Raw genomic sequence first — 1,153,433 nt, 5'->3', positions numbered from 1 at the left:
GAGAGCTACTATCCCAAATCTCACACTCCTCTTCTGGATGCATTGCAGCGGGTGGACAGTAGAAGGGGGCGGATGTAAAAAAAGCCTGTTGCAATACTACAGCCTAGACATGAGTACAGCTGTGCAGACAGTGATGTTTAGGAAAACTGCTTTTGCTCCGTGCGATACATTGAATGCGGCTATTGGTGGTATTTGTTTACGACTTATGTAGGAGGTGGGTTAGTCTGAACACATTTTGTAGCATTTGTTCGAGGTAAAGCAGAGAGTTGCTGTTTCGATATTACACTGTATGATGTGGGTAAATGAGAACATTGCAAGCACATATCACTGAAGTGCCACTTCATGGTAGGGAATGGGAAAGAAACTGTTATGATTTTAAAGAATGTAATGGCCCTCAGTGGCAGATACCGTGCACAGAGGCACTTGTATCAGAGTTGTAAAGATAATGTGGGAGAAGTTAGCATACCTCCATTTTGTGGTGATGGGTGCTCATGTGTTTGCACATGGATGCAAAAACCTTGCAATCTTTCACTAAACTTTCTATTCAACGTGTTTTGCAATGACTGGACACTTGCAGGCTGATTTAGTAATGGTACTTTTGAAGTGCTGTGTAGAACTAACAGTGTTAGATGCTAAGGTCTTGGATGGCATTGGTGGATGCCTGTGTGACTGTTTACCAATAGCCAATGAGGTAGTGGTGGAGAAAAAATTTGTGGAAGGGGAGGAAGGACTGCTACTGTACTGGGGTGCAGCCCTGCCAGTAATATGGGAACTGCACGTGCCACATTGTGTGTTTCCACCATGTGGCCCAATGGAAATGGGACTGTGGGGATTATGCAATCAGGTACTAAGGGTGTGGATCACTAAAAGGGGCGGTCATGCAATGTTGAATTATTGTGAGTAGTAAGGAGGGCTGAGATGGCAAAATGCATTGTGTTGATATTGGGTGACGCGTTTGTGATATATCTACACAAGTATTCCCTGGAAAGACACTTTGATGGCCATTTTGGTTTGGAAGGAGTGGACGCCTTGTGGAACGGTGTCTATGATCCCAGTTTCCCCAATATCCATGCACTTTGCAGAAACCTGACCACATTTGCGACTCTGGATGTCGTCGTCCTGCACTACGGGGTATGCCCATGGGTTACGTGGCTTGTTTAGGTCTGCTCCGTCGACTCAGGAAGTTGCTCAATGCAGTGTGACACTTTTTTCCAACCGCCCAGGTGCAAGTCTCATCTATACTGCCAATGTTGTTCCAAGCTAGATGCTGGGAGGTGTCTCATGAACAGAAGCCTGTCAGATTGTGTGCACGCTCGTGGGATGTTCTTCTGCAACAATGACCTCATTAGTTGTGGAAATGCAGAGTTATTTAATGCAAATGACATTTCCTTGTTGCCCATTGGAAATGCTATTTTGTTTGCCAATCTACAGTATGCAGTGAAGAGTATACTATAACATTGTGACCACAAGAACTTAGAAAATCAATGAAGAATGGAAAAAAGGTTGTCTCGCTACAAGCACCTAAAATGAAAAATACAACAAAACACGACTTTGGAGAGCCGCTCTTAAAAACAAACTCCTCTATCATGGTTGAAATGTACTCCCCCACGGCGGCACACAGCACGAAAACCTCACCTGGGGATTTTGAGGATGGCCATGGAAATGGGACAGTGCAGGCTGAGGTTTTGCGCAATGCAATTTCTGGGTGTGGTGTGTACGCAACGACTGAATTTCTAAACTCATACTGTTACATGGAGAGCTCTTTAATGTAATTGGTGGATGGGTGTGGCACATTCTAAGAGAACAAAATGATGGCCTGTAGGAAGGAAGGAAGTGGAAGAAGAATTGTTGATGCTTCAGTGGGCTGTTGATGTAGTAGTACATGGGTAAGTGCTCCTACGACATTCTGCATTTCTCACCATGGTGGCCAATGGAAATGGGACTGTGGGCATTGTCCAATCGGGTGCTCAGGTGTGCGTCACAGGCAAGGTCGGCCACAGGGAGAAGGACTCCTCCTGCTTCACTGGTGTGCGTCCATCGCAGTACTTTGGGAAGAGCATGTGCCACATTCTGCACTTCTCACCATGGTGGCCTATGGAAATGCAACTGTGAGCATTGTCCAATCAGGTGCTCAGGGAGTGCGTCACACCAAGGGCGGCCACAGGGAGAAGGACTCCTCCTCCTTCACTGGGAGCAGCCCTCGCCGTACTTTTGGATGTGCATGTGCTATATTCTGCACGTCTCACCATGCTGGCCAATGGAAATAGAACTGTGAGGATTATCAAATCAGGTACTGTGGGTGTGGTTCACAGAAAGACCCAGTCATACTGTAGTATAGTACTCTGCATAGTGAGGCTGTCTGACATGGCAAAACGCATTGAGTTCACTTTGGGTGATGACTTTGTGATACATATGCACAAGTATGCTCTAGAAAGAAACTCCAATGGCAATTGACATTTGGAAGGAGTGCACGCATTTTGGTGCACTGTGTATGATGGACGTTTCGCCGATATGCATGCCTTTTTCTGAGACCTGGCCACTTTTCATACACTCAATGTTATCATCATGAAAGACCAAAGAAATATCAAAGCTTAGTACCACAAAATGAAATACGCCAATCACGGGTCAAAAAGATATGAGTATCTTTTATTCTCTGTACAGTTACAAAGTAAACAGATAGCTATCTGGCTCCCAACACCTCGCAGTGTGTACCAGCAGACACAGTGAGGGGTGAGAGTGCATAACATTTTAACCCGGATACTTTTATACAGTATTGTACAACGGATAAAACAAGTTTGCATGTACATGAAGTTACAATGGTGCCATTGGTTCTCTGATCCACAGAAAGCCTTGTTTCAAGAATTGCTACAATGCAGTTCTGCAAAAGCACACGATCTGAGTTTATTCTACATTGTCTCATTGTTTATATGAGGATGAGGCTTGTGAGTGTTGACAACACTTGGATTGCAGTTCATTTGAGTCATAAGGTTTCTTTGCATTGAACAAACTGTCTGCTCTCAGTCAGCTTAAACATTAACAAAACAAAAAGGTTGTTCGGCTCAGCTGCAAGTTGAAAACACAGTACACCAATTTAGAACACAAAGCAGGAGTTGAAATTAAAATGGCGGACGATTCTTAAAATGGCGCTGAAGTTGATCAAAAATTGAAACATTTCAGACACTGTTTTCCGTGCAACGCGAATGGGCTTAGGCCAATATTCAAATCCAGGCGGTATTCTACGAATACGATTTAACTAACCCTCCTTTTTGCCTAAGCCAAGAGCATTTACTCAAACATTCGCTTTACTCAAAACCCCATGTCTCAATGTCAGTACATCCTGAATCACATTCTTCAGAAATATCGATCGCCATAAGTTCCTTCATAGTGATATCCTGCATTACAAAGGCATTAGCAGTTTTCTTAGGTGCATGTACTTTTGTTCCTAATGTACTTATCGTTTGTGCACAACATCCTCCTAGCATAGAACATATGGCAGGAAGACATTGTATACAACAGCAACAAAACAGTAGAACACCAAGAGCTATCATTAGGACTGTAAAGAGCTTCCAACCCCATGAACGTAACAAGTCCCAGAACCAAGCACTAAGATCCCAGTTTACCTCGGGGTCATGTACTTCTGTACTCAAAGTATGCAGATTTTGTATTGCCTTAAATATGGTAGGGGAGGAAAGGAACAAAAACACAGCATGCAGATCCCACCAATTTACATACCCCACCGCACTAAGCTAGGATGCCGTCTAGCACCATCCTATTTTGGAGGGCCAGTAATCTAATGGCCTTTTGCTCTAGCATCAGGTTGTACAGTGTATCTGTGATTCTGTTGATGGTTATCTCCAGTACCCTTGCTAGTCTTCTAATGTCCTTGGAATTCATTATTTGTCCCAAAATGGTACAAAGGATTTTGCTACATCACCCAAGACCTCTGATGGAGTATCATCATTATCATCCTGCCTTGGACAAGCTCTAGAGACTTCAGAGGTGCTGGCCACATATACCCCTGGTAACAATATACCAAAATAACTAGTACCCTGCCAATCTCTAGGTAAGCATGGATATGCTTTGTTACCACAAACAAAGTAAACAGGATCTCCTACATGCAAAGGTTTGTCCTCACTAGTCAGATTTGCAATGTTGGTACAACCCTCAAATGTACCCATTGGCTGAGAACCATTCCTTTGCATACAGAACGAAACAGAGTTGGGACTATGACTGATAGTATAGGAAGCAGGCATGGCATCCCAGTTGCCTAGAGCAGCAATCTTGAAAGAAATCAGTGATTGAAAAGGTCTAGAGGGTCTATCAGAAGGCCTAATAGAAGCAACATTGAGTGTGTTCCTATTTGCAAAGAGGGAACATCCCAAAGGTGTCAGGACTCGTTTTTCGAATTCACACAGATTAGTCCCATCAAAGTTCCCAGAAATACTGTCATTCCAATGGCTAAAGAATAGTGCCCTTGGTGAGGCGTAGCATGCAGTAGTTAAAGGAAGAGGATGAATAAGTGTCATGGCCACAGGCCCCAGAACACAAAAACCACACTGTCTAGTGATGGGGGCAATGTGTCACTTGACTCACTTATTTAACTTTGGGACCTATAAACACAGCGGACCTGGCTGGACTCAGAACTGCGATTTTGGCGCTTTGACGCAACAATATCACATCATCAGGCCAAACCACAGAAACACAATGGTAAGGTTCACCTCCGAACCTGAACTTACCCTAAAGAACTAAATAACTCTGCCCTACTGCTACACTAGCGTCTGCTCCCTAGTGACATACCACAAACACTATGCAACTCCTCACTATACCACCACTCATTTTACTAACGTCTAACTGATACGTATATCGACCTCAATTCACCCCTGACGAGCTCCAGAGCTGACCTGGCTGCCCGTGATGCTTGGTATGCCCCCTCCACCGAGGATGTGCTATTATCACACCTTCGCATGTCACCCTTCGCATCTGCATGCTTGCCTCCTGGGACTTCGGCAGGCACCATGCACTCTCCCACTGCGGGAGCTAACTCTACAGCCGCCCGAGAGGATGTAGCCACCCTCTCTCAGGACCACCCTCCTCCTTTTTCCATCATCTACATGTTCCTCAGGCAAGGCCGCCGCCTTGAAAACCACCAATATTCCTGTAACATAACCAGGACTCGTGTGATATATCTAAAAAGTGCTACCATAATGTAATTAAGTAAGCTGGCCTCTGATGTAACTAAGAAAGTATGCCTGCCATGCAAATATAAAAGTATTCTTGTAATGTAACAAACTAAGTATTATCATAACGTAAAAGAAAAGTATTCCTGTGATTTAACTAAGAAAGTACACTATGTAACGAACAGAATATTCTTGTCCTGTAACTAAGAAAGGATTCATTTATGCAATATAACTAAAAACAGTATTGTTGTCATGTTCCCTGCTACCTATCCTGTAACTAAGATCCCTACAAGTAACAGTGCCACAATGCCTGAGGGCTGTATGTGCGCTATACAAATGTAAAAAATAAAAATAAAATAAAATAAAATAAATACCTTTACCTCTAACCTTCAGTGATATGCGACTGACACACAGCTCTCTTTCAGGCTACACTCGGCCTCCTCCTTCTCCTTGCTCATTCCCGACTGTCTATCTGCAGGTCAGTCTTGGTTTGCTTCTAATGATCTTTGCCTGAATGCCAGTAAGACAGAGAGCGTTCTCATTGGGGCCCCTCCTCCCGCTTTCCCACTCTCACACTGGCTAACCCCCCTGGGCCCTTTGCTGCTTACCTACCAATGAGGCAAAATATCTAGAGGTCATCTCTCCTTCTCTCACATCTAAGACATCTCCAAAATGTCCCACTACCAACTGCACCTCCTAAGAGCTATTCTGCCTTTTCTCACTTTCCCCCAGAGACTCACCACCTCACACGCCCTGGTTCTATCTAGGCTGGACTATTGCAACAGTCTCTTTCTACCTCTACTCTCTGTCCTCTACAACTTATCCAGAACAGAACTGCAAGATTTATCCTTGGCCTCATGCCCAGGGACCACATCTCTCTGGTGCAGAAATCCCTCCACTGGCTCCCCGTGGCTGCAAGGATCAGGTTCAAGACCCTCTGCATAATCCACAAGGCTTTCTGGGGCCAGGGCCTGCACTATCTACAACGCTCTCTTCTTAAATACTCTTCCTCTAAAGACCTCTACTTGTCCTCCAACTATCTGTGGGTGAGCCACTTTCACAAACAGAGATTTGGGGGTAGATCTCTATCCTCTGCAGGTGCCTCCCGCTGGAACAGCCTCCATGCCTCTCTCAGTCTTGAGCCGGAGCACCTTAAGTTCTGTAAACTCTTCAATACCTTCCTCTTCTCTCCCTCATTCTCTCTCCATCTCCCCTGGTTGCCTGGTTCACCTCCAGAACCTTAGAAGTCCCAGGCTCCCCCACCTGTCTTTTGCACTTGCCTCCGGGCCACGGCAAAATGTTCAGCATTACTGCACTTTCAGACCATGCTCCATGAGCAGGGCAACCTCTCTGTACTTAACTCAGGGCCCTGCTGGACTGGACTCATTTGTTCACCCCCAGGCTCCCTTTCCTCTCACCTCCGTCTGTACGCATGCATGACCTAAATGTACCTGGACTAGTTAGATTGTCTGTCCTGTCGGTTACATGTAATTATAATGAATCCAAAATAACTAATACCATAATAATGAATACCATAATAACAAATTCCCAAATAATAAATTCCTTTATCGTTGTTTTTGGGGGCTCTGCCCCCAATACCCGCCCATGTTTTTATGTTTTTTCCCAAATTCAATATTTTGGAATTCATTATTTTAGGTTTCTTATAATGATATTTGCTATTTTGAGGGCTGACCCTGAGATGACCTCGGGGGATGTGGGCTATTGGCTTGAGTAAAGCGGGCTCAAAGACGTCCCAGGAGTGTATGTGTTTTGGCCCGGAAGTGGGTGGGAATGGCTGGCCATAGGGATTAGCATGGCCTTAGGTAGTCAATGAACTGCACGCTCAAATGGGCTCAAGTGTCCCATGAAGGCAGATGGGGCATCCCGGCCCACCCATGTTCCTCGCATTTGATGTAATCACTAAAAATATGTCCGAGAATCAGGAAGACTCTGCGATCTGCAGGAACACTGGGATTGCCTGCATTCCAGGGTCTCAGTAAACATCCTGTATTCATTCCACGTGGGGCATTCCATTAATTTGTTGCCTCCAGCTCCCCTGGATGAGTTGAAAAGCTATATTCCGAATCCCCAAATGGGTAGCATGGGGGACTGGCTACATTATTCGAGGTCCTGGCTCTGTTAAGAACAAGTGTTGCCCCAAGGAAGGAAATGGCAGCCATGTTATTGATTGACCTTGCAAGGTTGAAAGGGGGAGTCTGTCCTGCTTGCATTAGTGCCATTGACCGGAAGGGTTTGCACTGTACAAAGGTGGGGCGTCTATAGCAGGTGTCTTAACAAAGTGAGCTAAGTTAATGCATAATATATTGCACACATGCACCTCTGTCTGCACTATATGCTATTTTCCACTGTTATAGTCAGTACATTTAGATTAAGGGTACAAATGGACATGTAACCCAAACTATGTTTTAAAAGTATTTTCAGGTGATGAACTGACTTTCATGTAGTGGAGTATGAAGGAGACACAGGACACACACAAGCATGCAATATGCACAGTGTCAGTCTCCTAGTGTTGCACGTGCAGTACAGCAGAGCACACATGTTAACAAAGGTACCAGTTCCTGCTAGGGGGATTTGAAGAGGTGGAGAGAGTGTGCGAAGGAAGCAAGGTTGATCCTATCAAGGCACGGCAGTATACAATTAGTGTGGATTCCTCAGCTGCGTGACGTCGGACTGTTTCCAGCACAGGCTCCAGTTCAGGCCGGGCACAGCCCCAGGGCTGCTCTAACAGCACAGGTACTCACTGGCCCGGCACACGTCACAGGAAAAGGCTGCTGCCAGCCTCCAGCCAATGTGTGCAGACAACCACGTCTGATGGACAGTCCGGACGGTGGACCAATTTAAGTTAACAGGCTCAGGGGGCTCAGCCAGGCTGCACAGTGAACTGCAGCATTCCCTGATAGACTCACATCATGACCATCACGACGATATGTCGAGACTCGAGGGGGCACTTATGGTTCTTCGTTCATGGCCTGCCACGTGGAGTGCAAATGCACAGGTGCCGGACCGGGCCAGCGCTGTCATGCCCATGCCACTCTTGACCCTTACCCGACCCCAAACTTTGCAGTGTGGTGGTGCCGCCTGGTCTGCTGGTGCTGCAGCCAGCCTTAGCCTGCAGTCAGAGCTGGTGCTATCACAGGCAAGGCAGTTAGTATACAATTAGTGTGGAGGCGCTAAAGCAGCATTTTGCCACTCTAACATTTCCTCATATATGCAAGCGCCTAACCTTGCCTAGTGATAGCACCAGCCTTGCCAAAATGTAGCAGAAAGGCAAAACCAGGTCCCAAAAACTTGGGGTTTGGATTGAAATATGATGCACACAATATGTAACCTGTGTATCTGATTTTCTCAGAGGTTATAACTGCATAAATATGTATTTGTGGCAAAATAAGACTTTGTTCCATAGCTAGGGAAGATTTCTAGACATTGTAAAAAATCACCTCATAAACATGACATCCTTTTCTGTGATCCAATCAGCTGTGGGCAAGGCGGAAACTATGCTCTGACCCAATCCTAGCATTATGGGTGTGGGTAGTAAGCCTGCCTCTGCCATATACTGTAGTGATGTCAACTGGCAGGATAAATAGGGGCACCTGACAGCACACTGGGAACACACTGACTCCTGACTTTCTTCCTGAATTCCTGCGTGGCATCCTGTTCCTGATTTCATCATTCTGCTAGATCCTGATTCCAGATATTCATTGCAAAGCCAAGGCCTATGCATTGTTGAACCCCTATTTCATCTAGGCCTCAAATTAAAAAAAATCCCCAAAACCCAAGGGAAGCATCCTGATCCAGCCTGGCTTTCTGCCACTCACTGCATGCGGCTTCTATCCTACCCTGATGATCTGTAGTATCCAGTAACCAGAAGTGCTACCCGGTATCCAGCCATTGCCCACTGATTTTGTCCAGCTGTCCCGTGTTAGACCAGATCCGTGTGGTGATCCAGAACCCTTGATGGTCCAAAATCCTAAATTAAAGTGGACTGTAAGTAGTAATAAGAATCATAGAAAACAATAGCATACCTTGTGTTGCCTTGCCTTGTCCTATCCCAATCTCTAAAGCATCCTATCCTTACCTTAATCATTTGTAACATTGTCAGAATCCTTATTGCAAATCTGTCTTTGATTTATCTTGCTAAGCGCCATTTCTTTAGTCATTTTATCTTGTGTAAATCCTAAACTATCAATCCTATTTTCGAGTGATCCAACTGGTTCCGCCAGGGCGGGCGCTGGGTATCTGGGGTTAAAGTCATGAATTAACTCTAGATCTTAGTGTTTCCCTCTTTGGTATTCTAGCCAAAATGTTCTAGTATAGAGTAAAATTATAGTAAATACGTTCTTGACCAAAGTCAGTTTCTTTTCTGTTTTCACCACCCAATTTTTCTAAAAACGCCACTCATCTACATTGCATATCTCCCTCAGACTTCATTTCAATTCCAGAGTGTACCTAAGACCTATAGCTACATCCCAACCCAACAACCACACTCAAAATCAGTGTATTTCACGCATTTTTATTAAAAACTGTTTGATTATTTCTAGGTGGGAATGAAGTTTTACATGTGTGATTTTCATTCAAAATTATTTTCAACCTTCCATCCACATTCAAATTGTTTACTTTTGCTCAAACTATTACTTATGATTGCTAGTATCCTTCCAATATTGCTCCCATAGAAATGTGTATTGATTTAAGGATGTGTGCACCTTTTCAGTGTTTCACTCTGCTATTTCCAAAATGTCATTTTAAACTGTAGCGTTTCAAATCCATTTTTATCTCTTGTTTGGGGAGGGAAGGTTGGATTCGAATTCTGTTTTCTATTCCTTATTACTGATTACCTGCTGCTTCCTTATATCAAATTAGAATTGCTTATTTGTATGTTGAGGAATATAGCAGGGGGAAATCCTAACTTAAGTGCAATCTTTCCAAACAAGCCAAAAGTGTTCTTTTCTCTGGTGTTTTCCATCTGTGTTGCTAAAGTGTGAATTTAAGTGCATTACATACCTTTTCATCTGTTATTGTCACCACATTGGTGATTGCTGCTCCCTATTAAAAAGTATGTGTTTGATTTGAATTTTAAAGAAATAAAGAAATATTACCTTTAACAACCTGTCTGATGCCTGGTCCATCGCGACCTGGGGTATTTGAAAAGGGGTGTGATATGAGTGGTGTATCACTCAAAATATTGAAACTATATATATAATAAAATAAGCGTTTTGGTTGTGCGCTGCATACTAGGCCGAGAACAGGGTACATCGCCTGATTGAAATACTTAACAATCTATTCGTACCACGTTAACCCATGTGTCACTCAATCCTGCCAAATCATCTACAGTTCTATTCTGTTTCCAAAAATCAGCAGGTAGGATCACAGGGAACAACAAATCTATATAACCCAGCGTGAAAACTGACAAATAAAGGACAGATTAAATTTCTTTATAAAATCATGTTGGATTTTTACTAATATCTGGAATCATCTTTCTAATGGTATTCACTTCCTGTCTAGAAAACAGGACATGAACAAACTGTGAGACATAATGAGCTTCAATAGTAGCAGCTGCTGCGCCTGTTGCAATATTAGCTGGAATTTCTACTTTAGGAACCAATGTCGGAGGAAGTTCCCTCATCGGCATTTGAGAAGTAGGCAATTCTGAATGTTCATTAAGCAACAAAGCTAAATCGAGCGACAGAGTAGTCAAAGCAGTATCAGGTGAAAATGCTCTCCTATAAATGACCATCAAATCTGTGGTCACTTAAGTTGATGCATAGCTTCTTTTCTCCAATTCTTAATTACATCAAATGCTGCAGGCCTAGCCTTTTTCTTTAACAATATAGATTCTAAATACTCTATACGGGCAATTTCAAAACTACCATGAACTGGCCACTGAAATTCGGAAGCATGTCTAGTTTATCTGTGCCAAATATAATTGAATGCTATAATACCAAGGCCGTACTTACAGTATATAGTACACGCTGGATTTCCCTCCACTGGCACCGATTGGCCATATTCCAATGATTGTCTGTCTCTGCAGAATAAATCCCTGAAACAGGCAGACAATTTCCCAGGCATATCAGATAACTGGTGTTACCTGGCGTTGTTTGAACTCGCAAGTGCAAATCTAGAATCAGGATACTTGGGAATCGGTGCATGACTAACCTGATTACAAAATGCAAAGGAGGTCTGATCGGATTGCAAAGGATGCTCGTGGTTGGCGATTTTGGCAAAGAGCCTGCCTCGATATGTGGACCTTCATCAACATGTCCTCTCGAACCACATGCTCACCGTTTAGGGATCGGATCATGCAGTACTGTCGAGGTGTTGCGTCTCACACAAGGGGGCCCCCTTTTTCTCACTTTCCGATTCCGGTCGGATAGCTGCGTCGTCTTTTCAGCGAGGAGACTTCAATCTTGAGGGTCTTTATTCGGGCACCATCTGAAAGACCAAAGAAATATCGAGGCTTAGTACCACAAAATTAAATATGCCAAACACGGGTTGAAAAGATAAAAGTTTTTTTTATTCTCTGTACAGTTACAAAGCAAAGAGATAGCTATCTGGCTCCCAACACCTCACAGTCTGTACCAGCAGACACAGTGAGGGGTGAGAGTGCTGGACATCTTAACACAGATACTTTTATACAGTTTTTCAAACATTGTCCAAACCCCTCTCCGAAGTAATAAATTACATGGTAGGGTTTGTGCCCAGTTCACATGTCAAATATTACAATATTGTACAACGGATTAAACAAGTTTGCATGTCCATGAAGTTACAAAGGTGCCATTGGTTCTCTGATCCACAGTAACCCTTGTTTCAAGAATCGCTACAATGCAGTTCTGCAAAAGCACACGATCTGAGTGTATTCTACATTGTCTCGTTGTTTATATGAGGATGAGACTAGTGAGCGTGGAAAACACTTGGATTGCAGTTCATTCGAGTCACAAGGCTTTTTTGGATCAAACAAACAGTCTGCTCTCGGTCAGCCTAAACATTAACAAATCTCAAAGGTTGTTCAGCTCGGCTGCAAGTTGAAAACACAGTCCACCATTTTAGAACACAAAGCAGGATTCAAAATCAAAATCGCGGATGATTCTTAAAATGGCGGAGAAGTTGAACGAAGATCGAAACATTTCAGATGCGGTTTTCCGTGCAACATGAATGGGATTAAGCCAATATTCATAACAAGGCGGTATTATACAAATGAGGTTTAACAGTCATGCAGAATGACGGTATGTATATGGGTTACCCGGCTTGTTTATGTATACTCCGTCCACTTAAGAGGTTGCTGAATGTCATGAAGAAGCTTCTTCGACTGCCAAGGTGATTTTCTGGAGAATAACACTAATAAGAGTATGGCTAAATGGTCATGTAAGTTGTTCCGAGCCACAAGTTGGAAGGTGTCTCTTACAGAGAAGCATGTATACTTTTTTTGTCTGCTGGTGGGATGTTTTTCTGCAACAATGAACTCGTTAGTTGTGGAAATGCGGACTCAACCACAAGGCATTTTGTTGTCCACCAATGGTAATGTTGTTTTGTTTGCCAGTCTACGGGATGCATTGAAGATTTTACTGTTATAATGTCAGCCAAGAAAACACAAAAGAACATGAAAAATGAAAGAAAAGGTGTTTCACTACAAGCATCTAAAATACAGCATAAAATAACACTATTTTCAGAGCTGTTCTTACAATCAAAATCCCCTACCCTGTTGCATTTTATTCACCAACGCCCGTACGCAGCACAAAATCCACATCCAAGGATTTTGAGTCTGACCATGGAAATGGGACTGTGCAGGCTGAGGAATTGCGCAGTACAGTTTCTGGGTGGTGTGTACGCAGAGGACTGGTGTACAGAACTCATACAGTTACATGTAGACCTCTTCAATGTGATTGGAGGATGCATGTGTGGAACATTCTAACAGCAACCGATTCTGACGTCTGCAAAGAAGGAAGAAGAAAGGGAGGAAGGAATGTTTTAGCTTCATTGGGGTACGCCCCTTGCTGTACTTGGGGAAACGCAGGTGCCAAATACAACTGTTTGCAGCATGCTACCCATGGGTATGGGACAGTGGGGTTGCACAGTAAAGGACATTTGGCAGGTACCGACGGAAGCCCTGTGGAAGTGATCATGAGAGCATGAGTGGCAGCTCCTGCTGAACACATTCTGAGCCTGGCAAGCCATGGAGCAGTAGGCTGCCATACGGTCTCCCCGGCAAACTTCCGCCAGAGACTGACTTACCTCTATACAGGGACCATCAGCAGGACAATAGCATTTGTATAAGTAGATGCTGATATGTATGATGAAAGGTGACTAAAATATAAAGGTACTGGTATGTCTGAAGAGTTAATAAAAGAACACCAACTCAACCTTCATGTGTGGTGTGATCATTGACAGGCCACTACAGGGGGCTATAGCAACTGAGGGACTGGGTTACAGGAAGGGCTGTTAATACTGTTCTCAATTACTGTGCGTACTGAGCCAGGTAGCCATTACTTGCAAAGAAAATACTGCACAGCAGACTCGGTTCAACCTCAGTTACAGAGCAAAGTACTGTGGCCTGCAACTATGTTTTGGGAATCTGCAAACACACCTGGAAAACAGGCCTTCATTCTTCAAAAACATACATACATGTGCAACAGCACATTGTGGTGAGTTTGCAATTGTGTAGTTTCCGGAAAACACTCCGTACATTGCACAACACTGCACCTTTCTGGTGTCTGAGGGTCCAGATCGTGTCCAGCGAAATAAGAGTCCACGCACAGCCTCCTTTGGCACGGCTGTCCTTAGGATGCATTTTGCCTGAAAACGTTGTGCGCATGAGCATAAGTGTCCTATGCACACCGTTGCCACTTGTGTACTGAATAATAGTGAGAGGCACATGTGCCAACCATTTTGGGAGACTCTGGATGTTTATAGGGTATAGCAGGTGGGATGTTTGTCTGTATAGCTACCTGTAGGAAGTGGGTGCGCACCTCCAGCTAATTAAAGTACTTTCTCATACGCTATACAGTGGCGGTATTACCAGGACACATAGAAACAGATACATATACGTATACTTGCATAACATAATTATAGGTGGTGGAGAACAAGTGCCCATGCGGATCATGTTTCTGTGGTACAGATGCTTTCATTGTCATTGTGGATGTCATTGTGGCCGGGCAGGTTTGTTGTCCATAGGACACCTACCTTTTACTTATATGCGGTCATTCTTACGGGGACTGTGTGCCACTGAGTCATAACAGCATTTAACAAACCAAACAATACCACATATACCTTCAGCAACAATTGAAATAGCACTGTTGACTTGCACACATTGATGCACACCATTAGGAAAGGAAAGGGGTAGCAAAAGTGGATACTTATTTTGGTAATTTGGGGAGTTCTACAAGTTGGTTGTGCGGAGAGCAACAGATTGAGGTATCACCCTAAAGTTTCCCATCAGGTGGATTTACAGGGGATGGCGGGTTGTACGCAACATTTTAAGGTGGCATATTTGTCTGCCATTTTCCCCATTGTGGCTTCCACGCTGTCGATTTCCCTATGCACAGAGTTTTTTATTTTTTTCCTTTCCTAAGCCAGCATGTTGTTGTGCAAGGGTTGCCGCTTGTATTACCTTACTTTCCTTTCCAATATGTTCTCTTACCTAAAAGAGAATGTGTTTGGTGTACATGCAGCCACATAGGTTATATCATATACGCTTCACACTACCGTAACACTACCGTAAGTACTAATGGGGTTACTATAGAAAGTGTTTGTATCATGAGAGACGTTTTTGTCCTGCCACTGTTTGTTTGTTTGTTTATTTGTTTGTTTATTTGATAGAGCGCAACCAAAACCCTCAGGTAGCTGGGCGCAAGCATTTCAAGGATACTTAAAAGCTTAGTTACATGGTAGTTATATACATGCATGCAATGATTAACATAGTTACAAACAATGATAAACATGGTTACTGTGGCATAATTTGCAATAAAACCAAGAAAGGTCCGGATAGGATATACCAACAAATAGAGTCAGATGGTACAATGGAGCATATAAAGTTTAAGAAGGACAGGCCTCGTGGTCATGATAGTGTATACAGTCAAGGTGTAGGTGTGGGGGATCAGTTAGGAGTAGAAGAGGTCGGTGAGATTAGGCATCATTGGTCCGTAACCAGGAAAGGACTTTTGCCTAAATCTGGAGTAGGGTTGGTCTGTTCTAAGCTCTAAAGGGACTCTGTTCCAAGATTGAGCAGCTATAACCGAGAAGCTAGAACCGCCGGCTGTAGCCCGTTTATATCTAGGAAACTCTAGAGTGTGGGCGTAGGCCGATCTCATGGATCGGTCGGAGGTTCTCTTTTTTATTCTTTCTACAAGGTAGGGTGGTGCTATGTTATTTAGGCATTTGGAAGTGAGAGAATGGGGGGTCAATACAAGGTAGGAGGAAACCATTAGCGGCATGGCTACCCCCTTACCGGGTACTGGGTCGGGGTTCCTTGAATGAGGAATTACCAGGCCATACCGACATTGGAGGGCACAGTAATTCCTCATTCAAGGAACCCGAACCCGGTACACCCCATTCCTATTGAGCCCCCAGAGGGCTCAATGGGAATGGGGAGAATGCTAACAATGGACCTGTTAATAACGGGCCCTTTGTTAGCATGCTGGGCTGCTCGCAGGACCCGCTAAGGCCGCCTGGTACAATCAGGCATCCTTAGCGGGTCCCGTGAGCAGAACATGTAATGAGGCGGTAAGGGGTTGACGGCTCCGGCACCTTTACCGGCGCTGTTAACCCCTTACCGCCAAGGTCATAATGACCTCCAAAGTATTTTAAGGAGGATCCTGCCGTTGATCTTAAGCCAGTGGACATCTCTTCTGAAAGCACAGATGTGATCTCTGATCAGAATATTTAGAGCTGCTCTAAGGGCATTATTTTGGAGTCTTTGCATTTTGTCAATAATGTACTTATTGGGTCCCACGTATCGTGCATTACAATAATCCAGTCTGGATAATATGAGTGCGTTGGCTAAGGTGATGCGGCTAGTTTCTATAATAATAATAATAATTAGGCTTTTATATAGCGCTACAAACCCTCAGGTATCTGAGCGCTGCTTATTATTACCCACGGTGTGAGGTTCTTGTCATTGCTGTGTCAAAAAAAGACACGTTATGCTTCTGTACTTCTACATTGTAGTGACGTTCAGGCCTTTGCACTTTACAGTCGTTACTCTGGTCGTTCACTCTGTGTTCTATGTACAGTAGCAATGTGGTAAGATTGCTCAAGGCAGACATTGTCGGTCTGGGAAAAATGGACACCTCTCACGATGGACGGCAAACACATTTTGGTGGCCGAAGGCCAACCCTCTCATGTACGTAGCGATAGAAATACAGGTTTTCGAGTTTGACCAATGAACGGCCATTTTGATGTAACAAGGATCGCCATTTTGTTTTCTAACGATTGCTCATTGCTTTCTGTTCAAATTGCTTCGCAGCACATTTCTGCTTACACTGCTCTACTGTTAACATTGTGTCTGAACGTGAAAGGACAAGGCCGCAAAGCCGCGAGGCTAATAAGAGTTCATTGAAACACAACGTAGGCAGCTCCGGAGAGGAATGCCTGGCTCTCTCCCGAATGTAGCCTTGAAGCAGAGCATTTAATAATTTCACAGCTGCCAGCCAGTCTCGTTATATGGTAGAATGTGTTAGAATAAAGCAGCTAATGGCTTGAATTATGCTCTTCTTATGGCCCCCCTTTTCCGAGCCCTGCAGAGCGTGTCGGCTCCGAGGACACGAATAGCACCTCATAGATAGCAAGGTCTGGAATGTGACTCTTCCCCCCGTATGTAGCTCGCTTACAAGAACAGAAGCACTGTGTTCTGTTCAACAAAGAAAAGATGTCTCCACACTTGCAAGGTTGCATACTGTTGCTAGAATAGATATTTGAAGGTGTCATATTCGTCGAAATTGTCCATCATCAAACCGAGTTCAAAGAAACCCAATAAAGGGGGGTGTTAAACATGTCACAGCTGATTGTATGATATGCATTTTGTATATATGTAACTAATGTACGTAATTCACTCTCTTGCATCCCTCGAGGTCTAGAGATACACATCGCGGGGCGTGAGTCCGAGTTGGCCAACTGAGACTATTTGCTTTGCAATAAACCCTAGCTTTGGGAACACAACCTCGTGCCTGGCATATCTATTGTGTGTGGTGACTTGCCTTGTTTCCATAACGTGAGGGACCCCTAGGGGCCCCTTTCAAGATGGCGCCCGAACAGGGACCCTCCCGCACTTGTTCCATCGTGTATGTTGTAATTGAGTAAAGGCGGAGAACAACGAGGACGGGACGATCGAGCCGGGATCAAGAGGTGTTCACGGCGCCCTGTAGAAGTGATGGGAGATTCCTTTGCAGATCTGCACACATCTGATCCCTGATCGACGTATCTAGCCAGAGAACAAGGAGGCGAGGGTCCCAAAATTAGGAAGAAGCCAAGAAATGCAGACACAACGTCATTGGTTGCGTCAGTATACAGACGAATTGTGTCCTGGAGGACAAATTGCTTTATCAGGTGAGTCATGCCCCAATTCAAAATAATCCTGATATTGGTTGAGAGTTGACTTTCCAAAATCAAACGCCCTAGGTAAGGTTGATTAACCAAGGGGAGGTTGAAACATGCCTGGGGTATTGTCCACCCTAGCAGGGTTTTTCCGCTGCGGTAGACAATCTTTGGAAAATGGCCAAATTGCACCACCTGGGGGAACGCTGGCGTATGAGATGTATGTGAAGTATGGTGTGGTAGCGATAATATTCTGTGAGACTTGGCATAGGCAAATCAGAAAGCATCAAGACCATCAGTGGCCGATAAATGGTAGTTTTAAGATAGCGAGAATAGTTCATTTGGAAAGGGTGTTGATAAGAAAGAAAGTAGGGTCTGGGTTGGCTCGAGAATTGGAACCTGCCTATGCTGAGCTCCACTTTTGTTTGGATGGGTGTCCAGGTATCACAAGATCACAGGAGTGGGTTGGGGTTTAGCCTGGACCCCAATTTGATAAGTAGGTAGAGTGGGTTTCCTCCTGGTTATCTTGCTTAAGATTTTTAAATGATTTTTTCTGACACAATAGTTGATGCGATACACATTTGCTTTTATTGCTGGTATTCTGTGTGGTTTTTATCAATACAATGATACGTGTTTTTTAAACAGTTGATCGCATTTGTGCGCTTGGTTAGTCAGCCGACACGTGTTTCGATCCGGGGGGTCTTTATCAAGGCTGAAGAATATTCAAAAAGAAACCAAGTGATGTGTGATATGTGACATAGAGTGACAAGGTGGTTTAAGCACATGTAGTTGAAGTGGTGTTTAGGTGAGGTGGGTTGGTTGTGACAGGTAAAAATCAATTACATAATATACACATTCAATTGTAATGAGAATTGCATTCCAGTTGGAAAAAGAGGGGGGGGGGGGGAAGAGAGAGGTTAGCAAGGGGATGTCGGAGGGGGTGGTTCATGCTTCGAAATATGGATATGGAGGAGAAAGTCCTCTTACCATGTAACAATTTCTTTGAGCCCCATGTGGGGTAACGTTATGGTGGCTGTCCTTTAGGCAGTCGTGGCTCCTGTTGGGCCCTGAAAGGGAATGGGAAATATATTGAGTGGCCAGTACCCTATGGGGTGCTGGGTTCAGGGGCCCGGTTGGAGCCCAATACAATCTCCCGTACTGGAGTGGTGGAGAAGGAGTTGTTCAGCGAACCCGGAAATATACGGGGACATGCTGGTTCTTGTGGTGCTGGGCGTTACGTTCGTAATTGTTGAAAGGGGGGAGCGTGCCCCCGTGGTTGAGCTAAGGGAAGTGGGCGGCTTACCTGTGCGCGAGTCCGGATCTCATCCTGTGCGGCTTGTGTGCGGCTTCTGTCTGTTAGCGGTGTGCCGCAATTGATTAAGTACTTGTGCATGTGCCAAGTCACGTATTATGGCTTGCGGCGCATGCGCGAGTACACAGTGTCTCAGTATGTGTCTAAGTGCATGTGTGGTGCAGTGACGCTTGGGCGCATGTGCTCCAAATCAGTATATCGGCCGTTCTAGTGGGTGCCTGGCACCTGCGCGGTGATTGTAGTGTCTGAATAGACAAGTGGCCCTAGGTCGTGGGCAGTGTGGAGGGGGGGATCGGGGTCTGGGAATGGGCTAGTCCTGGCTTGCTAAGGTAGCATTAGTAGGCTATTGTTAATCAATGAAGGTCATAGGCTATACTTGATGGTGGGTGCTGGGGTGAAGGAGGGTGGTGGTCCACTGCATATTATAGTATATAGGTCAGGTCTTGCCAGTCAATTCTGTCGTTGCTTGCATTCAGGTTAATAAGGAAGGATGGTCATTAGAGTGCTTGGATGGGTCTTGGCCCATGGGGCCATGACTTTCCATGGTGAGTAACGGGCGGTGTTAGGGCCCAAGGGAGATTGGCCAGTAGAAATGGCAAGAGGAGGGAGTAGATGGTTACAGAAAAACATTTAAGTCATGATCCTCGTTTAGCCCATTTTTAACACATCTAAAGTGGCAGATCAATCGTGCTTCTTCTTGTCTAGGTTTTTTGATTCTGTCCCCTCCTCTGGGGCCCAGCCGGACAGTCTTCAGTCCAATGAATCTTATCTCGCTCTTGTCATCCATCTAGTGATTCTTCTGCCAGTGGTTGGCCAGCGGTAGTTTTGGATATTGTGAGTGTATACTGTTCATGTGTTCTCTTATCCTGATGCGTGTTTCTCGGATGGTGCTGCCTATGTATATTTTGTTGCACACACAGATTAATGCATAAATCACAAATGTACTCTTACAATTGATATGCTCCATGATTTTGAATATTGGGCAGCCTGTAAATTTAGCACATTTAGATGGAGTTGCATATTTGCACATTGAGCACGTTCCGCATTTTGTGAAGCCAATTGGCGTTTGTTTGCTGAGCCAGTCTTGTGCCGAGATGTGTTTTGCAGAGAGGAAAGATAGGCTCAATAGGTTTCTCAGAGTTGGTGCTCTACTGAATGACATGCTGGCGTATGCTTCCAATTGGGGTTTGATATGCTCATCCATGAGGAGTAGCTCCCAGTGTTTGGTTAGGATTTTTTGGAGGGCATGACTGTCCTTATTGTATCTTGTTACAAATCGAATCGTCGGGTTTCCATCCTGCCTTCTGGGTTTGGGTGAGAGTAAGGTTTCTCTTTCAATGAGAAGTGCTTGTTCTCTTGCTTGCGTCAAGTTTTCGGTGGAGTAGCCTCGACATTTGAATCTTCGGTCCAGTAGATCACATTCTTCCGTGTTACAGTTTCTTCTGGCACGGATGTATTCTCCTTTAGGGATATTCCGTATGACACTTTTTCTATAGGCAGCTTTGTGCATGCAGGGTGGAGTTCACCTCCGTCGGTTTACGAAAGGTTTTGGTTGTAATTGTATTGTCTTCTATTGCAATCCTTAGATCCAAGAAGTCAATTTGCTCAGAGCTTGTATGGCTGGTTAGCTCAATGCCATAATTATTTACATTCAAGTAATCCATATATTTGTTCAATTCATCTTCCGTCCCTTTCCATATGAGGATGGTGTCATCTATGAAGCGCGCCCAGTTGACAATGAGGCTGGTGAACTATTTTTTCCGTCATAGCATGTTCTTGTTCATACGAGTGCATGAAGCAGTTGGCTAGAGCTGGAGCATAGCTGGCTCCCATCGTGATCCCCTTGGTTAGCTTATAATATTCTCCATTGAAGATTAATATATTGTTGGTCAGTGAGAATTTGAGGAAGGATTTGGTCATTTCCACTTGGTCCAGGTGTGTTGCTGACTCATGTTTAAGGAGGTATCCTATGCTTGTTATGGCTAGTTCATGGTTGATTGATGTGTACAAGGACTTGACATCCAGGGTGGCCATTATAAAGTTGGGTTCCCATTTGATTTTGGAGAGTATTTCAAAGGTGTGCATGGTGTCCCTGAGGTAAGTCGGTATCTTGGTGACTAGCGGTTGTATCACATTGTTGATGTATCTCGCTAGTGTTTCAGTAATTCCTCCTATTCCACTCATAATTGGTCTGCCTTCTGGGATAGTGTCAAAGGTCTTGTGGATTTTCGGCAGAAAATAGAGGGTTGGCATGACTGGGTGATCTGTGCTGAGGTAGTCGTATTCCTCTTCTGTTATGAGTCCTGCTGTTTCGTAATTTTTCAGGAGTTCCTGGTGTTCTTTGAGGATCCTTGCTTTTGGATTCCTGTCCAATTTTTCGTAGTTGCCCGGTGTTTCAAGGTGGTTTTGGACCATTTTGAGGTAGTCTGGTTTTTCCATTATAACAATGTTGCCACCTTTATCAGCTTCCTTGATTACGATCTTCGTTTCTTCCCATAGGTTCCTGAGTACAATTTGTTCCTCATTCGTTAAATTATCTTTGTTTCCAATACTTCGGGTCTGTTGGTCTTCCAATCTGTGTAGATCATTGATGACTGTTTGTTGGAAAGTGTCAATGTAATTCTCTGCGAAGAGTTGTGGAGTAAATTTCGATTTATTTTTAAGTTTCGGGATTTCCATGGCTACATTCCGGATCCCCAGTTCTTGCATGTATTTGAAGTGGGAGAATGGAAGAACAAGCTCCCGCCAATCCCCTCTCGCGCTTGGCCTAGAGGATCACGACCTAGACACCCGCCACGAGAGGAGTTTGCCTATTTACCAGACGACCAAATACCCTGGTACAGGAACATACGGATGTGCCCACCCACCTGCCCAGCAGCCTGACCTGCCCATGCCGACACCTGCGGCATAGATCAACTCGACTAAACCAACACATCGTTAAAGATGCCATGACGACCTAGCCAACGATCAGCACCCCTGTGCAAAACGTATACACCGGACACTCCCACACCAATCCACACGAAGAACATACTCAGTGCTATGACGTAGGCGACGGACACACCCACGGACGTGCATCTTTATTATTTTCCATATAGGCTCTCAAAATGCAGAAACGCAAGACGCATAATGAACTTATCTAAAAAGGCTTGCTCACGCTTCTTCTAATACCATGTACCATAATGAAGAATATAACGAAGACACAATACTGGGGATAGAGCAATATGATGCCGTAACCTAAAGCGCAGTGCACCAACGGTTCTACCTATGCACTAGGCCCAAGTAGGCCGCAAGCAAAAGCTTCCATGAACATTAAATAAGCAAGAGCTCAGTTGCTGACCCTGCAGAATGAGACCGGCGAAAGTACACAGCTAAGGGTACAATGGTGCAATCTCGCACGCCGCGAGCCGACGTCAAGGTCGCACCTGCAAACTAAACCAGGCACACAGTGGGAAAAACAATATTAATTGTGCAGAATTCTGTCTCAAACACGGTCCCACCTCACGTGACCAAGCCAAACCTGACAGGATGCCAAAGCCAGGGGAAAGAGACGCCTGAATCCCACGTTTCGAGACACAGGCAGATACAATTAAAAGACTCAATGGACATCTGCGACAGTGGGAGTAATCGGCCTTCCAGCATATGAATAAATCCTTGCATTGTCTGCACCTACCCATAGTGAAACATTGTTGCAAATGACAGGTACACCGCGAGCTGGGAACAGCGATGGTCCCAGACTGGGAGGCTCGCGAGCGGACCAATCAGAACATGGGGCTTTTATCACTTACGCCATTAGCATTGACCAATCCCCAGGGGTCTTCATGTAACAATTTTCATGTATCAAACTGAAGGGACAACCCAAGTATATCACCTGACTAACCCTCAACCACTAATACCGTTCTCTATACGTATGCTATACTAACCCTACCACTCGAGTAACCAATCCAGAGTGGAGATAGGTTTTTTTGCTAACTTTCTAAGGTGACGCAAGTAGCGCGTCATACTAAGGTAAAAAGGGCCTGCGAGCCCCACGATTGTGTGTGTGTCAGGACGGACGCGTACGATCCTTGACCCATCCCTACCGTTTTGTCTAATAAAACAGCAGAATCACCTTGCTTCTTGCGTGTGTCTCATACTCTATCTCTTTTGGGATATATGGGAGGAGTTGGGGCCTCCCTGCTCGGAGGTCTGCGGACGGCCCGGCCGACCCCGGCAGAATTTCCCCCCCGACAAGTTGGAGGCACTGCTGAGATATGTTTAAGATCTGCTTTTTATTTTTTATTTTTCCATGTACTCCCGTTGCAAGGAGGTCCGGCGGCACGGCCCCCTCTGCCGCTGCCCCCTTCTGAGGACTACAGGACCATCGCGGAACTGCGAGGAGACCGGACAGCGCAATCCGGATATTGGCCGTCGGGAGCCGGTTGAGAAGTATCCCGTCCGCGGTTGGCGAGTGTCCAGACGTGGTCCAGACGAGGGGAGGTGGCGAGCCGCTTGGAGGGGTGCACGCAGTTGAGCGGCCCGCATCAAGAGAACTTGGTGAGCATGCCACGCACAACAAGCAATGTGAAATTGTGAGGGAGGGGGGAGGAATTAAATACGGGAGGTGGGAGGTGTTGCACAGGTGCACGGCAAAGGTTTGACAATTTAGTGTTGGCATGAAATGAATGGTAGCCGAACGAGCGCGAGAGCAGTCGGCTACGTTACGCGAGAGAGGGGGGCGGAGCACGAAAACATCACGTGCGGCCGCTCGCAGACACTGATTGGCCTGGGTCGCGACTACGTGTAAGGGTGTGTGTGTGTGTGGTTTCCTACGATTTGGCATTTATTGATCAATGAGTAGATGAGGATCCCTATTGTTCGAGCAAGAAACTCGATAGGTAGATGACGTTTCCCTGTAGGCGGTAGCTAGCTAGTTGCCCAATACGGAAGATAATTGGCTGGTTAAGCCCTCCTGTCGAGGGGCGTATCACACGCGAGGCGACGCAGTGTGCGCAGTCCGATTATATATTGTTGATTACCTTGTTCCAGGCGTGACAGGAAGACAGCTGTGGGGTTAACGGGGGTAGGATGCAAGTGTATTAAGAACTTACTAGTAATTTGAAGAGATCGGTGATGTCACCAGTAGGGCTTTCATAGGATATCCTGAGCACAAGGCATCTTTCTTTCTGAGAGTGGTGGGGAAGAGAATTGTGGTAAGGGAGTGGAAACGGAGATAAACGGTAATGAGTTGATCGGGGGAAGGCGAAACGGGGGACGTGGCTGCGCACGGAGAACGCCGGCCACGGCAAGTGTAGAAGAGGGAGGAGGAGCAAATGAAAATAGGACGACCATATAAGAACGTCATAAGGGGTACGCAGCCGCAGGGGGCTACGTGCGCCTCGGCCGCAGGGGGCTGTAAGGGTGTTCTATAAAGGAAGAAAAGAAAGAAAAGAATATACAAATGTAAATACTATATTTTAATAATTTTCCTCAGCGGACTATCGCAAGTCCCCAAACTTACGGGGCCAGGTAAAGGTATAAAGATGTGTATCTTAAGTATTAGTAAAGTAATAGCTACCAGATAGGGGAAAGATAACAAGTGGAGCGCTACTATGTCATACGGGGCAGGATCGGGAGGGTGGGGGAACCCCCTCACTACCCCACTACAACACATATGTAAAACACTGTCACCCCATAGGGAGAAACTGATCAAATATAGCATCGAATGGACACAGGGGACGGACAACAAAATGACAACACCATGGCCGCCTAATGGTAGCTTTGATCCATATACCCAACATTCACTATTAAACCATCTGCATAACACATACAAGGGGAAGAAGTTGACACACCACGTGGAGGTGTTTAACTTATGGAGGATGTTCCAGGGGTCCCGACCAGCACCAAATGGAATGTTCACTGTGGGGGAAACACCGGAAGAAAAAGAGATCAAGGAGGAAGGAGAGAATGGGGAAAAGGAGAGTGAAGGCCCAAAGAACACGGGGAACGGACAAGAGGGAGGAGAAAAGAATGACAACCCAAAAGAAAATGAAATAAAAAAGGAACAGAGCGACGATATAACCCTAGCAAAGGTAGTGAAAACAGAGGGAGGGCGGTTGTACCCTTTAAGAGAACTAGGAGAAATAGGAAGAGAACAACTAAGGGCGGCTGAGGGGTACTCGAACCCGACATACAGCCCGCCACCATATGCAGTGACAGGTGTCCACAAGGGAGGGGGGCGGACTAGTACGACAGGATCAGCCTATAGGAAGATGCCAGAGGGGGAGGGGAGGACTAGAGAAGAACAAACTGAGGAAATAGGACATGATGAGTGGGTAGCTGCGCAGATACTATTAAAATTACGAGGTACACTAACAGTAGAAGAGAGGGAGGTAGTGAGGAAAGTGGACGAGGATAATACCAGGGAGAGTGACATGAGGGGGGAAGAGCTGATACGACAAAAGGAAGAGATTTTGAAGGAACGACTAGCAGGGCTAAGGGATGAGCAGAATGAACTAATCAAACAGCTCGAGAGGGAGGAAAAAGAGAGAGCAAGGGAAAGGAAAGAAGGTAGGAACGAGTTGGAAAGAATAAGGGAACGAACGGAGGAGCAAAGGAGAGAAGCCGAAAGGGTAAAAGCAGCTGCAGAAAGGGTATCAAGAGCAGTACTACGAGAGAGAAAAAAGGAAGAAGAAGAGAAAGAAAATGAAATGACAATGTGGAAGAAGAGATTACTATCAGAATCGACTAGGAAATACGAAGAAGGAAGGGTGATAGAGAGTATATTAGAACTGGAGAGGGTGAGATGGGAAAGGAAGAAAGAGGATGACAGGGCATTGGGAAAGATGAGTAGTGAAGTAATGGAGGAATTAAAAAGAAAAAGGGAGGAAATTGGTAGAGAGATGGAGGGGAGAAATGAAGGGGAAAGAGAAGATAGGAGAGGGGAGAGCGAAGTAAGGAGGTATGTATATAGAGATACAGAAGTAGCCACAACATCAGCACAAAGGGGAGCGGTTGGTAAAGGAGAAAAGGGAGACACGGACCTAATAGACTTAAAAACAGTAACGATCAAGGGGAGAAAGACAGAGTGGGGGCCGCCACATACAGAAGACTTATGTCGTGAGGAAGAAGAAGGAATGGAGAAGGAAGGAAGATACAGTGACAGGGAAAGCCTAGATAAACTATACACCACTCGGACCAATACAGACTCACCATGGATCTGTATGAGAAGGGATGAACTGGAAAGAAGTGAGGAGGAAGAGCGAGGAATAGCGGAAAGACAGACACTTGAAGCCACACCATCACCATCCCACCCTACATGGTCAACCACCTCACGCTCACTACGTACAACCAAACTCGCGCCCTTCACAAACGAAATGACACCCTATGTAAGTAGGCTTAGAGACCTCCCTAGACGCAGGCAGGAAGAACGAATACCCACGCCCACATTAAATACAGGAAATGATGACAGAAGGGGAAAAGATGGAGAAGAAAGAGTTACGAGCAGGGGAACTACGGACGACATTGACGATGTAAGAGAGAGGGAAGAAGAGGAGGGGTGTGGGACTCAATTTTATGGAACCCAAGGGATATAACGAGACACAACTTAATGCCACTTCTGGAGAGGGGAGGGGTCAGACCACAATACGTCCCTTGGAAGCATACAGACAAAGAAAATATAAAGTGCAGGCTCCCGTCATTAAGTGGAGGTGCAGGTAAATGGATATATGAGATGGAAAAACACACCGCAGGACAGAAACTGGCAGTGGGAGATGTAAAGGGCCTCCTAATATCTATATTAGGGGATGCAGCGGATGACATTTGGAAGAGAGCGGGATTCACTGGGGTAACAATAACCAACACTTTGCACGATGGGGCACCATTCGCAAACTGCAGACATGCACTATGGCAGGCACTAAGGGTACAGTACCCAGACACATCAGACATAGGAGCAATTACCTCACGCAAGATGCGTGAGAACGAAGATCCTGTTGATTATATCCAGGAAATTCAAGAGAAGTGGAGCATGGAAACTAGAGAACAATGGGACAAAACACCAGCAATATTCTATCATATACTAGAACAAGGGCTCCCAGAAGGAGTTCAAAAACAACTGAAGAAAGTGGTGGGAATGGAAGCAAAAGCATGGCCAGAAATACAACTGACAATAGTACATCATTGTAGGACATGGCAAGGTAAAATGAAACAAAAGGAGGAGGACAGGAAAACGGAAGAGGCTAAACTAGTACAGAAAAAACTTACTAAATACACAATGGAAGGGGCACTAATAACTACACCTACAACAATGACCCAAAGCCCCACACAAGTAGTGGCTGCACAAGATACCTCCCAAGTACCATCCTCACAGACTATAACACCACAGGTGCTACCACTCCAACCATACACGACCAACATGGGAGGAGGATACTCAATGCCAGGAGCTGGATATTATAATTACAACAGGGGAAGAGGAGGAATAATGAGAGGGAGAGGATACGGATATAACACACAACAACAGGTGGGAGGACTTAGAAATTCCTACCCCACCGGGCAACCAGTATACCAGGACAACACAGGAGGCTTCCCATGGCACAGTAGGGAACCACCGATGTGTTGGAGTTGTGGATTAGTAGGACACATGTCACGCACGTGTAGAGTAAGACCAGGAACACCATCATGGAGCGAGCAGGGACAACTAAGGCCCACACAGGAACAGCAGGAGATACAGCAAAAACAGACGTTGCAACAGGGAAATGAACAGCAACAACTAGTAACACAACAACAGCCACAGGCATTTTCACTGCCACAACAACAGGTAGCGACAATACAACAACCCCAAGCACCACAAACACAACTGGGTAGGGTGACAGTACTAGGACACAACCCTTACACAGGAAACGGTCAATCGTTGTACCCTCAATAGGACAGCCCACAGACGGCCTTGGTGTGTCCCATCCTGTCAGTAACCCCTAATAGTGCGGAGGAACCACGCATAGAGGTAACGATAGGGGACAAAAAATTATCATTCCTTGTTGACACCGGGGCGACCCGGTCTTGCATAAGGGAAGGTAAATTTAAGATGTCAGGCGAAGCCATGAACACCCAAGGATTCTCTGGGGATAGGGGGTTGGTTCCCTTTACTGATAACATTCCCTTATCAATAGGGGATTACGACATGTCAGTCCCACTTTTATATTCTAGTGCCTCACCAGTAAATATACTGGGGAGAGACATCATGAACAGGTTGAACATGACGATCTCCTTTACGGAGGACGGCATAATTTGCTCTACTCCAGGGATTAACATGCTCACAGCACGACAAATCATGCAAGCATACTGCGGACAGACAGCGATTAGGGCTGAGCCAGTAGATGGTGAACTATTCCAGTATGGGACAGACATGGCATTTGCATGGATGCCAGGGATAGAAGGAAAGATCTGGAGGAGGCCAGCAGCCTATTTGTTCAGACCAGAAACACCAGCAAATGAACAAGAAGGAAAGGTGATTTTAGTGGACATAGAAAGCATTATAGCAACAGCTGATTACATTGCGGTGCATGCCCAGGACAGAGAAGGAAGAGCATGGAGGGCAGTGATAGCACTAGCAGAGGGATGTAGACTCATCCAGGTGTCAGATGAGGAACTGTTCTCAGAAGAAAAGGAGGAAGGTGAAATGATGTTTATGATGAGTGTGGAAATATGGCTAAGAGTAGCGTACAAGCAAGTGGCACAGAAAATGGCAATGGCACTCGAGGCACCCACATCCACCCCAGTTCCCTTCTTTAAGGAGGATATGTCAAAAGTACCCACATCATTATGGACTACCAGCCCCTACGACGTGGGGTGCATAAAAAGTATAGGGGGAGTAAGGATAACATTGAAAAAAGGTGCAATACTCCCCAGAGTGAAACAGTACCCACTATCAAAAAAGGCAGATGAAGGTATATATGAAACAATAACGGCCCTTATAAATAATGGCATATTGGTCCCCTCAGAATCGCCATGTAACACGGCTGTATACCCAGTGCGCAACGCTAAGGGAGTGTCTTGGCGCTTCATACAGGACCTCAGGCCCTTAAACAACATAGTGGAAGCAGAATACCCCATAGCCGCAAACCCGGCCACAATATTGTGTGGCATTCCAGCAGAAGCATCACGATTTACAGTGATCGACCTTAAAAATGCTTTTTTCTCAATACCATTGCACCCAGACTCACAAGATCTGACAAGCTTTACTTACAGAAACACAAAGTGGAAACACACCAGATTGCCACAAGGGTACTGCGAATCACCCTCAATATTCAACAGAGTAATACAGATGGATTTAGGTAACATTGAAGTGGAAAGCACAGTGTTGCAGTATGTCGACGACATAATAATTTGCAGCACAAACGAAAAAACATGCAGAGAGGACTCATTAAAGATGCTGACAATATTGGCTGAAAAAGGTTACAAGGTAGACATGGAAAAGTTACAGTACTGTCAGGAACAGGTACTTTACATTGGTCAGCTGATATCCCAACACGGAAGAAAGATTGCACCACAAAGGGCACAGGCCATTTCAAAAACACCAGTGCCACAAACAGTGAGGGAACTGCAACAATTCCTAGGTTTGTGTAACTACTGTAGAGCATGGGTATTTGATTACAGCTCATACATAGGACCCCTGCTTGAGGCGTTAAAGGAAGCTAACAAAGGGGAGAAAAAGTTGGGGTGGACAATGGAAATGGATGAGGCTTTTGATGAACTAAACGATGCAATATCAACTGCTCCGGTACTGGCAACCCCAGACTATGAGCGACAATTCTTTATATTTTCACATTGCGACTCAGCAGTAATGAAAGCAGTGTTGGCTCAAAAAACAAGCATGGGCTACAAACCAGTTGCATTTTACAGCGGCCACTTAGATCCTGTGATGTTAGGTCATTTCCCTTGCGAACAAGGTCTCGCCGCAGCTGCTTTTGCGGTAGAGAAAGCGTCAGCGATCACCATGGGGTGCCCAACCACGCTATTTGTGGAACATGCACTATTTGCTATATTGAATAAACCTAAGTCCACCCTAACCACGCAAAGGGCATCAGGCTATGAGATCATCTTATCTAGAGCTGAACTATCAATTGTTAGATGTAGCACGGTCAACCCTGCAAGGTTTTCAGCAGAAGTAATTGAGGAAGGAGATTACGCACACGACTGTACACAAATCACTGAAATGTACTCATGTACTAGAAAGGTTGAAGAGAACGCACTAGAGGGTGGTGAGCTACTGTTCATTGATGGGTCATCAACAATTTACCAAAGGGATGGCATAAGGAGGACTGGGGCAGCGGTGGTAAAAATGATGGAGGTTCCGGTGTGTGTGGCAATGAAACGTGTACAACTACCACAGCATTACTCTGCCCAAGCAGCGGAGTTGGTCGCACTGATCTTGGCGTTACAGGAAAGCTTTGACAAACAAGTGACCATATATTCTGACAGGGCATATGTTACGTCCACTGTCCACTCAGGGCTGTCGAAATGGAGAAGAAGAGGGTTTAGGAGAGCTGACGGCACTCCAGTACAACATGCTCTCTTATTGGCTGAACTAATTGAAGTAATAAATGACCCCCAAGTATTAGCTTTGGTCAAATGTACCGCACACACTAATGGTGAAGACCACATTTCGAGAGGGAATGCAGCAGCAGACGCACATGCAAAGTATGCTGCATATTTTGGTGAGATATGGAACCCCCCAGAGTCAGAGAGAGGGAGAGGGAGGGGAATGGCTAAAGAAATGTTGATAAGAGAAGGGTACACCCATCTCCCAGCCACACAGATAATGGAGCTACAAGCGGCTGCACCAATGGCAGAAAAAGAAACATGGGTAAAAAGGGGATTAACAATGTCACCCACTGACGCACTATGGCGCCAGGGTAACACTGCAAAGATTGTAATGCCACTAGCACTATTGAACACCGCCCTGAGCCAACTACACCACCCAGCCCACACAGGCAAGGAAGTAAATGCAGCACGCATTAGAGAAGATTGGTTCTGCCCCGAGTTAAATTCCCATGTGTCAAATTTAATCAGCAATTGTCTCACATGCCAACAGTTCACGGCCGGTCACACGCTGAAGGTGATAAAAGGTACTATACCCCGGCCAGAGGGACCCTTCCAACATCTTCATATTGACTATGTTGATATGATCAACATATGTCAAGGAAATAGGTATATGATTGTAGTAGTATGCCCATTCTCAAGGTGGATTGAAGCAGGGCCCTGTTCACACCCAGATGCATTCAGAGCAGCTAAATTCCTAGTAAGGGAGGTCGTCCCCAGGTGGGGAGTGTGCGAGGTACTGGGGTCAGATAATGGCCCGCATTTCGCAAACGAAATGTTCCAGCACATCACATCCTTACTGAACATCAAACATAAATTTGCATGTGCATATCACCCACAGGCCAACGGTGTATGCGAACGCCTGAATGGCCTACTGAAGGAGGCAATTGCAAAAATACAGCAAACAACAAAGAAGAGTTGGTTGTATTGCCTCCCGATAGCCCTATTTGAGCTAAGGAATAGACCAGGTTCCGACCACCACCTCACTCCTCACGAGGTGATTACCGGACGTCAAATGCGCCTTCCCCTAACGCCAACATCAAGAGCATTCACAGATCACGAGAACACTGCAACTGTTCTTGGTGATGAAATGTACCAATATGTGTCTTCTTTGATTACTAGTGTAGTGTTTGTGTCTCAACAGCTCGAGCGCACGCGGGGCGGGTCTAACAGCGACCAACGAGAAGACGCGGACACAGAACTGGAAAAGGAAAGACTGTGTAAAGTTGCTAAAGGTGACCACGTACTACTACGCAATTTCAACAGAAAGTGGAACACCCCACGCTTCACTGGCCTTCACCTGGTAGAGGAGGTATCAACAAGAGCAGTAAAGCTACAAGAAAAACGTGCCTGGAATCACCTACATGACGTAAAGATCTACAAACCCCAGACCCGCCCCAGCGCCATCGACAGGGCCACTAGAAGAACTACAACAGCGTCACCAACGGAGGAAGAGACTTCTACCACAACTAACGGCCAAAGTGTCCCCATACCCTGCCACCCCCCAGATTCCCCAGAGACAACTACCAGAAAAGAAAGGGGTGATCCCCATACCGCCCACCCCATGGTCACACGATCAAAGAGTAAAGAGACTTTCGCCAGTTGAGCCCAAACCCTCTGCCCATTTCCCCCCTCCCACAGCAGTAATAACTGAACTGAAGGACACTGTCTTGCACATATACACATGTAAACACTTGAATGTTCTCTTTCTTTTCTCTCGCACATGCAGGCACAGCGTATTATTGTACTGCTAAGAAAGTAGATAAATAACAAATTCACTGCCCAGGAGTAGATGGTACCCTCAGATGATAACTACCCAGAAGAATTGTCACACCAATTTGTATATGAAATAAAAAGGCCAACGTACCTGAAAAGAAGGAGGGTACGTGTCTACTACACAACATTCCTCTTGGCCATAGAACATTCAATGCCCCACCTCCAACCATACTTGCCTGCCCTAAGAGATAGATCGCTTAGATTGGCGTGGGAACAGCTCTTCGCCTGGGCACTGAATGACTATTTGATAGGGAGAGCTTAATAAACAATAACTAACATTAATAACAAGCATATTGAGAATTTTCAGGCGGGCAACTTTAACGTCGCAAGAATAAGCTGCCAGACTGCAGCAAGAGCAAAATGCCGGTGAAATTAGCATATGTAATAAAGCTGATAGGGATTTTAATGATCACCGGTTTCTTGGCTGTCTCTGTATGGCAGTACAGCTATGCTATCAATATTATTGCTGCACCCAAACCTAATGCACCCCCACCCCCAGCTGCAACAGGTGTTACGTCAGGTGATACTAGTAAAATCCCACACAAGGGAAGTAGAGTTAAACGCAGCACATACTCAGATAATAAAGGTATTGACAACTACATACAAGATTCAGCACACATCTCAAACAACATATGGTACCAACACATGACCCACATAGGTAAGCAGACAACAGAGGACAGCTGCTACGTTTGCTCATTGATCCCATACGCCATGAGCGCTTCTCGAACATTCGTTGCCACGGAAATAGATGAAAAGGTAGCACGATGTATAACATACCTGGCACTGTTCCAGACGAAAGGAAGATTTCAAGGAACAGTGGTGCAGCTGGTGTGGAAAACACGAGATAAATATCCATATGAAAACAACTTCCTCAAAACTTATTTGAGTTACCACAAGAGCAGTTTACATGCTGAAGCATTCAGATACATAACAAGTGGCCCTGAAAAAGGAGAAACAAAGAAAGTAACACTACAGTACCTACCATGTGATTGGTACGCCACTGAAGTTCCTGGTAAACAAGGATGTTGGGAAAGACCACTGGTGACAACAACAGGGAAGGTGTACATGGACAACAAATGGGACATAGGAGTGGTTGGCAGCAACATGGTAACAAGAGAAAATGTTTCAACTATTGAGAAACACAACCATAGGTGTTGGATGACTTGGGTAAAGTACGTACCCATGCTCAGGTGGATAGAGAAGGATGAAGACCCAATAACAATACTGCCGCTAACTGCGCCTAAGGTGTGCTACCAACATAAAGGAGAGGTGGACGTAGGATACAACACCAACTGTGCAAGCATGATGGAGTTACCTGAGGGGGGAGTAGGAACAGCAGTAATAATGGACCATTACTGGGCCTGTGGAGAAAAAGCATACCACACACTGCCCCCTCTGTGGAATGGTATATGCACAATGGTGCATATTAATGTACCATCACTAGTGGTACCCAAGAAACATGTCAATGTGGCGAACTTCCCCAAAATGGATGAAGGGAACAAGAGGAAGAAGAGATCTGTACAACCTCAGAAGGGGCCAGAGAACAAAAACAATGGCAATAATACTGTCCTGAATAGAAGGAAAAGACAAGGAGAACCTCTGACAGGAAATTACCTATGGGGAAGGTCGGAAACAGCACTCACTTCAATTCCGCCAGAACACGGACTATTCAGCAGAGCGGCAATGTTCTTCTCTTCAATAATACATCCAGGACTGCAGGCTTACGCAAACGCAAAGTGGCTCCAGATAACTCGATGGGAACTAATGATGACTATTAATTCCACAGTAAATGGATTCAACGCAATAAAAGAGGAACTGCGAGCTGTGAGGATGGTAGCACTTCAGAACAGATATGTACTGGACCTCCTCACAGCAATGGAAGGAGGAGTTTGCGCAAAGATTTGACAATCATGCTGCACATTCATCCCTGCCAACAATGCTGACAATGGTACACTGACAGAAGCAGTTTCACAATTGGCCCAGATGCACTCCAAAATGATGGATGAAAGTAAAGGTGTGAAAAAGGATGAGAGCTGGTTTTCAATATTATGGTCATGGATGCCATCTTGGCTGTCGGATGGACTGAAGGTTATAGTTGGATGTACTATTTTGGGTGGAGCTACACTGATCATAATAAGATTTTGGAAGGCCCGGAAAGCACGCACCACAGACAAGATGATCGAAATGGTTGGTATGCACCCCTTGATGCCAACAGATGACGGCCAACACACAGGCACGATCATAAAAGAAAGAGAGAAGTTGCGCAACCAGATCATCATCAACCACCTGGACCCACCATCTGTAAAGCTCGAAAACCCAAGAAACCCAAGGAGCTACATAGGGAAGTGGGTATACTGCACTCCTGGAGGAACCTGTGCATATATGTATTGGTCATTTGAAGACCATGTTAACCACTATGGACATTTGGGAGGAATAACTAAAATATGGAGAGTGAGAGGAGATAAAGAAAAGGATATTTTTGTGGTCGACAAGTCGACCAGAGGGGGGACTGAAGTGGGAGAATGGAAGAACAAGCTCCCGCCAATCCCCTCTCGCGCTTGGCCTAGAGGATCAAGACCTAGACACCCGCCACGAGAGGAGTTTGCCTATTTACCAGACGACCAAATACCCTGGTACAGGAACATACGGATGTGCCCACCCACCTGCCCAGCAGCCCGACCTGCCCATGCCGACACCTGCGGCATAGATCAACTCGACTAAACCAACACATCGTTAAAGATGCCATGACGACCTAGCCAACGATCAGCAGGCCTGTGCAAAACGTATACACCGGACACTCCCACACCAATCCACACGAAGAACATACTCAGTGCTATGACGTAGGCGACGGACACACCCACGGACGTGCATCTTTATTATTTTCCATATAGGCTCTCAAAATGCAGAAACGCAAGACGCATAATGAACTTATCTAAAAAGGCTTGCTCACGCTTCTTCTAATACCATGTACCATAATGAAGAATATAACGAAGACACGATACTGGGGATAGAGCAATATGATACCGTAACCTAAAGCGCAGTGCACCAACGGTTCTACCTATGCACTAGGCCCAAGTAGGCCGCAAGCAAAAGCTTCCATGAACATTAAATAAGCAAGAGCTCAGTTGCTGACCCTGCAGAATGAGCCCGGCGAAAGCACACAGCTAAGGGTACAATGTTGCAATCTCGCACGCCGCGAGCCGACGTCAAGGTCGCACCTGCAAACTAAACCAGGCACACAGTGGGAAAAACAATATTAATTGTACAGAATTCTGTCTCAAACACGGTCCCACCTCACGTGACCAAGCCAAACCTGACAGGATGCCAAAGCCAGGGGAAAGAGACGCCTGAATCCCACGTTTCAAGACACAGGCAGATACAATTAAAAGACTCAATGGACATCTGCGACAGTGGGAGTAATCAGCCTTCCAGCATATGAATAAATCCTCGCATTGTCTGCACCTACCCATAGTGAAACATTGTTGCAAATGACAGGTACACCGCGAGCTGGGAACAGCGATGGTCCCAGACTGGGAGGCTCGTGAGCGGAACAATCAGAACATGGGGCTTTTATCACTGACGCCATTAGCATTGACCAATCCCCAGGGGTCTTCATGTAACAATTTTCATGTATCAAACTGAAGGGACAACCCAAGTATATCACCTGACTAACCCTCAACCACTAATACCGTTCTCTATACGTATGCTATACTAACCCTACCACTCGAGTAACCAATCCAGAGTGGAGATAGGTTTTTTTGCTAACTTTCTAAGGTGACGCAAGTAGCGCGTCATACTAAGGTAAAAAGGGCCTGCGAGCCCCACGATTGTGTGTGTCTCAGGACGGACGCGTACGATCCTTGACCCATCCCTGCCGTTTTGTCTAATAAAACAGCAGAATCACCTTGCTTCTTGCGTGTGTCTCATACTCTATCTCTTTTGGGATATACGGGAGGAGTTGGGGCCTCCCTGCCCGGAGGTCTGCGGACGGCCCGGCCGACCCCGGCAGAATTTCCCCCCGACATATTCTTGTTTGCTCTTGTGGTCTTCTGCAAGTGTGCTGAGTAGATGTATGTCCTTTACGTCTCGGATGGTAAGTAAGCTGGGTTCCGGTGCCGTCTCTTGCAGTTTGTACACCGTTGTTTTGGTTGAAAAGAATTTGTTAGGTTTGAGGGGTCTTGTGAATTTGAATAGGTCGATTTGTATATCCACAAAATTGTTCTTGCTGGTTGGAGAGAAAGAGAGTCCCTTGTTGAGTACTGTCATTTCTATATTTGTAAGTTCTTTGTGTGACAGGTTTGTGATTAAATTTTGTTGTGATTCTGTCCCACCGTTTTCTGTGATTGTGACCTTGTTTTTCTTTGTTCGATTTCCTCTTCCAGCTCTCTTGCGTCTTCTGTCTGTTCTTCCTCCTCTCCCTCTTCTTGTGGGGTTCTTGTATTTGTCAATGGTGTTGCGAAAGATACAGTTTTTTTGTTGGGTTGTGGTTTCAGGCGGCTTGCTTTCTTGTGTAGCTTGATTTGTTCTAAAAAAGAGCGCTTCACTGATTGTTTATCTGCTGCTTTTTCCGGTAATTGTGATGTTTCTTCTGGTTCACTATCAAATTCAGAACTAGCCCCTGAGCTGTTGGGGGTGCTTTCTTTAGATTTTTGTTGCTGTTTGTCTTGGTCATATTTGGGTTGGTAGGTAAAGACTCTGTCTTCCCTGTAATCTTTGTCATCTCTGAAGAATTTATGCAAGTTTCTCATTTTGACTTCGTCTTGATGGGTTTTGAGAATTCTGTACATTGTTTTGTAATTTTTCTCTTTGGTTGCTTTTGGGGCATCATAATCCTCAATTTCCCCCCCTCCACTTTACCCACGACCTAGGGCCACTTGTCTATTCAGACACTACAATCACCGCGCAGGTGCCAGGCACCCACTAGAACGGCCGATATACTGATCTGGCGCGCATGCGCCCAAGTGTCACTGCACCACACATGCTCTTAGACGCATACTGAGACAATGTGCACTCGCGCATGCGCGGCAAGCCATACTACGTGACTCGGCACATGCACAAGTACTTGTGGCAAACCGCTAACAGACAGAAGCCGCACAGGACGAGATCCAGACTCGCGCACAGGTAAGCCGCCCACTCCCCTTAGCTCAACCACGGGGGCACGCTCCCCCCTTTCAACAATTACGAACGTAACACCCAGCACCACAAGAACCAGCATGTCCCCGTATATTTCCGAGTTAGCTGAACAACTCCTTCTCCACCACTCCAGTACGGGAGATTGTAATGGGCTCCAACCGGGCCCCTGACCCCAGCACCCCATAGGGTACTGTCCACTCAAGACATTTCCCATTCCCTTTCAGGGCCCAACAGGAGCCACGACTGCCTAAATGACAGCCACCATAACGTTACCAGGACCCCACATGGGGCTCAAAGAAATTGTTGCATGGTAAGAGGGCTTTCTCCTCCATATCCATATTTCTAAGCAGGGACCACCCCCTCCGACATCCCCTTGCTAACCTCTCTCTTCCCTCCTCCCCCCCTCTTTTTCCAACTGGAATGCAATTCTCATTACAATTGAATGTGTATATTATGTAATTGGTTTCTACCTGTCACAACCAACTCACCTAACCTAAACACCACTTCAACTACATGTACTTAAACCACCTTGTCACTCTATGTCACATATCACACATCACTTGGTTTCTTTTTGAATATTCTTCTGCCTTGATAAAGACCCCCCGGGTCGGAACACGTGTCGGCTGACTAACCAAGCGCACAAATTCGATCAAGTGTTTAAAAAAACACTTATCATTGTATTGATTAAAACCGTACAGAATACCAACAATAAAAGCGAATTTGTATCGCATCAACTATTGTGTCAGAAAAAAATAATTTCAAAATCTTAAGCAAGATAACCAGGAGGAAACCCATTCTACCTTGTTAAGAAGGAAAGCGCGTCCCGCAGCATTTCATATCGTTAAGGACTGGAGAAGGGAATCAATGCTCCGATTTAGAAGTAGAGCGAAGCATGCGCGCAGGCATAAATCGAAAGGTGAAGTAGCGGAAGAAAAGGAGGAGGAGGAGTGGACTGAAAGTTTAAGGAGGTCTGGTAGACGTGACCAGTTGAATATAGAAAAAATATACCCACAACGAGAATTGAACATAGCAGATGAAGTGATGGAAAACACATTGACCCATACAAAAGGAGGCCCAAGATCAGAAGCGAGGCCAAACACGTCAGTAACTATTGCTCAAGCCCCTCCCGTAGCTCAAACTCTCCCTCCCGTAGCTCAAGCCCTCCGACATCCACAGACCGCGCACGTAACACTTCCTATTAGCCAACCAGGCTCACAGCAGACACTCCCCGTTCCTATTGTCCCATCTGCACCTCCCGCCTTAGATACAGACTCGGTACCGCCGTCCCTCCAGGGGTTGAAGTTGAAATCACAGGGGCAAGAGGTGGGACCGAACAAAGTGGAAGCACAAGGGTAACTCGCAGTGCGATCAGCAAAGAAAGGAAAGTGGAATTGCAGCAACAGGCAGAAATGTATGTAGATGGGAATGCTGGGACGGCAGCATTGGCTTCGATGTATGACTTCCGAAGAAGCAACGAAAGACAGGTAGTGTTGGAATGCATGGGTGAATATTTGGTGGAGGGATGGAAACAGTTAATTGGGAAATTACCGCCACAGTGATTGTTAGACTTGAATGCATTAGCACGCTGTAGACGAAGAGATGAAAAAGTGAGGGAACATGTGTATGGACCTTTTGAGCTTAAAAATGAATTGGATAATGATTATGCTGAAATTTTTACTGCACCTGGGTACAGGGGTAAGGCTATTGGGAGAGATAGGAAGGAAGCGGTAGAGCCATATATACAGCCATGACATTCAATGTCGTCAGTACAGAGGGGTGACAAATTGAAAGTATGTATACGAGAGGCGTTCAGATAGATGTCAGATCCCAGTATCCCCACAATGGCGATACATGAGATATTTGATGAATATTCCATGCCCATGAAAAGAAAAGCACTGCAGTCGATGGCTGAACATTTAATAGACAAAGATATAAAAAACGGCAAGGCCAGCCCACCAGAAATAATGGCAGTATATAAGAGAGCACTAGAGCAGAGCGAGGTACAGTAGAAACAGCCCTATTACTTGATCTGTGAATATTATTACACATGAGAGAAGGGGGAGGGACAGTAAGTGGTGCATTCCCTATGAGGGAGGTCCCACCTACCTTTGTGCCAAAAACAGAGGTTCCCGCAACGGGCACCGTAGCGGCGCAGGTAACGCCAGCCCATTATACCGCCCAGTATGTACATGTCCCCTTTTCCAGACAGGAGGTGAACAACATAAAGCAGACGATTCCCGATATAAGAAAGAATCCTGCAGGATTTTACAAGGAAGTAGAGTCCTGCCTGCAATCATCCGTGCTTACCATTGGTGACATAGACCTAATATTCCCAGTGATCCTGCCAACAGACATATGGAATCAAATAAGAAAGGTGGATGATGTAATGGCCTATGGCGCCACATGGGCGGACTTGGTAATAGAAGACAGGAATAAAGCGGTTGGAGGGACACCAGGAGCGAACATGGTAGCATTATCAGCACGCATAATACAGAAATTAAAAGAAATTGTCCCAGAGAAAAGAATTCAACGGGACAAGTTGACTGCATGTGTGCAAGGCAAGGATGAGTTAGCAACAGAAGTATTCGCAGACTTCAGTGGGCAGGATGTGAGCTCGGAAGCGGGGAAGAGGCTATTTGTTGATAAATATGTGTGGGGGTTGAGACTTCCAATTCAGAACCTAATAATGACATCAGAAAGTACATGGCAAGCAAAACCGCTGGGTGAAGTATTGCACATGGCCCAATATTATGAGACGAGAGTGAATGCGGGAAAGGACCAGGAGGAGAAAGAAAAAGTAAATCTGAAAACAAGGCTGTTACTGCAGCAAGTAGCAGGACAAAATAGAGGAAGTGGGAACACACAAGGGAGGAGTAATTCGAGTACGCATGGGGGGCCATTGGGACCAAATCAGTGTGCATACTGTAAGGAGGAAGGACACTGACGAGCGCAATGTCCACATTTACAGAACAGAAATGGACCTGGTCAGAGAAGACAGTACAGAGGGCACCAAGGAGCGAATGGACCAAATAGGAATAGTATGCAGCAGCACCACAATAATGAAGGTAATCAAAACCAAGCCCAAAACCAAAGTGCTCCTAACCAGAGTCAGGGTCAGCAAAACCAACAGTATGGGAATCAGAGTGGGGGAAATAGAGGATAGAATGGGAACATTTTCAATATGCAGCCAAATACGTATTACAGTAATCGTAGTGACTGCACATCGGATGATGTGTTGTTTGTCCAATAGGACAGCCCAGGGCATGGGTCGGAACCAGTGTCTATTCCTGTGAATCAGAGAGGACCCTACGTAGAAATGGGGGTCGGGAATGAGGAGCACTGCTTCCTTGTAGATACAGGAGCGCAAAAGTGTTCAATAGACCATCACTTGGTTCCGGATATACCACTGCCAGGGCAAAATAATGTAGGGTTCGCAGGTACACCAGTCATAAACCCAGTGTCCCAACCAGTCCCAGTTACTATAGGATCATTCACTGAACATTGTCCCTTTCTCCTAACAGAAAATTGTGGGGAGAACTTGTTGGGATTGAACTTTTTGAAAAAGCTAGGTGCGATTATACATTGTACGTCAGACGGGGTGTTTCTGACCATTTGGCCACAAGATGCCCCTGTGTCAGAATTCATGCCTGAAACCTTGCAAGGAGAGTTAAGAAAAGTGCCAACCTGTATATGGGCGATGCATGACAACGATGTAGGATGCTTGAAGATAGAGCCAGTGAGGATCATTTTGAAAGAAGGAGTTACACTGCCAAGAATTCCCCAGTATAAAATTTCGGCAAACGGAGAGAAAGCATTGAAAAGTATTGTTTCAGATTTGGTGAAATTAGGGGTAATTGAAGAAATTACAGGCAGTACATGTAAGAGCCCAATTCTTCCAGTGTTTAAGAAAGGAGGCAATGAAGTACCATATCGTTTCATAATTGAAATGCGCGCGCTAAACAAAGTAGAAGATCCACAATTTCCTTTGGTCCCAGACGTCACTACAATATTGACAATGATACCTGCCTCAGCAGAATACTTTAGCGTAATTGATCTAAAAAACGCTTTCTTTAGCATTCCGGTGGACAAGGACAGTGGATATTTGTTCGCGTTCACATTAGGGGGACGATCATTTACATTCACACGCATTCCACAAGGATATACGGAAAGTCTGAGTATTTACAGTAGAGCGTTAAAAGAGCAGCTAGACATGCTAGAATTACCAGTGGGGTGTGTACTATTGCAATACATAGATGAACTGTTGATCGCTGCTGATACAGAAGAGATTTATAAAAAGAGCACTGTATTACTACTGTCACACCTAGCGGCACATGGCCATAATGCTAGTTTGAAGACGTTTCAATATAATCGAAAGGAGGTAGCTTATTTGGGCTACCTACTTTCGAAAGAAGGGAGAAGGCTAACGCCAGAACGCATAGAAAGTATTTCTTGTATGCCTATTCCAAAGACACAGAAAGGAGTCAGAGCCATAATAGGCATGGCTTCTTATTGCCGGCAGTGGATCGGTAATTTTGCGTTAATTGTGATGCCAATGGTGCTATTAACTAAGAAGGATGCAGTGATGTCTTTGTAGTGGAATGAAGAATGTGAGAGAGCGTTTGATCAATTGAAAACAGCATTACGTTCTGCTCCAGTTTTGGGCACGACGAATGATGAAAAAGTTTTTAGATTGTTTGTATGCGAGAATGAAGGATGTGCATTAGCTGTTTTGACACACGAACAAGGTGGAAGAAATAGGCCGTGCGGCTATTTTTCTTCCACGCTGGACCCTGTAGCGCGCGCACTACCACGATGTTTGCGATCTGTCGCGGCGGCTGCTGCGTCGGTGAAACAAATGGAAGGGATGGTATTGGGGCATACTTTAATTCTGATGGTGCCACATGCCATAGATGACCTATTAAATAGGAGACAGACGCAACACCTCACCTCTGCTAGACTGACAAGATATGAAATTATCTTATATGCGCCCCATATCCAAATTATGAGGTGTAGCGCTTTGAATCCTGCAGAATTAATGCCACTGCCCATAAAAGAAATTGGTGACAACGAATCACCACCCCATGATTGCTTAATGGTCACTGAGGAAGAAACGAAGGGGAGAGTTGATTTAAGTGACATCCCACAAAAGGAGCCAGATGGAGAGTTATTTTGTGACGGCTCTTGTTTTAAACTACCTGATGGCATGTCAACTGGCGCTTACGCTATCACTACCTTAGAGAGCATTGTAGAAAGCAAAAGAATTCCCTACAACTCGGCACAAGCCGCAGAAATAATAGCATTGACCAGAGCCTGTGAGATTTCTGAAAATTTGAACGTGAATATCTATACTGATAGTCAGTATGCTTTTGGGGTGGTTCATAACTTTGGTCGACTCTGGGCTGAGAGGGGTTTCTTGACATCGCATGGGGCCAGAATTCAACATGGCCCTTTGATTGTACGATTGCTGTCTGCATTCACGTTTCCAAAACGCCTAGCAATAGTGAAATGCGAGGCACATAAAAAGGTAACATGCAAAGTGGGAGAGGGAAGCACATTTGCTGACAGAATTGCGAAACAAACTGCCACTGATTTGAAAAATAAAATGATGACAGTCCAGACTAAGGAAGTACCCTATATGATAGAAGATGGAATTGCCACTGTCAAAGAGATGCAGGCCGAAGCCACGGCCGATGAGATACAAGGGTGGGCAGAGGGCTCTGCTGAGTTAGATTTAGAGGGTCATTGGGTGGACAACGGAACTAAAAACTGGATGTTGCCAAGTTCTTATGTAACTGCAATGGTCACAATGGCTCACAGCCCTACCCACATCTGTGAAAAAAAAATAACACAGCACCTATATACGGTATGGCAGAATGTTAACATAAAGAAGAATGCCGAGAGGTTGGTGCAGAACTGCATTACGTGTTTACAACACAATGTACGCAAGGGAACAGTGACTCCAATAGGCAGTTCAGGCCCGCCCTCTATGCCTTTTGAGGTAATCCATTTTGATTTCATAGAGATGGTGAGGTGCCAAAACTGAAATATGTCTTAGTGGTGATCTGTGCATTCAGCAAGTGGGTGGAGGAATATCCCTTAAAAGACTGCACAGCAATGAGTACGGCCAAAGTAATGCTTAAAGAATACTTTTCCCATTTTGGCTTGCCCCATGTTTAATGGTCAGATAACGGTCCACATTTTGTGGGCGCAGTGGTATTACAGATATGTGCAGGTCTTCAGATTGATAAGAGATTTCATAGTTCGAGACATCCGATTTCGGCCGGTCTTGATGAGAGGCACAATAGAATCCTCAAGTCAAAAATTAGCAATTTATGTGCAGGAAGCAAGTTGAGTTGGGTGGATGCATTACCGATAGCGGTATTGTGCATGCGTACATCTGCACAGGCTAGAACTGGGCTCTCCCTGTATGAGATTGTGATGGGGAGGCCGGCAAATGTTTGGTGCGCACCTCAGCCAAAACGACTGAGTGAAGTGGAACATCCTGTACTTAGCACTTATTATGGCCTTTTAATGCAGAAACTGCGTTTGATTCATCAGCAGGTGCAGGAGGCTCTATAATGGGCTGGCGCAGGTAACGCCAGCCCATTATACCGCCCAGTATGTACATGTCCCCTTTCCCAGACAGGAGGTGAACAACATAAAGCAGACGATTCCCGATATAAGAAAGAATCCTGCAGGATTTTACAAGGAAGTAGAGTCCTGCCTGCAATCATCTGTGCTTACCATTGGTGGCATAGACCTAGTATTCCCAGTGATCCTGCCAACAGACATATGGAAGCAAATAAGAAAGGTGGATGATGTAACGGCCTATGGCGCCACATGGACGTACTTGGTAATAGAAGACAGGAATAAAGCGGTTGGAGGGACACCAGGAGCGAACATGGTAGCATTATCAGCACGCATAATACAGAAATTAAAAGAAATTGTCCCAGAGAAAAGAATTCAACGGGACAAGTTGACTGCATGTGTGCAAGGCAAGGATGAGTTAGCAACAGATTATTTCAATAAATTCGAAGAAGTATTTGCATACTTCAGTGGGCAGGATGTGAGCTCGGAAGCGGGGAAGAGGCTATTTGTTGATAAATATGTGTGGGGGTTGAGACTTCCAATTCAGAACCTAATAATGACATCGGAAAGTTCATGGCAAGCAAAACCGCTGGGTGAAGTATTGCACATGGCCCAATATTATGAGACGAGAGTGAATGCGGGAAAGGACCAGGAGGAGAAAGATAGAGTAAATCTGAAAACAAGGCTGTTACTGCAGCAAGTAGCAGGACAAAATAGAGGAAGAGGGAACGCAGAAGGGAGGAGTAATTCGAATATGCATGGGGGGCCATTGGGACCAAATCAGTGTGCATACTGTAAGGAGGAAGGACACTGACGAGCGCAATGTCCACATTTACAGAACAGAAATGGACCTGGTCAGAGAAGACAGTACAGAGGGCACCAAGGAGCGAATGGACCAAATAGGAATAGTATGCAGCAGCACCACAATAATGAAGGTAATCAAAACCAAGCCCAAAACCAAAGTGCTCCTAACCAGAGTCAGGGTCAGCAAAACCAACACTATGGGAATCAGAGTGGGGGAAATAGAGGAAAGAATGGGAACATTTTCAATATGCAGCCAAATACGTATTACAGTAATAGTAGTGACTACACATCGGATGATGTGTTGTTTGTCCAATAGGACAGCCCAGGGCAGGGGTCGGGACCAGTGTCTATTCCCGTGAATCAGAGAGGACCCTATGTAGAAATGGGGGTCGGGAATGAGGAGCACTGCTTCCTTGTAGATACAGGAGCGCAAAAGTGTTCAATAGACCATCACTTGGCTCCGGATATACCACTGTCAGGGCAAAATAATGTAGGGTTTGCAGGTACACCAGTCATAAACCCAGTGTCCCAACCAGTCCCAGATACTATAGGATCATTCACTGAACATTGTCCCTTTCTCCTAACAGAAAATTGTGGGGAGAACTTGTTGGGATTGAACTTGTTGAAAAAGCTAGGTGCGATTATACATTGTACGTCAGACGGGGTGTTTCTGACGATTTGGCCACAAGATGCCCCTGTGTCAGAATTCATGTCTGAAACCTTGCAAGGAGAGTTAAGAAAAGTGCCAACCTGTATATGGGCGATGCATGACAACGATGTAGGATGCTTGAAGATAGAGCCAGTGAGGATTATTTTGAAAGAAGGAGTTACACTGCCAAGAATTCCCCAGCATAAAATTTCAGCAAACGGAGAGAAAGCATTGAAAAGTATTGTTTCAAATTTGGTGAAATTAGGGGTAATTGAAGAAATTACAGGCAGTACATGTAAGAGCCCAATTCTTCCAGTGTTTAAGAAAGGAGGCAATGAAGTACCATATTGTTTCATAATTGATATGCGTGCGCTAAACAAAGTAGTAGATCTACGATTTCCTTTGGTCCCAGACGTCACTACAATATTGACAATGATACCTGCCTCAGCAGAATACTTTAGCGTAATTGATCTAAAAAACGCTTTCTTTAGCATTCCGGTGGACAAGGACAGTAGATATTTGTTCGAGTTCACATTAGGGGGACGATCATTTACATTCACATGCATTCCACAAGGATATACGGAAAGTCTGAGTATTTACAGTAGAGCGTTAAAAGAGCAGCTAGACATGCTAGAATTACCAGTGGGGTGTGTACTATTGCAATACATAGATGATCTGTTGATCGCTGCTGATATAGAAGAGATTTGTAAAAAGAGCACCATATTACTACTGTCACACCTAGCGGCACATGGCCATAAAGCTAGTTTGAAGACGTTTCGATATAATCGAAAGGAGGTAGCTTATTTGGGCTACCTACTTTCGAAAGAAGGGAGAAGGCTAACGCCAGAACGCATAGAAAGTATTTCTTGTATGCCTATTCCAAAGACACAGAAAGGAGTCAGAGCCATAATAGTCATGGCTTCTTATTGCCGGCAGTGGATCGGTAATTTTGCGTTAATTGTGATGCCAATGGTGCTATTAACTAAGAAGAATGCAGTGATGTCTTTGTAGTGGAATGAAGAATGTGAGAGAGCGTTTGATCAATTGAAAACTGCATTATGTTCTGCTCAAGTTTTGGGCATGCTGAATTATGAAAAAGTTTTCAGATTGTTTGTATGCGAGAATGAAGGATGTGCATTAGCTGTTTTGACACACGAACAAGATGGAAGAAATAGGCTGTGCGGCTATTTTTCTTCCGCGCTGGACCCTGTAGCGCGCGCACTACCACGATGTTTGCGATCTGTCGCGGCGGCTGCTGCGTCGGTGAAACAAATGGAAGGGATGGTATTGGGGCATACTTTAATTCTGATGGTGCCACATGCCATAGATGTCCTATTAAATATGACACAGACGCAACACCTCACCTCTGCTAGACTGACAAGATATGAAATTATCTTATATGCGCCCCATATCCAAATTATGAGGTGTAGCGCTTTGAATCCTGCAGAATTAATGCCACTGCCCATAAAAGAAATTGGTGACAACGAATCACCACCCCATGATTGCTTAATGGTCACTGAGGAAGAAACGAAGGGGAGAGTTGATTTAAGTGACATCCCACAAAAGGAGCCAGATGGAGAGTTATTTTGTGACGGCTCTTGTTTTAAACTACCTGATGGCATGTCAACTGGCGCTTACGCTATCACTACCTTAGAGAGCATTGTAGAAAGCAAAAGAATTCCCTACAACTCGGCACAAGCCGCAGAAATAATAGCATTGACCAGAGCCTGTGAGATTTCTGAAAATTTGAACGTGAATATCTATACTGATAGTCAGTATGCTTTTGGGGTGGTTCATAACTTTGGTCGACTCTGGGCTGAGAGGGGTTTCTTGACATCGCATGGGGCCAGAATTCAACATGGCCCTTTGATTGTACGATTGCTGTCTGCATTCACGTTTCCAAAACGCCTAGCAATAGTGAAATGCGAGGCACATAAAAAGGTAACATGCAAAGTGGGAGAGGGAAGCACATTTGCTGACAGAATTGCGAAACAAACTGCCACTGATTTGAAAAATAAAATGATGACAGTCCAGACTAAGGAAGTACCCTATATGATAGAAGATGGAATTGCCACTGTCAAAGAGATGCAGGCCGAAGCCACGGCCGATGAGATACAAGGGTGGGCAGAGGGCTCTGCTGAGTTAGATTTAGAGGGTCATTGGGTGGACAACGGAACTAAAAACTGGATGTTGCCAAGTTCTTATGTAACTGCAATGGTCACAATGGCTCACAGCCCTACCCACATCTGTGAAAAAAAAATAACACAGCACCTATATACGGTATGGCAGAATGTTAACATAAAGAAGAATGCCGAGAGGTTGGTGCAGAACTGCATTACGTGTTTACAACACAATGTACGCAAGGGAACAGTGACTCCAATAGGCAGTTCAGGCCCGCCCTCTATGCCTTTTGAGGTAATCCATTTTGATTTCATAGAGGTGGTGAGGTGCCAAAAATGAAATATGTCTTAGTGGTGATCTGTGCATTCACCAAGTGGGTGGAGGAATATCCCTTAAAAGACTGCACAGCAATGAGTACGGCCAAAGTAATGCTTAAAGAATACTTTTCCCATTTTGGCTTGCCCCATGTTTAATGGTCAGATAACGGTCCACATTTTGTGGGTGCAGTGGTATTACAGATATGTGCAGGTCTTCAGATTGATAAGAGATTTCATAGTTCGAGACATCCGAGTTCGGCCGGTCTTGATGAGAGGCACAATAGAATCTTCAAGTCAAAAATTAGCAAGATATGTGCAGGAAGCAAGTTGAGTTGGGTGGATACATTACCGATAGCGCTATTGTGCATGCGTACATCTGCACAGGCTAGAACTGGGCTCTCCCCGTATGAGATTGTGATGGGGAGGCCGGCGAATGTTTGGTGCGCACCTCAGCCAAAACGACTGAGTGAAGTGGAACATCCTGTACTTAGCACTTATTATGGCCTTTTAATGCAGAAACTGCGTTTGATTCATCAGCAGGTACAGGAGGCTCTACCCATAAGATATACTGGTCTGGGGCACGCGCTGGAGCCAGGAGACTGAGTGCTGCTTAAGAACTTTGAGATAAAATCATCGTTAGCACCCAGGTGGCGCGGCCACTACAAGTGCTTCTGGCAACGCAGACGGCAATACGGGTGGATGGGAGGAAGTCGTGGATCCATGCCACCCATGCCAAAAGGTATACAGTTCTTTTGCCGCAGGATTTTTCGTCGCGGGACTTTTCATCGCCGTTTTTTTTTTGGGGGGGTTAAAAATTAAATAAATATTTGTGGATGAAAGGGAATAATTTTAAAAAACAAAAAAAGGTAGGGTTTGTGGCGGTAACCCCCCATAAAAAAACAAAAAAAACGAGTTTTTTTCGATAAAAAAACAGCGATGAAAAGTAAGTCCTGCACTGAAAAATCCTGCGGCAAAATAACGTAGAACCTGCCAAAAAGATCCCATCTTCACTGAAAGACTTGCCCAATCCGGACGACCGGAAAGAGGCAGCAGTCCCAGAAACGAAAGAAACTGCTGCCAGTCCACCGCCGCAAAATCTGTCCGAGCGAGAAATGAAACTCGAAACAAAGCCTGTAAAGATTGCCAAAAAGGGGGAAGGGCAAAGAGTGCCCCAACGTTGCCCCACAGAACCTACATCACTGTTGGCCAACATGAAATCTGCATTGCAAATAACGACAGATACTAAATGTGTACCCCTTTGGTGCCCACCAGCACTTGCCACTGCGCCAGAGCCAAAGACCGAATCTGCATCACTGTTGCGGCGCACACCAGCATCTGCCATTGCGCCACAGCCTGACTCTGAGCCTGGATCTGGAAGTGCACCGGCACTGTTCACGGATCACACAATACCAGGAGTGAGGCGATATGATTTGCGGCCTCGAAAGACAGAGTGATCCACAGTTCTTTGGTGTTTATGCTAACCTCTGGTTCCGATCATGGACGGAGAAGGAACTAGAGGTGTAGAGGAGAGAAGCGTGAGAATTGTGCAAGTCGGACAATTCAAGACTCGCGGCTCCTCGGTGTGATCATAAAAAGTACATCTGTCCTGAACCAGAGCGGACAAGATGGGCACATGGTACAAAGGCAATAGAGAACTGTTCAGAAGTCCTCTGAGAAGTATGAGAGAGAATAAGTGATCTTGCCTAGAACGAATAAGCAAACCAGACTGCAAAGGGCTGGCAGACTAAACTATTGACAATTCCTTTGAACTTATTGACATCCGGACAAGTGCGACGAAGAGAGATATCCACGACGAACTTTGTCAGGAAGAAGAAGGACAGTGAGAAAAATGTCGGGACAGGTTTCAGCCTCCTCCTGCACCACTGCTGAGAATGAGTTAGTTATAAAGACTGTAAACTTAGGGAAAACGCATGGTAAAAATAATTGTATGCTGGCTTTGACAATAATCATGTGCTTCATGAGTGTGGTAGCACCAATAACGACAGCCTTTGTGTTATGGTATGTGGAGTCCATACACCCATTGGGAATGTTTTTACCAATAGTTAATATATCCACTACTGAAAGCCCGGTTCAGGTGATTACTTATACCTTGTCCCCAATGGAAGAGAGACACAGAGAAGGGTATGGGAACCATACGCTATTACTCATCATGAACATGACGCATGCAATTCTAAAGAAAAATAATTGTTGGGTATGCGCCCATTTACCGCAGCATGCGTGGAAAGGAATAAGCTGGTATGTACAACCATTACCATTAAGTTCTGCATGCAGTGCATCTTTAAGTTCAATGTTGTATGGGAAGTGGAATAAGAGTAGTACGGGTCAATTAGATAGAACAAGCATGAATGAGTTTGAGGAAATAATTATGAGGCCTGTGGGTTGTTCCACATTCCATAAAGCGCAAGTGATGACCCCAGAACTTACGTTTAGAAGTGCGCGAAAATTAACACGACAAAATAGACAAGATAGATTGTGCCCGCCAGTTAAAACATCTGTGATGACGTTTCGTGTAAGAACAGACGGGCACAAAGATGCAATTCCCCCTTCTTACACGGTGAAATACAACCCGAGAACTGTCCCTTTTTGTCTAAAAAAGAAAGGCTCCTATTCAGTAGGAACATTTACTGGATGCATGAATACAGCCGTACTAAAATGGGAAATAGAACCAGTATATGTGGGAGATCCTGTCTATTTTATATGTGGAGAAAAAGCATATCCTTGGTTGCCCAGAAACTGGGGAGGTACATGTTACTTAGGTCTACTGTTCCCGGGAGTGTTGATCTTAGAAACAGCAGACATGGCCAGGCTATCCAGATCTAGAACCCAAAGAAGTAGCAAAGGTGTTTTGATAGCGAAGGAAGTAGCAAAATCATTCATACCATTCTTGTCCCAGATAGTGAACTCCTATAACATAAGGCAGCTGTCCAGAATACTAAAAAATACCATAAACACAACGACAGATATACTATTTAACATGACGTTGGAAGAAAAAGGAATTAGGTTAATGACGCTGCAAAATAGAATGGCTCTCGATGTAATCCTGGTTGATCATGGGGGAATTTGCAAGATTGTGGGATCAGCGTGCTGCGTATTTGTAGATGACTACTCCCCTACAATTTTTGAAGCAATAAAAAAAATACATGTCCTAAGCTCCGAACTCCCTACTGAAGGAGGGGGTTGGGGAATAGGGTCCTGGTTTTGGGGAATACTGCGTTCTTGGGGATGGAAGTTGATTATGATATTAGTAGTAGTGTTTGGAATATTCATAACGTGCTGTTGTTGCATACACTGCCTACAGATAGTTTGCACTGAGGGATGTACTAAGGGATGTATGCACATGATAACAAAAAGAAAACAAACTTATGGCCGGGATGACAGAGACACAAATGAAATGAAAACAGTGAAAGAATTAATGGCTATAGATATTAATGACGATGATGATGCTTATAATAGCATGCAAAATTCAGACATAAGTACTTCAGGCTTATCATCATCAGAGGAGGATATAATGAATAAATGAGACGTTTGGCATACAGCCGAAAGGAGGGTTTGTCGGTCTTGGAAAAATGGACACCTCTCACGATGGACGGCAAACGCATTTTGGTGGCCGAAGGCCAACCGTCTCATGTACGTAATGATAGAAATACAGGTTTTTGAGTTTGACCAATGAACGGCCATTTTGATGTAACAAGGATCACCATTTTGTTTTCTAACGATTGCTCATTGCTTTCTGTTCAAAGTGCTTCGCAGCACATTTCTGCTTAGACGGCTCGACTGTTAACATTGTTGTCTGAACGTGAAAGGACAAGGCCGCCAGGCCGCAAGGCTAATAAGAGTTCATTGAAACACAACGTAGGCAGCTCCGGAGAGGAATGCCCGGCTCCCTCCCGAATGTTGCCTTGAAGCAGAGCCGCAGGGAACTTAATCATTTCACAGCTGCCAGCCATTCTCGTTATATAGGAGAATATGTTAGAATAAAGCAGCTAAAGGCTTGAATGATGCTCTTCTTATGGCCCCCCTTTTCCGAGCCCTGTAGAGCGTGTCGGCTCCCAGGACACGAATAGCACCTCATAGATAGCAAGGTCTGGAATGTGACTCTTCCCCCAAATGTAGCTCACTTACAAGAACAGAAGCACTGTGTTCTGTTCAACGAAGAAAAGATGTCTCCACAATTGCAAGGTTGCATACTGTTGCTAGAATAGATATTTGAAGGTGTCATATTCGTCAAAATTGTCCATCATCAAACCGAGTTCAAAGAAACCCAATAAAGGGGGGTGTTAAACATGTCACAGCTGATTGTATGATATGCATTTTGTATATATGTAACTGATGTACGTAATTCACTCTCTTGCGTCCCTCGAGGTCTAGGAGCCTGAGACCGAGTTGGCCAACTGAGACTATTTGCTTTGCAATAAACCCTAGCTTTGGGAATACAACCTTGTGTCTGGCGTATCTACTGTGTGTGGTGACTTGCCTTGTTTCCATCACGTGAGGGACCCCTAGAGGCCCCTTACGCTATCACTTATCGCCAAGGTCATAATGACCTTCAAAGTGTTTTAAGGACGATCCTGTCCTTGATCTTAAGCCAGTGGACATCTCTTCTGAAAGCAGAGATGTGATCTCTGTTTGGAGGGCTCAATGGGAATGGGGAGCATGCTAACAACGGACCTGTTAATAACGGGCCCATTGTTAGCATGCTGGGCTGCTCACGGGACCCGCTAAGGCCGCCTGGTAGAACCAGGCATCCTTAGCGGGTCCCGTGAGCAGAACATGTAATGAGGCGGTAAGGGGTTGACGGCTCTGGCACCTTTACCGGCGCTGTTAACCCCTTACCGCCAAGGTCATAATGACCTACAAAGTGTTTTAAGGAGGATCCTGTTCTTGATCTTAAGCCAGTGGACATCACTTCTGAAAGCAGAGATGTGATCTCTGTTCCGAATATTTAGAGCTGCTCTAAGGGCATTATTTTGGAGTCTTTGCATTTTGTCAATAATGTACTTATTGGATCCCGCATACATGTATACATTGTATCATGCATTACAGTAATCCAGTCTGGATAATATAAGTGCGTTGGCTAAGGTGATGCGGCTAGTTTCTGATAAGGTGCTTGTCATTACTGTGTCACAAAAAGACACGTTATGCTTCTGTACTTCTACATTGTAGTGACGTTCAGGCCTTCGCACTTTACAGTCGTTACTCTGGTCGTTCACTCTGTGTTCTATGTACAGTAGCAGTGTGGTAAGATTGCTCAAGGCAGACATCACTTGTGTTCTTGATGCATTCTGTTATGGTGTACTCCTTATGCCTTTTTCCTGTTTGCTTCATAACTACACAATTTGCACACCTACTCTTTTTCCCTTTGATTATTCGACATCCTGTTGTTAGTATATGTTCTTTGCATTCAGTGATTGCTAACACGATGTAAGAGAGCACCTGCCTTCCTCAGCAGGTTGGATGCCACTCTATCTCAGCAAACATACGCAGAGTCCGCGACTGCTGTCCGCATTAATATTAAGCAGTTTCACAATGTTGCACAGTTCTTCTTTACAAACTAAGGATATCCTGGGGAAAACCATTGAAATTCACAGACCAGAAACATTGTGAAAGGGACGTTATGGTTCAATTGCGCTACTACAACCCTATCACCTTTACTGGAAAAATTATGATAAAGCAACATTATGGTTAAAGTACCCTACTAAAAACCAATAAAATGTACAGATGAACAACGTTGTTAAAGGGACGTTATGGTTAAGTTGCACTACTAAAAAACTTATGAAATTCAATGGAAAAACGTTGTTACAGGAACGTTATGGTTACAGGTAAAACTGAAAAACCCAAGAAATTAGCCAGTTATGGTAGCTAAGCAACCATAACTCGTGCCACCACTGTGCACTGCTATGACTAACACCCATGGCATTAAAGATGACATTGCGGTTAAAACATATTATTAAACACAACATTGCACTTTTCAAATGTATCAAATAATCTCTGGGGAGGTGAGGGATGATGTGAATGGGATGGTGATATTGCTGTAAAAGTCCACAAACAGTCTGAATGTTCGCAAACAGTTCTGTGAAGTTTGCGGACACCTCTGCATTACAGGGTTGGTGAAAAGCAGTTATTGGATGGCTTATAACTTTGGCGCCACTTAATGAAGCTGCATGAAATTTTGCAATTATATTCTCAATCTGATTCTGAATGAGTTTGCTGGGATTCTGTCAAGACGAGGCAAAATTAGAGGGGGGGTCCCAAAAGTAAACAAAAAGGCTTATAAATGAGGTGCCATTTGACCAATCTACACTTAAGTTGGCAAATGGATAATAGATCTAGATATAAATGGTTTTGCAAAATTTGGTGGGGTTTTGTCAAGAGGGTGAAAATTAGAGGGGGTGAAACAAAATATTGTAAAGACTCATAAATGTGATGTCATTTGACGAATCTACGCAAATGTCTGCAAAAAGATTCTAAATCTAGATATAAATGTTTTTGCAAAGTTTGGTGGGATTCTGTGAAGAGGCGGCAAAATTAGAGGGGGGGTCCCAAAATACTGTCAAGGCTATTAAATGTGGTGCAATTTGACGAATATACACAACAGTTTGTAAAAAGATTTTAGATCTAGATATATATGTTTTTGTAAAGTCTGAATGGATTTTGTCAAGTGGGGCTGAGTTATATGACGATTGTATGTGCATACATTTGACATTTTTGAAAAAATAAAACATGGGTGGATTGCTAGCAAACTTGTGCAAGGAGCATTGGCAAGGAACTGAAAGCATGGTTTTGCAAATGTGCCCGTGTTTTATTTTTTGACAAGTGTCATAATGTAGGTACACAAAATAGTGATATGCCTTTGGTGACTGAGGTGTAGCCTGTGGCCATGCGCAGTGGCCACATTGTCTGGGTCAAGGAATAAGGTCATATTCTGGACAATCTGGCTACTGGCCATGACCACGAGGTACAACACATGGAGTCAAAGTGGCAATGTCCACCTGGGACCGGCTTTGTGGTAAAGTTATTCGAAAGTGGGATAGTTTTGAAAGGGATGAAAAATGTTCTTGTGGTAATATAGTCAGGCTCACTTCCCCATAGCTACCCTGCCTGTCGGAGGCCCTGTTATCCAGCATAATGTACCGCGTTACCCAGCCAGCAAGAGCCATCCAGCCTGACACCCGTATCTAGCGAAAGCACCATCAATGTTCTCTGAATGATCCAGGACTATCAGGTCCCTATACACCTGGAAAACCCACGCCGGACCCATAGCCCATCCACCCCCTACAGCATACAAGCCGCAGGAGAAGGGCCAATTCCAACCCAATCACATAGGCGCAGCAAAGGCTCCTCTCCCCTTCACTGCCCTGCCACACGCGTGCTGACACTGGGGGGCACCGGACCTGAGGTTTTGACACGAACCGCACTAAATATCCATACTGCAGTCTGTAATGAACTAGACAACACCCAAAGACACAGTTGGCCCGGCGCTGCACCTGGATGTGAAGACTTGGAAACGTGGCAACCTGTCTCCCCTTCGCCACCACTCAAAACTCTCCCGCTCTAGCACAACAGCCTGAGGCTACTCCATAGACATGGCCGGGGGCGCCAAAAACAAAGATAAAAAGAGGGGCCCCATGGACGCTTTTGCTAACTCCTCCAGCCAAGAACAGGGCACAGAATCAACAGAATCCTCCAGTTCCCTTACATCAGACCCCCCGGCACAGGATATGGCCCCATATATGGCCGCTATGGAGAGAGGATTTGCGGCCATCAGCACTAAACTGGACGATATAGGGGACAACATCGCCTCCATCCGAGTGGACATAAGGAAGGTGAAGTCCAGGGTCACAGAGGCAGAAAACAGAGTTCCTACCTTGGAAGACGCATCTACCACGCAGGGCAAAACTATGGAAAAAATTCAAAAAGACGTCATGGCGCTGCAGGACAAATTTGAAGATTTAGAATCCCACTCGAGAAGTAATAACATCAGGGTTGTCGGGGTGGCGGAGCGCAAGACTAACACTCCTATGGAACACTTTATTGAAAACATGCTCCACTCCCTATTTCCGGATGCACAGTTCTCGAAACAATTCCTGATCGAGAGAGCACATAGAGAATTGCCCCCCCCAAACCTGGGGCACCACCGCAATCAATTATAGCAAGGCTACTCAACTTCCGGGATTGGGATCTGGTGCTCCGTCTGGTGCGAGAACAAGGCCCTCTCTCCTTTGAATCTAATAAAGTTCACATATATCCGGACTTCTCTACAGGGGTACAGACCACCGGACGATCCTTCGACTCAGTAAAAAGAACACTGAGAGACCGAAAAATAATGTACGCTATGATGTTCCCTGCCAGGCTCTGCATCCAGCACGCTGGCAAGGCACAATTCTTTGACTCACCAGATCAAGCTATGTCATATATAGAGAGACATATCCGAGAGGCGCCCACCGGGACTTGATCTTCGGAATCCCGGCAACTGAACCCGACATGTAACCAGAGCTCCCACATGGTGCTACGGCTGAAGCGGCAGCAGGGCGATCCACATGATCATTAATGCCATAGTCTCAGAGAGGAAGCTGGCCGCACTGCCCCTTTTCCCCCTGGTTTGCTATTGCAAGGTTGCAAATGGTTTTTTGGGATACACCGCCCGTTTGGGGGGATGGTGAGGGTGGGGGGATAAACAGGCCAGTTGCCTGGTCAGAATAATGAGGTGCGGAAGTTACACAATGTTGCACCGCCAAAAAGTTTGTATTGTTAATAACTGTTGGTTCATAAACAAGAAAAACCTGGCATCGTTGCAAAGGGAAGAGGACCTCCACAATATAGCGGGAATACTGGGCACACCACTGATGTTTTACGTATGGCGCCTCAACAAGTAACCAGAAGCACTAGACTTCTATCCTGGAACGTGAAGGACTCCTGAACCCAATCAAGACCAGGAAAGTAATAGCATACACTAATAGACACAGAATTGACATTCTTCAAGAGACTCACACCACGGAACAAATGTCTAGTTCACTTGGTCGAGCTTGGGACCCACAGGTATTCATGATAAATTACTTGTCACAATCACAGGGAGTCCTGACGCTTATCCATCGCAGACTTGGTCTCCAAGTACACAAATCTAAAATAGACATGTATGGCAGATATGTACTAATTTGGGGCACATTACAAAGTCAGGAACTAGTAATCATAAATACTTACGGACCAAACATTGACACACCGGAATTCTATCAGCAGATTGTAAATCTAATATCCCCTGCAGAAGACACAATAGTGATATGGGGTGGAGACTCAATACCATTTTAGATGCCGCACTCAACAGGACATCCATGGCTCAGCGGGCAAACTTTAAAGCAGCACTCACCATAAAACAGGCCATGTACAACTTGTTGCTGGCGGATGCCTGGAGAGAAATGCATCCTGCCACCAGAGACTATACATTTCATTCATTCGTCCATAGATCGAGTTCCAGGATTGACTACCGTCTCTGATCCACGAGTTGCACCGCTGATCTGAAAGAATGCACTATATTACCAAGAACACTCTCCGACCACTCTCCAGTGGTACTTGAAATCCAGATCGGGTCACCCAATCCTGAACACCACTTATGGAGGATGCCCCTTTTTACCTCCTATGGGACACTGCCATACAAAAACCACTCCGGATTGAGATGCAGGACTTCTTTGACCGCAAACAAGCCTCTGTGAAATCTTGTCACACAATATGGTAAGCCTTCAAAGTGTGGGTTAGGGGACACCAGATCTCCAATGTCCATTGCACACTGAAAGATATACGCACCCAGCTGGCCTTAAAGAGTCAGAGACCGCATATGCCAAAGCCCCTAAAACCGCAACATTATCCATGCTGAACGATGCTCTGGCTAAGTTAAAGACATTGGCAGAGCAAGAGGTCTGGTATACGTCTCAACCAATTAGAGCTAGGAAATACGGCGAAGGCAATAAATCCAGCAAGATGCTGTCAAACCTTATCAAGACTGAGCAGGGATACAGAAAAATTAACAGCAATATGGATGATCAAGGCTCGACACATGTGGACCACTTGGAGGTGAATGAAGTGTTCCGAGACTTCTATAGCAGGCTGTATGCAAATGCCGACCAAGTAACGACAGAACTACATGAATACCCAGACTCCTGCCCACTCCCCAAACTCACCCGAGAAGAAAGCGCCAATATAGACCTACCTCTTACCCTAGAAGACATAAATCAAGCAATCAAAGACCTCAAAGCGGGCAGAGCCACAGGGTTGGAGGTCCTACCCGCAGATCTCTAAAAAATCTTCATAGACAAACTTACCCCACGGCTTCTAGAGATATGGGAGGAAGCCTTTGACACAGAACACTCCCACCGACAATGAGAGAAGCCATCATAACGGTGCTGCTAAAACCCCATAAATCCGCACATTCTCCATCCTCATACAAACCGCTGTCCCTCATCAACGTTGACACCAACATTTTTGCTAAAGCCTTAACTAATAAACTGAATCCATACATGACCAAACTGGTGCATCCAGACCAAAAAGGCTTCATACCTGGCCGTTCCACTGCCCTGAATCTCAGACGCTCTTCGCCTTCATATCCCAACTGGACCACCAGGCACAGACGGTGGCAGTTACATTAGACGCAGAGAAAGCGTATGATTCCATCTCCTGGAAATTCATGTATGGAATTTTGGGGAAGATGGGGTTCGGCCCAAGATTTCTCAGATTTATAAAACTGCTGTACCACAACCCCACAGCCAGAGTATGGACTAACCAAACCCTGTCTACCGTCTTTGCACTAGAGAGAGGCACCAGGCAAGGCTGCCCCCTCTCTCTGTTAATGTTAGTGCTGACAATAGAGGGAATGACAGCATACCTACAACATAACCACGCCTGGAGAGGGATCCGTATAATGGGACCTCCACAATTCATCTCCCTCTACGCAGACAATACGATGTTATACATCAGGAACCCAGGCATTCATCTAACACTGGTGCTACGAGACATAACCAAATTCACCAAGTACTCCGGATACAAAATCAACTAAGCCAAATCTGAAATAATTCCTTTGACCGAGTCCACAACGACAGACCGCAGTAATGAAAGACCTACGTTGGTCCACCACCTCCGCAAGTTACTTAGGCATCATCATGGCACCTGACAAAAGAACACTGTTTGCAAATAATTATGCCCCATACCTGACACTGCTGGAATGCAAACTCACCGTCTGGATCAAGCTGCCACTGTCCCTGTACGGTCATATATCACTACTGAAAATGCTAGTAGCTCCGAAACTACTTTACCTATTTAATGGCATCCCAATCTGGCCAGGTAGGAGATTTTTTGACACACTCCAAAAGCTTGCCATGCATTTCATCTGGGGTGGACAAAAAGAAATAGGCTGTGGTTACAGTATTGGTTTTGGAAGATTAGGTGGAGGAAGATAGCCTCCTACTTGCTAAGAAAGGAACAACATTTCTGAGAGCATTGCGGTCATTGTATTTGGCGTGGCAACACATGGAGGTGGTCCTATAGGAGTACTGTCCGAGGAGTCTGCGACTGAGTATGCATTTCACTTTGGCAGCTTTAGCCTTTGGTACATTCCCAACAGTGATAAAAAAACTGCCAAACCCATTATTCTCTCTGGGTGCTAGAGGTAGTCACTTCCTCTATCTCATATTTTTAGTCTTCTTCATTGTCTTTGGAAGTACTGCACTTTTTTTGTTATTAAGGTCCTCCAGATGGTGGTGTGGTGACTATTGGGGAGAAGGGATGGCAGTAGGTAATGCCATTTTTAAGATAAATAGAGGTTTTGCTAAAATTCTTCCAATTATGTACTGTGTACTAGATTGTTAATGGATAATGAGTAAGAATAGGTGTAGGCGCTTTGCAAGGGAAATGTTTAAGTTGAAAGTTCCTAGATCAGTAGAAAATGCAGTTACGAACTGTCCACCAAGCACAGATATGATCGCGAAGTGCATACACATTCTTGGACAGGTCATCATGCCGCCCACCAGCGTATGGTCACATGGCACTGTCCGGAATGTTCGCGAGGAAGACAGATGTTCGTGGACGTCTACGGACGCAAAATTAGTTGAAAAAGTTACAAAAAGTGTATAGAAGTGTTAAAAATGATGCTAGAAGGTGGGAAATGGCAGTGTCTTAATGTGAAACTTTGTAAATTGCATGCAAATGATATATTGGGTAACTTTAAAATTAGTTAGTTTAGGAAAATAGCATGCATTGGTAATAAATCATGAAATTCACTGAAAAAACTTTGTGAAAGGGACGTTATGGTTACGTTGCACGAATAAAACCTATTCATTTCACTGAAAAAACTTTGTTAAGGGGACATTATGGTTAAGTTGCACCAATAAAAACCTATGAAATTGAATGAAAAAACTTTGTTAAAGGGGCATTATGGTTAAGTTGCACTAATTAAAACCTATGAAATTCAATGAATAAACTTTGTTAAAGGGACATTACGGCTACAAGTAAAACCGAAAAACCTCTGAAATTCGCCAGTCATGGTAATCTAAGCAACCATAACTCACGCAACCACAGTGCACTGCCAAAACTAACACCCAGGACATCAAAGATTACATCACAAAAATTACATCAAAAATTCAGAGCGGGGCATATACTTTTTTATTTGCAAAATTTGGTGAGGATTGGTCCAGGGAGAGTGAAGTTATAACTGTCCAAAAAAGTCCTCTTCCTATAGGTTTAGCAACTTAACCATAACTACACAGCCGCTACCGCAGGCCATGTAATATATATATATATATATGTTGAAAACCCTGCACCAAGGTCCAGGAAAGGAGGAAGGCACTCCAGGAAACAGTCTTGCTTGCAATAGTCACAGCAAAACACTGAGGCAGGAAACCAGGTAATGTCAGCCAAAAATCAATACTTTAATTCATAAAATGTCCAGGACGAGAGAAACAAACACGAAAAACGACGCTTTTCGCGGTTACAGACCGCTTGTTCACGTTTAGGGCAACAAACACAATGGAAGGACTATTTATACAGTCATCAACTCTATGGGCCTCATTCCGAGTATGGCGGTAAGGGATAGCGGCCACCGGTAATGAGACCGGTGGCGGTAATCCCTTACCGCCATACTCCGAGTTCCCTCTGCGCCCTCGCCCTTAACGCCTGCTTTGAGCAGGTGTTAAAGTCGAGGGCGCAAAGGGGCCTCCAAGCCAATAACGGTGACCGTAATGAACGGTCACCGTTATTTGCATCTTCCCCATTCCCATTGAGCCCTATGGGGGCTCATTTGGGAATGGGGAAGAGCCTTGGTGAATGGGGAATTACCACCCCGCCAACCTTGGAATGGGGCGGTGATTCCGCCATCCACCAAGGCGCTGCTGGTCCGGGTACGGCGTCAACCAAGGCGTTAATAGCGCCATTGGTTAGCGCCGTACTCGGAATGAGGCCCTATGACTTCTGTGTAGAGAGTCGTGCACACTTTCTTTTTTGTCTCTTGTAAAAGTACGCCATCTTGGAATGGGTTAAAGCATGTTAAAACTCATTGAGCTAAATAGCAAAGAAAAACAAAACATGCTTATTTGGACATGGTCGGCTGACCCAGGGCAAATGATTATTGTTAGCAAAAAACCGCTTTGTGTGAGGTAAGTTCTAGTAAAAATTAATAAATAATTACATGCAGTAGCTAAAATAAAGTGCATAGTGCACACATTCTTTCAAATTGTTCGATTCAAGTGTACTTGATTTAACCCGTGCAAACATCTGAACCAGTATTCACGAGCTGTGCAAAATTTGCAAAGTACAACAAATGTTGTTAAAGTGCTATGTGCATTTGATAACCTGAAAATTCAATTTACAGTTTATAAAGTGCCTAGTGCATTTAGCAGCCTCACGACAGAATTCTATGACGGAACATGATATATATATACTGCAGAAATATTAATTTCTCATTGCATTGAAAACAAATTCAGGATTCAGGTAGACACAGCAAACCCTGGGCCTACCAAATTTGCTGAATTGCCACTATTTCCTATCGAAAGCTTTTGTATTCTGTGCTTTCCCTTTGGTGTACCTTGTTTTCTGTCTCTTACTTTGTTTTATATTCGATTTTGTTTTTTTATTCCTGTATCTTTTTTCATTAAATGATTTTTTTTAAATTTATTTTCTGGAGATGTCAACGCAACATTCAATGGCACCCTCCAGAGTTTGACCTTGCTGCTGTCCCTCAAGGCCGGGAAGACATTGAGTGGGTAGAGCATCTTTCTACTATTTTACTTTAGGTTTGTTTTTATCTGGCTGTTGAAAAAGAAAAAAACATAACAACGTGTAAAAACTAAATTTTAATGTCCAGACCACCCACAACGTTTATTAAAGCTCTAAACTGGGGGGGTGGGCGTGAGTTTAATATTAAGCACAAGGACAATGGGCTATCCATACCTGTAACCACTCGCCACCCAAGTTAAAGGGCCAAATGAAAAGGGTACCTTAATGCAGGCAGCCTGAGTGCTGCTGGCCAGTGCCCTCTTCCCCTGCACATCCTTCCTCACCCCTCTGTCTCAATACTTAGCACTGTGTAGTTTACTATGCAAGTGCTAATGCTGGTTCATTGAAAAACAAAACACACTTACCTTGCGTCACACCTCAGCACCATGTCCTGGTTCCTGAAATCCATTTTCTCTGTTGATGACTGTGACATGTTCAATAGGGAAACAGACATCTGAAGGTTTTGCATGGCGGAGTATGAGTTCAGGAGAAGGATTCAAAAGGGAACCGGGCGCTGACCCGCAGCACCCAGGCTATTCGTAATGCAGGCTTACACCAGAGAATACAGACATTGTTTAGCTTTAGCTACACCACTGCCCAATCCTCTTAAACGCTGGTTCATATAAACATCAACATAACAAAGTTAACACAATACCATCAACTTCTAATAAACAAATTAACACTCTAAATCGAGACCACAGTTCTCGGACCAATACTCATACATATTTTACTTTCAGCAAATAATCTTCACTATTTTTACATTGTATACTCTTTGTTAGTGGAGTTAGATCTCTATGCCTATGGTTTCTTTCCCAAAAATGACAACACTAAACTGCCTTCTGTTGGCCCCTCACATCCACCCTTCAAACAAATCAAACAATAAATGATCCTAATATCAACTTTAAAACTACCAAACCTGGCTTTGAGAATCCCTCCAAAGAGAACACTGAATCAAGAAGCGTTCCTTCAGATCACATGAAACCTCATCAATCAAAACAAAACACAATGTAAGCAAGGCTTCGCCATGACCACGTCTCCATGGCATGCTTTATATTCACAGTTAAATAAAACATTTCTCGATCTCAATAACCAAACCCATGATGTTAAATCACCTTAATGCAATACCTTTACACATTTTAAGTTTATTTAGAATGCATTTTTCATACATATTGTTTTAAACACAATTTAACTTGCAATGCTCATAGTTTTTGAGTATTAACCCTAATTATTTTCTCGTTTGCACCACTTGTCGTTCTCACCCAAACAGTTGATAAAATTAAATATTTCCTATTCCCCAAGCCACAAACCTTCATCAATCATCCTTCTTCATCCTGCCCATATGTTCCCTGCCCTCAAATATCCCTAATGTACACCTTTTATACATTTTAAGGAAATTTCCAATGTCAAATCGGAACTTGATTCTCGATTCGCGGAATGGCCGACTTTCGCAACTGAAATAGCTTGGCAACAGCAATGTATCATTGGAGATAGCACTCACTATTCAAAGTACAAGTCAGTAATGGCCACCTGCCTTTGCAGGCACACTAATGCTACCATGGGCAATCACAACAAAACCCACAGTCAAACTCTTGACAAACATTGAAGCACTTGCTTGCTGAGGAATTTGTTTTGGTATGCGAGTTGGCGTAGTTCTGGTTGAGAAGCCAGTAAGCAGTTCTTTAAAACTGCTTACTTAGGCCGATGTTCTGTGACATATAATGCCTGTCCACTGGTTCTCATATAAAGTGTCACATGAACACGAAAGAACCCATCATTGCATTGATTGTCGCTAAAAGTGTTCTGTGAAGATCAGGGATTTCAACTTTGAACAAAATGTATGTGTGTTTGGGCAGGAGTGTAACTGTAAATAGTATGGGCAGCTTACCATTGTAAAACCAGTAATTTGTTTCTATGGTACTTTGTAGATTTGGTGAATAGAGGACCTCATTACAACTTTGGCGGTGCGTGAAAAACGTGGCAGTAATTCTATTGACACCACTTTTCCTGACCCGCCAAATTATAGTTTTGCGTTTGTACCCCATGTGGAAATACTACACTGTAAACCCACATCTTTTCAGAGGAAAAGTGGTGGATTCACCTGCAGCAGGAGGTAAATCCTCGTCTTTACCTCTAAAAAAATCGGCCGATCTATTGTGCTGTAATACTGCCAGCAGTACATCCTCCAATAATCCCCACGGACCCCTTTCGACTCCAGAAAAGGGGAGTTACCACCACTTGTAATCCCATGGTAACCCCTAGAGAGCAAGAGGTGGTAACAGCAATTGAATTTGGCGGTAATTCAGCTGAATTACTGCCAAATTAGCACCACAATCGTAATGAGATCCAGAGTAATGATGCTGGCTCGTTTAGTAGAGATGTGAAATGGTTTGAAGTGCTTAAACGAACACTCATTGGATCACTTTACATTTAATTGGCTCATTTTAAGCAACCTTGTTTTATGCTGTTATGGGGAATCCTAATGAGAAAAAACATTCCACTGCCTTTACAGTTACCTAATTCCATTATGTGTTCCTGTCTTTCGATGATGTATGACATTTTTCCAGACTGTGCAGAATAGGATTTTGTTATTATGCTTAGAATGATTTAACTTTGTTTTACTATATCTGCTCGAGTCCATAAAAAGTAACCATTCATTAAAAAAAAATATACAAGAAAAGAAAATATGCTTACAAAATATTCATCTTGATCAGAAATAATTAAGATTACTAAAAAAAAAGAATGTTGTAAAATATTGTATACAATATTGTAATCCTACATTCACATTTAATAATATAAAACAAAATACTTTTTTTATATTAATCAGAAACATTAATCAAGATTAATGAATGCAATTAGTAATAACTAATGAAAAATACACAGTAATAACATAACAAATATATGTTGATCATACATGTTTAGTTCGTGTGCGGCATAGATGCCTCGCCCTGTAAACCAAAGGCACAAAATGTTGCACACAAACCTTTGAAGTGCTGTGCGTTGGGCTTGCATGGTTGCGATAGCCAGACACCAGGAAGCTGGAAGCCCACAGCTGGAAAAATGTGGGGGTGGGAGCGGGTTGGTAGGAAGAGGCTGTCAAACACGTGTTCGGGGGCTGTTCCCTGCAAAAGCGCCGATGAGAGCGCCTTCTACAAAAGCCCGAACATGCAGAATGAGTCCATTAGATTTGAAATCCGCAGGTACCTTTTGTAAATGGCCTTTGGACATAAATCGGTAAAAAAAAAAAAAGAAAAAAAAAAAAACAACTTATTACATTAATAATGCACAATTAATACAAATTAAAAGTAACATTAATCAACATTAATTGTATGAAGTACATTACCAGTATGTAATGAAGTTACATACTAAGCATTATTAAAACGAGCATTATAAAGTGCAAAACCTCAATTTTAATATGTATACACATAGTTGTATACATTTTTGAAAATTACTACATTAAAGTTAAATCAAATTTGCTACATTTTTATTTCTCCAACATACATAGTTTTAAAAATTGGAAAACTGTTAAAAAAGTACTATTATATTTTTTTTATTTTTTTATGCCTGCTAAAGATTTTTAAACAATCTGTATTTTTGATCCCCCACATCCTCCCCATTATTCCCAAATGAAAAAATACGGCCTGGTAGTTGAAACCTGCAAAACACACTGAACAGAGAAAATTAAAGAAAAAACAAAATGGAATCCAGTTTCAGCAGCTCCAGTCAATGTAACTTATTCTCCAGCTTCTGCCACTCCACTGTTCTATGCCCATACAGGCTGTTGTGAAATGATCTGCCCTGCAGGAATACAAGGCTTAGAAGGGGCAAAAGTGCCTACTCAGCCCTCAAACTGCTAGAAAACAACAATGATAGTAATCATAAAGGCAAACCATGTACAGCTAAAAACTCCTTTGTCTTTTGTGGTATAGTGGGTCAAGGGAAGGCTATGCTCAAGAGAGTTGTGAATGTGATTAGGTAGCAATGGGAATAGGCAAACATCTGCAAGTGATTGGTCAAAAGCAAGCCTGATGTAAAGGTTGAATCCTTGTTTGTGAAACCAGTGGACTTTGTCTTCTGGCATTACACCCGAAGTGACTTGTGCTACAAGAGGTGGAGAAGACATGAAAGAAAGATAGAGCAGATAGCAACAAAATGGTGCAACCTTCCTCCAGCTGTAAAGAGATCCCTCTGCTTACCCTAACTGCACCCCCATTCTCAATAGAATCAGAAGCCCCTTTGCTATTCAGCACCCTGTTCACAGGGCAGCTTCCTGTGGAGTGTCTGTCTCTCTGGGGAGGGTGTCTCCCGCTCACATAAAGAAAATGGAGAAGTCAAACCAAAATTTCCCTCTAAGCTGTGTGCATGGGAGCTTGACCATCTTCCTTCTCTGTGCTGATCAGAAGACTTTTAGCAGTGCATGCGGACAACTCCCTCCTATTCCAAAAGATTTAATGATGCACAAGACACTGCATGTACCTGGTATTTGATTTCTCTAAAAATAAATGTAAATTATGCTAACACATCTTGAAATGCGGCTCTTGCCTATTACCTTGCATTACTATGCAAGTGTGACCTTAAAAACCTAAAAACCCTTAAAAAAAAGAATTAACCCACTAGAGGTTTCCTTCGCCACCCTTGACACTTAAACGTGACTCTACCACACTTGTACCTTATGCCTTTCTCTGCCCCAGGCCACGTTTAGATATTTTGGGAAAACTTTGACTCTGTCTACGATGGCTCTACGAAAGGTTACCAGACATGTACCTACATCCACTTGTTTTATGTTTGTTGTAATATAAATAATTGTTCAAGGCTACCATTACCAATTCATGGGGCATTACCGCCTTACCTGTGATAATCTGTCTCCACATTAAGGCAGTGGAAGATTGCTCACACCCCCTTTTTTCCATAGCGACATTTCAGCATGTGGTGTCTGCTGCTTTTGCTCAATTAGCAGGGTAACTGGTACCATAGTTTACAGGACATCTAATTGCATCTGCATACTAGCTATTTCCGGGCAATCTGCAATGTCTGGTACCAGAAGATAGGCAGCTACTTTTTCTGCCTGGTCTGCTGACCCGTTACCAAGAGAAATTGGGTATGTGTTGTTGGTATGCATGGCGCACTTGACGACAGTGACATGTATAGGCCACGAGAGAGCATAGATCATCCTGTGGAGCAGTGTGGTCAGTTGTACTGGAGATCAATCTGCCCATCGAAAACCCCCACCTCTTTCATTGCAGCAATCCTAAATGAACAGCGGTGGTAACATATGCTGAATCAGAGTAAATGGTAACCTGATACCCTCCGGATTCCTTTAGTGCGTCCATTAGGGCAATGGGCTCTGGAGCCTGGGCAGAGTAATGCATGGGTAATCTCTTTTGCACAAATTCTTCAAATTCTCTATCTATTAACTGGACCACTGTCACACCCGTGTGCCTTGTACCCCTCTTCTGGGCGTTTTGAACTTTCAAAAAAGAATATTTCTCCTTCCTCAAGTGCATAGTCTCTTGGTTTTGGAATGTCATTGGCAGGGCCTTTAATATTTAGCACAGTCATGCAAAACATCAGCGCCAGTGATAGATGCAGTTTTAAATGTAGCTAAGTGCATCAGAAGGACTTGGGAGGTCAGTGGGTCTTGATGCCGATGTTGCAAAGTCAATTTGAGGGTCCTTTCAACTAGTGGCAGCACCGCACAGCAGAGATACTTGTGCTGGTGCCAGACGGCACCCGTGGGGGTCTGCAACTGTGGGCTGGCCCGGGTCTCCATCTCCAGGGTCATCGGGTCTAGACCTGGGACCTCTTCCAGCATTCCCTATGCGTCGGGTTAAGTGTTCTTTGTTACACCTCATTCTCTCCCAGGATTTTAACATGACAGTGGATTGCCTTGCTGAAATGCTCTGCTTCCTCTGAGTTGTATCGGCATTGCAGTTCCAAATACGGCCCTGGGCTGCCATGGTGCTTGTGTTGCTCCATTGCTGCTGCCTTCAAGTAATGTTGCTGCACTAGTGTTTCAACTAGACTGTGGCTTTGGTGGTTTTGTTGCCTTGACCCCCCCCCCACCCACCTGGTAAACTCTGTCAAGGGTTTCTGTCCATCCACTCAATACCCTTGAACTAGGGTATTACTGGCCTGAGAGAAGGGAGTAGGACGTTTCTTTGGAGCAGTCTTAACTGTGTCTTGTTCATTTCACCTAATGGCTCTGATTATGCCCGCTACCAGGAAAAAAAAGCCACAATAACGGGTGAAATGCCTTTTCCATTACTGAACTCATGCATGACCACCTTGCCTAAGAATAACCTCACCCTGGAAGTTTTGACACTGAGCACTCATAGAAAACAAAGACTGCAGGATATGAGTTCTGGTTCACTCATGGATGATGATGAGGTTGATTCCAGATCTCTGCAAGCTCCTTCACTTTGTCCTGGAAATGTTCCCATCAAGCTTATTACTGGTAGTGAAGAGTATAGATGTTCTCCTAAGAAGGACTCTGTATAACGTGGTACTTATGGCTTCGATACTGATATGCCATCTTCAACTGGTGCTGACATATCCCTAGACAAATCAGCTTCCGTCTACTTCTAAAGAAACAGAGACAATCACTTCTGAACCCCCTATACAATCTCTTCCCGATCTGCCAGCTGGAAGTGTTGATATAATATGTTCATTTGGTATAAGAAGTCCTTTGCGATGGCTGCCTATTTAGGATAAGCTAATGGGAGAGCTTGACTTATGTAAAAACATTAATGATTTCTGCTATTGGATTAATACAATGGATAAACTTGCAATGACATTTCAGCCAGTGAAAATTGACAAATCCTGTCAATGGGACCAGTTTACATAGAGGAAAGGTCAGATATCCCAAATTGAACTAAAACATCCCAATGCTTTCTGAGTTTTTGTTACCGCTACCAGATATACTCAACTTTCAGCGGATGGGAAGGCTGTAACGACCCAGGATGGTTTCTGTCAGACAACTAATAATAATAAAAATTAATAATAATAATAATAATAATAATAATAATAATAATAATTGTTATTATTATTATTATTATTATTATTATTATTATTATTATTATTATTATTATTATTTAGCATTTATATAGCACTACAAACGCTCAGGTATCTGAGCGCTGCTTTTTACTACCCACAGTGTGCGGTGCTCATTTATCGACCTTAAACTACAGAGCTGAAACACTTGAAACAGCCCTGGGATAATAAATCTGTGAAACAGCGTCAGCTGTTACCTAATCAGGGGGTCTTGGCTCCCGTTATTGTAACAAACGGTGGTAAGCAAGTTCAACCACCTCTGTCGATGTTGCTGTTCAAAGGAAAAGAGAGTATTTAGGTTTCTGCTTCATCAGTTCAAATCAACACCATTGACCCTAAATGTTGCTCCCTAGAAATCTATGTATTGGGAAAACCTTAATGCCCCCCAACGCTGAAGACTTTATAAAGAAGACTATCATGGACCATAGAAATGTTATCATCACCAATGTACAGAGTCCAGTGGGGCACAAACCAAGGGATGCCCTAAGGAATACGGTGCTGGCGTGGTTACTCCAAAACACTGGGCCAGGAGTTCTAAGGATGTCTGACTTAAAAATCGTTGGAGGATTAAAATCGACCAGTTGTGTACCCAAATGGCAGAGACTGCATCTTGGTGGGATGTGGTATAACTAATCTGCCATCTGTTCTGTCCCTTTGTACTGATTTGTCGAGAAGGTTGTCTGACTTGAAGCTTGTTGTTCACTTTTCTGCTTTATAATATTGCCACCTCTGGATATGGATTTGAGTTCTAGTTTTTGTCTATGTATGTTTATATATATATTTTGTATTATGTTATTCTGTCTTGTTTATTGTTGTGCTTTGAGGCCTATGGCGAGTAGCACTTTATAAGAATTCAAATAAATAAATGAATAAATAGCTGGGTTGACTGTCTTAGACCAAACAATATGATCATAATGGCTAAATAGTATACATTTGTACCATGAAACCCTCTGTGTTGTCAATGTGGATGTTGACCTTACTAGTTTGGCAAAAACTGTGCCTCATTACAACCCAGGCGTTAAGGGGTTAACGGCGCCATAAAAGGTGTTGGCGCCATTAAACCCTTAACGCCTGATTACGAGGTCCCTTTGTGGGTTGCACTTTAACACCTGCTTTTAGCAGGCGTTAAAAAACCAACCCGCAAAGGGACCTAGGAGCTAATTACGGCACCGTACTGTACGGTGCCGTAGTTAGCGCCTTCCCCATTCCCATTGAGCCCTATGGGGCAAAAATGGGAATGGGGAAGTGCCATGGCGGCATGGGGAATTACCGCCCCGCCAACCTCGGAATGGGGTGGTAATTCCCCATTTCGCCATGGACCTGGATCGTAATGAGGCCCACTGTGTGTTCTACCTTCAATGGGCCTCATTACGAATTTGGAGGTAGCAATGCCATTTTTATCGGTAGGACTACCAGCGCCTTTGTTGCCTTACCGCCAGGTTCATAATGAGGCCCAATGTCACTGTGCCCCCATAGTGATATTTGCAGATTTCCTGATAGCAAAGGCTGCTGTTCACAGGGGAAATGTCCCTGCATTACTGAGTCCAACATGCAACTAAAGTATGCTAAGGGATTGTGGCGCATAGTGCTTTTTTGTGTCAAGTCTGCTGTCATCAGTTGCCCATCTGAGTGTGAATAAAGATAAAACTTGTGTGTATAGTCAGGTGTCGCTAGGACTGGGGCAGTAGCGACAAAGTCCTTGAACACTTGAAAACTAGTGAGTATTTCTTCAGTCCATGTGTTGCTGCTCTTTGTGTTATGGGCTTCCTTAAGTGTGTGCAATAATGAGCATGTGTATGTCACATAGTCAAAAATCGAGGCCCAGCAATAGTTGCATAACCCTAGTTATATCTGCATTTTTAACCAACAATGGTTGGGGTGTGCTACGCACTGCTGCTGCATGCTCTGGGTTACCTTTGTGGCATTAATGAAAATAGTTTTGCTGCAAATATAGTACTTCTTGTTGATAATAGTGCAAATTTGCTCTGTCTACTTTGTCAGCAGGTAATTTCAACAGCTTGATGGAGTCCTCCCTGCATTTCTGTTCATTGACACTACACACCAACAAGTCATCAACATAGTGAATAATGGTAATCGGGCCATATATTTTTCCAAACTCTGCATGCAACACCCAGTTAAAGATACTGGGGGACTGACAATAGCCTTGTGGAAGCCTTGTGTGTTGGAATCTCTTTCCGACATATGTGAACGCAGTGAGGTACATACTGCATGAAATGGGGCAGGAAGAAACGTATTTTTCAAATCAATGAGCATAAAATGTGTTGCGGTAGTAGGTTTGGTGCATAATACTGTTGCAAGGTTGTGCACAATGGGGAACTCAGCCTGTACATATCATTTAAAGGATGAGAATCCTGAATCATCCTCCAACTTGATCCCTTTGATTTTTTATTGGATATATAGCCGTGTTACAGGGAGAATTGGATTGGACAGCACAGTGATCCATTGATGTAAGAGAGCCGTGATGGTGTCATATATTCCATCCTCAGCTTTTTTGGACAATGGGTATTGTTTAACTCTGGGCAGTATTGGCAGCAGGCTTTCGCATGATGTGTATGGGGTTACTTCTCCAATAATTGTCAGGTATGTACAAAGGCAAGGGCACTTCTTTCTAGTACCATGGGGCATGAGATGTGTCAGTATTGCACCATCACTAGTCTTTGTGCCCTCCCCATCTTTGACGTGCAAAAGAATAAAACAAACACACCCCTGACGGGGAATAAGGCAAAGAGAGCAGGCTGCGAGAGTTCAAGGCAAGGTTTATCTAATGAATAGTATTCAAGAGATATCTGAGAGCGCTCTGCACAAGTTATTATTACATTCCATTTTATAAGGTAAATGACGCAACTAACATAGGATACTACGTTGGTCCCGGATTGGTCAGTTCACTCAATGTCGCAGGTGGGGTGGCATCTCTTCATCTGGGTTGGTCGTTTGGTTGGGGGGAGGATTGACGTCAGTCATCTGCGCTCCACATGGGTGAAGGTCAGGTCGCTGGGAGGCAGGGTGGTCAATATCTAAGCTAACATAATATATTCTCAAAAAATGCATGCACTAAATAATAATTGTTCAAAGACCTTCAGTAGTTTATCATGTCTCTAAAAAAGTCACACATATATCTATACTATCAATAACATTGGATTATACAAGTCTTAGGTTAAGGGTCTTGACCGCTATAATACACCGGTTGAAGTTAAGTTCTGTACTCATAAGAATCTCTGGTATGTGTCATTTGTTAGTAGCAGGCAACGATATACTGCAGCAGGGGTCTAATGTTAGTTGGGGATCTGCTGGGTGGGCATCATGGCATGGTCAGTGGTCTGGCACATGAAAGGAATATCTTGCAGGGACACAGTGTCACAATAGCAGTAAGTTTCCACTGGAGAGAGTGCGGGAGGGGCAACGACACGTTTGTGGAGATGGAAGAGCTATGTGCTAAGCTCATGTTGGTTTACATGTAGGACAGTGATCTCAGAGGAAGAGCGATGTGTTACATATATTATGTGTTGCAAACATCTCCTGCTTCAGTGTGAGAATGGGCCTGCAGAGTTTTCCAGTCAGAGTGAGAACGAGGGTGGGGCCCTGTGCCCTGAGTGCCTGGCCATGCTGCTGCAAGAAAAGGGAAGAGAAGTGTTTTTGTACTATCGCAAGTGATGCCTAGTCACCAAGATGAAGTCGAAAGGGGGTACACAAATGGATGCCACGTGTCCTGCTCAGTGTTCCCATCTACGCAAAAGTCAACCAAAGTTAACATCGCATAAGGGCAAGGGGCGAACCCACTACTTCAGGCACTTGGTCCGAGTTTTGTACTGAGCAGTAGAGGACGCGTGGGGCCTGATGGCCCCTTGCTCCCACACACTTCACATGGGACCAAAACTGCCAATATTAAATCCTCATCAATGTCCCTGTCTTGCAAAGAAATGTGTGCCACTCTCCTCCCTCTGAATCTGTCTGTATCAGAACAATCTTATTTTTTATACCACCACTGCTTCTATGTCAACCACAATAATGGTCCCTGTAACATGTTCCTGGGGCTGGTCTGGTCTGAATAAGGATTCAGATGGCACTCTCCAACACTGGTTAGCTAGATTTGCACTGCATTTAGCAACACCGGAATCCCGTACATAGGCAGATTGGGTTGCACTGTTATTCCTCTGGCTGTTGCTTCATACCCCAGTGAGTGTACAATCAACATTACCCTTACACAGCATATTCCTGGGAAGGAACACACCACCACTCTCTCCGTGAACAAGATGGTCATGTTCCATTTACCAGACATGTTCTCCCTAATAGGTTGACAGGGGATGCCATTAAAAACAACAATGGGGCTCTAACTACCCTTTTACCTACCTTAACTGGCAGTTCTTCAGTAAATGGAACCAATTGTATTGCCCCAGAGAAACCTTGCCTGTCCTTGACCTCACCTGATGAAGGAAAATAACCCTCATTAATACAAGACTGTGTTGCACATATGTCTACCATGAAAATGGTCTGTTTCCTATCTCCATGCCCACCTATGGTAACTCTTCTGGGTTGGCAGTGAGTGATAGGGCTGGACATGGTAAGGTTGTCTGTGGGCTATTCCTATCTGGGTTCTTGTTTTTCCCCAGGAAGATGAAAGGATTTCCTCCAACCACACTGGCCTCTTGATTTTGATTTTGGGTTACTGTGCCATGAGGCACTGCATTGCTGTTGGGTACTTGAAGGGGCTGCGGTTGTATGTTGTGTACCTTATTTGCTGGTGCGCTATTGCCCTGTGTTTCCCCCTCTTGGCCAATTCCTCCTAAACCCCCTCTTGCCCCTTGTGGTCCTGAAAACCCCACTCTCTCCCATGGATACCCTCCTGGGGGCCATCCCTGATACTGTAGCTGGTACCCACCATTCCATCTGCCCTTCTGCTGTGTTCGCGGGTGCCTTTCTGTCCGCCAGGTCACCGTTATAAATGTTCCCAGTGCACCCGACCTCCACATTCCCATTCAGACCTATGGGGCCGAAAGGGAATACGGAGCATCTTTTTTCCAGCGCCCACAAATGGGAAATTACCGGGTCCGGCAAGGCCGTAATGACCCAGTAATTGTCCATTCGCAGGCACCAGAAATTTTTCGGAAGTTTGGTTTACCGGCAAGGCAACCGCCAAACTTCTAATGAGGCCCAATGCAGGAAATGGTGGAGAGAACATTGTGCAGCCTGACACCATACTGCTACTGGCTGGCTGCCACCACACACACAGGGGCTGTGCTCAAAAGGGATTTAAGAAATAGCAACTGAACAAAGTAGGGTCACTAAGCCTGGATTTATGCCAAACAATCATTAAAGCATTGTGCTATACCCCCAAAACTATTAGAGGAGCGGAACATGCTGCATTGTTGTAATGAATTACCAGGGATTGTTTTGAAGTGCAATAATTGTAAATGTCGGTATGAATGATATGTCAGAGAATTATCTGTGGCTGTGCAATACCTCTGAAGTAGGAAAACCATTGTTTTAGCTGGATATAATATAAAACAATTTGTAGCATATGACACACATATTTTGTCATAATTGTGTTTCAAATTCCTTGAAAAAGAAAATTGTTACTGCCAGTCTTTGTGATTGATAGCCTTGTTTGCAGAGGCGTCTTTATGGGAGGGCAAAAGGGGTGCTTACCCTGGACCTACATTTTGGAGGGAGACCTCACAAGGGTGCCTGATCTTAATCCGTCAGTTCGCATTCTTCACCAGACTTAAGTAACACATGCCAGGCTGGTTAATGGCATGCTGCTGCGGCTCTAAACCGGTTGCCTGTCAGTTGTTGACAAGTACATTCTGCGCTGATCAATTCATCCTGTTATGGTTTCTGTGTTCACTGTAGTATACATAGTTTGTGTGTTCACTGCGGCATGACTCCTGTAGCGTTCTCACCTTTATGTTGGAATTATATAGATCTTATGCAATATCCAAAGTTAAAATGCATTTTGATAAATTTGAGTGCCACAATGGTTCAGAAGTTAGCTCAGTTTTTAAGCACGCATTACAGACATCTGTGTTCATATGCAAGTTTACAATAGCAATTTGCAGCAGGGCTGACTCAGTCTTTTCTATGTGTGAAGTTAGTAAACTTGCATGTATATGTGCTTCGTTTTGTAGCACAACATGTACCTGCACAAGATAATGGTTGATTTAAAAACTAACATCGCATCAATATGGTGATGATCGAAAAAGAAAAATTCAGATGGGGAGCTGCAAAGCCCAGGCAAATCACCTCTAATGGTGAGAATGCAGTATTAGAGAGGTGATTAGGTGGTTAGGTATCCAAATTCAACAGTGTGGAACCAAAGCGTTCCTACTTGTATCCTGACTGTGCAAGCAGACTTTAAAGTTATCCTGGTCAAATAATCTTATATTACTCTGCTGTCTTTGATGAAAAGGTTTGCTCTCTCACATGAGGTTGTCATTGCTATCCTGTTACCTGATCTGTCTTTTTATGTAGGCCATTTGAGTGGAAGAGGTTCTAGACAGAAGAGAGCCGTACAGATATTGCATGCCTCTGGCAAGCATATTTTAAGGTATGTTCATTTGACACCAAAAAGTGTAATATTCAATGGTGTGTCTGCATGTTTATAAATAACAATTTCACACGCCTGTGTTTTGACATTTTTAAAGCTTCAAACTACAAAAGAGAAACCCATATTATACTGTTTAAGTCACATCAATTAATTAATTGCTACCGATATACATCACTTGGTTATGGTAACAATGAAGTTAGAATCATCCCACTTTGCTTCATCTGCTTCTATAACATTTTGTTTTTAAAACTGGTCATGTTTGCTTATGTCATTTGGGTACTTTCCAAGTCAAGCCTATAAAATGGGGTAATTTTAGTTAATGGTAAGAACTGGAAAAGAATATGTTAAAGTACAGAAATTGCAGAGTGGGTGCAAATCTCAGATTCAACTCTTAACCAATGTGTGGTTCTGGGCAGATGCATCAAATTTAATATCATAATGTCTAACCTGTTAAAATTGCCAGTCCCTAAACCCTTCATAGCAATTTGGTCCACATAGTTTATTCTTCAAAAAAGCCTCACTCATGCGTTTACTGGCTAAAGTGTTGCTTCCTCTTTAACAATAGTGAGTATTGATATATTGTACACAACGACCACTTGTTTATTTGCTCTCTAATGCCAACACTATCTTAAAACCATTTCCCTCCTCTAACCTCAGTCAGCCTGGACGCAGATGTCATGCTTGTACTTTCTAATTTTCATCCACTATTTATGCTATGGTAGTTTAGCTTTCTGCTTGCTTCCAATTTGTCTTTTTTATCCAGGCTTCAGCACTTTTTCATTCTGCGAGGCAGGTAATTTGAGTCCTCTGACAATTCCGGGTTGTGAGTACCTTTTTCATATGGTCCTGCATTAATACTACAGGCAGTATACCTTCCTTGTTGATACTATGGATACAAAGTGTCATATAGCTATGCAAGGAAACAAGTGAACTGGTTGTGGACTGCTACTGTTGGTGTTGAATTGGTACTTGTTTATCATTTTGATAACAGCTAGAATGAAGAGGGCAAGGGAGCTGAAAGGGGAAGTTGTGATCGCTTCAATGGTGCATATTAGTCAGTGGGATGTGGTCTCAACAACAAGACATGACCAGAGATGGGATCCCTTCATTTCTTTAGTTTGTTGGAGTGTACCCCAAAGGTGTCTGTGCCCCAGGCCCTGAAAGTGCTTAAGACGACCCTGTTAGTGGCAGGCTTACTTAGCTTGAAAACAAGAAAACATATGTAATTGTATCTCAGAAACAAATCTCTAGGGAACATGTTTGGGGTGTAGGAGTGTGGTACAATCACTGCCGCAGATGGACAGGAACAATGACATACTGATAGACTCTTGTTATGACTCTACTGCATGTTTTTAAAGGCAGTTCAGAAAGGTTGAAACGAAGATGAATGAAGAACAAGGTTACAGGTCTATTGGTAATCTTGTGAGCGCCCTTTGTGTGTTAATGATTCAAATGTTAGTGTGTCTGGGGGTTTTGTGTGTGTGTATGTGTGTGTGTGTGTGTGTTTGTGTTGTGAGAGAAAGAGGGTCCATGTGCATGCCTATGTAAGAGAGCCCAGCAGGCAGCCTGTTTAGCCAAAGAGCAAGGGGCAGAACTCATTTTTCCTAATCAGAAGTGCAACACATGCAGGCAACCCTTTAACCATGCACAGCTCCTTGGCTAAATAGGCTGACTGCTGAGGGTCAGCTTATCTGGGGCAAGTCGGGTGGGGGGGCACTTAATGCCCTGGGGTGAGCTAAAACATAATGGTCATTTATGATAAAGCAGGCAAGTTGTGTGTTATAAGTGGCTAGAGTGGCATTTTGGTACAGCCAGTCTAGTCATTTCTTACTGTGACATCATGCATGACATTTTTATTGGGCATCAATAATAATGCAAGCATTATAAGTGGTATTACCTGTCTAGATGGTATTTGGGTGCAGCCAGTCTAGTTTTTTCTGAGTGTGTCTTGGCATAGTCTTCTAGATATGTATGATAAAGTAAGCATGGTAAGTGTTATTACATGTTTGGATTAGCATTTTAGAGCAAACAGTCTAGTTTGTCTTACTGTGGCATAGCAATTTCTACTTTACATATATAAGGATCAGCATACATAAGTGTATTACTTGTCTGCCCTACATTGTGCAGCCAGCTTTGACATTCTTTCTTATTGTGGCATTGCATTTTTAATAGAAAAGTGGTAAGAGCGCTCAGTGGGTTGAGCGCTCATTGCTGTGACCTGTTTGATCTGCAGGTCTCAGGACTGACTCCCGGCAAGGCCAAGTCAGCCATTCATTCTTATATGGTTGATAAATGAATACCAACTTCAGTTGGGATGATAATTGCATGTACCTGTGTTCTATGTATACCGCTATGGTGAAAGTGCTACATAAATAACAAATTGGTATCTTTAATTCAAGTGTGTATGCTCCTGTTCACTGTTGGTGAGTTGCAGGTATTAGATTTTTGAATGCTGTGTTGTATTTATTTATTGCATCAGTATTTTGAAAATTGTACAATTGTACTTTTTGGTGAGATCACCACGGTTAAAGAGGAACTGATGCAATCCGGGTCAAAGGTTGTGTGATGTCACTTCCTGTGGCGTCATCAGGTGTGTAATGCACTTCCTTTACCCCAGGCATTTTGATGAAATTACATCCCTGAAATTATGTTTGGTCCATACTGCCTATGGTATGAAAAAGGCTACGGTTATGGACTATGGTAATGGTCATGAGGCACATGCACCATTTGGATCATGGTGATGAAGCAAACTGCTGAACTGGTTGATCAGGCAGTAACAAGAAAAGTGAAGGGTCTTAAGGGTCCTAGAGATGGTGAGGAATGGAATTAATTGCTAAAGTTAGGGAATACAGCAATTGAGAGGTAAACACCAGGAGTGAACACATTTGCACTTAACTACACAGGGCTGAACACGATTACACTTAAATCAACAGTGGTGTGGCTGTCAGACGTCTACTTCCGGCAGAGTGAGTGTTATGATATGATATAAGTCATTTATAATATGCCTGTTCACAAGTGTTTCTAGGCATGACAAGACAAGGAGGGGAAGACAGAAGGAGATCAAACAAAGATCTTACTTGGGCTTGTGTCATTCATATCGCGCAAGTGCAGGGGTGGGTGAGGATGGAAAGTGCTGGGACAGAGGAGTGGTCGGGAGAGTTCAAAGGAATGTGTAAACGCTGCCAGGGACTGTAGAGTTGAAGATACAGTGCCTAAATAGTTGGGAGATTGGAGGCAGCGCAAGTGCAACTGGTTGTGCAGGAGCCTGGTCACGTATATTCAGTGGGTGGTGCGGCAGACAGGGGCATCATCAACGGAGAGGGAGAGAGAAAGGGGAAGCGTAATAGAAGGTTTTGAGTTGCTTCTGGAATCTTAGGTGGTCCTGCTCATGTCTGAGAGAGGCAGGGAAGGTCAACAAGGCTAAGGCCTGACCAGAGAGACCCAGGTTTTCACAGAGACGATTGAGCAGGATGGCATGGTTGACTGTGTCAAAAGCAGAGGATAGATCAAGGAGAATGAGGACAGACAGAAGGTTAGAGTCAAGATTAAAGAGCAAGTCTTCACAGTTCTTTAGGAGAGCAGTGTCCGTGCATCTGGCTGCTCTGAAGCCTGACCGGTGTTCATGGGGACAACCAACATATTCAATATTTAGATTAAGCTGGGAGATGGGAAGCTTTTCTTCAGGAGTCTGCCCAGCAAAGGAGTGATGGAGATCAGGCGGTAGTTTGCCAGAGAGGAAGGATCGGCAGAGGACTTCCTAGGAAGGGAATGCACAAGGGAGTGCTTAAGGGGGGAAGGGAAGGATACAGTGGCAAATGTGTGATTGCATAAATTGATTGAGACTGGAGCAAGGGTGTTGATGTGGTCCTTAATGGTTCTGGAGCAGCAGGGAAGCACCTGGTTTGACGAGAATTTCATACATCGGACATGTCTAGAAATATCGTCAGGAGTGAACAGGGAGAAGGAGAAGAAAGGAAGGGGAGGTACGGCGGAAAAGGTGTCTAGAGTGTTGGAGAGAGAGGAATAGGAGGTGGTGTTGGAGGAGAGAGTGGTCAAGGTGCCATGAGTATTAGTAGTGAAATGGGATGCCAGAGCCATGGACAGGGACTGGCAGGGAAACAGGAGGGATGGAGACTGCAGCAGGATTGACCATCTCCTTGTTGATTTTAAGTTCAGCCGAATTATTCGAGGCTGCAGAGACACAGGGTTGGCTGTAGGCCTTCTTCTTAGAAAGAACAGAAAGTCTGTATTTCCTTTGGAGCAGGCAGCAGGCCAGTTTGTCATAGGATGAGCCTGATGCCCTCCATTTCCTCTCAGCCACCCTAAACTTGGGATTAAGGGTGGCAAGGTCAGAATAGTACCAAGACTTGCACTTAGATATAGACTTCAAACGGATCCTCATGACAGGGGCAAGGATATTCAGAGTATTAAAGATTGAGAGAGGAAGGTTGGAAAGGGCTGTGTCAGAGTGTCAGAGTGTGAGTGTTAGAGGGTAGGAGTGTGAGTCCTCCACTAACACACGCTTCATGAACTGGATGACTGAGAAGGTGTGTGACAGTGCAGGAGTCGGCTTAACCTGAGGGGCCGAGAGAGACAGGTGAGAGGAGAGAAGAAAGTGGTCAGTCCAAGAGAGAGGAGTGGTAAGAGGGTTGGACAGGGGGATGTCTGAAGAGATCAAAACATTCAAGGGGTGCCCTGCATTTTGAGCTGGGCCAGAGGGAAGAAGAGAAAGAGAGAGAGGGCCACAGAGGCTGCGGTAGAGCCCACCAGGAGGGGCTACAAGCATCCAAGTGGATGTTGAGGTCTCTGAGGAGAAGTACAGAGGTAGCGGCAGGTATGGAAGAGCTGAGGCCAGCCCACTCCACGAGGAACATGGCGACCTGGCTAGACGGCCTGTAGATAGTGGCCCACAGTGAGAGAGAGTCCATGAGAGATAGAGAGTCTGCAAACCAGGCATTAAAAGGAGTAGTAGGCCTGAATAAGAATGATAGGCGCAGGGATATACTCTGGGAAGATCTGGGCTACACCCCCTCCTGGACGGGTGGATCTTGTAGCCATCAGGAAGGAGTCTGTCAAATCTTGTGACAGAGCTGGCCGAGAACCAAGCCTAGGTGAGACTGAGTACATCCAGATCAAGTTCTTCAAGGAAACAGCAGATGTCCAAGGAATGTTTAACAGTGGAGCAAGAGTTAAGAGTAGTGACGTGGAGTAGATTGTCACCTTTGCAAGACTTCCGTGGGGGGGTACAGGCATGAGATACGCCCTGCAGAAATGTAAGAGTTGCACGAGAATGGGCAGAGAAGGAAGGAAGAGATGGCAGAGTATTCAGAAAGGAAGAAGAGGGTGCCAGAGATGTGACAGAGGAAGGAGAAGGCTGAGCCTCCAGAGAAGCAGCAGAGGGTGCCAGAGAGGTGGTGGAGGAAAGAGGCAGCAGACCAGCCAGAGAATCAGAGCAGGGTGCCAGAGATGGGCCGGAGGAGGAACGTGTCAGAGGAGCCAGAACGGGGTAGGTAGGAGTAGTAGGAAAAGGAAGGAAGTTGATAAGACGTGGGAAGCATCTATCAAAAAGGAGGCAATTGGCATGATGGCCCTGGACCAAGAGGGTGCCATTCATTAAGACATTAATGATGGTCTTGGAGGAGTGGAAGGGGGCCAGGATAGCCTCCCACCTGGTGCCTTCATTAATGGGAGAGGAAGGAAAAGGAGAGAGAACAGGCACCCTTTGAGAGGTCTATAGGCCTAGAAAGGGAATGACAAAGAGGATGTTGGTGAGGATCTGTCTGGATGAAGCATTGGTGTAAGTTTCAGCGATAAGGAGGCCTGGGTTGGAGAACATTATGTCCCTGTTTAGCTTCTTCCAACCATACTTAGTGAGACGAAAGGATAGTAAATAGAGTAGCAGTTAGAGGAGATAGGGAAGACAGAGAGTACCATAGAGGGTGCAGGGCAGAGAGTAAGGGGTGGTGGGGCACCCAGGCAGGAAAGGAGGGGGGAGGTCAAATGCAAAGGGGCAAACAGGAGGGAGGCACAAGAGGGTTCACACTCAAATAGAAGGCTTCAAGTAAGTAAACCGCAGAACAAGAACACTGGAACCTAGTAAGGCCCTAGAGGAGTTAGTGGAGATAACAGTGCAGGCAACAAATGTGCACTACAATAGTTCTCAAGACCATGAAAATTCAAATATAGTACAGAAAATACAAAACAGATAGTCCTAGGGGACCTAGGGGGGGATAAGAGAAATGCACATGATGCAAAACGTATTTAATGCAATGATCACCCTACAAAACAAAGTGCACAAACACTAGTAATCCAAGGAGACCTGGAAGCAGGAGGAAAATGCAGACGATGCAATAGATTGACAATAGAATAGTCACAGTATGATGGGAGGTGGAATTGAATTCGGAAACACAGGTAGGGAAAATACACTTGTCGAAGCTCAGGGGCGCCTGAAGAGGAGGGAGAGGAGGGAAGTGGGCCTGTGTTGCATAGGGAGCAGCGCTGAGAAGGATACGCAAGGCTGGGTGAGCAGGACAATTTATGTGGGAAGCAAAGCGGAAAGGTATGCGCTATGCCAGTTACGTGGGCAAGTTGAGAAGGAAGCAACACTGGAAGGATGCGCTAGACCGGGGGGTCGGGATAGGTTGCACAGGGACGCATGTGGCACAAAGACAGGGGGAGCTGGAGCCTAAGTTATGATATATATGATATGATAGTTTATTTATATAGCACCTATACACAATGTGTTTCAAAGCGCTTCAAGGCAAGGGAGGGAACAAGGAAAAATACAATGACATTCTTACAGGCCATGAACAGTAAGGATCTGAAATTAACTATCGTACTCGGTCTGAAGACATTTCAGATAGTGCAAGAGCTAAGACATAGATAAGGAAGGGAGGGGGAGAGTGGGAAGGAAATGGAAACAGACAGGTGACTACTGTACTAGACCTGACGATATTTCTGGTAGAGCCGGAGAAAAAACAAGATGTGAGGGAGAGGGGTGCAGAAAGGTAGGGGAGAAACAAAACAAGCGACTATCATAATAGGCCTGACGACATTTCAGAAAGTGCTGGAGGGGGATGGGGAGGAAAAAACCAGTAAGGGGAAAGGGGTGTATACAGATGAGGCTGCTATCATACTAGGTCCAGGGACAATAATGATAGAGTAAGTGCATAGAGGGAAGTAAGGGGAGGAAATAGGAAAAGGGAGAAGGGAAAGGAGGAGAGAGAACAGAGAGTTAGCAGTCAAAAGAGTGGAGAAGCAAGAGGGGAGAGTGAATACAATTGCAGAAGTCAGTAGTATCACATAATATGTAACTTGCGAAGGGAACACTTATGGTAGAAGGCTCTAGCTTGCGAGGGAATGCAAGTGGGGAGAAGGAGCAGGGACAAGTTATGTGTTTGCCATGGAGTTTATATAGAGTAAGTATATCAATAAGAAATGAATCATTTTCTTTGAGTAATGCACAAGTAAGAATGTCAGATGTCCCCTGGTTCTGTACGGAGTCGTCATTCCCTTCCCCCTGGACAATGTGTACATTCTGAGGACACACTCAGCCACCAGAAAAAAAGCAAAAGGGATATATGTTGATCCCACATGAAAGTCTGGTACTAATATCTGCCTCCCCTGTTTCTGAGCATGTGACCTAATGAAATGAAAGGCATAATTGTGAAATATATTCAAGGGTCAAGCAACAGTACACATCGCTGTGGGCCAGTGGGTGCTACCCCAGAGTTTTGTGCTGCCTCCTACCAACAAGGCAGCAGTTTTTCTCAAGTTAATTTGAGTTAACTAGTAGCATTCGACTACTAAAATGCCAAGTGGCATAAAATGGGATTTATGTTAGATGCATAGGAGTAGAACCTCAGCCACTGATCATACATGTAGCTGATAAGAGGACATTCAGGTACATTAATTTAAAGAAGCAATAGGCCAGAGCTTTGTGGAACCCTACAAGTTGGTGGGTGTGGCTTTGGTACAAAAGAATGACGGGCGACAGGATGCAAGGGGTTACACAAGAAGGATTCAACCAGGCCTGCACCACTATCCTCAATGAATGGCAGGCCCAAAATAAGATATGCTTGACAACATTGAACACTGCTGACAGATCTAACAAAATCAGGGCAACAACACTGCCAGCATCAGAAGCCAGGGGCAGATCAGCAAGAGCAGGCACTAGGACAGATGCCATTCCTCTAGAAATCCGGACACAGACCCAAAAGTGGCAAAGGATCTCATTGCATTCTAGACAATTATGCAAAGCCGGTGTCACTAAAAAATCGAGAGGTTAAGCTGGTCTGGGCACGAGTAGGACCGCTTTACAGGGTAACTGGCTCCAGACTTTTATTTTTTGTTTTATTTTTATAGTCACTAACCTATTCTCTCTAAAGTCATTAGAAGCAAACTGTTAAGAATGCACTTAAGGAATCGAAAGTCAGTGCCATGAATTCGCTTCAGACAGGTGTAAACGGATCAAGAGGTGAACCCGATTTATTCCAGCGCAGCAAATGAGGTATATCTTTCTCTGTCGCGAGGGGTAGCCTAGCCAGATTGTATCTTATGCCCTTCGGCAGTTAATTAACACAATCAGGCGTCTGGATAGCTCACTTGCTCATCCTTTGCCCAGGGATATACCATTGAAGGCTGCGTTGTTAGACGCAAAGAAGTCAACAGTTCATTGTGTAGCTTCTATGAAGGGACAATGATGGAAAACAGGAAGAGGAGAGTTCAGTATTCACGTTAAAATATGTTTTAATCAGTCTTTGCAGATTCGATAGAGGAGATGTAAAAAGGCCCCGCCATCCTCGTTAAGAGACCCTCGCTGCACTCAGGCACTTAAATTGTGTGGCGAGCTGTTACCTACAAGGTCAGACCGCCACCTCGGGGCACATTGCTTCATTCTAGAGGTGTCAATCTTCCGCCTCAGGAAGTATTGTGAAAACGTTCCACATGTGGCAGGAACAACCAGTCAAAAGAGTATAGATGGGTGAAATACATATGCTCACCTGACTTATCCATCACCCGTGCAGAACGTGGCCCTGTTCTTCTTCAATCATATTGACAAAATCATAAGAATCAGGAATATTAAATAGGAGTACACTACATGTGGAACTCAGATTGGTTTAGAAATCGCCACCACTCCAAAGTCAGTGGCAAGTCAAGGACTGAATGCAACCGTGCCCAAAGCCCACCCCACCACTTGGAATCCACTTGGAAAATTGAGTTCCCACAGCTCTGGCGCTGTGCACATATAGACAACCTAAACATCTCACCCCAGTTCGCCTCCAGGCCGAATACATCCCTCTATGTTTTAAAAGGCTGACCATATTGAAAGGTGCTGCGAGGGGCAGGTGGGGCATTGGATGACCCACACAAGAACCGCATGGGGATCCGAAGAAGAAACGTATAATTAGAGTAAAGGACTCTCTTGTGTGACGGCGCAAAGGGATCCTTTATTCTATGAAAGTTAAAAACACTATTCTGGGCACGAGCAGAGTGTGGTTATAACGGAAAGCCCGTCTAAGGGTTTGAAGGCTCTCCTAGCTGTGACATCAATGCCACTGCCTAGGCCATCATGCTGGCGCTCCACTGACTAGCAGGGGAGCACCTTTGAACGCTGCCACCCCCCAGGTGGCCTAGAGCTATGGCCGCATCCCTCCCCCCGGCACATTAAATGGACAGCGCTCCCCACAGCAGGAGAGCACCCAATGTGATGAGCCCTCCTGAGCTGAATGTACATTAAAGGGGCCACCGTCCCTTTTCTGGTGGCTCACTAGAACTCCCCGGACCACAAAATGAACATTTCCAGGACAAAATGATACATGATGTCATATTGGGAAAGTGACAACATATAGGTTCACTAACAAATGAGAGTGGTTTCATCTAGAATTTGTTTTTTCTTGTTTGTTTTTTTTTTAAATTGCTAAGCAAGGAAACAGAATATAGTAATTGGGTTTCACCTGCTTAGCATTCAGCACACTAGTTAGGTATTTATATGTGAAGTTGTGCTTTCTAGTAAAAAAGGAGTGCATGGGATATATCAGTGATAGGGCAAGCCTCTGTTCTATCCCTTCACCCTAGATAAGCGGCCCAGCACGCTGTCAAGGGTCAGCCACCTCACGAGGGAATATGAAGAATTGCTGGAGGGCAAGCTTTGCTATAGTTACACAGCAGGTAAAACAAAAAGGGTAAATAATATTGAATCATTTGCCCGAAGATCTATTGTGTGAAAAAGTATTGAGGTGCATTGTCAGGTACGATACCTTAGTAGTCCCCTAAGTGTATTATTTGTTTTTTCCACTGGATGTACACCATATTTCTTGATGTTTGGCAGGGATGTCCGATTGCCTGCAGACCTTTGATTTGGAGAGTCCGCAAATGGAAATGGCAGTGAGAACTATGCCAACTTTGTAAAATAGCTCAAGGGCCAAATGGAACAATCAGATCAGCTCACCAAGGATGCCTCAGAGAAGACAGCAGAAGGAAACAAATGCTGATATCACACAAAGGTCCGGTTTCCTGCACTTCAACCTGGGCGATCTTGTGTTGATCCTCAGCCTGGGGAAAGGGGACGCAACAAGCTAGGTCACAAGTGGGAGTTTCAGTCTTTCCTCATAGAGCACCAGCAAGGGGAACTCTCTGTCTAACACTTTTGATAGGAAGGACTGCCAAGGAATATGAAGACCTTGCACCGGACTCACCTGCTCCCAGTCAGGGATGAGGTTGAGCTGACATTGGAGGTGATTAAGGAAGATCTGGGCAGAGGGCCGGTAACAAGAGAGCAGTGACTCCACTCTGAAACGTCAGAAGAAGGTCCTGCAAAGGCTCAATCCCCAGAAGCTTCTCCAGCTACCAAGGCTGTGGATTTGTCATAGGCCAGCCAGAAGCCAGTGAAGTTCCTGATACTGAGGGCGATCAGTTTGGTCTATACCCAGACCAAGGGTTAAATCAGACACTAGTGTGGGACCCTATACCCACAGAGCCAGGTCCCTCTCCTAGTGAAACTGAACCCTATCCTGAGAGTGTTCCTTCGGAGGTGGTTCCTGTTCCTGTCCCAATTCCCCCAGATGTGGCAGCAGAACCCTTACCTATTCCTCCACCGGAAGATAGGGACCCTGACTTTGCACAGTGCACAATGCCCGGTCTGAAGGAAAGCCTAGATGAGGTCTGCAGCTGCTCTCTGTCATACCACCAGGGAGAGCAGACCCATTATCAAATTAAACTATATTTCACCATGGGTCCAGTGTGAGGTTGCCATTGAGTGTTGCTCTCAGACTTCCATTCCTCTGTCCTTAGAGCAGGTTTGTTGGAGTTCAGGATACTGTGGGAGCTTCCTGAGAAACAGGGGTCCTGTGTGAGGTTCCCATTGCCTGTTCATCTCAGTCTACTGTTCCTTCCTCCTTACAGCAGGTTTGTGTGGGTTCAGGGGTACTGTGCGAGGGACATGAGATTTAGGGTACTGGGTAGCAACTGGTGGCATGTCCATAAAAATCATGACTTGATAAATTGATAGAGCTGCCAAAGTTATCCTCGCGGACGGGAATAGTACAAAGGGGGTGCAGGGAAAAGGGGGAAAAAACATTGACTACCCAGCACGAGAGCTGCAAGGGGAACCAAAGAGAAGAAATCTGAATTTGAGTAAAGGACCCCCACATGTTACGGCGCAAGAGATCATTTATTCTAGGAAACGTGAAAAGAAACATTACAGGCGTCCGTGAAGAACGCTCTTGCACTGCTCTTCACCTTCTCTGCCACAGTCCAGGCCTTCATGCTTGCACTCCCCTAACCCGTCCAGGTGGCCTACAGCTATGGTTGTGGGCTTCAGGCACAATAAGTTGATGGTGTTCCCCACAGCAGGGGAGCACCTAATGTGTTTAGTCCTCCTGGGCTCTGCATAAATTAAAGGAGTCCCTGGTTGAGTAGTGTTGAGGGTGCCCCCACTGCTGCACACTACACTAGGATGAATCTGAAATACGCAGCCCAACCATCTTAGAATAAGAGACTTTGGGCCCCCTATAGACTGCTGCTTCCAGAATTCCAGAGCTATCACCAGCTGGGAGAGCATGAGGACCCATAACACATTCAGAGAATAGCAGCCCTGGCCAGGCTGTCTCAGAAGTAAGGCTTTCATATATAGGTTTTTTTTTTTTTTTAATCAGTGCACTGGATGGACTTTGTGAATATTTATTAAGACTCTTATATTTAAAAGGACTTTATATAAGCAGCTCCTTAGGATTAGTTTATTTTGCATATATTGTCTTGTGTTTAGAGAAGAGGGTTTAGGCGCTCTGATGAGTCCCCTCTCCAGAATGCTGCATTGCTCTCCAAACTAATTTAAGCATTAACTTTGTCTGCAGAGGTATGGTTAGTTAAATGCGCTGTGCATACTAACTGTACTAATCCAATAGATCTTGTAAATTATGCCACAGGCAAGGTCGCAAAGGAAGCAGTGTATTTTCCATTGACAGATTCACAGAAAATGTAAACCATGTCTCAGCAGGTAGAGTTACCAGCCCCATGCATCACAGTTCCAGTACTGCAGATCATAGAAATGTAAGGGAAAGCCCCTAGAAAAGAACAGAAGCTATTGAAGAAGTGAGGATGTGTTCTCTCACCCACGGATTCGCTGTAGAGACAGGAGCTGACAGTGAAGGTAGTAATGTCCATAGAGCTGCATCTTTTGGCTCTAGAGCAGCTACTCTACCTGTCGCATACTGAAAGACCAGGAGGAATGGTTTATCCCTAACCTACAAGAACAGGAAAGTAGATGTGTAGGGATTTGTGTAGGGTGCAAGGAATTCCATTCCAGAAATTCCATAAGGCCGGTAAGTAAGTTACTTTTTAGACCCTCTTGGCCATTCTGGGAACTCCATATAGACTTGTGGATATTATTACGAGGTGTAGTAACTATTGTTATTTGATTGTTGTCGCTTCTCCATTCTCCAGGTGATTGAGGTTGGTCCCTACATATATCCTGGTGCTAAATCAGCAGCAAGATTCGTAGTGAGAGAGGTATTTCCAAGATGGGGAATTTGTGAGGTCCTAAAATCTGACAATGAAACCAATTTTTTTAATGACTTGTTTGCAGAAATAACTTCACTTTTAGGAATCAAGCACAGTTTTTTTTTTTTACATTTATATAGAATGCCAACCCCTCAGGCATCTGGGTGCTTTAAACTTAAGAAGGTGTTTACATCCGATACAAAGTGCTGTACTATCCAAATACATGCAATGGACAAGCCTTACCTCTTGTTGCAAGGCGGCTACATCAGAGCATCCAGTTACAATTGGTAAAGTCCAGGTTCATGATGTGGATAAGCCTGACCTCATGTTGCAGGGTGGCTACATCAGAGCATGTAGTTACAATTGATCAAGTCCAGGTACATGATGTGGACAAGCCAGAATGCATGTGCTTGGTTTACCACCCGCAGGCCAATACAATGGGCCTCATTACGAGTTTGGAGGCAGCCGTGGCTGCCTCCAAACCGGGCTTCATTACCGGGTTCCTGCAATGGGGACTTACCGGGTCATTCTGACATAGGAGGACCCGGTATTTCCTCCTTGCAAGAACCATTCCCCATTCCCATTTCAGCCCCCATAGGGCTCAATGGGAATGGGGAGGGAGGTAATAATGGGCACATCACAAGTGGCCCGTTATTACCTCCCTCTTCCCCTCGCGGGACCCGGAAAAGACGTCTGGGCCAGGTCCCGCAAAGAGAACCTTGTAATCGGAGCTCCCGTAATGAAGGGTGCCGGCCCCGTATCGGGACCGTTCTTTATGGGAGCGCAAATCTTGTAATGAGGCCCAATGTTTAAGAGGCTTAATGGGGTCCTTAAGGCCCATTTATCCAAATGATGTAATGAATTGAAAAAAAAAACCTGCCACCACTGTCTTCCACTTGCCTTGTTTTATTTATGATATGATATGATAAGTTATTTATAACACGCTTAATACCCAGAGGTTTCTGAGCGCTGACCCGGGGTTCGAACCCATGTTGCACCATGCTGTCTTGCTTCCAAGGCGAGCACATTGCCTCTGAGAAACCAGCCAGGAAAAGACCATCACTTAAGCTCTCGCGAAATTGTGATGGGTATAGTTTACATACACCTATCTCACCAGCACGCATGACATCAGATGCACACAAGACCACAGAGGCCCTAGGAGAGGAGTTTAGGGAATACCTTAGGGCTTTAACAGCAAGTGTTAACATGACATCTTCATAGGTTGTATATTCTCAACAACAGACTACAGGGGAAAACACTGAGGAAGCCAACTATCAACACAAGGTACAGTTGCTCTGGGGAGACTGCATCTTTTTCCACACCTTTGTGCACTGCTCGAACAAACAGTGTTTCCATGGGCCTCACCACGTGATCTACTAAACTCCAACTGTTGTGAAGGTGGAGGGCAACAAGAACTGGAAACATCTCAGTAATACTCAATGGGATACCAGCACCACTCCACTGGCACAGGAGCAGGCACACAGTTAAGTATGCCCTAAAGATCTGCCGTTCAGTCCAGTACATGGAGGTGCAAATAGAGATCTCGAACTTGAATATTTTTGTTTAGGAAACAAACATTTTAGATCTGTTAATCGTGTTAAAATAAATGTTTCTATGTGTTTTACGATCCTCGTGTCATTGTGTCTTGAGATGGCAACTGCTGTTAATACAAAAGGTTTAAATGTATTTAGTTTTGTGCAATTCAAACAGATAATGGTTAGACGAAGAAAAGAAATGTTGATATTGATTTTTTTTCGAACAATGGGGATGATGAACATGATCCCACAACAAATGCACACGGTTTTGCAGCAGATAACATATGTTATAGCCACATGAGTAAGGTTGGGAGAGAGAGATATGTAGGATATTGCTACATCTGCTCTCTCATCCCTCATGTTTCTGGTGTCCCTACGGCTTGAGGTAGCAGATGCACTATGCCTAGTCCACTTAGCCCTGTTCATGGAACGAGGGCAGTTTAAAACACAACATCAATGTTTCTTAACAATTAATACTGTTCAGTTGACGATCGTAAAAAGCAGAAAAATATACGGTTTATCCAGAGATCCCAACTGAGTCTAGAAGGGGCTATTTTTTCTAAAAATGTATGGTAGCAAGGGGTGAAGAGTTGCAGAGCTGAAAGAATGAGGGGATTCTCAGAAGAAGGGGTAGAATGAATAAATCAAGAATGTGGGACCATATGGAGAAATTACTTGCATCTGACATGGCTCAAGGAGCTAGAAAAATCTGTTAAAATACAAACACTTACCTATTTATCTCTATGTTTTAAGGGCAATGAAATTGTGCCCATTGGCAGAAATGGGAACTGCAGTTGCACGCTTCACATCGCTGATCTGTCTGGAGGTACGACTGACATTCTTGAAATTTATTGAAGCTTTGGAGCAAATTTGTGCAGGCAGTTGCCTCCAGCCTGTCGAGGTGTGTGCAACTTCTCTACCCTTCATATGCCAGTCCTTATCATACCTAAGGAGCACCTGAGTTTGGCCCATCCAATACCTAAGATTACTTATGTGCCCACTTGGTCCCCTGTGTCCCTTGCGTCCCCTTCATCAACATGTATGGACAAACCAATGACTTTGTTTGACAGAAATTAGGAAAAATTGCAAAGAAGAAGACGGTCCAATTATCTTTCAGCAGCATCATCAAAAGCTTCAATGGACATTCCTGTTTAGCCATAGAGCAACCTTCTTCACTTCTCTTCTGCCACCTGGCGTGCAAGCCACAATGAATGCCAAGTGGCTCCAGGAGACCAGATATGAACTTTTACTATTTGTCAACACGTCCAAGTATGTGTATAGTGTGATTTCGGAAGAGCTGCGGGTACTAAGGCTAATGACTTTGCAGAACCGTTGCATACTCAACCTCCTAACAGCAATGGAGAGCGGATTATGCCAAAAAATCGGGAGTACGTTCTTGTTAGGAAAAAGAGCTGGAGCAAGAAAGGCGTTTGTAAAAGCACATAAAAACAGGAAATCTGGAATAAACTACAACTCCCAGCAGCACTTGGGAAGGTTGTAGTCGAAAGCCGGGCGCCCGTTGGGCCAGCTGTGAACAATCAGCAACAGCATAAATGGTCAAACGGCATACGGCAGGTGTGGCTTATTTTGTGTCGGCAGCAGGAGACGTGCGTGTCAGGACTACGAGGTGCGGCGGCTGCAGTACGCTCTATGAGGGAGCACAGACTATCGGCAGCGGCGGCGAGCGGAAAGTGAACGCAGTAACTGTTGCATCCGGGACGGCTCACTGGCCTCCCGGACATGAGATAAGTACAGGGAAGCTGTCTGAGAAACAGTGGGCGGCGGAGGGTGGTTTGTTTCATTGCTGCCAGTTACGGAGAAATTACTTGCATCTGACATGGCTCAAAGAGCTAGAAAAATCTGTTAAAATACAAACACTTACCTATTTATCTCTATGTTTTAAGGGCAATGAAATTGTGCCCATTGGCAGAAATGGGAACTGCAGTTGCACGCTTCACATCGCTGATCTGTCTGGAGGTACGACTGACATTCTTGAAATTTATTGAAGCTTTGGAGCGAATTTGTGCAGGCAGTTGCCTCCAGCCTTTCGAAGTGTGTGCAACTTCTCTACCCTTCATATGCCAGTCCTTATCATACCTAAGGAGCACCTGAGTTTGGCCCATCCAATACCTAAGATTACTTATGTGCCCACTTGGTCCCCTGTGTCCCTTGCGTCCCCTTCATCAACATGTATGGACAAACCAATGACTTTGTTTGACAGAAATTAGGAAAAATTGCAAAGAAGAAGACGGTCCAATTATCTTTCAGCAGCATCATCAAAAGCTTTAATGGACATTCCTGTTTAGCCATAGAGCAACCTTCTTCACTTCTCTTCTGCCACCTGGCGTCCAAGCCACAATGAATGCCAAGTGACTCCAGGAGACCAGATATGAACTTTTACTATTTGTCAACACGTCCAAGTAAGTGTATAGTGTGATTTCGGAAGAGCTGCGGGCACTAAGGCTAATGACTTTGCAGAACCGTTACATACTCAACCTCCTAACAGCAATGGAGAGCGGATTATGCCAGAAAACCGGGAGTACGTTCTTGTTAGGAAAAAGAGCTGGAGCAAGAAAGGCGTTTGTAAAAGCACGTAAAAACAGGAAATCTGGAATAAACTACAACTCCCAGCAGCACTTGGGAAGGTTGTAGTCGAAAGCCGGGCGCCCGTTGGACCAGCTGTGAACAATCAGCAACAGCATAAAGGGTCAAACGGCATACGGCAGGTGTGGCTTATTTTGTGTCGGCAGCAGGAGACAGGCGTGTCAGGACTATGAGGTGCGGCGGCTGCAGTACGCTCTATGAGGGAGCACAGACTATCGGCAGCGGCGGCGAACGGAAAGTGAACGCAGAAACTGTTGCATCCGGGACGGCTCACTGGCCTCCCGGACATGAGATAAGTACAGGGAAGCTGTCTGAGAAACAGTGGGCGCCGGCGGGCGGTTTGTTTCATTGCTGCCAGTTACGGGCGGATTACTGCTGTGTCCGGGACGACCTTTGGGTATCCCAGACTTGAGATAAGTGGGCACAAGGGTTCCGTGGGCATTTGTTCCTTCCTTTCAAGTGTTGATTATGTTCAATACCATGCACAGCATTTCAAGTATACAGTAATATGTGCGTGTTGGGTTTAACCCGTTTTGAGTACGGAAGGACTCTGCTGGGGGTGTAGGAAAGACTCTGCATTCCAAAGGGGATATGGTGCTTTCATTTATGTTTTCAAGTCCACGTTGCATGTCATGTTTTATGTTCATTGCTTATACGTGCCTGATGGCCATGTGTTCTTGTCTATCATTGTGAACATTGTGAGTGCTCATCCAGTGTTGTAGAAGCAATCTACTTATCATTTGATATGAGTCTTGTGATGTCAGTCTTGCATCTCATAAACCAGATCTACATGTAGTAAGGTGTAGGTAGTATTATGTTGCAAGTACCCTGTGAGTCTAACATATATTACGAGTTGTCAAGACACAGGGAGGGATATGTATGATTTTGTGTGAATGCTACACGTACAGAGTGTTACAAGTAGAGAAATAGGTAGGTTGTTTTCCCTGTGGTTTCCCCTCGTCCTATCCAAACTAGGTGTTCCCTTAACCTCTTTCCAGTGTTCCTATACTCCCCTCCCCATCCACAACCTCTCCCTAACTCCTCTTCCCCCCATTGGCTGCCACGTGGTGTCCTGTTTTATACTATCAGGCACAAGTGCCAACCACGGGTGGAGGGTCGACTTTCATTCTACTTCTGTGGTTCGGGAGAGAGTGTCGAATTCTCTCCCCTCGCATTTACATAATAAGCCACCCCCATATTGGGATACCTATAACCACCCAAGCCAAATGGAAGTGACACCTCCGCCTTTAGCCGATGTGCTAAAGGCACTAAAGGATATTCAGGTAGAACTGGCACAGGCTCGAGAAGAGTCGGATAATCTAAAGATACAAGTTCAGAGTTTGGTAGCCCAGAGAACTCCGTTGGAGAGTAATCGGGCAACAGGAGCTTCAACCAGTCAAAATCCCACGGTAATTGTTCAACCTCCAAGTAGTGTTCCGCTGGCAGCACCGGAGCGTTTTGCGGGAAATCCCCGAAAATATATGATGTTTCTCACTCAATGTAGACTGCATTTTTTGTGTAAACCTACAGCATTTAAGACGATACAGGCAAAAACCGGTTTTGTAATCACCTATTTAACTGGGGACACAGCTGCTTGGGCTATGCCATTGGTACAAAAAGACGATCCGTTATATAACTGGGATGGTTTTTTAGCAGAATTTGGCAGACTATTTGACAGACGTGAGGTGTCTTTAGCTCAGGACAAGGAACTGTTGGGATTAAAACAAGGAACTAGGGACTTGCTCACCTATGTAACACAGTTTAATAGGCTGGTAATTTGAAACAGAGTGGCCGGTGGCCAAACAGTGTTGTTTTATCAGGGGTTAAGCGAGGAGCTTAAAGATGCCATTGCCCAAGTTGAGCCGCAACCCAGTACGTGTACGACAATTATTGACTTGGCATTACGCTTGGATCACAGGATGAATGAGAGAAAAGGGGACAATAAAATACCAGAGGTAGTTCCCTTTGCACGATTGGATCGAGGTCGGGGAGGCAGGATGAGTGAAGTAGAGCCCATGCAGATTGGCAGTATAAGAGAGCCATTGTCAGCAAGTGAAAAGGAACAACGTAAATTGAACAAGTTATGTCTTTATTGTGGGCAGGCGGGACATTTTATACGGACTTGTCCCAACACTCTGCAGAAGAAGGTGGGAGGTGAAAAGAGTACCAAGGAAGCGGGAAAAGAGGAGGGCCGACCTTAGGGGGAACACAGGTGTCAGGCCCGAAAGATGTCAGGTTCCCCAGATGGGTGGCAAATACAGTGAGGGTAAAACGTCTCATTTATACATCTTGGTAACATTATGTTTTGCATGCACTAAACAAGAGGTGATGGCCATGGTAGATTCCGGGGCTACAGGCAATTTTGTAGATATTACTTTTGCTAAACAGTTAGGATTGCCAGTAGTGGATAAACTAAAGATGGAAGAAGTACAATCTGTGGATGGTTCACCATTAGTAGCAGGGCCCATACGGAAACAGACTCAAGGTTTGGAGATGATTTGTGCAACAGGTCATAGGGAGGAAATCACATTTGACTTGATTGCAGCCCTGCGGTTCGGATTGATTTTGGGCATGCCATGGTTGGTATTGCATAATCCTAGAATTGATTGGGGAAGACAACTATTGTGGTTTGAGGAGGAACATTGTCAGGGACATACACTGTCAGAAGCAGGACCAGTAAAACTGTTGATGGAGAAGGGATTGGACAATCCGATGGTGGGGGCCATGAATGGAGAGATTCCTCCACAGTATCAAGAGTTTGTTAAGGTCTTTGACAAAAGGGTAGCAGAATAATTAACTCCCCATAGATCTTATGATTGCGTTATCGAATTGGAAGAAGGAGCAAAACTGCCTTGCAGTAGGATTTACGCTCTTACAGTAAAGGAAAACCAGTATTTACGTGACTATTTGGATGAGATGTTGGCTAACGGGTTTATACGGCATTCTACGTCCCCAGTCTCTTCACCATTGTTTTTTGTTCCCTAGAAAGAAGGAACTTTACGAACATGCATAGATTACCGTGCCTTAAATAAAGTAACAATTAAGAACAGATTTCCCTTGCCATTGATTGCAGTTCTCTTGGATCAAGTGAGGACAGCCAAGATGTACACTAAGTTGGATTTAAGAAGAGCATGTCACCTGATACGGGTTAAAGAGGGTGATGACTAGAAAACCGCCTTCAGGACAAAGTTTGGGTTGTTTGAGTACTTGGTTATGCCTTTTGGTTTATGTAATGCTCCAACAGCTTTTCAGTTCTTTATGCAAGAGGTATTGCATGATTTCATTGATGTTTTTGTTATTGATTATATTGATGATATTTTAATTTATTCAGACTTCTCAGAACAGCATGTACAACATGTCAAAAAGGTATTGCAACGGTTGGAAGAGTATCAATTATGTGTTAAATTGGAGAAATGTGCCTTCCATGTGACTCAAGCAGAGTTTTTGAGTTTTAGTTTGACTGCAACAGGAATTGTGATGGATCCAAAGAAAGTGCAGGCAGTGAGGGATTGGCCATCACCACAATGCATAAAAGACATCCAGTCATTTTTGGGGTTTGCCAACTTTTATAGAAGATTTATTGGCAATTTCTCAGAAATGTTGACACCCATTACACAATTGCTTAAGAAAGCAGTGAGTTTTACGTGGAGTGCTGAGGCAGAGAAAGCATTTCAAGAGTTGAAGGTAGCGTTTACTACGGCACCAGTATTAAGACATCCTAACACTGAAAGGGTTTTTCAGGTGGAGACAGATGCCAGTAACAGACAGGGGTATGGCATCCGGTGGCATTTGATTCTAGGAAACTGACGGCGTGTGAACAAAATGATTCCATCACTGATAAAGAACTATTGGCTATCCGATCAGCATTCCTTGAGTGGAGGCATTACTTACTGGGAGCAAGACATCAGGTGGTGGTGGTAACCGATCACAAGAATTTGCAGCACTTTAAGACAGCTCAAACGTTAAGTCCAAGGCAATTAAGGTGGTCTCAGTATTTCAATGAATTTGATTTTGTGGTGACATTCAGGCCAGGGAATAAGAATGGTAAGGCGGATGCCTTATCTCGGCAACAGAATTTAGACAATATTATCAGTGAAAAGAAAGCAATAATTGCGCCCGATAAGATCATTGGGTCTATTACCAAGCAGATCATTGAGCAGGTGAAGAAAGCGTTACCATCTAGACAATTGCAGAGTGGCAGAATAGTAATCCGACAAGAACAGTACGGGGCTGATTACCATACCATCAGGGTAGATTGTATTTACCAACCAAAATGTTACAAGACAAGGCGTTATTCTGGTGTCATAAGTCTCCCTTGGCGGGACATGCAGGGCAGAGAAAAATGAAGTTGATGTTGGAAAAATATCTTTGGTGGCCCACATTAAGACAATATATAATTACTTACTTGGTACAATGTGAAAATTGTTTACGAAATAAGGCAGATCATGTCAACCCCAAAAGGGGGTTGTTACAGCCATTACCCACTCCTGAGAAGTCATGGACTGACATTTCCATGGATTTCATCACGGATTTGCCCCCTGACAATCAATTTGACACCATTTTGGTAGTAGTGGATTTCTTGTCTAAACAGGCTCATTTTGTGCCTTATGCTGGTATACCGGGAGCAGGCCAGTTGGCTAAGTTATTTTTACAACATATAGTGAGATTACATGGCCTCCCAAAGAGTATTGTTTCAGACAGGGGTTCTCAGTTCACTTCCAGGTTCTGGCGTGCTTTTTGTTGACTTTCGGGAATCAGCTGTGCTCTATCCACCAGCTATCACCCTGAAACAGATGGTCAGACAGAAAGGGTGAATTAAACACTTGAGCAATATGTGCAAGGGTATTTGGGAGATGGGAGACAATCCTGGGTGCAGGCCTTATGGTTGGCAGAATTCACATACAACAACACCTTTCATAGTTCGCTGGGAATGGCTCCTAATGAATATCTGTATGGTCACGAGCAGAATAAGATACCTGAACATTTGCCAGAGGTAAACAACATGCCAGTGTTACAGGAGCGGAAACAGTTGCTTCTGGAGGTCAGACAAAGAGCACAAGCCAATTTGGAGCATGCCAAAAGACAATATAAAACACAAGCTGATAAACACAGGCAGGACAGCCCTAAATATCAAGTGGGGGACAGAGTGTGGTTGTCAACTCGAAATGTATCTATGATAGGATCACATAAATTCATGCCTAGATTCATTGGGCCTAATACCATTATTCAATGTGTTTCTGAAACTGCTATGAAATTACGTTTGCCTAAGAATTTGGCTATACACCCGGTGTTCCAGGTATCTTTACTTAAACATGTAGATCCCGGGATGACGACTAAACGGCCTCCGGCAATCATGAAAGAAGGACAAAAGGAATATGAAGTAGAACGAATCTTGGATGTCAAGAAACGGGGGCCAGAAGTTTTGGTATTTGATTCAATGGAAAGACTATGGACCGGAGGATTGTTCTTGAGAGCCGGCAGGAGCTGTGCATGGTCCTCGGTTGGTCACACAATTCCATATGCAACATTTGTCCAAGACCGGCCTGAGGAAGGGCCGTGGGAGAGGAGGTAATGTTAGGAAAAAGGGCTGGAGCAAGAAAGGCGTGTGTAAAAGCACATAAAAACAGGAAATCTGGAATAAACTACAACTCCCAGCAGCACTTGGGAAGGTTATAGTCGAAAGCCGGGCGCCCGTTGGACCAGCTGTGAACAATCAGCAACAGCATAAAGGGTCAAAAGGCGTACGGCAGGTGTGGCTTATTTTGTGTCGGTACCAGGACACAGGCGTGTCAGGACTACGAGGTGCGGCTGCTGCAGTACGCTCTATGAGGGAGCACAGACTATCGGCAGCAGCGGCGAGCGGAAAGTGAACGCAGTAACTGTTGCATCCGGGACGGCTCACTGGCCTCCCGGACATGGGATAAGTACAGGGAAGCTGTCTGAGAAACAGTGGGCGGTGGCGGGCGGTTTGTTTCATTGCTGCCAGTTACAGGCGGATTACTGCTGTGTCCGGGATGACCTGCGGGTATCCCAGACTTGAGATAAGTGGGCACAAAGGTTCCGTGGGCATTTGTTCCTTGCTTTCAAGTGTTGATTATGCTGGATACCAGGCACAGCATTTCAAGTGTCCAGTAATATGTGCGGGTTGGGTTTAACCCATTTTGAGTACGGAAGGACTCTGCTGGGGGTGTAGGAAAGACTCTGCAATCCAAAGGGGATATGGTGCCTTCATTTATGTTTTCAAGTCCAAAATGCATGTCATGTTTTATGTTCATTGCTTATACGTGCCTGATGGCCATATGTTCTTGTCTATCATTGTGAACATTGTGAGTGCTCAACCAGTGTTGTAGAAGCAATCTACTTATCATTTGATATGAGTCTTGTGATGTCAGTCTTGCATCTCATGAACCAGATCTACATGTAGTAAGGTGTAGGTAGTATTATGTTGCTAGTACCCTGTGAGTCTGACACGTATTAAGAGTTGTCAAGACATAGGGAGGGATATGTACGATTTGGTGTGAATTCTACATGTACAGAGTGTTACAAGTAGAGAAATAGGTAGGGTGTTTTCCCTGTGGTTTCCCCTTGTCCTATCCAAAATAGGTGTTCCCTCAACCTCTTTCCGGTGTTCCTATACTCCCCTCCCCATGCACAACCTCTCCCTGTTTTATACTATCAGGCACCTGTGCCAACCACGGGTGGAGGGTCGACTTTCATTCTGCTTCTGTGGTTCGGGAGAGAGTGTTGAATTCTCTCCCCTCGCATTGACAGTTCTGCACATTCATGCCTCTGAATGACAATGAGAATGGTACCAGGACACAGACTATTACTGCCTTACATAAACTCAGAGTAACCATGGAAAATTAGGCAGGAATTATCAATGATTTGTGGTTGGAGTCTTTGTTCTCTTTAGTACCATCAAAGCGATGGCTGCAAACTCTCAAAGTGGGGAAAACAAACTACAGAACAGGATATCATGCCATGTTCTTTCTGGAGAGTGGTGCCTGCTACCTTTATTTTAAAACATTTTTGCAAAGAACATGGGGTTGGTCACCTTGAGTTACCTGGGGGAACCCAGACCTGGACTACCTGCTCACTGAGCTCAGAGGGGCACAGCTCCACCTCACTGATGAGGCTCATCAAGGCTGAAACATGTGTATGGAATTGCTGTTGGTACTCTTGTTCAGAAGGCAATTGCCAAAGCATTTCAGTGCTGGACTGACCATGTGGGCGGGACAAAGACTGATATGCAAATTGGTATTTCCCATCTGTGAAAGGCACAGTGAGCTAAAGGTGATGGCTGCGAACTCTCAATGGCAATGGCCCTGATGACTGTGAACCTGTCTTTGGAAAGTGCCATTGCCACTTCATCTCATTTATGTACTCAACTGAAGTTGATTTGTGCCCTTCACCAAGTCATGATAATTGTGTGGAGCGGTGGGAAGATTGCGGACATGGTTGGGTGAGGAGTTGCGGTTGTTTGGTGGAGGAGTAAGCCCATATTGGGAGAGGTGTGAGGGATAGTTGTAGGGTTGTTCCACAAAAAGATTATTATTTTTTAGGTATAGTATTAACTAAAGGGTGGTTTCGCAAGGGTGGTTTACGTGTCATGTGCCATATTGATGACTAGGGAATGTGGCAAACTTAGCACGATGTTGCAACTTCATATGCATCCATTGTAGCTAATTAGGGATGAGCTTTGTTACTCTAGTGTTACTTTTTCTTTAGCGCTGATACATATTAGTTTACACGCGCACAGAAAGATAACATTTTAAACCACTGAATGAAACATAAACACAATTCACAAACGGGGTCCTCTGAAGTATGTGGAAACTGAGAGATGGGGAAGGTTTTTAATGTGCATGCAAGGAAGAGGTCTGGTGAAAGAGAACCCACTGTGATGAAAATATGATAAATATTAAACATGCATGCCCACTGATAATACACAAAGGGAAATTGTGAATCTAAATATATTGGACTTTTTTTACAAATGGATTAAAACACAAAAGTCAGTGCTGTTTTCAAAGTGAAATCTGACTTTTGAGAAACTGCTTCTGTGGATTTCAGAGGCCAGAAGATGGGTACATAATTAACTTCAACCTCTGCGGTCAGCTCAGCTGAAGTAGCTGGCCATGGTTTTTATGATCTGATAAGTAGCCCAGATGGCAGATGTACAGAGCTTAACAGAGGGATTTCACTATTTGTGTTTGGCCAGCAGTAAAACATGGGGTGAGTCAATGCCCAAGGCTAAGGTAATTGAAACCCAGGAGTTTCAATTGTATTTTCAGATTTCCTGTGTGCAATGAAATAACAGTTATTTAGATTAGAATGTTCAAATGGAACCAGTGACCTAGGGAATGAGATGTTGTCGCTAATTCAAAGAGAACTTGTTTACCCAACCTTCTTCATATTGCTTGAAATATTTATGCAAACTATGTGTAATTACAGGTTAAGGTTAAAAGGGTGTAAGCCAGTTATTACTAGTAATGAATTATGTTTGCATGCAAATGTTTAACTGAATGATGATGTCATGACCTACCATGGACACATCCTAAAAGGTGGTAAGTTCTACACATGAGCATAAGATGGTAGTTAAGATAACAACTCTAAATGAGAATGTAGGAATTGGAGAAAGATGGGATTACTTTAAAGAGGTATTTGTCCAATCTCCTTTGGGGGTGGATTGTAATTACATATATGGGAGTGTGCTAACAGTTGCAGCATTGTATATAAGATGCCAACTGATGTGGTTTGTTGAGACTTGGGTTAGTTTGGTTCTACAGCACCATCTAACTGCTCCCTGGATGATTGTACATTAAACTTGCTTTACGTAAAATATATGCACTCATTCCTCAGGTGATGGGGCAACTTGGGTTAAGGTGCCCATCCCTACAAGGCTCATGTACTTGACACTTTTTCCTGCAGTGCCATCTTAATGCTAGGTAGAACCATTATGATAGTGTCTGTCAAATGCCTAGTACGTGACTGCACAAAAGTCAGAACATTTTGCTTTGTCAATGTTTGTTCCCGATGTCCTTCACCTCTGGATTTTGATTATATATGTGTGTTTATATTCATGTTACATGTTTGTACACTGATAGGGTGCCTCTTTAATTGTATTGTTTCTTTTTTATAACACCGTACCTGTGTTGGGTTTCTAGACGATGTTCCGGAATTTGAACCTCTGTTGCTCAGCGTGGTCTTACTTCCAAGACCAGCACGTTGCCCCTGTGCTATCCTCCGTTTCAGTATGGATGACAATATTTATTTATATCATTTTTGTAATACACCTTAGTCTCTCTTATGTTAATAGAAATAAGAGCAATTTATAAAGACCGCTCTGTGACCCTACAGGGCGGTTTTTCTAACTCAGACTGTCACACCCCTGCCGCACATGAGTGTGCACAGGGACTGACAGGCATGCAAAGACCCGGAAGCACCATCAGAGGAGAACAGGTAAGTGTTTGTGCTGTGCGTGTTCATGTCTGTGTGTGTTTTCCATGGTCAGCTTTGTATGTGTTTTTGTTTATGGGGGAGTCTCGGGTGAGGTGGGAGACGGTGGGGCTGAATGAGAGCGGTTTGTGGGGGGTGATCCCCCTATTTCGATCATCCCACAAGAGAGGGTGGGGACGAAGCAATGTCATTTTTAGCATTTTTGTAGGCTGCTAAAAATTGGCTGTTAAAAATCAGTCTTTTTGTTAGGCAACCTACAAAAATCAAAAATATGACATAGAACCAATTGAGTAACAACAATACTAAAAGTTGAAACAACCTAGTCCTACCACTTCTCTGTCTGTGTTTTCTGTATGTTTTCTGTCACTAAAGTACAGCATGGACTTCTGGCAGTGCAGTTTATCTTTTGGTGAACAACACCCATGGGATATCCGTATGGCACCCATTGGTGGGCCTACACCTTTGTGCCCCTTGTTTGTGCTTTTGGCCACCTGTGTATTGTCCACAGATTATGGTGTGGGCTGGTGGCAGCTACATGCTGACTTGGAAGTGGCCCTGAGTATCCACCATTTTGGGATCCCCAGGCCCTGCCATAGGAATCAGTGGATTCCTGACAGAAGGCAAGATGGACCCTGTGGCCTCTTGGTCTATATTGCTTTTTACCTTGTTTCCCAAAGTCATGGGAAGCCCTGTTTAGTCCCTTTATCTTGAATGGGTGTTAGGTGGAAACACCATATATGCCTCTGTTGTTCCTTTCCCCCTGACTGGCTGTTGGGTGGAAATACCATATATGAGTCTGAGGCTGCCACCTGCGAGACTGACTGTAGCCTTCCCAGGCGTTGTGCGTTGAGGGTACACCCTATGGGGGGTGGGGTGGGGTGGATCTATGTAAATAGAGTTTGAAGTGAACTCACATTCTCTGTTGTGGATGTCTGGTTTCTGTTTTTGTGATACAATGAATGAGACCGCCCTGCATGAACTGACATGAATGCACTGTAGTGTGCTGAAAGGCGGGGTACTTGCCCTAACCCTTTGTTATGGGTGTCTGGGTGGAGTGAATGGCCTGAATGACTGTGAGTCTGATTGGCTGCCTGCCTGCATGAATGTCCTACTGTGTGATTGCTTGACTCAGCGTGACTCAGTCAGAGTGAATGAGGGACAGATGTACATATCTGGGGACCTTGCATTTAACAATTGTTCAGTAGTTGAAGTTGAAACTTAACAAGAAAAAGCTACTCCTTGAAGCTCAGCTGGAAGAGAAGTCTGATGCTGCATTTCTTCAACAATCCAAAAGCTGTCGTGTCTCCCAAAGACTGATCCAGAGAGGACCTACAAAGGAGACCTCTCCAAGAGCTATGAGGGACCATCGTACAAAATTGCTACTCTTCATCGAAGTATCCTGGAAGCCAGTCCTGTGAGCCTTCTGTCCGGAGAAGGGGTCTTCCAACTCCAGAGGAGGAGTGCCGGACATCTCAAACCAGAGAAGTCCATTGGTGTCACCCAGGGTCCGTAGGTGTGTTTTGTGACCTCTCGAAGCCATTGCTTTCTACCGCCCAGAAGAGGGGGTACACTAGTATAGTGCTGCTGGACACCCGTTGCTGTGAAAGTTCCAAACTGCCTATGAACATTTGAAAGGACATCCTTGCAGTTACCACTGACAAGGCTTTTCCACCGGAGAGAGCCCAGAGACATGGGGTGATGTGGACGGTCCATTGCTGGTTTTCCCACCACCAAAAGCTATGAAAGTCGTCCCAAGAGTCTAGACTTGGTGAGGGTCCAAGGTACACTCCAGTAGTTGAGTCCATGTCACCAGAAGCCGTCCAGAGATCAGTGCTGTAGCAGCAGCACTGAAGAATCAAAAGTTGGAAAACCACGAAATTCCGAAACCCAACACCAAAAGTGACCTATTAACCCGTCGCTGCCAGAAGTCATTGAAGGGTCCCAGGGAGCTCATCTTCTTCCACCAAGCCTTTAAGGAGACCACAGCAATTTTCTTCTTCCCAGGACTTTTACAGTCGGAGACATAATCAACCAAACGAGAGCACCGTGAAGAGCCAAACTGCTGCCATTCTGAAAGACTTTGGTTCCTATTTATTCTTGGACTCTGCATCCCAATGTCTCCTTCTACAAAAGGGGGTCCATCCTCAGAGGGAATCGTCGAGTGAAACCGAGAAACTGTGCCACTTCACTTGCCAAGGCACCAAAGGTACTGTAACGAAGAAGAGCATCTTCTAGGCTCTGGAGTTGGCTTGGGGTCCCACATTCTCAGGTACTTTGGGGTGGTAGAACCTTTTAAAAGAAAGCACAAAGTTGTTGAACAATATTAGACTGGGCTGTAAAAGACCACATACCTTACTCCCTAAATGTTGTATTACAGGTTGCCCAGGTGGGGGGATCCTCACTAAGAAACACTTGTCTAGTCTAAAGAAAGCATTCTACCACTGTTTGTGCCTAACCTGCCTTTCTATTCTATTCTATGCTGGTTACACATTATTTAAGAATTCACATGCAATTTAACACTGTCTGGAGTTAGTGCAGTTCTTACTGAATTTAAGTTGTGTGTGGTACCACCTAGAGTGTACATATTTACCATTCTCTGAATACGTATTCCATATACAAAGTGTTATTATTTATATGTATATGCGGTTGGTAGAAGTACTAAACCTTATTTTATATAAAGACGCTGTGTTATCACCTAACATAGTGTGTGGGCATTCCTTTGTGGGGGCTTTGGGGAAACACTTTACTTAGGAACCTACCTGCATCACCTCCGGAAAGCTTAAGCCTGCCTGCTTGCCACAAAACCGAGAGCCGTGCTAGGGGTTGCTCTGTGCCTTTACCCTACCACATAGGGGGCAGAAGTACAGATAACCCCCTCCAGTCTAAACAATGTATAATAACATGATACGAGTAATCAGTCTCAGAAAGGGTAGCCTGCTAACCAAACTCCCTGTCAGTAAACTCGATGCCAAAAGCATAGTGTCCACCTCTTCCCTGATGCCTTAGTAGCCTGAACTTCAGCTGTGCTCTCCCGTGGCACAAAGACATTTCAGAGGTCATAGGTACCTTGTTTGACGGTTGCTGATGACAGCCAAGTAATTGCATATGAAGAGATTGCACTTAAGTCTACAACTCTGTTCCAAATGCAAGATGATTTTGATAAACTACTAACCAGGTGGCAGGATAACCTAAAGAATAAGCCATACCTATGTCTGTAATGAGAGTAGGGTGTTCACATAATTCTCAAAAACACTTCTGATCTGTAGCATTCAAGTGCCGTCCCTGTGAGCTCAGACAGCTATGAGAGACTATATAGATTTCAGGCACTTGCCTGTGTGCATTCCAATCAATGAGCCAAGATGTAGTCCTCTATTGACTCAAAGCCAGATATCAGCCTCATTGCCAAACCTGAGAACTTCCACATGGGGATTCCCAGTGATCCTGGCGTGAAAGAACCAAGTACATAACAAAGGCCTGCCTCACACTAGTGGGTTACAGACCAGGGAATCTTTGAAGTGCAGGGTGATAGAACAGAAAGGAAAGTTGTATACAGACAGAACAGAACACAAGAAAGAAAGGGTTCCTCCATCTTGGTTTTCTATGCACTTCCATTTCCTTTGGGATGCGCGCACATTCTGCAAACCAAAGCACTCAGAGTATGACTTCAGAAGGCAAGGTACACTTGTCTCAAGAGCAGGGATTGGACACCTTAAGCCGGCTTGCTTGGCCCACCTTTTGCGGCCCTACAAACTGGTTTAATCCCAGCTGCAACTTCTTCCATTAAGTTCACACCTTCGGAACACATCGCTGTATTTCTTTCTTGTTTTCCTCCTGACAAAGTATCCAAAATGCTTTTGAGTTTCTGTTCTGTATCTTCTGTCATCTTTTTTACTGGATGGGTTCTCATAGTGGCTGTGGCAGTTCATTGTGCAATTGATGTGTGTAATTAATGTATATATTTGTATAGAACGTTGATTGGAAATTATTTAATTTTGGACCTTTTTGACTATTGCTGTTTGTGTTGCTACTGTCTCACATCAACCCCTCCCTACCCCCCTTTTAGAGTTCAGCCTTCCTTCTGCCCACGTTGTCACAAAAGTCAAAGGACATACATCTCTTGACTCTACCAATTTAAACGTTCTGATTGGGATCCCTGTTGGTTTATAGAAGTGCTGGTCTGGGTAGGCACTCCAGCAACTGCATGCTACTTACATGCTCCTACTTACACTCCTGCAGAGCAGACGCCACTTCATCACACTCAGCTAAAGGACAGCCCTGTCCCTCCCATGAACTCAAGTTGAAGGTACAATGGCTGCCACTGGTCCGAGCCATCATGGTGATGCAAGCAATCTTAAATCAGGAACTGGAGTGTAGGGGAAGCCAGTGAAGTGAAAAAAGACGCATTGTGATAGGGGTGAATTGCGCGTCCTCCATAACCAATTGCACAACAGAGTGAAAGATGGGCGTTGTGGGGGCGGGGTGGGGTAATGGAGGTCTGCAGAGATGTTACACGGGCAATATGCAAATTCTGAGATGCAGCACTCACCCTCTCAGTAAACCCCATCTTTGCTAGACACATTCTAGCGGCAATCTTCTCTTAAATGTAGAGTTTATATTTCTGACCTCTCATTTTTGATCATTTACTATGTTTAATTTAGGTTTAGGCTGCAGACCCAGATTGATTTTATTTGCATTCACAATAATCCTTTTAAGTGTATACTGTGTCTGGATCATAGATCTCCTTAAAAGGATTTGCTCATTGGGTTAGGATTGAGAGTGTCTATGGGCCTCATTACGAGTTTGGCTCAATAAGGGCATGGCTACCGCCAAACTCGCTACCGGCACCCGCACCCACGAATGGGCCATTACCGGCCCATTACGAATTGGCCTGGCTACCGATCCCCATTCTGCCCCATAGGGCATAGGGCATAGGGCATAGGCCATAGGGCAAAATGGGGGTGGGGAGCCTGTTTGTAACGGTGCCGGTGCAAACACGAATTCTGCTCGCGGGTGCCGCTCTGCACGCCTGATCTGACCTGGCGTGCAGAGCGGCACCCGCAAGCAGAACTCCTAATGTGGCGGTATGGTAACAACATCGTTGGTAGTGCTACCGCGCCGTCGTTGCCTTACCACCACATTCGTAATGAGGCCCTATTTCTTTTTGCAGCAATTATGGTCAATTAAAATGACTCGGAGCGTCAGGAAATGCTCACCAATGGACATGTCCTATTTACTGATGCTCCTATTACATTGTTTTGCCATCACTCCCTGCCTGACCAGACATTCACTGGTGCTCGCTCTCATTAGCAAGCGGTGGCCCTGACCGCAGTAGTCATTAATCAACATCAGGCTCAGGGCATGCTACTGTGGTAAACATGTTTTGGCATCATTCACAGTTCTGGGCAAAGCCTTGCGTTTGTGTTTGTCCTCTTCATAACAATGTCTGAAGTTTCCTTTCAGCAAACAGGAGTCCGGCCAGAATGTCACTACAGTGTGGGCCTGTCCCATATATACATGGTTACCTCTAGCCATAACCGAAGTTTTTCCATTTGTGTGATCCCATAAACCAGCCAGGTTTTCTGCATTGTAGAATAGACATGATTATTTCCTAACTGAATTGTGCACATTTCAGCCACTGTGCAAGGATACAAGCCAGGAAAACCCCTAGCAGGATAGATGTCTGTCTGGCCCTTCGTCTCCGTATCTCCTTGGCATTCCCAATTGTTCTCTCTCTCTCTCTCTCTCTCTCTCTCTCTCTCTCTCTCTCTCTCTCTCTCTCTCTCTCTCTCTCTCTCTCTCTCTCTCTCTCTCTCTCTCTCTCTCTCTCTCTCTCTCTCTCTCTCTCTCTCTCTCTCTCTCTCTCTCTCTCTCTCTCTCTCTCTCTCTCTCTCTCTCTCTCTCTCTCTCTCTCTCTCTCTCTCTCTCTCTCTCTCTCTCTCTCTCTCTCTCTCTCTCTCTCTCTCTCTCTCTCTCTCTCTCTCTCTCTCTCTCTCTCTCTCTCTCTCTCTCTCTCTCTCTCTCTCTCTCTCTCTCTCTCTCTCTCTCTCTCTCTCTCTCTCTCTCTCTCTCTCTCTCTCTCTCTCTCCACAGTGTTCCATTACTTAGAAGGCACTTTAGTGCTACACAGAATTCCATAGAAACATACAAGCATTTAGAGATACATGTTTCTCTTATGCTGCAAAACAATATTCTGGATGCAAAATCACTGCTGTGAATGAACATTGAAAGCATGTGTATAGCACGCAAACCACCATCCACTTTTCTAATTCAACTGCTTCCTTCAATCTCATGCTTTGTTAAATATTATATTCTGAAATGGCCCACATAAGTCATGTGCTGTGAGTTCTGACAATGTTGACACATGTAAAGATACATTGAACTACAAATACCAAAATGCAATATGATCTGAACCTGAAACCAAAGAATGTGGGTTATTTCCCATCTGATATGGTAACATTAGAAATGCAATCCAAAGATATATACTACTTGCAATACTCATCCCCGAGGAGCCTGTGTGATAGTCACATGCTTGAAATCATTTTTTTTTACATAGCCATGGTGCTTGCTTTTGTACACACTGGGGATAGCATCTGCACATTAATGGACATTAACAAGCACCTATGAACCTTCAGTAGCTGTCAGGAACATCTACGCACACAGCTGAGCTGTGACCAGAATGGCAACTTGAGGCCTAGCGCGGTGAGGGCAGATATACCCCCCTCATACCACACCCTTTTGACGCCACTGCCAGCCATACCACACCATGGTTTCCGGGTTCAACTGCCGGCCTCAAAAAAGTGAGAATGACGACTGTGAGACTGGTATTGTCTCGGGAGGATAGCTCAGGGGCAACATGCTCGCCTTGGAAGCAAGACGACATGGAGCACCACAGGTTTGATCCCTGATCTGCGCTTAGAAACCTCTGGGTGTTAAGCACGTTATAAATAACAAATCATATCATATAGGCTGACCCACTAAAAGGTCAAGCTACCTAATTGTTCAAGGTGCAAGCATCAAATGTGAGAAGAAACACCATTCCTGTAAAAGTTATGATCACAGTGAGAGTTTAAGGCTTACAAACAGTAGAATGTTAAGAAGGAGAATATAGGGAGGTAGGGAAAGTGGGCTAAAGGTGGAACTTCGGGCCATGCTGTGGCTTACTGCTCACAACTAGGAAGACCATGAACCCGTAAGTTAGACTTTGCAACCGGTTGACTCACATTGAAAGTCTACCTTTGGACGTTGAAACCCACGGTTTATTTTTGATCTGCCTGTGAATAGAATTAGGTGACGTTAGCTAATTAGCGGTACATTTAAGCTGAACCAGAGCGATGGAGACTTGGGGCCCGACTCGTGGAACCTTTAGCGTGGTGCAAAGTGACTTTGCACCACTTTTGCACCAGTGCAAAGTCATTTTGCGCTGCCAAGACAAACACCCTGATTCATAGAACAGTGCAAAGTGTATTTTGCAGTGCAACGTTACTTTGCAACATTTTGCACCAGTTACTTTTCATTGCAAAAATGCACTTGGCAACGCTCTGTGAAGCAGGGTTTTTGTTGTCAGTGCAAAGTCACTTTACACCGTGCTTGGCATTACATGAATCAGGCTCATAGTGTCTGAGGTGCACAATGTTTTCCCATGGGATTGCACCATTGTAAAGTGGTTTTGTAAATCAGGCCGGTGCTCACTACGAGTTTCACAACAACACATATAAAGAACTTTTTATAATGTGTGTGAATTCTAACGACTACAAGAGAAATGTATGCATCACAAAACCAAAACAAAACTGCAAGCAGATTATAAGTGCAATATTGTAAGGTGAGCATTTTAAATGTATGCCAACAAAGGTCAGTGCTACCATTTTCTGTAGAATTGTAATGTTGCTTCTTTTTAACTTATAACGTGCTCCCATTATTAACTCTCACGACACTCGAGAAACAAACCCCTCATATGCGTGTCAAGAAAACATTTGAGAAAGAAGAACCCAACGACGATGAGAGTCCACTTCTAATACTTATAGAAAAGTACACGAATATGAGCAAAACTAAGTTCAAACGCAGAACAAAACCGTTTCAATCATAAAGAAGTGAAAATCAACAGGTGGTCTCAGGGATAATTGGAAGGCTAACTCTCCCATCTCGCGAGACGAGGGTCTACACATTATTTGAGCCCGTTAAAGAAGTTCATGTTTTACTATCTGAAATTGAGAAGCTTTCATAATTATGTTTATAATTATAATTATAATTGACACGATCTTGATGGAGGGTTTTGGATATGCCTGCCCAAACTGATTGTGCAATCTTGGATGAAGGTTGCAATGTTATGGGTGCAGTAGAAGTGAGGGGATGAGAGTGAGCACTAAAGATCTGGGCAAACCACAACGGACTAGCGGTCCAAAGAGGCAGGCTAATGTTGACCCACTGGCGAAGTTTATGGTGGAAAATATAACGGGCCAAGAAGGAGACAAAAACGATGCTTTTCTTGTCCATTTCCCGAAATCAACAGGCTAGTGGGCTCGAGAGTGAGAAGTATAATTGAAGTTCAGCCCCATATTGCCCGCGTTACTGAGCCCGCCAACCCAGTGCTTAGCTCTGATTCTCCCCCTGAGCCAGCATTGAGACTTTCATTTCAGTAGAAGAGGAAAGGGCGACTAATGAGGGGTCAAATAAGGAATGATAGAAACTGGTAGCCATAGAATTGTTATCATTGCCCCAAATGTCCTGTTACAAAATAGATTTTCTCCCCTGAAGGTTGAGTTCACGTTGTATAGCGGGAAATTGAGTACAATGTCGGCAAGGGTGGAGGGGACAAAACGTTTGCGCCATGGACAGTGCAACTAACTCATAACCTGGAAGCCCAAACTCCCCAAAAGAGTATTACCATGACTATGGGTCTCATGACAAGTTTGCCGGTCCGGTAACAACGGTGCCTGTAAGCTACCGGCTCTGTTGTTACTAGACCGACAAACTACGAGTTCTGCTCGCGGGTCCTTTCTGGCTGCCAAGTCGGACCTGGCGGGCAGATCCCGACGGATTCACCAGCAGCATTCATGAATGGTGCTCGTGCATACGGCCTCCCCATTCCCACTGAGTCCAATGGGACTCAAATGGGAACAGGGAGTAATAATTACTGCCACCTGGCAATGGGGATTTACTGGGTCCGCTGGGGCTGTAATGCCCCGGTAAGTTCCCATTAAATTCATGACTCCGGCGGCAGCCGTGCGGTGTCTAGTCAAATGGTCGACAGACAAATGGTCGACAGACAAATGGTCGACACAATTTGGTCGACAGGACAAATGATCACATTTTTTTTTTAGTTCTATATATATTTTTTAGGTTTTTGTTTAGGGAAAAAAGGGGTTTTTAGCAAAAAAAAGGGGGTCGGGGGCACCCCCCCCAAAAAAAATGTGAAAAAACAACAAAAAAAATTCGATCATTTGACCTGTCGACCTTTTGGTGTCGACCATTTGTCCTGTTGACCATTTAGATTCGACCATTTGACCTACAACCCAGCCGTGCCGGTATTTACCGGCACGGCTACCGCCAGGGTCATAATGACCCCCTATGAATCCAAGCTTGTTGTCCAAACATTTATGTTCTGAGTGCAATAGTGATTGGAGAAGTCATTTTAATGAGTTAATGATGGAAGTTGGTAAACTTGAAGGAACAGTAGCAATTCCAACTACAATGGTGGTGAAGGACCCTCAGTTCGTCAAACTTATAACTGACATTATTGATAAACATGTGGTCACTCACCCCCCTTGAATTCCGAGCAATGGTAGATATGTTCCCGTCCAACTCTAAGTGAAAGGGGTGGCATTCCTATTAATGAAAAGCCACCCACTATCCAGCACTGCAAGTTCATCTTCATGTTCAATGTCCCTAAACTGAGCCCTGGTGCTTTTGAAAACGAGGACTCTTTAATTAACAAGAGTATTCACTGGAACTGGCATGCAAGACTCGGTATCTCTGTTATTAGAGAGAATATCTCAAGGGCTAGTAGAGTGTACATGGCCATTTGCCGCAGGGATTACATTGAGCTGGTATTGAGGGACCCAAAGTTGGCGAGGGACTACGAGCAATAGAGGTGAGAACATATCCCCCCTGGGGCTCAATGATCTTACTGAGAACTTTTCTACCCAAGGTTTGGCACAAACAATTGCTTGGGAAACCATCATCCAATTGTGGCAGGGATCTGTCCTCAAGGGAAGAAGGCTTGTATTGATTGACACATTCCCTCCCACCCATAAAGCTCCTTTGGGCCTGGAGGGACTAAGGTGTTATTTATTTATTTTTTAAATATAACTGGGATCACAAGCCATCTGATAGATCCCGATTGGATATCTTGTATATCCCCAAATGAGATCATATGCATCCAGGAAACCTGGGTCCTGGCACCCATTGAGATGTAGTGGTATAAGCATTTAATATCCTGGCAAATTAAAGTTCCAAAGAAGGCCTTCGTGGGGCGGGGAGGACTTCTAACTCTAGTGGCAGGGCAATTAGGATGGGAAACCAAGATGAGTAGTAAAAGCAATAGTAGCAAAATGTATATAATAGACCCTATGGAACTAACCCACTGGGAACACTGACACACCTTTATGTCTGGTCGTCCTCATATCATTGTGGGAGGAGACTTCAACGTACAGTTCGAGCTATTAACCCTTTAAGTGCCAAGGGCGAGGTCTCTCGTCCTTGGAATTCCCTCCAGAATGCCAACACTTAATTTTGTGTGATCCCTGTAAAGCAGGGGTCACACAAAACTGTAATCCAACCCCCCGGGCTATGTGAGGGGGAGGTCCCCCCTCACTGCCAGAGGGCTAGATTAACTTCAGTTTCACGTCTGCATGCATAAAGCACGTCAACGTGAAAGTAATTTTCACTGCAGCAGCCATTTCGGGCTGCTGCAGTGAAAATAAAAGGTGAGTCTCCACATTTCTCCCCCTCAATCTCCGGCTGTATTTCAAGCCGGAGATCGAGGGAGGTGTCGTTGGAAAGGAAAGATTCTCCGCTTTCCAACAACACCCTTTGTGACAGCATTGGTGGGTGCGGAGAGGGCGCAGAGTGCTCGATCCGTGCCCAGCAATGCCCACTAGACACCAGGGATGCGTTTGTGATGTGGGGGGAGGGGAGCTGCTTACAGTAAGCAGCCCTCTTCCCCCCTTCCCCCCAAAGCATGGATGCACATATATAAAGACCCCTGGGGGCAGACAGGTGACAATGGACAAACAAAATAATACATGACGGGAAGGGGAGGGGATTTGGGGGTCCTAGCCACCAGGGATTTTTTCAGAAATGGGGTCATTAAAAAGGGGAGTTTCTCCCCTTTCCAACGACACCCTTTGTGACAGCATTGGTGGGTGCGGAGAGGGCGCAGAGCGCTCGATCCGCACCCAGCAATGCCCACTAGACACCAGGGATGTCTTTGAATGCGGTGGGGAGGTGGGGGCTGCTTACAGCATGGGGGCACATATGTGGTGAACCCTGGGGCCTGATGGCTGATCATCTGCCCCCAGGGAAGGGGGCAAAAAAAAATACAAAATCAACTGGGATGGGGTGGAGGGTTCCTAGACCCCAGGGATTTGTTTGCCCCCCTGAAATTGTGGCCCTCCCCCTCCCCGACCAAGTGGAAAGGGGGGCCACCCCTTGTAGCCCTCCTTGGGGGCAGATTTATGCCCCCCGGCAGAAGCACATGAGGTGGCCCCCCATCCAATTGAGGGAGTGGGGAAGAGCCACCAGGAAAAAGTGTGCAGGCCCCCCAAAGGATGGGGCCTGTAGGTTAGGCCCCCCATGGGGGCAAATGGCTGATCATCTACTCCAGGGAATGGGGAAAAATGAAAAAAAATGGAAAAAAAATAACAAAAGGGAATTTTGGGTGGGAGTGGAGGGGCCACTAGCCACCAGGGATTTATTTTACAGAAAAGGGGGAAATGGGCGCACCCCTTGTAGCCCTCTCTGGGGGGCGATAACTGCTCGTAGGAAGGGGCATCTGACCCCAGAGAGGGTTGCATGAGAAGCCCCCCTCTTATCTGTCCCCAGGGAGGGCTGAATGAGATGCCCCCCCTGCATTTGGTGTGGGGGGTAGAGGGTCACCCCCCATTACATTAGAAAATTACCTGGCGGTTAAGGGTGCCCCTCAGCACGCCCTATAGTGTAGTGTACCATTTTCCATTTACCTTACTGCCCAAACCCACCGGGGGGCCTCTCCCACACATTTCTGGTGGCCCTCTCCCCCCGACCCCAAGTGGAGGGGGGGTGTACCTCACGCAGGCGTTTGTAGGAGGTCCAGGGAGGCCTGCATGAGGTGCCCCCGCCACCCATTTGGGGTGAAGGGGGAGAGGGCCATCAAAAATTGTGGGACAGCCCCCCCCCAGTGAGTGGGGCAGTAAGGGTTGGGCACCCTGAGGCCAGATTGGCACACCAATGTGCCCCTCTGCACTGAGGCAAGTTTTGTAAACAGAGAAAAAAATTGAAAATGGTGGAACGCATTTTAGGGGGGGGCTGTGGGCCACCCCAAAGGGACGGTGAATTTTCTAATGGGACGGGTGGTGTCCCCATCTCCCCCACCCACAATGGAGTGGGGGCCATGTCATGCAGTCCTCCCTGGGCCCAGATATCTGCTCCTAGGAAGGGACGCCTGAGCCCAGGGAGGAGTGCAGGACAGCCCCCCCCTTATCTGCCCCCAAGCAGGGCTACATGAGATGCACCGCCCCTCCAATTAGGGTGGGGGTGGAGGGGTGCACCCCCCTTCACATTATAAAATTCCCCCACGGTGTAGGGTGCACCTCAGCCCTGCTAAATTGCAGCCTGTCATTTTGAATAATTTTCTTTGTTTACTAAACTTGCCTTGGCGCAGAGGGGCACATTTGTATGCAAATCTTGCTCCAGGGTGCCCAAACCTTACTGCCCCACCCACTGGGGGGCCTGTCCACAATTTTTGGGGGCTCGCTCCCTCCCAACCCAAATGGAGGGTGGGTGTACCTCACGCAGCCGTTTGTAGGAGGCCAAGGGAGGCCTGCATGAGGTGCCCCAGCCACCCATTTGGGGTGTGGGGGAGAGGGCCCCAAAAATTGTGGTGCAGGACCCACAGTGGATGGGGCAGTAAGGTTTGGGCACCCCAGGGCCAGATTGGCACACCAATGTGCCCCTCTGCGCCAAGGAGAGTTGGGTTACCAAAGGAAAAAATTAAAAATGGTGGAACGCATTTTAGGGGGGCTGTGGGGCACCTCAAAGGGATGGGGAATTTTCTAATGGGATGTGGCATCGACCCCCCCACCCGCAATGGAGTGGGTGCCATGTCATGCAGCCCTCCCTGGGACCAGCTATCTGCTCCTAAGAAGGGACGCCTGAGCCCAGGGAGGAGTGCAGGACAGCCCCCCTTATTTTCCCCCAGGAAGGGCTACATGGGAGGCGCCGCCCCTCCAATTGGGGTGAGGGTGGAGAGGTGCACCGCCCTTCACATTAGAAAATTCCCCAGCGGTGTAGGGTGCCCCTTAGCCCCCGCTAAAGGGCAGCCTGCCCATTTTGAATTATTTTCTTTGTTTACTAAACTTGCCTTGGCGCAGAGGGGCACATTGGTGTGCCAATCTTGCTCCGTGGTGCCCACACATTACTGCCCCACCCACTGGGGGGCCTGCCTCACAATTTTTAGGGGCCCTGTCCCCCTCCACCCCAAATGGAGGGGGGTGTACCTCACGCAGCTGTTTGTTGGAGGCCCAGGGAGGCCTGCATGAGATGCCCCCGCCACCCATTTGGGGTGAGGTGGGTGAGGGCCCATATAAATTGTAGGACAGGCCCCCCAGTGGGTGGGGCGTTAAGGTTTGGACACCGCAGGGCCAGATTGGCACACCAATGTGCCCCTCTGCGCCAAGGAGAGTTGGGTTACCACAAGAAAAAAGGGAAAATGGTGGAATGCATTTTGGGGGGGGTTGGGGCACACCAAAGGGGCGGGGAATTTTCTAATGGGATGGGGCGTTGACCCCCCACCCCCACCCACAATGGAGTGGGTGCCTTGTCATGCACCCCTCCCTGGGACCAGATATCTGCTCCTAGGAAGGGATGCCTGAGCCCAGGGAGGAGTGCAGGACAGCCCCCCCCTTATCTGCCCCCAGGAAGGGCTACATGAGTGGCGCCACCCCTCCAATTGGGGTGAGGGTGGAGAGGTGCACCTTCCTTCACATTAGAAAATTCCCCAGCGGTGTAGGCTGCCCCTGGTAGGTGCACCCACACCTGTGAGGCTCCGTTTTCACTTGCGCAAAGCGGGCCAGAATTTATTACCCAGAATCCCTGACAAAGTGAAAAATATATTTTTTCCACACCAAACATCACACTTTGTCCGCGATTGTGGCTAATAAATTCTGGGCTGCTTCGCACAAGTCATACCTCAGTGCATTCCCACGGGTGTCCTCTTTTCAGAAATGCATGGTGTTCCGAGTTTTCGGTGGTGGCTTGGACACCCTAGGCCCAAATCTGTATGGTGTGTACATTACTCAAAATCCTGCAATCCTGCTGTGCAAAAAGAGTTGGGGTTACCAGTGTTTTAGGCTTTTCCCTTGGTGCCCAGGTAGGTGCACCCACACATGTGAGGTACCTTTTTCATCGGGACACCTGTGGGAACATGGGACGGTAGGCCATGTGTGGGTGGCATCGTGTTTCTGTGGGTTAGCCGAGTGAAATGTGCGGAAAATTGTTTTTTTTTCACCTAATTTCGGACTTTGCCGGGTTATCTGGGTAATAAATTCTGGGCCGATTTTGCGCAAGTCAGACCTCTGCGTATTCCCACAGGTGACCTCTTTTCAGAAATGCATGGGGTTCCCTGTTTTCCTCGGTGGCTTGGACACCCGAGGCCCATATCTGTATGGTGTGCCCGTCTGGAAAAAGTGTGAAATTCAGCTGACAGAACAGACTTGGGGTTACCTGTGTTTTAGGCTTTCCCCTTGGCAACCAGGTAGGTGCACCCAAACATGTGAGGTATCGTTTTCATCGGGACACCTGTGGGAATGTGGGACAGTAGGCCATGTGTTGGTGGTGGCGTGTTTCGGTGGGTGAGCCGAGTGAAATGTGCAGAATTTTTTTTTTTTCCCCCACATTTCAGACTTTGTGGGGGTTTCTCGGTAATAAATTCTGGGCTGATTTGCGCAAATCATACCTCTGCGGATTCCCACGGGTGTCTTCTTTTTGGAAATGCATGAGGTTCCCTGTTTGCCTTGGTGTCTTGGACACTCGAGGCCCATATCTGTATGGTGTGCCCATCTGGAAAAAGTGTGAAATTCAGCTGTCATAACAGACTTGGGGTTACCTGTGTTTTAGGCTTTCCCCTTGGAGCCCTGGTAGGTGCACCCACATACGTGAGGTACCGTTTTCATCGGGACACCTGTGGGAACACGGGACAGAAGGCCATGTGTTGTTGGCAGCGTGTTTCGATGGGTGAGCGGAGTGAAATGTGCAGAAAATGTGTTTTTCCCCCACATTTTGGACTTTACGGGGGTGTCTGGGTAATAAATTCTGGGGCGATTTGCGCAAATGAGACCTCTACTGATTCCCATGGGTGACCTCTTTTCAGAAATGCATGGGGTACCATGTTTTCCTTGGTTTCTTGGACACCCGAGGCCCATATCTGTATGGTGTGCCCATCTGAAAAAAGTGTGAAATTCAGCTGTCATTACAGACTTGGGTTTACCTCTGTTTTAGGCTTTCCCCTTGGTGCCCAGGTAGGTGCACCCACACATGTGAGGTACCGTTTTCATCGGGACACCAGTAGGAACGTGGGACTGAAGGCCATGTGTTGTTGGGGGCGTGTTTCGATGGGTGAGCCGAGTGAAATGTGCGGAAAATGCATTTTTTTCCCTCATTTCAGACTTTGCGGGGGTGTCTGGGTCATAAATTGTGGGCCAATTTGCGCAAGTCAGACCTCTACGGATTCCCACGGGTGTCCTCTTTTCGGAAATGCATAGGGTTTTGTGTTTTTCTTGGTGGCTTGGACACCCGAGGCCCATATCTGTATGGTGTGCCCATCTGGAGAAAGTGTGAAATTCATTTGTCAGAACAGACTTGGTGTTATCTGTGTTTTAGGCTTTCCTCTTGGTGCCCAGGTAGGTGCCGCCACACATGTGAGGTACCATTTTCATCGGGACATATGTGGGAACGTGGGAAGGTATGACATTTGTTGTGTTTGTGTGGTTTTCCTAAAGTTTTGACCCATTTCCTGGTTCCCTTTGTCACACAACCCTTTCATTTCCCAAATGTGCCCTTCATTTAGTTGCTGGTTTAGGCACCATACCCTTTTGTAACCTGCACAAGTCACCTACCCTTGAAAAGGTCTGCCAGTGCTCTTTTAAAAAATATATACTTGCCGTTCCTCACCACATTGGTTTTCCTGATTTACATATGCTAGGTACGTCTGTTCAGGCCGTAAGCATAAAACTCCTGTGTACCATGGCTCAGTGTTCGGCTTGTGGTATTGCTTGTTTTGTGAAACACTACAAAAAATGTGTGCTTTCCTGACTGCAAGAGTCGGGGGAATGTAGCGGAGCATTGTTTTTCTCAAAATTCATAGAAGCCATTGCCTTACCAAGGCAACCATATCCACCACATACCTTTTTTATTTGGTCATTTTCCCTCTTTTCCCCCAATCTATGGCATTTTCCCCTACCTAGTTGTTGCCCGACCTACGCAACTCACCCCTTCCTAAACTTGAAATTTCGTCTACTTTTTAGAAATATATGCCTTTCTGTCCTCCAATTCGGCTTTCTTACCCTTTTCTTCCATTCCGTACATGCATGTCCAATTGGGAAAAATGGCCAAAATCGTCTACCTCACCCAAAACGGTTGATAACCACATCAAAATAATGTTTTCTCGTTTCCACTCAACCTTTTCTTGAAAGCCAGTAATTTGGGGAATTCAGCACAGCAAACCATTTGTTCCTAGCTCTTTCGAGGAAAAAAATCACAGGCTTCTTTGTACATCATTTTATTCACATTTTTTGAAAAAACACAGCATTTTCGCCCTTTTTGGTTATTTTCTCTCACCCCCCTACAGCAACCTAGGATTCCTGGGTGGTGTTACGACGACTCCATGTGGGAAAAAAAGAAGCCAAATTCGGCCGAGATATCTTATGTAACAAAAAATGTACAAGGCATTGAATGGCCACATACCGAAATCACCAAAAAAGACCTTGGCACTGGGGGTAATACCCATGGCACTTAAAGGGTTAAAGAAACTGGAAGGGCTATGGGAGGATGTGGAAGTGGCCTGGCAGTTCCCTACACTGGATGCCAGCTTTCCTGTGCGTGCACACAAACATGCTCTGTACTCAGCCCAGATACTGTATGGACTGAATCGAACAGGGCAAGTGCGCAGAAGATAGGCTGGTGAAAGACACTTTTTTGGGATATGGATGTTCTCCCATGACAGACTATATACTGGTTGAGATAGATGACTTGGGGGAAGTGGAGGATTTCTCAATTTCTGACTGCATGGACAGTGACCATAAATCTCTTCTGCTAAAGCTAAAATGGGCGGGTAATAAGCAGGAGTGAGTTGTGCCTACTGTGCCGATTATGATAACTGGGAATGCTAGACGGGCTGTCAAATGGGATAGCATTATGACATCGGGGATACATCATTCTGTATATCTCTCAATGTTGCCCTTTACCAAAAATCTATATGATCATAACCTTAGAGATTAGTTGGATATTTGCCCAATATGATTACCTGACTGCTGAGCTCAGTCCTTGGTTCACTAGTTTAGTACTTTTGACAAACCAGAAAAAGACACGGAAGCCCGCTTGGTCTGACCATGCATGATGTAGGTTAGCCAAAGAGGACCTTATTTCTTACCTTGCAATTGTAGGGAAGTTGAATAAGGAAGTGTTACACGATAAGAGAAGTGACTATATGAATATAGTGAAAATGAGGAAGATGGAATATCATAAAGCTAAATGGGAAGAACTAAGAGAAGCAGCTCCCAGAAGGATAGCAAGGCTTGTTGGTCTCGAGTCTCTAATTGTATGAGTCATTGATTGATTACTGCAGAAGAATAGTTTTCCCACTTCTGTGGTTTATATGTAGAGGAGGCCTTTAGTGAAGACACTTATAAAGTGGGACCTGTTGGAACAGGTAGGGTGTCAACAAACCCCAGTAGTTCACACATCATTATTAGTTTGACAGATGTAAAAAGTGCACTATTGAATATTAAGGGCCAGAAGGCTGGAAGGATGAGCCTGATATTTGGGTGCCCATATTACAGAGATTGTTTCAAGCAGTGGTCAGCCTCAATAAGGTCTCAGAATCATGGCATTGCACTGAGATAGTACCTGTATTTAAGAAGGTGGGAGAGAAAGACCAGACAAGTATAGGCCTTCATTAATCAACAAGGAAATTATTGCTAAGGTGATTCTTTAACAAGTTCAGGGCTGGGTGAATACTAATGGGCTCATTTCTCATCTGCAGGTGGTTTTTTAGCAAGGACTGAGCACAGTTGACCAGTCCTTTTGCCAGAAATATACTGTATTAAAAAGAATGCAGGTCTATAAAGAGTTCATAGATTTACAGACTGCGTTTGATAGTGTCCCCAGGGCTTTGCTTTGGCAGGTTTTGTTGAACCGTGGGGTGCCTGCCCAACTGGTGTCAGTGATCATCCAGCTCTGCTCTAACAATAAGGCGGTTGAGAGGTAGGGCTTGGCAGGAGAGACTACCAAACATTTTCCAGTTGACAGAGGAGTGCAGGAAGGATGTGTCCTTGCCCCGCTTCAGTTTTGTCCCTATATTAATGAGATTATTTTGGACTTGGTAGCAGCATGTTCTGTGGAGAAATGTGATCCTCCAAAACTTTGGACTGATGTGTACCAGGCACCGTATATTTTTTTTCTGATCATTACGTTTTGCAGGCTATGTCTCCGGTAGAGATCAGAAAACACAAGGGTGTTCCTGAACAAACTAAGTTGAAGGTATCGTTTACATAGCTATCAGTAATTATTCAACTGGTAGCCTAAACAGCAAATTATGTCAAATTGTCAGTATTTGATTTTCTGGTATATCGCCAATCAAGCTAATCCTATAAGAAGGGAATAGGTACACTAATATAGAAAAATAAGCTTTCTTTTATTTTGTTGTTTGTAACAAAAAATATACTAAGTTAATAAGTACATAATACAACGAAAAACATACATAACCAATGCAGTTTACAAATGGGAAACACACTGTTTGACCAATTAAGTCAATGAAAACGAAGTCATACAAAAATTAACAGAAGCAGGAGTACAACACCACATCGGATTGTACTTATGCAACCAACATATGCATGCAGCAGAAAAAATGATTTAGTATTAGCAGAAAAAGTGCCGAGATAGCTGATAGAAATGACACTATCCCTGGCTGACCCTTACTTGTCTAAGGGATAAAGTTAATCGAAGTCAATGACACAGATCATGCACCAAACAATGAGTGCTGTGTATTGGGCCTAATTTTGGCTGAAGAGATCAGTCACGGTTTGGAGCGATTTGTTCTAAGGTGTTCCCAGCTAGGCCTGGCCCTCAATAGGAGTAGGACAAAGGTGTTGGTTTAGACCAAGGATGGTAGGGGTCATAACGTTTTGTTTGGAGGTGGGTTGGTCTGGTATTAACCAGGTTAGATATTACAACTACCTGGGAGTGAGGGTCACTGATACAGGATGCTTGGTGCCCCAGACTAGTAGGGCATAGACTATCCTAGAGAGAAATGGTGGTGGAATAAAGAAATGTATTGTCTCCCATGGAGAGCAAGCAGTTACACCTGCTACTAATATTTATTAAATTCAGCCCATTGCGGCAGTACTGTATCAAGCCGAGATATGGGCTATACAAACTGTTCAAACTTGGGAGTGGGTGAGAATACTTTTTTTTGAGACTACTGGGCAGCTCTCCAAATGCCCCATTATTAATGGAATCTGGCATAGAACCCATTATCTATCAATTGATCTGGAAACCAGTCTTCTACTGGGTTAGACTTTGGGGATCTCTCGAGCTTGGAAAGTACCAGGAAGCATACACAGACCTGCTGAATTATCCAGGAGGATGTTCTCTGCAATGGCTGACGCACGTAAGGCACCAACTTAAAGTGGCGGGTTCCGAGGGAATTTGGCAGAATCCACTATTCATGGCCGCAAGTTCAAAAAGAGATGTTAGGTTGGCTCCCTAATGTGATCCTCATGAATGGCTTATAGGTTTGTGCTTATATTTGAACCTGGGGTTGGAGTCCCTCTCCTCGAAACATGCCCAAAGTGGGGAGAAATATCTGGATCTAATAACCCCAGCTAACGCGCGCACTTTGTACCTGTAGTTCAGGTTTGGTGCTCTCCAGATTGTGACTTTTACACACAGATGGAGGGATGGTAATTCTGAAATATGCCCTGTCTGTGGTCTGGTCCCTGAGTCTATCACACATTTTTTTGCTTTTTTGTGAGCGCTACTGTGATTTGAGAAACATATATTTGGTCCCATAGTTAAGGAAAGTACGGGCCAGAGATACCATGGAGGCTGTTGCTTTGTGTCGATCCACTGTGGTGACAAATGATACATGCTTTGGTGCGAAATATATTTATCGGACTTGATTTTGAAGAAAGCATTTTTTCTGTTACCTGACTGGCTTTCTGAGTCTTTTATGTATGTTAATGTATTGTTTAGTGGTGCAATTGTATGAATTGAAAATGTTATTGCAAATTCCACATTTTTGTTTGAAATCTATGGGCCTCATTACACGGACGGCGGTAAGGGTTAACGGTCACTGTTAATGGTACCGGTGACCGTTAACCCTTACCGCCTGATTATGAGGTCCCTTTGCGGGTTGGAGACTTTAACGCCTGCTTTTTGTGTGATATTTTTGTATCCCACTGTTGTTGATTTGACGCTCCGGTGAAACGAGTAGCTTGGGATGTATCTTCTTCCTGTCTACAGACATATGATTTTGTGATGTTCTTCATTGGTCCCAAGACAACAGGTGGGACATTCTTTTTAAAACTCAGATCTAAAGGGGGGTTTATAAGATCTGAAAAAAAAGGGGTAGTCTATACCGATAATTGCTTCTTATGGGAGGACGGCTACTAGGGCATTTTTATAGAATGGCCTCTTACTCTTAGGTGAAGCAGGATCTTGGAATAGATTTCTATGTCCCCATGAACACAAGTGATTTTAACAGCCTGATCTCCCTTCAGGTCTTCAGGGTAAATTGAATCTGACTATATGGCTGTTGGCTTACTTCCAGGGTCAAAGAGCGCTTCAGCCCAAACGCCATTGATTTGGATGTCTTCATGACTCTGGTAGCGCTGAGGGGTACAGTGACAGATGTATGTCTCATTGGGATCGTCTTCGACTTCGTCCTTTAAGAAAAAATAACATTGGTGATGTGAAGGAAGTGAGAACAGTGTTGTTTGTTTCTTAGTAATGGGAGGTTCATAGCATGGGATGTTAAAACAACAATTTTCAGTAGAAACCTTCTAGTTTCTTGTATTTTTTCTATGCTTGCCTGGCTCCCATTTGATTGCTAGTAAGTTACTGTGGAACAAAAACTAGAGAAGCTTACAAATGGAAGCTCTGAGGCACACAGTGTTAATAGCATAGGGGCTTACTACTTCAAGGACAAATCATGTTTAAGGCAGCCATCATCAACTACAAAGCAGTCATTACTAAACCACCACTCTACATGGAACAAGAGCACCCCTTCTCCTTAGGCAGCATGCCACCTGACAAGACAACATCGTCAGACTGGAAACAAAGACCAGCATTAGAGAAACACAGAAACAGGCATTTTCCTGCAATTCATCTTCTCTCTGGAACGCATTATAAATGCATGAAACACTGGCCCCTACATCATGCACTTCAGATAGGACCTAAAGACCCATACCCTCAAAAGAACATCTTGCCAATTGCTGGTCACTTCACAAAAACCTTATCCTCCCTCTCTTGATCCTCCCCAAGGCACACCTATCCTCCCCAGTTCCTCTGGTCTCCCTCCCTCTTACTTGATACCACCAAGTGCATCCCCTATTGAAAGTGCCAAATTGCTTCTGTGCAGGAGGGACTCCAGCCAGCCCATAGGACTGGGGTTTTCCCAAACAGCACTTTAAGATGGAATAGCAGCACCCATGAGATGGATGGAGATTCAGATTCGTACTCAAGCATCAAATCAACAATAATGACAACTCAATGGTTTGGCAAAGGGAGTCTGTTTAAGTACAAAAAATGGGGAGTTATGAATATCAGGCGTGGCGCGATCAGCCTTCTCGCTTCAACTCCAACGAACTTCACAAAAATGACATCCTTTATACTAAAAACTCGTCATCACTGATGTGAAATGCTAAAAATGTTGCTTGCAATTCTATTGGTTATAGGAATGTAACTTTACTATAGGTACTATATCTGTTTTTGGTAACAGGGAGAAGGGATTGGGTAACTAGTGTCAGGTGGGGCATCTAAGCCCTTCCATCAGAATTACCACTGTAAACGTCACAAAGAGTATGACGTCTCATTGGTTCTACAGGCTATAGGATCCTAGATTACTTGGTGCATTGTGATTGGGTTGATACCACGTCACCTTGTACGTTTCCACTTTGCCTAGCAGCAGGCAGAATGGTCGGCCAGGTGCAGGATGCCCGTCAGTTCCCCTAACCTACCATCACCGACCCACTGGCCATGTGTCAATTAGTTTCTAATTCGTAGGACTCGATGCTGCCTCTCTGTCTGGGAGAACTCAGATATCTGTGCATGGCTCAAGGCTGCGTGTAGGTGTGAAGGCCGCAACTCTTCTTGCTTGGCAGGTCACATGTCTTAGGCATTGTGATACCATGTGGCGCTTGCCGCACCTAATTTCCTACTTGGCATAGCAAGCCACACAATTTCCTCAGCTTTCTTGTGTTTCCAAGTATACGTACACGTGTAAACTGGTTGCATATCTTCATCGTTTTTATGGCATAAACTTCTTATACTTGACATCGTCCTTTTAACTTCAGCTCTGGATGTCGCTTATCCATGGTGTTTCGTCTCTTTTTGTTATTCTCAGGTCGTTGTTTTCTTTATCTGCGATTCAGTCCGAGTACTTGTGATGTCACCATTCGTCCTCTTTCAGGACTTTTGATACCACGTCACCTTGTACGTTTCCACTTTGCCTAGCAGCAGGCAGAATGGTCGGCCAGGTGCAGGATGCCCGTCAGTTCCCCTAACCTACCACCAACCAGTACCACCATCCATCACCGACCCACTGGCCATGTGTCAATTAGTTTCTAATTCATAGGACTCGATGCTGCCTCTCTGTCTGGGAGAACTCAGATATCTGTGCATGGCTCAAGGCTGCGTGTAGGTGTGAAGGCCGCAACTCTTCTTGCTTGGCAGGTCACATGTCTTAGGCATTGTGATACCATCTCCGTCTACATGTAATTTATGTATTTGTTTTTAGCTTTCTGTCCACCAAATGCCTTGTGCTGCTTATCTCGACTCCTTTGAACAGGATACTCCGATCCTGGTGTCATAAATTGTATTAGCCTGTGTCAGCTTAAGATGACCTTGGTTTCTTTGCACGGGCCTCATGCCTCTGAGTTTCATTTCTGTCCTTGGCTTTCGATTCCCATGTTTGAGGGCCTTCGCTCCTGGGGCTTCTTGTAACTTGCGGTTGGTTCTGCCTTTTTGCTAAGTGGACATATATGTTATATAAAGTGCTCCTTTTGAGGTAGATATGTATATGTGGCGCTTGCCGCACCTAATTTCCTACTTGGCATAGCAAGCCACACAATTTCCTCAGCTTTCTTGTGTTTCCAAGTATACGTACACGTGTAAACTGGTTGCATATCTTCATCGTTTTTATGGCATAAACTTCTTATACTTGACATCGTCCTTTTAACTTCAGCTCTGGATGTCGCTTATCCATGGTGTTTCGTCTCTTTTTGTTATTCTCAGGTCGTTGTTTTCTTTATCTGCGATTCAGTCTGAGTACTTGTGATGTCACCATTCGTCCTCTTTCAGGACTTTCGTGGCTTTTTTAGGCATCTCGTTTTGACAATCGTCATTCTGTCTCTCTTGTCGATACAGTTTTCTCAATGGGTACCTCACTGTCCAGGGTTTCTTTGGTGTTGGTACTTCAATGGGTACTGTCGGTCTGATCGGTACTGGGCAGAGCCCTACTGCGGCTCTCTGCTGGTTTATTTTCTCATCGTAGTCACGTATGTCAGCGTGAGCATTCCTGGTACTTCAAAATGGGCGCTTTGAGTGCTGGTCTTGCTTGGGACCTCCTCTACACTCTACTCTCTGGGCGATTCATCAACCACTTTCACATTTTCCTTGGTATCCACCTTTTCTGCATCTACTGCATTCAATTTCACTTCATCGTCTGGGTCTATACATGAGGGTCTGATGAAATGTCTCTTTGGGGTCCATATTTTTAGCACACCCTTCAAGTTTCCTGCTGTTCTCACGTGTTCATCTTTGTTCCATCACATAAGTTGACATCGTCCATTTGCGCTGCAATAAATCCATTTCCCCACATAATTTCTACGTCTCCTTGGATATCGGATATTGGATATAGCATCCTTCTGGTGCGTGAATGCTAGTTTTTACAAAGTCTCTTATTTCTTCATCAGTCAGGTCTTTGGGTTTCCGTTCTGACTCGACATCAATCATGATTTTCATCCCTATGGCTCTTTCCGAAGTTTTCTGGCATTGAGAGATTATTATCTTGATAACACAAAATCCAAGCAATATCATCACTACCAGGGCTCCTAGGAATTTGAATGCGTCTGCCATCCATTGTGGAACCCATGAGAACAGAGATCCAAACCAAGTGTCATTGTCTACTTTGTCGGTTTCCTCAATAATTTGATTCTGTAGTTTTGTTAGCATACCTATGGCTTCTTCTAGAGTTCTGTTCTCTTCATCATGAGAAGGTGAAAATGTGCAACATGATTCTCCGATTTTTGTACAAACACCTCCATTCATGGCTGTGATCATGCTGAGGACGTATTGGTTCTGTAGAGTCATTAGTCGAATCGCCCTTAATTCTTCCTTGTTTGCTATGAATCCCTTTATGGTTGTATTGATTGTCTGCAGTAATTCCCATCTGGTTATTTGTAACCATTTAGTATTTGCTCCAACTTGGATTCTTTGCATGAAGATTGTCGTGAACACTGATGAGGTCTGACTGAACAGCCTGTGTTTTCGATCTATTTAAAAGCAACCTCGTCATTACGGCTATTCTTAGCGCTTTATGCACGGTAGCCCTGACGGTATTTGTACCTTAAATTGAGGCTGTACCAAGTTCGCATATTTGCTGTTAAAAAAGCTGTGCAGCACATTACAAGCATAACGTTGTATCCTATGCCATTATAACACATGAGGTGTGTTCCTTTTAAAGATGGCCACCCGTGCCTGTGCCCAGATCTTACAGAGTCAGATCTCACTGCTGCAAAGAGCCACCTGCTGATTGGCCCTTGCCTTGCCTACCCAGCCTATCGGAAACTGGCCCTTCCTGGAAAGGCCCTGAAGGTAAGGCCAGCAACTGTCCTGAGACTGTCCCGAGCTGACCAGAACCCAGGGCCATACCCCCTGCTCATACCACATGAGACAGTGAGTAATCCATGTCTGTCTAAACTTACTCCCTCTGCACTCTCTATATATCTATCCACACAAAAAAGCTCCCTCCATTACCTCACCTGCACTAGCCATGTACTCTAATCACTGTGTTGGACTTGAATGCCATGTAGCATTTGCAACAGTGCCTAACCCCAGATGTACCTCTGTCTGTGTACCCTACATCCTGGTGGACAACCACACCTTGCCTACTCCTCATTGGTAAACTCTCACCTAGGTGTCCTCTGTTTATGCGTTTGAATCAATGCCTTTCTGGCTCTCACTGCTAAAATTTAATCTAGATGTCCTTGTTTATGTCATGCGAGCTGCTCACTGTGATACATCTACCTGGCTGCACTCTGCACTGCCTAGCCTTTGTCCCAACATACTGACTTCTGCCTGGTGCATTCTGCACTGTTTCACTTGATGCGCTGTATTTTGCTCTGTATTCCCTGATGTGCTGGACATTTGAATCTAGCTGCGCTGTATTTTTGTACTGCATTCCCTGATGTGCCTGACATTTGAATCTAGCTGCGCTGTATTTTGAACTGCATTCCCTGATGTGCCTGACATTTGAATCTAGCTGCGCTGTATTTTGCACTGCATTCCCTGATGTGCCTGACATTTGAATCTTGGTGCGCTGTATTTTGCACTGCATTTCCTGATGTGCCTGACATTTGAATCTAGTAGCGCTGCATTTTGCACTGCCTTAACCTGTTGTGCCTGACAAACGCTGACTTTTCATTGTGGCGCCCTGGTCACTATATGATTGAGGCTATCTAGTCAATGCTAGGCATTGCACACACTGTACACCCAAGTCACCTATGTTTGCTGACATTAAGTCAAATCTATTCATTGTGCCGCTCTGGTCACTGATACCACAGTCCCATCTAATGAGACCCAATCTTGACCCGTGTGAACAATCCCGTAGGTATCCTACTCATGCACGTTAGTGCACTCCTTCTAATATACTACACTCTTGCCCTACGGGCTGCCCCAGTCACTCAGTTACTCACTGCAACAACCTTCCCCTTTTGGGCTAAACCCGATCAGCCACCTAATAGTCTGGCCTGCCCGAACCTACAGCACCAGGCACTGCCGACCTTGACTGTGACTCCTATAATGAGCAATGTAGCAACCTCTGCAGGTTTACACTACTCCAGTAACCATATTAACCAATACCTTAATGACCCAGCTCTGTGGCTGGAACACTTCGCCAGGAAACCTACACCTAACCAACCCTGCCCCCTCGTTCTTAGAAACAAAAGACCCGGCACCAGACTCCGCCTACGACATTCCCGCAACAACGCCACCAAGCAAACCTCACATTCACCACATGGCTCACCTCCATCTACCGCTACATGCAAATCCACTACCACAGGGATTAAACTGCCTGTGTTCAAGGGCGCCCTTATCAACGCTAGATCTCTCACAGCACACACATTAGACATTGCTGACCTCATCACCACCTCTGACCTTGACTTCATTGCTATATCCGAAACTTGGCTACATGCCGCATCTGGTCCCTCACTATGCTTGGCTTTACCACCTGACTACGGCATCATGATATGTGACTGTACCACTGCCCAATCCAGAGGCGGTGGCGTGGCCTTCATCCATAAACACTCTCTTGACCTAAGAGTGGTATTTGACTCCAAACTCGAATCAGCCGAGTCGCTGTCAGTCAAACTATCACTAACGCCTAACCAAACGGCCACCAGCCACCTTATCTATAGGCCCCCAGGTCCGGCACCGAACTTTGTCGGTAAAATATCCATTCTCCTCCTTAACAAAACTAAAAATAATTCACAAACAATTATCCTAGGCAACCTTAATTTAGGTCTTGGTGACCCAAATGATCCTGTGGCAATAGATCTGGAGAATGTTCTAACTGACCTCAGCCTCACCTTGTTCATTCAAGAACCTACCCATATCAAAGGCAGGACCCTTGACTGGTTAGCCGGCTCTTACTGCAATATCAAGGTTCTCGATAATACCCCTTGCTTATGGTCTGACCATCACATCATAACTTTTAATATTGAAGCAACCCCGCAAGCCCCGACACTGATAGACCCAGCACTGCCTACCAGAAGTAAAAAGGACATAACTAAGGAGAAACTCCTCCCACTGTTACTCCCTTCCCTCAATGCGGCTACCAACACCTGCTCTGACCCCACCACACTAGCAGACACCTATAACCTAACTATGCTCACGGCCATAGACTCTATTGCACCCATCAAACATAAAAAGGCCAAACCACGAGCACATCTTAATTCATGGTTCACCCCACAGTTATGAATGCTCCGCAAAGCTAAACTCTGTGCTGAAAATTGCTGGAAAAGCCACCCTTCTGATGAGCATAAAGATGGTTTCCTTCTTGCCTCACTCACCTACAAAGATGCTATAATCACTGCAAAAAGAGAGTCTCTTAACAATCGTATTCTGCAAGCTGATTCGAATACAAAGGAACTCTTCAGAATCCTAAAAGAGCTAGAAACTCCAGTCTCCCCCCAGACACCTGCACGAAAGATAGTAAATGGTGTGCTAAAATTCAAGCAGCCTTACTGAATAAAATCTCTATGCTACAATCTAAAATCAAAGACAAGCAGGACAGTCTGAAGCTCGACAACCGCTCACTCTCCCCTGCTAGGGCCTTCCCTCTAGACACTGTTAACACCAAACCATTTGCCTTCTCACCGCTCACCGTTACCGAGGCAGAAATTATTATTCTCAAAATTAAACCATCCAACTTCCAAGGTGACCCTTGCCAAGCTCCCATCATTAAGGACTCTGCACATGATTTGGCCCCATTCATTGCGGCCTTCATCAACTCCTCCTTTAAAACAGGTATTGTCCCGGACAACCTTAAGGAAGCTTGGGTGATCCCACTGCTCAAAAAACCATCCCTAGACCCAAGCATACCTACTAACTTCCGACCTCTCACCATGGTACCGTTTTTCCTTAAGATTTTAGACCTCACTGCATACCTTCAGATCCAAGATTACTTGGAATTTAACAATCTGCTAGGTCTACGCCAATCCGGAATTCGTCCCAGACACGGGACGTAAACTGCGTTAATAGACCTAAAAACCCAAATTGAGGTATTGAAGGATAAGGGCCAACTAGCAATGCTACTACTCCTCGACCTCTCTGCCGCATTTGATTTGGTCAACCACCAGATCCTATGCAGGCACCTCCACTCTGCTGCCAACTTCTCGTCCTCTGCTGAGGCCTGGATCAAATCCTTTTGAGCAATACATCCATGAGGGTCGTTGCCCCATCTGCAGCCATGGACTCTTCCCCAATTCACTGCGGCCTACCTCAGGGATCTTGCGTGTTACCTACACTTACACTATAACATTTTCACAAAACCACTCTGTGATGTGCTTGACTATCTGGGTGTCTCCTACACTAACTATGCGGATGACACCCAGATACTCATTCCCATCACAGGTGATTATCTAGCTGACACTAAGGCCATTAACAACGTCTACCTGGTCATCCAAGCTTGGATGGCCCAACACCAGTTATGCCTAAATGACGACAAGACGGAGCACCTTATCCTGGGCACCTCACAACGCCTGAGCAAACTATAGCCATCCTGTCAGTCATTCACCATAGACGGTAATGCCATACGAGTCTCGAAAGATACCAAAATATTAGGTTTTTACCTTGACACCACCCTATCCTTATCTCGACAAATAAATGCAGTCAGATCTACCTCTGCATATATGTGCAAACTTATTGCAGCTTGCAGACCGTTTCTTACCACCCCTAACAGTGTTACACTAGCTAGAACGTTCATTATGGCCAAAATTGATTATTGTAGTGCCCTTTACTTAGGAACTAGCCAAGAGAACCTGAATAAACTCCAAACAGCCCAGAACAATGCCATTCAAGCCTTCCTAAACATCCCCCGCAATTGCCACATTTCAGAATCCAGAACCAACCTAAAGTGGCTACCTGTCAAGTAGAGAATCTCATTAAAAACACTTGCCCTCACGCACAAATGCTTGGCTAACAAGGCCCCTATCTACCTCTGCAGTCGGATGTCTCACCACTGGACCTCCCGACCTCTAAGAACTGCCCAGACTCACTGTCTATCGATCCATAGGTTTAAACTTCAAAAAGCGGGGGGCACTAGCTTCCCTGTCCTAGCCTCTAAGCTATGGATCTCCCTCCCCGCTACAATCAGAGCTGAAGACTCATTCAACACATTCAAGGCCAAAACCAAATCTTGGCTTTTTGACCAGCACTAAGACATGCTCCCCGCCCTTGTCTTACATACGGTGTCCCGCTGACCTCTGTTACTATTTTCTGTACACCCTATGGGTATATCCACTGTTAAGCCTAGAGGCACTGTAATCACTGTAATGTATGTAGATAGAAACACTGTTAGTATTATGTTAATGTAATATTTATGTCTGTATAAATGCATTATTGTAACTATGTACAAATTGCGCCCAGATGCCTCCGGGCCTGATGGTCTGCGCATTATAAATAAAACAAATACAACTTCATATGGAATCGCGTCAAAAGCTTCTATTGATTTGGCAGAAAAATAATGTTCTCTTTTAATTCTGCTTCTTACTTCCACAGATCTCTTCTTCCTCAGGTGAGCATTTGCTTTCGGGAAACTGTCAATATTCGAATCACCTTTTGGAATCACCTGCACTGGAACATGGACATTTACTAATGTGCATATACCTCCTCAGTTTTTCGGCAGTCTGATATATGCTTTTGATTCACATGCCCAATAATGATCCATTGTCACTGCAGTACCGTGTGTCATTCCTGGAGCGTCAAAGATTTGTCCACAGCTCTGATTTTCTCCCATTTTTCTTGTACCATTGTTTCTGAAGCACAGTTTTGGATTCTCCAATGGCACTATCTGTAGGGATCCTCCTCCGTCTTCAACCCATGTCAATAGTTTTGCAAGTTTTGGCCATAGTGGCTTGCATATATTCTGCACATTTTCAATTGCTTCTTTGCAGGCTCCGGTGACCATCCATGCTCTGCAGATCACTTCTCCTTTCTCCCATCCGTCTGGTGATAGCCCTGATTTTATTCACGTCCCATCCAATGCCAGCTCCTTTCTCTCCTGACTTCTCATATCTGATCAAATGATTTCTCGTATGGGCTCTGTTTCTTGTCTTTGTATCTTGTATGTATTCATATTCATCTGGATCTGTCTTTTCAGTTGCCCACTTAAGGGAAGCATCACTTCCCATGAATTGACCTCTTGTCTTGCACATACCTATGTGTGATAGACAGTGTGCTATCTGCACGTCAATTTCTATGGCTACAAAGATCTTTGATTTCCCCATGCTTTAGTGTAAGAGTGTGCAAACAAAGCATTCCCCCTTTGAGCTCTATCTTCCAACTTCTTTCATATGTTGTTTCCCAAATGTGCTGTGCTGTCCAGGTAATCGTTTAGTACACTGTCAACTCCTTGTATGCTTCTCCTGATTCTCAAGGTTTTCATGTAGTGTGCTATCATCACATCTTTAATAACATCCATGTAGCTTCTTCTTACTGGGGGATTCGCAGGCACTTCCATCCATGGTTCAGGCCTCTTCATCTGTATCAGTGAGGTAGGAGAAAGTCTTGCAATTCTTTCCCCCATCTCCTGTCTTTTCTTGGCTCTGGTAATGAATGGCCAAATCGATTCTGCCACTATTTCTGCACGTGATAGTTTTGCAGGACTTGTGCTTGTTCTCTTCATTGGTTCAGGTGTGTTTGTCAATGATGTATCTGTTGGTTCGTTCTTCAGCTCTTTTTGTCTGTTCAAAGGCTCAGCTTCTCCCCTTTGTCTTTTCTCTTCACTTGTGGGGTAGCTTCTCAAAGTTGGTTGCAAAAATGTCTCCCCTTCTTTGGCCTGTGGTTCTGTAACTATTGGAATTAGATCTGGTGTATGTGCACTCGTCGTTTGCATGCGTGTGGTTGTAAGTAACTTGTTTTCACTCACATTTTGCCGACCCTGTCTTGGGCTTGTAACGTGCTTGTTACTGAAACTATGGGCCTCATTACACGGATGGCGGTGAACCATGGCGCTATTAGCACCATGGTTCATGCCGGTAAAATACCGGCACCGCCTTGGTGGAAAGGGGAATTACCACCCTATTCCATGGTTGGGGGGCGGTAATTCCCCCTTCCACCATTGCCCTTCCCCATTCCCATTTTTGCCCCATAGGGCTCTATGGGAAAGTGGAAGGCGCTAATTACAGTACTGCAAATTGCGGTACCGTAATTAGCTCCCTGGTCCCTTTGCGGGTTGGTTTTTAACGCCTGCAAAAAGCAGGCGTTAAATTCCCCAACCCGCAAAGGGACCTCGTAGTAAGGCGGTAAGATTTTACCGGTACCGGTAAAATACTGGTACCGGTAAACCCTTACTGCCATCCGTGTAATGAGGCCCATTGTGTGTGTTATTGCTACTTACATCCATCTCAAGTTCACTCCCTCCATTGTCAGATCTTCTAGGGACTGGATTGACTACATAAGGTCTGGGTGCCTTTGTGGGCTTCATGTATGCATCATTAGGTGGGTGCAGTGGACTCTGAATGCATTACCTACCAATAAAAAATGCAGTTCTAATCGTCAGCGACAATAAAACAATGATGATTAAAATGCCTAAGTACATGATACCCTTATAGGTTAGCCTGCCACGTTTACTTCTGTAAAATGTGGGCGTCTCTTCTCCTGGGGGAGAACATGGCTACTATTTTGATTTATCATCTTGAACATATTAAGGACAAGGTTAATGCTTTAATACAATCTTAGACAATATTATCCCTGGATACCGCTAGTTCCTCTTGCGGATTGCATGTACGGAAACAATTATCCCTCTTGCCTGGGTGCTGGATTGTCTGTTATCTCTGGATACAGTTCTTCCTTTCTACATATGAGAAAATTTCAAAATCAGGCAATGCGGTCAACACGTTTCTTTACTGTGCATGTTCAAAGTATACGAGTTCCCAGTGGGTGCATCTTATTTGCTTCGTCCCAGACGACATATTGCGTCTTTACCGGTGTAATAAGAGTGAGGTTTCTGGCAATGCTTTCTCGATCTGTCCCTCGGCAGGAATATTCAAGGTTTCTTCCGGAAACTCTGGTGGAGATTGGAGAACTTGATTTGTACTACAATATCATGCAGGAGCATGCTTAGCTGGGTGGATTTTGCTGGGTCTCTGATGATCGTGAGGACGTCAACACTGGCAGGTCTCCCTACAAGTTCTGGAAATTCCTCATTTAGGCGAAAGAAGACATTGTACGCAAATATGCTATCTTCTAGTGACAGGGACATTAACCTAGCCTTTGCTGGATTCAGGAACAGTTTGGTACTCACTGTGAGTAGCTTCTACAATCTAGGTTGATGTAGAGAGTGACCTGGATGATGATGCCATTCACGATTATGCTCAAGCGTTCTGTGTTTGCCAGATCTCGAAGAAATGTTAGTACACCAGTGTGTCTTCCGACAAAGTTTGGGTGCTCTTCAATTAGACAAACACATATCATGTTGATGAGTGTATTTGCTTCTTCTTCTTCTTCTTGTGACATTTGTTTTTTCCTCTCTTTATTCTGGTAGTTGGAAGAACTGCTCGGCGATCACGGTGAGTAGTCTTCTTATTATTTTGCTGTTTTCAGGATCTTGCAGAAATTTGAGGATGCTAGTGAGCCTTCCCACTAGTGATGGGTGTGACCTCAAGACTAGGGGAAAGTAGTTCAAAACATCTTTAGTGATGTTGTGACTGTGGGGCATCAGTTGTGAGTCCCAGCAATGCTCCTGTCTTGATTGTGTCTGGATAATGTATTTTCTTCCAACTCGGGTTTCTGCGATTGAAATTTGACATATTCTTTTCTTATCAGGGCTTCAGATTGGCACAGTCTGAAGTCCAAAGTCAATAACCTATGTTGTGCTTTGCATATGCACTTCTCTCCTTCACCCTGCAACTAGGATGCACACAGTGTCCATATTCTTTATTTCCTTATCCTCTTCTCTTTTTGCTCAGAGGAATGTCCATTTTCAAGCAACAAATGTGCACAAAAGTTCTTTGTCTCTGCTTTGATGCTGGTCATGCGTCATTCTTCCTTCTCTTGATCTTGTCTGCATGTGCTGTGGTTCTTCCCCATTGTCTGTAGTCTCTTTGTGGTTTGGTGCAGGCAGGGGGATTTCTCCGACGTATGGCTTGATATCGCCCAGGAAGATCCAAGCTCTTCTTCCTTGTAGCTTGACTGCAGATGGAGTAACGTCTTCAATTGTGAACAGTCCTTTGAACCTTGGCTCGTCCCACTTTTTCCTTGTGTGGTTCCTCACCAGGACGGTGTCTCCAGGGAAGATTGACGGAACACATAGGGCCTCATTACACGGATGGCGGTGGACCAAGGTGCTATTAGCACCTTGGACCATGCCGGTAAAATACCGGCACCGCCTTGGTGGAAAGGGGAATTACCGCCCTATTCCAAGGATGGTGGGGCGGTAATTCCCCCTTCCCCCATTGCCCTTCCCCATTCCCATTTTTGCCCAATAGGGCATAATGGGAATGGGAAGGTGCTAATTATGGCACAGCAAATTGCGGTACCGTAATTAGCTCTCTGGTCCCTTTGCGGGTTGGTTTTTAACGCCTGCAAAAAGCAGGCGTTAAATTCTCCAACCCGCAAAGGGACCTCATAGTAAGGTGGTAAGGGTTTACCAGTACCAGTAAAATACTGGTACCGTTAAACCCTTTCCGCCTACCGTGTAATGAGGCCCATAGATTCGGAGCTGTGTCTGCAGTAGCATCTCCTTCTGTGCTCTGTGCTGCCCTGCACCCTTTTCGTCGTCGCTGTAGCTGGCCTGCAATTACAATAAGATAAGATGTCATGCAGTTCAAGTAATTTTGCATTTCAGACCCTAAGCTTTCACTTGTCAGCTGAGCATCACACCTAGCTCTGCTTCGGGTTGTCAGGGGAGTGTGCATCCTTCTTCCTGTTACTATTTTGTGCGGTGTAAGGTGGTGGTCTGAACCAAGTTGGTTTCTGAGTGCATACAGTGCCAGTGGGAAGCGGTGCAGCCATCCTTTCCTGAAAGTAACCTTCAACTTGGCTATCCTTTCCTTTAAAAAGCCATTGAGCTTCTCACAGATCCCGTTATGTTGTGGATGATACACCGACGAGAACTTGTGCTTTATACCAAGTAGCAAGCTCAGTTGCAAAAAAATGTTGTTGACAAAGTGAGCCCCATTATCTGACCTCATGACTTCACATACTCCCCACCTAGGAAATACCTCTCTCACTAGAAATTTGGCCGCACAGGTAGAGTCTGGGTGTGTACATGGAACTGCTTCTATCCGTCTAGAGAATGGACACACCCCAACAATTAAATACCTGTACCAGTTACATACTTGAATCATATCGACGTAATCGACATGCAAGTGCTGAAAAGGTCCATTGGACCCTGGGATGACTCCTCTAATTACTTTTAGTGTGTGCCCAGCCGTGAACTGCTGGCAGATCGTACAGGTCATCATAAAAAATGCAACATGCTCTGCTACGTTCGGTACAAACCAGTCTTCAGCGAGCGTTGCCGCAAGATTCTCTTTTGTCATATGTGCTGGATAGTGTAACTGCCCCAGTGCTAATTTTAACAGGTCTAGAGGAATTACTGGTTTACCAGTGCTGTATTGTCACCACAAGCTTTTGGAGGGGTTTAAAGAACACCCTTGCTGCTTCCAGATATTCTTCTCTTCCTGTGGTGCCTCCACTTGGAGTTCCATTGACTGGAGATAACACCATCTATTGCGATATTGCTTAAGTCCATCTGTAGGACTCTATTGGGAATTTAGGGAGACTCACAGTACCCCTGGGGTAACCTCGTGCTTTTCAGATTCATCTGTCTGAAGGTAAATTATGTCAAATCTTGTGAGTCTCGATGCAGTGGGATTGAGAAAAATGCATTTTTCAAGTTAATCACTGTGAAATATTTTGCCTCAACAGGTATATTACATAGGATTGTGGCCGGGTTCGGGACTAACAGGAACTGGGCTTCAACAATATAATTTATTGTGCGTAAATCTTGAATGAGCCTCAAAGACCCTCCTTTTGATTTCTTGACAGGGTAAACTGTGGTATTGCATGACGACTCTGATGTCACTAAGATGCCCTGTTCCATCATAGCCGAAATTGTCTTGAAAATTCCCTCATCTGCTTCCCTAGACATGGGATACTGTTGTACCTTTGGTAAAATGGCTCCTGGTTTCAGTTTAATTTTGACTTCTCCTACTCCTTTCAATAAGCCTATGTCATAGGGGCCTGTGGTCCACACTGAGACAGGCACCTGGGCCATATCAACCTCAAAATATTCAGGACGGTTCTGTGCCAACATCATTCTCTGGGGCACTTCTCTTTTGATCATCTTCGCCCAAAAAGTGAGATTCACTTCAACTGTTATTTCCTCAGCATCTATTCATTCATCAAACAGATCGTCATCCGTGACGTCAGTCAGCCTGTACCCTTCTTCAATGGCGATCACTGTGCACCATTGTCAGCCTTCATCATCACAACCATCAATCAAAGCCATTTTCCCTCGCACTATAGCTGTATGCATCATCAAGAGAAATACTTGTCCCTTCTCCTTGTGCATCTGTGTTCTTGGTCTAAATAAAAACTCATCTGGGGTCCTCATGATTTTGTCTACAAGGCCTGGTAGCCATGACATCAATACCTATACTCTGTATGCAAATATTTCTGGCTTATGTGTCCTGCGTACGCCTTAATTATCTTGCATATGCATATGTTCAAATAGTGTATTCCTGGAGTCGAGCATATTATGCCCTTCTCTGTGAACAAGACTGTCATGTTTAACTTTGTCGTTAAGTCTCATCCCAATATATTTACTGGGGTTTGCCTTGAATATAACAGTGGCACATTCATGTCACATTCTCCTATAGAGACTGGAAGTGTCTCTGTAAAAGGAACACAACTTGTTGCTACTGTGAAGCCCTGAGTGTTTATAGCATAGGACAAGGAAAACTTGCCTTCACGTATACATGAGCGTGTCGCACCAAGGTCAGCTAAGAAAGAATATTCTTTACCCCCTATAGTGACATCCACCCTTAGTTCCTGGTGAGGGTCAGGTGTCACTGATAGGTTAGAACACATCAGGTCTCCCAGGGAGCTGTCCTAGTCCATATACAATCTTGTCCCATTTTGCGTGAATGGTCTTCCCCCATCACCAGTATTAACTCTCTCATCGCATCGTTCACAGGCTGACCTATATTTGTTGTTTGTGACATTTGCATTGGTGACTGTTGGGACTGTCCCTGTGGACTACTTATCAAATTCTGAAGTTGCAAGCTTTGCTGTGCTCCTGCTGTTTGAGGTTGCACTGTGTGATTCTGCGCAACTCCATTTCCTCCCTGTTGTAATACACAGGTGGGTTCACCCTACCTGCTCTGGTTCCTTGGTCATTTTTCACCATGCCTTGACTTCTGCATGTGAGTGCTAGGTGCCCTGTCATCCCATACATCCAACATATTGGCGGTGGTCTGATCATCTGCCCATTTGACATATCCTGACTTCCATTTTGCATGTTTTGGAAACCTCCCTGATTACTCTGCCATCCTCTTCCTCGAAAGCCTCTTCCTCTGGGGTAAAACCCATTATTGCCCTGATTACCCTGCTGTTGGTTATTGGTCTGCTGCATGTTTGATCCGTCAGTGTTAGTTATCATTGCCCCTTCAATGGCATATTTTGACAATTTCTTCTACACTAATTTCACCTCTTCACCTTTTTGTGTAGCTTCTTTTTGCGATTCTTCTCTTGCAGCATCTTGCAGTAGTGAGCTATGGTCAACTGTATTTCAGACCACGGTTTGGCCTTGATTCCTACTAATTTCTTGAGCTGCTTCTGTACCTGATCTGGCAGCCCTTGGCATAATATATGGCAGAACACAGGTATAGATTTCCCCCAAGATTCCCACGTTTCAAGTACCCACACATCTTGGAAATTCTGAATGTAAAGCAAAGTGTCTTCTGACTCTTTCATTTTCCGTGACATTATAGCTCCCATGTCGGAAGTATCCGGACAGAGTGATCGCTCTACAAACTGCAGCTCTACAATTGTTAAACGGTGCTCCGCCATGCACGGTATTGTCTGTAGTCACGCCAGGGTAACCTGCACATGTCCACACATCGTCAGCTCAATCACCAAGTGTGGCGATTAAAAAACCCTTAATATCCCCAATAGCCAACGTATTCCCTCCCGTCATTTTCTTTAAATTATGTATCCATTTTCGGCTCCCGAAGTCAGCATTGGAAGCTTGTTTTTCAGGTTTTTCTGATCCATGTGTGGCCATGGAATATATTGTGGTCTCGCTCCTCCTTTCTCAAGCAACAGAAATTGGGATGCATAGTCTTCTCTCTCTTCTCTCATTGTTTTTCTATCTACTGCAGGAGGGATATTCTCGCATCGCCCCCTATCTGGTAATGTCGTCAGTCGGCTCACATAGGGTGGTGTAGACCCCCCCTCTGACCATACAATATTTTGTCGCGTCGGCCTGACTGTGTGGTTGAATCCGATGCCCTTGGTGCAGACACACTAGAATCCGACCATCTTATTCCCTTTCCCCTTGAGAATCATCTTTTGCATCTTCTCTCGTCTTCCTTTCAACTCATATTCCTCTCGTTCTGCATCTGACATTATCTGTGCCCAACTTGTGCAACTTCTCGCATCCTCCTTGTTCTTACTGATTTCCAACCTATCTAGGGATATTTCTCTATTCTTACTATTTAGGGAGACGTCCTCAGCATCATAAAGCTGAGTGCTCTCCAGGTTCTCGTCCTTCCCTCCCCCTTTGGGTACTTGTTCTAGCCCCATCTCATCATATATTTTATCGATCGTCTCTCCGATGCTTCTGGTGTCGAAGTCATCCTCGATACCTGCCTTATATGTGCATGGTACTGAATCGTACTGAGGAAAAAATGTGTCAATGTCTTCCACGGGATCAGGTTTTGAACCTCATTTTCCAGATATGGAAGATCACATGCTCTCTGTCTTCGCTTGCGTTCTATGTCGTCACTGAATTCTCTGCGCTTCCTTGCTTCTTCTCTAACTCTATCCTCTTTCTTTGCATTTCTACGTTCATTTGCCCTTCGTATTTCCTCATCCCTTCATCTCTTTATTCTTAACTCCTCTATCTTTTGCTCATCTTCTATTCACCTTCGTTCATGCCTGTCTTGATCATTAGATGCTCTCGTTTATGATCTTGTTTTCCTTCTTGCTTTTCGCGATATAACTGCTCTCCTCTCTGCCTATCTTTTTTCCCAAGTTTTTCATCTGTCAATCCTTTTTCCTGCTCCTACTCCATTCTCTGTACATCGTCTAACTTCTCTTTTCGATTCATGTCATCTATGTTTTTACCATTGAATTTCAATAGAATCTGATCTCTCATCCATTCGTTCTGTGCAAATGCTAGCTCATCAGTTTTATCCTCATTTCCTTTCCATCTCTTGCCTTCTCTCTCTGTATCGGGAGATGTACCTGTTTGTAACAAGTCTTTCCTCTCATTTTCGTGTCTCTCCTTGTCCCTTGGGACCTCAGAGGTGATATCTATACCTCAGTCTTTGCCTGGGCTTTCGTCACTACTTTGCTTAGATGACTCATATGCTGGGTTGCTATACCCCGTGGCTGCTTTAAGCTCTCTTAGCGGGTATAATCCTTCCTCCTTACTAATTTCGATTTTTGATTCGGATGGGGCAGGTGGTGTGAAAGGCGTCTCACCCCCCTCTGTACATACTTTAAGTATCCAATCTAACGGTGGCTCCTCCTCTTTATCTTCTTGATACGTTTTCCAAAGCTCTAAACTAGCTAGGCGTTTATCTAACTTTTTACCTTTATATGTGACGTGCAAATATGTCGTCATGTGCTGTAGGAACTCTTTAGACAACGATTCACCCTGGGGCCACGGCATAAACATCTTGTTTGTGGTTCCTTTAACCCATTCCGCACTGTACTTTTTCAGCTTGGGTGCATGTTTTGGCAACTGTTTGCACAGGTGTACTAATGGAGTCATATCCTCCATGCTTAAATCTGTTCCCCTTTCCTTCATATAACACTTGTTATGCCCTTCTGTTTCCTTAAACAACTCCAACAATACGAGCGAGCACCAATCGTCAGAAGCTCCAATCCCGTTTTTTCCCACAAAAACAATGCTTCTTTTTTCAACCAACAAATATCAATTTGTTTTCCACAATATCTCAGTTACTTAATCGAATAACTTTTTATGCTCGTTCCTTAAAGGACAAATTTCATCCTATGACATCACAGCAAAAAATACATACGACAGACGTTAATGTACTAGACAAACCCCAGCTGGCTATACAGAATTCTGCCCTTAATCTTATCCCGACATGGTGTGTAAGCCCATCCCTTACACAGAGTCTTAAACCGCTGTGGTCTTCTATCTCCGTTTTATTCATGACTATGGATGCAGGCTTCTTCTAACCGCTATATTAAGCATAGGAATTTGGGCGTACACTTTCTCTTCTCGGGTGTCCTCCCTGGTGTCCCCTCTTTTCTCAGGTATCCTCCTGGTATCCCCCTCTTCTTGGGTGTCCTCCCTGGTATTCTTATCCACTTTTCTCAGGAATCCTGCTGGTATCCCCCTCTTCTCGGGTGTCCTCCCTGGTATTCTTATCCACTACTTGGTCACCCCTTGAGCCTCTATTTCCGTCCCATATATACATACATTCTATTCTACTTCTAACTATAATTTGGTTTTCCCCACACCCCTCCATTGCCTTCCCTTACTTGTTCTAAGGCATGCACTTTTGCCAAAGTATTTAGTCTTTTTCAATCACTGTTCGCATGTTTCCTCTCTGGATGCTCAGGATCACCACCTTCGTCACTGCCTCCTCTGCTGTTCCCTGGCTCAGCTACCTGTAGAAGTGGAAAGGGGTTTATAGGGGAATGTACAGGTCCCTTCAGCCCTACTACGGCAGGTTTTGCTCTTTACTCTAACCACTATCTACGGGGAGCTTCACAGTCTACTTAGCCGGATGGCATAGGACTTGTGATATTGCCGAGGACCCAGAGTTACTTTATGTAGACGGTAAATGGGTGTCTTATCTAATCGATAACCATCAATCTACAGTGTGCAGGAGGGACCCCAGCCAGCTCATAGGACTGGGGTTTTCCCAAACAGCACTTTAAGATGGAATAGCAGCACCCGTGAGATTGATGGGGATGCAGATTTGTACACAAGCATGAAATCAATAATGACAACTCAATGGTTTGGCAAAGGGAGTCAGTTTAATGACAAGTACAAAAAACAGAGAGTTATGAATATCAGCAGTGGCGCAATCTTCCTTCTTACTTCAACTCCAACGAACTACACAAAAATGACATCCTTTATAATAATAACTCGTCATCACTGACATAAAACGCAAAAAATGTTGCAGGCAATTCTATTGGTTATAGGAAGGTAACTTTACAATAGGTACTATGTCTGTAAATGGGAATGGGGAGAGCGGATTGGGTAACTAGCGTCAGGTGGGGCATCTAAACCCTTCAGAATGACTACTGTAAACGCTCATTGGTTCTATAGGCTATAGGATCGGCAATTACTTGGTGCATTGTGATTGTGTTGATGCCACGTCCCCTTGTACTTTTCCACTTTGCCTAGCAGCATGCAGAATGGACGGCCAGGTGCAGGGTGCCTGTCAGTTCCCCTAGCCTCCCACCAACCAGTACCTCCATCCATCACTGACCCACTGGCCATGTGTCAATTAGTTTCTAATTTGTAGGCCTTGATGCTGCCTCTCTGTCTGGGAGAACTCAGATATTTGTGCATGGCTGAAGGTTGCACATAGGTGTGAAGGCCACAACTCTTCTTGCTTGGCAGGTCACATGTCTGAGGCTCCGTGAAACCGTCTCTGTCTCCATGTAATTTGTGTATTTGTTTTTAGCTTTCTGTCCACCAAATGCCTTCTGCTGTTTATCTTGATTCCTTTGAACAGGATACTCTGCTCTTGGTGTCATAAATTTTATTAACCTGTGTCAGTTTAAGATGACCTTGGTTTCTTTGCACGGGTCTCATGCCTCTGAGTTTCATTTCTGTCCTTGGCCTTCGATTCCTGTGTTTGAGGGCCTTCGCTCCTGGTGCCTCTGGTAACTTGCGGTTGGTTCTGCCTTTTTGCAAAGTGGACATGTATGTTATATAAAGTGCTCCTTTTGAGGTAGATATGGATATGTGGCGCTTGCCGAATCTAATTTCCTAGTAAGCATAGCAAGCCGCACGATTTCCTCAGCTTTCTTGCGTTTCCAAGCATATGTACACATGTAAACTGGTTGCATATCTTCATCGCTTTTATGGCATAAGCTTCTTATACTTGACATCGTCCTTTTAACTTCAACTCAGGATGTCACTTTTCCATGGTGTTTTGTCTCTTTTTGTTATTCACAGGTCGACGTTTTCTTTATCTGCAAGTCACTCCAAGTTCTTGTGATGTCACCATTCGTCATCTTTTAGGACTTTCGTGGCTTCTTCAGGCATTTGGTCTGACAATCGTCATTCTGTCTCACTTGTCGATATGGTTTTCTCAATGGGTACCTTACTGTCCAAGGTTTCTTTGGTGTTGGTACTTCAATGGGTGCTGTCGGTCTGATCGGTACCGGGTAGAGCCCTACTGCGGCTCTCTGCTGGTTTATTTGCTCATTGTACATCACGCATCTCGGCGTGAGCATTCCTGGTACTTCAAAATGGGCGCTTTGAGTGACTCCTCTACACTTCCCAAATATCCAATACATGCAAACAGATGTAAAAGGATTGGAGTACCTGCCACATCAGTAGGAGTTGAAGGAAAATTGTGTGCCATTTAAAAAATGTGTCCTTTTGTGCAGACATCCTGGAAAAGAAATTGGAAAAGAAAATTTGAAGCACTGTTTGTTTGATCCAGAACATAGGGATCAGGGAGCTAACCTTATGCATCAGATCAGTTTCACCAACTCATGGGAATATCATGAAGTCATGTGTTATTACATAGCTCCTTGAGCACCATCCGTTTATCTCCCAGTGTGGTTTTGAACTAACCAGTAACACTGTAACTGCAACTCTACCCTTCAATGATGACTGACTCTCAGCATCTGTCCTCAGTTAGTGGAATTGGACAGATTGATGGGCATGACCTACTTCCAACCATCCTATTATAGACTAGGACACTATGGATATTGAGGTAGTATAGCAAATCCATAAGGACTTGAGATTCGTTCCCAATTCAGTCCTTCACTTATTCACTAGCTCACCTAGATTTAGAAACCTTGTTTTCAAGTTCTAGCATGAACTGGGTCTATTGACAGTCATTTTCTAAACTAGCTCTAGGAATGTTGTCTTCAAGTTTCAGCCTTCAGTGTTTCCCCTGGCACTGACATTCTCATTGACTCTAGGAAAGTTCCAGCTTTTAGAGAATTCCTTTTAAACTGTTTCTCAACAGCTCTAGGAACTTTGACTTTAAATTCATGCATGTAGTGTTCATTGTTGCAAACAGGTTCCTATTTACTCAAGGCACTTGACATTCAATTACTTGCTTTCTCTCAGTGGTGGATGGTGATTTATTTAAATTGAGGGCCAGAAATATTTCCCAATAATGAGCATGAGTGACCGGGCATAGTAGGAGAGCACACACCGACCAAGGGAGCTTCATTAGGGTTCTCCCCTGAGATTTATTAAAAGTAAAAATGCTTCGTCTCACAGACCACTGACTGTGAAAAAATAGATAAGGCATAGAATGTTCTATCAGTTCTGTAGGATAACACATTAAATGATATAATTGATGACAGGATATCAACACTACTCAGATGCCCTTTCTAACACAATATTCGAATTTCTAGAATTTAGAATTCCTGCAAAGAGTATATGCCAGAATTCCCACTTCAAAAATACACTTTGACAGTTGGTCTACTGTAATTGGATGTGGCAATATTGTCAGTGCAATGTATGTCAGTATTGCTGCTGTAAAAACACATTGATGTTTGCACAATTATGCCAGTATCCCCCTAAAAAAGAAGAGTAACCATGCTGACTTTGCCAACATATGCCATTATTGCCAAATTAAGAGCACACTCTCATGGACTCTCACTGATGGATGTGTGCCCAATAATGCCAGTAATGCCACTGTAACAACATGTTCTTAATGGTCTATGCCAACTATTCCCAGTGTGGCCTTTCTAAAAACACAATTGCAAATCGATGACCTGTTGTTACCAACAGGTACTCTGAATGCACTCCTATGGGGAATCGTCCCTCTAGATGGCTTGTGAGCATTGACAGTATCTTTGTATCGTGCCGCCTTTGCACTTCAGTTGTCAAGTTTGAGATACATCATGCTACTTTTAATGACCATGCTTTTTTGCAGGTTACTTTTTACTTATGTTTTATTTATTTGATTTGTATAGCGCACATCTGCCCGTGGATATCGTGGCGCTGTTACAGTATGCTCACTTGGTACAGGAATACATTACATCAGATAAGTACATTCAATACATTACATACAATAAATATGTACAGGAAAGGTGAGGAGACAGGTTAGTTGAACAGAAAGGTTTTCAGCTGTTTGCGGAATGTGGTGTACGATCTTTGTTCACAGGTTCTGTCCAAAGCGTGCCCTCATTAACAATGGCTACTTGTAATCTACAAGGCAACTGATTGGTGTGGTCAGAGGCAAATATAGATAAAATAAATTCACTAGCACTAGCTTGTCTCTATACGCCAGTGGAATTGCTTCAGAAAGCAGAAGGCGACATGTCTGCTTTGCTGCTAGTTATATTATGGCATCTTGATTCATGCAGGAGAGTTATATTAACACAACAGACAGGCTTATGCCTACATTTGATAAGGTTATTCATACACATAAAGTTGATTTACAACACACCATCGCAGATATCAAAAGAGATGCTTCCATAGCTCTAATAGATAAGATACAACAGATGGGGGTATTACAGACAAAATATAAATAGTTGCTGAGATTGCACAAGAAAAGTGAACTTAAAACCAAGTGGAAGATGGTGGGGAGGAGCAGCATCTTACCCCGCTCTTTGATACACAGACGGGTGACTATGCCATTTAGGGACTGTGTCCCTCCCCCTGGTCCAATTGTTTACATATGAGAAGAATTGTGCATTTAGACAATTGCATTATGCATACCCTGAGCAGAAACAGTGAGGATAAATATGGCATGGATCAAGGATGACAGAAGTGATGTCATTTCACCTATGACATCATATTGTTGTATAAGAAACAGGGTAATCCTGAATTTATTATAGAATAACACAGACATTAGGCATCACTATGTTTAGATATGGAGAATGTTACTCTCATTCAATAAGACATTAGGCATTAGAAAACTGATAGTGTTCAATTACATGCAGGAAAATAGTTCCCTGACGAAAGAAATGTGACCATAGCATATGTCCAATATTGCAAAATGGATTCCACAGTCGCCTTGCAGGGAAATAAAGGCTTTAAATCTGATGGGAGTTTAAAGGCATTGAACAGACATAGAGAAGTGCTGTGTGCAAAAAGCCAAGGTTGACTGAGAGCAGCCAAAAAACAGGTGCAGACAATTCAGTATCTAAACAGCAGAATATGTTCTTTTCTGTGGTGTGATTCATGAAACAAAACTGGCTTATAGTTAGGAAAAATTTAGATAGAGAAGCTGACCTTGGACAGAATGTACCAGAATACTAACACAAATATGTCACACTCCGAGTTGTTTTTCTGATTTAAAATTGTAACATATGGTGGGCGCTGTTGCGCACAAGGATAATGCAACTTCCTGTGTGAGCTCTGCTCTAAGCGGGGGCCTGAAGAGCTATGATCAGAGCAATATAGCCCAATTCTTCCTGAAAATAGCCATGGGGACGCCTAAAGGAGCTCTCTGCTTGTGAATGAAAAATCACAGAGTTTGGAGGTAGAAAACCGGAGATAGATAGTGTGGAATCGGAGCCCCCGGGAAGCGCCTTCAGACTCTTGATGGGTACGAGGAAACACACTGCCCCTATCGCCCGCACCAGGGTGCCTGCATCTGCTGTGCAGGACACAGCCAGATTATCCGACACAACGAGAGACTGGAGGTACCGCAGCTGCCATCCTCGTGGACGACTGCTGGCGCTCCCGGTCCCCCCGTCGAGCGGTATCAGACAGGGGCACCATCCAAACCCTGGCTGTGGATGAAGATGGTGAATGGTAAGGCGGCCACACACCCAGGAAGGCCCAGCGTATGTACCCGCAGAGGGAAGACATTAAGAAAAGAAACTTTATGGACAAAGAGCAGCCCACGTACAACTATCCAACGCTGGGCGTTTAGACCGGGCACACACTATATTGAAACTCCACCTTGCCCGTCAGTAATACATTTCTCAACGCATTGGAGATCAGACACAGGCCCTTTGACAAGAGCGCAGGTAAGGCAACTCTTCAAAAGTAGACAAGGTACTGAACCCGGCAGTGGACCCAAATACCCGAGCACTGTAGGTGGCAAGATAGGTGCTTGGCTGTTGGGCAAAATGGCTGCCCATGTGAGATGGAATTGTAAAAGGAGACCCTCCGATCCTACATACTTCTGTATGCACACAAGCAGCACCCTCGGCAGAAACCATCCAGGCCCTCATCACATGAGGGCCTGGATGGTCTGCGTCAGAATGGAGTTAAACACTCACGATCAGTGCACGTATCAGTGTAAACAATCGGTGATGTGCCATCCGGGGACAAACAATAACGAACCACATAGGCTTCGAGGCGAGGACCTAACTCTCTTAACTTAACTTAATCAAGATCCAGCACGAAGACCATAACCTGGGGAAACACGCACTGTTGCCACAAGAGTGGTTCAATCACGCTACATGAGCCCACATTAAATCCCTGCCAGGCCGGAGGCACAGGTCACTACCACAAGGCACAAACATTGTCATCCGGCATATATTTGTCTATTCTACCGTCCCTCATACTCTCTGGTCTCATGAGTACAAGTTGCGGCAACAAGGGCACAACAGGTATAAACATCGGCGGACATGTGGAATACGGAGACATGGAAGCGAGATCGGTATCACCCAGGTCAGGGTATGCATGTCTGAACATTACACAGAATAATTGAAACGCAACACACCAACAACAAATCCCACACAGATACCCCACACCCAGGGAGTGTTGATCCCACAAAAATTGGCATCTGTAGCAGAGAAAGATGTCCCCCGCTGGAGCCAGCTGACTGAGGGAAAGGTACTATACAGTGTTGGGAGCCAGGAACAGACCCCGGAACGACTTTGTGCCCTAGAGGTACATTAGTTACATTATTGGGGCTGGTCATAGATAAGTTGACCTCAGGAAAAGGCATCTCCATGACAAGGCCGGTGCACGCCTAGAGATCTCGTGTTGGAGTATCTAAGAACCCTCTTCCAGCTTTCTCTTGGCCTGACCCTACCCCCACCACCCCCTGAACCGGTAAACGGCAATGAAGGGTTATCACAACTCTAGCACTCCCACCTTTGTATCCTAGGAGAAACATAGGAAGAGGCAGAGGTGCTCCTGGAAATGATGCCCAAGCGGATAGGCCCCAAAAAAGGAAAGGGTGCCATTGACAAATACATGACAACGGCAGTCATAACAGACACTATGGCTGATCCCAGGACCGAGCAGACCCCCCAAGATACCGCTACCCCGCTGGCGACTACAATAGACCCCCAAGCAGGGTTCATAGCCATGCAGCAAGGGTTTGCAGCCCTGAATGATAAATTAGATGGGATCAACTTGAAAGTGACGACCACAAAGAATCAACTGGAAAAGGCCACTGGCCACATCACGGAGGCTGAGGCTTGAATCAGTACGAATGAGGATGCACTGGAAATGCTGCACAACACTGTGACGGAGATGGAGAAAGACCTAGGATCATTGAAACTCAAGTCTGAAGACTTAGAGGCCAGGTCACGCTGAAATAATATTCAGAGGATGCACTCAAGGCCCTGATGGAACTGGCAGTGGAGGAACTACTCAAAGATCTGCTCGGAAACCTAGGATGGTCCTCCATGTTTGTGGTAGAAAGAGCGCATATATCCCAGGCACCACGCCCTAAACCAGGAACATATCCAAGACCAATCATTGCAAGAATAATGAATTACAGAGACAGGGATCTGGTCCTACAGACAGCTAGAGACAAGCAAGAACTAACACTGGGCTCAAACATTGTTCAAATATTCCCAGACTATACACTTGTGGTGCAACAAGAGAGACGTTCTTTCACAGGTGTCAAGAAAATGCTCTGAGAACGCAAAGTCCCCTATGCGATGCTGTATCCGGCTAGGCTTTGTATACAACACAATAATACAACATACTTTTTTACCTTTCCAGACGAAGTCACCAGCTTTGTAGAAACAAACATCTCAGCACAGACAGAACAGACACCCAGTCAGAGGGTATTGGGAATAGATCTCCCTTGCGTGGGCAGGAGCGATGATACCAAATACACGATGAACGCCAACAAGTTCAATTGAGGAGAGGATGGACCTACAACCTAATAGATTACCCGCGAGATGTGTGAAATAACGAAATCCTCTGTTTTCATTATGTGTTCAAGCAAAGGACAATTTTAATGACAAAAACAAAAAAGGCAAGCAAACATTGATCTACAGCCTCAGTTGCCACGGCAACACTCCCTGATGCGAGTGCATCGAACAAATGGATTTTTAAGGGAAGGGGCGAGGGGGTTAAGACATAGTTGAAGTTCGAGGAACTATGAGGGTGGGGAGGAGGGAGAGGAAGTTTTGAGGGTGTTACAGTTAAAAATGCACAAGTACAGACCATAACATTCTAAAAGAAATTGCTGAGACATTTCTGAAATGCAATTCAATTACATGGCATGGCCACGAATGGCTAAGAATGACATGAATGGGATCACATTACTAAGCTGGAATGTACGGGGCCTGAGGATGCCATTAAAAAGGAGTAAAATAATGGCATATATTAAAAGACTGGGGGCTCAAATTGTGTATCTTCAGGAAACCCACTTGTTAGAATATCAAGCCGAGAAGACGGCACCCAGATGGGGTAAACACTAATACTATAAGTCGTTTTCCAGTAGGGCACGCGGTGTGCTCACACTGATACACAAAGCACTACCATTCACACACTACAACACGGTAAGCGACCCTGAGGGCCGCTATGTCTTGGTACCGTCGAAGTTGGCAGATGAGGAGGTACTACTTTTGAATCTATATGGCCCAAACATAGACGATCCAATGTTTTTTCTCAAAGCTGTTTAAAAAATGTGCCAATTACCCCACGACCCAGTTAATTTGCAGGGGTGATTTTGATACAATTCTAGACACTCGCCTGGATCGCACGTCCGATACCCCAAGATCACTTACTAACACAGCCTGCATGTTACACACTCACATAATGGATCTGGGACTTCGCTATGTGTGGTGCTCACTCAATGGCACACAACATAACTACATGTTTTATTCATCTCTGCACAACATGCACTCGAGGACTGACATGTGGCTGCTATCGCAGAGGGAACTAGGGTGGGTATCCAAAGCTGCTATACTCTCCAAAACGATGTCAGACCATTCCCCAATCTTGATACATATGCTAATCCCTAAAGTCGCCCTACAGAGACCCCCATGGATATTTAAAGCCACAGCAATGGCAGATCAGGTTTAGAAGAGTAATTTGACCCAACACATCGATGAGTATTTTGAACACAATGATGGCAAGGTGGAGACACAGGATGTGCTGTGGCAGGCCTTCAAAGTGTATATAAGAGGTATTGCCATGTCTACCGAATTTGCGGTACTTAAAGGTATGCGTAGGGAACTTAAAGGGAGGGAGGGTGAGTTTACCAGACTACAGGAAAAATATGTAACAAACCCCATCCCACGTACCAAACTAGACATCAAAACCCAACTTGAGGAATACAGGACTGCAACAGACCATGAAGTCCGTTATTTCGACAAACAAGCCACCGCAAGATGATATGGTGAACAGCAATGTCCGGGGGTGACTCCTGGCACACGCGGTGAGAGGGGAAAGGGGAAGTACTCTTATCCCATGCATTTTCAGCCCTAATGGGACAGTAGAAACAGACCAAAAACAGATAGAAAAGGTGTTTTATGACTTCTACTCCCGATTGTACTCCCCTAAGAGTGCGGCCAAGGAAGAAGAGATAGATGAATACTTATCGAATATACCTACCACACTGCTATCTGAAGAGTCAAAAGAAGCATTAGAGGCCTTCATTACAAAAGATGAGATTGCTGAAGCAATTAAATCCTTACCCAACTCGAAAGTACCAGGCTTGGAGGACCTCGGAGCCAAGTTTTTTAGAGAATTCACTGACACCCTGGTATCCAGACTCCATGCTGCCTGGACCGAAGCCCTTGATTCGGGCAGGCTACCTGGGGCCACCCAAGAGGTGGTTATCACACTATTGCTCAAGCCTGGGAAGCGTCCCGAAGACTGCCATTCCTACAGACTGCTCTCATTGATCAACACAGATGCAAAGATCTTTGCGAAAATCTTTGCCACGCGACTCACCCCCTTGATGTCCTACATGGTCCACAAGGACCAAGCCGGGTTCATATCAGGTAGATCCACAGCGACAAACATTTGCCACTGTTTCAACATATTGAACTCGATCCCCAAGAATATGCAAGGGGTGGCACTGGCATTAGACATGCAGAAAGCCTTCAATACTGTCCACTGGCCCTTCTTATTCAGAGTCCTACACAATTATGGGTTCGGTTCACACTTTATAAAATCGGTCAGAGTGTTATACACCCAACCATTTGCCAGGGTATGTATCAATGGGGAATTATCAGAAATAATAGAACTTGCAGGAGGCAGGCGGCAGCGCTGTCCAATGTCACCTCTTTTATTTGCACTAGTTATAGAATCATTGGCCGATCTACTGCAGTCCCGATTCAGTAAACTCGGGATCCAACTTACATACAGAACTGAGATCATCACGATGATATCATGCTATACTTGAGGAACCCTGAATGTAATATAGAGAAGGCATTAAATGCCGTCAATGAATTTGGGGAGTACTCTGGGCTGAAATTGAATGCTGCCAAATCTGAGATATTCCCACTGACAGAGGCTACCCACCGAAGCCCATGGCACTCGATGGTCTACAGTGAAATACCTGGGCGTACAAGTAGCAAGGACAGCGCAACTCACTTGCGCCTTAAACTACGAGAGACTTGCTGTAGCATTCTGCACCAAACTTGAGCAGTGGCAATCTCTCCTGATCTCTCTCATGGGTAGGCTTGAATTGGTCAAGATGATAATATTGCCCAAGCTATTTTATTTATTCAGTACTGTGCCTGTTTGGCCGGGCATATCACTCTTCTCGAGAATACAGGGAGCATGTACGGCATTCGTGTGGAAGGGCCAGACAAGAATAGACTGGCGGGAACACTCATGTCAATATTCAAATGGGGGACTTGTGGCCCCTGATTTTGAATTATATTACCTGGCAGCACAGGTCCACTATGCGACACAATGGACCTCTGACAACCTACAAAAACAACATATAACCGCTGACGAACTCAAGAGAAACCTAGTGCAGCTCTTGCATAAGGCAGTATCACTCCATCCCAGGCATATCCACAATACCATTTATTCATGACTATGGATGCAGGCTTCTTCTAACCGCTATATTAAGCATAGGAATTTGGGCGTACACTTTCTCTTCTCGGGTGTCCTCCCCGGTGTCCCCTCTTTTCTCAGGTATCCTCCTGGTATCCCCCTCTTCTTGGGTGTCCTCCCTGGTATTCTTATCCACTTTTCTCAGGAATCCTGCTGGTATCCCCCTCTTCTCGGGTGTCCTCCCTGGTATTCTTATCCACTACTTGGTCACCCCTTGAGCCTCTATTTCCGTCCCCATATATACATACATTCTATTCTACTTCTAACTATAATTTGGTTTTCCCCACATCCCTCCATTGCCTTCCCTTACTTGTTCTAAGACATGCACTTTTGCCAAAGTATTTAGTCTTTTTCAATCACTGTTCGCATGTTTCCTCTCTGGATGCTCAGGATCACCACCTTCGTCACTGCCTCCTCTGCTGTTCCCTGGCTCAGCTGCCCGTAGAAGTGGAAAGGGGTTTATAGGGGAATGTACAGGTCCCTTCAGCCCTACTGCGGCAGGTTTTGCTCTTTACTCTAACCACTATCTACAGGGAGCTTCACAGTCTACTTAGCCGGATGGCATAGGGCTTGTGATATTGCCGAGGACCCAGAGTTACTTTATATAGACGGTAAATGGGTGTCTTATCTAATCGATAACCATCAATCTACAGTGTGCAGGAGGGACCCCAGCCAGCCCATAGGACTGGGGTTTTCCCAAACAGCACTTTAAGATGGAATAGCAGCACCCGTGAGATTGATGGGGATGCAGATTTGTACACAAGCATGAAATCAATAATGACACCTCAATGGTTTGGCAAAGGGAGTCAGTTTAATGACAAGTACAAAAAACAGAGAGTTATGAATATCAGCAGTGGCGCAATCTTCCTTCTTACTTCAACTCCAACGAACTACACAAAAATGACATCCTTTATAATAATAACTCGTCATCACTGACATAAAACGCAAAAAATGTTGCAGGCAATTCTATTGGTTATAGGAAGGTAACTTTACTATAGGTACTATATCTGTAAATGGGAATGGGGAGAGGGGATTGGGTAACTAGCGTCAGGTGGGGCATCTAAGCCCTTCAGAATGACTACTGTGAACGCTCATTGGTTCTATAGGCTATAGGATCGTCAATTACTTGGTGCATTGTGATTGTGTTGATGCCACGTCACCTTCTACTTTTCCACTTTGCCTAGCAGCATGCAGAATGGTCGGCCAGGTGCAGGGTGCCTGTCAGTTCCCCTAGCCTCCCACCAACCAGTACCTCCATCCATCACTGACCCACTGGCCATGTGTCAATTAGTTTCTAATTTGTAGGCCTTGATGCTCCCTCTCTGTCTGGGAGAACTCAGATATTTGTGCATGGCCCAAGGCTGCACATAGGTGTGAAGGCCCCAACTCTTCTTGCTTGGCAGGTCACATGTCTGAGGCTCCGTGAAACCGTCTCTGTCTCCATGTAATTTGTGTATTTGTTTTTAGCTTTCTGTCCACCAAATACCTTCTGCTGTTTATCTTGATTCCTTTGAACAGGATACTCTGCTCTTGGTGTCATAAATGTTATTAGCCTGTGTCAGCTTAAGATGACCTTGGTTTCTTTGCACGGGTCTCATGCCTCTGAGTTTCATTTCTGTCCTTGGCCTTCGATTCCCATGTTTGAGGGCCTTCGCTCCTGGGGCCTCTGGTAACTTGCGGTTGGTTCTGCCTTTTTGCAAAGTGGACATGTATGTTATATAAAGTGCTCCTTTTGAGGTAGATATGGATATGTGGCGCTTGCCGAATCTAATTTCCTAGTAAGCATAGCAAGCCGCACGATTTCCTCAGCTTTCTTGCGTTTCCAAGCATATGTACACATGTAAACTGGTTGCATATCTTCATCACTTTTATGGCATAAGCTTCTTATACTTGACATCGTCCTTTTAACTTCAACTCAGGATGTCACTTTTCCATGGTGTTTTGTCTCTTTTTGTTATTCACAGGCCGTCGTTTTCTTTATCTGCAAGTCAGTCCAAGTTCTTGTGATGTCACCATTCGTCATCTTTTAGGACTTTCGTGGCTTCTTCAGGCATTTGGTCTGACAATCGTCATTCTGTCTCACTTGTCGATATGGTTTTCTCAATGGGTACCTTACTGTCCAAGGTTTCTTTGGTGTTGGTACTTCAATGGGTGCTGTCGGTCTGATCGGTACCGGGTAGAGCCCTACTGCGGCTCTCTGCTGGTTTATTTGCTCATTGTACATCACGCATCTCGGCGTGAGCATTCCTGGTACTTCAAAATGGGCGCTTTGAGTGCCTCCTCTACACTTCCCAAATATCCAATACATGCAAACAGATGTAAAAGGATTGGAGTACCTGCCACATCAGTAGGAGTTGAAAGAAGATTGTGTGCCATTTAAAAAATGTGTCCTTTTGTGCAAACATCCTGGAAAAAAAATTGGAAAAGAAAATTTGAAGCACTGTTTGTTTGATCCAGAACATAGGGATCAGGGAGCTAACCTTATGCATCAGATCAGTTTCACCAACTCATGGGAATATCATGAAGTCATGTGTTATTACATAGCTCCTTCAGCACCATCCGTTTGATCTTCCAGTGTGGTTTTGAACTAACCAGTAACACTGTAACTGCAACTCTACCCTTCAATGATGACTGACTCTCAGCATCTGTCCTCAGTTAGTGGAATTGGACAGATTGATGGGCATGACCTACTTCCAACCATCCTATAATAGACTAGGGCACTATGGATATTGAGGTAGTATAGCAATTCCATAAGGACTTGAGATTCGTTCCCAAATCAGTCCTTCACTTATTCACTAGCTCACCTAGATCTAGAAACCTTGTTTTCAAGTTCTAGCATGAACTGGGTCTATTGACAGTCATTTTCTAAACTAGCTCTAGGAATGTTGTCTTCAAGTTTCAGCCTTCAGTGTTTCCCCTGGCACTGACATTCTCATTGACTCTAGGAAAGTTCCAGCTTTTAGAGAATTCCTTTTAAACTGTTTCTCAACAGCTCTAGGAACTTTGACTTTAAATTCATGCATGTAGTGTTCATTGTTGCAAACAGGTTCCTATTTACTCAAGGCACTTGACATTCAATTACTTGCTTTCTCTCAGTGGTGGATGGTGATTTATTTAAATTGATGGCCAGAAATATTTCCCAATAATGAGCATGAGTGACCGGGCATAGTAGGAGAGCACACACCGACCAAGGGAGCTTCATTAGGGTTCTCCCCTGAGATTTATTAAAAGTAAAAATGCTTCGTCTCACAGACCACTGACTGTGAAAAAATAGATAAGGCATAGAATGTTCTATCAGTTCTGTAGGATAACACATTAAATGATATAATTGATGACAGGATATCAACACTACTCAGATGCGCTTTCTAACACATTTTTCGAATTTCTAGAATTTAGAATTCCTGCCCAGAGTATATGCCAGAATTCCCACTTCAAAAATACACTTTGACAGTTGGTCTACTGTAATTGGATGTGGCAATATTGTCAGTGCAATGTATGTCAGTATTGCTGCTGTAAAAACACATTGATGTTTGCACAATTATGCCAGTATCCCCCTAAAAATGAAGAGTAACCATGCTGACTTTGCCAACATATGCCATTATTGCCAAATTAAGAGCACACTCTCATGGACTCTCACTGATGGATGTGTGCCCAATAATGCCAGTAATGCCACTGTAACAACATGTTCATAATGGTCTATGCCAAATATTCCCAGTGTGGCCTTTCTAAAAACACAATTGCAAATCGATGACCTGTTGTTACCAACAGGTAATCTGAATGCACTCCTATGGGGAATCGTCCCTCTAGATGGCTTGTGAGCATTGACAGTATCTTTGTATCGTGCCGCCTTTGCACTTCAGTTGTCAAGTTTGAGATACATCATGCTACTTTTAATGACCATGCTTCTTTGCAGGTTACTTTTTACTTATGTTTTATTTATTTGAATTTGTATAGCGCACATCTGCCCGTGGATATTGTGGCACTGTTACAGTATGCTCACTTGGTACAGGAATACATTACATTAGATAAGTACATTCAATACATTACATACAATAAATATGTACAGGAAAGGTGAGGAGACAGGTTAGTTGAACAGAAAGGTTTTCAGCTGTTTGCGGAATGTGGTGTACGATCTTTGTTCACAGGTTCTGTCCAAAGCGTGCCCTCATTAACAATGGCTACTTGTAATCTACAAGGCAACTGATTGGTGTGGTCAGAGGCAAATATAGATAAAATAAATTCACTAGCACTAGCTTGTCTCTATACACCAGTGGAATTGCTTCAGAAAGCAGAAGGCGACATGTCTGCTTTGCTGCTAGTTATATTATGGCCTCTTGAGTCATGCAGGAGAGTTATATTAACACAACAGACAGGCTTATGCCTACATTTGATAAGGTTATTCATACACATAAAGTTGATTTACAACACACCATCGCAGATATCAAAAGAGATGCTTCCATAGCTCTAATAGATAAGATACAACAGATGGGGGTATTACAGACAAAATATAAATAGTTGCTGAGATTGCACAAGAAAAGTGAACATAAAACCAAGTGGAAGATGGTGTAGAGGAGCAGCCTCTTACCCCGCTCTTTGATACACAGACGGGTGACTATGGCATTTAGGGACTGTGTCCCTCCCCCTGGTCCAATTGTTTACATATGAGAAGAATTGTGCATTTAGACAATTGCATTATGCATACCCTGAGCAGAAACAGTGAGGATAAATATGGCATGGATCAAGGATGACAGAAGTGATGTCATTTCACCTATGACATCATATTGTTGTATAAGAAACAGGGTAATCCTGAATTTATTATAGAATAACACAGACATTAGGCATCACTATGTTTAGATATGGAGAATGTTACTCTCATTCAATAAGACATTAGGCATTAGAAAACTGATAGTGTTCAATTACATGCAGGAAAATAGTTCCCTGACGAAAGAAATGTGACCATAGCATATGTCCAATATTGCAAAATGGATTCCACAGTCGCCTTGCAGAGAAATAAAGGCTTTAAATCTGTTAAAGGCATTGAACAGACATAGAGAAGTGCTGTGTGCAAAATGCCAAGGTTGACTGAGAGCAGCCAAAAAACAGGTGCAGACAATTCAGTATCTAAACAGCAGAATATGTTCTTTTCTGTGGTGTGATTCATGAAACAAAACTGGCTTATAGTTAGGAAAAATAAGATAGAGAAGCTGACCTTGGACAGAATGGACCAGAATACTAACAAAAATATGTCACACTCCGAGTTGTTTTTCTGATTTAAAATTGTAACATATGGTGGGCGCTGTTGCGCACAAGGATAATGCAACTTCCTGTGTGAGCTCTGCTCTAAGCGGGGGCCTGAAGAGCTATGATCAGAGCAATATAGCCCAATTCTTCCTGAAAATAGCCATGGGGACGCCTAAAGGAGCTCTCTGCTTGTGAATGAAAAATCACCGAGTTTGGAGGTAGAAAACCGGAGATAGATAGTGTGGAATCGGAGCCCCCGGGAAGCGCCTTCAGACTCTTGATGGGTACGAGGAAACACACTGCCCCTATCGCCCGCACCAGGGTGCCTGCATCTGCTGTGCAGGACACAGCCAGATTATCCGACACAGCGAGAGACTGGAGGTACCGCAGCTGCCATCCTCGTGGACGACTGCTGGCGCTCCCGGTCCCCCCGTCGAGCGCTATCAGACAGGGGCACCATCCAAACCCTGGCTGTGGATGAAGATGGTGAATGGTAAGGCGGCCACACACCCAGGGAGGCCCAGCGTATGTACCCGCAGAGGGAAGACATTAAGAAAAGAAACTTTATGGACAAAGCGCAGCCCGCGTACAACTATCCAACGCTGGGCGTTTAGACCGGGCACACACTATATTGAAACTCTACCTTGCCCGTCAGTAATACGTTTCTCAATGCATTGGAGATCAGACACAGGCCCTTTGACAAGAGCGCAGGTAAGGCAACTCTTCAAAAGTAGACAAGGTACTGAACCCGGCAGTGGACACAAATACCCGAGCACTGTAGGTGGCAAAATAGGTGCTTGGCTGTGGGGCAAAATGGCTGCCCATGTGAGGTGGAATTGTAAAAGGAGACCCTCCGATCCTACATACTTCTGTATGCACACAAGCAGCACCCTCGGCAGAAACCATCCAGGCCCTCATCACATGAGGGCCTGGATGGTCTGCGTCAGAATGGAGTTAAACCCTCACGATCAGTGCACGTATCAGTGTAAACAATCGGTGATGTGCCATCCGGGGACGAACAATAACGAACCACATAGGCTTCGAGGCGAGGACCTAACTCTCTAGAGGTTAGTCATCACAGATCCGGCCTGACTGTGCCAGAAACGAAGGGGCAAGTAAAAACTTAATCAATCCAGCACGAAGACCATAACCTGGGGAAACACGCACTGTTGCCACAAGAGTGGTTCAATCACGCTACATGAGCCCACATTAAATCCCTGCCAGGCCGGAGGCACAGGTCACTACCACAAGGCACAAACATTGTCATCCGGCATATATTTGTCTATTCTACCGTCCCTCATACTCTCTGGTCTCATGAGTACAAGTTGCGGCAACAAGGGCACAACAGGTATAAACATCGGCGGACATGTGGAATACGGAGACATGGAAGCGAGATCGGTATCACCCAGGTCAGGGTATGCATGTCTGAACATTACACAGAATAATTGAAACGCAACACACCAACAACAAATCCCACATAGATACCCCACACCCTGGGAGTGTTGATCCCACAAAAATTGGCATCTGTATCAGAGAAAGATGTCCCCCGCTGGAGCCAGCTGACTGAGGGAAAGGTACTATACAGTGTTGGGAGCCAGGAACAGACCCCGGAACGACTTTGTGCCCTAGAGGTACATTAGTTACATTATTGGGGCTGGTCATAGATAAGTTGACCTCAGGAAAAGGCATCTCCATGACAAGGCCGGTGCACGCCTAGAGATCTCGTGTTGGGGTATCTAAGAACCCTCTTCCACCTTTCTCTTGGCCTGACCCTACCCCCACACCCCCTGAACCAGTAAACAGCAATGAAGGGTTATCACAACTCTAGCACTCCCACCTTTGTATCCTAGGAGAAACATAGGAAGAGGCAGAGGTGCTCCTGGAATTGATGCCCAAGCGGATAGGCCCCAAAAAAGGAAAGGGTGCCATTGACAAATACATGACAACGGCAGTCACAACAGACACTATGGCTGATCCCAGGACCGAGCAGACCCCCCAAGATACCGCTACCCCGCTGGCGACTACAATAGACCACCAAGCAGGATTCATAGCCATGCAGCAAGGGTTTGCAGCCCTGAATGATAAATTAGATGGGATCAACTTGAAAGTGACGACCACAAAGAATCAACTGGAAAAGGCCACTGGCCACATCACTGAGGTTGAGGCTTGAATCAGTACGAATGAGGATGCACTGGAAATGCTGCACAACACTGTGACGGAGATGGAGAAAGACCTAGGATCATTGAAACTCAAGTCTGAAGACTTAGAGGCCAGGTCACGCTGAAATAATATTCAGAGGATGCACTCAAGGCCCTGATGGAACTGGCAGTGGAGGAACTACTCAAAGATCTGCTCGGAAACCCAGGATGGTCCTCCATGTTTGTGGTAGAAAGAGCGCATATATCCCAGGCACCACGCCCTAAACCAGGAACATATCCAAGACCAATCATTGCAAGAATAATGAATTACAGAGACAGGGATCTGGTCCTACAGACAGCTAGAGACAAGCAAGAACTAAAACTGGGCTCAAACATTGTTCAAATATTCCCAGACTATACACTTGTGGTGCAACAAGAGAGACGTTCTTTCACAGGTGTCAAGAAAATGCTCTGAGAACGTAAAGTCCCCTATGCGATGCTGTATCCGGCTAGGCTTTGTATACAACACAATAATACAACATACTTTTTTACCTTTCCAGACAAAGTCACCAGCTTTGTAGAAACAAACATCTCAGCACAGACAGAACAGACACCGAGTCGGAGGGTATTGGGAATAGATCTCCCTTGCGTGGGCAGGAGCGATGATACCAAATACACGATGAACGCCAACAAGTTCAATTGAGGAGAGGATGGACCTACAACCTAGTAGACTACCTGCGAGATGTGTGAAATAACGGAATCCTCTGTTTTCATTATGTGTTCAAGCAAAGGACAATTTTAATGACAAAAACAAAGAAGCCAAGCAAACATTGATCTACAGCCTCAGTTGCCACGGCAACACTCCCTGATGCGAGTGCATCGAACAAATGGATTTTTAAGGGAAGGGGCGAGGGGGTTAAGACATAGTTGAAGTTCGAGGAACTATGAGGGTGGGGAGGAGGGAGAGGAAGTTTTGAGGGTGTTACAGTTAAAAATGCACAGGTACAGACCATAACATTCTAAAAGAAATTGCTGAGACATTTCTGAAATACAATTCAATTAGATGGCATGGCCACGAATGGCTAAGAATGACATGAATGGGATCACATTACTAAGATGGAATGTACGGGGCCTGAGGATGCCATTAAAAAGGAGTAAAATAATGGCATATATTAAAAGCCTGGGGGCTCAAATTGTGTATCTTCAGGAAACCCACTTGTTAGAATATCAAGCCGAGAAGACGGCACCCAGATGGGGTAAACACTGATACTATAAGTCGTTTTCCAGTAGGGCACGCGGTGTGCTCACACTGAAACACAAAGCACTACCATTCACACACTACAACACGGTAAGCGACCTTGAGGGCCGCTATGTCTTGGTACAGTCGAAGTTGGCAGATGAGGAGGTACTACTTTTGAATCTATATGGCCCAAACATAGACGATCCAATGTTTTTTCTCAAAGCTGTTTAAAAAATCTGCCAATTACCCCACGACCCAGTTAATTTGCAGGGGTGATTTTGATACAATTCTAGACACTCGCCTGGACCGCACGTCCGATACCCCAAGATCACTTTCTAACACAGCCTGCATGTTACACACTCACATAATGGATCTGGGACTTCGCTATGTGTGGTGCTCGCTCAATGGCACACAACATAACTACATGTTTTATTCATCTCTGCACAACATGCACTCGAGGACTGACATGTGGCTGCTATCGCAGAGGGAACTAGGGTGGGTATCCAAAGCTGCTATACTCTCCAAAACGATGTCAGACCATTCCCCAATCTTGATACATATGCTAATCCCTAAAGTCGCCCTACAGAGACCCCCATGGATATTTAAAGCCACAGCAATGGCAGATCAGGTTTAGAAGAGTAATTTGACCCAACACATCGATGAGTATTTTGAACACAATGATGGCAAGGTGGAGACACAGGATGTGCTGTGGCAGGCCTTCAAAGTGTATATAAGAGCTATTGCCATGTCTACTGAATTTGGGGTACTTAAAGATATGCGTAGGGAACTTAAAGGGAGGGAGGGTGAGTTTACCAGACTACAGGAAAAATATGTAACAAACCCCATCCCACGTACCAAACTAGACATCAAAACCCAACTTGAGGAATACAGTACTGCAACAGACCATGAAGTCCGTTATTTCGACAAACAAGCCGCCGCAAGATGATATGGTGAACAGCAATGTCTGGGGGTGACTCCTGGCACACGCGGTGAGAGGGGAAAGGGTAAGTACTCTTATCCCATGCATTTTCAGCCCTAATGGGACAGTAGAAACAGACCAAAAACAGATAGAAAAGGTGTTTTATGACTTCTACTCCCGGTTGTACTCCCCTAAGAGTGCGGCCAAGGAAGAAGAGATAGATGAATACTTATCGAATATACCTAACACACTGCTATCTGAAGAGTCAAAAGAAGCATTAGAGGCCTTGATTACAAAAGATGAGATTGCTGAAGCAATTAAATCCTTACCCAACTCGAAAGTACCAGGCTTGGAGGACCTCGGGGCCAAGTTTTTTAGAGAATTCACTGACACCCTGGTATCCAGACTCCATGCTGCCTGGACCGAAGCCCTTGATTCGGGCAGGCTACCTGGGGCCACCCAAGAGGTGGTTATCACACTATTGCTCAAGCCTGGGAAGCGTCCCGAAGACTGCCATTCCTACAGACTGCTCTCATTGATCAACACAGATGCAAAGATCTTTGCGAAAATCTTTGCCACGCGACTCACCCCCTTGATGTCCTACATGGTCCACAAGGACCAAGCCGGGTTCATATCAGGTAGATCCACAGCGACAAACATTTGCCACTGTTTCAACATATTGAACTCGATCCCCAAGAACATGCAAGGGGTGGCACTGGCATTAGACATGCAGAAAGCCTTCAATACTGTCCACTGGCCCTTCTTATTCAGAGTCCTACACAATTATGGGTTCGGTCCACACTTTATAAAATCGGTCAGAGTGTTATACACCCAACCATTTGCCAGGGTATGTATCAATGGGAAATTATCAGAAATAATAGAACTTGCAGGAGGCAGGCGGCAGCGCTGTCCAATGTCACCACTTTTATTTGCGCTAGTTATAGAATCATTGGCCGATCTACTGCAGTCCCGATTCAGTAAACTCAGGATCCAACTTACATACAGAACTGAGATCATCACGATGATATCATGCTACACTTGAGGAACCCTGAATGTAATATAGAGAAGGCATTAAATGCCGTCAATGAATTTGGGGAGTACTCTGGGCTGAAATTGAATGCTGCCAAATATGAGATATTCCCACTGACAGAGGCTACCCACCGAAGCCCATGGCACTCCATGGTCTACAGTGAAATACCTGGGCGTACAAGTAGCAAGGACAGCGCAACTCACTTGCGCCTTAAACTATGAGAGACTTGCTGTAGCATTCTGCACCAAACTTGAGCAGTGGCAATCTCTCCTGATCTCTCTCATGGGTAGGCTTGCATTGGTCAAGATGATAATATTGCCCAAGCTATTTTATTTATTCAGTACTGTGCCTGTTTGGCCGGGCAGATCACTCTTCTCGAGAATACAGGGAGAATGTACGGCATTCATGTGGAAGGGCCAGACAAGAATAGACTGGCGGGAACACTCATGTCAATATTCAAATGTGGGACTTGCGGCCCCTGATTTTGAATTATATTACCTGGCAGCACAGGTCCACTATGCGACACAATGGACCTCTGACAACCTACAAAAACAACATATAACCTCTGACGAACTCAAGAGAAAGCTAGTGCAGCTCTTGCATAAGGCAGTATCACTCCATCCCAGGCATATCCACACTACCGATTCTCCATTGGTGACATGCACAACCTGGGCTAGGATAGCAGGAATATCTGAACCGGAGGTATTATATCACCCGAATATCCCACTGTTGGACGATCCCTACATACCCCTCACACATGATATAAAAATTGCTACACTCTGGAAAAACAAGTGCATCCATCATTTTGGAAATCTCTTCCCGGATAAACAATTTATATTCTGGGAAGACATCAAGGATGTAATAGGTGACATTTTGTTACAGAAATTGTATTACCCGCATATGAGATCAGCAATGGCATAGGTATGGGGTATCTTCCCGGCAGAGCCCACAATAAACTTGGGTCTAGGGTATATATTCACAGCAGGGAACTCCAAAACAATGGCATCCACGTTATATAAAACTGTGACATCAAGCACGGGACCCGCAGCCCAGGGAACAAAAGAGAAATGGGACGGGACTTGGGCCACACCATTGCTGACATACAATGGACACAAATCTGTGGCCTTATGAAAAGCATCTCATGCAATTCACAATTTTGACTAAAACATTATGAAATTGTACACAGAATGCATTACACACCAGCTAAACTGAAACCGATATTCCCATCAACGGATGGTAAATGCCCTAGATGCGGAAGCGAAAACGCAGATACATTGCCCATGCTGTGTGCATGCACCCGTCTATCGGCATATTAGGCAGGGGTGTGTGAAGCATTAGACATCATGGCTGATCAACCTATAAAATGGGCTCAGCAATGTGTCTGCTGTGGGAGGTTGGAAGAATGAACCCACGGTGGCATAAACTACTTAATCATAGCTTGTTACTTGCACAATGTGCAATCTTGATAAAGTGGAAAAGTGTGGAACCGCCCAAAAAAGATGACTGGGAGAGAGACATGCTTTGGGCAAATGACTGTGAAGAAGTGTATACTGAACTGTTGCCCGTCAAGAGTCGCCTCAGAGACATATGGGGTAGGTACCAGCAATACCTCTCAGACAAAAACACATAAGAGACTGGTTCCGATACAAAACAATATCAAGGCCTCATTATGACCCAGGCGCTAAGTGTTTAACGGCACCGTAAAAGGCTGCGGGGCCGTTAAACAGTTAGCGCCTAATTACGAGGTCCCTCTGCGGGACCCAACATTAACGGCTGGGTTTACCAGCGGTTAAAGTAGGGACCCGCAAAGGGACCTTGGTGCTAATTACGGTACCACAATTTGCGGTACCGTAATTAGCGCCTTCCCCATTCCCATTGAGCCCTATGAGGCAAAAATGGGAATGGGGAAGGGCCATGGCGGCATGGGGAATTACCGCCCCACCAACCTCGGAATGGGGTGGTAATTCCTCATTCCGCCATGGCGGACTCCGGCATGGACCACGGTGCTAATAGCACCATGGTTTAGCGCTTGAGTCCTAATGAGGCCCCATGGATTATTGATATACTAGCAATGTACCGTGGAATAACAGTGCTGTGTATAATGTAGAAATGTAAGGCTTGTAGTTGTATCTGTGCAAGTTAAAATAAAAATTAAAAAAAAATAAAAATGCAACATATATTGCATGATCAGTGAAATCTGGGAAACTATCTCGCTAATTTGTATAACAATTATTGTCATCCAGGAAGTTTGAAAGATAGCAATTCAGACAGACCAGGAAGTGTTTTTTGTCCAATAGGGACACAAATGGTACTTTGACCTTTTAGTACATGACCAATCATAATTTGTTAAACTGTAATTTCCAGATTAGCATAAAACTGATGTGCAATATGTTGTGTCTACAAAAGTATGCTCCACATATAAATATTTGGAGTTTTTCTTGTTTCAGCTGTAAATTATGGTTCATTGAATAAATGCTTCCCGGTCGACCTTTTCGGGGAGGAAAATTAATAATGTCTTTTTTCCTTGCACAATGTGTCTTCAGGTTGAGATTGCTGTAATGGCTGGAGATTTACTGCATGTCTGCTATGGTGTACATGTTAATAAACTGTGCAAAAGAGATGGGTATCTCCTTCATCACAGACAATGGGGAAGCTACTAGAACATGAATGCAAGAGGTTATGTCATCAGGAACTCAACAAATGTTCATAGTTCAAAGTATATAATTGACTTCTAATGGTTGGTTGAAAGGTAGGCAAGGTCAGAACAAAAAGGGAGCAAACATATATTCAAATTTGTATTCACATAAATAATGGATTGGATTGGTACATTATACAACGGAACCACGCTATGGTGCTCCATGTTGATCTCTGAATCTGATAGATTCAGATTTCACCGGTTTATTTAGATAGATTAATTAATTTACGTCTGTTTCTTGATGGAGCTTGGCACTAGAAGAAATTACTGCCAAGTGCTTCTTCTTTTTTCAGGTCGAGACTATGAATGATTGCCTTTGCTTTAACACAACATTTTTGACAGATGAGCATTGCTACAAAAGAACAAGTGGTGACATCCTAGCAGCATTTAATATCAACTTCAATGTGATATATTTTGTTGTCTTTTTTAATGACCTCGAGTGCATCGTCCTGAGGAAGACGATCATCAGTCTTTTAAGACTAGATCCATCCAATCATTGAAACTACTAGCCTAAGGATATTTGGGTGACATGTTTGTTAATTCATTTCTGTCCCCATAACTTGTAGTTACACAATGCACTTTAGACTTAAAGAACTTTAATCATGATTTATCTTTCTTGTATCTGTGTGATACTTTATTATAGGCATGACTCAATGCACTTTATATTTGATGCACTTCAATCTTGAATTGATCTCTCTTGTATATGTGCGATACTTTATTATATGCCCCAGAGAGTCACAGCCTCAGTCCTCCTGAACTCCGGTTCACAAGGAGGGAGTTCTGTTCCTCTCTCTCTAAATATTGGCATAGACTGCACAGCATGCTTGGAATTGCTTTCCATGATGCCTTGTGCATTTTAACCTACACCTGATGTTTTTTATGAATTATAGCAAGAACATTCAGATTTATAGTTTTTATTGTTTGTTATGTGAATAGGAATTTGAGTATATGTTTGTTCCCTTGTTGTTCGGACCTTGCTTAGCTTTCAAACAACTATTAGAAGTCAATTATATGCTTTGAACTATAAACATTTGTTGAGTTCCGTGTGACATAACCTCTCTCGCATTCATGTACATGTTAAAAAAGACAAATGATGCTAGGAAATTCTGGCACTTATATCACCGCCATCTCTCAGCCAATTTCCATTGGGAACTTGGCAGCATTCCTGAGCATATTTTGGTGGTGCACTAAATGGTTTAATCACCCGAATAGCGAAATCACTCAGGTCAGTTGTACCTCAAAGATTGCTCATGTGCTCCAAATTCAGCAGGTTCAAATCCAGGGTAAGCTAATCAACCATAACTTGCGCCACCACTGTGCACTGCTAAGACTAACACCCAGGACATCAAAGGTTTTTCATTGAATTTCATAGGTTTGTATTAGTGCAACTTCACTATGGACATCAAAGATGACATCACACATTCGTGGGTGGGATTAAACATGTTATTACAAGGAACTCCTGCAGAAATATTTTTTCATAGGACACCTCTACCTTAGGTCGAAACACGTGTCTACTGACTATTTGAGAATACATCACTAACAGATTAAGATTTGTCAAAACTATTTAGTCACTTGACATTAACACTTTGAAATAACTACTAACGAGGCATTAGCTGAGTGAGAGGAGGTAAGAAATTGGATTTACCAGTGAGCCCATGGAGCACAGCAAGCCATTGGGGTATCAGGCTGGTCGGCACATGTTTGTTATCAACCTGCCTCTGCTTGTTTTTCAGACATCTGTGCAGCTGCATCTCAAATTCAAAACCTAACCTCTACAATTGGCAGCTCACTGCCATTAAAAAAAACAGAAACTGAAACATTGAATACACTTTTCAAAGCCGTCGTTGCATTTCCAATACGTTTGTTTGCTTGAACTGCAGATTTGATCTCATTGTGTGCAAAATTAAGTTGCTTAGATTTGTTAAAGAATGACTAAAAACAGTGGGAATCGTGGCACAAGTTCCACCGTAGTGTACCTTTGTCTTTAGAGTAGTATAAGAGGTTAGATATATCTGAAGTTGTCCCTCCTCTCTTTTAAGCGCACAACACGTTGCATTGTGGTACTAGCAGTCCTATATTTATGAAAACGAATATAGCACCACACAATAACATGAGCTTAAAGCCAGGACTTGTATACCATCACTTAGAAGCTCTACATCTTTGTTTAAAATAAATGTGAATGATTGGGTGGTGATGGCGAGAAAAGTGGTATGTAGCTTGTCAACATTACCAGGTTTATTGGCAGTCAGCATGTTCTCGTCAGCAGTAAGTTTCAATGTATATTTTTACTGTGCGGCAGAAGAGAAATACTGTTCTTCTTCCAATCAAGCCAATATAACACAAGGTGCCAGATAGACCCTCACTTATTAAAAGGGTCTGCAACTTCCCAGCTGTGACTTCACGTCCTCTTCAGACCTTCCCCTTTCTATCCCTCTCACCACTCATCTGTCCTGGAGTGATCAATTTCTCCTTTCCTCCCAGCTCACCCTCTCAAATCCTCAGGCCAAGCCACCTCCAGCACTGCCACCCACCTTCTCGGTTATTCAACCCATGAAGCGTGTGTCAGTTGAGGCTTTCGCGGCCACTCTCTCAACACCCTCCCCCTTTTGCTGACTCACACCCTGCCACAGTCCTTTCCATGCTCCACTCTGCAATATATGATACTCTTGATGTTCTTGCCCCTGTCATGAGGATCTGCCTGAAGCCTTAAACCAAGTGCAACTCTAGGTACGTCTCAGTCCTCGTCATCCTCAAACGCAAGTGCAGGGTGTCTGAGAGGAAATGGCATGCTTCCGATACATCCTCTGACAAACTGGTCTGCCACCTGCTCCAAAGGCAATACCGGCTCTCTGTCCGCACCAAGAAGAGAGCTCACATCCAAGCCTGCGTCTCTGTGGCATCTAACAACTCAGCCAAACTCTATAAAATCTGCAAGTAGCTGGTCAATCCTGCTGCAGTCTCAACATCTCTGGTCCCCTCCTAGGCCCCATGCACAGTTCTGACTTCTCAACTCTCTATCTTCCTCTCCCCCTCCTCCCTCTACTGCCTGCTTTTCCTCTGGCTCTTCTTTGGCCACCTTTCCTGCCTCCTTCTCTGCCTTTCCCCTGTTATCCCCAGACACATTTTCTAGACAAGTCCTATCTATGAAAGTCTTGTCAAAACAGGTTCACCCCTGTTCCTCCAAAACAATCAAGGACTGCATTGACACCCTGGCTCCTGCTCTGGACTACTTCTTCAACCACACCTTTGCCACTGGTGTCTTCCCTTCCCCCCTGAAGCACTCCTTTGTGCACCCTCTTCTTAAGAAATCCTCTGCCAATCCATCCTGCCTGGCTAACTATTTCCCAATCTCCATGACTCCTTTCATGGGCAGACTGCAGGAAAAGCTGTCCATCTCTCAGCTTAAGCTTCACACTGAATATGTCGGTTGTCTTCATGATGATCAGTCTGGCTTCAGAGCTGTCAGAGGCATGGAAACTGCTCTCCTAAACATCCGTGAAGACATGCTCTCCAACCTTGATTCCAACACCCCCTGTGTCCTCATCTTACTTGATCTCTCTTCTGCCTTTGACATGGTCAACCATGCCATCCTATTCAACTGTCTCCGTGAAAACTTGGGTATCACCGATCAGGCCCATGCTTGCCTGACTTCTTTCCTCTCCGATTGACCCTCCCAGGTCCAACTTGGGTCCTTCCTCTCCTCTATCTCTATCTCTACCTGTTGTGTTCCCCATGGGTCTAACCTCTCTCCCTAGCTGTTCAACCAATACCTGGCACTTCTTGCCCACCACATTGCCACTCTCTGCCCCAACTTTCAGTGCTATGTTGATGACACTCAGCTCATATTCAGACTCCCTTCAGCCACCTCTTCTTCTTCTCTCATCTCTGACTGTTTGCTATCCAGGAGTGGTGTGCCGCCAATGATCTCTGCCTTAATGCCAGTAAGACTGAGATTCTCCTCATGGGCACACCCGCTCCCTCTTTTTCTGTCACTTTCTGGCCGGCCTCTCTTGGCCCTCTTCCTGCTCACACCTGTGAGGCTAAAAATCTTGGGGTCATCTTCACATCCGCACGCTCCTTCTCTCCTCCCATCTCTGACGTCTCTAAGAAGTCACACTACCAACTGCACTTCCTCAGAGTTATTCTTCCTTTCCTCTCCTTCCCCCAGAAGCTCACTGTCTCCAGAGCTCTGGTTCTCTCTAGGATGGACTACTGCAACAGCCTTTTTCTAAATCTGCCTGCCTCTACTCACCGCCCCTTGTAACCCATCCAAAACAGGACTGCAAGATGTGTCCTTGGCCTCAAGAACAGGGATCGTATCTCTCGAGGACTGTAATCTCTGCACTGTCTCCCATTGGCTGTGTGTATTAAGTTCAAAACCCTCTGCATTTTCCACAAGGTCTTCTGGGGCCTCAATACCTTCAACTCTCTCTTCCTAAATGTCTTCCTCCTCGAGCTCTTCGCCTATCCGCCTCAAACTCCCTCAGGGTCAGTCGTTTCTCCAAGGAACGAGTTGGTGGTAGATCTTTTTCTTCGGCTGGGGCCTCTCTCCAGAACAGCTTCCCTGCCTCTCTGAAAATTGAGGAGAACCATCTATGGATCCAGAAGAACCTCAAGACATTCATCTTTGCTTCGGCTTTCTCTCCTCCTCTCCCCTACTGAACTCCTGGCTGAAAATGAATCTGCACTGGTCACCTAGCTACCCTCTGTTCTCGAGTCCAGGTCCCCTCCCCACCAGTTGCACACTTGCACTGCCCCCCTGGCAACCCTTGCACTTGGGGCTGTTTCTGTATCCCTACAGCCCCCTACCAGCTCTTGACACCTGATGTCATCACTTACCCTGCACCTGCAACTAGAAGGCCACACTTCTTATTATAATTGTTCTTATTTAGTGTTTATTTATTTACTGTTATCCTATGTAGTGCACTTCCCCTCCCCATACACCTTTTACTTTTCACCTTCCACCCTCCCCTGCACTTGGACAATCTCAATTTTACCTGGCATAGTAAGATCATTGTCTCTGTCTTCCCTCCTTTGCCTTGTCGCGCCTTGAAACACTTATGTATAGACGCGTTATAAATGCCATATATCATATCATATATCTGATGTGACTAACTGCGTTGTTGTGCATCTCATATACCAATTACTCATTCCACTACTTGTTTCATAGCATATTATCTCACACATATCACATACACCACAACATGACACTGGACAATGCTATTGTTCTTTGGCACGGAAATAGCAAAATGAACAGTGCAAATTGAGAGCATCTGAAAGGGAAGGAATGTCAGTTTGCAGCTGAATGATTAACAGAAGAAGCTAGGTATAGGGACCACCACATTCTTACTCTCTTGTTGAAGTATATATGAATGTTGCTTGCAATCACCCGTTTTATGTCAATTCCCTATCAGACACTGCACTTTACAAACATTGGTCAAAATCATGGTTGTATGGCAATACTCTGACAGACATTGCACTTTACAAATATTGATCACGGTCACCTGTATTATGCCAATTTCCCAGCAGTTTTATATTATTATTTAAGTTATTGGCTATAGGGCAAAACTTGCTCAAGAGTAGTGGAATGCATTGAGCTTGGCCTTTTACACAGTAACGCTGTACTGTTGGTGTAGGGAGAGAGGGAATTTTATTCGTACAACAGGTATTGTTGAAAGAGCCACGTTTTTAGAGTTTTGAGGAACTGGAGGATTGTGGGGATTTTTCGAGCCTCTACCAGGATTGCATTCCAGATGGTCAGGGTGTGGCAGGAGAAGAGCGGCTTGCGAGTTCAATTCATTCATAGTATGAGTCAACAGCGGGTTCGAGCGGTCGCCGTAGCCCCGTGTGGCCTGCTGCTGAGGCTGCCTCCCTAGCCCCGTTGGGCTCCAGTTAAGCCTCCTGTTTCTGTAATTTTTTGTCGTTAGCGCTCCGTGCGCGTCTGTGGTGCCCCCTGCCACCTCCCTCCTCCTCACTTCCTGGTCCTCCTTCCCCTCTCCCTTCCCGCCTCCCTTCCCGCCCACCCCCCCTCTGATTGGCTGTCCTTGCAGCCGCTCTGGGACTACGGTACGACCGCTCACCACGCTCGCTTCTTTGTTGAGCCAGAGCGGGTTCGAGCGGTCGCCGTAGCCCCGTGTGGCCTGCTGCTGAGGCTGCCTCCCTAGCCCCGTTGGGCTCCAGTTAAGCCTCCTGTTTCTGTAATTTTTTGTGGTTAGCGCTCCGTGCGCGTCTGTGGTGCCCCCTGCCCCCTCCCTCCTCCTCACTTCCTGGTCCTCCTTCCCCTCTCCCTTCCCCTCTCCCTTCCCGCCCACCCCCCCTCTGATTGGCTGTCCTTGCAGCCGCTCTGGGACTACGGTACGACCGCTCACCACGCTCGCTTCTTTGTTGAGCCAGAGCGGGTTCGAGCGGTCGCCGTAGCCCCGTGTGGCCTGCTGCTGAGGCTGCCTCCCTAGCCCCGTTGGGCTCCAGTTAAGCCTCCTGTTTCTGTAATTTTTTGTCGTTAGCACTCCGTGCGCGTCTGTGGTGCCCCCTGCCCCCTCCCTCCTCCTCACTTCCTGGTCCTCCTTCCCCTCTCCCTTCCCGCCCACCCCCCCCCTCCCCTTCCCCCTCTCCCCCTGCTTTATATCCCACTCCCTCTGGGCAGCCCCCCTGCCCGGCAGCCCCCTAGGCCACCTGCTTTATATCCCACTCCCTCTGGGCAGCCCCCCTGCCCGGCAGCCCCCTAGGCCAAGGGCCCCTTACGCAAAGGGCGGCTCCTACGACTGCGGCTCCCTGTGTGTCTGCAGGTGTCCGCAGGGGACGCCAGGCGCCAGCTCCTCCGCCCTCCGGCCCACCCCTCCTCACCTTGCTCACCTCATCCGCATGATGCCTCGCCCCCCTATTCCAATTTATTGGTAAACTAGGGTGTTCTTCTCCCCTCGCAGGATTCTCAAACTTAGGTGGCCCTGACCTACTACGCATTACTGTTTGCTCTGCATTGTGTTAAACTAGGGTGTTTTTCTCCCCTCGCAGGATTCTCAAACTTAGGTGGCCCTGACCTACTACGCATTACTGTTTGCTCTGCATTGTGTTAAACTAGGGTGTTTTTCTCCCCTCGCAGGATTCTCAAACTTAGGTGGCCCTGACCTACTACGCATTACTGTTTTGCTCTGCATTGTGGTAAACTAGGGTGCTTTTTCTCCCCTCGCAGGATTCTCAAACTCAGGTGGCCCTGACCTACTACGCATTACTGTTTGCTCTGCATTGTGTTAAACTAGGGTGTTTTTCTCCCCTCGCAGGATTCTCAAACTTAGGTGGCCCTGACCTACTACGCATTACTGTTTGCTCTGCATTGTGGTAAACTAGGGTGCTTTTTCTCCCCTCGCAGGATTCTCAAACTTAGGTGGCCCTGACCTACTACGCATTACTGTTTGCTCTGCATTTGGTAAACTAGTGCCCTCCACTCACTTCCTGTCTGCATACTCGTGTCGTCCGCCTCCCCTCCTACTCCATGGTGCTCTCTATCTCGCCTATCTACTCTAACTGCTTCTCTATTGACTATCCTGCTCTCCTCACTAAATCCGGTAGGAAAAAGTTTAAAAAGGACATCCTGGTCTCCAACCCAGGCCTCCCTATCGCTGACACCTACACGAGCGCCTGCTCCAAGGAAACTCTCACTGACATTCTCTTTTTCGTGCCTTCACCTGACCTATGGACCCTTCACATGGTCGCTGTGCTCTCTCCTTTCTCCTCCTCTCCCATTAATGGTGGCACCCGTTGGGATGTCCTCTTGGCCCCTTTCCACTCCTCTAAGGCCATCATTAATGTCTATGCTAACGGGACCGTCTTGGTCCAAGGCCCTGAGGCCAACCTTCACCTCTTTGATAGACGCTTCCCACGCCTCATCAACTTCCTCTCCGCTCCCGCTGTCCCCCCTCCTCTGTCCTCGGCTACCTTGCCTCTCCCCTCCCTCCCTGCCCCTTCTCTTGCTCCCTCTTCAACTCCTTCTCTAACACCTCCGCAGGGCGTACCTCTGATCTGTACCCCTCCCCGGAAGTTTTTCAAGGGTGGCTACCTTCTCCACATTGCCACTCTAAATTCTCGCTCTGCCATCAAGCACTCCACTGATATCTGTCGCCTTCTTGAGGAACTGGACCTCGACGTCCTCGGTCTCACTGAGACATGGTTCACTGCCAGCTCTGCCACCAGCTTCGACACACTCCTACCTGACGGCTACAAGATCCTCTCCGTGCCCAGGCCCAACCGTTCAGGGGGTGGTGTTGCCCTTATCTTCCCTGAGTGGATTCCTGCCACTGTCACTCCTACGCAGACCTACTCCTCTTTTGAATGTCTTGTCTGCCGACTCTCTCTCTCTCCTAGCCATTCCCTTAACGTGGCTACTATCTATCGGCCACCTGGTCTAATTTCCTCCTTCCTCTCTGAGTGGGCTGACCTCTCCTCCTCACTCCTGTCCTCAACCACCCAACTCCTCTTTCTCGGTGACTTCAACATCCACCTCGATGCCTCCTGTCCCCCCACTGGTCTCTTTCGCGAACTCTGCAACTCTCTCTCACTCTCTATTCTCCCGTCTGGGCCTACTCACTCTGCAGGGCACACTCTTGATGCTCTGATCTCTTCTGACCTTCCCCTCTCCCTCCCTCTCTCCACTCCTCTCTCCTGGAGCGATCACTTTCTCCTATCCTCCCACCTCTCCCTCCCTACCCCACAGGCAAAGCCACCCTCTCCACTGCCACCCACCTTCTCGGTCATCCGACCCATGAAGCGCGTGTCAGTTGAGGCTTTCGCTGCTACCTTCTCGCCCCCTCCTCCCCCCTCGGCTGACTCCCACCCTGACACAGCCCTCTCCATGCTCTATTCCTCTATATCTGATACTCTCGATATCCTTGCCCCCGTCATGAGAATCCGTCTGAAGCCCAAAGCCAAATGTAACTCCTGGTATGACTCTGATCTCGTCACCCTAAAACGCAAGTGCAGGGTGGCAGAGAGGAAATGGCGTGCTTCATGTTCATCCTCTGACAAACTGGCCTGCCGCCTGCTCCAAAGGCAATACCGGCTCTCCGTCCTCACCAAGAAGAGAGCCCTTATCCAAGCCCGCATCTCTGAGGCTTCTAACAACACGGCCGAACTCTTTAAAATCTGCAAGGAGCTGGCCAACCCTGCTGCAGTCTCTACCTCTCCTGTCCCCTCCCAGGCCCTCTGCACTGCACTGGCCTCGCACTTCATCTCAAAAACTCAGGACATCCTGTCCTCGCTCTCCTCCTCTCTCCTCCCTCCCTCTCTTCCCGGCTCTTCCTCTTGCTCTCTTGCAGCCGCCCCTCCGCCCTCCTTCTCTGCTTTTCCACCTTTTTCTGCTGATGAGGTTTCCAGACAAGTCCGATCTATGAAAGCCTCGTCTAAACAGGTTCACCCCTGTTCCTCCAAAACCATCAAGGACCACATCGACTCCCTGGCTCCTGCCCTGGCTGACTTTTGCAACCACTCATTCGCCTCTGGAGTCTTCCCATCCCCCCTCAAGCACTCCCTTGTGCACCCCCTCCTCAAGAAACCCTCTTCCGACCCCTCCTGCCCGGCCAACTATCGCCCAATCTCCATTACTCCCTTCCTGGGCAAGCTCCTGGAGAAACTGGCCATCTCCCAGCTTAACCTCCATGCTGAATCTGTTGGTAATCTTCATGACCATCAATCCGGCTTCAGAGCGGCCAGAAGCACGGAAACTGCTCTCCTGAACATCCGTGAGGACCTGCTCCTGAACCTCGATTCCAACACTCCCTGTGTTCTCATTCTGCTCGATCTCTCCTCTGCCTTTGACACTGTCAACCATGCCATCCTGCTCAACCGTCTCCGTGATAACCTGGGTATCACTGGTCAGGCTCTGGCATGGCTGACCTCTTTCCTTTCCGGTCGACCCTCCCAGGTCCAAATGGGCTCCTTCCTCTCTGACATCTTTTTCTCCACCTGTGGTGTCCCCCAGGGATCCAACCTCTCTCCCTGGCTTTTCAACCAGTATCTGGCACTCCTTGCCCACCGCATCGCCACTCTCTGCCCCTACTTCCAGTGCTATGCGGACGATACCCAGCTCATTTTCAGGCTACCCTCGGCCTCCTCCTCTCCTTCCCTCATCTCCGACTGTCTGTCTGCTATCCAGGAATGGTGTGCCGCCAACGACCTCTGCCTTAACGCCAGTAAGACTGAGATTCTACTCATCGGCACATCCACTCCCTCCTTCCCTGCAGCTCTCTGGCCGGCCTCCCTTGGCCCCCTTCCTGCCCCTACCTGCAAGGCTAAAAACCTCGGGGTCATCTTCGACTCCACACTCTCCTTCTCTCCTCATATATCTGACGTCTCTAAGAAGTCACACTACCAGCTGCACCTCCTCAGAGGTATTCTTCCCTTCCTCTCCTTCCCCCAGAAGCTCACTGTCTCCCGAGCCCTGGTTCTCTCAAGGCTGGACTACTGTAACAGCCTCTATCTTAATCTGCCTGCCTCCACTCTCCGCCCTCTGCAACTTATCCAGAACAGAACTGCGAGACTTGTCCTTGGCCTCAAGCCCAGGGACCGTATCTCTCCAGGACTGAAATCTCTTCACTGGCTCCCAGTGGCTGCGAGGATTAAGTTCAAAACCCTCTGCATTGTCCACAAGGCCTTCTGGGGCCTGGGGCCTAAATACCTTCAACTCTCTCTTCCTAAATATCTTCCTTCACGAGCCCTTTGCTCATCCGTCTCCAACTCCCTCATGGTCAGCCGCTTCTCGAAGCAACGAGCTGGGGGCAGATCTCTCTCCGCAGCAGGGGCCTCCCTCTTGAACAGCCTTCCTGCCTCCCTGAAACTTGAGGAGAACCATCTCCGGTTCCGGAAGCACCTCAAAACCTTCCTCTTCGCTTCTGCCTTCTCTCTCCCTCTCCCCTGCTAAACCTGCTTAACTCCCCACTGAATTCTGCACTATAACTGCATCTGGGCCACTCTCAGCGACCTCGGTCCAGGGCCCAGCCACTCTCCACTTGCACTGCCTCCCTGGCTCCCCCTGCACTGCGGGACTGTCACTGTATCCCTACAGCCCCCTTCCCAGCTCTGCACTTACCTCGCACTTGCCACCAGCTGGCCCTTTTTATTTATTATTTATTATTTTTATTATTTATTTACGCTACTTACCTTGTACTGCACTTTCCCCCCCACCTCCTCCCCCTGCACTTTCTCCTTTTCCCCTTCCTCTGCACTTGCGCGATCTGAATGACACCTGGCCTAGTAGGATCGTTTGTCTGTCTTCCCCTTGTTTCCCTCCCTCCCTGCCTCGTCGCGCCTTGAAACACTTGTGTATAGGCGCGTTACAAATACCTTATCATATCATATCATATCATAACAGACATAGTTTATAAACAGGAAACAACAGAAGATCACCGTACCTTCAGAAACTACTGAAAACATGGCTATTCAGCTCACTGAGACAAGCATAAAAAATGGGCACCTTCCCGAAGCCCACAATCATGGGACAGCACGGGTCCTGAGACCAACAATAAAACAAGCACACAAAAAAGAACCTGCTCCTCGCTCCTCTCCCTCACGTCCCCCACATGCCACACACTTCCTAATGGGCTCGCTTTACTACACACAAGTCATAAGAACCACATTCTGCAAACAACAAAAAATCTGAGACACTCGACGTTGCCCCTCCAGACGCAATAACCTGGGCGCACAACCCAAAGGCACGACGAAAGACAACATGCACAGACGCCAGTTTCTCTGGGTTCTGCAATCACCAACAGAACAGCACACACTCAATCCTATCCCTCTTCCCTCACTTACCTACAACACCCACTTTTTTACAGAGCTATGTGATCATCTGGAGGCCATGGAACTGGTAGTGTTGCGTGATATAAATCAACATAACATAACATGTATCAACAGAATTAAATGGGAGGCATCTATGGGCCTCATTACGACCCAGGCGGTAAGGGGTTTACGGCGGCGTAAACAGCGCCGACCCTTACCGCCTGATTCCGAGGTCCCTTAGCGCCATGGAGGATTTAACACCTGCTTTTAGCAGGTGTTAAAATCCATGGCGCTAAGGGACCTTGTTGTTAATTACGCCACCGTAATTTACGGTGGCGTAATTAACGCGTTACCCACTCCCATTATGCCCTATGGGGCAAAAATGGGAATGGGGAAGGGTAAATGGGTTAATGGGGACTTACCGCCCCGCCAACCTCGGAATGGGGCGATAAGTCCGCCAACCACCATGGCGTAAACGTAGTTTACGCCATGGTTGTAAAGGTACGACCCAGGCGGTAACTTACCGCCTGGGTCGTAATGAGGCCCTATGTGTCTTATGTTAATTAAACATCGTTCCTACATCCCACACCTTCTTCATGGTTACCGCTGTTGCACTGCAAGATTCTTTATACGGTGCCTTAAAATATTCCCTCAGCTATGCTCTGAATTTACTCAAGCACTGGATTCTTGAAGTGTAGTTTTACAACCATTTCAGATGTACTAATGCAAACTAAATATGGTCACATTTTAGTGTCCCGCCTCCATCCAACTTTATCCATGCTTATGTTCACATGATATGAATTCCCCTCTTCTTCTTTGGTCTATAATTCCCCAAAAAAATTGTTGTTATTCCTCAGTCAGTCTGGACTGCAACTTTAAAAATCTCCCGGGCAGTCGTCAGATTGCTCTTTTTTAATTATTTTTTTTTAAATTTTAATACTGTTAATTATGATTTTTTTTTCAGGAAAGGCGAGCAATTCCTTCTTACCATTTCTGTTGGCGTCTACCACATAGTGGATGACTACAGAGCAGCAATTAACATTTCTAATGCAGGGAATCGGTCTCTTCAGTACCCCTTAGTTCTCAGTGCCCGCTAAGTTTTAGCCCCCCGCCCCTTATTGATATCCAGCCCCACCTCGCATTTCCTTTTGTCACCTTTTTTCATTCGTCTTTCAGAATCCCTTGCCCTCTCCTCTCATAAATTCTCAGCATACTCTCCTTTCCTGCATTAAGATTAACATGGATTTTGTGGTATTCAAGTGGATAGCATGAGAAAGAGAGGACAAGGGCCAAACATAACTGAAGTTTAATTGGCAGTATCCGGTGATCAGTCTGCATTTAATCTTAAAGGGGTAACGATGAGTTGTCAGGCCTCTCTCCTTTTGGTTTCTGTGTTGTTGTGTATGGCATTTGAGGAACACACTCTGGGCCTCATTACAAATCAGGCGGTCCGGAAAGAACGGTGGCGGTAAACCCGCCGCCACCGTTCTTTCCGGACCGCCTGATCCCGACTCCTGCAGGCGGGAGGTGATGTTCCCGCCAGGTCTGACCTGGCGGGTTTAACACCACCCGCTTGCAGGCAGACGAGGACACACCGGCAGCATTACGAGATGCTGCCGGACTGTGCAAGCAAGGAACCAGGATTTCAGGTTTCTGCCTGGCGGGGCGAGCATGGGTGCCAGAGTGATGGAATCTCTCAGCTAGGATTATTTTGTTTGTGTGTGGGTGCTAGTGTGGGTGTTTGGATGTTTATGATGTTTGTTCGTATCTATGCATGTGCATGCAAGAGTGTGTTCTGTATTATGTAATGCATGAATGAATGAGTGAGTGTATGATGTATGATTATGGGTGACTGGATGTGTGTGTGAATGAGTGAGTGAAGGGTGTGAGTAAATGAGTGAATGAATGTTGTATGGAAGTGTGTGCATGTGTGTTTGCACTGGGCTGCCGTCTAGAAGCAGATTTTGGCAATTGAGGGGGGGGTGACATATTGAAGGAAAGTGTTTGGAGGAGGACACTACTAAGCCATTTCATGTTCCATAAATGACAAAGCAAGCATAGTACGTGTTATTACGTGGCCAGACTGGTATTTTGGGGCAGCCAGTGTTGCCCTTTCTTTTTGTGCCATGACATATTTTACTGGGTATCTCTGATAAAGCGAACATGATAAGTTGTATTACCTGACTAGACTAGTTTTTGGGTGTAGTCAGTCTATCCAATTCTTAACGATGCATGGCAATTTGACAGGCATCTTTGAAAGAGCAAGGATGGTTTATGTTATTGCATGGCTGCACTGCCATTTTAATGCAACTGTAGCTTTTTCTTACAGTGACGTGGCATTTTTGTTCTGGGCATCTATATTAAATTAAGCACGGTAAGTATGATTATGTTGCTAGACTGTCATTTTTGTGCAGATAGTTTTAACATGTTTTTTTTACTGTGGTATTCCACTTTTAGTGACAAAGTCAATAGAGGTGTGTCCCTACGTAGGTATACTAGCATACATTGGCAGAGCCAGCCTGGACATGTTTTCTTATAGCATTGTTACTGCTGTATGCGCAAAGCAAACACAAGCATTTTCTTATATGGGAATACTTGACTATATTGGTGCAGCCATCATGAACATGTATGGGCACAGCCCACTTGAAAACATTTTCATACTGGCATATATTTTGGACAACGTCATCATGAAAATGCTTTGGTAAATGCACCTGTGAACTGTTGTTGGTATAATTCAACATTTTAACCCATTAAACCATGCCTTTTGTCAGGTTGGAAGGGCCCCTGTATCCTCTTCAGTTGCTTAAGGGCCCCTCGCTATGCTCGGTCACTCTGGAATGTTTGTAGCAAATAGATACGATCCTCCAGTTAAAAAAATCACCAGCCGCCAATTGGCTGGCGGGTGAATAGATATGGCTGTGTGCATGGAGGTCTGGGTCCCAAGCAAGAGACATTGGAGCATTGGCATTTTCTGGTATTAATGTGACACGCCAACTTGATGAATCTTATTACATGGAGGGGGTGCTGTGGGGGGTTTATAGCACATGGGGCAGGCAGACTGGACATTTCCTTTCTGTAGCATGGCATGTTTTAATCACATAGGGGGCAAGACCAATATGATGGGTGTTTTTATATGGGACGGTGGAGGCACTTGTGCAGACATCAAGCAAATGTTTTCTTTCTGGCATTGGATGTTTTACATGTGTTAAGAGCAATGTCAACACAACGAGTATTCTTACGTGGTGGTGCAGGGGATGGGCAAACATTTGTGCAGCCAAAATAACATGTTTTCCGCCTGTGGTGGCAGATTTTAATGGCTGTCCCTACCTCCAACACCCACTATCCTTATCAAACGCTGATGGGCCGTCTATATACGATAGTGGATAGAATAAGCTCAAAAGTCAATTCTATTTCCTATGTCAATTGTGGGTCTGTGTACAAGGTGTTACACCTCCCATTATTTAGTTTATTTTGTATTTTGTACACTTTTTCAGAAAGATTTATAAATTAAAAGGCACACAACACGTAGTAATGGGAACACACACAAGTGTGTGACTAAATAGAGACACTTAACATAAAAACTGAAAAGGGTAGAAATGGTAGAAAGTATTAAAAACAGAGAACATTGTCTCAGGGACAGTGTTACGTTATTAACTCACTCAACTAATGAAGTGGCTGTAATTAGTATATATCAGTCACAACACTTGGTATATGCATGTGAGGAAGACAGTCCAGAAGAAGGCAACATTTAAATACACTACCGTCGTTGAAACCAGTTGACACTGTTCCAGGGAAGCTAAAAACCTTTATTTATTACCCTGATTTGGGTTGATCATTTGAGTGGCTCATATGATCTACAGTGTCTTCTGATTGAGTTTTTAGATCGCCATCATGTGCTGTAGCACCTTGAAGCATTTTTGCGCTAGATGGAATTACCAAGTGACTACTTCAGACCAAATAACCGGACAGACTCAAAGGAGATAGTAAAATACTGTTTTTATCTCAAGAAGTAAAGCAGAGCACATATACACTCATCAACTCAATTCATGCAGGATCACACTGTTTTTTTTCAATATTGCATAAGTTATATAATGCTAGATGAGTCATCTATGACGCCATCCTACATGGCAAACTTCAAAATCCTTTCGAGAGGTGGGATTGGATTAAGGGAACAAGTCTACATATAGAAAATGTGCGTGTAAGTCCTCCTTCATAGGTGGTCTCTTTTCTGTGAGACACACCCTGAGCTACTTCTAGTCACATGGTATAAAACAATCATCACAGCAGAAAAGATGGTAGCAGACAAATATTCTGCATTATTGTATGAAAAAGTCCTTTGCAGTCTGTTCTAATTGGTTGACAATCCAAATCCAACCTTGGACATTTGGCTTGTTAGCAGCACATGTAATAAAACGAAACGAAGGTGGTTGGAGATACATCAGCTCTTCCTTTGTTTCCCAATTAGGCCATCCTCTTTCAGCGGTAGGCCTCATGCCAGTGTCTTCTGTTTGAAGGTGGACTGTGCCAGTCTGCACAGTCTTGGGTCATCTGAGGGAGCATAGGTACACAGCTATCTTAGCTCCAGTCCTAATGAATAGGCCTTCATCGTGTTTAGAAAGACCATGAATTTGTCCATATCGATGGTGCTTTTCTCCTTATTTTATTCAACTTTTGCTGGATGCAGTTCTTCTTTTGCCCTTCATAGACTTGATAGGTCTATGCCAAAGTGACTTTATGTCTTTTAATCATCCAATATTTGGCATCAGTAAATGTTTGTGTTCCTCCCAATCTTTAGAAAATATGTCCTTGCGCATGGTCTGCTCGTACACTCCCTTTGAGCTTTTTCTTTATGTCTCAAATAGCATACTTGATTCAAATCCAATGTACTCCTCTATTTTGCAAGGCAAACAACTTCTGCATCATCTCTCCACGTTTAAGATGCTGGGTTCGTGGTTGTGAGGTAATTGGGTTGTTTGACATGAGCCGTCGTCCATGTTGTTCTGATGGCAGTCCAAAATGTTGAATATAAACTTCTTCCAAGCAAGCTTCTATGTATAATTTCTACCTTGTGCCTCAGTGTATTTACAGTAAGTGACCAGGGGGCCACTTCATTCTTCTTTTCATTTGCAAATACTGCATCATGAAGTACATGTTTATATTACTACTTCAGTTACATCTTTATTCTTAAGTATTTTCATATTGTTTCAACATAGTATCATATATCTATATGCTTTTCGACAACTCAGCAAGGGACATCCTTCTTGGTAGGTTTCCTCGACTGTTTCAAAGGGAGGGTGTCTTGTGAATGGCTGCCTGAGTGCATATTGTTCATACAGTTGACGTGTTATGGACATGTCGGCTAAACTTGTGCCTGGGTTCCCATTTGTAGCTGGTCATCTGTTACTCAAATAAGGTGAGGGCAGGGGGCATTGACTAGGGAGAATACGTCCACTTGCTCCTCTGCAATCACATTGAACCAGATTCCGTGGTTAATAAATAAACAGTCCCCTTGTGTATTCTGGTAGATTTTTTATGGAATTAAGGACAAAGCCAACAAGAGAATGTTCATACATAGGGATACTCGAATATACTGGCAGAATCAGCAAAAATATGTTTTCTTACGGCATCATTAATGTACGTAATATTAGTTTTATTTATATATATTTTCTGTACTGTGGGTGTACAGAACCCTCAATCACAGATAAGTTAACCCCGTTTGAAAGACACACGGGGATAGAGCTGCGCGCTCTTGAAATGTTTATATATGTGCTGTGCTCTATGCATTACCAGGAGAGTGTGATGTGTTTATTTTGGATTTGCAGGGTACCCCCTTTGTGTTTGTGTGTATCAGAGAGTTTTTGGTGGTATTGCGAAGTGATGTATTTTGTTGCAGCTGCTGTATTATGAAGTGCTTGGCTGCCTGCATTCGAAGTGCGTCTCCTAATTACAGCAGAGACAGAATAGTTCAAAAGACAACTGTTTTATAAATAAAGACTAGGTACAGACAGGGCTTTAGAAATCACATTAGGCCTCATTACACGGTAGGCGGTAGCCCTGGCGCTATTAGTGCCATGGCTACCACCTTACCACATTCCGGGTCCGTGTTCCCAGAATGGGGACTTACCAGGTCATTCCGACCTGGGCGGGACCGGTAAGACCCCATTCCGGGAACCATTCCCCATTCCCATTTGAGCCCCCATAGCGCTCAATGGGAATGTGGAAGGAGCTAATAAGGAGCCCGCTTTTAGCGGGCCCGTTATTAGCTCTGAAGTCCCTCAACGGGTCCCTTCCTTAGCGCCTGGTAAAACCAGGCGTTAAGGGAGGGACCTGCTAAGGGACCTCATATTATGGTGGTAAGGGATTACCGGCACCAGTGCCCTTACCGGAGCTGGTAATCCCTTACCGCGTACCGTGTAATGAGGCCCATTGTCTAAATGCCGTAGTCAGATTGGTAACATTCTCTTCAGCCTACCAGTCAATTCACTACGCTTTATCAATCAATAACACATTCTTTGTTATGCATTCACCAATCAATAACCAATTTGCTGGGTTTAGCAACTATTTCCATTTACAAATGTGTTGCTATGACATCACATCAGTCAGATATAGCATTCCCTCTCCCATTATTTCCCTTGTAGGGCTCTCTCGGGTGGCGGGAGAAAGAACCTGAAGCAACATTAGAAGCCAATGCATGTAATGCTTCTTCCACTAGCAATCACAGGACATCTGCCTGATTGTGAGTGACAGAATCACAGTATTGATCCCCATTCCATGAGTCCATAGGACCCCATGGGGGATTGGAGGATTTACCGGCACCGGAAATTCTGCCTTGCCAAATTCTCATTTTTTTCAAGGTAAAGTGGTTGTAACTAGTGAGTACTGGAGGTATTTCATCCCTTTTACCACTCACAATCGATATTTGGCTTTGAAGGAAAGTGGTAGCAAATTGTCAGTAATGGAATTACTTGTCAATTTACACCAATTTCTCGGGCACTGCCAAACTCATAATAAGTCCATTGGTATTTGTTATCTTATAAAGTCCCCCTTGCCTCTGTTGCATACTGTGGGATATTTTGACCCACTCAGATGAGCTATGTTACACCACCCTGATGCTCTGATGCCAGAAACAGCACACAATGGATGTGCTGACTCCTATGTGTGCCAAGATCCGGAAAATGGCTGCCCCGCCCTGCCAACACCCATTTCAGGTTGGGTGGAACAGAGGACTCACTGCAGGAGTATGCCAGTGTGCTCTGCAACATTTTACATGGAGCAAAGGAAAGAAGCAGCATTATTGTGCTGAAAACCTAAAATGCCTCTTTAAAATGCCATCCTTTCAACCTTAAAAAGTGCTGTTTTGGCACTAAATCCATAATTTCTACTGAACCACTGTGATTAAAGGGCCCTGTAATGCCCAGGATCAGCCTTGAGTCTCAGAGGAACCGGGCTTCATTTGAATGACAGCTCCTACAAAAAGTATCTTTGAAAAGCAACCAGGGACTTTGTTTTTCATTTCCCACAGGAAACGCGGCTATTTCTTTGCAACAGTATCTAAAGAATCAGCTGTCCAGAGAAAGATTCTAAACAATTGCTTGATCATGTATCCATGCTGCAAACAATTCCAGAACTCAAGGGAAGGACTAATGCTGACTACAATGTGTATTTGCTGCAGATGAAAACCGAATTTAAAGAAATATGTTTAATGTGCTTTTTCCGGAATGGAGAGCAAAATCGCCTATTTTTAAAGTATATTCTTGTGTAAAGGCTTGATTACTTAAGAATGTAACAGGATTTGCTACTGTTAAAAATCCAGCTATAAACTGTTTAATTCCATAGTTTTAAGTACAGATTTAAAAGGTGAAACTCAAAGCTAAACCCAGTCTGAGTTAATAAACTATAGGAACAAAAAATCTGCTCTGCTGGTGCAAGCCCTGAGAAAGGGTGACACCTCAGCTGCTGGAACAGGAAAAGGCTAATTGCTAGCTGGAGACTCTGGCTCCCCAGGACAATGTGACCTTTCAAGTCACATTAAACATTCGTCTTTGCACCAGGCTAAGACAATAGCAGGCTAAGACACTCACCCTTCCAGTGGGAGGGGCAAGAAGCTTCATTCTCAAGGGAGCGGCTCCTCATTCTACTTCAAAGGGATTGACATGTGCTTACACTTGGGAAAAAGAAAAACAAACTGACAAGTGACATTTGGTTTAGAATGCCTATTTTGCAACTGAACTTTCAAGACAATTAACTTGGCAGCAAGAATGAGAAAACATGTGAAAAGTGCATAATTCTAAATCTAATTTTATGCTATTCATTTGAAGACTTGGTAGGACTTACTACTGCATAAGGAACAGAAGTTATAAAGAATGACTGATCGCATGAAAAGTATTAATGTGGTGAATATAACATTTTATACACATATCTTGGGGTAAAAGTGCATCTATGTACAAAATTGGGAAATGTTTGGCCAAATTTTTCATGGTTAAAATTGCCAAAATTTAACAGAAAGTCAAAACCAGTTACCACAGACTTGGGATTTCGATTGAATTGTGACCCACAAAATATGTTAACCTGCGTACCTGAGTTTCTTAGAGGTCATAACTACATAAATATGTATTTGTGGGAAAGTTAGATTTTGGTCCCAATGTCTAGGGGCGGGTCTAGTCATTGTAAAAATCATCACATGAACATGACATCCTTTTCTGTCATCCAATCAGCGAAAAGCAAGGCAGAGATTATGCTTTTTGCCCAATCCTAGCATTAGGGGTGTAGACAGTAAGTCTGCCCCTGCCATATCATTTAGTGATGTCATTTGGCATGATAAATAAGGGAACCTCACAGAACACAGACACTGATTGCTGGACTTCTTCCTGTTTTTAGGCTGGCGTCCTGTTCCTGATTTCTACATCCTTGTTCCTGATTCCTAATTTTCCATACAAAGCTAAGGCCTTCGCATTGCTGAACTCCTTTTTCAGTTAGGCCCAAATTCTGAAACAAATCTCCAAAAACTAAGGGAAGCATTCTGATCCAGCTGGCTTGCTACTACTAAATGCATGCCTGCTGCAAACTCGCCATCCCACTGATCTCCAGTCTCCAGTAACCAGAAGGGCCAATCCAGGCAGTCCAGTCCAGTGATCAGAACAGTCCAGATGTGCCCTGCTGTCCTTGATTAGATCCGATCCATGTGATGACCAGAACCCTTGACTGTCCAAAATCCTAAATTAAAGTGGACTGTAAGTATTGATAGGAAGCACAGAAAATCATAGCATACCTTGCCATGTTTTGTTCCATCCCAGTCTCTTAACCATCCTAGCCTTAACTAAAGAACTTGTAACATTGTCAGAACCATTCTTGAAACCTTGCCTTTGATTCCTTGTGCAAGTGCTAACTTCATTGAATAATTTTGTTTTGTGCAATCCTAAACCCTTAATCCTCCCTCGGGTAATCGGACTGAGTCCGCCGGGGCGTACACAGAGGTGCTGGGGTTGGTTCCGTGGATCAACTCTAGGGCTAACTGTGTTTCAATCTGGTAACCTAGCCTGAATGCCCTGGTGTAGAATATAACTATCCTTATAAAGGTTTATTTCTGTTTTCTTTTTCGTGCCATTATTTTCCAAAAATGCCTCTCATTCAACATAGCATAACTCACTCAATTTAATAGTTAGAGACTTCATTTCAACTCTGGAGTGTACCTAAGGCTCATAGCTACATTCCAACCTAAAAACTCCAAATCAGTATATCTCACCCGTTTTTCTAGAAAACTGTTTGGTCAAATTTAGGCGGGAATTTGCTTTTCTGCAAAGCTTTACAAGTGTGATTTTCAATTTAAATTATTTTCAAACTTCCATTAAGATTCAATGGGCCTCATTACGAGTTTGGAGGTATCCCCCCAAACCCGGGTCCGGCTTCCCTTAATGAGGAAATACTGGGTCATTCTGACCTTGGAGGGACAGGTATTTCCCCATTCAGGGAACCCAGACCCGGTCCATCCCCATTTCCATTTGAGCCCCCATAGGGCTCAATGGGAATGAGGAGCATGCTAACAACAGGCCTCCTAATGACGGGCCCGTTGTTAGATTGCTGGGCTGCTCGCGGGACACGCTAAGGACGTCTGGTAAAACCAGGCATCCTGAGCGGGTCTCGCGAGCGGACCTCGTAATTGGGCAGTAAGGGGTTAATGGCTCCATCACCTTTACCGGTGCCGTTAACCCCTTACCACCCTCCTCATAATGAGGCCCAAGGTGTTTAATTTTGCTCAAACTATAGCTTATGATTGTTAGCATATTTTCAACGTTGCTCCCATATAAATGTATACTAATTAAGGATTTGTGCACACTTTTCATTGTTTTGTTAAGCCATTTTCAAATGTCATTTTAAAAAGTGTAACATTGCAAACCTGTTTTTTTCTCTTGTTTGGGGAGGGAAGGTGGTATTTAAATTCTGTTTATGGTTCTTCCTGAATACCTGCTGTTTCCTTACCTCTGTTTAGAATTGCTTATTTGTGGGTTGAGGAATATTGCAGGGGGAAATCCTAATTTAAGTACTATCTTCCAAACAAGCCGAAAGTGTTATTTCTCTGGTGTTTTCCTTCTGTGTGCTAAAGAGTGAATTTAAGTGCCTTACATACCTTTTTGTTGTTGTTGTTATTTTTCACCACATTGGTGATTGCTGCTCCCAATTCCAAAGTATATGTTTGATTTGAATTTTAAATAAATAAATAAATAAATATTACCTTTACCTACCAACCTGATTCCTGGTCCATTGTGACCTGGGATATTTTGAGAAGAGGTGTGATATGAGTGGTATATCACTCAGAATATTGAACCTATAGACATAATAAAATAAGCATTTCAGCTGCGTGCTGCATACTCGGTTGAGACCAGGGTGTATCGCCTGATTGAAATAGTTATCAAATTTGGGGGCTTGTGCCGTGATTTTGAGTTTGAGTTAACACCTGTGACAGACAGCAGTCTAACCTACAGGGTAGAGACACCTTGCTTGGTTGGCGTACTGTGCTACACTGTACATGAGCCTCCCAAAAGAAATACTCCAAAACCAGGCCTGTTTTGCAAAAGTACAAGTAAGTCAACCCTAAAATAATTAATAAAGAAATTGATATTTCCAAAATGGCGATTCCTGTAGAGATTAGTATCACTAGAGAGCACTACCTGCACAAGCTGTCTGCCAGGGGTGAGTGGCCAGAACAGAATAAACATGTCTGGCTGCAAGAAATCACAGAAGAGGTTACTGCCATGGACCTGGATACATGGCAGGACAAGGGCCCATTACACCAAGCTCTTAGTGAATTGTACATGGCCCCAAAAGTTAAAGAGGAGCAGAGTAAAATTGCCAGAATTGTGGCCTACCTATACCTCCACAAAGGAGTGATGCGGGAAATGCACACTGAAAACATAGTTCTAGCACAGAATCAGGTTGAATCACTAGAGAGAATCCAGAATGATCTAGACTGTGCAGAACAAAGGCTATTGAAGAGCCAAAAATTAGAGGCAGAATCTAGACAGTATGTCACAAAATTGAAAGATGACTTGGCTCTCCTACAGAAAGAGAATGCAGAGCAAGACACCCAATTACAGGCACTGAAAGAGGAGTGTCAGGAAACGGTTAACTCTCTGTAACAGAGTCAACAAAAACTGGCAAAACAATTAAATTATAATAGAGCCTGCACAGAACAGATAGTTACCCTACAAAACCAGATATAAACCTTGAAAGAGGAAAATAATAAATTAATTGTGAGAGAAATAAACTCTCAAACAGAGTTTGAGGAGGAGCGCCAGAAATCCAATGCATTAAAAAACAAAGGGATGACCAGGCTGAACTGAGGGGCACCCTAAGTCAGGAGAGGGACACCTTAGGCCAGGAAGTAAGCCAACTAAAATCCAAGTTAGAGGGAAGAAAGGAGGCCCTCCAGGAGCTCAACAAATTAAAAACAGAGTTTGGGAAGCTACTAGAGTACACCAGATGGATGGAGGATGCACTGGAAGAGAACACACAGACCAAAGATGCTAAAACTCAAGAGGTGAGTCTCCTGCATCAGAAATTGGCCCTGTATTCCCAGACCAGGCAGGAAGCGCAGAGAGACAATGAGGCTCTCTGTGAAAAGAATGATGTGCTCCACCAACAAGCAGCAATGCAAGAGTGAATCATTGAGACAAGTAAGGCCTTGATAGTAGAACAAAAGGCACAGATTTTTGCTTATCACCAGGGAATAGGGGCTGAAATAGAAAAGGTAGAGAGGGACAGAGCAACCCCTGATCCTAACATCAGGACCCTTGTAATCAGGGACTCAAACTCCTTCAATACCTTGAACTCTGCCAGCTTCATGTCCACTGGCTCATATGAACCAGGACCATGGGGATGGTAGAATTCAATAGAGTTGGGAAGATGGGACTGACAGATCAGCGCCCCCCAGAAATTGATGGGGGGCGTCCTTGTACAGATCCCCAAATGTTAGGGCTAATATCTCTGATCAGGAAGACTCCTATGAGGGGAGTGTCAGGGAACTAGATCCGCAAAACTACTGCCTACCAAAAGATCAGTTTGTCAAATTTGGTGGGGAATTCTAGGAAAAAAGACCAAAAAGAGTATCCTGAAGACCTCTACCCAGGAAGGGCAGTTGGGTTTGGGGGTACTCCGCCAATCTTGGGAGCAGGGGAGAGTCAGAAGGCTCTTCTGAGCACCACAGGAATAGGGAAACTAGGCCCCCACATTCTGCAAGCCCCTCTCAAGCTCGCAGAATCAAGGAGTGCCTAAAGGATCAAGAAGCCACCTCCAGTAGAAGTGCCTCTGAGTGAGAGGATGAGTGGACTCAGGTGACTAATACCAACAAGGCAAGAGAGCTGTGCAAATACATCCCCTTAGACAGACCAAGGCCATTAGGAGCGTTATAACTCCCTATCATAAAAATTCAAAGTATTCGGTCTGGGAACACCTTGAGTTATATGAAAAGATGATGGACACTTTTCATCTGAAAGACAGTCAGAATTGCATCCAGTAAGTGAAATGGACATTCTCTCCTGAATACGCCAGTTTGTTTGTGAGACTGGAGGATCAGAACCACTCAAGATGGTCCACCTACAGGGCGGACATCTTAAAACACTTCTCTGCACATTGGAAGCCCAAAGAGGCCCGCAAAGTGGTCTACAATCTGCCTACAAACTGCAGTGCGGGGAAGATCAGGCCCCACAAGAATTTGTACAGGAGCTCAAATGATTAAAAAACCCAAATCAGCCAACACCCCTGCTGCTGCTAAGGTGGCAGAGGTGAACGTTGCCCCCATTTTGATCTGGAGATGGGGAGGCCTAAAAATATACCTGTGCACAATCCAAGCAGCCAAAGAACCAGAAGGCCCTCGGGCCAATCCCAGACAGGTGGTAGTCAGGGAGGTAATCCCACAAATGGGACCCCAACTCCCTGATTACATTAGCCCCCAATACAAGGGTAACAAACCCATCCTGGGGTATGTGTGGACTCCCCAGCCCAATGGGGGGGATCCAACCAGGTAGGTACCACCCCAGGAAACTTCCCTTCTAACTTTCCCCAGTAGGGCAGTAATTCCCCAAATGCCAGGTTGAGTTTCTTTTTGTGGTACCCTCAAAACTTCAATCTACAGAACAACCCTCCTTTCTTTCCCCACTTTCCTGAGCCCAGACAGCCCAATCTGGGAGAGGGGAGGCCAAGGGTGGAGGGTTAACCCATTTTTCCAAACCCTGAGTACTATGGGAGAATGGACAGTTACCCTTCCCGTGATTCACCTAGGGTGGCCCAGAGACCCCCGTACCAGCCAGAACGGGTGTCACAACTGGAGCACCAGGTCCAGAACCTGTCCTAGGATCTGGGTCGCATGTTGAGGGCTCAGCAGAACCCTCAGATGAACATGGCGGTTCAGAATCCCACAAACCAAGGGTCTGGTACTCCAGAACAATGGTGGGGAGAGAACCCTAACACCTCACCGGTTCCAGAAGAGGAGGCACAGGGAAGGGAGGTGTAAAGCCTTAGAGGAAGCTTCCTTCCCCACCCGTGAAAAGCCCCTGGAAACCCAGTTACCTGAACCAAAATCTCCTGCCCCCGAAAGTCTGCAATCTAAGGAACAGAGGGCGGGTGGAGAAATAAAGAATCTAAAAAGGCCCATGTTGTGGAGGAGGTTAGTGTCCGAGGGACGTCATTTCACAAAAATGCCAGGGGTAGCGGAAGTGAAATCACACGACCCTTGACCCCGTGGTGACATCATAGGAAGTGATGTCATTTGACCCCACCCCGAAGTGATATAACGGGATGCGATGGAACGCGACCTTTCACCAATTGACAAAACAGGAAGTGCTATCACATAGCATTGTACACTACAAAAAATATGGTTTTGATATCACTATAATGTGATGTACATTTCATACAAGAATGGATCGCCATATGTATCGTTAAGATCAGTGTGTATAGGCCCATATTACCAAATCACTGTGAATGCAAGCAGACGTCCACGACCAAATGATAATGATGTGTTATTATATAGTACTTGTGCTTAAATGCTCTATATAGAAAAGATATACACCCAAAATCACCCAGCCTGTATTGGTACTCATTTATCGACCTCAGAAGGATGAAAGGCTGAGTTGAGGTGTTTAAGAACAGACTAAATCAGTGACTCAACCCTGAAGTGTGCCTGAAATAAACCTTTAATGAGTCTAGCAATTATTGTATAGAATTCCAGAAAGACACATTATTTGGTATTCCTAATCTTTCTTATTTAGGGTCAGTGCTGAAAGATTTAGACTTGTGTCACTCCTTTTCTTCTTTTTCTTCTATTTTTTTTAAGGGGCTTTAACAAGAAAGCCAGCTACTCCAGAACTGAAGAGCCACATGGTGCTGGCCACAGCCCATGATCTTGCAATACAAAATAAAAACAAAAATAAAATGTTTTTTTTCTTTTTTTTTCTAGAGGTCGCAAGGGTGACCACAGAGGTCGCAAGGGACTTCAGGGGTCACAGTTGCGACCTCTGGTGACCCCTAAATGACATCCCTGTAGTGTCCTACAATTTGAAAGAGAGGGGTCCTCAGAGGATTCTGGAAAAAAGATCTTCTCCTTCAAGGATGGGGGATCTCCACCTAAAGAAAAAGGGGTTCCAAGAGATCTAAATGAAGACTGGGTGAATGTGGGGACTGAGTTAGAATCGCCCATCATTGAAACCCAGAATGATAATCAAGAAAACCACACTGCCCAAACATATTCTGGTGACTGCCTCCAAAATAGGGTGGGAGGGGGGGTGGCCCAGAATCAGAAAAAGAGGATTCCCCAGTTCCCCAAAGCCATTCTGGTGACTGTCTCCAAAAAGGGGGGGCAGCCCAGAATCAGAAAAGGAGGAGCCCGAACTCCTCGAATCCCTGAGTGCAAAATTTTACTTAAAGGTTCCCAAACTACCCAACTTGGTTCTGGGGACTGTCTCCCAGAAAGGGGGGGGGCAGCCGAGAACCAGCACAAGAGGATTCCCATACTAACCAACTCCATTCTGGGGACCGTCTCTTAGAAGGGGGAGGGGCAGCCCAGAACCAGCACAAGAGGAACCCCAAATCTCAGCAACCACTTCTGTTTACTGCCTCCCAAAAGGGGGAGCAACCCAGAATCAGAAGAGGGGGTGACCGAAACTCCCCAAATAGCGGTGTGTCAAACATTTTTGTCAGATTCCCCAACTCCAACACCGAATCGTGACCAAACTGTCCCGGTGTCAGAGTCAGAAGTAAGGAAATTGACCACCCAGCTTACCCAGAATGCCCATTACCTTTGTCCCTTGGAGGAGAAAGAAGGTAGATTCTACGCCTCTGTCCAAGTGCAAGGGCAATATGCAATTCCAGCACTGGTGGAAACTGGATCCCAAGCCACTCTTCTGTCAAGAAGGCCCTTTGTGCAGCTAAATGTAGGAAGGAGGGAGAGATACCAGATCCCTCTCACCCCTCTTCCTGGACAACTCCAGAACTTTGACGGGAAGGAAGTTCCTGTTGAGGGGTCTGCAGAGCTGGAAATTAAAATAGGGCGACAAAAGATGAAACATCTGGTCACAGTTGTGGCGCCGGAGGAAACCCCCTATCTATTAGGGAATGACATCCTCCGTAGGTTTTCTCCCCTAATAGTTTGTGTGAATAAGGTACTTTGGCCCCAGACTCACAGGCCAATCAAATTAAAACAGAGTGTCAACCATGTTAGTCTAAATGGCAAAGGCCACATGGTTGAGAAAAAACCAGATCAAATTAAGTTTCATCTTCAAAATAATGAACTACCCGACGTTACCATCATTGCTGTGGGACAACAAACTGGTGATGGGAACTCCTCTCGATTTCTGCAAATCAAACTTCCTTCCAGTTTCAAGTGGCACTCCACACTGGAAGGAAATACCATGAAATTCAATACCAATTCACAATCTGAAAATCCCAATTCTATAGCCAAAATTGATAACTAACTAGAACCAATTGTAGCTGGCGTTCAGAAGAAGGGCGAACAGCTCTTCTTTCCGATTCAGTTAAATGACGAAGGAGTCTGTCCTCGACTGAGTGGATTTGAATAGAAAAGAAAGCTTCATCAGTGAAGTATTATTCAAGAAACTCCGAAAAGACCAGACCCTGTCCGCTGTTGAGTCAGTTTGTCCATGGGTGTGGGGCCTGGAAATCTCCCATTCTAAACATCTTCTGCTTAGCAGTTGTATGATAAAACATTCTAGAGGTGATAAAAGCATAGAACACAATTGTTGGGTTTTACAAGGTGTTCATTCTGCCTTTTACATTGGCAGTCACCTCATCAAATGACTCGACATTAATTTGGACCCTAGTTATTGCCAAGCCCGGTCCCAAGTGGAGAGTAAATCTTAGGGTCCTGGCAATCCTAAAGAAAGCCTTCCGCTCAGCCCCAGTGCTACGGTAGGAAATGGAAGTTCAGAAATGGAGGAGAGGTCACCATCCCAGGCCTCACCTACAGAATTCACATCCCCAAGGACGACTTGACAGAAGAAAGGAGGTGGGTCCACATCAATCAGCTAAAGAGTTGCCACCCCAGGCACACTTTGAGGCAAATAGAGGAGTCCGTAGAAAACCCTGTGGGATATACTTCTGAAGCACAGAAATATGTCAATGTTTTCTGAATGCATGTGCATATCCCACTGCTGAAATCCTGATTGGGGGACAGTAGGGGGGAAAATTGACATAACTGGTTTGTGTTCTATTTTATAGATTTGCACTAATTGCACCGTCATTGCCAAGGAGGACCTTCTCATGGACCTGGAAGGAAAAACCCAAAGAAACCCGGAGTGTCGCTCCACACCAGAAAAGAAAACCGGAGAGAAGGTGGGGGTATCGTTCCACTTTCCAAACAGAGGTAGCGAGGAGAGCGTGTCGCAACATTTGCTGATGGAAGAAGGATTCCTACCCAACCGAACCTGCTTTTCCAAGAAAGAAAAATCCCACTTGCCCGACTCCCCCACGACTAGAAGTCTAGACAGAGTTGGGGGGGATTCTGTGGGATATTTTGACACACTCAGTTGAGCTATGTTACACCACTTTGCTGCTTTGATCCCGAAACAACACACCATGCATGTGCTGACTCCTGTGCATGCCAAGATCCATGAACTGTGCTTTGCAATAACCAGAAATTGGCTGCACGGCCCTTCCAACACACATTTTAGGTGGGGTGGAACTGTTGGAGTATGCCAGGGTGCTCTGCAACATTTTACATGGAGCAAAGGAGAGAAGCAGCATTATTGTCCTGAAAACCTAAAATGTCTCTTTAAAATGCCATTCTTTCAACCTTAAAAAGTGCTGTTTTGGCACTAAATCCATAATTTCTACTGAACCACTGTGATTAAAGGGCCCTGTAATACCCAGGATCAGTCTTGAGTCTCAGAGGAACTGGGCGTCATTTGAATGACAGCACCTACAAAAAGTATCTTTAAAAAGCAACCAGGGACTTTGTTTTTCATTTACCATGGGAAACACAGCTATTTCTTTGCAACAGTATCTAAAGAATCAGCTATCCAGAGAAAGACTCTAAACAAATGTTTGATACATTTATAAATGCTGCAAACAATTGCAGCGCTCAAGGGAAGGACTAAAGCTGACTAAAATATGTATTTGCTGCAGATGAAAACCGAATTTAAAGAAATACGTTTAATGTGCTTTTTCTGGAAAAATGAGCAAAATCGCTATTTTTAAAGTATATTCTTGTGTAAAGGCTTGATTATTTAAGAATGTAACAGGATTTGCTACTGTTAAAAATCCACCTTTAAACTGTTTAATTCCACAGGTTTACAGTAAAGATTTAAAAGGTGAATCTCAAAGCTAAACCCAGTCAGAATTAATAAACTATATGAAAAAAAAAACTGCTCTGCCGGTGCAAGCCCTGAGAAAGGGTGACCCCTGCACTGCTCGAACAGGAAAAAGGCTAATTGCTAGCTGGTGGCTTCGGATCCCCAGGTCAATGAGACCTTTCAAGTCACATTAGACATTCGTCTTTGCCCCAGACTCAAACAATAGCAGGCTAAGGCACTCACCCTTCCAGTGTGAGGGGCAGGAAGCTTCACTCTCAAGGGAGAGGCCCCTCATTCTACTTCAAAGGGATTGACATGTGCTTACACTTGCGGATAAAAACTGACAAGTGACATTTGGTGTAAAATGCCTATTTTGCAACTGAACTTTCAAGACATTTAACTTGGCAGCAAGAATGAGAAAAATTTGAAAAGTGCATAATTCTAAATCTAATTTTATGCTATTCATTTGAAGACTTGGTAGGACTTACTACTGCATAAGGAACAGAAGTTATAAAGAATGACTGATTGTGCGAAAAGTATTAATGTGGCAAATATAACATTTTATACACATATCTTGGGGTAAAAGTGCAACTAGGTACACAATTGGGAAATGTTAGGCCAAATCTTTCATGGTAAAATAACCAGAAAGTCAAAACCAGGTACCACAGACTTGGGATTTGGATTGAATTGTGACCCACAAAATATGTAACTTATGCACCTCATTTTCTTAGAGGTCATAACTACATAAGTATGTATTTGTACGAAGGTTAGATTTTGGTCCCAATGGCTAGGGGAGGTTCTAGTCATTGTAAAAATCATCCCATGAAAATGACATATTTTTCTGTCATCCAATCAGCGAAAAGTAAGGCAGAGATTATGCTTTTGCCCAATCCTAGCATTAGGGGTGTGGATAGTAAGTCTGCCACTGCCATATAATTTAGTGATATCATTTGGCATGATAAATAAGGGAACCTCACAGCACACAGACATTGATTCCTGACTTCTTCCTGATTTTTGGCTTGGTGCCCTGTTCCTGATTTCTCCATCCTTGTTCCTGATTCCTGATTTTCCATACAAAGCTAAGGCCTAAGCATTGCTGAACCCCTTTTTCGGTTAGTCCCAAATTTTGAAACACATCCCAAAATGCTAAGGGAAGCATTCTAATCCAGCTGGCTTGCTACTACTAAATGCATGCCTGCTGAAAACTCGCCATCCCACTGATCGCCAGTCTCCAGTAACCAGAAGGGCCAGTCCAGGCAGTCCTGTCCAGTGACCAGAACAGTCCAGATGATCCTGTTGCCAGATGTGCACTGCTGTCCTTGATTAGATGTGATCCATGTGATGACCAGAAACCTTGACGGTTCAAAATCCTAAATTAAAGTGGACTGTAAGTATTAATAGGAAGCACAGAAAATCATAGCATACCTTGCCTTGTTTTGTTCCATCCCAATCTCTAAACCATCCTATCCTTACCTTAAGAACTTGTAACATTGTCAGAACCATTCTTGAAACCTTGCCTTTTATTCCTTGCGCAAGTGCAATAATTTTGTCTTGTGCAATCTGTACGGATCAACTCTCGAGCTAACTGTGTTTCAATCTGGTAACCTAGCCTGAATGACCTAGTGTAGAATAAAACTATCCTTATACATGTTGATTTCTGTTTTCTTTTTCGTGCCATTATTTTCCAAAAACTCCTCTCATTCAACATTGCATAACTCACTCAATTTAATAGCTAGAGACTTCTTTTCAACTCTGGAGTATACCTAAGACCCATAGCTACATCCCAACTCCAAATCAGGATAACTCACCTGTTTTTCTTAAAAACCGTTTGGTCAAATATAGGCGGGAATTCGCATTTCTGCAAAGTTGCACATGTGTGATTTTCAATTTAAATTATTTTTAAACTTCCATTATGATTCAAAGTGTTTAATTTTGCTCAAACTATAGCTTATGATTGTTAGCATATTTTCAATGTTGCTCCCATAAAAATGTATACTAAGTAAGGATTATTGCACACTTCTCATTGTTTTGCTAAGCCGTATTCGAATGTCATTTTAAAAAGTTTAAGATTGCAAACCCGTTTTTTTCTCTTGTTTGGGGGCGGGAAGGTGGTATTTAAATTCTGTTTACTGTTCTTTATTCCTGAATACCTGCTGTCTCCATAGAACTGTTTATAATTGCTTATTTGTGGGTTGAGGAATATTGCAGGGGGGAATCCTAACTTAAGTGCTATCTTTCAAACAAGCCAAAAGTGTTCTTTCTCTGGGGTTTTCCTTCTGTGTGCTAAAGAGTGAATTTAAGTGCCTTACATACATTTATATGTGTTATTGTCACCACATTGGTGATTGCTGCTCCCTATTCCAAAGTATATGTTTGATTTGAATTTTAAATAAATAAATACATATTACCTTTACCTACCAGCGTGATTCCTGGTCCATTGTGACCTGGGGTATTTTGAGAAGAGTGTGATATGAGTGGTATATCACTCAGAATATTTAACCTATAGACATAATAAAATAAGCATTTTGGCTGTGCGCTGCATACTAGGCTGAGGCCAGGGTGTATCGCCTGATTGAAATACTTAACAATACTCTGTGCAATACTGGTACATTGGGACAGATTTTGGAACAGGTGCACAGATGACTGTGAACACTTATAGATGGGTAACTGTCAACTGTTGGGTGCATTTCACCTCAGGGTTCCAAGCATAGATGACTTGAGCTTTGCCCTTATTGTCTGTCAGATGCCACTCGGAATACCTTGCTGGAATATATTCCCATTAGTGTTAGCTACCTGTCTAGAATGTTATGTATCTTCTCAAAATCCCTCTTTGAACACGTCACTTAACCTTTTAATTAATCCATTTACTCATTTGTTTACTTGCTTTTCAACCCATGCATTTAACTTTGTTTACCACGCATCCGTGGACAGTAATAATATAACAATATCTATTTCTTGTATAGCGCTACACACCCATGGGTTTCAGAGCGCTGAAATAACAGATGACATTATCTGTTCACAAACTCACTCACCCATCAGGCCACACACACATCCATTTATTGAAACATTAACACACAATGCACAAATGCAATCTTTAAAATGGAGTACTATCAAGACTCATTGCAGGCACTGGTCCGAGGTTAGAAGTGTAACTGAAGTAAGCAATACTAAGCACAGACCCCAACAGGGATATACTGTGTCTGCCGCAATATACTGCTTTAAAAAATCCAGTAGCTGTTTTACTTTTTCAAGGGTTCAGCAGGCAGAAGTAAACACTCTCTATGGGTATTCTCTTTTATGTTGTTTACGCCACCCTAGGCAGAAGCGAAAACTCTCCATGGTCATTCTCTTTTATATTGTTTATGGTCACCCCAGGCAGAAGCGAACACTCGCTATGGTTATTCTGTTGTATATTGTTTACGGTCACCCTTGGCATAAGCAAACACTAGGCATGGTCATTCTTTTTTATATTGTTTACGGTCATCCCAGGCAGAAGCAAACACTCTCTATGGTTATTCTGTTTTATATTGTTTACGGTCACCCTCGGCATAAGCAAACACTATGCATGATCATTCTCTTTTATATTGCTTATGGTCACCCTAGGCAGAAGCGAACACTCTGTATGGTTATTCTCTTTTATGTTGTTTACGGTCACCCTAGGCAGAAGTGAAAAATCTCTATGGACATTGGGGGTCATTCCGAGCATGGAGGTAAGGTCTAAACCATGCCGGTAATGATTTACCGGCATGGTTTTCCGCTCCATGCCATACCGACCCCTCAGACCGTAAATTACGGCACCGTAAACTACAATGCCGTAATTTACGGTCTTGGGTCGCGCGCGCGCCCACCATGGCGAAATTAAGGGCATGGCGTAAACCGGAGCTGATTCCAAGTAAGGAGCACACGTAAATTACGGGCTCCTCAAGGCCGTAAAGTACCGTACCAGCATAGAGTACATACAGGCATCTCAGAGAAGGAGTAAAGAACCCTGAGCAGTGGGACCCAGAGCCACAGGTGCACACATGCAACACAGACGGAGGCCAGGAGTCTGCCACAGCAGAAAAGGAACACACCCACACACCACCCCCCTCCCACACCAAGATGACACCAATCGAACAAGCAAGGCCACAACCACACAAGCCCCTGCAACAACAACACACCGCCCCCACTGAGGAGACACAGGGAATAGAAGGAGGGGGGAGCCAGGCCCTGCATGCAGCACCAGTGCAGCCTCCGTTACCACCCCAGCAGCCCCCATGCACACGCAGCATGTCCGGCCGCTCTAGGAGAAGTCCTACCAGATAGACATCCCTGACCACCTAGGCCCTGACACCGTCACCACCATATTGCGCCACAGACACAAGAAAAGCGAGCACCATACAAATGTACAGTGCCAACCCGGCACAAGTGATGGTGTTGCCTGTGCCCCACACCCATGCCAAAGGCACCCACACAGTGGCATGTCACAACCGTCCATTATGCGGCCACATATACAAGTGCTGTTACACCTCCCCAAGCACACAAGGGTCCACCAATCCCCAACATGGACCACCCATGAGATACACAACAGTAAAGCTGGACCTAATGCAAATGGAGGCATGCCAAATGACAATGGCGCCCCTGACAGCACCCACAGGTCGTATGTGGACCAGCTTGGCATGCACGTTGCGGACAGCAACTGCAAACAATACCACTCCCCCTACTTGCAGATGGAATGCAACGCTACCAAGAACCGCACACATGGGTGGGCCCGACACCAAACAACTACACATGACTCAAATGGCCAGCTGATCAACACGCCTCCGCGCCACATGGCCCAACATGAAGGATGACCTGTCTGGCTGGCTGTTGAGTAGTCTGACTGTGTCATGCAAGTGCACTGGTGCCACGGGGTGGGTGCCTGCATGAATCAACTGCGTTGAAACAATGAAGCCACTGTACGGAGTTCACCCCAAAAACAAACCTGCCACAGAACCAGTGCAACGGCACATGTGAACAGATTCCCACTTTGCCAGAATAAGGCACCCACATCACACTACATCTCCACCAACTGACGAAGGGCTAAGCACACTACACCAGCACCACTCAATGGCGGACACCACAACCGCAAGCGCATATCGGAGGACACACTGCACATGCACAATGTGGCATCCCCCAGCCTTGCACCACATTGGAGACCCATCCCTGGGAGTGGAATTCACGGAGGGCAGCAGGGGTAAGAAAACATGTCGCTGGCTTGGCATCCCCATAGGAGTGTTGGAATCACCATAGAATGGATTAGAGCAGGATGAATACCATGCTCCACAGACCACAGCCATCACACCCAAATAAGAATGAACACAGTACACAGCACCACAATGATCCGACATCAGGACACCAGCATGCAACAAAGGAACATGTACCTCAAGATGTCCACACCATCGTTCATGGACCATCATGTATACACAACACCCCACTGCATTACATTGCATCGGACACATATTTGTGTCCCTGATCGTGCCCAATACATCCATGGACATGTCCAGATGGCCATCATTGGAACCCTGCCATGACAGCCAAGTACTGTTCTCCACCATGACAGTCCACACACCCACCTCATTTGGCGACACATGAAGCTGTTGTTGGCTGTCTCTTGACAGCAAGCCACATGACCCCTGTCATGAACCCCCTGAACAGGCCCATGGGGCAACCAGACTATGGCCATACCCGTCCATGCGTATAGATGAAGTAGTCACCAGGCTTGCGTGATGCACATATGTGCCGGCGGACCAGGACTGGTGGCTGACCCCTCCAATTATATCTGTTGTTGAATGGGCACGTGCCATATGTGCAGATGGACAAAAAGTGCATCCCTACGTGAGCGGCTATCACCCCTGACATGGTACTGCTACAACCACAGGACAATGCGGTGAAGGCGGAGGGTGCAGTGCCAACAAAGGTCCATTGAGGCTGTGCACTTGAGGGCCATGTAATGCTCTGTACTTACAGTGGACAAGTTCTCCAGGACACAAGTCAGTAGAGGGTGTCATGACATGGGCACACAGGGCAACGGACTCGTGCATACTTGTACACCATGCACTGCCAGTAGTCAATAAAGAAATGTGCAATGATCAATGTCCACAATGGTTGAACTTTGCGACACCAATTGTGTATTGTGATAATGAAAAAAAAATAGTGCTTACATCAGAAACTGGCCATTCCCCCTCCCCCCTCCCCCCAACTCCAGAACACACCATCACCACCCTCCCCCCTCCCCCCAACTCCAGAACACACCATCACCCCTACCCTCCTCCCCCCCAACTCCAGAGCAGTCGTCCCATGTAGGGTGTGGGGACCACATGTGGCAGGAATGGCTAATGTCTCTTGCCCCCCTTGTCTGGGGAGGCAAATCCCGGTGACGCAAGGAACGCCGAGTGCGTCTCTCTGGGCAGCATTGCGTGGCCTCACTTGTCGCGGACGTGTCCTCCTGCTGTGGCTCCGTATTGTGTTGCCCTGCCTCAAGGGCATTCGCTATGCGATTCAGGACATGGGATAGCCGGGTCGTGCTGTCCGTCAGGGAGTCGCACAATCTGGTGGTGCAGTCGGTGAGGGACTGCCGCATTTGGATTAGTTCCTCATGTAGTTCTGCCCTGGCGATTGTCCTCAATATAGTTCTCAATGAGATCGCTCAACTGGCGCACCCGGTGCTTATCATGAGAAGGGAGACCATCTGAGGATCCACTTGCACCAGCATGCTCTGTAGGGGGTGGTATGGGTGGACTTGGGGGAACAACGTCATACCCCTGCAGGTCAAGTGCAAGACTGTGCACGGGTGATTGTGCATCCCCGGAGTCGCTGCATGACGCCAGGGTCACGAGGCATGGCTCCGGCATGTGCATGCTGTCTTGTTCGTCCTCCGACATGGGCCCCTCCGACATGGGCCCCTGGATGGGTGGCGGGCTGGGCTCCCACTCATCTGGCGCGGTAGCAGCAGCCTCACCTGAGACGCTCGACTGTGCCGAGCTAGGGGCTTGCACAATTGCTGCCGCCGAGGCTGTGTGGGTTGCTGGTCTGCTAGCTTCAAGTGGCCTTTCCGTAGGCTGGGGGATGTTTTTCTTTCCTGCTGGCTTTGGGCTGACCCTGCCAGTACCCGCAGAGGTGCTTGGGCGGCTTCCTTGGGGCTCTGTGCTGTCATGGTCTGTGCCTGTGGTATTTTCGTAGTATCGGTATTTTCCGGCATGGAATAAAGTACGACACCGTGCAGGTTGTAGGCCGAAAATTACGCCCCATTCCGAGCTCAAGGACACGCGCTTTCTGCCATGCCGAAAAAGGACCACGCGGCCTGCCGCAAAACCCCCCGAAAAAGCCCCACCGGCATGCAGCGACATGTAAAGTACAACACCGCCCTGTAAGCATTAGCACCAGTGCATAACAGTGACCGTAATTTACGTTGACCGTTAATTACAGTGACCGTAAATTACGGACACCGAAAAAAAAGGAACCGGAAATTACGACATCGCACAGGAACGGGAAGGAGAGCGGCGGCCATCTTTAAAAACACAATCCATTGCTATCCTCAGCAGCCAGCAGCCATGTGAGGAAACTAAAGTTGGGAATGGGACCAGGCACCACAGGACATTCCGAAAGCACCAAAAAGGGCGGGGGATCGTATCCGCAAGCAGAGATTCTGCCCCAATGAACTCCAGGCCATGGTGGACTACCTGGCAGAGCATGCTGATGTAGTCTTCAGTAGCGACATGCGCAAGGAATCGACCCTCCACAAGAAGGCCATCTGGGCGGAACTGGCACAGAGGGTGAGCCATGTTCGCAACACCCCCCGCACCCCCAGGGACTGCCGCAAGCGGTGGGACGACCTGCAGGTGCGGGGCCTCCTCTCCAGCAACCGCAGCCAGGCCCTGCAGACGGGAGGTGGGCCAAGTACCCCAGTACAACTCGAGCCGTGGGAGGAGACCTGTGTGGAGCTCATTGGCACTGAATCGATTGAGGGCATGGGGACCATGGAGTGCGGGGGAACGACTTCTGCAGAAGGAGGTGAGTGTTTACAGTGTACACTGGCAATGTCCATTGCATGATGTAAACTGACCCAGGGGCCATGGAAGGCACCCTCTCGTGGTGCCCTCCCCCCATCCAATGCATCCCCCCATCCAACAAATGCTGAGGCAAGTGCCGCCTAATGCTGGCCCAAGTGCGAGTACATAATGCACATCAACCATAGTACATTGACTTGCACAGCCCATCATGCACACTGTCCAGCGTGGTAGGCATGGTACCGGCCAAAATGTACATGACCAGGGCACAAAGAATCACTCCCAAACATGTGTATATGTCATCACCATGCGCATGTACCACTGCTATAGCTACCCCCCACACCGAACAAACCTAAATGACTGAAATGTCCATGCAACCATGTATACAAATAGGACATTGCACATACACTAATGTTGTCCCTCTCTCCTACCCCCACAGGCACAGACCATGACAGCACAGAGCCCCAAGGAAGCCGCCCAAGCACCTCTGCGGGTACTGGCAGGGTCAGGCCGAAGCCAGCAGGAAAAAAAAACAGCCCCCAGCCTACAGAAAGGCCACTTGAAGCTGGCAGACCAGCAACCCACACAGCCTCGGCGGCAGCAATTGTGCTATCCCCTAGCTCAGCACAGTCGAGCGTCTCAGGTGAGGCTGCTGCTACCGCACCGGATGAGTGGGAGCCCAGCCCGCCACCCATCCAGGGGCCCATGTCGGAGGACGAACAAGACAGCATGCACATGCCGGAGCCATGCCTCGTGACCCTGGCGTCACGCAGCGACTCCGGGGATGCACAATCACCCGTGCACAGTCTTGCACTTGACCCTCAGGGGTATGACGTCATTCCCCCAAGTCCACCCATACCACCCCCTGCAGAGCATGCTGGTGCAAGTGGATCCTCAGATGGTCTCCCTTCTCATGACCAGCACCGGGTGCGCCAGTTGAGCAATCTCATTGAGAACTATATTGAGGACAATCGCCAGGCCAGGGCAGAACTACATGAGGAACTAATCCAAATGCGGCAGTCCCTCACCGACTGCACCACTAGATTGTGCGACTCCCTGACGGACAGCACGACCCAGCTATGCCATGTCCTGAATCGCATAGCGAATGCCCTTGAGGCAGGGCAACACAATACGGAGCCACAGCAGGAGGACCCGTCCGTGACAAGTGAGGCCACGCAATGCAGCCCGGAGAGACGCACTCGGAGTTCCTTGCGTCACCGGGATTTGCCTCCCCCAGACAAGGGGGGCAAGAGACATTAGCCATTCCTGCCACATGTGGGCCCCACACCCTACATAGGACGACTGCTCTGGAGTTGGGGGGAGGGGGGAGGGGGGTGATGGTGTGTTCTGGAGTTGGGGGGAGGGGGATGATGGTGTGTTCTGGAGTTGGGGGGAGGGGGGAGGGGGCATGGGCAGTTGCTGATGTAAGCACTATTTTTTTTTCATTATTACAATACACAATTGGTGTCGCAAAGTTCAACCTTTGTGGACATTGATCATTGCACATTTCTTTATTGACTACTGCCAGTGCATGGTGTACAAGTATCCACAAGTCTGTTGCCCTGTGTGCCCATGTCATGACGCCCTCTACTGACTTGTGTCCTGGAGACCTTGTCAACTGTAAGTATAGAGCATTACATGGCCCTCAAGTGCACAGCCTCAATGGACCTTTGTTCGCACTGCACCCTCCGCCTTCACCGCATCGTCCTGTGGTTGTAGCAGTACCATGTCAGGGGTGATAGCCGCTCACGTAGGGATGCACTTTTTGTCCATCTGCACATATGACATGGGCCCATTCGACACCAGATATCATTGGAGGGGTCAGCCACCAGTCCTGGTCCGCCGGCACATATGTGCATCACGCAGGCCTGGTGACTGCTTCATCTATACGCATGGACGGGTATGGCCATAGTCTGGTTGCCCCATGGGCCTGTTTATGGGGTTCATGGCAGGGGTCATGTGGCTTGCTGTCAAGGGACAGCCAACAACAGCTGCATGTGTCACCAAATGAGGTGGGTGTGTGGACTGTCATGGTGGAGAACAGTACTTGGCTGTCATGGCAGGGTTCCAATGATGGCCATCTGGTCACGTCCATGGATGTATTGGGCACGATCAAGGACACAAATATGTATCTGATGCAATGTAATGCAGTGGGGTGTTGTGTATACATGATGGTCCGTGAACAATGGTGTGGACATCTTGAGGTACATGTTCCTTTGTTGCATGCTGGTGTCCTGATGTCGGATCATTGTGGTGCTGTGTACTGTGTTCATTCTTATTTGGGTGTGATGGCTGTAGTTTGTGGAGCATGGTATTCATCCTGCTCTGATCCATTCTATGGTGTTTCCCAACACTCCTATGGGGCTGCCATGCCGGTGACGTGTTTTCGTACCCCTGCTGCCCTCCGTGAATTCCACTCCCAAGGATGGGTCTCCAATGTGGTGCAAGGCTGGGGGATGCCACATTGTGCATGTGCAATGTGTCCTCCGATATGCGCTTGCGGTTGTGGTGTCCGCCAATGAGTGGTGCTGGTGTAGTGTGCTTAGCCCTTTGTCAGTTGGTGGAGATGTAGTGTGATGTGGGTGCCTTATTCTGGCAAAGTGGGAATCTGTTCACATGTGCCGTTGCACTGGTTCTGTGGCAGGTTTGTTTTTGGGGTGAACTCCGTACAGTGGCTTCATGGTTTCAACGCAGTTGGTTCATGCAGGCACCCACCCCGTGGCACCAGTGCACTTGCATGACACAGTCAGACGACTCAACAGCCAGCCAGACAGGTCATCCTGCATGTTGGGCCATGTGGCGCGGTGGCGTGGTGATCAGCTGGCCGTTTGAGTCATGTGTAGTTGTTTGGTGTCAGGCCCACCCATGTGTGCGGTTCTTGGTAGCGTTGAATTCCATCTGCACGTAGGGGGAGTGATATTGTTTGCAGTTGCTGTCCACAACGTGCATGCCAAGCTGGTCCACATACGACCTGTGGGTGCTGTCAGGGGCGCCATTGTCATTTGGCATGCCTCCATTTGCATTAGGTCCAGCTTTACTGTTGTGTATCTCATGAGTGGTCCATGTTGGGGATTGGTGGACCCTTGTGTGCTTGGGGAGGTGTAACGGCACGTGTATACGTGGCCGCATAATGGACGGTTGTGACATGCCACTGTGTGCTGGTGGGTGCCTTTGGCATGGGTGTGGGGCACAGGCAACACCATCACTTGGGCCGGGTTGGCACTGTACATTTGTATGGTGCTCGCTTTTCTTGTGTCTGTGGCGCAATATGGTGGTGACGGTGTCACGGTCTAGGTGGTCAGGGGTGTCTATCTGGTAGAACTTCTCCTAGAGCGGCTGGACATGCTGCGCGTGCATGGGAGCTGCTGGGGTGGTAACGGAGGCTGCACTGGTGCTGCATGCAGGGCCTGGCTCCCCCCTCCTTCTATTCCCTGTGTCTCCTCAGTGGGGGGGCGTGTTGTTGTTGCAGGGGTTTGTGTGGTTGTGGCCTTGCTTGTTCGATCTGGTGTCATCTTGGTGTGGGAGGGGGTGGTGTGTGGGTGTGTTCCTTTTCTGCTGTGGCAGACTCCTGGTCTCCATCTGTGTTGCATGTGTGCACCTGTGGCTCTGGGTCCCACTGCTCAGGGTTGTTTACTCCTTCTCTGAGATGCCTGTATGTACTCCATGCCGGTAAGGTACTTTACGGCCTTGAGGAGGCCGTAATTTACGTGTGCTCCTTAATTGGAATCAGCTCCGGTTTACGCCATGCCGTTAATTCACCATGGTGGGGCGCGCGCGCGACCCAAGACTGTAAATTACGGCATTGTAGTTTACGGTGCCGTAATTTACGGTCTGAGGGATCGGAATGGCATGGAGCGGAAAACCATGCCGGTAAATCATTACCGGCATGGTTTAGACCTTACCTCCATGCTCCAAATGACCCCCTCTGTATGGTAAACAATATAAAACAGCATAGCTACACAGGCTGTTCTCTTTTATATTGTTTACGGTCACCTAAGCCAGATGTGAACACTCAAGCGAACAGCCGGTGTAGCTATGCTGTTTTATATTGTTTATAATCACTGTAGGCAGAAGCAAACACTCTGTGTGGTGATGCTCTTTTATATTGTTTACAGTCACCTTAGGCAGACACAAACATGCTGTATTGTTTTGCTCTTTTATAATGTTTATGGTCACCTTAGGCAGACACAAACACTCTGTTTGGTGATGCTCATTTGTATACATTACACTCATCTTAGGCAGAAGCAAACAAGCTGCTTAGTTCTGCTCTTTTATATTGTTTACAGTGACTGTAGGCAGAAGCGAACACACTTTATGGTGATGCCCTTTTATATTTGAGTTGATGGCCTTTTGGAAAATGCATATGGTAATGGATGGGATTACACCAGAATAATTCTGAGTCCAAATAACCGGACAAACCCAAGTATATGGCAAGTCACTGTTTTATTAACAATTTTCTAAAACAGGGAGGTTACAACGAACATCAATGGATGTACACTCAGTCTCTCAATGATCTCCACACACAATGCAGTCCATATACTCGAATATGCGTCAGAGTGACATCATGTTACGTGGCAATAATGAAACACCTATCAAGCGTTGGGATTGGTTAAGGAAAACATCTAGATATACACTTCTCTAGGAGCTAGGTTTGTTATTGGCCGTCCGATATCAGGTGGACAACATATGCCTACCTCTTAAAACATGTCATTTCAGACACATCAAATACCTGGTTTCTCATTGGTTTTACAACTTATGATGTCTTTCGTTATACGGACTAATTCAATTGGTTGATATGCTTGTGCCATGTCTGGAAAATTTGGTTCATGTACGGCCAAACCCAAGTGCAGGGAGATAGGACATGAAGCTGCCTCACCACCTAATTAGCCTAGCATCTCTTATCACCCATGCCTTCTGCCATGAAATTGTCTTTGTACTTGGCCTTGCAGAGTATTCTCGTCTTTGGTACTGCACAGGAGTGAGGGCATTTGTTATTGTGTCTGCACCTCCAAGTTCAAACTCTATTTCCATCCTTAGCTCACGAGATAGGAGTCCAGGAACTGGTCCATTTGCAACTTCTAAATTCTCTAAATAAATTAAAACTTGCCATCTATAGTGTTATTTCTTGCACCTTAATGAGAGAAGATTCCCCCTCCACACACTCATTCTTCTTCAGAGTAGATAGCTGACTGTGATTTCTGGGATCCTGACTTCAGGCCAGTCAGCCTTGCCAAGAAGCTCCTTCAGCCTATTATTCTGTTGCAACACAGTTTTTCCATTCCTGCTTCATGGTTTCTGGCTTACTTTAAACATGATACCATTATCCAGTTTCTGTACAATTGTGGCTTCGCCTGCATTCTGTTCACTATTCATAACTAGCTTCTATGATGATTTGATCTACCTTGAGTTTCAGCATCTGTACATTCATTGAACTTTTGTTTTCTGCAGCACTTTGTTAACGTGTAATCTTCTTCTTTTACACATGCGAGTTCACTTTATTCTTTACTTCATCATTAATTTCTTTAGGATTCACACATTGTCTTTGCTCAATATCGCAGGACGTCGTGTACACTTTCTTATGACGTAATCAGTTCATTTACTTAACTCCTTCTCATATTCCTTCAGGGAGTTCTTCCTGAAGGTTGTTGTCACTTTGAGGGTACAGTCAATAGGGTTGTCTCAATGGGTATCTCCTTCCAAATACTCACTGTGATATTGGTACATTAGCTGGTGTCAGGCAAGGCACGGTCTCATGTCTCCAATACAGGGAGGTAGGGGGGGCGGGATCTCCTGCAGATGTTTAAAGCTGCTCCTCTACATATTGTTTGCACTCTGTATAGTTATGCTCTTTATTTTGTTTACAGTTGCCTTAAGCAGAAGCAAACACTATGTATGGTTATGCACGTGTATATTGTTTACAGTTACCTTAGGCAAAGGACATGTGGTGAAATATGGAATGAGTATACCATACAGGTGTGTATCACAGCCTGTAATAAGTGGTAAAATTGTCCATGCCCATTACTTTTTGGGATTCTATGTTCAGTCTTCTACTGTGTGACCATATAGTAGTGCATTAGAGTTACCTATATTATCACTGCCACAGAATTAAAAGGTTAATTGCCTTTGTATCAGAAAAATATTGCTACTTTCCAGCACTGAACCAAATTCACTGGACTTGGTCAAGCAGTTGTATCCATTCTTGTTTCCAGTTACACTTGTATGGCTTCACAGTACTTAATTAGCCTTATAGGCGGAAGTAGAGGTCCTTATTGCAGATAATATGGCCTGAGGTGACACCAAGGCACATAAGTTGGAGAAGGGTCATTATCCCAAGTGATAATTACCCCTACTGAGGTATATAAGGCTATTAGCACATGATGGCAGTAGCAATACATGTTGTGGAGTTTTCATGGTGAAGTTACAAATGGTGCTTTAAAGGTGAGTAAAGTAAATAGACAAACTGAGTTGGTAAATGAAACATGGTTTGGTAGTACTTAAATAACATGGTTGTTTTCATAAATTAAGAATTTTACTTGTAAGTTGGCTGAACTGAAACAGCTTTAACATGAGCATGTGTTTGGTGTCATGTAAAAGTAAATGGTTTCTCTAGAAGAAAGTAAAAGCATGTGCCAATGTTTTCTCTTTTTTGTTTGTATTTGTGTTTGTGTTATGTTAAATAGTGTATTGCAGCAAAAAAAAGGTCCTCCCGGAGATGTATTCTGTTGTTGAGACAGAATCTTACCTGGAAATTGCATTGTTGTTATCCTGTCTTCTGCTGATGACAGAATATTCAGAATGCAGTCAATACCACTAGTAATTGAATGCACTGTAAACATTCTGATTGGTTGAGGGGAGGTCAATAACATTTTCCATGCACTAATTGGCGCAAACATTGTGTTGACATTGGAAATTAATTTCACTGTTCTTGGAATTCAGCTTTTTCAAGCATTGTAATGACCATTGCCTATGACAAGTCCTAATTAGGGTAAATGATTGGGAGAGCATAAATGATGGATGCATATGCATTTGAAAGCGTTAGTGCAGCTTTCGCTATCTACACACCTATTTGCCTTCTCTCACGACAGGCTGAGATGCAAAATACAGTCCTTTTAAAACAGTCGTGCAGGTGTAAAATCCACAGCATTTGTGTGGCTTGCATTATTTGGAATTGTGCCATTTATAATATTCCACTTAGTGTGTAAAAAATTAACATTTAAAAAAAAAAGACTTTTATGAGGGATGGGCAAACCTTACAGTGTGTGAATCAAATGTTGATTCAAATCTCCTTAGAGATGGCTCTCGAGTCGAGTCGAGTCAAGTCACTAGATATTGGTGAAATAGGTATGACACAAATCAAGTCATATATCCATGTGGATTTTAAGAAAGGCTTGGGCAGATTCTTAAACCTTTTATCAATGCAAGTGTTGGAATGTGCTTGAACCATATTCTCACAGATGCACAAATTTGGTGGCCCTTATTCACCCCTTTGTGCATTTACCCGAATAATGGGAAGATTGAAATTTGCAGAAAATAGTCACATTGACTTTTTGGAGTACACCCAGGAGGATAAACCCCCTGAGTTCTTCCAGCCCTCTACTTTCACACTTTGCATGTGTACCTTCCTTCCCCTGCACTCTCTGCATTCCCCTGGCTCTGACCGCCTGACCTCCTCTGGCTCTTGCTTTTCCATGGGCTTTCTGCCCTTTCCAGCACTTCCCCTTTCCCCTGTCCCCCACACTTCTTGTTACTGCACTTGAACGATCCGAATGTCACAAGGCGTAGTAGGCCTGTTTCCTTGTTTTTTCTCCCCTGTTTCCCCATCTTCAGAGACGTCATTTCACCAAAATGGCAGGGGTAGCAGAAGTGACATTACATGACCTTTGACCTCTGATGACATCATAGGCAGTGATGTCATTTGACCACACTCCAAAGTGACATTGCAGGAAGCGATGGAACCAGTGGTCGAAGTGAACAAAAAGAAGTAGCGGAACTATGTTCCCTTCTGGCCTGCCCCCACTCCCCACAAACCACATCGCCAAACCCCCTACCACGCACAATCCAAACCCCAAACACCTGCACCTGCTTTTTAAGGGAACATTCAGTGTATTGCACTGAAAGTGCAAGTTTCAACTTCTTCCTATACTTTTATTTTAAAATGAAACCATTCTGGAACGGTTTATTTTTAAGATAAAAGTATAGGAACAATAAAATTTAAAAGAAGTAGAGGAGCACCGCTCCCGCCTACTTCGACCACTGGATGGAACATGACCTTTCAACCCTTGACAAAACAGGACGTGGCACCAGATAGCATTGTTTCTAAGTGCACTATGAAAAATACTGTTACGATAGCACTGTAAAGTGATACACATGTCATACAAAAATGGATCAACATATCTATCGTGTTAATATTGGCATGTATCGGCCCATGTTAACAAATTACCGTGAATGCAATCAGATGTCCAAGGCCAAACGATAATGTTGTGTTATTATATAGCACTTACGCTTAAGCACTTCATAAAGAACAAATATACATACACTTTCACACAACCGGTGTTGGCACTCATTTATCAACCTCAGCAGGATGAAAGGCTGAGTTGACCTTGCCGGGAGTCGAACCTGCAACCTGCAGATCACACACACATTGCAACAGTGAGCGCTAAACCCACTGAGTTAAAACCAGTCACTCCAGACACACAGATCCACCGGCTGCTAGCCACAGCCCAGGAGAGTCAATTTAAACAGTTTTGTTGGGGGGTTGCAAGGGAGACCACAGGAGTAGCAAGGGAGATGTCAGGGGTCACACTTGCGACCACTGGTGATGTCTAAATGACATCCCTGCCCCTGTTGTCTTGTTGTGCCTTGAAACACTTATGTAAGGGTGCATTATACATACCCCAAAAAAAGAAATCCTTGAGTGGGTCATTTCCCACCCGTTCATGCATTTAAATGGAACAGCAGCTGTATCACCATTGCTGTCCTACTTGCTTTATTTTTGTTATTTTTTTTCGCCCAGCCGTAATGTATGTATTTGTTAGGATGAGTTTTGTTTTTAGTTGTGTATACTTCACAAGTCATCTTTTAATTATTGCACACCTTTGTATCTAAACGTGAACACATACTTACCAATTAAAGCTGAGAGATGTGGCAAGGTGTTTCAACTGCACATTGGGCTGAAATCCTGGCTTCACCACTTCACTAAACCGTGATACTGTGCAACTTTTTAGGTTTGGCTGAAGACTTTGGGCCTGATTTACAAAAGCATTTTCCTATGGGAAAACCCTATTCAAAACGTTTTGTAAAGCAGGCCCTTTGTTGTACATCAAGGTACATATTTAAACAGTTACTGCCTACAAGCATTCATATAAGCAAATTGTCGAATCCATATTGTTGTAGTGTGGTTCCCTTGAATCCTGGCTTAACAAGTTAGGGCCGATTTGTGGAATAGTGTGCATGTGTCACGCAAAGGCCACGTGCCGAGAACGACGGTGCGTGAGTCTGCACACAGAATTTATTCTGCACGCTCCACGTATTAATGTAATTGTTTGCTCAAAGTAACAGCATACGCAAGTCGTGGCCGGAACGCCCCCAACATGTCCCCACGCAAAGCAAAAATGGTCAGAACAGCTACCTTTGCATTTTCCCCCGTGTGGAAATACACGCGCCCTTCAAATCTCAGGGACCCTGCGCGGGATCTCCCTAACTGTTACCGGCACCATGACAACATCCATATGATTTTTCGCTTCAATGTAATAATGTCCCCCGCAAAAATATCGCCATGCAAACACATCACCGAAAAATGGCCGTTTTTTGTGGGGAAATTATTACAAGGAACATGCGGGGAACACCCCCGCAACCCCCAAACCTTTGTTTTTTCTTCATGGGGAGCGGGGGACACCCCCGCAGCAACCCCTGCTGCCCCTGTCCCCATATATATGGTCACCCAAATAATATTGCCACGACTTTTTCCCGCCGATATTATTAACGGCGACCATATATATGGGGATAATCTTACCTGATACCGACTTATCGTAACTCAGGTAAGAATCGGAAAATATGCATGTGTACCCCCGTAAATTGTTCCTACACATTGCTACACTGTGTACTGCCAACCCTAAGTTAAATTGGAACCACGGCTGCGTAAATTCACCCCTACATCCGACACCCAATCATTGCGTGGTGAATCCTATGCACAAGTCTCTGTATGCCTGCCTTTGAGTGGCAGATAGTATGAGGGCTTTGCGTGGCCTTTTCCCCGCCAAGAGGTTGCGCGCTCGGAGCCATGAATGTCTTTCTCTGCCTCATTTTGCATGTTCCGTCCCCTACCCTGCCCTCTGCGCAAGCCACGCCCATGCTCTGCGTGTTGTCTCGTGCAAGCCACTCGGCCTCTCGCAGTGACATGCCGAGCCTGTGCGAAGGCCCTGCAAAGTACAAAAGAGTGCAGCACAGTCGATTCCATGAATACACAAACGGGATCTATCATGCAGTTTACCACGCAAAGTCCAGTTTTTCCATGCAGATAATTCCGAGTCAGGCCCTGCATTCTGATAATGAATACATGACACATTTTATTTTTACACATCTTCAACGACTAGAGTTGAGAACATATGCAGTGAAGTGTTCAAATTGCACACTGAGCTGAAATCCTGGCTTCCTTAACTGACTAAAGTGTTTATGTTGGGTGTCCTGACCCACGTTTAAGCTATCATGCTACAACATTTGGTGCTGTGGGCTTAGAAAATTCAAGATGGCGGAAAACCCACATGTGCGCCGAAATCCAGGAAAGCTGCGCAGTTTGTGCGCACACCAAAATGGTTGCCTCACTTGCCACCCACCAGTGCGAGAATGATAGGTCGGGTTGCCATGAGGGAAATGGGTTGCCAAAGGAAAAACAGTAGCGCCGGTTAGCTTCAAAGCGCTTTAAAACCACCCTGTGTTTCTCTGAAGGCAGGCTCAAAATGTCTATTTTAAACATTGCAACACATCTAAAAACTCACTGGACACCAGCAGACATTTGGTAGAATGGAGTGTTGTGTGCCTACAAAATCTGGGAAATGAAGAGCCCAAAACAATGCTTATAACAAAACTGCTATGGAGTCAGCAGTTTAAGTTGCACTGGATTTAAAGACACTAAAATCGAAAATGTTTAGATTAAATGAGTGACCTATGTTTGGTGTCACATGCCTTTGTAACTGTTGAAATGTCATAGTTTTGCAATTAGAATCAGCATTCTAGCTGCATGTGTAAAATTGCAAGTTAATTTAAAAAGCAACAAAAAAACATGACAGTTAGCTGAAAGTCTGGCTTAAGGAACTTGATTTTGCTTGACAGCTACCCCCATCAGGAGTGAAACTTGAGTCACAACTGTGTTCCCAGGCCTATCTGCCTTTTGCTGGCCACACTAAGGATATACCATCTCTCTGATAATTGAATTAAGGGGAGCCCCCTACAGAATACAGGAGCTCTGAACAATGTAACCCCCTTCACCCAGGCAGATGGTTTATGGCAGGAGTCGTAAATGGTCGTAAAAAGTGGCTTCCTCCTGAAGGAAAGGGGAGGAGCACTGCCTGTGAGAGCAAGCTGGCTCAGCAGAACTGGAAAAACCAGAAATTCAACCTTGTGCTGAGGGTAAACCACACCCCTTTGGAGCCAGAACATAACTTTAAAAAGATGGATCATTCATAGAGCGGACATGTGAAAATTTTATAAATGATACCATAATTCTTGTGATTCTTCTGCCCACAATTTAAGAGGTTTTTAGAACCGGTGGCATGTTCAGGGGGGTGTTAGCGGAAAAGTGGATATTACTCTAAATGTATGCATGTTAAAAATCTGAAACTTCATCAATTAATGTCCCTACTCCCTGCGCACATGTATGTAAAGTGGGGTCAATGTCAGAAATGGCAAAATCAGTTAAAAAGTGAAATATGTGCCATTTCTGAATGCAAGCTCCTAGAAACAGCAGATTTGGGACAGAATATACCTCATGTGATATGTGACATGGGTATGTAATTTCAAACAACTGTGTAACTGTGAAATAGGTATTTTTATCATATATAGATTTGGGTGCACAGATGACAGGGGAGTTGTTTCAAGAGATCATAAATGGCTGACATCACTCTGACACAACTTAGCTCCCCCAATCAGGGGAGAAATGAAAGCTGGACCAATGATAAGTGGAGAGGGGCTGGCTAGCGATGCTGTTCACACACACCCATTTTGAAAACACATAAAAGCAGACAGACAGGACAGATAGGGACCTTCATTTCCATCTGCAGCTGGAAGCTCTGCCAGAAAAATCCATACTTACCTCCATCAAACTTCAAAGAGCCAACACTTAGACTCCAAGATAAACAGAGACTTCAAATCCCTCAATCTTCAGAATTCAGAGAGAGAGCAGACCCAGATCACTGTGAAGTGCAGAGACCAGAGGCGAGTCTAAAACCTGACCAGATCCGTGGCGTGGCCCATTTCATTCAAGAATATAGTGTGAGTACCTAGCAAGACTGTGCAGAACCAATCTCTTAGTTAAGATCATATAATTTAAGCTATTTTAATCTAAGTAGAACTGCCTCCTAACTGTCACCTGTCATTTGTAAAGCTGTCACTTGTCATTTTTTTGTTGCAAGCTGCACTTGTCTTTTTGAACTTTAAAATTTCAAATCTGAAAAACGACCTTTATTTAATCGCTCATATCTCCGTGACCGTTTGTGCTAGAGACTTGCAGTAACTTTCATCTGGAAGCTGAGATCCTAGGCTTTCTTAGGACCCCAAAATGATTGTGATAGTCCTTGTAGTTCCTCTGTGATCGCGCTCGGCGCATTCGCAAATTTAGCCGCGATTTGACATTTTACCGCGATTTGCAAATTTCTCCACGTGTGAAAACAGCAGTTTGTTTTTGCCTTCCATTTGCCAGAAATTTGTTTAACCTGCTAATCATCCCTGAACCATTGCTAGTGTGAGCCTGGACTAATATTAACTTGATTTCACTCACCCTGAACTTCTAGAGGGAATTAAAAGCAAATTTAGCATATTTTTCACTCCATTGCCATCACATATAAAAGCATTTTGCCTGTGTTTTCAACGTCTGTAGTCTAAGTTGCTGGGTGAACTGAATCACATTTAATTGCATTTCTGAGAACTGTGTGCTTCCTTCCATTTCCTTGCATTGCATAAAAGGGGGGGGGGTGAATTGTCCAAGAAAGTGATTACATTGTCTTTGCTGAAATCCTATCAAGTTATTTTCGGTACTGCATTTCATTCCACATTGCATCCATTTGAAACCATAAAAGTATTGTTGCTACCTTATCCATTTCATGTCAACTCCTTAGTGATTATCAAGAAGTGTGCTAGTGCCAGATTCTCCGTTGTTAATCTTTATCATATCAGATTAAGTGTGCTATTCAATTATTAATTTATTATAAGGTGTGACATATATATATCTATTGTTTAAATTATCAAATAAACCTTTTAACTTGCAAAACAGAACTACTTCTTGGCTCAGTGGGGTCAGGGGGATTCTGAGAGAGGGGTGTTATATAGGGGTAGTTATCCAGAACGCATGAACTGGACATAAAGTATATCAATAAGGGTTTTCATTCAGTATTATAGACTAGGCGTTGACTTAGCTGTAGTGTTGAATTGAATCCTCTTACATTTAGTCCCAGGCAACAAATTAGATGTGACTTAAGACAGCTTTATTTATGTGGAACAGCACTTAATGCATATTTAAAAGGATTCAGCTTTTAATTAGTTGCGCTGTTTGCAGAAACCTTCACAAACGCTTTTACTTTGTATTGAATAGTATCAATTGAGTGCAAGTGTGATCTTGACTCACACTGGCTTCATATCTCATTGAAGCAGAAGTCTTCAAACTGTGAGGCGTGCTACCCAAGGGGAGCGCTGCTGCATTCTCGGATTCTCGGGGGGAGGGGCGTGAGTCCCCAGCCTGAAATTGATAACATTTTTTTTCAAAGTTTTTTTTTTTTTAAGTGGAGGAATGGGACAGGGTCGGCTCACAAGATCGGACTGGAGCATAAAACTGTCTTTGGCACCAATGAAAGAGTGGCCCACAGTTGCAAATGGCAATTCATTCCTTTAGTGACCGACTGTTTGAATAGTACAGATGGGGGTGTTTTTTGTATGCCTTCTTCTGTAACCTGTATCACTTGCTCTGGCATGATATGCTGTTCTTCTGTAACCATAGAACACGCATACCCCCTACTGCTGTTTATTTTATATGCATTGCTGCTCACCCTACGTAAACCTGTACTAAGCAAACAGCGCCACGATGCCCCAGGGCCGCTGTGCGTTATATCAATTCAAATAAATAAAAATAAAAATAAGTGAGCAAATTGTGATATTTAAGGAATGTTCAACAATGTTCAAAACTATTAGCTTTAATGACTAAAGCATGATAACAGGTACATTATTTTATTTTGCTGTACCTTCAATGCCAAAATTAGCAGATTTTAAGTGATTTGACTGAGTGTAGGGTAATCCAAAAATATCAGCTATGGTTTGATAGGGGCATTGCAACATGGAGCATAAAAGCAGTTTAAGTGTGATTTTCATTTTCGAATTGTGTTTTTGTTTTTTGTTTTAGATTCTTGCCTTAAAGGCTATCAAGATTGTTTTGGGTCCAATCTTTGCAAGAGTTGGACCAGCACATGATCCTACTGGTGGCCACACATGGCACCTGACATTGGTGGCATTTACACACCAGTTGAAGGTGCCACAGTACTATTGCTGTCCATGCACATGCATGTTTTACTCTCTCGGAAACTGCATATCGGCCATTCTATAGTTCTCACCTCCTCTTCTCTTTCTGCAACTGTTACTTTATATTTAGAATTTAAGCCCCCAGCACCCTGTATGATTCTCACAGAGTAAACCCGTGTCATGATGCAACTGTTACTACAATCGCATTAATAATGGTATCCCAATAGCTCTCTATTTCCCCAGATGTATCCCTAATATCAGCTGTCTTATCACTTTCCACACTGGATGGCACTGCACTGTCTGAAGGTGAACTCCTATCACTCAGTTCTCCCTGCTTCCAGTTCCTCCCCCAGGCTATCACATGCACCCTCTGATCTCCTCACTATATCACCCAAGGATTGCCATTTCCAATGCGTTTGAGCTGGTACCAAGGACTCCAAACATCTCTTTCTGTTGACAGGCTTGACTGTCACAAGATAACATACACCAACCTTTAATTAGCTGGACTATTGCTCCGGCCTGCACCCTGGCCTTTCACATTTTTTATTCGCAACGGAAGCAATGTTCTCAACGTGTCTACACACCGCTGGTACGAAGTATCCAGATGTACTCCTACCCTCATCTACCAGCAAACAGAAATAAACATATGTTGCAGGTAATTACGTATACACAGTGGTGCTTGCTTGGAAAGGTAAACATTCCTGTGGGGGAATTTGCCCTTTCGTTTTATATTGCAGTTTCATTTTTGAAGAACACATTATAATATCAGGATAACTGATATAAATTAGAGTGATTTATTCCTCACAGTAAGAGTATGTACATGCTTCTTGTAAAAATGCTTCAAATGATTAATAATAATTGCTTTGGTTTTGTTAAAAAAAGATGCGTTCTTGTATAGTAAGAGATATCATAAACAATTGAGCTGCCTTTAACAAAAAAAGTGCAAATTCAGGAATGTGTGTGTTGGCCACTATTTATTGCATTTCTCATTTGCAGTTAGTGTTCAATAAATGCTTAGGGCGTGAATACCAAGTGACTATAATCAGTACCAAAGTATTTGGAATGTTAATGTTTGTAGACCCTGTGTTCTTATCACACAAGTAATCACGTTGCAAATACATGTTATCCATGCCCCATTCTACAGTTTAATATTATCTTTGACACAAGTCACCCAGACTCATCACAGATATTGTATTCTACAAGTAGTAACACCTAGCCCATGATTCTCACAGCCTCCAGCATCTGCCAGCCTTGCTATTTTGATTGCATCCATATTCTGGTCCATGTTGAATAGTTTACCTTACAGTGTACAGATATAAACATAGGTGAACTCAATTAGTTACTAATAGCCCATAATCCACCGGCATTGGTCAAGCTACCCAAAGTTCAGAGTGAGCCATCACAACCATCTGAATGCAGGCAGTCATAAACTATGTTACTGCTTCCCAGCAGAGCTATATTAAAACATATAAATGCTGCATGTGTGCAATAGTTTATGTATGCACATGCAATACATTGCATAATTTACCTATGATTGTAACAGCTCTTAATCCAAAGCAATTCCCACTATAGAAGTTGCCCTTCAAGCACAAGTGAATAATGTACAGAATAATGTTCAAACCATTCATTTAAACCTTTAAGAATGCATGATCAGGTTAACCTGTTTTTACTGCATGATTTTATGTTGTACAGGGCCACAATAGCTACACACATCATTGATTGATGATAGGTAGTTTCAACAGTTTAGAAGTTAACAACTACTTTATTGCTAATATTAGAAACTCTATGAGCCTCATTACGAGGTGGGTGGTAAGGGATTACCAGCACCTGTAAGGGCACCGGTGCCGATAATCCCTTACCGCCCTACTACGAGTTCCCTTTTCGGGTCCTCCCTTTATGCCCTTTGGAACCCTCAAAGGGACTCTGGAGCTAATAACGGTACCTCAATTTGCGGTACCGTTATTAGCGCCTTCCCCATTCCCATTGAGCCCTATGGGGGCTCAAATGGGAATGGGGAAGGGCCCTGGTGAATGGGGAATTATCGGTCCCGCCAACCTTGGAATGGACCGGTAATTGCTCCATTCACCAGGGCGGAGTCGGTAGGGTTTTGGAGGCAGCCAATGGCTACCTCCAACCTCGTAATGAGGCCCATGTTTTTTTACTATACTATTTGTAATCCTCATATATCATCTCTACAAGAGAATATACATCAATCTTAAGCAAGAGAGTGAGAGCATTTGTAATGTGTTTCTTTTGGTGATATAAAAGACACTGGGCCTCTTTACAAAATAGGCACTCCCGTATTGAAGGGTGCCGGTACAGGACCGGCACCCTTCATCACGGGAGCGCCTATTACGAGGTTCCCTTGCGGGACCCGGAACAGACGTCTGGCAAAACCAGACGTCCTTTCCGGTTCCCACGAGGTAACCAAGAAGCTAATAACGGGCCCGTTGTTAACGGGCCCGTTATTAGCTCCATCCCCATTCCCATTGAGCCCTATGGGGGCTCAAATGGGAATGGGAAATGGTTCTGTGCATGAGGAATTGCCGGGTCCTCCAAGGTCGGAATGACCCGGTAATTCCTCATTCACAGACCCCGGTATTGGAGCCCGGTATGGAGGCAGCCATGCTGCGAATAGCACCATGGCTACCTCCATACTCGTAATGAGGCCCACAGTATGGCACATACACACACTTGTTTTGTTTGTTGAGTCAGAACACTTTGTAGTGGAGATATTGATAGCATAGAGCTACAACAATATAGCTGTCCAATTGTAAGCATGTCAGGTGCTCAGGGATACTTTTTTTTATCTTGCTCTATTGCACAATTAATAGAACAAGATCCACTAGACATTGTTATTATTAAGTAAGTCAACTGTTTAGTATTGTGTTGTTACACAGTTTCGAGCATAATGATAACACAGCAGACTACTTCTATCATTCAGAAGCACAACAAAGAGTACCTCCTCGAATGCATGCATTGCTATGGATACCGAATGTGGGCCTCATTACACGGTAGGCGGTAAACCATGGCGCTATTAGCGCCATGGTTCATGCCAGTAATTTACCGGTACCGCCTTGGAGGAAAGGGGACTTACCGCCCTATTCCAAGGTTGGGAAGGCGGTAATTCCTCCTTCCTCCATTGCCCTTCCCCATTCCCATTTTTGCCCCATAGGGCATAATGGGAATGGGGAAGGCGCTAATTATGGTACCGCAAATTGTGGTACCGTAATTAGCACCCCGGTCCCTTCGCGGGTTCGTTTTTTAACGCCTGCTAAAAGCAGGCGTTAATGTACCAACCCGCAAAGGGACCTTGTAGTAAGGCGGTAAGGGTTTACCGGTAACGGTAAAATACTGGTACCGGTAAACCCTTACCGCCTACCGTGTAATGAGGCCCAGAAACAAAAGATTTTAAAATATACTTTGATGTGTACATTTCATTCTCCCAATTATTTCCACAATATATCATAGCTCTAGTACAGCTTCAAAAACACACACAAGATCCAACAGGCAGATATCATTTTACAAATTATTCATTGTTAGATTTTAATATATATCAACTATTACCAGAAAAAACACATATGAATTGCAAAATGATGTATGTAATGGAAACTAATCTAATGTAATGCAATTTGGCATTTGTATATCACCTTTCCCCATCGGTATGGCCTCAAAGCACTGTAGGTGTACGCCCTCGGGTACCGAAGTCCGTGGTATGGGAGATTTGTCAAGTGAGTTTAGAATCTGTGTGCGCAATTTAGCTAGTATGAAGGTAAGTAGTGGTGGCCAAGGCCCTGCTAGCGACCAATGTTGAGGAGGCTTGCCGATGGGTGTTGTGAGGTTGTCGGAAGAGTATGCAAATACAGTAGACTCATTATGTGTCCAACTAGATGACATTTTTATCCTGAGGCATAGCTGCATTCTGATGGCAGAGGTGTTGTGCGATGTGTCTTATTGTGGAATATGAGTGCAGATGCATGTGGGAGTGCGATACCTACCCATGCGTCCTAGCTGGTTTCTTGTTTCGTTGAAGGGGCACGTATCCTGTCCTGCCGCCTGCTGGAGTAAATTCTCTGGATCGCACAGTACATTCTTTGAGGGACTAACTTGGCCTATCTGTCAAGGGCGTCACATAACCTGAGGGGTGGAATGTGTCAATCCCCTCCCAAGTGAACTTAGCCGTGCCCTCTTTGTTTAAATGTGGGCAATTGTGTATTTGATAACAAAATAAAAGGTCATCAACATAGAAAATAAGCCAACATTTCCTTTCGTAAAAAAAACAAGTGGCCTTTCTTGCAGTGTCTATTCGCAAAATTAAGTCTATTGACACAGTTTAATAAGTTATTGACTAAATCACTCAACACCATTTTCTGATTGAAAGCTGCCTGCAAAATCTATCAGTTTGAAAACATGCCGTTGTAAGATCACTGCCCAGAATTGCTCAGTTAATTCACTGATTCAATTACTGAGTTGCCTTCAATATTTTAGAAATGACTGGGCATGTATTCTGTAGAAATGGCTGGACATGCAGCATGCAGCATTTACACCTATGCAGCCTAGCGTTGCATTGTGTCATATTACAGGCACCAATACAACGTGCCCCACAGTCGCAAATGCCAATGCATTCACTCGTGACAGACTGTTTGGGTACTACCTTAGCGGGAGTTTCTTTTGCAAAATGAGCTGCACATTATGCATTGTAAAGAATATTTGTTAAGTAACACTGGTCAATCTGATAGCTGCACAAAGAAAGTAGCTCATCAAACTGGCTCATTTTGACCCAAAAAGCTGGCCCACAGTAGCATGCTGGGTCTTCACTTAGGGCATTGCCCTGTAGGCTAGTCCGAGACTGATGTATTCATCTAGTCACTAATGATCCACGATTCTGAGCTGAGTGGATCCCGGTCTTGGAGGGTCATGAAATCATCATAAGCAGACAATCGCGATGGTGATTAATTCTCTCAGGAGCTTAACTTGAGCCTTAGTGTAGGGCCCCAATGGCACACTGATATGATATGATATTTTATTTGTATCACGCTCATACACAAGTGTTTCAGAGTGTGACAAGTCAAGGGAGTGGAACAGGGGAGGACAAAACACTGCTATTACTAGGACCAGTGACATTGAGAACATGCAAGTGCAGGGGAGAGGGAAGGCGGAAAGTGCAAAGGAGAGGGGAAAAGTAGAAAGTACTGAGCAAGGGATAAAACAACAACGACTGGTAGTGCAGCAAGCAAAGTGGCAAGTGCAAGGTTTAAAGTGCAGACAAGGTGTGTCTGATAAGCGCAGGTAAGGACACTGTAGGGTTACAGATACAGATCCAAGTGCAAGGCAGTGCGGATGGGTGGCTGGGTAGGCAGGGACCTGGTCCGAAGTCAGAGGGTAACCAGGTGCATGGTGTTCCTTAAGCTTCCCTTTGATCACATATTGGGATCTGTGGCGGATGACTCAATGCCAAGCATTTGTCAAGAGATTACTCTACAGGAACGCCTTATGGAACCTTCCTTAGATTGTAAACACTAGGGTAGAGTCAGTTTTCACAGCAGCAGTGCTCTGGGGAGATGGTGGAACATTCTCAGGTCAACTGGGATACACGTGGCCTAGATCTAGTCTATTGATTAAGATGGTCACGTTGCTGAAAGGGTCACAATTGGGTGCTTAGGCAGCATATGGAAAGACATGTTTGTGCTTTTCCATGGTTTCTGACTCCAATAGCCAGTCTGGTCCACAGGCAACGAGTATGCAGGTGCTCTGATGCCCTGACATTCCCCGGAAAACCAATCTCTAACAATGTAAATACTCTTACAATGCTACTGGCTTAAAGTCTGTGAAGCGACACCCGCCTGGAAATTGCTAATTTAGCTCCCCTGCTCTGGCTGTATTCCTCAGAACACCTCTCTGTGGATCAGAAGCCCAGAGTAGGTACTTGGAGCAAAGAAGTCAAGATCTTCTTCTTTTCCCCAGCCAATGGCAAGTGACGTCAGGCAAGGTTTTCCATGAGACTGGGGCAGCTGGTACAAGGGTCCAAATAGTAGTCATGTTATGATATGATATGATTGGTTATTTATAACACACTATAATACCCAGAGATTTCTAAGCGCATACCCGAGGATCGAACCAGTGCTGCTCCAGGTTGTCTTGCTTCCAAGGCGAGCACGTTGCCCTGAGCTATCCTCACATGCCTTGCATGTAGTGGTAGGTTCGATTGTCTTGGATCCAATATGATGGCAGTATCAGGTTAGCAGCTTATGCTGGTCCATGGCATACATAGCTGCCACTGTATCTTTGTGCTGCAATTGTGATTGAGATCAGCATGGCTGGCGATTGACCCAAAAAATATTCCACAAGGAATGTGGGACAATGAGTGCCTTATATCCTGCTTGGACTATGAGGCTGGCTGGGCTTTAACCATGTGTAGCCTCACCCATATCACATGCACACAACATAGTATCAATGTCCAGCTTCCGGGCTCTGCACTGGATTGTACGTGTGGGTCATTGGTAGGCACCCCTCTGGACTATAGTAGAGCTTCAGTCCATGGTATTAGGCGAATTCTATAACTCACTGGTGAAAACCCCCAAACCAAATATCTAAGTATATATGCAAACAACCAATGCTATAGCCTGGCCTAAGGAATCCTGACATTAAGATCCATCACGGTAATAAGCAGTAAACCAGCCCAGGGAACAGTTGACACGTCACTAGATTAAAACTTTATTTCTTTCGGTCTGACAGATCCAAACAGTGACCAGTCAATACACCATTGAGAAAGGGCCCTGTTAAAAAGCAGGTTCCAGGCTCTTTTAAGATTTCTTCAGGTAAGTTTTTTTCCAAGTTCTTAGTTACAAATCCACATGAAGACATAAAGGAAATAAGCTGTGACAACACCTGCTCCCATCACCCAGGGCCAGCCAGCTGTAACCGCCTCTACACAGAACACTCACTCAGAATATTCCATCATCCACACATAAACATTCCACATGACATCTCAAGCTACCTCACCTCAGACAGGCACAATACAACACACCTCCCTCCTTTACTAAACATACATGCACAGAACAAGTCACATACCAGAACAACACAACTACCACCTTCCAAGATATACGCACATGTAACACTGAACTGGCAGACAGACACTTCCACGGCCAAACCTAACCATCAAAACATCACACCCTGACAAACTACATTCCATGTACCAATAACAAAAATACTGTCATCCATCTGCCTGTTCCTGCCACAAACAAGCAACTGGGCTCTCACCCCAGGACCTGGCCAACCCTGAAACTGGGCTACTACAACTACATTCCTGAACAACCACAAGACTGCTACACCTCCTACCACCTGCCCCCCGCCTACAACAACGCGGGTGTCCAGGCTGCCACCCTGGAACCCCAGCAGGCCTCTAGACTGCCACTCTAGAGAAATGAGACCTCAAAGCCTCCAAAAAGACAATCACAACCTCACTCCAACAGGGATTCACAAAGTGGAAACATACAACATCACTGAGATCACAAACACCCATGGTCTTAATACCATACTCATTACACCAGACCAGGATGTACAAGCCTTCCAAACACATTGGGAGCGGTGGCCACACACTCCCAATGGCAACATCAATGACTGGTAAAAACTAAACGGTTTTATAGCAAGGAAAACATCCTAACCCAAAACAAGCTGTTGAACCCATGGATACAACGAAATCCACAATAAATACCACAAGTAACATAGAAAACAATTTACTCATCATCTCAGGACTTACGACACTCAATACCGACGGGTCATTGCCCTGGGTCCCCAGCTACCCCTTTACCACCAGCTACCTACTGTCCAATGTGATGAGAAGGATAAAAAAAAACCTAGAGGAGGCGCTACCTCCCTCACAGAACAACCTCATTGCTGTTCAACCTTTACCGGAATCAGGTAAACCCTATAACCAGACCAATCCCCTCACATGAAATAAGAAAATCCTAACATCCTTAATTGAAAGAGTCGAGGCGCAACCTCACTATAGAACAATTGCATGGATGTTCAACTTTTACCACGACAGGTAACTACCCAAACCAAACCAAAACAATGTAAGGAAAACTATATACCCCACTGACATTACCCAAACAATTCAAACCATGCATTTCACACTGCAAAACTTCCATGCTGAATGTGAGTTCACCCAATACCCAACACTCACTGACTCTCTCCAACTTATCTGAGTCAGATTCATCATAACATGCATTCCAAAGTCATAGAATGCTGCAACCATATGCTGTAAACAATACATAAACCGCATTGAAAACATTTGCGTTGTGCACATTTGAATACAAAACCATGTTGCTCATAGTAAGTAAAATCCCCAAAACTAACACTTTTATGAACTAAAACGTCCATAGCCATTTGTAGGCTCTTAAGCGAACCTATGAGTCCATAGCCGTTTACACAGGCTCTACTGACATGTGCAATATAGCTGAAAATCCTCAAAATTATTAAAGCTATCACACTCATACACATACCACCCATCTTACACCAACAGCAACGATTTATGCACATTAGTGTCCATGTGCCATGGTGCGTGGCACTCGAAACCTGCAATTCCTCAAAAGAATTATGCTAAATACCCTTCAATACAACATATTACCACACTATATTGTCACTGTTTCACTTACCCATTTACAGAACAGCGCTGTTTAAGATGCATGTATATCTTCTATAAACACGAACTCATTTGCATCCTCGCAGTGCCCCCATTCTACAGATACGCATCGCACCAAGGCACTCACCATCCTGCACATGCAAAATGCTCCGTCAGTTTTAAATAGGTATATTAAAGTCCCAAACTACCCAACATTATGGATGTTACTCTCTGCACAAGCCTATACCCCACCATACTGTCATGACCTAAAAATGTCACCTTATTTGTTGGCCGCTACCTGTCACCTCACTAACTGAGACGGAGCGGCATGCCAGCATCACAATCCACCAGAAATGTCTCTTTTGCCAAGCAGAGACCACAGCATTTGGCACCTAAACAAACCATGTCTCTTGGACCCGATTCGTATCATAGGGTTCCCATGTTCTAAGCATTGTTCATTCCTGCCTTAATATAGCTGCACGCATATTTTGCTTCCTTCCTTCTAAGACACATGTCTTGCCAAACGTCAGATTCCTTAAAGTACTTTCCCTTTTACATCCTCAGGGCAAACAGCACTTATAATACGAAGCTCTAACAATAGCATATTCCAAAGAGCATTCTACGGTTCACCATCTCCCCCTGCTGCATGTGTGACATCATCAGTCACTACTGCTCAGCAGGGCTATGCAGAGCTTCATAGGCCAATGGTCGTTCACTTCCCAGGAGACCTCGCCACGAAAGGCTCATAAATCACCAGAGTTTCAGACAGCCAAAAACATGATGTGCACGATAAGCACAGTACGGTGCTGCCAGGCTCCCATAACTTCAAAGCCTGCAATTATCTCGTGAGAAGGACACCGTTTAAAACAACAGCTCCCCATTGCTATGAGTGCACAAGACATGGGAGTGACGTGTAGTCAGGCAAACAGTCCTCCTTGTTCATGTCAAATTCACATCCATTTCCCAAACTCAGAGCAGCATCTGAGCATGTTTTTTTTCTATTGCGATTCTAACTTTAAAAGAAACGTAGAGTAGCATCACATTCCTCCCAGTGGGCTAGCTCTTCATTACATCTCAGGGAGGACCAGGGTACAGCATTTGCTTTCAACATCAATTTCCCAGTATTGCCCATATTATCTTTCACCTGGTGGTCCAGTGCCATCTCCAGCCCCCAGGGCAGAGCTCTGCCTCCTACTTAGGAGCTGCCCATCCAAAAAGGGGCCCCTTTCTTGAACTTCCCCTGAACCCTGGGACGCAGTCCTCCTTCCTGCTCCTGGAGCTGATCCCTCTGCAATGGGTCCCAATTCCTGTTCCTGCCCCTGCGCTCTGGGGAGCCATGTCAGGGCTTCTCCCTGAAGACTCCCTGGGGCCCAGCTTGCCCACTACTTATGTGCGCCGGTCCCACCAAAGATGGGGCTTTAATCCTCCTCCTCCCCCTGCACCCTGGGTGATGGGACTTACAGTTTTTTTGGGGGGCGGTGTTGTCCTTCTCCAGAAGCTTGTCCTTCCTGAACCCCCCGCAGCAGGGTCCTCAGTCCATCAGCTTTTGGCACGTAGGTTACCAAAGACCGACTTGTTGCCATTGTTAAAAAGCAGGTTCCAGGCTCTTTTAAGATTTCTTCAGGTAAGTTTATTTCCAAGTTCTTAGTTACAAATCCACATGAAGACATAATGGACATAAGCTGTGACAACACCGGCTCCCATCACCCAGGGCCAGCCAGCTGTAACCGCCTCTACACAGAACACTCACTCAGAATATTCCATCATCTACACATAAACATTCCACATGACATCTCAAGCTACCTCACCTCAGACAGGCACGATACAACACGCCCCACTTCTGATCATGCAGTGACCCGATCACACAGCTACCCTGGATCCAATCATAAGCAAACAATCGCCCTGAGAGGGACACAGATGATTAAGCACAGCTGATGTGGTGTGACGCATGCAGACTGCGGAGACTATGATGGTTGGGTATACATCAAACGGGTTCAGGAGGTGTCTAAATGGTTGTTTGATTAGGGTAACACATATTTTTGCACTAACACCTGGATTTCTGGTCTTGCTGACCATTAGCACCCCACCCCAGTGGTTGCCAGCCAACCAGGAGGTGTACTGTATGGTGCAGGCCTGTCATCCAAGCTGCCCTTCTTCCCTTCCCCAGTCCCCCTCCCACCTCATCACTTAGCACCTGCTTAGTTCACTACACAGGTGCTAAGAGTGTGTTTTTTTATTATTTTTTTTTAAAGACACCTTTGTAACAAGGTCCGGCAGTGGGCAGTGCTGTCATCCAAGAAGTCTGTTTTCAATGCTGATAATGTGCAACGTCATCAACATTGAAAACGGACTTCCTGTCCAACAGCACTGCGCGGCGTTGGAGCATGCTTCAAAGAAATGTTTAAAAAATATATATTAACAGCATTAGCACCCATGTAGATAACTACACAGGTGCTAATGGCGATATGCCCATGTGTGTCATGCCGACCCTTTTGGTAACGGCACCGCCACCCGCCTTAAGGGCCGCTCTCTGCACTTTGGTCCATTAACTTGGGCAATGCCCGTTACCTACAGCAACGGCCCACCACCTCGGGGCATATCACCTCATTCTTGCCTTTTTGCTCAGCAAACCCCCCAGCTTATTTGCACATGTTTCTCAATTATTTGTTCCATGATATATATGAATGTTTTGTAGTGGTCTTTCTGGATGGCATGTTGGTGTGTTCGCAGTTTCTACAGGAGACGTTTGTCCCCATGAGCCAAGGCTATTGGCCCATAGGCTGCAGGAAAGAAGAAGAAAAGCCTTACAAGTCTCTTAGATTACGCCAACTATTATTGCCAATTCATTCCTCTTTTTATTTCCATGACACTCATACAGAACTGTTAAAACGAGGCTGCCTTTTTTGTTTGACTGAATTCACACTATAAAATATATCCGCGGTCAGGGTTAAGAGTATTGCTATTAAATACCTTGTGAGACCTGTTACAGGTTGTCTGTCTATGCAGGTCACAGAGGGTATTAGTGAGTTGCCAGTTTGTCAGCTTTATTTTGAACTACCTCAAGGAAATATGTGGCTGCTGCATTCAGGCGCAATGGCACAATTCGCTTTTTTTTTACATTAAAATACTTTCTTTTAGACACCATGTATTAACTTACAATGGTATCCATATACAGTTTAGGATTATTGTAGAGTAACTGTACTTATATACTTACCTGTGGTAATCGGCATGTTTCTGCCCCTTAACAGGAGCTCATCCCACATTCCTGTCCTGGGAGAATAGCTCAGCGGCAACGTGCTCGCCTTGGAAACAATACGACACTGAAGCAATACGGGTTTGATTCCCGGGTCCGTGCTGAGAAACTTCTGGGCATTAAGAGCGTTATAAAATTGAGCCAGAGGCTTCACGCAGGCCAGCAGGGAGTCGAACGTCATGCTATTGCCTCTCATCTGTGCACTATCAGAGTATACCATGTGTGATAGGCAGGGTACAGGAGTGGACTATCTGGGGGTGCAGGGATGTGGCTTGGAGGTCAAGGAGCATTGTATGTATTTGTTTTTTTGTTGTATGTATATTTGAGTACATGGAAAGGATGTGTATGCATGTGTTGGTGTGAGAGAGGTTTCTGTGTAAGTGTACATATGGATCAGAGTACAGTGTGACACATGTATATGGGGGTGAGTGTGCATGTGAATGAGAACGCAGTGTGAAGGCTCTAGTGGTTGTGGTTGTGAATTATTGAGAGAGAAGCTGTATGGATGCTTGACTGCTGGGTAAATGGGCATGAATGTGTGTGCGTGCAAGGCTGGGGGGCATTGGTGTAGAGAACATGGACATGTTCTTACAGTGGCATGTTATGCTTTACTGGCCCCTTCGCACAAAGCCAACATGATGAATGTTATTATGTAGTGGAGAAGTTGGGATTTGGGGCCGGGTACTTCATTTGGTCAGGGAACCTGAATGTTTGGCTACTTTGGCATGGAATTCTGTACTCTCATTAAGGGTAAAGCCAATATGAGTGTTATTAAAAGGGTTGTGCAGCCAGCAAGGGCATATTTTTTGTTTTTTGTTTTAATGTGGCATGGACATTTTTACTGTCATTAGAGGGAAAGCCAACATGATGGGTGTTCCTAAATGGGTCACGGAACACATGTGTGTAGAATGCGAGGATGTGTTTTCTTATTGTGGCACGGAACTCTCTTTACTGGCTTTAAGAGCAAAAGAACATGGTGATTTTCCTTACAATTGCAAAGCAAGAAGCACATTCCTGATTCTTTTATGCAGTTGTTTCAGCTACGTTTACTTGCCTTTAAGTTCTTAATTTTCCCTAAGAATTAAAGACACAGCAGTCTTAAAGATCGTGTTCTTGTGGCGTTTGACTCTTCCCAGCACTGCAGTTTGCAAGTTTTACCTCCTGGATGTCCAGGTAGACATTTATTTTCTCTGTCATGGTTTATCCTGTGTTTGTCTTTGGGTCACAGTCTCGAGCCCTTGTGAAGTAGTTGCTAACAGTTCGTGTTAAAACTTTGATAATGAGTTGTTTTCAAAAGAGGCTCCAGACATTGTGTGGCAGAAGTTGGGTGGACATTGGAAAACTAACTTTGCATCAATCCCATTTTGTACTGCCTGGCTATATAATGTGATGTTTGTGTGGGTGATAAAATGATTCAAATTATACACTGATATGGCGGTGTATCACTGCAACACTGGTTCCGATCCATGAGGTGAGCATTTAAGTCTCTTGAAATCAATGTTTTGGGGATTAATATGTGGATTTACAAAGAACTGGGATAGAAACACTGGTTCTGTGCAGCACGTGGCTGGGTTTGGGTACCAATTCTCCACCAGACATGATCAGCAGACACAATGGCCCTCATTACGAGTTTGCTGGTATCCCTGTAACGGTTCATTGAGAAGCCACCCTCAACACGGGGAATTCCTTCCCTCCTCACTCAAGTGGTCATTGAACAAACTGTTTAACTGATTCTTGTTTAGCCCTTTATCTCAGACACATATCATGCCCCTTGGATCTCTCTCGCCTGAGCTAACAATGAGCCAAGAACCAAGCCAGTGTACAGGAAAGATATTGGTATTTATTTAAATAAAAGTAATAGAATTTAGCACTAAAATGTTAAACTCCACTTCATCTGTGGCACAATACAATCAACTTCTCTCAGCATAAATAAATCACAAAAGTGAGTTAAAAATAACACAATTCCAATTCTTAATTCCTGCAAATTTCACTTCACAAAATAATTACACTGATCAATAAAAAAGGCACGTATGTAATGTTGTGCGATTTTGATTTTTCTGCAGACTTAACAGGGTAGCAGTACGATTTCAAGATTGGTAAAAATATATATGGCAATTATAACTTGGCCCACACTTTTGGTTTAAAATAAACACAGGGTTATTTATCGCTTTGTTTTCCAAACCCCGCCCCTTGCTTTGGTCTAGGTTGGGAAGTCAGACAGAAACATTAGAATGCTTTGGAGAATTTTGGATTTCAGACCTCCCTTACTGAAAGGCCTGTGTTGGGGAAGCTGGATAAAATGTTTGGAATGATTGAAGAACAAAGGCACCCGTCTTCCTTAAAGAAGTCCCGGTCACCTGGTCAACAAAGATTACCCAATTCAATTATAGGCTATAGTTTTCAGCGCATAGTGGAAGTGAGCTTTGTTAATTTTAAATGGAAAACACTGACTTTTGACGCCTTTAGCAGGACATTTTTATTTGGGTTTGGTCATTAGATGGGAGATGTGACATCCAGGCTGGGAATGGGAGTTTTTCTTGTGAGGTTTTGCCCACAACCAGTAAAAGGGTCTGCCTTGGGCTGACATTTTTTCATGAAGACAAAGGGCCTCATTCCGAGTTTGGAGGTGGATGCCTCAAACCCGGGTCCGTGTCTGGTCTGGGTGAATGAGGACTTACCGGGACATTCCGACCTGTGCGGACCTGGTAAGTCCCCATTCAACCAACCATTCCCCATTCCCATTTGAGCCCCCATAGGGCTCAATGTGAATGGGGAAGACGCTAATTATGGGCCCCTAAATTGCGGGCCCGTTATTAGCACCCTGATCCCTTAGCAGGACCCACAAAGGACGTGTGGTCAGACCACACGTCCTTTGCGGATCCCGCTAAGGGTACTCCAAATTGGGTGGTAAGGGTTTACCGGCACTGGGTTCCTTACCGGTGACCCTTAACCCTTACCGCCCAACTCGGAATGAGGCCCAAAGTGGCTGTTCAAATTTCACTGGAGTTTTGTGGGTGAAACATAATATTCATTGCACTTTGTCAACCCACACATCATGTTTTGATTTCCTGACATTTTTCTGTGAGCGGTGATATATTGTTTCCACTTTTACTTTTTCAACCAGTTTCTATTTGCACACACATGTTCAGGCTGTTTTTCTTTTCCATGTTTACAAATCCTGGTTTCCATGTGACAGGGATCTTTGATTCCTCCTTCTTTTGTAAATTAAAATACTGCCTGTCCATTCGTAATCAGAGGTGGGCCACTTTCCACATGGCTCTTTGATTTTACTTGAAAAACAAAAATAAAAGTCAGGCTGTTTTTGTTTCAGTATTTAAAATATTGCTGTTCATATGAAAGGGACTTCTGTTTGGGGCCTTTAAATGCACCGCCACATTGCGCCGGTAAATACGGCAGGATACTAACAAATGGACCTACCATTACCAGTGCCAGATATGCCAGAATATTGCAGGTGCCAGCAACATAGGACTCCATAGTGGGATTGCTGGTATCACCAGCACTCGTTTTTCTTTGCCAGTGGGGTGCCTGAGTTACCTCCTGCTCTTGGCTGCTGGTTAATCAGGCCACCCCACCAGCAAACTTGTAGTTAACGGAATTACTGGCACTTTAATTCTGGACCGGAAAACTGATAATGGTGCCCAATGACTCCTAATGAGGATGCACACATCTGGAGTTATCTGATGCCACCATATGCTGGTGCCAAAGCAGTACCCACCTTCACTCGCATTGCACATCTAATGCAGGACTTCCATGATCACTGTAGTATGTTTCCAAAAGGATCTGACAGCTTAGGCTGACAACATCTTCTTGCCTTCAAGGTTTGAGAAGGTGGGTAACACTTATAGACACTACTTCACAGCCAAGCAAACACTTGGAGTTCATCCAGACAGGCAGTTGCATGTTTCCAACACATTTTGTAGGGAATCACGCAGATCCTGGTGATAGTTTGGAGATTAGGGAGACCCATCCGAGAACTACACTTTGCGGCTATACAGAGAATTCTTTCAAAGAAAGGAGTGTTTACAGGAACATTGGCACTGAGCACAAATTAAGAAATCATTATTTTGGAATAGTGTAGGAAAGTCGCTGTCTTTACTGGGTTCCATCTAAACCTGGGATTACTTCAAGTCTATTTATCAAAGAGCTATTGATACCTCTAGTCAATGGGACTTACACAGATCTGGCCTGGATGGGAGTGACTCCCATCTCAACTGAAGGATCACAATTGCCAGCATACAAATTAATGGAAGGCTTAACACATCTAATATGCGTTTTTGAAGTGCACTATTGTGAGTGACAACATCACACTCAAAAAAATGCATGATGCAATCAACTGCTTGTAGTCATTATTTTATGTAGAAAGCAGCTTCATGCATCAATCCCTTCCTACTGACCCAACAGCTGCACATCATAAGTGACAACAGTCCCATCACCCACGTACTATTGTGCCTGATGCCATTGAACTCTCAACGCACTTCAATGCACTTAAATGCTCTGTTAAGCTCTGAGGTTTTTTTCGGGGCATGGGGAACAGCTATCGATTGAGATGCAGAGCGTGGTGGATTGGGTTTTTCATCTCCCCTGGTTCATAATCTGTAGAGATAATGTTAGCTAGTTTCCTAATCCAGGATCTCCAGACCTAGTCCAGCAATGTTTAATGCTGCTTTGGGGACAAAGGGAAGGTTCTTAGAGAATGTTTCCCAGCAGCGGTCAGCCATACTTAAATAACCTACTATATTGGCTTGCAACAGCACCATATTCTTGATTTGTATTTAGATTTTGAACCACACCAAAGAAAATGAGTTGTGCTAGTATGTCCATTAGTATACGCCTTTTTAAGACTGGATACTTTTCTCGGTGCCACAGCTCATGAAGGTACATGTTAAAGAGGAACCGCGGTGCCAGTCAGCCGCTTAGGTATCTAATGCATCCTGGAGAAAGCCTACTCACAGCAAAGGCAATACTGGCATACTTTTTAGCTAGAGGCATCATGAACATGCATTTCACAGTGCCACACTGCCATGCAATTGGGCAGAGCCTGTAAAGCAAGTGTTTTAAATGGCATGTTGGCATATATTGTGGATGGACTCATCATGAACACACACTTTACAATCCTATGTGTTTATATATTTCTGCAAAGCCAGCATGAGCACGTGTTTACATGGCTATGCTGCTATAAATATGGTGTGGCCAAGGGCATCATGAATATGCACTTTACAGTGGAATGCTGGTATATGTTTGGCCACAGCCAGCATGTTTTATTGGCCCTGCTGGCATATATTGTGGACATAGTCTCAAGAACATGCACGTCATAGTAATATGCTGTCATATATTCTTTTCACAGCCAGCCTTTGCAAGTGTGTTACTGGTCAATGCTGACATATATTTTGGACAAAGACTTCATGAACCAAGGCCTGGAGGCACATAGGCGCTAACAACCAAGCAAGAAAACTACGGGGCCACTCCCCTCCTCGAAGCAGGAAGATTTTGAGAGCTCTGTGGAAGCACAGATGATCCAAAATCTCTTTCAGGTAAGCTGGGAGAGAATTCCACAGTGTCGGGGCTAGGACCGAGAAGATCACGCTCCCACTCGAGATTTATAGAAACGCAGAACTTGCAGCAGATTAGCAGAGGCTGAATGCAGAGAGTGACTGGTGAGAAAAAAAGGCATGATGTGCAATACAAAGTGCCTTGAACTTTATACTACTTCTAACAGGAAGCTGATGGAGTTTAGCCAGTAATGACGAGGCGGGAGACCGTCCTGGGGTATTCAGCACCAGTCGTGCTGCAGAATTATGTAGGATCTGAAGCTGGTGGACATAACAGTCAGGTTGACCTAAGTAGATGCCCTTGCAGTAGTACAACAAGCCAATAATCGAAGCCATGACTACACTAGCACTGAACTGCAAAGGGAAACATTGAAGCCCTTTCCTTAGAAGTCTCCGTCTGAAGACACCCACACTACAAACTGAGGCAATCTACCCTTATCTTGATCCAGAGGGAAGTAGCTTGACCCCTAGGTTCTTAACGGAGGGGCAAGAGGCAGGGCAGGGTCCTAAAGATTCAGGCAAGAAATCAGAATGCCGAAAGAATGTGCATGTGCAGGACCGACTACCAGAATCCGTTTTCTCACCATTAAGCCTCACCCAGTTTTGAGACATCCACCGACCAATATCCGACAAACAAGATTTTAGTTTGGAAGGGGTTCAGATGTCTGCAAATTCAGTTTAAAAATGAATTGCGTGTCATTGGCGTATATATAAAAATATATGCCAAATGAAGCAATAAGGTTAGCCAGAGGACACAGATATAAATTACAAAGAACAGGAGATAGAGATAACCCCGGCAGAATACCACACAGAATTGGAGTGGTTGGTGCATGGAAAGAAGATAATGAAACTGTCCGTGTGCGGTCTGACAGAAAAGAAAAGAACCCTGCTAAGACTGGTCCTGGCAGCCCGACTTATTCCAATCGCTGTAGAAGAATTATGTGATCGCTACTGTTGAACGCCATGGAGAGGTCAAAGAAAATCACAACTCCGAACTCCCTGCAATCCTGAAGCAGGACAGGGTCATTGAGGATCAATAGCATTACCGATTCCGTCCCCATAAGTGGCCTACACACAGAGTGGAAAGGGTTCAAAAAGACCATGTTCTTCAGGAAACCTTCAATGTTGAGGAATAACAGTGGCTTCCATCAGTTTCATAACTGGCAGGAGGCAAATAGGGTGATAGCTAGCTGGGGACAGGGGATCCAATTGTCGCTTACGTAACCATTGCATGCTTCAAAGAGGCTGGAACGACACCACTCGTAAAAGACCGGTGAAGCGTGGTGGTGAACAGTGCAGCGGTCTCCAAAGGGAGAGATTGGAGCAGATGTCGTTGAATCAGATCAGATGGGCATGCTGATTTAAGCGTACAGATTGCAGCCATAGCCGTTGCATCAGAAACAGGCTTAAGCCACAGAGACACCACTGCTAAGGGGGGCCCGAGATACCGGTATGCTGGCAAATATCCAGCATGAGTGCGTTTTTACAGGGCAATACATGCCTATTTATTGGACAGTGTCATCATCAACATGTACTTTACATTGTATCTATGTGGCCAATGTCAGGGATAGGATGTTTTTTTTTAATGTCAGAGTTGGCAGTGGGTTTACAGAGACATTCTGTAATACTGTATATGCCAAGCTCTCACTGGGAGCACGACATGCATCATTGCTGAGGTCAAACACGAAATAGAGTCAATAGATCTGCACATGAGCAGCATTTTCCATGCTGCATAGTCCTGGGAGTAAGCAATGACTTGGAACAATCAATGTGTACAAACAGCTCTACCCCTTTTCAGGGTTCTTTGCTAGATAGGGATAATTGTGTGTTTTTTTCAAATCTGTTCTCCAGTTAGCTCTCCTTAAAAGATTCTAATTGAAGAACATGGAAATATAATTTTTATGCTGAATGTTATTGAGCTCTTATTTGGGTTGACATTAAATTAGAGCACATGGGGTTTAAATATGAAATATAATGTTTTATTTTAATGCATCAAATGAATGTGTATATATGTTTGTTTGTTTGTTTGTTTGTTTATTTATAGGGCGCCCGAAAACCCTTGGGTAGCTGGGCGCACAGAATAACAAGAATGCTTAGAACTTGGTTACAGGTTGCATATTACAGGTTGTTGGTAACATAAATTGTATACAGTAATTACATTATGTACATTCTTTACATCCAAGGGTGGAAAGGTAAAAAATTATATACAGTAAATACATTATGTACATTTTACATGTAAGAGTGGAGGGGTATGTGTGTCATCAGGTCACAATACTCAGGGTGTTTTTAAATAACCAAGTATTGCTTATTTGACAGGAAATACGCTGTTCCTTGGATGCTTGTGACAAATCATCTTTCGGGGGATTAGCAGTGACTAAATGTTGCCTGTAACAGTACTTTTATTGTTGGGTGACAAAGCTGTGCGCCTATGCTCCACCGATCCGACCGCTTGCCACAAATGTGACGAATCAACTTCGGGGGCACCAGTGTTCCAGGGATGAATATCGGTTTCTAAACCATCATTCAGCCCTACACCTCTAGTACACCAGAAGGGATCTGCACAGATTGGAACACAAGTAAATTATAAACCTCCTAGTCCAATTTTGGTTACGTGGACGGAACGGCAGGCTTATCTCTGCAAGGACGTGGATCATTGGTTAGTTGCAACACAGCGAAAATGCAATTATCCCTCACAATGCCTCATGCTCATATTCTCAGGTCTATCTTCTCAAGAATGCCTATGTGTTCCTGTATCTCCAAACACCTCGTGCATGGTTGAGCCTTGAGGTCGGCCTTCACTACATAAAGGTGAGCTGACGGTGCTTTCGACAGTAGTGGCTCACGTCTTTCTGTGACTATCTGAGTTTAGGTGTGATGGAAGCTTGGGCAGAGAGCATCAAGCCTGCATTTTACCTTCTATCCCTATGCTGGCAGTGCCTAACTGACATCAGGCTGGTTGTAATACCAGACTACCACCATAAAAAGTTACACAAGGAAACTTGTTTTTTGTTACTAGTTCTAGAGAAGTTGTTATCAGTGTGGCACTCAAATCTGTGAAAGAGGCGATGGCTAACAAGTACCTCTGGAATCCATTATGGAACTGGTGTATGTGTGAGGCCACTTTCTCATAAACCCATTAGCTCCCCGCTTCAAGCGTATCCGGGTGAATAAGCCGCATTTCACTCCATGACTCCTGAACATATTGCCGGCTTCATATACCGCCCCAACTCCGGGACCATGGACGCGTTTGACAGGCCTCATTGGTTTCTGAGCGCCGTGTTGTTACCGGTGCCACTGGCGCCCTCCGCGCGAGCAAGACACTTACCGCCAGGCATGCTTCCAGAGGTGCTGCCTCACGAGGCTGATGGTAAGTGATGCGCAGAGCACATCAGAGGTGCCCAGGCAGCCGTATTGATCTGTCAAATGGGAGAACAACAGAAGCGCAGGGTGCCCAGGGAGGTGTAGGAGGGGGGCGACATAGACAAGAATCCGGGGGCGGAGGCCGTGCCATCCTTGCATCCATTGCGCTGTATCATGGCAGCAGCGCTGCGTGCAAGCGCCGGGAAGAACAGATCCAAGGGGGGTAATTAGTATCCTGACAGTCTCTAACCTCAGGCGTTTATCTCTATTCCGCTTCTAGCGTTTACTCTCGTCGCTTTGCATTATTGATCTTTGTTTATGAAAAAAAAAAAAAAAAACACTGCTCCAAGCATTTTCCGATCAAGCTCACCGGGTCAGTTCTCTTCTCGAGAGAGACGAGGAGCCCTGCGGAGTGCAGGGCACAAGGTCGCCGCAGTTTCATAAATGATGGGAGATGGAGCATTTCCCTTCGTAGCACCCCGCTGGGGAGGACTGGGGTCAGATATTTTGACTTGGGGTATTTAATCAGTGTTCCGCTCTAGGCTAAAGCGATGAAGAGCCATCCCATGCTTCATCCAGACGTTTACCACCCGCCCCCCCCTCACAAACACTCTTCCCCCCTCCCCCCGAGGAGCAGACCTCTTGACAGGTTGCATAGACCTATTTTTATCGACCCCTCTGAGCTGCCTGTGACGTTTTAGTTTTGCTTCAATGGAGCATTGACTTCCTCTCTATCGAAAAATGTGTAACTTGAGTCATTATCACGAAGGAGAATGGGTCCTGTAACCCCCCTATGTTCACTGTGTGTGCTAGAAATCAGTATCATGCCGTATGAAATACAAAAGTCTTTTTTTTTTTTTAAGCAGTGGCCTACAACAACAATTGTAATGCACTGGGACTGATACAGCACATATTTCTTGTGTGGGGTAACGGGAGCAATGGACAGGGTAGCTTTTGATGAGGAGATGTTGGGTGGAGTGGAGCAACTTACAAGTGGTTTATTGGAAACGTGTCATTTACGTACATTGACATGGTGTGATGTTGTGTGTGCTGTGTCACAACCTCCATACGCAACAACAATGTGTACAGGCTTGCTTTGGAGTATTTTAAAACTTATATATTTGTTTGTTGACTCCATGAAGGGATTTTATGGGTTACATTGTTCAGTTTTACACATCAGAACTGGAGAGTTGAATCCAATGTATATCATTCTAGCAGTCATCCGAAGTACACTTCTTGGGATGACCGTGTCGTAGTCATATCCGTTAAGAAATGAAGTTGATTTAGTGAAGGCTGTGTGGCCCTTGTATCATTTTATTCAAGACATGTTGATTTAACCATTTGGGAACAGCATAGCATGAACTCAAATTCCTGTATCTCACAGTTGGACTAGAGCCATCTGTAACTTGTCAGCCATCTTAGATGTGTTGCAGTTTAAAAAACGATTGTTATATTGTGGCTATATCAACCTAGGCCGTGAGACGACCCTGTCGGCAATGGCCCCCTGCCAGAGCGAAGCGAGGTTCCCTTAACGAGGCAAAAAAGGGGGGTTCCCTTAATGTGGGTGGCAGTGCTGTTTACCAACAGGGTCGGCCCGCCGCTGATGTCAATATCGCCATTAGCAGCTGTATTTTTTCCCTACTCGGGTGCTTAAATGGAAGAAATCTTACCTTTGTGGTGCAGCTCGGCTCTGGCAGTGCTGTCAGGGAAGTCCATTTTCCATGTTGATGACTGTGATGTCATCAGCATGGACAACAGACTTCCCAAAGAGCAGCGCTGTCAGTGCAGAACCGCACCACAAAGGTAAGTTTCATTTTTGAAAAAAGGACACCATTAGCACCCGTGTAGGAAACTACACAGGTGCTAAGGGTGAAGGGGCCGCCACCAATGAGAATGCTCAGAACGCGGGCTTTCCTTAGTGTATACAGCCAGCGTCCCGAGCATTCTCATTGGTGGATGGCGCCTCCCAGGGTGCTATTGGGGATTATTAGTTGTTCATATTCAATGCCCATCTGCGTGCCTGCAGCCAGTGCAACCTGGGGTCATCAAGGATTGTAGTGTTCCATCATGTAATCTCTGTGCAGAATGTTTAAGGTCAAAATCAGGTGGGGTTTCCAAGCAAGGAGAAAGTTAGAAAGAGCAAGAGGCGGGGAGATGCTTATGGTGGCTGGGGTCACATTTACCCAAGTACTTCAAGTGTGTGGTACCTGCAATAAAAGAAGTCATGTGGTCACTGTCTGGACATACCTTGTATTACTGATCCTGCCCAGTAGACCCTATCCATAATTATTGGCATCCTTAAGGAGTGAGTGGGTTGCCATTGAGCTCTCTTTCCACAACTATAGAGCAAACAGGGTGGAGCAAATCAGCAGCATGTCTGCGTCTGGACATTTGTAAGTCTAGTCGCCAAGTTGAGAAGCAGCGACGTGTTTGAATTTGGTTGCATAGTCATTACCTGCGTGTAGAGCAGGGGTCTGCAACCTGTGGCTTCCCACAATGTTGTGGACTGCATTTCTCACATCTCCTCATCATCAATTATACTGGCTAGGGCTGATGTGAGGTGTATTCCAACACATTCGGAGAGCCAAAAGTTGCAGACCACTAGCATAGTGACTCTGTACAGAGAGGCCAACAAATATATGCTCATCTGTTCATAGAAGCTTGCTTTTTCATTTCTATGATCTCTAATTTATTCCCTATTATGTCAACTTCAACCAGGAAGTAAGGATTAAAGAAAGAATCCATAATTGATAGTACTATGACAGCTACTCTCCACCCACAACTTTGCAGTGTCACATCCCAATTATTGTGCACAACACAACTCTCTCTCTGCCCTCACCTATTGACCTCTCCAATGTACACACTTTACCATGCCTAGGCACATTAAACTTACATAGACTTTGTTCTAGAATGGTTGGCCTCTCCAAACCCTTGAAGCACATCACCCCGGGGGCCCCCAATCCTATTTGAATGCCCATCTCCTCCCACCAGAAAGCCAGCCCCCCCTGCCTGCACAGGCACTGCCAGATTGCAGCGTCTCTGCTTCCGCACTTACATGCCCAAACTACCTCCTTGTACTGAAGCTCAAAGAACCTATCAAACAACCAAGCCTACAACTGCGTCACCATAAAGTCACCCCATCCAAGACCACCCCTGTACAACCTGCCACCTGTCCTTCCACCTCCACAAGGCCCGACCACCTTTCATGCACCCTTATTAATGCACGTTATATCTGTGCCTATGCTCCTGACATACATGGCCTCATATTACACACCAACCTCTACCTGTTTCAGTTATGGAAACCTGTCTGCAGGAGGCAGCTGGTCCCTCTCCATCTCTCATCATATCAACTGGCTATTCCATTCTCAGAACCGACAGAGCTGCTAACTCAGGTGGAGGAGTTGCTATTATCTCCAAATACTCCCTCCCCATCAGAGCATCCCCCGCCCACCTTTGCCAGGCTATAAGCTCCTACTAGCCAAACTGAGTGTAACACTCAGACCACCATTGACATCTTACTCCTTTACCACCAACCAAACAACCCCAGCTCCCTGAATGCTGAAATCCCCCTTCTCATCGCTCCGATCCTTAAGCACAACACCAACATTTTGATCCTTCAACCTAGAGTTCAAAGACTCCGCTGACAATTAGTCTACTGCCCTCATCTTAGCTCTCTACGAGATGTACTTCACTCAAGCTATTTCCGACCCCATATCCTTGACTGGTTATTTAATATAAACACATCCATCAAGGTCACATCCATTGACCCTGTATAATGGACAGACCACTCCTCGATCCTCTTTACTATGTCCCTTGCATCCACTTCAACCCAAGCAACTGGATACCATCCACCTATCACTGCGAGACAAACCCGCAAATTGACCAAGGACCTATTGGAGCCCACCATTTGTGCCTCCCTTGAGTCGCGACCCAACAGCACCGACCCCAGACCCATTCTCAATGCCTACAGCTATGCTCTCATCGGTGCACTATACCAGCACACCCCCTCAAAACCATGACATGTGATAAAAGCAACCACCATAACTGGTTCACAGAGGAATTAACATCCCTCTGCAAACGTAAAGTGCCCAATAAATTCTCTGGAGAAAAAATGCTACCCCCACCAATAAAGAAGCCTTTAGCACCATTACCAATTCATACAAAAAAGTGATTATCACTACCAAAGCCAGCATCTACAATAATCCTATCACCAGCCTGCCAAAAGACGAAGCCTGTTGCTCCCTTCTACAGTCAGCCCTGGCTAACAAAACCCACAACCTCAGTGACAAAACTATTGTCAATAAATCTTTGCTCCCCACTACAGAATCGGATCTCCCTCTCATCATTGACTTCCATGCTTCCACGAGCCCCATTTTACACTTCTCCCCCATCTCCCCGATGGATGTGCTCATCACCATTAACCCCTGAAAATGTCCAAATGCACGGGCAACATCTGCTCGGCCTACGTCATCAAGATGTGTGCAGACTCTCTCGCATACCAACGTTGCTAAATTCATGAATGCATCCTTCAATTCCAGCATAGTGCCTAATTCCTTCAAAGAAGCCTGCATAATGCTTCGCCTGAAAAAACCCTCTCTTGACCCCAACTACCACCAAATCACAACAGTGCCCTAACTCCTGAAAATTCTTCATCTCACCACCTACTCCCAACTACAAACTCATCTAGAAGCCCACAGTCTACTTGGCACTTGCCAATTCGAGTTCAGGCCCAGACACAGCACAGAATCAGCCCTCTTCAACCTAAACATTCAGCTCACTCAAATCCGTGATGCTGGGGAATGCGCCATCTTCCTCTTGCTGGACTTTTGGCAGCCTTTGATCTCGTCAACCACAATCTCCTATGTCACCACCTCACTGTCTCTTTCAAACTTTCCATTGAAGTGGCAAAATGGATCAATTCCTTCCTGAGTGAATTATCTTCCAGGGTCTTTGCCCGGACTGAAGCAGCCGACCCCATCCTTGTCTCTTATGGTGTCCCACAAATGTCTTGTCACTCACCTATAGCCCAAACATCCTCTACACAAACGTTATCAATAATACGCAGGTCCTCCTGAAACTCACAAGTAACCAAGAACTTGACTCTGCCAATATCAACTGTATCTACAGCAACATCCATACCAGCATCTCTGCTGAATGATGACAAGGCGTAGCTTCTCATTGTCAGTTCTCCGCACTGTCTCAAACACCTTGACCCTGCATTCACCTCTTTTCACATCAACGGAAACATCACCCCTGTATCAACCCACATTCAAACGCTGGGAGTCTATCTCGATTCAGAGTTAAACATGCATTAACATGTCAATGCTGTTGCCTAGTCCGCTGCCTATTCTACCAAACTCACCAACCTATCCAGAAAATGTCATACCCCTAACAAATGCCTCACACTGGCCAGGGCCATTATTGGCAGCACATTAGATTACTGCAAAGCCATCCTTGCAGAAACCTCCACCAAAAACCTCAAAAAACTACAACTGATCTAAAACAACACCTCAAAGTGTTGGGGGGGGTCATGCCATTATCTGATCAAATCTCCCTAGTGAGACGTGAAGCTCATTAGCTACCAATTAAGTCAGGCATTGAGTTGAAAACCCTATCCATCAGTCATTGCTGCCTCCACAACACTGCCTCCCCATATCTCACACACCGCATCTCAAAAAAGTCCAACCTACGCAGCCTACAATCATCCTCCTCCACCTCATTAATTGCCTCTAGATTCAACAGAAGAAAATAGCTGGAGGAAGGAGCTTTACCTTTTATCGCTCCCACTCTTTGGAACACGCTCCAGTCCTGTATCCAAAAAGAACCTTCCTATCAGATCTTTCGAAAAAAAGTCAAAATTGCACTGTATAACAAATATGCCTAAATTATTTCCAACTTACACCTGAAATGTACTGCCTGTTATGAAAACTTTACAGTTTCTGCGACCTCAATGTAACCTCTCCATCACAATGCATTCATTGTAATGTAACCCTCACTAGCGCTGGGATTCCTCTGGGTCTGGGAACTATCAACAAATAAAAAATTTGGATAAATAAATAATTAAACTAAAGAGGTGTGGAGATGTGTTATTATTACATCAATTGCAATACATTTGTGATGATCTAACTCATCAGAACTGGGGCCACCATAATGTAGAAAAAACGACTGCAAAGTAGAATCTCTTAATATTGTTAAGTGCATGTGCAAAGGAAACAAGCTCAATACATTTCTTTATAAGAATTTGTTTGTATTGGTGCATCCATTCTCTCATAACTGAGTTGGCAGAAACCAAAGCTTCTCTGACTCCCTTCTTAAAAATCTGGATTATTATGGACGTTTTACATGAAAGTGGGAATTGTTTAAGGATGGCATATCTAAAAGGGATCTACCTATTCTCCGGGATTGTACTTTAGCATAATGTTAGTAATGCCATTGGCCTCGGGGCACAGGAATTACTGGACCTTTTTTTATCAATGTCATCAAGATAATGGGCCAGGGCGATTCCCCCTCCCCCACTTCCTGTGCTATTGAAATTGAAGTGGGACTGTTACTAGATGGAGAGTTGATTCACCCAAACTTCTTCGGGAACCGCATTTAATGTAAAGGCCTTTTGTGGGGGAACCCAAAGAGTTGAATAATTGCCAAATGTCTCACGTGTTTTCTTAGCAACATTTCAAAGCATGTTTTCTGCATCTGATTTGCAGCATCATCCCCTTCGGGATCGAACACAGATTTTATACTTTTGGCGCCTCATTCTCAACAAGACCCCGTCTCAGGGCCCACATTTTTCTTTATATTATACAAATATGCCCTATAGTTTCTCCTGGCATTGGTCCATGTCAAAGATTCAAATAACCAGGGCCCAGAGTCACAATAACGTTTGACAGGAAGGGGGCATAATCAATTATACTACAAGTATTATCCTCTTTGGAATTCGTAATTCCCCTCTTGAAATTCTGGCATAATAGGGCAACCCATGGGGCATCCATCCTCAAACAATTTCTCCCTTGAGTACACTCCACTTTAAGATCAAATACATGTCTTGGGTCTTGTTTCTTTCTGCACCAACTCACTTCTAGGATATTATGATCGCTCCTAGCTGAGTCTTGTGATTCAAACCTACTTATCAGTGGCAACAAATTACTACTCACAAGCACATAATCAATTGTGGCAGTATATCCCCCATGCTTCCAAGTCATGTGTGATGGAATATCTCTCTCTACTTGACCGTTTAACATAAGGAGATTTCGATTGCCCACTTCTTGCAGTCACAGGAACTTCCTCTTATAAACTGATTTTGTTGCACGTGATACAGGTATGTCAAAGACATGAAAAAAGATCCAGCACAATGTGCCCTTTAGGGTTATAAAAAGTGTTGTATTTTACTTGCTTCCAATCTTGGAACATCCAATATTAACTTTTGCCCTTATAGTGATAACACGTGTTTTGGCCCCATGTGGCCTTTGTCAAATGACGGTTAGTGTGGTTATACCACACCGGGGGTCAGCAGCTCCTCTTATGATAGAAATGTGTTGGGCCAAATCCCATTTATATGTAATCTTCCGGACGGAACTGAATGGGTCAAGCTAAACCTTGTACAAATTCAAAAGTCTTCGATTGGTGAATATACATCACAGTTAGTGCATGCCTGGCAGAGGGAGACTAACTGACTGAAAGAAAGGGATCTGAGCCCAGCTGATGAGGATCTGGAGTGAACCATGAGTCACCCGAGAATGAATTCTCTGAACATGGTTTTGAAAGAGATCTGAACCTGGAAGAGGGGAATACAGGGTGAACACCCAAATTGAACTGTAAAAATGTAACTGTATCCTCGTGCCATAGAAGCGAGAGTATGTGCTTTGCTTGAGTGAACCACCTAGCCCTGTGCTGAAAACCTGGGGAAGGGAGGCCAAAGGCCCGAACATCCAGATTTATAATTGTGTGAACACTTCTTTCTTTTTCAGGAACATCGCCACACACTATTTGTAAATTAGTAGTTAGGATTGGTAATAGATGTTTTAGTGTAGACCATTTTTTATTTGACACGACTCCACTGGGACTGCATTATTATTATTTGATGGTCGTATCTTGCTCCCACCTGTAGATTTAGGATTAGATGGGCATTTATCTCACCCTTGTGAAAGTTCAATAAACACCCTTGAACTGTGGTCTCTTGCGTCTGTTTTACCGCTGATACCATGCCTTCCTTACAATAAGGATGGTCCGATCTGAATTTGTATCCAGGTTATCCTGGACGGACATGACAAAACCCTCCATATAGATTAGCTTCAAGTGAAAAATTGCCAATAAAGTCGAGTGGTTCTTAAGAGTGTCATTAAATGCTTCATATAACTTTTAAAACAGGGTCAATGTAATGATTAAGTCCAATATTGTGCTGGTGTTAATGCCCCCACAGGAGTTATTCAACTCCTGCTCAGCATTCACATTAACTGGAATCCTCATTTTTCTTTTCCTTGTTGGACTTGAGAAACCAATAGCTGAGTGCTCCGAGCTTGATGATTTTCCGAAGAGCTCCTCCTCCCATATGTTCTTCTTGGCCCCGGGGAACCATTATGTCTCGTCAGCCGCCACTCCATAAAGCTTTCTTCTCTCACTCTTAAAGTGGGGTCCCTACCACCATCGCTCTGTATGTGTCTGAATTCCAAATCATGGTCGGTGGGCATGCTTGGGGAGGCATTTCTACTGGGATGAAAGGCAAGTGTCAGTTTGACACTACCGTTAAAATCGCCCCCCTCCTACCCAAGCTTCCTATTGACCAAAAGTGCTCTTTTATAGGGCACCTCCTCCATTTGCTCTGAAATCCTAGCAATGTCTTTAATCAGGGAGGCAACTAAAGTTCCCGGGCCGGAGATGATGCTATTGCGGTGTTGCCTACTTGATTTTGTGTGTCCATCTACCTCAGCTTGATTTACCACAGAACTGATTGTCTCATGAGTAGTTCATGCCTTTTGCATATTTGTGATAGTTTCCAGTTCCGGTTGTTCTGTGATTTTCATCATAATTGAGTCATCAATTTTCCTCCAGTTGCACCCTCTATTCCGGGGTCAATTGAAGCATCTGTTGTTTTTATCAGAGGCTAGCTTTTTCCACCTTGTGCCTTAGCCCCCTTAATAGCTTGATAGATCTCAGGTGTAAGTTAATTCAGGGGGTTGATGAAAAAGCTTGAAGCTTACCATTTTTTAAATTAGCAACAGCTTTTTTGTCGATCTCATGCTCTCTCTCTGTTGCCGGAAACCGTGGCACTGGACTTCATGACATGCTCAGGTTAGTAATGCTAGCGCATTGGGCCGTGGGATAGGACCGCCGCTCTGTAGGTGCAGCTGACCCCTCGTTTGTGGCAATTCAAGGGCGGGTTCCATCACTATCTTGCTAAGTGCTTTGTGTGTTCTGATGAATTTAAACAACGCATGATCAACGCGGGTGGCCTCTCTCTGTTTTTCACACCCCAAAAAATGAATATAGTTTTCACAGATACCTGAAGCCTGTCTACTGCGCACAGCACTTTGCTTTCACACTCTTTGTCACGTTGACTGTGACACAAGAGGCTTCTAGCATACATGGCGTACATTACAAAGGTGTCACAAGAACATGTTAAGTATGTAAATAGACTGAAATATGTTTTGGAGGAAAGAAGAAGGAGTTATATAACTCAATACTCCAACTGCAAAACATGTTGACCAACCCAACACTGAACTGCAGGTTTGTGCTCCTCCGTTATTCAAACCTGCAACACTGAGACCCCTTCTGTCACCTGACAATTCTAAAACAAAGAAGAGACAAAGCGTGTTGAAAAGTAACACGTTAGATGGGCAATAGGAGGCTGGCCCATATTTCTTGCCAGTGGTGCAGTTACAATGTCAGTCCCAGCCCCACTCACGATATTGTGCACCGTCAAGGCACCATCAGGTTGTTCAGACCTCGGCACTAATGCGAGGCACACCGAGGCGCGCTTTACAGCTCAGTTCACATCACCAGCACACAAGGGATCACAGGAGCTCTCTGACTCGACACCTCACCAAGTGCTGCTCACTCGCTCGCCCAACCATATAAAATACAAGGAAAGGACCTTAACATGCCCTTAGCAAATCTCAAACTCAAACACAAATCAAACTACACCTCCACTAGGCTAGCCCTGGCTTTGGGGCTAGCCTAATATAGATATCGCTAGGTGCGGAAAGTGTAAGTCCCGTAGGTATCAATCTTCTCTCATTGGGAGGAAACATTATTTCATCTGTACTTTGTAATTTGAAACCTAATGACTATTTTGTGTATACAGTAGGGGCTCTGGCTTTAGGGGTTAGTTTAGAAAATAGCACAGGTCCCCAACTTCTATCAGTTGGTTGACATCCCACTTCTGCACCATGTGTTGCAGGTCTGAAGAAGGAGTCTGGCACTCTGAGTACATGATTCAATACTTTTACTAAACTTATAAGTGAAAGGCCTAACTTTCCCTATCACTAAACAGAATACCCTACCTATTTTAGGAAACTGAAGGTGATTGCCAGTTGTCAGGAAGTCCTCAAGTAAAAATTTCCTCTGCCAAAACTAACTCTATCTGACCCTATGACTACATTTTAACTAACTTAAATAGGCCTAGGGAATGTCTTATCATTGCCTGGTCTTTTCTTTATCTTCCAATAGGCTTTTTATTTACAGTCTGCGTGGTAGAGAGATTTCTTGCCATAATCTCTCTGAATATTCTTAGAAATACATTCTTGTAGTGCTTCAAGGATAGCCTTGGGTTTCATATTTCATGTAGTTCTATATGTATAATAACTCCCCTTCAGGAACTTTCTCACACTGGTTCATTATATGTAGACTATTTCCTCTATTTACATTCAGGCTTTCCTAAAATGGGTTTATCTTGGCCCTTTTTGAGGCTTACCTCATCATTACCTCTATTTCTTACAGTGTCCCTGCTGTTAACTTGTTCAGTCAGAATGTTTACAATCTGTTTCTCATTACCTATTCTTATGTTCGATTTGATCAATTCTAAAATTCTGAGTTCATGGGGGTTCGGTCGTTTCTCCGAGGAACTTGTTTCCAGTCTCTACTTGTCCACCTAGATTGCATCAACCCCTCTGTTACAGGCTTCTTACTTCTCCTCTTAACTGGTTTCTCTCTTGGTCTCACATTGTCAGGACTGGGATGAGTTCTGGTCTTAATTTAGTAGCTCCCTCCCCTGTTTAGGTTATTCATTTCTGACTTACAACTCCAATTACAAAGTATTAGCATTAGTTTCTAATCTTTAGGAGTGGGACACGTTTCTCTGCTTGTAAAATAAGCCTCTTCCATTGCCGGGTTATTTTTTACTTCGTTACAACTCCAATTATACAGTCTTCCTTTTATTTTATTTTCCTTAAGACTGAAGCAACTGTCTTTTGAATCTATAACAAAGTCACAGTGAGCCCCTGCTTCCACTGGTGCCCCAAGAACCTCTCTATCAATTGGCAAAAGGGCGGGTTCGGCTCTTGCTCGCGTGTGCTTTCTCGTTGCTCTCGCTCATCGAATTCCCGTTCCTGGTTTCTCATTGGGTTACTGCTCTGCACTTGCTTGACGGTTGGAAGATTTCCATGCTTCCCGTACCAGTGATCTTGAGCTTAGTGCCTTTTAGGAACATGCATGTAATGGATGGGATCACACAGAATAACTCAGAGTCCAAATAACTGAACCAATTTAGGAAAATGGCAAAGTACTGTTTTATTAACAATTATCTAAAACAGGGAGTTACAACGAACCTCAATTGACGTACGTTTGATTTCTCACAGCGATCTTTTCACAAAACAGAGGTTATATATCAAAAATACATCAGAGGTGACGTCATACTACGAGGCAAATAATGAAAAACCTACTAGGGATCGGAATTGGCTTAAGGGGAACATCCAAGTATATTATCTATAGGAAAAAGGATTATGATTGGCTGCCCTCTGTCAGGTGGACTACGTATGCCTACCTCTAAAACATGTAATCTTCAGAAACATTAGATACACAGTTTCTCATTGGCTTTCAAACTATAAAGTGCTTTGTTATATGGACTACTACAATTGATTAACACGCTTGTGCCAGTCTGGAACATTCCGTTCACTTAGCAGCATGTAAGCCCAGACTTAGGTGCAAGAGGATGGGCCTGACTCTACCTCCCCAGCCAATTAGCACAACATCTCTCATCGCCAGGCCTTCTACCATGAAGATTGTCATTGAACTTGGTCTTGCAAAGTATCCTTGTCTCTGAGAATACACAGGAGTGCGGGTACTCGCTGTAGTGTTCTAGGACTCCAAGTTCAAACTTTATTTTCATCCTTGGCTCACGTGACAAGAGACCACAATTTGGTCAATTTTGCAGGTTTTAAATGTCGTAAATGAATTAAACGAGGCACTCTTGGTGTTCTTTCTTTGCACCTTAACAAGAGATGATTTGTCCTTCGTACATTTTCTACTTTCCAGAATAGGTAGCTGACCTTGACTGCTTCAGTCTTGACTCCCAGCCAGACAGCCTTGCCATGCTGCTTCACGATTCAGTTTATTCTTGCTGCAACATTGTTTTCTCTTCCCTCTTCATGGATCCTGGCTTACTAAAATTCATGATACCGATGTCTAGCTTCTATAAAGTGGCGGATTTGCCTGCATTCTATGATGAATTAGTCTACTTGTGTTTCAGCATCTGTACAATTATTGAACAGTTGATTCTCTGCAGCACTTTCTGAACATGTAATCTTCTTTTTCATATTTAAAAGTTAATTTGATTCTTTACTTCATCATTAGTCTCTTCAAGATATATACATCCTGTTCAGCCAGTATCCCGAGAAGTCGTTCATATTCTCTTATGATATCACAGGCTTCTTTTCTTTGCTCCTTCTCATATTCCTTCAGGGAGTTCCTCCCTCATATTGTCATCCCTTTGGGGATACATTTGATAGGGTTCGCTCAATGGGTATCTTCTTTCGAACATACATTGCAGTATTGGCACAACTGCTGGTGTCAAACATGGCATTATCTCAGGCTTCCAACATATAGGAGGTAGGAAGGTAGTGTTTCCTGCAGATGCATGCAGCTGCTCCTCTACATTTCCCCCTCTGGTCGAGTCCTCGACAACCTGCTTAATTGTTTCCACATGGAGGTATTTTCTCTTGAAGAAGTGTTTCTTTGGTGTCCATATATTCATCACCCCCCTCAGTGAGCCTGCAGATTTGACATGTTCATCTACACTAGTTACATTGTCCATTCGGGGTACAATAGACCCATCGTCCCACATCATTCCTATGATTATTTGAATACAGGAACATGGTTCCCTCAGGTACTAAAATGCTAGCCTCTATGTATTTGCTAACGGCATTTGCTGTTTTCTTGCATTGGGTAATCCCCATCCTGACAACGCAGAATCTAAACATCACCAACACCAATATTACTGCAAAAAATGTGATTATGTTCGCCAACCACGGAGGGATCCATGAAAACAAGGGTGCAAACCAACTCTCATCTTCAATATCATCTGTCTCATCTTCCATCTTGTTATGCAGGTCTGTCAACAACTTATGCCCTTGTCAAGGTTCCATTTTGTTCATCATGAGAATGCATACCTGTGCAACACGATGGCCCAATTTTGGTGCAAACTCCTCCTTCAATTGCTATGATCTTATCAAAGACACACCTATTCTGGAGGGTCTTCAGTCATATGGCTCTCAGCTCTTCTTTAATGGCATTGTATACCTTTAGCATTAGCATTGATTGTCTGCAGAACTCCCATCTGGTTATCTTGTTATTTGGAACCACTTGGCATTATCCACTGTTTGGATTCCAGGCATAAATATAGTCGTCATTATCATAGCAGTCCTGCTGAATAACCTGTGCTCCTCAGGAATGGTATCATATGTTGTTATTGATTTGGCGGAGAAATAATGTTCTCTTTTTGTCCATCAGAGAAGTTGAAGTGATCTTACTTTTCTCACATGGGAATCCACATTTGGAAACTGTCTAATGTTCAGATCGCTTTGAGGAATCACTAATGCTGGGGCATGGAAAAGCACCTAGGGACATACTACACCTCAATCCTTGGGCAACCTCATATAAACTCTACATCCACAAGCCCAAAATCAATCCATAAAGATGGCTGTCCCTTCTCCCATCTTGTGGATTTGCATTCTTTGTTATGTCCCATATTGTTCTTTCGTTGTCTTCGGAAGCATATTGTTGCATTAACCAATGGGATTACAACTAATGGGTCTGATTCGTCTTCTACCTATTTCAACAGTTTGGAGTGCTTGGCCCATGACTTTCAGCATCCATCATTTACCTTCTGTAACTCTTGTACATAATCCGTTTTTAGCAGATAAGCTACTCAGGACATCATTCCTTCTTCCCATCCCTTCTTGGAATTCACTTGTCCATAGATCAATAATTGAGTTTGTTCCCAACATCCAGGCGATCCGGTTACATAAGGGCAATTAATCCTCTGCATTTCTTCAATGATCACCTCATCCTGTCCTGCGGCAGGATACACAAGCATCTTGCTATTCCGTCCAGGCTCCTTCTCCATTTGTAGATTCTTGAAGTAGTCATACTGGTATGGAAACAACCATTTTGATCTCCATCACTAGGCCGCCCAACTTCTTTGGAACTGTCCTTGAGTAGTACATGTTGCAAGATGACTGAGGCACTTCGTATCATGCACTGAAACCTCTTTGTCAGTGAAAGTCCTTACTGTGTTCATGGCATAGGGGATGAGAGAGCAGACATTGCAACCCTCATTAGATGCTCCCCCTCACCTCTTCCATGTGTTGGTACCACATGTTATTTCCCAGGTGAGCTGTATTATCTAGATAGGTGTTTATCCATTCACTATCTTCCTCTGCATCTCTTTTATGTATCCCAATATACTTATAGAGATCAAAGAGTTTGTCATTATTTGTTTTCACAGTGGGGAGAACCATAGGAACTCATTCTTCAGCCGAAGTATTAAGATGATAGAGACTTTTTAAAACAAGGAACAGAAAGACAACAAGAACAATCATGCAAACATATATTATGCATAGAAATCTGGGCATCTATTTCTCGTGCCATCCTACTGCTTGCTGAACTTGTTCACTTTCTATAACCATACAATTTTCTTCATTAATCAATTTTAATACAATCATCAAGTTTCTTTATATTTGCAACTGTAAAATGTGTTCAATCATAGCAATAAGGAGTCTTCTTATCACCGGACTGTTTTTAGAATCCTGTAAGAAAGTGTGAATATTAAGGTTTCTTCTAATAAGAGCAGGGTAAGATTAAATCATGAACACAAAAAAACATCCACAATCCGATGAACATCGTTGTCAGCAGGTACCATATGTTTGATCACTTAAAACAAATATCCTCTATGAAATGTATCTGGCTACTGCTCTCATTTCCAATTCCTGATCAAGAGCTGATGTTTGGCCATGACTCTGAAAGTTTTTGCACTTCCTGATAAAATAAATATAAGGAGTGTCTATTGAATTCCAGTCCAAATAAAGTACAAGTTAACCACTTGCTGATTTATCATCCTTCTTCTTGGTCATCGATCGGGTCTGCACACGTGGACATTCTTCTTCTTGTCTTGCTTCTGGATCAGCAACGGTGGGAAAGAAGGTCTTGTCTTTATAAATCTTATTGTCGCTCAGGTGCAACCAAGCTCTTTTTCCTTGCACATTAACAGCAGAAGGGGACACTTCTTCGACAATGAAAGAGCCTTGAAAACGTGGCTAATGCCACTTCCAGGTAAGAATTTGCATCAACACTAAGTCCTCAGCATATATAAGCTAGGTGATGGTAATAGTTCACTTGGATTGGTTGCCAAATTATCTTCTTCCGTGTTCTTAGACCGACCACCCTGGCGCTTGACTTGATCTGAAATTAAAGAAATACTAGAAGTCATACATGTCAAATAATCATGCATCTCATCACCTAAAGTTTTTGCTATGCTCTGGGAATCTTGTTACTCTTACTCTTACTCTTAGACCGAGGTGTAAGGGGCATTCTCATTTGGTGCCCTGTCACTAGTTGATGCGGGGTGAGGTGATGGCCTGACCCTGGCTGATTACTCAGGGCCTATAAGGCCAGGGGAAGACAATACAGCCACCCCTTTTTCAAAGTTAATTTAATCTGGTTGATCCTTTCTTTGAGGAGGCCATTGAGTCCCTCACATATTCCGTTCACTTGTAGGTGATAAGCAGAAGAGAACTTGTATTTTATACTTTGTAAAATCCTATATGTTCAAATAGCTTATTAACAAAATGTGGCCATTATTAGATCTTAGTACCTCACACACACCACATCTCAAAAATACTTTGTGCACTGAAAAATTTGCTGCGCTAGTGGCATCAGGATATGTACATGGACCTGCCCCAATCCACCTAGAGAAGGCACATACCACTACAATTAGATAGCTATATCCGCACCAATATATCTTTATCATTGAGCATTCTCCTGTTTACTGGGAACAATCTTCCGGAGACTATAGATTCTGACATCTTGACGAGGTGGTCATCATTTCTGATTTCTGATGTTCTCAGAAGAGACAGTGCTGGCTGTCAATCATAAGATTAAGTCATGTTCCCCGCCCAATGCTGTTCCGCTCACTATTATGAAAAGAGATTGGAGATTACAGCAGCCATACAGCAGCCATCAGTGACTCCTGTCATTCTGGATTTGTGCCACCAGAGCTCAAAGATGCGAGGGTCATACCTCCCCTCAAAAAGCCTACACTGGATTCATCTTTTCTATCTAACTTTCGCCCCATCTCCCTTCTCCCCTTTCTCGCAAAGCTCCTTGAGTCACTGGTGTCACCTTTACTGTCCACTTTTCTTGAATCTTTTCATCTTCTTGACTCTACTCAGTTTGCTGTCAGATCTAAACATAGGAATGTACCCTTACTAATAGTTCTTCTTTTAAGAAAGTGAACACAGACATGTAGGGTGAACAGATATCTGATTCTATAAATCTGTCAACTAGCTTTAAAAAAGTAAAGTTTCCATAATACAGAAATCCTAAGACTAAATCAACCGCAGTTCAGGAGTTTCCACTCATAGAGTGTACTTGCTTTGTGTTGCAAAGGCAAGTATTTAAATGGTAATGGCAGTGATTAACAAGTAAATAAACAATATGGATAGGAAAAAGAAACAGTGAACTCTGAATTTTTTTAAAAAGGGGGTATAAATACTATATTTTTGGCAAACCGTATAGCAAAAAATGTCAATGTTATTACAATCTCAACCACGGGCATAAAAAAGAGATAAATAAATAAATACATCCACATGGTACATACAGTGAAGAATTCAAAAAAGTACGAAGGAATACTGTTTGGTGTCAGGCCTGGCAGGGGTACTGAGAGTGTTTTGGTCTCCATCCACAATGACATGGCCAGGCTGGTAGACGCAGGTGGGGTGAGTGCCCTGATTTTATTAGATGTGTCAGCAGCATTTGACAATGTCGACCACCCCATCCTACTATCTCGTCTTGCCCAGATGGGTATATCCGGTCAAGTGCTGACCTGGTTCACTTAATTCCTGGCGGACTGCACCCAGACCCTTGTCATGCCTCCATTTCTCTCTTTTACTTGTGAACTCAGTTGTGGGGACCCTCAGGGCTCCTCTAGTCTCTGATCCCCCAATCCCTCACTTTGGGTGTCCTCCTTCTGGCCTCCCCGGTTCCGGTAGAGAGGGTGAAAAATCTGGGTGTAGTGTTATCTGCATCCCTGTCTTTACACAATCAGGCTGCGGCTGTTTGTCAGATGAGCCATTTTCATTTGAAAGTGTTAAAAAAAGTGTTCCCTAGGATTCCTGCCCCCCTCAGCACTCCGGTGGTAGCAGCTATGGTGCTATCCAGTTTGGACTACTGTAACTCCCTTTCTCTGGACCAGCCTAAGGGGCTTTCTCTAGTTGCTTGCACAGGGTAATGTAGCTGTTCAAGTGCAACCTTTAATAAAGTTACAGGCATCACTGGCTTTCCAGTGCTCTCCTGTCACCATAAAAGCTTCCAGGGGGGTAAGGAACACCCCCTTTGTTTCCAGCATTCTTGCTCTTCCTTTGGTGCGCTTTCCTGAATTTGTCCCGAGAGGAAAGCTCGGCAGCAACGTGCTCCACTTAGAAAGCAAGGCGACGCGGAGCAACACAGATCCGATCCCGTGTCTGCACTTAGAAACCTGTGGGTATTAGGCACATTATAAATAACCTACCATATCATATATCATATTTCTATTAATTGGGTTATTGACAACTTGTTAAACCCCTCCTGTACCAACATGGTTGTAACAGAATTTTCTCTAATATCATCAGTATCAAAACTCGAAATGTCTGGAAACTATGCAACCATTTTGGCTTCTGCATTTGTGGCTCTGTTTGTTTAGTATGCCCCATGAATTTAACCGCTATTGATACTGGGAGTGTTAGTGCCTTAATGAGCATCTCCAATAAGGATGCATGTTGCACTGGAGTGCAATCTGCGTGGATGTAGCCACTCCTTTTCCAACGTGCCAACCCTTTATGTACGGTTGACATCACATAGGTGGAGTCACTGTAAACTGTCACTTCCTGTCCTTTATGTTTCTCGAGTGCGACAATAAGCGCTATTAATTCTGCTGCTTGCGCTGCAGTGAGATGGTAGTCTTGCACTTGCTACTACTTCAAATTCTCCATTTAATATTTGTCTCGCCACTGTGGCACCTGAATGCCTTTCCCCACTAGTCAAATCAATTTACAGAGAACCATCAATTAAAATAATTTCTCCTCCCGCTAAAGCATTTTCCTTCACACAGGATAAATCATCATAAAATTCAACATAATTGGCACAGTCATGCACATGATCACCTTCTTCTATGGGTTCAGCTATGAATGTGGCTGGATTCACTGTTTTACATCTTACATTTTTGATTACTGGGTTAGAAATCATTACCTCATAAACTGAAGCTCTTTGAGAGGTCAATGTGCCCTTGGGTTTCTCTAGAATAGCAAATAGAGCATACTCCACGTAAAGGGTCATCGAGCAGCCTATGACAATACTTGCGGACCGCTCAATTGCAAAAGTGATGGCTGCCAAAGATTGTTCACAAGGGAAGTGTCCTCTCATAACTGGGTCTAAAATCCCACAGTAATCTGCTAAAGGTTTGTACTCGAATGTGTTTTTTTGTGTAAGCACTGCTGTCATTACTGATCCATTTGTGTGTGAAAATATATAAAGTTCCTCAGCATAATTCAGTATCCCCAAAACTGGGTCTCTACAGATTGATTATTGTCTATTCTTATAACCCTTACTCCTTTTCTTCAGTCCATTCTAGTTTTGTTTAACTAACTTGTGCTTTCTCTAACGCTTGCAGAAGTGGTCTTGTGTATCTACTATAATCAAACATCTAGGCTCTTACGTAATTGCACAAACCCAAAAACTATTGCATTTATCTCAGTGTTTGGTTTTGATGTTTTCATGATTGCCTCAGCTCTCTCAGGTGTTGCCTTTTTTCCCTCATATGAAATCAACTGACCTATGTATAACACATCTTCTTGACAGTACTGTAACTTCTCCTTGTCCACCCGATTATACCTCGTCTGCTAGAATAGTCATTAATCGGATAGAATCCTGCCTGCAATCATCCTCTGTTTTATTGCAAATCAATAGGTCATCTATGTATTGTATCACCGCACTTTTGAGATTGATATTGCTAAATCTGTAGGACTCTGTTTAAGATCGATGGGGACTCACAGTACCCTTGAGGCTAGTATGTTTTAGTCTTTCATGTGGCTAAACATAAATGAAGTTAATTCTTAGATGTCCTTATGCAACAGGATCAATAAAAATGCATTTTTCAAAGCTATCACTGTGAAGTATCAAGCTTCAACTGGAATACCACATATTGTCAGCAGATTAGAAAGTAAAGGAAACATAGCATCTACAATGATATGATATGATATGATATGGCATTTATAATGCACCTATACACAAGTGTTTCAATCTGGTTAAGAGGTATCACATCCTGGATAAATCTCCACGACCCTCCTGTAGATTTTTTATTCAGATACACCACGTATTACTATGATGGCACCAGCATCCCCTGTGTCATCAGTGCTGAAATTGTCTGAAATATATCTTCATCAGCTTCTCGTGACATGGCAATACCTGGTTTGCTCAGGGTACAATTGCTCCTACCTTAAGCCTTATTTTAACCTGCCCTATTCCCTTCAATAAACCTACATCATAAGGGCCCGTCGTCCATAAGGCACTAAGTACCTTTTCAAGATCCTCCTGAAAAAAATCTGGTCGCTGCCGCATTGTCGCCATTTGCTGTGGGGCTTCCCTTTTCTCTATCCTTATCCAGTATGTAATGCTCATGAAGAACAGCACTTCGTCATCGCTTCGGGATTCCCTGTACATATCATTATCAGTTATGTCAGTCAATCTTTACCCTTCTTCAAGGGCTATCACTGTTCTCCAGTGTCTATCCTCATCATCTATTCCTTCGAGCATTGCTATTTCTTTTTGTGTTATAGCTGCTTCAAGCTCTATAGGAAAAGTGTGTCCACCCTCCTCATCCATAGGTATTTGTGGTCTAAATAAAAACTCAGGAGGTATTCTCACAATCTTTCCCACCAGGCCAGGTAGCCACGTCAGTGAAATGCTCACTCCATATCGAACAATCTCTGGATCTACTGGAACGCCTCGCAGAGCCACTTGCCCTGTGCACACCAATATATAAAATAGTTCATTCCTGGAGTGGAGCACACTATTCTTTGATCAGTAAATTAAATTTTCAAGTTAAGTTTAGGCATTAAATGTCTTCCTAAAATATTAACCAGTGTCTTGCGTGAGTATAACAGTGGAACAGACATGTCACATTCTCCTATGGAGACCAGTAATTTATCAAAAAAAGGAACTTGACTCGTAGCTCCAGGGAACACTTCATCATTAATGGCAATACCTGCACCCCCACACCCCAGCTTTCAGGGGCGCCTGCCAGCAGGCCCCCACTCATGTCCCCCAGCACCCCCACCCCCCAGCATTCAGGGGCACCTGCCAGCAGGCCCCCACTCATGTCCCACTCATGTCCTCCAGCACCCCCACTTCCCAGCAGTCAGGGTCACCTGCCAGCAGGCCCCAACTCATGTCCCACTAATGTCCCCCAGCACCCCCACCCCCCAGCAGTCAGGGTCACCTGCCAGCAGGCCCCCACTCATGTCCCCCAGCACCCCCCCCCAGCAGTAAGGGTCACCTGCCAGCAGACCCCCACTCATGTCCCCCAGCACCCCCACCCCCCAGCAGTCAGGGTCACCTGCCAGCTGGCCCCACTCATGTCCCACTCATGTCCCCCAGCACCCCCACCCCCCAGCAGTCAGGGGCACCTGCCAGCAGGCCCCCACTCATGTCCCACACATGTCCCCCAGCACCCCCACCCCCCAGCATTCAGGGGCACCTGCCAGCAGGCCCCCACTCATGTCCCACTCATGTCCCCCAGTGCCCCCACCCCCCAGCAGTCAGGGTCACCTGCCAGCAGGCCCCCACTTATGTCCCACACATGTCCTCCAGCACCCCCACCCCCCAGCATTCAGGGGCACCTGCCAGCAGGCCCCCACTCATGTCCCACTCATGTCCCCCAGTGCCCCCACCCCCCAGCAGTAAGGGTCACCTGCCAGCAGGCCCCCACTCATGTCCCACTCATGTCCCCCAGCACCCCCACCCCCCAGCAGTCAGGGTCACCTGCCAGCTGGCCCCCACTCATGTCCCACTCATGTCCCCCAGCACCCCCACCCCCCAGCAGTCAGGGGCACCTGCCAGCAGGCCCCCACTCATGTCCTACTCATGTCCCCCAGCAACCCCAGCCCCCAGCAGTCAGGGGCACCTGCCAGCAGGCCCCCACTCATGTCCCCCAGCACCCCCACACCCAGCAGTCAGGGTCACCTGCCAGCAGGCCCCCACTCATGTCCCACTCATGTCCCCCAGCACCCCAAACCCCCAGCAGTCAGGGGCAACTGCCAGCAGGCCCCCACTCATGTCCCCCAGCACCCCCACCCCCCAGCAGTCAGGGTCACCTGCCAGCAGGCCCCCACTCATGTCCTCCTGCCCCCACATCATGACGATCCTCAATCATGGGCCTAATGGCCGGCCACATCTCACCCCATGCCACCCCAGCCCAAAGACCCAACCAAGTATTGCATCCACCCACATAGAAATGCCCATTTCATGATACAACCCGAATGGCAAGTATGTAAATGAACACATGTCCGTCACACATACACAATGGGTGCGAGTGAATGTGAAAACCCACATCATGACATGCATGAAATCAATGAGAGAATACCACACACCGAAGTATGAAACAAAAATGTATTGAATCCAAAATGAATGTAATTAAATTAAAACACACAATAATGTGAAGAAGAAATAAAACGCAGCATGTCCAGAAAATAATCAAAAATATGAAATCAGAATCCAAAGAAATCCAAATGAAAATGTGTCCAAAGTCTTAGTCCAACAAAGCAAATCCAAGGGAAAAAAATAAGTGAAATCCATAGCTCCATGGTGAAATGAAAAGAAAAAAAAGAAAATCCACTGTTCAACTATATACAAATCACCAATCCAGGGTCCATGAGCTCAACAAATGAAATGATACCTACAAAAAAGACTACCTAATAAAGAAGTATATACAAAAACGTGGTGCATTGTCCAATCGCCCCAAAATAAACAAAAACAGAAAGGAAACCTAACACTATCTATTTATAATGGCAGCGGGCTAGTCCGACGGCTCACTTATTGATGTCCCAGCCAGGGCATCATCGAACTCCCGCTCAATGTCCTGGAGGCGGTCCTCTTCCATGGCCCCGAGGGTTCGCAGGGACGATGACATGTTCACCTCCAACTCCTTGCGAATTGCCTCGAGGCACTCGGCCCGCCTCTGGGCCCTCCGCATGGATTTCTCCGCCCTGACCATTGAGAGCCGTGCCTCTTCCGCCCGCTGCCGCTCTGCATCTATAGCGTGGCCCAGAAACTGCCACACGGAAGACACTTGAAATCCGGGGTCCTCCTGCCCTATGGCTGATGCCTGCCCCTCTGATGTTGAAGGCCCCGAGCCATCATTGCTCCCACCATGTTGCTGCTGCTGTGCCTGTGCCTGCGTCCCCTGGCTCTTGCTGCCTGCATGTCCTCCTCTGGTTGGGGTGTAGTTGTCGTGGTGGCCACCCCTGCAGGACGTCCGACTCCCGACTGTGGCAAGGATGTGTCCTCCACCATCCTGGCCACTGGGTCAGGGGCAGCTCCACAGGGTACCCAGGTGACACATGGGTGGGAAGATGGCATGGAGGATGACTGGCGAGTAGGGGGTTCAGGTGAAGAGGGGGTCGCAAGAAGGTCCAGCACTGGTGACCCATCCCAGTAGGCATGCGAGACGATGTGCAGTCTCTCCACGAAAATACTGCAGGTCACCTCGCATGCCCCGTTGACGCAACGGTATCCCACTCAGGATAGGCTCAACACGGTCCCGGATAGCCACGTCTGCAGGGAGAGGAAGGCCAGTTGTTGTGCGCTCATCCCCTCCCTGAAAATGGGTCTGGACGTAGGCATCCGCCCGGTGCCAGATGATGCAGTGACAGGATCAGGGACAGGATTACACACAGGCACCTCCGCGGCGGCCTGTGCTGCCTCCTGTTCCTGCCCCTGCACTGCACCATTAGCAACAGTGGAATCCTCACCTCCAGATCCCGTGTGTGTCCCTTCCGCATCCTCCTCCACCAAACCCCCCACCAACCTGGATGACTCTGTGCCATCTTCCTCCGTTGGACCCTGTGGGGTCTCAGCTGCCCCTTCTGCTGAAGAGGAGTTCACCTCCAACCTCTGCATCTTGGACCTACCCTCGGCAGCTGCACCAGGGATGCGGCACCAGACTCCCCACTCCCCGACGAGATGACAATCTGGGAGGGGAGCCGGGCCTTGCGTCTCCGGATGGTGGTGCGATCCCTGCCGCTGTGCTCCACAGCAACCTCTCCGCCCTCTTCATCAGTTGACGCTGCAGACAGGGAGAGATAAAACACAGACATCAGGGCACTGTACAATGGACTGATACACACATGACAGTTGCACATGAGTGGCAGTGGCAAACTTAAGGCATGGCATCACACTTCACGACACACATGTTTTTTCAACTCACACACATGAGCATTTCCACAGCAATATTGCACCAGGCAGCAACATCCATACACATACAACACCATGAACAGCCAAAGGTGAGCCTGACATCACATGAAACACAGGGAGTGCACTAGACACGCACACATGCCACAACACTTACATGCATGTCTACATCTCCTCCAACTGTTGCAGTGATGCGATCGCCATACATGTCACATCTGGCATTCAGCCTTACACATATCAGTGTCACATGCATCCATGTTGCATCACAGTTGCACACTTGTCAAATACACACACATGCACATGTACACAGTGCCGATACATGCAGCAGGAACCACCATCCATGTGTGACACCACAACCATGCCAACGTACATAATAAGAAATTCAAACATGTGTGCTACCACACCTGCATTTGCTCAGCATACTTACCAACACATACACCATCGATGTGTCTCACACCTAAGGGGACTCACATGTGGCAGCCTCACACCCCTGTTCATACACATCCCTACATGGCCCTACGAAAACACATGTGCAACCTGCACACTACTGGCACACCACCACAAGCACAGCGTCCAATCAGTATGCATGTACACTTACCGCTCGACTCCAGACGGGTCTTCCTCTCAAGGACCTGGACGTAGAACGCTGGGCATATGTGTTCCAGGACCCTCATCTGGTGGTCGGACATGTGGCCCCAGCACCTCTTGGCATCCGCTGCCTTCAAGAAGTGCCGGGCCTTGTTGAGGGTCCTGGACCTGAAGTCCTCCCAGCGCTTCTTGACATGGTGTAAGTCGCGGACTGCCACCCCCTCCATGTTGATGGCAGTCAAGATGTCCATCCAGATCCTGGTCCGTCCTTCATTGTCGGCGCGCCATCTTCCAAAGAGGGCATCATACTGCCCCAGGACTTGCTCCACCAGGACACCAACTTCCCTGGCACTGAAGCTGGTGGCCCTCTGCTTCTCTGGCTGGGGGTTGCAGTGGTGCCAGATGGTGTTGTGCCCGACATGGCAACCCCAGAGGCAGGAGTGGGTGGGCAACTGGGTCCTGGGTCTGGGCTGTGGAGCGATGGTATCCCAGTCGGGAGTCTTCGGTTCCAGCAGGGGTAGTCACAGCAACTGCACCCCTCGCTGACATGCAGGCAGCAAATAGCAGGGCACGTGGGCAGCAGGCAGTCAGGCAGCAGCAGATGGCAGGTGGGAGTGTGCTCGGGGCTCTGGGGGGGCAGTAATTCGGCCTTCTGGGTAGGAGCGTGGTCTTCCGTGTGTTGTTGCGTGGCCAGCTTGATACGGAGTGATTTGGCACATGAAAATCTTGCACGTCAGCGTGTAATTTGAGGAAAGGCCCTTCGCGCATAAGCGCGTCAGCACACGTATGCAGTTCCATTGGACCAAAGGCCCTTAGCACGTAAGCGCTTCAGTGACGTGACTCACGCGGGCGTTTCCCTCGTGACGTGGCAGCGTGTGTGGAAAAACTGAACATCCGTGTGTGGATGCGTGTAATCTGAGGAAAGCGCCTACGCGCTTAAGTGACGTGGCGCACACGGGCGTTTCCATCAACACGGGTGCATGTTCATCGTACACGTCCAAAAACTGCACGTCCGAGTGTCAGCTCGTGTAATTGGAGGAAAGGGCCTTAGATGAGTAAGTGACACTGTATGTGTGGGCTGCTTTAAAAGGTAAGTGTAGAACCCCATTTCCTTGTACGTGCTTTTCATGGAGAGCGAGTGGGTGAATTTTGTACTTCTTGTCGGTTCACACGCGATTACTTCACAGCGTTTCAAGTTCGTTCTCCATGTTACCTCTGACAGCGTTCTTTATTCTTTTTGGGCCTGTTTCCTCAAACAGTGTTCACTTCTTCTTTTGTCCTGTCACCTCAGACAGCGTACAATTCTACTTTTGGCGGGGGTGTTGCCAACGCGCGTCTTTTTCACGTTCTTTTTCCAGGCAGACGGTGAGTCACGCACGTATTTACCAACTGTGCTTGCCCGTGTGTCGCTTACCCCTTCAGAGATCATTGTAGGCTGTGTGTATTATGTGTACGTTTATTTTTGTGTTTCTAGGTGCCACAGCATAGTGCGGGTTCATTTTTTCACGCACGTGGTCTACGAGGGGTTGCGTGCACGTTATTTTTTGATTTTGGGCTGCCTGTGCGTTGCGTGACCCATCATCTTCCCCCAGGGGTCACAGACAGCCTTGTTAGAGCACTAGGGTACGAATTCCATCTAGTACCCTACCCCTTTCACCCCCAGGTGCCCAGGACAATAGTTTACTGCTACTCCCATATGCACAACAACATCAGTGCCATGGTTGGGAGGTGACCAAGCGGTAAGAGAGGCAAAGGTGGCTGACCTTCAAAAGATGGGCACGGTGGGCGCGGTAGGGGACGTGGCCGGGATTTGCAGGGTGCCCCTAGACCCCCATGTGTGGAGGACCAATCAGGGACACCCATGCACCCCCCATGGTTGAGGGAAACGTGGCTGACACCATCCCAGCTCAGCCCTTGTTGGACCAGCCCATTGTGGCACCTGACCTGGCACAGGATGACTCCCAGGTTGACTTCCAGGTCAGCAAGTCTAGGCCATGTGTGGCAATGCAAGTTGGTGTCACCAAGCCACGTGGATCTGGGGCAGCTATGTCATCTGCTGCCCCAAGTAGGCAGGGTGGGGAGGCTGCAGGGGCAGCTGCAGCTCCATCCACCACAGCTCTGAGTCTCCCAGCCAGGACAGTGTCGGTCCAGGAACATCAAACTGACGTTCCCCCTGCCAACATCACACTACTGCCAATGCCTTTACCAAGGCCTATGGTCATTGTGCATTCGCACACTCCTACTACCCAGTCCACCGGTGCTTCTGCCCCTACTGACCAGAGCAGTGTACGCCACTCAGGCTCCGCTCCACCTTTGAAAAAGAGGAAGAAGGGTGCTCTGGCACAACAGGCTGAGACTCCAGACACGGCTACACACTCCGGCACGTCAAGGAAGCTTAGCTTTAATGACCCAGAACTTGATGCACTTGTTACCTATGTGTCGTCACATAGCCACGAAATGTTGGTGACTGCAGGTGCAAGACCACACCTGGTCAACGTAGGGCACACTGGCAGACCATCGCGGACCGCATAAGTGCCCTTGGATTTGTGAGGCGCACAGCTGATGATTGCTACAAGCGGTGGAATGACCTAAAACGCAGAGCAAAGAACAAGCTGGCCTCAAATCATGCAGCTACTCTGGTGAGTGGCGGTGGGTCTCCACAAGAGGACAACAAACTCACTGAACATGAGTCTGTTGCTGGGACCTTCATCACAGAGGAACAGATCCAAGGTGTGGGAGAACTACCTGATTACGAGGCATTGTCCGGTGAGTGCCCATGCGTGTGTGTGTGTAATCCATGTGTATGTTGTTTGGGTGACAGTTTCTGATTGAGTGCCAGGTTAGGGTGTGTACTCCTGAGTGTTATGGGTCACCCATTTGCTTCCTCCCATACATTCACGTGCCTTGGATTTGGGTATGACTGTATCCCTTCTGCCCACAGTTGCCAATTATGCCCAGATTAGTGAACTTTACTTTGAACTGTCATCTTGCAACTACATTGGTCAGATTTTGTAAGTGTTCATTCAGGCTGATTGTTTCCACTCTCCCATTTTTAGTACACATTATTCTGCCCTATTGCAACATATGTGATATGCTTCGGTCATTGTTTACAGCCCACACTGGGCCACTACTTTTACCTGGTTATGTTAATGATTACACCATTCAGGCCGATGGAGTATTGGGCTGCAGAAATGTTTTATTACGGCCTGTTTGCATGTGGAAGATGACAGGTGTTTCCTGTAATGTTAAAGTGACCAACCATTGATCAGCCCACAATGACTGTGTTATTGGACACTGGATGTGTTTCAGTGTGTGGCACATGCATATTTTGCAACACTATTCAGCATCAATCTTCGCATCATGTCGATGTGACATGGATGTGTGACAGTACTCATTCACTGACATATTGCTGTAGTTTTGTAATTTACCATGGCTATGCTACATGCCATCTGTGTGGTGGCATGTGTCATGTATGTGTATTGGACATGCCACTCACAGCCTGATGTGTGATGCCAATGCTACCCAACATGCTGCAAAGGTGGTGCATATCCATCTTGCTCTCCCCAGTGTCTGCCTTTTTGACTCCACTTCCAACTCTTTGACAGTGCATGCATGGCAGGGTTATAGTCATGCGGGACATGTGTAATTCATGTACTGGATCTATGACTTGTCACGGCCTATGTGTGTGCTATGGTGCTCATGCCTGTTTCCATTTGTTGTCTTTCATGTTTTTGCAGGTGATGACGCACTTGGTGCTGTTGAGGTTGAGGAGATGGTGCAGACCCAGGAGGAATCTCAAGCACGACCGGGCACCAGTGGGGGACGTGGTGTGGAGGTGGGTGAAAACCCAATGTTACTGAAGACCATACTGTCCAGGGGTGCCTCTGGGTGCACCTCCCCAGACTTCTATTCAGGTGCTGAGTCGGATGATGAGACTTATGTGCAGTCGCAGGTAAGTGTTTCTGGCAGGGATTCTGTTCTGTCCAACCCACCTGGACCAGGGGTAGAACCCTCTATGGGGATGTCAGTGTTGGTAGGTCCGCCTTTGGTGGTTACAGATGCAGGGTCACACTCCACAGCATCTGATCCTGTTCCTGGGCCAGCAGATCAGAGAGGAAATGCAGTCCTGCAGACTCAGGTAGTGCCAGCACAGCAAGGTGCAGATCGCCTTGCCCCAAACAGGTGTGGTGCCCGTCGACGCGGTGGCCGTGCGCCACCAGGCAATACTGTATGGGAAAACTCAATGTACAGTATGGCAACCCAACAGGCAGCATCAGTAGAAATGATGGCTCAGTCAATGGAGAGGGTGGCCACTTCCATTATCCCCTCTGAAAGGCAGATGGAGCAACAACAGCAGGCAACAGACTTCATTTGGCAATCAGACAGGGAAGACATGTTGGCGTCCAACAGGGACCGACGGGCGGCACTGGAGACTCTGCGCGAATCCATATCAATAGAGTCCCAGGGCCACAGGGAAGCCCTGAGGGTAGAACTCCATAACCTCAGGCAGAGTCTGCTTGAACTTGTGGCTTCCCGAAATGTTAGGGCAGAACAGCAGCTGGAGGAGCTCACACGTTCACTCTCAGCTGAGCTGCATACAACACGTGAGGAGATCCGGGCATCAGACGAGGCCATGCGTGCAGAAATGCAGGCAACCCGTGATGTACTGCATGGGGATCTCCGCACTTTAATCCTCCAGAATTAGACCTTCCAGACCTGCATGCTTGCTACCATGGAGGACCATACCAGGGCTTTGCGTGGGCTGCTTCCCATAGTGCCACCGCCTCCTGATGCAGCAGCAGAGGATGAGCAGAGTGACAGCAGTTCTCCCACAATGGCATAGCCGTGCAGGCCATGAGCCCAAGGAGGTATTTTGTTTTTTCGCAACATCCACGCATGTGGGTGTTGGTGTGCACCCTGTCCTCGAACCTCCTGGGTTGCCTCTCCCACCCCCCCTGCCCCCACATGGCCATTTTTGATTTTTGATTATTTCTTTTACAGTGTGTTGCCGTGTGTGGCTCCCGTGGGCATCCACTGTATTCCGGCTGGGCACATGCAGGCTTGTCCTGAGTTTGGGTTAGATGCTTGAGTTCGTGAGACGCACACCCCTCCTGTGTCCTGTTTCCATGGGCTTGCAAAGGGTGTGACCAAGTGACAGTGAATTCACAGTGACGTTGGGCTCCCATGAGCTGTGTGGGCAGTCTGTAGTCAATACTGTGTAGACATCCCTAGTGGATATTGTTGTTGTAGTGTACACTGCATGGTGTATTGATATGTGCTTGTGCATCCATGTCTTCCTCCTAATCTGCAGGTTCCTTCCTCATGTCTTCACAAGGCCGTCTAGTTTGCAGATGCAGTTCATGTTGTATGCAGTACACTGAGACCGTTGCATGGCAGCAACCCTCTACAGTTGTAACGGGTTGATGTGCTGGCATATTCAGGTTGTAAGACTACCACTACTTGAACTTAGTACTGTCATGTGTTTGCATTTTTCTATGGTGTGTTGCAGCATTGTGTTGGTGGTAAGTATTTGGTAATGAGTGCTGTTAGTTATACATTACTGGGAGCATATTCTGTGTGGGAAGTATCCATTAGGGACAGTGTACTTTGTGACACTCATGTCAGGTCTTGTGCATTGCTTTGTTTGCTTTCACATTGCATGACATGCCATGGTGTGTTTGGTGGTGGAGCTCGGGAGGGGTTTGGTGACATGGCACTGTTCTCATGTTGTATTTAGCAAGGGGGTAATGAATTTCGTAGCATAGATGTATCTCTTTTGATGACACAGCATTGGTGGTGTTTGGGTAGGTAGGGATGCACACAATGTAACACTTCCAGGTGACCAATCTCAGGATGGTATAGTTGTGACAGTTGAGTGTCCCTCATGTCATCATCATTGATTGTCTACTGGTATGTGCCAGGGCTGTGTGCACTCCACAGGGGTGTGATTTTAGGTGAAGTAATTAGCCACCAGCTGTGTACGGGCTGCCTCACCATGTGCCTTTTCCCCTCCCATGCGCAGCAGGCGTGGATGTGGTTGGGATGTGGGGGCACCACCATGTCCACCGGCAGGCCCCGGCGTGTTGCAACGTTCTGCATGACACATCCTGCCACTATGATCCTGCACACTACTTGGGGAGCATATAACAGCTGCCCACCAGAGCGGTCAAGGGAGCGAAAGCGTGACTTGAGCACTCCGAATGTGCGCTCCACTATGCCCCGGGTTGCAATATGGGCTGTGTTGTATCTTACCTCGGGTGGCATGGTGGGGTTCCGAATTGGCATCATCATGTGGGTGCTCAGAGGGTAGGCACTGTCCCCTGGGGAGGTGGTGATGGGTATCATTAGTGGGGTTGTGACATTACTCAGTATCTGACATGCATGCATGTGCAGTGGCATTTATACTCACCAAGGAGCCATGTTTCACCATGCCGCCCAGTTTCTAGGTCCCGGTTTAGGGATGACATTCTGTAAATGAAACTGTCGTGGGTGGACCCTGGATAGATGGCATATACTGAGGTGATGATTCCCTTGGCATCACATACTACCTGCACGTTGATGGAATGCCAGTGCTTGCGGTTTCTTTAGATGTGCTCAGATGCCCTGATGGGACGTAGAGCCACATGGGTGCAGTCAATGGCACCTAGCACTTTGGGGAATTGTGCCACCCCATAGAAATCCTGGATGGCAGCCTGCCTTTCTGCAGGTGTTCTGGGCAGGTATATGTTCCTGCGGACTGATGGGCGTCAGTCATGATGGCCAACACCTGGTGTAGGCAGCGTGACTGCGTGGCCTGTGACACCCCCCCCACTATAGCACTTGTCCGCTGAAATGATCCAGTGGCCAAGAAGTACGGTACATTGAGGACCTTCTCCAGGGGGCTGAGTGCTTGGGAGCACAGGATGGGTGATGTGAGGTCATCCTCCCACTCACTCACCAGGTCGAGTATTATGTGAGGTGGAAACCTGTACCTCCCATACACCTGGCCATCAGGCATCCCAAAAAGGCTGGTTCTGGGTATAAAAATTCTGGGCCTGACTATCCTCCTCCTCCTCCTGCGGTATCCCACGACCACTGCTGCTAGGAATGGTATATTCATCTTGCCGTCTGAGCTTGTTTGTTGTTTGTGCGCACTTTTATGCTGTCTTTTTTGGCGCACGCATTAGCCCTGTTCGATTCCATGAATACGTGTTGTAGACGCGCGTGTGGGCGTTCCGCGCATTTGCCTCCTGTCCTTCCCCCATGACGCCCACATTTTCACGCGTTGTTCCCCATTCCGCGTGTTCCGCACCCTGTTCCGCCTACTTTTGTTGTGTGCGCTGCGTTATGTGTGATTTTGCTGTGCACTTAGCGCACGCTGTTTGGAGACGTGTGCGCCAGCGTGCGCCACACAGAATTTTAGCGCTCATCCAGGGATTTACACGGACTTCCATGAATCGCTGTGCGCGGGTTTCGCTGTGATTTTCGCACTTGCACTGCGATTCACACGCTTTCGCATGCTTGCGCCGAAAATTTCAGTGCACATTAATTCCATCAATCGCCCTGTAAATATGATAAAATAAAGCCACTGGGCCTCATTACAAGTTTGCCAGTCCATAGTAACGGCGCTGGTAAGCTACGGGCGCCGTTACTACTGGACCGGCAAACTACAAGTTCTCCTCACGGTTGACTTATCGCCCGCCAGGTCTGACCTGCCGGGTGTACCAGCCCCCGCGAGCAGAGCATGTTGGATGCACCGGCACCATTCACGAATGGTGCCGGTGCATCCGACTTCCCCATCCCCTTTGAGCCCTATGGGGCCCAATGCGGCTCAAAGGGGAATAGGGAGCAAATATTTCCAGCATCCAGCGATGGGGATGTACCGGGTCCGCCAGGACTAGAATGCCCCGGTACATCCCCATTGCCGGGTGCCAGTAAAAAATGACTCCGGTGGCAGCCTTGCTGGTAATTATCGGCAATACAACCGCTGTAGTTGTAATGAAGCCCACTGTTTTTTTTCCCACAGCTCGAGAGTTTCATGCTGCCATTTCTCCTGAATATCCCAAATGTAAGTAATAGGGTCTTCATCTTCTTTCATTTTTCATGTCATAATTGCACCCATATCTGATGTATCAGGATACTGCACCCTGAGAGCCCTCCAAAAGTCTGCTCTAGAATTATTGAATGGTGCTCCGTCATGTGCTGTTTTTTTGCAGTCACACCTGCATATGCCGCTCTTCTCCAAATGTCAGCTCTCTCCCCAAGAATAGCTGCCAGTAGATCTTTTATGTCCCTATTACCAGCGTATTTCCTCCTGTCATTTTTTCTAATTCATATATCCATTTCTCAGTCCCCAAAGTCAAACTAGGGAGCTTAGATTTTAAATTATCCTTGTCCATCTGTGGCCATGGATTGTATTGCGGTCTTGCTCACCCCTTTTCTAGCAAGGGGAATTGCGTAAACCCGTACCATAATCGAATCCCACTATTAGTCTATCCATGGCAGGAATAATTGTCCGTGTCTGTCTCCTTGTTGGTAATGACCTTAACCTGCTTACATATGGCGGAGACTCTCCCTTGTCACTATGTGATCTTCCTCGAGGACACTCAGGATATGATATGGGATCTGGCATTCTTTAGACTGTTTCAGATCTGACTATCTCACTTCCCTATCCATTTGCAGACTTCCTTCAGGGCCACATGCTCTCCCTCCTTCTGCCTCTAGACTGGACTTGCTTTCCTTGTCTGACATATCTAGGCCCCAACTAGTGTGACTAGCATCCTCCCTCAGACTTGTCTAAGTTCAGTGTGCTTTAAAGACACTGCCCATCATTCATCAATGAACAGGTTTCCCTCTTCACTTCACAATTGAGATACTCGGGATTGATCATCATTCCTTCGGGTTCCATACTCACTATCTCGTTTTAACTGTTGATAGACCTTATCGATCCTTTCTCCAATGCTTTCAGCATCAAATCTTTCTTCTTCTAGCGCTGCTTTAGATACTGTTGGTGTTACTTCCTTTATCAGAATAATCTCTTCCACTCTATCCATTGAAATTCTGGACGCAGCCTCATTTTTTCTTTACGACTACGACTGGAATCAAAACCTATCTGTATCCTCATTTGTTCTATTTCTTCATCTACTGCCCTGCCCTTTCATGCATCCCTTCTAATTCTTTCTTCCTCTTGCCTTCATTCTTCTTCTCTCCTTACTCCTTCCCTTCTTTCCTCTTCTTCCCTTCATCTTTCTGTAATGGTTTATCCCTTAATCCTTTTGATTCTTCATTCTCCCTCTTTCTTTCCTTTCTGTCCCTTTTTTCCATCACTCTTTGTCTTGTTTTTCATTCATGACCATGGAGATCTGGGAGCTTTGATTCTTCCTGAGTTCCCTGGGGCCTTTGATACTGTTGACCATCAGAACTTGCTCCAATGCCTTCAGAAGGCAGGAATTTCAGGCAACCGCTGAGATGGTTTACTTTTTTTTTGTCAGAATTGGTTGAAACGGTCTCCCTTCCACCTTTCAGATCTATTCCCATAGATTTAAAGTGTGCGGTCCCTCAGGGGTCTGCCCTCACTCCCATTTTGTTTAAGTTATATATGCAGGCTCTTGCCAATTTGATTACTGGCCACAGGGTACATTTTTACTTATATGCTGATGATACAGATCTTTTTCCGCCTCAATAGGGCATCATCTGACCCACCCTCTAAATTGAAAGACTGCCTGTCTGCGGTCAGAGAATGGATAGCCAATAACTGATTTAAACTTAACAGAGGTAAAAAAAGATGTCCTCCTGGTTGGCTCAAACAGCATAGGAAGGTCTTGGACATGCGGCTATTGGCCAATCTCCCTCGATCCCTGTCCTGAACTCACTCCGATAGTGAAGAGTTTAGGGATTAAATGTTTGGCCATTGCCTATAGAGAGACCCACATCTCTGCTGTTTTCCAATCGAGCTAAACCAAACTGGAAGTTTAGAAAAAAGTCTTGCCTTTCTTACCATTTGATTTTAGGACCAACATTGTTACTGCGTCCATTATGGGTTCCATAGACTACTATAAGGGCATATATCTTGGCCAACCTAAGGCTCAACTACAATGTTTCAGACCCTTTAGAACACAGCTGCTCGTCTCACTTTTGGAGCTCCCAGACTATCACATTCTCTGAACTTAATTTGCCAACAACACTGGCTCCACATTAGGAGCTGAGTTAAGTTTAAAATCCCTTGTCTCATTCATCGAGACGTTCACAATACTGGGGCAGAATTCTTACAGTCTAGGCATATGTCCTATAATCATACTAGGCTGCTTCATTCCGCTAATCATTCCCTTCTGTGTTCTCTCAGATTCTGCTGTGCCAGGGCTGGAGGAAAATGCTTCATGGGGCAACATTTCCAAATGCCTTCATTTCCAGAAAGTCTTAACATCTCATCTGTTATAGACCTGTTTTGGGATTGGTCCTCATCTTTCACCCACTAGTGTCTTGATGCCTTTTTGGTCTTTTCCTGTGCTCTATAAATATCTATACAATAAAATACATTGAAATATGATGTCATCCTACATGGCATATCACAAAAACCTATCGAGCGGTGGGATTGGATTCGGGGAACATGTCTGCATTTAGAATGCATGAATATTAATCTCCCATTGGCGGTCCCTTGTCTGTATGATACACCCTGAGCTACTTCTAAATAGGTATAACGCTGATTACAGGAGAGAATATGGCTGTGGAATAATACTTTGCAACATTGTATGTAAAAGTGAATAGCAGGCTTTTCTGATTGGTTGGCTTGCTAGCAGCATGTATATAGACACGAAACCCAGGTGCTTGGAGATACATCAGCTCTCCCCTTGTATTCAAATTAGTCTACCCCCTCTCATCGGTAGGCCTCATGCCAAAGCCCTCTGTTGAAGGTTGACCTTGCCAGTCTGCACCATCCCGGAATATTCAAGGAATTGTAGGTACACCATTATCTTATCTTCAAGCCTAATGAATAGCCCTTGTTTGCAAGCTCTTCGTCACATGTTACAAGACCATGAATTTGTCAATTTTCAACAGTGTATTCAGCACTAGTTGATTGAGTTATACCCGGGTGCAGTTGTTCATCTTGACCTTTAGAGACTTGCTCAATCTATCCCATATAAATGTTATGCACGTTTAATGATCTAATACTTGGAATCCGTAAATGTTCTTGTTCCTCCTAATCTTGAGAACTATGACCTTCGAAAATGGTCTGCTTGTTGGACTCCCTTCATACTTTGCTGTCATCTCTCGAAATAGCATCCTTGGTCCTAGGCCAATGTACTCCTCTTTTATGCAGGAGAAAAAACAACTTCTTCATCATCTTTTTACTTTGGCTCCTGGGTTCCTATTTTGAGGTAGCTGGACTGATTGACATAAGCTGTCATCCATCGTGATTTAATGGTTGTCCTAACTGTTGAGTATATACCCCTCATAAGCAAGCTTCTATATGTTCTTTCTGCCTTGCATTTCGGTGTATTTACAGTTATTGACCAGTCACTTCATTCTTGGTTATGCTTGTGATTACTGTATCATGGGGTACATGTTTCTCTTAGTGCTTCAGTTGCATCGTCATCCTTAAGTATTTTCATATTGTTTCAACATAGGTACTTATACCGTCTTTATGACATTGTTTTGGTGTTGTCAGACTTTGTTTTAACATACCTTCATTCTGTTCACAGCTGCATTTGGCCAGCTCGGCGAAGAGCATCCTTCTTGGTAACCTTCCTCCACTATGTCAGCTTGTGGGTACACTATGGTTGCCTGAGTGCATACCATCTCTCATATACTCAACATGGTACAGGAATATTGCAAGGATTCATCTATGGGTTCCCAATTGTGGCTCTTCCTCTGTCTTTCCAATAGGACCCTGCTAAGGGGGCGGACGACCAGGGAGAAGGTGTCCACCTACTCCTCTTCAACTTGTTTACAGATGACAAATCAGATGACGAGGTAGCATTTAACATAAGCCTTACTTATCAGCTAAAAACTGAGAACAGAAAATTGCTGCAGATAATGTCATTGGCAAATAATATACCATGTTTTTTTCAGGAAGATTTTGAACAGGTACGAAGCATATTATATACCAGTGGTCCATATGATGTTGGCCTATTAAATGCAGTAGGAGCAGTTCAAATTAAACTGAAACTAGGAGCTATTTTGCCGCAGGTGAGATAGTACCCAATGTCAACAGAAGCAGATGAACGTATTTCTAATACCATTTCTGCTCTAGTGCAACAAGGAATACTGGTGCCAACAGAATCCCCATGTAACACGGTGGTGCACTGTATGGAAGGCATGTTATGAACACTAAGACAGACACAAGGGACCACAGTTCAAGGGTGTTTATTGAACTTCAACAAGGGTATGATAAACGCCAATCTAATCCTAAATCTACAGAGGAGAGCAATCTACGACCATCAAATAATAATAACACAGTCCTAGTGTTGTCTTGAAAAAATAAAAGAGCCTATACTAAAAACAACTATAGCCAATCCGTACCTCTAAATATATAAAAGCATGTGGAATAATGTTACAAAAAGAAAGAAGTGTTCAAAATGATATGTCAGGATGTTCAGGAAGTTGGCCATCCTGCCCCTCGTTTTTAGCACTGGACAAGGTGGTTCACTCGAGAGTAGCACCATCTCTGGCTTCTTAAGCAAAAGGATACAGTTCAATCATCACATCTAGGCCTTCTGTATTAAAGTATCTTTACTTCTCGCACTCTTCATTCAGAGGGCCTGATGTAACCAAACAAAAACAATAAGTTATTTTCCTCTTTGTATTTCTACAAGTATTCACTTTAGGTGATTCACTTTTCACCAGGATCCCCCTCAGTCGGACTCAGATCTTTTTATTACAGGGTTTGTTCTCTTTTGATCCCCCCCAGTCAGGCTCATACCACTTTAGTACAATATGTGTAGGATATTCTTTCGGGTGACTCACAGTTCACCCAGATCCCGCTTAGCCAGGCTCAGAGCCCCTTTTAAACGCAAGTAGTCTCCATCAGCCAGACTCAGACCATTTTCAACCAAGTATAGAAGAAGTTCGATTTTACAATTCCTTCTTTTTACATTTGTCTTTTTTGGGTTTGGATACTCAACAGAGACTTTCGGATGAGCATGCACATGGTGCTGGACCACTCTGTTTACGGTATCTATCTTCGCTTCAAAGTTTCAGACATCACTTGCCACTTATGCTTCATACACTGTCCTCTTCAAATTCCTTCATACAATGTTGCTGCTTGCAACCTTGGGTGCAGACAGTGCAGGTTGGTATCAGTCTCCTCAACTCATCGGCTGTGTTGCCTTCCCTGCCTTGCCTTTTTTATAGGAGCCAATGACAGTACCACTGCGGCAGCCACTTATCCCCATCTCGACTATCGATGCGGAAGAGCCCAAGGTACGTACCTCTGACACACAATGCTGGAGTCTCCAGCTTTGATTCCAATTCTCAAGTTTTCTATTCTTGAAGGCTCATAAAAGTTACAGTCTTTTGTTGAAAAGTTCAAGGGCTCTTCTTTTGTGTTCCTTTTCAGTCTCGCCATCTTTCTCCTTGTATTAAACTGCCATCTAGGAACTGCTTCTTCCTTGTGTGCTTTGCCTCACTCAGAATGTTCTCTCGTGCTCAGCCTTATATCTGTGTGGAAACAAAGGGGGGTCTGGGAATCTCTCTACCAGCACGAACACAGCCCAATGACTTGTTCTTGGGTGAATAACCCCTGGGAGAGACTCTACCAAGTCTTTAGCTCACTGTCCCTTTCGCAGAGAAGAAATTTCCCTGCATATCAGCCTTTGTCCTGCCCAGGGGCAGTCCAGCGCCGAAATGCTAGGCAATTCTCCTCTGAACAAGAGTACCATCAGTAACCCCATTCACGTGTTTCAGCCTTGTTGGGCATCATCAGTGAGGTGAAACTGTTGCCTCTCTCAGAACAGTGACTGCTCCTGGGCAGGACAAAGGCTGCTATGTGGGGAAATTTCTTCTCTGTGAAAGGGACAGTGAGCTAAAGACTTGGTAGAGTCTCTCCCAGGGGTTATTCACTCAAGAACAGGTCATTGGGCTGTGTTCGTGCTGGTAGAGAGATTCCCAGACCCCCCCTTTGTTTGCATAAATTAACTTTGGGTTTCACCCTAAGTTAACAGGGCGATCCAGACGTGGACCCCTTGCTCACTGTTCTTAGAGAGGCACCAGTTTCACCTCACTGATGATGCCCAACAAGGCTGAAACACGTGTATGGGGTTACTGATGGTACTCTTGTTCAGAGGAGAATTGCCTAGCATTTCGGCGCTGGACTGCTCCTGGGCAGGACAAAGGCTGATATGTGGGGAAATTTCTTCTCTGTGAAAGGGACAGTGAGCTAAAGACTTGGTAGAGTCTCTCCCAGGGGTTATTCACCCAAGAACAGGTCATTGGGCTGTGTTCGTGCTGGTAGAGAGATTCCCAGACCCCCCTTTGTTTGCATAAATTAACTTTGGGTTTCACCCTAAGTTAACAGGGCGATCCAGACGTGGACCCCTTGCTCACTGTTCTTAGAGAGGCACCAGTTTCACCTCACTGATGATGCCCAACAAGGCTGAAACACGTGTATGGGGTTACTGATGGTACTCTTGTTCAGAGGAGAATTGCCTAGCATTTCGGCGCTGGACTGCTCCTGGGCAGGACAAAAGCTGATATGTGGGGAAATTTCTTCTCTGTGAAAGGGACAGTGAGCTAAAGACTTGGTAGAGTCTCTCCCAGGGGTTATTCACCCAAGAACAGGTCATTGGGCTGTGTTCGTGCTGGTAGAGAGATTCCCAGACCCCCCTTTGTTTGCATAAATTAACTTTGGGTTTCACCCTAAGTTAACAGGGCGATCCAGACGTGGACCCCTTGCTCACTGTTCTTAGAGAGGCACCAGTTTCACCTCACTGATGATGCCCAACAAGGCTGAAACACGTGTATGGGGTTACTGATGGTACTCTTGTTCAGAGGAGAATTGCCTAGCATTTCGGCGCTGGACTGCTCCTGGGCAGGACAAAGGCTGATATGTGGGGAAATTTCTTCTCTGTGAAAGGGACAGTGAGCTAAAGACTTGGTAGAGTCTCTCCCAGGGGTTATTCACCCAAGAACAGGTCATTGGGCTGTGTTCGTGCTGGTAGAGAGATTCCCAGACCCCCCTTTGTTTGCATAAATTAACTTTGGGTTTCACCCTAAGTTAACAGGGCGATCCAGACGTGGACCCCTTGCTCACTGTTCTTAGAGAGGCACCAGTTTCACCTCACTGATGATGCCCAACAAGGCTGAAACACGTGTATGGGGTTACTGATGGTACTCTTGTTCAGAGGAGAATTGCCTAGCATTTCGGCGCTGGACTGCTCCTGGGCAGGACAAAGGCTGATATGTGGGGAAATTTCTTCTCTGTGAAAGGGACAGTGAGCTAAAGACTTGGTAGAGTCTCTCCCAGGGGTTATTCACCCAAGAACAGGTCATTGGGCTATGTTCATGCTGGTAGAGAGATTCCCAGACCCCCCTTTGTTTATATCTGTGTGGGTAAGTTTGATGGAAGTCAGGTGAGTATAATGATCAGTAATTGCCTAAGACTGCCTTACCTCACAGTGAGTTGTTCATGAGAAAGTGTTCATGTCCCGAAAAGAGGGGGCTTGAATCCCTAAATATCCTACCTGATAGGATGGGGTAAAGGTGTTATAGGGAAGAGCATACCGTGCCACACCGCCCTGTGTCCCACTTCCACTCCCCGAAGACTTCCCCATCCAGGTGATCCTCATGAACTGGTCCACCCCCAGAAACTGGAACCAAAAGTGATGGCCGTGACCTGGGCACCTGGATGACAGCTCCTTCAGGAATAATGGGTGAGACACATTCAGGTTTATCACTTTACCCAGTTAAAAAATCAATGAGGGGTGTTAAGGAGATTTGAGGAGATTTATTCAGGATTTGCACCCCTAATCAATATTGTTGAAGCAGTGTTCCCATTGTTCCCGAACCCAGCCACAATATTGTGTAATATTTTGTATTTTATATTTTATTTGGGTTTTAAGAAAACGTGCTGTGCATATAATAAATGAGGATCAGTAAACATAATGTCAATTTAAACCAGAGTGAAATAAATGGGATCTCAGAGAGTCACAGAAAACAGAATAGACAGAAATATAGTGAAGAGAGAGAGGGAGAGCATTCAAGTGCAAAGGAGCAAGGAGCGAGAAAGAGCAAAATTGTGACTGAGAACAAGTAGGACGAGGGACAGCGAGAAGACATTGGAAACTTGATCGAAGCGAACGAGACTGGGCATAGAATGAGACTAGAGAAGAAATGTAATCAGGAACCAAACCATTGAGCCCTTTAAAGATCTAGCAAAGAAGTTAATGGGGTAATTCATAGAATCCAGCGCAAATGTGGCGCATGCGGCTGTCGCACAATGTGCGCGTGCGACAGTCTGCACCAGTCGCGTGCACTAAAATCCATTTCCGCGCACAGCGTATTCATGGATTTTAACATCCAAAACCAGCCGTGGTGCAGAGTGGCGCAGCGACCCTGCAGCAGCGCCAGTTACGCCCCCAAACCCTCCCCGTGCGCCATGCACAGCGCACAACTCCTGTACATGGCGCACAGGCCCCCAACCACGAAAACACCTGTAAAACTCCCCGCGCACCCCTCCGAATACATGTAAACCCCGGCGTGGGGAGTTTCACACGCGATTGGCCATGTGCGAGCAGGGTACGTGTATTAGTGGGGTTTGCGGGAAGTTTCACAAGCGATTGGCCCTGTGCGAGCAGGGTACATGTATAACTGGGGTTTGCGGGAAGTTTCACATGCGATTGCCCCTGTGCGAGCGGGGTACGTGTATCACTGGGGTTCGCAGGAAGTTTCACATGCAATTGGCCCTGTGCGAGTGGGTTATGTGTATTACTGGGGTTCGTGGGAAGTGTCACACGCGATTGGCCCTGAGCGAGCGGGGTACGTGTATTAATGGTGTTCGCGGGGAGTTAAACACATGATTGGCCCTGTGTGAGCAGGGTAAGTGTATTTCTGGGGTACGCGTGAAGTTTCACACGTGATTTTGCAGTCAGAACGGGTTACGTGTATTTCGAGGGTGCATGTGAAGTTTCACATGCGATTTCGCTGTCAGAGCGGGGTATGTATATTTCGAGGGTGCGCGTGAAGTTTCAGACGCGATTTCGCTTTCAGAGCGGGGTACGTATATCCAGTGGGGTGAGCGGGAAGTCCCACACGTGAATTGGCAGTGTGGGTCCTCCCAGGTGTCCCCTCTATCCCCTCCACGGCCCCTGCAGGCAGCCCACACCACAGGGGACTACCCTGCACCCCTGGTCATGACCCACAGGCAGCCCATCCACCATGGGCATGCACCCCAGCCAAGCCACATGTCACGTTGCAATATGATCACCAACTCGTGTCCCCCAGCACCCCCACCCCCCGGCAGTGAGGGGCACCTGCCAGCAGGCTCCCACTCGTGTCCCGCTCATGTCCCCATGCACCACCACCCCCCAGCAGTGAGGGGCACCTACCAGCAGGCCCCCACTCATGTCCCACTCATGTCCCCCTGCACCCCCACCCCCCAGCAGTGAGGGGCACCTGCCAGCAGGCCCCCACTCATGTCCCCCAGGACCCCCCATCCCCCAGCAGTGAGGGTCACCTACTAGCAGGCCACCACTCATGTCCCACTCATGTCCCCTTGCACCCCCACCCCTCAGCAGTGAGAGGAACCTGCCAGCAGGCCCCCACTCATGTCCCTCTGTACCACCACCCCCCAGCAGTGAGGGGCACCTGCCAGCAGGCCCCCACTCATGTCCCACTCATGTCCCCCTGCACCCTCACCCCCAGCAGTGAGGGGCACCTGCCAGCAGGCCCCTACTCATGTCCCCCAGCACCCCCACCCCCCAGCAGTGAGGGGCACCTGCCAGCAGGCCCCCACTCATGTCCCACTCATGTCCCCCTGCACCCCCACAACCCAGCAGTGAGGGGCACCTGCCAGCAGGCCCCCACTCATGTCCCACTCATGTCCCCCTGAACCTCGCACCCCCCAGCAGTGAGGGGCACCTGCCAGAAGGCCCCCACTCATGTCCCACTCATGTCCCCCTGCACCCCCACCCCCCAGCTGTGAGGGGCACCTGCCAGCAGGCCCCCACGCATGTCCCACTGCACCCCCACCCCCAAGCAGTGAGGGGCACCTGCCAGCAGGCCCCCACTCAGGTCCCCCTGCACCCCCACCTCCCAGCAGTGAGGGGCACCTGCCAGCAGGCCCCCCTCATGTCCCCCGGCACCCCTGCCCCCCAGCAGTGAGGGGCACCTGCCAGCAGGCCCCAACTCATGTCCCACTCATGTCCCCCTGCACCCCCAACCCCCAACAGTGAAGGGCACCTGCCAGGAGTCCCCCACTCATGTCCCCCAGCACCCCACCCCCCAGCAGTGAGGGGCACCTGCCAGCAGGCCCCCACTCATGTCCTCCAGCACCCCCACCCCCCAGGAGTGAGGGGCACCTGCCAGCAGGCCCCCACCCATGTCCCACTCATGTCCCCCTGCACCACCACCCCCCAGCAGTGAGGGGCACCTGCCAGCAGGCTCCCACTCATGTCCCCCTGCACCCCCACCCCCCAGCAGTGAGGGGCACCTGCCAGCAGGCCCCCACTCATGTCCCCCTACACCCCCACCCCCCAGCAGTGAGGGTCACCTGCCAGCAGGCCCCCACTCATGTCCCACTCATGTCCCCCTGCACCCCCACCCCCCAGCAGTGAGGGGCACCTGCCAGCAGGCCCCCACTCATGTCCCCCAGCACCCCCACCCCCCAGCAGTGAGGGGCCTTGCCAGCAGGTCCCCACTCATGTCCCCCTGCACCCACACCCCCCAGCAGTGAGGGGCACCTGCCAGCTGGCCCCCACTCATGTCCCCCAGCACCCCCACCCTCCAGCAGTGAGGGGCACCTGCCAGCAGGCCCCCACTCATGTCCCACTCATGTCCCCCAGCACCCGCACCCCCCAGCAGTGAGGGGCACCTGTCAGCAGGCCCCCACTCATGTCTGCAACACCCCCACACCACAGCAGTGAGGGGCACCTGCCAGCAGGCCCCCACACATGTCCCCCAGCACCCCCACCCCCCAGCAGTGAGGGGCACCTTCCAGCAGGCCCCCACTCATGTCCCACTCATGTCCCCATGCACCCCCACCCCCCAGCAGTGAGGGGCACCTGCCAGCAGGCCCCAACTCATGTCCGCAGCACCCCCACACCACAGCAGTGAGGGGCACCTGCCAGCACGCCCCCACTCATGCCCCACTCATGTCCCCCAGCACAACCACACCCCCCAGCAGTGAGGGGCACCTGCCAGCAGGCACCAACCATGTCCCCCTTCACCCCCAACCCCAGCAGTGAGAGCCACCTGCCAGCAGGCCCCCACTCATGTCCCCCAGCACCCCCACCCCCCAGCAGTGAGGGGCACCTGCCAGCAGGCCCCCACTCATGTCCCCCTGCACCCACACACCCAGCAGTAAGGGGCACCTACCAGCAGGCCCCCACTCATGTCCCCCAGCACCCCCACCCCCCAGCAGTGAGGGGCACCTGCCAGCAGGCCCCCACTCATGTCCCACTCATGTCCCCCAGCACCACCACCCCCCAGCATTGAGGGGTACCTGCCAGCAGGCCCCCACTCATGTCCCCCAGCACCCCCAACCCCCAGCAGTGAGGGGCACCTGCCAGCAGGCCCCCACTCATGTCCCACTCATGTCCCCCAGCACCCCCACCCCCCAGCAGTGAGGGGCACCTGCCAGCAGGCCCCCACTCATGTCTGCAGCACACCCACACCACAGCAGTGAGGGGCACCTGCCAGCAGGCCCCCACTCATGTCCCCCAGCACCCCCACCCCCCAGCAGTGAGGGGCACCTTCCAGCAGGCCCCCACTCATGTCCCACTCATGTCCCCATGCACCCCCACCCCCCAGCAGTGAGGGGCACCTGCCAGCAGGCCCCCACTCATGTCCCCCTGCACCCACACCCCCCAGCAGTGAGGGGCACCTACCAGCAGGCCCCCACTCATGTCCCCCAGCACCCCCACCCCCCAGCAGTGAGGGGCACCTGCCAGCAGGCCCCCACTCATGTCCCACTCATGTCCCCCAGCACCCCCACCCCCCAGCATTGAGGGGCACCTGCCAGCAGGCCCTCACTCATGTCCCACTCTTGTCCCCCTGCACCCCCACTCCCAGCAGTGAGGGGCACCTGCCAGCATGCCCCCACTCATGTCCACCAGCACCCCCACTCCCAGCAGTGAGGGGCACCTGCCAGCAGGCCCCCACTCATGTCCCACTCATGTCCCCCTGCACCCCCACCCCCCCCAGCAGTGAGGGGCACCTGCCAGCAGGCCCCCACTCATGTCCCCCTTCACCCCCACCCCGCAGCAGTGAGGGGCACTTGCCAGCAGGCCCCCACTCATGTCCCTCTGCACCCCCACCCCCTAGCAGTGAGGGGCACCTGCCAGCAGGCCCCCACTCATGTCCCCCAGCATCCCCACCCCCCAGCAGTGAGGGGCACCTTCCAGCAGGCCCCCACTCATGTCCTACTCATGTCCCCCAGCTACCCCCACCCGCCAGCAGTGAGGGGCACCTGCCAGCAGGCCCCCACACATGTCCCCCAGCACCCCCACCCCCCAGCAGTGAGGGGCACCTGCCAGCAGGCCCCCACTCATGTCCCACTCATGTCCCCCTGCACCCCCACACCCCAGCAGTGAGGGGCACCTGCTAGCAGGCCCCCACTCATGTCCTACTCATGTCCCCCAGCTACCCCCACCCCCCAGCAGTGAGGGGCACCTGCCAGCAGGCCCCCACTCATGTCCCCCCCAACATGTCAACACGACCCACAATCATGGCCCTCATGGCCACCAAAATCCCACGGCACGCCACCCCTGCCCAAATAACCAACCGAGCATAACATACAACCTACATTGAAATGCCCATTACATGCAAAAACCCAAATGGCATGTATGTACATCAACACATGTTCGTCACACCCACACAATGGGTGCCAGTGAATGTGCAAACCCACATCGTGACATGCATGAAACCAATGAGAGAATACCACACATTGAAGTACGGGAACAAATGTATTGAACAAAAAAAGTGGTGAAAGAAATTCAAATACCAAACAATGGGCATAAGGAAAACAATGCAGAATGTCACATAATGATAAAAAAAGGAAATCAGAATCCAATATATATGACATCAAAAATGTCTCCAAAGTCTCCTTCCAACAAAGCAAATCCAAACAGAAATGAAAAAGTAAAATCCATTGCTCCATGGAAAAATCAAAAAAGAAAATGCCGACAAATCCACCAACTATTTACAAGGATGAAATCCTGGGTCCATGAGCCCAACTGTCCAAATGAAACCCACAAAAATACACTAACTAATGAAGAACTATACACAAAAATGTGGGGTATTGTCCAAGCGCCCCAAAAAAAATGAAAACCAAAATGAAACCTAACACTAACTAACTATTTAGAATGGCAGCGGGCTAGTCTGACGGCTCACTTTTGGATGTCCCGGGCGAGGGCATCATCGAACTCCCGCTCAATGTCCTGGAGGCGGTCCTCTTCCATGGCCCGAGGGTTTGCAGGGATGATGACATGTTGGCCTCCAACTCCCTGCGAATTGCCTCGAGGCACTCGGCCCGCCTCAGTGCCCTCCGCATGGAGTTCTCCGCCCTCACCATTGTGAGCCGTGCCTCTTCCACCCGCTGCCGCTCCTCATCTATAGCATGGCCCAACCACTGCCACACGGAAGGCACTTGCAATCCTGGGTCCTCCTGCCTCTGGGCGATGCCTGCCCCTCCGAAGTTGAAGGCCCGAGCCATCATTGCTCCCACCATGTTGCTGCTGCTGCTGTGCCTGAGCCTGCGCCCTGGCTCTTGCTGCCTGCACGTCCTCCTCCAGCTGGGGTGCAGTTGTCGTGTTGGTCACTCCTGCTGGACGCCTGACTCCCGACTGTGGCAAGGATCTGCCCTCCACCAGGCTGGCCGCTGGGTCAGAGGCAGCTCCACAGGGTTCCAGGTGTTAGGGTGAATTCTCTGTTTAGGTTGAATTTCCTAACCTGGTGAGTCCCCCAGCAGCTTTGCTGGATTTCTGGAGTTTGTTTTTTCCATCCTACCAAGAGTGAGACTCTTTTCTCCCACTCTTGGACATGAATGTGGTTAATTCCTTTGAATGTCAATGTGTTCTATGGGCTATGGGGTCTTTTACTCCATGGGGTCTCATATGTTTTGCTATGTGTGTTACACCGCACCCTCCATGCCGTAACACTGGGGCGTCCTAGAGGATCCCCACCATAGACTCCATACCCTGGGACTGACTACTGTCTCCCAGGGCATGTAAAGTCACCATTGGCTTTACTAGACCTAAATTTACTAACAAAACTAGTACAAACCATCCTCTTATGGACGTACTGGTAGGGGTAATTTGATTACCCCTGGGTCTGTTATTCGAGGGGGCACTGTCCCGTCCCCCCTCGTCGAGTTTTGGCTGGTGGCAGTGGAAACTACTTGTTATATTCGACTCCGAATATGATTCTATGGGATTCTTCCCATTTTTGGAGGCTAATACTTTTTCCCGTTAGTCTCTAACATACCGCCGGTTTATTTGTCTTAAATAAATCTACCGGTCGGTATTTTCTGCCAGAACTCGGTTTTTAAAATGGTGTCTGTGTTCACCTCTGTAACTCCGAACCAAAGGTTGAGCCCTTTGTTCCACTTTTGGCGGGCATCTGCACAGAAGCCCTCCAAAGTGGTGCCATTCTGTCTGGGTACCACAGGGAGTGTGGGAGGGGGTTTAGGCACCCTGGACTGAGTTGCCTTGCCTACTCAAGTCACACTCTGGTGTGATTGGCCCAAGTGGTGAGCCACCCCGCTCACCACTTAGCGTGTTTTGATTAACAGCTAGGCTGAATGAATAAATGGGGGTTTGCTGCATAAAAGCAGGGCTTTTGGGACTGGATCTTCAGAAGTCGCCACAGGACCTAAGAATCCTACGAGGGTAAAGCTGAGCCGACCTGCAACGACGACACCTCCGGTGGAGCCCTGCTGAACCGACTCACCACTTCCCAACGACAGAGGAGATCTCCCGGCAGGAGAGTCTTCTTCCCCTGACTGGTGGGAACAACCAGTCCCTTTGCTTTATCTTTGCTTCCAGGACATAGTGGTCGAATTGCCCGTGCTGAGCACCCCGGCAACCGGATAGCCCCTAGCCCGTACTGCGACCAAAAGGTGGTGCCTTGTGACGGAGCACTCTGCGGCTGTTCTCTTCTCTGGTGGTGCAATGATCTTCAACTTTCCTTCGATGACGAGATCATCCCATCTCTTGGCAAAGCCTCGACTTGCATCCACCACCAGGAACAAATGCCCCCGCGGAAGCTGTCTCTCCACAAACAAGGTACCGTGTCCGCCTGGCTTCCCTTGTGATGGTTAGCGTGAGGTATCTTAATCCTTGCCTTTCCTTTGGGTCGCCACCAGACCTTCTTAACTTTTTGTTCTAAACTGGTCCAACCTGTCGGTGACAATTTGCTACAAAGACACGAAGTGCATTTCCACTGTGATACTTTTTGGGACATATCCCCTTGCCTCTCTCCGAGTGGGCCTGGCCTCTGAACTTTGTGATCCACAGTAGACTCTGCCTTACTTGCCTTGCATTTGCTGCGTAAACGTGTTGGTACCAAGTTGGTTTCATACCCTGCCTTTTCTCTCCCGTTCTAACAAATATTAGAGTGCCATCTAGGTTAAAGCATTCACCTCTGTCTGCAAATAAGTGGTGCCGTTGAACCTAGACTTGTCGAACTATTGTTAGAGGTGTGAAATACTTATAGTAATTGTAATTGAAGTTGTTTGCCGTATTAGTGCCAGTGTGTTTTTCATAGATGTGTTTTTATAAATAAATAACTATATATCTTTACACCCAAGCTCTGTTCCGTGTCTGCTTATTCTACTGTGTATATTGCCCTATTTTGTATACTCCACATACTGCCTAACTCTTCTTGAGGGAAGTCTGACTGCTCAGCCATAGCTACCAAGTGAATCTGTGTGGTACAGACTGCTACCAAGTGGGTTTACTGCCAAGCACCTTTAGGCCTAAATCTTTTGCAGTGGTCCCAGAGGGAACTGCACAGGTTTCCGCTTAACACTGGTGGCAGCGGTGGGATTTGTATCGAGTATACAGTTTAGAGTGCTTTTCAACACTTTAGGATAACTAACCACAAAGCTTAGCACTAAAAAGCAACTTTCAAAAACATGTCTATTATGGAAGTTTACAGTCAAGAGTCCTTGTGAGGTGAAAATACTGAGAGTTTGAGAGCTCTCTGTAGACAAGAGAATCTTTCTGTAAGAGGCAAGAAAGTAGAACTGATAGCAAGATTGCTGGAAAACCAAAGTCTGGGTATTGGTTCAGAGGAACCAACTTCTCCAGCAAATGTAGAAAACAGTGATGGTATTGATCTGAATCAAAGTCTTGCTAATGAGTCAGAAGAGGAAAGTGAACCTAATGAAGTTAGCCACTCTGAGCCTCTGTCTGCCTTACCAACTGTACCAACGGGGCCCATACCAGGTCCCACATGTAACCCTGCTTATTTTGAACTTGAAAAAATGAAGCACGAATTAGAATACAAGCATTTTTTAGCCCAATCTGAAAGAAACCAAGAGCTAGAGTTCAGACGGATGAATGCCCAGGCTGAGCAGAAGCAGGCTGAGTTAAGGCTCAGAGAAATAGAACTTAATCATGAGTTAGAGATGAAAAAGTTGTCTGTGGAAAATGCTTCTCTCTCCTCTGGTTACTCTAGAAGTTCCAGTCCCAAAAGACCCTGGATGCCTAAGGAATTAGTGGGTATGTATGAACCTAGATTGGATGTGTTGGATTGGTTAAAACTGTTTGAATATAATCATGGGCTCCAGGACATCACCGGGAATGAGTTACTTCCCTGGTTGTTCTCTAGGCTTCCCCCTGTTGCGACTGATGTGGTAATGGAGTTGGGGGAGGTGGATAAGAAGGATTACAAAAGTGTGAAACTCGCTTTGATAGCTAGGTTCGGGAAGACCCCTTCCCAGTATCTTAAGAGGTTTAGAACCCTCAAAAAGCATGATGGTACCCCTTGGGCTACCTTAGTGAGTGAAGGGTTGAAAAACTTAGAGGGATGGATTAAGGGTTACAAGGTGAACACTTATGAGGGTATGAAGAATCTTTTTATGTTGGAGACTATTTATGATCCCTGTTCTCCTGAGCTCAGACAGCACTTGGCTGATTCGAAGGAATTGGATTCCAGGGAGCTAGCTAAGCCTGCTGACTTGTGGTTTGCCAACAGGGCTACTCATAAGGATTCTGGGGCAACTCAGAAAAAGGATGAGGGGAAACAGCCTAAAAAAGACTCAAAAGAGAATTCTAATAACTCAAAGTCCAAAGAAGGCCCCAAACCAAACCAGAAGGGTAAACCACAAGGAAAACCACAACAGAATAGTGTAACTTCTGGTGCCAAACCAGAAGGAGCCCAGAACAAGCCACCATTCCAGAAAGCGTGCAGTAAATGCTTTGTTTGTGGCTCGACTGACCATGTGAAAGGAGATCCCAGATGCAAGGGTAATCCTTCAGGGGTCCAGCTTGTCTCCTTAGCCTTCGCTCCAGAGGAGGAAGTCCAAATTGCAAGTGGAAACTTTCTACTACTGGCTGATGAACCCACGGGAGTCTCAGCCAGTGTTTCTTTAGTGTCTCTGGTTTTGTGGGAACAACAGAATTTAGATGTCTATAATTCTATCCCAGATAATACTAAAGAGTATTATAAGGACAGTGTCCAGGTGAATGGTCAGGAGACGCCTGCCATTAAGGACACTGGGGCCAGCATAAATGTGGTGGATAAATCTTTTTTTCAGGCTGAGGATGTTGCTAAGGCACCCAAACGCCTCACCAAGTTAGCTGGAGGGCCTGTGCAGATGCTTCCCCAATTACCAGTTCTCATCCAGAGTAACAACATGACTGTGAAGATACCTGTCAGCATACAGAGTGAGGTACCAGGACGCGTTCTGTTGGGTAACAATTTAAAAACTCTCAGAGTTGTGTCGCATACCCCCAGACCTCCTAGTAAACAGTTGCAGAAGCTAACCAGGCCTGCAAGGGAGAGAACCATGAGAGGTACTCTCCAGGAGATGATGAAGAAAGATATCACTCCTGCTCCACTGGAATTGTCAGCTGCTGTCTCAAAGAAAGCAGAAGTGAAAGGGAAACCTAAGACTTCTATACCGAAACCAGCAGCCAGCACTTCAGTGCAGCCAAAACGGACTTCCCCGCGGTTGTCCAAAGTTACACCCGTAACTCCCCCTCCAGCTGAGGCTGAGAGGGAGGTACAACCCAGTGTGGTAGAATTAGACTCTGAAGAAGAGCTAATGGAAGGCCAGGAACTCATTGGAGATCTGGATCCTGTTGACCATCCTGAGCTGCATTCTTTACTGGCAGAAGGTGGACCCAGCAGGGCAGACTTCAGTAAGGGACAGAGGGAATGTCCAACTCTGGAAGGTCTTCACCACCAGGCAGAAGCTCAGGCTGAAGGGCAAGAGCCTGGGAAATACCGGTTGCACTGGGAAGATGGCCTCTTCTACAGTGAACCGACCGAGTCTGCACCTGGAGACTACAAACAACTTGTAGTAACCCAAGAGAACAGACCACAGTTCTTGCAGTAAGCCCACGAGATTCCTTTGGCTGGTCACTTGAGTTTCAAGAAGACTAAGGAAAGGCTCTCGCTCTACTTTTATTGGCCAAAGATGGGGGCCGAAGTAGAAAAACACTGCAGGAGCTGCCACACCTGCCAGACTTCTGGTAAGGTTGGCTCCAAGAATGTCGCACCTTTAGTGCCTCTCCCAGTTGTGGGAGTCCCATTTGAGAGAGTAGGGATTGACATTGTTGGTCCCCTTGATCCTCCAACTTCCTCAGGCAACAGATTTATACTTGTTGTAGTAGACCATGCTACTAGGTATCCTGAGGCAATTCCTATGAGGACTGTTACAGCTCCGGTTGTGGCTAAGGTCCTCCTAGGTATTTATACCAGGGTCGGGTTCCCTAAGGAAGTAATCTCTGACAGGGGGTCAACGTTTATGTCCCACGACATGAAAGCCATGTGGAAAACCTGTGGAGTTACTTACAAGTTCGCAACAGCTTACCACCCACAAACCAATGGATTGGTAGAACGGTTCAACCAAACCATGAAGAGCATGATAGGTGCTTTAGAAGAACCCCTCTAAATGAAAGTGGGACCTTCTACTGCCATGCCTTCTTTTTGCTTATAGAGAAGTCCCTCAGGAGGGAGTAGGTTATTCTCCCTTTGAACTTCTCTATTTCTCTATGGTCATCCCATCAGAGGTCCTTTGGCCCTGATTAAGGAGGGGTAGGAGAGTACTCCTTCCCCCAAGCCAGTCAGAGTGACTGACTACGTGATAGGTCTCCGGAGGAGAATGTCGCACATGATGACAGAAGCAAGTGATAACTTGAAAGCTGGACAAGCATTGGTCAAGCACTGGCATGATCAAAAGGCTAACATGGTTGAGTTCACTGAAGACCAGCTAGTTCTCGTAATGATCCCAACAAGGCAGAGGGCCTTGCAAGACAAATGGATGGGACCCTTCAGAGTTGTGGGTAAACTCGGAGAGATCAACTATCTGGTGGACTTGGGCAATCCCAAGGAGGCTCCGACAGTCTTCCACACCAACCGACTCAAAGCGTATGTCTCGAGACCTGATGTAGGAGCGTTGCTTCTAGCATCATCAGAGGAAGAAGAAGAGAGTGAAGCTCTTCCGGATCTCCTCAGAGGCTTACCTTTAGACGAAAAAATTGAACGAGTAAACCTCTCTTCAAATCTGACACCTGAGCAACAAGAAGAGTGCAAATCCCTGTTAAATCAGTTTGCCTCTCTGTTCTCACTTTCACCAGGCTTGACCCCTTGGGGCCAGCATGACTTACTCACTGGTACTGTCTGCCAGTCAAAAGCAGAGGATACCAAATGTCAGAAAATGTAAAAACCCACATCAAAGGTGAGGTCAGCAAGATGCTTGATCTCGGGGTAATAGAGCCCTCTACTAGTCCATGGTCTAGCCCAGTTGTGTTAGTACCAAAGGCCGATCTAAAGAACTTAGATTCTGCGTGGATTATAGAGCTCTTAACACAGTCACCAAGACTGATGCCCACCCTTTGCCAAGGACAGATGAGTTGGTGGATAAACTTGGTTCAGCCAAGTTCCTCAGCACATTTGACTTGACGTCAGGCTATTGGCAAATAGCCCTGACAGACCATGCCAAGGAGAAAACTGCATTTTCTACCCCCGTTGACTTATACCAGTTTAAGGTAATGCCTTTCGGATTGAAAAATGCACCTGCTACATTTCAACGGATGGTAAACCAGGTTCTGACTGGGATTGAGGACTTCTGCATGGTATACTTGGATGACATAGCAGTGTTCAGCACTTCCTGGGACGAACATGTAACCCACCTAAGAGATGTTTTGCAGGCTCTTGGACGAGCCAATCTGACAATAAAGGCAAGTAAATGCCAAATTGGACAGAGTAAGGTAGTCTATCTTGGACATGAGGTAGGAGGTGGAGAAATAAGGCCTTTTCTCAGTAAGATTGAAGCTGTGCAAAATTGGACAACACCTACTACTCAGACCCAGGTGAGAGCCTTCTTAGGTCTCACTGGGTATTACAGGAATTTCATTGAGAACTATGGGACTATAGCTTCTCCTCTGAATGTCATCTCCTCTCCCAAATTTCCTAAAATGATTAGATGGAACGAGGAGTGCAATCAGGCTTTTGAAAGTCTGAAAAAGGCTCTTTGCCAAGCCCCAGTACTCAGAGCTCCTGATTACCACCAAACTTTCATTGTACAGACAGATGCTTCGAATGTAGGAATAGGTGCAGTACTCAGTCAACTGGATGGGAAAGGTAGGGAGCACTCCGTTTGCTTCATCAGCCGCAAGCTGAAGGATCCTGAAACAAGGTGGGCAACAATCGAAAGAGAGTGCTTTGCTATCGTCTGGGCTCTGAAGAAGTTTAGGCCATACTTGTATGGTTCTACTTTTGTCATTCAGACTGACCACCAACCCTTGAGATGGTTAATGCAAATGAAAGGGGAAAACCCAAAACTACTGCCTGCAAGGGTTTGATTTCACCATTGAGCACAGGTCAGGGTGTCACCACCAAAATGCTGATGGTCTCTCTAGGATGTATGTCATTGACTAGAGGTATGAGATTCATCCAGGAGTGGATTAAATCCTCCTGTCCCTTAGTCTGACGGGGGGCGAGTGTTAGGGAGAATTCTCTGTTTAGGCTGAATTTCCTAACCTAGTGAGTCCCCCAGCAGCTTTGCTGGATTTCTGGAGTTTGTTTTTTCCATCCTACCAAGAGTGAGACTCTTTTCTCCCACTCTTGGACATGAATGTGGTTAATTCCTTTGAATGTCAATGTGTTCTATGGGCTATGGGGTCTTTTACTCCATAGGGTCTCATATGTTTTGCTATGTGTGTTACACCGCACCCTCCGTGCCGTAACACTGGGGCGTCCTAGAGGATCCCCACCATAGACTCCATACCCTGGGACTGACTCCTGTCTCCCAGGGCATGTAAAGTCACCATTGGCTTTACTTGACCTAAATTTACTAACAGAACTAGTGAAAACCATCCTATTATGGACGTACTGGTAGGGGTAATTCGATTACCCCTAGGTCTGTTATTCGAGGGGGCACTGTCCCATCCCCCCTCGTCGAGTTTTGGCTGGTGGCAGTGGAAACTACTTGTTATATTCGACTCTGAATATGATTCTATGGGATTCTTCCCATTGTTGGAGGCTAATACTTTTTCCTGTTAGTCTCTAACATACCGCTGGTTTATTTGTCTTAAATAAATCTACCGGTCGGTATTTTCTGCCAGAACTCGGTTTTTAAAATGGCGTCTGTGTTCACCTCTGTAACTCCGAACAAAAGGTTGAGCCCTTTGTTCCACTTTTGGCGGGCTTCTGCACAGAAGCTCTCCAAAGTGGTGCCATTCTGTCTGGGTACCACAGAGGGTGTGGGAGGGGGTTTAGGCACCCTGGACTGAGTTGCCTTGCCAACTCAAGTCGCACTCTGGTTTGATTGGCCCAAGTGGTGAGCCACCCCGCTCACCACTTAGCGTGTTTTGATTAACAGCTAGGCTGAATGAATGGGGTTTGCTGCATAAAAGCAGGGCTTTTGAGACTGGATCTTCAGAAGTCGCCACAGGACCTAAGAATCCGACGAGGGTAAAGCTGAGCCGACCTGCAACGACGACACCTCCGGTGGAGCCCTGCTGAACCGACTCACCACTTCTCAACGACAGAGGAGATCTCCCTGCTGGAGAGTCTTCTTCCCCTGACTGGTGGGAACAACCAGTCCCTTTGCTTTTTCTTCGCTTCCAGGACGTAGTGGTCGAATTGCTCATGCTGAGCACCCGGCAACCGGATAGCCACTAGCCCGTACTGCGACCAAAAGGTGGTGCCTTGTGACGGAGCACTCCGCGGCTGGTCTCTTCCCTGGTGGTGCAACGATCTTCAACTTTCCTTCGACGATGAGATCATCTCATCTCTTGGCAAAGCCCCGACTTGCATCCACCACCAGGAACAACTGCCCCCGCCGGAGCTGTCTCTCCACATACAAGGTACAGTGTCCGCCTGGCTTCCCTTGTGACGGTTAGCGTGAGGTGTCTTAATCCTTGCCTTTCCTTTGGGACGCCTCCAGACCTTCTTAACTTTTTGTTCTAAACTGGTCCAACCTGTCGGTGACAATTTACTACAAAGACTCGAAGTGCATTTCCACTGTGATACTCTTTGGGACATATCGCCTTGCCTCTCTCCGAGTGGGCCTGGCCTCTGAACTTTGTGATCCACAGTAGACTCTGCCTTACTTGCCTTGCATTTGCTGCGTAAACGTGTTGGTACCGAGTTGGTTTCATACCCTGCCTTTTCTCTCCCGTTCTAACGAATATTAGAGTGCCATCTAGGTTAAAGCATTCACCTCTGTCTGCAAATAAGTGGTGCCGTTGAACCTAGACTTGTCGAACTATTGTTAGAGGAGTGAAATACTTATAGTAATTGTAATTGATGTTGTTTGCTGTATTAGTGCCAGTGTGTTTTTCATAGATGTGTTTTTATAAATAAATAAATATATATCTTTACACCCAAGCTCTGTTCCGTGTCTGCTTATTCTACTGTGTAAATTGCCCTATTCTGTATACTCCACATACTGCCTAACTCTTCTTGAGGGAAGTCTGACAGCTCAGCCACAGCTACCAAGTGAATCTGTGTGGTACAGACTGCTACCAAGTGGGTTTACTGCCAAACACCTGTAGGCCTAAATCTTTTGCAGTGGTCCCAGAGGGAACTGCACAGGTTTCCGCTTAACACCAGGTGATACATGGGTGGGAAGATGGCATGGAGGACGACTGGCGCGTAGGTGGTTCAGGTGTGGAGGGGGTCGCTAGAAGGTCCAGCACACAGAGGAATCCAGCACTTGTGACCCGTCCCAGTAGGTCAACGCGGTCAAAGAGGCATCCGAGATGACGTGCAGTGTCTTCATGAAAAAACTGCAGGTCACCTCGCATGCCCCGTTGACGCAACGCTATCCCAGCCAGGACAGGCTCAATACGGTCCCGGATAACCACGTCCGCAGGGAGAGGAAGGCCAGTTGTTGTGCACCCATCCCCTCCCTTAAAACTGGTCTGGATGTAGGCATCCCTGCTGGTGCCCGATGATGCAGTCACAGGATCAGGGACAGGATTACACACAGTGTGTCCCTTCCACGGCATCCTCCTCCTCCAAACTCCCCACCAACCTGGATGACTCCATGCCATCTTCCTCCGTCGGACCCCATGGGGTCTCAGCTGCCCCTTCTGCTGCCGAGGAATCCATCTACAACCTCCGCCTCTTGGACCTACCCTCGGCAGCTGCGGCCTGGGACGCGGCACCAGACTCTTCACTCCCTGAAGAGATGAAAATCTGGGAGGGGAGCCGGGCCTTGTGTCTCCGGCTGGTGGTGCGATCCCTGCTGCTTTGCTCCACAGCACCCTCTCCGCCCTCTTCATTAGTTGACGCTGCGGACAAGGAGAGATAGAACACAGGCATCAGGGCACTGTACAATGCACTGATACACACATGACAGTTTTACATGAGTGGCAGTGTCAAACCTCAGACATGGCATCCCACTCCCTAACACCCATGTCATTTCTACTCACACACATGAGCAATTCCACAGCAATATTGCACCAGGCAGCACCATCCATACACATACAACAGCATGAGCATCCGAAGGTGAGCCTGACGTCACATGAAACACGGGGAGTACACAACACATGCACACACACCAACACACTTACATGCATGTGTGCATGTCCACCAACTGTCAGAGTGAAGAGATCGCCATCCATGTCACATCTAGCATTCAGCCTTCTACATGTCAGTGCCACATGCATCCATGTTGCCTCACAGTTGCACACTTGTCAAATACACACACATGCACATATACACAGTGCAGAAACATGCAGCTGGAACCAACATAAATGTGTGTCACCACAACCATGCCAACGTACATACACAGTAATTCAAACATGTGTGCTCCCACATCTGCATTTGGCCTGCATGCTTATCCACAGATACACCATCCATGAGTCTCACACATGAGAGGACTCGCAGGTGTCAGCCTCATGCCCCTCTACATACACATCCATACATGGCCCTACAGAAACACATGTGCAACCTGCACACTACTGGCACACCACGACATGCACAACGTCCAACCAGTATGAATGTTCACTTAGCGCTCGACTACAGACGGGTCTGCCTCTCAAGGACCTGGACGTGGAGCGCTGGGCTTATGCGTTCCAGGACCCTGCTTTCAAGTCTTTCACCATTGATGGGAACACCATCCCTATTGCTAAGGACACGAAAACCCTAGGGATTTACATTGACTCAACCCTATCCTTGACTAGACAGTCCAACGCAGTCTCATCTGCAGCAGCGTATACTTGCAAGCTCATCACCGCCTGTCGCCCGTTCCTAACCACAGCCAACTGCGTAACCTTGGCCAGGACCCTCGTACTATCCAAGGTCGACTACTGTAATGCCCTCTATCTAGGTACTAATCTCCGCAATCTAAACAAGCTACAAATTGTCCAAAACAATGCGATCAGAGCGGCCCTTAACATTCCTAGGCGCCAGCATATATCTGACACCAGGCGCAACCTGCACTGGCTCTCTATCCCACATCGCATCTCCTTGAAGTCCCTGGCTCTCACACACAAATGCCTCCACAACCAAGCCCCTCGCTACCTGGCAAACAGATTCTCTTTCCACAATTCCACCAGACCTCGCAGAGCGGACCAAGCCAACTGCCTTGTCATCCCGCGTTTTAATCTCCAAAGATCAGGTGGAACCAGCTTCCCCATCCTGGCAGCCAAACTTTGGAACTCACTCCCCAATGATCTTAGAGCAGAACCTTCCTTCCTGAAATTCAAACACCTTACCAAAGCCTGGCTATCCGCCCAAGACAGCTAACACTAGTTTACTGCCCTACTTGCACTTTGACCTACTCTGCATCCCTTATTAACTACCCTGTAAATCACTGCTTTATCGATATTCGCTTGAATGTATATTCTGTAAATTCTCCTGTAATACTCTGTCACATTGCCTTGTCATGCTTTCATCTTGTTGTAACTAAGTTAAGCGCCCGGTTGCCCCTGGGCCTGGTGCGCTATAGAAATAAATAAAATACAAAATACAAATACAAATACAAAATACCCTCATTTGGTGGTCGGACAGGTGGCCCCGGCACCCCTTAGCATCCGCTGCCTTCAAGAAGTGCCGGGCCTTGTCGAGGGTCCTGGACCTGAAGTCCTCCCAGCGCTTCTTGACATGTTTGATGTCGCGGACTGCCACCCCCTCCTCATTGATGGCAGTCACGATGTCCATCCAGATCCTGGTTCGTCCTTCATAGTTGGCGCACAAACTTCCAAAGAGTGCATCATACTGCCCCAGGACTTGCTCCACCAGGACACCAACTTCCCTGGCACTGAAGCTGGTGGCCCTCTGCCTCTCTGGCTGGGGGATGCCAGTGGTGCCAGATGGTGTTGTGCCCGACATGGCAACCCCAGAGGCAGGTGTGGGTGGGCAACTGGGTCCTGGGGCTGGGCTGTGGAGCGATGGTATCCCAGTTGGGAGTCTTCAGTTCCAGCAGGGGTGGTCACAGCAACTTCACCCCTGGCTGACGTGCAGGCAACAAATAGCAGGGCACGTGGGCAGCAGGCAGGCAGGCACCAGCAGATGGCAGGTGGGAGCGTGCTCGGGGTTCTTGGGGGCAGTAATTTGGCCTTCTGGGCAGGAGCATGGTCTTCCGTGTGTTGTCGCGTGACCAACTTGATACGGAGTGATTTGGCACGTGAAAAAATTGCATGTCAGCATGTAATTCGAGGAAAGGGCCAAAGCGCGTAAGCGCATCTGTAACGTTACACGCACGGGTGTTTCCCTTGTGATTGGTGCATAGTGAATCAGCACATGAATACGCTGCACGTATGCAAATTCATTGGACTAAAGGCCCTTTAGCGGGTAAGCGCATCTGTGACGTGACGAGCAAGGGCGTTTCCCTCAACACGGGTGCATGTTCATCGTACACGTGCAAAGACTGCACATCCGAGTGTCAGCTCGTGTAATTGGAGGAAAGGGCCTTAGCACGTTCACGCATAAGTGACGTTGTACGTGTGGGCCGGTTAAAAAGGTACGTGTAGGACGCCATTTACTTGTACATGCTTTCCGTGGAGAGCGAGTGGGTGAATTTTGTACTTCTTGTCGGTTCACATGCTATTATTTCACAGCGTTTCAAGTTCGTACTCCCTGTTACCTCTGACAGCGTTCAATTTTTTGCTTGGCCCTGTTTCTTCAAACAGCGTTCACTTCTTCTTTTGTCCTGTTCCCTCAGACAGTGTACAATTCTTCTTTTGGCGGGGGTGTTGCCAACACGCACACGTGTGTCTTTTTCACGTTCTTTTTCCAGGCATACGGTGACTTGTGCACTTATTTACCAATTGTGCTTGTCCCGTGTGTCGTGTACCCCTTCAGAGGTCATTGTAGGCTGCGTGTATTAAGTGTACGCTTATTTTTGTGTTTCTGGGTGCCACAGCGTAGTGCGGGTTCATTTTTCCACGCACGTGGTCTACGAGGGTTTGCGTGCACATTCATTTTTGTTTTCGGGGTGCCTGTGCGTTGCTTGACCCGTCATCTTCCCCCAGGGGTCACAGACAGCCTTACTAGAGCACTAGGGTACGAATTCCATCTAGTACCCTACCCCTTTCACCCCCAATTGCCCAGGACAATAGTTTACTGCTACTCCCATACGCACAACAACATCAGTGCCATGGTTGGGAGGCGACCAAGCGGAAAGGGAGGCAAAGGTGGCCGACCTTCAAAAGGTGGACGTGGTGGATGCGGTAGGGGACATGGCCAGGATTTGCAGGGTGCCCCTAGACCCCCATGTGTGGAGGACCAATCAGGGACACCCATGACCCACACCCCATGGTTGTGGGAAACGTAGCTGACACCATCCCAGCTCAGCCCTTGTTGGACCGGCCCATTGTGGCACCTGAACCAGCACAGGAAGACTCCCAGGCTCACTTCCAGGTCAGCAAGTCTAAGCCACATGTGGAGGTGCAAGTTGTTGTTACCAGGCCATGTGGATCTGGGTTGCAATGTCATCTGCTTCCCCAAGTAGGGTGGGGAGGCTGCAGGGGCAGCTGCAGTTCTATCCACCCCAGCTCTGAGTCTCCCAGCCGGGACAGTGTCGGTCCAGGTCCATCAGACCAACATTGCCCCTGCCAACATCACCCTGCAGCCAATGCCTGCACCAAGACCTATGGTCATTGTGCCTTCGCACACTCCGAGTACGCAGTCCACCGGCACTTCTGCCCCTACTGACCAGAGCGGCGTAAGCCACTCAGGATCCGCACCACCTTTGAAAAAAAAGAAGAAGGGTGCTCTGGCACTACAGGCTGAGACCCCAGACACGGCTACACACTCCGGCACGTCAAGGAAGCCTAGCTTTAATGACGCCGAACTTGATGCACTTGTGGCCTATGTGTCGGAACATATCCGCGAAATGGTGGTGACTGAAGGGTGCAAGACCACACCTGGTCAACGTAGGGCACACTGGCAGACCATCGCCGACCACATTAGTGCCCTTGGATTCGTGAGGCGCACAGCTGATGATTGCTACAAGCGGTGGAATGACCTGAAACGCAGAGCAAAGAACAAGCTGGCCTCAAATCATGCCTCTACGCTGGTGACTGGCGGTGCGTCTCCACCAGAGGAAAACCAACTCACTGAACATGAGTCTGTTGCTGGAACCTTCGTCATAGAGGAACAGACCCAAGGCGTGGGATACCTACGCGATTACGACGCATTGTCCGGTGAGTGCCCATGCATGTGTGTGTAATCCATGTGTATGTTGTTTGGGTGACGGGTTGTGATTGAGTGCCAGGTGAGGGTGTGTACTCCAGAGTGGTATGGGTCACCCATGTGCTTCCTCCAATACATTCACGTGCCTTGGATTTGGGTATGACAGTATCCCTTCTGCCCACAGTTGCCAATTAGCGCCACATTACTGCAGTTGCCATTGACCTGTCATCTTGCAACAACATTGTTCAGATTTTTTCAGTGTTCATTCTGGCTGATTGTTTCAATTCTCCCATTTTTGCTATCCATTTTACAGCCCTAATGCCACATCTGTGACATGTTTCTGTCATTGATTACACCCCACATTGGCCCACATGTGTTGCCTTGTTATGTGAATGATTAGACCATTCAGGCTGATTGAGTATTGGCCTGCTCACATTAATTTTTGGGGCCTTTTTGAATGTGGAACATGATAGTTGTTTGCTGTCATGTTAAAGTGACCAACCATTGATGTGTACATCTGACTACAATCACTGTATTATTGTACACTGGATGTGTTGCAGTGTGTGGCACATGCATCTTTTGCCACACTATTTAGCATTTTTCATCTCATCATGGCCATCTCACATGGATGGGTGACAGTACTCATTCACTGACATATCGCTGTAGTTGTCTAATGTACCATGGCTATGCTACATGCCATCTGTGTCCTGACATGTGTCATGTATGTGTATTGGACATGCCACATCACAGGCTAATGTGTGATGCCAGTTCTACACGCCATGCAGCAAGTGTGATGCCTTTCCATCTTGGTGTCCTCAGTGTCTGCTTTTTGCCTCCCCTTCCAACTCATTGACAGTGCATGCATGACAGGATTATAGTCATGTGGGACATGTGTAAATCATGTACAGGATCTCTCTCTTGTCAGGCCTATGTGTATGCTATGGTGCTCATGCCTGTTTGCATTTGTTGTATTTCATGTTTTTGCAGGTGATGACGCACTTGATGCTGGTGAGGTTGAGGAGATGGTGCATACCCAGGAGGGATCTCAGCCACTACCGGGCACCAGTGGAGGACGTGGTGTGGTGGTGGGTAAAAACCCTTTGTTACTGCAGACCATACTGTCCAGGGGTGCCTCTGGGTGCACCTCCCCAGACGTCTATTCAGGTGCTGAATCGGATGATGAGACTTATGTGCTGTCGAAGGTGAGTGCTTCTGGCAGGGATTCTGTTCTGTCCAACCCACCTGCACAGGGATAGAACCCTCTATGGGGATGTCAGTGTTGGTAGGTCCGCCTTTGGCGGTTACGGATGCAGGGTCACACTACACAACATCTAATCCTGTTCCTGGGACAGCAGATCAGAGGGGGAATGCAGTCATGCAGCCTCAGGCAGTGGCAGCACAGCAAGGTGCAGATCGCCTTGCCTCAAACAGGTGTGGTGCCCGCTGACGCGGTGGCCATGCGCCACCAGGCAATACTATATGGGAAAACTCCATGTACGGTATGGCAACCCAACAAGCAGCATCAGTTAAAATGATGGCTCAGGCAATGGAGAGGGTGGCCACTTCCATTATCCCCCCTGAAAGGGAGATGGAGTAACAACAGCAGGTAACAGACTCCATTTGCCAATCACACAGGGAAGACATGTTGGTGTCCAACAGGGACCGATGGGCGGCACTGGAGACTCTGCGTGAAGCCATTTCAATAGAGTCACAGGGCCACAGGGAAGCCCTGAGGGTAAAACTCCATAATATCAGGGAGACTCTGCTTTAACTTGAGGCTTCCCGAAATTTTAGGGCAGAACAGCAGCTGGAGCAGCTCACATGTTCACTCTCAGCTGTGCTGCAGGCAACCCGTAAGGAGATCCGGGCATCACGCGAGGCCATGCGTGCAGAAATGCAGGCAACCCGTGAGGTGCTGCATGTGGATCTCCACACTATCATCCTCCAGAATCAGACCTTCCAGAACCGCATGCTTGCTGCCATGGAGGACCATACCAGGGCTTTGCGTGGGCTGCCTCCCATTGCACCACCACCTCCTGATGCAGCAGCAGAGGTTGAAGAAACCAACAGCAGTTCCCCCACAATGGCATAGCCGTGCAGGCCATGAGCCTCTAGAAGTATTTTTTTTTCCCCAACATCCACACAGGTGGGTGTTGGTGTGCACCCTGTCCTCGAACCTCCTGAGTGGCCTCCCCCGCTGGCCCCCACATGGCCATTTTTGATTTTTTAAAATTTTTGTTTACAGTGTGTTGCCTTGTGTGGCTCCCGTGGGCATCCACTGTGTATTCCGGCTGGGCACATGCAGGCTTGTCCTGAGTTTGGGTTAGATGCTTGGGTTTGTGACACACACACCCCTCCTGCTTCCCGTTTCCATGGGCTTGCAAAGGGTGTGACCAAGTGACAGTGACTTACACAGTGACATTGGGCTCCCATAAAGCTGTGTGGGCAGTCTGTAGTCAGTACTGTGTGGACATCCCTAGTGGGTATTGTTGTTGTATTGAACACTGCATGGTGTATTGATAAGTGCTTGTGCATCCATGTCTTCCTCAAAATTTGCAGATACCTTCTTCATGTCTTCACAGTGCCGTCTCCTTTGCAGATGGAATTCATTTTGTATGCAGTACAGTGACACATTTGCGTGGCAGCAACACTCTGCAGTTGGAAGGGGTCGAGGTGCTGGCTTATTCAGGTTGTAAGACTACCACTACTTTGACTTTGTACTGTCATGTTTTTGCAATGCTTCATGCTGTGTTGCTGTATTGTGTTGGTGGTAAGTATTTGGTCATGTGTGCTGTTTGTTATTATTTACTGGGAGCATATTGTCTGTGTGCTGTTTCCATTTGGGACAGTGCAATTTTTGACACTTGTGTCAGGTCTTGTGCATTGCTTTGTTTGCTTTCACATTGCATGACATGCCATGGTGTGATGGGTGACGGAGATGGTGAGGGGTTGGGTGACATGGTGCTTTTTTCATGTTGTATTTTGCTAGGTGGTAGCCATTCATGCAGCATGAATGTATGTCTTTTAATGACACAGCATTGTGTAAGAGGATTCAATTCAACACTACAGCTAAGTCAATGCCTAGTCTGGGATACTGAATGGAAACCCTTATTGATATATCTTTACGTCCAGTTCATGAGTTCTGGATGACTACCCCTATATAACACCCCTCTCTTGGAATCCCCCTGACCCCACTGAGCCAAGACGTAGTTCTGTTTTGCAAGTTTAAATGGTTTATTTGATAATTTAAACAATATATATATATATATCACACTTTATAATAAATTAATAATTGAATATCACACTTAATCTGAGCAGTAATCAATAATGGATAGTCTGGCACTAGCACACTTCTTTATAATCAATGATGAGTGGTTATAGGATGGATACGATAGCAACAATACTTTTATGGTTTCAAATGGATGCAATGTGGAATGAAATGCAGTACCGAAAATAACTTGATAGGATTTCAGCCAAAGACAATGTAATCACTTTCTTGGACAATTCACCCCCTCCTTTTATGCACTGTAAGGAGATGAAGATGAGAGCACACAGTTTTTAGGAATACAATCAAATAGAATTCAGTTCAATTCCCCCCCAGCAGCTTATACAACCGATAGGAGTTTTGAAGCACAGACCCAAGTGCTTTGAATATGGTGACAATGCAGTGAGAAATATGCTGAAAATGGTTTTGATTCCCTTTAGGAGGTTCAGGGTGAGTGAAATATACTTGGGATGAGTTCAGGCTCACTTTAGCAAGGATCTAGGAGTAACTAGCAGGTTAAACGAATTTTTGGCAAAGGAAAGCAAGGAAGCTGCTGTTTTCACACGTGGCTGGATTTTTAACCAAATCGCAAATCGCGGTAAAATTCGTGAGTGCGAGAATCGTGATCACGGAGAAAGTATAAGGAGTAGGAAGTTGGTTCTATGCTTGTCGGAAAGGTAAGATTCTAAGCTTTCAGAGGAAAGTTTAACCAAGTTCCTAGCACAAACGGTTCCAGAGTTATGAACGATTTTGTGAAGGTTGTTTTTCGGATTTGAAATTTTAAAAGTTCAAAGCGACAGGTTACAGCTTGCAGCTAGAAAATGACAGGTGACAGCTTTTAAAAATGACAGGTGACAACTTCTAGGAGGCAGTTCTGGTTAGATTAAAATAGCTTGCATTAGATTATTTTAACTAAGAGATTGGGTTCTGCACAGTTTTGGCGGAAACTCACTCCTAATTTTTAGAAGGACTGGGCCTCGTCACGATCTGGTCAGCGGGTTTTCTTCACTCGCCACGGACGGTCTCTGCACACAGCGTCTGGGTCAGCTCTACTCTGCTGGTCTGGGTCTCTGGTTCTGATCAGGTCTGTGGGTCCGGATACAGCGGTCTCCGGTTCAGCTGGTCTCTCTCTGGATACAACACTGCTTTCTGGCAAATGGCAAGAGTTCTTGCAAAGAATTCAAACAGCTCGCCTGGCTGTGAATAGTTGCAATGATTTCAGGCCTGCTAAAGAGGGATTTAGCTTGTAGTTGACCTCTCTGCTACAAATTCTGAAGTAAAGTCTTGGTCTCTGAAGGTGGATAGATTGAAGTCTATGTGTTGGCTCTCTGGAGGTTGATGAAGGTAAAGTATGGATTTTCCCGGCAGAGCGACCCGCAGCAGATGGAATAGAACGTCCCTATCTGTCCTGACTGTCTGCTTTTATGTGTTTTGAAAGTGGGTGGAGAGGCTAGCTTTCTAGGCCCTACCCCTCTCCACTTGTCATTGGCCACTTCCTACTCTTCCCCTTGATTGGGGGAATGAAATGAAGTGTCATCATGATGAGGTCTGTTTATGATACAGAGAACCCACCCCTGTCAACTTTACACACAATCTATATCTGATCCTAATAGACATATTTCATAGATAGACAGTTGTTTGGCATTGCATACACGCATCATGCATTTACTGATGGTAGCCCCTGTTCCAATTCTGTCGTTTCTAGGAGCTTGGGTTCAAAAACGGCAACATATTTCACTTTTTGGTCGGGTTACCAATATTGGATTTGTCCCCGCATTTACACAAATGTTCGCAAAGCATGTGGGCATTAGGTGGTGGAGTGTCAGATTTTTAACATACATACATACATTTAGAGTAATATCCTCTTTTCCGCTAAAAACCCCCCTGAACATACCACCTGGTCCTAACACGTCTTCAAATGTGCACAGAGAAATCACAAGAATAATGATATCACTTATAAAATGTTCACAAGTCTGCTCTATGAATGATCCATCTTTTTAGATTTATGTTCTGGCCCCAAAAGGGTGTGGTTTCCCCCAGCACAAGGTTGAATTTCTGGTTTTTCCAGTTCTGCCAAGCCAGCTTGCTCTCACAGGCAGTGCTCCTCCCCTTTCCTTCCAGGAGGAAGCCACTTTTACGATCCACCCCAATAAAACATTTGCCTGAGTCAGCCCAGGTAATTCAATCAGAGAAGTGTCATATCCCTTTTGGTGGGAACAGCAAAAGGCAGCTAGGCCTGGGAACACAGCTGTTGTGCAAGTCTCAACTCCTGTCGGGGGTAGCTGGTGGGCAGAATTCAGTTTCATTAAGCCAGGTTTCAGATAAAATGTCACTTTTTGTTCCCCAGTTTAAGTCAAGACAATTTTTACATATGCAGCTAGAATGCTGATTCTAAGTTTAAAACGATGACATTTAAACAATTGCAACCTATGTGACACTCAAATGTAGGTCACTCATTTCTTTTAAACATTTTCGATTTTTGGTAGTTTTAAATCCAGTTTCAGTTAGGCTGCTGCAGACCTGCAGAGCTCAGCCAGTCTTGTTATGAACATTCAAGTCACTTCAGAATATAACTTTACATTGTATCCACCTCTCAGTAAGTCTTTCTTTGGCCTGCTTTGGGTTCATTTATTCAGTTTTACACAAAAGTCTGGTGGTTTTAAAACGCCGGCTTTCTGATAGTGGTGAGTACTGGTAATGCAACCATTTGGGGATTTAAGAAAATGAATTCCCCACAGTTCTAGGTTGCTTTTGGCAATCAGCATTGCCATTCCCAATGGTTTCAGGCTACTGTGTGGGTAGTCCAATGGTGGTTTTAGGCAGTGCCCTTCTGTGCCCATAACATCGCAAAAATGGGTGGCAGCCTATTCTTCATGCATTTCCCTGGGCATTTTCTGGGAAGCTCTGGTCATCATGATGTTTTCAATGCCAATACTGCACAGTTTTTGTGGTAGGGCTCAGACGCATGGGTAAAAACATCCCACAAGCCTCCCTCTTGCGATGGCCATTCTGTTTCACTGATGGAACTCGCCAGATCTAGGATGTTTCCTCATCTTCTTCTAATAGATGGCACAGTTCAGCATCTTTTTCTCCATCCGGTCGGATCGATCGGTTCTCCTCGCCGGTCCTGATGGGAAGATTGGGCGGTACCCCAGGCCCCTTGCGTCTCTGCTCCCGGTCTCCGGATCGTCCTCCCTGGCCAGTCTCAAGGTTTTCTTTCTCCTAGGACGACAAAGGAAGAGCGGCAATACCTATTCATAGACATTTTTCCCCCACCATTGATATAGTGGGGTGGCATATAAATTTATAGTCAAAACATATGAACATGCACATTTCTTTTTGCATTCAAAAACGAAAACAGCAACATTGAGAAACTCAGAATTTGATAGGCGATATGTAGGATATTTTAAGTTAGAACTGAATTAATCAGAGACAGTACCCTCTAGGATTACCGAGGACTCCTCCAGTTGCTGCAAAGTGTGCCTGGGTTGGCAACACTTCAACTGGTTTATATGGACCCACTTGTCTTCCCCCTCTGCCAAACCGCCTTTGGGGATGCGGATCTTGTAGGCCACAGGGGAGATCTTGTCTATAATCTCATAGGGTCCCTTCCATGTAGGCAAAAATGTTCGCTGCTTGGCCTGGTTCCTTTGGAAATTGTATAGATAGACCCGGTCCCCCACCTGATATTCCTTCCTGGAAGTTTTCAGGTCATAGTGGGTCTTCATACTCTCAGCTGATCTTTCTAGATTCCGCTGAGCATAGGCAAAAGCATGCTGAAGGTGTTTCCTTAAATTCTCCACATACTCATGAGTTGTGGAGGCATTTATCAACGTTTGCTCTTGGGTTCTGTAGAGCAAATGCTGAGGAAGTACCATCTTGCGTCCAGTCATCAACTCAAATGGTGACATTTTGGTTGCAGATGAAGGGGTAGATCTGATGGCCATTAGGACGAGAGGTAATCGGATATCCCAACTTGGCCCAGAATCTGCCACAAACTTTTTTAAGATGCTCACAATGGTTCGGTTATATCTCTCTACTGCCCCAGAAGAAGCTGGCCGGTAAGCAATATGCAACTTTCTTTTGACCCCCAATATCTCCCACATCTTTGTCATCACTTCACTGGTGAAGTGGCTACCTCTGTCTGACTCAATCCTTTGAGGTAGACCAAAACGGGAAAATATGTGGTTAATCATCAAGGCAGCTGCCGTTTCTGCCTTGCAGTTTGGGGCTGGGAGACATTCCACCACTTGGTAAACAAGCATGTCACAGTCAACATGTACTTATTCCCCCTAGCAGAGCGAATCATGGGGCCTACAAAGTCGATTTGCAAATCTGACCATGGCAGTGTCATCCCCCTCTTTTGGAGGGGTGCACGGTGCGTGAGGGATGATGGCTGAAATTGTGCACACACAAGACACCCCTTCAAGTATTGGTCAAGGTCCTGCCCCATGTGTGGCCAGTATGCAACCTCTCTTAAGATTTCCAGTGTTGTGTGAAACCCCCTATGACCGGCGGTGGCCGCATCATGGGCGTGACTTAACATCAGGCTTCGGAATGAGGTAGGAACCACCCACTGATCGTGGCCAGCTTTGGATTTCCTTACCAGCAAACCGTCTTGTATTCGGAACATTTTTGGACATTTCATCAACACTCTTTCCCAATGTAATCGGTATCCGTCAGGGGAAAGTTCTCAGGGTCCTCAAGGTGTTGGTAAAACTTACCAATAATTGGATCCCCCTTCTGAGATGTAATCAAATCAGCATCAGTGGTCTCCTTACTCCATTGTGCAATTGAAAGATCATTGTGAGCATTTGTCTGGGACCTAGTGATAGCAGTGACCTGGATTTCCCCCAACAGGGACTCAATCTCAATTAGATCCCCTTGGATGGCCCCGGTTTTGGCCAGCTGATCAGTCATTTCCAGTTTTGTCTGGTCCCTCTACTTTGGAATGACCCTTGATCTTTTTCCAATAGATGGTCATCTCATTCGAGGTGACCAGATCGTCAATGTTTTGGATCAACTTCCCATGTTTCAAGGGTTTGTTGTTAGCACATAACATGCCTCTGGTTTTCCAATTAACCAGGTGCTCCACGAACCCGTTCCGTACATAATCAGAATCTGTGATTATGACCAGTTCGTGGAGTTGATGTTGGACAGCAGTGAGGATGGCTTGATGCACAGCCATCAATTCTGCCACCTGACTACTTTGGGGACCAATTTTGTATCCAGCGGAGGGTTCTGGAAACTCCTTCACCCATGCATGCCAGCCACCAGTTCTTTCTCCCCGTCGTTGTCAACATGGTAAGAGCATCCATCCACATAGACAGTGGGCATTCCCTCACACTTGTCTTCTTCAAAGACTTTGTGTGGGGAATTAAGGTATGCCTCCGTGTTGTCCTTGATCTTTAGACTTTCGTCCTCGAGACAGTTTTCTCTGGCACAATCATGCAAGTCAGCCAGACCTTGCGCGAGGGGACTCTTCTTGTTTTGGCCATATCTGACCTCCACAGGAAAGCCTTGCATTGACAGAATCCAGGAAGTAATTCGGAATTACTCACATTTCCGGCCCGGATTCTGTCACTTTGGAGATATTGCAGAGGCTGGTGTGGAGTCTCCACTATGATGTGTTCCCCCTGGATAAACGGGCGGTAATTCTTCAATGCCCACACCGTTGCCAGGAGTGCCTTCTCACAATCGTTGAATTTTTCCTCCACAGAGGATAAAGTTTTGCTCGCATAGGAGATTACTTTATTGACCTTGTCATGCTTTTTGGTATAATACCGCCGTCAAGCACGTATTAGAGAACCCCGTCTCCAGGAAGAACTCCTTGTTTCTGACAAGGTAAGCTAGGCAAGGCGCTTGTGAGAGGCTTCTCTTGAGTTGTTTTACCGCCTCGGCTTGTTCTGGACCCCATTCCCACTTGACCCACCCTTCAGGAGATGAATCAGGGGTCTTGTGATCTCTGCGTAGCCCTCAATGAACTTTCTGCTGTAATTAGTCAGTCCAAGGAGGCTCCTTAGTTCCCGCAGAGTTGTGGGGTCTTTCAGTTTCTGAAGTGCTTCCACTTTCTTTTCCTGGGGACATAGACCGTGAGGAGTAATCTCATGCCCCAAGAAATTAACACGAGTTCTACACCACTGTGCTTTCTGAAAGGAAAGTTTTGCTCCGGCGGCCCTCAACTGGGTCAGAACATAACGGATCTCCGCTATGTTTTCCTCCACAGATGAACTTTTGATGAGGACATCATCTACATAAGCCAGGTTACCCCTTGCACCCAGGTCAGGCATGGCCTTGTGTAGGAAAATGTTGAATTAATTGCCGGAGTTGAGGTATCCGAAGGGAGTCCGGGTCCATGTGTACTGCTGGCCCCCAAAGGTAAAAGCCAGCTTGTATTGGTCCTCCCTACTGACAGGCACAGTCCAGTATCCATTGGTCTGGTCTATTGCAGTGAATACCTGTGACCCCTGGATCTGGGCCAGCCCTTGGTCAATGTAGGGCAGAGGCCATCGGGAAGTATGGACCCGTTTGTTGAGCTCCCTGAGGTCGGTGCAGAGTCTCCACTGGTGCTGTGAACTGGACGGATTATTCCCCGGGACTCAAGGTTCTTAATTATTTCAGTAAGGGACTCCATGGATGCGAGATTCAAACGATATTGCTTCACAAACACTGGAGTCATGCCAGGGTCCGTGGGGATTGTTGTTGTGTGGATGTCGGCGCGGCCACAGTCATATGAGTCTACCGCAAAGAGATCTTGGAAATCCAAGAAAACTTGTTTCAACTTTTGCTTTTGTTCCAGAGTCACACAGGCATCAGCTAGGTTGACTCTCTCTTCCACCATCTGCCTGAAGCCTGGAAAGACTTCTGGTTTGGCTATCTCAGCGGCCTCCTCCAGCTGGGTGGAGAGTCCCTGGTCAGAGTGCTGATTTGGACTGGAGGCTTCAGGTGGAAAAGGCAGCCCTCATGGACCTGGTAAATCACCTCATCCCGCCTGAAGTCACAAGTCACATCTTCCTTACCATAAGGGCAAGAAGTGTGCACCAGGAAGTTCCCCGCATGCCGGGTAAAAATCCTGTCTGGTGTTGTATTGTCATCACTGTCACTGTCAAAGCAGTCCTTGGGGATTGGCCCTAACAGTTCATTACCTAAATCGATGGAAAAATGTCGGTCATCAACCGCCATTCCAATAATGGTGCCTGGGGCTAGAGTAATACTCTTTAAGTCGCTGTTATCCACCTCTATTAGAATGGTGTCATGTTCTATGTTGACTAATGGAGTTGGGTTTACCCCCAACCCTTGCTGTTGGAGAGAAGCGTTTAGATGTATGTAAGCATCAGGGTTTTCAAATGTTGTCCTCTTTTAGCTTTCACTTCCAGGGAGAATTGTCGGGTCCTTTCTGGGATGGTGACTTCCTCTTTGATCTGAATTTCAACTGCATAAGGTAGCAATTGAGCTGACCTAAATGCTTTTTCTGGATCATCAAAGCCCATGGGATTATCCGCTAATCGGGACCAAGCTTTGAAGTTTATTAGGTCCAAACTAATGGCAAAGCGATTGAGAATGTCACTGCCTAAGTAAAAAGCGGCAGTGGCGTCTTGCACGGCCCAACAATTGTGGACTATGCTCTTGTTGCCAATGGAGATTTTGAGCATACACCTGCTTGGCAGCAGATGTTTGGAATTGGGTGCTTCCAGGACCATTTCCCATTTGTCTATCAGTTTGAATGTGGGAATGGCTGGATCTTTTGGGAGTTGGCGGAACATGGCTTCGCTGATGAAGCTCTTACCGTTGTTCACACACACTCGAGCGAGAACAGAGTCCTTCCCATCATTTAACTGAACAGGGATGAACAACTGCTCTCCAATTTGCTGAATATCAGCCAGGCTCTGAGCTGATTTCACATCTTTCTGGACTATAGGAGGGGGAGTTTCTGATTGTGTATTAGTATAGAATTTCAGAGTGTTTCCTTCCAGCGTGGAATACCACTTTAGACTGGAAGGAAGGTTGATTTTCAGAAATAGAGAGGACCCCCCATCACCAGTCTGTTGTCCTACTGCTATTACTGTCACGTCTGGAATTTGTTTATTCTGGAAGTGGAATTCTACTTGGTCAGATTTTTGTTCAACCATGTGGCATGTGCCGTTTAAACTAACATGGTTGTCACTCTGTTTTAATTTTATGGGTCGGCTAGTCTGGGTCCAGAGGACCTTGTTTACGCAATCTATTAGAGGTGACAACCTTCTCAGGAGGTCATTCCCTAGTAAACAAGGGGTGCCCTCTGGAGTCACAACTATGACCGGGAGTTTCAACTTGTGTCGCCCAATTTTAATGTCCAAATCCGCCGTCCCCTCGACGGGAATTTCCTTCCCGTCAAAGTTCTGGAGTTGTCCAGGAAGTGAGGTGAGAGGAATTTGGTAATTCCCTTCCCTTCCTGCATTCAGTTCATCAAAGGCCCTTCTGGACAGAAGGGTAGCTTGAGATCCCGTATCCACCTGCGCTGAAATCGTACCCTGCCCCTGTACTTGTACCGGGGCATAATATCTTCCCTCCTTCTCCTCAAGGGGGCACAGATAATGCACATTTCTGGACAACTGGTGGGCTAACTTTCTGGTTTTGGACATTGCAAGAGAAGAAATCTGGGCAGAATTCTGTGGAGAGCCTTGGGAATCTGAAAGAAAAAATTGGCAACTGGAGATCAGAGCGATTGTGGGTTCCCTTGGTTCCGGTTCTGGGCCGCCCCCCCCTTTTTGGAGGCAGTCATCAGGATGGGTTTGAACCAGGGGATTTTGGTATTGTGGGTTCTGGGATGAGATGATGGGCGGCGGTAGCTCAGTCTCCATATCTCCCCAGTCTGAATTGGCATCCCTTGGGACCCATTTTTCCTTGGGAGGAGTTTCCCCATCTCTGAAGGAGAAGGTCCTTTCCCCAGGATCCTCTGAGGATCCCTCTCCCTCAAATTGGAAGACCTGTACCTCCTCCACAAAGTGGGTCTGTTTGGGTCCTTTGTTTCTCCTACCCCCCCTCTGCTCCTTGGGAGACAGGCTTTCAGTGGCAGGAGATTTTGTTTCCGGTTCCTGGTTTTCCAGGGGCTGTTTACAAGTTGGGAAGGAAGCTTCCTCCAAGGCTTTACACCCCCCTTCCCCTTGTGCATCCTCCCTAGGAACCGGTGTGTTATTGGGGTGCTGCCCCTGTCATTGTTCTGGAGCACCAGGTCCAGAGTTTGGGGCATTCTGCGGTGGCATGCTCATCTGAGGGTTCTGTTGAGCCCTCAGTATGTGACCCAGATCCCGTGCCATATTTTGGACCTGGCGCTCTAACTGGGAAACCCGCTCAGGCTGATACGGGGCTCTATTTTCTCCCCTGGGCTGATCCCGGGAAGGGTAGCTATCCCTTCTCTGGTAGTAGCCCTGGTTGGGAAGATTTTGGTACCCCTCCACTCTTGGCCTCCCCTCTCCCGGATTAGGTTGTCTGGGCTCAGGGAATTGGGGAAAGAAGGGTGGAGGATTTTGGGGCTGGAAATTGGGCGGATACCTGTGGAAAAAGTTCTGCCCAGGATTTGGAGAATTTCTGCCCTGCTGGGGGAAGTTAGGAGGGAAGTTCCCCGGGTCAGGTGCTTGGCTGGACCCCCCCCCTTGGGCTGGAGGAGTCCACACATAACCCAGGATTGGTCAGTTTCCTTTGTAGCGGGGACTTACATAGTCAGGGGAGCGGGGGACCCCATTTGTGGGACTACCTCCTCGACTCCCTGTCTGTGACTGGCCCGAGGGCCTTCTGGGCTGTGAATTATTAGGTGCAGGTAGGTTTTTAGACCCCCCCATCTCCAAGTCCAAAACGGGGGTGACCTTTACCTCTGCCACCTTGGCAGCAGCAGGGATGCTGTTGGTTTTGGGATTTTTCTGGGTATTGCTTTTATTTTCTATGGGCTTCTGCACCTCATAGATCCGGGTAGCCTGTTCAATGACCCAGTCTAAAGATCTTTTCTCATGAAAATCTCTCACAAGCTGGGTCATTATATATTTGGGCAAGGCGTGGAAGAATGTATTGACAAATTCTCTGCTGTCTGTGCGCACCCGTCTGGTGGTCTGCGCAAAGGCACGTTTCAGTTCTTGCACGAATTCTTGTGGGGCCTGATCCTCCCCACATTGCAAATTGTAGGCTGCCTTGCGAGCCTCTTGAGGATTTCTGTGAACAGAAAAATGTTTTAAGATGGCCGCCTTATAGGTGGACCATCTTAAATGATTTTGGTCCTCCAGCCCCGCAAAGAAACTGGAGTATTCTGGTGAGAATGTCCATTTGACGTACTGGATGCAGCTACTGCTGTCCTTCAAATGGAAAGTCTCCATCATTTGCTCATAGAGCTCCAAGTGTTCCCAAACAGAGTACTTGGCGTTCTTATGATAAGGCGTGATGACACTCCTGATTGCCTTAATCTGTTTCAATGGGTCCTTAAGCAAGGCCCTTTTTGCCTTATTGGCCTTTTTGGTTCGGGTAACCCTTGTCCATTCATCCTCTGACTCAGAGGCACTGCTCCCAGAGATTCCTGTCTGATCTTCCAGGTTTTCCCGGATTCTGCGAGCCTGGGAATGGCTGGCAGAATGTGGGGACCTGGTCTCCTGTGTCCTGCGCCGTTCAGAGGAGTCTTCAGATCCCTCCTTGCTGCCAGGATTTGATGGGTACCCCCCCACTGACCTAACTGGGCAGAAGTTTTCAGGATGCCCTTAATGGGCCTATTCTCCTGGGGTTCCCCACTAAATTGCACTGTGCTTCGGTGTCCATACCCGGATGCCCGCCCATCCATTCCTGGGAGGTACTGGCCTATGAGCCCCATGCTTCTGGCTGGATAGTAATCTGCCATCCCTGTGGCCCGGTGCTCATGTGCGCCCAGGGACATGGGGGTGGCAGAGTCCATGGACTGAGAGAGATAAAGGCCTCTGTTTCTAGGGCTCCTGAGGTTATGCTCAGGAGTTTCCCTTTCCCAGCGAACCTGGTCTCTATCCGCCCCTGCTCCCTGTTGCAACGCAAGAGCCTGCGCCTTCAGTTCCTCAGTTAAGTCCTTACTAGACTCTATCAGTCTCTCCTGCATCGCTACCTGTTGTTGGAGCCTATCATTGTGCTGGCAGAGAGCCTCATTCTCTCTCTGCGTTTCCTGATTGGTCCTGGAGCACTGGGCCAGTCTTTGCTGCAGGAGGGTTACCTCCTGAGCTGTGTCCTTATTGGCCTGCTCTTTTCTTGTCAGAGCCTTCTCCACCCTCCTAGTGTGCTCTAGCAAGTCCTGGTGTTCTTTTTGGAGGTCACCCGGTCCCTGGTGGGCCCGGTGATTTTCTTCCATTTTTATTTTTAAGTGGCAGACTTCCTGGCCTAAGGTGTCCCTTTCCTGACCAAGAGCTTGAATTTGTGACGCCAGGTCGTCCCTTTGCCTTTGGAAGGCACCAGCTTTCTGGCGCTCCTGATCAAACTCTGCCTGGGTATCCAGGTCTTTCAGGATCAGTTTATTGCTCTCCTCTTTCTCTCTGTCTAGTTGGATTTGCAGGGTGGCTACCTGCTCTGTGCATGCCCTGTTGAAATTGATCTGTTGCTCCAGCTTTTTCTTGCTCTGCAGTAGGGAGTCCAAACTGTCTTGGCGTTCCTTCTGCAAGGCCAGAATTCTGGTATCCTGTTCAGCCTTTTCCTGTTGCAGTATATCCATGTCCTCTTTTATTTTAATGATATACTGCCTACTATCATTTTCTGACTCCTGGCTCCTCTGCAGCCTCTGCTCAGAAGAGTCCAGATCAGATTGGGCCTTCTGTAATGCCAGCAGTTGCCTTCAGTACATTTATCCTGCATGTCTCCCATATATAGGTACAGGTATGCCGCTATCCTAACCATCTTGTCTTGTTCATCCTTAGCTTTAGGAGCCATGTATAGTTCAATCAGGGCCACATGTAAGGGACCCTGATCTCTCCATGTATCTGACCCTGTTTCAGTGACCTGTTGCGTGATGACCTGCAACCAGACCATGCGGTCCTGGTGAGTCCACTCACCTCTCACAAATAACTTATGTAAGAAATGCTCTCTGGCTATTTTCATGTCTACTAAGGTTGTCATTCTAGAGATTGGTCTCTGTCCTGACTTACAGAAGATTGTATTTTTTTTTTTTTTTTTTGCAAAACAGACCTTTTCCTTAGAGCGTTCCTTTGAGGAGTGCTTTACAGCGTAACACAGCGTGGTGATCCGACCGGATATGTGTATCTGGTCAGCTGGCACGCTGTATTAATCTGCACAAGTGATAGATCTAACCAAAACGTCCGGCTCGAGCCCCCAATTTGTAAGAGGATTCAATTCAACACTACAGCTAAGTCAATGCCTAGTCTGGGATATTGAATGGAAACCCTTATTGATATATCTTTACGTCCAGTTCATGAGTTCTGGGTGACTACCCCTATATAACACCCCTCTCTTGGAATCCCCCTGACCCCACTGAGCCAAGAAGTAGTTCTGTTTTGCAAGTTTAAACGGTTTATTTGATAATTTAAACAATATATATATATATATCACACTTTATAATAAATTAATAATTGAATATCACACTTAATCTGAGCAGTAATCAATAATGGATAGTCTGGCACTAGCACACTTCTTTATAATCAATGATGAATGGTTATAGGATGGATACGATAGCAACAATACTTTTATGGTTTCAAATGGATGCAATTTTTAGAAGGAATGGGCCTCGTCACGATCTGGTCAGCGGGTTTTCTTCACTCGCCACGGACGGTTTCTGCACACAGCGTCTGGGTCAGCTCTACTCTGCTGGTCTGGGTCTCTGGCTCTGATCAGGTCTGTGGGTCCGGATACAGCGGTCTCCGGTTCAGCTGGTCTCTCTCTGGATACAACACTGCTTTCTGGCAAATGGCAACAGTTCTTGCAAAGAATTCAAACAGCTCGCCTGGCTGTGAATAGTTGCAATGATTTGAGGCCTGCTAAAGAGGGTTTTAGCTTGTAGTTGACCTCTCTGCTACAAATTCTGAAGTAAAGTCTTGGTCTCTGAAGGTGGATAGATTGAAGTCTATGTGTTGGCTCTCTGGAGGTTGATGGAGGTAAAGTATGGATTTTCCCGGCAGAGTGTCCCACAGCAGATGGAATAGAACGTCCCTATCTGTCCTGACTGTGTGCTTTTATGTGTTTTGAAAGTGGGTGGAGAAGCTAGCTTTCTAGGCCCTACCCCTCTCCACTTGTCATTGGCTACTTCCTCCTCTTCCCCTTGATTGGGGGAATGAAATGAAGTGTCATCATGATGAGGTCTGTTTATGATACAGAGAACCCACCCCTGTCAACTTTACACACAATCTATATCTGATCCTAATAGACATATTTCATAGATAGACAGTTGTTTGGCATTGCATACACGCATCATGCATTTACTGATGGTAGCCCCTGTTCCAATTCTGTCATTTCTAGGAGCTTGGGTTCAAAAATGGCAACATATTTCACTTTTTGGTCGGGTTACCAATATTGGATTTGTCCCCGCATTTACACAAATGTTCGCAAAGCATGTGGGCATTAGGTGGTGGAGTGTCAGATTTTTAACAAACATACATTTAGAGTAATATCCTCTTTTCCGCTAAAACCCCCCCTGAAATTACCACCGGGTCCTAACACGTCTTCAGAAAAATCACAAGAATAATGATATCACTTATAAAATTTTCACAAGTCCGCTCTATGAATGATCCATCTTTTTAGATTTATGTTCTGGCCCCAAAGGTGTGTGGTTTCCCCCAGCACACGGTTGAATTTCTGGTTTTTCCAGTTCTGCCAAGCCAGCTTGCTCTCACAGGCCGTGCTCCTCCCCTTTCCTTCCAGGAGGAAGCCACTTTTACGATCCCCCCCAATAAAACATTTGCCTGAGTCAGGACAGGGCTTTGTTCAATTTCCTGCAGAGCCCAGGTAATTCAATCAGAGAAGTGTCATATCCCTTTTGGTGGGAACAGCAAAAGGCAGCTAGGCCTGGGAACACAGCTGTTGTGCAAGTCTCAACTCCTGTCGGGGGTAGCTGGTGGGCAGAATGCAGTTTCATTAAGCCAGGTTTCAGATAAAATGTCACTTTTTGTTCCCCAGTTTAAGTCAAGACAATTTTTACATATGCAGCTAGAATGCTGATTCTAAGTTTAAAACTATGATATTTAAACAATTGCAACCTATGTGACACTCAAAAGTAGGTCACTCATTTCTTTTAAACATGTTCGATTTTTGGTAGTTTTAAATCCAGTTTCAGTTAGGCTGCTGCAGACCTGCAGAGCTCAGCCAGTCTTGTTATGAACATTCAAGTCACTTCAGAATATAACTTTACATTGTATCCACCTCTCAGTAAGTCTTTCTTTGCCTGCTTTGGGTTCATTTATTCAGTTTTACACAAAAGTCTGGTGGTTTTAAAACGCCGGCTTTCTGATAGTGGTGAGTACTGGTAATGCAACTATTTTGGGGATTTAAGAAAATGAATTCCCCACAGTTCTAGGTTGCTTTTGGCAATCAGCATTGCCATTCCCAATGGTTTCAGGATACTGTGTGGGTAGTCCAATGGTGGTTTTAGGCAGTGCCCTTCTGTGCCCATAACATCGGCAAAAATGGGTGGCAGCCTATTCTTCATGCATTTCCCTGGGCATTTTCTGGGAAGCTCTGGTCATCATGATGTTTTCAATGCCAATACTGCACATTTTTTGTGGTAGGGCTCGGATGCATGGGTAAAAACATCCCACAATTGGTTGTCTTTTGGTAGGTAGGGATGCACACAATGTAACACTTCCAGGTGACCAATCTCAGGCTGGTATGGTTGTGACAGTTGACTGTCCCTTATGTCATCATCATTGATTGTCAGCTAGTATTTGCCAGAGCTGTGTGCACTCCACAGGGGTGTGATTTTAGGTGAAGTAATTAGCCACCAGCTGTGTACGGGATGCCTCACCACGTGCCCTTTCCCCTCCCATGCGCAACAGCGGTGCATGTGGTTGGGGATGTGGGGGCACCACCATGTCCACAGGCAGGCCCCGGCGTGTTGCAACATTGTGCAGGACGCATGCTGCCACTATGATCCTGCACACTACTGGGGGAGCGTATAGCAGCTGCCCACCAGAACGGTCAAGGGAGCGAAAGCGTGACTTGAGCACTCCGAATGTGCGCTCCACTATGCCACGAGTTGCAATATGGGCTGTGTTGTATCTTACCTCGGGCCGTGTGGTGGGGTTCCGAATTGGCGTCATCATGTGGGTGCTCAGAGGGTAGGCGCTGTCCCCTGGGGAGGTGATGATGGGTATCATTAGTGGGGTTGTGACATTACTCAGTATCTGACATGCATGCATGTGCAGTGTTATTTATACTCACCAAGCAGCCATGTATCGCCATACCGCCGAGCTTCTAGGTCACGGTTTAGGGTTGACATTCTGTATATGAAACTGTCATGGGTGGACCCTGGATGGTTGGCATATACTGAGGTGATGATTCCTTTCGCATCACATACTACCTGCACGTTGATGGAATGCCAGTGCTTGCGGTTTCTATAGATGTACTCTGATGCCCAGGAAGGACGTAGAACCACATGGGTGTAATCAATGGAACCTAGCACTTTGGTGAAGTGTGCCACCCCGTAAAAATCATGGACAACAGCCTGCCTTTCTGCAGGTGTTCTGGGCAGGTATATGTGCCTGCGGACTGAGGGGCGTGCAGTCATGATGGCCAAGACCTGGTGTAGGCAGCGTGACTGCGTGGCCTGTGACACCCCCCCCCCACTATGGCACTTGTCCGCTGAAATTACCCAGTAGCCAAGAAGTGTAGTACATTGAGCACCTTTTCCAAGGGGCTCAGTGCTTGGCAGCACAGGGTGGGTGATGTGAGGTCATCCTCCCACTCACTCACCAGGTCGACTATTATGTGAGGTGGAAACCTGTACCTCCCATACACCTGGTCATCAGGCATCCCAAAAAAGGCTGGTTCTGGGTGTAAAAATTCTGGCCCTGACTATCCTCCTCCCCCTCCTGCGGTATCCCACGACCACTGCTGCGAGGAACGGTATATTCATCGTAGCGTCTGAGCTTGTTTGGTGTTTGCGTGCACTTTTATGCTGTGCGGGTCCACGTACGCCTGCTTCCTGCTGGCGTACGTGTTTTCGGATTAGCGTGTCTTTTTTGGCGCACACGTTAGCCCCGTTCGATTCCATAAATACGTGTTGTACGCGCGTGTGGGCATTCCGCGCATTTGCCTCCTGTACTTCCCCCGTAATGCCCAGATTTTCACGCGTTGTTCCCCATTCCGTGTGTTAGCCCCGTGTTCCGCCTACTTTTGTTGTGTTCGCTGCGCTATGTGCACTTTCGCTGTGCACTTAGAACACGCTGTTTGATGACGTGTGCGCCCACGTGCGCCACACAGGATTTTAGCACACATCCGTGGATTTACACGCACACAGACTTCCATGAATCGCTGTGCGTGGGTTTCGCTGCGATTTTCGCACTTGCACTGCGATTCGCACGCTTTCACATGCTTGCGCAGAAATTTTCAGCCCACATTAATTCCATGAATCTGCCTGTACATTTGAGGCGAGACTGGAACTAGAGCCAGCCAAAAAATGAAAGAGAAGAAGAGAAAGAGCCATGGGGGTAGAAGACAGAGAAGATGAATAGAAAAATTAAAGAAGGATTTGAGAGGAGCTAGATGAGTGAGACCAAATAGGGCTGAGGAACAGTAAAAAAGGAAAGGAAAGAATATTGATGAAATCAACAGTTTGTGGCTTCAAAAGTAAAAAATGAGTGAGCCTTCTGGATATTGTACAAATGAAAGTGGCAGGCATGTGAGGACAGAGAAATGTGATGCTTAAACAAGGGGTCTGAATCAAAGTAAATTCCAAGATTACGAGCAGTAGGGAGAGCAGTAGAGGAGATAGCTAGTTGAGTAGGGGAAAATGAGACAAATGTGGGAGCAAGAGGAGGGGGTATAGCATTAGCAGGAAAGAAAAGTACTTCAGTTTTAGTAGTGTTGAGACCGAGAAAATGAGCTGACATCCATGATTGAATAGCCAAAAGACAGGTAGGATGTTTGCTATGAATCTTGGGGGGAGAAAGATGAAAAAGATTGAAACAACTTAGTATTGTCCGTGTAGAAGTGATGGGAAAGACTCGAAGAAGAAATAATACCAGCTTAGGAAGATATGTAAAGGGAAAAGGTCCGAGGACTGAGCCTTGGAGGACACCATAGGTAAGGGGGAGTATGGCAGACAAGGAGCCTGCCCAGGAGACAAGAAATATCCAATCCAGAGCTCAATATTTCCCAGGATCGATTTAAAAATTGCATTCTTTTCAATAACCCCCTATTAACAGTCTCAAGACTCAAATATTTTTCTATCGCAGGACCAAATGGACACATACAAGGCTACCTCAAGGGTAATGTTAGTCCTCCTCGATCTTCACCAAGTGCTTCAGATGGACCTAGCAAAAGTACACCTTGACAGTATAGTGATACAATATGTAGATGACATTTTGGTGTGCAGCATGTGAGAAACCTGAAGGTGTCTCCCTAGCTAGTCCCCGGGGATCTGTCATAAAGGTGGTCAGGACACACCCATTACTATTGGATCCAGTTTCTGGGGGTGCACCAGTAGGGAGGATCACCTGGATGGGGGGTTCTTGGGGAGTGAGAGTGGGATACTGATGGGTGAGACACGATATCCCCCTTCTTCTTTCAACACCGTTTCCCCATCCCATCACGTAGGATATTCTAAAACACCCTCCCCCCTTTTTCCACATGAACACTTTCACACAATACAAAAGACAACAGACTAACACCAGGCACGTTTACCTGACGTGTCCCAATACCATGGTCAGGCAAAGTCAGGCAATAGACCAGAATCATACACACCTGATGGCCCTTTCCCTTGCCCACAGGGATAAAAGGTGGATTGCAAGAGCACAATATGAGAAAGGCAAACCGCACGACGTGAGAGCTAACTGAACATGGCAGCATAAGAGGAGGAGAAAGATGACGCAGACTGATCGGGTGACAAGGAGAGAGTCGACCTTGCTCTTTCTGACCAACGCCCGTGAAACCTTCACAGACGGAAACATAAGATCGCAAACAGAGTCCAACGTGTGTTACAGCAGATGTCAATGGTACACAAGACCTTCTTCTCTGATTACCAAGATGGGGAGAGATGCTAGCCTCAGTGGTACCTACCTTTACTCCAAAGCCTAGCAGTTCATCACTGCCAGTGAGTCGAGGGTAGTGTTGATAAGAAACCAAACTGTGCTGAATTAAATGTAGCAAGAGCTAATTTGAACTTTGAAAAGATATGATTGTGGAAAGAGGGGGAAAACCAGCAACAGAGGAGGCCGGCACCACATGGATGCTCAAGCAGGAAACTCGGGGTGATTACCCAATGGTAAAGACTACTGTAACCAGAAGGCCTTGGGAAGAGGAGAAGAATGGTCAAAGTAGTCATACAGGGGTCTTGTAAAATCCTCTGTACCGTTGAAAATCTTTGACTGGAAGATGATTGCAAAATCTAAGGGAAGTGAATCCCACATGGTGAAAGTTAGTATATGAACTGTATATTGGAAAAGTCGGCGAGAGTGAATCCGGCAGAGGGAAACTGACAAGAAGGGGCAAAGCCTGAAAACCTGTTTAAAAAGACATTAAGATTTGTGAAAGTAAGAAGTATTGCAAGACAAGGGGAATGGAAGTGCCCCCTTGTCATTTGGGATCCAGGCCGGCCAAGGGAGATCCAGGGGTAGAAAGCTATCACCCAAAGTTCACTGAGAAGGGAACTGTCTTGTGAATTTGTTGAATATCATTACTGAGGGGTCTGAGCCCAGAAGAGGGAGACCCAGAGGTGATGTCATCACCCAAAGTGTTCGTAGAACAGAACATTTGTGTTAGTTGAGAGCATCAGGCTTTGAAGGTGAGGGACTTTTATTGTAAAGAGACTTAACTGTCAAAAGAACTTGATATCTGATATGGAACGGTTAGCTTGTGCTGGGAAAGCTCAAGTGTGTGCTGTGCTCCGAAGTCCCACCTTGTCCCGTGCTAAAATCATGGGGAAGTGAGACCTCAAGGCAACCACATCCTGACTTATTATTTTGAACACTGTTTCCTTTATTGTGATACCCTACCCCACACTCTTTCTGTAATTAGTTGAAAGGAATTGGCAATAGTATTTTCTTAGTATAGGCTCTTTTTATTTTGACACAATGCCACTACGACTGCCTTTTTTTTTTCCTTTCATGGTCAATGCTTGCTCCCATCTTAAATTTAAGTTTAGGTTAGGCATTTTTTCCAACCTGCATTCATAGTTCAATAAACACCCTTGAACTGTGATCACTTGTGTCTGTCTTTACTATTACCCACCTCTATACTTGCATGCGGAGTATTGGGTGTGCTTTTACGCCAAACATTAACATACCATCTTTTTTATGAGAGTATATCAAGACAACTAAACAGACTACATATATTCATAACCAGACACATACTCAAAATAGTATCAACAAGTTATATGTTTTATGCAAAAGGTTAAAAAAAACACCATATTGTTTTTCACAAATTTCACATAATCCTTCAAACCTCAATTGTTTGTTAATAAAAAAGAGAAAGAATGAAGGAACAATAGGAAAAAATAGGGTACAGTCGTGAGTAGCTAAACACTGGTAATATTGAGAAAGTTCTCTATAATTCGTACAGGGGTCAATTAGAATTTTTTTGTATAGACTTATAAACAATGACAGTTTTTTTAGATTGTCGACATGTTTCGGCTTTGGTGGAGACATTAGACACTATCTCTAGTGGCATTTCACATTTTGCTGTTTCTGGCCTTCTTCAGGACATATGAACTTCTTCTATTCAGTAAGAATACTGTCTTGTAACCCCAGCCTATTTCATGGAATCTAAAAACATGATATAAAATAACAATTACAAACAAACACTGGTTCATATATATTCTTCTAAACAATACAAATAGTCATCTGGTATGTCTACCACTCCCTCTATGTCAACTCAATGATCTTTTAGTCACTAAAAAAGATGCCCTAAGCACAAACAATCCTTCACTACTTCCATTGCCGGTATGAGACAACTCATAAAGAATGTTGAGTGATTCAGAGGGACTATGTTCTAATCGCCAATGAAGATATATTTATTTCCTACAAATCAATGAAGAGGATGCTTATTCAGGTGAGTTAACGTACAGCATATCAACTCTAATTCATTCTTAAATTTCTAACTTTTGGGATTGATAATGTTTTATTACACCTAAATAGAAAACACACCTCCTAGGCAGTGCTAATGCAAATCTCTCTCATGCAATAACTGTATACACTTACTTCTGTGACACTCAGTTTACACTTTGCACTAATTTGGTGGTAGTAAACATCCCAACCTGGGGGAGTGTTGATGTTGATGCCACGCAGGGGAGGTCCTTGCCTAAATGATCTGCCTGCAGGGTGGAGGAAAAAGAAAACAGGGGATTGTGGATTACAAAATAGTTCCCAACTGTGCCCGTGTGCTTATTCATCTCATTCATCTTAGTCTCTTACATTGACTGATGGTTGCTTCTTCTAAACTTATCTTCAAAACGCAAAAAGTCCACTGTCCTGGAACACTAGGTAGTGAGACGTCACGGATAAGTCCAGTCATCAAGCTCTTCAAAAGAATGGTCAACCGTTTGCCGCAAAATGCCCTGCGATGTTGCTGTTAATAAAAACAACAAAAAGCTTGGTTTACCATCTAGCATACACACGGCTTGAAATAGACAGAGAATGGTTTGAGCGTTAGTCAACCCCTCAGAATGTGGGTAGATTATGATGTCTCAATGTGTGGAGACATAGAGCCTTCGTATCAATTCGGAGATACCCGCGTACCTGCAGTTTTAACAGCAGGTAGAAGCCTGCTCATGGTGTCTGAAAAGGCACATTAATTGCAGAGGCTTACCTTCAAATAACAGGAGGCCCCAGTCTCGCATACCTGTTCCACGGCTGGCAGTGGTGTACTGCAGAGGGACCTTGCTATTTATCTAAACAAAGGCGTCAGCCAGGTTCAATGAGTGACGTCTGTATCCAGTCATATGACTCGTCTCATTGAGTGCAATTAAAGAGAGACGGTACACACTTTCGTTGTTTATATAGGCAGATTTATCACCGTTTCTTAAGATTCTATTTCTCTCTATGTGCTGGCGTCAATCGGCTAAACCGATGTCCAGAGACCCGGGTTCAAAAGTATTAATGCACACAATGAGGTTGCACACACAATCCATATTCTTTCTTTCCTGTGACATTACAGAGCAAACCCACTCATGCTTATTTGTAAGTGTATTGGCGAAAGTCAAATGGCCAAATGCTTTTCACACATCTAAGTGACAGATAAGGTGATGGTCAGATAAGAGGCGTTAAAGGCCATATATTTAGACAAGAAGGCTATTCCATTCAACTGATGAATTAAGGCCTTCCTTGGCAGAGTTCACATAATATATCCATTTTCGTTCACATTTGGTCAGTATAGTCTCCCTATTTCCGGCTCTTGCTGTTGCGGGCAGCGTTTGAATGACAAACCAGAAAATCTCATTGTACTTGTGGTTCTCTTCAACATAATGTGAGAATAGTGGCTTGTTATCTACTTTGATTTTAAGGCAAGACCTGTGCTCACAAATCCGTTGCTTGCCACATCTTTTTGTCTTGCTGTCATATAAGAGGTTGCATGGGCATTTGATGCCATAGATGACCCATGCCGAGGAGCAGTTGGAAAATGTCTGTAACTCCCAGGTTTTATCTTTTAGAATGACAGACTTGAGGTTTTTTGTAAGGTCACAGACTAAACAGTGGCCACATTTAAAGTGGCCAGTGACAGGTGGCAGATGCCAAAGTGTAGTCTGTCCAATGGCTTGTTGTTTACTAGTGTACGTGTGTAATAATATATCCCAATAGTTTTTTTGACACTTGAATGTGAACCATGGTTGAACAGGATTGAAATCGTCAGTCACAAGTATGTGCCAGTTTTTCCTGACACTTTTTCTTAATCTATTACTAATGGGACTAAAAGTAGTCACACACGTGATTCTCTCTTCTTGATTCTTAGGGTCCGGATGCAGACATCTATCTCTGTTTGTATGTTGGGCCCTTTTGAAAGCTGAATGTACAGTTTTTCTTGGGTAGCCTCGCGCTTTGAGACGTTCTTTAAGGTATTTACCTTGCCTGATATAATCTGACATGTTGGTGCAATTCCTTCTGATTGTTAGGAATTGTCCAATCGGTAGCTTGTCTCTCAGGGCCAAAGGGTAAAAACTATTGTATTTAAGCAACGTGTTCTTGTCGGTTGGTTTGCGATAGAGCTTAGTACAGATCTTACCTGATGCTGTCCTGCATACTAACAATTCCAAAAAGGGGATCTGTTGAGTGTCATATGTCATGGTGAACTTGATATATATTAATTTTGGTTGTTTAGCCAGGTGAGGAAACTTACCAAGGTGTTGCTATCGCCTTTCCAGATCATCAGGACATCATTGATGTACCTGAACCAATACCCTATGTTTTCTTTGAAAGGATTGGTTGTGTGGTAGATGGATGCCTGTTCGTATTGATCCATAAGATAAGGTAGGCGAGCATCATCTGGCCCTCAATTGTGGCAAGTGACTTACCCACTATAGGTGCCCCTGCAACCACAGATGATGTAGTGTTGCTTACACAAAAAAGAAAAAACTAGTGAGAACAGAGTCACATGGCCAGATTATGCTCGCCTCTCTTAAAGCAGGCATCATACCGGAAGGTCTTGGAATTAACAACGTCCTGCAGGTCTTTATTGATAACTCACAATTTAAGGGTAAGTTCAGCGCGGTGGGGAACAAGTGTTCACGAGATTCTCTAATATTGATTACCGACACTGCTGCTGAAGAATCTGCAAAACAAAAGGAAGAAATTGAAGTGCTAGAAAGTAAAATCAAAGGCAATGCCTTGATAAGAGACATTAAGGAATAACTGACACAAATAGAAGAAGAAATAACAAAATCCAAGAAATTCACACTGGACAAGAAAGTCTGGAAGTATAAGAAAGATCTAGAAACTTATAAAGAAAACATGACATACCCATACTTAGTTGAAACATTACGAAGATCAAAACAAACTATCACAACTAATATATAGGAACACAAGGCGCCAAAGGAACCAACATGTGAGCTTCTCAAACAAATCTAATACCACCTCAAGTAGTGATTCGGATAACATCAGTATAGCAACGAATGCCAACCCTCTGAACCAGCACCAGTTTTTTCGGAGGCGCGGGAGAAGATTGTAGAGGCCGAGTTCCCTCTAGTTCCTAATCCAGCTACAATCTTACATAATATACCTGTTGAAGCATGATATTTTACTGTGATTGATTTGAAAAATGTGTTTTTCTCAATCCCATTGCAAAAAGACTCATAGGATCTAACATCATTTACGGTCAAACAGACTATCACGAGATTGCCTCAAGGGTATTGTGAGTCCCATCAATTTTCTATAGAGTCCTACAGATGTTCTTAAGCAATATCGATTTAGGAAGTGTTGTATTGCAATACATAGATGTTGTAGATGACATTATAGTATGCAGGAAGAATGCAGATGTGATTCTGTTAAGCTAATGATTACGCTTGCTGACAAAGGATATAAAGTTGACAAAGCGAAGTTACAGTATTGTCAACAAGAAGTTTTATATATAGGACAATTGATTTCACATGAAGGATAGAAGGTTACCCCTGAGAGAGCTGAGGCTATTTTGAATACCACAAAACCACACATGATAAAACACATGCAGATATTTCTGGGACTGTGTAATTCTGCCAGAGCATGGGTCTTTGACAAAGGCTCATATATAAGGCCTTTATTGCAGACTTTAAATAAAGCAGAGGTAACACAGGAACAAATCGGGTGGACTGAGGAAATGGAAGAGGGGGTTCACGAGTTGAAAAAAGCAATTTGCACAACTTCCGTTTTAGGGATTCCTAATTAGGCTTATGAATTCTTTTTATTTTCACATACAGAGGGCACTGTTATGACAGCAGTCCTTAGACAGAGAACCACATTAGTGTACAAGCCCCTTGCAAATTATAGTGGTATTTTAGACCTAGTAATGAGCAGTCACTTTCTGTGTGAACAATCGCTGGCAGCAACCGTGTTCGCTACAGAGAAAGCTGTGAGCATAGTGATCTGATGTTCTAGGACTTTATTTGTTGAGCACGCATTATTTGCCATTCTAGAGACACCAAAAGGCATGTTGACTTCTCAAAAGACTTCTGCCTAGGAGGTAGTCATATCAAATCCGGCGATCAAATTAGTTCGATGCAGAATAGTGAATCCTGCCATGTGTGTAGCTGAACCACTGGCAGAAGATGAGCATGTGCATGACTGTACAAATTATGAAGAGTTCTATGATGAAATCCCGAGGATAAAAGAAAAGGCCTTGACAGGTAGAGAAATTGTTTTTATTGATGGTTCTTCAAGAATCAATCAAAGTGATGGACAGTGATACATAGTTGCTGCTGTGGTAAAACACACAGCCAATGGGGAGTTCCAAACATTGGTAAGTGCACAACACCCGTCTCATTATTCAGCACAGTCTGCAGAGCTAGTGGTGCTAATTGTCGCACTTGAGAATCATGCAGACCAGGAAGTAACAGTGTACAGCGACTCCGCCTATGTGACATCAACGGTGCATGCAGGGTTAGCACGTGGAAAATGAGGGTTTACCTCTGAGCGGATAGCACGCAAGTGCAGCACACCACCTTATTGGACAGACTTATTAAGGCACTGCAACTCCCAGTAGCCATTGCAGTTGTTAAATGTGCAGCACATACTAAAAGGGCAGACTTTATCTCACGTGGAAAGCAAGCAGCAGAGGATGAAGCGAAACTTGCTGCATGTTCAGATAATGTAATGATCTTTGAAACACCTGATGTAAATGAGAAAATGGTTGTAATGATGAACGTGTTTGACAGATAATGTGATTTGTCAAGAACGCAGTTGATGGAAATTTAGGGGGAAGCACCTCAAGATGAAAAGGATTTATGGATGCAAAGAGGGTGTTCTTTAAACCCCTCTGAAGCATTGTGGTGACAAGACAACACTGGTAAACTGGTGATGCCTGTAGCCTTATTGAGGGTGGTGCTGGAACAGCTACACTACCCCGCACACACAACTAGAGAGTACCTCGCTGCAACTATTGCAGAGTATTGGTTCATACCAAATGTGTTAAAGCATGTTGTGTTCTATGTAGAGAACTGCATTGTGTGTCAAAAATATATAGCTGGGCATACACTGCACACAGTTAGGGGAGTTATTCCGAGACCTACTGGCCCCTTTCAGCATTTGCATATCGACTATGTTGTCATGCTGCAACGATGTAATGGATACAGGTACATGATTTTTGTAGTTTGTCCTTTTTCAAGATGTATTGAGGCTAGTCCGTGTACACACCCAGACAGTTCCTGTGCAGCCAAATTATTAGTGCAGGATGTATTTCCCAGATGGGGAGTATGTGAAGTAATGAGGACAGACAATGGCCTTCACTTTGTGAATCAAACATTTGAGCAGATCAGCTTGTTGCTTGGTATAAAGCACAAGTTCTCGTTGGCCTATCATCCACAAGGAAATGGGATCTGTGAATGGATCAACGGCTTGCTTAGAGAAATAATATCCAAGTTGAAGCTTACCTTGAAGAAAGGTTGCTTTGCCTACCACTGGCATTATATGCATTGAGGAAGCAACCAGGTTCAGACCACCATCTCACCCCTCATGATATAGTGACAGGGAGACAGATGAGGCCATCCCTCATGCCTCCATCCAGAGTTAGCAGTGATCCTCAGCCGACAGCAGAACTGTTAGGAATGGAGCTACGTGAGTATCTTATATGTATGACTTCAAGTATCTCTGTCATTTCAGGTCAGCTACGTCGACAAAGGTGTGGGGCAGTACAGAACACAGAAGCAGATGCTTCAACAAGTAGTGTTCAAGAACTTTGTAATCCCAAATTATTCCCTGGAGATGCAGTCCTATTCCATAACTTCAACAGAAAGTGGCACGAGCCAAGATTTAACGGCCCTTTCATTATGGAAGACGTCACGCGTCTGCAGTCAGATTGCAAGGCAGACATGCTTAGACTTTCTTAGGCGACGTCAAAGTTTATACTGGAGAATTCAATCTGCCCCCACCCCCTACAGAAGCGAGCATCGGGTAAGATCCTCAGCAAATGCAGTCAAGCTCTATGATGAGAAGAAGGACACAGAGGCTGTCGGGTTGCTTTGTTCAGGGCATTCTTTTAGCCATCTCTGAAAGGGTTAAGGAAAGCTCATGTGAACACACTGTGCTGTCAATTCAGGGTGAAAGAAAACTATTTTGTTCTTAAAGCCACAGCAGCATTATTAACTTTGGACTGAGGCATGTTTTAAGCCTTGATAAGAAGAGAAATATGACAAATTCTGAGTTCATTTTCGATAATTGGAAGAGGGTGCAGTACCCCATTGCATTCCTTACTGAGTTCCTGTTCGGATTTGCCCATGGTGATTCCCAATGGCAACGTCTCAAGGATCATATTTGAAGTCTTTCTCTTCATTCTGATCACAAATCCACCTATTGTGGAGATAACTACTAGTGTTTATACTTTTCTGCAAGATCCTAAGAATGGTTAAATAGAAAATAGAAAGAAGGCTGCTCACAGCACTTATTGAACAGATTCTGCAGTTGCCAGAGGATAGTGGGGAAAGGACAAATTCCCATATCCGCTGATGATGCTCACAGACTAGTAGGTGCAGTTTTACATCTTCTGATTGAGGTATACCATCATCTGATGTGTAGACGTTCCTAAGGGATCAGAGAAACAGTGCAGCACTAAATGAAAACCTGAGAGGCATCATGCTGCAAGTGAACGCCTATTCTGCAAGAAATCTGAGATCAGAGTGAACATTTCCTTTGAGGGACAGATCGAGAGGTTGCTGGTCAGACAAAACTTTCATTTCATGCTGAAAGATATTTTTCATGTTGTCTGGTCTAAAGCGGATTTGAGGAATAGACTGGGAACTAGTGTATGTTGTTGAACTTTTCTAGACATACTGAGAGCAGTTTTCTTCTTGCTGGAGAGGCTTCCACATCTCATCTGGTTAAAGTCTGGTTTCAGGGAGACATCAAGAGTTTATTCTTGTTATCCAGGAAAGCAGACAGCTGATAGAGGACGAAATTGCTGAGTCAAGACAGCAGCTTCCAGAAGCAGTACATAATGCTGATGTATTAAAGTAACTTTTTCCTTCCTTAGGCAATTAAAATGGGCAGTATCAACAGTAATATAATAATGCCAGATGGAGAGAGACGTCCATGTTGTCCATGAAATTGATGCTGCAAATTGACATAGCTCTATGTTATTTATGCTTGCATTTTGTTCATAATCATACTGTTTTCACTCACAGTGCACACATTGTTCTATATTGATGTACATGGAGCTAAGACTCCTGTGAATCTTCCTGAGCAGAAGGAAGGTGAAATTGTGGCAACTACTAGGCACCTGAGACTCTATGTAGTTATTCCTGTTCCAAAGAAAGATGAAAAATTAGTCTTAGATAAGAGGCAGGACATAAGGCTGTTAGACGATGAGCCTATACAGGTAATGCATGCACACATACTTGGTCCTGTGATAAATGAGCCAAAGAGGATCCCTACAAGACAGTCACACATGGAGATTTTGCGAGACATTTTCATGCCCACATGGTATGTTGAGAGGATGAAGCTTTCTGAACTTTCTCCTACTCAGAAAACACATGTAGGTGTACCCCATCCACTGGTAGATGTGCCTATGATTTATCCAGTCAGAAGGAGTTATACTGGCACACTTCATGAAATGGTCATGGAAGGGAACATGAGGAGAATGAGAACTAAAAGAAACACCCAAGAAGATGATTTCAAACTAAATGATTACCTGGACAGCACAGCTCACTTGGGACATAACATCTGGTATCAGCATATGAAAGAAGTGGGAAGAAGAACCTCAAATGAAGAATGCTTTATGTGTGCACTCCTGCCTTATAGTATAGGAAAATCCAAGATCTTCATAGCTATCGAAATAGATGTCCTGGCAGCTCATTGAATTTCGCACGTAGTACTTTGCAAAACAAGAGGCCAGTTCATGGGTCGAGATGCCTACCTCAAATGGATGGACAGTTCCAGATGACGATGACTACATCCAAGACACAAAACGAGAGACAGAGCTCACACGAAGAATCCTCTGATCAGATATGAGAAGTTTGGAGTGAAAGGAGATGGAATCAAATGGTAGGTAAACAAATAATTGGAGAGTCCAGGAAAATCTGCAGAAGAAATTCAAAAATGGAAGAACAGAGGCCAAATGCAGATCTGGGTATCAGTGTTATTGACAGATGGCTGTGAAGAAGGAGTGGTTATCTGCAGAGCATGGATGGTGTACGATCATCCTGAATTGAATTTTTGGAGTGCGCGGGTACTATGCATGCCCCTGTGTAAGAGCATTGCCAAGTTACTGACCTGGGTCGAAGACAGAGGTGGGCCCTTGCAGATATACCATTGGAGAAAACAAAGCTGTGCTTCAGAAACAATGGTACAAGAAAAGTTGGAGAAAATCATAACTGTGATAGAATGTTTGATGCACCAAGAATGAGCATTGGTACTTCAATGATCATGGATCATTATTGGGCATGTGAAGCCAGAGCTTATATAAGATTGCCTGCAGACTGGGGAGGATGTTGCTCCTTAGTGAATGTTCATGTTCCAGCATTGGTGATTCCAAAAAGTGACCTACACCTTGACAGTTCACAAAAAGCAGATGCTCAACTGAGGAAGAAGACATCTTGGAGCTGATAAAGAGGATGAAGAGGGAGAACTATTTCTCAGCTAAGTCAATAGAACAGCCAGACCTCATCAGTGTTCATCTTAATTTTCCTGCCGAGAATCCAGGTTGGAGCAAATACAAAGTGGCTTCAAATCACCAGTGGTCCTTTTTAGAGGAGGGCTTAGTTGCCCCACATGATGTTCAGTAACCAATCGAATATTCACACTTTTTCAGGCTAGTATGGACCATATACTTTGATGTTCAATCACTCAGAGCCAATCACCCATACTCGTAGGTTTTTGTAGTTTGCCACGTAGGATGACGTTGGTACATATGTAGGTTAACGTCATTGATGACGGGTTTTTCTTATAGGATCTCAGTTTTTACTAAGAATATTTGAGTAAGAGGATCGAGCGAGTTCGTTTGATGTTCGTTATGCTCCCTGTTTTCGATCATTGATATTAAAACAGTCTTCCTTTTGCCAGCTACCTGATTCGTTTCGATTATTGATGTATGAATAACAATCTGCATCCCCATCCATCTCCAGAGTAATTGCTTCTCATCAAAGGGGCTGGAATATCCAGTTCACCTTGACTAAATAGTAATTTAGTATTATGCTAGTTGTCCATTTGATTTTTAGGTGAATGTCAAGAGACCATGTACATGTTTTTAGCACCTGGCCATGAAAGACGCATTTTGGGTTAAAATTTAAATGAGACAGATATGAAACTAGGTGGAAATATGCACAGTAATATGTGTAGTCATTGGCAGAATTTTAAATATTTTGCATTTCATAAAAATAGTGAAAATATGCCAAAGGGCGATGCAACCTCGCACAGAGCCGGCAAACTTATTGTCCAATTCCATGTGACCTATTGTATCCACATGCATACTTCTTATGGTAGTGGCTAGTATAAGTTTGAAATTTTGATCTGTAACTCATTTTTGTTAAAAAGTAGACTTGAGAGACATTGAAAGGTCTTAAATGCAAACACACAAATTATGCCATTTCCCCTGAAGCAATTGGCCCAGGGGGAGGAGAGAGGACTGGTAGGCTGTCCTATCTTAGGATAGGAGTAATTCCAGAGTACTTTCCACCAGATTGTACATGAGATGATGTAATTGTGGATATATAAGGGGGAGACAGAGAAACACAAGTATTCAGATTCAAATAACGAGATCCAGACATCCATCCAGGCAGAAACGTTCATGCATCCAGACCCAGGCATACCCAAGAATCTAGGGAGAAAGGAGAGGAGGCGGCTGACACCATCCAAGAAAGTGCAGTGACCAGACCTTGCCTAGCTGTCCAGAATCCCATCCAGGAGAGCCCAGAGACCATATCCCTTGGCCTCGCTGTCCAGAGTGACCAGTTCCCTTGGCCTAGCGTTCCAGAGTGACCAGATCCCTTGGTGTAGCTGACCAGAGTGACCAGAGACATCGCTGGCTTTCCAGGATCCCAAACTTAATCTTACATTGTAAGTAGCACATTACCTCAGTCCCAAACTGCATATCCCACTCTGTTGACTCTTGCATCCCATTTGAAAAATCCCATTCAAAGTCCCAAATTGCCAGTATAATCTGTTCCCCTTGCCATAGAATAATCTGTATCAACCTGTGCATGTGAGTGCATTCTTTGATAAGTCCTTCAATAGTATGTATAAATCCTTAGCATTGTTGTCAGGTACATCAATTAATTCCCCTATAAAGAAATTCACAGTGAAATTCGAAATTAACCACCTCATGTCAAGTGACTTTCTTTAATAATTATAGCCATTAAAATATAGCCTCAACAGAATTAGTCTTCGTAGCCCAAAAAATGAATTTGCCCATGCATTGGGCATTCCTACGAATTGCAATCTGCATCTGTCCCATCGAAAAACCCAAACCGTATTCCCATTGAGAACCCCTTTCTGTCAGAATCTTATCTGTTATGTGCCTCTATTCCTTGTGCTGAAAACCGATTTACGATTTTGATGGCTAAGTCCTTACCGTGGCTGTCTGTCATCCCAAGTCCTGTGTAGAAATGAATTTCCATTCTGCCGCGTGTATTTTCTTTTGCATTTTTCTTTCCCAAGTACGAATTTCTTACCTTGTGTTCATGTTGAATTGGTGCCCAGCTTAGTAGTCTGTAAGCTTCCTGACCTCTAAAGTGTAACAACACAAATGTCCTTCCTAGCTATCCCACGGCGGTTGTAAGCTGCTGTGCGAGAAATAATTGAAATCTGATTATGCCATTTTGCTCATAAATCAGGTTTTCATTGTCTTTTCTGGCCTCTCATCTTGGGGTGGTGGGCTGAATTCTAAATCTGATGTTTCCCTCTTCATTCTGGCTTGTGCCTTCCAAAAAGAATTTAGTCTGCAAATGTTTGGGGGTGAGTGTTGCAGGGGGAGTGCTTAACTTGAATGCTATCTGTTGCTTTCAAAAAACGATTTTTCTTCTGTTTGCTATTAAAGGTTTCTGTAAATTATGTTAGGAGATTGCACTAACTTGGTTGTGAGAAACTTTGTATTGTATTACCACAACATTGGTGGCTGCTGCGCAATTTTTTGATTTTGCTTTATTTTTCACTGAACCATAAAAATTAATAAATGTTATGTTATGTTATGTTATGTTATCTAATTTGTAAAGCTTGCTAGGTACCCTAGGGCTTAAGGGCATTGAAACAAAAAATACAAACACATTACAACAACACACCAAAGAGCAAGTGGTACAGAACAGGAAGATATCAGAGACGACCAGATAGATACACACATAGTAATGTTTAGGAAAACAGGGCAGTTTTTAGCCCTATCTTGAAAACATCTGTCGATGTTGTGACTCTTAGCAAAGGAGTAAGAGAGTTCCAGGACTGAGGTGCTGCAGATACAAACGCAGCATCGCTTGATTTCTTGGTCTTAAGGCGTGGAACCAAAAGAGTGTATGACTCATCGGATCTAAGATTTCTGATGTTTTTCTTGTGGGTAATGAGTTCTTTCAGATAGGCCGGCATAGAACCAAATGTCATATTGATACACACCGGCCTGGTTCCCCGCCTACTGTGACACAGGGTGTTAGTGAAGGTGGGTGCGAGACGGGTTGGGGGCCTAGTCAAATTAAAGAACCTGTGCTTTTTTAAAGATAGAATGCATTTTTATTGTGCTCCACATTCATTGTCAGTGGAAGGAGTCCCTGAGTGGAGTGTGCCGTGTTATACAACTGTTACAAAGGAGAACAGCCTACTTTAAGTACTAATTGATGGATTCTCTAAAGTATGTCTATTTTCAGTGTGGTAGTTTCCACAAATGTCTGGCAATGTGTTCTCTCATTGCACTGTGCACTTATTTTGAAAATAAAATTGTTGTTTTTTAAAGAAATGTCAATTTATTTTTATAGAGTTTTTTACACAAAATGATTAGCTTCTCATTTATGTAGGAGGCCAAAGAAAAGGACACACAAAGATTTTAAAATAATCATTTTAAAATCAAGTTAGAGAAAATCACAATATTTGAACTGAACTATAATTTAATAGAAGAAAATGAGTCCACCCTGCACACATGTTTTAATGCAAATAGAAGTATTAAATAACAATACACATTTTAAAATCAAAGATGGTGTGTAGATTATGAAATCTAATCAATAATTTATCGTGTGTGTAGGTGGCCAAAACAAGGACACACACAGATTTTACAAGAAGTATTTAAATGACATTTCAAAGATTCTTAGTGTAGCTTTTAGTAAGTGTTGATGTATTTACACACTGGGACGTTTTTATTGTCTACCTATTATTTAAAAATAATGGTATCACTACTCTTTAGAAAGATTTACACTCAAAATAATGGTGCAATGTTGGCATGGCTTCATACATTTATTTGTAAAACTGAAGATGTAGTTAGGTTATATGTCTCGGTTTCCTGGTTAAGGTTGCATAAACTACTCAAATGTTATATCATTTAACATGAAAAGCCACTTTTAGATTTTTTTTTATTTTGGCTCACATGGAGTAGCGTGGCAGTGCACATTGGTTTGGCATGGGTGCACTACTTGGGCTGAGTGGCTGTACACACTGGGATGTTGAAAAAGGTACAGGTTGTTTCATTTGAGCAATGGATGCACGCACATGCCCACATATGCAGAGCAAGGCTTGCATGCTGATGTATTTTTGTTCAAAGATTCCTTAGTTTTGATTTAATATATTTCCTTTTGTTAACATAATATTTCCCTTTCCTAAACTGTGTTCGTTGGCTCTGATGAAGGCAGAGGTTTTGTGAAAATAGACTTACTTCAAGGCGAAACTCGAGTTGGCTTCTACTAATTCATCCATTCATTCACACACATGTTAATATCCATGAACGGGTGTTGTTCCCGGCAGGTAAAGGTTCTCACCATAGGCTTGGAAGTTTCTGTTTTGTTTATGTGGCTTACAGCCGTAATCAGACAGGGGTATTTACTGTTGTTTTTTGATTTTTTTCCTGTGATTTTCAATTCTGTGTTTGTGTTTTGCATTTGTATGTACTTACTTTTGTTGTTTAGGTATGACTGAGGCATGGGTTATGCATGTATGGGTAGGGTTGTTGTACATTTTGCATGAATTTGCATTGTTTCTCTGATTGTTTTTTCAGGTGCTACAACATTTTAATGAATATTGACAACTTTTGCAATGCATATTTTATGCCTTGTAGTGCCTTTGGCTGTTTGATGAATTGAGTTGGTGCAAATGGGACCCTCTTTGTTTCACTGTCAGGTGATAATACAACAAACTTCAAGCAAATGGCAGAGCATGCAGATCGCCGTAAACATTGCAGTGCCTCGGTATTTGGCACATACAAGAGAAGTGTCATTTAATCTTAGAACTTAAACTTCAGAATTGGGTGTGGGGTACATTTAAGGCCCATGACAGAAATCCCCTTGAAACCAAAAACCGCTTTGGAATAATGCCACTAAAAATGGTTGTGCTTTCTTCCCCTGGAGCATGTCTGGCGAGCATTGGACACTGCCACCCAAAGAATGGCTCTGCATTGTTTTACCTTCATTTAAATCCTCAGAAAATGACCTACAAACAGAACAGCATCACATTTGCTGTTCTCTACTCTGAAGACTAAAGCTGCAACCTGACATCCAAAACGGCTTTGCAAGTTGTTCTTTATTTCAAGAAAACATCACACAGTTGTGCTATTTATACAAACACACCCTTGCATGCTTTATTTCTGCTGATTACCAAGAAGTGAGGCAATACATTTCAGGAACAGCTGCTGTACTGATAAAGTACTTGAGGAGCAAAGAATTATGTTTTCCACTTAACACAGCTTTTGTTTACTTTTACTGTGAACCAATACGCTCAGAATTGCAGTAAACGAAAGAAATAACGTGCCGTTTCTTTTTCTCATGTCAATATCAAAGAAAGCCTGGGCAGCATCCTTTTGTGTCCATAAATCAACCGTGTATGCAAAGCTCCCCAGAAGATTAAGTGAAATGACACTATGGTTTACAGAACTGCATTTATAAACTCAAAATGAAAGGAAATGAACACACGTGTGAATCTGCTCTTCTGAAAACCATGGAAATGCTTTTTAAAAGTGAAATGACAAATGACAGCTTGTGCTCGCACAGAAATGTGATTGAATATGTGGGTGGGCGGGTTTTCTATATATTGTACAGTATATTTATCCCCATCAGTCTTGGCATCGTTGAAAAAAAAAACTCCAGCAGAAGTGTTTTTTGGCCCAGGCACTGACTTCAAGGATGCCCTGCCTCCCACAGAAAAAGTTTCATCCATAAGTAAACCGACCCACAAGGACACCTGAAAGGCCCAAGAGTTTGAAACTTCACTGCCCCGCTAGACTGTTCCGAATCCCTGCAGAAAGGAACAAAGAACACAGTAGGGCTGGAGCATGACTAAGAGGTGCACTTTCCTCCAGCATCCACCCTGAAGAGGGAGCTGTTAGAACTTCAAAGGGCATCATAAGAATCCTTTATTCCAAGTCAGGCCTGGCAGAGACAGCTGGCTGTGGGGGTTTGCAAGACCGCCCACACTGTAACAATTCCCTATGACTTATGGAATCCGTGTACCTGCTTCTTATGGCGGTGGTTAGTAGAAATTTTAGATTTTGCTCCATAACTCATTTTAGGTAAAAAGTAGCTTTGTGAGACAAAGAAAGGTCATAAATGCACACACATAAATGCTGTAATTTCCCCTGAACCATTCAGCCCTGTGGGAGTTGGGAGGACTGACAGGCTGGCCTATCCTAGGATAGGAGTAATTCCAGAGTACCCCCCCCCCAGATTGTAAAATTCTATGATGTCACTCTGGCTATATAAGGGGGTGTTAGGCAGAATCATATGCAGTACCCTTTGGGAACACTATATACAATTAAGACTACAAGTGTCAGTACAATTTCACCATTGGTACAAGCCTTCACTAAACATAAATGTGGTAGCAGTGGCTGAGTAGCCAGACTTATCTCAAGAGTAAAGTGAGCAGTAGAACAGGTTACACAAAGGACCAACAAATACAGTGATTCAAACAAACACTTCATCAAAGTTTCTTGGTAAAATAATATACATTTATTTACACAGTCATTTGGAAAACATTCCACTAGTAAGAGCAGCTCAATAGCACAATCTAATATACTACAATACACAACCAATTAGTTTCTGAACAAGTTCAGCTCTGCTGAAGTGGGAGCAAAATGGCACTTCAGATACTTTAAAAAGGGGTAAAAAGACAATGTTATAAGAATCAACAGCACAAATGCATTCATAGGCAGGGCAAAGGGTTTCAGTTCACTTCTATCAGCAATTCAATTCAATAGGCTTGGGCCAATGTCAATGGTTCAGAGTCTTGTATAGTAAAGCACAGTTCTGGTAGGAAATGGTGAAGTCTTTGCCACGGATCTTGGAAGAATTTGGTCAGACGAAAAGTTAGATGTTGGTTTAGGGAAGGACAAACCTTCAAAGTTGGGAAAGTTTCACAAACTTTTGCCATGGCCGAACAGAGTTCTGCACCACACTTGCACAGTACCTTGTAAGTGAAGAAAAGCTGTAGCTGAGGCAGTTGTTCCTGGCAGTTCATGCAGATCTCGCTGCTCCTAAGCTTCAGTCATGGGGACAAGAAGGAGGACATTGGTAGGTTCCTGCGCTGCCCAGGGAAGAGGCCACAAACTTGGCAAAACGTCGGTTTAAGGCGTGAGTGCCTTAAAGTCCACAGCCTGGCTTCCTTCCCCCTGGATATTCGGTTTTCAACAGCACTCTGAAGACAATTCAACCAGTTTGGGGATGGTGTCCAGGTGGCTTACAAGTTGGTTGTTCCACCAAACTCAAGGGAAGAAGTTAACCTTGAAGGGCTTCTCTGTCAATGGAGTTTCAGGCAATTCAGACCTGCAGCAGGGCTTCACCGGTGGACCAGGAGTCACAGCAGTCGTCTTCCTTCAGCTCGTCTTCGGTTCTTTCATTCTAGTGGTCGACTCTGCTTTCCAAGTCCCAGAAACCTGCTTTTAAACAGTTTTCCCCCATTCATTCCAGCCTGGCTGTCACTCACGCAGCAGGGTGGCTGTCCTTGCTGGACAGCCAGCCAGCCAATCACGCCTGAGTGCATTCAAGTCTCCTAGGAGAATTAGCACTGGGAGTTTCTGGCACCTCCCTCACATCCTGTCCACCCCAGACACTCAGGTGCCAGAGGAGGGCTTCAGACCTGAAGCCCACCAAAGGCCAATGAACAAAGGGACCAAACCTGGTTTCCTGAGTCAAACACAAGGAGCTTTCCAAAAAGAAATGATGAAAAAAGATGACTGGGGTCTATTTTTACAGATAGGTCTGGGGCGCCATATTGGAAAACATGGCTGACCCGATTTTTAGCTACTGGTGTTCGCGGTCGGGAAAAATCATGGCAATTTGTTTAAAACCACTGCCACCAGCCATTTCAAGTGGGAAAGGGTAACATTTTTTTATATCACATTTTATTGCATTTAGTAACAATATATAACATATAAAATACAAACCCCCTCCACCCCACCTGCCCCCCGCCATTTCCTGATGCCATGTTCGGACCTTAAAGTTTTGTTGTGCGGTTGCAGTCCTGCCTCCCCTGCCATATGACCAAATGTTACATTATTAAATACACTCCCTTCCCCCCTCCGGATTCAACACACTACTTTACAGTCCACTCCCTCTTCCCACTTCCCCCAGATCTTGGCAGCTTTGGCTGGGCACCCCCATGCAGTATATATTCTGTGTTCTTTCGCTGTGCAGATGTCCATTTCAGCAGACCATTGGGCTAGGGTGGGACAGTCCGGGGCTCCCCATTTTTGTGCAATGTCCCATTTTATTAACCTCATTGCATTAGCCATGAAAATTCCCCCCCACTTATTTGAGACATTTTCATCTGGGACCCCTAACAGCAGCTTTGCAGGTTCCAATGCTACTGTGCGGCCCAGGACCCCAACAGTCTTTGGAAGAAGGTGCCCCCCTCTCCCCGCCACCTCAGACAATTGGGGTCCGAGGCCCACCCCCATCCGAACAGGGCAACACTGGCAAGCCCATTTGCCAGGTGGGATCAGGGCTCGGGTCTCTATTAAGGCCTTGAAGGTCTGGCATCCACTTTCAAGGCTCTCTTGGGGCCAGTCCCGACACCTATGGCACCAGTCTAATGCACCTTGAAGAACATGTGTACAGGGGACTACTTTTTTCATTTGCGGCCTTCAGCCAACATGGAGGCACCCACATTGCTTGGCTCCTAGAAACCAAGCTATGCGGTGTAGTGTTTTGGGTGTGGTGGCCTAGGGACTACTTTACCTGGACTACTTTGTTGAGGCTATGTAAAGCACATCCGAACAAGAAAGCATGCTTCGCGTTACTTTTCATTATGCAACGTGATGCTCACCGTGTCCAGCGATACCCACAAGCCTCGGAGAAGCAACCTGCAAGGAGACAAAAGGAACATTGTTAGCAGCATCTTACCTGCATTCTCCATATTTTACCCGCTCGCAGCTCCAGTGAACAGCTTCCTCTGGATCCGCTAGCCTCCCGGACCGAAAGACCTGACAGAGGAAGGGAAAAGACGACATTAAACAAGGCATTTTAGACATTGCAAAACCACAAACTGCTCAAAAGACTTACCTGGCTGGTCGCCTCCCCGCCAGCATCGCTCTGGAATTCCACACACGTTGGGAAAACACCGCGACCTGCAAGGAAAGAAGAAAACAGGTTAGCAAAAGAAAGACGATGCAGCGCTGCACATAGCGCTTACTTACAGCATCGTAGCGCACATCACGCGCCATCATTTACCGGCGAGGCCCAACTCAGCAAGTTCTCCACGCTGAATCTCTGCACACCTAAGGGAGAAAAAAGACATTATTAAACAAAGAAAGGCATGCAAGAATAACAACACAATACAAAAGACCTTCCTGAGAGACACCAAACGGGCCCGCGCCAGTGAAGTAACTTGGCCGCACATGCCACAAAAGACAACGCACACTTGCCAAGAAGGCAGGATGGAGAGCATGCCTAATTCCACAACAAGGCAGAATCTTCCCCGCAGACCACATCTGGAAAACACTGGGAAGAAGATACCAGCAACGACCCCGGCTGAGTGGCGTCCCCATGGATACCAGGTGAGCGTAACACTATGGCAATCTCCCGTGCTTGTATAAGTATTTGATCCAGTCATCGGGTTCTATAGGGCCTACATCCCTTTACCACTTGGTCTTAAGGCTGGTCAGTTCCGGTGTAGCGAATGAGTTAATAGCTTTGTATAAGATTGACGTGACTTTAGTGGGAATGTGTTGTGGAAGTAGGTTGTGTTCCGGGGGAAGCACTCTGGTGCGTCCGTAAGCACCTGTCTGTGACCATTGATGGCGTGCCTGAATTGCAAATAGTGGTAACGCTCATTTTCGGGAATTCCAAATTTGTGTTGCAGTATCTCGAATGGGAGAATGGAACCATTTGTCATTACGTCCCCGATTGTGGTTATCCCTGCCTCCACCCACCGGGTCATCATTGCAAGTTTCCGCACATCAGTGAGCATGTAGTTGGCCAAAGCGGTTACGCTAAAGTTTTTATTCCCCCAGCCTATGTGTGTATGTGCCTGCCTCCAGATGACTGCAATATGTGGAGAAATAGTTTGCAGACAGGTTCTGGGAAGGTTTTGGTATAGTGTGTCGAGTGGCAGGGTGTCCTGTATGATGGACATTGCCGCCCTAATATGTGGGAGTTCCTGGTCTCCGTAAAGCAAGTTGTTGACCACTTGCAGCTGGGCAGCCCAGTTATAGGGCCGGAGGTGTGGTATTCCGAGTCCCCTCTCCCAAATAGACCTCAGCAGTGTTGTTAACGTGATACGGGGATGCCCACCCTTCCATATCAGTTTACTAAGGAGGTGCTCCACTCGGGCGAATTCTGTGTCCGGTATTACATGTGGCACGTTCTGTAGCATGTATACGAATCGTAGAAGCGCAAACATCTTAAAAAGCGCTGCTCTACCATTATCATGAGGGGGAGGAGCAACCAGTGCTCACATCCTTGGTGAGGCGATCCGTTAATGGATGCAGGTTCCGGGGCGCGTAGGCCGAAAGGTTCCCAGAGATCCATATTCCCAAAGATCGGAAGCCCTCCCTCTCCACTCGATAGGAGACCTCCCGTGGAATTGCCCGGTCTCCTCCTTTAACCAGAAAGAGGACCGATTTGCCCCAGTTTACTTTTAGACCGATAAAGTCCCTGAAGGCTATCAACATCCGGGTCACTATCGGGCCTGTGTTTTCTGGGTCGCTAAAGTAAAGTAGCAGGGCGTCTGCATAGATGGAGACCTTATCCTCCTGTCCTTCCGGGCATCAGAACCCATGACAAATGGTGACCTGTCGGAGCAGTGGTTCTATTGCCAGTGCAAAGAGGAGGGGGGACAACGGGCAGCCCTACTTTGTGCCCCTGCCTAGTGGGAAGGATCTGGAGGACCAGCCATTTACCCTGACTTCCGCTCGTAGTTCCTCATATAAAAGCTGAACACATTTAATAAAGGTTTGTCTGAAACCCATGCGTCGCATCATCACCCACAGACTTCCCCAAGTCACTGAATCAAACACCTTCTCAAAAACAATTGCCAGAAGGGCGAGTGGCGGCTCGAGAGTAGGGGCACATTCTAGCAGTAAGTGGATTTGGCGTAGATCCATTCTAGTCAACCTATGCGGCATGAAGCCGCATTGGTCCGGATGAACCAAGGAGGATTTAACTGATTGCAGCCTGCTGGCTAGTGCTTTAGCGAGAATTTTAGCTTCACCGTTGATAAGTTATATCGGTCTGTTTGATGCACATTAATCGGGGGGTTTCCCTTGTTTGAGAATTATCACGATGCTGGCCCTTCTGAGGTCCATGGGGAGAGTACCTTGCTCTTTGGCTGTGAGGAACATATTATGGAGGGGTATTGCCATCTTGTCGCTGCCCAATCTCTTCCACGTCTCAACCGGAAATCTTTGGGGATTTGCAACTGGGCTGTGGCCTCCGCTATCTCAGTTTCCTCTAGGTCTCTGTCGAGGTTTGTTCTTTGCTGCTCTGATAATTGTGGGATCGCAATTTCGTTCAGGAGGGACGGGTCTATTGGGGCCACTCGGGCCCTATACAGATCGGCATAGAACTCGGCAAATGCCTCCACTATATCCGAATCTGTTTGGGCCAGACTATTCCTGTTGTCAACAATCTGTCTGACGTGTCTATGCACTTCTTCACGTTTCTCCAGCCAGCCCAGGAACTTGCCCGCCTTATCACCGCATTCATAGATTCTAGTCCTTGATTCCCTATGCGCCTGTTTTGCATTGTCTAGAGCCGTGTTATGAAGGGATACCCTGGCTTTTAACAGTGAGCGGTTTGTCTCTGGGGAGGCATCAAGTACATACTTACTTTCCCATTTCTCCACCTCCCCTTCGGCCTTAGCAACCTTCCTGTGGAGCTATTTCCTTCTGTTACTAGTCCAGGCGATGATCTCCCCTCTGATTACTGCCTTGTGTGCCTCCCATAGTGTAATTGGGTCCTCTACAGAGCCTGCGTTTATTTTGAAATATTCATCAGATTTCTCTGTGATGAACTCTACAAATTCGGGATGCCCCAGATAATAATTGTTCAGTCTCCACATCCTAGGGGGCAGTGGTCGACTTGTGCGAATCACCATTTCCAGGGGAGATTGATCTGAGATAACCCGGGGGAGCAGTTCTGGCTTAATGACTCTGAATGCCTCGGAGGCTGGGAGGATGAAGTAGTCTATCCTGGAAAGGGACATGTGGGCTCCTGAGTGGAAGGAGAATCCACAATCTGCAGGGTAATGTTCCCTCCATACGTCACATAGGCCTAGCGTGGATGAAAAGGTAGCCAGTCTGATGGGTATGTTGGGGTTACGGTTCCGAATGTGAGTTTGGTTGTTAGTGTTACATAGCACGTCATTGAAATCCCCCCCCCCCAAAGACCCACAAATCCGGCTGGTGATGAGCTAGCATTTGTCCTTGCCCATCCTCACGTCCAGGATTCATGCGGAGGGGTGGATGGGCAATGTGAGAGGGGTACAGGATGCATCACCCATGCCACCGGGCCACCCACAGGCTCGAGCGTCGCAGCGGTCTCTCTGCTGTAATCAAACGCCCTTTTGTCACTTGCCTTATGGAGGAATAGCCCCAGGGCAGTTGTAGGTCTCTCCAGCCTCTAGTAATGTTCGGTAGAGAGGGGCCACGACCTGTGTCACTTCAGGCTTCCCCTTGATGTAGTGTTGTCCATTGCGCTATCCTCTGGAAGGACAAGGATTGCACCGAACTGGGGCTATAGATCAGGATGTCCAAAAATACAGCCTGGTGAGCGTGTCCCGGTGGCAGTGAATTGTTCTTGTACAGGGTGCTGCTGCGAGCCGTGCCATTATGTCCCTGGGTGGTATATGCCTGGCGTGTGCCCCCGCGTCTCTGCACCCCCCGGGCGTGTTGGTGTGTCCCATGGCGCTCCATTCTGTGCGAATCCTATTTGAAGCTGTCTCATTCACCTGGTAGCCTTGGGGTGATCTTCTGGGGTCCCAAGTGCGCACCGCACTTACGGCGTCACTGGACCACACCGGGGGGGTTCCTCAAGGGCAGTTGGCCTCAATGTTGCTTTCCTTTGTTCAGCGCCTTTTTGATGAGTTGGGGGAAGAGCTGGTGTGCATTCCAGCATGACAGTGGCTGCAGTGTGGGGATACTGTTCTGTGTCGTAGGTTGTGGCAGTGGTTGATCGTTACGCTGATTAGACGGTCTCAATTATTGGTTGGCGTGATCCTGCACCTCCCTTGTGTTCTGTTGTTTGTAGAGGCTCTTGCAGACTCCCCAGGTGCAGAGGCAGAGCAGGGGCAGTATCCTCCCGTAGAATGTGGGCCTTCCGGCGCGCCTGGACTGAAGTGCTCCTGCAGAGTAGCTGTCGGTGTTGCTATAACGGGGGAGAATTGTGAGTGTGGGCATGCAGGCTAGTAGGCCGGTGCCTGCCACTTCCCACGGTTACGGGCTATAGACTTTGTGGGCCCTGTGTGCACCAGCAGCGGCTCAGCAATGCCTTGCACCCAGTGGGAGTCGTGTGCAGCTCTGCTGCCACGTAACAGAATTGAAGGGGTGATCCCAGAATAGGTGGTGTGGGCCCTGGGGGTGCAGCAGACGTGCTGGTAATCCAATTGAGGAGCCGGCTCCTGTGGCTAGTGCCACCCTGCCGTCTCGAGGAGCACACTGCCCACCACCCACAAGTCCATATGTCCACAAGAGGCCACCCCTTGCAGAGGCGCTGGTATCGAACCAGGTCCTCTCCCAGAGCCCAACAGGTCTCAGGCTCACCTCAATCACTCTTGTTGCTGGGGTCCCAGGGCGATCGCTGACCTCTCTGCGGTGTCACTGGCGCAGTTCGGTGTGTCCCGGAGTTGGTTCAAAGCAACCAGGTCTAAGCGGAGCACCAGGGGAGGGGCTCCACAGAGGGGACAAAGTCCCACGGTGAAGTAATCGTGGCTGTGGACGAACGTCTCACCGTCCGGGCGGCAGGTGCACTGTTCAACAGAGCAGGAGGTCGGGAAAAATCGTGGTAGTTTGTTTAAAACCACTGACACCAGCCATTTCAAGTTGGAAAGGGTAACATTTGACTGTTACATGAGTGTTTAGACTCAGGGGAAGCTAGGCAACCGCTCCAGCACTCTATAGTAAGATAGTGTGTGTTGTGTCTGTAAATTTAAAAAGACTAGTAAAGTCAATTTAACTTTACATGCTCTGGGAGACAGTAGTCAGTCCCAGAGAAGGTATTTAAACCTTGAGGAGTCTGAAAGACACCCCTGTGCCACTGCACTGAGGGTGCTGTGTGATACACAGAAACAGATGAATCCTATGGAGTTGTTTTAAAACTCCATAACCAAAGAACACAAAAGTAAAACGCTCATCAAAATACATGGAAAAACACTCTTCCCAGGTAAAAAATCAAATCCTAGAAATCCAGCAAAAGTTGCTAGGGGTCTCAAAAGGTAAGTGAAATTAGCACATTCTTGAGAATTCTCCCTAACACTAGTCCCCCCCAGACTAAGGGAGAGGAGGATTTAATCCACTCCTGGATGAATCTTCTTACTCCAGTCGGTCAAAAATCCTGGAGTGACCATCAGCATTTTGGTGATAACATTGTGTTCAATGGTGAAATCAAATCCTTGCAGGCTGATTGACCATCTTAGTATTTTAGGTTTTCCCCTTTAATTTGCAGCAACCAACTCAAGGGTTGGTGGTCAGTCTGAATCACAAAAGTAGATCCATACAAGTATGGTCTAAACTTCTTCAGTGACCGCACAATAGCAAAGAAATCACGCTCAATGTTTGCCCACCTTGTTTATGGTTCCTTCAGCTTCCTGCTGATGAAGCAAATGGGGTGCTCCCTACCTTTCTCATTCAGCTGAATCAGAATTGCACTTATACCTGTAGTTGAAGCATTTGTCTGCACAAGGAAGGTTTGGTTGCAGTCAGTAGCTCTTAGGATTGGAGCTTGACAAAGGGCTTTCTTTAGGCCTTTAAATGCTTGAGCGCACTCCTCATTCCACCTGACCTTCTTAGGAAATTTGGGTGAGGAGACTACATTCAAGGGAGAAGTTATGGTCCCATAGTTCTCTATAAAGTTCCTGTAGAAACCAGTGAGGCCTAGGAAGGCTCTCACCTGGGTTTGAGTAGTAGGGTGGCCCATGTTTGTACAGCTTGTACTTTGCTAGGCAATGGCCTGATATTACCTCCTCCTATCTCATGTCCAAGGTAGACCACTTTACTCTGACCAATTTGACACTTACTTGCCTTTATGGTCAGGTGGGCCTGTTCAAGAACCTGCAAAACGTATCCTAAGTGGTCAACATGTTCTTTCCAAGTAGGGTTGAACACTGCAATGTCATCCAAGTATGCCATGCAGACGTCCTCCATCCCATTCAGAACGTGATTAACCATCCTTTGGAGCAGGTGCCTTCTTTAGTCCAAAGGGCATTACCTTAAACTGGTAGAGGCCTGCTGGGGTTGAGAATGGAGTTTTCTCCTTGGAATCGTCGGTCAGTGCTATTTGCCAATTGCCTGAAGTGGGATCAAATGTACTGAGGTACTTGGCTGAACCAGGTTTGTCCACAAGTTCATCTGTCCTTGTTAAAGGATGGGCATCAGTCTTTGTGACTGCATTAAGAGCTCTATAGTCCACACAGAATCTCAACTCCTTGGATCCTGCCTTTTGCACTGGTAAAACTGGACTAGACCATGGACTTGTGCATGGCTTTATTACCCCCAGATCAAGCATCTTCTTGACCTCCTCCTTTATGTGGGTTCTTACATGGTCTGACATCCTGTAACCTCTGATTTTAACAGGTAAACAGTCACCAGTGAGAATATCATTCTGGCCTCAAGGGGTCAAGCCTGGTGATAGTGAAAACAGGGAGGCAAAATGATTGAACAGAAACCTGCACTCCTCCTGTTGTTCAGGTGTCAGATTAGAAGAGAGATTGACTCCTTCGATTTTCTCATCTAAAGGCTGGCTGCTGAGTAAGTCAGGTAGAGGTTCACTCTCCTCCTCCTCTTGAGCCGAAGCTAGACCCAAAGCTCCCACTTCTGGTCTTGAGACATAAGCTTATAGAAGGTTGGTGTGAAAGTCTCTGGGAGCTTCCTTAGGATTGCCTAAATCCACCAGATAGTTGACCTCTCCAAGTGTTCCCATAACCTTGAAGGGTCCTATACACTTGTCCTGTAAGGCCCTCTGCCTTGTAGGGACCATAATTAAAACTTGCTGGTCTTGAGTAAACTCAACCATGTTGGCTTTCTGGTCATGCCAATGTCTGACCAGAGCCTTACCTGCTTTTAAGTTATCTGATGCTTCTGCCATTGTGTGTGACATTCTCCTCCGGAGACCTATCACATAGAAAATGACTCTCTCTGGCTTGGGGGAAGGAGCACTCTCCAACCCCTCCTTAATCAGGGGCAAGGGGCCTCTAACTTGATGGCCATAGAGAAGTTCAAAGGGACTAAATCCAACTCCCTCCTGAGGGACTTCTCTATAAGGAAATAGAAGGCATGGCAGTAGAAGGTCCCACTTTCTCCTAAGGGGTTCCTCTAAAGCACCTATCATGCTCTTCATTGTATGGTTGAATCTCTCTACCAATCCATTTGTCTGGGGATGGTAGGCAGCTGAGAACTTGTAAGTTACTCCACAGTTTTTCCACGTGGCCTGCATGTAGTGGGACATAAAAGTGGATCCCCTGTCCGAGATAACTTCCTTAGGAAAACCCACCCTGGTAGAAATACCAAGTAGCGCCTTAGTATCAGCCTGAGCTGCAACAGTCCTCATAGGTATGGCTTCAGGATACCCAGTAGCATGGTCTACTACAACCAGGATAAACCTGTTTCCTGAAGATGTTGGAGGGTCTAAGGGACCAACAATGTCGATTCCTACCCTCTCAACAGGGACTCCCACCACTGGGAGAGGCACCAAGGGTGCCACATTCTTGGCTCCACTCTTGCCAGACGATTGGCAAGTGTGACAGCTCCTACAGAACTTATCTACATCAGACCCCAATTTAGGCCAGTAGAAATATAAAGATAGCCTTTCCTTGGTTTCGGATTGAACCTCAAGTGACCAGCCAAAGGTATCTCATGTGCTAACTGTAGGAACTAGAGTCTGCTTCCTAGAGGCACTACAAGTCTTCTGTAGTCCCCTCGGATAGACTCGGTTGGTACAATTTAGAAGAGGCCATCTACCCAGTACAACATATGCTTCCCTGGCCCTTGCCCATCCAGCTGGGAAACTGCCTGTTGGCGAAGACCTTCAAGAGTAGGACACTCTCTTTGACCTCTGCTGAAGTCTGCCCTACAAGGTCCACCTTCTGCCAGTAAAGACTGCAGCTCAGGATGGTCTTCAGGATCCAGATCTCCAACAGGAGCAAGGTCCTCTTCCAGCTCTCATTCCTCAGCAGCTATTTGAACCACACTAGGTTGTTCCTCACACTCAGCCTGAGCTGGTGGAGGAGTCACAGGTGTGACTTTGGACAGTCCTCTCGGGATGTTCTTGTTGGTAGCACAGGAGTGCTGGATGGTTTCGTCCTGCAGGTTTTAGGTTTCCCTTCTTCCTCCTTCTTCTTTGAAATATCAGTCAGTAAGTTCTGTGGACTGGGAGTTATATTTTCTTCTATAATCTCCTATTGATAGCCTTTTAAGGTAATCTCTTTGGCCTTCCTAGAATGCTCCTGTTTCCTTTTGCTGGAAGACCTGGGGGTGCTTGATACAACTCCAAGAGTCTTTAAGTCATTCCCCAACAGGACTCTGCCAGGTACTTCACTCTGCACACTTACAGGTATCTTGACAGTCATGTTGTTGCACTGGATGAGAGCTGTTAACTGTGGAAGCATTTGGACAGGACCTCCAGCAAGCTTAGTTAGGTATGTGTGTGCCTTAGCAACATCCTCTACCTTGAAAAATGGTTCATCAACTACAGTAATGCTGGCCCCAGTGTCTCTGATGACAGGGGTCTCCTGACCATTCACAAGAACACTGTCTTTGTACTACTCTTTAGTATTGTCTGGAATGGAATTATAGACATCTAAGTTATTTTGTTCACAAAGACCCAGGGATATTAAAGAAACACTGGCTCAGACTCTCATGGGTTCCTCAGCCAGTAGGTGAAGGTTTCCACTTGCCATTGGTACTTCATCCTCAGGGGAGAAGGCTAAGGAGACAGTTTGGATCCCTGAAGGTTTACCCTTACATCTGGGATCCCCTTTCACATGGCCAGTTGACCCACAAGCATACCATTTTCCAAATGTCTTTATGAATGGGGGTTTGTTCTGACCTCCTTCTGGTTTGGCACCAGGAGGTACACTAGCCTGATTGAGTTTCCCAGGGGACTTACCCTTGTTATGTTTGTGGCCCTCTTTTGGAGTGGAGGTATTAGAATTCTCTTTGTTGTCTTTCTTGTGCTGCTTTCCCTCATCCTTCTTCTGAGTTACCCCAGAATCCTTGTGAGTAGCGCTGTTGGCAACCCACAAGTCAGCAGACCTTGCTATCTTCTTTGGATCAATTTCCTTAGAGTCAGCCATGTGATGTCTCAGCTCAGGAGAGCAGGCATCATAAATAGACTGCAACATGAACAGATTTTTCATTTCTTCATATGTGTTAACTCTGTAACCCTTAACCCATCCATCTACGTTTTTCAAAAATTCAGTCACCCAGGTAGCCCAAGGGCCATCATGCTTTTTGAGGGTTCTAAATCTCTTAGGATAATGGGAAGGGATCGTCCCAAACCTAGCTATCAAAGCTAGCTTCACACTTTCATACTCCTTTCTGTCTATATCCCCCAAGTCCATTACCACATCAGTTGTAACAGGGGATAGCCTAGACAAAAGCCAAGGAATCAGCAGATTCCCTGTAATGTCCCAGGGTTATATTCAAAAGCAGCCAACCAATCCAAAATATCAAGCTTAACCTCATACATACTTACTGCATCTTTGGGCATTCAAGGCCTCTTAGGACCGAAAGACCTAGAAGACTCTGAGAGAGAACCCGTTTCAAGAGACAACTTTTTCATTTCAAGTGCATGATTCAACTCCATTTCTCTCAGCTTAAGTTCTTGATGTTTGTTTTCAGTTTGGGCTTGGATTCTTTTAAATTCTAACTCAAGTCTAATTCTTTCCAGAGAGACAACTTCAGGACTTAGTGTTGGAGCTGATGGGGTCCCTATGGTCAAAGGTTGAGGCTGATGAGCAGATAGAGGTAAAACAGGGCCTACATTGTAAGACTCTTCTGCCTCATCTAACTCATCCTTAACATTAGAGTTTGGCTTAGACACATTTTAATCCTCCTCATCATTTTCCAAATGTGCTGTAGGAGTTTCAGACACACTCCTCAGACGTTGGTATTCCAATAACTTTTCTATCAATTCAACCTTTTTGCCTTTTACAGTGAGATTCCTAGCTTTACACATTTCACTCAAGTGATCAACTGTTAAAGGGACTAGGGTCTCCTGTCTGCAGCTATCCATATCAGACATGATAAAACAATTGCTTCTCTAGTGTTGCTTAGCCTTTTGAAGGTTATTTGAACAAAGGTAAGAGTAGCACTCTAAGTGTACCAAGTATACTTTTATCTTCACCACTGTAAACCATTGTTAGGCAGGACCATATGCAGTACCCTTTGGGAACACTACATACAATTAAGACTACAAGTGTCAGTACAATTTCACCTTTGATACAAGCCTGTACTACACAGTAATGTGGTAGCTTTGCCTGAGCAGCCAGACTTATCTCAAGAGTAAAGTGAGCAGTAGACAGGTTACACAAAGGACCAACAAATACAGTGATTCAAACAAACACTTACTAAAGGCTTCTTGGTAAAATAATATACATTTATTTACACAGTCATTTGGAAAACATTCCACTAGTAAGAGCAGCTCAATATCACAATATAATATACTACAATACACAACCAATCAGTTTCTGAACAAGTTCAGCTGCCCCGAAGTGGGAGCAAAAAGGCACTTCAGATACTTTAATTAGGGATAAAAGGACACGGTTATAAGAATCAACAGCACACATACTTTCATAGCCAGGGCAAAGGGTTTCAGTTCACTACAACCAGCAATTCAAGTCAATAGGCCTGGGCCAAAGTCAATGGTTCAGAGTCTTGTATAGTAACGAGCAGTTTTGGTAGTAAACAGTTAAGTCTTAGCCACAGATCTTGGAAGAATTTGGTCAGACGAAAAGTTAGATGTTGATTTAGGGAAGGACAAGCCTTCAAGGTGGGGAAAGTTTCACAAATCGGGAAAGAAGATTTAGCAATGGCGGGATTGATCTACCAGCATCGTTTAAGAAGCACAGCAAATCGTCTGCGTATAAAGCTCATTTATGGCATTGTCCCTCATATTCAAAGCCCAAGATCACAGGGTGGAGCCGAATACGTTGGGCCAGGGGCTCCATCACCAAGGCAAACACGAAAGGCGACAGGGGACAGCCCTATCTCGTACCTTTGCCCAGAGTGAACAGAGGAGTCCACCATATGCGGATGACATAGTAGTCCTGGATTATTCACAAGTGGGGCTACAACGTCCGTTGTCTGCGTTAGAATCTTATGCTAGGTGCAATAAATAAAGTATAAACCCCTTAAAATCCAAGATTCTCCTATTTAAGAGACCAAATAAAATAGTGAAGAATTTTGTGTGGAAGTTGGATCAGTCTTCGGTAGAGGTTGTTTCTGAATTAACTTATTTGGGTGCTGAATTGAGATCTTTTCCATCTAAGAATAGTCTGCTGTCATCTAGTGATCAAAAATTGGTGAAATCAGGTGCTCAGATGAAAAAAAATCAACTCCAAGTTCCGCAAATTTTCTATCCTTCCCCTTATAAGATTCTATATTGGGATGGTAGTCCCCATAATTTTATATGGTTTGGATTATAACGCTATAGCTTTAGAGATAGAATGGGATGTAATAGAATCTAGGATTTGGAAACGTATGTCTGGTCTGCCAGACTGTGTTCCCATTGTTAGCTTGCGCTATGAACTTGGTCTCTAGACTGGAAGTGGTTGACTCTCTACAGATTAACCTTAGATCCCCCCGAGAACTCCCTCTTTGAGGAAGCAGCTATAGAGCTGCAACTAGGGACAAATGCTTTTCTGCACGGATTAAGACAAAAATGTATGGAGCTATTGTCTGGTTGTGACTGTGATGTTGTGCTGCTTCTCCAGAACCCCTTAAAAGTGAAACAAAAAATGAAATTGGCTGATTGGATTTACACGATTGAGGATATGCGAAGAACCAAAAGATCAGCCTTTATGACACTGCTGAATGAAGGCTTATCATTCGTGCGTGCTTATTTAAAGAAGTTCCCTAACCCTTGGTTTAGATCTACTTTTCTGAGATTCTGTTTAAATTTACTCCCTACTCTAGAATTATTAGCTATCAGATATAAAGAAGGCGGGACCTTATCAATTTGTGACAGGTGTCCAAGTAATGAAGTTCAGACTATTAAGCATTTATTTTCTAATTATCTTGGGACCTGGAGTATCAGGGCCAGGCTTTTTGGTAGATTTGTCCATGATGAGTCTCATCTTAATACCGATGATTTTTGGGCAAGATTATCTTCTGGTAATGAGACGGCTTTATCAATTGAGGTGGGAAGATGTTTAAGGGAATAGAAGTTAGTAAAAGATTGAACTATTTATGTTGATTTGTGTTGATTTGAATTTCTTTTTAATCTTTTCCTCTTCTTTTATGATGTGTGCTTTTATTTAAAATTTGTAAACTGATGGATGATATTCTCTTTTGTATTAATTGTTTTATTTTGTATACTGTATGTTGAAATGTGTTAAAAGTCAAATTTTGGCTATTGCACTGTAAATAAATAAATTTAAAAAAAAGGAGTCCACCGGGCATTCATCTTTACCCTGGTTGATGGACATTAAAAATTTGCAAGAATCAGTTTCGAGAATCAACAACCGAATCCAAAACCATTCAGAACTTACACCAAATAATCCCAGGGAACACTATCACAAGCCCTATGGCCACCCGAAGACAAGAGAGATGACTTCCCCGGGGCTTCAGGAGCAAGGGCAATGAGATCTATCGCTCAGCGGGCATTGTTATACGTGGAGTGGTTGCAGAAAAATCCTGTCTGACCCGCTCTATTAGTGATGGCAAAATTTCCCCCAGACACCCCGCTATTATTTTGCTTAATAATTCACATCTGTGTTTAGTAAAGTAATCAGCCGATAGGATGTGCAATCTAAGGGGTCCTTTCCCGGCTTCAGGATCAAGGTAGTTGCTGATTCTGCCATAGATCTAGATACCAAACCAGTGTCCCAAATGATGTTAAACAATTTTGTCAGATAGGGGGACAGAACAGCACTAAAAGTTTTATATAATGTATTTGTGAGGCCATCTGGGCCCAGAGACTTTCGGAGAGGGAGAAAGCAAATTGCTGATTTTGTTTCTTCTAACGTTATCAGCTCTTCCAACCTGATCTGATATTCCCGGGAAACTTGGGGAAGATGCGCCTTGCATATAAAGTCCTGGGCCATGTTCTGATCAGTCTGAAAAGGGGCTGTATGTTGCCTAAAGAAATTCTCTATTACCCAAAGCTTATCTTCTTCTTTATGAATATGCCTCCCACTCGAATCCCGCAGAGAGTCAATGCGATTGCGTAAAGCCTGTTTTTTTAATTTGGCTGGTAAAAGGCGATTAGCTTTGTTCCCCTTCTAATAGAAATACTGCTTAGTTCTCATGATCCCATATGCAGCTTGGCTCATGTGGTGAGCCTCCAGGGCCTTGCGAGCTACTCACACTTCCAGCAATGTCCATCGAGAGAGACTCGCTTTAAGCCTTTTCTCCCTTCTGCTTAACTCAGTCTCTAACTGAGATTGTATCGGTCCCCTCTCTTTCTGTCTGGCTACCGCTAAGGCTGTGATATGTCCTCTGATCACAGCATTCCCTGCACCCCATACCATGAGGTAATTCACCTCCCCTGTGTCGTTCTCCGTAAAATAATGGGTTATGGCTGCAGAGATGCTATTTCGAAGCTAGAGATCTTCTAATAAGAGCTAATTCGGGCGCCAGGTACCCATAGGCCACGGGCTGCCATTAAGGGGTGCCAATGTAAGCATCAGAGGGGCGTGATCAGATAATGCTTGTGGGAGGATTTAAATATCAATTAGCTGAAGGACCATTGTGTCTGAAATGAGAAACATATCTGATCTAGAGAAACCCTGGTGCACTGCAGAATGAAAGGTGTAATCTCTCTCTTCCTGATGAGAGAATCGCCAGGCCTCTATAAGCGAATGCTCACGAAGCAGGGAAGTGAGAGCTAAAAAGTTCTTTTTGTCAGCTGTAGTAGGAGGCAGAAATGTATCTATTAATGGGTTGACCACAGCATTAAAATCACCCCCCACAAGGAGTTCCCTTTCCCCTTGTTCAAATAGCACCTTAGATAAGGAGGTGATAAACACATCTTGATGAGAATTAGGTGCATATATCGAGACCAAAGTCACTATTCACCGCCCGAGTGCAGCAACTAACAGAATATAGCTGCCATCTTTGTCTTGCAGCACTCTCTGTACTTTCAAGGGAAAATCCTTGCGCAACAAAATGGCCACACCTTGCTTTTTCAATCCAGAGGAGGCACAGTATCTAACAGGGAATGTTTTATTGTCCAAATGAAACTCACCCATTCGTAATAAATGAGTTTCCTGGAGAAATAGGACCTCGGGGTTAAGGTACACAATCTGTGGAATAATGCCTTACATTTTAGGGGAGAATTTAGGCCCTGCACGTTCAACGTGAGGCAGTTAATAGGCGAGGCGGTCACTCTGGTATCGCAGCAACCTTTGCATTATCCCATATATATTTTTCCTCACTATAATAACCCTCCAGTTTCCAGCACACATGAGTACTAACATACCCATCAATTACACCATCATGATAGCACTCGACAATCAAGCTAGTTCGACAATCGAATGAAAACCCGACACAAGTTAGCAAAGCAGCTCTGGAACCGACATTGTAAAAAATGCACCAAAAGTAAAAGAAAAAAAAACTGCAAAAACTAACAGGTGGAATATGTCCAAAGATCAAGAAAGAAACGGACATAACAGTATAGATGAAAGTAAGTAAAAAGAAGTGCAAAGTCACAAACGCCCCTTCATGGCAATACAACATCACCTAAGGACAAGAGAAATAGGCACAAACTGTTTCCGGACGCCCAACCAAACCATCAACGACCTTAACTTGAATTTGACTAAGAATGCTCCGATAACCCGCCAATATCCACATAAACCTCTAACAACAATAAGGGTCTTCCCCGTAGACAAATTTATGCCCTGTCGAATTGATCCAAACCGCAGGGGTCAGAGCGGCATCTCTTCGGGCAAGAGGCCCCAGGAGGGCTGGTTCACAAACCAGCCAGAGCAGCCAGGCACGCCAGCTCGAACAATTCCCAGGAAATACTAAATCGGAGCGAGATAGACCCAGCCCCATCAGGTAGAGCCAACATTCCCAGACCCCAGATTCGGAGTGCCTTTTCCAGCAGCCCAGCCTCTGGGTTGCCTTCTCTCATCGTTTGGTGTTGTGCTTGCAGCTGATTCTCTCGATTCATCAGCCTTCCTGTTAGCGTCATCATCGATAGAATCCGACATCAACTCCTTCGCTACATCATCCGACCCGATAGAGTAGGACTGATTGTGAAGATCAAAGAGCAGCTTGCACTGATACCCCCAGTTATACCGGATCTTTTTCATTTGAAGCCTGGTAGTGACCCTCTGGAGATGCTTATGGTTCTCGAGTGTGTAAGGAGATAGATCCTGAAACAGCATCAATGTGGAGCCATAAAAGGTCACTGGCTCTGGTTTTCTAGCCGCTGCCATTATTACCTCCTTTTGAAAGAAGAAATGTACACTGGAGAGCACATCCAGGATCAGCTTCTCTGAGTCTCAGAGAGACAGTAAGGATTTAAATAAAGCCTGCATGTATTCAGGGAGCTCTTGGTCCGAGATTTGCCTTGGGACCCCCCAAAGCTTGACATTATTTCTTCTGGAGCGGTTTTCCAGGTCCTCTTGTTTAGCCCATTCCTCATCGAGCCGGTCTTCTACATTCTCAACTCTTTTTGTGAGTTCCCCCGTTGCATGCTCATGATCACATACCGTGTTCTCTAGGTCATTAACTCTGGCTCCTAGACCTGTCAAATGGGAACTCAGATCAGCAATGGAGTGAGCCAGCGAGTCCTTCGAGGATTTTATTTCCAGATTTATCTCTTGGGTAATATTCTTTTTGAGGGCCTTCAGAATATCCTTCGTAGCATTGCTTGCACAAAGTAGGGTCAGCGGATAATTCCGCTTCTGGTGCTGTATTGTGAACATCAGCTTTCGTAGATTGCATCTTCTGGGCCATAGAGGTGGAGAGAGTCAGAAACGCTGTAATCTCACTCTTCTTATGTCTGTGTGTAGCTCTGGGCATTGTTAGAGGGAGCAGGAGCCAAACCTTGCATTCAGGCAGAGATGACTGCAATATGCAAATGAGGTTTCCTGTATTCTATACTTTGTCACTGTGCCAAAAACTCCCCAGGCATCAGCAGAGTCTCACCTCCAAGATATACCAGGGCAGGACTACTCGTTGCACTGTCCAAGTTCCGGGGTGGCCATCCGCAAATCCAGAGGCTGCGCACAGTGTCGGGCACCTGCATTAAACTGCTCTCCTCCCGTCTCACTACAGACAGGGCGGCTGCCCAGATGGTGCTGCTCCACCAATCTTCAGACAGTACCGGGCGGCACAGACAAGCAAGCTTCATTGCTAGGAGCTACGCGCCCCACTCACACCTTCCCGCCGTCCAGCCAGCAAAAGCGCCAGGGCCGCGCACAATCCAGCGACCCCCAGCAAAGTCAGGTGTAGCTGCCGACTTCTCCTCTCGCCATCTACCACAAGACAGGCGGCCACACAAGGAACGCTGCTACTCCGCTCCTCTTCACACCGGGCAGAGAAGTCAGGTGAGCCCCTCCGCCAGGAGTCACAGCCTCATTCACCTCCTATTGCTGCTTCGCTTGTACATGCACCAGGACAGTGCTGCCCTCAACAATGGGGGCACAATAGCAGTCCAGCACGCCTCAGGGACCAAGATTGGGGGAGGTCACTCACCCTCTCCTCGCAGTCTCCTCCCTCCTTCTTCCGGCAAAGGTGATCCCCTCCTCCGCGCCGTCTCGCACGCTGCTCCACACAGGGGAAGACTTCCCGAACTGCTCGCTTGCCCAGCACGTGTCCCCGTTCCCACAGCAGCACGGCCGGCTTGCCGTATCTCTGTGCCCGAAGCTCCTCACTTTCAGCTTCTCCTTTGGCGCGGGGCCACCAATAACCTTGCAGGACAACCTCAGGATTCCAGCGATCCGCCCGTCATTTTGTATGGCGGCACCTGATCCCTGCAGCAGCTCGGGGTTCCGAGCTCAGATTTTCTTCGGCATGCCCTAGAAACAGCACAAACTCTGCACCACCGGATCAAGGGACCCCCAACTAGGGTTTGAAATTGAGTCGCAGCACTTACAACATTGAAAACGGCTCAGCTAGCCATCCATCCACGAGGCTTACAGCAGGCACGTCCACATGGCACGCTGCCTAGCCACGTCCAACGGCTGACCCGATTTTTAGCTACCAGTGTTCGCAGTCGGGAAAAATCATGGTAGTTTGTTTAAAACCACTGCCACCAGCCATTTCAAGTGGGAAAAGGTAACATTTCATTGTTACATGAGGGTGCTGTGTGACACACAGAAAACGATGATGCCTATGGAGTTGTTTAAAAACTCCATAACCAAAGAACACAAAAGTAAAACACACATCAAAATACATGGAAGAGTGGGAAAAAAAGCTCACAATCTTCCCGGGATCTAATCCTAGAAATCCAGCAAAGTTGCTGGGGTCACAAAAGGAAAGGGAAATTAGCACATTCTTGAGAATTCTCCCTAACAGGATGAGAGAGGGAAACACAAGACAATCCACTGAAACTCACCTTCAAGATCCAGGAAAGTAGACCAATCCATCCAGATCCAGGCACACACAAGAATCCAGGGAGAAAAGAAGGAGGAAGCTGATCCCATTCAAGAGAGCCCAGTGACCAGATCCCTGGTCTAGCTGTCCAGCAACCCATCAAGCTGTCCACAATGACCAGACCTTGCCTAGCTGTCCAGCATCCCATCCAGCTGTCCACAGTGACCAGACCTTGCCTAGCTGTCAGCATTCCATCCAGGAGAGTCCAGCGACCTGATCCCTTGGCCTAGCTGTCCAGAGACCTTGCTGGCTTTGCAGAATCCCAAGCTCAAGCTTACCTTGTAAGTATCACATAACCGCAGTCCCCCAAATTGCATATCCTGCTCTTTTCACGCTTGCACCCCAATGAAATCCGATTCAAAATCCCAAATTGCCAATATCATCTGTTCACCTGTCCATAGAATAATCTGTGTTAGCCTGTGTCTGTTAGCGTATTCCTTGTATGATTCTGTCAGTTATCTGTTTAAGTCCTTAGTGCCATTTTGAAGTATATTAATTAATTCCCCTATAAGGAGATTCACAGTGCGAGCTGGTTAAAATTCGAAATCAACCCCCTTGCATGCAGTGTATTTCTTTACTAATTATAGCCATTAAAATATAGTCTCATTAGAACTAGTCTGTGTGCAACAAAAAATGAATTTGTCCGTATATTGTGCTTTCCTAGAACTTTCTATTTGTATTTGTCCCATAGAAAAACTCAAATATTTATCCCATTAAGAGTAATCCCTTCCAATCAGAATCCCATCTGTAATGTGCCTTTGTTTCTTATCCTAAAAATGTATTTTTAATTTTGACAGCCAGGCTCTTTCCGTGGCTGCTGTCATCCCAAGTTCTGTGTAGAAACTAATTGCCATTCTGCTGCGTGTGTTTTCTTTTGCATTTCTGTCATTTTCCCCAAATCGATTGTCTTACAAGTGTTCATGTTGCTTTGGTGCCCTTCTCCTAATCTCTTAAGTGCAAGCTTCATTATCTCTTAAGTGCAACCACATGAATTTCTGTCCTAGCTATCCCCCTGCAATTGTAAACTGATATGCAAGTAACAAGTAAAAGCGGATTATGCTATTTTGCTCTTAAATAAGGTTTTCATTTTCATTTCTGGCCTCCCATTTCATGGTGGTGGGCTGAATTATGAATCTGTTTTGTTTCCTCTTCTCTCTGACTCTTTGCCAGTGCTTTCCATCCACAAAGAAACACTTTCTGTTCTGTTTTGATATTAAAGGTTTATGTATATTGTGTTGTAAGTTTGAATTAACTGTGTTGTGGGAATCTTTGCATTACATTGCCATTGTGTTAATGACTCCAATCAAGCATTCCCACTAAGTCTGTGCCTTGTCTGGGATTTCTCAAGGGAAGCCCTTATTAATATATTTTTATGACAAGTTATAATCTGGATGATGAACCCTTGTATAACGTCCCTCTCTTAGAATCCCCCTGAACCCACTGAGCCAAGAAGTAGGTTTGTTTTGCAAATTAAAAAAGTTTATTTGAAAATCACACAATATATATATATCACACCTTTACAAATAAATTAATATTTGATATCACACTTAGACATATGACAGTGATCACAATGGATGATGTTATACTAGCACACTGGTTTAATTACATAGGAGTAGTATAGAGGATAAGGTAGCTGAGAATGCTTTGTGGTTTCAAGGAAATGCAAAGATGAATAAAAGGCAGTACAAAAATAAACTTGATATGATTTCAGCAAAAGATAATATGATCACTTTTTCTCTGACAATTCACTCCCCCCCTATGCAATGTAAGGAGATGGAAGTAACACACACAGTCTTCAGGGATACAATCACAGTACAATATGAATTCAGTTCCCCCCTAGCAAGCTTATAGCACCAGGGATGATTTTGAAACACAGGCGAAAGACTTTCAGGTGATTTGCATGTGAGTGAAATATGCTAAAATTGATTTTAATTCTCTCTAGAGGTTCAGGGTGAGTGAGAGATACTTTAAATCAGTTCAGGTCCACGCTAACAATGATTAATGAGGGATAATCAGGTTGAAAACGGATTTCAGTAATGGAAGCAAAGGACAGATCTTTCTACACATGGTTGAAATGAAGCAAAATGTAAAATCACAGCACTTTTTGTGAGTGCATCAAGCGCAATTATTGAGGCGCTAGCGAGACGTCTTAGAGCTTGTTGGAAAGCTGGGAATCTTAGCTATACAATAAACATTACATTTTGGTCCTAGGATGCACGGTTCCAAAGATACAGACAATTTTGTAAAGGTAGTTTTTCAGAAATGAAATTACAGTTTCGGAATGACAGATGCGCTTTGAAAGGTTTGAATCAACAGGAGGAACACACAATGTCTTATGATGCAGTTCTAAACAGGTTCAAATGTTTTGAATCAGATTATTTTAAGCTAAGAGATGGGTTCTGCACAGTTCTAACTGGGTACTCACACTATAAATTTGAAAGGAATGGCCTCGTCACAGATCTGGTCAACAGGTTTAGCTGTGGTTCTCGCTGCTCGGCGGGTCAATCAGGCACCGGTTCTGTTCACAGCGGTCTGGTCTGGGTCTCTGGTTCTGTTGGTCTCGATCAAGTGGATTCTGGATACCGCACTGCTTTCTGGGTACTGGTTCTGTTCTGGATACACAGGACTCTTAGCAAGCAGCAGACCGCACAGCCCAGCGGTTGAATAGTTTGCAAAAGATTTTGAGGCCTGCTGAAGAGTTCAGCTCTTTGGAGTTTTTGTTCTGGAGTTAGCCTGGATCTCTGGAGTTCTGGATTCTGGAGTTCTCCGTCAGCATGCTGCGCAGGAATTCAGTTGAAGGTTGGAAAATTAATGTCCCTGTCCGGCTTCCAGTGTCTCTTTTTATGTCTTTTGAAAATGGGTGTGGATGCTAACTTTCTATGCCCAACCCACTCATGATTTGATAGGTCAAGGATTTCTCTTTGACCTGATTTAAGAAGGGAGCAGTGAGTCATCCTATGTCATCAGGTGTCATGTTTATGGCTCCAAAGAAAGAACACTCCCCTTTCTTTTACCTTAGAAAATCATTTTCATAACTAAACATATTTCCCAAATACACAAGTGGTTGACATTACATGTACATATCATATATTACTACGGGTAGGTCTCTGTTCCAACTCTGATATTTCTAAGAACCAGGGTTAAAAAATGGCAACTTATTTTCGTTTTTAGTTGGTTTATCAATATTAGATTTTTACCAAAAATTACACAGATGTACACCGCCTTTCTACACATATTCCAGTAAATTTTCATTTTTCTAGCGTGAAACCCGTGTCTGAAATCTCCATAATTCATGGGGTTTTGCCTCAGAATATGGTACAGAGTCCTAACACCTCTTAAAATGTGCTCAGAAAAATCACAAGAATAATGATATTAATTTTGACAAGTCCGTACTATGAATTATCCATCTTTTTAAAATTATGCTCTGGCCCAGAGGGGTGTGGTTTCCCAAAGCACATGGTGGAATTTCTGGTTTGTCCACTTCCTCCAACTCAAGTTGCTCACAGAGGCACTGCCCCTCCCCGAATCTCTCAAGAGGAAGCCATTTACGACCCCCCCTAATTTAACATTTGCCTGAGCCAAGGAAGGCTCATTGTCCTGTTTCCATCCAGTCCTAGGTGCTCCTTCCCTGATTCAATCAGGGAGGTGTCATCTCCTTTTGGTGGGGGCAGCAGAATGCAGCCCAGGCCTGGGAAGAGTGGCTGAGCAAGTTTCAACTCCTGTCGGGGTAGTTGCCGGGCAGAATTCACTCTCTTCAAGCCAGGCTTCAGCCAAATGTCACTTTTGTTCCTAGTTTTTCTTCATTCAAATCAAACTTAATATTTTTACACATGCAGCTAGAATGCTGATTCTAAGTTCAAAACTATGACATTTAAACAGTTGCAACCTATGTGACACTCAAAGTAGGTCACTCATTTATTTTAAACATTTCAATTTTATTGGCTGTCAGTCCAATTTAACTTAAGCTGCTGACATCCACAGCTCAGCCACTTTCATTATGAACATTATTTTAGGCTCTTTCTTTTCCCATATTTTGGATGCACACAAGACTACATTCTGCCAAATGTCTGCTGGTGTTCAGTGAGATTTTTGAATATCTTGCCATGTTTAAAATAGGCATGTTTAGCTTGCATTTTAGTGAAACAAAGGTGATTTCAAAGCGCTTTTTGAGCTAACAGGCACTGCTGTTTTTCCTTTGGCACGCATTCCACTCATGGCACTCCTGGCCCATCGCGCTCGCACTGGTGGGTGGTAGGTCAGGTGACCATTTTGGTGTGCGCCAAAACTGCACAGTTTTCCTGGATTCTGGCACAATGTGGGCTTTTCTGCCATCTTGGATTTCCTAAGCCCACAGCACCATATGTTGCAGCATAATAGTCCAAACGTGGGTCAGGACACCCAACAAGCCCCACCGCCCAACTGCGCTTTGATTTCGAGTCGAGGGGGAGTCGGGTGCAAAGGATGTTTTGATCCATGCACTGGGATGTCCGCATCATCTTCTTCCGATTCTGCAGATGACAAAGTTCAGCATCTTTTCCTCCATCAGGGTGGATCGATCGGTTCTCCTCGCCGGTCCTGATGGGAGTTTTGGGCAGTACCCCAGGCCCCTCAGATATTTGCTCCCTGTCTCCAGGTCGTCTTCCGTGGTCAGTCTCCGGGTTTTCTTTCTCCTAGGATGACAAAGCAAAGCGGCAATACACATTCCTAGACATTTTTCCACCACTATTAATAGTGTGGCGAACAGATACATTTTATACATCAGGATACATTTAGCAGTCTTATTTTAAAAACAGGATATAATTAGGAGCCATTTACATTATGTTACTATATTTTTGAAATGTGGAATATTTTAGGGTTGGAACTGAATTACTCTGCAGCGCCCCCCCCCCTGGTATTGCAGATGACTCCTCCAGTTGTTGCAGAGCGTGCCTGGGATGGCAACACTTTAGCTGATTAATATGGACCCACTTGTCTTCCCCCTCTGGCAAACTACCTTTGGGGATGCAGATCTTGTAAGCGACTGGGGAGATCTTGTCCACGATTTCACAAGGTCCCTTCCATGTATGCAAACATTTTCGCTGTTTGGCCTGGTTCCTTTGGAAATTGTATAGATAGACCCAGTCCCCCACATTATATACTTTCCTGGAAGTTTTCAAATCGTAATGGGTCTTCATGCTATCAGCTGATCTTTCTAGATTTCGCTGAGCATAGGCAAAAGCATGTTGGAGGTGTTTCCTTAAATTCTCCACATACTCATGAGTTGTGGAGGCATTTATCAACGTTTGCTCTTGGGTTCTGTAGAGCAAATTCTGGGGAAGCACCATCTTGCGTCCAGTCATCATCTCAAATGGTAACATTTTAGTTGCAGATGAAGGGGTAGATCTGATGGCCATTAGGACCAGAGGTAATCGGATATCCCAACTTGGCCCAGAATCTGCTACAAACATTTTTAATATACTCACAATGGTCCTGTTTTAGCATTCTACTGCCCAAGAAGAAGCTGGCCGGTGAGCAATATGTAGCTTCCTTTTGACCCCCAGTATCTCCCACATCTTTGTCATCACTTCGCTGGTAAAAAGGCTACCTCTGTCTGACTCAATCCTTTGGAGTAGACCAAAATATGAAAAGATGTGGTTGATCATCAGGGCAGCTGCGTTTCTGCCTTGCAGTTTGGGGCGGGAGACATTCCACCCATTTGGTAAATAAGCATGTGACCGTCAACATGTACTTATTCCCCATAGACGAGCGAATCACAGGGCCTATGAAGTCGATTTGCAAATCTGACCATGGCAGTGTCATCCCCCTCTTTTGGAGAAGCGCCCAGTGTGTGAGGGATGTTGGCTGAAATTGTGCACACACAAGACACCCCTTCAAGTATTGGTCGAGGTCTTGCCCCATGTGTGGCCAGTATGCAACCTCTCTTAAGATCTCAAGTGTTGTATGAAACCCCCTATGACCGGCGGTGGCCGCATCATGGGTGTGACTTATCATCAGGCTTTGGAATGAGATAGGGACCACCCGCTGATCATGGCCAGCTTGGGAGTTCCTTTCCAACAAACCGTCTTGGATTTGGAAAATCTTTGGACATTTCATCAACACTCTAAGGTCCTCTTTCCCAATGTAATCGGTATCCGTCAGGGGAAAGTTCTCAGGGTCCTCAATGTGTTGGTAAAACTTACCAATTATTGGATCCCCCTTTTGAGCCGTAATCAAATCAGCATCTGGGGTCTCCTTACTCCATTATGCAGTTGAACGATCATTGTGAGCATTTGTCTGGGACCTAGTGATAGCAGTGACCTGGATTTCCCCCAACAGGAACTCAATCTCAATTAGATTCCCTTGGATGGCCCCGGTTTTGGCCAGCTGATCAGCTAAGTCATTTCCAGTTTTGTCTGGTCCCTCTACTTTGGAATCACCCTTGATCTTTTTCCAGTAGATGGTCATCCCATTCGATGTGACCAGATCATCAATGCTTTGGATTAACTTCCCATGTTTCAAGGGTTTGTTATTAGCACATAACATGCCTCTGGTTTTCCAATTAACCAGGTGCTCCACAAACCCGTTCCGTACATACTCTGAATCTGTGATTATGACCAGTTCGTGGAGTTGATGTTGGTCAGCAGTGAGGATGGCTTGATGCACAGCCATCAACTCTGCCACCTGGCTACTTCGGGGACCAATTTTGTACCCAGCGGAGGGTTCTGGGGACTCATTCACCCATGCATTCCCTTCGCCGGCCACCAGTTCTTTTTCCCCGTTGTTGTCAACATGGTAAGAGCATCCATCCACATAGACAGTGGGCATTCCCTCACACTTGTCTTCTTCATAGACTTTGTGTGGGGAATTAAGGTATGCCTCCATGTTGTCCTTGATTTGTAGACTTTCGTCCTCGAGACAGTTTTCTCTGGCAGAATCATGCAAGTCCGCCAGACCTTGCGCGAGGTGACTCTTCTTGTTTTGGCCATATCTGACCTCCACAGGAAAGCCCTGCATTCACAGAATCCAGGAAGTAATTCAGGAATTACTCACATTTCCGGCCCGGATCCTGTCACTTTGGAGGTATTGCAGAGGCTGGTGTGGAGTCTCCACTATGATGTGTTCCCCCTGGATGAACGGGCGGTAATTCTTCAATGCCCACACCGTTGCCAGGAGTGCCTTCTCACAATCGTTGAATTTTTCCTCCACAGAGGATAAAGTTTTGCTCGCATAGGAGATTACTTTATTGACCTTGTCATGCTTTTGGTATAATACTGCTGTGAAGCACGTATTAGAAAACCCTGTCTCCAGGAAAAACTCCTTGTTTCTGACAGGGTAAGCTAGGCAGGGCGCTTGTGAGAGGCTTCTTTTGAGTCGTCTTACTGCCTCGGATTGTTCTGGACCCCATTCCCACTTGACCCCCCCCCTTCAAAAGATGAATCAGGGGTCTAGTGATCTTTGCGTAGCCCTCAATGAACTTTCTGCTGTAATTAGTCAGTCCAAGGTGGCTCCTTAGTTCCCGCAGAGTTGTGGGGTCTTTCAGTTTCGAAGTGCTTCCACTTTCTTTTCTTGGGGACAGAGACCCTGAGGAGTAATCTCATTCCCCAAGAAATTAACACGGGTTCTACACCACTGTGCTTTCTGAAAGGAAAATTTTGCTCCGGCGGCCGTCAACTGTGTAAGAACATAAAGGATCTCCGCTATATGTTCCTCCACAGATGAACTTTTGATGAGGACATCATCTACATAAGCCAGGTTACCCCTCGCACCCAGGTCGGGCATGGCCTTATGTAGGAAAATGTTGAATATATGGTCGGAGTTGAGTTATCCAAAGGGAGTTCGAATCCATGTGTACTGCTGGCCTCCGAAGGTAAAAGCCAGCTTGCATTGGTCCTCCCTACTGACAGGCAAGGTCCAGTATCCATTGGTCAGGTCTATTGCAGTGAATACCTGTGACCCCTGAATCTGGGCCAGCCCTTGGTCAATGTAGGGCAGAGGCCATTGGGAAGTATGGGCCCGTTTTTTGAGCTCCCTAAGGTCGGCGCAGAGTCTCCACTGGCCGTTTGGCTTCAATATTCCCAGCACCGGATTATTAAAGGTGCTGTGGACTGGACGGATTATTCCCCGGGACTCAAGTTTCTTAATTTTTTCAGTAAGGGACTCCATGGATGCGAGGGGCAAACGATATTGCTTCACAAACACTGGAGTCATGCCAGGGTCACATGGGAATTGTTGTTGTGTGGATGTTGGTGCGACCACAGTCATATGAGTCTACCGCAAAGAGATCTTGGAAATCCAAGAAAACTTGTTTCAACTTTTGCTTCTGTTCCAGAGTCGAACAGCCATTAGCTAGGTTGACTCTCTCTTCCACCATCTGCCTGAAGCCTGGAAAGACTTCTGGTTTGGCTATCTACATGGCCTCCTCCAGCTGGGTGGAGATGTCCCTGGTCAGAGTGCTGATTTGGACTGGTGGCTTGAGGTGGGATAGGCAGCCCTCAAGGACCTGGAAAATCACCTCATCCCCCCTGAAGTCACAAGTCACATCTTCCTTATCATAAGGGCAGGAAGTGTACACCAGGAAGTTCCCCCCATGCCGGGTGAAGATCCTGTCTGGTGTGGTATTGTCATCACTGTCACTGTCAAAACAGTCCTTGGGGATCGGTCCTAACAGTTCATTCCCTAAATCAATGGAGAAATATCGGTCATCAACCGCCATTCCAATAATGGTGCCCGTGGCTAGAGTAATACTCTTTAAGTCGCTGTTATCCACCTCTATTGGAATGGTGTCATGTTCTAGATTGACTAGTTGAGTTGGGTTTACCTCCAACCCTTGCTGTTGGAGCTGTTGGAGAGAAGCATTAAGATGCATATAAGCATCAGGGTTTTTCAATTGTTGTCCTCTTTTAACATTCACTTCCAGGGAGAATCGTCGGGTCCTTTCTGGGATGGTGACTTCCTCTTTAATCTTAATTTCCACTGCATAAGGTAGCAATTGAGCTGATCTAAATGCTTTTTCTGGATCATCAAAGCCCATGGGATTATCCGCTAATCGGGACCAAGCTTTGAAGTTTATTAGGTCCAAACTAATGGCAAAGCGATTGAGAATGTCACTGCCTAAGTAAAAGGCGGCAGTGACGTCTCGCACGACCCAACAATTATGGACTACGCTCTTGTTGCCAATGGAGATTTTGAGCATACACCTGCTTGGCAGGAGATGTTTCGAATTGGGAGTTTCCAGATCCATTTCCCATTTGTCTATCAGTTTGAATGTAAGAATGGCTGGATCTTTTGTGAGTCGGCGGAACATGGCTTCGCTGATGAAGCTCTTACCGTTGTTCACACACACTCTGGCGAGAACAGAGTCCTTCCCATCATTTAACTGAACGGGGATGAACAACTGCTCTCCAATTTGCTGAACATCAGCCAGGCTCTGGGCTGATTTCACATCTTTCTGGACTATTGGAGTGGGAGTTTCTGATTGTGGATTAGTAAAGAATTTCAGAGTGTTTCCTTCCAGTGTGGAATACCACCTTAAACTGGAAGGAAGGTTGATTTTCAGAAATAGAGAGGACCCCCTATCACCAGTCTGTTGTCCTACTGCTATTACAGTCACGTCTGGAATTTGGTTGTTCTGGAAGTGAAATTCTACTTGGTTAGATTTTTAGTTCAAACATGTGGCAGGTGCTGTTTAAACTAAAATGGTTGACGCTCTGTTTTAATTTTATTGGTCGGCTAGTCTGGGTCCAGAGGACCTTGTTTACGCAATCTATTAGGGGTGACAACCTTCTCAGGAGGTCGATCCCTAGTAAACAAGGGGTTCCCTCTGGAGTCACTACTATGACCGGGTGTTTCACCTTGTGTCGCCCAATTTTGATGTCCAAATCCGCAGTCCCCTCGACGGGAATTTCCTTCCCGTCAAAGTTCTGGAGTTGTTCAGGAAGAGAGGTGAGAGGAATACGGTAATTCTCCCCCCTTCCTGCATTTAGTTCGTCAAAGGCCCTTCTGGACTGAAGGGTAGCCTGGGATCCAGTGTCTGCCAGTGCCAACATTGTATCCTGCCCCTCTACTTGTACCGGGGCATAGTATCTTCCCTCCTTCTCTGTAAGGGGGCACAGATAATGCACATTTTTGGACAACTGGTGGGCTAATTTTCTGGTTGTGGACATTGAGAGAGAAGAGATTTGGGCAAAATTCTGTGGAGAGTCTCGGGAATCTGAAAGAAAAAGTTGGCAAATTGAAAGAGGATATTCGAGTTCCCCTGATTCCGGTCCTGGGCCGCTCCCCTTTTTGGAGGCAGGCACCAGAATGGGTTTGAACCCGGGGTTTTTGGTATTGTTGATTCTGGGATAGGATGATGGGCGGCGACAGCTCGATCCCTACATCTACCCAGTCTATTGATTCGGTTTTAGGTTCCCCTGGTTCCGGTTCTGGGCCACCCCCCCATTTTGGAGTCAGTCACCAGGATGGGTTTGAAGCAGGTGTTTTCAGTCTTGTTGGTTCTGGGATAGAATGATGGGCGGCGACAGCTCAATCCCCACATCTACCCAGTCTGGGTTGGAATTCCTTGGGACCCATTTTTCCTTGGGAGGAGTTCCTCCATCTCTGAAGGAGAAGATCCTTTTCCCAGGATCCTCTGAGGATCCCTCTCCCTCAAATTTGAAGACCTGTACCTCCTCCACAAAATGGGTCTGTTTGGGTCCTTTGTTTCTCCTACCTCCTCTCTGCTCCTTGGGTGGCAGACTTTCAGGGGTAGGAGGTTTTCTTTCCGGTTCCTGGGTTTCCAGGGGCTGTTTAGAAGTGGGGAAGGACGCTTCCTCCAAGGATTTACACGCCCCTTCCCCTTGTGCCTCCTCCCTGGGAACCAGTGGGTTATCGGGGTGCTGCCCTCGTCATTGTTCTAGAGCACCAGGCCCAGAGTTTGGGGCATTCTCCGGTGGCATGCTCATCTGAGGGTTCTGTTCAGCCCTCAGTATGTGACCCAGATCCCGTGCCATATTTTGGACCTGGCGCTCAAGTTGGGAAACCCGCTCAGGCTGATACGGGGTTCTGTTTTCTCCACTGGGCTGATCCCGGGAAGGGTAGCTATCCCTTCTCTGGTAGTACCCTGGGTTGGGAAGATTTGGGTACCCCTCCACCCTTGGCCTCCCCTCTCCCGGATTCGGTTGTCTGGGCTCAGGGAATTGGGGAAAGAAGTATGGATGATTTTGGGGTTGGAAGTTGGGTGGATACCTGAGGAACAAGTTCTGCTCAGGATTTGGTGAATTTCTGCCCTCCTGTGGGAAGTTAGGAGGGAAGTTCCCTGGGTCAGGTGCTTGGCTGGATCCCCCCCCTTGGGCCATAGGAGTCCACACATAACCCAGGATTGGACTGTTTGCCTTATAGCGGGGACTTAGATAGTCAGGGGAGCGAGGGACCCCATTTGTGGGACTACCTCCTTGACTTCCTGTCTGTGACTGGCCCGAGGGCCTTCTGGGCTTAGAATTATTCGGTGTCGGCAGCTTTTTGGGCTCCCCCATCTCCAAATCTAAAACGGGGGCAACCTTTACCTCTGACACCTTGGCAGCAGCAGGGGTGCTGTTGGTTTTGGGGTGTAAGCGATATTCAATCAACACTACAGCCAAGTCAATGCCTAGTCTGGGATGCTGAGGAAAACCCTTATTGATGTATTTTTATGTCCAGTTCAGTACTTTGGATGACAACCCTTGTATAACACCCCCCTCTTAGAATCCCCCTGACCCCTCTAAGCCAAGAAGTAGGTTTGTTCTGCAAATTAAAAGGTTTATTTGGACAATTCAACAATATATATCTATCACACTTTTATAGTATATTAATATCTGATAGTACACTGAGACATATGATGTGGATCCACAATGGGTAATGTTACAGTGGTACACTTGATTACTTAGGAGTAGTATAGAGGATGAGGTAGCTGAAAATGCTTTATGGTTTCAAGGAAATGCAAAAAAGGAATACAATGCAGTACAGAAATATTTGATATGATTTTAGCAAAAGATAAGATAATGGGCCTCATTACGACCCTGGCGCTAAGTGAAAAACAATGGCGGTAAATGGTTACCGCCATCGTTTTCCGCTAGGTCCGATCATGACCCGTGACCGTTAACTACGATGCCATTAGCGGCATCGTAGTTAACGCTGCCGCTAACTGCGCCAATGGCGCGCACGCGACCTCCCACACCATACTTAGCGCCATGGCGTAAAGGTACGCGAATGCCGACCCAAGCGGACATGCACCTAACGCCATCACCCAGCCCGTTAAGTACCTTACTGCCATGGTGCTAATTACGCCATCGCGAACCAACCGTAAAGGGCCTTGTGCAGTGAATCCAGCTGCCACAGGCGCACAGAAACAGCACAGGTGGAGGCAATACAGAGTCAGGAAGTACAAAAAGAGCACACCTAACCCCTTCCCAGACTCAGTCACACTCCACAATGATTCCAATAGGACTAGCAATGTTGGGGCTGGAGGACCTGATAGCAATGCAAGTGCTACAACTTCAACTACAACAACAACAACAATAGGCTGCACAGAGGAGACTCAGGAGGAGAAGGAGGGCAAGGCAGGGCCAGCAAGCCCCACCAGTACAGCCAGTGGCACCACGCAGGCAGCCCACAATCCCACGCATCAGAGCCAGTCCATTCAACCTCACCGCTGAGCAGATCCACACCCTGTACCGTTTGGACCAGGACACCATCAACACCATCGTATACATGATACACAAACAGCATGATAGAAACACCAACCGCCATTCCACCCCTACTGAATACCCCACCTGGCTGTGAGTAGCAGAGACAACGGAGCCAGATCATACCCAAAAGCAGCACAAACCTCAGCTGACACCACTAAACTTAATGCCCGATGTATGCAGCCCCACCACGTGAATGAAGGTGCGCCCCAACATTGACACAACCATCTGCAAGTGCATTGTACCAATTCACACTACATTGACCTCAACGAAATGCACCTACATGCACGTCACCAGACACCATCCACCGAAAGGCCTGTCCCCAGAACTGCGCACGAATGAGGCACATGACGGACAGAAACATCAACACACCATCACACAGACAGCAAGGCCCACAAAATGTCCCTATCAACATCAGTATTGCTCACTGGGGTCATGATGACGCTGACAGCAATGTTGCAATGATGTGAGCGTCCTGTGAGCGTTGACCTCACAGGACACGTGCCAGCCCACCAAAACAAACGGCATGAACGAACACAGTGGATGGACACTCACAAGGCACCTGACCCCCCTGCATACATTGGTTGATGGCATGCACCACATTCCATAGGAGCCATGAGCATATACTGGTCGCATAGTGTGAATCAATTAGTGCATTCAAAAGAGGTCCGAAGTAACAGTTGGATGCAAGCCATGGTGGCACGTCATGTTTTGAAATAGACGTCATGACTGACACATACATTCTCGCCCACATACAGGTGATGCAGGCTATCCCCTGAAGGGGTGGCTCCTTACACCAGTCCGGAACCCTCAGAACCAGCACGAGGAGGACTCCAACCGTGCACATACACGTACCCGTGTGGTGATTGAGCAGGCTTTTGGCCTATTGAAGGCACGTTTTCGCTGCCTCAGCAGGTCTGGTGGGGCACTCCTTTACCGCCATGAGAAGATGGCAAAGATCCGCATGGCATGTGTCATGCTACACAATATGTGCGTCAGACGCAATGTGCCCCTGCCCCCTGATGCTAAACTGCAACCACCTGTCGATGAGGATGAGGAAGGAGGGGATTCGGCAGCACCTCATGGAGGCGGCGATGCACAGGAGGGGCATGAAATGCGTAGTACTCTGATCAACCAATTATTCTAGCACACGCGAATGGGGGGTGTCACCTGGAGATGACGATTGTGGCACTGTGTGCGTCTGTTATATGGACACTGGGGACTGTTTACCAATAAATCACACATACGCAATGAGCAATGTCCACACATCTGATTTGTGCAAGAATGAAAAGTGTATTGTGATAGTGATTTTGTTAAACACACCCACTCCCCCCTCCCCCCTCCCCCTGAACTCCCCAACACACCCACTCCCCCCTCCACCCTCCACCCTGGAATCCCTACAAAGGTGAGAGTATGTCTGTGCAGCAGTGTCTGATGCAGGATTTCTCCACTGTCCGGCAACTATTGGCAGCCCCCTCCCCTGGCCCCCGGGGCACCCCTGCCTGTGCTGCGCAGGTTCCTCCCCGATCGGCGGATGGGGCTGCTTGGTGTCGAGCTGGCAGCCGAGGAGGTTCCTGCCTGCTCATTTGGACGCATTTCCCGAATTGTCTGCACAAGTTCAGTGATGACGTGCCGCACAGCGGCGAGTTCTGCGCAGTTGTCCTTCGTGGAGGACTCTATAGCAGCCTTCACTGTCTCCGCACATTTCTCCATTGCTGCCGTTGACCCCCCACATTCTGCAACATGCTCATTGAGGAGCGAGGATAGTTGCTGCTGCCGGGTGATGATCTCCTCCAGGCTTAGTTGTTCTTTCTGGCCCAGAGCTAATGGCAGTGGTATTCCCATTGGGCTGCTCACCTCCTGCAGCGGGGATGGAGTGCCTGGCCAATCGTCATCCTCTGACTGCCCCTGTGTAGCACCCGCCTGCGGGCTGCTTAGGGACAGGTAGGGGGAATGAGGGTGGGCAGTGGGGCTTCCGACATCAAACTCCTCAATGATCCCTGCTTCGCTATCGGAGGAGGCTGCGATGGCAGCAGTTTCCCCAATAGTGCTGCTTGCAGCAGAGCCCATCCCTTCTGTGGGCACGATTTGGGTAATGTGTGCTGCTGCTGCTGCTTCTGTGCTGCCTGCTGGGGTGGCTGTCAGTGCCCTGTCCTGTTTTCCTGGCATGGATTTTGGCTGCTGTGGGGCTTTCCTCGGGACGGCAGAGGTGGAGGGTTGTGGTGTTGGCACAGTTGTCCTGGCCCTCTTGGTGGGTGTGGAGGCAGTGGTGTCCTCATCCTCAAGGTCGGAATTGGAGCCTGTGGTGGAGCAAAGGAGGGAAAGTGTTATTGATGGGTCTGTGGACATTGGGCGGGCATTGTGACGACTGACATCTTATCAGTTAGTACATGCGGCACATTTGAGGCAGGGGAAAACAGGTTGTCTCCCTTTTGTGTGGAAGTAGCATGGAGGTATGTGGGTGCCTGCAGTTAGGGTGTGCATACTGCATGTGTACAGGGTGGAGATCGGATGTATCTGTGGGCAGTCTCCTGCTGATGTGTTGCATTTGCACTATGGGGCAACATTGTACTTCACATGAATGGACTTTGGTGAATTTTGCATGGCTTGATTTGAGCCACCTACCTGCATCGCCTGATGTCGGGGCTCCTCTCTCCATTCCTCCTACTCCTTCTATGCTCTCCATTCCGATGGTGGAGGCACAGATTTCCTCCCATGGCTGCAATTTGATAGGGGACTCCGATCCTCCCCCGGTTGCCGTGGCCAGGTTTCTGTTTGCCGATAGAATGCTCCTGACTCTGAGCCGGAGATCGTCCCACCGCTTGCGGCACTGTCTCACATTGCGGGGTGTTGTTCCCACGGCACTAACCCGCTGAGCTACCAGTGCCCATATGGCCTTCTTCTTGGCTATGGCCGGTCTGGTCATTTGGTTGGAGAATACCACTGCGGCGTTCTCCTGGAGGGTCTCCGCAAGCATGGTGAGCTCCTCTCTGGTGAAGCGGTCTTGCCGCTGGCGGTCACAGGCTTTCTTAACCACTTTAGGCATTTTCTTGCAGGAAGAAGGTTGATGATGGTATTTGCCGGGTCCCAGGCTCGGATGTCCAGTGGTTGCGGTGGATGGCAATGGATTGTGTTTTTAAAGATGGCCGCCGTGCTCTTTCCCGTTCCGCCGCGGTGACGCTACTTCCGGTTCCGCTTATCTACGGTCACCGCTAATTGCGGTGACCGCTAACTACGGTCACCGCTATGAACGGTGGTCGGGGTGGCGGTGGTGCACCTTGCGCGGCATACGATGCCGGTAGGTGCCGTTTTGGGGGCATTAACGCCATGGCGCAGTTTACATTACCGCCATGGTGTAATGCTCGTGCGCGATGGGTCGTAATATGGCGCTCTTATCGCCATCGGGCCATGGCGTTAACGCTCATTACGCCATGGCGGTAATTTTGATTTCTTAGCGCCAGGGTTGTAATGAGGCCCAATCACTTTTTCTCTGGCAATTCACCCCCCTTCCCTATGCAATGTAAGAAATGGAAGGAGATGGAAAGAGGAGCACACAGTTCTCAGGAATGCAATCAAATACAATATGAAATTCAGTCCCCCCCCCCCCCGCAAGCTTAGAGGAAACAGGTAGGAGTTTGAAACACAGGCCCAAAATGCTTTTTAAATGTGATGGCAATGGATGGGAAAATGTGCCAACTGATTTTAATTCCCTGTAGAGATTCAGGGTGAGTGGAAGATGCGTGTTGGTATTAGTTCAGGCTCACTTTAGCAATGATCTATGAGTTATTACCAAGTTGCAAACGGATTTTAACAAAAGAAAGAATGGAGCTGCTATTTTGACAAGTGGAGAAATTGAGCCAAAATCGCAAATCGCGGTAAATTTCGCGAGTGCGTAAATCGTGATTGCGGAAAAAGTATAAGGAGTAGGAAGTCGGTTCTAGGTTCGTTGGAAAGCCTAGAATCACAGCTTTAAAACCACGTTCCTAGCCCAAACGGTTCCAGAGATATGGACAATTTAATAAAGGTAGATTTTCGGATTTAAAGTAAAACTCAAAATGACAGGTGACAGCTTGCAGCTGCAGAATTGACAGGGACAGGTGACAGTTGTGCAGCTTTAAAAATGACAGATGACACGATTTCTAGGAGGCTGTTCTACTTAGGTTAAAATAGTTTGGATTAGATTATTTTAACTAAGAGATTGGTTCTGCACAGTTCTGCTAGGTACTCACAATATCAATTTGAAATAGTCCTCGTCACGGTCTGGTCAGGTTGGACGGGACTTCCAGCGGGTGGTTCTGAAGTGCCGACTATCTGGGTCAGCTCTGCTCTCTGGGTCTGTCAAGCACCGGATCTGCTCACAACGGTCTGGTTTGTGGTTCTCTCGGGTTCCGGATACAGCACTGCTTTCTGGATACTGCTACAGGTTCTTGCAAAAATTCTTGGCAAAAATTCAAACAGCTCGCCCAGCTGTTGAATAGTTTGGTTGGTTTTGAGGCCTGCTGAAGAGGATTCAGCTGGTGGATTCAGGCCTCTCTGCTACAAATTCTGGAGTTAATTTCTGCTACAGGTTCTGGAGATTGATGGATTTGAAGTCTGGATCTCTGGATGTGAAGTCGTCGGTCAGCATGCTCCGCAGCAAATGGAATTGAATGTCTCTACCTGTCCCAGCAGTCTCTTTTTATGTGTTTTGAAAATGGGTGTGTGCCTGGGCCTAGCTAAGCCTGCCCCTCTCTTCTTGTCATTGGGCCAATTCTCCCTTCTCCCATGAATGGGGGAAGGAAATGGATTGTCATCATGATGAGGTCTGTTTATGGGTCAGAGGATCCTCCCCTGGTCAATGTGCACACAAATCTATTTCTGACCCAAATACATATTTATCTATGCACCATTTTTCTAATATTATAGGTCCAGTTAACATATTTTCTGTAGCACCAAACCATCCGATCCCTGTCTTTGTACGATGTCGTGTCCACTGATGACAGAATTCTCCCCTTCTCATCCAGATAACGACCTCTAAACCTGTCCAGATTTTACACAAATGTGCACCAGAGATATGGGTTTCAGATGATAAAGTGTCAGATTTTTAACATGCATACATTTGGAGTGAGATCCTATTTTCCGCTAGCAACCCCCCAGAATAAAACACAGGGTCCTAACACCTCTTAAAACGTGCACAGAAAAATCACAAGAATAATGATATTACTTATATAATTCTGACAATTCTGCACTGTGAGTTATCTATCTTTTTAAAATTATGCTCTGGTCAAAACGGGGTGTGGCTTCCCACATCACATGGTGGAATAACTGGTTTATCCACTTCCCCCAAGCCAGCTTGTTCACAGAGGCACAGCTGCCCCCCAGTTTCTCCCAAGCGGAAGCTATTTTACGACGCCCCCAATATAACATTTGCCTGAGTCAAGGAAGTTGCATTGTTTTGTCCCTTCCAGTTCCCAGGTGCTCCACCCCTAATCTAATCAGAGAGGTGTCAACTCCTTTTGGCAAGGGGCAGCAGGATGCAGCTAGGCCTGGGAAGAGTGGCTGAGCAGGTTTCTCTTGTCGGGCGTAGTTGTCAGGCAGAATCCAGTTTCATTAAGCCAGGTTTCAGCTGAATGTCACTTTTTGTTCCCAGTTTTCTACATTCATATCAAACTGACAATTTTTACCTATACATTAAATAATTACTTCCTTCAAGTCATTTCAGAATATAGTTTTACATTCTTCCACCTCTTAGCAAGTCTTTTCTTGGCCTGGTTTTGTTTCATTTGTTCAGTTTTACACAAAAGTCTGGTGGTTTTAAAACGCCGGCTTTCTGATAGTGGTGAGTACCGGTATTGCAACAATTTTTGGGATTAAGAAAATGAATTCCCCACAGTTCTGAGTTGCTTTTTGGCAATCAGCATTGCCATTCCCAATGGTTTCAGGCTACTGTGTGTGTAGCCCAATGGTGGTTTTAGGCAGTGCCCTCCTGTGCTCACAACATAGGCAAAAATGGGTGGCAGCCTATTCTTCATGTTTTCCCTGTGCACTCTCTGGGGAGTTCTGGCCATCATGATGTTTTCCATGCCAGTACTGCACAGTTTTATGGTAGGGCTTGCATGCATGGGTAAAAACATCCCACAAGCCCCCCCTCTTGCAATAGCCATTCTGTCCTTTCACTGATGGAACTCGCAAGATCTGGGATGTTCGCCTCCTCTTCTTCCAATTCCATAGATGGCACAGTTCAGCATCTTTTCCTCGCTCCAGTCGATCAATCAGTTCTCCTTGCTGGTCCTGATGGGAGGATTGGGCGGTACCCCGGGCCCCTCGTGTCTCTGGTCCCGGTCCCCGGTCATCCTCCTTGGTCAGTCTCCATGGTTTCATCTCTCCTAGGATGATAAAGCAAAGCGGCAATACACATTCCTAGACATTTCTTCCCCACCATTGATATGGTGGGGTGGCATATACAGTTTATAGTCAAAACATTTGCGTTCTTATTTTAACCAAAACAAGATACAATTATAAGACTTTTTTTTCCAAATCATAATATTTTAGAGACTATATGTGGGATATTTTAGGGTTGGAATTGAATTACTCTGGAGCGGTCCCCTCTGGTATTGCAGAGGACTCCTCCAGTTGTTGCAGAGTGTGTCTGGGATGGCAACACTTTAGCTGATTTATATGGACCCACTTGTCTTCCCCCTCTGCCAAACCGTTTTGGGGATGCGGATCGTGTAGGCCACAGGGGAGATTTTGTCTATAATTTCAAACGCTCCCTTCCATGTAGGCAAACATTTTCGCTGTTTGGCCTGGTTACTTTGGAAATTGTATAGATAGACCCGGCCCCCCACAGTATATTCCTTCCTGGTGGTCTTCCGGTCGTAGTGGGTTTTCATGCTATCAGCTGATCTTTCTAGATTCAGCTGAGCATAGGCAAAAGCATGCTGAAGGTGTTTCCTTAAATTCTCCACATACTCATGAGTTGTGGAGGCATTTATCAGTGTCTGCTCTTGGGTCCTGTAGAGCAAATGCTGGGGAAGCACCATCTTGCGTCCAGTCATTAACTCAAATGGTGACATTTTAGTTGTAGATGAAGGGGTAGATCTGATGGCCATTAGGACCAGAGGTAATCGGATATCCCAACTTGGCCCAGAATCTGCCACAAATTTTTTAATATGCTCACAATGGTTCGGTTGTATCTCTCTACTGCTCCAGAAGAAGCTGGCCTGTAAGCAATGTGTAGCTTCCTTTTAACCCCCAGTATCTCCCACAACTTTGTCATTACTTCACTGGTGAAGTGGCTACCTCTGTCTGACTCAATCCTTTGAGGTAGACCAAAATGGGAAAAGAGGTGGTTAATCATCAGGGCAGCTGCTGTTTCTGCCTTGCAGTTTGGGGCTGGGAGACATTCCACCCACTTGGTAAACAAGCATGTAATGGTCAACATGTACTTGTTTCCTCTAGACGAGCGAATTACAGGGCCTACAAAGTCGATTTGCAAATCTGACCCTGGCAGTGTCATCCACCTCTTTTGGAGAGGCGCACGGTGCATGAGGGATGATGGCTGAAATTGTGCACACACAAGACACCCCTTCAAGTAGTGGTCGAGGTCCTGCCCCATGTGTGGCCATATGCAACCTCTCTTAAGATTTTCAGTGTTGTGTGAAACCCCCTATGACCGGCGGTGGCCGCATCATGGGCGTGCCTTAACATCAGGCTTCGGAATGAGGTAGGAACCACCCACTGATCGTGGCCAGCTTTGGATTTCCTTACCAGCAAACCGTCTTGGATTCGGAACATTTTTGGACATTTCATCAACACTCTTAGGTCCTCTTTTCCAATGTAATCGGTATCCATCAGGGGAAAGTTCTCAGGGTCCTAAAGGTGTTGGTAAAACTTACCAATAATTGGATCCCCCTTCTGAGCTGTAATTAAATGAGCATCAGGGGTCTCCTTACTCCATTGGGCAGTTGAAAGATCATTGTGAGCATTTTTCTGGGACCTAGTGATAGCAGTGACCTGTGATTCCCCCTACAGGGACTCTATTTAGATTAGATCCCCTTGGATGGCCACGGTTTTGGCCAGCTGATCAGCTAAGTCATTTCCAGTTTTGTCTGGTCCCTCTACTTTGGAATGATGCTTGATCTTTTTCCAGTAGATGGTCATCCCATTCGATGTGACCAGATCATCTGTGTTTTGGATTAACTTCCCATGTTTCAGGGGTTTGTTATTAGCACATAACATGCCTCTGGTTTTCCAATTAACCAGGTGCTCCACGAACCCGTTCCGTACATAATCCGAATCTGTGATTATGACCAGTTTGTGGAGTTGATGTTGGACAGCAGTGAGGATGGCCTGATGCACAGCCATCAATTCTGCCACCTGACTACTTCGGGGACCAATTTTGTATCCAGCGGAGGGTTCTGGAAACTCCCTCACCCATGCATTCCTTACGCCGGCCACCAGTTCTTTCTCCCCGTTGTTGTCAACATGGTAAGAGCATCCATCCACATAGACAGTGGGCATTCCCTCACACTTGTCTTCTTCAAAGACTTTGTGTGGGGAATTAAGGTATGCCTCCATGTTGTCCTTGGTTTTTAGACTTTCGTCCTCGAGACAGTTTTCTCTGGCACAATCATGCAAGTCAGCCAGACCTTGCGCGAGGGGACTCTTCTTGTTTTGGCCATATCTGACCTCTACAGGAAAGCCTTGCATTGACAGAATCCAGGAAGTAATTCGGGAATTACTCACATTTCCGGCCCGGATTCTGTCACTTTGGAGGTATTGCAGAGGCTAGTGTGGAGTCTCCACTTTGATGTGTTCCCCCTGGATGAACGGGCGGTAATTCTTCAATGCCCACACCATTGCGAGGAGTGCCTTCTCACAATCGTTGAATTTTTCCTCCACAGAGGATAAAGTTTTGCTCGCATAGGAGATTACTTTATTGACCTTGTCATGCTTTTGGCATAATACTGCCGTCAAGCACGTATTAGAGAACCCTGTCTCCAGGAAGAACTCCTTGTTTCTGACAGGGTAAGCTAGGCAAGGCGCTTGTGAGAGGCTTCTTTTGAGTTGTCTTACCGCCTCGGATTGTTCTGGACCCCATTCCCACTTGCCCCCCCTTCAAGAGATGAATCAGGGGTCTAGTGATCTCTGCGTAGCCTTCAATGAACTTTCTGCTGTAATTAGTCAGTCCAAGGGGGCTCCTTAGTTCCTGCAGAGTTGTGGGGTCTTTCAGCTTCTGAAGTGCTTCCACTTTCTTTTCTTGGGGACAGAGGCCCTGAGGAGTAATCTCATGCCCCAAGAAATTAACACGGGTTCTACACCACTGTGCTTTCTGGAAGGAAAGTTTTGCTCCGGCGACCCTCAACTGTGTCAGAACATAACGAATCTCCGCTATGTGTTCCTCCACAGATGAACTTTTGATGAGGACATCATCTACATAAGCCAGGTTACCCCGCGCACCCAGGTCGGGCATGGCCTTATGTAGGAAAATGTTGAATTAATTGCCGGAGTTGAGGTATCCGAAGGGAGTCCGGGTCCATGTGTACTGCTGGCCCCCAAAGGTAAAAGCCAGTTTGTATTGGTCCTCCCTACTGACAGGCACGGTCCAGTATCCATTGTTCAGGTCTATTGCTGTGAATACCTGTGACCCCTGGATCTGGGCCAGCCCTTGGTCAATGTAGGGCAGAGGCCATCGGGAAGTATGGACCCGTTTGTTGAGCTCCCTAAGGTCGGCGCAGAGTCTCCACTGGCCGTTTGGCTTCAATATTCCCAGCACCGGATTATTGAAAGTGCTGTGGACTGGACGGATTATTCCCCGGGACTCAAGGTTCTTAATTATTTCAGTAAGGGACTCCATGGATGCGAGAGGCAAGCGATATTGCTTCACAAACACTGGAGTCATTCCAGGGTCCGTGGGAATTGTTTTGGTGTGGATGTCGGTGCGACCACAGTCGTATGAGTCTACCGCAAAGAGATCTTGGAAATCCAAGAAAACTTGTTTCAATTTTTGCTTCTGTTCCAGAGTCACGCAGTCGTCAGCTACGTTGACCCTCTCTTCCACCATCTGCCTGAAGCTGGGAAAGACTTCTGGTTTGGCTATCTCAACGGCCTCCTCCAGCTGGGTGGAGAAGTCCCTGGTCAGAGTGCTGATTTGGACTGGAGGCTTCAGATGGGAAAGGCAGCCCTCATGGACCTGGAAAATCACCTCATCCCCTCCTGAAGTCACAAGTCACATCTTCCTTACCATAAGGGCAAGAATTGTACACCAGGAAGTTCTCCCCATGCCGGGTGAAAATCCTATCTGGTGTTGTATTGTCATCACTGTCACTGTCAAAACAGTCCTTGGGGATTGATCCTAACAGTTCATTTCCTAGATCAATGGAAAAATGTCGGTCATCAACCGCCATTCCAATAATGGTGCCTGCGACTAGAGTAATACTCTTTAAGTCGCTGTTATCCACCTCTATTGGAATGGTGTCATGTTCTATGTTGACTAATGGTGTTGGGTTTACCCCTAACCCTTGCTGTTGGAGAGAAGCATTTAGATGAATAAAAGCATCAGGGTTTTTCAATGTTTGTCCTCTTTTAACTTTCACTTCCAGGGAGAATTGTCGGGTCCTTTCTGTGATGGTGACTTCCATTTTTAATCTGAATTTCAACTGCATAAGGTAGCAATTGAGCTGCCCTAAATGCTTTTTCTGAATCATCAAAGCCCATGGGATTATCCGCTAATCAGGACCAAGCTTTGAAGTTTATTAGGTCCAAACTAATGGCAAAGCGATTGAGAATGTCACTGCCTAAGTAAAAGGCGGCAGTGACGTCTTGCACGACCCAACAATTATGGACTATGCTCTTGTTGCCAATGGAGATTTTGAGCATACACCTGCTTGGCAGGAGATGTTTGGAATTAGGTGCTTCCAGGTCCATTTCCCATTTTTCTATCAGTTTAAATGTGGGAATGGCTGGATCTTTTGGGAGTTGGCGGAACATGGCTTCGCTGATGAAGCTCTTACCGTTGTTCACACACACTCGGGCGAGAACAGAGTCCTTCCCATCATTTAACTGAACAGGGATGAACAACTGCTCTCCAATTTGCTGAACATCAGCCAGGATCTGAGCTGATTTCACATCTTTCTGGACTATAGGAGCGGGAGTTTCTGATTGTGGATTAGTAAAGACTTTCAGGGTATTTCCTTCCAGTGTGGAATACCACCTTAAAATGGAAGGAAGGTTGATTTCCAGAAATGGAGAGGACCCTCCCATCACCAGTCTGTTGTCCTATTGCTATTACTGTCACGTCTGGAATTTGGTTGTTCTGGAAGTGAAATTCTCCTTGGTCAGATTTTTGTTCAACCATGTGGCAGGTGCCATTTAAACTAACATGGTTGACACTCTGTTTTAATTTTATTGGTCGACTAGTCTGGGTCCAGAGGATCTTGTTTACGCAATCTATTAGGGGTGACAACCTTCTCAGGAGGTCATTCCCTAGTAAACAAGGGGTGCCCTCTGGAGTCACTACTATGACCGGGTGTTTCACCTTGTGTCGCCCAATTTTAATGTCCAAGTCTGCAGTCCCCTCGACGGGAATTTCCTTCCCGTCAAAGTTCTGCAGTTGTCCAGGAAGAGAGGTGAGAGGAATACGGTAATTATCCTCCCTTCCTGCATTTAGTTCATCAAAGGCCCTTTTGGACAGAAGGGTAGCTTGGGATCCAGTGTCCACCAGTGCCCAAATTGTACCCTGCCCCTGTACTTGTACCGGGGCATAATATCTTCCCTCCTTCTCCTCAAGGGGGCACAGATAATGCACATTTTTGGACAACTGGTGGGCTAACTTTCTGGTTTTGGACATGGCGAGAGAAGAGATTTGGGCAGAATTCTGTGGAGAGTCTTGGGAATCTGAAAGAAAAAGTTGGCAACTGGAGATCAGAGCCATTGTGGGTTCCCCTGGTTCCGGTTCTGGGCCACCCCCCCCTTTTTGGAGGCAGTCACCAGGATGGGTTTGAACCAGGGGATTTCGGTATTGTGGGTTCTGGGATGAGATGAAGTGCGGCGGTAGCTCAGTCTCCACATCTTCCCAGTCTGAATTGGCGTCCCTTGGGACCCATTTTTCCTTGGAAGGAGTTCCCTCATCTCTAAAGGAGAAGATCCTTTCCCCAGGATCCTCTGAGGATCCCTCTCCCTCAAATTGGAAGATCTGTACCTCATCCATAAACTGGGCCTGTTTGGGTACTTTGTTTCTCCTACCTCCTCTCAGCTCCTTGGGTGGCAGAATTTCAGGGGTAAGAGATTTTGTTTCTGGTTCCTGGTTTTCCAGGGGCTGTTTACAAGTTGGGAAGGAAGCTTCCTCCAAGGCTTTACACACCCCTTCCCCTTGTGCCTCCTCCATGGGAACCGGTGGGTTATCGGGGTGCTGCCCCCGTCATTGTTCTGGAGCACCAGGTCCAGAGTTTGGGGCATTCTCCGGAGGCATGCTCATCTGAGGTTTCTGTTGAGCCCTCAGTATGTGACCCAGATCCCGTGCCATATTTTGGACCTGCCGCTCAAGTTGTGAAACCCGCTCAGGCTGATACGGGGCTCTATTTTCTCCCCTGGGCTGATCCCGGGAAGGGTAGCTATCCCTTCTCTGGTAATACCCCGGATTGGGAAGATTTGGGTACCCCTCCAACCTTGGCCTCCCCTCTCCCAGATTAGGTTGTCTGGGCTCAGGGAATTGGAGAAAGAAGGATGGATCGTTTTGGGGTTGGAAATTGGGTGGATACCTGGGAAAAAAGTTCTGCCCAGGATTTGGTGAATTTCTGCCCTCCTGGGGGAAGTTAGGAGGGAATTTACCCGGGTTAGGCGCTTGGCTGGTTCCCCCCCCTTGGGCTGGAGGAGTCCACACTTAACCCAGGATGGATCGGTTTCCCTTGTAGCAGGGTGTAACGCTCACCTAATTCCCGCAGAGGCGCCGGTCTTGACTGGGTGAATGCCGTATCTTCAAAGGTGATGTGTAACACACGGTTGGCTCTTTGGGCTGGACCTCTGTGCACTGTATGTCTGACTCGAAGAGTAAGATGTCTGCAGATAGAAAATATGGGATTAATGAACTGGGGTTATTGGGTGCCTCTCTCCTCTTCCCTTTCTCTTCTCCTGTAGAACCCCAAAGGTTAACGCCCTCACCTTAGGTAAGTGAACGCCGAGCTCTCCATCTGCCTCGGGGCAGGGTGCCGTAACCAGTTTCTTCACTGGATAAGGGTGCAGGCCTCTTGACCTCAGAGGACTGCTGTCCGTCGTTAACTGCACGAACGGTAAGTTCTGGGCACTTCAAATGTCTTAAAAGTCTTTTGTAATGATATCTCTTGTTTTGCAGGGTTCCGGCGATGGCGGATGGCGGGCTGATGAGAGTTGAGGATCGAACCCGCGTGAGGAATAGAAGCGCCTGGAAGCACGTAAGTAAGCGCTTGTAGCCTGCTTCACGATGCGCACTAACTGTCCCTTTTATCTTGCAGGTACAAGTTCGGAGCTTTAGAGAAGCTGAAGGGTGCTGGAATACCCACTGGATTCGGCGTGGGAAGGAGTAATGGCACGTGAGTAATAAAGTTGCCCAATGTCTTTAAACGCACCTTCTTTTGTCTTTCAGATGCGGGATGCAGCGCCGAAGGCCTCCGGAGCGTGCGAAGAGCTGGTAAGCTTTTGTCTTTCAGATGCCGGAATGCAGTGCGAAGACCTCCGGAGCATGCGAAGAGTAGGTAAGCCTTTGTCTTTCAGATGCCAGAATGCAGCGCGAGGCGTTGGTGACAGCCGATGGACCAGGTAAGAGATGCGCTGCCACTGAAGACCGTAGTGCTAACCTGTTCTTTCTTTGTCTTTACAGGTGCTGCTGAAGACTGGATTCCAGGATGGTAAGCCTTTGTTCCCTTAGGCCCAGGATCAGAAGCAGAAGACACGATGAGCGTTCTGCTGCAGAGAATGCAAAATAACACAAAGCAAGATTCATCCATCGGGTGTGGTTTAAATAGCCTCCTGTAGTGCTTAGGTGTCTCCTTCCACAGCCACGCCTAGGTAAGAAAAGAGTTCCTGCTTTCCAGAAGAGTTCCAGTGTTCTGAACCTAGGGAGTGGCTCCTGCCCCACCCAACAGGAAAAGTAGTCCCAAACAGAAGAGGATCAGGGGTTCAACTGGCAGGTAAGTAAGCAGCATGGTCTGCTGCAGGTAAGTCCACCCAAGCATTATGAGCCCGGCGCTTCCAGCGCTGGGACTGGGCATCTTTAGGAGCCTGGTGCCACTGGCGCCAGGACAGGGTCCAAAAGGTCCCAATTGGGACTGGCTGGCACTCGGAACCGGGGTTATGGGTCTGCTTCCAAGGGAGTCGGGCAAGTCCTGATCTTTTGGAAGCAGAGATCATGACAGCACCCCTCCTCAAGGCCCCTCCCAAACCGGGCTTCTCCGGGGGTTTGGTCTTGTTAGGAAATGTTCGATGAAATCTTTTGATTAGACGAGGCGCGTGGACATATTCTGCAGGTTCCCAGGATCTTTCTTGGGGACTGTAGCCTTTCCAGTCAATCAGGTAAAATAGTTTAGATTTGGAGATCTTGGAATCCAGGATGCTTTTGACTTCAAACTCGAGTTCTCCATAAACTAGAATAGGTTTTGGAGATGTAGTTAGTCGGGTTTGAGGATGCACGGGTTTTAATAGAGAGACGTGGAAGACCGGATGTATCTTCATGTGAGGGGGCAAGTCCAACTTGACCGCTACTGGATTTACTATGGTAGTGATGGAATAGGGACCAAGGTATCTTGGGTTGAATGTGCGTGGTCCTTTTAGAGGTAGATATTTGGTGGATAACCAGACTTGATCTCCTACTTGATATTGGGGTGCTTCCTTCCGATGTTGGTCTGCTCCTTTCTTGTATTGTTCTTTAGCCCTTTGAAGGTGAGAAACGGCTTCCTTAAAGGCTTGGGTGATTGTAGAATGCAGGTGGTCTACTGCTGGTGTTCCAAGATCTTGGAGTGGATCCAACTCCGAGGTTTGAGGGTGACTACCGTATAAAAGAAAAAACGGGGTTTTCCCAGTTCTCGAGTGGACAGAGTTATTGTAGGCATATTCGGCTATCCAAAGGATATCTTTCCAAGTTTTTTCAGTTTGTTGTAGCATGCAGCGCAAATACTGTTCCAGAGTTTGATTGGTCCTCTCAGTTTGTCCGTCGGTTTGAGGGTGGTGGCTGGTCGAAAGTCTCACATCAATTTGAGCCGACCGACAGCAACTTCGCCAAAAATGAGAAATAAATTGACTACCTCGATCCGAAATTAGAACTGAAGGAAAACCGTGCAGTCGGACGATGTTTTCGAGAAATTCTCGGGCCAGAGTTGCTGCTGTTTGTAAGCCTTTGAGTGGAATGAAATGCGCCATCTTGGAGAATAGGTCCACGATTACTAGGATCGTATTGTATCCGGAGCATGGAGGTAGATCGGTGATGAAGTCCATAGAAAGCGTATGCCAAGGGCGAGGCGGGATGTCAATAGGGCGTAAGAGGCCGGCTGGTTTTTCCTTTTGACTCTTGTTTTGGGCGCATACTCCACAGGACATTATAAAGTCTCTGATATCTTTTTTCCAAGACGGCCACCAGAAGTAGCGCTTGATCTTTTCCAAGGTCTTGGTCATACCGGGATGTCCTTCCATTAAAGAATTGTGATAACAAGAGATTACCTTTTTCTGTAAATCTGTGCTGGGCAGGTATAAACGTTCTTGGAAATATAATAGGTTGTCCTTCACCGTAAAGTCCTTTCCCTGCAGATGCCAATTCTGTATGTCTGCTGGAGTTACCAGTAGCCTGGCTTTATCCTTAACTTCCTCTATGGATTGTGTGGCGATTACACCTAGAATTCTTTGTTCGGGAATGATAGGTACAAATTTAGGATTGATCAAATGTTCTTCCACTCCCATCTGAGAAAGGGCACCAGCTTTACCGTTTTTTGTACCAGGTCGATAGGTAATTATGAAGTCAAACTCGGCAAAGAATAGTGCCCAATGGAGTTGCCTAGAGGATTGAGCTTTTGCGGTTTTCAAATATTGCAGGTTTCGGTGATCTGTAATCACAGTAACGGTGTGTCAGGCCCCCAGAAGATAATGCCGCCAAGCCTTAAAGGTGGACTTGATAGCTAGAAGTTCCTTATCAGTAATAGTGTAATTGATTTCAGGAGGCGAGAATTTGCGGGACCAAAATGCCACGGGATGCAACTGATTGGTTACTGGGTCCTTTTGTGATAGAACTGCCCCCATGGCAAGGCTCGAAGCATCAGTTTCAACGATGTAGGGGAGTTCTGGGCGAGGATGTTTTAAGATCGGTGCAGAGATAAATCTAGTCTTCAAATTCTGGAAAGCTTGTTCCGCCTCGGTAGACCATTCAAAAAGTTTGTTTTTCTTTAACAAGGCGGTGATGGGCTGGACTATTCGAGAGAATTCGGGGATAAACCTGCGGTAAAAGTTAGTGAAGCCTAACATGCTTTGAACACCTTTTACGGAGGATGGCGATGGCCATTTGAGAATTGCATCGGCCTTCTTTGAATCCATACGCACTCTGCTGGGTGATAATATGAATCCCAAGAATTCAACTTCAGTCACGTTGAAAACACATTTTTCCAACTTAGCGAAAAGTTTGTGTTGACGCAATCTCTCGAGGACCATTTTCACGTGTTTCCGATGTTCAGTTTCCGATGAAGAATAAACGAGGATATCGTCAATGTAAACAACAACACACACATCTATGAGCTCTCTGAGGACATCGTTCATAAAATATTGAAAGGCGGCCGGGGCATTGCAAAGTCCGAAGGGCATGACCTGATATTCAAATAGCCCATACTTGGTGCGGAAGGCCGTCTTCCATTCATCGCCCTCTTTTACTCGTACCAAGTGGTAGGCTCCTCTAAGATCCAGCTTTGTATATATGCATGCTTTTCTGACTTGGTCCAGGAGTTCAGGGATCAAAGGTAATGGATATCTATTCTTAACAGTGATCTGGTTCAGGGTGCGATAATCTATACAAGTTCTAAGGTCCCCTTCTTTTTTTGGAACGAAGAACAAAGCTGAGGAAGCAGGGGACTTGGAAGGACGAATAAACCCATTCGCTAGGTATTGATCCAGGTATTGTCGGAGGTGAAGATTCTCAGGCTCGGTGAGGGGATAAATTCTACTACAAGGAGGAGTAGATCCAGGTATCAGGTCTATCTGGCAGTCATAAGACCTATGAGGAGGTAGAGAGTTAGCCTGATCCTTCCGGAAAACATCTTGGAATTCTAGGTATTCAGGAGGTAACTGGGGAGCCTCCGAGGAAATTGCTGCCAGTGCAACACCAGGTCGAGGGTGACAAGTAGAGACACATTCTGGAAACTGAACCGTTCTTGCTCGCCAATCGTTCTGAGGATTGTGCTTCTCTAACCAAGGAATTCCTAGAATAATCTGGAACTGAGGGGCCTTGATCACATCGAACACGATCTTCTCATGGTGTCCATCTTGACTTACTAGCGTCACTTCTTGGGTGCTATGCTTTACTGGTCCGGAGGCTATCTCCGTACCATCCACCGTAGTAATGACGTCCTTTACAGCCTTTGGACAAAGAGTCAGATTCATCCTCAAAACCATTTCATGATCCACATAATTGCCGATGGCACCGCTGTCGACGTAAGCTTCAATCGCATGTAATTGATCCGGATGTTCAGGGCTAATGAGGACCATAGGTATTACGAAATGCGAGGTCACGGAACTGGTTTTAACGCTCGGCAAGAGGACCTCTATTCTTGTCGGGCGAGGTTGTTTCCCTGCTCAGAGTTTGTGACCCTGGTAACTGCAGCTCCTACTGCCTTCTTGGCTGGTTTCACCGGACAGTCTCGAAGAAAGTGCCCCGAGTTTCCGCAATAGAGGCATAATTGCAGCTGTTTTCTCCTTTCCCGCTCCTTTTGTGTTAGTGGTCCTTTCAGGCCCCCTATTTGCATGGATTCCCCGGAGTCTACTCCTTTGGTAGGAGTTGGTGGTTTGGAAAATACTCGAGCATCAAACTTGGAACGATCGGCCTTCCTGTTCTGCAGTCTGTGGTCAATTTGAACGACTAAGTCAATATAGTCCGAACAGTCTTGCGGGGGATTCACTACTTGGGCTAACACATCTTTGAGCTCTCCACGTAGACCTCTATAAAACAGCGTAATCCTTTTGTTCTCAGGCCATCGAGTTTCCACTATCAGTCTGTTGAAAGACGCAATATAAGCCAAAAGGTCTTGATTACCTTGTCGCCATGAAAGGAGCTCATTGTCCAAGGCCTGCCCCTGTGAATGTCTTGCAAACAATTTTTCCATACTGAGCTGAAAAGCTTGAAAATCATGGAGAACCGGATCATCTTGATTAACTAGAGGGATTGACCAGTCTGCCGCATTGCCACTAAGGTACGAAAGCACGAAAGCTACCTTAGCTTGATCAGTTGGAAAGGCTGCTGGCCGGCATAAGAAGTGCAACTGGCACTGATTAATAAATACTGCAAACCTCTTTGGGTCACCAGAAAATCGTTCGGGCGGAGCCAGAGGTACATTCCCAGGTAGGTTGATCTGCACTGGGTTCGTAGAGGATGTTGAAGGAAGATTTGCCCCTGATGCGGGTAACGGAGTTTGTCCGGCTTGTGACTGTAGCAATTGTCTAGCGAGATCGTCTGTTCGCTCCTTGGAAATAATCAGTTCCCTTCTTAGAGCATTCGTTTCCTGACGGGCTGCATGCACTTCTGCTCTTAGTTCCCCAAGTAACTGGGCTAGCTGGTCGGTATCCGAGGTTTCCATAGCGCCTGGGTGGGAGTTTTGCGGTAGGCTTTGTGTTCTGTAACGCTCACCTGATTCCCGCAGAGGCGCCGGTCTTGACTGGGTGAATGCCGTATCTTCAAAGGTGATGTGTAACACACGGTTGGCTCTTTGGGCTGGACCTCTGTGCACTGTATGTCTGACTCGAAGAGTAAGATGTCTGCAGATAGAAAATATGGGATTAATGAACTGGGGTTATTGGGTGCCTCTCTCCTCTTCCCTTTCTCTTCTCCTGTAGAACCCCAAAGGTTAACGCCCTCACCTTAGGTAAGTGAACGCCGAGCTCTCCATCTGCCTCGGGGCAGGGTGCCGTAACCAGTTTCTTCACTGGATAAGGGTGCAGGCCTCTTGACCTCAGAGGACTGCTGTCCGTCGTTAACTGCACGAACGGTAAGTTCTGGGCACTTCAAATGTCTTAAAAGTCTTTTGTAATGATATCTCTTGTTTTGCAGGGTTCCGGCGATGGCGGATGGCGGGCTGATGAGAGTTGAGGATGGAACCCGCGTGAGGAATAGAAGCGCCTGGAAGCACGTAAGTAAGCGCTTGTAGCCTGCTTCACGATGCGCTCTAACTGTCCCTTTTATCTTGCAGGTACAAGTTCGGAGCTTTAGAGAAGCTGAAGGATGCTGGAATACCCACTGGATTCGGCGTGGGAAGGAGTAATGGCACGTGAGTAATAAAGTTGCCCAATGTCTTTAAACGCACCTTCTTTTGTCTTTCAGATGCGGGATGCAGCGCCGAAGGCCTCCGGAGCGTGCGAAGAGCTGGTGAGCTTTTGTCTTTCAGATGCCGGAATGCAGTGCGAAGACCTCCGGAGCATGCGAAGAGTAGGTAAGCCTTTGTCTTTCAGATGCCAGAATGCAGCGCGAGGCGTTGGTGACAGCCGATGGACCAGGTAAGAGATGCGCTGCCACTGAAGACCGTAGTGCTAACCTGTTCTTTCTTTGTCTTTACAGGTGCTGCTGAAGACTGGATTCCAGGATGGTAAGCCTTTGTTCCCTTAGGCCCAGGATCAGAAGCAGAAGACACAATGAGCGTTCTGCTGCAGCGAATGCAGAATAACACAAAGCAAGATTCATCCATCGGGTGTGGTTTAAATAGCCTCCTGTAGTGCTTAGGTGTCTCCTTCCACAGCCACGCCTAGGTAAGAAAAGCGTTCCTGCTTTCCAGAAGAGTTCCAGTGTTCTGAACCTAGGTAGTGGCTCCTGCCCCACCCAACAGGAAAAGTAGTCCCAAACAGAAGAGGATCAGGGGTTCAACTGGCAGGTAAGTAAGCAGCATGGTCTGCTGCAGGTAAGTCCACCCAAGCATTATGAGCCCGGCGCTTCCAGCGCTGGGACTGGGCATCTTTATGAGCCTGGTGCCACTGGCGCCAGGACAGGGTCCAAAAGGTCCCAATTGGGACTGGCTGGCACTCGGAACCGGGGTTATGGGTCTGCTTCCAAGGGAGTCGGGCAAGTCCTGATCTTTTGGAAGCAGAGATCATGACACAGGGACTTACATAGTCAGGGGAGCGGGGGACCCCATTTGTGGGACTACCTCCTCGACTCCCTGTCTGTAACTGGCCCGAGGGCCTTCTGGGCTGTGAAATATTTGGTGCAGGCAGGTTTTTAGGCCCCCCATCTCCAAATCTAAAACGGGGGCAACCTTTACCTCTGCCACCTTGACAGCAGCAGGGGTGCTGTTGGTTTTGGGGTTTTTCTGCGCATTATTTTTATTTTCGATGGGCTTCTGCACCTCATAGATCCGGGTAGCCTGTTCAATGACCCAGTCTAAAGATCTTTTCTCATGAAAATCTCTCACAAGCTGGGTCATTATGTATTTGGGTAAGGCATGGAAAAACGTATTGATAAATTCTCTGCTATCCGTGCGCACCCTTCTGGTGGTCTGCACAAAAGCACGCTTTAATTCTTGCACAAACTCTTGTGGGGCCTGATCCTCCCCACATTGCAAATTGTAGGCTGCCTTGCGAGCCTCTTGAGGATTTCTGTGAACAGAAAAATGTTTCAAGATGGCTGCGTTATAGGTGGACCATCTTGAATAGTTTTGGTCCTCCAGCCCTGCAAAGAAACTGGAGTATTCTGGGGAGAATGTCCATTTTACATACTGAATGCAGCTGCTGCTGTCTTTCAAATGGAAAGTCTCCATGATTTGCTCATAAAGCTCCAAGTGTTCCCAAACAGAATACTTGGCGTTCTTGTGATAAGGGGTGATGACACTCCTTATTGCCTTGATCTGCTTTAAGGTATCCTTAAGCAAGGCCCTTTTTGCCTTATTGGCCTTTTTGGTTCGGGTAACCCTGGTCCACTCCTCCTCTGACTCAGAGGCACTGCTCCCAGAGGTGCCCATCTGATCTTCCAGGTTTTCCTGGATTCTGTGAGACTGGGAATGGCTGGCAGAATGTAGGGACCTGGCCTCCTGTGTCCTGGGCCACTCAGAGGAGTCTTCAGATCCCTCCCTGCTGCCAGGATTTGATGGGTACCCCCCCCACTGACCTAACTAGACAGAGGTTTTTAGGATGCCCTTAGTGGGTCTACTTTCCTGGGGTTCCCCTCTAAATTGTATTGTGCTGAGGTGCCCATACCTGGATGCCCACCCCTCCATTCCTGGGTGGTACTGGCCTGTGAGCCCCATACTTTTGGCTGGATAGTAATCTGCCATCCCTGTGGCCCTGTGCTCATGTGCGCCAGGGGACATGGGAGTGGCAGAGTCCAGGTACTGGGAGAGGTGGAGGCCTCTGGTACTAGGGCTCCTGAGGTTATGCTCAGGGGTTTCCCTTTCCCAGCGAACTTCATCTCTATTAGCCCCTGCTCCCTTTTGCAATGCAAGAGCCTGGGCTTTCAGTTCCTCAACCAAGGCCTTACTAGACTCTATCAGTCTCTCCTGCATGGCTACCTGTTGCTGGAGCCTATCATTGTGTTGAGAGAGAGCCTCATTTTCCCTCTGTGCTTCCTGATTGGTCCTGGAGCACTGGGTCAGTCTTTGCTGCAGGGTGGTTACCTCCTGGGCACCGTCCCTACTGGCCTGCTCCTTTCTTGTCAGAGCATCTTCCACCCTCCTGGTGTGCTCTAACAAGTTCTGATGCTCTTTTTGGAGGTCACCCAGTCCCTGGAGGTCCAAGTGATTTTCTTGAATTTTTCTTTTTAAGTGGCAGACTTCCTGGCCTAAGGTGTCCCTTTCCTGAGCAAGAGTCTACATCTGTGCCGCCAGGTCATCCCTCTGCCGTTGAAGGGCACCAGCTTTCTGGGGCTCTTCATCAAACTCTGCCTCGGTATCCAGGTCTTTCAAAATCAATGTATTGCTTTCTTCTTTCTCTCTGTCTAGTTGGATTTGCAAGGTGGCTACCTGCTCTGTGCATGCCCTGTTGATATTGATCTGTTGCTCCAGCTTTTTCTGGCACTGCAGTAAGGAGTCCAAACTGTCTTGGTGCTCCTTCTGCAAAGCCAGAATTCTGATATCCTGGTCAGCCTTTTCCTGGTGCAGGATATCCATATCCTCCTTTATTTTAATGAAGTACTGTCTACTATCATGTTCTGACTCCTGGCTCTGCTCAGAAGAGTCCATATCAGATTGGGCCTTCTCTAATGCCAACAGTTGTCTACTTGCCAGATCTTGGCCTTCAGCACATTTGTCCTGCATGGCTCGCATATATAGATATAAATATGCCGTTATCCTGACAATCTTGTCGTGTTCATCTTTAGCTTTTGGAGCCATATATAGTTCACTCAGGGCCACATGTAAGGGACCCTGATCTCTCCAGATATCTGACCCAGTTGTAGTGACCTGTTGTGTGATCGCCTGCAACCATACATTTTGGTCCTGTTCAAACCATTCACCTCTCACAAACAGTTTATGTAAGAGGTGCTCTATCGCTATTTTGATGTCTACCAGTGTCGTCATTCTGGAAATTGATTTCCTTCCTGACTTACCGAAGTTAGTATTTTATTTTGCAAAACAGACCGTTTCTTGAGAGCGTTCCTTTTTGAAGGGTGTTGTCACAGCGTAGCACAGCGTGGTGATCCAACAGGATTTATGTATCCTATCAGTTAGTACACTGTATTAAGCTGCACACGTGGTAGTTCTAATCCAGAATCCCCGGCTACGAGCCCCCATTCTGTTAATGACTCCAATCAAGCATTCCCACTAAGTCAGTGCCTTGTCTGGGATTGCTCAAGGGAAGCCCTTATTTATATATTTTTATGACAAGTTATAATCTGGATGATGAACCCTTGTATAACGCCCCTTTCTTAGAGTCCCCCTGACCCCAATAAGCCAAGAAGTAGGTTTGTTTTGCAAATTAAAAAGGTTTATTTGAAAATCACACAATATATATATATCACACTTTTATAAATAAGTTAATATTTGATATCACACTTAGAAATATGACAGTGATCAACAATGGATGATGTTATACTAGCACACTTGTTTAATTACTTAGGAATAGTATATGTCATGATCTCTGCTTCCAAAAGGTCAGGGTTTTCCCAACTCCCTTGGAAGCAGATCCATAACCCAGGTTCCGAGTGCCAACCAGTCCCAATTGGGACCTTTTGGACCCTGTCCTGGCGCCAGTGGCACCAGGCTCATAAATATGCCCAGTCCCAGCGCTGGAAGCGCCGGGCTCATAATGCTTGGGTGGACTTACCTGCAGCAGACCATGCTGCTTACTTGCCTACCAGTTGAGCCTCTGATCCTCTTCTGTTTGGAACTACTTTTCCTGTTGGGTGGGGCTGGAGCCACTCCCTAGATTTAGAACACTGGAACTCTTCTGGAAGGCAGGAACTCGTTTTCTTACCAGGAACTCTTTTCTTACTCAGGCGTGGCTGTGGAAGGAGACACCTAAGCACTACAGGTGGCTATTTAAACCACACCCGGTGGATGAATCTTGCTTTGCGTTATTCTGCATCCTCTGCAGCAGGACGCTCATCGTGTCTTCTGCATCCAGTCCTGGGCCTAAGGAAAAAGGCTTACCATCCTGAATCCAGTCTTCAGCAACACCTATAAAGACAAGAAAGAACAGGTTAGCATTCCGGCATCTGAAAGGCAAAGGCTTACCATCCTGAATCCAGTCTTCAGCAACACCTATAAAGACAAGAAAGAACAGGTTAGCATTCCGGCATCGGAAAGGCAAAGGCTTACCTACTCTTCGTGCGCTCCGGAGGTCTTCATACTGCATCTGAAAGACAAAAGCTTACCAACTCTTTGCACGCTCCGGAGGCCTTCAGCGCTGCATCCGCATCTGAAAGACAAAGCAAGGTGCGTTTAAAGACATTGGGGAACTTTAATACTCACGTGCCATTACTCCTTTCCACATCTAATCCAGTGGGTATTCCGGCACCCTGCAGCCGCTCCGAACTCGTACCTGCAAAATAAAAAGACAGTTAGAGCGCATCGTGAAGCAGGCAACAAGCGCTTACTCACGTGCTTCCAGGCGCTTCTATTCATCACACGGGCTCCATCTTCAACTCACTTCAGCCCGTCATCCGCCATCGCCGGAACCCTGCAAAACAAGAGACATCATTACTAAAGACTTTAAAAAGACATTTGAATGACTCGAAACTTACCGTTCGTGCAGTAAACGACGGACAGCAGTCCTCTGAAGTCAAGAGGCCTGCGCTACCTATCCAGTGAAGAAACTGGCTACAGCACCCTGCCCCGAGGCAGATGGAGAGCTCGGCATTCACTTACCTAAGGTGAGAGCGTTAACCTTTGGGGTCTACAGGAGAGGAGAAGAGGAAAGAGATAGGGACACCCCAATAACCCCAGTTCATTAACCCCATATTTTCTATCTGCAGACATCTTACTCTACACGTCAGGCATACAGTGCACAGAGGTCCAGCCCAAAGAGCCAGCCGGGTGCTACACATCACCTTTGAAGATACGGTAGTCACCCAGTCAAGACCGGCGCCTCTGCGAGAATCAGGTGAGCGTTACAGTATAGAGGATAAGGTAGCTGAGAATGCTTTGTGGTTTCAAGGAGATGCAAAGATGAATAAAAGGCAGTACAGAAATAAACTTGATATGATTTCAGCAAAAGATAATATGATCACTTTTTCTCAGACAATTCACTCCCCCCCTATGCAATGTAAGGAGATGGAAGTAACACACACAGTCTTCAGGAATACAATCACAGTACAATACGAATTCAGTTCCCCCCTAGCAAGCTTATAGCACCAGGGATGATTTTGAAACACAGGGGAAAGACTTTCAGCTGATTTGCAAGGGAGTGAAATATGCTAAAATTTATATTAATTCCCTCTAGAGGTTCAGGGTGAGTGAGAGATACTTTAAATCAGTTCAGGTCCACGCTAACAATGATTAATGAGGGAATATCAGGTTGAAAACGGATTTCAGTAATGGAAGCAAAGGACAGATCTTTCTACACGTGGTTGAAATGAAGCAAAATGTCAAATCGTGGCACTTTTTTCTGAGTGTGTCGAGCGCAATTACGGAGGCGCTATAAGGAGTAGCAATGAGTCTTAGAGCTTGTTGGAAAGCTGGGAATCTTAGCTTTACAATAAAAGTTGAATTCCGATCCTAGGATGCACGGTTCCAAAGATACAGACGATTTTGTTAAGGGTGTTTTTCAGAAATGAAATTACAGTTTCGGAATGACAGATGCGCTTTGAAAGGTTTGAATCAACAGGAGGAACACACGATTTCTTATGATGCAGTTCTAAACATGTTCAAATGTTTTGAATCAGATTATTTTAAGCTAAGAGATGGGTTCTGCACAGTTCTAGCTGGGTACTCACACTATAAATTTGAAAGGAATAGCCTCGTCACAGATCTGGTCAACAAGTTTAGCTGCGGTTCTCTCTGCTCGGTGGGTCAATCAGGCACCGGTTCTGTTCACAGCGGTCTGGTCTGGGTTTCTGGTTCTGCTGGTCTGGATCAAGTGGATTCTGGATACCGCACTGCTTTCTGGGTACTGGTTCTGTTCTGGATACACAGGACTCTTAGCAAGCAGCAAACCGCACAGCCCGGCGGTTGAATAGTTTGCAAAAGATTTTGAGGCCTGCTGAAGTTCAGCTCTTTGGAGATTTTGTTCTGGAGTTAGTCTGGATCTCTGGAGTTCTGGTTTCTGGAGTTCTCCGTCAGCGTGCTGCGCAGGAATTCAGTTGAAGGTTGGAAAATGAATGTCCCTGTCTGGCTTCCAGTGGCTCTTTTTATGTCTTTTGAAAATGGGTGTGGATGCTAACTTTCTATGCCCATCCCACTCATGATTTGATAGGTCAAGGATTTCTCTTTGGCCTGATTTGAGAATGGAGCAGTGAGTTATCCTATGTCATCAGGTATCATATTTATGGCTCCAAAGAAAGAACACTCCCCTTTGCTTTTACCTTAGAAAATCATTTTCATAACTAAACATATTTCCCAAATACACAAGTGGTTGACATTACATGTACATATCATATATTACTTCGGGTAGGTCTCTGTTCCAACTCTGATGTTTCTAAGAGCCAGGGTTCAAAAATGGGCAACTTATTTTCATTTTTAGTTGGTTTACCAATATTGGATTTTTACCAAAAATTACACAGATGTACACTGCCTTTCTACACATATTCCAGTACATTTTCATTTTTCTAGTGTGAACCCCGTGTCTGCAATCTCCATAATTCATGGGGTTGTGCCTCAGAACATGGTACAGCGTCCTAACACCTCTTAAAATTTGCACAGAAAAATCACAAGAATCATGCTATTAATTATATAATTTTGACAAGTCCTTACTATGAATTATCAATCTTTTTAAAATTATGCTCTGGTCCAGAGGGGTGTGGGTTCCCAAAGCACATGGTGGAATTTCTGGTTTGTCCACTTCCTCCAACTCAAGTTGCTCACAGAGGCACTTCCCCTCCCCCTTTCTCTCAAGAGGAAGCCATTTACGACCCCCCCCCCTAATTTAACATTTGCCTGAGCCAAGGAAGGCTCATTGTCCTGTTTCCCTCCAGTCCTAGGTGCTCCTCCCCTGATTCAATCAGGGAGGTGTCATCTCCTTTTGGTGGGGGCAGCAGAATTCAGCCAGGCCTGGGAAGAGTGGCTGAGCAAGTTTCAACTCCTGTCAGGGGTAGTTGCCGGGCAGAATTCACTCTCTTCAAGCCAGGCTTCAGCCAAATGTCACTTTTGTTCCCAGTTTTTCTTCATTCAAATCAAACTTACAATTTTTACACATGCAGCTAGAATGTTGATTCTAAGTTCAAAACTATGACATTTAAACAGTTGCAACCTATGTGACACTCAAAGTAGGTCACTCATTTATTTTAAACATTTCGATTTTAGTGGCTTTCAGTCCAATTTAACTTAAGCTGCTGACATCCACAGCTCAGCCAGTTTCATTATGAACATTATTTTAGGCTCTTTCTTTTCCCAGATTTTTGTATGCACACAAGACTACATTCTGCCAAATGTCTGCTGGTGTTCAGTGAGATTTTTGAATATCTTGCCATGTTTAAAATATGCATTTTTAGCTTGCATTTCAGAGAAACAAAGGTGATTTCAAAGCGCTTTTTGAGCTAACAGGCACTGCTATTTTTCCTTTGGCACGCATTCGACTCATGGCACTCCTGGCTCATCACGCTCGCACTGGTGGGTGGCAGGTCAGGCGACCATTTTGGTGTGCGCCAAAACTGCACGGTTTTCCTGGATTCTGGCGCAATGTGGGCTTTTCCGCCATCTTGGATTTCCTAAACCCACAGCACCAAATGGTGCAGCATAATAGTCCAAACGTGGGTCAGGACACCCAACAATTGGTGATTGTTGCCCAAATTGTTTGATTTGCTGGATTTTTATTGAATCCCAAAATTAATAAATATCACATTGTTACACACCGTCCTGGTTCATAGTCCATTGTGACACGGTGTGTTTGTTAAGGTGAGTGTGAGAGGAGTTTGGGCCTTCTCAAAGACAGAACCCAAAATTGATTAAAGATAAAAAGCATGTTTATTGTGCGTCACATTCATTTTCAGTGGAAGAAGTCCCTGACTGGAGTGTGCCATGTTATAAAACATTTACATGGACCTTGGGTGTTGTCATACCACTCGGCTCACCTGCATTTGGTGCTTGTCAACCGAGGTGCAGTCAGGTGGCACGCAGGTCCAATATCCATTCATAGAGTCCAGTGGGCCCTAACCCACCGAAAACAAAGATAAATAATTTCACCCGTCCTGGCTACATGAAAGGTTGAGAGGCATGCGTTTGTCCATTTTGTGTTTGTACAATGTGAAGTTTCAGAGCTTGTTCCTAATTTCTTATGGTCTTGCATTTAAGGTACATCCGTGGTCGAAGTGTAAACAAAAAAGTAGTCGAACAGTGTTCCCTTTTCCCCGCCCTCTTTTCTGCCCCTGCACCGCCTGCCCAATACTCACCATAACCCCCCCACCCCCCCGATTGACACCCCATACCTGGGCCTTTCCTTTCCTCCACTCCACCCTGCAACATTTTGTTTTACAATAGTTTGGGTAAGAATGAAGAAACCCCAAAATAAAAGGCATTTAAATGACCCCCTATTATTGTGTCATTGTCACCCTCAGCATGCACCTTTTTGCAGCCTCATCTTCTCCCAGTTACACACCACAACCCCTCTCATTGCCTGCAAAAATGGCCGGGCCTACATTCATACGCAGATTGCTGTAACACAGTGCTTTTTGGCTGCTGGGAACGGGTTCTATATCGCATGCAGTGTATTGAATTAAGGGCTGCAGCGCCCTGGGTGAATTGGTGCCCCCCCCATGCCCACCCCTGCTTAACAGGGTGCGGGGCATAAGGGGGTGGGGCCAGGATGGGCCTCTTTTTTTTAACCTCCTCGCTCGGGTGAGGAGGTTAAATAGGGCGCATTAGCACCCCATTGTCATTGAATGTGCCCGCCGCTGCGGGTTTCCCAATGACAGTGAGGCACCTACCACGCCTTCTGCCACTATGGCAGCTCAGGGGAGCCCTTGAAAGACTCCCCTGAGCTTGCGTGGTGTGGGGCTAATGGCGCCTTTTCTTATGAAATGTGGCTGCGGCTGAGGGGCGCATTTAAATGCACCCACCGCCGCGGGCACATTTTGCAGTAAAAGGCCACCTGCTGCGCCTTCTCCCACAATGCCATCTCGGAGGAGCCCTTGAAAGATTCCCCGAGCTGGCATGGCGGGGGCAAATGGCACCCTGGGGGGCGTGACGCCCCGGCCGGTCGCCCGGCTAGCCCCCCCCCCCAAGGCCAGCTCTGCTCAGCACATGTGAAATAGTTCAGTGAGATGCTGCACTGGTTTCAAATTTGCAGATGTTTGGTTTGAGGCGCCTGCAGGGGTGAGGTTTAAAACAAAACGTTTGAAGTTGCCAACCTGGATCGGTATTCTCGGTCGCATAAAGTAAGGGAATGATGAATGATTGCCCGAAAAGTAAGGGAACTTCGTACCCTTTAGTCCCCGCCCATTTGGACATCTGCGGTACATACACATGTTTGAATAACATTGTTCGGTGAATGATGAGCTTTGATTTTTTTGTTAAAATAAACTTGACCGCCGGTTAAGTGACCAGATTTAAAAAATAAAAAACCGGGACAGGGCAACTGACATAAAAGTAGGACTAAATCTTGAAAGTGGCCATCAAGGCACTATATTTCAGTAGAGGTTGGAGAAGGGGGTTTAAGTGTTACTGTTCAAATAGACACATATTATAACTAATTTATCACAAAATAACAGTATCTTAGGTTGTACAATTTAGCATTTCTTCTGTGTGAGATTATGCATTCATGGCCGTCAGCTATAAAGACCGACTACCAAAAACCGGGACCACTGCAGTTTCCTATGGAAACATAATCTTGAGAAAGGGGGACAGAGCACCAAATGCTGGGACAGTCCCGGCAAAACCGGGACCTCTGGTCACCCCACTGTTGGTGGATATTGACCTCTATTGCTTCCCGAGTTATGGTTAGACCTTGATCCCAGTAACACGTCTACTATCCGGTTTATGAGCCAAGTAAGCTGCAGAACCGTAAGGCACTATATGGTGGCTGCAATGTTGCAGTAGGGCTACCTGGAACTGCCAGCTGCTCTCATCAACTCTAGGACGCGAAAGCATCGAGAGTCACTTAAAATGCTAAAAACTAAAACTACAAATCCCATCATGCAAAGTGCCGTTAGAAGTCACTCTGAATACGTGGAGCCATCTGCCTCATGTGTGTCCGTCCTCCTCTTTACAATGTTTGTAACACCATTAGTCAAAGAATCATAGCCAATACGCATGGCGTGGTACTCATGTTGCCACCTCGAGTCAGCGAGCAGGTTGCAAGACTTGTGAGTGGCATCTTGTACGAAGAATTTGGCAGTTGACTTGGCACAGCTTTCGACTGAGCTACCTTGTAGCCAGGGTGGGATCCGGACCTGAACAAGGCGAAGCTTGGCTCCGGCAAAGAGCCATAAACGTGTGTGCTGGGACTCCGCTTCTCGCAACGCCTACATGCACTCACCCCTCCCTCCCCCCCAATCGCCGCACGAAGAGGGGTGGGCCGGGGCCGTAGCACATTGTTTCCATTTCCAGACACTGCTTGTAGAGTCTATAGGGGGAAAGATCAGCTGTATGGAGGTGAATTGCAGAAGTAGTGTTAGAAGAGACATTATTGTATAAATGTTAAATGGGCGCGAACATGACAGCGCGGAACGGTAAAATAACAGTTCGTGTAGGGGCACTTGCTTGGCGTGGGTGTGCCAGAGCACCGGCCTCCCCCCAGCTGGGTCCCGCTGTCACGAGCTGGCTGCACACCGGGCACCAGGTGTTTGAGGCAGCGTGTGACCTTGTTCAGCGGTGACAAGGAACATTGCTGCAGCTCTGCTACCCCTCACAATCCCCAAAGCTGTGCAGCCTCAGGCGAACATAGGCGGGAGGAAAGAGGAGGGGGCCCAGGTGAGGGAGCGTGGAGTAAGTGAAAGGCTAGGAAGCAAAGTGCTTCACAGACAGGGGAGGGCGCGAGTGGGGAAAGCATGAAGGAGGGGGGCATGAATAGGGGTGGGGGTCAGGAATAAAGAGGAGAGAAGAGGGCGAACGGGGGTGCGCGGAGAAAGAGGAGAAGATGAAGCGTTGGGGCAGGAGAGAACAGAAGGGAGAGATAAGGCAGCGGAGAGTGAAAGGACACGGCAGGAACGTGGTGTGAGTCTAGTCAAAAGAACGAAGAGGGGAGCGGTGACAGGGGCGAGGAGAGGAGAACAAGGAGAGCCAGGGAGGCAGAGAAAGGTGTGGCGTTTGCCGAAAAGGAAGGGCGAGTCGAACATTCTGAATGAGGAAGAGGAAGGGCGGAACGGGAACAGTGAGTAGAGGCGGAGGAATAGAAGATGTGAGTTGCAGCAGTGGGGTAGAAGACGAGAAGAACGAGGAAGGAGGTGAAGAAACGAGGAGGGAAAGTAGTATACAAAGCAGGTGACCTGCCAATTGAAAAGTAAGGAAGCGGAAGTCTGGTTCAGAAGGAGGAGAAAAAGAGGGGGTGCATTTGGAACGAGAGGGTCAGGGAAACGCAGTGAAGGAGGACAGTAGAAAAGTAGATGGGGAAGAGGAGATAGTGGGGAGAAATGAAGGAACGTGAATGGGAAACACGAGTGGAACTCGGAGGTAGAGGACAGGGGAGGTTAAAAGGACAAAAGAGGATGGAGTGGCCTGAGAGAGGATGAGGGGAGAGAATACGTGAGAAAGGATGGGGGAGGAAAGCGAGAATGGAGAAAAAATGCTAAAGACGGCTAGACGGGTGAGGGGGGAGAAAGAAGAAACGAGGAGGGAGAGAAGACAAGAGGGGTTGGGAGGAGGGGCTACAGGGAGAGAGAGACAGGTGAGGAGGGGAAAGAGAATGAGGTGGGGAAGAGAGTGATAGAAGAAGCCAAGCAGAGAGGAGGTGTGATGAGAGGAGACGCGGCGATAACGTGTTACATATTGGTATGTTCCGGCTCACGTCAGGAGCTTATAAACTGGGAGCGGAGCTCTCCCGCAGTAATTGCTAGCGGTGATGCACGCAGAGCCGCTGCTGCTGCCGCCGGGAGCCGCACACTGACACAGCACGCACAGGGCGGGCGAGGGGCGGCAGCATCTCCCCGGCTGCGCGCTCCAGCACTGCAGCACTGCCTGCCCGGCCCGTGCGCCCTGGGGGCCAGGCCGGGGTGTGGCTCGCAGGGAGCGGTGCACGGAGGACGCCACCGGGGCCGAGAGGATTGCTCGAGACGGAACTGGGATGCTTTGGGGATGGATGCGGTGAGGCTGCCGAGGCTGTGATCAAGGAGCCGGTTCCCACAGGCGGGCGAGCTCGCGGCAGCGCAGACGGGTGAGTGTGCGCCGTGCAGCTCTTCTCTCTTACTACTGACCGACAAGCGGGTGCAGGGTCGACCCTTGCGTGGGGGAGGGCTTCTAATCAGAACTGCGGGCGCCTGACTCTGAGATGCCTGGGGATAGCTCCGGCTTCGAGGCGTGGGCGCTCCGCTCCTACCACACGCAGTCCTGCGCTGGGCCATCTGTCTCCGAGGTGTGTTATCCTCTCCCGTCGCACACAGCCCTGCTCTGAGACATCCGGCTTCGAGATGCGTGCTCCCACCATTCCACCACGCACAATTCTGCTCTGGGGTACCTGCCTGTGAACTGTGGGACACTTGTACTTGCTATTCTTGTTTCTAAGCACTCCTTACTCTGGGGTCCTTCACTATGAGGTGTGTGCTGCTCTCAATAACATATTCTTTCCTACGCTACTGGGCCACGAGGTTTCTCTCTCTCATCTCTCCCCCCTGCATCTCACACTCTCCCCCTCTCAACTTTTTCCTCTGCACCTCAAACTCTCATCTCGCTCAGCATCTCTCTCCATCCTCCACTCACTCATTATCTCTCTCTCTCTATCTCTCTTCCTCTGCATCTCACACTCTCCACACGCTCAGCCTCTCTATCCTTCTCCCTACTCCACCCCTCTCTCTCTCTCTTTTACCCCCTGCATCTCACACTCCCACACTCCCTCCTCTCTCTCATTTCTTTTTCCTTTGCATCTCAAACTATCATCTCGCTCATCATCTCTCTCCCTCCTCCACTCACTCTTCCTCTCTCTCCCACGCTCAGCCTCTCTATCCCTCCCACTACTCTTCTCTCTGTCTCTCTCTCTATCTCTTCCCCTGTATCTCTTTTTCCTCTGCATCTCACACTCTCCCCCTCGCTTAGCATCTCTCTCCCTCCTCCGCTCACTCTCTCTCTCTTTTCTCTCTTCCCTGCATCTCCCACACAGCCTCCTCTCTCTCTTTCTCTAATTTCTTCTTCCACCGCATCTCACACTCTCCCCTCGCTCATCCTCTCTATCCCTCTCCCTCTCTCTCTCTTCCTCTGCATCTCACACTCGCATACTCCGCCCCTCCTCGCTCTCTCATCTCTTCCCCCTCTGCATCTCACTCTCTCCTCGCTCAGCATTTCCGCCCCTCTCTCCCCTTCCCTCCGCCTTTCTCTCCTCCGCTCTTGCGATGTCTCCCTCTCTCTCTTTCCTGTCTCTATCTCCCTCGCGCTATGTCACTCTGTGTGCAAACAGGGTCCTGTTCTGGAGTGTAGCCGACGCGTCGTCTCTCTCACGCATTGCCGTGCTGTGGAATATCAGAGCGAGTTGCGGGCTTCTGCCTCTCTCAGGACCCACATCGCTTCACTGCAATCCCAGGTTCCCAGGCGTGTGGTCCTCTGGCTCTGCCCTACGCGTCTGCGAGGCGTGTGTTCCTTTCTCTACGCACACATTTCCGCTGAGGGGTAGCACGCTCTGAATTGTGGACCTCCTTCTCTGCATGCACTACATACTTCCCAAGCTATCGGGACTGCAAGTTGAAAGCATTGGGTGATTTGAGCGTCCTTTGAATTCTACGGAGTGTGAGCTGCGTCCAGGGTGGGTGATATCTTGGAATGAGGTGCGTGCTTGCCTGTCTTGCATGCGCAGTCCTGCTCTAGCATATGTGTCTGAGGCGTGGGCGCCTCTCCCCCAATAGAACAAGCTGGTGTGGCTCTGTTTCTGCACACATCGCTCTGCCATGAGATATCCGGCTCTGAGGGGTGTGGTGTGTGGTGCTTTCTCTGCAGGCAGAACCTTGCTTTTACTGTAGTGAGCGTGCCTTTCTCTGCATAGGCCACCATGCTGTAACATGCTAGGCAGGGAAACCTGTTCCACACGTGCCTATATCTCCCTGTACACGTATTCTTGTTGTTGGATACTTGCCACTTGGGGGTAGGGGGGTGGTGAGTAGAGGGCGGCTCTGGGGTAGCTGGTTATCTATCTACGTTCTTGTATTGCGCCACTAACCCGAAGGCCTCAGGGCACACACAGAAGAAGAAAGGAGACAGACAACAGACAACAATAACAAACAGAGAAACAAAAAACAGAGATCCATGAGAATCCAGTACTCATAGAGGCCAAAAAAGATGGTAAGATATGGCGGGATACAAGAATCCGTACCAAAGTACTGTGCCAAAAGAAATAGATTTATCATAAACTTTGTCAAACAGGCAGGTCTTTAACTGCTTCTTAAAGATAAACAAGGAATCACTATTAGCAAGATATTTGGGAAGTGAATTCCATAGAGCCGGTGCCCATGAGTCAAAGCTTGCACCTCCAGATCTTTTCAGGGTAAATGGAGGTTGAACCAAGACAATATTACTGCTTGAGCGCAGAGGAGGGGTAACTAGTTTCTTTTTTAGCCTAGCAGTAAAATAAGATGGAGCTTTACCATATAGGCATTTAAACACAATGGTTAAACCTTTATGTTGTAGTCGCTGTTGCACTGGCAGCCAATGTAGGCTGCGCCTGGCATCGGAAACATGCATATTGCGCTTGAGGCCCCTTACAGCATGTACTGCACTGTTCTGTATGACCTGCAAGGTTTTAAGATTGGCCTGCAAAGTACCAATCATCAGACTATTACAATAATCCAGCTTGCAGTTTGCAATTGCAGCTGCGATCAGAGCAAGATTTTCTTTGGACAGATATGGACGTATCTGCCATAAAAGCTGGATATAATAGTGGCAGGAGGATTTAAGGTAATTAGTCTGACGGGTAAAATGTAGCTGAGGGTCAAAAAAGACCCCCAGAGTTTTGACAGATTTAGATACAGAAATAACATGTTGACCAATCAAAAAGTTGTCATAAATTGTATCAAGTTTCTTTAATCTCTGCTGGGTACCTAAGATCAGCAGCTCAGTTTTGGCATTATTGACGGCTAAAGAGTTTATCCACTTCTGAATTTCAGCAAAGATGGAATTGATATGCTCTGCATCTTTTAGATACTCACCAGTAAGTTTGATGAAAATCTGCGTGTCGTCAGCATAATTGGCAAAATAAATGCCCATAGCTGACAAAATAGCGCAGAGAAGACGTGAGTAAATATTAAAGAGTAAAGGCAGAAGACATGAGCCCTGTGGAACACCAAATAATAGTAGGGATGTAATGGAGTAAGTGTTGTCCTTTGTTACCCTCATGTTCCGTGGGCTCAAGAATGATTTGAACCAGGCTGATGCTTTAGAAGAACATTTACCAATTGTGATTAGTCTATCCGCCAGAAGTTGGTGATCGACTAAATCGAACGCGGCGGATAGATCTAATAACAACAACAGGGCTGTGTGATCTTTGTCAACAAGACCAGCAATGTAGGAATTTAAATTCCGCAGCGCAGTCTCAGTCCCATGATTGGGGCGAAACCCAGATTGTCGGGAGGCTAGTATGTCGTGTTCCTCGATAAAATTTTGATATTGGCAATACGCGATTTTGTCAAGGATTTTCAACATAAAGGGAACATTGGTAATTGGATGATAATTTCCCGTAATGTCTTGTTCTGGTATGCGACTGAGGTGCAGGCCCTGCTGAAGAAGTGCAGGGACCCATTTCAACAAGATTGTTGCCCACCTTTGCTTGGAGTGGAAAACAATTTGGGCACGCCCCCATCCCCACTGGGTGGTGCATACATTATAATGGAGACAAATACAGCTGGAGCTTAGTAGCCACCAATTACCACTAGACGGCCAACCAGCTGAGGGCTGAATCACTAAATGCCTATCACCTTGTTGTCTTTTAATACCAGTTTCTCTGCATCAGCCACTTGCTGACAAAGAGGAATACATAGCTTTTCAGTGGCCATTTATTGATCCAGCTCCCTGCTGGCTGGCGTCTCATGATAATTGGTCGTTATTAACACCCAGGTGTATTTCTCAGCTTTAAATTAGCACTTTGCATGCTCGCATTATAAGTTTCAATGGCTGGAGACTTTTTGCCATCACTTGGCAGCGACAGGATGAGGGCTCCAGCAAATGGAGCTTGTTGCGCAAGTACTTCAAAGTGCACATTTAAAGCCCAAGAACAAAAGTAACATAGAAGGGAATAAATTCCCATGATTTAAGACTGCATACTGGTAACATGGGGGCGGCAAATGCTGCCCCACCCCTGAGTCTCGAGGCCCTTTTCATTTGAAATGGTGGACAGGCCCTGATGCAATCCCTTCTGAGGTGAATGCTCCTATCTCTCTCCACAGAGGGCGCGATTCATGGAATTATTTGCGAGGAAATGGGGTATTTGCACGCCAAACTGCATGCAAATTCGCATTTGTCGATACATGGAATCGAATGCGCAGTACTTTTCCTGGACTTGTGTGGAGTTCGCGCAAACACGGCACGTCTCTGCAAGCCATCAAGGGCCTTGCGCGAGACTCCACGCAGAGCGTTGGCATGGCTTGCGCAGAGGGCAGAGAATGGGGCAGAATACCTAAAATAGGGAAGAGCTTGCAAATAATTGGGCACACTGATGGAGGCCCTGCATGCAGTCCCTCGCATGTCCACAATTGCTCGGCACAAGAAGTATTTGTGGTTTTGATCGTGCAACCTCATGGCCAGGAAATGGCCACGGAATTCCTTCATACTTTCTGCCACCAGAAGGCATGCTTAAGTACACTTGCACATGGGAATCGCAGTGCAGAGGTGGGGTTGCATGTCGTATATAGGTGTGTGCACACAACCGGGATTCCGCTCTAATTTAGGGGTGTGTGTACGCAGTTTAGCAGGGTGCAGGAACGGTTTATGGGGGTTTGCATGCAGATTTCCTGAGTAATTAACGAGTTACGATTTAATTGTATATGCATGTTGTCGGGGTGCTGGATATAGTTATGGGGACGCCACGCAGGGTCCCCGAGATGCAGGACTGTTTGTGAGGGACACTACACACTATTTGAAGGGTACATGTATTTTGTGCCTGGGGGAGGGCACAAAGGTAGCTGTTCTGACTGTTGATGCTTTGTGTGCTGGTGTGTCGGAGCGCTTCGGCCTCGACTTGCGATAACAGTGACTTGGCGCTGTAAATGTAATGAATATGCAGGGCACACATTTTTCTTTCTGCACACAAGCTCACGCAGTGCCCTTCTCGCCACACGGCCCTTGCAGGATTTCTGTGCACATTGCCATGAATCAGGCCCATAGTGTGCAGCTCTGGGATTCACCAGTCATGGGTGGATGCCTCTCTCTCTGCACACACAATGCTGTTCTGCGTTGCCTGGGTCTAAAATGGATGCTCGTCTCACTTTGCAGATGGTGCTGCTCTGGAACAACCATGTCCGATGGAATTCTTCTCTCTCTCCTCACAGAAAGGGCAACTCTGGGATACCTGGGTGGATGATCCTCTTTCTGCACACACAGTGCTTGTCGCTGATACTGAGGTCTGAGATGGATTCTTGTTTCTCTGAATGCACTGTGCTGCTCTGCGAGACCCGCGCATTTACTGGATGCTCCTCTCATTTCACACAGTGCTGCTCTTGGAGAACCGGTTGGGCTGTCTGTACTTCCGCTCTCTATATAGTAGAGGAGAGGCACAGAGGACCCCAGCCAAGATTCTCTATTGTGGTAGCAATGGACGAGTAATCAAGGCCTAGCTTCTCAGGAGGTGATGAGGGCTGGTTCTTAAGTACAGTGTAGTCCCCAAGCACCCACAAAGGAATGTCCGCACACTGTATCGGTTTAAAACAGTCTTTATTATTATTATTATTATATTAGAGTATTATATAGAATATTATTAATATTCAAAGTTGTACAGGATCACAATAACTCACTTTGCACTCGGAAAATCAGCAATGGCAAATATATACAGTTCTAAAGTGGTAACACAAATGTTATTTGATCTCATTAAAGTGCATACAGTCAGAATGACACACAGATCAAAATAAAGAGGAAACCAGCAGTAGAGAGAGGAGGGAAAGTAAGATGGTTGAACAATTGGCAAGATGCGGTCGCTACCGTTAAACACAGCTCTGTGTGCAGATCCCCCCCCACCTGGGCAACCTGTAGGATAACGATACAAGCCCAGTCCATATATTGTTCACACTAGACTTCCCAATAGTTGTGCAACCCCAAAGTACTTGGCCTTGTAGCGTTCCTCGTCGGGGAATCGACGGCCCTTCTTGAGTGCTCTCCCTTTAAGTCAGGAGTCACAGGTCATCAAACGTCTGCCTGTTCCCTGCTCGTTGACAGGGAAACGGAAACGTCCTGCAAGGAAGAGGCGTGCGGGGCACCTCAGTGTGGATAGTTCCGGACAGCAAAGAGTTTGAAGAAATGTGGCCCAGCAAGGGCGTCGGGTCGTTGGCGTCTCTGTGGTCTTTGGGTGGCGGGAAACCCACCGGTGGATGCTCCTCGGCGCGTCAACGGTCAGGCCTTCTCCAGCAGGACAAAAACAAACAGGTGATGGCTGGAAGGTTAAGAATGAATCTTAACCACTGGCATTGCTCTGGGCAACCCTCCAGACCACCGTTCCTTGCCTGCCAAGCCATTACAGAAGGGAAAGACCATATGCAAATCAGGCTTGGCCCCACCCCAAAAGGGGCAGTCCAGCCCAAACTGCTAGGCCACATCCCTTCTGCACGAGACCACAAGCATCCCCAAACATGTTTCGCCCTTGTTGGGGCTCATCAGTGAGGAGTAGCTTGGGTCTCTAGGCCTAGCAGGCACAGGACCCACGTCTGGGCATACCCTTCCCACTCAGGGTGACAAAGCAAAAACAAAGAGGTGATGGCTGGAAGGTTTAGAATGAATCTTAACCACTGGCATTGCTCTGGGAAACCCTCCAGACCACCGTTCTTTGCCTGCCAAGCCATTACAGAAGGGAAAGACCATATGCAAATCAGGCTTGGCCCCACCCCAAAAGGGGCAGTCCAGCCCAAACTGCTATGCCACATCCTTTCTGCACGAGACCACAAGCATCCCCAAACATGTTTCGTCCTTGCTTCTCCAGCAGGATATAGCGGCGGCGATGCGGACGAGAGCGTCCTTTGATTCGAAAGTTCTTAGGCAAACGGGAGCACAGCGGCTCCAGTCGGCGACGGCAGTCGTCGACAGTTGCGGACAACTGTCCGGGCGCTTCTCTTTGGAGTTCTGCAGCAGTCCCCGCATTGGGTCGGCAGCCTGTCGAAGGTCTGTCTACCAGGGAGCTTTGGCAAAGATCAGCTGGTGCACGATGGTCCCTTGTAGCTCGGGAGGAGGGCACCTTACCAGCTCCTCACTGGGTCAGTCATTGGAGGCGCAGCAGCTTTCAGATTGCGAAGGAGAGTAGCAGCACTTCTTCTCTTCCAGCAGGGCTTCAAGGTCAAGCATCCGTTTTACTACAGTTACTCTTCGTAGGTTGGGCTTCAGCTGTGAACACTTCTGAGCACGACTCCTAGCAGTGTGATGTCTCCAGATATACTGTTCTCCCGTTCATTCCGCTTGGTCACACTTAAGCATCCAATCACTACAAAGGGCATTCATGCAGGCAGGCAACCAATCAGGTGCACAGTGCCTTCAGGCTAGTCACTTCTCTCCAGACACTCACAACAAGTTGTGTATTGGGACAAGTACCCAGCCACTCAACACTCCACACTGCATTCATACCAGTTTTGGGCAGGGCTGTTTCAGTCATTATGTCAAAAACCAAATACTAGACATCCACAGCACAGAATGCGTATTTGTCAAACACTCTATTCATGCAGGTCCCACCCACAGGCGTACCAACAACATATGGACGTTGAGAAGGCTCCAGCCAGTCTGGTCGGCACTTCCCCACACTACCATATATGGAACTTCCATCCAACAGCCAGTCAGGGGGAAGGGACTTTGGGAAGATCATGGTAACAGGTGATGGAAGGCAAGAGGCCACGGGGGCCATTTTGTCTCCATCAGGAATCTACCGATTCCAATGACCGGGCCTGGGCATCCCAAAATGGAGGATGCTCAGGGCACCAGTCAATTCAGCACGGGGCTACCACCAGCCCGTACCCTGCTCTGCGGGTCACACACAGGTACCCAAAAACATACACTAGGAGCACAGGGTTGCACTCCCACCCATGGGTGCCATAAGGGTATACAATGGGTCTGTACACCAAACCAAAAGAGAGCTGCACCACCAGGAGTCCCACATGAACTCCTACGTGGAAAACACGGCAGAACACACAATAAAAAGCAGTAAAGGACAAGGATACGGAGGTCATGTCCCTCCGATGCATTTCCAGCATCACACCGGGCATGTACTGGATGCTCTTCTCAGTTCACACAGTGCTGCTCTGGGGAACCTGGTTCTGTGCTGGATGCTCCCCTCAGTTCACACAGTGCTGCTCTGGGAAACCTGGGTGTGTGCTGAATGCTCCTCTCAGTTCACACAGTGCTGTTCAGGGAGAGGCGGGCATGTGCTGATGCTCCTCTCAGTTCACGCAGTGTTGCTCTGGGAGACCCGGGTCTATGCTGTATGCTCCTCTCAGTTCACACACTGTGCTGTTGTGGGATCCCTCGGTCTGTGGAGAATGCTCCTTTCTCTTTCTCTGAGCACAGGGTGCTTCTCTAGGATTATTAATTCTGGGCAAGATGCTGCTCTTACTGCACACAAAGTGCTATTCTGCGATAACCAGATCTGAGACCGACATTTCTTTTTCTTTTAAAAAAAAAAAAGTGCTGCTCTGGAATCCTCTGGTCTGAGGTCGATGTTCCTCTCTGCAAACATAATGCTGCTGTGGCATACCCAGGTGTGAGGCGGATGTGCCTCTCTCTGCACACACAGTGCTGCTCTGGGATACCAGAGTCTTGGGTGGTTATTCAACTCTCTGCACAAACACTGCTGCTTTAGGACACCAGGGCCAGAGAGGAGTTCTTCCTCTCTCTGCACACGCACTGCTGCTCTGGGATACTCGGGTCGGAGGTGGATGTTGCTCTCCTTGCCAACATAATGCTGCTGTGGGATACCCAGGTGTCAGGGGGCCTCTCTCTGCACACACAGTGCTGCTCTGGGATATCAGAATCTTAGGTGGATATTCCTCTCTCTCTACACACATTGCTCTAGGACACCTAGGACAAAGAGGGGGATTGTCCACTCTCTGCACACACACACTGCTGCTCTAGGACACCTAGGTCAGTGAGGGGATCATCCGCTCTCTGCACATACAGTGCTGCTCAGGGATACTCGTGTCTGAGGTCGATGTTCCTTTCTCTGCAAACATAATGTTGCTCTGGGATAGCCAGATGTGAGGGGATATGCCTCTCTCTGCAGACACACTGCTGCTCTAGGACACTTGGTTCAGAGAGGGGGATCTTCTTCTCTCTGCAAAAACAGTGCTTCTCTGGGATACTCGAATGGAGGTTCCTCTCTACGCAAACGTAATGCTGCTCTGGGATAGCCAGGTGTGACGGGGATATGCCTCTCTCTGCGCACACAGTGCTGTTATGAGATACCAAAGTCTTGGGTGAATATGCCTTTCTCTGCACACACACTGCTGCTCTACGACAACTGGGTCAGAGAGGGGGTCTTCTGCTCTCTGCACACACACACACTGCTGCTCTGGGATACCAGAGTCTTAGGTGGATATTCCTCGCTCTGCAAGCACACTACCGCTCCAGGACACCTGAGTCAGAGAGTGATTTCTTCCTCTCTTTGCACACACAGCGCTTCTCTGGGATACTCGGGTCGGAGGTGGATGCTCCTCTCTCTGCAAACGTAATGCTGCTCTGTGATACCGACGTGTGGGGGGGTGCCTCTCTTTGCACACACACTGCTGCTCCCGTACACCTGGGTCAGAGAGGGGGGTCTTCCTCTCTCTGCACACACAGTGCTGCTCTGGGATACTTGGCTCGGAGGTGGATGAACCTCTGTTTGCAAACATAATGCTTCTCTGCGATACGCTGGTGTAAGGTGGGTGTGTCTTTCTCTGCACACACAGTGCTGTCCTGGGATACCAGAGTGTTATGTGGATATTCCTCTCTCTGAACACACACTGCAACTCTAGGACACCTATGCCAGAGAGGGGATCTCCCTCTCTCTGCACACGCAGTGCTGCTCTGGGATACTCGGGTCTGAGGTGGATGTTCTCTCTTTGCAAATATAATACTGCTCTGGGATAGCCAGGTGTGAGTGGGGTGTGCCTCTCTCCGCACACACAGTGCTGCTCTGGGATACCAGAGTCTTAGGTGGATATTCCTCGCTGTGCACACACACTACTGCATCCAGGACACCTGAGTCAGAGAGGGGGTCTTCCTCTCTCTGCACACACACTGCTGCTCCAGGACACCTGTGTCATAGAGGGGGATCTTCCCCTCTCTGCACACACCGTGCTGCTCTGTGATACTTGGGTCGGAGGTGGATGTTCCTCTCTTTGGAAGCATTATGCTGCTCTGCGATACCCAGGTGTAAGGTGAGTGTGCCTCTCTCTGCAAGCATAGTGCTGCGCTGGTAGACCAGAGTCTTAAGTTGATACTACTCTCTCTGCACACACACTGCTGCTCCAGGACACCTGGGTCAGAGACGGGGATCTTCCTCTCTCAGCACACAGTGCTGCTACAGGATACCCAGGTGTGAGGGGGTGTGTCTCTCCCTGCAAACACACAGAGCTGCTCTGGGAAACCAGAGTCCAAGGTTGATAATCCTCTCTCTACACACACACACTGCTGCTCTAGGACACCTAGGTCAGAGAGAAGATCTTTCTCTCTGCACACACAGTGCTGTTCTGGTATACTCGAGTCTGAAGTCGATGTTCCTCTCTCTGCAAACCTAATGTTGCTCTGGGATAGCCAGGTGTGAGGGGGATGTGCCTCTCTCTGCGCGCACACACAGTACTGTTCTAGGATACGAAAGTTTTAGGTGCGTATGCCTTTCTCTGCACACACACTGCTGCTCTAGGACACCTGGGTCAGAGAGGAGGACCTTCCTCTCTCTGCACAAAATAGGCTGAGTAGTGTGAGCTCGCTTTGCTCTTCTTACCAGATCCCTACCTAAATAATAAATGACAGACCAATTATGTTTATGGAAAAGTTGTAGGCCGTAGGCATTTTATTTTCTTACAGAAAATACAAAACAAAAATCAATACACTGCCATATGCTTTTGGGCACCTGTGTGTGTAGCCCAATGGTGGTTTTAGGCAGTGCCCTCCTGTGCTCACAAACATAGGCAAAAATGGATGGCAGCCTATTCTTCATGTTTCCCTGTACACTTTCTGGGGAGCTCTGGCCATCATGATGTTTTCAATGCCAGTAATGCACAATTTTGTGGTAGGGCTTGGATGCATGGATAAAAACATCCCACACCCCCACCCCGCGCCTAAACTCCCAGGCCCTCCATCGTCCCGCATTTCATGTGGCCCGGGGCCTGGGGCATAGGCTGAGTAGTGTGAGCTCGCTTTGCTCTTCTTACCAGATCCCTACCTAAATAATAAATCACAGACCGATTATGTGTATGGAAAAGTTGTAAGCCGTAGGCATTTTATTTTCTTACAGAAAATACAACGCAACAAAAATCAATACACTGCCATATGCTTTTGGGCACCTTGTGTCCCGTCCCGAAGTTGCCCAAGGCTCCTCCTGAGTCCTTGTTATCCCTGGGCACATGCCGCCACACCTGAGCGGGTGTTATTCGCGCCAGTTCAGGCCCCCCCCCAAAAGCACCCTACCTAAACCCCATTCCTGGAGTGCCCTAAAAATGTTGTCGAAAAAAAAAACCCATCCCCTTCCTTGATAGGTGTACCCCATCCTGGTGAAACATGTCCGGATTGTTCTGGTGTAGTCCATGTTTTATGAAGTGTAGCCCTGTGCTCTTGCAGTACTTTTCTACTGATTTATTTAGGTTCTTTCTGGCTATTTCCATTGCGTGCCTCCTCTGTGCCCCATACCAGACCCTTCTTGCTATTATTTCTGACATGAAAATCTCGGTTTTACACCAACTGCGGGCTATGCTATGCAGCGACTCGCAAATGTTCCTCTTGTGCTCACCAGGTCGTTCCCTCAGAGGTGTATAACCAGGTACTGGAGGGGGAGGGGGGAGGAGCGTGAATGTCCTCCCAGTGCATCCCCGGGAGGCCCCACCAGGATGTAATTGTGTTTTTGAAATGTAGTCCTTGCTTCACTTCTTCCAGCCACCTGCCTGCCTGGGTCACGAAAGAGTGCCCCACTATCCATGCCGATTTGTAGGGTCCAGCCTCTATGGAAACGGGGGAGATAAGTGTTTATATCAGTTCCTCCCTTATGTATTTTTTAAAACATTGCGACTTCCATCCCCCAATTCTTTTCACTCCCTTTGCTCCCAGGCCCCCCGCCCATGCAGAGGTTTCCACCCCTATCCTGAATAAGTGTTCCAAATTCGGCTGGATCCGATCCTGCTTTTGCCACTGCCTTTTTCAATACCGCCTGAAACTGGTACCTGCTGAGTGCGCTGCCGTCCCTGTGTATTAATAGCTGCCCGTCGACTTCTGGTCGGAGATCTAGGAATTCTTGAGTGATGCATCTGGGACAGTGGTCCTTCTCTCTGATGCAATTGAGGTCTATTGCTCTCCCCTTCCCCGTTTGGTCTGTTTTAGATTTCTTTAGTATTATAGACATCCCCTTGTTTCTCATACTAATATCCCTCCTTGCCAGGCCATCTCATGCCACCGTATCACTGGCCACCAGTTCCCCTACCCTGAAAGCCCCGTAATATGCCAGGGCAAATGCTGCCCTGAACAGCGCAGTTTCGTACGTGCTGCTGCATGTATCTCGTTAACACTTTTAACAGAATTATCAACTTCCCAAAGTTCACCGGCCTTCTGTTATCTGGTTTCTTCCCCTCTAATTTAGCCCATCCTCTCATAGCATATTTTATTCTAGCGCTGTCGGTTGGGTCCGGTATGCCCACCACTTTTGTGGTATATGCCACCGCCGCTAGGTGCGCTGCCCCCAGCTTTTCTTTTTCCCTTTGGCAAATGCCCCTTCGAGAAATTCACACATTTTTTCGGTTGAAATTTTTCCACCTCTTTTACACCTGTTTCCACCGACACATCTTTTACATGCTTTTTGTACTGCTTACCCGTTTTGTACGTTAGGGCGTTCCTGGTCAGTTTGTCAATGACCCATTCCGTTCTCCGTTCATCTCCCACTTCTTTAGAGTCGACCTTGTAGCCAACCGTGCTTTCCTTTCCAGTGCCTCCAACGGGACCTATGCCTTCCGCGGTGTGGGCGTTCTTTCCTTGTCGGCGTCCGGTCTCAGCTCCCTGAATTTCTCCAAATGAAAGCGAGAGATTGCATCAGCCACCACGTTTGCTTCCCCATCGATGTGCCTCGCCCTTATGCATATATTCATTTTTAGGCTTTCCAGCGTGATTGCCCGCATTAATTACTACACTATTATGCATGACACAATTCCTTTATTTAACACATGCACCACCGCCATGTTATCCGACCAACTCATTGTTTCCTAGCTCTTCCCCCCCCCCCCATGCGCATAACACGAACCATATTGGAAAGAGCTCCAGCAGCGTTATGTTTTTTGTCCATTCCGCCGCCTGCCATGTTTTTGGCCACTTGCCTGCACACCACTGTTTCCCCAGTATCGCGCCAAACCCAAGGCCACCTGCTGCATCGGTGAACAACACCCTTTTCCCTTCCTCATTTACCGGTGAGCGCCATATCACCGACCCATTGAAGTGCTTCAAAAATTTTGCCCACACTTCCAGATCTCTCTTGATTCCTCCCCCTAGCCTGACTCTGTGGTGCCCCATTGTAGCCCCTATTTTCAGCTCAATGCTTCTCTGGAACACCCTCCCCTGTGGTATGACTCTTCCTGCGAATTTCAGCTTTCCTGCCAGCGCTTGCAATTCTCTCACTGCCACTTTGTTTCTTCTTTGTAGTTCCTTTATTGTCTTCAGCAGATCTGTCACCTTGTCATCCGGGATCCGGCACACTCCCCTGCTTGTGTCAATGTCTATTCCTAGGAATCGGATAATCTGCGTTGGGCCCATCGTTTTCTCCCCCGCCAGTGGAAAACCCCACTCGCTTGTTATTTCCACAAATATATCCAAGGTTGCCTTCCATACCTTTGAACCTTTGAGCCCTACAAATAAAAAGTCATCCAGGTAATGTACCATCATGGCCTCCCTCATCTCTTCTGTGACTGCCCACTGCAAAAATGAATTTACCCTCTCAAAATATGCACATAAGATGGCGCACCCCATCGGGAGACATTTGTCGATGAAGTATTCTCCCTCCCAATGATACACAACCATCTTTGAGATCTGCTGTTGACTGGCAACAGCCGGAATGCAGATTTAATGCCTGCTTTCGCCATCCATGCCCCTTTTCTTGCTTTCCTGACCAGTTCTACTGCCTCCTGGAAGTCTGAATATGATACTGTTGCATCGCTCTGGGCGATGCCGTCGTTCACCGAGGCCCCCGGGGGGTAGGATAGGTGGTGTATCAGCCTGTATTCCCCTTCATCCTTTTTCAGCACCAGTCCCAGTGGAGAGCATATAAATTCTTCGAATGGTAAGGCTGTAAAGGGGCCCTCTACCCTACCCTACCCAGTTCTACCTCTTTTCGGATTTTACTTGTCACTATATCTCTGTTCTCGGTTGCAGACTTCAGCTTTCTAGGAATGTCCTGCACTCCCTGCCTGGTAAACGGGATGTTAAAACCTTCTCTAAAGCCTTGCCTGATCTCATCTGCTGTTTTTTGGTCTGGGTATTTCTGGAGCCACCCTTCCATTCTCTCAATTTTTACTGGCATGGCCCCCTTCCCGCCCCAGCTCTTATTTCCGCATCTCATCGCTTCTGCCGCTTGGAGCTGCGGCCCTTGTGCACTTGGAGCTGCTGTGGTCACCCTTACATCTCTCGCACTTGTGGCTGAACTTGCACTTCTATCCCCAGCTACAGGGTACTCCCTTCTCAAAATTCTGACATTGTACCGGTTCTGCCCGTGTTGTCCCCGTGCTCCCGTTGCCCCCCACCTGTGTTGTTGGGGCAGGCTGCTCTGCCACCCTCTCTGTGACTCATAATTCCTGCTCTGAAAATTTTGGTCTCTATTTCTGTCATAGCTGTATTCATATCTTCTGTTATTGTATCTATAATCAGCTTTGTAATCATTCTGCCAATATTGCCTTCTCTGCTGCCCTCCTGTGCTTCACTCCTTGGAATCCCATTTCTCCTTCAGCACATTAAATATGTAAAGATTAAAATTTTTCCCATCCCATATCCGGAAAGCAGTCCATCTCCTTTCTGAACTCGTGATCGTACTCCAGCCATGCGTCTCCCCCAAATGCTGCGTGTACCTTCAGCACCCTCTGCTGATACGCCACTAATGCTACCCCGTCTTCTGGGAATTTCTGTAATATAATTGTAGACATTATGGTGAAGGCCGCCATCCAGTTGTCAAAATTCCTTACTACTGGCCCCTTTTTCAGTAAGCTTTTCTCGTCCTCCTAATGTCCTCTAGTGCCACATTCATCCCCCTCTTTTGACAATCTAACAATGTGAAAACATCGATCAATTCCTTAACCATATTTTCTCCTTTACTTTGTCATTTATATACCAAGCCATTGCCTTCATTGACCTGCCCTGTGCATCTTTACCCATGGATGGTCTGCCATATTTCGTCATGAGTGGTCCCCCAACCTCCGCCGCTGCCACTGGCGGTACTGCCCCAGGCGGTGGGTCCCCTGCCACTGGTGCCGCTGGTGTCCCCGTTGGCACCACCGGTTGTGGGTTGGGTCCTTGCGGTGCTCCCCCTGTGTTTGGCACTACTGGTGCACCTTGTGGCGCCGGGACTATTGATGCCCCTGGTGGCGTCGGGACTACTGGTGCCCCTTGTGGCGCCGGGACTGGGGTTTCCCTGGGTTCTGCCCCTGCCCTCCCTGCCCCTCTCTGTTTCTCCCTGCTCACCACTCCTCTCCATTTTACCCAAGCCCTTAAATGATCCCTTTCTTCGTCATCACTGCTTTCTTCAGTTGAAGAATTCCCTGCCGCTCCTCCCTGGATCCCTTATGACGTCTGCTCTTCTTGCCATTGGTTCTGGGCGACTTACCCAAAACCGTGACACAATTTTGTAATCATTTTTACGATTATATTCCCCACATTATTATTCACAGTACCTTTTTGTTTTTATCTTTTCTTTTCTTCCTCTTGGTAGGTGCCTCTGTCTGTTCCTCCAATCTCTTTGACTCCTCTCTCCCCCTCTTCTGTCCTTGTGGTACCTCGTCTTCTCCTTCGCTGCTGCTGGGCTCTATGAACAGCAAGGGTGACATTGCCTTCACCCTTTCTTCCTTCTGCATTATCTCCAGCACCCATTGTGCCCTATATTCTTTCTCTGCCTTCCTTGCCCATTCTGAGAATTCTTGAGCCCTTTTTGCTCTTCCTTCCGCCATCCTTCTCGTCTGAATTCTGTCAGCCACGCCTTCCTGCTCCTTCACACCGTGCGTCCTCTGCTTCTCCTGCTCTTCCACTACCGATCTTTCTCGCCTGCCCACGGCGAAAGTGCTCTGTTCACTTGCTGCTGGTACTTCTGCATCACTCCTGCTCCGGCACGGCTGGGGGAGTTCGTAGCCACTGCGTTTAGACCGAATTAAGAGGATGTGGAAAATGCGTGAGCCCGCAAGAGCAAATGTTTTTCCTTCCTCTTATCCAGGCACTAAGAGCCTACCCGAGAGAGGTGAGCTCTTTACCTGGTTTGTGCCGCATCTCCTTTTCCTGGCTTACTTATAAACCCCAGGCCTTTTGTTCCTTCTTGGGGGCCGGGTTTCCCCCCTGGCCCCTTGCTGTTATATTTCGCACCTTCCCCAGGTGCTGCTTCCTGCCATTTCCTGGGCTTTTGTTTCTTGTGGCGCCGTTCGGAAGCCCCTCCCTACACTTTCGCGCCGTTTCCCCCCACCCCACGCCTAAACTCCCAGGCCCTCCATCGTCCCGCATTTCATGCGGCCCGGGGCCTGGGGCACACTGCTGCTCCAGGACACCGGAGTCAGAGAGGGGGCTCTTCCCCTCTCTGCACACACAGTGCTGCTCTGGGATACTTGGGTTGGAGTGTGATGTTCCTCTTTGCAAGCATATTAATGCTCTGTGATACGCAGGTGTAAGATGGGTGTGCCTCTCTGCACATACAGTACTGCCCTGGGATGTTAGGTGGATATTCCTCTCTCTGCACATACACTGCTGCTCTTGGACACCTGGGTCAGAGGAAGGGATCTTCCTCTCTCTTCACACAGTCTCTCCAATTTGCTACTATGAAAGAGAGCAGACCACACAACCTTCACAATCCATTCTAGTTATCTCAAACTGTCTCATGCAAGGTGTGAGGAGGTCACCCATTCGTGTGCTTAGACTGCTATTGATCCGGTGACCATGGGGTGACACATGATTGTCCCTGCGCTCAACACCACCGTTCTGTGTTATTCGATGGCTAATAGGCGTTCCATCTGATTCTACCCCTGTTAGAATGGGACTTGATGTTTGCATCTGCCTGGGAGACTTATTTCAAGCTGGCATTCAGTGATGTGCCCACGTGTGCCGAGGGGACCCACTTCGGTGCCTGTTAGGCGTACAGTGAAGAGCAATGAAATAAACGTTGCATAATTCTGTGTGAGCAAATTGTGCTACAGTCCCCAGGATGTGTGGGAACTGTAAATGCTAAGGCGAGCCGTGAAGATGGGGCTGTTCAGGTGGGAGTTGATTGACATTCTAGAAAACCCCCATTGACGGGGGCTACTGACACCTGACATGGGATACGGTAAGATCTCTGGGCTTGTGAGTGCTGTTGCGAGCAGTACGAGTGCTGTCGGGTGCATGGTGAGTGCAGTAAAGTGCGCTCAAGGGCAACATGTTTCCGGTTTCTTCGGCGGCCGTGTGTTCAGAGCTACTCTTCCCTAGACTGCCTGCTGGGCACAGGACAGGTAGCTGTTAAGAAGCATACATTAGCACAATAAGGTAAATAAATAAATAAGAACTATATATAAATATAGCGACCAAGTGTTAAACGCGAACAAATACACAAAAGCTACTCTTCCCTAGAATGCCTGATGGGCACAGGACAGGTAGCTGTTAAGGCGCACGCATCAATATAATAAATACATACATGCATTCGTAGTATATATAAACATTGCAATCCCGTCTTAAACGCGAAGACACTTGTCTTGTTAACCATCTGCAGTTTGCATTCTGGGAGGTGTTCTTTACATATCTGATATTGGCCCACAGGTTTTGTTCAGACGCGTGCAATTGACAGTAAATCCAAAACTGTTTCCCGGTGTCATGATGGAAGCCGTCGCCATGCATACCTTTCTAGGCACGTGCTAAGAGCAGGCAATGTGTAGCCAATCTATGTCTGTTGAATGGTTTTCATGGGCTGCATATTTGCTGCGCCAAGTACAACATTAAGTGTGACAATATGTTCAGTCAAAATGTCCTGCTCTAATTCTCTCACCTGTAACAGTATAATATCCATATCCTGTTTGTGAGAGGTTTCTGATGTTGTGGTGGTGACTTTCTGGCACTATGGGCTAGCTGAATTGCACATCTGGAACCACCTAACCCTCACCAACTGCACTGGTGTGGCATCAGTGGCACAACTACCATTGAGCAAATGGGGCATTAGCCCCGCCCACCCAAAATGTTGGGTTAGGTTCACTTGAACTGGCACACCGAACGGGCCGTTTCATACCCCATTCATACGCTCTCTCTGCACAGACATGCGTTGGCTGCTGCGCAAATAGAGGTATACCCACTCACATGAGGACTTGCGACTCTGCCTATTTGCCCTGTTATCTTTCAAGTATGCTTTTGATAGAGCTAAAAGGGAATTCTACCTAAACCTCATTGACTTTCACTGCAAACATCCTCGCTGGCTATGAGGCACCCTAAACTAACTCCTCACTCCTCCTAAGTCTATGACTATGAACTCCACTCTCACAGTGACTGACGTAGCTGAATACTTTTCTGCAAAAATTACCTAAATTCAAGACTCTCCTGACCTTCCTCACACTTCCTCCTCCTACATTTTACACTCCTCCTACTGTACCATCAGCCTGTGCCTTCATCTCCCACTTTAGCCACACTAATACTGATGAATTGCTATCTCTATTGCTGAAGGCTAACCCCTTGCGTTGCCCACCAGTTCCTCTTGCTCCTCAGCTACTGAAGCCTATTGCCCCTATAGTAGGGTGACCAGATGTCCCGGTTTTCCTGGGACAGTCCGGGGAAATCACCCTCTGTCCCGGGGTCCCGGGAGTTTTTTCGTTTCAGAAACCCCTTCCGGGGTTTGCATGGTTGGGCGGCTATGGTAATTAAAATGTTTAATTATTTTTAACACATTTGGCTCGAACCCCCAACCTTTCAGGTACAAGTCACAACACTTACTGACTGTGCTACAGAGACTGGCTTGGAAATGAATGTACAGCAAGCCATGTAATATCAATTGGAGCAAACGCTTGTTTTTAATTAACATGCCAAGATTCACAGACAAAACTGCACAAATGAGATCATATACAGTTTATAAAAAGAAGTGCTGGAAATATGATTGGGTGGTGGTTGTGGGGGCGTGTTGGGGAAGGGGCGATAACTGGTGGGCTGCGATGGGGTTGTCCCTCTTTTGTTGTTGGTTGTCCCGGTTTTTCATTTTGGAAATCTGGTCACCCTAACCTATAGAGGCCTCTCACCTCGCTGAACTCTTCAACCTGTCCTCCGACTCTGATTGCTATCCCTCTATTTTCAAAACAGCCACGGTCAACCCTCTCCTAAAAAAGCAAGGGGCTGACCCGAACCTAGCAGATAACTTTCACCCTGTGTCTCTCCTTCTGCACTGCTCTTAAGTAATCAAAAGGATTTGTTCAACCGCCTTACCAATTTCGTAGACATCCATAACCTTCGAGACTCCCTACAAGCAGGTTTTTGCTCCTGTCACTTCACAGAAACTGCTCTCATGAATGTGTCCAACTTCATCGCCTCTGCTAAGCACTCAAACCTATCCTCTATACTAATTCTCATTGACCTGTCTGCTGGCTTTGACACTGTTGATCACTCTGATTTCCTTAATACGCTATTTCTTCTTGGGATTCGCGATCAAGCCCTTGCCTGGATTGAATCCTACCTTGCACCTCGACAATTATGTCTCCTGGAGCAACACCTCTCAACTCACTCCTCTAATTGTTGGTGTTCCACAAAACTCTGTTTTGGGTCTGCATCTCTTTGCACTACACTTCAGCTCTTGGGGCACTAATCTCGTTGTTGGGTTCTCGTACCAACTCTTTGTGGATGACACCCAAATCATATTCTCTTTTCCTGAACTCTCCTCTCTGATCTCTCTATCAAAATTACCAGGTGCCTCTCTGCCATTAAAAATTGCATGGCTTTGCACTCTCTGATGTTAAACTCTACCAAAACAGAGGTACTTGTCTTCCCTGCGAAAAGCGCTTTCTCATCTATGCCTATGCCTATCCCGTTCCCGCCTGATACTCTCCCCTATGACCTTTCTAACACTCTGAAACTGGAATAGCAACTCTCTCAACCTCCTAAATGCCAAGCATTTCTTAACCACTCTTCTCTTCTCTAAACTGGACTACTGTGCCAGTATCCTCTTTGGTCACCCCAACTATGCTTTCTGCCTTCTCGACAAGATCATTAACTTCGCTACCAGGTCTCTCTTTGGTCTCCCTCACTTCACACCTACTTCCTAGTACCAACACCAGGCTGGATGGCTGATGATGCAAATCTGGGCCAGATTTACATTTCTTCTCCTGTTTCACAAATCTATCCACTGTAATGTACCAATGTATCTATTCTCCTCTAACCAACTCTATAAGCCTTCTCGTAATCTCTGCTCTGCCTCCTCGACTATCCCTGTGGCTCCTCTCCCTCCCTGTGCTTCCTCTCACTTCCGCTCGTTCTCTCTTCTTGCTCCACTTGCATGGAATTCTCTTCCTCAGACATTTGAGAAACAGTTCACAGATTTGTCCAAAACCAAACTGAAAGCTTACCTCCTCGCTTCTGAGTTACCCTCTTAACTTACCTCTCATCTGCCTGCTAGCTTAACATGTTCCCTCACTGTTAACCTGCCTCTGTCTCTCACATCCTCTGCTGCCACTCTAGAACTCTAGAACTTCAACCATCATGGTCACGTCCCAAGCACAGCTGGCCGTACTGCCTACCTGCACTTAAAAATGTCCAATGATGGTTGTCCTTAATCTGTGCATGTCCACTTATGTATTGTCCCCGGTGACTGTTCCATTTACTCCCCTCAACAACCTGGTTAGAATGTCCCTCAAATTCACCCCATTTTAAGAAGCTCACTGTTTCCTGTCTGTGACAAATCAACTTCGGGGGTAAAAGTGGTCCAGGGATGAACATTGGTTTCTAAACCATCCATCAACCCTACACCTCTAGTACACCAGAAGGGATCCAAACAGATTGGAATACAAGTAAATGATAAGACCTCCCAATTTTGGTAAAGTGGACGGAACGGCAGGCTTATCTCCGCAAGGTCGTAGATCGTTGGTTAGTTGCAACACGCCAAAATACAATTTTTACCCAATGATAAAAGGGACTGTCCAGTCAAAGTTGTTGTATAAAAATATCTACTTTATTATTACTACAACAGACTGTTGCTCTCCCATCATTCATTCTTTTTAAGTAAACAAAAAATCAAAAAGCCTAATCTATTGTACATACCTTTGTGATCAAAAGAGCATTGTTCCTCCTGTTTATAAATGCATAAATAAGATGATATACAGTGTGTTGGGCTGCACTATTAACAAAGGCTAGAAAATTACTGATGTAAAGCATTTCATTGCTAACAATTGTTTTTGCAGCATACATTTTTATGCAACCGAAATAATGATGAGATGTTAGCACTTGCATGTCAGGGGAGTGATTGGAAAGGTAGGGGATGGTAGGAGACAGCCAATTCTCACATCAGTGGTCAAGGGTCTGGTGTCAGAGGTGAAGGAGAGAGTTAACTGTTTTTAAAATTGAAGCTTCACAGAAGAGTCTCTTTAGAATGTGTAAAGAAGTCAGATGCCCCCACACAAATAAGTCTGCCCCATCTCCCATCATAAAAAGGGTTAGCACACTTCAACCCGAAATTATTAGTCTGGTTGCACCTCTGCGCGACACTGTCGTCCCACATAGGGTTACTGGTAAACATGTTACCTGGAGACAAGGATCTTGATACTAAAAGTGTATTTGTAAAGGCCTGCCTTGATGTAATTCTCAGGGTACCATGCCACCTCTTGGGTATCTTTCTGTACAGGGTGATGTGGGTTGGATTAGTGTTTCCATCACTGGTAGTTGATCTGCGAATTAGTGGGGACGGGGAGCATGTAGACCTGAAGCTGAGGATTCTTTTTTTAATGTAACACTTTCATTGCTTCTAAGAAGCCTCTATGCACCCTCATTATTTCAGAGAGAGATTGAATGTGTTGCTGCTGATTAAATAATATAGATTCTTCTAAATCGTGTTGATGCAAATGGGATGATCTTATGTTTTAGTGACAGTTTGGTGATGGGGAAAGGATTTGCAGGACTTTTCGGTTTTGAGTTTAATAGCATTTGTATTATTTCTGAACAAATAATCAATAACATAAATGCCAGGACTGGAAAAGAAGCAAACAATTCATTAACACGACATATCAATGGGAAACAAACAAAACATACAATAGTCCTATATGATGTGATGGATAAATTGATACTGGAATAAATAGGTTAATAAAGCTAAACATACACATTTTTAAGTATTTACCATCCACAAAGCAAAGATGGCTCATAAACCGATAAACATACTCTTCCTATTTTCCAATGAACAATACAGGAGCATGCTCTCTCTTCTTATAATAAAAGTATAATATGACATGGGATGCATTCTATAGGGCTCCTGGAGAATCCCTGACCTATCCAGGTTAAACAAGTAGTAAAGACACGATTGATCACGGTGATGAAGCGACCAAAAAAAAAACAAAACCCACCTGCTTAAATCAACTTGTCTTCTTTGAAACAGACTTTGCTATCCGACAACATTTGTGGGAAACATATTTACTCTATGCTTGTCTTGTACAAAATGTATTGACAACAAAGTATGTTGATTTTATGTAACACTTGTACAGTTAACACTTATTTCGTCCTGGTCAATATTGATTTGTCATTTCACTAATGTTTTTATCTACCTGTATTTGACAAAACTAAAATTGATTCACAAAATAACAGCAAAGTTGTATGTATTTGTGTGACTCACTGAATTATACAGGTGGGGGTTTTGTTTTTTGGTTGCGTAGTCACCCTGATCAATCTTGTCTTTACTAATATGACATGAGGACAGGCAGCAATTAAACAAAACATCACGGAACGGGACACGGAAAAACATGCCGAAGGAAACAACGTAAAAACGAAGGTAATGCAACACACCGCATATCATTTTATATTATGAATAACTCTGAATATATGCATATTCATTGACTATTCAAGAGCCATGTGTGGACATATAATGATAGATTAGATAATGAACATAAACCATTTGCATTCATATTTAGCTAATAGAGTGGGTGATCAGCCATACATGTTTCTAATCAATGTACGGGACATGAGTTATTCCGCCAAACCACAATGGTCATGTTTTGGATCTGATTCCAGTTATCTGTTATCAGCTTCATGGCAAAAGCAATACAAATATTACACAAAATGAGTGGCTAGTTGATTTTTAACCCATTAAATGCCATTCTTACCAGCAGTATATTAGTGAGGGTGAGGGACAATGGGATATTTACTTTAAAGATCATCTTCCAATATCTCCACACATCCCTCCAAAACCTATTTACATATATACAATCGAAGAACATATGTTTGAAAGAGCAGAGGTTATCTTGGCATGACTAGCAATTAACGTCCTGGACACATTAGGTTTTAAGTAATGTCATAGGAGTAATACATACTCTATGCATAAAGAAAAGAGGTTTTGTGTGACATAGGCCGATGGATATATGAGTTTAAATTTACACCACATTAAGCCCCACCTGTGTTCATTGAACACTTAATTGCAATCTGGTTCCCACAGGGCTTCAGATGCCACTTAATGTCATGTTCACTCTTATGCAATAACATTGTGTTGAATTTGGCTGTAATAGACAATACATCGAAAACTAAACATTGTACTCTTGATGCATCGGGAACTAATCTATGCACAGTATAGGCGTTCCATTTGTCTAAACAAGCATTGATTATGTCATTATAACATTTGTAATTTGAGTTTAACAATTGGAAGTTGTCTTTAAAGTCATGAAATACAATTAGATCAGGCCCCACAAATAGTTGATTGCCAACCTTTATCCCTTTAGTCAGGCATTGTTTCCAAACGTTATGTATCTCCCATTAATAGGGATATTTCTGTTACAACATGAATAGGGTGAGAACAACATGAGTGGGATGCAGTGCTTTTCGGCATACACCATGTATTACCCAAATGATGTGACCATTGAATCAGGTTGGATTATTGAAACATTAACATGTGTTCCCTACTCTGCCTTGTTTTGAGGCAGTAAAGGAAATGACTACTGGAAATAGGATTAGAGCACTAGAATATACAGATTACTGTGCTGTTCATGATGTTTGGGAGTGGGTCCTGCTGCAAGTGAGAGGTTCTTGGGAGATGGTGCTCTTCTGTCTCAGTGAATTATAAGTGGGTTTTTGGTAAGAACCTTGTTCATCTGGGTGCTGGAATACTGGTAATATTGGCTGTGACTTGACTTAAGTTGTTAAGCAGTAAATTAGGAGTCGTGTCGCTTGTTTCTAGGGTATAACAGTGATTTATTACACACTTAAATCCAAGAGGTGTTTCTACCCAACATGAGTCTTTTTCAGGGCATGTGTGCTATAAGTGGTAAGGTTGTTGTTGGTGTGAGCTCTTGAGTAAGGGCTCTTGTTGAGTAACCTGGCATGCCGGGGGGAGCATAAGCCAAAGACGATCAATCACATCGATCTTTCAATGATCTTTCAACCACGTCGGGTTGAAACACATGTCAACTTTAAGTGTGTAATAAATCACTGTTATACTCTAGAAACAAGTGATGAGACTCCTCAGATATTGCTTGACAATTTAAATCAAGTCACAACCAATATAACCAGTATTTTAGCGCCCAGGTGAATGGAGTTCTTACCAAAAACCCACAGTAAAGTTAATTACACATACTCACTGGCACAATTAATGTACTTCTTGCTTAAAGTTCCATATTTTATAGAAAACATCCAGTGTGGATGCCCAGCTGTGGATGGATAATTAAGCCTGAACACCTGCAAAAGGAGGCATTACTTCATATTAGGTGACTGGAGAGTCAGGCTTAATGTCCTGAGTGATGCAAAGGTGTTAAGGAGGTATTTGGGCACCTATTGCCTGAGAATGCTTCCCCTGCTGGTGCTAAGGGTATTAGTACCCTTGGGCGTACCTTTTAAATAAAAAGGGATTATTTTGACATTGAGCACAGTGTCCCCACCACTCAGTGTGGCATATAAACATGGCTGCTCAGTGGGACATTGTGTTGGCTTAGCAAAGCATTAAGCATTGTGGGTAGGTCTATCAGACGCAGAGAGTGCTGCCAGTGAGGGAGACCAGTCCACAAGTGTGGAGATCGAAAAGGTGAGGTGGGGATTGGATGCCACTCAAGGAAGTTCTTCTTAGCTTGGCTGGGCAGACAGGCATATTTGTGTGCAAATGTCAGGTAATGGTGCCTAGAATTATTCACAAATCTGACTTCCTGACCGGTCGAGAAAATCAGATAGTTGGAACCATGGTCCAAATATATAGAAGTCAGCACCTAACCAAGATCAAAATATCATAAACCACATAATATATTGCACTGTTTTATCGCACTTCATGCCAGAGGCCAGTCTATAAAGGCGGGACGGGGTCGTCTTGCTTCCAAGATAATTATTTTACCTCTGTGCTCTCCAACGATCCTTTTAAATGATATTTCTTTTGATCAAACCCCATTTTCTGTTTACCAGAAGAGATTATGCACATACAGTAAATGTTGCTTTACATATTGAAAAGTCAATCCGATGTATCTTGACTGAATTACTAACGTAATGTCCCAAGGAAGGATGTGTGTATTTCTTTAAAAAAAAATGATTAATTTTGCAATTAACATAGATAACATGAGTAAAAGCAACAATGTCCCACATTAATCAGATCGAACCAAATTTACAGAATATCATAAACATCATAAATAGGTCATACCAACAAAATGACCACATCCCATGAAACACAATACACATACTGACAGGAATACACAAAAGACAACACAAAAGACAACACAAATGGGAGTTAAAAAAGGACCCCCACCCTCCTTACTCCAGCCACTACCATGAATGCCATTTCCATTGAAACAACCCAACCATCACATCAATCATAAAGAATCACAAACAGACCCCATAGCTTCATGTAGTCCTCTTCCGTATCCTTATTCTAATCTCCATTTTCTTTTTCCAATAAAACCATCAGCCATATCTATTCTCATACTGATCATAGAAACTGAAGCCAAGTATCTATTCTTTTCACTCTGCCTCAAACCATATTTACACTGTAATTCCACAAAACTCAACAGCCGGACTCCATCCAACAGGTTTGCTAGCCTCAGAATTCCCTTATTTATGCAACTTATCCAACTCAAACATTTATTATATATCTGCAATGCTTCAAATATGCCATAGAGAAGCATCAGAGCTGATGCCGTAGCCCTGCCCATTTTCTCTAAACCACACCCTAATCACCTATCTAGTTGCCACCACTGGGATAAGTTTCATTCGTCTATGTGGTAATTTACCCATACTATAGATATTCCCTAGGTCAAATGTTGCACAAACTTCTCTTTCAATGCGCAACCAAATCCGTTCTTTTGCATTCCATTCTCTAAAGTAATATGATTTTTTTTTTAAGTATAAAGGCTTTATAATATTTTATTAAATCAGGGTATCCAAATCCCCCATCCTCAACCTTTTGCATCAGTCTGTATTTTGGAACACAAGGCCTTTTCCCAGGACCCGAAAAAAAAGATTGAAAGAGTTTTTCAACTTTGATTAATTGTTTTTTATATAACAATAAAGGGATGGTTTGAATAACATATAAGAATTTAGGGAAGGGGACCACTTTAATCGCATTCATTTTTGACCATTAATTCAATGTCAATCTTTCCCACCTCTTAATCAGTAACGATATATTCGCGGTTACCAAGTCCAAATTATATTGTAATGTTTTACTCAATTCTCCAATAACATGTATTCCTAAATACTTGACGCCCCCTAGTGACCACTTACAATTCCACGAGTGCAAAATATTATTTTCACATTGACTAGACAATGGAAAGATCTCCGTTTTTTTCCCAATTCACTTTATGCCCTGATAGTTCCTCCACTTCCTGAAACATATCTCTTATTACATCCCCACATACTTCAGGATTTGACAACAAAAGAAGCATATCATCGGCATATGATAACATTTTAACTTCAACTTTCCCAGCCACAATTCCCTTTATCATCTCACATTGTCTAATGTATGTAGCAAGTGGCTCTAACGCCAAATCAAACAAAAAAAGGTGATAACGGACAGCCTTGTTGCATGCCCTTTAACAATGGAAATGATTTCGAAATTACTCCATTAACCAATACTTGAGCCCTAACATCCCTGTGAATACACCCGACCATCTTCATAAATATTGGGCCAAATCCCATTTTCATCAATGTGTACTCCATAAATTTCCAATTAACCCTATCGAAGGCCTTTTCAGCATAAAAAAAATAACATTATTCGAGTCCTTTCCAAAATGTTCACTAATCACATTTAACACAGTTCTAATATTGTCATAACCATACCGCCCTTGAATGAAACCCAGCTGAGGCTCATCAATAAGATCTCCCATACATAACATTAACCTATTGGCCCAAATTTTTGCGAAAATGTACAGATCCACATTCAGCTAAGAAATAGGCTTGTAATGTTCACAGTTTTTGTGATCCTTATTAGGTTTCGGGATCACAATAATCAATGCCTCTTCCATTGATTCACACATTACTCCTGATGCTTTAAATTCATTATAAAGCTCACACAAAATTGGTGCCAATTGAACATCATATTTCTTATAAAATTCGAAAACTTATACCATCAGGACCTGGTGATTTCCCATCTTTCATTTGTGATATGGCAGTACGAACGTCTGCAATTTCAATCACAGAGTCAAGTAAAGCTTGTTTTTCTAGAGCTAGTTTAGAGAGAATTGTTTTTTCAAAGAATGCGCCCAAGTTATTAGCAGTAGGATCAAGTTCCTCCCTTTAATGCCTTTCATAACAAATATTGAAATATTCACAGATGTCACTATTTCTATGTTAAGTATTACCCTCCTCAGTTTGAATAGAAGAAACACAGGTATCAATTACCAGTCCCCTAAGCTTATTAGCCAATAATTTACCATTCCTATCACCAAATTCCCAAAACTGCTGTTTTGAATGAAACATACTTTTACCCACCATGTTTTGTAAACGAGTCATCAACTCTGCCTCCAATTTTTTTAAATTTCATTTTGTTTTGACCTAAGTCATCACTAGCACAAACCCTTTGCAATTCTTTGACTTTCGCCTCTAGATTCCTAATTATTTCCTGGTTCTTCTTCTTTGTATAAGCAGTCCTACTTATCAGTTCCCGCCTTAATACTGCCTTAAAACAATCCCAAACAGATTTGATACCAGCCAAATCCATATTCTCTTCAAAGTAACGTTCAATAAGTTCATCTAAGCCCTCTGTAACCAAACTATCCTTTAGTGTGCTGGCCTGAATTCTCCATCTTTTTGTTTTGTCACCTACATTATTCAAAAGTAACTGCAAATCCAATAAAGCATGATCAGAGATGTTCCTTTCCAGTATATTTGTGGTCACCGTCTGGCTACTTAAAGTATTACTAATAAATAAATAATCAATTCTTGAGTACGAATCATGAACAGGTGAATAAAATGAGTATTCCTCTTCACCATGGTGTAAGTTCTCTCCAAACATCTATGAGTCCATATTTAAATACAAACACCCTTAATTCTTCACTAATCTTCTCATTGTAAAATCTGCAGTCCAACTTCCGACCATCTTACTAGTCATCACTAGATTAAAGTCACCACCCGACACTAATGATTCACCCTCCATACCATCCAGCAAGAAACCCAATTGACTGAAAAACGACGCTGCTGGTGAGCATGGCGCATATACAGTTCCAATTGTCATTTTTCTGCCATCATTAAGTATGTCAAGCAATAAAATTCTACCCTCCTCATCTGCAAACGTCTTCAACTTTAATCAGTAGGCCTTTCCTAAACAATATACTCACCCCTCTAGACCTAGAATCATAACAATTCAAAACTACCCTAGAGCATTTGGAATTGGACAAATACCTTTCATTCTGCTCATCTAAGTGCATTTCCTGAAGGAAAATCACATCAGCTCTACTCCTCCATAATCTTGCTAAGACCTTACGTCTTTTCACAGCATTACCAATCCTTTTAACATTCCATTCAACAAAGGTCAATGGAACCATGTCTCTCTACTCCATTTAAGTATAGTTACGCAGTATCCATCCATCTCAAAAGGTATGGTTTGACAAATTAAAAATAACAAGTAAGGAAAGGGTAGAGACAACGACAAAAAACACATATATGGACAAACAAACATAAAGCAGAAGCTTTGCAGAACATTTCCAGTCCGATAAACATCAGACGTAGAATAAGCATAAGTATGTACATCAATTACACTATACCCACCAGAAACAAAACTCTATGCCCAACTAATATGACAGTCAATATTTTCCCTATTTCATCAAAAACCATATTAACTCCCTTATTATTTCCAACCCTATACGCCAATGCCCAATAAATAAATACTCATTGTATTGCTCATATATTACAATGTATCCCACCAATCACAATCTCTATACTCTCATCACTAACTACCCTGAAAGTGTCTAACATTTATAAAAAGTGGATATTGACGTCTCTGCACTCTATCCAGAAACCCTCTTCCCTCCCATTTTCAACATATACAAACACATCTGTGCAATCATCTGTATCCAATGCATCCACCACTACAGTCAACAGTATATACTAATCCCATATAGCCAGTAAAGCAAGCTGTCACAAGCATCCAAGGGACAGTTCTTGACAAATTCCCACAAATCAGCATCTCATATCAATAATAACAGCTTCTGATCAGCACATCAACCGCCAAACAACCCAACACCACACCCCAGAATAAATCAACTATCTACAATACTAGCCCCCTTATCCTTTCCCCCCCTCCCCATATACCCTATACACAACAGCTCATCTTTTCATTAGCCTACAATTTTCCCTATTCCAAAATTATTATCTTTATTCACATACATGGTCAGATTATTGCCACAACATATTACTAATTTCTGAGTATGCAGTTGGACATGGTGTGCCACAACTTCCTTCTCCAAATCAATCATGAAGGAAAGCCCTCCTTCCATGCTCTCACCAGGTCAAGGAGCAGTGGTGAGTGACAGTGATGGCGGCTGTATACCTCTTCTCCAAGTTAGCAAGTATTATTCTGTTTGTTCTTGGAGGTGTGCATCCTTATATCAAGGGAACACTATTTTACATTTTACTTCTTCGATCCCCCTATTTATGTTCTTTATCTGAAAGACATTTGGGATCACGTATTTCACTTCTCATATCAACTGCAGAAATATCTTGGCCACCGTACATTGTGGTTAAATTTGCACTAGTCACTCAGAACCGCTCAGCTGAATCCCTTCTGGACCCGCTTGCTGCCAATAGTAGCCATTACACCCAACACCTTACCAGTATAACTGTAAAACACAGGAGCCAGAGGCAAGGAACTAATTTGGTTCTCGATTCTACACAACTGGATCCATTTGGTCTGGTGGAAAAAACACCTTCTCTTTAAATTATCCACCATCAGAATATGCTTGAACACCAGTCTATTAACAGCCCATGGAACCAGCATTGAATCCTCTATGGGCTTGACCGGAAACCACAAGAACGATCCATGTCCCCACAATGGATTGTGTGTTGCCTAGTGCATGGAAGTTATTTGATGTATCATAATACAGTGACTCCATACCTCTAAAAATAAAATTCAAGTTTTGTGCCCATGTCTCCCCACTTGTACATCTTTTTTAATGGGCCTCGTTCGCTTTCATTATAGACAGTATGATACATTCTGTAGAACTTTGATCTGACAAAGAATTATCAAACGCTCCATGTCATTCTCCAGAGAACCCAGAACTAGGCGCGCCTCTACATCATCAGATCATATCACCTCGAGTGCCTACCATTGGCTATCAATCCGTGAATAAACCCACTTTCAGACATTATTTAGGCAATATGACCCAAGGAGGGGGGCATTACTGGTCGGGTAATGCCCACAGGGCCATAGTTAGAAGCCAGAGTGACGCAAGGGCTTTATCAGAGCTGTGGGGGCATTACCCGATCAGTAATAGGCCCCACTGAAGGTCATATTGCCATTAGTACCCCGGCAAGTCATACCAGGGTACTAATTGCACTTTTTCTCTGGAGTCAAACAGCGCTGCAAACGATTATCAACTCGAGAAAAGAAAAAGAATAGCCGCCGGGGATCGCGAGAAGAGCCTACATGTAGTCGCTTCTCCCTTTCCATGGTGGCAATCGAAATCAATGTAAATAAAAAACAAAACAAAATGGACATCATGGAATAGAGAGAAGGTACTACAAGTACTCCTCTCTCCATTTCCATATCAGCCAGTGGATGAAGGAACCCCAGAGCCGCGGTTGTGAGGGAGACTTGTCGGCTGGGTAATGCCCCGGTGAGGGCCAATGAGCATGCTTGTAACAAGCTCATTGACCTTTGCCAGTTACTAATGCTAGTTAAAATGTTACTCCATTGAATACAGAGTTATACCTTCATAGCTTCCTTTGCCCCAAACGCCTAATAGAAACCTAAGATAACCCACTCTTGAGCAATATTGCACTAACCCAATTAACTACAAGCTTTTCGTCAAGAGATCTTTTGATGCACAAGATCGACTCCCGGGTTCTTGTGGTCTTTAAAACAATACACGTGAGACTTTGTGAGGACATCTCGAGATTCAACAGAAGGGGTACAATGCACCCATTCCCTGCTCCTTACTGACTGAGAGCCTCAAAACCTGCCAACGATACTGATCTCTGAAGAGTTGAACCTTAGGAACGGGTATCGGTATAAGAGATACAGATTGGGAGATAATTTGAAACTGCAAGAGGACCAACAACCTCCCAAGATAAATGACTAATAAATACACATTAATAGCCCAATGTTAATTTGTACTTTACTTTTACTATTACTATTTGTAAGGCTAGGTCACGCACTATAGGAGTGGGTTAGGTTCCAGCATTTGTAAATTGACCACATTGTGAACAAACCCTGAAACTAACCTTGTAGACGAGTGTCAATGTCGAGTTCTTTGGAAGATTGACAGATCTGCAATGGTGGCATACAATGCCCATGGTGCTGCCAGCCCTTCAAGATACAGTCATATCTATGTGTTCATAGGCATTCGTGAGTGTTCTTGAGATGTGTTCAACATTGCTCTTCCCCTCCCCCACAGGACCGCAGAACTATGAACACTATATTAAAAACAGAATACATGTTTATAAAAATGGATTTACCTCTGTCCCGTTAGAGGGCTTTTATCAATATGTAAAGCCAATGTAATACATACGTTACATTCTATTTTCTAGTTTCTATATTAGAATTACAGCATAGTCAACTTTCTATATTCATAATTCCAGATTTTGACTAATTAAAACGTAATTTCTATAAGATGTGTATCCTAGCTCTGTACGATTTATGCTATCGTTATCTTGAAGAGGGTGGTAGCGCCAGTCCATGGAATGGATGGAACTGAGGAGGTTGCAGGCAGAAGGTCACACTTTGCAGTGGCTCAGCCCGCGTTGCCGATGGGAAAGGGATGCCACAGCTTGTCAAATTCCTGACCTGGGAGAGCCCAGTATTTACATCAAAGCAATCATTGCCAAGGCAGCAGCAACACACGCACAGTGGCAGAGAACAAAAGCCCCCTAGGGCAGCAGCAACACACGCAAAGTGGCAGAGAACAAACGCCCCCTAGGGCAGCAGCAACAGACGCACAGTGGCAGAGAACAAAAGCCCCCTAGGGCAGCAGCAACACACGCACAGTGGCAGGGACCAAAAGCCCCCTAGGAAGAAGCTTTAGCTGCTCTGCTCAGCTTTTAGATGTCTCCCGCCTCCAAAGATTGCCATCGCTTTGGGAAATGAAATATCCTCTGAAATGGGATGAAAGGTGCATCTGAAGGGCAAAGGAAGGCGTAATAGCTATTCAGCCTCCTGTGGTCAGTGGCAGGGCGGAGGCTGACAGCCGGATGTGATATCTCTACACACCAAGAGCATCATTTACGACAGCGGGGAGCCTGCATTCACTATTTGTTTCAATACCGCTGCAGTATGCTTCCTGATTGCCAGTTTGTTTCACATTGTTTGACTGAAAATATATCAAAAAGGAAGTCTTGAGGTACCCGCGTGTCTGATGTTAGTTATGTCGAGGCAGTGTTTTTAAGGCCCCATATATTGTAGGCACGTTACGCAGCACTCAATAAAAACAGGTGGGGCATACATAACGAAGGGGACGGTGGGTAGGGCCAGGGGGAGTTCCTTCGGGGAAGGGGTGTTTATCATATTTTTGTTTGACTTTTCCATGGAATGGTATTTAGTTATTCTAAACATCCCAATATTCTAAACCTAACAGGGTTGGGTAATCAATATGGAGAATAAGACCTATTAAACGTTGGCCCTTTAATCTGCGTGGGGGGTGGGGGTATTAAAATAGGCGTTTGCCATGTCCTTATACCTTGAAGCAAATCCTCTTTTGCTCCAGTGTTTCTCGATTCTGGGTTCCTTCAGCACAGCGCCCACTTGAACACTTTAAAACCTTTACACAGCAAGACCCTTGAAGGCTACACACATACTATCTATCCATGAATATTAAACATGCTTAATAACCAAAAAAGTAGTTCTTGCTACACATTTCCAGACTGCATAGAAGAACATTAGTATTTTAAATCAGTAAAGGACCATTCAAAAGCCCCCACTTATATCTGAGCATACAATCAAACTCAAATGTCATGTCTACTGAACCAATACAGTAGATAAAACACCCCAGGCAGCGCCCTCAAAATGATGTGCCGCTTGAGTTTCTGTCAACATTATTTCTCCTAAATCTTGATAAGGGCATAGAGTCATATTCAATAACACTTACAGGATCAGGATTAGTCATTAAAAGTACCTCGATACATGACTCTTTCTGAGTTTTAGTAACATACTTTGAATTAATTATTGGGTGGCCATGGAATAGCAGAGCACAGTCAAATAACATACACATTGTGTCGACCCCTCCTTCTTTGCTCAGTAAACTTTATTTCAACGTGTATACAATTTCACAAAAGCAGCATAAAATATATTGAAATAGAAAATGATAGCAAATTCCATAATTGCACATAAATAAAAAGGTAAAATCCCAACCGTAGCTGAGGTGGTATGATTTTATCTGCCCCAATTCGTAAATTCATTTTGTCTAAGTGAGTCAAAACAGGAAGCAATCACGGATTATGAGCACGGATTGCTTGCCCCGGCACCTGCTTCTTCTGGCTAATGCCCGTCTTCAAAGGGAATCCAAAATATTTAATGAACGTAGGATACATGATTTATTTGTTTTATTTATTTATTTCCATTTATAAAGTGTACAACTGCCTTCAGGCATCATGGAGCTGTTACAGAATATTCACTTACGTGCACGATACATATGTACAGCTCTCGAGGAGTGATACAGATGTAATGAGACAAAACCGTATTCATGTTCCATGGTTACCGGGGAACGACAGTAATAGCATTCTACTTGAATAGTTTGGTTTTCAACCCTTTTCCGAAGGCCATAAGAGAGGTTTCTTTCCTGAGTTTGAGTAGTAATGAGTTCCAGGATTTTGGTGCTAACACCAATTATGTATTTGTTGTAACATTAGTGATACATAATCTTGCTAGGGATTTTCATCACAGGCACCAGTGTTTCTAGGTCTGGAATTGATCCGGGGCTACGCTAATGTTGGGACTGTCGGGATTCGTGGCTAGCTAGCCTTTTGGTTGTATGCCCTGAGCCTCTATCCGGGGCAACAACCAAAAGATCCGGGGCTATAATGACCTAGTCCATCACCCTCCCCAACAACACCTCAGATCACAGGCAATGTGATCTTTCAAAAAAGAATTTGTGAGATCATCCTGTCCGTTATACAGAATTAATGACCACAGATCCAAAGGATTCACCTTCTAAAAAAAAATGGCATTTGAGTTTTCTGCAATTGCTTACTCATTGTCCACCACCATATAGCTGTAGCAATAACTTCACTTTTTGCCCTATTGACCTTTAACAAAATCTGTGCCCGTGCATTCTGACCACCACAGCCAGTCTCAATATAGCCCCATTTGTTTGCAACATTCCTGTTACATATTTTGCAACCTGGGCTAACCAAGTCCGATTATCCAGCAATATGACACTGGAATCATGAAAGGTTGTGTTTTTAGTTAAGCAGAATGCCCTGTTAATGTCTTGGGGTGCTTTGCTCCTTACCCAAGAGCATGGTTTCAGAGCATGGTTCTTGAGTGCAAGAATAGAATGCCCCTCTAACTCTGCCTGAAACCCCAAACCCCCTATCATGCCTCTTTCTGCTACATAGTTTATGACAAATCTTTTGAGGGTGCTATTAAGTGCATCATTGGCATACTAGAGTAAAGCACCCCTACAAATGTAGTGCACCGACTATCAATTCTTTCTGAGAATTAGTGAGCTTGTAAATGAAGAAAACAGGAGTGGATCCAGAACATGGCTGTATCTGACTGAGGCAACAGGAGATGTAAGATTGATGTTTTTCCAAAATGTTATCAATTCAATCTAGCATTTATTCTTTCCCTGTTCATGAAGTCAAAAGCTGCCATTATGTCGATGAAGGCAACTGAAGACCCCAAGACGTTGAAGCTTGGAGTGGGTACCCCCTCTCGCTACCCACCAGGGCTGATTGCCATGCCTGTCACTCAACTGAAATGAGTGTCTGAAGCAGAGCTCCCAGCAGCAGGACTGGACCTGTCATCTACAAACAAAAACCTGAGGTCCTCCACTGTTTATTATTGTCTAGGTAGGGAGAGCATGGAGATCCTAACACAAAAGCCAGTCTTCCATACAATAGTTTGTTGTCAAAAAGTGATTGATCTCAATTTTCCATCACTAAAGGTGATTTGGTTAAAAAAAATGTTAATTTTATTTATATAGTTGTAGAAACAGAAAACAGTAAAATGCATCATTAGGTGACATTTATTGTGCAGAAATCGATTAGAATTGTGATCTCGTCCTGAATATTAAATCACAACTAATCACACGTTCTCACAATCACAAACTACTGAACTCGCCAACCAGACATACACAACACAAATAACAGTAACGAATTATGTGCAAAAAAACATAAATGGCAAATGGCACAATGTAGCACAAAAAAACATTTCCTATATCTGCAAGGAAATTGCCCGCTGTTATTCCAGTCCAGCAACATTGATGAAAAAGCAGTTTGCCCCAAAACAATCTTTGTGACATTAAAATATGGTATGGGAGATTGGCTTTTGTGTAGTGGGCCAATCATCTACAGCATGTGCTTGTCCCTTTCCCAAAATGGCTGTTGTCAGTGCAGAATTTCCAGGATTGGATTAGCATCACCAGGTTCTTGAAGAGGCATCCGACCCATCGACAACCACCTTTGCACTAAGCCACATTCACTGAAAAGACCAGGTAGTCAAATTTTGGAGTCAGCATTTGCTGTCTCCCCACAAGGCCTTTTAACAAGGGCCCGTTAATCCCCACACTTCACTTGGAGCCTGATTCATAGTGTGTTTTCCAATGGTATTGTGCCAGAATAAAACACTTCTGTGAATCAGGCCTTTAGTGTTCCAAACCTGGAGCTCCCAGCTTGGCTGCAGTGTTCAGCATCCGCATCAGCAGCCTGTCCCTATACTGAAACTGGCATTTAATGAGGAGGCTGCCGAGTATGCACAGGCATCATAACAGGAGAACTATACAGAAGAAACCAAACAATGGTAGGTAAGCCCCTAATACTTAATTCCCAGAGCTAATATAGTCAAACACATGCACAAAAGTGGAATGAAGGTCCAATAATAGACGAAGAATACAATTCAGTAAACATTTTCCATATTTAAATGCTTCTTGAGCTGGCTCATAGATTAGCAGCACAACATAGTAAACACAGTGTAAGAGATATTCTTGGGTTATATCTAGTATTTTGTGTTATATTGTGGCAGTTTGCTATACTGGTATTATGTTGTACATTGCTATGATATTTTGTTTTGGTGGTATTTTATAGTGGTGAGACTAATTTCAGAATGCTGCCTAATAATTATTTCAGCAGGGTCATTAACAATAAAGACATACTGGACTTAATACACTCTGAATACATGGCTAATTCTCTCCTGTGATGTTTACTTGCAACATGACACTTATGCCCTTCTGGCCGTGGTTCAACAAATATAAAGCATGCAAATGAAATACAAATAATCAGTCAGCCTCTCTAAGTAAAACAATTTACTGCAGCTAACTTTACTTTGAACAATTGTTTGCCACACTTTTATCTCTATGCATTTCAAATCAATGAGACTGAATGCAGACGAAACACACAAACTAAATGATCTGTTCTTTATCATAGACTAGAATTATGCAAGTTACACGGAGTGACAGTAATCCCATGTTGCAATTCACAATGAAAGCAACGTTTTTCCTGCAATGGCTTTTAACACGCCATCTGTGAAAAGCTCTGCCAAATCAACCTTGGCTTCGTAACAAAAGTTGACAGGATAAATATACTTTGACTTGCAGCAAAACCTTGAAAAATACAACCACAGTGGTACATGCACATTTAACTTCTCATTGTTAATGCAGTGCCTAAAATTAACAGAACTATTTAAGCTATGCCAGATATTCTCAAACAGCCACTTCACATGTACCTCAATTAACAGATTATTACCTAGGTTAAGCTGGTGATATTTCCCGACTCACCTTGGTAGTGCTCCACGATCATTCACTGATACGGTCGCTCGAGACTTTGCAGCCCTTCTAAAGATTGCCAACCCAGGAGAGAGACAGCTTCAGCCTCAGTCAGCTTGCAAGCACAGGTCTGAGTCTGCCCAGGAACTAGCTCTTCTGCCTACTTCGTCAGTGAGTGCAAGAATAGAATGCCCCTCTAACTCTGCCTCAAACCCCAAACCCCCTGTCAATAAAGAGCACCTCCCCTGGACACGATCCTCCAACTAGCATCACGTGATTTCATCTGTGCCTTTCCCATTGTGCATACTGCATTGCTGAATAGACAAATGATACATCTTTCTTGTGCTTCCTGCTCCAATACAATGCAATGATTTTAGTGTAACAGATCTTCATATTCCTCTGCTTATAACACAGATCCACCCTGCACATTTAAATCATTGTTCTTTTCCATTTTCAGAGCATAATGCATTTCCCTCAATCTGCATCCAGCTTGTATCATGGGCTAATTTGCAGTGGGAATCAGTTACGTGTTAAGTGGGGTTGGGTTAATTATTCTATTAGTATCAAGTTAGTATTCGTTTTTCAGTGCAGCTCAGCCCATTAAAAACCATCATGGAGCAAAGCAATCATTTACTAGCATGTGCTCTGTGCATTGGCATCTATTTAAAGTCAGCTTGAGACTCATACACTCAAGTCCTAGTTCAAGTGCAAACCCTTGCCTTATTGTGCATTATGAAATCCAGAGTCTAGTTGCTGAAATGCAAAATCTAGTTGTTGAATTTGGGCCTACATTCTTCTTACAGTCATATATATATATATACATATATATATATATATTAGATGACAAACTCACAAAATATCTGACAGACATCCATATCATGAAGTGCAAAGTGCAAATAGTGCCATTATTCTCAGTGTTACTTATGTGAGCAATGGAATCTAATCTGCAAATAATGTATTAGCGACCTAGTCAATCGAGAGCATATATCTATCCAGAAACCAGTACATGGAAGATCCTGAACCACCTGGATAGAGGGACATACACAATGAACCACATACAAATATGTCACAGTCTACTTGGTGTGACAATTGTCTGATAATGTTGTCTTCATGGACAATTGAGCTCTTTGGTTAGGTCTTATATTTTCAACATTTCAACAAAATTAATTAGGCAATGTTTTTTTTTCAGGACTGACAACCCATATCTAAACATTGAAACATTACACAACTTAATGTCAATGTTCGCTGTCAAAACAATGAAAGCTTAAATTCTAATCAACTTAGTGCAAAGTTGAAAAAGTTTGCACTTACTAATTGTTTTCAGAAATGCGTGGATTACGTTGGCTCAGAATCACTGAAGATGATCTAACAAACCAACCAATAGAAGAAAAATTGACATTACTTGATTGGTGCTAGAATATCACTCATGCATGGAATAACAGAGGTGGTGGAAAGATACCTGTGATGAGACACGAGACGCTGTAAATTTCTAAATTGTTAATGTTGTAGGCAGGTGTACGTTTACCACAATTGGGACACTCAAGTAATGTCTAATTCCTGTGGTTCTGCACATTTTGATTGAATTGCAACTCTTGATTGAATTATAAATAACCCTTCCTACATGTCATGATTAAATCATACATTTTGTTGGATTTGTAGCACACCAATGCATGTTGATGGCACCTGGTAGATTGCGTCTTTGTCTCTGGTAAACATGTTTCCATGTTACACCACATCCCATACTATCACTGTCATCTCCATACCCATCGTCCACTGTCCCCAATCTACCTAGCCAGAACCTTTATTTCCTCGTCCTGCATGCACAGTACTCTGCCTTACATCCCAGAATGCACTCTTCTCTCCACCTACTATTACTACTCAGTCTGTCCTTTCCTCCATCACTCTGTATGCTCTCGGTTACCTCTGCTTATCCCACTTGTGTCTTCCTTCTGTCTCCACCTCCTTCTACTAAGCCCGCAGCCCATGTCAATTCAAGAAAATGCATCATGCTAGACCTACCACTGCAATGTCCTGTATCTTTCCTATCTTTCCCAAGCTGATTCCCTTACCCCCCCCCCCCCCTCTATCTTCTCCCACCATTCCAACATTCAGGCTCTGGAATTCCCAATCAGTCTGCAAAAAACCTCCCTCATCACTGATCACTGTAATTCACATGATCTCCTCTAGTAGACGTAGGCTTTACTGAACCATGTATCACTCCCCAGATCGCTGTTCCACTGCTGCCTCAAACCCTGACTCTGCTATCTTTCTCAGTTCTTCCAATCAATGAAAAGAGTTGGGGCTTTTTCATGGCCTAGTTCTAAATTATGCCCACCACACTTCCAATCACTGGATTCTGTAAGGGATTTCAATCAGGCACATACCCAGGTCTCGCCTAGCATGTAGTGCGCAATGAAACCCTTATTTATATTTGTCTATAAGTTCAATATTGTGAATGATATACCACTCGTATCACATCCGTCTCAAAATAGCCCCCAGGTCACACTGAACCAGGAATCAGGCTAGTTTGTAAAGTTAAATATTTATTTTATTTATTTAATATTCAATACTAATGGTGACAATACATTTCCGAATATGTCAAGCAATTGAATTCACTTATAATGAGGCAGCATAGAAAACGCAGGAAAAAGAACAGCTTTGATTTGTGAACAGATAGCGTTTAGGTTAAGGTGAATATTCCCCCTGCAAAGTTTTGTTTAAATACAAAAAAGCAATCCTGCACAAATGTGAGTAATCAGCAGGTATTCAGGAATGAAAGACAATGTCTAGAGTTAAATGCAATCGTCCCTCCCCCAACAAGAGAGAAAACCGTTTCAGGCAAATTGCACTTTTAAACTGACAGGTGAAAATTGCTTTGTAAAATAATGCAAAAGGGTGCAAAATGCTTACATGGAAAGCTACACTAAACAGTTCCTAACACACATGAGCTATAATATAAACAACAGTACCCACTGTAGATCAGAATTGGATGGAAGAAGCACTTTGAAATGGGACAAAGGCACGTGTAAACCTTTGAACTTGGCAAATTCGTGGCAAACTTTTACTATGCGATATTGGAGAAAAACGGTTCAAATACACTGTTCCGCTGTTTAGATGTGGATGTAGCTAAGGGTCTTAGGTGTCAGTGAGAGTTCAAATTTCGTTTCTATCTTTAAAATTGAAGAAGTTATAGAGGTTTTAGTGAGAGGCATTTTTGCAGAATAGGCGCGAAAATGAAAACAGAAATTCGATTTTAAAAATGACAGATAGGTTTTCTTATACTATATTAAGGACTATGAAAAAGAGAATGCCACACAGGAATCAGTTATTCATGGCCGCTCATAACATTTCATGTGGTATAGTTTCCGTTCTGTATGGGAATTACTTTAATTAATCAAAATCACTATGGAGTTATGGTTTTGTAACACAGATGAGAGAAAAGTCAGCGCAAGAAGGATTCTAACGATACTAGGGTTCTGAATTTAAAGATGGGATGGGTTGTGATTGGGTAATACAATGCAGATACACTTTGGGTTACTGTTCTTCCTATTCATACTTGCAGTCCTTTGTAATTAAATTGGACCGTCAGCACTGGCCATTGGGTGTATCAGGTCTACCGGCAGCAGGGCCCCTCCAGAGGGATTGGATCAGCGGCGCGGTTCTGGTCAATTTTGGACTGCACCTCAGACTGGTTTTGGATTGGCCCTTCTGGTCACTGGACACGGCAGATTGCAGGATGCACGTTTTAGCGGGAAAGCCTTAATGGTAGCAAACCAAGCTGAATCAGAATTATTCTTTTAAGTTTTGGAGGTTTGCAGTTGGGTCAAGCTAGCAAGAGTTCAGCAATGCTAAGTCTGGATTCTGCAAAGACATCTGGATCTTCAAAGAATTCTGGAGTCAGCTACAAGATGAAGAGTTCTGGACCAAGGAGCTGAGCAGGAATCTGGATGTGTTTCTGCAAGCAGTGTCCTGTGTAGTGAAACTCCTATATTTATACTGTCAAATGCCATCCCCCAGTTTATGGTGTGGGCAGAATTTCAAAAACACACCCCCACGGCTGTGAGTGGCTTCAAGCACATCCTTTGTCCTGGTTGTCAGTCTGAACAGAGCTGTCATCTTTATGATGCCATTGCGGAACGCATGTGCATTTCTAACATTATGTACCCTAATAAAATTGGACACCCACATTTCATATTTGATTGTCTGCATTCACATTCAATCCCCATCTTTGTGCGAGCTGTCTTTCTCATTCTACGGATTTTTATCAAATTTAAACCTAACAGTTTGGATTAATCATTTCTAACTTGGTATTTCTCTGGGCGCTTATCAGTGGACCATGTACCTACAATCTTGGGTTTGCAACATTAATCGTTCTGCTATAATGAGATCTTTTTTCATTACTTTGGTCCTTAAATGGTACAAGTTTCATCAATGTCTTCAAATCAAGAGCCTGGAATTAGGTTAATGTCTACCAATTTTCAGATTTATGCCTCTTTAGGTTGCTCAGTTGAAGAGTTTTAAACTTTAATCCCAAATAAGGATTTAACATCAAAATTCTCCTTTGTAACCTCCCCTTCCCTGGCAGCCGCTGTCCAGTCCTTGATTAGGGAGGTGTGTCTCCGTCCTGGAGGGAAGCTCCTCTGTAGAGATCAGTTGGGCAGCTTGCCATTTTCCTTGGCTCAGCCCCAGATGAAAGTCTACTGAGATTCCATTGTGCTGCTTGTTGTCATTATGCGGGAACCATTAGGCTTCCTGTTTTCAAAGGAGTGTCAAGCTGAGATGTCAACTTTCCCAGGCCATGCACTGTCCAATAAGAATTTAGCAGTTACTTCCACTGGGTTTTATAAGATTCACTTACAATCTTTTATTTAAAAGATATAAAATGAACAGTTTATAATGGATTTTGACATTTTAAGGAAATTAAGCCCCTCACAGAAAAATGCTTTAATCAGGCAGATTTTTCACTTCTTCAGGAACAAGAAAACACTTTTAAACTGGGTTTAACAGCCGATTTCCTTAGGCAGCTGTCAGGCAGTGATGCCTGGATTTCTCTGACTGCCTGGAGAATTTTTGATTTCAGCACACTTTTCCTTCCCATAATTCACTGGAAAGATGACAGAATTTAGCGCCAAAACAGCACTTTGAAGGATGCCATTGATTAGAGAGCTGTATTTAAGGGCATGTTCTGATTTGTAGCCCTTCTGTGGCCTTGTGACAGGTGACTCCTGTTTTTACACCATCTTTGCCTGTGTGGCAGCGTGTGCAGCTCTTTTGTGGTTTATGAACCATGCACAGTTCAGATTTGGCGCGCACAGGGTTATTGCCTCCATTTATAGCAGTTTTCTTCCCCATTGGCAAAGGGGTGTAGTAGGGTGCATTGGCATGGGTTGAAATATCCCACAAACGGTGCCCATTCAAATTTGCTGCCAAGTAACTCTCCCCACCCACTCTCCTCTCCATCCTCCTGATCAACCAGCCCCCTAGCCCTCTCAACTACTTTTTGGCTGACCTGGAACATCTCTCTGGCTCCATTCCCACTGATGCTCTTCTCTCTTTCCACTCCCTTATCTGACTTCACAATCTTCCTGCTGACTTCCCCGGAAACCCTCTTGACCCTCTGTCCTCCTTCTCAGTCCCTGCATGTCCGCTCACCATTCACCCCTTCCCTTTTATACATTCTATCATTTTATTTATTTTTTATTTATTTGCATTTATTTGCTGCGCACATAACCCATAGGTATCTAGGCGCTAGTTTAATTTATAACGCGCTACGTCTTGTTCTTTCAAGCGCGGGTCCGGGATTCGAACCCTGTGTTTGCTCAGCATGATCTTGCTTCAAACACCCGCGCATTGCCACAGAGCTATCCTCCCATCCTTTACATCTCCATCACAGTTGCTCCCCATGTAAACTCTACCATCTCTAAATGCTAAGTCAGATCTGATTCTCTGCCATCATACCTATGTGAAGCCAGGTCCATCATTCTCTTTCTCTCTCCTCCCTAGGCTACCTGGAACCCCACTTCCCCTTTGACTACCACTATGCTTCTTGCATCTTTACTCCCTGTTCTCCTCATCCCCAGCCCTGTATTGCCCTTTATATTTATCTCCTTTAAACTGATATGCACCATTACCTCTAGAGGTGCTATTGACTCCCCTTTCCTCTCCACACAGATTAGAATACAACCTGTCCTTCACCCTTGCTCTTGACTCTGCCAAATCAGCCTATTTCACCAATATAATGACCTTTTCTCACACCCCAACAACTGTCCTCCATGCATGCAGCCATGCTGACCTAGCCCATGCTATTTATTACACCCTATCTGTTCATGACAACCTCAACTTCTCTTCATGAACTGAGCATATTCACATCACTCTCTCCACCCTCCTAGCCATCTGTCCTTCTCTCCATGTTTACATATCTCCATTACCTCTTCTCTTTGCTCCATACTCTCTACTTACAGTGAAGTGGTAGTCCTTCTTGGGGCTAATCACTCCTCCCGTGTCCGAGTGATCCATTTCCCCCACAGGACGTCAAAGAGTGTGCAACTATTACCTGCTCATATCTCTCATCACTCTTCAACTTATCCATCCCCCTTGGAGTTTTTCCAGCCTGTTTCAAGGTTGCAACAGTGCTATGAATCTAGAGGAAACGGTTGTCCGTGCCTAACAACCCATCAACTAATAGCCAGCTCTCGCCTACCCCACTATTCTGAATTGCTTAAATGTCTCAGATTCAATTGAATCTCCCCCTGCCTCTTTTCTAATGGCCCTCGTCATCCTCAACAATCTACTTTACAGCCGTTCCTTAATCAAATCTGCCCTTACCAGTATCTCAAACTTCCATAACTCTGCCCAACACTTCATTATTTCCTCTATTCTAATTCTACTTAAAAACTCATCTACCTTCAACATGGTAAACTACTCCTGTCTTCTTCTGATCCTCAATAACTTTTATTCAGGACAGAGCTCTTGCATGTGTCATATCTTACCTCTGTAATCAGTGATTCTGCTTTTATAGGAACCCAGCCTCTCCTCTTCTACCCTTCTTCTGTTCATCTTTTCCTACTATTCACCCAAAACACCTCCTCCTGCGGTCAAGTGACCTTGGGGTTCTCCATCCACCTATGTGCACATTACTCCCATGTCATCTTCTCCTTCCCTACATTCACATTTCACCTACTTGCCTGCAAATCGTAGTGTCTCTCTACTATGCACCACTGCATGGCACTCAGCTGCCTGATGCTTGACTCGTCTAAGAAAAATATTAATTTGTACCTCCACGGCCCCTCTCCTTCTCCATCGTTTCCCTACTTGACCTACTCTCCACCACAGCAAGGGTGTGCAACAATGGAGTAATTTTTACAGTGACCTGAACTTTCACTACTTCATTACCTTGACCTCCACAGCGCCAAGGATTATCCAGTTATTGTCAGCAAAATCTGACTCCTCCTCACTTTTCACCCTGCTAAAACCCTCTTGCTGTCACTATTACTCAGTCTCCTTGACTACAGTGACATAATATTCTTGGCCTCCCCATCTACTTCTTCTCTTCACTTGGCAAAGTACTCAACTTTACCATTCACACCCTATCCAATCTTCTCCACTCTTACTGACTATGTGCCGGGTGGTGTTCAGTGAGGTACTGGCCCCACATTAAAATCCTACTGAAAATTCCTGAATTTTGATCTTGTCCCTACCTGGCTAACATTGTCTCCCACTTCCTCTCTACTCTACCTAACACCCCAACCTCTCCATCCTCGACCACCCCAAAACCCTCTCACTTCTACCTCTTCCCCCTTCTTTCCTCAATTCACTGGAAGATGCTTCTGCTCCACATGAAAAACACTAAATATTTGTTTGTTCAAATCTTCACTTAAGCTCCATCTCATGAGTCAAAAAGGACCACCATATGCCTACTGCCACATTATTCCACCTACCTCACCTTCCAGATCCCACATTCATGGTATAATGTAACCTGTTCGTCGCCAGCACACTTGAAATGCTGTCTTTATTGTATGTTCTTTCCTTGGTATATGCCAGATTTAACTCTCCACCAGATCAGACACTGGTCTTTTGCTCACGATCCCCAATCCAAAAATATGGGACTCTGTACAGCATTGCCCAATGCATTGTCTATTGCTCTGTAAGTGTTTGTAGGTGAGAAACTTGTTGCTCTGTCATGACTGTGACGACACCCTGTCTCACCCCTGTCTCATCACATCTTGGCTACCAGACAAGGGGATCTCCTGTTATTATGTAGCACTTTCCCTAACATCTTAGAGGAAGTATCTAAAATAGAATGTGGGTGATAGGACTTAAATTGAACTTCATATCCCTTTATGTCATTTGTCACAGTTATAGCTGCAGAAAGAATGAAACATCAATTTTAGAATCAGTGCCCACAAATCTAGACAGTGCAGAAACATGTTAGCACAGACTTTCAACCGCTCCCCGCCCCGCACAAAAAAAGAATGAACAGAAAAGAACATTCCTGATATCTTCTTGGGAAAATGCAGGCACTTTGCATTACATTCACAGAGTCGGACATTAGGTTATCACACACACCCCTTTGATGATGTCAAAGTGCTCCCCTGATGAGTCTTTCCTCATCCAGGCACAGTGACAAGGTGCTTCTCCAAGGACAGTTATTGGACGTGAGAGTGTAGAGCTTTCCTATGCTCTTTGTCAATGTATTGTCCTTTCTAGATTCCCCAATGCCACCTGGGTAAGGAGGAGGTTTTCCTGGCATAATAGCTAAGGCTTCAGCTTGAGACAACATCAAACTACTGACAAAGACTCAACCGTAAACTGAGTCGGGCTCTCAAATGCCAAGAGTTTATTGCTATCACCTGAGTGCAAAATTATAATTGTGTATGTGTTTTCCTTTGTCTTGTTTACAATTCTTTCTGGAGACTGAATTGTCTCCCTAGGTAATTTATTGATTTCTTAATCCTAGTATAGGTCAGTGTGAGATGTGAAAAGATTATTGAAACAATTTAGACAATTGCATGAAATTGTTTCAATAATCTTAATTGTAATTACTATTAACTCTAATGTACAATGAGCTTGTATTGATCCATTATTTATACTTAAAAGTTTTTATATTTATAACCTTGTCTGCCTCCTCAACTATATTTACACTGTAAGAGGATTCAATTCAGCACTACAGCCAAGTTAACGCCTAGTCTAGAATACTGAATGAAAACCCTTATTGATATATCTTTAGGTCCAGTTCATGCGTTCTGGATGACTACCCTTGTATAACACCCCTCTCTTGGAATCCCCCTGACCCCACTGAGCCAAGAAGTAATTCTGTTTTGCAAGTTTAAAAGGTTTATTTGATAAATTAAAATATATATCACACTTTTTAATAAATGAATAATTGAATAGCACACTTAATCTGATATGATAAAGATTGACAACAGAGAATCTGGCACTAGCACACTTCTTTAATCACTAATGAGTTGACATGAAATGGATAAGGTAGCACACTGGTAAATAGGAACAAAAGTATAATGTGGTAGAGGATGCTTTATGTAGGCTCAGGTGGATGCAATATTCAATGAATGCAGTACAGAAAATACGCAATATGATTTCAACCAAACAATGTAATCACTTTTCTCTGGCTACTCCCCTCCCCCCCTTGATGCAAGGCAAGGAAATGGAAGGAAAACACACAGTTCTCAGAAATGCAATCAACTGTAATTCAGTTCAATCCAGCAAGCTTAAACAGAAGTTTGAAAACACAGGCAAATGCTTTGATAGGTGCTAGCAATGAATGAGAAATATGCTGGAAACGCTCTTAATTCCCTTTTAGAGGTTCAGGATGAGTGGTATCTAGTTAATATTAGTCCAGGCTCACACTAGCAATGATGCAGGGATAGTTAGCAGGTTAAACGAATTTCTGGCAAATGAAATCAGGGAGCAGCAGTTTTTTTACATGTGAAGAAATTGCAAATCGCGGCAAAATTCGCGGATGCGCCGAGCGCTATTACAAAGGAACCGCAAGGACTATCTCTACCGTTTTGGGGTCCTAGGAAAGCCTGGGATCTCAGCTTCCAAATGAAAGTTATTGCAAGTCTCTAGCCCAAACGGTTGCGGAGATATGAGTAATTTAGTAAAGGTCGTTTTTGGTTTTGTAAATTTTAAACGCACACTTTTTCAAAATGACAAATTTTACTAGAAATGACAGGTGACAGATAGGAGGCAGTTCTACTTAGGTTAAATAGATTGAATTAGATGAATTTAAACTAAGAGATGTGTTCTGAGTTTTGCTAAGTACTCACAAGAGATTTTGAACAGGAAAGCGACTTGGTCACGATCTTCAGTCTGGTCAGGTCTTTCCGGATTCTGCTCACAGCGCCTGGTCTGGTCTCGGCTAGGCACAGCACTGCTTTCTCTCTGGTCTGGTCTCTGCTAGGCACAGCACTGCTTTCTCTCTGGTCTGGTCTCTGCTAGGCACAGCACTGCTTTCTCTCTGGTCTGGTCTCTGCTAGGCACAGCACTGCTTTCTCTCTGGTCTGGTCTCTGCTCTGGATAGATTGAAGTCTCTAGTTTGGCTTTCTGGAGTTTGATGGAGGTAAGTATGGATTTTTCCGGCAGGGCTTCCAGCGGCAGATGAAATTGAATGTCTCTATGTGTCCTGACTCTCTGCTTTTATCTATTTCTTGAGAGTGGGTGTGTGTGTGCAGCATCACTAGCCTTGCCCCTCTCACTCGTCATTGGTCAAATTTTCATTCCTTACTTGATTGGGGGAATGAAATGAAGTGTCATCATGATGAGGTCTGTTTATGATACAGAGAACCCACCCCTGTCAACTTTATACACAATCTATATCTGACCTAAAAACATATTTGCACAGGTACACATTTGTTTAAAATTACATATACATGGTGTAGCTGAATTTAGCCATGTCTCTGTACAAATCTGCTTTTCCTAGGAGCTTGCATTCAAAAATGGCCACTTCTAGCACTTTTTCATGTGCTGCACAACATTGGATCTTCATTAAATTTGATACAACTGTTCCTCACATATCTACCCATATACCAATGCATTTTCGTTTGTCTAGCTGAAACAGGGAGTCTGTAATATTAATAAACAATGGGGTTTTGCCCCAGAACATCACACAAATTCGAATTTGGCCTTGAATTAAAGGTACATTTTTTAAATTAAAGCTCTCAAAGTTATACATTTCTGTCATTTGATTACAAAGAGTTATCAGTGTTTTTGTAAAATATATATTTTCCTTTCAATTCAATCCTCAGAGTGTTGAGGTCCGCCTCCAAGACTTGGGTGGGTCAGTCCTCTGATCTCTGCTGGCTTGCAGATCTTTGTTGACAGCAAACATTTCAGAATTAACATATTCCTTTCAGAGGAAAGGGTCCTTTGTGTGGTCTCTGGGAAGCTCCCAGCCAGTCTGCCTTCTATCAATTAAGAGGTCATGTGAGATTCTAACTCCTGGGGTGAAGCTCTTGAGGTGATAGGGTTTCCCAGGCTTCAGGCCTCTGGGAACAGCATGTGGCTAATTTTTTTAATTAAAATGCAGCCTTTGAAGTCAGCTGAGTCAAATCCCTTTGTCAGCAAACTGCACTCAGTTCTCCAGTCAGAGTTTAGACCGCTAGTGCCGCCTAGAGGATTTTGTTGGCACTGCATGCAACTTTGGGATTTTCTTGGATTAATGCATTCTAAACAGGAATGGTTCTTACATGGTAGTAAATCCTTGCTTAACATTGTTTTGATGGGGCTCCTTATAGTAAGATGGTTATGTGGAACCCCACAAAAAGGGTTGAATCTTTAAAGTGGTCCAATGAGTCACGATTTCAGCAACTTTTTGACATCAGTAAAAGTGGATTTTGTTAACAAAGACCTTTCTTTACCCTGGTGGGTGGCAAGTTAGGTAACCATTTTGGTGTGCGCACAACTGCGCAGCTTTCCTGGATTTCGGCGCACATGTGGGTTTTCCGCCATCTTGAATTTCCTAAGCCCACAGCACCAAATGTTGTAGCAGGGTAGCTTAAACGTGGGTCAGGACACCCTACAACACAAACCCTTTTTGTAAGAGTGAAATATTTGGTGGGCGAACATGTAATTTACCTTGGATTGGTCTCTTTTATTTAGAGCCACGTGTAGAGTCTTTCATTTGTGTAGGAAATGTTGTCATTGTTGTGAACTAAATTGTAGAATACGGGTATTTAAATGTGTTAAAAAGTGATCCCTTTGTCTCTAAACTTGGGGAAGTAAGAGCAAATGGCATACGATCTGATTTCAATACTACTCTGTGTATAGTACGTACATTAAGCATGTCCATGTAAGCACTCAAGCAGCAAGCAGTCTCTAAACCTCAGGTTGTTTTGCAATGTACTTGTTCATGGGTTTTTCTTGTTATTTGTTGTGTGTGATGATGTCACTATGTGACAACATTGTACTGTATGGGTGCCATCTTGGACTATTGTTCTGCCTTTTGTAATAGTAGTGTCTAGAATTTGAATTGTGAACTTGGGCCTTTAAGCAATCAATGTTCAAGTGTGAGCAATTTATTAGTGTTGAGTGGTGTTGATAGGAAGTGTTAGGTTACGTATATGAGTGTATTATTATTATTTATATGTTTCTCCTTGCTTCCTGCTGTTGCTTGCTTTAGAGTGTAAAGAAACATGATAATATCATAAAATATTCAACAGTGTTATCCATGATTCCAATTGTTACTATCAATTGCCACACTATCAAACCTCTCACAAAATTGTAACCATGCGATGATTTGAAACCAAGCAATGATATGATGAAACAAAGTAGTCCAGAGATGCAATTTAAGGGAAATCATGTTTTTAAAATGAAGATCACTTGGGTTGAATCATAAAAATACATGCAGTTCATGGTCCACATTAAGACCTTAGTTGATATTGTCTGTCTGAAATATGAGTGTATCTTACTTTTTTAATCTAAATTGTGCTTCCATGTTTCCACCTTTTTTATTGAAGAACATTCTTTCGTCTCCAATTAATCTTATGTAGTCCAGTTTTCCTTTTACAGTCTTCTTGTGCCAGTGAACAGCTAGAGGATAACTGTATACTTCATTCCTGATGAGTGGTAGATGCTCTCCCTTGCATGATCGCTGTTGACTCTTGATGCTCCCAATATATCATTTTTATCACAAATCTAGCTCATAATGTAAATCGCCTAACTGCTTTTCAAACTGTTAAATTGATGAATTTTCATCTCATAATTGGTAACTGTTATGGTCATTGTTTTATCTTTCCCAAAATCACACATTTTACATGTGAACTTTTGAGAAAGCACTTAAAACTTGCTTTAGCTAGGTATTAGACCCGGTGTCCTTTGTATGTAAATGACATGGACTAATTTTCTCATGTATAGTTATCGCCTTATGATAAAGTAAAATAGGATGACCATCAACATACTGGGAAATTATAGATTCTGTAGTTAGAAAGTGCTAATGACTATTCAACAACCTGTGAATACAGTTACTGTTAAATCAATACAGAGAAATGTACTTAACTCTACCTTGACTAGATATCTTTTTCTGATACTGTTGGGTTCTCAAGTCTTTCTCTACCCTTTTGGTCCACTCTTTGCCTGTATTAATGTCTGACATTTTGGAGCCACTTTGTCCGAAACTATTTCTGCTAGCTCTCTTCATTACTTCACAATCGGCATTATATTGAATTTGCAGTGAATGATTGAATGCTTTATGCTTAGTGCTACCTTGGGGCATGAAGAAGTGCAGTCTCCTCTCTAGAATTCCTATATAATCTTGTTTTAATTGTCCATATTGCAAATACAAATATGTAAATCTAAGAAAACGTATTTCCGTTCTGCTACTGTTGCAGGTTAGTATGATGCCATGTTTTTATCATTCAAGTAATCTATATAAGTAGTTAGTTCCTGGTAATTTCCTTTCAACATCAAGGAATCTCATCTATGTACCGCATTCATACCACTACATGTTGTATTGTCTGATCACATATGAATATTATCATTGGTGAACGTGTATTCTGTTTCAAAATATCCCAGAAATAACTTTGCCAATAGAGCGTGGAGGTGTGTTTCACTCCTATAGCCATAATATATGATATGGTATTTATAATGCGCCTGTGCACAAGTGTTTGTAGGCATGACAAGGGAGGACAAAACATCGATCTTACTAGGCCTTGTGTCATTTAGATCACGCAAGCGCAGGGAGGGGGTAGGGGAGAGGTGCAATAGGGGAGGGCTGGAGAAGTCCAATAGGTAGGGGGGAGGGAGAAGTGCAAGTAACAGAGTGCATTCAACGGGTGGGTAAGTGCCGGTAATCAGAGGGTGCAGCCAGCAGGTGGCTAATAAGTGCAGACATAGGGTAGACCAGGGGAGCCAAGAGGCAGTGCAAGGTGCAACTGGACAGGTGGGGACATGAGCCCAATTCAGAGGGTGGCCAGGTGATGAGGTGCATGGAACATACAGGTCATAAGCAGAAGAGAGGAACGGAGAAAGCAGAAGCAAAGTGGAAGATCTTGAGTTGCTTCTGGAACTGAAGATGGTTTTGCTCAAGCTTGAGAGAGGCAGGGAGGCTGTTCCTGAGGGAGTCCACAGCCGAAGGAAGAGATCTGCCCACAAATCTCTGCTTGGAAAGTCGACTGACCCTCCGAGAGTTGGGGTGGATGAGTGGCGAGCACGAGAAGGCAGATAATTAGGAAGAGAGAGTTGGAGTTTTTAGGGGGTTACCTCCATATGGTAGCCAGAAACTTAAATTAGAAGAACTATTAAATATATGGCATTGAGTTATAAAAAATAATGGTATTGTGGGAGAGGAGCCTTTGCTTTGAATATCTGGATCATTACCTGCCCCCACTTCATTCTCATTAAGTGGGCAATACATTTATATTTTCTACACAGTGAGCTCAAGAGAGGTCTAGGAGCATTGTTTTCCATAGGGATCTATCGGTGCTGAGTGTAACGGATGCATGCCTGACACACACCTTTTGACATCTTTTTTGTCCTTGTTCTAGATGCTTTCAATGAAACAACTTAATTGAGGGGCAGGGGAAAGATGTAAACATTTTAAAAATCAGCTCCAACACTTTTTATGCTTCATCGACACTAATAGAAAACAGGTCCAATAAATATCTTGATTAGGTGATTCAGTAACAGCTAGCACCATTAACAGTCTCCAGCTGCCAGTGGCCTTTCAACAGCTTGATGGTGTTGTACTTGGTGCTCTTTGCATGTCTGCCTGCCTGCTCCATCAAGGTCCTACATCCCTGGTCTTGATGATTAATATGTGGTCATGCATTGTTACAGGTAAGCAGGGTGTAGGCAATAATCTCCAGGCCCATTCTACGCCTCTGTCACCCCCACTGCAGACAACAACTTGATAAGCAACACTATGTCACTGCTGAGTTGTCAAACATTGTCTCCGTCAAGCAGCACAGGAGTCCACGTGATTGAATAACTTATCTAGCATCTTCTAGTAAGAGAATAACATTGTTTGTTTGTGCCAGGAATATACATGTCCTATGAAATAATAACTTCTCCCTGCAGCTGTCATTATAAGTTGTGCTAAAAAACGATGAATCATAAAAACAATGAGAATTCTGGCATTGAAATCGGCAGGGCGATAGTTCCTGTTATCGTGACAATCTGCAATTAGTTTCTCAAAAACAAGATGACATCCTCAGAGAATATTGGTTGCACCTTTGTGAAATGGATTGCATTTTGCACTATTGCGAACATATTTGAAAACAGCCCATACAAATTGGCACTCGCCTCCTATTGCAGTAGCTGCAATTAAAACACTGTATTCGGAAAGGCTAATAGTTTACAATACAAATGGTCTAGACCTGGTACAATATCTGAAAATGAATTGCCTTCTCCTATCCTGCAAATGATCTTATGAGGACATGTCAATAGATCCAAGAATACACTGAATTTAATGCATCAGCCTTGTACTCTAATGAAATAACCCATGCATAGCATTGTTATCATGCATACATTCAAATTAACAAATCATTGGCCTCCATACGTAGAATCTATAATATACTATCACTGGTGACAAGAAGGAATATCAGGGTTTCAAGAGTGAAAAGACCCAGGAGCAAAACATTCTCAGGGTAAGGGTGAGCGACGGCAGTGGCAATGGCCGACATTAGGAATATGAAGTTTGATTACTTTGCTTAACAAGAAACACTTCATTAATAAGTGTCTTTTCTTCATCATTAACCTACTGCCTTGTTTAATGTCATCTGATCAGCACAGCACATTTATCCAAGTGCTTAATGGAGAGGTCAAAAATGGGTTGATATTCGGATTGATTGTTGAGGGCCCCATTTCATCAAATATGAGTCTATTGCATTGTTGTTTGTGTGCATTGTGATTTGTGTGCATTGTGTGTGCATTGTAGACATGAACACAATCCACAGAGGGTCAAGGGCCTAAAAGAATACAGCATAGGCGTATTCTGTAGTGATTAGAATGGACTCAGTAGTGTGTGACATTTTAGGACTGACTTCTGCTCTTCTCTGGACCTCATTTGGGATTGTACTGTGTTCTATTGTGCCTGGCTTTGTGAATCTAAAGTGAGAAACTAAGCAAACTTCGGTCTCAAAGGATTGTAATAAAATGTCCACATGAAATTGTATTTATTGTTAACTGTATCTTGGTCCAAAACATGTTTCACTTGACGTTGTGCTGCTTCAGTGCCAGTAAAAGATGTTGATCAAGTTTCACTATTGTATAATAATATGCTATTAACACAATTCCCATTATTGTATGGTATTGTTTATTACTTGTATTTCGCTCCAGACACATAGGTATCCGGGTGCTTTTCAAAAGGTAACTTACAGCTTAGTTACACACATATAGTAATCACGTACAAAATACATCTTAGTTACAAAGAGGAAATAGATCATATACATATATAAAGTTCTGACGGAATTTAGGATATGATTGATCCACTCGCAGGGGAGCAGGTAGTGAGTTCCAAAGAAGAGCTGCCTTAACCTGAAAGCTACATCCCCCAACTCTAGAGAGTTTAAATCTATTGAATGTAATGTTCTGTCAATCTATGTCACATATATTAAAAAATTAAACAATATGGGTCACATCAGGAAAAAAGACACATCAGATATAAACATCACAATTAAATTGTTTGTAATAAAAGGGTTCAAATCCAAGAGAGAAAAAAGAAAAAGAAACAATATAATCCATTGGGTATGAAAGACCAAAGGAAATATCGAGGCATAGTACTACCAAAATGAAATACACCAATCATGAGTTCAGAGATGCATGTATTATTTAATATGTATATACAGATAGCTATCTAGCTCTCAGAACCTCGCAGTGTGTACCCGAAGACACTGTGAGGGGAGAGAGGACTGGACATTACAAAGTATGCGTCTTTTATACACGATCCCGGTTACATCGTCCAGCTCTTCTCCAGATTAATGATTGGCTAGGGTTCATACCCAGTTCACATGACGAATACTGCAATGCTGTCTTCAAACACTTGAGATGTTTTTTCTACACACATAGCACAATGGTAACATCTGTTTTTCGTGCTTAAAGTAAGTCCAGTTTCAAGAATAACCACAATGGATTTCTGCAAAGGCACCCAGTTTCAGCTATTCAGCATTCAGTTCCACTATCTGAACAAGGATGAAGCTATTGGTGCAGACAACATCTAAATTGCGGTTCAGTTAAGCTCCAAGGTTTCTTAGTGCAGGACAAACATTCTGCTCTCAGTAGTCACAACATGTTTACACAGTGCAAAGTTCATTTCTTTCAGCTTGAACCGAAAACATAGTTTTAACATAAAACAGAAAAGAGGAGTTAAACAAAATGGCAAATGAACCTAAAATGGCGGCAAAGTCAGTTTTGAATCAGGTTCATTCGGACGCCATTTTCAGTGCAATGAGAATGTGATTAGGCCAATGTTCATTATCAAGCAGTATTATGCCAAATATGGTTTTACAGGTATCAAACACAAGTACTACAATGCATAAACAAGACAATACATATGTGGTTAATATATTTAGTTTTGATATGGTATAATTTCATAATAAAGCAATTAAGACTAATGTGTGCATTGTTAAATCAGATTTATGGTGCACTGGTAGTAACGTAGTCGATTATTTAATGAAATCATTGTTTATTGTGTATTATTTTATTAAACATTTCACAAATGATCAATACGCATTACAATTACTTAGAAACACATGGGGCTGAACACTAATATCGAACATTTAATACAGGATTTTTACAAAATGTTAGATTTAAAACAAGAACATCACCACATACATTTAATTTTAAATTATAGAATGAAAGTGCTACATAAGAAGACCGTAGCACAGTTACAATGTCGCTTTCAGTTCCCATAGACCTCTCAATATATTTAAATATTTTCCCACCCAGTAATTCATGTATATTTTTTATCACACTAATCAGAGCAAGTATTCAGTAGGGTTGATTCTCCCAAAGTGAATATTGCTAAAACATTCTTGTTTTATATGTATACATGTTGTGTATACATCTCCCATAAATCCTATGCCTATATCCATAAGTAAGCTTGCAAACTGAAATTGGATGGTTTCAAGTATATTAAGACACTTACGCAGTCAACAGCCCCTATCTTATTTTGCAATGCTGCTACTCTTCGTTTTGTGTGCATTATACCTAAATAGAGCTAAATAGAGCCCTAGATTTTTGATCTAGAAAATAATGGAGGTAATGAGGTATGTGCTCATAATTTATTTTTTTATAGTTGCATATTCATTGAGCATTTTATATTTAGAGATTAATTATATTGAGACCACAAGTGACACAGTTCAATTTTTCAGTGTAATCTTGTTGGGATTGTTTACAATCTCCTTTTGGTTTAACTTCTGCACTTAACCTCATTCTAGTGGGCTTTAAATAGATTTTATGTAAACTCTTGTCTTAATTATACTATGGTGCTAAAATTATCGAAACAACTCTTCATTCATTGCAACATGGAAATTAATAATTTGTCATATGTTGGTCACAGGTAAATGGTTAGTCAACACTTTCTGGAGACTAAATTGTCTCATAGGTAATTTGTTGATTTCCTAATCATAGTATAGGTCAGTGTGAGATGAAAAAAGATTATTGAAACAACTTAGACAATTGTATGAACTAAAAGGTCATTAGAATGATGTAATGCATTGTAATTACTATTAACTCTAACGTACAAAGAGCTTTTATTAATCCATTAGTTATACTTAATTAGACACCATATTTATAACCTTGGCTGTCTCCTCAACTATATTTACACAAAACCGTTTTTGTAAGAGTGAAATGTTTGGTGGGCAAACATGCAATTTACCTTGAATTGGTCTTCTATATAGAGCCACATGTAGAGTATTTAGTCTTGTTGATAATATTGTCATTGATGTGAACTAAATTGTGGAATGCAGGTATTCAAATGTGTTAAAGTGTGATCCCTTTGTCTCTAACATTGGGGAAGTACGTGTAAATGACATACAATCTGATTTTAATACTACTCTGTGTATAGTATGTACATTAAACATGTGCCTGTAAGCACTCAAGCAGCAAGCAGTCTCTAAACCTCAGGTTATTTTGCAATGCACATATTGATGTCTTTGTTTGACAGGTTATTTGTTAAGTGTAATGGTGTCACTATGTGATATCATTGCAGTGTATTGATGCCATCTTGGACTCTTTTTCTGACATTTTTAATAGTGATAGTGTCCACAATATAGAATGCTGAACTTGGGCCTTTAAGAAATCAATGTTCAAGTGTTGATAGGAAGTGTCAGGTTATATTTGAGAGTTTAGTAATATTTGTGTGTTTCTCCTTGCTTCCTTCTGTTGATAATTTCTAGTTATTGTCTAAGGTCAAGTTGTAGATACCTGGCACAATCTGTGTGTAAAGAAACATGAGAATATCATAAAATATTCAACAATGTTATCCATGATTCCAATTGTTACTATCAATTGCCACACTATCAAACCTCTCACAAAATTGTAACCAAGCAATGATATGAAACCAACTGATACTATGATGAAAGAAAGTAGTCCAGAGATGCAATTTAAGGGAAATCAAATTTTTAAAATGATGATCACTTGGGTCGAATCATAAAAATACATGCAGTTCATGGTCCACATTCAGACCTTGGTTGATATTGTCTGTCTGCAATATGACTATCTTCCTTTATTCGAATCTAAGTTGTGCTTTCATGTTTCCACCTTTTTCATTGAAGAACGTTCTTTCGTCTCCAGTGAATCGTATGAACTCCAGTTTTCCTTTTATAGTCTTCTTGTGCCAGTGAACAGCTAGAGGATAACTGTATACTTCATTCCTGATGAGTAGTAGATGTTCTCCCTAGCATGATCACTGTTGACTCTTGATGCTCCCAATATATCATTTTTATCACAAATGCAGCTCATAATGTAAATCATCTAACCACTTTTCAAACTGATACATTGCTGAATTTTCATCTCATATTTGTTACCTGTTATAGTCATTGTATTATCTTTCATGAAATCACAAATTTTACATGTATACTTTTGAGAAAGCCCTTACAACGTGGCTTAGCTGTGTTTGTGACACTGTGTCCTTTGTGTGAAAATGACATGTACTAATTTTGACATCTATATATTGCATGGCCATAAACATACTGGGAAATTATGTATTCTGTAGTTAGAAAGTGCCAACGTCTATTTAACAACTTGTGAATAAAGATACTGTTAAAGCAATAACGAGAAATGTTCTCAACTCTACCTTGACTAGTTATCTTTCTCTGATACTGTTGGGTTCACACGTCTTTCTCTACCCTTTTGGTCCTCACTTTGCCTGGTCTGCCTTGAGCCACCCAGAAATAGTGTAAAACGTTCTTACTGATCTTAGACTGTGTTTCACTGGGCATAAAAGTAAGTGTAATTGTAACTCTTTGCCTGTATTAATGTCTGTTATTTTGGAGCCACTCTGAATGAAACTATTTCTGCTGTTTTACTTCACAATCGGCATTATCATGAATTTGCAGTGAATGATTTATGTTTAATGGTACCTGGTGGAATGAAGAAGTGCATTCACATCTGTAGAATTCCATTATAATCTGGTTTTCATTGTCCATATTGCAAATACAAATTTGTACATCTAAGAAAAGTGTTTCTGTTCTGCTACTGTTGCAGGATAGTATGATTCCATGGTTGTTTTCATTCAAGTAATCTATATAAGTAGTTAGTTCCTGGTAATTTCCTTGCACCATCAAATATTGTCATCTGTGTAGTGCGTTCATAACACCACATTTTGTATTGTCTGATCACATATGATTATTATCATTGGTGAATGTGTTTTTTTTTTTCCTTCAAAATATCCCAGGAATAAATTAGCCAATAATGGGTGGCAGTGTATTTCACTCCTATGGCCATGATATATGATATGACATTTATAACGCACCTGTACACAATTGTTTGTAGGCACGACAAGGCAAGGAGGGGGAAACAAAGGAGGACAAAACAACAGCAATCTTACTAGGCCTTGTGTCATTCAGATCATGCAAGTGCAGTGGGGGAGGGGAGAAGTGCAAAATGGGGAGGGAGGTATGGAGAAGTGCAAAAGGGAAGAGAGAGAGGGAGGGAGAGGGAGAAGGACAGGTAACAGAGTGCAGCCAATGGTGGCTAAGTGCCAGTAATCAAAGGGTTCAGCTAGTGGGTGGCTAATAAGTGTAGAGAGATGTTGGACTGTAGGCTTACAGATATAGACCACAAGTACTGCTGGGGGCAAGAGGCAGTGCGAGGTGCAACTGAACAGGCAGGGTCATGGGCCCAATTTGACAGGGTAGCCAGGTGACCAGGTGCGTGGAACATACAGGTCATAAGCAGGGAAGAGGAAGAGAGAAAGCGGAAGCAAAGAGGAAGGTCTTGAGTTGCTTCCGGAACTGAAGATGGTTCTCCTCAAGCTTGAGGGAGGCCCCAACCGAACAAAGGGATCTTCCCCCAACTCTCTGCTTGGAAAAGCAACTGACCCTCAGAGAGTTGGAGGTGGATGAGTGGAGAGCTCAAGAAGGGAGATACTTAGGAAGAGATAGTTGGAGGTAGTGCGGAACAAGGCCCCTGAGAGCCTTATGAACAATGCAAAGGGTCTTGATCTTGATCCTTGCCACCAGCGGGGGCCAATTAAGAGATTTCAGAGCAGTAGAGAATAGATCCCTGGGTTTGAGGCCAAGGACAATTATTGCAGTCCTGTTCTGGATAAGTTGTAGAGGACGGAGAGTAGATGCAGAAAGATTTAGAGAGAGGCTGTTGCAGTAATCCAGCTTTGAGAGGACCAGAGCTCTGGAGACAGTGAGCTTCTGGGGGAAAGTGAGGAAAGGAAGAATACCTCTGAGGAGGTGCAGCTGATAGGTTCACTTCTTATAGACCTCAGAAATGTGAGGAGAGAAGGAGAGGGTGGAGTCGAAGAGGACCCCAGGTTTCTTCGTCTCACAGGTAGGAGAAGGAAGGGGACCCAGTGTGGGTGGCCAGAGAGAAAGAGTAAAGGAGGGAGCTGGTGTTCCTATGAGGAGTATTTCCGTCTTACTGGCATTGAGGCAGAGATCATTAGCGGCACACCGCTCCTGGATAGCAGACAGAGTCAGAGTTGAGAGAAAGAGAAGAAGCGGCCAAAGGAGTCTGAAAGAGAGCGGGGTGTCATCCGCATAACATTGAAATTTGGAGCACAGCGCATCCTTTTAAGGTGTTTATAGAAATTATTGTTAAATAAATGGTTATTGTATATCCACATGTTCTAATATCATTCTGCGTTGTGGTTAATTACAGGCTGATTTTTTTGTTGCAAAAATGTTGAATACTTTCAAAGCTAACTTATGTTTGATCGATGTATACACTGCATTGCTATCCATTGTGAGAAGGTAGTAGTTGTTGTCCCATTTGAAGTGGTCGAATGGTTACAAATGGTTGTAAAAAATAAGTCTATAAAATCTGACATTTATTCCCCATCTCTCTTCCACCCTCTGGGGAACTCTTACCATTTCCCTTCCCACCTGTGCTTCTTCTACCACCTCGTCTCAGAAACTGTTCCCCTGAACTCTGTGCAGTTTCCCCCTCCTCACTTCCAATTTTCAGATATCCCTTTCCTCTCATTTCCTCTCCACCTGACTCCAGCCCACTTTGCATCTCTTCCCACTCCCTTTCTGCTTTTTTGATGGTGTTTCTGCACCTGTTTTGATCATCAACTTCCTGGCTCTTGCACACTGCATCTTCTCCACACTCCATTCTCCCTTTTCTAGCATTATTTCTCAGTTTTCTTACAACGCCCATCTCTAGCAGTCGTTGATATTTCCCTACTCAGTCTTTACCCTTCTTTTGTCCTCTGTTTTCTCTCCCACCAACCCCCAACTCTCTGTGTAACTCCTCCCCTCTCCCTTCTGCACTTAACCCTTACTCCATTTTGTGTGCAAAGCAGTGGGCTGATAAACATAATGGTGACACATGTTTTGACATGATGGGGTGTGGAAGATGCAGAACCCCTACACCAGACCCTGCAGGGAAGCAACAAACATGTTTATTCACCCGTCTTTCTTATGAACGCATCCTTACTCTTATCAGACAATGCACATGATACAAAGCGCTTTCACCGTCATGGACTCCACAACAGTTCTACTCTTCCATAATCTGATCCACCCAACACATGCAGTACCAATACACATAGTAACTGAAACCAATGCTCATGAACACACATACTCAACATTTGTAAAGACAACTAACATTCAGATACCACCACCACTGACAACCTCAAAGCACTCTTCATCACTGAAACTTAACTTACATCCAGCTGGGAGCCAGGCAGATTGGGCCTTCTTGGCTATGTGTTTCTGGAAGAACAGGCTGTCAATGGTGAAGCCTAAGTATTTTGCAGTATCCTAGAGTTGAGAATCAAATCCTTATAGCTGCATTTCATTGAGCCATTGTTGGACAAGCTGTGTTTCATCTGGGGGACCAATGAGGATTAATTCTGTCTCAGATGGGTTATGTTTGATATAGGCAGTCGACATCCAAGAATGGATGATGGCTAGGTAACTGTGGATATATCTGGAGTTCTTAGTCTCATGTACACCTGACTATTGTCCGCATTTTGATGGATGACTAAATCAGATATTTGAGGAGTGTTCTCAGTGGCTCCATGTAAAGCTTAACAAGGATGGGTGAGAGGAGGGAGTCTTACAGGACTTTTCAGGAGACTGAGAGACTGTTAGAATGCAATGTGTTAATTTGAACAGCTGGTGTCTGGCCATGAGGTAAGAGATAAAACAATTCAAGACAGTTCCAGAAAATCACATCCTATTGTCGAGAAGGGAGAGGAGGATGCCGTGGTCAACTGTGTCCAATGCAGCTAAAAGGGTCAATGTGGATGAGGCATGAGTTGCCTGTATCATTGATATGGAGGGCATCATTCACCACCTGGATGGTAGATGTCTTGATGGCACACTTGGGATAGTACACCAAATGTTAGTTGTTTAGGAGGTGGAGTTGTTCGATTCTGACAAGCAGTAGTTTAGAGACTACTTTTTCCAAGATTTTGCCAATAATTGGGAGGTTCGTAATGAGCCGTTAGTTGGCAAGGTCGTCTGGGGTCTTTTCTTTCAAAGTTGTTGTATGAGAATAGTCATGAGGTTGTCTGGAAATGTGCTTTCTGTGAAGGAGGCATTAATGGTGCATTAAGCTATGTGACATTGCATGTTATATGAAGCTACGGTGACGGCCATTTGTTCTTCCAGCACACCTATAGAATAGCATACACAAACGTAGTCATACAGTTCCAATAGAATGTAGCAGATATGTATACATTTCTCCTCGGACTGAATCTAATTATCTCAATTTAGCAACAAACACTAATTCCCAGAGTGTTAATTTACAGCATATGCTATCAATCTCTAAACGAATAACATGCTGATAGTCTTGCCTGACTTCAAACTTACAACTTGGCAGTTTTCATGACTTCAACATCATCATCAATTATCGCGATTCATCGGATCATGATCAGTCAGTATATGACATAATGCTGCTTTAAAATTGTCCTTCAACTCACATTGTCTTGGGAGGATAGCTCAGGGGCAACGTGCTCGCCTTGGAAGCAAGACGGCACTGAGCAACACAGGTTCGATCCCCGGGTGCGCGCTTAGAAACATCTGGGTATTAAGCGCATCATAAATGACCTATCATATCCTCCTACTCATCATAGTGAGCGACACACAGTAGAAAACATGTGAAATAATTGCTACATTTGGGTTTCATTTAGAAAAGCATTGAAATGCTGCCACTTCTTGATCTACACTATGGCTTGTACACCCTCAGCTCTGATTGGCGGTGATGGATGGACCACACGTTAACGTACAGATGTTATGCGCTTCTCATTGACTAATTTCGAACTTCTGGTTTGTGTGAAATTACAGCCTGTAAATAAAAAAAAATGTATGAAAACAAAGCCCACTTTCACTTTGGCGTCAACGTGTTCTTTTTTCACCACTTTCTGAAGAATTTTCCAGCCTCTTAATTAGCCAAAAGCTCAGGAAAATATTGGAAAGAGATGGGCAGAAATTTATATTCTTTGGGAAAATGACCAAAATGACAAATTTCACTGTCGAGGGAAAGATATTTACCCAGAATTAAGGCAGAGGGTAAGATGTTTACCCATAACTCACCAATTTCTCTCTTTAATCATTTTGATACCCCTCCCCCGCTCGATTTAGCACAATGTATTGGCTAGTCAACCTCACACCAGACAAACGCATTGAGTACTTTATGGAACGTTCATTGTGCTCATACAATAATAGCAGATGCTGGTATTTCCGATACAAGGAAAAAGGTGAACATCCTTATGTTGCAGTCCTTAACGTGTAAGAAATTTCAACGTAAAAGATTTTTCTTGATCAAGCACAATTATTGAGAGTTTTGCATCATTCTAAATGTGTGGTGGCCGTTTTCAAATAATGCTTGATGCAGGGACGTTGTTTCACCACAATGCCATGGTTAGTGGAAGTGACCTCACACAAACCTTGACCTCTGACAACATCACAGGAAGTTATGTCATTTGACCTCACCCTGAAGTGACATCCTGAGATGTAATGGAACACAACCTTTCACCCCTTGACAAAACAGGAAATGGCATCAAATAGCATTGTTCCTAAGTAGACTACGAAAAATGGCGACGTTCTCACAGTAATGTGATGTACATTTCATACAAGAATGGATCAGCATATGTATCATTAATAGTAGTGTGTGTATAGGCCCATATTAACAAATGACTGTGCATACAAGCAGACATCCAAGGCCAAATGATAATGATGTGTTATTATCTGGCACTTACACTTAAGCGCTTTGTATAGAACAAACAAACATACAATATCAAACAACTTGTGTTGGTCCTCGTTTACCAACCTCAGAAGGATGAAAGGATGAGTTGGCCTTCTCAGGATTCGAACCTACAACCTGCAGATCTCTCACACACACACACATTGCAGCATTGAGCGCTCAACCCACTGAGTTTTCCAACTGGCTATAGTAAAATAAGCACTGACCTGTCTGAATGTTTTCAGATTAAGAAAGCAAATTGCACTCTGCAGTGAATACCATAAAACTGGTAACTGAGATTTAACAGCAGGCCAGTTCATGGGTCTGGTGCAAAGATGACCACATGTCAAGCCTGCGTGGATCTAATTTTCAGGATTCAGAGGTTGCCAAAATACATGCCATTGGAAGGGTTCATAACAGTGTATAGAGTAGCACAGGGAAAGCAGCACACTCACACCGCATCCCTGCTCTGGGCACTCGTTACCTCATACCTGCAAACAAACATCCTGAACAGCATGCCAGGGAGATAGGAAAGATTGGTATTAATTGTGGGAACATAAAATCAAGGGCCACTTTATGTGCTATGGTCAAACTTTTCTACACTGTACACAAGCTTTTAGGCACAAGAATTTTGTCAAGTGACCGCGGACACTGAGATTGAATGTCTTGAGATGATCGTAACAGAGACAACGGCTGAAAAAAGCTTGCAATAACTGCAACTTGCAAAAAGTAAAAAGTCCGAAATGGATGCTTATTTACTCTAAATGATATTTGGAAGTTATTGTCTGCAGTGTGAATTTGAGGTGTTTAAGAACAGACTAAATCAGTGTCTCTCCCCCTGAAGTGTACCTGAAAAAAACCTTTATCGAGTCTAGCAATTATTGTATAGAATTCCAGAAAGACAAATGATTTGTTATTCCTATTCTTTCTTATTTAGGGTCAGTGTTCAAAGTGTTACACTTGTGGCACCCCCTATTTTTTTTTTTTTTTTTTTTTTTTTTTTTTTTAAGATGCCTGATCAAGAAATCCAGCCACTCCAGAAACAAAGAGCCACATGGCACTGTCCACAGCCCAGGAGATTAAATTGAACAAGCATGTTTTTGGTTAGGGGTAGCCAGGGAGAACACAGGGGTAGCCAGGGAGACCTCAGTGGTTGCAGGTATGACCCCTGGAACCCCCAAATGACATCCGTGGCTCGAGGCCAGTGGACAATCAAGAGACAATGTTGCTTTGCAAGGAAATATGAAATATAGAATTCCATAATCAGTTTGTTTAAATTGTTTTAATATCAATTTAGTTAAAATGGGAAGACACACTGTGTAAATGTGATCCCCGCCTATTGTCTTCTACCTCAGAGATTTATGTGGAGTTTAATCTTGCCAAATATATCCTGATATAATTTTAGAGAAGTAAATGAATCTACCAATCAGACTGCACTGTTGTTCCTTAGTTTATAGTACACAGAGCCACCAATGTAAAGGTTTCTTTTTCCTAATTAGCACCTGGGGTGGTTGCTCAGATCGCGGGCTGAGTCCCACGATGCAAGCCCGTATTCCGTTCAACATTGTGGCTGCTTCCCCTGCCCCGCCATCCTTCCCCATCCTCCCTACACCTTCAATTTCCTATCCCTCCCCAGTCCCACTTCCCTGATTGCTTCAGCAGCAACGGTGGCACCTCCCCGTCAGCCCTGCTGTCACTCCACACTGGAAATGCAAGAGGTGCTCTGCTTGGAGCCCCATCGTCCAGCTCTATGGCAGCCATCTTGCATCATTTTTTTTTTTTGTATGAATGACGAGACGCTGTGTGGCATCCCGTTCACTCATACAAAAGACATGGCTATCAGCGTCCCGGCATACCGGATGGTGAACCAGGGGTGTTAATGGCAATAATCACCTGTCCCTCATTGAAGCACGAGCGTAGGCGATTATTGCTTAATTCTTAAAATATTGTTCAATTAAATCTGTGATCATATATATGTATATATATATAGCGCTCTGCGTAATCTGTGTTTCATTCAGGGTCGTGCTGGCCTTTAATGTGATTCGCATCCAGTTCTCTTGACAGGCCTGTGCCTGTGGCAGATATGAGGTTTGCAGTAGTGCAGTCCCATGTCTGGTGTGGGTGACATGAGACCGCTCCAGCCATTAATGCCAGATGAACACATTTGCACGACTGTGTGTCCTCCTAGTCTTGACAATCATTCGTACACAGCTATATATTACTTCTTTACCCTTGTCATTGCAAATGGCTCCTGCTGCTGTCTGCCTGTCACTCCTCTCTTTTCCCAGTTCCGTGCAAGGCATACATTGCCACTGACTCAACCCACGCCTCATTACGTAATCTTTGAACTGCATGAGTACCATTAAAAGCCTGATTCATGGAATGTTTAGCATGGTGCAAAGTAACTTTGCACTGCCAACACACACCCAGATTCACAGGGAAGTGCAAACAGTATGTTTGCAGTGCACTCTGCACTGCAAAAGTACGCTTTGCACTGTGTATTAGGCCCATTTAGCACTGTGCAAACAGTACTTTTGCTGTGCAAAGTGGCTTTGCACTGCAAAAACACACTTTGCACCGCTCTGTGAATCAGGGTGTGTGTTAGCAGTGCAAAGGCACTTTGCGCCGTGCTTACAATTCCATGAATCAGGCCCTAGGTTGGGTAACAATAAACATGTTATCTGTCAACAGCGCCATGATCCCCCTGTGGGATGAACGTACACTACAAATACACCTGTTATCTTATTAGCTCGCGGGCAAACATTACCCAGATGCAAAAAGCATTGAAAGAATGCACAATTTTCAGTATGGTATTTTTTCGCCCGAGTAGCATTACAGGAGTATTTGTAAAACACACGTTCACACCCAAAGGGGCATCTTGGCGCTAATAAAAGATGTTTATGGTGCTAATACCATGGGAAATTGCACTTCCACTGGTGCACATTTCTGTAATGGGACCCCGGGCTTTCTGATGTAGGTCTGGAAATCACTCGTTCTTCTTCAGACGTGCCCTATTTCATCTCCCATTTCTGTTCTATTAATCTTCATTGCGTCCAGGCTCATGCTTGAACCCCTCCCTACCTCGAACAGTGGCTGCCTGTGGCTGATCATGCGTGAAACGAGCCTGTCAGATATCACACACGAGCGTCTTTCAATCCTGGATGTTGCCAAACGACCTCACCTAGTGTGTAGATTGGTCGCCGCCATGTTGCATCTTGATGTTGGTCATGCATTCTCCTCTAGCTCCAGGCTCCTCATTCCCCACCGCCTCCATACATTTCTCCCAATGTTTGTGTGGGAATCTCTGCCCAGATCCTTGCCTTTCCCAACCAGAGATTGGGGAATTCAGACTGATTTTTTTTTTCCTAAAGAGCAAAATGTTACTGGGAGAATCAGGCATACATCTCATCCTTAACTTCATTTAAACATGTGTGGACCTCTAAAAATCACAGAGTAAGAAATCTGGTCAGCAATCGGTGGGATCTATATGGTCACTTTTGTCCAAAATGCATTTTTTTTTCTTTAAACATGTTTCGCCACATATATATGCAGGGGGAGGCCCCCTGCAGCCCCCCAATACACCTCCATATTTATTATCAACCTAACCCAACCCCCACATATATATGCAGCAAATATAGCATTTTAAATTCAGTATGTTGGGCTTCGGTACTTTTGGCTGCACAGTGATGGGGTGATACCCTATGCTTGTAAGTAAGTGGAGACCACGGTTTTAGATGAAGGCAGGGAATGGTCCTTGTGGTCTTCTGCTGTAAGTAATATTGTTGTATATTACACCCTTCTATAGATCTTAAAATGCACTGGTCCCGGGACATGCCTTTGCTTTTTGCTGGAGGTGACGGTTGGCCAACGAGATGCCACTCTTCATGCTAAGTCCAAGTGTTACGACTTACACTTAATTGACTGTCCTAAAAGCAATGGTGTCAGTAGGGATTTGTCAATTTTCTAGAACTCACAAGGACTAAACATTTTCGCCCAAACTATGCTGACGATTGTGGTGACCAAGGTTTTCTCTGGTGAACAGCACATGCCAGAGTGCCATGGCCTTTGTTCTCCAGCCTTAACGTTTGGTTGTGTCCTCTGCCCTGGCAGACGCAAGTTCAAGAGTTGAGCTGCAAGCAACAGTCAAATTGCCACACTCACGTGAGTGCCCTCCTCAGGCTGTGCCTTTACTCGCCTTGTTGGGGGGAGTATTATGGGTCCGATTCGTGGAATATTTGCCCGCTTCAAAGTGACTTTGCACTGCTAAAAAGTGACTTTGCACTTCCGACATTAGTGTGCTCTTCAGCCGTAGCAAGTGGAACTCATCGAAGATCCCCTCAGCTCGATTACTGGAATCTATTAGTCTTTACTATAACAACAAGCTACTACCCAGGCTATTATGCAAAGTGCAGGCGGGACAGTGCACTTCAATGCAAGCATCCCCTTCCGATATGGATCGAATGCTACAGTAGGTTTGCATTCTTATTTATAATGCAGAGGGATCGTCTTGCATAATAAAGCAGGGGTAGGGGCCCTGCATACCTTCCTTATTTACAGATGGCAGGATCCATATAACTCTGCAGGGATGCAACGCATGCATGGCTATTTATTTACTGCAGCCGGCATCTCATCGCTTTCCCGGACGGGTCGAAGATCTTTGCGCAATTACGGCCGGGCCCCTGACAATGCAGATCGCCCATGGAGGATGGGCCTTCCTTGAAAAAGCGGCTGAGGAGTGATGTCAGAATTGACTTATTTGATTTCATCTTTGCAGACCTTTACTTCTGGCAAGGAGAAGAGTTGTTGCCGATGCTAATGTTATGGTTATGTTTATTTATAACGTGCCTATACACAGGCAAGTGTTTCAAAGCGCTCAAGGAGGGAGGGAACATGGGGGGGAAAACAATGGTTTCTCAGAGCGCTTGAAATTCTGAGACAATAATAGTCTGCACAGGCAGAGTAAGCGCAGATAATATCTTTAACAGTTGAGACACAGCAAATAGGCCTGAACGGCGATTCTGCAGGTTTACCAAGTGCATTTTGGGGTGAAGACAAGGGAGAACCGACAGACGATCTTACAGCGCAGTGCATTTGGATCGTGCAAGTGCATAAACGATCTAGGACATTTCCCTCTGCCCCACCCTTGCTCACTCACTCATAAGGGTCAGGGCTTCTTTGAAGGACTGTCGGGAAGCCAATTTAGTTCTTTGACATCAGATTATCCCAACCTTGGCTTTGGCCAAAATATTTTATGAAGTATCATTAGCACCACCCACACCGAGAGGAATACCCACCACCGTACCCCTGCAGAAGGAACACTACCTTTGCACCTCACCTCTGGGACAGCATTGCAATGGGTTTCATTGTGTGTGTGTTGTGTAGTGTCACATGAAGCCAGGAGCCACTTCAGTCCAATGCTAGCTAGTATAAATGTAGCGTTAACACCCGAGCCAGCGGAACCTTCCAGCCGTCACTTCTTTGGTTGTGTTCCATTTGGAGCAGGGAGACCACTTTTATATTGATCTGGATGTAAAAAAAAAAAAAAAAAAAAACAGAGCTGAAATTCCCTGTGCAATTAAAAGATATATAGATGTTTAGAAACATAAGGTTTACACATGGAGACATTTAAAACTGCTCAGTGAATACTAGCATCGGCTCCAGCCTGTTATTCCTACGTGTATTGCAGAGATTGAATAGTTGTCCTTCACTCATATCATTTATTTATTCATCATTTGTATAGCACACCTAACCCGGAGGCATCTAGGCACTTCATAAATGGGTTTTCGGGAGTGGTATCCCAGGGGACGGAAAAGCTTCCATCATGTTTTGCTTTCAACCAAGAAGCGTTGTTCTATTTGAAAACCAACACAAATGGGTTTACAGTATTTTTAATTTTAGAAGGAAAATACTAAAGCGTCTCGCCCACTGCCTAAAAGTGACACTATTTGTATGCCCTTCCTTAAGGATGGCTGCGCACATGTTCCGTTCCTAATACACAGAGATCCTAAGAGAATTGTGTGAACAGGCCAGAGTGCTGCAAACATTCGTAGCTCCTTAAACCCCCTTTGCACGTGCAAAGCCCTTAGTGCAAATTAAGAGGCAACGACAATGATCTCCAAACGATTTCACCATTTCATCCAGCAAGCACTTCAGCACATATATCAACACACCTTACTGACAGTTTGTTTCTTTATATGCCGCCAAATTAATTTTGTACAACTTCTCAAATAATATTTTGTTTCATATTCCGTGGTTGTATTGAAAATCTGCCATAGTTATGACCGGTAATTAGTGTGACTAACTAAGCCTAGCGCTCCCGTTGATATTGACTCCATATTCTCTGGTCCGCAGCGGGTCATAACTAAACAGAGCTTATGTAACGATCTTCTAGGTGTTTCATAGAAACTAGGAGAATCTAGTATTCCTTAAATTAAGAAGGGTTTTTCAAACAGTTCTCATTTAAAACTATTACCAAATAGACTACCTTTCGCCCAAACCCTGCAAGAGCCCGCGTGCATTGGAGCACACATTGTACCTTTTCATAATAAAAAAGGGCCCCATTTATAGAAAAAGTATGAACTCCCCGCAGAGTATTCTGCGTGTGAAATAACTTTGTGCACAACTGCGCGTGACAGTCACTTAGCGCGTTCAACGTATACATGGATTCCAAAAAGCAAACTAAACCGGCGCGCAAGGAAAACCAAGCTGCGGCAAGGATGCCCACAACACGCTCCCATGCAAAGCACATCCAGCCACATATACCAAACTTTGTGCATCCCGCTTCCCCACCATCATGCATCCCGTCAAATCTCCGGGCCGTCCCACTGTAATCAAGGCAGCACAACTGTGACACTACATGCAGTCCCACATAACTCCCAGCTGCACCCCGACAAAATGTGTTACATGTCTCGTAACTCAAGTCAGCCCCCAGTAAATCTGCATGTGCACCCCCATAAATGATTGCTGCCCCCCGCTAATATGCACACGTGCACCCCTAATTTCAATCGGCACCTCAACTGTGTACCTGCACCCCTAGATCCCTCACTGTACCTTACATTTGCAGGTTGGTTTATATGCGATTGGGACTTTGCGTCTCTTATCAGGTGGCAATGAGATTGCAAGCTTTGCGTGCATCTTACTCCTACGTGACGTTGCGCGGTCAGATCTATGAATACCCTTTTGTTTGCGCATTGCTGGGCATGCAATTTCTTTGTGTAACCCGTCCCTTGACACTCCCACAAAAGTTCTTGTTCTTCCTCATTCGGCGTGGGGAATGGGGCTTATGCATGTTTCGCCCCCTATTTATTTCATTGCATAGGTCCATCCCATACTGCCCATGGAGATTTGAGCAAAACGCTCGACTGCATGCAAGGACGTGACGGACCTGCGCAAAGTCCCAGCAAGGTCCGGGAAGAGCATGCACATTTGGTTCCATGAATCGACGAAAGGAGTTGCGTGCGCTGAAAAGTGCGCTAAGTCACTTTTCACCATGCAACAGAAATCTATAAATCAGGCCATTAGTTGTAATCGGAGGGTGCCCCTCTGCTGCCTCGCTCCCTGGCTCCATCTGAACTGAGCAGCATCCCTTACATCATCTTCAACCCTCTTGGATTCTAAGTCCATCACAGGAGGCTTTCAAAGCTCTTGCCTCAGTCCTTAGGCAATATCACGTTCATATCAAAGAAGCCAACACTCACTATAATCAAGCCAGCTTTACAGTGCCCAAGGGAGCTTGTCTTCTTCAGTGGCAGAATGCATAACAAAACCCTGGGAGGGGGGGACTGTCCAATCAGGATGCTCGCAAATGGGCCTTGGTTGAAAGCGCCCCTTCCCATCTGTTTACATGTTGAAGACGTCAGCGGACTGTGGCTTACAGCAGCACTGTACGGTGGCAGGCCAGGCTGCTCAGAAAAGGAAGGTTGCTTACAGCAGCACTGCACGACGCCAGGCCAGGATGCTCAGAAAAGGAAGGTTGCTTACAGCAGCACTGCACGACGCCAGGCCAGGCTGCTCAGAAAAGGAAGGTTGCTTACAGCAGCACTGCACAGCACCATGCTAGGCCGCTCAGAAAAGGAAGGTTGCTTACAGCAGCACTGCATGACGCCAGGCCAGGCTGCTCAGAAAAGGAAGGTTGCTTACAGCAACACTGCACGGTGCCAGTCCAGGCTGCTCAGGAAAGGTATGTTGCTTACAGCCGCACTGCACGGCACCAGGCCAGGCTGCTCATAAAAGGTATGTTTCTTTTGTTTTTAAATATAAATAAAACACACCATCAGGGGCTGGATGTGATCAACACGTGAAAAAGCAAGACAAGGAAAGTTAATGTGAAAAATTGAAGGGCAGGATTTAGGGAGCACCTTAGCAGGGAAGGCTTGATTGGGGGAGGCGAACAGTGTGCAGAGAAAACCCAACATCTTCAATCACTCGCAATCAAAGCAACATTAAAGGAGAGACAGACTCGTCCCTCCCTGCTTCCTAGTTCCACATGCCAGGGAAATGAAGAACGTTCAGCCGCTGCAGATCACATGGCAGGAGCATACACATGAAAGGAACAATGGAGCCTCGCTAAGGCGGATGTCTACTCGTATATTCTTGCTGCCGACATAAAAGTGCTTTTCCGAATAGATGCCACTAGCAACACCTATGAGCCAAAACATGAAATTGCCCTGCCAGTGTTTCCCCTGCAAAACACATGTTTTATGCTGGCATAACTGTTATGACATTGGTAACAATTTGAACGAGTTTGAAGCTGGTTGGGCCACATATAAATTGGCATGGAAATGTTTAAACAGACAGGCTGGCATAAAAAGCTGTACTTTGGCATATATAATACACAGGCAACACTTGCAGCTTATTCTGATTCCATTTCTATATTCTTGCAACTCAGATTCTCCTTTGTTATGTGGCTCATTGAACAATGCCCACTGACACTGTCATTTAGACGAGAATATGTTCTAATTGCTGTACAATTTATGATTGGAATGTTTCCTAGTGTGGTAGTGAGACACTTGTGATGAATCAACTTCTGGGGCACCAAGTGTCCAGAGATGAATATCGGTTTCTAAACCATCAATCAGCCCCACACCTCTAGTACAGCAGAAGGGATCCGAACAGATTGGAAATAAGCAAATGATAAACCAACCTCCTTGTCCAATTTTGATGACGTGGATGGAACGGCAGGCTTATCTCCGCAGGGTCATGGATCCTTAGTTAGTTGAAAAACAGCAACAATACAATTATTACCCAATGATAAAAGGGACTGTCCAGTCAAGGTTGTATAAAAATACGTACTGTATTATTATCACAACAGCCAGTTCTAGAACACTACAAAATACAGCCCACCCTGTATAGGAATGCAGAGTACAGACAGTTTCAAGAAGGAAAGGGGATGCCCTGTGCATACTGACAGCGGTGTAGTCAGTAAAGCAATCAGTCTTGACTGTTCAAGGTTATTTGGTTTAAGCACCAAGGGAGCAAGGAGTCGTAAATGTCAACAGGGAGAACAGGACTACAATGACATGTAACCATGTCTAATGTTGCGCCCAGATGCCTCTGGGCCTGAAGGTGCAGGTTACAAATAAAACAAATAAATAAATTAAATAAATGTACCTGATGATTGATATTATGTTGATGCTCTGCAGTGTTGAGTCGCTTCCAGGACACTTTGCAGCTCCTGCTACAGAGTTCAAGATGGGAGACAGCAGCGGGTATCAGGCGACAGGTAGTTTGGCAACCGAAGCTGGATGGACGTCTGTAGGCTGGCCTACACAGTGACTCAGGATCAAGAATCTGTGTCTCTGTGCTAGTTGGGGGTTCCGGAAAGCTGGTTGAGGCATCTCGGACAGCTTTAGTGACTGCAGCGTGACGACAGTCAATGGTGCATTCAGTTGGCGTTCGAGGGCTTGACTGCCTTGATAATGTCCTTAAAAGATGGACACTGGTTGCTGTTTGTTGTGGCACTGCTCATACCTTCTTCGCAGGGCTTCTGTTGTCTTTTAAGGTGGAAGTCCCAAAGATAAGGAGAGTGTTTGCAGATACCAGCCTTGTCCTTTGTTGAGAGACTCTCTGGCACTTCCCACCTAGGAAGTTTTCTGGCAAAACCTAGCAGGGCACACTGTGTGCTGGCTGGGTACCGGTTCTGGAGCTGCTGGATTGGTCTTCTGAGTCTGCTATCTCCGTCTGTTCCCTGGGAGATGTTTAGGTGATGGATCTTGCTTCCCTCTTGGAAATCCTGGCCTTCCTTCACTGGCAGAAGATGTAAGCAGACTGTACCTTCAACCAGTGTCCAGTGAGTCCTTCTTCTTACTCCTTTTGAAGTTGTCAGATGTTCTGCAAAGTGAGGAGCTCAGCCCTTTTTTAAAGCCAAATGGGCCCTAGTGATTGGTGCAGGCTAAGCCTACCTTATTGAACCAATCCTGGGTCACTACCAACAATCTTCTGTTATGCGTGAGGTCAGGACCAGAGTGCTTTGCAACAGGAAAGGTAAGAGGTGACAACATGTACTCCTACGTCCAACCAATCTTCCTGTCTATTGTAGATCAAAGTGTCTTTCTAGTTAACTGAGCCCTCTGTGGCTCTTGATCAAAGCACATGTCTCCCTTGAAGTCTGTGGTGAGAGTATACTTCTGTCTCCCTCAATTCACATACTAAGTCCCTCTGAAAATGTTCAAATCTGCAGGAGTCGCCGACGGTAAATAGTGGACCTAGACATGCCATTCACTGTCCTTCATATATTGCGGTGGGAACTAGATTTAAGTTGGCACATTGCAAATCAAAGAGGTGTTAGCCCTGCCTTCCTTTTGTCATTTCTGCGACAAAGCCTGTTGTAGGCTTGTTTCAATTAACTCTTATTAGTATGTGCTGCGACCAGCTGTTAAGACAATAGGAAGACAGATCCATGGATCCATTGCTATTTTAATTAGGCTACCTATGGCCAGAGGAAGGTGTTGCCTTCCCCCTCCTTGAGATGCATTGATGTACCTGTAGCTGTCATATTTCAGCTGAACATGACAGGGGAGGACTGCGCCTGTAGGCTCCCTGAGCGGATGGTTGAATTCCTCACAACACTATTGTGCACCGCTTCATTGAATGACATGGCACACATATATATTTGTCAACTGTGCATTTTGGGGCCGATTCATGGAACAAACGTGCACCGAAAATCTACGCGCAAGCAGGCGCAAGCAGGCGCAAGCAGGCGCAAGCGGAAAAAAAGAGGCGCACGCGCACGCGTGCGATTCATGGAAGTCCCTGTGCGTGTCTTCCTCGGGATGTGCGCCAAACCCGTGCATGGCGCACACGTCACTGCAACATCCCGAAAGACGTGCGTGACGCGCACAGTGAAAGCGCACAACCTCTGCGCATACACTAGAAAGTGGGCGGAACACGGGGCGTAACGCGCGGAATGGGGAACAACTTGCGAAAACAAGGGTGTAACTGGGGATGTACTGCAGGGAAGCAGAGGGAACGCCCACACGCACCCGAACCACACGTATTCATGGAACCGAATAGGGTAAAGCCACGCACAGCGAAAGACACGCACAAGCCGATACACGTCCGCCACACGAAGGCAGGCGGTAGCGTCCCTGCGCATTACAAAAGTGGCAACATACAGCAATAGTGCCTGTGCGAGCGGGGCACGTTTATTTCGGGGTTGCGCGGGAAGTTACACATGCGATTGAGCGGGGTACGTGTATTTCAGGGGTTCGTGTTCTCACGTGATCGGGCCTGGGGGAGCAGGCTACGTGTATTCCAGGGGTTCGCGTGAAGTTTCTCACGCGATCGGGCCTGGGGGAGCGGGCTACGTGTATTTCAGGGGTTCGCGTGAAGTTTCTCACGCGATCGGGCCTGGGGGAGCGGGCTACGTGTATTTCAGGGGTTCGCGTGAAGTTTCTCACGCGATCGGGCCTGGGGGAGCGGGCTACGTGTATTTCAGGGGTTCGCGTGAAGTTTTACACGCGAATAGCCTGGGCGCGTGTATTTCAGGGGTGCGCGGGAAGTTTCTCACGTGATCGGGCCTGGGGGAGCGGGGTACCACTCACCGTCTGCCTTGCGTGTAGTAGAACGCGTAGCCAACACCCGCTGTGAAGTAATAGCGTGTGAACCCCAACGGATGGAAAACACACGCACCGCACGAAAAGCACGTACAGAACATAAAGGCACGCGTGATCTCCAAGCCCTGCCAGGGCAACGCCCGTGCGCGAAACGTCACAGACGCGCCTACGCTGTAAGGGCCTTTGGTCCAATGAAATCGCGTACGCGTGCTGACGCGCTTACGCGCTAAGGGCCTTTCGTCGAATTACACGCTGACGTGCAGATTTTTCACGTGCCAAATCACTCCGTATCAAGCTGGCCACGCGAAAACACACGGAAGACCACGCTCCTGCCCAGAAGGCCGAATCACTGCCCCCCAGTGCCCCGAGCAGCCTCCCACGTGCCATCTGCTGCTGCCTGCCTGCTGCCACCGTGCCCTGCCATTTGGTGCCTGCACATCAGCCATCTGCAGGGGTCCAGTTGCTGTGTCCACCCCTGCTGGTACAGAAGACTCCCGACTCAAATAACATCGCTCCACAGCCCAGCCCCAGGACCCAGTTGCCCACCCACTCCTGCCCCTGGGGTTGCCATGTCGGGCACATCCACATCTGACCCCAGTGGCAACCCCCGGCCAGAGGGGCAGAGGGGCACCAGCTTCACTGCCACCAAAGTTGGTGTCCTGGTGGAGCAAGTCCTGGGGCAGTATGATGCCCTCTTCGGATCGTCCCGCGCCAACAGGGAAGGACGGGATAGGATCTGGGCCGACTGTGTGGTTGCCATCAACGTGGAGGGGGTGGCAACCCGCACCATCCAGAAGGTCAAGAAGCGCTGGGAGGACTTGAGGTCCAGGACCCTCATGAAGGCCCGGCGCCTCGTGGAGGGGGGCCGGGGCCGCATGAGTTCCATCCAGTTGAGGGTCCTGGAACGCGCACACCCAGCGCTCCACGCCCAGGTCCTTGAGAGGGAGACCCGTCTGGAGTTGAGCGGTAAGTGGCCAAGCATTGCTGTGTGAGACAGGGCATGTTGCAGTGTGCTGGTTGTCTGATACTTGCCTGCATGTGTGACATAGGCCATGTACGCATGTATGTGTGCAGGGACATCATGGGAATGCATGTGCGACCTGTAATGTGTGAACCGCACGGTTGTTGCATGTGTTTGAATGCGACATGGGGAGCCCTGTGCAGATTGCACACATGAGAGCATGGCAGTCTCTGTTCCTGGACATGGGTGGGGGCGAGGGATGGGTGCTGATGTCAGATACATATGTGGTATCCATGTCTGTGTGCCTGACCTGCGTGTCTGTGACTTGTGAGTGCCATGGATGCATGACACATGTCTGTGACAATGTACAGATTCACTGATGCAGCCTAGTCATCCTTGTATGCACTGTGATTGGGGTGTACGGGGCCAGATGGATGTGACTGAGGTGAAGTGTGTGCATGTGATAGGCATGACCCATGATGCATGTGAGTCCCATTACATTGTATGATTCGAGAGTCCATTGGACATGCATTGAAATGTCCATGGCACGCACCATGACTGTCACTGTGTGTGTTTTGCCTGGACTGACACATGTGTTGTGGTGTGACATGATGGAAGTATACTTTGACAGTGGCACTCATCTGCTATTGCTTCCTGTCTAGGGGACCATTGTACAGTACCCTGATGCTTGTGTTCTATGTCTCCCTCTACGCAGCGGCTAGTGAAGGAGAGGGCGGAGACGGCGCTGTGGAGCAAGGCGGCGGGGATGCCCCCACGGCTGCAGCGGAAGGGGTGGGTGAGCCCCCACAGGGGCCTGCTACGGCGGTAGACGGCGAGGAGCCATCCAGGTTGGTGGTTTCCACAGAGGAGGAGGAGGCCGCCACTGAGGCGCACATGGGGCCTGGTGGGGGCATCCCTGCTGGTGCAAGTGGTGCAGTCCAGGGGCAGGGGCAGGAGACAGCACAGGTCACCGTGGAGGGGCCTGTGCATGTCGCTGTCCCTGAACCTGTGGGTGCACCACCTTGCACCAGCAGGGATGCCCCGTCCCAGGCCCGTCCGCAGATAGAGGGGATGTCCATGTCATCTGACTCCCCTCCACCTGCGGACGAGGGGACCCCTGGCCGTGTGGAGAAGGTCCTGATTGGGGTCGCGATGCGCACGGCTGTGATTCGTGATGCCGTGCGTGCTTTCCAGGAGGAGCACGCACGTCATCACGAAGAGCACCGTGCCGACGTGGCCCAATTGGGATCGGCCCTGTTCGGGGGTTTCCTGCATGTGTCGGCCAATCTGGCGGCCCTCTCCTCCTCTGTGGAGACTATACGCCAGTCGTTCTCCTTGCCGTCTTCCGGCCCAGATGCCACCAGGGCCCCCTGTGGACCTGCCCTGACCAATGCAGCCAGCTCGGTGGGGATCCCATCCCTGCCACATTCGGGAGTCAGAGGTCCAGCAGGGGTGGACAACACAGCAACTGGACCCCAGCAGATGGAGGATGTGACAGCATCATCGGGCAGGGCACGTGCACGACGGCGTCGGTGGTTTCCATCATCCTGGATGCCGTCGTGCTGGCAGAGGCAGTGGCGTCGGAGGCAGCAGCAGGCTCGACGTGGGAGGCATCATGGCTCGGGGCCATCAAGATCAGAGGGGCAGGCATCGGCCGGAGGGCAGGAGAACCCTGGGATGGTAGTGTCTTCCGTGTGGGAGCAGTTGGTCCAGCGGATAGGTGCGGAGCGGCAGCGGGCGGAAGAGGAGCGGCTCACCATGGTCAGGGCGGAGTTCTCCATGCGTCGGGCGTTGAGGCGGGCTGAGTGCCTCGAGGAAGCTCGCAGGGAGTTTGAGCTGGACATGGGGTTATCCCTGCGAGACCTCCGGGCCAGGACAGAGTCCCGCCTCCAGGACATCGACATGGAGTTCGATGATGCCCTGGCCGGCAACATCACAGAGTGAGCCGCAGGACTTGCCCACTGCCATTGTATATAGTTATATAGTTAGTGGTAGGTTTCCTTTGAATTGTTTATTTTTTTTATTTGGTTGCGATTGGACAATGCGCCACTTTTTTGTATATAGTTCAGTTTTTAGTTAGTTGACATAGTTAGGTTTCATTTGGTTGGGCTCATGGACCCGGGATTGTCTTGTATATAGTTCTTCTATGGATTTTTGGATTTATTGGATTTTTTTCATGGACATTCAACTTCTTTTTGTTGTTTTGCTTTGTGGTTTTTCTTATTTCATTTCCATTCTTGTTGATTTTCAATACATTTTTATTTTCATCCTTCAATGTGTCGTATCATCTCATTACTTTCATGCATGTCATGTTGGGTGTTTTAACATTCACTTGCAGCCATTGTGTGTGACAGACATGTGTTCATTTGCATTATTTACATTGGGTGTGTAACATGTAATTGCCTTTGATATGTGGGTGGATGTGATAGTTGGTTGGGCCTTTTGGCAGGGGAGGATGGCCATTACGGACATGATTGGGGATTGTTGGGACCCAGGTGCAGGGGGGCATGGATGGGACATGGGTGGGGGCCTGCTGGCAGGTGCCCCACAGTGCTGGGGGGTGGGGGTGGTGGGGGACATGAGTTGGACATGGGTGGGGGCCTGCTGGCAGGTGCCCCACAGTGCTGGGGGGTGGGGGTGGTGGGGGACATGAGTTGGACATGGGTGGGGGCCTGGTGGAGGCTGCCCCTGGTGACTGGGGGGGTGGGGGCGCTGGGAGACATGGGTGGGGGCCTGGTGGTGGGTGCCCCTGCACTGCTGGGGGGTGGGGGTGGTGGGGGACATGGGTGGGGGCCTGCTGGCAGGTGCCCCGCAATGCTGGGGGTGGGGGTGCAAGGGGACATGAGTTGGTGATCATTGGTGCAAGGCGACATGTGCCTTTGCTGGGGGGCATGCCCATGTTGGGTGGGCTGCCTCCGGGACATGACCAGGGATGCAGGGTAGTCCCCTGTGGTGTGGGCTGCCTGCAGGGGCCGTGGAGGGTGTACAGGGAACACCTGGGAGGACCCACACTGGCAAATCACATGTAGGACTCCCCGGCACCCCTGAAATACACGTACCCTGCTGAAATCGCGTGTAAAACTTCATGCGCACCCCTGTAATACCCGCACGCAGCCCAATCGCGTGTGAAACTTTGTGCGCACCCCTAATACCCGCACGCAGCCCAATCGCGTGTGGAACTTCCCGCGCACCCCTGAAATACACGCGCCCAGGCCAATCGCGTGTGCAACTTCCCGCGCACCCCTGAAATACACGCGCCCAGGACAATCGCGTGTGGAACTTCCTGCGCACCCCTGAAATACACGCGCCCAGGACAATCGCGTGTGGAACTTCCCACGCAACCCTGAAATACACGCGGCCAGGCCACGCGAACCCCTGAAATACACGTAGCCCGCTCCCCCAGGCCCGATCGCGTGAGAAAGTTCACGCGAACCCCTGAAAAACACGTAGCCCGCTCCCCCATGCCCGATCGCGTGAGAAACTTCACGCGAACCCCTGAAATACACGTAGCCCACTCCCCCAGGCCCGATCGCGTGAGAAAGTTCACGCGAACCCCTGAAATACACGTAGCCCGCTCCCCCAGGCCCGATCGCGTGAGAAAGTTCACGCGAACCCCTGAAATACACGTAGCCCGCTCCCCCAGGCCCGATCGCGTGAGAAACTTCTCGCGAACCCCTGAAATACACATAGCACGCTCCCCCAGGCACGATCGCGTGAGAAACTTCACGCGAACCCCTGAAATACACGTAGCCCGCTCCCCCAGGCCCGATCGCGTGAGAAAGTTCACGCGAACCCCTGAAAAACACGTAGCCCGCTCCCCCAGGCCCGATCGCGTGAGAAAGTTCACGCGAACCCCTGAAATACACATAGCACGCTCCCCCAGGCACGATCGCGTGAGAAACTTCACGCGAACCCCTGAAATACACGTAGCCCGCTCCCCCAGGCCCGATCGCGTGAAAAAGTTCACGCGAACCCCTGAAATACACGTAGCCCGCTCCCCCAGGCCCGATCGCGTGAGGAACTTCACGCGAACCCCTGAAATACACGTAGCCCGCTTGCCGTGCTGGTACAGGGTTAGCGCAGCCCTTTGCGCTGGATTGGGGATTTTGATGGCTTTTCCCTGCGCGGAAGGCGTTCTTGGGGGCGTAACTGGCACTGCTGCAAGGTCGCTGCGCCACTGTGCGCCACGGCTGGTTTTGGTGGCTGGAATCCATGAATACGCTGTGCGCGGAAATGGGTTTTGGCGCACGCGGCTGGCGCAGGGATTCGCACGCGCACACTGTGCGCCAGCCGCGTGCGCCACTTGTGCGCTGAATTCTATGAATTACCCCCTTAATGTTTCTGTTGGGTACAGACCTTTTTGATTGGCATGTATATGATTTGCTCCTGCAAAATGCTCTTGCATATATGCATAAGGAGCTGCATTGGAAGCATTGGATTTGTGTTGTCTTCAACTAAAGAACTGTTTGTGAGTCTTTTAAAAATGTAATCAACCCAAACTGTACCTATAAAATACACCATTTTGATACAATGTTTAAAAAAACGCATCTTGGTTAGTGAATCACTAAACTGCCAAAAGTGAGTACAGCTACAATCAGCCCTAGATAGCATAGTCAATAGGGCTCATGGAAGCCCTACTCCTAAACATCTGGAGAGCCAAAGGTTGCAGATCCACGTCATAAGGTAAAAGGTGAGCTCCCTTTCATGGGCTCCAGCCCTCTGATCGCCCTCTAATCACTCTGCCATAAGGGAACAAGGTGAGGTTCATTTCTGGGGACTAGCCTCAAGATTGCCCTGCTGTAAGGGAACAAGGTGAGCACCATTTCTCGAGCTGCATCCTTTGATCGCACTGCTGTAAGGGAGCAAGGAGATCTCCCTCAATCAAGCTCCATCCCTCTGATCATCCTGCCATAAGAGCAGAGATGTTTTTATGGGTGGGGAGATGGGGCGTGTTCCCTGAGCCCCCAACCTTTGCTGGGGCTCCGCCTGCTGCCCAACTTGGGAGGGCTAGCACTGCTTGAGGAGGGTAGGTCAGCACTTCATGATGTATGGCCAAGTCATGAGGCCGATGTCAGAAACAATTTTGCATTTTTTATTTCTTCTCACATTTACATCATCATTTAGACACTGAAAAGAACATATGCTTGTGTGTGCATGCCTGCACGCACATTTGAAACACACAGAAACTATGCATTAGCAATCCCAAAAGGTTTGAGCTTTTGTGTAGGCATAGGAAAGGCACTTGCCAGGCACTAAACTGGCTATTGCTGGTAGCAGGTGTAAAATGGGGCGAGTTCCAATTTATAAATTGAGTGGCTGAAGCCAGACCTGGCTAAGACATTTTTATTACACAAGTAGAGCGTGTTACTCCAATAAGTCATTACATCTCTGAAGATTGCTTTGAAAATATACTGGCAGGTGCTTTGGTAGCACAATGTAATGGTAAGGCTTGATTAAAGCAAGCTGAAAGAGTTCCCATGATGAGGTGGTTTGGGTGTGGAGGGCAGGAACTGGGTGGGAATGGCCATAGGAATTTGCATGGGCAGTCAATTGATTGCCAACTAACCAAACAACAACTACAAGCATTGTGTCCCTACTCATGACATTTCTCAATATCTATACTCTACTGCCATAGTTTAGGCTTATAGGTGGTGCTAAAGCACCACCTAATAGCCCAAAAGTAAAACAGTAATATTGATTGGCATGGATGCACTTGTGTTGTCAGATGGCTCCACCACTCCTTGCCGCAAGCCAATCATGTTGTACTGTTCTGTCTGCCTTCACTGACAGCTGGGCGTGACCATAAGTCTGAAAGCCTCAGAGTCGAGCAGCACGAGGGCCCAGGCTTTGAGAGACAGAATGCCCTGCCTTCTATCCTAATTTCTGCCTGCCTTGGATCAGATGCTTCCCCTTCGCCTGTGCAGGTCGCTGCTTTACCTCTGCCCTCTCTTGGTGTGTGGTGCAGCAGGTCGCCACCACTGTTACTGTTTCGTCTGCCCCCCACAATCAGCACTTTAACTTTGCTACCTAGAGCCTACCTGCCACAGAATGGCAGCCAACCAGGAGCCTGAGGAGCTCTTACTCAAGTTGGTCCTCCGCAGGTTCTGAGGTGAGGGAGACAAATGGTCATCAGATGGGGAAGGGGCATACATTCATCATCCATTCAGCTCCATCATGAAGGAAGGTTCAGTCAGAGGGGCAGACTGCCCCAGACCTGGCAGGGCAGATTTGCTGGGTGGGTGTTCCTCATGTTTTGTGTTGTAGGTTATTATTTGCATGGCACTTCTGGCATATGTCCCAAGTCACAGTAATGACACATTGGGATGTGTGGCCTAGTGACCACATTACTGAGTTTAGAACACAGACAGATACTTAGATTTAAATCCTAGCTTCAGTACCTGATCAGCACAGTATTAATCTGGACCAAGCTCTGCATATCCCTGTGTCTAACAGTGCAATTATGAGGCATGCGATGTGAAACTGTAGCTGCCAGCTGCTGTGCTGCTGTGTGCTACTATCGTCCCATCACTTTAGGGTCTAATCTGACCTCCACAGCCCCAAGGCCAGATTGTTATGTGTACGGTAGCACATGTTTTAGGGAGTCCTGCTGCCATCTATCTCAAATGTCAGAATTTAACTGGCAGGATATGGGAGACCGGCAGTAACAGTTCAGCTTTTACATTACATTTGTTTTGTCATAACCTGCTAAGAGTACAACAAATATACACAATGTTAAAGGAAAAGGAAATGGATCACTGAGATCTGTAATCTGCAGGACAATGTTTCTGAACCCCATCAAAGGTGACTCCGCCTTTCATCCATTCAGAGGTAGATAACATGAGTACTGTTTAGCTGAGCACTGAAACCCCTGTTTACTTAAGCACCAGGTTAGTTGCCCAAAATAACTTGATTCGTAGATTTAAAAAATAAATGCTTGTCTGAGGAAGAAATGCCATTGTCACTTTAGGGGAGGGAACCTGAGGAGGGCACTGGCAGGTCCTTACTTCAGTGGAATGTATATCTGCCGTACCAGCACCCACTGATCTTTTGATTCTGCATGGCACACAGTGATGGGGCTCCTCCTTCCACAGGCTACATAAATAAGTGTATTGTTTCAGAAAGGAGCAATGTATAGCCCTAGAGGACGCTAATTCTGAAAGCAACTGAGTATAGCTTTCACACAGCCTGCACTCAGCTAATTATGTCTTTGTCTTCTAATTGTTTGTAAAGCACCTTGTACCACACCAGACCAGGATAATGCTATCTCAGTCAGATACTGGGCCACTTCTAAGCCATGGTACATTTGATTCACAACCGTTATTCGCTGGGATAACCACCCTGGAACCTGTGTCTCCAAGAGAAAATAAAAGCAGGTGACAGAGAGGCCGCGTCTCCAGATGTAACTGGAAAGTAATAGTCATGGAAATGATGTTGACCCAATGCTCAATAAATGTGTTATGGTGTGTGAAGGCTTTCATTGAGAATATTTTCTCTGGCTATTATGTGTGGGTTGAACTGTGAGGAGCTGTACACATTAGAATAAACAGACATAGGTTGCAATCTCACCATAGTCCCTGTCGCTCAATGGTGGCAAACATTTTGAAAAACAAAAAATACTGACATGCTTACTTCTCTGTGAGTGTGCACCTTGCAGTATGGCTGTTACAGTTCATCTTTGGTGCAGGGCTGGCATTCACGCCATGCCCATTAGTACTATGTCAATTTCAATCAGCGCCTAACTAAGGTGGTGGCTGTCAACAAAAGGGGACTGATAACAGGCAGGTCATGTGTGATCTGTTTGTCTGCATACACTGAGATGTTGAACTATGTGTGGGGCTTCTAGGTGGCTACCCGGCAAAGTAGTTGTTACACTTTGTTAAAGACTTAAGCACATCATGATAAAGCATAGTGTGTTGATGAGGTATTGCAATTGAGTTCAGATTAGATGAACTTGACCTCTAAATGCCCAGTTTGTGCATTCAATACAGCACGGCCTTTGGGGTGATTTCCATCTTTCTTTGAGGAATATATTAATAAAATGCAATAATTAAAGTTGAAATGAATATTAATAAGTTTGAGTTCCACCATAAGGAAGAAGATAACTCAGTGATTTAAACACTTGTTGCAGAGATCTGTATTTGTGTGCTGGTCTTCATGATTGTGTATATGAATGCTATTGATAGCAACATGTATGTGCTACTAAACAACATGCCTCCAATAAAATAACTAGGTGTGTAAACTAAAATAGCTTCATTATTTTGCCAGTCTAGCTTGTTGTGTTGTGTGTCTTATCTCACACCGATATTTTTTTTATAGCTAGAACAGCATTGCAAAATAAATTATAGCTGATACATTTCCCAGTGTCACCAGTCTACTGATTTATGCAAAATGCATTTCTCAAAGCCTCCTTATAATTGCCCTCATTGTCTCTTGTTTACTTTGCAGTAATTTGGCTTTCTTTGAGACGTATTGTTCATATTATGGGTACCCTTTGATCTATTCCCTGAGCATGATGTATGTCACATTTAAGAATGTACACAATTTGAAGAATTCCAATCTGGCATGAAATTAAATGAAATGTAATGTTTGTTACTTGCCTTTTTGTGTTCTCTGCTGCCTAGTTAAGTAATGTTTTTCCAAAGCCATGTACTTTGGACACATTCATACAGAAAAATTGTCAGGTTGAACTATTTTATATAAAAAATATTTTCCTTCATTTTCTTTTGAAATTAATATTTTATTCAATAAACAAAGTGGAACTGTCAATATAGCACCTTCTTGGGGAATCGGTTCACAGAGATGTATGATGTTTATAGTTAATTAACAACTAGATAATCCATTTAAAGCCTAGACGGGTTTCTTTTGAATCTGACTCGCAAAATGATTTTACGGATTGTGAAGAGGAATGAGCTTCAGGAGGGGTGGAGGGGGTAACATGGGTTCCAGAGTGGGATTTTAGGAGGCTATTGGTTTCAGGGGTTGAAAGGCTGTGCCTTGGGCCATAGAAGCTGTTAAAATGGTCCTAAAATCTAGATAAAGGAAAGAAATTGCCTCCCTTATGGGAGCATCCAGGCTTCTGTTAGCCTTGCCATAAAGATAGCAAGGGGAGCTCCCTTTGTCATGTTCTTTTCTCCAGACCATTACAGCTAACATAACAAGCCCTTACTAGCTTGCATATGGGCTATTTTGAAAATGTCTTTTCATTCAAACACAGAAACGTCCAAGCAATAATTACGATTGATGAGGGTCAAGAATGTGTTTTCACTGAAGAACGCCTCATCACTGATTGTATTTTTCAATCCACGTGTTTCGTGTCAAGTGTTTCGTGGTGGAGCCACTTGATCAGGAGCCGATTTACCTATTGAAACATTGCACCCGCTGTGTGTAATTGGCACTCTGTGCCGTGTCTTGAATAGTTTTGGACGTTTCACCAAAACCCTAACAGCAATCCAACAGCCTTCTCGTTGGTGGCTAATTGAACTTTAATGTCCCTCTTACCATATCCTAACCTCGATCTTCATGGACCGTTAAGAGCTAACCAATGACTTAATTCCTGTGATTTGTTAAAAATAGTGTGTTTGATGACATCGACACTGTGAATTGTGGGCTCTGACGCATGCGCAAACGGTGTTAAACGAACGTGTTAAGTATTCGAGCATTTAGCCACACAGCAGCTGCTTCCTGGCTACGAACGTTCTCCAAAGGCCTTGAACTGTCCTAAAGTGACCTCCTCGTTGGAGGTCATCTATTCAGGGGGATGTGGGATATTTGTGCTGCACTGAGCTGTGCCCCGGGAGCAGGATGCTCTTGGAAGGAACTCCCGGGCGCACTGCAGCATTTGCTGCTCCGCTTATCCAGGCTGCCGAGGGGCGCGTTAGTATGTCTGACCTCGGGAGGGCTCGTGTGATATTCGATCCCACTCTCGCGAGCGCTGCATCCCGCAGCAGCGTCTTGCTACTTCAAAAAGGAGCAGTGAGCAATTGGCGCGAGATGAGAGGTCTCGAAACAGCCCGTGAGCTGCACTTGCACCAACGGCGCAACCAAACCTACATTTCGGGGTTTAGTCAAATGTTGGGAGAGGCGCTAACTTCAGGGACTGTGGGGGGAAGGGGCAGACTTACTTGTGTGGGGGCATATCACGTCTTTACATATTCCATTGTGACAATTCCGGTGCAGCTTCAATGTTACGAGCAGTTAACTCTCTCGCGTCATCAAAGCATGCACTTAAGAACTACTGTGAGAATGAGCTGTCGATTTGTCCGCCCCCTACCCTTCCAGTCACTTGGCATTCAAGTGCAAACCCCCAATCACTATTTCAATTGCCTAAAAATGCATGCATACGAATGCAGCGCTAACAATGTATGTTACAAGCTTTACGTTAGTAAGTGCACTGTCTTTGTTGACAACGAATCCCAGGCGCCATTTAATACCCAAATATTCCTCGTGGCGGAGGGGGTTAGAGCCTGTGATGCTCAATGGTGTTGAGCCACTGACTTGCAAAAGTACATGTAACATGCAGGGCTTGATTCATGGAATATTTGCACGGTTCAAAGTGACTTTGCACTGCTGAAATGTGACTTTGTGCTGCCGACACAACGCCTGATTCATAGAACTGTGCAAAGGGTATTTTTGCAGTGCAAAGTCTGTGCAAAGTAATTTTGTACTGCAAATATGACTCTACACTGACCTTGCACGGATTTTGCACTGCAGAAATGCACTTTGCACAGTTCCATGAATCAGGGTTTTTGTCGGCAGCGCAAAGCACTTTCAATCGTGCAAAAAAATCCATGGATCATTCCCACAGTGTGCAACATCTAGAGTTTACACAATAAAGATAATGACGAGAAGAGTAAAACATTCAGCTATTAGGTACCCAAGCGCAGAAGGATAACAGTGTGCAACCTCTTCCCCTCCCCAAAAAACGTGGAACAGGTTTGCACAGTGAGCAGGAATCCTATCTTGCTACTCTTTCAGCCTGCTTTCTTACCTCTGTGATTTAACCAACCAGACCAGCGAGCTACTCAAGGGAGAAGATGGGATTGGTGGTTAATACTTTTAGTGTGTGTCTGTACCTCTTAACAATCAATGTGCATTCACATGTAGAACACACGGATGTTAACGGGCATTGATTAGAAACACAAGGCAGGGATTGAATTGCTATCTTTTAATCGTCTGCACAATCAAATATTGACTTACACCTGGTGCTTGGAGACAACACTCCTGTACACTCCCTACAACACTTTCCTTTTTCCAATCCGCAGGTTTTCATCTGCTTCTTTTGTGATCTGTTCGTCTGTCCTAAGTACTCTGCCATACCAAACCCACCCCTTTACACAGGGAATATTTAACTGATCGGTTTACACATAACTATGTAAATAACTGTATTGTCATGAGTCCCCATGCAAAGTTCATATGCAAATGACCATGTAAACAACTGTATCGTCAAGTGTCCCTTACGATGTACATACATAACCAAGAAAATAACTGTATTACATCACATGGAAGAAAAGCACACAGATGCCCAAGGGTTAGGCGCGCTGTACAAATGACTAAATAAATACATACAGTGTCACAGTAAACTCTTGGGATGCACATTTTAGAAACAGTCACGCAAAATGAGATCTTAACCTGGAGCAACAGCAAAGACAGTCATCAACCAAGAAGGGACCTTGCCTCCTAGGTTTGGAAGCAGCCTTTAAGGCTGGTGGCCATCACCTGAAAGTGGAGGCAGTTGGCAGCCATGTATTCCCGGCCACATGTTACTTAGACTTTCAGGTCACAAGATGTTGTTATAATCTTGCACAGAAAATGTAATCTAAAAGTGTTTCATCACTTGCATGTGGCAGGAAACGGAGAAGGGAAAGCGTTAATCAGTGCAGACCTCCAATGAAACATTTCATATACAAACGGGTGCCCATTCTCAACACATTTTCAGGATACCTTTGCCCACAACCAGTGTTAAAACCTGTACCACACTGGCGGCACCCATGCATTTCCATTCTAGCTTTATCAATATGTGTCAGTATTCCCATATAACTACATTCTCATGTTTGCATTGCACATAATGGCAGTAATGATACTATAAGCAAACAGGTCCACATAGGCTCTGTCAATATATGGCAGTAATCCCACAAAATAACGTATTTGTGATGGCTTTTCCATTAAACATGCCATGCCACAATATGAAACCATATGCAAACTGCCTGTACGATGTAAGCCCTTGATGTCCAGTAAACCATGCTATGGCACAGTATGGAAAAGCTAGACCGGCTGCACCAAAATGCCAGCCTAGCCATGTAATTACACCAATCATGCTTAGCCTAGCCACTTAATAACACTTGTCATGCTTGCTTTATCATAGATCCAAGTAAATAAATGGTTAGACTGACTGCACTAAAATGTCTCTCTAGCCAGATTATAAGACCTATGCTTGGGTTATCACAGGTGCCCAGTTCGAAAATTCCATCCACTGACATCTATGAATATTTTCCATTGTCAGTTTAGGACAGCCCATGAGTACTCCCTCAGCTCCAGCAAGCAGCTCCTTGTGTTTCCACTGGACTAGAGTGGCTCCTCCATGATGGGATAGTGTACTGGTAGGTTTGTGCTCCTTCGACCCAGTATGGATGAACCACCCATGCACAGCATAACTCCTGTTTTATTGGCAGCCATGTTGGAAAGGGTAAACATAAAGAAAATTCATTGTGTCTATACAATTGTGGCAGTATTGAGGAAAGTGAAGGGGGATTGAGGAGTGGTATAATGAGGAAGGATCTTGACAGGTTTGTGAAAATAACATTGCTAAGTAAGGAGGCACACAGAAGGCGATTAGTAGCTGAGGGAGGGGATGAATGCTTGTATTGAAAGATAGTTCCTTTTTTTATGCAATTCAATTATACAAATACTGGCAGTACCACCTGGCATATAGCCCTGGTCTATAGTTCAGATCCATGTGGGTGTCTACAATAGCCTTGTTTATGTCATATTGTGTCTGAACTTCCTATTTTTGAAAACAATTGCAAAATCAGCAATCTCCCGAAATCATCTATACTAATTGAATGGATGGGGTTGGTAAGATTTCACTATCGCCAGAAAACCTCAGACTGGTATGCTGACCTCGGTCCAAAACTTCAGCCCACCAACTGTTGTTGATCAATCACGTCATTGTTCCAAACTGTTGACCAATATCTACCCATAGGCAACACACCACCTTAATTATTATGACGACTTAGTATCCAGTATATGTCAGACACCAAAAGGTGGAGCATATGCTCTTCTGGGTACTTGCAGCAACGGTCCACTCCTGCCGCATGAGAAACACGCCTCTGTGCTCACCTTGCATTGTGCCTGCATAATGCTATCCCACACAACAAGAGGCCCTGTTTCTCCTCTCTCTCTTGAGGAGTCCCACCACAAGGCACGCCTGTCTGGCGTCCCCTTCCTCCAGAGTAAATGACTTGCCTTCTCTTCCACCTTCCCTCCTTCTACTGTGCCTGGCCCCCAAAATCTCAGCCTTCGCTTGACCCGGAAGCTCAGCGATGCAGCAGGGCTTGTGCCCTTGAACTGGCGCAAGACACAGCATGAGGATCAGACCCTTTGCACCTTTTCCTCCTGGTCCTTTCAACACCAGGTGAGTGTCATTCACCCTTGTATTCAGTCCAGTGATTTGAATAAAAAAAAGAAAATAAATAGAAACAGAGAATGTGGACGTAAAATGTCCAGAGTACCAAGGCACAACATAACCCAACACTAGCGTGCTCTCAATTAACCTTGGGCACTGAACTAGAATGACAAACAAACACAATACACACCTCGGGAAACACTGGCAAAGGGGAACGAACTTTCTAGGTTTTTTTTTAATTTTTTTAAATGTTTATTTATTGGAAAGAAGACGGAAACAATTGTTTTACCCTTTTAAATATTTTCAGGGTAAACGAAAAAGATATGAGTTCAGAAGAAAAATAAGTTTATTTAACTTTTTTTGTGCTTCTTTTATCAGGGGAGGATGATGAAATACTGAACACACACGAACACTTAATATTAAACAGACAGATAAAGGGCTTTAAGAAGGTTCCATGTGATAATGTCCCCGCAAAAATGTTGCCATGCAAAAAATTTGGCGAAAAATGCCTGTTTTTTTCTGAGACATTATTACATGGATCATGCGGAGAACACCCCGGTAGCCCCCAAAACCTTTTTTTTTTTTAAAGGAGAGCCGGGGATCCTCCCTCAACACCCGTTCTCCCTCTACCTAGATATATGGTCACCTATATAATGCCGCCACAAACATTTCCCGGCAATGGGGACCATACACAGAGGGACATTATTACGATACCTTTAAAAACAGCAGTCAAAAAAAATCCCTAAACAACAGCACACTTCGCAAAAACAAATTCCAAATTAATCAAAATTTGTGAAAATGCACTGACCCCCGCTCAGATTGTCCCCTTGCCCTGGTTAATCCTTCTCTCACAGACTAACAAATACCCACAAAAGAAAGGGAAGTGGGATGGGTCTTTTATATAGACGTTAACTTGCTTCAGAGGATTCAAGCCCTTTCATTGCGTGAACGAACCTTATTCTGAGCCTGGGTTTGACATGAGATTCAAGTCTCCTTAATGCAGCCTCAAAGCAATGTTAGACTCGGGCATCCAAAGGATGATTCAACTGTGCTAAAAACCCAAAGGCACACTAGTATCTTGCAAGACGCATTTTAGAAAGTTCATCCAGGTCCGGCTCTATAGATGCATTTATTTATTTATTTTGCAATTTGTAAAGCGCACCCAGCCCGTAGGCAACTGGGCGTTGTTCTTACTCAATGGTTACATAGATACGCATATACATAGACAAAGACCTATAAAAATACAGATGCAACTACAATGCGTTGACTTAGTGTCATCCTAACAGCGGATACAATGCGGATTACTGATGCAATGCCAACTCATACTGTTGAAAATGTTTGTTTTCTTTTCGTCAGTGGCTGCAGCGCACACTCGTGTCTGAGTTGCCTTTGTGGTGGCTCCCATCGTGCACAGGAAAGGCATTTTTGAACACGAGTTATGGGACTACATTTCAGGCCAACTCATCTTTCATGCAGTAAAAGACCCATTTTTCTGACATAAATCACATTTTTTGACATTCTGTGTGAGTGGGCCATTGACCACTCTCCCTGGCTCGGTGACCACGGGGCAGTGAAAGGGTCACTCACTGGGGGGTTGCCAGGGTCATCAGCTTCTAAAACCCTCCAACTCCTTGTGTATGTCCATGTCTGTGTCCTGAAATCTGAGAAGAAAAATCTGCTACATTGAAAACAAAGGGATGAGGTGAACCATACAAAAAGAGAGCGTGGAAGACATCCCTCTAAAAAGAGCAAGTATTAAAAGGAGAGCGTGCAGGTGCGCGTGTCATGGGGATACTAACGATGTGTTTATTTATATAGTGCTTAGGCCAAAGCGCTGTACATAGAACATATTTACATGCATCCTCCAAAACGAGATTTGTACACGTTTGTCAACCATGGAATGATGAAAGGCCGAGTTGGCCTTGCCGGGATTCCAAACTGCGAACTGCAGATTGCACATAGATCACAGCAGCAAGCGTTCAACCCCCTGAGCTATCTTATCGGCTGAGCTCTACCGTCCCTGCTCTGTTTGGCTGCCATGGAAATGGAAGAGGGGAGAGGAGCCAATGCGGAAGACAGACACTTGCAACAACAGGCAATGGAAGGATAGAACAACAGTCCAAGAGGTAGGGAGAAAACTCTCCTTCACTAGAAGGGAGAAGGTTGGGGTCACTCAAACACTAGGTGGAACGAAGAAAGATCATTTTACAGGGGAGTAGTTAAGGTTAAATGCACAAAGAGGGTGTAAAATGCTTACCCACTCACAGGGAGCGTAAAGGAAGTCAAGTAAGAGTAGACCAGTGCACGAGTGGTGTTGCAATGTACCATTCATACACTGAAGGAGTCATGGGGAAGACTCACAAACATGAAGTGGTCTGTAGGCAAACAGAAAGACAGAAGAGGAGTTTCCTGACACAGATAAACCCAGAGGAAGGGAGCGAGGAGACAAATATGCAAACACAAAGGGAAATGGAAGGGGGCAACCAGATTTGAAAGCAGAAGAGCAAAACCAATCTCTGTGAAAATACCACAGCATTAGAATTTCATTCACAATCTTAACATAATTTCTGCAAGCACTCTTTTTCCTGTGTGCCATTCCCCCTCTCCAAGAGGTTAACTGTGACAAATCAACCTCCGGGCACCAGTGGTCCAGGCATGAATATCGGTTTCTAAACCATCAATCAGCCCCACACCTCTATTAAAGTAGAAGGGATCTGAACAGATTGGAAACACAAGTAAATAATAACCCTCCTTGTCCAATTTTGGTAACGTAGACGGGACGGCAGGCTTCTCTCTGCAAGGTTGTGGATCATTGGTGTTAAGCGGCTTAACTTCAACACTACAGCTAAGTCAATGCCTGGTCTGGGATGCTGAGGAAAACCATTATTGATGTATTTTTATGTCCAGTTCAGTACTCTGGATGACAACCCTTGTATAACACCCCCCTCTTAGAATCTCCCTGACCCCACTGAGCCAAGAAGTAGGTTTGTTTTGCTAATTTAAAAGGTTTATTTGGACAATTCAACAATATATATCTATCACACTTTATAAATAAATTGATAACTGATATCACACTTCAGAATATGACCGTGATCAAAAATGGATAATGTTACAGGGGTACACTGATTTGGTTACTTAGAAGTAGTATAGAGGATGAGGTAGCTGAAATGCTTTATGGTTTCAAGGAAATGCAAGGTGGAATAAATGCAGTACAGCAAACAAACTGATATGGTTTCACAAGAGATAATATGTTCACTTTTCCCCTGGTGGCAATTCACCCCCCCCCCCTATATGCAATGCAAGGAGATGGAAGTAACACACACAGTCTTCAGGAATACAATCAAATACAATACGGAATTCAGTTCCCCCCCAGCAAGCTTAGACAACAGGTATGCCTTTTAAAACACAGGCCCAAAATGCTTTTAAATGTGATGGCAATGGATGGGAAAATGTGCTAACTGATTTTAATTCCCTAAGTGTTGGATCTCTGGATGTGAAGTCGTCGGTCAGCACGCTCCGCAGCAAATGGAATTGAATGTCTCTACCTGTCCCAGCAGTCTCTTTTTATGTGTTTTGGAAGTGATTGGGCCTCATTCCGACCCAGGCGGTAAGTTACCGCCTGGGTCGTACCTTTACCACCATGGCATAACTACGTTTACGCCATGGTGGTTGGCGGACTTACCGCCCCATTCCGAGGTTGGCGGGGCGGTAAATCCCCAATCCCCATTAACCCTTCCCCATTCCCATTTTTGCCCCATAGGGCATAATGGGAGTGGGGAAGGCGTTAATTACGCCACCGTAAATTACGGTGGCATAATTAACAACAAGGTCCCTTAGCGCCATGGATTTTAACACCTGATAAAAGCAGGTGTTAAATCCTCCATGGCGCTAAGGGACCTCGGAATCAGGCTGTAAGGGTCGGCGCTGTTTACGCTGCCGTAAACCCCTTACCGCCTGGGTCGGAATGAGGCCCTATGTGTGTGTGGCATAACTGAGCCTGCCCCTCTCTACTTGTCATTGGCCCAATTCTCCCCTCTCCCATGATTGGGGGAAGGAAATGGATTGTCATCATGATGAGGTCTGTTTATGGGTCAGAGGATCCTCCCCTGGTCAATTTGCCCACAAATCTATATTTGATTCAAATATATATTTCCCAGATACACAATTTGTTGAAATTACATGTACACATTATATATTCCTTATGGTCCATGCTTGTCCGCCTTTGATCTTCCTGGGGGCTTGCATTCAAAAATGACAACATTTTGCGCTTTTTGACTGGTTTACCAATATCGGACATTTACCAAAAATTACACACATGTGCGCAAGGAGTATGGACATTAATTGATGAAGTGTCAGATTTTTAACACGCAGACATTTGGAGTAAGACCCTATTTTCCACTAGCAACCCCCCAGAATACACCACAGGGTCCTAACGCCTCTTAAACGGTGCACAGAAAAATCACAAGAATAATGATATTACTTATATAATTTTGACCAGTCCGCACTATGAGTTATCTATCTTTTTAACTTATGCCCTGATCAAAAAGGGGTGTGGCTTCCCACATCACATGGTGGAAGAACTGGTTTATCCACTTCCCCCAAGCTCAGCTGGCTCTCACAGGCACTTCTCCTCCCACTTCTCCCAAGAGGAAGCCACTTTACGGCCCCCCCAATATAACATTTGCCTGATTCCAGGACAAGGCTTTGTGCAACCTCCTGCAGTTGCCCCTCCCCTAATCTAATCAGAGAGGTGTCAACTCCTTTTGGCGGGGAAGCAGGATGCAGCTAGGCCTGGGAAGAGTGGCTGAGCAGGTTTCTCCTGTCGGGGGTAGTTGTCAGGCAGAATTCAGCTAAATGTCACTTTAGTTCCCAGTTTAAAACAAACTTACAATTTTTACCTATACATTAAATAATTACTTCCTTCAAGTCATTTCAGAATATAGTTTTACATTGTATCCACCTCTTAGCAAGTCTTTCCTTGGTCTGGTTTGGGTTCCTCTGTTCAGTTTTACACAAACGTCTGGTGGTTTTAAAACGCCAGCTTTCTGATAGTGGTGAGTACCGGTATTGCAACCATTTTTGGGATTAATAAAATGAATTCCCCACAGTTCCGAGTTGCTTTTGGCAATCAGCATTGCCATTCCCAATGGTTTCAGGCTACTGTGTGTGTAGCCCAATGGTGGTTTTAGGCAGTGCCCTCCTGTGCTCACAACATAGGCAAAAATGGGTGGCAGCCTATTCTTCATGTTTTCCCTGTGCACTCTCTGGGGAGTTCTGGCCATCATGATGTTTTCCATGCCAGTACTGCACAGTTTTATGGGAGGGCTTGGATGCATGGGTAAAACATCCCAGATTGGTTAGTTGCAACACAGCGAAAATACAATTATTACCCAATGATAAAAGGGACCGTCTAGTCAAGGTTGTAAAAAAATATCTACTTTATTATTACAACAGACAATTCTAGCACACTACAAACTGCAACCCACCCTGTAAAAGAACACAGAGTACAGACAGTTTAATTAAGGTGAGGGATGCACTCTGGATCCTGACAGGAGGGTAGTCGGTAAAGCAATCAGTCTTAACTGTTCAAGTTTATTTGCTATCAATACAAAGGGAGCAATGGGTCATTAATGTCACTAGGGGCCTTCAGAGAAGGACCAGGGGACAAAACCACAATGTGCCAGAGGCCTGAGATGATTTTGATGCTCGTCAGCATCTTAAAGCAAATAATGATTTGCTTTAAGAATTTTTGCTTTCTATTGGCAGATCTGTCTTTGGTAAGCAATATTGCCTTGTGAGTTGTAGTGATGCTTCCATGTTTTGTTATTTTGTCTTTTGCTCATAGGTGTGTTGTGAGGCATCTTGATGAAGTCATTTGTTTTGTTTGAGAGGGTGATGTGCTTTAGTCGTTTTCTAGTGTTGTTAACATGTATTTCAGCAGCAAGAGTTCTGTGTCATTGAGGTTGGGCCTGTGCGCTTCCATACGACACATCTCTGTTTTCTGAAGAATCGCTCATTTTGATATTTGTCTTTATTACAGACTTTTGTATTTTGACAACAATTTCCAGAATTCAATTACATGTTTCTGGGTCAATTTTTTTCCAGTATGTAGTTGTGTTACTTTGAATTCATTTTCCAATATGCACAGTCAGACCCAACACATATACACTTCCCTCCAAGGTGAATTATCCCTTTGGCCTTACTGTCATACTCCTTCTTGTTCCATCTCGGATTTACCAGCACACCCACAGCATCAGTGGCTTTTCTGACCTCTCTTCAGCTTTTTCTAGACTTCTCAGGGATCTTGTAGTGGTGTCTCAAGCATCCATGACTCCTTTGGTGATCATATATTGTCTGCTGTTTTCCTACCTCGAGGTCCCAGAACCCCTCCAATTGTCAGGCTCGATGTCTTGCACCTGGATCCAGCATCATCAAAGTTGCAGAACCCCCGCTCATAGCATCTATCCTGCTGGCTTCATCAGCTACCTCTTTCAGTTCATTCATAGCTTCTCCCCACTATTGTCACCCCCCCTTTCACGATTCTCATGTCAGTTTGTCATTAGACAGGAGTCTCTTGACATGCTTTTACTGCTCTCTGCTCTATTGGTCGTTGGCCAGTTTCTACTGGTCGTGAAACAAAGCGAGTGTTGGATCTGGCCCTGTAGTCTTCCTTCCCTCGGGGCGCACAGGTCGTTGTTGTTCTGTGTGGTATATGCAAGCCAATCGTTGAATGGTTGATGGCTGTTTCTAGTATTGGCGTTGCACCTTTTAGATAGTCCCCTTCTGACTCTGATGTCTTTCCTTGGGCGTGCCATTGTCACTTTGATATGGTCAAATGTTGAACTCTGGCCAACTTAAAAACTCTGATGACAATGTTTTACTGTTGTTGGGTATGTTTTTCCTGAGGGTGACTGGGTGCATGTAAAGATCTAATGCATCACAGTCAGCTTTTACTCTAAGGAATTGTGGAATGTGAAATGGTGGGTGTAGAATGTTTTCGTCTGGGTATCTAGGGATACCTAGATGTGAAGCACAAGACGGCCCAGTATACAGCAATCCAATGAACTTTTTAATGATGCCTATATATTTCCCAGCATTCCTACTCTCTAGGGGAATAGGAGGTTACAAAAGCTTAGGTTTCCACCGTGGATATCATGACCATTTCTAAATGAAGTTGTTTCTCCAGTTAGGTCACTGTTGTTGGTGCAACTGGTGTATGAGAGGTGAATGGCTGGGTTTCTGCTCTCATTATTAGTAGTAGTTTGTCATTTATACCGCACCTTTATCCATTTAGTATGGCCTCAATGTGCTTGTGGTGGGAAAACCCCCGGGTGACGGAAGTCCAAGGTATGGGAACATCATCAGAATGATTAGGATGTGTGTGTGCATTTAGACAAGCTAGTCAATTAGGTGTGCTGGCCGAGTTCCATAAGGCTACCCATGAAAGGCAGGCATGTGGATGGGTGCTGAGGTGATCAGGAGAGTGTGTGAGTGCAAGAGACTCGTTATGTGTCCAGCTAGACCAGGATTTGTCATAGATCATCCCTGCCTTCTGATGCATGCAGGTGAGTAGCCATGCCTGTGCCAGTTATCCATCAAAGTGGTGCATACTCACTCCATCTGAGCCTCACCGGTGAGGCTCAGATGGAGTTTTGTTTTGTATGTAGCTGTGTGAGCAAATCCTCTGTATAATAAACAGGCTACCCTCATGGATACACAAAGTGCAATAGACAGGCTATCCTCATACATCTAAGCACAATAGACGGGGTACCTCAATCATCAGAGTGCAATTCAAGACTACCAACATATGTCTTGTATGGGCAATTAATTGGCTATCCCCATCAATTGCCAAGTGCAATAGATAGGATAACATGAATGTTCTAGGTGCAATACCAGTCTAAGTGCAATAATCAAGCTAGCCTAATACATCTTCTAAGCACAATAGACAGGCTACCCTCAGAAATCATTAGGTGCAATATCAAGGCTACCTGCATATATCTGCCTTCCTCCCAAAATATTCATCAAAGTTCAACACATTGCCCACCCCAAAGTCCATCAAGTGTAAGACACTGCCCACCCTCAAAGAGTCATCGAAGTGCAACACATTGACCACCCCAAATTTCATCCAAGTGTAACTCATGGCCCATCCCCGAATATCACCTAATTGCAATGCATTGCCCACCCCCAAAATCCATTTAACTGCAACACATTGCCGGCCCCCAAAATTCATCTAAGTCCAAACATTGCATGCACAGTGGCTATCTAGAGAACGCAGGAAGATTCAACACATTAGCAATCCACAGCACAGCACAGATCACACATCGGCTATTTAACAGTGCATAGAGGAGAACATCACGCTGTTACGAACAGGTGGTAGTGATGTAAGAGTATCAGGGTTTTACCAGAGCACAGTAAAGGCTGTGCTACCCACCCCTACCATCTTACCTGAGTGGTCCATCAGGCATCCATGGGCGAACAGGGCCAAACGGGGAATGAGAGCTGTCCATAAAGGAGGTGCCCTTTGCCTCAGGCACTTAGCCGGTAGCCCTGGGGCCCAACATAAAGCGGCAGTGTAGCAGCGAAGGACAGGGGAGGGAGTTTGGGGAATGAGGCAATGGGCAGGTAAAAATAAGTGCATATCAGAGTCAGGGAAAATAAATAAGTGAACGCGGGTGGTGGGCGAGGGAATTAAATACATAAATACGGGCAGCGGGCAGGAAATTAAATAAATAACTGTAGTGGGTGGGCCATTAAATAAATAGATATGGACAGGGCCCACTTACCACAATGTGGGTGTGAGGGGAGAAAGGAGAGGGCACAACCTGCTTCCATGGGCCTGAGATAGCAATCCCTTTCAGCAGGACTTGAATACAACAGATATCTAATTTTTGGCTGTGTCATTTTGGGTAGAAGAATTTGAAAAACAACAGTCTTTCCCACTGCACAGATACTTGGAGGGACATTCCAAATCCATTGGTTACCGTTATCACTCTTGTTTCAGCCATTTTGTCACTGAACTCTTGATGTGTCCTTTGTTATTAGGCCCAGAAGTGCATGGAGGTCTCAAACAATTTGACACATCTCAAACTAGGGTTGTCGGCCATATGATATGATATGGCATTTATATGCACAAGTATTTCAAGGTGCGACAAGGCAGTGGAGGGGAAACCAAAGGATGACAAAAAACAATGTTCTAACTAGGCCTAGTTACATTGAGATCGCGCAAGTGCAGGGGAGCAGGAAGGGGGAAGTGCCAGCTAACAAATGGCCAGAGCGGGTTGTCTAATAAGTGCAGGAAAGGGGACTGTAGGGTTACAGATACAGACCACAAGTGCAGTGGATGCCAGGAGGCATTGCGGCTATGCTGCTGGACAGGCATGGTACCTGGGCCCGAATTTAGAGGTATGTAAAGTACCCATGAGGCTCTTCAGCTCGCCCATTATCATTTCCTGGCCCTGACTATTCCCCATGCCCTCATGGGTTTCTAGTTGCCCTCTTTAACTCCCACATCAATGACTTTGTGCCAGCATTTGCTGCTCTTAAGTTTTCCTAACCACAATGTTCTTCGGCTTGTCGATGGGTGATGGTGGTTTGGGGTCATCAATGTTAGCGGAATCACCATGGCCCATGTCTGCGCCTCATTGACCAAGGCAATGACACAACACTATGACAGACTCCCCTGCTGGCCCCTACTGTCAGTCCCCATAGAAGCAGCCCTCTCAGTGCCCCTGTGCAACTGGCCCTTGTTACTCGTATTGCATGATGCCTTGACTTCAGTACTCTCGGCCCCGTCTCCAGTGATGTCAGGAGGATCTTCCATGGGAGTCATTACTTCATTGTTGAAAATCCTGATAGGTGTGACGGGAGAGCATTAAGTATTAAACTGGAAATATGTGTGGCCAGTGAGAATGGAGGAGTTATTGACGTGTTGTACTGTATTTTAGTCATCGTTTAAATAGCAATATTTTTCCACTCGTATGGCTTTGTGTTTGGATCGCCCTTGGGGACCGATGTTCAGGTATGGGAAAACATTCTAAGTGTACACATTAAGATGTGTGTGTGCATTCTGCCCACATCAGGATTTAGGGGAGCTGACCCAGTAAGCCACCCAAGACGTCAGGTGCGTGGGCAGGATCTGTCAGTGATCGAGCGCTAGTGCAGGAGACTCGATGTGTGCCCAGCTCGTCAACATTTGGCGTGGATTGTTACTGTATGCTAATGGCAGAGGTGTTGAGGCAAATCCGGGGTTTCAGTGTGGTAAGTAATGTGAGCAGCTAGGCCTATTTATATATAGCTGTAGCTGCATTCTACAGCGCATGGATGGAGAGCCGTGCCTTTGGCAGATGCCCACAGATGTGGTGCGTTTATACATACCTTAAACTCGGATGCAGTTTATCGTCGATGTCGCTTTGGCTGATTCTTCTGCCACTGTGGTCCCGTTACCCCAAAGTCACCAAAGGTGATAGGCTGGTCATCCGAGTGCATCTTCTAGTGGGGGGTAGAATTTTACCATTGGGAAGGACCTGGCTAGCGGGATTGCTTGAGTGCAATATGCAAACAAATTAAATTGTCATAGCTACTGCGTGTCATGGCCAACAGTAACATAAATGCTTAACTGAAGTGTTATATCGATTGGCAGGAGACCTTAGAATTAAGGGAGCCTTCAGTGATCACGTACTCCACCCATACGATGTCCTAGGATGTATGCCATATGCAGCAGGTAATGTGATGACATGTAGTTCACTTCTGAGCACCCAGGAAATGTTCTGCAGCACCTAAACATGTCTTTGTGTTGACTGTTCAATAGTATGTAATAGGATTTCCATTTCCTAATGAGTTCTGCACGGCAAGAAATGAAATGCATGGCGTACGCTATGTATGACTGGTCCAGGCCCTTTGCTTTTTACACACAATCAACACACGGCTCTGTAATGATGTGACGATCTGCTGTCACCTACACGTGTGTCATGCTGACATGCAATCCCATGGAGGTGCTGTGTGGTTTAACTTGCCGCAGTGCTCAAAAGGTGCCACCGATAATGCTCAATATGCGATAGACACATATGTGGTTTCTGCATCTTGAGAGCAGTCGCCTTGGGATGATGATGATAGGTTGTTTATAACGCGCTTAATACCCAGAGGTTTCTAAGCAAGGACCCGGGGATCGAACCTGTGTTGCTTTGCATCGTCTTGCTTCCAAGGCAAGCGTGTTTCCCCTGAGCTATCCTCCCGATGACAATGCTATGTATAAACTAGTGCTGCCCGATGGGACAATGCCACTGATGTTTTGCGGAGCAAACATTAGCTTTCATTTTATTTGCATGCCCAAAATGCATTGCGCTGCAGTTCTGAACTAGACCTATGCTGGGTGGTGCTGTGACATGTTGGGAATGTTAACTGTCATGGCCTATTCTGCTTTCCTGTCAATCAGTGCATTGTGTTGGTCTACCAGTAATGATATCTTCCAATACAATTAATTTCCCTAAGCCTGTGCAGCATTGGCTGTCAATGCTATGCTGGTATTTTCCTCTCCCTCTCCCACTGATGTATCGAATGGTATCTGAATATCAGTGCCAAAAGGATCTTTGGTTCTATGGTCTATGTGCACAAGAGTCTACATTTAGCTTCCCAGGTCGTATTCTCTTGTTTGCAGTTGTTTTTCCCTTCATGATAGAGCAATGCGGTATGTGTCTGTAGTTCTTTGGCTGGTGGCAGTGTGACTGTTTTACTGGAGCTAGCGATTGTTCTTTCCTGCTCCAAGATCCCCCTCTGTTGTGTTGCTTTTTGACCAGTGTTTTTGGTGAAATACTGTCGCCACTGCTGTCGGCGTCAGTCTTGGTCGTCGATGACCGGTCTATTAGGGCATGTGGGACGGTAACATGTCAGAATCGATACGCTTCTAGCACCATGTGCATAAGTGAGAGGAGGATTAGCACAGCTTTCCTCACTCATGATCATTGATTGACCAACCTAGCACTACAGCAGATGTAAAATGGGGCTCACCTTCAGAGCTTGTTATCAATCTGCAAGCACCACTTTCTAGAACTATTGAGGGAAGTTCTTAAGACTGCTAAGTGTTCACTGTCCTGCTCCGCTTCTGGACCTCATGTGTTATAACCGATCTTTGTTGCCCCTCCCACTGCATTGATTGCTCTTCATTCTCTAAACAGGTACTGTGATGCGGCCAACAAGGCCGAAACATGTCTGGGGATGCTTGTGGTCTCATGCAGGAGGGATGTGACCTAGCAGGTTGAGCTAGACAGCCCCTTTGGGGGTGGGACCAAGCCTGATTTACATATGTCCGCTCCCTTTTTATAATGGCATGTCAGGCGACGATGGTCTGGAGGGTTGTCCAGAGCAATGTCAGAGGTAAAGATTAATTCGAATCCTTCCAGCCATCACCTCTTGGGTTTTGCCTGATTGAACCAAAGAGCGGGGTGAGGTCCAAATAAAGCACTGCAATAAAGAAATGCATAACAGCAGAATGTCTATTACATGTTTACCACTCCAAGTGAATGAGCTTTGTACCTCTTACTGGAAATCTATCAATTTTCCACTGAGCTCTAGACAGGCTGGAGTATAATTAACTGCAGTTGAATTGCTAATAAGATGAAATTACCACTTGTTGTTTGGAATAGGTGGCAGGTGTAGGTGATTTGTGCTGAAACGTGAGACGTTAGGGATTTATGGATGGATCCCAAGAGAGTTACGGGTGGGAGTGTTCAGTAGATGCTGTGATTTTGCACATGCTGTTATTGATGCATCCTCAGCCTTTCCTAGAGTCACAGCAACTTTAAATTAGGCTGGACACATTTAATTCCATTTGGAGTTCCTAGTGTTGGTTGGACCAGAATTCCCTTTAAAAGGGAGCCCTAAAGTTGCTATCCAGCACGCGTTTTGCCTGTGCACAATCACCTTTGCTCACCACTAATATTTTCATGTTATGATTCAAACCTTTTAAAATTGTAAGTAAATAAGCTGAATTTAGGAGGATTCAATATTTAGTATTTCATGAAAGTGCAGAATGTTTGAGATGTCTTAAACTGAAAAGATATACTGCAGATTGTGAAATAAACACTGTACAAGAAAGGTATCAAATCAGGAAATGTGCAGATGAATATTCTGTTATTTTGTGGGGCGCATAACAAATATATCGATGGTGGAAAAAAGAGGTATAGGTAACGAATTGACGCCACATTTCCTGCACCACCATCCTACGGGTATGGTCCTGAAGTGGGGGATTTACCGCCATCATCAACTGGAGGTAAATCCTCACACTTTCTGCCGAAAAATCGGTAAAGTCAGCAGAATTACTGTGGTGGTAAAAATGCCCCATAGAGTCCAATGGACTGTAAAACAAAATGGGGATTAACTCTGCCACTTGTAATATGTAGGTAATTCCACCGGACCAAGTGGCGGTAACAGTAATTCTTTTGGCCGGTATTCTAGCAGATTTACTGCCAGAATATCATACAACTCGTACTGAGGCCCTTTATCTATTATTTGCTTTAAACTGCAACATTTACGAAATAGGGTAACAGATAAACAACAAAAAGGACAAGTCTGTACCTCCAAACCAGGGCTGGACGGCCCCACCAGGACATCCCCCAATACTCATTTAGGCATTGTGCCTTTTTGATGCAGAAGGATATGTTTGTCGCGTGAATCTGCCTGGGTGGTTTTGCATAACTTGGCTGCCTGCCGGCTGGCATCACCAGTAGCACACTGACGGCTGACGATGGCGCTGTCTGCGCATTTCTTTTTTTTTCTTTTCTTCCCCGGGCTGAGCATGGGCTTTGTTTCTGGGATGGGAAGCCTACGAGTGCTGTTAATTTACTGTTAAGCACTGGGGGTGGCTGAGTGGCTTATTCATTTCGCATTTTCGGGGCTCTGTTGAACTGGTATCCTAGATGTGAGCTACGGCCTACGGTGTTATTTGCGGTGACCGGTCAAAGATTCGAATTCAAAAGGATCGAATGCCATAGGATCGAGTCAATTTGACCTAAAACAAAAGGGTCGACATTTTTTTATTTTTAAATATATAATTTTTGGGGTTTCCGTTTTAGAAAATAAAGTGGTATTTACCATAAAAAACAGGGTTTGGGGGGGACCCCCCAACAAAAAAAAAATCGACCTTTTTGTTTATGGTCCTTTTGATTTGACCCTTTTATCATTCAATCCTTTGCATTCGAATCTTTGACCTATAACTGTTATTTGCTGATAGGGGATTGGGGCAGAGTTTAGTTGGGCCTAAGGGCAGGCTGGGGGAAGTGGTCCACGCTGAAGAAATAGGAACTGGGGAGGGGGGCGCATAGAAACAGGGGATCTGGTACCTGGGTAGAGGGTGAGCATGGCAAATGTAGGGGCCAATGTTTTGCCAGTCATGTAGGGCACAAGAAGTGTTTGTTTCAGCACAGGAGTATGCTGCCTATGTTGGAAGACTCTGGCAGTGCCAGTCCCATGGAGCAAGGCCCGGTCAGTGATATGGGACTCTAACACTGTGGGTATCCTCTCAGCAGTGTCCTATGTGCAGTGTCTCATTGGTCTTAGAAACACCCCCACTGTGCCCAGCAGTATCCTGTTGCATTGGCTCTGTTATGGCCTTTAGCAGTGTGGCCATCATGGTGCAGTTCACTTTCTAGTGCAGTGTGAAGCATCTCTGCGAGTGCTCTGTCTGTGTCATAGGACTAGCAGTGTCAGCTTCACAGAGCTTACCTGAGAGTACTATAGGACGCCAGTGCATTGTGATTCCTCCCAACAGTGTCCCATCTATGCTACAAACAGCATCAGTGTGTATTTTTGCCAGAAGTGTCCTGTCATCTACGAGAAGCTAGGCAATGTGAGATTCATTCTAGCATTACCCTATAGACCCAGCAGTGTGGGCTTCATCCCAGCAGTGTCCGATATGTGCGTCCGGGCAGTGTGAAGTTCTCTGAGTGCCAGAGGACTAGCAGTGTGAGCTTCACAGAGCATCCCTGACAGTACTATAGGACTCTGGCACAGTGTGACCTCTCCCAGCAGTGTCCCATCTATGCTACAGACAGAATCAGTGACTCTTTCTGCCAGCAGTGTCCCATCTATTTTAGGGACAGCATCAGTGTGAGTTCCTGCCAGCAGTGTCCTGTCATCGACAAGAAGTGAGGCAGTGTGAGATTCATTCTAGCATTACCCTATAAGCCCAGCAGTGCGAACCTCATTCCAGCAGTGTCCTATCTGTGCTTCAGGACTCATGCAGTGTGAAGACTCTCTGTAAATGCCATAGGACTAGCAGTGTCAGCATCACATAGCTTCCCTGACAGTACTACAGGAATCTGGTGCAGTGTGATATTTTCCCAGCAGTGCCCACTCTATGCTACAGACAACATCAGTGAGTGTTTCTGCCAGCAGTGTCCCGTCATATATGTGAAGCCAGGCAGTGTGAGTTGCATTTTAGCATTACCCTATAGGCCCAGCAGTGTCAGCTTCCTCAACTGGTGCTTTATAGCCCCAGCAGTGCTTACATTGACAAGATCTAATGTTAACTTTGTCCACATCCTGTCTGCATTTTTGTGCCTGCTGCCAAAAACGATCTAAAAATTAAACATGTATGCTCCTCCCACTCGCCACCCTCAACCCTTCACTTTTTTAGATGCCATAACCCATAAATAAAACATGGCGCATTTTTCATGCATTACCGAATTCCATTCCTGAAACCAATGCAAATATTCTCACAAACTTTAAGCTTCTTTCCCTGTGCTATAACTGGCCACAGAATGGGATAAGTGCAATGGGCCGGGTGCTTACGGGCGATGCAGGGAATGCATTCCTGGGGCACACCGAGCCGGTTTATGGGGTACAGGCAGCAGGGTTCTGTGGCAGGTTGCTGCGACAATAAAGCAATTGCAAGCAGCTGCCTAGCCATAAGCTGACGGGCAACCTAAGAAGCCATGTTGACCCTAAAATATAAGAGCTGACCCTATTGTAAGGAAGGGGGCATCAGCATTGCGCATTGCTTGGGGCAGCATAATCCGGGAGCATACTGTTAAGGATTCCAATCAGGCGTCACACACCGGACCAGGACTCTTGCACTTAGCCTCGGAGGTAGCTCTCAATTAGAATGCTTTTTCTTTATTTCCTATGAATTCGAATTGAGCTGGCACCCAACCCGTCTCACACCCCCATTTACAAATACCGCGGGACACAATGGACCATGAACCAGGCCTTTGGGTGGTAATACAATATTTATTTATTTTAAAGTCAAAGAAAATCACAATGTTTGAATATTTGGCAACAATCACCAATGGGGTGATAGTTACAATGTAATCTCATGAAATGCACTTGATTGGCCTGCTACAAGAACATATCCAAAGCACAAACGAATAAGAGCACTTTTTCTATTCGGGTAGATAGCACCCAAGTTAAGATTGCCCCCTGCAAAGCTTCCTCAAACCTCAATGAATTGAATTTTGAGTGGATAGAAAGGAGCAGCATGTAGTCAGGGATATAAGGCAGCAAACAGAATCAAAATCCGAACTTCCATCACAAAATATTCTAATACCCTTTTCAATTGCAGAAAATGACACTCGTAATTGGTAAATAATTAATTTGTATGCGGTTGAATAAATGAGATAAATATGATTTATCACAGTATCAGGAATGTAATATCACTAGCAACTACAAGGCAAGGTATGAACAGAGGGCATACAGTTCAAAAAGCAACTTGAGAGTAAAAACACAGTACAACCAAAATCACACGTTGAAAAGCTGACTTTTTCTCTTTTTTCAGTTTTAAATGTCAAACCATTTTTTTTAGAAAAATGGTGAAATGGGCAGAATCGGAATCGGTTTTTAGGCTTGGGGTAGATGCTCATCACAGGGATAATATAGAAGTGAAAGAGTGACTGTAGCTGAAGAATTGGATGAGATTTTCAATATGGAAGAAGATTCGGTTTTTGGAAAATAAAGCAGTTAAAAGAGAAAATCGGTTGGGAAAGGAAAGGACACGTTTCACTCATACTAGATTATCAAGACTAAATTGTTAAAGAAAGACACGGTACGCTCCAAGGTTATTTTGCAACTTAACTTTTTTTCACCCCACGTTCAGCTCTGTGTGGGAATTACTTTATTCAAAATATGACTAAGGATTTATGCAAGAAAAAAATGAATAGAAAACCAAAGACAGGATGAACAGAGAATTCAGCCTTATCTTAACCAAGTTATCAGGGTATGGATGGGATTACTTGGAGAGTAGAACCAAGACAAGGTATCAAGATAGGGTAGGCTATGTGTGATTCGGAGATGGGGAAATACTCACAATCAGCACTTAAGTTGGGGATTTGGTAAAGCCAACTGGGTTCTGGACTCAAAGGCTCTGGTCACCACACGGCGGACTTTCCTGGAAAAAGATAGCTGGGCAAAGGTCTGGCCATGGCACAGCGATGCCTCAGCTGGATGGAGTGGGTAAGCAGAGCTCAGCCACCTTTCCTCTTTCTCCCTGAAGTTAGTGGGATTTTGTTATGGGGTGGTTCTGCCTGGATGGGAAGGTCTGGATCAACTATCCCTTTTCTAGCAGTGTGGTCTGGAATCTTGCAGAGTGAAGGTGGAATATTTGGATCCGCAGTTGCTGGAAAATTCAGAAGAGACTATGCCCCCTCCTGTTATCTTCCCCCTTTTATTTATAAAACGGGTGACATCACAGGGTTTATTGGTGGGCAGAACTAAGCTAGACCTACCCCTCAGAACTGGATAGGTCAGCCCATGTTGGTCGCCTCCTCAAGGAGGGGACTCAGTTTATGAGGTTGTGTTTTTATGAGGTGCAAAGCCATCCCACAGTCATTTTTACCAAAAATCAATTTAGACATAAATCGCTCCTTTTTACAGCTGTGGCACATTTGCAAATGACAAAGGCAGATTGAATATTTCAGAAAGAACATGGTAGTCCAACTCCGAAGTTTGTAGGACTTTGTGTAGCCCTTCTAATAATTTTTTGTGCTTTCTAGTGGGAACCGCTTCACCCAACAAACCACAATTGTAGGTATGTGTACATATCATCATAGAGCATATTTCCATTAATATTTAGCGTTCCACCATACATACTTTTCCGATGATTCACATTTTCCAGGTGTTTCTGTCCCATACATGCTTTGGACAGCCACAATATCTTGTTTTAAAGCCACAAAAAATCAATTTAAATTATACAACTTGTACTTTCCTGTGTTGCCAGTTTATCGAAATAACAGTTTTACACTTTATTAATAAAAACAGTTTTTTAAGCCAGATGGGCTGCCCTTTGTCCTCCAAATATGGTCATGTCTTTCCAGACTACCACCTAATGTCAGTTTAGCCCAAAGCTGCCATGGAGTTTCTCAGTTTGAGTGAATGTTAGGTGTCACTTTCAAAAGTAATACATCCCAGAATCTATTGTCTCAAGCTCGTACACAGACACAAGTCTGCCGAGCATGTGAGATGCATCCTCTTGGCCATTCAAAGTTTCCAAGGGCAGAAAATAACACGTAGGTGTCCCAGAAATGTATGGTGGCTTCCTTTGGGGGGGGAGACCACTCCTGTTGCCAGCACACAATTGTCCATTGAAGCCATGAAGGAAACCTGTTTGGCTGGTTCCCCAGTATAGCCAATGCATTTATTTATGTATTTATTTAGTTTTCCTGAGCCCAAAAAGCAAGGCTGTTAGAATAAAACATCATATTATATTTTAATCAAACGCCCCTTACATTTTTAGGCAATGACAGGGCCTTATTCAACATTACACTTTTAAAACAGATATTTTTCTTGTTTGCAAAAGCCAATTTTGACAAATGGTGAATTCTGCTGGGGTGTCCCTTTCAAATTCGGTTTTCTCTTCCCTCTGGATTCCAAACATTGTTTCCAGCCCTAGTCAGTTTCTCTTGCGCAGCAATCTGTTCAAGGCACAGGTCCACTGAAATTGACTTATACACATTGAGCTAGGGTTTCTTTTGAAGCATTTATTTTTAACACTTTGTAGCAAAGTCACACATTTTTCCATACGTCTGAGGGTACATTTTCTGGTGATTTCCCAGATCATGCCTGACGCAGCCTGTCATTCAGTGAGAGATGATTTATTTTGCTAAAGCACGACTGGAATATGGCTGGGCATAGTTGGGCCTTACTGGATCAGAAGTGTATATTGTTTAACAGATGAAAAAAGCATCAGGGCACCATCATTTTAAATATTTTTAGCTAGCAGTAAAACAGTGCTGCTTTTTGATTCTCTTCTTTGGTGCGCATAAGGAAACACAGTGGCAGCCTTTCTTGTTGTGTTCCCTGTTTCCTCTTGTCCAATAGGTGCTTGACAGGACAGTGCAGCCATCATTTTGTAGCTGCAAAATGCAGTTTTGATGCAAAGCAATCGTGCTCAAAGGAGCCAGTGCAGCCATTCAGCTGATAACTGCTGAAGTGCAGCTTGGAGATGGAGGGGAATTCTGCTAAATGGGTAAATATATCCCACAATACTTCCTTGCACCTGCCGCAGGCAGGAATATTCGGGCAGGTGATGGTACCTTGCTCTGTTGGGGGTTGAGGTTGGGGGCAGCAGATGTTTCTCTGAAGCATGGGGTTCGGCAGTTAGTGCACTAGATGGGTTTCTGCATTGGTTGGTGTCACGTTTCTATGCATAAATATGGGTTCCTGAAACATACCTCATAGTCATTTGGCAGGTGTCAGTCCCCAGGGGCTCCGTGCAAGCCTCGTGCATGTCCAGATTCTAATGGGATCTCGCCCACTAAAACGTCTGATTGAACACACTTTGCTGCTTCAACAGGCTGAGAGGTATGTGTTGGGGAAAGGTTCTTGAGACATCGGTCAGGTTTGTGGTGGGACATATCATTGGCATGGGTTTGCGGGATGGTGGTGGTTTTGTGGGGGAACAAAAGAGTTGCATAAATCAATGGATCCTGAAGTAGGTGGAGGGGACACTATATCCGAGGAGGGTTCTAGGGAGGCCCTGTTCTTGGAGGAAGCATTCCTAGGACTAGGGATGGGTACCTAGTAATGGGATTCTACACACGGTATGTGTTATTTAGGTAGATAATTACTGCCTGGGGCTGGAGCTGGCTTCAGGGGGCTCACGCGCTATGCTCACTCCTTCGGTGAAATATGGAGCCATTTTGAACACGGAATTGCACCAAATGACAGCCATGTTGACTGCGAAGTATCTGAGATTAATCAGGGCATGTGGGAAAGGGACAATAACTTGTGGCTTGGCTAGATGGTCAAGAATACCAAAGAGTGAAATAATGGTGTCAGATGTAAACAAAAAAAAACTATTAAAATAAAGAAGAATGGCGATGCCTCCCAAATTTGATCACATTTGTATCTGCTAGTCTGTGTTTTGTATTCCAACTCTTCAAATGTGTCAAGAAGACACATATCCGGGAGGCAGTCTATTATGTTTGGCATTGCGAGCAGAAGTTAGCACAGGGGCAATGTGCTGGTCTTGAAAGCAAGACCATGCAGAGCAACAGTGGTTCGAATCCCGGATCTGTGCTTAGAAACCAAACTCAGGTATGGTATTTGGTGCGTTATTAAAAACAAATAAAATAAATAATTTTGCTTACTTTTTCAAGACTGCAAGATAATTTTCAGAGCTCTCGGAAGGAACTCCGTATGCCCCAACAGACACCCAACCCTTATTGTCTAGAGAAAATTATATTAATTCCACACGTATGTTTCTATGGCAGATCAGCTTCATGTCTAAGTGAGTTAAAATACCCATTCAAAATTGCTCACATGTAGCATACAATACAGGGTTGTCCTGAAAATATTATAGCACCATAATATCTAATCTTAGAGTAAACCAAACATCAACATTCTAACCCGTATGCCCTATGCACGAAAAAGGAACCTCTAATCTATAGTGATTTGAAACACTGCACGCAACATTTCATCCACATTCCAGCTCCATAATTTTAGAGTCTGATTACTCAGAGCAGTAAACACAGAAGTTGAAAAGGCAAAACAATACAACCAGTCTTTTACATATTTTAGAGGTGGGCATGCAGGCTTTTTACAGCACAGTGAGATGATTGTGTTTCCCTTTCAGTCAAAGTACTTTGGGCCTCATTGTGGGTTTGACGTTATTAGCAGCACTACCACCAAACATGATTGCTGCTACTTCAGATGGTAAATGTAGTACCTATTTTAGAGAAATGTTTATTCCCCATTCTTAAGTTTCATTGTACTGGTGGCAAATCTGCCAACACAATTACTGACACCATTACCATATTTTTGTGGAGGAAATACCTCCATTGAAAGGCAATTCATTTCAATATTTAGCGCGTCATTCCGAGTCGGCTGGTCCAATGGAAAAAGTGCTGTTATTCATGGATACTGCCACTTATTTGACCGGCTGACTACAGGTTGGGTGGTACACCTGGGTTACCAGGTGCCCTACCGGCAAAAAAAGCCCTCATTACTGGCATTGCCGGTGCCAATAACAATGGGAAATCCCCTCGTGGAGTCCTATGGGACTCCTTGAATGGGGATTTACACTATCACTGCGGCACCCGTAATCGAGGGCAGATAAAGGTATCTACATTTGCCAGTATTCTGGTGTCTCTACCGCGAGGATACCGTCAAGCTTAGAATGATGCCCCTAGTATCCCAAACTAATACCATGGTAAGACAGTAAATAGGCAGTATTCCCAAAAATAAACCTGTTTCCTATTAACACACAACTCATACTGAAGCCCATTATCTGTCTGAATAATTTAACTGGCTCCTCCTTCAATCCCAGATATCTATCCCCTATACCCTTCACATAGGTTGTGCTTGAATATTAGGAATTAGAACGACAACATCGGTCCATTGGCCTGGTCCTGCCTGCACCCACGACAGAGCCTTTGCCCCTCGATTATGTTTAGTGAGTCCTTCTAAATTGTATTCTTGTATAGAGTTTGTTCTCCTGCCCCAGGCCTTCCATTATCCAGCAATCTAACAAACCTCCTGAGCTGAAATAGTCACAAATCTGCCTATTCCTGATTCAAACCTTACTACCATAACCTATTATCACACCAACTTTCTTTACCCTCGGAATTATAGGAAGGCCGGAATCTTAATTGTCGTCATAACTTAAATTGTATACATCACACATGATTCATATTTAAATGATACCAATGGGCTTTTTATCCCCTTTACTCTGAGTCTGGGATGAGGTTGCTGGGACATGCATTTATCTTTTAATTAAAAAAAGGTGGACCATTGTTAATCATACAGCAAGCCATCACATGGGTCCTTCAGTTTCACGTAGCCCCCACCTATTCCTAAGTTGCATTTCTCCATCGTCACCTGACCGTAACATCTGCTTATCAACAATCTGTTTCATACACAATGTTTGATCATCCATTTGTAGCTTTGAAGCCATTTCTTGAGGTCGAGTTAGACATGAAAAGGTCATTTCCGTTGGCCACTAATGCACAGTTGATGGGGAGGGCTGACCTGAAAGGTGATTTCTGCTGGTTGTGTTATCTGTAACTCCCACAATTTTGATCTACATTTCTGTATTTAGTTGCATTTAAACTGAAACCCTGACCTCCTTCTCCTAGAGGTCCTCAGCCAAAGGTCTTGAGATCACCATTTCAGACTCCCAGACCTTCCAGTTCAATAGGGAAAAACAAGTTACATACATAATTCTAAAGAATAGCATTTTACATTGACATGTGTTTAACATACAGCATTTTGTATCACACCTAGGCCTGATGTTCATAAATACAATCTTTCTTTTCTAGTATGTTAGAACAGAGGTAGATTCATTATTAATCTCATGCACACAGATAGGCCACAGTTAACATAGGAAACCAGTGTTCACCTTTGCAAAAAGCGAAATAGGCCTTTCTCTTTACATGCTGTAATTTCATATGATGAAAATTAAGTCTCTTTAAGATGATAATGTGATCTGTCACTTGACTTTATTTCTTAAATGTCAGGCATCATTCCTCCTTTTTATCTTCCAAATGCGCAGCATTTCAAATGTATCTTTTCTTTCCACTGCTGCCGTTTTGAATCTGTAAAAGGTGCCTTTCCCACTTTACACAAATTCAGCATCTTCAAACCCTCATGTTATTTACCATTCATTGATTGATTGATTGATTTTATTTCTATCGTGCCCGTACACAAGTGTTTCAGAGCGCGATTCATTGGGCATATCCATCAGTTTTAAGCTCTCAGGTAAATTTCTCTTCACTTGCGCACCTGTCCGTTTTGGTGGAGTTGGCTAGGTCATATGTCGGAAATCACTGTTTGCACTGGCTTTGTATTTCAGTGGAACTCCACATTAGCCAGATTCACTCTCACAATAGGGGCCTAGCATGGCCTCTCTATCTCTGTCACTCTGGAGCTGTATTCTCACCCCACAGTATTCCCTGTGGCTTTAGTTGCCGATCCAAACAGAAGATGTCAGGTCATAGACCAAGGGTCTTCAACCTGTGGATCTCCAGATATTCTCTATCAGACTTTCTAAGTGCAAAATTGTTCTCACTGATAAAAGTGAAGACAGAAACATATGTGAATGTTAGACGTAGGGTGGAGTCATCTATTAGGGTCTGAGTTTACATGATTTTTTTAAAAACAATTATTATTTATTTTTAACACTCAAATACAACAATGTACACTTTTAATCATCACACACAATTATCATTAAATAATTAACAACTTCTCTTCCCAACCCCCCTACTCTCGCGCCCCCCTCTTCATGGCTACCCTACACATCCAATCCTGGTCACTGTTTTATTAGGGCCACTCCATCTGTGGCTACAGACTCGCTTACGGGGATTTCCACTTTATACTGAGTATCATGTATAGAGGCAACCAAATCAGCTACAAGCTGTTTCCACATATCGACTCCTCTCACTCCTAGTTCCTCCTCTCTTCTGGATGGTTCCACCACACCACAGTTTCCACATGGGCCCATTTTATCAGATCTACCCACCATACTCGTGCTACTGGTCTCGTCAATGCTTTCCACCCCATTGCTATCCTCCGTTTCACCAGAATATGCGCTAAATCCTTCATCTTACTTGAATGTTTAGCCTGCCTGGGTCTTGGGAAGCACACAAGCAGGCAGGCTTTTGGAGAGTCCACGTCTAAGGTGATCCCAGCATTCACGAGCTGCTGTGCCACCTCCCGCCAGAATCTACTAATTTCCACGCATGCCCAAAACATATGCACCAAGTCAGGATTTCTCTCCCCACATTTCGGGCATGTTGATTACCCGCTTCATTAAACCTGGCTATTTTATGCAGACCCAGATATGCCCCATGTGTCACATACAGCTGGATCTGCTGAAATCTTGCGTTTCGCGATACCCTCTTATGATATATCTTCACTCTGTTCCATGCCCCATCTGGCAGTGCTGTTCCTAGGTCTGCTTCCCACTTCCCCTTGACCTGATCTATTTCCCCATCTATTGCGGAAATCAATAGCTCATATATATACGTGAAACTTCATGTCCCCTTTCCGATACACCATAAAAGAAATCATTCACCCTTTTCAGCTGCATGTACATGTAGGGATCTGGCCATCTCAGCCAAGAGCTTTTCAGAAGTATTGCTTGTGTGATGTACTGTCTTCTTTGTATCCCAGCATCTACCACTAGCTCTTCAAATCCCTTGGGGTTTCCTTCTTTAAGCACATCTATTACTGTGGCTACTCCCATGGGTTCCCAACTCTTCCATACATTTCTTCTGGTCTGCTCATCTTCTCCCTTGAACGCCGCCAGCGGCACCTGTGGGGATTACGGTGCTGCGGTACCTAGTAGCTGCAGTGCCCTATGCCACATGTTGCAGCCCAGGCGCAGCAGGAGGTGCCCACTGGTTCTATGCAAGTCAGGTACCCAAATCACTTCATTCAAGAAGAACGTTCTGCCCTCCGTATTTAACAGCCTCAATTCAGTGGTCGGTTCATCTGACAGACATCCGGCTATGTATTGCAACTGACTGCCTCTAAAGTACACCTCAAAGTTGGGCATTTTAATGCCTCCCTGTTCAAATGAGTTTTTGAGCCTCCGTAAAGTCACCCTATTTCATCATTTGTGCCAGATGAACTCCGGCATACTCTGTGTAATTTACTAAAAAACTTTTTGGCGATTACAAAAGGTACATTGGCGAAATAATGCAAAAGTCTTGGCAGCACCACCATCTTCAATAGTGTTGCTCGTCCATTCATGGTTAATGGCAACCTCCCCCAGAATGCTATACTGTTCTTTATCCTTTCCACCGCTTTCTGTGTTGTGTTCATGTTCCTCCTTAGGATCATAATATATATCCACTCCCAGGTACATTAAACATGGCCAGTTCCCATTTGATAGGCAGCACCGGCAGCCTGTCCATGGGCTTCCCTTTGTAACCCCCTAGAGGGTACAAACTAGATTTCTCGAGGTTCGACGATATACCCGACATTGGGGCATATCATGCCAACACTTCCAGTACATATCGTAAATTCTCTTCTGGATAGGTTCGATACAGCAACATGTCATCTGCATAGAGTGAACCCAAATGTATACCGTCCTGTGTGCTTACTCCCACCTCTCCAAACTCCACCCTCAAGTACACCGTCAGTGGCTCTAGTGCCAGTATGAAGTTCCCTTGCTCAATTGTCACTGCTCCGAAATCACAGAACCAGTTTTGACTCTGGCCATCGGGTATTATACAATATTTCCACCCACCTTATACACGTAAGTCCTATGCCAAAGGCCTTCAAAATCGCCAGCAACCAGTGCCACTTAACTGAGTCAAATGCTTTCACCGTATCGAGTAAAACCACTGCCACCTCTTCGGTCTTCCTATTCGTGTAAACTATTATGTGATGCAGCCTCCTCAGGTTGTTGGTAATGTTCCAGTGTGGGACGTACCCTGTTTGGTCCGGGTAGATAATCTTGACTATCATCGATCTCAGTCTCATTGCCATGACTGCCGTGAGGATCTTCCCACCCTGATTCAGTAGTGACAGAGGTCTATATGACCCACAGTCAGTGTCTACTTTGTTGGGTTTGAGGAGGGGAACAATTACCGACTCCCATAGTGATTCAGGAAGCATTCCCTGTTCTAATGCTTCATTTAACATTGTCAACAATGGGGGGAGGATGTCTACTCTGTACTCTTTGTAGAACTCGCTGGAGAGCCCATGCGCCCCTGGAGCCTTGTTGGTCGGCAGACCTTTAATCACAGCTTCCAGTTCCTCAATCGTTATCGGGACTTCTAGTCTGTCCATATGCTCTTCGGTGAGTCGAGGGAGATTTATCTCTGATAGTGCCCCTTGTTTGTCTACTACTTCCTCCCTCGTGGGCACACTGTACAGATCTCTGTAAAAATCATAAAGACACTTGTTTACCTCTTCTTGGGTTTCACACAAGCGACCATCTGTCCCCTGCACCGCCCTTATAGGTTGTTTTATGACATCACTCTTATATAACCATGCCAGTGGGCATCCAGGCTTATCCCCTTCTGCATGTTGGTGCTCAATGTATTTCTTATAGCTCAGGTTACCCAGTCTCTCCCATTGCACTATATATTCCTGCTTGAGGCATAGCGATTCTTTTTCTTCCTTTTGTGTCCCCCGTCCCGCCCATATCATGTCTTCGAATTTCTTCTCTGTCTTTTGTAATTCCTGCACTATTTCCCCTTGTAACCTTTTGGACTTAGCTATTGCCTCTCCCCGCACCACCACCTTGAACACCTCCCACAGCACCCCGGCTGAACTTACACTACTGGTCTTGTGTATAAAGTATTCCTTCACCACTGATCGCATGTGGTCCCTGGAGCCCGCATCTTTTAGGGCTTCAACTATAAGTCGCAAGGTAGGGATCCCTGCACGGGGAGGTTGTGATTGCCACATGACCAGGGGCTTGTGATCACACAGTACTCTAGCATTATATTCAGCGTGTGTGAACTCGTGCATCACCTTGTGGCCTGCAAATATATAGTCCAGTCTTGTGTATAAGTTTTGTGGGGCTAAATAATGTGGATATGTTCGATTTAGCGGGTGCAGGTTTCTGGTCCCGCATCAGTGCCTTCAATGCTTTGGCCACTGGGGTTTGGTTAAGAAATCTAAAATCCAACATAGCTTTTGTCGAGTCTATCATGCAATTAAAGTCCCCCACCATATGATCCCACAGTCCCTGTGCAGGCTGATCTTGGGGTATAGTGTTTTAAAATAAGCCATGGTGTTATGATTCGGGGCATAAGTGAGTTTACACGATTGATGCCATTTGTCTTAAACATTCAGGTGCACAGTGTATTCTCAGATATGTGCGGTAGACCTATAGAAGCCGTTACATAACATTTTTTGTGAGCAAAACTGTGATATTGAGACGTCTTCATTTGCACCAGATAAATGTGATCCCTAGTCTGAGGAGGCATCAGAGAATCACACATTCTATATCCCATCTTCTCTCTCTCTCTCATCCCCAAGATTATGCAAAGCATGGGTTGGAACGGGACGTTTCTGCATATTTAAAAAGGTCATTCTATATTAGCAAAAGGGCTTGAGGTTTACATGCATAGAAAATTAACACATCTCCCTGTGCCAGTTTGGAAAAGTTGCAAGGAAATGTACAAAGCATAAGGTGGACATCTCTGACCCACATGTGTTCATTTGCATTTCTAGCCATGAAAAAGGGTTAAACATGTTCTTTCAGCATTTCACAATGACATATTGTGACAGATTCACTAATGCTAAAACAAACTTGTCACTTCTTTGAACAATTAAGGGGTAATGAATTCCGCATGAAAGGGAGGTCTGCTAACCAACCTCGTTTTCAAAAAGAGCTCCCTGCCTTTAAATATGGGCTTGATTTACACAAGGGATTTTCAATGGGGAAAATCCAATTAGAAAACGCTGAGTAGATCACGTATGTGGTCTCTGCCTGTGGGCCTGCTGCATATCCGGGTTCATGACACAATCATTACCCTCCATATATAAGTCACTAGGTATGCTTTCTGATGTACGCCCTGTATTTAACAAACCAACAAACCAGCAAATGTTAGGCCACATAGATACCTAACTTGGATGTCTACACAACAGTGGAAATGTGCACCTGACATTTTGAAACCGGCATGCATTAATTATCATTTAACATGCCACCGAATTTTAGGATATGTGACTCATATACAATTGTCAACTGAAACCCCTGATGCTGACAGCATCAAAACTAATGCTTGAGGAAATTGTATTAAAGAACTGCTAAGCCACAAAACATGTCAATCAGCAAGCTGTTGTTTATTTTAAAAGTGTAGATCCAAAGTTAATATTAATACATCGGCATATCACAGAGTCTAATATGACATTGCTGTATCACTGTGGCTGCCATGGCTGTTATAAGTGACCTGGGTAAATGCCGAACAGCATGTCAAGCTGGCTTCCATAGGATGTATATAGGGATTATATGGGGGCAACCTTATCACCAATGTGTTTATTTATTTAAATTTGTTTATAGCGGTGCATGGCCAAAGGTCTCAGAGGGCACATTTACATTTCATTATCATCACATTTACATTTGCTAACGTGCAAATGCGAAGCATGAAACTTTAATTCATGTTACCTTTCATTGGCTTATTGAATTGACTCGGATGCCCGGTGGTAGAATTCAAGCCTCCTCTAAACTGGGGTCTGGGTCAATACACGTGGGGCCTGTACACAGAAAGACTTGTGTACAGGCGCATTATACATGACATATATCATATCATATAGACATTAATAAATATCCTCCCAAAAATGCATGTTGCGGCATGCAGAAAACATGAAGTTAAAGCCAATATCTTTTTATGTGTTTCTGTATTTTTGGACTAATTTGTCTACCACTCAGCCGACACATGCTAAATGCATTTTCTTTTTATAATAAGGAAATGCATATCAGCACATGTGAGAATAGAGCACCTTCCTCCGCCATGCATTTGGAGGTCCTCGGTTACTGTGTGTGTACTTAAAAGAAGGCTGCAAGGAAAGGGGGGGTTTTCGATAGCCTAGGCAACAAGCGGCACAGATAAGAAACGTTCTGGGTTTCCTGTATACGACCTCTAGGTATGTATGACAAGCAAAACAAGTGTTGGGAACTTTCCAGGCACGGTCATAGTGGTATTAATTGCCTGTTAATGCTAGCGGGTACAAAATGGTGTGAGTAGATGGGAATCTAATAGCAATGCCTGGCAAATACCAAATACATAAACACAAGTAAAAACTGTTGGCTTTGCCAATGTTTGTTTTTGAACAAGACTTCAGTGAAGGACACGCATAGTGCTTATAACTCGAGAGGCTGACGGCAGACCTGGATAAGACATTTTTAGTACACCAGTAGCAAGTTTACAAATCCAATTAAGTGATTACATCCCAGAAGACTGGGTCAAGCTATTATACAACAATCCTTCTGCGAGTGTGCTGACAAACAGACTTATTTCTGATATTTTTGGACTTCATCGAGGTCCAAGACAGGGCTGCCCACTCTCGCCTCTCCTGGTCATTTTGTTTATGGCGCCACTTGTGGTATGCTGAAGACGGATACAAACCTTCAACCTATAATTGGAAATGGCCGGAGTAACTTGCTTTGGTTGTATGCAGATGATTTGTTTGTCGCCCTTCAGGACCCTGCTATTGGTATCTCTCACCTGATGAGAGCTGTTCATTATTTTCCCACATTATCAGGCTATAAGATTAACTCGAGTAAATCTGAGATCTTACCGATCAATAATCTGTGTCTACGGCATACATGTGCTCAGTTTCACTTTAGATGGTGTGCGAACAAGATGAAATATCTTAGCATCTGGATTGGAGCGGATATAGTGAAATTAAAATTATCTGCATAAATTTTGCATGTATCCTCCCGAGACTCAAACCGGATTTGGAATGGTGGGGTCTCTTGAAGTTGTCAACATGGGGCAGGATAAACTGTATAAAAATGAATCTGACACCTCAGATAAATTACACCTTAAGCATGCTCCCTGTTAAGATACCAAGAAGCATTTTCAAGGACGTCAATAGAATTTTGCAAAATTTTATTTGGAATGAAAAACCTCTGAGGCTCGTGATTTGGAAACTTCAACTCCCATTAAAATTGGGGGGAATGAACCTGCCTAATTTCCTAGATTACTATTTATCATTCTCCGCTCGCCACTTGTGCAAGGTTTTTGACTCTATCAATGATCAGTCTGAACAGTCAGATCTGTTGTCTTGGGAGTGTGGTGCCGTTTCCCAGCTAGACCCTAAAGCCCTGCTAACTTCTAAAAGATGCAAATCCAGAATGACCAGTGCACTCACTTCGTTTTTGCAAGACTGCTGGTGTGAACTCTTGAGCCGAATGGGTACTGATCCCTACTTACACCCAGATGCCTCCATTTGCAATAACCCAGCATTGCAATACCAGGGTAAGTCCCTCTTTTGGACAAAATGGTTTGTGGCTGGTATAAAATATTTTAAAAATTTGTTTGAAGGTGGCAATTGGATGCCGTACACTCAACTTACACGGATGTATGAAATGACAAACTGTTCATTTGCTGAATATAGGAAATTGAAGATTATAATTTCAGCTTGTGTTGAGGTGCCACAATTGAATATTCAAAGTACCGCCCGGGCAGCTATAGAGATATGCTCGAGTGCAGTACACCCTCCGTCCACCCTGCACGGATTCAAAAAAGCTCATCGAAAAGGAGATCCAAGGCTGCCAACGGTTTGGGCAGAGGAATTAGGAGAAGATGTTGGCTTGAGATGTTGGCGGAAGTGCTGTGAAAACACTCGTCTGGTGAGTTTGGATTGGGGCCTCAGAGCTTCTCAAACAAAATTGCTATTTAGGGCCTATTTGACTCCGGAGAAGTTGTTCAGGAGGCAGCTGTGGGACACCGATCTCTGTTAGAAATGAAAATGCTCCGGAGGTTCCCTTGGTCATTTGATTTGATATTGCCCCAAAACAATGCAGTTCTGGGAAAAGGTCTGTGAACGATTGAGTTTAGTCTTAAACATTGCAATTCCCATGAATGCCTCTTTATTCATTTTAGGTGATATTTCTTTGCTGGATGAAATTGACTTTGGCAGGAAAGTTTGGTGCTTGCGCGCATGCATGGTTGCTAAAAAAATAATATTGAGGTCTTGGAAATCAAGTCATTCCTTTAATATTGATGATTGGGTGGAGGAGCTTCTTACTGTCTCAAAGTATGTAAAAGCCATTTACAAGAACAAGGATAAAATTGACAAATTCTGGGACATTTGGCGCTGTTTTCTTGATGTCTATGGTTGAGTTTGGACTTTCGTTCGGGAATGATGTATCCCTAGCTTTGTATATTACTGTTATGTATAATTACTTATAGTTTTATGGAATGTTTTTGTGATATTCTTGTATCTGCTGCATGATTATTACATTTGTGATGTTCTGTCTCTGGCTTTAATGTTTTCTTTTGTTTTCCTTTCTTCCTTTTCTTCTTCTTCTCTCCCCTTCTTGCACCTCTATTCTTTCTCTTATATAGGGTATTTAGTGGTAGTATATGGTGAACTGATTAATATGCTTTGACTTTGATTGACTAGGAGCGTGATTTAAAGATAAATGCCATATTTTGTGATTATTTGCTGTTGTGGAAAATAAAAACAAATTGAACAAATCAAATTAAGTGATTACATCCCCGAAGACTGCTTTGAACAAACACTGGAATGAACTTTGAGTGCATTGTTTGATGTTAAGGCTTGATTAAAGAGAGGTCAAAGAGTTCCCATGAGGAGGTGTTTTGGATGGGGATGGGTAGGAACTGGGTGGGAATGGCCATAGAGATTAGCATGGCCAGGGGAAGTCAATGGGTGGACAAATAACAAAACAACACCTACAAGTTATGTGTCCCTCCTCATATTACAGTTCTCCCTATTTGTACTCTAATGCAAATGTTTTAGCCTGTAGGTGAAACAAGTGCCATCTAGTAGCCCAAACTAAAAAGGAAGGCAAGGTATTCAAAAGTGGCAATGATTGGATCCTAACAGCGGTCTTGCAAATCCACCAATACCATGCTAATATTCAGCCATATAAAATGTGACTACCCATCACTCTGGTGAATACATTTTGAATCTGTTCATAGTTCACAAGACCTTGTCTAGGGCTGCTGATAAATTATCAGCAGAGATAAAAATCAGAGATAAAAAGCGTGTGACAGAGAGGTTAGCTGATGGAAGACTCAAAGCATGATTGCAGTAAAGAAACTGGAAACCAGGAAATTAGTCTTAACCTTTTGGAAGAAAGGGTTCTGCAGTTAACTTTCCTGACTAAGGAAGAGTAGAAGGTGGCCTCATTCCTTCACAGAACCTGCTTTGGAAGCCAGAACATGTGGAAGTTTGGGGGCCATTACTCCTGGCATGTGTTGCTGCTTAGCATTGCAATATCTCATTGTGAAGAATTTTAGCCTGATTTGAGAAAGCTAGCTACATCCAGTAATCTGATGAAACAGTGTAAAGCTACACACACCTGCCGGCTTTCTCAGTCCTACACCGCTGACAACATCACGATGCCGGGACTGAACCTTTCAATTCTGCTGCAAAACAGTGGAAGAGGTTTACTTGATACAGCTAATTCTGCTGAACCTACTAAGGTAGTGAACCTTGTGGAATATAAGGCCCATTGCAAGGCATTCCAGGGTACCCTGACCATCTGACCTTTACCTTGGACCCTAATAAATGGTTAGGCTCCTTCCTTACCCAATGACATTTTAAAGTAACCTTTTTTAATTGTTTTCTTGGTTTTATTCCATTTTGTCTGCATTTGTCTCCCCTGTATTACTCTACTCAGAGTGTTCAATATATATCTTTAGCCTGCATTGACTGTGCTATAACTTGAACATTGACAGCAAATTTAAAAAAAAAAACTCAAAAACTGTGAGATAAAGTAGCTATTCTTATTAACACATTCTTGGCTATTCCTTGTATTTTGGTATTTGACATAATAGTGTTGGTTCGATGTGTCAACTACTGATTCGTATCAATGAAGGTTGTGGCATCACTTTGCCTATATAGGAGAGAAGCAGGTGCAGCACTAACTTTCTATCTGCTTAATTGTGTGACAGAAACACCACGGAGTAGAGTTGTGGTACAGGTTTCGGTATATCACCTAGACATCTCTTGTACTTCTAGCCAGAATAGAATTTCATCATGCAGGCCTTCAGAGGGTGGGTTGTATTTATTTATGTATTTATTTATGTATTTACTTATTTATTTATAAGGCACCGAAGCCATCGGGGCGTACCACATTAGACAAAAGTGTAGACAGACACAAATCAGATGAGACACAAAGAGCTCCAGCAGGATTAGAGGACAGGAAGGAATGTATTCAAAGAGGAAGGTTTTCATTTTACGACAAACGCTGAGATGGTTTTCCTCAAGTCTCAGATTAGAGGAAAGTGAGTTCCATATTTTAGCTGGCCCAACTGGAAAGGATTTACCTAGGCCATTGGTCCGATTTGAAAGATAAAGATCTTACTAACCCCATCTTGGAGGAGTGCAGGGATCTAATTGTTACTTAGGGAAGAATCATGGATTTTAGTTAAGCAGGAGAGGTGCCGTAAATACAGTTGTGTACCAATATCGCAGCTTTGAAGGATATACGAGCGGTGATGGGAAGCCAGCAGAGTTGTTGCTTACTATTAGAGATGTGGTCCCGCTTCGATTTCCTTCTGACAATTCTAACTGCGTCATTCTGGGAAATGTGAAGTTTAGACAGGAATTTTTTAATAGCTCCAATCAAGTGAGTTACAATAATCAAGTCTAGACAAGATTATGTCCCGAACAATAGAGCTGCAGTGTTTCTCAGATAGGAAAGGCTGGGTCTTCCTCAACAGTTGAAGATAGTAGGAGCAGTTTTTTAGACACTTGGTTTATGTGGAGGTCCGCAGAAGGAGATGAATCCAGATTTGTACCAAGCGTTTTGACCCTTTCTATAAACAAGATGTTGCAACCGTCAAGACAAAAAGATTGACATTTGGGGTCCAATTTTATGACGGTTGCAACATCTTGTTTATAGAAAGGGTCAAAACGCTTGGTACAAATCTGGATTCATCTTTAGTTTTGGGTAAACTAAAGATCAATAACTCTGTTTTGTTGCCATTAAGGCACATCTAATTGGTATTCATCCAAGACTTGATTGAAACATAGATGTACCCAGGATGGTTCGAGTCCAAAGAGTAGTCACCCGATAATTCCATCACCAATTGGGTGTTGTCGCCATAGTTGGTACAGTAGGCACCCTTGCCTTCCAGAAGAATGCACAGGGGCCTGATGAAAAGATTGAAAAGTAAGGAAATTCTGGGAGTCAAGTAAACAGTGGTCCGTGTGTGGCCCTAACACTAATCATGCAATAATTTAGTGGATCATTTAAGCTGACACACAGCCTCTATACATTTTCAGATCACCCTGCATTTGCTTGTGTCTGTTAGCCTTGATGCTCTTAGTTGTCTTTTCCGGAACTCTTGTTGCCAACCTTGTAAAAACTAGATACATATTTCTCAGTTTCTTTTTAGTATCACTGTATTAGATATCTTACCGCCTAAAATGTATCATTTTAGTTCATGTATTCCCTATATGGTTACTTCTCACTATTTAGTGTTGCTCATGTGCCTCTTTGTTCTTCTACAACTCTTAAAATGTGGTCTTTAACTGGATGGATTGGGGGTCTCCAAACAGCCCTTTAAGATGATTAGCAGCACCCTAGAGATAAATGGGTATGCAGATTCATACTCTTGCATAAAATAACTATGACAACTCAATAGTTTGGCAAAGGGAGTAAAATGAACATCAGCAACCACTCTATCTTCCTTCTCGCTTCAACTCCACTTAATTTCAGAAAAAATACAATATTTATATCAAAAACTCATCATCACTGACATACAATCTTAAAACACCTAACATGCAACGTGGTTGGTTCTAGGAAGGTAACTTTAACATAGGTACTGTAACCGTATGTGGTAACAGGGAGAGGGGATTGGATAATCAATGTCAGGTGGGGCAACTAAGCCCTTCCTTGAAAATGGCCACTATAAACGTCACTAAAAGTACGACCTCCCATTGGTTCTACTCACTATAGGACCCTAGATTACACTGTCCACTACGATTGGGTTGCTATCAACCTCTCTCATACTTTTTCCACTTACGTCTAGCAGCATGCAGAACAACCAGCCAGGTGCAGGGAGTTTGTCTGCACCCCAGCTTCCCTCCAATTATTTTACAATCAATCATCACTTCAGTGTTCATGTGTCAATTACTGCTTTGTAGTTTGGCCTCGAGTCTGCTTCTTGGTCTGAGAAAGTTTAAGGAGTATGGGTATGGTAGAGGTCCATACGTAGGTGTGAAAGTCTCATCCCTTACTGCCTGCCTTGTCATGTGATTTGGGCACCGTAAAATCGGCCTCTTCATGTATTTTCGTATATTTGATTTAATTCTGCCAGTCTTCTACCATCTGTGGCTTATCTTGACCTTTCGAAACAGGATACTCTGTTCTTTTTCTCCTTAATTGTATCCACTGTTGGCCTTTTCCAGCCCGATATGACCTTGGCTTCTTGGCATGGTTACCTTCAGCTGGGTTTCTTTCTGTCTTAATTCTCGATTTGTTTGCTGCAACACTCTCCTCTTGAGACCTTTAGTAACCTTTTGTTCAATTCTGCTTATCTGTGTAGTGGATTTACACTCATCTATAAAGTGCTTTTGAGGTATATATATATATATATATATATATATGTTGCCACTTGCCGCAATCTATTTACTACTAAGCATAAGCAAGCTTAACAATTTCTTTGCTTCTTGCAGTTTCTTGCATCTGTACACGTTTAAACTAACTGATTATCTTCATCGTGCATATGGCATATGTTTCTACATCTTGACATCAACTGTTTCACCTTAGGCTCAAGATGTCACTTATCCATGGTATTTCGTCTCTTTGTCAGTATTCTTAGGTCATTATATCTTCTATATGCGCGTTAGTCCGATTTCTTTTGACATCACCATTCGTCTTCCTTTATTATCTTCTTGGCTTTTTCGGGTATTCCATTCTGACAAACGTCATTTTGTCTTGCCTGTAGATATGGTTTTCTCAATGAGTACCTTACTGTCCAAGTTTTCTTAGGTGTCAGCACTTCAGTAGGTTCTGTTACTCTGATAGGCACTGGGCAGAGCCCGACTCCGGCTCTCTGCTGGTTTATCTGTTCTTCCTAGGTCACATATTTTGGCCTGAATGTACCTGGCACTATGAAGGGGATGAATGGATTGTGGATGGTGCTTGGCACTTCCTCTTCACTCCCCCCTCTGGGCGATTCATCGACTTCAAACTTCTTCTGTAGATTTCCCTTTGACTTTCAGCTTTTTGTTTGTTTCTCTTCTGATCTGCGCTCCTTTAACTCCAGGCTTTTCATATCTGATCATAATGTTATTTGTTTTGGCATTGTTTCTCATCTTTAAGTCTTGGACATAATCATCTTCATCTAGGTCAGTTGCTTCAGTTGCCCATTTGAGTGAAGCACCACTTTCTATGAACTGGCCTCTGGACGTGTACATTGCTAAATGTGATAGGCAGTGTGCTGTTATGATATTTATCTCAACAGCTACAAAGATTTTTGACTTCCCCCATGCTGTAGTGTCGGAGTGCACAAACAAAGCATTCTTCCTCTGAAGTTCATCTCCCAACTTCCTTCATATTTTGTTTCCCAAGTGTGCTGTTCTGTCCAGGTAATCGTTCAATTCGTTATTGTCTTCTTGTGTGCTTCTTTTAATTCTTAAGGTCTTTCTGTAATTTGCTAAAACCACATCTTTTAACACATGCGTATAGCTTCTTCTTGCTGGAGGATTCTCAGGTATCTCCATCAATGATCTGGGCATTTTCATCTGTATTATTTGAGTAGAAGGAAGTCCAGTAAGTCTTTCCTTATCTTTCTGTCTCTTTTTTGTTCTGTTTATGAATGTCCATATTGATGATGCTATTATCTCAGCATGTGATTGTATTGCAGGACTTAAGCTTGACCCTTTCATTACTAGATCAGGCATGCTTGTCAGTGCTGTCTCTGTTTGTTCATTTTCTAGAGTATTTTGTCTACTTAACAGTTCCTTTTCCATGTGTTTTACAACACGCTTTGGCAGAAATATTCTTGTTGATCTCTGTCCAAACTCGCCCCATTTTCTGGAATGTGATTCTGAAGTCATTGACACTAGACCAGGTGTGTATGTACTCCTTATTTGTGTACGTGTACCTTTCATCAACCCCTTCTTGGGACCCTGTCTCTGGCGTTTCAATTCATTTGTTACCTCAAGTGTCGTGTGTGTCATTGTTTATCACATCCATCTCAAGCCCAGTAACTCTATCATTCGTTCTAGGAACTGGAATGACTATGTAAGACCTGGGCACCTTTGTAGGTTTCATGCGTACATCATTAGGTGGGTGCACAGGAATCTGAACGCTTTCTGCACCAATGAAAAACGCAGTTCTAATCATCAATGACAGTAATATGATAATGAACACAATGCATGTGTAAATTATACACTTATAAATCAACGTGCAGCATTTGTTCCTGGGCCAATATGAATGTATTTCCTCATGAGGGAGGACAAAGTTGCTGTTCTGGTTTCCCATCTCGATCATCTAAGGAAGCAAAACAAATTCTTTAATACATGCTAAACATTGCCACTTTATCTGGATTCTGCTGCCTCTGCTTGCAGGTCACGAGTGCTGGACTAACTATCCTCTTTGTCTGAATAATAGACTGTCTCTTGTCTCTAGAAACAGTTCTTTTTCCATTAATGAAAGTTTCAAATGAGGCAGTAAGTTCAGTAAGTCTTAATTTGCATGTTCCATGTAAACCAATTCCCAGTCTATGCCTCTAATCTGTTTCACTTCAGATGACATGTTGGTTTCTTGGCAGTAGAAACAAAAGTGAAGTCCTTGGTAACACCTTCATGATCTGTCCCTCGAAGGAAAGTTTACACTCTTCTCCTGTAATTCTGATGCTGAATACAAAGTTTGACCTGCATTACGATACCATGCAGGAGCATGTGTAGTGTTCGCTGGGTCTCTGATGAAAGTGAGGACGTCGACATTGGTATGTCTCCCCACAAGTTCTGGAAAGTCTTCAATTAAGCAAATAAGCAACAAAATACATTACTGGCTAGTCTGCTATTCTCTTGTGACAGGGACATTTGTGTTGTCCTCGTTGTACTCCAGGAGTAAAATAAACTATTCTGCAATCACTGTGAGCAGCCTCTTTATTATATTTTCATTTTCAGGATCTTGAAGAAACTCTGTTATGGTCATGATCCTTCCCACCAATGACGGGTATGACCTCAATGCTAACTCAAAAAAGATCAGAATGTCTTTGGTGAGGTTACTATTACATGACACCATAAGTGAGTCCAAACAGGGATTCTGTGTCAAAAGACTCAAGATACTGTATTCTCTTCCAATTTATGTATCCTCAATCAAAATTTGGCATATCTTTTCTTACCAAGGGTTCAGTGTGCCTCACTCCAAAGTAAAAAGTCAACAAGTTATTTTGTGGCTTATACGTGCAATTCTTCTCCTTCACCTTGCAACTAGGATGCACAGAGTGTCCTTGTTTTTATGTCCTTTTTCCTGTATTTTGCTCAAAGGAAATGTCCGGAACTAAGCCACTATTTGCATCAAAGTTCTTTGCCTTTTGCTTGGCTGGTCATGCATCTTTCTTCCTTGTCATGTATCTCATCTGTACGTATTGTGGTTCTTCCCCTTCGTCTGTAGTCTCTTCATGGTGGGGTGCAGGCAGAGGGATTTCTCCGATGTATGGCTTGATGTCACCCAAGAAGATCCAAGCTCTTCTTCCTTGTAACTTGACTGCAGAGGGAGAGACGTCCTCCACACTAAATGGGGCGTTGAACTTGGCTCGTCGCACTTTTTTCTTGTGTGATTTCTCACCAGGACCGTGTCTCCAGGGAAAATTGGAGGAACACATCATTCTGAAACTTTGTCTTTTGCAGCATTTCCTTCTGTGTTCTGTACTGCCCTACACTCTTCTTGTCGTCGCTGCAGCTGTCCTGAAATTACTGTAAGACAAGATGTCATGCAATTCAAGTAGTTTCGCATTTTCAATCCTGACACTTCTTCTGTTGGCTGAGCATCACATCTAGCTCTATTTTGAGGTGTTAATGGCGTTCGAATCCTTCTGCCTGGCACAATTTTGTGCAGCATGAGATGGTGGTCAGAACCAGGCTGGTTTCTGGGTGTATACAGTGCCAGTGGAAGACAGTGCAGCCATCCCTTCAGAGTAAGCTTCAACTTGGTTATCCTTTCCTTTAACAAGCCGTTGAGCTTCTTGCATATTCCATTTCCTTGAGGATGATACACTGACAGAAAACTTGTGCTTTATTCCAAGCAACAAGCTAATCTGTTTAAATACTGCAATAACAAAATGAGGACCATTGTCTGACCTCATCACTTCACACACTATCCATTTGGGAAACACCTCCCTCACCAGGAATTTGGCCGTACAGGTAGAGTCTGGGTGTGTACATGGACCTGCTTCTATACATCTAGAGAATGGACACACCACAACAATTAGATACCTGTACCCGTTACATACTTGAATTATATTGACATAATCGATATGCGAGTGATGAAAAGGTCCATTAGAAAGCAAAAAAGCAGTCACACAGAAAATAACTATTATAACATTAGTCAATGAGTGGTTTGACTTCAATAATGCAAACCGAGGAGGGGCTAGACTAGGTCGAGGATGGTATAAAACATACATATATTATTAAACACATATGGCCATGATAAAACACACGCGATAACACATAATAAGTGATAAAAATGGGTTTAAATTAATGGATGAAAGTTATTCAAAATGAAGTACATATCTGTGTCACAAGTCTGTTATTTTATGTGTATGTTGATTGGTATTTGCAAATCAAACATCTGCCGTAGTGACCAAGTACAACTGCTACCACAATAAGCTGATGGGAGTTGCAGCATTAACCCCATATATGTTAACAGCAATGGGAGCATCCATGGGTGGTGGCAACAGAAGTTGGGAGCTGCCCATCCTGATGTGTTAGAAACTAGTTGAGCACCAGAACTTATTTCTTTACAAATTAAGCACTGCATTATCCTGGGTGTATTGCTTTATGAAATAAGCACAGTGTGTTCTGTTTGCTGGCCACAGTTAGACAGTAGAGAGTATGGCTAATCAGTCTCTCATTTGTCTTAACTAAAAATGAAAGTAGGCTCGTGGATACTGTAGTCTGGGAAACAGATAGTTTGGCCATTGAGCCTTGGACCTTATAACGTAATAGAACAAGGGTGACATTGCTTCTGTACCCACCAGCCAAAACCTTGTGAGGGAGGAAAACATAGAGAAGATTATTCTCGATGAAAAATGTATCACTAGACATTAATTTGACATCACATGCTAGATTCAATGTGGACCTATTCATGAACCCCATAGGTCTCACGGCGGCCAGCAGCGTGCCAAAGTTGGCAAATGCCTAGATATCATAGCTACTAGGACAGAACATAAAGTAGCCAGCTAAAGACATGTGGCCAGGGTTTCAAGTGGGTCTGCATCCGGCGGGCTGAGCGGCAGTAGGATTTTGAATTGCAGCAAGAAGGAGACTTTTCCAGTCACATTTATTTTAAAGAGGGGCAATCAGAAAGTACATTATTCAGATTTTGTGGAATGATCTGGAATAATGAGTAGGTCCTCAAATTTTCTGTTTTGGTGAGTGATAGGAATGGAAATGATTAACCGTGGAAGCCCACGAGCGACGTTGGTGCCCGGTGGTGGCACTCTGAGTCTAAATTTGTACTCCTGGTCATCTCCTATTTTTTTAAAACACCCTCTTTCCTTGTTTTCAACATTCATTTTAAACAGCCCTTAGTCCCGAAATCATGGAGTCCATTAAAAAATTGCATCACCCTGATGCTTGAAACCATTTAAACTGCAGAAGACAGCCAGACATATGTGTAGTGCCCTACTTGTCTTGACATCACACAATGGTTTCACACAAGCATCTTGTAAATAAAATGTGCAAGTGTGCATGCATTACTACCTCACTGCTTTCATGTTAACTAAGACACTACAGATTAGCTAGAAAACAATCAGGTGTATGTGGTTCAGGCAGGGTTGTTGCTAGGCCTGGAAATGCTCCAGGGTTACACTAATGTTGGGACTGTCGAGACTCTGGGCAAGCTAGTCTTTTGGTTGTAGCTCCCAAACTTCTATTCTGGGCTACAACCAAAACACCCAGGGCTATAGCCCCCTCAAACCCTCTATCCACGCCTCTGGGTTCAGGTATTTACTGTGGAGTACACACAGAATGAGGGGCTTTGCAATGCTAATGTCTCCTTCCCAGTGACTTGTCATGGAAAGGGGCCATTCGCATTCTTCAGTTTGCACTTGTGCCTGCCCCAGCACAGTAATAAAATATAAGACTTAAAAGAAATATGACAAAAAAGCTACGGGCAGCTGAAAAGGCAGGATGGGGATTAAGTGCCAACACATAAGATAATGTATGCAGTATTTAATGGACCAACAATAGGATACAAGGATGATAACTTTTAAGAAATGTGGAAATAGACAGTAGAGATTGCTGATCTCTGCAATGCTTACTATCATAAAGATGTTGGGAGTCAGATAAATACATCATTCATAGCATCTGCCCCACCCCTGGCCCAATGTGATAAAAGGTGGGAAACGTTACTCACTAAGACATCTGTACCACCCTTATTTTACCTAGTCAGTCAAAGAGCACAGTGAGCAGAGTGCTCGCTTTGGTACCCGTGCAGAGCCTGATGATGCAGGTTTGAATCCCGGCAGGGACAAATTCAGCCTTTCATCCTTCCGAGGTCGATAAATGAGCAACACACACCGTGGGTAATAATAAGCAGCGCTCAGATACCTGAGGGTTTGTAGTGCTATATAAATGCCAAATTATTATTATTATTATTATTATTATCATTATCATCATCATCATCATCCCAGGCTGATACAGAAGAAGATGGACATAGTGTAAGCTGAAGATGAAAAGAGTAACCAAGCTAGCATTGTAACAATACATTAGACACAAAGCAAATTTGCACTCAACATGAAGAACGCGAACATTAGTTAATATATGCATTTAAACGTGAAGAATATTAACAATAGCATTCATAAGACATGAAGAAAACTAATATAAGCAATGGATAAGCTGAATGCAACATGAATGACATGCAAATATAGAAATGCAACAGTAACAGGCAGCCGTCTTTTCTAAAATGGATGCTTCACTAAGCTTTCAGATAGACAAAGGCCTCAAGGCTTCGAGAGAACACAAGATGCTGAAACCATAGAAATACAGATGCTTGCAGAACCAAGGCAGGAGCTGACAACCACAGTCAAGGTTACCGCAAATTAAGCGAGGGTCAGAACTTTACAGTGAAGGCACGAGATTGTAATTCCCAAGGCTCAAGGATACTCACTAGAATAGTACATGTTTAATAAGAGAACAAACATCCTTTGTAAGCCAAGTGCGGGAATACTATCAGCAAAAGACCCCATGAAGAATACATCACGAGTGTCCCCAGTGGTAAGACAAAAATAGAATACTTGCATACATTTTTGCTAAATTCCCAATAAATGAAGGGTCAAACATTCCAAAAACAGCCCATAACACGTGACCCATAATTAAAAAAACACTGTCTATTCGTTAGCTCAAACACAGTTAGAACTCCTGCCTTATTCATTACATGTATCTCCAGAAACGAGATGCCACACAAACCCAATTACAAAGAGATCATCCTGGCTGATGGTCTAGAAATTAGGAATGTTATCTTCTTTAATTGAATGGAAAGCAGTCGATGGACCTCTCTCCCCCTACTCCTGTCTGGCTCATGTCTTGATGACCTGTCAGTTGTCCACGGTTGGTTAGGAAGAAGCCAACCAATTAAAATCTCCAATGTTATGCCACCCATGAAGTACTGTGCTAGCCAATTACCTATTGCAGAGATGATGTCTTTTTTTACCGTTATCATTTTAGAAATGGTTGTAGGAGAAGCCATGAGACAAGCATTACCCAATTAGAAACGTAACCCTAATTGCATGTATATGTAGTCACCACTATTAACAAATCCCTGTATCCCATAGATTTTGCTAACTAACATTACAGTATGTCAGCTATGACAAATGTTGAATATGTAATCCATTGTCGAGAGTGCAATGCTTGTATGCTGTCCCTGTTTTATTTTGATGATGATAAAGCTGAAATTTACCCTGCACTTTGTTTATTTCCAATATTGAGTCTGTTCTGAACTGGTGCCAGAACCTCTATGTGATTTGAGACTTCCCAGGCCGTCCTAACAAAATAAATTGTCAACCATAATGTGTAGGTTTGCAATTTTGGTATAGCTAATAATACACATTTTAGATCTGTGAATCAAAAGACATAACTTGCTTAGTATTTCATTTGGGAAGGACAGTGAAGGTTTTCTCACATAAGATTGAGTAATATATTTTTTGCATGCAAGGCATGTCTTAGCTGGAGAGCCTAGGCTGTCTTTAAGAGATGTCCGTGCATTACAATGATCTGCCTACCCATTTCATGCAGCACGCATACAGCCAATTTATTTTAATGAGTCTGTGGAGAGTGCAGTTTTTAGATAGAGCAGCATATGCAGATCTGTAGCTAATGCTGCAATTGTATTTGAATATTATTAATCTAGCGATGAAAGAAATAATTCAAAATGGAAAGCAGAGTGAAACTAGCCAAGGATGCTATTAGTTTTGCTATTACATTTCCTAAGTGACTCTATTGCAGGAGTATGGCTTCTGGCCCCTATAGATATGACATTTGCCAGTCATTTAGTACCCAGCTGTACAGAATTACTATGGAAGTACTAATCAAAGTGACATTTGAATGTTGTCTATAAAAGGGCTCGGCTTATTCTCTCTAGTTCTTTTTGATTTGTATATGCAACCTTCTTCATGGATCTAGAAATAGGCTCCATGAGATTTTTTTTGTTTGCATGTTTGTATTCATTTGAAGAAAATGGATGGCAATTTTGACCAAGACTAACTTACTGTAACATATTTACAGATGTAGAAACATTCCCGCAAAGAGTGCATGTATAATAGCATAAGGATGAGAACATGTTGTGAGCCAGTTTATAGAACAATTTTAAATATGACAAAACAAACAGAAACACAGTGTGTATAGGGGAACAGGTGACTTACAAAGGTAACATTAACCTAAAGAGAATACTAATGAAATATACAAAATTACAATTTTAAGAGTCACTGGAGGAAGTGGTGTGGTCAGCTACGGAAGATGGGGGGGGAGGGGAGTGTGCTCCCTCTTTTGCAAGTATGTATAGATTAAACTGAGCTTTGAAAAGATCCACAGTTGGGCTGGCTTTGACTGTTTTGGGCAGAGGATTTTAGTGGAGCATGGCCAGTAGGTAGAACGAGTGGAAGAGAGTGGAGGCACAGGGAGGCTATGGGATGTTAATGTTATAGGATATTTGTCCCATGCACTCTCACCACTGGAGTGGTCCCGTGGTGCTCTGGCGGCTCCGAAAGAGGGAAAAAGGGGAAGGGGGGTTAGTGGCAATAATCTGGTAAAGTGCAAGGGAGCAGTGATGTGCTGTTGTCGGCCTCAACCCAGTTAACTCCGTTGGCTGGGCTTGGGGTGTTTTCCGGTCGGTAGTCGTTGTGTGCTGTTGTGTGAGTCTATGTGTAGTTTGTTATTTTGTTGCAGTGTAGTGAGGTTTGTGCGGATTGTTGTGTTATAGGGTTGTGGCTGTGTTTAGTTAGAGTTTGAGAGGTGTATGCAGAGCGATGAAATTGTTGTTGGTTTGGTTAATTGGCATGGCTGTTTGGAAGCGAGTCGTTAAGCTTCCGTATTCACTCCATGGTGGGTGCACAAGCATCTCCACGTCTGCATCCGGATCTGAGACCGTCCGACACTTACATTCCCTTTCACACATGGCGTCCACTAACATTCATACCTTGCCCAAGTTCGGGGATGGTGAGGTTGAGTGCAGAGGAGGATCAGAGAGAATGAGATGGTAAGGAAACTGAGATACAATTATGCAGGTATTGAGGAGCAAGATCATTGATGGCTCTGTAGACTCAGAGAAGGAACTTGAGAAGAGAGTGGTTGTGCTTGAATAGCCAACCAACATTTTTCCAGAAGGGAGAAAGGCCGAAGTCCAGCAACAGTACCTCCCTCTAATGCACCCTAGGGATAGTTAGGGATCAGAGACGTCCAAATGTGTATTCTGTTTCTTCCGGATGTCCTCTTCCTTATAAACACATATGGCCTCATTACGAGTTTGGCGGTAACCCTTAAATGCAGTGGTAGCACTATTACCACCGCATTTAAAGGTCCACCAGATCATGGCCTTGACGGATTTCCCCCCAGCTTTGAGCTGGAGGGAAATCCACAGTAAAATTGATGATTTTCGGTGCTATTACCGCCAGTGGGAAATCCGCCCGTGGTAATAGCGCAAATGTTCTCCATTGGGCCCAATGGGGAATGAGGAATTCCCGATTGGGCCCAATGGGGAATGGGCACTAACCATTCCGCCAAACCTGTGATCCAGGGTTTGCTGGTCGGGCTAATACCGCCAGCGTTACCACCCAACTCATGATGAGGCCCATAATGTCCTAGGTGATGTTTCCAAAGATTGACTTAACAATTGAACCCTGCTTTTGGACATACCAGAGTGCCTTGTGCTTTAGGAAATTCAGGGGACAGGAAGGAAGAGAACCTTGACAGAAAACCAAGATGTTGGCACCCCTCCTCACGTCTATATTTCCCCTCTGGATGTTCTAACACTGCCCCTTTCATATGCCTTCTGACTTCAAAGACCCTCTGGCATGTAACACCCTGGCTGAGATTGGATTTGTTATGTCAGTGTCGCCTTTGAAGCACTGACTGCCAGGAGATCTTCTTTGCAGTGTTGTGCTTTCAGGGGTGGTGTTGTACTTCCACTCTGAGAATCAATAGAGGCAACATCCAGGGTATAGCCTCATTTTGTTGTTTGGAAAAAGCAATGCTAAGCATACTACCACATTGTGTTGACACAGCTGGGCACATAGGGTTTCCACTTATATGAAATACAATTGCTGTGGCTTTGATAATTGTGTGCTTTAATGAGTGGCCATAACACAACCAGGCATACCTCAATTTTAGAGGTTATCTTGCCACCTGACTGATTACAGCATATACTTATTACAATTTAAATCAGAGGTGCCTTACAAAACTGTACAGGTTACCTGGCCACCCTCTGATCTCAGGCCCACATCCCCTCCCCCACCAGTTACACACCTGCACTGCCTACCTGGCAACTCCCGCACTTGTGGACTGTTTTCTGTATCCCTACAGTCCCCTACCAGCCCTTGACACTTGATATCTGCACTTACCTTTGCACTTACTTCTCTTATTGTTATATATTCTATTACCCCATGTACTGCACTGCCCCCACCCCTTCCCACTCCACACTTTTCCTCTTCCCCATCCCCTGCACTTGCGTGGTCTGAATGACACTTGGCCTAGTAGGATCGCTGTCTCTGTCTTCCCTCTGTTCCCCCTCCCTTGCCGCGTCGCACCTTGAAACACTTGTGTATAGGAGCGTTATAAATGCCATATCATATTAAATCTCAGTCTACAGGGATTTGGTTTCCCAACAGCTGTCAGGAATGCACATGTAACCTTTACACCTGGCCTGTTCAACTAAATAGCAGGAGCTGAAGGTGCCAGAAGAGTGGTGCAGCAAAGATATGTGGATGATTTTGGTATTCAGCTTTTTCTGAAAGGGGTGGGGCGGTTTGTTTATCGGGCAGCCCTATCAGAAACAGAATTAGCTGCATCATTTTATAATTTAAAACAACTATCAAAATGCTAGGTCTTTCACACCTGCTCCAGCTGGCATTCTTTCACAGCAAAAATGTGTGTTTAGTTAGTTTAGCATGGCCTCATGTAACTAAGTAACAAGAGCCAATGCTTTCTTATCTTCCCTCTGAGCTACTGCAATGCAGCCCCTGCTGGTCTCCTACAGTGTGCTATGGCTCGACTGCAAAGGTTTCGGAACATGGCAGCTTGCACTTTGCTCAAGCTGACAAAGTCCATTTCAGATTTCGCCAGCCTGAAGACATCTCTATCAGCGTCCTGAAAATATAGCATTTATAGCACATGGAGCTATATTTAATGGTAAACAAACTTCCCTCATAATAAGCTACTGTCATGTAAATCCAGCAGGACTCTGCAGTCATCTGACTGCAAGCTCTCTTTTATGCTAATTGTGTTGAATAATAAATATATTGGAGCAATTGGGCATCATGCTGAGACATCTAACAAACAGGGGTCTGCATCCTTTGGCTCTCCATGTATTTTGTAGTACAACTCCTATTAGCCATTTCCACCATGTTCAATGGTTAGGCATCCTGGGAGTAATAGTCCAAAACATTTAGAGAGCCACCGTTTTCAGACCCATGATTTTACATGTTGCCAGGTGGTGCAGACCTTCCACATCATGTTACTTTGTGCTCCTAGCAACACAATGTCCCTGGAGGATGAACGTTGGCACTTAACAAACTGAGCAAATCTAAACTGAAACTCAAGTGCCAGGATTTTAATCAAAATTTTAGTAATTCTGTGCCCTATACAGGATGAAGGTATCTGGGAATATAGTTCTATAGGTGAGAATCCAGCAGACGGAACTCTACCTCCAACCTCCGTTAATTTACAATTGCACCCTTAATCTATTGGACCTTTGGGGAGATGGTTCACTGCAAGCTGCTTAGCCTACCAGACAAAGCCAGACTTAAGCCAAGTATAGCTGCCCTCAACTGTTGAATGATCTGTGAGTCAAGCAGTGAATCCTAAAACAGATTCATTTTAGTCAAGATAACCAATGATATGAGGCCCAGGATCTGTGCGATATGATCCCTGCAAAAAGTCAGTGATTGCATTTTGTACTCTCTTCGTCCCATGTCACCAAATTGCCTGGAAGGGACAATCCCATCATGTGGAATTAATGAAGAGAGGTGACAGCTTGTACTTTACCACCATATCTCCTTTAAGGCACTCAGATGGTGGTAGTCAATTTTTTAATGATGGCCAAATTGTAATCTTTCATCTCTTTACCACTCCCAATCACTGTCTGCTTTCTGTAATCTGGTCTTATCCACTCAGCACTAGGTATGTCTACTGGTTATCAAAAACCTTAAATAATAAAATGAATACATGAATTCCTAATATAATAATGTCCACATTAGCTCTCTTGAAGTCTTCTAGTCAGCTATGGAATCCCACAAAATGCTGCAGTTGATTGACTTTTGCCTTTTTAAATAACTTGTCTAAATTAAGGAGGTTGGAGACAGAGTTGAAATTCTGTGAATATTCAATAGGTCACAAGACCTCTCCAAATACACGTTTAATAAATTGATCATTTCAATAAAATGCTTGCTATCAATGGATGTTTCATTGAACGGTTTGGCCAGGAGAGGCTATAGGCGGGAGAATGTACCTGTATTCGGTCAAACAAGACCATGAGTATCAGGCACGTGGACATATGACTTGCTGGAACAAGGAGCCTTTATCTGCACTGGCAACATAGTGAAATTGGGTCCTATTGGCATTAGAGATAGAGTACTGTCTTTCAAATCAAGGTTAACATGTATTCCTCTGTTAAGCTGTTAAATATCTGACAGTATTATCACAATCTCATTGTCATAAGGACTCAATGTTATGATGATGGATTCCAAAATGTATCCAAGATTCAAAATAATTATTTCTTACTACAAAACCTTTCAGCAATAAATAAGCACTTCTGCTTTGTGAATGAAGAGTTTGGAAATAAACCACGGGTGGAGATCATTATATTCAGCTACTGTGTGGTATCGATTCATTCTGTCCATTCCAAGAAACAATGGATGGCCATATCCTTTGCCAGCTGGAGAGGAACCATTCTGGGGGTACTGTATGCTAGCTCAAAACCAAAAATTGATAAGGGGCTCCATATAAAAAGCTTTTCATGAGGGATTCGACATTTCATTGGGTTTCTGTGATGTTCTAGGTTTTCTGCAAGCGTGTTGCACTGCAGTGAACTGCAGCCTGATCAGACTATGTAGATTTATGTTTATGGGACTGTTAGTTTTTAAGGTCCAACAACTTAATCAATATTATAGTTGTATTTGTTAATGTCTTTAAAGTTCTGGGACTCTAAATCTTAATTTGATCTTACCACTAATGTATTGTGCCACACCTGCATAGTGCTTCCCAAGGTGTTCCAACAGGGGGCTGGTTACATTAAATCTCTACACTTTTTACATTTCACCCACCAGGGTGTTGTAAAAAAATGTGAACCCAATTTTGAATAATACTGCTGCATAGTTAGCACCAAATTTGAGTTTTGCTGTTTCATAACTTTGTTAATGCTGCTTCTGAAGTCAGTGGCACTAGGATTGAAACCCACTGCTTGTTAATGTAGTCACAAGAGAATTGAACTGAGTTGGTCAACACTGCTTTTGAATTTAGCCACACTAGAGCCATACTGAGTTGGTTAATGTTGCTTGTGAAAGTTGCCACACTAGAATTGCAACCTACTGCTTTTGTATTTAGCCACATTAGAATTGTACAGTGTTAGCTAGCGCTGCTTCTGTATTCAGCCACACAAGAATTGCAACCCCCTGCTTATGAATTTAGCCACATTAGAAATGAACTGAGTTAGTTAACGCTGCTTTTGGATTTAGCCAAACTAGAATTGCAACCCAGTGCTTTTGAATTTAGCCATATTAGAATTGTAAGCTGTTGCTTTTGAATTCAGCCACATTTGAATAGCAGCCCACTGCTTTTGAATTAATCCACACTAGAATTGTACTGAGTTAGTTAATGCTGCTTTTGAATTTAGTCACACTGGGATTTCAGCCTGCTGCTTTTGAATTTAGCCGCACTACATTTTGTAACTTACTGGTTTTTACTTTTACGACACTAGAATTATACTGAGTTAGTTAATGTTGCTACTGAATTCAGCTGCACTAGAATTGCAACCCACTGCTTTTGAATTTAGTCACACTACAATTGCAACCCGCAGCTTTTGAATGTATCCACACTACAATTGCAATCTGTTGCCTTTGAATTTAGTCACAATAGAACAATACTGATTTGGCGTCTGCTGCTTTTGAATCTAGACACACTTGAATTGTACTGATTGTCCACTGATTTGGCATGGCATATTATTATAAACAGATACATAAATAATAGTTAATACCACTACTACAGTACCTGCCAACTGCCTTTCCCATGCCTTCATAAAATCCCAAACTGTTGGCATTGCCAATGCTTGTTGTAATAGATGCTTACCAGGGGGCTTCCCTTTCACTGACAGCATTTAGAATTTAAAACGTCCCAAGCTATTTGGCAGTCAGACTCTGTAACCTTTGGTGTGAATGCCATACGTTCTGCATCTGCAGACAGTGTTGGCCTGGAGCAATTAATGAAGCCACACTGTGCAACAACCTACCAGCAGGCTTCTAGAGTACTGACAAACGTTCATAAAGGCTTTAGATTGAAGTGTTTCATTAATGTGCTATGCATCGGGTTCACGGTTTCTGGTTTCTCAATTAGTGCGTCTTGGGTTACTCTGATGCTGTACCGCCATCCATTTCTGTTGTTCTGTGGCTCTTCTGCACCCACGGATCTCTAGAGGTTGGATGTGGAATAACGATAAGAATAACAGGAATAATTCAAATGGACAGCCTCCACGGGCCTTGGGAATTGCCCGTCCACAGAGAGGTTGTGATGGGTTTCCCTTAGGTGTATCTTTGGTGCAAATGGCTAAGGGACATGATATGGGCCAAGTTAAATCTCTAACCAGGGGCGGATGGGCAAGGAGAGCAAAGGGGCTGCTGTGGCATGGGCTAGAGATCTGAAATTTAAAAATGTTCGAAAAAGTTGAAATCGATCAGAATCTAGCCTGCCACAAAGGAATTGAGTGCTGCAAACCCTGCCCAGATTCAGTGTAAACTGGGTGAGGCATTTGTCCAGATGCCAGCAATGTTATAGATGTGCCTGGATGGCCCCCCACAGATGACTCCACAGTGAGTGAGGGGGAAAGAAGTCTAGGCTTCAAAGGCATGATCATGCCACCCAGTAGCAATGTATGCATTTAAATAATGAGAATTTGTGTCCCTGACTGGTAATGTTGGCACCACTGCTCCCCATAAACCATTGGTCTAGAAAAATCCACACCAGCGTATCACAACTCCTACTTGCCAAGAAGTAAGGGTCTATAGCATATTAGAGTTTGTCCACAGTTTGATTCTTTACAAATGCTGCTCTATGTTCTGGTGAATTTCTTGCTCACCAGTGTGTTCAAACAAAAATATTTTAATAACACACATTGATGTTACTTATAAAGTGGTTATAAAAACTTTATTGGACTATTGGACTGTTTTTTGGACTTACTTTTGGACACAGTTGAAAAACACACATAGAAAGATGAAATATTCCGGTATTAATTATTAGAAGACTACAAACTGAGGGGGTCATTCAGAATTGGGTGGAATTTTTAATACCGCTGAAGGGCAGTTACCAGCTCCGACTGGTATTTCTGGAAATCTGCCCTACTCAAAGTTTACCACCAGCAGAGGTGGTTTTTCTAGAATAAATTGAGCTCTATTTCAGAAAGTAGAGCTTTGCTAATGTGTAACACTGCTGTATGTTTTTTAAAATCCATTTTGCAATAGCTATCTTTGTGACCGGATCTCCCTCTCTTCTGGCTGCCAGTTACACAAAGAACTCGTCTGTTTTCCTGGGTGTTTTTGTCCTATTGAGATAGTACTTGACCGTTCAATGCACATCTAGTGTGTGGAGAGCTCACTCACCAGAGACTTTGCAGATTTTGAAAAGCAAGGAGGCAATACCATGAACTGGTGAATGAGACTTTGAAATGTCATTTGGTGATAAGTGTGGCTGCGTTCTTAAGACTCTCCTGTTTTTATGTATTAGGACAAAAGGTTCTGGCAAAGGTAAAGCTTGAAACTCACTTACCCTCGGAATAGATGTAATTGCTACAAAGAAGGCAGTTTTGAAAGTGAGATCTTTGAGACTTGTTTTATGCATTGGCTCAAAAGATGATATATTGAGGTTGCTGAAGACAATGTTCAAATCCCATCCTGGAGGTGAGTTTGCAATTGGAGGATGAAGTCTTATTACACCTTCCATAAAGGCTTTAATGACTGACACATTTAACCATGAAATCTTGCTTTGCGATTTAGTATAAGCATAAAGTGCAGCTAGATGGACTTTTAATGAATTAAAAACTTAACCTGAGTCCTACATGTATAATAGGCTGTTTTGATCTGTATTAAATAACGCTCAACTGAGCATTACTAAATTGTGTTTGTGTGTGCAGTTACTGGTAGCAAACCAACTCTCATCACAGTCCTTGATGTGGACACCTTGGCAGGGTGCTCACAACTAGCTCCCATCTGCAGCCTCCCAACACATCCAATTTCTTGTCAGGGCACCTAACCTCAATTGTCCACCACTGCCAAAACCCTGTCTTCTTCAACATGTATAATAGGTAGTGTACTATTTGTGATGATGTATATTCAGTAAGGGTGATGTTTGACCTTTTTACGCCACATTACAAACCTTTTCCTTCTGTTAAAGTAACAGTATCATCTGTTTAGTTTAAAGGCTTCTATTAATGTTTGCATGCATCTGTCCAGTGAATTAAGGTGTCCAAACTCTATGACCTCAGGAGCCAAACTGCAAAGATGGTTGAGGTTGAGGATGTAGGGTGTTTCCTTGGTTCTGTGACAACATGCCGCAAGTTCATGTTAGTTTAATTGGTGGACAAATTGACATTTTGAGGAGGTGGAGGTACCACATCTGACATGTCCACACTGGAGCTATTAGAATCCTTGTTAAGTGTTCCTGGTGCAGCCTGTGGATTACTCTCTTCAAGAGTGAGGTTAGAGGAAAAGCTTATGCAAATATCCCTGACCAAATGTTCCACAGTGCGTCCCCTACATTCCTTCTGTGGGAACATGATCCGGAGGGGTGACTCCCTTCACCTGGACAAACATAGTACTTGTCTTCATCAGATCCTATGTATCTAAGTACTGCCACTCCTTGGCTGTCAGAGGGATATCTTTCTTTCCTCAGCCTTCCTCAGGCTTACAAATCAGTTCTTTTGGGTCCCAGACCCTGGTTGGTAAATTTAGCTTACCCTTGCCAGCTATTGCGCTGAAGAAGCACAGCCTGGAAACTCTATACAAGTGGTCATGGGTCCTCAACCCTTGGGTGCAGACCTGGTACCCTCTCACCAAATGTCGCGCTGCAAAAACATCACCTGTATGTTCTCTCCATGCTGTTTGGGTCACTGATCCTTGGGTGCAGATCTGGTCCCTCTCACCAAGTGTTGCACAGGAGAAGCAATGCCTCTGTGCTCTCTCCAACCTTTACGGATCCCTGACCCTTAGATATAATCCTGGTTCCTTCTCACCAAGCATTGCACTGAAGAAGCATTGCCTGGATGCTCTCTCCAAGCTGTAGACTTGGTTCACTCTCTTGCCAAGCCATAGTGCAAGTCCATGTACAATTTGGATGAGAGCCCCAAACTCACCTTTCTGGCTTTTGCAACAACTTCCTTGAGGTTTCTGAGCCCATGTGGCTCCCACGTACATTGTGTTATGGATTACGCGACAGCTTGCTCCCTCAAGGCAGCTGGGCTCACTAGCGATACTCTGCAGTGGCTCTTCAGATTTCTTCTGCTCAGGGATGTTATGCTGGTCTGCTTTCTTCGTCCCCCAGTCTCTGGATCACCTGAAGTCTCGGTCTGCTACTAAGCCGTGTGATCCTCCCTTCCTGGACCAGCCCCAGAATCTCTCCCCTTCTGCACATCTTCACGGTCAGCACCCGTCGGCTCATGGGCTTGTCTCTCCTCTCATGGTTCCTCCTGGGATGGCTTGACAAACTGTCAAGTCCTTTGTTGGTGGTTATCCTACTTCTGCCAGTCACTGTGCATGAACCACTAGACTGGGGAAAGTGGTTCCCATGCGTACTCGGCATTACTCTGCATTCCCTCCTCGTCTCAGTACTAGGTGATTAATCATATAGTAATTCATTGGTACTCCTCGTCTCAGTTCTTTCTATTTGAGTTTCCTTAGCAAAGTATATTTGGTGTGAGGCTCAGTGTGAAGAGGAATGAAGAGAGGAAGGAAGCGTGGGTCATTCTGAAAAGGGGCACCAGGGTTATGTGCTTGGTGGGAATACTATGTTTTCCGATGTGATCGTCACTGGTCCCAACAGGGGTTTCCACTCCCCTGAGATCCATCCACTGAGTACCGCCCACAGGGAGACTATAGGGTAGCAGCCTCAACACCTTGGCCTCATGGGAACGGGCTTCACCTTCAGAAGCAGTGATGACATCATGGGAATTATCGCATTTGACATAAGTGTCTGCTGGCCGGAGGTCGGGCACTGCCCGTTTTGTTTTCTCTCTTTGGAACAAAATGGTACACAGGATAAGTACCCTTGGTTAACTCTGCTGGAGGAATGAGTATGATGGTTCCCTTCTGTTGGTGTTCTAACAGAATGTACTTGTGTCATGGTGGATGATTGTGCAGCGCTTCATGGAACTCCATGCAATACCTGTCTTTTACAGTATCTAACACCAACCTCTATGATGTGATACCCTCCCATACATGAACAAATTGTTATGCAATTCCCTATCCGGGTGATATGGGAGGCGACTTCAAACTGCGAGTCATTGTTTTGAGGATGTTGCTGAACCTCTTGCAGTTTGGGTCCTCCCTCTGCCTCTCCCCTGCCTCGACACTTGCAAAATTGTCTGGGAAATAAGGACTTAGTTTGTTCCCTGTTCCACGTTGATGTACCTGCCCCTGTAGAGTAGGATGCTTGTGCTGGTGATCGTAAGTATCCTTGACCACGAAAAACACAGCAGTTGGACTGTGATGCCCTTTGAAAGGGATGAGTTGTGATCTAGTTTAATGTCTTCATTGTTTTGTGATCTTTTTTTTACCAGTGCCCCATCAACTGCTTTCCCAAACAAGACATCATTTTATATAGGCAGATTTAATAATGTTGCCTGTGTTTCTACCCTAAAACCTGAATTTGGCAGCCAAGCATGCCTCTTGATCAGGGCTCCTTTTGCGATCACTTTACCCATTGTTTCTGTGGCATCAAGGGTGTTTGTGAGGACTGAATTAGCAGTGTGCTTGTCTTCTGCTAGTGTCTTCAGCATTTGTTTTAAGGGGCTCTTGTGCGTTATTAACCAACTCCACCATGTTATCCTGCTTGGCTATGTTATAACTTTGCATAATAGCAGTATTGTTGGCTAGACGCATTTGAAAGGCTGCCGAGGTAGCAATTGTTTGCCAAAAGTGTATATCTTCTTGCTTTCCTAGTCAGGTTGGGCTTCAGACATTGCAAAAGATGCACCTGCCCTCTTCTGTTCTGTAGCGACAACTAGGGAATCCGGCTTTAAATGACCCTGATGAACAGAGGGTCTGTAGGGGTTGGCTTAAATCACGTTCGCTTCATCGATTAACTAGACTTGTTAACCATGGTGTGTTAGACAAGTCTGTCTTTTAACAGACTTCAGAAGCAGTATGTACTGGCTAAACAGCTTCTTCCTGTGGAGGTTCATGCAAGGGAAGGGAAGGGGATTGGATTATTAGTAAAAGGAAGGAATAAAAGGGGAACAGATATCTGAAGGTTAATTGTAAGAAACAGGGGGGGGGGCATTGAGAAGGTGGTGCAAGGGAAGGACACCAGAGGATGTTGTGTAAGGACAAAAGGGTACATTTGATGCAGGTGCACATCTGGAATTGTAGGCTAGCAGGTTGACTTTTGCTGAGATCTATGCCTGACCTGCATGCTACTGCACCCCATTGTGGGACTGGGCAGATCCACTTTCTTTTTTCTAAGTGATGCATAATTGCTTTATGAACATATGTTTTGATTCCTACTTCTCTTATGTTTTTTCAGGTTGCTTTATTGTGTGACTTGGTGCTTGGAAAATACACACAATTGTACAGGCTACAGATATAAGTGTTTCTTTATATTCATATTTTCATATGTATTTGCCTCAGGATACAGACCATTAATAGGCTTCCCCCATGTAGTCGCATTAGTGTTTTCAAAATCAGATTTTATTAACCGTATACTAGTTCATCCCTTGAATATCAACTTTGCTGAAAACATGTTTCTATTTCTAATATTGAAGGTGGAATAGGAGAAGAGAAAGTCTTCCCTGCTTTCTGAATTGGGAACTATGGAACCAGGAAGACAGGGCTCAAATCTCCAGCTTCCACAATTCATATAGTATGTCATCCTGAGCAAAATCACTTTTCATCACTGTGCATTATTTCCCTTACATATATTTAGATAAAGCCTCACTCATATGGGTTAATACTCTATAGTCTTACTCTATAAAACATTTTAACAATTTATATTAAGCATACTGGTAAGGAGGTAGGGTGAAAATTGAGGGTCTTATGTTGTGGGGGGTGAGGTATGGGCTTTGTGTTGTGTGATGAGGAAGCCAGAAGCCAGGCATGGGTCTTTTGCCATGAAAGCTCAGTTTGACTCTGAGGGCAAACCCAGGCACCTTTGGTTCAGCAGTGGCTCTACCAATAAATGCTTTAGCTTTGCCACTGCTATACATTTTTCTAAAACTAAAGATGAGAGGTGACGGGATAGCATGGGATGCACTCTATTGTCAAATTACAAACTCTAACACATCGAAAACTGTGCTCAAATCCCAGCCTTCCAATTTCACCAATTATATTATCCTGGTGAAATAAAATGACTCTGTTTGGTAAGTGGGAGAATTTCAAGGGGTCTGGGTCTCTAGGAAACCACAGACCTAATTGAAAAATATATTGTATAAAAGGAAAGCAACATCAATAATGCCTATTATATATACTTGAGAATGTGTTGGTGGGGGAGAGGTTGGTATTGAGATTACTTGTTTTACAAGTTGGGGGCCGCTGCGCTGGGGGCTTGTGCCAATACAGTATGGGCCTCAAAAGTTAATTTGTCCCCCAGGCCAGATGCTGCCAGTCCTCCCCTGTCTCTAACCTTGATTGCATGGAAAGTGTCAGCAGGAGCTTAAACGCTGTGATCATGGAATCAGAAATGTAGAACACATGGAAGATATACTGCAAGTAAAATGTGTCATCCATTTCAAAATTAAAACTATGTTGCTACATCATTAGTCAAGGATCATGAGTAAACATAAGAACAGCATAAAAGGTAGTCAAGTAAAAGTGGATACAGCTTTGCCTGGCATAGGCAGCACTGCCTCTGGCAGCTGGTAGAGCCATCAGACGCCCTTAATGTTAACATTTATAAAGAACACATTTAAAAGTTAATGAATTTAAAAATAGCTGCTTCCAGAAAAAAGTGTAGTTTTCTCACCTGGGATGCAATAATTTCTTTATTGGATATAACATATGTCCTGGAATTCTAGGCGTTAACTCCCTCAGCATTCCTGACTTGAAAAATGGGTTCCCTAAACTTCCAGGCAGGTCCACAAGCACCCCCTTTCAAAGAGTGTTTCATCCTGATGGACAATGACGTCTACCTTATCTCATGAGCCACCCATAGGTATGAGACTAACCCCACCAACAAACTCATCGGAGGCCCATCACAGCACATTTTTATGATCGACATAGGGCTTATGGCACGAAGGTTATGCCTGACCCAAGCCCAAGAAAATGGCCAGTCTTCACGTTCGATTATTCTCCCGATTAATACCACCTTAAATGTTGCCGGCATTTACTGTATTATGTAATGTAACTTCTGAGCATGTAACCAACCAAATTGTAACCAAGCAAATTGTATTAAGCATGTGTCCATGGGCCGCACTCCTGGTAACCCTCAAGCAAGCTCTCTTACATTTCCTTATAGCGCCTCGATGCCAGTGGGCTGTGGTGCACTCTACAAATCCAAAAATAAAATAAAATAAATGTATAATTATAATTGGTTGTTCATAACATGCTTTAAGCCCAACCGGGGATTGAACCTGTGTTGGTCAGCGCTGTCTAGCTTCCAAGGCGAGTGTGTTTCCCCTGAGCTACCCTCCCGAGGCTAGTCTTAACCCTGACGCCTGATTCTTTGTATGTTGGATTCACTCTGCCCCATCAACACACACTGGAGAGGCCATGCACTGGCGGGAATATATCCGGACTCAGATACTCCTATGACCCTTTAAGAAGCGTTATTGCATTCCAATCATGTACAGCTTCACGACTACCACTAAATCTAGCAAGCATGTGGCCAATACAGTCTAATGAGTCTGCAGGGAGTGTGCAGATGCAGATGGAGAAATGCACAAGGATATCCGCCTCACGCCGCAGTGAAGTTCGATAGTATTGATCTCTGCATAAGTAGCTCTGGTGTCTCAGGGCCTTTAAAAATGGAACAATTCAAAATGGTGGCGCTGAGTGAAACTAGTCATGTATGCTCTCTGCTGAATGCACTCCTTCTGCCCAATAGCCATAGTAAGATTTTTTTTTTTCTCAGAACACTTTCAACTCCCTCATACACATCTCTTTTACTCGAAAATAAAATACAGACTTGTGCTATTGTCCTATATGCAACATTCAAAGAAGGCTTGCAAGCAAGACGTGTGTTGGAGTATGTGTCAGAGTGGCCCAGTGCTATTAGGGGAAGAAGGCACATTGGAAACACCACCTAAAGAGAGACTGCAATTCTGGGCCATTGTGTATTCGAAAATAGTGCTGTGGGAGGCACTTATGGAAAAGGCATCAGGGATTATTGCCATATGTTCTAAAGATGAGTGTGTCAACGATTATACTTTGTTGGACATAAATGAGATTTGCTTCAGGTGAACAGAGAAGGAGAAAAGAAAATCACCTACCTGAACTGAGTTAACGGAGAGCAATGTCCCGTGGACTGGTGATATCCAGTAATGAATCTCTGTGACCTTTCCTGCAGTAATTAGGAAATCCCCTGAAAATCCCTCCGGAGTCCGGCACAAAGGCTTGATCCCCGGGAGGTCCCCAGGGAAACCCTCACGGGGGGATAAAACCCTGCGAAGAGCTGCTAGGGAGCGTTGTCTCCCCGATATGTTCTTGCGCGGGATGTGATTCTGCCTTCTGGTGTTGGAGGCTTCTTAGCAAACGTAATTAAGGACTGGATATGAAAGTAAAGATTAGAGTAGGTTAGAATAGGATAAGATTCCTTTCAAGCTGTCAGAACTCCAGTAATATTCTATTCTATATCTTACCCCCGGTTTGTGGAAAGAAATGCGTCTAGGGTAATAGATATGAAGGAAGGGGGAGGCCGCCTGGCGTTCCCAAGAATACTGGATAGATGGGCTAAGGAGAACAGTATAAATATAAACAGGGTAGTTGAGGAAAAGATGATGAAACAATATTAACAATCCAAAGGAGCAACAAAGAATGAAATACAAATGCCTACCGGTTTGTGAAGAAGTGAAGCCACCCGGAGACGGCTCACGGGGGAGTGGCTGTAAGCCTGGAGTGTCGTGGTAGAAAGACTGCACCAGAAGGAAAGCATGAAAAAGGGAACAACAGATTACGGAGTACCCTAGAATGCAAATGTAAGGAGGATCAAGACGGGGCGTAATGTAATACCTCGTGAAGAGCGAGGATCCGAATACCGAACCAAAGTGAGACTGGGCTGAAACCACGCTCCTAAAGGATGTGTTTTTAATCGTCCGAGATCAGGTAACGATTTCTCTCGAACTTACGTAGCTGTCTGCGGATCAAGAATAGAAGGAAGCGTTAGCGAGGTTATGATGAGCGTCAGAAATGGAGTCAAGAGTAAGGGAGTAAGGATAGGTAAATCACAAACAAACAAACTAACTCACGTAGCGCTTGTATACTCCTATGAGAGTAGCAACGCTCTGGGCTCTTGGAGGTTACTGTTGATAAGCTGTTTGGGAGGATGTGACATCAGTGAGTTGCAGTGTGTTCTGGGATAGAACATCTAGACTGTTGCGTTTGCAATGATCGCCAGATAAGGTGTCCATGTTGGAATACTTCCCGGAATAAGAATCTGCCATACAGAACATGACAGTATGCCCCCTCTTAGGACCGCTCTTAGGACCCTGGTTTGTCGGGGTGCAATAGATGAAACTTTTTCACTAAACTGGGTGCACGTATAGCAGATTCAGGTTCCCAGCTCCGATCCGCGGGTGAGTAGCCTTTCCAGTCTGAGATATTGTAGGCGACCCCAGTGATACCGTGAGTCACATATCTCTTTGACCTCGAATTCAGGTCCGGATGTGACCAACACTGGTGGAGGGCTAGTAGATGTTTTTGGGTGAAAAGAACTCTGATTGTCTGGTATTAGTTGAGATACGTGAAACACCGGATGGATACGAGCCCAGGTGCTCGGTAAACGGAGTCTGAAGGAAACTGAGCCTATCGCTGCGATCACCTGGAATGGTCCAAAATACCGAGGAGAAAGCTTGGACGGCACCAGATGGCAGGGGAGAAAGCGCGATGACAGCCAAACCCAATCCCCTGGTTTGATTACTGGGGCTGGAGACCGGTGACGGTTTGCAAAATGTTTCATTCTTTCCTGAGACTGCCGAAGCGCTGTGATAGCTGTATGATGACCTTGCCGGATTAGATCCATCAAGCAATCTACATCCGGGAATTTGGACTCTGACTTCTTCAATGTGGGAAAGGATGATGGATTGAACCCATAAGTGCAATTGAATGGAGATGTACGGATAGCCGAGTGATATGAGTTCTTATAAGCGTATTCGGCTAAAACTGGCAGATCCTTCCAATCATCCTGTGCCGCCGAGACGTAGCTCCTGAGGTATCCTTCCAATGTTTGGTTGAGTCTTTCTGTTTGGCCGTTAGATTGGGGGTGATAACCTGAGCTGAGGGCATGTGAGATTCCAAGATAACAGCAGACAAGTTTCCAATACTGTGAAGTATTTTGTGAACCTCTGTCAGAAATGATTGACTCCGGTAGGCCATGTAAAGTGAATATGTGATCGATAAAGATGCGGGCCATCAAGGCAGCAGAAGGCACTCCAGCAAGTGGGATGAAATGCGCCATCTTAGTAAAAGTATCTATTGTTACCATTATGGCAGAGCATCCTCTTGATGGTGGTAGGTCCACTATGAAATCTGTGCATATTATTTGCCACGGTCGAGTGGGCAAAGGCATCTTGACTAGGAGTTCTAGAGGGAATTGCCGAGAAGTTTTAGTTTGAAGACATACGGGACATGATCTAACATATTCTTTTATGTCCTTCCTCAATGAAGGCCACCAGAAAAAAATGAGAAACCAATTCATGGGTGGAGGCAAATCCCCTGTGTCCAGCTGATTTTGAACTATGGCACATATTGAATACTTCTTCCTGGAGTGTTTGTGTCGGAATAAACACCCTGGGTCCAAAGAAATAACAACTGTCTTCCAAAGTTAACGCCAGTTGTGTAGACCGTGGTAGTTCTTTTTTAGCTGCTGGATTGGATTGAGATTTCAAACGTGTGAGAAAATCGGGACCTGTATGTAGTCCCAGAGCCATTCGAGTTAAGACGGGTTCAGACCTGAAAGGGTTGTTCGTAAGCTGTTCCTTACGGGATAGAGCATCCGCCTTTAGATTTTCCTTCCCTGGGATGAAGGTAAACGTGATTCGGAATGGAGAAAAGAAATGAGCCCATCTGGCTTGACGACTGTTACAAGTTTGGGCACATTCCAGGATCATGAGGTTGTGATGATCTGTCCGGACATCTACTGGGAATTTAGCTCCCAGTAGTAGATGGCGCCATTCTTCGAATGCACGTTTGATTGCCAGTAACTCTTTCTCCAGTACTGTATAGTTTAGCTCTGCCGGAGCAAGGGTTTTGGATAGGTACACTACTGGGCGTTCATGATCTGAGTTGTCTATTTGGAGCAGGACAGGCCCTAGGGCATACTGTGAGGTGTTGGTTTTCACAATAAACCGACGGTTTCGATACAGGGTTGACAACACTAGAGCTGAGGTAAAGAGCTCCTTAAGCCTTTTAAACGCTTGATCTGTGGTTTCTGACCAAGAAAAGGGAACTCCTTTCTTAAGGAGATTCGTCAAAGGCTGTGTTAGTCTGGAGAATTCAGGTATAAATTGTCGGTAGAAGTTAGAAAACCCCACAAAACGTTGAATATCTTTGCAAGAGACAGGCGTTGGCCAATCCTGATGCTCTGCCATAATGGTAACAATAGATACTTTTACTAAGATGGCACATTTCATCCCACTTGCTGGAGTGCCGTCTGCTGCCTTGATGGCCCGCATCTTTATCAATCACATATTCACTTTACATGGCCAATCCTGAACAGCGGACACCTTGTCCGGGTCCATAGCTATTCCCTTTGCGGATAGAACGTACCCCAAAAAAGTAACCTCGGGCTGATGAAAAGAGCACTTTTCCAGCTTGCAGTATAAATGATTCTGCTGGAGTCGCCGTAGAACCTCTTCCACGTGTTTCTCATGTTCCTGGGCTGTGTTGGAATAGACTAAAATGTCATCCAAATAGACAACTACGTTATGGAGGAGTAGGTCGGCGAATAGATGATCAATAAATTATTGGAAGATAGCGGGAGCGTTGGAGAGGCCTATATTGGAAGTGGCCAAAAGGTGTTCGAAATGCCGTTTTCAACTCGTCCCCTGATTTGATTCGGAATAGGTGATAAACTCCTTTCAAGTCCAATTTTGAATAGATGGTGGCCCCTTTGACGGCCTCCAAGATGTCAGGGATTAAGGGCATCGGATACTTGTTGGGAACTGTGATCTTATTCAGTCCCCGAAAATCTATGCAAGGACGGAGCTCAGCAGTGTTCTTTTTTTGATACAAAGAACAGGGAAGCGGCTGCTGGTGAGGTTGACTCAGTGATCAATCCATTCATTAAATTGACTCGAAGGTACTCTCGTAAAACCTCCTTTTCGTTGTTTGACAGAATATACATCCGACCAAAAGGTAAAGGTTGATTTGGAATCAACTCAATTGTACAATCATCTCTTCTGTGAGGAGGTAATTGATTGTATTCAGTGTCGGCAACTACCTCTCGGTATTGTTGGTAGGCTTCTGGGAGACCTGGAATCTGATTTAGGGTTGTAACCCCTGGTGACCCCTGGAGAGTGGACATCGAGTCTACCGATACTTTCTGTTGGTCCCCTATGCAATGTGTCAGACAGTACTCTGACCCTAAGAAAAAAGATGCAGCAGTCCAGTTTATGAATGGATTGTGCTTTTTGAGCCAAGGTAGACCTAGGATGATAGGATGATGAGCTGCTCGGATGATATCCAGTGAGACTCTCCCGATGAGATGCAATGGACATCAAAAGAGGGTCTGTCTGTTCTTTGATAGGTCCTGAAACCAATGGACTCCCATGCACGCTTTCCACTGGTATGGATTCTGCTTTGGAGGAACGTGGGATACCATGTGAAGCAGCCCAGTGATTGTCTATGAAGTTCCCTGCAGCTCTGCAGTCGATAAGTGCTGGAATATCCTGTAATAATCTATCTCCAATGGAGAATGATACCCTCAACACTACCATGTTGGTATCAGTATGACTGGTACACATTGAAGAATGAAACGACTGTGAGGAACCCGGTTGAAGAGTGGGACCCCGCACCGTGGTTCCTCCTACGACCGGGCGCTGGCGTTTCCCGAGCGCCTAGGTGGTGTTATCGGGCACTCTTGTACGGTATGTGTATTGGTGCCACAGTACATACACAAGCCTAAGGTCTTTCTGCGGTTCCGTTCTTCTGGTGTTAAAGGACCTCTTGAAGTTGACCCCAACTGCATCGGTTCGTCTGGAGCCTGAATCCTGGGCGAGGGAGGAAAGGAGGAGGAGAATCGAGGAGCCCGGCCTCTTCTCCTTTCACACAGTCTCTCCTTCATACGATAATCTAACTGCAGAACTAGAGCAATGAATTTGGTTAGGTTGGTGGGATGTGGTACTCTGGAAACTTCATCCTTGAGATCTTCTGAAAGCCCTCTCCTACAGATCGTAACCTGTGCATCATTGGACCAGGTGGTCTCACTCGCCATCTGCTTAAATGTTGTAATATAGGACAGTATATCTAGATTTCCCTGCTTGAAATCAATGAGATGTTCTTGGGAAGCTACCCGGAACTCTTGTCGGCCGAACATGGTACGAATGCTGGTACAAAAGGATGTATGCGAGTACAGAATGGGATTATTGCTAGTATTCAAAGGAGTTGCCCAGGCTAAGGCTGGCCCTGTCATTTGTGAAACCATGTAACCCACGTGGTCTCGATCGGTATGGAAAAATGCCCTAGAGCCTCCCTCAATATTGCTGTGCACTGAATACTGGCCTATGCACTTTCATCCACTGACTATTTATAGACAGTCATGTTTAAAGCATATCCACTATTAAAGTATATATATATATATATATATATATATATATATATATATATATATATATATACACTTTTTGGGCCTACAAATGATTTGTTCCCATGAATATTTAGCCACTTACTTTCATAACATAACAAGATGTATTCATGTATTTGAACATGTGTTGCTTAGTACATGTAATTCAGATAATTGAACTAGCTTTAGTGTGAATTTGGGTGGAGAACCCCTGCTCTAGATGAGATGCATCTTACATGCAATGTTTCTTGAATGCATTGATCAACCCAATATGATGGCTCCACAACGAAACAAGAACTACGGGCTTCATTATAATGATAATGATGTGTTATTTATATAGCGCCTTTTTCCAATGCGCTTTTACATAGCACATATTTACATACAATATCACCCACCCGAAATTGGTACTCATTTATCGATCTCGGAAGGATGAGAGGCTGAGTTGGCCTTGGCGGGATTCGAACCTACGACTTGCAGATCACAGCAGCGAGCGCTCAACCCGCTGAGCTATCTTACTGGCTTATAAGTGTGGCGGTCCCTAAACAACGGTTCCAGTAAGTACCTGCTGGTCACAGCAGCCACGGTAGACAAGCCATCACAGAAGAACCGGCACCGTTAACAACGGTGCTGGTGTTTCTGTGGTCCCCATTCCCATAGAGTCCTATGGGACTTACAATCTGCTGGCGCCTCACTTCCCGGACCGCCAGGGTTGTAAACCCCAGGTGTCTCCGGGAAGTCAGGTGCTGGTAAATAATTACGGGTCCAGCGGGCAACCTGCGGGTAGCACTGCCAGACCCGTACTGAGGCCCTATTTCTTTCTTTCTTTCTCTCTTTCTCTCTTTCTCCCTTTCTCTCTTTCTTTTTCTCTTTCTTTCTTTCTTTCTCTCCATGTTTTATTTGCTTCTTTCCTATTTCCTATCTTCCTTTCTGTCTTGGTTGCTTGCATCACGCTCATGGGGGAGCAAGAAACGAAAAATATTAATATAAGTGCTCATTTGTGTACTTGTACTTTCAAAATAATCTTAATTAAAACAATTTCAATCATTTCTTTGACTTGCTCCATGGGCTATAATTGTCTGCAATAACACTCTATAATACGACATTGCCTTTCGGTGTAGGGCGATGCTGTGCTCAATTGATCGGGCAAATCAGACAATGCAGGATCAAACTGGGGGTCTCAAACCATTTTAGATGGACAGGCCTAAAATACCTTTAAATAAGGATAATGTGATGTGATGGGGGTAGACTGCTCATGAAGTGCCGAAAATGGTATTCTTGGATTTGTTTGGCAAGTCTGTGTAGGGTGGGTCTCCATTATTGGGTGCAGTTTGTTCAAAGTGATGTGGTTCTCCTGTTTTGTACTCAGAATGCTTATATATTCTTCAGAAGAATTTAAGAGGGACTGTAAATGGTTGTCAAGGGTATTTCCAAAAATAGCGCATGCCCACGAATCCTCAATAATTAAGAGATTGATCAGAAAGAGGATTGAAAGCGATATAATGGAAAATGAATGCTGTGTTTTCTTGTTTGATTCGCATATGTAGCACTAGCCATAGCAATGGCAATAGCCACTGAATTTACTAGTTAAAGTTGGCTGCGTAAATTACATAGACATATCGTTATCTTGCATAGTGCTAAAGGAATCATTGCGAGAGTTCACACAAAGGTAAAGGAAGGCATGGGAGATAACTCTAGTGAGTGCCGGGCTATATTCAGAAAAACAGCATGTCAGAAAATATAAACGGTTCTTAGTTGGAAAAGCACCTGGTACAATATTTACTTAATGCTTCATTTACTTAACACTATATAACTAAGCTGTCTTGCACTGGCTATTAATACTGGGTAAACTGGTTTAGTCGAACACCGAATCAAGCAATTGCCACTTTATTCTGGATTCACTTTCCCTACCAGGCCCAGCACCATCTTGTGTCCATGTTTTGTGCTGGGGTTGCTTGATGGAACATGTGCTCACACACACTTAGGTTAAGTGAAAAACAGACAGGAGCACATGAATTTCTTTGAAACGTATTAGCACATTTTGAGGGAGGGGACATAAGGTCTGGGGCATACTCTCCAATCATGTTTGTTGAGGGCCTTAATGGCACTTCTGATTGGATGGGTGACACAGCACACCACTAGCTCCTCCTACTGTGTGCTGTGGCTCAGTCATGCCCCACCTTCCTGCAGCCAAGCTCAGCCAACAAAACAATCAACAGGTGGCAGGTTTCCATGTGCAGGTTTACAAACACGCGTTACGCCTAGGAAATCACCTGACTAGTCGAATTCCATGTGCGCATCATATTATTTAACCATTTATTTATTTATTTATTATTTATTTATTTATTTACTGATTCTGAACTGTAATATTATGTGGAAAAATGTTTGAATTGATATGTATTTTTGCAACGGTTTGAATTAACCAAATGTAAATAAATAAATAAATAAAGGTGAGCATCAAAAGCAAAGCCGAATCCTTGCATGAGCTTCCAGACATCACCGTTAAGTCTTGCTATTGACCACACAGGGATTCGCGGATGGGTTTTTGGGAGATTCCCCCAGGCCTACTGGTAATGTTAGCCTTTCCTCTGACCACGAGCTCAGTGCACCTTGAACCCCAAATATTATGCTCCCCATCACAACAATAATGTCAATGTGTGCAGTCAAACGCCTCAACAAGGTGAAATAAAATGTTCGCTAGGTTTCAAAAAATACACATTTTCCTAACTCTAAAAACATGCAAATATTCTGGAAAGCTGAATGACCAGAATATCAAACTGTTAGCATGTACGATTTGTGAATGTCTTTGGAGACTTCAACCCGGGGATGGACTGGGAACTTAAAGTGGCCTACGAGCGAAAGAAGCACACAAGCACATCTGTCCCCATGTATAGATTTGTTAAAGTATTTAAACACAACCATAACTGACATAAACATTTGCTAAGACTGGAGAATAACGTACAGGGAGCTTTGTATCAAACGCTTTGCTTCCAATGGATGTGGGTGGAGAGGAGAGATGGAAGGACCGGCCTCTGGTGGCTGAGAGATAGGGTATGAGGGACAGAAAACTCAGAGGTCCCCATGGTGCAGACAAATCTCAGTAGTTCCCTGTAGGCCAGTCCACCACTGCCAACCTCTGTTTCCTGCATTCGACTATTCTTGAGTGTTTATAGATTGTTTATTGTTGTTCAGAATAAGAATGCTCACATACAGGAACATCTGGGCACTGTTTGCTTTATTGTTCAACTCATTGATTTAAGGAATACTCACATTATCATTATTATTTTGCCCGTAAGTGAACTTGCTTCTGTGCGCTGCAGTGCTCGATCCTGTGTTCAAACAGCGATCCAATCCAGTACAAGCAGATAGTCCATCAGCCTCGTTACAAGTTGGCCGGTCCGGAAATAAGGCGCCGTATACCAACGTATACCAAATCCAAGTGTGTCGGTAAAAGCTCTGATCTACTGGCAGACCTGACTTGCTGATAGATCAGGCCCCTGCCGGCAGATAAATGCCTGAATCACTGGCAAGAACAAAAATAGGGTGTTACCGGCATCCCCGCTGGCTGTAACATCCCGCTAATACTGGGATATCGGGCGGCGGAGACGGTACGTACGGTAGTCCCCCAGTATCCCACCAGAATTACCGGGGGGATATCGGGGAGCTCATAATGACCCCCCATGTGTATGTGTAGATAGCTCATTGGTTAAATATTTCTCTCTGATAAGGAACACAGCCTGCATGTTGTAAGAGCAAATCCCAGCCAGGCTAACTCAGCACTTCACGTTTCTGAAGTTGATACAATTGGCTTTTGTTACAGCACTAAAAAGCAGGAAGAATCTGGCATCAAGTGCTATGAACAAACCTGACATTACTATGCCTTCTGCATCTCTGGCAAGATTCTTCTTCAGAGCTCTCAGTACTGCTAATGGATAAGTGAAAGATCACTGGAGCCCTAGTGCCTTGTGGCTATTTTCCTGCTATGTTACCCAGTCCATCCGGATGGCTGCCTTTCCTGACATTATTTGTGGTCTGAGCATCCCACAAGAGATGTCCTTGGGGGCATGCGCTGTAAAAGCCACAATCCCTGCAAACGCGCTCAGATAGATCCTTTTGTAGTTGTGTAGGGTTTTTTTGTCACACAAAGGGAAAAAAATCAATGGGAAGGCTTCAAACGAATGGGAAAAGCCGGTTTGAATGTGCTGCAGAGCGACTCAATTATGCGTTCCCTGTAGGATGACGCCATTAATGCTGACCTAGAAATGCGCGCGGCAACCCCAAAATCCACTCTATTGGCATGACTCTAAAGCAGGATATTTGAATTTTGAATCCCATTGCAGTGTAGCTGCCTCTGCTTTTTATCACCAGTGGGCATTCCCAAAATGTGTTACTGTCACCATAGTTTGGGCAACAATGTGAATGTGGTGATGGCACTGGTTTGTGAATGACCTTAACCATTCAAGAACTCTGGTTGGGACATTTGCATGGAACCTTTTCTTGTTCTTTCATTCAATGCTCTCTTTTCAGGCTCTTAATGTTTTTTTGTTTCTGCTCCCTTTATTATATCTATCGGTGCAGTACCCCAAAAACTGCAAACGTTATTCATATATTATGCCTGTAACTTGTCCTAAGCGCCCTTTTACTCACGGGTCTGGAGCGCTATATAAATAAAATAAACAAACAAACAAACAAACTGATGATAACAGCATGTAAAGGTTATACAGTGTTTCTCCCACTTCAAGTGCTGTGATAGTTGCTTGTATTATTAATGTTGGATAATGTTCTCATTAAAAGGTCGGAAAGGACTGAAGACCTGGCTCTTCCTACATCTTGTGCACACCCTATCTGTTTATTGTCTGTGATAACTATTACTAATATTTACTTCGGGCATTGTTACTTTATCACTAGCAATATTTTTCTTTATGACCTGGACAGTAAGGTATTGCACCCATGAAGGATCACATTGTTAAAGCAATAGAACCCGAGGAGGGTGGGCATTACCATTTCGGTAATGACCCCGGGGCGATAGTTACAAGCAAGAGCAAAGATTTTAAAAAAAAGAAAACAAATAAAATGACAGCCATGGGCCGGGGCAAAGTCCCTTCTCCCTTTCCGAAGTGGCCGGTGAAGAAAAGAAAGTAACTCCGTGGGACGCAGCACTCTGCTCAGAGTGCAGCTGGTGAGTCTTTGTTGTCCGGGTAACTACCTGGTCGAGCGCCAATCAGATTGTTTGTAGCAATCTGATTGTCAATCGCTTGATACTAAAAATATATAAATAAACTACTAATAATACTATTATAAATAATAATAATATTAATATCATGTTTTACTTTGAACGGATGAAGGGCTAAATCGGCCCTACCATGATTCAGATATGATGAAAATAAAAACCTGTAATCTTGAGCAAATTCTTGGACTTTTAATTCAGAAAAGATCTGCGCCTAGATGCGGCTTGCCGCTTGTTTCCCCGGGGATATGCGCAATACAAATTAAAATATCAAATCAAATCTCACAAACACCAATCAGAAGATGGGAGATTAGTCGATTGATTTAAGGGGAAATAAGTGAAAGTCAGCAGATAAAAAAAGATCTGTTCTATATTGTTTTCTTTCTATTTTTTCAGATTTTCTTTCATCAAACTTTTTGCTTTGTTTTCTCTACTGTGGTATGAGAAGTGGGAAACACTGGAGTCCATCAAACGTGGGGGTCCTCAAACTTAAAGCAGTGGTTCTCAGGAATTGGGATCATCAGTTGGTATTGACATCTTATAAATGGATGGCATAATATCAGCTTGTTTTAGAGCACCGCATGCCAAGTTTCCCCTGATTTTAAGCACTGTCATTGAGGCTGTTGGCTCATTGAAGTCATCATGGACCACTTCTCATCTAATCAGAATGTTTGCAATTCAGTCAATACATTCTGGTATTGTCTGCATTGCAGGCATTCTGACTTCAGGAACAGCCAATGGAACAACAGAGAGCGTTTCCCTGCATTCAGAAATGCAATTTCCCAAGAATTGTCTTTCAACAGCACACTGCAGCCTAATGTAAAACAGCAAAGTGAAAGCTAAAACCTGGAGCTATGCTTTCACTATTGCATAGATAAACTGTTTATTTTGCCAATGCACCTAAAGAAAGTGTGTGCTAATACTGCCCAGTTCAACCAATTGTACAATTAAATTGCTCACCTTACAAAGACAACCGAGTTATCTAAATATTACAAAATGAAATCACATTTAATTTTCTAACACGTTTTGTGTACTTAACTAATTATTAAACGAACATATTTTACTTCAACACCACAACTCCAAAACCCTTATTGCTACTAGCAACATGTGCTAACAGCCTTATGCACATAGGGCAGGGTCATAAAGAGCCATTTCAGACGTATTCTGCAATAATGATCCCTCCCCCAGTCTATAAGGCTATGCTATTACCTAATCTAAAAGAACTCTATATAACAGCTTCAAAACGATGAAAGGCTGTGTTTGCCCTCCTGGATTAGAACGTGGGAGGTTTCAACTTGCCTCATTTCAGGGGCAAGCACCTACTTCTTTGAGGTATGGGTGACAAATTGGATTCTACTCTGCCGGAGTACACGGATGAGTAGGGGCGAAAATGCTCACTTGGCCCTCACACTTCTACAAACCAAGAGCCAACACAATCATAAAGGTAAAGCAGACAGAGTTAAGAGATATACCTCCTTTGCCTTTTATGGTAATGTGGGCTGAGGGAAGGCTATTCTCTTAAGAGTAGTGGAAATGTTACCCAGTAGTGACCCATACAACACAGTAATACAGTCCAAAATAAAGGGAATGTCCAGTCAAGTTTCTATAAAATATATTTGTCAATCAAGCACAACATCTGCAATAGAACTATTTAGGAAACACTGTACAAAACCCACCCCTGTGGAAAAACAGAGACGATACAACAGACAGACACATGTAACACTCGTATGAAAACAGGGGTGATGGGCAGATTAAAACCACAAAAAAGATAGGTATTTGGGTAACAAAAGGTGCAACAGTGACACAAACAATCTCTAGGACCGAACTTGATCGAGGGGGCAGTTATCGGTCGACAGTACCGTGTTTCGGGTCTTAGGCGGGTCAACAGCATTGAACTCTTCATTGCGCAGTGGTGCTAGCATATCAATCTCAGTTTGGAAACCGTGGATCATGGGGGCCAAAGTAGCAAGTGCGTGTCAAGCAGGTTTAAATGTGGTTGCTCTGTGTGTCTTGAAGGTGGTTTACGGCAATGCTCGTCATGATGCTCAAAAGGATCTCTTCAAGGTCGGGTCCAGTCCGTTTGTAACCACCTTGAAGATTATATGAGTGAAGCTCCAGCGCTTCCAGTGGACAGACTGTGGTTGTCATAATGGTGATCCTGTTGCTCCAATGTGCAATTTGGCGAAGCAGCAGTTCAAGAGGTGAGTCGGGTTGAGTCAGCAAGTGACTCTTCAGAGGTTTGAGTCGGGTCCTGGTGGTGAGCAGTTGATTTGAGCATAGCAGGTGGCTAGCTCAGTAGGACACAATGTAACATTGTGAAACGCAATGTACAAGCAATTGTTCGAAGGTACATAAGAGTGCCAGAAAGTAGTGACAGCGGAATACCTCAGCATCAATGGCATCAAATTCACTTTTATGGCCGTCCAACTGATTTTTAGGTCTCAGAATGGGAAGCCTTATCAGATTTGGTCTCCAAGTGCTGTGAAACCCAATTCATGGACTTTAGAATAGGGTGCATTGTCTACGGATCTTCCCTCACAGCCCTTGGAGATTCTGGTGCAAAGTGTCCCCCCCCAATGTGCCCTGCGAGTTGGTAGGGGCTAGAGCTCTACTGCACCTTCTTCACCTCAGTGGTTGAGGGCTTTGAAACGTACAAATCCCGCAAATGAGGTTAATTGAATCCTTCTCAGGTGTTGTTCCAGAGTGAATAAAAGAAGTTGAGGGAGACCCCTTCTTTTAAAAGTAAAAGTAAACATGCACATGTGCTTGGACTAAAGCTAGCCTGCCCTAGTGGTCCAATTCCTGTTCTTGAAAGAAGTGGACTTGTTTCCATTCTGACATCACACCCAAAGTGCTTTGCTCTAGATAAAGTGGAGGGGACAGGAAGGAGTGGAGGAGGCAGAGAGAAACAACATGGTGTAAGTCTCCTTCCGCTGAGCCCTCCTGACTATTCTAACCCTGCTCCATATGCGTCTCACTAGGATCAAAGGCCCTTAGAACCGAGCATCAAGAAATGCAGCACCCTGTTGTGAGGCTCCTCTCTTTGAATGGGTGTGCTCCTTTGGTGCCTGGGCCCAGGGCACCAGCCTTCTGGAGGCTGTCTCTGGCCGAGGGCATTACCTACCAACCCAAAGAGATCAAAGAAGAGGCATGGCCATTCATGTTCCTGTCCTGTCATGAAGCAGGTTCAGCCCGTCTGGCCAGAATACATATCACCTTGCTGAGCTAATCTGACTAAAAGGAGCTGACACATATGTGATATCAAATTTGATGTGGCTGCAATGATCATAGTAGGTGCCATGCACTGTGACTTAGCTCAGACATAGCTTTATTTTTCAGAGTTTACCTTGCCATCATCATGGGCTATTTATGATCATCATCGTTTTTGTACAGGGGTGCATATCTTAAATGCAGGTCATGCTCTGCAGAGAATAGGCTGTCACTGCAGCTACCAAAAGAGCAAATGTGACCTCTGAACCTGCTCTGTGTCATTGGTAGAGCAGGTGCTATGAATCAGATACAAATGCAGCTAGAACCAGATACACACTATGCTTTTGGCATAGAGCTTATGAAATCTGAATCTGATCAGTAAATGTCCCTTTCAGAGATGGAATCAACGACATCAATTTCATTAATTTAATAAAAATCAAAAAAAGACAGGGCATCCACACCCTTGCCAAGTTGCAATCCATCACAGAATCCGCCCAAGATATTCAACAAATCGGCAAGTTGCTCATTTTTAGGCTCCAAAAGTTTGATTTTGAGCTCAGGTCATTGTTGAAGCTCAACAATTTTAGAAAGATGCTCGCTTTTGAGGGTAGGATATGTTAGTTTACTCATTATTCTTAGTTTTATAGTCAAAGAAATGTGTGTGTGTCTATGAGCCCCACTTTGATGTCTTGTTTAATATTAAATTAAATGAATAATACAAAATAAGCATGTCTATCCTGGGTTTTACTCTAGCCACTGCAGGAAGAAAAGGAAATCAATGCCTTTTGCTCAAGCTGTAGACCAGACACGCCAGTCAACATTTTCCTAAATCAAAAGCCGTAGTGCTCGTTTGGCTGCCATTTTATGATCATTTGTAAGTCTTTCCCACAGAACATGAAAGGAGTACAGTTATGTTTTATTAAGTTGAAATTGCTTGTGTGTTGAAGGATAGAAGTTTGGCAGTTTGTGCGATGTGTTAATTATGTGTGCAAATTGCTAACATTTGCCCTAACATCTAGTAACCATGACCATGTGAACAACTGACATCAGTCCTGGACTTTGCTTTTAACTTATTTAGCCAGAACTATTGCATTTCTGTACATCTAGGGAGGAGATAACATTGGAAGTGGCGGTAAAGTGAAGCTGTCTGCCCTTGTTGCTGGTTGCGTTTTTTGCAACTTCTGCTAAATCGAAGTTCCTCACTGCTCCTTCCAGTATACCTGCTCATATCAACAAATCTTGAGGGATCTGCGAAGCGGACCACAAAGGGGCCACAAAGCCAAGCGTTCTGCAGTCCATGGGCTGCAGAGTCGGAGGAATGTTTACTTTATAGGGTTACATCGTTTTCTAACAAGGAAACACCAGGAGAGCTAAACTTGGACTGAGTAACAGTGTGTTTGCTATCGGAGTGACTACACCCACCTGCGTTAGACTTTGGACTACACTCTTTGTCATACAAACTTAAGGGGAGCCACACTCTCTTTAACGAGTGCATACAATTATGCTGGGTTGCACAGGGCTGAGAAGTCAGGGGGCAGCAACGTTACCAATAACTCTCCACAACGAGGATAAAGGCCCGTGTGTCGATAATCCCCAATTTAGATTGGGATGACCGACCAATTGTGTGTCCCTTCAGGAGGACGTTATTGTTGCTGAGTTACTATTCATCTTGGGAGAACAACGTGGTGAGGGACAACACTGAGTAGCCTGTGGAAATCAAGCGTTTGAAGAGAAGGCAGAGGCGCCCCACATAGACAGCCTACTGGCACCAACAATCCATCAACCAAGGCTCACTAGGTTTTCAGAAATAGTGGGACGAAAGAATCACTCGCTTTAAAAAAAAAGAAAAAAAAAAGAAAATCTGTTTAATGTATCAAAGCCTGATGGGTTGGAAGACCCAAAGCCATTGCAATAATTGATCATTCCCATGTGAACAGTCTGGGTATGATTGATTTTGCTGAGTGATTGATCCTGCCCCAGTTCCTCCAGTGAGCGTCATGCAGCAATCCTGTGAGGTTTCAGTAATTGGCTGCCGCATGGATCTTACAAACCTACTGAATAAAGGCAGTGAGGGGGCGCCAATACTCAGAGACAGGGAGTGACAATCGCCCAAACGGGAGAATGGGTCTGTACAACAAATTGCTGGAAGCTGACAAAATAATTTGCCTTACCACACCGACTATTTCTGCTTTGAATATGGTGCTTAGTTCATTCATGGCACTATGGCACTTCTACAAAGAGGTCAAAGGCCATTCCAACTTTCTAGCGCCATTGCACAGAAACTAGACCTCGTGGGTAATGTAATATGCGCCCTCCCAGGGTCTGTTTAGCAGAGACACCTGGGCAACCGCAAATTGGTGCAGTGCCTTCTGTTGTAGGGGACTCGTCGGAGGTTGTTGAATTCACTCCCACCATCTCGCCTGCACTGAAGAGGATGGCAAACCCATCAGCTACAAGGACGGGGTCTGTGAACTGTGTCATTGAGATCAGCAAAACTGTGGAAACCTATGTTACCGCCCCTCCTTGAAAGGGTCCCACGGTCTGTAACACAAAAAAGACATCTCAGAACCAAATGTTGACTAAACGGAGAAAAAAAAAAAAACTTCTTGCAGGAAATACCTAGGAAACTTAACCGTTGCAGAGTCAATGTTTAGTAAATCTGGCCAAAAGGACTTTACAGTTCAGGACTCCGTGTGTGGGGCTGTATTATCGGGTGACCCCCTCACACTTGCCAGTAATTCCAACAGGGTCAACTGCCCTTCTGGGAAAGGGGCATCCAGCCCTAAGCTGAACTTGTTTCGCGTGGTCTATAGAGTTGCTGTGGATGAGTAGCCGTCCACTACTGCTACGGAAAGGGCCCAAACAGCCGTATCACAAGACTATCGGTTTGGAGTCCTCCTACCCAATCAGCAGGTGTCGGCCACAGTGGATATTCGCCGGCCGCGGGTAGATGTGACCGTGCAAACCGAAAATGCTGCCGGATTTGAGAGTGTATATGTTCATTCTTCTTGCATGGAAACTGTACCTAACAACAACAACAACAACAACAGAGTATTTTCTTTTGGGTCAATCAACCAAGAGGCACAATTAGTTCATTTTAACCAAAAGGAATGTACTCTTGATTTTGTGGTGGCGATAGGGAAAACAACACCAATGCTCCCTCAAACCCTAAAATGAATATTGAACTAGACTGCTGGGAAGATTTTACTGGTCCAGGATGCCAAAAGGGGCGGCACAACCCACACTAATAACAGAAAAGACAGGGAACGATGTTGGAAATGTATTTACTCCGGTCAGGGCCACAATCCTCAGACCACTGAATGATTCGATTTCAGGGCCGACGCACCAGGACACTTGCTCTAATCCTCTCAGTCTCCTGCGTGGCAAGAAGGGCGAGGGAGGTGGCGAAGTGGGCCCGCCTTTCTACTTACCTAGGCACGAGGAATAAACTACTGGCCTTCACCAGGCCCTTCTTCTACCAATATGATCAATGAAGTGTATGTTCAGTGCCTTGAAGTGTGGTGTAGAAGTATGTTTAAACAGGTCAAATGTTTTAACCATTTTTTCAGAAATTCCAAATTTGAGAGCAATTTCTTCATTTGACATAGATAGGATGCACTTTCCTAATCGTCACTAGTCAGATAGGTGTGCAATTTATTTTCATTCACGCTTTGTCTCCAGCCTCGTTTTAGTGGAGGGGCCCAAACTGAAGGTTTGGGATTTAAAATGGAAATGTGGGAGCCCCAATATTCCTGTGTGAATGTGAGGAATGCACCCAGTAAGCTGAAGGTTTCGTTGAATATGGGTGGTCTCTACCATATACATAGAGAGACCCAATTCAGACACAGAGGGTGGGTGGGGTAGGATCCGCATTGGCAACAGCAACAGCCACTCTGTGGGGTAAGAAGAGTACATGACCACAGTAGTGGTGTTGCGTTAAATGGAATTGTTCTAAAATGTGTTACTTGGAATTCCTGTGGGGTATCCATCTTCGAGCTATTAAAGGTGCTATGGTCTGCTTGAAGGTAAATAGTTGTATTTTCCTACAGGGGACCTTGTTAACCAGCCGCCCAGTACTCGATGGATAACGGGTATTCCATCGGGCAGCAAATGCGGGTTGGACAGGCCGTCCAGCAGGGGGGCTAATCACAACGATACAGAACGGTCACAGCTTGACGCAGTAGACATTTCCACCTCCCATTTGGAATACTGGTGGTCGGATTACTTAACGAGGCGCTTTTGGTCCTGTTTCTTTTGCTTAACGTTTATTGGCATACGGGTGTTGCAGACCTAGACATGTTGTTACATATAATCCAGGATTGTGTAATCAATTGCAAGAGCGTCAATGAGCACAGTCATGTCTTGGTTGCTGGGGACTTAAATGCTGACTGCTCAGACTGCGTTTCATGGGCTGAGACATGGGCTGAGACATGGGACGCAGCCCTGGAGTCAGCTTCAACAAATCAGAAATCCCAAGGTGGCTTGAAATCGGTATCGCTGTTAACATCGTTGGGCCTCTACATGCTCAACTATGATGACGCGGTCTCAGGTGAACGTATCTCCACGTGGCATAGGGAAAATAGCTCCTCTACCTTGGATTATGTTTTTGTTGACCATGCACTATTTTGGGCTTGCTCCGAGCTTTCAGTCTTCCAAAATACTTGGAGTCACCCCAGCATGTTGAACTCAAACTTTGCAGTACAATACAGTAGACTTAAGCAAAGCACTTGGAGCACTTGGACCTGAATCAGGGAGGGAACAGGCTGAGCTGGACCCCTAAGCCTGTTTTTGACTTAAATAGAAACGTGTTTAATATCCTGTGAACCTCCTCATATGAACGGAAATTTGACTGCTTTGACGTCAATAATTTAAAAAATACAATGGGCCTTATTACGACCCCGGCGGTAGCGGTGCTGGTAAACACGGCATGGCTGCAGCCTGATTCATGTTTTTTACCAGTGCCTGGCTTTGGGGAATAACCGGGGCATTACAGCAATCAGTGCTACAGGCTGAGGAACAGTCAGGAGCTATCTTTTAGTTTCCTTGCAAACCTAGAACGGTAGGTGACCTGCTTCTAGGTTCACTCGAAGTGGACCTAGACGCATTGGTATTGAGGTCAATGAGGTTAAAGTGTCTCTGCTTAATCAGGACTGGACCGGCTCTTTTGATTCTTTCCACGGGAACTCCTCTCTGCAGCATTTTTCCCACGAACATTAAAGTAGGGGTACGATTGCACCATATTTACTTCCCTTTCTGAACACATATTATCGTTCCCTCATAATGCGCTTTCGTTAGAACCTGCTGCCTACAAAGGAGATTCTCCCGAGAAGAAGGTAGATGGATCGATGTGAGATACCTGCAGGTTCTGTACAAATCAGGAGGTCTTAGAATCTGCCAAAAATGTTTTCATGGAGGGCCGGGCCCTGCACTTTGCAAGATCAGCATATTTTAAGAAATTAATAGCTTCCTGAGGCTGTCCGGACTTAAATAACCTAGGGAAAAGATGTTTGTATACAATCTCAGCCTCAGACGGTTTAGCAGTAGCGGGTTATATAAAGTCCACAGTGTTGGTATATTATAATTGGTTATTTATAAGCTGCTTAATACTGAAGACGTTTCTAAGCGCAGACCCGGGATTCCAACCTGCATTGTTCTGTGTCGTCTTGCTTCCAAAAACTAGCGCATTGACACTGCGCTATAATATTAATTTGTGATGGTTGATTTTACATGTTGTTTTTTTTTATTTTTAACAAGACAGTATTGGCATACAAATGAAATGGTATGTATTAACTTTGTATTTTAATTGGTGTGTTCTTTTTAAGATGACGGCTGGGTATGTGTTTTGTATTTTGATTTCTTTTATGATGGTAAAGGTTTTTTAAACCATATACTATTAAAAAAAAGAAAAATACAAACTTAAAATATAACATTTGAGGATGGACACACAGATTGTGGCTGTTTCGTTATTTACCCAGCCATTGGCAATCCATGGCCATAGTAAACCATTCCCAACCATTACCAGCCCATCCCTGCTAAAAACACATCCCAGCGGGATCTCTTTAAGCTAGCTCGTTCAATTAGTAACATCAAACTTTGGCCTGCCAGTGTGATTTCTAAGCAGTCTGCTTAGAATGAATGGCTTGCAAGCAACCGCAAATAAATGACTAGTATAGTAAAAATGTGTTAACCTTAGCCACTGTATTGATATATGCTCCTTGCACTGAAGTCCTGTTACAAACAAGCACTGGCCAAGCCATCTGTTTTAGCTTGCTATCATATGCCCAGTCAATTACACAATTTTTCAACTGTTTCCATCTTACAGACAAGAAGCATACTGTCACAGCAGTGCCTGGCAATAATAATAATAATAATTTGGCATTTATATAGCGCTATGAACCCTCAGGCATCTGAGCGCTGCTTATTATTACCCACGGTGTGTGGTGCTCATTTATCGACCTCGCAAAGATGAAAGGCTGAGTTTGGCCCTGCATCAGCAGGCTCTGCACGGATGTCAAAGCGAGCGCTCTACTCGCTGTGCTATCAGATTGGCAAATGTCTACCCCTTACCTGCTCTAAAGCCAAAATGGTTGGTTTAGCCAATGCTTGTTTTATTTGAGTCCGTATTAAACAATTGACTAGAAACCCCGGATGGCTATTGACCGACTAATTAATACTCAGGGCTTGGGCACAGTGTACCCTGTGACGCAGCGTCATCTTGTAACGTCACCTCACAGAAAGGCCGTGTCTAATCGTTCAAATGACTATTTGTCCGTTGACGTGTTTGACTGTCTTTTTTAGCTCCCAACGCAGCCAAGAAGATCTTCAGAGAGCTGTTTCAATTGAAGTGTTTGTTTTCTTGTTCACGACTGTAGCATCTTGCTGCCATTCACATAGCTTGTTTTTAAAATAAATCAAAGCGTGTTTTCTTTCTGCATTTTGACTTTACTTTCAATGATCTCTTCCTGCTGTTTTCGACACAACACAATTTAGCCACATAATCCGTGATATTTCTGTAGAGCGCGCGGCCTTTATTCAGGGATCAATAAATGAGCCATCTTCTCGGCCTGTTGCTGCTCGTTTTACTGCTCGTGACAGACGGCGTGAAAAGGTCACCTTGTAAACAGGAAACTGTTCCCACCAAAACAGCCCACGCTATATTACACCTGCAAGTGTTTTTTGTGTTGGGCAAAATGGGAGAGTAAACGGCGGCATTTAAATCAGTGCAGACTCATCTAGGAGCTGTATATTAAGGATTAATGGCACAGTAAAAGAAAATCGGGTGATTTTATATTTGAGTGTACATATGATTGCATAAATAAATCAATTTTGATTGAAGTTGAAGGTGATTTTTAAAAAAAATGAAGATTAACTGTAACGTTTAACCTAATTTTGTAATGTCCTTAACGTTTATTTGTAATTAAACTAAACAGCAAAAACAGTTGATTTGCCCTTCAGACCTGCTGCTCTGTTATTATAACCCAATGTATTGGTATACCTTTTACCCACTGCATACATTTGATTCCTCGACCAATACTTACCAAATTCCATTGAACTGCTATCATTAGTGCAACTAGTTGGAAGTTGAAGTAATATTGGAAACGGTGTGCGTACTCGCAGGTGCTAAAGGCGCCACGGGGGAATGGGAGGAGCTAGGAAGGTACGTGGTGAGCGGCACGCAGTACTGTGAGAGCTCAACACATAGGTTTATAACAGAGAATACAGCCCGCAACCCCAAGCTCCCTGATTGGCTAGCAGCCCGCTCAGGTGCTTGAGCACTGTACCATTGTGATGTTGAAATGGTGTTTTTGTAACTTTTTCCTTTTGGGAAAAGGGAATGTTAAAATGTTCTTGGTTGAATTAATGAAGAGAGTCAACTTTGACAATGTAAAGGGGCAGAGTGACTGGCTTTTTTTGTTCAATCGGTGACTTGTGTAGTACCGGTTCTGTTGATGCCTGTGCCGTACCTTTTCTGGGTGAAGGATGCTTCCTTTTCTGCTGCCTGTGCTGTGCCAGTTTTATGTCTGAGGCATGCGTGACCCGCAGCTTCCACTGCTGTCTCCGTGTGTTTGAGGGAAATGTTAATTCTGCCATCTCTCCCGTGTATGTTGTCTGCAGAAGAGCTGTTATCTATGATGTTGTTATCCTGTGTGTTTGAAGAACACGCCTACTGCTCACTAGGACCTAGGGTGTATGCAATTGTATTTATATGTCTGGTTAGTTAGAAACACCTGCCTCTTGTCAGGGAGCCTTTACACATTTTTAGTGGTCATTTCAGTGCATGTGAGCCAGGTATTGGAGAGGAAATGCATTGGTATGTAAGGAGGGGGACATGGGTAGGGTGACCAGACTTCCCGGTTTTCCAGGGACAGTCCCGGGAAATCGCCCTCTGTCCCGGGGTGCCAGGGGTTTTTTGAATTTTATAAACGCTGTACCGGGATTGGAAGGATGAGTGGGTACGGTAATGGTTTTTGCAGGGACCCGATTTTGAAATCCCGAAATCGGACTCAGCGTGAGTCTTCCTGTGCGTGAATGGGGGCGTGGATGCATTTCACGCAACCATTTCAACTCCTAACCCTCCCCGTCTGCTCTCCACCAAGGAGAGGAGTGTGCCTGTGAACACACCCCCCCACCATCACTGCAACAGGCCAGTGACCTAGAAGTAGGACTACCGTTTTATTTGTTTGCACGCTCGTCCTACTTCTATGTCTATGGCCTTTGCCAGTTTTTTTTTTTTTGACATGGGTATGTAGTTGTGCACTTCAGTAGTGAATTCGGGATAGGACATCTCTGCTCAGAAGGGAAAAGGTGACTTATGATCTGAAAAGAAAACCATCCAATTTCGAAGTGGTTTGAAAGAAGTAATTGGGTGCCACAAAAAAGGCTAGTAGTGACTTCTGGTACTAACTTTGGGTGGTGAGGCGATCCAGCCATTCATGCATGCGTCGCCTTTGCACTCACCCTCCAAACTCCCCCTCCTATTTCCCTTTACAAAAGCTTCTTCCCTCATTCTTCACTGCATCTGTTCATCAGTTTGAAGTTCTAGTTTATATGTCGTTACGTCGACCGATGAGCATACTGCTCAAAGTACCACTCTTCAACTACAATAACATATACATCCTTAAAAGCATAAACTATGCAGACTCTTTTAAAATAGGCACTGGTTCTGCCCTTTCCCTGGGTATATTTATTTGTATCTATTTATTTATATGCATTTATTTATTTATTTATTGATGTATTTATAAAGCGCTTGAGCCCATCCCATAGGCGTCAAAGCACATTCAACATTAAACAGGACAACACGAGCTAGACAGTAAAGGCAAGACATTAGAAAGTCAAGCCACGGTGCGACTGCAAAGACTATGGCCCTCATTCCGAGTTTGGAGTAAAGGATTACCGGCATCAATTACCGCTACGGGCTATTCTGACCAACCAGACCGCTATTAACGACAGTGTAAAGTGCGATGCCGTAAATAGCGGTCTGGTTGCGCGCGCGACACTCCATGCCGGCATCAACGGCATGCCGTAAACCGGAGAGGATCACAAGTGAGGCGGACATGCAAATAACGGCATCATGAAGGTGGAAAAAGTGCATTTCGGCATGGCATAAATACCGGCATTGCCGACCAGGCATAAAGAGCCCTGAGCAGTGCTTCCAACTGCCACAGGTGCACACAATCAGCACAGGTGGAGGCAATGGAGTCAGGGCCAGTTCAAAAGGAGCACACCCACACACCACACCCCCTCCCACACCAAGATGATACCAATAGGAGTAGCATTACTGTAGCTGGAGGCCCTGCTTGCAATGCCTCAACATCAACAACAACAGTAACAGCCGCCACCACAGAGGAGACGCAGGAGGAGAAGGAGGGTGACACAGGCACAGCATGCACCACCAGTGCAGCCACCGTTACCACCCCAGCATCCCACAGTCCCTCGCATCAGAGCCAGTCCATTCAATCTAACCCCTGAGCAGATCCACACCCTGTCCCGGCTTGACCGGGACACCATCACCACCATAGTGGACCAGATACACAACGACATAGTGAGCCTCATAGAAATACGCACCGCCATCCACCCTCTACTGAAGGTAGTGTCTGTGCTCCACTTCCTTGCCACATACACCTACCAGCACACAGTGGGGCACATGCATGGCATATCACAACCCTTATTTTCCTGGATCCTAAACCAAGTGCTGGATGCCCTCCTCAAGCACACAAGCGAATACATATCCCTACCACGGACTCCCCAGGAGATATTCGATACAAAAGTTGCCTTCCATGCACTGGCAGGCATTCCAAATTGTGTAGGTGCCCTCGACTGCACCCACGTGGAGTTCGTGGTCCTGCATGCCATGGAGGTGGTGTATCGCAACCGCAAGCAATACCACTCCATCAATGTGCAGATGGAATGCGACGCCAGCAAGACCATCAAACATTGCTGTGCCTGATATCCCGGATCAACTCATGACTCTTTGGTCCTGCGGAACTCCACGCTACCACGCTTCATGGAGCGACATGCTGGACGACGTGCCTGGCTGCTTGGTGAGTTGCCTGACTGGGCTATTGCAGTGTATCGGAGTTGTGAGGTGGGTGGATGCATACTCCAAATGGGTGGGAAGGGGGGGATGCAGACTCCACCTGGGTGGGAATGTTGATGTCAGTGCACGATGTGCACATCACCGAACACTGTGCCTCAAAGCAACCAAAATGGTACATGACACCCAAATCCCATAGTGATGAAGTAAGGCTGACACCTATCACTACATGACTAACAGGTAACCAAGCCACATCCCACAACACATGCACCACTCATCAGCGGCCCTCATACACCGTAAGGCCATCCTGCACCATGCAGTGCATATGCACTATGTTGCTGTCTCCAGCATATCACCACACAGTACAATCATCCCTGGGAGTGCATTGAACTGAGCCAACCAGGGATTCCACAGTGTGTCACTGGTTCGGCACACCCATAGGAGTGCTGCATGTCACCATGGAAATGATCAGTGCAGAATGCCCAATATTGTACACACTACAGGCAACGCTCCCTACTACTAAATCTCACAGAACACAACACATCACTAATATTACACCAACACTGCTGTATGCATATACGATGCACGTGCAACAAGATGCATCCCACACCATTAGTGCATTGCACAGGACACATAGCGGGACCTGAAATGGGGTCAATGCATCCAGGGACATGTGCATGTGGGCACAAATCACCTGCAGCCATGTGAGACTAGCACAGTTGTCCAACATTAATGTGCAAACATTTACCTTCATTCACCTCTCATGCAGGTGATGGTGGCTATCCCTTGATGCCGTCGCTCCTGACCCCTGTCCGAAACCCACAGAATAGGCACGAGGAGGACTACAATCATTCCCATACCCGTACACGTGTGGTAATTGAGCAGACCTTTGGCCTGTTGAAGGCACGATTTCGCTGCCTCAGCCGGTCGGGTGGGGCTCTCCTCTACAGCCATGAGAAGGTGCCCAAGATCACCATGGAATGTGTAATGCTGCACAATATGTGCATCCGCCAGAATATAACCCTGCCCTCAGACATGGAACTGCTGCCACCTGATGATGATGAAGGGGAGGAGGATGATGTGGCAGGACATCATCACGGTGCCGATGCACAGGAGGGACATGCTGTGCGGCAGTCAGTGATCGCACAATATTTCTGACACACAAGTGAGCAGAGGGTGACATAATGTTTCCCATCCTAGGAGCAGGTGTGTCGGACCCCTTGCGCGACCCTCTCCATGTGTTTTTTTATGGCCAAAATGCCCCCAACCCCCGCGTGCCCCGAGCTCCCCAGCCCCGCTTCCTGGTCCTCCCCCTCCCGCCTCCCATCCCGCCCCCCTCTCCATGTGTTTAAACCTAAATAGTGCCCCCAGGCCCCCGTATGCCCCAAACTCCCCAGCCCGTTTCCTGGCTCTTCCCCTCCCGCCTCCCATCCCGCCCCCCGCCCCTGATTGGTTGTTGCGGCCGAGGCAGCGTCGGTGTAGCGACCCGCTTCCTGCACCTGCTCCTATTTCCCATCCTAGGAGCAGGTGAGTCGGACCCCTTGCGCGACCCTCTCCATGTGTTTTTTTATGGCCAAAATGCCCCCAACCCCCGCGTGCCCCGAGCTCCCCAGCCCCGCTTCCTGGTCCTCCCCCTCCCGCCTCCCATCCCGCCCCCCTCTCCATGTGTTTAAACCTAAATAGTGCCCCCAGGCCCCCGTATGCCCCGAACTCCCCAGCCCGTTTCCTGGCTCTTCCCCTCCCGCCTCCCATCCCGCCCCCCGCCCCTGATTGGTTGTTGCGGCCGAGGCAGCGTCGGTGTAGCGACCCGCTTCCTGCACCTGCTCCTATTTCCCATCCTAGGAGCAGGTGAGTCGGACCCCTTGCGCGACCCTCTCCATGTGTTTTTTATGGCCAAAATGCCCCCAACCCCCGCGTGCCCCGAGCTCCCCAGCCCCGCTTCCTGGTCTGGTCCTTCCCCTCCCCCTCCCGCCTCCCATCCCGCCCCCCTCTCCATGTGTTTAAACCTAAATAGTGCCCCCAGGCCCCCGTATGCCCCGAACTCCCCAGCCCGTTTCCTGGCTCTTCCCCTCCCGCCTCCCATCCCGCCCCCCGCCCCTGATTGGTTGTTGCGGGCGAGGCAGCGTCGGTGTAGCGACCCGCTTCCTGCACCTGCTCCTATTTCCCATCCTAGGAGCAGGTGAGTCGGACCCCTTGCGCGACCCTCTCCATGTGTTTTTTATGGCCAAAATGCCCCCAACCCCCGCGTGCCCCGAGCTCCCCAGCCCCGCTTCCTGGTCCTCCCCCTCCCGCCTCCCATCCCGCCCCCCTCTCCATGTGTTTAAACCTAAATAGTGCCCCCAGGCCCCCGTATGCCCCGAACTCCCCAGCCCGTTTTCTGGCTCTTCCCCTCCCGCCTCCCATCCCGCCCCCCGCCCCTGATTGGTTGTTGCGGCCGAGGCAGCGTCGGTGTAGCGACCCGCTTCCTGCACCTGCTCCTATTTCCCATCCTAGGAGCAGGTGAGTCGGACCCCTTGCGCGACCCTCTCCATGTGTTTTTTTATGGCCAAAATGCCCCCAACCCCCGCGTGCCCCGAGCTCCCCAGCCCCGCTTCCTGGTCCTCCCCCTCCCGCCTCCCATCCCGCCCCCCTCTCCATGTGTTTAAACCTAAATAGTGCCCCCAGGCCCCCGTATGCCCCGAACTCCCCAGCCCGTTTCCTGGCTCTTCCCCTCCCGCCTCCCATCCCGCCCCCCGCCCCTGATTGGTTGTTGCGGCCGAGGCAGCGTCGGTGTAGCGACCCGCTTCCTGCACCTGCTCCTATTTCCCATCCTAGGAGCAGGTGAGTCGGACCCCTTGCGCGACCCTCTCCATGTGTTTTTTAATGGCCAAAATGCCCCCAACCCCCGCGTGCCCTGAGCTCCCCAGCCCCGCTTCCTGGTCCTTCCCCTCCCCCTCCCGCCTCCCATCCCGCCCCCCTCTCCATGTGTTTAAACCTAAATAGTGCCCCCAGGCCCCCGTATGCCCCGAACTCCCCAGCCCGTTTCCTGGCTCTTCCCCCCCCGCCTCCCATCCCGCCCCCCGCCCCTGATTGGTTGTTGCGGCCGAGGCAGCGTCGGTGTAGCGACCCGCTTCCTGCACCTGCTCCTATTTCCCATCCTAGGAGCAGGTGAGTCGGACCCCTTGCGCGACCCTCTCCATGTGTTTTTTTATGGCCAAAATGCCCCCAACCCCCGCGTGCCCCGAGCTCCCCAGCCCCGCTTCCTGGTCCTCCCCCTCCCGCCTCCCATCCCGCCCCCCTCTCCATGTGTTTAAACCTAAATAGTGCCCCCAGGCCCCCGTATGCCCCGAACTCCCCAGCCCGTTTCCTGGCTCTTCCCCTCCCGCCTCCCATCCCGCCCCCCGCCCATGATTGGTTGTTGCGGCCGAGGCAGCGTCAGTGTAGCGACCCGCTTCCTGCACCTGCTCCTATTTCCCATCCTAGGAGCAGGTGAGTCGGACCCCTTGCGCGACCCTCTCCATGTGTTTTTTTATGGCCAAAATGCCCCCAACCCCCGCGTGCCCCGAGCTCCCCAGCCCCGCTTCCTGGTCCTTCCCCTCCCCTCCCGCCTCCCATCCCGCCCCCCTCTCCATGTGTTTAAACCTAAATAGTGCCCCCAGGCCCCCGTATGCCCCGAACTCCCCAGCCCGTTTCCTGGCTCTTCCCCCCCGCCTCCCATCCCGCCCCCCGCCCCTGATTGGTTGTTGCGGCCGAGGCAGCGTCGGTGTAGCGACCCGCTTCCTGCACCTGCTCCTATTTCCCATCCTAGGAGCAGGTGAGTCGGACCCCTTGCGCGACCCTCTCCATGTGTTTTTTTATGGCCAAAATGCCCCCAACCCCCGCGTGCCCCGAGCTCCCCAGCCCCGCTTCCTGGTCCTCCCCCTCCCGCCTCCCATCCCGCCCCCCTCTCCATGTGTTTAAACCTAAATAGTGCCCCCAGGCCCCCGTATGCCCCGAACTCCCCAGCCCGTTTCCTGGCTCTTCCCCTCCCGCCTCCCATCCCGCCCCCCGCCCCTGATTGGTTGTTGCGGCCGAGGCAGCGTCGGTGTAGCGACCCGCTTCCTGCACCTGCTCCTATTTCCCATCCTAGGAGCAGGTGAGTCGGACCTCACTTCCCCTCCTCTAAATCCTCTTCCTGATCCCATCCCTCCCGCCCCCCCCCCTCTGATAGGCCCCTCGTCCTTTATCACTGGTCCTCCCAGGGCAGCCCTCTGCCCGGCAGCCCCCAGCGGCTAAGGGCCCCAAGGCCAAGGGCGGCTCCAACAGAGGCGGCTCCAAGATGTGTCTGCAGGTGTCCGCAGGGGAAGCCAATGAAGCCAGCAACTAACAGACACCACCAAAACCGTGAGTGTGGTATGGGTGGGAGAGTAGAGCAATCACTCCACTCCAGAAATCCCATGCCACTCTATTTTACCTCCAAATAACATAGACTGCCATAATGTTAGCATGTCCACTCTTAGAAAGAACTGTGAAAGTTAGCATGTCCACTCTTAGAAAGAACTGTGAAAGTTAGCATGTCCACTCTTAGAAAGAACTGTGAAAGTTAGCATGTCCACTCTTAGATAGAAATGTGAAAGTTAGCATGTCCACTCTTAGAAAGAACTGTGAAAGTTAGCATGTCCACTCTTAGATAGAAATGTGAAAGTTAGCATGTCCACTCTTAAGAAAGAACTGTGAAAGTTAGCATGTCCACTCTTGGACGGAACTATGAAGGTTAGCATGCCCACACTTGGATGGAATTGTGAATGTTAGCATGCCCACCCTTAGATGGAACTGTGAAAGTTAGCATGCCCACCCTTAGATGGAACTGTGAAAGTTAGCATGTCCACTCTTAGATAGAAATGTGAAAGTTAGCATGTCCACTCTTAGAAAGAACTGTGAAAGTTAGCATGTCCACTCTTAGATAGAAATGTGAAAGTTAGCATGCCCACTCTTAAGAAAGAACTGTGAAAGTTAGCATGTCCACTCTTGGACGGAACTATGAAGGTTAGCATGCCCACACTTGGATGGAATTGTGAATGTTAGCATGCCCACCCTTAGATGGAACTGTGAAAGTTAGCATGCCCACCCTTAGATGGAACTGTGAAAGTTAGCATGTCCACTCTTAGATAGAAATGTGAAAGTTAGCATGCCCATACTTGAATAGAACTGTGAAGGTTGGCATGCCCACTCTTAGATAGAATTGTGAATGTTAGCATGCCCACACTTGGATGGAACTGTGAAGGTTAGCATGTCCACTCTTGGATGGAATTGTGAACGTTGGCATGTCCACTCCTGGACGGAATTGTGAAAGTTAAGCATGTCCACTCTTAGATGGCATTATGAATATTGGCCTGCGTCGCATCTAGATGGAACTGTGAAAGTTAGCATATAAAAGTTGCATTTAGAAAGTGTGCCCTACAGCCTCTCCATCAAGCTTAGAAATGTGCCCAATAGCCTCTCTGGCAAATGGAACATAGAAGTGCGCCCAAGATCCTCTGTGAAAGTCTCATTTAGAAGTGTGCCCAATAGCCTCTCCGTAAATCTTAGAAATGTGCCCAATAGCCTCTCTGGCAAATGGAACTTAGAAGTGCGCCCAAGATCCTCTGTGAAAGTTGCATTTAGAAGTGTGCCCAATAGCCACTCGGGAAAGTTGCATTTAGAAGTGTGCCCAATAACCTCGCTGTGAATTTAGTAGTGTTCCCAATAACCAGTCTGTGAAAGTTGCATTTAGATGTGTGCCCAATAACCCCTCTGTGAAATTTAGAGGTGTACCCATTAGCCTCCATGAGAGTTACATTTAGAAGTGTGCCCAATAGCCACTCTGTGAAAATTGCATTTAGAAATGTGTCCAATAGACATTCTGGAAAGTTGCATTTGAAATGTACCCAATAGACACTCTGGAAAGTTGCATTTAGAAGTTCGCCAATAACCTCTCTGGAAAATTGAATTTAGAAATGTGCCCAGTAGACGCTGTGCGAAAATTGCATTTAGAAGTGTACCCAATAACTTCTGCAAGAGTTACACTTAGAAGTGTGCCCAGTAGCATCGCTGATGAATTGAGTTTAGAAATGCTCCCAATAGCCTCTGTATGGAAAAATGTACTTAAAGGTTTGCCTAGTAGCCTCTCTGTGGAAAATAGAACTTAGAAGTTCGCCCAGTACCCTATCTGGGAAAGTTGCATTTGAAGTTTGCACACTGAAAGAGCATATAACCATTCATACCACACCCCACGCTTACTCTCTCCTTTACATCACCACTCAACTAGAACACAGGGATACTATGACACCATTCGGTATAACTGTTCTCATACGAACATCCGCCGCCTACTCCACATCATTCTATGTAAACACTGCTGGTCTCACACCCTCAGCCAGGCATTTTCCCCAGGCCTAACGCAGCCACATCCGTTCCGGATTAATCCTGCCAGAACGAACACATTCTCCTGATCTCTCAACCACCACACCTACCGATAAGAACCAGCTATTACACGTGTACCGCACGAGCTGCACACATATCCGGTGCACACACGCACCTTTTGACTCTCCCTTCTCTCTCTACTGATCTGAACTTCGGTTCCCAAGGGCGTTCAACCTACCAGCGCCTTCAGACCATACCAATGGTATATAAGGTGCTATATAAGTGCAAAATAACAATAACAATAACAATAACATAGGGCACTGGGTGTGGGGATACATGTACACTATGCACTGTGCAAGATTAAATGACGCATGCGTAATGATGAATGTCCACTCTGTTTTTCTTTTTGTAACACAACCGGTATATTGAAATTATTAATATGAACTTGAATAACAAACCCTCCACCACCCTCACGCCCCCAAAACTCCCCAACGCACCCTCACCCCCCTCTCCCCACAACTACCCCACACAAGTCCCATAGGGTCCACGGAGCCCACATGAGGCTGCCAGTACAGTCACTCTGCGCTCCCGGAGCCTGGGGGAGGCATGTCCCATCGGCGCAGTGCACGGAGGGACCGGCGGAGTGGGCTGGTCTGTGTACAGTTGCTTGTGGATGGTGTGTCCTCATGCTGAGGCTGTTGACCAGGAAGAGCTGCCTCCAAAGCATTGGCTATGCTGCCGAGCACCTCGCAGAGGCGGTTTGTGTTTTCAGTGATGGACTGGCCCAGTGCCCTCAAACCCGCACATGACTCCTCCCTGGCTTGCCGATTGTCCTGCACAAATTCTGATATTAGGACAGAGAGCTAGTCAGCCCACTGTGCTCCTGCATCTGCACCAGTGGCCCTGCTGGGGATCGGGCTCCCATGTCCTGCCGGCTCATCCTCCCCGGGACTGTATACGGGACTGATATGTCCCTGTGTCTGTTCTTGCCCAGACTGCTCCGGTGTGTTGGTATCGCCAGTGTCACTCATGGATACCTGGGGGGTGGACAATTGTGCTGGGGTGTGGACTACTTCCACTGAGAGGGGGGCGGTTGCTGCCACCTCCCCAGCCACACTGGACTCCTCCGAACGTGGCGTTGGACAGGTGTCTGCAGGCAGTGCAGTGAGGGGTGGGGGTGGGGGGTGGTATGCCCTTCACGGGTGTTGCTGTTGCTGGTGGTATATGTCCCAGTGGTGGCCTCCTTGCTGGGACACGGCGCCTCCTGGCTTGGCCCCTGGATGTGGAGGGACGGTTGCTGTCCTCCTCCTCTCTGTCATGCTCACTGCCTGTGGGGGTGAAAGAGAGGGACCGCATGAGTGATGTTTGGATAGCCAGCATACATACATTGGTACGATTGCACATCCACACAATTGTGGGTAATAGGCATTTGTGTAGGGAACGGCACATCATTCTGCACACGGGTGGTACATGCAGGCATATGTCGGTGTCACTCATGTTGGCCAGGTACTGTGCTGTCTGACATGCACACTATTTAGATCATGGACGCTGTGTGCCTCATGGAATTTGCTACTTTGTGTGGTATGTGTCATGTATGTTACGGCCTTACACCAGGCACCGGATTGTGTCTCACTTGCTTCAGCATACTTTACAGGGAGTGTGTGTGTGTGTGGCCGTCCATGGTGTCACTTTTTGGACAGACATTTGCCATTGACTCATCACTTTTGGATTAGCAACTTTTGCTTTGGACACTCACCTCCATCAGCTGATGAAGTGGTGCCACACTCCATCCCTCCGACCACTTCTATGGATTCTGGCCCAATCATGCCCTCACATGTTTCCTCCCACGATGTGAGCTTAATTGGAGAACTTGGTCCTCCTCCGGTCTCCAAGGCCTGGGCATGGTTTGCAGAAAGAATGTTCCACACCCTCAGCTGCAGGTCATCCCACCTTTTGCGGCAATCCTTGATCGTGCTGGGGGTGTTGCCCACTGCGCTGACCTTCTAGCATACTAGTGCCCAGATTTCCTTTTTTCGCAACACGCCTTCCCTCCTCATGTTGCTGCTGAACACAGTCCCAGCATGCTCGTGTAGGGTGTCTACGAGCATCTGGAGTTCATCTGGGCTGAAGCGCTCCTTTCGGAGGCAGGCAGATCTCTTCTTGGGTGCTTTAGGCATTCCTGGATGGTTTGATTAACTTTCCAGACGATTACCAGTGTCCCAGGGGTCCTGTGTGGTGAGGATGGCAATGGATTGTGTTTTTAAAGATGGCTGCTGTGCTCCTTCCCGTTCCTGTGCGATGACGCTATTTACGGTTCCGCTATTTAATGTGACTGTAAAAAGCGGTCACAGCTAATGCCGCTTTGGACTATGGTGGTAGTGTTATCTATGGTTCGCTTCATGCCAGTAAGGGCCTTTTGGGACCCTTTTGCGACATGGCGCTAGGTACCTTACCAGCATGGCGCAAAGCTTGTGCCCGCTTTTAGCGAGCTTCTGCCAGCTCGGACACGCTATTTGCGCCATGCCGGTAAGGGACGGAACTTGCCTCCAAACTTGGAATGAGGGCCAATGTGAAGTGATCTCTGAAAAGATGTGTTTTCAAGTTTTTTTAATTTTTTTTAAAGGAAACAAAATATAAACCAGAGCGCAGGCAGGATGGTAACATGTTCCACCAATCTGAAGTTGTTGTCTGAAGTGGTCTACCACTAGCACGACTATCCTTATAGCGCTTACAAGTGATAAGTTGTTGTGTGCTAGAGCGAAGAGAACAAGGTGCTTTGTTCGAGGCTGAGTACCCCAAAAAGAAATACACCAGACACGGGTTACAAAGGAACATACAAAGTACTTTATTTTATACTGAATCCAGTTACTAAGAATAGAACAAAAATCAGATAGCTATCGGCCCTTAGTGCAACACAACGAACTCCAGCGTGGTTCAGTGTGTTCAGTGAGAGACGCTGTACATTAGAATGAATTGGTTTTTATACTCTTTGTGAGCACGATGTCCAGCCCCACTTCGGGTTAATATTCCGCTAATACATCACCGATTTAGGGTTCATGCCAAATCTCGCACATCCGCATATAACTGGTTTGCTTTTCAAACATATATCAACAAGCCTATACGGCAACTGTGTATTCTGGGATTTCCCATGCAGGTCTTCTCAAACATGAATACAATGTAGTTAAACAAGTGTTCTACATTCAGTATTTGAGTACATTGGTCTTAACATGCTTGTGGATTAGTTTCATTGCACAAGTAATCCTTTACACACAGGTCAACGAAGGACAAGGTCTCAGTTCACGACCTCAACAAGTGGCCTGCATGCAAGTTACATATTAGCTACATACAAAGGTCAAGATGGCCATGTTGTATTTTGGAATTACATCGTCCACCATTTTAACTCACAGGGTGACTTGACAAAATTAACCTAAAATGGCAGATTGACCTAAAATGGCGGATTGACCTAAAATGGCGGCTTACATTGTTTTTAAGGTCAGGACCTTGCGACACAGATTTCTTCGCAAGTGACTTAAAAGCAGCTGGGTGTAGGCCAATATACATATATTTTATTGCGATAGGAGGCACGATATAATTTCTCATTTGACAAACCCTCCGTTTGGCCTATGCCAAGTGCTAAAACTACTTTGGATATCCTTGCAAATAACTCCATGCATCATCGTCCATGCACCCTGAATCACTGTCGGAAATATCTATTGCCATTAGGTAATTCGTTAAAATGTCTTTCAACACATATTCTTTAGAAGTTTTATCTGGGGCATACACTTCATGTCCTATCGTACCTATCGCTTGTGCGCAACATCCCCCTAGCATCAAACATATACTATGTAGACACTCAATACAGCAACAAAGAAACAGGATTCCCAAAATAATCAGCAAGACCGAAAGTACCTTCCAAACCCAAGATCGCAAGAAGTCCCAGAACCAAGCGCTAAGATCCGAGTTTCCCTTGGGAACATGCACTTCTGAACTAAGGACGTGCAGATTCTGTATTGCCTTGAAGATAGTTGGGGAGGAATCTGGCACGAAAACACAGCAAGTGGACCTCACTAATTTACACACTGCACCACGTTCAACCAGAATGGCATCTAATGCCATCCGGTTTTGAACTGCTACTAGTCTTATCACCTTTTGTTCTAATGTCATATTAAAGAGTATGTCTGTGGTCTGGTTGATGGTTCTCTCCAGTACTCTCGCTAGTCTTCTGATATCTTCAGAATTCGCTATCTGCCCCCAAAATGGCACAACTGATTTCGTTATATCTCCCAAGATTTGTGCTGGGGTGTCACCATTCTCGTCCCGCCGTGGACGAGCCTTTGAAACTTCTATTGTACTAGCTATAAACACCCCAGGTAACAGGATCCCTAAATAACAGGTTCCCTGCCAATCCCTGGGCAACCATGGGAATGCTACATTACCGCAGACAAAGTAGACAGGTTCGCCTACATACAGAGGTCTGTTTTCCCCAGTCAAATTTGCAACGTTGGCACATCCTAGAAAATCTCCCATTGACTGAGTTCCATTCCTCTGTATGCAAAAAGAAACTGAATCAGGGCTATGATTAACAGCGTAAGAAGGAGGCATGGCATCCTTATTGCCTATCGGAGCCATCTTAAAGGAAATCAAAGATTGGAAAGGACGAGAAAGTCTATCAGAAGGCCTAATAGAAGCAACGTTTGGTTTACTCCTGTTTGCAAAAAGCAAGCATCCCAGGGGAATCAAAACACGTTTCTCAAAACTATTCAAATTAGTGCCGTCAAAGTTCCCTGAGATGCTTTCATTCCAACGGCCAAAGAACAGTGCTCTAAGAGAAGCATAACAAGCAGTTGTAAAGGGTGAATAAACCAACCTAGCCCCTTATCCCTGTGTTGCGGTAAATGTGAGCAGACCCAACAGTTAGACTTATTAAAAATGGCATGCGTAGCATTCATGATAAGTAGTAGAGTATTATTGTGGTACCTTTGTCTATGCTGAGAGTCCCTAGGGGACAGAGTATGCAAATGTACAGAGGAAGTCGGAACAGCAGGTACATTTTCCGTGGGCAACAAGGATTCTAAAGGATGCATTTCCTCAAGGTACCACAATCCTAAAACAGTGCCTATTAAAAAACCAAATATCATTATAAAAACACAGCAATACGTTTTCGGGGCCCAGGCATATTGTCCATTGTCCAGGTTGGTCACCCCCTCATTTACAAGTCCCATACAAGTGGTAGAGGTGGCAGGCATTGTAGTCTTCAGACGGAAACCCCCAATGGTCATTGCTGGCGACTTCCCGGCCGCGCAAGTTCTTAGTCCTTCCACAACCCTAGCCAACAGAATCCCCTTTCTCAAATTTTGGGCAAAACAAGCCCTCGATGATCCTTTCCTTCTTTGAATGCACAGCCGAACTGTGCCGTAAGTCTATCAGATGCACAGCAAAACTGTGCCGTAAGCCTATTTTCTTGGACGCAGATTGTACCTTGCTTTTCCCGGTACTGATTGGTCCGAAAACAATGTGTCGTCACTTCCCGTTGGAAGCAACGTATCAGAGACAGGTGAAGATGCCGAATTGGGACAGCAGTTTCCGGATGCAAAACATTTGGAGAGTGCCGAGACGAAATGGCTGTTTCCTCAAGCCTCACGGGCTCAGAAAAATTCTCTGACACACTCTCGGCGCTATTTACTGCTTTGGGATCGTTGGTTGCAGCATTAGCGAGGGTTCTGTTTCTTCTGTAATGTGTGGCACTGGGTGAGGAAGTTTCTTGACGTGGGAAGCATGGATCCAGTTCTTTCTTCCAGAGACCCGCAACGCTGTTTGGGTGACCAACAGGACCTGGAACAGGCCACGCCAGCGAGGCGCAAGGCAGGAAGAGCGCTCACATGCCTTGATGTGCACCCAGTCTCCAGGCCGTAAACTGTGGCCCGGGCCCTCGTATCGCACAGGTAAGGCTTCTCGTACCTGGTGATGAATCAAATGCAAGTTTTTAGTCAACTGGCTGCAATAATCTGAAAGTAATACATTTTCTACATTTCTTAATGAATTGTATTTAGGAAGATTCCAGATTACCACCTCAAATGGAGAGAGCCCAGTCTTAGTTTGAGGGGTTGTATGCATGGATAATAACACGATCGGTAAGGCGTCCTACCCATTTTAATGTGGTGCCGGCACACGTCTTAGCGAGCTTGTTCTTGATGATACCGTTGTGTCTTTCTACTAGTCCGGCGCTCTGAGCATGTCTGGCCGAATGGAACCGTTTGTTGATTTGTAATGCCGCACATATCTGCAGAATTACAGCAGCGACAAAATGAGGACCATTATCCGACCAGATAACTCTTGGTAGCCCGAACCGCGGGAAGTACTCCTTTAACATGGTTTCTCAGTAGTCATGGCTGTAGCATCTTTAACGGGGAAAGCCTCAACCCATTTACTAAAAGCACATATGACCACCAGCACATATTTTTTAGTGTCACATCGGTCCATTTCAATAAAATCAAAGTGGATAACTTCGAAAGGGAAGGAGGGTGGCCCAAAAATTCCCCTGGGAGTTGCTGTCCCCTTTCCCACATTGTGTTGTAGGCAAATCATACAATCCTGGACATAACGCTGGGCAATTTTTGAAATTTTGTCATTTGCCCAAACTTATCCTAACATTTTTTCTAACATTTTTATCATTTTCTGAGCACGTACATGCGTAGGACCATGGGCCATGATGACCATCATCATTATATACGCGTCAGGGAGTAGCCATTTCTCTTCAACTATGTCCATCCAACACCCGTCATCATCAAGTTTCCCCAAGCCTTCAGCCCACCTCTTGGATTCTTCCACTGTGGCATCAGCTTGAATATCCCGTACAGACCCAACACCCTCATCCATTGCATAAGCATTTACAGTCTCCCTTGAAACGTACATGTCTGTAAGGGGATCGGTAGCAGTTTGTCTAGCTATCTGACCAGCGAAAGCATTCCCTTTTCCTATGTCATCTGTAATCTTTCGATGTGCTGCACATTTCATAACTGCTTACTGAGTAAGGAACGCAAGCGCTGAGATTAGTTGTACTATTAGGGAGCCATGTTGAATTTTAGTGCCATGTGAAGTTAAGAACCCTCTCTCTGACCAAAGTCTCCCAAAGTTGTGAACCACCCCAAAGGCATACTGACTATCAGTATATATGTTTAGTGCAAGCCCTTTGGAAAGTTCACAAGCTCAGGTCAATGCTATAATCTCTGTGGCCTGCGCAGTGTTATGAGTGATTCTTTTGGTTTCCACAACCATGCTTAATGTGGTGATTGCATAACCAGCTGTGGATGTACCATCCAGAAGTTTAAAGCAGGAGCCATCACAAAACAGCTCTCCTTGCGGATTATCCAAAGGAGTGTCTTTCAAATCAATTCTACCCTTTGTTTCTTGTTCAGTAGTATACAGACAGTCATGTGACTCTTCATCGCAACAAGTAGTATCTTGCTGGAAAGGTAGGAGTTCAGCCAGATTAAGAACACAACACCTCTTAATTTGAATGTGATTAGCAACCAAGATCAATTCATATCTTGTCAACCGAGCAGAAGTGAGGTGTTGCGTTTGGGTTCAGTTCAGTAGAACATTTACAGAGTGAGGCACCATCAGGGTTAGATCATGGCCTAGGACCATTCCCTCACTCTGTTTTACAGACGCAGCAGCAGCAGCAGCGACAGCTCACAAACATCTTGGCAAAGCGCATGCTACAGGATCAAGGGAGGAAGAAAAGTAACCGCGCGGCCTATTCTTCCCTCCATGCTCCTGCGTTAATACAGCCAAAGCGCATCCATCACATTCATGCACAAACAACACAAAGGCCTTTTCATAGTTTGGTGTGCCCAAAACTGGGGCAGAGCATAATGCAGTCTTAAGCAAGTCAAACGATTGCTGGTGTTCCATGTTCCATGGCAATGGTGAAGAAATGCCCTTCTTTGTCAAAGCCAACATCGGTTTGATCACTAGTGAAAAATGTGTGATCCACAACCTACAGTAAGTAGCCATACCTATCAAGGCTCTAACCTCCTTCCGTGTATTTGGGACAGACATGCCAGAAATGTGTTTTATTCTTTCAGGTGTCAATCTTCTTCCCTCCTTTGACAGGAGATAGCCTAAATAGGCGACCTCCTGCAACAATATTGAAACATTTTAAGCTAAGCTTTGTGACCATGCTTAGCTAGATGGATAAGCAATAACACAGTGGCCTCCTTACAGGCACTCTCAGAGTCAGCAGCTAAAAGCAAGTCATCAACAGACTGAAGCAATGTACAAGTAGAGGGCAATTCAAGGGTATCAAGCTGTTCTTTCAAAGCCCTACTATAGATGTTAGGACTCTCTGTGTACCCTTGAGGGGCACGATTAAATGTGAACAAGCGCCCCCCTAAGGTGAACGCAAACAAGTATCTACTATCCTTGTGTATAGGAATACTAAAGAAAGCATTCTTTAGATCCACAAGACTAAAGTAAGTAGCTGTACCTGGAATCATGGTTAAGATTGTTGTCACATCATGCACAATTGGAAATTGCGGAGCGACGACCTTATTAATTGCCGTAAATCAATTATGAAACGGAATCGAATTGCATTATTACCTTTCTTGTACACGGGTAAAATCGGACTATTGCACAAACTTCCTGAAATTTCTTCAATCACCCCTCGATGCAGAAAATCGGAATCAATGCATTTCAAAGCTCGCTCGCCCTCAACTGAAATCTTATACTGGGGTATGCGTGGCAGCTCAATTCCGTGTCTCAAAACTATCTTAACAGGTTCAACACCGACATAATTGTCGACAACAGCCCATAAGCTCTCTGGTACATCAATGAATTCTGGCGGCAAAGGCCTAGTCAAGAATTGCGAAACAGAAAATTGCTGTGGTGAAATCGGCAGGCGCACTCCATCAGAAGAACAATAAATCACTGCATTTAATTATTTTAACAAATTCAACACCAGCATGTTCTCTCAACAATTCAAAGTCAACAGAAATGGACAGTGGTCCGTAAAGAGAGCCAAAGCAATGGGTACCGGCGAAGAAACCGGCCAAACAGGTGTGCCAGAAAACCCTGCAGAAACATTGGTTTGCCCTGACAGTGGAATGTTTGGAACCCATGAATGATCAATGGAACACTTCTGTGCTCCAGTGTCTATCAAAAACTGATGTTTCCTATTTCCCACCACCATTTCAACGTAGGGACCTTTCTGATTTACGGGAATAGGTGTAGGTTCCAAACCCTGCTTTGGGCAATCCTAACGAAACAGAATGTCATCAAAAGGAAGCTCTTCAGATAAATATGCAGCGGACGGATGATCAAATATGTTCCTGGTGTCCACACTCGAAATCTGATTATCCTGTGAAAAAGGTTGCTGAGGATCCTGTGTAAACTGACCTCTACCAGGGCCCCCTACACCCTGCACCCTGGCGACCTCTGGACCGTCTACCCATATTCCCAAATGTTTATTCGACCTTTGTCGAAGGACGGGGCATTGTGCATGCCAATGACCCTCTTGATGACAATAGACGCACTGGTTAATGTTCACAGGACCCAAGGGCACATTCCCTTGCGGGACATACTGACCTCTAATCTGAGAACTACCCCCTCTGGGAAATCTAACAATTTGCTGTAATAGCACTTTAGTATTCAAATCACCTTTTCGTTTTTCAACTTTCTTTTTCATTATTGACACGATTCTCGTAGTACTGAGCCATGTGCAGTACTTCTGATTGGGACTTCGCCTGCCAAGTGCTCTCAGAAGACATCATTTGTGGCTGGATGTCAGGCAGCAATCCACGCACAAATGTGTCCACAAAAAACTTTTTCCCAGACTCTGTGCCTAGGTCTTGTCCACTGAAATCCAAGAATACCTGCTCAAACCGATTAAAGAACTCGGTAGCACCCTCAGACTTTCCTTGGACACAGGCCGTAAGTTTGTCCCAAATAATAATTTCTCTGGAATTATGGTTTTCAATTTTGCAATGATTCTATCAGGCAAAGTTAGTATCACCTGAGGCGGTCTTTCACCAGCTGGCCTTTCTCCATCGAGTCTAGTTATATTCACCCATGTATCCCCCAACCCTGGCACGTCGACAAATCGACATCGCCTAAGGTGAACACTGAGGACTGCAAGACGGACTCTATTTCTTTATAGAATCCTGTCGGATTTTTCCTAATATCAGGAATAGATTGTCTAATAGTATTCACTTCCTGTCTTGAGAATGGGACCGAAACGAACTGCGATACATGATGGGAGGAATGTCACAACGACTATACTCCGTGCAGCATCGGCCGCAATCTCAACCTTTGGGACAAATGTCGGAGGAACTTCTCTCATAGGCAACTGAGAAGTAGGTGACTCCGAACGCTTACTAAGCAACAGAGCTAAATCAAGCGCTAAGGCAGACGAAGAAGTGTCAAGTGAAAGATCTCTCTTATAAATACTCAATAACTCTGTGGGACAACTAATCTTTCTTTTTACACAATCATCCTGTAGGTACTCTATCATTACCTGTTGTAAGAGGATTCAATTCAACACTACAGCTAAGTCAACGCCTAGTCTATAATACTGAATGAAAACCCTTATTGATATATCTTTATGTCCAGTTCATGCGTTCTGGATGACTACCCCTATATAACACCCCTCTGTTGGAATCCCCCTGACCCCACTGAGCCAAGAAGTAGTTCTGTTTTGCAAGTTAAAAGGTTTATTTGAGACTTTAAACAATATAGATATATATATCACACTTTATAATAAATTAATAATTGAATATCACACTTAATCTGATATGATAAAGATTAACAACGGAGAATCTGGCACTAGCACTCTTCTTTATAATCACTAAGGAGTTGACATGAAATGGATAAGGTAGCACACTGGTAAATAGGGACAGAAGAATAATGTGGTAGAGAATGCTTTATAGATTTCAGATGGATGCAATGTTGAATGAAATGCAGTACAGAAAATACTCAATATGATTTCAACAAAACAATGTAATCACTTTTCTCTGGCAATTCACCCCCCCCTTTTATGCAATGCAAGGAAATGGAAGGAAAACACACAGTTCTCAGAAATGCAATTCAAACGTAATTCAGTTCACCCCAGCAACTTAGACTACAAAAGTTTAAAACACAGGCAAAATGCTTTTATATGTGCTGGCAATTAAGTGAAAAATATGCTAAATTGCTTTTAATTCCCTCTAGAAGTTCAGGGTGAGTGGTATCTAGTTAATATTAGTCCAGGCTCACACTAGCAATGATTCAGGGATGATTAGCAGGTTAAACGAATTTCTGGCAAATGGAAGGCAAGCAGCAGCAGCTTTTTACACGTGGAGAAATTTGCAAATCGCGGCAAAATTTGCGAATGCGTGTTCCGCGATTGCGGTAAAACTATAAGGGGTAGGAATGTGGTTCCTGGTGCGATTAAAAGCTAAGATTCTAAGCTTTCAGATGAAAGTTACTGCAAGTCTCTAAGACAAACGGTCGCGGAGATATGAGCGATTTAGTGAAGGTCGTTTTTGGTTTTGCAAATTTTAAACGCAACACTTTTTCAGCCTTAAAAATGATGGCAGAATAACACAATTGCTAAGCTGCAGTTCTACTTAGATTAAAAATGGATTGAATTAGATGAATTTAAACTAAGAGCTTTGGTTTGGTACAGTTTGGCGGTACTCACAAGAGATTTTAAACAGGAAGGCGGCTTTGTCACGATCTGGTCAACAGGTCTGGACTTCGGACGGTCTCTGGGCACAGCGTCTGGTCTCTGGAACTGCTCTCTCTCTGGGTACAGCACTGCTTCTGGATTCTGGAGATTGAGGGATTTGAACTCTCTGTTTATCTTGGAGTCTAAGTGTTGGCTCTTTGAAGTTTGATGGAGGTAAGTATGGATTTTTCCGGCAGAGCTTCCAGCTGCAGATGGAAAACGAAGGTCTCTACCTAAGTTTCAGTGGTCCATTTATATATTCTGCAAGTGGGTGTGTGTGTTGGTCATAACTAAACTTGCCCCTCTCACTTGTCATTGGTCCAGCTTTCATTTCTCACTTGATTGGGGGAGCTAAGTTGTGTCAGAGTGATGTCATTTTATGGCTTGCAGAGAGGACACTCCCCTGTCAAATTGCACACATTCTATATTTGATAACAAAAGACATATTTGCACAGGTACACATTTGTTTAAAATGACATACACACATGAGGCATTACTGATGTTAGCCCCTGTTCTGACTCTGGCGTTTCTAGGAGCTTGCATCCAGAAATGGCAATTTTTAGCACTTTTTAATGTGCTAAACAACATTGGATCTTCATTAAATTTTATACAACTGTTCCTCACATATCTACCCACATACCAATGCATTTTCGTTTGTCTAGCTGAAACAGGGAGTCTGTAATATTAATAAACAGCAGGGTTTTGTCCCAGAATATCCCACAATTTGGAGTTTGGGCTTGAATTAAAGGTACATTTTTTAAATTAAGGCTCTCAAAGTTATACATTTCTGTCATTTGATTACAAAGAGTTATCAGTGTTTTTGTAAAATATATATTTTGCTTTCAAGTCAGTTCAGAGTGTTGAGGTCCGCCTCCAAGACTTGGGTGGGTCAGTCACATGCATCCTCTGGCAGGCAGGCCTTTGTTGACAGTAAAACAGTAAAAATCAACATATTCCTTTCAGAGGAAAGGGTCCTTTGTGTGGTGTCTGGCAAGCTGACATCAGGAGGCCAGGGAGCCACTTTGCATTTAATTAACAGAACCCTGTTATTTCCTGGCTACTTGTGTTGAGTTCTGAAGTGTCAAGAGTTCTCAGGACAGGCAACCCCTTTGAACTTTTAATGACATGGGACCCCTTTCTTTGCACTTAGACAGTTTTGCAAGACAGCTCTCCTGTCAGAGTTTAGACCGCTAGCGCCACCATCAGGATTTTGTGATTACTGCATCCATCCTTGGGATTTTTTTTTTAGATTGATTCATTCCAGCAAGTGATATTACATGGAGTATATTGTCCATGTTCAGGACATGGCATTGGTGTGTTTCTGAAGTTAAGTAATTCTGTGCCCATGATTTTGCCATATTTGACATTCAAGAAAAAATGAATTCCCAACAGTTATGGGTTTGCTTTTGGCAACCAGCATTGTCTCTCTGAGCTCACAACATAGGCGAAATGGGATTTTCCTGTGCATTTTCTGTGGAGCTCTGGCCATTATGATGTTTTCAATGCCAGTAATGCACAGTTTTGAGGTAGGGCTCGGATGCATGGCTAAAAACATCCCACACTGTATCACTTTCCTCTGCTTTTCTGGCGTTTACTGACTATATGTGTCATATACTTCAACTGGAGTTATCGACATGTCTGAAATCCATCTAAGTGCATCCTTCGTACAAATACGTACTTCCTCAGATATCGATTTACGACAAGCAAGGAACCATTTCTGCACATTCCCCCTATTCATCCTCATTCTGCAACTTTTCTAACTCCTTTCTATACCCAAATAACCTCTCGACATGCTCATTTACTTTCTGCACAGTGTCTCTAGAAAACGCTAAAGTGTTTACATCCATTAACCCTTGCGGGAGATCTGTATTATTTAATTTTCCCCACATTAAAGATAAATGAATCCCTAAACCTAAAACATTTTTCTCAGGAAAATTATCCATATTACAAAGTGTGGCAGAAACATTAGCTTGATCATCCCTCTCCATACAATGCTTAGCCCATGCAATCAAATCACATTTCTTCTCTGGTGGTACAGTATTGCGAGTGACATCCTTTGACCCTGCACCTCGATCGACTACAAGCGGCTCAGGACCACTTGGAAGAGAGGGAGCAGGCAAATTTAATGGAGGCAATGTAACTGGTGCGATGAGAAGAGGTGGAGGAGCTGGAGGAAGGGGAACATTAGGAGGAGCAGGATCAACGGGAACAACAGCAGGTAGAGCAGGAATAGCAGGAGGAAGAGGCAAAGCAGCAGGAAGAGGAACATACGGAGGTGGCGCAGAAGCACAGGCCTTCGTTCATTTAACAATTTGTCTATGAATTCGTCGGAAGAATGCAGGTCTTTGGAAGGATAGATTTTCTGAATTCCAAGTGAGAAAGCTGTATCCATATTCCTAGTCGATTCAGAATGTTTATCTTGGTCATACAATAATGCTTTTTCAGCGTTCCTCTTATGACGGCGCGCATGTTTTTATCTACTTTTAAGTTGCTGCAATGCTTCTTTTTTCCAATTCTGCAAAACATCAAATGCTGCAGGTCTAGCCTTTTTCTTTTATAGAATTGACTCTAAATACTCAATACGAGGGATCTCAAAACTACCATTGATTGGCCACTGAAGTTCGGAGGCATGTCTGGTTTGTCTGTGCCAAATGTCATTAAATACTATACTTCCAATGCCTTGCTTACAGTACATAGTACATGCCGGTGACCCCTCCTGTGGTGCGGGATGGCTACATTCCAAAGATTGTCTATCGCTGTGGAACAATGCCCTGAAGCATGTAGACAATTTCCCAGGCATATCAAATTATTGGTGTTAGCTGGTCATTTATTGTGTCTGCAGATTGAAATTATCAGGGTTGAATTAAGAGTCGGGTCACGACTCACCTGAACAAACCTAAGGAGGTCCGTTCGGATTTCAAAGAATCTTACCTAACTAATCTTACCTCGTGTATGGTGATTTCAGCAAATCTGCCCGCCTTGATAAGTGGACCCTCGTCAAGATGCCGTCTCGGACCACAAGCTAATCATCCAGGGATCGGGTTGTGCAGCGCTGCTGAGGTGTCACGTCTCGTTCAGTGGGGCCCCCTTTTGTCACACCGTCCGATCCCGGTCCGATAGCCTGCGTCAACCTTCAACAATCCGGCATCAATCTTGAGGGTCCCTATTCGGGCGCCAACTGTGAAAACAAAATCAAAATATTGAGGCTGAGTACCCCAAAAGGAAACACCGGACACGGGTTACAAAGGAACATACAAAGTACTTTATTTTATACTGAATCCAGTTACTAAGAATAGAGCAAAAACAAGATAGCTATCGGCCCTCAGTGCAACACAACAAACTCCAGCATGGTTCAGTGTGTTCAGTGAGAGACGCTGTACATTAGAATGCATTGGTTTTTATACTCTTTGTGAGCACGATGTCCAGCCCCACTTTGGGTTAATATTCCGCTAATACATCACTGATCTAGGGTTCATGCCAAATCTCGCACATCCGCATATAACTGGTTTGCTTTTAATACATATATCAACAAGCATATACAGCAACTGTGTATTCTGGGATTTCCCATGCAGGTCTTCCCAAACATTAATACAATGTAGTTAAACAAGTGTACTACGTTCAGTATTTGAGTACATTGTTCTTAACATATGCTCGTGGATTAGTTTCATTGCACGAGTAATCCTTTACACACAGGTCAACGAAGGACAAGGTCTCAGTTCACGACCTCAACAACTAGCCCGCAGGCAAGTTACATATTAGCTACATACAGAGGTCAAGACGGACATGTTGTATTTTGGAATGACATCATCCACCATTTTAACTCACAGGGTGACTTTACAAAACAAACCTAAAATGGCGGATTGACCTAAAATGGCAGCTTACATTGTTTTTAAGGTCAGGACTTTGTGACACAGATTTCTTTGCAAGCGACTTAAAAGCAGCTTGGCGTAAGCCAATATACATATATTTTATTGCGATAGGAGGCATGATATAATTTCTCATTTGACAGCTGTTAACTCGATTTACCAAGTCATTCAAACATGGATGGGGCAACATGAACTCTGCCTTAATGATGAAAAGACAGAGCTTCTCACGTTAGGCACCCATCAAAGACTCAACAAACTTGACCCCACATTTAAATCCTTCGTCATTGATGGCAACATCATTAATGTTACCAAGGACAAAAAAAACCTAGGTATTTATATCAATTCCACACTCTCCCTCTTTAGGCAATCCAATGCAGTATCCTCCACTGCAGCATATACTTGTAAGCTTATTACAGCCTGCCGCCCTTTCTTATCACCAGCTAACTGTACCACATTAGCCAGGACTCTGGTAATGTCTAGCATCGACTATTGTAACACCCTCTATCTTGGCACCAACCAATTCAACCTCAACAAGTTGCAGATTATTAAAAACAATGCTATCAGAGATGCTTTAAGCATCCCTAGGAGCCAAAACATTTCTGACACCACAAAGTCTCCGTTGGCTGTCAGTAACACAAAGAGTATCGCTAAAAACTCTGGCACTAACTCATAAGTGCGTTGCCACATAGCATCCAGCTACCTTGCCAATAGATTTACTATACACACTACTAACAGACCCCTCAAAAGCGCCCAGTCTAACTGCCTCGCTATACCCCACTTCAACCTCCAGAGATCTGGCGGGATCAGTTTCACAGTCCAGGTGGTGAAACTTTGGAAATCGCTTCCCATCCCCCTCAGAGCGGAACCCTCCTTCTCAACGTTCAAAAAGCAGGCCAAACCTGGCTATCTGCCCAAGTCCACCCTTTGAGTTAGACTTTACGCTAACCACCCTTATGCTCAGACTTGATGAATACTTTTGTTGTACATATGTAATTTGGATGTCCATATAATTGTATAACTTGTACATTACTTGCAATAATGCCATCTTCTGTATATTGTCTGTAAATCTGTACTATTTCCTGTATGTTAAGTTATGCGCCCGGATGCCCTTGGACCAGGTGCACTATATAAATAAATAAAATACAAATACCTTCTGACTATATGAATGAAACGCTGTGTACTGGATTGGGAATAGTTATGTCTTTGGGCATGGCATCAAAGCATTCTAATAGTGAAGTAATTGACCAGGTCAGACATCTCAGTCAGTTCAGCTCGTGCTGCTGTGATGTGTGTGTCTTTAGCCTGCAGGTCACAGTTTCAATCTGGGCATGTGTGCCTGAGCCTTTCATTCTTAAGAGTTTGACACATGAAATGCCAGTACATTCGGCAATAGTAGCACCTGCTTGTGTTCAATTGCAAAGTCACAAACATGAATGTAGGCACAGGAATTCACATTTTGTCAGTTTTTCCTTTGTGCTGCGGACAAGGTTACTTGGGAAACTTACATTATTGTGCACAAATATCAGGAGGTTCTGCGAAGGATGGAAAAGCATACGTAAGTGTGGAGTGGAGCAGGGGGCTGGTGGCATCCAAGCTGGTGGGTACAGCAGGCTGACCGCCCTCCCACCCCCCTGAAAAGATGTAAGGATGAATCTGGGCCAGAGCGTGAGATTGATGTGATATGGGACATAGACAGCATACAGGAACCAGGTAAAGAGGAGAGGGGCTGGAATGGCTGGGTGGTTGCTACAAGGGGATAGGGGCATGCATATGAGAAGTGGGGAGGACCAGGGGGGGTGGCAAAAGAAGAAATGCACAAGCGGCTTCCGGGTGGCGTGCAATGGAGGCAGTGTTAAAGGGACACGAGGGCTGAGGTGCAATTTTTTTGTCATCATGGAGGAGTCGGAGTGAGGCCATGTCGACTTGTTGAAGGCAGACTCGGACTGGCCTATAGGGCAATAGTCCCATGGTGGAACAAAAACATAAAATGCTGGTGTGGGCCAGTTTTGTGGTCAAAGTGTGCCCTTTATTTGGCCAATTTGGGCCAGTTTGATGAGGTAATTCACTCTGTGGCTAGTGGTTTTGAACAGTGTTGCTGAATAAATATTCTTTAAAATGCACAATTTACATCACACTTTAACAAAAATCTCCACCCTTGGTTACTATTCAAATTGTGTCACACAAAGGAATGAATAGCCCTTTGCAACTCTGGGCCACTTTTTCATTGGTGCCCAAGACAATTTTATGAACCAGTCCGACCCTTGTTGAAGGGAGACTCACACTTGCTTTATGCATAGCAGAACTGTTGCATTAGATGATGTAATTACTGCAGGCCTGTTCAATTCACTGTAGGATTCAATGGCGTTCTCACGAGATTAGCTTTCTAGCAGCAGACACATATTCCATGTTGTATAATGAACTAGCTGAGGTACCCAGTGCTTCCCGTGTCCTGATCGAGTAGTGTCTAATGTGCCGTGGAGGATGTTGCTCTTGTCCTCATGCCTGCTCTGGTGTCTCATGTGTCCTGGAGGATGTTGCTTTTGTCCTCATGTCAGCAAGTATTGCTTTAGTTTGCTCTGGCATCTCATTTGCCCTGCAGAAAGTTGCTCTTGTCCTCCAGTTGGACAAGGCGTGCTGCTGTTTGTTGTTTTGTTTCAGAAGCTCTTGATATTGATTTTCTCTGCATCAGATTGAGCTTTTCCAAGTGATTTTCGTTTTTTGTGCAGCATGTTTCCGTCGCTCAATGGCTTCAGCCCATTTGAGAAAATGTCCAAGAAAGATCGATTGATTGTGCTCTCTTCTAGTGAATGAACTTAAGTAAACTGTAGCCTTACCATTTCCCATATTTGGAGTGTTGTGATATATTTATTTTGTTATTCCCTTTGAAAATGCTTTAATAAACATTTTCAAACTGAATACAGTAGTAATACATTTCAAAAGAATAACCAACACATCGAACATTTTGCTTCAGACACTTTTCCAAATGTTGCCTCCTTCTTGTACTTACTGTAGGGAATTTGGGGGAGCATCAGTAAATGAGGGTGTCTACGGAGTGTTTTATTCCATCCAAACATAGATTACAATCTTGCCCCAGACAAATGAGGAATACATGCAAAATTTGGTAGACGCAGGTTCAACTGTGTGGATGTGTATAGCCGGACAAACATACACACACACACACATACATACATTCAGCTTTATATATAATTACTGGGAGAGGGGATGCAAATCTACATACAATGCTCTTTCTGTGGTGTTTAGAGTGAGCCACAGCTGTAATAATGGCCCAGGCCCTGGTGAATCAATTGAGGTCCAGTGTTTCTCTTTGCCCGGAAATGGATTTGAAGTTGTGCTGTCCTTTTTCAGGTTGTATATCAAAGTGGGCTGATGCTGCATTAACATGTCATAATGGGACTAGACACAACACCTGAAATGATTATTCATTTGTTGACAAACAGACTTTATTTGAACCCCTATATGTTGCTCTATGACTACAGAAGCAGGAATGGGGGAAAACAGATGTATTTAATCGATTATCACAAATGTGGCCTTGAAAACAAATTAAGAATGAATCACGTTGCGTGCATATTTACACATGTATGCATAGTTTATGCTCCACCAATGTCAGCCAGCAGTACAGATTGTTTTTCTTCTCTAGAATATATCATTAATTACATCAGATGGTTTGGCTGAGGCTCCAAGCTCAATTTTTCCTGTATCTTCGAAATCTTCTCTTGTTTACCTTTCAGCTGATCCCTGGAGATCCCCCCTGAAGGCTCCCTAGGTAATGTTGTGTTGGCATAGTGACAGGAGAAGGCATGCAGATGGAGATAGACTGGCATTAGGTTGCATGACAGTCAGAGCAGAGTACCAGGGAGTTGTCTAGAGATACAATCTGCTGATCAACAACTGGAGTTAGAATAGTCCCCATGAAGAGACTAAGGCGTGTCTGCATGTGGGGGGTGAAGCGTGGGCACAATCATGCATCTGTGGAGGTCTGGTCTGCTGTTGCTTTATTCATTGTGAGCTTTGTCACTTTTGTCCACCGCTTGGCCCAAATCAACACTACAGAGAAAAGAGAGATAAAGGGTGCTGGAACCAGAATATCTCTTTGGCATGTCAACTGGCAGCAGACATTTGTCGATTTACTTATTGATATTTTTTGTCTCCTTCAGCCATATTCACTAATTATACCTTGTTTAACAATATTTCAGACGATTAGATGTTCCCTTGTATGAAAATGTGTACATAGACATTCATGTGGCAGAGTGGTGCAGTGATGTTTGCTTCCTGAGCAATCAGGAGCCTGGTGTCCTGAGGCAACCCAATGTGAGAGTGTGAGGAATAAGCCTGTCAGCATTGAGCGGCGCGTGGCAGGAACAATGACCTGTGCCGTTTGGGAAACATGGTGCTGAGATGTCTTGATGCAGCCCGTGTGGTTTATCTCTGCTGCTTTGAAAGAAGCCGAAGGGACTGAATGATTGGAAGTCTGTGAAGTATTTAGGGACATCATATATCCTCATCTGTTCAAACCTCACCTCACCTGACAGCCCATGCCATCGACATAAGTATACATGCCATGTGGTTTGCAGACACTACAATGTTAAGGTGAGTGTTGTGGCAAGTTAAATGACCAGAGAGGCCAGTTTGCAAAGAAGGGTTTCATGCTTGAATCGCTCTCACGGCCATACGTCAAATATACAATTCTCTGGTCATTGCACTTGCGCTTTCTTAATGTCACTGGGCCTAGTAAGATTGCTGTTTTCTTTTTCTCTTTTTTTTTTTGTTCTCCCTTGTTTCCTTCCCTTTTTCCTGGTCGCGCTCTGAAACTCTTGTGTACGAGCGTGTTATAAATAAAATAGCATTTCATTTTATTTCATTCCATTCTATGTCTCCAAAATACTCTTTAATTCCATTCAAATTGCCACTAAAACACATTGTGGGTGAGGTATTCATTCACTGATAGAAATTTGTATACTGAGTATTTTCCCTGTCTCTAAGATTATTATTAGTATATTAAAGCCATACAAAATCTTTTTTGTACATCACTTATTATTTATACATATTAATTGATGTACCCTCATATACCTACTTTTTATAGTTATCATTAGGACATACCCCATTCAGAACAGCCTATGTACAAATCCAATGCAAAAAACAAGTTAATTTGCATCTTGGCCTGTCTAGTTACCTGAACACAGGCAGTACATTCTTAATAGTCAACCAAAATGTAGAAAATGAGCAATGATTTCCCACCATTAACCTCGCCCAACGTGATTGGCTGTTAGGCACAGGTCTTGCTGTCCATAGGCGATCAAATATTGTTGCTGTGGTACTGTCAGGGTTTACCAAGCCATAATTTAGTGTGTGCATGTTTCAGGTTGATGTCTGCCCCATAATCTACACAACCACTGATCCTTATCTAATCTATCTCCTGCTCCCACGATTTCCGTAGTCTCTGCAACTTTGAATTTAATTTTCATGTATTCTCTTTTCATCACATGATTGGGAAAAGCTCTAAAATATTCTGGGGTGCTGTAGTATGTATGAATATTCTGAATAAAGTCCCTGCTATGTGCGATAGTGACAAGGTAAACTCAATTATGTTCCCAGTCGATTGCCTCTACGGTTTGTCTGGTCATTGCTTTATTTTTAGATGCTCTAGTGTGAGAGCCCAAATTGCACCCCAGGGCTTAATGTTCGCCAACTGTTACAGTCATAAGAGTGTTTTGCTCAGCAGTTGCCATTTTCCAGTGCAGACTCAGACATCTTTTCATGATCAGAGAATGAATAGAACTGTTGCCCAGGTCTATCTGTAGGTAATGTGAAGAATATAAGGGCGTCCTCATCTCTTTCCCCAATATATCCTCCTCCCAGGGGGCCTGGGAAAAACCATCACGTTTGCATCCCGACCGTGGGGGTGAATATGTGAGGGAGGATCCCCTGGGTGGAGGGACTTGGGGAGTATGGATGAGGCACCATTGGTTGAGATGCATTATCCTGTATCTCCCTTTCACAGGGAATCAAATATCCCTCAAGCCTTTATAGGGTGTTACCATTACTGCCCCTATGTTCCCATTGACATTTGCTCACAAGCACACCATTTTGGTATTGGGTCGAAGAAGAGTACTAAACATCACGTTGGTACTGGGACGAGAAAGAAGACAACAAAAACAGTGACATGGAAAAGACAGTGAGTGGTCTAGTGTTAATAGACCAATCTGTCTGGTGGAGACTTTAAAATCCCCAGGACCCATGAAGTAGGAGTCGGAGTGGCTGAAGCAAGCTTGGAGAGCTGTAGCCACAATCAGTGGCGCGCATGGACACAGCATGTTTGCAAAAGTACCGGGGAGTGCAAAGCTGAGGCAGCGGAAGGAGGACGCAGTTGCGAGGTGGGGGTCCAGGCTGAACTGCTGTAGTGAAGTAGATGAGAGCGGAAGGACCCACGAGGAAGTGCCCGTCCCATTGACAGCCTGCCAGTGGAAGAAGCAAAGCTGGCAAACACCAGCCAGCACAGATGTGAGACGCCACACAGAGAAGTTGAACTGTGGCTGGTGGGATACTCACAGAACCGCGGTACACATAATCTGGTGAGTCCACCTAGAGAAGGAGGCCTGCGCATGGGGAGGGGGCTTTTGAGCCGGTGTGAAATGTTGAACGTTAAGTACTCTTCATGCTGACCTGAAAGATTGAAAACTCAACAGGGAAGAAAGTTAATGTGACTAGTGTGTTTGAAAGACATTGAACTTTAAGAATAAACGTGGTCCAAAGCAACAAATGAATCGTAATGCAAAATAGTGACCAGCTTGTGACAAAGTTGCAAATGAATTGATACAAATCTGCTGGGTGAAGGACAACCTTAACAGATGAAAGGTGTCCAACCACCTATGGAGAAACAACATGAGAAATTGGAATAATAGAAATCCTTGCACCTGTGAGATGAGTGAACCAAGCTCCACTGTAGAATGTAAGCATTGGCATCATGTGCTTGAAGAGACTGATGAGGAGCACCAAATAATGTTTATGGGTTGCATGACCTGTAATGGGTGCATCTTGTGGTCCAACAACTGTACCTAGACTGCAGACACATGTCTTTTGAATATTAAAGGAAGTTGTGTGTTATAAGAAACCGTCAATCAATGATATTGGAAGTTTTGTTTTTTTAAGTGAAAACAACTGTGAACCTTATGAACAGTAGGTAATTGAATAATGAAGACACTCAAAGGCTTGGGCTCTATCATGAGTTGGGCATTATCCAGGCGCTAAATGCACCAGGATACCACCCAATGCAATTAGCCTTACCGCAACTCGGTACAGTACAATTTTCACCAGATCCAGTACTGCAGAGGTTCGGGGGCGGTAAGTCTGCATTCCCAATGGATCCATTGGACCCAATGGATTTGGGGGCGCTATTACTGCGGCTGTAATGGCACTGAAAAAATTGCTTTAAAACTGATGCATTCACCTCCAGCTCAAAGCTGGTAGTGAATACCCTGGAACATGGGATTGGGCGGAGCGGTAAATGCGGCAGTAATAGCGTTGCCAAGGCATTTTCCCACTCCTCCCAACTCATGATGACCCCCTTGAAAGCTTGGGGAAGGGAACCCCGTTCAAGCCAGAAGTAGAAAGAGGTTCTGAACAGTAATTGTGAATTCTAAGGAGAAATATCTTGAATCTTGGGCAAGGGAGAACCCCTTTTCCAACACAGACCTGGAAGAAGCTCTGGCCTTGGAGGTGAACACCTTTCTATTTGACATCGACTTCCCTACACTTTATGTACAATGGGATTTGAGGGGAAGCATGGACACAGACAGACATTTACTTTGGATTTCCTGACACAGACTAGCCTTAGTTTCAATTAGGTAGGGACATCCCACCTTAGCAAAGGGCAAGAAAGGAGTTTTCCCAACCCTTTTTTACTTTGAATAAAAGTGTGTATCCCAAACTTCACTTCTGTTTTCTGTGTCTACATCATGATGCCTTCACAGTAGTCGGCAGATACATTTTTTGGCATGCTGGATGAAGTGCACAAGCTGACCAGTAATGCCCCCAGGCTTGCGTTTATATTGCTTACATATAGACAATATATATAATATATGTGTACATTCCTCCTACTTCTGCTACACAAACTGTGCAGTAAGCCTCTGCTGCTACAGATCAGTAAACAGTTTCGCTTCAAATACAAAAAGGAAACAAGTGAAAATAGGCAGCTATGCGACCACTCTACCAATGACACTTCACTTATCACAGTTTAATGAGTGAAGTAACATTTCCCTGATATCATTTCTCATGAGGTCATCTGCTGGATGTTCATAGAATTGCAGACGTTCTGTCAACAACAGATGGATAACATTTAGAAGAAAGGGTGGGTATCCAGTGACGTTACTCAATTGAAAACAACAAATTAAGTGTTACCGGAGAAAATACAGAACAGTAAATATATAGGGGGTGGGGGTAAAGGGCTAAAAGGTGTGGTGATGCTTCGGGGTGGGGTTAGAAGCGTAGGGAAACGGGTGGTTGATGGGGGAACCCCCAATTAAAAAAAAAAAAAAACTTCAGTAAGAGTTCGTTACTTTAAATTATTTTCGGTAAGATGACATAGAGCCGAAAGAGAGCAGTACGACTGACAAAGTACAGATGCCCACACAAGAAATCACTGGGAAATCGACACTCCATTCCAATGAAGGAAAATAATTACAGATCTGCTCCTATATTTTTGCCACAACATGAGTAGAGATCCCAGACACTGCCAGCAAAGCAGTTTCCCAGTTAGCCTGCATTAATTAGTAATTTAGTTCAGCCATATGGGACTTCTTTGAATGAGTGTTTGTAAGGTGTGTTGGACTATTCCCACTTCACCCCACACCTTCCGATCATTTCACACCAATACACCACCACCAAGCTATAAACCACCCACCACACCATTCCAAACCAATATGTTATGCTCCATTCCATAGCATTACTCCACAAGCACACCCCACTTCACCAATTGACAACCTTCACCCCCACTCCAGCTCACACTACACACCACAACTTCACCTCAACCCCACTACATACTGTCACACACCTCTACACTAACACTCCATCCCACACACCCATACAACACGTCCATATCACCACTGGACATCACCACTCCTCCTCATTTCACATCTTCACCTCATGCCACCAACTTACACATAAACACTGCCACTCTTCTCTCCACAACACCACACTTTCACAGCCATACCGTACAGCCCCATCACCACTCTACACCACAACCCACCTTCACATCACCTCACTCAACATGACCACTTCAAAACATCACCACTCCACAACAAAGCTCCACTCTACACCATCACACCACTCTAACAAGCCAATCCTCAATGGCACCACTTCATACACCAGACTACCCCATCATTCCACACCAATACTGTACACCCCACTCCACACCCCAAACACACCACTCCACACCTTTCCACCACTCCCCACCTTCACATCACACCCCACTCCAGCACATCCACTACACACCTCCACAGCACACTTCTATATCCCCACCCTAAACCACGTCACTCTAACACCATGCCTCAGTCTATACCTCTGCCTCCTTCTACTTCTCCACACTGTGCCCTCCCCCGTCTGTTTCCCACCACCACACACTATCAACTGTACATGCAGGGCAAGCATCCATCTTCACCCCGACAAAAACGTGGCCTGTCCCATTTTAACTCCAAGTGCCCTGTTCTTCAGACCCAAAGACATTCTTCAAGGCTGGGACAGACAGGCCCCTCCACCCACTCACCAATGTAAAAGTGGAAACCAAACTCAGAACTGGATGCCATTAGCGGGGCATTTGAGGCTATGCTTGGCATAGTACATCAGCGGCTGGACATGGGAGGCTTAAACCTGCTGCTCAATGTTCCCAGAGCTTCCCTGCTTAGGTTGCCCCGGGTCCTGTTTTAGTGCCCATGCCACTCAGAAGTAACCTGTAAAAGACATATGCAAGTTTCAAGCGTTCACAAAATATTCCATGCCAGGATTTTTCCCAGACATTCTTTTGCCGGCTAAACTCGTTTTAGGCTCTTAAAGGAGACCTAGGAATGCCCTGGTTTCCCCACCTCCATTGGCATCTTCCTCTGCTTGCAAGCATATCAACACTGTCTGGTGAGATCATCATTCAATGAATTACCAATGCGTACCGGCCCTGGAGGCTACCTTTGCTGCTTGGGCTCCACTCCCCGCCTCGGTTGTATTTATCCCACTGCGCCTCAATCTATAACAGTTAGTTTCATCTCGCTGCTGCACGCTCGCGATTCTGCGGCGCGGCGCACACTCTTTATCACTATAATGCTGTTGTCGTGACTTTAGACTCCTGTTCTCCTGACAGCCACTGCAGGCTGTTTGCTCCTATGTGGATGAGCTGATGAATGCTAGGTGTGAGATCCAATGTGCTGATATACATGGGGGAGCCCCCGGCCTTCTCCAGCAGCTGCTCACACCGGTATGATGAATATCTCACCACTGAGAGACTCCTCAATATCACCAAAGAAGTCCAGGCGAACCAGGAAGTAGTGCGGGGAGACGATCAGAAGTAGTTGTTTACTTTTGGGGGGCGCACATAAGTCAAAATACTATTCAATATATCGACCATTCAAACAGCATACATCACAGAGAGATGTTTCAATTGGCTATGTATAAGTTTATATAGCATGCTCAAGGACCCACTGTAAGGTACCACAGCATTTTACAAAGTAACCAATATAAACACCACCCAAACTAAAGTTTAAAATTAAACGGATTGAAAGTGTTAAATATCATGCAATTTAACAATACTAAATTTCTTTTCTCTGTCCTTTTCCTATTATCTTTTTTTTTTCTCTTTTTAATGAAACCTTAAAATGTTTGAATTTACTACATTGTGTCACAGATTTAAAAGACACGGCACTCTCCAGACCAGGACTCTTTTCACTGGCCAGGGATGTGGCGCACAATAGATACTTTTTCAATGTAATTAATTTTGTTTTCTGCTATGAGAAGGCAGCCAACCCGTCTCACACTCACCTTGACAAACACCCTGTGTCACAATGGACCATGAACCAGGCCGGTGTGTAATAATGAAATATTTATTTATTTAAAAAATTCAAATAAATATCAATCAGATTCAATATAGGGCTGCAACCACCAGTGGGGTGATAAATATACAGCAAAATGATAGGATCCACTTAATTTAACTTTCTAAAATCAGACCCATCAATGCAAAAATGAATGAAAACAGGATTACTTTTGGGTAATAGTTTTAGATGGCACAACTGTTATGCATTCCCCCTGCAACGTTCCCCAAAACCCCTGTTAACCACGTTTTGTGTGGGTGAAGAGGAGTAGCAAGGAGTCAGACGTGAGTGGAAGGAGGAGGCATTTTGGACGCCCCCCTCCCTTATTCCTACACTTCCTGGGTAGGCCCAGCCTTGGCTGCTTTGGGTCCAGGGCCCCAGCCCCAGGGCACTTGTGCGGGTACACCCCTAGGAACTGTGAACCCTTTCATACGGGAATATCCCCAGGAACTGTGACCCCCCTTGTGCACACCCTTTATAACACAATCAGAGGTAAATAAGACTCAATTTTGTAAGCCAGTGACTCCATTTTGCAATATTAAAACGGCCATGAAGGTTTCACTCCAGCCTGCAGCCCTCCCCGTTAAGCGCGCACAGTAAGCGAGTTCCTCTCCCCGCCTTCTCCCCTGTGCCGTCACCACAACTGCTCAGTTCCCATGAGAAGGCTGGCGGGGAGAATGCAACAAAATCCACACTGTATCATCGGCCTTCAGACTCCCTTCACTGACTCAGATGCAACCCAGAGCAGGGGCCAAAGCAAGAGCTAGTCATCTCTATAAACCTGCCCCACACACCAAAGCCCTGGCCATAAAAATGCAATCCCAGTGCCCTTCAGGGCAAAACCAACAGTTAAAAAAGACCCTTAAACCGGTGAGCCTATTTTTCCTTTGACATGGATAAAAGTAAGCATGCTTTTCTTCTTATGAGAAAATTGTACAAACCTGATGATAGACTAAGGCGGCCTATGCGTTAACAATGTATATACATATACGTGTTTAAAGAAGTTCATATTTCAACCTGCTATGTTGAAAGCACAATGTATGTCGACCTAGGATTCTGAAATGCTCATAACAATATCTGCAACATTACAATGTTTAACCAAATATAAATCTGTACGTACTAGCACCATGCTACCTCATTTCTGATTAAGCTGAATGTAAATACATGTATAGTGTCATATAAACATAATACAGAGGTAAACCACTCCTAGTTAGCTGTGCCCCCCCAGCTAAATGCGCTCCTATAGACCCTTGCTGTGATTTGCACATGTATGTATCAGTGAATCTTGAGTTAAAGACATGTGTAATTCTCAATCACTCCTTAATGAATCCTCTGCTTCCCTTTTTGCTATAATGACAGTGTCTAGTTAAATGAAGATAAAAGTATTTTCTAAACCTGTGTGATTTAAGTGTCAATCAGCCAGCCACGTGCTAAGCGCGGTATGTTAAATTGTGTTTTGAAAGACCCAGGACTGTCAAGTGACTCCAATCAAGCAATCCCACTAAATCAGTGGCTTTGTCTGGGATGCCCAAGGGAAGCCCTTAATTATATATTTTTATGACAAGTTATAATCTGGATGATAAACCCTTATATAACACCCCTCCCTTCGAATCCCCCTGACCTCACTGGGCCAGGAAGTAGGTTTGTTTTGCAATTTAAAAGATTTATTGAAAAATTAAACAATATATATATATAACACACTTTTAAAATAAATTAATATTTGATCTCACACTTAGGCATATGAATATAATATTGATCGACAATAGATAATCTGACACTAGCACAATCAATGAGGAGTTAGTATAGGAAGGATAAGGTAGCAGAAAATACTTTTATGGTTTCAAGGAAAGCAATGAGGGAAAAATGCAGCACAGAAAGAAACTTGATATGATTTCATCAAAAGATAATATGATCACTTTTTCTTTGACAATTCCCTCCCCCCCTATGCAAGATAAGGAGATGGAAGGAGAGCACACAATTCTCAGGAATACAAAATGCAATACAAATTTCCAGTTACTCCCAGCGAGCTTAGAGGAAAACAGGTATGATTTTAAAGCAGGCAAGATCCTTTTAAATGGGGTGGCAATGAAGTGAAAAATATGCTGAAAATGCTTTTAAGTCCCTCTAGAGGTTCAGGGTGAAAGAGAGATACTTTAAATCAGTTCAGGTCAGCCCTACCAATGATTTAGGGATGGTCATCAGGTTGAAAACGGGATTGAGTAATGGAAGCAAAAGACAGATATTTTTACATGTGGCTGAAATGAAGCAAACTGTCAATTCGCGGCACCTTTTTCTGAGTGCATCGATCGCGATTACGGCGGAACTATAAAGAGTAGCGAGTTGGTTCTGGGCTTGTAGGCAAGCATAGAATATTAGCTTTCAATTGAAAGTTAAATCTCGTTCCTAGCACCTACGATTCCAAACATAAGGACAATTTTATGAAGGTAGTTTTTCAGAAATGAAATAATGATTCAAAATGGCAAAATGACACTTTTACCGGTTTAGAATCGGAGAATGAACACACGATTCCTATGATGCAGTTCTCGACAGGTTCAAATGTTTTGAATCCGATTATTTTAAGCTAAGAGATGGGTTCTGCACAGGCCTTAGGATACTCACTCCTAATTTTGGAAGGACTGGGCCTCGTCATGGATCTGGTCAACAGGCTGGACTGGACTCTGGGGGGGTGGTACTGAAGTCACAGCTCTCTGGGTCGGCTCTGCTCTGCACTTCACAGCGGTCTGGTCTGGGTCTCTCTGGTTCTGGTCAAGTGGATTCTGGATACATCACTACTTTCTGGGTCTGCTGGTTCTGGCAAAAGTTCTTGGCAAAGATTCCAACAGCTCGCCCGGCTGTAGAATAGTTTGGTTGGATTGCTGGATTCAGAAGGCCTGCTGAGAAGAGTTCTCAGCTTGTGGGTTAGGCCTTTGCTTTAAGTTCTGTATTCTATCTGGAGTCTAAGTTCTGGATGTTCCTTCTAGATGTGTTGTGGTCCGGCAAAATGCTCCGCAAGAAAATGGAAAAATGACCCCCTGTCTGTCCAAGCAGTCTCTTTTTATGTGTTTTGAAAGTGGGTGGGTCGGCTCATTCTGCATGCCCAACCCTCTCATGATTTGATAGGTCAAGGATTCTCTGTGACCTGATTTGAGAAGGGATAGTGTGTCAGAGTAAGTCAGAGTCTTACAGTCTATTGAAGAAACGCCCCTTTGCTTTTACTTAGAAAATGAATTTTTCATAACTAACAGGTTTCCCAGATACACACGTCGTTGAAATTACATACACATTTCACAGATTAATTTAAGATACACTCTCGCCCAACTCTGATCCCCCTCAGAGCCTGAGTTCACAAATGGCAACATTTTGTGCTTTTGAGTGACTTTCGCCATATTGGTTTTTCCTCAAAATTTACACCGACCTGCACCCCTTCCTTGAGCATATTACTGGAAATTACTGTCTCTATCCTAAACACAGTGTCTGCAATATTAATAATTAGCGGGGTTTGGTCCCAGAACACTGTACAAAGTGGAATTTGGGCTCAAATCGTGAGGGCATTTTTCATTTTCATGATCCCCAAAGTGTACATTTCTGTGAGCTTAATACAAGATTTTAGAAGCATTTAACATAAACATATATTTGCTGCAATATGAATCCACAGTCCTGTCTGGCCCGCCCCTAGGAACTGGGGGAGTCAGGGATCACATGTCTCTACTTCCAGGCAGAGCTCTGTTTACAGTCCACACCCAAAATCAGCATACCCCATTCAATTGCAATGGTCTATCGTGTTGGGTCCAGCAGGCTGCAGGGAAGTCCCCTCCCTCTCAATCAACAGGGCCATGTGATATCCTGCCTCCTGGTGTGGGTCTCTGGGGTGTTAAGAGTTCTCACGAAAGGCAAGTCTATTGAACTTTTAATTACATAAGACCCCCTTCTGTTCACTGCCCAGTTCTGTAAGAGAGCTCTCCTGTCAGGATTTATAGAGTGCCAGCGCCGGTCTGTGTCCAATGCCGGTACTGTACCTATTTTTGACAGCTGTCTTGAATTAATACATCTCAAAAGGAAAGGATTTTACTTGTTAGTATATGATCCTTGCTTGATATGGCATTGATGTGGATCTGTGCTAGAGTAAAGTAAAACACTCAACCGTAGTTGGATTTTTGTTTGGTGGTTTCGGGCCCATGATCTTAGCAATTTTTGACATTAATAAAAACAGGTTTTGAACAGAACCATCTTTCTTTGCACTGGTGGGTGGCAGGTCAGGGGACCATTTTGGTGTGCGGAAAACTGCACGGTTCTCCTGGATTCTGGTGCAAATGTGGGCTTTTCCGCCATCTTGGATTTCCTAAGCACACAGCACCAAATGTTGCAGCATAATAATCCAAACATGGGTCAGGACACCCAACAGAACTATTGTATAATATGGAACCAGATTGCAACAGGGACCTCATTTCGTTCCAGTCCATCTGGTTGTCAACAGAGAGTTAGTGATGTTTGGAAATTCAATCACTGAACCCCCACAATGAATTGTATGCTTATCATGATATGTACCTTTTGTGACCTAGTCATCTCAACCATATATTCTGAATTCCCTTGTTGGTATCTAATGGACACCTCCGACAATACACTGACCCCTTGAGCTCTACCCCCTAGCCAATATATTCCTAATTTGTTTGAACAAAGGGAGCAATACCTTTGATGAGAGATGGTTAATTCATGACTGGCAATAAATAAACCTGCCTTAGAACCCTCTTTTCAGAAGTGTTAAGATACAGGCCTTGTCACCAGACGAGCAGGTCAGAGTTCTGAATGGATGAGAATGTGTGGGCACAAGGGCAAATGTTGCGAAGATAGGATGTCAAAACACTACACAAAGAATCCACATGAGATACCAGGCTGATGAGCCCAGCGGAACGATTGACCCCGAACACCATGTCATTTCATCATGTGCCCGTGGACCAATCAGCCGTCTCCGACCCTATAGCACCTATAGGTGCCTACTCTTAGTATCCAGTCCCAACCTCTCTTGTGCCCCCCAGGCCTTTCCACAGGGATGATGATTTTTGTAAATAAAATGAAAGTGCAACATGTTTTCTGCAGAGCGCTCTCGGCGTGAGTAGAGTAGATTCTGCATGCCCTAATTTTAGATAAAAGCCTTTAATCACACTCTCACTTGGTCTTGGTCTCATTCCCTCCTGGGATGTAATTTTATTGACTCTGTTGGGTGGTTTTCCAGCAGTATTGGGGGTCTCTCACTTTCATTGGTGACCCCAACGTGATAGCGGTCTTTCCCGTCCTTCTGGCACGAGACGCCCCACTGCTTTGACCCACAGCGCGCTCCCTCAAGAGCTACCCGCCAACGGCAACCAGAACACCTAGACATGCGCACGCAATAGGGCGAGCGTGTACGGGATCCCTCTTAACAAATCCCAAAACGTACCACTCGCCGGAGCCGGGCGTGTTCTTTGAGCAAGGAGCGGCGCACTGATCGATCGGTTCCAGAGGGTCTCGGATCAAGACGGACACGTGAGTATCAAGTGCGGGTGATATTAAAAGTACGGGTGGGAGTCAGATTAGGAGGTCTTGGGATAAACGGCACTAGTCTGGTAAAACAAAAAAGGTGTAGATGGCTGTAGCAGAAGGGGGTAAAAGGGTTCTGGGAGTCTGAGTCTTTTCTATATTCCATACTATTCTCATTCTATCACATTTGGCCATTAGGACAGTGATGAAGTACAAGGTGAAAAGAGGTTGACAGGGATCCTATCTCCGTTGGGGGGTGGAAAGCGGCACTGCATAGTGCTATCTCAACTAGTACAGGATATTTGGGTATGAGGAATTGAGGTAAAAGAAGATAACGTAGGGGTTCAAAGGGGAGACCCAGAGTAGTATTTAGAAATGCTTTTTCCAACTTTATCTTATCTATCCTGACCTCTTCTCTCTAAATGTGGGTAAACTAGAGTAAGGTGGAGGGAGAGAATCAATGCAGAAAAGGACGGGGGACTGGTCAAGAGAGAAGGGGTATTAGGGACGGTGAAATATAATCTATGTTGTTTATGTTTTCTGTTGTCCATGTGAACTGTTAACCGTTCGTTTTTATGGAAAGAGTCTTTTGCGCATGAACAGTAATGAAAGAATTTGGCATTATATGAAAAGAGTTGCATGCATCTTAATGTGGTTTTACAACATTGAAAAGTAAGTGAACATTCCGTTTTGGTTGAGAAGGATTGTAAAGTGCATTAAATTGGTTATATGAGAAGTAAACAGACATAAAATAGAAGTGTCAGGTAAAGCATATTGATAGTAAAAGTACGATGGGTGCAGAAACACCCTTTGTCCATATTTGTAAAACTCTACCATGGGATGCAGAGAAGATTAATAACTACCACAACCAGTGGGTCGTGGAGTTGAAGGGAGAAGGATTACCCCAAGTGTGGCCTGAGAGAGGGTCCTTTGACAGGGCAGTGTTAGACATGGTTGCCACCTGCTTGTCTATTAAATATAAGGGGAAGCAGTTGCAGAATAGGAGAGGGATATTGGACTTGTGGCACTTATTTGAAGAGGTGCCCCCAGGGTAAAGCAGCGAACACAATGCATCTCCCCTGACAACAACTGACAGTACAGGGCCGACCACACAAGATGGGAAAACAGTAGAGGTCACATGTGTTTATCCTTTATTATCAAAGCCAGTGCCTGCAGAAGGATGATCCAGAATATGTAGCACAGCCCACAGCGCCCCCCCACATTTAAACCATCCAGCACAGCACCACTTCGTCATGAGAGCCAGGGGACAACCAGACAGGTAAGTACCCCCGCAATCAATATCGGCAAACACACACAGGATCTAGATTTGCGGCTGACGATGGCTCGAGCTAAGTTATCACGTTTAAGAGCTATGGGTGAGCAAGGCGGGGGTCACCTTCCCCCCGAGCATAATGTGATGAGATGCCCCAGCCTAGTGTAAGGGCAGAGGAAGATGGGTGGAAAAAGGACAAGATACTATTTTGAATAAATGACACCCCTACGCGAATCATAGAAATCAATACAGCTGACAGTGAACGGGGGATAGAAGAAGGTGGGGTAGTGTCAGATCGAGAGGAAGAAAATTGGAGTGTGCTAGAAGAGCAGGAGGAAGAGGGGAGAAGGCTGGGAATAGCCAATGTTGGGGCCTCTATTGGAGAGAGGTTGTCTCCCATGGAAGATTGGAGGGGGAGGTTAAGAAACAGAACAGGGCGCATGGCTGTGATTGGGAAGAAAGGGAAGAAGGTGAGTCCTAAGAAGGGGGGGGGGTCTGTAGCTGCCACTAATTCACAGAGGGCGGGAAGGCAAAACTACATTCCATGACTCAAATGGACAAGGCTAACTTACTCAAGCAGCTACCCCCACTATAAGGAGATGCCAGCAAATGAATATATGCATTTGAGAAACACACGGCAGGAGTGCCCTTGGAAGTGGGGGATGTTAATAGTCTGCTCGTATCTGCGTTGGGAGACCAGGCTAACTGATTTTGGGCAAAGGCGGGATTCCCAAGAATAACATTAGATTGTGACCACCATGATGGGGCCTCATTCAACACAGTGCGTGCACGCGTGTGGGATGCATTGAGGGAAACATTCCCAGACACTCCTGATCTACAGTCAGTGATGCAATGCACAATGAATGATGAGGAAGATTTGATGTCTTTCATTCTCCGGACAGACATGTGGAGAGCGGAAACTGGTACGGCCTGGGACCAATCAACGTCCCTGTTTTACTTCATTATAAAAAGGGGGCTCCCAAAGGAAGTGCAGAAGGCACGTGACAAAATAGTTGGGATAGAAGCCAAGGGGTGGCCTGAAATTCAAAGCATCATAGTGTACCACTGCAAGAGGATCAAAGAGAAGGAAAAGGAGATAGCTCAGTGGCGGTTTGCAGACAAAGCTAAATTAGTGCAAAGTAAACTACTGAAGGTCAGTACAGTAGCAGCAGCCAGCGCAGAAGGACGGGAGCAGGAGGAGGAAGACTGAGAGCTGGGTATACCAATGCAGATGGTGGCAAAACTGGACATGTAACGGCCAGGACCAATGGTCAGGGGAAAACCAATATGAGGGATCACAGTGGCCAACAAGATGGGGGCGGGGCAATAGATAGAGGATGATTCAGGGGATCAAGAGGAGGGGGTGCGGGGTATGGAGGGCCTGAGGGGAAATGCAAGGGCAATGCTGGAATTGTGGGAGGTGGGGTCATTTTATGAGAGAATGCTGAAGTAGACCCAATAATACATGTTGAAATGAATATCAGATCGGACACCCACACCCGGAAAGCCCCCATGGGCTACCAATGGGCAGAAACAGACGGGATAGCCAGGTCGACCCTAGACACATGAATGGGAGCCCATTACCCCTGCAAGACACGTCCTCACACCCCGAGTGTCATGGCAATACCGCCCCCATGAGCAACAACACTTATGCTACCACAGCAAAAGGGGCACCAATCACACCGTATATGGGGACAGCAATGGTAACAGGAAATGTTTTCGATGTAGATGAACTCCCATGGCAGTCAGCATAGGACAGCCCACAAAGAGCACTTGCGTGTCCAGTCCTGTCTACAACATGTAACGCACAGAGGACCACTCATGGGGGCAGCAATCGGAAACAAACAATTAATTTTCATGGTGGATTCATGGACTTTGGAAACACAGGGGTTCGCTGGGGCGGTGGTCAAGGTTCCATACACTGATGAGCTAGACATAACAGTGGGAGGGAAGACTGTATGTGTCCCCATATTGTATTACGAGGAATCGCCCATCAACCTGCTGGGAAGGGACCTTTAAATTCTGACATGTTCATACAAGGGTTGAGAATACTAGCGTGAGTAGTGCCAGAATTGAAAAATAAAAATGGAGGGTCCCCTCAGAGATCATTTTTCATCCAATAGCTGACCCAGAAATAGTGCCGGGGTCCATCGTGTCCCTGGATATACACGCAGTGCAGGTGTCGGCTCAGAAAATAGCAGTAAAAGCAATGGACATGCAGGGATGTCAGTGGAGAACAGTGCTGTGCATCGACGCCAATCGGGCCCTGCGACACATGACAGATGAGGAACTTTTTTGTGATATAGAAGATGATGGGGAGATAGTAATGGGAATTGCAATCCCCTGTGATGTCATGATCCAGCTACCTCTCCTAGAAATGATCAAAGCTACCCCAGCATACTTTGAGGAAGACATGTCCCAAGTGCCACAGCAGCTGTGGACCACTAGCCCACACGATGTAGGGCTACTACACCAGTACAGATCAAGCTCAAACCCGGAGCCATTCTACCACGGGTGAAGCAATACCCCATATCGAGGGAAGCTGAGGAAGGAATAAAAGACACAATATATGCATTAATATTACAGGACATAATAGTTCCATCAAACTCACCCTGCAACATGTATTTACCTGATCAAAAAAGCCAACGGAGTGCCGTGGAGGATGATCCAGGATTTACGCCCACTTAATGACATAGTACAGAAGGAGTTCCCTCTTGTCCCAAATCCTGCCTCAATTCTATGTAGCATCCCAACAGAAGCCACTCATTTCACGGTAATGGATCTAAAAATGCATTCTTTTCAATCCCACTCGATCAAGGTTCTTGGTACCTAACAGAATTCACGCTAGGGGGGAAAAGGTATTAACATTGCAGAATGCCCCAAGGGTACTGTGAAAGCCCCAGCATTTTTAAAAGAGTATTGCATGAAGACCTCGGAAATGTACACAACGAGCCCCATAATTCAGTACGTAGACGATTTTCTAATCTGCGGAAAAAAGTAAAAACGAGTGCAGACAAGACTCCATCACCCTGCTAAGACATCTTGCACAGAAAGGGTACAAAGTAGACCGGCAGAAGCTGCAATACTGCTTGACAGAGGTATTTTATTTAGGACAATTGTTTTCCAAAAATGGTAAAAAAAATCATAGCAGACAGAGCAGCAGCAATAAGAGCAGTGAAAGAGCCCAATACAGTTAAAGAGATGTAGAAATTCCTCGGCATGTGTAATTACTGCCGTGCCTGGATATTGGATTATGCATCATACACTAGACCCCTGCTACAAGCACTCAAGGAAGCATAGTGAGAAAATACCAACCTGCAACGGACACAGGAAATGCACATAGTCTTTTCCACACTTAAGGAACTGATATCCACTGCCCCAGTTCTTGCGACCCCCTAACTATGAGCAGGAGTTTTACTTATTCTCACATTGTAATGGCACACTCAAGACAGCCGTGCTGACACAAAAGACGTCCTTGGGCCATAAGCCCCTGGCATTCTACAGTGGGACACTTGATGCAGTACTGCAGGGACATTTCGCGTGCGAACAGGCTCTCACAGCCGCCACCACGTTCACGATAGAAAAAAGCTCTATGATCGTGATGGGCTGATCCATTACCTTATACGTAGAACACTCTGTTTGCCATTCATGAAAGATCAAAGAGCACATTGACCAATCAAAGAGCCACAGCATATGAATTGATTATCTCTAGTGCCAATATTCATATTGTGCAGTGTAAAAGCATGAACCGAGCCATATTTATCACAGAGGCGTGCACAGTAGAAGACATGCAGCAGCACGACTGCACCACATACACAGGAGATGATGATGACACACCCAAAGCACATGAAAATGCACTGTCAGAAGGGGAAATTTACTTTGGGGATGGGTCTGCCTCTATAGATTGTGAAAATTGTGAAATAATTGTGCAGAAAAGGTGGTCACCACACTTCTCGGCCCAGGCAGCAGAATTAGTAGCACTCATAGAGGCACTTCACACTGCAAAGGGGTGTATAGTCACCATCTATACAGATTCAGCATATATGGCTATGACAGTACATGGAGGGTTAGCAAGGTGGGGAAGACGGGGATTTGGAAGGGCAGACTGTCCCCACTACAGCACACAGCACTATTAGGAGAGTTGAGTGATGCATTAAAGGACCCACGCTTGTAGCAGTTGTAAAATGCCAGGCCCATACCCGAGGTGATAATGTCATCTCATTGGGAAAATGAAGCGTCTTATCTTCCAAAAGTCCCAGCAGGTAACTACATACTTCAAAAGACAGTGGAGGAAATGCAACCAGGTGGCTTTAATTCATTACCAATTTCTCAGATACTTGAGCTCCAACATGATGCTCCTAGTGAAGAGAAGGAGATGTGGGTAAAGAGGGGGTGCAGCCAATCGTCCACTGATTTACTATGGAGACAAAATAATACTGGCAAGATAGTGATGCCAACAAAATTGCTAGAGGTAGCCTTTAAACAGTTACATTACCCGGCTCATAATGCAAAGCAACACATCATTGCAGATATACAGGAAAATTGGTTTGCCCCCGGAATACAGGAACATGTCACAAAGTGAATAGTAGAATACATCACTTGCCAAACATACAACTCCAGCATGACATTACGAACCCTCAGGGGAACGGTACCAAAACCAGAAGGGCCCTTTGGAGAGATGCATATAGACTATGCAGACATGGGAGAGTGGTCTAACGGGGCTAGATATTTGATTGTTGTCGTGCACCCCTTTTCCCGGTGGGTGGAAGCAGGACCCTGTGCTAAATTTTTAGAAAGAGCGGCGTTTCTCCGCTGGGGCATCTGTGACGTCATACGTTCCGACAACGGAACGCACTTTGTGAATGACATGTTTAGGCATATTACTGTAATGCTGGGCATAACACACAAGCTCTGCACGATTTAACATCCGCAATTGAACAGTATTGTGGATAAAATGAACAGATTGCTCAAAAGTAGATTGTCAAAACTATGTCACATGCTCAAAAAGAACTGGGTGTATTGCTTACCCCTGGCGCTTTTTGAAATGAGAAACCAACCCAGCAAGGACCACCACCTGTCACCGCATGAAATAGAGACAGGTAGGAGGATGCATACAGCCCACAACACACTTGCGTAGGCAATCAGATGCGCACCAAAGCACCACTGTTTTAGGGGAAGAATTCAATGAGTATCTCAGAAATTGGACAAAAGCAGCACAAGCCGTAGCAAAGCTAATCACACCCCTCGTCACACAGGACAACTCCACCGACACAGTAGCCCCAGCTACAGGAAGTTCAGACTGCCAGTTGATAACAGGTGACATGGTATACGTGAGAAGTTTTGTGAGGAGGTGGAATGGGCCAAGATTTCATGGTCCATATAAAGTGACCTTTTGCATACCCATGGCGGTTAAAGTGCAGGGGCTATGGTAATGGGTACATTTGACAGATGTGCATAGGTCCCGTGGGAACGTAAATGGTACAGACACCGAAGAAGGAGAGGACGAGGGTAGTGCACAAACCTAGCAAATAAGAGAATACAGGGACATGTACCAAATAAATACTGAGGAAAACTCAGGACTGGTAAAACATGTAAGTAATTGTATAGTATAATAATGTTTTGATGTTCGCATGACAGAGTAAGTTAACGGTGAACTGTCTATTCTTTCTCCCTCTCTTCCTCTCCCTATTCATTTTCTCAGGCTTATTTTTCAGTTGAAACGTGCATATGAATAACATTTTTTCCTCCCCTAGCAATGAATTGAATGGACAGTATTTTGCTTCCCTCAGTTCTCTTCCCCCAGACTTGAGGTGTGGGGGAGGGAAATGGAAGGATGCGGAAAAACAGAGAAGTGCATACATAAAGATGATTATGAAGCTGACTATGAGTGATAAGGAATTGTAATAATGACCCGGAAAAGAGAATTTAAAAATGTACGAAATGATGGTTGTAAAAAAGACAGGCAAATAATATGCATAATTAACAAATGCTTATATTTCATTTAGTAGGAGCCTCAATGGGTATGGAAAAGGCCTCAGCTGCAGCAAGCAGCAGTGTAGATAGGAGTAGATGGAGGAGGGATGCCAATCCTAGTTATTCGTATGAATGCATGCTGTTTATGTGTGCAGTAGTATTATTTTCAACATTGTTTGGCCTGTTTCTATACTGGATAATTGTTTATATCACAATTGATGTTGGCCGAGGGGGGGGAGGTGGGGGTTTTCATGAAAACAATCAAAAAAGGGACCCGTCTAATTTGGGATGGCGCCAAGTTAATATGGGGTCATGGGACTCCCGAGGACAAACACAATAATAATGCCACAAGTGTTCCCCATATTACAACAATGCAAGTTACTACACAGTCTCCAAAAATTAATGATTCCTGTTTTAGTGTGTACACATTGAATGACAGAACCCCTTCGGAACTCACGTGGGTGCAGAACCATCCTTACCCAACAACTGTGTCAATTTCAGAAGTAGCAACATCCAATGGCCCAACCATTAAAGAAGGGGGTAGTAGGAGTGAACCCATGTCAAGTACTTATTACAATTTATATACTCAATGGGAAGACAAGCAGGGCCTGGGGACCGAGGGAGACGTGCCCAGGAGAAAGAGAAGGCAAACATTACAAGAAAAGCAGGAAGAACATTATAATTCAGCTTAGACACAGTTGTTGATCCACAACACCCCCACCAAACAAATAAGTGGTATGCAGACATGAGCAACACGGCAAAACAAACAACTAATGAGAGTTGCTATGTCTGCTCACTTATACCCCATGCCTCAGGCACTCCCAAGGTACTATTGCCACAAGAAATTCCATTTGCAGAGGCCCAATGTGTCCTACATCTTGCACTGTGCCGAATTAAAAATACTTTTCAAGCACACACAGTTTCCTTCAAACTTCTGCAGAACGAGCAAACATGTCACTCCCGGCCGCAAGGAGTGATGTGTGTGAAGGAGCCTTTTCTGGTAATAAAGGGGACATTACACATGGACAATAAGTGGTAGAAGGAAGAGGTATTGTGCAAAGCAGAAGCTTTACGAGGATTGTCTGAAGAAAGTCTCATGGGTACATGCACCCCCATATGGACTGAAGACATAAGCAAACTCACCTGGGTCACCACCATCGAGAAACCCTTCAAGCTATAGAAAAACATTTCATATGATCTGTTCTTCCATGGAGAAGGGAAAGGGGACATGAGGAACAACAAAAACTGCAGCAAAACCTTCATAATACATTTATGACATGAAGAATGGAGCAGCATCATTGTTAGACACATATTGGGTTTGCGGCAACATGGCATACCTGTATCTCCCGCAATCATGGAGAGGAACGTGTTCCTTGGCAATGCTGCATTCTGCACTAATGGTAATCCCTGAGAGCCACATCCATGGAGGGAGTAAGCTTGAGACGGTACCTGCGTATGCCATAGGCAAAGAAGGCATCCAAAATCCACTCTGGAGAAAGAAGCAATCTTCAAACTACATCTCAGCTAAGTCCTCAGAACTTTTGGCCCAAATACTTGACCGATTTCGACTCTTTAACTCTGTGGAGAAATTTTTCACGTCCCTCATTCCCAGCATCCAGGCGAGAGCAAATGCCAAGTGGCTCCAAATTACCAGATGGGAGCTCATCCAATTGGCCAACGACACAGAAGAAGGGTTCAATGTTATCAAGGTAGAACTCAGAGCCTTGCAGTTAGTGATGATGCAGAATCGATAAATGCTGGACCTGCTAACAGCTATTGATGGAGGTGTTTGCCGAAAAATCGGGAGCACATGTTGCACATTTGTACCTACTGCAGACGCTGAGAACGGTTCCCTGTCACACGTAATAGCAGCAGTGCATGACCTTGGCGAGCGGATGAACGAAAGAGGAGCACAGCCCAGCACCTGGTTCGACAATCTTTTTTCATGGGTACCCTCCTGGCTTGGAATGACAGTAAAGCTCCTCGTACCACTCATAGTCTTTTTGCTCCTCATTTTTTGTGTGTCAATTGGGACTCTGGTGCTGCGAGAATGCAGTACCAAATGGTGCACTGATGATGGTGACAATGGGACGTGCAAATGGTGTGGCACAAATTAAACATGAGGCGGAGGTACAAACAGGAGATAGTACAGAGTCCATATACCGGATGACTGCCATATACAACACAGGGCATATAGTAGATAGTTTGTATCACACAACCATAAAGGAGCCCAGAGAATTACAATGGTATAAGGAATCATGGATAGACCTGGAAGGTGAGGGAGAATGTATCTATATGAGCTGCACCCCAGATGAATACCCTAGAAGGGGGCACAGTCTCAGAGCGGTATTCAGGGCATGGATGCCAATAAAAGGGCCACCTGCATGGGATGAAGCAGTGGCAGAAGAGGAAGAGCGTACGATATTGGGACAGTTACAATATTTGTTTCTTCAGTAACGAAAGGGGGGGATGAGTGGAAGGAGGGGGCATTTTGGACCCCACCTCCATTATTCCTACACTTCCTGGGTAAGCCCAGCCACCGCTGCTTTGGGTCCAGGGCCCCGGCCCCGGGGCACTCATGAGGGAAACCCCTAGGAACTGTGAACCCTTTAGTACGGGAATATCCCCAGGAACTGTGACCCCCTTGTGTACACCCTTTATAACAAAACCAGAGGTGAATAAGACTCCATTTTGTAAGCCACTGACTCCATTTTGCGATATTAAAACGGCCATGAAGGTTTCACTCCAGCCTGCAGCCCTCCCTGTTAAGCGTGCACAATAAGCAAGTTCCTCCCCCTACCTACTCCCCTGTGCCATCTCCACAACTGCTCGATTCCCATGAGAAGGCTGGCTGTGAGAATGCAACAAAATCCACACTGTATCATTGGCCTTACGACTCCCTTCACTGACTAAGATGCAAACCAGAGCAGGGGCCAAAGCAAGAGCTATCCATCTCTATAAACCTGCCCCACACCTCACAGACCCTGGCCATAAAAGCGTAATTCCAGTGCCCTCCAGGGCAAAACCAACAGTTGAAAAAGACCCTTAAACTGGTGAGCCTATTTTTCCTTTGACATGGATAAAAGTAAGCATGCTTTTCTTCTTATGCGAAAATCGTACAAACCTGATGATAGACTAAGGGAGCCTATGAGTTAACAATATATATACATATAGTTGTGTAACTTGAAGTTCATATGTCAACCTGCTATGTTGAAAGCACAATGTATGTTGACCTATAATAATAATAATAATAATAATAATAATAATATGATTATTATGATTCTGAAATGCTCATAACAATATCTGCAACATTACAATGTTTAACCAAATATAAATCTGTACATACTAGCACCATGCTACCTCATTTTTGATGAAGCTGAATGTAAATACATGTATAGTGGCATATAAACATAATACAGAGGTTAACCACTCTGAGTTAGCTGCACCCCTCCAGCTAACGGCACTCCCATAGACCCTTGCTTTGATTTGCAGATGTATGTATAAGTGAATCTCGAGATAAAGACATGTGTAATTCTCAATCACTCCTTAATGAATCCTCTGCTTCCCTTTTTGCTATAATGACAGTGCCTATTTAAATGAAGATAAAAGTATGTTCTAAACCAGTGTGATGTAAGTGTCAAACAGCCAGCCATGTGCTAAGAGCGGTATGTTAAATTGTGTTTTGAAAGTCCCTGAACTATTGTATAATATGGTACGAGATTGCAACAGGGGCCTCGATTCGTCCCAGTCCATCTGGGTGTCAATCGAGAGTTAGTGATGTTTGGAAATTCGTTCACTGAACCCCCACAATGAAATGTATGCTTATCATGATATGTACCTTTTGTGACCTAGTCATCTCAACCATATATTCTGAATTCCCCTTGTTGGTATCTAATGGACACCTCCGACCATACACTGACCCCTTGAGCTCTACCCCCTAGCCAATATATTCCTAATTTGTTTGAACAAAGGGAGCAATACCTTTGATGAGGGACAGTTAATTCATGACTGGCAATAACACTTGTGAAAACAGGGTTCTAAGGCAGGTTTATTTAAGATACAGACCTTGTCACTGGACGAGCAGGTCCGAGTTCTGAATGGATGAGAATGTGTGGGCACAAGGGCAAATGTTGCAAAGATAGGATGTCAAAAGAATACACAAAGAATCAACATGAAATACCAGGCTGATGAGCCCAGCGGAACGATTGACCCTGAACACCAAGTCATCTCATAACGTGCCCGTGGACAAATCAGCCGTCTCCAACCCTATAGCACCTATATGTGCCTACTCTAAGTATCCAATCCCAACCTCTCTTGTGCCCCCTAGGCCTTCCCACCGGGATGACTATTTTTGTAAATAAAATGAAAGTGTAACATGTTTTTTTTTTGCAGAGCGCTCTCAGCGTGAGCAGAGCAGATTCTGCTTGCCCTAATTTTAGATAAAAGCCTTTAATCACACTCTCACTTGGTCTTGGTATCATTCCCTCTTGGGGTGTACTTTTATTGACTCTGTTCGGTGGTTTGCCAGCAGTATTGGGGGTCTCTCACTTTCAGATGTAAGAGGAAATAATCTGATTAGAAATCTGACCTACCACCCCTGAATGGGAGGCCAAAATCAGATTGAAAACCTTTGAAATGAGCAAAAAGGCACTTGGAATTCACTAAATAGTTGTTTTACATGTGTGGTTGAATGAATGAGACAGGGAGTTGTGTGGCTGTACTAAAGAAGCAAGACAACCTACAAGCTACAAGGCAAGGCACTAAACAACATGCATACAGGTTAGAAAAACTACTTTGGGAAGGGAATTTAGTGGAGCAAGAACCACATGTGGCAAAATTGCAATTTCACAGGTTTAATACAAGCAAACAGCATCAGAAATAAGCTAAACAGACATAGACAAAAATTGGTTTACTGACGAGGTACCAATGCACATCACAGGTATGATACTAAAGTGAAAGGGTGACTCTTGATGGGTGACAGGATGGGATTCTTAATAGGAAAGAAAATCAGATTTTAAAAGGGGAACACTTTCATGGGAAAACTCGTTTTTGTTAGCAAAATGATTGGTCCTACTGCAACTATATTTCAGTGGGTAGATATTTAAAGAAATACATGGCACGTAAGGAGATTAATTTATAAGGTGAACCTATTCACACCGTTTTCATCTATATGGGAAATTAATTAATGTATTCAAAATAGTACAAAGGACTTACACAACGGTCTGAAATGATTTGGAAAGAATTGTGCTAAAACATGGAGACTAACACAGATTCTTTTAAGGACAGGATGCAGACAGGATTCTGACAATTTAAGAAGTTACTATGGTACTTATAGGATTTTTATGGAATTAGACAGAATGCAAGGTAACAGAGTGGCGTGTGCAGCTTTTTGGTTACTGTGGAAGGTAATACTAACAAAATGCACTTAATTGGGTAGTTTGGACAGCTAACTGGCTTTCTGGACAGCAGCACAAGGAACTGGTCACTGTGCAGTGGCTGGGCTCTCCTTTAAAGGAACAGTGGGGCAACCAGGGTCTGGTCACAGAGGACAGTGGCGTGCATCAGCTGGGCAAAGACAGGTCTGGTCACTGGTTTCTCCAAAAGGAGCCCACAGCCTTTCCTCCTTTTTCCATGAATAATTGGGATTTTTGTTGGGTTTCAATTTGGATAAGTGGTTCTGCCAGTATAGGAGGTTGTGCCTGGATCTGGATCAGCTACCTCTTGCCTGGCTTTGGAGTCGGGAGTCTTGCAGGCTGAATGTTGAATGTCTGGATCTCTGGATTTTAAAGTTGTATTTTTGAATGTCTGCACTCTTCTTATGCCTCCTCCTTTTATAAGCAGGATGATATGAGGATTTGTACAATGTGGGCTGAAATAACCTGGACATACCCAGGATAGGTCAGGCTGTGGATGTCACCGCCTCCCGGGAAATAGATTTGAACCAGGGAAGTGACATCAGTTTTAGAGTGTGTGTTTTATGATGTGCTTTGTTACACCACAGTTACTTTTGCCAAAATCAGTTATGAATCTAAACCCTTATATTTATAATTGTTATCATCCTGGAAATCAGATAGGAAGACCCCATATAGTACAAGGAATATGCCATTTTAAACCCCAAGTTTGTGCAATGCTGTTTGTCCTTCTGGAAATATTTTGCCATTTCTATGGAAAACATTTAACCTAAAATTCTACAAATGGCTACACATAAGACGAACAGTGTTGGGCATACTTCCATCAAATTTTACATCTGTGTCATATACGCTTTCTCCATATATGCCCCTTTAATGCCGTTCAGGTCCACCACATGCAAGGAAGACCCACATAGTCTCATCTTAATGATACAAAAATTACATTAAAAACCATTCTAATTTCACATTACTGATTATTCAGATTACTAAAATAAATATCTTAATGTAAAAAGTATTTTAAATCAAATGGGTTGGCTTTGTTCCAAAAAGTGGGCAGTCTTTCCAACCCACAGAAGTCCAATGTGCAGGTGGGCACCACGGTAATAAGATACTTTAATATAGGTAATGTTTGTTTAGATAAATTGTATAAATCAATGTTTTGACCTGGAGCTACCAGTCTGTAAGAGATCCTATGGCATCCGGATCGCACTAAACAGATTTGAAGAAAAAGTAAGGTAATTATACCATACTTAAGACTGGTGCTCTCAGTTGACTTTAAATAAGGTTGCACAATTGTATATAACTCTTGCGTGAAGTACTTATAATGTCAAACAAATGTATCACCAGACGGTACATGGTTTTCCAAAAGAAATGTTTAATTCACATTTCTTGGTATTATGTTTCTTAGTTCAAATATTGCGAGGCAACTCGAAATAGATAGGTCAATTATTCAAAAAAGCACATATGCCAATGCATTTCGGTCTATGACCATCTTCAGGGCTGTACTGAAGTGAATATAAAATCTAAACAGTGTTAACATAATTCTGCTAAATGCAAGTTGTCCTCTCCTGTGAATGCGTTCGAAGAATGTCTCCAAAGTTCCTGCACACGTATGACTCGCGCGCAGAACCGATCGCGATCGGTTAACGCATTCACAGGAGATGACAACTTGCATTTAGCAGAATTATGTTAACACTGTTTAGATTTTATATTCACTTCAGTACAGCCCTGAAGATGGTCATAGACCGAAATGCATTGTCATATGTGCTTTTTTGAATAATTGACCTATCTATTTCGAGTTGCCTCGCAATATTTGAACTAACTAAGAAACATAATACCAAGAAATGTGAATTAAACATTTCTTTTGGAAAACCATGTACCGTCTGGTGATACATTTGTTTGACATTATAAGTACTTCACGCATGAGTTATATACAATTGTGCAACCTTATTTAAGGTCAACTGAGAGCACCAGTCTTAAGTACGGTATAATTACCTTGCTTTTTCTTCAAATCAGTCTTTCCAACCCCCCAGCCAAATGTCTTTCCCTGGCCAGCTTGCCCAGATGCTGCCATGGCTTATCCTTTGAAGTCCTTCAGTTTGAATGGAGGGGATTTCACACTTCTGAGGGAAACACATGCCGTGGAATCCCCCTTTGTTCCTGGGAGCATCTCTGCCATTCAGTCTGAGGCACCCTGTAATTATCACACCTGTCAGCCCAAATAACAAGGTCCCTGCACTGGCAGCATCAAATCACAGGGAGGTGCGACATTTGGCCTTTGAGCCAAACTGTTTTAACAGGAATGCTTGCCTCACTCATGCTATTGAAGTTCTTTGTGTATTTTATTTTTCTTCACAAAGCGTTAAATATACCTATATTTTTGCAGCGTTTCTTCCCCAAATGTACAGTTGTGTATTTGGGCATTTGACAGTATTCTTTCCCATTGGCTTCCATAATGTCATTTCATTTCTTTGCAAGGCAGTGTTACACGGATTCATTTTATTTTTATGTTCCTTTAACAAAATGCGGTTTTCCTTGCATTTTTCTTTCTGAAAATGTTCATAGCCCTGGTCAATCTCTGTACACATGGATATGTTCAAGGAATGGGTTCTTTGAAACTGACACCAAGCAAAGGGAGATTTTACTTGGTGCCATTCAGGGAGGAACGGCCCTCATTTGATGGTATTCATCCTGAATACAGATGGGCATGGCTGTGTTTTACTGGAACCAAACTGTGTAATGTTTAAAGATGGAAATAGCACCAGTGCATGGTCATTTTAAATGCAGGTCCTTTCTGGGTGCAGCCTTGCGTTTTCAAGATGACAGCAGAGCAGTGCAGAGACATTCTGCCTTTAATTTATTTTCTTTGGATTGACATGAAGAAATGCAATGCAGCCATTCTTGGGGTGTCTATGCTCCATCTCGCCCCAAATGTGCTCAGCAGAGACAGCACAGTCATATTTTGTAACTGCCAAAAACACCGTTTTGTGATGCAGGGGAATATGTGCTCAGCAGACACAACACAGCCATTTTTTGTAACTGCTAAAATGCAGTTTTGTGAGGCAGGAATTGCTGTTGGGCTGTTAAATGTACCCCACAATTGTAATGGCTAAAGATTTTCGATTTGTAAACCATGTAGAGCCTTATAAATAACATTTAAAAAAAATGCTAAATTACATAGCAATTTGTGAAATATAGTTTTTATAAATTCCTTCTGAAAAGCATGAAGGAAGGCATGTATGGTCTGTGAGCAGACCACATAGCAACACTGTTTGCAGATGCAGGCATCATGTAAACGAGAGTATGAGGATGTAAATGGCCCATAACATGTTTGCAAGAATGACATATGTTCCTTTTTACCAATGATATCATTCATTGTCGCTGCAAAATAATCCTTTCCTCCTGATTCTTGACCTTTATTATCTTTTACTTAAATTATCATACATTTTGGGAACTGATTTGTAACCGTGAAAAAAAAAGCGCCATTGGAGGAGAGGAAGTTTAGTCAGCAGATCCTTTATTGCAGCAAAGATGAAAAAAACAAGATTCCCATTGTAGTAATCCTAACCCCATTAATCATGCGGTCTGATCCCATTGACAAACGTTTTGTAAATCAGACCCATTGTGTTTGTAATACCAATAGTGAAAGCAGTTCGACAAGTAGAGGGAGTGCTATTTCAACCATTAGTAATACTACTACACTCAAAGACCACTGCTACTGCTTGTAGTAGTGCTAAATAATAGTCATGCAACTATAGTACTACTGCTATTGTGAGGCACTTCCCATGTGTCTAATACTACAAAAACTGCAATTAGAAGCGATAATGGAAGTACAAGTAGTACTATTATTGGATATGGGTTGTCTGCCTGCAAATGTTTTGCTCGTGGGTGGACTGCCCGAAGTTTAACTGCTTGGCCCCCCGTTTTGACCATTTATTAAAAACAGGGGTCCAAGCAAGTTTTGTCTCCCACCACCAATGTTAAGGGTGCAGGGAACACGCCCACAACCTCTAAATCCAAAAGATACCGAACATGGGGAGTGGGGAACACACTTGCTCTTCATGTTCAGTATTTTTAGATTCAAATTGATCAAAAAAATGTGGTCAAATGTTCCATTCGTTCAAATTTTTGATATCAATGTGTGTAATACCCTATTATCACCAGGAGTACTATTACTACTCGAACTTGTACTACTAATACTACTACTTGCATTACTACTACACATATTAGCATTACTAGGGATTCTTTTGTTTTATTTATTTAGGTGCTTTAACTTAATTTAATTTTTCCACCTCCAAAGAAAGTTAAAAAAGTAGAGTTATTCTCCTCACGCAGAGGGTCTCGCCTGATGGCAATTGCTTAGAGTCTCATGAATAGTTTGAATAATTTCCCCAAGAAAAATAGTCAAGCCAATGATTAAAGAGATCCTTTCCCCCTGCACGAATAATGTCCACATTCCTTAGATGACGTTGTTTTGCTCTCTTCAAAAAAATGTGCCAGCAATCTATGCTCAAGTCCATTGACAGCTCTGCAGAATAGCACAAGGCGTTCCAAAGTTTCTTTTTCACCATCCATCTTGTGTATATCTGTCGCTTTTTCTCCAATTTACCTCCTCTTTGTTTAAACCTCAAGAGAAGGGTATAGTTTCATCCAGAATATCCTATATTGTGACCTGAGGGTGGTACTAGGGTATTTTATCAAGTATGTTGGAAGGGTATTGAATGGTCTCCTCGCTGGAAAACCATCTGTGTATAATTAAAACTGTTGTGTTTGATCTTGAGTCACAATCCAATCTTATTACCCAACCTTTACTTTCATTAATGCTGGGTTGGCCAACAATTTAGCCTCCTTTGTATCAAGGCTAATCAGAACTTCCACACCAGCTTGTTTCCAGTCACTGAGGGATTGCTCACGCCCAGTTTCAATTGCTCGTTTTAACAAGGAGAAGCATCTCAGTGGTGTTATCAGTAGGCATTTCAGTTACAGTACCAAGCTCTTCCACTTTACTAGCACCTGTCATGAGTTATTGGTGGTCACTCTCAACTCAGTGAGTTCCTTCCCCCACAAGCAAGGTGGCACGCAACAAAGAGCTTTAAAGAATCAACTTTAGTTAGGTCTCCAACCTGTCTCATGCCATTTAGCAAAAACCATCTTTACCACCAAAGAACTAGGAACCAGGCCGGTGTATAGTAAGAATACATATTTAAGTTTTTACAAGGAATCATAGAGCAGTCACACACACACACTAGCCACCAACACAGTGGCCCTACACAATATCACAATTTCAAATTACTTGTATCAATTGACTGAGTTGTATTTCTAATTGACTTTCAGTCACTACAACAAATACAGGTTGAATATGAAGACTTTAAATCAATATACACATAGGATTTCATTACACATTAACAATGATGACATTTGAAACAACCCCCAGTGATCACTTGGGGCATCAGTTATATATGACCACTTAATTGAAGGCAAGGTACAGACAGTGTGAATACAGTAGGGACATTGTTTTGGCTTTTTATCAGAAAGGCAGGGTTTAAGAAATAGACACAATGTCAAACTTGTTTTGGGCTTTCTATTTGAAAGGAAAAGTTTAGGAATGGAACTCAATGGGAAAGTTTTGGGCTTTTTATTTGAATAGCATGCAGGTCCGTAGGACTCTGATTTGGGATGTTAATGTTAATGTTAAAGGACATTTGTACCGCGCACTATCGCCACCGTAGTGGTCCCTTGGCGCTCTGGCGGCTCTGAAAAGGGAGAGAGGGGGTTGAGTTAGTGGGAGGAAGCAGGGAAAATGCAAGAGAGCAGTGATGTGCTGTTGGCGGCCTCAGCCCGGTGGGTCCGTTGGCTGGGCATGGGGTGTTTGGGGCCGGTAGTCATCGTGTACTATTCTGCAAGGCTATGTGTGTTTTGTTTTCTTGTTGCAATGTAGTGAAGTTTGTGCGGTTTGTTGTGCTGTAGGTTTTGGTTGTGTTTGGTTTTGGGTTTGAGAGGTGTATGCAGAAAGGGAAGTTGTTAATAGGGTTGGTTAGTTTGCATCTCTATCCTGAATAGAAGTGCTCGGCTTGCGTAGTCTCCCCTGTTGCGGCTCTGTCCTGATCTGGGTCTGAACGGTCTACAGGTTCCTTACTCCTCTGGCCCCCACCTCTAACATGCTCTCTTGTGGCTGCCCTTATCCTCCATTTAGACTCTCGTGGCCAGTGCTTCTGCTAATGACAACCTCTCAGGTAGTGTGGGGATTGTCAATGTCTCTATAATTCCACCCCAATGTGGTACTTGGCGGTAATTAAATTACGGTGCGGGCGAAGGAGTTGGGGGGATTGTCTGGGTCAGTTGACTCAATCTCCATGTGTGCCGCCTGTGTTCCTGTCTATCCGATGTCACCCGTCCAGCTGCCATGGGCTTTACTCTCCATGGTCAGGGATGTCCGTGTCTTTTCGGTTTAGTTATCCTTTTTTGCCAGTTTCGTTTTTCAGGTTTAGTCTGTGGTGTTGTAGAGACAGGTTTTTAGTGATTTCCTGAATTTTAGGTGATCTTCAGTGTTTATTTCCTTTGGGATGTTGTTCCAGATTTTTGCGGCTAAGTGGTAGAAGGAGGTGCCTCCAAGTTTTTTCTTGAGGTATGGTTTGAGTTCCAGGCGGATTTCGTTGCTCGATCAGAGTGGTCTCGTTGGTTTGTAGACTGTTTTTTCTTTTGTAGGAATTCTGCTCCTTGTCCACTGTTTGCCATGTGTGTTATGCACATTGTTTTGAAGGTGATGCGATGTTTAACTGGGAGCCAGTGTAGGGTTTTTAGGGCTGGAGTGATGCAAGTGAATACACAGGAAATGTTTTGAACACTCTAGATTCACTAGAATAGCAGAGTTTTAGGGTTACCTTCTGTACAGAGGTTTCAGAAAAATAGTCGCCCAAGTACTTATTGTCTATACTCACTCTATTACAATGGGCATGAACGGTGTTAATTTTGAACTCTAACAACAATCATCCTGTGACCTTCCATTTGGGAATTAATTGATTTACATGAACTAAGGGTCTACACAGTTTCACCCCCTCCCCCACAATTTATTGGAAAGGTTTAAAGCAGGCAGTTCCCAACACAATTCAATTTAAATGGAGAGGGGGTTTTTCTATGGGTGAATTAATGTGAGTTATATTTAATAAAATATGACAAGGGTCTACCCAGTTGCACCCCCTACTTGCTATGCAAGATGGAGATTAAGACTGGCAGAGTCCCCTCACACTTCTGTTGGCATTTGGATTAATCTAATTACATGGGAGGCCTTGGTTATGGGGCATCTAGGGAAACAGCAGTGCTCCTCTGAGGTACAGCACAGATCTGGTCAAAGGCTTCATTCAAGGATAGCCCCAAGCACCAAGTCCTCCTCTGGCTCCTCAATGACAGGCCCAGCTCGCTTATATATTACTCAGTCTCTGTCTCCCATTCGATGTTTAATGCATTGTTACCTCTTCTTGTCTTATGGCTAATTGTTCCTCACAAAAGTCCAGAAGTAGACCACCTCCAGGAATAGAGTGGAAAAGTCAAGCCAAAAGCCACTCTCAGATTGAAAACTGATCTCTTATAGGGGTGACACTCCATTATTCTCATAATTCGCCATGATATGGATTGCTAGCTCTCTCCAAATCCCTCCCCCCAATATGCCCACTGCCTGCTGATAGACAAGGAGGTGGAAAGTGTGGATGGTGGAGGCTGAGGAAGGAGAAAGATTCATCAATCATTCCAAAATGACAAGTGGGTTTACGTTTCCAGTGTTCGTAAAAATCTACAATGTGGCAGCTACTTTGATTTTTCAGATAACTGCAGGTACATATACATATTTGAGTTATATATTTTATGATGGGTCAGAAAATACTAATCTTATTTCGGCACGCCTTCCTGGGAGGAGCTACTGTATCTTTCGATTTGCTGCAGAGCAAAAATAGTTACAAATCTGATCCTTCAAGAATTAAATGTTCAGTTTCCAATCTATCACCACGCCAACTTTCAATTTTCTTGGAATGATGAGAATGTCGAAATCATAATTTTCTTCACAAATCAACTTGTATACATCTCACAGAATTCAGAATACATATTTACATGGTACTGACAGGCCTCCTATCTCCTTTAATGAGTCTGGAATGAGCTCACTGTGAACCAGAGTTCTCTTTTAATTCAAGAAAAGGTGGCCAAATGTTAATCTATGGCAAGGCATCACCTGGGAGTTCATGGTTCCATATGTAGCCCACATTTGTATGTTACATTTCATTTCTATTCTGTGACCTGACACAAACATCTGTTTATCAGCAGGGTCTGTGTTACAGGGTTTGAAGATACATTAGTGGCTCTGAAGTCTTTTTCTTGAGGTCGAGCCAGCCCTAAAAAGGTAATTTCTGTTGGCCACTAATGCATAGTTAATAGGGATGCCTGACCTGAAGTCATTTCTGCTGGCCAGTTTATCTTCCCCTCCATAATTCTAATCTAATTCTCTGTAATTCTTAGCATTTAAACAGAATACCAGGCCTGCTTTTCCTGGCGGGGCCAGCTAAAGTCCTTAAGGTTGCAGTTTCATTTCAGTGGAAAGACACAAGCTGCAGCCATACTTCTGAAAGTACAACTTTTAAATTGACAAGATGTGTTTGCATGTAACATTTAGCATTATATCTGGGCATGTTGTTTATAATACAATCTTTCTTTACATATGGTTTGGACAGATATAAGTTCATTTTTTGTATTATTCACACATAGGCCACAGTTCCATTGAACAGTATTGCTCACTTCTCTAACAAGTAGGTCTTTCCATTCAAATGTCAGTTTATTTGTGGAAAGTCAGTGTCTTTCTCTGAAATATGTCACATGGCTTCACATTCTAAATGTAAGGCACAATTCTTCCTTTATATTTTTCAAATGCACATTATTGCAATGTTTCTTTTCCCATGTGTACTGCTGCAGTTTTGAATCTGTCAAAGGGTGCCTTTTCCCAGTTTACACGGTCAGCATCTGCAACACCACACATCTTTTCCCATTCATTGGGCATATCAAAAAGTTTGAAGCTCTCAGGTAGATTCCCTTTAACTTGAGCTCCTGTCCATTTTAGTAGAGTTGAAAAAGGCCCATTTCTTTCACTAGGCCTTATGTCGGAAATTACTGTTTTTGTTTTGTTTTTATATTTCAATGGGACTCTACATTAGCCAGTTTCACCCTCACAATAGGGGCCTAGCATGGCCTCTCAATCACTTTCACTCTGGGGCTGTATTTTCACCCCACACAACATTAAAGAAATAAAGCCTAGTTCTTGTCGAATCACTTGAATTGGGACTCAATTTCTGCCGGTTCAGCACTTTTTTTTCCAAAAATGACCTTCCAGGGCATTCCACACCTTAGCAGGAAGGGCCACTGCGGCCTCCACCCTATATGTTAAGATAGGCGTGACCTTCATTTTATAGAAGGGCACCACTGGCATGATTGAGAACTTGCCATCATTTTTTCTGGAGCAATCTGCCTTGTGATACATGGGCTTTGGCTTCATTCCGTAGCATAGCTTCCCAGGGGGCTTCTCTCAGGTCTGTGTTGATGGCCACTCATAGGTATAAGAACACGTCGACTCTAGTCAGTCTTTCATTGTTCAAATACCACAATACTCTGTTAGATTTCCTACCTACAGCGGACTGCAATATCAAGATGTTTGATTTCCACATGTTGATGTTTAGGGCATTGCTCTCAGCGTAGGTGTGCAGGGCGTTCAACTGGCATTGCAGGCCTGCCAGAGTTTGGTCGATTTAAGACCAAATCATTCACATTTAGTAGGTGAACCAGTGGTACTCCGACGATGAGCAATGGGAAGCTCCTGGCTCTCCTCATATCTTCTGGCAGGTGCAATATGAATAAATTAAATAAAGCCGTAGCAAGGGGGCAACCTTGTTTCAAGCCCTCTTGATCTCTTGATTGCAAGAGATAGTGTGCCCTTTTGGTCTAGGGATAATACCAATACTAAAGGGCAGGAGGCAGAGTGGCAATCATGCACAGGAGCAGTTGGCTGTATTACATCATGCTACCCTCTTCCAGAAAAAGCTTGTTCAAATCTCTCGCCTGCTGGTTCCCTTTATCTCACAAGGAATCAATCACCTTCCACCTCATCTACAGACCATCTCACAGAAGTGACTCTTTCATTGCCGACAGCACCAGCTTACTCTCCACTGCCAAAATGTTCACACAGAAATAAGGTATTTCTCAGAGAATTTAACGCCCCTGGGTCTGACGCTGACAAAAACACCAAAATCATGCTTTTTGCACTGATCAGAACCATGGGCCCTAAGCAAATTGCGCTTTCCACCAGGCACAACAAAGGCAATACCCTAGATCAGTCTTTACATCATCTCCCCTCATCACCTGCACAGATCCGTTCCTACTCGACTGGTCTGACCACACCACCATCACACTGTTGATCACCCACTCAATCATGGCCCACAAAGGATACGCTAAACAACCCCTCACTCAGCGCTACCTTCTCGGTCAATGAGCTAGAAGCAAACTTCACAGACGTTCTTCAACACCTCTATGAATCTGGTGGAGACTCATGCCCCCGTAAAAACCATCTGTGCTATGACTAAGCCATCTACCTCCTTGTACACCCCCAATATCGCCTCCAACAACCACTCAGAGTCCTAGAGAAACAGTGACACAAAAACTGTAATCCTGGAGATCTCAAATACCACAAACTGCTCTGCACCAACCATAGCATTATGATTACTGAGGCCAAAGCTGCTTACTACTCCCCCACAATAGTGGCAGCCTCAAACAGGAGCAAAGCCCTCTTTGATGTAGTAAAAAAGTGTACCAAACACTCACCATACTCTTAGGTGCCAGGAATTTAGGAACAATGTGATGGAATCAACAACTTTTTTCTTGAATGTGCACATTGCCCTTCCTGATCGGATTCTCTCCTCTCCCCCATCATACCTCCTAAAAGCAATTGCCTCCCTTAAACCTACTTCCTACCCTGACAATATCATCCTCTCTTCATTAATCAACTGATGGGCACGATGCTCAACACAATCCTCAGCATCAATAATGCCTCCCTTACAGGTGGCTCATTCCTGGACCCCCTAAAGAGTGGTATCATACAAAAAACGAATTCTACTTGAACCTGACGACCTGGTCAGCTACCATTCCATTATGAACATCATATTTATTGTCAAAATCTTGAAAAAAATTCCAATGCACAACATGAGGAGATATCACCATATGTGTCCAAAGTCATGCGATTCTTTCTCGAGCTCAGCGTGGACCATCTGGTAGAGATTTAGGTTGCGGGCCCTCATGTTAATTCCCTGCAAAATATCTCTTGCTATATCCCATTTAACCATCCGAAAACCTCAAGTCAGGTACCTCTTGGACCTCATTTTGACTTTGGTGGTATTACTAACTAAAATACGGTTAAATTTGTGTGCCATTCCCACCACTCATAATCCTGATACATCTTTCTAATTACTACTGGTGGAATGCCAGTGTCACTCCCATTTCCTGGAGTCCACAGAACACGATTAGGGATTAGAAGGATGTAGTGTGGATGGTCTTTCACCCTGAGGTACACCCTCCAGTGCTTTGAGGCAAACTAGACGAGGATCCTTCAACAGTTGGAGGATTTCTTTGCTCTTTGGACGCCACATTCCCATTACAGTGTCTTTGGTCCAGTGATGGAGCTCCCTTCAGGGGCTGGGAGTATAGTTTAGGGGCGATGCACGTGTCTTGGAACGAAGACAGAGCTCAATAACTGGTCCTGTGCTTACAAAATTCGAAATAATCTATCATTCGTTTTTTTTCACAGTGTTTTATAAGGATTCTCTTTGCAGCCAGTGTGATGTAACCAGTCTGACTACTGGTGTTTTTCCCAGGTTTTATATCTATATGTTCGTTTGCACGCTGTCAATCCGTGCTTATTAACATTACACATAGTTTAATTTCCCATATATAGTTTTTTTTCTTTAACTAAGTCATGCATTGGGCTTCCATTGATGGAAGATCAGGCTAATGTTTTCACAGCCTGTTCTTCTATTTAGGCCTGAAAGGGGATTTTATTTATTTATTTAATTGTTTTTTTATAACGTGTCTAATACCATACCGAAGTTCTGTCTCTAAGCGCAGATCCAGGATTTTGAACTTCTGTTGCTCTGCGTGGTCTTGCTTCCTAGACCAGCCCGTTGCCCCTGTGCTATCCTCCATTCACGATGAGTTATATATTGCATCTTAAAGATGGAATCACCAAAGGGTTTTTGTCAGCAGTGGCTGAAGGGTGTTCATGGTAGTTGTAATACTGTCCTGATGTCATGGACATTCACATATTCTAGCGCGACCTCTTGTGTTCTATGAACCTTCCTGGTGACGAAAAGCCTCCCCCCTAATTCATGGTATGAGCAAAATGGGTCACATGTTGCATTCCATTCTAGACTCCTTTCCTTTAAGAAGATAGAGCCAATTAGAAAACCCTCCCATTAAAATTAAATCATACACCACTTCGCCCAGCACAACCCTCATTGTTGGCAGGATAGCCTCTTTCGAGTTACACATGTATTGGTGCCTCAGAGAGCAGGTAACATTATTAAATGCAACTGAGCAGCTGCTTTTGAAAACTGTGCCACGCCAGCTGAGTCTGCGGGCGGCCGGTCACAAGACACCTAATTATACACTCAGAGACTCCTAGGCGTCTCTGTTAATTCAGACAAAACAAGTGTCAGAGAATTTATTTTAGGTCACAGTCATGTTTCAACAATAAACAACATCTGTGCAGAGCGAGCAGAACTCCTCCAGGACCCGACTTCGCGCATCCTTTTCTGCCAGGCCTGAAGCAGAGCAGGCTAACTCATAATTGGGCATGGGATGCAGGGGTCCTCAACAATGCCTGAACCACGGCGCTGCCATGTGACTTTAAACACGGATTAAAGATCTTGGCACAGAAAGGGAGGGATGGGCTCTCCCCTTGAAGAATTCCCAGGGGGTGCCAGCTCCCCAAGCGTTTCCAACCACCACTGTTTAACACCTGGGCTAGGGCCAGGGGCCTCGGTTCATTCTTGCGCGACATGGGATTGCATTAGGACCAGCTAGCTGTATGCCTTGGCGAAGCTTGTGAACGATAAGCAGCTAATATGTACCTAGCACGCCCTCGAAATTAGGGCAAATGGTGAATATCCCTATCTTTTTACTGAAAAGGAAATCTGTGGGTGCAGGCCTAGCCTGAGAGCGTTTCTTTTAACTTGGAAAAAGATCAGAGGATCTATCTGTTTTCAATTTACCATAACATCCATGTGAGTAGGGTTTGGTCAAATCATTTAGGCCATGCCAAGTAAATAGTATAGCAGATTCTCCACTATGATGCTTCTTTCTCCCCTTGGGAACCACTCTGGGGCCTGTATCATATACTATCACACCTGTGCTCGGTTAGTGCAGTGGTCATTCATCAGTTATGCACATCAAGCATCAAGTTATGGAAAAGGAGAGATTTTGAAGGGAATTGTCCATTTGCCTAAATATTTATATAAGAGGCATGAAAGATTCATGTATATGTGCATTTGGAGCCATGCTTTTACTGGAAGTGTTGACCTTGTCACCAGCCACATTTTAAGGTAGATCTTTTTTGCGAATCATATCTTCCTTTTTTAATAATAAATAACCTGCGATTTCCTTGATTTACTTTAAACATTAAATGCCACTTCTCTAGAATTATTAGTTTCCCATCACCTCTGATGCCCCCGATTTTAATTCAAGGGGTGTTCATTGCAACATGTGCTCCTCCGGGTGCTCCAAGATTGCACACTACTGCACTGAAGCTTTCTCTAGTGTTTAGGGAAATGTAAATCTCCCCAGAGACCGGAGATCCTAAGCAGGATATCTGCCCAGAGGCAGGATATCCTACGCAGAGTCCGGAGATTCTACGCAGGATATCTCCCCAGAGACACAAGATTCTATGCAGGATATGTCCCCAGAGACAGGAGATCCTATGCAGGATATGTCCCTAGAGACAGGAGATCCTACCCAGAGAGAGGAGATCCTATGCAGGATATGTCCCCAGAGACAGAAGATTCTACCTAGAGACAGGAGATCCTATGCAGGATATCTCCCCAGAGACAGGAGATCCTACTCAGAGACAGGAGATCCTATGCAGGATATCTCTTCAGAGACAGGAGATCCTATGCAGAATATCTCCCCAGAGACAGGAGATCCTACCCAGAGACAGGAGATCGTATGAAGGATATCTTTCCAGAGACAGGAGATCCTATGCAGAATATGTCCCCAGAGACAGGAGATTCTACCCAGAGACAGGAGATCCTATGCAGGATATCTCCCCAGAGACAGGAGATCCTATGCAGGATATATTGCCAGAGAGAGGAGAACCTACCCAGAGACTGGAGTTCCTATGCACCATATCTCCCCAGAGACAGGAGATCCTATGCAGGATATCTCCCAAAATACAGGAGATTCTATGCAGGATATCTCCCCACAGACAGGAGATCCTATGCAGGATAGCCAGGTCTAGTAGAGAGCTGCAATTTAAAAGCTGGGGTATGGCGCTGTATCGCGAGGGCCTACACCGAGATGAGAAGGTCGCAGAGATGGATTCTGGCAGGCTCGTGCAGCTGTATTTGTGCTTCATTGAACTAGACCACCACTGCATCATGCCAGCAGAGCGTTTCACCTGCCTGTATTGAACAAGAAGCTAACCACTGTGAATACCTACCAAACGCCGGCTCTGTGCAATGCATCCAACTGCCGGCATCTTCTCATCGACCAAAGGTCAAATGTTGAACATATCATGGTGTTCTCATCATACTGAAACACTAAAATGCTACACTGAAAAGTGCAACGTGTCACATTGAACCCGACTCAATGCTGAATCACTGCCTAAATAACCACTACGCACAGCATTTGAACAGTTTTCAACCCACATGCACAGCGCTGAGAAGCCCAGTTTGATGCTGCCAAACCACCAAGTAGAGAGAGTTACTTTTTGCGGTTTAGACCCCTGGACCTCATTTGCAACCCAAGAGACACATAAGCGACCCTTTCTCACCTTTTCTCAAATGGCATATCCTTTTAAAAGTGATATTATTGCCATTTCTTGCTCTTGACTCCTGCTACATTACGCAGAATACTTTATTTTCCATGTTATGCCTCATATGTGTTAATTCCACAGGGGTGGGCTTTCGTTAGTGTTTTTATGGTTTGTTATTTTGCAAATTGGTGTGTTAAAATATTAATATTTTGATATGATTTTGATAGGATATTTCTTTATTTTGGAGTCTTGTTCTATTGCGATTCATGTGAGTCCTGTTTTCACCTTCAAACCTCTCATAAGATTATAGCATTCTCTTAGCTCACATCACCACAAAAGATGAAGGAGGTGTTCTCTTGACTTTGCCTGTTTCACCTTTGATTGGGATCACTTTTGGTTCGAAGTAGCGTGCGGGCAACTACTCATCCTTCGACTACTACAGGGCAGTATTAATTTAGTCACGAGCAGTCATGATTGCACTGGTGACAACTCGCTCGTCCCTCTGCCATAAAATTGCATGGATTGCTTATAGTTTATTGCTCTTCCAGAAAAACAGACATTTCCAGCATCCACATAAGCTGGACTGCGTTTGAAAGTCATTACCACACTGAACATGGATTAAGGACAGGGCAGAGGTCAGCTAACCACATAATGGAAAGTATACATTGTAATAACAAATGACAGAGGCACAGGGACTTAAGTCACTCTAGCCTGGAACAGAGTAAGGACAGACATATGTAAATACTACTGCTGTATAAATACAATCCATAAACCAGCAATCCGCACCCGTGACATAAGACAGATATCCATGATACATGATCAGATGTATGAAAAAAGCTCCCTGCTAATGTTTTTTTTTTCCTATCACAATGAGAAAAGGTAACATTCTGGAAAACTGTTGCATGCTTTTTAGTGTCAGCTATTAAGTGGCACCTCAAGGCTTAATGAGTTAATTGGAGCTGTAAACATACTACTGGTGTAATAAAAATGTCTTGAAGAGGTCTGCCTTCAGACACTCGATTTATAAGCACTATGCATGTGTTTCCTCTTAAAACCAACAATTGGCAACAATAATTGTGGGTTATGAATACGATGTGCCGGTGCACACACAATTTTTCACCTGCTGCCATCAATGGGCAGTTAATAACACTATGGCAGAGCATGGCAAGTGCCTTTCCCATGCCTACACAAACACCCAAAATGTTGGTATTGCCAGTGCTTGTTTAATATGGATGGTGGACCCCAATTGTTGCATAGACCATTTCATTCAAGTAGTGTTCTGCAGCATTCATAATCAATGACCTAAATTAAGACTCCAATACCAAGCAACTCATTTTTATAAAGCAATGTAGTTATTGCATTGTCCACAAACATATGTTCTGTTATGTTGTTTTATACCGCACACCATTACCGTTGGGGTGGTCTCCAGGAGCTCAAATGGCTCTGCAAGAAGGGGATGGGGTGGGTTTGGTGAGAGTAGAACGATAGGCTAGATTCAGAGCCAGGAGAAACTGGCGTCTGTGTGTCTTGCAGATTAGTTGATTGTGTGCACTGGTTTGCTGCACCCCTAAGGATAAGGCACAATACCTGGGTTATTTGCTGCATGCAAATGTGTGTTATGTTTGGTGTGTGTTTGTGTGCTTCATGTGTAGATTGTCTGCAGGGTTGGATTGGCCCCTCAGCCTCTTGGCCCATGGCCAGGTCGAAATCGCTCCTGGTGAGTAGGGGGCAGTTTTTGCCCACACTTGGGCCCGTTTAAAAAAAAAAATAAAAAAAAAAAAAGCTTTTTTGAAAAATAAAAAAAACATTGTTTTAAAAAAAACGTGCTGGCTTCTGGCACGGTGCTCCCTGGAGTGGCTGTGCTGTTGTATTACTGATAAATATGTATTAGTGATATTAGTGATGAGCGACACATTTTAGAGTAGAATAAGCATCCATTTTGAACTATGTTTTTTGCCTTTCACAAGTTGCAGTAATAGCATGTTTTTTTTTCTGTTGTTGTCTCTGTTACGATCATCAGAAGCCATTCCATCTTAGTGTCCTTGGTCACTTGACAACATCCTGGTGCCTAAAAGCTTCTGTACTGTGTAGAAATATTTGACCATAGCACATCAAGTGGCCATTGACTTCATTGTGCCACAATGAATGCTTTGTTGTGATGTGTCTATCTTTCTCATCTCCCTGGCACGCTGTTCAGGATGTTTGTTTGCATGTATGAGGTAATGAGTGGTCCAAGTATTGGAAGTCCTGTGAGTGCGCTGCTTTCCCTATTTTGCCAACCTCTGCAACCTGAAAGTAGATGCATGCAGGCTTGACATGCGGACAACTTTGTACCAGGCCTGCAGATGAACGTACCTGATCTGCTGTTAAATCTCAGTTACCAGTTTAATGGTATCCAATACAGAATAATTGCTCATTTTACTATAGTCGAAATGATAGCTCAGTGGGATAAGCGCTTGCTGCTATGATGTGTGTGATCTGCAGGTTCGAATCCCAGCGAAGCCATCTCAGCCTTTCATCCTTCTTAGCTCTATAAATGAGTACCAACACAGATTGGGTGATATTGTATGCATATTTGTTCTATAAAAAGAGCTTAAGCGTAAGTGCTATACAATAACATATCATTTGGCCTTGGACATCCGCTTGCATTCACAGTAATTTGACAATATGGATCAATACACATGGATATTAATTATAATTATCTAGGAGGATTCATCAATAGCATCCTGCCCCTGAACCACACCAAGCTCCAACAGACCCACGTCACAATAGATAACAAGGCAATAGGGAGAAACCAACCACCACTGCCACACCAGAGGGAGAGATATTAGACATACCCAATCACATTATAGAATGCTCACTAGGCTGCAGCTGGGAGAGTGCCACACCATCACACACTAAAGTCAGACAGCCAACAAGGAATCAGCAACACCGCAGGAACACAACTCAAATGGAATAAGAAGTATTAGAACCAGGATATAGACTCCACTAAACCAACTTTCAAATCTCTGTATACCTAATCCACCCAAAATTCACACAACCATCTCTCACCCAGCAATCCGCATGCACTTTACCACACTGCATCAACAACATACAAACAACACATAAACAGCACATTCAACAAAGGTAGCAGGCGCCCCTCTCTCGGAAGAACAAGGCATGATAACCTGTTCAGTGGTTGTTAACCACATTGAGAGTTCGCAGCCATCTGCTGTTTGCTCAGCGCACGGTGTATACCAAACTGAAGCCGCCAACAGCACACCACTTCTACCACTCTCCTATTCCCCTTCACCTGACCAACCCTACCCGCCCTCCTTCTTATTTACAGATCCACCGGAGCACCTGGGGACCAACTTCATTGGTGACAGTGCGCTATATAAGTACCTTCAACATAACATAACATATGGTGATGCATAAGACTAGCTTGTAAATGGTTATCTATCCAACAAAAAATCGACTTGAAAACCCTCTGCCTCACCTATAAAGCCCTAAATCACCTTGCCCCCCAGTACCTCACCAACAAATTCTCCCTCAAGCCTAACACAAGACTCACCAGATCATCCAATACTCTCTGCCTCACCGTGCCCAGATTCTCCGCCAAAAGAGCGGGGGGCTCAAGCTTTAGTGTCCTTGCCCCTCAACTCTGGAACACCTTGCCACTGAGTATTAAATTGACCAAATCCTTCCAACTGTTCAGAAGATCAGTCATTAGCTGGCTTCTAGAGAAGGAAATCCCCAGATAAATTAAGCTCAGTCCCACTTGCGTTTACTGTACATACCTTGAATAGATGATTGTCTTAGACCTGCACCAACTGTATATATTGTACATACCTTGAAATGCTCCTACTGCCTGCCTGTATACTCTATATTTGGCATCTTAACGCCACAATTGTATAACTGATTATTTACTGTAATTATGTAACCTATCCTTAAGCGCCCATTTACCCCTGGGTCTGGAGCGCTATACTAAATAAAACAAACAAACAAACAAACAAGCATTCTTGTATGAAATGTATATCACATAAGTGAAATCATGACCATATGTTTCGTAGTGTACTTGGGAACAATGCTATTTGATGCCACTTCCTGTTTTGTCAAGGGATGAAAGGGTGTGCTTCATCACTTCCGGGACATCATTTTGGGGTGGGGTCAAATGACATCACTGGCGGTGATGTCAGCAGAGGTCAAGGGTCGTGAGGCGAGGGATGGCCCACTTTTTTGAGGCGCAGGGTGGATCACTTTTCTTGGGTGTCCGGGCCTATTTCGTGTCCAGTCCGACCTTGATTGTCTGGTAGTTTTTATTGTGCAAACTGGCCTGTTGTATCCGTAGGGGGAAGGCCCAGTGCCTGGGCTGTTTGTTGTTTGCGAATGTTAGTTATGTTTGGCGTGTGCTGGTGTGTAGTTTGGCTAGCCCATAGGATGTGTATAGTACTTGGGAGGGATGTTGGAGGGATGCAGGAGTGGGGTGGTTAGGACATTACAACACTATGAATGCAGGATTCCCAGTGAGAAAGGGAATGTCAAATACAATCCACACTCCAAAATAACCAGTGCAAAACTCTGTGGTTTGCTTTTCACAACAGAACAAATTGTGCTTGAATTGTGCCACTGCAATGGCCTGTTTCCTTTCCGGATATGGCGCTGGAGAATGGTAGATTTACCTTTCCACTTTGTTTCTATGGCACTCATACTTCGAGCAGGAAACTCACACAGACACTCTGTCCCTAGCAGGTCAGATAGCACAACGAGTAGACTGCTCGCGTTGACATCTGTGCAGAGCCTGCTGACACAGGTCCGAATCTTGGCAGGTCCAAACTCGGCCTTTCATCCAAGTTGGGTAATAATAGGCAGCGCTCAGATGCCTGAGGGTTTGTAGCGCTATATACATGCTAAATTATTATAATCCTCCATTACTCATTCCATCATCTGCATTTTGTTGCCTAAACATTATTACAGTAACGCATGCGACTTGGCTGCCTTTCTTGATTCAGCATCTGCATTTGAAAGACATGTGCAGCTGCAACTAGAATGTTACGAATCAAGTCACAAAACATATAATTATCGAATCAAGTCGTGCATCTTCACAATTAATTGAGGCACAGCCAGAGCAGGGCGCTCTTTGTCCTGCTCAAAGCAGCATCTGAGCAGAAGTGAAGCGAGCCACACCCAGATCGATCCAGCACCAGTCCGCCAGGACTCACGTAGCTTGGGCTGACTGGGGCTCATAAGTGGGCGGGGCAGACACCGGCCTCATGGGACTTCTCAGCCCACGCCCCTGCAGCGGGACTTCAGATCAGCTGAATGGCATATCTGGATATTTAAATAATGTTCCTGAAATTAGATGGCATGATATATAGGACATCACAACATCTATTGTAAGAGATTAGGTTTGAACATGGATGTCATTTAGGGGTGGCCTGGGGTCACAACTGCTACCCATGTGGTCTCCCTTGCTACCCCTTAAAAGTGTTTTTTTTTATTTTTGTTTATTTTTTTACATTGAGGCTCATGGGCTGTGACCAGCAGCATGTAGTTCTTTGTTTCTGGAGTGGCTGGTTTTCTGATGGCTATAGCCGGTAAAATAGCTCAGTGGGTTGAGCGATGGCTGCTGCAATGTGTGTGCGATCTGCAGTTTGCAGGTTTGACTCTCAGCAAGGTCAACTAAGCCTTTCATCCTACTGAGTTTGATAAATGAATACCAACACAGGTTGGGTGATATTGTATCTATATTTGTTCTATATGAAGCGCTTAAGCGTAAGTGCTATATAATAACACATCATTATCGTTTGGCCTTGGACGTCTACTTGCATTGACAGTGATTTGGTAATATGGGCCTATACGCACTTATATTAATGATACATATGGTGATCCATTCGTGTGTGACATGTATATCACTTTACAGTGATATCCTAACCATATTTTCCGTAGTGTACTCACAAACAATGCCATGTGATGCCACTTCCTGTTTTGTCGTGGTTTGAAAGGTCATGTTCCATCGCTTCCCATGATGTCAATTTGGGGTGGGGTCAAATGATATAACTTCCTGTGATGTCACCAGAGGTCAAGGGTTGTGCGATGTCACTTCCGCTACCCCTGGCATTTTGGTGAAATGACGTCACTGGGTTTGAGTGCAAAAAAGAGCAATGATTAAGGAGAGAAATGTGAAGAAAATGCTGATGAATGCATGTAAATAAAATAATCCACTGGCAGCTTTAGAACTTTGAAGAACACGTTTTTCACTGAAGAAATTCCCAGAAAGGAAATGTGCATGTCTGCAAAAAACATTCTATTATATGCTCACATGCTTAAATGAACATCTAGTGTAGAAATCTAGCGTTGTATTGCCTAATACATATGCTAGTATGTGTGCAACATTTGAAAAAGTTGATGGCAGATATTAAATTAAACCAGTATCTGTGTTTTGCCATAAGGTATTATTTTTTATAGTACATATGCTAAGTGGCTGTTGTTTCACATAAGTTATTATTTTTTATAGAAAAATAGAGTGTGCATTTAAACAAAGAACATTCTAATGAAATAAACATTTTCATTTCTGCAACACAAAAAGACTCAGCACAAGAATACGCAGAAAACACATTTGACATGTGATAAGTGACTTTTAATCGGCTACATGTGGCAGCATTTAGAATTAGAGGGCATGGTATTAGTTAAAATGTGGAGACCCTATAGGCGCAGAGAGGTTCCAGGAAAGACAGAGATGGTGCAGGTATTTGCCCTACCTCCAGCGAGAGGGAGAGAACCCAATAATCCACATATAATAACTTGTTATTTATATAGTGCTTTTATCCAAAACGCTTTACATAGAACAAACTTACATGCATTATTATTACCCAATCCAAACTGGTACTCTATCTCGGAAGGATGAAAAGCTGAGCTGACCTTGCCGGGACTTGAACCTGTGACCAGCAGATCAATCACAGATCACATCAATCCGTTGAGCTATCTTACCAGCTGTATGCCCTCCCACACTGTGGATAGTGGCATATAATAGACTCGTAGGAGTGGTAACGCAAGGCCAGTCAGGATTAATGAACAATATTTATCCCCACCAATAAAACAGAGGATACTACTCTCCTGAGCAAATCCCTCCTGCTCGAGCAGAAAAAAAGTGCCAGACGCGATCGGTCATACACCAGAATATGAATAGAAGTGCTCATTTTCCCTACACAATGCAAAGACTTGAATGGGAATTGTTGGCTGGTATTAATGTTATTTGACCCAAAATTACTTCTTCCCAAATGCATGAAATGGAGGCTCAGGAAAACTCTTTTTTTGTATTCCTTTTGCCATGTACTGTCTTTAACCAAATTATTGTTTTCCACTCTATTTCTTGATCCAATCCTACTTCCACACCGTTTGAATTCCCCAAATCTTAAATTAGGAATATAACTAAGGCTATTGAAAATAAAATATGGTAAATGGGTGTTCATACAGATCTACCTAAGTGATGAGCCATTAAGCCCTCCTTTTGTTTGTTTACGGCACTGTGATTTCCTAAAAGTGGAACACGTTTCTTTTGACTTTGCTGTCATTGAATGCCACTGACAGCAATCTACTGGACAGAGCCCCAGATGTCTGAGGCTTGACCGAAACATATTTAGTTCACTGCACTGTTTTGCCGTAGCTTTTATAAGTGCCTTGTTGATTGCTTGCACATGTAATGGTTTCCACTTATTATACTACAGAGAGATTTAAAGAGCTTGGGTGGGCTATACTTCCAGTTGTAAGAGGATTCAATTCAACACTACAGCTAAATCAATGCCTAGTCTGGGATACTGAATGGAAACCCTTATTGATATATCTTTACGTCCAGTTCATGAGTTCTGGATGACTACCCCTATATAACACCCCTCTCTTGGAATCCCCCTGACCCCACTGAGCCTATAACCACTCATCATTGATTATAAAGAAGTGTGCTAGTGCCGGACTATCCATTATTGATTACTGCTCAGATTAAGTGTGATATTCAATTATTAATTTATTATAAAGTGTGATATATATATATATATTTATATATATTGTTTAAATGATCAAATAAACTGTTTAAACTTGCAAAACAGAACTACTTCTTGGCTCAGTACCATCCGGGTATGGGCACCCAAGCACAGTGCAATTTAGTGGGGAACCCCAGGAGAATAGGCCCATTAAGGGCATCCTGAAAACTTCTGCCCAGTTAGGTCAGGGGGGGGTACCCATCAAATCCTGGCAGCAAAGAGGAATCTGAAGACTCCTCTGAACGGCGCAGCACACAGGAGACCAGGTCCCCACATTCTGCCAGCCATTCCCAGGCTCGCAGAATCCGGGAAAACCTGGAAGAACAGACAGGAACCTCTGGGAGCAGTGCCTCTGAGTCAGAGGATGAATGGACCAGGGTTACCCGAACCAAAAAGGCCAATAAGGCAAAAAGGGCCTTGCTTAAGGACCCATTGAAGCAAATAAAGACAATAAGGAGTGTTATCATGCCTTATCTTAAGAAAGCCAAGTATTCCGTATGGGAACACTTGGAGCTCTATGAGCAAATGATGGAGACTTTCCATTTGAAGCACAGCAGTAGCTGCATCCAGTACGTCAAATGGACATTCTCCCCAGAATACTCCAGTTTCTTTGCGGGGCTGGAGGACCAAAATCATTTAAGATGGTCCACCTATAAGGCGGCCATCTTGAAAAAATTTTCTGTTCACAGAAATCCTCAAGAGGCTCGCAAGGCAGCCTACAATTTGTACTGTGGGGAGGATCAGGCCCCACAAGAATTCGTGCAAGAACTGAAACGTGCCTTTGCGTAGACCACCAGAAGGGTGCGCACAGACAGCAGAGAATTTGTCAATACATTTTTCCATGCCTTGTGCAAATATATAATGACCCAGCTCGTGAGAGATTTTCATGAGAAAAGATCTTTAGACTGGGTCATTGAACAGGCTACCCGGATCTATGAGGTGCAGAAGCCCATAGAAAATAAAAGCAATACCCAGAAAAATCCCAAAACCAACAGCACCCCTGCTGCTGCCAAGGTGGCAGAGGTAAAGGTCAACCCCGTTTTGTATTTGGAGATGGGGGGGCCTAAAAACCTACCTGCACCTAATAATTCACAGCCCAGAAGGCCCTCGAGCCAGTCACAGACAGGGAGTCGAGGAGGTAGTCCCACAAATGGGGTCCCCCGCTCCCCTGAATAAGTAAGTTACGGCTACAAGGGAAACAGCCCGATCCTGGGTTATGTGTGGACTCCTCCAGCCCAAGGGGGGGGATCCAACCAGTCACCCAACCCGGGGAACTTCCCTCCTAACTTCCCACAGGGGGGCAGAAATTCTCCAAACCCTGGGCAGAACTTTATCCCCAGGTATCCACCCAATTTCCAGCCCCAAAATCCTCCACCCTTCTTTCCCCAATTCCCTGAGCCCAGACAACCTAATCCGGGAGAGGGGAGGCCAAGGGTGGAGGGGGTACCAAAATCTTCCCAACCAGGGATACTACCAGAGAAGGGATAGCTACCCTTCCCGGGATCAGCCCAGGGGAGAAAATAGAGCCCTGTATCAGCCTGAGCGGGTTTCCCAGTTAGAGCGCCAGGTCCAAAATATGGCACGGAATCTGGGTCACATACTGAGGGCTCAACAGAACCCTCAGATGAGCTTGCCACCGCAGAATGCCCCAAACTCTGGACCTGGTGCTCCAGAACAATGACGGGGGCAGCACCCCGATAACACACCGGTTCCCAGGGAGGAGGCACAAGGGGAAGGGGGGTGTAAAGCCTTGGAGGAAGCTTCCTTCCCAACTTGTAAACAGCCCCTGGAAAACCAGGAACCGGAAACAAAATCTCCTGCCCCTGAAAGCCTGCCTCCCAAGGAGCAGAGGGGGGGTAGGAGAAACAAAGGACCCAAACAGGCCCACTTTGTGGAGGAGGTTCAGGTCTTCCAATTTGAGGGAGAGGATCCTCAGAAGATCCTGGGAAAAGGATCTTCTCCTTCAGAGATGGGGGAACTCCTCCCAAGGAAAAATGGGTCCCAAGGGATGTCAATTCAGACTGGGGAGATATGGAGACTGAGCTACCGCCGCCCATCATCTCATCCCAGAACCCACAATACCGAAATCCCCTGGTTCAAACCCATCTGGTGACTGCCTCCAAGAAGGGGGGGACGGCCCAGAACCGGAACCAGGGGAACCCACAATGGCTCTGATCTCCAGTTGCCAACTTTTTCTTTTAGATTCCCAAGGTTCTCCACAGAATTCTGCCCAAATCTCTTCGCTAGCAATGTCCAAAACCAGAAAGTTAGCCCACCAGTTGTCCAAAAATGTGCATTATCTGTGCCCCCTCCACAACACTCCATAATTGACACTCTATCCAGCAAGCAACATCACAACAATATCATACAGATGATGAGGAGGTGATGTATCCAATGTGGGAATTGAGGGCAGCAGAAGGCTATTCAAATCCGACATACTGTGGGATGTTTTTACCCATGCATCCGAGCCCTACAAAAAAAAACTGTGCAGTACTGGCATGGAAAACATCATGATGGCCAGAGCTTCCCAGAAAATACCCAGGGAAATGCATGAAGAATAGGCTGCCACCCATTTTTGCCGATGTTATGGGCACAGGAGGGCACTGCCTAAAACCACCATTGGGCTACACACGCAGTAGCCTGAAACCATTGGGAATGGCAATGCTGATTGCCAAAAAGCAACTCAGAACTGTGGGGAATTCATTTTCTTAATCCCAAAAATGGTACTCAACACTATCAGAAAGCCGGCGTTTTAAAACCACCAGACGTTTGTGTAAAACTGAACAGAGGAACCCAAACCAGACCAAAGAAAGACTTGCTAAGAGGTGGATCCATGTAAAACTATATTCTGAAATGACTTGAAGAAGTAATTATTCAATGTATAGGTAAACATTGTAAGTTTGATTTAAACTGGGAACTAAAGTGACATTTAGCTGAATTCTGCCTGACAACTACCCCCGACAGGAGAAACCTGCTCAGCCACTCTTCCCAGGCCTAGCTGCATCCTGCTTCCCCACCAAAAGGAGTTGACACCTCTCTGATTAGATTAGGGGAGGGGCACCGGCAGGAGGTTGCACAAAGCCTTGTCCTGGACACAGGCAAATGTTATATTGGGGGGGCCGTAAATTGGCCTCTGGGAGCCACCCGAGCTGGAGGCGGGGGCAGACCTAAACCACACCCATCTGGGCCAGAGCATAATTTTAAAAAAGATGGTTAATTCATAGTACGGACTTGTCCGAATTATATAAGTAACATCATTATTCTTGTGATTTTTCTGTGCATGTTTTAAGAGGTGTTAGGACCCTGTGGTGTATGCTGGGGGGTTGCTAGCAGAAAATAGGGTCTTACTCCAAATGTCTGCATGTTAAAAATCTGACACTTCATCAATTAATGTCCATACTCCTTGCGCACATGTGTGTAATTTTTGGTAAATGTCCGATATTGGTAAACCAGTCAAAAAGCGCAAAATAGTGTCATTTTTGAATGCAAGCCCCCAGGAAGATCAGAGGCGGACAAGCATGGACCATAAGGAATATATAATGTGTACATGTGATTTCAACAAATTGTGTATCTGGGAAATATGTATTTGAATCAAATATAGATTTGTGGGCAAATTGACCAGGGGAGGATCCTCTGACACATAAACAGACCTCATCATGATGACAATCCATTTCCTTCCCCCAATCATGGGAGAGGGGAGAATTGGGCCAATGACAAGTAGAGAGGGGCAGGCTCACTTATGCCATGCACACACCCACTTCCAAAACACATAAAAAGAGACTGCTGGGACAGGTAGAGAGATTCAATTCCATTTTCTGCGGGACGCTCTGCCGGGAGACTCCAGACTTCACATCCATCAATCTCCAAAGACCAGAACTTTACTTCAGAACTTAAAGCAAGGGCCTAAACCCACAAACTGAGAACTCTTCTCAGCAGGCCTCAGCATCCTTAAAATCATATGCAAACTATTCCACAGCTGGGCGAGCTGTTTGAATTCTGTGCCAAGAACTTTTGCCAGAACCGCAGACCAGACCCAGACCGCTGTGAGCAGAACCAAAGATCCGGATCGCTGTGAGCAGAACCGGTGCCTGATTGACCCGCCGAGCAGAGAGAACCGCCGCTGGACGTGTTGACCAGATCCGTGACGAGGCCTATTTCAAATTTATATTGTGAGTACCTAGCAGAACTGTGCAGAACCAATCTCTTAGTTAAAATAATCTAATCCAAACTATTTTAACCTAATTAGAACAGCCTCCTAGAAATCGTGTCATCTATCATTTGTAAAGCTGCACAACTGTCACCTGTCAATTCTGCAGATGCAAGCTGTCACCTGTCATTTTGAGTTTTACTTTAAATCCGAAAAACTACCTTTATTAAATCGTCTGTATCTCTAAAACCGTTTGGGCTAGGAACGAAATTTAACTTTTAAAGCTGTGATTCTAGACTTTCCAACAAACCTAGAACCGACTTCCTACTCCCTATACTTTTTCCGCAAAATTTACCGCGATTTGCGATTTGGCTCAATTTCTCCACTTGTCAAAATAGCAGCTCCATTCTTTCCTTTATTAAAATCCGTTTGCAACCTGGTAATAACTCATAGAGAATTGCTAAAGTGAGCCTGAACTAATACCAACAAGCATCTCTCACTCACCCTGAATCTCTAGAGGGAATTAAAATCAGTTAGCACATTTTCCCATCCATTGCCATCACATTTAAAAGCATTTTGGGCCTGTGTTTTAAAAGGCATACCTGTTGTCTAAGCTTGCTGGGGGGGAACTGAATTCCGTATTGTATTTGATTGTATTCCTGAAGACTGTGTGTGTTACTTCCATCTCCTTCCATTGCATATAGGGGGGGTGAATTGCCACCAGGGGAAAAGTGAACATATTATCTCTTGTGAAACCATATCAGTTTATTTTCTGTACTGCATTTAATCAAGTGTACCACTGTAACATTACCCATTGTGGATCCACATCATATGTCTAAGTGTACTATCAGATATTAATTTGTTATAAAAGTGTGACACATATATATTGTTTAATTTTTCAAATAAACCTTTTAATTTGCAAAACAAACCTACTTCTTGGCTCAGTGGGGTCAGGGGGATTCTAAGAGGGGGTTTTCATACAAGGGTTGTCATCCAGAGTACTGAACTGGACATAAAAATACATCAATAAGGGTTTTCCTCAGCATCCCAGACTAGGCATTGACTTAGCTGTAGTGTTGATTGAATATCGCTTACAGCACCCGGGAGTCAGGGGGCATCGCAATGATGCAGGGCAATGAGTTGGGCTCACCCTGCCACTCCTGCGAATGCTTCTGTATCCGCAGTGGCTGCACTGGAAGCATCCAGTCGCTTATTATTCATAGAGCCCGCAGAGTGGCTTGCATTTAATCATTGCTGCTCTTTCCGGTGCGCTCAGCCTTTGCCATCCCTGAGATTGATTCATCCAGGCGGATCCAGCTGGGCCAGAACAGATGACAAACAATCACAGCATCCCATCAATCAGTGCATTTACACTGCATGCATGTAATTTACCTTTCTTAGCCCCTGGGTTGCGTGGCTGGCATCCGAGAAAGCCAAAGCACACTTGGGCTCATGCAGTCGAAGGTGGGCAAGGTAACTGCCAGGCTATCATGCAAGTCTATGCAAAAAGGACGATCATACTGGTCCTCGGTACTTAAGGGGTTAATATCACACTATAGGCCTGCCATGGGGACATTGATTCTAATTCAATATTGTCTGATCAATTGAGAGAGCATAGGGGTAATTGCCTGGTTTCACCTCTGGCTAAATTCTGGCATGGGTGTGCCTATGACTTCTGCTTCTCTCCTTCAGATGACTGACACAGTAGCTACCTCCTGCACGCTCCATAGACATGAACTTCATTAATTACATATTAAATTGACGTAGAGGAAGAGTGGCCTTGATTATGCCACTGTATGGACCCCATCCCACATTGCCCACCTTATCGGGATGTCTATTGCTTATGGAAGGTGCAGCTAAACTACTCACTACACTGATGATATCAGCATTGAATTCCACTTTGTGCCAAAATGACATGGGGAATAATATCCCTCTAACTGATAACCAAGCATGTTGTTCATGCTACATGCCAGAGGCATCCCTAAAGGAGTGTGGGGGCTATAGCCCCAGATTATTTAGTTGTAGCCCCTGGTTGAGGCTCTGGGGCTCCAACCAAAAGGCTAGCTAGCCCTGAGTCCCGACAGGCCTAACATTAGCATAGCCTCAGATCTTTTCCAGGCCTAGCAACACCCTGCAACATTCGGTGAACATCAGATTTTCGTCACTTTAACCTGTTACAATGTTTACCATTGACGCGACACAGAGCTAAGTTTATCTCTCTGCACTATTGCATGTCTCGCTAATGTTTGCATGAAACGTGTTTGATGGCCATCTTCGATACACAATTAATCTGTCTCCAGAGAGTGCTATATTAAAGTATGTCAGTCAATAAAACTTCTTTCGGATATAAAAATCCATAAAAGTAACAACAATCACAAAATATTAAACACAATGTATTATTTATATAAACTCAGTTTTGGTATCAGGTGAGTACCTGTTGACCATACACCACTTTATCCGTGATATTCCATATGGACTTTGCAAAAATGAATGTGCGAGTTATGATGCATGATTCAGATCCAAAATTAGTGACCTCCAGCAAATGCCGGCCTGGAGTGAGCCACTAGGTGCTATTCTAAGCATCCCTGGGACTATATCTCTCAGAGAACATTAAATGACATTCCTCAAGATGGATCATAACCCATAATGGCTATGTTTGATAACTGCAGGGTGAATCCTTCCATGCACATGCCATATTGAATACGTTGTTGTTTGGTGGGGTCCAATGAGGATACATTTTATCCTACTACCGCTTTTGACCAACAGGGACTCCCTGTCCTTACATAGACCCCTCCTATGGCCCTGACTACTCCATCTGTCCCTTCTGCAGCATGGCGCTTGTCAATATACTGCCACTGCTCATGCTCACCCCTGTCTGCACGGTCCTGGTTAATGATTACCAATTTAAAATTATTGGCAACCACAGTTGAAAGTAATAACCACCTTTATGCACAGATTGTTGTCTCTTCTTCAATCCATCTTCTTTTTTTGTATTCTACATTTTGACCCCTATAACTAATGATACATTCTGATTTGACAGATTAGGGCTACAATTTTATAATATTCCTAAAGTGAATAAGCTTATCACAGGGAACGGGTCATGCACCAACACATTTGTAAGTCAGGTTTCCTCCATCCACATGGATATATCTGTCAAATACTTTGAGATTACCACTATGAAGTCTTCCATCTACATGTCAAGGGCATTGCAGATCATCTTTCGAAATGATATCCTCAAATACCCTTTGAACAGCCAGGTCTGTATCACAGACCCCTTGGATTCCACCATAATGCATTTTGGGATACTGGAGAACCCATGATTATGTGCTTGGTAGAACTGGGGTAACCCATACTATTGGAGTCCATCGAAAGTCACCGAACTGTGCATTTGCTGATTGGTCGATATTTGTAAATGCTAATTATAAGATCTAATGGAGACATCCAATGAGCACACACCCATGGAGGCTGTGTTCCATATCTAAACTGACTAAGTGGTTCTTATAGAGCCAGTTGCCTCAAGATGACTGCCTGCAGAGATCTGGTCATCTACTGAACCTTTCATACAAATGTTACATTGGAACATTTCTCAGGAGAGGTGACCCCAAGATGTTCATTAAAAAGCCTGTTACCCTGGCTCGTAACAATATGTGTAATATAAAAAGAGGTCGAGATTGGTTCCTTCAAGCCAATAGCCAGTCCGTAGCAAATCAGTAGCCAAACCCTTTAGCCAATCTCAGTAGCCAATCTCTGTGCAAAATACATATACCTAATTACAGGTGCTGACAATATGGTGCACTTACAAAGATGGTAGAATTCCAAGAGTAAACAAATAAAGAAATAGACAGAATGAGGGGTCTGCTACCTGTGGTTTTCCAGATGTTTTTGACTATGGTTCTCATGATACTTCACCATTGACTATGCTACCTAGGACAGATGGGAGCTCTTACACAACCCATCTGTAGCTTTAGTGCAAATCTTCCAGAGACAGTGCTGGATTAAACCCTGTGGAGGCTCCTAGGCAGTCAAAATATTGGGGTCCCCCTGGCAAATAATCTTCTAATACATTTTTAATTTTCTGCACTTCTTTGGTACCTCTTCTTTTCGGGCGCTGACATTATGGGTCTACAAAAGAGTGACGACAAACAATATTTACAGTTTGTTCAAGGAAATGAAAGCATTCATAAGTCTCAGCCAAAAATTATTAAAAGTGCCTGAACAAGACAGAGTTGTTCTGTTGCAGTAGAAACTAGACAGCAAAGTTAATCAAAGTTCATTATAACTCAGAAAAGCTAATTAGGGCAGAGACGTTGGGTACCGCATACATACTCGTCTGTGTTCTCAAAGCTTCTTCTAGCAAAAATTGTACTAGGGTCTGGAGTCAGCAGGAACGCACGACACACTAACTCAGAAAAAGCTTTGTTTATGAAGTATTCTGTGTGCCGTGTGCTCTGGTGGTATAACATTGAACTAAGTAATGTGCACGTCTGCTGCTAGATGGAGATGACCATCACTGCTCTACATTACACGTACGTAGTTTGCAAATAAAGTTTTTGTTTGTTTCTTTGAGTTGATTCATTTCTTTCTGTCTTTTCAAAACAATTTAAGAAAGCTTGATTGTAATTTTCTTTCAAGATCAAGTCAATATTATTTTGATCCGTTGTTGCGGGGCCCCTTTAAGGAGTGAGGGATATAGGCTGGTGCCTACTTTGCCTTTGCCTGTTTGGTAATCTGGCACTGTCCAGAGAGCCAAAGGTTGCAGACCACTGCACCAAATCACAAGCATTGTGATTTAACAGGGTAAATATGTCTGTAGACGTAGATGTATAATTCCCATGCTATGGGTATCCAGACAGTAGACTGTGTAGGAAGACGATATGGATAGAGTTGTAGAGTGAGGTGAACGCATGAAGATGAAATAAAAACGCATTGGCTGTGCCAGCGGTTTGGCCTTTTGTTTAGAGAAAGGACAGACATTTCCAGACACTGACGTAATGTTACTAACTGGCCATTAGCTGCAAATTTGTGCGAGTACCTGGACATTTGATAACAGTGCCAGCAAATGCCTAATACCTATGACAAGACATTACTGCTGGCTTTGCCAATGCTTGTTTTTAAGCGGTCTTCGGTGATACATGCATATTGCTTATAAATACGTCGAGTCGCAGACGATTGACTAGGTTAAGACATTTTTTTCTACTCCAGGGTCACATCTGCAGCACCAATAAATCCATTAAGTCTCAGAAGACTGCTTTGAGATAACGCTGGCAGGCACTTGCAGCACAGCGGTTGATGTTACTGCTTGATAGAGCAGGGCCAAACAGGTCGCAGGAGGATGTGTTTTGGGAGGTAAAGGGCAGAACGTGGGTGGGAATGACCCTAGGAATGACCATTGGCAGTCAGTGGGTGGGAACATAACCAAACAATGCCTACACGCTTGATGTGCCTCCGCAAATGGAGAGCCACAGGCTGCAGATTCCTGCATGTCACCATTTCCTGATTAGCCCTGACAGGAAACACCTGTGCAGTAAATACAATCGGAGCAAAGACATGGAACTGTGGAAACAATGCTTAGAGTCAGAGGATGGTGTGAAGGGAAATATGAGTTATATGGGAAAGGGAACGGGTGAACATGGCTGAAGTAGTTCGCCATGTGGGTAATGGTGTGCCCCTAAAGCAGCATTCAAGGTGTCACACGGCTGCCGCCATAATGGGAAACGTTGATGGATACGGTGGTGACATTGACACGTGACTAACATTGACTTCCTGAAACCAACATGTCATCACTGGACCTGGGCGGGAAATGGAGGCACACGTTTCACAGAAACAGTAGCACCCATACTAAGCGTAAAAGGATGTTAATGCCTCTATAATGAAAGACAAAACATTCAACCGTATTTTTTATGTACAACTAAATATATGAATATTGTTTATAGCAGTCGTTTATGTCAATAAACACAACTGAACATAGGGAACACTATGGAAACTGTGTCTCAGCTTGAGTGCAATTGGCCCTAGGATTAAAAATAAACATTATGTTATTGCATGTTTTAACCAAGGCAAAGGTCTACGACAAAGGCAAACATTTCCTTCGTGAACGAATGCATTGAAATAATGTTTTTTTTTTCTTTTTTTTGCACTAGAACACGTTTTCCCAATAGCACTATTGCAAAGGTACTGTAATACCACTAATATTCCTGCATTGCACGTTTGCGGTCTAGGACCAGGCACACATAGCCTTGCTTCAAACATGCATTACACATATATGTTTGCCCTAGTGCTCGTTTCACTTGCTGCAGTCTGGATTTCCCTACTACAGCCCTTAGTGTCCATGGAATTGTGGGCAATAGTGTTTCTTTGGATATTTTAGGAAATGGAGACAACCACAGTGTTAGCCAGGATTGATAACCTTCTTAACCCCGTAAGTGCCAAGGACGAGGTATCTCGTCCTTAGGATTACCTCCTTGTTGCCAAGGTCGAGATACTTCGTCCTGGGCACTTAAAGGGTTAATGAAGGACAAAACGTTAGAAGGCATTGAATGGTGAAATACCGAAATCACCAAAAAAGGCCTTGGCACTGGGGGGGCCGTGGGGCATGCCACTTAATGTAAAATTTTATTGGAGTTCATTTTTCGAAGTTAATTTAATCAGCTAAGAAGTAAATACATGGAGACGTACAGACGCAACACCCACCTCTGCCAAAAAGAAAATCAGGACGCAATGGTCAAAGAGACAGTCTACATGGGAAGGGGCAATAACAAGCATGCTCGACAGCAGGGCTTTAAGTGGGGTAAGAAATCGAGAGGGGGCCCTCGTTTGGGGGCGTGGCTTCTGGGAGGGGCGTGGCCTAAAAAGCACGCAAATCGTAAGGTCTGCACACAAATATATATACATGTTATATATCTGTGTGCGTACCTTACTATGGTATGTGTACTTTGCAGGCCATCTTTTCTAAACATAGAAATATGTTACATATGTTACATATTTCTATGTTTAGAAAAGATGGCCTGCAAAGTACACAAACCATAGTAAGGTACGCACACAGATATATAACATGTATATATATTTGTGTGCGTACCTTACGGTTTGCGTAGTTTTCAGGCCATGTTTTCGGGTTATAAAAGATGGCTTTGAAAGTACACAATTCAAGCCATCATTTATAAAGCTTTGACTACGGACAAAATTGTCTGTCGGCAAAGCTTTATAAAAGATGGCTTGAAATGTGTACTTTCAAAGCCATCTTTTATAAACCTCGAAATATGTCGAGGAATCCCCAGGTTCGCCGAGGGTTAAAGACGCCTCGGCGACCTGGGGAAACAAAGGAACAGTAACTGCCTCTGATGACCCCTCGCGCGAGGGGTCACCAGAGGCAGTTACTATGACTGACAGAAGTGGCAGCCAGGCACAGCATCGCTGTGGTTGGCTGCCACTTCTGTCAGCTAGCCTGACTTCATGGCAGGCGCATCTCCCGTCGCGGCTGCAGCCGCGACGGGATAATGCATCCCGCCAATGTTGCGTGCGGTGGGACTGGGGGCCCCGGCAGGGCCCCGGCTCAGCCCCACTTTTTGGAGACTGCCGGGGCCCAGCCCCGGCAGGCCCCGGCCCACTTAAAGCACTGCTCGACAGCATCAGAATGGCAGCCAAGGCCACATAGGAGGGGCAGCCAATGCATTGGCCAGAAGAATGTAAGGGTTGTGTATGCATCCAAAATCTCTTTCATTTCTCTGGAATACGAGCAATTTAAATACAGCATCAAACATACAAAAGAATAATCCGCTATTGTGATCTTTCTTCCTTGCCACCCCCCCCCCCATTCCCCCCACACTTTTGCCTTGTGGTGCTTTGAAACACAATTTGTTGTATAGACACCTTACTAATTTCCAATAAAATAAAATAACCCAGCAACCCTACACGTGTCTCCAAGCAAACGTTCGGGGATCATCTGATTTGAATTGCAAATCACTTCGGGCTGTGTCCATGCAATTTTCTTCATTTGCAAACTGGAGTGCAAAACCAATGAGTAAAACCAGGCAAAACGTACCTTTAGCTCTCGCCTCCTGCATTCCGTTTTGCAGAAGCTAATAACGCCACCGGCCATGTATTCAGGGCAAGCAGCATTTTCAATGGATTCCTCTGGAGTTTCCCTGATGTTAGAGTGTGTGGAAAACAGGTGGATTCCATATGAATACAATGGTTTTTCACCAGTTGGAACATGAAATGCTGGCTGAGTGCCAGGATGCTTTTGAAGGCAGAGTGAAATGCAGTGTACACGTCATTTCCGTTTCGTGCCTGCAGGCCAACTCCAAAAGCCCTCAAAGGCCATTCAAGTGAAATGTAAGAAGAACAGGCTTACACCTTGCTTTTACACCTTGCTTTTACTACGTACTTTGTATGGTATTGCTTGAAAATAATGAAAAAATAAAATGCTGAATGCAATTTTACCGCGCATTCGGCAGTTACGAAAATGCTGAATCCCATTAAAGCAAACAGAGCGGGGATTGTGGGGGCGTCCCCCGTTGCCCTTGAACGGTATAATCAGTTCAGGGACTGTGGGGTGTCCTGCGCTTCCATTAGAAGGCTTTCAGCGGAACTCGCGTCATAGGGAGACAGGCGAGGCGAGGCACAGGAATGAAGGTAAGTGAGACGCCAAGATGAAGTAATGGGTACACAGGTTGCGGGTAAGGGGAATGCGGTACAATGCCATATTTGTGAGCACTGCACGCCTCCATTTTCCTTTATGATATTTCGGGACGCACAGTGGTCTCATAGATTCGTTTTTACGCCATGGCTCGCATTACTCCCTGGGATTGTAGTGAATGGAGAGAGGCTGCCTGTACACAGGTGAATAGTAGGGTGATGTTTGTTAGGACCTGTCTGGGATGTTGCATCACATTAAAGCTCCTTTGCAAATTACTTAAATGTGCGATTTGATGATCTAATGATGATCTAATGTGTACATTAATAGAAATGGTTTGAGAAACGGTTCAGAGTTTTCAGAGTTAAGTCATTTCCGTTGCACCTGTAATGTGAAAGTTGGTTTTGGATTTTACATGGGGTGCATGTGTTCCTTGCACCCACATGTGAGTCTAGCTTCCTGCATTAAGTCACACCTCAGTTTCTCAAGTTCTGTGTCTGTCATAGTGAGAATCATTGTTTGGCATATATCAGTAGTGGGCCTACTGAATTGTTTTGACACCTGCGTTTTGGCATACAGCTCCCATGATCCCTTGTCATTCACTACGATGACTCTGTGGTCTGGGAGTTGTAGGCCAAGGAAGGTGGAGCACCACAAGTCATCCACTGCTGTATGCTTTAATGAGACTGAGACTGGATGAGAGTATTAAACTCGTCCTCAGACATGTGTTTCCATGCTCCAAGAGAAATTCAATGCTTAATAGCCCATGCCAATGGTGTGCCAGTGTTGTAGACCCACTTTGTGAAGCACCTTGCATTGGACCTGGCACAGTCCAGTGCCACTTTATCCTCATATCACACAATGCGTGTGCAGGTCACATTACCATTAGACTATGCTCCCGTATTCAAGCAAGACATTTATTTATTTATTCAGATTTTTAAAGCGCGCGATCAGCCCGAGAGCATCGTGGCGCTGTTACATTCCAGAAGACACTTGTCTGGTTGCAGAGAGTAAAGGTAGATTAGGGTACAGGCATTATGAATTACAGACTATGCATGCGTTTTGGGTTACAGTCTGTGCATGCAAGGTGATATTTACAAGGCATTACGTTTACAGTAGCGTTATTTTGTTACATTGTGTTTGTTACATTTTCGTCAGCAAAAGTGTTTGCGGTACAGCTTGGGTGGGGGTGGAGCGCGCTGGTTATGTAAAGAGTTTGGTTTTGAGGGCCTTTCGAAAAGGATAGTAGGGAAGGCTCGGCTCTGAGGGAGATGGGAAGGTCATTCCAGAGCTTGGGAGCTATGTGTGGGAAGCCAATGCCTCCAGCTTTAGCTCTTCTTATAGAGGGAACTTGGAGTTGGTTGTCATATTGGCTTCTTGTTGGGCGGAGCGTGGATTTCCTGTTTATGGTTTCTGAACAACAACATCTGTTGTAGAGTGTGTTAATGAAATGCCTGGGATTGCTGCGGGTACCCTTGTTCAGAGGAGAAATGGCTAGCATGTTGGTGCTTCCCTGTCTTTTTGGACTGCATGAGACGGATATGTGAATGGATATTGGCAGAGCGCAGAGAGTAAACATGTGATAGTTGTCCCGCATAAGTGTGTACCACAGCATACAACGCTTTATTTGGCATTTTGTATCCTCATTAAAGGGGCTCTGGGACTTTTGGCACATGATGAAATAAATGCCTCTTGTTCAGCCACATAACAACAACCGACATTTGTATTCAATTGGATACATAATTCGCTATAATTGCACAAAACCCACATACACATTTAGCCACAGCGCCATCTACCTGCATACAGGGGCATTGCTTCGATGGATGTCTGGGGTGTTTCACCCTCCATGTTCATTCTGGTGTTGGGTGAAGGTTGTATTGTTGGGTCTGACTGAGTGCATTGGGTCATGACTCAAATTCATCAAAGCGTCATGCCTGCTCTCAACTGTAGTTTCATTCTGCCTGATGCCTTAGAGCAGTATTTTATGATTGTCTTGTTAGTTAGGGATGCCCAATAGACGATAATTCATCAAATGGGTGCGAGGAGAAGTTCCTCTGCATTAAGCCTTTCATCTGAGAAGCAGCTTATCATTTGTGCTATTGTTGTGAACTGTGATAACGTGATTTGCAATGTACGCAATTTAACCTCAACCTCCTGGCACAGCTCACGGCAGCTGTTTTGTTAATTTGTGAAAGCAAATGTCGACCAAGTACTTTAAACGATGTACAAAACTGTCTTGGTAAAACAAAAAAGAAAAAAAAACAAAAAACAATGTGACTTTTAGCAAACATGCTAATTTTATGTGAACGTGCTTAGTAACAAGCTCTTTTTCTGTGTTAAACACAGAAAAATGCAGGTGGCCTTTAATGGTAATGAGAGGGGCGGAGCCAGCTTCAAAATGTTGTGGTTGTTGCATGGCAGTTTTGAAAGCTGGTAGAGATTGTGTGGCATTAAAACCATTGCGCTTTTCACCCCACCTTCATGTGAGCCCAGAAGGCTGAACAGATGCCCTTTAGTCTTAGTTTAACAAAACTGCTAATCATTGGCGTTTTGGGCCATCTAAAAGTTGTGCCCACCAGTTACGCCTTTTAGTTTCATCGTGGTGCAGTGGTGTTCACGGTTTCTATTGTATGCCAACTCCCTTTTGAAGAAATATTTTTACAGTTGTGCCCCCTTCACCTATCCCTGGTCATAGGGTTTGCTGGTACCTTACCTAGGGGTTGGCTGTGTGTGACTGCATACCAAAATGGCACCCTCACCCACTCTACGTCTCAGTTGAAGCCCCACGATTCGAACTTAGTCTTGTCTCTTTGTTTGCACTGTGGATCATGAACAAATGCAAACGTTATGCAAACATCGATTGGGCTAGAGGCCAATTGGACTCATTATTGAGTCATCCATTGGGCTAGAGGTCAATTGGACTCATTATTGAGTCATCCATTGGGCTAGAGGTCAATTGGACTCATTATTGGGTCATCCATTGGGCTAGAGGTCAATTGGACTCATTATTGGGTCATCCATTGGGCTTGAGGTCAATTAGGCTCATTACTGGGTCATCCATTGGGCTAGAGGTGAATTGGACTCATTATTGGGTCTTATGACAGAGGATACACAGTCTCAGACAGACACAGTATATTGTGTACTGGCACATCTAGTAATGGACCCTTTTAAAGTTGTAGATGATCATTGGCCGGAAGAACATCTCTGTGAAATGTTATTAGAAATTAAAAGCAATACATGTGTCTTTGACCTCTCGTCTAACCTGGAGAAACTGATTTAAATATTGCGTTATGTGACTTTTGCTTCACAGACCTTTACTCCAGGGGCCAGATTACAGAAACTTTGTACCAGTGCAAGTGTAAAGTTTGCACGGTATTAGCACTAGAGAACAGATTTCCCTATGTTTAGCAAAACACTGGGACATGTTAGAAAACTATTGTAGCATGACAAGTGTAGTTTTGCAGAGTATAAGCACCAGTGCAAAATGGCCCAAGTGCAAAAAAGATACTACATTTTCAATGCGTTTAAAAAAGATATATTTTCAATGCGTTTTTTTTTTTAACAGGGAAAAGTTTGCCCTAGTGCTATTACCATCCCGTATTAGCACTAGGGCAAACTTTACCCTGTTGCAATAATGCAATGATAATGTATCTTTTTTTGACCAAGGTCAATTTTTGCCCTGTTCCTTAATACCCTGCCAAACTGCACTTGTCATGGTGCAATAGTTTTCTAATGTGTGCTATTGTTTTAAAAAATAGCGCACACTTTGTCCTAGTGCTAATACCGTGCAAACGTTACACTTGCACCCATGCAAAGTTTCTGTAATCTGGCCCCAGGAATTTTAACACAATGCCAGCAATTAAGTGAATGTTACTGTGAACGCTTTGCTAATCTGACATCATCTATCCAGTTTATAGTTACTGATCAATTCTGGGCCAATTTAATCAGCAGATTCCCTGGTAATGATGGCAGCCTCTTCCCACATATGGCAAACAGCACAGAAGTTCATTGATTGTTTATCATTTTAAATGTGTTGATTTTAGATATAATAATGTAATAATTGTTTTCTAGTTTCTTATGATGAAATTGTGTTTTGTTTAAATTTTGTAATATATATTTAGATGTATTAACCTTATGAATTGTCGGTTTTATGAGATGCTGTAATTGTACTAAACTGCTATGCAAAGGTTTGTATGAACCAAAAGCACATAATATTTTTTTTGTAAACTATCTCTGAATACTTCACACTCCCTCTGTTCTTTCTGTCTCTCCCCTGTTCTGTCACCCTTCTCTCTCTCCCTCCTTCAAACGTCCACTCTGTACTTTTACTTGCTCTTTCACACTCCCTCATTTCTTCTCATATTCCCTCTTGCATACTTGATAATGTTGCACCTTAATGTCCTTACTATTTTGTGCCCTATGCCTTTGTCACTTCATCCTGCTCCTTCTCTATCACCCCTTTTCCTCTCATCCTGACTGTACTTTTTGTTTAGTTTCTTCCCGTTATTCATATAATTCACTCTGCACTTGCTCTTATGCACTCTCTTGGTTCTCCCTCACTTCCTTTCCGTCTCTTTATTCACTTTTTCTTTTGTTCAGTCGCTTAGATCATCCTCCCTCACATCCTCTTTGTTACCATCTCTCAAGCCGAGCAGGGAAGGCCGTGAGGAAAGGCCTCCCATGCTCTTATCAGCCCTGCTGCGAGGACCGCGATCGCATCAGCTGGGAGCCGAAAGAAACGAAGTCGGAACAACCATGTGTTCCACACACACAGCGCCATTCGCCGCGTGTCTCACGGCTCCGGAATCACTCGAAATGGCGTCCATGGTTGCCATGGACGCCATCCCAACAAAGAAGCCAGCCGACATCACCGCCGCGGGCCCGAGTGCCCATTTGCTGCCTCTCTCTGCCTGCCCCTCCCCTCCTGCTTTAAACGGAGGGGGAGAGGGCCGAGAGGCGAAGCCGAGCAGGGAAGGCCGTGAGGAAAGGCCTCCCATGCTCTTATCAGCTCTGCTGCGAGGACCGCGATCGCATCAGCTGGGAGCCAAAAGAAACGAAGTCGGAACAACCATGTGTTCCACACACACGGCGCCATTCGCCGCATGTCTCACGGCTCCGGAATCACTCGAAATGGCGTCCATGGTTGCCATGGACGCCATCCCAACAAAGAAGCCAGCCGACATCACCGCCGCGGGCCCGAGCGCCCATTTGCTGCCTCTCTCTGCCTGCCCCTCCCCTCCTGCTTTAAACGGAGGGGGAGAGGGCCGAGAGGCGAAGCCGAGCAGGGAAGGCCGTGAGGAAAGGCCTCCCATGCTCTTATCAGCTCTGCTGCGAGGACCGCAATCGCATCAGCTGGGAGCCGAAAGAAACGAAGTCGGAACAACCATGTGTTCCACACACACGGCGCCATTCGCCGCGTGTCTCACGGCTCCGGAATCACTCGAAATGGCGTCCATGGTTGCCATGGACGCCATCCCAACAAAGAAGCCAGCCGACATCACCGCCGCGGGCCCGAGCGCCCATTTGCTGCCTCTCTCTGCCTCCCCTCCCCTCCTGCTTTAAACGGAGGGGGAGAGGGCCGAGAGGCGAAGCCGAGCAGGGAAGGCCGTGAGGAAAGGCCTCCCATGCTCTTATCAGCTCTTTGCTGCTCGTCTGCCAGAAATCTATGCCGCACTCCGGAGGTAAGAGCCAGAACCACAACTCACCTCGCTCATACCCATGCCTGCATAGTAGATTCATCAGATTACGCACCCGCACGCTGCAGGCCACTCTCTACTCCCATCCCCTACCCACGAACACCCGCAATGCCCGGCTAAGTTCGTGCACCTCACCGCCCTCGCCATATTTGATCACTGCAAGACTCATCCGCCCAAAGCCTACAGCGTCGATGAATACAGACAATAAAGCAGACAATAAAGTACTGTACCACATCCACAGGTGTGCCACAACCGTACTAAACTTGTCACCACTTGTGCCCACTTCTACTGAAAGTGAGCCCCCAGTGTAAAATCTGTGGTTAGCAATTCTTCTACCACCATTTTGAATGCTACTGTGCCAAGTGTCTTACAACCTGTGTCCACCACTTCTTAAACTAGGCCCCCCAGTGTAAAATCTGTGGTTAGCAATTCTCCTACCACCATTTTGAATGCTACTGTGCCAAATGTTGTCCACCACTTCTGAAACTAGGCCCCCCAGTGTAAAATCTGTGGTTAGCAATTCTTCTACCACCATTTTGAATGCTACTGTGCCAAATGCTTTACAACCTGTGTCCACCACTTCTGAAACTAGGCCCCCCAGTGTAAAATCTGTGGTTAGCAATTCTTCTACCACCATTTTGAATGCTACTGTGCCAAATGTTTTACAACCTGTGTCCACCACTTCTGAAACTAGGCCCTCCAGTGTAAAATCTGTGGTTAGCAATTCTTCTACCACCATTTTGAATGCTACTGTGCCAAATGTTTTACCACCTATGTCCACCCACTCCCCAGCCACTACCGAACCCCATCTTAAATGCGCCATGATTAACGCTAGATCCATCAATGCCCACGCCTTAGACTTCCACGACCTCCTAACCACCCATGACCTCGATCTACTCATGATCTCTGAAACATGGCTTCACGATGCATCTGGCCCGGCACTCGCCCTCGCACTACCGCCTGGATATTCCATCACCAGACAAGATCGGCTATCCAAAGGGGGAGGTGTAGCAATTATTGCCAAAGACTGCTTTTCTATCAGGAAAGTAGAGAAATCCCTGCACAACAGTGACTACCTCCAAGTCAAAATTAACCTATCTCCCCAACGTACCATTGCTGTCCACATTGTCTACCGCCCCCCAGGCCCAACAGGTGACTTCCAAGCCTCTCTCATCCACCTCCTCTCTGACAACCTCAAGAAACAATCTCAAGCCATTCTCCTGGGGGATGTTAACCTAGGTCTCCTGGACAGGAAGGACCCAGCAGCCAAATCTCTTGACTCAGCCCTCAAGGCTCTGGGCTACAACAACACCATCTTTAGCCCAACCCACGCCCAGGGCAGAACCCTTGACTGGATTGCGCAACATAACTGCCCACTCATCATCACTGGAAACCTTCCCACCCCATGGTCAGACCACCACATCATCACCTTCAGCATCCTCACCACCTGCTCCACCGCTCCACCACCCCCCCACCCCAACCACTGCCACCCTGCCTCGCCAGAAGCTCCCACCAACTCACTAAGGAAAGGCTACTGCCTTTCCTCCAAGGCCCAGCCTTCAGACCCCCTTTCTCCACAGACCCAGAAACACTCGCAACAGCCTACGAAGCTGCCATCAAAGCAGCCATTAACTCCATTGCCCCCCATAAACCCTGTAAAGCCAAACCCACCACCCATTCCAACTCCTGGTTCACCCCAGACCTCCTCGCACTCCGCACTCAAAAAAAGGATGCCCTCACTCAGTGGCAAATGTCTCATTCTGACAAAGACAAGATGACTTTTAAATCATGCTCCACTAGATATAAAAAAGCAATCACCCTAGCTAAGGCCAAATCCTTTGAATCCAGAATCTCTGAAGCCCAATCCAGCACTAAAGAAATCTTTGCCATTTTCAGGGAGCTAGAGACACCCGCGCCTGCCCCCCAGAACTTCACCAAAGACAAGGCCTGGTGTGATGATATACAAGCAGCCATGAAAAATAAACTGAGTCTGCTCCAAAACAAAATACTAGCCACCAAGCAAGCCCTACCCAACACACACACCCCTGTCCCACCACCAGCCCCGGACACCCCCCAACCCTTTTCATTCAAACCCATTCTAGAAAAAGACATCACCAACATAATGAGGAACATCAAACCCTCCAATTGCAAAGGTGATGTATGCCCAGCCACCATTATCAAAGACTGCGCCGAAGCATTAGCTCCCTTCCTTACAGCCTTTGTAAACGCCTCCTTTGCTACAGGGAAAGTCCCTGCCTCCCTCAAGGAAGCCTGGGTCCGCCCTCTCCTAAAAAAAACCCACCCTTGACCCCACCTCCCCCAACAACTATAGACCCATCACCACTGTCCCCTTCCTCCTCAAAATACTGGACAAAGCAGCATACCTGCAGGTTCAACATTTCATTGAAGAGAACAAACTCCTAGGACTCCGACAATCAGGCTTCCGCCCCAGACACGGGACCGAAACCGCCCTACTTGACCTGAAAAACCAAATGGACGATGCCAGAGACATGGGCAAACCAGCACTTCTCCTACTTCTTGACCTATCCGCGGCTTTCGACCTCGTGGATCATGACGTCCTATGCCACCACCTCTCCTCTACGGCCAAATTTTCCCCTGAAGCCACAGCATGGATCACTTCCTTCTTACAAGACAGAACCATGCAAGTATTCTCGGACCTAGCATCCGCCTCACCTACTATCATACTCTGTGGTGTGCCCCAAGGCTCCTGCCTCTCCCCCACCCTCTACAACATCTTCACACGACCCCTTTTTCTCATCCTTGACGCCATGGGCATTTCATACACCAACTACGCTGATGACACACAGATCCTCCTCACCCTCACTGGCAACTACGACACTGACTCCATGACCCTCAACAACCTCTACAACACCATCCAAGCCTGGATGGCAGACAATGGACTATGCCTCAACTCAGACAAGACTGAACTCCTCCTGGTAGGCTCACCCGACACGCTGAAAAATCTAGACTCCCAGTTCAGTCACTTCACCATAGACTCCATCAAAATACCTGTCTCAGAATCAGTCAAAACACTTGGCGTCTACTTAGATTCCAACCTATCCATGGTTAAACAAGTCAACACTATAGCCTCTGCAGCTGCATATCATGACAAACTAATCAACGCAGTCAGGCCCTTTCTCTCCAAAGAGAACTGCACTAACATAGCCAGAGCCATCACTGGATCTAGGCTTGACTATTGTAATGTACTCTTCCTAGGTACATCCAACAAAAACCTAGAGAGGTTACAAATCATTCAGAATAGCACTCTCCGGGCAGCCGAAGGCATTGCCAAACGAGAACACATCTCGGAAGCCAGAAAACGAGCACACTGGCTCCCAATAAAAGAAAGGATCATCTTCAAAACGCTGACACTGACTCACAAGTGCTTTCACCTTACTGCCCCCGACTACCTCTCCCAAAGGATCCACCCCGTCTCTACTACGAGGCCAACCAGATCACCATATACTAACATGCTTTCTGTGCCATTAGTAAAAAAAGCCAGAGCTGGCGGCTCCAGCTTCCCATATCTCGCACCCACTCACTGGAACGCCCTACCTCCTACAATCCGAGGTGAGGCCTCCCTTTGCACCTTCCGCAAATCCTTAAAAACCATCTTATTCACATAAGATTCCTCGCACCAGCTGAATACATCTCCTATGTTCCAGTGCATAAACTGTTTGTAATGACCAACTGTACCAACCAAAACAGCAGCTCTATGCCTGTTGAATACATAATGTACTGATGAATGCTTCTTTGCCTGTAACTAAGCTCTTGCAAGTAACAGCGCCTCAATGCCCATGGGTTACTTGCGCGCTATATAAATTTAAATAAATAAATAAATAAATCTCTCATGTTCTTTCTCTTTCACTCCCTTTTGTTCTCTCTTCTCTCCCACCCATTCTGTCTCACCTTTCTCTTCCTTCTGGTCTGCTATATGTTCACTTCCTGTTTTGTGTTGTGTCTCTCTTACTCCCCTTCTCCACAGGACTGCTGTTGCCATAGCCCATCAATAAGTAGGTCATCCAGTCCATGGCAAGGTCAAAAGTCCCATTATGCAACGAATAATCCATGGACTGGATGAGCCAGTTATATACCGCATGTGCAAACTCTATAGCTCTGTGTGTCTCTGGTGTACTGGTCTCTCCCTCCATCTCTATCTGTATTTATATACATCTTGCTCTCTCTCTTTCCCTCCCCCTTTATTTCCCTGTCCACTCATTCAATCACTTGCTTCCCTCACACTCACATTCTCTTGGCTTGTGCTCGCTCTTACTCCCTATATCCCTCTATCATTCTTAATATCCCACCTGTTCAGTTTCATATGTTTCTCTGTCTCCCAATGTCTATCACATTCCCCTGTCTTTCTCCCCTGGCATGCCTGTGGCTGTCACACTTCTGCCTTTCAGTTCTGTTTCTCCCTTCACCTCTGTATATGCTATTGATTCATATATAATGCATCTCCCCTTGTATCCTGCTCTTTCACTTCTGCCCAGCCCCTTTGCAATTTATTATCTCTCCTTTCAGGTTTCACAGGGTTCCTCTCTTTCAGGAGACTCTGCTGCCAACTTCAGTTTACGAGAAGTAATCACAGCCTGAATCCTGCTTTCAGGCTGAGCTTAATTTCCATAAGGTGCCCACTCACTGGAGTGACCATGCACAGAGCTTCAGGGTCAGTTGCAATGTAGATAAGACTAAACAATTTTGATGGTGCTTCCCGCTGTGGGACCCGCGCCATCCCCAGGGGAGCGAGCGCCACAGTTTGAAGACCACTATGGTCTATTGACATTGCCTCAGCAGGAATTTGTCCTCTGCTGCTGTGTTTGATGATGCTGCTGCTGCTGTGCCATCACGTTAATGATGGTTTAAATACACAGAGATGTGGAATGTGCCCTTGCCATTGAAGCCAGGGGCTGGGCCTCGCATTCGAGTAATGCCTTCTGCCTCAAAGTGGAGGGGCTTCTGCCCTCCCAAGCCCATGGCTGGCGCCGCCCATGGTAATGCAACCAACACAGAGGAGTGTATACAGACATCTCTGGTTATCGCTGTACCACGTGTCAATTAAGAAATTAGCCCCATGCAGGGGGGGCATTACCACTTCAGGTAATGCCGCGGGGCCCATAGTTATTAACAAAGTTCCCGGGGCATTACCTGAACTGGTAATGCCCCCCCCCCTGCAAGTGGCTTATTGCTATTAGTACCCCGGTCTGCAAGACCGGGGTATTAAAAGCATTATTTTTCTGCTGCAAAACGCTCCTGCTTTATCAAGCCCTGTGTCCTTGTATTGCATAGTGTCACTTGCAGCCCTGCATTTATAATGGGAATGCTAAATTATAGCTCCATAATTCAAATTAGTACACTTAGTACCTGGCAGGGGGTGGGGGTAGGTGTGGCAGCCTCCCAGCCAAGAAGGCTCAGAATGGGGGAAGGAATTACCACATGGTAATCCTCACATCATTCCTTCACATACATTAATTTCAGAAAAAATATGCAAAAGCAAAGCTAAACCAAGCGATCTAGCTATGCCTCTGTAAGGTGTCAGTGATGCATTCTGTGCTGTTTGTTACTTAAGCAATAAACCCTGAGCGGGGTGGGGGGGGTGCATTACCACTTCAGGTATTTCCCCGGTGCCCATCGTGAGGGCGTTAACGAAGGCCCCGGGGCCCTGTGATGGGATTACTGCTATTATTACCCCAGCCAGAAAACCGGGGTACCAAAAGCATTTTTTTTTCTGCTGCAAAACGTTCTGGCATTTTGTAAAAAAAACAAAAATGGCTGCCGGGGTACGGAAAACAAAGTACATTTTTCCTTTCCTTTCCATGGCCGCCATTGAAAACAAGTAAACACAATTAAACAAACAAAATGGCCACTGTGGAAAGGGAGAAGGGACTGCACATTGTTCTTTTTCTCTTTCCATGGTGTCCATTCAAAAAATTGGGAAAAGTAGAACAAATGGCTGACATGGAAAGAAGAGAAGAGACTATGTGTTGTCCCTTCTTCCTTCCATGGTGGCCTGTCGCAGATCGGGAGCGGACGTGCTGGAGACAGAAGTGTTTCCAGAGTATTTCAAAGAGGAGGAGAAAAGCAGGTAAGTGGAGGGAAGAGGGATCTGTGGAGGGAGAGAGGAGTAGGGGGGAGGGGAGCCAAACACTTACATGAATCCCCCGCCAAGGGAAGATGGTGGCCTTCAGCTGTGAGGAGGTTCGGAGGGGGGGTATTACCATGTGGTATTTCCCCTGTTCCGAGCCTCTTCATTGGCTGGGAGTCTTCTACCCCCCCTTAAATGGGTACTAATATTTGATGGCTTTAGCCGACCTCACTAAAATTGACCAGTGATTTGGCAAGAGGCTGGAAAATCATTAAAGATTCTTCCAGAACTTTGAGGAGGAATATAGATCATACTACTCAAGAACCAAACACAGACAAAGCTTTGAACAAAGGAATGCTTTGCTGTGTAATAGATGGGGTTGCATCTAGATAAATGCAGAGAATGTTTTGTCTAGAATTCTCTGACATCATAAACTTTCAGCTTTGTGTTATCCTACCAAACAACACACAGAACTGATAACATGTTACGTTGTTTTAAATCTCTGCTGAACATAGAAGCCCATTAAAAAATATATAAATTCATTTGGGAAGCAGACGACACACGTCTTTGCTAACATGTGCCTTTTAGGAAAAGTGGATAAATTACTTTGACGGTGTATATTAGTAGTCTAGCGATGGGGCAAGTTCTCTCTATGTACTACCCCCTCACCCTAGATAAGCGGAACAGCCAGTGCAATCTAGCGATAGTAACACACAGGGGCTTAGTTCAGAGTGGTGAAGGGCAAGGAAGACTAGCGCTACATTTAGAACAAAGATAGATCTTAGTAGCAATTTAACCTGAGACTTTATTGTGTGAATAACCGTATTTGATGGCATAACTTGACATAATAAAATACTGTTTTGACCCTACGAAGATTCATACCTGTGACTTAAATATCACACTAATCTCTCTTTTTCCGGTTGCATATAACTGAACAAATCATGGTAAGCAATTGCTAAATGCTAAATAAGAGGAATTATGCTATGTATTAGCCTGGTTTGTCAACTTCTTAAGTAGCTACTCATGGCATTCCATTCATTTGACATGTACTGTTGAGAACCACATAGATACATTGTTAAGCCACATACTTTGCTCGATTGCTACTCCTTGCAGCTACACATTCTCAGTTATATATGTTCTCATTGATTTATCACGAGCTTTGGTGTTTTTCAAGTCAGACTTATTGAATAAATAGAAGTAGTATTGTTTTTGAAATGTATCTATGCAGAAATAATAGGACATTGATGCGAAACTAAAGATGGGATAAGAGGAGATGTTTTCTACTGCCTTAATTGCAGGATGTGGATGCTGGAAACCTGTAGAGAAATAACAGCCTCTCTACTTGATTAAAATATGTAATCCTGGGAAAATTACTTCAAATCACTGTGCCATGTTTTCCAAAGCACCTCCAATCGATTGATTCCTTGAGGTGTGTGCTAGACGAAGAGGTTCACCCATGCATTTCCAATATGCTACAGTCCTGCACCATTTTATATATATATATATTTTTTTTTTTTGGAAGTAAGCAGAGTCCTGAGTGCTTGGGTGTCTTCACACACGTCCAGTGGGTTTTTTGAAGTGTTGCAACCCTATTAAGAATGTGTTTAAAAAAAAAATATATATATATATATTTATATATATATATATATACACTGTGAGCCATTGTTCTCTCCTCACAGATATGTCAAATAAATTACACTCCAATGTTTGTCAGGGTGGGAGAGGAGAGAGGAGTTTGGAGAGAACTGGTTAGGATTTTGTTAAGTGACATGAATGGATGTGATTATGTATGTAGAAACATTCTGTAAGTGTAGGGCATTGCAATGCAAAATCGACATAGAACCTAGGATACAATAAAGCAATCATTTCATTTATAACTAAATAAGATGGGATACACGGAGTTGCCCTTGTCCTGATCGAGTGGTGTCTCATGTGCCTTGGAGGATGTTGCTCTTGTCCTCTTGTCAGCAAGTCTTGCTTCGGTTTGCTCTGGCATCTCATTTGCCCTGGAGAAAGTTCCTCTTGTCCTCTGGCTGGCAAGTCGTGCTACTGTTTGTTTTTGTGTTTCAGAAGCTCTTTATATTCATGTTCGCATTGTATTAGATGGGGGTTTTCCAGGTAACGTTTGTTTTTTGTGCGGCAATTTTCAGTCTCTCATTCGCGTCAGCACATTTGAGAAAATGTCCCAGAACGATTGATTGTGCTCTCTTCTTGTGATTGAATTTAAGTAAACTGTTACCTTGCCATTTCCCATATTTGGAGTGGCATGATAAAAGAAAATGTAACATTCTTTTTTTTTAATTCCCTTTAATAATGCTTTAATATACAGTTTTGAACTCTATACAGTAGAAATACATTTTGAAGGAATAACCAACAAATCGAACATTTTGCTTCAGACACTTTTCCAAATGTTGCCTTCTTCTAGTCCCTACTGTGGTGAATCGGGGTGATCATCGGTAAATGAGGGTGGCGACCGAGTACATGTTTTGCATCCAAACATAGACTACGATCTTACCCCAGACAAAAGAGGGATCCATGCAAAATTTGGTAGATGTGGGTTCAACGGTGTGGATTTGTATAGCCGGACAAACATACACACACACATACAACATTCAGCTTTATATATAAAGATACTCAATTTTCCCACCTTTCTGATGTTTCATCGTTCGTCATGTACTGCACTGCACACTGCAATGTGTGTTGGGAAAATCTAAGCCCACCCTCCAAGCCCTCCACTGCAGCTGACTATGCTAGGATCCATGATACCATTGCTCAGCCACATACACGTCCAAAAATGGAAATGGACATAGACACACACATGATATCCTGCAACCATGAATCCATGTGCTGACAGACCACAGTCAATGGATAGCCCTTGATGATGCTGCTCTCTTATGAAATGGGCAATGTCTTGGAGATGACCATGTTACCAAAACATACAGTTGTTGACATGCATAGCCAACTGCACTGTATAAATTAATTTCCAGTTACAATGCAAAATTATATACAATGCATTTTTATGCTGTTTCCATTCATGTATTAATGCACTCCGGTGGTGATAGTGTGTGGTACAAATATCCTTTAACATTAACACTTCAAACTGTGGTCCTCCAACACCCCAGCACCGTAAAACGTTCCCTATGAAATCACCACCAGCACTAACAGGACATACTACTGGACCATCGGCACCTTTCAAATGTCTCGTATCTATACTATTGTCTAAATGAGAATGGTTTAATATCATTTATTGATAGTCATGTTGTGATAGATTTGAATGAGACACTTTTATAAAGCCTGATAACACATCTTCTAGAAGCATTCTCTATAGGTCATAGACCTGAGCTCTAATTTGCCTTTTCTCTTCCTCATGCATTTGAGCCACATCTCCCTACCTCCTCATCAACCTAGATATACATGTACATGACAGCACCAATTTGCATACTCTGCCTCCACAACTAATAGTTTTGATCCACATTGATCTGAGTAAGTGGATGGATGTCTCTGTTATGAATATATAGGGCCTTAGGGTGCTGTGGGAGACCATTTGAATAGGCACTTGCAAATCTATTTACTAATCCTAAAGGATTTGGAAGGCTCACACCAAACAACCTCTTTTTGTGTTGCATTTTTCACACACATACCGTAGGTGCAGAAATCCATGTATGATTATGTATGCCCTAAAATATGCTTCTACCCACCCAGTTCAGCTTCATTCTGCAAAGCATACACTTTAGGGCAATATAGTGTGCAGTAGAACCTGGAGCGTATCATATGCAAGACGGGATTACCACAATAACTGATTTCATACCTAAAAACTGGACAGACTCCAAGAATATGGCAAAGTACCACTTTATTATACTTATACTTACTTATTATAAGTTTTAAAAAGTAGGGAAATCTGGCAAGCAAAACAAAACACAGCTCACACACTCTTGAATATATTTCAGTTAGACTAAGGCTTTATAACTCAATGTATGTCAGATGTGATGTCATTCTACGTGGAAAATAGTAAAAAAAATCTCCCGGGCGAAGGTACAGGTTAAGGGAACATATATACATATAGCTTATTTAAGTGTTAGTAACATCCTTGGCTGACCCTTATCAAATAGGCATACCTCAAACTACGTATGATACAGATAATAGTAGAATAATAGAAGAGGATTGGCTTCTGCAACAATGTATAGTCAACTATAGCAAAAGTCCCCATGATAGGTTGGCACTCTCTGTCAAACTTGAACATTCGCCTTGTTAGCAGCACGTAAGCAAAACGAAACTCAGATGGGGAAAACAACGTCAGACAACTGCCCACCTGTCCAATTAGCCTACCATCTCTCATCAGTTAGCCCCTAAACCAATGCCTCTTCATTGTAGTTGACCTTACTGACTGTTCTCCTCTTCAGAACTTTAAAGGGAGTGAAGGTACATTACTATCTTCATCTGGGGCAATATGAATAGGCTTTGTTTTCTGGTTTTGCACCACGTGTGAGGAGACATGAATTTGTCCATCTTTTCCTCTTATTCAGTGCTATTTGATTCATTTATACTGGGTGCTATTAGACTCCTTGGCCTCTGGAGACTTGGCTACTCTGTCTTGCATATGCTTTCTGCATCGTTGATTGTCCAATACTTGGCACTCACAAATGTTTACTCCTTTGTTTAATCTAAGAGAAATATGTCCTACGCACATGGCTTATCTTCTACTTCTTTTGTTCCTTGCAGTTACTCCTTTCTGTGGCATCCATGATCCTGAGACAAACAAATATTCTTTATTCTTGCACAAATTTGTATTTCAGTGCCTATCAGCTCTGCAGCCTTGATCTCTTTCGATGGGGCTTTTAGCTTATTATTATACTAAACTGACCTCCATCTTCTCAACATGGCTGCTTTACCTGCGTTATATGTCCTACGTTTAGCAAGCCTCTATATGTCTCATCTACATATCTACATCTACTGCATTTCTTCTTCCTTATCTTACTTATAGCATATATCATTTCTTTGTATTCACAAATTTGTTTACTACCTTATCACACCTACCTTGAATGCCATCCCGGCTCGTACAGATCCATTCACGATGGTGGACATATATAACAAAATCATGCTCTCATCCCTCGATGCTATAGCCCCTTTGAAGCTAAAAAAGAGTAAGCCCCGGAAACACATCAATTCCTGGTTTTCACCTCACCTCAAAGCCCTCAGACAGGAAAAGCGACGCCATGAAAAAATCTGGCGCGCTTACCCCTCAGAAAACAACAAAAAAAACTTGAGCAATCTAGCTTCCCAATATAAGAAAGAAATTATACTGGCCAAACAAACGTCCTATAGTACACGCATCGCTCAAGCTAAATCTAGCACTAGAGAGCTTTTCACAATACTTAAAGAGGTTGAATCCCCGATTCAAGTGCCTGACTCATGTATCAAAGATAAAAACTGGTGCACGGGCATACAAAATGCCCTAGCATACCAAATCTCTTCCCTTAAGACCAAGATAAGCATCAAAAAAGAATCACTGCTCGCCTCTACTAAGCTGAGTACTGACATCCACAATAAGGTTCACCTGACCCAATCAACTCCCCCAACGCACAACCCCCCCTTTAATTTCCATAAAGTATCCACCAAAGAGGTAGAAAACACCATTCTTACCCTCAAACCGTCAAATTGCCACGGAGACCCATGCCCTGCTCAACTGATAAAGGATGCAGCCCGTGATCTCGCACCATTTACTACCAAACTAATAAATGCGTCTTTCACATCAGGCTCCGTACCCAACAATTTAAAACAGTCCTGGGTCCTCCCTCTGCTTAAAAAACCGAATTTAGACCCATCCACTCCAACTAACTACCGCCCCATCACCACAGTACCATTCCTTCTTAAAATCCTCGACAAAATAGCTTACCAACAGATCCAACATTACCTTGAGCACTTCCACCTCCTAGGCGCCCGACAATCTGGTTTCAGGCCAAAGCATGGAACCGAAACTGCACTCATAGATCTCAAAGCACAAATAGACGAGCTGAGAGACCAGGGTAAGACAGCACTATTGCTACTCCTTGATCTCTCTGCGGCCTTCGACCTGGTTGACCATGAGATCTTGTGCAACCACCTACAAAAAGCTGCCCACTTCTCTCAAGAAGCAACCAATTGGATCCAATCCTTCCTTAACAACTGCACGATGAGAGTCTTTTCATTGTCAGCAGCAGCCGACCCTACACCCATCACTTGCGGCGTGCCTCAAGGATCTTGCATCTCCCCTACACTTTATAACATCTTCACGAAGCCTCTCTTTGATGATCTAGACGATCTGGGTATCACCTACACAAATTACGCCGATGATACCAAGATCCTCATCCCGTTGTCGGGGGACTATGACAAGGATTTGGCCTTCGTTAATAAAGTGTACCTCATCATCCAGGCATGGATGGCCACACACGGTCTATGCCTGAATGATGACAAGACGGAACTCCTTATACTTGGCTCAACACACTACCTCAACAAGTTGGGCCACAAATACTCCTCATTCATAATTGACGATAACAAGATCAAGGTAGCTAAGGAGGTCAAAACCCTTGGCTTCTATCTAGATTCCTCCCTCTGCGCCTTTCCAAGCCACTGCGTACACTTGCAAACTCATTAGGGCAGCCAAACCATTCCTTTCCCCTACCAACTCTACCACCTTGGCCAGGGCTCTGATCCTGTCCAAGTTGGACTATTGCAACGCTCTTTATGTAGGATGTAACAAATATATCTCAAACAGAATCCAAATCCTCCAAAATAACGCCCTTAGAGCTGCCCTCAGTATCCCAAAGAAAGCCCACATCTCTGATTCCAGAAGATCCGTCAACTGGCTCTCCACCAAAGACAAGATATTCCTTAAATCGGTGTCTTTGATTCATAAATGCCTCCACCAAGCAGCCCCTCAATACCTCATCTCCAGATTTACTAGACCCACCTTCTCTCGCCCCGTGCGAACGGCCAATTCCAACCTTCTTCTGGTACCCAGGTTCAAACGAACTATGTCTGGAGGCAATAGCTTTCCAGTGAAAGCAGCGCAATTTTGGAACTCCCTTCCTCCTACCTGCAGGGAGGACCTACCCTACCGACAGTTCAGAGCCAGAACTATCCATTGGCTTAAAACACTTGACTCATAACGACATTAAGCCAATGACCTTCCGATGCCTGGATGCGCCACTACCACCTGACTCCGCACCTCAGTGCATGTAAATATGTATATAGTACTGCTTAAAGTGTATATGTTCCTCCCCTCATTTTCGGCGTGAAACGTCCTGCACTGTAACCACAGCGGGACCTCACCCTATTGTATGTAACTATGTTTTTGCAACCCTCTTGCTGCCTCTGCGCCTGGTTACCCCTGGGTTTGGTGCGCATTATAAATAAATAAATAAATAAATACCTAAATACCTAAATACTTTGTTTCTTCAGTCAAATCTTCTTCTCTGAGTATTATATATATACTACATATATCATTACAGTGCACTAGCGTAACTTCTCTTTATGACATCACTTTTCAGTTGTCAGACTTTACTTAAAGTGCGTCTATGTCCAGTGCTGTCTGCAGACTTCTTTGTACCACATCAGTTTGAGGGTAATTTGTACTGGGATGATACCAGGTGTCATGCACAGTGCTTCCTGCTGTTCTTCCAATATGACAGAGGTGAGGGGGTGGGGCTCCATAAGTGATGTGTATATCTGCTTCTCTACATACCACCCTTTTATCTAGTTCTCGACCACCTCCTCAATCTTCTTCACCTTCTCTTCCCACTGTGGTTTCTTTGGAATCCATATCTGTGTCACCCACCTCAGGTAACCTGCATTCTTTTTTATGTTCATCCCCACTCAAGGTCATATGGCAACACTCCCCAGTCAGATGACAGAATACCCAACATCCTAAATAGTTCTTATGATACTTGGGGTGATAAAACTTCATTCTTAGGGGTGCCAGAGGACTTCCTTTCAGATGCTCATGGGTGGAGCTTTCGGCGTGTGTGTGCTCATCAGCCACAACATTCACACCGATCATTAACTTAATCCCAATAGCTTTTTTCGCTGTTTTCTTGCAGTGTCCTTTGATTATTCGTACAAGACAGAATCCTAGCAATACCAACACTAGTATTTCTCCCATGAGAACAGAGACAAAAACCAATCTTCATCTTCAGTTTCATCTACTTCCTCCACCTTTTTCATATGCGGGGTCGCTAGCATAGTTATTGCTTCTATCAAGGTTCCATTTTCTTCATCATGGGCAGGTAGGTATGTTCAGCAAGAAGGCCCGATTTTGGTGCACACACCTCCTTCTGTGGCTGTAATTAAGTCCAGGACATACCTGTTCTGAAGGCTAATAAGTCTAATGGCCCTTAATTCTTCTCTAATCATACTGAATCCTTTATTGTTGAGTTGACTGTTCATAGCAGTTCCCACCTGGTGATTTTTAACCTCTTGGTGTTCATTGCAGTTTGAGTTCCTGGCACGAATATATCTGTAAATATCACCGCTCTCATCTGACGTTCTCGTCTCCACATCATTTATGTGCTGATACCACATGGTATTCTTCAAATAGGCCATACTATCAAGATATGAATTTATATCATCATGATCTGCCCCAGCGTCTCCCTTAAGTTGAATCATTTGTTTGAAAATATCAGGGAAAATATCACTTGTGCTTTTGTTAGGGGTAGAAATAGATGTGTTATTGCTAAACACTCCATCTGTAATATATTTATTTTATTTATTTAATTCAATCATTCCGTTTCTGTCACTTTTATAACAGAAATTGTTACATGAATGCAATAATGATTCTGAAAATAATAGAACTGTTTTTAGGATTTCTAAAAAGATAACGATATCAATATGTTGTCTCACTAGAGCGTGATAAGACTGAATGATGTATAAAAAAACAACATACATAAATGTATTTAATGTTACAGGCAGCATAAAGTGTCATGTGCAGTCTTTGTGTTCTTTGTTTTTTAACATATTGCGTATTTTACCCTAACTGGGACAGTTGTGTTGAACACAACAGAGTGGTGTTCGCTTCCCTTCAAACTTGGGAATAATTGAAAGTTCAAGTCGATTTTTCTTCATCCTTTCTTGTTGGTTCTTGGTAGCTGATCTGGTCTGCATTGTGAATTTGTTTCTATTGCATTACAGTCAACGGATGCTGGAATGGTAAGGGTCTCTCCTTTGCAAATCTTTATGTCCTTCAAGTGCAGCCAACATCATCTTCCTGCTAGCTTTGCAGCAGTAGGAGTGACCCCCTCTATTTGGTGCAGTCCCCCAAAGCGGGGTTATTCCAAGTGCGGACAAAATTCTTTACAAGCACTTGGTCCTTAGGGTATAAACTAGGTGGCTTCAGCAAGTCTATCGGACCAATTTTTTTGTCTATCTTCATCAATCTTCTTCGACCCTTCCCTCCGATTTCTGACCTGTTGAGAAATAAAGGAAACACTAGCGGTCATATTTGACCAATAATCATGCATTCCATCCCCTAATGTTTTTGCTACACCATGGGCATCAGTTTTTATTCAAGTTGGAGGCGCAAGAGGTACACTCATACAGCGTCCAGACTGGTTTCTCAGTGCAAACAGAGCAAGGGGTAGGCAATTTAGCCATGCCTTCTTCAAAGTAATTTTGATCTTAGATATCCTTTCTTTAGGAGTCAGTTTATCCTATCACAGATACCATTTGCCTGTTGGTAATAAGGAAGACAAAAACTTGTGCTTTATGCCTAATAGAAGAACTGTCAGTGCGAATAATTCATTTATGAAATGCGGCCCATTTTCAGACTGCAGAAATTCACACACCCCTCTAGGAAACACCTCACATATGAGAAACTTGGCAGCACATGTGGCATCAGGGTGCATACACGGGGCTGCCTCAATCCATCTGAAAAGGGACATACCCTTACTAACTTATATTTGTAGCCATTGCATGCTTGCAACATATCCACAAAATCTATAAGTTGAGGCGGAAAAGAACCATTTGGTCTGGGTATTTCTCCTGTCACTGTTTGCAAGGTGTGCCCTGCTGTGAACTTCTGGAAGCCAATGTAGTTCACAATAAACTATGCAACGTGTTCTAACAAATTTGGTGAGAAAAAAGTCTTCTGCAATCATAGCAGCAAGATTCTCTCTGGTTGTATGCGCAGGATAGTGAAGTTGATCCAGCGTAACTTTCAATAATGCTAGAGGCATGCCTGGCTGTCAGGTGGTATCATGTCTTCATATAGCCTCTGTTGGGATAAAGAACACCCACATCTTTTCCATAAATCCTGCTCTTCCTGTGGAGCTCAACCTTGCAGCTCAATTAACTGTACAATGGATAACATATTGAAACCTTCTCTTATCAGCATTCAAAGTTCTCACATTTGCTCAACATCTTCTACTCCCTATTAGAAATATTTGGAAAATATGATGATTCTCTTTTGGCTTCAACATATGTGGCATTGTTACTGCAAGAAATCATGTGTTCCCCTTGGGTATGGACTGCACGTTTCACCATGGCACTAGCCAATGAGAGTTTTATTACCTTAATAATTTTGCCAATAGCGGCACAGGTTGCACTGGTGTGCCGTCTTCATGGAGGAAAGCCTTTCTTTTCCAAAGTGACAGCCCTGCTTGAACGGTTGACATCACATAGGCAGAGTCAGCGTACGCTGTCACTTCCTCATTCTCATATCTCTAGAGTGCGGTGACAAGCGCCACCAATTCTGCAGCCTGTTCTGAGCAATGTGAAGGAAATTTTGCACTGTAATTGTAATTTTAATTGTTTATTTGTCAAGTGCTTATACATAAGTGATGTGCTTCAAAGCTCTGGTCACAACTTCAATTTCAGCATTCCTTTTTAACTTCACTACTGCTGAACCAGTATGTATTTTTCCAGTCGTCTAATCTGATTGAAGAACCATCAATGAATAGAATTTTCCCCCCTTCAAGAGCATTTTCTCATAGTCTTACTCACAGACCCTCATTCCGAGGTTGGTGCTAGTCATGGCGCTATTAGCTATTAGCACCATGACTAGCACCATTACCGGTACTGTGTCCGCCCTCGTTCAATGGGGACTTACCGGTCAAGTCCGACCTTTGCGGGACCGGTAAGTCCCCATTGAAAATGTCAATTCCCATTTGAGCCCTCATAGGGCTCATTGGGAATGGGCGGGGTGCTAATAATGGTACCGTAAATTACAGTACCGTTATTAGCTCTGAAGTCCCTTTGCGGATCCCGTCCATAACACCTGGTAAAAGCAGGCATTAAGGACGGGGCCGCAAAGGGACCTTGTAGTAGGGCGCTGTAAAGACCGGAGGGGGGGTCTGCACTTCCGCTCTCTATATGGTAGAGGGGAGGCACAGAGACCCCTGCCAAGATTCTCTAGTATTGGTAGTTGTGGTCGAGCAATCAAGGCCTAGATTCTCAGGAGGTGATGCGAGCTGGTTCTTAGGTACAGTGTAGTCCCCAAGCACCCACAAAGGAATGTCCACACACTGTATCGGTTTAAACACAGTCTTTATATAATTAATATTCAAAGTCATATACACGATATTACGATAACTCACTTTGTACTCCGAAAATCAACAATGGTAAATATATACAATTCTAAAGTGGTACCGCTAACGTTATTAGATCCCTTAAAGTGCATACGGTCAGAATGACACACAGATCAAAATAAAGAGTAAACCAGCAGTAGAGAGAGGACGGAAAGCAAGATGGTTGAGCAATAGGCAGAATACTGGTCCCGCTACCTAGACAGTTCTGTGTGGAGATCCCCCCCAACTGGGTAACCTGTAGAAGAAAGATACAAGCCCAGTCCATATATTGTTCACACTAGACTTTCCAGTAGTTCTGCAACCCCAAAGTACCTTGGTGTTGTAGCGTTCCTCGTTGGGGAAATCGACAACCCTTCTTGAGTGCCCTCCCTTTCAGGAAGGAGTCACAGGTCGTCGAACGGTTGATGGAGAACAGGTTGAGCTACGACGGTGAAGTGGCTGCGTCGTTCCTAGCGGTGCTTGTTGACGGGGAAGCGTAAATATCCTGCCTGGAAGAGGCGTGCAGGGCACCTCGGTGTCGATAGTTCTGGACCGCAAAGAGTTGAAGAACTGTGGACTAGCAAGGGCGTTGAGTCGTCAGCCTCTCTGTGGTCTTTGGGTGGTGGGAAACACACCAGTGGATGCTCCTCGGTGCATCGACGGTCAGGCCTTCTCCAGCGTGATACAGCAGCGACGATGCGGACAAGAGCGTCCTTGGATCAATGAAGTTCTTTGGCAACGGGAGCACGGCGGCTCCAGTTGGCGACGGCGGTCATCGACAGTGGCGGACAACAGTCCGGGCGCTTCTCTTTGGAGTTCTGCAGCAATCCCCGTATCGGGTTGGCAGCCTGTCGAAGTCTGTCTACCAGGGAGCTTAGGCAAAGATCCGCTGTGCACGATGGTCCCTCGTACCTCGGGAAGAGGGCACCTTACAAGGTCCTCTCTGGGTCGGTTCTTCAGGCACAGCAGCTTTCAGATTGCAAAGGAGAGCAACAGCAATTCTTCTCATCCAGCAGGGCTCAAGGTTAAGCTTCAGTTACTCCAGTTACTCGTCGTAGTGGACTTCAGCTTCCGAACACGACTCCTAGCAGTGAGAGGTACCCAGATATACTGTTGATCTATCTCCCATTCATTCCGCTGGGTCACACTCAAGCATCCAATCATGACTATGGGCATTCATGCAGGCAGGCAGCCAATCGGGCACACAAAGTATTCAGGCCTTTCACTTCTCTCCAGACACTCACAGTTATGTGTATTGGGACAAGTACCGAGCTATTCAACACTCCAAGCTGCAAAGTTTCCCGTCCTGGTTCAGGACAACGTGCCTGCGAACATTTTGTTGGGAAACGATTTGGTCGAGTTGGGGATGATCATGAACGGTCTAACTATGGCTGCTGTGGCGGTCACCCGATCGGAGGTCACACAGGGTCCGGCTGCGAGCCTGGTATCCTTGCCGATGGGGAAACCCAAGGCACGAAAGAAACGCAGGAGTAAGAAGGCCGCCCCTGTGGAGGGAGCCCCTGCTCTTCCCGCTGTTCCGGCGGCACCCATTGGGATCCATGCTCCGGACGGGCTGGGTCCAGTGGTAAATCCCGTCTCAACTCCTGTGGGAGACGAGCCAGAAGACTTTCCTGTGGGCGAGGCTCTCAACCCGGAGGATCATCCCGACCTTCAATGCTTGTTGGCTGAAGGGGGACCCTCCCGGGCAGACTTCTGTAAGGGACAGAGAGAGTGCCTCTCTCTCTCTTTCTCTCTCTCTCTCTCTCTCTCTCTCTCTCTCTCTCTCTCTCTTTCTCTCTCTCTCTCTAGGGTCTGTGGACACAGGCCCTGTCCCAGGCACAAGGAGAAGTTCCTAGGACATTTCGGGACTTCGGGAAGATCAAGGTAACAGGTGATGGAAGGCAAGAGACCATGGGGGCCATTTTGTCTCCATCAGGAATCTACTGATTCCAATGACAGGGCCTGGGCATCCCAAACTGGAGGATGCTCAGGGCACCAGTCATTTCAGCACGGAGCTGCCACCAGCCCGTACCCTGTCCGTGGGTCACACACAAGTGCCCAAAAACATACACTAGGGGCAGAGGGTTGTACCCCTACCCATGTGTGCCATAAGGGTATCCCACGGGTCTGTTCACCAAACCAAAAGAGAGAGAGCTGCACCGCCAGGAGTCCCACATGAACTCCTGTGCGGAAAACAAGACAGAACACACGATAAAAAGCAGTAAAGGACAAGGACACGGAAGCATTTCCAGCATCACAGGCGCAAAGGGTTTACCGGCACCGAAGTCCTTAACAGTGCCCGGTATCCCTTTGGGCCCTACTCGGAATTACCCCCATAGTCTTAGTTCCCTACTTCTACTGCAATAAATGTTGCTGGATTCACTACTCTACATCTAACACTTTTGATTACTGGGTTTGAAATAATCACTTTGTACCCTGATGTCTTTCATAGCTCCGATGCAGTATTGGGATGATACCAGGTGTCATGCACAGTGCTTTCTTACTGTTCTTCCAATATGATGGAAGTGACGGGGCGGGCTCCATGAGTGACGTTTAGATCTGCTTATCTACAATAGTATTGCCAAAAATCACACAAGATGTCACGCCAAACCTATCAATGGTGTTTCTATGGCTGTAATCACTGGATTCTGTACTGTGTTGTAGACATTTGTGATGGCCAGTCTGCTAACCATTCCAAATGGTCAAGAACTCCTCGAGAATCTAGTGTTAGTAACAAGTGTTGCCATGAATTGCATTAACATGAGGACGTTCATATGACGCTGAATTCTCACAGCTGATGAAATGTGTGCCATCATGCTTTAAGACATGCATTTCTTCTGCCTCCTCAGGCATCTTCATGGGGTTGTGGCTTTGATTCAGTTACGTCCCTAGGCACAGAGCATAAGGGGGTCAATGTCTGGATTCCCCTGCTCACTTACCAGGAAACCCCAAATGATTTGTGAGTGGGCAGAGCCTACAATGTTCCCTAATGGGAATTCAGGACGAACATACTTAGCACTTAAGGGGTTAACCAATAATGTGAGAATCTTCTACTGAGAACAATCATCTTAACATACCCAGGGGGAACTGTATGGCATCTTGGCTTATTTGCTATACGAGAAGGGAATAGCCATTGGTTCATCACACTGCTTTCATAAATATTCTTGTATTATGCCAGGGAGAAGAATGCAGACATTCTGCTAGCAAATTCTTCAGTCTCATTTTTAAAGCTCAAGACTTTTCCAACAGCTAACAGATTTCAGCAACAGGAGCCTATGGCGATATGCAGGAAAAACTTGATATATGTTTAGTGCAATGCCTATGGGAGGATAAAATACAAAAAAGGGCACAGGCACCTTAAGAAACGGAAGTATTCAATTAGATAGGGCACATTTTAATTTTGAATAAAATAATACAGACACAAAAATTTCCAATTTTTGTATTTTCTATGCACAATATTTTGAGCTAAATTGGGAAATGGCATCAGGGTAGTGGCTTAGTGAGGTGTTGCAGTCAATCAGAAGGTTCCACCTGAAGTCCATTCCCATGGTCATGGTAGGACTCACATATCGAGCACCCAATGGCCTAGTAATTGTATTAATATGTGTTGTTATAGCACAGATCTAGCTTGAAAGCAATGGAGAGCTGTACAGGTGATTGAGCAAAATATTGGTAGCGAGGATTTAAGATGGCATCAAGTAGATATGTGTAATGTATAATCACAGGACATGATATAGGGCCTCAATATGAGTTTGGCGGTGTGGCCAGAAATGGGGGTAATGCAATGGTAATGGAGTTACCACTCCATTACGGTATAATTACTGCACTGCTTTTTTGGAGGTAATGTGGAGGAAAAACCTCCAGCAAAATGCTGGAGGTAATTCCACCACCTTACTGCCAAACAAATGCAAATTTGATGACATTTCAGTCTGCATAATTGCTGCCAGTGGAAATTCTGCCGAAATCTCCATGGAATTAATCCACAAATGGGGACTAACACCGCCATGCTGCCACTTGTAATCCAGCTGCAATTCCACCAGACCATGTCATGGTAATGGTGATTCCATTTGGTGGTATCTTGGTGGATTTACCACTGAGATACCACCAAACTCATAATGAGGCCCATTGTATGGATGGAATTGGGCACAAGATAACCGGACTCTAGGTTACACCAAAGTGGTGTTGGAAGAGCCAGGTCTTCAGTTCTTTCCTAAACAGAAAGAACTTCAGATCATTCCGGATAGCTTCCTGAATGACCAGAGCCTAGCAAGGGAAGGGCTTTTTCCAGGTTTTATCCTTGTCAGTCAATTTAGTCTATAGTCTGGTGATGATCTCACTTTTAATTTGGCTGTCGGGCAGGCTTGCATATATGTGGTGGATGCCTTATTGGTGAGCCAATTGGTTTTGAACCAGATCCTATCTAGCAAAGGGAGCCAGCGTAATTCTTGCAAGGCATGGGTGATGTAATCAAAGTTCCTACAACCAGAGATGAGGTAAGCCGTAGCATGGTGGGCCACATAGGGGGGGGCAGGTGAGCAGACAGGAGCCATATGAGGGAGATGTTTCCCTACTCAATACGCACTATCACAAGGGTCTACACCACCATTTATAATACCAAAGGTCATGGGGAGGGAGAGATTGATCTTCCGGAAATAGAGTGGTCTAATACCCAGCTGTTTGAGTCTTTTTCACATTAGGTTGATTGATAGCCACAATGAAGCCTTGGCATTTTGCAGAGAGGGTTAGGCAAGGGTTGAGCCCGTCCAAGCTCTGTGTACTTCATAGTGCTGCGCCCGACCTGCCTCCCACCACACAACCCCGCTCGTACTACCACTTACCTAATGGACCCTGCTATTGCCGGTTTTACCTCAGCATCTTTCACCCTTCCCCTCCCCAATACCCAACACCGTCTGACCCTCACTCATTACCTCCTGCAATCCTGTATTCACTATGCCGCACGGTGCACTGCTGCTCCCCAGCTAGGAAAACAGAGAAGGGACTACCGGTAGTTATTCACCATTTACAAGTTGCTCATGGGTTTGGTGTGGCTTTTATTTATCTTTTGAAATGGTTGGTGCACCGTTATGTGGCTGTCAAGAGTTGCGAGTGGCATGATTCGCAAACATTTCTCAATGTCGTACACACTTAGGTTCTCTGTCAGTTTGTTCAACCAGTCTTTCATGAGTCATCTGTGGAGGGTGTCATCCATTGTCATCGTCGCTGTTCTTACTAATGCCACACCCACCTTTTCGAGAGTGATAATGAAAACGACATTTCCCTGTGCCCAATTGTGTACTCCTGCTCACGAATCTCACTGCAACCCACTAGGGTTGCAGGGAGAGAAGAATGCAAGCAAAGGGCATCCCGTTCTTGCATTTCTCTGGCCGCTCACCAGTGTGTCATGCTCTGCACTTCTCCTTACAAGTTGCTGATCCGGGCATGCTCCCAGGCTATTGTAATGTACCATCCCTCGCCTGCATGTCCACTTCTAAACGATGAGGGGATTTGCACCCTCTACAATGACCTGCCACTTGCCCTCTCCCCATGCCCACTCCTTTCCTAGTTCTATTCCCGTATCTTTGCACCACGCCCAACTCCTTTCCTAGTTCTATTGCCTTATCTTTGCACCACGCCCAACTCCTTTCCTAGTTCTAATCCCGTATCTTTGCACCACGCCCAACTCCTTTCCTAGTTCTATTCCCGTATCTTTGCACCACGCCCAACTCCTTTCTTAGTTCTATTCCCTTATCTTTGCACCACGCCCAACTCCTTTCCTAGTTCTATTCCCTTATCTTTGCACCACGCCCAACTCCTTTCTTAGTTCTATTCCCTTATCTTTGCACCACGCCCAACTCCTTTCCTAGTTCTATTCCCTTATCTTTGCACCACGCCCAACTCCTTTCCTAGTTCTATTCCCTTATCTTTGCACCACGCCCAACTCCTTTCCTAGTTCTATTCCCGTATCTTTGCACCACGCCCAACTCCTTTCCTAGTTCTATTCCCGTATCTTTGCACCACGCCCAACTCCTTTCCTAGTTCTATTCCCTTATCTTTGCACCACGCCCAACTTCTTTTGCACCCTACAGTGTACCCGATTCCTTTCAACCATGGCACACTGCAACCTTTCCCTAATCATTACAGGGGATGCGTGGATGTTGTCATTGTGGTAGGATTTAAGGAAACGGCTTTTATCAAGATGAAGGGTAAATATTAGAGATGATCTCTGTCTGATGGCACCTCCTATATGGGCCATGCAACACAGTCCTTAAAATGTTCACATTCACTGTGTCTCTACCCCTACAAATTTCCTTCTGTCACCACGTTCTAGTGGGTTGTTAGATCGTCTTCTGATGACCTGTGTTGTTAGATCGTCTTCTGATGACCTGCTGTGCCTCCAGGGTTTGTATCAGGACCACCCTTTGAAGGATTCTTTCAGTATATTAGATGCAAACCCATGCAATGCCAGATTGCCCTTCAGCATATATGGGCCCAGCAACTGCACTCTTGACTCTGCCTTGGGAGGGAAGCTGCAGGTGCCACCACACTTCACTTCTCATGTTTTTTTTTTCCTTCTTAAGTGTCTCCTTATTAATATTAGATGACAATCCGAGTGTTAGACAAATGGCAGTAAACGCGTCGCTGGGAATACATCCTTCCTTATAAAAGAGTAAGGTACATAGGTGGTAGGGAGATGGGTAGCCTTAGGGGAACCCAGAGGGACACCTCTCTGTGAAAGCAGAGTGGAAATGCAGGCACAGTATTTTTACCACCGTACTCTATGGCCTTAGTACTTGCATAGAACTGCCTACATAGTTCACGGAAGGATAGCTCAGGGGCAATGTGCTCGCCTTGGAAGCAAGATGACATGGAACACCACAGGTTCGATCCCCCGTTAGGCGCGTAGAAATCTCTGGGTATTTCAGCGTGTTATAAATAACCTACCATATCATATGTGGACCTCCCCCTCCCTGGTCTCAATCAGCCTGATAACAGTTGGGGTTGTTGCTAGGCTGGGTAACCATTGAAGTGGTTACCCAACCTAGCTGCATAACCACTTCAATGGCGGAAAACTGCCTGAGCTGGCACATGACCATACAATGGCCAGCACTTCCCCTAGGAGCCACTCCTTTGAAAAATGTGTCAAGACGCCCCTGAGACCCCATCCTGACATAGAGATCAATATCAAAAAAGCGCGATAAGGACTGTCCTGATAAGGACTCGGAAAGGCACCCTCCTTTGCAGCAGAGAGATATGCACTCTTGTACTACTAGACCCAAGCAAGTGTGTTCAAGTGATGTGGGCAGGCCACATGCTATCTGGCTGCATAGGATTGTGTCTCTCACACTTGCTCACGTTTGGTCTCTGTGTTACCTCTGCGTGCCACGATGAGACCTGTACCGTCTACGAATCCATTTTGCCCCATCTTGTGCAGGATCATGGCCTCCTTCAGCCCCTACCCCAAATATCATAGACTATCCTCGCATGGCTGGCACCAACATGCCACCAATAGATCTGCCATGAAAAAAGAGCCGGACTGAAATCCAAAACCAGCCCAGGAAAATCATGCCGAAATAACCCCCGTTGGAGGCTTCCGAAGCAAGCTGGTGGCGGAATGGAGGCCTCTTCTACTACAAGGACCAGTGTGTGACTTTGCGGTCACAGGTTCAAATCCTGGTCGGGCTGCTCAGCGCTTCGCTTTCCAAGATGTATAAAATTAGAACCCTTTCATTGAGTAACAGCATCAATGATCAAATTAGCAAATCCCTACCCTTGTGACCCATTGCAAAAACGATACAAATTAATACAGAACCAAATGTGCTACTTCGATAATACAAAAGAGAGCAAACGGGGTTACCCCAGATGTGTATTATATAAGAATGTTTTAACTAAGGCAAAAAGGAAACCAACCGTTTTAACGATTATGATTGCTGCATAAGAAATGCAATAAACAAGACTTCTTTTTATTTAGCAAACATAGTACAACAAAGTCTGACATGACATAATGTGCTATACAAATAAACTTATTTTCTTAGCAGGCAAATTCAAAAGTGACGTTTGTGATTGGATTTTCCGGGGGCTTCAAGTTCCTCAGACGCATCCCTCTCAAGACATCCGAAATCAGCCCCCCATCACCATCAATCAACCGGGGAAAATCAATGTCACCCACTGGGGTGATTCAACCCCTCTTATTGTGCATGAATAATGTTTAAGATATTAGTCAGCACAGTAGTAGTGATGGTATACAGTCATTCCATCGAATCCAAAGCATCGACAGACCATACCATTGAAAAAAATGCATCGAAAAAAAAAACATTGAATGCATTCTTTTAATAGGTAAAGGGTTTAGTTTAGTAAAAATGTGGTTTTAAGGTTATAAAAGAGGATTTGGGAGAGGAACACCCCATAAAAAAAATACATTCAATGCTTTTTTTGTCAATGGTATGCTTGTCGATGGTTTGGCTGTCGATAGAATCACTAGGAACCAGCAGTGATGGCACAAGCAGGAACAATTACCCACGTGAGCTCTATTTCTTTCTTCACCCCTTGCAATCATAATATATTCATCCCAGCATGCAATGCAAAATGGATTCCCAAAGGTTTTGGCCACTGCACTTATATTTGTATTTATCAACATCTTTTGAGGCAAAAGATCATCAGGCAGATATTGGGGTGAAGGGTATTTTATGGCACAACGTCTATGAGGTGATTATTTTGTAGTAGGTCGCCCCAAGTTTAAAGGTGGAGCCATGCTGATCTGGTCTTTTTTATTACTGATCTGACTTGCTTCACCTCAACACGAGGAAAAGCAGTGCACGTTCCTTCTTCAGTATGTTATGGAGACAGGGAAGTGGGAGGAGATCTAGTAGAGATGTGCGGCTGACAAGGGTGGCTTACGGCAAACAACATCTCTCCAGGTGGACATCACCAGCTCCGGCCCTTGAGGAGCCATCAGAAGAAGAAGAAGAAGAAGGAGGAGGAGGAGGAGGAGGAGGAGGAGGAGAAGAAGAAGCATATATGAGCAGCTGTTAATGCTGTGAAAGCATCTGCTGCTCACCAAATGTCTCCTGCTATGCGTTTTGATGCAGTGGGTGCTCGGCTGGAAACTCACATCTCTGATTCTGTTTTCTGGATTTTAAACTGATTTCTTACAAATGAATTCCATTTAAAATATGCAAATGGGACACACACTTTGGCAGTCGTGCATTATTCAGATGAAACATTGCTTCTGCCCTAAGATAAATAACGTAATGTGAACGCAAGAATAATAGAAAAAAACACATGTTTGGCTTTAAATAGCATTATTTTGATTTGAGAAGAGGTGTGAAAATGGCTAATAAGGGGGCTGGCAGCATAACATGTAAAAACAGTAACGCTAGCTGGATTGCAGCACAAAACATACATGAATATGCAAATTGTTTCCAAGAAGAGCGCGAATGCCCCACATTTATTTATCATGGTATGCTCTACAATATTGCTAGTCTCCGAGATGTGTGAGTTCTTCCTGTTCATTGTGTACATGATGTCATCATCAGCTGCTATTTGTACAGCGCCTTTCACCATTGGTATGGCCCAGCGTGCTGTAGATTGAACGCCAGCGGGGGCGGAGTTCATGTGTGGGAAGAATGTGACAGAGGAGTTTTAGAATGCAGGTGTGCACTTGGGATGCAGAGGAATGGACCTTGCAAATGCATTCGATACCAAACTCCCACCTGCTCTCCAACCTTGTCTTGATCACACCAACACAGGGGCAACGCAGCTGGTCTTGAAAGCCAGATCACGCATAGCAACAGAGGTTCGAATCCCGGATCTGTGCTTAGAAACCAAACTCAGGTACGGTATTAGGTGTGTTATAAAAAATAAAAAAAAAACTATGAAATACATAAATATGGTTAAAGTGGATGGGCTGCCTTTTAATAATAAAATCGAACAATAAACCTGTGAAATGTATGGTCTACTCGGCATCCATCAGGAACCACAGCGGAAGGCTCTTCATAGATTCACTAGTGGGATACAAGACACTAGAAATAGGGGAGCACTGCGAGGAGGGGGCAATAGATGACTCCGAGCCTGATGCGCATGCAGGAGACAGCAGAGCAAACCAACGGAGGCAATTGACACTGGTGTGTATGTACAGTCTCTTTAGACATTGGTTTATATGAAAAGGGAAAATGGCCAACAGAATATATTCAGATTTTTTCTTCTTGCCCCAGAACATGACCCTGCTGCCAATCTTCCCACTCCCGTCACCTCTCATTTGCCCTGTGGGAGGTCGCTTAGCCCACTCCCAGCTTTCCTTTGCCTCCTTCTCTTCTTGGACCTCCTGCCCCCCCCCCCAACGTTCTGATTTTTGGCTTCCCGTGCCCTCTTCTGCTATCATAGATCTGGGCTCACCTATACCACTCACCCACTTAGTGGTGTGGTCCACTATGCATGTTGGACACTGGGGCATACCCATGGCCCCTGTCCTTCATTGAAATCCCCTGTTTATTATTTTGTGCTGCCCCCACTCTCCTCAGCCTGCCGAAACATGAACTCTATCTGAGTCAAATCACGGCCATTGACTCCACAGAAAAGTGCACAATTGTAGCGGAAACAGGAACACGTCAACAGCTACAATAGATACTAGTACCTATGTACTAGGACATACTGAGATTGTACTAGGACATAATGAGATTAAAAACCAGAAAAAGGGAGTGCCAAATAGGTGTATCAATGTTTCGAGATCCACGGGCCACAGAGATTCTGATTGGGATTGGTAAGGGAGTCATTTCGGACATTTATTGAGCATGGACTTAGTTTCAGGAAGTAAATGAGAGATGTACATCAGTATGAAATGCTGGCATACATTAGATAGTCTTGTAAATTGATCAGGTGAGCTAAAATAGTCAAAGGTGTGATAAGAATGCCCACTCTTAGGATAATATGAACAACATAAACAAAAAGGCAAATTGTCACCATAGATACAACCGATGTTATGAATATCAGTATTACAATGCATAATTATATCAACAGGTAGACCCAATATGTTTCTGTCATACATTCGAAATGCTCGGCATTCTTCAGGGGTAATGAAACCATATTATATCTCCTGAACATATTGTCACCCCTGCATATGGGGTACTGATTTGTGGACCAATGGTTCTTCCACAAGATTCTTGACACGTGTTCCCAGATACTAACCACAGTGTCCCGATCTGTGCCGCATTAATAAATAGTCAACCCACTTCAAAAGACAAAACCAAATAAACACACAATTACACAAAGGCACTAGTCCTAACCACTAGGTCCAATTAGTTTACAATCTCGGTAATTGTATAAATTCTAACCACACCTATTAACAGAACCACACCTGTAATCGCTCATCAATCAGGATGGTCAATACGTCATAAATACGAAGACACATTGAATGTGTCTATTCCAAAACAGGGTCATAAAAGTCCCAAACAGATGCCATCTCTCTACATTTAGGGAAAAGGAAAATCTCAGTGTCAACTGTCCTATACTTCCACTGAAAGACAATACAACTCTCAATGAAGCCCTTTGAGAACCCTCCCGTGGAGGGTGTGTCAACTCCCGTGGAGGGTGTCTCATTCACATCTAAACACGAATCATGCTAAATATATCACCAAGATTATTTCTACGCCACCACCATAAATAACCTTTGCCAATGCACCATGATACACCAATAACACCATCGCCATATAGCACAAGACTGTATTGTGGTGCCCTTGCGGACTGAAACACTCCTATAATTACAACACAGCATGTCGTTCACCTAGTATCACCAGCTCGACCAACTCAAGGTGATAATGTCAAAAAGACTTACAGTTACACCAAGTCAGAGGGTAGGTCAAATGGCTCACAAGATTACTTGCATTGTCCTACGGTGGATATAAAATATCTATCACTCATTAATTAGCCACAAATATGCTATTCCATTCGAAGTTGCAATTATTCCACACTTTAATATATGTATCCTCGCAAAGATTGCCAAGGTATATAAAACCCTTACAGCACTCCCCCATACTGAGGCACCATCCCGAAGTTCTCTATTCAATCCACTGAAAAAGGAAGCCTGTTGAAGACCGTAATCTAAATAGATTCTTTCAGTCCCTATACTTATCACGTGATAGATGCCCCTGTACACGACGACAACTTGACTGAGCACAATGTACACCAGAGACCCAAGTGGCCCGGCACCCAGGCTTACATCTGAAAATGAAATTAGGACCACTTCTAAACACCATGGCATAAACGGCGAAAAACAAGAAACCATCTTATACTGCTCCAATCGCAATCTCATATAATGGGCCCGGCACCCAAAATCAATGGGCAACTCTCAACAAGGGTTAGTCACCTTTATATCCTATGTTTATGAGCTCCAATGTTGAATACATATGAATGATGGCAACACACAGTATCAAACCTGCTCTTAGGAAATGAACAGTCGAAACCACAGAGGGCACACTAGAAAACATTTCAGCTATAATATCCTGTGAAAAATAAGACATCTATCAACCAAAGGCCTTAAGCACATCCTTGTGTTAAGGGTCCCAATCATAAGCTTGACTAAAACTGCCAACTATGGCCAGGAGACACAATGACCCAAAATTGATTAGTTACCACATATCCATCAGATAATTAAAGACACAGAATGCAATCAACCTTCTTTCAGTACCTCCATCTTTAATCCCACAACAGGCAGCAATACAATAGAGATCTTACACATGCTGCCTCTCAATGCTCTCATTAAGCCCCGTCATATGGCTTCTAGTCATATGAATACGTTTCTGTTCAGCTTGTAAACATTTGTTATTAATCAAAATCTGGCTAGGGCCTTTTATTTCCATCAAGACTATCCATCTGAGATCCATAAAGGAGTGACCCTTGTCCATAACATTTCTGACTAAATGGGCTGTCTCGATCTGATTCATCAGGCAACTCCTATGTTTGATGATGCATGTTTTGCAGGTATGATTTGTCTGACCCACATAAATCATATCACAAGGACATTTGAGCAAATAAACAACATTTGCAGTATTACAATTCGTAAATTCCTTCATTGTCCACATCTTAGGTTATCCCAAATCAACAGTTTGTGCAGTCATAGTTAAATCACACACCGAGCAAGCTCCACATCGATGATGCCCCACAATAGACTCCAAACCCCTTTACTCAGCAATATTATGTGGTTTGTTCAGACCAAACTCTACATCAATATGTATCGCCACATTTCTAATATTGGTGCTCTTTTTGTAAGCCACCAATGTTTTAGGTAAGGTGTTATCAAAACATTTCCTTCAATTATTATTGATACAAGATTACATTTTTTATGACATGTCGTATAAGTAGTTACAAAAACTAGACTCGTTGAAGTACCTCTATCCTTCGGATCTGCATCAAGTAGTGACTCACGGTTGTGATTATAGGCTTGCTTCATACATTTTTAACATGTTTCTTTGGATAACCTCCAGTTTGGAGTTTATTGCTCAAATGTGTGGCTTCACTTTTGAAATTCTGCTGCTACTGCTGTTGCGTCTTAGACGTAAGAATTGCCCAAGCGTAAAATTATTCTTGACATGTCTCGAATGGTGGCTCTGATACTGAAGTAAGGTATTTTTATCAGTAAACTTATGATGAGGAGGCCCCAGTAGAGAACCATTAGTAATATCCAAAAAGTTCACCTCAACTGGGCTCATTGAATGACTAAATTTCAAATGCATATTCTGCTGATTCAACCAATCAATCAATTCCAAAGCCAAATCACTCGACCCTGACCAAATGATAAACATGTCATCAATATAACATAGCCATGTACCTATGTTCCTATAAGGTTTAGTATTGCTATACACGGTCAGTTGTTCAAACTTGTTGACATACAAATTAGCCAGAATAGGGACCATGGCTGCCCCCATGGCCGTACCTTCTATCTGCTGGAAAAATTGATCTTAGAATTGAAAACATTCATAGTCAGAGCTGTCTCCACACACTACATAATGAAACTATAAGTGATAGGATGTTCATCAGTTCTAGCTAACAGGACCTCGCCAATCACCTCCACTGTGGCCTGCTGGGGGATCCAGATGTAAAGGGATTCAATATACAATCCAAGAAGTATCTGACTAGTAGAATCAAAAGGAAGTCCTTCTATTTTATTGATACCACTTCTGGTGTCCTATACACAGGAATCCATTTTGGATATAAAAGTTCTTTAATATACATCTGCAAATTTATAAAGCGCTTCCAACAGAGAGGAAACCCCTGACTCAATTGGTCGACCATGTGGTTATATAAGGCGTTTAGGAATCTTTGGTAGGATGTAAAAAAAATGGGGGTATGTGCCCCTTTCCTAACGAAACACCCTGTTTTTTGTTTACTTATCCATTTGTTATCCAGCACACGCTATCTTTCATTGAGTCAAAGGTACAATAATTCTGGAGTGGGGTCTTTCGATAGTTTACAGTAGTTCATTGTATCAGCAAGTAGGCATTCACATTCTTCAATATATCACCCAATACATTAGATAGTAACAGCAGGGGCCAGCCCTTGGAATATGGCTTTTATTACCACCATAACACTAGGATAACCAGGGAATTACTGATTTTTACAGTTAGTGAGACATATTTAACAGTGCCGAAAGGGGGCTTTAGGGTGGTGAGCTGTAGAACGAGGATGACAAGAGTAACACTGATCCGGTTAGTTTTGGTGGGTGTATCCTAGGTGGGGAAAAGGGCTGTCCTCCTTCAAGGGGATGATCTTCATGTCTTTTCTGAAATGCCTTTGGGTGGAGATGGGTATGAGGTTCCACTAGGCAAAAGTGCAAGTCTCAGAAGCCAAAGAAAAACAGGCCAGGATGAACATATCTTGAAAGATATGGGACACGTTCGAATGTATGTGAGAGGTTTAACTGAGCTGGTTTGGAATGTAAACAATGTTCTCCAAGAGGAAAGAGAGAAGTGATGAAAGTTGGTGGGATAGAAGTCAAGTAAGCTAACATCATTTTATACAAAGCTGCCATTTTCGAAAGATAGTTACATGAAACACTATGTCCTACTTGGAAGTGCGAGTAACTTGGGGTGAGTAACATTTTGAAATGGGTCTGCTAACAATTAGTGGAACACTCTAGTGAAATGGTTTCACATGATGTTCTTACAAAATCTACATATATATTGATTTGTCGTTTTCATTTCCCAGCAAGGTAAATACAAATCAACAAGCACAAGGGACCACTTTCTTATGTCGCTGCTCAAAAAACAACTAAAACAACACCTTTTAGATGTTTGTCAGTACACAAATTAAAGTTAAAGTTATTTGAACTCAATTGCTCCTGTTTTGTGACCTTCTGGCTAGTATTTGTTAAACCTAGCTTGCTGCAACTTGTACCTACCACAAAAACGCCTTTGAACAGGGGTAGCTTTGTACGCCTTGTCTTTCCTATATGTAACCCACCCTCTCGAGGCAGGCTCCCCTTCAACAAAAAAGAGGGTCCCCTTCCCCCCTTATCTCTTGTGGATGGGAAACATTCATGATATGCCTGGAGATCTTTTCTCTACTTTACTAACAAAAGATTGGAGGAATTACTGAAGGTGTACTTTTTCCAAATCCCCATCACTGCCATTTGCTATCTGGATGATTAATAACTGGACCAAGTGACAGTAACAATAATCGAGTTTGGCAGTTTCTCCACAGGGAACTTGTCCAAACTCTTAATGAGTTCCCTAATGTTTAGACATTGCAAGTGGTAAACTGACCGGTAAATGTGCAAGTCTTTCTTGAAGCATGTTACTCTGCTCCTTTTCGATAGGACCAATTATCATCAACACCTAGGCCATCACGTCGCCCCTGCGCCACCTTCCTTTGCTAGACGCCCCTCTCCTACCTGCCACCCTTTGCAGCTCTACCCCTCCACTGTGCCCCTCTTTATCCTACCCCCGCTGTATATCTGTTCTCGTGTTACCTCTGAAAAGCCATCTGTTATGTATCTGTATTGGTGCATACCTCTGTAAAGAACTCCATTGCTTCTCGAAGCGATGTCCACGCCAATAATAATAATAATAATAATAATACTAATAATAATAATAATAACAACCATATTAATAATAATATCCTGAGATTGGATTCATGTTAAGAATGTATGGTCTATATTGTAAACGGGTATCTTTGTTAATAATAATAATGCTGTGAAGACATTTATGACACACCTATGACGGATTCCTCCTACTCCTAAACATTGTCATAATAGCAGTTATTAACACCCAATAGTATATGGGGCTTGAAAATTGCCATGCGCACCATGCCAAAGACGAGCAATTAAAGTGTAACCTATCATCCCAGACAAAAGTTCTTTAATTACAAACAATGGCTACAGAAAGGTGGTGGTAAATATGTAGTGAGTCTTCTGTTATTCACAATTAACATGTGCCTACCTGAGGATCTGGAGGTACAGGACATGTAAACCTTAAACCGCAAGCTGGTTCTTCTTTTACTTGCAGCTGCCGCGTGAGCCAATATGCCTTGGAATGAAATAATCAATACTGAATTGGTTTCCTTCTCCTTTTCAGAGCTATGGGGGTGCTGATGTCCAAGCGTCAGACAGTTGAGCAGGTCCAGAAGGTCAGCTTGGCAGTGTCAGCCTTCAAGGATGGTCTGAAGGAGCGTCCACCCAGCAAACGGAAATCGGAGACATCCGGCCGTGCCAGCAGCAAGGTGGAGACCCTGGAGCAGATGGTGGAGGAAGAGGTGGGCGACCGGGGAGAAGAGGCCATTGTCGCCGCTGCCCAGAGCCAGCCAGAGGAGAATGGCATCAACAAGGCAGCCTGGGAACGGTTGCGAGATGGCCGGGGCGTGGAGCCTGAAGAGTTTGAGCGAGCAAACCGATTCACTCCTCCGGCCTTCATCAGGCCAAGTCGGGGCCGGGATGATGATGAGCCTTTGGATATAAGCCTAGATGTGCGGGAGCAGGTGAGCGCCCCCTGCATTCCTTTCAGAGTTCATTACATATTGTTTGACTATATGCTCTAGGATTAGTGCAAAAATGCCGGCCATATGCTTATTGTCCAGAGGCCATGTTCATTCAGCATTGTGTCATATTATAAGATGGGTGAACATGACAGATGTGTGGTCTTGCCTTTGATTGTATCCAACGTATTAAGTTATGGTACAGTGCCATTTGGCAGACGTTTGTAACTACTATTTTGCATATTCATTTTAGCTGTAAGGAAGCCATTTTGTGTCTGTCTCATTCTAAACAGGAGTGAACTATTATCAAACAAACGCCCTGGCAAACGGAGTGTGTAGAGGGGCCCAAAACTAGCTATGCACTAAGGACAAGCTTCCAAAACTATCTCTCGAAAAATTCGACACAGTAGGACCCCGCAAAGAGGAAGCTTAAATACCAACACGCATCTCTCACAAACAGGAACTGTGGATGCCAGATGGACATGTCAGACTATTTGGAGTCCCCCTCTAGGGCCAATGTGACAATCTGCTGCCACTCTGCAGTTGAAGAGTTTTCTCTGCTGTCCACAGATCAGCAATTGAATGGGGCCACGCGGGGCCCTGCAGACCTCCAGCTATATGCTATTCAAATGCTAAAGTCTTGTTGTTCCTGACAGGTGTGACCCTGGGCTTTGAACCCTACATGTTTGCATATGCTTTAAACAGAGAAACATTCCTATTGTAAATGTTAGGAGTTGGCCAGAGTAGGGCTGACAGATACTCAGTGCAGGCTGCCACTTTGGATCTAAGTCTAAAAGCCGGGAACAACAGACAAACTTTGCAGATTCCGGGTCGAGAAGGGTGCACCACTAAGGTTTTTTTTTTGTCCCTGGTACACTCCAGACCTTTTTTTGGTGGGGTCCCACGTACCGCTGTTGTGCTGGGCAGCTCCCTCTGCCTGACTCCATACTGCCCCTGTCCCCATATATATGGTCACCCAAATAATATCGCCACAACATTTTCCCGGCGATATTATTTACAGCGACCATATATATGGTGATATTATTACCTGATACCCCTGTTGCATTATCTGGCTGCCCTCCGCACTGGTCTTGAGGCTGCCTAGACGGAAGTCTGATGCACAGCACCTCTGCACGCAAACATTTCTGCTTTGGGCTTCTGTCTTCACAGCCTGCAGACCGCAAACTGCCACTGGTCATGATCATCCCCACTCAATAGCATCTCCCACAAGAGCAGGACATTCAGATGGCCTTCAAAGGGCAGATTCCACATGCGTCCTGTCTGTCCTCAACTGAAGTGCCAGCATGTATAGTTTCTACACCCCTAGACCTCTGTTGAACAGTGTCCCAGGGTGTCTACAACTACCACAACCAATGTGTAAAAATGTGCCTGTTCGATTGGTACTTTAATGCTGTCGCCAATGGATCCTGGCATAGTTATACGCAGTAAGGTTCTTCTACAAACTAGAGCTCACTTCTAATACAGAAGATGAGCTATTTCATGCTAGCTCCAGCCCCTCTTACATGAAAACAAAAAACACAGTTTCACCTTCCATGCCTGTCTCATGGCCCCCAATCTCAAGGTTGGTAGCCATCAGATGTGCAGTGAGGAGGAGTCTGGACTTTGAGGGTTCCTGACACTAGATCAGATTATAGCAAGGCAATGCCTTGGATGCACTCAATGGGAGCTTTAACACGCATAGATAGAGATATAAAATAGATATAGTAAGCACTTCAGCTAAGAGAGTGTATGATGACACCTCTTTCTTGGTCGGTTAAAAACCAAAATCACTCTCCAGTTCCTGCTATTTCAGAGCATTTGAGGAGCTTCTTCATGTAATTTTCCACCTGGTCATTTAGTGCAGATTTGACATGCCTTCCTCCTCTTGTAGAAAGAGACAGAGCTCTCAGTTACCATTTGGTTTCTGCAGGTCTACAGATATTTGTATATTTATTGACATTCTGCAGATTTGTGTCTCCTCTTCACAAAGACTCATAGGCATAAGCATACGCAGCTAGATAGAAAGGCTGGGCACCGCAACAGAGTAGAAGCTCAAGTGTGCAGTGCACACCTTTGTTGTTTCGTCTTCTCAGGGCCTCCATGCCAGAAGACAAAGTCACTTTAACTCCCGGAGGGCAGGTGAGTGGTGTTCTGTGGCATGCCAAAGTGTGCATCAGTCTGTATAGAGGTCGGTACTTGCTAGTCCACCTGCAAGGATACTTGCTGATCCAGCACAGATTGTTTCCTTTGCAGCAAGGATACTTCCTGATCCAGCACAGATGTTTCATTTACAGCAAGGGTACTTGCTGATCCAGCACAGATTGTTTCCTTTGCAGCAAGGATACTTGCTGATCCAGCACAGATTGTTTCCTTTGCAGCAAGGATACTTCCTGATCCAGCACAGATTGTTTCCTTTGCAGCAAGGATACTTCCTGATCCAGCACAGAGTGTTTCATTTGCAGCAAGGGTACTTGCTTATCCAGCACAGAGTGTTTCCTTTGCAGCAAGGGTACTTGAAGGGTTGCCTGAATCCTATAGTGCAACTTTGGAGCTGGAAAAGACACAATCCTGAACTAGTCTTAGTTTGCCTTACACTGTGTCATGCATGGTCACAAAGGGCAGAGCTTTGGGGCACTGTGATTTTCACAGAGCACAGAAGCTTCTGGACTGACTTGGCTTTCAAGGTATTTGGGACAGTGTTGTGCTAAGGCTCATGTGGGGGAGCAGGTTGCCAAGGAGCCTCAGGACCATGAGGGGCGGTCTGCGATTCAGTGCCATGTTGTGATTCTTTTCTGAATAGAGGTTATAGTTCTCTGTCTAGGGTGAGACTGGCACATGGCTCAGCGTGGAGAGTTTTTTTGGGCTTCAAAAGTAGAAAGTGGACATGTAGTTTCTTTCTTTCTTTTTTATTTGTATGTATTCATTTATTGGACATTTATATGGTGCTTATTCACAAGTGTTTTCAGGTCCCTCAAGACAATGGGATGGGGGGACAGAGGAGAAAAAAACAATGAAAATAAAACAGTTCTACTAGGCCTTGTGACATTCGGATCGTGCAAGTGCAGTTGGGAGTGGGCAGGTCAGGGAGGAAGGGCTTGGATGAGGGGAGGGGGAGAGAGAAGTGCAGGAAGGCAGGGGCCCCAGGGGTTAGGCAAGTGCTGAGGACTGTCAAGGAGGGCAAGCGCCATGGGGGCATAGGGGTAAGGGTCAGAGAGTGCTAAGATGGGGTGGACCCGATTCAGGCTAGTCGTAGGAAGGGTGACCGAGGGAGTAGTGCTCCTAAGGGGTACTAGGCTAGACTGGACGAGAAGGGCCTGGCCCTTGAAGGGTTCACAAGGGAGTGGGTGCCAGTCGCAGAACCAGGTGGACATTTGCCAAGGGAGGGGAGAGTGGTATATGGAAGGAGAAGGAGAAAAGGAAAGTCTTGGGAAGTTTCTGGAACTTAAGGAGATCCAGCTCAAGTCTGAGGGGCAGGAAGGCCATTCCAGAGATAGGCTCCATCCGAAGAAAGAGATCTAGGCCCACTCTTTGCTTGGATAAAAGTCTGATGTGTAGAGGGTGGAAGCTAAAGGATTTGATCCTTGCAGCCAGTGGGAGCCAGTGGAGAGATTTTAGGGCTGGAGAGATGTGGTCCGTGGGCTTGAGTCCTGTGTAATGTCTGCAAACATGTGGACGTTAATGTTTCATGATGGCAAAAGTGGCAGGTGCCATTAATGTTTTCCTCTCTAATCAGGTCTGGAATATGTGCGTGCTTTCATCCTGTGTTTGGGCTAGATTGGGTTTATAGGCAAGCAGTGATGTAATGTTGTTGTAATGCGTTTTACACAGAGTGCACAGATGCTGCTGTGATGCCACTCATGCAGTCTAATAGGTGTAATCTTGGGACGGTAGAGAAATCAAGCAGATGTTTCTTAGCTTGACTGTTGGAGTGGCATTGGCTGAGGTCTGGATGGTCCAATAGGACTGTCTCTACACTAGATTTCTAAATTGTACTTACCTGGAGTTAAGTTGAAGAATAATAATTTTTATTGCATGGTTCCTGTCCAAGAACTTCCTTCAATACATAACTCTTCATCTTCTCAATGATTACCAGCTTTTAAATAATCAGAGGATTAGTCACTGTCTTGCCCCCAAATGTTCCTGTTGTCCCCAGAAGTTAAGGAGATCATTTTCGTGCTGCCCCATCGATTTCGCAGGCCACTTTCCTGCTGTCCTGGAGGTTTAAAACACCATTTTTGTGTTGCCCCTGGAGGTTTCTAGACCATTTTCCTGATGGCAAACTCTCTGGGTCTAATACAGAGAAACGTTTTATAATGGTGCAATCCCATAGGAAAATGCTCTGTGAATCTGGCCCTCCGTGTGGACACAGTCGTCAGGGTGATTCTGAGATCAGGCTGTCTTTTTTTAGAGGAATGCCCTAATTGTAAGCTTGGTGGATTTTGTGACCTGCTTTCTGCATGGAGTAATTCATGTTACAGAATGCAGAAATGTTAGAGTTAATGCATGAATATTCCTTTATTGTATTTGGTTGAAAAATTGAACCTTAACAAAATATATCAGTTCAAACATTTTCACATAACAATATTTACAAATGATGATCAGATTTAAAAAAAAAAAAAACACACATTCAAAAAAAGAAAAAAAGGAAAAGGTGGAAAACAATATCAATAAAAACGAATCTCAATAAATAACATCTTACAGAATCTTCATAATAGCAATAGATAAAAGGAATGTAGATTACCACATCAAACACAAACAATACTAATTACCTCATCAAACTATTGCAAACCTAAAATTGATAAACTCTTCTAACTGCTCTTCCGATCTGCCAGATTTAGAAATTTCAAAAAACGAATCAGGGCTAATGAGAGAGAGATAGCTCCCTCCCCCCACTAGACTTCTCTGCCACAGATACCCACTCTCCACAGATGTCTGGGAATACACACTTTTCTAATGCATGAGTATGTTTCCCACTGCTGGCGTGCACTGAGCTCATTGGAATATTGTTTTAATACCCTAAACAAATTTGCAGCTTTTTAAAGATGTATTTAAATCAATATCCTTCTCTCTCTGAAGGATGTAATGGAATAGGCTTACTAGTGGTTAATGCTTCCACAGTTTCCTATGAGATAATGCGTCGTGAGTCAGTATTGGCACTTCTGTGAGTTACATATCAAAGGGGGTAAGAAGGTGGGTAACTGAAGTGTCCCCATTTTCACTACTTTTGAGATTCTCTACATTTGGTATCTAAAAACATGACTGTTTTAGAAACACATTCATGTTTTTCGTTTGTTTGGCAGTTACAGATTGTACCTACACCTATTAGCTGGAGTAAACAATTCAAGAAATGTTGCATTGACGCATGTATGCACTACATAGTAAAGTAGATGAGAAGGCAAACAATCCCCATTTTTACCAATTTTGAGAGTTAGCTGGAGAATTAGGCCATATTGCCAGCTTGGCAATAATGTACTGCCAAATTACCACCAAACTCGATTACCGCTACCACCACATATTTGTTTCTTTATTATTTATTTAAAAATTATGAAGTGCATATTAAGGCCCAAGGGCGTCTAGGCACTGGTATTTGTGGTACAGAGAAAAAAAAAACATATGAGTCTTAAGTGCCCAACGGAAGGCAGTCTATGATTCTCAGTGAGAGTGGAAGCGAGTTCCTTAATGTAGTAGCCATAAGTGAGAACCTCCCATATGTGCACACCGATATCTCGGTATTGTAAGAAGAAATTGTGAGCCCTGCACAATTACTTAGTTGGGTAGTAGCTCTCAATCTTGTTTTTCAAATACTCTGGGCCATCATTGTGTAAAGCCCGGTGAGTGACACAGAGTATCTTAAACTCAATCTGTGCCGCCACCGGGAGACAGTGAAGGCAATGCAGAAGGGCTGCCGAGGGGGACGGTCTTGCTGCAGAGTTCGGGAGTACCTGCATACGTTGTATCTGATATTTAGGCTGCCCTAAATATATCCTGTTGCCGTAGTCCACTGTCCCCATTATAGTAGATGTGACCATCCAAGTACGGCTGCCTGAAGGTAGCATGGTTAGTATCTTACTCAAGATTTTAAGTTTCCCAAACCCTGCTTTGCAGACTGCCGAAATGTGTGCTTCTCTCGAACCATTGGGAAGGAGCCTCACCCCAAGGCTTTTCAAAAGACGCACATACTGCTGGGCAGGAGCCAAGCGAGTCCAAACACCAGGACCTCTGTTTTATTTCCATTCAGCTTTAACCAATTGGTCGCACGGATGTTACCGCAGTCATACAAGTACTGGTAGAGTGTTGTAAGTTCCCTTTTTTGGAGTTCATAGGGCTCCATGGGATTTAGGCAGAATTACCCCAGCAGTAATTCCTCTGGGGGTAATTCTGCAGATTACTTATTTTCAGTAAGGTGGATGATTTACTTCCAGCGTTTCGCTGTACGTAAATCTTCTACCTTATGACCAAACTTAAGTAGTTCACTGGTGTGGTAATGCAAAGGTAACAGAATTGCCACTGCATTACCGCAGTTTTTACCCAACACCACCCACTTGCAATGAGGGCTTTTGTCCCTTACATTTAAGGACAAAACTTAAATGAAAAAAAGGATGTGTTTTAGGATGCAAAGCCAAGGGCCATACATTTGGGAAGGGTAATTATCCCATGCGATAAAGATCCCCCTCTCGATCTCTATCAGGCTATCAGCACATAATTGTAGTAGCAATACATGTTTTGGAGCTTTGCTGCTGAAGCAAAAAGTAAAATAGTGAGAAAGTAAATTGACAAAGTGAGTTAATAAATTAAATGTTTTTTTTTTACTTTGCAGTATTTTAGTATTTAAATCACAAGCTTGTCTTAAATTGTTCAGCATTTCAATTAAAAACTTGGTTAAACTGGTGCGGGCTTAACATGAAATCGCACTAGGGGTCATGTAAAAGTAAACGATTCCCTATAATAAAAGTGAAAGCATTTTCCCATGATTTCGCTTTCCGGGTGATGTGCTAAATAAGATGTTGCAGTGAAAGAAATAGTTCTCTGAGACAGGAAGTGTCTTCTTGAAGGGCATCTTGCCTGGACATTGCATTATTGATTCCCTGTCTGATTCGAAACTCAGAATGTTAAAAATGCAGTTAATACCAGTAGTTATTGACTGCACTCTGAACATTTCGATTGGCTGAGAGGCCAATAATGATTTGCATGTGCTAATTACATTTATTCAGATTTCTAATTTCAATATCATAATCGAACATCCCTTCATTTCCCCACATTACTTAAGTCGCTAGAATGAGGGAGATGTGTCTCTCTCAAACGTCTGCCTCTTTCAACGCACCTCTGACTCCAGCCAATTTAAATGGAAACACCATAAAGGCTGTTTAATATTGTCAGTCCTAAAATGAATGTATGTATAGATGAGGCTTGTTATTGAAGACAATACGGTTGGTTGGAGTATGAAGGACAGTGGTGCCCCTGCGCTCACTGGTGATAAGTAAAATTTGTAACTATGATAGGACCTCCAGCCTAATACCTGGTTTGTCAGGGAACCAAAACTCCAAGATTCCCAATGGATGCATTTTGGGAAGGGTTGCTTGGCAAACCTTGTTAAGTAGAGGCGCTGTTGGATGGCTGTAACCAATGGTTGTCGTCATGGATTACTTGATTCTTATTTGTTGAAATAATGGAGCAACTCCTGACTGTTCATTATCAGTGAACATTTTAATGTTGTTATACAATAAAAACAAGAGGCCTAGCAAGAGATGCTAGGTGCATTTCAAGGGGGAGCCAACACGTGTTTCGACCGTAGTCTTAGTCAAGGCAGTGCAATGGTTGGTGGTCCTGCATAAGGCTTGTTTGAGCCAGGTGAGTAGTTCCCAATTCCAATGGGCGGTGGGCTGGTTAGCCAATCTGTTGGTGCACTCGCAGTGTTCTGTGCATCATAAAACACATCATTGTTTCATTTAAGTTTTGTCCTTAAATATAAGGGACAAAAGACCTTGTGCACGGAACACTAGGAGAAAGGATCTTTTCTCAATATTACTTTCGGGAATTTGACAGCAAAGGTATTGACTGGCAACCTGATCAGTTGCATGATGACAGAGCATGGCGCATGTTGCTAAGAATCATACCTTTAAGATTGCTGCCCGTCCATCCCAGTTCACATGCAAATTACACAAATAATTCAGATTTATGTTTTAAAAAGCAATGATATATTGTGTAGCATAGTTTATAACACGTTGACTACCTCTTTACTCTTCCACTTAATGGCTCTCATACGAGAAAATACTAAGAGCCTGTCTCATGGAATTTGCAAAGTGACTTGACAATGGTGGAAAGTGACTTTAAACTGGTGGAAAGTGACTTTGCACTTCCAACAAACATCTTGATTCATAGAGCAGTGCAAAATATTGTAGCGGAGCAGCTGTATAACTCTGCAGGGGACCCTTCACCCTTCCTCCCCTATATTGGAGACATGAAACAGTGCTATGTTTGACACCAGCCGCTGTGCCAATACCGCAGCAAGTGTTTCCCTGAAATGATGATAACCTGAAGTAATATGAGAAAGAAAAAAGAAATGGAGCTAGTGACGTCATGAAAAGTATGCATGCCGTCCCAAGATACTAGCTGAAGATGATGTATAGATTCCAAAGAACCTAATGATGAAGTAAAGAATCAAGTGAACTATTCAAATATAAAAGAGGAAGATTACACGTGCACGAAGTGCTGCAGAAAAACAACCGTTCAATAAATGTACAGACACTGAAATGCAAAGTAGATTAAGTCATCATAGAGGCTAGCTATGAGTAGTAAATAGAATGCAGGCGAGGCCGCCATTGTACAGAAACTGGACATTGGTATCATGAATTAAGTGTGCCGGAACCCATGAAGCGGGAATGGAAAAAGGAATGGAAAAAGGAGTGTTGCAGCAAGAATAATAGGCGCATGGAGCTGCATGGTGAGGCTGAATGGCCTAGAGCCAACACCAAAGCAACCAAGGCCAGCTATCTATTCTGGCAAGGAGCGAGCATGCAGAGGATGAATCTTCCCTTGTTAAGGTGCAAAGAAAGAACACCAAGGATGCCAAGTTGTATTAATTTAGAGCATTTAAAACCTGCAAAATGGACAAAATCGTGGTCTCCTGTCACATGAGCTAAGGATGGAAATAGAGTTTGAACTTGAAGTCACAGACATGATAGTGAGTGCCCTCACTCCTGTGCATTCGCAAAGATGAGGACACTCTGCAAGGCCAAGTACAAAGAAAATGTGATGGCAGAAAGCATGGCTGATGAGAGATGATTGGCTATTTGGGTGGTCGGGTTGGTCCATGCCTTATCTCCTTGCAACCGGATCTTGGCTTAGATGCTGTTAAGTGAACCGACTGTTCCAGACATGGCACACACGTGCCAACCAATATATTAGTCCATATAAAACGAAGGACCTTATAGTTTGAAGGCCAATGAGAAACTGTGAATCTAATATTTCTGAAATGACATTGTTTTTTTAGAGGTAGGCATAAGTTGTGCACCTGATAACAGACAACCAATAACAATCTTAGCTCCTATAGAAAGGTATATTTGGTTTTCTCCCTTAACCAATCCTGACCCTTGATATGTTTCTTCAGTATTGGACATAGTATGGCGTCACTCTGAAGTATTTCTTGTACAATAAATATATTTTGTGTAGAGATCGTTGAGAGACTGAGCGTACGTCCGTTGAAGTTCATTGTTATCGCCATGTTTTAGATAATTGTTAATAAAACAGTACTTAGCCATCTTCCTGAGTTGGTTTTGTTATTTGGAATCAGAATTACTGTGGTGTGATCCCATCCATTACATACGCCCGTTCCTAAAGGGCCATAAACTCAGTGTATTTCTTTGCAGACTAGCTGTGTGCTATAGAGCACGACAGCAGACAGTGCTCACAGTTCGTCTAGTTACTCCAAAAACATAATTCGAATGCATTTTGCTGTGCTGGAATGTGAACATTCTGTATTTGCTTTAGTCTGCAATTGGTGCCCTCTATGATTCCTGTTTTGATTTAAAAACTGCATTGATTGTTGTCACTTTTAATGGTGTGAACTTATGGTGGTCTCTTGGGCATGGCACAAGGGCATTGGGCATGCAAGCCAGCACTTGTCACATGATAGCTTTACCAATCCAAGTGTCTGGGTATATAGTTCTAAGTACTTTGGTCTCTGAAAAACGTGTTCTTTTCTCGAGAGTGAATCAATCATTGTAATCGTTTTTTGGCATGCATATACATGCACAGCACCCAAGGGCGCTGTAGAAATAAATGTCAGAGAGCTAACGGGCAATACATCCCCAAGCAGCCTTGTATCTTTCAGAGGCTTCTTCTGTGCGGATGTGAATGTCATCCTGGCACTATTCACTGCCACAAGGCTCCCAGCAGCGAGTGGCTTATGTGCAAGAAAGCACTGATGAGTTCAGGAAAGCGTTGAGTGCCCTTGCTCCCTCCTCTCTCCGCTGGAACCACACTGCGGCACCCCCCCTCATAAGGAGACCGCACATGCAGCCACAAAGGGAAATTCTAGTTCCCTGCCATGTTCTCCACGGCAGTAACACGCTTCTTCGTAAGAAGCTGACCTAGCTACAAACAACCCATGCACAGCAGTAAAGCGCCCCTATACAGTCACCTCTAGGGATAGCATGGCCCACCCGTGATGCCTCAATGAGCAAAGACATGCCCGTATCTGCCTCAGAAACAAACCTGAAGGGAAAAGGTTCTGTGCAGCTATTTATTGAGGGGTCAACACACAAGTTCAGTACTTTGGTCCTGAGGAAGGCGCCCATTCGATCTATCCGCCGAAACGTAATACCCTTGCGCCCTGATTGACACATGCAAGGGGTCTGTGCTGCATGTAACTCACAGTGGCGCACTACGTAGACCCCTGAACTACAGACTCATTAACCGGTCAACCCACACATTCCAACCTACTGTATAATCCGTAGCGTTTAATGAACACTATAATAGTAACGCTATGTTTCAGATAGAGTGATAACAAGTTATGTGCTCATTTGAACTATGGTGGATTGGTAAATGTATGTATGCCATGCTTTCAGATGATTTCAGTCTTAATGTCTCTCACAGGACATGTTGACAACATTATATGTGCATTTCTGTACTATGTCTAAACTTTGATGCTTTTCCTTGTTTTTGCTGCACGTGCCTCCAGCATACTTCTATGTGTACAGCAATTTATGCATGTGTTCTTTTAGAGATCACCTTGTCTTTTACTGAATTAATGTGTAATATATACACATTTTGGAGATTTAGCACAAGAGTGTTTTGTTCTAATTAATTACAGAAGAAGGATTTGTAATATGTAGAAATAATATTACATAACGCCTAGATTTCTCCCCACAGACAGTGATTCAAGTCCCAGGAGGATAGCTCAGTGGCAACATGCTCGCCTTGGAAGCAAGACCACACAAAGCAACACAGGTCGAATCCCGGGTCCATGCATTGAAACCTCTCGGTGTTAAGTGCGTTATAAATAACCTCTCTTATCATATCGCTTGCAGTAACCTCTAATTTTTCCTGTCGAGACCCCTTTTGTTGTATTCATCTAGACTTGCCCTAGTCCCTTTCAGAGTAGGGGCAGGCGCCCCCTGTGTTGCAATCGTTTTTGAACATGCATATAAATGCACAGCACCCAAGGGCCTGGTAGAAATAAATGTCATAGCGCTAACGGGCAATACATCCCCAAGCAGCTCCGATTTTTTCAGAGGCTTATTCTGTGTGGATGCGAATGTCATCCCGTTGCGATTCACCGCCAAAAGGCTCCCAGCAGCGAGTGGCTTGTGCACAAGTATGCGCTGATGTGTTCAGACAAGCGTTGAGTGCCCTTGCTCCCTCCTCCTTCCTCAATCCCCATGTGCTTGAAAGACGCGGACCTGACTATGTGAAGGGATCGTTCCATCTGAAGGGTTATGTAAGTACATTATATGCTTGGCGGCAGCTGGGCGGACGTGGCTCATTGTCCAAACATTTGGTCGCTCCTGAAGAAGGCCCGCTAATGCCCGGGAGTAGAGAGTGCCTTCTGTGCAGTGAAGTGGTGTCTTCTCTGCAGCGTGAAGGATGACCTCGTATCATGCAAGGTAATTCCAGGTCCTCCCTGCAGTGATCTTGCACGCCTGGATCCCCCCCCCCACATGCGTTTTACTTTCAGCCTCAGGGACTTATTCCTGGAATATTTTGCACGGTTCAAAGTGACTTTGCACTGCTGAAAAGTGACTTTGCACTGCCGACAAAAACCCTGATTCATGGTACTGTGCAAAGAACATTGTTGCAGCGCAAAGTCATTTTGCACTGCAAAAATAACATTGTAATGATTTTGCAGAAATACACTTTGCACAGTTCCATGAGAGTATGAGGAAAACAAAACCAAACGCTGAAATTAAGAAAGCAGGATTATCGTGACAGTCGCATGTCAGGGTAGAAGACTCTAGAGTTCACCACAGAAGTGCAATTCAGAAATCCAGGGCATCAGTATTTTTGGTCTCACTAACCGTTTTGACTCTCAAAACTCACAGGCAGTGGTCGAAGTGTACCAATAAAAGTAGTGGAACTGTCAGCCGGCGGGGAGCAACATGCAACACATTTCTGAACTGAGTAGGTCTGCTATTGTAAACAGATAGCCAAAACTGCTGGGGGAACAGTTCACAGAGGACATGATACAAAGTGTGTTTCTCAATTTTGAGAAGGGTGCCAGTGAAGCCAAACTTAAACTGACACAATTCAAAATTCTGCAGGCCTGGTACTGGACTCCAAAAAAAACCTGGGGCTGCTAAACCTACACCAAAAGCTGCACTTCCAGAGCCACTTGTTAGGCAGAATCATATGCAGTACCCTTTGGGAACACCACACACAAATAAGACTAAACGTGTAAGAACAATTTCACCATTGGTACAAGTCTGTACTACACAGTAAAGTGGAAGTGATGGCTGAGTAGCCAGACTTGTCTCAAGAGTAAAGTGAGCAGTATCTGAAGTTACACAAAGGAAAGCAAATACTATGGTTCAAACAAACACTGGTTCAAGGTTTCTGAGTAAAATAATATACAATTATTTACACCATCAGTTATAAAAACAGTTCACTAATATAAAGCAGCAGGAAATCACAATCTTAATACACTACAATAACCCCCAATCATTCTGGACAGGATAGGCTCAAAATGAAGTGTGAACAAAATGGCACTCCAGTAATTGAAAAGGGAGAAAAGACAAGGTTATCAACAATCAATACGCACAAACAAGTTATAGGCAGGGCAAACTAGAAAAGGCTTACAACAACTAGGATTCAATAGGCCTCCTGGGCCAATGTTAATGGTTCAGAGTCTTTGAGTTTGCGGTTAAGTCTTTGCCAAGAGTTCAAAGCGAAGTTGGTCAGAAGAAAAGTTATTCAAAGGAAAAGAGAAGGGCAAGCCTTCAAGAGATGAAAGATTTCAAACACGTGGTCGGACTGAACAAACAACCAAATTTGCACAGTATCTAAATGAAGAAGAATGCTGTAGCTGATGTTGTTATTCCTGGCAGTTCCTGCAGACTCGCGGTTCCTGAAGCGACTGTCGTGTTGACAAGAAGAAGGAAGACTGGAGCGTTCTGCACTGCCCAGGGAAGAAGCCAGAAGCAGAGCAAAGCGTTGAATAAAAGGTGTGCTCCTTAAAACCCAGACATGTTCGGTTCCTCCTTGCTATACGTTTCACTGCAGCGAGGCACAGCAAATTTGACCACGAGAGGAAGGCCGGCGTTTGGTGTTTGGTGAGCTAGTTGCTCCCACTAAGCTCAAGGGAAGAAGATTCCTTGCAGATCTTCTCTGTCGTCGGAGTTTCAGGCGATTCGGACCTGCAGCAGGGCTTCACCAGGATGTCCAGTAGTTGCAGCAGTCCTCTTCCTTCAGCTCTCTTTCCAGTGGCGACTCTGCCTTCCAAGTCCCAGAGACCTGCTTTTAAGCTGTTTTCCCCCATTCACACAGCATGGCTCTCAATCACACAGCAGGGTGGCTGTTCTGGCAGGACAGCCACCTAGCCAATCAAACAAGAGTGCGACTTGGGTCTCCAAGGAGACACTGTGCATGGGGCCTCCAACCCTTCCCTCACCTCCTGTCCACCCACAAACTCAGGCGACTAAGGAGGGCTTCTGTGCAGAAGCCCGCCACAGGACGATGAACAAAGGAACCAAACCTGGTTTGGTGCACAGAGCAAAACACGAGAGAGACCTTTACAAAAAGAAATAGCGAATAAATCCGACTGGAACCAAATAAAATTAAAACCTTTCAAGCAAATTAGAGTTTTAGGCTACCACCATAGCCTCTAACAGTACGGAGGCTATTTCCATAGCTTGCAGTGAAATACAAATGGTAGATACAACTGCCACCAGCCAAATCTTAGAGAAAGGGGAACAAAATAATGTTCCATGAGAATCAGACAAAAAGGGATAACTATTAACCCTAGATAGTTTGTACGGGGACTGTACATTTAAAAAGACTAGTAAAGTCAATGGCAACTTTAGATGTTCTGGGAGATAGTAGTCAGTCCCAGAAAATGGAGTTTAAAGTGGGAAGTCTAAAATGACAACCCTGTGGTTCTGCACTAAAAGTGCTGGTTGACACACAGTAAAAAGATGATGCCTATGGAGTGGGTGAGACGCCATAGTCCATGAGCACAAACATTTACAACACACAGCAAAACACATGTAAGAGTGGGTAAAAAAGGCTCACACTCTTACCAGGTGAAAAAATTAATCCTAGAAATCCAGCAAAGCTGCTAAGGGACTCAACAGGTAAGGGAAATTTGCCATTCTGGAGAATTCTCCCTAACACCACTCAGGGGATATTGCAAACATTCTGTGGTTCTGTCCGATATTGTAAAAATGCTGGGCCGACGTGTTTGGAGTGATGGGTCACCCAACGATACCCAATGCTCTGCATACTCTGTGATATGTCAGGGATTACAATTGTCCCTAGGGCGGACTACAAGTGGTACAGCATAGCGTTATTGGTGGCGAAGCAGGTTATTCTGCATCTGTGGAGGTCTGTCACACCTCCAGTGGCCATCACATAGTCAACTAGGGATGGTTAAAGTCGCCTCTTGCTAGCGGTTAATACACAAAGCAAGAGATATGGAGGCTGATTTTCTTACAACCTAGGAATAGTTTCTACAATTAATTGGTTACCTGACTGGTGGCCTGGCTACCTTCAGAGTCTCACTGAGTACCAGGCTCTGCCCTGCCTCTGGGCTTACCACGCACTTAGGCGCTGCCACTGTAACCCTACAGTCCCCTGCCTCTGTGCCCTTATCCAGAGTTGTGCTGCCCTGGATGCACTTACTCAGAGCAATGCTGTCCTGATTGCACTTCCCCTTTCCCTCTCCCTGGCACTTCCCCTTCTCACTCCCCCCTCCACTTTTGCGTTACCGCCCTTGCACAAACTGAATGACACAAGTTCTAGTGAGATCGTTTGTTTTGTCCTCCCTTTGTTTCCCTCCCTTGTCTCATCGTGCTTAGAAACATTTGAGTACAGGCGCGTTATAAATGACTCATCATATCATACATAACCTAGAACAACAAGGATCGTGTAGAACGTGGTAGGCCAGGGAGGAACACGTGGAACCAGAAGGGCACTAGGCCGGGGCTCATTGTGCGTGAAATTACAGATCCGGGAGAGTCCTTCACTACTACAGCTGTGCCACATCCCAGATTCATGATGGGGCATGTCCTTTGGGTTAGGGCGGCTGCCTAGGGTTTCTTTATGTTCTATTTGTGTTTAGTATCACCACTTAATTCTTGAAGAAATGGCAGCTGCATCACTTAGTAACAAGGAAGGTTGAGTTCAATGAAGGGCCAAGGTGTATTGGGGTCCTTTGTGGTGCATTTCTGGGCGGAGGGACTGTAAAAGGAGCAGCAGGGCTCGGCCCTATAGACCTGATTCACAGAGACTTTTCCTATGGAATTCTGCCATTATAAACCCTTTCTGTGAATCAGGCCCAAAGCATCACAAGCCAGCACGACTGCATTCACGTAAAGTGGATGTATGCCATGGACTGGGGGGTGCTGCACACAAGACTACTGAAAAAACTCTAAGTTTAGTGCAATGTACAAAGAAAGCCCCGAAAGCCAGTCTGGAGGGTGGCTGACACTCTTAGGAAGTGTTAATGAACTTATTCATTGTAATGGTTCTTATGAATTTGAATAACAATAATAATGCAAGCCAAAGCTTGAAAACCTGCCTTTTTAACACTTCAGGCACCATTCGGCCAATCTGCAAGCAATGCATGGGACCTACATTCTAAACTGCCTACTGGGAAATTGCCTATTACCACACTAACTCTTGCATCTACCAAACTCTTACACACTACATGCTTACCAAGTATGCACCCTACACATGGCATGCCAAAGATCCCTCCATTCATACTCAAAACATTGCAAGACTGCAACTCGCCGTACATAATCTCGATGGGAAAATTTGTGGCGACATTATATAGGTGACCATATATATTGAGATAAAGATAAAGAAAAAAATAGTTTGGGGGTTTGCACGGGTGTCCCCTGCATGTTCCATTTAATAATGACACCCCAAAAAACACCCAATTTTTTAAAGAATTTGTTTCATGCCGACATTTTTGCGGCGACATTATGACATTATCACATGGAACCCTACCCATGCATCAGAGCACCAGAAGCACACAAGTCTCCCCTTTGGAGAATAAAATACAATTCTGTGCAAGAGATAAATAACTAATGTTCCTGTCTCTATCCTATCCCCATCCCCCTCTGTTCCCGATCCATCACAGCACCTGCAGGCCATGCTGAAGGCAGGGGTGCATTCTATACACTGCATATTACAATGGAGTGCCCTGACTTGCACAGGTGGGAAATGAAGGGTCACATGGTATCTCCGTTCAATAGATCTGCTATGGTCCATTGCAAAAGCAATGGAGTCATTTCGTTAACCCCTTTGACACTGATCCACACTTGTTTCCAGTGGAGAGAATGAGGAGATGCTCGTGACAATGGGCCTCATTACAAGTTTGCCGGTCCGGGAAATATGGTACCAGTAAGCTTGCCAGTACCGTAGTTCCCGGACCGGCAAACTACGAGTTGTGCTTGCGGGTGCCTTTCTGCCCGCTAGGTCTGAACTGGCGGGCAGAGCGGCAACCGCAAGCTCAGCATGTCGGATGCACCGGCACCATTCTGAATGGTCCCAGTGCATCCGCCCTCCCCATTCCCATTGAGCCCTATGGTGCTCAAATATGAATGGAGCGCATTGCGTTCCGGCCCCCACGAATGTGCAATTACCGTGTCCAGCAGGGCCATAATGACCCGGTAATTGCCAATTCGTGGGCAGAGGAAATTTTCGGCTGTTTTACCAGCAAGGCTACCGCCAAACCCATAATGAGGTCCAATATGTGCTTATTACCATACTCTTGATTCACAAGTTATAAAACTGGAGCACATATGGAGAAGGCTGCAACATCTCGAAGATGTCCTTGAACACACCTGTGTGGCTACCTGCATGCGACAATGTCACAAGAAGCTCCAGGCAGATTTAATTCTTTGGCTCTCCCTTGCCCGGGTCTGCCTTCTCTCTCCTCCCCGCCCCCCCTTGCATCTAGTATAAGGTAGCATATGCACATCTGAAATGATCATGGGCCTGCCATCATGTTCTCCAGCACAAATATTTAGAATAAGGCTGAATACACACAGAGTGGCACCCAGTGGGCATCCCCTGCATTGGTGGTAGCCAGGAATTGGCATGTGCTTTTGCCCAGTGGTGGAAAGTTCTAGGGATTGATGGGATTATGAGAGCGCTTCCCATCGAGCTTCCTTTGTGGGCAATGTCACCCCATTAGCGGCCCGCTCCCCGTACCCTTCTGACCATGGGTATGAAGCAAATACTAATGCAAGGCAAACGTGCTAGTATGGCTTTTAATTAAAACCAATTAATTGTGTGCAACAACAGCTGAAACGATGTACTTGCACATACAAAAACAATGGATGCTGGCACTCTGGAGAGGGTGCAAAAGTGTGCGTATAATAGATTTTTCAAAGCCTCCCATTTTTCTGATGATTGAGCAATCTTTTTCTTTTCAATTAAGGATTATAGTCTGTCCTTATTGTTAGGACTGGGGATCAGTGTTGGATTGCCCAGCACCCACCTACTATGTTATTTGGAACCTGGTTCCCAAAAAGGGAACTGACGAACTATACTCAGCTGTCAGCCACTCCCAGGGAGAGATCTGTCACAACTGAAACCGCCTCTGAAATAGCAAGAACAACACCCCCACACCCCCTCTGCCGTTGGTGCCCACATTTATGGTCACATTAGTCAATAACTACGTTACACATGTTAACAATTAGAACAGTGGTTGTTTATACAGTGTTCCTAAGGTCACTTAGTCGCCCATTAGCCTACAATATCCCTTAGATCACTTAGTCATCCATTAGCCAACATAAAACCATTGCTACACATGTCAATGTTTTACCAATCTATAGGATTTGTCTAGGCTGTATATATAAATTGTCTGTAGCGCATAGGTTACATTTACAAATGTTTTATCAATGTCATTCATAATGTGACACCTTTAAATACATTGTTTGAAACACTGATGGAGAACAATATCATTGATGTTCCACCTGTACAAAGTCATTCAAAAATAGGGCTATTAATGTTGTCTGTATCCATTTTTATTGGTTAATCTCGTCTCATTGGTCCGAATGATGTTATGAATGCAAACATTTGCATTTTTACATTAATTTCAACCCAGAACACCACCAGAGCGTTTGTAGTTGGATATGCTGTGAAACAGTTGTGCATGTTTTAGTTGTGGTACACCTTATTCTAATAGAATTATGCAGAATAATCAAACCCTCAGCCTGACACTGGAGCTAATTAGAGGTATGGCAGAATGAACGCTGGCAACTATGGCATATATATTATTATTATCACTGCCATAATAACGCCTCACAACTAGAGATATATTCATCATATGCCGAGGTGTTGCTGTTCTGCCTGCAGTCCCATTGCGCTCTTTCGAGGTTAGGAGGAACTACCGTAAGTGTTAACTCGGATGTTAGTCATTTTTTGGTGGCAAAATGCAGGAGAAACCTCTAGACAGCTGTGCGAGGTATTTCCTCCACTTTTCCTCCAGACTTTGAACATGGTGGTGCAGTAAAAGTGGTAGTAATTCTGTTTCTGCCACTTTTTCCAACACACTGCCATCACCCTCACAAAGCCCAATGTCTCTTGACATCTACTTCCACAGGACTGTAGCGGACGGCCTTGAACACACTTATATAAGTAGCGGACGGCCTTGAACACACTTATATAAGTAGCGGACGGCCTTGAACACACTTATATAAGTAGTGGACGGCCTTGAACACACTTATATAAGTAGCGGACGGCCTTGAACCACTTATATAAGTAGCGGACGGCCTTGAACACACTTATATAAGTAGCGGACGGCATTGAACACACTTATATAACTGTGACCTCCTATTAACCGCAGGCTAATACCTCCATGTTGTACCATTTATGTTGACATGAGGACTCATTACCAGTATGGCAGTGCCATAATAATGTGGCAGTAAAATAATCTACGTCAATTTTACCAAACCACCACATTATGAGTTTGAGGGAAGGTTTGAGGGAAAGTGGAAGAAATACTCATGCGCTCAGCAGAAGATATTCCCTCAATTTAACCTCCAAGAAATGCAGCAGTAACCACTGAAATAATTCCTCCAAATCCCAATTGAGTCCTATAACTCCACTTGCTAATCTGAAGGATTTACCTCCAGTTGTGAGTCAGTATTACTTTGGTAACGTTAAATGAGTTTTCGGTATTTTAGGCCAAAATAAATAAGGCCCATGTTTTTTAATTTCTTCCCGTCTAAGGAAGCGAGAGGCGGGGCTCCCACCATTGTGCGCACGCTCTAAAGGCACTCACCGGCAGAGTTTAGCCCGCAGCAGCACAGGCTCTTCCCACTATGTGTGGTCTCCTGGAGGAGGAGTGAGTGAGAGGCGGTACTCCCACCATTATGCGCAATGCCACGCTCTTAAGACGCTTACCGGGAGAGCGGGACGTGGCATGTTCTGTTCCTGTTGTACCCCACTCTTTTATCGAGCAGTCTGTGGTCGTATGTGGAGATCATGAAGCGTTTAGGGTGGTTCCCTATCCTAAAGCATATTACCAGCACAAATCATCACTATTTATTGCTCTTTGCCAATTAAGTCAAAGGAAGAATCTAGTTTGTAATAGGCATATCAAGTGTGCTACTCTCAGTCGTGCACCTACGCTCACGGAATCATCTGTCATTCTTTTGTTGAATACTTTGTGAATTTCATCAGGGGAAGGGGGTTGAAACAGACTAAGGCAGCTCCTTGAGCTAGTCGGCGTACCCCCTCCCTGGTGGTTTATTCTGAGCCGTGCTTGCAACCCACACTCGTTTCCTTGACATGTTGTCAAAACGTAAGGCTACTATTTCTCCTGCATGGGATGGAACCACCTGGTGGCTCCAGTTACTGGATCCAATATCCTGATTAATGAAATTAAGACTACTTTTAGAAGACATTGACTTGCCCAAGTCAGGCTTTGTGGGCAATGCTACCAACTCAGTGTGCAATAGTAATCAGAGTTCTGGCAAAAGCCTGTTTTTGGAAGTAGGCCAATGGGAACACCCCTTTACAAATATCATAGCTAAACCTCCTACGGCTACTAACTGTGGAAACACTTTTTTTGATTGACAACTGCTAGAAAGTCCACGTGTCCCAGGACCAGCTGGGTCATAAAAACTGGAAATGCATGGCAGCGTGAAGGGTCTAGACGACCTGACCTTTATGATACGATATGGCATTTATAACGCGCTTATACACAAGTGTTTCAAGGCGCGACGAGGCAAGGGATGGAAAACAGTGGAAGACAGACAACGATCCTACTAGGCCAGGTGTCATTCAGATCGTGCAAGTGCGAGGGTAGAAGTTGAGTCTGATGGGTCAACCAGGAGACAAGTTGATGACCCACAAAGTACCCACAAACAGCACTTGCAGAACCATCAAGGTCATGTCTTGGAACACTGCTGGTCTTACAAATCATCTCAAAGACCATGACTGGGTTATGTGACTTATTATGACATGATATCCTTCCAGGAAACCTGGGCAAGCACTGGACGTGTAGTTAGAATTTACGAACCTTGCAACCCTAACTAAGAATCTGGACCAAGCGGGGGTGGTTGACCACATTGGTAAATATCAAATGTTATGCCAGGTTGACCCCGCTAGCAACAAGTTGTCCAGACCTAAAAGGGTTCTAGGTCATTTTACATGGAGGGAATACCATACTGTTAATATATGTAACATGCTATATGGGAAAAATGATATGAACATTTTTAATTGACTAACTAGCATAGCTGAAAAATAGCTTGACATCATGTAATCTCCACCTACTATCTTGATTATGGGAGGTTTAAAACTCCAATTTGAGCTGCACCTCAAAATGCACGAACTGCTTGTAGAGGAGGATCTCATAAGAGACATTCCTCCAATAATTCCACCTGCAAGGAAACAATCCTACAAATATGGACAAAAGTTGTTCTATAAATTGGGGGTACGAGCCTGTAACCGGCGACTTAATACAGACATACTGCCACTCCCCATTTAATGTAGTTGCAACAAATGTATCCACATTGACTATATCAGGGTTAGTGTTTAAGATTGAAAGCTGTTCATGGAGCTGAAAATCTTCCAACGGTGGGTCAGTGACCACAGAGCAGTGACTGCTCTACTGACGTTTGTCCATAATCTAAATGTCCTCACTGAACCGTCCCATATATAGTGCCCTACTGGCACAAGGAAGAAACTTAAAAGGGTACATTGGGATCGAAAATTGTCTTTTACCTGCCGTATTTCAAAAAACAATACCCACTTTTGAATATATATTTGGCCAACAGGTTGTACATCGTATCGTTATATTAAAATCCCATGAAACTCTTACATCCTTGTCAGCCCCCTTATTTATAGGATGTGTGTGATTTCATCAAATATTCTTCACCTAAAGGTGAAATATTTTATTTTATTATTATTCCGGGGAGAACCCCTATAACCCTCCAACTTCTCCCTACCTTATCCTATCCCCTTACCCCACACCATCTATGTTTTAAAGGTTCCCCACTTACCCAACCAAATTGGAAGACATTTTCTTTCGAAGATTTCAGTGATACGTTGTTTATGAACCTAGTTAAGATAGTTTCTTCCAGTCTTCAGTCTAGGGATAGCTGGCATGATAAGGTCAGTAGGTGGAAAATTGCTGATCTCCTGAATGCTTCGAAAGATAGGAAGGAGGGTGCCAATCTAATTATTAGCAAACTAAGGAAAGGCTCGCAACCCTTGTGAAATGTCCGTTCTGAAACAATAGTTCCATAAGAAGGGGTTGGCAGTACTTTAATTGCAGAACATGAACAGTTGCAAAGGGATTTCAGAGGGATTTTTAAGAAAGATCTGAGGAACTTTGGCCCAACCAATGAACAGAACTGTCTCTAACCCAAGGGATCTTCCTGATACCAATAAACCAAGGAGTGGAGTGCATTGAACTGACCCAGAGTATTAAATTGACCAGAGGAAATATCTCTTACAAAACAGGCTCTGTGGAATGTACCCATAAAAACATGGGGGACTACCACCCCAAGCTGCCACGTCCATTATTCGGACCAATGAGACAAAATTAACCAATTACAATTGATACAGACAACACTAATAACCCTATTTCTTAATGACTTTGTACTGGTGGAACATGAATGATATTGTCTTCCATCAGTTTAACCAATGTATATAAAGGTGTAACATTATGAATAATATTGCTAAAACATTTGTAAATGTAAACAATGCATTACAGACAAGTTATGTATACAGCCTAGACAACGCCTATAGATTGGTAAAACATTGGCATGTTTACCAATAGTTTTATGTTGGCTAATGGATGACTAAGTGACCTTAGGGACATTGTATAAATAAACACTGGACTCATTTTCAACAAGTGTAACCTAGTTATTGACTAATGTAACCATAACTCTGCACACCAACGGCGGGGAGATATTTTTCTTGCTAATTCAGAGGCGGTTTCAGTTGTGACAGATCTCTCCCTGGGAGTGGCTGACAGCTGAGTATAGTTTGCCAGTTCCCTTTTTGTGAACCCGGTTCCAAATAAGATAGTAGGTGGGGGCTGGGCAATCCAACACTGACCCCTAGTCCTAACAATAAGGAAAGACTATAATCCTTAATTAAAAAAAAAAAAAAGAATGCTCAATCATCAGAAACATGGGAGGCTTTGAACAAAGCCAGTTCCCAAAAACATTTCAATGGTTTTTGAAGGCTAATCCATCAAGGCTTTCTAACCTCTGCAGGTGACCTTTCATATAATAACAGTGTGGGTTTAGTGTTTCCCCTCACTCTATGGAGTATCTATTGATAATATCATCTAGGAAAAGGCCGGCAAATGTTAAATAAAAAAAAAATTAACACGCACTTTCCTCAAATATTCTAGGACTGGAGTTAGAATAGAACATTGTACCCATCCTACAGTATGTGGGGGAAGGAGTTTAGGTGTGCAGGGAAAAGGTTGCCTACAAGACGAGTTTGTCCCAGGGGACATTTTCACCTAGAACCCTTTATGCTGAGGTAAGGCCTCAATTCACTGACTAATTAGCTCCTATTCAGTAATTTACCTGGCATACAATCTGTGTGCCTTTAGTTATTTCTCTAGATCAGGTCCGCGTCCCATTGTTTAAGTCAATCTATGCATAAGGCCCCAGAACCTGATATAATCCCAGTGGTTCTCAATCTGGGTGGTCCACCTATATGGGCTCCATATTCCGTTCCACCTGTTACTTCTATCATTAAATATGGTAAGGTTCCTGCAACATGGAGTATGCAGGAAATGGTGGCGATATATAAAAAGGATGGAAATTATTGACCAGTCTCTCTCCATGATCACAGTAGCAAGATCTATGGTAAGTTCCTTTTGAATCGACTGGAAGAATGGATTACTGAGAACTGCATAACAAGACATCTCCATGCAGGATTTACTAAAGGGATAATTACTATTGGTCAAGTTTTCAGACTCAGGCAGACTCTTGATATGGAAGTGAGGGATCTATCCGAGCGACAACATAAGTTTGAAGGCAATACACAGGAAATTGATGTTTTTTTGAAACAACGGGAGGTGCGCTCATGGTCGCCAACATAATAGCTAATTGAGGCAGTAACAGAGTAGAGCCTTGGGAACTACCATATCGTCGAAACACGTGTCGGCTGTCAGTTATGTAAAAGGATTTTGATTAACTGTACAAGAATAGTGATTGATTTACAATAGGCACTTAACTAAGCTGTATTGATTCAAGTTCAGTAGGCTGAGCGCAATTAGCGGCATTTCATATTTTTTGATTCGTGATAAGTACACTAGAATCAAGGGTAGTTTTATCAATATTATGTTTACTAGCCTAAAGAACGACATTGATGGTATCCTGACGTCCAAACTTTGGCACTCTATAGAGAGAACAAATACTCCCTTATCCCTCTTAATGGTGATTAGGGAGATCTATTTTAACACTAAAGCTAAGGACAGATGGAGTCCAGGTGCCAAGACTACATAATGGTGTTCTTGATGCGTTACGGCTATGTGCATCTGATGTCCCTATGACAAATCAACTTCCGGGGCGGTCCCAGGATGAATTTCAATTACTAAGCCATCAATAAGCCACACACATCTAGTACACCAGAAGAGATCCGCAAAGATTGTAAACTAAAGCAAATTATAAACCCCCTTGCCCAATTATGGGAACGTGACAGAACGGCAGGCTTTTATCCGCAAGGTTTTGGATTGTTGGTTAGTTGCAAGACAACAAAAATACAATTATTTACCAATGAAAAGGGACTGTCCATTCAAGGTTGTTTGAAAAGATCAACTTTATTATTATCACAGCAGACAGTTATAGAACACTACAAAGCACTACCCACCCTGTAAAGGAATGCAGAGGATAGACCGTGTCAAAAAGTAAAGGGGATGCATTCTGGATACTGACAGGAGAGCAGTCATTAAAATAATCAATCACAATAGTTCAAGGATAACTGGTTTCAGCAGAACGGGAGAAATGGGACATACAATGTCACTAGGTGCCTTCGGAGAAGGACCAGGGGGACAGAACCACACTTCTGCGTGTAGAAGTCATTGGTGCTTGACAGGGTTGTGTCAGTTTCAGGGCACTTTGCAGCTTCTGTGACAGAGTTCAAGAAGGGAGACCAGTAGCAGTTCGGCCAGTGAGGATGGATGGACGTCTGCAGGCTGGCCTACACAGCGGCTCAGCATCAGGAATCTTTGTGTCAGTGCTAGATCGGCGGTCTGCAGCACTGGTCTAGGTATCTCAGATGGTGTGAGCGACTGCAGTGTGATAACAGTCAGCAGTGCAGTCGGTTGCAGCAAAAGTGGCTGAACTGGCTTGGAAATGTCTTTTAAGGTGGATGCTGATTGATGCTTGTTGATTCACTCCTCCTACCTTCTTCATTGGACTAGTGTCATCCGGTAAGGCGGACGTCCCAAAGCTGAGAAGGGTGTTGCAGGCTCTGCTTTGTCCTTGGTATGGCTCAGAGACTCTCTGGCAATTCCCACCGAGGAAGCTTGCTATCAGAACCTAGCACGGCATGATGTGTGCTGACTGGGTACTGGTTCTGGAGCTGCTGGAAGTTCCTCTGGATTCAGCATCTCCCTCTGTTCCCTGCGAGGTGTTTAGTGGAGGGATCTTGCTTCCTTTCTTGGAAATATTGGCCTTCCTTCACTGGCGGTAGCTGTAAGGCAGGCTGTGTCTTCAGCCAGGGTCCAAATTAGTTATTCTTGTTAGTCCTTGCAAAGTGTTTAGATGATCTTCCCAAAAGAGGGGCTCATGCCTCTTTTAAAGCTAAATGGGCCACAGTGATTGGTTTACGCTAAGCCTACCTTAATGAACCAATTCTGGGTCCCCATCAAAAATCTCCTCTATGTCTGAAGTCAAAACCAGAGTGTTTTGCAACAGAAAAGTTAAAGGGGTGAAAACATGTAATACTAAGTCCACCCTATCGTCATGTCTGTTGTGGATCAAACAGTCTCTATTGTTAATTGAGCTATCTGTGGTTTTCGATTAAAGCGGCAGGACTCCATTGAAGCAGCAGTGAGAACTTACTTTCTGTCTCCTGAAAACCGCATTCTCATACCTTCTCAATTGTGCACTCCTGCGGGGGGTGGCCGCTGTAAACCCATAGTCAAAGACATGAAAGGTCACTGCCCTTGATGCTGAGAGGTGGGAGCTGGCTTCATGGTGACACAGTGCATATCAAAGCTTGTTGGAGTTTCCTGTCTCCTTTGTTAACCTCTACAGCCAGACACCAAGTAGGCCTGTTTGCAGTATACTCTATTAGTTTGTTAATTATGTCTATTGCTTCCACCATACGTAGAGGGTAAAAAAACGGACAATGTGGATTCATGGAGACTTTGATCATTAATTCGGCTGGCCATGCCAGGAGGCAGGTTTTGCCTTCCCCCTTATGAGATGCCTTGATGTACTCTTTGCTGTCATTTTCCAAATACATATGACAGGGTGGACAGCGCCATCTACTATCATTCAATTTCATTAAAAATTTCAAAACAAGCCCTGGTGAGAGCACACCTACTGTGCGGATGGTCGAATTCCTCACAGTCCCAGTTTTGGGTGGATAAAGGCTTCCTGCATTATTATTTGTAGACAACATAGCACTTAGCTAAGCACTCCGTGTGGCATTAAATACCTAAAAGATAATGTAATAAAATACTGTATCTGTCATGGCCTTACAGGTAATGAGGATAAAACCAAGGTCATGAAATGTGGTAAATCCCATGTTGCCTACTCCAATGTTGTGATAGAAATTGATGGCTCTAGGAAACACTTTCAAAATGTCAGTGACAGAGAACTGTTTCCTTAAATGGCTATTATCTCTTCCACTAAGTACTCTGCATACTCCAATAGTTCCAGTACTAGACATTATGCTGACTGCCAATCAATTGCCCATTAAATCATTGTTATATTGGGTGGGAGTTTGGTCACACGATACCCAAGTAAAGAGCAGCATTACAGTTCCTGCTGAGTTAAGGAGAGACAGGGTCTCTCCCCAGGTTCAAGTATGTACACAATATGCTGACTTTACTTGAGTTGGGAGATCTCTGGGTGAACCCAGCAATCATTACCAACAGCCATGAGCAGTTGGTAACCGTTGCACAGACACCTACCTGCCTGGCTAGGTTGATAAGCAAATGCCTTGAAATTTCGACTAATCATTGCTATCTCTGAATCAAGCAGGGCCATCAATTGGAAGAATACCTATGCTTGATCCCAAGTCTGGTGCACTGATCACTTTAAATCAGATCGTGTTTGGGCACTTCACCCATTTCACTTTTCAAGGTGGAATAGTAACAATTTGTCTTTTTCCATTCTATCGTCAAGTGGTGAATCGCTGCAGAATTTTCTATTTCTATCCCTGAGGTAGGCTGATATCAGAGCTAAGACTCTAAAACCATGTAGGATTGACAGGGGGCTTGTTTCCTGAGCATGACTGAGGAATTTGACAAAAGAGCTGGCTCTGCAGTTGTTATTGTTGCTGTCATATATATTTGGACTGTGCATGCTGGAGAAGAGAGACACTGATTAAATCAAAATGTTGCTCTGACGACTTTTGGGTTTTTGCAAGCTCCTTGGTAAGTCTTCAATAGGTTAAATTTGATATGCATGGTTTGTGTTTTATTTGTATACATGAGATTTGAATGCTGGTATATATTCTACAAATATTTGCTGTTTTAATTTTTATATCTATTTTATATATTTTATATATATATTTATATATTTATTTTATTTTAATATAGCTCAGGGGCAATGCGCTCGACTTGAAAACAAGACAATGTGGAGCAATGCAGGTTCGATCCCCGGATCCGTGCTTAGAAACCTCTGGGTATCAAGCGTGTTATAAATAACCAATTACAATTGTTGTTTTTTTTTATGTCTTGTTGTTAGTATCTCCTGACTCAATATGCAGACCAATTCGTAAGGCGGTTGCTCAGAATTCAGCATTAGGAACATTGAGTCCATCTTGATTTCGGTCATGGATCAAGTTCATTACTATTACTTGAATTGGATGTCAGTATTTTATATTAATTATGTATAAATTAAATGTACGCATGAGTATGATGCTTACTGCTGGTGCCGCTTTTGTTATTTGTACTATTGCTTGCCTCTTTTTATGAACTTTCATGGCTTTGCCAAAATAAAGAATATCTTTTAATCAGAAAAGTGATGGGTGGGAGCTTTTGAATACATCCGAACCACTGGCACTGCTCTGGGAAACCTTGCACTCCAGCATTTTTTAGCCTGTCTGCGCCATTGCAAGAAATGGTTGGGAACCGCGAGGCCAGGTCTCCTCTGCAGGGAAACACAAGCAACCCCAGACACGTTTCTTCCTTGTTGGGCCTCATCCGTGGGGTGCTGCTCGATTCCCTATGGCGCAGCGAGCAAGGGACGCAAGTCTGAGCACACCCTCTCTCACATAGGGAGACAAACTACAACCAAAAAAGTTATGGGTGGAAGGTTTTGAATACATCTGAACCACTGGCTCTGCAATGGGCAACCTGCCACACCATAGCTGGTTAGACCATCTGCACCATTGCAAAAAGAATAACAACAACAGCTTTTAATTTTCCGAAAGGAGGTGCTCACTTGAATAATCTCGAATGCTATCAAGTAATGTAAGGCATCCGTCCACTCAGAGGCACCTTATGAGGGGGCAAATAGGGCACTCACCTGGCCCCCACCTTCGGAGGGTGGGGAGTAACTTACTTCCTGATATAAAGAAGGCAGTTTACTTATTTTACAAAATATAAATAAAACGTCATGATACCGTATAGTGTGCTGCTGGAGCTATGCACTTGCTGCATGGCAGTTTATAATTACATTCTGATTGGCCAATTAATCCTGTATCACATTCTGCATGCACTGTAATACTTACAGTTTGTGTGTTTACTATAGTTGTGGAACATGTTTATCTTTCTTTGTGGAATGCATTGATTGCATGCAATAACCAAAGTTGAAATGCTGATATCTAAGCTTAGGTGTCACAATGGTTCGGGCAGCTCAGTGTGTTAAGCACATGTCGCAGTGACCTGTGTTCATATGTCATATCTCAATTCCGAATCCTGACCAGGCAGATTTCACGTATACACTGAGTTCAACCCACTTGTGTATACAAACTTCAGTGATAGTAAGAAGTATTGTACTGCAAAACAACATACTTTCCCGAGAAAGCACTAGTTATACAAAAATAATAATAATAACAGCATTAATATGGTGCAGGTTGGGAGCTCGTTCATTCCAAACAATGTTTGTCAATATTGAGTAGTCACCCCTATTGAAGAAAACAAGAGGTCTCATTATAGTTTGGCAGTAAATCTGTGGGAATTACTGCCAAACTTGTTTACCATTGCCACCACTCAGGCCCACGGGTTTACTGTGGGATTACGCGAGGGGCAATGTAGGAATCAATCCCCGTGTTTTGAATCCTCAGGACTCCATGAGTATTTTCGCAGATTTCCTGTGAGTAGTAATTCTGTCACAATAAATCCATGGATTTTAGGAGGTAAAGTGAAGGATTCCGCTCCAGCTTTTTGGTGGAAGTGATTCCTCCACTTCACCCCTCACCTTGTAATTTGGCGGCGCAGGAACATGAAGATACAATGGCATTACTTCTATTACTGCCATTTTACCACCACTTTTTCTCATACCGCTGAACATTTGTTAGTAGGGAGAAGTGATTAGGAAGCCAAATTCAAGACGGTCGAGACAAAGCGTCAAGAATTTGCCACCAGACAAAACTGTGATCCTGGTCAGATCATCTTAACTGATGCACAGTAACAAGTTGTCTTCATAGACAAAGTTTGCCTTCTCAGATTATGGTGTCATTTTTAGCCTATTGCGTGCTCTTTCTTTTCTTGTGGGCAATTGGAGTGTACCCTCTTACTGTACCCTCCTTGTACAGCACTCTTTGGTTTCACAGTTACATTTGTGCTTTTTAAACTAAGAAGGCGAACATATCACATCATTTATTTTGTTGGGTTTATTTACAGCGTTAAAATACAAAAGTAAAAACAAGATGAGACTTGGTCAGCTCATGTACATTTGTATTTTGGTCCATGGATATTTCCAGCTTGAGTTGTTCTGCTATTGCATAATCTTATGCAGATCTTTTATTAATATAGCAAAAGTGACACTTTATCATATCATATGTGTTCTTTCCAAGTCAGGTCTACAAAACAGATTCATCATTTTAGTTTACGGAAGTCAAACATTCACAAATAATAGCACCTTGGTGCATAACAAGAACCGGTAAGGAATGTGATGAAACGCAGGATTTCCCTACTGGACTGAAATCCCTGCTCCACCACTTGACCAAAGTGTTTTCTCCTGGGGAACTAACTAGTGCCTAAAATATCAAAATTGCCACTCCCTAATTGTATACAAATTGTCAACCCATAAATGGGAATTTCTTTCTCTTCAAAAAATCATCATACCCATACTTTAACTTGCTGCAGTGTGTCTTCATATATAATTTTAGTAACCATTGGTATATTGCAAACCACACCATCAGGAGTTTCTTGGCACACTCATAGCAACCCCACTTGAAAGCCATGTACCTTTTCTAATCTCAATCTTTGTTCAAATCTGTGCACCTTTTGGTGACTTCTAATCTGCCTTCGCTATTGTGCAGTAATTAATTATGTAATCTGTTATAACATGCTAAATCCCAGAGACCTAAGTCTCCAAGCACAGGACAAGGATTCAAACTTGTGATCCTCAGCATTGGCCCTGGGGTATCCTCCCTTCCCAGCATACGTATCTTCTTTGTTTCTTGAAGTATGTGTTCTGCGTTAATGCTGGAGCAGGTGTGCATTTTGTTAGGCTGCAAATCGGATGTCCGTGTCAATGCTGGTTAATGTATACATTTTTCAAATGGCTATTGATCTTAGTTTAGTTTACTTTAATTACTTGTATAACACTGATGTTGGACCTGCAAGCATGAGGGTGCTTGAAAAACAAAGAGTTGAACACGGTTATAGGCTGAAACATACTAATGTGGAGGAGCCCACAGGAGAAGACCTAAAGAAAGTTCTGGAATCTAAGATCAGACAGATGATTATTCCAAGCTTTTGGAGAAGCAATAAAGAAGGCCCCTTTTCTGTTTTATTGGTTCTACATTGAGGGATCATTAGAACTTTCTGATCATTAGCCCTGCATTTATCCTACCGCCATTATACTTTAATTTGGTTTAGCTTAATTCTGTTTCATATTGTTAGCATGCGTTCTGTGGCTTTGCTACAATACAAGTACCTGCATGATGGTACTTTAAAGAAGTTTCCATGCATATGTTAAAAGGTTCCATGGCGTCATATCAAGCTATGAGTTTCAATCATGAAAAAGTGGTGAGGGGTGGTGGGTGTGGGGCATTTGCAACCAGAGATTATTGCATCCATATATGCCTGTACCCTGGGCACCACAATCCCTAAAGATAGCCCTGCATAGTGTGGGGTACATTTACCCACCCAGCAGAATTCCCCTCCATTACCAATCAGCACTCCAGCATTTACTAGCAAAATGGCTGTACTGGTGCTGTTGAGCATTATCACCTTGCATTAAAAACTGTGCTTTGCAGTCACCAAAATAATGGCTGTGCTGTCATTGCCAAGCACATATCGGGCAAGATGGAACCAGGAACACACCAAGAAAGGCTGCCAGTGTGTTTCCTGATGTGCCCCCAAAGAAGAAAGTTGAAAAGCAGCTCTGCTTGGCTGCAAGCTCCAGAATTGCAGATGAAAAAGGAAATATTGTGCATTAAAATGGTGGAGCCTGATGCACTTTTTCATCTGTTCAACAATACACAGTCCAGTCCTGATCCAGTGAGACCCAGCTATGCCCAGCCATATTTAGGTTGTGCTTAAACAAAAGAAAGCATTTTTCACTGAATCACAGGCTGTGTCAGGCAAACATATGTGATATCACAAACAACTTTATTTCCAGCTGTAGAGAAAAATGCTTGACTTTTTGCTACAAAATATCCCAGATAAACTCTTCAAAAGAAACCCTATATTTCAGTCCATATGTCGGTTTCAAGGGATCATTATTTGGACAGATGCCTGTGTATTAGAAACATGACTGGGGCTTTGGAAAGATTCAGAAAATGAATGTAAGAAGGCTGCATTTGAAAGTGACAGCACAGCAGAATTCCCAACCTGTAAAAAGGGTTGCTTTTGCAAACAAGAAAAAATGTCTAAATGTCTGTTTTAAAAGTGTCATGTTGCATAAGGCACTGTCCTTGCCTAGAAATGTGAGGCGGGGGGGGGGGGTTGGTGTTTGATTCCAACAGCCCTGCCTTTTGGCTCAGGAAAAAAAATGCATTTGCTGTACTGGGGGACCAGAAAAACAGGATTTCCTGCTTGGCTTCAAAGGACATTTGTGTGCTAACAGGAGTGGCCTTCCCCCAAAATAATCTACCCCCTGGAAACGTTGCATGGACCAAGAGGAAACATATTACACGCTCATCAGACATAGTGTCTGGGCTTGGGCCTGTTACAATAGAATTCCAGGACACTTAGGTGTGAAATTGCAAATAACACCTCCCCTCAACTTCAACTGGGGGGCTTCAAAGCCAACTCCTGAGCAACCTTGGAAGTAATGTCCTTATTTGTAACACAATGCTGGCCATCTGCCTCAAAAGACTATTTTATTAATAAACTTTAAGACTTTTATCTCTGCAACCGGACCACACAGGAATGTAAACGTTTAACAGTTTAAATGTAATGTGTGTGGCTTTAAAACAAGATATTGTGGCTGTCCCTAGCATGTAGGGGACTGAGATGACGGAAAATTGTATATTCTGAGGAAAGTGTATATGGTGCCACTTTGAAATTCAATACTAACATGCCCTATGATAATAGGCATATATGTATAAAGTTATAGAATTTTAGGTAAAATATTTATCACTGAAAATGACAAACAAGTATTAGAAGGACAAAACAAAGTCCTAAAAACTTGGGAGTGGAGTATTATGCTCTGTGTGGAAAATGTAATTTGGCTATATGATTTGTGGAAGCGCCACTACTGTACAAATGTGTGATCTATGTCCTGAATTGATTTTGGCAAAAGTGAATGTGGGATAGATCTGTACCTAATAAACCAAATCCCATAAAACTCAGTCTCCTCCTTCAGTTCAATCAGCCCATCAGGAGGAGCCGACATAACAAAGGCTGACTTATCTGATTCTTTGGGGTAGGTCTAGCTTTGTTCTGCCCAACAATAAATCCTGTGATGTCACCCGCCTTATAAAAGTTAGAGGCACACAGAGACAGGACACACACTCTTCCGAATTTTCCAGCTTCTGCATATCAAGACTTTTCATATTCATCCTGCTGATTCCAGATCCACCCTGCAGATTCCATGCTCCACTGCCAGGAAAGGGCTAGTTGGTTCAGGCCCTCCTATCCAGGCAGAACCACCCTTCAGAACTAAACCCCATAACAAAATCCCACTAAAATCAGGGAGAAAGGGGAAAGGTGGCTGAGCCTGCTTTGGGATTCTCCAGTGCCGCCTGCTTGTCCTTCTACCCGCTCCATCCAGTTGTACGTCACTGTGCCGTGACCAGACCTTTGCCCAGCTGTGTGTTGCCAGAAGAGTTTGCTGCAGTGACCAGCTCCTTTGAGTCTAGAATCCCATTTGGCTGTCCCAAATCACAAACTCAAGCGCTGATTGTGAGTATTTCCCCATCCCATAGCAACACATAGTATACCCTGTCTTGTCCATTCTCTTAGTAATCCCACCAATAACCTGATAACTTGTTTAAAACTGTTCGAATTCTCTGTGCATCCTGTCCTTGATCTCCCAGCGTTAGCGCCATTCCTTCACTCATTTCTGTCTTGCATAAGTCCTTAGTCATATTTTGAATAATTTAAATTGATTCCCATATAAAGCTGAACACGGGGTAAAAAGGCTAACCTTTCAAATTAACCTTGGAGCGTACCATGTCTTTCTTTAACGATCTAGTCATTAAATCTAGTTTAAGTGAAATGTTCCTTTTCTTGTTAAAACGATTTTCTCTTAACTGCTTTATTTTCCCTAAACCAAATTTCCTTTCACCTTGATAATCACCTCCAGTTCTCCAGCTACAGTTCCTCTTTCACTTTCCTATTATCCCTGTGATGTGCATCTATCACCCAGCCTAAAAACTGCATTCTAATCCTGTCTATTTGACTCGTTTTTCAAACCGTTTTTGACATTTAAACCTGTGTAATTCGGAAAATGCATATTTTGTGTGTGTAATTCTGGCTGAACTGTGTTGTCATATCAAAGTGGATTTTTGAATTGTATGCCATTTGTTGATACCCATTTTTTTCTAATTTTATTACATCCCTGATACTGTGATAAATCATACTTACTTCATTTATTCCACCACATCTTTAAATTAATTATTTACCAATTCCGAGTGTCATTTATGCAATTGTAAAGGTTTCCAAACTGCTGCCTAGTATCCCTGACTCCTTGCTACTCCTTTCTATCTACTCAACATTTGATTAACTGGGGTTTGAGGGAGTATTACAGGGGGAAATCTTAACACAGGTGCTATCTACCCAAACAGTAAAATTGCTCCTATTCATCTGTGCTTTGGATATGTTCTAGTAGAAGGTCATCCAAGTGTATTTCATCAGTTTACATTGTAATTATCACCCCATTGGTGATTGCTGCCCAATATTAAAACTGTGATTTTCTTTGACTTTAAAATAAATAAATATTGTATTCCCACCAACCGGCCTGGTTCATGGTCCATTGTGACCTGGGATATTAATAAAAGTGGGTGTGAAACGGGTTGGGTGCCAGCTCAATCTGAATTCTAGGAAATAAAGAAAAAGTATTCTAATTGAGCGCTACATCCTAAGCTAAGGGCAAGAGTCCTGGTCCGGTGTCTGACGCCCGATTAGAATCCTTAACAGTAAACTCGACATGAGTTTGAATAGGTTGTGCCTTTGTTCCCTCCATGCGAAGAAAACATTATTTTCTCCCACAGACACAAAGACCAAGTCCCTCTTACTGGAGCTGCTGAGCTCAGCACTTCAGTGTGGTTGCTGTACAGAAATTAAACACCAAATTGCAGATCGTCAGATAAAGTGCTGATGCATGATCAATTTCCCTTAATTAATGCGGGAATTATTGGAAATAATCTGAAAATGCATTGGTTAGGAAAATTATGAGATAATGAAATGACAAATAAAAACACGAGCAATCACAGCAGGATTTTGGGCCCGAATAATGGAATTTTTAGCACTGTGCAAAGTCACTTTGCACTGCTAACACACACTGTGGTTCATGGAACTGTGCAAATTGTATTTTTGCAGTGCAGTCAGTGCAGTATTTGCTGCAGTACAAAGGGATTTTGCACTTCCTTTGCACTGCAAAAATATACTTTGCATAGTTCCATGAATTAGGGTGCGTGTTGGCAGCACAAGATCACTTTGCACTGTGCTAAAGAATTCCATGAATCGGGCCCTAAAAGTGGTAATGCCAGATTATTGCTTGTGTTTTAATCAAGGTGTTTGGAGGCACTGATTTATGTACTTGCTTATTTATGATTAGAGCTGCACCAATTGCAACCGGATGCATCAGAGTGTCAAACTAGTCACGTCAGGGCATCAAACCACTGAAGGTAGTAATATATTTCCAATGAATAGGATGAGATGTTGGTAAGAAAGAACAATGAGATGACAGGTAAAACCGGTGATTGTAATTGGTTATTTATAACGCGGGTAATACTCAGGGATCGAACCTGTGCTGCTCCGCATAGCCTTGCTTCCAAGGCGAGTGTGTTGCCCCTGAGCTTTCCCTCCAGCACTGGTGCAACCCCCACTCCCACCCACCAACATATATTAACACCATGGAATGGTCGGCTCTTGTGAATCTGCAAATATGGTTTGTGAGGTTATCTCAGGGGAAACACTGCTCGTTTGGAATAAAGACAACACCAAGCAACACTGGTTCAGTCCCGTGCTTAGAGGGTTTCTTTGTTTGTTTATTAATTTGTAATGCGCACCGGACCCTTAGGTAACTGGGTACCACAGCATACAAGGTTACTTTAAGGGTGGAGTCCTGGATGAAGTGCTCTATTAAAAAAAAAAAAAAAGTGTTTACATTTTTAATCAGAGCACAATTGAATAACTCCCCAATGTTATGGAACTCCCAAATTCAATTTCTGAATCGATCAACAATAAGAAAAATTGAACATTTATAATATGTAATTCCAATCAGTATCATCATCATAAACACACATTGGCCTAATCCTTTTACACTAGAATATAGTGCAAGAATTTCAAACCAATCTTTTATGACGAGAATGTGATATACTTCTCTATTTCATTAATTTACTATCTACAGTTTTTACTCCAAAGTGTAAAAGGGTGTCCATGACATCAGAGCATATCATATGTTTGAAGGCACTGACCTATCTGACCAGATTAACGAACGTCAGCCGGCAGAGCAACGTGGATGAAGCCCTCTATCCTTGTGACGGAGGATAGCACAGGGTCCAACGCGTTGTTCTTAGAAGCAAGACTAGGCAGAGCAACAGAGGATCGAATCCCTTATCCATGCTTAGAAACCAAATTCAGGTATGGTATTAGACATGTTCGAAAAAGCCAATAAAATAAATGAAAAATACAAATAAATCCTTAAACCATGAAGTCTGGGGCTTGCGCTTGTGCAAAAAAGCAGAGCTATTGAATGTAGCACCAATTCTGCAGTTTTGTTAATAGAAAAAGGTTTATCTACAACCAGTATTATCTCTAATGTTTTCACCTGGGGAACATTGGAGCAGGCTGTTTTATTTATGATGCATGATGCATAACATAAAAACAAATGTATTAGACAACTTGCGTATGTTATGCAGCAAACATAGTACAAAAACAGATTCATATGGGCCTGCGTACAAACACTTTTAGATAATGTGGATTGTGACAAAATCTGTCAATGTTTAGCGCCAGTGCAAATTTTAGATAATCTGTCCCCAGGTGTATAATGTTCACTTGTTTATATAGTGCATAGAAAAGTGTAAACTGCAAAGTCACAATTGCCCAATCCTCCAACATGCGTGCACTGTTATCATCTAGGGCTTCATAGCATTCCTCAAAGGTCGAGGCCAAAATTACATCATTGAATCTCAATCCTCAGAGAAGAACTCTCTTACACTTGTACTGAGTTGTCAGTGTAAATGTTCGTCCATCATCCCCTTAGTTATTAGTTTTGGTTTTTAGCTGTTGCTGCGCACGCTCCCTGCGTTAGAAATGCCATCTGCTCGGGTGTGCAAACCTGAGCATTTCTGATTCAAGCTATACATAGTAATGCTAGTTTCTCTGCCTCAAATCACATCACTTTGCAAATGCTCCTTGCTGAAAACATGTAATACACATGTGTACTCCTTTCTGGACACTGTCTGCTGACATCTTAGCAACTGCCATGTGTTTCAGCAACATGGCAGCCCCAGAGTAACATATCCAATAGCTATGGACTGCCTTTAACAGTTGACAACTGTTATTATTTTTGTTATCATAATTGATAATTGTTATGATTTTGAGTATTATTAGTATTATTATTGTGTGTAATGAACACAGTCTTCACTTTGGGAAGCAGCAGGGTGATTGACAGGTCATGGGGGAAGGAAACACTGAGGTAAGCACAGATACATGGCACAAAGCATGGGGAAAGGAGAAGACAGGGAATTTGGCGGCAAGGGGTCTACAAACTACCTAGGAATGAAACAGGTGAGCAGATCACCCAATCTCAGGATAGGCGGGGAGGGGAGTTTGAGTGAAATTATACATTACTGTGTTTTCCCAATGCCTGGTGACAGTTTGGTTGCTATACATATAAAGCTATGTACAGTTTGATGTAGTGATCTATGAGGAAGTGCAGTTATATAATTGCAAAATGATTAGATGAACTGTTATTGTCAACTGGTTTCCTGTGACTCCTATAGTTGTAAGAACGTGTGTATATTACTGTATAGGTCTCAGGTCAGCACTCAAGGGCTCTCTTTGTTCTCTTCATGGTCACATTCTCAGAGGAATAGGGCATACGCCCAGGTGACAGGGTATGCCCCATGCCTATGTCAGTACTTTGAGTGAAGCTATGCCAGCTCATTGAGGAAGACACAACGTGGGATAAACACTTGAGCCTTTTTGAACAGTCAGAAATGAGAGGAGGTGGAATATAGGAGAGCTTAGGAGAGGGCCTGTCCCCAGAGAAAGGGTCCCACCATCTTAGAAATGTTTAAGCACCACTCCTTAGTGTGCCCATTCTCAACTTCCTGCAGATACAGAACTGGGAGACGAGATCATAGAGAAAACACTCTTGGTGTATCAGTTGAGATTGGTCTCTTACAGGAGGCTTGAAATGGACTAATCTGCACTGGAAAAATGTTTATATAAGGGGTGGAAGTACCCCATTTTAGGTCAACTATCTTTGAACTCAAGAGGAGATTTCAATCCAGCCTTTTTAGGGTATCAGTCTGCCTGAAGTCCCCTCCCAAGGAAGGAGAGCATTTGAAGTGAACTGCTGCTCGAAAGCCTCCCTACTGCAGAAACCTTGATACTGAGGGCTCTGCTCACTGGAAGTGGCACATCTGCTGGTGTTCTCTAGAAACCTTTTTTGATGGCATAGGCAGGCGAAGATCTTCCCTTTCCTCTGTAACTATTTACAAGGTCTCACAGCAATCCATAATCAAAAGGATCGGCCTGGAGCTCTGTTGCCGGATTTGCACCACTTTCGAACTGACTCGATTGCTCTTGAGTTCTTTTGAAGCTGAAGAAAGACCCAACAGAGATTTCTCTGATATACTAAACTCTATAACCGCTTTGAGCCATTTTGAGCCACTGACTCAAATATTGTCTGCTTCCTCTACAGCGTCATTGTGCTGGCTCACAGCAGCAGTTCAATTAATACATTGGAGACACTGTTGAGATGCAAGCATCTACACATTGCCTGTTTCCATGCTTCCTTTGAGTATCATACTACCTGCATTTGTTGAAGCTGGGTTTGCCTTCAGTCGAACTGAGTCGATCGTCATGACACTGACTCGACCCCGCAGAAAGCAACCAGAAGCCTTTCTTGACATTGTAGAGACTCAAGTGCAACTTTATCTGTATATATTGTGGATCTCTCCCTGTTCCCTGGTTTAAAGGGCTGTGGTAGCAATAAAGACCCCGCTCAATGCCTTTTTTAAACCTACATTTAAATTTGTGTTGGGGAGAACTCCCAGGTATGCCAGAGCGATGCTGGAAGTACACAGACTTGGAGGGCCCAACACCCTCCTCCAGTATACACAGAGGACTCAATCAGCGGCATGTTCAAACTGCGGTTTATTACAACCAAAACCAACAGGGATCGATATAAGAACACAGAGAAATGCCAGCATGTCACACAGTAAATGTGGAGCAGGCAAAATTTGTCTTGACAACATATCACTACTCCGCCATTACTCGGGCCTCTCTCCGGAAACCTATTATGATTGTGGATTGGCTGTCAGGAGCCTAATAACCTATATGGATATATATACCTGTATTCTTCTGGCTCTTACATGTCAAGTGGCTGACCTTTTCCATCCCCAATTTACTAAATACAACATTGTTGCAGAGTTATGGACTTACTATTGGTTCCATCGCAGTTTATTTTGAATCGATCAAAAATGCGAAATGAAAAATAACACGTAACTACAATAAGTCTCATCATCTTGTAACCTAATCACTTTAGGCTAGCCATTTTGGTGTCTTCGTAGATCTGGACATTGGGATATAGTGCCAATTTTTTATAAAGCCATTCACACCCCGGATGAACACCGGGGTGCAAATGGCTTTCACGCCCCAATGGGTGGGGGTGAACATGGCGGAAAACGGCCGATAGACATAGCTGAGGCCCTCGTTCAGCTTGTGTCTACCATGGCTCAGGCTGGCAGGCCGTTACCGGCCATGGGCGTGAAAGCCGTAATACATTAACAACATTTTCAACCCCAGATTTAAATCATAGAGGATGTCGCTGATATATGAGCACAGACATACTATGTGGGTGAAAGAATGAATGGCTATACCAGTTTTTATAATTCTGCTTGTTTTGCAAGGCTTAAAGAATAACATTTCTGAAGCCGTTGACCTATATGAAGTCAGTCAGGAAGGTCAGGAAGGTCAGGAGCCGGAGTGACTTTGGGCAAGCCCTCTATCCTTAAGCAATAAAAGCATATGTCAAGTATATGTATCTTAATATAATGCATAGAAAAGTGTAAACTACAAAAGTCACAATTGCCAAATCCTACAAAAAAAGATTCTTTTCTCTCCAACTCCTCACGCCTTCTCATCTCTCTCTCCCTGACTCTTCCTCCTGTGTCCCTCTGATGTCTCTACCCTCTTAAATCTACCCCCTCTTCAATCTTACTCCTACTCACTCTCACACTTGCTACTCTCCCTTCTACACTTCACTAATACTGTTCCCTCTCAACACTACTAGTACTCTCTCATTATACTTCAATTCCTTTCCCCAAATCTACACCATTCACCCTCCTTTCACTCCTCAATCTGTACTCTTTCACTACAACACTCACTCACATGCCTTACACCAAATGCCTTACACGTACACTCACAACTCTGTACCATTTGCTGTCACCAGCCAATACCTCACATTTTCTGAAAACCGCCTCCACACTCCTGTCCTCCATCCTTCCTCTTTCTCAATTCTTGGGGCCTCATCACAAGTTGGGCTGTATTCCCAGCTGTAATACCGCTGACTGTAATAGCCCTAGCACTGACTGGTCCGGTGGTATTACAACCGGATCACAGGTTGTGTCTTAACGGTAGATCACCATTCCTGATTGGCTCCTTTGGATCCAATGGGGAATTTTCGGTGCTAATACTGCGGGCTAATACAGCTGGCTGTAATACTGCCAAAAACAGGGATTTTCGCCTCCAGAAGAAAGCTGTAAGTAAAACAGCCAGTTTAGCGCCCAACTCGTGATAGGGCCAGCCCTTAAGTGCAGTGGTAATACCGTTACCACCGTATTTAAGGGCTACAGCCCAACTCGTGATGAGGTCCTTGGTCTGCCACCTCCTCCTCTGACCTCACGTGAACAATGCATACTTTCATGTTTTCTGGCCATAAATTTAACCCCTGCATCCTTCTCCCATTGGTCCACCTCCACTGGGTACCTGGCAAATCTTGTCTGCTCCTACCCGGGCCAGAGATGTTACAGATAGAAGAATCAATAATAATGTACATAAGTCCCGCGTTTTCCTATGTTGTTGGTTCACAAGCTGAATAATGCAATAATACAATAATGTGGCAGTACAGTAGTGGTAACGGAATTAGCGGCACGTTTTGCCACACTGCCGTACTCATAATGAGGCCCAATGTGTTAAACACAACAGAAAACACAAAAAGTAAGTAAATTAAATAACCAACAACATGTATAGATTCCTGACACAGACAGTGAACTGGATGACCCCATCTCTTTAAGACGAGTAGCTATACCCTTGAGATGGATGGGATGCAGAATTTATTCATACATTAATCAAAACGACTCAGGTAGTTGGCAAACAAGATAACTGTTTTAATATCAATTATCTAAAACAGGGAGTACAACGCACATCAACAGATGTCACAGTGCAATTCTCTCTCAATGCATATTAAAAAAAAAGCATCCTTTCATAACAAGAATTCATCATAGGTGACGTCAACCTACGTATTTACTAGCGTCATCCTACGTGGCAAACTGCAAAACCTAGTGGCAATTGTGGTAGGGTCTACGAGAACATCTAAGTATACGTTCCATACTGGTCTGAGAAAGTGAGAGAAACTTCAGGTGAGGCAACTAAGCCCTCCCCTCAAAATGGTCACTACGAACGTCACTAAATATACAACGTCCCATTGGCTACATAAACTATAGGACCCTTGATTACATGGCCCCCTACAATTGGTTGGCACTCTAATCTCCATCAGTACTTTTCCACCTACGTTAGCAGCACGCAGGCTGGGCTTCCAGGTGCTGGTGAGCTTGTCTTAACCATAGCTTCCCACCAATTAGCATACTCATCTATCATCACCTCAGTGGTCTGCTGTCAATTAGGACTTTGAAATTGATAATCTCAAAACTGAATCTCTAGTGCATTTAAAATACTATTTTTTAATAGACTTTTGATGCCTTCCTTGTTTTGTCCATGCCTTCTGAACAGGAGTTTTGTTCTTTCACGCTATTGGTATCCAATGTCAGCTCACTCCAGCCTGATAAGACCTTGGCTTCCTGGGCTCATCCAACCTTGCCTTTCTGAGATTCACTTTGTAATTCAATTGTTTTTAACTGCGACATACTGGAAAAGAGGCCTTCTTTCTTTAGTCCAGTACTGCTATAATACGTACTGGAAACATCCATTCTTTACTTATTCATATACATATATATATACATTGGCACTTGAAACAATCTATTCACTATAAAGCTAGACTCAAGATTACTTAATATGCTTGTGTTTGTTTGCATCTGTACACGTGTAAAATGACTTGATATCTTTATCAGTTCTGTAGCATAAGCTTCTTCACCTTGATCCCAAGATGTCACTTATCTTTGATACTTTCTTGATGCCTTATAGAATATTTTCATTCTCTTGTCTCTGCATCTTCTATGTACATCAACTCAACTTTGTGTGATGTCACCATTTGTCTTTGCCATTCATTCTTTCTGCTTCTTCCGGGATTTCATTCAAATGGCCATCATACTTTCTTGTATGCAGGTATGGTTTTCTCAATGGGAACCTTGCTTCCGGGATTCTCCTTGGTATCGATATTCTTGCTGGCACCGTACATGTCTCACACTCTGGATCCCAACATCTAGGCAATATGGGCGAAGTGGTTGAGGTGGGGGTACTTGTCTCCTCCTCTACAACGGTGATCCTTATGAGTGACGGTGACCGTACTCTGGTCCATTCCATGGAAATACCATGCTTTCCAGACTGTAACCTGCCAATCAGCCCTATATGGCAAATGTTGACTTGACAAATTCTAATTAGTATAACTTTTTTTTAAAAAAGACCATTTAAAACAAAATATAAATGAAATCTCTATATAGTGTTACACTACATAGAACACGTCTTACTGACTTACTTACTGAAAGTAAACCAGATCAAATAATAGCTTAGTTGCAATTATTACATTCAAACCAGCAAATATAACTTCATTTATTTATTTTTTTTGCAGCTAGGCTTTTTCGAATAGTGTAATTCAATCAATAACTCATTTTGTTCAGCAGCACTGAATTCTCCTATTAAACACATCACGAATAGGCATTCTTAAGCTGGGTTTAGCAGTGTAGTGAGCCCGTTCTCTGGCACAGTTGCCTCCTCTTTGTTGAAGGTGGTTACAAAACCGGTTTCTAGCAGTATTTCTGACCTTTCAATGCTTAATTGTTTTTCACTTCTACGATTGCTGTACTTTTTTCAAAATCAAAGCTGATCATTTCACTTGAAGGAAGCCCCCATCACATTCATGTCAAACTGATCTCTTTCTGTCTCTGGAACACTGTAATTACACGATCGCCCACGTCATTTCAAACCTTCCCTAGAAGACTGCCCTCAAACACAGGCGGCCATGATGAAAGAGCTTAATCGTCAACCTACTTGATTTACTTCATTTTTCTATTAGCCATTCAGGGAACAAAAACTTTTCATGGCAACACTCAGCAGCGAATACATTATCAAATTAAGAAGAGGCAGGGTGAGCAATTGAACAAAAACACAAGTGTAGCTTAAGTGACATCACACACCCACTGACCTCACAGGAAGTGACATCATAACGGTCGAAACACCTACAATAATTACAAGATTAATAAAATAATGAACGAATACTAAGCAGACAAAAAACAAGTGTAGTTGGCAACCATGTATATTACCTTGGGTACAACATCTTTATGACACATGTGCAGAGTATCTATGCCAGGGGCACAACCAACAGAGCCATTGTAGATCTTGGAAACTGCCTCGACATGGCAGTCCAGGCTCACATTGACAATTACTGGCCTTCATGGTAGTTGAAGCTTTGTAAAAGCAAGGAAATATCAAGTCTGAGTATCACAAGAGGAAATACACCAAACACGGGCTATAAAGATTCACAGATCTTTAATCTACTGTACAGTTACAGAGAAACAGAAATACAGATAGCTATCTGGCTCTCAATATATCACAATGAGTGCCAGCCCTTCACAGTGAGGAGTGAGAGTGCTGGACATCTGGACATTCAGCTTTTTATGCAATTCAGTAATATTGTCCAGCCCCGCTACAGGTTAATAATCTGTGGTCTAGAGTTTGTGCCGAGTTCACTTACGGCTCACACAATAATATGCACATGGATTACATGGGTTTGCGTTTCCAACAAGTTACAATGGTGATATATATTCTCAGCTCCAACAGTAAGCTTTAGCACATATCCCTTCACAATGCAGTTCTGCCAGTGTCCACGCTTGACATTTACATTACATTGTCCTCAATGTGTATTCATGGATGAGGCTTGTTAGTGCAGGTAATCCTCGGGCAACAAGTCATTCTCAGTACAAGGCCTCTTTACCTAGTCTAAACAGTTGGCCCTCAGACAGTCTAACCATTAACAAGATTCAAAGGTCAGGAAGGCGCGGTTACAAGTTGGAAACACAGTCCAGCATTTTAGAACAGAGAATCACATTCAAACAGAAATCAGAATGGCGGATGATCCTAAAATGGCGGCGAAGTCGATCCAAAATTGGAACTTTGCAACGCGGCTTTCTTCGCAGAGCGACTAGGCTTAGGCCAATATATATATAGAAAGGAGGCACAATATGATTTCCCATTTCACATGCAAGATATAGTCATAATACCCCTTTGCCTGACCAGGTGCAGCGATAATTTGCTAAGCACAGATTCATATATCCACATACTGACGTGTTTGGCAGCTTACACTTTATGTGCATATTTAGCTACGGCATGCAAAGTACAGTGCCAGAGAAACTGGCAAAGCCTGGTATGCCACAAATAGTTATCAAATGTAAGCTAAATTTTCACATCCGTAGGTGCTGCCATGATATGTCACGTGTAGTCAACTTTGCCCAGCAACATCCTTGTGCAACTGGGTCATGCCAGGTCTCACCATCAGTGACATGTTTATGATAAATCTCACAGGCAAGCATAGTCCTGGGGTAGACATAATATAAAAGGGGTAGATGATAAAGGCTGGAATTTGGGATCTGTGGCTTTTGGTGGGATTGGATGTGGCTATGGTCCATTTAAGGTTAAATGATGATCTAATGTTAGTAGTAATAGAACGTTGGGCTCCCTGAGGGAACTCTTTTTGTCAAGCATCACACAATCTGGCCTAGAAAATGGGAAAAAAGAGCAGGTGAATTTCAGTTTCCACTTCAGCCAGTGCACCACATGGATCCCATCGCGACTTTATATGTGTGCTTGCATACAATGCTTTTTTTTCTTTGCTTTTTGATTTGCTAAGACTCAAACTGCATATTAAATTAACGTGACAATATAAAATCAATCTTAATAGAACTGGGTTAAGTGAGCGTGATTCATTTTCTTGTTTTCTATATAGCGCAGGCTACCGTTTCCCAGAGCTGTAATTAACAGCTCTTTCTTTTCTTAAAATTAATGCTACTTAATGTTTCAACTTTGGAAGCTTGGATGTTAGAATCATCCCTGCTGGGTTTCAGGCTGCAGGGTTACCAGCTGCAAGCACTGACCTCATTGAGCCATCTCTATCCATTTCGTATTTCATATCTTAAGAGGTTAAGATCTGTGGATTCCTAAAGAGCACAGAGATACGTGTGTTGTGCTGCTTGCAATGAAGTACCACCCATAATACTTGAAAAGATAGACCTAAACAAATTGCAAACGTGGACACCACCATTCCTATCCCTTAACGCTAGTGGATGGCATCAACACGTTCTAGGGAGCTTGGTCAAGGGCATTTCTTCCAAAGGAGCAACACTTCCAAATCCACCCTTATTTAAGAGTGCCTGTAGCTCAAATCCACCCTGAGTGCCCATAGTTCAAGTCCACCCTTATTTAAGCGTGCCCGTAGTTCAAATCCACCCTTGTTTAAGAGTGCCTCTAGTTCAAACCACTCCTATCTCAGAGTGCCTCTAGTTCAATCCACTCCTATTTAACAGTGTCTGTAGCTCAAATCCACCCTGAGTGCCCATAGTTCAAATCCACCCTTATTTAAGAGTGCCCTTAGTTCAAATCCACTCTTGTTTAAGAGTGTCTCTAGTTCAAACCACTCCTATTTCAGAGTGCCTCTAGTTCAATCTACTCCTATTTAAGAGTGCTTGTAGCTCAAATCCACCCTGAGTGCCCATAGTTCAAATCCACCCTTGTTTAAGAGTGCCCGTAGTTCAAATCCACCCTTGTTTAAGAGTGCCTCTAGTTCAAACCACTCCTATCTCAGAGTGCCTCTAGTTCAATCCACTCCTATTTAATAGTGTCTGTAGCTCAAATCCAACCTGAGTGCCCATAGTTCAAATCCACCCTTATTTATAAGAGCCCGTAGTTCAAATCCACGCTTATTTAAGAGTGCTCAGAGCTCAAATTCACCCATATTTATGAGTGTCCATAGTTCCAGTCCACTCCTATTTAAGAGTGCCTGTACCTCAAACCCACCCATTTTTAAGAGTGCCGTAGTTCAAATTCACACTTATTTGAGAGTGGCTCTAGTCCAAATCCACCCTTATTTAATTGTAATTGTTTATTTGTAGCACACTTAATACCTATAGGTTTCTAAGCACAGACCCGGGAATCGAACGTGTGTTGCTCTGCGTCGTCTTGCAACCAAGGCAAGTGTGTTTCCCCAGAGCTGTCCTCCCCAGACATTTGAGAGTGCCCATAGTACAATCCACACTTATTTGACAGTGACCGTAGTTCATAATCCACCCTTATTTAAGAGTGGCCATATTTCAAATCTACGCTTATTTAAGATGCCTGTAGTTTAAATTAACGCTGTTTTTAGAGTGCCCACAGTTCAAATCCACCTTTATGGTGGAGTTCCCATAGTTCAAATCCAAACTCATTTAAGATTGGCCATAGTTGAAAACCCACCCTTATTTAACATTGCCGGTAGTTGACCTCCTAGCATCTTTCTCAACAACCTGGTTGTTTATAGCCCTTTAAGGATTTGCTAGTAAGAAGATGACGAGTTGTGTGCACTCCTGCTTTATTGTGCAATGGTTGAGCACACCCAGGCAGTGCAATAAGGGTTCCAAGCCTGGCCAGCCCTTAGTCTTACCCACACTCAGATCACCCATACGTTTCACACAACAAGGTGACAGGCTGTCACGGGAAACCGGGATTATATTGGACAGTTGCCCATCTAGAGTGTTTTCCTCAAGTGAACCTATCCTTTCAATTAGCTATCCCACCAGTTATTACTTGCCCTTCTTACCTCGAAGTTTAACCATGTTACAATTCAGAAATGAATAATTACACTATTCCACCCCAGTCACGCCCAACCCTAGGATGTGGCTATGCTATTATGGCACGTGTAATGACAGTCTACACTCCGTACTGCTCATCAAGTTTGTGTCCACCACATTCACCTTGCACAGAGTCCACTCCTGGCTGTGTCAATTCTGACAGCTAGCTTTGTAAGCCCACCTTTTTCATTCTGGGGTCAGGCATGTTACGAAACCTTACAGACAAACAAGCCTCCTAACCCCAGAAAATCAAGCCTCCATACTTCAAGGGTATGCCTCACCACACCTCCAGCCCATCATACAACAATTCACGGGCTCGCTGTAATGCTTCTTGATGTTACTAGAAACTGCTTCTTTGTGTTATGAGCTCAGTACCTGGGAAATTATGAGTGAGGCATTTTTCTGATCAGCTGCATGCTCACACTTTTCTGCACAGACATGTGCAAACACGCGCACACGCCCACCCAACACACACAGAAAATATTCAGAAAAACACTGCTCCTGAAACAGTAATGGATCTGTACATTACTATTTACAGTGAGAGAAGCGCTAATGCATCTTCTAGTTCCAGAGAACTGTTTGAAATCCTCCACGAGCTAGAAGCCCCCATCGCTCCCCCATCCTTTGTCGTGAAAGATAACTTTTGGTGTATTCATGTCTGTGATATCTTCACTGGAAAACTCACACAACTGCCAGCCAAAATCACCACCAAACGTATCCCATCCACCTGATGCCCTGCCACCCACCCGTGAGCTCAGAACACTAGCGGACATCACTTTTTTTCAACTTCCAACCCTTCTCTGGTTCTGACCTGGCTACCACACTTAAAGGGCTGAAACCCTCCAGGTGTAAAGGTGATATCTGTGCAGTATCCCTTCTAAAAGAGTGTGCAGAACCTCTGCTTCGACTCACCACCACTATCATGAATTCCTCCTTTGTATCCTGCTCTATCCCATCCACCCTCAAAGAATCGTGGATCACCCCTTCGCTCAAAAAACCCTATTTAGATCCAGCAACTCCCACTAACTAACAGCCAATAACCACTTTCCCCTTCCTCTTAAAAAATCACTGACAGTGTCGCCTACCTCCAAATTCATGATTTCCTCGAAACTCACAACATTCGGAGCACAAGGCAATATGGCTTACACCCTAGACATGGAACTGTAACAGCCCTCTTGGACCCCAAGTTGATGATGCAAATGATACCGGAAATCTCTCTGTCCTCCTACTCTTTGCCCTCTCTGCTTCCTTCAACCTAGTTGACCACCAGACTCTTTGCCACCAACTCATGTCCTCTGCTCATGTCTCCTGCGATGACACCAAATGGATCTCATCCTTCCCGACCAACAGAACCTCCAGAGTCTCCGCCAGCAATGCTGTAGCCCCTCTCACACCTATCTGCTGCAGCGTCCCTCAAGGCTCCTGTGTCTCATCAACCCTGTTCAATGTCTACACAAAGCCTCTATCTGATCACCTTGACTCTCTTGGCATCTCTTACACAAGTTATGCCATTGACAACCAAATATCAATCCCCTCCTCTCTGGTGACTAGACACAGGACACCCTCAAAGTGAACAACATCTATGAAACGATCCAAACCTGGATGGCCTCGCACATCCTTTGCCTGATTGATGAAAAAACAGAGTTGCTTCTAATAGGATCTCCAGCCTGCCTTGCCAAACTTGACAATGTCTTCAATCACTTCATCATCGATAACCACAAAATCCCCTGTGTCTCAGCTGTAAAAACTCTTGGTGTGTACTTAGATGCTACACTCAACATATCACTGCAAGATAATCACCTCACTTTCTCCTCAGCCCATGCCACGAAGCTCATCAATGCAAGCAAACCTTTCCCTTCTACCGAGAATCGCCTAGCTGTCGCACAGGCTCTCAGTCGTTCCAAACCAGACTATTGCAACACGCTACTTTGTGGCACTACTAAAATAAAACCTAAACAAACTCCAAGTAATACAAAACAACGCTCTCCATGCCACATTGGACCCAGGAAAACACAACCGCATCTCTCAACCCAGAAAATCTGTTCACTGGCCCCCAGTCGGGGAAAGAACCACATTTAAAATTCTTTCAATCACCCACCGATGTCTGTCAAACAGTGCACCCTCGTACTTTGCTCAGAGACTCAACAGACATGCTGCTGCAAGGACCCTACCCACAGCTCACAGTCACTGCTGCATCATACGAAGATGCAACCGCAAAAGAGCAGGTGGTTCTTGCTTCCGGGTTTGCGGTGGCACCCTTTGCAACAACCTCCCTCCTCCCTTGAGGGCTGAACACTCTTTCCGCCTGGTCATAAAAAAAACTCAGAACTCACTTGTTCAACTTATCTTAATGCATAGTTCTGTCTTCCATTCTCGCTGTAACTAGCAACTAGATACCCATGGGCTTTGTGCACTTGTATAAAAGCAAAATAAATAAAATAATTAAATAATTGATTATGTAATGCCATGTGGTACTGTGCACATTACTTAGTTTACTTACGTCCGGCTATGCAACCTTTGCTCATGCACGTGATGTGGTGGCTCTCAGTCTGTACACAAAGTAATTTGTAACGGGGTTGGGTGGTGGGTAAGAACACACAGTGACCGATTCATGGAATATTTTCCCTGTTCAAAGTGACTTTGCACTGCCAACACAAACCCTGATTCATGGAACCGTGCATAATGTATTTTTGCAATGCAAAGCCATTTTGTACTGCAAAAATGGGTATGCGCTGACTTTGCCTGAATTTTGTACTGCAAAAATACACTTTGCACGGATCCATGAATCAGGGTTTGTGTCCGCAGTGCAAAGTCACTTTTCACTTTTCAGCAGTGCAAAGTCACTTTGAACCGGGCAAAGCAAAGAGATTTATTTCAGGACAACACATGTTTTATAGAGCAGAACCTAGCAGTGTCTGAAATAAATCACGTTTGTTTGCATTCTTAGGGCCTGGCCCAGTGTCTACTGGCCACGCCTTAATGAACGGAAGTCAAAGAGCAGTGCAAGAGTATTGCCAGTGCAAGAGTATTGCCAGTGCAAGAGTATTACCTTTGGCGGCCCCTAATCGATGTACTTGACAAAACACATTTAGTTTAGGGTAGAAGATTGTATTGAACAAACAGCCCTAATCCTAACAATTGACACTTTGGTTTAGTTGGTTGCAACCCTTGTCAGGTACACAAAGGTCCCTGTGTTTGAACCCCTGCAGTGTTTCATTTTACTTTTTAAAGCAGTATTTCCTGAAAATAGTGTTTTAAAAAAACGAAATATGAATACATTATTGTAATGGAAGATGCAATCCTTTTCACGTCAGAATCAGTTCTGTGTGTCTCTTCCTGTGTGTCCTTGGTGTGTAATCGCACGATCGCTCGTGTACACTTCATCTAATCTCTATCACATGGTTACTAGCACCATGCCATCGAAACAAAATCAGCAATATTCTTGTCCATCGATCACAGCGAGCATTTTAAAGTAGGCCCCGGTAGATTTCAGAAACTTTGCACGGGTGTAAGTGCAAAGTTTGCACGGTATTTGCACTGGGGCAAAGTTTACCCTATTTTTAAAAACACTGGGCCACATTAAAAAACCATTGCACCTCGACAAGTGCAGATTGGCAAATTAAAAGCACCAGGGATAAAATTGCCCTTGTTCTAAAAAGATACATTTTTGATGCATTTTTCCATCAGGGCAAAGTTTGCCCTAGTGCAATACCATTCAGTATTAGCACTAGGGCAAACTTTGCCCTGGTGCAAACATGTAGTGACAATGCATCTTTTTTGCAGTAGGGCAGTGTTTGCCCTGGTGCTTTTAATATGCCAAAACTGCACTTGTTGAGGTGCAATGGATTTTTAATGTGTCCCAGTGTTTTTACAAATAGGGCAAACGTTGCCCTAGTGTTAATACCGTTCAAACGTTGCACTTGCACCAGTGCAAAGTTTCTGTAATCTGGTCGCAGAATGGGAAACTCCATTTACTGGTAGGGCCCATCACCAACGAACACCTGAAATGTGCCTGGGTCTTCCCATGTATTCCTTCACCCCTCAAGCTCTACTCTCATGCCACTAGTGGTGGCAAGCACGACACCTATGAGACACAACCAAGAAAACAAACGTGTTTGTGAAACAAGGAGAACTGGGATTTACAAGCAGAAGTGATATACATATAAGTAGCCAAATGGAATCAATTATTCAAATCAAGCAGACGAGCATGAATATATACCGTGAGATTGAAAAAAGCCCCCCACACAACATGTGCTGGTTAGATCTGAAAACAGACCTTGTCAATGGGTTTCTACATTTAAATGAGCGTGATGGAGGAAGCATACTTTTAAATAGTGACACAATGACAAATCAGCTGTGCGCATAGGAAGCGACAATTATAGAACGCACTCGATGTAAATAACAGCAGGGAAGGAAGTGTGGGAGCAGGGTATAAATGCACACTATTTTAGGCCATGTGCTGGATAATTAATTGGCAACTTGTAACCAGGGCCCTGCAGCATATGGCACTATAGAGAACAACAGTGCTTAATCTTTGCTTGATCAGCCCACACATAGTTTAAAGGGATGGGATGCAGGATATGAGATTATGGAGGAAATGTACTTCAATACTAATGGTATTATTTTTTTTAACAAGCCTTCAGTGAAAGACCCTTATACTGCTTGTACATCAAGGGGTTGAATGCACACTTGGGTAAGTCTTTTCTTTTACACCAGCCGCGCTGCAATTAAATCATTAACCCTCAGAAGACTGCTTTGAAATAACGCTGTCACTTTCCACCACACAGTTTGATGTTACTGCTGGATAGAGCTAGCTCAAAGGGATCTTAAGAAGGTTTTGGACGATGAGTGGCTGGTAGTGGATTGTAATGGCTATAGAGATTAGCTCAGCCAGAGGCAGTGAATTGGTGGGCAAATATCAAAACAACACTTGCACACTTTGGGCCAGATTCTCAGATATGAGCACCAATGAAAAATGTGCAGACGATGCACTTTTGATATTTGAGCTCATTGTTGAAATTCCCTGGTCTCCTTATTCTCAAAGGCAACCTGCAAGTTTCAGGAGTGGCTGGACAATAGCGCAAAATGGGTTGTCCAGCCCCCTTGCAGACATTAATGTAGGGAGGCACGCTCCTGACACACATGCATGGCAGGCTCCGAGCATTTGAAGGGCCTGCCTCTGTGAAATGAGAACAGGTCAGCATTAGGCCTGTCAATATTGCTGAGGGGATCTTCTGATTGGACAGATGGCTGCACGTGTCTGCGCTACATGCCTTGATTAGGTATTTCAGTAACACATATAGGGTGTATACCCTTAAAAGTTTGTTAAAGAGCTAAAGGGTATGTCCCAAAAAAATGCTCTCCTTATCAAGTAAGAAGAGTAAAATGCAAGGGTGTTCTCCAATAGACTATTGCCATGTTGCTATATCTCCTCGAAAACCCTGTTTATCATAGATGATTGGTTCCTCAGCTCTGTTAGGTCTTTAAAACGCACCTTCTGCAATTTCAAATAACGGAGCATTATTATCATAGACAGACACGTGGAGACTAATTCATGGAGCATTTAGTATGGAGCAAAGTGACTTTGCACTGCAAAAAAAAACACGTTCCACGCACCTAATTCACAGAGTGGTGCACAGTGTACTTGGTGGAGCAAAGTCACTTTGCACTGCAAAAGTACTCTTTGAACTGCACTTAATGTGCCTTATTCACACAAAAAACATTGAGTAGCGCAGACTGGCTCTCAGTATTATTAGGGGATTTTCAATAACTATTAACAGCTATTAAAAAAGACTGTTTTCTACAAATGAAGTACACTTTGCCATTCAAATAACAGTTATACTGTGTACTGAGTAGTACTGAGTTGTTTAAAGTTTACAAGAAATGAAACAGTCCTTAGCACAGCTGGCTATGTACCTACCCAAGAATTATAATTTTAAAACTATAATCAATATTGCTTTTGAATACATTGAGTCAGATCCACTAGTGCATGTCTCTTCACCAGGGACACTTAAGGGTTTTCACAGCTTTGATCTATTATCAGCGTGGGGTGTAATCAATAGAGTCAGGGCCCTACATGCGTAATCTTCGTCTAGATACCTTTATTCAGCTTCTTTTTTTTAGAAGTCATGTTGAGATAGTAGCTGATGATTTGGCCATTTCTGGTAATGCTCTTTCTTAAAGAGGATTTGGTCTGTCCACTTTTGAAAACCCCATATGTGAGGGGAGAACTTATCAGGTGGATGGTTGGCTGGCTGCCTTGATATTTCTTGATCTGTCCTCATCTTTTTTTCACACTCTAGACCATGACATACTGATCCACCACCTATAGAACATTATGAGAATTTAAGGAAATGAATGATCATGTATCCAGTTCTACTTAAGCGTGAGTACTTGGAGAGATGGTGTTACTGGATCTACACTAATCATCCAGTCTGGTGCAAAGTCCCTCAGGACTCCTCTCTAATAATATATATATGCCCATATTATTCCAGGTGCTGGAAGGGTATACTAATGCCTATTTCTTATATAGCGCTACACACCCATAGGTCTCAGAGCGCTGAAATAACAGATTACATTATTATCCCACAGAGTGGTACTCAATTTATCGACTTTGGAAGGATGAAAGGTTGAGTTGACTTTGCTAGGACTCAAACGTGCCACAGCAGTCTGCACACAGATATCAGGGGCCAGCATTCAACTTGCTGTACTATTTGACCAGTTATGGTCTGCGGTGCCAATTTTACACCGATGACACCAAGCTGCTGATTGATCTTCATAGCACTTCTAGTGGTGGGAAAATTCCTGGATGCTCTATTGCATTGGTTGTATGACAACTGGCTATGCCTTAATGGCCTAGTGTGTTCGAGAGAACACAAATATTTGCACCTGAAATTGGGAAAATACATATACCTTGGTTAGGATATGCCGAGTACTTAGGGATCACACGCCAGTCAAGCATGAAAGGGGATCACGGGTGGTAACTGAATACTCTCAGCAGCACCAGTTTACTGTCAATAGTGCCAAAATGAAGATGATATACTTTGGAAAGGAAAACTTCAACGTACAATGGGGCAATTGAGTGAGTCTCGTTCGCAATTGGTGGACTCTGATATCTATATGGATAAACCTTATTCAAAATATAATAATGATACATTGCATTATGAGAGATGTAGAAATAAGAAATAAGAGTATTATAAAAATGGCAATGATACAAACTTTATGAAGAATTATGGAGTCTATTCTTTACTGGGTGTATTAAGGGTTTATAGACAAAGCCTTGTTCCGTCAATACTTTATGGCTAGGATGCGTGTGTCACTAGTATGGAATTGAGGCTAGACAGACTAGAAGCCAACAATTGGAAAAGGTCTCAGACCTTCGAAATTATGTATCTGTCTCTGCTATATGTATACAATTAGGACTTATCTCCCTCAGTATGTTGACTTTGATTAGAAGATGTAGCTTATCTCGAAAAAAAGGAACATACTGATATTATAATATTAAAACGTATACGTGATGTTATGGAAGCAGATACAGGTTGATCTGTTTGAAGGAAATTTCAATAATGTGTTGAAACTTTTGTTAATAAAATGATTTGTGATCCCAGAGCATTGTCGTGAGGAGAATATGACAATGATCATGGTGTGGCTCATTCCTACACTAAAGTGTATTTAAAATAGCTAGAGCAGGACATAAGAGCAGAGCATGCAACCCCCAAGTATAGCAGCACAAATGCTATTGACAACAAGTCATGATATGAGAGTCACACCTCCGCCACACCAGAAGTCAATCACACACTATCCTTTTCACCATCACAAGCCCCACTAATCCAGAACCCTCCTTGTTGATGTGTGACTTGAAGCGGGCTAGTCTTTATTATTGGTGCTGGTGTATGGTGTATTAGCTATGTCTAAGTATTTTGCAATGTAACACTGGTCTGTTTTAATGCAAGTTAATTATTCAACACAGGCACAGCCAGGTTTGTCCTGTGGTCCAATGCAACAGCCTGTACAACACTGAAAGCTCCCGTATGCTTTAGAATGGACCGGAGTAGGTCTGGATGGACTGATTATATGATTTGATATTTATAACCTGCTTAATACCCAGAGGTTTCTAAGCGCGGACCTGGATATCGAACTTGGCTTGCTCCATGTCATCTTGCTTCCAAGGCGAGCACGTTGCCCCTGAGCTGTCCTCCCGAGATGGCAACTATCGTACAATGCTGGCTTGATGGACTGCTAAATAAACCAGTGCTTTAGTAGATCATCCTTCATACTCTTGTAAGATGTGAAGTAGATATGCATTCCCTATATGAGCTGTTGAAGGTCTGCAGTATATTTTTTACACCATGCAACCTGAAGAACCTCAATTACGTGTGGGATGTATCCCATGACTTTGTGTGTCCAATATTTCACAATCAGTAGTGTTAACAGAAGATGGTTCAGGTTGTGTAGAGAACAAGCGTAATGTTTTTCCTTGATGAAGAAGACCGTGTTCTTGAAATCTCTTGTGCCGGTGCATTGAGTACAGGGATTTTTGCATTTTCATCATGACTCTGTTATTTTATTTCCACCCATGGAACCAGAGCATGCTTTCGCATACACACCGTGTCACTTCCTGCTGTGTTCTCGGAGTTCTCATGCGGTTGATAACCAACTGCTGTGATCTTGATGCAGTGGTCATGTAGGCTATGCATGCATCCACAATAAAGGTTGAAGACAGACCCCTCACCATCAAGACTGTTTTAACTTTGCCAGCCAACTCATGGACGATTGTTATGTTGGATAGTTTGACTTCTAGCAGGTACACCAGAGGCAGTACCTTACTGAAGGATACACCATGACAGTTCACATTATAAACACCAATGGGGACCCCTTAGCATCAGCACCGACTAGAGCATACAGGTAGAGATATGCTAAAGAGTGGTATTCATCCTCAGATAGTCAAAGTGATAACTTTAAATTGTGTCCAATTTAGAAATGATATGGAGATAAACAGAAGCAATCTAAGGTTAACACAGAACATGAGAATAACCTAAATCATAAACCATCAGAAAAATAAATATCTGTGCTCTAGTATCCATTTTTAAACATAAAATCACAATGTAGTGATCACAGATTCTCAAAAGTGAGAATCTTGACATGCTAGATTCATAAGTGATCATTATGTTGTGAAATGCACACACAGATGTCAATCTGGAAAAAAAAAACAGAAATGAAACGTTAACAAAAAAAAGATTCAAAGAATTAGAAAAATGCAAATACAAACAGAAAATATCAGTTTACTTATTCAAGACACACACAGCCTTATTTTGCAAAAAACCTGATTATCATATACTCACCTATTTGAAATGAAATGAATCTCAATGCAAATAAAACATTATTTTGAATAAGCAAGATATTGAGGCATCTCGTAGTATTTGTATTTGTATTTGTATTTTTATTTATTTATTTCTAAAGCGCAGCCAAGCCCTGAGGCATCTGGGCGCTCATCATACAAGTTACACAGGCGATCATATACATAACAACAGAACATAGTCATAATACAAAGGTACACAGTAATATTATAACGGCATATCAGATAGTTTCCAGCAAGTATTTGTGAAATAATGCAAATCAAGGGAAGATGCAATGCAAGTGTGATAAATATACAACAGGAGAATAAATACTAATGTGTTGCTGAGTCTAGTGAGTGTCGGTGTGACTAATGTCATAGAGTTGGTGGGCTGGAGGTTACAGACTTTAGTCTTCGTGCGAAATATGTAGAAGGATGGGTCCTCTTATCGAAACAGGGAGTTAGTTCCATTTCTTGGCAGCAAGTACTGGAAAACTGACCCACCAGCTCGTTGGTTGAAGCGAGGGACAGTGTGATTGAGCAGACCTGGTCGGTCGTGCTGATGAGTGACGTGAAAAGGTGTCAGCCGGGTAGATGGGTGCACTTGTGGGTAAGTGAGAGTGATTTTAATTCTATTCTGTGCTTGATATTGAGCCATTTTATAGATTGTCGAGTTGCAGTGGAGTGCTCTTTTTTTGGGATGTTACATGCAGCTCTAGTAGCGTTATTTTGCATGATTTGCATTTTGTTAAGATTTTGTTGAGAGGTGCCCAGGTAAAGTGCATTGCAATAGTTGAGCTATGATTAGACTAAGTTTCTCGTTACTGAGATGCAGTTAGGTGTTATGTAATATGTAAATATGGGCGACAAGCCGTGATAAGCTTACAGGTGTATGCCGTGGATGATGCTAGAGCGTTGGTTTGCCTAGCCATAGGTATTTACACAGTTACTCTGTGATTATGAGGATACCTCAATATTTTGCTAATTGGATTACTTCTTAAATTGGATGAATAGTAACTACTTACAAAACACATGACTGCATGATAACCAGGAATGTTCTTGTTATGTCACCTTCTCTCTCTACGCATTTTGTGGCAAGTTGGGGAACGACCAGCTAGCAATTACCCAAATGCAGTTTACCTGTGTCCTCATGACACCTCTCAGTGCCAGAAGGTTTGTCTTGTGAAGAGTTTGAATCACTATTACCAATACACTCTGTAATTCCTTCTCTTACTGCTCTTGCACTGCAACTCCCAGGATACAGTTCTCTCTGATTCTCTTTCAAAGTCTTAGTATTGTGTGCTCTCTGTTGAAATGCTGCAGGACCACAATTCCCAGCATGCTGCCTGTTGGTCTTCCTTTATGTCTCCCAGAGACACCTGAGCAATATTGCCAAATGCCAGAGCCAGGAGGCTTTCCTTCCATCTCTTGCCACCTGTGCTCTGTCTAGCAGCTTTCACGGTTTCCTCTTCTTCGAACTACGACTCAGTGTCCATTACCTTCTGCCCTCTTTCTTCCTCTAGCCTCTCGGTGGCTGTGCGTTAGCTCTGTGTTTAGAGGCTGACCAGCCCCCGAAGGGGGGTGCTAGAGGGAAAGCCTACATAGCGGACTGTACCCTTTGGTCGCCCCCTTCCTGTGAGGAGGAAGAGGTGTCCCCCAGGGACTGACTTACGGTTGCAGGCACTTGGAGGACACTTGTAAGGCAGGAGGCTGCTCGGGGTCAATCTCTTTTCCAGCAATCCCCCCCAGCCTTTTGATCACAAAGTGGTCTGTGGTTATTTTGTGATGCAATCTATGACATGCTGTGACCACAAGGGGGGGGCGGCAATGGGGGAATTGCCCCGCTATGTTTGTAAGCTCCTCTTCTTGCATCCCTCCACATGGGCCCTTTATGAGGCATGCTCCTGTGTGGGGCCCCAGTGGAGCAGTAGCTCTCAATCTGCCTCCCAGGGACTTCTCCCACCCAATCCGGCTCTCTTCCTCTCAGCGCTCTCTCTCGCACAACAGCCTCTCACACCAGCCTCAGCTTCACGCTACTCAGTGTTAAAAGTCCCAGTGTATTCTCTCATGACATGTTCAGCTCTGCCTGGCTCATCGCCTGCACTCATAGTGCGGCTTCCCATTCTTTATTAAGTCCTACTCTGCTTGGAATTCCCTGACAAAGATAGGTCCCTCGTACCATATTTAGTCAGCCTCTACTAAGTGTTCCTTGCCACAGAACAACCCTCTAAAGCCATTCTCAGTCTGACCATGCTCTGCATACCACCTCAGTTTTCCTCTGCCCCATTTTATTTTCTTCATATCACAATGCCACGGACCTCCTCACCTGGTGATTGACAGGGAAGAAAGACTTAGCCTGCCTATTTGTTCCTTCTGATGTTAGCACTTTGTCACAGTAAATGTTTTATAACATATCAGTTACTCCTTTGGTTAAACCTTTTTTCAATAAATGTCTAGATTCATGGAGCTTCCATTTCGGTTTCTGACTATTTTACATGTAGCTTTTGATTTCAGCAGCTCTCATACTGAGAGCAATAGCGTTTCCAGGTTAATTTGCGGAGCTCCACAGGTAGCCTGTCGAGCCCAGCAGACTTGCCAGATTTAATTTCCCTCAATATTGACTGTTCCTTAGATTGCCACTGAGCCTTTGAGTCTCTTTCAATTTAAGGCGAACGAGTGAAAGAGCCGTTTATCTGCTCCTTCTTGAAGTGTGCTTAATACTGGTACACTAGTGCGCATGCGCTCCATTGAGCATGCTGTGGGAGAATGCTGGTGGATTATTTTCTTCCCGGGGTGAGTCATTGCTATTTTGCTATCGTTGGAAATAAGGCTTTAAAGTGAAACTCCTGCTTATTTACTGAGGTGTGAAGCTCAGGAAGGAATGGGGAAGAGCTACAGATAACAACTGTCAAAGACATTCGTTCTGGTTATGTTAATGTTGCGGGGTAGGATGTTCCTGTAAACTCCGAGAGGACAAACTACAAGGTGTACGCATTGCATTTGCAAACCCAGACGGATTTGCTTTATCAATGTCAATGCTTTGCTTACTATAGTACATTTACCATTGGAGGGAATTACTTGTAAGGCATATCCTATTAGTGTTTTCATTTCTCTGACCAGGACCTATCATGCATTCTCCAGCAATCACACATTGCTCATTTGCATACCCATAAATCCCTGCTGTTTGGCTTAGGAACTGCTGCTTTCTGTAAATGAACATCCACATGGGATTTGATTACAAATGGTGGACTACAGAATGTATGCAGATTGTTGAGCGAATAAACATGGACACTCTATAATTGAACGTTTTCAGAAATAGTGATATTTGTACACTAATTCGATTTAATACCAAACATATATTTCATTGCAATAAACTGATGGGAGATTTTGCAAGCTGCTTTCACAGAAGGGATGCACACCTTATTAACCCTACTTACAGTATATCTGTACATCTTCATTGAATAAATGGCACAAGTGTGTTTCTGTCCTTTGAAATATACCTTAGAGGCCTTCTATAGTGGGCTTGATTGCCCATGGGGTAATCTGGCAGACCCTGGAATCTATTTTCTTAAAAAAACATTAAAACATTGAATTGCTTTGGTTTTCACTTTTAACAGTTGTACACGTTGTTAAAAATGTAATGTTTTCTGCGAGATGTTTCAGAGAAATATTAGGAAGTAGGCTACAAAAGAATCGTAGAGGCCTATAATCAACTAAAACAATTGCTGTTGACATAAATCCTAACCCTAGAATTTACTACCTGCAATTAGCACCCAAGGCAGGGGACGTAATAAATCAGGTTTCATAGATCGCAGGCTGAATCTACCAATGCAAGCCCGTGTTTCAAGCCAATAGATGGCTGCTTCCGCCGCCCCGCCATCTTCCCCGCACCCTCCCTTAATTTCTAATTTCCTGTCCCTCACACCGACAGCCCCACTTACCTTATTACTTCAGAAGCGTTGCCTGCCGCGACAGCTGCTAATACCTCTCAGTGTCCCTCCTGGCCTCCATGGAAATGGAAGAGGGGGTCCGCATGGTGCCCCGCCTACCTGATCCATGGTGGCCATTTTAAAGTATTTTGCATCAATGAATGGGATGCTGCAAGGCGTCCAGTTCATTGAAACAAAATACTAATGGTGGCTATTTTGACAGATGCATCGGACACTCAAATCCGATGCATCTATGCAGAATGGAGCCATGAGCACATGAATTGGAAGAAACAAAAATCACAGGTAAGCCCCAGACTGCCACCTTATGTTAGACTGTAGTCTATTAAGAGTAGGAGTAAATCCCTGTTGATTTTACTAAAAGCAGTCTTGTCCTCTTATAGAGACCGCATAGCAAACTGCAAACAAGCAGCCAAACCAGGCGAATCTGAATCCCATGAGGATACACTACATAAATCCCCTATGAAGTAGAACCAAAAAGTAAGTGAATTTGACAATTTACATTAATAATTGATATTGGACACTAACGGGCTTACGCTTACTAAGGATACATTATTTCTTGTTCCCCTTCTCCCACAGTTAAACTGTATGACCAACAATAAAGACAGCACCTTATTACAATTCCCTCCTTATGAACCATGCCTAATGTAAGCATGGGGAAACACGTGTAGAGGGTCCCAGAAGGCACCAGAAGGTGCTAGAAGATAACAATGCAAAAACCAGCACAAAGTTAGACAAGAAATGAGGGTGTTGACCCAAACATCTGATTTCAAATTATGTGTAAATGAAGCTCACAATTTATTGTTTCTGAAAGCAAGAAATGTGATTGAAAAAGGCCAATGAAAATGAGTTTACAATTTTCTAACAAATGGAAATCATAAAATAAATAATACTCATTAAGAATGGAACAATTCTGAAAAGGTTTTTTTTTTAATACGATCTACAATTTGGAGCGCGTAGTGGAGTTTCTGTGGTGCTTGAATGTTATACATTGTTGTTAGCACTCTGTGGGCGCTAATAGACATAACAACCCATTAGGGGACTACACAGGTGCTAATGGTGATATGCCCATCGGCGGCATATTGCTTTGCTTTGCTCGCCCCCTTTACTTGGGCAGCAGGTTGTTACTGACATGGTCATACCGCCGTCTCGGGGCATATCACCCCTGTACCTATCTGTGCAATTTTGGGAGTGTGGCATTTCCTCATAGCAATCACTTGAGTGGGGGATTATGGATGAGGCTGTAACACACACTTGTAGTTAAGATGTACAATTTCACTGAAGTTGTGCAGCAGAAGAATAAGGCAGATCAGTTAGCCTTGAAGGACATGTACTGGGAGAATTTGGAGGTCAACCCAGTTGAGCACCAGAGTACCGATTAGGAATGGTGAGAGAAGAAGATGCGAGTTAGAAAGATCTACACCAGAAATGTCCATATCAGACACTTCTCACATGAGGAAATCATGGTCCACAGTTGAGGGGCCATGAGGTGAGCAGTGATGTAATGATCACATTGGATATGTATGTGTAAGCTTAGATTTTGTTTTGCTGCAGGAATCCCAACCCCTATTGACTGTATTTTTAAATGGCACTTTGTTTTTTCTGTGAAGACTTTTACAGGCCTTGGCCTTACCCATATCTTCAATTACATAACTATATTATCTACACAAGACCCACAATGCAACACATGTAAACGTCATGAAGATAGTTTTCTTCTCTAACCCCACTCATTTGAAGGCTGAGTTGTAGAGACAGACAATTAACAAATAGTGACTGGTTAGCAATTTGCAAGGTAAGTGATTGCAATTCATTCTGCACACTCCTGATCGCAGGTGCTGCACACTTTGCAATTGGTATTGGTATTGTAGTGAATGAGCACCTCAATACAACCTCTTCCAGTGACAAGGGGAACAGTGCAGGATAGATATTTAACGATTTCTAAATGTGGTAGTGAGGTCTCAGTGACCACAATAATGGTTTTGAAATGAGGGGCTAGCAAGAAATAAGGTGGGGCATATTTTTGGTAAAGGAGCTAGGAAGGGCGATTCAGTAAGCGGATGGGTATAGCCATTCAGGGGGGGAAAATGGCGGCTATTCCATACACACTATTTTTCAAAGATACCTGGTTTCCTTGTCTCTTGTCAAATGTCAGTTCTTAGCTAATTATGAAAGATAAATGTACTCGAGACTGCGAATAAAAAACAGCAGTTACATTTATTATTTATGTTTGAATGGCATAGATTTAGGCAATTCAGAAAATAAAATCAGGAACCACAAACAAAATGTGTGCAGCTCCTTTAATCCAAACATGACCTGCTCATGAACTGTCCAATTAGAAGGAAAAGTGTTGCCTAGAGAGTGGCCTTTTTCCGACCCTTGTGAATTGTTCAGAAAGGGAAAGGTCACAAACAGATTTCCACTGCTGATGTAAGTTGTGTACCTGCTATGCATACATTTCACGTCAATGGCCTGTAAAACTGATATGGAGACAGCCTTTGTCCACCATTATCAGCATCTGGTCTGGGCATCAGCACCATGGGAGGATGAAAAGACAAGAGAGCAAAACTCACTGCTAAGAGGAGGTGGAGACCTGAAGATGAGGTTGAGAGAAGGAACTTATGGAGTGGAGCGAGTAACATATAATGCTCCCCCACGGTTGAGGCTGAAGGAGCAAGTCAGATGTACTAAGGAGGCAAAGAGTTAAAGCTACACAGAGGAGTACAGAGACATGGAGCTAAAATAAGCAAAAGGAGATTTTTACTAGGAGGAAAGGTGACAAGATAGAGACCAACACATGTGAGCCTAGGGCTCTTTCAGGGACAGATGTAGAGCCGGTCTACGAGAAGAAACAGAACATCTGTAAGGAGGGAGAGGCGAATGGCCTTAACTGGAGATGCAGTGCCCAGAAGAAGGAAAAGCCGCATTGCTGCCTTGCAGTGAAGGAGCTTCTTCAACACTGAATACTGACGACCCTTAGAGCCAGTCCAAAGAGGGGATCCAAATATCCAACCAAGAAAGTGAAGAATTGCTGTTGGTGGGAATTGAAGTTCTATCCAAGAGGTCCTCTGAGGAAGTAGTCCATTGCATCTTATCTCTGAGGAAGTAGTCCATTGCATCTTATCAAGGGAACTGAATACATGTTGCATGTAGCTATTACAGTCTAGATTCTGAAGAATTGCTGTTGGTGGGAATTGAAGTTCTATCCAAGAGGTCCTCTGAGGAAGTATTCCATTGCATCTTATCTCTGAGGAAGTAGTCCATTGCATCTTATCAAGGGAACTGAATACATGTTGCATGTAGCTATTACAGTCTAGATTCACAGCAGCTTTGAATCACTGTGAAGAGATGCTGCATGGAGGCAATGGGAGTTACCATGCTGACAATGTATAAAGGCGATATTGTGGATAGATGGTGTGTCATGGGAGTTAAAGTGGATATATCCAATACCTCTGAAAGTGAGGGTGTGGAGAATGTTTCTATTGAGAGTGGTAAAGTCAGTATTCTGACTACACCTGCAGCAGCAGAGGCTGTGCACACCAAATCAAAGCAATTGAAGAACTATGAAATCCCATTTCCCAGGCCGCTGAAGAGGGACATAGTGATTCCAAAACCCATCATGGTTAACTGTAAGAAGATTCAATTCAACACTACAGCTAAGTCAATGCCTAGCCTGGGATACTGAATGGAAACCCTTATTGATATATCTTTATGTGCAGTTCATGAGTTCTGGATGACTACCCCTATATAACACCCCTCTCTTGGAATCCCCCTGACCCCACTGAGCCAAGGAGAAGTTCTGTTTTGCAAGTTTAAAAGGTTTATTTGAGAAATAAGACAAAATATAGATACCACGCTTTTATAATAAATTAATAATCGATATCGCCCTTATAAATATAATGTTAATCAACAATGGGTAATCTGACACTAGCACACTTCTTTATAATCAATGAGGAGTTAGTATAGGATGGATCAAGTAGCAAAAATACTTTTATGATTTCAAGGGAAAAGCAATGAGGAATAAAATGCAGTACAGAAATACTTGAGATGATTTTAGCAAAAGATAATATAATCACTTTTTCTCTGGCAATTCACCCCCCTCCCCTATGCAATGTAAGACATGGAAGTAGATGGAAAGAGGAGCACACAGTTCTCAGGAATGTAATCAAATACAATACGAAATTCAGTTCCCCCCCAGCAAGCTTAGAGAAAACCGGTATGAGGTTTAAAACACAGGCCCAAGTGCTTTGAATGTGGTGGCAGTGAAGTGAGAAATATGCTGAAAATGCTTTTAATTCCCTTTAGGAGGTTCAGGGTGAGTGAGAGATACTTGGGATGAGTTCAGGCTCACTTTAGCAATGATTCAGAGATGGTGATTAACAGGCAAACAAATTTTTAGCAAGGAAAGAAATGACTGCTGATGGTTACACATGGCTGGATTTTTAACCAAATCGCAAATCGCGGTAAAGTTCGTGAGAGCGTGAATCGTGATTACAGCAACAGTATAAGGAGTAGCAAGTCGAGATTCTAAGCTTTCAGAGGAAAGTTAAATTTCGTTCCTATCCCAAACGGTTCCAGAGATACGGACGATTAAATAAAGGTAGTTTTTCGGATTTAAAGTAAACTCAAAATGACAGGTGACAGCTTGCAGCTTCAGAATTGACAGGTGACAGTTGTGCAGCTTTACAAATGACAGATGACACGATTTCTAGGAGGCTGTTCTACTTAGGTTAAAATAGTTTGGATTAGATTATTTTAACTAAGAGATTGGTTCTGCACAGTTCTGCTAGGTACTCACAATATAAATTTGAAATAGGCCTCGCCACGGATCTGGTCAGGTTTTGGACTGGACTCCGGTTCTGGTCTCGGCACTTCAGTGATCTGGGTCAGCTCTCTGGTTCTGCTCACAGCGGTCTGGGTCACTCTGGATCTCTGGTCTGTCCAGATACAGCGGTCTCTGCACGGCTCCTGGATCTCTGCACTGGTCCTGGCAAAAGTTCTTGGCAAGGGATTCAAGCAGCTCGCCCGGCTGTGAGTAGCTTGCAATGATTTGAGGCCTGCTGCAGAGAACTCAGCTTGTGGTTTTAGGCCTCTGATTTAGGTTCTAAAGTATAAGTTCTAGGTTCTGGAGTATGTAGCTGGAGTCAGTCTGGAACTGGTATCTTCTGGATGTTGTGTGGTCCGGCAAGACGCTCCGCAGCAACTGGATTTGAATGTCTCTACCTGTCCCAGCAGTCTCTTTTTATGTCTTTTGAAAATGGGTGTGTGCCTGGGCCTAGCTAAGCCTGCCCCTCTCTACTTGTCATTGGCCCAATTCTTCCCTCTCCCATGATTGGGGGAAGGAAATGTGAGTCAGAGTGATGCTGTTGGTTTTATGGGTCAGAGGATCCTCCCCTGTTCAGTTTGCCCACAAATCTATATTTGATTCAAATACATCCTTCCCAGATATACAATTTGTTGAAATTACATGTGCACATTATATATTCCTTATGGTCCATGCTTGTCTGCCTCTGATCTTCCTGGGGGCTTGCATTCAAAAATGACAACATTTTGCGCTTTTTAACTGGTTTTGCAATATCGGACATTTACCCAAATTTACACACATATGCGCAAGGAGTATGGACATTAATTGATGAAGTGTCAGATTTTTAACATGCAGACATTTGGAGTGAGACCCTATTTTCCGCTAGCAACCCCCCAGAATACACCACAGGGTCCTAACGCATCTCAAAATGTTCACAGAAAAATCACAAAAATAATGATATTACTTATATAATTCTGACAGGTCCGCACTTTGAGTTATCTATCTTTTTAAAATTATGCCCTGGTCAAAAAGGGGTGTGGCTTCCCACATCACAGGGTGAAATAACTGGTTTATCCACTTCCCCCAAGCTCAGCTGCTAGCAGAGGCACTGCCCCTCCCAGTTTCCCCTAAGAGGAAGCCACTTTACGGCCCCCCAATATAACATTTGCCTGAGTCCAGGACAGGCCTTTGTTCAACTCCCTGTAGTCCCCAGCTGCTCCACCCCTAATCTAATCAACTGGGCCATGTGACCTCAGGATGCAGCCAGGCCTGGCAGCCAGGCCTGGGAACAGAGCTGTTGATCCAGTATCAACTCCTGTCGGGGGTAGTTGTCAGGCAGAATTCAGTTTCATTAAGCCAGGTTTCAGCTAAATGTCACTTTTTGTTTCCAGTTTTCTACATTCAAATCAAACTGACTATTTTTACATATACATTAAATAATTACTTCCTTCAAGTCATTTCAGAATATAGTTTTACATTGTATCCACCTCTTAGCAAGTCTGGTTTTGTTTCATTTGTTCAGTTTTACACAAAAGTCTGGTGGTTTTAAAACGCCGGCTTTCTGATAGTGGTGAGTACTGGTAATGCAACCATTTTTGGGATTAAGAAAATGAATTCCCCACAAGAAGGTTGTATCTTTGGAGTGGTCTCGTGCCAACTGCGCAGTTCTCCTATTCTGGCGTGAATGTGGGCGGCGATAGCTCATCCCCACATCCACCCAGTCGATTGATTTAGTTTGTTCTGGGATAGAATGATGGGCGGCGACAGCTCATCCCCACATCTACCCAGTCTATTGATTCAATATGGGTCAAAACCCATGACAAATCCCCCCGCCCAACTGCGCTTTGATTCAAGTCGAGGGGAAGTCGGGTGCAAAGAAGGTTTTGAGCCCTTCCGCTGGTATGTCCCCATTATCTTCTTCCAATCATGTAGGTGGCACAGTTCAGCATCTTTTCCTCCCTCCAGTCGATCAATCAGTTCTCCTTGCTGGTCCTGATGGGAGGATTGGGCGGTACCCTGGGCCCCTCGGGTCTCGGCTCCCGTTCCCCGGTCGTCCTCCTTGGTCAGTCTCCAGGTTTTCTTTCTCCTAGGACGACAAAGGAAAAGCGGCAATACCTATTCGTAGACATTTTTCCACCACTATTAATGGTGTGTCAGACATATACATTTTATACTTTAACATACCTAACATTTTACTTTTGAGATACAAGTTATCATTCAAAGACAGTGGCTTACAAGAGTATAATATTTTAGAGACTATATGTGGGATATTTTAGGGTTGGAACTGAATTAATCTGGAGCGGTCCTCTCTGGTATTGCAGAGGACTCCTCCAGTTGCTGCAGTGTGTGCCTGGGATGGCAACACTTCAGCTGATTTATATGTAGCCACTTGTCTTCCCCCTCTGCCAAACCGCCTTTGGGGATGCAGATCTTGTAGGCCACAGGGGAGATCTTGTCTATAATTTCAAACGGTCCCTTCCACGTAGGCAAAAATGTTCTCCGTTTGGCCTGGTTTCTTTGGAAATTGTATAGATAGACCTGATCACCCACCTTATATTCCTTTCGGGTAGTTTTTAAATCATAGTGGGTCTTCATGCTCTCGGCTGATCTTTCTAGATTCCGCTGAGCATAGGCAAAAGCATGCTGAAGGTGTTTCCTTAAATTCTCCACATACTCATGAGTTGTGGAGGCATTTATCAATGTTTGCTCTTGGGTTCTGTAGAGTAGATTCTGGGGAAGCACCATCTTGCATCCAGTCATCAACTCAAATGGCGACATTTTGGTTGCAGATGAAGGGGTAGATCTTATGGCCATTAGGACCAGAGGTAATCGGATATCCCAACTTGGCCCAGAATCTGCCACAAACTTTTTTAAGATGCTCACAATGGTTTGGTTATATCTCTCCACTGCTCCAGAAGAAGCTGGCCGGTAAGCAATATGTAGCTTTCTTTTGACCTCCAGTATCTCCCACATCTTTGTCATTACTTCACTGGTGAAGTGGCTACCCCTGCCTGACTCAATCCTTTGAGGTAGACCAAAACGGGAAAAGATGTGGTTAATCATCAGGGCAGCTGCTGTTTCTGCCTTGCAGTTTGGGGCTGGGAGACATTCCACCCACTTGGTAAACAAGCATGTAACGGTCAACATGTACTTGTTTCCTCTAGACGAGCGAATCACAGGGCCTACAAAGTCGATTTGCAAATCTGACCATGGCAGTGTCATCCCCCTCTTTTGGAGAGGCGCACGGTGTGTGAGGGATGATGGCTGAAATTGTGCACACACAAGACACCCCTTCAAGTATTGGTCGAGGTCCTGCCCCATGTGTGGCCAGTATGCAACCTCTCTTAAGATTTCCAGTGTTGTGTGAAACCCCCTATGACCGGCGGTGGCCGCATCATGGGCGTGACTTAACATTAGGCTCGGAATGAGGTAGGAACCACCCACTGATCGTGGCCAGCTTTGGATTTCCTTACCAGCAAACCGTCTTGGATTCGGAACATTTTTGGACATTTCATCAACACTCTTAGGTCCTCTTTCCCAATGTAATCGGTATCCGTCAGGGGAAAGTTCTCAGGGTCCTCAAGGTGTTAGTAAAACTTATCAATAATTGGATCCCCCTTCTGAGCTGTAATTAAATCAGCATCAGGGGTCTCCTTACTCCATTGTGCAGTTGAAAGATCATTGTGAGCATTTGTCTGGGACCTAGTGATAGCAGTGACCTGGATTTCCCCCAACAGGGACTCTATTTCTATTAGATCCCCTTGGATGGCCCCGGTTTTGGCCAGCTGATCAGCTAAGTCATTTCCAGTTTTGTCTGGTCCCTCTACTTTGGAATGACCCTTGATCTTTTTCCAGTAGATGGTCATCCCATTCGATGTGACCAGATCATCAATGTTTTGGATTAACTTCCCATGTTTCAAGGGTTTGTTATTAGCACATAACATGCCTCTGGTTTTCCAATTAACCAGGTGCTCCACGAACCCGTTCCGTACATAATCCGAATCGGTGATTATGACCAGTTCGTGGAGTTGATGTTGGACAGCAGTGAGGATGGCCTGATGCACAGCCATCAACTCTGCCACCTGACTACTTCGGGAACCAATTCTGTATACAGCGGAGGGTTCTGGAAACTCCTTCACCCAGGCATTCCCTACGCCGGCCATCAGTTCTTTCTCCCCGTTGTTGTCAACATGGTACGAGCATACATCCACATAGACAGTGGGCATTCCCTCACACTTGTCTTCTTCAAAGACTTTGTGTGGGGAATTAAGGTATGCCTCCGTGTTGTCCTTGATTTTTAGACTTTCGTCCTCGAGACAGTTTTCTCTGGCACAATCATGCAAGTCAGCCAGACCTTGCGCGAGGGGACTCTTCTTGTTTTGGCCATATCTGACCTCCACAGGAAAGCCTTGCATTGACAGAATCCAGGAAGTAATTCGGGAATTACTCACATTTCCGGCCCGGATTTTGTCACTTTGGAGATATTGCAGAGGCTGGTGTGGAGTCTCCACTATGATGTGTTCCCCCTGGATAAACGGGCGGTAATTCTTCAATGCCCACACCGTTGCCAGGTGTGCCTTCTCACAATCGTTGAATTTTTCCTCCACAGAGGATAAAGTTTTGCTCGCATAGGAGATTACTTTATTGACCTTGTCATGCTTTTGGTATAATACTGCCGTCAAGCACGTATTAGAGAACCCTGTCTCCAGGAAGAACTCCTTGTTTCTGACAGGGTAAGCTAGGCAGGGCGCTTGTGAGAGGCTTCTTTTGAGTTGTCTTACTGCCTCGGCTTGTTCTGGACCCCATTCCCACTTGACCCCCCCCTTCAGGAGATGAATCAGGGGTCAGGTGATCTCTGCATAGCTGTCATGATGTCTACCTCCAAGGAGCCAGGTCCGACCCAGCAACCCCAGAGGCAGGCATCATTTGCCCCAGGGAAGTGCCAGCGGGCCCAAGCTGGGGCCATTTGGACACAGTCCTGGCGCCTTAGGCGCCAGGCTCATGTTGGACCCCTGTCCTGGCCCCTTAGCCGCCAGGCTCATAAAGCTAGACATGTGTTCAAGTGTTTTAAGGTGCACTTACCTGATGCAGACCATGCTGCTACATCCAGGCCCTCTTGAGGCCTGAATGGAACTACTTTACCTGTGGACCTACTTTCCCCTGGGTGTGGTCGGGGAAGGATACATACCTGATCGGTGGAAGGATACATACTGGAACTTCTTCCAAAGCTATTTAAACCACGCCCGATCAGCAACTCACGCTTCGCGTTGTTCTGCTCCTCGCAGCTGGATGCTCACCGTGTCAGCTCCTGCATCTGGACTTCAGCCACGCCTGTCAGCATCCTGGGTCACCTGCTAAGAGAGAATTGGAGAGAAAGAAGACCTTACCTGCTAAAGCTGCATCACGGAGACTTCACACCGATGATCCTGAAAGGGAAGACATCATTTTAAAAGCATTTCGCTTCGATCGCTTCAGCGCTGCATTTCACTCACCTTTCCTGGGCACCTCCATCTTCAGCAGCGATCATCCGGATCCACAGCCACTTCCCAGAGCCTAGAGAGAAAAAGACAAGAACACAAGGTGAGAGAAGGAAGGGAATAGGAAAAGCTCAGTTTCCTTCTAAGACTTACCTGTTGGGTCATTCCCATTTCATTTCGGGTCCTGCCGCTTCCTGGCATTCCGGACCCCGGCCCCTATGGGGAAAAAAGACAAAGACATTGAATAAGCGAATGCAAAGACATTACCCGAACGCTCATCCAGAACTTACCTGTCATTAACTGGAACTGCACGTTTCACTTCGGGTCGGCGCCATATCTCCGGCATTCCAAACCCCAGCCCCTAAGGGGAAAAAAGACATAAGCGATTAGCGCTTGCTGCAATAAGACAATGAACATTATTATAAGGCTTGAACTTTTTAACTTGCTACAGAACTCTTAGAGTGCCTTACCTGAATAGTCAAGCTTATTTGAACTCCCATCAACCTCAATCCAGTGAAGTAACTGGGTTTCAACGCGCCCCTGCATCAGAAGCAGGATGGAGAACTCATCCTTCCAGACCCTAAGGTGAGACTTCACGGGGAATCGAGGAAGGGTATCGTGGAGGGCTGGAAGGTAGGTAATAGGTAATTAGGTAATACTCCCTTTTCACGCACAGGGGAATATTCCTGCGAGCCAGTGAGTCCATCTTCAGAGTCCTGCGCTTCACCATAGAAGAAGCATCAGCACTCGAAGCCAGACCTGCGCCTCCGTGGGAATCAGGTGAGCGTGACAGTAGCCCTCAATTAACTTTCTGCTGTAATTAGTCAGTCCAAGGAGGCTCCTTAGTTCCCGCAGAGTTGTGGGGTCTTTCAGTTTCTGAAGTGCTTCCACTTTCTTTTCCTGGGGACAGAGACCTTGAGGAGTAATCTCATGCCCCAAGAAATTAACACGGGTTCTACACCACTGTGCTTTCTGAAAGGAAAGTTTTGCTCCGACGGCCCTCAACTGGGTCAGAACAGAACGGATCTCCGCTATGTGTTCCTCCACAGATGAACTTTTGATGAGTACATCATCTACATAAGCAAGGTTACCCCTTGCACCCAGGTCGGGCATGGCCTTGTGTAGGAAAATGTTGAATTCATTGCTTGGAGTTGAGGTATCCGAAGGGAGTCCGGGTCCATGTGTACTGCTGGCCCCCAAAGGGAAAAGCCAGCTTGTATTGGTCCTCCCTACTGACAGGCACAGTCCAGTATCCATTGGTCAGGTCTATTGCAGTGAATACCTGTGACCCCTGGATCTGGGCCAGCCCTTGGTCAATGTAGGGCAGAGGCCATCGGGAAGTATGGACCCGTTTGTTGAGCTCTGTCATGCATGCTGGACGTGGTTCTACCTCTTACGCTAATAGAACAGCTAGACCGTTCTATTCCAAATGGCGGTTGTTCGATTCATTGCCGGGAAAGCGACGTCTGCACTTTTCACGTCGCTAAATTCACGTGAATTCTACTTCGTCACGTGAGCTACGGCATTACGTATATAAGTAGTGTGGAAACTTCACTCGCTGCTTCTGATCGAATCATTTGGCGTTGTGCAGCTGAACCTCTGGATCTGCGTCCTTGCATTTTTCCTCAGCTGCTTCTTGGGCCTTCTATAGTGTGTTTTCCGCCACACGCTGATTCCTGGAGCTGGTTGTTCGCGTGTAATTCCACACGCGCACGTTGTCTTCAAACGCGGCTGTCCTGGGCTGCGTGTATCCTGTCAGCGAGCAAATCCACAAGCGCACGTTGTCTTCAAACGCGGCTGTCCTGGGCTTCGTGAATCCTGTTCGCGTGTAATTCCACACGCGCACGCTGTCTTCAAGCGCGGCTGTCCTGGGCTGCGTGTATCCTGTTCGCGTGCAAATCCACACGCGCACGCTGTCTTCAAGCGCGGCTGACCTGGACTGCGTGTATCCTGTTCGCGTGCAAATCCACACGCGCACGCTGTCCTCAAGCGCGGCTGGCCTGGACTGCGTGAATCCTGTTCGCGTGTAATTCCACACGCACACGTTGTCTTCAAGCGCGGCTGGCCTGGACAGCGTGAATACTGTTTGCGTGCAATTCCTGAAGCGCACGCTGTCTTCAAGCGCGGCTGGCCTGGACTGGGTGAATCCTGTTCGCGTGTAATTCCACACGCACACGTTGTCTTCAAGCGCGGCTGGCCTGGACTGCGTGAATCCTGTTCGCGTGCAATTCCTCAAGCGCACGCTGTCTTCAAGCACGGCTGGCCTGGACTGCGTGAATCCTGTTCGCGTGTAATTCCACACGCACAAGTTGTCTTCAAGCGCGGCTGGCCTGGACTGCGTGAATCCTGTTCGCGTGTAATTCCACACGCGCACTCTATTTTCTTCGCGGCTGTTCAGTACCGCGTGTACTTTGTTTATTCCACAAAAGGGCGCTATTTCCGACTCCTGCATCTGTGATATTAACAGGTGGATTTATTCATTTCTATACTTTTCTCTACGTGGGAAGGAGCTTTTCAAGGACTGATGGAAGGTGACAGTGAACAGTACTTTGGACGCTATCCTGTGGTGCAGCAACCCGGTATCTAGTGTGAGCCTCGTGCCGTTCGGGATAAGTCTCCCTTACTAATCTTCCCTTCCTTGTCGTTTGTTCCATTCCGGATTTTCCTCAAGAGACTTCTGCTGGATTCTTCTACACTAGTCATAAGGTCAGTGTGTGAGTTAATGCCAAATACTGTTCTATCATAGAGAGTCGATTTGGGGCAGTTTCTTATGATACTTTATTTTGTTCTAGGCTGACTTCCTGTACTTTACCCACGCCCTTTCCAGTGATCCATCTCTCTGCCTGTTTCATCAGTCAGAGAGTCGTATCATTTGGAAGGTCTAAACTTGACTTCACAACTATCAAATCGTGTGAACAGGGATCCGGAAGACCCTACCATCTGTATCCTTTTGAGTACCGTATCCTTTTCAGTCAATACTTTGGTGCTTTATGACAGAATCAGAAGCCATGGAGGGTACGGATCCTTTAACTGTTTTGACTCAGTTGATCAGCGATTTGAGAAATGAAATGGTTACGGCACAGGACATGTTACGGCACCGTATGGACGTTATGCAAGACGCCATGCACGCTAGTCCTCAGGGAGCACAGATTCCGATGGCTACTGCATCTGGATCTGGGACTATGACACCCCCACAGCAAACTATTAATGTGGTTATGCCCACTCAGTTTCCCTTTGCTCCTCCGGAACGGTTCACAGGTGACCCCAAAACCTATAGAACCTTCGTTAATCAGTGCCGACTCCATTTTCTTTGCCGTCCTACATTGTTCCCTGACCTAACCACAAAAGCAGCATTTGTGCTTTCCCATTTAGGGGGTACAGCTGCTGCTTGGGCTAACCCTTTGTTGGAATCAAATAGCCCTTTGTTATACGACTGTGATGATCTTTTGGCTGCTATGAGTAAAGTCTTTGACATGCGTTATGCTACTCAAGCTATGGATCTGGAGTTACTTAATCTACAACAAGGCAGTCAACCTCTTTTGCCTTACATTGCCCGATTCAATCAACTAACAGCCGAAACCCAATGGCCTGAAGGCAAGAAAACGGCTGTTTTCTACAAGGGTCTTTCAGAAGAACTGAAAGATGCCTTATCCATGGTTCCGGTGGTTCCTACGGGATTCACAGAGTTGCTCGATTTGGTTCTACAAATCGATGCCCGAAGAAATGCTCGGAAAGGAGAGAAAAAAACATTCTTACCAGCACCGGTTCGTTCGGAGGCACCGGCAGTTCCCTCGAACGACCCCGAACCAATGCAGATTGGCGCTGTGAGAGGCCGGTTGTCCAATGCAGAAAGAGAGAACCAAAGAAAGAACAATTTATGTATGTATTGCGGTTCATCTGAGCATTTATTAGCGACATGTCCTAAGAAACCAGTCGAGCGTTCGGGAAACGCCAAAACTCGACAGTAGCAGGAGTCCCTGTGTCGAGTGTTTTATTGGACTCCAGTACCATTCCTAATCATGCACCTATAGCTGTCGAGGTGACGTTACGTTGTGATGACCAAGAATTGGTTTCCAAGGCCATGATTGATTCCGGAGCCACTAACAATTACATAGACATCACATATGCCAGGAATTGTTCCTTAACCCTTGTAAACAAGAACAAACCTGAAACGGTTAATACCGTGGACGGATCTGTTTTGACTTCTGGTATGGTAACCCAGGAGACGGTACCTGTTCAGATGACATTATCTAATAGTCATTCGGAAGTAATCGTCTTCGATGTCATAGCTGCTCCGCAGTACACAATAATACTTGGTCTTGCCTGGTTGACCCTTCATAATCCCGCTATTGACTGGGTTTCGGGATTGCTCCAGTATCCTTCAGTTTATTGCAATGAACATTGCTTTACCAGTCAGGAGGTGTCAAACAATTCACATATATTGGCCTCTATGGGGGGAGCTTCAACTATTAGTGTGGTACATCAAAGCGATACAACCATACCATGCAAATACACTGAGTACGCTGATGTTTTTGAAAAAGGCCAGGCAGAACAACTGCCTCCACATCGACAGTATGACTGTCCGATTGAACTGATTCCTGGAGCTAAAATTCCTACAGGTCGTGTATATTCATTGACTCCAAAAGAAGACGTTGTGTTGAAAGAATACATCGATAAAGCTCTAGTGATGGGATTCATACGGCCATCGCAATCGCCTGCTGCGTCTCCTCTATTCTTCGTTCCGAAGAAAGAGGGAGATCTAAGGCCTTGCATTGATTACAGGGCACTTAACGACATCACCATAAAAAATCAGTATCCTTTACCGCTGATAAACGTTCTATTGGATCAATTAGGTACTTCCAGGTACTTCACTAAATTGGACTTGCGAGGAGCATACAATTTAGTTCGCATTCGTGAGGGCGATGAATGGAAGACCGCTTTCAAGACGCCGTATGGCCTTTACGAATATTTGGTGATGCCTTTTGGTCTGTGCAACGCTCCCGCTACTTTTGAGTTCTTCATGAACGATATTTTCAGGGATATAATGGACCAATTTGTGGTGATTTATTTGGATGATATTCTGATTTATTCATCGTCTTTTTCAGAACACGTCAAACACGTTTCTACAGTCTTACAAAGACTCAGGGAGAACCTTCTTTTTGTGAAAGCCGAGAAATGTGTCTTTCATTCACAGGAAGTGGAATTCCTGGGTTACGACATTACCAATCTAGGTGCTCGAATGAGCCGTTCCAAAGTGAAGGCCATATTGAATTGGCCTGTTCCGCACAATGTCAAGTCATTACAGTCTTTCCTAGGCTTTGCGAATTTTTACCGCAGGTTTATTCGTTCCTTCTCTAAAACAGTGGCTCCTTTGACGGCTTTAACTAGTTCCAAAGTTCCTTTCTGTTGGAACCAGAATGCCCAAGCATCATTCGAGATGTTAAAGGAAGCATTTACCACCGCACCCGTGCTTCAGCATCCAGATCGCCAGTTTATTGTTGAAGCGGATGCATCCAGTGTCGCTACTGGAGCGGTGCTCTCACAAGTTTGCACAGAAACCAAGGAGGAGCACCCAGTGGCTTTCTTCTCTCGCAAGCTTACCCCATATGAACGAAATTACACCGTCACTGAGCGGGAATTACTGGCAATCAAGGATGCTTTCCGAGAATGGCGACATCATCTTCTTGGGGCCAAACATCAAGTGTTGGTGTACTCAGAACATAGAAATCTTCAAGCATTCAAATCTATGAAATGTCTTACGGCTCGACAGGCCAGATGGCATGTCTTTTTTGCTCAATACGATTTCCAGGTCACATATCGTCCTGCCAGAGTACAGGTTAAGTCAGACGCTTTGTCTCGCATTGGTGAGGAGGCAAAGGAAGAAACACAGGTGCGCAATCAGTTGTTGGCAGACCATGTAATATGTAGTTGTTCTGTTCAACCATCCTTAAAAAACGAAGTACAGGAGTGGGTGAAAAATCATCCCCAAGTGATCCAGGATATGAAGCTGGACGTACATAACGGTTTACCTTTCACACAAGGAGTGCTCTATTTACCAACATTTTCAACGCGGAATAAGGCCCTCAAGTGGAATCATGATTCCTTGATCGCAGCCCATCCTGGACAGAAGAAAACACTAGAGCTGCTTAAAAGATGGTGTTGGTGGCCATCCATGACAAAAGATGTCATAAATCATGTATCAACATGTTCTGTATGCATCCAATGCAAAAACACTCCTGGTAAACCAGTGGGCTTACTCCAGTCCCTACCTGTCCCTAACAAACCATGGGACATGATATCTATGGATTTTGTGGTGGAACTCCCACAAAACCAGGAATACGATACCATATGGGTTGTAGTGGATTACTTCACTAAATTGGCTCTTTATATTCCCTGTATTGGTTTACCAACAGCTGCTGTTTTGGCTGACCTGTTCATTCGACATGTATTCCGTTTCTTTGGTCTACCGTCAGTAATCATTACGGACAGGGGCTCACAATTTGCGTCACGCTTTTGGAGAGCACTAACTTCAGCATTACTGATTGATGGCAGAATGTCCAGTGCTTATCACCCTCAAACTGATGGACAGACCGAAAGAGTCAATAGCACTATGGAACAGTATCTGCGGTGTTTGTGTCTGCAGTTTCAATCAGACTGGCTCAAGGTCCTGCCGGCAGCAGAATTCGCCTACAACAACTCCTATCATAGTGCCATAGGCACTTCACCTTTCTATGCTCTCTATGGACAACACCCCCGATCAATACCTTCGGATTCCAGTTTGTCTTTGGATACTCCTGCCGCAGGCCATACTGTTCGTGATCTTAAGAATCTACAAAGGAAAGTGAAGCAACAATTGGAACATGCTAAAAGACACGACAAGCTCTATGCCGATGCTCATAGAGTACCTGCACCTGTCTACAAAGCTGGTATGAAAGTATGGTTATCCACTAAGAACCTGAGGATACCAGGTAAAAAGAAATTGTTGCCTAAATACATTGGTCCGTATGCAGTACTCCAAGTAATTAATCCGGCTGCTGTTCCTCTGGCTTTGCCACAACGATGGCGAGTGCATCCCATATTCCACGTGTCACTCATTAAGCCGTGTTCTGAAGCTACCAGATTGCCGGTACGGCCTGTTGCTATTTCTGTGAGAGGTTCAGATGAGTACGAGGTACAGGACATATTGGATATGAGGCTACGTTCTGGTAGGCCGTATTATCTGGTGGATTGGAAGGGCTACGGTCCCGAAGATAGGTCCTGGGAACCTCTTTCTAATATACATGCTCCTGCTTTATTGAAGCGTTTTCACTCGAAAAGGGGAGAGGTTGCCCCTTTGGGGGATGGCACTGTCATGCATGCTGGACGTGGTTCTACCTCTTATGCTCATAGAACAGCTAGACCGTTCTATTCCAAATGGCGGTTGTTCGATTCATTGCCGGGAAAGCGACGTCTGCACTTTTCACGTTGCTAAATTCACGTGAATTCTACTTCGTCACGTGAGCTACGGCATTACGTATATAAGTAGCGTGCTTCTGATCGAATCATTTGGCGTTGTGCAGCTGAACCTCTGGATCTGCGTCCTTGCATTTTTCCTCAGCTGCTTCTTGGGCCTTCTATAGTGTGTTTTCCGCCACACGCTGATTCCTGGAGCTGGTTGTTCGCGTGTAATTCCACACGCGCACGTTGTCTTCAAACGCGGCTGTCCTGGGCTGCGTGTATCCTGTCAGCGTGCAAATCCTCAAGCGCACGCTGTCTTCAAGCGCGGCTGGCCTGGACTGCGTGAATCCTGTTCGCGTGTAATTCCACACGCACAAGTTGTCTTCAAGCGCGGCTGGCCTGGACTGCGTGAATCCTGTTCGCGTGTAATTCCACACGCGCACTCTATTTTCTTCACGGCTGTTCAGTACCGCGTGTACTTTGTTTATTCCACAAAAAGGCGCTATTTCCGACTCCTGCATCTGTGATATTAACAGGTGGATTTATTCATTTCTATACTTTTCTCTACGTGGGAAGGAGCTTTTCAAGGACTGTTGGAAGGTGACAGTGAACAGTACTTTGGACGCTATCCTGTGGTGCAGCAACCCGGTATCTAGCGTGAGCCTCGTGCCGTTCAGGATAAGTCTCCCTTACTAATCTTCCCTTCCTTGTCGTTTGTTCCAATTCCGGATTTTCCTCAAGAGACTTCTGCTGGATTCTTCTACACTAGTCATAAGGTCAGTGTGTCAGTTAATGCCAAATACTGTTCTATCATAGAGAGTCGATTTGGGGCAGTTTCTTATGATACTTTATTTTGTTCTAGGCTGACCTCCGTACTTTACCCACGCCCTTTCCAGTGATCCATCTCTCTGCCTGTTTCATCAGTCAGAGAGTCGTATCATTTGGAAGGTCTAAACTTGACTTCACAACTATCAAATCGTGTGAACAGGGATCCAGAAGACCCTACCATCTGTATCCTTTTGAGTACCGTATCCTTTTCAGTCAATACTTTGGTGCTTTATGACAAGCTCCCTGAGGTCGGCACAGAGTCTCCACTGGCCGTTTTGCTTCAATATTCCCAGCACCGGATTATTGAAGGTGCTGTGTACTGGACGTATCATTCCCTGGGACTCAAGTTTCTTAATTATTTCAGTAAGGGACTCTATGGATGCGAGAGGCAAACGATATTGCTTCACAAACACTTGAGTCATTCCAGGGTCTGTGGGAATTGTTGTGGTGTGGATGTCAGTGCGACCACAGTCATATGAGTCTACCGCAAAGAGAACTTGGCAATCCAAGAAAACCTGTTTCAACTTTTGCTTCTGTTCCAGAGTCACACAGGCATCAGCTAGGTTGACTCTCTCTTCCACCATCTGCCTGAAGCCTGGAAAGACTTCTGGTTTGGCTATCTCAGCGGCCTCCTCCAGCTGGGTGGAGAAGTCCCTGGTCAGAGTGCTGATTTGGACCGGAGGCTTCAGGTGGGAAAGGCAGCCCTCATGGACCTGGAAAATCACCTCATCCCTCCTGAAGTCACAAGTTACATCTTCCTTACCATAAGGGCAAGAAGTGTACACCAGGAAGTTCCCCCCATGCCGGGTGAAAATCCTGTCTGGTGTTGTATTGTCCTCACTGTCACTGTCAAAACAGTCCTTGGGGATTGGTCCTAACAGTTCATTTCCTAAATCAATGGAAAAATGTCAGTCATCAATCGCCATTCCAATAATGGTGCCTGCGGCTAGAGTAATACCCTTTAAGTTGCTGTTATCCACCTCTATTGGAATTGTGTCATGTTCTATGTTGACTAATGGTGTTGGGTTTACCCCCAACCCTTGCTGTTGGAGAGAAGCATTTAGATGTATATAAGCATCAGGGTTTTGCAATTTTTGTCCTCTTTTAACTTTCACTTCCAGGGAGAATTGTCGGGTCCTTTCTGGGATGGTGACTTCCTCTTTGATCTGAATGTCAACTGCATAAGGTAGTAATTGAGCTGACCTAAATGCTTTTTCTGGATCACAAAGCCCATGGGATTATCCGCTAATCGGGACCAAGCTTTGAAGTTTATTAGGTCCAAACTAATGGCAAAGCAATTGAGAATGTCACTGCCTAACGTCTCGCACGACCCAACAATTATGGACTATGCTCTTGTTGCCAATGGAGATTTTAAGCATACACCTGCTTGGCAGGAGATGTTTGGAATTAGGTGCTTCCAGGTCCATTTCCCATTTGTTTATCAGTTTGAATGTGGGAATGGTTGGATCTTTTGGGAGTTGGCGGAACATGGCTTCGCTGATGAAGCTCTTACCGTTGTTCACACACACTCGAGCGAGAACAGAGTCCTTCCAATCATTTAACTGAACAGGGATGAACAACTGCTCTCCAATTTGCTGAATATCAGCCTGGCTCTGAGCTGATTACACATCTTTCTGGACTACAGGAGTGGGAGTTTCTGATTGTGGATTAGTAAAGAATTTCAGGGTGTTTCCTTCCAGTGTGGAATACCACCTTCAACTGGAAGGAAGGTTGATTTTCAGAAATAGAGAGGACCCCCCATCACCAGTCTGTTGTCCTCCTGCTATTACTGTCACGTCTGGAATTTGGTTGTTCTGGAAGTGAAGTTCTACTTGGTCAGATTTTTGTTCAACCATGTGGCAGGTGCCATTTAAACTAACATGGTTGACACTCTGTTTTAATTTTATTGGTCGGCTAGTCTGGGTCCAGAGGACCTTGTTTACGCAATCTATTAGGGGTGACAACCTTCTCAGGAGGTCAAGTCCCTAGTAACAAAGGGGTGCCCTCTGGAGTCACTAGTATGACCGGGTGTTTCACCTTGTGTCGCCCAATTTTAATGTCCAAGTCTGCAGTCCTCTCAACGGGAATTTCCTTCCCGTCAAAGTTCTGCAGATGTCCAGGAAGAGAGGTGAGAGGAATTCAGTAATTCTCCCCCCTTCCTGCATTTAGTTCCTCAAAGGCCCTTTTGGACAGAAGGGTAGCTTGGGATCCAGTGTCCACCAGTGCCAAAATTGTACCCTGCCCCTGTACTTGTACCGGGGCATAGTATCTTCCCTCCTTCTCCTCAAGGGGGCACAGATAATGCACATTTTTGGACAACTGGTGGACTAACTTTCTGGTTTTGGACATTGCTAGCGAAGAGATTTGGGCAGAATTCTGTGGAGAGCCTTGGGAATCTGAAAGAAAAAGTTGGCAACTGGAGATCAGAGCCATTGTGGGTTCCCCTGGTTTCGGTTCTGGGCCGCCCCCCCCTTTTTGGAGGCAATCACCAGGATGGGTTTGAACCAGGGGATTTCGGTATTGTCGGTTCTGGGGTGAGATGATGGGCGGCGGTAGCTCAGTCTCCACATCTCCCCAGTCTGGATGGGAATCCCTTGGGACCCATTTTTCCTTGGGAGGAGTTCCCCCATCTCTGAAGGAGAAGATCCTTTTCCCAGGATCTTCTGAGGATCCCTCTCCCTCAAATTGGAAGACCTGTACCTCCTCCACAAAGTGGGTCTGTTTGGGTCCTTTGTTTCTCCTACCCCCCCTCTGCTCCTTGGGAGGCAGGCTTTCAGGGGCAGGAGATTCTGTTTCCGGTTCCTGGTTTTCCAGGGGCTGTTTAAAAGTTGGGAAGGAAGCTTCCTCCAAGGCTTTACACCCCCCCTTCCCCTTGTGCCTCCTCCCTGGGAACCAGTGGGTTATCGGGGTGCTGCCCCCGTCATTGTTCTGGAGCACCAGGTCCCGAGTTTGGGGCATTCTGCGGTGGTATGCTCATCTGAGGGTTCTGTTGAGCCCTCAGTATGTGACCCAGATCTGGTGCCATATTTTGGACCTGGCGCTCAAGTTGTGAAACCCGCTCAGGCTGATACGGGGCTCTATTTTCTCCCCTGGGCTGATCCCGGGAAGGGTAGCTATCCCTTCTCTGGTAGTACCCCTGGTTGGGAAGATTTTGGTACCCCTCCACCCTTGGCCTCCCCTCTCCCGGATTAGGTTGTCTGGGCTCAGGGAATTGGGGAAAGAAGGATGGATGATTTTGGGGCTGGAAATTGGGTGGATACCTGGGGAAAAAGTTCTGCCCAGGATTTGGAGAATTTCTGCCCTCCTGTGGGAAGTTGGGAGGGAAGTTCCCTGGGTTAGGTGCTTGGCCGGATCCCCCCCCCTTGGGCTGGAGGAGTCCACACATAACCCAGGATTGGTCGGTTTCCCTTATATCGGGGACTTACATAGTCAGGGGAGCGGGGGACCCCATTTGTGGGACTACCTCCTCGACTCCCTGTCTGTGACTGGCCCGAGGGCCTTCTGGACTGTGAATTATTTGGTGCAGGCAGGTTTTTAGGCCCCCCCATCTCCAAATCTAAAACGGGGGCAACCTTTACCTCTGCCACCTTGGCAGCAGCAGGGGTGCTGTTAGTTTTGGGGTTTTTCGGCACGTTATTTTTATTTTCGATAGGCTTCTGTACCTCATAGATCCGGGTAGCCTGTTCAATGACCCAGTCTAAAGATCTTTTCTCATGAAAATCTCTCACGAGCTGGGTCATTATATATTTAGGGAGAGCATGGAAAAATGTATTTACAAACTCTTTGCTGTCTGTGCGCACCCTTCTGGTGGTCTGCGCAAAAGCACGCTTTAATTCTTGCACAAACTCTTGTGGGGCCTGATCCTCCCCACATTGCAAATTGTAGGCTGCCTTGCGAGCCTCTTGGGGATTTCTGTTCACAGAAAAATGTTTCAAGATGGTCGCCCTGTATGTGGACCACCTTGAATGCTTTTCGTCCTCCAGCCCCGCAAAGAAACTGGAGTACTCTGGTGAGAAGGTCCACTTTACATATTGAATACAGCTTTGGCTGTCCTTCAAATGAAAAGTCTCCATCATTTGCTCAAACAGCTCTAAGTGCTCCCAAACAGAATACTTGGCGTTCTTATGATAAGGCGTGATAACACTCCTTATTGCCTTTATTTGCTTCAATGGGTCCTTAAGCAAGGCCCTTTTTTCCTTATTGGCCTTTTTGGTTCGGGTAACCCTGGTCCATTCATCCTCTGAGTCAGAGACACTGCTTCCAGAGGTTCCTGTCTGATCTTCCAGGTTTTCCCGGATTCTGCGAGCTTGGGAATGGCTGGCAGAATGTGGGGACCTGGTCTCCTGTGTCCTGCGCCGTTCAGAGGAGTCTTCAGATTCCTCCTTGCTGCCAGGATTTGATGGGTACCCCCCCCCACTGACCTAACTGGGCAGAAGTTTTCAGGATGCCCTTAATGGGCCTACTCTCCTGGGGTTCCCCACTAAATTGCACTGTGCTTGGGTGCCCATACCCGGATGCCCGCCCCTCCATTCCTGGGAGGTACTGGCCTATGAGCCCCATACTTCTGGTTGGATAGTAATCTGCCATCCCTGTGGCCCAGTGCTCATGTGCGCCAGGGGACATGGGGTTGGCAGAGTCCAGGGACTGAGAGATATGAAGGCCTCTGGTACTAGGGCTCCTGAAGTTATGCTCAGGAGTCTCCCTCTCCCAGCGAACCTGGTCTCTATCCGCCCCGGCTCCCTGTTGCAATGTAAGAGCCTGCGCTTTCAGTTCCTGAGTTAAGTCCTTACTAGACTTTATCAGTCTCTCCTGCATCGCTACCTGTTTCTGGAGCCTATCATTGTGCTGACAGAGAGCCTCATTTTCTCTCTGTGCCTCCTGATTGGTCCTGGAGTACTGGGCCAGTCTCTGCTGCAGGAGGGTTACCTCCTGAGCTGTGTAGCTGTGTCCCTATTGGCCTGCTCCTTTCTTGCCAGAGCATCCTCCACCCTCCTGGTGTGCTCTAACAAGTTCTGGTGTTCTTTTTGGAGGTCACCCAGTCCCTGGAGGGCCAGGTGATTTTCTTCCATTTTCCTTTTTAAGTGGCAGACTTCCTGGCCTAAGGTATCCCTTTCCTGACTAAGAGTCTGCATCTGTGCCGCCAGGTCGTCCCTTTGCCTTTGGAAGGCACCAGCTTTTTGGTGTTCTTCATCAAACTCTGCCTGGGTATCCAGGTCTTTCAAAATCAATTTATTGCTTTCCTCTTTCTCTCTGTCTAGTTGGATTTTCAGGGTGGCTACCTGCTCTGTGCATGCCCTGTTGAAATTGATCTGTTGCTCCAGCTTTTTCTGGCTCTGCAGTAAGGAGTCCAGACTGTCTTGGTGCTCCTTCTGCAAAGCCAGAATTCTGGTATCCTGGTCCGTCTTTTCCTGTTGCAGAATATCCATATCCTTCTGGCGTGAATGTGGGCGGCGATAGCTCATCCCCACATCCACCCAGTCTATTGATTTCGTTTGTTTTGGGATAGAATAATGGGCGGCGACAGCTCATCCCCACATCTACCCAGTCTATTGATTCAACATGGGTCAAAACCCATGACATAACTGATTCCCAAAGAGTCCCATACGCACTGAAGCAAGAGACTAAAGGTATTGCGGGGTCAGAGACTACGCTAATTTGCCATTTACAGGCCCCCGTAAAAACTGAGTTGTATGCCTGGTCTAACATCATTCCTTAACAAAACACCAAAGGCACTTGCAGTGTCCATCTTGTACCCAAAGCAGTGCAACGTCCCAATGCATATACAGGTGCCATAAAGCACACATTTCAATAGGACATGGGACCCGGTATCGACTTGCTCTTTCAAGCCAGTTTTCATTTGCACATAGGTCTGGTTTGTGTATACAGGGACTTGGGTGTAGAGCCAGCAAGTTCAGCAATTTATTGATTTAGGTATTTACTGTGCATTTGTAAGGCGCTTACACATCAAGTAAATTGAGTTTCAAAGCACCCACAGGGCAACAGGGAGGGAGCATGGGAATGAAAGGCAAATATAGTAACAATGAAGAGAAAGAAAGATATGTGATAAGTAATAAGAGTTCCAGAGAGGGAAGTGCAAGGGAGCAAGTTGCAAACAGCTGTTAAGTGCCTGGCAAAGATCACTTTGGAAGAGTGGTCAACTGCCAATATAATGGGTGAAGGCATGTGGGCGCCCGAAGGCAAGTGCTGGGTGAAGGTGATTGGGGGGGGGGGGGCAGGACCCAGAAGGACACATAAGGGCCCTGGTCACCAATCTCAGCGACTGGGGGGGTTAAGCACAGGAAGGAGAGATGGGGAAGGAGAAGGAGTAAGGAGGAGGTGAAAATGAAAGGCTGAGAGGAGCTTTGGAATTTGAGAAGATCCGGCTCAAGGCAGAGAGGAAGGGGGAGGCTGTTTCAGAGGAGGGAGCCAGCCGAGCGAAGAGATTGGCCAACAGCTGGCTGCTTAGAAAAGCCCCTGACACGCAGATAGTTGGGGCCGGAGGAGCGTAAAGATTTGGATGGAGAGCATTTGGTAAGAGCCAGCTGTAGATACTGTGATCCCCTTCCCCAGAAAGCCTCATGGATGATGCAGAGGGATTTGAACTTGATCCTTGCAGCATCCGGGAGCCTGTGGGTAGATTCTAGGGCTGGAGAGGTGCAGGCCCTGGGCTTGAGGCCAAAGATAAGTCTTGCGGGGTTTATAGTCAAAATGTCATAAACAAAAAAGTCGAAAACAATAATGTTTTTTTTTTAATGGGGGGGTTCCCCCCAACCCTCTGTTTATTTTGTATAGCTAAACCCAAAAAAAATTATAAATAAAAAAAAATATTCAGTTTTTTTTCGATTTTTATTTTTTTCGGTATTATTGTTTTCGACTTTTTGCAGTCGACATTATGACTGCACATTGTCTTGCGGTCCTACACCAGATAAGCTTGAGGGGACGTAGAGAGGACAAGGGTAGATTAAGGAAGAGGCTGTTGCAGTAGTCCAGCCTAGAGAGTAAAAGAGTTCTAGAGACATTGAAGGATTCCCTTCAGGAAGTGGAGTTGAAAGTGGGCCTTCTTGGCAAGATCCTGGATGTGAGGGAGGAAGGAAAGAGGGGAGTCAAAGATGACTCCAAGTTTTCTGGATTCAGATGAAGGAGAAGGGGGAGAGCCCATAGAGGGTGGCGAGGGTGAAGTGAAAAAAGAGGAAGCAGGAGTCCCAATGGGAAGGATCTCAGTCTTGTCGGCGTTGAGGCAGAGATCATTGGAGGCACACCACGATGGCAGATAGGCACTTAGGCATGATAGAGTAAGGAGAGGATCAGAAGGAAGCTTGAAGAAGAGTTGTGTGTCATCTGCATAACACTGGAAGTGCAGGGAGAAAGTGGAGATAAGGTGAGCAAGTCGGGCGAGGTAGACGATGAAGAGCCAGGGAGAAAGGTTGGAGACCTGGGGAATGCCACAGGTAGAGATAGAGGTGGGAGAGGAGAAATAGCCCAGGATAACCTGGGAGGGACGGTTTGTGAGGAAGGAGGTCAGCCTGTCCAGTGCCCGTTCCGAGATACCAAGGGTAACTTGTCATTCTTGGACTACTGTAACAGCCTCATGTTAGACCACCCCAAACATCTGAGCCAGCAACTTCCTATTCTTCCAAGCAACGTGGACATATGTATCGTTGGCGTCAAAACCCAACATCATGTTTCCTCCGGCCTTCCGTCCTCTGCTGTGGCTGCTGTTCAGCGCACACCTCTTCTCATCTCGGCCCAATATCCAGTTTATCTCAGGAACAACGTTATCAGACGCCGACTTCCTGACACCTGCGCACTTCTGCTACTTTTCTTAGCTTGATTGGTTCCTTTGAGAAAAAAATAAACTTGGAGCCGGAACTTGAGACACGGTTAAAGCTTCCCTCAGGAATTAATTCCCCACCACCACCATCAGATGTGAAAAATCGTCTCCGGTTTCAGAAAACCTCAACACCTTCCTTTTCAGGGAATCCTTCTCCCTGGATTCCTTACCTGATCTTTTCCTTTGGCTTCTCTTTGCATACACTGTTGAAGTCTAAATATGTTACATGATGGGGGGTTTGCCTGAACTGCTGTGCTCTGTCCTGATCAACTGTCAGGCTTTCCTTCCTTGAACTTCTTGTCTCATGCTCACACTTTTTTCTACTCTGAGCATGTGCCATGTGATGTACCACTGCTGCTCTCAATATGCTTGATCTGCACTTACCTGACTCGAATGGCTCACAAGCACTTTAAGACCAGCATTCCTTCCTCACTTCCTTTGGAGGAGCTTAAACAGGGTTTTGTTCATTGTTATCATTGTAAACTCGAAGAATAAATTAATAAATAAACAAATAAAATCAACAAATTTGATCATCGTCATGTGTTACAGTCTGTACTGTAATGGTGATCAAAGTGCAACAAATGTGCCATGGTGTAATCATTTGTATAGTTGACTGAAAATGAGACCTGAATGCATTCATATTAACAATTGCTCTCGCTGACTATTGTTTGTCATGTGTTTTATGATTTTTGGTTGCAAGATATTATATACGGACAACACTGTGGGCCTCATTACGACCCAGGCGGATTTCGCGGTGCTAAATGCACCGCGAAGCACGGCGGAAAGCCGTCGATAGCGCCATGGGGGTTGGCGGATTTACCGCCCCATTCCGACCTTGGCGGAGCGGTAAATCCCCAATCCCCATTCTGCCCTTCCCCATTCCCATTCTTGCCCCATAGGGTATAATGGGAGTGGGGAAGGAGTTAATTACGCCACCGTAAAATACGGTGGCGTAATTAACAACGAGGTCCCGTAGCGCCATGGTTTTCTCCGCCTGGTAAAACCAGGCGGAGAACGGCGCCATGGCGCTGAGGGAACTCGTAGTACGGCGGACGGGTCCGCCGCGATTAGCGCTGGCGGAAACCCACTCCGCCAGGGTCCTAATGAGGCCCTGTGCCTTTATTCACAATGAAGTCGCTAACTGGGATTGGCCATTGAAAAGAGCTTTTCCTTATATAACTTTCTCCTGTAAGAAACAAGGATTTGATGTAGGTGTGAATGCGCTTCTCACTCTAGAAAAGTGAAAAACGGAATCTGTGAAAAGTGCTCAATGGAAAGTCCCAGGTGCTATGAGGAGAAAGGAGGACATACCTCGGTAAACTCCTGGTGTGGTTAACTATTTAAGAAAATAGGAACGGGAAGAAGGTCAGAAGCAGGGTGACTCCCAGAGGCTGTCTTCACTGGTGTCATTGGAAAGGGGAGACGCCCTGCTGAGACAGGAGGATGTCACCAGTGCTTCTGGTCATCATACAACAGTGCACACATGAAAGTGAAATAGTGACTGCTGTCTTGACTGGTGTCAAAGAAAGTCCGATGATGAGACTCAGGGTGAAACAAGTAGTAAGAGAAATGTATACATGAATAATACTTGTAGAGGAGTTTCTTACCTGGAGGAGTTCTTGTTATGATTCTAATCGTTCCTGTGGACAGGAGTGTGTGATGATGGCTTGCACACCCCGAGCCATGATAGGCCCAAGCAAAGCGAGGGCCATTAGCACCACCGGGGCTTGAAAGCCATTTGCACCACTGGGTTCATCCGGTATGCGAATGGCTTTATTTGTATTCCTACAGAGATTGTATACCCTAAGCATACATGCCAACATTCTCGACCACCTAGGAGGGAGATTCTGCTCCAGAAAGTGGGAGAAAGTAATTGCCCCTTAGGAATGCATTGGGGTTTTACTTATTTCAGGCGGGAATAAAAAAAAAATAAAAAAAATAAAAAAAAGAGCAATCTTTTTTATCTAAAAATCGGGAGTCTCTCGCCTAAATCGGAAGGTTTGGCGTGTATTCCTAAGCGACGCCAATCTCCAAAGTATAAAACAAAAAGCAAGATTGCCGCCGCCCTAGAGAAAGGCGACTAAGTCCCTTTTCGATTTCAATGGCGGATGCTGGAGTGGAAGGTGCATCCGACAGGAGCATAAAGCTGCGATACTGCAGGTAAGTGGGGAGGGAGGGAGAGGGGGATTGGGGAAGAGCTTTGGCTTGAGGATGGGGAGTAGTGGCCCCTGGCTTACTCTCTGGGGGGCTTCCACATGTGCTGCTCAGCACCATTGTTGAAGGTAGGCCCTTGGCCTTGATAAAACACGTGATCAATTATTGTATTTAATCTGCTGCCTGCATCTTTATTTGTAGGGTTCCTTAGAGACAAGCATATAGCCTTTACTAGCTGGGCCCCGTGGGGCCACTGCCTACATAAAGGTCACAACAGTCAACTTGGAGTTCTATGCCTGTATAAAGCACTGAGAGTGTCCCCCAACCTTTTCTTTCCATAGCAACCATCACAAGGCCCTGCAGATCGTATTATTCATAGCGCCTGGCCCTTCCCTGTGCTGCAGAATATTCTGCCTTCACTGCACAGCTTCCCCTTGATTCTGCTTTCACAGCTGAGATGGTGTACAATGAATTACCACGATCTGAAGAAAACACGGTATTGGTAACTTATAACTAGAGACTCATAATATCACAACCAGGAAATACAATATGAAATCAGATCACATGTTTTAAACACATGCAATACATGGTATCGTGTCCCCCAGAAAATCAATGTTCCTTTCTGAATGTTAGACACTAGCAACATCATTCTCACTATCAGCTTAGTGCAGTTAAATGCAAAATATGCGATAGCCTTGTTACATGATGGGGGCAAAGCCAGAGAGCAAACTTCACAAAACACGCCTAGCCTAGTGGGACCCGGGGTAGTAATAATGAATTTGTGGGACATTTCCTTATGGTGTCCTGAAAGTTCAAAGTATATTTCGTTTACATTTTCAATTGCCTACAGCTCATCTCATCCAAAAAAGTGATTAAAAGTTATTAATTGAAAACCTGTTTAGACCATGCATAAATGGAAGTGAAATCCTGATAACACAACATAACACATAAGTAAATATATATTCATAATTTGCCTACATGCACAGATTTCATACCACACCAATCATAGTCTTCAAACTGTGTGGCTTACCCCCCCTCCACCACACCCCAGGGGCCCCAAAGATGTCTGGTGGTGCCGAGGCTCTTCCAAAAGTGAGTATGGCGAATGATTTTCATAGAAAATATAAGCAGTGTTGGCATGTGGTGTCAGGGGGGGCAGCAACACTATGTTTGCTCAAGGGGGGCTCTGTAAAAGCATTTTCACTCAAGGGGAGCTCTGCATAAAAAAGTTTGAATACCACTTTATCAGCAAAATCAACATTTCATTATCAGTAACAATCGTAGCTCTACAGACATATTCTGTTTAATATCTCCTGTGTCCAGTGGTTCCAAAAAGGAGAACGTTGAGGCCTCAGTCCAGTGTGCTGCAGAATGGGGATACCAAGCATGCTAAGGGTTTCTTAGCATTCCCGCTGCTGCTGCCCCAGCCTCCATTTTAAAAAAAATAAGTCACCCCAAATAATTAAGGAGTGATTCGTTTTTTGTTCTCCCTTGAGTGTAAAATAGCGTCTTTCTTTATCATACAATCCGGTGTTAGGGGCCACACAGGGATGAGATGAGGAGTCTTCTCAACGCTGCAGGTCAGATCTTCTCAGAGAGGCAACTTTCTAAGCCAGGTGTACATTTTGTTAGCCAGAAACTCTCTTGTTTCTGCTCCAGCTGGTATTGTCACTTTGACTATGCGTAGGGGCCACATGTCTTGCACGAGTCCTCAATTGTTGGATGTACCTAATTTAGGGAGATCTTCACTATGCAAGGAAAGTTGGGCATATTTTACGACTACACTCACTGCATGGGATTCCTGCTGTTTTACCTTTGACCTCCATGTTTAGATCATGTTCACTAGCTGTGCTTGTTCAGCCCTTGGGATCAATCATATTATTGAATTCAACGGCACAATGTTTTTCTTCTACACCCCTTTCCGTTTGGGTTCCTTCAGCGATGCTTGGCACGTTTACATAAACAGCCCAGGCACTTCATCACTGCCCAATTCGGCCCACACAGGGTGGGATTCACATCTGCTGGACATCCTTTCTCCCGGACCACGGGAAGACTCCTGCTACCCCGATATACCGTTTACTTGAACCCACGCCATAGGACCCCGCGGCTCACACCCACTTTGATCATTGCTATCAATGATGTCAGGTTCCAATTCCTGTCCCTTTCAGTCATTTCATGTGATTAGTCCCAATCATGCTTTTGCAACCATAACTGATCGGATTCAGCCCCCTCCTCTGAATGCATGGCACATGGTCTTTATTTAGCTCAGAAGTGCTTGGGGAGGGTGATGTTTGTGCATGCAGTGATACTGAGGAATGTTGACCCACGTAAGGTATCTTAGTAGCGGTACATCACATGACTCCCTCAGTCTCATGTTCTAGGGATGGTCGCATTTCAGTTTGGGTTTGAATATTCTTTTTTTTTTTTTTTTTTTTACAGCCATGTATCATTAACGATTTCCTTTCTCATATCCAGGGGTCAAGCCCTAAAACAAATAAAGTTGGGGGGGGGCTCATTAACGTAAGCAATGGGATGTGGTGTCACCACACATGGGTATATCTAGGTACAACATGCACATTTCCTTCAATTGGCTTTGCGTCCCGTACAAATTGCACAGGACGAATGGCATTTGCGGTTCATAACATCAACACACACACACAAAAACAAGAGAGGCTATGTTCTTCTAATAGTGTTTTGAAAACGTTATAAGGTGTGCAGGTTTTAACCTCCAAGAACCAAAACCAATGTTTTCCCTGGGACTTGCAGTCCGGAAATGTGACCTTTCACCTTTAGTTGTTTGCTATTTTCTCTCAGCTTATCTGGTGCAGTGGTGAAGTGCCCCCCCACTGCGAACATGACTGCTGCAGTTCCAGTCCCGAGAATGGTGTAAGTTCAGAAGGTGACAAAAAGACAGTAGTTGTTTCTCCTTTTACACAGGGCCTATAAAATACCCAGGGAGACAGCCTCCGCCCACTGAAAACAGTGGGTGGACGCCCTGTAGCCTCGACTTGAAGCCTGCTCGTATCCCTTCTTTCCTACTCTGTTGACACCTGGTCAGTCTGTGCTCACCACTTCCCAGCAATGCTTTAACAAGGATCTTAAGTGCATACTTGAGTTTGCCTGAAGTGTCGGCAGGCTTGGTGCCCATTATACTGGCTTCTCTGTACTGAATACACAGTAATAACTCTTCACATGAGTACCCATTGAAGCAATATTCCGGGAGCTTTGCTTAGCTCTTATCATTTACTGTTTCTAAGAGAACCCATTCACAGACTTCTTCAAGCCAGCAGCCAAGCAGCCCTTAATTCAGAGTTCGTATAGATGCTGGCCCCCAGCCTGGCCACACGGCCACACTTATTAGCCACCGTCGCCCCTTCACTTTGTAATCAACGTTCAGCTTTTTCAAGCTAGAGTAAAGGCTTTAGACAAACATATATAAGTTGTTTAATTATTTGATTGACGTTGAATGAAATTCACTCACTCATGTTTAGTTGTGCAGATGCGCGAATGTGCGCCAGAATGCCACCGGTTAGCTGCAGTGAGCGGAGACCAGAAGAGATGTTGCCAGGGGAGCAGGCTGGTGGGACAATAGGCCCTGATCTGTTGATTGTAGCCCCAGATAGAAGCTCGGGGGCTACAACCAAAAGGCTAGCTAGCCCCGAGTTCCGATAGTCCCGACATTAGCCTAGCCCCAGATCTTTTCCAGACCTAGCAACACCCCAAAGAGCAGGGTCCTGGTGAGGAAGGGGTGTGGTGACCTTATGGGAGGGAAACCCAGAAGTGGCAGACCGCACTGCCAGACGTGACAGCTTCCCCACAATGCATCAGGACTGACGCTCTAAACAAGCTTAGAATGGTAGATATTCCTAGCTCTGAGAAAGCGGATCTCTAGTCATTCAGAGTGAGCTTCTTGGGGTGATGGCCAATGATGGAATCACTTCCTCTGCGCCTCACGCTGGGAATGCCAGACACATGTTTTAGAAATCTCCAAGTGCTGTTTGAGCAGTAGCCTACCAAGCAGTGGCTTATGAGCAGCTTGACTCGTGTGTACCCTTGGTGAGCTAGACCTGAACATGTGCTCCTGTTTGGTATTCAGCAGCAGCAGGAGGCCGCTGTGGTGCCATGCTGTCTGTAGGTGTGATGGGTGGGGTGGGTCTAAAGAAAGTAAAATGCTTGCTGGAACTGGTGGAGGCATGCTGACCGGCACAGGTGTCCTGCTCCACGGAGGGCTGATGACTGTCCTGCAAGCACAATTAAGGGGGCAGGACAGGGCAGGAGGCTCCTTCTCTGCCCCTTCATTGTTCTTGCCAGGAGCATGCAGGAACAGGTGTCCACCCTCCAGGCACAATCAGGAGAAAGAGCAGCAAAAGCACACAGAAACAACAAATAATAATAACTAAACTAAACAGATGTAAGTATCCCTCTTCATATGTTGCAAACAAAGGTGGCAGAGCAAAGCAAAAGCAACCTGGACTTGAGGAGCAGAAGCAGTGCCCCCTCAGGCCCGCATGCCATGGGTATATTCACGACTTTGGGCAGCTTTGGATCACTGCCCACTTCCTGTACAGCACAGTGGCAGCACAAGGGAACCAAAGACATAGAGGAGTTACCAGCACCATCTAGAAGAGCTGCTTCAATGAGTCTGGTCTGTTTCTCTCCCAAGCAGAAGCACGGGTCCAGTAACAATTAAGAGCCAACAACCAGAGATTTGAAGCCTTGTTCACCACTTGGAAGTCCTAGGTTCTTGGAAGGACTCAACACAACACCAGAAGGTCAGCAGCTCTAGGGGGCTTGTTTACCCCCATTTCATCATCCAAAGGCCGTCGTTAACAGCCTGCAGGGTCTTCTAAGAACCCACCACACCACCAGATGCCCAGCAGGCAGCTCTAGCTGCATTGATGTTATCATTCTAGCCCCCAAGGACATCACCAGTTCCTGGATCACTGGTAGAGACTGCCACAACACCAGATGTGGGGGGGCAATAGCAGCATGCAGGTAAGATATTTCAGGGTGCTCGGAGTCTGGCCTTAGTGGGAATCAGAGGCGGGTTTCAAAGTGGGTGAGAGCTCTGAAACGTAATGTTTTTCCTAGGAAGGGGATTTCCTATATTTCTAAGTTGATTTTCATCCCATGGTGCAGCATATTATTTTTGTAAGCATCTCAGAAAATAGTTTGTAAGGAAAGGGTGATCTTTGGGTGGGGGCATATTAGAAGAAATGCTCAGCAATACTAAAGCATGAGTCCACCCTATCCATCGAAGTGTAAGGGATTTTTGGAGATGAAAGTCTCTTTGCCTTTTGGATTTTGTACAGTCCATAGTTGTAAACATGAAAGCAGTATAATAGCATACCTTGCAGTTTGTTTCCTTCAACCAGTTCTTTACCAGGGCAGTCCAGACGTGGACCCCTTGCTCACTGTTCTTAGAGAGGCACAGCTTCACCTCACTGATATTGCCCAACAAGGCTGAAACACGTGTATGTTGTTGGTACTCTTGTTCAGAGGAGAATTGCCTAGAATTTCGGTGCTGGACTGCCCCAGGGCAGGACAAAGACTGATATGCAGGGAAATTTCTTCTCTGTGAAAGGGACAGTGAGCTAAAGACTTGGTAGAATCTCTCCCAGGGGTTATTCACTCAAGAACAGGTCATTGGGCTGTATTCGTGCTGGTAGAGAGATTTCCAGACCCCCCTTTGTTTTGCAGTTCTTTGGAAGGATGAGAGTAGCAGGAAAACTGTTGAAGTAGCCTCCTGTGGCATTGTATTTCTAGTGTCTTGTCTTTTACATTGTGATTATATGTACACAGTCGTTTTGCTGATGCACCTGTCCCCAGATCTATTGTCGCCCCAAATGACAGCTGTACTAACATTGGGCAGTGTTCAGAGACATATTAACAAGTAGACATATGTTTGCCTAGATCGTTGGTGTTTGGAGACAGATGAGTATGTAATCCATGATTATGGCCCCTCCCCCGGCTCAATATCGTAAAGGCGAGAAACGTTGTTCGTTAAGGCAACCATACTGCCCTTATCCCAGGCAGGCACAGCAAGGGATGAATACAATGTAGATGGCAAGACTAACTAAATACTGATCATAGAATCATGCATATGCATCCATTAGACATGAAGCACATATACACTCACCATGAAGAAAATTTACTAGGTCAAATATGCATTTATATATGAAGAATATTAACTTTGCAACCATAAAGATGTGAAGAAAAAACATAACATATATATAAGCTGATTGCAACAGTAACGACAGTGAGTTTAACTCACTAACATAGAAACGTGACAGTAATGGCCAGACATCTTTTCTAAAATGGAGCCATAATATGCTTCAAGTAAATGAAAGGCCTCAAGGCTTCACAAGAACTAAAAAGGCTGAATTTACTGAAATACAGACCGTGCATGACTCAGACATGAGCTATGCAGACTGAACAATGGTTTCATAAAAAATTCGGGAGGGACCACCTGCCACAGATTAGGCACGAGATAAGTTTGAATCCCTAGCGGTAGAAGAGACCAATAACATTTGCAATAAAATTAGCTAATATACTCATAAATGCAAGGTGCCTTAAATCCAAATGCGGTCCTCTCACATGTGACCCATTATTGAAGAGCACTGTCTATTCATTAGCGAAGAACACAGAGTGGACATCTGCCTCAATCCTTACGCACATTCCCAGGCACAGGACATCGCACATGGCTAACTACAAATGTGATCACCCTGGCTCATGGCCTAGAGATGAGGGATGGTATTTGTCTTGAATGAAGACAAGCAATCCATTGACCTCTCTTCCTCTACTCCCTTTTGGCTCATATATTCATGACCTGTCAGTTGCCCACAGTTGGTCAGTGCAATACCTACCAATTTAAACTCTTGGTGACAATCTGTCCGTTATGTATTGCATAAACCAATCATTAAACATATAAAGGATGTAGTTGTGTTATCAATTTAGAGGTGGTCTTAGGAGGGGCCATCAGTTAAGCATTATCCAATTAAAAGTGTAACCCATATAGAAAATGTATGTAGTCAATTCCCCTAACCACCCCCCCCCCTTACTCCTAATTGAGCTGGGTTTTGCCTTGCACTTTGTCTATTCACGTTACTGAGTGCAAGTTTTTCTGGCTCCTGATCCTTTGCATAAATCAGGGGTTTTTCAGGTCATCGTTACATTGGATTCTGACTTGCAAAGAGGCAAGAGAGCAGGAGTGGAGGCACAGTGGGTATTGGTATACACATTTCTGATGACTGATGCGTATGTATTTGTGGAAGGGAGTCAGAGGACGAGGCCTGAAATGACTATGTTTAATATTATTCTCCCATTTTGGCCGCATCATGTGGTTATAGCTATTAAGGTCTGATGGAATATTTTTTTTACTTTGTTTTTTCAGGTCGATATGTTAATATCCCTGCAAAAATATTGCGATACAAAAATATGGGACACCCCTGCAACCTCTGCATTATTTTTAAATGTGCAGGGTTCACCCCCCCAACCCCAGCTCCCACAAATGATTGCCCCAAAAATATCTCCTATGGCGAGACAAACGACCATATGTACAGCAACATTTTTGGTGGGGGTAATATATAGGGATACCGTTTCTTCATGCTGAATGTTTTATTATATTTTTTTTTCTTGTGAACATCACTGTCAAATGTGTCGTCTTCTGGCCATTGTGTTTGCACTTGCGCTGGACACCAGGGTGTAGACAAAATGTGGCCCAATTATATCTCATCTCGAATGCGGATCTGGATAACATTGAAATCGATGCATATGTGTGCATTGCCCGGTTGCAAATCCACTTCAGAGTTACCTTCGCATTTTACTTCTAATAAACATGAGTGGGAAGAATGTATATGTGCGTGCTAACCATCTTTGAGAAATTCCCAGTGCTTGTGTGAGAATCCTTCCCAAAATAATCGGTTTTGACAAGTGATGATTGCCAATAGAAGCACATTAAGTTTTCACGTAATGATACGTTATTTTGTATTGTCTTTGCCAAAGAACTGCCCATTAAAGAATCACCGAACCAAAGGTCATACTCATGTATCGACCTCAAAAGGTCAAAATAGTGAGATGACATTGCAAGGATACAAAAGTGGGACCTACAGATCACAACAGAAAGCGCGCAACCTGCTGAGCTATCTTATCGGCTCATGTAACCTCTACCCATGCCAAATCCGGACCCACACTTGGTATATTATTTACACATTTTATTTATTTATTTTATTTGTATTTATTTGTACCGCACCGTTGGCCCGCAGACACATCTGCTGCAGCGTATGGAAAACTGATTTAGCTCTTGGAAGACAGGCTTACACTCATAATTGGGTCTCGCCTATCTAGAGGTAAGCTCTCATCAGAGTATTCCAACTTTCAGATTGAGGACTGGATGATCCCTGTATCAAATACTGCGAAAACCTTGCTGATCATTGTGGAGTCATCCATAGGAGCAGAGGTTCAAGCTAATTACACTACAAAACTACAAAACAAATAGTCACTATCAGCTAAAATTATTGAGGCAAATAAGACCTTTCTTGTCTGAAAATAATTGCACCACCCTTGCACGAGCCACAATCGCCCAAGAATCGATTATTGTAATGCTTTACTCGGGGGGTTTAGGGGGGAGGGCAAAGGCTGTGTTTTGAAAGTACAAGTTCTCCAAAATGACGTGATTCGAGTCGCAAAAAACGAACACGCTGCTTTCCATGTTTCCGAATTGCGGAAAGAGATGCACCGGTTGCCAGTCGTGTCTCGAACACAGTTTAAACGACTCACTATTGTGCATTTGTGTGTATGGCTTGGCACCTTGTTACTTTTCAGAAGGACTGATAAAATACGAACCCAGCCGAATGGTAAAATCCTATGGAACTTGTCTACTTAAATGTGTCACGGCTGTATGTAGGGAAACGCAAGCTCCTTTACTGCGCTGGCACCCGAAGCATGCAATGCCTTCCCATTTGCTCTTAGGCTGGAAAGTAATCTACTACGTTTTCGTAAAGAATTGAAAACATGTCCTTTTATGTAGATACGGATAGTCAAGTCAGCTTCCTGTACACTGCCTGTGCTTCATGTTCTGTCTTCATGTGCGCCCTGATGCCCGTGGTCTGCGGTGCTACATAAATTAATTTAAATAAATAAATATATACATAAAATAAAATCCAAGATTCTGCAATATATAGGTCCTTTAGTTTCCAGAGACACCTGTTTTAGGTCTACATGTAAGGAGCAGGGCCACTGCAGAAATAATTCGTGGCTACAAGACTGGCTGGGCAAGCCACAACATTGTGACACACGTCTATGAATTCTGGAAGACCCCATTAAAAATGGCAATGGTGTATTCATATTGGAAGACTAGGCGCCATGTTAAATAAGAAGACCTATCAAAGATTGCCTGTGCGCTATGCATTTGTATGAGGCCATTAAGACTGTGAACTTCCCAGTTGTGTGAAGTGGTTGTAGTGTGATAGTGGAGAAGTTCTGAATATATTCTTCAAAAAAAGAGTGAAAAGTATTTTTAGGAGCCCTTGCTGCATAGCTTCCTTCTTGTGTCAGACGAGATATTCACTTCTGTGCTTCTTTTTTGTTTTGTCAATCAAACATTTCAGACACCCACCATAAATCGTTTAATTTGGAGCCAAGGGCTGCTAGTCATTACAGGCGAAAGGTAGGAGGGAGTGTTTTATCAGAGCACGTGTGATGTTATTACTGTAATGATATCCAGTGTTCTTTTTATATTTTTTATTTGTTTGTTGTGCACATGCTACCTATCCCTATCATCAAACTCATAGCCTCCTTTTGAGGCTGGTGGTAACAGGAAATAACAAATGATATACTGAAATGCAAATGCTGATGGACCAAATTATGAGTTTGGGTCACCTGGATCACATAAAAAGTGCAGTCTGGAGTAAATAGACTACATTTGCCCCATGCAGTCCTTTCTACATACTGCATGTGCTTACCCTTACTCCTACAGTCACGTTGAGGCTCTCAACGATGCTTCACTTGCGGAACTCACAAGGTTGACAACAGAGGGCCTGATTCACAGAACCATTTTATAACGGAACAATCCCATAGGAAAGCGCTCTGTGAAACCACAGCCTCTAGATATGCAGCCTCCAACTTAAACGCAGATCTCAGCAGCATGGGCTAACGCTACTGAGCTATTGTACTGGTTGCATGTGCTTGGGGTCATTTTGAGCAAATCTAGCCGCTAGCATCGGGCATCGTGTTGTAGCATCCTCAAGTTCCGTTCTGTTTTAGATGTGTTTTATTTGAATATTAAACGCAATGTCCTTATTCAGGATTTCAACTGTGTCTCTGGTGAGATATAATTGTTATTCTGTTTGTGAACACATTGTGCTACTCACAGATAAAAATAAAAAAGATGAGAAAAGATATGGTTTGTGAGGGAACCATTTAATTAATCTTGTGGCAATGATGCATAATTGACGCTTCAAATGGAACGAGGGTTTGATTGCATTTTGTAATTATCAAAGAGAAAGGAAGGACTTTTCATTTCAGCCTGCCTGATAACAGTACTGCCCACTTTTAGTATGGATGTTAATCTACACTTGATGACTTGCTGTGCATTTCCTCAAACTAGTATAGCAGGACATTTGTTTTTTCTTCACGTTCACCCGAGAAGATTTGAGGATTATGCATTGTTAATTTTAATTCTTCTTTTATCTTTTCCATACATAAAATCATTTCCCATTCCATTCGGGAGGCGCTACTTCTGCCCTGTTTATTTCTTTGCATTCTGGAACTTGTAGTACTGGTATTGTCTATCATAAATCCAGGACTGCAAGAGCAATAGAAGTAGCATTTTGTTGTGGCCTGAATGGATGACAGGACACTGTAGGATTTCTAACAGTCTTTATTGACTGACAACAAGGGAGAATGTCTTAAGACGGACCGGTGGCGCAGGGCGCTTACTCACTGTTCACTGCCCAGGTCCTGTGCTTCCCCAGTTACTTCACTGTGGAGGGGTTGTGCTCACCGGTGGCACGCCGTAAACTCCTAGGGCCCCCATGAAGCCTCCAGTGGCTGTGGTGTTATGCCCTAAGAGCTGTGATGATGATTCTCTAGAGTTGACTCTCCTTTTTCCTGTAATCAGGAGCAGCGCTCCTGTACGACCGCTCTAGCTGGCAGCGCGCCAACTCTGAAGCGGGAACGTTTTCCCGCGGAGCGTGGGCTCGCGAGATCCCGTCTATCGAGATCTCGCGAGAACACGCTCCCGCGATCACGTGATGTCCCCACACACCTCCTCTGCTGGGAAAAAAGAATGGGAGGTCACTCCATGATGAAGTCCACATATTTCCCGGGCTTCCTTCTCTCTCTCTGGGGCCTGCCTGGATCCGGGTATGTAGCGGGATCGATGAAGTGTCCTTGGGAGGGTGCTGGTGATTCGGGATCTCTTTGTCCAGCTCCTTGCTGTGATCCCCTGGGTGTGGTTGGGGAAAGGGAGCTTGCGAAGTCATTGCGATGTTGCGGCTCTATGATGTCTCCACTCGGGAGATGATGGTTCTCGTATGGCTCTTGGCAGATCTGATCTCCTCCAGTGTCTCCAGGGGAGTGTACAGTATCATCTTTCCTGCGGTACATGGCTACCCTCTCTAGGTTCCATCTCCTGCCATCGCTGGTGCGGATGTGGTTTGTCCCTCTCTCCATGACTTCTATGGGACTGCTGTATCTGGAACCTGTGGAGGTGTCCTTGTGGGGAAGTCGTATCTTCACCAGATCCCCTTTGTTGACTTGTGTGTGTCGAGCGGCTTGGCGCAAGTCCCCCTGTGCTTTCATTGCTTCTTTGTTGCGCTGCATACGGCACGTTACGTCAACCATGTCAACGTCTTCGTCGGCCCTCACTTGCTGAAGCCATGGTGGTACCAGTGAGGATGCCGCCCTTCTCCCCCTCAGCAGATGGAACGGGGACACACTGGTGACGGCGTTGGGGGTGAGACGGTGGGCCGCTACGGCTTCTTTGACCATCTTGTATGGGTCTAGGCCCGAGGCGTGGGCCAGTTGCAGCGCCCCTTTGATGAAGCGGTTGGCCCGCTCGACTAGGCCATTTGCCTTTGGGTGGTATAGACTTGCTTTCCGCTGTTTGATGTTGTTAAGCTTGAGAAATTTTTCCATTTCTCTGGAGACTAGTTGGACTCCGTTGTCCGTGACGAGTTCTTCGGGCAGGCCCTCCCGCTGAAATATGGCGGTGAGGGTTTCAATGACTGTTCCCGTGGTGATGTCCGGGGTGAAGTCAGCTTCCACCCATTTGGAAAAGTAGTCGACCAAGACTATCCCGTATCTGTGCTCAGGGGGCATGTTGTCCAGCGGCCCTATGAAATCCAGCCCCAGTTTTCGCCACACCCCTTTGGGGGCTTCGGTGGGCAGCATGGGGGCTTGCCTCACGGCTAGGCGCTTGTCGCTGTTGGAGCATTCGTGGCACCTATCGACCATCTGCCGAACGTCCTGGTCCATACCTGGCCACCAGTATGCGTCGCGTATCCTTCTTCTGGTCATGTTGCACCCTAAATGGCCCGAGTGTGCTCTGCACAGTATGACTTTACGGATTCCGCTGGGTGGGATGATTTGATCACCTCTGAGAATGAGACCGTTCATGGCGGTAATTTCCTCATTCACCTTCCAGTAGGGACGAAGGCCTTCAGGGATCGCTCTCTCGTTGGGCCATCCATTCCGAACCCAGGTGCTTACGTGCCTTAGAGCGTAGTCCTGCTCGAACTCTTCCTGCCAGTGGCGCTCGCTCATTTCCATGTACTCGACGTTCCTCAGGTCGCCGATGGACGCAACGACACATTCGTCTTCCAGGAATGTGGTGCCGGGGGCGCTTTGGTTGAGGAGCCTGGACATGCAGTCCGCTTGTGCGTTTTTCCAGCCCGCAATGTGTTGTATCTCGTAGGTATACTCTTGGAGCTTCGCGGCGATCCTGGCCAGTCTGGGGGTGGCCGTCTTGGTGCCGCCCGGGCTCAGCATGTGAATTAGCGGCTTGTGATCGGTGATCAACTTGAACCTTGTCCCCCATACGTATGATCTGAAGTAGTCGACGGCCCAAGCGCATGCCAACATCTCTTTCTCTACCGTAGAGTAATTCTTCTCGGATGAGGATAATGCCTTGGATGCAAATGCCACAATGTTCTCTGTGTCGCCTTTTTTCTGGGTCAAGGTGGCCCCTAGGCCGTATGCGCTGGTGTCAGTGGTGATGTAGGTGTCCCATTTAGGGTTGTATGGTTTAAGGCACGGCGCGTGTAGAATCCTATTCTTGATTTCGCCGAAAGCCTCGTCTTGTTCTGGGCCCCAAGAGTACGCTGCCCCCTTCTTCAGGAGCTCCCTCATGGGAGACGTGGTCTCAGAGAACCTGGGGACGAATTTGGCATAGTACTCAGCTAGGCCTAAGAATGAGCGCAGTTCCTCTTTAGACATCGGCGCCGGCGCCTCAGTAATGGCCTCCATGAGGTTCCTCTTGGGACTCACCCCATCACTCGAGATGCAGTACCCAAGATACTCTACTTTGTTCACCCCGAAGACACACTTTTCATGGCGTAGGTGAATGCCTTCCTCCTGAAGTCTGCTTAGGACTGACTTGAGCGCCTTGTCATGGGTCTCGCTGTCCTTGGCGTATACCAGAATGTCGTCTTGGAAGAATGAGACATTGGTGAGGCCTTTCAATAGGGAGTTCATCATCCTCTGGAATGCGGATGCTGCGGACGATAACCCGAAAGGCATGCGGGTGTATTGGAAGGTGCCAAAAGGAGTGATGAACGCCGTCAGGGGGCGGGAGGACTTGTGTAGGGGAATCTGGTGATAGGCATCACGCATGTCCAGTTTCGAGAAAATGGCCGCCTCTTTCATCATGAGGACGATCTCATTGATGCTGGGGAGCGGGAAGCTATCCGTGATCACCTCCAAGTTCAGGCTTCTCAGGTCGATACAGATCCTGAGGTCGTTGCTGGACTTCTTCTTTACTAGTACTACCGGACTCAGCCACTCCGAGGATTCCACGGTTTCAATGGTTCCTTCCTCGACCATCTTCCTCAGGTGAGCGTCCAAAGCTGGTCTTGCGGTGGCAGGTACCGCCCTTACTTTGTGCTTGACTGGAGTGGCGTTGAGTTTCAGTCGAATTTTGTGTACGAAGTTTTTCACTTTTCCCGGTTTCTCGGAAAACAGGTTTGGAAAGATCTCCTTATAGTTTTGCGCTGCTCCTGACGAGATCATGAGCACCTGTTCCGGAGTGCTGGGATCTAGTTTCATGCTGAGTTTGTGTTGGTCATCCCACCCCAGCACGGCTGGACCTTTGGGAGAAAAATACACCTTGGTGGTGGTAGACCTCCCCTTGAAATCGATGCGGGCCTTGATGTAGCCCAACAGGTCGACCGTTGCCCCTCCAAACACGGTGGGTTTTTGCCTAGTGGATCTAATCTCCACTCTTTCTTGTCCCATCATCTCCTTGTACGTGTTGATGGGCAGAATGGTGAGGTTGGATCCCGAATCAGCCATGACGCGCGTTTCCATTCCGTCCACTTTAATGGTGCAGTGGGGCTTTTCTCTTCTGGCATGGGGGGCATTGACCATGACAACCATGGGTCTGTCCTGTAGTTCATCCTCATCGGTGGAGGTGCAGTCACCGTCAACACGGGACACGGTTTTCTCCCGCCACATGCATGCTGGAGCCACGTGGCCAATGCGTCCGCACTTGGAGCATTCTTTATTCCTGGCGGGACAGTCGCGGTCGTTCGCCATGTGCTTGAGGCTGGCGCATCTGTAGCATTTCGGTGCCTCCCTTTTCCTGGGACTTTTGTCTTTGGGGCCGTCGCGGGATTGCTTGTCTCTGCGACCTCTCCATTGTAGCGCCGCCATTTCGGGCACGGGCAGGTGACTTCCCGCCTCCTTGCGTCTGCTGGAGGTTTCTTCCTCCGCCCTGGCAATCTGGATGGCTTTATCGAGGGTGACCTCCTTCTCCTGGATGAGTTTGTCCTGTACTTTCCTAGAGTTGGTGTGGACGACGAGCATGTCGCAGATGACCTGTTCTGCATTTTCTCCGAAGGCGCACAGAGAAGCGAGTTCTCTCATCCTGGTGATGTAGTCATCCACGGTTTCGCTCCCTTCCTGTTTGCGAGTGTAGAATCTCAACCTGTGCAGTACAATATTCTCCTTGTTTGTGAACCTCTTCATGATGCGACGCGTGGCTTCTTTGTACACGTCGTCGTCATCGGCGTCTTCGTCGGCCGCAGGTATTTCTTTAAGGCCTGCAAAGATACGCTGACCTTCAACCCCTAGCGCATTCAGCAGCATCGCCCTCTTCCTGATGGGGGCATATCGCGTGCCGCCCACCGCTTCCAAATAGGTGGAAAAAAGGGGTTGCCATTGCATCCACGGAATCGCCAGTGTCCCTGGCAAGGGGAGAAACGCAGGGGGTGGCGTGGCGCCTTGCATGGTGGGTCCGTGGGACTGCAGGTATCCTCGTCACCAGTTATGTTGTGGCCTGAATGGATGACAGGACACTGTAGGATTTCTAACAGTCTTTATTGACTGACAACAAGGGAGAATGTCTTAAGACGGACCGGTGGCGCAGGGCGCTTACTCACTGTTCACTGCCCAGGTCCTGTGCTTCCCCAGTTACTTCACTGTGGAGGGGTTGTGCTCACCGGTGGCACGCCGTAAACTCCTAGGGCCCCCATGAAGCCTCCAGTGGCTGTGGTGTTATGCCCTAAGAGCTGTGATGATGATTCTCTAGAGTTGACTCTCCTTTTTCCTGTAATCAGGAGCAGCGCTCCTGTACGACCGCTCTAGCTGGCAGCGCGCCAACTCTGAAGCGGGAACGTTTTCCCGCGGAGCGTGGGCTCGCGAGATCCCGTCTATCGAGATCTCGCGAGAACACGCTCCCGCGATCACGTGATGTCCCCACACATTTGCAGAGTCAAGAGAGGGGGAGTTGTTTTGAAGTGCTGTGAGATAGAGCTGGAGATCAGAGGCTTGTCCTGACCTTTCCCAATGTTAGTGAAGGCTTCTTCGGTGGATGGAAAGCTGAGTTCAGTGTAGGAGAAGAGAAAGTGGTGTAGGCCAGAGAGGTAGTCAGGGAGTTTGAAGGAGGGAAACTTTTGTATATGAATAGTTATAGTCAATGGAGAGAGTAAGGAAGAAGCAGGAGTGGAGATTGAGGTAAATACGATAGAGTGATCATTGGGAGAAGGAAGAGTATATATATATGAGGCCGAGAGTTGGGAACAAATGAGAATAAATTCAAGGGAGTTTCTATTTGAACTGGATGGCAGAAAGTGGACAGAAGAGAGTGAGTGGTTAAGTTGAAGAGACTTTAAGTCAGTGGATAGAGCAGCGCAGAGAGAGGGCAGGTTGAAGTCACCAATGACAATGAGGTGGTGATCAGGAGAAATTCAATTAGTTGGGAGATGTAGTCCAAGAATTGACTTACCAGACCAAGAGGCAGGTAGAGAGATAATATATATACCATAGGGGCAGCAATTGTATTTGAGTGAGGGAAAATTAGCCAGAGATAGGGGAGCAGGAGAGATAGGAAGTTTGGGGGATGAAAACAGTCCTGCACCACTACCCCTGCCCGTGGGGTGGAGAGAGTGAGTAAAGGTGTATGCAGGGTCATGAAGGGCAGCACGAGTTGCAGAGTCAGAGGGAGGTATCCAGGATTCAGTAAGGGTAATGAGGTAAGGGGATGTAGAATGAGAAAGGAAGATGACAGAGGTAAAAGAGGTTGTATTGCAGACAGACTGTGCATTCCAAAGAGCAATAGAGCAATAGAAAGAGTGTGAGTTGTGAAAAGGATAGCATCCTTTAAATCTGATATCATCAGGGGCCAGATTACCAAAATGGTACCCTTTTGAAAATAAATGGACAAAAGTAAGTTAGCCCCAATTTGATGGTTGGATGCCAAGGAATGGAGCAAACGTGTAGAGGAGCAGACGAGTATGTCACTGATAGGCTCTTCCCCCCACCGGTGTCATACTGGATGAAAGACAGGAAGCCATTATACATGACACCAGGTATCCTGCCAATACCACATTGAGTGGATGAGAGACATTATGCACTCGGACAACTGTGAGGGAGGCATGGTAGAACAAGTAAACACAAGAGCTGCAGATTTCAAAACCTTTATTGATGTTTTAAAAAGGGTTGGAAAGCTCCCATCTTGCCCTATACCTAAGATGGGAGTATTCTCGACCATCATACAAAAAAGTAAATACAGTCCTAGTCAGTCCTTAGTCAAAATAAAATGGCCTGTACTAATCAACCTAATGCCTGCCTTCTTTCTAATAGGGAATGTGTAATGCAAAAAGGAAAATCAGTGTTCATAAGAAATTTCAGTATGGCTGAGTAAACTCCCTTTCCCACATTTTGTAGCATGGGGTAAGGTGGCACACTTGGACCTTACGACACACTCTGGCTTAGTCACAAGGATGCAGTTTGTTTCATGGACCATGGCCCACTTAGCCTTCCACAAAAAGTCAATACAGTTAACAAAAGTTTGTTTCCTTCTGGTTACCACAATTCTGTACAGGTACCCCTCAGCCGGGCTCAAACCTTTCAATCACAATTTGTAGGGTTCCCTTCCCTAAGCTTCAATGACACTTTTATAGGCTTCCCTCCGTCTGGCTCAAGCCTCTTTTCACATTCCTTCTGCTGTTGAAGACATTCGAAACTGCAAGTCTTTTGCTCTTACCTCGCAATTACCACTTCGACCTTCTTTCCTCAAACCCCACTTTTTCTCTCCTACACCAAGGCTTCAAACCAAGGGATCAAACCTAACAGTTCAAAGACATTTCTCACATCCAGGATTCCCTCTGTCGGGAACAAAACTAGAAATTAAAATCTTGCATCTCAGTTTCTTTCTCTTCCCATCACGTCTACGGCATTACACATTTCATAAAGACTTTCAAATGGGCAATCTTCTTACGCCCAGACCACTCTGTTACTTTGTATCTTTAATTTACAACCTTCATTCATCAGATACTGGAGCCGTCAAGTTTCATTTACCACAGACCAGATTTCCATTGCTTTCATCAACTCACCGGCTGTGTTTATTCATTTTCGTCCTTCGGGGGTTTGATCCTGAAGTCACTGCTGATACCACAACTGCTGCTGCACCTCCCCAACTTGGCTGTTCAGCTCGGAGGGTGGCTGGTATCCTTGAAACACAAAGGAGGTTTGTCTCTTCTCTCCAGCTGTGTTTCCATGTGCAACTTTTAAGGCCCTATAGAGGTAATGATCACTCGCTGAGGTGTCCAAGGTTTCTTGGTACCTCTGGTCCTTCCCTCCGCCTGTTGCTCTGCTCCGCCTGTTTCGCTGTCACCTTGGAGGAACTGCTACCTTCTCATGCATCGCCTTCATCAGAGTGTTTCTCAGTGTTGATCTAATAGGTACCAGGAGTTTGTAATTAAGATCAAGTGCCTAACCCTGCCTGATCATAGTGAGACATGTCCAATTTATTGGATGGGTGGTACTCCTTTCAGCCTCAGAACACCCCTTCCTCGGTTCAGTGTTTGTGTAGGAAAGGGGGGTATCTGGGAAGTTGGAATCTCCTATAAACTAGGATGGGACAGGGGTATTTGGAAAGGGGGATACCATGCCTCGCCATTGGGTGTTCCTCTCCCACACCCCAGGTACCCCTCACCCAGTTGATCCTCCCGCACTTGTCCACCCCAAGGGTCTGGATCCAAAGGTGGTGGCTGTGCCCTGCCACCTGAGTAAGGGATCCCCTGGGTCTAGGCAGTGAAACACCCTCTGTATTTTCACACAACCGTATCGAATTTACCCTTGTACCGAAGTAGTAGCAGGAGATGGGCAGGTACCACTGAATATTGAATGGCTGTAAAGTAATGTCATAAGAAAAAGATACAATGATTCACCAAAACAATATAAGGATACTTAAATAATGAAGATATAACTGAAGAAACAGAGTAACATGCACAAGTAAGGAAGACTCATATATGCAAAGACTAATAAGTGTATATGCACAGAAACGCAAGGTAGATGAGTAATATAGAAGCTTGCTGCAGTAGAAAACGTAGCATGGATAGAGCGGCCATGTTGGAAAATTAGATGCTGGCTCACAATGATAATAAGGAAAGCACTCAAGGAGAGAGAGCAGAGCTGCAGATCTTACAGAAGCTGGAAATACAGATGTGTGCATGAACAAATAATAGTTCTTGGCCAGAGATCAAGGATGCCACAGTGAGAAGCTACTGAAGGGTACAAAAGGGTGTTACCGAGGATAAGCAATATATACAGGACATATTTCTTCTAGATTAGTAAATGAGCGAACCTTTGTGGATGCCAAGTATTATCAATTACAGATAAGGAAAAGCCTATGAACGACGAAGCATTAAGTCTCCAGAGGCCGAAGACTGTAATGACACCTGAACTAACCAAATCAAATAGCACTGAGGGGGTAATTCATAGAATTTAGCGCACAAGTGGCGCACGCGGCTGGCGCACAGTGTGCGCGTGCGAATCCCTGCGCCAGCCGCGTGCGCTAAAATCCATTTCCGCGCACAGCGTATTCATGGATTCCAGCTACCAAAACCAGCCGTGGCGCACAGTGGCGCAGCGACCCTGCAGCAGCGCCAGTTACGCCCCCAAGAACGCCTCTCGCGCAGGGAAAAGCCATCAAAATGCCCAATCCAGCGCAAAGGGCTGCGCTAACCCTGTACCAGCACGGCAAGCGGGCTATGTGTATCACTGGGGTGCGCGGGAAGTACCTCACGTCATTTCAGCTGGGTACGTGTATTTCAGGGGTGCGCAGGAAGTTCCACACGCGAATGTCCTGGATACGTGTATTTCGGGGTGCGTGGGAAGTTCCACTCGCGATATCAGCAGGGTACGTGTATATCAGGGGTGCACGGGAAGTTCCACACGCGAATGTCCTGGGTACGTGTATTTCGGGGTGCGCGTGAAGTTCCACACACGATATCAGCAGGGTACGTGTATATCAGGGGTGCGTGGGAAGTTCCACACGCGAATGTCCTGGGTACTTGTATCTTGGGGTGCGTGGGAAGTTTCACACGCGATATCAGCAGGGTACGTGTATATCAGGGGTGCGCAGGAAGTTCCACACGCGAATGTCCTGGGTACGTGTATTTCGGGGTGCGTGGGAAGTTCCACTCGCGATATCAGCAGGGTACGTGTATATCAGGGGTGCACGGGAAGTTCCACACGCGAATGTCCTGGGTACGTGTATTTCGGGGTGCGCGGGAAGTTCCACACACGATATCAGCAGGGTACGTGTATATCAGGGGTGCGCGGGAAGTTCCACACGCGAATGTCCTGGGTACGTGTATTTCGGGGTGCGCGGGAAGTTCCACACGCGAATGTCCTGGGTACGTGTATTTCGGGGTGCGCGGGAAGTTCCACACGCGAATGTCCTGGGTACGTGTATCTTGGGGTGCGTGGGAAGTTTCACACGCGATATCAGCAGGGTACGTGTATATCAGGGGTGCGCGGGAAGTTCCACACGCGAATGTCCTGGGTACGTGTATTTCGGCGTGCGTGGGAAGTTTCACACGCAATATCAGCAGGGTACGTGTATTTCAGGGGTTCCGTGGAGTACTACACGTGAATTGGCCGTGTGGGTCCTCCCAGGTGTTCGCTCCACAACCTCCACGGCCCCTGCAGGCAGCCCACACCACGGGGGACTAGCCTGCACCCCCACTCATCCCCCTGCACCCCCACCCCCCAGCACTGTGGGGCACCCTCCACCAGGCCCCAACTCATGTTCCCCTGCACCCCCAACCCTCAGCACTGTGGGGCACCTGCCAGCAGGCCCCCACTCATGTTCCCCTGCACCCCCACCCTCCCAGCACTGTGGGTCACCTGCCAGCAGGCCCCCACTCATGTCCAACTCATGTTCCCCTGCACCCCCAGCACTGTGGTGCACCCTCCACCAGGCCCCAACTCATGTTCCCCTGCACCCCCAGCCCCCAGCACTGTGGGGCACCCTCCACCAGGCCCCAACTCATGTTCCCCTGCACCCCCAACCCCCAGCACTGTGGGGCACCTGCTAGCAGGCCCCCACTGATGTCCAACTCATGTTCCCCTGAACCCCCATCCCCCAGCACTGTGGGGCACCCTCCACCAGGCCCCAACTCATGTTCCCCAGCCAACATGTCATCACAGTCTAGATCCCTGGTCCCTATGGTCAGCCTCCAAATGCAAAACACCCACCCGAGTATTGCATCCACCCACTTAGAAATGGCAATAACATGATAGAACACCAATTGCAAGTTTGGAAACGAACACATGTCCCTCACATACACCCAATGGGTGTCAGTGAATCTCAAAACCCATATCATGATATGCATGAAACCAATGAGATGATACTACACTTTGAACTTGGATCAAAAAATATGTATTAAAGGAAACATGAATTGAATCAAAAATAAACAAACAGAAATGGGAATGTAAAAAAATAAAAAGAAGCATGTCCGTGAAAAAATGCAAAACCAAAAATCATAATCCAAAGGAATGGTGTCCAAAGTCACAGTCCACAAAAGAAAATCCAATGAGAAATTATAATTGAAAGCCATTGCTCCATGGGTAAATTGTAAAATTAAAAGAAAATCCAACAGTGAACTATGTACAGATGAACAAGCCAGGGTCCATGATCCCAACAAAAGAAATGAAACCTATCTAACAACACTACCTAATAAAAAAAAAGTATATACAAAAATGTGGCCCATTGTCCAAAAGGTCAAAAAAAAATGCAAAAACAAAGGAAACTTAACTCTAACTACATAACTATTTACAAGGGCAGCAGGCTAGTCCAACGGCTCACTGGATGTTGTCATGGGCCAGGGCATCATCGAACTCCTGTTCAATGGCTTGGAGGCGGGCATGTTCGCTGGCCCCGAGGTCTTGCAGGGATAAAGCAGTGTCCAGCTCCAACTCCTTGCGAAGACCCTCGAGGCACTCAGCCCGTCTCAGCGCCCTCCGCATGGAGTTCTCCGCCCTGACCATTGTGATCCGTGCCTCCTCTGCCCGCTGCCGCTCCGCACCTATCTGCTGGCCCAACCGCTCCCACACGGAAGCCACTCCCATTCCAGGGTTCTCCTGCCCTCTGGCTGATGCCTGCACCCCTGATGTTGATGGCCCCGAGCCATCATGCCTCCCACGTCGAGCCTGCCGCTGCCTCCGACGCAACTGCCTGTGCCAGCACGACGGCATCCAGGCTGATGGAATCCACCGACGCCGTCATGCACGTGCCTGCCCGATGATGCCGTCACATCCTCCATCTGCTGGGGTCCAGTTGCTGGTGTGTCCACCCCTGCTGGACCTCCGACTCCTGACTGTGGCAGGGATGGGATCCCCACCGAGCTGGCTGCATTGGTCGGGGCAGGTCCACAGGGGGCCCTGGTGGCATCTGGGCCAGAAGACGGCATGGAGAATGACTGGTGCATAGTCTCCACAGAGGAGGAGAGAGTCGCCAGATTGGCCGACACATGTAGGAAACTCCCGACCATGGCCGATCCCAACTGGGCCACGTCGGCACGGTGCTCTCCATGATGACGTGCATGCTCCTCGTGGGAAGCACGCACCTCATCACGAATTGACCCTGTGCGCAACGCGACACCAATCAGGACCTTCTCCATACGGCCAGGGGTCCCCTTGTCCGCAGGTGGAGGGGAGTCAGATGACATGGACATCCCCCCTACCTGCGGACGGGCCTGGGATGGGGCATCCCTGCTGGTGCATGGTGGTGCAGTCACAGTGTCAGGGACAGTGACATGCACAGGCCCCTCCATGGCGACCTGTGCTGCCTCCTGCCCCTGCCCCTGGACTGCAACACTTGCACCAGCAGGGATGCCCCCACCAGTCCCCATGTGCGCCTCAGTAGCGGCCTCCTCCTCCTCTGTGGAAACCACCAACCTGGATGGCTCCACCCCGTCTTCCGCCGTTGCAAGCCCCTGTGGGGGCTCACCCACCCCTTCCGCTGCAGCCGTGGGGGCATCCCCGCCGCTTTGCTCCACAGCGCCGGCTCCACCCTCTTCTTCATGTGGCGCTGTGTAGAGGGAGACATAGAACACGAGCATCAGGGTACTGTACAATGGTCCCCTAGACAGGAAGCAATAGCAGATGAGTGGCACTGTCAAAGATCACTTCCATCATGTCCCTCCACAACACATGGGTCAGTGCAGGTAAAGCACATGCAGTAACAGGCATGGTGCTTGCTATGGACATTAGCATACATGTCCAAGGGATTCTTGAAACATACAATGTTGTTTTGGAACTCACATGCATCATGGGCAATGCCTATCACATGCACACACTTCACCCTAGTTTCATCCATCTGGCCTCGTACACCACAGACACAGTGGATACAAGGATGACTAGGCTGCATCAGTGAACCTGAACATTGCGACAGACATGTGTCATGCATCCCTGGCATTCACAGGTCACAGACACGCAGGTCAGACACACAGACATGGACAGCATACATGTACATGGCATCAGCACCCATCCCTCACCCCCACCCATGTCCAGGAACTGGCATGCTTTCATGTGGCCATTCCGCATAGGGCAACCGATGTTGCATTTGAACACATGCACCAACCGTGTGGTTCACACATTACTGGTCTCACATGCATGACGTCCCTCCACACACGCATGCACACATGGCCTATGTCACACATACAGGCAAGTATCAGACAACCAGCACACTGCGACATGCCCTGTCTCACACAGCAATGCTTGGCAACTTACCGCTCAACTCCAGACGGGTCTGTCTCTCAAGGATATGGGCGTGGAGCGCTGGGCCTACACGTTCCAGGACCCTCATCTGGATGGTACTCATGCGGCCCCGGCCCCCCTCCACGAGGCGCCGGGCCTTCAAGAGGGTCCTGGACCTGCAGTCATCCCAGCGCTTCTTGACATGTTGGTAGTCGCGGACTGCCACCCCCTCCGCGTTGATGGCAGTCACGATGTCCGTCCAGATCCGAGTCTGTCCTTCCTTCTTGGCGCGCTTACTTCCGAAGAGGGCATCATACTGCCCCAGGACTTGCTCCACCAGGACACCAACTTCGGTGGCAGTGAAGCTGGTGCCCCTCTGCCTCTCTGGCCGGGGGTTGCCAGTGGTGCCAGATGTTGCAGTGCCTGACAATGGCAACCCCAGAGGCAGGAGTGGGTGGGCAACTGGGTCCTGGGGCTGGGCTGTGGAGCGATGGTATCCCAGTCGGGAGTCTTCTGTTCCAGCAGGGGTGGACAGAGCAAATGGACCCCTGCAGATGGCTGATGTGCAGGCACCAAATGGCAGGGCACGGTGGCAGCAGGCAGGCAGGCAGCAGCAGATGGCTCGTGGGAGGCTGCTCGGGGCTCTGGGAGGCAGTAATTCGGCCTTTTGGGCAGGAGCGTGGTCTTCCGTGTGCTTACGCGTGGCCAGCTTGATACGGAGTGATTTGGCACGTGAAAATCTTTCACGTCTGCGTGTAATTCGAGGAAAGACCCTTAGCGCGTAAGTGCGTCAGCACGCATACACGATTTCATTGGACCAAAGGTCCTTAGCGCGTAAGCGCGTCTGTGACGTTTCGCGCACGGGCGTTTCCCTGGCAGGGCTTGTAGATCCAACGTGCCTTTACATTGCTCTGTACGTGCTTTTCGTGGGGTGCGGTGCGTGTGTTTTCCAGCCGTTGAGGTTCACACGCTCTTACTTCACAACGGGTGTTGGCTACGCGTTCTTCTACACGCAAGGCAGACGGTGAGTGTTAGCCCGCTCCCCCAGGCCGATCGCGTGAAAAACTTCACGCGAACCCCTGAAATACACGTAGCCCGCTCCCCCAGGCCCGATCACGTGAAAAACTTCACGCAAACCCCTGTAATACACGTAGCCCGATCCCCCAGGCCCGATTGCGTGAAAAACTTCACGCAAACCCATGAAATACACGTAGCCCGTTCCCCCAGGCCCGATCGCGTGAAAAACTTCACGCGAACCCCTGAAATACACGTAGCCCACTCCCCCAGGCCCGATCGCGTGAAAAACTTCACGCGAACCCCTGAAATACACGTAGCCCGCTCCCCCAGGCCCGTTCGCGTGAAAAACTTCACGCGAACCCCTGTAATACATGTAGCTCACGCGAACCCCTGAAATACACGTAGCCCGCTCCCCCAGGCCCGATCACGTGAAAAACTTCACGCGAACCCCTGTAATACACGTAGCCCGCTCCCCCAGGCCCGATCGCGTGAAAAACTTCACGCGAACCCCTGAAATACACGTAGCCCTCTCCCCAGGCCCGATCGCGTGAAAAACTTCACGCACACCCCAGAAATACACGTAGCCCGCTCCCCCAGGCCCGATCGCGTGAAAAACTTCATGCGAACCCCTGAAATACACGTAGCCCGCTCCCCCAGGCCCGATCGCGTGAAAAACTTCACGCGAACCCCTGAAATACACGTAGCCCACTCCCCCAGGCCCGATCGCGTGAAAAACTTCACGCGAACCCCTGAAATACACGTAGCCCGCTCCCCCAGGCCCATTCGCGTGAAAAACTTCACACGAACCCCTGTAATACATGTAGCTCACGCGAACCCCTGAAATACACGTAGCCCGCTCCCCCAGGCCCGATCGCGTGAAAAACTTCACGCGAACCCCTGAAATACACGTAGCCCGCTCCCCCAGGCCCGATCGCGTGAAAAACTTCACGCGAACCCCTGAAATACACATAGCCCGCTCCCCCAGGCCCGATCGCGTGAAAAACTTCACGCGAACCCCTGAAATACACGTAGCCCTCTCCCCAGGCCCGATCACGTGAAAAACTTCACGGGCACCCCTGAAATGCACGTGCCCGCTCCCCCAGGCCCGATCGCGTGAAAAACTTCACGCGAACCCCTGAAATGCACGTAGCCCGCTCCCCCAGGCCCGTTCGCGTGAAAAACTTCACGCGAACCCCTGTAATACATGTAGCCCACTCCCCCAGGCCCGATCGCGTGAAAAACTTCACGCGAACCCCAGGCACAATAGCAGTATGGGACATTCATCATTGCTGTATATTGGCGCTTTTGTGATGCGCAGGGACGCTACCGCCTGCCTTCGTGTGGCGGACGTGTTTAGGCCTGTGCGTGTCTTTGGCAATGCGCGGCTTTGCCCTATTCGATTCCATGAATACGTGTGGTTCGCGTTAGTGTGGGCGTTCCGTCTGCTTCCCAGCAGTACATCCCAGTTACGCCCTTATTTTCGCGCGTAGTTCCCCATTCTGCGCGTTACGCCCCGTGTTCCGCCCCCTTTTTGGTGTGTGCGCCGAGGTTGTGCGCTTTCACTGGGCGCGTCACGCACGCCGTTCGGGATGTTTCAGTGACGTGTGCGCCATGCACGGGTTTGGTGCACATCCCGAGGAAAACACGAGCAGGGACTTCCATGAATCGCACGTGTGCGCGTGCCCCTGTTTTTTCGCGCTTGCGCCTGCTTGCGCATTGATTTTCAGCGCACGTTTGTTCCATGAATCTGCCCCTGAATCTCTTCACACGTGCTGCAAGACCAGAAAACAAGGCCTATTCATAAGCCCTGGCCGAAGATAACAATGTACCTTAACTCCCTTTAAAATCCCAGAGAAGAGAAGATCCAGCAATATCAAGTACAAAGAGAAAGCCTTGACCGAAGGCTTGGCTGATGAGAGATGGCAGAACTAATTGAACAAGTGGACAGTGGTCTGACACTGTTCTCTGCACCTGAGTTTCATTTTGCTTAGATGCCGCTGAATGTCCAAGGTTGGGAGAGTTTGCCAACCTATCATGAGGGCCAATGTGACGATGAGCATACCATGTTTCATGGGCCAATCTGCTACTGTTATGCTGCTATACATACATGTACTGTACATAGTTAAAGGGAAATTTGAGGTTTGCCCGCAAGACAAGGGGCAGCCAATAAAGTCACAAACACTTATAGGTTCTATAAGTAGACATGTTCTCCTAGTGAATCCCCTTGCTTGATAGGTTTTATTATTTTGCTACGTAGGATGACATCATAGCTGATGCACATTGGGGTATAAAGCCTTTGTATTAAACTGTGAGTGTGTGAACTATAATTTGCTGTTCGCCAGATTGCCCGACTTTATTGATGTGATGATGAAGTAGTATTTTGCCATATTCTTAGATTCTGTCTGGTTATTGGTTGCAAGATTATTTATTATGGTAATCATATTCTACACATAGATGCGCTACTGCACACAGGTTTACCCCAATCAGCATTATCTGAAACTGTTCTGCTAGTGCATGAATACAAGAGACTGTTTTATTTCCATTATTTGCTGTGTAAAATGAAACCAACGGCAGTCAGCATTTTTTTTTTCTTTTTATATCAGCCATCAAACATAGTACAACACAGTCACTGTTTTGCAGAGAGCAAACCTTTTCTGATAAGACACAATGTGGCAAAACCTTTTTTCTCCACTCATTATCTATGCATTTTCTCTGAGTTTATTACTGGTACAATCGTTAGATAATCAGTCCCCAGATTTTCATTTACGATTTAAAGGGATATGTATGGTTTGCTATTATCATGAGATATTTGTGGACAATTGGATAGGTATTTCTCTTGCACATATGGTCTGAATTGTGCATTCTTTTATTATTTCTCTTTCTGGCCTTTTAATGCAATCAAATATAAAATGATAATATTGAAAAAAATTTAGTTTGCAAAGTGGTGTTGTAAATAACTGTGTTCGTGCTAAGGGTTTAACCATGCCACAAGGACATACACCCATCTGGGATCTTGAGCATTTACTGTGTTTTAATACTTCATGTACTCCATTTCTTTCGGACAAAAATATATGCAAGAGGGTCACACAGATTTTGAGAGAGTATGATGTTTGATTATAAGCCTAGCAGATATCTAACTTCATGGCTATGCGCCCACCCCCAATTGCGAGGCCAAAAACATTGGGGTAATAGTTGACTTCACTCTCTCTTTCCCCTCTCACATTTCTGACATCTCAAAAAAGTCTAACTATCAACCACACCTCCTCAGAGGCACTCTACCTATTCTCACTTTCCCCCAGCATCTCACTGTCTCCAGAGCCCTGGTTCTCTCTAGGCGGGACAACTGCAACAGCCTCTTCCACAACCTCCCTGCGTCTGCGCTGCGCCCTCTGCAACTTAGCCAGAACAGAACCACAAGCGTTATCCTTAGCCTCAAGCCCAGGGACCACATCGCTCCGGCGCTGAAATCCCTTCACCGGCTTTCCGTGGTTGCAAGCATCAAATTCAAGACCCTTTGCATTGTGCACAAGGCTTTCTGGGGCCTGGAACCTACTTACCTGCAACATTACCTACATAAATACTGTCCCTCTCCAGCCCTGCGCTCATCTACCTCCAACCTTCTGCGAGTGAGCCGGTTCTCCAAGCAGAGATTTGGAGGGAGATCCTTATCCTCTGCAGATGCCTTCCTCTGGAATAGCCTCCCTGCCACCCTCCGTCTTGAGCTTGATCTTCTTAAGTTCCGGCAACTCCTCAATACCTTTCTCTTCTCCTACTTCTCTCTCTCCCTACCCTGCTAACCTAGCTCTCTGCTCTCTCCATCTCTCCCTCCTCTTCCATACAGCTTTGCTGACTGGCCGCCTGGTGTACCGCAGAGTCTCACAGGTCCGGGACACCCCTGCCAGTCCTCTTTGCACTTTCCTCAGGGCCCTATACCCCATCCCCCTCACTGCACTTATCCATGAGTGCTTCCCTCTCTGCACTTATCCCAGCCTCTGCTGACTGGGTGCACTTGACCACCCCTCCCTTGACTGTCTTGCACTTGCACGATCTGAACACATCTCTGTGTGAAGATCGTCTGTCTCTTTACCTTGTCTTCACCCCTTAATGTGCACTTGGTAAATAACTGCAGAATTGCCGTCAGGCCTATTTGCTGTTTCCAAACTGTTCATTGTATCTTTTTTTACTTACTTTGCCGGTGCAGACGATTATCGTGTCAGAATTTCAAGGGCTCTGAGTGACTGTTGTTTCTTCCATGTGTTCCCACCCTCCTTGAGCGCTTTGAAATACTGCCTGTGTATAGGTGCTTTATAAATAAACAATACCATACCATATCATGCATACTTTTAAATACATCTTTTTTAATGCTCCTTGCTTGAGCTAGCTGACCTTTATAGAAATTACATTTTCCTGTTCAATTATGCATTTAATTGTAGGCCTTTTCTGTGAATGGAATGTAAGTCTGACCCTTTAATTGCAACATAGATCTCTCTGTTCTTTCCAGCTGCTTTTTTGTCTTTTCAACATTCAGCAGTTTACGGGTAAACCAATTGACATCTATTTTCTTAGGTTTATAAATAAAGGTGTTTATTGGTTTAAAGGCATCACGTTACTAACCAAACACGTAGAGCGTTAAATGCTTGAGGTTTGTTGATTCCAAGTGTAAGGCAGTGACTACTCTGCCAAGGAGTTGCTTATCAGGGTCGCTGAGACTGTTCTACACGAGCTAGCCGTAAGGGGAACAGGGGTTGGAGTAAACTGAGTCTTGTTTATTCCTTTAGATAAGGAAAAAGGCATAATCAGGGATCTGACTAAATTATAAGTAAATGTGTGGCTGAATTGAATTTGTCATCATTGGGCAATATAATAACAAGTGAATGGACATTTACCTGGTCAGAATTTCTCCAAAGGCAGGATAGGCAGGTTTGTGAATGAATGGGTTGCTGAACCCACTTATTCATTTGTCCAGTGACATACAGGTTACGGTGGTTGAAAGCCACGTGAAGAATCCTGTCGGGTACTGTAGATTATCAAACAAAAATGTAGTGTGCTGGGGCCACTATAATGTAGGAGAAAAGAGTAGGTCATATTATGTATAATCTGAGCTTTTCGGAAGATGGATTCAGATCCCTGTAAGGGTGGTGGGTTACTGCTTTTATCAGGAAAAAGTCTTTGTAGCTCAAGGTCAAAGTGCCTTGCATCTCAGAGATATGATGCTTGTAGATTGCCTGCAATCCTGGGATACCACTGGTTCTGTCACTGGTGTCCAGCTATTGGACAGCCAATTGGAATTGACAAAGAATATAGTTTTTGATTTTCTTCTGTGATTAAATCAAAGATCTCTGCTTTATGTTGAACTACAGGGATAGCATTTACAATTGAACCCTGTAGCTTGTTAGACAGGTTAGCCTGTGTGTTTTCTGGAAATATTAGTTTTTTTAAGAAGCACAGATTTTAACAACTGTAGGTGATAAAGGTGTTCTTTGAAAGCTGAACTAAGCTTATAGCGAGTGTTGCAGTTTGCTTTGAATTCATCTGCAGAGTTATGCCTTACTGTGATGGATTGCCATTCGGTAAGGGTGTAGAAGGCCCTGCTTTATTGATTTTTATTAATTCTTATGAAATTATATAGTTCATTTCATCTCCAAAAGTGAAATCTGCTGATCCAATTCCCCTCTCCAAAGGTCCACGTCAAAGGCATAGAGTGTATCTCTGCCCTGCTGAATCAGTATCCGATCTGGGGCACAGAGAAGGTTCAGAAGCCACAGGTACCAATTTGACATCTGTAGTGACAGTCAAATAACTGGAAAGCAACAGCTGCATTTAGTGTAAGCCATCTTGTACTGAAACTATGAAGATTATAAGTGCCCATGGTGGTGGCAGGGCACACTCTACAAGCAAGGCCTGAGTTAGGCATGGTGCATGGCACTGCACATAATCAATGCAGCCACATCCAATTTGATATCATACATGTTTCAGCCCTGCGAGACCAGTTCAGCTCTGGAAGAGTTATATGCCTTCTCCCCAGACAGCTAGACCTTACCCTACTGGCAGGAACGTAGACTGGGGGAATTGCCCCTTTCTTCCTTTCTAAGGGAAGGTAACACCCTTTCCCAGGGACACCCACTCCACAGGAAGCCCACATGGGAAAAGGAATAAATGGGTACAGCCATTCACAAAAGGCTTGTCCTCACACCCGGGCGTTGCATATCTAAATGCCTTTGAACCTTTAGAGAAGTTAAGGGGTGGGGCTAGCATAGACATGGTGTTGGGTGTCTTGACCCACGTTCAAGTTATTATGCTGCAACATTTGGTGCTGTGGGCTTAGAAAATCCAAGATAGGCAAAAAGCCCACATTTGCGCCAGAATCCAGGAAAACCGCACAGTTTTGCGCTCACCAAAATGGTCGCTTGACCTGCCACCCACCAGTGCGAGCGTGATGGGCCAGAAGCGCCATGAGTGAAACGTGGTGCCAAAGGAAAAAACAGCAGTGCCTGTTAGTTCAACAAAAAAAAGCGCTTTGAAATCACCTTTGTTTCTCTGAAATGCAAGCTAAAAATGCCTATTTTAAACATTGCAAGATATTCAAAAATCTCACTGAACACCAGCTGACATTTGGCAGAATGTAGTCTTGTGTGCATACAAAATCTGGAAAGATGAAGAGCGTAAGGCAATGTTTATAACAAAACTGGCTGAGCTGTGGATGGCAGCAGCTTAACTGAAATTGGATTTAAAACCACTAAAATCGAAATGTTTAAAATAAATGAGTGACCCCCTTTTGAGTGTCACATAGGTTACAACTGTTTAAAGGTCATAGTTTTGAACTTAGAATCAGCATTCTAGCTGCATGTGTAAAAAGTGTAAGTTTGATTTGAATGAAGAAAACTGGAACAAAAGTGACATTTGGCTGAAGCCTGGCTTGAAGAGATTGAATTCTGCCCGGCAACTACCCTCGACAGGAGTTGAAACTTGCCCAGCCACTGCATTCGCAGGCCTGGCTGCCTTCTGCTGTTCCCACCAAAAGGAGATTACACCTCTCTGATTGAATCAGGGGAGGAGCACCTGGGAGCAGGGAAACGTAACAATGAGCCTTCCTTGGCTCAGGCAAATGTTAAATTATGGGGGGGGTCGTAAATGGCTTCCTCTTGGAAGAAACTGGGAGGAGCAGTGCCTCTGTGAGCAACCTGAGTTGGAGGAAGTGGACAAACCAGAAATTCCACCATGTGCTTTGGGAAACCACACTCCTCTGGGCCAGAGCATAATTTGAAAAAGATGGATAATTCATAGTACGGACTTGTCAAAATTATATAATTAATATCATTATTCTTGTGATTTTTCTGTGCACATTTTAAGAGGTTTTAGGACTCTGTGGTATGTTCTGGGGGGTAGTAGTGGAAAATAAGGTATTACTCCGAATGTCTGTATGTTAAAATTCTGACACTTTATCATCTAATGCCCATATTCCTTGTGCATGTGTGTGTAAATTCTGGAAAAGTTTAGAGGTTGTGTTCTTGATGAAAAGGTCAGAATTCTGTCATAAGTGGACACGACATCTTACAAAGACAGGGATCGGATGGTTTGGTGCTACAGAAAATATGTTAACTGGACATATAATATTAGAAAAATGGTACATAGATAAATATGTATTTGGATCAAAAATATATTTGTGTGCAAATTGACAAGGGGAGTGTTCTTTCTGTATGCCATAAAATTGATGCCTGATTATGCTCCATTCCTTCCCCCAATCAAGGGAGAGAGGAGAGCTTGGCCAATGATCAGTTGTGAGGGGCAGGCTTAGTTATGCCCACGCACACATCCATTTTCAAAACACATAAAAAGAGACTGCTTTGGACAGGCAACACACTCACTTTCCATTTTCTTGCGAAGCATTTTGCCGGACGACTTCAAGACCCAGAACTCAACTCCAGATAGATCCAGAACCAAGCCAGAACTTAAAGCAGAGAGGCCTAACCCAAACAGCTGAACTCTTCTCAGCGGGCCTCAGCATCCAGCAAACCTAACCAAACTATTCAACAGCTGGGCAAGCTGATTGATTCTGGCCTAGAACCCTGTGCCAGTACCCAGAAAGCAGTGCTGTATCCAGAATCCACTTGATCCAGACCAGCAGAACCAGAGACCCAGACCAGACCGCAGTGCTGCTAGCAGACCCACACCAGATCGCTGTGAGCAGAACCGGTACTGAAGACCGTCCGATGCAAGAGAACCGCAGCCAACCTGACCAGATCTTGACAGCCTATTTCAAATTTATAGTGTGAGTACTCAGCTAGAACTGTGCCAGAACCAATATCTCAGTCTAAAATAATCTGATTCAAACCATTTTAACCTGTCCAGAACTGCATCATGGAATCTTGTGTCCCTTCTCCGATTTTAAACCTGTAAAAATGTAATTTTGCCATTTTGAATCATTATTTTATTTCTGAAAAACTACCTTCACAAAATCGTCCGTATCTTTGGAACCGTGTGTGCTAGGAACGAGAATTAACTTTCATTTTAAAGCTAAGAATCTAAGCTTTCTAACAAGCCTAAAACTTATAGTCTTTCCGTAATCGCGCTCGACACTCTCGGAAAAAGTGCCACGATTTGCGATTTGGCTCAAATTTCTTCACCTGTCAAAATAGCCGCTTTTGCTTGAACTGCTAACATTTATTTTCAACCTACTAATCCCTCATTGAGTATTGCCAGTGTGACTTGAACTAATCTTAAATAGCTATCACCTACCCTGAACCTCTTACAGGGAATTAAAATCATTTTTAGCATATTTTTCCCTTCTTTGCATACCACATTTAAAAGTACTTTTGCATGTGTTTAAAATCATCCCTGTTTCTCTAAGCTTGCTGGGGCGAACGGGAACTGAACTACATTTGATTGTATTCCTGAGAACTGTGTGCTCTCCTTTCCATCTTTTTATATTGCATAGGGGGGGAGTGAATTGCCACAAGGGGAAAAGTGATTATACTATCTCTGGTTGAAACCATATCAGTTTATTTCTGTACTGCATTCTTTCCATCATTGTTTTTCCTTGAAACCATAAAGCATTCTCAGTTACCTTTTCCTTCCTATACCAACTCCTAAGTAATTAAATAAGCGTACAATTGTAATATTATCCATTGTTGATCACTGTCATATTCTTAAGAGTGATATCATATATTAATTTATTTTAAAAGTGTGATATATATATATATATAGTTCAATTTTTCCAATAAATCTTTTAAATTGCAAAACAAACCTACTTCTTGGCTCAGTGAGGTCAGGGGGATTCAAAGAGAGGGCGTTATATAAGGGTTTATCATCCAGAGTATAACTTGTCATAAAAATATATAAACAAGGGCTTCCCTTGGGCGTCCCGGACGAGGCACTGACTTAGTGGGATTGCTGAATTGAAGTCACTTAACAATGGAGGTCTCTGTACAGTTGAGGCAGGTTTCCATCATCTTGTTCCTCTCTGCCTCCATCTCACTCCACCAGCACAAAGTACTTTGGAGTGATATCAGAAGGGTAAAGTCCACTTGTTTCAAGAACAGGGATTGGACCCCTAGAGCTGGTTAGCTTTAGTCCAGTCACCTGTGGACAATTATGTTTAAAAGACCCCTTCTTTGAGTCATATTTTAGGACTTACATTTTGAAGAAGATTGTATTTAACCTTTGTTGGGAGAGTTGATCTATCCAAAGTTCTACGCCAGTAAGCTGAAGACTGAGTATTCAAGACAGAAGCATGTTCTGTCCCCTAACCATCCTCAGAGGCCATTCGGGGTGACCTCCTGTCATGACAAGACCTGCCTCTCTGCCAGCCACAATGGTACCCAGGACCAAACTGTGTTGTAGAACACCTACACATGTGGACTAGCCACCCTGGTGCTTTGGAGAATAAGAACAAGGACCAAATGTATCCTCGGGTGACTTGATTGGGACTCACAGCAACCAGAAGACCAAGCCAGCCAGGAATGGTATGTTCTCCAGTCAAACCTCTTTGAGCAGTGATTTTAGCCTTATTCAGCGTCTTTGAACTTACAGGACACTTTGGCTCTCCACAATCTCGAAGTGATTTGCTATGTGTTCAAACAAGTTTAGAGCAGCACCGGAGCTGCTGAGCATGTCGTTACCTCAGCTGGAACAAGAAGATCTCGGTTGCAGCTGCAGCTGTCAAACTGCCAGCACGCACCTTTGTTGCTGATCTTCATTGACAGTAGTCAGGCCCTGCAGGACGCCTTCAAAAAGCGATTTTCGAATGCTGCTTCTGTAGCACCCAAACCTATCTGCACATCCAGTCACCAGCATCCTCACCATCATTTGGACAGTGGGACAAACACTCGTGGCCGTCAGAATCCACACCTAATCAAGCACCTTTTGCCTCGACGTGGCTCGAAAATCTGCTTGTCGCCTAGAACCAGGCAGCTGCTGTACTCAAACTCTTCAACCCAACATGCTGCACCAATCAAACAACCTTGAAACCACCTTTTACCTCACTAGGCCCCTCACCAACTCAGCTCGAATGAAGGGCTCCTCACCAGATTTCGACTCAAACCTTTGTGATGACATTTGCTGACTTCCTCCCAGTTGTTACCAAGCAATGTGATCCCCTCAACCTCAAACCGCTGTCTCTCCAAACCGCATACTTTATATACAGGTCAATGCTTCAAACCCATACCGACCCTGGACACAAACTGCAGCAGCACATACACCCATCTAAAATGCGCTCAATTTCGAACCGGCCCTGATGCACAATCTGTCCTTCATAGCTCGAGTGCTACATGAGCGACCATATTTGACCTGGCTTGATGCCCGCTCTATTCGTGGATCAACTACAATGCACAGTCCTAAAACGTGGATCGGACCACTTGCACAACAGCTTGACGCCTGAGTCAGCCAGTCCAGTATTAAAGTGCCAGTATTCACTTGGCTTGGTCTCGTTATTATTATCATTGTTATCATTATTATTATGATGATTATTATTATTATTATTATTATTATTATTATTATTATTATTGTTCTTTATTACATATTGTTAAAGTTTACTTGGGAGCAACAGAGTGCTATTCGGTCAGAGAGCAAAACAATGGTTGTGAGAATGTAACAAGTCATGAAGTAAAATGGATAAAATAATTATAACTGCATAACCGCCTTGACTTACCAAAAAAGTAAAACAGAATTTGGAAGAAGACACATTGTGCAATACACAGTGTATTGCACTGCTTAAAGAGAGTTAGGAAGCATTTAGCAATCTTAGATTACACAGCGCAGATGGACTGTGGTCGCTCATTATGTATGGTTATCTGTTTAACATATTTAATGGAACAGTTTTGTTTATGAGGTCACAGAGCGTCATTTTGAAATAGGTGGCCTCTATTTTAGTCACCCCTCTGGAACTAATTGTAGCAACTGTGCTCTTAACTATTATGCTAGCCCTCTGTGAACCACAGTCAGAATGTGGGAGCATGGCATGCACATTGCCATAATTGCATATGCTGGACAGCTGTATGTGGTCAAATTATTGAGACGTTACGTTCATAGCAAATAGCAGTTTGCTGAGTTAGGACAATTTATTCACACTGTTTGTTTTTTTGTGTGTAGATATTGTGTTTCTGCTACTATGATACATCCACATGGGTGCAAACACTGTACAATATGAAAGTACAACAAGTGCTCTGGTTGTTCCACATAGCACCTTTACAGTGTAATGTGTCCATCCACTATATATACCCCGCTGTAAAAAAACAGTGCTGATATATTTGCAACAGAGTGCATGTCGGGCTGGATACATGAAACAGATTCAATAACATCTGGTTTTGATATATGTGAATATTTGTTATCAGCTAAACCACAACTTGTGCAGTAGATTTCTGGCACTGGCTTGTCTATTCCTTGGCCTGACTTTCTCCACACCTTGTGCTCCTGCAGGTCACGAATGATGAGATGTGTGAGATCTGCGAAGTCTGGACGGCGGAGCACCTCTTCCCATGCCGGGTCTGCTCCCGGGTGTTCCATGATGGCTGCCTCCGGCGCATGGGGTATCTGCGGGATGACAACACACTAGAGGTGACAGAAACTGCACATACGGAGACTGGCTGGAGCTGCAACTATTGTGTAAGTGAAGCATGGGGGTCCATTGGGAGTGGGGCCTACAGTCGTGATGCCAATGCAAAGTGTACCGAAAGTCATATTTTCAGACATGCTCCAAAAATGGATGTAACATCGTGCAGGGAACACAGATATTTAATAAACCTCCATTACAGTTGGAAGAAACAGTTCAGAAGCAGGGTCGGACTGGGACAAGAAATAGGCCCGGGCACCAAAAAGAAGTGGCCCACCCCTCGCCTCAAAAAAGTGGCCCACCCCTCACCTCAAAAAAGTGGCCCTCAAACCATCATCCGTGAATCGCGTCAATTCACGACTTTACAGAAAATACTACATTTCGAGGGTTCATGTGTCTGTTACATTACAACACAACTCATAAAATAATATTGCTTTGCATACAGTTCTGTGACAGGGTCCGTCCACAGCTCCGAGGCACAGGAGTGGCATGAACCAACCACGCCCACTGCGGTTTTGGGACCTGCTGCAAGTCAATGCTTATACAGGGCTCCGCAACCCCAGCAGGGAAGGAGGGTTAGGGTGATGATGGTTGGAGGGGAGGGGGGTAGGGAAACCGGAATGAGGTTTAGGGAGAGGTCAGAAAATGCTACGTATGAAGGGTTCATGTGTCTGTTACATTACAACACAACTCATAAAATAACATTAGTTTGCATACAGTTCTGTGACAGGGTCCGTCCACAGCTCCAAGGCGCAGAGTGGCATGAACCAACCACCCCCACTGTGGTTTTGGGACCTGCTGCAATTCAATGCTTATACAGGGCTCCGCAACCCCAGCAGGGAAGGAGCGTTAGAGTAGGGTGACAATGGTTGGATAGTATGGGGGGAGGTAGGGAAACCGGAATGAGGTTTAGGGAGAGGTTATGGATAGGTTGGTTACAGCCCATCCCTCCTCCTTCCTCCTAATTAAGAGGCTAACTGGGAGACCCAGACAATCTCAGTGACTGCCTACTTCTATAATTAACTCTCCTAACGTTCTATTCTTGGCCAATTTGTTGGAAGAAAGGTGCATACAATACACAGCTTGTTTGTTTTCCCGACTTCCGAGGATCACTGCTTGCATTCATTCCTTGGCTTCATCTACCCTACACTCTCGGCCACTTCCTTTCATCCTGACATACCATGGCATCTGCCCTAACACCTTCAGGCCTTTCTCGATTTGCTAGAACCCCCACTGCCGACCCCCACCGTCCCTTTAAATCGACTTCTTTCCCTCCACTTTGGTCCTTAGTTTGCAGGGCCTTTTGGCTTGCAAGCAATGACATCACACTACACCCCTGTTAGGCTCATAAAAAATAGTTGACCCTGTGTCTTCCCATTACACACTAACTGACCAATACTGGAACAGTTTGAGAAATGTCTGCTGTATAGGTCTAGGGCAAAGGAACTTTGCATTACTCCTGCTTGTGCTGGACACATGCGGTTTGTGAAGTAAGCCTGCGCTGCTGCTGTGTATACTATAACAATGTAGAGAAAATAGAAGGTGCTAATGCTGACTTCCCTCATGCCCATTTTCCATATTAAAATGCCCAAACCAATGTTATCGCACTAATCGCAGCATGGAAGAAACTAATTTGAAGAAATGCTGGCATATAAATACAATGCATAATTCAGCAAAGACAAACCTAGGCATGTGGCGCCATATCCTGTAAGAGAATGTACATTGGCACAAAAGCCTGTACGTATTAACAAGAGGTTATAGCCATGTCTCTGAATTATAAATGCATGTGTGACTGCACCTGTGAAGTTGACCATTAACATTTGAAGCTGTTCGATCATACAATGGTGGTTTGTAGCATATGTGGAATGATCAGCATATTATCCATTGGTACACATAAGGCTCGACCTATGATGGCACTGCTTGCATACCTGAGCAGCAGCATGCTGGCGCAAGCAAAGCTAGACGTGGTAACTAACATTTCTTCTTACTGGAATGCAGCAATGCACAGAGGAATGTGAACATCATCCTAGCATAGGTTGGCATGACATCAAAGACTGAAATCACGGAATAGGACCCGGTCCCTGGCATTAATGGTCACATGGGAACGTGAAGTCTTATTACAGGATAAAACAGAGGTTTGTGGCACTAAGAGGGCCCCTTGGGTTAGTCAAGGTTGAAAGCCGGATCAACCAAAGACCCCCACCATCAGTATCCAGAGAGGATTCGCCAAATAAATAATTAAAACAAAAGCTATACTATGAAGAAATGCACCAATTAAAAAGGGAACGCATACGGAAAGAAGGCTGAACGAAAAAGGTTAGGGTTTCAGCAGCCCTTTTCTTCTATTTCCAATGTTGATAAAGTACCAAAATCAGTAGTGAAAGTGTATTGTGCAGACTGTAAGCTCGTTAGTTGGCAAACTTATGTACGTTGCAAACTAGCAGGTTAGCTGCCTGCTTATGCCTATTATAACTGGTGTTTTCACAACAAGCAGCAATCGGAAAAACATGTATACAAATAAAAAACAGACAAAGAAGATAAAGAAAATCAAAACTTCAACCCCTGTTATTCTGACCGTGGAGTTAAAGTGCCTCCAGCCTCCAACAGGGCTATATTTCTAGTCCAGCGGTCACAACGTCCCATGCGAGTAAGATAGCTAACAGGGTTGCTGCGCCTGCTGCAGAAGTCTTTTGCAACATCAAGTGCAGAACCTAACACCTACACAGAAGGACTGTCAATTGAAGACCCACATCCATGCCCTCAAACCTGGAACATATTTTCTCCAATTTGCTGGTCCCTACAGGTTGACATTTTTTTTCCTAGGAGTAAGGCCCGCTTTACTAAATAAAGGGGTTCCCCACTAGAACAGAGTTATCCAGCGGTGCATAGGGTGTTATGAGTGTAGAGGTACTGTTTGCAGTTGCAAGTTTTAATTTACGAGCTTGGTTTAATTGAATGTATTTTTTGGTTATAGCCATGGAGGCTAGATGGTTGTAAGGTGGGACGGTTAACATTTTAATAAATTGCTTTGAGCCAGCTGTTGAAGTAACTTTGCTAGTTTTTATATATTTTTTATTTTTTCTCTTCAGAAAATGTTTTTTTTTACTTAAAGGAGTATATGGTTCCTGTTCTGATAATTTACTATTTGTGCTGAGAGGAGCTACAGCACAGTTATCTTTACAGGCTATTTGTTCCGTAATAATTTGACCAATGTAAGGTAAAGAAGAGATTAAACCAGGATTTACCGCAGTCATATTCGTTTGCGGTAGCGAACATGGGACCAACGGAAGCATGACCAAAGAATCTTTTTCTAATGTTGCAAAGGAACTGTTTATTGCGATGGTTGAGGTTAAGGATTTTATAGGAGATGTGCTTCGGTCAACTAATGGGATAGGCATATTTTTGCGTGAAGTTGGTTCAACTGAATGCAAATCCTTTTGTTCTTAGTAAAATGAAAAAGAAAAGTTTAGATTCAATCCACAAGTGTACACCAAGGGAAAGTAGATCTTGACGCCGTGAAGAGGAAACACTGTGTTGCTCAGCAGTACAGTTCCAAACAAGATTCCAAACCGGCATGGAGAGCGGCAAAGCGGTACTTTTCGGTACTTCGCTCAGGTGCGCGCCCCTTTTTGTTTTTGCAAGAGGGGCCTTACCTTCTTTAGTCATGGCTGGCTTCGTTTTGTTGAGTGAGATTACTAGCTCTTTCGTTTTAATGTTTTCTATAAATTGTTTTAGAGCTGCATGACTATGTGGTGTACTTTTAGTCCTATGTGCTCTACTTTTTGTTTCTTTTCTATGGAGTTGCTGTTTAGTAGCCATTTTGTTGTGTTTGTTGTGTTTGTTGGGATACGAGAAAGGTTGCGTTGGGAAGTTGTGCAAAGTATATGCATGTATGGTGCATGGGTGTGTGGGTGTGATCGGCGAGATGAATGGAGTGCTGTTTGATTGTGAGGTGGTATATTAGGTGAGGTTGGGAAGGTTTAAGAATACAAGTGTACAGAGGTGTGATGGTGTTGGGTTAGTGAGTAAGGCAGTGATGTACAGTTGTATTACTGTTTTGAGGAACAGAGTGGGTATTACAATGGTGGTGTGCATATGTTAATGTTAAAGGACATTTGTACCGCTCACTATCAGCATCAGAGTGGTCCCTTGGTGCTCAGGTGGATTAAAAAGGAAAGGGGATGCAGTGAGTTAGTGGGACCGAGAGGGAAAAGTGAAAGAGAGCAGTGATGTTTTGTTGGCAGCTTCAGTTTGGTTAGTACTGTTTACTGAGCTTAGGTGTGCTTTTCGGTTGGTAGCCATTGTGTTCTGTTGTACGAAGCTATGTGTGATTTGTTTTGTTGTGTTGGTATAGTGAGGTTTGTGTGGTTTTCAGTGCTTGAGGAGTGTGGTTGTGCTTGGTTAGAGTTTGAGAGGTGTATGCAGAAATGTGAGATTGTTAGTCGGGTGGTTAGTTGTCTCGATATCTTGATCTGATAAATGTTAATTTCCAAATTCTTTCTAGATATGGCGCGTACATATCTCCTCATTTCTATCTAGATGCAGCACTGGCTAATATTCACAATCCTGTATAGATGTGTTGTAAGCCAATATTCACAACTCTATCTAAATGTGGCACTGGCTAACATTCATAATTCTGTCTAGTAGCAAAGCAAGCCAACATTTAAAATCCTGTCTAGATGTGATGCAAGCTAAATTTCACAATTCTAACTAATTGTGGCACTGACAATATTTACAATCCTGTCTAGAAGAGATGCAAGCTAATATTCATAATGATATCTAAGTTTGGTACTGACTAACATTCACAATCCTGTCTAGATGTGATGCAAGCTAATTTTCACAATTCTATCTAAATTTTCCATTGGCAATGTTCCCAATTCTATCTAAATGTGGCATTGGCAGTATTCAACCCTCTGTCATTTCTAGATGTTGTCTGTACTGTCAAGGGTTGTGTCAGCCTGTTCTTTTGCATTTCCTGTTTTAGGAGGCATATCCATATATGGAAGAAAGACCGAGGCATAGATTTTGAAGAAAGGAAGAAGGAGGCATAGTTTTTAAAGACAGAAAGACCGGAAGAAGGAGGCACAGATGGTGAAGACAGAAAGACAGGAAAAAGGAGGTACAGATGATGACGACAGAGAGTAGGAGAAGGAGGCATAGATGGTGAAGACAGAGACAGGAAGGAGGATGCATAGTTGGTGAAAGCAGAAAGACAGGAAGAAGGTGGCATATGTGGTGAAGACAGAAAGACAGGAAGAATGAGGCATAGATGGTGAAGACAGAAAGACTGGAAGAAGAGGCACAGATGAGGAAGACAGAAAGACAGCAAGAAGGAGGCATAGATGGTGAAGACAGAGACAGGAAGGAGGATGCATAGTTGGTGAAAGCAGAAAGACAGGAAGAAGGTGGCATATGTGGTGAAGACAGAAAGACAGGAAGAATGAGGTCTAGATAGTGAAGACAGAAAGACTGGAAGAAGGAGGCACAGATGAGGAAGACAGAAAGACAGCAAGAAGGAGGCACATATGGTGATGATAGAATTAGTGGGAGAAGGAGGCACAGATGATGCAGACAGAAAGAGTTGGAGAAGGAGGCATAGATGGTGAAGACAGAAAGATAGGAAGAAGAAGGCATAGATGGTGAAGACAAAAACACAAAGGGAGGAATAGACAGTGAAGTTAGAGAGACTGGAAGAAGGAGGCACAGATGGTGAAGACATAAATACAGGAAGAAGGAGGCATAGATGGTGAAGTCAAAAAGACAGCAGGAGGCATAGGCAGTGAAGACAGAAAGACGGGGGGAGGCATAGATGGTGAAGATAGAAAGACTGGAAGAAGGAGGCATAGATCGTGAAGCTAGCAAGACAGGAAGAAGGAGACATAGATGTTGAAGTCAGAAAGAGTAGGAGAAGGAGGAATAGATGGTTAAGATAGGTAGAAGGAGACATAGATGGTGAAGACAAAAAGACAGGAAGAAGGAGGGAATTGTAGGTGTGTGAATGTTGGACTTTAATGGGCTAGAGTGAAAGAAACATTGGTTTGAAAAGCATAGTCTGGGGTAATATATATAGTGGAACTGTGCATTACATACATATACCTGGTACAATGATGTACTTCGGATGCAAAGGGTATTTGTTTTTTGGTTGTTGATTGCAGTGATCTGCTTTTTACCTGTAATTGTAAAAGAAGGTTTGCAGGGAAATGTGGTAATGACAAAGTGCTTTTAGGATGCAAGGTTCATATTTACAATGGAGGAGGAGTGGTGGGGAAAAAGTTAATACATTTGGTGGATGGTTAAAATTGGTTTCTTTTAGTAGCATTTTTATGAAATGTGTATGTGCATTTGCAGAAGCTCTATAACATTTTGTAAATGGAAGGAAAGGTTGATGGAAACAAAATAGTACACTTTTAAATGCAGTTGGTGTGTGGAAGTTTAATATGTTAGGAATGTATGCTTGCCAACATGATGCATTCTAATCTGTAGGTGTTTATGTAGTCCTAGATGTCTTGTTTGCGTTCTGGGAATTGTAGTTCCACTTTTCCTATTGTGAAAATTGGAGTACAAGTCACAGAATGTAGAGAAAAAATTAGGACTGCATAAGCAGCTGAAGATTGGAATGGGTTATGTTAGGAAGTATACATGTACTGTCTATATATTAAACTGGCAAACGCTGAGTGCCAATTACAAATGGTGTACACATCTTTTTTTTCTGCTTTTACTTTCTTTTATGAACAAGTGACACAGTGCTGCTGTAAATGCAGAAATGCATTTTTTTTACTTTCTTAAAAATGCTCCCTAAAACATATTTTGAAAAGCACAGCATTGTATACATGTTATTATATGCATGTCACAGTTTATAATCTTGAAGTTCAGTCATGTTTTTTTTTCTTTGCATTCTGGGACTTGTAGTTTGAGTTTTATAATGGGAGAAGTGGAATTGGAAGTACAGAATGCAAAAGAAAGACTTAAGAACACCTAGACATTGGAATGGGTGATGTTGGGATGTATGCATGTGCTGACAACTTATCAAATTGGCAGACATGAAGTGCCACTTAAAAATGGTCTACAGATCTATTGTGTCTGATTTTCCCTTATTTTATTGAAAAGTGACCCAGTGCTGCTGCTGTACATGCAAATATGCATTTTCTATCTTTCATCAAAATGCTTGTAAAAATAAACATTTTGAAAAGCAGAGCATTCTAATTGTTTGCTGCTTCATGTGAGAATATACTGATTGAGAAGCTTATTACTGGGCAGGGTAAGTAGCTAGAACCCTGCAAATATATATATATATATATATATATATATATATATATATATATATATATATATATATGTGTGAAATAGTTCAAGAACACTTTTTTTCAATATAAACATATGTGTACTATGTTTTGTTAGATGTAGATCTTGTTGAATCTGGAAATAGAAATCTTGGGCAGCTGCACAGTTGTTTTTGATGTAGATATATTTCATTAACAGGAGACATGTATTCTGAGAGTTCAAGTGTACATCTGAAGTGCTGAAGTGATATGACAGGGTTAGGTGTAGAGGTTTTGGATGTCATTCGTGGATGAATGTGTGACTCTTTGAAAGCAGCCAATGAGAGAGTGTTGCGAACATAAAAGTGGGGGTCCGAAGACAGCACGGTAATCCATGGACAGCACGTGCCACATCCAGGTTTTATGAGGGTGCCTGGCATGAAAACGGGACTATGGTGATTAGCCAATCAGGTGTGCTGGGTGTGGTGTACAGGAAGAGAGGGTAGTAGGAGTTCTGTTTGCAGGAGTTGTGATAGCAGTGACAATGGCTTTGGCTATGCGTTTGAGAAGGCAGTTTGTGTGAATTCTGGGGGACTCTTCAATTCAGTCATTGAAGGTGTATGCTGATAATCACGGCCACCCTGGAAATATTGGATTGGCAGAAGTGGAAGTTTTCTGGCATGCAGTTTGTGTTTTAAACTGGGCAAGCTTGCTTTCATTCTGTGAGAGTATGCCTCACTTTAAAAGTCCAAACACTGTGATTGTGCATTGTGGAGGGGACAGTTTGGGGTGTGTGACTCCAATGTCTTTGCAAGTTGTGATGAATGATTTATTGAAAAGCCTATTGCAACTGTTTCCTGCTGATAAGATATTTATTTCAGAAATAAATCAGAGGTGCACGTTTAGATGTCAAACAAACTTGTTCAGTCCTCAAGTTGAAGATTCAAGGCAGATTGTCAATAAAGATGAATCTGCTTTTTTATATGCTGCAAGAATGTCCTCTTTCTAGATTGATAATATAGGTTCTCATGGTGTGAATGTATTTGTTCAGTTGGAGTTCACTTAAATAACTTAAATTGTGTTTAATTCCCCCTCTTTCCTTTTGATTAACTGTGATGTCCACAGACATCGCAGGAGCCAGCGGACGGCATGTGACACATCTGGGTCTTTTAAGGTTGCCTGGCATGGAAAGAGGAAAGAGGAGATAAGTCAATGATGTGTTTTGATTGTGGTTTACAGGAAGAGTAGGTGTAGTAGGTGTTTTGATTGTTGTGGGTAGGGAAGATGGATGTGGCTAGTACTCAAGAAAAGCTCACTGTGTGGATTGGAGAAGATGGTTTGGTGAATAATTTGAAAAGGTGAGTTGTGTAGCAGCTCTGGTACTATTGGTTTGGAGGTAGTGGAGCTTTGCTGGTATACAGAGTCTAAGCTAAACTTGGTGAGTCTGCAATCGTTTTGTAAGACTTTGGGTCACTTACAATGCCATCATATTATTGCGCTTCATTTAGGAGGAAATATGTTGGGGTACATTACTCCACTATATTTGCAGGTTGTATTAAAAGATATGTTCCAAGGCTTAATGGAACTATTTCCATATGTAAAGGTTATTTTTTCAGACAAACCTCCAAGGGAAGTGTGGAGATGTCAAATGTGTTTTGTTCAGAACTAGAACAAGGAAAGCACCTTGTAAGTAAAGGTGTATGTTTTTTTGAATGCTATGGACATGGCATCTTTTGAAAATGAAAACATCACGGTGGATGCTGCAAACCATTTTCTGAGTGATGGAGTGAATTTGTGTTCCTTGTAAATATTCAAAAAGCACTGATAAAGTTTATGTGAAAAAGATGTACAGTGCATATGAAGACATTTGTAAGAAGCTTTAGAAAATAAAAATCAGAAAAGCAAAGAAAAAAATCTAAATTGATAAAACCAAAAAAAAGGCTTTTAAAGCCAGAAGTGTACAATACATTGTTTACATTTAGTCTGAACCTTCCCACCCCCTTCAATTGGATGATCTTTCTGCAGACACTGCAGTGGTCTGCGGACGGCACGTACCACATCTGGGCTTTGAGGTTGCCTAGCATGGAAAGGGGACTGCAGAGACTGAGGACTGTCATGGGTGTCAGCGGACATTAGAGTATCAGCCGACGTTTCCTGGGTGTGGTGTACAGGAGAGATGTCAATAATGGCATTTGTGATATAATCTTTGATGTCCTGGGTGTTAGTCTCAGCAGTGGTTGTGTGGTACTGTGCGTTATGGTTGCTTATTGTACTATAACTGGTGAATTTCAAGGGTTTTTCGGTTTTCTTTGTAACCAGAACATCCCTTTAACAATATTTTTTCACTGAATTTCATGGGGTTTTGTTAGTGCAAGTTAGCCATAACGTCCCTTTAATAAAGTTTTTCAGTGAATATATACATATATAATAATTCCAATGCATTCATAACCTTGTCTCACTCAGTTTTAGACATGCCCGTATGACATACAATTCACAAACATCTCAAGGGAACAAAATAACACTTTCTAAGCAACACTAATTTAAAATATTACATTATTCTGAGACTTTGCTTGATTTATTGATATGAACACATCAGCATTTATAATAATCCATTACTTATATAGTGCTTTCACCAAATCACTTTCCATAAATCACTCATATAAAAATTAATGTTACCCAGCAGCCAAAATTACTATTAAATTCTCGACCTCTGAAGAATGAAAGGCTGAATAGACCATGCTAGGTTTCAAACCTGGGACCTACTGAACACTCATACATCTCAGCAGTGAGCATTGAACTTGCTGAACTAACTTACCAACTATTTCTTCTTAAATGTGCATCGCACAACATTTAGCAATGCATTGGCTCTGGGGGTTTTGTTTCTTATTAACACAACACTTACAAATAGCGTGCTTAGAAGCAGGAGGAATATGTCATGGCACACCAATAATTGTATTGTTACGTTTGCTTTAAAATGGACTGTAGTGAACATGAGAGGGTGTTAGTTCATTAGATATCATTAGATATCCTTTAAAATACTTTTTTTAAACTGGACAATTAATTACACAACATTGTGTACTGCAATTGGATAGATTATCGAGTTACTAGCCATCACTTTCCAAGTTAATTTCTAACCTGGTCTAAGTCAGCACTTAATTTGAGGTTCATAAATGAAGTACTATTACATGTGTAGTAATAACATCTATTTTTACAAGCTGGAGGAGTGAGGATTCATGCACAATGAGTAACACTATGATATAATAGCAACTATTTTAACATGAGATGGGAAAATCTAGACCACATTAATCTTCACAAGAGTATAGGCTCCAGCAACCAAAAACAATCACGTTAACTCGAAATAAGAATGCTCTGGATCTGGGGCATACAGTCCAACTCTTGTATATAGAAAGATACTTATCTCCATCTGCACATTTACAAATGCAGCACAATAGAGACGGCTAATCTTCCCAGGGTGATTTCTCAATACAAAAAGGGCTCTGAGAAGGCACTTTATTTTTGTTTGCACACTGCCTCTGCAACCCTACACTAGGGACCATGGAGGTAGTGCCAGAGGTGGCAGAGGAGTCACCGGGGGTCGCAGCTGCAACCCCTGGAGACTCCCAAATGACTTCTATGTCCCTTCTCGTTCTCCTCACAACCTGGACATTTTGTTTGATTTTACACTTTCATTTTTCTTACATTTCACATTCCTGTTTTTTTCGCTCCCATAATATCTGTAAAGTGTGTTCTTTTCTTTCCTTTTATGCTATAAAGTGGTCTATTACTTCTATTGTCTCATCTCATCTTGACTATTGATCTGCTCATTTAACCAGACTTCCTGCTCACCAGCATGTTTCTTTACACTCCATCTACAATTCTGCAATTAAAATATGACTTCTCTTTTGTCTCCTTCCTCACTTTTCTGTTACATCCTATACTTTCCATCTCTTGGCTTCCTAAGCACTCTTGTCTTCATTTTCATTTAGTTTGTATTGACTCTAATTGTATTAAGGGCTTTTACAGGCCCTCATCTATCCTCTCTTGTATCAATGTAATGACCTCATGGATCTGTACGTTCTGAAACTCAATTTCCTCTCCTTTTGTTGTCCCTGACACCCCAGTTTTCAGCCCTATTTTCACATGTTTTCACTTATTGCGCCTAAGCAAGGGAATACTTTCCCAAGACTATTATGTCTTCGTCTCTTTCTGTGTTCTGTTAACCTCTCAATATGCCAGCTTCTTTCCACTACATTGTGAAATTATGTGCTAATAATTGGAATTCCGCATTAGTTGCTTACTCAGTTGTTCAATATTTTATTCAACACGTTTTTAAAAGCGCTGCATAAATAATAAAAAACAAATACAAAATACACATGTGGGACCCACGGGCCATGGCCAAAGGCCATAGCTACTGGTCTGGTAATGTTAAAAAATATACAGTGCCCATGGTCAAATGCCATGGCCACTGGCACCGAAAAGACTTTTGTATAGCACAACCTTTAAAATTCAAGGAATATTTTTTAGTTTCAGGGACATTAAGGTGAGAACTTAACGCAGCAAAACCCCTGTATTTCAGCTAAAGCCACCTTAACTTTGCACCCCCTCTTGTGCAGCCTGTCACCACAATAATGACAGCACATATGAAATCCCTGATGACATACTGGTGACATCAGCTTTCCACTCACCAGTGGCCAGAGTAGAACTCCTGCACAATAACAGAGTTTTCTTCCGCTTCATGGATGGTGCTTCAATCACAGACCCTGAATTTGGACAGGCGGTGCTGTCTCTATGCTGGACTCTGCTTCTCGCCATGACACCAGTGTGCCCTTCTGTGGGACTCAGTTTGTCCTCTATTGCCATTTAACTCTCCTACTTCCTTTAATCTCACCCTGGGTGTTGGTATAAGACTCCTTGGGGCAGCGGGTCCCCTCTAACTCTCACTCCTACATACTTCTAAATCAGATGGCATCTTTTACCAAACTACCACAAATTAAAGGTTCTCAAGTAGTGATGTGATGTATGTGTAGCTGCTGACTATTTCTCACAATGTATTCATTGTTATGAACTATTCTAAAATGCTAAAATCCCAAATATAGAAACCTAATTGTGGTCTAAATAAGTGCAAGTACCTAGAGTGATCTTATGTCTGATGCCATCAGTTAAATATTCATTGTTGTCATATTGAAATGAAGTGACTCTCTTAGATATCTTGTGCTTACTTCTTAGCTTTATTACCAGTTCTTACGTTACATCAATACAAGTAATTTACAGAGGACAAGAACACTGGCACACCCATCACCCAGGCAGGGGCTTTCTAACTGCCTGGGCTAGGAACCTTCACCAAGCATTCTCTCATTCATAACCCAAACACTCTGGATGACATCACTGCATTCCCCCATGCAAACCAAGCACTGCACAACACATCTCCTTCCCTTACAACACCACTCACATGCAAATCCAGCACTACACAACATATCCCCTTCCCTTTCATAGTACAAACACACACACATGCAAGTGGATGGAGGACAATTAGCATCCCATCACTCAGCATACACACAACGCACCCTGTTTAAAGAGTGGGCAACTCTGTACATATGGAGAGGCGTCCCTACTCCCTTTTTAGACAAGTTCAACAACCAGGAAGGCGTCCTTCCCTCTCTAACCATGTGCTTGATGGCGCTCCTCATGCACCATACAGACTACAATACTTTAAACCAGGCATGACTCAGACATACCCACCCATACTGACCATATTATTAACCTGGCGTGAACATCTATACACCATCCAAACCGACCTTTCATGTCTCACATACCAGTCAGACTGACCAAACTATAAAACATACTACCCATTGTACAACGTATCTATAAAATATGCATGGACATTTCTGACAATATTGAATTCTAATACAGAATTCTATGTCATATATACCAAACGAAACTCTTGAAACTTGAAACATAGGCCATACTAAACTTAAACGTCCATAACCTGTTAAGGTTCGAACCTGTACTAAACGTGACCTAAACGTCCATGTTGCACTTATTGCAACCAGAATGTTTCATTAACCTAAAAGTCTGTGTGCGCTGAGCAACCTACCAGCTGCAATTCCTCACAAGAGTTATATCTAGTTAAGCAACATGGTATGATATGATAGTTTATTTATATAGCGCCTATACAAAATGTGTTTCAAAGCGCTTCAAGGCAAGGGAGGGAGCAAGGGAAAATACAAGGACATTCTTACAGGCCATGAACAGTAAGGATGTGAAATTAACTATCATACTCGGCCTGATGACATTTCAGATAGTGCAAGAGCTAAGAAATAGATAAGGAAGGGAGGGGGAGAGTGGGAAGGAAATGGAAACAGACAGGTGACTACCGTACTAGGCCTGATGACATTTCTGGTAGAGCCGGAGAAAAACAATAGGTGAGGGAGAGGGGTGCAGAAAGGGAGGGGAGGAGCAATACAAGCGATTATCATACTAGGCCTGACGACATTTCAGATAGTGCTGGGGTGGGGGGGAACCAGTAAGAGGAGGGGGGAGGAGACAGACGAGATTGCTATCATACTAGGTCCAGGGACAATTCTGATAGAGTAAGTGCATAAAAGAAAGTAAGGGGAGGAGATAGGAAAAGGGAGAAGGGAAAGGAGGAGAGAACAGAGAGTTAGCAGTCAAAAGAGTGGAGAAGCAAGAGGGGAGAGTGAATACAATGGCAGAAGTCAGTAGTAACACACAATGTTGTAAGCCAGGATACAAAATGAAGATGGGAACAGCATGCAAAGGAAGTCCAGCAAGAGAGTTGAGAAAGGGTGACGCACCGTGAATAAATGAAGTCCATAAAAGTCAAATCCAGCATTGGCCACAAGGCGGTGATGTTGCAACCAAAATTTATCAGGACAGACCCCTGCAGAAGTAGGCTTGAGGGGATTAAAGGGGGAGCAGGGTAGAAGAATCAAGCAAAACAGGCAACACCTGTGTGCGATAATGGTGGGGGCACAAGGGAACATCAGTGGGGCACCAGAAGGGTTGGGGATGGCCTGTGGGACAGAGGGAGTAACACATGTTGGTGCATGCTTACCTGCTGTCTGAGCAGGGGGTCGGGCCCTGGCATGTCCTGGTCCAGACAGGTGCAAACAGGAGTTGCCCTTTTCTTCGTCTGCCCTTTGCTTCAGACGCCTGGGCGAAAGACGCCCTTGATCTAATAGTTAAGAGCAGGAAGGAAGAGGCAGGGCTAAGAAGGTGGGTGGTGCTTAGGCCAGGTGACCTAGATCCACTTGCATCTGCTCCCCATCTGCAAAGGAAAAGAGACTGGAGGGCTCCTTAGGTAGGGAAAAAGAGTGGTAAGCAGGAAGGCACCAGGTGGAAGGGGCTAGCTAAGTGGTGAAAAAGAGCAGCAGACAGGAAGGCACCAGGTGGGCGGGGCTTGCTAAGTGGTGAAAAAGAGCAACAAGCAGGAAGGCACCAGGTGGGCGGAGCTTGCTCAGTGGTGAAAAAGAGCGGCAGGCAGGAAGGCACCAGGTGGGTGGTTCTTAGGCCAGGTGACCTAGATCCACTTGTGCCTGCTCCCCATCTGCAAAGGAAAAGAGACTGGAGGGCTCCTTAAGTAGGTAAAAAGAGCGGCAAGCAGGAAGGCACCAGGTGGAAGGGGCTTGCTAAGTGATGAAAAAGAGCGACAGGCAGGAAGACACCAGGTGGGTGGGGCTTGCTAAGTGGTGAAAAAGAGCGGCAGGCAGGAAGGCACCAGGTGGGCAGGGCTTAGGCCAGGTTACCTAGATCCACTTGCACCTGCTCCCCATCTGCAAAGGATTTGAGAATGGAGGGCTCCTTAAGTAGGGAAAAAGAGCGGCAAGCAGAAAAGCACCAGGTGGCACCTATATCATACTCCATATGCACTCCTGCTTGCATTTCACTCATTACTATACTGTTTCCTTAAAAGTCCATAGTCCACCTATCCTGCAGTTTCTCAATTTGTGTAAACTCCTACAAATATATCACATGCCATACTTAACCATACCTGTACTCATAAGAAAAAGGGTACAAATTCCATACTTCATATTTCACCAGCTGCTTTCATAATACTGCACCATGTAGAAGTCATTGCCTTGCCTGCTGCCTCCATATTAACTTCTCCTCAGGCCACCTCATAAGGCACACAGATCTGTCCTATGTCAGACCCTGGCGTCTCACTACCCAAAAGAAGCAATTCCTCATATGCTGCTTCATAGTAGTCCATGCCCATATGTAAAGGATATATTGCAGTGTAACAATTCCGACATCCTGCACTTTAATCCTTTGTTATATCTCCTGCCGATGCATCTTCACAAATTCCATGCATCATACACAAAGATACCCCACTGTACTTGACGATGTGCATACCCAAGCTTCATGCATGAGCATCATTGCATTGTTATGCTGGCAAGTTACAGAGGACATGAACACTGGCACACCCATCACCCAAGCAGGGGCTTTCTACCTGTCTGGGCTAGGAACCTTCACCAAGCATTCTCACATTCACATCTAAACACTCTGGATGACATTGCAGCATTCCACCATGCATTCCACCATGCAAACCAAGCACTATACAACACATATATGATGTTGGTAGTGATGCCTCAGTGATGCCATCATGGAAGTGATTCATGATGATATGTATGATGTAACCACAATATGACCATACTGATGACATTACATTACACCATCTAGGACATCACTGATGACATCACTGATAAAATCACTGATTACATTAGAACACAAACTGGCCATGAGCAGTGGCAACACCGTTTGGCCATGACGACAATAAGGGACTGATGTCACTGTAAACTGATGTCCTCATTGTGGTCATAAGGCTGCACAACAGGGGACACGAACTTAAGGTGGCTTTGGCTGAATTTCAGGGGGTTTGTTTCGTTAAATTCTCATCTTAACATCCCTGCAACTAAAGTGGTTTCCTTGAATATATATAGTTAAGCTGACCAGATTCAATGCAACAAAACCCTTTAAATAGACAAGATGTGGGAAGTCATGATCAGCTTAATTCAGTGTGCTCCCATTGATGCCCCTGATAATGCCATTTTGTATTTCATTGTGAATCCCTTCTCTTATAATATGAATGTGCTCATGGGCTTTGCAATGGGAAAGCGCAGAGTTAAGCTGGTCATTATATCCCACATCTGCTGAATTTCAATGGTAATATTGCGTTGAATCTAGTAGATTTAACTGCACTTTAGTTAAAGTTTTTTCAGTCAATGTCAAGTGTTTTCTTATGCTATAGTCTTTTAAAAGGCCACTATCCATGGTCGTGTCCATTATATATGGTAACCCAATTTGTTTATTTCGCATCCACTAGGTGGCCACAGCATGTCTTTTGCACCCACTAGCCAGAGAGCACAGACTTTGGTTGTGCCCACTGTATATTTTAAAATACTACCAGGCAACTATCCATGGCCTTTTTCCATGATATGATATGGCATTTATAATGCGCCTATACACAAGTGTTTCAATGCATGACGAGGCAAGGGAGGGGAAACAGAGACAAGACAGAGACAGCGATCCTACTAGGCCAGGTACGTTGAGCTCGTAAGGACATCGAGATCGTGGCCACGTCTTCTGGTTTGTCCACAGTACATATTTCCCAAATGTGGCCACTATAAAGTATTCACACCATTCTTCTTTATTTTTTCAGTTTTTGACGAATTGTTCAAAAAATGTCCAGTTTCGGACAACCCTTGACAATCCCTTGAAAATGTCATCCAAATCCATCCCGCAAGTCAAATGTTATTAGCCTGTCTCTGTCTCTCTTCATCTAAGCCCCAATACAGATATAAAGGTTCAAAGGTGAAGGGTGCACCACGCTCTCTCTTGAATATTTTCAAAATGACTTGATGGATAGACCCTAACCCAGTAAAGAAATGTAAGTCAACGCTTTGCGCCCAGGTTGTTTCTTATTTGGTCCAAATCTGCCTAGCAGTTTTCATGCTACGGCTGTTCAGAAACTGAACTTTTTCTCTGTGGGAAAATCGAAGGGGCCGAAAACTGAAACTATGGTGTTTTGTTTTCTTAATAGCTTTTTCATTTGATAAAGTACCAGCTTAACTACCCGGCTTGCCCATGATTTCCATTCTCAGATTTTTAAATCTCTGATTGTTAATTCTCACTTCAGTTTCTTTAGCAGTTTCATTGTTCAGCAGCACTAATTCTCCTAAAAGCAAATCGTGTTTCAGTTTCTTCAGCAATGTTGTTGCTTTGTTTTTTAGTTGCACAACTTCCCTGATTAGTAAGTCTTGCTTGAGGTTTTTCAGCATTTTCATAGTTCTGTCTCAAAGAATGTTGAATTCTATCAGCTTCATGGTCTTGAGATCTTCCTTTTCAGAATGTTTGTCATGTTTCAGCTTTCAATGTTTTGTTTTGATTTGCGGTGGGATAATGACATCTTCAGATTATAGCAAAATACCATTTGATGTCATTACGGTGAAGTATTTGTCCTTTACAAAATGTTGTAATAGAAATTAATCTGGTTTTGATCATGTGCCAGCTTGGATGTGCGATGATGAGCATTTTCTACAAATGACCTTTAGATGACAGTGTAACACTACAAAATGTAATGCCAAAAAACAAAACCTTAAACAAAAAAGATGAATTATCTTGGGAATGGGATGACCTATCGAGCCCGAAATAGTTGCATTAATTCTGCAATGCAATAAAGAATATTCCATGCAAAATTCATGACACCATACCTCACTGTTCATGAAGAATTACGTCCCTAAGAATGCCACACACAAACCCACAAACAAATACAACTTTTTTATTGATATAGATTGTTCCCAAACTTTGCTGTTGGGGGGAAGTGGAGTGTCTTGACAAACTTTTTATTTTGAAAATGTAATCCAAATCCATCCAACAAGTCAAACGTTATTAGCAATAGACTGCTGGGAAAAAATGGCTGCTTTTTAATTTCTGAAAATCCCATCAGCCTCTCTGCTGCAATGCACCATGGGAGATATGGCTATAATTTTGGCAGAAGTGGACACCCTCTTCTCCTTCAAAAATAAAAAAATAAACTACAGGATGCGTTAAGCCAAATCTCCTCCTGGATGCATTAAACCAAGACCGCTCCTGGAAATCGATTCAATGCTTCACGCACAAGTTGTTTTGTACCTGGTCGTAGTCCGTCCAGTGGTTTCGGCTGTGAGCTTGAGCAAAAATGTGACTTTTTCTTAATGGGAAAATTAATGGGGTCTAGGCTAAAACAACACATTTTTTTAAATTTCTTAACTTTCTTAAAAAGTGTTCTGTCTGGTGGCCCATTAGTCTTATATTGTTTGCAAGATTTAGTCAAATCAGTCATACAAGTCAACTGTCATTCATTTTTTAGGTTTCCTTACTCAAATAAATTATAGTGCTGCGACCACACTATAAATTATATCGATATATATAATATTTTCTCAGCTGTGGAATTTCGTGTTGATTCACTATTTTATCTGTGAAAAAAGGTTGCAATTTTAAAGCGTCATCCTTTATCAATATAACATGGCGCCTCTGGGCACTCTCCTCAAAGATCAGACTAAAGCTGTCCACCAATATGTGGCCGATACTCATTTGTGAATGAGAATACAGAGAATGCAGGACATCACTCAGCTTCGCAATTACCTAGCCATCATCCAGTCCTGGATGTCCTGGATGTCAACTGCCTACCACAAACTAAATCCATCCAAGACTGATTTGTCCTCATCTGACCGCCGGCTAAACAACAACTTGTGCAACAATGGCTCAATGATATGTGCCATTGCCAGCAGCTTGTCCTTACGCAAACACATATCCAAGAAAGCCGAAACTCTCTGGCTCTGAATTTCCACCCTTCACAAAATCAACCCCCTAATCCCACTGCAGGACTTGCAGACCGTAGAGCATGCCCTTGTGTTCTCACACATTGATGATATGTGCCTTGCTGAAAATGAAGGTCTTCAGCTGATTCTGAACTTCAGGGGGCCCAGCTCAAGTATGAGAGGGGCAGAGAGGCCATTCCAGAGGCAGGAACCTGCAGAATAGAGAGATCTAACCCCCACACTCTCTGCCTGAAGAAGGACCTGATCATCAGAGAGTTTGAGGTATCTGAACGAAACGCTCGAGAAGGAAGGTATTTTGGAAGAGAGAGTTGGATGTAGTACAGGCTTCAGCCCCAGAAAGCATTGTGGACAATGCAGATGGTCTTGAATGTGATCCTTGCAGCCACTGGGAGACAGTGGATACATTTCAGGGCAGGAGAGATGCAATCCCAGGGCCTGAGGCCAAGGATATGTCTTGCAGTCCTATTCTGAAATACTTGCAGAGATTGGAGAGTAGAGGACGACAGATTGAGAAAGAGGCTGTTGCAGTACTCTAGACTAGACAGAGCCAGGTCTCTGGAGACACTGCGATTCTGGGGAAAGTGAGAAGAGGAAGAGCCCCTCTGAGGAGGTGGAGCTGGTAGTGGGCTTTCTTGGCAAGGTCCTTGGTGTGAGGAGAGAAGGAAAGAGTGGAGTCAAAGATGACACCATTGTTTTTTGCCTCACAGGAAGGCAATGCAAGAGGGCCCAATGAGGGTGGCCAGAGTGAGGGAGGGAAAGCAGGAGCAGGGATCCCAATGAGAAGGATATCCGTTTTACTGGCATTAAGGCAATGATTGTTGGCGGTGCACCAATACTGAATCGCAGATATTCAAGGATGTGCGAGAGAGGAGAGGAGGTTGAGGAGAGCCTGAAAAAGAGCGGAGTGTCATCCACATAACACTGCAAGTTAGAGGAGAAAATCGAGATCAGGTGGGCCAAAGGGGTCAAGTAGACATTGAAGAGCCATGGTCAGAGGATGGAGCCCTGAGGAACACCAAATAGGGAGAGAGAGGTGGTGGAGAGAAGGGACCCAAGTTGGACCTGGGCGGGTCGGTCCAGCAGGAAGGTGGTCAATGACTCCAGTGCCTGCTCCGTGATGCCCAGATTCTCACATAGTCGATTGATCAGGATGGTGTGATTTACAGTGTCAAAAGGAGAGTAAAGGTCAACAAGAATGAGAACAGAAGGAAGGCTGGAGTCAGGATTAGAGAGAAGATCTTCACAGGTGTTCAGGAGAGCAGTTTTTCCATGCCTCTGGCTGCTCTGAAGTCAGACTGATGGTCATGGAGACAACTTACAGATTCAGTGAGGAGAGTAAGCTGGGAGATGGTAGGAGTGATAGAGAGTGTGCAGTAGTTTGTCGTACAGGTAGGATCGGCTGATGACTTTTTAAGGAGGGGGTGCATAAGTGAGTGCTTGAGGGGATAGGGGAAAGATCCAGTGCTGAAGGAGTGATCGCAGAAATTGGCCAAAGCTGGAGCAAGGGTGTCAATGTGTTCCTTGATGGTTCAGTAAGAGCAGGGAGCACCTGTTTGGATGACACTTTCCTAGATCGGACCTGTCTAGAAACATTGTTTGGTGTTGTCAGAAAGAAAGAGAAGAAAGGAGGCTGAGAGGGAGAGGTGGCCAGGTGGGGCCGAGAGAGGTAGAGGGAGACGAAGAGGAGAGTGAGTCCTGAGTTTTAGTGGTGAAGTGAGAGCCGTACAGAGGGCCTGAGAGGGAACAGGAGAGGTGGAGATTGCAGAAGGATTAGCCAACTCTTTGCAGATTTGAAAGAGTTTGGCCGTGTTGTTAGAGCCTGCAGAGTGGCGGGCTTGCGTGCAGACTCTTTTCTTGGACAAGATAGAGAGTCTGTATAGCTTTTGGAGGAGGCGGCAGGCCAGTTTGTCAGAGGATGCACCTGAAGCCCTGCACTTCCTCTCAACCACCCTGCACTTGCATTTCAGGATGGCGAGGTCAGAGTTACACCAAGAGTTTCACTTGGAAGTAGTAGGCATAACCTCAATATCGGATAATAAGATTATCTCGTTTCTGTTAAAAAATATAGATGTCTTTGGCTTAGAAATATAGTTACTTTGACTTACAAATCAGAGGTATCTTTGTTTTTTAATGCAGGACCAGGTTCTTAATGACTATTAGAGTTGTCTACATTATTTTACAAAGTTTTAATTGTTTTCTAGAATGGTATCAGTAGTCTAACGTATATAGATGATGATTTTAAAGTTATTTATTAAATCTGTAACAAACAAGTGCAACTATTTTACAACTTAACACAACTACATGCAAGTTTTGAAATGACTGTAATGCTTGCTACGCGTTCATAAATAAACTCTCAACTTAATTATCAACGTGTTGTAAGTGTATAAAAAGTGATTCATTTATTTTTATGAAGAAGTCTTTAACGTTTACAACCATTAATAAAGGCAGGTTGATTTGTTGGAGATTAAATATGTCTTCAATAATATATAAACAAACACTGGGCAATTGTTTTAAAAGCACTAACAATGCGTTCTTGCTGTGGACGCTGTGGGTGCTGTGGATACTGCAATCATTGCCTTTTGCATAAAGTTTTTAAAACTGTTACTTCTACGGGAAGGCTTTGAAGTGTGTAATTTAGAGTATGTGAAGACCCGCCCACTTTTGGCATCATGAAGTGAATAAAGCCTACCTGCCGCGCACGTTGGCGCACGCACCCTGGGCAAGTGTACTGCAAGTGCTGTCTTGCTGCAGCAGTGGCTTTGTTTGCAGTGTAACATTCATATTTGTGTTCCTACGGCCCACGGGTAAGATCATTTATATTTTGTGTAGTGAGCTACGCTGTGCTGGAATTTTTGAGGAATTCCTGTTCACACGCATAAAACCCAGCAAAGAAGCTTGAGACAGAAAGAAGCAGCAAAACCTATCCCTTCAATTAAAACAGAAGGGAACACTACAATTAATCCCACTGGAAATTTGGAATGGCCTCCAAAGTATGGTTCTGAGACAGAGAAAAGCATTAACAACATGAATCACATAGGAGAAATATCATCAGATTCAAGAAGCAACACACAGGGATGGAATTACGCTTCTGAACTCAGAAAAAGGTTTCCACATCATCGCCTAAGACCTGTGGGGAAGAGGGCTCTTTGCTTCCACTGTTAATGAGGCAACAAGGCCCGAGCTACGCTCCGACCTGTAACTAGTGGCCTGGGGGGCATTATCTAGGTTGGTATTGATATGATATGGCTTTTATGACGCGCCTATACACAAGTGTTTTAAGGCGCGACGAGGCAAGGGATGGGGAACAATGGAAGACAGACAATGATCTTACTAGGCAAGGTGTCATTCAGATCGCGCAAGTGCATGGGAAGGGGGAAAGGGAAAAGTACAAGGGGGAAGGGAGAGGAGAAAGTGCAGTACATGGGGATAGTAGAATAAATAAGAAAATAAACACGGCCAGCTGGTGGCAAGTGCAAGGTAAGTACAGACATAAGTGCTGGTACGGAGACTGTAGGGATACAGAAAACAGTCCACAGGTGCTGGGGTTGCCAGGGAGGCAGTGCAGGTGTGCAACTGGCGGGGCCTGGGCCCGAGATCAGAAAGGGTGGCCAGGTAACCAGTGCAGTATCAGCCAGGAATTCATCAGAGAGAAAGCAGAAGTAAAGAGGAAGGTTTTCAGGTGCTCCCGGAACCGGAGATGGTTTCTCCTCAAGTTTCACGGAGGCAGGAAGGCTGTTTCAGATTGAGGCCCCTGCCGAAGAGAGAGATCTACCACCAACTCGTTGCTTGGAGAAGCGACTGACCCTGAGGGAGTTGGAGGCGGATGAGCAAAGAGCTTGAGAAGGAAAATATTTAGGAAGAGAGAGTTGAAGGTATTGCGGCCACAGGCCCCAGAAGGCCTTGTGGGCAATCCAGAGGGTTTTGAACTTAATCCTCGGAGCCAGTGGGAGCCAGTGCAGAGATTTCAGTCCTTGGCCCACTGTCGAGGGACTTATAGCCATTAGTACCCCGACTCGTTAGACCGGGGTACTAATGGCATTTTTTTCTGTTCGTTGCTGCTACGTTTCTAAAACAAAAAGTCAAAAAAAATGCCCGCCGGGAAAGGGAAAACGTAGTCCATCTTCTCTTTCCATGGCGGCCATCGGGAGCGGACGTGCTGGGAACAGAAGTGTTCCCAGCGCAATCGCTCCTGAGAAAAGAAGAACAAATAAGGTAAGTGGGGTTGAGAGGGAAAGAAAAGAGTTCCCAGCGGGGCACGAAAACAGCCTCCAGCCATTGGAAGGCTCGCAGCGGGGATTGCCCTGTTTCGGGCCTCCTCATTGGCTAAGGGGCTGCCACGCCACCCGCCTAGAACTAACCCAGGCACATACATGCGTCCATGGGATTACACCGTGGTATGGCTCATAAACGAGCCAATCACGTTAAGTGTATCCCGTTGACACACGTCCGTCGGGTACGAATTGACAATAATCATTCTATATTGAATCTATACTGTTCCCTCAGCGGGAATTCTATGGTGGGCGCGAGATTACAATTCAGACTGGGCTTGTGTCTGAACTATTCCAAGAGGAAGCTTTACAAACTGCAGAACCCAGATTAAATAGATCCCCTGATTTGGTAAGAGAATATACAAAATTGCATGGGCATTGAAAGTAATTCAGCTACCTCAAATCCCCTTCAAATGGAAGTTGCTGAGCTATCTAAAATTGCAGGTGAACAAAAAGAGCAAACATATGTCATTAGCTGTATTGTTGATATCATCCTGTTTAACAGTGGTATGAGCTCTGAGGGTGAGTGTATTAGTAAATTTTACACATCCAGGCCTAGTACTCTGTTTAGAGAGTATAGGCATGAAGAAAATGAGATTATACTAGAACCAAAGGAAATACAGGCCATGGAAAAAAGCAAAACAAAAAAGGTGATGGCTGGAAGGTTTGGAATTATTTTTAAACGTGCTGGCAATTGCTTGGGCAACCCTCCAGACCATTGTTCTTCGCCCGCCAAGCCATTACAAAATGGGAACGACCATATGCAAATCAGGCTTGGTGCCACCCCAAAGGAGCAGTTCAGCCCGAACTGCTTGGTCACATCCGTTCTGCACAAGATCACAATAATCCCCAAACATGCCTTTGCCTTGTTGGGCCTCATCAATGAGGAGTAGATTGGGTATTTTGTCCCAGCAGGCACGGGACCCATGTCTGGGCATAGACGTCCCACTCGGGTGACTACAGCAAAACAAAAGTGGTGATGGCTGGACATTTTGCAATTAACGCATCAGCTGTTAACGCTATCTACAGATACTAGTGAGAATAGCTTGAATTGCTATGATTTAGCTTGTAAAAGTTCTCCTATTGTGTTAAAATGTAAGGATGTAATCAGAAAGTGATCTCATCCTGAACAAGGGATGAGAGAGGCCGGCGGGATAGAGAGCATACCGAGACCAAAGAACCAAAGTCTCAAACATGGCCTGATGGACCAATGGCTTGTTAAATCTGACAACTGCCCCATTAAATATTACAAAGATGACAAGAAGGATAATGATGGTCTTGTTTGTTGGATGACCAGTCATGGACATCATCTAATACAAAGAGAGGTAATGGGCAATATGATGATATCGTAAGTACTGAATAAACTCAATGTTTCAAAAATGAAACTATTGGAGCCATTGGCATTAGCATGTATCCCCTATATTAACAGATCTAGGGTGATTCAAGTTATGCACAATATACCACAACTTGCTATGATCAAAAGATATAGCATTTATTGAATTACCACAGTCAGATAGTAATCCCAATTGGGCAATAGCTCACTTTACCTCTCCTCTGTTTATAGAGTATATTTTATTATATTCTACAGATTTTTTAAAATTGAAATTTGAAATGACTCACTTTCAGTCAATTGTGGCTGCTGTTGAAGCTGATACTGCATGAAACCTAACAAATCTGAATAACCTCAAAGTCGTAAAATCGGATACTATCGAGACATTATGCAGCTCAATTTCTAATTAGGTAAATTCAAAATAGCCACAAATTAGGAGGCTTGGAGATAGCTGCAGCTGCATTGGATACAAACGATTGAACTTGGAGGGGGAGCTCAAGAGCTATACCTAATGAGAATGCAAGGTTTATATCTGTGAATTCTCAGGGTTGTTGCACCTTCTTGAGCCATCAGGAGGGCCATGAGGGAGGGACGTGAGCGGATAACTATGACTGACATATTCTGCTTACAGCAAACCTGGCGTTTGTTCCCACCTTATATTTATGGATTTACTTTGGTGCAGAGATTGGCAACTAAAATGTCATTAGGAAGTCCGTCAGGTGGCCTAGTCATTGGTGCAAGGGCTGAATTAAAAGTGTATGAATATGCATCTTAATGGTATAACGATAACACATTGTCAGTTATTATATCCAGATTAAGCAGGAAATTACATCTTGAACTACTTCTGATCAATCTATACAACCCTGCGGGTGGAATTAGTACCAAATCATTATAGAATTATGTACACCCGGTCCTTAATTCTTGGCTAAATAATGATAAAGGTTGTTTTAACATGATAATTGGTGATTTTTAATAATGCAACTTGCAGCAAGATTGAGTGCAATTATTTTGATTTATCTGGCAGAGGTTTTGCAATCATGATATGTGCTCTATTTTTTCAGATGGATGGAATTTGAAGTTTTCGAAAACTTGTGGTGTTGTCCAGGGAGAAACTATGAATGATATTTTAACCTGGAAAAGTAACAAACAAAAATCCCAAATTGATTATATATTTATTCAATGAAGCCAATATTTAAGTATAGAATAAGAACAAACCCTTGTAATTACAGATTGTTATAGATTGTTGCCCCTTTCTGATAATATGCCCAAAATGTTTGCCATATACTTGTTGGAAAAATGTAATAAATGGGTGACCGATAATAAACTCATACCTTACCAACAAACGAGATTTCAAAAGGGTCTTGGATCATTGCATAACATCTTTATTCTGCTATATCGGATTTTGAATCACTATGGCCTCTAAGGATAGAAAACTATATATATACGTTATGTTGACTTTTCTAAAGCGTTCGACTTTGTGTCTCGTGAGCTACTATGGCAGAAGTTGTATAATTTTGTTTGTGAGAGGTCTATATTGGAAATGATGATTCAATAAATATCAGGAAACAACTCTTAGTATTAGATTAGATGGTAATGGTTGTATATCTACAGATATATAAACACATTATGGGGTCAAATAGGGGTGCGTTTTAGCACCCTGCTCTATAATGTGTTTTTGTATCAGATATGCAGTACAGCTTAAATGTTAATAATAATTTTCCCTCGAATATTGTCAATCAATCAGTGTCCTGGATTTCCTACACCGATGATACTGTTTTATTGGACAAAATGGCCATAGGATTGCAGCAAAGCATTCAGACCCATAGAAATTATTTGCGCGCGAATGACTTATCCATCAATGTACATACAACTAAAATCATGGATATCAGTGACTGTAGAAAGAAACTGCAAACATTTGTTTGTGAACTTGATAGTACACCGATTGACGTTTTTCCTGAATAGATATAACTAGAAATACCCATTCTTTTTTGGCAAAATGTTGATGTACTAAGGAGTTTTGTAGAGTCTAAAAGTATGAATTATTAAACCTTTTATGTCACACAGAGGGAGTTACTCTGCAGCTGGTTTAATTAAATTATAAAAAAGAGGTATAATTCCAAGCATATTATATGGAATTGAATCTTTCATGGAAAGTGAGATACAGTGGCTGCATGGGTTGGAAGGTAAACTATCAAGGGATTTTCTTGGATTACTTAAGTGTGTCCCGTTTGAAGACATTCATTGTGAACTTGGGCTCACCTCCAATTTAACAACTTGGAAGATAAACTGGTGCCCTTTTAAAAAAAATGAGGAATACCGGCATGAATGTAGAGACATTATTAACCCCTTTCTCCTTTATGGCTAAGGGAGAGGACATTAAATCTAAGACTTTTAGTGATTTGGATGGTGAGTTTCATAGTTTTTTTTGGGGAAAAAAATGTTTTTATGGTTGGAGATAATAACATGCAACACTGACTACTTGTATCGAAGAAAATTACATTTTCAGAGCATCTGAAACATGTTTTTTTGTTTCCCACTTCATTTTAATTATTTTATGAAATGTCAAAACAATACAATTCTATATTTTATGTTGCGTATGCCGATGAAACAGTTACTGATGCAACAGATTCTGGGCTCATGGCAGGGTGTTCTCCATGCTTCACGACTGTGCAGATTTTGTAATTATAGTGTTGAAACCCTACACCATATATTAACTAGCTGTTACAAATTTAATAATTGATAATGAAGCTGCCTATGCATGTTTAATTCCTAGACTTGAATATATTGGATCTGATCAGTTTAGGAGAACTTTTTTTCCGATTAACCAATGATTGTTATCACAGCTGCTTTTTATGTTTGGAAAGGGTTTTTAGATTGGATTTGTAATATTTTAGGATTTAATTTTAAACTGTTATTTCTTTTGGGATATGTATTAGTGTAAATATATTTGTGCTTTAGTATTGTTTTTAGGGTTAACATGTATATATGTTAATGATTGCTTATGAAATGAATGCTTGATTGATTTGTCTCTTTTCTGTTATTTGTATGTATGTGTCCAAAGTTTGTAATACACCATAGTATACAATAAGAATAAGAATATACCAGCAAGCTGCAGTATCTCCAAATCAATATAACCTTTAAACATTTTGTCAAAACTTATTTATTTTTTAGTCTTCAAATCTACATTTCTAACATTCATAAATCATTTTTTTTAAACTGTTTATAAAGATAGTTTGGTTTATTTAAATCATATATCTAACAGTAATACATATTCAGCAAGCAAGCCACATTTATTGAGATATGTTGAATTCAAGTAATAAGTATTTTGCAAGATTTTGTTTATTTTTTTTTTAACTCATAAACAAAAGCACATGTTGAAGAAAATTGGTAAGCATACTTGTTAAATGTATCAATGATTTAATAAGTAATATTATAAAGGGCTTTACATTTCTATATTGATTATTTTAAACATTTCTAAAATGTATTTAGGCATCATAGACAATTGTCTGAAAGACATTTACAGGCCGATTCATGGAATTAATGTGCGCCGAAAATTCCGGCAGAGAGGTGCCAAAACGTGTGAATCGCAGTGCAAGTGCGAAAATCGCAGGGAAACCAGCGCACATCGATTCATGGAAGTCCGTGCGCGAGAAAAATATTGGATGTGCGCTGAAAAAGTGCACGGCGCACAGGTCATCCAACGGCGTGAGCCACGGCCACAGCGAAATCGCACATACCATGGCGCACATAACAAAAGTAGGCAGAACACGGGGCGTAACACTCGGAAAGGGGAACAACGTGTGAAAATATGGGTGTCACGGGGGAAGTACAGGAGGCAAGTGCGCAGAACGCCCACACGCTCGCCTACAACTCGTATTCATGGAATCGAATAGGGCAAACCAGCGCACGGTCAGAGACGCGCACAGGGCCAAAGAAGTCTGCCACAAGAAAACAGGCGGTAGCGTCCCTGCGCCTGAAATAAATGTGCGCCAAAATGTGCGCTTACAAAAAGCACCTATACACAGCTATGATGAATGATCCATACTGTGGCCCTCTAGGACAAATGAGGTGCAAAGGGGTACCGACAAACACGGACACCCGCTGTGTGAAAAATAGCGTGTGCGTGTATTTCGGGGTGCACGGGAAGTTCCACACACGATTGTCCGTGGTACGTGTATTTCGGGGTGCGCGTGAAGTATCACACGCGATTTCAGCAGGGTACGTGTATTCCAAGGTGCGCGGGAAGTTTCACACGTGAATTTTCAGGGTACATGTATTTCGGTGTGCGCGTGAAGTTCCACACGCAATTTCAGCAGGGTACGTGTACTCCGGGTGCGCGGGAAATTCCACACGCAAATCCAGCAGCCTACGTGTATTTCGGGGGTGCCAGGGAGTCCTACACGTGAATTGGCCGTGTGGGTCCTCCCAGCTGTTCCCTCTACACCCTCCACGGCCCCTGCAGGCGGCCCACACCACAGGGGACTACCCTGCACCCCTGCACATGTCCCGCAGGCAGCCCATCCACCATGGCCATGCCCCCCAGCCAACCCACATGTCACCTTGCACTACTGCCCACCAACGCATGTCTCCCAGCACCCCCACCCCCCAGCATCCAGGGGCACCCTCCACCAGGCCCCCACACATGTCTCCCAGCACCCCCACACACCAGCATCCAGGGGCACCCTCCACCATGCCCCCACACATGTCTCCCAGCACCCCCACCCCCCAGCATCCAGGGGCACCCTCCACCAGGCCCCCACTCATGTCTCCCAGAACCCCCACCCCCTAGCATCCAGGGACACTCTCCGCCAGGCCCCCACTCATGTCTCCCAGCACCCCCACCCCCCAGCATCCAAGGGCACCCTCCACCATGCCCCCACACATGTCTCGCAGCACCCCCACCCCCCAGCATCCAGGGGCACCCTCCACCAGGCCCCCACTCATGTCTCCCTGCACCCCCACCACCAGCATCCAGGGGCATCCTCCACCAGGCCCCCACTCATGTCTCCCAGCACCCCCACTCCCCGGCATCCAGGGGCACCCTCCACCAGGCCCCACTCATGTCTCCCTGCACCCCCACCCCCCCAGCATCCAGGGGCACCCTCCACCAGGCCCCACTCATGTCCAACTCATGTCCCCCTGCACTCCCACCCCCCAGCAGTCAGGGGCACCCTCCACCAGGCCCCACTCATGTCCAACTCATGTCCCCCAGCACCCCCACCCCCCCAGCAGTCAGGGGCACCCTCCACCAGGCCCCCATTCATGTCTCCCACCCCTCCACCCCCCAGCAGTCAGGGTCACCCTCCACCAGGCCCCCACTCATGTCTCCCAGCACCCCCAACCCCCAGCAGTCAGGGGCACCCTCCACCAGGCCCACACTCATGTCTCCCTGCACCCCCACCCCCCAGCAGTGCGATTTGCCTGGGTACGTGTATTTCAGGGGTGCGCGGGTAGTCTTACACGCAATTTCATCAGGGTACGTGTATTATGAGTCCGCGTGAACTTCCACACGCGATATCAGCAGGTTACGTGTATTACGGGTTCGCGTGAACTGCCACACGCGTCTGGGCCTGTGAGAGCGTGTAACGTGTATTCCTGGGGTGGGCGGGAATATTCACTCGCGACTGGGCCTGGGAGAGCGTGTTACGTGTATTCCTGGGGTGGGCGGGAAGATTTACACGGTCGCCTACAACGCGCCAAAAAAAAAGGTCCAATCTGGAAACACGTACGCCAGCATGAAGCAGGCGCACGTCCCGCGCAGCATAAAAGTGTGCGCAAACAACAAACAAGCTCAGACGCCAGGATGAATATACCGTTCCTAGCAGCAGTGGCCGTGGGATACCGCAGGAGGAGGAGGAGGATAGTCAGGGCCAGAATCTTCACACCCAGAACCAGCCTTTTTGGTATGCCTGATGACCAGGTGTATGGGAGGTACAGGTTTCCACCTCACATAATACTCGAACTGGTCAGTGAGTGGGAGGATGACCTCACATCACCCACCCTGTGCTCCCAAGCACTGAGCCCCTGGAGAAGGTCCTCAATGTACTGCACTTCTTGGCTACCGGATCATTTCAGCAGACAAGTGCCATAGTGGGGGGGGGTGTCACAGGCCACGCACTCACGGTGCCTACACCAGGTGTTGGCCATCATCACTGCACGCCCATCAGTCCGTAGGCACATATACCTGCTCAGAACACCTGCTGAAAGGCAGGCTGTCAGCCAGGATTTCTACAGGGTGGCACAATTCCCCAAAGTGCTAGGTGCCATTGATTGTACCCATGTGGCTCTACGTCCCCCCAGGGCATCTGAGCACATCTATAGAAACCGCAAGCACTGGCATTCCATCAACGTCCAGGTAGTATGTGATGCCAAGGGAATCATCACCTCAGTATATGCCAACTATCCAGGGTCCACCCACGACAGCTTCATTTACAGGATGTCAACCCTAAACAGGGACATGGAAGCTGGGCGGCATGGTGATGCATGGCTGCTTGGTGAGTATAAATGCCACAGCACACACATGCATGACAGATACAGAGTAATGTCACTACCCCACTAATGATCCCCATCACCACCTCCCCAGGGGACAGTGCCTACCCTCTGAGCACCCACATGATGACGCCAATTCGGAACCCCATCACGCCTCCCGAGGTAAGATACAACACAGCCCATATTGCAACCCGGGGCATAGTGGAGCGCACATTTGGAGTGCTCAAGTCACGCTTTCGCTCCCTTGACCGTTCTGGCGGGCAGCTGTTATACGCTCCCCTAGTAGTGTGCAGGATCATAGTGGCAGCATGTATCCTGCACAATGTTGCAACACGCCGGGGCCTGGCTGTGGACATGGTGGTGCCCCCATATCCCCAACCACATGCACGCCCGCTGCGCATGAGAGGGGAAAGGGCACGGGGTGAGGCAGCCCGTACGCAGCTGGTGGATAATTACTTCACATATAAATCACACCCCTGTGGAGTGCACACAGCCCTGGCACATACCATCTGACTATCAATGATGACTCAATCTGACAATTCTGATGAATTAAGGGACAGTCAACTGTCAGAACCATAGCAGCCTGAGATTGTTCACCTGGAAGTGTCACAATGAGTGCATCCCTACCTACACAAACACCACCAATGCAGTTTCATCAAAAGACACACTTCTATGCTGCAAAAATGAATACCCACTTGCAAAATACAACATGAGAACAGTGCCATGTCACCCAACCCCTCCCCGGCACCGCCACACAACACACCATGGCATGTCATGCTATGTGAGAGCAAACAAATTAATCCCCACAACATGACACAAGTGTCACAAACTACAGTGTCCCTAATGGAAACTGGCCACACATGAAATTCTCACAGTAATGCAGGACCAACAACAAACATTACCAAATATTTAGCAATAATACTAATCACCTACACAACCTCCAACCTACCATAAACATGACAGTACGGATTTTAAAAATGGGTAGTCTCACTACCTGATAATGCCAGCACTTCGAACACTTCCAACTGTACAGTGTTAGCGCCACGCAAAAGTGTAGGTGCACTGCTTACAACATGGACTCCATTTCCAAAGTAGACCACCTTGTGAAGACATGAGAAATGGACCTGCAAATTAGGAGGATGAGATGGATGCAGAGGCACATATCAATACACCATGCAGTGTACAATACAACAACAATATGCACTAGGAATGTATACACAGTATTGACTACAGACTGCCCACACATCAAATGGGAGTCCAACGTCACTGTGTAAGTCCATGTCACTTGGGCAGACCCTTTGCAAGCCCATGGAAATGGGAAGCAGGAGGGGTGTGTGTCACACAAACCCAAGCATCTAACCAAAATTCAGGACAAGTCTGCATGTGCCCAGCCACAATACAGCGTATGCCCACTGGAGCCACACAAGGCAACACACTGTCAAAAAAATCAAAAATCAAAAATGGCCATGAATGGGCCAGGGGGGTGGGGGAGGCCACCCGGCAGGTACGAGGACAGGATGCACACCAAAACCCACCTGTGTGGATCTTGCGGAAAAAAAAACACCTCCATGGGTTCATGGCCTGCACGGCTACCCTATTGTGAGAGATTTGCTGCTGTCGCTCTGCTCACCCTCTGCAGCTGCATCAGGAGGTGGTGGCACTATGGGAGGCAGCCCACGCAAAGCCCTAGTCTGGTACTCCATGGCAGCAAGCATGCGGGTGTGTAAGATCTGGTTCTGGAGGATAATCGTGCGAGGTCCCCATGCAACAACTCACGGGATGCCCGGACCTCCGCCCTAGTTGCCTGCATCTCAGCTGAGAGCGTACGTGTGAGCCGCTCCAGCTGCTGTTCTGTCCTCGTGTCAGTTGAAGCCTCAAGCTCAACAAGAGTCACCCTGAGCTGACGGAGTTCCACCCTCAGGGCTTCCCTGTGGCCCTGGGACTCAATAGAAATGGCTTACCGCAGAGTCTCCAGTGCCGCCCGTCCGTCCCTGTTGGACGCCAACATGTCCTCCCTGTGTGACTGGCAAATGGAGTCTGTTGCCTGCTGTAGTTGTTCCATCAGCCTTTCTTGAGGGACAATGGAAGTGCCACCCTATCCATGGCCTGAGCCATCATCTCAGATAATGCTCCCTGTTGGTTTGCCATACCGTATATGGATTGCTCCCATGCGGTATTGCCAGGTGGCGTACGGCCACCGTGTCGGCGGGCACCACACCTGTCGGGGCAAGGCGAACTGCGCCTTGCTGTGCCAGCACTGCCTGAGGCTGCAGGACTGCATTCCCCCTCTGATCTGCTGGCCCAGGAACAGGATCAGATATTGCGGAGTGTGACCCTCCATCTGTAACCACCAAAGGCGGACCTACCAACACTGACATCCCCATTGAGGGTTCTACCCCGGGTGCAGGTGGGTTGGACAGTACAGAATCCCTCCCAGAAACACTTACCTGCGACCGCACATAGGTCTCATCATCCGAATCGACACCTGAATAGAGCTCGGGGGAGGTGCACCCAGAGACGCCCCTTGAGATAATGGTCTGCAGCAAGTGTGGGTTCTCACCCACCACCACACCACGTCCCTCACTGGTGCCCGGTCGGGCCTGAGACCCCTCCTGGGTCTGCACCATCTCCACAACCCCAGCAGTGTCAAGTGCCTCATCCCCTGCAAAGACATGAAAGAAAAGAAATGGGAACAGGCATTAGCACCATGGCACAGAATTAGGGCTGAGAAGCAACAGAAACAGTACTTCATTGACACATGTCCCACATGACTATAACCCTCCCATGCATGCACCGTCACTGCGTATGAAGGGGAGGCAAATGGAACACATTGATGACACCAAGATGGAAGACCAACACATTTGCTGCATGCTGGCTAGCAGTGCCATCACACATTGGCCTGTGATTGGCATGTCCAATACACATACATGACACATGCCATCACACAGATGGCATGTACCATAGCCATGTCACACATGTGACAATAGGACTGAGAAATGCCTAGTGAAAGTGGTGGAATGCTAACAATCAGCCTGAATGAACACAGAATAATACGCAACTATGTTGTGGCAAGATGACACTTCAAGGGCAACTGGCGTGAGGTTGGGCTGAATGTCTACTGTTGCCAGATGGGATACTGCAATACCCAAATCCTGGTGCGCAGAATGTATTGCATGAAGCACATGGGTGACCCAAACCACTCAGGCACACACACCCTCACCTGGCACTCAATCAGAAGCCCTCAAACACACACCATGCACATGGATGACACACACATGCATGTGCACTCACCGGACAATGCCTCGTAATCTGGCAGGTCTCCCACGCCTTGGATTGGTTCCTCCGTGATGTAGGTCCCAGCAACATACTCATGTGGAGTGAGTTCAATGTCCTCTGCTGTAGACCCACCTCCAGTCACTAGAGTTGCGGCATGACTTGAGGCCAGCTTTTTCTTTGCCCTGCGCTTCAGGTCATTCCAGCGCTTGTAGCAATCATTAGCTGTGGGCCTCACGAATCCAAGGGCACCTATGATGTCCACGATGGTCTGCCAGTGTGCCTGACGTTGTGCAGGTGTGGTCTTGCATCCTGCAGTAATCACCATTTCGCTGTCATGCGCGGACACATACTCCACAAGTGCATCAAGTTCGGCCTGATTGAAGCTGGGCTTCCTTGGTGGGCCGGACTGTGTAGCCGTGTCTGGGGCATCAGCCTGTACTGGACGAGCACTCTTCCTCTTCCGCTTGGAAGGTGGTGGGGATCCTGAGTGTCCTACGCCGCTCTGGACACTAGGGGCAGGAGCCCCGGTGGACTGTGGACTAGGAGTGTGGGAATGAACACTCACCATGGGACTTGGTGCAGGCATTAGCTCAAGTGTGATGTAGTCAGGGGGAACGTCAGCAGGATGGACTGGGACCGACACTGTCCTGGCTGGGAGACTCAGAGCTGGGGTGGATGGAGCCTCCCCACCCTGCCTACTCGGGGCAGCAGATGACTTAGCTGCCTCTGATCCACGTGGCCTGTTGACACCAACGTGCACCACCACACGTGGCCTAGACCTGCTGACCTGGAAGTCAGCCATGGAGTCACCCTGTGCCAGGTCTGGTGCCACAATGGGCTGATCCAACAAGGGCTGAGCAGGGATGGTGTCAGCCATGTTACCCTCAACCAGGGGGGGGGGCATGGGTGTCCCTGACTGGTCAACCACACATGGAGGGCTAGGGGCACCCTGCAAGTCCCGGCCACGTCCCCTACCGTATCACCACGGCCACCTCTTGAGGCTCGGCCACCTTTGCCACCCTTACCACGTGCTCGCCTCCCAACCATGGTACTGATGTTGTTGTGCGTATGAAGTTGGTGTCCTGGTGGAGCAAGTCCTGGGGCAGTATGATGCCCTCTTCGGAAGTTTGCGCGCCAACAAGGAAGGACGGACTCGGATCTGGACGGACATCGTGACGGCCATCAACGCGGAGGGGGTGGCAGTCCGACTATTCCATCATGTCAAGAAGCGCTGGGAGGACTTCAGGTCCAGGACCCTCAACAAGGCCCAGCGCCTCTTGAAGGCAGCGGATACTAAGGGGCGCCGGGGCCACTTGTCGGACGATCAGATGAGGGTCATGGAACGCATATCCCCAGCGTTCCACGTCCAGGTCCTTGAGAGGCAGACCCGTCTGGAGTCGAGCGGTAAGTGTACATGCATCATGATTGTAAGCTGTGCATGTGGTGGTGTGCCAGTAGTGTGCAGGTTGCACATGTGTTTTATGGGGCCAAGTATGGGGGGGTGTACAGGGCCGTGAGGCCAACACATGCAAGGGCTCTCATGTGTGAGACATGGATGGTGCTTGTGTGTGTAGGCTTGCATGCCAAATGCAGATGTGTGGCCACACATGTTTGGATGAATGTGTATGTAAGTAGGCATGTTTGTGATGTCACACATGGATGTTGGTTTCAGCTGCATGTATCAGCACTGTGTACATGTGCATGTGTGTGTATTTGACAAGGGTGCAACAGTGATGCAACATGGATGCATGTGACAGCGGGATGTGGAAGCCTGATTGGCAGATGTGACATGGATGCCAATCTGAACACTGCGACAGTTGGCAGAGGTGTACACATGCATGCAAGTGTGTTGGTGTGTGTGCATGTGTAGTGCACTCCCTGTGTTGCATGTGATGTCTGGCTCACCTTTGCCTGCTCATGCTGTTGTATGTGTATGGATGGTCCTGGCTGTTGCAATATGGCTGTGTATGGCTCATGTGTGCGAGTTGAAATGACATGTGTGTTGGCGATTGTGATGCCATGTCTGAGGTTTCCAAATGCCACTCATGTACACCTGTCATGTGTGTATGTGTCCATTTTACAGTGCCCTGATGCCTGTGTTTTCTTTCTTCCTGTCTGCAGCGTCAACTGATGAAGAGGGCGGAGAAGGTGCTGTGGAGCACAGCGGCAGGGATTGCACCGCCAGACGGAGACGCAAGGCCCGGCTCCCCTCCCAGGTTGTCATCTCGTCGGGGAGTGAGGAGTCCGGTGCAGCGTCCCAATCCGCAGCTGCCGGGGGGAGGTCCAAGAGGCAGAGGTCGGAGTTGGACTCCTCGGCAGCAGAAGGGGCAGCTGGGACCCCACAGGGCCCAACGGGGGAAGATGGCACAGAGTCATCCAGGTTGGTGGGGGGGTTTGGTGGAGGAGGAGGCCTTGCAAGCGACAGAGATGGGGTCTGGAGGTGGGGATTCCACTGGTGCTAGTGGTGCAGTGCAGGACCAGGGACAGGAGGCAGCACAGGCCGCCGCGGAGGTGCCTGTGTGCAATCCTGTCCCTGATCCTGTCACTGCATCATCTTGCACCAGCAGGGATGCCTACGTCCAGACCCGTTTTCAGGCAGGGGATGAGCTTACAACAACTGGCCTTCCCCTGCCTGCAGACGTGGCTATCCAGGTACGGGTTGAGCCTGTTCTGACTGGTGTGGCGTTGCGTCAACGGGCCATGCGAGGTGACCTGCAGTCTTTTCATAAGGAGACTGCACGTCATCTCGAATGGCTCGTTGACCCCGTCAGCCTACTGGGACAGGTCACCCAGGCCGGATTCCTCCGTTTGCTGGAGCTTGTTCCGACCCCCTCCTCAACTGAACACCCTATGCGCCAGTCATCCTCCGTGCCATCTTTCCACCCATTTGTCACCTGGGTGCCCTGTGGAGCTGCCTCTGACGGTGCGGCCAGGCTGGTTGAGGACACATCCCTGCCACAGTTGGGAGTCGGACGTCCAGCAGGGGTGGCCACATCAACGACTGCACCCCGGCCGGTGGAGGATGTGCAGGCAGCAGGAGCCAGGGCACGGGCACAGGCACAGCAGCAGCAGCAACGAGGTGGGAGCCATGATGGCTCGGGGCCTTCGACATCGGAAGGGCAGGCATCGGCCGGAGGGCAGGAGGACCCAGGACGGGAAGTGTCTTTAGTGTGGCAGCGGTTGGGCCATGCCATAGATGCGGAGCGGCAGCGGGCAAAAGAGGCACGGCTCACGATGGTCAGGGCGGAGAAATCCATGCGGAGGGCCCTGAGGCGGGCAGAGTGCCTCGAGGCAATCCGCAGGGAGTTGGAGGAGAACATGTCATCGGCCCTGCGGACCCTCGGGGCCATGGAGGAGGACCGCCTCCGGGACATTGAGCAGGAGTTCGATGATGCCCTGGCCCGGAACATCCAGAAGTGAGCCTTCGGACTAGCCCGCTGCCCTTGTAAATAAAGTTCTTTAGTATTAAGTTTCCTTTCGGTTTTGTTTTGTTTTGGGGCGCTTGGACAATGCCCCAACTTCTTGTATATAGTTCTTCATTAGGTAGTATTTTATTTTATAGGTTTCATTTAAAGGACTGGGCACATGGACAATGGATGTTCACCTTGTACATAGTTTGACAATGGATTGGGATTTTTTTTTTTTTCACATGGATCACTGTTTTTTCCTTGTTTTGGAACCTTGGATTTATTTTCTCAGACTGGCACTTTGGAGACTTGCTTTTGGATTGCCTTTCATTTGGATTTCATGCATCTTTTTCATTTATTGGACATGCTGGATTTCATTTATTATTTCCATTTTCTTCTGTTCCATTTCATTGCCTTGCTTTTCTGTTTAATACATTATAATTTGGTACTTCAATGTGTGGTATTCTCTCTTTGGTTTCATGCATGTCACAATGTCTGTCCTATCATTCACATGCTGTCATTATGTGTGTTTGACGGATATGTGTTGATGTGCAGACTAGCCATTTGGGATGCATCATGTGCTGGTGATTTCTTTGTCGGGTGGATGTCATACCTGGTGGTGTGTTCGGACTGGGGTGGCGTAGGCCGTGTATTGAGTGGGCATGGGGGCCCTGATTATGGATCGTCATGAGGTGTTGGGGGGACATATATGGTGGCCTGCTGGCAGGTGCCCTGCACTGCTTGGGGGTGGGGGTGCTGGGAGACATGAGTGGGGGCCTGGTGGAGGGTGCCCCACAGTGCTGGGGGGTGGGGGTGCTGGGAAACATGAGTGGGAGCCTGGTGGAGGGTGCCCCACAGTGCTGGGGGGTAGGGGTGCAGGGGGACATGAGTGGGGGCCTGCTGGCAGGTATCCCACAGTGCTGGGGGTGGTGGTGCAGGGGGACATGAGTGGGGGCCTGCTGGCAGGTGCCCTACAGTGCTGGGGGGTGGGGGTGCTGGGAGACATGCGTTGTTGATCAGTAGTGCAAGGTGACATGTGGCTTGGCTGGGGGGCATGCCCATGGTGGATGGGCTGCCTGCGGGACATGAGCAGGGGTGCAGGGTAGTCCCCTGTGGTGTGGGCTGCCTGCAGGGGCCGTGGAGGGTGTAGAGGGAACACCTGGGAGGACCCACACGGCCAAATCACGTGTAGTACTCCCTGCGCATCCCTGAAATACACGTACCCTGCTGAAATTGCGTGTGAGACTTCCCGCGCACCCCTGGAACACACGTACCCAGGACAATTGTATGTGGAACTTCCTGCGCACCCCTGAAAGACACGTACTCTGCTGAATTTGCGTGTGAAAATTCCTGCGCACCCCTGAAATACACGTGCCCTGATGGAATCGCGTGTGAAACTTCCCGCGCACCCCTGTAATACACATACCCTGCTGAATTTGCGTGTGATAATTCCAGCGCACCCCTGGAATACATGTACCTAGGACAATCGCGTGTGGAACTTCCCGCGTACCCCTGAAATACACGTACCCTGCTGAATTTGCGTGTGCAACTTCCTGCGCACCCCAGTAAAACACGTACCCCACTCGCACAGGGCCAATCGCGTGTGAAACTTCCCGCGCACCCCAGTAATACACTTACCCAGCTGAAATAGCGTGTGAAACTTCCCGCGCACCCCAGTAATACACGTACCCCGCTCGCACAGGGCCAATCGAGTGTGAGACTTCCCGCGCACCCCAGTAATACACGTGCCCCGCTCGCACAGGGCCAATCGCGTGTGAAACTTCCCGCGCACCCCAGTAATACACGTACCCCGCTCGCACAGGGCCAATCGCGTGTGAAACTTCCCACGCACCCCAGTAATACACGTACCCCGCTCGCACAGGGCCAATCGCGTGTGAAACTTCCCGCGCACCCCAGTAATACATGTACCCCGCTCGCACAGGGCCAATCGCGTGTGAAACTTCCCGTGCACCCCAGTAATACACGTACCCCGCTCGCAAAGGGCCAATCGTGTTTTAAAACTTCCCGCGCACCACAGTAATACACGTACCCTGCTGAAATCGCATGTGAAACCTTCCACGCACCCCAGTAATACACGTACCCTGCTGAAATCGCGGGTGAAAATTCCTGTGCACCTCTGAAATACACGTGCCCTGATGGAATCGCGTGTGAAACTTCCCGCGCACCCCTGAAATACACATACCCTGTTAGCGCAGGGCCAATTGCGTGTGAGACTTCCCGCACACCCCAGTAATACACGTGCCCCGCTTGCACAGGGCCAATTGCGTGTGAAACTTCCTGCGCACCCCAGTAATTCACGTACCCCGCTCGCACAGGGCCAATCGCGTGTGAAACTTCCCGTGCACCCCAGTAATACACGTACCCCGCTCGCACAGGGCCAATCGTGTGTGAAACTTCCCGCGCACCACAGTAATACACGTACCCCGCTCGCACTGGGCCAATCGCATGTAAAACTTCCCGCACCACAGTAATACACGTACCCTGTGAAATCGCGTGTTAAACTTCCCGCGCTCCCCAGTTATACACGTACCCCGCTCGCACAGGGCCAATCACGTGTGAAACTTCCCGCGCAGCCCAGTAATACACGGACCCCGCTTGGCGTTTGCTGCCCTGTAGCCCTGTAAGCTGGTCCAGGGTTAGCGCAGACATTTGCGATGAATTGGGGATTTTTATGGATTTTCCTTGCGCAAGGGCGTTCTTGGGGGCGTAACTGGCGCTGCTGCAGGGTCGCTGCGCCACTCTGCGCCACGGCTGGTTTTGGAGGCTAAAATCCATGAATACGCTGTGCGATGAAATTGATTTTATCGCACGCAGCTGGCGCAGTGTATCGCACGGGGACACTGTGCGCCAGCTGCGTGCGCCACTTTTGTGCGAAATTCTATAAATTACGTATATTTAAATATTTGACACTATTCACCTCAAAATCGCATTTGTACATTTTAAAATTTCCAATGAAAATCCAGTTGTGTCCTGTGAGTTAGACATGCCAATATTTTCCATATTCATATTGTTCTGGTGTATTTCACCTAATATCTAAATGTAAATATACACATTTATTGTATTTTACCCTTTGCTAAAAAAAAGTAAATATCAATTCTAGAGAAAGAATGCATTTCTCTGATAATGACAAAAATGGTCTTAAACCTACATCTACTAGAGCACGGTATAAAGAAGGGAGAACTAAAAGTGACATGAACGTTTATGGAGGTAGATGTCGGCAGTAGAGAAGGTGATGATAGTTCAGTGCAATAGTTCTTATTATATCACAAGATGTCAAAGAAAGGACTTTGTTCAGGAAAAACTGTGTGTAGTAATTGCAATGAATATCTGGAACTCCCTGTGAGCAGCAGTTGTGGAGGCAAAGCTCAATACAATAACCTTATTGAAAACATCATAGGGCAGTAATATCTTTGTTGGAACAAAAACAAAAATTAGATTAAGGGGACCAATTAGCGGTTGGTGTGTCTCATGCCTTGTAAACGTTGTGACTTGTAATAGCACAATCGCTATATCATTCACAAAATACTTTCAAACTTCTCCTTGAACATATCACTCGGTGCACCTCACACGTTCTGATTCACTTGTAAACAGGAGACAGCACAAACTACACAGAAATAAAACATACATGTAATGCAGTCCATCCCATGGAATGGCTGTGTCATGGCTAGATCAGCAAATATGTGGATGTGTCAAGTGGTGTGTCACTTTATACATGAAGTACCCATTCATAAATATTTGTCTTAGAAAGTATTTAAAAAGTTACTACTATCTAAACAAAACAAATCTATGTGAACACTGCTCAGCGTGTAATTGCACTAACGAAAATTTCGACGGCAATTACCTTTGCAGAGCAGTGATCATATAAATCACTTAGCCTGCATTCTCGGGCCACATTTCCCTTCCCGACCCCTAACCACCTCACCCCAGCCCACTTACCTTTACAGCGGCACACACCGTGTGCCGCCTACACCCTGCTATCCCTGCAGCGTCAGATCCTCACACTGACGTGGGTCAGAGCTGACGTCACAGGCGCTTTTCTTTTTTCTTTTTTTTACTTTCTTGTCCCCTGCAACCACCGACTGCCGTTACTGCACCCAACCAGAGCGGAGGACACCCCCGTACCCGCTGCTCAGCTTGGGTGCAGTAATGGGAGTCAGTATTGTGTGCGCCCCCAAATTTGCAGTGACTGCGGGGTGCCCAAATGAGGGCAATATTTTTGTATGATTCCAACAAAACCTATCTCCTTGTTCTCAGATTACACCTTGACATATGCATATACAGCATGACATAACAGAACATATTATTTTCATAAACGTTGTTTGGGAAGTTGAAAGTTAAACATTCTCTTACAATTTAATAGGATGGGGTTAGTAGGGCTATGCCATGGAAATATGTTTTGTAGTGTGTTAAAAAATTATTTTAACTGGTGAAAAATGATTTGCTTCACTTGACATTGCTCCGGCACAAGTTGGTCTGGTCAATTTTACACTGGCTAGAAATCTACCTCCATTTTTCAGTCTTGCCTGGGCGTCCAGCTCAGGCATCTCCAACGAACGGCCAACAACAGCAAATGACAGCTTCCTGGTTGGGCTTGTTGGGGTCCAGAAAGGAGCTAGGACCAGAACCCCTGCTCAATCCAGGCCTTCACCAAGGTCACCCTTTTGTGACTTATGTTTCCAACCATAAGGATATTTTTTACTACAAAGCTTCTTTTACCTCAAAGGACCAAGGAACATTGCTGTTTTGGGCATATCATTTGGGAAGGTAAGCCCTTTTCTAGACCAACTCCTTCTCTTTCTGCTCAAATATCCCTCTTTCTGTCTTGTGCTGCACCCTTTTTTATTGTGTACGTTTACCTATTTATTCTACCCTTCATCCTGCATCTTGACGCTCCATTCATCCTTCTTTTCACTCTCTTCCGTCACTTCTGTCATCCCCTTCAGACTCAACTTTGTTTGCTTCTGAGTAACTACCTGATCTCCCCTCCTTCGCATTCCCCCCTGAACTTGGACCCCTCAAATAGGATGCTTCTATTCTACCAGGATCTCCAACCTCATCTATGCCCCTTGTTGGCTGTAAAAGACGTGTTCCTCTCCCCCACTTCCTGTACCCTCTTTCACTAGGCCACTGGAATATGGCTTTCACCCACTAGACATTTTCAGACTTGGCTGGCAAAGGCCCACCAGCCTGTGTCAGTTTGGCCTGTAAGCCGTTACCAGCCATGCCTGCACCCCCACCATCGGGTTGAAAACCATTTGCACCCTGGGATTTAACCATGGTGGCAATATGTATTTCCTTCTTTTTTTCATTGGGAGATGAGTCCAGCATGAAGTGCGTGAACCCAGGTCCCAAGGGAATGAAAAAATAAATGTTGCAAAATGTCCACCACCATTAAAATGGAAAAGTAACTAGGTCCCTTTTCGGATGAATGTGACCATAAAGAAAATAGAAAAGAAATAGCAGCCACCATTTGAAAAGGATCTCTGTTCATGACTCTGCTGCACTAGCTGTTCTCCACACTAATGCTGCTGCCTTCTCCCACTCCCCCAGACCAGCATTGTGGGGTTCCTTATCAATAAGGCCTTCAACACTATCCCTCTACCCTTGTCTTATATCTACTCTTCCTCTTGAGAATTTGCCACCATTCAATTCCTCCCTCCTACGCTCGCTCTCTACAGCCAACAGACCTGAACTTAACTCCATCCAAACTGACCACTCCCCCTACTCTCTCCACAGCAATTTTATCAAATCTAGTTGGACATTTCTTGACCCTGCATTTCACTCTAATTCACTCACCTACTCAAATCTTTCCTTTGCCACATCTCCCTCTGATCACTACTTTGTTCACTTTAATATCTCGTTTCATCCTCCTTCAATGATTAAGACGAACATCAGGCAGGTCTTTCTTGCCCTTTACCATGTTCATGTGAGGACATCTAGCCTGCCTGTTTTCATTATTCATGCCTCTTCCATTGACACATTTTCTCTGATGTTCCCATTGACTCCATTTGACCAAGGCCATCATGCTCCTACATTCATACATTCCTGTCCCGGATCCTCAGCCTTGGATCACCTCATCACCACATCACCTCATTCAGACCCTCAAACAAACATGTGCTGTCACCGACGATGCTGGCTCAAATTACAGACACTTACCCTACTTCTAGCCAGCAAAAATTCCCTTGCTGCCCAAACATCTGCACTAGACTCTGTCAAATCCTCCTACTTCACAAACCTCCCTTTGTAATCACCCCACAGACTTCCATCTACCTCTCCACTCTCTCCTGATTGCATTTGTTCAATTTCCTCATCTATGTGTCATACAATATGTCCAGGCAACCCTGGTCCTGTGTCTTTGATCCTTGACTCACTTGAGATCATTCTTCCGCTCCAGAGGATCTTTATTAATATCTTTTTGTATTCCGCTTATATCCCTGCAGCTTTAAAACATTCTTGGATCAACCCCCTTCACAAGAAGTATTTTTTTCCAGATCCACCTGCTAATTACACCATATTGCTAACTGCCATGTCATTATGATGACTCTGGAGAAGGTGGCGTCCTCCAAACTTCAAGATTTCATTTTACTTAACAACTGCTTGGGTATTCATTAGTCTGGTTTTCGACTCTCACGTGGTTGATCGTCTTAGATCTATCCATGGCTTTTGATACCTTGAACCACCATGTGGTCCTCCAGAGATTGGTGTCTGTGTACAGGGTGTCGGATTCTGCCCTTTGTTAGTTTACCTCTTTTATGGTTGATCATCAGTACTCCCTGACTTTGGATGACATGGTCACAACCTTTGCGGACACCAAATTTGATATTCCATAGGGTTAAGCCCTCTCCCACCTGCTCCTTAATACATATGTTAAGTCACTGAGCTTAGCGCCCCTTGGGTATTATGCATGCAGTGGATGGGATGGAGAATAACTCTAACACCAAATAAACAAACGAACGCAGGAAGATGGTAACGTCTTTCTGTTTTATTATCAATTGTCTTAAACAGGGAGTTACAACAGACATCAACGGATGTTTGCTCGAACCTCTCGTATATTTCATTAAAAATCACAGTTATATAGTAAAACGGTGTCATACGTGATGTCATACTACGTGGCAAATAAGAGAAACCTACGAAGGATTGTGATACGCTCCAGGGGAACATCTAAGTATACCTTCTATACTGAGTTGGGTTATGATTGGATCTCTACTGTCAGGTGTACAACATATGCCTACCTATACTGCAAGTCATCTTCAACACTATTAGGTACACGGTATATTATTGGCTCTCAAACTATAAGGCCCTTCATTATATGGCCCTCTACAATCGATTGCCATACTTGTGCTATGTCTGGAACATTCGGTTCAAATAGCAGCACGTAAGCTCATACCCAAGTGCCAGGACGTGGACTGGATTTTGCCTCCCCACCCAAATAGCCCAACATCCCTCATCACCCATGCCTTCTGCCATGAAGATTGTCTTTGAACTTGGCTTTGCAATGTATTCTTGTTTGTGAGAATATAAGGGTGTGTGGGCAAGCACTATCGATAGTTCTAGAACTCCAAGCTCAACTCTATTCCCATCTTTGGCTCACGTGACAGGAGACCACAATGTGGTCCATTTTGCAGTTATTATATGTCTTAAATGAATAAAACTTGGCACACTTTGTGTTCTTTCTTTAACAAGGGATGATTCAGCTTTTGACATTCACTGCCTTGAGAATAGATAACTGTCATTTGCTTGCTTCAACTTTGATACCAGGCCAGACAGCCTCACCATTAAAGTCTGCAATCTCAGCTAATTCTTGCTGAGACACAGTTCCCAGTCCTTCTCTTCCATAGGTCTAAATTCATGAAACCGATATCCAGCTTCTATACAATGGTGGCTCCGGCCTGCAGTCTATTCACTATGTATTGCAAGCTTCTAAGGTCACTTAGTCTGCTTGCGTTGCTGCATCTGTACAGTTATTGCACGGCTTGCTTTTTCTGCAGTGCCTCACACACGTACAATCCTCTTCTTCGCATATGGAAGTTTACTTGATTCTTAACATTGTCATCAGTTTCTATATGGCGGTGTAGTCTCTTCAGCCAATCTTTTTAGTGCATCACGCTTGTCCTTTGTGAATTTATTAGCTCCTCTTTCGCTCTTTCTCATATTCCTTTGCGGAGTTCCTCCCTCAAATTATCTCTTTGTGAATACATTTGATAGGGCTTTCTGAGGGGGTATCTTCTTTCAAATATTCTCTGTGCTATGGTCACAACTGCTGGTGTCAGCATGGCAGGATCTCAGCCTCCCAACATACCGAAGGTAGGGTGGTGGGACTTCCTGTAGAGGCATTCAGCTGCCTCTCTACATCACTGCACAATATTCTTGCAGACCTGGACGTCAGCTTTCATTGTTATGCTGACGATACCCAGCTTTTCGTTAACCACACCTTCAGTCATATTGATTATAAGTTAACTCTTTCTAATATTCTGACCCAGTAAGAAATTCAGGATGTGCACTAATTGGCTGGGCTTTAATACCACTAAGACCAAACTACTTTTTGTGGTTCATACCCACTCATTGTCTCCATCTTTGTCCACATCCTCTTTCTCTTTTAATGTTGACTAAGATCCCTTCCTTTACGTAGTAAGGTTAAGTCACTAGGTATTTACTTCGATACACTCTTAGATTTTTCTGCTCAAATTAATCAAATTGTTAGCTCTACTTCCTACTATATTTAGTTATTTATTCACATTCATCCTATCTTTCTCAAGGTCATCTTATTGTTTTTGCTCAGGCCATTAGGTGTTCAAAATTGGACTACTCCCATTCAATGCTGATATATAAAACCTTGTATGTCATAAATTACACATATTGTAAAATAACACCTTAAGAACATTGCTGAATCTAACCTTTCAGGCTCGTATCGCCCCTGCATTAAGACAATTGCACAGGTTGCCAGTTCCAGCTAGCATTTCGTTCACAGCCCTCACCTTGTTCCACAAATGTTTTTATGGTAGAGCTCCACTTCATCTATCAAACAGACTGCCTTGTTTTTCCTCAGCTCAAACCCATTGGGCTTCCACGCTAATGCTGGTTACTCTCCTAAGAGGAAATCTCAACTCAGCAGCTGGAAGAAGTTTTGTGGTCTGTGGCACTAAGCTTTGGAATAGACTTCCAGTAACTCTTGGAACTTAATCTGCTTTCCTTAAATTGAGAAGAGCTTTTTAAACCATTCTTTTCTGTCAATATCTTCAAGACTGAGTGGTTACATTTTTGCATTTTGCTACACCACGCTTTTTTACACACCTTGCACTTTCTTGCCTTAGGGTTCAGTGCTTTATAAATAATCATTGGATTAACATAACAGTATTTGCTCATACCTTCCAAGACAACAACCATTGCCTCCTCACTTTCTACTAATGCCTTTGCTCATTACTATTTCCTCTAAAATCTCAGAAATGTGCAATTCTCTGACAGTACTCCTTTCTTTTTCCCTCTCCAACTCTCCTTCTCTCCACCACCTCTCTATGCCACAACTCTTCTACTCTCAACCTCCCCTATTGAATTATCATCCATTCTATACAGTGTAAAATCATCATGCGTGCCTATCAACCCTTCTGCTCCCCAAAGATTTAGTCTCAATCACTTGTCCTTTTTACTCTCAGCTCTTTAACCTTTTTTGTTTTCTCTACTGGACCCTTACCTGCCACCTTCAATTCCCTATTGAAGAAACCCTCTGCTATCTCAAACATCCCAGCAAACTATGGCACAGTTCATCTCCATGACCATTATTCAAAAGTACTTAAGCGGGTGGTCTTAGACATGATCACTAAGAACCCTGAGGACACTGGTTTTAGGGATACACTTGAATCTGGCTTCTGTTGTAAACACTCCACCAAGACTGCACTCATGCATGTTTCGAACTTTCTCTCTACTGCTCACCACTCAATACTCTCTTCCATACTCATTATTTTGGACTTTTCTGCTGATTTTGACATTTTCAACCACTCCTGTATCCTCCACACTCTCCGGGACCTTGAGTTTCGCTCATCTCTGCTTGCCTGAAACACCCCCTTACTGGAAGTTCAATCCTTTAAAATCTCTTTGAACTCAAGCCCCGCCCCCCCCCCTCTCAGAGTCCCCTAAGGATTGTACCTATTTACCCTCTATACTTCTGCCCTAGGAAGACTTATCTCATCCTTTGGCTTTCAATATCACCATTTTGCTGATGTCACTCAAATATTTTTCCTATTTGCCACCTTCACTTCAGCCATCTTGTAATGGACTATGAATGGTCTTCCTGCAATTCATCACTGGATGGCTCTCCACAGCCTCATGCTGAACTCTTCAAAAATAAAAGTCTTTTGTATACCGGCTTCCAATGCCATCCCCTCTTCTCCCTTCTCCTTTCTCCTTCCCGCCTGACCTTTTGCTGCCTCACGTAAGGCTGCTCTTTGATAGTGCCCTACGACTGCAACAATTAATCACTGCTACTACCTCTGCTGTAATAATAATAATACTAATAATAATAATGATAATAATAATAATAAGTGATAATCTCCACTCTATACAAACTCTAATCTCAATCTCTCTCTCTCTTATGCTCAGCAAACTTGACTACTGCTGAAGCCTACTAGCTGGCCCTTCTATCGTCTCCTTCCTCCTCTAGACAAAGTCCTCAACGTTGCTACCCACCCTTCCTACAACCTTCCCATGTCCTCCCCCACATCTACCTACAGACCTATCAATTGTATTGCTTCTCAGTGCCACTAGCTGTCTGATTGTATCTCACTTTACTCAACATCTTGTTCACTTCCGATCCTCCACTGCACTCAACCTCACCTTCCTATACCCTCTCTGGGACTCCTTACGTGTCTGCTCTTTCTCCGTACTCACCCCGCTACACTGCCAATAACAATCAAAGCCAGCCCAACTGTGGATCTATTCTAAGCTCAGCTCAAGCTTCACTAACTTTATAAAGAGGGAGGTTTCCCCTGCCATCTGCCTCATCCCCCCTTCATGATCACTAAATAATGTCATTTTCTATATTTAAATAGTAGTGGTGTTTAGTGTGAAGCACTTTCCCACTGTAGGTTGAATCATACTTTTGTAAGTCACTTGTTTCCTTAGATATGTCTTTTTAGAAGTTTCTTTTGTATTGTGCCTAGTGCAAGTCCCACTTGTTTATAACTCCATAAACTGGCACGCCAGGGGTTCTCCTCTATGGGCTATTGTGCAGGCACTCTTCGTGACATAAGTACATGTGCTACTGTAAGTCATTTCTGTTTGAAATTGAAACCCCTGTTCTTCAAATAAATACAAATACAAACTCCATTCAAAAAGGGATATGTTGAGCTTTCTTTCTAAATCACGTGGGACTTACACTTGATTGCAAATTACTCGCCACATATACCTTCATCTGCCTTGCCCAGGCATACGCATTGCCCAAAAGCAGGATTCGTTTTGCATCTGGCGCTAACCAGTTGCAGATGCTGATTAAGAATAACCTGTGCCTTAGTGCTATCAACAACATATCAAATATTCATACATCGCACATTAAATTTACTCCATTCATTATGAGTGTCCAACACAAAGGCACTGAGCCGCGGATGTGGAGATGCTAATGTTCCCTGATAAGAACATCTAGATTGCAGGTGCTCCAAGGGATTTTGCATGTCTGAAAAGGGAAGCAGAAGAAAATTGCAGGGAATTCCTCTGTAATTAGGTTCATACTCACACCTGTTGCTTTGTGACTCTTGTCTTGGTAAAATTCGTGTAATTTACTGCAAAGCTGCTTTTGAGTTTCTGAATAATTATGAGTTGAATTTAATTTCCACTCTATTCCGCATATAGGCCTTTTCATGTGGCACCAGAAACTACATGGAGGGGGAAGGCATAGGTGTCCATTACCTGTACAGAGGCAATTCTGAGCCAGTTTGATTCTTTTCATTAAGAGGTGTAAATAAATAACAGGCATCCTAGCATCTTAGGTTTCAATCAACGTTGGCACCTTCGAATGCATACAATTGTAAATAGCTCCTGTCGTGTATGGAGATGCTGTTGGATGGTCTCTACAGAAATGATCGAATTGGAAAATACCTACTGCAAAATGACTGATTTTGTTGGTCGAATATGTTAGGGATTTTTGTACATTTTTTGTAAAAACATAGATGGGGGTTCGGTAAGGGTCTCCCCCTGGAATATTAAAAACTCAATTTGACCCCAAAAAATGCAGTCATTTTGCAGTGGGCATTTTGTTTGCAATAATTGTTATGGTAATCCCTGTTGGATCCGTATGGCAGAGCAGATGATGGGGCGGGGCGGGAGATTCAAAGATACTGGGCCTCATTACACGGTAGGTGGTAAGGGTTTACCGGTACTGGAATTTTACCAGTACCGGTAAATCCTTACCGCCTTACTACGAGGTCCCTTTGCGGGTTGGGGAATTTAACGTCTGCTTTTTGCAGGCGTTAAAAACCAACCCGCAAAGGGACCAGTGGAGCTAATTACGGTACCGCAATTTGCGGTACCGTAATTAGCGCCTTCCCCATTCCCATAGAGCCCTATGGGGCAAAAATGGGAATGGGGAAGGGCAATGGTGGAAGGGGGAATTACCGCCCCGCCAACCTTGGAATGGGGCGGTAATTCCCCTTTCCACCAAGGCGGTGCCGGTATTTTATCGGCATGAACCATGGCGCTAATAGCGCCATGGTTCTCCGCCTACCGTGTAATGAGGCCCACTGTTCCTTGGTCCAGCTCCTCCATACAAATCCACAAATATCAATGATTGCCCTACAAGTAAGCTAACACGCTTTATGTGCGCTTTGCGCCATTTTAACACTGCACATTGACACACATGGGGCCCCTAGTGTTGTTTTACACATTTCTAAGCCGGTCAGATAGCACAGCGAGTAGAGCGCTTGCTTTCCCATCCCGACACAGGTTCTAATCCTGGCGGGACCAAACTCAGCCTTTCATCCGTCCGAGGTTGGTAAATTAGCACCACACACGGTGGGTAAGCAGCGCTCACATGCCTAAGGGTTTGTAGCACTATATAAAATGCAAAAAAACAAAGTAGCAAGGTGTTTAAATCTTTTTTTATCGAAACTGTGACATGCTATGTGATGTTTTTTCTTAATCTTTAGTCAGAGGAAGTATAGTTACTGGTCAGAGCCAGGCTTCTACCAAAGTTAGAAATTCACAAAGCGAAAAACAGGTTTATAGAGTAATACATCTTTGCTTTCCAGTGGCAAGCTCAACCATATGCTTTCTTTCAGAAATAATGAAATGGAACAGGCAAATAATGAGCACAATTTAAATAATGATCACAGCCTGGATTATTGGATTCAAGAGCCAGAAGAAGATTCCTAATAGCAGAAGCAACGAAAAGACAATCTACGATTAAAAGCTCTGATGACTGAACACGACTGTCCACACCAATGATAAGTGGGAGCAATGGAGCTATGCCTTTTCACAAACAGTGGGCCTCATTAAGAGTGTGGCTGTGTGGAATTACAGGTACTGGTAGCACCGTACCGGCACCCATTTCCGGACTGCCACTCTAAAACTCTGCGGGCGGGCGGACCGAGTTTTCATAGAAGTACCGGCACCGTTTCTAACTGTGCTGGTGCTTCCGTCGCCACACTCCTATTAAGTCCTATGGGACTCCACGGGAATGGGGAGTAACATTTTCGGGTGCCTTACTTCCCGCACCGCTGGAACTTGCAATTTCCTGGTTGCATCAGGAAGTCGGGTGCCATTAAAGTGCTATGAGTCCAGCAGCAACCCACAGTAGCACCGCAGGGTTACCGCTGGACTCGTAACAAGGCCCTTTGTGTTCAAGAAAAAGAGGAACATCACCAATGCAATTGAAAACACCCCAGAAATGTAGGGAGGTAAGTGTAGTTTAGTGTCATTTGCAGTGGTTTGCAAGTGGGAGACAATAAGGATCAAAAAGGTTAACCCCGCCTTAGTAAAACAATGCATACAAGCATTTCAATAATACACATCTGTAATTCAGGAACAGCATTTTCATTGATGGGGTCTATCACCAGAAAACCTGCTCTGTAAATCATAATCAATTAATTTAATATGACTTAAATTCCATTTAAAACCATTGAAGAACACACTTGAATCAGCTGGAGATAGTCAAGCCTCTATATAGGTGTCAGTGTATGACTTATTCGGATCTACGTGATCCGACCGCGGCTGATTTGCCTACGATGGAAAAGTTTGCATGTGAAATGTAAGAACCACAAAATGTTTGTACATTTACCATGCAAACACACATTGAAAACCCCTACACTGCCAAACCCTACCCACACCCACAACACTACCACAACAACACCACCACCCCATCCAACAATACCCCCACCCACACCCACACCTCCACCACAAACAAATGCTACCTAGCTTGTCTTCATGCTGAGTCCCTGCGGCGGCAGTTCTCTTTCACTTCCGTGATCGGGAACTGGCACTGCAGGGTCCTTTATTTTTTCACAGAAGGCCGCAGGTCTTTCCCCCGCAACTCCCGCTCACTATACTGTAAAGTATAGTGAGCGTGGTGTTGCAGAGGACACCCCCGCAGCCCCACGTTTTTTCTTTTTGTTTCTCAGGTGTGCTGCGGGGGTGTTCCCATAAACACCCCGCTCACTATACCACACAGTACAGTGAGCGGGGTGTTGAGGGGGACACCCCCACAGCCCCCGTTTTTTTTTTTTTATGTCAGGTGTCCCTTCCAACCCCCGCTCACTATACTGTATAGTATGGTGAGCGAGTGTTGCAGGGGACACCCCCGGAACCCCCACAGTCTTTTTTTTTTTTTTACTTACCTTCAATTCATGCTACCACCAAAGGTTTGAATTTTTGGTGTTCGAACCTTTGGTGGTAGCATTTTTCAGACTTTTTGTGTGTTCAGACTTTTTTCGGGTCCGTTCATACACTTCCGTCTTATTCAGCTTGAATCATGTTAGGCCAGTTCGAGCCATGGCTTAAACAACGTGTACTATCCATGTGGATGTTATGACCGGATGGGGCTGATCCTTTGCACATGTCATCACTGGCAAAGGAAAATGTTACCCCTTATTCTCAAAGGGCACCCCAGATGCACATATTCAGATGTATTTTTTTCTCCTCCTTTGCTCATGTCTGTAAATAAGAAGGGGGTTGTCTGCAGTTCAAAGAAAACCCTGATCCCCAAATGCAATGCTCCTTCAAAGGAGCAGAAAATAGTCACGTTCTCCTGCGCACAATGTGATACACAGTGCATGGCAGGGTTATTGCCGCCCCTGTCTTGCATCTTATTTAAAATTGAGCAACTGCTCGTGTCTCAGTTCCATTTCTATTCCTCAAAGAGGGATAGATGATTTTTTGTAACATTGCGCAATGGTGGACGCGGCTTCATCTGTCATACATCACTGTCAGGACACTAAAGTATGCAAGGGGAACAGCCCCCCATGAAATGAACAGGTCACCTTTTTTGGATAAGGTGATATTCAAAGATCTAAAATGAAGCGAAATGAAAAAAAAAAACAAGAAACCCACATCATTTGCACTTTTTTCATTTGCATTTCTTTTTATGGCCCTGTTGCATCCTTTCCTTAGCCACCAATAATACTGGTGCATAATAACATACTAGTACCAAAACGCTGTATTCGAGTCGAACCATAAAATACATGGATCTCTACAAGCAGCTCGAAAATCTTCCCACCATTTCGAGCTTTACCTCCAACTTTTTTAGAATCTTTCGAGTAGATTTAAACCCCCAATGTTTAGATATACCGACATCTTTTTGAGACAACATGGGACAATTTGGCCATCCCTAGTTTTCTTTTGTAAATGACGAGGATGCACTAGTCTGTTACCTTCTCTTCTTGGGCAAACAAATGAAGCTGAGCCAATAAGGAGAGCCACAGAGCAGTGATGCTCACTTTCCAATGTTTAGTTTGCATGGGGATGTGTGATGCCGCCTAAGGGGCATCACTGAACCTTCTGTGCCTTTTTTGTCCATGGAACTGCGATGGAGCATTTTTATCTGCTTTTTGATCCATTGATAGGGATGGATTTATCTCCAAATAATCCCATTGGGTATTTCACGAATACTACGTAAGGTATTTCAGAAATATCTCATGGACAGAATGGTTTCAGCCCTAGGGGCATAACCTCAGACCCTGTGCAGCCTCATGTCACCACAAGCAGGAGTGGTATTTACTAGATGCAGTATTCATTATGGGAATATGGGAAGATGGCCCTGGTCGTAATCAACTCCTTTTTTTTCTCCCGCGCCCTCCACCACTATCTGAAATGTCATCAGGCCTAGTATGATAGTCGCTTGTTTTGTTCCTCCCCTCCCTTTCTGCACCCCTCTACCTCACCTTTTGTTTTCCTCCGGCTCTACCAGAAATGTCGTCAGGCCTAGTACGGTAGTCGCCTGTCTGTTTCCATTTCCTTCCCACTCTCCCCCTCACATCCTTATCTATGTTTTAGCTCTTGCACTATCTGAAATGTCGTCAGGCCGAGTACGATAGTTAATTTCACATCCTTACTGTTCATGGCCTGTAAGAATGTCATTGTATTTTCCCTTGTACCCTCCCTTGCCTTAAAGCACTTTGAAACACATTGGGCCCCATTACGAGGTTGGAGGTAGCCATGCCGTTTATAGGCTACCCCCAAACTCGGGTCCGGCTCTGGGGACCTCGAAAGGGGAATTAGCGGGCCATTCTGACCTTTGCGCGCCCGGTAATACCCCTTGCGTGGGACCACTTCCCATTTAGGCCCCCATGGGGCTCAATGGGAATGGGCAGGATGGTAACAGCGGTACCGTTCATAACGGTACCGTTGCTACCATCCAGTTCTGCTCGCAGGTGGCGCTCTGCACGCCTGCGAGCATAACTCGCAATGTGGCATTACCGGCGCTGTTGTTGCCTTACTGCCACTATTGTAATGAGGCCCATTGTGTATAGGCGCTATATAAATAAACTATCATATCATATCAAAGCGATTTATTTTCATTACAAAATGTTGACACAAATCAATCTCTAGATAGATCCTGCCTTGGTCACCTGAGGGCAATTGACAAAGCCGCTATTGTTAGGCAGAAACCTGTGCAGTTCCCTCTGGGACCACTGCAAAAGATTTAAGACTACAGGTGTTTGGCAGTAAACCCACTTGGTAGCAGTCTGTACCACACAGATTCACTTGGTAGCTGTGGCTGAGGAGTCAGACTTCCCTCAAGAAGAGTTAGGCAGTATGCAGAGTATTCACAATAGGTCAAAAGAACATAGTAGAACAAGCAAACACTGACCAGAGCTTGGTGTAAAAGAGATATAATTATTTATTTAAAACCACATCTAATAAAACACACAGGCACTAATATTAAGCAGTTCAAAAACACGGTCACTAAAAGATATACACTCCCTTAAAAGAATATTAGACAAGTCTTAAGTAAAGCCCCACTTATTTTCAGACAGCGGTGAGCGCTTAACGCAGATGGTACTCTAATAATTCGTTTTATAAGGGAGAGAAAAGCAGAATATAAATTGAAACAGATCCCAACACTTTCACAAGAACACAGCAAGAGGGGAAGGCAGAGTCAAACCGTGAAGTTAGAGTTCAGATAGCCAGATCCACTTTAAGAGGATCAGAACGAAATGTGTCCAAGGTCACAAGGTTAAAAAGTGCACAAAAGTCTCGAAAAGGTTCAGAAAGAGTTGGACCAAAAGAAAGGGACCAGTTAGATGGTCAAGGCGGCCAGCCCAGTCCAGAAGGTTAAGGGATTATTATTACCTTGTAGCAATCTTTAGAAAGGGAGGCCTGGCGGACACGGTACCTTAAAGTGGTGAGAATACTCCAGCAGGGGCAGTTGTTCCTGGCAGCGGATGCAAGTCGGTGCTTCATCCGGGGGAAGAAAGGATCTCGTCGGGGAGGAAGACAGGAGTCCGTTGCACTGCCAGGGAAGAATCCAGCCGCAGAGTTCTCAGTTAAAAGGAGCGGTCCTTTTGTTCGCGGTCCAATGGTAAGTGGCTATCCGGTTGCTGGGGTTCTTGGCACGGGCAATTCGACCACAAGACGTCCTGGGATGCGAGAAAAAGAAGGTAAACTGGTTGTGCCCAACAGGCAGGGGAAGAAGACTCTCCAGCAGGGAGATCTTCTCTGTCGTCGGGAAGTGGTGAGTCGGTTCCGCAGGGCTCTACCGGTGGTGTCGTCGTAGCAGGTCGGCTCAGCTTCTCCCTCGTCGGAATTTCAGGTCCTGTGGCGACTTCTGAAGTTCCAGTCCCCAAAGCCCTGCTTTTATGCAGCACACCCCTATTCACTCAGCCTAGCTGTCAATCAAACATGCTAAGTGGTGAGCCGCCCGGCCCACCACTTGGGCCAATCACACAAGAGTGCGACTTGAGTTACCAAGGTAACTCAGTCCAGGGTGCCTAAACCCCCTCCCACACCCCCTGTGGTACCCAGACAGAGTGGCACCACTTTTGGAGACTTCTGTGGAGAAGCCCGCCAAAAGTGGAACAAAGGGCTCGACTTGGGTTGGAGTCACAGAAGAGAACACAAACGCCATTTTAGAATCGAGTCCTGGCAAAAAATACCAACCGCCGAATTAATATTAAATAAATAAACCGGCGGTATGTTCGAGGCTATGAGAATTAAATAATTAAAGTTGGTAGCCTCGAACAATGGGAAAATCCCATAGGGATATATTCGCGGTCGAATATAAAAAGTAGTATCCACTGCCACCAGCCAAAACTCGATCAGGGGGGGCGGAGACGTGCCCCCTCGACTAACAGACCCCAGGGCAATCGAATTGCCCCAACCAATACGTCCACAATATGATGGTTTGTACTGGTTTCTGTTCTTAATCTGGGACTAGTAAAGCCAATGGTGACTTTACATGCCCTGGGAGACAGTAGTCAGTACCAGGGTATGGAGTCTATGGTGGGGTGTCACTAGGACACCCCTGTGTCACTGCACAGAGGGTGCTGTGTAACACACACAGTAAAAACACATGAGACCCTATGGAGTAAAGGACCCCATAGCCCATAAAACACATTAACAGTCAAAGGAACACCAAAAATCATGTCCAAGAGTGGGAGAAAAAGAGTCTCACTCTTGGCAGGAGAAAAAAACAAACTCCAGAAATCCAGCAAAGCTGCTGGGGGACTCACTAGGTTAGGAAATTCAGCCTAAAGAGAGAATTCTCCCTAACAGCTATGTAGCGTAAATGTACTAATAGAAATCAGATGACACTATACCACCCTTCTGATGATTTTGAGCCAAAATATGACACTCACTTCCACTCTTGTCTCTTCTAGGTCAGGGTGTTCTTTGAACAGATCGTCACCGGTGATGTCAGTCACTCGATACCCTTCTTCAATGGCAGTGATCGCACCCCATTGTCTGCCTTCATCGTCATATTCTTCAACCAATACCACTTTTCCTCGTACTGCGGCAGATTGTATCGTTAAGGGAAATACTTGTCCCTCCTCTTTGTGCATGGGTATTCTTGGTCTGATTAGAAACTCAGCAGGGGTTCTCATAGTTTTGTAGGCGAGGCCTGGCAATCCTGCCATAAGCACCCATATGCCATATGCGAAAACTTCTGGCTCCAGCGGTATAGCTCTCATGGCTGCACGTCCAGAGTATGCTCTGATCATTTTGCACACGTTTGAATAATGCAATCCTGGAGTGGAGCACACTATACCATCCTCAGTGAACAAGATGGTCATATTCAACTTTGTCATCAAGTCCCGACCCATGATATTTACTGGGGACTGACGTGAATATGATAGAGGTACATTCATTTTGCGCTCTCCTACAAAGACTGGAAGTGCATCAGTAAAGGGAACTCTACTATGAGCTTCAGTAAAACTCTGGGTATCTAAGCCTCGCCGGACAAGGAGAACTTGAATTCTCGTATGCACGAGCGCGTTGCACCCATGTCAACTAAGAATGAATATTCTTTCCCCCCTATGGTGACATTTACCCTAGGTTCCCTGTTAGGGTCTGGTGTCACTGATAGGATAGAACATATCAGAGTCCCCTGTGAGCCGTCCTATTTCATATACAGGTTCGGTCCACTGTATACTTGTGGTTTTCCCCCATTTCCAGGGTTAATTCCCCCACTGGAATTAGTGCCCTGAGCCATTTGCGGCGGTGCCTGCTGGGGTTGTCCCTGGGGCAAATTCCACATGTTCAGTAGTTGAACCACTTGCTGTGCACCTTGCTGCAAACCTATCTGCCTGCTGCTGCACGGTATCATTTTGTGCATTGCCGTGTTGCGGAATAGCAGGTTGATTCACCATGCCTGCCCCCATCCCTTGGCTGTTTTGCCATATGCTTTGGCTTCTGCACATCCGCGCCACTTGTCCAGTCATTCCACACAGCCAACATACTGCTGGTGGTCGTGCCATCTGTCCATCTGGCATAGTTGGATTGCCCATCTGTGTGTTCTGGAAGCCACCTTGAACATTCTGAAACCCTCCTTGGTTACCTCGAAACCCCCCCTGATTACTCTGCCATCCTCTATTTCCAAACCCTCTTCCCCTCGGGTAAAATCCTGTGCTACCTTGATTATTCTGCGTGAGGTTAGTCGCTTGCTGTATGCTTGGTTCGTTCGGGCTGGTGAGCTTTGCTCCCTCGAGAGCATACTTCGAGAGCTTCCTTTGCACCAGCTTTGCCTCCTCCCCCTTACGTGTTGCCTCCTTTTTCCAATTCTTTTCTTGTAGCAATCTACAATAATGTGCAATTGTCAACTGGATTTCGGCCCATGGTTTAGCTTCTATTCCTACCAATTCCTTGAGCTGTTTTTGCACCGGTTCTGGTAACCCATGGCACAATATATGATAGAATACAGGGATGGATTTCGTCCAAGATTCATGCGTTTCGAGCACCCACGCATCTTGAAAATTCTGGATATAAAGCAACGGAGCCTCTGACTCTTTCATTTTTCGAGTCATTATCGCTCCCATATCAGACGTGTCTGGATATAGCGTACGCAGCGCTTTCCACACTGCTGCTCTACAGTTATTAAATGGTGCTCCATCATGGGCGGTGTCAGTTAGGGTTACCCTAGGGTAGCCTGCCCGTTTCCATACATCATCGGCTCTTTCACCCAGTATGGTGATTAGGAGGCCCTTTATGTCTCCTATAGCTAAGCTGACACACCCCGTCATTTTCTCTAACTCATGTATCCACTTTCTGGCTCGCAATGTCAACATTGGAAGTTTATTTTTAAGGTTCTCTCGGTCCATGTGTGGCCAGGGAATATATTGTGGACTTGCTCCCCCCTTTTCTAGCAACGTGAAATAGAAAGCACAGTCCTCCTTCTCTTTCCCCATAGTTCTCCGGTCTACCGCCGGGGTTACGTTTTCGCCTTGCCATCTGCCTGGCAATGCCCTGTCTGAATAGGCAGGCGCCGACGCCCCCCACTGACCACGGGGTGTTTTTTCATGTCGGCTGGATTGTCCAGCGGACTTCGGTGTCCTACTTGTGGACCCGCTAGCATCTGACCATCGTACCTCTTGGTCCCTTGGGAGCCGTATTTTGCACTGTCTCTCTTCTTCATATGCCACTTCCTCCATTTCCCCACCAGAGTCAGACCCTGAATACTCCCAGTTTACGCAACTTCTTGCATCTTCTTTGTTTTGCCCAATCTCTAGCCTGTCTAGGGACAGTCCCCTGCTCTCACTACTTCGGGTGACATCCTCAGTGTCATATAGCTGAGTGCTCTCTAAGCGCTCATCCTCCCTTCCTCCTTGGGAAGTTTTAGTTCCAGCCCCATCTCATCATAAATGTTATCAATCGTTTCCTCGGTGTCGAAGTCATCATCAATATTTGTCCCGCTTGTACCTGGTACCGCATCGCTTGCAGAAAGAACTATTCTATGACTTCCCAGTCTACAACAGGATTGGCTATAATGACTTCCCGCTCCAAATACTCAAGATCTCGTGCCCTCTGTCTATGCTTGCGTTCTGCTTCCTCATTTATTTCTTTTCGTTTCTTTGCTTCTTCTCTAGCCGTATCTACTTCTCTCATTCGTTCGTTTCTACGTTCCTTTGCCCTTCTAATCTCCTCATCTTCTAACTTCTTCACTTTCTTTTCGTGCACTCTCCTTTCTTCCTCCAACTTTAGCATGTTCTGCCTGTACTTTTCATAGGCAGCGTATTGTGTGCGACTGAGCGGTATTCCCTGCTCTTCGCGATATAGTTGTTCTCTGCTCAACCAATCCTTCTTTCTTACTCTCCCGTCTCTCATCTCCTGTTCTTTCTCCTTTTCCTTTCTTTGCGCCTCATCAGACCGTTCACTCGGTTTTACGTCATCACTTCCCTTTCCATCTAATTTCAATAATATCTGTCCTTCCATCCATTCGTCTTTTGCGATTGCTAACTCATCACTTCCTTTCTGCTTTTTTCCCTCTCTCTCTCTATTGAGAGGTGCACTAGTCTGTGCCTGATCCTTTCTTCCATCGCCGCGCCTCTCCTTGTCCCTCGGGACTGTGGAGGCCAAATCAATTTCCTGTTCCTTCTCTTTCGTCTCATCACTACTGCATGTACGTGACTCATATGCAGGAGCTGCTTTGAGCTCCCTCAACGGGTAAAGGCCCTCTGACTTGCTTCCCTCAATGACTGGTTCCGGCAGGGCTGGTGGCGCGGTAGGCGTCTCACCCCCCTCCGTACATACATTTAAAATCCAGTCTGCGGGTGGTTCTTCTTCCTTCGCTTGCTCGAACATTTTCCAAAGTTCGAGAACAGCAAGGCGTTTCTCAAGCTTCTTGACGGTATATGTGGCGTGTAGAAATATTGTCATGTGCTGTAAAACAGCCTTAGACAGTGACCCGTTATGGGGCCAAGGTATAAACATCTTATTGGTGGTACCCTTAACCCACTCCTAGCTGTATTTTTTCAATTTTACTGCATGCTTGGGAAGCTGTTTACATAAATGCACAAGTGGGGTAACTTCCTCCATTCTTAATTTTGTCACCAACAATATTCACACAGTTCTTTAAGCTCTCCACTAGTATGAGGGAGCACCACATACGCAAGCTTCAATCCAACCTTTTCCCGCCAAATTTTGTATCAACAATTTACTCAAAACTCATTGATTCCCTCTTAGTTACGAAATTGCGTAAAGCAAAATACATTGCAATCAATCAACAGTACAATCATTTCGCATTTGACATACACAGGACATATACGACAGACTAGACAGACTAGACTTACGCCAGCTGGTCATACATTTACCTGCCTTCTAATCACTACCCCACCATGGGATTTGAACGAACCCCCTTATTTACGTCTTTAAACGTTATCGTAGCCTAAATGTCCCCCGTCTGTGGGCTCTGGGTTCATGTTCCTTCTGACCACTCTTTAAAGCGCAGGAACAAGGCAAATCTTTGCGTTTTTGCTCAGGTGCCCCCCTGGTATTCCTTACGTTTTTACTTCAGACACCCCTGTGCCTGGTGTCCCAAGTTTCACCCTGCCTCCCTTCCATCAATCTGTGTTTTAGGGCGACGTGTCAATTAGTTGGCTACGGATGGCCTCAAAACTGTAGTCCCTTATCAGGAAAAGTTATGGCATCCTCGGGTCCTGGATGACATCAGGCGTTGGTACTTCTTCACGCCTGGCTGGTCACGTGTTAGTTCACCATGAATCTGCTTCAGTTTCCAGCTTTTAGTGCATTTAATTCTATGTCAGCCTAGCCACCTGCATGGGCCCCCCTTCTCTTGACCTTCATGAGGCAGGCTGGTATGCTCTGAAGTTGGAGTCTTGTGAGCTGATGCTCTCCTCCCCTTTCTCTGGTTGACCTCGATTTCCTAGGCATGAGCCGCTCCTTGTTGAGTTTCGATTCGGCTCCTTCTCTTGCCTTTGGCTGGGTTTCGAAACTTGGCTTGTCAGGCCTCTGGCCGCCTGGGTACCTTTCTGCTTTTACAAAATGGAGTCGCACTTAATATGATGTGCCTTATTGAGGTAGATATATACGGTTGGCGCTTGCCGCTCTATCTTCTACTAAGCATTGCAAGCAGTATCAATTTCTTACCATCTTGTGTTTTAAGCCTATTTACACACGTTTAACAGGGCAGTTGCTTCCATCTTGTCTCGTAACACTGTTTCCTCACGTTGTAACATTGTCTCTTCTCTGCGTACATTTCATTCAATTTTGTAGTTACTCACACTGGCGTGTTATCTTCGATAGCTGCTCTTGTTCATTCTCAAATCTGTTCAGGCCCTTGTGTCATTTCCACTGGCCTTCCATTAATGCTTTTGGGGTCTCTTCGTGGACTGTGTGTAGGTACTCCTCATTTTGTATCAGCGGCTGGTATGGCTGTCTGATAGGGTACCGTGCTGCCCAGGGTTGTCGAGTTATGGGTGCTTCAACCGGTATGGATCTTCTGATGTATACTGGGCAGAGTCCCACTGCAGCTCTTTGTGGGTTCATTTGCTCTGCATACGTCACATACCTTGGTGAATACCCTCTTGGTAGCTCGAACTGTGGGGCAGGGGTGCAGGTCATGCCTGGGGTCTCCTTTACACCAGGACCTAAGAAGGGACACACATTTCCCTTTCCAAATCCCAAACCAAGCATCCAAGGATGCCAAACCACTGTGTCTCAGTGTATATCAAAAGGGAGTGAGTTATCAATAATGATGCATTTCCTAAATACAGAGAGAGTTTTCCACATTGCGATTGACTCCATATATTGCAACCTTAGTTCAAATTGGATCACAGCAACTGGCAATACATTGGGCAGTCTTAACACCTTTTGCCAAAGGTATCCTTGCAGAAGCCCCCATACTTTCCAGTCTAAATTCACCATGGATTCTGCTCCATAAGTTAAAATATGGACCACTTTTTGCTTGTAGAAAGCAAGCAGTGGTAATACTGAGAAGGTCCCATGTCTCCTTGAAGAGCAGTTCCCTGACCCGCTAACGCCTTAACCTTGGTTTGTACCATCGTATAATGGGCATTATCATTGAGATTCCTATTGACTATAGTTCCCAAATAGGCAATAGATTCACAATTTCCAATTTATCCTCGCCCACCACCCACAAATATGATCCCTTGTGCTTCCTAAGAGCCTATTACATGTTTAGGACTTTAGATTGTTTTACATTTACTCGCAGATCTTCAATTCAAGATACAATGAGTAAGTGTTAAGTCTGTGCTGCAATCCTATCGGAGTTTGATCCGTGAAAATTAGATTGGCATGCAGGACCCAGGGAAGATATGTTGTATTTATCTTGGGTGGAAACAACCAGATCATCTGCTGGGAATTTGCCAGATCGGAAATATACACATTAAACAAAGTGGGGGGTTAAAGAGCAGCCTTGCTTAAATCCCCAAAATGTATATTTTGTTTTTGAAAGGGCACCCTTTGTTGATTATCTCACTTGCACAGAGGTGCCCGTATACAGTGCCCTGATTGTCTCCACCAAATCCAGAGGGCAATTCCAGCTCAACAATTTGGACCAACGGCTCTCCCTGCACACCCAATCGAAAGCTTGTTGGAGATCCATGAAAGCCAAGTAGATGTTTGCTCTGGTCTCAGTGGCGCTTAGCTTCAGAAGGTTGAGCAGAAATTGGTTTAGAGCGGTGCCAACTCCCCTTACAATGCCAGTCTGACGGGGGTCGAGATGACCAGAGCACTCTGCCCACTTGTACAAGTCTCTCAACAAAATAGATACAAACAGTATGCCCCAGGAGTCCAGGAGGGTGATCGGATGATAGTTTTTAGGATCATCATAATCACCCTTCTTAAAGATCAGCACTATAACTTCCTCCCTTCAGTAAGTGGAGATCTGTTTAGTCTCCAGTATCTAGTTAAAGATCTTGCCTGCAAAATCCGCCCATAAGTAAACATTTGCTTAGAATGTGATTTGTCTGCCCTAGATGACCTTAGCTTTCTAATCATTATTTCAATCCCATTTTCTCCTCCCAGTTTCAGTGCGTTTATTCTGGACCCCTTCCTCACCAGCCTCAACAATTTAGTGTAAAACTCTACCCATCTATCTTCGGGTACCTGACTGATTGCAAGATCCAGTTGAAAGCTTCCAGAATTGTTGAGCAAGCCCCAGAGATTTCTGGTATTGTATGTGCATATCACCCATAGCATGTGCTCTGCATCGTGTGGCATTCTTCTGGCTCTTTACGCTAAGAGCCAATTCCGATATTTTTGATTTGATTCTCACATGCATTACCATTCACTTGCCTTAATTTCCTAATATTGGATCCTAGCGCTTTCTTGGATACCATTACTCCATCATTATAAATGTAGAGAGGAGCAAAATTCGGTCTAGCAGAGGGGCCCTGTTCTTCCATGTAGTCTCTATGAATCCAACCATATTCTGTTCCATTCGGATTGTCTGATGCAAAGTGGTCAAACCGAGATACCATCCAGGGAACTTCAGAGGGTTTGATTCTTAGTCTATTTCTACCCCATGTCACTTTGACCGGATTTGTCATAGCGGTTTGAAGATGCTGTTGTGTTACCACCCACCTCATTGCTATCAAATTGTGGGCACTCACCGGCATCTCCAAAACCTAATATTTCATTATTGCCACAGCCACATTTTTGAGACAAAACAATAGTCCAGGCTTGTCTGCTGAACCACCCTAGCCCATGTCCCAACCCCCGGGATGTTGCCCTTTGTCTGGCCATTCAACATCACTAAGTCCCGTGCCATTGATTCTTTCAGCCACAGCAACTTCCTTATTCACAGCATTGAGTCATTCAGCACCATACCCTGTCTATCTAGGTAGTGCAGATTAAAGTCTCCACATGCAATAATATGAGGGTTCCTCACGAATATAATCACTTCACCCAGGAGTGTCACAATACAGTCAATAAAACCCTGATCAGAGCACCTGTTTACACTCCAAAACAGGTTAATGAGGACTAAGGTCATCCTCCTCTTGTCCTCCAAGTTCTGTTGCTCCATCCTCAGCATCTGAACATAGGGGGTAGGTTGGGAGACTTCTTCAACCGTTAGGGCACTGTCCATTTGACAAGCTTCAATAGACCGAAATAGGGCCTCCCCTGCTGGCCCTTGGAATCCTCATTTAGGTATACCTTGTAGCCTTCGCAGACTGGTTTGATACAAAGCCAGGTCTCATGCAGGCTAATAATGTCAAAACGGGACAAGCCCAGTTTTGTGTTCGAGAACAGTACCACAAAACCTCTAGAGTGGCCTGATCCTGCTTAAAGAACATCATTCACATCCTTTATCTTGCTCTAATGCTGATGAGGCTCAGCCAAGGCCGCTGTGAGCCATGCCTAGCTTTGAGCTTTTTCAACACTGATCAGGGGCTCCCTTGATGCTATATGCCCAATAGTAACTGAGAGCGATTGGTCAATTTTGGGGACTGTAGATTGAGTGTCCGACTCAATGGCTTCTCAACCCTTTGGCATTAGTATTTTCGTATTCCTAGAACTATCTACTTTTAGAGCCGGGTTCTCAAGATCAATGTAGGTTGCATTATTACCTGTGAAGTCACTTAGCTCAAAGCTCAGAGGGAGCAGATGGTCGCTCATTTCCAACATCGTAGATTTTATTAGGGCTGAGGTTTACCTGCAGGATTACCCAATCTGTGCGTTTCTCATTAACAAACTGAACTACACGGATATCCTCTGAAGTGATGTATCTTAATTTCGGGATGTATCGCAGCAGTTTCATCACATTTCAGGGAATCAAGATTAAATAATCTGCTGGCAGCAGTTAATCTAGGCATACTCGTTGTTCCTCCCTCAGAGTATTTGGTCGAGGCCTCGTCAGCTCAAACATTGGTTTGGTACCCTAAGGCTGTTCTTGGTTGATCATTGCTGGTTTACCCATGGAATGATCCCCATGCAGTTGGACCAAGGCTGTCCCATTCACTAGGAGTTGTCTCTTTTCTTCCAGAGTCGTAAAGGGATGTATTAATGAGCACTTGTTTGCCATTTCATCCTTCAACTGGCCATTCAATGAGGAACGGGAGGGGGCTTCATTTGTCATCTGTGACACTTGTCAATACATTTCTACAAATTCAGATCAGCTCAGGTTTCTCCATTCATTGGCTTCTTCATCTCTAGCGATTGTTTCAATGAGATTGCTAAGAACAGAATCTGAGATCAGTTCTGTATCATTATTTTCAGACATCTGCCGGGAATTATTGGTTGTTGGCCCTATTTGACTTGCTCAGGCATCCTTCAATACACTGGTTTCCACTGGGATGTCTTTCCTTGAGCGTTTAGAATTTGGAGGAAGGATGATAGGAGGAGGCGTTCTCAGATTTCTCATGACGGCTAGCGATCTGTTGGACTTTTGTTTATGACCCATTTCATATTTTTCATTTTTTTTTGTCTTTGAGGACTGTTCCCCTCCACTCCCCCTCGGTTTGCATTTTCCCCACTAGTTAATTGTGAGTTTTGCAAAAATCGAGAAGACATTCACAACTGCAGGCACTTCATTTCTTTAGTTGTTGAAGGTTGTTTGTGGAGAAGACTGGCAGTTGGTTAGCCGAATTATGGAACTCCACAGCCAATACCTCGGTTGTGGTTTCGGCCATCCCCACCCTGTTACGTCTCATTAACTGTTCTTCCCTCAGAGTGAGATATTCCCTGAGACCTGATGGGCTTTGTACTCTCTTCAGGTAAGAGTGTTCAAGACATCCCGTCCTCGCCCAGAGCAAGCCCATTCGACTGCAGAGCTTTATGTGGGCTTCTCATTAATTTCCAGTTTTCTAACATGGCTCTCATCAGTGCAGATTTGTCCGTTTCTTCTCTTCTCGCCAAATCACACCATTGATTTCGTCAGTTCAATGAAGTCTCTGCTTCTTAATCAAATCGGTCTTGGACCTTAGTCACAAACCCTTCTATAAAAATCATTTTGGAGTCGGCCATTGCTATAAGGATGGCCTGATCCTTCAAAGGGTCATTGAGAAACTCATATAGTTTAGAGAAGGAGGTCAGGGATATTGTCAGTGCTGACATTAGAGTGTTTTGGAGGTAATATAGCGCTACCGAATTGAGACCGGCCTCCCTGTTCCTATCCTCAGGGTGGAACATAGTCTCCCCTTTGGTTTCCAGTGGAGGTCGAGGAAATACTGCTCCACGAATTCTCGAGCTCATCTTCGTGCAAGGGTAGCATGTTAATGTGTGCCTCTAATCGAGGGTATTGCCAAGTATTGTTCCCATTTCCACTTCCTGCAGGGCATTCTGCATCCACTCTCAAGCTTTAGTGCTACATTGTTTGGGAAAGGGGGCCTCTTTATTGGAAGGCTCAGTTGTGATAATAGGGCCGGCCAAGTCTATTCTCCAAACCTTTCTTTTAGGCTCGCCAGGCTGACACATTTCTGTGTCTCAATTTTAGATGTTAAATCAAGAATATCCTTTGACAAGCGAGTGACCAGTACAGAGGATTTAATCTCTTCCGTTCCTACAACATCCCAGCAGTACCCTATCCCGCAAGGGCCTTGTTGGGAGGGGGAGTTTGCTGCTGTTATCCCAGGGGTGGGAGGGCACAAGAATAGACTTTCCAAGGTAGCATGGTCATCCACATTGTAATTACATGTCAAGAGACCCCCCAACTCATCAATTATTTCATAGGTTTGTTTTGTCTCCATATTAGCAGGCAATGAGAGCAATTCTCCATGTGCTCCCTTGTGGATGTTAATTGCATTGGACCTTCTGTTTGCTCTGGACATGAGAAACTGATTGCAAGCCTCATGGTAGAAGGACTTTTGGAGTTCATCAGTAATGGAGATTGATGCACTGTCGCTGTCAAACAGGAAGTAGAACTAGCCCCACCCCCCCGACGTCTACATCAGATTCCACAATAGGAATTGGCACTGGAGGTACATGTAGAATGACAGGGTGTAGAGTTGTAGAAGGTGGGCCCATTTTCAATTGATCGACCCCCACTTCACCCACTTCATTACTTTGCCGACCAGCTGCGGTAATAGTTGACTTCACACTCATAGCGGGAGATGCTGTAATCTCATAGGGCTCTTGGCGTCTCACTTGCTGGTGGGTCCGGCCACCAATAATTGGAATTTCCACCTCTGCCGGCCGTGTCAAATCAACAGATTCCTCAATTTCTGCAACACTTTGAGGCTTTACAGTCCTTTAATCAGTACCAAACTCTACCACACTTTGAACGTTTCTGCCAGTTGTATGGAGTAATTTGTAGCGGGTAATTACTGTGTTCTCGCCAGTGTTGCCCGGCAGCCATCTTCCACCTCTTAAAGTATCCCGATCTTGTAACATGATTTGCTGTTGCAGAATCTCTAGAGAGACTCCTTTACAGCAGGGCTGATATTGTAGACATATTTCAAATGCCTACTGTATGTGATAATGTTATTTGTAGAAACACGTTAAGGGCACTCTGTATGGTACTGTAATTGGCTGTGAATATGCTGGACCTCTGAGGAATATTTTTCCAATTTTTTACAGCAGTATTTCATCTATTCTAGATACTTACGATATGTTGTTTTGCTGATTGCTGTTTTTGTTGAAAGATTTGCCAATTCTAAAATATTGCTTAATTAATTGAAATTAACTCATTGTTGTGTATATTCTTTAGAAACTGGCTCAATGGTGACGTTGATTATTTAGGCTAGACCTAGGATATCTGGAAATAGTACAAGGTTTTCCCGCCTCTCACCTTGTAGTGCCTGGGTATTAAGGCCTTCTGGCTGAAGAATGGCATTGAAATGAAATCCCAGTAAGATGGAAGTATGACTGATTTATTTGCTGTGCCCTGCATAATGCATAACGATATTTGATGTGATTGTTATTTCCTCCTATTTTAACTCTAATGCCAATCCCCTTTGTCAATTCTCAACATCACATCTTCCTGATCCCACAGGACAACCTCAACCTTCTGCTGACCGAGGAGGAGATGTACAGCCTGATGGAAACCTTCTGCCAGAGCAAGATCATACCAGGTAGGAACCAATGAGAAGGCTGAGCGCTGATGGTGAGGTGGACGGTAAGGTGGGGATAAAATAGATCTGTTCTGACGATCATCTCTAGAATGAACCATAAGTCATGATTCACAGAAAGACCCTTCACGAGAGTGCTTTCCTTTTTTGAGAATCTCTGCCAGGCTTGAATGGTGCAATCTAGCCCAGCATCCTGTTGGCCATGCCTCGCACAATCCCTCCCTGTAGACTATGATGCCAGAGCTGATGGTCCCGAACATCTGAAGAGCCATAGGTTGAAGCCTTCATTTAGTCAATAAAAAATCTACCCTTAATTAATGTAGATATTCAATGCCACATTAGTGTATAATGATAGAGTTTTGACTCCTACATGTCTATTTTCACAGTGTCATTATAATAATGTGCTGATTACAGTCCTGTAGTTCCAAACATGGGTTTTCATCTATGTCTTCTCTATGTCAAACACACATTTACAGATTTACTTTCCTCAGCATTGGCTCCCTCTAACCAAATTATATACATGCTTGAAACAATCCTGGCAAATCCTTAATTGTACACATTTCTGTCAAGTCATCACATATTTACAGAGATTCAAAACACATTCTTTGATCAGGATGGGGTTTGTGCTGAGGACGGTTGGTGGGTATATCCCCACGGGGTCTTCAAACACACACCACTATCCTTAAGGATAAAGGTAGACTTCACACAAGAAACAAAAAGACATATTTAGTGTGGTTATGCACCATTCTAAAAAAGATGCTGGAAATGATATGTTTATTTTTTCTATACCCATCTCAAGACCACCAGTTAAATACACATTTATTTTAATTTCTAGTAGATGGCCCACATTTGCATAAATAGAAAAAGGAATGTTTCTTTCATGACGGAATCATGCTAGAATAACCACACACAACTACCAAGATAGTGCTGTGCAAGGATTCCATGCCGCTGTCAGCTCAAAGCCGCAGTAGGAATGAGGGTAGGGGCAAGGGTTCAGCTCTAATGGTAATGGGGACCAGACAGAACCCCAAATAATAATAATAATAATAATAATAATAATAATAACAATTATTATTATTAGTATTACCCGGTTTTGTTTTTGATAGTCACCCCATGGTTGGTAAGTAGCTGGAGAGTCTAGTTAATGTCAATGTGTGACTGAAACTTCAGGTTTTTCCAGGCTTTAAGGAAGAGGAGGAGTGGAATGGTAATGGGATGGAATTCTATAGGACCTGAGCATAGCAGGAGAATTACTGTTTCCTAGGTTTCTCCTTGTGAGCACATCTAGTCTTGAGACTGCAAAGGTCTTAATGTGAGAATGTGACAATCCACCAGAGGCATTTAACTTACCCACCGACTAAGCTGGGGTGCTGGTTGAAGTAGCCTTCTAGTTGAGGCATGCATTTTGTAACAGGATTCTATCTGGTAAGGGTAACCAGTGGAGCTTGGGTAGGGTGAGGTAGATGTGGTTAAACTTGCATGACCTGGTGATGTGGTGCACCACTGTGCAGCCTGTCACTTTAAAGGGGCCAGATCTGAGGCTGGGTGCTGTTAGTAAGGTGTTCTCCTATCTATGCTGGAGATTACTAGAGCCTGCACTACCATTCAGAAGATAAGTAGCAGTAAGGGTTTGATTTTGGGAAAATGACTCAGGGAGATTTTGCTGAAATTTGTGGGGTAGACCTTTCCAAGTGCATTCATTACGCACAGCCATCCTTGAGTGGCAGCCTGCATAGGTGGTGGAGTAGGAGGATGAATTTTGACTTGGTAGGGTTGCGTTTCAAGTAAGGATTGACATCCATGTTTGTAGGATCCCAAGCCCTGAGTGGAGGCGGACGATGTCCTAGGCACACCTAACTGTTAGATATAGCTGATTGCCATCCTCATATTTGTCTATTTAAATGTTGGAGTAGTTCCCGAGGGGTTTCATGTATAGATTGAATATGACCAAATAGAGGATGGGCCCCTGTAGGACACTGCATGCCCAAGTGGCCCAAGAGAACCCATTTGGATTGGCTGGTGTCTCCCAGACAGATATGCAGAGAAGTATTTTAGGATGGCTCCTGCAAACCTCATTCTGTGAGCAAGTATGGACATTAGTGTGTCTTGGTCAACCATGTCTATTCGACTGAGAAGGTAAAGGTGAATAGCACTTTTTCCCTTACCCCTTCCCCTAGACTTGCACGATCTCAATGTCACCTGGCCTAGTAAGATCCCTCTGTTTCCCCTCCCTTGCCTCATCACGCCATTAAACACTTGTGTACAGGCGCATTATAAATGCCATATCATATCAAGAGACCTAATAGCATGGATCAAATTTATGGATAATGTGCAAGGCGTTTTCCAACACCAGGATGATGGTCATTTCCGTGCTGCATTTGGAGTGGGTTGAGAATCTGGAAACTGGAGATATAAGTACAGAATATTGTAGACTATCACTGCAAATCCAAAAATGTCCTATTTTTAAAGACCCATTTCACTGTATATATGGGGGGATGGGTCAAGTTAATAATAGATGTGGATGGGTATGGGGTGGTTGTGGGGGGTCTACCCCTGCATATATTTATGCATTGAAGTGTGGTCAAAGAAAAGAAAATCAGTATTTTCAGATTTGCAGTGTTTTTTCTCTCAATATTTTCATGCATGTATTTATTAATTTCCAGAGCATGCAAAACAAGGAGGCATCGACGCACTGTAAAATGGTTGTACATAGTGCCAAGCAGGCCAAGTTGGTCAATTTAATGAGTAGCTGATTGGCCACTACCTTCTAATAATCTGTCCGATGAATGGGGTGCTTGTGATCATGTGGCAGTTTTCCATTTCCCTAGGGTTGAAGGTGAACATATGAGGCCTGTTTTTAGTTAATCTTGAAAAGTGCCTTAATTAGGAGATGAGTTACCTATCCTGCGAAGGGCCATCCTGGCAGGACTGCTAAATTATTGTAGGGATATACAGATCGTGGGGGATTTTGAACTGGGAGTCTAATTGCCTAGATTATTCAATGTGTGTCCTGTAGTGTTGATTTTGTTTAGGGAGAAGTAATTGACAGTCTCACATGTTTTTGTGTATGAATCCATTGCCAATGAGTTGGTGTAATTAGTAGATTTGACCTTTCTGAGGAGGCTTTGATGGTTGGACGTGAAGATCTCAGGGACTAGGATTAATTTGGAGCTCTTATGTGTATCAAGGGGCAGGGGGATTTGTCCTGGCCTGGCTTAGATTGAATGGCCTTTTCCTTACTGGTTTAACAAAAGGAATCCAAAAGGGAAAACACCTTCCCCAATGAAGAGAATTCAGAGAATCTTTCTACCATTGTGTCTACATACTTTGAATATTTTGAATGAAAGTTGTGGGCCTGTAGGGCATTTTCTCTGGCCTTTTGGGCTTCCATGGCCTGTGCTAAGAAGAAGGGGAGTCAAGGGCAATGTGGTCAGCAAAGTTTAGGAGGGTTGCGAAGGAGAAGATTTGGTCCAGTGGGTTCACGCTGACATGATTGGTAGGAGAGCCCATGTTGAGTAATGCCTAGCAATTCAGGATTAGAGATCTCCACTGGTATATTAGATTGGGATGGTGTGGGGAGTTTGAAGTCTCTGAGAAAGAGGTTATTCATGTGCGAGATTGAGGCTGTTGAGTCCATGATCTCATCCCAGAAGGTACCACACCTGTGAACTGGTCCGTAGAAGGTCAATGAGTATTTATGTGAGAGTGAGAAATTCTACATAATGTTTTCCATTGTGTTAAGTAGTTGTCAGGTATGAGCCAAAAATGGTCAGTCAATCATATGGATAGCTGCCACAAGCCCCTCTTTTCCATGTTTGGACTGCATGTTGAATGCCATAACAGAGTGATACCAGAACATCTAAGATGTGCGAGGAGGTTGGCGTGAGCTATGCTGCATGAGCTCCAAAATCCCACCACAATGTTTTGTGATCTGAAATTAACCACAGTTCACTAGATGTATATGTAGGTTGGACAGCAAATATATGCTGCCCACAGTAGAAGGACACCAGGGTGACTAGATCACTTTCAGTGTGTTCATTGTCTGCATATTCTTGAACAGATTACAGCTAGCTACTCAGTTTTTCACAGATGTATGTACTTAATGACTGATGACTGGCCAAGTATCAGGAAGTGACTATATTTCAAACTCAATACCACAAGAATAATTCAGTTTTGAAGTTCGCCTCCTCTGAGATGTGGCTGATACAGCAAGTAGGTACTGAAAGACAAGAGACATGCCTCAAGCTTCTCAGACAAAGATTCATACCCATAGAAGAAATCTAACATCACAATAAATTACTAGACAGCTGGAAAACTGCCCCCCACATCTCCCAAAAATGTAAAATAGCCCTGTCCTCGAGGCCGTCTCACTCTTCTTACGCCCGCCATCTCATCACCCCAAGATTGTGACTGGTCAGAGGCAGAGGAACCAGCATCCCGGCCATTGCAACAAAACTATGGAACATCCTACCTCTGACATTGAGATCCAAACGATCCAACTGGACTTTCCGCAAACTCCTAAAAACATGCCTCTTTGCCTAGAGGTCCTCCTCCACCTTGACTTTATCTGTCTGCTAACATATTACTACCTGTAACCCTGTGACTGGTCTTGCAACTAGTGCCTTGATTCCTCCTGGTTTAATGAGTTGCTACAAATGAAATCAATAAATAAATAACATACATAAATAAACTGCATAACCAGTCAGTTCATTGCTACTGATGCTCAACAAGGTTGCTCCACCATACTCACCCAGGCACGTTTTTATTATTGACGATAAGAAAACATATGTCTTCTAACATTTGCAATCGAATACAAATAAAAGCCACGACTTACACACACCCCAGCTTCCAGTAATTACTGTACTATTCTGCTTGTATGTCCTGCGGTCTGTAATTCCAGGAATGTGTAGTGTTCCTTACTGCTACATATGGATATTTGATGCAGAGTACATACTAATTAATTAGACTGTCCTTCTTGATAGGCATTCTGACTTCTTCTCAAACCTCTTCTCTGTGTTGCATGTGCTGTGGCAATTGAGTGCATATGTTCACCACGCCCTTCTTAAAGGTGTACAGAGATAACCAAAGAAGGATCAGTCCATTTGAAGAAAGCATCCAAGTCTTCTGCAAGTCACCCTGCCCTAGATTCCCCAGACCAGCCGACGATTTTAAATGGGTTATCATGGTGTGTGTGTGTGTGTGTGTGTGTGTGTGTATATATATATATATAAATATATATATATATATATATATATATATATATATATATTTATTCAGGCTAACTTGGTAACCGGAGTCTGTACTCTTGTTCATGAAGGATAAACCCTTTGAAACACCTGTCAACAATATGTTATATTATAGGTATTTATGCTCCAGCAAAGCTGAAAGAGAGGAGGATGTAATAGGTTGGTGTGTAGAGAGGGAACATGCCATAACTCAGCCATAGGTATCTGTCTAGACCTTTCAGATGCCTTTGATTCTGTTAACCATCAAGCTCTTTATAACAGCTAGGAAACCACGATGGGCTTCAATGGCCACGTGCTGAACTGGATCACCTCTTTCATGCACAATAGAATATCTAATGGCAATTCAGGCAGTTCATTCTCCTGACCCCCACCAGCCCTGGTGGAACCCCTCAAAGCACAATTCTGTCTCCTGGCTCTAAAATATCTAGGTAAAGCCACTTGCTGATCTCATCACACCACTTGCCCACTACTTCCAAATGTGTGAGGATGATATTCACACTGCACTTAATTACCGACCCTGACCGCTTCTCTTCCCGACTCTCCCACATCCGCTTCTCTTCCCGACTCTCAACGTCCGCTTCTCTTCCCGACTCGTCCACGTCCGCTTCTCTTCCTGACTCTCCCACATCCACTTCTCTTACTGACTCGCTCACGTCCGCTTCTCTTCCCGACTCGCCCACGTCCACTTCTCTTCCCGACTCCCCCACATCCGCTTCTCTTCCTGACTCGCCCACGTCCGCTTCTCTTCCCGACTCGCCCACGTCCACTTCTCTTCCCGACTCCCCCACATCCCCTTCTCTTCTCGACTCACCCACGTCCGCTTCTCTTCCCGACTTGCCTACGTCCGCTTCTCTTCCTGATTCTCCCACGTCCGCTTCTCTTCCCGACTCTCCCACGTCCGCTTCTCTTCCCGACTCGCCCACGTCCAATATTGGCTGATTGACAATACTCTTTGCCTCAATACTTCTAAATAAGAGCTCCTTTTTCTGAGGACAGTATTTCACCGCCCTTTCGTCTTGCTTCCGAGTATGCCCCTCCAATCCCCTTCCTCTAGTCCTGCCCAGCCCACACCCCTTTTAGCCACTACAGGAACATAGGGATCCTCTTGGAAGACAAGCTATCTATCAACAAACAAATGCAGGACCCCACAAAAGGAACCATTTACCGGCCCCATTGCATGAAATGCATATTACCATATCTAATCATGCCCCACACACTGCGGGGCCTCGGTCCTAGCTCAGCTTAATTACTTCAATATCATCTATTGCTTTAACCTAGGTGCACTTACAGCCCTAGTGAACCTTGTTCTAGGGCACATTATATCTTCGTACTGAGTGAGAAAATTGTTTTAATAAGGCCACACAAAAAAAAAAAAACGATTTATAACCTCTGGGAGACTGCTGAGACCGGTCTTTCTAAATAAAACTGACACGCCCCAGGCACACACGACAATGCGCCAGGACTGACGGGCGCATCAGGGCTCAGAAGATCAGTCACAGGAGTCCCAAGTGAGTGGGTTTGTGTGTGTGGGCGTTTGTTTTCACGTGTGTGTGTTTCGGTATGTCTGTGTTGTGGGGGAAGGGAAATGGTTATGGGCAACGCTGCCGGGCCGCCCCAAGCGAGGCTAGGTAACTGCTGCCCCATGGCAGCAGCCCAGGAGAGGGGCAGCCGCCGTCCCCCAAGGCTCAGCTCCCCTCTCCTCCAACGCACAGAGACATGCAGTCTCAGCGCTACAATGCACAGGAACGGTGAGGTGTGAAAGAACAGCTCACCCTTCCACTATGATAAAGGGGTGCTAAGCACCCAGGGGAAGCAAGGTTAGCCAGGCAGGGGAACAACAAACAAAAGCCCCCCAAGGGCTCAGACAGTCTGATGCCTGCCGGCCTGGGGGCTAGCCCCCACAGATGCACAACAATGACCGAGGGGCTACTCCTGGGTCCTCTATAATGAGCTGCTAAATCTGCAGCCTTGACTTTCGGAAATACAAAACAAAACAACTTTAAATTCAAGGGTTGGTACATAAATGGTGACCGGATCCAAGAAACAACAGAAATGCCCTATTTGGGGATACCAATTAATGCAAGTAACAGTGAAGTCTTAAGGGAAGTATGTCTGAGATGTAAATTAAAGATGCTTACCGCCCAGGCAAGACTGATTAAATTCAGATATTGCAAATTTTCTTTGACACCTCTAATAACTTTCTATAGTATGAAGGTTGTCCCTATTTTCACCTATGGGGTTGAATGTTCACTTCAGTTAAATTGGAAGCAATCGCAAATTTTAGAGGGCCTTTTCTGGCGGTCGGTTCTTGGGCTCCCAAATTGTGTGCCAATGGCAGTGATAAGGAAAGCTAGAAAACGCTCTCTTTCTATCGTAAATGCAAACTGCCACCACCAGAAAGTGGCTTTTTGCTACTTGAATTGGCTCTTGAGACAGAAAGAGAGTCCTTACTTGTGGAATGGGGTAACAAATGCCTGGATTTTCTGAAGTCAATTGACACCACAGATATCTTACTTATTGAAAATCCAGACTATGTTTAAAAAAACACCTGTACGAATGTGACTGGATTGAGACCCTGGAGGCCGCACAATCGTCCAAACATTATGGGAAATATTGTGTCTCAGTCAATAAGCGTTGTACAATCCCCAAATACCTGTGCAAGTTTCCCTCAGCAGCATTGCATCAGCAGTTCCTAAGACTACGACTCAACATTCTTACAAGAAAAGAGATCCTTGAAGTTAGGAAAGCAAAAGGCACAAGAGACTATGCTTGCAGACTTTGTGGATATAAAAGGGAGTCGCTTCGCCATTTGATAATGAGCTGTCATGGTGTGATGGACCATCAACGAATTCTGTTATGTAAATGTTTTGCGAACAATCGAATTTTAACAACAAAAAAAATATTTGGATACTTCTGTTACAAGGATCAAGGCTATCAGTGACTTTTGCTTTACTAGAGTTAGTGTCAACTATTATTATTAAGCTTGAAGGAAACAATTGAAAAACAATTGTATAACTGATATGTTTTGGTTGGTTTCTAATTTATGATTATCATTTTTATCTTTTTTCTTTAATTTTGCATATATTTTTTTCCTCCTTTGTGTTTCTTCATTTTCTTGAGTGCTTTGGTTAGACTGTTGTTTAGTTATTTGTTGTCATGTATTCAATTGTCATTTGGTATTGTTATAAATCGTAAATGGCTAAAAAGCTTCTATTGTAGCTAAATGCCAAATCATTTTTTAAAATAAATAAATAAATAAATACATAAATAAATAATGAGCTGTTTCAGCTCAGAAGAACACAAGCGGTTTGTGGACCCTGCACGGGGACCCAAACATCTAGGGAATTCGCTGTGTACTCAGCGTATTCCTCTTTTTCTTTTCCGCAATCCCTCCCATCCTAGAAAAAGAACAGAGAAGAACAACAGAAGGGAAAACAGGACACTGTACGGTGGCCACAACGAGTCATGGGACAAAGAAGGCAGCACGGACCAGAGAGGGTAACCTCAGGACCTGGTGGCCAAAAGTACTATATTATTACAATATGTGATTATTGTTTGTTTCCATAGACATATCTGTAACAATAAAAAACTACAGCCTTTTATTGCCAACACTTGACCAAATGTTGTGGTGTAATATTTCTTGGGCAGGGTAGGGGTCTGCAGGACATGACATCCACATCCCAACACAACAAATGTAAGTCCGCCGGCATATGGGTCCAGCAGTTATAATGGGTGGAGTGGGTAAATGTAACTGCGTGTTTGTGTGTATGTGTGTTTATGTGGTTGTGGAATGATGGGGAATGCTTGGGTGGAGAGGGGGCCGGTGGCTTAGTAAGGGCGGGTTTGGAGGGGGAAACCCCCGACTTCTAATACATCCCACCAGCATTTGTGTTTTTTCCATTTTTTGTGGTGCGTCACAAATCAGCCGAAATAAATTTGTCTTTTTGGTAGGCGGTCTTCAAAAGCAGAAATATTGCATAAAACCGATGACTTATGCCACTGAAGCCCAACCAACCATATTTACCACCAGAAGCAGTGCTAGACTCGCTGGCAAGTGATTTGAGATCAAACAACATTTTGGAACCAGTTAACTCTGGTCTCTATTATGTGGTATGGTATGCAATTCGCCTTTGCCCATACTCAGAACCTACTAGATCTGAATGCTCAAGGAATGGGCATTTTCACTGGTTGTAGGTAGGACATATGATTCACCATAACTGATTAATCAAGCACAGCACGTCCCTTTAGAGGCTATCAAGCCTTGTCCATGTATGTTAAGGTTTGTTGTGTCTCCTTGAAGATTTAGGAGTGGCCACTTTTGCTAGTGGCAATTTGTAGATAGGCTGCTTTGTTAGCAGCACTGACTGTTGGGGAATTGCTGTAAGCGCTTTTTTCTCATCTCTGGAGGAGAAACAGGAAGGAAGCCAGAACAGTGAGGTACGGAATGATACGGGGTGGAGAGCGGTAAGGCACAGGGACAGGATGGATGGGGACTGGTTGGGGGCCTAGAGAGATATCAGAGGTTAGGGCAGTGTCCTCTGCATAACAGAATGGAGGTGCTAGTGGGTGGTGGCTGGTGGGGTGATCCTCACACATTTTAAGGATCAGGGGGGACAGGGAGATGAATACAAATTGCAGAGAGCACCAAAACTGGACGTGGGACAAAGCTCCTCTGCAAAAGTGGTCTGCAAGTCATTTTCATGAATCTGAATATTCCAACTTAATAGTGCCAAAGTACCTGGATACTATTTTACAAAGCTCTAAGAGACTGGGTTGCTTCTGGTTGCAATTCATCTTGACGCACATCTGGTCATTATTTTCTCCTTTCCCTGGCCAGAAACCTATTGTGAGGAATTCAAACATACGCATTGTGGGTGTGTGCATGCCTGGGATTTTTTACATTTTTATTTAAATGAAATGATGTTAGAACAACCTCAGGAAAATGTGTGGGGCTAATCCAAACACATTTTTCTATGCTCACACCATGGCAAAAGCATAGACCTGTATACTCCGGGCTGGACAACATCTACAGGCACTGTCCATCCCTGTCATATTTAGTTGGAATGTGACAGTCGACGACTGCACAATGTCATCCCCAGGAAGGGGGAGGGCCAACCTTCCTCCTCGCCTGGTCAGCGTGATTAACTGACAAAAGCCCCATGGAACCGCCCTTCTTTTGTTAGGCCCTGCAGATGGTGGCGGTGATTAGCATACCAACAGCAGGTATTTCAAACAGGCCCACATAGGGCATGGCTGCAGAGGATAAAAAATGAGGCAGGAAATCCAACACAACCTTTCATATGCATCTGTGTCAACCTGATGTCAGCTCCGGCCTCTCACTATTGATGGCAGTGAACTGTCATGTCTGGGTCTGATGTTTGCAGTAGGCCACCCGCTAGGTGGACCCCATTCATAAGGGATGAGAGTCTGGTTTTGCCACAGCTTCAAGCAAAACCTACTACTTTAACACAGGGAGGACCATTAACTGGAGAGACCCTTTGAACACACGAGACAGGAAGATGGATGGGAGTTAGTAGCACTAGCGAGTAAGACCAGATGTGTTTCTGTTGAGAGAAGGGTTCAGCCATTTTAATTCTGGGGCACACCTTGTTCCTGTTTTCACCCCTTTACCTTTCCTGTCGCAAACCACTTTGGTTATGACCTCACACATACAGGAGATTGATAGGTATTGAAGTAGGCTCAGCTTCCACCAATCACTATTGCCCACCTGGCTTTAAAAGAATGTTGGAGCCCCTCTTTAGGCAGATCGTATGAAGGCTTCACAAGAAGTAAGAAAGAATAACTCAACATTGACCCTGGCAGAAGGTACAGTCTGCCTTACACCTTCTGCCAGTAAAAGAAGGCCAGGATATCCAAAAAGGGAAGCAAGATCCCTCCCCTAAACTTCTTCCAGGGAACAGAGGGAGAAACAGAACTCAGAGGATCCTCTAGTCGCTCCAGAACCAGTACCCAACCAGCACACAGCATGCCCCGCTAGGCTCTGCAGCAAGCTTGCTGGATAGGGAAGCCTGAAGGCCTCTGAACCTACCATCAAGGACCAGACTGCTGCCTGCAACACACCCCACAGCTGTGGGCCGTCCACCTTAAAGGACCACACAATCCCAGTGAAGAAGCTGGGAGAAGTTCCTTGACGAGCATCTGCCGCCGTCCGCCTTAAAGGAAATTTTCAAGCAAGTCGAGTTCCTCGATATGCAACCAACTTCAATCATGACTGTTGTGAAGCCACAGTTTCTAAGAGTTTCGGTAGTAAAACTCATTGTTGGCCGAAACAGTAAAATGTGCAGTATTCAGAAATAGTGCACTTTTTAACACTAGTTCTACATTTCTAATCACAGCTTTAGTATAATTTCTTTGCAATTATTATTATTTTTTTTTCATTTGCAGGATTAGATTTTGGTTATATATTGCACTTTTACCATTTATTCTGATTTCTTGTATTTATTTATTTATTTGTATTGTTTGGGTTTCATGATGCACATCCAGACCAACAATACAAAGGAGTGTTGTACCTGTAGTAGCAGAGACAGTTATGAGAATTCAGTAGCATTATAAAGTACAACACATAAAGCAAACAGAATGGCCACACTGATAAGGCATGTATTAATCCAATAGGGGGGAAAACACAATGGGCTTCATTATAATTTTGGTGGTATCTCAGTGGTAATCCTGCTGAAATACCACCAAACTCTATCACTATTACTGCCACTTGGTGCAGCGATATTACAGATGGATTACAAGTTGTGGTAGGCGGTGTTAGTCCCAATAAATCTGAGTCCACAGGACTCATGGGCGATTTCAGCAGTGTTAGTGCCGGCGGTAACACCACCAAATTGAGTAATGTTGGCAGAAAGGTGGCAGAATACCCTCCAGCATCTTGCTGGTGGGGTTTCCTCCACCTAAACCCCAAACACGTAGTTGAGCAGTGCAGTAATGCAGCAGTAAATATTACCAACAAGTAAATACTGTGACACATCACTCAGTTTTTGTTTTCCACACTGTTCATAACAAGGTCCTTTTGACTGTGGTTCAATGACACAGGCATGTGAAGTGAATTCTAGATTGCAAATAATCTGATTCGATTGTTTATATTTCACATCTTCATAATAATTATAAATGCAGGTTTGTTTTCATTGTATCTTGCAAGAATCCTCCCATTTCTCAGCACTTTACCAATAGTTGCTATTACTACTCAAGTGAATGTAGTTCAGTGTACGAACCCCTGGTGGATGAGGGCTGAATTGGTCCTCCTTTGATTCAAACATGGAAAGTGCAGGCTTGCCCAATGACCGCAGCAAGCACTTAACCTGCAAGCTATCCCCGAAACACAAGCTCAGGTGTGATCCCCAGGTTACTGATTGTGGCGCGCTGGAGAGCTAGGCCAACACTCCCGCTGGAGTAATGGTTAATTCTCATCTGGACCAATAATATGCATATTTTTGTTGAAACCAGAACAGTTTATTAAGAACCTTCCAAATGTTTAGAATGCTGAAGGATCTCTGGCCACCGGACTGCACAAAGAAGATCATGGTTCACTTGCCAGAATATTGCCCCGCTGGCTTCCTATGGCGGATTAGTGCAAGTGGGACACAATCTAAAACTGCAACACATCCAGGGGGGACAAATAACATCCTTAAAAGTTACAGACCCCCGTTCTAGTTCTTAAACAAATTACCTTCATTTCTCTTAATATGGATTTTCTGTAATATGTGCCGACTATTCATTTGAGAATCCTCTACTGTGTAGGGAATGGGGTTGGGACACTGGGGTTGAATTGGTATGGTGGACCTGTACTGAGTTCTTATGGCCTCTTTTTTTAACAATGGTGACAGAAGGTTTTGTGTATTTGTGCACGTGTGCATGGATTGGCCATATCTGAAATTTCACTCAACCCCACCATGGGATTTCTCTTTGCCTGTCTTCTAATAGTGATATATAGCGTTTCTTTTCGAACAAAACCTATACTAAACTTTATGCATTCCACTCACCCCCGTCCATCCCCCATTCAGCAGGGGGCAGCAGAGGAAGTACCTCAGGTTGCCCTAATCCTAGTTCAAGACAATCTGCAAAGGCAGCCCTTAGAGGAAATTTAGTGAACAGAGGCACCTTCTAAACCTTTTCACTCGCTCACTCACTCATTCACAGGAGTTAAAATTCAAGTGAACAAAGAAATGTCAAGTGTGTGTAGTTGATACAATTTATATAGATTTGATAAATACGTATTGTGATGAACCAATAGAGTCATCACGGATTCTCATGCGGCCATGGACTGGCAACCGCTACCTGATCCTGACCCTGGGGGCGGCTGTATGAGGGACGATTGCTTGGGATGAGACAACCACCGGAGAGATGTCATGGCTTCATTGGATAAGATACGGTATCCTCCATTTGCCCATGTGAAAGACCCCCTGCTACCCAATACCATATTGTGCTTTTGCCATGCATATTTTCCCCCTTTAGGGAAAATAGGGAAACCTTTTCTCATCACCCTTTAGGCCAAACTCCCATCAATGGTCCGACAAAGTTAAAGGTCCAAGAAAAAAATTTTTCAGTTCTAATACCCATTCATATAGAATTGATCCTTCATTGGCAATCATTAAGGGAGATTCTCCAAGTACTATGCATCAGTTGATATCAATGGACTCCAATTCCCACAACCACTGAAGTACTGAAACAAGGAGGATGAAGGAAATGATGCAGAGCATCAGGAGCCTCAAGCTCAATAAGCATGCTAGTTGTTTTGAGAAAGCACCTGGGCGTGGGATATTTAAAAATGGAAACCAGACTATAAGAGGCTGCTCAGGAGAAGACATTGCATCTCATGTGGAGGTGTGTGGAAGCTGGAGGCATGAGTTGGAATTGAGCCAAGGGGCTTTGCAGCAAAGAGGGAAAGAATCGCTGTGTGAGCAGAAACGCCAGGAACCATGAGACGATTCTTGGGCATTCAGCAGCTGATGGAAGCAGCGTTACCCTCACTGGGACCTGAAGGTAAGCAGGCATGCTGGAGCAGAGCCGCGGAAGAAGCCAGAGAGACGTCAAAGCAGTCCGTAGTGGAAGGCAAGTGGCAGAATGTGAATGTAAAGAGAAACTATTAGTAGCATATGAAAATAAGAAGTCCTGGCAGGTGAGTCAACCAGGCAACTGCAAACCTACAGAGAAGTCCCAAGAAAGGACAGCATTTGATTGAACAAAGAAGGAACTATTTTAAAAGAAGGAATTAAAAAAAAGGCTAAACAATGTTGTACCTAACAGGAATTGCTTTAGGCTAAGTAAAGACACAGATAACTGTTAGTCCGTGAGACATTGCCACCCCATTGAAGAATCCAATACAACATTCTTTCTCTGCCCTTTTCTTTTTGCAGAGTCTTTTGCCGAAGAATGTTGATGGGGAAAAAACTAATCTAAAAATATGGATAAGGGCATATTAGGGGTGGGGGTGGCAGGATAAAGAGGAGTGGTGTTTGATGGGAAACGGCCCAAATAAATATTAAAAAAATAGATGAGTTTTTCTGGCAAAAACTGTAAGCAAACAACTCTGCAAAAAATCAGGATGAAGGAACATAGAACCAGGAATCCAGGGGAAGGGAACCACCCTCTGGAACCAAGGTTCTATTACTTTGGAAAACATTTATGTTGGAGCTGTGATATTTTTATATATGAACACCTTTTTGCAAATACCAAGTTAAATCTATTTCCCTTCTCACCTCATTATTTAGTTTGTAGTGTCAGGGTCAGCACAGAATGTTTGGACGCAAGGACAGCTTTTGATTTCTGACATCCAGTCAAAGACAGTTCCTTAGTTTTTCATTTTATGTAGGGAAATTCCTCTTAGAGCAGGGTCAGAGAGGCATTTCCCAAATCATTTGTTAATAAAAGTATTTAACATAAAATATAAAAAAAATGTGTTCGGCTTTCATTTCTGACCTCCTACACTGTACACTGAGATGTACAGTAACAGCAAAAAAATTGATGACGGGGAAGAAAACCGATACAGAATTGTCACATCTGATGTCTGACACATGTACAAAAGAGCATGAATGGAGGAACACCTCCAAAAATCTCTCATCTTAATTCTCTCACCTCCTAAACCCTCTTCCATCTCCTCTACTCTTTCCTCTAATGATCAAGCTCTCTATTTTCCTTAAAATACTTCAACATTCAAAATGCCATCCCAAATTACCTTCTATCCCCCCAGCTGCTTACATTTACCCACCGCCTCTACCCTCCTATCCTGCAACAATGTCTTACTTTTCTGCACTAACCATGATGAGATTCTTTACCTTCTCCTCAAGGCTAATCCCAACTCATCTCTTGACAGAGCCACTTTTCTGTCATCCTACAAGTTGGCTACTGTCATGCCTATACATAAGAAACTTGGCGTAGATCCTAACAGTTCTGCCAACTTCTGTCCTGTCTCTCCTTTACCTCACTAGTCCAAAATCATAGAGCGTATCGTTTTCATCCGACTCACTGAGTTGCTTGACATATGCATCCTCTGGGGTCCACTCCAATCTGGCTTCTCAGCAGTCTTCTGAGTCAGCTCTTCTCAATGACAGCTACTACGTCTCTTTTGCTGGTCATGCTAAAAGTTCTTCTATTCTTATTCTTCGCAAACTCTCTACTGCCTTCGATACCAGCAGCCATTCTGACCTTCTCTCAACACTAGGCATCAGGGACCAGGCACTCACTTGGTTTTCTTTATATCTCATACCCAGATATTTTTAGGTGACCTGGGAACAGCCTTACATCCCCACTCACCCTCCTTACTGTGGGTTTTCTCCAAAGGTCAGTCTACTGTCTAATTCTCTTCACTCTCTATACTTCTGCTCTTGGCAACTTGACCTCATCCTACTGGTTCTCCTATCAACTCTTGGCTGATTACACTAAGATCTTCCCCTTTCCCTCATTATCTGACCATCTACAGTCAAAAATGTCTAACTGTCTCTCCGCCATCAAATACTGCACGGCATCTCACTCACACTCAACTCCAATAAGACTGAACATCTCTACTTTTCAGCCAAACAGGCTATGTCTTATTCCCACCCTATTCTATTCTTCTCTCATGCCTGCCTTCCCTAGTCACCTTCTGCTCACAACCTTGGTGTCGTCTTCGATCCATCTCGCAACTTCTCACTCTTCATCTCCAAATTTGCACATTTCCTTCCAGCATTATGCTGGAGGGAAATCCATCCTTTTAAAGTAAAGCAATTGGCAGAATTACTGCAGCAGAATTACTGCTGGCAGTTATTCTGCCAAAAACCCCATGGAGTCCTTAGGATTTCAGAAAGGTGCATTAAAACCACCCTACCACTACTTGTACAACCATGGTAAACACACAGGACCAAGTGCTGGTAACCGTAAGCAAATTAATTCAGCCGATTTACCGCTGGTTACTTTCATCTATTGTCACATGTCATGTACCCACAATCCCGCTGATAACCCACCATCACAGCCCTATTTGCCAAGAAGAAGCCACTGCTGACTCAATGAATAAGAAAAGCTGTGTATTCTTTCTTACATTTACATTCGTCTTGATCCCGTGACTTTACCTCACACTGGTTTTAGCAGTACTCCCGTTACAATAATACCCATGTCCCAAGAACTCTGAATCAGATGTCATGCGGTAGATAAATTAAAAAAATAATAAGTAGATCATTACAAATTACAAAACATTAGGTTTAGCAAAAGTGTAGATTGCAATGTAGATGTATTCTGAAACACGGATTGCCATAGATATATGGGTGATGGTCTGGCTGTGTAAATCCCCAGTTTTAGAGCCTGTAGTACTCCAAAGTTAGTATTGGCTGATTTAATGAACCTTTTAATTCCTCATTGTACATCTGCTTATTAGCAGAAGTAATGTGAAGGGTTTGCTGGAGGTGGATTCTCCACTTTACCACAGTGGTCGAAGTTGGCAGGAGTGGTTGGAAGCTGTGCTTCTCTAGGTAAAAGTGTAGGAAGAAGTGTAAACTGGCATTTCAGTGCACTGCAGTGAACATTCCCTTAAACAGAAGATGTGTTTGTTTGGGGGGGTTTCGAATGTGCATGCAAGGGTGCGTGGTGATGTGGTAAATGGTGAGCGGGAGCAGGTCAATGGGGAACATAGTTCCACTACTTCTTTTTGTACACTTCGACCACTGTTTTACCATCATGCTCGCAATTGGCTAGTGCGATCAAAGTGTCAGTATTCAATTACCACCCAACAAGTTGTGATAACGGAATTCTCACCACTTTTTTACTGCATAGTCAAACTAATAGCGAGGCACTAAGGGCCCCATTCATGGAATATTGTGCGCTGAAAAGTGGGGACTTGTGCACGAACTTGAGCGCAATTCCCTGTTTATCGAATCATAGAACACAATGCACATGGCTTACGTGGGACTTGTGAGGAATCTGCACTGGTCCAACATGTGACTGCGACCCCACGAATGCCTAGCACGAGACTCCAAGTGAAGGTGCCGGACGGGGCTCTGCAGCCACCTAAAAAGGGGGCGGAACACGTGGAATGAGGAAGAACAAGCAAAAATCTGGGTATTACAAGGGACATTACACAGTCAAACAATCACATCGCCCATACGCCCGCAAAACAACTGTATTCATGGAATGGAACATAGATCGCTGGCACGCAAGAAAGCAAGTACAAATCCTGAAACAGCTACGCCATGCGATAGCAGGAGTAAATGTGAATGCGTGCACAAAGAAATGCATAAAAAGCATGCACGATCAACACACACACGTATACAGCCACCATGCATGCACCATTTGTTGCAGCAGTCATCCTGGGGCACCACAGGAGTAGGGGAATGGCCAGGGCCGGATCTTCCACTCAAGGACCTGCATTTTTGGGATGTCTGACCACCAGGTCTAGGCCAGGTATAGGTTCCTCCCTCAAATCATCCTAGACCTGGTCACAGAGTGGGAAGATGACCTCACATCACTCACCCTGTGCTCCCAAGCACTGAGCCATTTGCAAGAGTTGCTCACTGTACTGTATTTATTGGCCACTGTCTCATTCCAGCAGACCACCGCCATAGTTGGTGGAATTTCACAGCCCACACAGTCACGTTGCCGACACCAGGTGTTGCCAATAATAACTGCACATCCTGCTGTCCGTTGGCATATCTATATGCCCAGACCACCTGCTGAAATGCAGGCAGTGGTCCAGGATTTGTCTGGGGTGGCACACTTTTCAAAAGTGCTAGGTGCCATTGATTGCACCCCTGTTGCTCTACGTCCACCACGAGCAACAGAGCATATCTACTGCAACCGAAAACACTGGCACTCCATCAATGTTCAGGTTGTGTGTGATGCCAAGGGCATCATTAATTCAGTCTTTGTCAACTATCCTGGCAGCACCCAGGATGACCCCCCTACACCGGGCCCTGGAAGCTGTGAAGCATGGCAACACATGCTCATTGGTGAGTAGGAATGGTCATGCACATGCATGCCTGTTGCACACAGACAAATAGACACTCTCAACAAATGACAACCATTCTCACCTCTACAGGGGACAGTGCCTACCCTCTGAGCGCATACATGATGATGCCAATATGCAACCCCAACACACCTGCCCAGATAAGATACAAAACTGCACATATTGCATATCAGGGCATAGTGGAGTGCACATTCAGAATGCTCAAGTCACGTTTCCGTTCCCTTGACCACTCTGGTGGTGTGTTGCTATGTGCACTACAAGTAGTCTGCAGGATCATTGTTGCTCCGTGTGTCTTGCACAATGTTGCAACACAGTGTGGCTTTCCAGTGAACATGCTGGTGGCACCCCATCCACACCCACAGGCCCACTGCTTGCGTATGGCTGGGCAAAGGGCACACAGAGAGGTTGAACGTACCCAGCTTGTGCAAACGTATTTCTCCTTAAATCCCTCTTCTGTAGAGTGCACACGGCCCCGCTACATTCCAGGTGCATTTCAATGATGACAATGGTCCAATCCACTGTGCTCACAAAACCACCCTGAAAAAGAGCCCTTGGAAGTGCTAAATTGTTTGCATCCCTTAGAACAAAAAGACATTTCATCGTGTGTTTCCAAAAGAAACACATATAAGAGGGAGTATGCCACTACCACCATGTCAATCATCAATTAAATCACTTCTATGTTACCTCACCAAACCCATCCCATATGTATTGTACAATGATAATGAAACTGTGGTTTGGTACGTTATGGTAAAGTTTATTCAAAAAGGACCTATACACAAGGCAAGTGTTTCCAAGCTCTCAAGCAAGGATGGAACAAGGGGGAAACTAACACTTGTTCAGAGCCCTTGAAATTAATTATCAATCGATAATAGTCTATACAGGCAGAGTAAGTGCATATTATACAATTAACAGTGGAGGTAACAGTGAATAGGTCTGACGATGATTCTACAGTTTTACCAAGTGCATAAATGCGCCACCATGCAGGGAATGAGGACAGGGTGGAACAGACAAATGATCTACAGGCATGGTGCAATCAGATCGAGCAAGTGCACAGATTTTTACAGGGGATTGGTGGGTGGAGGGTAGGAACAAGTTCTGGGGGAGGTCCAAATGCATCCAGGTGGTGGAGGCTGGGGTAAGTGCAGAGAGATGCAACTCTCTAGGGTCATTGACCAAGTGCAGTGATGATGCGGTGACTGTGCAAAAAACTGGCAGGGGTGCCAGGGACCTGTGAGACCCTGAGGTTCATCAGGTGACCAGTCAGTGAGCTGTACGGAAAAAAAAAGAGGGAGAGAAGGATAGAGCATAGGGATAGGTTAGCAGGGGAGAGTGAGAGAGAAGGAAGAGTACAAGAGGAAAGTGTTGAGGAGTTTCCGGAACTTAAGGAGATCAGGCTCCAGATGGAGGGCGGAAGGGAGGCTATTCCACTGGGAGGCCCATGCTGAGGATAAAGATCTCGCTCCAAATTTCTGCTTGGAGAACGGGCTCACTCGAAGAAAGGTTGGAGGTGCATGAGAGGAGGATTCGGGAGGGACAGTATTGAGGTAGGCATTGTTGCAGATAGGTAGTTTCCCAGGCCCTGGAAAGACTTGTGGACAATGCAGAGGGTCTTAAATTTGACCCTTGCAGCCATTGGGAGCGAGTGGAGGGATTTCAGTGCCAGAGAGATGCGGTCTCTGTTCTTGAGGCCAAGGATAAGCCTTGCAGTTATGTTCTTGATCAGTTGCACAGGGCGCAGAGTAGAAGCAGGGAGGTTGATAAAGAGTCCATTGCAGTAGCCCAGCCAGGAGATAACCAGGGCTCTGGAGACAGTGACCAACTGACGGAAAGTGAGAAAGAGTAGAGTACCTCTGAGGAGGTAAAGCTGATAGACTTTTTTGAGATGTCCGAAATGTGACATGAGAAGGAGGGAGTGGAGTGGAAAATGACCCCATGGTTTTTTAGCCTTGCAGTTGGGTGTTGCTGCAGGGACAAGGGAGTATGGCCAGAGTGAAAGTGGTAAAGCTGGAGCAGGGGTCCCATCGCAAACCATCTCACTGCTGCTGGTGTTCAGGCAGAGGTTGTTTGCAGCACACCATGAATGAATCATAGTTGGACAGTCGGATATGAGTGAGGAAGAAGAGGTGGCTGAGGGTAGCATGAAAGGAAGTTGTGTGTCATCCATCTAACACTGGAAATTAGAGGTGAAAGTGACAATCACATGTGCTAAGACAGCCATGTAAATGTTGAAGAAACAGGGAGATAGGTTAGATCCCTGGGGAATGCTACAGGTTGACAGAGCAATTGAAGATGGAAATGCTTTGAGTTCCACCTGGGAAGGACGGTCAGAAAGAAAGGAGGTTAACCACGCCAGAGCCTGATCTGTGAACTCTGTGCACCATACTCACTGTAGTGGTCTCTTTCTGCTGTGGTGGATCTTAATAACAAACATATCGGTCAAATGTGTAAGCATCGATAAATCCAGAAACATCATGTCAGAGCTGCAAGCCATACACAGCCTCACCTATTTACATATACACAATCTTCAACAAGCACACATTGCAATATATGCACGCATGTCTCAGAATGTGCATGATGTGCACAAACATGTCCCTATTGTGGGGTGTACAAATGAAGTGCAGAATAGACCGACATGTCCATCAACATTCCATAATGACCAATATAATAGAACATATTACCTGTCCCCTTGGCATGCACTTGACAGTCAAATTTAATCCATGAAATAGCCATCATTCCCTGGTTTAAGGATCTGAAGACAAAGCACAAACTGAAACATAATTCAGCTAACACATACATGCCCAAAAAATATGAACAGCCATGGGTACCCCTCAGTGACATGGAATACATGCAAACAACTCCAAAGACAACCATCAACATGTGTCCCTGCACACATGCATACACATCTTCACACTGCATGCAAATCAAACACACACTACACACACAATGGCAACCAACAACATCCCCCACACAGCCTGTCCCCCTCAATGACATGCAGCAAATGTGCATGCAACATATCTCCATTAATTACACAATGTCACATACACAATACACACATCACTCAACATGCTGCATGAACATGCGAAGAGAGCACATATGCAGACAATTGATCAGAACAAAAAGCTGACACACCCCTGGAAGACTACTAATGCCATGAGAAGGTAGGCCATCACCTGCATGTGTTGTTCATTTATTAGGCACTCATCCAATAACCCCAAATCTTTCTAAGTGCAGATAGGGAAACAGGGTGGGGACAGTGTAAGATAGCCAATGAATTACTAACAGAGATCAATAATACAATCAATACTACAAAGAAATCATAACAATGGGGGTCATTCCGAGTTGGGCGGTATGGGGTTACCGGTACGGATGCCAGTGCCAATAACCCCCTCACCGCCCTATTCCGAGGTCCCCTAGCAGGTCCTACCAGGCACGGCTGGTCTGATCAACTGTTCTTAGCTGGACCCGTTATGGGACTTTGGAGCTAATAACAGGCCTGCAATTTGCAGGCCCATTATTAGCAACTTCCCCATTCCCATTGAGCCCTCTGTGGGCTCGAATGGGAATGGGTAAAGGTATTTGGCATAGGGACTTACCGGGTCCGCATAGGTTGGAATGTCCTGGTAAGTCCCCATTCCGCCTACCCGGACCCGCACCCGAGTTTGGAGGCAGCCATGGTGCTAAAAGCACCATGGCTGCCTCCAAACTCAGAATGACCCCCAATGACTGGGAGGGGAGACAAACCCATAATGACTTGTGAGTGTTCACAATGTGCACATATGCAGGTGAGGGTGGTAATGGAAAAGGTTCTGATTAGGCAGTCAGTGGAAATTAGGGTGGAAGTGGGTCAGTAGGAACTTTGCTGAAGAATATTGTGTCGTCACCATAGGACTGGAATTTGTGGGAGAATGAGGCAATGAAGCGTTGCAGCAGGGACATGTATATTTTAAAGATGCATGGCAAACAAATGGAGACCTGAGGGACACCACAGATGGAGGATGAAGTCGGGGAGGAGAAAGGGCACAGAATGGTTTAGTAGGAATGGTTGGTTAGGAATAAGGCAAGCAAGTCCACTGGTGGCTCATGGAGCATTTTAATGAGGATGGAATGGTTCACTGTGTGCAACGCAGATGAGCGATCAAGGAGGATGAGGACAGCAGGGGATTATGAATTGAGGGATGCTACCATTTGTTCATGGGTGTTCTGGGGAGCAGTGGCCCTAGCACAGGAAGGTTGAAATCCACACTGGTGTACATGTACACCGCCAACAAGTACGTCACGGGCGTTCATTTGGGGGAGGGCAAACTTCTCAAGCAGTTTCCCCAGGAAGGCGGTGATTGAATTGGGTCAGTTATTTTCTGGGCAGGAAGGCTCCACAGATGGTATAGTAAGTATGGGGTGCACAGGGGAGTGCTTGATTGAGGATGGGAACTAAACAGCAGGAAATCAGTGGTTGCAGAGATCAGAAAGAGCAGGTGCCAGAGAGGAGATGTTGCCCTTGATGCTTCTGGATGAACACCGGCACACCATTTTGGATGAGACCTTCATTGAGTTGACAACTCTGGTGACTTTTTTAGGGGAGACATGAGTGAATGAGGAGAATGAGGAGAGTAACTGGTAGGGGGGGCTGAAGTGTGAAAGGCTGTGTTGGAAGAGCCTGTCATAAGTAGGTTTAGTAAGTCCTGGGTATTTAAAAAATAAATGATATGCAAGCAAATTACAAAGGTACTGTGAAGGAGTAGGTGCAGAAGACACAGTGGATGTGTTGGCAAGTACACACATGCTCACCTCCTGCTCTCCCTCCTGGACCATGCTTGGTGTCACAATGGAATGCTGGCCACTGAAGGAACTTCTATGGAAGACATACGCAGGCAACACAAAGCAATGTGATGCAGCAAGCAGCGATAAATGCATGCTAAAAGTAGGATAAAAGCCAAAAGAGCATGGTAATGCAGACTTCATTGTCACAGCATACAAATGGTCAAAGACAGCAGTCAATTAAAATGCAGCAGTACCATGCACCGAGCTGTGATGAACTTGAATCTGCAAACACCATGCTGCAGCATGATACTACATGCATGACAAAGCACCAACACCACTAACCCTAATGTGCTTGTACACAACAACACATCCCAAAAATATGCATAAATACTCACATGTTTGTGGCTTATACTGGTGCTGCACACCATAATGGTTGATCCATATTCAAGATAGGCCAAATGTGCCATCGACCTATAAACCCACAAACACTGCATGGAATGTGTAGTGTCACTCATGACACATGATCAAAGTACCATGAGACACACATCAGTACAACCAGCAACACCAGTCACAGGCCACAAACAGTCGGCCATGCTACCCACTTCCAAACAACCATGAAAGCCCCACACAGTTAGAATTTGAAAACACAGGCCCCAGCAATCCATCAAAACACCATGCCCAGACCCATCATCAGAAGCACACCCTGTGAAACATGCACCCCTTAAGAAGTACTGTTGGACCACAAGACAAGGCAATCCCATGTCAACACACACTGTGCTTGACTCCCATGCAAGCACCACACAATTGTCTGCTAATGGCATTCACTTACCTGTACAGGCAACCCACCTGTTTTGCATACAGTACACATCATCGGGAAACGCTTCCCCTAAATGAAATAACATGCATTGTAACAACACAAACAGCATGCACATCCATGAGAACACATGATTTGATACAGAAAATATGCAGAGACCACCATCTCCAGGAGGAACAAAGGGTGCCAGAGGGTGACTTGAAATCGATTGTGATCAGCCCAGGAGTGCAGTGTACCACAACAAAGAGAGGGAGAGAGAGTGACACAGAGAAGGAAGCACAAGGAAATGCCAGATCAAAGAGTACACTGCCTGGATTGGGCGCGGCATGTGGACTGCATTACCTGCAGCTGTTTCCCCACCTGTGTTGCTGGTGGGATCATGGAACTGGCCACCCTATCCCTGTCCTCAGCCAAAATATCATAGGCTGCATCGGTGTGCGGCATGCAACAACTGCTGCTCCCACACTGTCTGCCCAGAATGCACACATCCATCATGTGCCCTTGCTGTGATGCCACGGTCTGGACTGCAACCCTCCCTTGGACATCTGACCCAGGACCAGAAACCAATACATGGGAGCGTGACCTTGCATCTGTAACCACCACAAACGGCCCTGACACCACTGACTGGCCATGTAAAGGCACCTGACCCCCTGCAGACTCATGGGCCCCAACTGCTCCAACAATTGGAGCACTCACTTCTGCCAGCATTGAGGATTGCACATCCCATTCAGCACCAGACCTACTGCATTCCCAAGAGTCAGTGTCGTATGCCGGAAGTCCCAGGATGGTCTGTAGCACCAGTGGAATCTCCTGGCCTGCCAAGCCACGTCCTCCACTGGTGTCCTGGACCGGCACAGACTCTTCTTCCTCCTCTTCCTTCTCCTCTGCATCTGGTGCCTCCTCACCTGCCCAAGGACAGAAAAAGACATGAGGAGTCATGTGAAACGTGTCTACAGTAAACATGTGCAACACATTGCTGTCATGTAACACAATGCAGGGCATGTCACCATGAGAGAAACAGCATACACACACTATGTACAAGATGAGACGGCATATGCAGAATGGCAACAACATTCCCTGCTCAGGCCCATGCAGCCAGTGGATACATTAGCAACAAGCATGGTTCTTAGCAAGCACATTATCGCACATGGCACTGCAAACTATTGACTGATACCTGTGAAATGGGCATGGTCATGTAGCTCTGTGACATGCTGTTACATGTCATCAGGTAGGCACACATATTCACATCCATATCCATCACATGCCTCACCAGTGTTGAACTGGCACACAGGCTGCACACAATGGGCACATGTCCTAAGTGTGGAAAAAAGGGCACAGTCCCAGTTGAAGTATGACTATAAAATTAACACCTAGACAAGGTCTGTGAAGTGGAGAGAGCCATTAAATGCAGTTGGAGATAGGAAGAAGGGACAGTGACCCACAAGAGGGACAGGGGCATGGACCCATGGAGTGCATGCTGAGTGTGGGAGGGCAACAGGGATCAGTCCTTACAACATTTTGACACCGGAGTCATTGCCATAACTGCAGCAGGGATGTGCACACTCTAGAAATATGCACTGTCACTCATGGCATGCTGTGAGGCATGTTGGTAGTGTTGGAACTTCTTTGAAGTTCTCTTTAGTATGGAAACACCTACATACATGTGTGAATAGACAATCTATGGTTCCATGTGTTAGTATCCCCTCAAACATATTGCCATACAAAAATATCGACATATTATTGCAGCGATATTAAGGCATGGGACCTGCGGGGGGCACCCCCGAAACCCCTGCTCCTAAAAAAACTAATATTATACCCACTAAAAATATTGCATATGGCTGTTCCCGACGACCATATTTATGGCAATATTTTTAAGAATAATATTACCTGATACCCAATCTACACCATGCAGTGCATGAAGTGTAACTCGTGATTCAGACACAAGCACATGTCTAGCAGAACAGAGTCACTGACATCACTGATGCAACTAACTTGATGGCACATTGTGGTATCATGCTGCAGATGTTGGTTGGGTATGATAGTGGGGGATGAGTACTGTCACATGGCCATGTGCAACAGATTTACAACACATGGGTTGTATCCACCCTTGAGTACACTGGACAGGAGTCAGAACACCATGACATGGCTCACCCAGGACAGTCATTAAAATGCATGCAGAAGCGCAACACAATCATTCATCTTTATTATGTTTCCCTACACGTACTCAGGATGCACAAACTTGGTCACTCACCGGACATGCGTGAGTGGGGGGTAGGGGTGGGGTCCCATCTGGAAGGGGCTGCCTGTGAGCGGTGTCCCTTCTGGAGGGTGACCCTTCTGGAGGGGGCTGTCTGTGGGGGGTGTCCCTTCTGCAGGGGCTGTCTCTAAGGGGTGTCACAGGTGACAGGGGTCTGGGGGTTAGTGTTTCCCCATCTGGAGGGGGCTGCCTGTGGGGGGTATCACAGGTGAGGGGGTCTGGGGAGTGGTATCCCACCTGGAGGAGGCAGCCTGTGGGGGGTGTCCCTTCAGGAGGGGGCTGCCTGTGGTACCTTCCGGAGGGGGCTGCTTGTGGGGGGTGTCCATTGTGGTGGGGGCTGCCTGTGGGGGGTGTCCAGTCTGGAGGAGACTACCTGTGGAGAGTGTCACAGTGAGGGGGGCTTGTGTGTGGACTACAGTGGTTCATGTGCAGTAGCGGAGGTATGTGGACAGGATGGGTGCCGAGGGTGTAGAGGAGAACTCACATTTTTGTAAGGGGTGTAGCCTACACTTACGAGCAGGTGTGCGGTTTCACTGGAGTACGGGCTGTGCTTGCAAGGGCACGCATTTTCTCTGGGGTGCAAACTGGGATTGCAAGGTTTTGTCATGCGATTTTGCTGGGGTACGGACTTGGCTTGCGAGGGAGTGCACGCGTTTTCTCTGGGGTGAGGATTGGAATTGCAAGGTTTTTTCACACTATTTCACTGGGGTATGGGCTGAACTTGCAAGGGAGGGCACGCATTTTCTCTAGTGTGCGGCCTGGGATTGCGAGGTTTTGTCGTGTGTTTTCTCTGGGGTGCGGCCTGGTCTTGCAAGGTTTTGTCGCGCGTTTTCGCAGCGGTACAGACTGGGATAGCGAGGTTTTGTTGGGCATTTTCTCTGGGGTCCGGCCTGGAATTTGGGGTTTAGTCGTGCGATTTCACTCTGGTACGGCCTGGGATTTGCAAGGTTTTGTTGCACATTTTCTCTGGAGTGCAGCCTGGGATTGCAAGGTTTTGAAGTGTGATTTTGCTGGGGTACGGCCTGGGATTGCGAGGTTTTAACGCACGTTTTCTCTCTGGTGCTGGATGCTGGGCCAGGGATGGCACAGAGGCTTGCATTGTGTTAGTCCTTTAACTTGCTTGTTGGTGTGTGTGGGGGCCAGTTGGGGGAGTTCCTCGTGCAGCTTGTTGTTACTTGCGTGACGCTAGTAATGCGTCTTGAAATACATGAATACACGTGACGCGCATTTTGTTTTCTGTGCCACGGTTTGCGCAGGTTCCTTCTTGACGCACGGCTCTTGCCTCTACCCCCCATTCCATGAATCAGGCCTTAAGTCTTTGACGCTGGCTTTATTCAGATGTCGGGTCACGTACTGGTAGCTTGCTTTTGCTCTCCAGAGAGGCCTGACCAGATTGGAATCTTGATACATATCCCGCTTCCTATTCACTGACATCGATTTTTCCACCCATTGAGAGCAAAGCAGGCCAAGAGCAACGCTATAAATAGGCAGGGAGCATCTCACTGCTTCTCAGTGCTGAGAGAGAATGGTGCTATTACGTATAGGGATCAGGTAGAAACGTTATGGAATGTCACATGGGAACCACAGATAATGGGCAAGTTGAAAGGGTAGGGATTCGTGGCACATATTGAGTAGCGACGTTTGCAATGCAGGGCTCCAACATACATGTGAAAGAACACAAATGCCTGGTTCTAGACTATTGATCTGCACCCTCTGTAAGTTCATGCATTCAACTTCATTGATCGATTCAGGATAAAGCAAATGTGTTGCATACCTGTTCTATAGTGCCAATTTAGAGTGGGTAATAATAATGTATGTTAATGTGCTCTTTGTAAAGCGCTTTGGATAAAAGCACTATATAAAGTTATGAATAAGAATAATGCCATGCGAGCTGCTGTGGATCGAAGGAAACATGACATCTCTGACACCAGAAGAGCCGCTTACAGGATCAAATGAAAAGTCCACTCCCTTCCACATCGCTGCCCTTGAGAGAAGCACCATCTTACCTTGCCCAGAAACTAAACAGATACTCACCTGCCAGACCGCTACGGTCTTCAAACAGCCACCCCCTCACCGTAGTTGGGGATCTCCGGAAAAAAAAGCTGGTGAATCCAGCTTCCCTACCTACGCAGCAACACGTTGGCACAATTCTACCCCTCCCCCTGCGAGCCGACCCCTCCTTCCTCTCGTTTAGAAGAACCTCAAGACTCACCTATTTTGTTAAACTGTTGTACCTTGCCTAACTTACTGTTCCTGTACCTTGCCTGACTTGCATTTCCAGTAGCTAGCGCCTCGATGCCCAAGGGCTTTGTGCACTGCTATAAATGAGAACGTAAGTAAATAAATAAATACATAAATACATAAATACATAAAGAGGAGGACAGTGGCATACTTTGAACAGAATGATTGAGGATAGAGTTAACACTCCGGCAGAGGCGTTGCTGGGGGGGGGGAGTGGCTGAGGGGGCTATAGCCCCAGGTCTTTTGGTTGTAGCCCCAGATAGGTCAGGAGTTACAACCAAAAAGGCTAGCTAGCCCACAGTCCCCACAGTCCCAAAATTAGCATAGCCCTGGATCTTTTCCAGACCTAGCAACACCCCTGCACTCCGGGGAGTGGAAGGGCGCGGAAGGTGCAATCAAAAACAGAGCCAAGAAAGTAGGATTAGTAATAATAACATAACTAATAATACAAATAATAATATAATAGTAATAACAACACATTTGTATATAGTACTCTGTGTCACATTACTCCCGCGTCCAAGTGCTATAATATTTGCTATGTTTCCCCAATTGCATGCTGCTCAGTTTATTGACCTAACGGACTGAGTTATCCCTGTCGGGATTCAAGCCTATATGACCAGGTTGTACAGAGAGGTCAGAGGGCAGCACCTTCGCTGATAATCTATTCTCTTTGGCCGTGAGAGCAGATCATGAATCCCCCAGGTGACAAGCCACAGTGCATTGAACTCTTCAGGAAATGGGTCATTCAGCAATGATGCCTGCTAATGGTCTGGGACATTAGAGGCAGCCCGACGTGAAGGGGTGGTGCAGGATTCGATTCACAAAATGGCGGCTCCGGGTTTCTAAACTCTTTGCCGAATGGAACGCCTCAAACAAGCGTTGCTTTATCCACTTTTTTCACGCCTTGAAACACTTCGGCGCGATATAAATACAATATCATATCATATCACTGACCAGAGCTTATGCGTGCAACATCTCGGACAAAATGCACGGCACGCTCGCATGCAATCAAACCGTGCATTATTTGACAGGTTGACGCAGGCTGATCGAGCTTACATAGACCAGAAAATAAAAGTGCAGGCGGTATTAAATCTGTTTCAAATGTGCGGTATTTTTTAAGTCACTGAGTTTTGCAATATTCCTGCAGTATTTCTGCCGAAATACTATCAAAGACGGTTACTGCTACCACCACTTGGTTAGACAGATTTACAGCGGGGGTGTAAATTCCCACTCCTGAAGTCCATAGGACATTGTGGATTTGCTGTTTTACCGCAGGTGGAAGTTCCGTCATGGTAAATCCACAACTGCAATGTTTGGCATGGGCGTGCAATGTTTTCAAACTACACATTGCTTGTATAGAAGGACTACATTATGAAAACTACTAGGCGCATTTTGTATGGAAAATCAGCTTCACACTATTCAAGTCCACCTAGTAAACAAGTACACACCAACATGAGCACTTTCTGAAATAGTACAGGGAGCCCTCGTTACGAGTGTGTCGGTAACCCGTTAACGGCAGACTCGCCTTACCGTTTCCGCTGCCTGATATACCGGAAATACTGGGATATTACGGGCAGCGGAGACACGGTAAGTTCCCATTCCGTATGACTCCATGGGAATGGGGCCCCTGAGCACCGGCACACTTTGCCGGTTCTTCATTGAAACCTCTGCAGGTAGGGTCAGTGAACTACCGATTCGTTTGCCGGTCCAGAAAAGGTGCTGGTAACCGTTATTACCGATACTATTTTCAGGACTAGCAAACTTGTTATGCGGGCCTAGGTCTCCTTTCTAGAACCATGGCATCCACCATGAGGTTAAGGATGCTGGCAATGGTTTGAGATCAGACCAGACGAGGATAGGTAAGTGGTGCAGGGGCTGGGGAGATGATCGGTGCAGGTGGTGGATAACGAAGGGTGGTATAGGAACCCAATGGGTTCCTGTGAGGTCAATTGGTTGGCACAAAATAGTCATGCAGAATAAGCAGAGTTGACCCAGACAGAAGCTAGGCTTTTACTTTTGGATTCAAGCTACTTCCCAGTCCTTCTGCTTGGCCAGCAGCTGCCACGTGGGTGCCAACAGGTGTCATCGCACATGCTCTTTCAACCTTCTGTCAAATGTTTGATTACTCAAACCTCAGGAGAATGCACACATATATTCTTTTTTAGTATTGGTCTACCTATCCTATATTATGGTATGCAAATACATCTGTAATGTGTTTCTCTCTAGCCTCTAAGCAGGATAGGATTGTTTGTGAATCAGAGCTTCATCAGTTTTCAGTTATTCTGCAGATGGAATACTTTGGAATATCCTTGAAACATCAGTGTGAATTATATAAAATGAGATTAGCTGCATCAACATTTTGTCCGATATTCATAATGCTTGGTTGCCATTTATGAACATGGTTATATCATATTGGTCATAACACGTGTCATGCTTAGAAGGCAAGCATGTTCGGGTTGGTCTGTAAACAGAATGAGTGTATCAGAAATGGTTACCACTCTTTCTTACACACTTACAGCTAGTGCACCTCCAATGTAACATTGACCTCAGAATGTTCATGAGTCCCTATGTGTCCCTGGAGTCCAATACCTCCTCCCCTTTTTGACTTCCCACTCACCATTTAGATTATCCTCTTGCCCTCAGATGTAAATTGTCCGGGACAGTCTCCAGTCTCTTCCCACTTCATTGGTTCTACACTTTTTTCAGGCTCTTGTGTCCTCTTCACTTGTGTGCCTTCATGAAGAGTCTGCAGAAATACTTCAGGGCCTCCAGAGACCCTCCACTGCCTCCACAAAATGTTCATAGACTGAAGCACATCTTCAGTCTTTATTCTGAACTCAAGCTCAGGTTAATCTCCAGAGCACAGCCATCTTATGCTGTGGTTTCAATAGCTGTTTCCAGTTTCCCCACAAAGTAAACATTCTACGTTCAGGCACAAATGTCACTGATGCTCTTGCTCCGATTAAGACTATACCCCCATATGAATCTCCTGCTGCCTGCCATTCTGCTGTCTCCTGTCATCTTCGAGTCACCCCTAAGGGATCAAGTTTACTTCAAAAACTGCACTCTCTCAGTTCTCCCAGATTTCACAAACGTCCCTCAAAAATCAACACTCTACCCTCAGAATAAGACTCAAAACTCACCATTCTCGCTTATCTTCTCAAACCGTCAACTCTTTCTTTGTATTGCTGATTACCAAACCTCTCCCTCTCATGCAGTAACAATGCACCCAGTGACCGCTCTCTCTCCATTACTCAGTCTTCCATCATTGCTCTCTCCTCATAACCTCACCTCAGAGTATGCCATCCCTCTGATGCCTTAAATTCCCCTGATTGGCCTTACTCTTCTCAGAAAATCGATGCCCCCACATTTTCAGGGTTTCCCTTACTGCCTTCAAGACCATCTCGGGAGGATAGCTCAGCGGTAATGTGCTCGCCTTGGAAGCAAGATGACAGCAACACAGGTTCGATCCCCGGGTCCGTGCTTAGACACCTCTGGATATTAAGCGTGTTATAAATAAACTATCATATCATATCATATCATAACATGCTCATCCTAGACCAAGGTCTCTTCTCTATTCCACCTTAGACGCTCCTTGCGTCAGCCTTTCCTCTCACATAGGAGTCTCCTCACTTGACCGAGAGGCTTCCCTTTCGACTTCCTCCCTCTACCCACTGCCTCGTCCACTGAGGCTAAGTGCCCCCAAGCGCCATCCCAAAGTCAGGCAGGAGACCAGGCATGTGCTCTAATGTAATGCTGTAACATTGTTTCCTCCTCGTCTCTTGCAGAGTCCTGCCTCTCATTAGATGACTTCCTCCACTACAAGCACCAAGTGTACAAGCAACTCCTGGACAAGCAGATGAGTGAGGAGGAGGAAGAGCAGGCCGTCCTGCAGTTTTCAGCCCTGGATCCCGACAAGAAAGGCCAGATGGAGTGGTCGGACTTTCTCTCCCATGAGTCCATCCAGCTACTGCAAAAGCTTCGAACACAGGTCAGTCTGAATGAATGAGAACCAATATGTCTCAGGTTCCTGCATGAATGCTTCCTCTTACAAGCTACTTCAATGGCAAGCACGTTGAGCACCCTACAGGGCAGTAGTGTGTGCAGGCATGGGAGGATAGTTCAGGGGCAATGTGCTTGTCTTGGATGCAAGACGATGCGGAGTAACACAGGTTCAATTCCCGGGTCCGCGCTTAGAAACCTCTGGGTATTAAACGTGTTATAAATAACCCATTACAATTACCCTGCCCCCACCCACATCTCTCTAGTAGCCGCCATGCCAAAGAAGTGTTGGACACGTTCCAGGTGAACAAAATGATGCAAGGAGTCAAACACTGGGAAACCTTGCAAACCCCATGGGAATGGGACGATGATCTCTACTCCCTATAACACGAAGACAGATAATAAGAGTGATTTTCTGTAAATAATGAACAAGGAAGTACCCTTCTTAACTAGCAATAGTTTAGCTCATTACACCATATGTAGTGGGTATGCACTGTTTTTGATCTTTAGTTTGCAGCACAAGGGGGAAGCAATTGTTCTGCTTTTATGTAAGCATTTTATTTCAACAAAGGTAGCAGGTGCTCCTCTCCAGAAAGAACATGGCATAATAACCTGGTCTGAGATGAGAGTTTGCAGCACACGCGTTTTGCTCACTGTACCTTTCACAGATGGGAAATATTCATTTGCATATCAGTCTTTGTCCCGCCCACATGGGCAGTCCAGCACCCAAATGCTACCGCAATTCCTCTCTGAACAAGAGTACCAACCTTGTTTGGCCCTGCACCTGCACACTCCTGCGTGGCTAAAAGCCTTGGGGTCATCTTCAAATCCTCTCTCTTTCTCCTCTCACATCTCTGACATCTCTAAAAAGTCTATCAGCTACACCTCCCCAGAGGTACTCTAACTTTTCTCACGTTCCCCAGCGGCTCACTGTCTCCAGAGCCCTGGTTCTCTCTAGGCTGAACTACTGCAACAGCCTCTTCCTCAACCTCCCTTCTTCTGCGCTGCGCCCTCTGCAACTCATCCAGAACAGAACCGCATGACTTATCCTTGGCCTCAAGCCCAGGGACTGCATCTATCAGGTGCTGAAATCCCTTCATAGCTTCCCGTGGCTGCAAGGATCAAATTCAAGACCCTCTGCATTGTCCACAATGCTTTCTAAGGCCTGAGACCTACCTACCTGCAATGCTGCTTACCTAAATACTGTCCCTCACGAGCCCTCTGCTCATCTACCTCCAACCTTCTATGAGTGAGCCACTTCTCCAAGCAGAGATTTGGGGGGAGATCCTTATCCTCAGCAGGTGCCTCTCTTTGAATATCCTCCCTGCCACCTTCTGTCTTGTACCTGATCTTCCTAAGTTTTGGAAACTCCTCAGGACCTTCCTTTTTTCCTCTTTCTTCTCTCTCCCTCTGCCCTGCTAATCTAGCTATATCCTCTTTCCCCTTCTCCCTCCTCCACCTAGAAGCTTTCTGACTGGCTTCCTGTTGTACCTCAAAGTCTCACCAGTCCCGGGCATCCCCGCCAGTACCCTCTAGCACTTGCCTCAGGCCACTACACCCTGCCCACCTTCACTGCACTTGAGAATTAACCCAAGAGAGTGTCTTTTTCTGCACTTATCCCAGTCTCCACTTTGACCTCCCCCTCCCTCTCACCGTCTGTGCACTTGCACAATCCGAATGCACCGTGCCTGAAGATTGTCTTTCTGTTCTCCCTTGTCTTCACCCTTAATTGCACTGGTAAAAACTGAAGAATCACTGTCAGGCCTAGTTTCTGTGTCTCAACTTGTTAAATGTATTATACACACTTACTACTCTTGTTTTCCCCATGTTCCCAACCTCCTTGAGCACTTTGAAACACTCGCCTGTATTTAAGCACTATATAATTAAACAATACCATACCAATGCATCACTAGGGAGACCTTTCTATCTACCTCAAACCCACCACCACATGATGTCCTGTAATTCTTCCAATGAGCCCATAATACTATGTTAGGAATTAGGATTTGGTAAGAATGTCCTTATCTATATACAATTACAAACACTTAGTGAATATGAGCTGAGGTGCTCGGACGGTTCGACTAACAAATATATGTCGCAAAAACATACTGCATTTCCTTCAACACTTTGTTCCATAGTTTGTTATATGACGTCAAGGTTTGTAAATGCTGGATCTTGCGACCAGTAGTTAATGAGACATGTAACCCACAGGACCCATGTTCTGCTTACTGCTGTTCCTAATAACTTTAGCTTTTTTTCTGAGGCACGTGGCTGTGCTTGCTTTAATTAAAGGCCACCGGGTTCCGTGGTCCTGTGTGAAGGTTGCTGCAGATTGCACTTTCTCTAGATCACCTCATTACTCAACCTAATTAAAGTAGCATCATATTACGATTGGTCACATCTTTTTTTTTCATTTTCTGATAAATAAGATGCATGTTGTGATGTGCTTGAATGCCTGTGGAATGTGAGTTGTGGAATGTTGATATGTGATTCCCTCCCTGTGAGTGTTCCATATATGATATGTCAGTTGAGACCTGTTGAGTTTGTACCTGAAGACTTGTAACTGGAAACCTGAGTAAAGAGGTTACTTGCCCAATCTGTGACTCAAGTTTCTTTCCTGAAGAACCCATCCATTTTAACATTGGTGACTGTAAATAAACAGCGTAGGGGTGTGTCTGTACTCCTGCTCTCTATATGGCAGAGGAGAGGCACAGAGGACCCCAGCCAAGATTCTCTATTTGGTAAATGTTGGCGAGCAATCAAGGCCTAGCTCTCAGGAGGTGATGCAGGCTGGTTCTTAAGTACTGTGTAGTCCCCAAGCACCAACGAAGGAATGTCCACTGTATTAGTGAAAACACAGGGCCTCATTCCGAATTCGGCGCTAACCAATGGCGGTAGTAGAGCCTTGTTCGGCACCGGACCCGTATCGGCACCGCCCTGGTGGAATGGGAAATTACCGCCCTATTCCGAGTTGACCAGGGCAGTAATTTCCCATTCCCCAGGGCCCTTCCCCATTCCCAAATGAGCCCCCATAGGACTCAATGGGGATGGGGAAATTGCAAATAACGGTGACCGTACTTTACGGTCACCGTTATTGGCTAAAAAGCCCCTTTGCGCCCTCGTCCCTAATGCCTGCTAGAAGCAGGCGTTAGGGACGAGGGCGCAAAGGGAACTCGGAATGTGGCAGTAAGGGATTACCGGCACTGGTCTCGTTAACGGTGACCGGTATCCCTTACCGCCATACTCGGAATGAGGGCCACAGTCTTTATATAATTAAGGTTCAAGGTTATATACGCAATCACAATAACTCACTTTGTGCTCCGTTAATCTATAATGGCAAATATATACACAGTTCTACGTTGGACCACAAATACTGTCAGATTTCATTAAAGTGCATCAACTGTACTGTGGTCAAATGTCACACAAATCAATTAATAACGGGAACCAACAATAGACGTAGGAGGAAAGCAGCTGGTTAGAACAATAGGCAGAATACTGGCCCCAATACCTAGACACAGTTCTGTATGCGGAACCCTCCACCTGGGCAACCTGTAAAATAAAGATATACTACAAGCCCAGTCCATATATTGTTTGCAAGAGTCTTATTTCCTTCTAAATAGTTCTACAACCCCAATGTACCTGGAATCGCAGAGTTCGACGACGGGTCATCGACGGATCTTTCTTAAGCATCTCCCTTTAAGGCAAGAGCCACAGATTGTTGAGATCCCTCGAAGAAATGGTGAACATGGACCTCACCATGGACAGACAGGTCAAGGCAATCTCTTCAGCAACAGCCTACCACTCAAAACTTATCACTGCTGCAAGGTATTTTCTTTCACAGGAAAACTCCCTCACCATCACAAGAGCTATCATAGGCTCCCACCTAGACTACTGCAATGCACTCCTGCTAGGCACTACAGCCAAAAACATTCAAAACTTCAAATGGTGCAGAACAATGCCCTCAGAGCAGCCATGGGAATCTCAAAAAGAGACCACATCTCAGCCACCAGAAAATCCGTCCATTGGCTTCCGGTCAAGGAACGGATCCTTTTCAAATCACTGGCACTCATCCACAAATGTCGACACGACACAGCACCGCGCTACCTTGCTCAGAGATTCTCTGGTCCCCCCTCTAATAGACCAACTAGATCGAGCCACACCAACCGCCTAGCAATTCCAAAAAGCATCAGAACCAGAGCAGGTGGCGCTAGCTTCCCAGTCCTCGCCGCCACCAACTGGAACCTGTTACCCGCCAAGATCAGAGGCATCGAATCCCACCTGGGCTTCAGGAAAGCAATAAAAACTATGCTGTTTGTATAAACCCCACCGGGGCCCTGTCAACTGTATAACCTCTGTAAAGGCAAACGTCCTTTTTCCCAGGCTAGGGGTAGATACGATCTCGCTGTAACAACCTCGATCTAGGCCTCCCTGCACTGCAACTAAGTCATTTTCTTGCAATTGCGCCCCGATGCCTCTGGGCTGCGTGGCGCTTTACAAATGTAAAAATAAATAAATAGCGTTGATGCAGCAACTTTGATCCTGGTGGTGCTCATCAACAATAGGTTGTGGCCATCCTGCGAGGAAGAGGTGTGTGGGTAACCTCGGCCTCGATAGTTCTGGACAGCAAAGAGTCTACAAAGAACTTTGGCCCAGCAAGGGCGTCGAGTCATCTGGTGTCTCTGCGGTCGTTGGGTTGAGGGATACCCACCGGTGGATGCTCCTCGGCACGTCAACGGCCTGGACTTTCTACGGCGGGACAAATCGGTCGACGGTGCAGACGAGAGCATGATTGGATTCGAATGTCTTAATGAGGTGGAGCGTTGTGGCTCCAGTCGTCGGCGGCACGGTGTTGAGCAGTTCCTGGTCCTGGGCAACATGGCTTTGACAGGCCTCCACTGGTTATAGCAAGGCTGCGAACCCTGGTCGACGACGGTGGACGAAATGTCTGGTGCTTCTTTGTTCTTTTCGGCGGTCCCCGTCTCTGGTGGACAGCCTTTCAAGGGTATGACTTCCAGGGAGCTTATACGAAGGTTATAGGTGCATGATGGTCCCTCGTAGCTCGGTAAGAGGTCTCCTTCCAATATCCTCCCTTTGGATCAGTCTTGGAGACACGACAACTTTCAGATCGACAAAGTGGAAAAACAGCAATTCTTCTCTTCCAGCAGGGCTTCAAGATTAAGCATCAGTTTCAATGTCAGTTTCAACTTCAGCTTCTGAGTGATTTCTAGCAGAGAGAGGCACCAGATACACTAGTTGATCTCCCATTCATTCTTCTTGGTCACACTCAGGCAACCAATCCCTCAGAAAGCAGTCAGGCAGCCAATCAGGCACACAGTGCATTCAGGCCACTCACCTCTCTCCAGACACTCACAACAAGTAATGTGTATTGTAACAAGTAGCCAGCCATTCAACACTCCAAATTGCATTCATACCAGTTTCGGCAGGGCTGTCTTAGTCTTTGTGTCACATACCAGATGCTAGACATCCACAACAAGAAATGCATATTCGTCACACACTCCTTTCACCCAGGTCCCACCCGACGGGCATACCCACAACATACAGTCGGTGGGAAGGCTCCAGCCAGTCTGGTCAGTATTTCCCCACACTGCCATATAGGGAACTTCCTCCCAACAGCCAGTCAGGGGAAGTGACAGAGTCAGGACTTCCCGGGACTGCGGGAAACACAGTAATCGGCAATGGAAACCAAGAGGCCACGGTGGTCATCTTGTCCCCATCAGGAATCAATTGATTCCAATGACAGTGACTTGGCATCCCAAAAAGGAGGACACATGGAGCACCTGTCAATTCAGCACAGAGCTGCCACCAGCCCATACCCTGCTCTGTGGGCCACACACAGGTGCCCAAAAACCTACACTACAGGGTTGTACTCCCACCCCTGGGTGCCATCAGGGTATCCCAAGGGTCTGTTCACTAAACCAAAAGAGAGAGAGCTACACCGCCAGGAGTCCTACATGAACTCCTTTATGGAAAAGACGGCAGAACACACACGATAAAGAAATAAAGGACAATGATACAGAGGCCCTGTCCCTCCGATGCATTTCCAGCATCACAGTGACAAGCTGTTGGAAGACCCTGATATGCCTAGAGGAAGCCTGGAATCCTATAATCCTAGAAGGCCACTGTCTGTGAAGCGAACATAGGCTTGAAAGGCTGTTTGTGAAGGGCTGTTTGTGAAGGTGGCTGTTCAAGGGGAACAGCAGCAGCACAGCAAGGTGGACAGTGGCAGGACCAGTGAGACATCCACCGGCCCACGCCCTTCCTGGTGGAGCCCTGGTGTGTGCGAGGGGCTGAACAGCTGTGCCTGGGAGGGCAGCCTGTGCCTGGTAGGCAGTCGGCCCTGGTGGGGGAGGTGTAAGATGTTTTGTGCTGCAGTGCAGCAGCCCTCTTTGGGGGCAGCAACTGTCTGAGGAAGTGCAGCAACCTGCGTTTCTTTTTAAAAGAGCACCGGCTGTGGTGTTGGGGTAACCGCAGGTCGGCCATTTCATTTGTTTCAAGGTTGCAACAGTCAGCCTGCAATAAATATGGTTGGACGTGGGTGAACTCTGTGGCACCATAGCTTTATTGTGTTGGTGCTTCCGCCAATTGGATTTGCTGGTCAGGATGAGCTCTGCTCTATTCAGAGGTCTGGGCTCTATTGATGATATTCGCACAGTGGCAGCGAATGGCTGTGGAAGGTGGTGCACAGCCAATGGGAACTGTAAGCTGCTCACGTGTTGTGGAGACGCAAGGAAAACATTCTTCGTTTGGTGACAAACATGTTACTAGTGGATAGAAGAGACCCACAGACGAGGGGTATGGGCAGTGCTTTAGGTGGGCCGTGGCCTGCCGGGGCCGGGACCAGCTAGTCTCCAAAAAGTGGCACTGAGCCGGGGCCCTGCCGGGGGCCCTGGTCCCACATCACAGCAGGACACATTATCCCGCCACGGCTGCAGCCGCAACGGGAGATGTGCCATGCCATTGAGTCAGACAAGCTGACAGAAGTGCCAGCCAGCCACAGAGCATCGCTGTAGCTGGCTGCCACTTCTGTCAATCACTGTAACTCTCTCTGGTGACCTCTCATGCGAGGGGTCACCAGAGGAAGTTACTGTCCTTTTGTTTCACCCTCCCCAGGTCACTGAGGCGTCTTTGACCCTCAGGGAACCTGGGGACTGCGTGACATATTTCGAGGCTTATAAAAAGATGGTTTGAAAAGTACACAATTCATGCCATCTATTATAAGGTTTTGCTGACAGACAAAGACTCCACAGGCTTTATCCGTCGGCAAAGCTTTATAAAAGATGGATTGAATTGTGTACTTGTCAAGCCTTCTTTTATCAACATAGAAATATTGTGCATATTTGTATATTTGCAAAGTACACAAACCACAGTAAGATATGCATACACATATGTACATGCTCACATACTATGGTTTGTGTACTTTTCAGGCCACACCCATTACGCAAGCCACGCCTCCAAATGAGGGCCCCCCCCCCTCTCATTTTCTTACCCCACTTAAAGCCCTGGGTATGGGCCTTGTCCCAGCACAGCCAAGCAGAAGCATTTAATAGTGTGCCTCTCAGTTGAATGTGGAGAGCGATCAGAGACCCGAGAGCACTTCGTTCCTGCTCAAGTGAAGCTGACGGTAATGGAAGTGGGGAAAGGTTTTCATTCGATCGGGTTGCAAGGGTCCAGAATGCTAGTGTCAGGAGGTACTGTGCTGAGAGAACTGTGCTATGTGGAAGTTGCCTGGCTGGAAAGGATGAGTTGTTTGCTCATTGGGAGGAGCTGTGAGGTTTTTGCCGTGGTTGTGGGGCCATTTTAGACGATCCAAGGAAGAAATATTTGGCAGTTCTACAGGAGTTGGACCTGGATTTCTTGTCTTTCTTTAGTGAATTGTCAATGCAAACTCCTGAGTGATGATGGGTAGTGTTCATGTGATGTCAGGCCTGTTGTTTGAGAGGGTGTTATTTACCAAACTGACAGGATGCAGTGTGTTGGGTGTGTATGATTGGCCTCTGTGTAAGTTCGGACATTTGCCATAACAGTCCTTACTGTTTGTTTAGATGTTAACTTTTTCTCTCCACAGGACCAACAATATTGCAGATTTTGTTAATAACTCAAGGCCTGGACTTGTAAGAGTAGGTTTCTCTAATTTGTCATGTCTTTGGTATGCTCACTTCCTTCATATTATTTTGGGCTAGTGTGTGTTGTGTGGCTTGTTATGCGAACCTTGCTGGTGTCCTATCGAACCACCAGTTAAGTTCAAGGCAGCCAGTGTATTATGTGTGGTAGAGTAGTGTCTGTCGTTGAGGGGACTCCGGCCTACCTACGAGTTGCCTCAGCGGCGTCAGACACCCAACACTTTTGTGGGGGTTCTGTGGAACCGTGCCATTTGTGTGAGTTGAGTGTTGGACACTTGACAGGGATGTAGGTGTGGATACCTAGTTGGATTGTGGTGGTGTCTTGTTGAGCTGCCTCAGGGGTCTAGAACACACAGCACTGTTGTGGGAGTTCAGTGGAACTGTGCCATCTGTGTAATTTGAGTGTTGGACGCTTCCCAGGGGTGTAGGTGTTGATGCTATGTTGGATTGTGGCAGTGTCTTGTTGAGCTGCCTCAGGGGTCTAGGACAACTGGTACTTTTGTAGGGGCTCGGTGGAACTATGACATTTGTGTTAATTGAGTGATGATGGTAGCAATGTTATCAGTGGTTGTGGTGGTGTGTTGTATTGGACACCAGCGAGTGGAGTTGTTAGTGTTGGACCCTGATCCATTAATTTAGTGGGTTGTTTGACACCCTGCACTGTTTTTGGAAAATTTGAACCGGTTTGGTGCTATGCCACTTGTGTTGGGGTTTGGACACCTGGTCCCTTGCGAGGAAGTAGTTCAGCCCGCATTTTGGTTTGCGTTGGCAGTTGTTAAACCATTGATCTTTTCAGTGGTATCTTGGAGAACTAAGAGGTTGGTCACGAAGTGTGCTCTTTAGTGCACAGGCATGTCGGGTGGTTGAGGTGTGACTGAGATGGTTGTGTTGTAAGGTAGTTGGCATTGTTAAGTTGCTTGGCGTGTTTAAGGCTGGACCCTGTTGTGTGAGCTGTTCTGCTCTCTGGCCAGCATGCATGAACTCTGGAGTTGTTTCGGTGGCTTAGTCCTGTGGGTATTTCACTCTGTAGGACTGTAAGGGGTTTGTTGGGAGTGTTTTCTCCTGGTTTGTTTGGGAATGAAGTTGTTGTTCAGATATGTCATCTGTGTGAGCTGGGTATTTCTGAAATCCATATCTTCCTTTGGCTGTTTGCAAAGTAAGGATACATGTTGTGATGTGCTTCTTTCCCTTATGTTATGCTTTCAGCATGTGAGCTGCTTGAATGCCTGTGGAATGTGGCGTGTGGAATGGTGATGTGCGAATCCCTGTGAGTGTTCCATATATGTCAGTTGAGAAGTGAGCTGCCATAGTGAGAGGGTGCCGGTGGATATCGCTGTGTCTCTTAACCTAATGTCCTTACCTGTGCCTTTGAACCTGAAGACTTGTAACTGGAAAACATGTAAACCAGTAATGGTACCCTTACTGGATAAAGGATTGTCAACAGTTATTTAGTGGGACAAGTAGATATGGTTTAGTCCTGTCCAGGGAGTTTTTGACAATTGGCCTCCTAACTAGGAGATCCAAAGGAACGAATCTCTAATTGATACCCACTCACTGCAGTAATGTGTTGAAGTGTTAGAAACGAGTAATTTATTATCTAATCAAGTAAAATATGTGATACATAAATGAAACATGGAGAAATAATTGAAACATACATGTAAAAAATAACAATTCACAGTGACATCATAAAAAATGAACAAAACACATGATATACTATATGTCAGCAATATGAAAAAATATCAATTTTTACTTCATTGACACAAGTAGTCTTGAACACATAAAGACTTTGAGCTAAATCATAAAGTAATCAAGTGCTTATGAACTCATTTCAAAAGGCGCAGTAAATCTCCTGCAATGGTAAGTTGGCTGAGTGACAAGGATTCCTTAATGGGGTTGTGATTTTCATTAGAACAATGAAGGTTCTGTAGATAACTACCTTAAATTGAACAATAAATGTTCCAGGGTCAAAACAGAATGAAAGATATCTTTGCCGACGTGGCAGAGACTAGCTGAACAAGATCTGTACAACTGGGAGCAGACTTAATCAAATGTTCCCAGTTGGTTTCACGTTTCCGCGGGGTTGCAGTAAACCTACGTCCGCCTTCATCAGGGTTCCAAGTAGGCAACCCTGCCAGTGCTATATATCCCAAGTACTCGGTTGTCAATCACTCAGATGCTAGGTGCTGGGCAGCATGGATCATCACTAGGGTGCCGTAGGGTGGCGGGAACCCGGGCGGAGGATTGATCCTGGAAAGATTCTGCTGGCTGAAAGGGTATTGCCTGCAGTAACGTATTGTCGCTCGGTCCAGAGGCTGTTTTCAGGAATGATTGATGCCTAGCGGGGCTCCTGGCATGTATACTCTGCGGTCGCCTCTTGTGTTGTGTATAGTAGCCGGCGTTCGGTGTCCCCGTCTCGCAGACCTTGTAACTGGAAACCTGAGTAAAGAAGTTAATTACCCCATGTGTGACTTCAGTGTCTATCCTGAGGAACCCATCCGTTTTAGCAATGCACTATATCTCATTAACACTGTTGTTCAACACATCACTAATGTGTGTATTAAAGTAGATAATCACAGTGAAGCATTCTATGGCCAATCAGCATGCAGTGAGGGTGGAATGGGGACAATGGACACCCTTTTTTTCATCAAAGAAGTCAGTATATTAATTAATTTTATTTAGTATAAGAAATAGGGAGCCCCACTAAAAAACAGCAAACGGTTTATTCCTCTGAACTCGATGATAAATCTGGGACGACTGTAGGTTTGGGAAACAGTAAACTGCACAGCTGTGTTAGTATATGTATATCCGAAATGGCAATTGGGTATTATGTGTGCCCTTCTAAGAGGTTTCAAGGGTCTGTGGGATTAAAACGTGTGCAGTTCAGGTTAATTGCCAGATGCAAACTATTGCTGGCGATCATAGTACTGTAAACGTATGGGGGCCAGTTATAGAACGTGCAGTAAAAGTCTGGGTAGTGGTTACTAGGCCCCCCTTCTTCTCTGATTCCCATTGCTGTGAAGGATAGGAGATTGTAGGGGTCACGTGTGTTTGGATTCCGAGATCACTGTTGAGTGGGCAGTTGTCTGGGTGGTCACTGTTGAGTGGCCAGATGTCTGGGTGGTCACTGTTGAGTGGCCAGATGTCTGGGCAGTCACTGTTGAGTGGCCGGATGTCTGGGCGGTCACTGTTTAGTGGCCAGATGTCTAGGTAGTCAATGTTGAGTAGCTAGATGTCTGGGCGTTCAATGTTGAGTGGCCAGATGTCTAGGTGGTCACTGTTGAGTGGCCAGTTGTCTGGGTGGTTGTCTGGGTGGTCACTGTTGAGTGGACAGATGTCTGGGCGGTCACCGTTTAGGGGCCAGATGTCTGGGTGGTCACTGTTCAGTGGCCAGATGTCTGGGCGGTCACTGTTGATGGGCCAGATTTCTGGGAGGTCACTGTTGAGTGGCCAGTTGTCTGGGTGGTTGTCTGGGTGGTCACTGTTGAGTGGCCAGATGTCTGGGCGGTCACTGTTGAGTGGCCAGCTGTTTGGGTGGTCACTGTTGAGTGGGCAGTTGTCTGGGTGGTCACTATTGAGTGGCCAGATGTCTGGGCGGTCACTGTTGAGTGGCCAGTTGTCTGGGTGGTTGTCTGGGTGGTCACTGTTGAGTGGCCAGATGTCTGGGTGGTCACTGTTCAGTAGCCAGATGTCTGGGCGGTCACTGTTGATTGGCCAGATGTCTGGGAGGTCACTGTTGAGTGGCCAGATGTCTTGGTGGTCACTGTTGAGTGGCCAGTTGTCTGGGTGGTTGTCTGGGTGGTCACTGTTGAGTGGCCAGATGTCTGGGTGGTCACTGTTGAGTGGCCAGCTGTTTGGGTGGTCACTGTTGAGTGGCCAGATGTCTGGGCGGTCACTGTTTAGTGGCCAGATGTCTAGGTAGTCAATGTTGAGTAGCTAGATGTCTGGGCGTTCAATGTTGAGTGGCCAGATGTCTAGGTGGTCACTGTTGAGTGGCCAGTTGTCTGGGTGGTTGTCTGGGTGGTCACTGTTGAGTGGCCAGATGTCTGGGTGGTCACTGTTCAGTAGCCAGATGTCTGGGCGGTCACTGTTGATTGGCCAGATGTCTGGGAGGTCACTGTTGAGTGGCCAGATGTCTGGGAGGTCACTGTTGAGTGGCCAGTTGTCTGGGTGGTTGTCTGGGTGGTCACTGTTGAGTGGCCAGATGTCTGGGCGGTCACTGTTGAGTGGCCAGCTGTTTGGGTGGTCACTGTTGAGTGGGCAGTTGTCTGGGTGGTCACTATTGAGTGGCCAGATGTCTGGGCGGTCACTGTTGAGTGGCCAGATGTCTGGGTGCTTTTATTTTCAGGATGTATTGGGTTGTACATATTGATTTCTCTTCGTAACCCATTGTGAATATCTGTCGCGATGATGAAGTTGTTATGACTGATATATTCATTGTGAAGCCCTGTTAAACTGAACAAATAAAAAGACCTGTTTAAAATAATAAAAAATACTTGCATGGGATAAGGACGTTTTCTTTTTGCATTGGATTTTGGTAGAACTCATTTTGTGTCCACCTGGACTTGAAGCGCTTCCAGAGGTTGAGTTTTTGCGTGTCTTTGTTAACGGATGAAATTGGGATTTCAGCTCCGATTTCAGAAGGAGGTTTTTGGAGAGGGTTTTGCAGATTATATAATTAGAGGTTTCTAAGCAGGGACACAGTGATGTAACCTGTCTTGCTCCACATCGTCTTGCTTCCAAGACGAGCACGTTGCCCCTGAGCTATCCTCCCGAGACAAAGTCCATAAAGAGCGGTGAGAGTCTTAGTGACTCCCGAGTCAGATGTGATAACATATATTGTGATATTTATGGAGCGACATATCTAAGCAAACTCCCTTCTTCCCCAATACCTCTGTTAAAGGAAAAACAGGAAAAAGTCAGATCCTTTCGAAAAATGGCTGTGCATCTGCTTGAAAATCACTCAAAATGCTCTTTAAGATCTGGTCAAAGTTCCTTTGCCTTGCTGCACACTTCTTCCCATTCTGCTACACTCATTATGGACACGGGGACCAATGGAGACCGCACCAAAAGGCTTAAGACTCAAACAGTGCACAAATGGACCTGAAAGCAACACATTTGCTCAGAATGCTGTCACTAACAACATGCACCGTGTATGATGGAAGGATGGAGCTTCTCAGACCACCTGAAGAAATAAAATCATGTGAGAAGCTGTGGCAACTGATGCATAACACGACAAACAGCCACTGCAATTCCTGGTCGACATACTCATATGTGCTATGCTGTTTCACTTAGCACGAAGTCTGTGGTCGACACTGACTTATATACAAGCTTCATGAAGTCAGTCTTGCATCACTCTGAGCAAGATCACTCTTTAAACTGAATAACGCGTGGCAGGCTGTTGGGTGGGTGATGTGAGTGGGACAGCTCAAATCCGTCTGTAGTTCAGGTTTTAATATTAAGCCAACCGCAATGTGAACGTTTGCCCTATTATATGATCTCTTCTGACAACCACACAGGAACCAACAACAAGGCTGTGTTTGTGAAATAGACAATTACTAAAAGGAAGGTACTGTGTCGTTTCTATGGTCACACTCCCATTAAGACAAAAGAAGAGAATAGTTTCCTCCTGACATGATGATAATAACAATGATAGTAATAATAATAATAATACTGTGTCCGGTTTTAGCAGGATGGAGATGGGCTTTCTCTTATTTCTTAAAGGAAGTTTGCTTGTGCTGTAGTTTCTCTGTTGCTGGTGTTTTTAGTATGCCTTTGCCTGGTCACTCACTGCCTGCTTTCTGTTTCATGTCTATCTCTCTGCTGTTCCTTCCTTTTGGGCCCTCGTACACTGTCTCTCCTTCTGCCTCTTATCATCCCGATCAGCAGGACAGGAAGACAATAAATGATGCTGTTTACCTTGCTTTTCTGTGTCAATCCTTTTCGTTTTTTTTTTATTTTTATTTGATCTAATCCTGATTTCCGATACCGTCCCGCTGCTGGAATGCTGTTCAATTGTATAAATAATGGTTGCCCTGATTGCCTCTCGGGTGTCATTTCGATAGCTATGATAATGAGTCTGGATGGCGCTTCTTTATCTCTCTGTGAACTCAGGTAGGAAAGAAGGAGGAGTCTACGTACGAGGAAGGGGGTGGAAAGGGGAGTGGGAGTGAGTACTGTAACACTCTATGAAGGAGATGGAAGAAGTGAAATCGCCAAGAGGGATTTGAGAGCATCCGAGATGCAACCTGTTGCATGTCACCCCTGTTGGGAGACATGGTAGCCCCCAGGGTTGTTATCCTGGTCACATGGGGGAACCACGTGACCAGGTTAATAAAGAGAGCGAGCCGCTTCCGGCTCATCAGTCAATCCGATCCTGACTCCGGTGTCGTCTCTGTCGGGCACCATGCTGGTGCAACACTGCGTGCTGTGGGCCCAAGGACGGGGCTCAGCACGAGGGCGGTGCTCCTGCTGGGCAACGCCGTCCCTTGTGGATACTGTCGCCATGTGACCATGGCTGCCGGTGCTACCCCGGCCTGGGTGCCCCTGAGCCGGGGCCGCCGTGTGCTGGGTGCCACCAGCCACGTGGGTTGCTCCGGTGACCCGGAGCGAGTGGGCGGCGTGAGCGCCGCACTGAGGGTCTGTGTCGGGTGCTCCTGACACACACAGGGGCCTGCCTGGTGATCCGAGGCAGGCCCCCAACACAACCTATCTTTGGACATGAAAAAACGTCTGAAGAGCGCTGGCATTTTCAGGCCATTTTTTACGTTTCACACATTCAATCATACGAGAGAGCGTAGTAGACCCCTTGCAATTTGCTGCACTCTCATACCAAAAGCCCTGTTTCTCCAACTTGCATTATAAGCATTGCCCAGTGAAAGCTTTATTATTCAGCACTTTATTTTCCGTGAGGTTCTAATAACTGGTACCATCTATCCAGCATATTTGCTTATACTGCATTATTAGCTTTGTAGAGTAAAAGCTTTGTTATTCAGCACTGTATTATGCATAAGGTTCTACTAACCAGCACTGTCTATCCAGCATATTTGCGTATCCTGCATGACAAACGTAAAGTGAAAGCTTTATTATTCAGCACTTTATTATGCGTAAGGTTCTACTAACCGGCACTGTCTATCCAGCATATTTGCGTATGCTGCATGACAAACGTACAGTGATAGCTTTATTGTTCAGCACATTATTATGCGTAAGGTTCTACTAACCGGCACTGTCTATCCAACACATTTGCATATCCTGCATGATAAACGTACTGGGAAAGCTTTATTATTCAGCACTTTATTATGCGTAAGGTTCGACTAACCAGCACCATCTATCCAGCATATTTAGTTTAGTTCAGTTTATTCATTTGTATTGCGCACCAGACCCGAGGGTATGAGGGCGCAGGAGCAATAAGTTATTCACAGCTTGGTTACAGGTTACTATTCATTACAGTAATTACAGTGGGACAATGGAAGGCAAAGAGTTTACAAATTTACAAATAAGGCAAAAAGTTTACAAATACAAATTTACAAATAAACATAATTTACATGGTATACAGCGGTGCGGTGGGCTGGATAGTATTAGAGGTCATTGATCTTTATCCAATGGGTATAGTTGCGTCTAAAGTGTGTTTAGGTTTGGGGTGTCCTAAGGGAGGGTGGTAGGGAGTTCCAGTGTTGGGCTGCTTTCACCTGGAAGCTGTTGCCACCCATTGTGGTGCATTTGAACCTGGGAACTGTGAGCAGGTTTGCGTTGGAAGTTCTGGTAGGTCTATTAGAGGTGTACTTGCTTATTCTATCGACTAGGTAGCGGGGGCAGCGTTGTTGAGGCATTTGTGTGTTAGTGAGGCTACTTTGAGTAGGATTTTATCTGTAGTGTTGAGCCAATTATGGGTTCTCCTAATGTTAGAGATGTGTTCTCTCTTGGGGATGCTGAGCGCTGCTCTGAGAGCGTTGTTTTGTAGCGTCTGTATTTTGTTAGTGACCTGCTTGCTAGCTCCTACGTAGAGGGCATTGCAGACGTCCAGTTTTGATAATACAAGGGCTCTGGCTAACGTAATGCAGCTCTGAGTGGATAGGAATGGTTTGGCTGCTCTTATAAGCTTACATGTGTAGGCCGTGGAGGATGCCGTGGAGCTAACCTGTTTATGGAATGAAAGGGAGGAGTCGATGTATATTCCTAAAGTTTTCACTTCTTTGGCTACCTTGATGGGGTTCCCGTCTATAATAAAGCTGGTGTAGTTGTGGTCCGATTTGGTTAGGTTTGAGGTGGAACCAAGAATGATGAGTTCAGTCTTGTCATCATTCAGGCATAGACTGTGAGAAGCCATCCATGCCTGGATGATGAGGTACACCTTGTTCACCAAGGCCAAATCACGGTTGTAATCTCCTGTCAACGGGATGAGTATCTGTGTATCATCGGCGTAATTAGTGTAGGTGATACCCAGACCATCTAGATCATCAAACAGGGGCTTTGTGAACATGTTGTACAGTGTAGGGGAGACGCATGAACCTTGGGGGACACCACATGTGATGGGGATGGGGTCGGCGGCAGCAGAAGTGGAGAAGACACGCATGGATCTGTTGCTAAGGAATGACTCGATCCAGCCGATAGCTTCTTGGGAGAAGTGGGCAGCTGAATCCAAGTGATTGCATAAGATTTTGTGATCCACTAGATCGAATGCCACGGAGAGGTCCAGGAGAAGTAATAAAGCAGTTTTCCCATTGTCTCTAAGGGTGTCAATTTGAGCCTTCAGGTCGATAAGGGCCATTTCTGTCCCGTGTTGGGGTCTGAAGCCTGATTGCTGAATACCTAGGAGATGGTTTATTTCAAGGTATTTTTGGATTGGTTGGTAGGCTGTCTTGTCTAATATCTTGAGCAGGAATGGGACGGTGGTAATAGGTCTGTAGTTAGTGGGAATGGAGGGGTCAAGAGAGGGCTTTTTGAGAAGGGGAGGACCCAGGTCTCTTTAAGGTTGCTGGGGACGGTACCTGAGGAGAAGGAGGCGTTAATGAGTCTGGTGATGAATGGCGAGAGGTCTCTTGCTGCATCTTTAATGATTTGTGTGGGGCAAAGGTCGCCCTGACAGTTAGATGGTTTTAGGCTGAGAAGGATTTTTTCTACTTCAAGAGTGGAGACTCTGGAAAAGCTGAAGTGAGTGGGGTTGGGTCGGGGGTGTTAGGGTGTGGGGCGCGGGGCGGTATTAGTGGGGTTGCTTGGTTTAGCTATGGATTCTTTCTTATTTTTAATTTTAGTTTGTAGGCCTGTGACTTTATTGTTTAGGGCATTTTGGACACTAGTGCACCATTGTTTGTTCTTCACACAAGTGTCTGGAGTTAGCACTGGTGTTTCCAATTCTGTAATGATCGTAAACAGCTCTTTGGTGGTGGAGTTGGATTGTGCAATTCTCTGGTTGTAAGACTCTCGTTTGGCAGCTATGATTTCTTTTTTGTAGTTGGATGTTATTTTATTAAGCACTTTCTTGTTATGGTCTGTGGGAGACTTGCATGATAAACATACAGTGAAAGCTTTATTATTCAGCATTTTAGTATGCGGAAGGTTCTACTAACTGGCACCATCTATCCAGCCTATTTGCATAACCTGCATTATAAGCATACAGTGAAAGATTTATTATTCAGCACTTTATTATGAGAAAGGTTCTACTACCTGGCACCATCATTCCAGTATATTTGTTTAGCCTGCATTATAAGCACAATAGCGTGAAACACTTTGTATATTGATGGTCATGTCGACATGCACACAGTACATTAATATTCATATACAGTGCAGTACCAACAGTATACACACATATAAAGCTTAAAAGATCATGGCGTGGAAGCGGAGGAGAAGTCATCATCGGATATCATGTCCCATAGATAGCTCCTGAACGGGGCCCATACGTCTTTGGGCGGTTTGTTACAGGCATGGACAATACATATTGTTCTTCACATTTGTTTACGAAAGACAACTCACAAAGAAAATCGTCCATATGGGGTGCATAAGTGGCTTTCCAACATTTCAGTATACTTCAGTATACTCGTTTAGCAACAGCACATGTCACATTGACAAGTCTTCTGGTGGTTTCAGCCACCTTACCAATGTCTCCAAACAGGTATTTCAGGGGAGAGAGGGAGACCGGGACAGCGTTATTTTCTGAACAATATCAGCTACATCACTCCAGAACTTGCCAATTGGAGGTAATGACCAATACATATGAAAAACATTTGTATGTGGGTCCCCGCATTTCACGCATTCCCCTGAGCAATTCTTTGTAAACTTGGCCATCTTAACAGGGGTATAGTGCAATTTATTAAGGATTTTGAACTGGATCAAACGTGTGTTTGTACTAGGGCATATAGTCATATAGGGCCTCATTACACGGTAGGCGGTGAGCCATGGCGCTATTAGCGCCATGGCTCATGCCGGTAAAATACCGGCACCGCCTTGGCGGAAAGGGGATTTACCGCCCCATCCCAAGGTTGGAGGGGCGGTAAATCCCCCTTCCGCCATTGCCCTTCCCCATTCCCATTTCTGCCCCATAGGGCTCAATGGAAATGGGGAAGGCGCTAATTACGGCACCGCAATTTAGCGGTGCCGTAATTAGCTCCGAGGTCCCTTAGCGGGTTGGTATTTAACGCCTGCAAAAAGCAGGCGTTAAAACTCCAACCCGCTAAGGGACCTCGTAGTAAGGCGGCAGGGATTTACCGGTACCGGTAAATCCCTACCGCCTACCGTGTAATGAGGCCCACAGTCTGGAAACTCCCATACTCGTGTCCTCCCCCATGGTCACCGCTCTTATACATTCGTTCTGCAGGAAACATCTGCTATTTCCACCCAAAAGCAGCCTCATGCAATAGTATTGTAACATGCGCAGTTGCCCACCCCCAACAGTATGTATGAAGTCCACAAGACTTCATACATACATCTTCAACTTTCTGCTAGGGTCCCAGGTTCTCTGTAGTGCCTCAACAAATGTGGGAGATATCCCAGGGAAGCACCAAAGCAGAGCCGCAGGGTCGTATGGCACCTCTATGTTGATTCTTTTATATATCATAGACCAAGAGACACTCACAGGGTTAAATCTACAGGGGTCTTCGTGGCGTGCGCTGAACATAACTGATCCGAGATTTGTGGGGGATGCTGCATATCTTTCTATTGGGATATGTGTGGCAGTATCTTCTTGGTTATACCAGTGCCTGGTGAACTGGACCTGTGCCTCTAAATAATAAAGCACAAAGTCTGGTGCAGCAATGCCCCCACTAGTATATGTTTCCACCATGTTGTCCCATTTCCTCCTTGCCACTCCCTTTCACCACACACACAAGGTCACAAAGGACTGACGTTTTGTGAAAAATATTCAGCCTGGCCAGAGAGGGACATTACCAAAGTAATACAAAAGTGTCGGGAGGAGAGCTATCCTTCAGTACAAGGAGATGGGAAGTTTGTCCCACATTAGGAGTTTCACTGCTAGCAGCTGTAGGAAAGTTTCATCGTTATCGGCATATGTTTGCCATTCCCGTGATACGATAATGCCCAGATAACGGACCTGGACCGGTGCCCATTTGAATCCGTTGATGTTTGTTGGTCATTCTGTGACAGGTGTGAGCGGAAATATTTCTGATTTGGAGTTATTCATTTTATATCCTGAGTATAGTGCACATTTGTGAATATCTTTCATAATAGGTTCAAGGTTTACTTCAAGGTCCCAGACATACAAGAGAGTATCATCTGCATACAGTGATATTATTTGAGGTAGAACAGTCAGTCTAATACCCTTGTGTCTGTATTTTGTACGGAATAACGCAGCCACTGCTTCAATTGTAAGTGCAAAAATGATGGGAGAAAAGAGACAGTGCTGTCCAGTACCTCTAACCAGAAGGAATAACTCAGATAAGGCGTGATTCATGAGAACTCTCGCTCCTGAGTTGGTGTATAGAAGTTTAATGCCTGATCTCATTGGGATAAAGCCTGATTGGTCAGGATGTACCAGGCCGGGCATGCTGGGGAGCAGCCTAGTCACGAGGATATTTGTGAATATTTTTGCGTCTACGTTAAGCAATGAAAGGGGTCTAAATGATGACATGCCATGAGGTGTGACATGGTTTCGGTGATACAGTGATTATGGCTTATCGCATTGAGTCGGGAAGTGCACCGCAGTCCATGGCCTCCTCTCACACATCCAGCAATATAGGGGCTACCTCTCCTTGATACTCCTTGTACAGTTCAATGCACAGGCCATCAGACCCAGGGGCTTTCCCGGATGACAGGGCCTTGATTTCCTCTACTATTTTCTCCTGGTGATTGGTAACTCCAACTGGGTTTTTGCCTCAGGCGAAAGCACAGAGAGCCCCAGATTGCGTAGATATTCTAAAGAGTCTCCTGTTGCCCTTTTGTCATGGTTTGAGTATAACTCTGTGTAAAACATGTGTGAGTGCCTTGTTTATTTCTTCCTCTTGGGTCACCACCTCACCATTAGTGGTTTGAATACTGGCTATAGGGGTGTGGTAGTTTTCTGTCTTTAGCATATTGACCATGAATTTTCCCGCTTTGTCCCCCTCCCCATACCTGTGCGCTCTAACTGGGGCAGCCATGTATAGTACCTCTCTGTCAGCCAATTTGTGGAACTCGCTTAATAATTTATTAATATCTGCTAGGGTATCTCTGGAATGTGTGGTACTGTAACTCTTCTCAAGGTCTCGCAGTGGGGCCTCCACATGGCTGAGTTCTTTCCAGGCGGATTTGAGTAATCCAGTGGTTTTGGCTATGAGTATACCCGGATCCAGACCTTAAAGGTTTCTCAAAGTGTGGTGTGGGATGTAACAGAGCCTTTGTTGATGTTGAAGAACTCCTCAATTTCTATTTGTAGGGCTTCAGACACATTTGGAACTTTGAAGATAGCAAAGGGCATCCTCCATCGCTTAGCATGGGGAACATCACTTAGCTCTAGACACAAAGAGACCGGAGAGTGATCAGAGAGTGTACACGCAGCTAAGCACCATGATTGAGAGTGAGGTGGTCAGGAGCCAACAGTCAATCCGGGATTCAGAGTCATGAACCGTAGAGTAATAAGTGTATTGCTTGTCTAAGGGGTGGAGTGTTCTCCAAGTATCTATTAGGGGTAGCTATAACAGTATCTGCTTAACTGTACCAGCAGCTTTCGTGAGCACCCGAGGAGCATCAGACAACCAATCTAGTGCTGTGTCAAGAATCGTATTAAACCCCCCCCCCCCGCAGAAAACCCATGTCTCATCAGGTGGGATAAGCATATCAAGCACATCTTGGTAGTATTCTGGGTCGTATATATTGGGTCCATAGATATTTACAAGAACCACTGAGTGGCCAGCTATTTCGCCCCACACCAACACATATCGTCCCAGTGGATCTTGTTTACTGTCTGTGTATCGTAAACCTAGCGATGGATGAATGGGAGCGAGGACTCCCCTGGCCTGTGTGGAATATTCAGTATAATATCGCAGTGAGCCCTACCTGGTAAGAAAGACAACATTCACTTTCTTGGAGCATCAATATCTGCGGAGTGTGTCTTGTCACGTATGTATGCACCCACTTTCCTGGCCTTACCCGGGTTGTTGAGGCCACTTACATTCCAGGTTAACAACTTAATATTCAATACCTTGCCCTTGCCCTTAAGTGTGTTGTGTACCATCTGTGTTTGCAAAGTTTACCATTATCTTTACTTGTGCGTTCAAGTCCAGTACTGCTCATAGCAACATGACCATTTGTTTTGAAACCTTTAACTGCCCCAACACAGCCCGTTTCCCTGACCCACACCACCCTCCCTTCAGATGCATCAGGGATTGGCCATTTCACCCCCCCTCCACCTCCCACCCACACCATCAACACCAACATGATGATGTTTCCCCCTAAACTTATGGAACCTTCTGGAGGTGCATATGCTGCAGCTTTGTGCCTACCACAGCTGAACAGTACCGATCTGGCACTAACTCACATTTTAGATTGGAGCCCTCCATTGGCATTGCTCCCAACACTGCCGAAGGATATTACATTTAGCAACGCTCAGTCCGCCAGATCTCTCCTCTCATCATTGGGTCATGGGCTCATTTTCTGATCCGCTCCATGGTCGCGGGCGGTAGTGGAATCGATGCTTTGATGTGGTCCATTGCCTCTGCAGGAGTTTCAAAGACGTGCACTCTGCCTCTGTGCTTTATCCGCATTTTGGCCGGGAAGATCAACACATATGGGATCCACTGCAGTCGGAGTTGCTTTTTCACCTGTTCATAGGATCTCCTTTGAGCTTGAACACTTGCAGCGAAGTCATTATAGATGCGTATGCTGTTTTCAAAATATTGTAGCGTCTCCATCTCTCTGGCCATTCTAAGGATCACATCTCTATCCCTATAATTGAGCAGTTTAGCAATGATGGTGCAAGGCGGAGCCCCGGATTTGGGCATCAGGGCCAGGGTGCAGTGAGCTTTTTCCACAAAAAAATGATCTGAGAACAATGTCATCCTGAATAAGGATTTTAGAAGAGCTTCGATTTGCTCCTCCATGGCACCTTTACATGAGGATTCTGCGACTCCGGCTATCCGGATGTTGTTTCTTTTGGATCTGAACTCCAAATCCTCGCACTTGCCTTGCATCTTAGAGAGTTTTTCCTTCAGCTGTGCAATGTCGCTGCTATGCTGGCCTATTGTATATTTGTTCGTGCATATCCTGGCCTCAGTTTCTGTTACTCGGGCACTTTCATTTTCCAACCTCGCCTTGAGTGACCCGATGGTGGCCACAATATCATCCACTTTGCATGGTGTCAAGGAGATGGTCGTCTCTAGGATAAGTTGTGGATGTAGTTGGGATGTCTCCAGCTATTAGCGTTGCAGGTGTTGTCGCCAGAGTCTGGGGGTTTGTGAAAGAATCCATCGGGCCCTTCTTCTTTGCACCAGAGTCCTTTCTCATTATCGAAGAGGTATTGCAAATCCATTGCTCTCTGGATCGTGCAGCAGGGGATGATGGGCTGTTCTAGTGGTGGGACAATGTCCACGAGCAGACTGTTCTGTGCCTGTGGGGCTATTCTTACGTGGTTACCTAAATTGAGGTACTCACTGTATTTTTCTGGCTTCAGCATGTTCAGGGTATGAATTTCAACCATTGGTCAGGCTCTTCCATGCAGCTCAATACAGGGTATTATGTCCTCATTGCGTCCAAACCTGGCATGATAGGAAGACTATGCTCTCAGCTCACGACTCTATGTGCCCTTCCAGTACCAAAAGGATCAGCAACAGGGTTTAGTTTGATCTATGCCACTTAATAGCTTCTAGTATCCTCAATCTCGAGTTACATCCTGTGGCGTGCCAAGCAGTACCGTCCACTAGACTCTACGGTGATGTGGCAAAGACCAGTAGTCTCGTAGTGTGTATTTGGGGGCTTTTGTCCCAATGACCTCTGTAGAATTTCATAGTGGTCTATGTGTCGTCCGGGACGTACCAATATCCGAGGGCCAGGTGGCAGTCCTTTTAGCTAGCGTACTAAGCTTATCATGCAGGATACCCAGATATGCTGGATAGACAGTGCTGGTTAAAATATCCTCTTGGAGAATAAAGTTGTGAATGATGAAGCTTTCACTCTACTAAGCTAATAATGCAGTATAACATAAATCAGTTCACACATTCGCCCAGGATCATTTTGCCTAGTGGGGGAGTCTATAGATACTTTATATTACCGCCAAACCCGTTAATTGCCCATTTGCGGGCGCCGGAAAAAAGATGCTCCCCATTCCCATTCGGGCCCATAGGGGCCGAATGGGAATGGGGAGGTCGGATGCATAGGCACCGTTTATAATGGTGCCTGTGCATCCGACATGCTGTGCTCGCAGGTGCCTTTCTGCCCGCCATGTCCGTCCTGCTGGGCAGAAAGACACATGAGAGTACAACGGGAAGTACCGACAAGCTTACCGGTACCGTAGTTCCCAGACCGGCAAACTTATAATGAGGCTCAATGGCTTTCACTCCCTTGGAGAAGTAATCTGTCACCCCTCCACCCCCCTGCACCCCCAGTCAAAAAGTGAGAAAGTAAACTGAGGCTATATGCCAGTCTGCCTATAGGAATCTCTATAGAGATATGGCCCAAGGCCAAATACATTTATTTACACCGGTTATTAAACAGTTCACTAATATAAAGCAGCAGAAAATCACAATCTTAATACACTGTACACCACCCAATGAATTCTAGACAAGTTAAGCTCAAAATGAAGTGTGAGCAAAATGGCACTCCAGCAATTAAAAAAAGGGAGGGAAAGACAAGGTTACTCAAAATCAAGCAGAACCAACAAGTAAGTAGGCAGGGCAATCTAGAAAAGGCTTACTAGAACTAGGATTCAAATCAATAGGCCTGGGCAAGTGTTAATGTATCAGAGTCTTTGCAGAGGATCACACAGTTCAAAGTAGTTTGCGGTTAAATTTTTGCCAAGAGTTTGAAATGAAGTTTGTCAGAGAAAAGTTACTTAAAAGAGTAGATAAGGACAAGCCCTCGGATTAATGAAAGATTTCAAACACTTTCACTGCGGTCGGACAGAACGATCTACCGGATTTGAACAGTACCTTAGTAGAAGAAGAAAACTATAGCTGAGGTAGAAGTTCCTGGCAGGTCCTGCAGGCTCATGGTTCCTGAAGCGACTGTCAGACTGACGAGAAGGAGGAAGACTGGACGGTCCTGCACTGCCCAGGGAAAAAACCAGCAGCAGAGCAAAGTGATGAATAAAAGGGACGCTCCTTAAAACCCAAACAGGGTCCGGTCCTTCTGGCTATCCAGTTCACTGCAGCGATGCACAGAAAATGTGACCAGGGGAGGGAGGCCTTGCTTGGTGTTTAGCGAACTGGTTGGTCCCACCAACTCAAGTAAAGAAGATTCCTTGCGGATCTTCTCTGTCGTTGAAGTGTAGGAGATCCGGACCCGCAGCAGGGCTTCACCGTGAGGTTCAGTAGTTGCAGTAGTCCTCTTCCTTCAGCTTCTCTTAGGTTCTCTCGATCCAGTGGCGACTCTGCCTTCCAAGTCCCAGAGACCTGCTTTTTATGCAGTTTTCCCCTATTCACACAGCCTGGCTGTCAATCACACAGCAGGGTGGCTGACCTGGCAGGACAGTCACCTAGCCAATCAAACAAGAGTGCGACTTGGGTCTCCAAGGGGACCGTTTACAGGGGGCCTAAAACCCCTCCCTCACATCCTGTCCACCCAGACACTCAGGCGCCTAAGGAGGGCTTCTGTGCAGATGCCCGCCAAAGGACAGCGAACAAAGGAACCAAACCTGGTTTGGTGCGCAGGGTAAAATACGAGAAAGACCTTTACAAAAAGAAATGGCGAATAAACCCAGCCAGAACCAAATAAAATTAAAAGGGGTCCAGCGGATTAAAGTTTGAGGCTACTAACTTAGCCTAAAAGAGTACCAAGGCTATTGTCATAGTACGCTGTAAGAAAAAAATGGTAGATACCACTGCCACCAGCCAAATTGTAAAGAAAGGGGAACAAAATAATGTTCCATGAGAAACAGACAACAAGGGATAACTATTAACCCTTTCGAGTACTCTATGTAAGACAGTTTGTACTGGGTCTGTGAATTTAAACAGTCTAATAAAGTCAATGGCAACTTTACATGTTCTGGGAGACAGTAGTCAGTCCCAAAAAATGGAGTTTAAAGTGGGAAGTCTGAAAAAGACAACCCTGTGTCACTGTACTAAAGGTGCTGTGTGAGTGACACACAGTAAAAAGATTATGCCTATGGAGTAGGTGAGACTCCTCAGTCTATCAAAACTAAAATGTACAACACATAGCAAAAAACACATGTAAGAGTGGGAAAAAGGCTCACACACTTACCAGGTGAAAAATAAAATCCTATAAATCCAGCAAAGCTGCTGAGGGACTCAGTAGGTAATGAAAATTAGCCATTCTGGAGAATTCTCCCTAACAGGTGTAGAGTTTCTCACCCTGTGCATTCTCCCTTGCCTGTTTCAACAGACCCGGCAGAGTGAGACACTACCTCTGTTCCTGGCAAAAGTCAGCCTGACCAAGAACTCTAGCTGGGGTTAACTCCCTCAGTTCAAGCATGCCCTTCAGGTCTAATACTGTGCTGTCCACCATCTCAGGTGACTTCTCTGTGTTAGTAGCAACCCTGAAATCACTGAGTCCTGTGCGACATCCATGAACACCTCAGTGCCTTCTGCTCCCTCTCCTGCAAGAGCAGTATCCTGACAGGACTTCATGTCACGACTGGTAGCTGTTAACAAGACCGATCTATGACACTCTCCAGAAGAAAACCTCTTAGGTTTTCCCCCTCCAACTAAGGTCTACAATTGTCAATAGAAAGTAGCTAATACCATCAAACCCCCTTAGTGGTTGGATTGGCACTGTGATATGCCCTTCTTACACCCATTTTCACCTGATACTAGCAGCCGTGTCATGCAAGGTGGTCAATCTTTACACATTTATGAAGATGTGCTTTACACAAATCTTTGTATTTCTTGGGAACTGAGAGCCAATCTAGAGACTTAGATCGAGTAGGGACCCTTTGGCCACTCCTTGGCCTATTGGGACTTCATGTGTTAAGGCACCCACAGTCACTGTGCCCTCCTCCATGAGACCAACAGCAACAATGGTCTGTGTAGATTTGCCCAGCCAGGTTTTTTCAGGTGCGCTATGTGTCATGTGTCATTTCTCCACACAGACAACTTCCTTTGGGAGGTGAGAATGTGGATTCTCCAGTTGTTAATGTTTTTCATCCTTTATTTCTGTGGGAGCTGACAAGAGGAATCGTTGTGATTTCCCTTCATGTTTTTTGGGACTTTTCTTGAAAGAATGGTCAAAACGTCTGTTCATATTCACCTTGTATTTACTATTATTAAATACCTCTGCGTCTCCGTCGGGTGTGGTAGTCTGAGTCTTCTTTTATATGCAAGTACTCATAGTGCAAGTACTCATATAGCTATAGGCAGCACTTTTGAGTCCCTGTGGGTCTGTGATAGTCTTGTCCATTAGAAGCTGGTCTAAACGATCAGCAGCCAGGCTATAATTCCACATAGCAGCTGTAGAGCCAGTCATCTCAGACTCCCGGGAGGGACCTAAATACACCTGGATGTCAACAGAGCACGGGAGAATCAGCAGGAGTGCGAGGAATGCTGGCTTGTGCAGCCTCGTACGGGAGGAGCAGAACCGGAGAGCCATGCAGTCGGTAGCTGAAGACCCAAGGCAGCCCACGGATAGCAGCCACTTTGACAAAGACAGTGATCCTGATGAGCCAGGAACTGCTGGCAAAAAAAGCAAAACCACATGGAAAGAGGCGTACTTCCATACTGTTGCTCCCATGCCTAAATCCTGGAATTGAAGAACCAACGCAAAGAAGCTAACCGAATAGACCAGTGCCAGGTCAAGAGCCTGTGTCCATGCTGGCCAGAGGGACTGCCTCGCTTACCAAAGACTTCTGATGGAGAAAACGTACATGGCATAACACAAGGAGCAGGCCACTATGAGTCCACACATGGCTGAGAATCCAAGTGCCCCACGAAAAGGTGAAGGACAAGTCAAGCAAAGCAGGATAGAGAGACCAATAGCCAACACAGGGCTGATAAACCAAAGCGCCAATGAGGGAGTGAGAGAAACCAGAACTTGGCTGTGCCGGCCCATATCCCATGCCAGCCTAATAATTCAAAAAACCTTAAAGGGGTGAGAAAAACCACAACCAAAATAGCTCTTAGCAGGACAAAAGCCCACGCTAGAGTGATAAACAAAAGACCCCACAAAGGGGTGAGAAAAACCACAACCAGAAGAGGGCAGAGAAGGCCTATAACCCATAACGGGCTGACAATCTGAAGACCCCTAAATGAGCTGAGAGGAATGAGAACCAACATAGGGCTGAGCAGGCTTGTAGCCCCTGCTGGGCTGATAATCCAAACACACCCTGAGGGGGTAAGAGAATTCACGACCAGAACCGATCTGAACAAGCCTGTTGCCCATTCTGGGCTGATAATCCGAAGAACCCAGAAGCAGTGAGGGAACCCACAACCAAAGTTGAGCTAAGCAGACCCTAGCCTACCCTAGTTCAAAGTATAAAATATCCAATCAATCATAAGGAGACAGATTTGTTTTTTGAAATTCGACCTAAACAGTTCAGAAGAACCTATGATGTTTACTAAGGAGAATACATCCCTGGAGAATGGATAAACTAGAGACTATTGGTATTGGCAAGAAGGCCTTTGTGCCCCCAAAAATGAGCTAAGAGACATTTTTGTTTGTTTGTTGGAACTATCAAGACAAGAGCTGGAAAAGACTTTAAGAACTCTTTTTTGGGGCTCAGAAAACCAGCCACCACTGGTTGTCCCAGGGGGAAAGTATTTGTATCTTAAGATAAAGTTTAAACCGTCTTTTATTTTTTATAGTGGTAGGGCAGATGTTAGGACAGCATTGGACAGTGTTTATTTGTAAGACGTCCTGACAAGCATCCATTTGTAGCTTACACTGTGTTTGCAACGCTTGTTGATTGACTCTGTGCGAGGGACAATTGTGGGGCTTTCAATATTTACTACATCTATTTTTTTGTTTACGACCGCAGGACTACAATCCTCAGCTTTCCTCATGCTGCTTTTGTGCCATAAGCTGGCACGTGAACAGCTACGCAGGAAGCCAGGTTGCGCTGGTTCACATCCGGTCCGTCTGGGTCTGTTTGCTAGTCTTGACTGCCTATTGTCTTGCTCCCGCAAAAGGTATTGTGTAAGTCTTTGTTACTTTAATATCTCTTACAAACACCTTTGTTTGAGTGCTGTTAGTGCTTTGCCTGGACATGAGCACAATCTCCTTGGCGGGTTGATAACATCTCACTAATTCTTTGTGAACAACCTCTGTCTTGGTTTGATTATCTGCCCTGATCATAATTAGCATGTCATCTGTTTACCTCAGATTGGAACCACAATCAATTACGGTTATTGACAAAATGCGTAAAAACGTACTCTGACCTCACTAGACCATGGTTCCACCTATTGTTTGTCTTTTTTTTTATTGTGTCAATTGTACAAGTTGTACATTTACACACTCTTTTATAACAGTTCATAAACAGAAAATCAACACTTCGCTCATCAATAAAAAAGTTTAACAACAACAAGACAAAAGAATAAAGAAAAAAAAAGATGTTCCAGTAGGGCTGAGATTTTATCACGTTACCTATCAATGGATAAGGCTTGCATGGGACATGTTATTGGTACTGCCCTTCCATCCCTAGAGGGTCTTTGTGGACAGTGCATGAATACGGTGACGTGTTCCCCTAACCACAGAACCGGATTTCTTAAATGCTGAACAGGCTTCTCATACCGGACCTGTTCATGGTATGAACTCAGGTCCTTTGAACACTCCTGTAATATTACTTACACAAACTTTAACCAATGCTTCTGTCACTAAAAATGGACACGTTCCATTATGGCCTTTAAATCCAGACTACCTCCTACCGGTGGATATATCTGAAGCCGGTGTGTCTGGCACGGAGAGTAATGAACTCTAAGTTTCTGATATGCTGGTGTCTCTGCCCATTACTTCTGATTTGCCTGATGCTCAATCGAATGCCATGTCTCATGGTACTTTTCCAACTTATGGCACTCCTCCTGCTCTACATCAAAAAACAAGGTGAGACTGGCAGTCGTCTCTGTTGCAGTCAACAAGGAAAATGCCTAATGTTACTCAAAATACTCAAGGGTGGAGGAGATGCAACCAATGACCACCCTTCTGCTTTACACAACATTTAGAATGTATTAAATAATCACAAAAAACAAGATATCAGCTCATACTAAATACATCATCATAAAAACATGTACACAATACACATATTCAAAACACCTTAATCACAACACCTTAAAATAGTAATAAAGTGCTCTAGTGACTCTTTTCTACCTTATCCACCCTCTATATGTCTACAAATACAGATTCGAACTCTAAGATAAGGTATAGGACTTTCAGTATTTTCACAAGTCCTATTTAGAGCTTAACCTGTTTCTGTTCCCATGCCCTTAAGGTGGTGATCATTCTTCAGGAACTAAATTCTAGGTCACATCTAGTATGTCATAGTTCTTGAATTTTCTGTGTAATGTTAAAATCATGTTCCTCCAGACATCTTCCCTATAACTGCAAAAGAGACAAAACACACGTATTAGATATTAATGCTATTTGTTAATTAGCGGGAATTAGGATACTGACCTACTTCCACAACCCTCTATGATTGGAAATAGAATACCTATCGGAAAAATGTGACAGTGTAATCACAAAATATGTGTTTAAATAACAGTTCAATCCACTCGGGATCTCTTCCACCTATGGAAACACACAGCATGTGCTTCATTAACCAGTTCGGGTACATTGGCCCTCATTACAAAACCGGCGCTAAACCATGGTGCTATTAGCACCATGGTTGGTGCCGATGTTGTAACAGGTCTGCCATGGTTCAATGGGGAATTACCACCCCATTCCAAGGTTGGAGGGGTGGTAATTCCCCATTGAACCATGGCCCTTCCCCATTCCCATTTTTGTCCCATAGGGCTCAATGGGACTGGGGAAGGCGCTAAGTACGGTACCGCAAATTTTGGTACCGTACTGAGCACCAAGGTCCCTTTGCGAGTCCCTACTTTAACGGCTGGTGTAGACCAGCCGTTAAGGTTGGGGCCCGCAAAGGGACCTCGTAATCAGGCGTTAAGGGTTTAATGGCGCCAACACCTTTTACGACGCCGTTAAACCCTTAACGCCAGGGTCGTAATGACCCCCATTGTCTCTCCACAATAAAGCTCTCTTCCAGCCTCTATACTCACCACCAGATGGTATAGGCGAATGTACCTTCGCGGGTTGGATCACTTCTACCTCGTCAATTGCAGTTGAAAAGTTTGAAATTAACCATGGGTTGTCCTAGTCATCCAGGACCTGCACTGCAGACATCACACAGATGGGAAAAACCACAACCATAGACTCGTTATTTCGTCTGCATTTGCTTCATTTTCTTCCATACCAAAACGTATTGGTCTCCCATCTCATACTACAGTATCTCACCTTAACTGCAGATAGATGGTGCGAGTAGGATAAATACCCTCTGATTATTCCAATTATCTACAAAGAAGCAGAAAAAACAAAAAAACAAAAGCCTGTGAGAAGAGCCCTTTCACTGTATTTTCAAAAAAATAAGTATTACCAAGCTGTCTCTTATTCACTCCTGCTTACCATTGTCACTTTTATTTTCGGTTATTTACGATCTTTCCCGACAGCTAAGTGATTGGTACAAGCAGGCTAGGTCTCCATGTCTGCTATGCGTTAACCTAAGAAATGAAAACGGACCAAGCACTGCAAATGTCACCATTCGGCGTGCTTATAAACAATTGTATGAGCTTCTTGTTATCCCGGCAAGCCATGCTTACCTTTCATACCGGCAAAACAGTGTCTGCATTCTGTGAAACGTTCAACTCGAGCGCACCTCCCAAAACAGAGGTTCATATAAGTACTACTAGCATATTGTTGAACCCAACTACTGACGGATGGGCGTGGCCATCTTGGAGTGGTGTAAAATGCATTACCTCCACTCTGTTTATTATGTCTAGTACAGCTTTTTTCTTATTCACACACCATCGGTGCACCAACTGTCAAAGATCGCATGTATTTCTTTCCACTCAAAAATGAAACAAAATGAAAATGTTATGCTTCATACCCGTTATTTCTTGCAATTCCGGTAAATTTGTGTGATTTAATTTATAACCACATTCCACAACTACACAAGACCGCTTCAAACCTCCGGGAAGACAAATTTTCCCACATGCTCTACGGTACATTCTTTACCCAGCCACCATATTACTAAACTTACAATGGTTTCCAGGACGCCAATGGCCATCTTGGAGCAGGAAAAAGAGGAAAGGTCGACAGGTTACTATCGACCTGTGATGTGTGATGGCTGATCAAGATATTGCTAAATTAATATCCCCAGTCTCAATGCCTGACCATCACAAGGTAAACAGTGACTGTATCAGGATAAGCAGTTTTTATTCAATCACAATACTGTGGGATGTCTTAACCCACTCATCCAAGCCCTGCAACATCATTAGGCATTGCGGGCAGCAGAAACATCAGAATGGCCATTGGAAAGCATGCTGCTCTCACAAAATCATCAGAAAATGCACAGTAAAAACTGAAAGATAGGCTGCCATCCACTTTTGTCTATCTTAGTGAGCACAGGAGATCACTGCCTAAAACCACCATTGGGCCATCCACATAGCAGCCTGAAACCACTTGGAAAAAGCAATGCTGATTGCCAAAAGAAATACAGAGCTGGTTGGGAATCTGTTTTCTTGATTGTCAAAATGTGCTAAAATCATGGCTCACAAATCACCAAAATGATCCAGCCTTCTTGTTGGGTGTTCCACATTATTCTACTGCAAGAATCCACATCAATACAATGTCAGCAAGAATCATATTCTATCAAGCTAAATCCCCTTTTAAAGATAGACAGCTGTCAAAAATGGGTGTAGTACCATTACTCACCTCTGTCAGGTGCTGGCGATTTAAAAGTCTTACAGGAGAGCTGTGTTTCACAAGCTAAATATGTCAAAGAAGAGAATTCCATCAAAATGCCATATAGAGTGCTACACAGTGATTTCATTCTGAAAAAGACTTGATTTAAAGATATATTGTTTATTTTAAGTTTATAAATGTATGTTGTTTTTCACAAGGAACTCTGTGCAATTGATCAAAAGGTAGTCTGATTTAATTAACTTCAAGAGGCCTTCTGTCCATGGGAACCCTTCACACCTGTCCTTACTACCAACAGGAGAGGATATCGCATGGACATGTTAATTAGAACTGTTGTGAGAGGAGGAGATTTCCCCTGCTGGCAGGAAAAAGAGACAATAGATTCCTTGACTGAATAGAATATGCTAATTTGGGTCGTCACTTGTCAACAACTGCTCTGGGAGTGACAGGACATGTGACCTCTGAGTCAAGCCAGCTCTAGGGACGGACCAGACTGGGATGTGGATTTAACATTGCACCAAATATATGTTTAAGGAAAATGGTTCTAAAATATTGTAACATGCTGACAAAAATGCCAAACTTTGAGACGGTTAATATGAAAAATTCACTCACAATTTAAGACTAAGCTGGACATCATGCAATGTTCTGAGACCAAACTCCGGGAATTTTTAATATTGCAGCTGTAGTGTTTTTGCTATGAACATAAGAACTTACAGTAATATGCCCAGGGAGGATCTGCATGCATTTATCAAATTTGGTGCAGAACCAATATTGTGAAACCCACCAAAAGCGCAAATAAGTTGTCATTTCTGAACCCAAGCTCGTAGGAACATGGGACTTGAACAGAATGTACCTTAAGTAATATGTGATGTGTGTATGTATTATGAACAACTTGTGTATGTGGGAAATATGTTTGTTATGAAAAATTGATTTTCTTGGTAAAAGCAGAGGGGAGGGATTTCAGCTAAGCCATAAACACAGCATTGTGATGACACCTCATCACAACCCCACATAGTGCTACAACCTTCTATCAGAAGCTGTTCTTCAGGCAACTCATCCATTGTGGTGTACAAGGGATCCCACCCGCGTCAACAACACCCAAACCTTATGGGTAAATGAGAGATCTCCCCTGGTTCTATAACACCTTCATCTCTTCAGTCACTATGTAACTATCACTGCAACTAATGGAAACTGCATTCTCTATAGTCTGCTGCATGATGTGCATGCAGTATGTGTATGTTACTGCAGAGTGTGTTGACGCTCTACAGCGCACTATACCTATTATGAAATGCCCTTTATAAATTCGCAACTTTGGAACATGCCATTTACCGAGAATGTGCGCGTCATCAGAGAATGACGGCCAGCACGCGCCTTCCATTAATAAAATGACGCATCAGCACTTTCTGTGCTACTGGACACTCATGCTATTCAGTGACTTGGATGCATTTATTACCACGCAGGAATCGTACAAAAATGTCGACCTGGGAATTACGAGGCCGAAAATGCTGACTTTTTTTTTAACTCCCCCCCCCCCCCCTTACACAACATATATATGTGGGAGGGTTTAGAGTATAAAATTAATATGGGGGGTTGCGAGGGTCTCCCCCGCATATTTATGTGATGTAAAGTGTTAAAAAAGTCGGCATTTACAGCCGTCACAATAATCACATAGATTCTTACACGCAGGGCTTCATTGTGTGCTATAATAATGGCAGTAGCCCACCGGCCACGATCACGCCCCTCCCCCCCAATGAAATGTCAGAGCAATGTCCGGAATGATCTCCGCCAATTCCCTCAATGGCCTTCAATGTATCCTGCACCGTCATGTCATTGCTTGATTAATTGCGTTCTTTAATGTGGTGGTTTGGTCGATATCCACGTCCCTTCTTCCGCTCATGTAATATTCTGTGTGATAATAATGTCCTTTCATTAACTGTGTATTGAGGTAATTCGGTGCATTTAATTATGTGTTATTGGCGAAGACTATATCTGGGCATTTCTATGGATCCAGGGCTTTACTCGCCGCCATAAGAAGACACCTGCATTGCCTTTGCACCATAATTACGCCTTAATATATGAATAATATCTCTCAATTTATTATCTGCCACTGCAGCATACATGCCTTAATAATAAACTATTATGCATGAGCAAATTCATCTCCATTTCCATGCCAACTAAATTGGATGAGGGCCACAGGTTCTTAATTTGATGCCATTTGGAAATATTACTAATCCATTAAATGCCTGCTGTTATGTAATGCTGTACCTCGGTGCGTGAGAAATAGAGTGCTGTGCCCAGCAAGAGGGGAGCCAGTGGGGGAAACTGGAGGAGACCCATGAATATTCTGAATGGAGCATTACCCTTGAAACACATGCGGAAGGTATGTCTGGTGTGGTGGTATGCATGACAACTCTCCCAATCCATTTTAGAGATGGGAGACCAGTCCTGGTTTTACATTTGCATTCTGGGTCGGACGTGTAGTCCTGGGGTTCTCCATTATAAAGCCAGGACACCAAGCTGTAGATTACAAATCTACAAATAAAACGAGGACTGGACGACTATCCCCCGAATTAAATGGGAAATGTTAGGGAGTATGTGCTTGGGCCTCTGCTTCACTCCGCCATACCCAGCGCACTTCAGAGCACTTTTCGAAACCTCTCTCCAAGTTTTCCTAGAATATTATTTTTGAGCACATCCTATTTCGTACCTTTTTTTCATGGGATAAAATACGTGAAATGCTACGAGAGAGGTCATTGCAAGTCAACCTGATCATCGTCCAAGTGCAATATCCTGTTCGCTTGCACTTGACAGTATTTTATTCAACATAACATATGGGTTTCTCCATCCCGCACCAAATCCCTTTTGTCATTTCCTTTTCTTCATCGTGGTTATTTGCAGCCTTCTTTATTACAATAACGTCTTAATGAATCTAGTACATTTTTATTTTCATTTTGGAAATTTCATCTACTTTCTACTCCATTAATCCTTCAAGATCCCATTTTATTTTTGTAATTCCTTCCTTTGCCCTTTTTGTCACTGACAAAAGGCACTAAGGCGTCATTACAGCCTGTAATGTTGCATTACAGGCAACTAGTCAGATAACCTCTGATAGAGCTATAAGGTCACAACTGTCAAGGGTTTTGACCCATGTTGAATTATTAGACGGGGTAGATGTGGGGATGAGTTGTCGCCGCCCATCATTCTATCCCAGAACAAAACTAAATCAATGGACTGGGGGATGTGGGGATGAGCTGTCGCCGCCCATCATTCCATCCCAGAACAAGGAAAACCGCGCGGTTGTGAGCACACCAAAATGGTTGTCTAACCCGCCACCCACCAGGGCCAGCATGATGGACCGGAAGCGCCAGGGATGAAAGGTGGTGTCAAAGGAAAAATAACAGTGTTGTTAGCTTAAAAGCGCTTTAAAATCACCTTTATTTCCCTGAATGCAAGCTCAAAATGCCTATTTTAAACATCACAAGATATTCAAAAATCTCAATGAACACAAGCAGACATTTGGCAGAAAGTATTCTTGTGTGCATACAAAATCTGGGAAGATGAAGAGCCCAAAACAATGTTTATAACAAAACTGGCTGAGCTGTGGATGTCAGCAGCTTAAATGAAATTGGATTAAAACCACTAAAATCGAAATGTTTAAATTAAATGAGTGACCTACTTTTGAGTGTCACATAGTTTGCAACTGTTAAATGTCATGATTTTGTACTTAGAATCAGCATTCTAGCTGCATGTGTAAAAATTGTAAGTTTGATTTAAAATGGGAACTAAAGTGACATTTAGCTGAATTCTGCCTGACAACTACCCCCGACAGGAGAAACCGGCTCAGCCACTGCACCCTGCTGCCCCTGCCAAAAGGAGACAACACCTCTCTGATTGGGTTAGGGCAGGGGCACCTGGGGACTGCAGGAAGTTGAACAAAGCCCTGTCCTGGACTCAGGCAAATGTTATATTGGGGGGGATCGTAAAATGGCTTACTCTTGGGAGAAACTGGGAGGGGCAGTGCCTCTGGGAGCCACCTGAGCTGGAGGTGGGGACAGACAGAAGCTTCCCCCATGTGCTTTGGAACCTAAACCCCACCCATCTGGGCCAGAGCATAATTTTAAAAAGATGGATAATTCATAGTACGGACCTGTCAAAATTATATAATTAATACCATTATTCTTGTGATTTTTCGGTGCACATTTTAAGAGGTGTTGGGACCCTGTGGTATGTTCTAGGGAGTAGTAGCAGAAATATGGTTGTTACTCCAAATGTCTGCATGTTAAAAATCTGACACTTCATCAATTAATGTCCATACTCCTTGCGCACATTTGTGTAATTTTTGGTAAATGTCCAACATTGGTAAACCGACCAAAAAGCGCAAAATGTTGTCATTTCTGAATCCCAGCTCGCAGGAACATGGGGCTTGAACAGAGACCTGTCTTAATTCATCTGTAATATGTACATGTAATGTCAACCACTTGTGTATCTGGGAAATCTGTATTTGAATCAAATATAGATTTGTGGGCAAATTGACCAGGGGAGGATCCGCTGACCCATAAACAGACCTCATCATGATGACAATCCATTTCCTTTGCCCAATCATGGGAGAGGGGAGAATTGGGCCAATGACAAGTAGAGAGGGGCAGGCTCAGTTATGCCACGCACACACCCACTTTCTAAACACATAAAAGCAGACAGTGCAGGACAGGGAGGGACATTCACTTTCCACTTTCTTGCGGTACGCTTTGCCGGGAGACTCCAGACTTCAAATCCATCAACCTCGAGAGACCAGAGATCCAGAGAGGCCAGAGATCCAGAGAGACCAGAGATCCAGAGAGACCAGAACTGTGCAGTGCTGAGAGCAGAACCAGAGACCAGACCGCTGTGAAGAACCGCTAGCAGAAGTCCAGCCAATCCTGACCCGATCGGTGACGAAGCCATTCCTGTCCAAAAGATAGTGTGATTACTCTAGGACTGTGCCAGACTAAACTCTTAGTTTAAAATAATCTAATTAAAACTATTTTAACCTATTTAGAACTACCTCATAGGAATCGTGTGTGTCATTCTGTCATCTTTAAAACTGAAAACTGTCATCTGTCATTCTGAGCTCTAAAATTTAAAATCCGAAAAACTACTTTCACAAAATTGTCCGTATCTCCGGAACCGTTTGTGCTAGGAACGAGATTTAACTTTCATCTTAAAGCTCAGATTCTAGGCGAACCTAGAACCCACTTCCTACTCCTTATAATGCCTCCATAATTACACTCGACGTGCGCGATTAAATTTGCCTCGATTTGACATTTTGCACAATTTCAGCCACGTGTAAAAATCAGCAGCTCCTTGCTTTCCTTTGCTAAAATTCGTTTTAACCTGCTAATTATTCATAGAGCATTGCTAAAGTGAGCCTGAACTAATACCAACTAGCTATCACTCACCCTGAACCTCTACAGGGAATTAAAATCAATTTAGCATCATTTCACTTCATTGCCACCACATTCAAAGCATTTTGGGCCTGTGTTTTAAAATCATACCTGTTTTTCTCTAAGCTTGCTTAGGGGGAACTGCGTTTTGCATTGCATTTTGTTGGGAATCTGGATGACTGTGTGCTCTCCTTCCATTTCTTACATTGCATAGGAGGGGGGGGTGAATTGCCAGAGAAAAAGTGATTATATTATCTTTTGCTAAATCATATCAAGTTATTTCCGTTCTGCATTTTATTCCTCATTGCTTTTCCCTTGAAACCATAAAAGTATTTTCGCTGCCTTATCTATCCTATACCAACTCCTCATTGATTGTAAAGAGGTGTGCTAGTGTCAGATTACCCATTGTTGATCAACATTATATTCATAAGTGTGATATCAATTATTAATTTATTATAAAAGTGAGATATATATATATTGTTTAATTTTTCAAATAAACCTTTTAAATTTGCAATACAAATCTACTTCTTGGCTCAGTGGGGTCAGGGGGATTCTAAGAGAGGGATGTTGTACAAGGGTTCATCATCCAGATCATAACTTGCCATAAAAAATATATAAATAAGGGCTTCCCTTGGGCATCCCAGACAAGGCACTGACTTAGTGGGATTGCTTGATTGGAGTCACTTACACAACCCACCTTTAATAATAAAATAAACTGCATGATTTAGTAGCAAATTGCACTTTGTTTTGCATTGTACAGTTATTGAAATGTATTGCAGTTATATAAGCATCATGCCAGTATACCCAAACTCCTCTGCTCATTAGAGCCAAGCTTCAGACAGCAATGTAGCAAAAATAGTGATATGATAATATGTCACATTTATAACGCACCTATACACAAGTGTTGCAAGGTGCGGCTAGGCAAGGGAGGGGGAACAGAGGGAAGACAGACAACGATTTTACTAGGCCAGGTGACAATGAGATCGCACAAGTGATGGGGAGGAGGGAAGGGGAAAAGTGCAGGGGCAAGGGGGAGGTGGCAGTGCAGTACAAAGGATAACAGTAAAATAAACAGACAATAAATAAAAGTGTGGCCAGCTGGTGGCAAAGGTAAGGGTAAGGGCAGACATCAGGAGTCAAGGGCTGGTAGGGGGCTGTAGGGATACAGAAACAGTCCCCAAGAGCAAGGGTTGCCAGGGGGGCAGTGCAGGTGTGCAACTGGGGGGAGGGGACCAGGGGCCCAGATCAGAGGGTAGCCAAATAACCAGTGCAGTTTCAGTTTCAGCCAGGAGATCAGCAGGGGAGAGGAGGAGAGAAAGCAGAAGCAAAGAGGAAGGTCGTGAGGTGCTTCCAGAACCAGATATGGTTCTCCTCAAGTTTCAGAGAGGCTATTCCACAGGGACGCCCCAGTAGAATAAATAGATCTACCACCAACTTGTTGCTTGGAGAAGTGACTGAACCTGAGGGAGTTGGAGGAGGATGAGCGAAGAGCTCGAGAAGGAAGATTTTTAGGAACAGAGAGTAGAAGGTATTGAGGCCCCAGGCCCCAGAAGGCATTGAGGACAATGCAGCGGGTTTTGAATTTAGCCCTCGCTGCCACTGTGAGTCAGGGCAGAGATTTCAGTCCTGGAAAGATACGATCCCTGGGCTTGAGGCCAAGAAAAAGTCTTGCAGTCCTGTTTTGGATAAGTTGCAGAGAGCGGAGAATAGTGGCAGGCAGCTTTAGAAAGAGGCTGTTACAGTAGTCCAGCCTAGAGAGTACCAGAGATCCGGAGACTGTGAGCTTCTGGGGGAAGGAGAGGAACGGAAGAATACCTCTGAGGAGGAGCAGCTGGTAGCATGACTTCTCAGAGACATTAGAGATGTTAGGAGAGATGGAGAGTGTGGAGTCAAAGATGACACCAAGACATTTAGCCTCACAGGTGGGAGCAGGAAGAGGGCCAGGAGAGGCTGGGCAGAGAGTGACAGGAAAAGAGGGAGCAGGTGTGCCAATGAGGAGAATCTCAGTCTTACTGGCATTAAGGCAGAAATCATTGGCGGCACACCACCCCTGAATGGCAGACAGACAGTTGGAGATGAGAGAAGGAGAAGAGGTGGCAGAAGGGAGCCTGAAAATGAGTTGAGTGTCATCCGCATAGCACTGAAAGTTGGGACAGAGGGCGGCAATGCAGTGGGCAAGGAATGCCAGGTATTGGTTGAAAAGCCAGGGAGAGAGGTTGGACCCTTGGGGATCATGACAGATAGAGATAGAGATAGAAGAGAGGAAGGACCCAAGTTGGACCTGTGGGGGTCGATCAGAGAGGAAAGAGGTCAGCCAAGCCAGGACCTGATCGGTGTTAACCAGGTTATCACAGAGACGATTGAGTGGGATGGCATGGTTGGCCGTGACAAAGGCAGAAGAGAGATCAAGTAAAATGAGGTCACAGGGGGTGTTGTAATTGAGGTTGCAGAGCAGGTCTTCACGGATGTCCAGGAGAGCAGTTTCCTTGCTTCTGGCAGCTCTGAAGCCAGACTGATAGCATTGTAGACAACCAACAGATTCAGTGTGAAGATTAAGCTGGGAGATGGCCCACTTTTCCAGGAGTTTTCCCAGGAAAGTAATGATGGAGATTGGGCAATAGTTAGCCGGGCAGGAAGGGACGGCAGAGGGTTTCTTAAGAAGAGGGTGCACATGGGAGTGCTTCAGGGGGGAAGGGAAGTCTCCAGTGGCCAAGGAGTGGTTGCAGAAGTCAGCCAGAGCAGGAGCCAGGGTGTCAATGTGGTCCTTAATGGTTTTAAGGAAAAGGGGTTAACCTGTTTAGACAGGACTTTCATAGATCGGACTTGTCTAGAGACCTCATCTGGGGAGAACAGGGGAAAGGCATAGGAGGGAGGAGAGGTGGCCAAAGAAGGGCCAGAGGAAGAGCAGGGAGGAGAGGGAGAGGAAGAGAGAGAGGAAAGGATGCTCTGAGTTTTAGAGATGCAATGAGAAGCCAGGGCTGTGCAGAGGGCCTTGGAGGGACAGGAGAGGTTGAGACTGCCGCAGGATTGGCCAGCGCCTTGCAGATTTTGAAGAGTTCGACAGAATATTTCAGGTTAAACTGCCCATAACCATGGATATTGAGTGAATTGAGTGTAGTTCTGAAGTTTATCAGGCAGGAAGAACGTGGTGGAATTCGGGGTTAACACATTAGCATTGAGATTTGAACATTGTTCTTTGTAATCCTTTTGTGTTACAATTTACGAATTTTCATGTAAAAGGGTCTTATTTTAGGCACTGTGCATGAGAGTGAACCTTTATGTTTTTTATTGCTTTGGGGCGACCACTAGCTTCAGACACAAGATGCATTGTGATTCCTGGTCACCAGGGATGTCATTTTACCAAAATGCCAGGGGTAGCAGAAGTGACATCCCATGACCCGTGACCCCTGATGACTTTACAGGAAGTGATGCCATTTGATGCAACCCCAAAGTGACATCACGGGAAGTGATGAAACATGACCTTTCACCCCTTGACAAAACAGGGAGGGACATCACATAGCATGATATCACTAAAATGTGATATACATTTCATACAAGAATGTATCACTACATGTATCATTAATATCAGTGTGTATAGGCCCATATTACAAAATTACTGTGAATGCAAGCAGACGTCCAAGGCCAAATGATAATGATGTGTTATTATATAGCACTTACGCTTACGCGATTTATATGGAACACATGTACATACAATATCACGCAACATGCATTGGTACTCATTTATAGACCTCAGAAAGATGAAAGGCTGAGTTGACCTTGCCGGGATTCGAACCTGCAACTTGCAGACCACACACACATCCCAGCAGTGAGTGCTCAACGCACTGAGCTATCCTACCAGCCATGGCTAGAGTAAAATGAGCAATTACATGGCTGATTGTTCACAAAGTCAGAAAGCAAATTACACTCTGTAGTGGATACCAATAAACTGGTAAATGTATAGAATTTCTGAAAGACTATATCCTTTCTTATTTAGGGTCACTGCTCAAAGGGTTATACTTGTGAAACTGTGAAACCACCTGCTTTTTTTTTTTTAAAGAGGCCTGCACAATAAAGCCAGGCACTCCAGAAACAAAGTGGCACTGGCCAGAGCACAGGAGCTTTCATTTTAAAAAACAAAAATAAAATAGTTCTTTAGTTTTTTTTTAGGGCTAGTAAGGGACACCACAGTTGCGACCCCTGGCAATCCCCAAATGACGTCCCTGCTGGTCACTGTAGTTATTTCACAGGTTTTTAAGCCAGTATTGGATGGTGCCTGTGTTGCGGTTACACACGGTTACACACAGGCAATGACTGGTGTATGTTTGCCGAGTTTAGTTTTTTGCTGATTGTGGGCATCATAATGCCCAGTGTGTTTCTGCTCACCAGTCAGTTGATGTACCAGAAGTTCTCCAATTTGTCTTCCCAGCGGCAATTCTTTTTTAATTTATTTTATTTATTTATTTCTAACGCGCTAGAACAAAGCCCTGGGCCATTTAAGCACGAGTACATACTACATGCACACATTAAACATAAATAAACTCAATCAAAGTAAAACTAGTGAAGGTCATCCGAAGAAAACAGATATATATCACTCGAATAGCGCCGTTCATAAATGAGCATGATAATCAATCCAGAATCACTCTTAACTTGCTGGAAGATGACATAGTCCGGAGGTTTTCACATTTACTCAAAAACAGTGGTAAATTACTTTGACCACATCCAATAACAATGTAGTCTGTAAGATCCGTGCAACACCAGTTATTAACCTGCACCCTTCGAAGGACTCTCAGGCCCTGAGTTCCAACACAAACCTGGCCCACTTTTTCATGTAGTGATACCCTTGATTCTGGTTCATTGGACTTCTCAACATTAGTGGGAATACAGTTCAGGAATCCAAAATAAACCTCCCCCGGGTAGGACCATCGACCATTGGCATATGTGATTTCCTCTAGTGAATGTCCTTTAAGGCTGGGGAATCTGGCACGGTAATAACCTTGATCCCAAATCCAATGGTCTTTGCAGGAAGGGAGAACCCAAGACAGCCAACTTCTGCCGCAGGTCTCAGGATAGGATTTGCTTGATCAACTAACTTTATTCCAATGTCCGGGGGTTCCCTAGTGAGAATTTAAGAATCCACATTTACATCAACATTTGTTTGACAGCACTGATCAACCTTTAAATGAGTCAGGGTGTCAGGTCAGGTCTGTATGTACCAAAGGGAGCCTCAAGCCCAAAGACTCAACCCAGATACTAAATTCAGGCACATCAGTACATGCTTTAAGATCACGTATGATGAGGTCCTTAATATACTACCATTGGTCCCTATTACCAGCATCATCATCAACACATTTCTTCGTAAAGGCAGAATGCCCCATAAGCTCGGCAAAGACATCCTCCATCTGTTCTGAAAGTAGAAAGAAAGCGGGTGCCTCCATTGGCAGTGCGCGGATGCACAGTTTGACAGATCAGACGGGGCCCATTTCATCACCTGGCTGCTCGTACACAACTCCACATATGAGTTCATGATTTTTTTCAGTGAGCTCAACGTGATTTTAAGGGACCTCTTTAAAAGTCATCCTTGCAGGTATTTACATCTGTGCATATTGGAAAGGAATTGGCAGGTAGTGAGTCTTGACCATGTTAGCCTCAGCATGCGAAATCTATGTCATACCCTACCTTCAGTTGCAAGGTGAAGGTGTGATTCATTTGATAAATCATGAGGATAATTGTGCTCTGAGCTGCGCACCCGTGATGGGAGGAGCCGCTGCTTTGCAAGCCCCACTGGCAATGTGGACGTGATGTGACCTCCTTCAATTGGAACATATCTGGTCTATACAAAGCTTCCAAACCATACTGCCACATATAACCTAGAAATCAAGCAATGGGGAGTGACCTTCACATCCCCACGGATATAACTGATGATAATGCATGCCTACTGATACACCCACATCACTCTGGTCCTGTGACATGGCTGACACAGGGACATCCATCACCATCCTCCTGCATAATCATCAGGGGGGTTCTAGACTTGTTCTCCACCTTCCTCTCAGTCATCTAGTCCTTCCATAATTCAAAGGTAGGAACATAGGGCGTGAGCGGGTTCAACTATTACATGGTACCAGTGAGAGGCCTACAGGTGGAGTTATGTATACCCATTTGCCCATATGTAAATACCACTCTGCTTTAACTTAGAATCTCTTCTTGTGATGCCCTCAACAAACTGGCCATTGTAATGATGCTACATGGACTTAACCTTTCTTCAACTAGACCTTTTTGTCCTTCTTTTTTCCAATGTCACTCCTCCACATATTTGAATAGCTTCTCACCAGTATCCTTGTCGTTAAGTTTCTCCCCACCCCAACTCCCAAAGACAAACTCTATGGAGGTTTTCTGGAATCGCAATTCAGTACCCACAGTACCAAACAAGCATTAACACCCTGTTGGGACAAACTCCCAGGTATGCCAGTGGGCCACTAGGACTTTGCAGACTCTCGTAAAACCCTTCACCTTCCACATCACAAATGGAGGGCTCAATCAAACAACAAGTTCAAACTGTGGTTTATTACAGCCAAGACCAACAGGGATCAGTACAGGGACAGAAGAAATCCATGGACATCTCAACGTTCCCTGGCTCCCAGTCAAGTTTTGTACCTGAATGACGTCAAAGTGACACTACCCAGAAAACCTATCGGACCACTGGATTGGGTACTGAGTAATAGACCACCTATAGTGGACACTATAAATGTTAGTCTACTGGCCCTATCATATCGGGTTGCGGGCCTGGTGTTTGCTAAATCACGATCTATAACAATGTTGCAGTGTGAGGGTCTTGCCAATGGTTCATGCCTGTTGCTACCCACCCCTAGGATACTAAACTGTGATTGGCTAGAGCTGACCTCCTCAGGCCTGGGATCCACAAAGCATCTTAGCTTTTGGTGTACCTTTTCAAGGTAATAGGAATAATTATGTGTCTGCATTGTAACTTGTGTGTTCCACCTTAATCTATGAGAGTGGTTGCTTGCTCCGTGCAACACTTGTCTCACATTGTAACATCTTTGTTGCAAGCTTCTTTCTGGTATCATGAGATCGGCTCCCTTTCTCAGCACTGGTTGCTGTCCATTGTCTGCATCGGCAGGGTCACGTGTTCCAAGACCATGATTTGGAGCTGTGCAACTCTGAATTATGAAGAATTATTTGCATTTATTGCATCTGGGGCTACTATTGTTCAGTGATTGGAATGTCATCCATATCTTATAGCCTTGGCAGCGGGTCTTCTATCAGACATTTGTTCTTTGTTGAGCCTGAATTCAGCTCAGCTCAGCTCTTGCTGAGCGGCCTGTGGCCTGCTGTATTTTTCTAAGCCATCATGCAGCTTCTGAAGTGTATATACTATTCTATATTATCCATAGGTTAGTCACACTTAGTTCTGTCAGGTCCTATAGCTGTTCCTGCAGTTCCATAAGGTTATTCACATGTAAGCATCTGCAAGCTCTGTTTAGGATCTCTTGTTTCTTGCTGTTTCTGCATTGCTGCGTCTAGTTAATGGCACAATAATAAAAGCAGTGATAGTTTGTATATGTTTCTGTCCTCTACCTATAGAACTGTACGCTCATGTTCTTCCTGTATTCGAGTGCGTGTTTGTGTCACGAAGTGCGGATGACACGTGGGCTGCATGTCTAACACTGCTAAATCATGGTGTCTCTATCGATGTCAGCAACATAGCTTCTTGGTGCTCTAATCAATACTGTCAATTGAGGTGTCTTAAGTCACAGCCTGGGGCTCCTCGTCCACTCTGAGGTAGATTTGTACCACGCCTGGCTTGTAGGGCTGGCTGAGGGGGTACCTCTTGACATACTTGTCAATGATAGGAGCACTGGGAATTGGTCTGGAATAGTATGGACAATCATGGCATCTCCTGTCCTCCTTCCGTGTCATGTATTTTATAGGATGGGGAGGAGGGGATAAACTTCCCCATCCCTCTTCAGTCCAAGCCTGACTCCTTCAGGAAATCAAAGCTGCTCACTTACACAAAGACTTCAAGCAATAGCCCAATAACAAATTGGTCCATTCTGCTGGTGCTGTTTCCCTCTGCATTAAGGGACAGGGGGCTTATGTGCACACAGTGTGTACACCTTTTCTTCTCTAACAGAGTGCTGAGGGGTGAATGGGCATTGACACCAGAGGGCCTGTTACTTCTACAGAATGGGCATGCTCTTCATTTGGTTACAGTGCCTCAGCTATGTGGGCTAGAAAGGAACAGTACACATGCTTACACAAAGCTCAGCTCATAGGCATTCAGCATATCACATTGTGTTCAGGGCCCACACTGCACAATCATCACTTATTGCTCTTGATGAGAAGTCCTTCCAGCTGCCTTGATATTTCCTCAGCTCTCCACCTTATATACTTTGGGTTTTGGCAAAGTCCGAGAGCCCTGTACTTGGTTTTCCTGGCACGGGAAACGAGAAGAGCATGTGACATGATGTACCCGACTACTTTGGTGGAGTCCTCAACTTCCCTCTCACATTAATCCACCTTCCCTTAGTAGGACACTTTTAGACTTCACCCCCTAATACCCTGCCAATGGGGCACAATCTGCTCACCAATGATACAGTGAAAACAATGTCAGCGTTACCATCTTAGTAGCCAGTCACCTCCTGGAGTCAGTTTTGTCAGACTCTGAGCAGCACCACCCTGTGACACGAGTGATAAGTCATGTGTCTTCTGTACGTCAGCACTGGTTCCGTTTTTGATGTCATCTCGCTGAGATGATAGCATTGCTTTGTAAATACATTATTTTATAATGTAGCATTTACAGGTGGCTGTTCCTGGATACTATGGCAACAACAGCATCTCCCCGCTGATGTGCATGATCTGTGCAGGCCACTTACTTGAATGGCACCATAGTGCTTGCTTATGTGGTAACTTCACTTCCCTCATGGACAGGTTCAGGTGGTGGTTGCTATCAACGTCAAAACCAGTTACTATGACAGGTTAGCAGCATACCACAATGCCAAAAAGATATACAAACTCTGCAAGTGCGTTACATTCAGATTCCAACAAGATAAGGTGGGACCTTTAACTAATGCATACATATATATAAGTTCACTACATTAGTACCCAGCGAGGGAAAACCAGATTGTTAGAAATGATCTGATTGGTCCTCGCTGCATCAGTACCCGGCTGACAAAGAATCACCTGATGCGCTCCGATCAGAGCACTGAGTCCTGCAGAGTTCCTTTTCTTTCTTCACTTGCCTTCATGGAAAAGGGGAAGGGATTATGTGGAGGGAAGGAGGCCTGCAGCGAAAGCTGGCACAGAGAACTCTATACTGGATTTACCATTTGGATGCCATTAGTGCCCTAGGCATGAATGAGGAATTCTATCAGGGTCCCTAGCTTTAGTGTATGGTCTGAGCATTGACATTGGCCATACATCTAGGTCTATGTGCACCATACACAATAGCCCCTTTAGTTACATGTATGGATATACCTCTTACATATGCAAATCAGTGTATGTACCAAAGAATATGCTTTTGAAACATGGTGACTAGAGCAGACGGGTTGAATAAATATCATGATTTATAACTGATATGTGTATGCAATGTACCACCATGAGCTTGCTCACATACCTATTATTGCATTACTAACCTGACAAAGAGACCACTCCTATGGGATATGGCATATGATAATTTAGTATGTAAGACTGGATAACCGTTTTTTTCATTCTATATGGACATTAGTACATTGACACTACAGGATTGTACCAACTCTATGGGTACTCATATTATAATTGACAATACTCCGTCCTTACACAGACAGAGCATATTGAGACAACTTATGTCTCTTCAAATGACAGAACTATAAGAGCTCCCACTTACAATGGGGAAACAACAGGTAATAGTTCCACAATGGGTCTTCTTGACTTATGGAGAACATTTACATATGACCTGTTGATTGAGTTCAGGTAGTAGATTTTATAGACCACTTCTGTCCCCTCAAGTGACATCATATTACAACTACAGAACTAGAAGAACTTCCAATCATTATGTGAGAGCTATAGGTAACAGTCCCACCATAGGTACCCTTGTCTTATGGAGAACATTTACATATGACCTGTTGATTGAGTTCAGGTAGTAGATTTTATGGAGCACTTCTGCTGTCCCCTCCAGTGACATCATATTACAACCACAGAACTATAAGAACTCCCAATCATTATGTGAGAGCTATAGGTAACAGTCCCACCATAGGTACCCTTGTCTTATGGAGAACATTTACATATGACCTGTTGATTGAGTTCAGGTAGTAGATTTTATGGAGCACTTCTGCTGTCCCCTCAAGTGACATCATATTACAACCACAGAACTATAAGAACTCCCAATCATTATGTGAGAGCTATAGGTAACAGTCCCACCATAGGTACCCTTGTCTTATGGGGCGCATTTACATATGATTCCTTGAACAAGCTCAAGTAGTAGATTGTTGTATATAGATTTTGGCACCAAGTATTAATTCCCATAGGGATGACGGCACACATGAAACAGGTTACCTCCCTTTTAATTGTTTTTCACCTATGGCACATGAGCTGGTTAGCCACTTCTACTTGATTTTATTAAAATACGTTCCTGCTTTTTTAAAAATAAATCTCATTGCAATGCATTTGTCTATCCATTACTGTGGCGCATTATGGCCTTGGGTCTAGCTTCCCTTTTTTAAGTGATCACTGCAAGAAATGCTTATCTCAATTTGGTAATTTGTTGCACCGAGCGCAACTACATCATTGTGTCATGTGCACACTATAAATATTGGCGACCATCTTGGAACTGCAAGCTCATTTATTGTACTGTGCAGGACCGTGGAGGAACGTTTGTGCCCATCATATGCTATCCGTTGGTACGTTTTCTAAGGACCATTATCTGTAGACCATTTGCTCTGTTCTAGATTTCATTTGATTCTTTACCAGGATCTCTCTATTTGATGAAGACATATAAGACATATAATTGTATGCGTTATAAAAAACAGAGACACAACGTACCTACATAGAGTAGGCCGTGTAATCCTCACAACAACCAGACTGTCGGACACCGTTAGGAGATTCAGGTGGAAAGACAACTCGACTCATAGCTAGCAGCATGGCTGCTACATTATAAACTCTTGTATCTTGTACAATACTGTATTTTGGTCTACAACCAGAGACCTTTTGCTTTTACCTCTAGATACCAACTTCTGAATACTAGGAAGAATAGACCACATGATGTGTATCCTACCCCACTCCGTAACATTCCAGGTTTAGAGAAATGGTAGGGCAACAATTGTATGGTGACCATTCACAGCGATAATCTATAAGGTGATACACAACCTTCATATTCAGGTTTAGATGCACGATACATTATTTTCCTTTCCATAGATTTGGAATCTATCTTTTGAAGGATGATGTTACCAGCTTTGCAGCACTATACAGCTCAGACTTGAATATTATAAATAAAGTGGTAAAATAGCAGATTTTTCTTTCACTTTTCTCCTTACATTTATGGATATGTGTTCCTGCCCAGATTGGGACTCACAAACCTATAAGTACTTGCATGGGATACACAGCTTTCACTTTTACTTTTTCCCCAGATCCTTGGTAACACCAGTTGGGAGATTCTCGACCATTGGCTATTGGCCACCCACACCACCAGAGGATTTCTGGATTTTATTATTTAAAATGTGATTTAGCTTAAGGTGATTTAAATAAACACGTGTATTTAAAGACATGGGCCTGATCACGACTTTGACTATTAGCCCTACCGCCGAACTCCCCGGCGCTATTGGCGCCGGATCACGACTTCGGCGGTAATGTAATTCCCCATTGCCCATTGAGCCCATTGGGGAATGCCCCATTCCCCATTGGACTCAATGGGGAAAATTTGCGCTCTTACCGCCGGCGGATTTCCCGCCGGCGGTAATAGCGCAAATTTTCAGCGGATTTCCCTCCAGCCAAGAGCTGGGGCGAAAACCGCCAAAGTCCTGATTTGGTGGACCCTTAAATCCGGCGGTAATAGCGTGACCGCCGGATTTAAGAGTTACCGCCAAAGTCGTGAGGAGGCCTCTAAAAGTGTTCACATAAGCCCACTTTTTTTGTTAAATTGCAGCAATCTGCACCGTACAGTAACCCTGATGAAGAGTATTATATCTCGAAACGTGTTGGGTTTCTCATTAAACCAGAGTCTGTGAAGAGAAGAGTGTGTTGGGAATTCTTTTTATGAAGATCATCTGTCTGAACATAACTTAATTGAGATGTTTAGGATATTTTCTTAAAACTACATGTTTAAATGTACATATTAATGTTTTGGCCAGTATTTGGCCCGGGATAAGTGCAGGGGACAGGAGTTCCCACACCATTGGGAATGTATTCTTTTGTGTCGCATATTTGTACGGTCCGTGTGCCAGAACTGGGTTTTCGCTCCTGCTTCTTAAGCTTCACTTTATACTGTTAAATATTAATATCCTACAAGTTAAATATTATAAGTAGACTATCCTAACATAGGTGTGCGTTGCATAAATGTCCTGTTTGCCAATTATCAGATGGTAACATCCCTTGGCTCTTGTTAAAGGTTTGATCCAAACATCAGCGAAGGGCCGTTATCACCTGGTGATGCCCTCGGAATAGGGCATTATTGCTTCGTTCAATAATCCATTGCATTCAACTAGAGGAAAGAATATTCTTAAAACGTATACACTTTGAACCCAATGAACGTCTGGAGGATAAACTTTAGGCTTTCTCTTGATCTGATCTAAACTACAGATCTCACATGCCTGCGTTGGACCGGCATGGATCCCTTTCACCTGTAGGAAAAGCCTATGAACTTCCCTCTTTCCACTTCGCCAAAGCTCTGTCGTATTCTACATGCATCGGTCTCCACTAGCGCTCTATTGTCCTTGTGGCTACATCCACGCTATGTGAACACCATGCCTTACTAAACTAATGGAACACAAGCTGCAAACTCAGTTGTCTTTGAACGCTGCCCTTCAATAGGTTTTCCTTTCGGCCAAGTCAATAGTAATGGTGTTATCGACTTCAGAATGGAAATATGACTCATGCCTGCCTACTTTCAAACCTAGAAGCTGCAGCTTACTAAAATCTATTTGCTGGATCATTAATCGACCATACCACCAAACCTCCGAGTTTTATTTGCTGTCTGACCCGGAAAAACTGCACACATACATTTTATATGTTATATTGCGTTAATAAGCTGACAAAATAAGGTTACTTAAAGTACCTATAGGTATTGTATATCAACGTTTACCACAGAATGAACCCTTTGACATGTAGTAGTTGCCAAATGAGCATGCAATGTCAGGTATTCAGAGCCATACATGCATGTGGTGTCCTTCTCCTGCAATGCATTGTGCCGCCTGTTATGTATGTCCGATCTACAGTCTTGTCGTTCTCACCCTTTCATGACCAGAATCTGGTTTACTGAATAAACTTCACAGTAGTTTAGCATGTCTTTTAAGTTTAATAAACCATGTCCATGTAAACATCAGGCTGTCAAGTAGCCATGCAATGTACTGTAATGCCCCATGTAACCTGTTTACCAAATGTGCATATGAGGAGTATTGCAGAACTCCCAACATGCATAAGTTGCTCTTAAGGCAGTGGTCTCCAAACGGTGGGGTGCTCCCTTGGGGGCAGGGGCTGAAGGGTGACCAGTGGGTTGCTAGGCTTTTCTTTTCCAAAATGGCGTATGGTGGCTGATTTTAATAGAAAATATAAGCAGAAATGTCATCTAGGGGGGCAGTGGTCTCTAAACTGTGGGGCTGCCCTCCTGGGGGAAAGGGCTGAAAGGTGACCAGTGGGGTCGCAAGGCTCTTCCAAAATGGAGTATGGTGACTGATTTTAATATAAATCTACCAGGGCCCAACAGCATTTTTTTTTTACTTAAGGGGGAGCTCAGCATAAAAAGTATGAATAGCACTGCTCTAGGGATAGACAGTGGAGTACGTACATGCTGCCCTACCTTATAGTGAAGCAATCGCATATCAGTTGGCTGAGTCCCACGCCAAATTCTGTCCTCTTGACTGCAGCCACTTCACACAGCCCCCCATCACCAACACATGAAGCTGCTAATTTAAATATTGCAGTGCGTCCTCTTTCAAAAGCAATGATTAGCCTAAAATGTAAATGCATAGCTCATGTAATGTCCTTCTCCTCCACTGCAATGTACTGTTTAACATACGTGTTCAAACTATGGTTGGCCAACCTCCCAGACAACCTAATGAGCGTTCAGACCATGCCACAAGCAGTTAGGGTCTATACAACTTTATGTCAAAACATAGCACAACATGCCCTTACTCTCATTATTCACCTCCCAACCCTTCACGTGCCCAGTATTACACTTATTGTTCAGCAGATGTTTCTCACAGTGATTGTGTACATTAAACATTATAGGCCCTCATTACAAGTATGGCAGGGCGGGAAAAAACTGGTGGTAAGGAAATTATCGCCAAATTTCCCGTTCTGCCATACTTTGAGTATGGCCTTTGAGTGGAGGAGTTACCTCCAGTATTATTCTGGAGGTATATCCTCCAAATCTCTCCCAAAAAAACCAGCAAAATTGGCGGAATTGCTGCAATGGAATTACCGCTGTGGTAATTCTGCCAAAAATTCTCATAGAGTCCTATGGACTCATACAAGATGGGGGTTTACACATCCACCGGCACCTATAATCTGACAGTAATTCCGCCGGACCAAGTGGCGGTAACAGTAATTCAGTTGGGCGGTATTTTGGCAGACGTACCAGCGGAATACTGCTTAACTTGTAATGAGGCCCATATGTTGCGCCTATGAATCCTAAACTTCCATTAGAGATTCATTGATCCGATGTTTGCTTCCAAAATCTGTTCATTCTTGCCCTCATCGTCTGAAGAGAACTGGCAGGAGTATTTGTTTATATAGAACCCCCAAAAAACCTAAACTCCAGTAAGGAGCCAAAAAAACATCTTCAACTCTGCATCTTTCAGCAAAAACATATGGCCAAGGCCTATTTCTCAGCTTCCTGGCTGGATCCCAGTAGCGTCCTGCTAGTAAGGATTTCTGTCTCCCAATTCCGGGAGAATAGCTCAGGGACAACGCGCACGCCTTGGGAAAAGGAGAATGAGGTGCAACATGGTTTCGATTTTCGGTCAGTCGCTTAGAAGCTGAAAGCGTCTGACATAGAGTGTTATATAAATAACCAATAATTATAATAATAGATGTCGTTCTTTAGCATTGCTGCAGTGAATCTACTGCTCAAGTGTCGCTGATGCTTTGGGTACATGTTGGTTGTTCTGTTTGTAGTCAGCAGAGGCATGGGTAACTTGACAACAACAGCTAACAGCAGCTATGTTTGACTTCCCAGGGTATCTGGTGCCATACAAACATTTCTTGGGAACATTAACTTTGTGTTTAAGGGAGCATTGGGACATAGAACACATTTGAAGCAAAAGGATATCATTTGCATCTCATATGGTTGTTAGACTTGTGACACATGGTGGCCTAGCTACTCATGTACCCAATGGCAGTGCACTAAAGATGTATACAACACAATGACAGGACCTTATAATGATACCTTAGAGCTGCATTTAGCTACTACTCAACACATATTCAAAGCCAGCTGTACCATGCTAACCCCTGATCTGCCTGCCCAGCTTTTTAAAACCCTGTTTCAATGTTCCTCATCGTCTTGGGTATCCCTACAAAAACACATCCTTTCATAACGTACAACTGCATATCCCTTAGCGTCTAGATCTAGAAAATATCTCTTCTTGCAGCATTAACTAATTGCGGCCTATTGTTAGTAAAAGGGTGTTGATTGACGTAATAAAAACACATCGCCACCACTTTGATCAAGACATTAGAGACAAAAAGCGAGCACTGCGGAGAGAACTTCATAGTTTAACCAGATTGGTAATAACCCCATTGGAAAATGCACATAGGGCAAAAGTGGGTGCAAACAAGTACCAACACTGGCTAAAATTACACATGTTCCAGGTGGAGTGCGCCCGATATCGAGCTCTAGTCCACTCGTCCCTAAAACATAATGTCTGGGGCTGTCTGGGCCCTCAAGCGATCGGACTACATATCTCATGCCAGACGTGGCGCTCACGGGTTGCCAATCAAAGCACGTATTGAATTCAAGATCCTCTCCATAACACACATATGCATTCACAATACAGCACCCTCCTGCCTTACCCAAAGCATCTCCAAAAGAAACAACCTCCCTTGCCTCTTCCAATCCATCATTAGCCATACCCAGATTTTCAAAGAAAAGTGCGGCGGTCACCTGCTTCACAGTCATTGCCCCCACCCTATGGTACGCCCTACCTCTCCACATCCAAGAGAAGCCATCCTACCTTATCTTCAGAAAACTGCTCAAACCTTAGCTGTTTGACAACTGTGACTAAACTGAAACTGGGGTATCCCCATTACCTGAATATATGTTGCATGTACTATACTGCTTATGTACCTTTCTGTTTTGTCTTGTTTCACATGCGTACCAGCACCGTGATACTAATGGGTTTGGGCGCTGTCAACAAATACAATAAATAAATGAAATAAATAAATAAATGGTTTTTTTTGGAAGATCATTAATGGCAGGGATGGCTCTAATTATGCTATTAACTCTGTTCCTGAAACCTCTTGGCTAGCCCACGTTGAGCAGGTATCTGGACATAAGGGAATGTCAGACTTTAAAATGGGGGGTGAATGCTGAAAATTGGTCAATCCCTACTGACATTTGCTGTATCATTACTGCCTGGAAAGCCTCGAGGGCACCTGGCCCTGACACAATTTGTAATTCACTTATTAAGACTGATGGAGCTGTTTGGACTAACACACTACATTGGTTGTTCCATTGTATTAGTGTTACACAAACAATACCATCCTCATGACGGGAGAGCATAACCGTCCCTTTACTTAAGAGAGGTAGCCACGAGGACCCTTGGAACTATCGATGATTGGCCATGTTAGACACCTCTCCAAAGATCTCTGCTGGTGTTTTACTTTGCGAAATCGAGGATTGGGTACAGTTAAACAACATTATTCCCCTAAACCAAACAGGATTCCACAGAGGCACTAGCACTATTGACAACAGTTTAGCTTGTGCTCACCATTGTTTAACAGGCATGGATGAAACCCAAACTCCCAGTATAAACAGCCTTCATTGATTTCAGAGCCGCGTTGACACTGTTGATCAGAGTAGGCTTTGGACCAAATTATGCAACTGGAACATCCTTACTGGTATATTGACAATTAGTATTTACCTGCATTATACACCAGGGTTAATTTTTGGCTTGACCAGCTTGGTGGGACTTCCAGATGGAACTCTACCTAGAACGGCCTTAATCAGGGATGCATATTGGCCCCAATTGTGTTTAATTTATATCTCTCTGATTTGGGAGGAACCATCCTGAAACATACATCCATCCCCCCTAATCTTGGCACCACCCCCCTGGAGTGGATGGGTTACGCTGACAATCTAATTCTGATGGACCTCATGCTGGGGGGGCTTGCAGGTATCTCTGTCACCCTTGAAGGTCTAGTCTGTTCTTAACTCCCTTCAAAGGAACATTTCTGAAACCAAAAATATGTTGTTTAGTCCTGCTCATAGATGAGGTAAACCCATCCAGTGTGAGATTGAGGGGGTGCCAGTTGAAGGTGTCATGGCGTACAGATATCTGGGTGTTATACTGGATTGTAAGTTAAGCGAAAAACAGCATCTGGATCGAATCAGGTTGAGGTCTTCTTTGATCAATGGCGGTATCTGGTATTTTGTTCATAAGGGTTGGGGTTTTTCGATCAAGGTCCTGCTGTGCCAGTAACAGCTTAAAATTGTTCCCATCATTTTATTTGGGGCTAAAATGTCTGGGTTGTAACAAACCACACTCAGGCTGCATCACCATGGACCACTATCGAAATGGTATATCTCGAATTGGAGGTGGTCCCTATACACATCAAGGCTCATCTTGGTTATCTTTCTACTTATTGAAAGATAGCTTATGCTTGCACTAACACTATTAAGGGGACGTTGTGGGGAGGGCTTGCAACCCGATCAAGCCTGATGCCCTCAAGTTACCTAGAAATACTTATTCATATTGCAAAATTATTGTTGGCCTTAGCTTCAGAGCCTGACATAGAAGCGTTTCTTGAGGTCTTAAAAAAACATGAAATCTATCCTGCACAGTACTAGTAAAGAGTAGTTAATAACTAACCTTGGAACGAAAAATGACTGCATTCCTGGAATACGCACAGGAACGGGCACTAAAGCCTGCCTACATATCTAACTTTTTGGGAAATAATCTGGTATGGGACTACCTCAAATTAAAATGTAACACTGTGAAGACACTGGAGATAGTGGGTGCTTGGTTTAAGATTCCAAGAGATAACATGTTTTGTCGTGTGGGGAAATTAAACTGGAGACCATTAATCATCTGTTGTTCTCATGTGATTCTACTAGGAGCCTCCGGGAGAAAGCTCTGATAGCCGCCGGGCTCTTTGGACTCTACACTGATGCTGAACTGTGGGCTATGTTTATGAGGGGTAATCACAAGGATAGTATTTTTTACTTTACTATCCTGTGGAGGAAAATTGGGGTCATATTAGAATTATTGTCGTGAGTCGCGGGCATTGTTTGACAGTTGTCTTTTCCAATTTATTTTGTTGCTAAATGCTATATTATGTTCTGTTTGAGTCATTTTTAATGGATTTTAGGAATGTATTGTGTTAGTATTAAAAGTTGGTATTTGCCACTGTATGATACTATAAAATAAAATAAAAATGAACGAATTGCAGAATGCACATTTTTCCGGAGGTCCCCTTAATGTGTATTGCCACCTGTGTCTCTGCTAAATTCTAAACCATTCTGCCAACATGGCTTTCAATCCAAGGCTATCCAACACATGGGTCATCTCTTTAGTTTGGCACACTATTGAAGTCTCCACTGGATTACAAATAGATCACAACATCTGTCTGCATGGTTATTTTCCCTAAACACCTATACAAAAAGTGGAGTGATGTGTTGGATGTGATTTTCCCTCATGTAGCAGAGTTACTAAGGCCCTTACGCTAAAAGCACTGATCTGTTTACTACTATCTTTCAGAACTCCTTGCTGCGTTTGCTTTCAGCCAAAGAGCGTGAGAAATGCCGGACTACCTTCACATCACTGGATCAGGATAATGATGGACTCATCAGCAGCGGTGAATCCAGGAGAGCCCAGTCTGCGTGGTTCAGGAAGCATCCAAAGGAGGCACCCTCCTGTAACGTGAGGTACCATATTCAGTGCTATATAGTATGGTGGTATGGCATAGATGAGTTAGAGGAGCATAAACATTGACCCCACAAAGGTATCTTTGATGTGTGTGAGGGATTGCCTTCTGGTGAAGGTGTAAAAGCCCTAGCTGTTTTGATGATTTACTAAATAATACAACAATGTGGGTACATTTGTCTCATAAATGGTGGTCAGCAAAACAAAAGCTTCATGCCAAATCATAGTTACCACATGTGCCCTGCTGCATCTGCCTCGTGATCCTTCTGTTCAGTTGCAAAGAGCAGGTTCAAAGGTTGCATGTGCCTTGATCGACAGCTGCTGTAACAGAAAAGTCGCTGAAGACCGTGACTGCGTATATATCTGCACCTCTGATCCAAAAGCAAAATAGTTATGAAGAACTATCTGTTTGGTGGCATGGTAATTTCTAATAATAAGCCATACCTCGGATTTGGTAGTATGCTGACTGATAGTTGACACAATTATTAAAGCCATATCAGATTTGTATCATCTTTAAGTCAATCCTGTGAGCTCAGGCCTGCTAAGGGATGCCTATATGAATTCTAGCCAGACTTTCTGTCTGTGCTCAGCCAGCAAGACAATAGGCATGCAAGCTCTGTCTTTTTGATCCCTTGGGTGGTTGGGTACACCTTCCCAGCCCAGAAAATAAACATTTTGCTGAATAAATTTTTTTGTCAATTTTGTTTGTGGCAAAATGCATATGTAAGTGGGGGTAATGTATATATGTGGGCAGGGAGTAGGGATACAAAGGAGGATGCAGGGGGTCTCCTTTGAGTCATGCTTCCAAGGGCACACCCATTACAAAACTGCCAGCCTCACACCAGGGTGTTGCATACCAAAGGGTCTTTGAAGCTGCAGGTTTGGGAAGGTTGCCAGGTAAGAAAAGCCATACAGAGCAGAAAGGTGTAAAGGAAGGCTGCTTTACAGGAATACTCCAAAATAGATAAAAAATATATTTACACAAACAAATGGGTGTCATGCAGGAAACAAAGATGATTATTTATTCCCCCTCAGCTGGGAGAAGTAATACAAAAAACCATCCTTCTCTGAACTGGCAGAAAAATTATTCAGCACTGCCCACCCACATTTTATACAACAAAACATTAATTACATTTTGAGCAGGGCAAACAAACTGATTGGTGAAAATATATGTAGTGTCCATACATTGTAGTAATCTTACTGGCTAACATATTTGCTAGCCCAAAAACCCACACCACCCATTTTGTGACATCATCCCCTGCAATCTACCTCCATTTAGTGACCTCACCATGTGCTGACCAGCAGAAAAGCTGCAAATACAAGTTTTATCTGGATTTTGTTGCTTGAAAATAACACAAGGAATGCCCGACACTCAAGGGCACTCATAGTAGACCATTGTCTCACCACACTCTGATTGGTTTTATTGTCCCTCCCCATCTCTTCCTTTGCTTTGTGCCAAGTCTAATTACAAAAACCTTCTGCAAGGCACTGCTTAAGATTTATATTTTCTGCTATTCAGTTCTATGTTGCATTACATTTTACTGCCAGAGTCTGTGCACCTGGCTTTCTGGGCAATATCCCTCCTCCCATAGGAACATTCTTGCCTTGCATTTCAACCTTTAGGTTCAGCATTGAACTAGCTTGTGTGCTCAGCAAGCCCTTCTAATCTGCATTTGATTGTGTGAATTCAGCATTGTTTTCTCAGGCCTGGAAGCCCAGGCTAATTCTGAGCTTCTGTGGTGTCCATTTTAAAGAAGATGTCTGCCTAATCATGAATTTTACTTTATGTCCAATGAGTGCCATATTAGTTATTCATGTCTACATGGATGCATTTAATATTCTTTGCATATAAGTGCATATATGACCTAGTGTTTTTTCTTCATGGTGAGTGTATATGTGGTTCATGTCTAGTAGATTCATATGTTTTGTCATAATGTTAGTTTGGTTAACCGTGCCATTTTAAGCTTAGATTGTGTCAGTTTCCTGCTATACCTGCATGAGAGTAGGGTGGTCAGGTTGTCTTAGTGACTAACGTTCCTCACCTGTGTAGTGTTGAGCTGGGGCAGGGGCAGAAGCTGTGGATGACATGTTCCTCTGCCTCTCAACAAAGGACTGGAGGAAGGGTTCATCCATATTGATTTTCTGTGGGCTTCTCTTTTCTTCGAGTCTCTTTCAATTCCTGCAGAGCAGACAACTTTGGGTATTGTGAAAGTAGTCAAAGGTTGTTTGTCCCCTCAACAGGATTCGACCCCTTTAAGCATGATTGCTTTTCTACAATTGCCTGTGAGTGTTTACCTTTATAGGAAAGGGGCTCCCACTCTTTCCTTGATTCATCTTGGACTTTTACAAACAGAAGAATTTGTTTGGACCTTGTTGGGAGAGCAGCCCTTTCCAAATTCCTCTGCCATAGGTAAAGGTTGATCTTTCAAGTCAGAGGCAAGCTATGTCCCTTATTCATCCCTAGGGGGACACTGAGGGTGACTACTGTTGGACAAAGACTTGTACTCTCTGCCAGCTGCACCAGTAACCAGGCTCCTCACAGGAGGCGAAGGACTCCTGCAGGTGCCATGTAGCTTCCCAGGACTGGGAATGAAGAAGAACATGACTAATCGTGTCTCTCAGCCCCTGGATTCAGACGACTTAAAACACCAGAAGAAGCCAAACACCTGGATTCCTGTATTCTGCAGCTTCAAACATTCATTGCAGATGAGGGAGTACCACTGTTTCCTTGATTCATCTTGGACTTTTAAGAACAGTCACATTTGTTTGGATCTTGTTGGGAAGGCAGCCCTATCCAAGGCCCTCTGCCAGAGGTAAAGCCTGATGTTTCAAGTCAGAGGCAAGCTCTGTCCCTTATCTATCCCAAGGGGGACACTGAGTGTGACTGCTGTTGGATACAAACATGAACTCACTGCCAGCTGCACCAATAAGCATGCTCCTCCCAGGATGTGAAGGACTCCTGCAGGTGCCATCTAGCTTCCCAGTGCTGGGAAGGAAGAAGAAAATGACTAATCTTGTCTCTCAGCCCATGGATTCAAACTTACAACACCAGAAGACGCCAAGCAGCTGGAGTCCTGAATCTACAGGCTCAAACATTCCTTGCACATGAGTCAACCATGTGCGAGCACCTTAAAACCATCAGGACCTGCAGTACCGCTTTGAACCACTGTTTTGTTTTCATCAAACCAGTTCAAAGAAATGTCATGACAAAAGAGAATGTCACTTATTTGGCGCGAACACCATTTCACCACTGCTCACAACTTCAAACTGCTTACACTTTGAATAATGTATAAAACAGCCAATGTCACAGCATCAAAATGTATCGAACCTCAACTTGGAGTGTTGGAAGAATTGTGCCACTCATTGGTTCGACCCAGCAGTAATCATCATCTCAAACTGTCTAACCTTTCAGACTAACTGTGGTGGCGTCACTTTATTGCATTGCTCCGAAGTTCAATTGAACCACACTTAGCTCAGCTTTAAACCAGCTCAATGCCGTATTCCCGTATGGACCAACACGACTCAGCCTCTCTAAACCTGGTTTGACTTCAAAAAACAAAATTTCGAAACCTGGTTCAACATTGTTGAACCACCAAAGAACAGATTACAATACTTTTGTAAGGTCTAGCAATCATTGTATACTTGTGGTAGCCTAAGTACTGACGTGCAACCCAGTTGCATCTTTTTCTACCAAGACATATTCTTTTGAGTTCCATTGTTGCATATTCTTGCCTTTTCAACCCTACTACCTTACTGAGAGTGGCTGCTATAGCTACATCCTGCATGTTCTTCTTTTCACAGGGGTGGGTTTTTGCTAATATTGTTATAGTCAGTGATTATTTCATATTGTGGTGTTTAATTTAAGTATATATATATTTATAGTACTTGATTGGTTGTTGCTTAATTTTGGACTGTCTTACTATTGTTGTTTGAGTTCCCTTTAAAGAGTAGAGCCTGCCTTCAGCCCTAATTAACACAAAGGTGAAGAAGATATGTCTCTTGACTGTACCTGTTTCACCTTTATGATTGGAATCCCTGTTGGTTTGTGGTAACGTGTGAACCAATTAGGGACATTTAGCCAATATTCATCCTTGTACTCCTGCAGGGCAGTAGTCATTTTGTCATTGTGTGGGGCAATAATAAGTGATGATGCTATAGAAACCAGGTCAGACTTCGGTGCTACATAAATACATAGGAAGGGGATGGCTACAAAGTGTGGAGTGTATGTTTTGGTGCAAGGGACCCTGTAAATGTAGTTGTGGATGAGATTAAAGAGCATTGCTAAATGGATATAAGGTGGTATAAGCAGTGTTAAATCAGCACTTGATCGCAGACTGACATATTTGTTAGCAGTCTTACCGTTGTAGGAGTGGACCTCTGATCACCTTAACCAAAAGTAGGCCCACCACTTAAAGAGCAACTGTGTGTTTGGTTAATTTTACTCTTCAATATCATCCAGCCCCTCCTGGCCATTTGTGCAATAAACTTGCTTAATGGAGAGAGTCTCCTCAAACCACACAAAGAGCACACATTGTATAGACTTTGTAACAGTTAAAACACTCCCATAGGTTTCATTACAAATTCAACACCCATACATGATTGGTCAAACGTATACAATGTAATCATATCCCCTCAGTTCCCACACTTCTCTTTAGATACATTGATTTAAGTAGCATCCTCTTTAAACTGATAATTGCATGTTTCACATTCACAATATGCCCCTCCCTGGGGTCCTTCCATATATTGTCACATCCCCATCTCTTAGTTACACAGTTAAACAACGGCAAAAGGTATTCAATTATTACAAGTTTCATCTGGTTCCATACCTTTACCCCTACTTGTGATGCACGCGGCCATTCTATGTAAATTCCATTGGATTGAAGACGAGGGGAACAAGAAAACTCCTTTTCATCTATTTGTTTCTGGTTTCATCTGCCCAAACTAGATGGTGTTCACGTTTCATTCTAAACTATGCAGTAAGTAATTTCAACCCAGCACTCCACCTAAATCAATGCCTAGCGTGTGATGCACAGCTGGAACCCTTAATTATATATGTGTGTCTATAAATTCTTTTATTTCTGAATGATGTACCCTTATATCATGCCCCTCTTTTTGAATCCCCCCCCCGGTCTCGCTGAACCAAGAAGCAGGTTGTTTTGCAAAGTTAAAGGATTTATTTTATGGATTGGAACAATATATAGATATCACACTTTTATAAATTTGAACAATATCTAGATATCACACTATTAATATTTATACAATGGTCACCATTGGGTGATATTACAATCAACAATCTCTTTAATCGGTAGGAGTATGGATGAGAAGAATAATGTAGCATAGAATAAAACTTTGTGTGGGTTCAGTCAAATGCAATGATAGGAAATTATTGCAGCACAGAAATAATATTTTTGTGTGTTCAATCAAAGGTAATGTAATCACTCTTTCCCCATGCACACTACTCAATTGTCCCACAATATGCAAAATAGCGATGGAAGGAGAGAAAACAGGTTTCAGGAAGATACAATCTCAACCAATACAGTTTCAATCCCAATTCCCCCCCCCAGCAAGCAGAGAGAAACAAGAATGATTTCAAAACAGGTCAAATGCTTTTGAATGTGGTTTGAATGAATGGGAAAAACACTGAAAAATGACTTTCATTCTCTAAATTGGATTCAAAACTAGTGGGAGCCACTTTGGATAGTTTCAAGTAAACACTAGCAATGATGATTGAATAATTAGCAGGTTGAAACTGAATTCTGAGGTCGGATGCAAAGAATAGCTATTTTACACGTGTTGAAATTGAGCCAAATGCAAATCGGCGGCAAACTTTTCAGCGCACGAGAAACGCAATTGCGGCAAAACTATAAGGAGTTGGAATGCTGTTTTAGGTTTGTTTGAAAGCTGAGGATGTTAGCTTCAATTTGACACTTTTTGTTTCTAGCATGTACGGTATGGAAGTTATGAAGGTTTTAGTAGAGGTTGTTTTTTCTTAGAAAGAGTCAAGATTTTCAAATTTCAAGTGAAAGATGTGCTTCTGAAATTACAAACAGATTTTCTTACACTAAGGAGGCTATGAAGATGCAAGATACCCAACGGTCAGCCACCAGAACAGCGGCGCCTCTGCTCTGACTTTTGCCCGCCAAGGCACTTGTCTTTCTTCAGCAAATATATTAGCGCAAAGATGAATTTATCACTACAATTAACAAAGGACTATATGGATGAGGGAAATATTCAGAAAAACAAGAAAGAGATTCTGCAATGCAGGTCTGGATATGATAGAATGGGTTGGATAGGATTACTTAAGGATACGAGATTGGCTATGGACAATTCTATGCTATAGATACTTACAACTATGGTTTGGAATAGGACTGTCAAAGATCTGATCAAAGGGTACTGGACTGGAATTCTGCTAGCCCACCAGACAGGATTCAGGCACCCAGTTCTGCACTCAGCATGGCACTCTGGTCTCTGCACGGCCTCTGGACTGGATCTGACGGGTTGGTTCTAGGTTACAGCTATCTGGTTACAGCTCTGCTCTACTGGTTTGGATCTCTGGGTTCTAGCAAGAGTTATTGGCAAGAAGCAGAATCAGCACAGCCAGGCTGTTCAATTTTTCGTGTGCCCCTTGGAAGTCTGGGGTTAAAATCAGGTTTCAAGATTTTAAAGGCCAGCTGAGAAGAGTTCAGCTTTGGAATTGGGCCTTCTGCTTTCAGAGTTCTGGAGTCTTGGATCTGGGTTCCTCCTGCAGAGCGCTTCACCAGTAAGTCAGTTGATGGGTGAATCTGTGTGTCTTTCTAGGTCCTAAACTGTCCCTATTTATGTATTTCCCAAAGGGGTGGGTAGGCTGAATTATACTAAGTACACCCTCTAGGAATCCGATTGATAAGAGAATTTACCCTCTCCTGATTTGAGAAGGAATCTAGTGTCATAGTGATGCTGTGTTTTACAATCCAGGGAGTACCTCCCCTTTGTTTCAGTACAGTATATCTATTTTTCACATAAATCATATTTACAATATCAGCAACTTGCTAATAATACATATTCACATTACAGATTTAGCAGAGCACGTATCCATCCGATTTCCATTTTAGTGAGAGCTTTGGTTCAAATTTGACAGTTTTTCGCACTTTTGGTTGGTTACCCAGTGTCAGATCTGTACACATTTTTCCACATATATGCGCATGATATCTGGGCATAACCCTATGAAGTTTCATATTTCTAGCATTATCAAAATTGCTACAACATCAACATTTCGGTTGTCCTGTCTCTGAACATCGCACCGAGTTCAGAGTAGTCTCAAACTGTGAGCAGCATTTTCATATTAACAACCTATAAATTACAGATTTTAACAAGTTTTGCACAGTTCTCTGAGTCTTTCTCCAAAAAGATATTTTCTTGTAATCTAAGATACACACATCTGTCTGGCCTCACCTCCATGGTTTGCTGGGTCCAGAGCACTTCCAGGGTCCCTTCCTGCGAGCAGTTGTTTTCTGTTGACAGTTGAATCTGAATATCTTTTCAATCATGGGAGTCTTTTGTCTCTCCTCAGAGCAACAGGCCAAAATCTCCTCCCACCTCCATTAACAACTCAATGACAGTTCCTGAGCAGAGAGCCGGCGGAAGATGCCTTTGTTTGGGGAAAACTGTGGAATGTGCCTTTGAAGTACTATGGCTAACATTAGTTCACTTTTAAAACCACTTGTTTAAAATTGTCTTTTCTAAATAAACTTACATTTCCAACAAATATACCCACAGATCTCATAATTCTAGTCTTTTTCAAACATAGAGATTGAATTGTAGTAACCTTTATTGCTTTTGATGGCAAGCCTCTTCTTTTCCACAATTTGATTATAAGACACACGTTTTAAACTGACAGTAAAGGTAAATGACAGCTTTGACACAGGTGAGCGGCGGTACTGCGCCCATATCTGACAGATTTTTCCAGGCAAGCATCTTTTTGAATGTGGATTTTCTTATGATGAAATGTGCTTCTCCTAACATTGTGCTTAGATGGATTCTTTAAATAAAGTGATGTTTAACACCCAACAAAGATATTGGATCTTTTCTGGTGTTTGGGAACCATGATTTTGCACTTTCACAGCCAAGGAAAAACAGATTTTAAAGCACTTCTGGGCTTTCCTGACAATGCAGCCCAGCCTTTTCAGGTAATTCCATTTCAATATGTGGGCAGCCCAATGACAGGTTTTGGCAGTGGGGTCTCCTGTTTTACCACTGACATGGGCAAAATGGATTGGCAGCCTATTTTTCAGGTTTCCCTGCACACTTCTCAGAGATTTTTAGTGCATAGAGCTTTTTGGCGGCCATCCTGTTGCTTCTGATGAAAGCAGCACACAGTCATTTTGCAGGGCAGAGTCTAGTGGGTCAGAACATCCCACAATGCGACTTACCATTCCAGCACACATGGTCTCACCCAACACCCTGAAAACTTAATTGAAAACCCATGATCTATCGCTACACCTTCCGCACAAGCAAACCTTGCATCAGGATAATTGTCCGGCCCTTAAAACCAGCCCTGCCAGGTGGCTGGAATCCCCTAGTCATTGAATAACAGGCTCCCAAAGCAGGCCTTGCAGAAACTGACCACAGCTGCTGCTCTCTCCGCCTTCAATCTTGCAAAACCAGTTTCTGGCCATTCCGAGTTTTACATCACAGATGCAAGCTTCAGTGATTCACACAAGCTCCCCACAATGAGGGGACACACGACACACAGAATCATCTATTCACAATATAACCAATATCTCCCAACTATCCCCAAAATCTTACTGTGCATGTATGTTCATGCATGTGTGTGTTATAGACTAGTGTGTCCCCTCATCATAATCTCAATTCACAACCTTCTATCTCGTGTGCGCATGTTTAACTCATCACTTCTCAGTAAGGCTGAATGGCACTCCACGCATTTACATTGTATCTATAACAAAGTTGTCATTATTTTACAATGCGTGGGCAAATATAAAAATGTATCATCTTACACAAATAACACCAAAAGTAACATTTATCCCATTCACATTAACTGCACTATATTTGTGCCAATTTTCAACATTGAAGCAACATCTCTGTCACTCCAGTCCCTAATATGGTAGGTGCAATTCAAACGTCTCTCTACCCGTGAGACCTCTATCATCTAACCCAACACTGTGAATGTGAAGCTTGGGTCACTCGTTTATTCCAACCATACTTTCACATGAGTTGCATTACGTGTGTACTAGGGACATCAGCTGCATGTGCTGTAAAGTCACCTTTCATGGTACAAAGCAACTTGTAAAATACCATACATGGAGGGTGAGAAAAAGAATGAACTGTGGTGGCACTCAGATACAGAGTTCAGCGTTTAGAGCAGAGCTAGTGCAGACAGGGATATATCAGCTGGAGTGCTGTACCAAGGGAGAGCAAATGTGTGGAGTGGATTTCTGCACAGAACAAGGTAGTGGAGTAGACTGTCGTGCTACGTGGGGTAGTTACCTTGAGAGAGGTGGGTAGGCACATGTGCCGAAGTGCCCAGTGATAGCAGATGGGCGGTTTTGAGTGTTGTGCTAAATGCAGAAAGAAAGCTCTCAACATATTTGTGTTTAGTGCCTAGTCGAACTTCACATCTGTGTTGCACATTCTTCCCATTTCCAAAAGGGCCCATTCTGAGAGAAGACACTGCCCTAAGCAATCATAACGCCTCTTTAACACCTCCACACATTGGCACCAGTGGTCTGGCTCTCTCCAATTTCAGAGGTAATGCTACTCATCAGTGGCAGGCAACTTACTCTAGGCAACAGGCTGATCCCTCCTGTCCCTGCCAAAAACACGCCCACAATTAGATCTCCTTAATTATTCTGTATGTTTAATTCCAAAATCTTTCTCTGCAAAGAAACACTCACAGTTTGCGTAGGGAAATGAGGTGGCATCATTAGAATAACTGCATGACGATTCAAAATTGTTGTAACATATATCTGCCACTCATTGCTACTCCTTTGCCACCAACAGCATAGGTATACATGAAGCATCAATAATTCAATCATATAAACAAAGAGGCATCTGTCAGTGCATGAAAAATTAACACGAAACTGTTCTGGTGGCACAATTCACCAGTGGGGTCTTCAGTGGTTTCATCCCTGTGATGTAAGATAGATAGATAGATAGATAGATAGATAGATAGATAGATAGAAGTATGCAGAAGTGAGACAAGAGGGTCGGTCATGGGCAGGGCATGTGGCAGGGGTTGTAGAGTAAGAAGACATTGATTAAATGGGACAATTAAATTGCCACAACCAAACAGTCCACTATAAAATTTGCTTGAAATACCTTGGCCGAGAATTCATTAATGGGCCAACATCGCTATTCAATGTGAAAAAAGGTGGATGAGGCATAAGTGCATCTTCTTCACCCATTATGCCTATCAGGAAATAATCTGCCAAGAGCCATTGGTGTGTAATAGGTTTGATGTAAACATTTGAAGTGGATTAATTTGTATCGACTGCTAATGGCGAGTGTTTTGTCTGCTAAGAACAATATTGCCAGCCTTTGTCTGGTATCGGATTACTCAGTGCCTCTTGACATTTAACCTGTGCTGCCTCTCACCATCGTGCTCTGCTTTAAATAATGTGGGCATATTGAGCAGAGACTAATTTCCCAGCACCTTCATCCTTTATGGGAAAGTGGAGAAGGGAAGACGGATCAGGCAACTTGGGAAAGTAGCAAACATCCCATGAAGGATATACAATGGAGAAGTGCCACCCAGTCCCCTCCACTCCTCCAAAGTGATGAACTGTTCATGAGGAAACAAATCCTTAAACCTACTCGGTCCCAGTTTCTGCATGCTTTGTATGTAGCCTCGCTCGCTAATGATCTGAACATCCGGTATGTGTATAATGGGAAGAAATTGGGAGTATAAGGGTATATTAACCAGTTTCTGAGCTAACTTCTGCCAAGCCCCACATGTACACTGCACTACGTTGCTCGCCCCAGCTGTATCAGGAGATTTGCTGAGTACCATCACCCTCAGGAGCAATGGTACAGCCCGAGGTTGTTCGATCTGAACATGCAGCCTGTCTGGTACTGGAGTATACCAATATGCATGTTAGTGTGCTCGGGTCACAAGATCGTAGGACTCAAAGTCAGGGAGCACCAGTCCATCTTTGTCCAATGGAACAAATAGCTTATCCCTGCTCAACTGTGGACGCGTGCCTGCCAAATAACTGCAGAAATAAGAGTTTTAATTTCCTTTAAAAGGAAACGTGGTGCTACTAGGGGAACATTCAAGAAAATCTATAAAATCCTCAGTAGTAGTACCATCTTGACAAGTAAAATCCTACCATATAAGGAGCGGGGGAGCCTCGTCCACTAGTCCACAAATCTCTCATCTGCCCCATGATCCTACCATAGCTCCCCTTCTAAAGGAAATCAGAATCTCGGGCCAGTTCAATTCCTGGATATCTAGTGCTGGTCATGTGCCACTGAAATCACAGGCCATCTGGTAAGGCCACCACCCACTCAGTGAAAGTAAACAAGACTGATTACTTGGGGTTGATCTTAAGGCCAGACACGTCACCAACCTATTTTACCTCTGTCATAACTGGCCTCAAATTCTCCTCCAGATCAGTGATATAAAAAAACCATGTCATCTCCATACAGTGATATAACCAGCTCATGTGTATATAGTTGTTACCCCCTGTGTTGACTCTGGTAGAGTCCCCTCTGCAAGGGCCTGATGGTGCACTTTAAGGAGGTGTGGGGCCAGTATTGCAGAGTACGCCTTATATAAGTCGGCGGGTAGTCCATACGGACTGGGAGCTTCCCCGGAGTAGAGATTCTAAATTGCACCCTGTACCTCCTGAAATTTAATAGGAATTCTGAGCCATTCCCTCTCTCCCAGACTGAACCAGTACAGTGCTATCTGATCCAGGAACTCATCCACCCTGGCCTGAGAAACCTCCAACTGTGAAAAATATAAGTGAGTGCAAAATTCACTCACGGTATGTATTATCCCTTTATCAGTAACTTTACCTCCACTGTGGAGTCTTTAATAGCCATTGAGTGTGTTTAGGGGTTCTCCACTTTGGCCACCCATGCTAGCAGTTTTCCAGGCCACTGACCCTCCCCATAGTGCCTACCCAGAAACGTAACCCCCCTGTGTGCTGATTCATTAAACTTGCTCAGTTCCTCGAATATTTGTGTCTGACTGTCAGGGTCACCAGCACTATTGGCGTCTGCTTCAAGGTCCTGAAGTTTCTTTTCACTATCTGCTGGTTCTGCCCTAATGGTCTTCATTATCCCTGACTCCTTAGATATGCACTCTCCCATTATGACACACTTAAAAGCTTCACATAGCATTGTATGTGAGTCAACCATGCCATTATTTTCTTTAAAGTAATTGGTAACACTCTCTATGATAGAGACTCGAAAAACATGTCAGGAGGATATCTCAAGGACAACACACTCACCTTGGAAGCAAGACGAGGCCAAACAAGTTAGATCCCCGGGTCCGTGCTTAGAAACCGCTGGGTATTAATGGCGTTATAAATAACCACTTACAATTACCAATTACAGGCACACTATTATAGGTCTTGCTGGTGTTCTGGGAACAGGCCTCTTCCCAAGTATGTGATGCGCCTGCTCGACAACAAAGGCAGCAGAAAAGTCTTCTGAACCCTGGGCTTCCCGTAAAATGAACTCCACCAACAACTCCATCAAACCCCTCTCAGTTAACTCTGACACTCCCAGTATTCTCAGATTATTGCACCTCGATCGTGATTCCAGGTCCTCCTGCTTATCTGCCAACTCCTTGAAAGCTTTCCTGTCCTGAACCATGTCCCTTGACTTTTTCATGGATGCATCCACCACTGTCAGACCTTCATATAATCAACTTTGAATGGCAATGTGTTCAGCTTGCCATCGAAAGATTGTACTCCCACCTGCAGTGTGAAAATGTCTTTGTTGTCTCATTCCTCGCATTCAGATTCGGGTCTTCTTGCCCCATGGGTGGGTCTGAGCAGGGCATTTCACTTTTTTCCCCATTTCTGCCAGAGCTCGGAAAGTGGAACTTTGACTGGTCTTGGTCCGGTTTTCCCATCATGAACAAGAGTATAACAGGATCCGGGGGATACAGGGTGGAATCACACAATCAGTAGATATAAGGTTGAGTCTGTGGTTATTGTATCAACTCGTCAATGCCACAGAGCCCTGGTGATATCCACTACAAGCAAACTAGATGTTGCATGCCTCACAGGCCTGTAAAAAATTATCCCTCAGGATCAGTCTGCTACCTTGCTCCCACAGACCCTAGGTTGAGCGTGGATGGCTCCACCTCCATGTCTAAGTAACAACCAGAAGGACCTGCACTGCCACAAGGTTCCTTCTCTCCCCACAATGCATGCCTATGCAGGCACACCCTCACCTCCAATCCATACTGACATTCACTCCATAGCAGGCCATCAACACCGTTAATGTGCCCCTGCTGCGCACATCCCCTCGAACACCTCTTTCAAATGCACATGAACACCTTGGCTGTAGAGTCAATGAGCCCGGGGCCAGGCATCCACCAATCTACTGCATGGCCTCACTAAATCAATATGTTCCCCACCACAGGGGTAGCAGGCCCATGCCCACTGCCAGGGCCACCCATTCAAGTCAATATCTCAACTGTGTCTGCTGTCCATACTCCAGGCAGCCCGACCTCTACCCCAGAGCAGGGCTGCTCACCCTCGTAAGAGTCTGGGTGGGTGAATAGGTCCCGAACAGCAGCCCCAGGACCGCCGCTCACACTGTTGGGGTCTCTGTTTCGCTCTCCCTGCCTCAACTGCAATGCCACGAAAGATCACAGCCACGTGCCAGAAAAGAGCATCAAGCAGCGCAAATCACAGCCATCCCGGGTTCTGCACTGCTTTGGCGGTACTCAGCTCTACTCCGTGTTTGCACCATCCAGCCGGCACTGATCACAGCCTGAAGTCCGCTTCCTGCCTTGAGGCATCTCCCTCACTGCGCCACCAACACCTCTGCTGTTCCTGCCAGGTGGCCGCATCTGCCGCTGTCATCACATGAGGTATGAAGTCAGGAAGCTCTCCCGCAATCCACGACAGCTATCCGGATCTGCGAAAATTACACTCTCTCCTGGCTGATGACAAAATATTAATTCCGGATTTATATGGGGTCAGAGCCGTGCTCACTTAAGAGCGGCCATCTTGGCAGGGCGCTCGAGTGTCCTCTCCCCAAAAAAGACAGGTTTCAATGCTTGTCCTTAACACGTGCTATCAGGCATATTTTTTTTTATCACCACTTTTAGGATAGCGAGCAGCAACATACCTGTAAAATTATCTGTTTTAGATGCAGAAATTAACCCTCTAGTTGGCTTTTCTGAGAAGGAATTTAAATCTTAATCATTCCCATTCTTGGTGTTGATTTAATAAAAACAAATATTTTTGTGTATAGATTTTGATGCAAACTTGCTCTTCTCCAAGGAACATCTAGTAACTTCTTCAATGTTTCGAAAAGGAAAATAGGCCTTCAAACTCCCTTTCTTTCATTGGGGCAAGGATTCCACAGCCTAAGAGCTAAAGCAGAAAGAGCTGTATCCCTTGTGTTTCACTAGAAATGTCCTTCTATTGCTTAACGTCATCATTCATACCGTTTTATACCACATTATTTTTTAATTTAAGATTGATTAATTATCAAGCTGCAAATACGAATAATACCATTTCATAAGTGTTTCCATAGAATAACAAGAAGGGATGGTGGCAGACCGACACAGTAAGAAATTGACAATGACAAAGATGAATAAAAAAAAAGCTCACATGATAGATGAGTGACATCAGAACCTCACACTTATGATCCCAAGTGGTTGGTGGGAAAATGTGTAGATCTAGGATAACTTGGGGGCAACGTGCTTGGCTTGGACTCAAGGCAATGCCAGGCAGCACCGGTTCAAAATCCACTACTGCTTTTAGAGGCTGGACTGCGGCATGAAGTGCTATATAAGAACCCAAGTTAATGTTTCTATAGCAAAACACACCAATCTCACGTTCGGTAGGAATGATACAATTGGGGTTTGTCCACATCAGGAAATAATGTAATGTTCACTTTGCTGAGAAGATCGATCAAGTGATGTACTTACATGCAACCTATTTGTCATAAAGAAGTCGGATCCCAGAGACACACTATATGTCGAGGTGTGTGTGGGAGACAAAAGGTATTGGGAACAATTACAACTGTTTGAAATCACTAAATGTGAATATGAAGGTTTGTGCATTTTCAAAACCTATGCTTTCATTAAGCTTTTCTGCAGGTCAGACCATCAGAAAAGTGATGGGTGGAAGGTTTTGAATAAATCTGAACCACTGGCAATGCTGTGGGCAACCTTCTGCACCACCGTTTTTTAGCCCGTCTGCGCCATTGCAAAAGGGGTTCAGCCATATGCAAATTAGGCAGGTAATGCCACCAAGCAGCCCAGTCCGGACTGCTAGCCCAGGTCGCTTCTGCACAGAAACACAAGCACCCACAGACATGTTTCGGCTTTGTTAGGCCTCTTCAGTGAGGTGCAGCTTGGTTCCCTATGGTGCAGCGAGCAAGGGACCCAAGTCTGGGCATACCCTCTCTCACATAGTGAGATAAACTACAACCATAAAAGTGATGGGTGGAAGGTTTTGAATAAATCTGAACGACTGGCAATGACCTTCAACACCACCATTTTTTAGCCCATCTGTGCCATTGCAAAAGGGGTCCAGCCATATGGAAATCAGTCAGGTACTGCCACCAATGGTAGCAGCCCACCAACAACTGCTAAGCCAGTACCCTCTGCACGGCAACACAAGCAACCCCAGACATGTTTCCGCAGGTTAAGCCAACATTCTTTGCATAGATAATTACAAGATTGTTGGACCCAAAGACAATGACAATACAGAAGCAATAAGAATAAACATGTAGATCTAAGGAAGGCAACCCTTTCGCTTGAGGGGTTACAAGCTAATGGCCTTGTCATAATCTAAGAGCTAAGTTGTTCCCCCGATATGGTGTGCAGCATGCCCTGAAGTTGTGTTAGGGCACACTGTCAGCTCTACGTGGGTGGGTGGACTACACAAAGCACCCACACACACACATCTCTGACTTGGCCCTATACTGCAGCAGCTCAGGAAGACACACCCTTTCATGAATCACCATCAAGAGCTCAGCTGGGCAATCATCTCACACCCCAACCAAGTGTCTGTCGATTTAGTGCTCTTCCCATGGTGAGATCACTGCACCCTTCTTATGCCCAACAATCTCATTTTGTAAATCCAATATTGTCTCATTGCTAGAATTACTCCTATACAGCTCATGGACCCAGCTAATTTGGACAGTAATCTCTGGCTTCTCAAAGCTTAATAAGTGCCCACAATCAAATAAAGGCATACAACAGATGCAGAAACCACAGCATCCAGTCCATTGGCTGTGGCCCCCAAAATCTTCACTGCAAACCTCTTCAATGGCATCGCTCACCCACTCATGTGGGGCTGATGCCTGACTGCACAAGGTTAAGCACGTACATGTCTAGGAAATGGGTCCATCGTGTAACAACATATTTCATGATCACTTTCAGAATTCCAAATAGCTCCTCATTTGCAGGAGTGGCCTCACTGAAAGCGCGCTGCAAGAATTGATGGAAGAAACATGTTAAATGAAAAGAGAAACTTGTAATCCTAGGTTGCAATTTATGTATACATTCCCATCATGCAATTGAATAATAGAGTAATATGTTTGTGTGTGTCACGTATATCGCTATTCCTCAGACAAAACTATTGTCAGATTTTACATATCAGTCATTAAAGTTATTGGAGGAAGAACGAGGTGCACCACCGTGTTGCCATTAGGTGTTAGGGTGTGCAGCGACAAGCAATGCAGCTTCTTGTGAGCCTGTATTGACCAGCAGCTGTGGGTAATGATGCTATTAGGACCAGGTTATGGGGCCAGATGTTAATGGTATGCAGGCGAAATGAAATAAAAGACCCTGGAAAGCCACTGAGACATGGGCCTCTTACAAGTCTGGCGGTCTGTAAATAAGGGGGCTGGTAGCAACGTACTGGCACCCTTTCCCAATGCCAGACTACGAGTATGCCGGCAGGGGGCGGCGATAACAAGCAGTGGAAACGGTGTTACGAGGTCGGTGGTGAACTGCTAGTAGCACTGGCGTGTTACCACCCACTTCGTCATGAGGCATGCGGTCGCTGAGCAATGGAGGCTTGGCAACCTGGCAGTGGTGTCCTTTGTGCTGTTAGTGGCACAAGGGAGGTGGCCCAATGAGGTAGTGTCTGGGGAATGCGGGCGGACTGGGTCATGACAGCAGACGGTGCTGAGACGCAGAGCAATCAAGGAGAAGGGCACAGGTAGTAGGGCTTGGAATGAGGGGCAGAGTGGGATATGGGAACAGAGACATACGAGATTGCCGGCATTCCGACAGTAAATCCACCAGAACATCAGAAAATTGAATTACTGATACTGTCACTTGGCCAGGCGGTATTACCACTAGAGATATTACCTCAGGCGGTAATAACACCTGATTATAGGTGGCAGTTTGCCTGTGTAAATAACTGTTTAATGGAGTCCAGGTCGAAAGGACTTCATTGAGGATTGCTGCTGGTATTACCTTGAAGCTGGAGATAACTCCTTCACTTCAGCTTCAACAATCGCATGTATTACCATTTGGTAATAACTGCGGCGATAATACCAGCAAACTTGTAATTTGGTGGTGTGTGAAAAATGGAGGTAAACATTATTACCTCCACTTTTTTCTGGCACCATCAAACTGGTAATGAGATGGTCAGAAACTGGTGTGGTACATGGAAACCTGAGAGCCCTCAGGGTCCATGGCAACACCGGCTCATTTTGCCTGGACGTTCTGGCTCCTGATTGGCTTCCAATATTCTAAAATGCCACCCAGGGTCCTAATTTAAGATTATTCTAAAACAGAACTAAATGTAAAGAACATGAGCAACCAAGTACTATAGTACAATTGAAGTTATTTCTATCTTAGAGTCCAGTCACCATGCCCAGAATAAGACTACTTTTTCCGATCTTCTTATGGGAAAAAACAGAAAGACATAGCAATAGAATAAAGGTAGGAGGCAGGGGTTGTGGGATGTTTTTACCCATGCATCCAAGCCCTACCATAAAACTGTGCAGTACTGGCATGGAAAACATCATGATGGCCAGAACTCCCCAGAGAGTGCACAGGGAAAACATGAAGAATAGGCTGCCACCCATTTTTGCCTATGTTGTGAGCACAGGAGGGCACTGCCTAAAACCACCATTGGGCTACACACACAGTAGCCTGAAACCATTGGGAAAGACAATGCTGATTGCCAAAAAGCAACTCAGAACTGTGGGGAATTCATTTTCTTAATCCCAAAAATGGTTGCAATACCGGTACTCACCACTATCAGAAAGCCGGCGTTTTAAAACCACCAAACTTTGTGTAAAACTGAACAAATGAAACAGAACCAAGCCAAGGAAAGACTTGCTAAGAGGTGGATACAATGTAAAACTATATTCTGAAATGACTTCAAGGAAGTAATTATTTAATGTATATGTAAAAATTGTAAGTTTTATTTAAACAGGGAACAAAAAGTGACATTTACCTGAAACCTGGCTTAATGAAACTGGATTCTGCCTGACAACTACCCCCGACAGGAGTTGAAACCTGCTCAGCCACTCTTCCCAGGCCTAGCTGCATCCTGCTGCCCCTTGCCAAAAGGAGTTGACACCTCTCTGACTGAATTAAGGGAGGGGACCTGGGAACTGCAGAAAGTTGAACAAAGGCCCGTCCTGGACTCAGGCAAATGTTATATTGGGGGGGGACGTAAAGTGGCTTCCTCTTAGGGGAAACTGGGAGGGGCAGTGCCTCTGCAAGCCAGCTGAGCTTGGGGGAAGTGGATAAACCAGTTATTCCACCATGTGATGTGGGAAGCCACACCCCTTTTTGACCAGGGCATACTTTAAAAAGATGGATAATTCATAGTACGGACCTGTCAAAATTATATAAATAATATCATTATTCTTGTGATTTTTCTGTGCACATTTTAAGAGGTGTTAGGACCCTGTGGTATGTTCCTGGGGACAGTAGCAGAAAAAAGGTTGTTACTCCAAATGTATGCATGTTAAAAATCTGACACTTTATCATCTGTAACCCATATCCCTGGTGCACATTTGTGTAAAATCTGGAAAGGTTTAGAGATCGTTATCTGGATGAAAAGGGGAGAATTCTGTCATCAGTGGACACGACATCGTACAAAGATAGGGATCGGATGGTTTGGTACTACAGAAAATATGTTAACTGGACCTATAATATTAGAAAAATGGTACATAGATAAATATGTATTTGGGTCAGAAATAGATTTATGTGCAAATTGACCAGGGGAGGATCCTCTGACCCATAAACAGACCTCATCATGATGACAATCCATTTCCTTCCCCCAATCATGGGAGAGGGGAGAATTGGGCCAATGACAAGTAGAGAGGGGCAGGCTTAGCTAGGCCCAGGCACACACCCATTTTCAAAACACATAAAAAGAGACTGCTGGGACAGGTAGAGACATTCAATTCCATTTGCTGCTGAGCATGCTGACCGACGACTTCACATCCAGAGATCCAGACTTCAAATCCATCAATCACCAGAACCTCTAGCAGAAATTAACTCCAGAATTTGTAGCAGAGAGGCCTGAATCCACCAGCTGAATCCTCTTCAGCAGGCCTCAAAATCAACCAAACTATTCAACAGCCAGGCGAGCTGTTTGAATTTTTGCCAAGAATTTTTCCAAGAACCTGTAGCAGTATCCAGAAAGCAGTGCTGTATCCGGAACCCGAGAGAACCACAAACCACACCGTTGTGAGCAGATCCGGTGCTTGACAGACCCAGAGAGCAGAGCTGACCCAGATAGCCGGGACTTCAGAACCACCCGCCGGAAGTCCCGTCCAACCTGACCAGACCGTGACATTGTGAATACCTAGCAGAACTGTGCAGAACCAATCTCTTAGCTAAAATAATCTAATCCAAACTATTTTAACCTGAGTAGAACAGCCTCCTAGAAATCGTGTCATCTGTCATTTTTAAAGCTGCACAACTGTCACCTGTCAATTCTGCAGCTGCAAGCTGTCACTTGTCATTTTGAGTTTACTTTAAATCTGAAAATCTACCTTTATTAAATCGTCCGTATCTCTGGAACCGTTTGGGCTAGGAACGAACCTAGAACCGACTTCCTACTCCTTATATTTTTTTCGCAATCACGATTTACGCACTCGCGAAATATACCGCGATTTGCGATTTTGGCTCAATTTCTCCACTTGTCAAAATAGCAGCTCCATTCTTTCTTTTGTTAAAATCCGTTTGCAACTTGGTAATAACTCATAGAGCATTGCTAAAGTGAGCCTGAACTAATACCAACACGCATCTCCCACTCACCCTGAATCTCTAGAGGGAATTAAAATCAGTTGGCACATTTTCCCATCCATTGCCATCATATTTAAAAAGCATTTTGGGCCTCTGTTTCAAACTCCTACCTGTTTCCTCTAAGCTTGCTGGGGGGGGAACTGAATTTCGTATTGTATTTGATTGCCTTCCTGAGGACTGTGTGCTAATCTTTCCATCTCCCTCCATTTCTTACATTGTATAGGGGGGGGGTGAATTGCCAGAGAAAAAGTGATTATCTTATCTTTTGCTAAAATCATATCAAGTATTTCTGTACTGCAATTTATTCCTCATTGCATTTCCTTGAAAACATAAAGCATTTTCAGCTACCTCATCCTCTACACTACTCATAAGTAATCAAGTGTACCACTGTAACATTACCCATTGTGGATCCACATCATATGTCTCAGTGTACTATCAGATATTAATATATTATAAAAGTTTGATAGATATATATTGTTGAATTGTCCAAATAAACCTTTTAATTTGCAAAACAAACCTATTTCTTGGCTCAGTGGGGTCAGAGGGATTCTAAGAGGGGGGTGTTATACAAGGGTTGTCATCCAGAGTACTGAACTGGACATAAAAATACATCAATAAGGGTTTTCCTCAGCATCCCAGACTAGGCATTGACTTAGCTGTAGTGTTGATTGAATATCGCTTACAGGGTTAAGGAGGAGGACTGGCTGTTTCTCATAGATGGCCATTCTCACTGGTGATCACCCGGGTAAGGGTCACCAGCTAACAAAAAGGAACCATTACCTCCCCCTCTCGAGGTTACCCAGTGTATGTCTCAAGAAACCTATTCCATAACGTGTTAAATATATGTTCTGTTCCTCTGATTGCAAACAAGACCTTTTTATGTGAGCACATAGCTTCATTTATGTGATTTTATTTTTTAATTTGACAGCATAAGCCATGTGGGGCCGATGTCTGAGAGCAGCCCGGCCAGCAGCAGCAGCGGCATGAGCCAAGAAAAGACACTGCTTCCCACTGATCCAGAAGAAGCCAGGTGGGTAATCCACAAACTGGGGTAATAACTCTCATACTAGGCACTACCCACATTTTCCTTCTTGTGTCCCCTCACCACCTGGGGTAATCCTGTAACCATCTTATGCTGTTTATGGTGCAACTATATCTTGGTTGACAAAAACTGGTTGTGAGTGCTAAGCATTATCCACTCTTACTGCAATTAAAATTTTTTGCCACAAACCAATGGATTCCAATAGAAATGCTGGCTTAATAAGTCGCCCAAATTGATAGATATGTGTAATCAGAGGAAACATGATGGACATCATTACTGGTAGGGTGGGGCAGTCCAAAGCAGTGGTACTGTGGTGGTAATTCCAGTACCATCGTGTTACCGCTGCATTAACGCACCACTGTACTATAGGTTTGGTCATAAGGTAGTGGATAAACCTCCAGAAAAAAAGCTGAAGGTAAAATCGTCACCTTACTGCCAAAAATCAGCAGAATTGTCTGAATTACGATGACAGAATGGGAGCAAAGCAAACATGATAAGTGTTATTATGTGGCTCTTTTGGTGCAAACAGTCTCAATATATTTTCTGAGGTTGCATTGCCTTTTTAACTAGCATCAAAGTTAACACCAGTACGATGAGTGTTCTTCTTTGGCAAGACTGGCCCATATTGTTGCAGCCAGTCTTGACACATTTTCTTATTGTGGCATGGCCTTTTCATTGGCAAAGCCAGCAGCAGCATGTTCTTAGAAGGGGCTACTGGCATAGATTGGTAGAGCCAACATGGCATGTTTTCATATATCCTTTCTTGGTGCATAATGCCAGTCAACAGAAGTATGTTCTGACATGGGAATGCTAGCAGATATTGGTTCAGATGGTATAGAAATGTATGGGCATGGCCAGCATGAACATATTTTTTATACTGGCATATATATTACAGGGTCTGCAGTAGCAACCCTGTACTTAGGGTTAAGTTGCACTTCCCAAAGGAAGAGCTGGTTATGGGTGGCTTATAACTTTGGTGCTGTTTGAGCAATTTGCATAAAAGCTTGCAATAAAAGTATAGACTTGACTCTGAATACTTTTTGCAAGGTTTGGGGTAAAAGTTCTAGGGAAGTCCCAAAATCTTTGAAATCTGGTTAGACATGAATCGCTTTTTGTAAATTTTGGGGTTTTTAAAAATTCCCCAAAAGTAGGTCCAGAAAAATGTGTGATATCTCTGTCCGGTCCGTGGACTCACTTCCTAGTTCAGTGTCCAGGGATGCTGCCAGGCCAATAGGGGAGCCGCTTAATGTTCGCAGACATCATACGTGGCTTCTGATCAGTCAATTAAAAGTGTGAAGAGCATCAACACTTTTGAAATGGACACCATGTTGGATTTGCAAACTGTGCCCCTGGTCCGTGAACATCACGATAAAAACGATATGTCCAGTAAAAGTTTACAAACTGGCGATTTTTCTTCTCTGAAGTCCGTGAACATGTCAGATGTTCACAAAACTGTTTAATTTTCGGGGACACCCATGCATACGTGTGCATAACAGAGTTGGTGAAGAGAAGTTATTAAATGGCTAATAACTTTGGAAGTGCATGAAAATGTGCACTACAGATATAGCCTGAACTGAATGTTGTTGCAAAGTTTGGTGGCGTTTGGCCTCGACATGGCAAAATTAGAGGTGGGGTCCCAAAACCTTTTGATGACTTATAACTTTGGTGACACTTGGCGAAACCGCATAGCAGTGTGTAAAATATTAAAGACCCTTCTTTGGATGTTGTGCAAAGTTTGAAGGGATTTTCACAAGAAGGAGCAAAATTCTAGGGGGGCCCCAACATTTTCCAAATTTGGATAGACTTGAATGGGAAATCAGTGAGGTCTTTGATGATGCCATTTATGATGTCATATTTTATGTCCTTTGGCTGTTAGACCTAGCAGTGCAGAGAACTGGCGTGAGTTGTGGTTGCATAGCTTACCATAACTGTAGAATTTATTTGGTTTTTCGATTTTACCTTGCAACCATAATCTTACTTTAACACATGTTTTTCAATGCATTTCATAGGTTTTAATTATTTCAACTGAACCATAATGTCCCTTCAACAAAGTTTTTCTGTGAATATGAGTTGTGGGAAAAAACATCATGAACATGCTCCTATGCACCGTTTCTGGCTTGAATCTATTGGATTTTTTCTTGAGTTACACAACAAATGTAATTGCTGACTGTGTGGCTTTTTACCCAATTTTTCAAAAAGGGTGCTATAAAATTCACAATTTTAATCCATTATTTTAAACATGTTCTCAGGGTAAAACCCTCCCTGAACTCTCCCTTCATAAGTTCAGGCTCATTCGCTCCCGCATAGTCAGGAGAAACATTATGGCCCCTCCAATTAAAAAATGTACCAGCTGCCTCACCTGCTCAGACCCTCCGTGTCCACAGCAACACAAAAATGGTTACCTTTGAATACAGAAAATAAAAATCTTTATAACAACTATATGGGTTAGTTAGAATTTTGATCTCAACCTCTCGGATGGAGGTAAATATTGGCAGATTTTGAAAATGAGAATTCAATGGATAATACTTCTGGTGATATTCCATTGGAATACTCCTGGAGATTTTCCCTTCCAACCTGGAATTTGATGGATGGTCAAATCTGTGTCATTTTTAAAATACCATTCATTTTACTTCTCCACTCCCAATGAGAGCATTGTTTTTTAAAATTTTAATAAAAGGAAAACTTTCCTGTGCTGTCACATTGATTATATGAGCTATTTGTTGAACTGAGCTATATAACATTAATGACAGATCTCAGTTTCATAAATTCTTTAATTATCGGAAGCAGACAGTGTTGTGGTGTGTGACGATCAGTTTCCACATTGTTGTGAGACGTGGTAATGAAGTTTGGAGGTCCTTTCCTCAAGCTTCTCTCCTGCAGGCGTTGGGCAATAGGGAACGCTCCTGCATGAGCCGATGTGTAGAAGTGGCCATACCAGAGATGTAGGCATGCTGGGACAGGAGACCTAGTGTTAGCCGTTTGCCTGCAGAGTTCCCGCTTTTGGGCCTGCTTGCCAAAGCAAGGGGTGTCTCGTAGTGACCTTGCAGATATTTTAAAGATCGAGTCATGGCATGATTATTGTAATGTCATCTGACTGTGGTAAATTCTAACGAGGAGTTTTCTTTTTTGCAGTATAGTGTATTATAGTGTTTTGACTCAAGACCTGTACTATTAGGCCGGGTGTGATCACACACCACGTCCTTCATGAATGACTCCTTGTTTAATCCTGGTTCACAGTGCACTCTGGGATGTACCTCAACTGTTGCAACCCATTTCGCTCTTTTGGCGTCCATTTTTGGTGAGAGCTATGACAACTCTGTATTTTTATTCTGTTGATTTTTTTATTTGTTTTCAATATCACATAGGCATCAGTAGTCGTCGCAGTTAGAGGAAGTGCTGCTCGGAGAATGGCTATTTTTTTTCCTGGTGGAGTGGCTATGAGCTTACTTGCTTTCTACAAATTGAGCAGGTGAGCGCGTCAGCGCGCGTGTTCAGCAACGTTTCAGCAGTCTTTGCAGTCCTTGTGGGATGTGGATTGAGGAGATCTGATGGACTGTGGTGAAATCTACTGAACTGATGATACATAGGCATTGACTGTGTTGACTTTAATTGAGGAACTGTTTGAAGCTGTAACAGTGTCTGGAAGCTTCTTGACTCTTGTTTCCAGCATGCACATTTGTGAGTGACGGATGCCAGTATTCATTACTGGCATTCATGAGTCCCTACGAGTTTAAGGAGTAAGGCAAAGGAATTGGAGGGGGATATTTTAATATTGTTGTGTTAACAGAGGCGGAATATAACCTGGCAGAAGGTGTGAGAATAAAGGTGGGAATTTTTGACTCTGATACAATTGAAGTGCCCAGCTCTATTTGTGGAGTAGAGCTGGTTGCGCTCCAGCACCGTCTTAGTGATAGCTCTATGTTAAATATGCTGGACACAAATGTAACATCATGGTGGCCAATACTGAAGTAAGTTATTTCCTTGTTGGTGGTAGGAATGCTGCCTACATCTCCGCCTGTAATACTGTCCACTAACTTATCATTATTTGCATCTCAGCCTTCAACATGGTTTTCACCCTCATCCTTTTCTTATTATCCAGCTTCCTTCATGCCTTCTCTGCATCACCCCTCGATGGGGGATAGCATTAATCGGCCTGGTTCTGCCCTTCGCACACTAAACTTTACATTAAACATGTTGGTGAAAATGTATAAGATTATTCATGAAGAGTTCAAACAGCAGAAATCACAAATTGCTACAATGGTTTCAAAGATAACCTTCTCGGAAGGTTTTATAATGGAACACAAAAGAAAGGTCGATAACGAGTTTAATGTTTCAGTGGGGGTAGGATACCCGAAGATGTACCCAGTGTAGATCCGTTAGTATCTGACACTAATGTCAATATGGTTAATGGTATGTTTGCGAGACAGCAAGTCTGCTCCACCCTGACTGGGGTAAGAGCAGACATAACGGAGGGATGAAGAAACAATAATATTTTCTTTATTATTTGGCATCAACCATTTACAATAATTACACATCAATAAATAAAGCTGTGATAAAATATGAAAGCAAAACTCGAATATTATTATAAAAAGGCCTACCAAACCTTCTGAAACCCTCCTTTACAAACATGCAATGCAAACGACTAATATAACATGACAATCATTTAAATTCATAAATAAACACATAGCATTTGTGATGTCTCTGATTACGGACTTAACAAAATAATTTCTAAGAGCATTCAAAATAGGACATAGCAACAGGAAATGTAACATATTCTCTTCAAACCCTAACCCACAAGAACATTCTTTATGACCACTCAACCAGGTCATTCTTGCTAATAATGGTAACATATTTGTAGATTTATCCGCAAACGGGAGATACGATGACGATTCATTTAATTAATGTAACCCTACAGCCTACGGAGCGATCCCGATGAGATTGAACAGATTACCTAAGGTAACACACACAGATGGGGGGGGGGCTGATGCTAGTGCAGATGGTAAAGATACTAATTGAAAGTCCATGTGAGTATTTTTTTGACTTGCAGCGTGAAGGCTCTCAGAATAAGGTATGATTATCTGGTATTATGAAATGTATTGTTTTAACGCAGAGGCATTGGCGAGAGACTAATGGCACCCTGTGCTGTATTGCTTTTTTTGTTGGTATTATGGATCAACATGGCTGATATTGGAATGTATATAATACCCTAATGGTATATCACATAATGTGCTTATTTCACATATGTGGCTTTGTTGCAAATATAGCCCTGAAGATGGAGTGACCCTCCGAAATGCATTGGCTGAGAGCCACATTTTTTTGGTTTAGGAGACTGTTCTGCCATTAAGTAGCCAATCTTCACATTGACCTAAATACTTGGAATCAAGAGTCGTCTAAGCAAATTGTTTTGCAGTAGCATGTATAATCCTTGCTTAAAGACACTACAGTGAATTATGAGATGAACACATTGAATTACAAAGAAAAGAACATTGTGAAAAGAAACGAGACGAAACATTAGCTCATTATCTGAAGCACTGTGAGAGCATTGGGCATTACTGGGTGGTTTCACCTGTTTTTTTAGCTTTGTAAGATATTTAGGCGGACAGTTAAAATAATTTTTCTATGCTTCGAGATCTCAAGGAGTTTACAAAGCATCTCTCAATAATATTCCAGCGGGAGGCAAAGAAAAATTACATTGACGGTAACGACCGTAAGCGATTCATCATGCATGCATGTTCCAGCCTATCCTAAGAACCGTCTTCAGTACTGCTGGGGAATTAATTTGATTAATCAGAATATTTCCGTATTTGCACCATGTATATTTCTCTTGGGCTGGAGACAGGCTGGATAATGATGTGGGTAAGACAACTCAGAATGCTGCGAGGGAATTGGTTTGTATTACAGCGAACGCTAAGTAGGACACACAGATAATCTTGGCTGGCGAGAGGTTTACAAGTACCCTAGGATATGAGAGACCTGACCCATCTTCTGTTTGTTCTCTTCCTCGTGACTCGACGGATGCTATTAAGAATAACGAGTAAAAATAAAATGAAGAGCATTATAAACCTGATAAAGAATAAAAGCAAGGGTTCTTGCAAATTCTTGAGGAAGTTGAAAAATTGTATTCCGTCTAGCAAGGAGGACAATATAAATGAAATAGTTCAACAAATAGAGGTTTTAGAGACCGACTCTGGGAACTTGGACACGATCCAGTGAAAGACGTTGAGGGATTATTAGACTTAAGTATTTTAACACTCCACTCTGAGGGGTTTTATTATTGTGGCCCTGGTTTGTATCTTGTTTTCAATTTGTAGTCTATTTCCATTTTCTATAAGTTTCTAAGTAGAAAATTATAAAATGTACAAGTGACCAAGAGTTTATTACTCTAGCTGTATGTGTTATTTTTTAAGTAAAGTCTCCATCTCATAGCATTGTTTTCTGTTTCCTCAGCAGACACGTTGACTGGAACACCTTCTTAAAGGAAAATGCCATCTTCGTCCTCGCTGCTCGTCCAAACAGTGCTTGTATTCACCTGAGGCCTCCCGTATAGGTGCTCGGTGGTGATAATGAAGGGCTCCTGAAACAGAAAGACCACAGACTGGACCCATTACCCAATGCATGACGTCGAGGAAGAAAGTAAAATGGGTAACTAGGGGCGTCAGACTCACATCAGGAATACTACTGACTGCTTCTTGTGAGCCAGGAATCTGCCTCCTTTCATTCCCCTCCGTGTTCTGTGGAATCACTCAAGCACTTTCCATTGGTTCTAGAGATATCTGCAGTGTACAACTTTCCAAATGGTCGAAGGATGGTCATGACGTGTACTCGGTACCTTTGGCTCTCCTATGAAGATTGATGGATTGATGATTTTGCTTATCCTGGAATGGAAAACCAGTGGCCCACATAGTCTTCTTAGTATATAGATTAGGGACATTAAGACTAAACATCAAGTACCTGACTATATTTATCATTCCGAGCCGGGATATCAATGGATCCATAGGACCAAACCCCAACACGAGGAGTAGATAGAACGTTTGGGGACAAGAATTTGGATCCATAGACTTTGGGTTTTGTGGTGACATCTTTGTGCATTGCAATGGACTACTGCTTCTCCAATGCCTTGATCCCTTATTTATTGCACTCTCCAGACTACGTGGAATATAATAACAAGCCGGCTATCCTCCTTCCAGCTTATTAAATGTCAGCTCAAGCTTCTGTGTATGTACACATTGCCATTCATGCTGCTTCCATCAAAGGGTGCTTTATTGGAAGGAGTGGTTTTCTTATTTCCGAATTAATGGTACATTTAATGGGTCCAACTCTTTATCTTGAAGTAGCACAAAACTGTGGCCAACCCAACACTGACCGGATTCAGACTGTAAATGTTCCGCAGGCATAGACAAGGGGGCAACAATCACATGATTACCCACCTTCCAGTGCACAGCGTTGTGATACGACTGTGTCTGCCATTGCAGCTATTCATAACGCTTGCTCTATGCCTCGTCCGCCTGCTCCCTGGTTGCGGATTGTCAATGCTGTCTTACATGGTGAATGTCATGATATATATTAGGGGTCTGGTGGACATACTGCTAGGTTTGTAGTCATGAGGTTTGGGTCATTGCCCTGGCCCAGCCGCCTGACATCTACTGGGAGTGAGGTCAAACCGTTGGTTAAGAGCTAACTGAGAGTTACAAGCTATGTATATAATACAAGCCTGATGTGTATGTTAATGAAACAGCTGACCTGTCTGCTTTCCAAGTTGTACCAAGTGCTCTCTCCAGCAAACAATGTGGGTATAATAACAGGTATTGTCCTCCACTATGAAGATAGCTGCTTGGTATTCCAAGAGTGTGATCACTACTTATTTATGATGTCTACTCTGCAAAATTGTCACTTTTCTAAAAGTCAAAGCACAACACAAAATGGTATACAACTTTTAAAATGAATCTATTGTGCCTGCTTTCTGCAGCACCCAATGCGCCTGTATGGTATTGCAAACCAGAGCTCTCACACTTTTCCACGTCAGGCGTGAGTACCTAGTGCAGTCGTGGTGTTAGTCTCTGGGCTCTATAACTCGTAGTTCCAACCATGCATGTTATTATACATCCAGGATTAAAAGTACAAAAGGTTAAGAAACACAAATAAATGTGTTTTCATCCATCTATGTAACCTTTCAGCATATGTATGAGAATGGTATTGTGACAAGGTGTCATACCTAAGCTTTAAGATCAATATGGCATATATCACATACACCAGTAAATAATGTGACATCATACTTGGTAACCTCATAATGCTAATATGGCACTGTACTGTGGTGCTCTCTCCAAGTGAAGACCAGAGGTTGCTCTCAAACCCAATGTCCTTGAAACCGGGCACTGCATTCCACTGTGGAGTCACATCATACCACAATACAGCGTGGTAATTCCTAGACTGCAGCAGATGCTTATCCAAGGGGACCAGTGTCAATGGCCAAGTGAGGCTTAGGGGACTTGTGAGAGCAGCTTCTGTAGCCCTCTGCGGCCATCTTTGAGTCAGGCACGGCAGGTGAAGCAACTTCATTAGGGTCTCACCCTAGCATATTCTATGTCAGGTCCTTGATTCCTTTCACATCATTCACAGAGGAAGTGAGGAAATTCCACTTGGTATTTATGCAAAGAGAATATTATTATTATTATTATTATTATTATTATTATTATTATTATTATTATTATTATTATTATTATTATTATTATTATTATGGTATTTATTGAGCACGGGCCTAGCTTTGAGAAGCAATGAGGTGCTTTACACAGGTATATTACAGAGGTGTACAACATTACAAATGCATAACGGGGAGCTGTTCAGTGGTAACAACAGAACAGAACAGATATAAAGCGGGGGGGGCAGGACACGGAGGGGGATAGAGGAGGGGTACAGCTATACCGGGTGGCAGAAAGGAGAGGGGCGGGTGGCGTCTAGCGAGTTAGGTGGTGTGATGGATGACGTGATGACCTAGATCTTGAGGAGGAGAGACTCCTTGAAGAGGTGGGTCTTGAGTTCTTTTCTGTATTCTAAATAGTGTACCCACTTGCCCCTTGCATTCCTCACAAAGGACCAACCAGAAAATATAAAACTTTTTATTCGACCTTCTGATGTGACCAATTACCCTATTAAGTCTTGCTGCATGATTTCTCATAGAGCTCTAATGAACTTACCAGACGGACAGACAAAGTTAATGCAAACCGTGGGTACTGTTTTGCAAACCACTACTCAGCTGTAGTGCAGTTAATGACAACATCGACATCAGACATTGGCTGCATTCACCGTCATGAGGATAATGGGGTAAACCAATAGGGGGAGAGTTCTCTCCTCTTCACGTGTTTGTGGGAATACAGGGAGGAAAGCCGTCGATGCATTGCGCCCAGTGGGCCTCATGTTATATACAGCCTGTCTGTCATTTTTGCCAACGTCACTTTGGCGGTGGGGCCTGGAATTCTATATTTCCCCTTGACAATATGGCCCTACATGTTCCTGCATGGAGGCACACATGCAATGCATGTATGTACATGTGTACAGTTTACTTTAAAGCACAATCCTTACTGGTGTGTAACTGAGTGCTGTCCAGAAAAAGGGAGACACAAAGTTAGATAGTTAGAAAAGTTACACAGTTACTAAAAGTGGATGCAGGGGCTGGAAGACATGTGATAGGGGCTGATGGCTAGTGAATGATTCAGCAGTCAGTGTCTGACGAGGTGTTGTTTAATGTGAGGTAGTGTCAGTTCCCTCCGGAACTGCAGTAGAGAGGGGGTTAATCAGACACATGGATGAAGTGTGTTCCATGTTGTTTTGCCTAAAAGGAGATGGCCCATTGTATTTGTATTCATTTCTTTTTGTGTCCAGCTTGAAAGTTCTGGTGGTGTGTCGGTCTCCGAAGATGGTGAGCTCTTTCGGCCGGGTATGCCGGTCCATTGCACGCCATGACCGTGTAGATGATGTAGGTTGGCATGCAGATAATGGCGGTCTTAAGGATCTGCCAGTGTAACATCTTAAGGGTGGGGGTGATATAATCACATTTCTTCTAGCCTGTGATCTGGAGAGCCGCTGCGTGATTGATTGCCTTGAAACATGACGGGATGGAGGCTGGGATACCAGCAAGGAGGGTGCTGCACCCATCCTGCTGGGAGCAGCCAGAGCTTGCAAGATGGTGTTCATATTGCGGCTAAGGAGTACGGTCTCATTCTGTGGAGGAGAGGCAGTCTGTACTTCTTGGCAATGTCAGCCTCAAAGGAGACAACGCTATTGATGGTGAATCCCGAAGATGTGGTTGCTAGTCTGGGTGTCCATCTGTAGTGTCCTATTTGTGTTGAGGGCAAGGCAGTAATTGAGTTGGTGGATGTCGTGGACACCTCTCGCCTTCAGGTAGAGCTGTGGGTCATCTGCCAAGTGGACACCTGTGTCTATGCACATGCTGAAACACCCAAGTCAATACTTTGGGGGAAACAATTATTTGTAGTATTAACGATACGTCTATTTGTGGGAAAAGAAATGTGAACAAATATGCACACAGGTTATTACCCACCTTCCTTTGGTTCTTTTAAATTGTTTCTTTGTTTTGTGTGGCGACTGGTATCGATTACATTTTTTATTTATATTTCACTAGATGACTCTATGTTACCCGAAGCCGCCTTCAGTCTGGATTTCATTAATTAAAATAATGTATTCTTGGATTTAAGGCATCATTTAACTAATGTATTATTTATTTTTATGTTTTATTTTATTTTTTTGCTTATTTCATTTCATCAATTGGTAATGGGAAAGTCCAGGTATGATTTCCATATGGTCACCCTAGAGATAGTGGTGATGCTACTTTTGATACCATAAAAAGAATCTGTGTGTGCACATGCACTCCATATTTTAAACCATAAAGGTATAGATACATTGTGTGATGACTATTTCAGCGTTACCAACAGTTCCATGTGATAAAGTCTCCACAAAAATGTCGCCATGCAAAAAATGTGCTGAAAAATTGCTGTTTTTTGCGGAGACATCACATGGAATATGCGGGGGTCACCCCGCAACCCCCAAAGCCTTTCTTTTTTTTTCAAGGGAAGCAGGGGACACTCCCGCAACCTACGCCATATAATGTTGCCACAAACTTTTCCCTGCGACATTATGTACGGCGACCATATGTATAGGCACATTATTACCTGATGCCTTATAAACCACCTATGTGTTTAGGGGTGGCATATGCCACTCCATCTGTGACTTGGCTGCCACTCCAGGGCATCCACTGGGCTGGCTCACACTCATCAAAACACACACGCACAGAGGATCTGCACCCATCAGCACAAGAGGACACCATCTTTCCTATCGCTCTCTCCCTCACTACCCAACCCTACCCGCTGCTCCGTACAGCGCCACGTGAGCGCGTGGAGACCATGTAAATGGCAGCTGTGCGTGATATAAATCAACTTAACATAACGTAAAAGTCATCTATACATCTCTTTAAAAACTGTGCTAACATGATCAAGACTAAATTAAAAAATAAAAGATTTTATTTATTTTTTATTCAAATACTTTGATGGCGTGTGAACCTTGCTTAAAGCGAACCAACTGCTTTACAATCAATTTAATAAATATAAATCTTTATAAAAAGATGGAAATGTCTGCATTAATCCTCCCCCTCTCAGGGTGATGCAGGAAACAGCAGGAGGAACCTAAAACAAGATCCAATCAACACCACCCTGCCCACCCAAAACAATGCATGCAATTATCCAGGGGCGTCAAAAAGCAAAGATCAGTCAGCAAAACAAAACACCTCATTATGGATAGAAATATCATTTTGCACAGATCATTCCAGCGCCCTTTATTTTATCCATTAAAACACACAATACTTAATACATGCTGCCTCTTATATTGCTCTGTTCAAGTTATATTCTCTTCCACTCTAATGATCTGTGAAAGCGAATTTGGTATTTCATTTGCAGGGCAGAGCTTCTCATTTCCAAAAAGAAATTGAACTGATTTGCTTCAAATATGAAATGGAAGTTAGCGGTTGGGGTGGTGCAACACCCCCCTGCACCATGGAGTTTGGGGCTGAATTATAATCAAAGGCAGTCTCCAGAGAACAGGAGCACAACTGAGCAAGTGCCCTAATATTGACTCAACCTGGGGTCCGCATGTATGTACACATGGCAAACTGGAACAGTGAACCTTATGGTGCCAATGTAGGCGTCACTGTCCACAGGTCTTTCAGAGAAAGATTGCAGACGATAGGCGAACAAACTAGCCATCTAGGGGGCCGATTCACAAGGGGACTACTATGAGTAACCCTTGCATACTCCAGATATACTCCGAGTAAGTCACACAGAATGCAGATTTTGATACCTATTACTGGGCTAAGTGCAAATGTTATGCAGAGATGATAAAATGCATTAGCATTCGAAGGCCATGGGGTAGAGCAAATCCAAAATAAGTATGAGATATTCTCTCCAGGTGTAGGTCAAAGTGGTTTTTTGGTGTGAAATCACAGCTCTGGACTTTTTTGTAGGGCAGGTCAGATGTGTCTTGAGAATATAGAGACAACTAAGGTAATGGAGCTGTGGAGGTTGATGTTTAGGGAACGCATGCTTTCATTGTTTAACATGTAGAGAGAACATATTGATGTTTATTGTTCGATAAATGGCTGTCAGTGGCAATCTATATAAGATTTTAAATCATGTTCTAATCAGAGTTCCAGAATGCACCGAACATTTACTATTCCTATACTACTGTCCATGGAAGGATGTAGACGCAGCAACAAGGACATAGCGCCATGACCAGTGCAGTTCTCAGGACCTCATACACGACAGACACCGTGATTCACACATGACGCACTGAAACCATGCACTCTTCGAGGCACACACCCTGGTGCTGACCTTTAAGCACTATGGTTCCATGCGATAATGTCCCCGCAAAAATGTTGCCATGCAAGAATGCTGCTGTTTATTTGTGCATCATTATCATTAGGAACAAGCGGGGGGCACCCGCGCAACCCCGCTCCATTTACCACATATATTGTCCCCATAAATAAAGTTGCCTATGCCTTTTCCTGGCAACTACATGTATGGCGACATTAAATTCGGGAACTATATTACCTGATACCATCACTATTAGGCACCAACAGTAACAAATAGAGGCTATTCAAATGCTTATTAACATAACATATTATCATGTGTGTGTAAATTAATTTTCAGAAGTATTAACCTGCCCACAATCAAAAAATCTTGTACCGTTCCTATTTTTACATAAACCATGATTTCACCAGAACTTGCCCGCAATAATCTGAAAAGTTGGAAAACTTTTGAAAGTCTGAAAAGCCTGGCATGCCACTCTCTGACCTGCAAACCAAGCCTAATATGCCACAGAATCTGCCTCATCCTTCCTGCAAGTGCTGATGGTAGCAGTCCCAATCCTCCGCCCGCTTTGCCCGCCTCGCAATGATTTTTTGTGCCTAATTTGTGCAGTCAGCTTCTTTAAAAATTGTGGTCCAAAAATTGAGATGTTCAACTTCGAATCAGTGGTCCTCATTAGGTCTCCGGCGCTAAACCATGGTGCTATTAGCACCATGGTCCATGCCGGAGTACGCCATGGCGGAATTGGGGAATTACCACCCCATTCCAAGGTTGGTGGGGCGGTAATTCCCCATGCCGCCATGGCCCTTCCCCATTCCCATTTTTGCCCCATAGGGCTCAATGGGAATGGGGAAGGCGCTAATTACGGCACCGTAAATTACGGTGCCGTAATTAGCTCCTAGGTCCCTTTGCGGGTTGTTTTTTTAACGCCTGCTAAAAGTGCAACCCGCAAAGGGACCTCGTAAGCAGGCGTTAAGGGTTTAACGGCGCCGACACCTTTTACGGCGCTGTTAACCCCTTAACGCCTGGGTTCTAATGAGGCCCAGTGAGTTTTTCCATGAGGGACTGGGCCATTTCACAAAGTGCTCTCTTGGCATGATCAAACAAGGATAACATATGCCAACACAACAGGTTAACTCGGTAATCACAGGTGTAAGTCGACCGAGAGCGAGGTCCTTTTCTGTCAAGGTGTAGAAAGGTGGCCGTATGGTGAAATTCTAGCATATGGCCAAACAATAAAGTGCACAGGTACTGAAATTCTCATTGGAATAACTGGCAATGGATCGTGCCTAACTAAGCACTGGGTTCCACGTGAACAACTCTTGACACTTTAGCTAAAGGGACGCATGCTGTAAGACGTTGCTAAGGCATCTCCGCAAGGGCAGTTACACTTATTGAAGGTAGGCATTACATGTTCATCTCATGGGCACACAGCACACCTTTGAGGTCACACCTCTCTCAAAGCTCTGCACTGTTGGACCCCTATGATCCGGTTGCATTCAGGTAGCTTTGGCAAAAACTGAAGAGGGCTGGACCCTCACATCTGCCACCCAGCTTCCGGACCCGCCTCTTGCTAAACCTCACATTCTCCCTACTGGTCTCCTTCCTCTGGCAACCAATGGTCAAGCAAAGAGCAATTTACAAGAAAACATAAATTCAGAGCAAATTATATTTGTGAACAAGCTTTGCAATATCGTGGCACCTAATGTTAACTAGGAGATTGAAGGTCTGCTAACAGGGTTGACACCTTTTTTACACGGTGGAGGTTACGTGAGGACCCCACACTTACTTTGAGAAGCATTGGATAATGAATTAAACTTTTATAACACACTTAATAACAGAGATCAGTCTCTAAGTGGGTGCAGAATTCGAACCTATGTTGCTCTGCCTTATCTTGCGTTCAAGCAAAAGACATTGCCCATAAGCTATGTTCCTGGCCCTAGACGGTAGAAAACAGGCCTTTTGTGGATCAACCGCTGGTATAAAAGAGAGGAAAATCCTTGCACAGGCCATTGAAACTATGGTAAGTGTTAAGACCTTCATTTTTAAAAACACACCAGGATAAGTTGAGATGAAGAGTGTTTCTTTATTCAAAGGGGAGCGGGAAGCTCCATACTCTACTGATACATGGGACGCCTCCATGTATCTGTGTCAGCATAGCGAAAGCTGAGACATCTAAGGCAGGGTTGTCCAACTCTGGGCCTCGGGTGCCAGAATCCTGACAGGTTTTCAGGATATCTCTCATTAATATTCATGAGGAAAAATGTGCATATCTTTAGAATCATTGCATGCAAATCTTTCTCATGAATATTAATGAGGGGTGTCCTGTAAAACCGGCATGTATCCGGCCGGTGAGGTCTGGAGGATTTGGACAACCCTGATCTAAGGGGAGGAACACGGGGAAGGGATGCTGCCGGGGGGGGGGGGTAGATGAGGTGGGCTTATCATGCAACGCTAAACAAAAATACATACACACCATAGACGCAATCACTCTGTAAAAGCCTACATTGAATTTGATACCATATTGTGGTGATGCAGACTAGGATAGCACCAAAAACAAAGACCATACTTTTACGGTAATGTGGATGAAGTGTTGTGTGTAATATTTCTAATGCATAAAAGGCTGCATGTGTTTCTTTTACATTTTGTTTGCAGGTCTAGTGGTGATTTCCATACACACATTGACAGTTCAATGTCGCCATCTAAGAGAAAAGCTGGCAGAAATGGTAGAGTTTCAAGGTGAGAGGACAATGGCCTGACTAGACCCGTTCAGTCTCCGGGCGGGAAGCTTCACGCCAGAGTTGATCTTAAGCACACTTATTAGATAGCCTAGGAGGTAGCCGAATGCTGAGCACTGGTGAACCCCTTCTAAGGCCATCTCTTTGAGGCAGCAGTGGTTTGACCAAAGGACAACAATATTCATTCCTCATTGGACTAAATATGGCTCATACATTGGAGACGGTCTGGAAACGGGCACTGCCCCAAAATTAGCAGTACCTGTGAACTCAAGGGAGGATGCAAAAGAACAGACACCTGGACCTTGACTGATGGCTACATCCAGGAAAAAGAGCCAATTCAATTATACCTTGACGCGAAGGAGGAGCTGAAGCCTAGAACATTTATCATGTGTCTCGATGCTAGTGAACAACATGTGAGGATGTCACAATGTAAGGTCATGTGATGAATTACAATATTGTGGGCCCTCTGGAAGGATACACATGTGAGTGTGCAGTACATAATAAAACAATAAGTACAAGGAGATGCGTGTGAATGGTGGTTCAACTTTATTAATGTGTACATTCTGGAAGAACTCTTAACCTGTGCTGCTAATAGGAAATGTATGATTGACAGAACATAGCTCTCAAGTGTCCCTTGGCCATGCATGAGAAGGCCTTCCACTCCTGTGTTTCCCTTTTGGATTCTGGGATTATTTTCAATTCCATTTCCCATTGGAAATTAAGGAGAACTACAAGTCCCAGAAATCAAAGCAAAACCAGGACTGTTTGGCGTTCTTACGCATGGCCATGGGAAACCAGAGAGTCCTGGAAATTCCAACAATGGCCAGTACTTTTCGTTGCTGTTCTTTGAGGCCAAGTAAATAATTTGTTTGTTTCTAAGGCCTTGACCTTTGAAGGCAGATCATCATTGCTCCCCAAAGGTGGAAAGTCTAACACCAATTTTACAGGGGGCTAAGGGGTGACACCAAACAAAGGGGCAGGATCTACACACTTGAATCACAACCTGTCAATGAGGCTTACAAATTCACCTTTGGACATCAGGGCTCAAGTTTCAATCTGCCAAGGAAGTGTGATTAAAATGTATTAGCACCCGGGCGTGGGATCCAACCAATCAGGTTGCTTGAAACGTGGGCTGAAACTGCTGATCTCAGCCTGTGGACAGAGCAGCCTACCTACTGCTTCCCTCGCCCACAGCACCATCTTACCCACACCCTCCCTTATTTTATTTTTTAAATGTTTTCCTCCACCTCCCCACCATAGTTACCTGTATTCAATGGTGGTGGCCACTCTACCGCCGTTGCTGCGCTTCTTCTGTCGCTTTGTGGCCAACGTGGACATGGGGGAGGGGCTTAATATGGAGCCCCACCTTCCATTTCCATGGTGGCCATCTTTAGACAATACTTTCATTCATTGAACGGGACGTGCGTGGTGTCCCGTTCAGTAAATGAAAATACTTTTTTTTACCACCCGTGTTAGCGGTTGGGTAACTCTGGGTGCTTATAGCCTCAAGACCCGCTCCTGCGGGCCAGATCGGGTCTTATCGGCCCATGTACCCATGTTAAAAGCCCTTGTTTCGCTCAGGCCTTTAACTCGGGTTGCGGGCCGATAAGACCCGATCCGGCCCGCTGGATCCGGTCTTTACGTCATATGGATGACAAGACAATGGGATTCGATTAAATCTAGTTGGAATCAATCTGGGAATTCATGTTCTTCTGATTGGTATCATTGCTGCAATTCAGCTTATTCAATCTGACAACAAAGCGTTTGAGTGACCGCCACCAGTACTCTGGTCTTTCATTTACCCGCAAATGCAATACATGTTAAGCTGGTTAATAGTTGGTAAGTATAGGAATGGAAAAGGGAATACTGTTATTGATAAATGAAAAGATTGGACACAAAAGAGAAAAATAATTCAATAATCACTTGTCTGCTAATAATTGCCATACTGCTTAACACCATTAAATCCACTATTACCAGGAAAGATACCTGTAAATGTTTTGTCAACCCGCACCCAATCCATGTAACCAATGTAATACCGAGCAGAGGAAGAAGTACAGTGATGTGGCCAGTGCCTTACAAGATCACTATACATAAATGTGTGCTTACAACATGCAACAAGAATCAGTCTCATGACAAAGGGTTGACAGCCTCTTTTTCTCACACACACACGTGCAAACATGCACACACGATAGAAGCCGCGATATTGGAAAATGTGTGTATAGCTGAAGGTTAAAAACCCAACCTCCTCGCAGGAACAGGTTCACACTCATGAATCTCTAATGAGTCAACAGGCCCAAACACAAATCACACTCAGGTGTCAGAGAAGACTGGAAAAACCTGCCCTCCTCCACAGGGAGCAGGCACGCACTCACTACTACAATCAGACAGTGTACAACTTTTTGTTACTGGCCAATTGGGCTTTCTTTGAGGGTGGATCAATTGTGAGACGCCTTGGTATGCTCTTAACTCTTTATCCAGTGTCTAACACAGTACACACCTGACAGTTGTTGTTTCAGCGAAGTAATAAGTGAAATATATCAACTATTCTACAAATTCAAGGTGCAGGGGGAAATCAGTCCTGAAACATGGACTGAGCGATAATGGCAAGAAGGAAAAGTTCCCATCAGTAAGGAAGTCCCGTCCCTGCACACTTCCACGGGCCAATACATAGCCAAGATCTCAATAGAAGGTCCCTTAAATGTTTAAGGTTTAGTAATCTAATTAGTGTAGAATCATTCTGAAAGCATGTAACATTTCAATATAAACACATAAAACATTAGTATTAAAAAAATAAATGTATTATTGTGACCCAACGTGTTACAAGAACTCATGTCTTCATCAGGGGTCTTGGTAGGATGTTAATTCTAGAAACAATCAAACGATGATCTCGTTTAGATATGATTGGTAGTATTCTCATAGGCAGTCAACAGAAGCTACTTTAAGACAGTCTTATTCACATTAGCTCAATCAAAACTTCCAACTTTTGATTGAGCTGAAGAATTCTGTAATCAGATCCCCTGTGTCACTAAGTATGTAAGGCAGAGGCTTGCATGGGTTGCCAGTATGCCACCTTCATCCTCAAATTCCTCAATAATGCCGTGGGATAAGTCACCATGTGTAGGCTATAGCCAGTAGGTAGATGGGTACATCCTTAGGGATGCTTCCATCCCTTCCAGTAACCTCAAATTATGAGTCAGAAATACATTGAACATACTACTAGTTTTTTGCACATAACACATTTGTAAACCAAATATGAATCTGACCTTTCAACATGTATTGAAAGGATTCTTTCTTAATTGTCTTTAAAAGATTGCTGTGGTTTAGCTAGACTTAAAAAATGACTATATATCTCACGGCAACAAACCATTTCTTGAGCAGGGTCATGCTGAAAATTAATAACATAGGTCTTTATTTTCATGTTAAGCGCTTGCGGCAAAGGAAAATGGAGAAACACATTCAGGTATTGAAAAACAAAGGGGTCGAGACCAAGGTGTGAATTGACTTAATAAAGTTACTAGACCCATGATTCCTCAACTCGACCGTTTTTGAAAAATTGAGAAATGCAATGTATGATTCTGTAGCTGGTCGTTAGTTCTGATTTCAACATATGGGTTTGTAATTCTTTCAAGAAGATGCCACAGATCGTTTTCATTGGGTAACTCCAAACATAAATTAAGAAATGTCAACTCAAAATTGCGGCGCAAAGCCATAGGGCATCTTCCACTGTCATCTCGTGCTGTTCTCCATCAGGTGTTCTTCTCCCATCCATTTCCGCAGGCCATAGATTGTTCAGCTGGGAGCATAACTCAGCGAAGAGTGTAGTAGTAATCACTGCTCTTTCGATCCGTCATAAACACTGGTGTTATTCTTCACTTATTTTGAGAGTTATTTATAAAACCCATTTAGCAACCGGGGATGGGCACTCAGCCAATAAGGTGGCTGGAACAGCAGGCAAGAAAACACATTCTCTGCCCACTGTTTCAGCCACCTAAGGTAAGTCCCTGAGTGGTGACATCCTTTTTTTTTTAAGAATGTGGAGCAGCAACAGGGATCCTCACCATATTGCCTACCGACCCCGAAACTCTCCAAAATACTCCTTAACCCTTGTCGCTCCTCCCATCTCCGAGCTGTTGCCATAGAAATTGACTTTTCCCTGTGGCGTTGGCCATCTTGGATATAGTAGCAGCCAATCTCCCAAGAAAAAGAAAAGAAGATGTGCACCCTGGATAAACCCCTGGGTGCTTATGGCTTTCAACCCTGCTGTGTTGGGTGGATGTGGTCGATAACAGCCCTTGCCAAGCCTTGGCTGTTACCGGCCATGTCCACCCCTCCACAGCAGTAGTGAATGCCATATCTCCTACAATGCTGAAGCTGTTCCACAATATATTCATACTGCACCAAGTCCATTTGATCAATAGTTATTTTCTCCTATTGTCTATGGAAAGGAAAACCTTTGAAATGTCCCATGGAACGTCATATTGTAGTCACCCTAAAGATGTCCCATGTCTGAGTTCAGTACCTGCAACACCTTTCAATCTACTTAGTCTCTGGCTCTATATTTATTTTTACATTATGAACAGATTATGTTTCCATAGCTAAGTAGATATGTTCTGAAATTAAGAATAAACACACCCATCTGGTATGTTCATATCCATGCCTTCCATCAAATGGGCCTCATTAAAAGTCCGGCGGTAACCCTTCGGTGCTACCGGTGGGTTGTTGCCAGACTCATAATGTTGTTTCCGCTGCTTGAGATCCTGGTGCCACCAGGACATTGCAAGTCCCAGTGGCCCGGGATATCAGGCTGCAGAACATGTAAGTCCCCATTCCCCTGGAGACCGCTAGGACTCCAGGGGAATCGGTACACGGAAGCACCAGCACCGTTGCTAATGGTGCCGGTGAGTCCATGAAAACTCTGCGGGCGGGTGTCTTCATGCCCGGTAGGTCAAACCTGCTGGCCACAATGGCCCCTGCCCACAGAGTTGTAGTGTGGCGGTCTGGAACGTGTGCTGGTACAGTGCGACTAGCACCCATATTTCCGGACCACCACACTTGTAATGAGGCCCATTGGGCCTCATTCCGACCCAGGCGGAAGGGGTTAACGGCGCCGTAAAAGGTGGCAGCGCCGTTAACCCCTTACCGCCTAATTACGAGGTCCCTTTGCGGGTCCCTACCTTAATGACTGGTTTTACCAGCCGTTAAGGAAGGAACCCGCAAAGGGACTTTCGAGGTAATTACGGTACCGCAATTTCCGGTACCGTAATTAGCGCCTTCCCCATTCCCATTGAGCTCTATGGGGGCAAAAATGGGAAATGAGAAGGGCCAATGGTGAATGGGGAATTACCGCCCCGCCAACCTTGGAATGGGGCGTTAATTCAGCCATCCACCATGGCGCAATCGGTAAAATACTGGCATCAACCATGGCGCTAATAGCACTATGGTTAACGCCTGGGTTGTAATAACCCCCATTGTGTCTTGGAAACAAGCAACATTTGATGGCATTGAAAATAATTATGACAAATTGCAAACAAACACATGTAAATGTGAATAGGGAAATGATCTAATTTGTAGACCTCGCTAATCACTAGTATGCCTTGAATTGCGTAGGGAGTAAGAGGAATCTCAGCCAATGTAGGGCGTTCAAGGTGTTCCTGGCCCTGCCACTGCCAAACCATGATTCTTGAGGTGAGTCAGCACCTCCACCACCAACTCTATCAACACCAGGAAAGTTACTGAAATGTAAAATAACCCAAAAAACTGGATGAAGAAATACTCCAAAAAGCCAAATATGCAATGAACCTCTTTGCAAGGGAAAACAAGGTATATTACATGCAAAGAGATCTCAGACTGTCCCGTAGCACCAAACGGATACAGAGTGCTCTGATTTTTCAGAGGGTTACATCTTTTATAGGCTGATAAGGCGTAATTAACATTACTAACATAATAATGAGTTACAACATGAATGCTCGACCCTCATTGGCTACCACCTATATACAATGCTAATGTTCCTCCATAGTCCCTGGACTGATAGCCATGTCTACCTAAGCCCATGCCCCTATACATGTGGTTTACTACATCAGTTTAGTTTTAGATTAATATATTTAAATTGTGCCAAAAGTGGACACTAGGCATCAGGGCGCTACCCCAAGAAATAGACAATACACACGACAAATTAAACACAGCAAAACAAATCTAAAGGTCTAACAGATTATGCAGTGAAAAAAAAAATTAAGAACAATCCTTAAATTGGAGGCCAATGACATATTCCTCAGATTCATACACTGACCAAGAAATAAGGGGAGATTACTCAGGCCACAACCTATGACCATCCAGTCTGTGTAGGTCCCGGTACACCATTAATAAACCTCCTACAGAAAAATCTGGGGTCCTGTATTCTAACATAGCCTAGCCCAACTTTAGTGTTTGACCGCAACAGAACCTTTTTACTCAGTGCCCCTCTGGTTTCAACTCTCTCCGATGTATCAACATTGTTTATAACAAAGCTCGTACGATCCATGACACGCAGTGTTTCGGTAGTATCACTTATTGTGGGTATATCAAGCTTATTAGTATGAATATCTCTTCCGTAGGGGGAAATCCCAGATCTATGTATAGGATTAACCAAACTCATGGGGGTCATTACAAGGTTGAAGGTAGCCATGGCACTGTTAGCGCCATGGCTTCCGCCTTACCGCATACCGGGTCCGGGTTCCCTGAATGGGGAATTACCAGGCCATTTCAACCTTGGAGGACCCGGTATTTCCCCATTCAGGGAGCCCATCCCCATTACCATTCAAGCCCCCATAGGGCTCAATGGGAATGGGGACAATGCTAACAAAGGGCCCGTTAATAACGGGCCCTTTGTTAGCATGCTGGTCCTTTAGCGGCTCCCACTAAGGGCGCCTGGTAAAACCAGCCGCCCTTAGCTGGACCCAGTAAAGGACCATTACCGGCGTTGTTAACCCCTTACCGCCAACCTCAGAATGAGGCCCATAGTCTTTTGAGAAGAAGATGAAATACCTCTCGACGAACTTATAGATGCAAAAGATATGACAGAATCAGCGGGAGGGGAACTCGCCAGTCTATCTATAGAATTAGCCACACTCGTTGTCTTTACGGGAAATGATGGAAAACCTCCCGAAGAGTTTGCAGATGCCAAACCCATGACAGTACCAGCGTCAGAGCAAATGGAGACAGGCTGCGAAGCGCTGGTTTCTTCATCAGCTCATGACAAGCTGGCCTTTTTCAATCATGTCAGTTTGACACGTTATATCCACCGAATTAAAGTGTGAGCTGCTTAGATCAGATCGACATGCTGTCTCAATCCTGTCAGAGGAGAATTGTGAAATAATCTCAACAAAAGATTTCAACCAAGTGCAAAAATGCAAACTGTTTGCACTGATTCAAGTCATGAATGATCTTATCTTTAATATATTGATAGTTCAGGCCCAAATCCTTATTCTCCGGACAGGATTGTGCAATAACTTCGCAGTAACATTGTCCATGCTTTTAAATGGAGACCGTAAAGCCTTATTCCCAGCTGCAGATAATAGAACGGAATTCCAAGGTGGACAAATAAAAGGTACTTCCTCTGACACATCAACAGAGTCATTTTGGACAATAGCTTCTTCCTTAGCCAACACAAAGGGCCTCATTACCCGGTAGGCGGTGAGCCATGGCGCTATTAGCGCCATGGCTCATGCCGGTAAAATGCCGCCACCGCCTTGGCGGAAAGGGGAATTTACCACCCCATTCCAAGGTTGGAGGGGCGGTAAATCCCCTTTCCGCCAATTGCCCTTCCCCATTCCCATTTCTGCCCCATAGGGCTCTATTTCTGCCCCATAGGGCTCTATGGGAATGGGGAAGGCGCTAATTACGGCACCGCAATTTTGTGGTGCCGTAATTAGCTCCGAGGTCCCTTAGCGGGTTGGATTTTAACGCCTGCAAAAAGCAGGCGTTAAATCCCCCAACCCGCAAAGGGACCTCGTAGTAAGGCGGTAGGGATTTACCGGTACCAGTATTTTACCAGTACCGGTAAATCCCTACCGGCATCCGTGTAATGAGGCCCATAGTTTTTGTTATTGGTATATCCACGTTATCACCATCGTTCTCACCTGATGAATCTGAGCTCTCTTTACAAAGATGTAGTCTTCGGCGGGTACTCCTCTCCATCACCTCCAACACATGATTACTACCCCCAGTGGTGTGCATAGGGGACATACCAGACACACCAACCTTAGGCTGGTAAGGGGACTCAATTAAAAGACTGTGGGCCTCATTACAAGGGTGGCGCTCCCATAGTGAAGGGTGCCGGTACGGGACAGGCACCCTTCATTACAGGAGCGCCTATTACGAGGTTCCCTTTGCGGGACTTGGAACAGTAGTCTGGTAAAACCAGACGTCCTTTCCGGGTCCCGCAAGGGGAACAGGAAGCGCATAATGGGCCATTATTTACATGCCCATTATTAGCTCGCTCCCCATTCCCATTGAGCCCTATGGGGGCTCAAATGGGAATGGTGCCTTCAAAGAGGAATTATCGGGTCCTCCAATGTTGGAATGACCGGTTATTCCTCATTGAAGCAACCCGGTATTGGAGCCCGGTATGGAGGCACCCATGGCGCTAATAGCACCATGGCTACCTCCATACTAGTAATGAGGCCCAAGGCTTCAGTAGTGGGTATTATAAAGGGTCTCAAGACCAAACATCACAAACAGCCACAAAGGAATAATTTAATACAAAGATACCATAAGGCCCAATCACATAGGGATACAGTAAGAATTTAAATAGGAAACAGGAAATATGAACCTCCTCTATTTACATACATGCATTAACACAACTAAAAAAAACTCCTATCAAGATCCCTGTAGAAATGCTAGATATGAACCCATGAAACAGCAGGAAATTCTTTACAAAACCCAATGCCTGGCAGATATCATCCACAATGGTCAAATAAAAAAAGATGAATACACCCAGGATACAGACCAGCCGCAGTGCGATATACTAGGCATGCCAATTATCCTTGCAATGCGCCCTGCTGTGCTGCAACATGCAGTGCCATATGTGTCCATAAAACTCCACACTTATCCTCCTCGCTTCTTCTCCTTTACTCCACTCTGCAAACTCACCACAGGTATATGGTCACAGAGACACAGAAAAACAAAGGTATGATGCCGAGCGAACCATTACTAGGTTAGAGAAAGGGACCTAGGTATGTTACGGGCCATAAGCCGCCAAGCCGCACTGCCAAGACAGCCGCTTCCGATGGTCTGCAGGTCTACCAAAACCTCCTTAGAATTAAAACACTGTCCCTGTTACCTCCCTGACTGGAATCAGTGTTATTTACGTTATTGAAACATTAATGAATCATAACCATCCCATGTGCAACCCTCCAACCCTGACATGATCAAAGTATTCTGGCAAGGTCAACTCTGCATTAATGGACAATAGGCGTATCCCTACCAACTTCCCTGCAGCTCACATTCCATTTCCACCCTATTCATGCTCTGCAGCTGGATATAATTAGCCTTTATCTGTGCACTGTGGGTGCCTCTGACCTCAGCTTCTCTCGAGGGGGAACAAAAAAGCTGATTTATTTTGGGAGAAACAGTAACAGCAACAGTAATACATTACAGTAATGTAAGCAACAGTAATCTAGCAACAGTAATACAAAGAGTGCATCCTCTGTGCACCTTTCAGATGAATTTGACTCATACGCATTGGGCCTCATCAGGGGTTGGGTGGAGTGGTAGAAATGTGGCAGTAATGCTATTACCGCCACTTTTCACCTCTGTCCAATCCCGAGTTTGGGGAGATTCTGAGAATTCACCCCCAGCTCTGAGCTGGGGGTAAACCCACCGCCTTTTAACCAGTTATGCTAATTGCACCAAAAATGCTCCATTCCGTCCCATGGACTCGAGAAAAATGGGGATCTACTGCACCGCCGCAACTTGGGATCCAGCGCTAATAGAGCCAAACCAAGTTGCCGTAGCGCTAATTGCGTTGTGCAGTATCCCAGTGGATTTACCGCTGGGATAATGCCCATTCGTGATGAGGCCCATTGACCCCATTTCTGAGTGCAGGACAACGGCACTATCATAAAACACAAGACTTATTTATCTAAAGTAGACCTGAAGAAGTTGTTGGGCAGGCCCCTTTGAGGGTAATAAGATAACTTTGGTTGGCTGTTTTCAAACTGACCTGCAGTTCCAGGGATGCAGTAGATGAGATATAAGTGTCTAAGAAGGAGCCCAACATACTGGGGTGGAGCTCTCAGCTGAGGTTGACTCTCATTTCACATATGTGCAGTGATGAACACGTTGTGTCTATGTTGCTTAGTCGAGGTTTTAGAGCAGATTGTTTTGTGACATGAAACCTTTTTTCAGACAGAGGTGAGAAGAATTCATGGATTTCTCTCCACAGACAAAACACATATGAAGTAAGGGGAAGACGTTCCTGAGAAGCATACGTGTGGGCATGTGAAGCACACTGGCAGGAAGTACTTGCAGAGTTTATTTTTTTTTATTTTTTTTAATGAAACGTGTTGTAGGTTGATCGGTGTGCCCAATGGTTGCTCATTGTGCACATTGATTCACATTTGAACTAGTCTTGTGGCAATGAAGCAGGGTTTCCTTTATAATTTGTGTAAGGCCTTGCCTTGAGAGTATGCATTTCATTACAGCAGATTAGACTGCCCAATGTTTTTGCATATACTATGGTATTCCTTTGAGTGCGCTTTGAGGGGTAGGATGCCCCACTTACCCTCAGGGAGAAGGTGGTCCCCCAGTGTTCTTCTGGGTAACAGAGAAGCTGAAGTCAAAAGTAACACCCAGTTTCTCAGTTTCAAGTTTGAGTACAGGAGACAAGCTGTGTTGGGGTGTCCACTGAAACATTGGCAGGCAAGCAGTGTGCATACATGTAATGAGCACTTTTTTCATAGACGTTTTACAGCAGAGGCGATCTGAAGCATTCCAAACCAGAACATGAACAAGAAATCACACAACAGGCGGGTGATCAACCCTCTGCTCTTTTAATATGTTATGGGGGTACCCGGAGTTGGCATACAAGTGTAACCGTATGTTGGGATTGGCAATCCATAGGTACCATTTGCATGTGCATTGAACATGATTGAGCATGAGGAAAGGCCTTGAACTACCCCGCTTCACATCTTTTAATTTGGAAGGCAAAATGGACAAGTCTCATCCGGGGCAGATTATCAAAAAGTGCATTGGTGCAAATGCATTTTGCGCACCTGCAAATGCATTCACAATTCCATTTACACAAGTGTAATGCAGTGCAGCTTCGTTTGATCTAGAGCCAGTGCAATTGGACCTTGGTGGTCCTTGTCTGGCAGGAATGATGAGAGATGCTGAGACCCCTATCAGAACACATTACTGTTATATGGCTTCATGATATGTCATGAAGACATATATTGCTTTTGACATATAGAGCCCTATTCTCAACTTGGCGCAGTGAAGGTGCTTAACAGTGGGATTCACTGCGCCAAAAGAGGACGCCCAGGCTCCACTACTATTCTCAAGTGGGCCTCGGCGTCCTTCTAGAGCACGACAGTGATATTTGTGGATTGCGCCTCTTTTTAGTTCTAACGGGCGCAATCCAATCTCGGCAACATTTTTGTAAAACAACGACATATTCGTTATTGTACAAAAATGCTGCAGAGAACACAAATGAACACGTTCCTATACACCAAAGTTAGCAGCTTCAACATTGCAGGATGTTGAAGCTGCTTTTTCTGGTGTATAGGAAAGTGTTCATATACACCCGTGCGGTGTATATGAACACTTTTATTTAAAGCGAGCAGCTTCAACATAACGTTGAAGCTGCTTGCTTTGGTGTACATGAAAGTGTTCATAAACAACACACGGGTGTATATGAATACTTTCATTTACACCAAACAAGGCTTCTTGTGGCACTCCTCCAGTTTAACGGCACCAAAAGGGTACAGCATATGTGCGCTAGTTTAGCGCACATATTAAACTGGCGGAGTGCCACAAGAAAAGGCTTCCAAAAAGCCAATTTACGAATGTGGCGGTTGTTTTCCAACCCATCCCAGCAACCGCCAAATGTATTCCGAAAGTGGCGCATTCCTTCTGACTTTGGAGGAATGGGCCACTTTCAGAATAGGTCTTAAGTACCGAAAAGTTTGTTAAGCCTTTTAACGTCTTTTTCGGTACTTAACACTTGGATGAGAATAGAGCCCATAGACTCAAAGTAGGTCACGCACATTCAACAAAAAATGTACTCTTATTAGGATCCATCAGTGACACGCCAGCCAATCAGGTGGCCATAAACACATGCTTTATTTTATGACAAAGTCCTCATTCAATGCAAGCCACCATTCCCATAAGCTACATTGTTGCCCAGTGAGGGGGGTTTGGCAGCCTCCCAGCCAATGAGGAGGCTCAGAACAGGCAATCTACCATAGTGGTAAAGACCCAGCTCCAAGCCTCCTCAGAGGGGTGGGGGTGCCATCTTCCCTCGCTGGGATGAAGCTAAGTGTCCTTTCCAGTGCATCCCCAACCCCTTACTCCCGCCACCCCTTTTCCACATTTCCAACACCCCCCACCTCCACCCCACTTACCTTGCGCTTCCATGTCCCTCATAGGCATCGGGAACACTAGGGTTCCTTGCGCACCCCCTATCTGGCAATGGCCACCATGGAAAGAAAGAATGGACTACACGATCCATGGAGGCCATCTTGATTTGTAGTTTTTATCTCGAGCTGATAAACAGCAAACACATTGTTTCTCAACTCAAGATTAAAAATTATAAAAATTACCAGTAATGCCACCCTTGCTCGAGGTTTATTGCTTAGTTGTCCCCACTTTACTTGGGCCTGTAACTTAGACTATGGGCTGTTACTGGAATTTAAAATCCCTGCTCATTAGTATATGTGTCTTATTAGCACATGGACGCCCTTACTGACCTACTTCCACCTGTTAGGATGCACGTTCAGCTCCCATGCTCGCCTCAACGATTTAGGATGAGGAACATCTATTAGTGCAGGAGAAAATGGATGTGCATGGCTGCAGGGAGGTGAGAACCGCAAGTGGCATGAGCAGATGCATTCATCTTAATGGTAGTTATAGAAGCGTAGGTTGGCCCAGGAAATAGGGCATAGGTGTTATTGTGTAGCAGTAGTGTAATATGATGTATAGCAATGACAATGTGGACACAGGGCCTGGGTGTGGGAAATACTGAGGCATCGTCATATTAGGAGTGAGGCCTCGCATTTTGTATTCTCTGTTGAAGGTCTAGCAGCGTGGCAATCAGAAGCTTGAATTATCTTGAAGTAATTTAAGAACCGAAAAGAGGTTTTAGAACTATGTAGGATGGTGGAGGATTTAGAAGATGGTCCCCCTGGCGCTGCAAAGACAGCGAGTGTGCCACCCGCAATGTGTGTCCTGGCCCCATCCATACCCACCATCCCGAATATTCAGGGTTGTCCCTCCCCACCGACCACAGCCCAAGTAGCACAGCCTCCCCTGGCAGGGTGCTACCCCACACGTGCAGCGTTGGGATACACAAATGATTATAATTGGTTATTAATTTATTTATTCCACCTTTGTCCCGCTGACTGCCACTGCTCCTCCTCCTTCAACGTTTTCCCAGTATGAAAATATACCGAACCCCATAGCATCTGCAGACGCTCGAGCTCAAACATGTAGGGAACCATAGCAAAGGCACCAGAAGGAGTTAGATAAGGCGTTAAAGAGGACATAAGAAGAGTTAGCGAGACTCAAGTTAGATAGAGGAGATGGGCAGAGAGCACCTATTTGAACAGATGAATGGCAAGCAGGGGACATGTTGTTCAGAATTGGCAGTACAGTGATTAGGGAGGTCCATGTGGAAAAAGAAAGCAGTGGACTGTATTCTGAAGGGCAGCATTGAGGGAGCCTGTGAGATGGAAGTTTGGATTATGGATCGGTTTGCTCCAATGTTGATTTGGCCGCATTTGCGGAGGAGGAAGAGTGGGATATGGAAGAAGAGCAGGGGGAGGAGGAGACCCCACCCATGATATATCTGCAATTTAAAAGATTGTGGGGGCCGAGGTTGAGGGCACACAACAAATGCATGGAAGTAGTGAAAGGTTAGCAGGGGGGAAAGAAGAAGGTAGAACGATTGGTGGGTGCACAGTATCCGTTGCCACACCAAGGTCCAGAGAGGGCAGAATTTAATAAAGGCACTACCATCCATCTCTGTGGGTGCAGGCAAGTGGATATATGCCTTAATAAAACAGACAGCAGACGTTACCACGGCTGTGGGTGACATGAAGAGCTTGTGCGCTGCAGTGTTAGGAGAACAGTCAGATGACATCTGGGACAAGCCATGGTATTTCAGGGTATGGATAGGGGACAACAGCCATGAGTGTGGGAGGCTTTGCAGTATGTGTATCAGGGCCATCTTAAGCGCTTTTGGCTCCCCTCCACTGAACAAAAATGAACTAAGCGGTCTGATTTTCTGGTCACCACTGCCCGCTTCGTGATCATCACTCATAGCTTGACATGCTGCCTCGCAAAATAAGCACAGGTTCTCCCTTTCAGTCCTAATACCATCTTTATTCTTGCTGTAATCAGAATGATAATGAAGTAGTATTTCAATGACAAAATTAGCAATCCAGGATAAGCGTACTTGTGTTGTAGCATAGGAACAAGACACTTTTCATCACTAGCAGCAACAAGAAAGGTATACTGGCAACAGTAGGAGTGCAGGACACAGATCATATGAGAAAGGTGCACACAATCCAGAATAGACAACTCAGATTAGCCACCACACATAATGCAAAAGTGCTTAAGCATGGATACAGGAGACCAATTGGAAGCAAGAAGAAAACTAATATCATAGCATAGATAGTGAATGAAGATTAGAAGCTTCTAAGAATGTGTCTGAGACTGAGATTAAAAGGGCATATTTTTCAAGTATTGTTACCCTTGGAGAGCAAAGAAACAAGTGGTTGTGGTGTGCAATATACAAATTCTCACTATTATTATAGGAGAAGTAACACTATAGCCATTGAAAGTGTGAGGCTGTTTTGAAGACCATACCCTGAGAACGAAATCACTCTGAAGGGCGACATTTTTAAAAGTTTATGGCACTGGTCATTTTAACCAATTAGACAATATTAGAGCAAATGAGATGAGGATAACACATTGGTGAGGCAGTGATGCTGGGATTCAGGCCCATACGCAAATTCTGCCATTTTATTTTCCAATTCTTACCATGAACTAAGACAATTCAATTTTATTGAAGTGACATGGAAAGTACACAAATCGCATAACCCAACATGACCGTTTTAAAAAAAACAAGTTTTATAGAAGCGTATTATGCAAAATGATGATGATTTTTGCTTCATTGGGCCTCATTACGAGTTTGGAGGTAGCCATGGTGCTATTAGCGCCATGGCTGTCTCCAAAATCGTGTCTGGGTCCGTGGTCTTTGAATGAGGATTACTGGGTCATTCCAACCTTGGAGGACCTGGTAATTCCTCATTCACAAAACCATTCCCATTTGAGCCCCCATAGGGCTCAATGGAAATGGGGATGGAGCTAATAACGGGTCCGTTAGTAACGGCCCAATTATTAGCTCCTTGGTCCCCAGACATCCGTTCCGGGTCCCGCAAGGGAACCTCGTAATAGGGCGGAAAGAGTTTACTGGCACCGGCACCATTACCGGTGCCGGTAAACTCATTCCACAAGGGTCGTAATGAGGCCCATTGTCTCTGTCATCAACACAGGCTTGTGAAATTGTTATTTATAAACGTGCAGATAAACCTTTGAATTGTACAAAAAAAGCAAACAGTTTTTGTGTCAAATGAGCAGACCTTAAAATGTGCTTGATCATATGCTTGCAATATCTGGTAGTTTCTTCTGTGTAGAACCTCTCCCACTCAAATGGCCTGTTTAAAAGGAAAGATAAGGTAATGGGCTAAACAATGCCACCAACATGTAAGAAGGCAAACCTTATTTCACAGAAGACAGCACAGTGCTGTCAGTGATATACAATGATTTGTCCAGGATCACTGTATCATCTGCTAACAAAGCCAGGACACAACAATGAATGCCTTGGTTTCACAGCCTTGAATATGGTTAACTAATCACCTCTCCAGACTAACACATACGCATCTATAGGGGTGGATGCCTAGGTTTTACAACCACCCGTCTGCAGAAACCCATTTCTGATTTCTAGACCATCACCATACTGATGCTTTTTGTTTTTATAGCAACTGCTATCTGGTGCAGTTGCATTGCCGATAATAGCACCTGCCGGCTACAAAACAAAGTAAATATTCATGCAGGTTTATCGACTTCTGACATAGGAAAGGCTGAGTCGGCCTTGCTGGAATTGGTTTTGTAATCTTGCATATGAACACATACATATCTGCAATGAGTGCTTAACACACTAATCTATCTTCTGAACCATTGAAGCTCTGAAATGTATCAATATGCATTTCAACTTTGGCCTTTGCACAGGATCAAGAGGGTCCCCACAGAAAGGTGCTATAGTGAATGCACAACATATGCATGCTACAGTGAACAAAGAAAGTATTAGAGGATGAATTAATCAGAGCCGAAAGTTCTCTTCAACAAAAGACAGGCACTAGGTTTAACCTCGGCAACATACCATAAAATATCCCAACGTGTGCCATTTATGTTTGGTCAATAATGGAAACTGACTTTAAAAGATCATGCAGCCTTTTGGGCCCCCCTCCAAGGTGGGGGCCCGGGACAAGTGTCCCTTTTGCCCTCCCATAAAGACGTCTCTGATGTATATCCTGATTCCTGATACGTCTAACCTCGAGTCAATAATGGGGAAAACTATGCAGGATGATGAGGACCCGGCCCAGTACATATTACAGATACTGGTGGGGAGGAGGGTATGATCGGAACGTTGGAAACCAGGGAAACTATCAGGGAGGACCCCAGCTATGATACCAATTGGGGGGTTGAGGTTTTGCAGGATTTTGGGGAGTCAGAAAGGGATTTAGAGGGATAGGCTCAATGATGGGACATGGGAAAATGTTGGACATGCGGATGGATGGGTCACTTCTCACAGGATTGTAGGTGCAGACCAGCATCTGCCTATAACTTGCAAATGCCCCTGCAACATGCCCATTCCCAAAGCCCTATGTCATGTCCCCCAAATGTCCCCTATAGCACACCACCGCCAATGGCCCCACCTGGACCTCCACCCCAGTTCCCACAGATTCCTACACCAGTGTCCAACAGCACACCAGCATATGCAATACATTCAGCATCACTGCATGCCCCTCAAGTATTAAATAACAATGTAGTATCCCATGGTATGGTCACAAACAATTAGGGAGACAGTGTGGTAGGAGGGACTCCCTTTACTTTTCCAGGGACAAATGCCTTCCCTGATTAGGACAGCCCCCAAAGAGCTTTAGCATGCACAGTACTTTCAATCACCTCCAACCCAGAAAAGGAACCATTGATAGGTGTAGAGATAGGAAATAAACCATTCATTGTTATGGTAGACACAGGAGCAATAAAGTCATGCATTAGGGGGGGCATTACCCCTTATCTATGAGGTAATGGACATGCAAGGGTTCTCTGTACCAATCAAATAGGTTCAATTCCCAGAAGAATTACCCATCAAGATAGATAATAGAGAGTAGTGAGGACCATTGTTATTTTCAACTGTGTCTCCAATCACTTTGCTGGGGAAGAATGTGCTAACCAAATTGAACATGATAATTTCACTCATGGAGGAAGGTGTAGTGTATTCCTCTGCAGGTATATTTTATGTGTGGGCAATGGCCATTGTGCACTCATTGGGGAGTGATGGAGCAACTAGAGAAGTACCTGTGCACACAAACTTGTTCATGTACAGGGCTACAGTATTGCTCGATGGAGTGCCATTTATGGATAAGCAGCCATGGAGAGTACCATCATAATTCTTGTTCAGACCAGCCCAGCCCCAGGACCATGCATTGGTGCACGATTATCAAACTCGATTTGGAAGGGTTGGTGGTCACAAAAGACAAGAGAGTGTTGATATGGACAGATGCGGATGGAGGAGAATGGTGCACTGTCCTGTGCATTGACCTAGCCCAGCCATTGAGGGGGGTATTGGATGGTCAGCTGTTTGAGGACATGGAAAATGATGGGGAAATTATATTGGCACTATTTGTCACATGTGAAATAATGATTCTGTATCAAAATGTCCTATGCCCCATGATGCTAGAAGGCAATCCCCACGACATAGGACTGTTAAAGAGTGTGGCAGCAGTACACATTACCCTCAAACCAGGAGCAGTATTACCCATAGTAAGACAGTCCCAGTTGTCCAAAGAGGCAGATGAGGGGATATATGACACCATCACAGCATTGTTATATCGGGGTATATAGTATCATCAGTACCTTACAACGTTCACCTACCATGAAATGAGGTTCCAGCACACTCGATTACCACAGGGGTACTGTGAGTACCCCAGTTATTTTAATAGGGTGCTTCATGCTAATTTAGGAAGCATACACATGCCCAGTATTATTATCCAATATGTTGATGATTTGTTGGTGTGTAGCGCCAGGGAGCAACAGTGCAGAGAGCACTCCATCACACTGTTGAACTTGCTAGCATACAAAGGGTACAAGGTAAACAGAGTGAAGATGCAGTATTGTCAAGAAGTGCTATATTTTTTTTATTATTCTTTTTATTCAGTTTGTTACAAACTTTAAAAAAATAAAAAATAAAAATAAAAATCCTACACAATAACTAGACATAAAACTAAAAACACAAAGAAGCACTTCATGGATTTTTCCCCTGCTTTTGACGAACATCATGCTCTCCTTACGCTTGTTAGGGTAAGCTGAGTCAAGTTCATTTGACAGTCCTGTATTGATTTTTAAGTTCATTGTCACAATGCCATTTGGGTCTCAAGTTCCAACTAAGCTGGTATGATCATTGTTATCAGAATGCTCGGATAGAATCGACTCCTTCTGAAGTGTTCTCAATATAATTTTCAGAAAATTGATGAAGGGGAAGGTTATTTTGTTGTTTGAACCTTCAAATATGGCCGCCCACCATTGTTCCGCATCCCAAGTCGATTTTTTTTCTATTTCAACTCCAAACAGATTTAGTCTCATGTCTTGCAGGGCGGAGCAATAAAACACTAGGGGCCTCATTACGACCCAGGCGGTAAGTTACCGCCTGGGCCGTGACTTTACCACCATGGCGTAAACTACGTTTACGCCATGGTGGTTGGCGGACTTACCGCCCCATTCCGACCTTGGCGGGGCGGTAAGTCCCCAATCCCCATTTACCCTTCCCCATTCCCATTTTTGCCCCATAGGGTATAATGGGAGTGGGGAAGGCGTTAATTACGCCACCGTAAATTACGGTGGCGTAATTAACTCCATGGTCCCTTAGCGCCATGGATTTTAACACCTGCTAAAAGCAGGTGTTAAAAGCGCCATGGCGCTAAGGGACCTCGTACTCAGGCGGTAAGGGTCGGCGCTGTTAACGCTGCCGTTAACCCCTTACCGCCTGGGTCGTAATGAGGCCCTAGATGTTTTAAGTTTTCGTCAGTGTTTTGACATAGTTTGCACTTTGTCATTCACTCTGCTCATTTCCCTTTGTTTTAGTATTTCTTTTGTTTCAAGTTGGTTCAGTTTGAATCTCAAGAATAAATCCCTTTGGGTTCTGTCCGGAAATTTGATCAGATACTTAGATAAGGTGTTATAAGATTTAACTTCAGGTGGTACCAGCTTCATATACTTGTGCATATTTCTTTGCTGTAATGTGTGTATCCAATCCCATTGCCAGAGTTTTCTTTTCACCTTATCAGGATTCCACCATAGCGTATCGTTTGAAGTGTCAAGAGTTTCTAGCAAATTGTTGCAGCTGTTCACCCATGTTCCTTGTATCGATTGATCATTTTTCTCGAAGATTTTATTCAAAATCTGGAATTGCAGAATATTATCTATTCCATACACTTTCCAGTATAGTGATAGTGAGTTCCACAGAATGTTTGCAGTTATGGATGTTAAACCCAGCTCAATCCTAATGCAAGCCAGCAGTGCTCCATTAGGTAAGTTTAGAATTATTTTCCAGAATTTGTATTTGTACGAGTCCCATGCTTTGTACGAACATCCGAACAAGGTCTCGGCTCCATGAATTATGGACAGAACAACCTTGCTTTTATAGAATTCCAGTGCTGGTTTAATACTGAATTTTCCATATTTGTTGTTGATCCTTATTCCCTGGTTGGTGAAGTTTTTACATTTAGAGTTGATTTCTTTTATCATAGGATCATCGTTTCTGTGTGAACTTATCATGATGCCAAGATATCTAGCTTGGTCCACGGTCTTAAGTTTATCATTACCAATTTTTCATTGGAACTTCTCGTTGTTTTTTTTTCGGCCACATAAGTCCTTTAGTTCTAGTATTTCGGTCTTTGCGATGTTAATTTCGAGACCATTTTTGCTTGTGTATTTGCTTAGCGCTTGCAATTTTCGCTGTAGGCCAATTCAGATTAGATCTAAGCAAACAATATCGTCGCATATAGAATCCAATTTATTGGAGTCCCGTTCAATCTGGGTGGGAACACCCACATCATGTATAAAGAAATTGAACAGGATTGCTCCTAAAGAGCATCCCTATTTGACACCACGCTCTGTGGTTATTGGTTTTGACAGGGTGCCTCCATGATCTAGCCTGATTTTTATGTTGGTTTCCAGGTATAGTTATCTGATGGCACGAATAAGGCCCACGGGACAGTTTTTCTCTTTGAGCTTTTTCCATAGCAGATCCCGGTTTACTGCATCAAAAGCATGTGCAAGATCCACGAAGGCTAGATATATGGGTTGTTTTTTTTTTATTGCCTCCATTTTCAGTATGTTGATTATTATTAGATTTAGGTTACAACCAACACCCCTTACAAAGCCGGTTTGTCTTATGTCGTAGTTGCCAGATATCTTGATCCATGCTTACAGTTGGATTTGAAGCTGTGTTGCAAAGATTTTTCCGATTACATCCAGTAAGGTGATCGGCCTATAGTTCCTGGGATCACTACGAATTCCTTTTTTGAAAATTGCAACTATGACAGCGCACTTCCAGGATGCAGAATTCTCTTTTCTCTTACGATGATCTCAAATAAGGCGTCACATATGTCGGCCCACTCCTCAGTATTTTGTTTTAGTGTAAAATTTGTCAGGCCGTCGGGACCAGGGGCCCTTGAACAGTTTAGTCTTTTGATGTTCAGAATGATGTCATCTCTGGTTATTATACTGTTCCATGGCCTGTCTTCATCAAATTTTACTTGATCACAGATGTTCTACCATTTAAAGAGCTTGGTGTAATGTTCAATCCACTGTTCTTCTTTTACCATTGCGCTTGTCAAGGCGAATTGTAGAACTTCAGAATTGTTTATGATTAACCAAAATTCCTTTGAGGTTTTATTCCTCATGCTAGCGTGCTGTGTTCTGCGTCGTTTTGTGCCATAATTGCCTTATGCGATTGTATCCAGTTTTTATAATTTCTTTTTAGTTTTTTGATTTCCTCTTCGATAGTGGTTACCTTCTTAGTTTTGAGAGCTCGGATATTTCTCCGTAGCTGTCGCTTCTTGGATACAATTTCATGATCATAGCTGTGAGTTGGCATGAATTGACAATTTTTGTTAGATGTTCTCACTTCTTTATATTGATCCAGAAGGGGGATGTAATTCACATCGCGACTTTCTTTAATTACATCTTTTTTTTGTTATTAATAAAGTATTTTATTATTATCATAGTATTACAACAATCACAAAAACAAAAACAAATCAACATAAGGACTATCATGGTCAGTCTCAATCAACAAAGGCAGTACACATATCAGCTGTGGTCCAGAGTCTTCCTTAGTACATATATCGGCGTTTAGTACATAATACCCATTGCACGCTCCCCAGCATGCAGGAGGGAGTCTTAGATCGCTTCTTCTTCCCACCTATCCCAAATTTTCGAGGCTTTGTTGGGACAACCCCTTGCCAAATAGATCCTATGCTCCATCATGGCGCCCACGTCCATATCCAGTTTCCATTAATCCATTGTCGGGGGGTCAACGGCTCCCCATTTCTGCGCTATATTACGCTTGATCAGCCCTGCTGACGTGTGTAAGAGCAATCTCTCCCACTTGTTAGCTTCGATTTCATTAGGTATTCCCAGGAGTAGGGCTTTTGGGTCCAGTGGTATGGTCCGGCCCAGGACCCTGGAGAGCTCCCCACAGCATGCATTCCAAAAGGCTTGTATCCGGGGACATGCCCACAAGATGTGAAAGAAGGTTCCCTCCTCCTCCCCGCAGCGGAGACAGTTTGGGTTTGGGGCCCTTTTCCAGCCGTATAATCGCGTCCTAGGGTAGTATACCCGGTGCAGTATCTTCAACTGCACCAGTCGGAGCCTAGAGAAGATAGCAATCTCTCGAGGGTTCATGAGGACTTGTATCCAGTCCTCCGGATCTATTTCTCCCACATTCGCTTCCCATTTCGCCTTGAGCTCATTCAGTTCGGGGGTAGCAAAGGAGGACATGGCGTTATATAAGATGGAAGTGCATTTGGTGGGGATATACGCTGGTAGGATGTTGCGCTCTATGGGGGTGTAGTCCGGTAGCCTTGTGTCAGCTGTTAAGTGGGTTCTTAAAGCGTGGGCTAGTTGTATGTAGTGATACCGTTCCGTATTAGGGATCTGGAAGTGTGACTGTAGATCTTCAAATGAGGCCAGTTTCCCATTTGTGAGCATATCCCCCACTCGCGTGACCCCTGCTTTCACCCAGTTGGGCCATGGCTCTAGTTCACGGGACGCAGCTAGATTATTATTTTGCCAGAGAGGTTGTGCGATGGTAACTTTATTATCCCACCCAACGAACCGGTGTGCCTGTCTCCAGACCATAGTGAAGTGCGTTGTAGTTGTGGGTGTTCTCGGGAGGGCTTGATAAAGAATGGTTAGCGGGTCTGCATTCTGTATATTGGCCATCTCAGCGCGTATGTGAGGTAGGTCCCGATTCCCGTGAAGCAGATCGTTAACCACAGCCAATTGTGATGCCCAATAGTAGGTTTGGAGACGGGGGACTCCCACTCCCCCCTCCCAGATCGATCTCTGAATGGTGGTTAACGCTATTCGTGGTTGACCTCACCCCCATATAAGGTCCCTAAGAAGTGTCTCTGCTAGGTGAAACTCTGAGTCTGGAATTCTGTGTGGGGCATTTTGAAGGACATAGAGGTGTCTGGGAAGGGTCATCATTTTAAAGAGTGACGCTCTACCTATAAGGGTCAGGGGGAGAAGTTTCCAGTGTTGGACATCGATAATGAACCGGTCTGTGATCGGTCGGAGATTGTGTTCAACATAGCTTGTCAGGTCCCCGGATATCCAGATTCCCAGGTATCGAAAGCCTTGTCGGTCAACTCGGTACGGGCACTCCTGGGGGATGGCCTGCTCTCCACCCTTCACAGGGAAGAAAACTGATTAATCCCAATTGATTCTGAGTCCGCAAAATTTACCAAAGCGGATGAGCAGCTGTGTTACGATGGGACAGGATCGAGGCGGGTCTCCCAGGTATATAAGGAGGTCGTCTGCGTAAAGAGATGTACGGTCCTCATAGCCCTCTGGCCAACCAAACCCCGTCCAGACTGTGTTTTGGTGAAGCCAGATAGCGAGTGGTTCGATTGCAAGGGCAAACAAAAGGGGGGAGAGCGGGCATCCTTGCTGCGTACCTCGGCCCAAGGGGAAGGATCGAGAGGACCATCCATTTACCCGTACCTCTGCTTGGATGTTAGTATAGAGTAATTGTCCCCATCCTATAAAGCCTTCCCCGAATCCCATACGGTGCATAATCTCCCAAAGGCTATCCCATCGAATTGAATCGAATGCCTTTTCAAAATCGATTGCCAGCAGGGCCAAAGGTCCGATTATAATCGGAGATCTCTCCATTGCCAAATGGAGACGGCGCAGATTCATCCGGGTCGATTTGTGGGGCAGAAATCCTCATTGGTCCGGGTGAATCAGGGTGGATGTAACCAGTTGTAACCGGTTCGCCAGGAGTTTTGCGAGGACCTTGGCCTCTCCATTAATCAATGATAAAGGTCTGTAGTAAGCACATTTGTGTGGAGGTTTGTCAGGTTTGGGTAGGACCACGATGGTCGCTTTACATCGGTCTGGTGGGAGAGTCCCTTGTTCCCGGGCGGCAAGAAACATTCTGTGCAGGGGGGCTGCCATTTTGTCTGCTCCTAGCTTTTGCCAGGTTTCAACGGGGAATCCGTGCGGGCCCAGTGTTTTCCCCGACTGGAGCTGAGATAGTGCCTCTAAAATCTCGGCCTCTGATACGGCGGAGTCCAGATGCTCCCTCTGCTGCACGGAGAGCGCCGGCAACGATAGCTCGGCTAAGAGGGATGGGTCTAGTGGAGAGGCTGGGGCTCGGGACAAGTCTGCGTAGAACATCGAGAAGCCCTCAGCAATCTCAGCGTCAGAGTGATAGCTGTCGCCCTGTGGTGTGACTATTTCCCGGACATGGCGTTGTCCTTCGTCTCTCTTCTGCAGCCAGGTGAGCATTTTGCCCGCTTTGTCCCCTAGTTCGTATATTATCGCTTTAGCCTGCCAGTGGGCCTGCTTAGCGTCACCCATCGCTCTGTTCCGAAGACGCTCTTGGGCGCATTGGAGGGAACGATGGGTGTCAGGCGTGGGGTCGGAAATATGTTTAGCCTCCTTGTCGCTCACTTCCTTCTCGGCCTCTAGTATCTTTTGGAGCCGGGTGTTCCTTTTATGTGTCGTCCGGGAGAGGCTTTCACCCCTAAGCACTGCTTTGTATGCCTCCCATACTGTCACGGGGTTATCTACCGAATCTTCATTAATTTCGAAGTATTCGGCGGATATTTCCTCTAGGCGATCTATCAGCTCCGGGAACCCCAGGTAGTAGCTATTAAGCCTCCACGTTCTGGGGGGGAGAGCGCCCTGCATACATATTTCCATCGAAAGCGGTGAATGGTCCGAGATGCCCAGAGGGAGCAATTCTGCGGACATTGCCCTATAAAGGTCAGTGTGCGATAGAAGAAAATAATCCAGTCTGGACATAGAACCATGGGCACCAGAGTGGAACGAGTATTCCCTAACATCGGGGTGTAGCTCCCTCCATACATCTCGGAACCCAAGGGCAGATGTAAGCTAATTTGGTAGGGGTATCTGGGTTACGATTTCGGTGGTGGGAGCGGTCAGTGTTGTTATTCATGGTGTCATTGAAATCCCCCCCTAGGATGTATATGTCAGGGTGATGTTTACCTATAAGGGTGGTGAGGTCATCCAGTAATTCCTGTCCCAGACCCGGTGGAGAATAGATTGAGACAATTGCCATCTTTTGACCTCAGATCGCTCCCAGGATGAACACGTATCGGCCCCTGGGATCTTGTTCTACGGTATGCTGAATAAATGGTATATGTTTGTGTATCAGAATAAGGGTGCCCCTGGAGCCCATTGTGTATCCCGCATAAAAAGGCAAGGCGATAGTTAGTTCTTTGGAAAAAGGCACAGTTTACCCCAGCCAAGTGGGTTTCCGTAAGGAGGGCCACATCAGGGGAATGTCTATTTAGGAATTGCATGATAAGGCGCTGTTTAATTCCTGACCCCATCCCATTCACATTCCAAGTGAGGAGTTTCAAGGACTTAGTGTGCTGCATGAGGGATGTGTGAGTTTGTGTAGAGGATATTTACTACGTATAATGGGGATATTCAGGATATAGCGATTCATAAGAGATGGCGGTGTATTCTTCGCCTGTACTAAGGAAGCAGGGTTGCCTCGTGGAACAGTGCAAGACGCCCCTAACAGGGGACAGTGAGTAGTTCGGCCCATGAGCAAGTGGCAGTCCTGAAGTAACCAACAAACATTTTTTAAACTTTGCCAACACACTCCCACCCCATACTCCACCCCAACACGAAGTACCTTTCGCCCAAACATGCTGATCCTTCAACTTAAGGAGTCAGCTCAAAAACCAGACCCTTAGATAGGGTCGAAACCAGCAAGAAAAAGAGAGGGGGGGGAAGAGAGGTCTAACCAGGGGAGAGTTCAGACCTTTCCCCAGAGTTCCCAAATTGCGCATATCGTCGACTTCTTCCATGGTGGGTAGATTGCGCGTCGGTATCTGAGGCGCGGTCGGTACACCCGCGTGTGTCCCAGCAGTGTTCTAAGGTCCTCGTAGGGGACTATAGATAGTTAATTCCTCTTCTTGTTGTGCCGGTGGCTCCGGGATCTCCTGTCCCCCCCGTTCTGGGTGTCTCCTCGGGGAGGCCTGCCTCGGCCCGGGTCGGGGTCGTCCTCTCGGTCTCCTTGGTCTTGCAGTAAAATCGCCCTCTATGTGAGCCTCTGCCCACTTCCAGGCGTCTTGTGGGTCAGTGAAGTGGACAGTAGTGCCTTTATGATAGATCTTAAGTTGGGCCGGGAAGAGCAGGCCGTATTTCACGTTCATCTGAGCAAGTTGTTTCTTGAGTGGTTCAAAGGATTGTCGTGCTCTCTGCACTTCTCGGGTATAGTCCGGGAAGAAGGCGATGCGGGAGCCGTTGTGGGTGATCGTCCCCTGCGAGCGTGACAATTGCAGAAGGGCATCCCTGTCGCGGTAGTTGAGCAAGCAAGCGATGATAGTCCGGGGCGGAGCGGCCAGGAGCGGTTTGCCCAAAGGTATTCTATGAGCCCTCTCCACCAAAAAGAATTTTGAGAAGGATTGGGGTTCGAAGATGTCCACGAGCCATTGCTCCAGGAACAATTCCATGCATTGTCCCTCTTCCCCCTCCGGCAGGCCCAGGATGCGAACGTTGTTGCGGCGGGACCTTCCCTCTCCATCATCCACTCTCGCCTCCAAGGCTTTCAGGCGGTTTAGGGCTTGGGACAGCTGACGGTTGATCCCGCCGATGCTGTCCTCCACTTCGGAGATGCGGTGTTCCACGACTCCTGTTCTAGAAGTCAGCTTCTGCAGATCGTGGCGTAGGAAGGAGACATCCGCCGCCATGCTGTCTATTTTGGTCTCCATGGAGGAGCGAGAGTTGGCGATGGCCGCCATTACGTCCCGTAAGGAGAGGGATTCATCTCCCGTGGGGGAGTTTGGTCGTGTTGCAGGGTCTGCCGGTGCCGGGGTGGTAGCGACGGCAAACTGGTCTATACTGCTCTGTGTAGATGGTTTCTTCTGCCTGTCCTTCCCCATGCTCTCGGGAGTAGTGGGGTGTCTGCTACGATGGGGCTGGAATTATTGTATGTACGCCGTTGGAGTGGTCGTACCCCCCCGGTATGTGGGATGGTGGCCGTGCAGCGAGTCAAGTGAGGGGTTATGAGTTCCAAAAGCCTCCTCCACCAGGGCCTGGGGCTTATATGACGAGAGTACTTTGAGGCCCAGCGCCCTTTAGTGGGCCTCCACAATACGCGTGGACCTCCGGTGCTTCTAGCTGTTCACCCAAGCGGGTGGCGGTCCCCTCTTCGCTGGTACGGTACAGTCCTCAGCGGACAGGGCTCGATGACTTACTTCTAACGCGGTTTGCAGTCGTGGTGTGGTGTCCCAAAGTGGATATGAGTCAGGAGGCAGGAGCCGCACACCACCGGGACCTCAGGAGGGCCGCCATTTTCCCCCGCACTTCTCTCGTGGATCGGATCCGTCCGGGCGTCTCCCGGGTGTCGGCGGGGCTCAGCCGGTGAATAATCTCAGATTCGGCGGTGGAGGAAGAGAGGATGGTCCCGGGCGTCCGCCTCACGTTCTGTCCCGTGCCCCGCCATGGCCTCTCGATCAGGCAGAGGCAGTCCGTCCCCAGACACGGGCGGCCATCTTGGTCGCATAGCTCCGCTGCCGGGCCTCGGCAAAATGTGGATTTATATCCGTCGTCTGGGCAGGCAGGTGCCACCACTTCCGTCAATCCGAGCCCGCAGCTTTATGGGCTCGGTCGCAGTGTTTATTTCGCACGAAATCCCCAGGAATCAGGATGAAAATGCAGGATTATTTTGGCGCTTGCGGGAGCTCACTCGGCTCACGTCCGCATCGTCCGTGCGCTGGTCACCTTAATTACATCTTTGATGTTAGCTATTTTTCCAGCATTTAATCTTAATATGGAGCGTCCAGGTTCAACTTATATGTCGTGATTGTACCGGTCGTTATTTTTTTGAATGACGTTACTCCTCACTAAAGTCACCAAGTTATGATCGCTATGAGTCATGTTAATTATTTTCAGCGACAACATTTTTTCAGCCATACAGTTCGAGGCAAAGACATAGGGCCTCATTACACGGATGGCGGTGGACCATGGTGCAATTAGCACCTTGTCCATGCCGGTAAAATACCGGCACCACCTTGGTGGAAAGGGGAATTACTGCCCTATTCCGAGGTTGGTGGGGCAGTAAATCCCCCTTCCGCCATTGCCCTTCCCCATTCCCATGTTTGCCCCATAGGGCTCTATGGGAATGGGGAAGGCGCTAATTACGGTACCGCAAAATGCGGTACCGTAATTAGCTCCCTGGTCCCTTTGCGGGTTGGTTTTTAACACCTGCAAAAAGCAGGCGTTAAATTCCCCAACCCGCAAAGGGACCTCGTAGTAAGGCGGTAAGGGTTTACCGGTACCGGTAAAATACCGGTACCGGTAAACCCTTAAGCCTACCGTGTAATGAGGCCCATAGTCTAGGATCGATTGTTGATTCTCCTGTTCCCATGTTACCTGAGCTGGCATGTCACCAAGAGTGTCCCGTTTGACATTCTCATTTGTCTCATTCTCATTTCTTGTATCCAGTGATCAGCCAGCAGCTCAAATTTGTTTCTTCTAGGTCTTTTAGTTACTTCTTTATTGTTGTTTCTGTTAGTATACATGTTCAGGAAGTCAATGTTCCAATCACCACATATGATAATATGTGGATCGTCGTTCTTTGTCATCATTTCATCTATGATTTCGCATAAGTCGTCAGAGAACTCCCACGTCCCAGTGGCTTTATGCTGCCAATAGATGTTTACTATTAATAGTGGTTTGGAGGATCCAGTTTGTCCAACGGCACTGTCTATCACTGTCACTTGAATGTAAGATGATTTGTTAGTTGATTTTATTATTCAGAGTCCAGATTGCTCTTTGACTAAAGTTAGCAGCTCTGACATAGTTCAGCTTGTTTTAGGTTTTATTGCTGGATTCATGGCTATTTCATAATCGGCGGTGATTGGTGTTATAGATACCCACGTGTCTTGCAGACATAGAATATCTAAATCCGTTAAAACATTAAGTTGATCCTGAAAAAGATGAAGATGACCTCTTGTATTCCATGAGCCGATATTTCTCAGCTCTTCATCAGCCTTCTTTAAGCATTAGCTGTTTCTGTTTGCATTTAATGCACTGGCGATCCAGGTCCAGTTTGCTTCTTTCTGAATTATCGAGCTCTGTGAAGTTTCTTTTATGGTATTACTCTCCTCATTACCACACGGAAATGTGATTTTTATAGATCGTCTTGGGACCGGAGCTGGTTCCGCTGATGGCTCAATGTCTTTATTTAACTTTGTAGATAAAGGACTCCCTACGACACATTGTGTTGTGCACTCGTTTTTTGGGAGTGCGCATTGGAGTCTCTTTCTGTGCCTTCTCTGTTGTCGAGGACGCATCCGTTAGACTTGTGTGGAACCATTTTGTCCACGTTTTTCATGGTCCATTCGATAACTTTAAAGCCTACTTCAATGAGGGAGTCTTCTCCTCTAGTATCATATCTTTGAGGACTCCGTCATGAATGTGCAATAGGACTCTATCCGTTTGTGATTTGTTTAGAAACTCCACTGTTTTTATGTCTTTGGATGAGATATTTTTCATTCGTTTCATGTGGTGGAATAAACTTAAGACGTTAGCTCTGATTAGGATTAATCCATCGCCAGAGTCGTATGTTCGCTCCAACAAAATACTATAGTTTGATGGTGATTTTTTTTCGTATTTTTTCTCTTGGAGTTTTTTGTAGTGTGTTGCAGGTTGGAACTCTTCATTTTGACTTGTATCCTTTTTTTTCTGATGGTACATAGAATTGTTGAATTGATTTTGCAGCATTGTTTTCACAATGTTTTCAGGTTCGAAATCAACTCTCTTTTTTTCAATTTTCGTTGGTTCTTCGTTAAGTAAAGGGGGGAACTTTTGATTCTATAGCTTTCCTCTTTTCTTCTAAGGTAAATAATTTAAGATTCTTTGGTGGCTTTGACACAGGAAGTGGCGGTAGAGATGCTTCTGTAGACTTCAGAGAAGCCTCAATTTCCACAAGTCTTAGTAATTGTTTTTGTGTCGGTCTCGGTGGCGTTTGCACGGACAGTTATCTAACTTTATCGGAGGACGGACCAGGATGGGACACTTGATGTTCGTTGACGTGCTCCGGCTATTCATCGTGCTCGACGTATTCCTCATCACTTATTTCATAAGTTGATAGTTCCAGCAATTCCTCATTTCCTTCCTCCTCATTTTCTTGTGTTTTGCTAGCCTCTTGGATCCTGTCAGTTTTGAAGGTAATTGTTCGTTGATAAGTGTCCACAGATGATAAGCTGCTTGTTGTTCCAGCTGTATAAACAGCAAGATTTAGTGATTTCAGGTTCCTTAGAAATTTTCGAGATCCATTTCCATTTTTTTTCTTTTTGAACATGATATGTTTGTTTTCTTTTTACACTTCCCATGTTTTTGTGTCAAGTCTTGTTGAGGAATCTGTACTTCTTGATTTTTTTTTGTAAATATAGGATAAGATGGTCTTGTCTTTTCGGGCTCTGCACCGCAAATCGTAGCTTCTGGATTTGCGGTGGTCTTAGCATCAGTAGAGGAACCTTCCTTACAATTCATGATTTCATGATTGTAGGTGGCAACGAGGGTATCCATTGGAGCAAGATCAGTTTGGTTGTTGTTTATTGTTCCAGTTAGCCCTTGTATGTTGATCTCAATGTCGTCTTCTGTAGCTAATGACTCTGTGAGAGCAATTAATGTTGGAGTCTCAGGTTTGTCGAATTGGACTTGTTCCAAGCCGCTAATTCTTAATCCAGTTACTTGCAGTTTATTGGAGCATGTTGTTTCGTCTATCCTAACCATTGGAAGCGAGTTCCTTTCAGTGATCAAGTTGGATTGTCTTATAGTCTCTCTTTCAGTCTCACAAGTACAGGGACATTTTCGTTCGACTCTCTCACTGTTGGAATGTTTGTCGGTGGACTGAGATCCTACTGCTATTGCAATGTTCTCCAGCTGAGTCTTTTTAAGAATCGAGAGGGCTTCTCTTGCTACCTCAGCTAGCAATTTCTTGTCCTCTGCTGAGCACCGCAATTGATCTTTTAATAGTGCTATATTTAGGTCAACTTTTTTGAGCCTAATGCTCACTCAGACGCTAAGGTAACGCCTTTGGAGTACCCCCCAGCCAGTCACAGTAAAAGACATGCAAAATTTCCTAGGGTTGTGCAATTATTGCAGGGCATGGATCTTCGATTACACCACATACATGAGGTAACTATTACATGGACTGAAGGAGGCTCACAAGCTTTCACAAACTTTCAAAACACAACGAACACCATCACATGGACAGAAGAGTTGCTCACAAGCTTTCACAAGCTTAAGGAAGTCATTAGCATGGCACGGCACCTGCTTTAGCAACCTCTGACTACACAAGAGAGTTTTATTTGTTTTCTCATTCAGATGTACAGATGATGACGGGATGTTGATGCAAAAGACTACTCTGGGTCACAAGCCCCTGGCGTTTTACAGTGGCTTTCTGGACATAGTAATGAAGGGTCAATCCTGTGCGAGCAGCCTCTGGCAGCAGCTGCCTTCCCATTGAAAAATCTGCTATGATTACGGTGCAGTATTTGCAATTTTGGAAAGGTCTGAATTCACGCTGACTACACAGAAGGCCTCAGCATACAAGGTGATCCTGTCTAGTCCGTCCATTCACTTTGTGGGTAAGACAGTGAACCCAGCCACATTAAAAACAGAACAAATTACTGAAGAGGATGCCACTTATGTCACTTATGAGGGTGCAGAGGATGACATGCCCATGGTAAGGGTAAATATTTTTCATTGATGGTTCAGCGCCCATCGACCAGGAGATGGGCAAAAGGCACACAGGGGTAGCAGTGGTCCACCTACCAGATGTATAGTATGAGGTATTGGTCCAGAAGAGGTTTCTCATGCATTACTCTGCCAAGCTGCAGAGCTCATTGCCCTAACGGAGGTGTTGGAGGCATTGCAAGGGTATCGGGTTACAATATAATATACTCAAATTCAGCATATGTCACCACCACTGTGCATTCTGGATTATCACAGTGGAAGAGGGAATTTCAAAGGGCTGATGGGTCCCCCATGCAAGATGCAGCACTATTATGCAGGTTAATGTATGCTCTCTTGCGGCCTAAACTTGTTGCAGTCATCAACACAGACCCAATTTATCTTGGTAACAAGGGGGCAGATGAATCAGCCAAAACAGCTGCCTATCTCTCAGTGTCATACATTGTGGCCTATCCAGAAGTAGCAAGGGGGCAATTACAAGTATAGGTCCCATACATAACAGATTATCAAATTACAGCACCAGGCACCCCAGGAAGAGATACTGTTATGCCAGAAGAGAGGGTGTATGCAGTCCCCCAACGACCTTATATGGAGACAGGTCATCAGAGGTAAAGTAGTGATGCCCCAAGAGTTAGTGATGTTTGCCTTTGAGCAGCTACACCACCCCTTGCATATTTCCAAGCATTACATTGCGGCAGACATAAAAGAGGACTGGTTAGTTCCAAATGTCCAGGAGTTGCTAAATGATGTTGTTGCAGACTGCACTTCCTGCATTTATGTTAGGAATTTTGTCCATCACTGGCGTGAGCTGCGGTTTAATGGCCCCTACACAGTGGTGTATGCAGCACTGTTTGCAGTTACGGTACAGAAGTTGCTGGATTGGGAACTCCTTTCTGATGTTCGGAAGGCCTCTTGCAGCTCCCTCTTTGCCGGATTTGCAGCAGCTAACAGAATAAAGAGTAAACTTTCGTACAGAATAAAGAGTTCATTCAAACATAATAAACAGTACATTCCAGCATAAAGATATTTGTGGTCAGCATCTCACATGTGTTTTCCTTTCAGGACTGTTCCTATTAAATGGTATACCACGTTTGTTTTAATGTTACATATTATGAAAAAGAAGGTGATCATTGTGTGGTTGTCTCATTCTTCTCAGCCGCAGGTCTCATATAACGAACAGCATGTAAAAATATCTGTATTGTTTATTTCTTTAGTTATTGGGATAGGATGTTCTATACACTCTTTGGATTAGGTTATATGGTCGGGACATATAAAGGGAGTGTAGGTGGTGTGCCCAAAAAGATAAGTTTTCAACTTCTCAAGATGGCTTTATTGAGAATTCTGTAGCTTATATAAAAAGAAGTCTCATGCATGATAATATTACTTAAGAAGCACTGTGTTAGAAGGGGGTTCTAATAGGAGAGGGGGTATGACCAATGTAAAGGAATGTAAAGGAATGGTGTTTGATACAATGACTGATGTGCACCAGCCAGAATTCAGTAACATATGGTATAGCCACATGCACTCAGGGGGAAGGAAAGGCCAATGGGAGCTGTTATGCATGCTCTCTCACCCCGCACGCATCAAGGCTGCCCAAGTTGTTAGTACACCAAGAACAGCCCAGAGTTTGGTTCATTTGGTACTGTGTCGGGTACACAGAATGGACACAGAGTACAGGTCGTACTGATGGGCAATGATGATGAAAAGTGTGCAAAGAAAGAAAAGGGACAATGATGCGTGTCACGCCTATTGCTAAAGATGGAAGGAGTGGCGCTCGTAGCCAACAGATGGGAGGCAGTGGTAGTAAGCTGTGCTGCAGGGGAGCTGGCGGGATTCAATCAAGAAATAATATGTAACGTGAATAAGAACTGTCTTGCCACATGGGGTTCATACGTCTCAAAGCTAATGTGGATCGAAGAAAAAGGGACCACAGTGAAGGTACAGGCGATAATAAAATATGAGTGCTGATTTTGAACTAACAGCAATTGCAACCATGGTATGGTATGGTGATGTTTATTTGTAAAATGCCTACACACAAAGCATGTGTTTCAAAATGCTCAAGGGGGGAGGGAACAAGGGGAAAAAAACAACAGTCATTCAGAGTCCTTGAATTTCTGAATGATACAAATCTGCAAGGCAGAGTAAGTACATATAGTACAGTTAACAGTGTAGATAACAGCAAATAAATCTGGCGACAATTCTGCAGTTTCTACAAGTGCATTAGGTGCCACCATGCAAGGAGGGGATACAAGGAAGGTAGATAGACGATCATCAAGAGCATGGTGCGTTCAGATCGTGCAAGTGCAAAAACAATGTACATTCCTTACCTTAGCGAAGGAACAGCTGCTCCTCTGTACATCTTTTGGATGTGTGGACAGCAAGCATACATGCGCCTCCTGCCATCATGGAGAGGAACATGCTCACTGACAACCTTGCATTCAGCTGTTCTGATGGTTTCTGATGCACACTTGAAAATTAGCAAATGTGTCATGATCAGAGACACCCTCAAGCCCCGCAAGTAAAAAGAAGGAAACGCTCAATCAGAAGAATATGGCAAATGCAATAAAAGTATCTGTCCGAAGACTCCTGCAAGCTTTTGAAATATCACCTCTATACAAAGACAGAAATGTTATTTGCCTCCCTGTTGGTGCCATGTATCCAAACTGCAGCCAATGCTAAATGGGTGCAGATAGTGTGGTAGGAAATGATCCAGTTGATGAACGATACAAAGCAGAGTTTTAACTCTATAAAAAGTGAGATGGGTGCAATATTGCTGATGACCCCTGGAGAAGAGGTACGTCCAGGACTAATTGATGGCCATGGAAGGGGCATGTAAAAGAAGATCTAGTTATCAAGTTGCGCATACAATCCCCCCAAATAATGCAGAACATGGATCCTTGTCAAATTTAATAGGGGCCCTCCACAAGTTGAAGACTGGCATGGAGACAGAAGCAGTCATGGAAGCAGCCGATTGGTTCAATATGATGTTCTCCTGCGCCCCCAACTTGCCTAGAAAAAGCAGTGAAGATATTGATCCCTATCGTGGTGTTTCTGCTGCTAATGTCCTGCAAGTGCCAGATGGTACTGCAATGCTGCACAAAGACTCTCCAAACAGTGCCATGATGATGGTTTTGATATGGGCAGGTGGAGCTTGCCCTATCACAAAAGACTAATATACTCAAAAATACCATGCATGGTGAAAATTGACCAGCCTATAGATCCCCCTTTGAATTTAACTTCCCCGCCCACCCCCTCTGGACCCAGAAAATTATGTAGAGTCCTGGGTCAACCTAGCTGGAGATAGAGACTCCCTTTATCTTACATGTACCCCAGAGAAGTATGCCCAAGATGGGGGAGGTTTGCATCACGTGTGTAGGTTATGGGTGCCCAAAGATGATGATTGTATAAGAAGGGAAACAGCTGGGTTAGTCGTAGGATTAACTAAAGGGGGGAATTTGTGAATGCATGCTGAGCTCCCAAGCCTGCACAAACGATTTAGTATGAGGAAAATCTATTAGTGCACGAGTAAATGGACGTGCACGACTGCATTCAGGGGGGTGAAAACTAAAACTGGGAAGAACAGATTCATTCATCTTAATAGTAGTTATAGAAGCATAGGTAGGCCCAGATAAAGGGCACAGGTGATAGTGTGCCCTATATTTTACAGAGACATGGTTCATGGCCAGCTCTGTCATGAGCTTTGTCACTCTCCTCCGTGATGGCTACAAGATCCTCTCCACACCCAGATCCACTCAGCCTGGAAGGGGTGTAGCCTTGATCTTTCCTGAAGGGTTTCCTGCCACTATCATTCCCACTCAGATCTACTCCTCTGTCGAATGTCTCTGTAAAGGGATTTCAATCAGGCACACACACAAATCTTGCCCAGCATGTAGTGTGCAAATGAAACCCTTATTGATTTTTATCTATAAGTTCAATATTCTGAATGATATATCACTCATATCACACACTTCTCCTGATATGCACCCCCCCCCGTTCACACTGAACCATGAATCAGGCTAATTTGCAAAGGTAAATATTTATTTATTTATTTAAAATTTAAATCACAATGTATTTTAATAGGTAACCACAATCACCAATGGGGTAATAGAATACTAAATAATATCTTTAATGCACTAGGAATCAGGTAATGAACACAAAAAGAATGCAGCACAGTAAAGAATTGTTTTAGGTTGGTTTGGAACAGATAGCGCTATGGTCAGAGGTTCCCCTTGCAACACCCCTCAACCCACCAATGGATAATTAAAATAGATGTGAGGAGCAAGCAGGTACTCAGGAATTATACAGATCAACAGAATATCACTCCCACCTTTCCCCCTTAAACTAAAGAGAAAAACGTTTTGACTTTTCAACTGTCAGAATTTGAAATTGGCTGAGCAAAAACACTAAATGTGGTCAAAAATGCTTAAATTATTATACAATTCTACGGGAACCCCTTTGAATACATGCAATCTATCACAAGCAATGATTTAATCAAAAGAAAACATTTGAAATCTCAAAGGCAAGGTGGGAAATAATTTAAAGGTAATTCACATGTGTAAAACTTTTGCTAAATGGAAAATCACTGCAAACTTTTACTATGTGATTTTTTATAAAAACGGATCAATTGCGAAATTGGGTTGTGGTGGTAGCTCAGGATGTTAGGTATCAGTAGGATTTGAAATGTTGTTTCTATCATAAAAACTGAAGGAGTTATGGAGGTTTTAGTGAGTGGGGTTTTTTGGAAATAAAAACATGCGTTTTGGACAAGAACTTCAGTTTGAAATCAGAAAATATGGGTTATGCTCTTACTCAAGACTAGAGCGTGCAGGCTAGACAACCAAGTAGGGATACAATAAGCTCTGAGACTGATTCATGACTTCAATAACAGATCCCCAGCGCCTATGCCGGTGGAACCAGTCCGCACACTCGAACTGATTATGAAAGTCAGGATAGTTCAGAGATATAGGTGGGACAAGATAATGCAAGATATACAATATTTCTCTAGCGTCCTATTAATACTCACAATCCACTGGGATTTAAGATTTTAGGCCTGTCAAGATTCTGGTCAATGGATCGGTTATATCAAGGAAAGACAGCACATCAGGCACGGGACTGGAACAGCTAGGCTGGTCACTGGAACTGCACAGGATCTGCCCTTCTTGTTCTTGATATTATAGATTAGCGTGATTGGACGTTCATCAGGCAAGCCTGATGGTAGCAAGCCAGATAGTTTCAGGATGCTTTCCTACACCACAGCGCTTCACTGGGTTGTAAGCATACGTTGAGGATTGTGGCCTAGCTGAAAATGGTTCAACTACTGCTTGGCCTGGTCCTTGGCATCTGGATCTGGAAGGATGTTAAAGGGAGGATGTTGAATGCTGGAAGAAAGTGCTTCACTGGAATCAGAAGAGAGAGTCTCTATGTGTTGTCAGGTGTCTCTATTTATCCTTTCAAATGACATCACAAAAATGGGTGTATGGGCCGACTTAACTAAACCTGCCCCTGTGAACTGGGATTGGATCAGAGCCTCATCTTCGCCTTGCATTCGGGATGAATGGCTCAAACACAGATGATGTCTAATGTATGGTTTGATTTTTACAATCCTTAGAAACCTCCCCTAGCCACTAGCATCAAAATCTAATTTTATCCTAAATACATATTTACACATGTGTAACCTCTGTGAAAACCACATAAAAGGATTACATATATTATGGAGTATCTGTTCCTCAAAATCCCACAGCTGTGAGACCTTGTGTCGCCTTTTTGCAGCATTTTGTCCATTTCGCCATGAACACATTTTCAAATTTTTCTCAAAATTTCCACAAATATGCATGTTTTCGCTAGGCATGTGTTTGCAAAGTTTAACAATTCTAGCATAAACACAGTTCACATAAAACCACATATATTGCCATTCCTGTTTCGAATATGTTACACAATTCCACTACATCTTTAAATGTAAAGCCGAAAATTTGACTAGCAAACTTGTCCTCTTTATATTTTTCACCATTTCTGATATCAAGTTATAAGCCTCTAAAGAAATATTCATTATATATTCTTAGCAGCAAATGGTCATCCTTTTGTCTGTCTCTGGAGCAAGGAGTAGCCCCACCTTTTTTTATTTCCTTCTGGAGGATAAGTTTATGACATTTTCACGCATCCAGTTCCTGGCCTGGAGGATCTGCCATTGTTCAGTCTTTGGCTGCAGACAAAAGTCTGTCCTAACCCACAATTATCGTGTGTCGGTGAGTTTCTGCTGAGAGGAATGCCCTCCCCTTGGGTGAAAACCAGTTTTTCAACGCTGGCAGGCCCAGCCAGCCTAAAACAAACTTGTGGCATCAGATGACATGGATACATTACATTCTTAAATTTAAACCTGTGGAATCAAAAACAGCTGAGATATATGTTCCTTTCAGCAACAATCCTTTTATAGTTGCTAATCCGGTATATCTTCTGCTCTTAACATTTTAGGACTTTGTAAATCCACAGTGCTTGATTAGATTAAATGGATTTTAGCACCAAGCAAGATTTTGAGTGTAGGACAGTGTTTTGTGCAGGCATTTTGGAGTATTAGCAGCAAAAAAAATGTCATTTACAGGAAAAGTTTTGGAGCTTCATTTGCAAAGTGCCGCTTCTCCCTCTGTATTCCATGTTTACTTATCATGGAGTCCACTGGCACTTTTTCTGCATCATGTGCTCTGTTCCACCACCCATGCACAATGGGTGACAGGTTGTGCAGCCATCATTTTGTGTGTTGAAATGCAGTTTTGAAAGTTTTGGCGCGCACAAAGGGTTTTGCCGCCATTTTCTTGTTTTTCGCACCATAGATAGTAGAGTGAGGCTGCATAGTATAGCAGAGTGGATCAATACATCCCACACCTCATCTGTAGGCTCTCAATATCTCCTAGCCACTCTCTTACTGTTGCAACTCTCTACCGTCTCCCTGGTCAAATCACCACTTTTCTCTCTGAGTGGGCTGGCCTCTCCTCCTCTCTCCTGGCCTCAAATACTCACCTCCTCCTCCTTGGTGACCTCAATATTCACCTTGATTTTCCCTGTCCTTCAGTTTTGCTCTTTTGCAACCTCTGCGATTCCCTCTCCCTCTCTATCCTCCCCTCTGGCCCAACGCACTCTGCAGGGCACACACTTGATGTCTTGGTCTCCTCTAGCCTACCCCTGTCTATCCCTCTCTCTACTCCCCTCTATTGGAGTGACCAATACCTCCTCTCCTCTTATCACTCTCTCTCTTCCCCCAAGCCAAACCTACTCCAACACTGCCACCTAGCTGCCTGGACATCCGGCCCATGAAGCGTGTGTCAGTCGAGGCTTTTGCTGCCACCTTCTCTCCCCCCCACATCCTCTGCCTGACTCAAACCCTGACACAGCCCTGTCTTTTCTCTATTATTATATTTCCGATACTCTTGATGATCTTGCCCCTGTCATGAGGATCCGCCTGAAGTCCAAAGCCAAGTGTAATTCCTGGTATGACTACGACCTAGCTACACTTGAACGTAAGTGTAGAGTGGCTGAGAGAAAATGGAGGGATTCCTGTTCATCCTCTGACAAACTGTCCTGTCACCTACTCCAAAGGCAATACCGTCTCTCTGTCCGTACCAAGAAGAAAGTCCACATTCAAGCCCGTGTCTCTGTGGCACCTAACAGCTCGGCCAAAATCTTTAAAATCTGCAAGGAGCTGGCCAACCCTGCTGCAGTCTCTACACCTCCCCTTGCCTCTCAGGCTCTTTGCAATGCCCTGCCTCTCACTTTATCTCAAAAACCCAGGACATCTTGTACACCCTCTCCTCCACTCCTTCTCCTCTTCCCTCTCTATCTGTACTCACTGACCCTCCTCTAGCCATCCCCCCAACCTCCTTCTCTTCCTTTCCTCTTTTCTCCCCTGATGACGTTGCTAAACAAGTCCGATCTATGAAGGCCTTGTCAAAGCAGGTTCATCCCTGTTCCTCAAAAATATCAAGGACCACATTGATACCCTCTCTCCGGCCCTTGGCAACTTCTGCAACCACTCCTTTGCCTCAGGATCCTTCCCCTCCCCTCTTAAGCCCTCCCTTGTACATCCTCTCCTAAAGAAACCCACAGCTGACCCCTCTTGTCCGGCCAACTATCGCCCAATTTCCATTACTCCTTTCTTGGGCAAACACCTTGAAAGCTGGCCATCTCGCAGCTAATCCTTCATTCTGATTCTGTTGGCTGTCTCCATGACCATCAGCCTGGTTTCAGGTCCGGCAGAAGCACGGAACCTGCTCTCCTGAACATCCGTGAAGACCTGCTTTCCAACCTTGACTCTAGCATTCCCTCTGTGCTCACCCTACTCAACCTCTCCTCTGCCTTTGACACGGTCAAACATACCATCCTGCTCAACCATCTCTGTGATAACCTGGGCATCACCGATCAGGCTCTGGCCTGGCTGATCTCTTTCCTCTCTGTTCGACCCTCCCAGATCCAACTTGGGTCCTTCCTATCATCTATCTTCTTCTCCACCTGTGGTGTTCTCAAGGGGTCTAACCTCTCGTCATGGCTTTTCAACCAATGCCTAGAAACTCTCGCCCGCTGTATTGCCATTTTCTGCTCAAACTCCCAGTGCTACGCAGATGACACTCAACTCAATTTCAGGCTGCCCTCGGCCACCTCCTCCACCTCTCTCATCACCGATTGCCTAACTGCCATTCAAGATTGGTGTGCCACCTACAATCTTTGTCTGAATGCCAGCAAGACTGAGATCCTCCTTATCAACACACCATCACCTTCCTTTCCCCCTCACTCTCTGGCCGGCCTCCCTTGGCCCTCCTCCTATCCCCACCTGCGAAGCCGAGAACCTTGGTGTCACCTTTGATTCCACACTCTCCTTCTGCGCCCACATCGCTGATGTATCAAAAAAAGTCAAACTTCCTACTGCACCTCCTCAGAGGTACTCTTCCTTTCCTCTCATTCCCTCAGAAGACCACTGTCTCCAAAGCTCTGGTTCTCTCTAGGTTGGACTATTGCAACAGCCTTTTTCTTAATCTATCTGCCTCTACTCTTTGCCCTTTGCAACTTATCCAGAACTGGACGTCGAGACTTGTCCTTGGCCTCAAGTCCTGGGATTGTATCTCTCCAGATCTGGAATCCCCCCATTGGCTCCCAGCGGATGCAAGGATTACATTCAAAACCCTCTGCATCGTCCTGTGGGATGTTTTTACCCATGCATCCAAGCCCTACCATAAAACTGTGCAGTACTGGCATGGAAAACATCATGATGGCCAGAACTCCCCAGAGAGTGCACAGGGAAAACATGAAGAATAGGCTGCCACCCATTTTTGCCTATGTTGTGAGCACATGAGGGCACTGCCTAAAACCACCATTGGGCTACACACACAGTAGCCTGAAACCATTGGGAATGGCAATGCTGAATGCCAAAAAGCAACTCAGAACTGTGGGGAATTCATTTTCTTAATCCCAAAAATGGTTGCATTACCAGTACTCACCACTATCAGAAAGCCGGCGTTTTAAAACCACCAGACTTTTGTGTAAAACTGAACAAATGAAACAAAACCAGACCAAGGAAAGACTTGCTAAGAGGTGGATACAATGTAAAACTCTATTCTGAAATGACTTGAAGGAAGTAATTATTTAATGTACATGTAAAAATTGTAAGTTTTGATTTAAACTGGGAACTAAAGTGACATTTAGCTGAAACCTGGCTTAATGAAACTGGATTCTGCCTGACAACTACCCCCGACAGGAGTTGAAACTGGATCAACAGCCACTCTTCCCAGGCCTAGCTGCATCCTGCTGCCCCTTGCCAAAAGGAGTTCTCCTCTCTGATTAGATTAGGGGTGGAGCACCTGGGAACTGAAAGGGACAGAACAATGCAACTTCCTTGACTCAGGCAAATGTTATATTGGGGGCGTCGTAAAATAGCTTCCTCTTGGGAGAAACTGGGGGGCAGCTGTGCCTCTGTGAACAAGCTGGCTTGAGGGAAGTGGATGAACCAGTTATTCCACCCTGTGATGTGGGAAGCCACACCCCTTTTTGACCAGAGCATAATTTTAAAAAGATAGATATCTCATAGTGCGGACTTGTCAGAATTATATAAGTGATATCATTATTTTACTTAGTTTTCTTTGAACATTTTAAGAGGCGTTAGGACCCTGTGGTGTATGATGGGGGGTTGCTAGCGGAAAATAGGGTCTCACTCCAAATGTATGCATGTTAAAAATCTGACACTTTATCATCTGTAACCCATATCCCTGGTGCACATTTGGTGCACATTTATGTAAAATTTGTGTAAAATCTGGAAAGGTTTAGAGGTCGTTATCTGGATGAAAAGGGGAGAATTCTGTCATCAGTGGACACGACATCGTACAAAAACAGGGATCGGATGGTTTGGTGCTACAGAAAATATGTTAACTGGACCTATAATATTAGAAAAATGGTACATAGATAAATATGTATTTGGGTCAGAAATAGATTTGTGTGCAATCTGACAAGGGGAGGTTTCTCTGACCATACAACCTACAGCATCACTCTGACTCACATTTCCTTCCCCCAATCAAGGGAGAGAGGAGGAATTGGCCAATGACAAGTAGAGAGGGGCAGGCTTAGCTAGGCCCAGGCACACACCCATTTTCAAAACACATAAAAGAGACTGCTGGGACAGGTAGAGACATTCAATTCCATTTGCTGCGGAGCATGCTGACCGATGACTTCACATCCAGAGATCCAGACTACAAATCCATCAATCTCCAGAACCTGTAGCAGAAATAAACTCCAGAATTTGTAGCAGAGAGGCCTGAATCCACCAGCTGAATCCTCTTCAGCAGGCCTCAAAACTAACCAAACTATTCAACAGCCGGGCGAGCTGTTTGAAGTTTTGCCGAGAATTTTTGCAAGAACCTGTAGCAGTACCCAGAAAGCAGTGTTACATCCAGAATCCAGAGAGGCTAGACCAGCAGAGCAGAGCTGACCCAGATCGCTGTGAGCAGAACCGGTGCCTGATTGACCCACCGAGCAGACAGAACCGCAGCCGGACGTGTTGACCAGATCCGTGACGAGGCCTAGTTCAAATTTATATTGTGAGTACCTAGCAGAACTGTGCAGAACCAATCTCTTAGTTAAAATAATCTAATCCAAACTATTTTAACCTAAGTAGAACTGCCACCTAGAAATCGTGTCATCTGTCATTTTTAAAGCTGCACAACTGTCACCTTTCAATTCTCCAGCTGCAAGCTGTCACCTGTCATTTTGAGTTTACTTTAAAGCCGAAAAACTACCTTTATTTAATCATCCGTATCTCTAGGAACGAAATTTAGGCTTTCCAACGAACCTAGAACCGACTTCCTACTCCCTATACTTATCCCGCAATCGCGAGACACTCACTCGCGAAATTTACCGCGATTTGCGATTTGGCTTGATTTCTTCATCTGTAGAAATCAGCAGCTTTTTGCTTCTCTTTGTTAAAATTTGTTTGCAATCTGCTAATCTTTCATAGAGTATTGTTAAAGTGAGCCTGAACTAATATAAAGTAGCCATCACCTACCCTGAACCTCTAGAGAGAATTAAAAGCAATTTTAGCACCTTTTCACTTCCTTGCAAACCACATTAAAGTAATTCGCCTGTGTTTAAAACTCATCCCTGTTTTCCCTAAGCTTGCTGGAAGAACTGGAACTGTGTATTGCATTATAAAGTGTGATTTGTTGGGATTCTTGAAGACTGTGTGCTCTCCTTCCATTTCTGGTATTGCATAGGGGGGAGTGAATTGTCAAAAGAAAAAGTGATCATATTGCCTTTTGCTAAAATCATAACAAGTTATTTCTGTACTGCATTTTATTCCACCTTGCGTTTCCTTGAACCATATAAAGCATTCTTTCCCACCTTGTTCTTCTGTTCCTATTCATAGTTACCTCTTGCTGATTACTGCTCATATTCACAAGTGTAATATCCATTATCAATTTATTTACAGAAGTGTGATATATATATTGTTTACATTTTCAAATAAACCTTTTAATTTGCAAAACAAACCTACTTCTTGGCTCAGTGGGGTCAGGGGGATTCTAAGAGGGGGGTGTTTCACAAGGGTTGTCATCCAGAGTACTGAACTGGATATAAAAATACATCAATAAGGGTTTTCCTCAGCATCCCAGACTAGGCATTGACTTAGCTGTAGTGTTGATTGAATATCGCTTACAGTTCACAAGGCTTACTGGGGCCTGGGTCCAACATAACTTCAGCTATCCCTCCGCAAATACCTCCCATCTCGAGCACTCTGCTCCTCTACCTCTAACTCCCTCAGGGTCAGTCGTTTCTCAAAGAAAAGAGCTGGGGATAGATCTCTGTCTTCGGCTGGGCCCTCTGTGCCACTCTAAAACTTGAGGAGAACCATCTCCGGTTCCGGAAGTACCTCAAGACCTTCCTCTTTGCTTCTGCCTTCGCCCCCCCCTTCCCTGATGCTCTCCCTCGGAACCATGCATCTGGCCACTCTCTTTCCTACGGGCCCAGGTACCTGCTCCTCTTGCCACCCTCACGCACTGCCTCCGGACCACTGGGGTCTATATCTGTACCCATACAGCCCCCACCCTTTTTTTCTGTCTGCACTTAACAGACCTACCCAGCCTGCTGCCTTAAACCCAGCACTTGCCACTTGCTGGCTGTACTCCCACTGTTTGCACTAGCGCCCCGCAGAATGATGGTCATCCCATTTGCACTTCCAGGCGGCTGGAAAACAGAGTGTATAAATCCTTCAGAATTGGGACATGTAATGCAGAACTCAAGAGAGCCTGGGGTAGGGCTGCTGATAAGGGGATCCAAGGGACAGAGCATCCTATGATTTGTTATACGAGGAGCAAGAGGAGATGCCATCAAATTCAGGACTGCATTGGGGAGGCATGACTGGGGTGCCTGTGTGTCTCATATCAAGAGAAGCACACAATCTCTTCAATGGGCCAATTTTACCCCAAAGTTGTCCACTGAGCTCATGCTAATGACCAGGTGCAAACCACATGATCAGGCCCATGGGGCAGGTAACATTGAAGGTAACTCACCAATCCAGCAGCTGGCAACCAAGTGAAGGACTAGGGGAACCATGTGTTATAGGACACGGGTAGATTAGAATGCGGCCAATCAGTCAAGGGACTATAAGGGACTGGTAGTATGTATATAGGTGGTAGCCAATGAGGATGGGCAGTTAACACTGAATATTGTTTAAGTAATGAGTGATGCTTTCTTCCTTTAAAAACCGTGTACCTAATATGAACTAAGAGAGAACTCTGTGTCAGTTTGATTCTACAGGATCTTCTGTCACCTTTTCCCTTTTGGTATATAAAATCAATCTAGTGCAACACACTTTCTTTCTTTAGAGGAATGTTTTTTATTGTCTGGTTGGAGGTATTGTCTAACACACCCAATCTGAGTGACTGGAATGCATAAATACTGTTATTAGTTACATTCAAAGTATGTTAACTTTATTGGCAGAGGATAGAGGCATACAACATTCATCAGCCGCACAAAATGTCTCAGAACACAGAAATATGAATTACTGCTTGTCTATACAGCTATATTCTTTTTATTTTTTTATTTGATTGAATGTTTCAGTTTGTTAACAAATGTTTCACTCATATTTTATGTTCGAAGAAAGAAAGAAATTAGCTATATGAATAATTCCATCATTTTAGCTTGTTCAACAAAAAAACACACAATTAACTCATTCGTTTTTAAATGGTTGATACTTTAATTTCTATACTTCATGGATCTTGCTTCAATTTGATGTCACTTGAGTCCATTATTGATTTCCAGAATTGAACAATTATAAAAGTCAATGGCTTGTCATTCCCCATATTTGGCTTGGCTCGAGTTGAGATATTTGATGTTACAACATCCCCCTGAACAGCTTTCTTTTGGCATCCAAGGCAGAACATCCCATGATAATATGGTACAGAGTCTCCACCTGATTTTTATCCTGACAGAATCTACAGAAACAAAGCGCTTCAGGCAGTTGTTTAGTCTTTGTCAGACATTCTCTGGTCGGAAGTATATAAACAGCTATATTTTCCTCAGAACAAAACACATCATCAGCTCACCGACACCATAAAAAACCGTCTGCCACTACTTCAACTCTTCTGCTTGCAATACAAGATACTATCATTCTGGGATGATCTCTTTTTCACTGAACATTCAACATGACAAGCAACATCCAATGTAAAGTTCCAAAGTGAAATTTAAATGACGGAATACATGCTTCTATTTGTCTTTACAGAAAACCTCCACCTTTACATTATTGTGAATGGATGCACATTTTACAAACGTCTCCAATGTAACCAAGCTTACAAAAAAGGTCTTACCAGATGTACAATGTTTAAAAAAAAGAAATACAATCAAATTAAATATTTAATTCACTAACTTGTTCTTCCTATTCAGTAACATTCAGTCATTCGTCAGAACTCCAACTCTAATAATGTTATTGACAGATGTGGCCAATAGCCTTACAGACCTCCGTGGAGGCCATTATCACTTTTGATAATGATCCTTCCTCAACTTAGAAGTGCTTCTTTATCTTGCAGTAATGGCCCATCACCATTCTATTTGTATTTGTATTTGGGGTTTTATATAAGGCACACCAAGCTAGGAAGCAACAAAGCTGCGTACATGCCTTTGAGGGTAACATATGATGTAAGCATGGTTATGTGGCAAAGGGATGTTCCTGACAAAAGGGTTGAAAGTGATGGCTATGTGGCATCTGGGTATGGACTGACGAGAACGTTCTTGGCATCCTTCATGAAATGCCAAGGTGTTGGCGTGATGTGATTTGCCAGCTGGATAGTGCTCGGTATTCTGCGGCAGTGAAAGAGAAGGCATATTGCCTGGCGTTATCCTTAGTTGCTGGTTTCATCTTGAACATGGGGAACATGGGGATGGCCTGTCTCCTGGAGGAGTGCTACCCAAGTGAGCTACAGAGAGGTGTATAAGCAGCGATTACCTGATAGGTAGTGCCTGCTGTGTTATCGATTAGCAGCTTGCTTTGGAGGGGAGAAATTAGGGGGCTGATTCATGGAATTTGTGCGCCAGAAAATGGGGATTTGTGTGCCATTCTGCCCGCAAATCCGTGTTTAACCAATGGGGATTTGCGGGCAGAATGGTGCACAAATCCCGGTTTTTGGCGGATTCCATGAATCAGCCCCTAAGACTCATACTGCAGGCGGTTTTGCAGCTCTACGTGGGGCCAGATTGGTATCAGAACACTGGTGATGAGTTTCCCCATCAATGTGGGCTCGGACAGGGGTTCTGAACTTCTCGTGTGGAAGGATGGGTTTTATTTTCTGGAGGAGGGTTACCTGGTAGTAGGTGGTTGGTCCGTTTTGTCTATATGTATATTTTAGTCAGCTGTACTTTCTCTAAACACACAATTCCCTCATCTTTCATTCCTATTTGCATCTGTCCATATGCGTATGTCCTGAAACGTTCCTGTATGACATTCTTTTAGGTTTCCTTTAACAATGGAATTCACTATCCCTGCTGATGATTGCCTATTCTTTACCAATCCATTCCCCCTGCAGATGACACCCAACTCCTGCCTCGCCTTACGTTAGACCAGCCCAAATTGTCATGTTTAATTATATTGCTGCTGCCTTTGTGCTCTGTGCTTATTATCCCTCATCACAATAATATGGACAGTCCAGAAATTCCTAATCCATGCTCTTCATGGTGTTCTACTTGGGTACCATTCCAGCAGTTTGCCCAGATCGATTGAAAGTTCTGAAACTGCCAGTGAGCCCCATTACAGTTGCATAAGACTGGATGTTCCCACTGTGAAACTGACGGCACACCCCTACACGCTCAAACCAGCACAAATACAACCCACTAGGGAAAAAAGACAAGAGATTCTTGCAGGGATAACAAGGTTTTATTTCTACAAAATAGGCATGCCAGCAAAGGACTCTGATGCCAAGGAGCTTTTTGAGGAGAAACGGGACAAGCATAGGCTTAAAAGGGGGCCCATCATCAGCAGTGACATCATTGCATATGGTAAAAATCCACGTTGCTGATTTGTGTGACCCTATACATGGGTGGCCTGCTCCATAGGGGATGCCAGGCCATTGGTCTCAGCCCAGTCCATCCATCTTCCATTATGTGGGGTCTGCTGGGCTCATCGTCTCCAGGGAACCAAGACCAAAGAAGAAATTCGCTTCATTTGAAAAATAGTGCTAATCTATCATTATACAGTGCACCTGGCAGGCTCAAAGACTGGAACTGGAGGATGAGTGCTAACCCACACACACACACACATTTCACTCATCCTGAACACGTATCTGGGCTTCCAAGGCTTCCACTCTCACTTTTGAACAATAATGTATCCCACCCTGTATCTCACATTACAAATCATGTAATTATGAAATAAGGTGGGACGACCATACTCTTAGATCTTTTAGGATGGATTGGTTTATGGTTGGTGGTCTGGGGTCAACTGGTATCTTGGAATTTTGGAATAATAGGACTGGGGCAGGGGAACTTTTGGTTGACTGAGTGAGGATTAGAGGTCTGCTTTAGCTTGTTTGCAATAACAGGTACACCAAGCTGCCTGGTGCTGTAAGGTGGCCTTGCAGGGCACCATCTTTCTTGGAACAACATATTGGCAACCACTTTAGAACAAAAAGGGCTTTCAGTGGAAACTAGTATCGGCATGGGACTTTCCACATCAACGCTTCGGCCTGTTAAGATTTCCTTGTCAGGTGTGCAGCCTGTGTCTAATACACTGAGTACTTGATGGACATGCAGGCCCTATGCTTCTGCCATAGATACACAAAGGTGTCTGCTTATATGCACATACTATGTTTAAGCATCTACATTGGTTAATATTGTGTTCTTGTGCGGATGCTTAGGCTGCCCCGTCGCCCTTGGGCTATTGGAGGTTTCCCAATGAGGCTTGCCTTACCCTAAAGCGCCTAGGGGAGTGGGGCAGGTTAATTTCCTTCGACACAAAACCTATCGCACTGCAGGCTCTTGCTTATTTTTGAACCCTTGATGACCCAGGGATTTGGGTTACGTATGTTTTCTAAAGACAGATTCAATGCTTGTTATCCTTATTCTGATTGGCAAAGGTAAAGTGAGCATTGCATCTGAATACTGGTTCTGCAAGACCAAAGTCAGTGTCAAAGCCCAGTAGCTATTGACCAACAATGTGGTTTGTAGGGAAAATCCAATGCTAGAAGATGAAGGTGAATATTTATTGTCATCAAAATATGATAGAGGGAGAATTAACAAGAGAAGTAGCCCCCACTTTCCAACTAGGTGGAAATTCACAGAAGGGCATTTCTGAAGGCTTCAGGTATATGTCCTAACAGTGCTGAATATATGGAAGTGATAAGAAAAACCTGATTTGGAAAAAAACACTAACACATTTGGCAAGCCCTGTTCAAGAGCAGATTGATCTGCCCCTTGAGGTTAGTACATCTCAGTTGTGTTCCCTTTATTTATCTATTATAGCACTGTCTTTGCTAATCTGCCATGTAACATCAGAGTCAGGAACTCCACAGGCAGTAACACCAAAATGAAGCATTTATCAAGACTGATTCTGTAAACTACACATAAGTAAGAGAGGGTGGACACCCATCCCCCCATCCCAGGTCTGACGTATTATGTAAGAATACATCATTTGAGGTCAGATTCATTTATAATCACTTTTTAATAGTTACAGAATTCAACACCGACATAGATCAGCGGATGATGTATACACATTACATTTTCCACCCAAGAGGAGCATTTTTGTAACAGGAGCATAGCAGAAGCTGACCCATACATGAGGTTAGTCCATCATTTACTATTCGTTACTATTCCATGCTTATTGCTATTCTGAGGATTGCAGCTATGGCTAATAGCACTATTATAAATATAGTGTATTCACACCGTTTTTCACATGCAGGGTCTACATTTCTTATCTGATCCTGAAGAAGGCAGCAATGCACCAACAAATGGAATGCCGAAACGTCTTGCAAGAGAAGGCATGGGTTCCTCCAAGGTCATAAGTTTAGGCGAGATAAAGTTCTCACCCCTCTTCAGTTTCAGATGTAGTGCCTTATATTGAGCATTCATTTTGTTACTAAATTGATTAACCTAGAGGCTTATGCAGAAGATTGAGTGTGATGTTATCTATGATATTGTGTGAATTATATACATTCACTGCATGCTTTGCTCACATTTATTACTTGGCACTTTTTCATGATTTGTAGTTCTTTACATATTACCCTGGTTGGTCACATGAATAACGCTTAAAATAACATTCTATTGTGAAAAGAAATGAAAAAGTGTATTTATTTTTGATAACCAAGAGCTAGCATACTTTCTTTCTGGATGGACATTTCCATGAATGTGTTCTCTCATGTTTGATTTAGATGCACAGAGTTTATTTTAAATATAGAGATGTTGGCATGTAAAGCACCGAATGTAGGTTGTTGGGAACCACCCCATTTATCGTAGCATTGGACAAGCCTAGCAACATTAACAAGAAAAGACATCTGGAGATACTGCAGTGTATTGCATTTATCTTTAGCAAATGAGTAGGTAGAGTTAGTAGGAACTACACATGCATTCTATGAAGAGGAGGAATTGTTCCATAATTTCCTCAAAGGCCATGATGACCGCTTCATTCAGTTCACAGGACCCAGGCTTAAGATCTCATCATTGCCCTCCTGTGGTATCCTGGGCACTAGGATTACACCATTGCTTAGCTAGTCAACCCATGCCTTGCAGTCAGTGTTGCTTCAAGGTTGACAGACCAGGCCAGAATGTCAGTACGAGCCCCAAAACAAAGCACATCTTTTGTCAACCAAGTGCAGTCTGAGCTGCGGCTGAGCTAAGCACGATAGCGCTGGATTTGCTGGGTTGTCTCAAGGTCTCTCATGAAGCAACCTTTTTTCACAACTTCGTATACTGGTCCATGATCTTCTCTCTCCTGGGCTTTCAGTGACTTGCTTGGTTGGTGATTTACAGCTTTATCTGTCTCTCCATGGTGGCTCTCATCTCCTTCAGTTTACTGTAGGCTGCTGGACTAGCGCCACATTGGTGAGGCTCACTTGACTAATATAAGCTGTGGCAGCTGTGAGGATAGACGTGTGTCTCTTTGGTTAAGCAGTGGAGCAAGCTGTGCTATAGTAAGGCAGGCTGTGAGTCAAGGGGTAACTACGATTCACAGGGTCACTGATGCCTTGGTTCCCCTCCCTGGGCACAGTTCCTCTCTATTTCTCCTGGACCCTAGGAACCAGAAGACAAGCTTTTAGAACAAGGGCGCTGCCCAAACCCGGATATATGTAGCTGCGAACCTAATCACTCAGTTAGATCACTCTGTCATGTGTGAGTGAGTTCCTGTGTAATAGCTGCACTGCTACCTTGGTAGCAGGGACAAAGCGGTAATGTCAAGGATTAGGCCACGTTCTGCACAGGATTCAGGACACAGTTCACACTGTGAAACTAGAATGAACACAAATTATTTCTAGGTCAAAATATTTCAGAATAAAATAGAAAGTCTTCACAACTTGAAAAATGATATGTAAACCGCTAGGCAAATGGATACACCCGCATTTTTACAAAGGGGTTGGTAAACAACCGATGTTAAGATGACTCCCATTTCAGTCTATGGTGAAAGAAACCTTATCACAAATCCTGCCTCCATGTAAATAAAACATACATGGCTGAATCACCGTTTTTCCCATTGAGGTCAAAGGGTGATCATTCCACACTGATAACTAAGTCAAGGTTGGTCAACCCTTGACTAAGTCCAGGGACATGATGTTGGGATTGCTGCTCAATTGAGGTTCTTCACTGGTACGGATGGGTGAAGGTGCCCAAGGGCTCCCAACACAGGGTAGACAGGTTCCTACTCGAGTGATGCCTCAACTAGATTCACACAGGCCAATGCTCTCACCACTGCTGCTCTCCTCACTTGTTTCTTGCTGCTACTCATCCCCATTGTAGAAGAAATGCACACACCAACCAGCTGTGAGCTTCTCAATAGATAAGTGCAGATAGTCTCAGTTTACATATATTCACTTACGTACAGTTGACCTAAATACATAAAAAGACCATCAACCATCTATCCTCTATGCTCCTGAACCTCTACTCAGGTCTCCAACATTCAGGACATCTGCACTGGTCATTCATCAACATTCACCTGAATTTTCAGTCAGAATGTAATGATACCCAAATATGGCCATAAGAGTGTTTAGTCTCTTTACAGGTTAAGGATAGTTCAGGGGCTACACGTTTGTCTTGTTAGCAAGACAATGCAGCACCACACAGGTTCGAATCCCGATCCTGCTCTTAGAAACCACAACGCTGGTATTAAGCGTGTTATAAATTAAGAGTTCAATAAATAAATAAAGTTTCAAAACTATTTAAAATGGAAAAGAGGTCCCTGAGCACTGGAGAAGGTGCCTAGTGGTTCAACAGACCACATTCAAATACTGCACAATCCATTCAAACTTTAGATCTGGTGTGTATCATGGAGGCCAAACATGCCACATCATTTCAGCGTGTCTTGCATTTCAGCATTGCCAGACAACAATTAAAATATTTGTTTCCATGGAAGGGAGTCATGGGTTTATCAGAGATGCCAGGCTAATCCCCAAACACATTTGTTTGGTGGTGCAGGGTCACCAGAGATAGCAAGGTGGGTTATCAAATTAAACATGTATGATGAACATAGCAAATCCAAAAGGGGCCAGACTTTGGAACTATGGCTTGGTTATTATTGAAAATGGGCGGCTACCAATCACCAAATCTACAGAGGGCACGCCCTGGCACCAGGTGTGAGAAGCATTGTATTTTACCACACACTGTCAGTGCATGTTATCATTTTATTCGGGCACCGCTTTGGCGCTGTGCTCGCATCCAGCATCAGAATGGCTCAATTGAGGTCAATGCTGTCATAGAATAAAGAGAGCGATAAAAAAACCATTTTGAGTTGTACCTCGAGATGTAAGATTGAAAATAGACTTGGCTTACTATATGTGCAGTGTAAGCTTTTCAATTTGCACCCGGGGAAGGGCACTCAGCCAATCAGGTGGATGGAACAGCGGGCAAGAACAAACTATATCGTACACTGTTTCCAGCCTTATAAGGCACATCCGCAGCGGGCACCATCTATTTTGTGGGGAGGCAGCAGGGAGCCTTTGCCTGTTACCTCTCCATGTCCCGACCATCCCTCCTCCACTCCCCAAAACAAAAGCTTTTCACACACCCCTCCGTCCTTCCCTACTTACCTGCTGGACCATAGATTTCTGCTCCAGTCCTGGTGCTCCTCCCACCCGTGGCAACTTCCATAGAAATGGAAAAGGGACCAAGTCCCTTTCCTGGTGGCGATGGCCAGCTTGTTTTTAGTTTTTGGATGGGATATTGGGCTCATGCAAGATGCACACTGTCAAGGGTTTTGACCCATGTTGAATCAATAGACTGAGTAGATGTGGGGATGAGCTGTCGCCGCCCATTATTCTATCCCAGAACAAACTAAATCAATAGACTAGGTAGATGTGGGGATGAGCTGTCGCCGTCCACATTCACGCCAGAATCCAGGAGAACCGTGCAGTTTGCGCACACCAAAATGGTCACCTAATCTGCCACCCACCAGTGCAAATAAAGATGGTTCTGTTCAAAATCCGTTTTTATTGATGTCAAAAAGTTGCTAAAATCATGGGCACAAGACCACTCTAAAGATACAACCTTCTTGTGGGGGGTTCTACATCACCACTCTACTGTAAGGATGTCATCAAAACAATGTTAAGCAAGGATCCTATACTATCAAGCAAAAGACCACTCTATTGAAATGCATTAATTTAAGACAGATCCCAAAAATGGGTGCAGTACCAGCTTTGTCCACCCACCGGCGGTAGCGGTCTAAACTCTGACAGGAGAACTGCTACTTCAGAAGCTAATCAGCCTCCTGAGACAGCTGGAAACCTTCGAAGGCCAGCTGGTTAATTAAAACTCTTAACCACCTGCTGTTCCCAGAGACAATCTGATTGCATTAACAGGCCAAGAGGCTGGGAAACTTTCTCACCTCAGAGACCCACACAACAGCCCAGGAGATCACATGGACATGCTAACCAAATGCAGAGTGGTCCCCTGGCCTGCTGACCTCAGCCGACACAATAGACCCTTGCACTTGAATTGGGTATGTTGATTTTCAGTGTGGACTGTAAACAGAGCCCTGCCTGGGAGAGGAGAGACATGTGGTACTCCCAAGTTTCTGGGGGGTGGGCTCAGACACTTTAGTGGAATCATATTGCAGCAAATATATGTTTAAGTTAAATGCTTCTAAAATATTGTATTAAGCTTACAAAAATGTGCAATTTGGAGAACCTCAATCTAAGAAATGTACCCACAATTCAAGACTTGATTCAACTTTGTACCATGTTCTGAGGCAAAACCCCGCTATTTATTGATATTAAAGACACCGGGTTTATGCTAGAAACCTAGTAAATTACTGGAATGTGTGTAGAAGGAGGGTGTACATTGGTGTAATTTTTGATACAGATTTAACATTGGTAAACCAATTAAAAACGAAATTAAGTTGTCATTTTTTAATGCAAGCCCCAGGAAGATCAGAGTCGGACAAGCATGGACCATAAGGAATCTGTAATATGTACATGTAATTTCAACAAATTGTGTATCTGGGAAATATGTATTTGGATCAGAAATAGATTTGTGTGCACATTGACAAGGGGAGTGTCTTTCTGTAAGGCATAAAGATGACACACAACCCAGCTCCCCAATCAAGGGAGAGAGGAGGACGTGGCCAATGATAGATTGCGAAGGGCCAGCTCAGTTATGTCCATGCACACACCCACTTGCAGAACACATAAAAAGAGACTGCTGGGACAGGTATAGACACTCAATTCCAATTTTCTGCGGAGCACGCTGACGGACGAATTCACATCCAGAACTCCAGAGACCTAGACTGACTCCAGCTAGACAGAGACCAGAACTTAGAACTTTGACTCCACAATTTAAAGCAAAGGCCTAAACCACAAGCTGAGTTCTGTTCAGCAGGCCTCAAAACCAACCAAACTATTCAACAGCCGGGCGAGCTGTTTGAATTTTTTGCCAAGAACTTTTGTCAGAACCAGAGACCAGAACGCCATGCAGTGCCAAGAACTTTTGTCAGAACCAGAGAGCCAGACCGCTGTGCAGCACCGCTAGCAGAGCTGACCCAGAAGGTAGAATGATCCAGTGAGCAGAACCAGTCCAAGACCGTCCGTGGCGAGGGAACCGCAGTCCAATCCTGACCCGATCTGTGACAAAGTCGCATTCCTGTCCAAAATCGAGTGTGAGTACCCAGCTAGAACTGTGCAAAACCCAATCTCTTAGTTTAAGATAATCTAATCCAAAATATTTTAAACTATTTAGAACTGCCTCCTAGAATCGTGTCATTCTGTCATTGTTAAACCTGAAAACTGTCATCTGTCATTCTGAGCTTTAAAATTTCAAATCCGAAAAACTACCTTTACTAAATCGGCCATTTCTACGGAACCGTTTGTGATAGAAGCGAGATTTTATTTTGAAGCTGAGATTCTAAGCTTTCCAACAAGCTCTAAACCGACTTGCTACTCCTCATACTCCCTCCGTAATTGCGCTCGACGCACGCGACTAAATTGCCGCGATTTGACATTTTGCTTCATTTTAGCCACGGGTAAAAATATTTGTCTTTGCTTCCATCCCTGAAATCTGTTTTCAACCTAATAACCATCCCTGAATCATTGATAGGGCAGGCCTTAACTGATTCAAAGTAGCTATCACCTACCCTGAACCTCCTATAGGGAATTAAAAGCATTTTTCACATATTTTTCACTTAATTGCAACAACATCAAAGTATATTGCCTGTGTTTAAGTATCCTACCTGTTTTCCTCTAAGCTTGCTAGGGGGGAACTGAATAATATTTGATTGCATTCCTGAGAACTGTGTGCTTTCCTTCCATCTCTTTACCTTGCATAAAGGGGGGGGGGGTGAATTGTCAAAGAAACGTGATTACATTGTCTTTTGTTGAAGTCATATCAAGTTTATTTTCTGTACTGCATTTTCATTCATCATTGCATTGTCCTTGAAGCCATAACAGCATTTTCAGCTACTTTATCCTCTCTATATCACTTCTAAGCCATCAAAAAGAGTGTAGCACTGTAACATTATCCATTGTTGATCACTATCATCCTCACAAGTGTGCTATCAAATATTAATTTACTGTAAAAGTGTGATAGATATATATTGTTTAATTTTCAAATAAACCTTTTAAATTTGCAAAACAAACCTACTTCTTGGCTCACCGGGGTCAGGGGGATGCTGAGAGAGGGGTGTTATATAAGGGTTGTCATCCAGAGTAAACGAACTGGACATAAAAATATATCAATAAGGGTTTCTCTCAGCATCCCAGACTAGGCATTGACTTAGCTGTAGGGTTGAATTGAATCCGCTTACAACACGTCCCATCTTATGTCCAAAAAAAACAAAAAACATAAGCCATTCGGACCCTGGATGAACCCCGGGGTGTGAATGGCTATCACCTTCATGTTAAGAGGCCGGACATGGCCAGTAATGGCCCACAGCCCTCGACAGGCCATTGTTTCGATCAGGCCTGCCTATGCTTGGGATGGCGGTTCTCTACCAGTCATGACTGCCCCCGAACCGGGGGTATTTGCCAAAAGAATAATTACATCATAGACCATACAGTTGTGGGTTTTATCAGTCTGGTGGTACATATTATCTTGTATCTTGGCAAATGCTCAATTCCATTTCCTGTACAATAGGGTGCACATAACGTTGGGCCTCATTTCAAATTACCTCTGTTGTTCCTGCACCACCAAATTATGGTTTTTGACGGATTTACCATCGATGGATTAACCGTGTGGTTAATCAGATTCATTTTTCACCAAAACCGTCTGATTCACAGGTAAATCCTCAACTTTACCATCAGAAATCAGAAGATTTACTGCAAGGTAACTACTCTGACAGTAAAGCCACCACACATCCCCATGGAGTACTATGGCCTCAAAAAATGGGGAAATACATTGCCCTAGCACCACTTGTCATTGTAAAAAATGGCATAGCAGTAATCGACTTTAGCAGTGTTTTGAGGATTTACCACATAACTACCAGCAAACTAATGAGGCCCATTATATTTAAATTTGTGATATGACATAGTGTCTTAAGCAAAAGCAGAATTATTACACCTTGTGTGTAAATCAGATTGGAGTAGGGTGCAGTGCTCCATGGATGATGACGTGGTATCCTAGATCGCTGTCCTCTAAGCCACTAAGCCAAAAAGACCCAAATAATCTGGTTCAGAATCTCTACCCTTTGAAAAACCAAACCCTTCATTCTGCTCCAGGGCTTTTGGAACATAGTGCAGGCCCTTGTAGTCTTGCACCTTGATGGGAGAAATGCTCTACTGACAGGGCTCCCAGCTTCTCAATTGGCTCCCCTAAAAGCAGTTCACCAGGCTGCAATGCATCTTATTATGGAAGCACAGAAATGTGCCCTGATTTACCCTCCATCCCATGTGAACTACATTGACTTCCACACCAAGCCAGGATACTGGCCAAGACTGCATGTATCATTTGCAAAGCAATTACGAGTAGCACACCAGCGTACCAGGCGGCTAAGATACACATATATGGTGGCACACGCTCCTCGCGCAGCTAATCAACCAACCAGCTTCAATCACAACTCGTACGCAAAGAGAGGACCCGCAAACAATCCTTTTCTTGACATGCACACACCCTCTGCAACTCGATCCTGGTGTCGGCTCGGAATGAATCCACAGTTCTCCAATTTCGCAAATCTCTCAAAACATGGCTCTTTCAACAACACCTGAACAAGGACTAATTCCAACGGACGCAAATACTGACGCACAGACCTCACAGTACTGTGCTACTCTTAAAAGATGCCAGCACAAATGCTGGCTACCCACACTCTGTACATCGCTCAGTTGCTCCTGAGATAGGTCTGCACTTTAAACAATAAAATAAAAATAAATAAGCTCCTACGGTCAGAAATAATTCAAGGATATCTTGATGCGATCTTTAATGGGATCAGAGCAAATCAATGCACTGGAATTTGATAGAATAGTAATCAGGAAGCAGTGCACCTGTACAAGTTCAGAGCATGCCATTACAACACTTATAATGAAAAGCCAGACCCTTCCTCATTTTCGTTCCGCATAGCGATCAAAACCTGGCTCTTCTCCCAAGAATTCCAAAGGAATTGAAGTCGCACAATACCTGCAGTAACGGGTTACAGTCTCTACCTTCTGTGCTAATTGACAACCCTGTACCTGGAAATACGTCCAATGGAGTAACTCGAATCTCTGCCTTCACGTACTCTATGCGCTAGTAATGAATGTGTAATCCTTTTTCTCGTGTAACCACCGTTCTGCGCTCGGTGGGCTTCAGAAATGTCTAACTATATATATATATATATATATATATATATATATATACATATATATATATATATATATATATATATTTATTTTACATCTGATATTTGTCCTAGCACTACATGTTAATAGAATGCGTGACGTAACCCCTACATTGCAGGTTTTAGTCTCATGTGAAATGGCTGTAGCCTCACTGAATGATGTCTGCCAGCTATTGCAGGGATGCTAAATAATAATGTGAAGTTTGACTAAAAACTGGGAAACTTTTTTCATGAACTCTGCATGTATCTTTAAATGTTACTATGGACACCCAACGCGGCCTATTGTTGGTTGATACAATACTCCCTTTCAAAGGCTCAGATAAGTTGGTAACCCGGGTGGGAGGAGGGCTGCGTGCAGACGGTCCCTTGACGGAACGGGACCTTGATGTCTGTAAAGGTCTTAGCATCAGTATGGATGGCTGACATTTAAACAGCGCGAGCAGGTAATTGGACGAGGAGAATGGAACGAGCCTGCATTTCACAAGATGCTTTGACTTTTATCGTTTTTCCTCTTTGTTCTGTTGGATTCGCATCTGCCAGTGAGTGGGAAAATGCCGACCTGATGGTATAGTTCTATTATTCGTAGAAGGCAGTCTCCTGCCCACGAGTGCGTCTGTGAGACGCCACAGGTCTCCGTGTGGTTCTACTCTGAAGGGTGAACGCACTGTGAATGGCGAGCGACTAGGCGCAAGGAAGGCCCACCAGTTCAGGTGCTTACACGTGTGTGTAGCGCCTGCGGACTGCTGTCATGTCCTGCAAGGAAGGTCCACCAGTTCAGGTGCTTACACGTGTGTCTAGCGCCTGCGGACTGCTGTCATGTCCTGCAAGGAAGGCCCACCAGTTCAGGTGCTTACACGTGTGTCTAGCGCCTGCGGACTGCTGTCATGTCCTGCAAGGAAGGCCCACCAGTTCAGGTGCTTACACGTGTGTGTAGCGCCTGCGGACTGCTGTCATGTCCTGCAAGGAAGGCCCACCAGTTCAGGTGCTTACACGTGTGTGTAGCGCCTGCGGACTGCTGTCATGTCCTGCAAGGAAGGCCCACCAGTTCAGGTGCTTACACGTGTGTGTAGCGCCTGCGGACTGCTGTCATGTCCTGCAAGGAAGGCCCACCAGTTCAGGTGCTTACACGTGTGTCTAGCGCCTGCGGACTGCTGTCATGTCCTGCAAGGAAGGCCCACCAGTTCAGGTGCTTACACGTGTGTGTAGCGCCTGCGGACTGCTGTCATGTCCTGCAAGGAAGGCCCACCAGTTCAGGTGCTTACACGTGTGTGTAGCGCCTGCGGACTGCTGTCATGTCCTGCAAGGAAGGCCCACCAGTTCAGGTGCTTACACGTGTGTCTAGCGCCTGCGGACTGCTGTCATGTCCTGCAAGGAAGGCCCACCAGTTCAGGTGCTTACACGTGTGTGTAGCGCCTGCGGACTGCTGTCATGTCCTGCTCGACGCTAATGCACGTTGATAGAATGTTGAGTGCCAGCTCTTTAGAATGTTGATGGATGCGTGGTCTGTGGAGGCTCTGACTTTGCAAGTTGGCGGCCAGAGCCTGAGTGCAAGAGAATATCTGTTAAGGGGCCAGGAGGTTGGGGGGGGGGGGGGGGTCACTGTGTTATAGTCAAGAGTAACTGGAACTATAAGTCACTGCATGTAAGTCAAGTAAAGTTGCCTGCACTTTTCTAGGAAGAGGCTTGCAGCTGCTCTGTGTCTACAGTACATACATCCTCGTTTAAAAATGGCAATGTTCTTGATACGTAGTAAAGGACCCTCAAGGAACTTCAGTAACAGAGTAAGAAGAGCAGTGATGGTGGAGTAAGAAAAGATAGATAACCCACCCTACCGCCCCCCACAAAACATGTGCCACAAATCCTCTCAGTTGAGCTGCAGGAAGCTACTGGGGAGCAGGATGGCTAAAAGAGGATTAGAGCACCAGCATACCTGGTGGCAGTGCAGCTCAGTAAGTAACACGCATGCTGCTTAAGGGTGCAAGGTTGCCCAAAGCCCCCACACCAATGGGGTTCAGTGAAACAAGCTACATGCCCCAAGGAACTGCTAGTTTGGGCTATTTGGCTGACTATAATTACCATGCATTGAGCAGGCACAGGGCAAGGGAGGTTCCCTTTTCGTTAGGGGGAGCTCAAAGACCTTGTGGTCAGTTGCATTGGGGAATTACAAGAGAGTGTCAGCAGTGTTTATCAGGGGCAGGGTGTAATCCATGTTCTAGGTTCGTACGGAGATATCTAGGATTTAGCGGTTTTGGCACCATACAGAGGTCGGGCAAACCACAGGCTGCAATGTGTGAAGTAAGTCACTATACAGGCTGCAGTAGACTTAGTTCTTCTTACCACTAGCCCAATGTGCTACTGCAGTAACACCTATCATCACATAAAGTGTGTTATGAACTGTTGCTCAGAATCTCATAACAGCACAGTTTATCTAGCAGTGGTAGACGTGGCTGGTGGTGAGTCCAGTGAGGCCTGATTGGTGAGCTCTCCAGGACTGCGCGGCATACCGAAGGGACTGTGGAGCAGTTGAGAGCTCTCTGCTGCCCAGGACATTAAATGGCATGAGGATGTCTCCAGAATTTCTGGCTGCCACCCGACAGCTGCCAATGTGCTGTCTGAATGGGCGTGTCACACCAAACTGTTTCCCCTAGAAGGACAAAACAGTAATAGAACCCGTATGAGGGGTTCCAGCGCAGGACTGGAGACTCCTACCCAGCACAAGATAGAACACCAACTACCATAAAAAAAGGTGAGACTCATTTTGTTATGGCCATAACCATCGATTTGACAGGGATCAGATTTTTGATAACCCCATAGGTCAGCTTTGTGGGAATTCAACAACGTTTTACTCACATTAGATTTACATCAATGGGAGTGGCACTACAAATGATCTGGGTGAAGCTTAGATACACCCTACAATTATTAAACTGTTACTAAACCCACAAATTAAAAACTCACAAATGTTACTTACCAATCTTTGTTCAAAAACAAAAACTGACTTACATACTGTCTACTCGAACGCTGCCCCCTTCCCTTCTCTCTAGGATCAAAGGCCTTTAGAACTGCAGCATCCTGGTGTGAGGCTAATTCCTTTGAATGGGTGTGTTTCTGTGATGCCTGGCCCAACTGTGCAGCTGTCTCTGGTGGAGGGGGTTACCTACCTTAACACAGAGATCAAAGATGAGGCATGCTATTCAGGGTCCAGTCTTGGCATTTGTCAGGCTCAGTCTGCCTGACTAGAATACCTATCACCTTCTTTTCCCTACTTAAGGAGCCCTCTAACCTGTTTTCCTTTGCAGATGGAGAGCAGATGCAAGTGGATCTTGGTCACATGGCCTAAACCCCACCCACCTGGTGCCTTCCTGGTTGCTGCTCTTTTTCCCCACTTAGCAAGCCTCGCCCACCTGGTACCCTCCTGGTTGCTGCTCTTTTTTCCTACTGAAGGAGCCCTCCAGCCTCTTTTCCTTTGCAGATGTGGAGCAGATGCAAGTGGATCTAGGTCACCTGGCCTAAGCCCCGCCCACTTGGTGCCTTCCTGGTTGCCGCTATTCTTCCCCACTTAGCAAGCCCCACCCACCTGGTCCCTTTCTGGTTGCAACTCTTTTTCCCTACTTAAGGACCCCTCCAGCCCCTTTTCCTTTGCAGACGGGGAGCAGGTGCAAGTGGATATAGGTCATCTGGCCTAAGCCCCGCCCATCTGGTACCTTCTTGGATGCTGCTCTTTTTCCCCACTTAGCAAGCCCCACCCACCTGGTCCCTTTCTGCTAGCCACGCTTTTTCCCTACTTAAGGAGCCCTTCAGCCCCTTTTCCTTTGCAGATGAGCAGCAGGTGCAAGTGGATCTAGGTCACCTGGCCAAGGCCCCGCCCTGCTGGTGCCTTCAGGTTGCCGCTCTTTTCCCCACTTAGCAAGCCCCGCCCACCTGGTGCCTTCCTGCTTGCCGCTCTTTTTCTTTACTTAAGGAGCCCTCCAGCCTCTTTTCCTTTGCAGTTGCGGAGCAGGTGCAAGTGGATCTAGGTCACCTGGCTGAAGCCCCACCTACCTGGTGCCTTCCTGGTTGCCGCTCTTTTTCCCCACTTAGCAAGCCCCACCCACTTGGTGCCTTCCTGGTTGCTGCTCTTTTTCCCTACTTAAGGAGCCCTCCAGCCTCTTTTCCTTTGCAGATGGGGAGCAGGTGCAAGTGGATCTAGGTCACCTGGCCTAAGCCCCACCCACCTAGTGCCTTCCTGGTTGCCGCTCTTTTTCACTACTTAAGGAGAACTCCAACCTCTTTTCCTTTGCAGATAAGCATCAGGTGCAAGTGGATCTAGGTCACCAAGCCAAAGCACCACCCTGCTGGTGCCTTCCTGGTTGCTGCTCTTTTTCCCCACTTAACAAGCCCCGCCCGCCTGGTAGCTTCCTGGTTGCTACACTTTTTCCCTTCTTAAGGAGCCATCCAGCCTCTTTTCCTTTGTAGATGGGCCGCAGGTGCAAGTAGATCTTGGTCACCTGACCTAAGCCCAGCCCACCTGGTTCCTTCCTAGTTGCTTTTCTTTTTCCACACTTAGCAAGCCCCATCCACCTGGTGCCTTACTGGTTGCTGCTCTTTTTCCCTACTAGAGGACCCCTCAAGCCGCTTTTCCTTTGCAGATGGGGAGCAGGTGAAAGTGGAACTTGGTCAACTAGCCTAAGCCCCGGCTACCTGGTCCCTTCCTGGTTGCTGCTCTTTTTCCCTACTTAAGGAACCCTCCAGCCTGTTTTCCTTTAAAGATGGGGAGCAGGGGCAAGTCGATCTAGGTCACCTGGCCAAAGCCCTGCCCACCTGGTGCCTTCCTGGTTGCCGCTCCTTTTCCCTACTTAAGGAGCCCTCCAGCCTCTTTTCCTTTGCAGACGGGGAGCAGGTGCAAGTTGATCTAGGTCAGCTGGCCTAAGCACCACCCACCTTCTTAGCCCTGCCTCTTCCTTCCTGCTCCTAACTCTTTGATCAAGGTCGTCTTTTGCCTGGTCATTCGAAGCAAAGGTCAGTCGAAGAAAAGGGTAATTTCTGTTTGTACCTGTTCAGACCTAGAGGATCCAGTGCCTGAACCCTTGGTCAGACAGCAGGTAAGCATGCACCAACATGTGTTTACTCCCTCTGTCACAGCAGGCCATCCCCACCCCTCCAATCCCCCATGATGATACCTTGTGCCCGTCCTTCTCGCACACAGGTGTTGCCTGTTTTGCTTGATTCTTCTCCTCTGCTCCCGCTACCTCTACTCCAGCCTACTTCTGCAGGAGTCTGTCCTGATACATTCTGGTTTCACCATCACCGTCTTGTGGCCAATGCTGGATTTGACTTTTATGAACTTCATTGATTCACGGTGCATCGCCCTTTCTCATGGTGGCCATGAATCATGTTGTTCCCATCTTCATCTTGTATCCAGGCTTGCAACATGTGTTACTACTGACTTCTGCAATTGTATTCACTCTCCCCTCTTGCTTCTCCACTTTTTTGACTGCTTACTCTCTGTTATCTCCTCCTCTCCCTTCTCCCTTTTCCTATCTCCTCCCTTCCTCCCCTTACTTTCTTCTGTGCACTTACTCAGAATTGTCCCTGGACCTAGCATGATAGCAAACTCGCCTGTCTCCACCCCCCCTCCCCTTACTTATTCCCCCCTCCAGCACTATCTGAAATGTCGTCAGGCCTAGTACAATAGTCGCTTGTTTTGTTCCTCCCCTCCTTTTCTGCACCTCTCTCCCTCACCTTTTGTTTTCTCCGGCTCTATCAGAAATGTCATCAAGCCTGGTACAGTAGTTGTCTGTCTGTTTCCTTTTACTTCCCACTCTCCGCCTCCCTTCCTTATCTATGTCTTAGCTCTTGCACTATCTGAAATGCCACCAGGCTGAGTACAATAGTTAATTTCACATCCTTACTGTTCACGGCCTGTAATAATGTCTTTGTATTTTCCCTTGTTTCATCCCTTTCCTTGATGCGCTTTGAAACACATTGTGTATCGGTGCAATATAAATAAACTATCATATCATACAGCTGAGCTAGCTCACAGGAGCTGAAACGTGTGATATCACATTTGATGTGGCTGTAACTATTATAAATGGTGCCATGCACTATGCCTGTTTAGCCTGCCACTGGCTTAGGCTACTCATGAGCACCATAGTTTTAGTACCGTGTTACATACCTTAAATGCAACCCCTGCATTGTGGGAACTTGGCTGTCATTGCAGCCTTAACATTGGCAACCGTGACCTCTAAGCCTGTTCGGTTGACTGAACTGCTGAATACCTCTTATTTACAATAGTTTAACAGTTTCTTTCTCAGGCTCTACCAGATTAACTATTTCTGGAACTAGAAGCATTGCAGGTACCTTTCCAAAATACTATGGAGGGATCCAAATGCCATATGATGCACTTAACAAATTATTTTAATAATCCTGGAATCTGCCTTTGAAATGATCAGTTCCAGTTCACAAACTACGAGTGAGAGTACAATTCCCGAAGACTCCACTCCCCCACAACAATGTTGATAAGAAAGATCAAGCTTCCTTCGGTATCTATTCCCCGCTCGGACACCTATGTCCGTTTGAGCCCATACCTACATCTTTTATACACCATACTGAGCTGAAAGAGGTAATCCCTTTCTTACTGGAATCTGACACAACAACATGAAAGCTCGAGGCGCCTCTCACTTGGGGTTGCTGCTGTCCTCAACCGTTTGTAAAAATTCTTTTCTATGAATTATAAACAAATAAATAAATAAAAAAAAATAATACTTTAGGGATACAATCTTGATTATAAAGTGTCCATCCATAATGAGATGTCCTAACCTAATTCAACTTTCATTATAACATTTGGTTGGAGTGGAGTTCAAATTCCAAAAGTTCCAGAATTTTGTTGTCATTTCAGGCCAGGCACTGTACCTTAAAAAGGGGTCATCAATGCAGAATATATACAAACTTTGTCTTCACTCATCTCAACCAAATACTGAATTTAGGACACGCACAGAGTTGAAATCTGCTGTTGCATAAATTAAATTACCAGAGAATAAGCCTTCATTGGCTATGTCCCAAGACTATGGTACCTAATCCCCATCAGCATCGGACTTGCCCTCATGCACCTACAATTCAGAAAAGAACTCAAGACCCACCTCTTCAATGAGTCTCTCCTCAACACCTAGGCCATCAAATCGTCCCCTGTGCCACCTGACACGCTAAATGTCGTCCACCCCTCTCCTCCCTGTCACCCTGTAGAGCTGTACCCTCCTCTGTGCCCCTCTGTATCCTACCCACTGCCGTGTATCTGTTCTGTTTTTACCTCTGGAAAGCACACTGTTATGCATCTGTATTGTTGTATCCCTCTGGAAAGAGCTTTGTTGCTTCTCAAATCTAGGTATGCGCTCAATAAATACCATATAAATACTACTACTACTACTACTACTACTACTACTACCACTAATAATAATAATAATAATAATAATAATAATAGGTGGGTTGGTTCTGAAATAATGCTCTCTTTATTTTTGAGTTTTTTGGCTATGGCCTTCCTTACCAATGTTATGTATGGATCATATAAGTAAAGTACCTTTAGCCTCATTACTGATTTGTCAATTATTACTGCCAAACTTGATAACTATTACTGCCAACTAGTCCTGTTAATGATTGTGTTAGTCCTCATTCTTGAAGTCCATAGGACTTGTTAGGGACTATGGAGGATTCTACCATGCGCAGTAATTCTAACACAGTAACAATAAAGCCCTCATGTTTTGGGGGATATTGGAAAGTGGAGTAGCTACTGCAAGTATTTTTCTGGAGGTAATACTCCACATCAGCTCCAAAGTCACAAATCGCTGGTTTTGTAAAACTGGCAGCAATCCAGTTACTGCCAAAACAAGTAGTTTTGCAGTTACTGCCACAAATGTACTGCAATGCTGAACTGGTTGAGGCCCTTTATCCGTTGATAATGACCAAACTGTTGCTTCTCTTACTGCATTTATTGCATACTTCTTTCCTGTGGTGAAGCTTCCTATTCTGATTAAAATTGTCAAAATATGTTTTAGTGTGTTTAATATAAAACTTGGCAGTGTGCATGTCCTTGTTCTGTACTTAGACAATATGTCTCCAAGAGACTCCACCTCTGTCCCCTGGGAGGTAAGCAGCAGAACGAGCATAAGCGTTCCCATTTCTGTTTTACTTTAACGAAATGTAGTTTGTTTAAGGGCACCCCCTCCTGCTCGGCTGGTTTCCCTTTCTTCCCGCCCGACTTTCTCCACACCCACACACCACCTGGCTGGTTTCCCTTTCTCCCCGCCCGACATCTCCACACCAACACACCGCCTCTGTGAATCACCTGTTAAATGGTTAATATTGCCCTGGGTGCCCTCCGTGAACAGACCCAGCCTACCCGTACCTTAATAAGCAGGCAGACACAGGTCTGCTTGTTGCAGGTTCCTAGAGGCTTCTGCTACGGAGGGGCTGCCCCTTTATTCACCGTGCATGCGTGGCGGGAAACGTTGCCATACGTGACTCCAGCACATCCCTCCTTTATCATAACAAAACAAACGTGCATAAATTCCAAAAACATGTTGTCAATGTGACATATATAACAGGTACATAATACACCAAACTAACTCACAGCTCAACGTGGGCAAGTACCGTCCACTTCTAGTCCTTCTTAACTTGGGTCTACAATGCAATCCTTGAACCTGGCTGGACATTTCTGGCCCTCACTGCGGGGGTAGCGTCCTTCCTCATGTACGTGGTGAGGGCTGCCCACCCCTGGTTCAGGGTCTCCAGAGTCCTCTCCCAGCATCGGCACACTCGTCAAGGCTCGAGCCGGAGACACTCCTACGGCAGGCACTTCCCGTGGATCTCGAGTGTCAATCTTCTTCAAGAAGCAGGCATTTCTTGTGACCATTCCCCTTTGGTCTGATGCTGTCTCCATGGACCCCTTGACATGGGTTACCCCCATTGGGGTAGGCTCATAGTTTAGGAACAGTTTCCCGTCTGTGTGTCAGTTCCTCACTATGACAGTATCGCATACTTCAATGTCTGAGGCTTTTAACAGCCGACTGGCGTTCTCTCGCTCATTAGTTTATTATTTGTAGTGCGCTCCAGACCCGAGAGTATTCAGGCGCAAAGGCATAAGGATATTCAAAGCTTGGTTACAACATGTGAAATACATTTGTGTGCATGTGCCGATTGGTTACATGTGGGCACAATAAAATTACGATATATACAGGTAGGTATATTGAGGGCATGCATAGTTTTACAAAGTAGTTGGTGTGGTTGGTGCATGCAGTGTAGAGAGAGGTGCCGGGCAAAGTCAGCAAGGTATGTGGCTAGATGTCGGCATCTTTGAGCCAACTGGTGATGCTCTGGCGGAACTTGTGATAGGTTTGATCGATTCTTAGGGGGGATGGTAGCGAGTTCCATGGGAGTGCTGCCTTGACCTGGAAGCTGCTGCCTCCGATTTTGGCACGTTTGTATCTGGGGACCCAGAGGGAGTTGCTATTGGCGAGTCTGGTGATTCCTGAGGTAGGCTTCAAAGTGAATCTATCGGATAGGTAACGGGGTGCTGCATTGTTCAAGCATTTGTGGGTGAGGGAGGCAGTTTTTAGTTTTATTTTGTCATGAGTGGAGAGCCAGTTGTTGCTGTTCTGGTATTAGAGATATGTTCTCTCTTGGGGATTTTTAGGGCTGCTCTCAGCGCATTATTTTGTAGGAGTTGTTTTTTTTAAAGGTTTATTTATTGGCTCCTATGTATAGAGTGTTGCAGTAGTCCAGCCTGGATAAGATGAGGGCTCTGGCTAGGGTGATGCAACTGTCCTGTGACAGGAAGGACTTGTCTGCTCTAATCAACTTGCATGTATATGCCGTGGCCAAGGTCAAGGCATTGACCTGCTTGTTGAAGGAGAAAGTGGAGTCTAGATAGAAACCCAGAGTTTTAACCTCCTTGGTGACAGTCATAATATTGTTGTCTATGTTGAATGCTGAGTATTCAGGGTTGAGTTTTTTGAGGGTCGAGGGAGTGCCCAGGATGATGATTTCTGTTTTGTCATCATTCAGGCATAGACTGTGGGTGGCCATCCATGCCTGGATGATCATATATATATCCTGTTCACCAAGGCCAAATCCTTGTCATAATCACCAGTAAGCGGTAGGAGAATGTGAGTGTCATCTACATAGTTAGTGTAGGTGAAACCCAGAAGGTCTAGATTATCGGGAAGGGGCTTGGTAAAGATATTGTAGAGGGTGGGTGAAACGCACGATCCCTGCGGCACTCCGCAAGTTATGGGGATGGGGTTGACTCCTGCCATAGTAGAGAAGACTCTCATAGTCCTGTTGGTTAGGAATTATTGTATCCATGCTATGGCTTCTTTGGAGAAGTGAGCTGCCAAGTCCAGGTGGCTGCATAGGACCCTTGCAAGGTAGAGTGTTTTGTGTCTGGCATTTCAGGTGGCAGTCAGTTGGCCAGGGTCTGTTAACGTGGTTGGGAGGTAGTGACATGGTGTTGTAGTGAGTGGTGTGGTGTTGGTACGTTGCTAGTACTAGGAGCAGTATGTGTATGATACTTGTTGTGTAGGAGGTGGGGAGCAGGATGCACAGGGGTGTGTGCATTGTTGGTATGGGTGCTGTAGGCGGGGGAGCCTGTATCAAAATCTGTGTTGGTGTGCTAACTAGATCTGGTCTAAACTGTGTAGCTGAGAGCAGAGTTCAAAGTGCAAATACGGGAGTAGTTTAGATGCAGTATTTGTAAAGGGTGCAACATTGGCTAAGTACAAAAATCAAGAGAATGCAAATACGGGAGTAGTCTAGATGCAGTATTTGTAAAGGGCACAACATTGGCTAAGTACAAAAATCAAAAATGCAAAAATCATTGTGTGCCTGCCAGTCTTCCAGTGTCTTTTGGTCATCAATGGCATCTGGTCGTCGGCCCTCAGTCTCGGGTAGCAGCCCCCTTCGGGCATTGGTTGAACAGGGCCTCTGCTGGGGCCAACCCTTGTCGATTGATGGGGTGTTGATCGATACTCTTGAACGAACTGATATAGGTTTCTTTTCAGTCCCCCGCCCCTTGGCTCTGTGTGATCCAAAATAACTTGTTGAGGGTGTGCATGAACCGCTCTACCTCCCCATTGGCACTTGGCCAGTCAGGAGTCACTTTCCTTTGCGTAATACCACAGTCGTTCATGAATGTTGCAAACTACTGGCCATGAAACGGCGGTCCGTTTTCCGAACATATGACCTGGGGAAATCCATGGGTTGCAAAGATCTTTTCCATCGATTGTATGATGTGGTCACTCGATGTGGATTCAACTATCTCCACCTCTGGGTAGAGTGACCACACGGCCAGTCATTCAGTGTCAGAGCTATTGGCATGGCCGCATCGATCACTTATGGGACATACTCCTCACAGTCCCCCACTGATTGCTGTTCTTGAGATCTGCTGCCACTGTGATGGTGGGATAGGTAGTTCGCCGGGTTATGTGTGACCGGCCTGCATTGCAGCTTCACACCGTACCCCATTAGGGTGAACATCCACCTCTCCATCCTCGGTGGTGGATTGGAGGACAACCCCGTCAAGATGGGGACCAGAGACTTGTGGTCAGTGATGGCTGAGATGAGTTTGCCCAATATGTAAATCAGAAAAATGCTTACAGCCCCACAATATGTAAATCAGAAAAATGCTTATAGCCCCACAGTATGGCCAGCTCTTCTTTTTCGATTTGGGAGTATCTTTTCTCCGTGTCCGTTAGTGCCTTGCTTGCATATGCAACAGGCTTCATTTGTCCTTGCAGATCAGATTGAAGCAGCACAGCACCAATCACCACTTGGCTGCGATCCACAACCAGTTGGAACGCTTTTTCCGGGTCGAAGAAAGCCATAGTTTCATCACCCGTGAGTGCAGCTTTAAGGGTGTCGAAGGCTGCTTGCTCCACTGTCGACCATGTCCAAGCATTATCCTTCTTTGTGAGGGCCCAGAGAGGTTCCGAGAGGGATGCCAGGTTTTTGATGAACCTCCCACAATAGTTTAGCATCCCTAGGAAACTCTGCACCTCGGAGGGATTCTCTGGTGGTCTTGCATCCTGTATATCCTTCATCTTCTGTTGGTCAGGTGAGATCCCGCCAGAGTGCAAAATGAACCCAAAAAATGCAATACTCTCCTTCAGGAACTCACATTTTTCCCGATGTAAATTCAACCCCAGATCCTGGATTCTTTTGAACTCCTTCTCCAGCCTGACCATGTGTTCTGTTTCGGATGTCGCGTACACCAAGATGCTGTCACTTAGGTTCATTAAGCCCTCCAGGCCAGCAAGGGTGCCCCTGATGACCTTCTGGAACACCTTGGCAGCCGAGGAGATCCCAAAGCTCAAAGATTTATACTGATACAGGCCGTTGTGAGTTGTGAATGTGGTTATATATCGTGAGTCTGGGTGCAGTTCAAGTTGGTGATACCAAGAGCAAAAATCGAGCTTCGAGAAACCTTGGCACCCTGTAGCTCACCTACCACATCGCCCAGCATTGGTGTCAGGTGGCCTACCCTTTTAATGGCTATGTTGAGAAGCCTCATGTCTATGCAAATGCGTACAGCTCCCGGCTGCTTTGGCTTGCCCGCCACACCAATGGGAGACACCCATGGAGTAGGGCCGTCAACCTTTTGAAAATGTCTGAGTCTACTAAATTTTGAAGCTCCTGCTCCACTTGTGCTGGTAGGTGGAAAGGTATGCTTCTGTGCTTCAGTGCTGTTGGGCATACTGACTCATCTTTGTGTAATTTGACTGGCTCTCCTCTTAGCTTCCCGACTCTCTGAAAGAGGTCCTCAAATCTGTTGGTAATGTGTTGGATGTCCACTTTATACACCAAGAGTGCAAAATGCACAATGTCTAGTGCCTTGGTTGCGGCGCAACTCAGGGCTAGTGTGGGCTGACGTCAGTCACGAAGAACTTTGTCTTAATAGAGCGATTGGTGTGAGTGATAGATGTTACAAACACACCTTGGAGTGGAAGAGGATGGTCACTTCCGAATTAATAGATTTTTGCTTTGGTTTCCGCCAGCTCTGGTAGTCCCGGTAGTTACTCATAATGCCTTGTCGCCAGCACACAGACTGATGCACCCGTTGTCAGGGTTTGGTTCATAGGGATAGGTGGGGAAGGCAGGCAGGAGCAGCATGAGTTAAGACCTTGAGAACCAGGAGCGTGTCATCAGGGAAACCTCATCATCCAATCACATTCAAGAGAACTTCCTGCTTCCTCCAAGATGGACAATGGTTTCCAGCTCAAAGCAAGCAGTGCGGTCTAGTCTCTGGGCGTGGCTGCCTATATAAGCCACGCCCAGCGACCAACACGCACTTCGTGTGAATTCTGCATCACACGCTTACTCGGACACCTCCCACTTACCTATTAGCTCTGTGTGGATTCCGCGATCATCGGCTTCGAGGCAGAAAGATATGTTTGACAGTGGGTTCCTTCTCTGGAGTCGCTTGCCTGCATCCTGCAGCTCCCATAGCATACCAGCACCTGAAAAGGAAGACAAGAACAGGTGATTAACAACGGGCTTTGCATTGGGGCGTTCTTCTCTGTCTGCCACTCGCTAAGGTACCGCTCTGAGACCGCCAACAGCAACTCACCTCTGGTGTGCGGTCTTCATCTAGAACTGCTCCTGGTCCTTCCTTTTACTCATTCAGCCGTCCAGTACCTTAGTGACCCCCTGACCGGTCCTGTGTAAGGGAAAGACAAAGGTTAGAATCAGAAACGTTCACTCTCTGCATACTCTCCGCATTCAGACTTTAAATCACGCAATGCAAGCAACCCAGTGAGGCAACTGGGATATTGAACTTACCTGGTACCAGAACTTACCTGCTAGGCCAACTCCGAATCCAGTGAGAGGACTGGTTTCCTGAACTTACCCTTGGCACAAGAAAACCGACCAGTGCGGCAACAGGTCCCATACTTTCTCTGAACTGAAAACATACCTGAACAATAGCCGTTACTAGCGGCCATCTCCAACGACGCCCATCGGGCCCCAGACATTGCGCCCCTGCAAGAGCAGGATGGAGAGCTCAACAAATAAAACAGAAAGGTGAGTCATACCCTAGTTAGAGGGGGAACTAAAACTTCTAGATTTAGAAGGCACAAAGAAGAGGGGTGGGGTTTGGGCTATTCACCTCTCATTCTAAACCAGTCACCTTTTTTGTCAGAAAGTCCTTCCAGCAGTATTGGGCAAGTAGGAAGTGAGAGAAGAGCCAGAGGACTCCATCGCTACCGTTGAGACTCAGATAAGCGTGACACCATGTCAATTAACACTGGGGCTGGAGTCTCACAAATGTCCACCACGATTGGGAGTCATTTTTGGATATGAAGAACACTTCTCCATCCTCTTCTTCTTCCTCTGTAATCTCTAGCTCCTGGAACTCCTGTTCCACCATGGCCACATTTCTCTGCTTGCGCTGCCCCATATTGCTAGCTCTACTCGGGCCTCGAGGGATAGCCACTGGATTTGCAGCCTGGCACATTCGGGCAAAATGGTCTGCGGTCCCACAACGCCCACACACCCTCCCTTTTGTGGGGCACTTGCTGGAGTGTGGAAGGTCATGCCCACACTTCAGGGAAATTGCTGTTGTGAGTCACGCTTCTTCTGGGACCACCTTGGACGCAGCAGGCTCGTGTTCGCTGTCTGCCCAATGGCATAGGTCTCTTCCCCCTTCACCGACTTGACTGCAGCGTCCATCCTGGTGGTGCGGCTGTCTGCCAGTTCATACGACCTGCCCATGTTGAGCATTTGCATCAGCGTGAGACCTGGTTCCTTGAGGGCATCTTTCACCGCCTGGTAGGTGACAGCCGTCGTGTTTAGCAACTCGAAGACGCAATGAACTTTGGAATCTGCGGCATACTGCAGCATCGCCACCTTGGCATCATCTTCCGTCTCCCCTAGCGCCCTGAAATATATTTCCAGCTTCTTCATCCATAGCAGCCGCTTTGTGCCAGGTTTCGATGGCAGGCCTGACATATCGAATTCTGGCATGGGGGCCAGCGTGCTTTGGTGTCTGGGCATTATCTTGACTGGAGGCGGTGCCGGGACTGGAGGCATTGCCACTGCCCCTTGGCTGCCATCAGCAGGGATGCTCATGGCTGCGGACTGCATAGGCACCTCTCACACTCGTGGAGGGTGCAAATCCCCAGAGGAGATGACTTCCTGAGGCTGCAGAAGGTCCTGGCCTAGCTGTGACACTCACAGCTCTGCGTAGGGCATCCCTCTTCCTTGGTGGGAATGGCAAGGATAAGTGAGTAGCAACATTTCCCTGTACAAGGGATGGTGGAACCAAATAGTAAAAGAAGCACCCAATGAAAAATAGCCACCTCCTCGTGAGTGCACTACCCTTGGGTATTCCCAGTCACTTGTCCAGTATACTCTGTGTTTTCTTTCTATTTCTTAAAAGAGCAAAGTCTGTGTGCCCGCCCAGCCCCTCCTGGTGGCACCAACAGCAAATGTCCTTGATTAGCCTTTGAAGGCTCCAAAAATTAGGCAAGATGGCGCACAAGCACCCCGTGAGGGGCCCCAACCATCTGCAACACAAGATGGTGGTCAACAGTTCACCACTCAGGTGACGCACCTAGCAGGTATCGAGATACACCTCCCGAAAACAGTCATGAAATTGGAGGATGTCTCCCCTTCTCAGTGGAGACCTTGTTGCCAGTGTTAAAGAGTTAATATTGCCCCGGGTACCCTCCGTGAACAGGCCTAGCCCACCCGTACCTTAATAAGCTCACTGACACAGGTCTGCTCATTACGGGTTCCCAGCAGCTTCTGCTCCGCACGGGCTGCCCCTTTATTCACTGCACATGCGAGACGGCGAACATTGCCGTCACGCACACACACGTGACTCCATCACATCTCCCAGCTGCCCCACGAGACCCGGAACAGCAGGGAGTCATTAGGCCTGCAATCCGTGCGCACAGCCATTCCACCTCTGTCTCTTGCGAGGTAAGCAGCAGAAGGAGCATAAGTGCTCCCCTTTCCGGTAAGGACATTTTATTTGTTTAAGGGAATCCCACCGCCATATCCATATTTCCCACCCCCTCTTGCTTGGCTGGTTTCCCTTTCTCCCCGCCCGACTCCGTCCACTCCCACACACCGCCTCTGTGAATCGTCCAGCTGCCCCACGAGACCCGAAACAGTCGTGAGGCAGTAGGCCTGCAATTCGCGCACAGCCATTTCACCTCTGTCTCTTGGGAAGTAAGCAGCAGAAGGAGAATAAGTGCTCCCATTTCCATTTACCTTAAGAAAAATTTTTTGTTTAGGACATCCTGGTGCCATCTCCATTTTCCCCACTCTCTCCTCCTTGGCTGGTTTCCCTTTCTCCCCATCCGACTCCCTCCACACCCACCAGGGACATCATTTCACGGAAATGCCAGGGGTAGCGGAAGTGACATCCCATGACGCATGACCTCTGATGACATCATAGGAAGTGATGACATTTGACTCCCACCCCAAAGTGACATCACAGGGAGCAATGGGATGCAACCTTTCCCCATTGACATAACAGGAAGTGCATCACATAGCATTGTTCCTAAGTACACTACGAAAAATATAGTTACCATATCACTGTATTGTGATATACATTTAATAAAAGAATGGATCACCATATGTATCATTAATATCAGTGTGTATAGGCCCATGTTATCAAACTACTGTGAATACAAGCAGACGCCCAAGGACAAAGGATAATGATGTATTATTGTATAGCACTTACCCTTTTGTGCTTCATATAGAACAAATATACATACAATATCACCCAACCTGTGTAGGTACTCATTTATCAACCTCAGAAGGAAGAAAAACTGAGTTGGCCTTCTCAGGATTTAAGCCTTCTACCTGCCGATCACACATACATCGCTGCAGCGAGCGCTCAATCCACTGAGCTATCTTACCAGCTATACCTATTGCATGTCTGAATGCTCTATAAGTCAGAAAGCAAATTACACTCTGTAGTGGATACCATTAAACGGGTAACAGATTTAAAAGAAGGCCAGTTCATCTGCAAGTCTGGTGCAACATTGGCCACATGTCAAGCCTGCATGGATCTACTTTTCTGGCTTCAGAGGTTGGCCTCAAGCGGCACCCCGTACTCTGGGCACTCGTTACCTCATACATGCACACAAACATCCTGAACAGCATGCCATGGAGATAGGAAAGATAGACACATTACAACAAGGCATTCATTGTGGCACAATTAAATCAAGGGCACTTGATGTGCTATGGTCAATCATTTCTACACTGTACACAAGCTTTTAGGCACAAGGAGTTTGTCAAGTGACCGAGGACACCAAGATGGAATGTCTTGTGATGATCATAATACAGACATCATCAGAAGAAAAAAAAAACATGCTATAACTGCAACTTGCAGAAAGGAAAATACATGGTCCGAAATGGATGCTTATTCTAATCTAAATGCTTTTAAAAGTTTTTGTCTGAATTTGAGGTGTTTAAGAACAGGCTAAATCAGTGACTCACCCCCTGAAGTGTGCCTGAAATAAACATTTAATTGTTTCAACTTTCTGTAGAAAGTTGAAACAAGATCCAACAGCTGCAGAATTTTGAGGATCAGATGCTACATAAAATAAGGCATCTTTGTGTGTGATTTGTGTAAAACTAACCAATGTAGAAAGGTGTATTTAGTATAAAATCCGATCTTGAGACCAGTAGCTAAAGGGAGGTTTCTAAGAGCTGTAAAGCAAACCATAAAATGTGACATCATCCCACCTTGATCCAATCACTCAAATGCAAGACAGAGATGAAGTTTTGACCCAATCCCAGCTCACAGGGGCAAGCTTAGCTAAGACGGCTCATACACCCATTTTGTGATTTCATTTAAAGGATAAATAGAGACAGCTGACAAACACAAAGGGACTCACAGATCCACTCACTTTCCTTATTCCGGCGAAGCACTCTTATCCAGCATTCTACATCAAGCTTTAACATCCTTCAAGATCCAGATGCCAAGACTCTTGCAAGCAGTAGAGAACTACTGACTTTCTGCAAGGCCTAAATCTTCAAACTTATTCTTACAACCCAGTGAAGCGCTGTGGTGTGAGAAGGCCTTTTGAACTAGTATCCTGAAATTCTCTGGCTCGCTACCACTATGCTTGCCTGAGGAACTCTCTATCCGGTTGATTGAAATACCCACAGACTAGGAGGGCTAATCCTGTGCAAATCCAGTGACCGGCCTAGCTGACCCGATCCCGTGCCTGATGTGCTGTTCTTCCTAGACCAGACCCAATCCATGACCAGTACTGATGGTCCAATTTAATAACTTATCCTGTGAGTATTAATAGGAAGAACTTGACCCATAGTATTTTTGCATTGTCTCATCCCAATCTCAAACCCATCCTATCTTTCATTCAGAACCATAGTATTGCTAGAACTATCTTTGCGCTGACTCTTTTCTCATCTGAAGAAGTAGAGTATCCACAGCAGGCGGGTTACGCTGATCATGTGACTGTAAGATCAATTTGTGGCATTCGCTTGTTCATAGTCATAATCTATTGTAATCAACCCATCTGTCGTTTCAAAAGTGCATTTCTGTTTTACATTCTCGTGCCTATTTTACAAAAACAACCTTTACTAAAACCTCTATAACTCCCTCAGTTTTTATTTACTTGTACCTAACATCCTTAGCTATCCATAGAACCCAATATCGCATTGCAACACGATTCTCCCGTTATAGCGAATATCGCGTAAGGATTGCTTAAGGTAAAGATTGCCGAAATTTTACATTCTGAGAAATTTTACACCTGTAAAATAGCTTTAAATTGTTTCCGGCTTGGACTTCGAGATTTCCATTGTTTTCTTTTGACTAAACTATTGCTTGTGATTGCAACTGTTCAAAGCAGCTCCCATAGGAATTAATAACAATTTAAGTATTTTTGACGACATTTGGTGTTTTTGCTCAGTCAATTCAAAAGACAATTTCAAATCCATACTGACAGCTGAAAAATCAATTCCGTTTTTCTCTTGTGTTTGAAGGGGGAAGGTGGGACTGATATTCTGTTTGATTTATGCTATTCCTGAATGCATGCTCTTTCCTGCCATATCTTTACATTGTCTATTGGTGGGTTGAGGGGTGTTGCAGGGGGAACTCCTAACCAAAGTGCCATCTGTTCTACACCAATGCAAAGTGTTATTTTTTGTGCTGCATTTGTTTTGTGCTTATTCCTTGATTCCTAGTGTATTAAAGATACTATTCAGTGTTCTGTCACCACATTGGTGATTGTTCTTTACCTCTTAAAATATATTGTGATAACATTTTAAATACATAAATAAATATCTACCTTTGCAAACTAGCCTGATTCCTGGTTCAGTGTGACCGTGGGGGTTCCAGGAGAAGGGTGTGATACAAGTGATATATCATTCAGAATATTGAACTTATAGATACAAATAAATAAGGGTTTCAATTGCGCACTACATGCTGGGCTTGAATTGGGTGTGTGCCGGATTGAAATCACTTACAGCTTGGGGGCTCGTCTGCGGGATCCTGAATTTGACATACCCCTCGTGACAGTCTAACACAGCATGCTAGCCGATGGAGTACATACACCTTGTTGGGTTACCATACTGTGCTACACTGTACAAGAACCCCTCGAAACAAATACTCAAAGGAATTGGGTCTGTTTGCAAAAGTAAAAGAACCCTGAGAAAGTCAGAAGGAAATTTATATTTTCAGAATGGCGACCCCAGTGGAAATCAATGTTGCTAGGGAACACCTACTGCACAAATTGTTTGTCAGGGGTGAATGGCCAGAACACGACGAACAGGTATGGCTGCAGGGAATAAAACAGCAAATCACTGAAATCAACCTTGATAGCTGGCAGGACAAGGGTCCATTACATCAAGCATTTAGTGAATTTTATATGACCCTTAAAATAAAAGAGGAGCAATGGAAACTTGCCAAAATAGCGGCATACCTGTACCTCCACATAGGAGTCATACAGGAAAAGTATGTTAGACCATGTAGATTTCACAAAGAGGCAAGGGGAAGCACTGCAGAAAATCTATACTAATCTGGACTCTGCAGAGCAAAGGCTCCATAGTGGCCAAGAATCTAAAACAGAGGCTAAGAAATATGCCACCAAACTGCAAGAAGATCTGGCTCTCTTACTGCAAAAGAATCCAGAGCAAGACGTCCAGACACAGACAGTGCAAAAAGAGTGTCAGGAAAGGTTGGACTCTCTACAACAGAGTCAACAAAGGCTGGAGCAGCAATTAATCTTTAACAGAGTCTGTGCAGAACAGGTAGTTATCCTACAAGACCGCATAGACAAATTAAAAGAGGAAAATAATAAATTAATTATTAAATACCTAGAGTCCCAAGCAGAGTTTGATGAGGAGCGCCAGAAAGCTTGGGCATTTAAAAACCAGATGGACGACCTAGCTGTGCAGTGAGGGGCACTCTAAGTCAGGAGAGGGACGCCTTAGGCCAGGTAGTCAGCCATTTAAAAACAAAGTTGGAGGAAAGTAAGGTGGCCCTTCAAGAGTTTGGGGAAATCAAAACTGATTATGAAAAGCTGTTGGAGCACACCAGGCGGGTGGAGGATGCTTTGTCAAAGAATAATCAGACCAGTAAGGACCAAACTCAGGAGGTGAGTCTCCTGCAGCAAAAATTGGCCCAATACTCCCAATGCAGGCAGGAAGCTCAGAGAGACAATGAGGCTCTCTGTGAAAAGAATGACAGGCTCCACCAACAGATAGCCATTCAAGAACAAATCATAGAGACCTGTAAGGCCTTAATAGAGGAACAAAAGGGTCAGATTTTGGCATGTCATCAGGGAGTAGGGGCTGAAAAGATGATGTAAGATGGGAAAGAGAAACCCCTGAGCATATTCTCAGGACCCCTGGCATCAGGGACTATAATCCCTTCAGTTCCATGGACTCTGCCACCCTTATGTCCACTGGCTCATATGAACCAAGGGCTACAGGGATGGTAGACCTCAATATATATATGGGACTGACAGATAAGCGCCTTCCAGAAATGGAAGGGCAGGCATCTATGTACAGGTTCCTAAATATTAGGGCCAGCCTCTTTGATCAGGGAGACTCCAGTGAATCAGAGAACTGGATCCTCAAAAATATCACCTACCAAGAGATCAGTCAGTCAAACTTGGTGGGGAATTCCATGAGACTAGGCCCACAAAGAGCATTTTAAAAACCTCATCCAAGCTAGGACAGTGGGGGGTGGGGGTACTCAGCCAATCTTGGGAGCAAAGGAGAGTCAGAAGACTCTTCTGAGCGCCACACGTTTCAAGAGACTAGACCCCCACATTCTGCCAGCCATTCCCAAGCCCGCAGAATCAGGGAGAAACTAGAAGATCAGACAGCCACCTCTGGTAGCAGTGCCCCTGAGTTAGAGGATGAGTGGACCAGGATGACCAGAACTAAAAATGCCAACTAAATCAAAAGGGCCCTACTGAAAGATCCTCTTAAGCAAATCAAGGCTATTAGGAGCATCATAACGCCCTACCATACAAAATACTAAATATTCAGTTTGGGAGCACCTCGAATTGTTTGAGCAAATGATGGAGACTTTCCACCTGAAGGACAGACACATCTGCATTCAGTATGTCAAGTGGACATTTTCACCTGAATACTCTAGCTTCTTTGCAGGGCTGGAGGATCAGAACCATTCAAGATTGTCCACCTATAGGGCAGCCATCTTAAAGCATTTCTCAATCCACAGAAACCCTCAAGAGGCCCGCTAGGCGGCCTACAATCTGCAATGTAGGGAAGACCAGGTCCCACAAGAGTTTGTCCAAGAGCTGAAACGTGCCTTTGCGCAGACCAACAGGAGGGTGTGCACAGACAGTATGGAATGTATCAATACCTTCTTTCATGCCCTCCCTAAATACATTATGACCCAGCTGGTGAGGGACTTTAATGAGAAAAGATCATTAGACTGGGTCATTGAACAAGCAACTTGCAACTACAGAAGCCAGTAGAAAGTAAAAGTGCCAATAAAAGCCCAAAACCAACCAAAACCCCTGCTGCTGCTAAGGTGGTGGAGATGAAGGTTGCCCCCATTTTAGATCTGGAGATGGGGGGGGGGGCTAAAAACATTCCTGTGCAAAATCCCATGAACCAAAGACCCAGAAGGCCCTCAGGCCAATCCCAAACAGGTAGTCATGGAGGTAACCCCCACAAATGGGACCCCCAACTCTGCTGACTACATCAGCCCCTGTTATAAGGGCAACATACACATCCTGGGCTATTTGTGGACAACCCCAGCCTAAGGGGGGGGGTCCAGGCAGGCAGCCGCCAACACAGGAAACTTCCCTCATCCCTTTCCCCAGGAGGACAGTAATCCCCTAAATGCTGGGATGAATTTCTTTTCCCAGTACCCGCCGAACACCAACCCCCAAAACAACCCTTCTTTCTTTCCCCACTTTCCTGAGCCCAGACAGACCAATCCGGGAGAGGGGAGGCCAAGGGTGGAGGGGTACCAAACCAATCCCAACCAAGGGTATTCTGGAAGAAGGGACAGTTACCCTTCCCATCATCAACCAAGGATATAAAAGAGGACCCCGTGCCAGCCAGAGCGGGTGTCCCAACTGGAGCGCCAGGTCCAGAACTTGGCACAGGATCTGGGTCACATGCTGAGGGCTCAAAAGAACCCTCAGATGAGCATGTTGACTCAGAACTCCTCAAATCAAGGATCTGGTGCTCTAGAGCAATGATGGGGAGAGAACCTCGACAACCCACTGGTTCCCAGGGAGGAGGCACAGGGGCCAGGGGGGTGTAAAGCCTTAGAGGAACCTCTTCCCCACTTGTGAAAAGCTCCTGGAAACCCAGGAACCGGAACCAGTATCTCCTGCCCCCGAAAATCTGCCACCTAAGGAACAGAGGGCGGGTAGGAGAAATAAAGAGCCTAAAAAGGCCCATTTTGAGCAGGAGGTTCGAATCTTCCAATTTGAAGGAGAGGGGTCCTCAGAGGATTCTGGGAAAAGGATCTTCTCCTTCAGGGATAGGGGAACTCCTCCCAGAGAAAAATGGGTCCGAACAAATCCTGATCAAGACTGGGTAGATGTGGGGAGTTAAAACCACCCAACATTGAACCCCAGAATGACCAGCAAGAAAGTCACCTTGTTCAAACCAATTCTGGTGACTGCCTCCAAAAGGGGGGGGCAGCCCAGAATCAGAACCAGGGAGCCCAAAACTCCCCCCATCTCCAACTGTCACCTTTTTCCTACAGGTTCCCAAGATCCCAAACAAAATCCTGCCCAAATCCCCCCTTTGTCAGAATCCAAAGCAAAGAAATTAACCCACCAATTGGCCAAAAATGTGCATGATCTTTTCACCCTAGAGGAAAAGGAGGGAAGATTTTGTGTCCTGGTCCAAATACAGGGGCAATGTACATTTTTGGCACTGGTGGACACTGGATCCCAAGCCACCCTTCTGTCAAAAAGGGCCTTTGTTCAGCTGAATTCAGGAAGGGGGGAGAAATACCAAATCCCTCTCGCCCCTCTTCCTGGTCAACTTCAGAACTTTGATTGCAATGAAATTCCTGTGGAGGGGACTGCGGATTTAGACATTAAAATTGGTTGACACAAGGTGAAGCACCCGGTCATAGTTGTGACTCCAGAGGGCACACCATGTTTACTAGGGAGTGACATCCTGCATAGATCGTCTCCTCTCATGGATTGTGTAAACAAGGTCCTCTGGACCCAGACTAACCAACCAATAAAATTAAAACAGAGTGTCAACCATGTTAGTTTAAATGGCACATGCCACATGGTTGAATAAAAACCTGACTAAATTGAATTCCACTTCCTAAATAACCAAATCCCTAATGTGACAGTAATTGCAGTAGGACAACAAACTGGTGATGGGAAGTCCTCTCTATTTCTGAAAAACAACCTTCCTTCCAGTCTTAAGTGGCATTCCACACAGGAAGGGAATACTCTGAAATTCTATACAAATTCACAATCAGAAAATCCCACTCGTATAGTCCCCAATGATGAGAAATCAGCTCAAAGCTTGGCTGACATTCAGAAAATTGGAGAGCAGTTGTTCATCCCTATTCATTTAAATGAGGGGAAGGACTCTGTTCTCGCCCGAGTGTGCGTGAACAACGGTAAGATCTTCATCAGCGAGGCCATGTTCTGAAAACTCCCAAAAGATCCAGCCATTCCCACATTTAAATTGATATACACATGCAAAATGGACCTGGAAACACTCAATTTCAAACATCTCCTGCCTAGCAGGTGTAAGCTCAAAATGTCCATAGGCAACAAGCGCATAGTCCATAATTGTTGGGTCGTGCGAGATGTCCCTGCTGCATTTTATTTAGGCAGTGACATTCTCAATCGCTTTGCCATTAGTTTGGACATAATAAACTTCAAAGCCTGATCCCGATAAGCGGGTAATCCCATGGAATTTAATGACCCAGAGAAAGCATTTTGGTCAACTCAACTGCTGCCATATGCAATTGAAATTCAGATTGGAAAGGAAGTCAACTTGCAGAATGGACCCGACTATTCCTACTTAAAGTAAAAATTAAAAGAGGATAGAAACTGAAAACTCCTGACGGCTATGTTCACCTCAATGCCCATTTTCAACAGCAATGGTTGGGGTTAATCCCACCACTAGTCAATACAGAACACAACACCATTCCAATAGAGATGGATAGCAGCGACCTAAAGAGTATCAATCTGGGCGCAGGCACCATTATTGGAATGGCGGTTGATGACCGACATTTTTCCATAGATTTAGGTAACTAACTGATAGGACCGCTCCCCAATGACTGTTTTGACTGTGAAAGCGACAATGACACAACACCAGACAGGATCATCACCTGGCATGGGGGGAATTTCCTGGTGTACACTTCCTGCCCTTATGGTAAGGAAGATGTGACCTGTGACTTCAGGAGGGATGAGGTCATCTTTGAAGTCCACAAGGACTGCCTTCCCCACCTGAAGCCATCAGTCCAAGTCAGTACTTTGACCAAGATCTTCTCCACCCAGCTGGAGGAGGCCGCTTAGATAGCCAGACCAGAAGTATTTCCGGGCGTCAGGCTGATGGTTGAAGAGAGTCAACCTAGCTGGTGCCTGTGAGACTCTGGAGAACAAGCAAAAATTGAAACAAGTTTTCTTAGATTTTCAAGATCTCTTTACGGTGGACTCATATGACTGTGGTCGCACCGACATCCACACAACAACAATTCCCACAGACCCTGGCATGACACCAGTGTTTGTGAAGCAATATTCCTTGCCTCTCGCATCAACGGAGTCCCGTACTGAAATAATTAAGAACCTTGAGTCCTGTGGGATAATTTGTCCAGTCCACAGCACCTTCAATAATCCGGTGCAGGGGATTTTGAAACCAAACGGTCAGTGGAGACTCTGTGCTGACCTAAGGGAGCTCAACAAACAAGTCCATACTTCCCAATAGCCTCTTCCCTACATTGACCAAGGGCTGGCCCAGATCCAGGGGTCAAAAGTATACACTGCCATTGACCTGGCCAATAGGTACTGGACTGTACCTGTCAGTAATTAGGACCAATACAAGCTGGCCTTTACCTTCGGGGGCAGCAGTACACTTGGACCCGGACTCCCTTCAGATACATCAACTCCGGCAATTCATTTAACATCTTTCTGAATAAGGCCATGCCCGACTTGGGTGAAAGGGGTAACCTGGCCTATGTAGATGATGTTCTAATTAAAAGCTCAACTGTGGAGGAACAGATAGTGGAGATCCGTTATGTACTGACACAGTTGAGGGCTGCCGGAGCAAAACTCTGGTTCCAAAAGCCACAGTGGTGCATGCCCCATGTCAATTTCTTGGGGCATGAGATAACTCCTGAGGGTCTCTGTCCCCAGGAAAAGAAAACTGAAGCACTCCAGAAAATAAAAGACCCCACAACTCTACGGGAACTAAGGAGCCTTCTTGGACTAACTAAATACAGCAGAAAGTTAATTGAGGATTACGCAGAGATCACGAGACCCCTGATCAATGTGTTGAAGGGGGGGTCAAGTGGGAGTGTGGTCCGGAACACGCCGAGGCAGTAAGATAACTCAAAAGAAGCCTCTCACAAGTGCCTCTCCTAGCTTACCCTGTCAAAAACAAGGAGTTCTTCTTGGAGACAGGGTTCTCAAATACATGCTTGATGGCAGTATTATATCAAAAGCATGACAAGGTCAACAAAGTAATCTCCTATGTGAGTAAGACTTTATCCTCTGTGGAGGAAAAATTCAACGATTGTGAGAAGGCACTCCTGGCAACGGTGTGGACATTGAAGAATTACGACCCGTTCATCCAGTGGGAACACATCATAGTGGAAACTCCACACCAGCCTTGCAATATCTTCAGAGTGACAGAATCTGGGCCAGATATGTGAGTAATTCCCGAATTACTTCCTGGATTCTGTCAATGCAAGGCTTTCCTGTGGAGGTCAGATATGGCCAAAACAAGAAGAATCCCCTCGCGCAAGGTCTGGCTGACTTGCGTGATTGTGCCAGATAAAACTGTATTGAGAATGAAGGTTTTAAAATCAAGGACAACATAGAGCCACACCTTAATTCCCCACACAAAGTCTGTGAAAAAGACCAGTGTGAGGGAATGCCCACTGTCTGTGTGGACGGGTGCTCCTACCATGTTGACAACAACGGGGAAAAGGAACTTGTGGCCGGCGTAGGGAATGCATGGGTGAATGATGCCCCAGAACCCTCCGCTGGGTACAAAATCGGTCCCCGAAGTAGTCAAGTGGCAGAGCTGATGGCTGTGCATCAAGCCATCCTCACTGCTGTCCAACACCAACTCCACGAACTGGTCATAATCACAGATTCAGATTATGTATGGTACGGGTTTGTGGAGCTCCTGGTTAACTGGAAAACCAGAGGCATGTTATGTGCTAATAATAAACCTTTAAAAAACGGAAAATGGATACAAAATATTGATGATCTGGTCACCTCGAATGGGATGACCATCTACTGGAAAAAGATCAAGGGTCATTCTAAAGTAGAGGGACCAGACAAAACTGGAAATGACCTAGCTGATCAGCTGGCCAAAACTTGAGCCATTCAAGGGGATCTACTTGTGATCGAATCCCTTTTGGGGGAAATCCAGGTCACTGCTATCACTAGGTCCCAGAGTGTTAGGGAGAATTCTCATTTATGGCTAATTTCCCTCACATAGTGAGCCCCTCAGCAGCTATGCTGGATTTCTGGGGTTTATTCTTTTCCACCTGGTAAGAGTGTGAGCCTTTTTCCCACTCTTATATGTGTTTTGCCATGTGTATTTATACTTTTTGTGTGATCTTGGGCTCTGGAGCCACACCACTCCATGAGCCCCACTTTCTTGTGTGTTACATAGCACCTTCAGTGCAGTGACACCGGGGGGTCTTTTGAGACTTCTCACTGACTCAATTTTTCTGGGGCTGACTACTATCCCCCAGAAACATGTAAAGTTGCCATTAACTTTATGTAGTCTCTTTAAAACTACAGACCCAGTACACCCCATCTTACATGGAGTATTGGAAAGGGTTAATTCCTACCCCATTTTGTCTGTGCCTATTGGAGCTTTGTTTCATTCTCTTAACATTAAGACTTGGCTGGTGGCAGTGGTACCTACCCTAAATTTTCTACCGCGATTATAGTATATAAACGTGGTACTGTTTTTGGCTATTGTATTTGGCATAAAAGGCAGGACTCTTGGGCTGGAAGTCAAGGTCGCCACTGGAACTGCAAGAACCGAAGAGAAGCGGAGAAGAAGATGGCTGCTGCAACTCCTGAGTCCCAGTGAAGCCCTGCTGCAGTCCTGAGATATCTTCCCTTCAACGACAGAGAAGATCCAGTCCGGAGTCTTCTTCCCTTGAGCCTGGTGGGATCAACCAGCTCACCTTTCACAGCCAGAGGACCCTCTTCTTGGTCGAAATCGCTGCACACAGCTGTAGTGGTCCGGATAGCCACCTGAAGAGCCTCTCCTGTTTTAAAGGAGCGCACCTTTTATTCACCGTTGCTTCGCTGCTGCTGTCCTCATCCCTGGGTGTGCAGATCACTCCAGACGTCCTCCTTCTTGTCCCCACGACTGAAGCTCCAGGAACCGTGAGTCTGCAGGAATTACCAGGAAAAACTGCGGTGGCACCAGCTTTTTTCAAACGAATAAGGTACTGTGTCCAACTTCGATGAATTAGGGTGAACCCTTCTTCCTCACCAAAGGCTTGTCCTTTTCTTCCTTCCCTCTTATAACTTTCGCTTGCCTTTTGACAATATCCAAGTACTCCTGGAAATCTCGAATCGTGAGCTGTTCTAACCTTGTGATCCTCGACAACAGGACTCCTGTTCCATTTGACACTGGCGCAGGCCTATTGATTTTTATCTACTTTTTAGAAAGTGTCCTCTGATTCTATCTGCCTTGACAAATGTATTGCCTATGATTTGTCTCCCATATTCTCTTGTGTTAATTCATGTGCTAAGTGTGTTTGACTTTGGTGACGTATCTTCCCGCGGGTAAGCTTTTCTTTCGTAAGACCGAACTGTCATTACTTTCAAAAAGTGTTGCATATTAACCCACAGTAACGTCTTTTGTTTCACAACACTGGTTTGTCAAAACCCAAATGCACTTACCTTGAATTGATCTGCACAAGGAGAGTTGGTTGTGTGTAGTTTTGTGAACAGATGGTTTAAAAATAAATGTACTTATATTTTTTAACCAGAAACCTAGAGTCAGGGTTTGCTTGAGTCACAGTAACTGTAGTCCTTTGTGTAATCTCTACTATTGCTCATTTGCTCTTGAGATAAGTCTGGCTGCTCAGCCATTGCTACCACTTTTTCTGTGTAGTACAGGCTTGTACCAAAGGTCAAATTGTACTACCACTTGTAGTCTTAATCGTGTGCAGTGGTCCCTAAGGGCACTGCATAGGATTCTGCCTAACACAGACAAATGCTCACAATGAACTCTGAACTGCACAGTGAAGTAAGGAGACCCCAGATGCTGATTTGATTACGGCTCAAAAAGGGGATCCAATAATTGGTAAGTTTTATCAACACATTGAGGACCCTGAGAACTTTCCCCTGATGGATACCGATTACATTGGGAAAGAGGACCACAGAGTGTTGATGAAATGTCCAAAAATGTTCCGAATACAAGACGGTTTGTTGGTGAGGAGATCCATATCTGGCCATGACCATTGGGTGGTCCCTACCTCATTCCGTTGCCTGATGCTAAATCACGCCCATTATGCGGTCACAGCCGGTCATAAGGGGTTTCACACGACATTAGAAATCTTGCAAGAGGTTGCATACTGGCCACACATGGGGCAGGACCTCGACCAATACTTGAAGGGGTGTCTTGTGTGTTCACAGTTTCAGCCAACATCACTCACACACCATGCTCCCCTCCAAAAGAGGTGGATGACACTGCCTTGGTCAGATTTGCAAGTCGATTTTATCAGGCACGTGATTCGCTCCTCTAGGGGGAACAAGTACATGTTGACTGTAACATGCTTGTTTACTAAATTGGTGGAATGTCTCCCACCCCCAAATTGCAAGGCAGAAACAGCAGCTGCCCTGATGATCAATCACATATTCTGTCGTTTTGGACTGCCCCGAAGGATTGAGTCAGACCGAGGTTGCCACTTCATTAAAGAAGTGATGACAAAGATGTGGGGGATACTTGGGGTCAAAAGGAAACTACACATTTCCTACCGCCGGTCCTCTGGTGGTGGAGTTGAGAGGTACAATTAAACTATTGTGAGCATATAGAATAGTTTGTGGCAGATTTTGGGCCAAGTCAGTCATTCGATTACCCCTTGTCCTGATGGCCATCAGATCTACCCCTTCTTCTGCAACAAAAATGTCTCCATTTGAGATGATGACTGGACGAAGGATGGTGCTACCAAAGCATCTGCTCTACAGATCTGTCATGCCCACCCTTCGCCGTCCCGCAGCATCCACACGCCCCCTTCAGTTTCCAGCCCTGCTCACGCTCACGCCCCACATAGCTCCTCGGTCCCGTCAAAAACCTGTGTCCCCTCCCAACAGCAGTGGGGAGACAGACGAAGGCAGTACCCATGGCGTCTGTGGTCACGCTGGCGCTGGGGAACGCCGGCTTACAACATTCGCGGCCAATACAGACCACCGCGATTACTGGTTGGAGCATCCCGGTCATGTGATCATAAGCAGCGTCGTTCATATGGGCTCACGACGTTGCAGGTACGATCACGTGACCTGTCACGTGGCCAATCACGTGACCAATTAAGGAAGTAGCCAGTATAAAGAGCTGTCGGCACCGCAGAACCACGCTTCTAAGCTGTTGTTTTCAGCTTCTGAGTGGTGTTACAGTTTTTGGTGTGTTTTCCTGGATTTCTGGACTTTTTCTTACAGACCTTGGATTGCTTTTGGAATATCCTCCTGGATTAGGCGCTTTGGAAACTTTTGGTTACTTGGTTCATGAACTACTGCCTTGTCCCACGGATTGTCTTGGATCAACCCTTGAACTTTGAAACTCTGTACACTTCGCTTGGGAAGTCAAACACCTCTTCCCCTAAGGGGCAAATAACATAACAGGTCTCTACATGTGTCAACTAATACCAGTCATCTTCCTGCTGTTGGGCTCCCCGTTCCCTGACATCCATCACAGGGAGAGAGCACAAGGGGGTCTTTCCTTAATACATCTCCACAGGCTATTTTGGTAAGTTCCTTATACTTACAAGTTGTTTACTGTCATAGTTGTGTACCATTCTCACTTGAATGCCTGTTACTTTGGAGCTGCCTGATTACCTGAGCCACCTGAGTTCCTGCTTCTGCACCTGTGGCCTCAATAACTGGCCAGGGATTGTCTTTGTTTACTCTCTCTGGCTGGTGCTGGGGGACGGTGGTAAACATAGCCATTGCGCTACCTCATGTAAAGATCTTGACAAGAACCCAAGAGCAGACCTTGATAAATGCCTCCACAACTCATGAGTATCTTGAGAATCTGAGAAAAAACCTTCAACATGCTTTTGCCTATGCTAACCAGAATCTAGAAAGATCTGCAGACAGTATGAAGACCCACTATGATCTTTAGACAACAAAAAAAGAATATCAAGTAGGAGACTGGGTCTACTTGTACAATTTCCAAAGGAACCAATCTAAAGAGTGCAAATTCCTCCCAAATTGGCAGGGTCCTTTTGAAATTGTGGACTGAATCTCACCAGTCGTCTACAGAATCCGCATCCCCAAGGGCAGTTTGACAGAAGGGGAAGACAAGTGGGTCCACATAAACCAGCTGAAGAGTTGCTGACCAGATCTGATGCCTGCGGGCTACCGGCGCTATATAAGTTTACATTACATTATATTACATTACAAACCCAGGGGGGGAAAATCCGGAGACATAAAAGAATTATTAAATGTTCACTGTGTATGTGCGAGAAGAGTGTCAAGACCATTAGTAAACATAGATGGGGAATATTGCCAATTTTAACCAATGCAAGTGTCTTTCCCACTGCTGACATCCCCAGATGACGTGTGTACACAGTAGTGGGAACATTTCCATAACCATGCTATGTTCTATTTTCTAGCATTGGACTAAGAATCATCCCAAGGATTACCAAGGAGGACCATTCGGGGACCGGGAGGAAAGCCCCATGGAGCCCGGAGTGCCGCTCCATACTCCCAACCAGAACCAGCAAGGAGGGCGGGTCACCTCCAGCACTGACAGGAGAAGCAGCTGAATTTATCTACATGGACAAAAGAAAAGAACATCCCAATCTCCCGACTTTCCCTCGACGGGAGGTCAAAACCAAGTCGGGAGGGGGCGCTCTGTTGGATGTATTGACCCACTTTGTTGTGCTATGCGGCTTCAATCTGCCAGTTGAGGTGAAAGAAACTGCAACAATTACGGCAAAACCTTTGCGCGCACCAAAAACCTACAAAAACCATGTGCTTCGCCACACAAAAAGAGGGATGCACAACCTGTCAACCATGGTGCATGCATGGTGGAATAGAGCACACCTTGCGGAAAATGTGCCACTGGGCTCCATGACCAGCAAACAGAGTGAAGCAGCTAAAAACTCCAAAATGCCTATAACACAACACTTCTCAACATCCAAAATCTTGCTCGGTGCTAAAATTCATGTAATCTTATGAAGCATTGCAAACATACAAAGCTCTAATGTGAAGAGCAAAACGTTCTTCAGAGAAAAAAATGGACTGTCTGTAAACTGACAGTCCCTGTCAGAATCTGGGTGCAGTACCCTGGGCTACCTGAATGACAGCTGTCAGATGAGTTACTGATGAAACTTTAAAGTGATCTAAACTAAAAAGTCTGCCGGATCAGCAAACATAAAACGTATTGTGGCTACAAAGTATACAGATCTCATATGCTTTTTATACCACAGAGTTAAAGCTAAGAAAGTAATGGATTTATGGTTGATGCAACAAGTTTGGTTTTTCCTGGATTTTTAATTAAGGATAAATAAGCTTGGCTGAGCTGTAACCCTTTGGAAGTGGACAAACAGGTTTCTTCCGGGGGACGGATATCCTCTCAATTGAAACTCACTGGGAGGTTCTAATTGTGGGGTAACCCAGACACTTGTCTACAGAAAGATAATGAACAATAGCAGGCCCTTCAGCCCAGGAAGGGGAGGTGTGAGAGGGTCATACATGGCTTCTGGAAGGAACAAACAGGGAGGGGGATGCTCCTAGACTCCAGGGAGAGAAAAAAGGGGTGTATCATTTGCTGTTAAGCATGAACAAAGAACCATTTTTAAAGACTCATAACTTGTGATTCAAAATGGTGAAAAATATACCAAGGACATATCTGTTAGTCTATTTTTTGGCTGCACGTTTTAAGAGGCGTCAGAACCATGTAATAGGTTCTGGACAGGAATGGCAATATATGTGGTTTTATGTGAAATGTATGAATCCTAGAATTGTGAAAGTTTACACACACATCCCTATGTTAAACACACACATTTGTGGACATTTGCATAATGTTTGGAAATTGTGTTCATAGCAAAAAGGACTCAATTCTGTAGAAAGTTCAAACAAGATCCCACAACTGCAGGATTTTGAGGAACAGATGCTACATAAAATATGGCATCTTTGTGTGTGATTTGTGTAAAAGTGGCCAATGTAGAAAGGTGTATTTAGTATAAAATCTGATTTTGAGGCCGGTAGCTAAAGAGAGATTTCTAAAAGCTGTAAAGCAAACCATAAAATGTGACATCATCCAACCTTGATCCAATGACTCAAATGCAAGGCAGAGATGAAGTTTTGACCCAATCCCAGCTCACAGGGGCAAGCTTAGCTAAGCCAGCCCATACACCTATTTTGTGTTGTCATTTAAAGGATAGATAGAGACAGCTTACAACACAAAGAGACTCACAGATCCACTCACTTTCCTGATTCCGGCGAAGCACTCTGATCCAGCATTCTACATCTAGCTTTAACATCCTTCAAGATCCAGATGCCAAGACTCTTGCAAGCAGTAGAGAACTATTGACTTTCTGCAAGGCCTAAATCTTCAAACTTATTCTTGCAACCCAGTCAAGCGCTGTGGTGTGAGAAGGCCTTTTGAACTAGTATCCTGAAATTCTCTGGTTCGCTACCACTAGAATTGCCTGAGGAACTATCTATCCAGCTGATTGAAATACCCACAGACTAGGAGGGCTGAACCTGTGCAAATCCGGTGAACAGCCTAGCCGACCCGATCCCGTGCCTGATATGCTCTTCTTCCTAGACCAGATCCAATCCATGACCAGAACTGACAGTCCAATTTAATAACTTATCCTGTGAGTATTAATAGGAAGAACGGTAACCCATAGTATATTTGCATTGTCTCATCCCAATCTCAAACCCATCCTATCTTTCATTCAGAACCATAGTATTGCTAGAACTATCTTTGCGCTGACTCTTTTCTCATCTGAAGAAGGGGAGTATCCACAACAGGCGGGTTACGCTGATCACGTGACTGTAAGATCCATCTTTGGCATTCGCTTTTTCATAGTCATAATCTATTGTAATCAACCCATCTGTCATTTCAAAAGTGCTTTTCTGTTTTACATTCTCGTGCCTTTTTTACAAAAACAACCTTTACTAAAACCTGTATAACTACCTCAGTGTTTATGATAGAAACAAAATTTCAACTCCTACTTGTACCTTACATCCTTAGCTATCCATAGCACCCAAAATTGCAACTGTTATAGTGAATATCGCGTAAGTAAATGTTTGTCACAATTTTACAATCTGAGAAATTGTACACGTGTGAAATAGCTTTAAATTGTTTCCGACTTGGACTTTGAGATTACCATTGTTTTCTTTTGACTAAACCATTGCTTGTGATTGTGTGCAACTGTTCAAAGTGGCTCCCATAGGAATTTATAACAATTTAAGTATTTTTGACTACATTTGGTGTTTTTGCTCAGTCAATTCCCAAGACAATTTCAAAGCCATACTGACAGCTGAAAAGTCAATTCTGTTTTTCTCTTGTGTTTGAAGGGGGAAGGCGGGACTGATATTCTGTTTTAGTTGTGCTATTCCTGAATGCCTGTTCTCTCCTCCCATATCTTTATATTGTCTATTGGTGGGTTGAGGGGTGTTGCAGAGGGAACTCCTAACCATAGTGTAATCTGTTCTACACCAATTCAAAGTATTCTTTTATGTGCTGCATTTGTTTTTGTGCTTATTCTTTGATTCCTAGTGTATTAAAGATACTATTCAGTTTTCGGTCACCCCATTGGTGATTGTTGTTTACCTATTATAATATATTGTAATTAAATTTTAAATACATAAATAAATATGCAGGGTGTGATACGAGTGGTATATCATTCAGAATATTGAACTTATAAATAAAAATAAATAAGGGTTTCAATTGTGCACTACATGCTGGGCTTGACTTGGGTGTGTGCTGCATTGATGTCACTTACAGCTGTATGTGCCAGATAGCCATACTTTGTATTTAGCTGGATTTTGCCAGATAGCCTGATTGTGCCAGATAGCCATATCTCACTTTTAGCCTGCTTGTGCCAGATAACCGTATTTTGCCTTTAGCTGCATTTTGACAGATAGCCTGATTATGCCAGATGACCTGATTGTGCCAGATAGCCATACTTCGCATTTAGCTTGATTGTACAAGATAGCCATATCTCACATTTAGACTGACTGTCAGGAATTTCAAATCTAGGTGTGTTTTCCTAATTGACTACCATTTGTGAAAACTAGGCCTTTTCTCCCACTATCTAGGAATCTCAAATTTAGGGGTGTTTTTTCATTGTCTACCATTTTGTGAAACCTAGGCCCTTTCTCCCAATATCTAGGAAACTAAAATCTAGTTGTGTTCTATCAATGTCTACAATTTTGTGAAACCTGGGCCTTTGCTCCCACTAGCTAGGCATCTCAAATCTAGATGTTTTTTCTCATTGTGTGCCATTTTGTGAAACCTAGGCCTTGTCGCCCACTACCTTGGAATCTCAAATTTAGTTGTGTTTTCTCATTGTCTGCCATCTTCGAACCCTAGGCCTGCCCTGCGCCCAGGAACACTCAGCAGCCACTGAAAGCAAGTAATGATAGCAAGGCCACTGCCCAAGTGGACGCCGCCAAAGAGATTCAGAACAAGGAACAACCCTCACCTTCTTTCAGTAGAAACCGCCGCAAATACAGAATGCACCACAAAAACACTTCATTCAACAAAGCAAACATCATGATGAGAGAAAAATACCTATATCTTATACTGTACCTTGCAACAAACGCAACACCTTGACTCTCAAACACCACCGACAGGTTCAGACATGCTAACAACCAAATGTAACCCCACAAAAAAAGAAGAGAGGACCTCAGAGGAGAAAGGTACGAAACCAGAGTCCTCACTCCGTACATCACAAAAGCACAAGGATACCATCAGCAAACCAATCAAAACATAGAAGATGATGTTAACTAGGAACCTATCACCCACCTCCCATATCCAACTGTGCTGCCCTCTTCCAACCCATGGTACCCAACCAGAACCCTGCTAAAACAGGCCATCCATAGATAGAAGAACACCAGAGCATAACCCAGTAAGTGGACAGCACCAATAGAGGGCATCCAGCTATCACATCGCAAGAGGAGAATAGTCAAAACCATCCAAACCACACAAGACCCTACAGGCGGGCTCCACTCTTGTAACCTCATTACCCTAACCATCCTACCACCAAGGACCACCAAAATGCCCCCGATACAGAGTTGGACGCCGCCAAAGAGATTCAGAACAAGGAACAACCCTCACCCTCCTTCAGTAGAAACTGCCGCAAATACATAATGCACCCCAACAAACACTTCATTCAACAGAGCAAACATCATGATGAGAGAAAAATACCTATATCTTATACTGTACCTCGCAACAAACGCAACACCTTGACTCTCAAACACCACCGACAGGTCCAGACATGCTAACAAGCAAATGTAACCCCACAAAAAAAGAAGAGAGGACCCCAGAGGAGAAAGGTACGAAACCAGAGTCCTCACTCCGTACATCACAAAAGCACAAGGGTACCGTCAGCAAACCAATCAAAACATAGAAGATGATGAAACAGAAGAATTCATCAACCCAATCATCAACCTAACAGAGCAGATTAACGACGAAGCAGGCACCAAGGAACACCAACCAATTTACAACAGAATGCACCCCAACAAACACTTCATTCAACAGAGCAAACATCATGATGAGAGAAAAATACCTATATCTTATACTGTACCTCGCAACAAACGAAACACCTCGACTCTCAAACACCACTGACAGGTCCAGACATGCTAACAACCAAATGTACCCCACAAAAAAAGAAGAGAGGACCCCAGAGGAGAAAGGTACGAAACAAGAGTCCTCACTCTGTACATCACAAAAACACAAGGGTACCGTCAGCAAACCAATCAAAACATAGAAGATGATGAAACAGAAAAATTAATCAACCCAATCATCAACCTTACAGCAGATTACCGACAAAGCAGACACCATGGAACATCAACCAATTTACAACAACACAGAAGCACTCCAACTAAACAACTGCATGAAAAAACAAGGATAAAAAAAACATGCCTAACCACGCCAAATAGATCCATTGCAACCAAATCAACACTAGATCAATGTCCAAGCAAACCACAGATCTGTACGACCACCTGTGTGACGGCGGTATCGATATCTTATTCATAACCTAAACATGGCTAGACAGCAATTACAAACTTATACTCCATAACTGCCTCCACAACAACCTCAAGTGCTCACAAGCAAACAGGAATACCAAAAGAGGAGGAGGACTGGCGATAGCATACAAGGAACACCTGAAAATGTATACAGAAGAACTGGTAATCATCAAAAACTGCTAATCTCTAATCCTGTGCCCAACAGCAAACCCAAAAACAAACCACAAATTCATCCTGGTATATAGACCACCGACATACGATGCAACCTTCGTGGACTCCTTCACTGAAGCCATCAACAACCTAGCCATAGACCAGGAACACCTGATAATTCTTGGAGACTTCAACATCTGGTTTGACGAAGAATCAGCTAACACACAGAAATCACTAGCCAAACAACTGAAGACAATGAAACTACATCAGCTGGTCAAAGGAGCAACTCACATGGCAGAACATACACTAGAAGCAATATTTGCCTCCAAAAACCTCATCACCACGGTGCCACCAATAAAGAACCTCTGGAGCGACCACCTCATCATACCTTTTGTGATCATGCTAGCCACATCAACAACCAAACAACCAAACAAACTGCTGACTAGCATGAAGAGAAACTGGAGGACCATCAGAAATAGCAACCTCATCAAACTACTCGAAATGAACAAACTACAGGCAATGACTCTGGATGAAGCTGACCTTGACAGAAAAAAAGAACTAATGCACAAACGGATCACAAGAAAAATAGAAGGGATCTTCAAGGAAAATATATTAACCCCGTCGTGCAAAATAGCAATAGCAAAATGGTTTACCCAACTACTCAGCACCTTGAAAAGGAAAAACGGGAAGCTGGAATGGAGGGAAAAAAGGGCCTGGTAAAGAAATTCCAATTCCAACAACAAATTCACAAAAGAAAAAAGGAAATCCATAAGGCCAAATCAAATACTACGACAACAGAATCACCAAAGCCATTAACACCAAAAATGAACTGTTTAAAATCATAAACGAAATGAGAAACCCCCTGGCAGCAACAACACACCAATACCTTCAATGAAATTATAGAAACGACCTCACAGACTACTCAAAAACAAAATCAGCACCATCTAAGAGATCATACAAAGCAGACCAAGCAACTGCAACATGCAACCTAACCATCCACTCGATGATCATCAGAACATACTCAAAGATCAACGGAGACATTTGTCAAGCTGGTAAGCAACAACAACAAAGATGGCTCCCCGATGGATCACTGACTCCCAAACATACACAAATCAATCCTCACACAAGGAACACCCATGGAATACTACAGAAACTTTTTCTACCAATCACTTTCAACAGGGAAAGTACCGAGATCACTTGAATTGGCATACATCAAGCTGCTCCTCAAGGACACAGCAGGAAACGTGGAGGATCTCTCCAACTACAGACCCATCTCAAACATCCCGTACCCAGCAAAACTACTCAAAACATGCATCTATAGAATAACACAATAATTCTTAGAAGAACACGCACTGCTGGATCAAGCACAAGTAGACTGCAGACCAATGAGAGGAACGGAAATGGCACTGCTCTCATTCTGGATCAATTTAAAAACTAATGCAGACTCAGACAAAAGCACAGCTCTAATACTTCTGGATCTCTCTGCAGCCTTTGACAGAGTCAACCATGACATCTTTATCAGGAGATTGGAAGAAATATGAATCACTGACCTCACCCTACTATGGATTAAATCCTTCCTAATAAACAGAACAGAAACTATATGGATCAACCATTTCAAATCAACTCCAAGAGAATACACCGTGGAGAACCACAAGGATCTTCCTTTTACCCATTGCCATTCAACATATACCTGGTGCCAATAATCAAGTTCATTAAAAAACACGGCCTCACATGCTACAACTATAATGATGACACACAGATAGTCTACACAATAAAAGATACACAGGAAGGATGTACATTGCTTGAAGACTGCCTACAAGAACTCTACGGCTGGATGAACATTAAAAGCCTCAAGCTCAATGCGGGCAAAATAGAAATAGGGCCTCATTACGAGGTTGGAGGTAGCCTTGCTGGTTGTACTGGCACCCTTGAAAGGGGAATCACTGGGTCATTCCGACCTCGGCAGACCCGGTAATTCCCCTTGCGTGGGTTCCGGGCCCGGTACATCCCCATTCCCATTTGAGTCGATAGGGCTCAATGGGAATGGGAAGGGTGTTAGCAACAGTACCGTCAATAACGGTACCGTTGCTACCATCCAGTTCTGCTCGCGGGTGCCGGTACGGCCAGCAGGTCAGACCTGGTGGCTGCAGGGGCACCCGCAAGCAAAAGCCTTAGTATGGCTGTATGGTACCATCATACTCATAATGAGGCCCATAATTATCATATCCAAAAGTGTGGAGAACAATAACTACATCCCTTGGCCGGTGGAACTACGAACAGCACCAACTCCATCAAATGATAGTAAAAAGCCTTGATGGACAATGAACTAACACTTGAGCCACAAGTAAATGCCATAATCAAGAAATGTTTCTTCCTGCTACAAGTGGTCAAAAGTATCGTACCATACCTCCTACAACACCAAACACACAGGATAATCATAGATGTTGAGTACAGAAATTCAAAGAGGTAAGGAAAACCTGCTAACATAACTCGAAAACCTCAACATTCCGCATACACTTCCCATACAGAAACTCACACAACCACATCTCTGCACAGCAATCTGCACATACTTCACCACACTAAAACAACAGACTAACAATACATAACCTGAACCAACAGCACATGGGAAGTCGCACCGACCCAAAAACCACACTTAAGCTTAGCAAACGGTGCAAAGCGAACTGAAGCTGTCAACAGGACATCACAACTCTCACTTTCCTATTCCACTACACCCTACTAACACCTCCACTCCATCCTTTTTTCCAAACCCTCCTTTTAAGATCCGCCAGAACGCCTGGGGGCCACTCCAGTGGTGATGGTGTGGGACACAAATACCTTTAACATTAGCATTAACTTTAATATATGTGGCTCAGCATAGCGATGCATCCATTTTTTAAAGATGGAGGCTGGCACCTTCCCCAGTGTCACATTGCCTGCATGTTCATGCGCCGGGTGGAGACCCTTATGGCTGGAGCTTACAGTTTGCTCTTCTATACTTGCCCAGGGTGAATTTACCTTTTACACCCCCATTAGCTCACCACAGAAACTTGTTGACCGGGAAATAAAATTGTCTAATTTTTTTCAGAAACGATGGGCCACCATGTGTGTATGGTCACAACAGTTTAAACGGGCGGTATTTTAAATGCTGCATCTCTGTACCATTCACAGTCATTTGCTGTGAACGCATTAGGTATTTACCACATGGGGTGATCAGAAATATTTTGGTGACGTACATTTTACCTTCACCCTAAAAGTAGAGCTAAACTGTTTTGTTTTGCTGGAAATTATTGGTGTTGGTGCAAACCATAAGGGTCTGTATCTCAAAATATTTTGTACACAAGAGAACAAATGCACTAGTACATGCCTTGCAGATGCGAGGCAAACTGTGTTCACTATTCACAAACATACTTTGCTCTGGACATATCTTTTCTGTTTTTTGATGTTATTATAATACTCTGGTCCAGAGGCTAGAGTTACACTGCTCTTTTCAGTGTTTGTACGTGCATACTGTGATACTTTTTTTCTAACCTCTGTAGACAGCTGTGAGATTGAGCCAATCCATGGGTGGTTTTCAGTTTGTATCCTATATGTTCAGATTTGATGCACATTGTAAATGTCTGTAAAACCAAATAATACCCCTGCACATGTTGGGGACTGTGGCAGGGTAAATGCCAATCCCTTAAATGTTTTTTGCCGACTCTTTTGTGCAGCAAAGTTATGAATCAGTGTATGGGGGCCAACATAGAGCATTCCTAATGGTCGACAACTACTTTTCAGGTACTATGTACATGCAACATATCACTGAACTATAAGCACATCAGTATTCACCATAAGTACTGTGCAGGGAAGGGGTGCTGGCCAGAGATGGGCCTCCACATTGCATTACTTGAATGACTGTTTTAAGGGTATATATTCCTTTGGAGCAACCTTTATTCGACAAAAGAGTCATTAGGTTCAGAGCATCAAAAAATACATAATAAAACAATAAAAGAAGAAAAATAACGAGAGACTTTCCATATCTTCTCATTAATACATAAGAACCAGTGTTAGAGAAATGTAAAAGTCAGATAAAAACAAATGCTAAGGGAGCTAGGCTCACAGCCTTCGACACTTATTAATATCAGAACAGTAATACAAAACTAGCCTCAACACATATATGTAGCATGTTCCTCCTCTGCAGCCATGCTGTATGCAAATAACGGGCAACAGCACACATTCCTAAAGGATTAGAACATTGGCTTAGAAATAGTTTAGCGAGGCAAAGTGTATAGATACCGACCTCCAGCAAGATAGGTTTCAAATACTTCAGTCTTAACCACAGGGTAGCCTTGCAGAGTAGAAGGAAATGGGAGACTGTCTCATTGCCAACACCGCACATTGGGCATTTTTCTGAATCTGGGCCCTTCCATTTCTGCGTGAAGGCAGCGATAGGCAGAATCCCTAGGCTAAACCTTGCGTACAGTGATATTTCATAAAATGGCGTAATTACATCTAAATAAGCCTTAAAACCAGCCACCTGCTAATGTTCCAAGTACTCGAGGCCTAGCTTTATTCCCGAGGCATCGAGCATAAGGTGGTCCCATGCTCTTTGCTTCAGACAACATTTAAACCAAGTCAGGCTTGAGGCACAGAGGCTTTGTGAGTTTTCCCAGAACTCACTCACTTTCAAGTTATTCAGTAGTTTTTTTTTGTACATGTGACATCCATTTCAAACTTTTGCCTCGATCAAAGGACATAATGTGTAGCAATGTATCCCTACACTACTTTAGGCAAGGTTGAGTCCACATTCCTACCCAAAAAATAAATACTATTTTTGAGGACAGAGGGATAGTGACATGTTCTAGGTGGACAAGGGCAGTTGGAGCGCTAGCGTGTAATAATAATAGTTTTTACATAAAATAGTTCTCCCTGACAAGCAACATCTCCACATTCACTAACCCCCAGATTTCTGGTGCTGCTGTCAGTGCTTGCTTCTGATACAATTCCCCTGCTGGCGATAAAGCACCACTTCCATAGCGAATAAAGAAGGATAAAATGGAGCCGCTAAATTTTCCCAGTGTAAGGGCTGTCCTACTAATCCGGCCCTTCCATCCTGGGCTTGCCTGGAATGTTACTCCAAGGTAGTCAAAGCTATTAACCTGCTCAATTGGTTCTTCCTCTATCATCAGATTTATTGAGATATGTTTCCTTTGATTTGGTACAAAGACCATTGACTTGGTTTTAGACGTGTTTACAGGAAGGCCAAGGTCTTTGCACTTCTTAAAAAAAAACACATAGGGAATGTTTAAGACCCTGGGGCATGGTAGCAATCAGGACTGCGTCATCAGCATAAAACAAAGCCGGCAACTTGGTTGAAATAACATATCATATCATATATCATCCAGGGCCTGGTGTACAGATTAACCAAGGTAGGGGAGGTACACGCTCCCTGAGGCACAGCACAGGTCTGCTGGAGAATATATGTCTGCAAACCCTGTACAGCAACTCTGGTCATCCAGGGAGGTTCAGGAAAGATCCCATCTAGGAAGCAGCATTTTTGGAGAAGTGCCCAAACTCAATCAGCCTTTTGATGAGTAGAGAGTGGTTTAAGAGATCAAATGCAGCAGACAAGTTCAAAAGCATTAACAGTGTGACGCTCCCGCCCTGAATTATACAGGTATGCAAATTAGCTGACATGCAAGCATTAACTCAAAAAAAAAAAGTCTGTATTATAGAGCAGTGTGGTTTTATAATTACCTTTTACAAACCAAGATAGACAGTTCTCCAGCCCGCAGAAACCTGCATACCAGATTCCCTTATTCGGGATCATCAGTGCAGGCTAGTCTGACAGACTTTTGGTTGGAGCATTGGGGCATGTGTAACAAACACCCACAAACGTTTTAAAAGGCCTTAAAAACACTGTAAGCGTAAATGTGTAAGTAAAATAATCCAATTAAGTAAATTCACACATGCCACAGTACCGGCCAGTATAAAATATATTTGGGAGAGTGGTTGCACTCACCAGTATCCTATACTTTTTTTAGAATTTACTTTAATGGGCATCTGTACAAGGGATTAGAGGGAGTCCTGCTTAGTAACGCTTAATCAACAACCATTCTTGTCCCAATCCATGCCTGGACAGGGATAAACATGCACTCTTCAAAAGGAAAAGTATACATATAACCCAAAACACTATTTAAAGAATATCAAACATCTTTGTGACACATCTTTTAGAAAAACAAGTTCATTTTCAATTCATAAAGATAGAGATACATTCAATATTAAGGAGTAATTTATATAATAATAGTATTACACATAATTATAAAAAATATCCATTACAAATTCATAATCCAATAATTTTATTCAAAGTGACTGAGTCTTATCTCTTAGCCACAATTTTGAAAACTCCATATAATATGCAAATGTTAAGATCTGTTGTAGGATGTTTCAGGTGTTTGAATAGAACTGTTCTTCAGGAAAACCATTCCAATATGTTTATGTGTAAAACAGATATGTAAATAATACAATCATAATTTAATATGAATTAAACAAAAATCATCCTTTATGTAATTCTTAGAGGATGCAAGTAGATTGTAGAAACACAACCTCTTAAATTCCAAAACCCTTAGTGTGTGTACAACACCAATAGATGTGTAAAGTGATGCTTTACAAGATCATTTAATGTGAAATGACTCCAACCAATCCTGTTTTTTATTCATTTTGCCTTGTACAAAGTCTGAAATGTACACCCATATCAAGAATATTACTTATTAAAAAAGGAGCTAATGATAACCATACTCCAGAAAAAAACTTAAAAAATAATGAAACTCGCCATTAACCCAATTGAGTCAGTATCCTGCAATGTTAGAAAAGAAAGTAAAAATACCCTCTGAAGAAAATGAAAAATTAGAAATCCATTATATATAAACACACACTGAAAACAGTAGTCGAAACTCAGGACTACCAAAAAACGTTCTATGTCCCCATATGCACCCAATATAAGAGAAAATGATATTCACTACATTTCTTTTCAATGCTGTCAACTGCTAAAATGAACTATAGCCTAATCAGATATATCTACTAATACAAAATCAAAGTAGTCAAACTTCAATACCAACATTTCCATGTCTATATCAAGACATCAACACTCATATTTTTGTGTCATTTTATGTAAAATTGTGCAGAATCATCATATTGTCTTGTGTTGAGAGTCGTGAAGATATAGAAGACCTCTGTCCCCAAGTGCCGCACAGGGAGAATCACTAAATCACTCCCTGTGCAACCTTTGCGGCCACAGGTGGAGATAATCCGAAGCCGGAACCGAAGTACTAGGAACCCCAAGGCAGCTGTGGAAAAAGGCAATGATTAGATACCAAGCAGTCAGGACACTACATACAATAATCCGAATACAGTCAGTCTTACCGGGGATCTGATGAAAGCGATGGAAAACCTGAACGGGAGGATGGTTCAGGGACTCACGTAGGCAAAAGACGCACCCTGCGGGATAGGTCTAGATGTACCTCGCCAGTCTCCACCTGGAGAGTATATTGAAGAGGGCCCCAGGTAATCAGGTGGAAGCCACCAACTGAAGAATGGGATTCCCTGTGTAAAGGTGCAATCAGAGAGGCCCAACAGAGATCCGTTGCAGACGAAGGTCTGAAGCCAGGAAGAGCAGTCTACACCAAAGGGATAAACAAGAACGAGATCCAGAGGAAGTTCGTAGTTCAGTCCGGGGTCAGGAGCCGTGATGAGCAGAAAAGCCGATGTAGCCAAATCCAAACGTGATCCACAAGAAGTCCAGTAAACATAAGCCAAGTCCAAGGAAGCCAGGTAAGCAATACAGGTAAGAAAGTCAAACAGAGTACTCCTGGTAAACCAGCTGTGAAGCGTAGGATACCGGCACTGCACTGCTTAAATATCGTCCGCTTCCTGGTCACATGATGTCAACCGGAGTCACGTGACCGCGAAACCGGGGCACGTGACCGTTTCCTCGGGTCACGTGATCGGGCCACAACAGCACGAGCGAGTGTGTTACTGCTCGAGCGGTGGCCTAATCTCCAAGGCAACTGCCAATGGAGGAACGGCCGCAATCGTGACTGCAGGGTGTATGGCGTTTGCTTGGCCAGCGCGCGAGCCAAACGGGGTTGCCTATGTGAGCCCCGGGAGACAGGTGAATGGGAGGGGTAGGACACTGGACTGGGTGTCGGGACAAGGTCGTAGGAACTACCCGAGGACATGACAGAGCCCCCCCTCAAAGGCCCACAACCCCGTGGGCAGGAAGGATGTTCCCTATGAAACCGGGAGATCAATCGAGGGGCATGGACATCCGAGGCGGGGACCCAGGTGCGTTCCTCCGGACCATAACCCAACCAGTCAACAAGGTACTTCAGGCGACCCCGAAGGAAACGGGACCCCAATATGCCCGAGACCTCGAAAACATCTGGTGCATCCAGGGACACGGGGGCAGGAGAAGGGCGAAGACGCGTCGAGGATGGGCAGGGCTTGAGGAGGGAGGTGTGAAACACAGGATGTACCCGCCAAGAGGAGGGGAGAACCAGGCGATAGGCCACCGGGTTGATGACATGGGAAACAACATAAGGACCCACAAAACGGGGCATGAGTTTGCGGCAGCCCTTCAAGTGGAGATGACGGGAGGACAGCCAAACCCGGGACCCAACGGGATACAACGGGGCCATGGTACGCCTAGCGTCTGCGGAGGCCTTCATGGATGCCTGGGCCTCCTGCAGATGAACGAGGACCTGGGTATGGAGGGCTGACATGTCTCGAACGCAGGCTACTGCTGCAGGGTTCTCGGTGGGAGAAATGTCGGGGATAGGGAGGACCCTGGGATGCTGGCCATACATGGCGTAAAATGGAGAGAGACCCGTGGAGGAGTGAGTAGCGTTGTTGTAGGCAAACTCAGCGTAATGTATGTTCTGTAACCAGGTTGATTGTTGTTGTAGCATCAAACAACGCAGATATTGTTCCATGGACTGATTTGTTCTCTCGGTCTGGCCATCGGTTTCCGGGTGATAAGCGGAGGAGAACCAGGCATCGATACCCAGAAGAGCGGTCAATGCACGCCAAAAACGGGACGTGAACTGAGAGCCTCGATCGGACACCAGGACAGAGGGAAGGCCGTAGCAGCAGAAAACGTTGTCAAAGAATAACTTGGCCAAGGCAGGGGCAGACGGGATACCATGACAAGGGATGAATTGAGCCATCTTGGTGAAGACATCGACCACTACCCATATGGTGTCGTAACCCTGGATCTTGGGTAAATCGGTTACGAAATCCATGCTCAGGGTGTGCCAGGGTTTTGGTGGCACGGGTAAGGGTCGCAGTAGCCCCAATGGACGACCCCTACGATGTTTGCCCTGAGCACAGACTGAGCATGTGTTGACGTAACAGCCCACGTCGTGCCTCATGGACGGCCACCAACACCATCGTTTCAAGAGATCCAATGTGCGGGCCTGGCCCGGGTGACCATTGATCGGGGCGTCATGGGACCACTCTAGGGCTAGGTTTCTGGTGTCAGTGGTAGGGAATACTAGACGATCCTGTACATATGGCAAACCGTTGTGATAGGTGGGATCCCATTCTGACAGCTGATCGGGGTGCCGTTGAACCCAGGAACGAATGTCTTCTAGTAGTGCCAGAGGGGGTGTGCATGTACAGACAACATGTCCCCGGGGTAAGAGTGTGTCGGGAAACACCGGTAACTAAACCCCCCCAGGGGAGCGAGACAAAGCGTCCGCCTTGCTATGTTCTGTACCAGAGCGGTGTTTAATCTGAAAGTCGAAAGCGGCGAAGAACAGATGCCACCTGACCTGTCTACTGTTTACACATTTCAAGGCTGCCAGGTCTTGCAGGTTCCTGTGATCTGTGTATACCGTAACCTTATGTTTGGCCCCCAACAGGTGGTGACGCCAAGTTCGGAAGGCGTCCATTACCGCCAGTAGCTCTTTTTCGGTTACGGTATAGTGGGATTCTGCGGGGCTGAACTTACGCGAATGGAAGGCCACAGGATGCAACCGCCCTGTAGTGGGACAAACCTGTGACAGAATCGCCCCCAACGCAAAGGAAGAGGCATCGGCCTCAACGACGTATGGTTGGTCGGGATCGGGGTGTTGGAGCACCGGGGCAGTGGTAAAAGCGTTCTTCAACGCCTCGAAGGCCTGCTGGTGTATCTCCTGCCATTCAAAAGGAACAAGAGGACTGGTAAGGGACGTAAGAGGCGACACGAGAGAAGAGAACCCAGAGATAAAGCGCCGATAGAAATTGGCGAAACCCAGGAAAGATTGCAAAGTCTTTAGGGTCTTTGGTGTTGGCCAATCGAGGATAGCTCGAACCTTGGCATGATTCATGGCCAGACCACCAGGCGTGATGTTAAACCCCAGAAACTCCACGTTAGACACATGGAACAGACATTTTTCGGGTTTGATAAACAATGAATGTTCTTGCAGTCGGGACAATACTTCTCGTACGTGTTGTATGTGTTCTTCCAGGGTGTGAGAGAAGACGAGAATATCATCAAGATACACCACCACAAACGTGTCTAATATGTCCGAGAAGATGTCGTTCATGAAATGTTGGAAGGTGGCAGGGGCGTTGCACAGGCCGAAGGGCATGACCGTATACTCAAAAAGGCCATATCGCGTACAGAGGCGGTCTTCCATTCGTCACCCTTTCGGATGCGGACGAGGTTATATGCCCCCCGCAAATCCAGCTTGGTATAAATGGAGGCGTGGGTTAACCGGTCCAGGAGGGGAGAGATGAGTGGAATCGGATAACGGTTCTTCACCGTGACGGCGTTAAGCCGACGGTAATCCACACAGGGACGAAGGTCGCCTTCTTTTTTGGGCACGAAGAATATGGGACTGGCTGCAGCCGACTTGGAAGGACGAATGTGACCCAAACGCAGTGCCTTATCAATGTACTCCTTAAGAGTCAGGTCTTCCGATAGGGACAAAGAATAGATGCGGCCTGAAGGTACCAAGGCCCCAGGCACAAGGTCGATTGGACAGTCATAGGAGCGTTGAGGAGGGAGTACTTCAGAGGAGCCCTGATCGAATAGCAAAGTGTAATCCTGATAAGCCACAGGGATGGGAGCGGTGACTAAACCCACTATGTGTGAGGCAGGGGGAATGTCGTCGCCCAGTATCGTGAGTTGGGCGACAGCACCGAGTGCTAATGCTGGTGTGTCTGTTTCACTGTCCACGGGGAGGCAGTAGTTCTGACAGAGGTCAGACTCGAAATGGACGTGTCCCGTTCCCCAATCTATATGCGGGTTATGTTCTCGTAACCAGGGTATGCCTACTATGACGCCGAACTGAGGCGTGGATATCAGATCGAAATGGAGGATTTCCCTATGGACTGACAGGATAGTGAGGACGAGGGGGGTGGTCTGTTGCTTAATGGGACCAGAAGCGAGTTCCGTCCCATCAACTGCTTGAACCGGTTCGGGTCGGGGTTTATTGATCAGGGGTAGGTTCAATGTCCGAGCCAGAGCGATATCAATATAGTTCCCGGCGGCCCCGGAATCGATAATGATCCGCACGGGGTGGATAATCCCAGGGGCAGGCTGTATGGTGGCATCTACCTGAATGGGCCTGATCTGACCAAATGATGGAACGATCTTCGGGGAAGGGCATGGAGAACTCGATCCTACCCCCGTATCTAGGATCGAGCTGGATGAAAAACCTGCTTCTTGGGTCTGGGTCTCCGGGGACACTCCTTCACAAAATGCCCCCCTAAGCCGCAATAAAAGCAGGCATTCTCAGCCCTTCTGCGCTCCCTCTCTCTCGAGGTGATGGGACTCCTAACACCTCCTATTTGCATCGGCTCACCGGTGGCTTCAGAGGACGACGACGGAATAGCAGAGCTGGCCGATTGGGAAAACCCGGCCTCAGCCCTTTTTACTTTAGTATGACGCGCTACTTGCGTCACCTGAGAAAGTTAGCAAAAAAACCTATCGCCACTCTGGATTGGTTCCCCGAGTGGTAGGGTTAGTATAGCATACGTATAGAGAGCGTTGTTAGTGGTTAAGGGTTAGTCAGGTGGTATACTTGGGTTGTCCCTTCAGTTTGATACATAAAAATTGTTACATGAAGACCCCTGAGGATTGGTCAATGTTAATGGCGTCAGTGATAAGGGCCCCATGTTCTGATTGGTCCACCCGCGAGCTCCCCAGTCTGGGACCATCGCTGTTCCCAGCTCGCGGTGCACCTGTCATTTGCAACAATGTTTTACTATGGGTATGTGCAGACAATGTGAGGATTTATTTATAAGCAGGAAGGCCGACTACTCCCACCGCCGCAGATGTCCATTGAGTCGCTTAATTGTATCTGCCTGTGTCTTGAGATGGGGGATCCAGGCGCCTTCTTCCTCCTGGGCTTGGCACCCTGTCAGGTTCGGCTTGGTCACGTGAGGTGGGACCGTGGTTGAGGCAGAATTCTGCACAATTAATATTGCATTTCTCACTGTGTGCCTGGCTTATCTTGCAGGTGCGACCTTGGCGTTGGCTTGCGGTATGAGAGTTTGCAACGTTGTGCCCTTGACTGTCTGCTTTCGCTGGGCTCATTCTGCATGGTCAGCAACCGAACTCTTGCTCATTCAATGTTCATGGAAGCTTTTGCTTGCGGCCTACTTGGGCCTAGTGCATAGGTGGAACCGTTTGATACAGAGCGCTTTAGGTTATGGTATCATATTGCTCTATCCCCAGTATCGTGTCTTCGTTATATTTCTCATTATGATACATGGGTTTAGGAGAAGCGTGTGCAAGCCTTTTTAGATGAGTTCATTGTGCGTCTTGCGTTTCTGCATTTTGAAAAGCCTATGTGGAAAATAATAAAGATGCACGTCCGTGGGTGTGTCCGTCGCCTACGTCATAGCACTGAGTATGTTCTTCGTGTGGATTGGTGTGGGAGTGTCCGGTGTGTATGTTTGCACGGGTGTGCTGACCGTCGGCTAGGTCGTCATGGCATCTCTAACGATGTGTTGGTTTGGTGCTGGATGGTTCAGTCGAGTCCATCCATGCCGCAGGTGTCGGCATGTGCAGGGCAGGCTGGTAGGCAGGTGGGTGGGCACATCCGTATGTTCCTGTACCAGGGTATTTGGTTGTCTGGTAGATGGGCAAACTCCTCTCGTGGCGGGTGTCTGGGCCGTGATCCTCTAGGCCAGAGTTGAGAGGGGATTGGTGGGAGCCTTTTGTTCACTTTTCCCACTTCAGTCCCCCCTCTGGTCGACTTGTCGAAAACAAACATATCCTTTTCCTTATCTCCTCTCACTCTCCATATTTTAGTCACTCCTCCCAAATGTCCATAGTGGTTAACATGGTCTTCAAATGACCAGTACATATACACACAGGTTCCTCCAGGTGTGCAGTATACCCACTTCCCTACGTAGCTCCTTGGGTTTCTTGGGTTTTCGAGCTTCACAGATGGTGGGTCCAGGTGGTTGGTGAACATCTGGTTGCGCAACCTCTCTCTCTCTTTTATTATTGTGCCTGTGTGTTGGCCGTCATCTGCTGGCATCAAGGGGTGCATACCGACCATTTCGATCATCTCGTCTGTGGTGCGTGCCTTCCGGGCCCTCCAAAATCTTATTATGATAAGTGCAGCTCCAGCCAAAATAATGCATCCAACTATAATCTTCAGTCCATCTGACAGCCAAGATGGCATCCATGACCATAGCGTCGAAAACCAGCTCTCGTCCTTTTTCACACCTTTGCTTTCATCCATCATTTTGGAGTGCATCTGGGCCAATTGTGATACTGCTTCTGTCAGTGTACCATTGTCAGCATCGTTAGCAGGAATGAATGTGCAGCATGATTGTCCTATCTTTGCGCAAACTCCTCCTTCCATTGCTGTGAGGAGGTCCAGTACATATCTGTTCTGTAGTGCTACCATCCTCACTGCTCGCAATTCCTCTTTTATTGCGTTGAATCCATTTACTGTAGAGTTAATTGTCATCATTAGTTCCCATCTAGTTATCTGGAGGCATTTTGCGTTTGCGTAAGCCTGTAGTCCCGGATGTATTATTGATGAGAAGAACATTGCTGCTCTGCTGAATAGTCTGTGTTCTGGCGGAATTGAAGTGAGTTCTGTTTCCGACCTTCCCCATAGGTAATTTCCTGTCAGGGGTTCTCCTTGTCTTTTCTTTCTATTCAGGACAGTGTTGTTGCTGTTGTTTTGGTTTTTTGGCTCCTTCTGAAGCTGTGCAGATCTCTTCTTCCTCTTGTTTCCTTCATCCATTTTGGGGAAGTTCACCACATTCACATGTTTCTGGGGCACCACTAGTGATGGTACATTAACGTGTACCATTGTGCATACACCTTTCCACAGAGGGGGCAGTGTGTGGTATGCCTTGTCTCCACCGGCCCAGTAATGGTCCATTACTACTGCTGTTCCTGCTCCCCCCTCAGGTAGCTCTGTCATGCCTGCACAGTTGGTGTTGTATCCTCCTCCACTTCCCCTTTATGTTGGTAGCATACCTTAGGTGCAGTCATCGGCAGTATTGTTATTGGGTCTTCATCCTTCTCTATCCACGTTAGCATGGGTACGTACTTGACCCAAGTCGTCCAACATCTGTTGTTGCGTTCAGCAATAGTTGTAGTATCCTCTCTCATTACCATGTTGCTGCCAACCACTCCTGTGTCCCATTTGTCACCCAGGTACACCTTCCCTGTTATTATTATCAGTGGTCTTTCCCAACATCCTTGTTGACCAGGAACTTCAGTGGCATACCAATCACATGGTAGGTACTGTAGTGTAACTTTCTTTGTTTCTCCTTTTTCAGGGCCACTTGTTATGTATCTGAAAGCTTCAGCATGTAAACTGGCCTTGTGGTAACTCAAATAACTCTTAAGGAAGTTATTTTCGTACGGGTATGTGTCTCGTGTTTTCCATACCAGGTGCACCGTGTTCCCTTGAAATCTCCCTTTCGTTTGGAACAGTGCCAGGTATATTATACACCGTGCTGTTTTTTCATCTATTTCCGTGGCAACGAAAGTTCGCGAAGCACTCATGGCGTATGGGATCAATGAGCAGACCTAGCAGCTGTCTTCTGTTGTTTGTTTACCTATTTGAGTCATGTGTTGGTACCACATGTTGTTTGAGACGTGTGCTGAATTTTGTATGTAGTTGTCAATATCTTTATTGACTGAGTATGTGTTGCGTTTAACTCTATTTTCCTTATGTGGAATTTTGCTAGTACCACCAGACGTAACACCTGTTGCAGCTGGGGGTGGGGGTATATTAGGTTTGGATACAGCAAAAATATTGATAGCATAACTGTTCCGCCATACAGAGGCAGCCACGAACCCGGTGATCATCAAAATCCCTATCATCTTTATTACAGAGGCTAGTCTCACCGGCATTTTGCTCTTACCTTGCTGCAGTCCGGCAGCTAATTCTTGAAACGTTAAAGTTGCCCGCCTGAAAATTCTCAATATGCTTGTTATTAGTGTTAGTTGTTGTTTTCAAGCTCTCCCTATCAAGTAGTCGTTCAGTGCCCAGGCGAAGAGCTGTTCCCACGCCAATCTGAGTGATCTATTTCTTAGCACAGGCAAGTATGGGCGGAGGTGGGGCATTGATTGTTCTATGGCCAAGAGAAGTGCTGTGTAGTAGACACGTACCCTCCTCTTTTTCAGGTACTTTGGCCTTTTTATGTAATAGACAAACTGGTGCGATAATTCTTCAGGGTAGTTATTGTCTGAGGGTATCATCTACTCCTCCTGGGCAGTGGACTTTGTTAGTTATCTGTTTTCTTAGCAGTACAATAATACACCGTACCTGCATGTGCGAGAGAAAAAAAAAGAGAGAACATTCAAGTGTTTACATGTGTATGTGCAAAAAAATGTCCTTCAGTTGGGTTATTACTGCAGTGGGTAGTGGGGTCGATGGGCAGAGGGTTTGGGGCTCAACTGGTAGAGGTTTCTTTACTCTTTGATCGTGTGACCATGGGGTGGGCGGTATGGTAATTACCCCTTTCTATTTCAGTAGTTGTCTCTGGGGAATCAGGGGGGTGGCAAGGTATGTGGACACTTTGGCCGTTAGCTGCGGTAGAAGTCCCTTCCTCCGTTGGCGACGCTGTTGCTGTTCTTTCGAAGGCCCTGTCGGTGACGCTAGTGCGGGTCTGGAGTTTGCAGATCTTTACGTCGTGTAGGTGATTCCAGGCACGTTTGTCCTGTAGCTTTACTGCTCTCGTTGATACTTCCTCTACCAGGTGAGGGCCATTGAAGCGTGGGCTGTTCCACTTTCTGTTGAAATTGCGGAGTAGTACGTGGTCACCTTTAGCAATTTTGCACAGTTTTCCCTTTTCCAATTCTACATCCGCGTCTTCTTGTTGATCACTCTTAGACCCGCCCCGCGTGCGCTCGAGCTGTTGAGACACAAACACTACACTAGTAATCAAAGAAGACACATATTGGTACATTTCATCACCAAGGACAGTTGCAGTACTCTCATGATCGGTGAATGCTCTTGATGTTGGCGTCAGAGAAAGGCGCATTTGACGTCCGGTCACCACCTCGTGAGGGGTGAGGTGGTGGTCAGAGCCTGGTCTATTCCTTAGCTCAAATAGGGCTAGCGGAAGGCAATATAGCCAACTCTTCTTTGTTGTTTGCTGTATTTTTGCAATTGCCTCCTTTAAGAGGCCATTCAGACGTTCGCATATACCGTTGGCCTGCGGGTGATATGCACATGCAAATTTATGCTTGATGTTCAGTAAGGATGTGATATGCTGGAACATTTCATTGGCGAAATGCGGGCCATTGTCTGACCGCAGTATTTCGCACACCCCCCACCTGGGGAAGACCTCCCTCACTAGGAATTTAGCTGCTCGGAATGCATCTGGGTGTGAGCAGGGCCCTGCCTCAATCCACCTCGAGAATGGGCATACAACTACAATCATATACCTATTTCCTTGACATACGTTGATCATATCAACATAGTCAATATGGATGTGTCGGAAGGGTCCCTCTGGCCGGGTATAGTACCTTTTATCACCTTCAGCGTGTGACCGGCCGTGAACTGATGACATGTGAGACAATTGCTGGTAAAATTTGACACATGGGAATTTAATTCGGGGCAGAACCAATCTTCCCTAATTCGTGCTGCAATGACTTCCTTGCCTGTGTGGGCTGGGTGGTGTAGTTGGCTCAGGGCGGTGTTCAATAGTGCCAGTGGCATTACCATCTTTCCAGTGCTACCCTGGCGCCATAGTGCGTCAGTTGGTGACATTGTACATCCTCTTTTTACCCATATTTCTTTTTCTGCCATTGGTGCAGCCGCTTGTAGTTCCATTATCTGTGTGGCTGGGAGATGGGTGTACCCTTCTCTTATTAACATCTCCTTAGCTATTCCCCTCCCTCTCCCTCTATTTGACTCTGGGGGGTTCCATATCTCGCCAAAATATGCAGCATACTTCGCGTGTGCGTCTGCTGCTGCATTCCCTTTTGAAATATGGTCTTCTCCATTAGTGTGTGCGGTGCATTTGACCAAGGCTAATTCTTGGGGGTCATTTATTACTTCAATTAGTTCAGCCAATAAGAGGGCATGTTGCACTGGAGTGCCGTCAGCTCTCCTAAACCCTCTTCTCCTCCATTTGGACAACCCTGAGTGGACAGTAGACGTGACATATGCACTGTCGGAATATATGGTCACTCGTTTGTCAAAGCTTTCCTTCAACGCCAAGATCAGTGCAACTAATTCTGCTCCTTGAGCAGAGTAATGCTGTGGTAATTGTACACATTTCATCGCCACACACACCGGTACCTCTATCATTTTTACCACTGCTGCCCCAGTTCTCCTGATCCCGTCACTTTGGTCAATTGTTGATGACCCATCAATGAACAAGAGCTCACCTCCCTCTAGTGCGTTCTCTTCAAACTTTCTAGTACATGAGTACATTTCAGTAATCTTTGTACAATCGTGTGCATAGTCTCCTTCCTCAATTACTTCTGCTATGAACCTTGCAGGGTTGACCGTGCTGCATCTAACAATTGATAGTTCAGCTCTAGATAATATTATCTCATAACCTGACGCCCTCTGCGTTGTTAGTGTGGATTTAGGCTTGTTCAATATTGCAAATAGTGCATGTTCCACAAATAATGTGATTGGGCACCCCATGGTGATTGCTGATGCTTTCTCTACCGCAAAGGCAGCTGCGGCGAGACCTTGTTCGCAAGGGAAATGACCTAGCATCACAGGGTCCAAGTGGCCGCTGTAAAACGCTACTGGTTTGTAGCCCATGCTTGTTGTTTGAGCCAACACTGCTTTCATTACTGCTGAGTCACAATGTGAAAATATAAAGAATTGTCGTTCATAATCTGGGGTGGCCAGTACCGGAGCGGTTGATATTGCGTCTTTCAGTTCATCAAAAGCCTCTTTCATTTCCATTGTCCACCCCAACTTTTTCTCCCCTTTGTTAGCTTCTTTTAACCCCTCAAGTAGGGGTCCTATGTATGAGCTGTAATCAAATACCCATGCTCTGCAGTAGTTGCACAGGCCCAGGAACTGCTGTAATTCTCTCACTGTTTGTGGCAATGGCGTTTTTGAGATGGCCTGTGTTCTTTGTGGTGCAATCTTTCTTCCATATTGGGATATGAGCTGGCCAATGTAAAGTACCTGTTCCTGACAGTACTGTAACTTTTCCTTGTCTACCTTGTAACCTTTTTCAGCCAATATTGTCAGCATCTTTAATGAGTCCTCTCTGCATCTTCTTTCGTTTGTGCTGCAAATTATTATGTCGTCAACATACTGCAACACTGTGCTTTCTACTTCAATGTTACCCAAATCCAACTGTATTACTCTGTTGAATATTGAGGGTGACTCGCAGTACCCCTGTGGCAATCTGGTGTGTTTCCACTTTGTGTTTCTGTAAGTGAAGCTTGTCAGATCTTGTGAGTATGGGTGCAGTGGTATTGAGAAAAAGGCATTTTTAAGGTCAATTACTGTAAACCGTGATGCCTCTGCTGGAATGCCGCACAATATTGTGGCCGGGTTTGCTGCTATGGGGTATTCTGCTTCCACTATGTTGTTCAAAGGCCTGAGGTCCTGTATGAAGCGCCAAGACCCACCTTTAGCCTTGCGCACTGGGTATACAGCTGTGTTACATGGTGATTCTGATGGGACCAATATGCCATTATTTATAAGGGCCGTTATTGTTTCATGTATGCCCTCATCTGCCTCTTTTGATAGTGGGTACTGTTTCACTCTGGGGAGTATTGCACCCTTTTTCAATTTTATTCTTACTCCCCCTATGCTTTTTATACACCCCACGTCATAGGGGCTAGTAGTCCATAATGATGTGGGTACTTTTGCAATATCCTCCTCAAAAAAGGGAACTGGGGTGGACGTGGGTACCTCAAGTGCCATTGCAATTTTCTGTGCCACTTGTCTGTACGTCACCCTTAGCCATATTTCCACACTCATCATAAATACCATTTCACCTTCTTCCTTTTCTCCTGAGAAGAGCTCCTCATCTGACACCTGGGTGAGTCTACATCCCTCTGCTAGTGCTATCACTGCCCTCCATGCTCTTCGTTCTCTGTCTTGGGCATGTACTGCAATGTAATCAGCGGTTGCTATAATACTCTCTATGTCCACTGAAATCACCTTTCCTTCTGGTTCATTGGCTGGTGTTTCTGGTCTAAACAAATACGCTGCTGGCCTCCTCCAGGTCTTTCCTTCTATCCCTGGCATCCATGCAAATGCCATGTCTGTCCCATACTGGAACAGTTCACCATCTACTGGCTCAGCCCTAATCACCGTCTGTCCACAGTATGCTTGCATAATCTGTCGTGCAGTGAGCATGTTAATTCCTGGAGTGGAGCAAATTATGCCGTTCTCCGTAAAGGAGATTGTCATATTCAACCTACTCATGATGTCTCTCCCCAGTATATTTACTGGTGAGGCCCTAGAATATAAAAGTGGGACTGACATGTCATAATCCCCTATTGATAAGGCAATGTTATCAGTAAAGGGAACCAACCCCCGAGCCCCAGAGAATCCTTGGGTGTTCATGGCTTCACCTGACATCTTAAATTTACCTTCCCTTATGCAAGACCGGGTTGCCCCGGTGTCAACAAGGAATGATAATTTTTTGTCACCTATCGTTACGTCTATGTGTGGTTCCTCCGCACTATTAGGTGTTACCGACAGGATGGGACACACCAAGGTTGTCTGTGGGCTGTCCTATTGAGGGTATAATGATTGACCACTTCCTGTGTAAGGGTTGTGTCCCGGGATCGTCACCCTACCCAGTTGGGTTTGCTGTAGTTGGGTATTGGTAGAGGTTATGTTATGGTCTTGGACTTGTGCAGGTTGCTGTACTTGCTGTGCTTGGGGTTGTTGTGTTATCGCTACCTGTTGTTGAGGCGGTGGATATGTCAGTGGCAGTTGTTGTGTTACTAGTTGTTGCTGTCCATTTCCCTGTTGCTGGATGCCCTGCTGTTCCTGTGTGAGCTCTTGTTGTCCCTGTCCACTCCACGGTTGTGTGCCTGGTCTCACTCTACACGTGCGTGACATGTGTCCTACTAATCCACAAATCCAACACACCAGTGGTTCCCTGTTCTGCCATGGAAAGCTTCCTGTGTTGTTCTGGTATACTGGGTGCCCGGTGGGGTAGGATTTTCTAAGTCCCCCCATATGTTGTTGTGTGTTATATCCGTATCCTCTCCCTCTCATTATTCCTCCCCTTCCCCTGTTGTAATTATAATACCCAGCTCCTGGCGTTGAGTATCCTCCTCCCATGTTAGTCGTGTATGGTTGGAGTGGCAGCATCTGTTGTGTTACAGTCTGCGATGGTTGTATTTGGGAGGGGTCTTGTGCAGCCACTACTTGTGTGGGGCTTTGAGTCATTGTGGTAGGTGTAGTTATTAGTGCGCCTTCCATCGTGTATTTAGTAAGTTTTTTCTGTACTAGTTTAGCCTCTTCCGTTTTCCTGTCCTCTTCCTTTTTTTTCATTTTTTCTTGCCATGTCCTGCAATGATGTACTATAGTCAGTTGTATTTCTGGCCATGCTTTTGCTTCCATCCCCACTACTTTCTTCAGTTGTTTCTGGACTGCTTCTGGGAGCCCTTGTACTAGTATATGATAGAATATTGCTGGTGTTTTGTCCCATTGCTCTCTAGTTTCCATACGCCACTTCTCTTGAATTTCCTGGATATAATCAACAGGATCTTCGTTCTCACGCATCTTGCGCGAGGTAATTGCTCCTATGTCAGATGTGTCTGGATACTGTACCCTCAGTGCCTGCCATAATGCATGTCTGCAGTTTGCGAATGGTGCCCCATCGTGAGATGTGTTTGTTATTGTGACCTCGGGGAAGCCCGCTCTCTTCCAAATGTCATCCGCAGCATCCCCTAATATTGATATTAGAAGGCCCTTTACATCTCCTACTGCCAATTTCTGTCCTGCGGTGTGTTTTTCCATTTCATATATCCATTTACCCGCACCGCCACTTAATGATGGGAGTCTGCACTTTATATTTTCCTTGTCTGCATGCTTCCAAGGGACGTATTGTGGTCTAACCCCTCCCCTCTCTAGAAGAGGCATTAAGTTGTGTCCCGTTTGACCCCCTGGTTTCCACAAAATCGAGTCCGCACACCCCTCCTCTTCTTCCGTCTCTTCTACATCGTCAATTTCGTCCATATTTCTCCTGGTCTTTACTCTTTCTCCTCCACCACTTCCCCTTCTTTCATCATTTCCTTTAGTTACTGTGGGCGTGTGTATTCGTTCTCCCTGCCTGCGTCCAGGGAGGTCTCTAAGCCTTCCTGCATAGGTTGTCAGTTCGTTTGTGAAGGGCGCGAGTTTAGATGGGCATGTTGCACGTAATGAGCGTGAGGTGGTGGAGCATGTATGACGGGGCGGTGACGGGGTGGCTTCACGTGTCTGCCTTTCCGCTATTCCTTGCTCTTCCTCCTCACTTCTCTGCAGTTCTTCCTTTCTCCTGCAGATCCATGGTGAGTCTCTATTTGTCCGGGTGGTGTATAGTTTATCTAGGCTTTCCCTCTCACTATTTCTTCCTTCCTTCTCCGTTCCTTCTTCTTCCTCACTACAAAAGTCATTCATAAATGGCAACCCCCAAACTGTCTTTTTCCCCCCAATTGTTACTGTTCTTAAGTCTATTAGGTCCGTTCCTCCCTTTTCTTCTTTACTAATCGCTCCCCTTTGTGCCGATGTTGTTGCTACTTCTGTACCTCTATATACATCCCTCCTTACTTCACTCTCCCCTCTCCTATCTTCTCTTTCCCCTTCATTTCTCTCCGCTATTTCTCTACCAATTTCCTCTCTTTTCCTTTTTAATTCTTCCATTACTTCACTACTCATGTTTTCCAATATCTTTTCATCTTCTTTCTTTCTTTCCCATCTCTCCCTCTCCCGTTCTAATATACTCTCTATCATCCTCCCTTCTTCGTATTTCCTTGTCGCTTCTGACACTAATCTCTTCTTCCATATTGCCATTTCTTTTTCTTTCTCCTCTTCCTCTCTTTTCCTGTCGCGCAGTGCTGCTCTTGATACCCTTTCTGCTGCTGCCTTTAACCTTTCGGCTTCTCTCCTTTGCTCCTCAGTTCGTTCTCTCATTTTTTCCAACTCATTCTTACCTTCTTTCCTTTCCCATGCTCTCCCTCTTACCCCCTTCTCGAGCTGCTTGATTAGTGCATTCTGCTCATCCCTTAATTCTGCTAATCGTTCCTCCAAAGTCCCTTGCTTTTCTCTTAACAGCTCTTCCCCCTTTCTTTTCCCATCTTCCCCTTTCATTTCGCTCTCCCTGGTAGTATCCTCGTCTATTTTCCTTACCACCTCCTTCTCTTCTCCTGTTAGTGAACCTCGTAATTTTAATAGTATCTGCGCAGCTACCCACTCATCATTTCCTACGTCCGTAGTCTGCTCTTCTTCAGTCCTCCCCTCCCCTGCTAGCGTCTTCCTATGGGCTGATCCCGTTGTACTAGTCCGCTCCCCTCCCGTATGGTCACCTGTAGCTGTATATGGAGGCGGGCTGTATGCCGGGTTCGAGTACCCCTCAGCCGCCCTTAATTGTCCTCTTGCTATTTCTCCTAGTTCTCTTAAAGGATACAACCCCCCTCCCTCTGTTTTCACTACCTTCGCTAGGGGTATATCGTCGCTCTGTTCCTTTGTTATTTCATTTTCGTTTGAGTTGTCACTCTTTTCTCCTCCCTCTTGTCCGTTCCCCGTGTTCTGTTTGCCTTCACTCTCTTTTTCCCCATTCTCTCCCTCCTCCTTAATCTCCTTATCTCCCGTTGTTTCCCCTACAATGAACATTCCGTTTGGTCCTGGTCGGGACCCTTGGAACATCCTCCATAAGTTGAACACCTCCACGTGGTGTGTCAACTTCTTCCCCTTGTATGTATTATGCAGATGGTTTAATAGTGAGTGTTGGGTATATGGATCGAAGCTACCATTAGGCGGCCATGGTGTCGTCATTTTGTTGTCCGTCCCCTGTGTCCATTCTATGCTATACTTGATCAGTTTCTCCCTATGGGGTGACAGTGTTTTACATATGTGTTGCAGCGGAGTAGTGAGGGTGTTCCCCCACCCCCCTGATCCTGCCCCGTATGACATAGTAGCGCTCCACTTGTTATCCTCCCCCTATTTGGTAGCGGTTATCTCACTAGCAGTTTACAATATACAGCCTTATATCTTTACCTGGCCCCGTAAGTTTGGGGACTTGCGATAGTCCGCTAAGGAAAAATAAGTAAAATATAGTATTTACATTTGTATATTCTTTTCTTTTGTTTCTTCCTTTGTACAACACCCTTACGGCCCCCTGTGGCCGAGGCGCACGTAGCCCCCTGCGGCTGCGTGCCCCTTGTTACGTTCTTATACAGCCGTCCTACTTTCACTTTGCTCCTCCTCCCTCTTCTACACTTGCCGTGGCCGGCGTTCTCCGTGCGCAGCCACGTTCCCCTTTTCGCCTTCCCCCCGATCAACTCATTACCATTTACCTCCGTTTCCACGCCCTTAACACAGCTCTCCTCCCCGTCACTCAAAAATAAAGATGCCTGGTTCTCGAGATGTCCTATGAAAGCCCTACTGGTGACGTCACCGATCTCTTCAACCTACTGGTAAGATCTTCATATATTCTTTAAGTCCAAAATACACTTGCAATCTACCCCCGTTAACCCCACAGCTGTCTTCCTGTCACTCCTGGAACAAGGTAATCAATAAATATAATCGGACTGCGCACGCTGCGTCGCCTCGCGTGTGATACGCCCCTCGACAGGAGGGCTTAACCAGCCAATTATCTTCCGTATTGGGCAACTAGCTAGCTACCGCCTACAGGGAAACGTCATCTATCTATCGAGTTTCCTGCTCGATCAATAGGGATCCTCATCTACTCATTGATCAATAATTGCCAAATCGTAGGAAACCACGCACACACACACACCCTTACACATGGTCGCGACCTGGGCCAATCAGTTTCTATGAGCGGCCACACGTGATGTTTTCGTGTTCCGCCCCCTCTCTCCCGTGACGTAGCGGACTGCTCTCGCACTCGTCCGGCTACCATTCATTTCATTGCCAACACTAAATTATCAACCCTTCGCCGCGCACCTGTCCAATACCTCCCGTATTCAATTCCTCCCCCCTCCCTCACAATTTCACATTGCTTGTTGTGCGTGGCATACTCACCAAGTTCTCTTGATGCGGGGCCGCTCGACTGCGTGCACCCCTCCAAGCGGCTCGCCACCTCCCCTCGTCTGGACTACGTCTGGACACTCGCCAACCGCGGGCGGGATACTTCTCAACCGGCTCCCGAGGGCCAATATCCGGATTGCGCTGTCCGGTCTTCTCGCAGTTCCGCGATGGTCCTGTAGTCCTCAAAAAGGGGGCAGCGGCAGAGGGGGCCGCGCCGCCGGGCCTCCTCACAACGGGAGTACTTGGAAAAAAAAAAATAAAAGCGGACCTTAAACAGATCTCAGCAGTGCCTCCAACTTGTCGGGGGGAAATTCTCCCGGGGTCGGCTGGGCCGTCCGCGGACCTCCGGGCAGGGAGGCCCCAACTCCTCCCGTATATCCCAAAAGAGATAGAGTATGAGACACACGCAAGAAGCAAGGTGATTCTGCTGTTTATTAAACAAAACGGCAGGGATGGGTCAAGGATCGTACGCGTCCGTCCTGACACTCTCTCAACATCGTGGGGCTCGCAGGCCCTTTTTACTTTAGTATGACGCGCTACTTGCGTCACCTGAGAAAGTTAGCAAAAAAAACCTATCGCCACTCTGGATTGGTTCCCCGAGTGGTAGGGTTAGTATAGCATACGTATAGAGAGCGTTGTTAGTGGTTAAGGGTTAGTCAGGTGGTATACTTGGGTTGTCCCTTCAGTTTGATACATAAAAATTGTTACATGAAGACCCCTGAGGATTGGTCAATGTTAATGGCGTCAGTGATAAGGGCCCCATGTTCTGATTGGTCCACCCGCGAGCCCCACAGTCTGGGACCATCGCTGTTCCCAGCTCGCGGTGCACCTGTCATTTGCAACAATGTTTCACTATGGGTATGTGCAGACAATGTGAGGATTTATTCATAAGCAGGAAGGCCGACTACTCCCACCGCCGCAGATGTCCATTGAGTCGCTTAATTGTATCTGCCTGTGTCTTGAGACGGGGGATCCAGGTGCCTTCTTCCTCCTGGGCTTGGCACCCTGTCAGGTTCGGCTTGGTCACGTGAGGTGGGACCGTGGTTGAGGCAGAATTCTGCACAATTAATATTGCATTTCTCACTGTGTGCCTGGCTTATCTTGCTGGTGCGACCTTGGCGCCGGCTTGCGGTATGAGAGTTTGCAACGTTGTGCCCTTGACTGTCTGCTTTCGCTGGGCTCATTCTGCATGGTCAGCAACCGAACTCTTGCTCATTCAATGTTCATGGAAGCTTTTGCTTGCGGCCTACTTGGGCCTAGTGCATAGGTGGAACCGTTTGATACAGAGCGCTTTAGGTTATGGTATCATATTGCTCTATCCCCAGTATCGTGTCTTCGTTATATTTCTCATTATGATACATGGGTTTAGGAGAAGTGTGTGCAAGCCTTTTTAGATGAGTTCATTGTGCGTCTTGCGTTTCTGCATTTTGAAAAGCCTATGTGGAAAATAATAAAGATGCACGTCCGTGGGTGTGTCCGTCGCCTACGTCACAGCACTGAGTATGTTCTTCGTGTGGATTGGTGTGGGAGTGTCCGGTGTGTATGTTTGCACGGGTGTGCTGACCGTCGGCTAGGTCGTCATGGCATCTCTAACGATGTGTTGGTTTGGTGCTGGATGGTTCAGTCGAGTCCATCCATGCCGCAGGTGTCGGCATGTGCAGGGCAGGCTGGTGGGCAGGCGGGTGGGCACATCCGTATGTTCCTGTACCAGGGTATTTGGTCGTCTGGTAGATGGGCAAACTCCTCTCGTGGCGGGTGTCTGGGCCGTGATCCTCTAGGCCAGAGTTGAGAGGGGATTGGTGGGAGCCTTTTGTTCACTTTTCCCACTTCACATGTTAAGAAATAAATATTACATTTTCAGGCTTGACTGGAAATAGATCACAGTCAGTTCTGTCTGCCACTATAGGTCTTGATCTGTTCTTTATGTAAAAGTGACATTTTAGCCTGAAGTATCAAGACCATACCAGGTACCCTAGCGTATTTCCCCCCTCTAATGGAAGAAGTTGCCACATCTAAGGCAAGAAAAAGTATTTGAGAGATTGTATGGTGTAAGTGGATATTAGGTGTTGCCAAGGATGACTTAATGTTCTGCAATCTGACATTCGATTTTTGTTCCCTGCATCAGTGTTCTGCATGACAAGATGTCATGCCTACATAGTAAATTCCACATGGGCATCAAATAACATAACCACATTTGCGGTGTTGCAGGTATCCTAATCTCTCTGTCTTTTCAGTCAAGGGATAGCTCAAAGTATTCCAATAATAAATTAGCATTGCAACGTTTTTCAAGTCAAAGCAGAGTTTATAGATTGTTTATAATAAAAAGAAATGTTGGTTTTCGCAATCTGTAATTTCAAAAGAAATGTGTAGACTTTACATTCAATTAAACAAAAAAGTGTCAATTTAGTACACATACACAGAAAGTCATTATTATTTGTATTATTCATATTTAAATCGAGACAATATCTAAATACCTCAACGACTAAAATGAACCACCACATGCATTGATGTTACTTCTCCCGTGGTTGTTGTGCAACATATATGATATTCAGCACGTTTTGTGTTTTTCCCTTTCTCAGGAGCTAGATACTGTAATCTGCTTCAATAATTCTCAAGAATAAAAATATACATAATTACTTCACTGAAAAATGTAAGAAAAAGAGGCTATCTATAGTTCCCAATTATTACTAACCTTTAAGGTCAACAGGGGCTAATATGTACATCTTTCATCACACAACATTAGTAAATATGTAATAGATACAAATATACCAAGTATTTCACTGTATGCTCATTCTGTAATTATTATAGTCAAATTATTAAATATACATTCACCATTCCTATATTAATGTAAAAAGCCACAATGCAGAATGTTCTTCCTTCTCTAGTTCAACTCCAACAAAGAATTCAACAATGATGCAGCAAAATCCATGTTTTCTATGTAGGTAATGTTCTTCCCAAAACAATAAAGTAGTATCTATAATAAAAAATACATGTCCTAAGTATGCTTCTCTAATATCGCTTACACACATTTGGGGAGTGTAACAACTTGATGACTATATACCGATGGGGTGTGGTTAGTGGGCCCATTGATACCAGCACCGATAAACGTATATGAAATTGTATAACAATTTTGAATATAGTTATAATATATTTAATGAACATTTGAGTGCAGTCTATGTTTTGTCTTTGGCATGGTTCCAATTATTACGTTTGATCAAATTGCTGCAATGCTGATAGGAAAGGAAGTGAAAATTGCATCTTTGTTTCACATTTGTAAACATTTTATAATAGCTAAATCTTCTGCTTTCACCAATATACTTCTAAAAAAAGACATGGTTCCTATAACCAAATGCAGGGGAACAGGGAAAATGTTGGTACATAAATTAATTATGGGCACATATGTTATTGTTTGTTTATGAGTGATTTGATAGTAGCACTCTGACTCTGCTTAAAGTATGTAGTTACATGTAAAAGTGACAGGGACCATCTTTTAGATTGAACTGATGTTATTGAAATGTCAGCAATATGAGAGTGAGCTCTAAAGTTTTCAAGTATGTGTATATGCCAACTCCTTTGGCTCTAAAACA

General features: G+C 45.0%; 1 protein-coding gene across 2 annotated transcripts; it reads left to right on the top strand.

Annotated features, from left to right (window-relative positions):
* Nucleotides 1-405,304: 405,304 nt before the first annotated feature.
* PHF24 (PHD finger protein 24) lies at nt 405,305-1,021,095 on the top strand. 2 transcript variants are annotated; one of them, XM_069626819.1, is made up of 8 exons: nt 405,305-405,633; nt 706,942-707,341; nt 833,388-833,573; nt 902,234-902,312; nt 934,867-935,069; nt 992,255-992,421; nt 1,013,770-1,013,871; nt 1,020,334-1,021,095. In XM_069626819.1, exons 2-8 carry the CDS (start codon nt 706,946-706,948, stop codon nt 1,020,428-1,020,430), a joined length of 1,230 nt encoding a protein of 409 aa, XP_069482920.1. In that variant the 5' UTR covers nt 405,305-405,633; nt 706,942-706,945; the 3' UTR covers nt 1,020,431-1,021,095. The 2 variants fall into 2 exon arrangements, with proteins under 2 accessions (XP_069482920.1, XP_069482921.1); XM_069626820.1 differs by having other exon boundaries at nt 405,329-405,633; nt 1,020,331-1,020,560.
* Nucleotides 1,021,096-1,153,433: the final 132,338 nt, after the last annotated feature.

The sequence above is a fragment of the Ambystoma mexicanum genome, chromosome 6p (genome assembly GCF_040938575.1).
Source record: "Ambystoma mexicanum isolate Mex_15411 chromosome 6p, UKY_AmexF1_1, whole genome shotgun sequence".
Classification (NCBI taxonomy): domain Eukaryota; kingdom Metazoa; phylum Chordata; class Amphibia; order Caudata; family Ambystomatidae; genus Ambystoma; species Ambystoma mexicanum.
This window is presented reverse-complemented; position numbering and strand designations above follow the sequence as displayed.

Excerpts from the sequence above, each read along its gene's own strand:
- PHF24 (XM_069626820.1), top strand. The coding sequence starts at position 706,946 with ATGGGGGTGCTGATGTCCAAGCGTCAGACAGTTGAGCAGGTCCAGAAG. Across the intron at positions 902,313-934,866 it reads CCAGAGCAAGATCATACCAG|AGTCCTGCCTCTCATTAGAT; the intron begins GTAGGAACCAAT and ends CGTCTCTTGCAG. Across the intron at positions 935,070-992,254 it reads TGCAAAAGCTTCGAACACAG|AACTCCTTGCTGCGTTTGCT; the intron begins GTCAGTCTGAAT and ends ACTATCTTTCAG.